Source organism: Cetorhinus maximus, chromosome 5 (genome assembly GCF_964194155.1).
Source record: "Cetorhinus maximus chromosome 5, sCetMax3.hap1.1, whole genome shotgun sequence".
In the NCBI taxonomy this organism is placed as follows: domain Eukaryota; kingdom Metazoa; phylum Chordata; class Chondrichthyes; order Lamniformes; family Cetorhinidae; genus Cetorhinus; species Cetorhinus maximus.
Window position 1 is genome coordinate 111,097,077 of NC_135883.1, and position 1,153,433 is coordinate 112,250,509.

Consider the following 1,153,433-nt stretch of genomic DNA (forward strand, 5'->3'; position numbering starts at 1 on the left):
ACTTAATATTGGGGATTGTGGGGGAGGGTTCATGTGAGGGGAGATTTGAAAAGTTGAAAAGAAAGGACAAAGCAAAGTGCAGTGTAGTGATATAAGTAATGTAACAGAGTGCGCCATATCGTCCCATTCCTGGTAGGTTCCGCTTCATTCATAATGCATTCCTGGGAAACACACCGAGTCGCTGGTGGGGCAGCCTCTGAATCGTCCACCCCGCCATCAGCTCAGGCCTTCAGTGATCCGGGTGCCATATTTAAAGATCTAGCACTCTCTAAGGCATCAGAAGCTGCTGGAAAGTCATGGCTGCAAAGGGAGGAAGCATGCTGCCTCCCTCGGATACCTACTGGATGCTGAAGAGGCCCACCGTGAAGTCCTCTACCCCCGCTCTGGGCAATGACCAGAAAGCAAGCTGAAAAGTGCAGCATGGGAGGTGGTGGCAGAAGTGGTCAGTGGCAACGCCCTGCAAAAGAGAACAGCCACTCAGTGTCAAAAGTGGGTAAATGATCTCCTCCGTTCTACCGGGGTAAGTCACTCTTTTCATCACTCTCAGCTCGCACACTCACAAGCCCATCACACATCCAAAGGGATCTCACTCACTGCCAGTTCAATGGACATCATAATTCACTCTCTCACACACACTTTCATCTGCTCTACGGATTGTGTCCTCATCCCATCTATGGCACCACTCACCAACCACATGTGCCAGACATCCTCCTCATTTGCCCTGGCAGATGCCTTGCTTACACTCTCTCCATCTGTATTCATGCAGGACAAGCTGGCACGCAACAAAAGGGAGGGGTTGCAGACTGGTGGAGGAATGCCTGACATCAAGGTCCTCACGGACTTTGAAAATAGAGTCATCCAGCTGGCCGGCGACAATCTGAATTGTTCTTGAGCTGATGGTGAGGTTGACGGTGCTCCAAGTAAGGATCCAGCAGTGCAACATCCATCAGACAAACATGCTGTGAGTCAGTTCCCCTGTTCCTCAGTCCCCTGCCATGTGCTAATTATCTCTCTTTCGCAGGCAAATCTGGGAAGCAGCTGAGTGGGTCCATGAGACAGGTCCTCAAAGGTACTCAAGCCTCAAAGACGGAAGAAGAATCTGATGACATCCTTATTGAAGACCCTCACCCATCACAGCACGCACCCACAACCTGCACCAGCGCAGAGACACACACCTTGGTAGGATCTAGCATTAGAGTAGCCTCAGAGACACAATCTGGTGAGCACTTCACACTGTCTCATCCAAAGCAGGCGACAGCAGGGACTTCCCAGGTCCCCGGAACACGGAGGATTGTTGGAGGCCAGAAATCTGCTCAGTCCAAGTCAGATGATGAGGTTCTGGACCCGGTCATACCTCAATCGCTGGAGCTGCAAAGGCAAGCTTGGGATCATCATGAAGGGATATCCGCTGCACTCTTCAGGTTGCAAGGCATGATGAAGAAGTCCGCCTGCATTCAGGCGGAGTTGATAACGCCAGCATGCCAACTCACCAAGGTCAACAAGGCCATCCAGGTGACTCCAAGAGTGTCCGGCATATCCAAATCCCCTCTTCCTGTGACCTCAGCAGCTCCGGCTCCACGGGCCGAGGAGGGTGCCGGTGCCACTGCCATACAGCAGGACCCCAAAGGCAGGCCAGGGTTCTCCAAGTCTTGACCCTTCAGAGGACACCCACCAAAGGTCATCACAGACGTGGCACAGCAGTCAGCAGGCTGCCTCCACCTCCAATGTGGATGCCGGGGGAGCACCAAGTCGTAGCAGCAGGGTTAGGAAAATTAAGAAAATGTGGGCACGGGCGTTAATCACTTGAACATAATGTTGACTATTGTAAATAAACTCCCAACAATGTCACCCTGTCTATAGCTCCTTGTTATGATGAGTGGCGTTCATGTCAGTCTGAAGTGAAAGCTTGGTTCCTGCACAAGTTAAAGGCAGGTGTCTCAGTCTGGGGCCTCTTCCCTGTGCTCTGTGCAGCCTTCCCAGCACACTGATGGTGCGCCTTCACTGTCATTGGACACGTCAGTCATGCCTGCACCTCAATGGCGCATATCAGAATGCCAGAATATCCTGGGCCGGAGGCACAGAGTTCCATCATTCTCTCTGTGTGCTCTCAGCACCTTTGAGGTACGGCTGGCCCCTTATCCCATCGGCATCTGTGTCCGGTGACAGTGTGGCCCTGTAGCTTTCAGCTCACGAAGAATGCCATAGGATCAGGAGAAGTTAAAATTTTCCTGCTGCATCTCTATGATATGACCCTGTTCACAGAGTGCAAGCGAGCTGCCATCAGCCAGACAGGAGTCAGACATTCACATAAGCTATGTGAGGATCTATGGCGTGTCCCCACTGCACATCGTCATTATCCTCCACGAAACTTGCAGCTATGAGGCCTCCAGAGCACTTCTGTCTCATCTGGATAACATGATAGCCTCATTGCCGTCATTCTCGCCTTCAAGGACCTCATCATCCTCTTCCCCATTGATGTCCTCCTCATTGGAGGAGACATGCAGCTCCTCCATCTCCTCCTGAGGAAGCTCCTCCCTCTGTTGCAATGTCAAGTTTGTAGGGCGCAACAGGTGACAATGATGTGTGACACCTTCTGTGGACTGTATTGCATGGCTCCACCACACCATTCTAGGCACCAGAACCTCATTTTCGACATCCCAATGGATTGCTTCACCAAAGTGCAAGTAGCAGCATAAGCCTTGTTGTACCTTCTGTCTGCTGCACTCTAAGGCGGCCACACAAAGTTATCAACCACATCCTCTGCAGATAGCCCTTGTCCCTGAGTAGCCAATCCTGCAGCCTCTGTGGACCCTGGGAGATGTCCGGGGGATCCTGAGACCAACTGAGAATGTAGGAGTCATACACACTCCCTAGGAATTGTGTGCAGGCCTGCAGGATGCATTTGCTGTGGTTGCAGACCAGCTGAACATTCAGCAAGTGGGAGCCCTTGCGGTTTACATTCTGCACTGCTTGTTGCCATGGAGATCTATGTGCGATGTGAGCGTAGCCACTGGCACCTTGCATCTGTGGAAAACCAGAGATCTGCACAAATCCCAGCACTCTTGCTTCCTGGTTTGCCTGATCCTGGTCAAAATGCACAAAGTTGTGTGCCCTTGCGAAGGCGATGTCCATGATTTCCTGAATGCGCGTGTGCATGGAGGCTTGCGAGATCCTGCAGAGGTCACCTGTGGAACCCTGGAAGGAGCCACTGGCATAAAAATTGAGCACTATGGTCACTTTTGCAGTCACTGGCAGTGGATTCCCTCCAGGTCCCCACAGCGCCAAATCCTGCTGCAGACGGCATATGCGACTGACCAGTTCCCTGGACATGTGCAGTCTTCAGCGACACTTGTTCTCAGTCAGCTGCAGGAATGCCAAATGCCGCCTGTGGACACTGGGTCTAGCTAGGCGCTGACCTGCGACAGCTCGCTTTGGCTCCTCAGTGGCGTGCGCAGGAGCACCATCTGCTCCTTCTTGAGGGTACTGCTCCTCCCTCTGCCCAGGCAGGCATCTCCGTCACTCTCTTCTCCTACATCTCTGCTCTCTGTAAGCCATAAGGCATACAGCTAGGTCACCAGGCTCAATGCTGCTGATGTACTCCTCCTGCAGGATGAAAGGAAGAGACGTGTGGGTTAGCATTGGTCTCCTAGGGACCACTCATGGTTACCTGTGCGGCCCCAGCTTCATCTCAAGGCCCCTTAACACATGCCAGAGAATGGTGACCGCCACTTGGATAGCTAGAGTTTAGTGTGCTGCATGGCTGCCCGAAACCGCACCCACCTCTGCCCCACTCCACTTAATCGACTTGTGGCAGCTTTGCCCACTGGACTGCATGCTGTGCTCTCAGCTCAGGTGCAGGAATTCTCCTAACCCACACTGCAAGACTGCGCTGTTAGCTTGAACCATGAGGGAGATTGGTCCAAACCTGAATGACATTGCAAGGGGCAGTGAGCACCAGTGACTGCTCCATGGCCAGCTTTTGTAAGGAGATTATACAACTTGCCTAGTCCTCCAATTGTCCTGCAGTCCCCTAAAACATTCATTAATTTGCAGTCTGCACCCAAGGGGTGAAAAGTTCAGGAGCATTTGGTGGCACTTTCATGTCTCTGCATTGCTTAAGTGGGCAGATAAGCTAGAGGCCCAACTCCAAGCATGTCAATGTAGCTGCGCCTGAACCATCTCAGCTGCCAAAAAATGCTCACAACACAAGTTTTTCCTAATGCATGGCCACTTCCCTTCCCCCACTGCATGTGCTTGTGCACAACCATCAATCCATGCTGCCTTGTGCCCCCCCACCTCGCCCCAACTGCAGTGCAACCCTGCCCCAACACCACAATGTCAACCAGCTTGGAAAAAGCAACTCGCCTGTGCCCTCGCCTGAATGTATGCTGCCTGTTCCTTGAAGTCAAACAGCCGACCCTTGTGAGGGCTGTGCAACATTAGTGTGCACTCACCTCCAGGTACCCCTTGAAGTTCAGTTTGTCAGGTGCATGCCTTTTAAATGCTGTTGTGAATCAAGTTGTTCTGAAGCTATGCTGACGTGGGAGGTAAATTCGATGTGGGGGGGGATGATTCTGGCAGGCTGGCAAAATGATGAAGTGAAAATGCACTGAAGTTACATTCCTGACGTTGGATGGTGGGAAAGGCAGCCTGCCATTGATGGGCGGAGCGGACGATGGCTAACTGGTGTCACGACAATGTGAAACCGATTTTTGGCCTTCCAGCCATATTGTCCCGCCCCGCCTGCCATGACGCCCCCTGCCAACAAGGATGGAAATTACGGCCATTGTTGCCAAGTGACAATAAATGGTACTTGAATATTCAAGGCTATTTATCATTTCAGAAGGATAGGAAGAAAGGGAAAAGGAGTGGGGTAGCTCTATTAATAAAGGATGAGATCAGTACAGTAGTGAGATCTGATCTTTGCTCAGAAGATCAAGATGTAGAATCAGTTTGGGTAGAGATAAGGAAAAGTAAAGGAAATAATTCACGGGTGGAAGTAGTTTATAGGCCTCCTGACAGTAGCTACACTGTAGAGCAGAGTTAATTTTGAGAAATGATGGGAGATGTAAGAAAGATACTGCAATAATTGTAGCCTATTTTAATGTTCACATATGTTGGACAAATCAAAGACAAAGGATGCCTGGAGGATGAATTCATAATATATTCAGGACCATTTTTTAGAACAATACATTCTGGGAACAGACTGTTTTAGACCCGGTAATGTGTAATGAGGCGGGATTAATTAATGACCTCATAGTAAAGGATCCTCTTCGTAATAGTGATCATAACATGATGGGATTTCACATTCACTTTGATGGTGAGAAATGTGGGTCTGAAACTCGAATTTTATTCTTAAATAAAGGCAATTACAAGGGTATGAGGACAGAGTTGGCTAATGCGGAATGGAAAAAATAGGTTAAAAGGTAAGACGGTAGAGAATTAGTGGCAGACATTTAAGGAGATATTTCATAATTCTTATCAAATTTATAGTCCATTGACAAAGAAAGACACTGCAAGAAGGATGCACTACCCATGGCTAAATAAGGAAGTTAAAGGCGGTATCAAATTGTATGAGAAGTTGTACAATGCTGCAAAGATTAGTGGTAGGCCAAAAGATTGGGAAACTTTTAGAAACCAACAAACAAGGATTTAAAGAATAATGAACAGAGAGAAATTGGAGTTTGAGAGAAAACTAGCAAGAAATATAAAAACAGACAGTAAAAGTTTCCACAACTATATAAAAAGGAAAAGAGTAGCTAAAGTGAATGTCGGTCGCTTAGAGGGTGAGACTGGGGAATAAGTAATGGGAAACAAGGAAATGGCAGAGACTTTGCATAGTTATTTGTAAAATCTTTGCAATAGAAGACACAAAAAAATCCCAGGAATAATAGAAAATCAAGAGGCAAAAGGGAGGGAGGAACTTAAAGCAATCACAGTCACTAGAGCAATCATAATCACAATCACTAATGGGATTCAAAGCTGACAGATCCCTGAACCTGATGACTTGCATCCTAGGATTTTAAAAGAAGTAGCTGCAGAGACAATGGATGCACTTGTAATCTTTCAAAATTCCCTAGATTCTGGATTAGTCCAGCGGATTGGAAAACCACAAATGTAACACTTCTATTCAAGAAAGGAAGGAGACAGAAAACAGGAAATTATAGGCCAATTATTCTAACATATCATTGGGAAAATGTGCGAATTTCATTATTAAGGAGGTAATAGCAGGGCATTTAGAAAATCATAATACAATCAGGCAGAGTCAATATGATTTTGTGAAAGGGAAATCCTGTTTGACAAATTTATTATAGTTCTTTGAGGATGTAACAAACAGGTGGGGGATAAAGGGATACCAGTAAATGTACTGTATCTGGATTTCCTAAAGGTATTTGATAATGTGCTCAATAAAAGGTTACTGCATTAGATAAGAGCTCAAGGTGTTGTGGGGGCAAATTATTAGCATAGATAGAGGATTGGCAAACTAACAGGAAACAGGGAGATGGTGGTGTAGGTAATATCACTAGACCAAAAACCCAGGTTGAAGCTCTGGAGGTATAGGTTCAAATACTACCATGGCAGCTTGGAGAATATAAATTCAATTAACAAAATATGGAATTGAAAGCTAGCAATGGTGACCATGAAACTATCATCGATTGTTGCAAAAACCCACCTGATTCACAAATGTTGTTCAGGGAAGGAAATATGACATCTCTACCTGGTCTGGCCTACATGTGTCAACAGTAATGTGGTTAGCTCTTAACTGCCTTCTGAAAAGGTCTAATAAGCCGCTGAGTTTTTTTTAAATTCATTCATGGGATGTGGGCTTCGCTGGCTGGGCCAGTATTTATTGCCCATCCCTAATTGCCCTTGAGAAGGTGGTGGTGAGCTTCACTGCAGTCCATGTGGTATAGGTACACCCACAGTGCTGTTAGGAAGGGAGTTCCAGGATTTTGACCCAGTGACAGTGAAGGAGTGGCGATATATTTCCAAGTCAGGATGGTGAGTGACCTGGAGGGGAACTTCCAGGTGATGGTGTTCCCATCTATCTACTGCTCTTGTCCTTCTAGATGGTAGTGGTCGTGGGTTTGGAAGTTGCTGTTTAAGGAGCCTTGGTGAATTCCAGCAGTGCATCTTGTAGGTGGTACACACTGCTGCTACATGGCATCAGTGGTGGAGGGAGTGAAGGTTTGTGGATGTGGTGCCAATCAAGCGGGCTGCTTTATCCTGGACAGTATCAAGCTTCTTGAGTGTTGTTGGAGCTTCACTCATCCAGGCAAACGAGGAGTATTCCATCACACTCTTGACTTGTGCCTTGTAGATGGTGGACAGGCTTTGGGGAGTCAGGAAGTGGGTTACTCGTCGCATGATTCCTAGCCTCTGACCTGCTCTTGTAGCCACAATATTTTTTTATGGCTAGTCCAGTTCAGTTTCTGGTCAATGGTAACCCCCAGGATGTTGATAGTGGGGGACTTAGTGATGGTAATGCCATTGAACATCAAGGGGCGATGGTTGGATTCTCTCATGTTGGAGATGGTCATTGCCTGACAATTATGTGGCGTGAATGTTACTTGCCACTTGTCAGCCCAAGCCTAGATATTGTCCAGGTCTTGCTGCATTTGGACATGGATTGTTTCATTATCTGAGAAATCGCGAATGGTGCTGAACATCGTGCAATCATCAGCGAACATCCCCACTTCTGACCTTATGATGGAAGGAAGGTCATTGATGAAGCAGCTGAAGATGGTTGGGCCCAGGACACTACCCTGAGGAATTTAAGGCATCAGGGCACTTATGGATGAGCAACAAATGCTGGCCTTGCCAGCAATGTCCACATTCCATGAAAGAATAAATTAAACAGATATCACAATAAATGGGTCATTTTCAGGTCAGCAAATTGTAACTAGTGGAATACCACAGGGATCAGTGCTGGGGCCTCATCTATTTATGATCTATATTAATGACTTGGATAAAGGGACCGACTGTATTGTGGCCAAATTTGCTGATGATACAAAGATAGGTAGGAAAGCAAGTTGTGAAGAAGATATGAAGGCCGAAATTTCCTGGCCCCTCTCGCCAACAGGATCTTCCAGTCCTGCTGAAGTCAATGGACTTTTGAATGGCATGCCACATTTTCTGGTCCTGCCCCGGTGGGACAGAGCTGGAAAATTCTGAAGAGTCTCCAAAGGGATACAGATTGGTTAAGCAAATGGGCAAAAGTTTGGCAGATCGAGTATACTGTGGGAAAATGTGAGCTTGTCCATTTTGACAGGAAAAATAGAAAAGCAGTGTATTATTTAAATGGAGATAGACTGCAGAATGCTGCAGTACAAAAAGACCTGGGTATCCTACATGGATCACAAAAAGTTAGCATGGAGGTACAACAAATAATTAGGAAGGCAAGTGGAATATTGGTGTTTATTGCAAGGGGATTGGAGTGTAATGGTAGGGATGCCTTTCTGCAACTGTACAGAGCATTGTGAGACCACTCCTAGAGTACTCTGTACAGTTTTGGTCTCCTTACTTAAGGAGGGATATACTTGCATTGGAAGGAGTTCAGAGACAGTTCACTATGCTGATTCCTGGGATGAAGAGTTTGTCTTACGAAGGAAGTTTGAGCAGGTTGTGCTTATACTCACTGGAGTTTAGAAGAATGAGAGGTGATCTTATTGAAATGTAAAAGATTCTGAGGCGGCTTGACAGGGCAGATGCTGAGAGGTTGTTCCCCTCGTGGAGGAATTTAGAACTATAGGGCATTGTTTAAAAATAAAGGGTCTCCCATTTAAGGCAGAGATGAGAAGGAATTTCTTTTCTCAGGGGGCCATTAGTGTTACAGATAGGACAGGGTTTAATTTAGAACAGCCCTGATTTCTCCACTCATTACACATCTGTAAACAGAAAGATGTTTTTGTTTTTTGATTTCCCCCTTTTTATAAGTGGTGGAGTATGTTCCCAACCCTTTGGTTTGGAGTGACCTAATCCTCTATTAATAACCCCACAGCAAGCTGGAGGTAAGATGAAATAAGAGGATTGGTTTATTTTACACACACACACAAAACACTGGAAAGGGGTTTCGCAGCGTCCGCTCCTTTTTGCATTCGTACAATAAAAGAGGATATGGAAAAGAAAGGGGTCCATGCCAAAGACCACGATAAAAATAAAAATTATGGTTTCATGTGAGTTCAGGGTCCAGAATCAAAGTCCAATGAGGAATTCTTTCGCAGAGTTCAGCTGGCTGAAAACTCGTGGTGTAAGATTTGCTTTTCCGGTGATGTCGATATCCCAAAATGAAGTAGGCATGCGGAGATTGAATCAGTTCTGTAGGCATTGGTATAAAATCTTCCCAGCAGGGTGAGGTTAGATGGGGGCCAGTTGTTCACCCTGGCCTGAGTTTGCCTCTGTGTGGCCTGCCAGTCAGACGTTAAACAGCAGGCTGAAGATGGAATCCAAAAGCTGTATAATTAAAGCAATCAAAACAGCTCAAGTCTCGGTCATGTGACAGGGTGGTTTTGGGTTCAGCTAACGAGGCTTCTTGTTAAAACCCATTATGTTTTGAGCAGATATCTGCAGAACTATTAGCACAACATTGGAGATGAGGAGTCACAAATAGCTCTGCCTTTGTCCATAGCTGGCAGGTGCAGACGTCTCATCTACTACCTTTTGTGTTGGCTTGGCTGGAATGTTTATACAATGCAAGGAGTGTTACATTCCAGGGTTTGATGTGTTAGCCTTTGTCCACTTTTAAACTGCGCAGAAACTTCCATGGCTACCATCATGTGGTAAGCGGTGGCCATTTTATCAGTCCAGCCCTTTGTCCATTTTAAAAGAAAAATAATAATTTTATAAAGTAGCTTTATAAAGTATTATATACATATATTTCTTCATGTTTCCTGATCATGACATTAGTTTTTGGAATTCTCTTCCAGAGAAAGCAGTGGAGGCTGGGTCTTTGAATATATTCAAGGTGGAGTAAGACAGATTTTTGATTGCTGAGGGAGCAAAGGGTTATGAAGGACAAGCAGGAACTTGTAGTTAAGGCCACAATCAGATAAGCCATGAGCTTATTGAATGGCTGGTCAAGTCCAATGGCCTGAATGGCCTACTCCTGCTCCTATTTCTTATGATCTTATGATTTTAGATGGAGTGCAATGTGAGGAAGTGTGAGATTTTCTACTTTGGATCCTAGGATGACAAATTGGAATATTTTCTTAATGGGGAGAGATTATGAACTGTGGAGGAGCTAAGGCATTTAGCTGTCCATGTACACAAATTACTAAAAGCTAGTAGTACACTCTTAAAAATAAGCAAAAATGGGATGTTGGCCATTATCTCAAAAGGGTGGAACACAAAGTGGAGGAAGTTATGCTTCAGGGGTAAGAACTTCGGTCAGTATCCCATCTGGAGTATTACACTCAGTTTTAGGAACTGCAGAGATAAAACAATACCCAGAAGAAAGAACACACACACATAAGATGAGCACATTCGTGAGCCTTCAGATTAAATGCATTGTACCATAACAAACATTTCCATTTTGGAGCACGATTCACAGGGAAAAAGGGGATGTACATAATAAGATGTATTATTACCTGTGAGTACCTGTGAGTAATCACAGATGTGAATCTATTGTCCTATTGTTAAACCAAAGGCACATAAGCTCATCAATTCACCTTGAAGTAGCCACCTGTTTAGACATTTTAAACTTATCGACACTCCCTCTTAACATCACTGAGTTACAACTGAACGATTTTCAGCATCTGTTATCATAAAACAATTACGAGCAACAATTTTTAAGTAACAATATAAATTTCTTCCTTATATAGTGACTTGCTGCAAAAGCGTTTCAGCTTAATGTAAATAATTTTCTTGTAAAGAAAACATCTGTCTTTATCGTGAAATAGGGGATATACTCCTTAAAGTCTTCAAGAAAATGAGAGAGGAAATAGGTGTGGTTAAACAAAACCTACAGGGAAACGAGAGGGGGACAATTTTAAAAGAACTACAGAAGTATACAAAAATAGATTTAAGGAGGCGACAAAGCTCTTGAGATCAATATAGCAGTAAATGTTTGAGCATAGCACTAAGCACGTGTCCAGGATTGATAAAAGAGTATCTGGAGAAGAGTGAAAGTAGAAATGAAATTTAAGAATCAAAACATTCAAATTACTTCATGAATATTTTCATTTAGTATTAATAAAAATTACTCCTGATAGTGTCCATAACCATTTATACCAACCGGTTGAGTGGTTGGTCCAATGCTGCAGATAGTTTAAAGATCCCATAACCCCATTGTACTATGAGAACAGTTACAGGATCATCCATTTCAGCCTTCTCCATATATTCTAAGAAACCAATATGTCCAAGCCATGTCAGTCTTCCCCAGCTCCTCATGTGGGTAGTTCATGCCCCAACCCAAGTCTGACCCCACCAGACCATTCATCACCAAACCACCTGCAACATGGAACAGGCCACTCGTCAGATCCGGGAAAAGATGGAAAGAGAACATAAAAATGCTCCTTAACACAATGGACTTTACAACTGATGAAGCCCTGAGAACCCTAAACTGTAATGGCTGGAAGAAGCTCAGTGTGGCAATCTTCTTTTCTGAATAATTCCCTAGACAAACTTATACAAGAGGATAATCTAATTTGTTATTCAATTTTTGTAGAAACTCTAAATTACACTTGCCTCACTCCACTGTTCATCCACAGCCTGTTTCAGATTAAAATTAATCCTGGGCGGAATTTTCCGTGCCTGTTGGCATCGGGCGTTGTGGAGGGTGTGAGCAGACAATATGACGGGAAGGCCAAAAATCAGTTCCACAATGTCATGAAACCAGTTTGCGATTGTCTGTTCCGTCTGTCAATGGTCAATCCGCCTTTCCCATCGCCGGACATTGAGAACTTAATACATCTGCATATCATTATAAGCTCTGCTCACTGGAACAATCTCCCCCACCTCATGTCAAATTTACCGCCCACGTCAGTGGGAAAACATGCCATGCAGAAGTCGGGACTTACCATCAGGGCCTTGTTCACATCGCGGATATCTGAGGAGCAGAAAATGCTGGAGCCCTACAGCAACTGGACCCTGGAGGAGCATGTGCATTGCGTGCTGGATGGATTCTGATGGACATGGCTCCACCGCGAAGCAGCTCACGGAAGGTGGAAGGTCGCCATTGAGGGTCTGCTTCAGGACATCTGTGTCTTGGCCATGGTCTGCTATGGTTTATCGTCAAGGGGGTGAAGAGGAAGACCCAGCTGTGAGTGGGAGAGGAAGGTGTACCAGGGAGGGGTGGGAGATGAAGGTCTAGGTTTGACTTGGGGAGGAAGGTGTGCCGGGGGGGTGGGGAGCGGGGGAGTTGGGGGGTGAGGGTGGGGGAGGAGGGAGTATGGGGGAGGAGGGTATAATGGGAGCAACTGGGGAGGTAGGTGTAAGAGGGGAGGAAGATGTAAGGGAAAGAGTTTGAAGGGGGAAGGAGTTTGGAGGGGTGATGGAGTTCAGAGGGGGAAGGACTTTGGATGGAGGAAGGAGTTTGCAGGGGAGCAGGAGTCCAGGGGCAGGAAGGAGTCTGGGCCGAGGAGGAGTTCACAGCGGGGAAGGAGACCAGGGGGAATGAAGGAATCCAGTGGGCGAGGAAGGAGTAAAGGTGGAAGAAGAAGTAAGGGTGCTTGAAGGAGTAAGGGGTAGGGGCGTTCAGGCGAACATGCAAGGTGGGGTGCGGTCTGTGGAGTTGATGACTGCCTCCTGGGGAGCAAAAGTAGGGCGAGTATTATAGGAGGGAATGATGAGAATGAGAGAGGGCACACTGAGCCTGTGGGGTGGGAGGGTGAGGGTGTGACGGTAGCAGTGGAAGGGACAGCGAGGGTAGTTTGGGGTGAACTCAGAGACAGACACGGACCCTAAGGTGGGAAGGCGGAGGTTGGGGAGGTCAATGAGGATGGAAGTGGGATTCTCGGGAAGGTAGGAAATGTACATCTTCACCTGGACATGCCTGGACAAGAAAAGGGTCCTAGCTTGTAGGTGACAGTGGGGAGGTGGAAGGTGATGCCAGGAGGACCAACAGTGAAGGGGGAAAGGGCATAGGTGACTGGGGGAGGGGAAAGTACAGGGGAGCTGAAGACATACTTCACCAGTACCACCTTGCAAAGTCAATAGTGAAAGGAGCCTCATGTTGGGCAGGAACAAGTGCTGCATGGGAGTGCTATCAGTGGGTGGGCAGAGATGCAGGGCAGCTCAGATGACCAACTGAAAGAGGACCCCAGCAGATAGCATTGAAAATGCTCAGGATATTGAGATGAGTGTGATGGAGGAAGCATCTGTGGGAGAATGCTTGCCTGAGGCTGCGAAAGACCTTGCCACACACACACACTCCTCCCTCCAGAATCATTTGTGGGCCAGCTGCATGCAACTGAACTGCTAGTGGGTTGGGAGAATGCAGGGAGGACTCGCGAAGCCTGTAAATGAAGCTGAAAGACACCATGACACATTATTCAGTGAAAGTGAATATATTTTCAGATTATAAAGTGACAAAATGTGTTCACCCATGCAACCACTTGTGTTCAGAAATTCTTAACTTTTCTAGGCCTATCACTTCTTCTAGGTGCTGCCCTGACATCGGCAGCAAGTGTGGAGACAGCCTCAAGAATGATTGGCCCTGTTGCCTCTGATGACTTCGGCATATGCCCGCTGAAAAGCCAAGGCCTGGAGGGCCCTGGCTTGCTTTGGCTGTCTTCCTGTGGGCCAGCTGCTCCCTTTGTGGTGACAGGGGACAAGGCTGAGGGGGTCACAGGCAAAGGGGACATGGTGGGAGAAGACAGCCTCTGAGATTCCTGAGTAGATGACTCATGGGTGTCCAGCTGCTTCTCCTCCTCCATTCGGGTGCCGGAGGGCCCCAGCCTGACTCCTTGAGGAGAAGGAGAATCTGGAGGGATGGCGAAGTGCCCTGTTTCCCTCTCATGTTGCCACTGCAGGAACCCACCCATGGCTACCACGATGGAGTATGGGTCTGTGTGCATCTCCGCATTTTGTTGGACCAGGGTCTCCATGGGGTCTGCCATCCTTCCCATGGAGACCTCCATATATGCACATGTGGGCACCACTTCATCAGAGAGCAGGCAGGCACACTCTCCCAACTCACGTGGCACTCTGTTGAGTGCTTTCAACAGCTCTTCATGATGTTCCTCACCTTCTGCTGACTCTCCATGATGAGTTGGAAGGCTGAATTCAGAGGCTCTTCATCTGACTCGGATGCCTCTTCCCCAGAAGTCCCCCAAGTGCCAGGGATCTCCGCTGAACCTGCCTCCTCCTGCTGCAGGCACGTGTCCATGCAGTGACCACCAGATTGTGAACCCGAGCCTGCTCTATATCTAGGTTCCACCAAAGTGTGTGTCTCTGCGCTGGTGAAGGATGCGGGTAAGCACTGTGATGGGTCTTCCAGGCTGCTTATTTCCAGCTCTGGTCTGGCGGTGAGGACCTGGATGGAGCTGAGGGACCGATTGGCTGAGGGTGTCGATCACTTGGCAGAGCTCCTTGTGAACCAAGTAGAAATGATTTGTGCATTGCAGCAGAGTCAAAAGGGAGGGATGATGTGGTGCAGGATCCTCACGTAGGTGTTCGCCGCTGAACTTACCGTCACCGCAGGCACAGTCTATGTCCTCACCAGTCAGCGCGCTCCACAAAGTGAGTGAGGGGCCTAATCTGGGCCATTCCACACCCAGCCTGGGACCTCTCCCTGCTGTTGTGAGCCAACTTCTCCTGCATGAAAATAAATGGAGACAGTGTGAGCGGGAAACATGGCACTGCATGGAATGTTCATGTGGTGAACGAAGCATGGATGGGAAGAGGACATGAGCTCAGAGCCTGAGGAGATGTGAGGGTGTCTGTGAGAGTTAGTAGTGTTGTCCCTTAAGGTGTGAGATCCCTGTGGATATATGAAGGGTTTGTGAGAGTGTGAATTGAGAGTGATGAGAGTTACTTACCCTTGCAGAACGGATACAGTTCATCCTCTTTCTGCACTGGGTGGCTGTCATCTTTTGCAGGGCATTGGATATTGTGGCAGGCCTCTAGTGCATCCAATCATCTTAAATCTGTGCCCCCTAGTTCACGATCCTTCTATCAATGGGGACAATTTCTCCCTATCTACTTTGTCCAGGCCTTTCATGATCTTGAATATCTCTTTCAAATCTCCTCTCAACCTTCTTATCTCCAAGAAGAACAGCCCCAGCTTTTCCAATCTTTCTACATAAGAGAAGTTCATCATCCCTGTAACCATATTCATGAATCTTTTCTGCACCCGCTCTAATGCTTTCACATCCTAGCTAAAGTGTATAACTCAGAACTGGATGCAATATTCCAGTTGAGGCCAAACCAATGTTTTATACCAAACCAGTGTTTTAACTTAACTTTTGAACTATATGCCCCTATTCATAAAGTCCAGTATCCTGTTTTCTTTTTTAACTGTTCTCTCAACCTGTCCTGACACTTTCAATGATTTGTGCACATATACCCCCAGGTCCCTCTGCTCCTGCACTCCCTTTAGAATTGTATCCTTTATTTTACATTGCCTCTCACCATTCTTCCTCACAAAATAAAACACTTCACACTTCTCTACGTTAAATTTCATTTTTCATTTGTTCCTCCTCTCTCCATTCCACCAATGTGGCTATGTCCTTTTGAAGTCTTCACAGTTCACAATATTCCTGTAGATTTTGAAATTGTGCCCTGTCACACCAAAATCAAGGTCATTAATGTATATCAAGAAGGGCAGTGTTCCTAACACGGACCCCTGGGGAATCCCATGATGAATCATCCTCCAGTCCAAAAGAACAACTCTGCAGCACTACTCCATTTCCTGTCACTCAGCCAATTTTGAATCTTTGTTGGTACTGTCCCTTTTATTCCATGAGCTCTACCTTTGCTCACAAGTCTATTGTGCGGTACTTTATCAAATGCCTTTTGAAAGTGTTTAATTGACATCCTACCTGCTTATTCAATTCAATGTTAAAGATCTCCTGGTGCCCTGATTAAGATCCCTCCTCAACAAAAAGCAGATTACATGGTCATTTGTCTCACTGCTGTTTGTGGGACTTTGCTGTGTGAAAGTTATCTGCTGCATTTGTTGACACTGATGACAAAGCAGTTAAATGCTTTGAGGTGCCTTGAGGATGTGAAAGATGCTCTGTAATTACAGGTTCTTTCTTATTGTGTTCAGTTCTGGTCATCATGCATAAAACAGATGCACATGCATTGCACATGTGAGCCGGGTTACTTGCACTAGTGGAAATAATATTAAATTAATGCAAATAATTAAAACAGAAAAACTTTACTTAAGAGATGTGTATCAACTATAGCTCAGTGAGTAGCACTCTCACTTCCTGAATTCAAATGTTCTGGGTTTGAATCCCATTCTAGACACTTGAATACATAAATCTAAGCTGACACTCCAGTGGAGTGCTGTATTGTTGGCAGTCCTATTTTTTGATGAGATGTTGAGCCAGAGCCCAGTCTGTTCTCAAGTAGATGCAAAAGATCCTGTGACAGTATTTTGAAGAAGAGCAGGGGAGTTACCCAAGTGTCCTGGTTAATATTTATCCCTCAATCAACATCACCAAACAAATTATCTTGTCATTATCAAATGGCTATTTGTAGTAGCTTGCTGTGTGCAAATTGGCTGCCATGTTTCTTACGTTACAACAGTAACTAATCTTCAAAGTACTTCATTGACTGTAAAGTGTTTAAGGATGTCTTGAAGTTGTAAAAGGTTTATAAATGCAAATCTTTCTCTCTTTAACAGACAAGAAATGCATGGAACAATCCGCTATTCAGTGCATCAATCAAAATAAAGTTAAATGATAGTCTCAGAGAATTAAGGTAATGGGAATGAGCTTCAGTGGGCTTTGAATATTATGTTCCTACCACTTTAAATGAACTGAGACTGAGGATCAAATTTGGGACCTTCCTGGGATAGTGCAACCAAGTCATTTACTGCTTTTGCCACCCGTTATGTTTTTAACCATTGTTCACAGTAACTAGAAGAAAAAGTAGTGGTGATGTGATGGGAAGGTACCTCAGTCAGTAAGGGAGTGTGTGAAAATTAGAGGTAGAGGAGTCACCAATTCAACCAGCTCTGGCAGACACTTGGAAGAGCTGGAAATGGAAAAGTTGAGGACCATGAAAACAAAAACATTTATAACCCTTTGAAATCTACAATCTACAGTCAAGATAATTATTGGATTTTTTTTAAAGGGGAAGATCATATACTCTGGTTTATATATTGGTGTAGCTGTGGTACATTTTCTTAACATGATATTTACAAGGGAGTACAATAACGGCGTAGTTATGCATGTGTTAGTTTGGACAGTGGGATAGAATGGAGAGTCAGATAACGGTGCTTTTCAGTTGTGCGAACTTTCCCACACCCATATAACTGTGTTTGCTAACTCTGTGGTTTGGGGTGATGAATCAAAGCTACAACTCTGAATGCAATGACAGGGCTTGTTGGTATTTGACGACTCGTTATTTTTAGTAAAAACGTCTACAAAAACATGGTTTCAGTGATATTTAATTGTTTACTTTAAAGATTTTAAAACCACCATATGAATCAGAAATGACTTAAAAGATTGCCTATAACAGTGATTAACAAAACTACAAATTAACCACACACATACAACTGACTTAGTCAAGTGTAAGCTTAGCAAGGAATATTAGAATGCAGGTAAAAAAGTGAAGGCAAGAAAGGACAGCACAGTGCAACCTCCAGAGGTCCAGGGAATAAGGACTTGCTCTCAGGGGCTTTGAAGAACGGCGTGTGCTTTCGTTTTAAAGTTTGCATTTTTTGTGATGGATAGAGCAGAGGTGAAAGGATGAATTTGAGCACAACCCCAATAAGTATCATCGTCTCCCCTACCCCCAAAGCACACAGGTGTAATTTATGTCGGCAGACCCCGAGCCAGCCTCCTGCAGCAGTTGGGAGTGCTGACCTTCCCCTTTAATAATGGGGAGGGGAGGGGGTGGGTTAGTGACGTGTCAATGGAGAAAGGCTTTGGGGAAGGGTGGGGGGGGGAAGAGACCGAGAGGGAGAGAGAGAGAGAGAGAGAGAGAAAAAAAAAATCCGATTAAATCCCTGAATCAATCGCCATTTTATTGTCAAAAATCCTGCTCGGATTGGAAGTAAGAGCGGCGACGGCGAGGCCCGTGAGGGAGGAGGGCGGCGGCGGCGGCGAGTCCTCGGGTACGAGCGGCCCCTTGACGTGGGGGCGGGGGTGAGAGAGAGAGAGAGAGGGAGGGGCCGTTAGAGCCGGGAGCGGGGCGGTTATCCTGGAGAGAGACAGTAACCGGCGGCCTCCGCCCAGCCCAGCATCACTGAGCAGATTGTTGTTGTGAACCGGGAGGGATTCTTCCCCCGCCGCTCTCTCCTCCTCATTCCTCCTCGCCCCACCCGTTAATGTGTTTTTAATCGGTTCACACACCCCCCCTCCCTTTTTTATTTGACATTGGGCAGGGAGCCCCCCTCCCGCCGCCGCCGCCTCCTCTCTCCCCCTCCCCAGTCCCAGGTGTGAGTCTCTCTCTCTGGATATCTGACAGGCGACCGGCGGCTCCTCATCTCTTTTTTTGTTTCACTACATTGTATATTCCGTTTTATTGACATCCTTTTTTTTTCTCTCTCTCTCTTTTTATTTATATATAAATTATTCATTACAAAGTGAGCGTGTGTGTGTGTGTGTGTGAGAGAGAGAGAGGGGGGGAAGAAGAAGGAAGATTAAAGCGAGAAAATGTCGGGCCAGACGATCACGGACCGGATTGCTGCAGCTCAGTACAGTGTGACCGGCTCGGCCGTGGCCAGGGCTGTCTGCAAGGCGACCACCCATGAGGTGATGGGACCCAAGAAGAAACACCTGGACTGTAAGAGACTTTCACCTTCATATCTTATAGCCCCCCTTCCCCTGTACTTGCCCTTCAGTGTTATATCTCAGGATTCATTGCAAACGGTGCGTTTCCGTGTCTGAATCTGCCCAAACGCAAATCTGGGCTTTTTAAAAAAAAATATATATTTTTTTTTAACTTGCCAGTATTTTGCTGTCCTGTCCCTGATGTTTTGCAGATTTTAATTCTATTGACGTGTGCCGCCAGTTTGCTCACACTCCTGCTATTTTAATGGATACTGCTCGCTGGCGTTTCCATTTATTCCCAGGCATTCGCTGGTATTCCTGGCTCTGGGTTTTATTTGCTTTTCTCCATCACTGGTATTTCTGTTGGTTGTAATGGAGTCTGAGCTTGCAAAAAAAAAAGGGGGGTTGTATTCATAGCTCTGGATACAGGAGGTAACGGTAATGCAGCACCAGTGCCAGAAGTATAATAAATATTTTACTAGCAGAATTGCTGAGGAAGTCTGGTTGTTTAATTTTTTAAACATCGCAAATAAAAATGCACTTTCTGAATTAGATACACCGAGCGAATGATCGGATATTGCAGGTAAATGTGTTCGTCATATGCAAGAAAGCAGGATTTGGGTTGTAATCCTCCACTTTAGTCGCTTAAATGGAAGCGCATAAAATATGTAGATTTCAGTCGGGTAAAAATTTTTCTCGTTCCTTGAGAATGGCACTGAGAGAATTTATAATGTCCGATTTATCACGGGTTGCAGTATAGTGGGCTACAGAAATATTCAGCCGCATCAGCACTTTTTAGAGGGGAGGAGTGGGGGCGGATTCAAACTGATTTCTTAAAAATTGCAGCTATCGGCTTGTGTCTGAATGGTGCAGTTTACTGAGCATCGATGATTCTGATGTGGCGGTGATCCTTCCTACCCTGCCCCCACTACTCCCTCTGTATTGCTAATCTCTCTGGATGTTGCTGTTTAAATACTAGCTCTTGGCTCTGAAATTAGTGTATTTAGATTGTTCAAATGATTAATATTGTGCAAATAGTCAGAATAGTTTACAATTTATAATGGGATATTACTATTCTTTCCTGATACTGCAATAGACTAGTCAGCAGTTAACATTTAAGCAGAGAAGACTGTTAATGAATTTTAAATGGTGATTTTATAATTTCATTTTAAATAAAAAATATCTAAACAATCCTCACAGTTTGATTTCCATCTATATTTCTGAAATGAATAGCAGCATGTCCTTGGTTATCTATGGCTTTCCTTTAGAAATCAATGCCACATGGGTAATTTCTCTCAGATGTAGTACGGATAAAAGTCATAAACCAATAGTGAAGAGTGTGACTAATTTCTCCATTTTATCATCCCCTGATATTGACACATTGCTGTAGACAAATTACCAGATTATTTTAGAAATTGCTGCAAAAATTGCACTTCATTAAATAGCTGAGCCAGTGTTTTTGGTTTTAAAAAAACATCTAGGTAGTTAATTTAGTATTTTCTCATGAGCTACCATTTTAAAAATTGCTGATTTTTGTTTTTTAGTAACAGCACTGCAGAGTTTATGCAGTAGTGTACATGAAGATTATAGTAAAAATACATTGTGCAACCCTCAGGTTTCCTTGCCCCTCTCTTTCTTGAAGGTGCGGACTTGTGGTGTGATCCTAGGGCTACTAGCTATTGTCTTATACTGAACCATATTTTGCATGAACTTGAACTTGAAAAGGGAATGTGGGCAGGCTATATGCGCATGGGGGAGGGTAGCAGTATGGGAACACTGCACAATCTTGCCAATGCCTAATGTCCATACATGTGCACATTTCAGCAGAGGTCACTGGATAGCCATCAGTAGTGGGAACACCTGATATACTTTTAAAAAAATCTTTACCTACCCCAGGGGTGTTGATTGCAATTTGAATACCTGTGCTGGCTGTCACCCTGGTTGAGATTAACCATCTCAACACAAGGATTGAACTTGGAACCTTCTTGGTCTTGGTAGGATTTCTTGAATAACTAAACTGTGAACTTAGCCTGTGGAAACATAAATTCAATTTCTACATATTTGAATAGATTTCTAAATTTAGAAGCAATAGTTTGATATTTGGCAACTTTTAAGCCAACCCAAAGTATTCATATGCATATCTAACCTACCAGCATCTTAAATCTACATAAAAGCATTTCATAGTTCCTTTATGTGAAGGAGGAGCTCAAAGTGGTGCTCAAATTTCAGTAGTTCCCTCAGCAATGCAGCAAAGGTAATGGTGTGTGAGGAGATAGAATTACTCCTGGATCAATTTAGAACACATTTTATAATGGTTTCAGAAAGTAGTGCATAATCCATAAAGATACTGATGTATGAAAGTGGATTGCAAAACTGTAATCCAAACCAGGGGTTTGTGTCTTGTCTTTAAATTGCAGGAGCTGATGCCTCTTGCTACTGGATCACAATTGAAAATTTACCACAAATCTCATGGATATGATTTGTTCTCATGATGTTATAGGTTGGTGAAGAATGTTCAGATTTTGACCTATTCCAGTCATTAACAAGAATACTTTAGTATTTTAAAGTTAATGACTTTGATCTTTCATTCTTCTATAGAAGTCTATAACCCATTAATAGTTTCAGCTGTGCTATGGTGTCTTATTAATAAGTTGTGCAACTACTTACAACACTATCTTTTCAATTTGGCAATGCATTTATTTTCAAAGTTTTCTTTGGTGGGGTGAGCGGGAACCCGTTGCAAAATGGGCACATTGCTAATCAGGCCGGTTGTTACTACTGTCTGTACAAACAATTTATATCTCCAAGCATATTTTATACCAGTATACCAATATAATATACCAGTAAGTCAACAAATGTAAAATGAGTAATCGACAGAAATCTTAAATTCTGCCTCCCCAACAGACTCTGTGATCTTTTTGGACTCTTTTTGGCCAAAGGGATAAGTGTAAAAATCATGTGCAATTAAAATAAGTGAAATGCATAAATTATGCAGACAGAACTTTGAGGCACAAAGTAAATTAAAGCTCTATACCCAAGTTTGCTAATAATACTAAGTTAAATGCCACAGTATTTGGTGTAGATGGGAGCAGAAAATTGCTAAGAGGCATAGATTAAGTGAGTAGGCAAAATTGTAGTAAATGGAATTCAACATGGGCAAGTACCAGGTGAATTGCACTGGACTTGAGAGATCTACCTATTTTCTAAATGATGAGAAGGTAGGAACTGTGGATGAGCAGAGGTTTAGGTGTCCATGTGCCAAAATCACTTAAAATTAGTGAACAGGTAGAAAATATGATTTAAAAGATTAATGGGTTTGTTAATATTCATCTCAAGGGAACTGGAATACAAAATTGTGGAATTTATGCATAATGCTGCTGTTTGCCCTCATCTGGAGTACTGCATTCAATTCTTGGTATTTCATCTCCGGAAGTACGTTTAACGTTTGAGGGGTTGTGGTGCAGATTCGCCAAAATATTACTGGGCTAAAAATATTATATCGAGAACAGCTTGCATGGACTAGGCTTATATTCCACTGTGTATAGAAGATTCACGGGTTATCTAATTGAGGTGTTTAAAATGATGTGCTAGGGTAAATAGAGAGAACCTATTTTCCCCAGTAAGGAAATCCGGACTAAGGGCATAGGGAGTGATGGTGGCATAGTGGCAATGTCACTGGACTATCCAGAGGCCCAGGCTAATGCTCTGGGGACATTGTTTCAAATTCCACCAATGGCAGCTGGTGGAACTTAAACTAAATTAATAATTCTGGATAAAAGCAAAATACTGTGGATGCTGGAAATCTGAAACAAAAACAAAAATAGCTGGAAAAACTCAGCAGGTCTGACAGGATCTGCGGAGAGGAATACAATTAACGTTTCGAGTCCGTATGACTCTTCATCAGAACTAAAGAAAATTAGAAATGAGGTGAAATATAAGCTGTTTGAGGGGGGTGGGACAGGTAGAGCTGGATAGAGGGCCAGTGATAGGTGGAGGCAAAGAAGAGATTGCCAAAGATGTCATACACAAAAGGATAAAGGGGTGTTGTCGGTGGTGATATTAGTTAATGTCACCATTCGCACATTCCTTAACTAATATCACCACCGTCAACACCCCTTTATCCTTTTGTGTATGACATCTTTGGCAATCTCTTCTTTGCCTCCACCTAGCACTGGCCCTCTATCTAGCTCTACCTGTCCCACCCCCCTCAAACAACTTATTTCACCTCACTGTATTCCTCTCCGCAGATGCTGTCAGACCTGCTGAGTTTTTCCAGCTATTTTTGTTTTTATTAATAATTCTGGAATTCAGTAATGATGACCATGAAGCTATCATTGGCACAAAAACCTGTCGAGTTCACTGATGTTCTTTTTAGGGAAGAAAATCTGCCAGCCTTACCTGGTCTGGCATACATGTGACTCCAGATTCATAGTATTGTGGTTGACTCTTAACTGCCCACTGAAACGCAATTAAATGGCAATTAGGGATGGGCAAGAAATGCTGGTCTTGCCAGTGACGCACAAATTTCATGAAAGAATAAATTGTTAAAAACCTTAAAATTACAGCTAGGCTGTTCAGGACGATGTCAGGTAGCACTTCTTCACACAAAGAGAAGCAGAATGTAGAACTTTATGCCCCAAAAAGCTGTTGTGACCAGGTCAATTAAAAATTTAAAAACTGAAAATCATAAATTTTCATTAGCCAACAACATTGCAGGAATGAAAGTAGGCCATTTTTGCCCTCAAACCTGTCACAGCATTCAAGGAGATTGTAGCTGATCTGCGACCTAACTCCATTGTCCTGCCTTTTCCCCATACCCTTTTATACGTTTTGGTCAACAAAAATCTATCAAATCTCAGTTTAAGATGAACAATTGACCTGGCATCAATTGGCATTGGCGAGAGTTTCAAAATTTTACCATGCATTGCAAGTAAAAGTGTTTTCTAACTTCACTCCTGAATTCTGTGGCTCTAATTTTTAAATTATGCCCCTGACTTCTAGAGTTCCCAACCAGCAGAAATAGTTACTCTGTTTCCCCCTTAAACTTTGCTCAAATCAACTCGTAACTTTCTAAATTATAGGGAATGCAAACCTAGTTTGTGTAAACTCTTAAATGCCCTCTGAACAAGGGCAATTAGGGATGGGCAATAAATGTTGGCCTAGCCAGTGACGCCTACATCCCATGAATGAATATTTTTTTAAAAACTGTCCTTGTAACCCTAGGAGTCCAGGTACCATTCTGTTAATCTACGTTGCACTCCCTTTAAGGCTGTTGTATTCTTCCTAAGGTATGGTGCCCAGAGCTGCTAACAGTACTCCAGGGGTGATCTAACCAAAGCTTTGTATAACTGCAGCAAAACTTCCTACTATTTAAATACAAACATTCAGCACTTCAATAATTTTTTGATTATTTTCTCGACATGTCCATGACATTTTAACAATCTATGTACATGAATCCTCAAGTCACTTGACCTCCACTATTTCTAGTTTTTCACCATTTAGAAAATACTGTTCAATCCTTTTTTTTAAGTGCAAAGTGATGACCTAATTTGTCTACAATGACATCTATTTGCCAAAAATTTTGCCCATTGACTTAATCTGTTAATATTTATTTGTAATTTTATGCTTCCATCTGCACTTCCTACAACACCACCTATCTTTGTGTCATCAGCAAACTTGGATATGTGGCTTTCTATCCCATCACCTAAGTAGTTAATAAATGCAGTGAATAGTTGAGGACCCAACACAGATCCCTATGGGGCACCACCGGTCACATTCTGCCAGTTATTGATATCCTTTCTCTCTCCTGCTCAGCCAATTTCCTAATTGGGTCAATATTTTGCTTTCAATTCCATGAGTTTCAATTTTAACAGGTTCTTATGAGGGACTTTATCAGTTCCTCTGGAAATCATATAAATAACATACAGACATTTCCCTGTCCACTATTTTAGTCACCTCTTCAAAAAAAAATTCAATCGGCTTTGTCAGGCAGGATTTACTCTTTATAAATCCAGTTGCTGCTCTCTGATCAACTAGTATTCATAGTTAGGGAGCGAAGGTGGGTAAATTGAACTTAAGATACAGATCAACTCTGAACTAGTTGAATGGCAGAACAGATTCAAGGTACTGAATTACCTGCTCCTGTTCCTATGTTCTTAAAATTTCCTGTTGTGACACATTGTATTGAAGCATGGAAAATATTCCTGCATTAGTGAATCTGTATGTAATCTTCAAGTGATACGGCTGGTTTTAAGTTCCCTACACACCGTGAAGTGGATAGCACATCAGAGATCTGGAAGTAAGGGCAGTATGTCTGTCAGTGACTTCCTGGCAATGCTAGCATTTATTGCCTATTCCCACTTCCAAGTCAGAATGATGTGTGATATGGAGGGTAACTTGGAGGTTGTGACGTTCCCATGCACCTGCACTTGCCCTCTAGGTAGCAGAGATCACAGGTTTGGGAATGCTGTTGAAGAAGCCATGTTGTGCTGGTGTTGGAGGGAGTTAATGTTTGAGGTGGTGGATGGGGTGCTGATTATATGGGCTGCTTTGTCCTGGATGCTGTTGCACTTGAGTGTTGTTGGATGCACTCATCCAGGAAAATGGAAAATATTCCATCATATTCCTGACGTTTTCCTCATAGATGATGGAAAGGCTTTGGGGAGTCAGGAGGTGCATCACTTACTGCAGAATAGCCAGCCTCTGACCTGCTCTTACAATCGCAGTATTTATGTGGTTTGTCCAGTTATGTTTATGGTTAATGATGATCCCCAAGATGATCTTTTTGAATGTTGAAAGAAGGTGTCCATATTCTTTTTTGGAGATGGTCAGTGACCTACACTTGTGCGATGAGTGTTATTTGTCACTTATCAACCCAAGCCTGAAAGTTGATGCATTTGGACATGGACTACTTCAATATCTAAGGAGTCATAAATGGTACTGAACGTTGTGCAATCATCATGGAACACCCCCATTTTTGACATTATGATGGAGGGAAGGCCATTGATGAAGCAGTTGAAGATGGTTGGGTTTCAGAAACTATCCTGAGGAGCCCCTGCTGAAATCCTGGGCTGAAATGATTAGCCTCCAACAACCACAACATCTTCCTTTTGTTAGGTATGACTCTACCCAATGGAGAGTTTTTTCTACCTGATTCCCTTCAATTGCCTTCACTTTTTTCTAGGGGCTCCTTCATGCACATTCAGTCAAATGCTGCCTTGATGTCGAGGGCAGTCACTCTTACCTCGCCTTGAATTCAGCTCCTTCATCCATGTTTGGGCCAAGGCTGTAATGAGGTCTGAAGTGAGTGGTCTTGGCAGAATCCGAACTGAATGTCAAAGAGTAAGTTATTGGTAAGTGCGGTTTTGTAGCACTGTTGATGACTGCTTCCAGGACTTTGCTGATTGAACATAGGCTGATGGAGCAGTAATTGGCCAGATTCGATTTGCCTTGTGTTTTGTGGAAAGGATATACCAGGCAATTTTCCATTTTGTTGGGGAGATACCAGTGTAGCTACAGTACTCTGGAATAGCTTGGGTAGCAGCTAGTTGTGGAGCACATGTCTTCACTGCAACCAGGATGCTGTCAATGCATGTACCCCTTACTGTGTCTTGTGTACTCAACGTTTTCTTTATCATGTGGAGTGCATTGAATTGACTGAAGATTAGAGTTCTGGTGATGTGGACCTTTAGAAGGTGGTGGAGATGAATTATATTCTGGGCACTTCTGGCTGCAGATGGTTGAAAAAGTTTCAGCCTTGCCTTTTGCACTCATGTGCAAGACTCCACCATCTTTATGGATTTGAGTATGGGGATATTCATGGGATCACCACCTCGTCCTACGCCAACGCCCCCACCCCCAACTCATATTTGTTGTTTAATTGTCTACCACCATTCATGACTGTCAGGATTGCAAAGATTTGATTTGATTGTTAGTTGTAAAGTTGCTCAGCTTTGCTTTTAACATGTTGCTACAGTTTAGCATGCAGGTATTCCTATGTTGTAGCTTCACCAGGTTGCATCTCATTTTTAGGTTTGCCTATTTCTGGCATGCTCTCCTACAGTCCTCAATGAACCAAGGCTGTGCTTTGATAGAGTAAGGAATATACCAGACATGAGGGTACAGATTATGGTGAAGTACAGCTCTGACGCATACCCTTAGAGCTTCTTCCAAGTGTTGGCCAACAGGGATGCACTGATTCATCAACTGAGTGAGAGCAGTAGGTGGAAATCAGCAGGAGATTTCCTTGCTGATGTTTGTTTGATCTTTGACCTGAGACTTCATGGGATCTGGAGTCAATGTTGAGGACTCCCAGGGCCACTGCCTGTTGACTATATACTGCTGTGATGCTGCCACTGGGACAGGACATAACCAGGGATTGTGAAGGAGACTGCTATGTTGACTGAAAGGTATGATTCTGAGAGTATGACTCAGCTTTTGCTGCTCTCCCAATTTTGACACAAGTTCATGTTAGTGAGGAGGAATTTGCATGGTATATCTTTGCTATGTCGGAATCCGGTTCTTGGGTCGATGCTACATCGTCTGTGCGGTTTTAGCAGTTTTGATACAATTGATTGTCTTGCTTAGGCCATTTCAGAGGGCGTTAAGAGTCATATAATATTGGGTAAGGATGGCAAATTTCCATCGCTGAATGATATTAAGGATCCACTAATAATCCAGTAAGTTGCTGGCCATCATGACTCATGCTAGTATTTTTAATTCAAGATTTGATTTAATTAATTGAATTTAAAGTCTCTACCCACATTAATTTGGAGTTGGGAGCAACACAGAGGCAACTGGCAGAATAGAGTCTGGGTGTCCAAAGTCTGTGCCTCAACTTATTGACTGGGGACTGTAAGGGCCTAAAGCGAGGTGCTCTTCCTACTGACTGGAGAAAGAAGCCTGCTGGTAAAGCAATGTAGGCGTGGCTGGAGGTTGGCCATGATGTCAGCATCAGGAGTGTGGTACCATGCTTGTGGGTTCAATACCTAAAGTGGTTTAATGACTGAAGCAGGGCAGGAAAGGGTGGTAGAGGTAGAAACCCTCATTGCATTTAAACCCCCACCTACCCAAATCTGAGTGCTTCTGCATATTAAAATTCAGCCTATGGTTCTGTTTAGCAGCAGCTTTCTGTGATTGCAACGTCCTCTGAGATGCTAACTCCAAGCATACTTTGCATTTGCATTGCCGTCGCTCAGATTTTTTATGTAAATCTATGTAGAAGTCAATGTGCCTATTTTTTAAAAACCACCCTTCTGCTCTGAGTACAGGCAAAAGCAAATGCAGCCAAATGAGGTCACGATACTGAGGACTGAGGGCTGTGCTATGTTTCCTGTAAACTAATGATTATCGGAAGTCTGGGAGTGGGTCAACTGACCTTTTTGTTTGGAAAAGTATATTACTGCTAGAACAACTTCCGCCTCTGGAGCATTTTTAATGCGACAAAACATCCAAAAGCAGTAAAGAAAGCTAGGAATGGTGAATATTCAAAAAAATATGCTGTAATAAATGTCCTTCCTCCTTAATACCTTACACACTGTTTATTATCAGATGTTGGTAAAGCAATACACATTATAGATGGCTACTTTACTTTGGTATGGAATGCACTTAGAAATTGGATCAGGGTGGGTGTGTATTTGTGGGAGAACTGGTCTGACACTAAGGCTGGGATTTTCCAAGCCCGCAAGTGTCATGTGTGTTTGGTGGCATGAGCGGACAATGTTGCAAGAAGGCCAAAAATCAGTTTCACAACGTTGTGAAACCAGTTTGCGATTGCACGCTCCGCCCGCTGATGGCAGGCCGTGTTCCCTGCCATCGGACAGCGGGAACCTCATTGTAATACATCATATCTTTATAAGGGCAACCTGCCGGACTCATTCCCCTCCAGCCCCCGGTTCGCCTGTCCACGACGGTGGGAAAACATACCGCCATGTTTCACAACAGCGTATATAAGGCATGCACTTGGCTGGCTGCATTTCACTTAGGACCTCAAGTTTCGTTTGCTTACCTTGCTTTGGCCAACACTCGCAGTCATCAGCGCCAGGCTTCACAGACAGCACCACGCCACTTTCAGGGGAGTTCACGGGTAGGTCTCTACTTACCAGATCAGCCATATGTGGGTGGCTTTTCAACGGTTGAAGTGCAAGGTCTTCCTTGGGGAAGGGAGAAAAGCAGCCTCGAGCAAGGGAAGAGGCTGCAGGACGAGAGCTGTACTGGGGAAGGAGGGTATCCCAGGGTGTGGGTGGGGGCACATTTGGCTCTGTGCAAGTGGCCTCAAGATGGTGAGGGCTGAGGAGACGAAGCCAGATAGACATGAGGGTATGTGTGTGAGAATGGGTGGTGATGTCCCTTGAGCTGGCAGTGAGTGAGATGCCAGTGAATGCGTGATGGGCTTGAATGTGAGAGTTTAGTGATGAGATGTTTGCCATACCCTGGCTGCATTGGATGAGATCATTCATCCTCTATCTGCATTGGATGTCCAACCTCTTCTGTGCAACATTGGCACTGATCACCACTGCCAAAGTGGTAATGTAGCTGCCCCTCCTGCGGCCAGAGCGGGGGTAGAGGACATCACCAAAAGGTGCTCGAGGGCTGTAGTTGTCTTGCCTTTAGGGGCCATGTCGTCATTGCTGCAGTCCTGGGTTGGAAGCGCTGAGCGTGGCTGTACTTTAAATGTGGTGCCTGGGGTGATGAAGCGGTGAGGTGATGATGTGGCAGGCAAATGAAAGCCCGCCTACCAGGGAAACGGCGTGTTTCCCAGGAATGCATAAGTAATGCAGCGGGTTTGGGATGATACAGCGTGAAAACCTGCTATCGCAACAGGCAGGTAAAACATTGTTTTACCTGCCCGCTACTGCACTTAGTGCAAATCTAGAACAATTCTGCCCTAAGTTCAAGTATGACTTGAATTATAAAGTGAAAAAGGAAATAGTCCAGCTTGTTTTAGGAGTTTAAATGGTTTATGTTCACAGAATCACAGAATTGTTATAGCACTGAAGGAGGCCATTCGGCCCATCATGCCTGCCCCGGCTCGCCAAATGAGCAATTCATTTAGTGCCATTCTCCCACCTTCTCCCTGTAAGCTTGCATGTTCTTTTCAGATAACAGCCTAATTCCCTTTTGAATGTTTCATTTGAACCTTCCAGACCTTAACCACTCACTGCGTGAAAAAGTTTTTTCTCATATCGCTTTTGCTGCTTTTACTAATAACTTTAAATCTGTGCCTTCTCATTCATGATCCTTTCACAAGTGGGAACAGCTTCTCCCTATCTACTCTGTCCTGGCGCCTTGTGATTTTGAATACCTCTATCAAATCTCTTCTCAGGCTTTATTTCTCCAAGGAAAACCATCCTAACTTCTCCTTTGTCTTCATAACTGGTTCCAAGGATGAGGAACTTCATTCTCGTGAATCTTTTCTGCACCCTCTCCTGTGCCACCTTATGTTTCCAGAACTGGGCACAATACTTAAGCTGAAGTTGAACTAGTATCTTATGTAAGTTCAACATAACCTCCTTGCTCTTGTACTCTGCCCCGGTTAATAAGGCCAAGACAGGCCAAATTTCTTGTATGCACATCTGAGGAGATTGAAAGGTTTGCAAATCTGTTGTAGAGTGGTTTAAAAAAAAACTGCAATCATCTGTAAAATCCTTTCTATATGCATCCTTAAAATTCCACCATTTTTCTCCATATTTGGAAAAACACTGGAATGGCTAAATTATTAATGTAAGTGTACATTTATCAAAGTAATGTAAATTAACTAACTCAATTTTATAGGTACTAAACTATAAATTAAATTGAACTTTTTCAGAAAAGAATTAGGAACTCTCATCAATGCCCCCCACCCCCATCCAATAAGGTTTAAAATTTGTATATTGAATTAAGTATTCTGTTGCACTTCTGGGGGGATTTTAACATCCCTCCCTGCCACCACACCCCCCACTCCCCTTAAAAAAAAAAGAGGGCTGGTTTGCATCTGGTGGGAATGGGAGGCTGAAATGCTGAAAGTCTGAATCTTGATGGCAACCTGACTGCTTTGGATTTTAAAGAGGATCAGGTGACCAACCCGCTCCAAGGCATTGGGTTGGCTCTTTTTAAATATAATGAGACTGTGTCTCAATTTTATTCACCGTTGAAATTTAACCCTGGTTCAATGGGTTTCCCACAGCTAATCAAGTTGAGGAACTGTTGATATCAGGAAGTAAGTGACTTTCTAGCGTGCCGGCCTGACCAATTTCCCTTCCTCCTACCTTCCAAACACTCAACCCGGGCCTCTGATCTAGGCCCTCATCGTTGTTTGTGGTGCGGACCTACCTGGTTCTGTGACCTCCTCTGGACTGCGCCCCACCTCACTGGATGCCAAGCTTGGCTGTCAGCTGAGCTCCTGACAGGGAACCTGTTGGTGACATCACCTGCACATGGTGGAAATAAAATTAGTGTTTGGGGAATTCCTGGTTTCCCGTGCTCAGCCAGCACCCCACACACATGATGTTCTCTTGTGTGCTCTCAGTGGTTCAAAATTAAAATTCCTCATACCATACTTAGAGTTGCATTCTAATTTGCCTTGCATAGCTTTTATTCAAATTATCGTATACTTTTTCATTATTTAAGTACTTAATTTTAATTTGCAGTGTTGTTTCATTAGGCTCACTGGCAAATTGATTCCCCAGTTTGTATTTTAATTTTTTAATCTGTGTTAAAATATGCCCATTTTCCCCTCTTCTCTGTTTTTGTTGTCTGAGCAACATTAGTGTTTCACAAATTGAAAAGGATTTAGGTTTCTATTTTTGTATATCACTTGTTATTTGCTGCATTATAACTTAGTCAAAGACTTGCAGAACATCAAATTTTTAGGTGCCTTGCACTATTCATATTTGCATGTGCAGATAAACTGGCTATAACATACAAAAAAATTTATCATACAGCAATGTTCATTTAACTTTTTGTATCAGGGTTTAATTGAGAATGATTGAATGGGGGAACTGAGTTAGACACCTTTTTAAGTGATAGTTTTATACTTAATATGCGGAAAAACTATTACTTAGAGTTTTGGGCCAACGGAGAGAATCCTGAAGCACATTACCACTTGCTGTTAAAATGCTATTAAATCTTTATATAGGAAGGACTAATGGTTACAAGAGGCTGAATATAGCATGCTGAATTTCACATCAGCCTCCCCCACCACCCTTTTTGGAGTGCCAGTAACTCTTTGGTACTTTGTTCAAATGCTATTTATGAACCTGCATAGCATTTCTCAGTATTCTGGCTGGGCCACATCAAGCTGTAAAGGACCTTGGATCTCCTACCAGAACCACCCATTTCTCTAGGATCATCCTGGAGACCAAAATGAGACCAAGCTTTTCTCCACAGCCAAACATCCCAATCTCATTTCCCTGTTTTTCCCCTCCTTAAACTCCAACACGGAATTCTTTGTTTCTAAGATGAGATCTGTTAAACTGCCTCTGCTGCTTTCACTGTTCCCAGCCCGTAACTCCAACAAGCAAGACATAACCTTATTCTATTCGTGAACCTGTCTGTCTCTAGTTTCTTTCCCAGCTCTCTCTATACCCACCCTTAAATTCATTTCATGGGAGCTACCTCCTTACTTCCTTGACTATTCCCATGAATCTACTATCCACTTTGCTTCTCTTCCTGGCAACCATGTTAGCTGACACTGTTAATGATTCATAAGTTCATAAGGAGCAGGAGTAGGCCATTCAACCCATTGAGCCTACTGCGCCATTTGATAAGATCATGACTGATCTTACTGTTGCCTTAACTTCGCTTTCCTGCCTATCCCTCATAATCCTTAATTTGCTTGTCAATCAGAAATCTAACTCCACCTTGAATGTACTCAATGACCCAGCCTTCACTACTCCCTGTGGAAGAGAATTCCAAAGACTAATGGCCCTCTAGAGAGGAAATTCCTCTTCATCTTAAATAGAAGACCTTTTATTTCTTAAATTTCCGTACAAGAGGAAATATCCTCCTAGCTTCCAGCTTGTCGAACCCTCTCAGAATCTTACATGTTTCAATAAAATCACCTCTCATTCTTCTAAACTCCAATGAGTATAGGCCTGACGAATCAGACAAGTGAGCCTTCTCTGAACTTACGGAGGGATAAGTAAGGAGTCCAAAACTGCGCACACTACTCCAGGTGTGGCTTCACCACTGTCCTATATAGCTGGGGCAAGACTTCCCTACTCCATCCCCCTTGCAATAAATTACAACATTCCATTTGCCTTCCTAAATACTTACTGTATCTGCATGCTAACTTTTCATGACTCATGTACAAGGATACCTAGATCCTTCTGTGCCGCAGCATTCTGCAGTCTCTCTCCATTTAAATGATATTTTGCTCTTCTGCCAAAGTGGACAAGCTCACATTTTCCCACATTATACTCAATCTGCCAACTTTTTACCTACTCACTTAATCTATCAATAATCCCTTTGTATCCTCCTTAGAACTTGCTTTCCTACCTACTTTGTATCATCAAATTTAGCTGCAATACAGTCGGTTCCTTCAGCCAAGTCATAATATAGATTTTAAATAGTTGAGGTCCCAACACTGATCACTGCGGCATTCCGCTAATTATAGTTTGCCAACCTGAAAATAATCCAATTATCCTGACTCTGTTTCCTGTTAGCTCACCAATCCTCTGTCCGGGCTGTTATATCACCCCCAGACTATAAACTCGTACCTTGTGCAGTAACCTTTTATATGGCACCTTTAATGAATGCCTTTTGGAAATCCAAATACATACAGGGGAAGATGGTGTAGTGGTAATGCTGTTGGAGTAGTAATCCAGAGACCCAGCCTAATGTTCTGAGGATATGGGTTCAAATCCTAACATGGTAGCTAGTGGAATTTAAAATCGATTAATAAATCTGTAATATAAAGCTAATCTCAGTAATGGTGACCATGAAACTATAATCAGTTGTTATAATAGTCCATCTGGTTTGGAAAATGGCCTAAATGTGATTCTACATCCACAGTAACGTGGTTGACTCTTAACTGCCCCTGCAATGGCCTAAGCAAGCCACACGGTTCAAGGGCAATTAGGAATGTGCAACAAATGTTGGCCTTGCCAGTGATGCCCACATCTCATGAATAAAAAAAATGCATCTACTGGTTTCTCTTTATCCACTCTGCTTGTTACGTTCTCTAAAAACTCGAATAAATTTGTCAAACATGATTTCCCTTTCACAAAATTATGTTGAATCTGCCAGATTGTATTATGATTTTCTAAATGACCTCTTCAATAATGGATTCTAGAAATTTCCCAATGACAGATATTAAACTAACTGGCCTATCGATTCCTGCTTTGTCTCCCTCCTTTCTTGAATAGTGGTGTTCCCAGTTTTCTAATCCACAGGGGCCTTTCCAGAATCTAGGGAATTTTGGACGATCAGAAGTAATGCATCCACTATCTCTGTAGCTGCTGCTTTTAAGACTTCTAGGATGTAATCATCTGGCCCAAGTAACTTGTCAACCTTTAGTACCATTAGTTTCCCTAGTACTTTTTCTCTTATGATTGTGATTGTTTTAAGTACCTCCCTCCGTTTACTTTTTTATTCTCTACTATTCTTAGAATACTTTCTGTGTCTTCTATTGTGAAGACAGATACAAAATACTTGTTTAAAGTCTGCCATTTTCTTGTTTTCGATTATTAATTCCCTAGTTTCCATGTTAAGGGACCAACATGTATTTTACTGTCTTCCTTTTTTTTCTTTCATGGGATGTGGGAGTTGCAGGCAAGGCCAGCATTTATTGTCCATCCCTAATTGCCCTTTAACTGAGTGGCTTGCTAGGCCTTTTCAGAGGGCAGTTAAAAGTCAACCACAGTACTGTGGGTCTGGAGCCTCATGTAGACTCTTTCCTTCCCTAAAGGGCATGAGTAAACCAGATGGGTTTTTACAAGAATCAGTAATAGTTTTACTAGCTTTCAATTCCAGGTTTATTGATCGATTGAATTCAAATTCCATCGCCTGCTGTGCCTCATGTCCCCAGAGCATTAGCCTGGACCTCTGGATTGCTAGTCCAGTAACATTATCACTATGCCACTATCTCTTTCTCCCACCCCCATGTACTTGTAGAAGCTTTTACTATCTAGCATGAAATATAAAAAGTTTTTTCTCATACTCCAATTTCTCCGTTTTTTTAAAATTCCTCTTATGTTGGTTTCTAAAAGTTTCCCACTCTTTTGGGTTACCACTAATGTTTGCAGCATAATATATCTTTTCTTTTCAATTTGATACCATCTCTAACTTAATTTGCCACGGATGGTCCATCCTTCTTGTAGCGTCTTTCTTTCTAAATGGACTGTATCTTTGTGTGTTATGAAATATCTCCTGAAATGTCTGCCACTGCTTCTCTACCATCTTAGCTTTTAACCTATTTTCCCAGCCAGCTCTGTCCTCATACGCTTGTAATTGTCTTTATTTCATTTTAAGACACTAGTTTCAGACCCAAATTTCTCACCTTCAAACTGAATTTGAAATTCTCTTATGTGTTGATTGCTGTTACCCAGAGGATCCTTTACAATGAGGTCATTGATTAATCCTGCCCCATTTCACATTAACAATGTAAGATTTTGGATTCAGGACCACAGGTACCTAAATAGGCAGTCGACTAGTCTTAAGTAATTTTAAGATGGTTTATTAAGTTAATTAAGAAACAACAGTTTAGATGTGATACATTAACTAATTAGACAGGAAAAATAGTATAAGACTCATAACAGCTTGTGATAACAACATTCCACTCTCTAATCGAAATGTTAGGAAACTCTTGCCTTGATGATGATCCTCCTCACTATCTGGTCCATCTTCCATCTGAAGAAGGCAGCTGCCCAACGAGCACTGCCACCTCACCAGCATCTCAGCCATATATGATCCCTCAGCAGGACCTCCCCATATATACTCACCCTTTGGAGGGCCCAGTATTTTACCCGGTGTCAATCACCTATCTAATTAAACTGACCAATGGATACAGGGATAGGCACTCAAAACATCAGAGTGGTTACCACCCCCCCCTTGTACGTCACTCCGCTTGAGGTCAGCGTTTTAGTTTACATCTTGCTGAGGGTCATATCCTGGCCCTTGTTAAACAATTGCATAGATAAGGGGGTACAGAAGGCACCATCTAAACTTCGAAATCACAACATGGACTAAGTGACCTTGCCTGTTTCTTCAGACTGTTTAAAGATTGTTGCCTTTGCTAGAGTTCTTTGAGGATATAACAAGCAAAGTTGATAAATGGGCACCAGTAGATGTAGTATTTGGATTTCCAGAAGCCATTCGATAAGGTGCCACATAGAAGGTTATTGCACAAGATAGGAGCTCACAGTATTGGGGGTAATATATTAGCATGGATTGAGGATTGGGTAACGCGCAGAAAACAGAGTCGGGATTAATGGGTCTTTTTCAGGTTGGAAAGATGTAGCTAGTGAAGTGCCACAAGTATCAGTCGTAGGCCCTCAATTATTTACTATCTGTATTCATGACTTGGAGGAGGGGGCAGAGTGTAATGTATCCAAATTTGCTGACAAAAAAAAATAGGTGGGAGGGCATGTTGTGATGAGGACGTAAGGAATCTGGAAGGGGATATAGACAGGTTGATTGAGTGGTCAAAAACTTGGCAGATGGAGTGTAATGTAGGAAAGTGTGAGGTCGTGCACTTTGGTAGGAAGAATCAGAAGCCAGAGTATTATTTAAATGGAGAGACATTCCAAAAATGTGCAGCACAGAGGGATCTGGGTATTCTTGTGCATGAAACACAAAAGGTTAGCATGCAGGTGCAAATTAAGAAGGCAAATGGAATTTTGGCCTGTATTCTAGGGGGTTGGAGTTTAAAAATAGGAAAGTCTTGTTACAACTGTACAGGGTGTTGGTGAGGCCACACCTGGGATACTGTATACAGTTTTGGTCCCCGTATTTAAGATAAGATATACTGGCATTGGAGGCAGTTCAAAAGAGAGTCACTCGGCTGATTCCTGGGATGAAGGAGTTGACTTAACAAGAACGGCTAAACAGATTAGGCCTTTATTCATTAGAGTTTAGAAGAATGAAGGACAATCTTATTGAAACATACAAGATTCTGAGGGAGGTTGACAGGGTAGATGGTGAGAAGATGTTTGCACTAGCGGGGGAATCTCGATATAGTTATAGAATAAGGGGACACTCATTTAAAACTGAGATGTGAAGGAATTTCCTCTGAGGGTAGTGAATGTCTGGAATTCTCTACCCCAGAGAGTTGTGGAGGCTAGATCACTGAAAGTGTCTAAAGAGGAGGGAGATAGATTTTTGAAATATTGGGGAGTTGCGGGCTATGAGGAGCTGGCACGAAAGAAGAGTTGACGCCTGGGGTAGATCAACCATGATCTTATTGAATGGTGGAGCAGGCTTGAGGGGCCAAATGGCCTACTCCTCCTATTTCTTATGTTGTCTCTGCAGCCTTAGTTATATGATTCAAAAGTACCCTGGTCCCAGTGCTATAGCTATCTCTTTCCCTAGCACTGGTGCCAGCCCCATGAATTGAAACCCATTTCTCAATCTTTGAGCCAAGTATTTAATGCTCTAATCTTATTTGCCATATGCGCCTTTGCTCTGTTGTGACTAGCTAGGCATTTTCAGAAAAAAATGGACTTTGACACTTCTTTCAAACTAACTCTACATCTTCAACCTCACATTTGCTGTGAAATTTTTCAATGTTTTGTCATCTCTCAGAATCATGCCCATCTCTCCCATATGCCCCTGTCTGAACCATCCCCCAATCAGTTTTCTTACCCTGCTCAGCAATGAAATAGCCATCAACAAAATCTTAAACAACATTCTCCATGACTCTGGTTTCTTGTGCCTCTTTATCTTTCTCAACAAATGTGCAGTATTTTGTCCAGCAATGCATCTCCCTTGGTCTCCGGCTTTGTGAGCTGCCCTCACTTAGTCCCACGTTTGCCTAACCGATATGTTTGGAGTACCTCTACCAATGACTTGTCAGCTTTGTCTCAGTGGTAGCACTCTCGCCTCTGAATCAGAAGGGTTTAACTCCCATTCTAGGATTTGAGCACAAAATCTAGCTAGCACTTCAGTGCAAGGGTGTGGGTACATTGTCAGAGGTGCTCCTTTCAGATGTCACGTGGACATAAATGATTCTACAACACTATCTAAACAACAGCAAGAGAGTTCTGCCAGGGTTCTAGTCAATGGTCATTGCTCAACCAAGGTCCTTAAAGGTCAGCCATTTAGGACTGAGATGAGGAGAAATTTCTTCATTCAAAAAGTTGTGAACCTTTAGACTTCTCTATCACAGAGACTGAATTCTCAATCGTCGAACATATTCAAGGCTGAAATCAATAGATTTTGGATTGTAAGATAATCCAGGAATATTGGGATTGGTTGGGAAAGCAGAGTTAAGGCCCCAGATAATAGTGAATGGTGGAGCAGGCTTAAAGGGCCATATGGCCTATTCCTGCTCCTATTTCTTATAGATTCTGGTTATTCATTTTATTGCTGTGCTCAAATTGGGTTTTGTTTGCTTGTATAATATCTAGCTGTAAAGCATTTTGGAATGTCGTGAGGGCATGAAAAAAGTTATATAAATGTAAATTTTTTTTTCCTTAAAAGGAAATAGTTACCCTTGTCATCTTGGCTCCGAGGATCCATCCTTGGCCCACTGCTCTGACACCTACATGTTCCCCTTTGCTGACACATCTGCAGACACAGGGTCAGCTTCTATGTATACACTGACACCCAACTCTATCTCCATCATCTCTCTCAACCCCTCCACTGCCTCAGATACTGCTTGCCCAGCACTGAGTCACCTTTATGACCCGGCACAAACACCTTGCTGAAAATTCTGATCCTGCTTTCTTGGGCTGAAGGAAACTGGCAACATTAGTGTCATATATGATCTTGAGCTTAAATTCCAAACCCTTATTCTCTCTGTCATTAAGATGGACTACTCAGATCCACTGGTGGCTAGTGACTTCAAGACTCCGGTAATGCTTTCTTTGATAACATGGCATGCTCAATGATCTAAGCTTCAGCTGATCCTATCCTAGCTCTCATCAGGCATTATATTGCATCATCTGTATTGTCACCAACCAATATTGGCTCCTGGAGGTCAATGCCTCAATTTAAAAATCTGTTGCTTAAGCCCACCATGGCCCCCCTGAATCTATCTCTAACATTTTGCAGTGCAAACGCCAATCCCTCCCCTTTCTGTTCCCTCAGCTGCACCATTGGTGGTTGTGAATTTAAATGTCTTGATTCCTCTTGATTTTAATGCCTGTCTCAATAGTTGCAAAGCTTTTTGTATGTAGCTGTTGGCATTTGAGAATAATATAGAGTGGTTGTTTTACTGATAGGATAATGACTGGGTAACTGATTTGTAACTATGCCAAGTCTTTTTGCTTGCCCTTTGTGCACAAACTCAGAAATTTCTTAATATATCCATGAGACCTTCAACTTTTCCCAACTTAAGATTCAGTAGTAGTTTTGTCTGATGCTGCAAGTGGATGAGAAATTGCTAAATTTTAAATGGTGATAAGTCAGCTGAACAGAGACTAGTAATCCTTGACGCATTGAAAGATTCTGACCCAATATATAACACTGAAGGCAAAACTGGACCTGGCCACTGAGTTTCTTCGACTAATTTCCCCCACTTCTTCCAGTTTATGCTCCTTCCTGAGAACGTAGAACATTTGCTTACAGGGTGATGAGCAGATCAACTATTCTTGTTCTGAAGCCTAATTGATTTCATATAACATTAGCAGCGAGGATAGAATATGTTCAATACTATAGATCTTTTGATTGGAGCCTTGGAATTGGAGACAGCCTGTTTTTGAGCTAAGCACTTTCATAGCCGGCAATGGGAAGTACTTCAACCATGCTATGACCTTTATTTAGTCTGTGTAGCTGATTGCAGAGTCTAACGCAACTTAAATATAGATTTGTGAAACCAACTTTTAAAAAAAAAATTCGGTTTGGGTCTTCCTGAATAAAAGAATAGCTGCTTTAGTTGCAAAGAGCAGAATCCTTGATCCATCACCCAAATTAGATTCCAAATCTATAGAGAAACAAAAGTTGCAAGATGTACTTCTGGAAAGCCAAACCATAGCCTATGGACCACAGTTGGTCTAAAGCCTGGCAATCCGTCCCACAAAGCGGAGGCAACTCTATTTTAATTGTGCTAGAGTTACTTATGAGCTGACCTAGTGATAGACTGTCCACCAATATCCATTACAAGCCTACCGACTCCCACAGATACCTCCAGCTCCTCACACCCAGCTTCCTGTAAGGACTCCATCCCATTCTCTCAGTTCCTTCGCCTCCGTCGCATCTGTTCTGCTGATGCCACTTTCAAAAACAGTTCCTCTGACATGTCTTCCTTCTTCCTTAACCGAGGTTTTCCAACCACGGTGGTTGACAGGGCCCTCAACCGTGTCCGGCCCTTCTCCCGCGCATCTGCCCTCTCACCTTCCTCTCCCTCCCAGAACCATGATAGGGTCCCCCTTGTCCTCACTTATCACCCCACCAGCCTCCGCATTCAAAGGATCATCCTCCGCCATTTCCGCCAACTCCAGCATGATGCCACCACCAAACACATCTTCCCTTCACCCCCCCGGCGGCATTCCGTAGGGATCATTCCCTCCGGGACACCCTGGTCCACTCCTCCATCACCCCCTACACCTCAACCCCCTCCCACGGCACCTTCCCATGCAACCGCAGAAGGTGCAACACCTGCCCCTTTACTTCCTCTCTCCTCACCGTCCAAGGGCCCAAACACTCCTTTCAAGTGAAGCAGCATTTCACTTGCACTTCCTCAATTTAGTCTACTGCATTCGTTGCTCCCAATGCGGTTTCCTCTACATTGGAGAGACCAAACGCAGACTGGGTGACCGCTTTGCAGAACACCTTCGGTCTGTCCGCAAGCATTACTCAGACCTCCCTGTCGCTTGCCATTTCAACACTCCACCCTGCTCTCATGCCCACATGTCCGTCCTTGGCCTGCTGTATTGTTCCAGTGAAGCTCAATACAAACTGGAGAAACAGCACCTCATCTTCCAACTAAGCACTTTACAGCCTTCCGGACTGAATATTGAGTTCAACAATTTTCGATCATGAATTCTCTCCTCCATCTCCACCCCCTTTCCGATCCTCCCCCCCCCTTTTTTCCCAATAATTTATATAGATTTTTCTTTTCCCACCTATTTCCATTATTTTTAAATGTATTTCCATCCATTGTTTTATCTCTACCTTTTAGCCTTTTTCGATTCTACCCCACCCCACCCCCACTAGAGCTATCTGTACCTTGCTTGTCCTGCTTTCTACCCTTAATTAGCACATTCATTAGATAATATCACCACCTTCAACACTTCTTTGGCCTTTTGTCTGTGACATCTTTTGATTATCTCCACCTATCACTGGCCCTCTATCCAGCTCTACTTGTCCGACCACCCCCCCTTAAACCAGCTTATATTTCACCTCTCTTCTATTTTTACTTAGCTCTGTTGAAGGGTCATTCGGACTCGAAACGTTAACTGTGTTCCTCTCCGCAGGCTGCCAGACCTGCTGAGTTTTTCCAGGTATTTTTGTTTTTGTTTTGGATTTCCAGCATCTGCAGTTTTTTGCTTTTATCTATTATGAGCTGACCTAATTCTACTTACATTTATGCGTTTGAAAAAGAATGTTCTTACCACTGTTGGATAGATGCTAAATCCAGCATTTCACCTTAAAATACATGCAGTTTAATAAGAAATGTGATTTTAAAATTTGCAGCTTGTAAGTTAAGGCATGTATCTAAGTGGCCGATAAAAATGGGAAGCTCGGAATTCCCTAGTTTTGACCCCATTTTTTTTTTATTGGGAAAACTAACTTTATTCAAATGCAGCATTTTGTGGATTTCTATCATTTATCAATTCAATAAAAAGGCTTTGAATGTATAACAAACTAGTTATTCCATAAATACCTTGAACATGTAGTTCAAGATTTTTGTGAATCCTATTTTTATGTAACATTTCTGTACATTATTTGTCTGTCTGCCTCCAGCTCCAGTGACCAGTTATTTCAAGCAACTTAATTTCTGTAAAGGTAAAAATATACATTGCTATTGGCCATTCTCCCAAGTTAGTATGTATATAGTAAACTTATTGTGTGCTACAATAAATATTTAAAATTAGCTCTTAAAATTTCTGGTCTGACAGATCAAAGCCAGCAACTTGTTTTGGCTTCTAGAATTCAGATAAATTAAGAGATCTTAAATGCTGAAAAAAATAACTGTTTAAAAAAAAATTGAAGCCATGTTTAATGGTCTTGTTGTAAAGGAGTTTGAAAAGATGTGGACATCTAGACTCAATAGTGATCCTGTGCAATAATTTCATTAATTAACAAAGCAAATAGAATGCTGTTTATATTGCCTACTCATTGGAGAATAGAGATAATTTAACAACCTGGTTGGACAACTACTGTGCCTGTGCAAATTTCCAGTGTAAGTCTGACAGGTGAGTTTCTCTTGCAAGTCCAAAGTTGCAAATATTCCTTGAATGAATTCAGATCTAGTTTGGATTTTGTCTTTGTTTTTCTGCCACCTTTTATTTCCATAACAATGTTATTTCCTAAGAATTCTTTCTCAACTTGGGAAACTAATAATCAATTATAATTTTAAAAGTATTTCAGGATACTAAACTACAACTTTTGTGATCTAAGACTGTACTGCTAAGCTTTTATGGCTCTTCATTTTTTTCAGGTAGAAAGATTTTATTAATTATCAAAAATGTGCTACTGTAAAAGTAGTAGATTCTTAAGCTCCAGACTGTAGTGTGATTGATTGTAATCAGACTTGCCTTGTTGATTGAGAGAGCTTGGCATTCCAATCCCCAGGTTGTACTTACGAGATTTGCCCAGTCAGGATCCTTGTTTATCAGTTAGCTGACATTCTGTTTGAGCCATTAATTTTCACCACAGGGGATCTCTTTGGGTGGGTTTGTTGTTTGTTTTGTCTCAATCTAAATGTACAGTAGAGGAGAAACCTTGCTATTTTCAGACATGGATGGAGATGATTATATTCAGTGGTGGATACTGTCAAATATTCCCATGTTACTGAGAATATAACTGCTCCCTTTGATTGATGAAGCAAACTGCTGTGCGCACACCCTCCAAGAATTTTTGTTTAATGGCAGACTTGGTGTTGGGCAATCTTCTACCCACCCACTACTCTCATGCCCCCCAGACCATGCATAGTATTTTCCAGCCAGTGAATACCTTCAAAGTGTAACTACTGTTTTCTAAATGAATGATGCAAATAATTTGTGTGCATACATGTTCCGTAAACCACCCATGAGAAATGACCAGGTGGCTTTTTTTTAGGTGGTGGTGGTTGAGTGACTAATTTACCTATAGCTATATGTTAATTGTAAGTAAATTAACAGTTGCATGCCACCAGACTTATTGGTGTAAGAATTGAAAAATTGTGTATTTGCACATTTAGCAGGTACTACCTTATAATTGTCTTGAGGCATAATGCAAGAAATATGAATTATTATACAAAATGTGAAATTGTGCAAAAAGTCAAAATTCACCAAAAAAAATCTGCTTTACAAATTTGCAGGCAAACAACAACTACTATGTAATGTTATGGCTAAGTCTGCCACAGGTTTGGCTACCTTTGGCACATAGTTTTTTTTTAAGAGCAAGAGAAGTGGTTATGTTGTATGCTGTAATGAGGCATATCACAAAATTGATCTTGTTTACTCGGGGCACAGGAATACTTGGCGATACTGTAGGGTGTTAGTGGTGTTAAGATTGAAGTTTGTTAGAATGTTATTTGGGACTTTGCCTTCAATTTAAGGTACAAGAAGGGGGTCATGTGACCTGTTCTGAAGTCTGCTTGACAGCAAGCCTGGGTTTGATTGTTAGGGATTAAAGGGGGCCCAGAGTTTTACCAGAAAGAAGCTGCAAGCTTGAATTTTTTTTTAAAGTTATCTGTCTGAATGGGTATTGTAACAATAGGGTACATTGCACTAAGTTGTGATATTTTTGCATTCTAGGCCTGTCCTGGCCAGTGAGCAGTGGTAAATGCTTTTAAATTTTTACATATAATGTACACTTCTTCCCATTGTTTTTCTCCTGTCATGGGGTTAATGTTGTTCATTTCTGAAGTCGACTAAAGCTTTGAATCTTAGCCTATTGAGTATTTCAACAGTTCTCAATATTAAGTTTTTATTCTCTTCATCTGCCTTGTTGTCCTTGTCATTAACATGATTTGTCTATCCATTTCTCTTGCAAACAGTGACAATTTTTTGGTTAGCAGTGATCTTTCTTACCAGAATTTCTTCAGCTACTTGCTGGGCAAGGAGCCTTCTGTCCTTGCCTTTCAGTGGTTCAATCCAATTATCTCTCTGACATAGCTTGTTATGATCACAGCAAGAAATGTATTGCTGTCAGTTTTGTGTCATCCAGATTTTCTTGTCACTTCTTGTTTGTACCTCTTAGCTCTCCATTTATTTCTTCTGTTTATAAGATGTTGCTATGGGAACACCATGGGCCACAGCCGTGCCTCCCAGATTTTAAGATCTGTAGAACACTTTGTCTCAACCCTGCTTGTAGTCCCCAGAATGACAGCTACCTTTGACTGTGGTGGTGTTGCTTCCTGCTATTGCTCTGATATGGAGACTTTCTGTTACCTATGCTTTCAATTTCAATCTACCCCTTCACATGGTCTTTCACTGACCCTTTCCTTCTTGGTAGTGCTCACTTTCCCACTTGTTCACTCTCTTTCATAGTAGCAGTAATGTGTACCACCTACAAGATGCACTGCAGGAATTCATCAAGGCTGCTCAGATACCACCTTTGAAACCCAAAACCACTACCATCTAGAAGGACAAGGTCAGCAGATAGATGTCAACACCACATGGGAAGCTCCCCTCCAAGTCACTCACCATCCTGATTTGAAAATATATCGCCGTTCCTTCACTGTCGCCGGGTCAAAATCCTGGATCTCCCTTCCTAACAGCACTGTGGGTGTACCTACACATGGGCTGCAGCAGTTAAAGAAGGCAGCTCACCACCACCTTCTCGAGGGCAACTAGGGATGGGCAATAAATGCTGGCCCAGCCAGCGAAGCCCACATCCCATGAATGAATAACTTTAAAAAAAGGTCTTTGCACACTTGTGCCCTCTCATATGATACTGTCCCCTACTTGTGATCCATTTTTTTCTCTCTGTCCCTGTTCTCTCTCTTTCTTGCTTCCTTTTGCTTTTATTTTCAGTTTTAATTCTCATATTTGCTGTTTCACTTTATCTTCCACTAACAATTACTTGGTTGTTTTTCAAAATTATTTGAAAAGCTACAGGGCAATCTTCAAAAGCTTTGTTCCAGTAAAGTTTATGTCGATTGTTTGTGTAAAATCCGTGTATTTGGAACTGATTCACTTTCAAAGGACACGTTATTATGCATTAGTTGTGATTTTTGATCATTTGAATAAGTATTCATTTTTTCTCAGTCTGACCTTATTTTAATTTCATTGCTAGCTGGATGGTGTACAAACTTTGAGTAAGTTTTTAATCAAACTTCTATTTGGAACTATTTAGCATTTTACTTTAAGTATATCAAGATGAGGGAGGCTTGATCTAAATGAGTTCATTTTTCTTTTAACAAATGAACTGGATTTTGAAAGTTTCACAGGCAAATATGCATAACCTATTCTTGTTGATTCTCAAAATGTTTGCATTTCATTGGAGATTGAATTCATGGCTTTGCAATGGAGTACATTGTTTTCAGAGAACTCTTGGAAAGTTGCAAACCAGTGGTGCCAAACCTGGTGCATGTTCCTCCACAGTGGTGTCACACGCATTTGTCATTCCCTATCGCTCAGACTAGCTGACTGACTGACTGACTCCATGCACCTTCCATTGCTCTAATCCCACAATCCCGCTCCTCTATCCTTCCAAGTCCCAAGTGGGCTCCTCCATGGTGGCAGCTGAAAGAAACCCTTTCCCATGCCACATCCAAACACCCCAACTTGATGCAGCCAAATTCCAGGACCATCCCAATTCCTTACCAGAAACCTGTTTCTAGAAATGCAGCAAAATCTCTTGTCATTTCCCAACATTAGATATCTACCCCCATTATGTTTAATGGCTTCAAGATTTCTTCTATTAATTACCACCAAAGCTCTTGGTGCTCCTTGCAACAAAATAAAATCCTCAATTCATGCATATTTGACCATGTTGAACATGACTTGGAGAAAACTCTGGATGACACAAATGCTCCATGTAATGTGGATAATGGACTTTAATGTGCATCATTAGCATTAGCTTGGTAGCACTGCCGTGGATTGCATTGGCCAAGTCCTGAAGGACACAGCTGTCAGACTGGAGCTTGCACCAGGGGCTAATGGAAACAGCATAAACTAACCTACTTGACCTCATTCTTGCCAACCTATTTGTATCAGACATATCAGTTCACAATAGCACTGGCAGATGTGAGACCACACAGACCTTGGATGTCTCCATTGTGAAGTGTGGCACTATCACTAAGGACAAAGCATTGAAACTCAAAACTGATTATTCATGAGATGCTGAGAGCCATCAGTGACAGCATTGTATACTTTCACAATCTGTAAGCTCTAGGCCTGGCACATCTCTAACTTTGTGATTACAATCAAGCGAGGATACCAATCCTGGTTTAATGTGGTGTTTAGATGTGAATGCTGGGAGCAGCACCAAGCATATGTTAGCTTTTTTCATTCATTCATGGAATGTGGACTTCGCTGGCTGGGCCAGCATTTATTGCCCATCCCTTGTTGCCCTTGAGAAGGTGATGGTAAGCTGCCTTCTTGAACAGCTGCAGCCTTTGTGCTCTATGTGCACCCACAGTGCTGTTAGGGAGGGAGTTCTAGCATTTTGACCCACCGACAGTGAAGGAACAGCGATATATTTCCAAGTTAGGATGGTGAGTGGCTTGGAGGGGAATTTCCAGTTGGTGGTTTTCTCATCTATCTGCTGCCCTTTTTCTTCTAGATGGCTTATTGGCTTAGTGGCAGGAGACAGAGGGTGATGGTCGAAGGTTGTTTTTGTGATTGGAAGCCTGTGACGAGTGGTGTACCACAGGGATCGGTGCTGGGACCCTTGCTGTTTGTTGTGTACGTTAATGATTTAGACATGAATATAGGAGGTATGATCAGTAAGTTCGCAGATGACATGAAAATTGGTGGTGTTGCAAATAGTGAGGAGGAAAGCCTTAGATTACAGGACGACATAGATTGGCTGGTAAGATGGGCAGAGCAGTGGCAAATGGAACTTAATCCTCAGAAGTGCAAGGTGATGCATTTTGGGAGGACAGCAAGGGAATGTTAGGACCCTAGAAAGTAGAGAATGAGAGGGACCTTGGTGTACATGTCCATAAATCCCTGTAGGCAGCAGCACAGGTAGATAAGGTAGTTAAGGCGGCATATGGGATACTTGCCTTTATTAACTGAGGCACAGGGTATAAGAGCAGAGAGGTTATGTTGGAGCTGTATAAAACGCTAGTTAGACCACACTGAAGTACTGTGTGCAGTTCTGGTTGCCGCACTATAGGAAGGATGTAATAGTACTGGAGAGGGTGCAGAGGGAAGTCACCAGGATGTTGCCTGGGCTTGAGCGTTTCAGCTATGAAGAGAGACTGGATAGGCTGGGGTTGTTTTCTTTAGAGCAGAGAAGGCTGAGGGGCTCCTGACAGAGGTATACAAAATTGTGAGGACCATAGATAGGAAGAAACTTTTCCCCTTAGCGGAGGTGTCAACAACCAGGGGGCAAAGATTTAAGGTAAGGGGCAGGAGGTTTAGAGGGGATTTGAGGAAAAATATTTTCGCCCAGAGGGTGGCTGGAATCTGGAACACACTACCTGAGGGGGTGGTAGAGGCAGGAACCCTCAACATTTAAGTATTTAGATGAGCACTTGAAACATCATAGTATACAGGGTTATGGTCCAAGTGCTGGACAATAGGATTAGAATAGATAGGTGCTTGATGGCCAGCACGGACACGATGGGCCGAAGGGCCTGTTTCTGTGCTGTATGACTGACTCTAATTGGGGTTTCCTCATACAGGTTCGAATCCTGTCATCTATGTTTCTCATTATTCCTTGGTAGTGGTTTTGTGTTTGAAAGGTGCTGCCTAAGGAGCATTGGTGAGTTCCTGCAGTGCATCTTATAGATAGTACACACTGCTGCCACTGTGTCTCGGTGGTGGAGGGAGTGAATGTTTGTGGATGTGGTGCCAATCAAGTGCGCTGCTTTGTCCTTGATGGTGTCAAGCTTCTTTAGTGTCGTTGGAGCTGCACTCATCCAGGCAAGTGGAGAGTATACCATCACACTCCTGACTTGTGCCTTGTAGATGGTGGACAGGCTTTGGGGAGTCAGGAGGTGAGTTATTCACCGCAGGATCCCTAACCTCTGACCTGCTCTTGTAACCACTGAATTTATATGGCTAGTCCAGTTCAGTTTCTGGTCAATGGTAACCCCCAGGATGTTGATAGTGGAGGATTCAGTGATGGTAATGCCATTGAATGTAAAGGGGCAATGGTTAGATATTCTTTTGTTGGAGATTGTCATTGATCTGGCACTTGTGTACCACTTGTCAGCTCAAGCCTGGATATTGTCCAAGCCTTGCTGCATTTGTACATGGACTGCTTCAGCATCTGAGGAGTCGCAAATGGTGCTAAACATTGTGCAATCATCAGCAAACATCCCCACTTCTGACATTATGATGGAAGGAAGGTCGTTGATGAAGCAGCTAAAGATGGAGGTCAGGACACTACCCTGAGGAACTTCTGCAGTGATGTCCTGGAACTGAGATGACTGACCTCCAACAACCACAGCCATCTTTCTTTTGTACTAGGTGACATTTTTGTACACAGCCTACCTGCAAACTAAACACCAAAAGTTGCAAGCTATGGACAGCTAAGCAGTCTCAAAATAAATGAGTGAGGAAAAAACTCTAGTCCACCAAATTCAGTGAAGAATGATTGTCAATATTGGGGCAGAGAAAGTGGAGTCTCAGTGAGCATACTCCAAAGTGAAGCCAGCATGTGAATGCAAAAGATGTGTGAAGTATTTGCAAGCATCTTCAGCCAAACGTGATCCTACTTGGTCGCTTCCCACCCCCAAGTTCTCTACCATCAAAGATGAGTATCCAGCCAATATGGTCACTGATATTAAAAGGGAATGCACTGGTCTCACACAGTCCTGATAACATCCTGGATCACAGTGTTGAAAACTTTTGTACCAGAACTAGCTGCTTTCCTAGTCAAGCTGTTCCAGTAGAGTTATGATACAGCATTGAAAGATGCATTTAAGGGGAGGCTAGATATGCATATGAGGCAGAAGGGAAATGGAATAGTGTTATGCTGATAAGAGTTAGATGAAGGAAAGATGGAAGGAGGCTCAAGTGGAGTATAAATGTCATTATGGACTGTGGGCTGAATCACCTTTTTCTGAGCTCTATATTCTGTGAACAGAAATAATAGATTGGAAGTACTTTTCTCTCACACCGTAAATATTTTTACGGTCGGCATTGCCTACCTTTGCTTTACTAATATGTGGAACATGTAATCATGCAACAATGTTCGAGAACTTGCTGGTCAAGAAACTAATGAACCATAATTAATTTATTAGTTTTTATTTTTGTGGCGATGGCCACTAGCCAGCCCTAGAGGTGACCTTTTACATGTTCCCCATCCCAAGAGGTTAAAGCTTCATGATTCATTTTGTCTCTTCAAAGAACTTTTACCTAAATTCATTATAAGGGTGCTGTGTTAGAAAAAATATTTTGATTATTGCTTTTTTGAAATGTCACAAAGGGACCTTGAGAGACATAGCCGTGGAGTTGAGTTTGGTGTTCTGTTTCCATTCCACCATTCACTTGTCTTGAATAGTTGCAAACGTACACAACCTGAACCTAAACAGAATAAACAGCACTTTTTGAAGGACCTTCCACCTGAATGAACTTCCAGTTATGTGAAAGCTACATAACTACTATATTTCTTCTAATCTGGAGTACTTGACCAAAATATTTTAATATGTAATCGAATTAGTTGATTTGGATGCTAAACATGTGGTTTCCAGTACAGTCAACCGTTCGTTTTTATGTACATCTATCTATGTACTTGAGTTTATTACTAAAGTGATTTTTTGGCAATATTACACAGCTGTTGGAGAATACAGTTTTCCAAATTATTTTGTAATGGAAAACAACAGGTGAGACTGACATTTGACCTGACTTGAAGGTGAACTCAATAAGAATGTACAATGCAAGAATTGCATCCATCTTTGTGACTACAAAATATAGAAGAATTGTAGTTGATATTCTACTTTGTCTTTTGCATTGGCAGGCAAGTTATGCCTTTTTGAGCTATAGCCCAGTTACCTTGTGGGCTGCTCAGTCCATTGACTTACCCCATCAGACCAGCCAATGAAAAGAGAGAAGCATGAAGCTACGAATTGCAATTGAAAGCTGTTAAGCACCTGATACAAAGAAGGTGGAAGATACAAGTAGAAACATGTATTGAGGAAGTTTGCTATAGAATTGGGCATTGAATGAGGACCGCATATGCTACAGGTTAGCTGCAAGCCCTATTGCAATCTGGGGGAGGGAGAGAGAGAGAAAGGATGGATATAATTTAAGAAATTGGTCACTCTTTTTTCACTCTCCCATTTTGCAAAATTACCTGAGACATCAATATTGAGAGATAGCGATTGAAAGGCAGCAGCACTTGGCCTTAAAGTTCTAGTTGTGGCTAAATCCTATGCACAGCTCTTATAATCCACAATCCAACAGAGTTGCAGGAATCCTTTTGGGTTTTTGCTTTGTAATTAGGTTTTTCCACCTTGGTCATCAGTGTACGCAGATGCTGGTTTTCAAGATGAAGTTGTGGATCATACAGCGGATGACAATCATTCTGTAAAGCTTTGTGGGGAGGGGTTGCACTGTAATGTCTTTGGTTCAGATATATGAAGTGATGCTTCAAGATACCAGTGAAATAGTTGATAGTTTCATAAACTTCATTTTGTGTGCATGTGTGCGCGCTTCTATTCTTGATTTCTGTTCAAGGGAGTCAAAATTACCTCAAAGGCTCCCTCAATGCCTTAATTTTACGGAAGAACCTGCTTCTATGTAGGATAGTAATGCACCAGGTCCAAAATGAATAGATGTTTATAAAGCCTTGTTCAGGTTGCCCAAGGTATTCTCATTTGTTTTTTCCCATTGCTCTTTCAAACTACTACAATGTAGCGGGACAAATTGAGGAGTTGGACATGATAATTCTTCATTTATTCCTGTTGGGTAATTGTATGCTGTGGAGCACAGGGCTCAGACTACTGATTCTTTAGCAATTGAGTTGTTATTCTCGTATTTTTGTTCAAACACCGGCTTCATCTTTCTCCCAGTCCATTAGCTCAAGGGCTAAGTGGATCAGAATTAAGCCCTTCTAACCAAGTTTGCAACCTGATTCATATAGATTTGATATCAAAGCACCATAAATGTATGTTTCTTTCATATGTCCAAAGATGTGTATTTCTAATAGAGGTTATCATTTCATAAAACCACAGCATGGTACAGCACAGAAAGATGCCATTTGGCCTATCTTACTTGTACTGGTTCTTGGATAAAGCTATCCAATTAATCACATTTCCCTGCTTTTTCTTATGGCTTTGTTATTTTTTTTCCCCTTTTGAGTATTTATCCAATCCTCATGTTTTTGAATCTGCTTCCACTATCCTTTCATGCAACACATTTCAGATCACGAAAACTCTACAATAAAGGAAAAATGCTCCTGTTTTTACTCTGGTTCTGTTGCTTATCTCTGTCTGTGTCCTCTGGTTACTAACCCTTCTGCCCCTGGAATAAAGTTCTCCTTTATTGTACTTTATGAAAGCCATTCAGGATTGAATATCTTTATCAAATCTCTTTTTGACCACCTCTGCTCTCGGGGTAAAAAACAACCCACATGCCCTATCCTCACCCCTAGTACTTGCATGATTGGCAGCAAAGTAGAGAAGTCGCATAGTCCAAGTGGGAAGCATCCTAGTTTGCTGAGGGAAGTAAAAGTTGAAATACACAGAGGCTTTGGCTACAATCTTTTCAATGGCCCTTGGGTATGGAAATGGTGCCAGAGGATTGGAAGGTGGCAAATACTGCATCCCTGTTCAGAAACCAAGCAATTACAAACAGTTTCAAAATGAAAGTCCCAAGACTGCAGGAATTGTCAGATTTTGGTAACTTGGACTCCACATCTTTGATTAAAATGAACCTGTGAAACACTTTAGTTAGCCACTGCAGTGAACAGGGAACTGGGAAATTTAATGCCCCCAGCATACATTTTCTCTTTGAGTTGACACAATAGAAGAGAAAAACAGTACCTGTCCCAGTTATGTGGAAACCTATTTTGATTTGCAGCTTTGCCTAGCTGCCCCCTAAATACATTGCTATTCTCCTCCAGTATTCCATATGATAGCAAGTCTCATATTCTCCTAGCTGAAGTTTCTCCTGAATTCCTAATTGGATTTATTAGTGGTTATTTTATTTGTGGATCCTAATTTTGGACTTCCCCACCAGGAGAAACATATTTTCTACAAACCCTTTCATATTTGTAAAGACCTCTTAGTTCACATCTCTTTTTTTGGCTTGCTTTTGACTTTTTTGTAGTTGTACTCTCTGCCAAAAATTGTATTAGAGTGTTGTGCACAGAAATAAGTGCCAGTAGCTGCAGTCTGAATTGATCAGAAGGGACAGTTCCTGCCTTGCCAAATTCCTGGTTTATTTTAAAGAAGTGGTATCTCAAATGGATGTTGGAAAGCCCCCTAAAACATTCCAACACTTTCAAAGAGCCTTTGATAAACCTTTACTTGAAAAGCTGCTGCAGAGTTTAATACAATGAGTATTGGAATAAAATGATGAAGAGAATCTGACTATTTAGCAGTGAAGTCTGAATGTGGTACTTAAAGTTTTTAATTCTTGCACAGGATGAGGGTGTCACTGGGTAGACCACCCCTAATTGCCCTTGAGAAGGTGGTGGTGAGCCATCTTCTTCAATTGTTGCAATCCACGTGCTGTAGGTACACAGGTGCACACTGTTAGGAAGGGAGTTCCAGGATTTGACCCAACGCTAGTGAAGAAATGGTGATATGGTGCCAAGTCAGGATGGTGTGTGGCTTGGAGGAGAACTTACAGGTGCTGATGTTCCTGTGCAACTTCTCATGTTCTTCTAGGTGGTAGAGGTCGAGGTCACAGGATTGGAAGGTGCTGTCAGAGGAGCCTTTGTCCGTTGCTACAGTGAATCTTGGAGATGGAACACACTGCTGCCACTGTTTTGGTGGTGGAGGGGGTGACACCTCATTTTTTTTAGGCGTGCTTGGTGCTGCTCCTGGCATGCCCTCCTGCACTTTTCATTGAACCAGGGTTGATCTCCTGGCTTGATGGTAATGGTAGAATGGGGGATGTGCCAGGCCATGAGGTTACAGATTGTGGTTGTATGCAATTCTGCTGTTGCTAATGGCCTGCAATGCCTCATGGATGATCTGTTTGAAATCTATTCCATTTAGCTTGTTGGTAGTGCCACACAACACGATGGAGGTTATTCTCAATGTGACAATGGGATTTCATCTCCACGAAGACTGCAGTGATCGCTCCTACCAATACCGCCATGGATAGATGCAACAGGTAGATTGGTGAGGATGTCAGGTAGGATTTTCCCCCTTGTTAGCTCCCTCATCACCTGCCACAGATCCAGTCTTGCAGCTATGTCCTTTAGAACTCGGCCAGTTTCAGTCAGTAGTGGTGCTACCGAACCACTCTTGGTGATGGGCGTTGAAGTCCCCCACCCAGATTACATTCTGCGTCTTTGCCACCCTCAGTGCTTCCTCCAAATGGTGTTCAACATGGAGGAGTAAGAATATGAATCAGCTGTGTTAGGAGGGAGAGGGGGGGCAGTGAGCGATATGTGGTAGCCAGCAGGTGGTCCAGTTTCCTTGCCCAACTGATGCCATGAGACTTCATGGGCTCCAGAGTTGATGTTGAGGACTCACAGAGCAACTCCCTCCCAACTGCATGCCACTGTGCTGCTGCCACCTCTGGGCCGTACCCAGGGGTGATGGTGTTTGGGACATAGTCATCATACCTTACAGACAGTGTCAGGCTTGACTAGTCTGTGACGGCTCCCTCAATTTTGACACAAGCCCCCAGATGTTAGTAAGGAGGACTTTGCAGGTTCGATAGACCTGATTGTGCTGTTGTTGTTTCCAGTGTCTAGGTCAATGCCAACTTCGTAGCAGTTTGATGCAACTGAGTTTCTTGCTAGGCCATTTCAGAGGGCATTTAAGAGTCAACCACAATGTTGTGGGTCTGGAGTCACAAGTAGGCCAGATTTCCTCCCCGAAAGAACCAGATGGACTTTTTCGACAATGCTCAACAGCTTTTAATTCCAGATTTATTAATTGAATTTAATTTCCACCTGCTGCCGTGGTGGGATTTGAATCCATATCTCCAAGCATTAGGCTAGGCTTCTGGATTGCTAGTTCAGTGACATTACCACTATGCCACTGCCTGCCCTCATGTAATGTTCAATGTTGTAAGTGAACTTGGTTGATCAAATTTACAGTTCATACAAAATTGGATAACAATAGAGATCAATGATGCAAATGTAGAATTGCAAGACCTAGTCAATATTTGCAAATAGAACAATAACAATAAAAATCAACACAAGTACAAAGTCACATGCAACATAAAAATAGGAATGCAATAAATGTCAAAATTGTTAGCAGGTACACAGAAATCTATCTGTGATACACTCGATCCTGATTATGTCTGTCACATCAGAGCAATAATTAAGCAAGCATGCACACGCTGAACTAAATTGCCAAATCAGTAAAATAGAAGTCTGAGACTTTCCTAATGAAGCAGTGGCAACACAGAATTTGGGAGTTCAAATCGTATCATGACAAGTTAAAGAAAGTAACATGACAACATTAAAAATGTGTTGGTGCCTGACCTGTCTTTCAAGGTAAATTATCTGTAGGAGACAAAGGTACCAGTTTGAGGAAGTACTTCTATGAAGAAGTGTATTTAATTTTTTTTTAAAATTCTGGCTCGGTTAAATGTTCAAAAGGTATTTTAGATGTTGTAACTGTAGTATAAGGGCCTGGCACACATAGGGTTAATGTGGGACTGAGCATAGAATTGCCCACACAGTGATCTAAGTGAGCAAATGGCCAGCAGCCAGGGTCAGTACAGAGCTGTGTACACCAGCAAGCATGGAGACAGCTCCTAGCTTATACCCTTTACTGTATATTTGTAAATAGTTCCAAGAGCCAATAAAGACTTAATTAACCTACATATGACTATATGAAGCTTCTTCTGACCTACCAAACTGTAACCAACACCCAACAACATAGTGGCAGCTTGTGGGGAAAAACCCAAGACCTTGCAGAAAATGCAGAGAAAAACTGAAATGCTTGAAGACTGAAAAAATTCAGCAAAGCAGTCTGACCTGAAAAGAAGTTGCAAAAGTGCAGAGGAAAATTTGCCAGCAAAAAGCTCCAAAGAAAGGCTTGGAAGCCAGAGGCAGAAATTTAAAATTTCATACTGCAGCAGGAAACTCCATTGCGTCTCCTTTGGAAGTTCAGCTTCTAACCCAAGAGACCTACCGGGGTGAGCTAAATCTTTTAAAGCACCAGGCTACAGTAAGTCCTAAGAAATCTTTACAAAATGCAGAGTCAGAAATGCAGTTTGGGGGGGGAAAAAACCGTCACTAAAACCCAATCCCCAAGTTGGTGCCTGAATATGTGGCATCTGAGGTCAATCCAAAACAGAAAAAATAATTAATTTAAACCTGGGAGAATTGAGAGCAAACCAAGCCAGGATTTGATAAGTCACAACTTTCTAGTAAAACGCTGAATAAGAGAAGTCTGCAGGCAGTCGATAAAGGCAACCATTGTTGCAATTTTTTTTTCCAAGCTGAGCACAATCGTCATTGTAATGGATTCCGCCGAAACTGGCAAGTGCAGGAAATCCCTTTGTCTCCAAGTGAATGACAACGCCATCTTGAAATTCAGGAAGTTATTAAAGCAGAACCTACACTTTCAGATCAACTTGGACTAATCTAAGGCCCAGACCAATCACATAACTGGGGACTTTGGAGGAAAAGATTCCAAAAATACGACATTGCTTCAGGTTTAGACAAAGTCAGAGGCACAGCAGGTTAACGCACAGCTTTCCTTGGTAGGCCTGATCGCAGACAACATCATTGCAAGATTGAATCAATTCATCATCCAAATTTGAAGAAGTACTAAAATCATTCAACGTTTATTTTAATCTAACAAGTGAGATCAGCCAGGAGAGCCTGTCAATTCATTCATCAACGATCTGTACAAGATGGCAGAAGGTTGTGAATACAGAGTCTTAAAATCTGAACTCATCAGAGCAATAATAGTGGTAAGAGTAGAGGGTGATGCACACTCTGACCTCGTGCAAGCAAAGGAAGATCAGGATTGCCCTGGAAAAGATAGTTAGGCAGTCAGAAGTCTGAGCAGCACAGAACCATTTTAAGAGGAGAAAGTAAATCACAGTGCAGAGGCCAGCCCACAGTCCAGCTAGTTAAGCGACAAAGACACAGACACTCCAGACCAGAGAAAGCAATACCCGAACCAGTCATCAGAGCGACCATGCCAATGCTGTGGAGCAAAACGTCCCCACAGGTGAGATTAATATCCTGCAGTTCCAGCCCAGTGCTTTCAGTGCAACAGGACACTGCAGCAAACCGTGCAAGACAAAAACTCTAAAACGCACAGGAGGCCCAAAGATCATCCACGAGGTCGAGACTGCAAGCCCAGAAGAGAGAGAGCCATGCTTCTTGGGTGAGGTCAAAGATTTTGGTTTCTCATTTTGGAATGCAGACATTTCAATCAGTGGCCATTTAACAAATTTTAAATTAGTCACAGGAACCAGCATAACAGCCCTGTCAGGCAAAAAAGCCACGGCCGACACCCCTAATACAAGGCAGGAGGCTTAAAGCTCCCGGTGAAAGGCAGCCTGAAGGCGACACTGAGGTACAGGAATATAACAATCTGTGAGACCCTCTTTGTGATCTACAGCTATAATTCTTCATTACTAATCCACAAAGCCTGTGTTGAACTTGACCTGTTACAGAAGATTGACGAGGTCAGCCTGCAAGGGCCTGGCTCCAAGTACAAATGAGAGTTCCTGAAATTCTTCACAGGACTAGGGCAACTTAAAAACACATACACTGAGAAGGGTGCTAAACCTGTGCCTATTCACACCAAGTAAGCCCCCCGACCCACTTGGGAAGCAGGTGCAATAGTGGATGGACTAGATGGCAAACATGGGAATCGTCACCCCAATCACACAACCAACCACATGGTGTTCCGGGATGGTCCCACTCCCAAAACCAATTGGGTCCATCTGTATCTGCGTCGACTGACACGTCTCAATAAAGCCGTAACCAGAGAAGTACATCCCATATCCTCAGTGGACAAAAGCCTGACTAAACTCTTGAACACGGCATTTTCAAAACTGGATGTAAACAGTAGTTTTTGGCAACTCCCTCTTGATAGACTCTAGGCTGCTGACAGCATTTATTACCCACTTCGACAGATTCTACTTTAACCACCTGCCATTTGGAAATGGGTTGAATGACCCTCCTTTCCAGTTAGCTTTGCAAAAAATCACTACAACAGACTTGCTTGTGAACCATCTTGGGGAAAAAAACTACCTGAATGTTCTATATGTAGCAATATCCTCTTCCAGTGGTTAGCCTCCCTGTTTTTTCCACCCCCTTTAGCTTCAGTTCGTCTAAAACATTGTGCTCACAACCTATCAGGTGGCAAGTCCCGCTCACCCATCATCCTTTGTACTTGCTGACTCCTAAATTGGTTTCCAGTCATCCATTGCTGCAGGTGAAAAATTACCATTTTCAACTTCAAATCCCTTCATGGTCTCTATCGCTGTAACCTCTTTCAACTCTGGCACCTTATGCATCATGCTCTCTTCACCCCACCATTGTTGGAATCGATTCTTTCAGTTTTCTATGTGTAAACTCTGGAATTTCCTCCAAGCCTCTTTAAGTATTTTTTCTTTTAAGACCATATCTCTTTGATGAAGTTTTTAGCCACCCCATCTGATATCTATTTCTATGAATTGGTATTAACTTTTGTCTTGTGAGCTTGTGTGAAGTGCTTGGGGTGTTTTCCTATTTCGAAGGGACAACATAAATGTAAGGTGTCGGGCTTTTCTTCTCTGTATGAAGTAGTTTTGGATTGATACAGACTGCCACATTCTTGACTCTTTCTGACTATATATTATCAGAAGTAGAAGTTAAATTGTTTGCTTGCCAAGAGATTCCAGCCATCCGTTTCCACTTTGAGATACTTAAAAGGTTCTATGATCCAGTTCATTGATGTGTCAAGCTGACTAAGCTTTTAGTCAACCTAGCCACCTTGGGAGATTTGGTTGATGAATGCTGTACAATTTTTAGTCATATGATTTAGGTGGCAATCATTCATTTTTCTAATTTAGATGGACCAAGTGTCAAACATTTGAACCCAGGATTTTTTTGCAAGTGCAAATTTCTTGTATTTACGAGGCCCATAGCTAATGTGTATTTTCTTGGAATTGCGAAATTTTATCTGTATGTCGACTGCATCATTTTTTTTTTGTATCGTGTATGAAATGAACTTTTCTAAGGTTAGATCTGTTTTACTTAAGGTTGTTCCTGACTTTTATGTCAATTCCTGGGTGGCTAATAATTGCCTGGAGTTTGAAACCTTTTGTACCTGCACTGTGGAAACCTCAGATTAATATGTGAAGCAACCATTTTAGCCATTGCCTATAAGGGAGCTACGTGAAGCAACTTTCATGCTTACGTCAAGTGTTATTCTCTCTCTAATATTGCCATGCTCATTTGGTTTACATCGTTGAGTAAAACAATATAAAACATTCAAATCAGCAATAGTAGACATATTCCCATGAATTGTAAAGGTGGTGCTGCAAAGCTGGAGGCATATAGTAAATCACAGGCTACTCATGCAGAAAGGATCCTACCGAATATAAAGGGAAGCAAAATAGAAATTAGAACAAGTAGAATTGGGTGTGAAGAAAGACTAGAAGTTAGCAAAGAATGAAATGGGAGGTAGAGAAGGAAATCTTATGAGGTGTAGCACAGTGGAAATACTAAGTGCTTAACTTTGTTCGTCACAGAAGATTGTGATAGAATGAAAGCATACGAGGAAAGGTGAAGCAATTAGAAAGGATAACTATAAAGTAGAATTTAAAATATTGCTAGAACTTGGTGAAAAAATGGCAAGCCACTGGCTTCACTCAAAGTGGAGGGGCGAGAGAATTGTCAACTCCCACGCCCCCACTAGAGTCGCATGCAGGGGAGAGGGAAAAGAAAGCTTTAAAGAAGGTAATAGAGAAAATGGAAAAGACATTGGCATCCCATTCTGTTCCATCTCATTAATTTTGCAAACAAGATTGTTTCTGCAGACTTGAGAGAGGCACTTGAGTAATCTTCTGTAATCTACATACATGCCAGGGGTACTATCTGTTGAGTAAAAACTACACTAAAGCTAATCAGGTCAGATTATGTTGCTGAATAGCAATTTATGCATGATGATTGATTCTGACACTTGGCATGATTGGTAATTGGCATGATTGGAAAATATCTTTTAAATTGTGATCTCAGAATATTTACAGTAAATTGCTAAATGTAATTTACTCTGGGTTTTGTCTTCTGTAATTATGTTTACGCGGTGAAAAATTGGTTCCTTTTTAAAAATAAACTTCTAAAACATTTTGCAAATTGTGAAATGCTTAGAGCAATCTTTTCATATTCCCCGTAATTATTACCATTTCATTAGAAAATGGCTTTCTAGTAAAATAGCTAAGTGACTGCATGATGACGTGGAATGTTGTGATGTTTTTGCTCTTTTAGATTATCTTTCTTTTCTCTCTCTATCTTGGTCACTACAGAATTTTAAAGATGTAAAACAAATTGCAGAAATTTGTCACATTCATTTATTTCATTTTCTGTATTTTAAATACCTTGGCTATCTGACAATCCAAAGTCTTAAACTCATTGCTTATAACAATCATATCTGCATATGGTTCTTCATAATTATTACCATTTCATTAGTTCCTTGAACCTCATCACTGTCAAGATTCAAAGGGATCTGGGTGTCCTAGTGGATGAATCACAAAAGGCTAGTATGCAAGTACAGCAAGTAATTAGGAAAGCTAATAGAATGTTATCATTTATTGCGAGGGAAATTGAATATAAAACTAGGGAGACCGCATCTAGAGTACTGTGTACAGTATTGGTCTCCATATTTAAGGAAAAATCTAAATGCATTATAAGCAGTTCAGAGAAGGTTTACTAGGCTAATTCCAGGAATGGGTGTGTTATCTTATGAGGAAAGGTTGGACAGGTTAGGCTTGTATCCACTGGAGTTCAGAAGACTAAGAGGTGACTTGATCGAAATCTTTACAATCCTGAGGGATTTTGACAGAGTGGACATGGAGAGGATGTTTCCTCTTTTGGGAGAATCTAGAACTAGGGATCACAGTTTAAAAATAAGGGGTTGCTCATTTAAGGCAGATGGGGAGAAATTTTTTCTGAGGGTTGAGTGTCTTTGTAACACACTTCCTCAAAAGGCAGTGGAAGCAAGATCCTTGATTATTTTTAAGGCAGAGCTAGATAGATTCTTGATTAACAAGGGGGTGAAAGGTTATCAGGGCTAGGCAGGAGGTTATTATCAGATTAGCCATGATCTTATTGAATGGTGGAGCAGGCTTGAAGGGCTGAATGGCCTACTCTTGCTCCTAGTTGGTGTGTATGTAACCAAAGATGTTCAACAAGATAGCAGCCAATGGACCCCTTCATCTTGTTGTCTGTACTGGCATTTTTATATATGGCAAACTTGACTATGTTGTATGCCAGGGCTTGGTGTCAGCAAAACTTGTCCCTACCTGGTATCAATGGAAAACTGCCATGGATAAAAAGCCCCATGGAAACCACTTGTAGGAGCAATCAAAGCAACTGGGGGGTTTTTCTTCTATAAAACATAATCTTTATGGTACTACTTAAGAAAATAGTTGGAAGCAAATGCAGCATATATTCTAATAGCTGACAGCCTGTAACTAAATTTGGCAAGGGAAGCAAGAGTTACTCCTGCTGGGGAGGAAAAAATGAGTAGGAAGGAGCAGGCATATTGTGTCATCTGTTGTTACATTGCCAAATTTTTTTCTTTGCAGGAAGCCAAAATTATTCTTCTAACACTGCTAGATTCTGAAAGGACACTCCTTTTGAACATTGCCTAAAATTCAGGATGATGCTCCAATCAGCCAAAGCTACCACTAATCAGACAATTCAGTTGAGTTGCTACAACTGCTTTTTTGCAAAACTGTTTGGCCACCATTTTGGACACAGTAAATTGGAAAGGTTTAGGACTAGAAATAAAGATTGTAAATTTTTAACTGTCTTTATGTTTACAACAAAAGTTGTTAGTCTCATCTATGCAATAGTTTTTTTTGTGATTTTTAAATGCATCTAATCGCACTTTTACTTCTTGGATGCCTGTAGTTCCTTGAGAACCCAAGGGTTTAAATGCAAAAGCTTTCATAAAGCCATCAAATTTGACGAAAGAGATTCAAGGAACCCTACCAAAACAGGTTAATGGGGGTTGAAGGAAAACCCTCCAGTCCCATCTGGTGCAGAGGCAGAAGTTGTTGATGTCTTGAGATGAGTTATCACTGTCCCAAGATGATGATGCAGGAGTTCCGTAGGAAAGTGTCCTCAACTGAACTAATCTGAATGGTGTCATCAATAATTTGGTCACTGTCAATTCCAGTTTCGGCTTCATTCATAACTGTTCTCATGAAGAAGCAGTTTGGACTAGCCTACAGCAAGACCTGGATAATACCCAAACTTGGGATGGCGTTTACACCATAAGTGCTGCAAATTAACATCTGTCAGCATTGTTGAGTCCTCGACTATCAGGATCACCATAGACCATATCATCCCCATGTTTGTAACAGCAGGGCAGGATACTCTGATGTGTAGCTCACCATGTAATTCTTCAAAGCCCCTTCACCACTTTCAAGGCTTGTCATAAGTGTGATTGAATACTCGTCATTTGCTTGATTTGAGTGCAGCCTAAACCACATTGTGGAGGTTCAGTGACATCCAGCACACAGTTTGCTTCATCAGTTCCTCTGTCACTGTACTTGTCATTCATCTCCACTACCATACCGTGGCTGCAGTGTGCACTATCTACAGGATACTCTGCAGCAACTCGCCAGTGTTACCATGACAATTTTTTTCCCCTCTACAATCTGCACCATCAAGAGGGAAAAGAGAGGCAATATTGTTGGAACACCACCAGATCGCACACCGATCCTGTTGTGTATGCACACTGCTGTTTTCTATTTGTTACTTGTTCAATATTCTGGAATTCCTTGCTTAAAATGGAAGTGGGTGCATGGCCTTGCCGCAGTTGGAGGAGAAGGTCCGCCACCATGTTCTCGGGCCAACTGGAGATGGACAATAAATATGTCCTTGTTAGCATTACCTGTATCATAAGCATTTTTAAAAACAAATAGCAGACTATAATGTCCAGGGGTTTCTGAATTGATCAGAAGTTTGGCATTCATAGTGTAGTGATTTGAGCTTTACACTTTTTGCTCTCTCTCTTCTGCCAGGCAGTGGATGAGACTTAAAGTCCATGTGGAAGTCATTATTAGAAGCTGCTAAAGTCATCAGTGTTTTTTTTTTATATAACACAAAACAACAAAGTATGAACTTTGGAATTTTGAGATCATTCACAGGAGCTTTCAGTGACTACATTAAAGTAGATTAGAAAATGACAGTGTGGTAACATTTTTGAGAAATGAAACTTAGTACTTTGATCTGTTGACTTTTTAAAAACTCTTCTATAATGTAGTCTACATAGTTCAAATAGTTGTATGTTGTTCTAGTGTTGTCCAGTTATTATTTCAGTGCCAAAGACTTATTCCTACAAATGAGTAATCCCAGTGAATTGAAGTATATGCATACCACCTGTTAATGCACCATTGCCCAGGGATCAAGCAAAACAACCCAGTTATGTAAATTGTTCACTGAAATTGTGATTAGTACTTTTAGCCAAAATTCACTGTTTGTGAAAACTATAAGCTACTAATTGTGTTTATTAAAAACAAAAATGAAGAAGTTGCAAATTAGCAATGTTTTTAGTGTACTAATCGATCAGTCATCTGTCACTCCCCAAAAATTGAGTTTAATAATCTCCTTGATCTTTGCATTGAAAGAAAATTTCATTTGACTGTATGATAGTTGCTGCACTTCAGTAATTTGTAGTTTTCAGATGTTTTTGATTGAGTCTTGGCATACAAATCTTTCCTTAAATTTGTTTAGACCATTAATGCTGTAGATGGAACAAAATATTTGGCACACTGGAGCTCTTTCATTTGGAGCAGAACTCAGTTTATCCTCACACCTCAACTGACAAAGGGCCGACACCTGAAATGTCTCCACAGATGACTTGCACATCAAGGGGTGTGGTGTTCGTAGAGACTAGAAGGCTAACATAAAAGCTTCTAAATGTCGCTCTATTGTTTTCCTGACCTGATATGACTTCAACCTTTGCTAATGTCAACCTTCTGCAATTTGAAACTTTGTTAACCTTTTGTGTATTTGCATTCAGTTGCTATTTCAGTTTTACTATTGCTTCCCTTTATCAAAAATAAGATGCCCAGTAAATAAAAAGATAGTTCCCTGTTAGATGCTAATATTATATACTCTTACAATACTTAATTCTTCAAGGAAGCAAGATTGTCTTCTCAACTTACCTAGAGGTACTGCATTTGATCTCCTACAGAATAGTTAACTCTCCATCCAACAAGCTGATCAAATCACTGAAGAGCGATATTGACAAGTGAGCAAAATTTCAGCATGCATCAAAGTTGGTGATGTAGCTCACCAATTCTTTGTATCCCAAATTTAAATTTTTCAACTCCTTGGTTTAGCAATAAGAACGTTATGACATCCAGGGTAAATGTTGCTAGAGCGGTTGTTGAGTGGGAAATCTTATTCCCAATTGCTACAACTGTTCTACAAAGGCTATATTTAGACAGTGATTGAATTAAACTTGCTCCTGGATTTTCTACAGTTTAAAACTGTGCATACCAGCAGACTGGATGCAAAAGTCCAGGGGAATTTGCACAAGTTAAGCCAGAAAGCACTTGGTGGTGTTTCTTTCCAGGCAGAGAATTGTATGCAAATACTATTTATGCTCGGCTGCTTCACTTAAAGGTTAATGGTTGCATAGTTGAGACCATGATTTGCTGTTAGTGGAATTTGAATGCTGACGTTAGAGATGTTTAAGTGAAAGAGGTTGGCATGCTGTGTGTGTTGTGATAGTGGAGGTAAGCAAAGCTATTTGAATACATGTTTATGCATATTTATGTGTCATGACCTGAAGTGATGTAATTACCCATGTGGTGTGGCTATGATAACCAACTCAGAGCAGAGTCTCTAAATAAAGCACCATGTACAACGTGTATGCTGACTCTGAGTTTTGTATTACCTGTGCTGAGGTCAGTACACACCGTGCAGTGAAACTAAAATCGGGTGTTAATGCACCTTCAAGTGGGATTTGAAACAGTTTATTTCAGGCCACCGTTTTTGACGTGTATTATGCCATTGGAGTGCACGCAAGTTAAATGAGCAGAATTTTTAAGGATCAGTTGTATTTCTGCTTTGCATTTAGTTTTTGTCCTTTTTATGTGATCCATGTATGATAATCTGTATTGTGGTACAGGTAAAACTCTTTGAAAATGCAACCATAACAAAGCCACTTTCATTTTATATAGCACCGATAACAGAAAAGTGTTTCAAGATAATTCAGAGGTTTCATTTATGGGGGTGGGTACCTTGGGGAAATAACTGCTGAACCAAAGAACGAGAGGTGACAAGAAGCTTGGCAAAAGAGTTTGAGTTCTTAAAGGACGAGAGAGTTTTGCAGAAGGAATTTCAGAAATTGAGAGCAAGGTAACCAAAGTTACAACTGCTAATTGGGCAAAGAAAGGAGTGATGCAGCAAATGTTGGTGTCAGGAAAGTCTAGAAGGTGATTGGAACCGGAGGGTGCTGCCAGTTTGAGGGATGAGCCCACAGAGGTTTAAACAATTGCCAGTTGAACAAATTTTCTTTGTAAATCCTGACCAGCAGCAGTTGGATTGGTGTGGTAATGAAGGAATTAAACTTGTTAGATTTTTTTCTCCTCTTGTTTTAAGAAACTAGTCCTTAAATTAATTGGCAATATCAACTTAAACGTTGACTGCACTAGGTTTTGTCTGCATCAGATTTTGGCAAGAACAAAAATAGTATCAATGTATAGTTCTAGAACATTGAGAAGTTTGAGAAAGGAAAAGCTAACCCTATTTTTTTTTTCTGGTATAGCCATCATTGACTTACAAAAAATGGGCGCTTAAGCCCAGTGCATCACTGTAATGCATCCATCTTATTGCACGTTTGCTAATGTTTCATAAGAATTCAATGTCTTGGGGTCAGCTGGCACATATTCCATACAAGTAACTCCAGATTGCACACTTGCCCACAAGGACCACCTTACAAAGGTAACTCAGTAGATCCAAGAGCAGAAATGTCCTCCTAAACAAAATTGTAGGCTCAACTTGGAGAGGTAATGTGCAAATGTTGTGCAGCTTGGCGCTGGTTCTCTGCCATTCAGTTGAAGAATATTGCGCTCTTGAGCGGTTAAACAATTCTCGCACAAAACAAGTTGATGTTTGATTTTTTAATAGTACATTGAGAACAATAATGGACTCGTAGACCAACAAATGGCTACCTATGTAGCAAAAATCTTCAAAGAGTCTAGATGTCACAAATGCCACTTCTCAGAAGATATGTGGGATACTACTTACCACTGATCCTTCTGCAGAAGACTAATCCTAGACTGTTACCAACCATCTTGAAGTTGGGTGATGCCTCAGTGATGAACAGAATAAGACAGAGCTGCTACACCTAGGAACTCATCTGAGTGAGCAATTTGCCTGGCTTTGAACGTGCCATTTTTGAAAACAGTTATATTGTTATATTATTCCAGCATAATAATGCCTTTGTATGCATAAGTATCCAGGGTGCCACATCATCTTAAGCAAGACTCTGCCACATGCAGGGCAGGTGGTGCTTGAAGGGTGGGTGGATGGGTTGTTTGGAGGTTTGTGCATTCCCTCTGACACCTTGATTTCTTTTCTACGCGCTCTCACTGATGTCTCTGCGTTCGATGCCTTCCTGAGTGAGCCTTCTCCATTTTGGTGCCACATCACTCACTACTGCCCTACAGTCTATGTATCGAGCTAACAATATGTCCACAGCACATGGTGTGATCTGAGAAGTGATTTAATGAAGCTCCAGCAATCGAGTTTCAAAGTGTGATTATTTTGAATTTTTGGGAACCACAAGACATAACACAAACTCAGCAGTTTTAGTTATAGGACGGTAAGGTTTGCGACAAATGTCCAACCTCATGTAATGTCTTTAGTGAGAGCTATTGAAGTACATTTAGTCTCTTGCTAACTTTTTGATTCTGATCAATGCAAGTTGCAAGTCAAACAGAGGGTTGGTACATCTAGGAAGTTCTTCCATCTCTGCTTCCATTTGTTTACTCAATGATTCCTGTATTTTCTATCCACGATCCTATCTGTAAACCCGTTTGTTTTCCCTTCTTATTTGCTTTTGGTTGTCCTCTTCTAATCTGAAAATGATGTAGTTCAATCCGAAGTGAGAGACAAGTTGGCTGTGGTGGATTTGGAAAATACATTAAAAGGTATGACAGTAGACAGGCAATAGCTATATTTAAAGAATTAATACATGGTTTGTAACAAATATACGTTCCTCTAAGGTACAAAAATCAAACGAGAAGTGAGTCAACCATGGCTAACAAAGGAAGTTAAAGATTATGCTAGATCAAAGGAAGAGGCTTATAAAGATGCCAAAAAAGTAGTAGGCCTGAGAATTGAGAGCATTTTAGAATTCGGCAAAGGAGGAGCAAGAAACTGATAAAGGGACAGTAGAATATGAATGTAAATTGGCAAGAAACACAAAAATGGACTGTAAAAGCTGCTATAGGTATGCAAAAAGGAAAAGATTAGCAAAGACAAGTGTGGGTCCAGGCAGAGTCAGGAGAATTTATAATTGGGAATTTAATACTTTGTGTCTGTCTTCACTAAGGAAGATACAAGAAATCTCTCGGAAGTAGTAGAGATCCAAGGGGCAAGTGAGAATGAGGAATTTAAAGAAATTAGTATTAGTTTTTAAAAAAAAAGTAGTACTGGAGAAATTAATGGGACTGTAAGTTGATAAATCCCTGGGACTCAATGATCTGCATCTGAGTGTTGAAAGAGGTGGCTGTAGAGATGGTGGATGCATTGGCAGTCATCTTTCAAAATTCTATAGATTCTGGAATGGTGCCTGCAGTTAGGAAGGCTGCAAATGTAACCTCACTGTTTAAGAAAGGCGGGGGTTTAGATGGCAGGGGAAAGGGAGAAAACGAGGAGCTTACTTATCTGTTAGCCTGACGTAAGTAGTAGGGAAAATACTAGAATCTATTATAAAGAATGATCTGATTGGGCAGAGTCAACATAGATTTATGAAAGGGAAATCATGTTTGCCAAACCTGTTAGAGATTTTTGAGGTTGTTACTAGTAGAATCAATATGGGGGAAACCGGTGGATGTGGTGTTCTTCAATTTTTCAGAAGGCTTTCGATAAGGCCCCACACAGAAGGTTAGTAAAGAACGTTAAAGCACATGGATTGGGGTAATATACTGGCATGGATTGATGACTGGTTAACAGACAGAAAATAGAGTAGGAATAAACAGGCCATTCTCAAGTTCGCAGGCTAGTGGAGTCCCAGCTGTTCACAATCTATATCAATGATTTGAATGTGGGGATCAAATGTAACATTTCCAAGTTTGCGGAGAAGACAAAACTAGGTGCGAATGTGTGTTGTGAGAATGCTGTGGAGAGGCTTTAAGGGGATTTAGACAGGCTAAGTGAGTGGGCAAGAACATGGCGGATGGAATATTAATGTGGATAAGTGTGAGGTTATCCCTTGGTAGGAGGAACTAAGGTGCAGAGTATTTCTTAAATGGTGAGAGATTGGGAAGTGTTGCTATCCAGAGGGATTTGGGTGTCCTTGTTCATAAGCCACTGAAAACCAACATGCAGGTGCAGCAAGCAATTAGGAAGGCAAATGGTATGTTGGCCTTTATTGCAAGAGGATTTGAGTACAGGAGTAAAGATGCCTTGCTTCAGTTGAACAGAACCTTGGTTAGAATGCACCTGGAGTATTGTGTACAGTTTTGGTACCCTTACCTAAGGAAGGAAATACTTGCCATAGAGTGCAGCAGAGGTTCACCAGACTAATTCATGGGATGGAAGGACTGGCCTGTGAGTGATTGAGGCGACTGGGCCTGTATTCTCTAGAGTTTAGAAGAATGACAGGTGATCTCATTGAAATCTACAGAATTCTTGAGGGAAATAAAAGCAAATACGGCAGATGCTGGAAATCTGAAATAAAAACAAAATGCTGGAAAAACTGTCATAGAAGAGTCATATTGGACTCAACGTTAACTCTGTTTCTCTCTCCACAGATGCTGCCAAACCTGCAAGAGTTTTTCCAGCATTTTCTGTTTTTATTTCAAAATTCCGAAGGATGTTTTCCCTGCTGGGGCAGGGGAGGAGGTCTAGAACCAGGGGACACAGTCTCAGAATAAGGAGCAAGCTATTTAGGACTGAGATAAGGAGGAATTTCTTCAGAGTAGTGAATCTTTGGAATTCTCTACCCCAGAGGACTGTGGAGGCTCAGTTATTGAGTATATTCAAAACCAAAATCAATCAAGGGATATGGGGATAGTGCGGGAAAATGGCTTTGAGGTAGATGATCAGCCATGATCTGGTTCAATGGTGAAGCAAGTTCGAGGGGCATAATGACCTACTCCTCCTTTGTCATCATCGTGTCCCCCCTCCCCCCCCAATCTAAATTTTCTGTGCTCTCATTTTCTCTCCTTTCTGACTTGCTTTCTCTCATTGGCGCACACTCTTTGCTTTTTCTCACCCATCAGTACAGTAGTGCAGTGGTTGTTATTGGACTAGTAATTCAATGACCTTAAGGAAAAGTTTGGAAAAAAATATGGTGGCGTTAAAAGTGACAGATTGTCATAAAACCCCAACTAATTCACTTAACTTCCTTTGGGGAACAAGCTCTGGTCTGGCATGTGTATGACTGTCCTCTGGTACCAACTTGGTTAACCCTTAACTGCTCTCTGAAGTAGCCTAGCAAGCCACTCAGCTGTATCAAACTGCTCATGGCATCTAGAGTTGAGCAATAAATGCTAGCTTTGCCAGTGTGCCCTTACCCTGAGAGTGAATATTTAACAAAAACTGGAATTTGATATTGCTTCTTAGCTGTTCTATCTTTGGAGCAGTTTGTATGTCCCTGGAAATGTAACCCCCCCCCTCAAAATATAAATTTAACATCTTTACTCAGCTCTAATATTAAAGTATATTTCCATGCTAAAGTGCATATTTGCAATCCAGATTTTATGTTCAAAATGCCTGCCATTTGTATGCAGAATTTTGAGGTGACTTCCTCCTAATTTTCTGGTTTTCCTATATTTTCTTTCTAGCCATGGCTATGTTAGGAATGTTCTCGGCTTTGTTCCAGAAGCGTGCACACAAAATCTAGGCTGCGGTGCTGAGTGAGATCAGCACAGTTGGAGGTGCTGCCTTTCCGATGAGACCTTAAACTGAGGTCCTGTCTGGCCCTTCAGATGGATGTAAAAGATCCCATGACTTTCTTCGAAGAAGAGCAGTGGAGTTCTTTGTGGTGCCCTGGCCAATCTACGAACCAATGTCACTAAATCAGCTGATCTAATCATTATCCCATTGCTGTTTGTGGAGTCTTGCTGCACCCAAATTGACTGTTAAGTTTCCCTATATTTACAACAATGACTGCACTTCAAAAAAAGTACATCATTGGCTGTTACATGGTTTTGGACATCTTGAGGTCATGAAAGGTAGTATACAAATGGAAGTCTAACTTTTATCATTACTACTCCATGTGGAGCAACTGCATCACTTCTCACAAGCTGCCATCTGGTTGTCACCTCCTGTTGCTAGAACATTTGGCCTCTGTCTGTTCTGGCTTTGCTGATCATTTAGCCCTGTTTCTCTGCTTTGTTTATTCTAGACTGCTTTTATTTGCAGGATAATTTGTGGATTGCAAGGTAGGAAGTCTGTTGTTCCACATATACCAAGAACCCAGTTTCAGTTCTGCTTCTCCTGCAGATGACAAAATCATAGCGTTACTACCCTTTGCTGCTCTTGTGCACATATTAATGAACAACTGTAGAGTGATATTGGTGGCATCTTCAGCTAATTAGTTTTCTGCCGGAGTGGGGAAGAGAAGAGAAAGAGGCGCAAAATTCAAGAGTGATAAAATGTGGCATTTGTAAGTGCACTCTGGAATGGTCTTCCTTACAGAATTGTTACAGCACAGAAGGAGACCATTTTGGTCCATCATGTCTGCACTGGCTGTCCAAAGGGGCATCATGATTTAATGCCATTCTCCTTTTTCCCCTGTACCCTTGCACATTGTTTCTATTGAAATAATCGTCTAATGCTCTCTTGAGTGCCTCGATTGAACCTCCCTCCACCACACTTCTATGCAGTGCATTCCAGACTTGAGCCGCTCGCTGTGTGGAATAAGTGTTTTCTCTCATCGCATTTGCTTCTTTTGCAAATCACTTTAAATCTGTGCCCCCTCTCGATCCTTTGACAAGCGGGAACAGTTTGGACAGGAAAGGTTGGACAAACTGGGCTTGTTTCCACTGGAGTTTCGAAGGGTGATTTGATTGAAGCATACAAGATCCTGCATGGCCTTGACAAGATGGACATCGAAAGGATGTTTCCCTTGTGGGTGAGTCCAGAACTAGGGAGCACCCCTTTAGGACAGAGATGAGAAATCTTTTGAGGGTTGTGAGACTTTGGAATTCTTTGCCTCAGAGAATTATTTTTAAGGCAGAGGCAGATAGATTCTTGTTAGGCAAGGCAATCAAAGGTTATCAGGGTTAGATGGGAGCATGGAAATCGAAACACAAGATCATCAGCCATGATCTTATCGAATGGCAGAGCAGGCTTGAGGGGCCGAAAGGCCTACTCCTGTTCTTATTTCTTATGTTTCTCCCTATACTCTATCCAGCCCCTCATGATTTTGAAGGAGAAAAATTCACCTTGAAAATTGAAAGTTTATTTGAGGCATAACGCCATTAGCTATACATAAGAAACTGCAGTGTACTGCCAATGTTAATTCATGAATCTTGGTTGAGTCCTTTGCTGTAGGGATCTATAAAATGCATTCTACTGGATGGAAGTATTTCCGTGAACAGAAATTGATCAATTTTTTTTTGTTTTGGAAAGTGCTAGATTTCAGGGGCACCTGATTCCAGTTGTATGTCTGAATTATAGACTTGTGTAATGGTTGAAGATGTCATCCACAAGCTGTAAATTGTGACAGTATCTGTGGTACCTTATCTATAACCGGTGGACTGTTCCTGGTTGTGTTGCCTTCCATTAAACACATTTGCAAACACAATCTTGATAAATCTGTTGCACCAAGGAATTAACTTCTTTTGTAGTTCACTGTTTTATATTGTAGCTCCTTAAATTATTCTGTCTGATAACAGTATAAATTTCAGTTAATAATTTCATCCCTTCCATTCAATATAGCATTGATAAATATTGCAGAAATAACCAAAACCCTTCAAGACAGATTATCAAACTTTCCTCAGTTTGCATTGCAAAACTTAAACTCTTGATTTATTGTAATGGAATGTATGGTAGAATATTTTCTGTTTCTTTTGAAACTTAGTACCTTGATACTGGATCAGCATCCTAGCATGATATTGTGGGGGCAGATAGCTTAGTGGGTTAGTGCTTGTAGTCCATCACTTCTTTCTCCCATGCTTTTGTCTTGCCAAGACTTGAAGGGATAAATGTTTTCCTTCTCTGCATAAGTATCCAGAAATAAGACTCGATTGGCACTAGCCACCCTGTATTTGACACAAATTGGGAATGTCAATCAAACTGAGTACCCACTTATTGCAAAGTGGGCAAGAAAAATAGAGAAGAGAAAAAGAAAGTGTGGGAAAGGAATACTAATGACTTTTGATACAGATGAAGAAAGTACTTGTTGAATAAAGTTGGAAGTGGCAAAGGGAAAACTGGAAGTGGAGGAGAGCAAGAATAATCCTTAGTAGATACTGGTATCCGTGTGTTGGCTTGAGTCAGTTAGCAGCATTTCCCCCTGAATCAGATGGTTGAGTTCAAGCATGTCATCCAAACTGGTGCACTATTGTGGTAGGGCTGCATTGTCAAAAGTAGTATTCTTTTGGTTAGACATTCAACACCTTGGCATCTGGGACACCACCTGCCTGTTCAGGTGAAAGCTAAAGAGTTTTTACTCATTGAGCAGTGATATCCTAGTGAACATCCTTCCCCCAACCAGTGTCATCCAAAAGTAGATTAACTTGCTAATTTGTCTCTTTTATTTGTGGGATCTTGATATTTGCAAATTGCTGTCTTGTTTTCCTACATAACCAGTGGCTGATCTTACAGAGTAAATTTTGTGAAGTTCTTGATGGCTGTTTTATCTTTACGCTTATTTTAAAGTAATTGCCCGATGCCTTTTTTTTTTTACAGCACTTGTCAAACGCCCCTTTTTGCTAACTTTGAAATCGAAGCTTGAATGATAATGGATGGGTTGAATAATGTTGCAGCTTCCATTTCAAAGTAGTCGTAGTTGTAAATTACTTCAAACAGCATAGTGAGGTTTGTGGTTAAAATAAAAACCAGAAACACTGTGCCAGACAGCACTTGTGGAGACAGAAATAGTTAACGTTTCAGGTTGATGACCTTGCATCAGAACTGGAAAAAGACAAGATTTCAAGCAAAAAGCAAAAAACTGCAGATGCTGGAAATCCAAAACAAATACAGAGGCAAGGAAAGTTGTGGTGGTGGTGAACAAAAAGGAAGGTTTGTGATGGGGTGGAAGGGAGGTGAGATTAAGTGGAAAAGGCATGGTGCAAAGCAGAAGCAGATGTCTCCAGATCTTTTGTTTCTTTTCTTGTCCCATTAACATCTCCTTTTGCCTTGCACCCACTCAACCCTTTTTGTCATTTATACCCCCTGACTTCCACCTTGTCACAGACCTTCCCATTGATCCTTCCCTCTGCCACTGTACTTGCTTAAAACCTCTTGCATGTGTGATTCTGATTTTCCAGTTCTGATGAAAGGTCACAACCTGAAGCATTAACTCTGTTTTCTCTCTCCACAGATACTGTCTGACCTGCTGAGTATTTCAGTATTTTCATTTCAAATTTCCAGCATCTGCAGTATTTTGCTTTTACATATGTTTAAGCTGTTTTTAGTAATTGTCTAATCTCTAAAGTCTTCGTAGTTTCAGACTTACTCTGTTCTATACAAACTAAATCACTTGTCATTTCAGTGGAGAAGGTAAACTGCAAATTGTTTTGCTTTTCTTTTCTAGTTTGAATTGCATGATATTCTTGTCTTTTCAGATCTTATACAAGCTACAAATGAGACCAATGTTAACATACCTCAGATGGCTGACACACTTTTTGAGAGAGCAACAAACAGCAGCTGGGTAGTGGTGTTTAAGGCATTGGTTACTACACATCATTTGATGGTCCATGGCAATGAGGTACACTTTAATTCGTCAAATGTTATTTTTAATGTGGCTGAGAACACTTATCTAATGCAAACTGTACTATTTCAGTTCACTTGTGCGTGGAGCAATTCGGATAGGGGAAATTAATTATTATAACTATCATTTATACTGTGGATAAGTAAACGCTGATGATTCTAATAATTCTGTTGAAAATAAATGGGGTACCACTGAAACTGTAACTGGTTTGGTGTGATTATTCATAGTGATCTTAAGTAGATTTTGTGGATACAAGCCATGAATAGAGCTTCACTTGATGCTAGTGTAGTGTGTAGAATCTGATGTGCAGATTAGTACACCTGATTTTCAGACCACAGGGATTTTTTTCTTGGTGGTATTGTTCAGGAACAATATGAATTAAGTATACTCACCACTGCACCAGATTTGTGCTCTCTAAGTAGGACACTACTACCAGAAATCCTTAAATTTCAGGGTTACTTACAATAAATTGGGGTCTGATGCATTGATCCAACAAATCTTAATAGAACATAACTGCCTTATTTGAACCACCATGTTTTCCTGTTAATGTAATTGTATTAATTCTGACGAATCAGTAAATGTGCCTGGAAGAATGTACAGTATAGCACGATGCTGATTTGAAACTGAAAAATTAAATGACCATTGACATAAGTTGCACTTCTGTTGAATTCTTGTTGTATATATCTTCCCCACCTATTCCTATCCTCCAAAACAAATTAAGATGACATATAAAGAAATAAATTGCTTTGTCACCTCCTTTGTCTCAAGGGGAATGGAATGCAAGGGGGTGGAAACTATGCTACAGTTGTATACAGCTCAGTTCTGGGTTCAGCTTTGCACACCTCAGGAAGGATATGTTGGCCTTGAGGAGCTACAGCACAAGTTCACCAGGATGATATAGGGACTAAGTAGGTTTAATTATGAGGACAGCTTGCATAAACTTGGCCTGTATTCCCTTGATTTTAGAAAGTTAAATTGTGATCTAATTAAGTTTAAATAAAAAATGGATTTAAATAGATAGAAAAGCTATTTGGTTAGGGATTGCAGAACAAAGGAGCACAATCTTGAAATTAGAGCTAGACTGTTCAGGGATGAAACCAGAAGTGGGTTTTTACCCAAAGAGTAGTGGATCCTGGGTCAATTAAATTTTTCAAGACTGAGAATTTTTTGTTAGGTAGGAGTATCAAAGAATATGGATGAAAGATGGATAAACTGAGTTCTGGTACATAGCCAACCTTCTAATTAAATGGTGGGACAGGCTTGACTGTCTGGTCTAATCCTGTTCCTATCACTGCAGAATTTTTTCCTATTTGCCTAATAACAAATAGGGGACTCAAGCACACATTTATTGGTCATTCCAGTGAATTTAGTGTTCAAGTTATTAATACAAGCAAGCAGTGCAGGATGTGTGGGTGGAGCAGGAACACAGCTGACTAGGTAGGTGGATACATGGTATTTAGAGAATACTTTGCCAGTAAATTATGAAGAGGCTAGCAGGTAGTTTCTTGGTTTTTGTTTTGTGGTTTAGATTAGGTAAACAAGCCTATTGGTGTTTCTTTCGTAACAGTCCTCAATGTTAAAAATCTCGCCTGTTCAATGTTACCTTTTAGATTGCTTCAAATTCCCTTCCACGATCTTTAACAAACTGGGTAACTCATCAAAATAGTCAATGACCAGGATCAGTAGTGTGTTTGGTGGTGTTAGACAACTCTGGACTTAAAGGCTACCAGTTGTCCTTTGCTATTGTCACTACTTCAGAATGGCGCACATGACTGCTATGGACCCATGTAATAAACTCCATACTGCCTCCACTATGCTGTCAGACTCCCAGATAGCCCATAAGGCAATTTATTATAGCTGGAAAATTGAATGTTTGTTCTCTCTACACTAACATTGGTATCAAAGTCGAAAACCTGATGGTATTGTGAAACTTGGAATCTAAGCTTTAGCCTCTCATCATCCTAAAAAAGGCTGGAGGAAATACTGGTGGCAAACATGCTGAAGGCATTTTTTCCCTGTTCCTTTGGCTTGTATTGTTGGGGATACCAAAATCAATAGTAAATTATTCATCTGTGATATTAGTTTAAATGCATGAGTCCTAGCGCCTGGGTCCCTTGTTACTCCCATTGGCCTGCAGGCTTGTGATGTTGATTATAGGAACATCGGAACAGGGGAAGGCCATTCAGCCTGTTAAGCCTGCTCTGCCATTCAATACGATGGCTGCTCGAACATTTCAATGTCTTTTACCCACACTATCCCCATAACCCTTACATTATTGTTGATCAGAAATCTATCAATCTCTACCTTAAACATACTCAATGATAGCGCTTCCGCGGCCCTCTGGGGTAGAGAATTCCAGAGATTCACAACCCTCTTGAGTAAAGAATTTTCTCCTCGTCTCAGTCCTAAGTGGCTCCCCCTTTATTTTGAAATTGTGTTCCCTGGTTCTAGACTCCCCAGCCAGGGAAAACATCTTAACTGCATCTATCTTGTCTATTCTTTTAAGTATTTTGTAGGTTTCAATGAGATCACCCCTCATTCTTCGAAACTCTAGAAAATACAGGCCCAGTTTCCCCAATCTCCCTTCATAAGACAGTCCTGCCATCCCCAGAACAAGCCTGGTGAATCTCCCTCTTTGGGAATAATATCCTTTGAGGTGAGGGGACCAAAACTGTGCACATAACTCCAGGTGCGGCCGAACCAAGCGTCTATACAATTAAAGCAAGACTTCACTACTCGTGTACTGGAATCCTCTTGCAATAAAGGCTAACATTCCATTAGCCTTCCTAATCGCCTGCTGCATCTGCATGTTAGCTTTCAGTGACTTCTGGACAAGGATACCCAGGTCCCTTTGTACATCTACACTTTCTAATCTCTTACCATTTAGGAAATACTCTGCACATCTGTTCCTTCTACCAAAGTGGATAACCTCACATTTTCCCATGTACTTGCCCACTCACTAAATCTGTCCAAATCCTTTTGAAGCCGCTTTACATTTTCCTCACAACACACATTCCCACCTAGCTTTGTATCATTTGCAAACTTGGAAATATTACATTTGGTCCGCACGTCCAAATCATTGATATATATTGTGAACAGCTGGGGCCCAAGTACTGATCTTTGCAGTACTCCATTAGTCACAGTCTCCCAACGCAAGAATAACCCGTTTATTCCTACTCTCAGTTTTCTGTCTGTTGGCCAATCCTTAATCCATGCCGGTATATTGCCTCCTATACCATGTGCATTTATTTTACTAATCAATCTCCTGTGGGTGACTTCTGAAAATCCAAGCATACTATGTCCATCGACTCTCCTTAATCAATTTTGTTAGTAATTTCCTCAAAAAACTTCGACAAGTTCATCAAACGTGATTTCCCATTCACAAATCCATGCTGACTATGCTCAATTAGATCATGATTATCCAAGTATCCATTTATCACATCCTTTATAATAGATTCTAGCATTTTCCCTACTACTGTTGTAAGGCTAACAGGTCCATAGTTCCCTGTTTTCTCCCTCCCTCCCTCCCTTAAATAGCGAGGTGACATTTGCGACCTTCCAATCTTCAGGAACCATTCCAGAATTTATAGAATTTTGGAAAATGATCACCAAAGCATCCACTATCTCTATAGCAACCTCTTTCAACACTGTGGGATGCAGAATATCAGGTCCCAGGGACTTACCAACTTTCAGTCCCATTAATTTCTCCAATACAACCTTCTTACTTATACTAATTTCCTTCAATTTCTCATTATCTCTAATCCCTTGGATCTCTAACTCTGGGAAATTTCCTGTACCTTCCTCAGTGAAAACAGACACAAAGTAGTCATTTAACTTCTCCGCCATTTCACTATTCCCCATTGAATTCTCCTGACACTGCCTATAATGGAACCACATTTGTCTTGGACAAATGCTTCCTTTTTACATACCTAGAGACACTTTTACAGCCTGTTTGTGTTTTTTGCTAGATTGCATTCATATTCTATTCTCCCTTTCTTTACGAGTTTCTTGGTCTTCCTTTGCTGTATTCTTAAAAATCTCCCAATCTGAGGTTTACTACTACTTCTGGCAACTTTATAAGCCTTTTCTTTTAATCTTATACAATCCTTAACTTCCTTTGTCAGCCACGGTTGACTGACCTTTTGTGGGGGGGTGGGTGGTTTGCACCTTGAAGGAATGTATAGGTGCTGTAAGCTATATAATAGTTCTTTGAAGCCCATCCAATGTCTATGTATAGTTATATCTTTTAATATATTTTCCCAATCCACCTCAGCCAATTTGTCCCTCATGCTTTCCTGATTTACTTTATTCAGCTTTAACACCCTTGCTTCAGAGTGAACTACCTCACTTTCAAACATAAAGTAAAATTCTATCATATTGGGGTCACTGATCCCTAAAGGTTCCCTTACACCAAGATTATTAACTAGCCCTTATTCATTACGTAATACTAGATCTAAAATAGCCCGTCCTCTAGTCGGCTCCTCAACATACTGCTCTAGAAAACCATCCCTAACACACCAGAAACTCGTCTGCCGCAGCATTAGTGCTCAATTGGTTTACCCAGTCTATATGCAGATTGAAGCCGCCCATGATTACTATATTGCCCATGCTGCATGCTTCTCTTATCTCCTGATTAATACATGCCCCACATTACCACTACTGTTTGGTGGCCTATAAACAACTCCAACCAATATTTGTTGCCCTTTGCTGTTTCTTAGCTCCACCCAAACAGATTCCACACATTGTTCTTCCGATCTGAGATTCTCCCTTACTAATGCACTGATCCCATCCCTTATTATCAGCGCAACTCCATCTCCTTTCCCTTCTTGTTGGTCCTTCCTAAATGTTGAATATCCTTGAATATTCAGTTCCCAGTCTTGGTCATCATGCAGCCATGTTTCTGTAATGGCAATTATATCATACCCATTTACCTTTATTTGTGCCTTTAGATCATCTTCCTTATTGTGAATGCTGAGTGCATTCAGGTAGAGTGCCCTTAACTTTGTCTTTTTGACATCATTCCGCATTCAAAGCATACTCAATGCTCTGCTTTGTTTCTCCTGCCTTCTGGTCTCACTACTACTTCCTGTTACCAACTTTACTTTCTTCCAATTTGGGCCACCCCTCTGACAAGCCAGTTTAAGCCCACCCCAGCAGCACTAGCTAATCTCCCTGCGAAGATATCAGTCTAAGTCCAATTAAGTTGTAACTCACCCGGCTTGCTGAAGTCCCACCTGCCCCAGAACCGTCCCAATGCCTCACAAATCTTATGTCCTCCCTCCTATACCAGTTCTCCAGCCACTTATTTAGTTGATCAATCCTCCTATTCCTATGCTCACTAGCACGTGGCACTTGGATAATCCTGAGATTACTGATCTTGAGGTCCTACTTGTTAATTCCTGTCCTAACTCCCTGAAATCTGCTTTCAGGACCTCATCTCTCTTCCTACTTATGTCTTAGGCACCAATGTGGACCATTACTTTTGGCTGACTTTCTCCCCCTCCCGCCGAAGGATGTCCTGCAGCCGCTCCATGACACCCTTGACCCTGGCACCAGGGAGGCAACACACCATCCTGGAGTCACGTTTACTGCTGCAGAAATGCTTGTCTGATCCCCTGACTATGGAATCCCCTATCACTATTGCCCTTCCATTCTTCTTCCTCCCACCCCCTGTACAGCTGAGCTGCCTGTGGGGCCACAGGCTTGGCTCTGGCTGCACTCCCCTGAGGAATCATCTCCCTCCTCAGCATCCAAAATGGAAAACCAATTAGCAAGCAGGATAGACTCGGGGGGACTCCTGCATCACCTGCCTGGTTCCCTTAGACTGCCTGGTGGTCAACCTTCCCCTTCTGACTGTACGCTTCTGACCTGCGGTGTAACCACCTCCCTAAACGTGCTATCTACGTAGTCCTCTGCCCCACGGATGTACAACAGTGACTCCAGCCGCTGCTCAAGTTCTGAAACCCAGAGATCAAGCTTGTGTAGCTGGTGACGCTTCCTACAGATGTGTTTGTCAGAGACACATGGTATGTCCACCACTTCACACACACAGTGGGATATACACTCCACTTGGCCGAGCTGACCTACCATCCTGTAACTCCTAAAAACTATTTAGTACACTTAGAGTAAGTAGAATGAGTAGAATAAATTGCTAGTAACTTAAAGTTAGCGTAAGTGTAGTAAAGTTATCTTTCTTTGGTTTACTTTAATACATTATTTCACTTTGACTTGATTTAACTTTACTTCCTTATTGCTAGTGCTGCTTACTGAAATTCAAGTAGCTACTTCTTTATAAATGATGCTAGTTTTCTAGTTTTAAGCTATTTAAACACACTCCCTAACAGCAGCTTCTCACCAACCAATGAACTTAGTTTTCCTGTGATGTCCCGCCTGGATTTTTTTTTTTCAAACTCAGCCCGCTGCCTGAGTAAAGGTGTTCCTTGCAGGCCTGGCTGTCTCCGTTCCAGGAAGGAGCATGCCAACTCCACATGCACAGTTTTGTAATTGTGTTTGGGAGCAAAAAAACGCAAAATATTTAACTTTTATAATTTTTGCATTTCTTTAATGCAAAAATTACTTAGCAATTCATGATGCATGGAAGAAAGTAGATTGGGGGTTTCCTTCGCAAGCAGCTCTTGTTCACTGAGTGAAAACACACCTTCTCAGGGAAAATTTAATCAGTATCATCTCTCAACTTTTTCTAAGTTGAGAGAGTATGTCTTTGGAAAACTTTATTTGCATCAAATTATTTGCTCACTTCAGTGTATGGCGAAGTCAGTACAAAGACAGATAAGGGAACCCCCCCCTACCAATTACCACCTACCGACCTCCCTCAGCTGATGAATTGGCACTCCTCCATGTTGAACACCAATTGGAAGAAACACTGAGCGTCGCAAGAGCACAGAATGTACCCTGGGTGGGCGACTTAATCACCACTAAGAATAGCTCTGGCTCTGTAGCACCATAGAGTTATAAAGCACAGAAACAGGCCCTTCAGCCCATCCTGTCCATGCCGGCCATCAAGCACCTTTCTATTCTAATCCCATTTTCCAGCACTTGGTCCGTGTCCTGTATGCTATGGTGTTTCAAGTGCTCATCTAAATACTAAAATGTTGTGAGGGCTCCTGCCTCTACCACCCCCTCAGGCAGTGTGTTCCAGATTCCAGCCACCTTCTGGGTGAAAAGATTTTTCCTCAAATCCCCTCTGAACCTCCTGCCCCTTACCTTAAATCTTTGCCCCCTGGTTATTGACACCTCCGCTAAGGGGAAAAGCTTCTTCCTATCTACACTATCTATGCCTCTCATAATTTTGTATACTTCTATCAGATCCCCCTCAGCCTTCTCTGCTCTAAAGAAAACAACCCTAGCCTATTCACTCTCTCTTCATAGCTGAAATGCTCTAGCCCAGGCAACATACTTGTGAATCTCCTCTGCACCCTCTCCAGTGCACTCACATCCTTCCTATAGTGTGGCGACCAGAACTGCACGCAATCCTCCAGCTGTGGCCTAACTAGCGTTTTAAACAGCTCCAACGTAACTCCTTGCTCTTATATTCTATGCCTCAGCTAGTAAAGGCAAATATCCAATATGCCTTATTAACCACCTTATCTATCTGTGCTGCTGCCTTCAGGGATCTATGGACATGTACACCAAGGTCCCTCTGATCCTCTGTACTTCCCAGGGTCCTACCATTTATTGTGTATTCCCTTGTTGTGTTAGTCTTCCCAAAATGCATCACTTCACACTTCTCAGGGTTAAATTCCATTTGCCACTGCTCTGCCCATCTTACCAGCCCATCTATATCGTTCTGTAATCTAAGGCTTTCCTCCTCACTATTTGTGACACCACCAATTTTCGTGTCATCTGCGAACTTGCTGATCGTACCTCCTATATTCACGTCTAAATCATTAATGTACACTACAAACAGCAAGGGTCCCAGCACCAATCCCTGCAGTACACCACTCACCACAGGCTTCCAATTGCAAAAACAAGCTTTGACCATCACCCCTGCTTCCTGCCACTGAGCCAATTTTAGATCCAATTTGCCGAAATGCCCTGGATCCCATGGGCTCTTAACTTGATCATTCTCCCATGCGGAACCTTGTCAAAAGGTTACTGAAGCCCATGTAGACTACATCAAGTGCACTACTCTCATCTATACAACTAGTCACCTCCTCAAAAAATTCAATCAAATTTGTTAGACATGAACTCCCCCTGACAAAACCATGCTTGCTATCCCTGATTAATCCCTGCCTCTCCAAGTGGAGATTAACCCTGTCCCTCAGAATTTTTTCCAATAGTTTCCCTACCACTGATGTTAGACCAGCACTGACCAAACTGGCTGAGTTCTGAAGGACATAAATGCCAGACTGGGCCTGTGTAGGTGGTGAGAGAACCAACACGAGGGAAACCCTACTAGACTTTGTCCTCACCAATACATGTGTCACAGATGCATCTATCCATGACAGTATTGATGGAAGTAACAATTGCATAGGAACCTATAAAATTTATGACACAGAAGAAAGCCATTGGCTCTTTGTCTTTATACCAGCCGGACAGAGCTATCCAGCCTAATCCCACTTCCTAGTTCTTAGTCCATAGTCCTGTAGGTTACTGTACTTCAAATATACATCAAAGTATTTTTTTTAAATGCAATCAGGGTTTCAGCCTCTACCACACTTCCAGGCGTTGAGGTCCAGACATCCACCACCCTCTGGATGAAAAATGTTCCTCTTCAAATCTCCTCCTTATTTATACTAATTTCTTAAAATCTATGTCCCTGGGTATTGACCTGTCTGCTGAGGGGAATAGATCCTTTAAATCCACTGTATCACACACCAATTAAATATCCACTTAGTCTCACCTGTTCCAAAGGAAACAGCCCCACTCTGTCCAATTTTTCCTCATTCCCAGGAATGGAGAATTTTAGCTATGTCCTCATAAACCTCTTCTGTATCCTCTCTAGTATGATCACATTCTTCCTGTTGTGCAGTGACAAATTAGTGTTTTGTGAATAAAATAAAATATCCCTTAAATCTCTTGTAAACACTTTATCTAAAACCGATCTAGACTTCAACTATTGGGCCTCTTCCTGTTCCCTTCAGTATACTTTCATAGACTCATAGATGTTTACAGCAAGAAGGAGGCCATTTGACCCGTCGTGTCTGCGCCAGGCAACAAAGATCTGACGGCACTAATCCCACTTAGCGCTTGGCCCATAGCCCTGGAGGCTATGGCAACACAAGTGAATATCAAAACAATACTTAAATGCTATGAGAGTTTCTGACTCAACCACCTTTTCAGGCAGAGTGTTCCAGACTCCCACCACCTTCTGGGCTGTCCTGCTGTCCCCTATGTATTGCTTAATTTCTTACACCCTCATTCACATTATAAAGAAGGATTTACTCAAATAATTATGCTGTAAATTTTGTGACTACAAAAATTGCAATTTCTATGCCTGTAGTCTAGGTTAATGGGACAACGGCAGGCAGAATACAGGCATCACACACCTTCACTGCATCGTCACTCCAGCCTCCCTGCTTGGGTTAATAGTCATGGTGAAATCCAAAGAGTGATGTGAATTTGCAGAGGCTTAGTTCGGTGGGAGGGGGAAGTGATGGAAAACTGGTCATGGTGGGTGTATTCAATTAATTTTAGTTTGGAACGTCATTAATTCAGTTATAAAATTGACAACATTAAGTCCTGCCAGTGCAAGGTCTGTGCATGCCCCTAATGCCAATGACATAATTCCCTTGCGTCCAGCATGCCAGCGCACCTCTGCACATGCGTGAAAAGCTTTTATATCTGCATGGATACGCTGCCTGCAATGAATATGGTTGGAAATTAGGTTTAGCCTGAAGAACAAAATAGCTACCTATTAATTAATTGGGGACGGAGACAGGTATCCTTCCAAATTCCAATGTTGAGCCAGTCAAACTCAGAACAATAGAGCACCCTGGCATACTGTGTACATCTCTGGCTTATGTATCAAATTGTTGAGTTTGCCAGAGAGGATAGGCTGAACCCCAATCTCCCATGGTTAAAACTCATGCCTAAGGAGACCCTTCTTACACAGAAGTTGCATGAAATCAGAAGAACCCAAATCAAGCAATAATGACACATAGAGGACTTTGTTTAGCTGATCAAGAACCATTAAAATACTTTGTATGAAACACCCCTTATTTCATGACTCGACTTCAAGCCTGCTATTAAGTTTTGGGCTTAAATTACACTTCTGTGAAATTATATCCCTAGTTGGGGAAAAAAAGGGGATGGCTTTGGCTGTTGCCTAAACAGGGGAGAAAACACAGCTGTGATTAAGCAACACAATTTTTGGTCCTGGCCACTGTTAATGCCATTGTTTGCTATGACGTAAGGGAGCAACAGAATCAACTGTGTAGTCCAGCGTTGGCAGCAATTGACAAATCATTAATGACTGCAGTTCTGGTTCTCATGGTTCATGGTTTAGTGATCTGAGTGAATAAAAACTAATTGAAGTTCAAATAATCTTCATCATTGATCTAATAATTGATTACAATAGAATTGGTTAAGGGATAGTCTCCCTCACGCCTTAGGACATTTGAGGTGCAGATTTGAAGTAAGATAGATTTTTTTTATTAATGAGCTGTTATGTGAAATTTTAGCTTTTTCAAAAGGCAAGTTAATTTTTAAAAATTATTCCTGGGATGTGGTTGATTGCCATTCTTAATTGCCCTCAAGGTGCTGGTGACCTGTTTCTTAAACTATTTTAGTCCCTGTGATGATGGTATTCACACAGTGCTATAAGGTAAGAAGTTCCAGGAACTTGATCCAATGTTGATAAAGAATCAACAATATATTTCCAAGTTAGGATGGTCTGTGACTTGGATGGAAACTTAAAGCTGTTGGCATTCCTTTGCTCTTCTAAGTATTAGTGGTCTAGGGTTTGGGAGGTGCTGTCGCAAACTCGGCAAGTTGCTGCAGTGCATCTTGTAGATGGCATGCACTATAGCCACATTGTGCCAGTGTACAGGCATTGAATGGTTAAGGTGATGATGGGATACCAATGAAGCGGACTGCTTGGCTTGAATGCTGGTGCCAGAGGACTAGAGAATTGCAAATGTTACACCTTTGTTCAAAAAGGAATGCAAGGATAAAACTGGCAACTACAGACCAGCCAGTTTTACTTCAGTGGCAGGGAAACTTCCTGAAACTATAGTTCAGGACAAGATCCAGGATCACTTGGACAAGTTGAACATAATTAAGGAAAGCCCGCATGGATTTATTTAAGGGAAAATCATGTTTAACTAACTTGCTGGAGCTTTTTGAGGAGGTAACAACGGTTTAAGCAACACGGTTTGAGCAACACTGATGATGTGTTTATGGATTTTCAAAAGCATTTGATACAGTGCCACATAACAGACTTGAGCAAACTTCTAGCTCATGGAATAAAAGGGAAAGTGGGCACTTTGATAAGAAATTGACTGTGTGACAGGAAACAGAGTAGTGATAAATGGTTGCTTTTCAGACTGGAGGAAGGTCTGTAGTGGAGTTCCCCAGGGGTCAGTATTGTGACTCTTGCTGCTCTTTGATATATATTAAAGACCTAGACTCTGATGTTCAGGGCATGATTTCAAAATTTGCAGATGATATGAAGATTGGAAACATTGTCAACTGTGATGAAGATAGCCTTGAACTTCAAAAAGACATAGACATTTTGGTGGATTGGGCAGACAAGTGGCCATGAAATTCAGTGCAGAGAAGCGTGAGGTGATTCGTTTTGGCAGGAAGGATATGGAGAGGCAGTATAAAATAAAGGGAGAAACTCTAAAGGAGGTGCAGGAACAGAGGGACCTTGGTGTATATGTACATAATTCATTGAAGATGGCAGGGTATGTTGTGAGATCAGTTAATAAAGCATATAGTATCTTAGGCTTTATAAATAGGGGCACTGAATATAAGAGGTTATGTTGAACTTGTCTACGACACTAGTTAGGCCTCATTTGAAGTACTGCATCCAGTTTTGGACACCATACTTGAGAAAGGATGTGAAGGCATTGGAGACAGTACAGAGGAGATTCACAAGAATGATTCCAGGGATAAAGAACTGTAGCCATGAGAATAGATTGGAGAGGTTGAGAGCAGCTTGCTAGAGGTATTTTCAAGATCCTGAGGGGTATGGACAGGATGAATAATGAGAAATTATTCCCACTGAAGAGAGCATCAAGAACTAGAGGGCACAGATTCAAAATAATTGGCAAAAGGAGTAAAAGTGATGAGGATAAAAAATTTTACTCAGAGGGCAGTTGGAGTCTGGAACAAACTTCCTGAGAGGGTGGTGGAGGCAGATTCAATCAAGGTATTCAAAAGGAAATTGGATTGCTATCTGAGAAGAGAGAATGTGCAGGAATACAGGGATAAGGCAGGGGAGTGGGATAGGTAGAATGCTCTTTCAGAGAGCCAGTGCAGCCTCAATGGACCAAATGGCATCCTTCTGCTCTGTGATTCTGAATGGTGCTTGAGTGTTGTTGGAGCTGCACAAGCTGGGCACGTGGTGAGTATTCCATCAGAGTCATTCAGCCCAAGGAGCCTGTTCTGCTATATTAGATCATGGCTGATCAATACCTCAACACCATCTACCCACCTACCTACCTTTATTCCACCTCCCTTGACACTTTTACCCAATAAAATCTGATCTCTGTCTTGACTGGCATGAAGAGTTCAGGACTGCATATGACTGGTTTCTTTCCCCCTCTGTCTCCTTAAATAAATAACAACTGCATAAACATCTGCAACTTCCTCACCTATAATATTCTGATGGTAATTGGAGTAAATTGTCACAACTTCACAATTTTAATATCAGGCAGCCTGACAGCATAAAGGAAATCATGGGAAGTGATGGCAAAGCAGTTGGCTGTCATCAACACAGAGGCAGAACCTGACTCTTTCCCCCCTCCACCCCCCAAAACCATCTGAAAATGATGTCACTGAGGGACAAAGAACAGATTCCTGGGAGGGAGAGGAAAGAGAAGCCTTGCTTCTGCTTCATTTGCTGTGCTGGGACAGGTAGACTTGAAATCACAAGTGCAGTGTTATGGAGCTGGATGACAAAGGAGACACATGAAGGATGATGGCGTGGTTGCCAGTGTTGAATGCTGTGAAACGGTTAAGAAGGAATAACTGGCCATCATCATGTCACATTAGACTTGGACCAGAATGGAAGTTGGATTGAGTAGTTTTGAATGTGGAGTTTTGTCAGAGATGGACATAGAGCTGCGGAGATGAGAAGTTAAGGGCCTGAGAGGTGAAAGGGGGTACTGAGATGGGGCATAGTTGGAGACAGCGCAGGTCAATGATGTGTTTTTTTTAGGAGGAGGAAGGTCATTTTGAATGTGAGATTTTGAGCAGTGGTTAATAAGCTTTGGGCGAGGAAAGTAATTGGTCAGGAGTTTCAACAGGGAGCTGATAACATGAGGATAAACAGTACAAGAATTTGATTGAGGGGAAATCTAAACTTTAAATAAAATTGAAGTCCTTTTCTCTGGTTGGTATTGAATCCCTTTCATTGTTTGAGTTGAAATTTAAATCCAAACAACTTTAAAAAAAAAGCTCAGTGGCGTGTAGTTGCTCCTGAGCTTCACTGTTGTGCCATGTAATAGATCAGATTTTATTACATTTTGTGTTGGATTAAAACAGGCATGTTGCAATGTCTGACCAATCAGCTATCGCTTTTGCAGGTAAACTACAGTGGCTATTTTTTTTCAACTAAATTCTGATCTTTTGTATTCCATAAGACTTGATAAATTCAGTAGAAGTCTCTCCCTTTTCTGAATTGGGGGTGCGGTTGAGGGGCAGGGCATGGTGGTGGGTTTGTATCCCATATGGGTTAGTCAGTTTGAAGTGTAGCAGTTGTCCAGACAAATGTGAAATGTGACTTGCACTGTAGGATCTCCTAAACAGCAATTATGTGCGCTCACTTTTAGTGGTTGGGGGAGAAATGTTGGGAAGGATATGGAGGACTTCTGTCTGGTCCTCTCCTCTCAACCATGTCCTCTTAATATGCTCCTCCCCTTTTTTGTCCTTGTCCACTCCTGTTCCCACCCGTCCCTCTGGTTTGACCAGAATTAGATTCCTGTGAAATATACTAAGTCTGATGATAGTGGTGTGAGAATTTATGGAGCAGTTAATTTTGTATTTTTGAATCCTGATTATCATTTAGTTTTTACTAATGATTGTAATAAATTGGGGATTTTTGTAGCCATGAATGTATTTTTGGTATGACATGCCTTGAGGGATAGGTTTCTAATACCATCGTTTTTGAAGTACTCAATTTATACAATATATAAATATCCATTTATCGAGAGTCGTATCCCTCCTCTAGTCTGGATTCTAGCTCTGTATATGTCAGCCAATGGTCATTAATGGGAAGCAATCAGCAATATAGAATGTTTGGAAATCTCTGCTATTTTAATTGCATGAATGATTTAGTGTTGCCCATGATAGGTGACATTTACTGTCATATCACCCATGCTTCAGTTGGATTACACACCCCTCCAGACCCAAAGTGTAATTTTGTGAGGAAAACAGATGTCTGCGAACAAAGATGGGTAATTATCATACTATGTGTTCAGGCGAGACTATGCCATTATTTTATGTGAACAGCAAATGTTCGGTAGAGTTGCTGCATGTATCCACATTTTATTCAAATAAAGGCATAATTGAAGTATGTTCAAAGAGCAAAATAATATTTAATGCTCCAGATTTCCTTTTAATTCCGCAACACTGACTGCATATTATAATAGTTGGGTAATATCAAGAAACAGATGGATTCACAGCAGGACATATGACTGCTAAGACCACTCTTATTTGAGTTTCTACTAATGTAATCTGCAATATGCCGAAGTTGTTGAAGAGTGAAAGCATTGAATATGATGCAGTTAGCTTATACAGCTGTTGTATGTTTGTTAGAAATATATAGCGTTTTATAAAATAGATATTCTATCCAGGTTGTCCTTGAGGAAAATAGTATATATAATAACAGTTAACATTAGCAACTTTAGGTAGTGTACTTATATAGTAAAATGTTGTAAGTCATTTCACAGAGGCATTATCAGACAAGAACAGCCACTGTGCCAAAGAAGGAGCTATTGGGAGGTGTGACTAAAAGTTTGATTGTAGGTGGATTTTAAGCAGGGCCTTTAAAAGCAACAGAATAGAAAGTTTAGGGAGATAACTCCAGAGGATGAGGCCTAGATGGCTGAAGGCTTGGGCGTGAATAGAGGTGTAAAGTGACAGGGGAATGTATAAGAGGCCACAGCTGGAAGAATGGAGTTCTGAGGAATTATAGGCCTTAGAGGAGTTAGATTTGGGGGGGAGGTGGTCAGAAGGGGTGGGGATATTGCCATGAAGGAATTTAATTACAAAGATGAGAGTTTTAAAGTTGAGTCATTGGGGTAATGAGAAACCAATGTAGGTAAGTGATGGGTGAGTGGTACTTGGTGCAAGCACCAGAGCAAGCACCAAACAGCAGAGTTTTGGATGAAATTAATTTACAGATGAAGGGATGTTGGCCAGAAGAGAATTTGAACAGTCAAGCACGAAGGCAACAAAAGCATGGGACAGGACTTTGGCTGCAAATGGGCTATAAAGTAGAGATGTGCAATGTTAGAGATTGGTAGACTTTGGGGAAAACATGAGTTTGGAAGCTTCATTCTAGGTATAATGGTCACCAAGGTTGAAAACTATCATTCCACCGAAGACAGTGGCTGAAAAGGGGGATGGACTTGATGATCTTCCAAAACATTCTTGATTCTAGAATTGTCCCATTTGATTTTTAAAATTACCAGTCTTACTCCTATATTTTAGAAGGGTAAGAAAGATAAACTGGAAAATTATCAGCCTTGATAATGAAATTAGGGTTTCAATTGTGGGGAAGTTACTATAACCTGTCAGGGACAGATTGAGCATTTAGACAAATATGAGTTGATCAGAGAGAGCCAGCAAAGGTTTGTAAAGAATCAGTAATGTCTGATGAGCCTAGTTCAACTTTCTGAGGAAGCAACTAACGTTTAAATAATGGAGCATTTTTGGATGTTATTTTTATGGATTTCCCAAAGACATTCAACAAGGTTCCACTAAGGGACTGTTAACACAAATGTTAGTGGAATTGGAAGCAGCGTATTAGCTTGTATAGGGAGCTGGTTAGAGTAGAAGAGTGGGGAAAACAGCAAGTACTCCAATTGGCAGACTGTTCCCAAGGAATCTATACTGGGGCCACAGCTTTTCAGTATATTTATTAAGGCATTGGATGAAGGATTAGAAAGCCAGGAAGCTATAATACTGATGACACTAAGTTCAGTGGCACAGTAAATGTATAAATGGGAGCAGAAAGTTGCAAAGGGACATTGATGGATTAAGCGAGTCAGCAAAATTAGCAGATGGAGTTCCAAGTAGGAAATCATGAGGTCTTCCACTTTGGATTGAAGAAAGGTAAATCAGCGTATTTTATAAATGGTAAGAAGCTGGGAATAGTGGATGAGCGGAGAGAAAATGGGATCCAAGAACATAAATGACTAAAAGTTTGTAGACAGATACAGAAAAAAATAATTAAATAGCTAATGGCGCGTTGGCCTTAATTTCAATTGTGCTGGAATCCAAAGGGATGGAAATTGCCTCGCAGTGCTACAGAGCTCTGGCTAGAATGCACCTGGGGTACTGTATTCAGTTCTGGGGACCATACTTGAACAATATATTGGCCTTAGAGGAGATGCGTTGAAGATTCATTGGAATGATATCAGGCTAAGAGGGTTAAATTGAGGGCAGGCTGCATAGATTAGGCTTGTATTCCCTTCCAATATCAATTAAAGAGCAATCTAATTGAGGTGACTATGAAGGAATTTGCTAGGGTTAATGGGGAGAAACTATATCCTCTGCTGGGCAGTTCAGAACAAGAGGCATAACATTAAAATTAGAGCTAGGCTGGTCAGGGATCATGATGGAAAGTATTTTGTCACAAAGTGTAGTGGGAATCTGGAACTCTGTTCCCCCAGAAAGCTGGTGAGGCTTTAAATTGAAAAATTTAAAACAAAATTGACAAATATTTGTTAGCCGAAGGTATTAAAGGTTACAGAACCAAGGCGGGTATACCATGATCTAATTAAATGATGGAACAAGCTTGAGAGGCTGAATGACCTACCCTTTTTGCTATGACTGCATGGAATTACTGACAAAGGCCAAAGAGAATTGGTTCAGCCTTCCCAAAATTTAACTGGCCATCAACTTGTGGGAGGGTTGTTGAGGAATAAACCCGCAGGGAAATTAGTGTTGCAAACATTGTAGAGAGTTATAATGGGGGACTTTAATTACCCAAATAAAGACTGGGGTAGTGGCAATGTAAAGGGCAGAGAGGGGCAAGAGTTCCTAGGGTGTGATCAGGAAAATTTTCTGCAGCAATATGTGTCCAATCCAACAAGAAAGGAGGCAGAGCTAGACCTGGTTCTTGGAAATGAGTTGGGCCAAATAGGTCAAGTGTCAGTGGGGGAACATTTAAGAGACAGTGACCATTGTATTATAATGTTTAGGATGACAGTAGAAAAGGACAATGTACAGTCCAGAGTAAGAATAATTCACTGGATGAGAGCCGACTTCAATGGGGGCAAGAACGGGGCTGGGCCGGATAGTCTGGAACCAAAGATTGGCAGGAAAAACTGTAGCTGAACAATGGGCTACCTACAAAGAAGAAATGGTTCGGGCACAGCCAAGTTAATTTCCCTCAAAAGGGAAAGATAGGGCAAAGAAATCCAGAGCTCCCTGGATGAAAAAGATAGAAACTAAGATAAAGGTGCGCTTATGACGGGTGAAAAATACAATTGAGAACCAAGCTGAATACAGAAGGTTCAGAGGAGAAGTGAAGCAATTAAGAGAAGAGGAATTATGAGACAAGACTGGCAGCCAACATAAAGGGGAATCCCAAAGTCTTCTATAGGCACATAAAAAGTAAAAAGGTGGTAAAAGGAGGAGTAGGGTCGGTTGGGGACCAAAAAGAGGATTTACACATGGAAGGGGGTGTTGGGGGAGGTGGTGGGGGGCATAGCTGAGGTGTTAAATTAATACTTTGCATCTTTCTTTACCAAGGAAGCAGATGCTACCCAAGCCATGGTGACAGAGATGGAGACACTGTCACTGGAAGGGTTCAAAATTGACAAGGAAGAGGTATTGGATAAACTGGCAGTACTTAAAAGTTGACAAGGGACCGGATGAGATGCATCCAAGGATATTGAAGGAAGTGAAAGTGGAAATTGCAAGGGAACTGGCCATAATCTTTCAGACTTCCCTAGACTCGGGAGGTGCCAGAGGACTGGAGAATTGCAAAAATTATGCCCTTGTTCAAGAAATGTTGTAAGGATAAGTCCAGCACTTAACCAGTCAGTTTAACTTCGGTGGTGAGGAAGCTTCTAGAAACAATTATTTGGGATAGAATTAATAGTCACATAGAAAAATGTGGGTTGATTAGGGAGAGCCAGCATGGATTTCTTAAGGGAAAATCGTGATTAACTAACTTGCTAGAGCTTTTGAAGAGGTAACGGAGAGGGTTGATGAGGGTAGTGCTGTTGATGTGGTGTGCATAAACTTCCAAAAGGCATTCGATACAGTGTCGCACGACAGAATTGTGAGATAAATTATAGCTTATGGAATAAAAAGGACAGTAGCAACGTGGATACAAAACTGGCTGAGTAATAGGAAACAAACAGCAAGTAATGGTTAATGGATATTTTTTGAGCTGGAGGAAGGTTTGTAGTAGAGTTCCCCAGGGTTTGGTTTGGGACCCTGATGTATATTAATGATCTAGATCTTGGTGTGCAGGGGGCAATTTCAAGTTTGCGGCTGGTACAAAACTTGGAAGCATTGTAAACTGAGGACAACAGTGTAGAACTTTAAAAGGGCATTGACAAGTTGGTGGAGTGGGCAGACAGGTGGCAGATGAAACTTAATGTGGCAAAGTGTGAGGTGATTCATTTTGATGGGAAAAACGTGGAGAGATAATATAAAATAAGGGGTACAACTCTAAAGGGTGTACAGGAGCAGAGACCTGGGTGTATATATGTGCGAAAGTAATTTAAAATGGCAGAATAGGTAGAGAGAGCATTCAATAAAGTATATAGTATCCGAGGCTTAATTAATAGGGGCATAGAGTACAAGAGCAAGAAGGTTTTGCTGAACTTTTATAGGATATTAGTTAGACCTCAGCTGGAGTATTGTGTACAGTTCTGGGTGCCACAGTTTAGGAAGGATGTGAACACATTGGGGAGAGTACAGAAGAGGTTTACAAAAATGGTTCCAGGGATGAGAAACTTCAGTTATGAAGATAGATTGGAGAAGTTGCGACTGTTCTCCTTGGAGTGGAGAAGGCTGAGGAGATTTGATAGAGATGCTCAAAATCATGAGGCTGGATAGAGTAGATTGGGAGAAACTGTTCCCACTTGTAAAAGGATCAAGAGGGCAGATATTTAAAGTGATTTGCAAAAGAAGCAAATGCCATATGAGAAAAAACTTTTTCTCTCAGCGAATGATTTGGGTCTAGAATGCACCGCCTGGGAGTGTGGTGGAGGCAGGTTCAATCGGGGCATTCAAGAGGGCATTATTTAAATAGAAATAATGTGCAGGGTTACAGGCAAAAGGCAGGAGAATGGCACTGAGTCATAATGCTCATTCGGAGAACTGGTGCAGGCACCTTGGGCCGAATGGCCGCCTCCTGCACCGTACAATTCTGTTATTCTGTGAACTGGAAGAAGTTGTACCTCTTGAAAGACTGACGAGTAGTCTGACAACCGACACAGTGGAGGGGTCAAGGTAGGTGTTGGAATTGAAGAGCACATCTTTCCACAATTATTCTGGACACTTAAAACAGTTGACAGATTATTTTCTCCATACTGATCTTAAACCATTCTCAGCTCTTCCTCTGCAACACCCCACCCCTACCCTGACCTCCCAGGAAATGTGAGGAACTTATGAATTTCTTTGTCACCATAAGACTGAGATCATATGTTCAGCTGGCTAAGCAGCAACTCCTACTCCACTTGCCCATCAAGCTAGATTTTTCGCTTGGTTCCCCCTTGTTCTGACCAGAACTCCTGTGCGGCTGTAAAAAAAAAATGATAGCTATAAGGAATAAGAAAGTGGCACTGTTCTCTACAGTAATTGCTCTAACCTTTAATCCAACTGCTAGTCCTGCCACTGTTGTCAACTGAGACCTGAGGGGGTGCTTTTCCACCATGTTGATCTCGCTGCCTTCCTGCTCTGGCATTCATCCCTTTTCTCTTGTCCTTAAGAAAAACACTAAAACAGGTTCACAGTTATGAACCAGGAACCGAGGTTAAACTCTTTAAAGACCTATTGGTTTTAAAGTGATTTAAGGAACTTAAATCAGGTTCCTGGAACACAACTCAGAATGTGGCCTTATTACGTTTACTGGAAGTAGAATTCCATAGAGGTTTTCCCCAGCATTGAATTGGATGGAGAGTCTATTTTGGTTAATAACGTACACAAGAGAAAAATAAATGTATAACGATCGGCATCAGTAAAAAGAAAAACAAAAGAACTCTCAAGAATAAGGTATTATTAGATGTCATAGACTTTAAAAACTTGAGATCATCAATTATAGAACAGCAGAAAGGGGTAACTCTAAAAATGATGAGTCTTGGTCAGGTTGTATTCAGATGAACAAATGGAGAGTCCCAAAGTGCAAAGAGCTGGGGAAGAAAGATAAAATCAAGATACGCTTAAACACAAATGAAGTCAGTGTTGACATATGGTGCTGCCACTTTAACATTTATGAGATGTAACAAACTTCACTTGAATTTTAAAATGAAAATGAAAAATTTAAAAGCATCAACTGTGCTAAATGTCCAGTTACTAACTGCTGAAGGATTCTTATTCCATCTGCATATTTTGACATTCACTTTCAATCAAATACATTACTGTGTAACAATTTTGTTTTTCAGAGATTTATTCAATATCTGGCATCTAGAAATACTTTGTTCAACCTCAGCAATTTTTTGGATAAAAGCGGGACACATGGTAAGAAATCAACATTTTTGTTTGAACAGAAACTACTAATCTTAGTACAAACATTTCCCATACATTGACATTAAGAGGTAGATTAGCTTTCTTTTATTATTGATAATATTGTGGGTAGATTTAGTATTTTCATAGAGATTTGAATTCCTTAAATTAATAGGGCTTGCACAGCTGTGAAACTAATTTGGAAAGGTTTAGACTGCACCTGTAATGAGAGATCCTAAAATATATTTTTGCTTTATCTGTTTCCATGAAAGCAATAACTATATTTATATCTGCCTGTACCAAATAATTATGAAGGTAATAACTGGGAAAATAAGTTGTCAGTTTATATTTCATGAGTGTAGGTGATGCTTGAGTATGCTTTGAGCCCCATGCCACTTTAAAGTAGGAGGATTCAAGGACATGATATCTGTTTATTTTGTCCATCTGTTCAGAAGTACTGACTGATCCTGAGTTTAATTGCCCTTGCCTGGTGAAAATTGGTGGGAGGGCAGTTAAAGTAAGTCCAGTCACTTGGGCCCTTCTAATCTGCTATCTTCCTGCCATCTTTTAAACAGGCAGAATAACACTCGCAGGAAAATTGTAGAGTCCTTAATTAAAATGCAAATGGGTTCCAATGGCCATCAGAATCCGTTCTGCAGCTTCAATTGAAGGCCTGAGTGGAGAGCAATGACTGCTTCTCCATCAGGTCAATCCAGGGCCAGAAGAGGCCCAGCAAGGAAAGATTTTTTTTAATTCATTCACGGGATGTGGACTTCACTGGTTGGACCAGCATTTATTGACCATTCCTAATTGCCCTTGAGAAGGTGGTGGTGAGCTGACTTCTTGAGCTGCTGCAGTCCATGTGTAGGAACACCCCACAGTGTTGTTAGGAAGGAAGGTCCAGGATTTTGACCCAGCAACAGTGAAGGAACGGTGATATATTTCCAAGTCAGGATGGTGAGTGACTTGGAGGGGAACTTCCAGGTGGTGGTGTTCCCATCTATCTGCTGTCATGTCCTTCTAGATGGCAGTGGTCATGGGTTTGGAAGGTGCTGTCTGAGGAGCGTTGGTGAATACCTGCAGTGCATCTTGTAGATGGGACACACTGCTGCTTCTGTGCATCGGTGGTGGAAGGAGTGAATGTTTGTGGGAGGGTTAGGACTGCTTTGTCCTGGATGGTGTCAAGCTTCTTGAGTGTTGTTGGAGCTGCACTCATCCAGGCAAGTGGAGAGAATTGCATCTCACACCTGACTTATGTCTTGTTGATTGTAGACAGGAGGTGAGTTACTTGCTGCAGGATTCCTGGCCTCTGACCTACTTTTGGAGCCACAGTATTTATATGGCTAGTCCAGTTCAGTTTCTGGTCAATGGTAACACCCCATGTTGATAGCGGGGGAATTCAGTGATGGTAACATTGAACATCAAGTGGCGATGGTTAGATTCTCTCTTGTTGGAGATAGTCATTGCCTGCACTTCCTTATGAACTGAGAGGAGCAGGAGGGCTCCTTCATGGCTTATAAGGAAACCTTGGACCTCTTTTAGCCTTTTCCACCCCCACCATCCAACCAACCTCCTTGCCCTGCCTGATTGTGCCCATATTGCTTCAGCTTGGTTTCTGTGTTACACTTGTAGACTTTATCCTGATTAGCTTCTCAATAAAGCAATGATTAAGCCTACAGAAGAGTATGATACCATTTGTATATGATTGCTTTTAATTCATACAAGACCACTAATCTGATAACCAAGCATTCTTACTCCAATAAGTTGATAGTGGTCAGAGCCCAGGTAATGGTGCAGGGAGTCTTGGGGCTGGGGGAGAGTAGTGGTGGGAAATTAGAGCAATAAGACCCAGCTGATCTTATCAGACTTGGGGCTCCCTAAGTTTGTCATCCTCTCGGGCTTCTACCAGTCAATGACGAGCCATCTAGGGAAATGTGGTCGACTGTACCTGACGTGATCCAAATTGGATTGTAAATGATCTGGCGATCAGTACCATGCCATTGTAAAGTGCTATATATCAGCATTTTGCATGACACTGCCTCGTTGCTGTGTTAAAAGTAAAAAGAGAGGAAGAAAGCAGTTGTTGTTTTTTTGCAGCTGCCTAACAACATCCATCACTTTGTGTCTGTTGTCACAAGTATTTGAGTTGAAAACTTAAACCTTAAGGTAAACCTATAAGGCTAACCTATATTTAAGGGGAGGTGATGGCATTGTGGTATTGTTGCTGGACTAGTAATCCAGAGACCCAGGGTAATGCTCTGGGGACCCAGGTTCGAATCCTGCCACGATGGTGGAATTTGAATTCAATAAAAATCTGGAATTTGTTCATAAGCAGCAAGTGATAGACAGAGCTATGAAACCATTGTCAATTGTTGTAAAAACCCATCTGGTCCTTTAGGGAAGGAAATCTGTACTCCTTACCTGGTCTGGCCGACATGAGACTCCAGACCCAAAACAATGTGGTTGACTCTGAAATGGCTTAGCAAGCCACCCAGTTGTAACAAACCACTACAAAGACACAAAAAAGGAATGAAACCAGACAGACCACCCAGCATCGATCTAGGCACCGGAAACGACAACAGCAATCTCAGCCCTGTCTACCCTACAAAGTCCTCCTTACTAGTCGAGCAACAGCCTGACGTAGTCATCCTCACAGAATCATACCTTACGGGTAATGCCCCAGGCTCCACACCGGCAGGACAGACCCAGCAGAGGTGGCGGCACAGTGTTTACAGTTGGAAGGGAATTGCCCTGGGAGTCCTCGACATCGACTCCGGACCCCATGAAGTCTTGGCATCAGGTCAAATATGGGAAAGGAAACCTCTTGCTGATTACCACATACCGCCCTCTCTCAGCTGATGAATCAGTGCTCCTCCATGTTGAACATCACTTGGAGGAAGCACTGAGGGCAGCAAGGGCACAGAATGTACTCTGGGTGGGGGACTTCAATGTCCATCACCGAGAGTGGCTCGGTAGCACCACTACTGGCCGAGTCCTAAATGACATAGCTGCGAGACTGGGCCTGCGGCTGGTGGTGAGGGAACCAACCAGAGAGAAAAACATAGTTGACCTCATCCTCACCAACCTGCCTGCCGAAGATGCATCTGTCCATGACAACATCGGTAGGAGTGACCAGTGCACAGTCATTGTGGAGACAAAGTCCCGCCCTCACATTGGGGATGCCTTTCATCGTGTTGTGTGGCACTACCACCTTGCTAAATGGGATAGATTTCGAACAGATCTAGCAACTCAAGACTGGGCATCCATGAGGCGCTGTGGGCCATCAGCATCAGCAGAATTATACTCGAGCACAATCTGTAACCTCATGGCTTGGTATATCCCCCACTCTAACATTACCAACAAGCCAGGGGATCAACCCTGGTTCAATGAAGCATGCAGGAGAGCATGCCAGGAGCAGCACCAGGCATACCTAAAAATGAGGTGTCAACCTGGTGAAGCTATAACAGGACTACTTGTGTGCCAAACAGCATAAGTAGCAAGTGATAGACAGCGATCCCACAGCCAACGGATCAGATCTAAGCTCTGCAGTCCTGCCACATCTAGTCGTGAATGGTAGTGGAAAATTAAACAACTCACTGGAGGTGGTGGCTCCACAAATATCCCCATCCTCACTGATGGAGGAGCCCAGCACAGCAGTGCAAAAGATAAGGCTGAAGCATTCACAACAATCTTCAGCCAGAAGTGCCGAGTGGATGATCCATGTCGGCCTATTCCGGAAGTCCCCAGCATCACAGATGCCAGTCTTCAGCCAATTCGATTCACTCCACGTGATATAAAGAAACAGCTAAAGGCACTGGATACTGCAAAGGCTATGGGCCCTGACAATAGTCCGGCAATAGTACCGAAAACCTGTGCTCCAGAGCTTGCCGCACCCCTAGCCAACCTGTTCCAGTACAGCTGCAACACTGGCATCTACCCGGCTATGTGGAAAATTGCCCAGGTATGTCCTGTAAACAAAAAGCAGGACAAATCCAACCCGGTCAATTACCGCCCCCATCAATCTACTCTCGATCATCAGTAAAATAAGGGAAGGGGTCATCAACAATGCTATCAAGCGGCACCTGCTTAGCAATAACCTGCTCACTGACGCCCAGTTTGGGTTCCGCCAGGACCACTCAGGTAGGAATTATACAGTAAATGGCAGAACCCTTAAGTGCATCGACGGGCAGAGGGATTTGGGTGTACAGGTCCACAGGTCACTGAAAGTGGCAACGCAGGTGGATAAGGTAGCCAGGAAGGCATATGGCATGCTTGCCTTCATTGGCAGGGGTATTGAGTATAAAAGCTGGGAAGTCATGCTGCAGCTGTATAGAACCTTGGTTAGGCCACACTTGGAATATTGCGTGCAATTCTGGGTACCACATTACCAGAAGGATATGGAGGCGTTGGAGAGGGTGCAGAGGAGGTTTACCAGGATGCTGCCTGGTCTGGAGGTTATTAGCTATGAGGAGAGGTTGTAGAAACTCGGATTGTTCTCACTAGAGCGACGGAGATTGAGGGGCGACTTGATAGAAGTTTACAAAATTATGAGTGGCATGGACAGAGTAGATAGTCAGAAGCTTTTTCCCAGGGTGGAAGAGTCAATTACAAGGGGACATAGATTTAAGGTGAGAGGAGAAAACTATAAAGGAGATGTGCGGGGCAAGTTTTTTTACGCAGAGGGTAGTGAGTGTCTGGAATTCACTGCTAGAGGAGGTGGTGGAAGCAGGTATGATAGTGGTGTTTAAGAGGCAGCTTGACAAATACATGAATAGGATGGGAATAGAGGGATACGGACCCCGGAAGTGCAAAATGTTTTAGTTAACGGGCAATGTGATCGGCGCAGGTTTGGAGGGCCGAAGGGCCTGTTCCTGTGCTGTACTTTTCTTTGTTCTTTGTTCTTGTTCTTTGCTTGGATGAGTGCAGCTCCTACAACACTGAAGAACACTGTCCAGGACAAAGCAGTCCTCTTGATTGGCACCACATCCACAAACATTCACTCCCTCCACCACCGACACACAGTAGCAGCAGTGCGTACCATCTACAAGATGCACTGCAGGAATTCACCAAAGCTCCTTAGACAGCACCTTCCAAATCCACGACCAGTACCGTCTAGAAGGACAAGGGCAGCAGATAGATGGGAACACCACCACCTGAAAGTTCCCCTCCAAGTCACTCACCATCCTGACTTTGAAATATATCGCCATTCCTTCACTGTCACTGGGTCAAAATCCTGGAACTCCCTTCCTGACAACACTGTGGGTGTATCTACACCACATGGACCGCAGTGGTTCAAGAAGTCAGCTCACCACCACCTCCTTGAGGGCAGCTAGGGATGGGCAATAAATGCTGGCCCAGCCAGCGAAGCCCACATCCCATGAATGAATAAATTTTTTTTAAATGACTGTGGTAGCATTGGTATGGTTGCAGGTATAATCTGTACGATGTTTGCCCGTTCGTTAGCTTTGACTGTTCCGAGGAAAGCTTTCCAAATTTAATCCCTGCATTAGCTCCAATTAGTTTGCATCAGATGCCATTTTCAGTTTAGATTAACTATACACTCTCACAATTTACCACTGGGGCAGAGGCTGGAGTTAATGGCTTTGATGGCAAATTGCACGATAAAAAATGTTAGTCATTCTGGCACAGAAGGCCATTCAGCCCATCAAGTCCATGTTGACTTTGAGGAGACCAATCCAATCAGTCCCATTTTCCCACTTTCTAGCCATAGCCCTACAAATTTATTTCCCTCAAATGCCCGTCCAGTTTTCTTTTGAAATTGTCTCCTTCAAGTCCACTCGTCCTCCAAATAAAAGGTGTTGCCATGGGAACCGTTATGGCTGCCTTTTTGTGGGATATGTGAAACATCCATTACTCGGGGGATGGAGGGGCCTCCCTCAACTCTTCTTTAGTACTCTATTGGTGCTGCCTCCTGTTGTCGCCATGAACTGAAAAATTTCATTCACTTTGTTTCCAATTTTGACTCTTCCCTCACCTTCATCTGATCTATCTCTGATTCTTCCCTTTCCTTCCTCAACTTCTCTGCCTCCATTTCTGGAGATAGGCTATCTACTAATGTTCGCTGCAAACCCACGGACTCCCACAGTTACATCAACTATACTTCCTCTTACCCTGTTTCCTGTAAGGACTCCATTCCATTCACCCAGTTTCTTCGCCTTCGTTGCATCTGTTCCAATGATGCAACCTTCCACACCAGCACTTCCGACATGTCTTCCTTTTTTTCTCAACCAAGGATTCCCACCCAGCGTGGGTGACGGGGGCCTCCATCATGTTCAATCCATTTCAAGCACTTCTGCTCTCACTCCTTCTGCTCCCTCCCAGAATCATGATAGAGTGCCCCTTGTCCACCCTTCCACCCCCACCATTTCTGCCAGCTCCAGCATGATGCGACGACCAAACATGTCGCCTTGCCATTTTTAGCATTCTGTAGGGACTGTTCCCTCGGCGACACCCTAGTCCACTCCTCAGTCACCCCTGACACCCCCTCCCTTCCCTGCAATACCTTTCCGTGCAAGCACAGGAAATGCAAGACCTGCCCTTTTACCTCCTCCCTTCTCACTGTCCATGGCCCCAAACACTCCTCCCAAATGAAACAGCAATTTACTTATACTTTGAATTTAGTATACTGTATTCGCTACTCACCATGTAGTCTCTACATTGGGAAAAACAAATGCAGACTGGGTGACTGCTCTGTAGAACACCTTCGTTCCGTCCACAAGCATGACTCCGAGCTTCCAGTTGCTTGTCATTTTAATTCTCCACCTTTCTCCCGTGTTGACATTCCTGTCCATGGCCTGCTACAGTGTACCAGTGAAGCTCAATGCAAGCTTGAGGAACAGCAGCTTATCTTTTGACTCATCACTCTTCAACCTTCTGGACTCAACATTAAGTTCAACTACTTTTGATCATAACCTCTTGCCTCCATCTTGTATATTTTTTTTCTCTCTCTTTTGATTTGCTGGATCGGTCTTGTCTTGTTTCTTAATCCCTTAATGTTGCATTCAGATGATTTTTACATAGCAATTCATGTCTCATTTGGATACAACCTTTGTTTCTTTATGATTTCAATTACCACTCTCTTTGGCTGTTGCATCATGAAATCATCTTCTGTTATTTAATCTCCCTTGACTTCTGCCCTATCACAGACTTTCTCCTTTGTTCTTCCTGTCCCATCACCCCTTCCACTGGCTTAAACATTTCTATCTATTTTATTTCTGATGAAAGATCATTGATCTGAAACATTAACTGTTTCCACAACGCAGCGGTTCAAGAAGGCAGCTCACCGCCACCTTCTCAAGGGCAATTAGGGATTGGCAATAAATGCTGGCCTAGTCGGTGAATCCCATGAAAGAATTTTTTTAAAGTCCATAGTACACACTGGTACACACTGCCACTGTGTGTCAGTGGTGGAGGGAGTGAATGTTTGTGGATGGGGTGCCAATTAAGCGGGCTGCTTTGTCCTGGATGGTGTCAAGCTTAAGTGTTATTGGAGTTGCACTCATCCAGGCAAGAGGGGAGTATTCCAACACACTACTGACTTGTGCCTTGCAGATGGTGGACAGTCAGGAGGTGAGTTGAGTCATTGACTTATTACAGATGCCACTTGGGTCTGAATAGAGACTGTTGTAACTTTGTGTGTAAGGTTAGCAATGTCAAACAAAACACGTGTGTTTAGGGGGCGAATCAAAAAACATCCATTTCAAAACTTATGTCTGCACAGAGATATAAACTTAGATAGGATTTTAAACTAATGAATGGTGGGCGATTGAGAAGTTAGAAAAATGCCAAGGTTATAGAGCAGAGTAGTGCTTTAGGTACAAAGAAACAATGATGAGGAAGGTTTAGAGAACTTTAGAGAGCATTAGTGACTAAGATGACATTGGGGAAAATGAGAAAAAAAGCTCAAACTAAAGGCACTGTATCAGTGCAGAGCTTTGAATAAAATAGATGAATAGGGGAGGCGATGATGTAGTGGTATTGTCGCTAGACTAGTAATCCAGAGACCCAGGGTAATGCTCTGGGGACCCGGGTTTGAATCTCACCGCAACAGATGGTGGAATTTGAACTCAATTAAAAAAAAAATCTGGAATTAAAAGTCTAATGATGACCATGGAACCATTGTCGATTGTTGTAAAAACCCATCTGGTTCACTAATGCCCTTCAGGGAAGCAAATCTGTGGTCCTAACCTGGCCTGGTCTACATGTAACTCATGACCCACAACAATGTAGTTGACTCTGAAATGGCCTAGCAAGCCACTTAGTTGTATCAAACTGCTACAAAGTCACAAAAAAGGAATGAAACCGAATGGACTACTTGGCATCGACGTAGGCACCAGAAGCAACAACAGCAATCCCAGCCCAGCAAAGTCCTCCTTAGTAACATCTGGGGGCTAGTGCCAAAATTGGGAGAGCTGTTTCACAGACTAGTCAAGTAACAGCCTGACATTGTCATCCTCACAGTATTATATCTTGCAGATAATATCCCAGACATCACCATCAGCACCCCTGGGTATGTCCTGGCCCACTGGCAGGACAGAGATGGCTGCACAGTGGTATACGGTGGGGAGCGAGTTGCCCTGGGAATCCTCAACGTCGACTCTGGACCCCATGCATCAGGTCAAACCTGGGCAAGGAAGCCTGTTGCTGATTAGCACGTACCCCCTCCCTCAGCTGATGAATCAGTGCTCCTCCATGTTCAACACCACCTGGAGGAAGTGCTGTTGAGGGAACCAACAAGAGGGAAAAACATACTTGACCTCATCCGTATCAGTAAGAGTGACTACCGCACAGTCGTTGTGGTGATGAAGTCCTGCTTTCACATTGAGGATACCCTCCATTGTGTTGTGTGCTAAATGGGATTTCGAACAGATCTAGCAACTCAAGACTGGGAATCCATGAGGTGCTGTGGGCCATCAGCAGCAGCAGAATTGTACTCGAACACAATCTGTAACCTCATGGCCCGTCATACCCCCCAACTCTACGCTTACCATATCCCTCATTCTACCCTTACCATCAAGCCAGGGGATCAACCGTGCAGGAGGGCATGCCAGGAGCAGCACCTGGCATACCTAAAAAATGAGGTGTCAACCTGGTTAAGTTACAACACAGGACTACTTGCATGCCAAACAGCATAAGCAGCAAATGATAGACAGAGCTAAGCGATCCCACAAACAACAGTTCAGGTCTAAGCTCTGCAGTCCTGCCACACCCAGTCGTGAATGGTGGTGGACAATTAAACAACTCACTGGAGGAGGAGGTTCCACAAATATCCCCATGCTCAAATGATGGAGGAGCCCAGCACATTAGAGCAAAAGATGAGGCTGAAGCATTTGGTACAATCTTCAGCCAGAAGTGCCGAGTGGATGAGCCATCTCGGCCTCCTCCAGAGGTCCCTAGCATCACAGATGCCAGTCTTCAGCCAGTTCGATTCACTCCATATGATATCAAGAAACGGCTGAAGGCACTGGATGCTGAAAAGGCTATGGGCCCTGACAATATTCTGGCAATAGTACTGAAGACTTGTGCTCTAGAACTTGTCGTGCCCCTAGCCAAGCAGTTCCAGTACAGCTACAACACTGACATCTACCTGGCTATGTGGAAAATTGCCCAGATGTGCCCTGTGTACACAAATCAGGACAAATCCAACCCAGCCAATTACCACCCCATCAGTCTATTCTTGATCATCAGTAAAGTAATGGGAAGGGGTCATGAACAGTGCTATCAAGTGGCACTTGCTTAGCAATAACCTGCTCACTGACGCCCAGTTGGGTTCCACCAGGACCACTCTGTTCCTGACCTCATTGCAGCCTCGATTCAAACATGGACAAAAGATCTGAACTCCCGAGGTGAAGTGAGAGTGACTGTCCTTGACGTCAAGGCAGCATTTGACCAAGTGTGGCATCAAGGAGCCCAAGCAAAACTGAAGTCAACGGGAATTAGGGGGAAAACTCTCCACTGGTTGAAGTCATACCTGGGAAGATGGTTGTGATTGTTGGAAGTCAGTCATCTCAGCTCCAGGACATCACTGCATTAGTTCCTCAGGGTAGTGTCCTCGGCCCAACCACCTTCAGCTGCTTCATCAATGACTTTCCTTCCATCATATGGTCAGAAGTGGGGGTGTTCATCGATGATTGCACAATGTTCAGCACCATTCGCCACTCCTCAGATACTTAAGCAGTCCATGTCCAAATGCAGCAAGACCTGGACAATATCCAGGCTTGGGCTGACAAGTAGCAGGTAACATTTGCGCTACACAAGTGTCAGGCAATGACCATCTCCAAAAAGAGAGAAACCAACTATCGCCCCCTGATGTTCAATGGCATTACCATCACTGAATCCCTCACCATCAACATCCTGGGGGTTACCATTGACCAGAAACTGAACTGGACTAGCCATATAAACATTGCGGCAACAAGAGCAGTTCAGAGGCTAGGAATCCCTGCGACAAGTAACTCACCACCTGATCCCCCAAAGCCTGTCCACCATCTACAAGGCACAACTCAGGAGTGTGATGGAATACTTCCCACTTGCCTGGATGAGTGCAGCTCCCACAACACTCGAGAACCTTGACACTGTCCAGGACAAAGCAGCCTGCTTGATTGGCACCAAATCCACAAACATTCACTCCCTCCAGCACTAATTCGCAGTAGAAGCAGTGTGGTACCATCTAAAAGTTGCACTGCGGGAATTCACCACTGGTCCTTCGACAGCGCGTCTCAAGCCCATGACCACTGCAAGGGCAGCAGATAGATGGGAATACCATCACCTGGAAGTTCTCCTCCAAACCACTCACTATCCTGACTTGGAAATATGTCGCTGTTCCTTCACTGCCGCTGGGTCAAAATCCTGGAACTCCCTCCCTAACAGTACGGTGGGTGTCCCCACACCACACAGACTGCAGCTCTCCACCACCTTCTCAAGGGCAACTAGATATGGGCAATAAAAGCTGGCCCAGCAAGTGAAGCCCACATCCAATGAATGAATTTTTAAAAAAATTATTCGCACAGATGGAAATAAAGGGGATTGACCTAATAGCCATTACAGAAGCATATTTGTAGCATGATCAAGGTTAAGTGTTCCAGCATACTTGACTTTTAGAGGGTGAAATGGAAAAGGTGGCAGAGTAGCCCTGAAGGGAGGGATAAAGATAGTAGAGAGAAAGGATCTTAGCTTAGAAAATCAAGATGTAGAATTAGTTTGGGTGGAGATGAGAAACATGGGCAGAAAACACTGGTGGGAGTGGTTTTTAGGCCTCCTAATGGTAGCTGTTGAGTCGGGTACAGGAATTAGTATTGCATGTAACAACTGTAATACAATAGGCATGGGAGTTTTCTATCATCGTATAGACTGGTAAAACCAAATTTGTAGTAGTAATGTGGAGGACATGTTCCGATTGCATTCAAAATAGTCTTTGAGATCAGTATGTTGAGGAAACAGAGGGAATTGGCTATTTTAGATCTAGTATTCTGCAGTGAGACGGGATTAATTTTGAACTTTGCAATAAAGGAGCCTCTGGAGAAGGGTGATCAAATTTTCTACTGAGTTTGAAAGTGATTTTGTTAAATACAATACTAGGGTTGTAAATGTAAACAAAGCAAACTACGTAGGTATAAGGAGGTGAAATGTCTAAAGTAGATGGGAAATTAGATTAAAGATATGATAGTTATGGAATGGCAGACATGTTAAGAATTAATTCACAATTGGCAATGAATATACTTTTTCTTAAGAATAAAAGTCCATGGGATAAATGGGCCAACCAAAGCTAACAAAATTGGAGGTAGTATTAGATTAAAGGAAAGAGGTTTATAATGTTGCAAAGGATGACAAAGAAATGGTTAAGACGAGAGGATATGGGAGTAAATTAGTAAGAAACGCAAATGATTGTAAAACCTTCTATTGGTATTTAAAAAGGAAGAAATTAGGGAATGTGAAGATACGTTCATTTGAGGCAGAGGTGAGAGAAATAATAATGGAGAATAAGGAAATGGCAAACAAATTAAGCATTTTTTATCCATCTTTGATAGAGGAGACAAAAAACTTTCCAGATATAGTGGAGAACCAAGGGTCTAATGAGGATTAAGAACTTGAAGAAATTAGCATTAGCATATCAGTAATACTGGAGAAAATAATGGGTTTAAAAGCAGACAGATCCCTGGGCTTGATGGTCAACATTTTGGGTTTTTGAAGAGCGGCTACAGAATTAGAAGATGCATTGATTTGGATCTTCCAGAATTCCCTAGGTTCTAGAATGAGGAATTCTCTAAAAATGCTAGAATCTACCAAGAATAGAAACCACAAAAAAGTTACAATGCAGAAAGAGGCCATTCAGCCCATTGTGTCTGCGCCAGCCAAAAAGAGAAAACAGAAACTAGCCACTCATTTTAATTCCCCCTTTTACAGCACCTGGTCCGTAGCCTTGCAGGTTACAGCACTTCAGATGCAGATCCAAGTACCTTTTAAATGAATTGAGCATTTCAGCCTCAATCACCAACTTAGGCAGTGAATTCCAAATGCCTACCACCCTCTGGGTGAAAAAGATTTTCCTCATGTCCCCTCTAATCCTTCTATCAATCACCTTAAATCTATGCCCCCTGATAATTGCTCCCTCAGCTAGGGGAACCAAGTCCTTCCTGTCTAACCTAATTAGGCCCCTCATAATTTTGTAGACCTCAATTAGGTCACCCCTTAGCCTCCTCTGTTCTAAGGAAAACAACCCTAACATAATCAATCTCTCCTCATAGCTGCAGTTTTCAAGCCCTGGCAACGTTCTTGTAAATCTCCTCTGTACTCTCTCCAGAGCAATTATGTTCTTCCTGTAATGTGGTGACCCGAAGTGTACACAAAATTCCAGCAGTGGCTTAACCAGCGTTTTATACAGTTCCATCATTATATCCCTGCTTTTGTATTCAATATCTCGCCCAATAAAGGAAAGCATTCCAAAAGCTTTCTTGACCACCTGTTCTACCAGCTTCAGGGACCTCTGGACATGCACTCCAAGGTCTCTCACTTCCTCTACCCCTCTGAATAACTTCCCATTTATTGAGTATTCCCTTGCTCTATTTGCCCTCCCCAAATGCATTGCCCCTCTCACTTTTCCGGATTGAATTCCATTTGCCACTTCTCCGTCCACTCGACCAAACCATTTATATAATTCTGGAGTCAACAGCTATCCTCTTCACTGTCAATTACACGGCCAATTTTTGTGGTCATACACAAATTTCACAATCATGCCTTTCATATTTAAGCCTATATCATTCACATGTACAACAAACAGCAAGGGTCCCAACACTGAACCCTGTGGAACACCACTGGAAACCGTTTTTCATTCGCAAAAGCATCCATCGACCATTACTCTTTGTTTCTTGTCACTGAGCCAATTTTGGATTCAACTTACCACCTTCCCCTGTATCCCATGAGACCTCACTTTCCTGAACAGTGTGCCATGTGGGACCTTGTCAAATGCCTTACTGAAATCCATGTAGACAACATCCATGCACAGTGTGCCATGTGGGACCTTGTCAAATGCCTTACTGAATGCATCTCATCAACCATCCTTGTTACTTCCTCAAAAAATTTTATTAAGTTAGTAAGACGATCTTGCCCTAACAAAACAACGCTGACAATCCCTGATCAATCCATGCCTTTCTAAGTGATGATTTATCCTGTGTCTCAGAATTGTTTCCAATAATTTGCCCACCACTGAAATCTGACTGACCGGCCTATAATTTTCTGGCCTGTCCCTCTCACCCTTTTCAAATAATGGTATAGCGTTCGCAGACCTCCAATCCTCTGGGACCTCGCCTGTTTCTAGTGAAAATTGGAAAATGATCCTCGGAGCATCTGCTGTTTCCTCCTTGGCTTCCTTTAACAGCCTGGGATCCAATCCATCTGGCCCTGGCAATTTATCTACCTTTAAGGATGCCAGTACCTCAAGTACTTCCTCCCTCGCTATGCTTATTGTAGCTAATATTTCACACTCCTCCTCTTTAACTAGAATGTCTGCATCATCCCTCTCCTTAGTAAAGACAAAGTACTCATTAAGAATCCTGCCCACATCTTCATCATCAACCCACAAGTTACCATGCACATCCCTGATAGGCTTTACCTTTTCCTTAATTAATTCCCTTGCTCTTAATTTACTGGCAAGACATCTTAGGATTTTCTTTGATTTTTACCCGCCAATATTTTTTCGTATCGTCTCTTTGCTTTCCTAATTTCCATTTTTATTTCACCCCTGTACTTTCTATACCTTTCTAGGCTTTCTACAGTATTAAGTCTTTTGTGACTATCATAAACTTTCTTTTTCTGCTTTATCTTGGCCTGTACGCTTCTGGATAACCAGGGGGCTCTAGCTTTGGCTGTACCACCCTTTTTCTTTGTGGGGACATGTCTACACTGTGCCCATTGAATCTCACCTTTGAATGCCTCCCACTGATTTGACACCGTTTTTCATTCTATTAGCTGTATCGAGCCCACTCTCTCACCAGCTTACCTTTCAGCTTTGTAAAATTTGTCTTCCCCCAATTTAGAACTTTCACTCCTATTCTATCTTTGTCCCTTTGCATAATGATGCTAAATCTAACTATATTGTGGTCACTATCTCCAAAATGTTCCCCCACTGCTACTTCATCCACTTGCCCAGCTTCATTTCCTAAGACTAAATCTAGAGTTGTGTCCCATCTCGCTGGGCTTATGATGTGCTGGCTAAAAAATTCTCTTGAATGCAGTTCAAGAATTTTGCGCCCTCTGTGCCCTTCACACTGTTCGTATCCCAACTGATATTAGGGTGGTTGAAGTCCCCAACGGTTACTGCACTATTGTTTTTGCACTCTGATGTCTTTCTAGCTCCCTTCCACTATTTTGGGGTCTATAGTACACTCCTAGCAGTGTGGCTGCCCTTTTTTTTAACCCTGAGCTCAATCCATATGACTTCATTTGATGCTTCATTTAGTATATCATCCCCCCTCACAGCTGTAATTGATTCTTTAACCAATAATGTTATACCCCCACCTTTTTTATCCCCCTCCCTATCCTGCCTGAAAACTCTATACCCAGGGACGTTGAGCTGCCATTTTTGCCCCTCCTTAAGCCCAGTTTCAGTTACAGTGATGATACCATGCCACCATGTGTCCATCTGTGCCCTCAGCTCATCGGCTTTATTTACTATGCTCCTTGCATTTACATATATACCTTTTAACACTGCCAAATTTCTGTGATGGGCACGTATTAACCTGTGCTGCTTCTGTCTTTCAGAGTCATTGATTAATTCTCCATTTCCTGCCCCCTGCTCTGAATTTGCCCTGAGATCCCATCCCTCTGCCAATCTAGTTTAAAACCCCCAACAGCACTAGCAAATCTCCCTGCGAGGATATTCATCCCAGTCCTGTTCAGGTGTAGACCCTCCGACTTGTACAAGTCTTACCATCCCCAGAACCGGTCCCAATGCTTCAGAAATTTGATGCCCTCCCTCCTACACCAGCATTCCAGCCGCATGTTCAACTGCTCAATCCTCCTGTTTGTATACTCGCACGTGGGATTGGGAGTAATTCTGAGATTACTGCTTTAGAGGTCCTGCTTTTCAATCTCTTTCCGAGCTCCCTAAAATCTTCTTTCAGGACCTCACCCCCTTTGCTACCTAAGTCATTGGTACCAATGTGGACCATGACCTCTGGCTGATTACCCTGTCCCAGAAGAATGTCCTGCAGCCGCTCCGTGACATCTTTTACCCTGGCACCAGGGAGGCAACATACCATCCTGGAGTCATGTCTATGGCCACAGAAACGCCTGTGTGTTCCACTAACCAATGAATCCCCTATTATCACTGCTCTTCCCCTCTTTTTTTCCTTCCCCCCCCCTGTACAGCAGAGTTGCCTGTGGTGCCGCAAACTTGGTTCTGATTGCGCTCCTCTGAGGAACCAACACCTTCACTGGTATCCAAAACAGAAAACCGAGTGACGAGCGGGACCCGAGGGGACTGCTGCACTACCTGCTTAATTCGCTTTGGACTGCCAGGAGGTCACCCATTCCCTTTCTGCCTCCAGAGCTGCAGTGTCCGAACGTGCTATCCACGTAGCTCTCAGCAATAAGGGCATTTAGAAACTCATAATATGGTTAGGCAGAGTCAGCAGTGATTTATGAAACGGAGGTAATATTTGACAAATCTCTTATTTTTTCAGGGTGAATTAGAGGGAACCAGTGGATGTAGTGTATTTGGATTTTCAAAAGGCATTCAATAAAGTCCCACACAAGAGTTTATTACACAAAATTAGGACTCATAGGATTGGAGTAATAAAATGGATTGAGAATTAGTTAACAGACCAAAAAAACATACGTCATAAATGAGTCAATTTCAGATTGGCAGGCTGTAATTAACAGTATCAAACAGATCAGTGCTTGGATCTTATTTTTTACAATTGAAATCCATGACTTAACTGAGGAGATCAAATGTAATGTACCCAGGTTTGCTAACAATATTGTTAAAGACTGATAACTTCTAAAAAGATATTTGAATCCCTACTGACTGACTAAAATGAATTGCATGACACTGACTGACTAAAATGAATTGCATGACAAGATTTCAAGTTTTAAGACTTCTATAGTAACAAACAAACTAAAAGCATCTCAACGAAACACTACTTAGTAGGCAACTGGCTGATGGATTGTCATGTGAAGAAATGATATCGCTTCAAGAAAAATAGAAAAGCAGGATACATTATAAATAGTAATAGGATGGAAATGTTAGTATTCATAGGGACCTGTAGGTTCTCGTACATGAATCACAGTTGACAAGCAGGTATAGCAAGCAATTAAGAAAAGAAATGTTATGTTGACTTTAATTACAAAGGAATTGCAGTATATGAGTAAAGAAGAATTACTGCAACTGTATAGAGGCTTGGTGAGACCACATCTGGAGTACTGTTTATGATTTCATCTCCTTATCAGAGAATATACTTAGCTTAAAGGGAATGCAACAAAGGTCCACTAAACTGATGACTACAGTGAGGGAATTGCCCTATTATAGAGTAGATCGGGCCTCTCTTCCTAGAGTTTAAAAGAATGAGAGGTGATTTTATATCTTTAGAAAGATATAAAATTCTTACGGGGCCTGACGGGGTAGATTTTGGGAGGATGCTTCCCCTGGCTGGATGGCCTAGTACTGGGGGGCACAGTCTCAGGATAATTCTGAATTATCTACCTCAGAGTTGTGGACCTTCAGTCAAGTAGATTCAAGACTTGGACAGATAGATCATGGGATTTTGAGATAGTGTTGGAAGGTATAGCTGAGGTCAAGGTCAGCTATGATACTGAATGGTGGAGCAAGCTCAAAGGGCCAAATGGTCTATTCCCACTTCTATTTCTTTCTTATGTACTTTATTTTAGTTAAGGTTGAGAGTTAACACTTGCCTAGCAATAAAAGTTGATGTGAACTTTTTGATTTGTTCTATGAATGGGGAGAAAGGATAGTGATTTAAAATGACCAAACTTCAAGAAAAATACAAGGAGAAATGTGTTCCCCTAAATTCTTAGCAAAAAGAATTGATGATTCAGAGCTGGATATGCATTGAAATTGAATAAATATTCTGAAATTTTGATTTTATGTTTAGTGATTTAGAGAAACCTTTGTGTAGAACTTGTCTGAAGGGGATTAGTTAGATGTGGTTGAAGGGAGAGAAAATTTGCAATGGTCTTTTCATACATTATTTATGTAGTGGGAACGAATGGATCTATCAGAGTATGGAGCTATCAAATAGAGTCTGATGGCATCAGTATTTGGGAAAGGTAAAGTTTTGATCAGTCAGTCATACCTGGGAAATCCCTGGTACCACTTAGTCACATGGGGTAGTAACAAGCGTAGGAAATAGGAGCAGGAGTAGGCCATTCATCTAGATCATGGCTGATCCACCTCAATGCCATTTTCCTGCACTATCCCCATATCCCTTGATATCTTTAATATCTAGAAATCTATCGATCTCAGTCTTAAATATACTCAATCACAGAGCATCCACAGCCCTCTGAGGTAGAGAATTCCAAAGATTCATTATCCTCTGACTGAAGAAATTCCTCCTCCTCAGTCCTAAATGGCCTACCCCTCATTCTGAGACTCTGTCCCCTGGTTCCAGAGACCCTCAACCAGGGGAGACATCCTTCCTGCATCTGCCATAAGATGGAGGAGCAGAAGTAGGCCATTCGGCCAATGGAGTCTGCTCCGCTATTCAATGGGATCATGGCTGATCTGATAATCCTCAACTCCACTTTCCTGCCTTTTCCCCATAACCCTTACTGATTAAAAACCTGAATATCTCAGCCTTGAATATACTCAACAACCCAGCCTCTATAGCTCTCTGGGGTAAAGAATTCCACTGATTGACTATCCTCTGACAGAAGAAATTCCTCCTCATCTCTGTTTTAAATGGGTGCCCCCTTACTCTGAGATTATGCCCTCTGGTCCTAGACTCTCCCACAAGGGAGAACAACCTCTCAGCATCTACCCTGTCAAGCCCCCTAAGAATCTTGTATGTTTCAATAAGGTCGCCTCTCATTCTTCTAAACTACAATGAGCACAGGCCCAACCTCCTCTCCTCATAAAGTCTCTCCATACCCGGGATCAACCCTAGTGAACCTTCTCTGGACTGCCTCCAATGCCAGTATATCTTTCCTTAGATAAGGGGACCAAAATTGTTCACAGTATTCTAGGTGTGGTCTAACAAGTACCTTGTATTGTTTTAGCAAGACTTCCTTATTTTTAGACTCCATTCCCTTTGAAATAAAGCCAACATTCCATTTGCCTTCCCTATTACCTGTTGAACTTGTATGTTAGCTTTTTGGGATTCATGCACAAGGACTCCCAAATCCCTCTGTGTTGCAGCCTTTATCCATTTAAATAATATTCAGTTCCCCTATTCTCCCTGCCAAAGTGCATAACCTCACATTTTCCACATTATATTCCATCTGCCAAGTTTTTGCCCACTCACTTAATCTGTCTATATCCCTCTGTAGACTCCTTGTGTTGCCCTCACCACTTGCCTTCCCACCTATTTTAGTGTCATCCGCAAACTTGGCAATAGTACATTTCACTTCCCTCATCTCAATCATTTATATATATTGTAAATAATTAAGGCCCCAGCACTAATTCTTGTGGCACTTCACTCGTTACAGGTTGCCATCCTGAAAATGCCATCCTGAAAATGCCCCCCTTATCCCAACTCTGTCTTCTATTAGTTAGTCAATCCTCTATCCATGCTAATATACTACCCCCAACACCATGGGCTCTTATCTTATTAAGTAGCCTTATGTGCGACACCTTATCGAATGCCTTTTGGAAATCCAAATATATTACGTCTACTAGTTCCCCTTTACCTATCCTGCTTGTGACTGCCTCAAAGAATTCTAGTAAATTTGCCAGGCATGATTTCCCCTCCATGAAGCCATGCTGACTCTGCTTGATTATATTATGTACTTTTAAATGCTCTGCTGCTACATCCTTTTATAGTAGACTCCAACATTTTACCAATGACAAATGTTAAGCTAACTGGCCAATAGTTACCTGTTTTTTGTCTCCCTCCCTTTTTGAATAAGGGTGTTGCATTGGCCGTTCTCCAATCCTCTGAAACTTTTCCAGAATCTAAGATTCTTGGCAGATTACTACCAGTGCATCCACTATCTCTGTAGCTACTTAATTTACTATCCTAGGATGCAACCCATCAGGTCCAGGGGACTTAAAGCCCTTTAGTCCCATTAGTTTCTCTAGTAGTTTTTCTCTAGTGATAGTTATTGTATTTATTTTCTCCCCCTCCTTTTGCCACTTGATTATTTAGTATTTTTGGAATGCTATTAGTATCTTCTACCATGAAGCCTGAAGTAAAGTATTTATTCAACTCCTCAGCCATTTCCTGGTTCCCCATTATTATTTCCCCAGCCTCATTCTCTAAGGGGCCTATGTTCACTCTGGCCTCTCTCTTTCTTTTTATATATTTAAAGAAGCTCTTACTCTCTGTTTTTATACTACTTGCTAGTTTACCCTCAAAGTTTATTTTCTCCCTCTTTTTTTTTGGTCATCTTTTATTGGTTTTGAAAACTTTCCTAATCCCCTGGCTTACTGCTAATCTTTGTCACATTGTATGTTTTTTCTTTCAATTTGATACTGCCCTTAACTTCCTTGGTTAACAATAGTTGGTTTACCCCCTTCCTCACTGGGATATATCTTTGTTGAGAGTCATGAACTATTTTCTTAAACGTCGGCCATTATTCATCAACCATCTTTACTGCTAAACTGCTTTCCCAGTCCACTCCAGCCATCCCTGCCCTCGTTCCTTTGTAATTACCCTTATTTAAGTTTAGCACCATTGTTTCTGACCCAAGTTTGTCACACTCAAACAGAATGCTAAATTCTACCATATTATGGTCACTGTTTCAAAGGGGATCCTTTACTCTGAGGCCATTTATTAAACCTGCCTCATTACACATTACCAGATCCAAAATAGCCTGATCCTTGGGTTGGATCTGCAACATATTGTTCTAGGAAACTGTCTGGAATGAATTCTTGCTCGTGGCTACCTCTGCCAATTTGATATTCCCAATCTACTTGAAGATTGAAGCCACCCATGATTAATGTACTGCCTTTTTTACATGCCCTCATTATCTCCTGATTTATCCTCTGTCCTACAGTATAGCTACTGTCAGGGGGCCTAGAAACTACTCCCACCAGTGTCGTCTTCCCCTTGTTATTTTTTAGCTTCACCCATATGGATTCAACATCTTCCGACCTAAGATCCTTTCTTGCTATCATGCTTATTCCATCTCATACTAACAAAACTACCCCAGCACCCTTTCCTTCCTGCCTGTCCTTTTGAAAAGTTACATACCCCAGAATATTTAGTTCCCAGATAAAAGCAAAATACTGTAGATAAAAAAATAAAAATGAATGTTGGAAAAAGGGGATTAAAAAACGGGGGTGAGAATGGAGGAGAGAGTTCATGGCCTGAAGTTGTTGAACTCAAGGCTGTAAAGTGCCTAATTGGAAGATGAGGTGCTGTTCCTCCAGTTTGCATTGGGCTTCACTGGAACATCTGTGGTTTTATCCCTCCGCCTCATCCATTTTCTATCCTTTTTATTCCTCACCACTGCCCCCACCCCATCCCCTACAAGGGCCATCTGTTACTTGTTCCATGTTGTTCTTTCACACAATGCTACCCTTGTTCTATTATTATCACATTCTGCTTTCTTACCTTTATGCTACTAAATGCACCTTTTTTTTAGCACTAACCACTACCATTAACACTCCCTTTGCCCTTTTGTTCATGACATCTTTGTCAATTCCTCCTTTGTCCCCACCTACCACTGGCCTTCGATCCAGCTCCACCTGCCCCACCCCCCCCCCCAACAGTATAAATATCATCACATCCACTTCTCTTCAGCTCTGAAGAAGGGCCATACGGGCTCGAAACGTAAACTGTTTCTCTCTCCACAGATGCTGCTAGACCTGCTGAGTTTTTCCAGCATTTTCTGTATTTAATTCCCAGCTTTGATCTCCTTGCAACCACATCTTCATAATGGTATAAGGTCATACCCATTAACCTCTATTTGTATCGTTAATTCATTTATTTTGTTCTGAATATGATATGCATTTAAGTAAAGGGCCATTAATTTTGCCTTTTTTTACCATTTTTTTCCCCCATTTGACCTTATTTGCTGCAGTTTTTTATATTTGTGTATACTGTCCCTTCCTGTCACACTCTGGGTATCATTACCTAAATAACTGCCCTGCAATGCTGCCATATCCTTTTGCTTTGTAAGCCTATGTAGCCCCTTTCCAGAAACCTCCCCTCAATTTAGCCCTCTCTACAACCCAAGATATTCGGTTTGTCAGGACACTGGTCCCAGCACGGTTCAAGTGAAGCCCATCCTACTGGAACAGCTCCCTTCTACCCCAGTACTGGTGCCAGTGCCCATGAACTGAAACCTATTCTTCCCACACCAATCTCTGAGCCACGCATTTAACTCCTTGACTTTATTTACTCTATGCCAGTTTGCCCGTGACTCAGGTAGCAATCCCAAGATTATTACCTTGGAGGTTCTGCTTTTTAATTTAACTCCTAACTGTTCAAATTCTTTCAGCAGAACCTCCTTTCTAGTCCTATCAATGTCGTTGATACCAACATGGACGACGACAACTGGATCCTTTCCCTTCCTCTCCAGCCTTGAGGAGATGTCCTTAACCCTGGCACCAGGTAGGCAACACAGCCTACGGGACACACGCTCATCACTGCAGAGAACAGTATCTATCCCCTTAATTATACTGTCCCCCTACCACGACTATGCTCCCATTTCCTCCTCCCACTTGAATGTCTCCCTGTACCATGGTGCCGTGGTTGGTTCACTCATCCTCCCTGCAGTCTCCGCTCTTGTCCACACAGCTTGCAATAACCTCATAACTGTTGAACATTTGCAGGGGCCAAGGCCTCTCGTACGCTACCCCTGGGCCCCTACACCTGCAGTCACACCCTCCTGCCCCTGATCACAGACCAAATTTGAATCACCTAATCTGAGGGGTGTGACCGCTTCCTGAAGCAAAGTGTCCAGGTAACTTTCCCCCTCCCTGATGTAGCGCAATGTCTGCAGCTCTGACTCCAGCTCCTCAACTCGGACCGAAGTTCCTCGAGCTGCAAACATTTGGTATAGATGTGTTCGCTCTGGATCACCTTGGTGTCCAGCAGCAGATCCCACAAGTTGCAGCAGCAACACATCACCCGTCCTGCCATTGCTATCGTATTTTATTCAATTTATTAATTCATTACTCTAGGGTCCCCACTCTTTACACTTTATTATAATTTTTTTATACACGCCTTTATCGATCTTATACCTAACAAGCTATCTTTAAGAAAAAGAGCAAAAAAAGACTGGAGGTCTAAACCCAAACTAAAGACCTTACTTTTATTTTAAAGACTAGAAATACTCATCAATCCTACTCACCAATCAGCTGCTCTCCACGCTCTTTTTCCACTTGTGCTTTTTAATGGTGTCTCACTCTTCTCTAACTCTCTCACTGTTAAAGGCCCCACTCCCCCCTCTCTCACTTGCTGTAAATTACCACGCTGTTTCTCTCACTCTCGCTGTAAATGACCACGCTGTTTCCCCCTCTCTCTCTCCATGTAAATGGCCCTGCTGTCTGTCTGTCTCTCTCTCGCTCTCTCTAAATGGCCCCACTGTTTCTCTTTCACTCTCTCACTGTAAATGACCATGCTGTTTCTCTCTCCCTGTAAATGCCCTTCTCTCTCTCTCTCTCTCGCTGTAAATAGCCCCGCTGTTTCTCTCTCACTCCCTGCCCTGTCGAGCCCTGTAGGCATTTTGTATGCTTAATTGAGATCAAGTCTCGTTCTTCTAAACCCAAGAGAATATAGGCCTGGTCTTCTCATAGGGCAATTTTGCCATCTTGAAGATCAATCTGGTGATCCTTTGTTGCACTTCCCCATCCTTAATTATAAGGAGGCCAAAACTATGCACACTACTCCAGATGCAATCTTACCAAGGCTCTATACAATTGCAGCAAGACTACTTTACTCCTGTACTCAAATCCTCTTGCAATAAAGGCCAACATACAATTTGCCTTCCTAATTGCTTGCTGCACCTGCATGTTGGTTTTCAATGATTTATGAACAAGGACACCCAAATCCCTTTGGACGTCAACACTTCCCAATCTCTCGCCATTTAAGAAATACTCTGCATTTCTGTTCTTCCTACCAAAGTGAATAACTTCACATTTTTCACATTCTATTCCTTCTGCCTTGCAAATATATTTGTGCCTGGCATCTTGGCAACAAATGTAGAAGCTGGGTAGGTGGGCATAAATTGCAGAGTAAAAGGAGCAATATAGTGCACAAGTGATCCACAGATGTCTTGACTAAAAATGAAATATCACCATTTTGAATAAAGGAAAATGTGTCTATTGGAAAATGATGCAGTATATCCTGCAACATTATGATGCACTTCCTTTGACAACTTTAATTAACAACTTCTTTAACTTATTTGGATGAGGGGACCGAATGTATGATAGCTATATTTGCCCTTGGCACCAAGATAGGTAGGCAAATAAGTTGTCCAGAGGAAGTTGAGAGTCTACAAAGAGATATAGATAGGTTAAGTGAGTGGGCAAAAATTTAGCAGATGGAGTATAATGTGGGAAAATGTGAACTTGTCCAATTTGGCCGAAATAATAGAAAAGCAGCATACTATTTAAATGGAGATTGCAGAACTTGATGGTACAGAGGGATCTGAGTGTCCCAGTACACGAATCACAAAAAGTTAGCATGCAGGTACAGCAAGTGATTAGGCAGACAAATGGAATGTTGATGTTTATTGCAAGGGGAATGGAATGTAAAAGTAGGTAAGATTTCCTGCAACTGTGTAGGGCTTTGGTGAGACCTCATCTGGAACTCTGTATAGTTTTGATTTCCTTAATTGAAAAAGGAGATAAATACATTAGAAGCAGCTCAGAAATGGTTCACTCAACTCATTCCCGGGATGAAGGGCTTATGACGAAAGGTTGAACAGGTTGGGGCCTATACCCATTTTGGTTTAGAAAAATGAGATGTGATGGGCCAATTACCGCCGCATCAGTCTACTCTTGATCATCAGTAAAGTAATGGAAGAGGTCGTCATCAATGCTATCAAGTGGCACTTGCTTAGCATTAACCTGTTCACTGACGCCTACTTTGGGTGCCGCCATGGGCCACTCGACTCCTGACCTCATTAAAGCCTTGGTTAAAACATGGACAAAAGAGCTAAACTCCTGAGGTGAGAGTGACTGCCTTTGACATCAAGGCTGCATTTGACCAAGTGTGGCATCAAGGAGCCTTAGCAAAACTGGAGTCGATGGGAATTGGGGAAATCTCTCGGCTGAATCACAGAATCACAGTGCAGAAGAGAGGCCCATCGAGTCTGCACCCACACGTGAGAAACACCTGACCTACCGATCTAATCCCATTTACCAGCACTTGGCCCATGGCCTTGAATGTTATGACGTGCCAAGTGCTCATCCAGGTACTTTTTAAAGGATGTGAGGCCGCCTCCACCACCCTCCCAGGCAGTGCATTTCAGACCGTCACCACCCTCTGGGTAAAAACGTTTTTCCTCACATCCCCCCTAAACCTCCTGCCCCTTACCTTGAACTTATGCCCCCTTGTAACTGACCCTTCAACTAGGGGGAACAGCTGCTCCCTATCCACCCTGTCCATGCCCCTCATAATCTTGTACACCTCGATCAGGTCACCCCTCAGTCTTCTCTGCTCCAACGAAAACAACCCAAGTCTATCCAACCTCTCTTCATAACTTAAACGTTTCATCCCAGGCAACACCCTGGTGAATCTCCTCTGCACCCCCTCCAGTGCAATCACATCCTTCCGATAATGTGGTGACCAGAACTGCACATAGTACTCCAGCTGTGGCCTCACCAAGGTTCTATACAACTCCAACATGACCTCCCTACTTTTGTAATCTATGCCTCGATTGATAAAGGCAAGTGTCCCATATGCCTTTTTCACCACCCCACTAACATGCCCCTCCACCTTCAGAGTTCTATGGACGCCAAGGCCCCTTTGTTCCTCAGAACTTCCTAGTGCCATGTCGTTCATTGAATACTTCCTTGTCAAATTACTCCTTCCAAAGTGTATCACCTCACACTTTTCAGAGTTAAATTCCATCTGCCACTTATCTGCCCATTTGACCATCCCATCTATATCTTCCTGTAGCCCAAGACACTCAACCTCACTGTTAACCACCTGGCCAATCTTTGTGCCATCCGCAAACTTACTAATCCTACCCCCTACATAGTCATCTATGTCGTTTGTATAAATGACAAATAATAGGGGACCAAGCACAGATCCCTGTGGTACGCCACTGGACACTGGCTTCCAGTCACTAAAGCATCCTTCTGTCATCACCCTCTGCCTCCTACAACTAAGCCAATTTTGGATCCACCTTATCAAATTACCCTATATCCCATGTGCATTTGCCTTTTTTATAACTCTCCCATGTGGAACCTTGTCAAAGGCTTTGCTGAAATCCATATAAACTACATCAACTGCACTACCCTCACCTACACACCTGGTCACCTCAAAAAATTCAATCAGATTTGTTAGGCATGACCTCCCTCTGACAAAGCCATGCTGACTATCCCTGATCAAACCTTGCCTGTCCAAGTGGAGATAGATAATCTCCTTCAGAACTTTCTCCAATAGTTTCCCTACCACTGACATGAGACTCACTGGCCTGTAGTTACCTGATTTATCTCTACAACCCTTCTTAAATAGCGGAACCACATTAGCTGTTCTCCAGTCCTCTGGCACCTCCCCCGTGGCCAGCGAGGAATTAAAAATTCGGGTCAGAGCTGCTGCGATCTCCTCCCTTGCCTCCCTCAGCAGTCTGGGTCACAAATCATCTGGACCTGGAGATTTGTCCACTTTTAAGCCTGCCAACACCCCCAATACCTGTCACTCCCTATATCAATTTGCTTAAGAACCTCGCAGTCTCTCTCCCTGAGTTCGATACCTTCATCCTCATTCTCTTGGGTGAAGACGGACGTGAAGTATTCATTCAACACTCTAGTGATGCCCTCTGGCTCCACCCATAGATTGCCCCCTTGGTCCCTTATGGGCCTTACTCTTTCCCTGGTTATCCTCTTCCCATTGATATACTTATAGAACATCTTGGGATTTTCCCTACTTTTACCAGCCAGAGCTTTCTCATATCCCCTCTTTGCTCTCCTAATTGCTTTCTTAAGCTCCACCCTGCACTGTCTGTACTCCACTAATGCCTCTGCTGATTTGCCTCCCTTGTACCTGCTAAAAGCCTCTCTTTTCCTTCTCATCGTAACCTGAATATCTCTGGTCATCCATGGTTCTCTGGGCTTGTTACTCCTTCCTATCACCCTAAACGGAACATGTTAAGCCTGTACCCTCCTCATTTCCTTTTTGAACACCCCCACTGTTCCTCTGTAGATTTCCCCACAAGTAACTGTTCCCAGTCTACCTTGGCCAGATCCTGCCTTATTTTACTAAAATCCGCTTTCCCCCAATCCAAAATATTTTTTTGCAACTTGTCGACTTCTTTGTCCATAACAAACTTAAACTGTACCATGTTGTGGTGGCTATTGCTAAAATGCTCGCCTGCCACCACCTCAGCCACCTGTCCGACTTCATTCCCCAGAATTAGGTCCAGCAATGCACCGTCCCTTATTGGACTCTCTACATATTGACCTAAAAAGTTTTCCTGTACACATTTCAAGAACTCCACTCCATCCAAGCCCTTAACACTATGTCTATCCCAATTAATGTTGGGAAAGTTGAAATCACCGAATACAATTACCCTATTATTAATGTTTTTACACACCTCCACAAATTGTGCACATATTTGCTCCTCAGTTTCCTGCTGACCATCTGGAGGTCTATAATAAACACCTAACAATGTGGCTGCCCCTTTTTTATTCCTAAGCTCTACCCACAAAGCTTAATTCAATGCCCCCTCCAAGATATCATCTCTCCTTACTGCAATAACTGATTCCTTAACTAATAATGCAACGCCTCCGCCTCCTTTACCACACACACACACACCACCCCTCCGCCGTGTCTCGCCTGAAGATTCTATATCCCAGAATGTTGAGCTGCCAATCCTGCCCTTCCCTCAACCACGTCTCAGTGATGGCTACTATATCACTGGTTGGAGTCAAAGCTAGCACAAAGGAAAATGGTTGTGATTGCTGGAAGCTAGTCATCTCATCTTCAGGACATCACTGCAGGAGCTCCTCAGGCTCGTGTCCTCGGCCCAACCATCTTCAGCTGCTTCATCAATGACCTTCTTTCCATCATAAGGTTAGAAGTGGGGATGTTCACTGATGATTGCACAAAGTTCAGCACCATTCGCGACGACTCAGATACTGAAGCAGTCCATGTCTAAATGCAGCAAGACCTGGACAATATCCAGGATTGGGCTGACAAGTGGCAAGTAACATTCGCATCACAAGTGTCAGGCAATGACCATCTCAAACAAAAGAGAATCCAACTATCTCCCCTTGATGTTCAATGGTATTACCATCACTGAATCCCCCACTATCAACACCCTGCGGGTTGCCATTCGCCAGAAACTGAACTGGACTAGCCATATATAAATACTGTGCCTACAAGAGCTGGTTAGAGGCTAGGAATCCTGTGCCGAACAACCCACCTCCTGACTCCCCAAAGCCTGTTCACCATCTACAAGGCACAAGTCAGAAGTATGATGGAATACTCCCCACTTGCACCCACAACACTCAAGAAGCTTGACACCGTCCAGGCCAAAGCAGCCTGCTTGCTTGGCACTACATCCACAAACATTCACTCCCTCCGCCACCAACGCATAGTAGCAGCAGTGTGTACCATCTACAAGATGCACTGCGGGAATTCACCAAGGCTCCTTCAACAGCATCTTCCAAACCCATAACCGCTACCATCTAAAAGGACAAGGGCAGCAGATAGATGGGAACACCACCACCTGGAAGTTCCCCTCTAAGTCACTCACCATCCTGACTTGGAAATATATCACCATTCCTTCACTGTCACTGGGTTAAAATCCTGGAACTCCCTTCCTAACAGCACTGTGGGTGTACCTACTCCACATGGACTGCAATGGCTCAAGAAGGCAGCTCACCACCACCTGCTCAAGGGCAACTAGGGATGGGCAATAACTGCTGGCCAAGCCAGCAAAACCACATACCGTGAATGAATTTTTTTAAAAAATCATATTGAAACATACAAGATCCCTGAGGGGATTTGATAGGGTGGATACCAGGAAGATGTTTCCTCTTTTGGGGCTGGAACTGGGGGAGACAGTTTAAAAAATAACAGTCCTTCCTTTTAAGATTGAAATGAGGAAAAAAAAATTTTGGAGAGTTGTTAGTTCATGGAACTCTCTTCCCTAGAAAGCAGTGGAGGCTGGGTCATTAAATTTATTCAAGGCTGAGTTGGATATATTTTTAATAGACAAGGGATTCAGGGGTTATGGGGTACAGACAGGAAAGTGGTGTTGAGATCACAATCAAATCCACCATGATTTTATTGAATGGTGGAGCAGGCTCGAAGGGCTGAATGGCCTACTTCTGCTCGAAGTCCTATATTCCTATTAAAGCTGCTATAAATCCCTGTATGAAGGGGGGTAAACAAACACATGGCTTTTGTACCAACATGACACAATGCAAATGAAGTTGCCAAGCAGTAGAAGTTTGCCGAAATGAAATTGAGTATTTTTTTGGCATAGTTTGAAACGGCCATTCTTAGCTCTGGCTGACTCCTTGGTTTGTAAATAGGAATTGTTTACAAGTCTAATATTGAGCAGTGGCTATTAAATATATTGTGTAGACCAATTAATTCTTTTTCAACACTAAGTTTGCGACAGTATATTCATTCTCCAGTTTTTGTGACACAATATTAATCTCAATTGTGCAATTTTTTTTCTGTCTTGCATATTTGTTCCTGATCAAAAAACCTGCTGCCTCTCGTAGCAAAATTTGTCAGCAAAATTAGCTGTCAAATACAGCCATTTAAAAAGCTATTACGGCTAAATCACAAGCTAGAATCTGTATAATTGTGTCAGCAGAAAATGCTGATATTTTCTAATTTCTACTCATATAACTGCGCTTTAATTCTTGCAGGTTATGATATGTCTACATTTATTAGACGATACAGCAGATATTTAAATGAAAAGGCATATTCCTATAGACAGATGGCATTTGACTTTGCAAGAGTGAAGAAAGGGTAAGTTTGAGATCATTTTTGTGAACGTCAGTTGTACAGTTAAATATACTGTAGAATGGTGGCCTACAAAAATTGGCAGACTGTATTAAGTGCAATTAGATTTATTGTTTCCCAGTCTTTTACTTGTTGCTTTTGTGAAAAGAGTTTATAACAGTTCAACAATTGATTGGAAAATTTAACTGTAGGACTGTACACCAAATGTTCATAGAAACGAGGTTTGATTCTGTTGGTTTCTTGGCAAATATTGTATAATGTTGCTATGTTGAATGAGCAGAAGTATTAATGAGTAATGTGTTTGTAGCACAGGCCTGTTAGAAGGAAGCGAGATGTGACATTTTGTAGTAAGATATATGCACAAGAGTTAACTATATGGATGTTTAAAAGGTTAAGTTCTAAATTCAAACGTTATATTTTTATTATGGCTTGTGAGGAATGAATTGGTGGTGCACTGTATATTCTGATAGCTTGTCGAGGGCCATTTCTAACGCTTCTAAATGTTTGTATTTTTTAAATGTACAACATTTTCTAATGTCTTTCAAAAGTATTTTAAATTCCTTGTGTACATCATTGTACAAATGTGCTGCTTTGCTAATGTGATGCCAGCAACATACAGATCGCTCTTTAGAAATTAGTGCAATTTTGTTTAACTGAGCTTCTGTCATTCGTTAGGACTAGCTACTGTTGAAGCATGTGATGAAAATTGTAACTAGCATTAAAACTCATGCACTGAGTCACAGGGTTTTGACAAACCTGATTGAGTTAAATAAGTTTACCTGCAGGTCTTGTGCTTCACTAAACAGTATCCTCAGCTTCTAATTTGCTTTAATTGCTCAGTACTGTGAAAGAAAAGATCAAAATATGTCCTGAATTATCCTCAGTTGGGTTTAAATTTGGGCTTTCCAGCAAATGTATTGCTTTATCTAAAGAAATTAAATTTGGGATTGCAAGGATATATTAAGTTGTAATATAAACTTGTTATAATTGACTTTGCATTTATAAATGAGAAGCAGTTTCATATTTGGTTGCAGAAAGCAAAACTTGCTAATTTTCCATCCGTGGTTAAGGCCCATGAAAATGGTAATGCGGCAGAAGATTCACCAAGCCACAAACATTCTTCTGGGTCTTCAAGGTAGTTGTGTTAAGCAATTTCAAAATTTGGTTTTGTAAAGTCATCTGGTTAGATTTCTGGTTGAGTTAGCCCTAAGTTAGATTGAGTATTGCTGAAAAAAGAGACATGATGTTGAAACTTTTTGTCTTGCACTCACCAGGGCAGTCGCAATAATGCTAAGTTTCAAAGGGAACAACGATTTATACTGCATGAGAAAAAGGTGCTGATTGGTAGACAAGAGTTAATTCTGATTGGTAGAGACATTGGAGAATGTACCATAGAACTATTGTTTAATTCAAGAAGATGCAATGCCTACACACATTCCTTTGCAGAGGACAAAACCAAAGGGTGGGGGACAATAATTCGCTGGTGCATTCGCCAAGGCAGTGCCTCAAGCAGTCGGAGTCGACTTGCCAAGCCACCAGCACCCTTTTTTCATGTAGCATAAATTGTTGCCCCCTTTGATTATTTGGCATTCCAGTGTCTGTCCCAATGAGTACAGAACGAAAAGCATTTGGCAGCATGTCACTTTTCTAAGTTAGTTTGAAGTCACAATTAATTAATGTATTTGCAAGTTGGATGGCTGTGCCATATGAAAAGTATTTAAACATCAAAATATTGCTACTCTTCAAATATTTGTTCCAGCTGTTTGTGCATTTTTTTTCTGTATCCTAATTTACGTGCAGATATACATTAGGCTACATGTTCCAAAAAGCGTAATTAGGCTTTATGGAACTTACAATTTACCAGAATTCTTCTTAATCTGAGGAAATACAACTGTAAAGAAAGACCTAATAATTGGGGCTGCATTTAAAAAAAACACACAACAGAGATTACAAGGCATCACGATCTATTTAAAATCGAAAGAATGGGACCTGATTGATGGAAGAAGGCGGCCTCCAGTAGTTGATGTCATAGCTGTGATTTTAAAATATTTACGCTCGAGATGTGGAGTTTGCTGACAAGACCAGCATTTATTGTCCATCCCAAGTTGCCCTTGAAGCTGAAAGTGGGCTGCAGCCTTGAATTGACGCAGTCCATGTAGTGAAGATACTCCAACAAGACTGTTAACTAAGGAGCTGCCTCCATGCACCCCTCCCACCCCACAACTTAGTTGTACCCCTTATCTTCCCCTTACCTATTCAGCAGAATCTTGGCCCCTGATTCTCCTGATTGCTAAAGACGTGGAAAGGCTTCTTCAGGGGAGAGAATTCATGCTCCTTCTGGTCAACCAAACAGTAGTGGAATGCGATAATTTTCACCTCCCTTTAGGTGTCTGGATTCATTAGGCCTGGCAAACCTGACGGGCCCACATTCAAGCTGAAAAGGAGAAAAAAATCTGATGTATGAAGCCTCATTAAAATATTTAAATGAGCAGCCCACCTCCCACGAATAGATTAGTGTGTGCCTCTGTTAAAATGGGCAGTTGGGTTCAAAGTGGGTTGGATTTGAGATTTTTTTTACATTTTTATTTGCTACCTAACCCCAACCCATCTGTTTTTTGGGAGTTAAAATTGCAGTTTTTGTACCATTGTCACAGTAACTCTTGAATACAAATGAATGAGTCTGTGCAGAGCCAGTGATAGCAAAGACCTAGTTTGGCAGTTGCTGAACCAGGGCCCAAGCTGTAATGTAAAAGAATTATTTTTCTCATTTAAATCTGGCTCTAGAGCCTTGAAAGGTTGTCCACCACAGCTTTTTTTTTGCAAAAATATACTTTATTCATAAAATATCTTCAAGAACATTCCAAACCATTTCAAAATCACCATCACAAAAGTACAATCAGGTTCAACTTTTACAACATGTATCACAAGGTGCATCAATACAATCAATGAATATTACAATCATTTGCAGACATTCATTTTGAGCTGTACAGCCCAGGGGCTCTAAACAGTTCCCAGTCCCTCGGTCCTGGGAGAACCCCCCATTTTAAAACATTTATTCTCTTACCAAAACTGTTGTCTCTGAGTGTCCCAGACCTTTGGTCTGCTCCTTCATACCCATAGTGTTCACAAATTGCCTCACTTTGGATGGGCTGAGGAAACTGTCCTGAACCACCCCATTGCAGATGTTCCGCTCAGGTGGCATCTGGGGGTTCGTGCAGAGAACGGGACTTGAAATGTCCTTTGTTGGAGAAGCTTCTCCAATCCTCTCCCCCTCCGGGGCGTTGCTGCTCCCGGCTTCCCGGAGCTGGGGTGCGCTGAGCGCCTCACTGCTCCCAGATTCCTGGGGTTGTGGTGCGCTGGCCTCTTCGGGTTGTGGGCAAAGTTGGGGTGCGCTGGTCTCCTCATTATCTCCAATGTTCTGGAGCTCGGGTATCTTGTCCTCCAACTCCCTAGAGCTTTGCCGCTTCTTCTGTGGGTGCCACCCTGGCATTTCTTCGTCCGAAGAGCAGCTGCCCTTGTCATCCGTGTCGGATGGGAGACGCCTCTTGCCACTTGTCTGGGAAGTGGCTTGGTCCCTTCTTAGCCCCTTCTTCCTTTTGGCTCTCTTCAACTGCCACTCCCCCTGCTGATTTCCCACTGCTGCCTCCTCCTTCAGCTACATTTGGATTCCATTTATATATGGCTAATTTGGTACCTATGAAATGTATTTAAAATATGCTCTCTCCCACCATCCCCCCCCACTTTCTTAGTAGTGGGTTTCATTAAGTTCTTTCAGTTACTTTTTCATCTTCTCAAAATTTGCTTCCTTGAAGTTGGAGGGACTGTTGTATTGCTGAACTTTTTAACTCGACCAGTGCCATGAAATCTAATCTGAAGTGGGCAGCATTAGGCTGTGGCATGACATCTAATGGCATCTGCCATTATTTGGACCTGCCCTTGTGTTTAGGTTTTTTAATATTTTGCGTGGGAACTTTCTGAAAGTCTGAGCTGATAATGTCGCAGCAAGGGAATTGACATCTGAGTGAACATTCCAGTAACCTTACCGACGTAAATAGTACTTCCCCATTTAACTTTCTTTAGAGTTGTTCAAATTCAGGTTTTTTTTAAGCTCTTTGGTAATGAGTGCCTGTTCTCTAGGCTCTCCTCAAAGTCATTCAATTGCTACGATCAACTTAAAAGGAGTGGAAATAAATACAAATTATTTAGAGTATTTTTCTATTAATCATGAGGTCTAAATGGTGAAATATAAAAAGCAAGAAATGATTCCAAAGCTGCAATTTTTTTCAGGGTTGATGGTGTTATGAGAATCATGACTTCAGAAAAATTGTTGAAAACTATGCAGAAATTTCAAGGACATTTGGATGCTCTGCTGGAATTTGATGTAAGTGGTTTTCATGCAGGTGAAATAGATTATTTAGCTCACATGCTCTTTTTTTACAGGTCTGATGGTGCAATGAGAACTATGGCTCCAGAAAAATTGTTGAAAGGCATGCCAATACTGCAAGGGCAGCTGGATGCACTACTGGAGTTTGATGTGAGTAGTTCATCAGCATGACAGTTTGCAGTTGTGACTGTCATTGCTGAACTGGACAGTTCATTTTAGTAATTAATAGAGATTGTTTCCAATCTACTTGCATTTTAAGCCTTGCATGCGTATATGGTATTGCAAAAGCTGAATGCTTACTGATGCATGGGCAGTTTGCATTCATAGAAATGCATGGTCTTATTTGAACATCCCCTTTTGCATCGCTTATTGCATGTTCATTCAGAAAACGAATGTTTCTTCCATTTCTAATCTCTTTGCAGCCTGTACCTGCTCTTTACATTTTCAGATGATACAGAGTTGTATCAACACATGCCATAAATTGCTGCCTTGGCTGTATAAGATTTTAATTGTGCCAATATCTAAATTGAAGTTGCGCATCCATTTCATTGTTAGTCTGAATGTGTCAATTTCATCTCTAAAGCTGAAAAGACTTTTGGAAGAATTTGATATGGGAACAGAAGATCTCCAAACCCTGCACTAACTACAATTGCTCTATTCCAATTGTTTTGGTATCTTCCTATGTAAGCCACAACATTTCAAAGTGTAGTCCCTGATTTTATACACAAACCCTTGAAAGTGGCCCTTGCTTCATTATTAGTTTGGGCTGTTTGCTGATTGCATGCTCAGCTCCATTTGCCATTTCCCAGACGATGAAGCAGTCCATACCTGCATAATAAGTGGCAGGCAACATTTGTGCCATGTGCCAGGCAATGACAATCTCCCCATAAGAGAGAACCTAACTACCTCCACTTGAAATTCAATGACATTAGCATTGCCATATCCTTCACCAACATCATTGATCAGAAACTCAATTGAAGCAGCTACAAAAATGCTGTGGTCACTATAGTGGGTCAGATTCTGGGTTTCTACAATGAGCAGCTCACCGGACCCCCAAAACCCTCTAAAACCAACAAGGCAAAAGTCAAATGTATAAGGGAATACTCTCCACATGCCTGGCTAAGTGCAACTGCAATATTGCTCCGATCAAGGAAGAAGCAGTCCACTTGATCAGAGCCCCATCCACCAGCTGAAGTATCCACTCCCTCTACCACTGACGTACCCTGTCTGCAGTTTGTACTATTTGCTGGATTCACTATGGCATTAGTAAGGCTTCTTTGGCAAGGCATCTCAAAACCCATAACCACCGCCACCTAGAATGATGAGGGGAGCAGGTGCTTGGGAACAGTATCACCTTCAAAATCCCCTCCAAGTCACATAGCATCCCAACTTGAACATGCATCTTCAGTCCTTCATTACTAGGTCAAAATCGTTGAACTCCCTAACACTATAGGAGGCCCTTTACCACAAGTATTGTGTTACAATCCCTGTGGAAACCGATGACTTTTTAAAGAGATTTGAATTTCCTAGAGACAAACTCAAAGGATCCCACTACAAGGTTTCACATTAAGATTTTTATTGTAACAAACAACGTAAAATCAGCATCGACTAAACATTTCCTAGCAGTCAATTAATTTTCTAAACTACAGAAAAGATATTCCTCACCTCTTTTTCGCTCCCCCCCCCCACTCCCCATCCCTTAACTTTCTTACATGACCAAAAGCCCCACACTGCGTTTATACATTACACCACACTCTCCGAAGAATTGTCGCCTTTACAGAAACCGGTTGAAAGTTACTCCCAGCTTCCAACAGCTGGCTTCTCTCCATTTTGCTGAGTTGTAACATCCAGTCTCTGTCAAACATTGTTTCCCTCAGTCTTTAAGAATCACTTATCCACTCTGGCGACAACTCCTCCCCGGCCATGCCAGGATGGGTGCCTTTAAATCTCCACAGGTCCCGTGTCTGACCAGAGTGAGCTTCCATCAGCATCCTGCCTCGTGGTTAACAGAAACTCCTATTCTGTTCACAGCAGCTGCTGTTTTCCTGTCTCTTTTTCCAGGAAACTCTCCTGCCCACTCACGCTCTATGCCAGAGATCTGTGTCAATAAGTCTGGCAACAGTGAGGCCAGCTGCTTTTTCCTTTGTCTCCAGGTGTTAAAAACTGGCACATTGCTTTCAATAGGGCTTGACAAGGGCCCCTTGTCCCCATGGCAAACAAATCACTTCAGAAATGGCCTACTTGAGATAAGCTGTTGCTGTCTCCAGTGATTTACAAAAAGCCCAATGAAGCTGCTAAAACTGAAAATATACAAGAGAAATTGAATGACATACAAAAATCAATGCTTTGTGTAATCCTGTTGTGAAAATTACTGTTTCAACTAAAGATGTTCCCAAAGAGTCTGAAACTCAGAATGTTAATGTTAATGGGACATTGGAACATTAGACTGACAGCAAAGTTTTAATGGCAGAGACAGCACTCCCTGAGAGTTCTTTTAAGAAGAAAATCAAGTTAGTCAGACATAATTTACCTTGAACAAATGCTTGCTGACTTTTATTTATGGCCCCTGACTTTTATTTATGGGCCCATACTTTCCTAAGTGCCAGTTAATTTTTTTTCTGGATTATTGTTTCTAAAAGTTGCCACCACTAACATTGGGCTGGCTGCCCTGTAATTGCCAAGGTCATCCCTTCTTAATTGTTGAACAGAGGTGTGACATTTGCAATTCTCCGTTTCTCTGGCAACATCCCATATGTTTTTGTCATAGGATGTGCGCATCAGTTCTGATGGAAAGTCATCAACCTGAAACATTAACTCTGTTTCTCTCCACAGATGCTGCCTGATCTGTTGAGTATTTCCAGCCTTTTGTTTTGTTTTTCTTTTGTTTTTATTATAACCGTCTTCTTCATATTTTGCTACCTTGGTTATTATCAAAGCCTGGGAGTTTAATTTTAACTTTGTGTAAGTGAATGAATTTTTACTAGGTCACAATCAAAGCCTTTGTCTTGAGTAAGTCTTCTGTAGCATACTTGGACCCAATCTGTTTAGCTCTTAAAACTTGATAGAGCTGTCATTTTCAACAGATACAGAACTGGCCTTACCTCTTCAGTAAGTAGCCTGTTCAGTAGGGTTACAAATTCCAATATTCCTGACTTGAAGGTTGGTACAGAAAGAAACAGTGACTAACCAGTATCTAGCAGACATTGAGAATGTAGAGGCAAGGACAGGTATTCTCAAAGTACAGTAAGTCCTCACTTTAAAAAGTTGTAGTTACGCTCCTGAAAATCGCGACTTTTAAGTGAATCATGGGTTCCTAGAGGAATAAATGTTAAAGCCGGAATTAAGTTCCTTAATACGTTTCTCGCCTGGAAACACCAAGGTACAAGTTGAAATACTGTACTGTACATGTGCAGCACTGTGCATTCCTAACTGAACTAACTTGCAAAGTAAAATAAGTTACTAAATATAAAATAAATACTGTATAAATTGAAGAGAGAACATTGTGGGGCTATGGGGAAGGAGCAGGGAAGTAGGGCTAGTTGGATAGCTATTTCAAAGAGCTGGCACAGGCATGATAGGCCAAATGGCTTCCTCCTGTGCTATATAATTTGATTACTCGATGATTAGAAGTTGAGAAGAGGCCCCTAAGTCTAATGCTCTGACCCTTTCCCTATACTGCACAGAAAATCTCTGCCAAATTTTGCACTTTAAACTTCAGAAACCTTGTTCCCTAAATGCTTCCTTCTGCAGTTCTTCTAGTTTAACAGCTAAATGCATTTTTTTTAAAAAAATCTTTGGATAACTTTTCAATCATGAAATGCAGCATTACATTTTTACATCTCTTATCTCAGCACATTGTGTTTAGTTGCCCCAGTGATCTTTTTCTGGAGCATTCTTCACCCATTGAAGAAAACATTTAATCCTGTGTCACAGATGATTACCCAAGCTTTCAATTACCTTCAGATGGGTTTCCAGTATTCTTTATCCGAATTTCTACAGATTTATGTCAATAAGATTTCTGTTCACTTGCTGATCTGTGATGCTGATGCGCAATGCCGGCGTGCGACTCCAACACCAGGGTGCAACTCCACTGACAATACATTCATACAAAGTAAAAATGAAAGTGGTGCAAATCAGAAAAACAGGCCCTAAAGAATAAACAACTTTAAAACAAAACTTTAGGCGGGATGACCTAAAGCGAAGACTTACTGTATCCAAGTCCTATCCTACAATTTAATTGCCACCAAATTTTCAGGATTGCAATTGCAATAACACAACAGTTGGTTGAAACTAACCTGTTTCATGGTGAGCTATTTGAGTGAAAGTGTACAGTCAACCTACAATCCTCATTATCCAGAATACAAAATCTTAGCACCTTCTGATGGAACTCTTCAGTCCCTTTTCACGGATACCAAAAAAATGTGAAAATAGATAAGCCAAATTGTGCTTGTAGCTCACTACTGAATTACTTTTATAATTTTTGAACCATAAAGCACTGAGCCAAGTCAGCTAATGAATCCAATATGGTTTTCCCAATCTCCTGCCTGCCCTGATCTCTGCAACTTAACAATACAATGCTTGGTTGTGTTGGCCTGTTGTAAGCTTTCTAAAAACTGTATAAAAAGCTGCAGACTGCAGTGTCAGAATTGAGACATAAACCTATCACAACTAGTCATTTTCTAATGACATTTTTTATTTATTCATTCATGGGATGTGGGTATCACTTGCTAGGTCAGCATTTATTCTCCATCCCTGATTGCCCTCGAGAAGGTGGTAGTGAGCTGCCACCTTGAACCACTGTAATCCATGACTAGAAATTTTATTTATGTTCAATTTTGTTGGAATATACCTAGTAGTATCATCTACCTGTCTTATGATTTGCTCCGCTCTTCACCATTTCAGCAATATATTCCTTCAACCCTGTGGATGTCAAGAGGGGTCTTACGTTTTAGGCTGTATTTTCCACATAATGTAGTTTTACTCTGAATAGTCACATGCTATGCTCATAAGTGAGCTATGTTGATTGCACCCAATTTTCCACAGCTGTATCAGTATTGTTGTTCATAGCTGCATGTGCAAATGAAGGTAACTAAATGTAGACAATTAACAAATGGCATAATCACAAGACAAAGCTAGTTGCACGAGGAAAATCTCTGAGTGGGGGCGGCATTTCAATCATTTGGGAACTTTCATCCAGACTTGAAAGGGACATAATAAAATAACTAGAAAAAATGAAGTGACATGACCACTATGTGGCTGCTGAAATGGGGATGGTGCTGCATGCCAGTTACTGTTTGCCACTTCAGGGCAACATCTCCATAAATCAGAATTTCAGCATGCTTTGGTGGGAGAGAGCTTCTCTAGTGCTGTCTGACTTTCCCTATAATACTTTCAGATTTGGAATCCTCTTTGATAAACCTATTGGTGTAGTGAAGAAGCAGATTTTTTAAAAATGAAGAAAATTGGCAATAAGGTATGGAACAGTGACTCTAATCAAGCTGAAAAAATTAGTTGGGTTTCTCTCTACTGTTTTAGGATATATTTTGTCCAGACCATTGGAAGAATCTTGCATACCTGAATGAAACAATTGTAACTGGATCTAACTCCTAAGAAATATGACATTTGGCTGAACTGTCCTTTGCCTGAAATAAATATTCCTGTTTTTTCATGAGATTAGGCTGATGAGCATTTGACCAAAATAAGTCAGAAAGTCAGTCAAACAATTTGCATAGCAATATTTTAATGCACTGTGACTTCGTATTGACACTGCTCCCTGCAAGAAATGACTAGAAGGAAGATTGAGATTTGTAGAATAGAACTAAGTACAAAGGAAGCTAAATTGAATACTTTGAAATACAAATAAAGGGCACACACTAACATTGAAAAACACCTGTACATATGCAGATGGCAATGATTAAACTTTTAAAGGTTTTGCATAGAACTTTGCTTCCCTTTTGAAACAACTTTTTCATAAATCCGTAATCTTTCCACTGATCCTTGAGCTAAGGTGCCACTTCTAATTGAAAGATTGAATGGGTGATGGTGCATGAAATAAAGCAATGAGCCATGAATTATAGTTAGTGTCTCAAGTGACTGACCACGCATGCATTTGATTACGGCATATGGAATTTTTTGAACTGCTATCAGACCTAAAGTTTGTCTTTTACTCCATATATTGATGTAGCCTTTGAATGAAGGTAATAGGGGTGTGGTTAACCTCGTCCTTACAAATGACATTTCCCATACAAGGGAAAATTTGTCACAGGGGAGCTTTAACCTAATATTAGATGTGTTTCCCTCCCCTGCATCGAACTTTTTAAATTCATGGTTGTAGTTTCTGGCTGTTGGGGTGAAAGAAACTGTGTTTTAATTTTCTTCACTCTTTCCCCACCCCACAACCCAGACCATCTGATGAAGAAGCTGATTCATGGTTTTACTATTATTCATTCTCGAAAAGCAGTGGAGGCGTTGATACTCCTTCTTGCTTTATTCAGAATCTGGAAGGAAAGACACATATAGAAGAAGTGAAGTGAAAAAGGCCGTTTGTTACAAACTACCTCCTGGAGTTTTTGTGTGTGGACAATACTTAATTTTGTTAATCACTTTGTAATTGAGTCTTGAGTAGCATGATTTGTTCTCGAGCATTTCGATCATTTTTAAATTACAATATTTGCTATACTTAAATGTAGTATGTGACTTTGTTTTGCTTTTATGGCAGCTGACCACCTTGCAACATTCAGCATGAACCTGATCATTCTGTTAGCGTCTGCATGGAAAAAGCATTCATTGCATCATAACTTGCATAGCTACTTGTGTGTGTGAATCTGTCAAGAACTGAATGATGATACTTGTAGATGCACTGAAACAAAAATTTAGTCTGCAACTACACTGATAAATGATCATGATTTGGTATTGCAGGTCAGCCCTGGTGAATTGTCAAATGGAGTAATAAATGCAGCTTTCTTGCTACTTTTCAAAGATCTAATCAAATTATTTGCGTGTTACAATGATGGAATCATTAATTTGTTAGGTGAGTACAATTGCATAAATTGAGACCAAATAGAAAAAAAAACATGTTCCATTACTGATGCAAACTTTGTGCAGATGTTGTCGACAACATTAGCTTCAGCATTCAAAGCACCATCTCTTTTTGCTTACTATTAACGTGCTGATGTATATCTAAACCCTTGGACTCTTAACTTCTGCTGGAAAAGTATTAACATTTGGTAATACAGTTAAATGTCATTTTTTCTGATTTTAGAAAAATATTTTGAAATGAAGAAGGGACAATGTAAAGAAGCACTAGAAATTTATAAAAAATTTCTCACTAGAATGACGAGAGTTTCAGAATTTCTTAAAGTCGCTGAAGTAAGTAATTAACTGGTATCCACTTGATGTTTGTAGCCTCTGGAGCATTGCCTTGTATTGACTTTCTTTGTTGACTACTTTAAAGTTTGAAGATTGATCCTGAGAGAAAATACACAATGATACCTACAGAATATAATAAAACAAAACAAATAAGACACAAGATTTGTAGTTTTAAAATTTTCGCTTGCTGCCTTTATCTGTACGTTAGATTTTGGTGCTTCCCTCTGACCCTATTTCCTTTTTTTTCTGTCAGTTTACCATAAGCATGTTTTTAAGTTCTCATTCTCTGACCTAAATATTATACTGCTGTGGACCATCACTCATACTGAACTGCAACTCTTAGCTACTGTACCCATTATTTTATTAAACTTATTCTGCACTGCATTATTATTTTAGTTTGAATACCTCTTAAAATTAAAACATTATATATTCATAAATGTAATGTTTTATATATACACCATGGTGCTGTGATCCTGCTGTGATTTGGTATTTGGGCAACTCATTGATCTGATCAGCTGTAACATCCCTATGTGTGTTGCATGGTCAGGTCCAATCAAGTTTTATTTATTGTATTAGTATAGCAATTTATCATATTTCAGGTTGGATTGCTTAAGTTGTGTTTGAAGTTAACATTTGACTTTACAAGTGTGCCAGGGTGTAATTGAGCACCAATGTCTCATTAAAAAATTGTAAAAACGTTTTCCAAAATTTGAAATTCATAAAATATTGTCTTTGTATTCACCTTGTTCTATTAATTGTTGCCATTTGGGTCCAGCCTTAAATATCACATAGCCCATAGCATAGCTCAAAATTAAGCAGACATTGCTTTAGAGTAGCATGTACATTGGGAATTAAATTGATGGAAGGCAATGTTCTAATTGATATTTTTAAGAAATCTGCAAATTGTGAACCTGTTGGAAAGTTATAGACATAAACTTGTGTATGAACCATGCATGATGCAAGTTAGTAGATTTCCAGTGTGTTGCACCGCCATTTAAAGCTCCCATTCTTGTTTCCAATTGTATGTTTGCTCTTTAAATTTGGTGACCTTAACTCTGTTACTTCTCCTGCATTTGGATGCATAAATAATTGGCATTCTCCCAAAATCAGGCAGAGGTCCCAGTAAAATGATGTTCTAGGATCCAACATTTGGCACGTGTTGCTGAAAAAGCTGAACATCTAGAATGCGAGCAGGTAGTTATGTGGTCTCAGGAGATTGAGTGGAGTTTTGTACATATAGCACCTTTCTTAGTGGTGCTTCCAGTTTGTAGGTCTAATAGCTTTCAGGGCAAATCGAGGAAATATTAAGAATGATAAGATGGGTGATAGGCAGACTGAGGGCACGAAAAGGATTACATCAGGCTGAAGTGGACTGCAAAATAACAACAGCACATTATATTTATGTAGAATATGTAATGTAGTAAAATATCCTAATCACTTCACAGGAGCATTATCAGTTTGGCACAGAGTCCTTAAGCAGATATTAGGACATGGCTCAAAGCAAGGGTTAATTTAAGATCTTGAAGGTAATTGATGGAAGGTTGTTCATTAGTGTGTTGGAATAATCAAGTCTGGAGGTAGTGAAGACGTGGATGAGGGTTTCAGTAGATGAGCAGATGATATTATGCTGGTGGAAATAAGTAGTTTTGGTATTGGTGGGGACATGCAAGCAGAAGTTCATCTTGAGCTGAAATACGACTCCAAGGTTACGAAAAGTCTGGTTCAGCCTTACAGTGACCAGGGAGTGGGATGTTGTCAGTGAGGGACCAAAGACAATGGATGTGGTCTTGCTAATATTTGGAGCAAATCATTGATCATCCAGTGCTGGATGTTGGGCAGGCAGTTTGACAAATTAGACAATGGAGGAGTAGAGAAGGGTTGTGGTGATGTAGAGTTGGTTATCATCAGCATACATGTGGAATCTGATGTTGTATTTTCGGATGTTGTCACCAAGAGTTAGCATTGAGATGAGGCACCTGAGGAAGTAGCTTAGTGAATTGGTCACATGCTGGTGGGGTATCTTCATGTATCATTAGAAATAGTGATGCTCGAGGATTGGAAAAGATTGAATACAATGCCAGTTTATAAAGAGGAACACACACCTTTAGAACTGGACAATGAGACTGAATTATGCAATGATGGCAGATTTCCTTCCCTAAAGAACATTAATGAACCAGATGGAATTTTACAACAGTCAGCAATTCATGGTCACCATTACTGGGCTGGCTTTTAATTCCAGATTTATTAATTAATTAAGTTTGAATTCCACCAGCTGGTCGAACATGAACCAGTGTCCCCAGAACATTACAATAATTTATATAAATTTTTCTTTTCCCACCTATTTCCATTATTTTTAAATGTATTTCCATCCATTGTTTTATCTCTACCTTTTAGCCTATTTCGATCCCTTCCCCCCACCCCACCCCCACTAGGGCTATCTGTACCTTGCTCGTCCAGCTTTCTACCCTTAATGTCACCTATTAGCGCATTCCTTGGATAATATCACCACCTTCAACACCTTTGTCCTTTTGTCTATGACATCTTTTGGCAATCTCCACCTATTACTGGCCCTCTATCCAGCTCTACTTGTCCCCCCCTCCTTAAACCAGCTTATATTTCACCTCTTTTCTATTTTTCTTTAGTTCTGTTGGAAGAGTCATACGGACTCGAAACGTTAACTGTGTTCCTCTCCGCAGATGCTGCCAGACCTGCTGAGTTTTTCCAGGTATTCTTATTTTTCCCCAGAACGTTAGCCTGGGCCTCTGGATTGCTAGTCCAGTGACATTACCACTATGCCACCATCTCCCCTTAAATTGATAAAAGAAGCAATGATGACACGTGGAAAAGCTTTTTCAAGCAGCAAGTAGCTGGGATCTGGAATTCACTGCCTGAGTGTGGTGGAGGCTGGATCAAAAGGGAATTGGATTATTTTCTGATAAGGAAGAATAGTGGGACTATGGGAAGAAGGTGTGGGGAGTGGCACGAGGCATTGCTCCTTCGGAGAGCCAGCATGGATATGATGGGCCGAATGCCACCCTCCTGTGCTGTAAGCATTCTGTGATTTTGACCATGGATGGCATTCAATCCCTCTACACCTTCATTCCTTGCCAGGATGCTCTCGGAGCGCCCCACTGCTTCCTGGAATAGAGGCCCTACCATTTGCCACCACACTCCTGCACTTGACTGAGCTTGTTCTCACAAACAATTTCTGCACTCAGTCCCTCCAAATATTATGGGTGATTAAAGTACTCAAATTACTGTGAAATCTATTTGATCGCATCTGCACTGCATTTTCCAGAATCGAAGCATTTTGTTTTGGTTTCTGGCAAGCTATATTCAGCATGCTTGTTACACCTTCGAGAATGTTTTGTGACCAGATTCCATTTTGCAAATAGGATTGTTTATTAAATCCTGAAATAATATCAAGAATAGGAAATATCTAACTGTAAAAGAATTCCATTTCACCATTGAGAACACATTTCATGCTGGCATCACTCTGACATTAGTGGAAGTGCTGTTCCTATTTATTCTAAGAGCCCAAAAAATAAATCTTGTGCTCAACAGAACAAAATGGAACAAAGTTGTGTTTGCGCCAAAGTTCATGCTACTGCAAATTTGTATATATTTGTTGTCCGACGTAGCTGTTATGAATTGACTGAGGTAGCTACTAATTTTCGCCACCTGTGACCTTTTTTGGCAGTTTTGCAGTGATTTATTTTGAGCCTATAAGCTACCCAAATAAACACGTCAAATCTCATTCACTATTAAAACATTTCTTCTCGCTCTACCTTCCTCATTCTCTGTACTACCCTTCTGCCCTCTCCTCCCATTTTCACCTGATTCTGAAAAGCTCTAACCCATATCCCCTTTGTATTTTTAGCTCCATGTACCAGTATATATTTTTTATTTAGGCTATTTATCTCTTGTGATGGTGCACATCAACAAAAAATAATTGGGGCAACTTTTCCTCTTCGTTGTAAAACATCATAATAGAGCCTATTTAGCGTCTTTTAATTTAAGTGGCTGGGAAGTCGGACATGCTTCAGCATGGATGTGTGATCCTTCTGATCTGCTTTTCCCCTGACATCCTCTCCTCAGGCAATGCTTTAAGCCCAAATGCCAGAAGAAAATGTGTACACTCTATCCTTGTAACTGCTTCTGCTTTCTCTTGTTCCTAATTGGTTTGTCTTCCTGTGCTTTTCATTTTTATTTTTCCCTGGTTTCAGTGACCATTTTGATCTAAGCTTGCCCAGTTTATGCCTGTGTGATAGGAACTTGGTCTCCCTTGTAAAATTGTGCCATTGTACATGTGCAGTTGCCTATTTTCTTCCCTTTTTTAAAAAACTCAACATTTTTGACCTGGTACATCAAATGTTGCCATACATCCCAGTTCACAGAATCACAGAATTGTTACTGTGTCGAAGGAGGTCATTCGGCCCATCATATCTGCACCAGCTCTCTGAGCCTTTTAACTTAGTGCCAATCTCCCATCTTTTCCCCATAACCCTGCATTGTTTCTATTTAGATAATCATCCAATATCCTCTTAAATGCCTCAATTGAACCTACCTCCACCACACTTTGAAGCAGTGCATTCCAAATCCTAACTACTCGCTGTGTGAAAGTTTTTTTTTCACTCCTTATTTGCTGCTTTTGCAAAACACCTCAAAACTGTGCCCTCTGGTTCTCGATCCGTTTATGAGCGGGAACAGTTTCTCCTTATCTACTCTGTCCAGGCCCCTCATTATTTTGAAAACTTCTTTCAAATCTCCTCTCAACCTTCTCTCCAAGGAAAACAGTCCCAAATTCTCCAGTCTTTCCTCATAACTGAAGTGTCTCACCCCTGGAACCATTCTCGTAAACCTCTTCTGCACTCTCTCTCCAATGCGTTCACATCCTTCCTATAGTGTAGTGCCCAGACCAGTACACAATACTCTAGCTGAGGCCTAAGTCCATCATAACCTCCCTGCTCTTGTACTGTATGTCCCTATTAATGAAGCCTAGAATACTGTATGCTTTGGAAACAGCTCTCTCTACCTGTCCTGCCACCTTTAATGACTCACGTACATATACACCCAGGTCTCTCTGCTCCTGCACACACTTTAGAATAGTATCCTTTATTTTATACTGTCTCTCCATGTTCTTTGTACCAAAGTGTATCACCTTGCATTTCTCCACATTGAGCGTCATCTGCCACCTATCTGCCCACTCCACAAATGTGACTATGTTCTTTTGAAGTTCTACACTGTCATCCTCGCAGTTTACAATTCTCCCAAGTTTTGTGTTGTCCGCAAACTTTGAAATTGTCCCCTGCACACCAAGATCTAGATAATTTATGTAAATCAGGAAGAGCAAGGGTCCCAATACCGACCACTGGGGAACTCCACTACAAACCTTCTTCCAGCCCGAAAAATACCCATTAACCGCTACTCTGTTTCCTATCCCTCGGCCAATTTTGTATCCTACTGTCCCTTTTATTCCATGACCTATAGCTTTCCTCACAAGTCTGTTGTGTGGCACTGTATCAAACACCTTTTGGAAGTCCATATACACCACATCAACAGCCTTGCCCTCATCAACCATCTCTGTTACCTCTTCAAAAAACTCCAGCAAATTAGTTAGACACAATTTTCCTTTAACAAATCCATGCTGACTCTTCTGAATCAATCCAAATTTTTCCATGTGATTATTAATTCTATCCCACATAATTGTTTCTAAAAGTTTCCCCACCACCGAAGTTAAACTGACTGGTCTGTAATTGCAGGGCAGATCTTCACAACCTTTTTTGAACATGGGCGTAATGTTTGCAATTCTCCAGTCCTCTGGCACCTCCCCCGAATCCAGGGAACATTGAAAGATTATTGCCAGTGCCTCTGCAATTTCCACTCTCAGTTCTTTCAGTTTTCTTGAATACATCTCATCTGGTCCCGGTGCCTTATCAACTTTAAGTACCTAATACAATATAAAACAGTACTTTATCGTAAAAGATGCGCACAAGTAAATTATTAAATGAATGCAAGTCTGGAAATAAAATGCTAAATTTAACGCAGAAAGTGACTTTCAGGACTTTTTGTACATATGCTTGCCCTTTTTACTGGAATTCTGTTTACAGTTTCCCTGCATGAAGAAAAGCATTCAAGTAGTGGCCTCCTAGAATGTACCAGTGTTATTCTTAGAGCTGAAACTTCCAGAATGCAGCCTGAAGGCTGCCATATTTTAAAAATCTAATTCAGGATAGGAACAAATAGACAGTTTTGTTAATCGTCAAAATGTTCTGGTGCTTTAAGGACAGCTTGATTTTTGACCAGACAAACACAGTTTTCATCTCTTAGATGCAGATCCATGAAAAGTTGTCTCAGAGCAGTTGACATCACATTTCCCTGTGTTGCTTGTTGTGAAGGCATTGTTTTGCATTGTAGCACAGAAATCAATGAGCACTGTTCTTTGAGGACCATTGTTTTCAATATTTTTTTTAAAAATTGTAATCTCTGCTCTCAGCTGATCAACTCTTTGCTGATCTGCCATACTCTCCAACCCCCAATGAGTTATACTCAATTGTTTAAAATGGGCCCATGCTAAGTACCACAGCCACACTTCATCCCCAAAGTGCCAATGAATAATGGTGATTCTTTTTTAATATGTACCCACATAATCAAAATGATGCTTTGAAAGTTGTGAAATAACATTCACCAAGACCTTTATAGTGCAATGCCAAAATAATCGCAGATTCATGGAATGTGTAATGAGAGTTCTGCAACAACATATTAACTTGTTGTTTTTATGTTTTACAGCAAGTAGGGATTGACAAAGGTGACATTCCTGATCTGTCTCAAGTAAGTTTTTAATATTCATTTTACATTCTGGTGGACTAATTTTAAAAGTCATGTTATAAATGCATATGAACCTAGCACGCTGACATTACCTGGCCTCGTCTGCTTATGATGGAGGCCCAGTGGAGTAAGATCTTAATAGGTAAATTAGCTTATCATGCTGTTCCAGTTCCAACTTCCATTTGTTATTCCTTGTGATACTGGTTTATTTGCAGATTATCTGGACTGCAGGAGCAGTGGCCTATACACTGGCACTAAATAATTCTCACCCAGATCATATATGCGATCCGAAAAATGAAGAGCGATGTTTTAACCACAAAGAACAAAACTGGGTTTTGCAAGGGATAATGACAGGGACATGCTCCTTCTGTTCTCTGTTCTCTCTGAGGTTACAGATTCATCCTGGAGACAGAGTATGAGTAATATATGTTGCTTTGCAGTTTGAACAGCATCAGTGAAACAAAATGAATCCCAATTTCACTTAAGAAATGGTCTCTACTTAAACATGTCAGAACTTGTCACAATTTAAAGTTTTTAATCATCTATCCAGTGGAGCCAATGCATTCATATTTTGATCCACTAGCAAAACAATACTTTCCTTTAAAACTACAGGAAGTGCAAGAAAGTCGAAAGACTGAACTTGCTTAATGTTTGTACGTGTGTGCCTGAATACTGCATCCGTGGAAAAAAAAACTCCCATGGGTAAATTATTGTGGTGGGATCCACAAGTAGGTTTGGTGGCATCACTATTCCTGTAATTTTTTTTTCTCGCACCAACTGCTACCTTTAATAGAACGTACATCAGCATAAAGTGTTCATCTATGATTCCATTTACGTAATACAAGTCCAAAGCAAATGCTAAAAATTGTACGTCATTCTGCGCATGTTTTCTATGCTATCCAGGTGGTTTGATACAAGGCAATCTTAATGTGATTTTAAGAAACTTCCAAAAGGATTAAAAACTTCTTGGAACCTGCTCTTAATTTTGCCTAAAGTACCTTTACAGTTAACAGCAAAATTTGCTCAATCCTCACATTGGGGCTTGTAACTTAGCACAGAGCAATTGATGTTTGTGACAATGAATTATTATTAGCGCTGTTTTGATTCTAGTGTTGTATAATAGCGTCATTATTACCTTTTAATGTATAAAGTGTTCAATGAATATTAAAGAAGTGACAATGATTTCAGTTCTTTGTAGCTAATGGTAACATTTCACTAAGACCTTTTGGCTGCATTTAGCTACTCCTTTCAGGAATACTTGTTTGATAAAGTGATGGGATATTTTGCAGGTGTGCATTGGTGGATCCAATCAACTTCTGTATAAGAAATGTTTTGGCTCTGTGCTACGGTAGAAAGTTAATGTGGAAAACCCAATCTCATGCCAAAATCTGCATTTCTTAATGTGCAAGTCTGCATTATTTTGGATAGGGATAAACCAAAATAGGTTCCTCCTTACAGAATGTCAAAAACTGCATTTGATATGTTAAATTTAGGTATAGAGAATTGTTAATCAATTTAAATAACTATGGAGATGAAGAATGAATGCAGAAGTGTGGCATTATCATAAAAGCAAAATACTGTCGAAGCTGGAGATCTGAAAAAAACAGTGCTAGAAAAACTCAGTATGTCTGGCAGCATGTGTGGAGAGAGAAACAAAGTTAACATTTCAAGTCTAATATGACTTCAGAACCCTTTCATTCCTGAAACAGTATTTTTGAAGCTTTATACTTACCTTCAGCTAAACATGGTAGTGCCTAAAGTTCTGAGATTGCCAAACATTTTGTTTTTAAAGCTATCATAATGTCATATGCTGACAGATTTCACCCTAGATCTATCTGACAAACTTCCATACCTTTTTATTTTGCCAATTAGTATGTGGCAATACATCATTACTTAATTTGTATCAAAACTTCACTGTTTAAATGTACATTTTATGTTACTTTCTAAAAGGAAGGAATATGGAGTACATGATGGCCCGGATTTTATGGGGATTGGGGAGATGGTGCGGTGGCGGGAGATTGATGTCAAACTGTCAGCATTCACCATCATTACCCCCTCTGCATCAGGCATGCATAGATTAGTACGGAAATTCAGAAGTTGCATTCTGTCATTCAGTGCCACGCTACAGGCTATGCTGTGGAGTTCCCAGAACCAGTAGCCACGCAATCAGCAAGAACTTCAACCTCCCCACTCGCACATCACTGGTGGAAACCCTTTGAAAAGTTGCACTTAGCTTGGTCAATGTAACTGGGTTTTTAACAGTGATGTGATTTAATTAAAGTTGATTAACAGTAAAACTGGCCCTGGCAGAATTTTATATTTGTACAGTATGATAAATGAATAATTAGTAAATTCTTTTAACTTTTTTTAAATTAAATTTTTTTCACTATTTTAGCTTCTACCTTCACCCAACTTTAATTTGCTCTACGTTTTAAAAAAAAGGAAAGAAAAATTGTGATTTTTATCTTAATGCTTTTTGTTTCCTGTTTGGGTATTTGAAAATCCTTTAAGATGATTGGCTGCTTATACAGTGTAGGAGTTCCCCTTTTCCCTCAGAGACCCTCCCCACACTCAAGTTCGTGACACCAGATTCACAAGTGTATGGCTTGAACAGAATGATCAGCGAGACAAGTTTCTTACAATTCACATTTGCTTTATTGAATCACCCACAACCCCTCAGTACAAAACCCAAAATTTAAAACAATCCATTCCCAGTACCCAACACAGTCAGTGACCATGACTCGGTTAAAACTTTCAAAAACACAGGCAAAACACCATGCCCTGTCCTGAAACCTTAAGAAAAAAAACCCTCCGACCAATATCACCAAGATATAGCTGAAACAAGTTACAAGGTACTAGCAAAAAACACCAAGTTTTCGCCCCAAACCTTCACAAAACCCTCAGACCAATATCACTACGATTTGGCTGAAACTTAGTCCGCCACACGGCTGGCCTTAGTCCGGTGTTGACTGTAGGCCTAAGTCAAGGTGACCAAACTCGACCCTCGACCCTTCTGTCTGCAACCCAAAATTCTCAGGCCAGTATCACGATATGGTTGAAAATACTTACAACCCACAACACGGCTGGTCCTTCCGGAGAGAAGGTCTGCGAGCCAGGTTGACCCTTCCTGACCCCCCTCCTCGACTATAGCCCAAATGCTCAGATCTGCTCTGCTTTTATAATAATCTAACTCAGGACACGTCAAAACATTTCATGTTGTTCCAATGTCCACTAGTTGATTTCACACAAAGTCCAGACAAATGCCATCAGCTCCTGCAGGTTGAAACAATACAGGGTTTTCCATGGAAGCTGTATCCAGACGAATATTATCAGTTCTCATTGTATGAGCAATTCTCCTGCTGTTTGAGGTGGCACAGTAACAGCACCTGGCTCCAAAGTTAATGAGAGTTTGAATGACCCTGTTCCTGTATTATTGTCTGTGGTGGTTGAATAATTCCTTGAGTGTATTGTATTGATGATATGTCCTTTGTGCCATTGTATTGGGTAATCAGACTTCTTGATCGCGTTAGTTCAATGTCCAAACCCTTTTGATGAGTCACTGTGTTTTCACTAAATGTCTGAATTAACCCCTTGCTCTCCAGCCCTGTACTGCTGACTGCAGCTTATATTTTTGAAATTTATAGTTCCATAAATTTCTCAGTTGGAGGGGATTTTGATCCTACAACAGGCTGATGACATCATTCCAGCTCCATCCTGGGAATTCCCAGAAAAGAACATGGCAATCAGTTGCATTACCACTGCACAGTGATAGAGCTGAAATTCTCACCAGAGCGATCACTAGATCTTAGTGCAAAACTTAGTCCAAGGTCAATGGTGAGCACCTTTGCTTCACTGCTAACTCCAGGCGTTGACTTTATTGACAAGGCGTTGTAAAGGCTTATATCTGTAACCACAAATGCTGCGATTTAACTTACTGCTTTGAATAAAATTGAGACTTCATAATTATACAAAACATGCTAAATGGCTTAGAGGGTTTTGAGGTTAAAAGAAGTCTTGACTATTAAGTGCATGTGCTATTTTATTGAAGTACCGAATTATAATTGAGATCAAAATTTCAAGCACTCATGTTACATTAAACAATCTAAATGACTCAAAGTTTGAATAACCAAATATAAATTTAGGCTAAGATTGCTTTCAGGTGTATGAACACAGATAAAGGCTATCCACTATTTTGGTCCCACTATTGAATAGCCTATGATATTTGCTATGCAGTTCATGCATAAATAATGACTAGCTCAACAAAGATCGCTGTCGAATGTTGGCCTAGCCTGGCCACTACCTATGGCAGTGAAGCAGGAGGAGAATATCTGGTACAGGAGGAATTCTTAAAGCAGCTTTGATTGCATTTATAAAACTTTTAATTGCTGAAGTATTAATGTTCATGAATGTATTTTCTAAGAGTAGAGTTAAATGTGACATAAAATACATTGGATAAAGCACTTTGTTTGCCAGAAGGTAACACTGAGATACCTAGCAAAGATCAAAAAGATTCTTCTGGGATTTACTATTCCTGATGAAGTGTTTTACAGTTAAATTCATGTGATTGGCCACAGCCCAACTAATCTGTCATCAGCAGTAATATACAGGCAAAATGTGGATGTTTGTTTACTTTCTTATAACAATTCTCTTTGAAAATGCAGGCAATACACCGGAGAATTCTTGCTGACCTTAAAAATTCTGACACTGAAAATTCACCTTTTAAAGACTGTACCATTGATAATCCGGTAACCGTCCATGTTATCCACTATAACTTTGGTTTGCTGATCTTTCTATTACTGTATTTGAGGTTATTGAATTAGATTGCCCAATGGATACTTAATTAACTCAGTATTTAGATTGACTTAGAATCTGATAACTGACTTTATATAACCTCACTTTTCAAAAATCATCTTGACAACAGCGGGAGCATCTGGTAAATAGCTATGATATAGTTGCTTGGTGTTCAATGCAATCCATAGATTTCCCTTTGGAGAATATATCTTTGTAAAGGCGCATCAAATACTTCACTTAAAAAAAAACAAACATGAATAAATTTGATCTTTCAGTGCTTCTGGTTGAACCAGTTTACACACATCCAAAATACCCTATCCAACCAAAGGTTCACAGACTACACTTGGATCTTTAAACTATTTATTGATGCATAGAAAGGTATTGACTTCATTTAAGTCTTAGAATAAAAACTCAACAGTGATATGTAGATCCAGTAACCAACAATCAAAAGAACTGGGGCTAGTGTTGATATAGAAACAGAAACTGCAGGAACTACTCAGCAAGTTAGGCAGCACCTGGAGAGAGAAAACATTGTTAACGTTTTAGGTGGTTGACCTTCATCAGAACTGGAAAAAATAGAGACGTAACAGCTTTTAAGCAAGGAAATTGGGGAGGAGATGAAGAACAAAAGGGAACGTCTATGAGGGATGGAAAGTAGGAGTGATTAAATGACTGAAAAAATGATGGCAAAAATCAAATAAAGGTGGCGAATAAGAAACAATTTGAACCAAGAAACTGGTAACTGTTAAAGTGACAAAAAGGTTTGGAAGAGTTGCCTATGTTGATAGGAAGAAACTGGAAACTGGGAGTATAGCTCCGTGAGGCAAGAACAGGTTGAGACAATGGGTGTACGAGGGCAGTCCATCTTGAGAAGGATTTAGAGTCGGGCTGTGTGGCATTGGGGCCTGAAGTTGGTAGATAGAATTCCCAGAGGAGGTGAGGTCTGGGAAACTGTGGTTTTTGTTTGGTGGTGGGGTTTTGGTCGAAGGGGAAGTAGGGAGTGCTGTCAGAGTATTGCTACTCAGGCTCTGCAAGGGAGGGGTTGGTTCGCCAAACAACAGTGCTGTCCCTTGTCAGGAGGTTTGGGCCTGAGAGAATGAAATGCTGCAAGTCCATGCTAATGCATGGATTTGTAGAACAAAAACAAAAATACCTGGAAAAACTCAGCAGGTCTGACAGCATCTGCGGAGAGAGATACAGTTGACGTTTCAAGTCCGTATGACCCTTCATCAGAACTAAGACATATAGAAATGAAATGAAATATAAGCTGGTAGAAGGGGGTGGGACAGGAGAGCTTGATAGGGGGCCAGTGATAGGTGGAGGCCAAGAAGAGACTGCCAAAGATGTCATAGACAAAAGGACAAAGGGGTGTTGACGGTGGTGATATTATCTAAAGGACATGCTAATGGGGACATTAAGGGAAGCAAGCTAGCGGCAGATGGCCCTGGTGCGGGTGGGGTAGGTTGTGTACTTAAAAAATGACCGATGTCAGTTAACTTCATAATGGAGACCATGTTATACTTGATACAATGATAAGCTAACCCTTAATCCAAAACTGATCAGGAAACATGCAGGCAGGCATAGGCCTTTTTAAGCTTTTTGGAGGAAAGAAAAATTTGAGGAAATAAATAAAATGTGGACCATGTTGTGTCTTGGCTCAGTGGTAGTCCTCTCACCTCTGAAGCTGAAGATCATGGGTTAAAGCCCCACTGCAGAGATTTGAGCACATACTCTAATATTGAGAGTGTGCTGCACTATCAAAGATGCCAACTTTTCAATGAGACATTAAACCAAGGACCTGCCTGCTGCCTCGAGTGGATGTCATAGAGCTCAGTGCACTAATCATAGAGCATGGGAATTCCTGTCGCGTCCTGGTCAACATTTATCCCACAAACAGCGCCTTGTGTGCTTTGTTGACAGAGAAAGTCAGTGCTAATCAAGTAACTTTCTCGTTTGTTATAAATTATGGGGCAAACACAGTTTATTTTCCTCATTTTTTTTTTAAGTTGTATTTTGAAGTCAGTGTAGTAATTTTGAGGGGAATAGATAGGAAAGTTGGGGATACAGGTGCAGGTGGGGAACGTTGGGGATTTAAGGGTGAGGTGTGTGCCAGTGGAGCAGAAGAAAGATAGAATACAACGGTTAAGCGGCTAGTTCAAAGCAAAAAGCTTAGAGGTGGTGAGGAAGCGATAATGATGCAGGGGTGTGATGGGAGCAAAGAGGCGTGATTAGAGTAATTGGAGGAGAGGATGGAAAAGGAGCCAATTAGCCAGATTGGTTTCCCACAACCCAACAGGAATACAGTTTTTTTAGCATTGGTTGCTCCCCTGTCCACCACGTAATTGTCATACCATCCACAGCCTCCCAGCCTGAAATACAGAGAAGCTGGAGTTGACAGAAGCAAAAAGGGATATTATGGGATGAGAAGCAGAAAGAGTGAGTGGCAAAACAACAGCTATATGAAGACAACAGACAAATAAGGAAGAGGCCATACTCTGTCATTTACTGTACAATGCCACAGGAGATCAATAGTAATAAAATATTGCACCTAACATGAACTTCTTGTCCATTTCACAATTTCTTTCCTGTCTACCATCCAGGTTACAGCACTTCCATGCTTTTCTGTATTTTCAAGTTTTTCATATTTTTCTATTTTACCATTGTTATACATACTGATTCAGTCATTACATTTTCCATGTATTCCATTCCACCATATTCTCTGCTGACTAACCACAGGAGTGAGCAATGTGACTGCTCCAAGTATATCTTGGTTTCTGTCTTGTTTCTAATAAAAAAAAAGGCTTTTGTGGTGATGTAAAGTACATTTTTAAGATGTAATGATTTCCTAAAATATGTTTTAACTCTACTTGCTTAAAAATAGCATTTCCTTAAATTACACTATTTTAATAGACATACACTTGATCTAATTTCCATCTCTTCCTCCTTTACCTTGCATTCTTCTAAATGAAGCGGATGTATTTGACATTTTGTTTCAGCTACTCAAAAGGTGGCCGAAAATGAGGGCTTTATGATTCTTTATTTCCAACAATGTCTGACATATGCTAGACATCTGAAGTAAAGACACAAAATGCTGGGAATACTCGGCAGACCAGGCAACATCACAGAATTGACATTTTGGAAGGTCAATGACCTGAAATGTTAACTTTCTCTTTCCTCAAAGGCTACCTGATCTGCCAAGTGTTTCCAGTATTTTCTTTGCGGGGAGGGTTTCCAGTTTTTTTTTTGTGAGACTTTGTGGCCAAGTATTTTATCTTCCTTCAGGCCTCCTTGCAATAGCTTAGCTAAAGTGGGGAAGTTGGGAAATCTTTGGTAAAATCCAATGTCAATGTAGAGTGAACTAGCATGCTATGCAGGAAAATACAAGGAAACTTTCAGTAAGAGTTACACCCGTTTAACACTTGAAGCTACAGGAAATGATATTTCGAATGAGTTTCTAGTAAGAAGTGCTTGTAGCAAAAACTGGTATTAAAATGAAGGCAAGCTAATTCTGGAAATGGTGAATTATTTGAGAGTAATTTTGAAGAATTAATAACATTATCTGGAATGTGATTTTACCTGTACAATGAATTATTTAAAATATCAAACAAGCTTTCATCTCAACTCTCCAAAGAGCATGACACAGTTGTTCATTCACTCAGCCAACTGACTATTTGGATGCTCAAGCTTGATTCTCTGGATACCAATGCATTATAGGCACCAAATCTGTCTGAAAACAGTCTTTCCCATTAGACAGGGAACAACATGAAGATAGGAATATACTCTGCCTCTCCACCTCCACCCCCACTCCATACCTCTCCTCAGTGACCAAATCAACAGTATATTCTACATTTCACTATGTAGTTGTTGGGGTCCCCTGGTGTTTCTGTAACTATTGGAGCATTGATCAATTCAAGCATTCTTAAATTTGAGGGTACTGTAAGGTCTGATACCATATAATCCTTGTTTCAAGAAAGTTTCAAAAGCAGGAACCTGAGGCTCCGCACTAGTTTAGATCTTGATTTGGGCAGTAGGAGGAAGACTGTTAAACTCTGCTGAACCTTTTCTCTCTGCTATCCACTGCTCTGAGGAAAAAGGAAAGAGAAAAACAAAAATGACCACACTTAACCTTTTTCGTTTCTTAACCTGCTTCACTTTGCCATGCACACCTTTTTCTCTATTGTGTCCTTGTCAACCAAGGGTTGCTAATCACAGCCATGATTCAGAGGCAAAGCGAGGAGAGAAGCCTCAAGAACTACTTCAGCTGGTATGGGAATTGAACCAGCAGTGTTTTTCATTATTTTGCACTACGCTCTAGCCATCCAGCCGACTGAGCCAACTGGTCTCCCTTTAATTGGGCTTATTTCTTTGAATGGATCTCAATGTTATGCAGTCTTTGAATTGGTAGTTTAGCATTAACATTCCCATTTAAAGAATAAAGTTCCTTTCTGTGACTGATGCTAATGAATCCTGGGAATACCTGGTACATAAATGGTCTAAAGTTTTAAATATCCTGAATCGACTGGGCAGATACTTAACCATCAAAATGCATAGGTTCATCAGTATTTAAACATGAGTACTTCAAGGATCAATCCAGATTTTAGACTGTTTGTGGCTCATATTAATTCAGCCACAATGCATATTAAAAATCAGCAAATTTAGAATTGATTTCAAATACCTCAATAATGTTTCCAGTATTGAACTATCTCTTGTAGAATGCTCATGCTGTTGTCAAACCCAAAGTCAATCCATATAATGTTTGTTATGCAAGTGCAATCCTACTTTGTCACATCAACAGACTTGTAAGAAATTATATTAGATGAGGTGTGTGTGTGCCAGTTTAAACTTTTATCTTACGCTAGTTTCAGGCCTTTTAATTTAGGATCTTTTACGGAAATAAATAAAACTTTCAAATTAGTTTATTCAAGTGTGTACTTGTTTAATTCAAGGTTTTAATTGGTTTCAATGCATGGAGTTTATTTTGTGATGCTTTGGTTTTATGGAGAAAGTAAAATAAAGCATGAAAATACAGTGTCTTGCCATTTTCATGGTAAATGATTGCAGATGGTTGTACGAGTTCCTCAGCTGGCTGGTGAATTCCCAGTAAAAATGTAATCAATGTGTTGTACTGTTACACCTTTAGGCTCCTAGCAGTCTTCTGGAAGCCCTTGAACAACATTTGACTACACTGGAAGGCAAGAAAAATGCAGCTGGTAGTAGGTAGGATCACTGTTTAGATGATGCATTTTGATAAAATAAGTTCTCAATGTTTGGTTTATGTTTACTGCTTGCAGCTACCTTATAACATTTCATAATTGTAATTGCTCCTGTAATTGAGGTGCTCATATAAAAGTGTTTAATGACAATTGTACGGTTACCATGAGAAATAAATTGAGTATGAGAAATTATTTAAATAGTGCATTTTGTATTGCAATGCCAGGAAAACATTTTTACATCTGTTGACGGAATAAGTTCCATAAGCGGTGTATGATTTAGTTAGTATTACACAATTTACAAGTTTATTTACACAAAGTAGTAAGCAATCAAAGCACATTGCTACCTCTGCAAATTGGTGCTTTAAAATTAACCTTCAGCTAATTGCACAAAATTTACAATGAGAAATTTACACAACATTTTTTACTGAAAATCTACACACTGTCACAGTTCCTCGAAGTCTTAGATTTTTCCAGGGAATCCAATTATTTTGTACCTAAGCACACAGCTGTAAAGCTAAGTGTGTATTTTAAGGAGGAAGAGGTCATGGTTTAAATTCAGGAAACATCTGGTGAGATTTATTATTTCTTGGAAGAGATTTGAGGAACCAATTTGTATATTCGATATTTGATTGAGATTATCAAACCTGATGCCAAAAATCTGTTAATTTGTTCCACTTAAATGACCCTTGCATTTGGTAATTTTCATGATGCAGATTATGGAATTGATAGCCTGATTTATTTCAGTTTCCTGCCTTTTGGGATTGTTGGGTTGGTAAGGGGGGGGGATTGAAACCAAGTCACTAACATCTGTACTGTCACATTAATTGTCAGAATAGCTAGAAATTAATTAAAAAGAGAAATTAGTTACTGTGCATTGTGTGCATTTTAAGCATTGTAGAAAGAAGTGTTATGATCCTGTGGAGGAACTGTTAACTAAAATAAGGAAATTTACTGTATGACCCTCAAATGAAGAAATTACCAACAAGATTGCACATTTTGCAGTTTATACTTCAACAGGAATTAGAATCCACATAAAGTAAACAAGAATTAACTGGCAAATTATGGTCGGTACAAGCTATTAATTACACGTGGAAGAGCAGATACAACAAAGACAACCTCAAGATTACAAGCATTCATACCACTTCCCATACAGCTGTGGCACCATGTGCAATCTGTCTTTCCAAATGTCTTTCCAGAACGTAGGATCTCTCACTTATCTCATTCAATGGGTCACCTGCAGTAGCAACTCCACTCCATCTGAGACCCCAAAGACAGTCTTCATCCAAATGGCACACTCCTGCAGAACCTCCTTATCTAGGTTCACAACAGTCTTGATAGCACAAATTTCCCAGAGACTCATTCATCTGACCTCTTTATTAAACCTCATTAAACAGTCTAGTGGGCTCCGGCTAATGGCTGTAGTATTGACTAATTCACAGTCTCTGCTCTAAGCCTAAGCTTTTTGTCCTCCTTAACTGTATTACACACAGACACGCACACACCCCCTTGTAAATGTGCCACCTTTGTTTCCCCCCTCTCCAGGCCAAGGGTCACTAGGTCACATGGATGAATATTTCTTCAACAAAATTGCAGTTGATTCCTTTACAATTGATGCAAACTTTTATAAGTTGTTTTCAGACACTCTTAAGAATAATTGCAGATTCCATAGACATTTTAAAGAAATTACAAGTTTTCCTCACTGCACTAATTCTGGGTCAAAGATTGACACAATAGTTTTAACTTGGAGAGGGTGTAGAAGAGATTTTACTAGAATGGTACCATGGACGAGTGACTTCAGCTGTATAGACATACTGGAAAAGCTGGAATTGTTCTCATTAGAGCAGAAAAGGTTGCAAGGAGATTTGATTGTGGTGTATAGAGCAAATTAGGATAAACTGTTTCCAGTGGATGAAGGATCAATGATTGGAGGGCACCAGGTTTAAAATGATGATTTGCAAAGAAAAACCAGAGGTCACATGAGAATTTTTTTACAGTGTTATTGCGATATGGAATGCAATGCTTGAAAGGGTGGTGGAAGCTGATTCAATAACATTCAAAGAGAATTTGATAAATATTTGAAGAGGAACAATAATTAAATTAAAATAATTATGAAATAAATAATTATGATGGCATGGAATACACCCTGAAGTACTATTAATTTGTCACGGAGTTAGTCAAAATTCTCCTGATCAACTGTAACTATAAATACTACAAAACTATTTTTTGTTTAAAACAAAAACAGTGGAAGTATATAGTAGTGCTACTGAAGCAGCAAATTGTTATTTTACGGACTGGAAACAACATAGATGAGCCCCATTCGGCTTACTTCCTTATCAGAATCATACTGGTTGAAAGCTTTGCTGCTTTTCTGGGAGAGAAATGAAAAATTGAGCAGGGCTATTATTAGAAGGGTCACTTCGAAGCACAAAGGTGTTGCTTTGAGCTAACTAATAGAAATGTATTCCTTTTGCCTTAAAGAGGATAAAACCTCTGGTTCAGATGGATTGTATCCACACCATTTTACGAGTCTAGGGAAGAGAGAGGGGGATTTTAAAAGGGGGATCGAACATGTCTGGATCATTATAAACCAGTCAGCTTAACATTGGTGGAGAGTGCGAGAGGAGCACCCTGGGACAGGCAGTCAGCAGCACCTAAAGGAGGGTGTGAGAGGAGGACCCCAGGATAGGCAGTTAGCAGCACCTAGAGGATCTAGTCTATCTGGAGGATCTAGCATTTAGTCTATACTCAAGTAGGAGTAAGGGTAAAGTAAAAGCAAGGATCCATATTGTACTTAGTTAAGATATGTCTGGGGAGCTCAGTCCTGTGATGTGCAAACCCGGCGCTATGTGGAAAATCCTAGACGCTCCTGGCGGTACAGAGGCATGAGGGAGGTGCTGGCCAGAATTGACTGGGAGATGAGCATAGCAGGAAAGACAGTGGAACTGCAATGGCAGGAGTTTCTGGGGGTAATTTGGGAGACACAGCAAAAATTCATCCCTAGGAAGAAGAAGCATACTAAAGGGAGGACGAGGCAACCATGGCTGACAAGGGAAGTCAGGGACAGCATAAAAGCTAAAGAGAAAGCATACAATGCGGCGAAGAGCATTGGGAAACCAGGGGATTGGGAAGCCCACAAAGACCAACAGAGGGCAACTAAAAAAGAAATAAGGAGAGAGAAGATTAAATATGAGGGTAAACTAGCCAGTAATATAAAAGAAGATTGCAAGAGTCTTTTAGATATATAAAGGGTAAGAGAGAGGCAAATGTGGACATTGGGCCGCTGGAAAATGACGCTGGAGAAGTAGTAGTGGGGAACAAAGAAATGGCGGAGGACCTGAATAGGTACTTTGCGTCAGTCTTCACAGTGGAAGACACGAGTAACGTCCCCAAAGTTTAAGAGAGTCGGGGGGGCAGAGGTGAGTATGGTGGCCATTACCAAGGAGAAGGTGCTAGGAAAACTGAAAGGTCTGAAGGTGGATAAATCACCTGGACCAGATGGATTACACGCCAGAGTTCTGAAGGAAATAGCTGAAGAGATAGTGGAGGCGTTAGTGGCGATCTTTCAGGAATCACTTGAGTCAGGGAGGGTCCCAGAGGACTGGAAAATCGCTAATGTAACCCCCCTGTTTAAGAAGGGAGTGAGGCAAAAGACGGGAAATTACAGGCCGATTAGCCTGACCTCGGTCGTTGGTAAGATTTTAGAGTCCATTATTAAGGATGAGATTTCAGAATACTTGGAAGTGCATGGTAAAATAGGGCAAAGTCAGCATGGTTTCATCAAAGGGAGGTCATGCCTGACAAATCCGTTAGAATTCTTTGAGGAGGTAACGAGCAGGTTAGACAAAGGAGAGCCAATGGATGTTATCTACTTGGACTTCCAGAAGGCCTTTAACAAGGTGCCGCACAGGAAGCTGCTCAGTAAGATAAGAGCCCATGGTGTTAGAGGCAAGGTACTAGCATGGATAGAAGATTGGCTGTCTGGCAGGAGGCAGAGAGTGGGGATAAGGGGGTCCTTCTCAGGATGGCGGCCGGTGACTAATGGAGTTCCGCAGGGATCAGTGTTGGGACCACAACTTTTCACTTTATACATTAATGATCTAGATGAAGGAACTGAGGATATCCTGGCTAAGTTTGCAGATGATCCAAAGATAGGTGGAGGGACAGGTAGTATTGAGGAGGCGGGGAGGCTGCAGAAGGATTTGGACAGGTTAGGAGAATGGGCAAAGAAGTGGCAGATGGAATACAACGTGGGGAAGTGTGAGGTCATGCACTTTGGTAGGAAGAACAGAGGCATAGACTATTTTCTAAATGGGGAGAGAATTCAGAAATCTGGAGTGCAAAGGGACTTGGGCGTCCTAGTCCAGGATTCTCTTAAGGTTAACTTGCAGGTTGAGTCAGTAGTTAGGAAGGCAAATGGAATGTTGGCATTTATTTCGAGAGGACTAGAATATAAAAGCAGGGATGTGCTGCTGAGGCTTTATATGGCTCTGGTCAGACCACATTTAGAATATTGTGAGCAGTTTTGGGCCCCATATCTCAGGAAGGATGTGCTGGCCCTGAAGAGGGTCCAGAGGAGAACGATCCCAGGAATGAAAGGCTTAACATATGAGGAACGTTTGAGGACTCTGGGTCTATACTCAATGGAGTTTAGAAGGATGAGGGGGGATCTGATTGAAACTTACAGAATACTGAAAGGCCTGGATAGAGTGGACGTGGGGAAGGTGTTTCCATTAGTAGGAGAGACTACGACCCGAGGGCACAGCCTCAGAGTAAAGGGAAGATATTTTAGAACAGAGATGAGGAGAAACTTTATTAGACAGAAAGTGGCGAATCTATGGAATTCATTGCCAAATAAGGCTGTGGAGGCCAGGTCATTGAGTGTATTTAAGACCGAGATAGATAGGTTCTTGATTGGTATGGGGATCAAAGGTTACGGGGAGAAGGCGGGTGAATGGGGTTGAGAAACTTATCAGCCATGATTGAATGGCGGAGCAGACTCGATGGGCCGAATGGCCAAATTTCTGGTCCTATGCCTTATGGTCTGGATGACCATGTGTGCAGGAGATGCCTCCGACTGGAGCAACTCGAGCTCCGGGTTTTGGAGTTTGAGCAGCAGCTGGGGGCACTACGGTGCATTCACGAGGCTGAGAGGTTTGTGGATAGCACGTTTCAGGAAGTGCAAGCAGAGAGGGAATGGGTGACTGCCAGACAGAAGAAAGGGACCAGGCACCTAGTGAGGGAATACCCCAAGTGCAACTCGCTCACAAACAGTTTTTCGGCCAAGGAAAACGGTGAGAGTGACGGTTCCTCTGTGGAGGCCAACCAGAGCCAAGGTCATGGCGCTTTGGTTGCCCAGCTGGGGGGGAGGAAGAAGTGTGGAAGGGCAATAGTGGTAGGGGATTTGTTAGTGAGGGGAGTAGACAGGCACTTCTGAGGCTGTAGACGTGACTCCAGGTTGGTATGTTGCCCCCCGTGCGCCAGGGTCAAGGATGTCACGGAACGGATACAGGGCATTCTGAAGGGGGAGGGTGAACAGCCAGAGATTGTGATCCATGTTGGGACCAGTGATGAAGGAAGAAAGAGAAATGAGGTCCTGCAGGCAGACTTTAGGGAGTTCGGTAGGAAATTGAAAAACAGGGCTTCAAAGGTAGTAATCTCTGCATTACTCCCGGTGCCACATAGTAGTGAATATAGGAACAGATGGATAGAGCAAATGAATGCGTGGCTGGAGAGATGGTGCAGCAGGGAAGGCTTTAGATTCCTGGGACATTGGGACCTGTACAATTTGGATGGGCTACATCTGAACAGGAACGGGACCAACATCTTCACTGGGAGGTTTGCTGATGCTGTTGGGGCGGTTTAAACTAAATTGGCAGGGGGGTGGGATCCTGAAAAGTAGTTCAGAGGGGAGAGAAGCTAAGGTGCAATTAGAAGTTTAGACACTAGTAAGTGAATCTGGAAGGCAGAGGAAACATCGAATAGATAAGAAAGAAGTGAGTTTAGCAAGGCTAAATGGAATATATTTTAATGCAAGGAGCCTGAGGAATAAGACAGATGAGCTGAGGGCACAGAGAGGTGTGTGGGAGTATATCAGAGCTATAACTGAGACTTGGCTAAAAGAAGGGCAGGATTGGCAGCTCAGCATTCCTGGTTGTAGGATATTCAGACAAGATGGGGGGTGGTGGGGGTCGCAATATTGGTCAAGGAATCAATTATAGCAGTGAGGAGGAATGATATCTTGGAAGGATCATCAAATGAGGCCATATGGGTAGAAGTAAAAAACACAAAAGGGGCAAACACGCTGTTGAGTGTGTACTGTAGGCTCCCAAACAGTCAAGGAGAGATTGAGGATCGAATATGTAATCAAATTTCAGAAGTGTAAGAATAATAAGGCAGTAATAAGAGGGTAGTTAACTACCCAAATATTAACTGGGCTAGTTTTAGTGTGCAAGGTAAGGAGGGAGCAAAATTCGTAAGTTACATTCAGGAGAACTTGTTGGGCTTTCTACATACTGGCTAAACAATGGGGGGGCAGTTCTGGTCCTAATATTTGCAAATGAGCCCAGGTGGAACACATATTGGAGATAGTGACCATAACTCAGTTAGATTTAGGATAGTTATGGAAAAGGATAGGTTGGGCCGGGAATAAAAGTTCTAAACTGGGGAAAGACTAATTTTACTAAGATGAGATACAATTTGGCTCAAGTGGACTGGAAGCAGCTACTTGCCGATAAAACTGTATCAGAGCAGGGGGAGGCACTCAAGGAGGAAATAGCGAGAGTACAGAGCAAATATGGCCCTGCCCTTTATCTTTACAGAAACAAGTCCAGAGAACCCTGGATGTCAAGGGATATAAAGGTTAGGATTAAGTGAAAAAGGAGAAGCTTATGGCAAATACAGAGGGCTTAATACAGCAGAAGCCCTAGAGGAGTATTTAAAAAGTGCAGGGGGGTACTTAAAAAGGAAATTAGGAAAGCTAAGAAAGCACATGAGACAGCATTGGTGGGTAGAATAAAGGAAAACCCAAAGTTTTTTTTTTAATATATAAAGAGCAAGAGAATAACTAGGGAAAGAGTAGGGCCAATTAGGGACCATAGAGGTAATCTGTGGACCCGGGAGGCATGGATACAGTCCTCCATGAATACGTCAGTCTTCACTATTGAAATGGACGACGCAGGTATAGACATCTGGGTAGAGGACTGTGAAATATTAGAGCAAGTTCACAAAGAGAGAGGAGGTACTAACAGGCTTAGCGGCCTTAAGTGGATAAATCCTCAGGCCCAGATGAGATGTATCCCAGGCTGTTGAGGGAGGCAAGGGAAGAGATATCAGGAATCCTGGCTGTAATTTTCAAATCCTCTCTGGCCACAGGTACGGTGCCAGTGGACTGGAGGATTGCTAACATTGTCCCATTATTAAACAAGGAAGGAGGGATAGACCAGGAAATTACAGGCCAGTCTAACCTCTGTGGCGGGATGTTACTCGAAAAAGTTCTAAAGGACAGAATATATCTGCACTTGGAGAGACATGGATTAATCAGCATGGATTTGTTAAGGGAAAGAAGTGTTTGACAAATTTGATCGAATTTTTTGAAGAGGTAACCAGGAGTGTTGATGAGAGTAATGCGTTTGATGTGGTCTACATGGACTTTAGCAAGGCTTTTGATAAGGTCCCTCATGGCAGACTGGTCAAGAAAGTAAGAGCCCATGGGATCCAAGGCAAAATGGCATGTTGGATCCAAAATTGGCTGAGAGGCAGGAAGCAGAGGGCAATGGTAAAAGGATGTTTCTGTGACGGGAAGTCTGTTTCCAGTGGGGTTCCACAGGGTTCGGTGCTGAGGCCCTTGCTGTTTGTGGTGTATGTAAATGATTTGTACTTAAATTTAGGAGGTATGATCAAGAAGTTTGCAGATGACACAAAAATTGGTAGGGTGGTAAATAGTGAGGAGGATAGCTGTTAACTGCAGGAGGATATCAATGGACTGGTCAGGTGGACAGAGCAGTGTTAAATGGAATTCAACCCAGAAAACTGTGAGCTAATGCACTTGGGGAGGGATAACAAGGTAAAGGGTTACACTGTGAATGGTAGGACCCTGGAAAGTACTGAAGATCAGAGGGACCTTGATGTGCATATCCACAGATCCCTGAAGGTACCAGGGCAGGTAGATAAGGTGGTTAAGAAGGCATATGGGATACTTGCCTTTATTAACTGTGGCGTAGAATGCAAGAGCAGGGAGGTTATGCTGGAACTGTATAAAACACTGGTTAGGCCACAACTGCAGTACTGCGTGCAGTCCTGGTCACCACCTTATAGGAAGGATGTGATTGCACTGGAGAGGGTGCAGAGGAGATTCACCAGGACGCTGCCTGGGCTGGAGGGTCTGAGCTATGAGGAAAGATTGGATGGGCTGGGGTTGTTTTTCTTGGAGCAGCAGAGGTTGAGAGGGGACCAGATAGAGGTGTATAAAATTGAGGGGCATAGATAGGGTGGACAGGAAGGCACTTTTTCCATTAGTAGAGGGGTCAATAACCAGGGGCATAGATTTAAGGTAAGAGGTAGAAGGCTAAGAGTAGAGTTGAGAAATTTTTTTCACCCTGAGGGTGGTGGGAGTCTAGAACTCACTGCCTGAAAGCCTATTTGAGTCAGAAATTCTTGTAACATCTAAGAAGTATTTAGATATTCACTTGCATTGCCATAGCCCCCAGGGCTATGGGCCAAGTGCTGGAACATGGGATTAGTGTAGTCAGATCTTTGTTGACCAGCGTGGACAAGATGGGCCAAATGGCCTCCTGTGCTGTAAACGTCTGAGCCTGAGAAAAATAACGGCACACTTAGTAATGGAAGGAATGGAAAATATCTAGAAAAGAAAACTTAACAATGAATTTCAACCATGGATTTCAAAAGGGAAAATTTTGCTTGACTAACCTTTATTGAATTTTTTGAGGAGGTAACAGAGCAAGTAGACAATGGTAATACAGTAGATGTAAATTATCTGAATTTTAAAGGACCTTTGATACAGTGCCCCATAATAGACAAACGAAAAGGGTTAGAAAATGTAGAGTCAGTGCACAAATGGCAGAATGGATTGCTAGCTGGCTTCAAGACAGAAAGCTGGGAGTGGTAGTTATTCAGAGTAACAGTAGGTGGAAGTGGTGTTCCAGAAAAATCAGTGCTGGAACCTCTGCTGTTCATAATTTACATTAACAATTTGGACTTTGGAATCAAAAGCTTATATAAATTTGCAGATGGCATAAAATTTTTGGAGCAATGATGGTTGGGGAGGACAGTTAACACTGAGGAGGGCTGCAACAAATTACAGAAAGACATTAATAAACTTACAAAATGGGAAAATAATTGGCAAATGAAGTTCAACACACACAAATGTGAGGCAGTGCATTTTGGTGGGAAGAATATGAAAGTCTCTTATTACTTGGAAGGTGCGAGTGTAGATAGGATAGAGGAACAAAGGGATCTGAGTACAAACACACCAGTCGCTGAAAGTTGCATTGCAGATTAGCAAGACCATAAAAAGGCAAACCAACATACGTACGAACATATGAATTAGGACCAGGGGTAGGCTCCTCGAGCCTGCTCCGCCATCCAATAAGATCATGGCTGATCTGAATTTAACCTCAACCCCACATTCCTGCCAACCCTCGATAACCTTTCACCCCCTTGTTAATCAAGAATCTATGTAGCTCTGCCTTAAAAATGTTCAAAGACTCTGCTTCCACTGCCTTTTGGGGAAGAGTATTCCAAAGACTCTCAACCCTCAGAAAAAGTTTCTCCTCATCTCTGTCTTAAATGAGCGACCCCTTATTTTTAAACAGTGACTAGTTCTAGTTTCTCCTACAAGAGGAAACGTCCTCTTCACATCCACCCTGTCAAGACCCCACAGAATCTTAAAAGGTTTCAATTAAGTCACCTCTTGCTCATCAAAATTCCAGTGGATACAAGCCTAACCTGTCCAGCCTTTCCTCATAAGACAACCCACCCATTCCTTGTATTAGCCTAGTAAACCTTCTCTGAACTGCTAATGCATTTACATCTTTCTTTAAATATGGAGACCAGCACTGTACACAGTACTGCTGATGTGGTGTCACCAGTGCCCTGTATAACTGAAACATAACCTCCTTACTTTTGTAATCAATTCCTCTCAAATAAATTATAACTTTCTATTAGCTTTCCTAATTACCTACTGTACCTGCTTACTAACCTTTTGTGATTCACGCAGTAGGACACCCAGACCCCTCTGAATCTGAGCTCTGCAATCTCTCACCATTTAAATAATCTTCCTTTCTACTCTTCCAGCCAAAATGAACGATTTCACATTTGCCCACATTATACTCCATTTGCCAGATCTTTGCCCACTCACTTAACCTATATATGTCACTTTGTAGCCTGCTTACATCCTCTTCACAATTTACTTTCTTACCCATCTTTGTGTCGTCAGCAAATTTAGTCACTATCCCTTCAGTCCCTTCATCTAAGTAATTTATATAAATTGTAAATAGCTGAGGCCTCAGCACTGATCCTTGTGCACGCCACTTGTCACATCCTGCCAACCAGAAAAAGACCCATTTATGCCAACTCTGCTTCCTATTAGCTAGCCAATCTTCTATCCATGCCAATATGTTATCCCCCTACACCATGAGCTCTTATTTTCTGTAATAAACTTTGATGTGGCACTTTATCAAATACCTTCTGGAAATTTAAGTACAATATGTCCACTTTACCCACAACACATGTGACTCCTTCAAAGAACTTCAATAAATTGGTTAAACTTGATTTCCTTTTACAAAATCATGTTTACTCTGCCTGAATGTCTTGATTTTTTCTAAGTGCCTTGCTATAACATCTAACATCATAGCACTAGGCTTTATTTCTAGAAAGATAGAGTTGAAAAGTAGGGAAATTAGGCCAAACCTGCATTGAACCTTGGTTAGACCACACTTAGGATATTGCATGCAATTCTGGTTGCCATGTTACGAATACATTATGGCACAGCGGATGGTAAATGCTGAGCTGCTCAAAACCCAGAGGGAAACTTGAAACAGCTGTCGCAACTGCTTGCAGTTTGTACTTTATTTCGAGATGTGTGCCTTGAATTCAGTAGTAATGAGCAAGACTTAGAGGTTTTTTACAAAACTAAATTAAACACTTATTAATATAAGAAAAAAAGGGTTTTAAGCACATATATAGGTCTACAAATTGCTACTATAATAACTCCTAAATCTCCTAATTAATCTAGCTCCCAGTTACACCTCCGTTAAGGCAACAGTAAAACACGATAGACTTCAACAGACCCAGGCAAAGTCCACAATACACTGGACAGGAATATTCACAATGTGTTTTCTTAGCTTTGGTTCCTGTAGACAGCAGCTTGATGCATAGAAGCTGGAGGCTTTTCACGTGGCACATGGGATACTTGCCTTTATTAGCTGAGGCACAGGGTATAAGAGCAGAGAGGTTATGTTGGAGCTTTATAAAACGCTAGTTAGGCCACACTGGAGTACTGTGTTCTGGTTGGCACACTTTGGAAGGATGTGATAGTACTGGAGAGGGTGCAGAGGGAATTCACCAGGATGTTGCCTGTGCTGGAGCGTTTCAGCTATGAAGAGAGACTGGATAGGCTGGGGTTGTTTTCTTTAGAGCAGAAAAGGCTGAGGGGGGATCTGATAGAGGTATACAAAATTGAGGGCCATTGATAGGAAGAAACTTTTCCCCTTAGCGGAGGTGTCAACAACCAGGGGGCAAAGATTTAAGGTAAGGGGCAGGTGGTTTAGAGGGGATTTGAAGAAAAATATTTTTGCCCAGAGGGTGGTTGGAATCTGGAACACACTGCCTGAGGGAGTGGTAGAGACAGGAACCCTCAACATTTAAGAAATATTTAGATGAGCACTTGAAACATCATAGTATATAGGGCTATGGTCCAAGTGCTGGAAAATAGGATTAGAATAGATAGGTGCTTGATGGCCGGCATGGACATGATGGGTCGAAGGGCCTGTTTCTGTGCTGTATGACTCTGACTTGTTAGACTTTAGAATGCCTTTTCCTTACACATAACCTCATCTCCTTTATACAGGCTTCTCCCTTTTTAATATAAATCCCATTGTCCCAATATGCCTTTGCAACTTTATTTTTTATATAATGTAAATCTTCCATAGTACTCACATCAGTAACCTTTGTGAAAAAATAAACACACTGCTTGGCTTAGCCTCTGTTGGCTAGGTGTAGCATCTTACCATCTCTTTGAAATTCACTACTCTGGTTTATCTAAAAATGTAAATGTCCTTCACACCTCACATTCTAAAACTACAGCATTACGTATTTAGCATTTCAAACCTAGCTTCTCTTTTGATAACTCAAAAGCCCCAGGCTAGCTGTCTGCAATTCAGTTAAACCCCCCCTCCGCCCCACACACACACACGCAACCTCACACAGAGAAACTAACCCAGACCCCACTATTAACCTACCTTTACAATAAATCACAATAATATTATGAAAATTATTATATTTTCATGACAAAAATGATTGAGGCACTCGAGAAGGTGCAGGGAGCATTTACAAGGACAGTAATAGAAATGCATGGGTATACATACCAGGAAAGGATTGGCAGGATTGGGCCTGTTTTTCTCTTTTATAAGAAGGCTGAGGGGTGATCTAATAAATTATGAATCTTAAAATTATGAAAGTTCTTGCTAGAGCGGATACAGTGAGAATGTTTCCACTTATGGGCAAGAGCGTAACTAGAGACCATCAATACAAGATAGTTAGCAAGAAAACCAATAGGGAATTCAGAAGAAACTTCTTTACCTAGAGATTGGTGAGAATATGGAACTCACAACCACAGGTAGTGGTTGAAGCGAGTGGTATAGATGTATTTAAGGGGCAATTAGACAAGCATGTGAGGTGAAAGGGAATAGAGGATTATGATAAACTCAGATGTGGAAAGATGGGAGGAGGCTCAATTTGAGCATAAACGTCAGTATGGACTGATTGGAGAGAATGGCCTTTTTGCAGTTCCACATATCCAATATAATCATATGTTTTCTTGACTTGCCCAAATGTTACTAACACTTTTTGTATTACTTAGAATCACAAAATTAAAATATATTTGAATTTACGTAATGTTTATATTACTAACCAATGTCTGAGCTGAAACTTAAATTATTCTATTGATATCTTCAAATGTTTTTAATCTATGTATGAATGTTAAGAACGTGTGCTTTTTTAAAAATCAATTTGCACACTTGTACAGGTTGTACAAAACTGGTACCGTTGTACTAAATATACAAGGAAATTTTCAAAAGTTGTTTAAATGCCACTAGAAGTCAATTATTTACTCTTTTAAATTTGAAAGATTACTTTTTTTAAAGTGAATTTTAAAACTTTCATTTTTCCTGCTGCCTTGGGAACTTAGTGAAGGGTAAGTTTTTAACAAATAACGTATTTACATTAAGACCGTGGAAGGATATCTGCTTCTAATGTTACAGATTGTGGCGATCATTAAATCTCTTACTCCCAGTTTTCCCCCCAGAAAGGGTGGAGTGAAGTTACTTTTTAAAAACTTAAGTCTTTTTGCTTGTTAACTAGCTTTGCTTGCTTGCTGAGCTGGGGTTAATTTACCAATGGAGCAGCCTTTGCTATTGCTACAATAACTGGTTCAGTGCCATTGGTGAGAATAGGAAACAAGAACACAGCTAGCAAAGGACCATGTACCTATTCCATCAGTGACTGTCAGGATTTTGAATAGTTTGAACTGTTCACTCGCAGTTTTAAGCAGCTTTTGCCTGAGAGGCAGGTTAAGCTGATAGCGCTAAACTGTTGAAAAACATTGTACTGCTCAGCTGCATATTTCATTCTCCCTCAAGAGAATTGAAAATCTCAATGTTTGGATACAGCTGGGAAAAATCATTGAAAATACAAAGCATATTAGAACCAACTAAGAAATTACTTTTAATATTTTCTGTAGACTCAAACAATGGGCACACTTTCAAATTTACAATATGATCAACCCAAGTGTTGAAATCAAAAACAATCAGCCATTCAGAATTGTCAATAAATTGCGCTAATTGTCCACAATTTCCCATTCTTTGGAGTTGGAGTAATATGTTTGGTCATAAGTTATATATAATAAATAGCTGTCAAAACACACAGGAAGAATATTGTGCATCATTGAAATTAAATTCGAATTTGACTTGAATACTGCAGATCAGGCATAACCATAGATCACAACATGTACTGAGTGCACTGTTCAAAGTGGAAAGTTTGGATTTTGGTGCAGAGGGGAAAGAGGTTCCTTTAAAACTTGTATAAGCTTGAGGCAGTGGGTAGAGCAGCAGATTTAAATGGCACGTGAGAGCTAACAGCAACAGGTCCTATCAGGAGCAACCGAAGGGCAGACAAATGGAAAAACTTTAATTGGCAGCATAGGCAGGCTGAGTATTGAATTTATTGATGTGTTTTTCATGTCTACTGTCTTTTAGTGGTTTGAATTTGTGTATTGGTGTTCGCTAAACAGTTAATAGCCTTAAAATTTAAAAACCTATCAAGTTTTTATTTATACATAAATATGGACTAAGATATGGCTGAGCAGGCTGGACTGCAGTACATGGGAGTTTGTCACCAGTGAGATTGCTGAATGAACACCCACGCAGTTGATATCTGCTCCACAGATCTCTCTGGCTCAGAGTTGTTGAACTGGAAAGTGAGTTGTAAGCACTGTAACATGTAAGAGTGGTAAAATGAGTATTTTACGATGCATCAAATAGTTGTATGGGAACATGTCAACATTAATTCACTATCTCTCCATTCTTAAACATCTTAAAGAGTTTGTTATTTTTTATTGCAGGTACATCTCTTCTGTCCTGCTGAACCTCTAGTCCATACAGTATTTCTTCTTTGTTAACATTTATTTTCTTTTGTGCATCTCTGGTGGAAGGTTGAACTCACTAAGCTGGTGTCTGAATACAAATTCTTATTCTTTTTCTAAGCATCTGATTGTTTTAAGCTTGTCTGGTAATGTGACAGGACGTAATTGAATACCCAGTGTTCTAATCTATGATCGTGGCAGAAAGGAATTGAGTTAATGTTTTTAATGTTGTGGATAGAAAGTTGAAACAAATTTGAAACCTCTACTGTAGTAACTGGTCATGTAGAGGATTGGCATTAACCTAGAAGGCCTCCATCCAGGCAGATTGAATGTGAGGAGTGGGAAAGGGCGGGAGTTAGGGAGAAGAGCTAAATCCAGTACAAAAATATTACTTTTGCACTTCTGCTAGATTATCGATATCAAAATGTCAACATACAGTTCTGTGTTTGACACAGACAAACATACATAAATTGGAGTGAATAAATTAAAATATTTAATGGACAAACAATAAAATTGGTAGTAAATAGTCGTTTGGTAGTACAGAACTTGAGTATTGCCAAAAGAAAAGACATGCTGTCAAAGCTTTTCGTCTTGCGCTTTTCAGGACAGATTTGCAAGAATACCAATTGTAAAAGAAATGACAATTTATACTGCATGAGAAGAGTGCTGATTAGTTGGCAAGTGGGCTTTGGTAGAGGTGTTGCCATGGAGAATGCATCAGGGAACAGTTAACTGCCAAGCTTTTGTTTGAATTCAGATCAGGTAAGTTGATTCTGGTCAAAGCATTGACATGGGGAATGAACCAGGGAATGGCTGCCCCCACAACCCCCCCCCCCAAGCTTTTGGTTAGTTGAAAAGGGTGCAATGCATGGACATAATCCTTCTGTCTGCAAAGGATAGGGCCCTGTGTCTGAATACGTGTAGCTTCTAGTACGTGTAAGTGAGCCACACTGCGAGCCCGACTGATAATGTTAAATTGGCCGTCAGTGTAATTCTTAGCACAATCAGAATTGTTTAGCAAGCACTGTCCAATTGCAGAATCACATCTAGTGTAGGACACTATGATTTGAGTTTTGCAAGCATGGGCTGGTTGGGTGCGGTCAGTACTTTGCCTGTTGGAAACAATTGAAGAGACGTGCTGTTTGATATGATCCACTAGTCGTTGGGACGTACTGCTTACATACTGGCACTGAAATTCATATACCATATTACTCGTTTGTGTGATAGGCAGAATGTCTTTTTGGCTTGACGACAGCACCCTGTTAATGGAAAGTACCACTCATGTTGGTACTGCACAGTAGCAGTGTGAAATGGCTAGCTTCAAATTTTTGAGACACCTTACCCCTTCCAGGGTAATCTGAAGTAGACTGGGCACTTTTCAGGACTGAAAGTGTTGGCCTTGGGCTCATTCTTGAGTTTGCTTGATACACAGCAAGAAATGATCCAGTGCCAACCAATTGGCACTCTCTTTTCATTCAGTATAAATTGTTGTTCCCTTTACAATTGGTATTCTTAGGAATCTATCCTAATGAGTACAAGACAGGCTTTGACAGCATGTCTCTGTTATTTTCAGCAATACTCCAAGAATTGGTAGTCTGGGAGAATGAAAATAAGTGGGCTTTCAACAAAATGTATCTTGTGATCATCCCAGGAAGGACTATTTTTCTCTTTCTCCATTCCCTAAGGAGTCATACAGCGATGAGAAACAGTGCAGCAGAATCAAAACTTTGTCATGCTGCATTTTGATGCCCCAGCAAGCAGCATCACTATGCAGTCCTGTTTTACAAATATATTTGATTAAAGAATGATATGCCGTCTTTAAACACCTTTTGCTTGCAATGTCAAAAATACTACCTGTACATACCAGTAATAATTGATCCCTGTGGTATATGGCAGATGAAAACATTTTTTTAAAAATTCACTTTCTCCCACCTCTCATTTTCTTTTAGGACTACTGGAGCACCAATGCAGGGGAATATGGTAATAATTATTGAATTGCATTTTATAGAAGGTACAAAATAGGATAAAAACAGAAAGCTAAAAGCTACTGCGGATGCTGGAAATCCAAAACAAAAACAGAATTACCTGGAAAAACTCAGCAGGTCTGGCAGCATTGGTAGAGAAGAAATCAGTTAACGTTTCGAGTCTTCACAACCCTTCGGCAGAACTGAAGCTATCACTGCTTGCTTATCTCCACAATCACCACACCCTCAACTTCTCTCTCCCCCCGCCCCCCCACCTTAAACCAGCTTATATTTCACCTTTCTCCTAACTATGCTTCAGTTCTGCCGAAGGGTCGTGAAGACTCGAAACGTTAACTGATTTCTTCTCCACCGATGCTGCCAGACCTGCTGAGTTTTTCCAGGTAATTCTGTTTTTGTTTTGTACAAAATAGGATGTTCACTTTATTTTTCACAAGAGAGAACTTTGAAATGATAGTCATTTATTGTACAATGCCAATGCACAATTAATGTTGGATAAAATTTGATTACCTAAATTATGTATTTTTAAAAACTTTGTTGATGTATTTCTGTTAAGGATAAAAAACAACATTTTCCATCAGATAGTTAATTATAAGAAATAATTTTCCCCTCTATTCATTGCCCCCAAAAATGATCAGACGTGTTGCATATGAACTGTTCCTAATACTATCAATTTCATAGATCATGTGGTCATATATCAATAACTATTGTTACCTGATGTTCAGTTTCTTGTCTGTTAACCAATCCTCTATCCATGCTAATATGTTCCCCCAACTCCATGAGCCCTTATCTTGTGCATTAACCTTTTTGTGTGGGACCGTAATTGGAAATCCAAGTATGCTACCATCAACTGAAGTAAAAGTAAAAGCAAAATACTGCTAAAGATCTGAAATAAAAACAAAGTGCAGGGAAAGCTCAGCAGTTCGGGCAGCACCTGTGGAGAGAGAAACAGTTAAAATTTCAAGTCCACTATATAGTTCCATGTTTTCTCTCTCGAATAGCAGTATTATATTTGTTAACTTTGGGACCCTTCCAAGTCAAACGAATTTTTGAAAATCATAACCAGTGCATCCACTGTCTCTGCAGCAACCTCTTTTATTCCCCTCAATGTCTCTGCCATTTCCTCATTCCCCATGATAATTTCTTCTCTCTTTGCCACTAAGGGACCAACCGTTATTTTGTTTACACTTCTCCTCCTATGTGTGTACTTGTAAAATTTCTTGCAATCTTTTTAAATTCCTGGCTAGTTTACTCTCATTCTATTTTTTTCTTTTGTTTTTTTATTAACTTTTTTTGGCCCTTTGCTGGTTTCTAAAATACTTTCAATCCTCAGGCTTACTACTATTTTTTGCAGCCTCTTCTTTTAATCTAATACTATTCTTAACTTCCCTTGTCAGTCATGGATGGACCTTGCTGAATTTTTGTTCTTTAATGGAATGTATTTTTTGTTGAACATTTTGAGTTATTTCTTTAAATGTTTCCTGCTGTTTATTAACCACCATACCTTTTAGACTACTTACCTAATCAATCTTAGTCAGCTCTCCCTTTATATCCATGTAATGGATTTGTTTAAGCTTCTTGTTTGGGACTGGAATATGTTGCTTTCAAAATTAATATGAAATTCAATTGTATTTTAATCACTTTTTCCCTAGGAGATTTTTTACTACACTTTCTCTAATTAATCTTGCCTCATTGCACAATACTCGGTCTAAAATAGCTTTATCCCTAGTTGATTTCGCAATGTATTCTTCCAGGAAACTTATGAAAGCATTATAAAAACTCAGCTTCCAGTCGACCTTTGCCTATTTGATTAGCCCAACTATATGAAGATTAATGTCTCCTCAATTATTATATTGCCTTTGTTACAAGCTCAAATTATTTCTTGCTTAATGCTCTATCCAATGGTATAACTACTGTTAGGGGGCCTAGAAACTACTCCTACTATCGTTTTTTGATCCTTGTTATTCCTAATCTCCACCCATGCTGATTCTACTTCCTGATCTTCTAAACCAAAATCCTTTTTCACTATTGCCCTTATGTCATCCTTTACTATGAGGGCTATTCCTGTTCCTTTTTCATTCTGTCCGTCTTTTTAAATGTTGTATACCTTGGAATATTTATTTTCCAACCTTGGTCACCTTAAAAGCCTGTCTGCAATGATGATGAGATATAAACCATTTTTTTTGTGCCACTTGTTCATTTATCTTGTTGTGAATGCTTTGTGCATTCAGATAAAAAGCATTTTTTTTGCACGGATCTTATTTACAGATGCACTATTATGGTTAAACACAGTCCCTTCCTGTCCCACTCTGGTGTAGCGATTTTAGTAGTCCAGCATCGATTGTTGTGACCTTTCTCTTTAAATTTCTAAATCTCCCTTCACCAGAACCCTCCCCACCTTGCTTTTAGTTTCAAGTCCTATAGTTGACTAGCTATACGATTTGCCAATCTCATGTTTTGTCCTTGTATCTTTCTCCAATCTTGCTTGTTGGGGTACTCTCCGCTCAGCCAACATTGCCTTTCTGTGTATCTCTTGTCCCACTGCTATATCTTTTGTAGCAGAACTTTCAGCCATTTTAGGCTAGAATTTGTTTCCCCTCAACCCTTGCTGCCAGACCCACCTTCAAAAACCTTCTCAAAACCCCTCTGTGTGACTTTGCCACCTTGCCTAAATCTTTCTATCGCTACTGTTCAGTATCTAGTTTATGTGTTGTACATTAAAGACATTATATAAATGATATTTTGTTGGTACAGTTTTTGTAGTGTTGTTAAATATCTTTCAAAGCATGGCAACCAGGCTGCCTACAGTACTCGATGTATAATCTGACCACTGCAGTTTATTCAGGCTCAGCATACATTCAGCAGATTTACATTCCATTTTCTGGCTTTATGTTCAGCATTTTATTAACTTGAGTTGGTTTGCCACAATATTGATGTCATTATTACTCACTCATCCCATTAAGTCTACCTTTGCTAATTCTATTATTTTTATTTTCTACTTGTTGCATGTTACTTCACTAAATTTGCAGTTGCTTGCATTTATCAGTAGCAAACATAATTTTTCAGCAGTTCATTTGCATAAATGATTCAAATTATTAGTTAAATTTTAAGAAATCCTCTTTGTCACTCACTTTAAATCCTTTATTTCTCCATTTGCTCATAATGCAACCCTTTGACACTAAAAAATAATCTTGTAAATCTTCTCTATATCACCTCAATGACTATAATGTTTGGTGACCAAATGAACTCTGTATTCAGTGCTGTTTGGCAAGAGCACAGTACAGTTTTAGCATGATATCATACATGTATTCAACTATCCCAGCAATATAATTTGGTATAATGGTTGAGCATGCTACATTAGAAACTGATGAGATGTAGCTCTGCATCAATGGACAATAAATGCTGGCCTAGCCAGCGACGCCCATATCCCATGAATCAATTTTTTTTTAAATGGTTCCCGGTGAGCCCTGGATGTCAATCATGCAGTTCTTACAAGTTAGTGAATGTAAACCAAACAAATCTCAACATCATTAAATGCATCGGTTTTGGATTTTATATAGGAGCTGACATAGTGATTCTAATATAGAACCACTCCATTCCTCAAATCTAGAGCGCAGTGTTTTCAGGGGTTGAATTTGGTGCTAGTAAAGCTGCTGTAAATAGATTTATTTTCATTCAACTTTATGAAACTTGTACAACAGAGTTCCACTGGGCAAATCAGTGCAAAACTGCAGGCATGTGTCAACACTCACTTGAGCTGGTTTCAGTACTCATTGAACTGAATATTAACAGCATTCTGCATTGTTGTTCTATAGTTAGTTACAAGGATATGTTTTAAAGTGATCTAGAGTGGTCACATTTTCTTTGTTCTTCTCTCTACAAAAGTGCTTGTACTTTTTTGGATGTGACGCTGAGTAGCATTTGCTGTTTTCATAAATATAGGATTTTTTTGGCTAATTTTAGAATACTTTATTCATGCTGGAAATCCAAATTCTATACTTATAAATAATTAAAATATGTCCAATTGCAGATCAACACCAATACTCCTTTGAGGGTCAAAAGACAAACCTTTAATAGCCCATTTCAGCAATGGATGAAAATAATGGAAATTATTGTATCATTTTGATATTTTATTGCTCAAACTATTGTTGTGTTTAAATTACTAGAGCTGTGGGAATTGAATATTGGGAACCTGCAAGCTTAATCAAATTCATTTTGCACACTTGAGTATTTCAAACATTTTCTATGCCAATCAACTCTCTGAACATAAAATTAGTTCAGCTTGTGGTTTTGACATCTGACTAAGTGTCTCACAAGCTGTGCAGGAAGATATATCTGCAGTAATAGAACCAATCCAGAGTTTTAGTGTAACGTTTTGCTTATTAAATTACTGTACTATATTTGAGAGAGGAACTGGACTAGTTTGGTTTAATGTGATCTCTGTTTGAGAAGTCTAATACATAATTGAATGTAAAACAAATACCATATCTTCCTCCTGAGATGATGGGAAATTGACAGTAGTTGGTTCTGGAGCTCAAATGCTCAGAAGGTTTCCTTTCATTAAAATTACTTTACAAAGATATTTTGAGTTAGTTAAAATTTGAGGAGATTCAGACTTCGTGGTTGTGCAAATAGTGAGTTCAATAAACAGATTTCACTACATACTTAAAAGGTTTTTTCTATGTATCTTTCTCCTTCCAGGGCTCTCCAGAAAACACAGGATCATCTCCCACTTCTAGTCCAGCCAAAGTGGCCGATACATCTGCAGTAGTCGATCTCTTTTCGCCCCCACCCTCTGTAGTTCCAACAAAGTGAGTCTATCCTTAATCTGGAAGGTTTTGTTGCAATGCTGCTGGATCTTTTGGCTCTTGGTCTTTCTATTCTATTTGCATCTCGCTAAAACTAGTGAAATTATTTGTCAGCTTGGAACATACCTATAGGGATACAAATGTTTCTATATGTAATTATCATATTTGCAAGTGGCATACAAATTAGTAAAGCTGCAACTCTCCAAAGTAAACTTATTCAGATACATTGATAACATGTCAATTCCTATTTGAAACTAGTTTTTAATCAATGTTTTCCTGCATAATCTTAGATGATCTTTAGCTGCAGATTAATTCAAAGCTGTAGTTGGAATGAAAATTAAATTTATCCCAGTATTTAAGAAGAAATGGTGGAAATTAAGTACTTGAAAAAGACAGTATTGGCCAAGTTGTGGGATTCACCATATTTTAAGGATGGACTTTGGGCAACATTTAGGAGAGTACTTTATATCTATTTAACTGTTTGAAAGCAACCGCAATACACTAGTGTCTTTTGGACAACTAGCTTACAATGTGGAGAGCTTTTGGCTATATCACTGGAGTGCATCCATTTTTTTTCTTGCACACTATGTAGAGCCGTGTAGGGTAATTCACAGTAATATGTTATAAGCAAAGCTATTACACTTAATGTACCTAGGAGAAAGTATTTAAAGCTTTTGCATGTAGAGTTGCCTGTGCTATTGGGGTTATGTTTTTGAGTTTTTATGCTTAAGGTTTTTTGAGTTATTATGGACTGAAGCAGTCCATGTCCAAATGCAGCAAGACCTGGACAGTATCCGGGCTTGGGATGGCAAATGGCATGTAACATTCGCGCCACACAAGTGCCAAGCAATGACCATCTCCAACAAGAGAGGATCTAACCATTGCCCCATTACATTCAATGGCATTGCCATCTCTGAATCCCCCATTATCAACATCCTGGAGGTTGTCATTGACCAGAAACTGAACTGGACCAGCCACATAAATACTGTGTCTACAAGAGCAGGTCAGAGTATAGGAATCCTGTGGTGGGTAACTCACTTCCTAACTCCCCAAATCCTGTCCATCATTTTACAAGGCACAAGTCAGGAGTGTGATGGAATAAAAATTGAAACATTTTGGGTACAATCTGTTGGCAAATGAATTGAATAGTAACCATTTAAACAATAACATGAGCAAATTCAAGATTTTCATTGATTGTGCACTTATGTCTCCTTGGCATAGGAAACCACAAAGTCACTATTTCTGCATCAACATGAGAACTGAGCATTGAAACACTACCCCTATGTAGTGGTTAGCTGCTGACTAACCAGCATTTTTAGCCTGTCTGTGATTCATTTTGACTTCAAATGATTCTGAAGCCAGGTAAAAGCTGTCGAATATAAACCCATGTCACAGCTTTGGGCTACAGAGCTATCCATCTAATGAGCTAGAAGGGGACACACCCGCTTCCATTTCACTTAACTGATTCAAGTGTTCCCTTGATTCTCGAAAGCAAAGACTTGAAAACTGCCCATGCAAATATAGCTGCCACTAACAGTAAAGTTCAAAGATGCCTCCTAACTTATGTTTGAATTGAATGGCTCGACCCTCTACCTAGAATATCCCGTCCCACCCGGAGCAATTCATTTGACACTTAGTAACTGTATTTTGAATACAGTACTCTATGCAAACAGATTTCCAATTTACATAAAAATGTCCCCTTAGTTCTTATGTCAGCCAATCGACTGGGCCTGGGTTGTATTGAAAACCTGTATTCTCTTGAGGCAAACTTTAAACCTTAACCCTTTATCTACCATGATCTGTAAAACAAAAGTTCATAAACTAACCCATCATAGATAAAATAATTTTTTGTCACATGTTTTTTAGAAAAATTGGAGTTTTTTAAAAACCATAGAAATAGTTACTTAACTGATACAAAAGCAGATAATGAAAATCAGAAATAAAAATGGAAAATGCTAGAAATACTCAACAGGTCAGGCAGCATCTGTGGAGAAAGTGTTAACATTTCAGGTCAATGACCTTTCATTTGAACTGATCATCCATCTGAAAAACTAACACTTTTTCTTTCCACAGATGCCACCAGATCTGAGTATTGGCACATTATTCTTCATTTTGTTAACTAATCTGGTCTCTGTTGTGGTATTGACAGAACCAGAAGCACCCAAATTTAACCTGGTTTGGGTTAGCTGATCTACAGTCACTTGCAAAAGTGATTCAGTTCGAAACCCTTAAGCAACAGAGGAGAAAAATAAGAACAGGCTCCTAGTTCCTACTTAGCTAGCCCTGCTTAAAGAGTTGCTGAAATGGCATTCCGCATGGAAGAAGACACTAGCTACGAGGCTCACAAATTTAAAAAACGGCTACTTATTATCAGAAGGTATATTAGTCCCTAAATTGTGAGGCACAACTGAAGCCAAGCTTTTGTTGGGAATTTGGTGTTTTGGTGTTCAGGCCTTATATGAGCACATTGCATTGCATTGCATCTCACAACACAGAAAAATGCCTAACTAAGAGAAGCTGCAGTACTGGATGCAAGCTTAATTGTATAGCAAAGATTATAATTCGGGTCCGTTCTGAAATTCACATTGCCCGTGAGTTGGATTCCCACTGCTTACCTTGCTTTTAATCCCTTGGTTTGTTCAGCTGAGGTTCAATTCTTGAAGCAGGATTGCAGTTCCAAATGTTGATTCCAAACCTGTGCTATTGTGGAAGAAATATTAATATTAAATGCATTAATGTCATTAACATTATTTTACTTGTATATTGCTCCTGGCGTTACTTCATTTTGCTTGGAGAGTGCCATTTTTATTATATTTATGTATTGCTTCTTTGCCAAACTTCACTTAGAGTATTGTTGCTTGCTGTTGCAAATGAACTTGCAGCAGACAAATCTTTCAAGGTTCCTATTGTGCTGCGTGATTTAAATGAGGAAGAAAAGTTCACAAGGGAACAGGAAAATATAGATGCAGTGACATCTTAGATTTGATGTCCACACCTGTCACTATGTACGTAGCCATATTTAAATACCTACAATCTCCTATCTAGTGTTTACCGCTTCCACCTTGCAAGAATAGCTGGGATTTAGCTGTGCTATCTTCTCCAAGCTAATCTTAAGTCAATTTACGTAATCGAGTTGCAAGGGTTACTGCAGCATTAACCTTTTGTACACAGAATCCCTCAAGCAACTGTAATCAACTTAATAAAAACAAAAAATGCTGGAAAAACTCAGCAGGCCTGGCAGCATATGTGGAGAGAGGAACAGAGTTAACTTTCTGGGTCCGTATGACTTTGCTACAGCACAGAGTTGAGTACCGCTTGCAAATGTAATGATTTTGCATTGAGTTTCTGAATCCAAACTAATGATAGAACAGTATAACCAGGGCTCAGTATGTTTGTTTTTGAACACTTATAGAAAGTGCAACTGCTCCAGTTTTATGTACCTAAATATATGGTTTAACTGTTCCAATTAATGAAATAAACTATTTTTAGATATAAACAACCTTTTTAATTCTATACTGCTTTTCACCCACTACTCTCTCTCCCCCCTCCCAAACACCTCATTTTGACCTTTTTTTGGACTCCTATTACAAACACCACTTGGGGAATAATATATCCAGATAGAACTCGGAGGCTTAGCACAGAGGATGAACGTCCCCAAAGTCTTTGCAATTATGGTTTCTGAGGATAATGATTTTATTCAAAAGTGTTTTTGTTTCAATAATAAATGCAATAAGACCATTTGATATATCAGTGTCTGCTCTAAGGAAAGACTACACGTTTATTGCAATTTGTAATAAGTACCTGAATTTGAATGGAAGAAGTATTTTGATAGTTTGAAATAGTTATTAATGGTGTTTCCTTTTCTACTTCAGTGCATCTAAATTGTCCAGTGATCTTCTTGATCTACAACCAGATTTTACATCTACAGTGCAATCAGCAGTGGCTGCTAATCCACCAGCCAGTGCTTGGGGAGGTAAGAATGGTGCATTGCAAAAATACTTTTAATCTGCTGGCAAAATATTCTTAAATTGATTGTGTGGTTTCAATTTGGGACTCAGAAAATCAATATAATGGGTGGCTGGTACTGAATCCTCCTGGTTATTTCTCTTTGCCACTATTGATTTTTGGAGAAGGATTTCTGTTGGAATGAGTGTTGTATTGCGTAGTTGCTGGCGCAGTTCTTTGGTACAGATATTTTTTTTAATCTGCTTAATTCTAGATACAAAAATAATTAGTCTGTAGTCAGAATAAAAATGTGATATAGGAAGGAAAACTATCCTCTTGTACAAACATTTAATTAGTTTTGTTTTCCTTATGGTTTGAGTATGTTCTCATTAAGTGATTTAAACCAATTTTCAAGTTACATAATCATCAACATGTTAAATATTTTGAAGGTTGAAAGATTTTTGTATTGTATTAAATACTAGCAGCATTAAGTGGGTTCATTTAATAATGAAACAAAATCCCACTTAAAAGAATAAAATATCACCTTGCACATTCTTTTATGACTGTCAATGTTTTTCAGACTATTTAATCAAATTGGGTAGCATGTTTAAATGACAAGCAGCAGCTCCATTTCAAAACACTTAAGAGCTTTTGCTCTTTGCTTTTATCTCACTATGCTGAATTTCACTCGGTTGTATTAAGTAAATTGTTTGTGCCTGATATAACAAGGGTAGAAATAGCAATAGAAGTAAAACACAAAATGAAGAGAATGGGTAGAATAACCATCTTAAATAAAGTTCTGGTGACAAACCAGTTATTCTATTATTTGACAGTTTGCTATTGTTCAAATAAAAATATGTTTGTGATCTTGATATCAGTCTAGCCACCAGTTCATTTGCTTTTGTCATTTTTGTAGTTAACTGTGTTGACTGTAGTTGTATGTTACCCACTGACTTGCGGCAATGCCTGATACCATGGCAAAGGATAGGCTGATAATTTTGTCTTGCTTGAATTGGCTTTAAGCAAGATGGTTTTGTCAGTAATTGTTTCTAAAATATACAAATGAGGGATATCCTAACTTGGCATTTCAAGAAGAAAAATGTTGACTTCCATAAAAGCTACTTGTATCTATTGTATGGTAAATTTTAAATGTCTTCTGGTACTAATTAGTGCACTATCTTGGGCTACCTTAACCCTATTGTATAACACTAACATATAGAAATAATGGAGATCAAAATCATATTTCCACATGTATGGCACAAACAAGCAGCTTCAACTGTTTTTCTTAAGCTACAGAATATAGAAAATTATTTCTGTTAAACCTTTTTTGAGCTGAGCACAATGCATTTGAAACCTTAACATGTCTATCATTTCAGGCTCACCTGTAGGGATGCTTTGTTCTGTAATTAAAAATTACATCACATTACATGTACAATGTCAATGATATAAACAGTGGAAGAAAAGGATTTCTGTGTTGTCGTCTTACTTTTGAAATTTGACATGGCACTGAAGTGGCATTTTTGTTCTGGGCAGTTCTCAATAAACTGACCTAATCTGCAAGAATCTGATAAGTTGTGGGTAGAAGGCAAAAAGCATGATGCAATAATGTTGAATGTTGCATTGTTTTCAATATTCTTGGCAATTAAATTATATACAGCAGCTAAGTTAAATTAAGATGAAAACTGTTCCAGAAATCCATTTGACAAGGCATCCTTTTTTGAACCATTATCTCTTTACACTTTCTTTACTCTGCACCATTGCAATGGATACAACAGATCTCTTGGGTGAAGGTGAGTAGTTTAATGTGTTTCATTTGAATTAATATTTACAAGCTGTCATCTCTCGCACATTTGCATTGCTTACTAAACTACAGAGTTGGAATCTGGCTTCAAGAGAATGTTTGTTTTTATTCTTTTTTTCTTCCCCCTCCTTACTTTTGACACTCGCAATACAGATTCTTTGACTTCTCCTGCCCTTCCTAATGCCTCTGAGGCACCACCTTCTGATCCATTTGTAGCAGAGGCTTCCCTGACCACTCCTCCTACAACTGCTGATACTGCTACACCTGCTGCTGCTACTACAGCAACAACCACTGATCTGGATCTTTTTGGAGGTCAGTTTAGGTGTTTTAGCATCTCATCTCAGTGATACTGGTACCTCCATGACGGGAGGGATCTTAGCTCTGTCGTTAAGATTTTCAGTAACTTCTGTAGTCTTTGCTTGGCTACAACTGATTTGGAAATATCTCATGTTGAGCTGTTATATGTATAGATTATGGAAACTTAAGATTTAAATTAAGTAGTGATTGTGAATATTTGGTGATATTTACTGTGAAGTGAAATGACCTGAATCTTTTCATAATCTTTACAGTTATTTAATGTGAACCAACTTGGTACCTATTCATATTGGGCAGAATTTTACGGCTCCCTGCTAGTGGGTTTACAGGTGGAGGGGGTGTAAAATTCCCCTGGGTGGCCTCCCTGCCAGCCTCCTGCCTGCTGCTGACCTATCTGCAATTTTATGTGGGGTGCCGGCTAGTCTGATTGGCAAATCTCTGAACCGGGGCTTCTGCCTGAGTGAGGGAAGTTAGTCAGGCAGCATCTGTGGAGAAAGAAGCAGTTCTTGGAGGAACTTTTAAACCCAAACTGTCCAATTTTAGCAGAGGCAGGCAGCTAACTCCCTCGCAGGAGGTGATTGACAATTTAAATATTGTAAAGAGGCATCATGCCTCACAATTTAACCCTGGGTGGCTGAGTTTTTGGGGCATCAGGAAATCTGACAGCTAAACTGAGGCGAAACTGCAAGACCCTGGAGATGAGTACCTTTACCACCTGGATCCAATCAACCTGCTTAACCAACCCCCCTCCAACCCGAGCCCTCCAACGCCAGCTCTTGTAATCTCCTCCACGAAGCCTCCAATCTCTGATCTCCCCAATTCTGGCTCTCAATCTGCATCTAACCTCCAATCTCCCCCAATCCCAGCCTTTGGTCTGCCTGTGGTCCCTGATGATGTCCAGCCTATCCTGCCCAATCTTCCCCAGCTTTTCTCTGTTCCCTGGCTGTGGTCTTGTGCCGAGGGCCAACCTGCCCAATAGCCAGTAAGCCCCTCGCTCTGGATGACTGCAGCTTGGTAACAGAGACCAAGTGCTGATCAGATCCTGCTGTTAAATTCTGAATGATCTTTGGAAAGCCTATTTTTCTGGGTTTCCTCCTGCTGCTCCTTTCTCACCTCCAAGTGCTCAGTGAAAAGTCCTTTTTAAAATTTTGTTTCATAGCATGGTGATGGTTGATCCAAAATATATATTGTCATAATGCATTTACATTGATAAAGTAGGACCAATCAATGTTTAATCCAAAGAATGTGTAAAATAAATGGAAACACAGCTCCTGCAGCTATTGTAATATTGTTACCATAAAAATCAGACTTGCTTGAAAAGTAACATGATTTTCAAACCTGTTCACTTGCAATACAACTCTTTGCAGTTTAACAATTCCGGTTGCATTCATTTTCCTACTAAATCTAGATTATCGATGTGGGTTCAAAAGTTTGACCAGGCACAAAATAGCCTCAGTTGATTATTTATTTAATGACCATTTTCATTCCATTCTTGTAAAGAGTAAAATCCTTGAAATTTTATCTGATAACCTAAAGAAGTTAATGTACCAACACTGCTTATGTGCAAAAAATAACATTTAAATCCAGTGTTTGTGAGAGGAACAAATCACTCAACAAAAATGTCATAAATATGCCTTATGTGGTTGCTCAATTATCTCAGCTCTCAAGGAAACATAATCAATACAATGCAGGGCAATCAGTCTTTAATACTGCCTAGTAGTCTTTTTTTAAAGCAGCTCCTTTTTAATTCTAATTTAAAACCAACACATGTATTTTGTTGACTAAAAACTGTTTAATATCCAAAAATGACTACCATGTGAGAAGTTAAATTGAAGTCCATTAAAATCTGGAGCTTTGTCAATGCTGTTGTTAAACTGATCTATCAGTTTAACTAATGGCACGTTAAATGTTGCCATGCAGGCACTAGCTAAGATTTTCCATACATTCATCATAGCATAGGCATGTGTGTGCATGCACCATGCAGTTTGGACCCACTCTAATATAAATTGGCAACAGCAGCACTGTGCATTTATATTGCACCTTTAATGTGTCAATGTCTCGAGCTGCTTCACAGGACTGTTGACCAGCAAGAATTGGCACTGAGCCAAAAAATGAGATATTGGGATAGGTGATCAAAAGCTTGATCAAGAATGTATGTTTTAAAGGACATCTTAAAGGTGGAGAGCAAGGTGAAGAAGTGGAGATGTTTAGAGCTTGGAACCTCTACAACTGAAAGCATAACCAGCAATAGTGTACTGAAGGCTGCCAGGTGTGCACAAGAGATGACAATTGGAGGGATGCAATTCTTAGGGTTGTAGGACTAGAGGAGGTTAGAGATAGGGAAGGGGGTGAGGCCATGGAGAGATTTGAACATGAGGATTAGAAGTTTAAGATTAGCTCCTAGTCTACCGATGGCTCAATGTAGGTCATGGTTGAGATGGTGTGGTAGTTTGCAAGGAGAATGGGGTCAAGAGTGGGTTTTTTGAAGAAGGGGGTGACAGTGAATTTGAAAGGTAGGGAAACAATACTAGAGGAGAGGAAACCATTTACAATATCACTAACGTGAAATCCTGGAAGGAAAGTTGGTTGGTCAATAGTTTAGTGAGAATAGAGTTGAGAAAATGGATGGCGAATCTTGTGGACAAGATGAACTTAGAATGGGTATATGAAGAGATAGGTAAAGATGCAAGTTCAGGGCTGAGGCTGTTGGTGGAAACCTTGGGGAAGTTTAACTTTGTGAGCTTAGAGAAGGGAATTAAATAAAATATGGTAGTGATGGCAGGAGCTGCTGGACACTAAGGTGATCCAGAGCAAACACATCTGTAGTAAGTGCAGCTCGAGGAACTTCGGATCAGAGTTAAAGAGTTGGAATCCAAGCTGCAAACATTGCACCACATCAGGGAGGGGGAAAGTTACCTGGACACTTTGCTCCAGGAAGGGTCACACCCCTCAGATTAGGTAATTCAAATTTGGTCTGTGATCAGGGACAGGAGGGTGTGACTGCAGGTGAAGCAGGTATGGGGACCTGGGGGTAGCGTTCAAGGAACCTCGGCCCCTGCAATTGTCCAACAGTTACAAGGTTCTTGCAAGCTGTGTGGATGAGAGCAGGGACTGCAGAGAAGATGACCGAACTGACGATGGCACCGTGATACAGGGAGCCATTCAAGTGGGGTGAGGAAATAGGAACGTAGTAGTAAGGGGACAGTATAATTAGGGGTATAGATACTGTTCTTTGCAGCAGTGAGCGTTAGTCCCGTAGGCTGTGTTCCTCCCCGGTGCCAGGATTAAGGGCATCTTCTCAGGGCTGGAGTGGAAGGGGAGGGACCCAGTTGTCGTTGTCCAATGATAGGACATTGACATTGATAGGACCAGAAAGGAGGTTCTGCTGAAATAATTTGAACAGTTGGGAGCTAAATTAAAAAGCAGAACCTCCAATGTAATAATCTCAGGACTACTACCTGAGCCATGGGCAAACTAGCATAGGGTAAATAAAGTCAAGGAGTTAAATACGTAGCTGAAAGATTGGTGTGGGAGGAATGGGTTCAGTTCATGGACCACTGGCACCTGTACTGGGTTAGAAGGGAGCTGTTCCGGTGGGACCGGCTTCACTTGAACCATGCTGGGACCAGTGTCCTGGCAAATCCAATAACTAGGCCTGTAGAGAGGGCTTTAAACTAAATAGAGTGGGGGGAGGGTTCAGGAGAGGGGGTACTTAGGCTTACAAAGCAAAAGGATATGGGAGCATTGCAGGGCAGCTATTTAGGTAATGATACCCAGAGTGTGACAGGAAAGGGCAGTGTACAAGCATTAAAAAAAAGCAGCAAAGAGGGTCAAAGGGGGAAAAATGATAAACAGGCAAAATTAATGGCTCTTTACTTAAATGAACGTAGTATTAGTAACAAAATCAATTAATTAATAGCACAAATAGAGGTTAATGGGTACCATCATACAGCCATTACGGAGACATGGTTACAAGAAGATCAAAGCTGAGAACTAAACATTCAGGGATATGTGATTTTTCGAAGGGACAGGCAGGAAGGAAAGGGTGGTGGCGTGGCTTTGTTAGTACAAGATGGAATAAATATGATAGCAAGAAACTATCTTGGATTGGAAGATGTAGAATCCATATGGGTGGAGGTAAGAAATAACAAGGGGAAGAAGACACTGGTGGGAGTAGTCTATAGGCCCCCTGACAGTAGCTATACTGTAGGACAGAGAATAAATCAGGAGATAATGAGGGCATGTGAAAAAGGCAGTACATTAATCATGGGTGGCTTTAATCATCATGTAGCTTGGGAAAATCAAATTGGCAGAGGTAGCCACGAGCAAGAATTCATTCCAGACAGTTTCCTAGAACAGTATGTTGTGGATCCAACCAGGAACCAGGCTATTTTGGACCTGGTAATGTGTAATGAGGCAGTTTAATAAATGACCTCAGAGTAAAAGATTCTCTAGGAAACAGTGACCATAACATGGTAGAATTTAGCACTCAGTTTGAGTGAGAGAAACTTGGGTCAAAAACAACTGTGCTAAATTTAAAGGTAATTGCAAAGGAATGAGGGCAGAGATGGCTGGAGTGGACTGAGAAAGGAGTTTAGCAGAAAAGATGGTTGATAAACAATGACACATTTAAGAAAGTAGTTCATGACTCACAACAAAGATATATCCTAGTGAGGAAGAAAGACTGTAGGAAGGGAATAAACCAACCATGGTTAAATGAGGAAGTTAAGGACAGTATCAAATTGAAAGAAAAAACATACATTGTGGCAAAGATTAGTGGTAAGCCAGAGGATTAGGAAAGTTTTAAAATCCAACAAAAGATGACCAAAAAAATTAAGAGGGAGAAAATAAACTTTGAGGATAAACTAACAAGTAATATAAAAACGGACAGTAAGAGCTTCTTTAAATATATAAAAAGGGAGAGAGACCAAAGTGAGCATAGGCCACTTAGAGAATGAGGCTGGGGCAGTAATAATGAGGAACCAGGAAATGGCAGAGGAATTGAATAAATACTTTGCATCAGTCTTCACGGTAGAAAATGCTAATAGCATTCCAAAAATACTAAATAAGCAAGGGGCAAAAGTGGGGGGAGAAAATAAATACAATAACTTTCACTAGAGAAAAAGTACTAGGGAAACTAATGGGGCTAAAGGCTGCAAAGTCCCCTGGACCTGATAGGTTGCATCTTAAGATATTAAAGGAAGTAGCTACAGAGATAATGGATGCACTGGTAGTAATCTTCCTAGAATCCTTCGATTCTGGAAAAGCCCCAGAGGACTGGAAAACTACCAATGTAATACGCTTTCTCAAAAAGAGAGGGAGACAAAAAACAAGCAACTATAGGGCCAGTTAGCTTAACATCAGTCATTGGAAAAACGTTAGAGTCTGTTATAAAGGATGTAATAGCAGAGCATTTAGATGAGTCACCATGGCTTCATGAAGGGGAAATCATGCCTGACAAGTTTATTAGAATCCCTTGAGGTAACAAGCAAGATAGATAAAGGGGGAGCCAGCAGATGTAATATATTTGGATTTCCAAAAGGCGTTCGATAAGGTACTGCACATAAGGTTTCTTAATAAGATAAGAGCCCATGGTGTTGGGGGTAGTATATTAACATAGTTAGAGGATTAGCTAACTAATAAAAGAGTTGGGATAAGGAGGGCATTTTCAGGACGGCAACCTGTAACTAGTGGAGTGCCACAGGGATCAGTGCTGGGGCCACAGTTATTTACAATATAAATGACTTGGATGAGGGAAGTGAATGTAATATTGCCATATTTGCGGATGACACAAAAATAGGCGGGAAGGCAAGTGGTGAGGATGACACAAGGGAGTCTACAGAGGGATATAGACAGGTTAAGTGAGTGGGCAAAAACTTGGCAGATGGAATATAATGTGAGGTTATGCACTTTGGCAGGAAGAATATAGGAGCTGAATATTATTTAAATGGAGAAAGACTGCAGAAAGCTGCAGCACAGAGGGATTTGGGAGTCCTCGTGCATGAATCACAAAAGGTTAAAATACAAGTTCAGCAGTTAATAGGCAAATGGAATGTTGGCCTTTATTTCAAAGGAACAGAGTATGGAAATAGAGAATTCTTGCTAAAACTATACAAGGTGCTAGTTAGACCACACATAGACTACTGTGAACAGTTTTGGCCCCCTTACCTAAGGAAAGATATACTGGCATTAGAGGCAGTCCAGAGAAGGTTCACTAGGGTTGATCCTGGGTATGGAGGGATTTTCTTATGAGGAGAGGTTGAGTAGGTTGGGCCTGTACTCATTGGAGTTTAGAGGAATGAGAGGCAACCTTATTGAAACATACAAGATTCTTCAGGGGCTTGACCAGGTAGATGCTGAGAGGTTGTTCTCCCTTGTGGGAGAGTCTAGGGCCAGAGGGCATAATCTCAGAGTAAGGAGTCACCCATTTAAGACAGAAATGAGGAGGAATTTTCTTTTCTGAGGGTAGTGAATCTGTGGAATTCTTTGCCGCAGAGGGCTGTAGAGGCGCGGGGGGCGGGCGGAGGTCGTTAAATATAGTCAAGGCTGAGATAGACAGATTTTTAATCGGTAAGGGAATCGAGGGTTATGGGGAAAAGGCAGGAAAGTGGAGTTGAGGATTATCAGATCAGCCATGATCTCACTGGCAGAGCAGACTTGATGGGCCAAATGGCCAACTTCTGCTCCTACATCTTATGGTCTTATGGAAGGATGCAGCGGAACAGATGGTCTCAGCCTTAGTGACACAAGTCAATTAAAAGCCTTTTGCAGTTGAGAGTGGAGAAGACTGGGGAAGGGTTAAGATGATACACTTTATATATTGTATTGGCTGGCAGGATTTTGACTTGTGAAGTAAGCTGATAGAGGGCAGTTTTGCATGTCTATATATCAACAGGATCCTAGAATGTCTGCTGCATCAACTATTACAGCATGACAGTACTACACCGTGGCAGATGAAGTGTGAAGTGATACACTTGGTAGGAAAATAAGAAGAGGCAATATAAAATAAAGGATACAATTCTAAAGGGAGTGTAGAAACTGCACACCCATACCAGTGTACACAGTTTTGGTCTCCTCGCTTAAGGAGGGATATACTGCGTGGGAAGCAGTTCAGAGAAGTTCACTAGGCTGATTCTAGAACGAAGGGGTAGTCTTGTGAGGAACGATTGGGCAGGTTAGGCCTATACTCATTGGAGCTTAGAAGAGTGAGATATGGTCTTATTGAAACACACAAGATTCTGAGGGGGTTTGATGGGGTAAATTCTGGGAGAGAATGTTTCCCCTCATGGCGGAATCTAGAACTAGGGGACACAGTTTAAAAATAAGATGAGAAATTTTGTGGCCTATGACGGGGTTGGTGGCCCAAGACAGGAGTTTGTGATGGGGACTGAGAGCAATGGCTTTGGTCTCCCCAATACTTAATTTGGAAAAAATGTCTGCTCATCCATACTTGATGTCTGATGAGCACCATGACAAATCCGAGATAGCGAAGATGAGGTAGAACTGTGAAGCTTCGATTCATGGAAACTGATGTGTTTTTGGTTATTGTGCTGAGGGACAGCATATAGATGAGAGATAGGTGGGAACAAAGATAGAACCTTGGGGAATTCCAAAGGAAATGGTGCAGGAGCAGGAAGAGGGACTGGTGCAGCTGACTCTGGCTATGATGAGACAGATGGGAATGGAACCACTGAGCTGTATGAGAGAGAGCAAGAGGCATTGGAGGAGGATCAACCAAATCAAAGGGTGCAGAAAGGATGAGAAGCATGAATGTTTATTGTTGTCACAGTTGTATAGGATGATATTTGTGATTTTGATTAGGTTTGTTTGTGCATCGATATGTTACCCTATCTCAGACCTGCCATTCTTGGGTGGCTCTGACAAATTAGTAAAGCTTTAAGATTTTTGTTCCAATTTTCATCATTCTTTAATTTGAGGTTCAGGAATATTGCAAGAGCAATGGGCGCTCTGTTGTATCTGACCTGTGTGTCTTACAAGGATGTAACTTTGTGAAGTTGAAAATAGTGCCATCATCCTTCACTTTGAATACAACCATGAAACATAAAAGTGAAAACTATGAACCATATCACTTGCATCAGCGAACATACCTGAATAATTATTCAGTTTCAAAGCTATCTTAATTACAAATTGTAAATTTGTCAAAAGTAGTGTACAAATTCATTCCCTATTTTGTTACCATTTTGCTAACTTTATATCAACAAATCACTTGATTCATAAAAGCAAACATTTAGGATATCATTGTGTAACAATACATTAATGTGCTAAAAATAAAGTTATTAAAATGAGAAAGTAAAAATGATGCACACTTCAAAGAGAAGAATGCACATACTGATGCATATTTTCATTTTGTATGCTGTTTATCCTGGTTGTCAAATAGAAAATCTCTTCCCTGTTCCCATGCTCCCTGCCCCCAAATCCAGGTGATTTCTTGCATGGCTTAAATTCCAACATTTGTGTCTCTAGTTTTGGGAAGTTAATATATTGTGATGGAGACTTTGATTTGCCTTTAGCTTACAGACTTGTGACTTGTTTCTTGCTCTATATATCCCTGTCTCTTTCTTTTTGCTTTTCTCTCCATTTTCTGTTGTGAATGGTGTTGGTAATGCATCTTAGATGCATTTGCAGCTTCGCCTACTGAAGAATCAACAGCATCTGAAGGGGCAGGAGCAACAGCAGCCCCTGCAACAGCAGCGCTTGATGCATGTGCTGGAACTGGTGGGTCTCATATCATTAGTTTACTTGCAGTTGTCACAACTAAAATTTTTGGTCAGTCTTTATTTGTATGGAATTTCTCTTAAAATCTGAGAATTCAGATAATTTTAACTCACAATTTTTTAGTATAAAATGTGATATATATTTTGCTTTGTAAAGGAGAAGAAAAAGCTATCTAGTGTCATAAATCTCCTAAGTAAGGACATTTTTCTCCGACCTTAAATGCAGAGCAAAATATCATTGGTGTCTGTTATCAGCAGTTTCTTCTATGTTCCTTTCACCCCATAAAATTGTAACACCAGTTTATTTTATTTCATATTGCTCTGAAACCTATTAATGTTTTTCAGTACCCAAGTCACCACTGTTTCCTGGACTGCTTTTCTTCTCCTGTTTTCTTTGCCCTCCCCTTTCTCAACATCTCTTCCCCATTATTCCCCCCTGCAATGAATTTACTCTTTGCCAGCAGCGTCCTGTCATGCATCCTCTACCAGCTAACTGAGAGTGTAGCACAGTCTAAATGACAAACTATCCTGCTACCACTATATCTACTTGGCTAAAACTGTAACTGGTGGAAGTGATTCATTTGATTTTGATGTGCACAGCATTTCTATCAGTGTCCACAATTTTATTTATGAGCACTGTGCAGTTTTTTTTAATAAAAAGCCAAAAATGCAGTTAATTTTGTAGGGCTGTCCTGGTGTCGTCTCATAATTTTAGCATGAGGTTGGCAGAAACCCACGGGGATTGATATAAGCAGTTGTTTATGCACTTCTACAGGAACTTCACTGATCTCAATTATGTATTGTGTATTGGGAGCTTGATTCAAAATTAACAGCAGCTGGCCAGATTTTCTAGGATTCGTGAAATGAAGGAGAGAGACATCGGATCCAGCAAGTCAGTGCTTTATAGAGCACTCCTTAAGAGCAAAGAGGAGCAGGACTAGTCTCACCTGGTCCCTCAAGGAAGTCTTCAGCCTCCCAGATGCTGGTCGTGGCTTCTCATCGCTGCCACAATTGGTAACACCCCTCCTCCAGTCCCCAATCTCGAACATCCTGTTGGGCTTTGACCTTTCCCTCCCCTACCAAGCGTTGATCCAACCAGATTGCCAGCTTTCCAACCCTTGCCCCCACCCCTTACTTTCTCCCAGCAAGCCTCAATCTCTCCCAGGGCTGGCTGGGAACCATCATCCTCAGCCCTGAGAGGCAGTCTCCTGCGAATGGCTTGCCAGCCTAGCAATTTGGCTGACTTCTGGGCAGGAAACTGAAAAAGAAAATGATACAGAAGCCCTGTTGTTGAGCATGGACCTCTGCACTCCTGGGCTTTCAGGATTCCCCCTTTCCCATGACTGCACTCCCCAGCCCTTCCTGTCTCGATGTAAATATTGGGATCTGGTGAATTGAAATTGCAATGGAAAAGGAGGGGTTAGAAGGGTAACCAAAAGCTTGGCCTCTGGCTCAATTAGTCACATTTGTCCCTGAACTAAAATATTGCGAGTTCAAGTCCCATCTTAGATTTGAGCACAGAAATCTACACTGACATTGCGGTGGAGTGCTGAGAGAGTGCTACTCGGTTCGAATGCTGTCTTTTGGATGAGACATTAAAACTGAGGCCCCGTTTGCACACTCGAGTAGACATAACAGCTGCTGAAGCATTATTTGAAGAACAACGGGAGTTATCCCCAGGCTTCTGGCCAATGTTCATCCCTCAATCAACACTGGTTAAAAAGTTACCTGGTCAATGTTACGTTGCACGTTTTGGCTGCTGCGTTTCCTACTTTACAAAAGTGACTACATTTCAAAAGTACCAGTGATGTAAACCGCTTTGGGATGCATTGGGTTGTGAAAGGTGCAATATAAATGCAAGTCTTTTTTAAGAAGCAGGAGATTAGCAAAGCAATGTATTGGAGAAGGGTACAATTGGCAAAAGGGTCTCTGAACAGTGGTGATGTGAAGGGACAGGTTTGCAGAAGGGGAGAGGGCAGGGATGAATTTGGGGCATTGGAGACAGGGAGCCATTTTGGGTCATCTAGGTCAATGGGTGGGCAGGCAGTGCTATACAAGATAAATACAGCAGAGTTTTCGACAAGTTAAGGTTTCTGAGGGATGACAAGCTAGCAAAGGAACAGCTTGGAACACTCAGTTTGGAGATAACAGACATTTAGGTAGCATGGGGTCTGAGGTAAATGTGAAGATGGGCAATGCTTGACTTGTAAGTAACCTGTCTTAATGATTAAAAATATAATAAGTTTCAACCACTGGCTAACTGTTTCTAGCCTGTAAAACAGATGATTGGCTGAGGAGATTCTGGCAGCTACTCATTTGCCTGTCTTGTACAGTTTTTGGGCAGGCCTTTAAATGTGCGCCCTTAGTCCCTTCCCAAAATAGCTGAGAGGCTGTTTGAATATTGAAAGAAAGTCCTGCTTCAGCTGTAGAACCTTGTGCAATTTTAATGTGCAAATGAATGGAGCCTTTGTCATGCATGCTTGTCTCAGTTGTAATGGATATTGAGCAGCCTAATCAATGGTCCTTAAAAAGACAACACGGTCACTCAGGAAATGGTCAGCATTGAAAAAAAAATTTCAAGTCTAGCAAGTGTGTTCTCCTAACCCCACAAAGATCTCTGGCCAACTTCTATCCTGCTTTCCTTCTGCTCCCACCCAATAGGTTTTATTGTTTCATGCAGCTCACTGAAAGTGAGCCCCTCCTTACTAGCCTGCTGTCCCCCAGAAACCTGTTTTTTGCTTCGAACTCATCTTTATTTATACTGCCAACACTCTCCTGCTCACTCCATCACCTTTGTCCTTGTTTGCCCATACTGACTCCTTGTCTATAATGCCTCAAGTACCTTCCTGGCCTTGTCTAAGCCAGCCAGTTTTCTGCCATATAAATCCATGACAACAGAGCACCCATTTGGTATCTGCAGCTCTCAGGTATAATTGAGAGGACCAAATCTGAAAGCTTCCCAACTGGGGTCTGCAATGGGTGTTTTTAACTTTGTGGCAATTTTGGGCTATAAGTTGAAAATCTGTCTCCTCCTTCCCAATCCTACTGCCTCCATTTGAGGTCTAAAACTCAGCTCAGGGTCAAGGCCTGCTCTGATTTGGCAAAGTATTCTTTATCCCACTGTTGCTAAGACAGTACCATTATTCATCACATTGTCAAGCACAAAAGCACCTCTTAAACCTGATGTCATCAGCTTTCTTTCAAACATGCTAAACTTTCATCTAAATCTAAAATAATAGAAATAACATTTTTAAAACAAGGAATGCTTTTGAGCCTTTGTTTTAAATCACTAAACTTATTCAAAGTTATCTAATCAGTAATTTACAGTACAGTTTCTTGACTTGGTGTGGCGCTCGAAATTGTGGTGGGATAATTTAGTTGGCTGTGAGAAGAATGTATAAAATGTTATTTGCTTGTTAGTGTAAGCTAATCCTTCTATAAATGCAGCTTTTGGAACTTGTACAAAAATATGTGATTAGGGTTAATGAAATGTCATAACTGTTATTTGGAAAAATAATCCACTCTGCTGCGTAGATGTTAACCCTAGTTTCTTGATTGTAAACCCTTAACTTTCCATCCTCTGACCCTCTTTCTTCCCACCTCTGTCCATTTTCAAAGACCCTTTTGCACCATCTGAAGGTAGTGCAGAGGCTGCTGCTGAACTGGACCTTTTTGCTATGAAGCCTGCTGAGGCCAGCGTTCCTGCAACTACCCCCACTACCAGTGCAACTGCCAGTACAACTACCAGTGCCATTACCAGCACAACAACTAGCGTGACTACGACTGAGACTGTTACTGTTACTGCTACTGCGACTGCTACTACTACTATCACTGCGACTGCTACTACTCCTGCTACTGCTCCTACCACTACAACTGCTGATACTACTGTCACCACCACTGCACCTGTTCTTGATATTTTCGGTGGTAATTTTATTCTTTATCTTGACATTTCTGATCTAAGGCGGTGATAATTCAGCAAAGTAAATTTTAATGCCTAGTAAACTCATTGCAAAAGTATTTATAAGTTCCTTAGAACAAACTTACGTAATCCTGGTCAGAGGTTAGCTTACTAATAGATTTGTTGATGTGCTTTTAAAAAAAAAGTATACTTTTAGTGCACAGATTTCGTGTGGGTCAGGAGAATTAATGCATCTTATCTTTGTTCTTAGATTTATTTGATTCTGTTCCTGAACCAAATGCATCTACAACTCCCAAACCAGAAGCAGGTCCTAGTGTAGACCTGTTTGCCTCAGGTACAAAACAGGAAAATGCCTATTTCCTGTCTGAAATCCTCAGACACCAAGAAAACTTCAGATGTTTTGTGTAATCTTTTGGAGTCTGTTTTAACTTTGAAAATATGTATGAAATTTTTTTTGGAAAAGGGACTAATTTGTCTTTTAATTTTTGATGTTTATTTGCTTTCACTTTCCAAAGATGCTTTTTCAACCCCTTCTCGTGGGGCTTCCCCTTTGCCAGAAAGTAGTCTTACTGCTGATCTGTTATCCGGTGAGTCCTCCTCTTCTTTCTGAGCACATAAGATTGGCAACTGTGCAACCTCAATTGGATTGTGACACTATCAGTATGAACAAAGCAGTTTTTAAAAAAAAATAGTCTTGCATTTTGGGCTTTGTGGATAGTCGCTAACTTTCACCTCTGATGGCTTTTAGGCCCATTGCAGAACTAGTATGGGGAATCCCTAACCAGTTCCTAGGGAGAATGGATCTACAGTATAAAAATATTGTAACTTGAACTAAATTGGCAACTATGCAACTATGTTGATGGAAGCTCGAAAGTGACTTAAGAGGCAAACAGAAAGGTTTGGGGGTGGTTTTTCTGATTTCAAGAGCTCTGTATGCAATCGTATTGATGTGAGAGAGCACGATGCTCACGCTGTGTATCTAAAAAGGAAATGTGCCAATTCTTCAAACCCACATACTGAACAAAATTCACTTGTTTTACATTTGATGTGCAGCCAACCTGATTTGCTATTAGTTGTCTTTAGCTTTTTGGATTCTTAATATCAAGTATCTAAATGATTGCGGATACACTTGGCTTTGAATTCTTTGAAATAATAGGATATGCTGGAAGCATCTGAAAAGAAAAATGGGGTTAGCATTTTAACTGTAGACCTTTTCTCAGTACTGGAAGAGAAACATGCATCTGAGTGAAGGAAAATGGGACAATAATAGAAGTTGAAAAGCATTGCCTCTTGTCACAGAAGGTAATGGGTCCAATCTCAAGAAAAAAAAACTTTTTTTTATCAAATGTTGGCAAGAGATAAAATCTAATCAGTGATTATATAAAAGTGGGATAATTTTAAAAAACACAAAGAAAGGGTATGAAAAGTTGCATGACAAACAAAAAATTGAAGAAAATTACAAAGGCTAAAACGGCAGATCCGCTAACCAGGAAATAAAACAAAAAATGCTTGAAATATGTAGGTGGTCTGTCGGCACCCAAAAAGAGGGTGATCTAATTTTTTCCTACTCCCAGCCAACCTTACTCACCCACCACCTCCCTCCCCCTGGCAAACAATGAACTGCCCCAAACAAGGTTTTAATTGAAAATGCCAATCTGGGTGTTCTCCCAGCTGCCAATGGGCAAAACATGCATCACATGCTAAGAAAACTAGTGCATGGAAGTTGTTGCAGTCAATGTTTGAACCAAAGGGCTAAGGAAGAGGCTGCGATACTGTTCCTTAGCTTGCATTCAGCTTGATTGGAACAGTGGAGGAAGCCAAAGACTGATGTCAGAGCGATGTGGGAAGGTGAATTTATGAAGTCATGGGAGATTAGGATCACAATTTGAGCCAGAATGCAAGTTTCTGGCAAATTGCTCAGCTGCTGTGTGTTTTTTTTCCCTCCCCTCTGCATTGCAGATTACAATATAAGCAGCAAAGAGAATGGATGTTGGGAATGGAATGGTAGTTTGGTAGGAATGTTCACCTATAAGGGACACACATTGGGAAATCTACTTCCTGTGATTTTGATATTAATTTTAATTGAGAAATGCACCAATAATTTTCTGTTAATTGAGACTCTGCACCCCAGTGCATTCATGTGTAAAATCCGTCTGAATGGATATGCTGGGACAGTTTTGTTTGTGTTATTTTGGTGGAGAATGTGTCTGCTTTTTTTGGTATGTTAACCTGTCATTTTCCTGCTATTTTCATGCCATTTCTTTTAATTAACTAGATTCCCCCTCTTCCAGCTTCTTAAAAACCTGTTAGAGCATTCAGCTGTGTTTGCAGATGGCACTCTTAAATTTTGAGTTCTCTTGAGTGATTCCTCCCCGTCCCCACCTGAACCATTTTTGGTTTGTTCAAAACTTTTAAGGATCTCCTGTTTCCAGTGCTGACCAAAGGTCTACGTGAACAGCCTACACCCATACATCCAAAAGTCAAATAAAAACAGAAAATACTGGAAATACTGAGCAAGCCTGGCAGAGAAAGAGAGTTAATGTTTCAGGTTGTAACCTTTCATCCAAAGAAGAGAAAATTAGAAATGTTTTTAAGGAGGGAAAATGGGAGAGGGTGAAGAAAAAAGATCTTTGATAGGGCAGAGGGCATTAAATGACTTAAGAGTTGGTGGGAATAGCCAGAGAAAGTGGTAACGGGATAAATAAAGAAAGAAAAGATATGGTCCTTTACACCTGAAAGGAAGAGAAAATGTTCTTTGTTAAAGTGTTGGATGAGACAAAGGATGAAATGAAACTGGAGCAGGACAGCTTTGAGATTGTGAGTTGGTGGTGCTGAGCAGAGGTTAGGTGTGTTCATGAGGCACTGAATATGGATTTCAGGATGTGACGCAAAAGTGGTTCGTGGAGTGTTGAATGTCAAAGAGATATCTAATCGTCAGTGGATCTGAAACATAAAGGGTGAAATTTCGGTTGGAGTCCAGGTGGAATAAGTCTGAGCTGGAGACCTGCTGAGGAATGAAATGTGGCTGTGAAAACGAGTTTTGGTAGATACCTGATCAAGCATGAGAAGGGAAATAGAAAGCAATGAAGGTGAACAAGGTAAAAGAGGAAAATGGAGAGAAGAGCAGAACTTCTTCAAGGTGGGTGTTCCTGGAAGAGAAGTGGCAGTGGCTTAAATACTTAACCCAAAAACAATACACTGCAAATGTTGGAAACCTGAAATAAAAACAGAAAATGTTGGAAACATTCAGTTTGGCAGCTTCTGTGGAGAAACCAAGTTAATGTTTCAGGTTGTGGCCCTTCGCCAGAACTAGAACATGTTAGAAGTGTAATAGCTTTTAAGGAGGTGAAATGGGGGAGGATGGGGAAAGAATTGAAAGAGGGAGGCCTGTGACACTGAAATAAAAAGGAATGCTGGAAATGTCAAATCACTCAAATGTCAACCCATCTTTTACTTTTTTAGATGCTGATGGGCACTTTAGGGAAATAAACTTGAATGGCTCCAGGAATGGAGCTGTGGAATTTGCAACTTTTTTAAAAAAAAATTACAAAACTCAGAAGTATTTTAGTTATCACAAGCTCCACAGATTTAGATTTTCATGTAGATGAGGGTGTGCCAGCTTTTAATGAATTTATTTATGTTCTTAACTAGCCTATGTATGAAGCCTCATCACCAGTAAAAAAAAACCTTCTTCAGGAGCTAAAGGAGTAGAGGACCATTTCAATTTTGTTGTCTGCATGGGTGGCTTCAGTACATGTCATGGAGCCTCATTGGTCTCACAAAATTTAAATCAGTTTTCCCATTAATTTGTCAAGGTGCAGAGACTAACAGATCTTAGTATTCTGACTTATTTGATTACATATATGCTTTGTCTTTTTTGGGTTTTGTGCTTTGCTACAACTATTGTTCTGATTGAGAGAAACCTTTGTACTTGTTACTTACATATTTTCCTTTATATTGCTGCCTGCTACAGTTGATGCATTTGTAGCACCACCACCTACAATCAATGCCTCTCCTGCTAAATCAGAATCTTCGGCAGTAATTGATCTGTTTGGTGGTGGGTATATCTCTTCAGATTTCTTCCCAAGTTAAGCCGTCATTCAGTATTGTACTAGACTTTGTTGTCTAAAACTCAAATGGCAGAATAGCTGAATACAGTGAAGGGCAATAGTGCTGTTCAAAATAACCATTGAATAATAATTGTATTGAAAAAGTAAAAATGTAGAAATATTTTCACCTTATGTGCAGTCATTGTTCATTATCAAAATCTACTGTAGTAACAATTAAAATTGTTGAACACATGCTGGTTTAAGGCCTGTTGCCATGTATAAGAAACAACTGCGGAATTTTTCACTGAAATATAGTTCAACATTTTAAACTGAATCTTGTTTAAGTGTATTTAAATGAAGTAAATTATGTAAACTTCAAATTAGCATGATATATAAATGCTTAATAAAACTCTGGGCATCTTTATGAATTGAGGTTGAAATAACATTGAATATTATACCCATCATTGAGCTTGATCGCCCTTGTATTTCAGTGGGTGCCATGTGTAAAGTTTTTTGATGATTGTGGAAATTAGTTGGTCTAAGTTTGGTGCTTTCCTCCCTTTCTGTGCTGCATTTTCGGATCACAATACTAGATGCTTTTGGTACTTCTGCTCCTGAGTCTCAGCCTGCCACTCAGGCTGTTTCCAGTTCATCTGCTTCATCGGACTTACTAGCTGGTAACTGACTTTTATTAATTGTGGCAGGGGAGGGAGAAGACAGATTACTTGAAAAATATTCATTCACCTTGGGAGTATCAATGCATTATTTGCATTATTATTTGTCAGAATACTTTTAGTAATGCTTGTTTTCCTTGATTGAAGCTTGCTTGTAAGAGTTGTAATTTTGTTAGACTTTATATTAAATTATTTACTGCAATGAGTTAGTGTAATTGAGACACTAGTGCAATATTGTCTTGTCTCAGTATAATGTAACTAATTAGGATTGTATTTACCCCACCTTATCCACAGTGCTGATTTTTGGACTGTCCAAAATTGCGCGCTCTTCAGCTGTTCACAAGAATGCTTCCTAGAGGAGGCATAAGCACTCCAACCTCACCCTTAATCAAAAAGAACATGGAATATTTGGCATTGCTTTTTTTAAAAAAAATCTCTTGTCTGTTTCCCTAAGGCTTTGGAAATGCATTTATGACACCAACAGCTACACCGATGCCTGCGGTCCAGAATAACGTTTTGCAGCCTGACTTTGAAGCAGCTTTTGGTTTGACAGCCACAAGTAACACTTTTGATTCATCAGGTAAGGGAAAGAAAATAGTTTATTTTTGAAGAAATTGGACAGAAAAATTGCTTGAGAATTTACCACTTTTGACAGTAACTTCAGTAAATCAAAATAAAATAAACTAACTTGTCTTAGGATGTGTTTTTACATTCTTTATAATTCTATCTGTTCAGCAACACCTTGAAGACAAAAAGGAATTTATTTTAAATCTTCAACCACTATTTGAGGTGACTTCTAAGTTGTAATAAGGGAAGGTCTTTCATTCAGCTGGCAGTTTATCACCAGCGGGTCACAAAGCACATACTTGAACATTCATGAGGGAATATTTTACTCCACATTTAAAACAAAAATGTTCTAAATTATAATTTTTTTAGTTCGTGATGCTTGCAATTACATTTCATAAATTTCATATTCTATGTCAGAAAATATTAGATGATGTGAAACTGGTCAACGATGCATTTCATTTCTTCAACCTTTTGAGCACTGTGGGATTTTTATACAATTTTTAAAGCTACATTTTAAGGAATTTTATCATTAACCAGAAAATTTGACTTCTTCCAAAGCATCCTTACACTAATTAGTACTACATCAGTGTTCAATGGGTGAAATTTGTTTAGTAGGTAAATGCCAATTTAGACTCCTTAATTTCTGGCTGTTTTGTGTGCCAACGCTGTATGAATGCTTGGGTGAGTTCTTGCAGATTCTACTTGTAACAATTGTAGCTGTGTAGTGAAAGGCTTTTTCCTTTAAGCATATTATGCAACATTTGCCAGGCTGCATTGTTATTTAACTTGCATTAAATTCTGCATGACTTGCTTCTGCTGTTGAAAAAGCCATACTGAGATGCAACTACTTTTGTTCAGTATTGAGTCAAAGCTTTCAGTTCTTAATGGTGCCATCATATTTTATTTCTCTTCCATTTCACGCCATCACCGTTGGCACCTTGTTTGATGCGATTTCATTCTTGGTGAGTTTTTGCCTTAATTGTGACTTGGCTTAATTTGTACTATGATATAAGCTTGTTGCACCGTTAGTGTGTTGTACATGATTTTTTAACAAACTGACAATTTGCATTTTCTTGTAAGCTACTTTTCTAAATTCAGATTAACATACAATTTCAAACCAATGCCTGACTACCTTTTTACATTGCTATTAGGATAGCACCTAATGTACTCTACCTCAAATTCAAAGTAGTTGGGACATGCATTATGATTTGAAACACCATTCCAAAGGTTCAGGGAGAGATGCTTTGATTAGTGTATCTTTCTTATTCTTTGGTGTAGTTATGCAGTGTGTTAAGATACAAGAGATTATAGTACAGAGTCACTTATATCTGTGATTGGTTTGCTATGTAACCGTAACATGGTTCAGGTGAACTTAGAGGATTGTTTGCATGTAAGTGGATCTTAAAAAAAAAAAGGAATTATGTTGGAAGAAACTGTTTACTGACATCTCCACTCCTGTATATTAATCCTTTCTTTTGGCTGTCAAAGTTTTTGATGGATTAGGTGATCTCCTTATGCCCACCATGGCATCACAGAATCAAGCAATACTTTCAGGAATGCCAATAGCAGGTGGAACACTGCCAATGAAAGGCCTGGGGAGTGACCTCGATTCCTCACTTGCAAACCTTGTCGGAAGTAAGTTGATTAGTTGTTTTAGAATATTGTGTGCAAAATTTCTGTTAGCACTTCTGTACTTTATGCAATCCAACTAGTTTTAGTAGTTCATGCTTTCTAATTGCTATGAAGAATAAACATATTAGCTGCTCATAGTGATTAGAATCTGAAATTGTAAGGCAATATGCACTGCTTAACTTGTACATGATCTATTATTGTAAAAATATTGGTTAAATTAAGTTGTATTTATAGGACTATTCAAAACAGCCAAGCAAAGATAAGATATGAGAGAAAATTCAGTAATTGATAACCAGAGTTTTCCAATTATTGAATGCTTTTCAAGTTTTATAAGTTTCAGAGAAGTGATAGGTGGGGTTTGATATGAATTTTCTTTCTTGTGAGATTAGATAGAAATGACTTTTGTGCATGCACCTTCAAAAGGTGCTTGATAAAGATACCTTTATCTAGCAAAATTGAAGCCCATTGGGTTAAAGAAAGGCTTGCATTTATATAGTGCTTTTCACAGCCACCGGACATCTCAAAGCACTTTATCGCCAGTGAAATATTTTTTGAGGTTTGGACGCTGTCGTAATGTAGGAAATGTTGCAGCTAATTTGCACTAGAAACTCCCACAAACAGCAATGTGATAATGACATCATAAGACAAGATAATCTGTTCTGTGATGTTGATTGAGGATAAATATTGGTCAGGACACCAGGGATAAATCCCCTGGTCGTCTTTGAAATGGTGCCATTGGGTTGAAGAGGCAGTGGCAGTTGGGTGCAGATTTAGCTAGGAAACAAAGCGGTGTTTGTTTGCTTGTTTCAGGCTGGGAGCAAGTGTACTTGGTGGTCCCAAGGATTGTTGTGGAGATCACAGCCCTTTTTTTTTTATGTATACTGATGACCTACATTTGGGTATATGAGGCATAATTACAAATATTGCACGGAAAATAGGAGCAAACTTCAGAATGACATTTACAGGTGAAATTTAATGCAGAAAAGTATGAAGTTATGCATTTTGGAAGGAAGAATGATGATATACAATGTAACCTCAATGGTACAATTTTACTTGAGGGATTACATCTTCAAAGGTGGCTCGGCAAATTAATATGGCTGCTTTTTTAAAAAAAAGTACAAGGAATTCTTGGCTTGCTAAAATGCCACCTTCTATCTCCATTTACAAGGGGTTTCTGAATCCCAGTGTCAAGACCCGATGTCCTGAGGTAGCATTTTCAGCAGTGGGACCTGCTCAGTGATTGTATCAGAGGCGGCCTCTCAAATTATCACCTCTGGGCCCACCATCCAATTAAGGGTGATATGCGGGCTTCTGATGCTGCTGACCTAATCAAGAGGGCGGGCAGTTCTGAAGCCTCAGCAGCCCAATTGGGAGAGGTGGGCACTGCTGAGACAGCTGGGAGACCTCAAAGGGGGTAACAATTATTTCAAGTTCAGGATGGCCGAAGGTGGAAGGCTCGCTGATCGGAGGGGAAATCCTTCAGTGCAGGGCAGTCATTGGGACAGCGGGGTCTTCCTTTGCTACATGCAGCCCCCTCTTTTGGGGCATGGAGCCTCTATCTCTGAATGTCCCCCCCCCAAACCCACACACACACACAGGCTGTCACGGGGCAGTGGTGGGGGGGTGGGGGGGAGGGTGGGGGGCAGCCTCCATGAAGCTGGTAGCCTTTCCTTGTGCCTAGGGGCTGCCCAGCCGCTTAATGGCCCTTACTAGTTCACTTAATTATGCAAATCGGCTGCCTGCCCCAATGGAAGGGGCAGCCATTCTGCACCCTAGCCCACCACAGGCAAACTTACCTGGTTGTGGGACTGAATCAGGGAACTTTCCAGATGCATCTCCCTGCTATCTTTGCAACACATCCTGCCCCACCACTGCCTCCATTCTCACTGCCTGGGGGCTGGTAAATTTCAGGCCATGGAGTACAAAAGCAGTGACTTTATGACAGACCTTATAAATCACTGATTAGGCCTCATCTAATTGTCCAATTCTGAGCAGCACACTTTAGAAAAGATATCAAGCCCTTGGAGACGACACAGATGTGATTCACCAGAATGCTATCAGGACTTCAGTTGTGATGAAATGAGAGAAACTGGGACAATAACAAAAATACCTGGAAAAATTCAGCAGGTCTGACAGCATCTGCAGAGAGGAATACAGTCAATGTTTCCGAATGACTCTTCATCAGAACGAAGGAAAAATAGAAAAGAGGTGAAATATAATGGGGGGGAGACAGGTAGAGCTGGATAGAGGGCCAGTGATAGGTAGAGATTGCCAAAAGATGTCATAGACAAAAGGACAAAGAGGTGTTGACGGTGGCGATATTAGCTAAGAAATGTGCTAATGGGGACATTAAGGGTAGAAAGCAGGACAAGCAAGGGACAGATAGCCCTAGTGGGGGTGGAGTGGGGAGGGAATCGAAATAGGCTAAAAAGTAGAGCTAAAACAATGGATGGAAATACATTTAAAAATAATGGAAATAGGTGGGAAAAGAAAAATATATATAAATTATTGGAAAAAGGGCGATCGGAAAGGGGGTGGGGAAGGAGGAGAGAGTTCATGATTTAAGTTGTTGAACTCGATATTCAGTCCGGAAGGCTGTAAAGTGACTAATCAGAAGATGAGGTGCTGTTCCTCCAGTTTGCGTTGAGCTTCACTGGAACATTGCAGCAGGCCAAGGGCGGACATGTGAGCATGAGAGCAGGGTGGTGTGTTGAAATGGCAAGCGACAGGGAGGTCTGGGTCATGTTTGCGGACAGACCGAAGGTGTTCCGCAAAGCGGTCACCCAGTCTTTGGTCTGTCCGTAAGCATGACCCAGGCCTCCCTGTCGCTTGCCATTTCAACACACCACCCTGCTCTCATGCCCACATGTCCGTCCTAGGCCTGCTGCAATGTTCCAGTGAAGCTCAACGCAAACTGGAGGAACAGCACCTCATCTTCTAACTAGGTACTTTACAACCTTCCGGACTGAATATTGAGTTCAACAACTTTAGATCATGGACTCTCTCCTCCTTCCCCATCCCCTTTCTGATCCCCCTTTTTCCAATAATTTATATATATTTTTCTTTTCCCACCTATTTCCATTATTTTTAAATGTATTTCCATCCATTGTTTTAACTCTGCCTTTTAGCTTATTTCGATTCCCTCCCCACCCCACCCCCACTAGGGTTATCTGTCCCTTGCTCCTCCTGCTTTCCACCCTTAATGTCCCCATTGGCACATTTCTTAGCTAATATCACCACTGTCAGCACCTCTTTCTTTGTCTATGACATCTTTTGGCAATCTCCACCTATCACTGGCCCTCTATCCAGCTCTACCTGTCCCACCCTTAAACTAGCTTATGTTTCGCCTCTTTTCTATTTTTCCTTAGTTCTGATAAAGAGTCATTCAAACTCAAAGTTGACTGTATTCCTCTCCACAGATGCTGTCAGATTTGCTGAGTTTTTCCCGGTATTTTTGTTTTTGTTCTAGATTTCCAGCATCCGCTGTATTTTGCTTTTATTTGAGAGAAACTGGGATTGCTCTCCTTACTGAAGAGAAGATTAAGGGGAGATTTCATAGAGGCATTAAAAGTTATGGAGTATTTTGATGGAGTAGATGGGGAGCAATAGTTTCCACTAGCAGGAGGATTGATAACTGGAGGATACGGATCTAAGGTAATTGCAAAAGAACCAAAAATGGGGTGGCAAGGAGGGGGTGATTTACGAAAACCTTTCCATACAGCGAGTTGTAATGACGTGGAATGAAAAAGGGTGTTGGAAGCAGATTCAATCTTCTTCATTCGAAAGGGAAATCAGTGTATACTTAAAAACTAATTGCAGGTCAATTGGGCAATGAGTAGGAGAGTGGCACTAATTATTTCTATTCTTTAACTGTTTCCAATAGCTGAAGGGTTGATAACCAGTGGGTACAGATTTAAGTTAATTGGCAAAAGAACCAGCGGCTACTTGAGGAAAAACCTTTTAACACAGTGAGTGGTTAGGATTTGGAATGCATTGCCTGAGGTTAGTGGAAACAGTTTCAATAGTAGTTTTCAAAGGGAAATTGTAAAAATACTTAAAGGAGAAAAAGTTGCAGGGATATGGGGAGAAACTGGGGAGTAAGACTAACTGCATTGCTGTTCAGAAGAGCCAGCTTGGACTTGATGGACCCAATGGCCTCCTGTGCTCTATTATATAGTTCTTGTGCTGAGAATCTTCTATGTCTAAAAGTCTCACGATGTGCACTTTGAGTTGCTGTGCGGATGTGCAGCTTTGAGGGAACATTTGATAGCACCCTCACTTCCTGGTTCTGTTATTGATTGATTTGTTATATATGCAGTATATTTCAAATGCTTTATCCAGAGGTGTGTCATTTACTGATTTTTTTTTGTTTCTCATTAGCAATGCCTGATAAAAGTTTAATGTCTGATTACTCTTGCATTTCTCTCTTTCTTTTTCTAGACCTGGGTATTTCTCCTGCTCCAGGAAAGAAGTAAGTTATGTTGTACTAGTGTACATGGCATACTGACTTAGTAAATACTGCTTGCCTAATTTGAGGTTTGCTCTGAAACATTTCATCATTCTTTTCTAATGTACATTTTTACAAGCCGCACAAATTTCTGAGGGCTGCAGTGCTGGAGGAGATATAGATAGGAAGAGGGCTGAGGCCATGAAGGGATTTGAACAGAAAGATGAAAATTTTTAATTTGGAGGTGTTGGGGAATTGAAAGGCAGTGTAGATCAGGGAACTTAGGGTTGATGGGTGAGTGGGGTTTGGTGCAAGTTAGAATACGAGGATCAGAATTTTGGATGAGCTCAAGTTATGGAGGTTGAAGGATCAAAGACCGGCCAGGAATGCATTAGGTAGTCAAAAATATGCATAAGCGTTTCCATATAAAACCAGCTGAGGTAGGCTGGAGACTGGAGATGTTATGGAAGTGGAACCTGGTGGTCCTCCTATGCATTGGATATGGAGTTGGAGGTTCAGCTCAGGATCACATAGGTGTATGATATTGTGGACAATTGGGTTCAGACTGAGACAGTGGCCAGAGAGGGGATGAAATCAGTGGCATGGATTTTCAGTTTGCTGAGGGGGCTAAGACAATGGCTTCCATTTTTATAATGTTTTAATGTTGGAAAATATGGCCCATTCTGGACTGGATGTCTGGCAAGCAGGCTAACTGCACAGCTGCAATGAAGGAGGTCAAGAGAGGTGAAGAAGAGGTAGAGCAGAGTGTTGTCAGTGGATGTGTTGAACCTGATATTATGCATTCAAGTGTCACAAGAGCAGCATGTAAATATAGAATAGGAGGTGGCCACAGGTCCCTTTAGGATCCAGAAGTAATATTTTTACCCAGTTAATATATCTAGGCAGAAAATGTGTGACATGGTGCCTGAACCAAGGTATCTCCATCTTGGCTCTACATCTGGTGGGAGGGAGCAACTCAGCTGCCTTACTGTCTGTCCACACAAGTGAAAATCCATTCTGTTATTCAAGAAATATGCCATAAATGAGTGGCTGAATATTCACTTGCTTGTGCCCTCGGAGAATTATCAACTCCCTTGAAAAAGAAATGATTCAGCATGTAAACAGGACGATATATCTTTCTGCTGAAGATATGATGCCACCCAAAATGAGATGGCAACTACCTGAAATCTTTCCCATGCCTGGTGGTATTCATAATTAATTTTTCATTGACGCTGTTAACATTTCAGAAAAATCACTTGTTCCAGTTTGAAATTGCTGTTCATTGAAATTATAGTGAAACCATTTTGGCAAATCCAGTTTAAGTAGGTTACACTATCTATCTGCCTATCCTGGCACTCTCATTTTTATCTTTAGAGGGCTGGAGGACTATACCTATTTTAGAAAATTAAATCCCTTTTTAAGCCCATCAAACAGATTTTATGCTAGTGAAATTTGTAAAATAAATGTTCAGTAATATTTCTAACATAATTTACAATGACATCATATTGTAGTTGCAAAATGAGAGCAAAATTAAAGTATTAGGTTCTATAGTGTATTTGGAATTTAGTATGCATTTTGTCACAATTTTACGTTTGCTAAACATAATGAAACGTTTAAAATTTATTGCTCAAATATTAAAGATGGAAGTAAATCATTGCATGCAAATGATCACATCTCTAAAGAGGATTTTTTTTAAATTTATTTTTTCATAGTTTTTGGGCATTGCTGGCAAAGGCAGCATTTATTGCCCTTGAGAATTGAACCACTGCATCCATTGTGGTGTAGGTACACCCATGGTGCTGTTAGGAAAGGGTTCCAAGATTTTGACCCGGTGACTACAGGAATGGTGATATAGCGCCAAGTCAGGATGGTGTGTGGCTTGGAGGGGAACTTGGTGCTCCCATGCATCTGCTGCTCTTGTCCTTCTTGGTGGTAGAAGTCGTGGGTTTGGAAGGTGCTGTCGAAGGAGACTTGACAAGTTGCTGCAGTTCATCTTGTAGATGGTAATGTACAACTGCCATTGTGTTGGTGGTGGAGGCAGTGAATGTTTAGGGTGGTGAATGGAGTGCCAAACAAGTGGGCTGCTTTTTCCTGGATGGTGTCAAGCACCTTGAGTGTTGTTGAGCTGTATTCTCCCAGGCAAGTGGGGAGTATTCCATCACACTGCTGACGTGCCTTATAGATGATGGACAGGCTCTGGGGAGTCAGGAGGTGAGTTACTTGCCACAGGATTCCTAGCCTCTGACATGCTCTTATAACCCCACAGTATTTATATGGCTAGTCCAGTTCAGTTTCTGATTAGTGGTAACCCCAGGGTGCTGATAGTGGAGGATTCAACGATGGTAATGTCATTGAATGCCAAGGGGAGATGGTTAGATTCTCTCTTGTTAGAGATGGCCATTGCCTGGCACTTGTGCGGCGCAGATGTTACTAGCTACTTGTCAGCCCAAGCCTGAATGTTGTCCAAGTCATACTGTATATGGACCACGGACTGCTTCAGCATCTGAGGAGTTGCAAATGATACTGAACATTGTGTAATCATCAGCGAGCACCCCCACTCTGACTTCATGATGGAGGGTAGGTCATTGATGAAGCAGCTGAAGATGTTTGGGCTTAGGACATTACCCTGACTGAGTGTATTTTTAACCTGTTTTTAATATTTCCTGTAATTATAGGAGTGACCTTCAATGGAATGCCTCCGAAAGGAAGTTGACAGGAGGAGCAAACTGGCAGCCTAAGGTTGCTCCAACTACAGCTTGGCCAGCAGGTTGTCCATCCAGCAATCAAATGGTACTCTCTCAGTTTTGCTTTACCAAATAAACTTTAAAGATCTTAATTATTTTATAAAGATGTTGATGCAACACAGTTTGCTTCTAGATCCCAATAAACTTCTCAGTGGTTGGTCTTTTCAAATATGGTGTCCACATTTTCCAGTTAGAAGTGCAGTCAAATAATACATGATCAACTTGTTGGCTATTCGGTATCACCTCAGTAAATCTGTATGTCCAAATCTAATATCTTTTGTTGTATCATAATTCTCACCTTTTAAAAAAGAGCATTTCTTTTTTAGCCTTCTGTAGCAGCATTATCTATCCATGAAAGTAGATAGGTCACCTATGTATAATTCTCTGTGAATGTCACTCTAACCAGCCTTAAGAAGATACACAACTGCATATCAGAGCAACTCGCCCTGAAACATTTTTTTCTGCCTTTCAGAATGTGAATGACATTTTTGTGGTATAGTATATTGGTGTTTGAAAGGGGTAAAGGTTCTATCGGGTTGCAGAGAAATGAACTGCAGTGATTCTGTCATATCCATTGTTCTTTGTGCACATAGTTGCTGTTCTAATCTGGAATAATCCTCAGTATGACTGCCTGAAGCGATTCTAGGGCAGCACTAGCTTAAATTTCAAATGATTCAGTGGAAATGTACTGAAATATGTTAAAATAGTTCAGGGTTTAGGAACAATCTGCTTCCTTCCAAAAACATTATGCAATAATTTATTGAAATTTGTTATTTGGGACACAGCGCTGGCAGAAAGGTGGATTGTTGGACTTATCAGAGTACTTGCTGGCATGCTATTTTCATTATAACTACAAGTTTGATTCTTTCAGCTGCTATGACATTGAGTGCTTCACTAGCATAATTCAGTAGAAACGTTCAGAATCATGCAATTTAATACTTGAGATTGCATTGTTAGTAGCATTTTCAAATGCAGCTTTTATTAAGTTATCACATTTGTATTATGCATCAGTTGTTAGAAATCAATAGTTAAAAGTAACATTTAACTACAATTTTCCTTAACAGAATGGTTGGCCAATCCCAGGTTATGTAAGTGAGACCTATTCTACACTACAGCCTATGACAGCATTACTAACCATTTCCTGAGCAGCATTCTTTTAGAAATACTGACTCTGCAAGAAGTATTAATCTTTCAATTTTAACTGCATGATAACTGAACTCTCCTATGCCCCAAAATTGGTATGAAACGTCAGATTAAGATACAAGGTTTACAACGCAGGAGAGGAAGATGGAGGCAGGAGGCAAGAAGTGCAAGAGAGATCAGCTATATAAGACAATTCAGCCTTGGGCTGTATGCTGTAGATATAGAGTGTCATATCTGGTGTTTATGAAAACTTTGTTCTTAAGAATTACTTAAATAATCTCAGCCTGCCAAGACTTAACGCTTCGTGGTAATCATATATTTTTCTGCTATCTCAACTTTTCTATTTTCATTGCCTAAAATATTAGATAAAACAACATTTTTTATACATTTATTTCCAGTCTCAATTGAGGAAAATTTTGACTTGCCTACTAACATGCCATAGTACATTTTATTAACATTTTTCTTACTATTTTACAAATTGTTAGAATGCTCAACTGACTGAAATTGTTGCCTGCCTCTGGATTAATGGGTGATATAAACCAAATATTTAATGTCATTGAGTTTTGCATTTTTCCCTTTACATCCTGTGCTCATAAATTGTTTCCCTGTATTCACAAATTTCCTGTTTTATGTTGGTAATGTCAAATAAGGATGATGGCACTTATATAATTCATCATGTCAGTGTCACAGGAAATTAGTTAACTTGTATCCATGTCAAAGCTCTCAAGCTAAGAACATAGTTAAAGCTAGTAAGAATAATTATAATCTATATAATAGATATTTATCAAAATATTGCAGCCACCGTGCTCTGCCAGATAATTGCTAGACATGACCTTTGTAGTTTGTCATCACTTGAACCACTTAAATAATAATTTCTTAGTGTACTCAACCATATATTCTTATGATATAGTTTGTGAACTTTTTGAATGGTGTGTAGTGTAGTTCTTCAACTATTTTATGGATTTGCAAAGTTTCTGTGCATTTGAATCTCCAGAGAAGATATTTTCTTGGTTCCAAAAAAGTGTGGGTTACGTCTTTGGTTTAAAGATTCAGTTTTCAATAAAAGATGCCATACAGTTTTCTTCTTAATTACACCCCTGTTTGTTTTTAAATTCCAAAGAAGAATTGATGTGATTTTTTTTCCCAATTTCTATTTACCAAAAATAAAGTGACCTCCCAGCTATTCATTTGAGTTACTCCTTTCTCTGCAGCATTTGGCATCATAGGGCATCCAGGTCTCCTAATCTAAGCAAATGAGGAATTCAGTTGTATGCTTTGCTCCATAATGGACAATATAGCAAATTGGGCTCAAATACGAAAAATTGTAACGAATCAGATTATGCTCTGTAATATTGAATAACCTTGCACAGCTCTTTATTAACCTATTACAACATAGATATGTTTTGCAACCTGAGATGTGCTCAATTCTCTCAACAGCCATCAAAAATAACTCTTGGATCTGTTTACTCCTTTCCAAACAAATACATTTTATTTCCATTCTAACCAGAGCTTTTTGTCCCCCTTTCAAGATCAACTCCAATCTTACCAGCTGCGTACATTCCATATTTTACTATTTCTCCAATGTTTCCATGTTCTTCAGAAAGCCTTTCTTAATTTGTTTTCCTTTTGCAGTGTTTTGTCATATGAAAAACATTAAAATTTTGTTTTCATATACATCTTTTCTCAAAGTTTTCATATAGAATCCCCTAGCGTTTAGAACATGGCCTTTCTGGATAAAAAGCATTGATTTATTTTGAAACTTTGCCACCTTTTAGTAGACAATTGAGACCTCTTGTCCAAAATATTGTCCAAAGCTAATTACAAGAAGTACAGACAAGACCTAAAAAGGGAATAAAAGAGAGTATAAGAGTACATAAGCAGCTAACATAAAAGGAACCCAAAAATCTTTTCTAAAAATATAAATAGTTAAATGCTAGTCAAAGGAAGAGTGGGACTGATTAAAGACCAAAAAGGAGATTATTTTGTGAAGTTAGAGCATGGCTGAAGTTCACTAGAGAAAGGGATGCTGCCAGTGTAGCAGCAAAATTGAACATGTTTTTCCTTGATGAAAGGAGGAAAAAGCTCTGTCTGGATTTTGCTAGAAAACTCTTGAATCCCACCTTTCATTTCCATGATCTCTTGCCACAATTCACAAAAGTAAATGTGCAATGGAATAAAGGGGAAAATAGACCATTCCGCAAATAAGATATAGAATGGATAGACTACAAGATAGCCCAATCCCCTACTTTATAAAACTCATAGTATGTAAACGAGAATTTAACAAAATCAACCTGATGACATGATCCATGGATTTTAATACGAAATGCAGAGTACAGACTATTCTGTAAAATGAGACCCCCATTGTAATTATTTGTATTCTGAAATGATTGTAATTGTGCAATCCTTTTATTTTATATTTTTATTTTAATGATTGTCCATAACTATGTCATGAATAATGATTTTGTTTCATTTGTGTTGTCATTACAATTCTGCACCTGCCACCATGACAATTTCTCAATAAACCAATTTTCTAAATCTAAAAGGGGACACTGCCAATGTAGTAGCAAAAGAGAAGATAGTGGTGATATTGGGCATGATAAAAATAAAGAGTTACTTAAAAATAAGTTAAAAGTTGGTAGTACTCAAAGTAGACAGGTCACAGGGTCCAGATGAGCTGCATTCTAGGTGTTTAATGGAAGTAAGGATGGAAATAACGGAAGTTCTGGTCACAATTTTCTAATCATCTTTTTATATGCCAGAGGACTGGAGGATTGCAAATGTTACACTGCCCCTGCTGAAAAAAGGGGAGAGGAATAAACCCAACTGTTAGAGGCCAGTCAGCCTAATGTCCATGGTTGAAAAATGTTTAAAGACAACAACCTGAGAGAAAACTAATTGTTGTGGGCTAATAAATGAAAGTCAACAATGATTTGAAGTCAGTTTCTTTATGATTAAGTTGATGATTCTTTTGATCAAGTAACAGAGGGTTAATGAGGTTAGTGCAGTTGATTTTGATGCAAATGAGTGTTCAAAAGTTTGGTAAAGTACCACGTAATAGCCTTACTAGCAAAATTAAAGTCCATGGGATTAAATGGACAGTGATAGCATGGATACGAAATTGGCTAAGGAACAGAAAGTAGAGAGTAGTGGCGAGCAATTATTTTTCTTCTTATATAAATGACCTGGACCTGGGTTTGCACAGCACTCTGAAATGTAACAAAGAATGAGAAGATTACTAACAGATTTCAGAGGGGCAAAGATAGATTGATAAAATAGGCAGACACATTTGTAAAGTGCACGTTCAATGAAATCAGACTGCCAAAAGGACTTCAGGTGGAAATGTGAAGTAGTGGATGAGAAAGATAAACTTGAATCCTGTGACAGTGGGAGGAGTGGTAATCCAGTTGGAGTTTTTTTTAATGGAGTCCTATCATTTCAATAGTGTTGTGTGATTTGAAAATCAAAAATTTACTGAAAGGTTTACACGATTCCCAATCCCATCAGTCATTGTAAAAGCTATTATCATCATGATTGACTTTACCCATCAGAAATTGCCACTGGTGGTAATTTAATCTTTAAAATGCCAGGTGCAAGGTAAGTGATAGTAAGTCGTAAATATTCTTTTGTTTTGTATTGGATTTACTTCCCCCACTCTGTCTCACATTTCAGGTCCGTAGGTTGAGACTACACAGAGGAAAGTTCCAAAGATCAGGTGTAGAGGACATTCCTTCTGTGTGCCTCCTGGCACGTTCATTCCAGCTGACTCTGGAAAGTCAGGGGGTTCCAGGAAAGCATTACAAGGGCAAATAATTATAGGGATTTGGGAGAGGGAAGTGGGACTGGCTGGATTACTCTTTTTAAAAAAAGCTGGTACAGACCCAGTGGGCCAAGTGGCCTCCTTCTATAACTCTAAATATGAAATGATGTATTTTAGTAGGAAGAATGAGGAGAGGCAATATAAATGAAATGGTACAATTTTAAAGGGATGCAAGAAGAGAGAGATCTGGGGGAGGGGTTGTGTACACAAATTTTTGAAGGTAGCAGGACAAGTTGAGAAGGTTTTTTGGAAAAACATATGGGATCCTTGGTTTTATTAATAGAGGCATAGAGTTTAAAAGCAAATAAGTTATGCAAATGCTTCATAAAACACTTATTCAGCTTCAACTGAAGTATTGTGTTCTGGGCACACATTTGAGGAGGAAAGTCAAGATTTTAGAGAGGGTGAAGAAGAGATTTTCCATGATAGAACCAGGCATGAAAGATTTTGGTTATGTGGAGAAGCTGAAGTTGTTCCCCTCGAGCAAAGAAGGTTAAGAGGTGTGATATTGATGGTCAAAATCATGAAGTTTTTTGATAGAGTAAACAAGATGATACTTTTTCCAGTGGCAGAAGAACCAGAGCTGACAGGAGGAAAAACAAATTACACAGTGAGTTGTTGTGATCTGGAATGCACTGCTTGAAAAGTTGATGGAAGTAGATTCAACAGTAGCTCTCAAAAGGTAACTGGATAAATACTTGAAGGAAAAAATATGATAGGGCTATGTGCAAAGTGCAGGGAATGGGACTAATCAGATAACACTGCCAAAGTTGGCACTGGTACAATAGGCTGAATGGCCTGCTTCTGTGCTGTATCATTGAACACAGTTCCCCATTCAACCTCAAAATGATAACCTAGTTGTCTAAATAAAGATCTTCCTCTTTTTATTCTCAGTCCCTACTGTCTTGAGGATTAATAAAATTCAGGTGTCCATTTGACAACCATTGTAGCCTGCTGTTCTGTGGAGAGTAAAACAGTGATCAAGATGCATGGCAGCTTCAACCAATGAATTGAAACTTTGTTCTCAACAAATGTAGGTTTGCTTTTTTTTCCAATATGTAGCCTTTAATTGTCTCAATTTCTCTCATCTTGCATTTTACCTAACAACCCTTTCCTCCAAGATCAAACCTAAATTTCTCTGAAGTAATATTTAGCGGTGCTTGACTTACTGTCAGATATAAATAAAGGGATATACAAGTCGAGGCAACTGTTTCCCATGCATCAAGATCTGTTCCAGCATAGGTATAAGTTATTTTGTTGACTGTGAAACATTGTACAAGATATAAGCTTATTTCACTGGTTTATCCACATTAGTTTTCTCTTGTTTTATGTGCAAGCTATTCTATTTCAAGCAGCTTTGATGTCTTTTCTAATCATTACTTGGACCTTTCTGCTAAGAAGAGGTTACACTTGAAACCACCGCACCTCAAGATGGTCTTAGCAAATCGGATTATCTTGTTTCACTTTCTGCATTTGGTGTACTCTTCATTGTATTTGGAAAGTAAATGAGGATGAAAATAATTATTTCCCTTTGTAGCTATCTTTCCTTCTACATTTTCACTTGGCCTATGCATTGCTTCAGAAAAGAACTGCGAGTATGCTAGAGCACAAAACCATTAACTTAGTAAAGCAGTGAGGGAACCTGTGTGAACCTTAAAGTGGTTCTGACTCTTGAAAGGCAAAATCCCTTGATCATCCAATTTTGTACTAATGCTAGTCCTGTTATGCATGATGGATAGATCTCAAAGAACAAGATCCTACCGAAGGTAGGAAATTGTACTTCCTCCTTCATTTTTGATCTCCAAAATAACAGCAAAGATTATTCCATCATTTGTTTTCACTACAAAAGCATGTTTTAATCAAACTTATCTGTACCTACATACTCACACCTGTTTTTCTATGAATTGTTCATAGGGAGCTGTTCCACCTGTAGGGCCTCCGCCTACTGCTCAACCAGTACCTGGATTTGGGATAGTAAGTAGTAGAAGGTTCAATCTCTCTTTTGACTATAAGACAGCCCCACTAAAGCAGGGCCTCAAAAAAAATTTATATGATCTGAACAGCAACCAGTGCTCTGATTGTTAAGATCTATAAAGTTTTTATTTCAGCAAGGATTTTTCTGATTTAAATTGATAATTTATTCTATTACCTTGTTAAAAACTGTCTTATCAGGCAAATTAGCTAAGACTGTGTAAAATCACATTTTCTTAAACACAGTAGCTACTGTTTATTTCAACAAGTAATTCAAGTACTTATTAAATGTGCTGTTTGATTAAGCCACCTGCAAGTGCAGGTATACCCATGATGCCTCAGCAACCAATGATGTACCCTCAGCCCGTGATGAGACCAGCATTTGGAGCTGGAGCAGTTCCTGGAGCACCGGTAAGCTTTGTTATGAGAACTTAGTAGTCTTTGGAAAGAAACAATAATCTATTATGAAAAGTATGTTTGAAAATGTATAGATATGGACATGGGAGCACAATAAGAGAACCTTGGGATTAAAACAAAGTGCTGGAAAAGCTCTGGCAGCAGATATCTTAGGTCACCAGCTTGCACAGTATTTTGCTTTTATTTTAAGAGAAATTTGGGTACTGCAAATTCAAGTCCCAGTACTGCCTGGCAGTTGAGCTAGTCACTGCTAGCTGGACTAAAACGAGGCAATACATTCCTTCTCAGTAAAGGGAAAGCTTCCCACTTTATTACACAATATACATGCAGCTAAAGTTTGAGGTAAATTTTCAGAAGCATCATACATGTGCAGCTTTGTGTGCTAAGTGAACATAGCAGAAATTTGTAACTCCAATGATTTTCTGCCTTTATTATACTGGGAATTTTCTGTATGCCCACTACGATCTTCAGTACATTTTCCTGCTGCACAAAGTTCTGTTGAAAATCAACATTTCACAATATATGAAGGAAGGAGCCTCACAAGGCCAAAAAGCTATGACCTTTTATATTTCAACAGGTATCAGTCTTGGTTCAGGAATAGCACACTTGCCACTTGAGTCAAGAGCTTGTAGTTAAAGCCCCACTCCCAAACATTTAAATATATTATTTAGGCTAATGTTTTAGTGCAGTTACTGAAGGAGTACTTCAATTTCAATTGGTTTCTATCCTCTTATCAATGGCATCCGAGTGGCTTTGTTGTTTAATGGAATATACTTCTGTACCATTGCAATATCTCAAATCGCCCCATTGTTGCTGTACATTCCTGTGTGGCAGCTTCTCCCTCCACCTCGCCGGAGATAGCTCACTTCATTTTCTATACTGACATTTTCCATCCTGGCTTGATCTTGTTTGACCTTAAACCTTTATCATACTACAGTGATTAAACCCAAGTTGCTCATTCACATTTGACCTATATTCCTAATCATTTATTCATAACGAGATCTAGCAATGCTTCTGGCACTGTAACTTGCTAACATACTGCTTGAGGAAGGGATTTGCCTGCTTCTCACCACTAGAAAACAGTTGTAAATAGTTTCAACAAATGCCAACTACAATCGCTAATTTTTTTTTAGTCCGTTATGTTCAGTTTCTGAATGCTTGTAAACAGAATTGCATCATTTAACTAGTTACTCTTTAGATTGTGCTCTTGATTGGTCTGAACACTGACTTTGTCAGTATAGACTTTCTTTCTTGTGGCTATTATTAGTATTAGTAAATGATTCTTAATTACTATGCGGAGTCATCAATCACAGGTAATTAAATGAGAGTATATTAGAGGCTGGGTGTAGTATAAAGAAAGTTACTTTGTATGACTGTCATGAGTAATCATAAGTGACTTTATTCTAAGAGCAGGGTCTCCAAACTTGACTTTGACTGGAGCAAGAGAGGAAATTTTCCATAGATCCAGATGGCAAAGGGACAGCATATGGATAATTTATTTAAGCATAATTCTGTATAACAGAGAGCTTATTTTGAATGTTTTATATAGGAAAGGGAAGAAGTAAATGTTTGAGATGCTAGCTTGACATTTTATTATTGTAGTGAAAGTGGTGTAATGGGACTGTGTGGAGAGCTTTCAATAAGCATTTCCCATAATTCTTAAGAAAATTGTTACAAAGGGAATAAAGCAAATATGAAGACATGAATTGAAAGGAATTTAGGGGATGAAATTTGTCTCTGGGAAAGAGTGCTGGTACTACTGTCCAAGAGCATTATTCTACTGATGCCATGAAGCAAATTTAAAATGAGGACGAGGACGATAAGGCATTAATATTTGTATTCCACTTAATTTTGCTACAGAAGAAACTTATGTTGGGTGAAAATAGAATTAGGATGAAACCATTCCTAGTTAATATATTGCTATAGTTAATCATATAATTAAAATGTGAAACCTGAATATATCCTGGTCTAAATATGGAGATTGGTTTTCCTGTGGTGTTTGAGAAGTTTTTCTTTGGCACAAAGCCTGTGCTTAGTATAGTTGCTGGCTCTTTCATGTTTCTTATCTTCATGAATATATTTTTTAAAAACTAATTTTTGAAAAATAGTGTGTTGTATGTTTTATCATGTTTGAAATCAGATAATTGCTGCATGAGCAGAATGTGCATGTAAAGTATAATTATAACCTTTCTAACCTCTCGGCCTCACTATATTGCTGCTTTTTCTGCCTTCTTTGGTCTCTGCTTTGTTAGCTCTCCCCAAGCCCAACGCCTGCCACTCAGAGCCCCAAGAAACCTGCAACAAAGGACCCTCTAGCAGATCTAAACATCAAGGATTTCTTGTAAACAAAGGTACACTCCAGGTTCTATCTGGAACTCTTTTTGTGTGCTGAAAGTTAGAATTGCATGGATAGTGTGTGGGCTTGTGAGTTACAGCAGTATTAAAGGTAGATTGCACAAGTTTCTACTCTAGGAGCTTTCCAGCACAGTGAAGGATGTTATAAAGGTTTAAGTTTTCAAAAAGGTCAGTTTTCTTACCTCGTATACAAAAAGTCGAACGGCGTAAGAATAAAATTGCCTGTAGTTTAAATCCTAACTTGGATGCTGAATACAAAACAGTAAGAGGTCTGATTGGTGTTTCACAGCATACAATGTAAAAAAAGTATTCTTTTTACATTCTGTATTACAGGTGTTTTAATTTCTTGCCAATTTGTCCTCCTCGCTTCATCCTCCTAAATTCCTTGCATCCTTCCTAAAATGCACTTCCAGAAGCCCTAGCTGCTCTCTTCTTTGTGCCTAGCCTAAGTAACGATTATTAGTATTGAACTCCCAGAATCTCAGCATTGTTACAGCACAGAAGGAGGCCATTTGGCCCATCAAGCCTGCACCAGCTCTCCGCATGAGCAATTCACCTAAAGCCATTTCCTTTAGCAGTAAGCATAGGGTAGAAATATAATTGCAGAGATATTATAGCTGAACCAGATTCATCCTCATCAGTTTCTTCACACGTAATTTTTTCAAAGCAGTGACTACAGTGGCAGTTAGGAATGGACATTCCCTTCTAATCCAGGAGTCTTGAAGACACTTATTGAGATCAACTTTGTGGAGACTGGGGATTTCCCTAGGCTGTGCGGCTGAGCTATCCACTCCTTAAACTTCAGGAAAGCTATACAAGTATTTAGGTCAGAGAACCTGAGCTAGTTTTCATTTCAGCATTTCATTGTATATTTGTTTGCCTTGCTTTGCATTTTATAATTAAAATTAATGGCCTGGATTTTGTGATTATAACGATGACAGAACTGTTTACTCTGTGAAAGCGATAGCAGCCTCTACCAACCACACATTCCCAGTTAAATATGGAAATCCAGAAGTTGCTGTCAGTAATTACCCACTCCTCCAAAGGGTGCACTGTTGAAGTCCTTCCTGATGGAAACAAGTAGAAATCACTGAATTGACGTGAACTTCCACTTTTTATGTTACTATTCATGCTGTTTTAAAAACACTTGTAAGAGTCATGCCTTGTTGAAGGATGTGTAACTGGGTTTTTAATGATGTTCTAAGTCATAATTCTGGCTGAACAACCTCTGCACTTGAAAAATCAATTTTACAGATATGGAATATCAAATTTCTCCATTCTGTGATAATTCCATAGAATTTTAGAAACTATAAGTTTCTGATTTCAACCTTATTCCTGTGTGTATGGGCCAATCTTTTTTGGCTTGCTGTGATATTATAAAAAGTGAATGATTAAAGCTGCTTATTAATTATTGATTTGCTGCTGTGAGGATTCTTAACTATAATTGACTGCCTAGCCTCCTTGGTGACATCACAGTTGCTGTTAGAGATATTGCCTATAGTTGGTGCCAAAATGATATTGACGGCAGGAAAGGTGAAATCTACACCGTGAGGTTGCTAGATCTTTGTGACCAGCTTTCTTCGAGGTAGGTAGCGAACGTAGTCACTTCGCCACTGACCACATTATCTGGTCCATTAGCATGAGACTTAAACCATTAAGAGACACCCTAAAAACTGAGTTTGTTTTCATTAGAGAAGACTGAGAGGGGATCTTACTGAGGCATTCAAGGGGCTAAATTTTTCGGGGTTGGAAAGGAGGCCTATTCAGGGGAAGCACCAAGCAGAGGTATGATCACCTTTTCACCAAATTTGATGAAAAAAATGGCCTTCCCACTCTTGCCTGCCTTTCACTGGCCAGTGTATTTTGGCAGTGAAGGAGGATTAAGGCCCTTAATTACCACTTAGCTGGCCAGTTAAGGGCTTCAATGAGCCTCTGGTGGATGTCTTACCATGCACTATTATGGGAAGAGGGTTGGGTTGGCATGAAGGTGATGGACTTCCTACCCGTAGTATTTAATGTACCTCTCCACCAAAAACGACGGGGTGGGCTGTAAAATCCAGCCCAAGATCTTTAAAGCTATGGCCATGGGGAATTTAAGAAAGTTTACTGCGGCCGTAGGAATTACAAAAGTTGGGTATGGGAAGAAGCTCCCAAGCGGTAATAACTAGATACACAACTCATCACTTTCACAGACAATTGTGATTTTTTTTTTAAAAGGGCAGTTCAGGGAAATAGAAGTTGATAAAGTCAGAAATGCTCAGAAGGAATTGGACTGGTATTTAAGAATATCCGTTGAGCTGTAACAGTCGAACTGTATAGGTAGTGAATTGCATGAAAGTGTGAGTTGATCACATTGCAGTGAGGGAAATGGACACCTGGAACTGAGTGAACAAGGCAAGCAACCCTAACCAATCAAATTAAAGATTTGTGAAATTAACAGTGCAAGGACTGTGAAGGAAGTGAATATTAAAGTATCTGAATTCTATGTCAAATCAGATACACAAAGAGAAATAGAGAAAGCAAGATTGAATTGAGATAGAAGAAAGACAAAGGAAAAGTAAAGAACAAAATTTAAATCTCTAGCATTAAGAAACTGAAGAAATGAGATTGAAAGGCACCAGAGAGGATGATTGGCAATAATTAACACGCATCTCACGTGCCATTAAAAGGATACTTAGACTGAAAGGCAAGGACTAGTTATATGGTTTTGGGCAAGACGTGAGAAAGAATGTTTTTTACACAGCAATTGGTAATGATGTGGAGCTTGCTGCCCATGAGGGTGGCAGAACCGGAGACAGTGAACAACTTCAGAAGGAAATTGGATGGGCACTTGAGCAAAATAAACTTGCAAGGCTACAGGCACAGCGAGGGTTAACGGAATTAATTGGGTTGCTCTACAGAAAGCCAGAATGAGCTTAATGGGCTGAATGGCCGCCTCCTGTGCCTTAATAGTTCTGATTATGACTTGACTTTCTGTGGTGAGTTTGGTTCGTATCTGCCACTCAAATACTGGAGCTTCATGACATTCAATGCATTTCAATGGCAGGTGGAAAGAGAGGTGCCTTTTTTGCAGAGCAATGCAACTTCAAAAGCGACTTTTGGATTTATACACTTAACCACGCACCTGTCCTTGCCTGAAGTTGCTCTACTAGTTGTGCGTAAATAACTGAGACACTATTAGCCTTGCTGTTATTTTGATAGTAAATTATTGCCCATTTACTTTTGTGAATTTTTTCATTTGTAATATCTAACATTTTGTGTCAGCCTTGCTCGTGTCAGCCATGGCTCAGTGGTAGCACTATCACCTATGAATCAGAAAGGTCCGAGTTCAAGCTGAACTCCAGGGATGAGCATAAATCAAGGCTGACACTTCAGTGCAGTAATGAGAGAGGCTGCATTGTGTTAGTGTTGTCTTTGACGTAAGGCAATAAATTCAGGCCCCATCTGTCCCTCGGGTGGATGCAAAAGATCTCTGGGATCAAAGAAGAGCAAGAGGTTTCTCCCAGTGCCCTGGCCAACCTTTTTCCTGCAATAAATATTGCTGAAGCAAATTAGTGTTAGGTTTATATATGCAAAAGGATGGTCTCAGACATTGCTCAGACTCTCTTCCACATCCCTCCAAATTATCTGGTCATTACATTAATGCTATTTGTTGGATCTTACTGTGTACAAATTACCTGCTAGGTTTTCCCTATGTTACAACATTTTGGGGCAACCTATGTGGTAGTTTTAAAGTGCTCATAGCCAAAGTTCATAAAAACCACCATTTCTTTCTTCTCTGAATTTGACAAGTGGAGCATAGCAATATCTGTATTATATGTCATGAACAAAATATGCCAGTCTTTATTATTCCATGTTATGGAAAAGAATAATGACAGAAGTGCACCCCGTCCCAAACCAATCCATGTATTTTCTTTGCATTTGAAATAGAGGAGATGCATTTCGATAGCACCTTTCATGACCTTGGGAAGAGCAAAAGCATTTTACTTGTGAAGTGTAGCCACGGTTGAAGGAAAAATGACCATCACAGCAGTAATATTCTTGCTCCAGTCTTGGATCTGAGCTCATGAAAAGAGAAATTTATTGAAAACTTATTACGTTTAATCATCTGATCTATCTCATTTATTTATGGCTTACTTTGCAGCTACAGTTCTTGCGATGATGGGAATGCTGAAGGTGACAACAGTTGATATTCAATACCCCAAGCAATCTACCAGTCATGTTTCAATGCTTATTCAGACTTCCATATTGTAAAAGGTGTAGCACAACTGTGAAAGTAACCCTTAGAAATGTGTACTTTTTGATGTTATGCCCTAATTTATCAGAAGTTGTGCATTTTGGATTGTGTTTTGCAACTTGAAAGATGGGTGTATGTTACTGATGCCTTTTAGTGCTTCTCTGTACCTAACTTAATAGTTTAGGTTGCAGATTTGCAGCTGTTGTGTGATGAGCCACTTGGAGTAATGTGTTTGTATTCTTGAAAGTGCAAATGTATATAATTTCATTGCAGAGCCTAGGATGTCATGTCTGTTCTGTATACCTATTAGCTTACAGTCATGATTCTGATAGCAATTTGCATATAAATTAATGTGCTGACACCCTTCAAATCTTCCAAGTCTGAAGTTTTGTCTGAAACCATTCACAACTGCAAAAATTGGGTTAAACATGCTATCAAACTGTTTTTAAGGAAACATTTGTGCATTACATTCAGAATTATTTATAATTCCTTAAAGTAATATAAAATTTGATGTTAAACTTCCATAGTATGCACTGATCTTGGCATAAAGGTATTACTTGACAAAGATGTATGCTGTTTGCCAAGACAGAAAATGTTATCTAAATAGATCTCATATTTATATCTGAGTATGTTAAATTGTTGTATTTAATTTCTTTGTTACATTATGTATTCTTTGCTTAATGGACCAGCAGTAAAATATTGGACAGTGTGAGAATGCATATTTTGGAAAAGACAATAATGGATTTATGTTCTCAGATGTGTCTTCATTATAAGGGATCACAAACCAGTTCAAACACACCTTTTTTTGTCCAGTACCAACCTTCATATCATTTTCCATTCAGCAACATAACATATTTTGTGTTTGTTTTTAGTTGGAAGTACTTTTATCATTAGCGTTGTCATTAAGTTTTTATACGCAAAAAGATGGTCTCAAACATTGCCCAGAATCTCTCCTACATCCCTCCACCCATAAAGAAACAACATGTACTGTGTGATTCCCAGGGAAATGTCATATTGTTTGCGCAAAATGCTTGGCAAAAGGTGTAGGCACCAACAAAGGAGATCACTGTTGATCAGTGGGATTAGTGTTCTCAGGCATGGCAGCTGTTTTGTAAAAATGCTATGCAGTTTGAAAGTGTTTCATTTCTGTCTCTTCAGATCTATCAGTATATCTATATATTGTACCATTCCAAGTAAGTGTATCTGGAATTAATGTGGGAAAAATACATTATATTTAAAATATTACTCTTTTTATTTAAATTTGTTTGATTTTTTTTGTTTATGATCCAGTGCATGTATGCCCTTTGAGATGCAATAAATGCATTGAACAAAGTAAATTTAGAAATGTTTGTTTTGCTGAAGTAATTGTGTGCTTTCTTTGTGTGCATTTAAACAATAAGTCTCTTACTAAAACTGTTAAAAACATTTCTTTGCATCTAGTTGAAGTACTGTTTTTCTTGGACTACCTCAGGTCCCCATACTGTTACGCTAAATTGGAATTTCATGTTTCATTGAGCAATCCCCTTGTCTGTAGCCTGCACAGGACTAGTGTCATTGTTTAAATGAGACACAAGAAGGTCGTTTCTGGTTTCCAACTCATTCTCTACAAACTGTTGAAGAGCCTGTCAAAATATAGTGCTGTGCTAACAAAGTGGCTTGTCGGTAGTCCTGGAGCAGGCTGAAGAATTCACAGGCAATTTGGGGCTTTTAGCTTCCAAGTCAGAATTACATTACAACGGGGGAAACACTGACAGCTTTAGCAGTCAATGTGTTACATGAAACACCTGCTAAACAATTTGAATACCTACCTGCATTATTGTGATTCTAATCTAAAATCTTTAGCACAAAGCCTTTTGGTATGTCATGTGCCAATGAAAACCGCCACCTCCTTCGGGAAAATCAACCAAAGAATACGTTTTAACTAGAATATCTAAAAATGTAATTTAAGTCTAAAGGAACCATCTATAACTTTGGGAAAGTACAATTATGACATCTTGTCATCCTGCATAAAGGCACTAATCAGCTGCTTCAGATTTCTAAAAACCTCGGATCAGACATGGCATGAAATTTATTCTGAGAACATTTTTGATTATTTCTATGCTACATTCCAGAGGAAGCAGCCTTGACAAGTTTCTCTTGGAGCTGTAAAAACAAAGCTTTAATTTGAAGCACAAATCTTTAACATGAATTAAAGGGCCAAGTAGAAAATTGGTGAAAGATATATTACAGGAATGAACATTCTACACAACTCAAAGGCTTTTTCTGTATTTTGATGCTACTACCCTAGAGGTCTCAAGCCAGATAGTCCACTTGTGTAAACCTGATCTTAAAATGGCAGAACACCATTCATGCCAAGGGCTGAGAATAGGCTGACCCCACTAAAAGTTTGAAGATCAGCCCAACTAAAATAACAGTCCTTTTTTAAAATTCATTCATGGGCTGTAGGCGTCGCTGGCCAGGCCAGCATTTATTACCCATCCCTAGTTCAGAGAGCATTTAAGAGTCAACCACATTGCTGTGGGTCTGGTGTCACATGTAAACCAGACCAGGTGAGGATTTCCTTCCCTAAAGTGAACCAGGTGGGTTTTCACAACAATCGACAATGGTTTCATGTCCTTCATTAGGCATTTTCATTGAATTCAAATTCCAACATCTGCCATGGCGGGATTTGAACCCAGATCCCCAGAGCGTTACCCTGGGTCTCTGGATTACTAATCCAGCGACAATACCACTACACCATTGCCTCCCCACACCTAGTGTTAGGTACGGCAATCTTTGAAGAGTTAAAAAAAGAAAATTTATGGCACAGGAGGAAGCCATTCAGCCCATCATACTTGTGCCAGCAGGAAGAATTATCCATCCTCATCCCACATTCCAGCTCTTGGCCTGTAGCTCTGTAGATTACAGCACTTCAAGTGAATATCCAAATAAGTGCTTTTCAAATGAACTGAGTTTTTCTTTCTTTACTACCCTTTCAGACAGTGAGTTCCAGATCCCCAAATTGAAACGGTGAAAAAAAAATTCCCTCAAATCCTTCTGCCAATTATTTTGAATTTGTCCCCTGGTTGTTGACTTCTCTAAGAGTAATGGGTCTTCCCTATTCACTCTATCTAGACCCCTCATAATTTTATGCACTTCAAATAAATCTCCCCTCAACCTCCCCTGTTCAAAGAAAACAACCCAGCCTATCCAATCTTTCCCCATAGCTACATCCTCGGAAATCTTCTCTGTACCCTCTAGTGCAATCAATCCTTCTGGTAATGCGGTGACCAGAACTCTATGCAGTACTCTAGCTGTGACTTAACTAGTGTTTTATAGCACAACTCCTGCACTTGTATTCTATGCCTTGACTAATAAAGGATAGTATCCCAAATGCTACTTTAACCCCTATATCTGTTCTACCTTCAAGGAAGTGTTGGCACTACCCTGGTCTTTCTGTTCTATTATACTTACCTGTAGCCTGCCATTTATTGTGTATTTCCTTGCATCGTTTGCCCTCCACAATACAAAAATAATTTTGAATGTAGAACAAAAAGTTTTCTTTGAACAATATTTGGAATGTTTGCAGAAGTGTCCAGAGCTCATCGGTTAATATGTTAAGATGCTGAAGTACATTTTTTATGAAGCCAGTTAACATATATGGGCCCTCTCACTACCTTCGTCCAATCTCTGCACATGGCTGAAAGAGTTGACTATCCTAAGCGTTTCTGGACATATAATGTATTCAGCCCCGCTAGAACAATAAATGTTTGATACCAACATTTTGTTTTATAGCTTTCCTTCAATATTAAACAACTAGGTCATATCAAGTTTCCATGCAATGCTTGTGGATCCCAATAAGAAATGTCGTCCTGTGAATCAGTTAATAATCTCTGTAATACTCTACAATCAAATACTGCAATTGCTTTTAGATTGTGCCTTTCAAATTTTGTCTGATTACTTTCCTGTGAAGCCCCTTGGGATGTGTTACTACGTTAAATGCTCTATATAAATGCAAATTGTACAAGGAGAAAAGTTATGAATATTTCAATTTTAATTGATGAGCCACTTTAAAGTTATAGATGGAAGCCTGTGTTGGTTCTTTGAAGGAGCTTTCCAATTAGCCCCTCTGCTCCTTCCCACAAGCCCTGCATTTTTTTTGTTTATCCCTTTTAAAATTTACTGTTGTATCTGCTTCCTTTTCGGGAAGTTCATTTCAGATTATCAGAACTCGCTGTGTTTTTAAAGAAATTGTCATCGTGTTTATTGTTTTACTAATTACCTTGAATCTGTGTCCTTTGATTATTGCCTCAGTTGTCGGTGGAAATTGTTCCTCTTTATTCTGTTAAAGCCCTTTGTACGGTGATAACAAAAGGGCATTATCTCCAACTGTGTCTGCATACCTTTTTGATCACAAAAAATTCTCAAGCATTTAGAATACTTAAAATGAGAGAAATAAATGGACTCCTTTTTACAAAGCCCAAAATTATATTTTACAGCATGTTTGTATTATATTAGTTTTTTTAACCTCATTTAATTTTATGAACTCTCTTGATTATTGTCATAAGGTGTTGCTCATAGTTTGATAGGTCCTATAAAGGTATTCTTAGTCTTAGGTAGTTCAATACTAGAAACTATATACATAGGTACAGTAAAGATCCAAGCTAGGAACTGTCTCCATGCTTGTTCTACACATGGCTCTGTCCAACATTATTATGACCTGAGGTACGGGCCATTGTTCTTTTACATCACTCTGTGGGCACTACTGTACTCAGTCCCACGTTAACCCTTTATGTGCTGGACCCTTACACTAGAGCAAACCATACAAGACCTGGTACTGTGCAATGAGATGGGATTAATTGATAACCTAATAGTGAAGGACCCCTAGGTTGCAACGATCATAATATGACTGAACTTTACATTCAGTTTGAGGGAGAGAAGAGTGGGTCCAAGACTAGCATTTTAAACTTAAATAAGGGCAATCATTAGAGCATGAAAGTAGAGCTAGTTAAAGTGACTGGTGAATGAGGTTAAGGGATAGGTCCACAGAGATGCAGTGGCAGACTTTTAAAGGGATATTTCAGAATACACAGAACAGATACATTCCAATGAAAAAGAAAACTTTCAAGGGCAGAACCCCCCCCCCCCCCCCCCCATCCGTGGTTGACTAAAAAAGTGAAAGACCGTATCAAACTTAAAGAAGAAGCATATTATTGCACAAAGTTGGGCGGCAGATCAGAAGATTGGACTGAATATAAAGAACAGGAAAGAATGACAAGATTAATAAGGAGGGAGTATGAGAGAAAGCTAGCTGGAAATATAAAGATGGATAGTAAGAGTTTCCATAGATATTTAAAGAAAAGAGTTTACAAAGTGAGCATTGGTCCTATAGAAAGTGGGCCTGGGGAATTAATTGGAAAGTTAAGAGATGGCAGATGAATTGAACAGGTATTTTGCATCAGTTTTCACCACAGAGAATACAAGTAACATTCCAGAAATAGCTGAAAATCAGGAAATGGAAAGGAGGGAGGAACTTGGGAAAATTACAATCACCAGAGAAGTGGTATTCAGCAAATTGTTGGAGCTGGGGGCTGACAAATCCCTGGGTCCTGATGGACTTCACCCTAGAGTCATGAAAGTAGTGGCTAGTGAAATAGTTGATACATAGGTTTTAATTTTCCAAAATTCCCTAGATTCAGGGAAGGTTCCACTAGATTGGAAAATAGCAAACATAGCTCCTTTATTCAAAAAGGGAGGGAGACGGAAAGCAAGAAACTACAAGGCAGTTAGCTTACCATCTGTCATAGGGAAAATGCCTGAAACTATTATTAAAGATGCTATAGCAGGGCACTTAGAAAAGTTTAAGGCAATCAGGCAGAGTCAACATGATTTTGTGTGGGAGAAATCATGTTGAACCAATTTATTGGAGTTCTTTGAAGGAGTCATGTGCTGTGGATAAAGGGGAACTGGTGGATGTACTGTACTTAAATTTCCAGAAGGCATTTGATAAGGTGCCAATCAAAGGTTATTGCGGAAAATAAAATCTCATGATGTAGTGGGTAACATATTGGCATAGACAGAAGACTGGCTAGCTAATGGGCAACAGAGCATTAATGGCCATTAATGGGTCTTTTCCTGGTTGGTGGGATATAACAAATGGTGTGCCACAGGGATCAGTGCTGGGGCCTCAAGGACAGATGGTGTGATTGCTAAATTTGCTGACACAAAGATAGGTAGGAAAGTAAGTTGTGAAGAAGATGTAAGGAGGCTACAAAGTGACATTGATAGTTTAAGCAAGTGGGCAAACACCTGGCAAATGGAGTATAATGTGGACAAATATGAAATTGTCCATTTTGGCAGGAAGAATAAAAAAGCATATTATCTAAATGGTAAGAGATTGCAGAGCTCGATTCAGAAGGATCCAAGTGCCCTAGTGCATGAATCACAAAAGACTAGTATGCAGGTACAGCAAATAATTAGGAAAGCTAGCAGAACGTTATCATTTATTGTGAGGGGAAATTAATACAAAAGTAAGGAGGTTATGTTTCAGTTGTACAGGGCACTGGTGAGACCATATCTGCAGTACTGTGTGCTGTATTGGTCTCCTTATTCTAGGAAGGATGTTAATGCTATAGAAGTTCAGAGAAGATTTACTAGACTAATATCTGGAATGGGCAGGTTGTCTTATGAGGAAAGGTTGCACAGGTTAGGGTTGTATCCCCTGGAATTTAGAAGAATAAGAGGTGACTTGATCAAAACGTTTAAGATCCTAAGGGATCTTGAGTGGATGTGGAGAGAATGTTTCCTCTTAGATCATAAGACATAGGAGCAGAAGTAGGCCATTCGGCCCATCGGGTCTGCTCCACCATTCAATGAGATTATGGCTGAACTGATAATCCTCAACTACACTTTCCTGCCTTTTCCCCATAACCCTTACTGATTAAAGATCTGTCTTTCTCAGCCTTGAATATACTTAATGACCCAGCCTCTACAGCCCTCAGTGGTAAAGAATTCACAGATTCACTACCCTCTGAGAGAAGAAATTCCTCCTCATCTCTGTTTTAAATGGGCACCCCCTTACACTGAGATTATGCCCTCTGGTCCTAGAGCCTCACACAAGGGGAAACAGCCTCTCAGCATCTACCCTTTAAGCCCCCTAAGAATCTTATATGTTTCAATAAGGTCACCTCTCATTCTTCTAAACTCCAATGAGTACAGGCCAAACCAACTCAACCCCTCCTCTTAAGAAAATCCCTCCATACCCGGAATCAACCTAGTGAATCTTCTCCGGACTGCCTCCAATGCTAGTATATCTCTCCTTAGATAGGGGCACCAAAACTGTTCAATGTATTCTAGGTGTAGTCTAACTTGTACCATGTATAGTTTTAGCAAGACTTCCCTATTTTTATACTCCATTCCCTTTGAGATAAAGGCCAACATTCCATTTGCCTTCCCTGTTACCTGCTGAACTTGTATGCTAGCTTTTTGTGATTCATGCACGAGGACTCCCAAATCCCTCTGTGCTGTAGATTTCTGTAATCTTTCTCCATTTAAATAATTTTCAGCTCCTCTATTCTTCCTGCCAAAGTGCATAACCTCACATTTTCCCCATTTAATTCCATCTGCCAAGTTTCTGCCCATTCACTTAACCTGTCTCTATTCCCCTGTAGACTCTGTGTCGTCCTCACCACTTGCCATGAGAGAAACTAGAATTAGGGGTCACGATTTAAATTTAATACAGAGATGATAAATTTTTTCTGAGGGTCATGAGTCTTTGGAACACTCTTCCTCAAAAGGCAGTTGAATATTTTTTTTAAGGCAGAGCTAGATAGATTCTTGATTAACTAGGGGGCGGAAGGTTACAATCAAATCAGCCATGATCTTATTGAATGGTGGAGCAGGCTTGAAGGGCTGAGTGGCCTTCTGCTCCTATTTCATATGTACAATTATGGCCATGTCAATAGGGATCAGATAAAATCTTTCTTGTAGTTTCATGTTTTTATATATTCATGTAACAATGACAACAGAACAAAATAGTTTTGTCTTTTAACTTGACATGACATTTTGTAGCCATTGAGCCCAGCTGCTAGAGTGAGTGGTGTTGCAAAAGAAACTGTTCAGATGTGATCATTCTGATTAATTAGTGTCCTGGGCCCAACCATCTTCAGCTGCTTCATCAATGACCTTCCATCATAAACTGAGAAGTGAGCATGTTTGCTGATCTACATAACTCCTTATAACTTGCAGTGTGATTATATGCAATTTGATCTGTTATTTATAATTATGCTTGGAGGCTTTTTGAAACTGACTTCTCGTATTACCTGTTTTGTTAACTGCAGCATTTTTTTATTCGCATAGACGATAAATGTTGGCCTAGTCAGTGATGCCCACATCCCGTAAATGAATTTTAAAAATGTTGCAGTTAACAAAATGGGTATTATGAAACGCCAGTTTCAAAAAGCCTCCAAGGATAATTATAAATAACAGATCAAATTGCAAATAATCACACTGCAAGCTATAAGGAGTGATGTAGATCAGCTGGTTTGCTAGAAGCACTGAGCAATTGTTTACAGAAAAACAGTTAGATGTACTGACAGAATAGAAATTTAATAAAACAAAACTACGAAACAACAACTTACATAGCACTGTTAATGTAATGAAACTCCCCAGAGTGTTTCATTGGAGCGTTATAAAACAAGGTAGGACACTGAGCCGTATGAAAATAAAAATACCTGGAAAAACTCAGCAGGTCTGGCAGCATCTGTGGAGAGGAACACAGTTAATGTTTCGAGTCTGTATGATACTTCAACAGAACTAAGTAAAAATAGAAAAGAGGTGAAATATAAGCGGGGGTGGGGGGGGGGGGGGGGGGGAGAGACAGGTAGAGCTGGATAGAGGGCCAGTGATAGGTGGAGATTGCCACAAGATGTCATAGACAAAAGGACAAAGAGGTGTTGAAGGTGGTGATATTATCTAAGGAATGTGCTAATTGGTGACATTAAGGGTAGAAAGCAGGACGAGCAAGGTACAGATAGCCCTAGTGGGGGTGGGGTGGGGTGGAAGGGATCGAAATAGGCTAAAGGGTAGAGATAAAACAATGGATGGAAATACATTTTAAAATAATGGAAATAAGTGGGAAAAGAAAAATCTAGATACATTATTGGGAAGGAAAGGGGGTGGGGATGGAGGAGAGAGTTCATGATCTAAAATTGTTGAACTCAATATTAAGTCCAGAAGGCTGTATAGGCACTATGAAGATGAGGTGCTGTTCCTCCAGTTTGCATTGAGCTTCACTGGAACATTGCAGCAGGCCAAGGACGGACATGTGGGCATGAGAGCAGGGTGGTGTGTTGAAATGGCAAGTGACAGGGAGGCCTGGGTCATGTTTGCAGACAGACCGAAGGTGTTCCACAAAGCGGTCACCCATTCTGCGTTTGGTGGGGGGGAGGGGATCGAAATTGGATCATGAACTCTCTCCTCCATCCCCACCCCCTTTCCGATCCCCCTTTTCTCCAATAATTTATATAGATTTTTCTTTTCCCACTTATTTGCATTATTTTTAAATGTATTTCCAACCATTGTTTTATCTCTACCTTTTAGCCTATTTCGATCCCTTCCCTTTCCCCTACCCCACCCCCACTAGGGCTATCTGTACCTTGCTCATCCTGCTTTCTACCCTTAATGTCACCTATTAGCACATTCCTTAGATAATATCACTACCGTCAACACCTCTTTTTCCTTTTGTCTATGACATCTTGTGGCAATCTCCACCTATCACTGGCCCTCTATCCAGCTTTACCTGTCCTACCCCCCCTTAAACCAGCTTATATTTCACCTCTTTTCTAATTTTACCTAGTTCTGTTGAAGAGTAATACGGACTCGAAACGTTAACTGTGCTCCTCTCCGTAGATGCTACCAGACCTGCTGAGTTTTTCCAGGTATTTTTATTTTGGATTTCCAGCATCCGCAGTTTTTTGCTTTTAACTGAGCCATATGAGGTTAGCTCAAATGACTAAAATTGGTCAAAGAGGTGTTTTAAGGAGTGTTTTAAGGAAGGAAAGCAAGGAACAGGGCTGGAGAGGTGTGGGGAGGAAATTCCAAATCTTGGGGCCTAGGCAACTGAAGGCACGGCCACCAATGGTGAAGCAATAATGATTGGAAATGCACAAGAAGCCAGAATTAGAGGAGTGGAGGGTTGTGGACTTGAATGAAGTTACAGATATAGGCAGGAGCAGGGCCAAGGAGGAATTTGAAAACAATGAGAATTTTAAAATCAAGGCATTGCTTGACAGGGAGTTGATGAAAGTTAACAAGCACAGGGTTCGATGGGGAAATGGGGCTTGCTGCAAGTTAAGACATACGCAACAGAGTTTTGGATGACCTCAAGTCTACAGACTGTAGATTGTGGAAGACCAGCCAGAAGTGTGTTGGAATAGTCAAGTCTAGACGTAACAAAGGCACAGAGTTGGGTTTCAGAAGCAGATGAGCTAAGACAGGTGAAGTTGGGTGATGTTATGGAGGTGGAGAAAAGCAGTCTTAGAGCACAAACAAGATTGGAAGCTCATCTTGGGATCAAATGTGACACCACATTGCAAACAGGCTTAATTTAAGACTTGGCAGGGAGAGGGAAGGTGTTGGTAGTTGGGGACCAGAATTTGGAGTGAGGTCCGAAAGCAATGGCTTAAACCTTCCTAATATTTAATTGGTGGAAATTTCTTCTGCTCCAGTATTGGATGTTGGATAAGCAGACTGATAATTTTGTGACAGCGGAGGAGTTGAGAGAGGTCAGAGTGAGGTAGAGCTGGATGTCACCAGCATACGTGTGAAAACTAATGCTGTGTTTTCAGATGTTGCCAAGGGGGCAGCATGTGGATGAGAAATAGGAGGGGGCCGAGGACTGACTGTGGGGGACACCAGAGGTAACAGCATGGGAACAGGAAGGGAATCCATTGCATGTGATTCTCTGGCTTTGATTAGATAACCATAGAACCATGTGAGAGCAGTCACTCCTAGCTGGACGATAGTGGAAAGGCATTGGAGGAGGATGGTGTGGTCAACGGTGTCAAAGGCCGCAGAGGGAAAGTTTAACTTTTGTCATAGTCGCACAGCATAACATTTGTGACTTTGATAAGAGCTTTTTGGTATTCTGGCAGGGATGGAAACCATGATTGGAGAGATTCAAACATGGGGGAGAATTTTACACTCGCTGGAATTTACGGACCTGCCCCCACCGCATTGGGGCTGTAAAATTCAGCCCATGGAGTTTCAAGAAAGATGAGAATGGATTTGAGGTAACAACACATTCAAAGCCTTTGGAGTGGAGATGGGACAGTAGTTTGCAAGGTCAGAGGTGTCATGGGTTGGTTTTTGAGGAGAGGTGATGACAGCAGATTTAAAGGAGATTGGACAACAACTGAAGAGATAGAACAGTTTAAGTTATAGACTATCATTGGCAGGAGGAGGAGTAGTTGGGTGATCAGTTTAGCGGGAACAGGAGATGGATCTTGTAGACGAGATGACCTCATTGAGGGCATGAGGGGAGAAACCAGAGAAAGATGCGAGTTTAAGTTTTGGCCAAGGAGGAGCGTTAAAGGAAGTTTGAGCAGGCAGCTAGTGGAAGGGAGGGGTATGGCACAGGCAACCGATCAGATTGTCTCAATCTTAGTGTCAAAGAAGTCTGAGCTCCTCTCATTTGTTGGAGGTAAGGGTGAAGGGAACAGTTGGGAGGTGTTTAAGACAACGGTCCACAGTCAGAAAAAGAAACCAGAGATTATCCTGGAGTAGTGAGCAGTTTTAGTAGATGAAAGAAAGAATCTGTTTATTTGCTATGATATTTTACCATATTTTTTTCTTCTTCATTCACGGGATGTGGGCTTCGCAGGCTGGGCCAGCATTTATTGCCCAGAAGATGGTGGTGAGCTGCCTTATTAAACCACTGCAGTCCATGTGGTGTAGGTACACTTAGGAAGGAAGTTCCAGGATTTTGACCCAGCGACAGTGAAGGAATGGTGATATATTTCCAAGTCAGGATGGTGAGTGGTTTGGAGAGGAACTTCCAGGTGGTGGTGTTCCCATCTATCTGCTGTCCTTGTCCTTCTAGATGGTTGTCATCTTGGAAGGTGCCTTGGTGAATTCCTGTAGTGCATCTTGTAGCTAGTACACACTGCTTTTACTGTGCATCAGTGGTGGAGGGACTGAGGGAGTGAATGTTTGTGGATGTGGTGCCAATCAAGCGGGCTGCTTTGTCCTGGACGGTATCAAGCTTCTTGCGTGTTGTGGGAGCTGCAGTCATCCAGGCAAGTGGGGAGTATTCCATCACACTCCTGACTTGTGCCTTGTAGATGGTGGACAGGTTTTGGGGAGTCAGGAGGTAAGTTACTCGCAGCAGGATTCCTAACCTCTGACCTGCTGTTGTAGCTACAGTATTTATATGGGTAGTCCAGTTCAGTTTCTGGTCAATGGTAAACCCCAGGATGTTGATAAGCATTTGTTAGATTTAAGGTGTTAGCCTTGGCTCAGTCTTGTCTTTTGAGTCACAAGGTTGGATTCAAATGCTGGCACCCCTGCCAGAACCTTTGAACACATAGGCCTGAATCTTCTGGTCAGCATGCGGGGGCGGGCCTCACTCGCCGACACGTAAAATGACACTTGGTGATGTTGGGCATGCGTCCCTAGGTCACTGCGCGTCATTCCAATCTTCAGTTCGGGGGTGCGCACCGGAGTCGGCTGCGCACCCACCGAACTGCCAAAGGCCTATTAAGGCCATTTAAAAACTAATTGACATAATTAATAGGGCTGCTTGTCCAAACCTAAGGTTGGGGGGCAGGCGAAGAGCCCAAGCGGCCTTCGCATTTATCATAGAGCCTCATCCACGGGCGGGATGAGGTTTCATGAAGGATTTATAAATTAAATTAAAAAATTTTATTAAAATTCATTGACATGTCCCAGCTCATGTGACACTCACATGAGGGGACATGTCCGAATAATTTTTTGTTTTCTTTATTTCAATTCATAATCAAACTAATCTCCCTGGGGCAGCTCCGTGCCTCAGAGATTTCCGCATTCCTCTGCGCGCATGTATGAAAGATGTGCACTGCCCGACTCTCCCTCCTTCCCCCACCCTAACAGGGAGCGCTCAGCACTTTGGATACATGTCACGCTGGGCGGGCCTTAATTGGCCCGCCCACGTATAATGGTGGCAGGCAGCCGATCGCAGGCGGCGATCAGCTGCGTGCCTGTCCACTCCTCCCTCAGCCCCCCTGATGGGGAGAAAACTCCCCCCATAATCTAGGCTGGCACTTCAGTGCAGTGAGAGTGGTACATTACCTGAGGTGTATTATTATTCATATGGTATTACACTTTGAAAGTACCTAATTCGCTGTGAAGCACTTTGGAATGCCCTGAGATCATAGAAGGTATTACATAAATGTTCTGTCAAATTATTCATAGAAATAGCACATACAATTTCTGTACATTTCAAACTTTTTCTGACATCCTGGTGGTTAGCATTGACCAGAAACTTAACTGGACTAGCCATATAAATATTGTGGCTGCAAGATCAGTAATTTGTTAAGAATTTTATGGCCGGCAACTCACCACCTGACTTCCTAAATTCTGACCACTATCTACAAGGTACAAGCCAAGAGTGTGATGGAATATTCTCCACTCACCCTGGATGAGTGCAGCTCTAAAAACAGTCAAGAAATTCACACCATGAATTATAAGGGGTGTAGATAGAGAGAAACTTTTCCCCTTAGCGGAGGTGTCAATAACCAGGGGGCATAGATCTAAGGTAAGGGACAGAAGGTTTAGAGGGGATTTGAGGAAACTTTTTTTCACCCAGAGGGTGGTTGGAATCTGGAACACCCACTGCCCGAGGGGGTGGCAGAGGCAGGTATCCCTCGCAACATTTAAGAAGTATTTAGATGAGCACTTGAAATGCCATAGCATACAGGGCTACGGGCCGAGTGCTGGATAATGGGATTAGAATAGAGAGGTGCTTGATGGCCGGCACGGACACGATGGGCCTTTTTCTGTGCTGTATGACTCTATGACCATCCAGGACAAAGCAGCCTGCTTGATCAGTACCCTGTCTCTCCACCACCACTGCAAAGCGGTAGCAGTGTGTACCACCATTCAACTCTTTTGAGTACATTCATAGTTCTTGGTTTCCGGGAGTGGGACATGAACCCACAACCTTCTGATTCAAAGGCGAGGGTGCTATGAACTGAGCCACAGCTGACACCTCTTTAAAAAAAAAATTCTTTCGAGTTATCAACAGTCACAGATTGCAACTCTTTTGAGTACAATCACAGTTCTTGGTTTCCGGGAGTGGGACATGAACCCACAACCCTCTGATTCAAAGGTGAGGGTGCTATGAACTGAGCCACAGCTGACACCTTACACTTTAGTTTATAACAAACTATTCAACACACCTGGCATAAAGCACTAGCAACACATGATTACCATGAAGCTCCTGGATTGCCGGAAAAACCAGAAGTGCTAAGTGAACGATCCTTCTCGGCCCCCTCCTGAGGTCCCCATCACCACTCATGCCAGCTTTTAGCCAATTCAATTCACTCCACATAAAATGGAGAAATGACTGAGCGCACTGAATACAGCAATGGCTGTGGGCCCCCACAGTATCCCAGCTGTAGTGCGAAAGGCCTGTACTCTAGAATGAGTCAAGCTTATTCCAGTACAGCTATGTACTTGGTGTCTACCTGATGAATCAGAAAATTACCCAGATATATCTGTTCACAAACAGGACAAATTCAATCTAGGCAATTACCACCCCAGCAGGGACTTAATCACCGGCAAGGCATCATTGCCAGTACAATCAAGTGGCACTTACTCTCTAATACCTTGCTCACCAATGCTTCAGATGTCATTGCAACCTTGATGTGGGCAAAGCCCACATGCCATGAATGAATAATTTTTAAAAAGATCAAAATATGGACAAAGGAGCTGAATTCCATAGGTATGGCAACAACTGCTGTCAATTTGCAGTATTTGACTGAGTTAATGGGATCAGGAAAGTGGGGAGGGGAACTCTCCACTGGCTGCAGTCATGTATAACACAAATAAAGTTGTGGTTGTTGGAAGCCAATCATCTCTGCCCAGGATATCACTGCAGGAGTTCCTGAGTGCAGCATCCTTGGCCCAACCATCTTCAGTTGCTTCAATGAGCTTCCCTGCATCATAAGGTCAGAAGTGGGGATGTTCGCTGATGATTGCAGCATTTAGTATTATTTGCAGCACCTCATGCTGAAGTATTCTGTGCCTGCATGCAGCAATTAGACTTAGCATGCAGGCTTGGTCTAATAAATGGCAAAGTAACATTCACACCACACAAAAGCCAAGTTATGACCATCCCCGACAAAAGAGAATCTAGCCATGCCCCCTTGACATTCAATGGCATTGCCATCGCTGAATCCCCCACCATCAATATCCTGGACGTTACCAATGTCCTGAAACTCGACTGGACCAGCCATATAAATACTGTGGGTACAAGAGCAGGTCAGAAGCTGGGAATTCTGCAATGGTTAATTCAGCTCCTGACTCACCAGGCCTATCTACAGTGAATGAGGCACAAGTCAGGCATGTAATCCACTTGCAATTACTTTTGCAATTACTATTTTTTTGCCAGCAAGCTCCACAGCAACTGTTCTAGAAATCAAACCTATCCAAAACTGCAGCAATGCTTCTTTGGTCATTATTAACAAAAGTGGTGAAATAAGATTTTCAGCCTATCACAATGAGGGCTGAATAATTCACCAGTAAAGTTGTAAATTTTCATCAACCACAAGTTAGAATTCAGAGCATGAAGGTAACTTTATGAGGACGTGCTGCTGGCGGAGCCTCAGGCAAACTGGAAATTAAAATGAATGGTTGGGAAATCACAGCAGCGTACCCCTGAATTCCTCCATTGCACTGACTGCGGATGAAGCAGCCTGCCGCTAGAGGAGGTTCACAAAACAACCACCCCACCACCCCCATTGTTCAGGATTCTTGCTCATATACTCTATTTATAAAATGCTTTTTGTAGGAAATTAAAATGTACCTGCAAGTTTTCATTTTAAATGGAAGCTAGGCAGGTCTGTAGATTGAAAATTGCCCCAGCAACACTGCTCTGGTATGTGTTCTCACTGGGGGCCATCTGTTCGCACTGGTTGAGTCATCGTTCTGAAATGCCAACATGTTTCCTGGAAACATCACACCTCTTTAAATCTGTGCTTCTGTTGATTAAAAAAATGAATAATGTGGAAGGATTGCAAAGAAACTAGGCTCCATCGGCAAATATAATTGGAACTGAGAGACGACTGTGAATGTGCATAGTCATCAATTTTTGCTACAGCTGTCAGTTTTTGACTGCATTATTCAACAATGTTTTTGTATTAATTGGCCTAGTTAGTTAATCAAATTTGCCCACCATTGTAATCATTTTTTTTTCAAAAACGATCATGAAAATATATATCTGAAGTTAATAAGCATGGATTTGAACACAGAAATCTTACTCCAAGCCATTATTGCAATCCTTAAATTAAAATAGATAACTTGCTTCAATGCAGATCATAGTTTTTATTTCAAAGCACTGGGGGCGTGATTACATTTTACAACATCCAAATTCAACAGTGAGTGTGATTTTGCATGTTAAGCACCCATGTTCCTTTGGCATAACTGGGGAGCCCAACAACATACGGAGCAGGACTTTTGGAAGAGCATCTTGCTTCTGTCCCAGTAGGAGCAGCATTCCAGCCAAAAGAAAACAAAAAGGGGAATAATTGGGTAAGAGCTGCAAATGGGTGAGGGGATCGTGATGTGCAATTAACCCATGCCTGTTCCTTCTGTGTTGCCCAAAATTTAAATGATGGCATGCGCTAAGTGGTTGCATGCTTCAGCCAGGACAAGGCTAGCACCACTTAAAACAGCCAACACATTTAAGGGGAGGGGCGTTCTAGCTACAGCAGGTTCTGGAAGTGGCTGGAGAATAGTATCTGACCTGCAAAAAAAATAGCAGGGCAGAGAGCATGCATCATGATTCTCAGGCACAGCACTGGAGGCCTTGGTAAAGCAGGAGAACAGGAGAGACAAACAGGCCCTCCAGACTGACACTGCGAAGGCAAGGGTCGCTGATACCCGTCACATTCACCAAAGTCTGTGTGTGTCATATATATATATATATATATATATATAAACACAGTGTCCAACATTAGATTTGGTTCCACTATTGGACAACATTTGCTAAATAATCCTCAGTGTGCTAAGAATTACACTGACACCCAATTTAAGATTGTCAGTTGGGCTCGCAGTGTGGTGCGTTTGCTTGTACTGGAAGCTACATATGTTAATAGACAGAGCCCTGTTCTTTGCAGACGGAAAGAACATGTACACGCATTGCACCTGTTTCAGCTAAACAAAATAAGTGATAGTCATTCATTGGTTCTTCCCTCAGGGCAATGCCTTGACCAATCAGAGTCAAGCTGCCTGGTTTAAATTTCAAGCAATGCTTGGCAGTTAATTGTCAGCCGCCATTAACTGGTGCATTCTTCATGGCACCGTCTCTATCAATCAGAGTCCACTTGCCAACCAATCAGCACTCTTTTCTTACATAGTACAAAGTTGTTGCTTCCCCTGGTATTGGTATTCTTGTGATTGTCCTGATGAGTGCAAGATGAAAAGCTTTGACAAAATGTCTTTTTTCAGCAATACACAAGTTCTGTACTACCAAACAACTATTTGCAATAAAATGTCCCCATGGACTTCACAGTAGCAATATAAAATAAAATATGATGCTGAGTCACGTTAGACGATATCAGAGAATTTGACCAAAGCTTTGTCAAAGAGGTAGGTTTTAAGGAGTGTCTTAAAGTAGGAAAGACAGGTGAAGAGATTCAGGGAAGCAATTCCAGAGCTTAGGGCACAGGCAGCTGAAGGCATGCCATGAATGGTGCAGCTATTAAAATCAGGGATGCTCAAGAGACCAAAATGAGAAGAGCACAGATACATTGGAAATTGAAGGCTGGAGGAGATTACAGAGATAGGGAGGGGAGAGAACATGGAGAGATTTGAATAACAAGGATGAGAATATTAAAATTGAGGTGTTGCTTCACTGGGAGCCAATATTGGTCAGCAAGCACAGAGGTGATGGATGGATGGGACTTGGTGTATGCAGGGACATTGGCAGCAGCGTTTTGGATGATGACAAGTTTACAGAGGATAGAATGTCGGAGGCTGGCCAGGAGTGCTTGGGGACAGTCAAGTTTAGAAGTAAATAATGACATGGAAGAGTACCTGGACACAGTGCGCAAGAACTTGAATGACTTCACATGAGTGGTCAAGGTCAGTGAATGCATCTTCAAATGCTATACCATTTCAGATGAACCACTAACCTCAGACACTGCTCAATGCACACCTCCCCACCTTCACTCACCTACAAATTCTATAACTCATACTTCACCTCACCCTCAAACACACAGCACTGCTAAAGCCTCACACCTTGTACATACTGCCATCTATTCAATTATTGCAAGCATATCATCCAAACATACTGCTTCACACTCACTGACACACATCCCTCTCTCCTGCATGACAAGTAGAGCACAATCAGAGACAGCATCATCTAACTGGTGGGAGGATAGGCATGGCTGTATATCCTCACTCCCATGGAGAAGACAGTGCTGGTCATTATTGGAGCATCCTGACAGAAACTGTTGAAGATGACAATATGTTCATGCCTCATCTTCCTTCTCATATCTGATTTCCCCTCATTTTTCAATCTCGCCTCATTCCCAAGCTACGGACGGCACAGGCATGCTTATGTTGCTTTCCTCCATTTCCCTTCCCTACCTTTGTGCCTTTCTCCTTACAGGTAATCAAAAACTGCCACATGGCCAGGCAGTGGTGCTAGAGTGTGAATTGCAAGAGGTACAACAGACTGATGATGACGAAGAGCCATCGTTCATTCTCATGCTTACAGTCACCAGCTCAGATGCTGCATGTATTTCGCAAGGTAGCATAGAGGCAGATTGTGGGTCAGTGAGCAGGAGTGGCTAGCAGTCAGGATAGGCGGCAAAGGTAGCACAGGTGCCAGGATGTTTGAGGACAAATTTTCTGCAGTGGACTCAGATGTGAACTTCAGTTGGGCAGCATGTAGAAAAAGGCTGATGCACATGCGCAATGAAATCCTTGGTGCATTGGAAGGTATGGCAGAAAATGTGCTGTCACTGTCAAGGAGCATGGAGGCATCCAGAACCAACTTGTCACAGTGTTTTATCCAGAACTTGGAGCCCATCCTTTTCATTGTGGAAGTGATGGCCAAACCCATGCAAGCAATTGCAGACCCAACCGTGGTGCAGGTCTCCCAGCCTTCCAGCAATTTGGCCACCAACGGATTATTAGGGATACTGGGACACTGCCCCAGGAGAATGGCAGTGGAGCCATGGAGGACAAACGTATTGTCCACCCTCAGGATAATGGTGTTCATCCCACCACTGCTGCTCTGCCAGTCATGCTTGTCAACCAGCCAGCTCAGACTGTTGCCACCCATGCCAAGATGGTGAAGTCCAAAACCGGGTCATTTGGGGGCTTAGAGCTGCTCAAGGGCATCCTGCATGACCGTCTGCAGCCTTCCACCAGCCATGCTGCAGCCACTGGACTAGCACTGCATACAAGCACTAGGACAAGCAAAAGTATTTGATGGACAGGCACTAAAGGAATGCACATGGGTGATTAGATGGCTTTTACTTGGAATATTGAATGGCTTGTTTGATAAAGTTGGTCTGGAATGTTTGTGTTTGTTTTTACTTTAGCACTGTGCCAACAGGATGCTGTGATGATCAGTAGCAAATTGAATATAAAGCGTGGGACTTCTGTAGAATGGGGAATTGAGGTCATGTTCACTGATAATGCAGTCAGATGAGCAGATCACAGGCAACACGGCTGGAAAGGGAATGTGTTTGTTGCCACCTCTCTTTTCTTGCCTCCTCTTCCACTTCCACCTCCTCTACTTCCACCTCCTTCGCTTCCTCCTCCTTTCAGCTGCTCGCTGTATCCCTGGGGATGAGGGTTGCAACTTCATGATGATGAGGCTGTGCAAAATAGAGCAGACCATGACAGACAGTGACACATGCCCTGGTGAGTACTGCAGGGCCCCTTCACTGCAGTCCTGTCAGTGCAAGTTAAAACAGAAAATGCTGGAAGTACTCAGCAGGTCAGGCAGCATTTGTGGAGAGAAGAACAAAGTTAAAATTTCAGGCGGATGACCTTTCATCGAAACTGGGAATAGTTAGAAATATCATATGGTTTAAGCAAATAAACCACAGGGGTCAGGGGTGGGGTACTGGTGCAGTATAAGCAGAGGGTGTAGATTTAAGACAATTAGCAAATGAACCAGAGGCAACATGACAGGAATTTTTTTACGCAGAAAGATTTTGTAACCTGGAATGTACGAGCTGAAAGGATTATAGAAGCAGGTTCAATAATAACTTTCCAAAGGGTGTTGGGTGACTGAGGGCAATGAGGAATGAGCAAGGTGTTGAACTAATTGTATAGTTCTTATGATGAATTGCCACAGGCACAAAATGCCAATGGCCTCCTGATGTAATGTCACTATATCTTTAGAAGAGGTAAAATGTAGACATGAATTGTCATTGCCCAGTCTGCATTATGGATGTAGGGCAGAGGCTGGCAGTGTGCAAATCTGGAGCCTTGACATCTTATTTGTGGCTCCCAACCTTTATCAACCAGTTCTCATTTTCATGAAAATAAATTTAGAAATATTAAGTTGAACTAGAAGCTAGCTCCATTTTCCTGTGGGAATTTAAGGTTAATGATTATGATAGATTTTGTGGTTTCAAAGGGTTTTCTCAACAGAAAATGGCATCATGCTTGAGATAAACCTGTTTGACCATGTCTATTCATTGGTTATAGATAAGTCCTTGGCTTCAAGGATCAAGTTTCATGGTTGTGACATTAATGTTTCTAATATAAGCTGAAAGCAATAAATTATTCTGAACACTATTATAGGAATTCTCACTTAATGTCATCCCCCACAATGTTGTTTCACATTAATGTCACTCTCCAATTAGATGCTTACATTCATATTGCATTGCTGCTATTTTGCATTGACATTGCCATATGCCTGGGTATTCCACCATAACCCCCATGTTAAGCCTGTGAGAGCTAGGTCTCCAGTCTCGGGTCTCGGGTCTCGAGTCTCGGGTCTCGGGTCTTGGGGTCTCGGGGTCTCGGGGGGTCTAGGGTCTCGAGGTCTCAGGTCTCGGGAGGTCTCAGGGTCTCGGGGCTCGGGTCTTGTTAAGGTGGTGAGCAGGCAGTCTTGAGAGGGGGGTTATGAGCCTCTGGCAGACTGTATCATGTAACATCATTTCAGATAACATCACTTTTTCCAGGAACCAATTAACAACATTAAACTAGTCCTTTCTATATAAACTATTTTTGCGTCATTTGAATCTATGGGCTGGAAAACTGTTTTGTTCTGAACACCTTAAGCAAAAATGCTGGGCAAGATTTTCACGTTAGAAGTTGGTAGTGGGAGTCAGGAAATTTTGTGGCTTGATATTCTCACCCCAGGAAAAAGTGTCTGCAAATGCACAATTTTCGCTCCAGGGGGTGGGGTGCAAGCAGGAGTTGGGCCCAGCACCCCCAGAAACACAGGGTCTGCCGAGTGCCAAGACAGGCTGGTTAAAAGGTCCGCCTCAGCTCTCTGGGACTTTTTCCCAGTTTTGCGGTTGGATTTTAAGCCTTCTAGCCCTCATCCCTCACATCCCCTCACCCTCCCACCCACACCCCATGCACCATCCATGCCAACTCATACCAAACCATGTTCTCCACCCATCTCGCCATGGCCCCTCATAGCTTCCATGCTAAGCCATGCCCCTCCACCCTCTTCCAATGGCCCCTCATATTTCCCATTCTAAACCAGGCCCCTCCACCAAACCCAATGCCCCCTCATACTCTCCATGTCAACACATTCATCCGGCATAGACTCTATACAGACCTAATGAACCCTATAGTCACTAATACCAATGGGGTCGCAAGACAAGATTTTGGGGTCGCAAGTTCCGAGGCAGCAATGGCTGCCATCGAGCTTGGACTGATTTCTGAGAGCTCTGAGGCCTCTTTATACGTTTGTGGTTTTTTTTGTTGGTAGGCGTGGCCTGACAGACTACTCTCTGAGGCTGCTGTGAAAAAGCCTGAGAAAAGGTAGGTATTTGGGTTTTTTCATAGAGAGCTTATTTCTTCAATAATCAGGATCACCTTGCATTAATAATCATGATTCTATTGCAATAATAATCAGAACCCTATTGCATCAATAATGAGAATCCTATTACTTCACTGCTCAGAATCCTATTACATTCATAATCAGAGTCATATTTCTTTAAGATTCAGAATACTACTACATTGATAATCAGGATCCTATTACATTAATAGTCTAGTGCCTATTGCATCAACAATCAGGATCCTATTGCATTAATAATCAGTGTCCTATTACATTAATAATCAGGATCCTATTACATTAATAGTCTAGTGCCTATTGCATCAACAATCAGGATCCTATTACATTAATAATCAGGATTCCATTACATTCTAATCAAGAGCTAGTTACATTAATTACACTGTTCCTATTGCATTAATAATCAGCTGCCTATTGTTTCAATAATCAGGTATATATTGCATCAATAATCAGAATGCTAATACTAATAACAATGCTAATAATCAGATTTATTTCAGTTAATAATGAGTCCTATCACATCAATAATCAGGATCCTATTATTTGTCAATTTGTGAATTGTGTCAGTAATCATCATCCTATAGGATTAATAATCAGGATGCTTTACATTAATAATCAGAGTCCAAATATATTAATAATCTGTGCACTTTTTCATTGATTAATGACCTATTGCATTGATAATGTGGATTCTATAACATTATGCGGAGTCCACCCCCACCCTGCCCAACATCTGAAGCCTCCCCCTACTCGACAACTCTCGTACATCCCAAATTTTCATTCTTGCGTCACATGAAGTCTGAAGTATTTAAATGGGGTCACATCAGGAAGAAGTTTGGGAAGCACTGCTATAGTAACAATGGCATGTGTAGAAAAACTTTTAAAAATAGCCATTCATAATTTTATTTTTTTAAAAACCGCTGTTACTACAACCCTATAAAGGTGACAATCAACCAAACCCTTAAAGTATCAATAGCAGAAACTATTTGCACTTGACACCTCTTTATCTTGTGTAAATAAACATTGAGCCATTGGCAAAATAGATCTAAGAAAAAACTGTTCATCGAACAATGCTTTCCCTTGAGTACAATTTTTCAGCAAGTTAATGGAAGTCTGGGCTCTCAGACAAACCTCATTCTGCATGCTAGGCTGAGAACCGAGACTTCCATTATTGTTTACAGAGAATGGGTCCACAATGGCCATTGTTTGCTGTGTATCACACAAACTCGCAAATAGGCCAAAGGCTCCAATCTTTGGACCTGAAAAGTGCCCAGTATACCTCAAATTACCCTGGAAAGGCAAAGTATATCAAAAATCTGAACAACAGGTTAAGCAAGTCATTTCAAGCTGTTACTATGCAGTGGCTATGCAGTTGGTATTTTCCACCAACAGATTGCTGTCATCAGTCCAAAAAGACGTTCTGCCTACCACACAGTTAAACAACATTGTATATGAATTTCAGTGCCAATGCGATGCCAAGCAGGTAGGCCATACATCCGAAAGGTTGGTTGATGTCTCTCTTTTCAGCAATATTCAAGTTCTGTTGTACCAAGTGACTATTTGATACTACATTCACAAAGTATATTATGTATGTATAAAAATTGTGAGAGTATCTATCACATTTCAAAGTAAGTCAAAATAATTGCAGCTCAAAAGTTGAAAGATCACTGTTGAGATAAATTCAATAGTAGAAGGAATGCTGTGGAGTGATTTATATTTATTTGTCCTACCTTTATTTTTAAAGTTCTCCATAAGAAAAGATAAAGGCCTAGAAATTTATTGGCAATAAGCAAGCATATTGAGGGCACCTTGTGCATACATTCTACATGGACAGCACAAGAGATGTTCCATCCACCATATTGGTAAAGCCTCCTGTATAGGGAACAATCATTATTCCTTTCCTATGTACAAGTAGGTGGGGCCTAATGCCTGTTTGAGGACTCCATCCCAAAATTGGACTGCCCTGAACTCAACCAGCATGAGGCCTAGTGCATTAAGGCTAACTAGCAGCCCTTAATGAAGGTCCCCACCAGAAAGCTACATTTTGTAAAGAATACGTAGCTGAATGTGGAGCCATGTGGTGGAGGAGTGCTGCCCGCCACTCTGCAATAGTCCCAGTTTGATTGGCCCTCAGACTTAGCAGTTCGAGCAGAGGGGTCATCCCTTAGCACATTTTCTATCCCTTTTCTTTGCTCATGTTTCTAACAACATAAAACAGAATGTACATCTGTTATGGTTATTCAAAAGTTTGATCCCACATCAATTCAAAACTCAAAATTAATATTAACGGTAAATATACCAATGGTTTTGGCAATCAGAGCCGTGGTGGGGAATTTGTTACCATAGGGTTTGTGCATCAAGTAACTACATTAATCTATTGTGACTGACCTGGGTATACGCTGAAATGCATTGGATATGATGTAATTATCATTCTCAATAGTTGAAGTTTACAAGCAAATCTAATCCAGTTCACATTCTTCTCCTATTTAAAAAAAAATCAAACTGGGGATTTAGGCGTCATTTGAAAGGTCAACATATGCCCTTCGGGTGATGGCAATGAGCTTTCTTCATTAACCACTACAATACATGCGATGAAGCAGCTATTAGTTAGGGAGTTCCTACATTTTGATCCAGGAAGAAGGAATGCTGATGCATGTCTAAATCAGGATGTTGTCTGATTTGGTGGAGGGGGTGGGGGAGGAATTTGGAGGTCATGCTCTGAATGCAATTATATGTTAATTTACTAATTTAATGGTTTTATCTTTCAGTGCCAGAGGAGAGTAAAACTGAGAAATTGCTGGCGTTAACACATCAGCTGAGCAGCAGTTGATAAACTTTGCAAATCGCAACTTGTTTGTGGTATGCTCTGTACTTCTTAACTGTCCTTTGGCTGTGTAAACATTGCTGTAGCAATGCTACTTATGAGGCATATAATTATTATTTTTGCTTAGAGCAAACAACTTCAAGGCTGCATGAATTCAGGTAGGTTCAGGCTCTTTTTGCCATGTAGCTTATGGTATTTAGTCAGCTTGGTTTTACACTTCATGAGTGAGAAGTACAGTCAGGTTGAGTCAAAATAATGCCTAATCTAATCCTGTCAGTTTCCCACCCCTTACATATATGTCTTTTCAATTTATGGGGGTAGTTTATAAGCCTCTCTGACAGTAGCCAACTTAAGGACAAAGCATATAGGAAGAAGGCTCCTTTGACAGCACCTTCCAAACCCACGACCACTACCATCTAGAAGGCCAAGGGCAGCAGATAGATGGGAACACCACCACCTCCAAGTCACTCACCATCCTGACTTGGAAATATATCGCTGTTCCTTCACTGTTGCTGGGTCAAAATCCTGGAACTCCTGTCCTAACAGCACTGTGGGTGTACCTACACAACATAGACTGCAGCGGTTCAGGAAGGCAGCTTACCAGGGCAATAAATGCTGGCCCAGCCCGCGAAGCCCACATCCCATGAATGAATTTTTTAAAAGTACAGGAAGAAATAAATGGGCTGTAAGAAAGGTACTGCGATGATCATGGGTGACTTTAATCTACATTTAGACTGGGAAAATCAGAATGGCAAACATAGCCTGGAAAATGAGTTCATAGTGTTTTCGGCACAATTTCTTAGAGCAGTATGTTCTAGAGTCAACCAAGGATCAGGCTATTCTAGACCTGGTAATGTGCAATGAGATAGGATTAATCAATAACCTCATGGTAAAGGAACCTCTAGGTGACAGCAATCACAACATGATAGAAGTTCATGTTCAGTTTGAAATGGAGAATTGTGAGTCCATGACTAGTGTTTTAAACTTAAATAAAAGTAACTATGAGAGTGTCAAGACAGAGCTGGCTAAGGTGAACTGGGAAACTGGGTTAAAAGGTAGTAGAGTTGCAGTGGCAGACTTTTAAGGATATATTTAATAATGCTCAGAAAAGATTTATCCCAGTGAGAAAGAAAGACTCTTTGAGAAGGCTTAATAAGGAATCTTATTTTGAAAGAAGCACTGCACAAATCTGCAAAGATTAGTGGTAGGTCAGAGGATTAAGAACCAGCAAAGAATGACTAAAAAGATAATAAAGAGGCAGAAAGCAGAGTATGAGAGAAATCTAGCTAGTAATATAAAAACATAGTAAAAATTTCTACAAGCATATGAATAGGAAAAGAGTAACTAAAGTTAGTGCTGGTCCTCTAGCGAGAGCCTGTGAAATTGATAATGGAAAACAAAGAAATGGTGGAGGTGTAAAACAGGTTATTTTGTGTCTGTCTTCCCAGTAGAGGACTTAGAAAACTTCCCAAAGATTCTCAAAAATCAAGAGATGATAGGGAGGGATGAACTTAATACAATCACTATTACCAGGGAAAGGATGCTAGGAAAACTAGTGGACCTAAAGGCTGACAAATCCCCAGGACCAGGTGGCCTGCATCCTAGGCTCTTAAAAGAAATGGTGGAACAGATAGCAGATGCATTGGTTATAATCTTCCAAAATTCTTTAGATTCTGGAAAAGTTCCAATGAATTGGATAATAACTAATGTAGCATTTTTATTCAAGAAAGGAGGGAGACAGTAAGCAGGAAACTACAGGCCAGTTTGTCTAACATATGTCATAGGGAAAGTGCTAGAATCCATCATTAAGCAGGTTAATGCTTAGGAAGTCGGGATTTGATCAGGCAGAGCCAGCACGTCTTTGTGAAGGGAAATTGTGTTTAACTAATCTATTAGAGTATTTTTGACAAAGTAATGTTCAAGGTGGATAAAGGGGAACTGGTAGATGTGGTGTACTTGGATTTGCAAAAAGCATATGATAAGGTACCACGTCAAAGGTTACTATACAAGAAAAGAGCACATGGGCCGGGATTCTCCGTGCCCACCGGCGCCGGGCGTGTTCGGTGGCATGAGCGGGCAATATGGTGAGAAGGCCAAAAATCGGTTTCACAATGTTGTGAAACCAGTTTGTGATTGTCCGCTCCGCCCACTGATGGCGGGTGGGCCGCATTTACCGCCATCGGACGTCGGGAGCCTCATTGTAATACATCAGCATATCATTATAAGTCCAGGCCGCCAGACTCATTCCCCCCCCTCCCCCCCACCCCTGGATCATCTGCCCTTCCTGCCAACATATTCCACAACAGCACATAAGTGATGTGCAATTGAAGGGTGCACTTCGCTCAGGACTTCAATGTTTGTTTGCCTACCTTGCTTCCATCGCAGTCATCAGCGCCAGGCTTCACAGACAAGACCACATCACTTTCAGGGGGGCTCACAGGTAGGTGTCAACCTACCAGATCAGCCATATGTGGGCAGCTTTTCAATGGCTGCAGGACAAGGTCTTGCATGGGGAACGGAGAGAAGTGGCTTCAGGCAAGAGAAGAGGCTTCCGAATGAGGGCTGTATTGGGGAAGGAGGGTATCCCAGGGTGTGTGTGGGGACACATGTGGGGGCAAGTAGCCTCAAGATGGTGAGGGCTGAGGAGGCAGTCTCCAGAGGAGATGAGACCAGGTGGACATGTGAGGGTATGTGTGTGAGAAAGTGAGTGGTGATGTCCCTTGAGCTGGCAGTGAGTGAGACGCCAGTGAATGTATGTTGGCCTTGAGTATGTGAGTTTAGAGTGATGAGATAGTTGCCATATCCTGGCTGCACAGATGAGGTCATTCATCCTCTATCTGCATTGGATGGGCAACCTCTTCTGTACAGCATTGGCACTCACCACCGCTGCCACCATCTGCCATGCTGGGTTGGTGATGCTGGTGCCCATCCTGTGGTCAGAGCGGGAGTAAAGGACATCACGACAGGCCACCATGGTGTCCAAATGGCATTCCAGTGATGCGTCAATAAACCTGGGGGCTGCAGTCTTTTTGCCTTTCATGGACAACTTCCCTGCAGTAGTCATGGGCTGAAAGCACTGAGATGTGTATGTGCAACTGAACTTTAAATAGGGCACCCGGTGTGATGAAGCAGTGAGGTGATAGCGTGGTGGGTGAATGAGCTCCCTTCCATCAAGGAAACATGTGTTTCCCAGGAATGCATTAGTAATGCAGCAGGATTGGGATGATACCACGTGAAAACCCACCATCGCGGCCGCACTTAAAATGATGTTTTACCCACCTGCTACCACACTTAGTGCAAATCTGGGATGATTCTGCCCATGGTGTAAGGGGTAACATATTAGCATAGATAAAGGATTGGTTAGCTAACAGGAAACAGGAAGTAGGAATAAATGTGTCTTTTTTGGATTGGCAAGCTGTAACTAGTGGAGTGCCACAGGGATCAATGCTGGGTCCTCAACTATTTACAATCTATATCAATGATTTGGATGAAGGGAGAGAACAAATAGTAGCTAAATTTGCCAATTACATTGTTATGACGTGGCTGATGATGTGTGCCAGGCAGACCAAATCCACAAGGGAAACTTAGTTGCACTATCACGCCAGTTTAGCAACTTATATTTATTACGAGATGTGTGCACTGAATTCAGAAGTAATGAGTCCACCAAAACCTGTACAGATTTTAAAAACTAAATTAAAATATTTATTAACAAAATAAAAGATTTCAAGACTACCATTACTTAATACTATAACAAATCCTAAAATTCCCAATTAACCTGACTCCCAGTTGCACACCCGCTTTAAGGCAACAGTCCAAAATAGATTTTAGATTTAAGACCAAAACCAGCAAGTTAACACAGTACCCACTTGACAGTGGAATTCCAAATGGCTTTCTCCAACTTCAGTTACTGGACAGAGCCAACTTATGCACAAATGGTTGGAGGCTTCTTAAAGGCTGTTTCACACACTCCTGTTAGATCTTACATGGCCCTCACTTCACATATCTAGTCATTCTCCTTTATATATGTTTCTCTCTCTTTAATATGTAAATTCTGTTGTTCCATATGTCTTTGGAATGGTACCTTTCCCATAAGATAGAAACTTTCATGTTGCCAATATTGTCAGTAAACTTTGAGAAAAATAAACACCCCTTAGCCTTGTTTATCTGACTAGTTGTAAACAGATTAACATCCATTTGAAATCCAAACAATCCCTTCACTTATCTAAAAATGCAAATTCCCATCACAACCTCCATGCTAAGCCAGCATCCATGTTTACTCATTAGTACTTCAAGCACATTTCTACACCTAGCTTCTTTTGATAATTCCAAGCTTGAAGTCTACCTGACTCCAAATGTAATTAAATCACACAGACAGGACCAATTATACTCACCCCCATAAACCAGAAAAATATGAAAATTATTATCCTTTCGTAACAACACCAAGATAGGTAGGAAAGTAAGTTGTCAAGAGGAAGTAGAGGGACTGCAAAGGGATAAAGCTAGGTTAAGTAAGTGGGAAAGAAGTTGGCAGATTGAGTATAACTTTGGTAAATGTGAACTTGTCTACTTTGGCAGGAAGAATAGAAAAGCAGTATACTACTTAAATGGAGAAAGATTACAGAACTCAGTGGTAGAGGGGGATCCAGGTGTCCAGGTAACATGAATCACATAACGTTAATATGCAGGTATAGCAAGTGATTAGGAAGGCAGCTGCAAGAGGAATGGGCTATAAAAGTAGGCAAGTTTTACTATAGCTCTATAAGGCCTTGGTGAGACTACATCTGGAATACTGTGTGTCAGGGTTCCCGTTGCCCCCTTAAAAGTGTCCTTGGACTTTAGGATTTATAAAAAACAAAATTGCACAAACACAGTGTTTGGCTCAACCAAGATTTTGATGTTTTATTGAACCCACTAACGTTCCTATTACAGATACTTCTATGACTAGTTAAAATAACACAGGAAAACCCCAAAATTAAAACAACCCGTTCTCAGTACAAAACCTCCTGCAGCTGGTTGAAATTGACACCCCAATTCCCAGCTGAACCCTTCAGCGATTCGACCCCAGCTCCAAGTTAACCCAAAGCAAAGACACCGTGACTCGGTTTAAAACTTACAAAATACAGGCAAAACATTAAGTCTTGTCCTGAAACCTTCTGAAACCTTCAGACCAATAACACTACGATATGGCTAGGAAAAAAAAACACTTGCAAATTACCAGAAAAAACACCACGCTTTCACCCTAAACCTGCACAAAACCCTTAGATCAATATCACTACGATTTAGTCTGAAACAATTTACAGTCCCCAATACAGCTGGTCTGTTCAGTGTTGATTGTAGGTCCTGAGTCAAGGTGACCAGTACTGGCTCTTCTTCTGACTGCAGCATAACACCCTGATATGTTCTTCTGTTTATAATAATTCAGCTCCAACATATCAAACATATTCCCTGTTGGTCCTGCTGTTCCAATGTCCAGCAGTTAGCACTCTTAGTTTATTCCACGCATAGCCCAGCCGAATGTGATCAGCTGATGCTGGTTGAAGCAATACAGGGTTTTTTCCATGGGAGATATATCCCAGACAAATATTATCAGTTCTCATCGTATGAACAATTCTCCTGCTGCTTGGGGTAACACAGTAATAGCACCTGGCTCCAAGGTTAATGAAGGTTTGAATGACCCGATTCTTCTTCTCAGGACAAACCAATCGTAGTTGCAATACCAGATTCCAGTACTATTGTTTGTGGTGCAGACCTTAGTGGTGTTACCATTCCTTGAGTGTATTGTATTGATGACATGTTTCTTGTGCCATTGCATTGGATAAACAGACTCTTAATTGCGTTAGTCAATGGCAGGTAATGGCATTTCCCTGGTACCATAAACACTCTAATAGCAATCAATGTCCAAACCCTTTTGATGAGCCACTATTTTTTTTAACTAAATGTCCGAATTAACCCCTTGCTGCCCAGCACTGTGCTGTTGGCTGCAGCTTGGCTTTTGAAGTTTATAGTTTCAAACATGAGGTCAAATTATGTCCGTGGGTTTGTATTTTTTTTATTCCATATATTTCCCAGTTGGAGGGGATTCCAAAATGTACACTGTTGGTCTCCTTATTTAAAAAAAGATATGATCACTTTAGAAGCAGTTCAGAGAAGGTTTGCTGGACTCATTCCTGGGATGAAGGGGTTCTCTTATGAAGAAAGGTTGAACAGGTTAGGCCTATATACCCATTGCAGTTTAGAAGAATGGGAGGTGATCTTATTGAAACACATAAGATCCTGAAGGGACTTAATAGGGTGGATACCTAGAGGATGCTTCCTCTTGTTGGGGAGACTAAAACTAGGGGAAATAGTTTAAAATACAAGAGGTCTCCCTTTTAAGACAGAGATGAGCAGAAACTTTTCTCCCAAAAGGGTCGTTGGTTTGTGGAATTCTCTTCACCAGAAAATAGTGGAGGCTGGGTCTTTGAATTTACGCAAGGCAGAGTTCGACAGATTTTTGTTAGGCACAGAAGACAAGGGTTATGGCAGGAAGACAGGAAAGTGGAGCTGAGACCACAACCAGACCAGCCATGATTTTAATGAATGGTGGACCAGACTCAAAGGGCCAAATGACCTATTCCTGTTCCTATGTTCCTATGTACCTAACTTATTTTACATTTTAAATTTCTGGGTGAGAGTATTATACCTGACAGTCATCAATCTGAGATGAAAATTAAATTAATTAACAACTAAATAATTTAAGAATTAGAAAATATGCAGCAACAAATTCCACATTGGCAATTTCAATTCAGAACAACTGCTTAAGAATTTATAATGGAAAAAGTTGACAGGAAAAGTGCACAAATGTAATATTTTTAACATATTAAGGTAATAAAATCAGATCAAGCATTACATAAAATTAAGTGAAAAATTCATGACTTTAGAAAGAGTGCACCCTGGTCCAGTTGTCCTCTCCCCTTTAATCCCATTTCACTGAAGGTTGCATCTGAGTTTTCCAAATCAGGCTGAACATAAATATTTAAAGAAAAACATTTACCTTATGAAATTCTTAAAATTTCAGCATTGTGCAGTTTCCACATTGTTAAATTTTTAAAATTCTTAAGGCTCGAATACCATAAATAAATTTTTAATAGCAATAAATAGAAATCGAATCCCTATAAATTCCTCTCCTTCCATATGCTTTTCCAGGTATTGGTTGTCTGTTAGAAGCTCATAACTAAAAAGTACAGATGATAATAAATTTAGATAAATGTCATTTACTTTCCGTGGGGGAATAAAAAGGAATTGAGAATTCATACTCTGTCTCACAAGACTTTTGGAAAGAGCAAAGTAAGAAACCACAAACACAGTTTCTTCACTGCATTGTTTGCAACTATTGTTTATATAAAACAAAAACAGAATTACCTGGAAAAACTCAGCAGGTCTGGCAGCATCGGTGGAGAAGAAAACAGTTGACATTTCGAGTCCTCATGACCCTTCGGCAGAACTGAATCATAGTTAGGAGAGGGGTGAAATATAAGCTGGTTTAAGGTGGGGGGCGTGGGGAGAGAAGTTGAGGGTGGGGTGGTTGTAGGGATAAGCAAGCAGTGATAGGAGCAGATAATCAAAAGATGTCACAGACAAAAGGATCAAAGAGGTGTTGAAGATGGTGATATTATCTAAGAAAAGTGCTAATTAAGAATGGAAGGCAGGATACTCAAGGTACAGCTCTAGTGGGGGTGGGGTGGACAGACTAACAAACTATTAGTTGTAGATTTAAAAATAATGGAAATAGATGGGAAAAGAAGAATCTATATAAATTATTGAAAAAAAAAGGGGAGGGGGAAGAAACGGGGTGAGGATGGGGGGAGGGAGAATTTAAGATCTAAAGTTGTTGAATTCAATATTCAGCCAGGAAGGCTGTAAAGTGCCTAGTCGGAAGATGAAAGGTAAATCTACAACTAATACTTTGTTAGTCTGTCCACCCCACCCCCACTAGAGCTGTACCTTGAGTATCCTGCCATCCATTCTTAGTTAGCACTTTTCTTAGATAATATCACCACCTTCAACACCTCTTTGATCCTTTTGTCTGTGACGTCTTTTGATTATCTGCTCCTATCACTGCTTGCTTATCCCTACAACCACCCCACCCTCAACTTCTCTCTCCCCCCGCCCCCCACCTTAGACCAGCTTATATTTCACCTCTCTCCTAACTATGATTCAGTTCTGCCGAAGGGTCATAAGGACTCGAAACGTCAACTGTTTTCTTCTCCACCGATGCTGCCAGACCTGCTGAGTTTTTCCAGGTAATTCTGTTTTTGTTTTGGATTTCCAGCATCCGCAATAGCTTTTAGCTTTTTGTTTTTATCTTATTGTTTATATAAGTCAACAAATGCTCAAATCTTCAGGGTGAGACATCACATGCTTCAAACAATCAACACCTGCTAACATGAGGGGGTGACCCAATAGAGACATTTAAAATTATGAAAGGTTTTGATAGAGTGGATACAGAGAGAATGTTTCCTCTTATGGGGAACAGGTTAACTATATATCAAATATCAATATAAGATAGTCACCAGGGAATCATCTTTAGCTAGAGTGGCGAGAATGTGGAACTTGCTACCACAGGGAGTGGTTGAAGCAAATAGTATGGATGCATTTAGGGGGAGCTAACCAAGCCTATGAGGGAGAAGAGAATAGAGGGTTACAATGGTGAGAAAAGATGGGAGAAGGCTCAAGTGGAGCATAAACACCAGCTGGTTGGGCCAAATGGCCTGTTTTTGTGCCATATATCTGATGTAATCTTATGTATAGCTTGCAATTTGGGATGTCCTTCAAATTGTGCGTGCTCAGAAAAAACAGATCTGTTCAGAATTTCCTAACTGTTATGGGGAAATTATTCAGTCAAAGCCCAGGCTTTTGAGGTAGAATGAGACCTCACTGTAATAGCATGAAAAAAGATATTGGAAATATAAAACATGTTTTAATTAATAAATGTACTCATATTTACATGAAGCATATAATTTATTTGACTTTGGAAATTAGATCATTCAGTTACTGAGAAAAAATGGCAAGCAAAATTTATTTACAAATTGAGTGACTTGAAGGAAAAGTCTACTACAATACCACTTAGTGATGTGACAGAGATACTTGACCATATTTTCCATCAGAGGTTATGTCAGTGACAGAAACATGAACATTGAGTTCACGTAGTTTCCCAGCCCAAGCACTGCCACACCTGCCAGGATGCATTGTGTGCACAGCTTCTCATTTGTTTTCATGATCTTTAGAAAGATTGACCACTCACAGCACATGTAAACATTTCCTGTTTATTAGCCCTAATCTCCTTTATATTGGTGGACAATTGCTGGAGATGGAAATTCTCTTGAAGGATTATTATCAGTAGTTAAGGTAATCTATATTTTTGAGCAAAGCAAAGAAATCATAAACTCTAGGGGCAGGATTTTCCCTTTGTCGGGCGGGCAGTGGGCGGGCCTGGGAGCGGCTGTGAAGCAGACCACTGCCCGTGATCAGGCCCCGACCGTGATTTCATGCTGGCGGGCTAATTAAGGCCTGCCTGATGTGAAACGCAGCTCTGCACTTTCCGGGAAGGGCTGAGCAGGGTCAGGGGCCTGTCGGCCGCCGGATCCAATGGCAACCCGGCCACCGGTTTAAAAGCGGCCCAGGTAGCCCGCCACAGAGGACATCCCCTGAGCTGACACTATAGACCCGAGTTCAGCTGGACACAGCAGGTTGGGTGGGCACTCAGCCCCCCGCTTCTCTGATGAGTGCCTCGCTGCCCCCCAGGAAGAGGAGGCCATCGCATCTCACCAAGAGGGTATGGGAGGAGGTGGCAGCACTGGTCAGCAGCCGTGATGTGGTGCGGCACTCCTGGGTGCAGTGCCAGAAGTGCTTCAATGGCCTGCTGCACTCAAGATGGGTGAATACCAAGTTGGCATTTTTACTTTTATTTGTTCATGTGATGTGGGCATCACTGGCTAGGCCAGCATTTATTGCCCAACCCTAATTTCCTTTGTTCAGAGGGCATTTTAAGAGTCCCACATTGCTGTGGGTCTGGAGTCACATGTAGGCCAGGCTAGGTAAGCGCATTAGTGAACCAGATGGGTTTTTACAACAATGTTTTCATGGTCATCATTAGACCTTTAATTCCAGATTTTTATTGCATTCAACTTTCACCATCTGCCGAGGTGAGATTCAAACTCAGGTCCCCAGAGCATTACCCTGGGTCTCTGGAATACCAGTCCAGTGACAATACCGTCATGCCACCACCTCCTCACTCTGAAATAGAAAAGTTGCGGACAGGTGGAGGCCCACTAGCCTCCTAATCCTCTCAAGAAATGAACAAGATGCCCTGGAGTTCCAGAGAGGCGGGGATGTCAAACGAAGGTAAGAGTGCAGTGCACTGAGGTGAGAATTTCGGCTTATGCAACCGTTCTAGTGTAGCCACTTCATTGATGTGAGCCTCAAACCTGGAGTCCCCATTGATCATTGCAAGACAATGGCACCATGATGCAGATCTCCATTGTCTCACCAGGGTGCCTGGCATGCACAGTGATAGTGCGATGACTTTAACTAATGACATATCCTTCTCCCTTTTAGGTTCACCAGCAGGTGTTTGCTGTCCAGATGCCGAGGGGCCACCTCTGGTGCCGCTCACACCTGCTCGCCGCAGCCTCATCAGATGCCACAGCAGGCACCAGCGTAGATACCAGCACCTCGGTGGGCATTAGCGTGGCGGCTAGTATCTTGGTGCACATTGGTGAGGGCACTTCACAATCACTTGAGGTGTAGGTGGAGACAGAGTGCGCCGAGGGCGCTGGCAGTTGGAGAACTGCTGGGACCAGGACAGTGCTCAGTTGAAGGCAGATGATGAGCCTCTGGAGACATCCATTAGGCAGTAGGTGCTGGATGTCCAGTGAGATGTGCGAGAGGATCTGGTAGAGATCATGAGGGTATGCATGCCATGGTCTCCGCTGAGGAGGAGCCCATGCGGAGAATGAACAGGGCAATGACCCTCATGGTCTAGCGCACTGCCTCCTCCATTGAGCGAGTGGCGACTCTCATGGAGAGGCAGCTCCAGGGACAGAATGAGGGCTTCCTGGTGTTTCGCTCGGATCTGCAAGCCCTCATACAGGCACTGACCTCAGGTGGTCAGTATCAGTGTAGGAGATGGATGAGGCAACCAGTATCCCAGCTAGGTGCCCATCCATCACTGGTGAGCAGGGAGGTCCAGAGTGTCCTCACGCTGGCTCACAAGCTGCCTGTCATCTCATGCTCCTCTCAGGGCACTCTGGATGATGGCAGCAGCTCCTCCGCTCCTCCACCAGCAACCGTGGCATCTGATGAGGCTGTGGCGACTGCGGAGATGCCATCCATGGCACTGGCTGCTCCCTCCCAGCTAGGGCCAGCACAGGCTCCACTGGCCAAAGGACAACCACCAAGGTCACCAAGGCCAACAAGACAGCAGAGTCAGCAGGCTGTCTGCAATGCCGGTGCCAACAAGGGGGCAGCACCTAGACATAGCACTCGCAAACATAAGCTAAAGGCACCATGAGCACAAGAGGGACAGGCCACGGGTGATTTTATGTTCATTTTTGTTTACTTTATGTACGCTGGTCCAACGTTGAATAACAGAAACATTTCTGTTAAGATTATTGAACTGTCAGAATGACATAAATTGTGTTTTTGTGGTCATGGCCTGAGTATGCTTCACCTTCTTATTTCATTGGTGCGGGGAACACCAGTATGTATTGCTGGACGTAGGTGCTTCTGAACTTTATTGCTCAGGCATTGAGTGTTCTTTGAGTTCAAATGAAAGGATCCTTTCAGACATCAGGGATGGAGGCAGCAGCCCTGGCATGTGTTTGAAGCTGATTTTTGGTAGCCTAACTATTCAAGGCATCCCTGGTGTCCCTGCCGCCCTGGAGGTTACCGAGGTCTGGCTCCACACACTCAGCGTTCCCCTCACCCGGCTGACCCACTAGTGCCTTGATGGCCACATGTGTGCAGTCGATGGCTGGGAAAACCCAGCAATCGCTGCAAAACCTCTGGCTCGCTCAGCCCGCTGGCCTCCTCTGTAGGGTAAAGAATAAAGGTCAGTAACCCACCTGAACAGAGCTTCTGTCACCAACTCGACGCAACTGTGGACAGCTGATTAAGAGACTCCACACAGATCCCCCACTGACCCCTGGGAAGAGCCGGAGGCATAGAGGTTGAGCTCACTGTGACCTTCAGAGCCACTGACATGGGGTGTCCACCCACACAGTCGGAACTGATCTCAGGCCCAATCATCTGGCAAATGGAGGTCACGCTCTCCCTTAAGAGGAGGAGCCTCCTTTGGCATTGCACCTCAGATATATTGAGTATCTGCATTACTGCCTGTAAACTCTGGCAGCAGGATAGTGGCATCTTCTGCGGCCTCTAATGCCTTGGACTATCTGTTGACACTGTGCCTACACCACTCCTCCCACAGGTCCCTCCCCTGGAAGCCGCATTGGGACACCTGGCCTCCTCTCCCTTCTGCCGCTCTCTTCCTCCTCAGAGGAGGCGCCTCCAGCGGAACCCACAATCCCCATTACCAGGGAAACGGAAGGCTGTCTCATACCTGGAAGTGTCCACATGGTCTGAATCTTCTGGGGGCCTGGCAGACAGCAATGAGCCCTGAAATGAAGCCTGGAAATGTTAAGAACGAAGCCCCGAACAGAGGTGAAGCTGCCAAGTACCAATAAGCAACCAGTAGCAAACTATCTCCAAAACTCCTCACTACTCACACTGGCAATGCTGCTGACCCTTTTTTATCCCGCACTTGGATGAGGTGTGAAAATGTCTGCTGGCCGCCTGCCCGTTTTGCCTGCGCGATGAGCAGAAAATCGCACGGGCAAGGAAAAATCAGTCAATTGGACTGTTAAGGGCCCTAAGTGGCCGCTTAATTAATGTCAGGTGCCGCTTCGGCACCCGCACATGCCCACCATGCGAAATATTGCACAAGTGCTCTATTTTACTCCCGATCGGGTCAGGCACACGCCCGCCAGTGGGATGAAACGTTCTGCCCCAGTTATCTGAGATAGTTGCGAAAATAAAAGTCGTAAATGCTAGCTTAAATACAATAGATAACTAATAGTACAGAACTTGTATTGCTGCTGAAAAAAACGACATGCTGTTGAAGCTTTTCATCTTGCACTCATCAGGACACAGGCAAGAATTCCAAATTTTAAGGAAGCAACAATTTATACTGCATGAGGAAAGAGTGCTGGCTGGTTGGCAAATTGGATCTGATGTAGTATAATGGAGTATAATATGGGAAAATGTGAACTTGTCCACTTTGACAGGAAGAATAGAAAAGCAGTAGGTTATTTAAAAGGAGAGAGATTGCAGAACCCTGCAGTACAGAGGGATGTGGGTGTTCTGGTACATGAATCGCCAAAAGTTAATATGCAGGTACAGCAAGTGATTAGGAAGGCAAATGGAATATTGTTGTTTATTGCAAGGGGAATGTAATATATAAGTGGGGAAGTTTTGCTACAGTTGTACAGGGCATTGGTGAGATCACACCTGGAGTACTGTGTACAGTTTTGGTCTCCTTATTTAAGATAGGATATAATGGCATTAGAAGCAGTGCAGAGAGGGTACACTCAACTGGTTCCTGGGATGAAGGGGCTATCTTATGAGGAAATGTTGGACAGGTTGGGCTATTATCAATTGAAGTTTAGAAGAATGAGAGGCGAACTTAGTGAAACATATAAGATCCTGAGAGGACTTAGCAGGGTGGATGCTGAGAGAATGTTTCTCTTCACACAAAAACAGAAAATGCTGGAAAAATTCAGTAGGTCTAACAGCATCTGTGGAGAGGAAAAAAAAACTGAGTTAACGTTTCGAGTCCTTCTGACTCTTCTTCAGAGCTGTTTCCCCTTATTGGAGAGACTAGAACTAGGAGACACAGTTTAAAAATAAGGGGTCTCCCATTTAAGACGGAGATGTGGAGAAATATTTTCTCTCAGATGGTCATTAGTCTGTGGAATTCTCTTCCCCAGAGAGCAATGGAGGCAGGGTCATTAAGGTTGAGTTAGATAGATTATGATTGACAGGGGAGTCAAAGACTATATGAGGTAGACAGGAAAGCAGACTTGAGGTCACAATCAGATCAGCCATGGTCTTATCAAATGGTGGAGGAGGCATAAGGCCTACTCCTGGTCCTAAATCCTATATTTGGGCAAGGTGTTGCCATGGAGAATACACCAGGAAGCTATTGTCCTCCATGCCTTTGTTAATTCCAAAAAGGCATAATACCTGGACAAATTCCTTTAGCTCACAGAGAATAGGTCCCCGCATATGAATATATGTAGCTTCTAGTAAGCGTAAGTGAGCTACAGTGTAAGCCCAACCGATAAACTTAAATTGGCTATTAGTGCAATTGTTAGCAAATTCAGGATTGTTCAGCAAGTGTTGCCCAATTGCAGAATCACATCTAACATTAGACATTATGTTCTGAGTTTTGCAAGCACAGGAATGCATGGGAATGCATATATTCATACAAAAGGACCTTTCCTCTGGAGGCAAAAGGAATTTGTCCAGGCATTGTGTTTTTTTGAATTAAACAAAAGACTGGCGGGGGGCCGGGTGGGTGGTGTGGGGGGGGGGGGGGGGGGGGGGGGCGGCGGCAATAGCTCCCTGGCACATTCTCCAAAACAATGCCTCAACCAATCAGAGCTAACTTGCCAGCCATTCAGCGCCCTTTTCTCTTGCAGTATAAATTGTTGCTCCCTTTGAAATTTGGCATTCTTGGATCTGTCCTGATGACTGCAAGTCGAAAAGCTTCGACAACATGTCTTCTATTTCAGCAATAATTGATAACTTCGGACTGAAAACCAAATATTGGTACAGCCAAGGGCGAAACTAATGCATGGGGAAAGACATGGACAGGAATGGCTTGCAACAGATTTTAATATTTTGTAATATATTTTTAAAAATTAATACAACTGCTTTTCATAATTGTTTATGCCAAAAAGTCAAAATACAATAATTATTCATATAAAATACATATTTCTTGAAGTTCTGGAAGAGCTTTCAATGTTCAAGTTTGGAGTGTCTGAATAAAATTACTGAGTTAAACGAGCATTTAAATAAAACATTTTACATTGTTTTGGTAATATTAGATAAATAATGAAGGGGTACATGTTGGTTTAGTATTTTCTTAAATTTTATGTATTTCTCAGCACTTACTGTAAAAATTCATAGTTCAAAGAGGTGGAAGGTAAATGTGAAAGGCTGCTTCTCCATATTATACACAGTGGTTTATTTGTCTCTAATGCCTGCAGGGGTAAGAAAGCTGGCCTGAAATTCCATCCGGTTCTCTCAATCATTTATTGTAACTTTGGCAGAAGATCAACTGAAACCCTGGAGAAACTGCAAGTTTTTTTTTTAAGTTAGCATAAGAAACTTCCACAAAATGCTAAGCAGTTGTGAATAAAAAGTGTAATCTTAATCATAGAACTGTTAGTATAGTGCTATAAATCCCTAGAAAATGTTTCCTGTAAGAGGCCAGTGCCACAGGCCTGAAGTTTAATTTGGAGTAGTTGGCTGCAGTGTGGATTATTGGGTGAAGCTGATCATTTTTTTCCAAGTAATTTGGTTCCTTTTGATTAGCTGCAGTCATTGCTAATTAGTCATCTTCCTCAATATGGCTCCAAAATGCAGGTTATCGATTACTGCCTGTAGCGTTCACAGAAAACCACTCATTTACAAATCATGTTGTTGATAAGCGCCATCCGCCAAGAGTGCTTTACAGTTTGCATACTGTAGTAATTGAAGGTATAGCCTTTCCGACTGCCTATCAGCGGTCACGTGATTGTCCTTGGAGACTCCGGCCAATGAGCCCTAAGCATGGGTAATCCGGGGGTGGGGTGGGAGTGGGGCTTTCTTGTCAGGGACCTGGTTCAAGAATGAAGATTGAAGAGCTCTCTGCAATAAAGTTTATCTGTTTCAAGTTAAACCTGTCTGGTATGTCAAGTCATTACATCTGGCGATGAGGGTAAAATATCTCCAACACTGCACCTCACCTTGTGAACGTGAGTACACCAAATCTTAAGGAAAAAGATAAGAATACTCACCAGTCGTGCCACTCTTTGGCAGAATCAATCCTTACAACGTGACTGTGGAAGACTGGAGCCAGTAAGTACAGCGTTTTGGTTTTTATTTCAAAATTACCACGGAGAAGCAGAAAGCCATCCTTTTGAGTGTATGTGGTAGCAAGACATACAATCTCATCCGCAGCCTGACGACCCCAAACGTGCCCAATTTTAAGTCCTTTAATGAATTAGTGGACCTTGTGAAAACGCATTTCCAGCCAAAGCCATCCGTAATAATGCAGAAGTTTAAGTTTAATTCCAGGGTGAAAGCCCCGGGAGAACCCATCACACCCTATATAGGGAGGAGGTGGTAGCGGCATAGTGGTGTTGATACTGGACTAGTGTTCCAGAGATCCAGGGTAATGCTCTGGGGACCTGGGTTCGAATCCCACCAACAGATGGTAAAATTTGAATTCAATAAAAATCTAGAATTATAAGCATGATGATGACCATGAAACCATTGTCGATTATCATAAAAACTAATGCCCTTTAGGGAAGGAAATCTGCTGGCCTGCATGTGACTCTAGACCCACGGCAAGGTGGCTGACTCTTAAATGTCCTCTGAACAAGAGAAATTAGGGATGGACAATAAATGCTGGCCTAGCTGGCATTGCCCACATCCCATGAACAAACTTAAAAAAAAGTTGAAGCAGTTGGCTGAGCTCTAGCGACTTTGGCGACACAGTGAATGTTGTGTTGCGGGACCGATTAGTTTGTGAAGTTCACGATGATGCCATTCAGTGCTATTTACTCGCAGAAGTCAACATCAATTTGAAGTGTGCCATGGAAAGTGCTGTGAGAAACTCACAGCTTTACAAGATGTACAACATGGCACTGTTCTTCATGTGGGGCGGGAAACTACTGCCAGGTGTGGCGTAAAAACTAGAGACACAGCAGCAAAGTGAGAGGCAATGTCTGCTGTTAGCACAACGAAAAGGCCTAGCAGAAAGATTTCAGCAGTGACTCCAAGGTTAATCTGTTATAGATGCAGGGTTGACCATGTACTGGACACCTGCAGATTTAAAGTGTTAGAATGCCATTACTGCCACAAGGAAGGTCACTTAATAAAGCAATGGGCGAAATCAAAACAGCCCATAAAGCAGCAAACCAATATGATTGAACTGAATAACACAACAGAACCTGAATCTGCCAAAACCAACATCTATTCCCTGTACAATGCCACAGTGGTAAAAAACGGAACCTATCACTGTCACAATCCAAGGTAATGGGAAGCCACTAATAATGAGGTAGATACGGGAGCCTCAACCACAGTGGTGGGAGAGCACACATTTAAATACCTAAATGAAGGTAGCCAGCCGCTGAACCTTGAGCGAACAACGGCTCAATTGAAGACATACACTGGGGAATCCATACAGGTAAAGGGCATCGCCTCAGTACCTGTGCCCTATAGGCATCAGACAGCCCAGCTTCCAGTGATCATAGTGACAGGCGAAGGACCTAGTCTTCTGGGCCGAGACTGGTTACAAAAAATTAAGCTCAACTGGTCTGAAATACTTCACTTGAGAACAGGAGGAATTCCTGAATTGCTAAGGAAATATGACAGTGTACTTTGTGATGAATTAGGAAAGCTAAAAGGCTTGCAAGCAAAAATATATGTGGATTATCAGGCGACACCCTGTTTCTTTAAGGCCAGCCTGTGCCTCATGCCCTAAAGGAGAAGGTGGATATAGATTTGTGCCAGTTAGAAAATCTGGACATCATCTAATCAGTCCAATTTTTGGAATGGGCAGCACCCATAGTCCCAGTGGTGAAACCTGACCGAACTCTATGCATTTGTGGGGACTATAAATTGACTGTGAACAAGGCAGCCAAACTCGATAAATATCCTATCCCAAGGATAGATGACTTACATGCAAAGCTAGCTGATGGCAAATTCTATACAAAACTGGACATGAGCCATGCATATCAACAGTTAGAACAGGATAGCATGTCTAGAGGGTATGTAACCATCAATATGCACAAGGGTCCATATCAATATACTTGCCTACCCTTTGGATTATCGTCTGCATGTGCAATCTTCCAAAGGAGGATTTTGCAAGGAGATCCCTGAGTGGTACTATACCTAGATGATGTTCTGATCTCAGGGTCAACCGAGACCAAGCACTTCGCCAATCTGGAAGAGGTGCTAAAAAGATTCTTGGAAGCCGGTGTACGATTAAAAAAAGAGAAGTCTACATTCCAAGCACCAGAAGTTACTCATCAGGGTCACAGGGCGGACGCCATGGGTTTGCATCCAGCAGAAGAGAAAGTTAGGGCAATCAAAGAGGTGCCCTCTCCGTCCATTGTAACTGAACTCAAGTCTTTTCTGGACTTGATCAACTATTATAGCCGCTTCTTGCCAAACTTCTCAAAAGTGTTAGCACCATTACACTTGTTGAAAAAGAATCATCGTTGGTCGTTGAATTCACAACAAGAAGCCTTTTTGAAAGTTAAGAAACTATTACAATCATCGTGTTTATTGGTACACTATGACCCATCGAAAGAATTAGTATTAGCATGTGATGCATCCCTTTATGGCGTAGGAGCTGTGTTATCACACAGGGCAGAAGATGGATCAGAAAGGCCAATTGGCTATGTCTCCAGAACCCTCTCTGCAGCCAAGAAGGGTTATTCCCAAATAAAAGAGGAAGGTTTATCGGTGAAATTCAAAGTGAAGAAATTCCACCAGTATCTGCATGGACATTTCACCATTGTGTCAGACCATAAACCATTAATGGGTTTATTCAGTGAGGATCAAACTGTTCCACCAGTTGCCTCAGCAAGAATTCAACGTCGGGCTCTGATATTATCTGCATATGAGTATACCTTTATGCACCATCCTGACTTGCATATTGCAAATGCGGACATACTCAGTCGTCTCCCATTACCAGATAACATTGTGCATGCTCCAGTGCCACAAGAAGCTGTGCTAGTACTGAATTTCTTGGATTCTTCACCAGTGCATGCAAAGCAGATTAGGAATTGGATGAGCAGAGGTCCAATTTTGTCGAAAGTCCGAGACCTTGTATTGCAAGGGTGGTCTGAAGAGATGAGACTATTCCATGCCCGAAAAACAGTTAAGTTGTCAAGATGGAATCTCGTTGTCGGCATCAAGAGTCATCGTCTCTTCACCAGGAAGAGAACCACTCTTGACAGAGCTTCACAGTGCGCATCCAGGCATTTCAAAGATTAAAATGCTTGCATGAAGCTATGCCTGGTGGCCAGGCATTAACAGTGACATTGAAAGCATGGTCAAGCACTGTCTCCATTGTCAGCAACAACAGAAGTTGCCTGTTTCAGCTGTACTGCATCTGTGGGAGTGGCCTGGTCGACCCTGGGTTAGACTACAAATTGATTATGTAGAACCATTCTTAGGTACCGTGTTTTTGTTGATCGTAGATGTGCATTCTAAATGGATGGATGTATATGAAGCTAGATCATTGACATTGAGCATAACTATTGAAAAGCTGTATCAATGTTTTAGTATACATGGCCTACCAGAAGTCATCCTTTCAGATAACGATACAGTCTTTACCAGTACAGATTTTCAGAGATTCATGAGTTTAAATGGAATCAGATATATTAAAACAGCTCCGTGCCATCCCTCTTCAAATAGTTTAGCTGAGAGAGCTGTGCAAACTCGACTTTTCTGCTTTCTTCTCAATTATCCTACAACACCTCATTCTCAGCTATGGGTTCAACACCTTCTGAATTATTGATGAAAAGCTGCCTACATACAAGGTTAAATCGGGTGTTTCCAAACTTAGAGGAGAACATAGAGAAGAATCAGAGTAATCAAAAATCGATTCATAATATTCATAGCAAAGCTCGAAGATTCACTGTAGGAGATGCAGTTTTTGTGCAGAGTTTTGGAAGTGGAGCTTGTTGGGTTCCTGGTACAATTGTCTCAGAAACTGGTCCCTTGCCTTTCCAGGTGGAAGTGGAAGACTGAATCATTTGAAAACATGTGGATCATCTTAGGAGAGACATTCCAATAACCAGCTATTCCGCATGTGATTAATGTTGAACCATTAATCCCTGAGGTGACAGATCAACCTAGAATAGACATGCCAAATGTCTCTGTAGAGTTGCCATACCCTGAACTGCCATTTTCTAATGATGTATCTGATGCTGCAGTTCCTGATCATGTCGATCCTGTGGAAGAACCTCAAGTGGTAGAGCCACATCGCTCTAACCGAATAAGGAAACCACCTCAGGGACACCTGAGTTGTATATATGTATATGTTGTGGGATACTCAAATGTTCTCTGTAAATAGAAACTGTAAAAAAAAAACTAAAGGGGGAGGAAATGTAGTAATTGAAGGTATAGCCTTTCCTACTGCCTATCAGGGGTCACATCATTGTCCTTGGAGGCTCTAACCAATGAACCCTAAGCGTGGGTAATCTGGGGGGGGCAGGGGGGGGGAGCGGCGGGGAGGGTGTGTTCTTGTGGTGGACCTGAATCAAGCATTCATCATCTGAAAAGCTCTCGATAATAAAATTATCCATTTCAAGTTGTCTGGTACAACACACACTTAATCAACCAGCCTGAATACTTCCTTGTCCAACACTAATGCTTCCTGGTCTGCTGAAATGTGCAAGAGTAAAGGAAATAAAGGTGGAGATTAACAGATAGTGGGCACAAAAGAATGAAAGCAAAAGAAAACAAGACATGAATGACAGAAATCAATGAATTTCAGGAAAGTGAGAAAGAAGGAGAAAAGAAGGAACTTGCAGTTGTATAGTATTGTATCATACCACTCAAGAGATCCCAAAGTGTTTCATATACAAGGAACTGACTTTGAAGTGAAGGGAAACTGTGTGGGTGCCACAGAAGCACTGAAAACATACAAAAAGAGACAGAGAGGAGGACAGAATTACAGAAAGAAAGAAAAAAATATTGGACAGTGATTCGAACACAAGACTAAAGAAAAATGGGACAGTATGTGTTGCATTCAGACTGGTTGAGTGCATGCAAACTGGCAAATAAGTATTCTTGGCTTACAATCAGCGAGGAATAAGAAAAGAAAGACTGCAAGACGAGAGAGAAACCAAAACTAGGGGCTAAATGTTCCCCTCCTACAGAGGTGGGACCGGGGGCAAAGTTGTAAAATAGCCACTGGACAAGTTCCTACCTCCTAGCAGTCTTGCCAGAGGAGGGGTCAATGAAGCAGCAGCCACCTGCCTGCCAGTAGCGGGTAGCCAATTAGGCCCATTAATAGGCTAATTGGGTGCAAGGTAATGGCAACACCAGGATCTTCCAGGCTGTGTATGGGACTGCAAGCAACCATGTGGTCACCTGACAGCTGTGGCCACGTGTGCATGATTTTTAATGTTCCTCATTGCTCCCTGCAGCTCCCTGCTCACAGCCTCCTTCCAGCATCAACAGCACCCTCCTCGCCTGGTGGGGCTGCCGGCCAGACGCTTCTACAGGCCCTGCTATTGGACTCCTACATCCCTGCTCTGCTTGCCCTCCTCTGTTGGATGGTGCTCCTGGGAGCAGCTACTGCCGAGGAAATCATGACTGATGCCCCACCATGGTCTCTTCCAGTTTCCCGACTGGAATTGAGGTCACATCTGGACCGTGACCAAACCCAGAAAATTCAGCCCTTAAGATTTAAGAATGGGAAACAGACAGCTATTTACAGGAGACTTCCAGGTAACCGGAAAAGAGATATTTTTGGTTGTAAGTAATGCAATGGAGATCAACTATAGTACATTGTGCTACGTGTTATTGTAAAATGCACAAGTAATACACTAATCTTGAAGAAAAGCAGGTAATCTTCTGTTTTTTATTCAAAGATAACAACATGTGCAGAAGTAATCTGCTTAAATTGAGTAAAAAACCATCAGGCAATATATGGAGTGCAAGCCAAATAAAGGATGACACTTGAAGGAAGATCTTCAGATTAACTTCATTTATGCTTCCATATTTTATACAAAATTTTTTAAATGAGCACATCACATATGATGCTTTGAATGAGGAATAAAAATGGAAATTAATGCACTAATGGATAGTCTTAAGGAGAGCTTAATCAGTTTCTTTAGACATAAACAAATTAAGCAATCTCCCAAACAAATCTGGAAGGGCCATTTCTCATCTGAATTGAGCAGGTTGCTGACAGCTGGAGTAGTTTAGATGCACTACAATTACACTGTTACCTCAGGTGAGCAAGTGGAAAGATCATCCAGGGTTCTGATTTCCATAAAAAATTCAGTTTTTATTTCTCATTCAAAGCATCATAGTGATATGACACTAAACAGTAAGCTGCATGTTTATGGGTGTAGGTGAGACAGATTAGGCTGAGCATGCACTATCATGCTGACACATGAAGAATTCACAGGCACAGTTCTGGAACGATGCTGGCACTCAGTGAACTGTAGTCTAATTTGTCCGAGTCCACTTTGCAGGAATTTCGATGCGTAGACACAACAGGCAGAGTATGACACTATTGTGTAAAATTTACTCTTGTGTCTCATGTTGAGATATCTGCTTCAGAAACAAGATGGAGACATTGGTGAAATAAAATCAGATCACACCCCAAAGAGCTGATGAAAATGAAATTTAACATGGTCAGGCACACACATTTTTAATGTGTGCAAATGAAATCCAAAAGAACTGAAGAGTCCATCTGACATTGTAGTACAAGGGGATCTGGCATAGCATGGGTTAATATGGGACTGGGAAACGGTATCGCCCACCGTGTGATGTAAAGAAAAACATGACCAGAGACTAGGGTGAGTTGTGGACTGGACCGAGACCCGTGTTGAAGCAAGCCGTGGAGTTAGCTCATAGCTTGGGCTATACCCTGTACATATGTACACAGTTATGTGTTCTCAATAAACGCTTAATGTTCAACCATAAAAGACCCAGAACCTCTTCGTGAGGCCTACTGAACATACAACATATAACAGACATCACGGGTTGTGGTGGCATCATTGAACTGTAAACTAACTTCTGGATAGTGTGTAATTGCTTTGCAATCATTCCTTCTAATAATTGTCTTATATAAAGCATAGTGTGCAATATTTATTTGTTTACACCCTTGAGAAATAATTTACCAGTCATTTGAGGTCAGCAGATTCGTTTGTGATCTTTAGCAGCCATTGCAATCTGGATAATTTACAGGATTATTGACTGAATAAATGAATTTGATAGTGACTCTGCTTGGAAGTAATAGAATATATGACTGAAGAGGTTCAATAAACTTCAATAATATATGTACGCAGAATGTGTAACTAGTTCCTTTGATAAGAAAAACACAACAGAACAATAGACAGAGAAGGTCTGTATTTTTCTGAATATACAGTGAGGCTCAAAGGAATAGATCATGTCTTACAGTATACAACTCAATGAATCTACAAAAAAAGTCATTTTCCAAACATGCATTTCATGAAATTCTTAAAACAACATAACAGCAAGAATGTAAAGCAACATGTATACTGCTTGAAGCAAACAAAATGATCAATGCTCACTTTTTTCCCTCTTATATAATTTTTTTTTGCTGACCATTGTCAGTCATTGTCCAGTCCAGAACGTTTTTCTATGGGACTCTATTTGGGTTCAGGGGTTGCATAATTATATTGGGTAGATGTGTACTCTTTTAAATATTTAAAAGTAATGAATGATACCAATAATTTTTGAGGAGGATATTTTTCATCAATGTTTACATAAGTGTGATCACTCTCTATTTGTTAACAATTCATCATTATTCAAACTACTCATCAAAGAATTGCTCAGGTTTCCTTACCACAGCTTCTATGTTTTATTTGAGTACAATTACATTTAATTTTTAAAAGAGTGAAAGATCTAAGAAGAGTGAGCCACTTGACAGTTCTTAACTAAATAGTTTTTCTATTCTATCTTTACAGTTCTGATATATGAAAATTACTTAACATGCAAAGACTGTGATTGTAGCAAATAGCATAGCACCAGTGCATTTATAGTGATATAACCTTCCTAACATTCCTCATTTACATAATGTTATGATTCATTCCATATATGTGTATTTCTAGTGGTTTTAATGCCACTGGAATATGTGTTTCAAGACAAAACGTAGTACCAAAATATTATTTCAGTTTTTGTTTAGGAAAGTATTCTGAAATGCACTTTAAAGAACTGTACTTGTCACTAAACCCCTCTTCCAAAGATATCTGAATTATGTTATTGGTTTACATATGTTTTTATTTAAGGCAAGCCTGCAGATCTTAACCATTGCTCTCTACATAAATAAAAATTGTATACTGTTAGCACAACAAATGATTAGACTGGTACTTTAAGCATTAGTTTCTAATTCTATTCAGATGGTTAGATGCAATTGAATAAGATAAATCAGTCAACTCACTTTTAAAGAGATTGTTCAGATTTTCTGAAAAGAAAAATTGTTCTTGGTCAGTTTTAACCCCACAGGCACTAATTTTCATCGCAGTGCTATAGATACATTTTTTTTGGATCAATCACTGACTCAGTGTTTTGGGGGGAAGAATGGAGACTGGTTGAAATTTGAACACTTTTAACTGGATAAATTACCAAATTTATTTTACACAAAATATTTTAAAGGATTTGCTCTATGAATTCTATCATAAATTGTAATAGAGTATAACAAACCACATTATTACCTTTTCTTTAGCTTCACTAAACTTTCTTATTCCAATATTGATGAGAGCCATTACTTTATCTTTGCTCCATTAAAACTGTTAGTTTATGAAGTGGTATACTTTGGTTGAGGTCATCAAAAATTAAGCATATCCACAATTTATTTTGCTGGAAACAAGATACGAACAACACCCATTATGAACCTCCAATTCCAAATGCTCCAAGATTGATCAGTACAACTAAGACAAATGATAAGACAAACCTTCACTTACATTACAAACAACTTTAAATTCAGTAACAAATTACATGTGTGGATAGTTTTGTACATTTTGCTACTACACAAATAGTTATCCTTTGATAAATGAAAATGCTTAAAATCTGAGTCTATATTAGTTTTTTACGTATGCAGGACAAATAATGAGGTTCTGAAGAGTGCAGCAATGCATTCTTCAAACCCTTAAAAATAACTTTAGAAATGAGAATAAGCACCATTCTCCATTTTAATATATCTTTCAAAAATCATTAGGTAGAATACTTATTGGGCTATCAACCTTGAATAATTTGTTCCACAGATTAATTATTACAGTAAATTATATACTGAATAACTAAACATTTTGAACAGCAATGTTACCCAGTCAAAAATATACTCTGAAAGACTCCCATTAATTTTACATTTTATATACTTAAATTAGAGCGCCCTGAACATATTTTTTAGTCGAGATGAAATTGCACATATCTTTTCAATGTGCCTTGATGGATCACCATCATCCACTTTGTATGCAAAGGATCAATGTCTGCACACAAGTTTATAGATACAAAAGCATGTAATATATTTAATGAATTCAATCAACCATCTCTGCAATCAGCGTAGTTCCCGTGTATCCAGAAGCATATCTGTGCATATTTAAGTGGAGTAATGCGCACAGCCACATTGTAATCCTGTTGTACACCATTGATATCCACCCACTGATGACCAGAAAAGACTCCAATGATCTTCCGTTTCCATGCACGCTTGTCTGGCTCCTTAAGACGAATGTAAATACCTGAGCCACTTGAACCAGGATTAGCATCACAATACTGATAGAATAGATCATTGGATTCATCAGACACGGTGCAGAAACGATATACCAATTTCCCTGGTCTATCGGTATCAAAGCCTGAAAAGTGAATCCGGTTGCTTGGCATATTCTGGACAGAGGGACTAATTCCTAGCTCCATATACTTGTGTTTCTGAGGTCTCTTTAATTCAAGAATAGCATAATCATAATCCACTGCAATATCATCGGCCACTCCTTTGAACCAGCCTTTTGGTACTTGGGTACGCTTTACTCTTGACCATTGGAAAGATGGCTTATCCTTAGTTGACCGTTTATTCCTCCTAGATCCCCTCCTTTTTCCACCCCCCTTGGATCTCATCTTTAAAAATCCTACTCTTAGCCTTTTGGCACCTTTCACATAGTCTTTACCATCGTGAATGCAGTGAGCTGCCGTCAGCACATGTTTCTTTGACACTAGAATCCCAGTACATCCTGTGGAGATTTTCACAGCTGTATTAAAAGGATAGCTTGTTATGAAATGCTTGTTACCAATACTAAATCTGCTGTCCAACCCAAAGACCTGCCTCTTCCTCCTAGAATGGCTTCTTGTCTGAGCAAACTCTAATTCGTTTTTCAGGTCAAATTCTCTGATATCTACCTCAGTCAACGTACGTGTCCCATTGTTGTACATGGTTTCATAAGAAAGGTAATTCTGAAGGTCAGACACGGTTGGCAGTGGTAGTTTCTTTTGGCAAGCAATCCCACAGGTAGAGTTGATCAACAATTTGGTTTTAGCCTCAAACCTTGGAGGTCCTATGTTTATGGTTCTTCTGTCCAACACTCGGGGTGCTCTTCGTAAATGCCAGGTATAATCTTCTGCAGTATCAATCCCAAAGGAGAATGTTAATGTGTTCATGGAAAGTAATAATAAAAGTTTTATTGTTCCCATGGTGAAACCAGATCTTTTCCTGAGGAAAAGAAAGAAAAAACAATGACTTAATGTAAAAATGCCAATTTCAATTCTGCTCTTCATATATTTACATTAAAAAGTGTTTCATTTTGTGTCTATCAAAATTATTAAAAGCTGTCATCTCTATAGCGTTGTGGAACTTAGAACTGTAATATAATTTAAACCAACATTTACTGCTTGAGAAAGGGAAGATGGACACATTTATAATATAGAAGCACAAAGGATATCCTTCAGCCCACATGAATTATGAAGAGCTTTCTGAAAGGGTTGTCTACTTAGTTCCATTCTCTGGCCCTTTCATTGCAATATTTATTTTTTTTCTTTTTGAAAATAGAAGACAGAATTGTACATATGCGTAAGAAACTTGTAATCTTGCTTCAGATATTTAGAAACAGTAACAATCGAACACATTTCTCATAAATGCTGAACAACGCAAACTATTTTGCAAGATAACTGGGTAGGTCACACCAGGCCTTTACTAATTTCAAACTTTTGTCCTTTCATTTGATGCCAGCAGCCTGGACAATTCAGATCAAGAACTTTTCCCACTAAACAGAGAAAAATAAGGTGCATCACAAATTATCACAGAGTTAAGTTAGGGAAGCCATTTGTAGAAATTTACTTCTTTTTATTCTTTCTTGCAATATCAGCATCACTGCTAAGACCAGCATTTATTGCCCATCCCTAATTTCCCTTGAAAAAGTTATAGTGAGCTCCATTCTTGAACCGCTGCAATGCATCTGGTGCAGGTACACTCACATGGTGGGGTTTTCTGGCCCCGCCCACCGCCAGGATTGTCCGCTCCCACCGAAGTCAATGGACTTTTGGCTGGGCTGCCAAATCTCCCGCAGCAGGTCCCACCATAAAGGGCTGAAAAATCCAGGCCTAAGAGTTGTTAGGAATGGAGTTCCAGGATTTTGGCCCAGTGACAATGAAGGAAGGGCGATACAGTCCCACGTCAGGATGGTGTGTGGTTTCGAGAGGAACTTGCACCTAGTCATATTCCCATGTGTCAGCTGCCCTTGTCCTTCTATGCAGTAGAGGTCGTGGGTTTGGAAGGTGCTGTCAAAGCAGGCTTGGCAGGATGTTGCCTGCACCTTGTATATACTGCACACTGTTGCCACCATGCGCTGGTGTTGGAGGGAGTGAATGTTTAAGGTGGTGGATGGGGTGCTGACCAAGCACTATGAATATCTCACAGAAACATACTCTCTCCCTGCCCCCACCCCCATTATAGAAACTAACAGCTTCTTGATTAATTCCACAGTTTACCTTCCATTGCTTTACTTGGAATACAATCTCAGGTAATGATTACTCTTTGTGTGAAGAAATACTTCCTGATGTCAATGGCAAACTTGCCAAGGTACCAGCCTTGGTTCTGTGGCACTAATCTAATTACTGAGTCAGAAGGTCACAAGTTCAGTCTCACATCAGAGGCTTAAGCAGGTAGGTCCAGCTGACATTTCAGCGCAGTGATCAGGAGATTGCAGGAGGAGCCACAGTTCAACATTGCATGTAAAGGGAGCACCTCTGACACTGAAATGCTCCCTTTAGGGTGTGATGTTGAACCATGGCTCCTTTTTGTGGTGGATGTAAAGACGACTAGGTTCTTTTTGTAGGAGAACAGAGAGCTCTCCCAACACCACCAAAACTAATTACCGGGTAATTTATTTCATTGGTGTTTATGGAAAGGACCTTATTGTGTGTAATTTGGCTTTCACATTTACCCATACTGCAACAGTGACTTCACTTCAAAAGTACTTCATACAGGTACTCTGTAAATCGAAGTTATTATTACCTGCCTGTACCTATGTCGCCTACATTCAATTAAGGTACATACTAATATTTTACTGAAGGCTACATCATCAAGTGATAAACTATCATAGAATAATACTCACAAATCCACAGATATTTACTTCATAAAGCTATGCTCCCCCTCCACCCATGCCCCCGGGATAAATGTTAACCTTCATCAACACCTACTTCGAATCAATGCTGAAAATGCTTAACATGCCCAAGGGCATGTTAAAAACTTAAAATCGGGGTAGATTTCCTACATGCCATGTGGACATAAGACTGGTATTGTGGATTGGCTGCCCATTGCAGAATGCCCAATCTGCAATACCAATTTTATGCCTGGATAACAAGTTGAAAATCTACCCCATAATGTCTGCATAAGGTGGCTGCAAGATGCCTGAAATTAACACACTGTCCTTTCATCCATACAACATGGGTCTACATGTAGATCAGATTGATGGGATGGAAGTGCAACCTCTTTGCTGGCTATGACCATCCTATGTGAACTGAGTGTGGGCAACCTCAACCCAATTGCAAATAAGTGAGGTCACAGAATAAACTTGCATTTAATTCAGCATAAAATCTAAGTTCAAAGTAAAAAAATCTAGTTCAGAAACGCCATAAGACTGAGTGAAGCTAAAGTGACATCCGTTTTATCCTCCCCAACATATCCCCCAACTCCCCCAAAATAAAGCATCAAAAAGTAAGTGCATTTCTATGAAAATTAATCTCAATGAAAGGTGTATTCAAATGTTACCAGAGTTGTGATGTAGGCAAATTCAGATAATGGGAGGCAGTACTGGAACCTTGAATTTAATTAATTCAGAAAAAATATAATGGTGTTGACTCTTCAGAACTTCCCCTCTGCTGTTCTGTGTCCCTGGTCAACAACTACTACTGAATTTTCTCTTGTCCCCATAGTCTATGGTTTTCAAGCATCCCATCCATAATGTTCCTCTTGCCTTTGATATGACTTGTACATACCTTCAACGAGCCTTGTACTCTTCATGCCTGATACCTTTCCTGTCTCTGCCTGCCTGCTTTTAATGGTCCTATTTTCACCTTATTGACTTCATCTCTTGACATTTCACTGTATCTTCTCTAACCTGGCCTCTCAATTACTGGCTCTCCATACTTAATAGTTAAATACGTTGAATGCATTTAAAGCTGGAATAGACTTTTGGTCTTTCAGGGAATTAAGGGATATAGGAGCTGACGGGAAAATGCAGTTGAAGCCCAATACCAGCCATGATCATAGTGAATGGTGGAGCAGCTCAATGGGCTATATGATCTTTCTCTCCTCCTATTTCTTGCGTTCTTGTAATACTTCCCCATTTACGGCTTCCATGCACTTCTTTTTTTATTAAATGTGTTTCTGCTCTGATCGCACTGAAACAGAAAGGTGGTCAGGGTACTTTACTAGGGTGGTTGTATCTCAGTTTCCTCTGTGCTGTGAAAGTCATCCCCTGCAGTAAGAATACCCTAGTTCTAAATTACAAGGGAGGTTATAATAGCCTTGTCTCACAAGACATCCCCTGGCAGCCATCCAATAACAGAGCTAAACATATATTTTTCATAAGGAGAAGAGAAGAGTCAATAGGAACTCCAGTACACATTGTGAAGAATTTTTCCCCCGTTGGAGGGGGAAGTGCAGGACCAGGCACGTGCTGGCGTGCCTCCGATCAGCGCCCCCAATCGGGGGCACGCCGCCATTTTTTGTGGGCAGGCCAATTAAGGCCCACCCAGCGTAATGTCCACCCGGAAGCGCTATGTGCTCCCTGTGCGGTCTGGGGGGGGGGGATTCCCTAAGCCGGGAGTGCGCTCTTTCACGCATTCATCTCCTTGTGGCTAAGTGCTGCCTCAGGGAGATCAGCGCCAAATTCAAAAATGGTCAATGCACAAACATAAAATTTCCCTGACATGTCCCCTCATGTGACACTGTCACATGAGTTGGGAGATATCCATCACTTTTATTCAATTTTTAAAAACCTTCATGAAACCTCATCCTGCCCATGGATGAGGGTTTATGCTTTCTCTGAAGCCTGCCAGGGCTCCCAGCCTGCCCGCCAACCCTAAGGTTGGACGGGCAGGTCCATTAACTACTTTAATTACGTATTAAATGGCCTTAATTGGCCGTTGGCAGGTAGGGTGGCGCACAGCTGATTCGCCTGCGCCCCCGCTGACCTGAAAATTGAAATGACGCGGGGTGACATCGGGTGTTCCGCCCAACGTCATCCCTCGTCATTTTATGCGTCGGCAAGCGGGGGATCATTTTACACGTCAGCGAGTGGCCCCCCCCCACCTCGCTGACCTCAATATCCTGGCCATTGGGAGAAAAACACATTAAGGAGAGGTGGTGGTGACGTAGTGGTAATGTCACTGGACTAGTCCATGTAGCCCAGGCTAGTTCTCAGGGATATGGGTTCAAATCCCACCATAGCAGTTGGTAGAATTTAAATTCAGTTAATAAAACCTGGAATTAAAAGCTAATCTCATTCATGGTGACCTTGGACAGAATTTTATGCTGATGGGATTATAAGGTCCCACCAAAATCAATGGATGTTTGAATGGCTCACCACATTTTATAGTCCCTCCCCTGCTATGATGGGGCCATAAAATTCCACCCCATGAAACCATAATCGATTGTTGTAAAAACCCATCAGGTTCACTAATGTCCCTTAGGGAAGGAAATCCGCCATCCTTACCTGGTCTGGCTTACCTGTGACTCCAGACCCACAGCAATGTGGTTGACTCTTAACTGCCCTCTGAGATGGCCTAGCAAGCCACTCAGTTCAAGGGTAACTAGAGATGCAAGGCAAATACTGGCCTTGCCGAGTGACATCCACATCCCAGGAAAGAGTTTAGAGAAAAAATATTGAACAGGAAGAAGGTCATTACATTCAACGCAGGCGATGGGGAGGAAGCTAATCGGTTGCTATTGTAGCAGTTTGAGCATGCAGCTGAATAACAATACATGCAACAGATTGAGAGGAATATTGTTATGGGTTCTGTGTACTCAGATTTGCATTTCACAGCAATGGCTACAATAGTACTGACTGACTCAGCTTTAAAAACATTTACTTTGTTTATGAACTCACCAGGTGTTCTACCATTGTATGATCCAACTGCCGACATGTGGATTTGACTGTATTTAATTAAGGGTTATATATCTTTGAAGCTGCTATATATTGTCATCCATAGAAAATTTCAAAGGATACAAATTTATAATAACAGAAAATTATAGCATTAGCTGAGAAGTAAATACATGTATAACATATATAAACATGCAGCTTCTTTAATTTGAACTAGTTTCTGTATTTTTAAATGTTCTAACTTTACTATAAAATTCTTTCCATTTTCCTCAAATGGTCAGTATTTCATATTCTTACATAAGCAGGTTTTACGAGAGTTAAAAATGGCATAAATACATGCTCATGTCATTCCTCTCCAAATAGATTGTATACTTATATTTATTTTTTGGGGTTATTGGAGTAAATTAAAGACAATTAAAAACAATATGCAGTTTTAAATGTGACGTTCCACTGAGGCTTTGTCTCCTCTCTCAATGATTCCAGGGCACTATTAGAAGAAGAGCAGGGGAATCACCTATTTTTATAAATTTATCAGATGTGAATGGCCAGCATTTATTGCCCATCTCTAATTGTCCTTGAGGAGGCGGTGGCAAGCTGCCGTCTTGAACTGCTGTAGTCCACGTGATGTAGGTACACCCACAGTTCTGTGGCACAGGGGCAGAGCTCCAGGAATTTGACCTAGCAACGATTAAGAGGCGGTGATTCATTTCTAAGTCAAGATGATGTGGGACCTCGCGAGGAATTTGCAGATGGTAATGTGCCCATGCACCCTGCCTTTGTTCTTCTAGGTGGTCAAGATCATGGCTTTGGAAAGTGCTGATGAAGGAGCCTTGGTGAGCTGCTGTAGTGCATCTTGTATACAGTACACACTGCTGCCACTGTGCGCCGGTGGCGGAGAGAATGAATGTTTCAGGTGGCGGTTGGGATGTCGGTCAAGCTTTGTCCTGGATATTGCTGAGTTTCTTGAGAGTTGCTGGAGCTGCACTCATCAAGGCAAATGGAGAGTATTCCATACTCAATTCTTCACTTGTACCTTTTAAATAGTGGAAAGGCTTTTTGGAGTCAGGAAATAAGTTATTTTACACAGATGCCCAGCCTCTGACCTGCTCTTGTAGCCACTGTATTTATCTAGCTGGTCCAGCTAAGTCTCTGATCAATGGTGACACCCCCAGGACGTTGATGGTGGAGTATTCAGCAATAGTAATGCCAGTAAATGTCACAAGGAGGTGATTAGATTCTCATTTGTTGAAGATGGTCACTGCCTGGCACTTGTGAGGTGCCAATGTTACTTGCACTTATCAGCTCAGGCCTGAAAGGCTATCATTTATACCCTCAATGAAAAACACAAACAAAACTTCTGATCATTCATCTCATTGCTCCCTGTGGGATATTGTTGTGCACACTGTGGCTGCCATGTTTACTTACATTACAACAGTGACTACAGGTGGAGGTTTCCTGCTCCCGCAGAGGCAGGTTATGAGACAGGACCAAGAACAAAGTTGGGAAATAATGCATTGGTTTGGGCCAACTGGGGAGAAAGTGATGGCACCACCAGGATCTTTTCAATGGCAGATGGGGCCCCTCACTGAGGCCAAAGCCCATTCACCCCCCGGCCAGCATGCACCTGTGGGATGCAATGGCAACAGCCGTGGCCGCAATCCATCCACGATGATGTCCTGGCACGGGTGGCCTTAAGGGATTTTTAATTTTTCCCACTACGGGCAGAGAGCACTTCCATTTTGAAGCACCCCTTGCGGTTTGCTGCCTGCCTCAGCTGCTCCCACCTCTGCCGGTGGGGTTGCTGGCCAGACATCTTACTAATCCATTTAACAATATAATTTCTACTGTGTAACTGAGTCAGGGCTAATAACTCTTGAGAACCTAACTGAGTGGGTTATTTTCATTAAGATGGGAAAAAACTGTTTATGCTGGAATAAGGCATCTGTGCCCTATCAAAGAAGATACCCTATCATAATTTGCAAAATATGTTTGCAAGGCCATGGGGAAAAGGTAGGAGAGTGAGACTGGGTGAGTTCAGCCAGCATGAACACAACGGACCGAATAGCCTCCTTCCATGTTGTAACTATTTTATGATTCTATAACACCATGCCTTGCTACTTGGTCTATTCTGTATCAGACAGAATATATGAAGTTGAAGCTTTTGGAGACTTAAAGCAATGAATGAATACCAACCGATCTGGTTGCATTTTTTGCCTTGAGCACTTAGTTAAATCTTCACCCTCAAAAAATATTGCCTGGATGCAAAGGTATGGAATGCAAATAAGTAATATTGTCTGTCAGTACTTCAGTTCATTATACAGTAAAGTCCCCCCCAGTTCCCTGGGGTTACATCCTTGGAAAAACCTCACAAATGGCAAATTCGCAAACAGCGAACATTTTATAATGGGGGTCAATTAGTTGGTTCCTACAATCCAAAAATTTGATACGTATAGAGAATAAAAGACAATAAAAACAATGTTTTAAATAAATATAAAGATGTCCGGCTGCTTAACAGAGTAAGAAATATATGAGTCACACTTACCCTTATTATAAGGCTCTCCAGCAGAATGTGATGGGCTTGGAGGTGAAGTTGGTGGAGGTTTACTTGAAGTTGGAAGTGGAGGATGTCGACGAGGTGGCTGATATAGATATTGATGTGGTAGTAGATTTTAAAAAAGTTATTTTTGACTGCTTCGCCTTTTGCTTTTCAATCTTGTGAAGTTCTCAGTGTCAATCACTCTACAAAAGCCAACGCTTCTTTTCATGTTTGTCTCATAGTCTGTCGCCTGTTATTTCCATTCTTCAGTTGATCTTATGAGGCCTGCCATCATCACAGATGCAAATTGAGCCTACCATGGCTCTTATTCCTCCTTCTCTTTACATTCACTTGATTTCATCAGTTCCACCAATTCTTCTGCAGAGAGTTCTGATTGATGAGACTGAAGTAACTCCTCTACTTCATATGTGGCCAGGTCTTCAAAACCCTCCTTTTTGACTTGTTTTGCCAACTCAATGACCTTGATTACTTCGGCATCCACATTGGGAAACCCTGTGAAATCATTCACAGCCTCAGGCCAAACTTTTTATCCAGCAGATATTTATTAATTATAATGGCACTTTGGGCCATTAACTGGGATTTTTTTTTGATACTGGTTGTTATGACACAGCAGTTGGTAAAGGCTGAGTTGTTTAAATCCCAGAGGGAAACCTGAACAACTGTCATAATCTATATTTTCAATTGGTATGTTTGAGATGCAGCTCTGAATTCAGAAATGAAACCACCAAGCCTCAAGAGGTTTTTTTTTTATATAAACTAAATTAAACATTTATTAATTTAACAAGAAATTAAACACATACACATGTCTACAAATTAACAACTTTTAAACAAATCCCCAAATTAATTACTCCCAGGTAAATCTTCACCAAGGCAACAATAACCTATCGACTTTAAACAGACATCAGACAGAGCACAGTTGACCTTACAAATTCCAAATGAGGGTCCCTTGCAATTTGGTTCCTTTGCAGACACAGTTGTATGGGTTAAAGGCTGCTTAGAACTTACATGTCTCTGACCTGCAAATACAAAACTCCTTTCTGTTTATACCCAGCCTTCCCTTTGAATGTAAATTCTCATTGTATCAATAGGGCCTAATTTTCCCCGCGTCGGGCGGGCTCAGCCAGTCGCGGAGCCGACAACCGCCCGTGATCGGCTCGGCACCACGATTTCAAGCAAGCGAGCCAATTAAGGCCCCTCAACGTGGATCGTGAGTGGTAGTGCTGAGGGCTACCTGTGTGGGCGGGGGGAGAGAGAGTCAGGTCCAGCGCTCTGTCGCAATTGGCAGGCTACTTGGTTGAATAGAAGGATGAGCGCTGGTATCCTGTGAGGGTTTGTGAGTTTCTCTACTTGTTACAAAAGATTTCAATAAATTGGAGACCAAATACTCAATAAGTATTTTCGATAGTTTGATAAAATATTTTTTAAAAAACATCCTACTATGAAGTTCTCAGTCCAACATGAGATCAGCTGCAGCTATAATTTCTTTGTTTTCTTCTTGAGCAGCCAGTAAAGGTTGATTAGTGAAAGCTGATTTTCTTTTCCTCAATTTGAAGTTAACATTTCAGTATGTTGTGAAAATGTCTAATTTCATGATTCATATGTTTTAGGGGTATAACCTTTAGTGGGGACTGGAGTTTTTAAATGTAAGATAATGGAAGTACCTGATTTGGGAGGGCTGGTAAACAGACTTAAGTGGCCTGTGTTAATTTATTAGGGTCAAAGTTGGAAGTGGATAATCAGTGAACAAAGGTGGTCCTCTCTTAGCTTCGTAATGGAGCCAGGAGTCTGCTAAGATTACATTGTCCCCATTACAGATATAAGTTATTCATGTGGCTCTCAGATTCAAAGGGATGTTTTGAAGGTAAAGGTAATTGATTTACATCTCTCTCCAGGATATCTCAGGTGTGCCACATTGCCATGGGGATAGATTGCAGTGAGGTAGTTTTTTTTTGTTTTGGGTTTATCTCTGGGATTTCTCACAGAAACAGGCAGTCAGTTGGGGCCTGGAAGCAGCTTCAAGACAAGCAGAGAGAGAAAATGTTTATTTTTATATATATATACATATATTCATTCACGGGATGTGGGCTTCGCTGGCTGGGCCAGCATTTATTGCCCATTCCTAATTGTCCTTGAGAAGGTGGTGGTGAGCTGCCTTCTTGAACCGCAGTGAGACCCACATGAATAACTTATATCTGTAATGGGGACAATGTAATCTTACCAGACTCCTGGCTCCATTACAAAGCTAAGAAAGGACCACCTTTGTCAGGGAGGGAATTCCAGGATTTTGACCCAGCGACAGTGAAGGAACGGCGATGTATTTCCAAGTCAGAATAGTGAATGGCTTGGAGGGAAACTTCCAGGTGCTGGTGTTCCCATCTATCTGCTGCCCTTGTCCTTCTGGATGGTAGTGGTCGTGGGTTTGGAAGGTTCTGTCTAAGCAGCCTTGGTGAATTCCTGCAGTGCATCTTGTAGATGGTACACACTGCTGCTACTGTGCATTGGTGGCGGAGGAAGTGAATGTTTGTGGATGTGGTGCCAATCAAGCGGGCCGCTTTGTCCTGGACAGTGTCAAGCTTCTTGTGTTGTTGGAGCTGCACCCATTCAGGCAAGTGAGAAGTGTTCCAACACACTCCTGACTTGTGCCTTGTAGATGGTGGACAGGCTTTGGGGAGTCATGAGGTGAGTTACTGGTCACAGGATTCCTAGCCTCTGACCTGTTCTTATAGCCACAATATTTATATGACTAGTCCAGTTCAGTTTCTGGTCAATGGTAACCCCCAGGATATTGGCAGTGGGGGATTCAGTGATGATAATGCCATTGAACATCAAGGGGCGATCTGCCAGAAGCTGCAGACCTGTAACAAAGGGCTATCAGAAATGAAGGGTGTTTGTGATTTTAGAGTCACTGAGCAAGAAAGTAGTGAGGTCCATGCTTGAGCTGGGGTGGCCACAATTGTGAGATGCTTAAGGATAGTTGGACGGTCACCTATAATGGGAAGTGTCCTGTTGAGATTTTTGGGCTTAAAGAATAAGTGCTTACGAAATATAATTTTAAGTTTGTAATACTTGCTTTTTTAACGCACAGGCAGTAATGGTTTTTTGTTTAAAACATGATGTGGCGTAATTCTTTCAGTTAATGAGTGGGAGTTATTAAAAGGTAATGGTCTACTTCAAAACTCTAGCAAATGAAAAGAAAACAATTCCTTTGTGAATGATCCTTGAAGCTTAAGGAAAATGTTTACATTAATAATCAGAGAAGGTATATAACAATGAACTTTCTAAGTTCAAAGATATCTTTGAAATTCAAAGATAAGTACAAAATAATTGTGCGACTCCTGTGAAAATGTGTTTATGAAAAAGCTATAACTCCTGTACTAATTGCTTTAAAACAAAACATAAAGTCAGCATGAGAGCAGTTTGCTTGCCTGCCCTATCTACACAAGAACTGTGTGTGGTTTGGTAAGACCTAAAGATGCTGCAAAAATAAAAATATTATTATAAGGAAGCTCCAGCACATCTGTCTTTCATGAAGGTGTTCCATAAGGCTCAATAAAATCTCACTAGACAGGAGTATCAGGTGCCAACAATGATGGATCAATGTGTTAGCTTTGGCTCAGTGAGAGCATTTGGGCTGTTTCAAAGTTTCTGGGATGTATTTTTTTTTTTTGTTCATTCATGGGATGTGGGCACCACTAATCCCATGCCCATCCCTAATTGCCCTTGTGGGCATTTAAGAGTCAACCACATTGCTATGGATCTGGAGTTACATGTAGGCCAAACCAGGTAAAGACAGCAGATTTCCTTCCCTAAAGGACATTAGTGAATCAGATGGGTTTTTATGACAATCAACAATGATTTCATAGTCATCATCAGACTTTTAATTCCAGATTTTTTTTTATTAAACTCAAATTCCAACATCTGCTGTGGCAGGTTTCAAACCCAGGTCCCCAGAGAACTACCCTGAGTCCCGGGATTACTAGATTTGCGACAATACCACTACGCCATTGCCTTCCTTCTAGCTATTGTAACAATGAAAATAACAGCAAGCATATCACAACTGCAACTTCTGGCTTTTTGAAAATAAACTATTTTTTCCAGCTTTTGACCTTTGAAAGGCTGGCCACGCCTCGATTAGCCTTGTAACTAACTAGTTAAACTAGCTGCTGCTTGTTGTTAAATCGCCACGAGGTGGCAGAACACGACAAGGGACCTTTCACAAATTCTTAGTTTAGCAATATACCAAAGCAATAAAAATACTCAAACTGCTAAAATAAAACGCATTTGTTTTCTTTATTTGGAATATTTATTAGCAGGTCCTCTTTACGTATTGGATTCTGATTGTTGCCTTGATATCTGTTTTGTCGTTTGTTTACTTACAATAGCATTATTCAAAGTTCAGGTCGCTTTATACGATCTCTTAAGTTCCATCGCTACATTTCATGTTAATTATTTTACATAATTATAAGCAACAAACAGCATTGGGTTTTGCAAACTTATCCAAAGCCAGTAAAATCAATCTACCTAAACTCAGAGAATCTGTGCCACTGTTAACTTTTGCAGCTCTCTATTTAATCTGCACGATTATCTCACGACTTCTGATAATCTGAAACAAAATACTCGCGAATCTGAACAGGTGCCACAACAGACAATATTCCACAATATTCGCACTGAATCAGTGGAAAATCTGACTGATGTACAGTTTGGTCTTCTCCACCCGGTTCACGGGCAGGAAGATCTCTCCTCGGGTCCGAACCACAATCTGGTCATCACTGATCCCAAATATATGAGATCTATGCATCGCGATATACTCAATTCATGATAAATTCTGGTGAAGAGTCATACGGACTCGAAACGTTAACTGTGTTCCTCTCCGCAGATGCTGTCAGACCTGCTGAGTGTTTCCAGGTATTTTTGTTTTTGCTCATGATAACTGTTTCTGGTGTCTCTAGGCAAGTTTCAACTGTATCTCTTTGAAAGATCAGAGACTCTGTTTCTCTGTCTCTCTCCACTGATGTTGGCTGACTTGCTGAGTGTTTTTATTCTGTATTTCGTTTTCCTCTGATAATTTCTAAATCTGCACACTTTTCCTCCGCAACTGACTTGGTTCCCCCGCAGCCTTTGCCGAAAAGTCCATGGTGTCATCCTTATGCTGGTGTTCTTGGACATTCCAAGTTATACTTCAAAATAGGTCACTTAGATTTTTTTTGTAATACCTTCTGTAATCTGGAATGACTTTTCAACGTGATTTTAAGTTTTGACTTTATGCCCACCCATAGTTGAAAAATAATTTGTAACGTTTAATTCATTTTAGCTAACGAGTGTTCAAACCTGCGGGTTTTAACGGGACAGAAGTGCATTGGCCTTTGGAGGGGGGACTCGGGGTGGGGGTGCTCCACAAAGGGAATTGGCAAAGGCACATCCCCGCGGATTAAACTGGAATCCTGCCAAGTGGTTAGAAGGGAGATGATGGAAACAGCCCACGTAGATGCTTGGTGGTGTGAAGACCCTGGGGGAGTGTGTGTGTGTGTGCGCGCGCGCGCTTAAAGAAAAACTGCAGTCAGTCAAGTTCAGTGAAGTAATGCAGTGCAGGAAAGTTGACAGCAGCGGCGGACAAAGGGCGAGAGACAAGTTGGAAGCCGCTCTGCCAATTCCTGAGGGGAGAGTGAGAGGCTCCCCTCCCAGCACGTACACACACCCCCTCAGAAAGAGCTGCACCCCCAACCTTCCTATCACCATGTAGCATGCTAAAAATAGCTAGCAACCGGGATAAAGCTCTTCACCTGATTCTAGTGATCTTAGAACCGTCTCCAGGATAAATCAACGGAGCACAATGAACACGAAAGCTGGAGATTTGATGTATTATCTCAACATCATTTAAAATAACGAGGGCTCCTGGTAAATGCCCAACAGGAGGGGGGGGGGGGGGGAAGCTGTACTTTAACATCCTGATCTTCACCAGAATTAGACAAAAAGCTGAGAAGTAACAATACATTTGCTTGACTGTTTGAATTCGTTAGAGAACAAAGTTCTGTAAAGTCTGTAAAAGTTGCCACTTTTGAATTTGATCAAGTAAGACACTTGGGAAGACTAAACAAAGCCCTCGCTTTGTCGGGCACGTCTCTATAGAAATTGTGAGCAGCGTCCTTTACTTTCTACTGTTTGCCACAGAAATGTATACTACCGCACCTAAATCCAATACACGAATTGATTCGTGTCACTGCCTCAGGCTGGCTGCTTTTCGCCTCTCTTTCCACCCAGATGCTAGGCTGCAAACGGTCTGATCTCTCAAGCCCCAACTCTTCTTCCGCTCCCAATGAAGAGCTCACCTACAATGACCCGAACCTGTGAACGCACTGATCAGTTCTTACCTGTTACCATTCGCTAGGGAAATGATGCACGATCCTCTCGCCGAAGTATCGCTCCCGGCCCCTCACATTGCAGGGGAGAGGTGGGTTATAACAGGACAGATCCCCTGGCGTTCACATTCAACACCAACGCAACACTGCCGAGCAAGTCTCGTCTGCACAGTGCACTTGATGCTTCTGAAAAAAAAAGGCCAAAACCTTCCCTTTTCTTCCCAGTCCAAGGGAACTCGAAGGGGTGTGTCCAACAGGATCAGCAGCCCCACACGCCCGCCTTGCCTTTCTTTCCCATTCTGAAACGACCAGCCCCCCTGCTTCTGACAGCTGGTCACACTGCACTGTTTAGTTTCCAAGTTGCTGTTTACAAACCGATTCAAAAACGCACACATAGGCATGACTGGAAACAAAAAGCTCTTGTGAAGCACGAAGGATTCCCCCTCTCTCCCTGCCCCCCCTCCCTCCCCCTCCTCTCCCAGCCCCCCCTCCCTCCCCCTCCTCTCCCAGATCATCCCCTTGTTACTGCTGGAGAGAAAGTTTCAATGTTTGTTCCGACATGCCAGAGAGAGGGTGAATCAGAGTGCTAGGAATAGCTTTATACACCTGGAACTCTTAGATCTCGTGGTATCTCCCAGTGTTAAATCTATGAACCTACTGCAGTCTATATTTTCCTTTGTTATTTGATACAACAAAATGAGTGCTCTAAACACCAGACACCTGCGAGTAAATTGGAACTATTTTTTTTGCAAACTTTACACTGGCAATAATGTCCATCTTGCGACGTGTCCTTAACTAAACCAGAGCACGGTCGTGCATTCCAAAAGCAGAATATTTGGTGTCTGCACTCATTATTAACAGATATTTAAATGAGTAAGTTCTTGCTTAGAATCGCAAACCATCCTTCCAACTCTGGGAACGGTAAAATTCAAAAGCCAAATGTTTTGGAGAAAGAAACTCGAGAAGTTTGTGATAAGCAGGACTCTGAGCTCGCATCTGAAGTGCTGCAATCTATGCTGACATCTGTTGAGTTCTGAAGAAGTCATATTCGACTGGAAACATTTTCTCTCTCCACCCGATGCGGCCAGACCCGCTGAGCATTTACAGCACTTCCAGTTTTTATTTCAGATTTCCAGCATCCACAGTGTTTTGCTTTTATTATTAAGTTGACCTCTTTCAGTACAGCAATGCCACGCGCTAGAGAATTGACCCGTGAGCAGGAAGGTCAATAGAGAAAACCCTTTGTAGTTTTTCAAGACGAACCCGAAGGGCGATGGCAACAATAGGGACGCAGTATAAATTAAACTGGGAGGGGAGAAAGGGGTTGCAAATTCCAGAAATCTGAAACAAGTTTGGAAAATGTTGGAAGAACGCAGCAGATCAGTCAGCATCTGTGGAGCGAACAGCCATATTAACGGTATATATGAGAACTAGAATAAATGAAGCTGTAGCACTGTGCTAGCAGAGGAACCTGCTGTCTCGTGTGGTAGATAATGGAAGGGCTAAATTAAATATAAGAAAACAGAATGACAAACAAGGATGGAGGGAAGCAAACATGAAGAGTTGGCAAGGGAAGGGAAAATGCAATCCTGGGGTAATCTGCGAAGGGGGCACTCATGCAAAAATGTTTGAAAGATCCATTGCCTTTAGTTTTCAAGCACAGGCCACACTGAGGTGTTTTTGTGTGTCAGGTCACGGTGAAGCCAATCAAAATGCCGCTCCCTGGCTCTTCTTCCCGAACAAAGTTATTAAAGAAGATGGGAATGTTTCCATCACATGTGTGGAATTTCCTATAAGGAAATAATCAGAAAGTTACACCTGAAAGTCAGTCCATTTGTCCATCAATTTTTGCCGATGGCTATTTCCACTCAAATTTCTGGTGACTCTAACATGCGCTGTTCAGTGTGGAAATTACAACTTAAAGGGCAAATATCTTCCAAACCGTTGCTACAGGCAGAAGTGGACTTCTCTGGACTTGTCCAAGGAACGTATCTCTGCAGGCTAAAATACTCAGGGAGGCTGTGTCAGACAGTATTTCCTTTGCCTCATCTCCTTAGCAAGAGGCTGCTTTGCCCTGTGCTGTTCCAGACCAAGACCCAGATTCCACTCGCTCTCCCTGGATTCATCTGGATGTTGATATCTTCCAGGTGCTCACGTTACTGGGCACCAGAAGTTTTGGAGGGGCAGGAATTCAGTCGGGGGGTGGGAGCAGGAATTCAGGGGGGGGGGGGGAGCAGGAATTCAGGGGGGGATGGGGGCAGGAATTCAGCGGGGGGGGGCAGGAATTCAGTCGAGGGGTGGGGGAGGGGCAGGAATTCGGGTGGGTGGGGGGAGGGGAAGACCGCCCATTGGCCACCTCCCTCCCACCACCCCCCCCCCCCCCCACTTACACTTATCGTCGCCTTGTCTGAACAGCAGAGAACTTCTGTCTGCTCCAGTTTCCAGAAGGAATTCATTCTGTTGACAGTAACTTCAGGTTCAGTCTGTTTGTTCACTCCACCTGACAGCCAGTTCACTCCCAGATATTTGAAGTCTCTCTGTCTCTCTCGTGCCTTTATCCTTTTATGCAGCCACATTATCTTTTCACTCATTCTGGGTATCCTTGTACCCCTTTTTCTGTGAAGTTTGCACAGAGACATGAGAATTGGCCATTGACTCTTCAAGCAAAGTAAAACTGTCAGCTGAAGAAATACATGTAAATAAATGTAGGAATATTCCAGAGAGGTAGTTAACGGTAAAGTGAATTATCGTATATACGCGTGTAAAAGTCAAGCTTTTGAGACCAAATGTTTAGGCAAAAAGTAAGGGGTCGACTTATACACGAGTAATATTTTTGAGGGATTGAAATTATTTCGCGTCGGGGCCAACAGAGCATGTGTGACCCCTTCAGCACCATTTTAGAGCGGCCTCCTCCCCGAGACTCTCCCACTCACCTCTTCCCTCCCCGAGACTCTCCCGCTCACCCCTTCCCTCCCCGAGACTCTCCCGCTCACCCCTTCCCTCCCCGAGACTCTCCCGCTCACCCCTTCCCTCCCCGAGACTCTCCCGCTCACCCCTTCCCTCCCCGAGACTCTCCCGCTCACCCCTTCCCTCCCCGAGACTCTCCCGCTCACCTCTTCCCTCCCCGAGACTCTCCCGCTCACCCCTTCCCTCCCCGAGACTCTCCCGCTCACCTCTTCCCTCCCCGAGACTCTCCCGCTCACCTCTTCCCTCCCCGAGACTCTCCCGCTCACCCCTTCCCTCCCCGAGACTCTCCCGCTCACCCCTTCCCTCCCCGAGACTCTCCCGCTCACCTCTTCCCTCCCCGAGACTCTCCCGCTCACCTCTTCCCTCCCCGAGACTCTCCCGCTCACCTCTTCCCTCCCCGAGACTCTCCCGCTCACCTCTTCCCTCCCCGAGACTCTCCCGCTCAACTCTTCCCTCCCCGAGACTCTCCCGCTCACCTCTTCCCTCCCCGACACTCTCCCGCTCACCTCTTCCCTCCCCGAGACTCTCCCGCTCACCTCTTCCCTTCCTGAGTCTCGCCACTTCCCTTCTCAACTCTTCCATTCACAGCTCCTTTCGCTTGGTTCCTCCCTCTTGCCACCCCCCCTCCTGAGCCCTCGCTTATAGCAAGGGTTCGGGAGAGAAAGCGATCAATGTGAGAGCTGGGCAGGGAAGTGGCAAGAGGGAGGGAGTGGGCCAACAGGAAAACAGGTGGTAAGTAGAAAGAGTTAGGATTTTTTTAGCCAAAAGTTGGGGGTTGTCTTTTACATGAGATCGACTATTACCTGAGTGTATATGGCAACACGTTGTCTTTTCACCTTTGGAAGATGGGTCTATCCTTTAGTAAGTTTGGTAAGATTAATAAGTTTGCGGATGACACAAAGATTGGCTGGGTGGTTAACAGTGAGGTTGAGCGTCTTGGGCTACAGGAAGATATAGATGGGATGGTCAATTGGGCAGATAAGTGGCAGATGGAATTTAACTCTGAAAAGTGTGAGGTGATACACTTTGGAAGGAGTAATTTGACAAGGAAGTATTCAATGAACGGCATGACACTAAGAAGTTCTAAGGAACAAAGAGACCTTGGCGTGTGTGTCCATAGATCTCTGAAGGCAGAGGGGCATGTTAGTGGGGTGGTGAAAAAGGCATATGGGACACTTGCCTTTATCAGTCGAGGCATAGTTACAAAAGTAGGGAGGTCATGTTGGAGTTGTTTAGAACCTTAGTGAGGCCACAGCTGGAGTAATGTGCGCAGCTCTGGTCGCCACATTATAGGAAGGATGTGATTGCACTGGAGGGAGTGCAGAGCAGATTCACCGGGATGTTGCCTGGGATGAAACATTTAAGTTATGAAGAGAGGTTGGATAGACTTGGATTGTTTTCATTGGAGCAGAGAGGACTGAGGGGCGAGCTGATTAAGGTGTACAAGATTATGAGGGGCATGGACAGGGTGGATAGGGAACAGCTATTCCTCCTAGTTGAAGGGTCAGTCACAAGGGGACATAAGTTCAAGGTGAGGGGCAGGAGGTTTAGGGGGGATATAAGGAAAAACCTTTTTACCCAGAGGGCGGTGATGGTCTGGAATGCACTGCCTGGGAGGGTGGTAGAGCCGGGCAGGCAACAAAGCTGTCTGGACTCTCACTCTTTGCTACAGAGAACAGTGTCAATCCCCCTCACTATACTGTCCCTTCTACCACTACATTCCTTTTTGCTCCCCCACTTGAATGGCTCCCTGTAACACGGTTCCATGGTCAGTTTGCTCATCCACCCGAAGCTTCCACTCTCATCCATACAAATTGAGAGAACTGCAATCCTATTGGACATCCTTTAAAAAGTACCTGGATGAGCATTTGGCACATCATAACATTCAAGGCTATGGGCCAAGTGCTGGTGAATGGGATTAGGTGGGTCAGGTGTTTCTCACATGTTGGTGCAGACTCGATGGGCCAAAGAGCCTCTTCTGCACTGTGATTCTGATTCTGCCCATTCTGATGTGTTATAGGTCTGCTCACTCTACTGCCTGTAAAGATTCTCTGTCAAATGAGTTTGGCTAGTATCTTCACCTAGCATCCAATGAATGTCAACTCAACAGCACAAAACTGTCCAGGATTTGGCACTGATCATCACAAAATGGGCAGATTACTTCAAAGGGTGAGAAAAATTTTGTTCATGCAGGACTAAAGTTGTTTCCTCTGACTAAGTCTAAAGCACATTGTTGTGGCAGAATAAAGGAATTAAGTAGATAGCTGTGCTGTGCCTGATCATGGTAATGCTTGATACTGACTGGGTGAAAGAAATGAGAAAAGCGTGTTCAACTCCTCTGTACTGAAACCCTCCTTAAGTATAAAAAATCCTCTTCAAAAATCAGGAGAAAAATATCTCTGTACAATATAGTAACCAACACAATTTAATTTAAAGATTACAGACAGTATATTCTTGCTTATCTTTGCTGAGCTGTTAGTCAGTGCCTTGATGTCTGCAAGAATATTTTCTCAACCAGAGAAATATTCAGCTCCAGACTGACTCTTGCCTGACCTGCTGTAACTCAGATAACAATGTAGGGCTAGGCGCTACTGAAAACTGCAAGTCAGACAGCATTTGTCTTTGTAAATCCTTATTGGTGAGTGCCTTCTTTCCAGACATAATGTCCACTTCAAATAAGCATACATCAGATTATTTTGAAGCAAGGGGAGAATTACTGTGTATACAATGTATCTTCTATTAATTCTCATTGCACAAGCATTCTGCTTCAGGGATTTTTTATACACCTTCATAATGAAAAATGTGAATATAGTAAGGGTAAGGGCAGCAGCATGTATTCATTTTTTAATCTTCAGAAATTTAAAGAGGGCACTGTCTCCAATGCTGGAGAAGTAAATCTTCCATTTTTGTTCTGATGATAAATGCAAGTGATGATACTAATGTTGTCAATACAGTGGTGTCTCCCAATGCAAGGTACATCATTGCATTATGGATTTAGCAAACAAATGAGAAAAGTTTTATAAATAGTTCTATTTGAAGACATTGTGCTTCTAACAGTTTCTTGTAGGTAAAGTTTTCTAATATCCAATTACTTTATAGTATCTGAATGTTAATCATAGAGTCAGTTTGGCACAGAAGGAAGCCATGTGGCCCATTGAGTCTATGCCAGCTCTCTGCAGAGCAGTCCAATCACTCCCATTCCCCTGGTCTATCCCCACAGCCCTGCAAATGATTTCCTTCAAGTGCCCATCCAATTTCCTTTTGAAATCATTCATGATCTCCTCTTCTGCCACCCTTGTAGGCAGCAAGTTCCAGATCTTTACCACTCGCTGTATAAAAAATTCTTCCTCACATTTCCTCTTTCATCTCTTGCACAAAACCTTAAATCAGTGGCCCTAGTCCTTGTATCATTAGCTAATGGGAACAGCATTTCTTTGTCCATCTTAGTTAAGCATGTCATCATCTTGTACACCTCTATCAAATCCCTTCTCAGTCATCTTATCTCCAAGAGAACAACCCCAGCTTCTGCAACCCAACCTTAAATCCCTCATCCCTATTCTGGTACATCTCCTTTGCACCCTCACAAGAACCCTCACAAACTTCCTAAAAGTGTGCTGAACTGAACTGGACACAATACTCAAGTTGTGGCTTAATCAGAGATTTATACAGGTTTGTCATAACTTCCCTGCTTTTGTACTCATTACCTCTATTTATGTAGCCCAAGATCCCATATGCTTTTCTAACTACTGTCTCTCAGATATCCTGCCACCTTCAAAGATCTATACACATGTCCCTGCACATACTTTAAAACTGTGCCATTAAGTCTACATTGCTTCTCCCTATCCTTTCTGCTAATATACATTTACCTCACACTTCCCTGTATTAAATTCTATGTCCCACTTGTCGATTGGTATCATCCCCACTGTCAGCCACATCTGCAAGTTTGGTAACATCGACAAATTTTGAAATTTAACTCTGTATTCCAATATCCAAGTCATTTTCATATATATGATATATGAAAATATATAATATTTATAAGATATATAATATTTATGTGTTCATGAATATCTGCATATATAGATATGAGGAACACCACTGTCTACCATCCTCCAGTCTCAAAAATGACCATTTACTATGAATCACTGTTTTCATTCCTTAAGCCAATTTTTTATCCAATCTGACATTGACCCTGCTATTTCTATTAATCATTAGACAGGTTCACAGTGATCACATCAGAGTCATAAATCCCTAAGCATACCTTCACTGCTGACATCCACTGTCAAAAAAAACCTAAAGCTAAAGATGTTTCAGCTTCATGGTACATATCACAAGAGTATTGGAAAGAATGCAGGATTCTTATACAAAAAAGTGGGTGCTGAAATCTCCTGATTTCCCATATCAGGGGCCAGTCTGCCCCTGTACTTTGTAGCCTCTCTCTCTATTTAGAAGAGTAAAGGCTAAAACATTTTCTCTAATTTTAGATTTTGTTGCTGAATGAATGGTTTGAAGAGCCCATGTGGAAACCTGGTCTTCCTATGGACTCTATAGAAATATTCTACAAAAAAAGACTCAGCTGCAGTAGGCTGGGAGATGGATTCTGTTGGGCACACCCAAAAAATGATTAAACAGTAGAGATCATTGGCTGCCCAAAATTATTATTGATGCAAACATTTTGTTTGATTAAAGGAACTCAAACCCAGAGTGGTGAGGTTAGCTCTTTCATTACATCGATTACTTGCTCATCATTTTTACTGCTATACTTCTTGCTGCTGTTTCATCTTCCAGTAGTCAGAATGCAATATACTAGCTTCAATAGATCTTTCATGTCACTGCGATATTTGTTTCCCTCCTGTGAATTAAAGGTAGATGATGTCATTGAGCACTTCTTGTACAAAGAATATCCATTACAACATGGGTTTTATTGTCTGGTTAAGAATAGTTACTGCGAAGGAAAGTCTTTTTACAAGAAGTACAATCACACAGTGACATTACAAACAAGAGCCTATTGATAAAAAAAGAGTATAAGGTATAAAATGCCATAAGGACTGATTCCAACACTGATAATTAGATCATCTCTCAAAATTAACTCATATTTTTGAAAACGAATGGTCTCAGGACTCTGCTGAATTAGACATTATGCTCCTGGAAATATATGTTTAAAAAGTTAGTAACCTTGTATACGGCAATCCAAGTTTTATCACAAATTGAAGGCATCCATCTGAATATTGGCCCATCTGAAATTAGGATCCAGGATCACGATCAAACCTTTCCTCCATACCAAAGATTTTTAATTCTACATTTATTATGTATTTTTTCTTTTACATCAACAAAACCTAAATAAAGAAAAAAAGCAGCAATAAAATTGTTTTTCTATCCTGATGAATCGTGAGCAAGGACAATAGTTATGCTTGAATTACACTATCATAATTCATGATGCTGGTTTTTTCAATGGCCCTAACCATTGAAAATTACTGTAAAGTACATTTTATGTAGTGTCTTATTACATTGCCAGAATGTCCCAAAGCAATCTACACAATGAATTACTTTTGGAGTGCAATGGCTATATTTATGTAAGAGCAAACAGAGTAACCATTCTGACCCAGCAATTCCCACGCACAGAAATGAAATGAACATATCTGAAATGAACGATATGTTCATTTCTTTTTCTTGTGGTATTGGCTAAGATCATCTTTGGTGATAACTCATTCCATTTCAGTTGAAACTGCATTGTCACTGTCCATTCAGATTCATATGTCTCAGTTTTAAAATCATTACAAATTATAGTTTATTATGTATTTATGTGTTTATTATATATAAAAATAGCTATTTTAAAGACAACCTCTCCTTGTCTTCCCTCAGACATCTTCCCCCTATATGTTGGAAACCTTTCTTGGAAAATGCTAGAAATTCTATGGCCACAGGGTAATACAAACCTGAAATCTTGTTCATACTTACAACCCCATAGAGGTCACATTATTTTTGAAAGTGAATCACTCAAACTCAGTGGAAGTTTCCAGCCTTTATATGATATTAATGACTGCTCTGTGCCATGCAATGAATTTATTAAATTATATTTCCAACACATGACCTTCATTTTCATTTCCATTTAAAATCAGTGGGATATTCCCCTCAGAGCTGCTATGAATCTCCTGCCTTATAGTCTGAGACAGCACTGAGATCAAGCAGTTTTACTCTAAAGCTGGATCTGAGTAAATAATGCCAGGGGGCCTGCACTCTACTACAACTTTGAGCTGGTGACCATAGCTGGCCCTAATCCCAGCAAAGAACAGTGGAATCTGATTTAGTAGCAGCAACAGCTGCTGCACATAGAAGTTGGATTTCGCCAATGGCTCCAAGTTGGTGGAATAGTCTTTATGGAATCTATTTCGCTGCAACAGATTTTCTAAGACCAATTAAGACTTAATACCATTGGTTCTTCCACCAGTTTTTCAGTAACAAAGTGTTACTAGCATTCCTGTCCTCAGCTTCAACTGGAATTGAGTTATTTTTTATTTGTTCATGGGATGTGAGCTTCACTGGCTAGGCCAGCATTTGTTGCCCATCTTTAATTGTCCTTGAGAAGGTTGGTGAGTCGCCTTCTTGAACCACTGCAGCCCATCTGGTGTAGGGAGGGAGTTCCAGGATTTTGACCCAGCAACTGTAAAGAAACAGCGATTTAATTCCAAGTCAAGATGACTTGGAGGGGAACTTGCAGGTTATGGAGTTCCAATGCTTCTAATGACTTGTCCTTCTAGGTAGTAGAATTCACATGTTTGGAAGGTGTTGTCAAAGCAGGCTTGAGTTGCTACAGTGCATCTTATAGATGGTACACACTGCTGCCACTGTGAGTCGATGGTGGAGCTTCAATATTTAGGGTGTTGGATGGTGTGCTGATCTTGTCCTGGATAGTGTCGAATTACTTGAGTGTTGTTGGAGCCGCACTCACCCAGGCAAAAGGAAAGTATTCCAATACACTCCTGACTAGTGCCTTGTAGATGGTGAACAAGCTTTGGGGAGACACTCACTGCAGAATTTCCAGAATGCTCTTGTAGCCATAGTATTTATATGGTTAGTCCGATTCAGTTTCTGGTCAACGATAATCCCCAGGATGTTGATGGTGGGGTAATTCAGTGATGGTGATGCAAGGGGGTATGGTTAGATTCTTCCTTATTGGAAATTTTCATTGCTTGGCATTTGTGTGGTGCGAATGTTACTTGCCACTTATCGGCCCAAGCCCAGATGTTGTCCAGGTCTTGCTGCATGCCATAACAGAGTGCTCTGAACATTGTGTAGTCATCAGCAAGCATCCCCACTTTTGACCTTATGATAGAGGGAAGGTCATTGATGAAGCAGCTGAAGATGGTTGGGTCTCGGACACTACCCTGAGAAACTCCTGCAGCGTTGCCCTGGGGCTCAGATGATTGGCCTCCAACAACCATAAACCTCTTTCTTTGTGCTAGGTATGATTCCAACCAGTGGAGACGTTTGCCCTGATTCCCATTGACTGCAATTTTGCTAGGGATCTTGATGCCACACTCGGTCAAATGCGACCTTGACAGTTATGGTATAGCTAATGACGTACAATTACTAGGATAAGCAATGTTTCAATTATTTGTATTTATTGATTTGGCACAGTAAACAGATAGCTGAGAGGGACCAGGGGTCTGTAGATTGTGCAGGAGCCATTTTTCAGGCAGAAAATAAGTACTAAACTATCAAATACATTATGTGGCATGTTTGTTCATTCCACGCACCACAAGCCATATGAGTTGGTTGCCCACCTAAAAGAGGTGTTAAGCCCTTTACCTTTAGGGGTTGGACAGATGGTGGGTGGGAGGGTGGTGCTGGGGGAGCAGGGACTGTTGGTTATTTGAGGACCATTCTCAAAACTGTTTGGTATTTGCTCATGCTGTGATCAGTTTTCCAAGGCATAGAGCAGCCCAACCAGCGGACTGTATATGAACTTGCTAGAGGCTGCCACCAAGAAGGTAAGCAAAGAATGTTTCACTTACCTAAATATGGGGGCAAGAGTAACAGAAGTGCTCCTTCTGGTTCCACATTAGAACTGTAGCTTGCCACCACTCACCACCTCCTGATCTTCACGCTCCCCATCCTCCCTCCCCCACTCTCTTATTAAACCCACAGTAAAAGGAACATTGCTGGCCACTCAAGAATCCTTCTGGGCAGGAATGTTGTCCAACCAGGAGCAGCAGGAGTGCCCCTCTGCGTACCACCACCACCCCCGTCAAGAAAGACTGCAGCCCTTTGCCAGGCCCTGATTCACTCCCTCTGGGATTGGCCTCCTTTCTGTCCAGATTTGAGCTGCTGGCAAGCTCATTGCAGAAGACCACAATCATGTCCACAATTAATGAACTGCAGCAGCTCAGCTGGTTGGTGCCCTTACCAGCAATGTTAAAATCTAACAATTGAGATTAAGGTGGTAACAATCTGTGCATTAGAGGAGCCAATCTTTGTTTACTTTTGATACTTTTTGCACCAGACACATACAGAGTGGCTAACCTCACTAATGTTAGCACTTTACTGGCGCGAACACAATGCAATCAAGTCAAGTAAAGCATTTGCTTTGTGATCACTTTAACTTCAATTCACCCTCAAGTTTGCATCACAGCTACCATTAACTATGACCCGGAGATGCCTGTTTGTGGACTGAGTGTCAGTTACTGAAAGCTTTTGGGAAAATTTTCTTCTCCTGGTTAATTCCCAATTTTCCTTTTTTCAGTCTGAGTTGAAACTGTCTCTCACCCACAGTGAGCCAAACACCGATAAGGGTAAAGCATTAAATCCTATAAAGTAGCTGTGAGCTGCGACCAGGGGTCAGTTAAGCATTGGGGAGAGTATTAAAGAATGTAAAGCCTGCTGATTGTTGTAAGTTGGTTGTACCTATCTAAGGAAGGTTGCGGAGACATAAATACGTCTGAATAATAACTGGTTTATCATAAGAACATTACTATTTACAGATATACAAGACTAGGTGTAATTCAATCAAAGTCATGAGCATTCTCCTGCTATCCTCTTGGCCACATGACTCTCTTACATCATCATGTGGGTGGTACTGTTTCTCCAGTCCCACACATTAATTCTTTCAGCCCTGAATCCATGAATACCCTAATACTACATCTTCCCCCAAGTCTTTGTCCAAATACATTTTACATTTATATTTACATATGACCCCTTCTCCCCCAAGTCTGACTGGTGGACGCTGGTGCGATCTGGTGGACGCCAGTGCGATCCACGGTGACTACATCTGCAGCAAGTGTTGACTGCTCAAGGAACTTCAGCTCAGAGTAGATGAGTTGGAGTCCGAGCTGCGGACACTGTGACACATCAGGGAGGGGGAGAGTCACCTGGACACTGTTTCAGGAGACAGTCACATCCCTTAGATTAACTACATCCAATTTGGACCGCGGTCAGGGACAGGAGGGTGTGACTGCGAGTGAGGTAGGTATGGGGGTCCAGAATTTAGCTTCGGAGAAGCCTCAGCCAGTGCCCTTGTCCAATAGGTATGAGGTTCTTGCTCCCAGTGTGGACAAGGGCACAGACTGCAGGGAGGATGAGCAAACTGACCATGGCACTGTAGTACAGAGCGCCATTCAAGTGTGGGGGAGAAAAGAGAAATGTAGTAGTAATAGGGGATAGCATAGTTAGGGGAATAGATACTGTTCTCTGCAGCAAAGACAGAGAGTCCCAAAGGCACCGTTGCAGTGCCTACCTGGTTCCAAGGTTAAGGACATCTCTTCTGGGCTGGAGAGGAACTTGGAGTGGGAGGGGAAGGATTCAGTTGTCTTGGTCCATGTAGGTACCAACGACATAGGTAAGAATAGGAAAGAGGTTCTGTTGAGGGACTACTAGCAGCTCTGGGCTAAATTAAAAAGCAGAACCACAAAGGTAATAATATCCGAATTACTACCTGAGCCACGTGCAAATTGGCGTAGGGTAATTAAGATCAGAGAGGTAAATGCATGGCTTAAAGATTGGTCTGGGAGAAATGGGTTCCGATTCATGGGGCACTGGCACCAGTACTGGGGAAGGGGAGAGCTGTTGCATTGGGATGGGCTTCATTTGAACAATGCGGGGACCAGTGCCCTGGCGAATTGTATAGCTAGGGTTGTAGATAGGACTTTAAACTAATTAGTTGGGGGGAGGGTTCAATTGAAGGGAAGTTTAAAAAATCAAAAAGAAACGAGAGAGCAGATGTGCAGGCTAGTGAAGAGGCGAATGATAATCAAAGTGTGGATGAAGGGGCAGAAAATATAAGCAGAAGAAATTAGAACAAGAATGAGTAATAATGGTAAAAAGTCGAAGCTTAAGGCTATCTGAATGCACGCAGCATTTGTAACAAGATAGATGAGGTGACAGCACAAATAGAAATAAATGAATATGACTTGGTAGCTATTACACAGATGTGGGGAAGAATTATCCCGTCAGCGAGTGGAGGTGGGGCCCGCTCGCCACTCGTAATATGACGCATGGTGACGTCAGGCGTATGGCCCGACATCGCCGCGTGTCATTTAGATTTTCAGTTCGGCGGGTGCACAGCCGACTCTGCTGTCAAAGGCCTATTAAAGCCATTTAAAACCTAATTAATTCAATTTTAATGAGCTGCCCATCCAACCTTAAGGCTGATGGGCAGGCGAAGAGCTCAGGCGACCTTCGCGTTTTTCATGAAACCTCATCCACGGGCGGGATGAGGTTTCATGAAGTGTTTTCAAACCTAATAAAAATTTATACATTTATTCTTTGACATGTTCCAGCTCATGTGATAGTGTCACATGAAGGGACATGCTTTATAAGTGTTAAAAACCTTTCTTTAAAACTTTAGCACTGAAACAAATCTCCCTGAGGCACCTCTGTGCCTCGAGGAGATCTCTGTGCTCCTTCACATGCATGTGCAAAAGAGCACAGGGAACCTCTCAGGGAATCCCCCACCCCACCTGCACAGGGAGCGCTTAGCGCTTCCGGGCAAGCATCACGCTGGCTGGGCCTTAATTAGCCTCCCCACATAAAATGACGGCGCGTCCCCGATTGGGGGTGCCAATCAGGCTCGCGCCCACCCAGCCCCGCACAACCTCCCCCGGACAGGGGGAAATTTCTGGCTGTGGTTGCAGGGTGACCAAGACTGCAAACTCAATATTCAAGGGTATTCAACATTCCGAAAAAATAGGCAGAAAAGAAAAGGAGATGGGGTAGCTTTGTTAATAAAGGAAGGTATCAGTGCGGTGGTGAGTAGTGATATAGGTGCAATATGCATGATGCGGAATCAATTTGGGTGGAAATAAGGAATAGCAAGGGTTAGAAGTCACAAATGGGAGTTGTCTATTGGACCCCGAAGAGTTGCCTCACTGTAAGACAAAGTATAAATCGGGAAATAATGCAGGAATGTAAGAAGGGCGCTACAATTATCATGGGTGATTTTAATCTGCATATTGACTGGACAAATCAGATTGGCAGGGGTAACATGGAAGATGAATTTGTAGAGTGCATCAGGGATTGTTTCTTAGAGCAATACGTTGCAGAACCTACCCGGGAACAGGCTATTTTAGGTCTAGTAATGCGTAATGAGGTAAGATTAATAAGAGATATCATAGTTAAGGATCCTCTAGGGGGTAGCAATCACAACATGGTAGAATTTCTAATTCAGTTTGAGGGTGAGCAACTCGGGTCTCAAACCAGTGTCCTCAACTTAAATAGGGGCAATTACAGAGGTATGAAGAAAGAGTTGCCTAAGGCGGGCTGGGAAAATAAACTAAGAGGAAGGTCAGTGGATGAGCAGTAGCTGACAGTTAAGCAGATGTTTCATAAAATTCAGCAAAAATTTATCCTGGTGAAAAAGAAGGACTCACTGAGAACTATGTTTTACCCCCCGCCACAGTGGCGGGCTTTCACACAGTATCGCCCCAAACCTGCTGCATTAGTTATGCATTCCTGGGATACACGCCGTTTCAATGGCGGACAGGCTCCAATTTGTCTCCCACACCTTCACCTTGTCACTTCATCACGCCAGGCACCATATTTAAAGTACAGCCGCACTCAGTGCTTCCAGCCCAGGACTGCAGCAAAGGAAACATAACTCTAAAAGGCAAGAAGACTGCAGCCCTCAAGCGCCTTTTGGATGCCATGGAGCCCCGCTGTGATGTCCTCTATCCCCACTTAGGCCACAGAACAGGCAGCAACATTACCACACTGGCTTGATAAGGCAATGGCAGTGGTGGTCAGTGCCAATGTTGCACGGAAGAGGTTGGCCATCCAAAGCAGATAGAGGATGAATGATCACATCCGTGCAGCCAGGGTATGGCAACCATCTCATCGCTCTAAACTCACACACTCAAGTCCATCACACATTCACTGGCATCTCACTCGCTGCCAGCTCAAGGGACATCACCACCCATTCTCACACACATACCCTCACATGTCCATCTGGCCTCATCTCCTCTGGAGACTGCCTCCTCAGCCCTCACCATCTTGAGGCCTCTTGCACAGATCAACATGTGCCCCCACACACACTCTGGGATATCCTCCTTCCCCAGTACAGCTCTCGCCCTGCAGCCTCTTCCCTTGTCTAAGGCCACTTCTCCCCCTTCCCCAAGCAAGGCCTAGCCCTGCAGCCGTTGTAAAGCCGTCCACATATGGCTGATCTGGTAGGTAGAGACTTGGCATGAGCTCCTCTAAAAAGGATGCGGTGCTGTCTGTGAAGCCTGGTGCTGATGACTGTGAGTGCTGACTGAAGCAAGGTAGACAAACAACCCTTGAAGTCCCGAGCGAAGTGCAGCCCGCCAAGTACACACCTTATATATGCTGTTGTGAAACATGTTGGCGTGTTTTCCCACTGACATGGGCGGACGATGCAGCGGTGGGGGGATGAGTCCGGCGGGCTGACGTTATAATGACATGCAGATGTATTACAGTGAGGTTCCCGACGTCCGATGGCAAGAAACATGGGCTGCCATCGACAGACTGAGCAGACGATTACAAACTGATTTCACGATGTTGTGAAACCGATTTTTGGCCTTCTCGCCATATTGTCTGCTCACGCCACCAAGCACACCCAACGCCAGAGGGCACGGAAAATCCCGGCCACTGTCTCTTAAGCAAAGCACATTAGTCTCAAATGGAATCTCTGGATTCTGAGGGAATTACTGGGGAGATTCTTTCATCCAGTAATGAGACTAATAGTTTGTGTCCACCTTGATGACTACTTTCAGCCCGATGATATAGTTGGAGAATTTCCAGCAAGCCCACGTGACTGCGAGAGCCTCCCTCTCTGTAACTGCATACCTCATTTAAGTGTCAGATAGCACCAAAGTTGCACAATAGACTGGTCGGCGGAACCCATCCAGTTGCTCTTGAAACAGGACTGTCCCTAGTCCTTTAGATGAGACAGCAGCTGTGATTGTGGTTGGTAGGGATGTGTCGTAGTGACCAGGATATCTGGTGAGAGCAGCATGTCTTTAACCTGTCGGAATGCTTGTACCTGGTGTGCATCCCAACACCATGCCTGGGCCTCCTTCAGTAGATGTCTCAAGGGTTCCATGACTTGCGCTAGGTTCGGCAGGGATTTTGTCAGATGACTCACAGGGACAAACCTGCCAGGCAGAATGCTGGGCTCAGGCCTCTACCGCCGCCTGTTAAATCAATTGTGCCGGGGCTGGCAGCCCACTTGATCTCTCCCCTGCCACTTGTAGCATTGCAACAGGGCAGGCCAGCAGCAGGCACACCATCAATGGCACGGCACCCTATTTTACGGGCCCACCCGCCTACTCTCCTGCCCATGGGTGCCCCGTAAATTCCAGCCCATCTTCTCGACACAATGGCCCAGATTTTGGAGCATGAATAATGTTGAGGCTATGAGTGCTCAGTGATGATGTGTAAATCACATAGCAACTTCCAGCAACCACACATATACAGTTAAATGTGGAAATCAGGAAGTTGGGGGTCAAGATGTCCTGCTGCTCCAAAAACTTTGTTATATCACTGTCTCAACCACAGATTTGGCAGTGAAGCACATACAACATTGTGAAATTACTGTACTTATAAACTAGATACCTACCAAACTCGCCAGAAAACTTAGAAATTAAGACAAGGAATGCTGGAAACTCAGCAAGTCTGGCAACATCGTGACAAAGAAATGGAGTTAACGTTTCCAGTTGGTGAATCTTCATCAGAAGTTGGGGTGCTTAGAAAGGTAACAGCTTTTAAACTAGTCAGGGAAAGGGGGAGGAAAGGAAAGAACAAAAGGGTAGGTTTGTGATAGGGCTGAAGGCTAGAGCGATGAAATGACAAAAAAGATGATCATGAAATGCAAAAGCAGATGGTAATGGGCTAAAGAATAAAAGGATATGCCAAGGGGAGGCATAAATACGAATAGCAGAATCACCACCAACAGCTGCCTTTCAGGAAAAAAGGGGAGCGATTATGATCTGAAATTGTTGAAATCAATTTTGGAATCAAGGATTCTATGAAGTGCCTAGTTAACATTTGCGGTGCTGCTTCTTGAGCTTACGCTGCTTCATTGGAACAGTGTTGCAGGTAGAGGACCGAAGGGTTTCAATGGGAGTGGAGTGGAGAATTAGAATGACAAACAATTAGAAGCTTGGGCTCATGCTTGTGGACTGAGTGGAGGTGTTCCACAAAATGATCATCCAGTCTGTGTTTAGTCTCCTCAGTGTAGATAGCTGTTTAACCTGGAAGGAATGTCTGAGGCCCTAGATGGCAAAAAAAAGAGATAAACAGGTTTGTCCTTTCCTGTGTAAGGAAATTTTTAATGGCACGTTAAGTCTCAATGACTGCCAAACAACCTCTCTGGCACTGAAAATTAAGTTTTACAATAGTGAACCCTCATTCCTTCAAATTTTAATTATTGTTGGAATTTTTTAAAAATCTTTAACATTTTAAAATTTTCTTTCTATCGCTCTTTTCTCTCTCTCTCTTTCTTCCCCTCTGTTTCACTTTCTGTACATGATTTGGCATGGAAATAATTTTTCTAACTGACACTTCCTTGCATGGATTCTGCATGCCTTAGTAAGTTTTCTTAAATCTGATTGTTTGAGGAGATATATGATTGTTTGTTGAATTTACATGGGACCCAGATACCCTGTAGAAGGTGCCATGCTGAAATGAATTTCTAATCATATTGAGTTTCATTCAAAAAGCCCACGGAAAGTCTGTGGACAAGTATAAGTGCAATAAATGGCTGGCACCAAGATAAAAGCAAAATACTGCGGATGCTCGAAATCTGAAATGTAAACAGAAAATGCAGGAAAAACTCAGCAGGTCTGACAGCATCTGTGGAGAGAGAAACTCTAAAGAAGGGTCATACAGACTTGAAACCTTAACCCTGTTTCTCTCTCCACAGATGCTGTCAGGCCTGCTGAGTTTTTCCAGCATTTTCTGTTTTTATAATGGCTGACACCGTTGGCTTGCCACTAACCAGAAAATCCAGGCCAATAAAAAGAAAGCCCTGCATGTACCTTCAAAATTGTGTTAAGCATTTGTTTGTCATTGGGTAGAGTACAGCAGAATCTCGGCATAAGATAACATTTGAAGAATTGTTGAATTAGTGGGAGGCCAGTATCTTATGTTCTGTACTGTATTGCTGGTACCAATGCTAATTATTCACTGACGTTTTCACATTCTTATCCAGCTTAACATTGCCATTCTAGTCACCAAGCTGCAGCTGAGGCTTCTTTTTAGGGTGAAGTGGTGGAGCACACAGCAGATAGCAATTCTTTTGAAAACCCTGATTTTTTGCCCCCTTCTGATCCCACAACAATAATTAAAAGCTTCCCTTTTTAGAGCCTCTAGAGATTGATCACCCAGTAAAACTGGTCAGAGAGTGCATGCTACACATGGCAAACATTGTGTCATCAGTGTGCAGTTGCACTGCCGCAAAAACAGGCAAATGCTGGTAAATGGGATTAGGTAGGTCAAGTGTTTCTCACATGTTGGTGCAGACTCGATGGGCCCAAGGGCCTCTTCTGCACTGTGATTCTGTGAAGTGTTGGCCCCTGTAAAAGTGGCCATGCAGTGACTTTAGACAACCCAGTCATTCTCTTGGTGCCAATTAACAAAGGATAGGAAATAGCTGGCTATGCTGACTGATATGCTGGTCATTTTTTCTGTATATCTGGTGAAATCATAGTGGCTGATAGTGAAAAGTATACCTAGGATGGAGTGTAAGGAGACCAAGTCAAAAAGGAGACCAAGTCAAAAAAGAGGAGTAAACTGACCAAGGTATAGTTTGGCTTCAGGTATCCTTGCAAAAGTAGATACAGATCTCCAAGAACTCATATACTCACTAGGCTGTTATGTAGAGCCAAGTCCCCCATGGTTATACCAGACATGCATGCCATGTCTGCAGGTACGTTTGGTGAAATTGTGCTGGATCCGTGAAACTAGTTTTGGTGCTGCTGATTGTTTTAGTTTGCCTTCTTTCATTTAGTTCCATTTCAAGCATGACATAATGTGATTGCAATGCTTTCAAAGCATTCCTGAGCATTAAGCTAACTGACTTGCCAAAGTGCACTCAGTTGTTATAATTTCCAGTTAGATGGCATGGTGCATTTTGGGCGGAAGGAATGTTGCTGTTATCCATGACAATAAGTTGAAGTTAAGTTTAATAGTAAAGGAATGTCAATTTTTAATTTTCACAGCCACCTGGTAATCAATAGAGTTGCTGGCTGGTTATTTTAAAACACAAAATAAAAACAGCAATATGCTCCAATGAAAATATTGTACATAAAGTGTACCATAGAGAATAACACCAATTTATTAGACTCACATAAAATACACAGTATTATACACCAGGGGCAGAATTTTCTGCCTGTCGGGCGGCCGTGCAGCAGTGGGTGCGGGCAGGTGTGGACCCGATTACCACTCGTGATTGGGTCCGCGTTGCCATTTTACGTGGGCGGGCCAATTCAGGCCCATTCAGCTTGAATCGCGGCTCCCGAGGACAGTGGGAGTGGGCGGGCGGGCGGCGGTGGGACTGCAATGATCGCCGGGTCCAATGGCGAGCGGGTGGCCTGTTTTAAAAAGCTGCTGCAGCCTTTCAAAGGCTGTGAATCATGGCCAGTGGAAGGGCTCCCCAGAGCGCTGCTGGTGAGCAGGTCAGGCAGGAGGGTAGGGCAGGGGGGCACTGTGCCCCTCGTTTTTCTGATGATTGCCTTGCTGCCCTCCTTGAGGAGGTGGCAGCACGGCGGGAGGTTCTGATACCTCAGGACAGGAGGAGGAGGGCCCCCACATGACCAAACGTGCTCGAGAGCAGGTGGTGTAGGTGGTGAGCTCCCACGATGTGGTGCGGCGCACCTGGATCCAGTGTCACAAGCTTTTCGACGACCTGTTGCGCACAGGAAGAGCGAGTACCATGTTGGCATTGGTCACTTAACCCAGCAGGTAAGCTTCCCCCCCTGGCTCCCCTTCCCTGCCCAAGTCTGAGTGTAGTGACTGCATTGAATCATTGATGGTATGTGTCCTTCGCTGGGTGGGCCAGCAGATATTGCCCTTGCCGGGGTCACCCTGAGAGGGTGGTGAAAAGATGGGTTCTGCCCCCACAGCATGTGGTACACTGAGACCCAAATGACTGTTTTGGGGGCAACCTGGAGGAGCTGCACCCAGGCGCAGTGCTGGAACTCCAGGACATGTTAAAGTCAGCGTGATGACATGCTGGGAGGGGAGCTTCAAGGTGGCGTGGCACCAATCGATCTGCTATCCTCTACACTCCACATGCTTGTGCCTCCTTGCTATGGAAGGTGAGACCATGTGGCACCTAATGTGATGTAGCACATAATAATCCAGGGGACAGGGATGCACATTGACATTGTCTCCGTGTTAACTGATCCAATGTCCTTGTTCTTCCTTTCAGCATCAGCGGAGCAGGGCCGGAAGGAGAAGCAGCAGACATGTCTGAATTTAATATTACAACCAAAGGAACTTAAGAAAACAAAATAACAAACATGTTAAAAATCACAGCAACTCATAAAGACCTCATCTCGGGCCAACACAAAAGCACCAGTGAAAAACCCATGGTGCGCTGCACCATGTCGCGGGAGCTCACTACCTCCGCCACCTCCTCCCAGGCACGTTTGGTCATATAGGGGGGGGGCCTCCTCCTTCCGTCCTGAGGTATGAGGACCTACTACCGTGATGCCATCTCCTCTCACACCTGAAGGCCCTGAAGTCACGGACTCACCAGCATCACACCATCTCTGCCAGGCAAGCACCAGCGCAGATACTAGCACCTCGGTGGGAATTAGAACATTGACTAGTGTCCCAGGGCACAGCGGTAATGGCACTTCACAATCTCTGGAGGAGCTGGCAGAGACAGAGAGTGCCCATGGCACCAGCAGTCGGAGGACTGCAGGGGATCAGGAAAATGCCTGATGATGTGCCTCTGGAGTTGTCCGTGACACAGCAAATGCGGCAGGGTGTGCAGGAAAATCTGGTGGAGATATATGAGACTATGCTTGGCTTGGTGTCCGTAGTGGAGGAGTCTACGTGGATTATCGCCGAAGCAATGAGCCTCATGGCCAAGCACCATGAGTCAACCATGGAGAGTGTGGCGGCTCTCATGGAGAGGCACCTCCAGGAGACCAATCAGGGCTTCTTGGGGATCCGCTCTGACCAGCAAGCCCTCACATCGGCATTGACCTCAGCTGGTCAGTGCCAGTGTGGGAGATGGTTTGGGCACCAAAGTTTCCCAGCTCGGTGCCCATCCATCCATGGTGAGCAGGGAGGTCCAAAGCGACCTCACGTCGGTGCAGCAGCTGCCTGTCGTCTCTGTGGGCTCCTCTCAGGGTGCTCCGGATGAGTGCGGGAGCTCCTCCACCCCTCTGCCAGTGACCACTGCATCCAGTGAGGCTGCGACGACTGGGGAGATGCCAGCTGTGGAACTGGCAGCTCCCTCCCAGGTGAGGCCAGCACAGGCTCCACGGGCCAGAGGACACCCACCAAGGTCATCGAGGCCAACAGGATAGCAGAGTGAGCAGGCTGTCTCAGATGTCACTCCGAGCAATGGGGCAGCACCAAGACGTAGCACCCGTAAATGAAAACATAAGGCACCTTAGGCACACCACGGGTTTATCACTGGTGCTTTTTTGTTGGCCCGAGATGAGGTCTTTATGAGTTGCTGTGATTTTTAACACCTTTGTTATTTCGTCGGTGTGCTTTCCTGCCGATGTGGGTGGACGATCCAGCATGGGGGGATGATTCCAACCTAATAATGATACGCAGATGTATTACAGTGAGGCTCCCGACGTCTGATGGTGGAAACGTAGCCCGCCCTGAGTGGACGATCGCAAACTGGTTTCACATCAACGTGAAACCGATCACACCGTATTGTCTGTTCACGCCACCGAACACACCCGACACCAGCGGGCACAGAAAATCCCGGCCAATAACTCTGTTTCTCTCTCCACAGACACTGCCAGAAATGCTTTCTGTTTTTATTTCAGATCTTCAGCGTCCGCAGTATTTTCCTCTAATTTTAGAATGACTTATTTATTTTAGAAAGAATAGTTTATCTCCCCTGCTACCCAAAGGCGAGGTTACGTTCTTCTCCTTCTTCAGCCAAATTTTCTCTACCTTGGGAAGTATTTCACCTTCTTTGGGTGCTTTCCAGAAAATCCAAGATGAATTCTGAGTGTGATCTCATGTCTTACCATAAATTGATTCATTGGCCACCCTCCATTTCTGATTTTAAACACCAATTAAGTAATTTGTTTCACTGCCTCCTCCTCTTACCAGCCCATTGTAGCCAATGAGTCAAATCACATGTTAAGAAGCATAATTTATTGTTGTGGTGACAACTGAAATAATAATTCAAACCTGAATAATAATTCTCCCGATGTAGGGAGTGGGGGTGGGAAATGAGCTATGAGACCAGTTCTCAATGAATTGAAAATAGGCTTTAACATGACAGTGTATAGTGAAATGGACACTGGAGTTCAAATTCACCCCACTGCAAGTTGTGAAATTGAATTCAATAAATCTGATAAATTGTGGGGCTGCACTAGAAAAAAAGATAATAAAGGCTATAGATTTTCACTGGAATCATACTGATTCACTAGTGCCCTTTAGGGATTGGAACCTGCTACCCCCAACCGTTCTAACCTAATGTGGCTCTAATCCATAGCACATCGTTGAGACTTGGGAGTGAATTGCTGCGGAGGCTCTCCTACATGTCTATCATAAATTCAACGAAAGAGCCATGGAATTCCTGAACAAATGACCTAAACTTTGCAAAAGCCTAGAAATCCACTCCCCTCTCCCCCCCCCCACAACCCGTAAGCATACAGGATAATACCATCTCTCAGGATTGCCAGTGGGCTTTTCTGCCAGGCACTGTGCACCCTCCCCAACACCTTCCCCCCCCCAACCTCCTCAGGGGCTGTCCCTTCTGAGAACTACCATTGAGGGCCAGGTTAACTTTGCTTTTTCACAGAAAACACAACTAGCAGCTTGTCCTTTAGGGCTCAAATCTGCAAGGTCTATTTTGCTTGCACGAGGCTCCTCCTGTAATGTTTCAGCACACAGCCTTTCAACTTATTGTCACGGTATTGTGCTGAACAAAAGTCAAAAATCAGACATTAAATGATGCTAGTAGTGAAGCTACCTTGGCCAGGCATGTTGAAATTAAGAAGTAGATAGCGTGACTGTATTTGTTGTATTAACATACAAAAATAAGGAAACCTTAGGCCACTAGGGTTGGAATTTTCCGGCCGCATTGGTGTCAAGCATCATGGCAAGTGTTGGGGGACAGTATGGCGAGAAGGCCAAAAATTGGTTTCATGCCATCATGAAACCAGTTTGCAATCGTCCATTTTACCCGTCAATGACGGGGTATGTTTCCCGCCACCATATATCAGGAAGCTAATTTCAACACTTGAGCATCTCATTATGACCCTTGCTTGCTGGAATCATCCCCCTCACGCTGGATCATCCAAGCACGTTGACGTGTTTCACAACTGTACATAAGTGATGTGCGCCTGGTGAGCTGCAATTTTCTTGGGACTTCGAGCTTTGTTTGCCTACCTTGCTTTGGGCAGCACTCACAGTCATCAGCACCAGGCTTCGCAGGCAGCACCACATCACTTTTAGGGGGGCTCACAGGCAAGTCTCTACCTACCAGACCAGCAGTAAGGTGGGAGTGGCTTTTCAACGGCTGCAGGGCAAGGGCTGTCCTGAGGAAGAGGGTTATCCCAGAGTGTGTGTTGGGGGGACACATGTTGATGTGTGCAAGTGGCCTCAAGATGGTGAGGACTGAGGAGGTAGTCTTGTCTTGAAAGTATAATAATTTTCATGATATTTTCTGGTTTATTATAATGTAGGTTTATGGGGGTAAATATAGTTGGGTCTGTCTGTGTGTGATTTAATTACATTTGGAGTCAAGTAGACTGCGAGCCTTAACTCATCAAAAGAAGTTAGGTTCTTGACATGCCAATGAGTGAACATGGATGCTGGCTAAGCATGTGAGATATGAAGGGAATTTTCAGTTTTAGATAAATGAAGGGAGATTTGGATTTCAAAGGGATCTCAGTCTGCTTTACAACTAATCAGATAAGCAAGGCTAAGGAATGTGTTTATTTTTCCCAAGGGTTACTGACAATATATAGTGACAACATGAAAGATTTTGTGTTATGAGGGAGATACAGTTTCAAAGACATATGAAACAATAGAATTTACATACTAAGAGAGAATCATATATAAAGGAGAATGAGGCGATGTGTCAGGAGAAGGCATTGTGCGATCTAACAGAAGTGTGTGAAGTAGCCTTAATGAAGCCTCAGTATTTGTACATAAGTCTGCTGTCTACTGAAACTGAAGCTGGAGAAAAGCCATTTGGAATTCCATTGTCCAAGGTATTGTGTTAATTTGCTGGATCTGTTTAAAATCTAAAATCTATTTTGGACCATTGCTCTAAAAGGGGTGTAACTGGGAGTCAGGTTAATTAGGAATTTTAGGAATTATTATAGTAGTAATTGTGTTCTTATATATGTGCTTGGCATTTTTTGTTCTGTTAATAAATAATTCAATTTATTTTTTTTAATCTCTTGGTGGATTTATTACTTCTGAATTCAGTGCACGCATCTCAAAATAAATACAAATTGCAAAACTATTGTGATAGTGAAACCAAGTTTCTCTCGTAGATTTGGTTCACCTGGCACACATCATCTGCTGCATCATAACAAGTCTCCAGAGGAGATGAGGTCAGATGGAGATGTGAGGGTGTCTGTGAGTGAGTGAGTGGTGATGTCCCTTGAGCTGGCAGTGAGTAAGATGCCAGTGAATGTGTGAAGGCTTTGTGAGTGTGTGAGTTTAGAGTGATAACATAGTTGCTTTACCCCGGCAGCATGGATGAGATCATTCATCCATTTTCTGCACTGGACGGTCAACCTCTTGTGTGCAGCATTGATACTGACCATCTCTGTCACCGCTTCCCAAGCTGGACTGGTGAGACTGATGGGCCTCCTGCCACCAGAGCAGGGTTAAAGGACATTGAGGTGGGCCTCCACAGTGTCCAGGTGTCTCAGGAATGCGTCACTGAATCAGGGGGCTGCACTCTGCTTGGCTTTTGGGCCCAGGTCTTCACTGGAGCAGTCCTGGGCTGCAAGCATTGAGAAGCTTGTGTTTAAATATGGCACCCTCCGTGAGGGAGCAGTGAGGTAATAGCATGGTGGGAAAATCGGAGCCCGCCTGCTAGTGAGATGGCGTGTATCCTGTGGCTGCATAATTAATAGACGGGAATGGGACGATGCGGCACGAAAACCCACCATTGTGGCCAGCAGGTAAAACAACTTTTTTCCCGCCCGCTACCGCACTTTGTGCAAATCTGGGACAATTGTGCCCTAGGTCTCTGAATACTCTGTTCACTTGCATCTCCGTCTTCTGTATATCTTTGTTTCCTTATTCTCAATTTCTACTTATTTTGCCACTTCACTTTGGCTTCCATTAACTTTTTCATCTTTGTCATATGCTTTGTGAAGGACCTTGTCAGATTCTTTCTGATAGCCACAGCAAAGAATATCAAGCACATTCCTTTTATTGAAGAACAATGAAATGCTCTATTCTGATTTTAAGGTTTGTAAGAAGCTCCAGATTTCTGTTATCAAGTGAGGGCTCAAATGTGCACTTGTCAGCTATCTGCAAGTTGAAGTGATTTTCATAATGACATTCCTGATGGTGGATATTTGAAACTAAGCCAATTGTCTGTGACAGATTTATAACCCTGATACATAAAGCAGCCAGCTTTGCAGTATTCCAGAGCATTGTTGATGAATGACTAATCAGTCTGGCTCCCTAATGGAACATGGAGGGATAGTTTTGGCACTGAGGGCTCAGATTCTTCCCACAAGATAAAATGGTCTTGGCTGGACATTCAGTGGGAAGCTTACTCATAACCTATACTGGTAAGCTGTGTGATTTTAGTTGGTTAAGCTCCAGCACGCTGAAAGACCCGAAGACTCGGCACTACCAGCCTCCGCCTAGACTTTCTGGACCTAGGTAGATGGGATATTTCCTAATGGGAAGAGAATGTGCAATTTATAACAGCTGAGCACAAATTCTACAGTTGTAGCTTGATTTGTCACTTTGGACATGGTGATGGGTTTTTACACATGCCACGTAACCAGATGAGTAAGAACTAAATTGCTTGCATTCTCACAGATTTGAACTTATAAATACACTCTCAACTTCTACTCCTCCAATCTGTTGAATAAGTCTTTGTTTCCATCTCTTCACGTTTGTCTTGCACATTTTTCTTTTCTTTCTGTCTGTCTTGCCTTTCTCCCATTGTTGTCTCTGCATCTCTCTGGTTCTCTTTACTCTTTTCTTATCTTTTCTGTGGATCTGTGCTTCCCTAGATCTCTTCTTTTTTCTGTATGTCTCCCAGTATCTTTTCATACCTCTTAGACGTTATCATCTACCGGTTTACTGAATTGGAAGCTTTTATATTTTTTTTAAAAGACGCAGTGCACCCAGAATGATAACCACCATTGTGTACAAGTAAAGGCTAAGGCTCTGTGGGGGGAATTCATCTGAGAACTGTGAAAAAAATGTTTGGGTGAGATATTGAATCATAGTTGTGATCAATATGCCACCTTCAGTTAGCCATGAAGGTATGTTTCAAATCCTAAACAAAAATCGAATTACCTGGAAAAACTCAGCAGGTCTGGCAGCATCGGTGGAGAAGAAAAGAGTCGACGTTTCGGGTCCACACGACCCTTCAACAGAACTGAAGTATAGTTAGGAGAGGGGTGAAATATAAGCTGGTTTAAGATGGGGGGCGGGGGGAGAGAAGTTGAGGGTGGGGTGGTTGTAGGGACAAGCAAGCAGTGATAGGAGCAGATAATCAAAAGCTGTCACAGACAAAAGGATCAAAGAGGTGTTGAAGGTGGTGATATTATAAACCCGCTTTCACAGCCATATTTCCTTTCTCAGTGACTGTCTCCGTCTCCGACTCACCCCACGTGGATTTATAATATCACCACCTTCAACACCTCTTTGATCCTTTTGTCTGTGACATCTTTTGATTATCTGCTCCTATCACTGCTTGCTTGTCCCTACAACCACCCCACCCTCAACTTCTCTCCCCCCGCCCCCCACCTTAAACCAGCTTATATTTCACCCCTCTCCTAACTATACTTCAGTTCTGTTGAAGGGTCGTGTGGACCCGAAACGTCGACTCTTTTCTTCTCCACCGATGCTGCCAGATCTGCTGAGTTTTTCCAGGTAATTCGATTTTTGTTTTGGATTTCCAGCATCCGCAGTAGTTTTTTGTTTTTATTTTTGTTTCAAATCCTGACTGGATTGCCTGTGGAAAGAAAATAAAGAAGAAAGAAAATAAATTACTTAAATGGAGAATGGCTGAAGAATTCTGAGGTGCAGAGGGATCTGGGTGTTATAGTACATGAGGCACAAAAGGTTAGTATGCAGGTACAGCAAGTAATTAAGAAGGCTAATGGAATCCTTTACCATGAGAGGGATTGAACATATAAGTAAGGATGTCATGCTTCAGTTGTACAGGGCATTGGTGAGACCGCACCTTGAATACTGTGTGCAATTTTGGTCTCCCTATTTAGGAAGGATGTAAATGCATTGGAGGCAGTTCAAAGGAGGTTTACTAGATTGATACCTGGAATGAGTGGGCTGTCTTATGAGTAAAGGCTGGACAGACTGGATTTGTTTCCACTGGAGTTTAGAAGAGTGAGGGGTGATTTACATACAGAAACATAGAAAATAGGAGCAGGAGTAGGCCATTCGGCCCTTCAAGCCTGCTCCGCCATTCATTATGATCATGGCTGATCATCCAACTCAATAGCCTGCTCCCGCTTTCTCCCCATATCCTTTGATCCCTTTCGCCCCAAGAGTTATATCTAACTCCTTCTCGAAAACATACAATGTTTTGGCCTCAACCACTTTCTGTGGTAGTGAATTCCACAGGCTCACCACTCTCTGAGGACAACTAAAAAAGAAATAAGGAGGGAGAAGATTAAATGTGAGGGTAAACTGGCCAGTAATATAAAAGATGATTGCAAGAGTTTTTTTTAGATATATGAAGGGTAAGAGAGAGGCAAAAGTGGATATTGGGCCGCTGGAAAATGACACTGGAGAAGTAGTAGTGGGGAACAAAGAAATGGCGGAGGAACTGAATAGGTACTTTGTGTCAGTCTTCACGGTGGAAGACACGAGTAACATCCCCAAAGTTCAAGAGAGTCGGGGGGCAGAGGTGAATATGGTGGCCATTACCAAGGAGAAGGTGCTAGGAAAACTGAAAGGTCTGAAGGTGGATAAATCACCTGGACCAGATGGATTACACCCCAGAGTTCTGAAGGAGATAGCTGAAGAGATAGTGGAGGTGTTAGTGGTGATCGTTCAGGAATCACTAGAGTCAGGGAGGGTCCCAGAGGACTGGAAAATCGCTAATGTAACCCCCCTGTTTAAGAAGGGAGTGAGGCAAAAGACGGTAAATTACAGGCCGATTAGCCTGACCTCGGTCGTTGGTAAGATTTTAGAGTCCATTATTAAGGATGAGATTTCAGAATACTTGGAAGTGCATGGTAAAATAGGGCAAAGTCAGCATGGTTTCATCAAGGGGAGGTCATGCCTGACAAATCCGTTAGAATTCTTTGAGGAGGTAACGAGTAGGTTAGACAAAGGAGAGCCAATGGATGTTATCTACTTGGACTTCCAGAAGGCCTTTAACAAGGTGCCGCACAGGAAGCTGCTCAGTAAGATAAGAGCCCATGGTGTTAGAGGCAAGGTACTGGCATGGATAGAAGATTGGCTGTCTGGCAGGAGGCAGAGAGTGGGGATAAGAGGGTCCTTCTCAGGATGGCGGCCGGTGACTAGTGGAGTTCCGCAGGGGTCAGTGTTGGGACCACAACCTTTCACTTTATACATTAATGATCTAGATGAAGGAACTGAGGGCATCCAGGCTAAGTTTGCAGATGATACAAAGATAGGTGGAGGGACAGGTAATATTGAGGAGGCGGGGAGGCTGCAGAAGGATTTGGACAGGTTAGGAGAATGGGCAAAGAAGTGGCAGATGGAATACAACGTGGGGAAGTGTGAGGTCATGCACTTTGGTAGGAAGGATAGAGGCATAGACTATTTTCTAAATGGGGAGAGAATTCAGAAATCTGGAGTGCAAAGGGACTTGGGAATCCTAGTCCAGGATTCTCTTAAGGTTAACTTGCAGGTTGAGTCGGTAGTTAGGAAGGCAAATGCAATGTTGGCATTTATTTCGAGAAGATTAGAATATAAAAGCAGGGATGTGCTGCTGAGGCTTTATAAGGCTCTGGTCAGACCACATTTAGAATATTGTGAGCAATTTTGGGCCCTGTATCTCAGGAAGGATGTGCTGGCCCTGGAGAGGGTCCAGAGGAGGTTCACGAGAATGATCCCAGGAATGAAAGGCTTAACATATGAGGAACGTTTGAGGACTCTGGGTCTATACTCGATGGAGTTTAGAAGGATGAGGGGGGATCTGATTGAAACTTACAGAATACTGAAAGGCCTGGATAGAGTGGACGTGGGGAAGATGTTTCCATTAGCAGGAGAGACTAGGACCTGAGGGCACAGCCTCAGAGTAAAGGGAAGACCTTTTAGAACGGAGATGAGGAGAAACTTCTTTAGCCAGAGAGTGGTGAATCGATGGAATTCATTGCCACAGAAGGCTGTGGAGGCCAGGTCATTGAGTGTATTTAAGACCGAGATAGATAGGTTCTTGATTGGTAAGGGGATCAAAGGTTACGGGGATAAGGCGGGAGAATGGGGTTGAGAAACTTATCAGCCATGATTGAATGGCGGAGCAGACTCGATGGGCCAAACGGCCTAATTTCTGGTCCTATGTCTTGTGGTCTTATGGTCTCTGGGTGAAGAAAGTTTTCCTCATCTCAGTCCTAAATGGTCTACCCCGTATCCTCAGACTGTGACCCCTGGTTTTGGAGTCCCCCACCTTTGGGAACATCGTTCCTGTAGTCCTGTTAGAATTTTATAGGTTTCTATGAGATCCCCCCTCATTCTTCTGAACTCCAGCAAATATGATCCTAACTGACTCAATCTCTCCTCATACGTCAGTCCCGCCATCCCAGGAATCAGTCTGGTAAACCATCGATGCACTCCCTCTATAGCAAGAACATCCTTCCTCAGATAAGGAGACCAAAACTGCACACAATATTCCTGGTGCGGTCTCACCAAGGTCCTGTATAATTACAGCAAGACGTCCTTGCTCCTGTACTCGAATCCTCTCACTAGAAGGCCAACATGCCAATTGCCTTCTTTACAGCCTGCTGCACCTGCATGCTTACCTTCAGCGACTGGTGTACAAGGACACCCAGGTCTCGTTGCACATTCCCCTCTTTCAATTTATAGCCATTCAGATAATAATCTGCCTTCCTGTTTTTGCTACCAAAGTGGTAACTTCACATTTATCCACATTATACTGCATCTGCCATGCATTTGCCCACTCACTCAGCTGGTCCAAATCACACTGAAGCATCTCTGCATCCTCCTTACAGCTCATGCTCCCACCCAGCTTTGTGTCATCTGCTAATTTGGAGATATTACATTTACTTTCCTCATCTAAATCATTAATATATATTGTGAATAGCTGCGGTCCCAGCACCGATCCCTGCGGTATTCCATTAGTCATTGCCTGCCATTTGGAAAAAGACCCTTTGTTTCCTGTCTGCCAACCAGTTTTCTATCCATCTCAATACATTACCCACAATCCCATGCGCTTTAATTTTACACGCTAATCCCTTATGTGGGACTTTGTCGAAAGTCTTCTGAAAGTCCAAATAAACCACATCCACTGGCTCCCCCTCATCAACTCTACTAGTTACATCCTCGAAAAATTCCAGTAGATTTGTCAAGCATGATTTCCCTTTCATAAATCCATGCTGACTCTGTTGGATTCTGCCACTGTTTTCCAAGTGCTCAGCTATTAAATCCTTTATAATGGACTCTAGAATTTTCCCCACTACCAAAGTCAGGCTGACTGGTCTATAATTCCCTGTTTTCTCTCTACCTCCCTTTTTAGATTGTGGGGTTACATTAGCCACCCTCCAATCTGTTGGAACTGTTCTGGAGTCTATAGAATCTCGGAAGATGACCACCAATGGATCCACTATTTCTAGGGCCACTTCCTTAAGTACTCTGGGATGTAGATTATCAAGTCTTGGGGATTTATCAGCCTTCAATCCAATCAATTTCCCCAACACCATTTCCCTACTAATACTGATTTCTTTCAGTTCCTCCCTCTCACTAAACCCTGTGTTCCCCAACATTTCTGGTATGTTATTTGTGTCCTCCTTTGTGAAGACAGAACCAAAGTATGTATTTAGTTGGTCAGCCATCTCTTTGTTCCCCATTATAAATTCCCCTGTTTCTGACTGTAAGGGACATACATTTGTCTTCACCAATCTTTTTCTCTTCACATACCTATAGAAACTTTTACAGTCAGTTTTTATGTTCCCTGCAAACTTACTCTCATACTCTATTTTCCCCTTCTTTTTCCCTTGGTCCTCTTTTGCTGAATTCTAAACTGCTCCCAATCCTCAGGTTTGTTGTTTTTTCTGGCCAATTTGTATGCCTCTTCCTTGGATCTAATACTATCCCCCATTTCCCTTGTAAACCATGGTTTGGCCACATTTCCTGTTTTACTTTTGTGCCAGACAGGAATAAAACAATTGTTGCAGTTCACCCATGTGCTCTTTGAATGTTTGCCATTGCCTATCCACTGTCATCCCTTTAAGTAACGTTTCCCAATTCATTATAGCCAACTCGCACCTCATACCATCGTAGTTTCCTTTATTAAGATTTAGGACCCTAGTCATAGAATCAACTACGTCACTCTCCATCTTGATGAAGAATTCTATCATATTATGGTCACTCATCCCCAAGGGGCCTCGCCCAACTAGATTACCAATTACTCCTTTCTCATTACACAATACCCAGTCGAGGATGGCCTGTTCTCTAGTTGGTTCCTAAACGTATTGGTCCAGAAAACCATCCTGTATACACTCCAGGAATTCCTCCTTTACAGTATTGTTACTAAATTGATTTGCCCAATCAATATGCAGATTAAAGTCACCCATAATTACAGATTTTCCTTTATTACATGCGTCTCTAATTTCCTGTTTAATGCCATTCCCAACATCACCACTACAGTTTGGGGGTCTATGTACAACCTCACGAATGTTTTTTGCCCCTTAGTGTTTCTCAGTTCTACCCATACAGATTCCACATCGTCAGAACTAATACCTTTCCTCACTATTGCATTAATTTCCTCTTTAACCAGCAATGTAACTCCACCGCCTTTTCCTTTTTGTCTGTCCTTCCTAAATACTGAACACCCCTGGATGTTCAGTTCCCATTCCTGGTCACCCTGCAGCCATGTCTCCATAATCCTGACTAGATCATACCTGTTTACATCTATTTGCGCGGTTAATTCATCCACTTTATTGCGAATGCTCCTTGCGTTAAGGCACAGAGCCTTAAGGCTTGTCTTTTTGACATTACTTGTCCCATTCCCAGTATTTTTCACTGAGGCCCTGTTTGAATCCTGCCCTTGATTTCTCTGCCTCTCACTTTTCTTATTCCCCTTTCTATCTTTTGTTCTTGTCCTTGATTCCCCCTCCTCTGACTCCTTGCATAGGTTCCCATCCCCCTGTCATTTTAGTTTAAACCCTACCCAACCACTGTAGCAAATAGTCCCCCTAGGACATCAGTCCCGGTCCTGCCCAGGTGTAACCCGTCCAGTTTGTGCTGGTCCCACCTCTCTGGACCGGTCCCAATGTTCCAGGAATCTGAAATCCTCATACCATCTCTTCAGCCACATATTCATCCGATATATGCTGCTATTTCTACTCTGAGTAGCACATGGCACTGGTAGTAATCCTGAGATCACTATCTTCGAGGTCCCACTTTTCAACTTACTTCCTAACTCCCTATATTCTGCTTTTAGGACCTCATCCCTTGTTTCACCATTGTCATTTGTACCAATGTGTACCACGACCACTGGCTGTTCACCCTCCCCCTTCAGAATGTCCTGTAGTTGCTCTGAGACATCCTTGACCCTCGCACCAGGGAGGCAACATACCACCCTGGAGTCTCTTTTTGCACCACAGAAACACCTATCTATTCCCCTTACAATTGAATCCCCTATAACTATTGCATTCCCACACTTCTTACTCCTCCCCTGTGCAGCAGAGCCAACCGTGGTGCAACGAATTTGGCTGTTGCTGTTTTCCCCTGAGAGGCCTTTCCCCTCAACAGTATCCAATGTGGTATATTTGTTTTGCAGGGGAATAGCCACAGCAGATTCCTGCACTGCCTGCCTAGTCGTATTGCTCTGCCTGGTGGTCACCCATTCCCTTCCTGCCTGTGGACTTTTAGCCTGTGGTGTGACCACCTCTCTATTCATGCTATCCACGATACTCTCTGCCTCATGGATGCTCCACAGTGTCCCCAGCTGCCACTCCAGCTCCGAAACCCGGGCTTCCAGGAGCTGCAGCTGGAGACAGTTCCCGCACATATGCTGGCCCTGGGCACTGGAAATGTTCCGGCTTCCCACATAGAGCAGGGAGAGCACACCATGGCTTTGAGCTCTCCTGCCATGACTTACCCCTTCAAATTAAAATAAACCTTTTGGAAGATACTTAATATCAAATAATATCAATTACTCTAGGGCCCTTTTTCCCTGATCCTCGTTTTTATAGAATATAGCCCTTACAAACAATGAACCACAAAATAAGACCTTAAAAACTATAAGTGATAAAAGTAGTAAATACTTACCCAATCATACTCACGGTACTCAAAGGATCGTCTCCTTCCCTCCTCACTGAACTCTCTCAGTTACCAAACTCCAACTTAAGCACTCTACTGCAGCCAAAAGCTGCACTCCAGTGCAGATCTTTTTTGAATGAAGTATACAAGATCCTGAATGGCCTTGACAAGGTGGTCATCGAAAGGATGTTTCCTCTTGTGAGTGAGTCCAGAACTAGGGGGCACTGTTGTAAAATTAGGGGATGCCATTTTAGGACAGAGATGAGAAAAAAAAAATTCTCTCAGAGGGTTGTGCGACTTTGGAATTCTCTGCCTGAGAAGGTGGTGGAGGCGGGGTTATTGAATATTTTTAGGGCAGAGGTAGATAGATTCTTGTTAGGCAAGGGAATCAAAGGTTATCGGGGTTAGATGGGAATGTGGAAATCGAAATACAAGAAGATCAGCCATGATCTTATTGAATGGCAGAGCAGGCTCAAGGGTCCGAGTGGTCTACTCCTGTTCCTATTTCTTATGTTCTTATGTAAAGAAATTGTATTTATATAACAACAATAATACCAAACTTATATAGTGCCTTTAGCATAATTAAAAATCTCAAGGAGCGTTTTAAAAACAAAGTGTGAAACCAAGCCACATAAGGTGATATTAGGTCAAATGACCAAAAGCTTGGCCAAAGACGTAGGTTTTAAGGACTATCTTAAATGTGGAAAGTGAAGTAGAGAGGAGTTAAAGCTTAGGGAGTGTATTCCAGAGCTAAGGGCCTAGGTAACTAAAGCGACAACCTTTTACATCCATTCGTTTTACCCAAAGTGCTTCATAACTAATGAAATATTTTGGAAGTGTTGTCACTGTTGTAATGTGGGGAAAATGTGGCAGCGCACTGCAAGGTCTCACAACGACGAGATAAATTATCAGATAATTTTTTCTTTATTCCTTCATGCGATGTGTGCGCAATGCCAGCATTTATTCCTCACCTGTAATTGCCCTTGAGAATGTGGTGGTGAGCTGCCGTCTTGAATTTCTGCAGTTCATGTCACGTAGGTACACCCACAGTGCTGTTTGGGAGGGAATTAAGGATTTTAACCAGTGAAAGTAAAGGAACAGCGATATACCGCCAAGTCAGATTGGTGACTGGGAGGGGAAATTGGAGGTGGTGGTGTTCCCATGCATCTGCTGCCCATGTTCTTCTATATGATATAGATCATGGGATGGAAGGTGCTGTCGAAGGAGCCTTGGTGAGTTGCTGCAGTGCATCTTGTATATGGTATACAATGCTGCCATTGTGCACTGGTGGTGAAGGGAGTGAATGTTTAAGGTGGTGGATGGGGTGCCAATCAACCAGCTACTTTGTCCTGGATGGTACTGAGCTTCTTGAGTATTGTTGGAGCTGCCCTTATCCATGTAAATGGAGTATTCCATCACACTCCTGACTTGTGCCATGTAGATGGTGGACAGACTTTGAGGAATCATGAGGTGAGTTATTCATTGCAGAATTCTCAGCCTCTGTTTTGTAGCCACAGTATTTATATGGCTAGTCCAGTAAAGTTTCCAGTCAACGGTAACCTCCAGGATATTTTTTTTATTACTTATTCACGGGATGTGGGCTTTGCTGGCTGGGCCAGCATTTATTGCTCATCCCTAGTTGTCCTTGAGAAGGTAGTGATGAGCTGCCTTTTTGAACCGCTGCAGTCAATGTGGTGCAGGTACACCCACAGTGCTGTTAGGAAGGGAGTTCCGGTATTTTGACCCAGCGACAGTGAAGGAACCATGATATATTTACTAATCAGGATGGTGAGTGACTTGGAGGGGAACTTCTAGCTGATGGTGTTCCCATCTATCTGCTGCCTTTGTCCTTCTAGATGGTAGTGGCCGTGTGTTTGGAAGGTGGTGTCTAAGGAGCCCTGGTGAATTCCTGCAGTGCATCTTGTAGATGGTACACACTGCTGCTACTATGCGTCGGTGGTGGAGGAGGTGAATGTTTGTGGATGTGGTGCCAATCAAGGGATTTGGCTGCTTTGTCCTGGACGGTGTCAAGCTTCTTGAGTGTTGTGGGAGCTGCACTCATCCAGGCAAATGAAGAATATTCCATCACACTCCAGACTCGTGCCTTGTAGATGGTGGACAGGTTTTGGGGAGTAAGGTAGTGAGTTACTCGTCGCAGGATTCCTAGCCTCTGACCTGCTCTTGTAGCCACAGTATTTATATGGCTAGTCCAGTTCAGTTTCTGGTCAATGGTAACCCCCAGGATGTTGATAGTGAGGGATTCAGTGATGTTAATGCCATTGAACATCAAGGGGTGATGGTTGGATTCTCTCTTGTTGGAGATGATCATGCCTGACACTTGTGTGGCGCGAATGTTCCTTAAGGACATAAGAACTAGGAGCAGGAGTAGGCAATTCAGCCCCTCGAGCCTGCTCCACCATTCAATACGATCATGGATAATCTCACTTCGGCCTCAACTCCAATTTCCCATAACCTTTCAACCCGTTACTAATTAAAAATCTGTCTATCTCCCCCTTAAATTTATTTAGCGTCCCGGCATCCACACCACTCTGAGATAGTGAATTCCACAGATTCACGACCCTTTGAGAAAAGTAATTCTTCCTCATCTCTGATTTAAATCTACCATCCCTTTGCCTAAAACTATGGCCTCTCATTCTAGAATTCCCCACAAGGGGAAACATCTGCTCCATGTCTACTTTGTCTATCCTCTTTAGCATCTTACATACCTCAATTAGATCTCCTCTCATCCTTCTAAACTCTAGGGAATATAGGCCTAAACTGCTCATTCTCTCCTCGTAAGACAAGCACCGCATCTCTGGAATCAATCTAGTGAACCTCCTCTGAACTGCCTCCAATGCAACTACATCCTTCCTCAAGTAAGTTGCCATTTATCAGCCCAAGCCTTGGATATTGTCCAGATGTTGCTGCATTTGGACATGGACTGCTTCAGTATCTGATGAGTTGCAAATTGTGCTGAATATTGTGCAATCATCAGCGAACATCCCTGCTTCTGACCTTATGCTGGAAGGGAGGTCATTGATGAAGCAGCTGAAGATGGTTGGGCCAAGGATACTACCCTGAGGAACTCATGCAGAGATCTCCTGGAGTTGAGATGATTGACCTCCAACAACCACAACTATCTTCCTTTGTGCTAGGTATGACTCCAACCAGCAGAGAGTTTTAATGGTTTAATAGTATTGAAGCGGGTGTAAATGTTGGCCATTGGGAAAGATCCCATTTTCTTTTCTGAATTGTGCTTTCGCATTCACCAGAGAGGATAGATGGCATCTCGTTTTAATGTCTCAGCTGAAAGAGGGGACATTCAGTAGTGTAGCATGCATTGAAATGTCACCCTAAATTGTGCTGAAATGGGGCCTGAACTCAGGACTGAGAGGTGAGACTGAGCCATGACTAACATCTCACAAGGAATAAGAAGGGATGAGGAAAGGAAGGATCGGGAAGGGAAGGGAATGGAAACAGTTTAAGGCTGTTTCCATTTCCACACACCAAAAATGGGTGATCAACTAAGAACACATATAATATTGCAAAAGGAATTTATGTGTAAAATAAAGTATTCTACATACTGTTTTATCCTGCTGTAATCTTTTAAAAATACAATTATATGTAGGTTGAGATAGGTCTTGAAGCACAAAATTAGGTCTTAAAATTGAATTATTCATGTTCAAATACAAATTATGATCCAGTGTGCAGCAAGCAGGTGAATTGATAATGTATCAAAAGACAATATGAATGACATGATAGGTAATAATATTGCAATGTTATTATTCACCTACATGTGGATGCAGTAAGTAATGTAAAGTGCAATAATTCTAAATATGTTTTTGTCAATTGATATTGAACCAAATGGCTGAAAAATGCCAGCTTCAAATAGGAAGGTAGTGCAAACATGTTCCGACAGGGAGAGAAATTACTCTGATCGCTGGAATATTTCCAAACTTGCAATGATATCATTATCTGAGAAATATATCAAAGCAAATTGACTTTGCCTTTTATTTTATTGTGACAGGTGAGGAGACAGTGGGCTAGTAATCCAGAGGCCCAGGTTAATGCCCTTGAAGACATGGGTTCAAATCCCACCATGGCAGTTGGTGGAATTAAAATCAATTAAATAAAAAAACCTGGAATTGACGATGAAGCTATCATTGATTGTTGTAAAAACCCTTCTGGTTCAGTAATGTCCTTTAGGGGAGGAAATCAGCTGCCCTTACTGAATCTGGCCTACATGTGACTCCATTCCACCCCATGGTAATGTGGTTGACTCTTAACTGCCCTCTCAAATGGTCTAGTAAGCCACTCAGTTGTGGCAGTTAGGGATGGGCAACAAATGCTGGCCTTGCCAGCAACGTCCCCATCCCATGATAGAATATTTTAAAAATGGTATAAAATTATGTGATAATAGCTGAGTTGAAATTAATGAGAACTAAATATTGTATCATGCAGTACACTCTTGGCACTATTACAGCCCAAATGTGCCAATTATATCTTCATGACTTGGATCCTTTCAATATATTTTTTGTCAGTCATTGGACAAAAACATAGATTAAGAAGAAAGAAGACATTTGAGAGAGGATTTAGGGCAAATTAACTGAAAGATAAAATCAGAAAGGGAGAAAATTGCTTTCTAACATGTCATCACGTACAATCTGTAATATGAGATGAATTCACATTGCAATTTTTCTATTAAGCTATATCAAACTATGAGTTCTTTTACAAGGCTGTGGGCTCAAATCATAGAATCATAGAATGGTTCATATGTTCATCTGCAAAAGAAAAGTTTTTTTATTCAGACGTGATTGGCATCGTTGATGTCGATCTGCTGTTCTCTTTTCTGAGCTGCTTAAACTTGCTTTGATATCCTAGTTTTCAGTGCTTGCATTTCTATTTGCCTCACTCGCCCACTCCTGTAAACTACTCATATCTTCTCTGTGTCTCAGATATTTGTTATATTTCACTTATTTTTCTCTCATTACTCCTTTTATTGTCAGTGTAATATCATTTTGCCATTTAATCAGCTCCTGTTTTTTTTAAAAATTCTTCATTTATTTTTCTATTTATTTTCCTGTATTAATGGCCTGAATTTTCAGCTCGGGCTCGGGAGCGGTAGGGAAACGGACCGCCGACCGCGATCGTCCCCCTGACCACGGTTTTCACACTGGCTGGCTGAAAAGCTCTGCAGTGTCGGGGTGGGGCTGGGAGGAGGGCGGGCAGTGACGTTTCTGTGGGCGCAGGCGAGCACTGAGAGAAAGCTCCCTGAAGGCAGAGAGCTACCTCAGGGAGCTGCAGACCCAAAAATCTTGAAATAAAGTTTGGAAAATCAGGAAAATAATATCCAAGCATCACAATCACACACCTGAGCATACAGATGATAAAGATGCTGTCCACAGATTTTTTTTTAATAACGGAAAACTCATCCCACCCTTGGATAAGGTTCCATGAAAAATGCAAAGTCCGTCTGGCCGATTCGCCCGTCCGTCAACCATCAGGTTGGATGGACCATGAAAAATTGGAGACAATTGCGCTGTTAATGGGCTTAATTGCCCTCTTGTCGGTGGATGCGTTTTTAACTTTTGCGCGCACCCACCAAGCAAAATAACGTGCGAGCGTGGGTTGACGTCGGGATGCTCACCCAACGTCATCTCGCGCAATTTTATGCCCAATCAGGTCGGGTGGGTGGGTAAAATTCTGCTCAATATGTGTCTATCTTTCCCTTCTCTGCTATATTCTGTCCATTTATGAATATGTTCATTTGTATTATCCTCCAGTTTTGATGAAGGATCCACACTCGAAACATCAATTCATCCTTTCTCTTCACAGATGCTGAGTATTTACTGAATTTTCAGATTTTTTGTAATGGATGCCTTCTGCACTCCATTTTATATTCTTCTATATGGTCGTGCATGCTCTATTGGACCACGCCAATGCCTTGAAAGCATCCATCAACCCCAGATTCTGCATGTCAGTGGTCTCTTCCTATACAACTGACACATTGTTTTCATTTTAAGACAATCTCTGATCCCACTAGTATTTGACTTAAAAAATCAAGTCAGGAAAACATAAGAAGATAAGAAATAGGAGCAGGAGTAGGCTCCACCATGAAATCATGGCTGACCTGATTGTGGCCTCAACTTCACTTTCCTGCCTACCCCACACAAGTAAACTTTCAAGATGGCCTTTGGTGGTCAAGGCTATCCTGTAGAGCCATGGGTCATGACACTCCTTTGGTAATCCAAGACACCGGCTAAAACAAATATCTAAGAGGTATATGCAACTGCCCAAGGAATAATTAAGTATGTCTTTGGAATGTTGAAGCAACACTTCAGGTTGCCTGAGTAGCTACAATACAACTTTACTGGGGTTTCAAGTGTTCCTGCGAAAGGGCATCATCATGGAGATCCTTGAGGAAGAAGACTCCTCTCCTTAGCAGAGAAACCAGCAGAAGGCGCTGGGGAAGTTGGAGTAGAGGATACGGTTCCAGTTGCGAGAGTTACACAGCAAAATCTAAAACAGGAGATCAATGTTAAAAGCTATCCTGTCTACATGTCTCCTGCTAATCAGTACTCACCTTTAGGATCTCAACTACCACTGAACTTTCAAGATTCCAATTGCTTCCAGTTACTGAAAATGAAGCAAAACATTAGAAAGCAGGCTGTCTATACACAGTCCAACTGCAGTGTAACCAACTTTTATATTGCCCCACATGTATTCAAGGCCCTACTGTTCTTTTTCCCCCTCGTGTTTCCTCATGGTGATAGTGTGTGATACATACCCTCTTAAACATTATCTGGTGCATTGTCTGGATACTATCTCAGGGTCAGAAGTTTGTGAGGTGGCTGTTTGCTGTGTTCATAAGGCTCCTTTACTTTAAGGTGTCTTTGCATGTCATATAATTGAAAATATGCCTTGGATTTGATTTTCTTCTTAGGAGGTAATAACTTGTTTCAGCAGCCTGATAATAATATGAAGGAACAGAAATGATAAATGTCCCTAATCTACATTTTTCTTGGCACAAATAATGTCCTATGTGACTGTGACAAAGGTAGATGATCTCTGCTCATCCTTCTCGACCTGCCAGCAGCCTTTGACATGTCTCACCACACCATCCTCCTCCAATGTCTCTCCATTGATACCCAACTGGGCGGAATTCCGCAATATCTGCACTCATCTAATTTTGGTGTCTTGAGTGTCCCCGATTTTAATAGCTTCACCATTAGTGGCTGTGCCTTCAGCTGCTTATGCTTAAGCTACCCTCAACCTCTCTGACTTTCTCCCTCCCTTTCTTCCTTTCAGGCACTCCTTAAAGCACACCTCTTTGACCAAGCTTTTGACCATCTGTGGCTCAGTGTCTAATTTTGCTTTCTATAACTCTTGTGCAGTACCCTGCTATGTGAAAGGCGTTATATAAATGAAAATTGTCACTGCTGTATGACTTGTTCATCATTCAATCTATCATCAAATTTCCTTCATCATCTGTTAAACTAGTGTGTTCATGACTTTCTGCTGTCTGTTATTGTTTAGCAGTGTTGTTGCACTGAGAATATCATTTATAGGGTTGGATTGACATTTGATGAGGAACAGGAGAATTTGGTGATGTGGGGAGTTACCTCAAAAGAGGAGCATTAATTGGAGATTGCCTGTTACTGTCTGGGCAGCTTGCCAATATTCTTTAATCATGTTCACCACAAGTCAGCTTTCATTGACAAACCATAAAACAAAACATTTTTCCCCTTGAATAACACCCGTGGAATAGTGTGCTACAGAATGAATAATTTTTACTTGGGGTTTCAGACCATGCCTCTGGCTTGGATTTCCCTGGTGGGACCCATTAATGCCACTTGGAGGGTTGGTATGCTCGATTTCACTTTTACTTTACATTGGGCCTCTCGGGGGTTGGGATGTGGAAACTCCTATATTGCGAGTCCCAGCCCTTCTAAAGCCTCACATAATTCCTCCATGTAAGGCCAAGGCCCAGTGTGTTCATGTTCTTATCAAATTTTCAGTCCTTCTGGCACACTGCAGTAGGATTATGCGGAAATCTTCAACTTCATTTCAGCACATTGACAGCGATTTTCCAAAAGGACGGAACTTCATCCTTTTGAAGTTGAAACCTGGAAAACTCAAATAAAACAAATAAAGTTTTCAAACCGGTGTCTAGGGTCATATCAAGTCTAGTAAAACATTATGGCCCCAAATTACTATTGGGTGAGTGGAGCACTCCTGGCACACACCATCTGTGGGATTATGACTGAACGCCTCTAAGTCAGAATCCTGCCTAAAAGTAACAGAGCTGCCACAAAGCTGCAAGAAGATGGTCAAAGTACCTGGTTAAATTAAGTACCAGCCTAGGAAACCGGTTTCTGCCAACTTATAATAAGCAGGTGCCCATAATGTACCCTTCCAGTGCTGATGCCCAGCAATTACAGTAAATGTACTTCTCTCCAGTATGTCAGTGAGCTGTTTTAGCAGCCCACTCACTCCATTGCACTTATGACAGATTGGACTCATGAATTTTTGTATTGCTGATGATCCAGCTATCCTACACCCAGACTGTGATTTGCATAAGAAGCAAATGTGAGAAAAATCTTTTTCACACAGCGAGTGGTTCGAGTCTGGAATGCACTGCCTGAAGTGTGGTGGAGGCAGGCTCATTTCAGACATTCAAGAAGGCAATAGATGATTGTTTTTATTCAAATAACATGCGAGGGTACGGAGAAAAAGCAGGAGAATGGCACTGAGTCATAATGCTTATTTGGAGAGCTAATGTAGACATGATGGGCTGAATGGCTTCCTTCTGTGCCATAACAATTCTATGATAATGATCATGTACAAAAAGGAAGAGAATTGAGATCATGTTGCATTCGATGTATTGTGCTCCAACTGAACAGATTTTGCCTCTGTTGTGATTGATTTGGTGTTGGGCAGATAACAATCAATCTGGTATATTTGCTTGGAAGCAAAAACTCCTCCTTGTCTATTCCCTCTACAGATTCATGACCAAAAAGGCAAAGGGTCCTCCTCTCAAAGTGTGTCAGCTGCTTAAACATGGCTGGTCTTTCTCTGCGGCTTTGTGTTACTTTGGTCTGGAAGCACATGAAATGTATAAAGATACCACAAATTGCTCGTGCACCCCAAATGTTACCCAAATTATCAGCAGGCAGATCCTCAATTGAAAACTCAAGGATTTCATTGCAGTGTTCATAATTTAATCTCCTCCCTGAGGTGAATTTGGGGGCAGGGAGCATTTAATTGGGTGGGACATTGATGGGTGGGGTCCCTGACCCATTATTGCTTATGGCCCCGTTAAATCTGGGCTGGGAAGGCTCATGGACGGTCTTCTAGCCCCGCTGCCAATTGAGGCCCATATGTGGGCAATTAATGACTACTAAAGGGCCTCATCCTGTTGCCACTGGTATTCAACCAACAGTGGGTGGATGGGGGCTCACAATGTGGGGAGCATGACCAGAAAATCCTGTTGTGTTTGCTTGTGGGCTCCCTAGGGCAGTTGGGAGGTGGTGGGGGGAGCGGGGAGTGGGGATGCGGTGGTGAAGTCCCTTGTTGTCAGGCACTCATTGCTTTAAGAGAGAATATGCTAATGAGTAAGTAGCCAGGATGTAAACCATGTGACCAGCAGACATTGTTCAGAGGAGCTTTCAGTTTAGCATGTGATGTGAAGGAGTTGCAACTGTACTTTCCCATTAATAATAGCTGTTGAGTCTTTATAATAAATCTGTCTGCTGAGCAATCCTATATTACATCTTCAAATAAACCAAACCTACGTTTAGCTTACCAGTTCTGTGCGAGATTGGTAAGTTTGTATTAAGCAAATATAGAAATACAACAGACCCCACTTTGCAAACCTCACCACCCATCTCCAACCACCCTTTCCTCTCCAAAGTCCTTGAGTTTGTTGTTGCCTCCCAAATCCATTCCCACCTTTCCCGGAACTCTATGTTTGAATTCCTGCAATCAGGTTCCACCCCTGCCATGGTAGGTCTTTTGCCAAAGTCAAAAATGACATTTATGTGATTGTGACAAAGGTAAACTATTGCTCTTCATCGCTTCTTGACCTGACTGCTGTTTTGGACATTGAGCACACCATCCTGCTCCAATGCCACTATCACTGTCACTCAGCTGGGTGGGATTGCTCTCACTTGGTTCCATTCTTTTCCAAACGTAGCCAGAGCATCACTTGAAATGGCTTCTCCTCCTGTTCATGTGACCTCTGGTATACATACCCCTGCATATTTCTCATTTATGTGCTGTCCCTTGATGATATCATTTGAAAGCACAGTATTAATTTTCACATATACATTGATGACACCCAGCTGTACTTCACCATCACCTCTCGTGACCCCTCCACCATTGCTAAATTATCAGACTGCTTATCCAGCACCTAGAACTGGATAAGCACAAGTTTCTTTCAAATAAATATTGGGAAGACTGAAGTCATTATTTTTGGTTCCCACTTTTCCAAACTCTATTCCCTAGCTACTGACTCCATTCATCTCACTGGTAACTGTCTAAGACTGAACCAGTCTGGTTGCAATCTTGGGTGTCATATTTGACCTCACCTTAAGCTTCTGACCACATATTCGTGCCATTACTAAGACTGCTTCTTCCCTGTCTAATGGAATATGAGAAAACAATTACAATTGGAAATTAGCTGACGGTACAAGTTCGAGTGGACACTGGGCAAGAGATGAAGGATTGGTAATGACCTTGAGTCCACTGCTTACGAGAGTGGTGGAAGCAGAGTCAATGAATGATTTCAAAAGGAAATTGGATGGTCATTTGAGGGAAGTAAACCAGCAGGGCTGCGGGAATAGAACAGGAGAATGGGACTGACTGGATTTCTCCACAGAGAGCTTGGATAGACTCGATGGGCCGATTGGCCTCTTTCTGTGCTGTTATGACTCAATGAAACTGAACCTGACAGACAACAGTTGTGATTTAGTTGTGGAATGTTCGATCACCTGACTAACGGTAACATTTCATATTAAAATAATTGTTTTCAAGAGTGAAAGGTAGTTTTAATCTTTCATTCAGTGCTGTATACTGTGTTTGGGCTTTTTAATGTTCCTCAGACAGATGTGATAAACAAAAGATTGTAATTTTTCTGTATTTTTTTTAAATGATAAATTATAAACAAAAATAATCTGAAAATAGTAATCTTGACTGACACGATATAATGCATGTCATCACACGAGAGAAATGCAGGCTGATAACAAAGAACAGACTTTACCGAGAATACTAAAGGCCATGAACTACTGTTTGGGTAGTAGTTTGGGTGGATTTAATTTCAGAGTAAACTGCGATTTTTTCTATTTTTATTTCTACCGTCATTGATAATTAGTGAGTTTACACATATATGCTGACAACACCCAGCTCCAGCTCACCATTACCTCTCTCGACTGCTCTACTCTTCTTAAATTATCAGACTGCTTATCTGACATCCAATACTGGATGAGCAGAGACTTTCGCCAATTAAATTTTGTGAAGACTTATGTTTTGGGTCCCTGCTCCAAACACCATTCCCTAGCTACCAATTCCCTGCCTCTCCCTAGCAACAGTCTGAGATTAGGCCAGTCTGCTTGCAATCTTGGCATCACATTTGACCCCGAGCTGAGTTTCCGTCCTCATATTCATGCCATCACTAAGACCGCCTATTTCCACCTCTGTAATATCGCTGCTGAAACTCATTCATGCCTTTGTTACATCTAGACTTGTCTGATGTACTCCTGGTTGGTCTCCTACATTCTAATTCTGGTCTGTTGTTGATCTCTGATTTTAATCACTCCACCATTGGTGGCCATATCTTCGGTTGCCTAGGCCCTAAGGTCTGGGATTCCCTCGCTACACTGCTCTGCCTCTCCACTGCTTTCCTCCTTTAAGATGCTCCTTAAAACTTACCTCTTTGAGCTGGCTTTTGGTCATCTGACCTAATATCTACTTTTGTGGCTTGGTGTCATACTTCGTTTTATAATGCTCCTGTGAAGCGCCTTGGGACGTTTTATTATGTTAAAGGTGCCATATAAGATGTTGTTGTTATGGGAAATGTGTTGTTCACTCCACAGTTTGATTAACAAAACCTTCAATATTAAGTGCAGAAGTGGCAATTTAATTGGTGAAATGTGCCAAAACAATTTTGATTGGCTGGTTCTTTTTATTGCAGTAATGCATTTGTATTGCACATTAATTTTAGCACTAAAGTCATGCATATCCACAGTTTTGTTTGTGTTTGCAATTTTCCAGAATATATGAGCAATTAAACCTTTATTTGGAAAAAGGGAATGATATGCCCTCAGATAATGTACACAGAAAAACTAACTGAATTGATTTTGTTTTCATTGGAGAAAGGAAAACTGAGAGGAGACTAATATGGGTCTTTAAAACACTGAGCTGTTTATCTTGGATGTATAGCAAAGCAATAGACGACACAAGTACAAAATTAACAGTCATAGTATAGACTTTTTTCCCACAATTAATGTTGTGCTAATGACGCCATTAAATAAAAGCTGAATAAATATCTATTAGGAATGAGTTCGAAGATCATAATGATAAGCATACTGAGATGATCAAATGCTACATGGAATACAATGTATTGTTGGGACTGCTAGATTACATCTGTGGAAGGTAACCAGTTATATGTGAATAATAGAACTGTAAGCACACATATTCTGCAGACCAACTGATGTATTTTTCCACTCACTTCACAGTTTTTTTCCCTTCCCTTCTTTTCTTGACAATACTAGGGCAGATTTTTCTCTTTGTGTGAGGGGCTGCTTGGGCACAGCACCCAGAAGGAAATTGGACAGGATCACATTCACATAATGGGGCCTGTCTGATTTACTATATATTAATTTAAATGGGTGGGAAGTCAGACAGGATCCCTTCCAAGCATGTGAACCTCCCTGCCTGACTTGCATCCAAGTGCTTTGCCCAGGCCACCTTTTACACTCAAGGGAAATAAGAGGAAACTACACCCCATTAACCCCTTGTTGAGATATAGTTCCACATCCAGGCTCCCATTATTCATGTGTAAATCTTGACAGTGAGAAGTTAGGCAAATTAGGATTGAGGGAGCATGGCAGTTGAATTTGATCCTGTCCTTACTTGACAGCCACACACACACACACTTCCAGCAGGGGTCAGTACAAACAATCAGGAGGAGGAAGAACCAATTTCTGCTTTATCACACTGAAGCCAATTTTCCTGCCCCCACCCCTTCCTAGGTAAACTCAACATATAAAATATATCTAACTTGGGCCTTACACCCTGTGTGGTTCACCTATTCACTGGTTATCTCCATCCGAGGAACTATATACTGATGTCTAATATAAACATGTACATGAAACGTGGCCACTTATCTGCATTTTAAAAATTATTTCATGGGATGTGGGCATTGCTGGAAGTCCATCATTTATGACCCTACCTAACTGCCTTTGAGAAGGTGGTGGTGGTGAGTCTCCTTCTTGAATTGCTGCAGTCCATGTGGAGTAGGTGCACCCACAGTGTTGTTTGGGAGAGAATTCCAGGGTTTTGACCCAGTGACAGTGATGAAACAGCTGTATAGTTGTAGCTCAGGATGATGTATGGCTTGGTGACAACCTTGCAAGTGGTGGTATTCCCATGCATCTGCTACCCTTGACCTTCTATGTACTAAAGGTTGCAGGCTTGGAAGGGTCTGTGGTGTGTATCATCTTGTAGACGGTATACACCGCTGCCACTGTGCGTGGTGGTGGAGGGAATGAATGTTTCAGGTGGTGGATACTCTTTCGAGTTAGCAACAGTCACAGATTGCAACTCTTTTGAGTACAATCACAGTTCTTGGTTTCCGGGAGTGGGACATGAACCCACAACCCTCTGATTCAAAGGCGAGGGTGCTATGAACTGAGCCACAGCTGACACCTCCTTCAGGTGGTGGATGGGGTGCACATCAAGACAAGTATATTATTACATATACATGAAATAAATAAAAGCAAATTACTGCAGGTGCTGGAAATTTGAAATAAAAAAAAACAAAGCTAAGCATGACTCAGCATCTGTGGGGACAGATTTAACCTATCAGCTCACTGTGAACTTTCATCAATCTGCAGTTGTCTCCTACCCCTTCAGTTCCACAGGAACCTGGAGCAGGTTTTTCTCGTCTGCAGCTTGGGTGCAGAGATGACCCGAGAATGCGAACTCTGTTGATCTCTACACGCGGCCTGATGTGCCGAGTATTTTGAGCGTTTCCTGGTGAAGTGTGCACGATATACCTGGCTAGAGTTTCCAACTGCCCAAATCTTGCGGCATTGTTCAAATTTACCAATGCCCGTGGGACGGTTTGGCTTTGACGGTTGATTGATTGATTAATTGGTGCTTCCCTGAGCAAGGATTCAGCCTGGTTCGGATTGGAACAGCTCTTATCTCACTTCCCAATTTGGAGTGAAGGGAGCTGGCGCTCAGGGGCAGTGCTCGCGCGTTGTTCCTTGGCTGCCCCGGCGGTGGGAATTGACCCCGCTTCAACTTTCTTGCGCTAGTTTCATTTCGTTTTTCTCCTCGGTCTCAGAATCTTAAAATGGCATCAGCAAAGCAGCAGCTGGCCGACTGGCAACTTCAGGACATCGAGGGGAGCTCCAAAACTTCCGTCTGCCCCAGGCGGAGGGGCGCTGATATTCTCAGGGACCCGCACTTCAACAAGGTACACAACAACAAATAACATTAATGCAGAGGTCAGCATCGCGCTAATGGGCGGAGAGGCCGCGGGCTGACCAGGGGTGAACAGGGCAGGGCGGCCCGGGGACGGAGTGAGCTGACCAGGGGTGGACAGGCACCTTGTAGCGGCCTGGGGGATGGACTGAGCTAACCAGTGGTGGACAGGGGGCGGAGTGAGCTGACCAAGGGTGGACAGGGTGCCTGGGGATGGAGTGAGCTGACCAGGGGTGGACAGGCATCTTGCAGGGGCCAGGGGGCGGAGTGAGCTGACCAAGGGTGGACAGGGTGCCTGGGGACGGAGTGAGCTGACCAGGGGTGGACAGGCACCTTGCAGCGGCCTGGGGATGGAGTGAGCTGACCAGGGGTGGACAGGGAGCCCGGGGATGGAGTGAGCTGACCAGGGGTGGACAGGGAGCCCGGGGATGGAGTGAACTGACCAGGGGTGGACAGGCACCTTGCAGCAGCCTGGGGATGGAGTGAGCTGACCAGGGGTGGACAGGAGGCCTGGGGGATGGAGTGAGCTGACCAGGGGTGGACAGGGGGCCTGGGGATGGAGTGAGCTGACCAGGGGTGGACAGGCACCTTGCAGCGGCATTGCCTGTCTGAGGGGTGGGGGTTGTCCACTGGATGCATTTCACTTGTTTTGTGAGTTGACATGATTTTGTTTTAATAACTCAAGTTTGCCAGAAGGGAGTCAGTTTGACTGCTTTAGCAAGGTGAATTCTTCACTGAAAGTGTTATGGGAGCTGGATTTTGTGAGCAGCGGCTGGCCTGGGATTGATGACCCCCTTCCTTAGGATCCATAAGCACTCCCTACCCGAGGTCAGATGTGGGTAGAGGGTGTGACTGCACAGCCTGGGATATTGGAAACATTTCAGTTAGGAGTGACCAGACTGCAATCTCATTTTAAATTCAAGGAGATATGGATGTAATCATTTCAAACATTAGAGCAGGTTTCATTTTTGCAATGGGAGAACATCAGTTGATGTTGGTTGTGAGGCTGCAGTGTGATCTGCCACAAGACGTTGCACATGTGCTTTATATTTGTGGAGTTCTGTGATCCATGTGGCTTATTTTAATGTTGAGCGGGTACTTAAATCTTCTGACGTTGTGAAATTTAGCTGTGCAAAATGACAGATCTGTTGGGCGCCTTTCTAAATGTAACAGGATGAGGGTTTAATGCCCACTTGAGGTGTGGCACTTTCCGAAGTTATACCACCACTGTGCAACTGCAAACTGCTTTGTATGGATGTGAAAATCATAGTAACTAATTTGCGCCACCCCATGTAGGCCATTATTTGGAATGTTATACCATCATTGACTAGTAATCATACTTTTCATATGTATTATACTTTAATCTTGGGGCAGATCTATTCTGCTCTTTATGAAGTTAAAACAGTGCCTGTCTCGTGGGTTGGTAGGGGGTGCCACTCTGGTGTGAATGGAATTTTGCCAAGTTAGAGATGCTGTTGAAAATCCATGTGCTGAAGGCATTTTCATGTTTTCATTACTTTGTTTTTAAAAAGCTGGTTACTTCTGCTTGTTCTTTTTTGCAAATTAGCGGTTTACAAAACATGAAAGTGCATCATAACTTTCCTTTTAACTTGCTGTCTTTATCTATTATAGAAAGGTAAGTTTTTTTTTAAATTCTGCTCACCAGTGTTGAAATCCACCCTGTTAAGATCAGGTGAGGAGTGACAGCAACAGTTTTTTTAAAGAGGCATGCTAATTCAGTGAGTGTTTAACTGTTTGTGTGCTGTGACTACACAGACAGGTTTCTTTGGGATTTTTAAAAGAAAAGTTTAGCATTTATTGTGCTTAACCCAATCTAAAAATAATTAAAAACACTCATACTTTCACATGTTCTCACACTCACGCAAATAGGTTAGCGTGGGAGGATAGATTAAGCATTTTAAAGTCCAGTAAAGTTAAAGGGGTATATGGTTTGAGAAAGTTGGTGACGTGACTGGCTTCAGGCTAAACTTGGTCCTTCTAGGTCTGTGTTGAGGTGGATTAAAGATGTAGACGGATGACTTAACTCCTTCTGAAGATAACAGTTGCGAGGTTAAGTTCTTTTAAAGTCTTTATCTGAGGCAGATGGAGAGCCAAAAACAGTAAACAGCGTTCAAAACTTGCAAGTTAGAAAGAGAGAGGAAACCCACTCAGCCTTGTTCCTTTAGCGTCTCCATTGCTTGTCCTGTTCTGCATGGGTTAAAAAAAACAGTTGCTTAACTACACAAAGGGTCACTGGTTTGTCCCTCTCTTGTGACCCTGTCTCTCCAACTGCCCAGTCACCCAAATACATTCATGGCTAGTGTATTCCAGTTCTAACTTATTAGATCTTGTATGGGAATTCCTCTCTTAGCCAGGGTCCCAATGGACATAAATCACTTGGACACTAGTTTGTCTGCACCCAGTCAAGTTGCCAGGTGATTATCTGGATGCTTTGTTAATGGAATGGGAGATGACCCCCATTCATACTCCTTAAAATGCAATTGTTCCTGGTGAGGCTTTGCAGATGGTTCCACTTAATGGCTTGGAATATAGAAGGTACAGGATGCAAATGTGCAGCCATTTGTGATTTCAAGCCCTTGGAATGTGGCTTTAGTCTTTTTTTAACAAGTCAGTTAAGGGTTTCCAGCCAGTAAAATCATAGCCATTTTTCATAAAACATGGTTTCACAACACCTCCCCTCTCCCTCATTAGTAGTGTGCCTTGTTTATGTTATGTTTTCTGGTATTTATTCTGTTTGGGGTCAAATCCTTCTGTGCCATATCTTCCAGTCCCATGAACCTTTATGAACTTTGTGTTCCTACAGTTCTGGTCTCTTGTGCACTCCTCACTCCCCTCTTCCTATCAATGGTGGCTGTGCCTTCAGCTGCTTAGGCCTATAATTCTTAAGTTCTCCTCGTAAATCTCTTTCTTCCTTAAAACCTATACTTTTTTTTTGATCGAGTTTTTGGTTATCTGCACTAATGTCTCTTTTGGCTCAGTGTCAATTTTTGTCTAACTCTACTCCTGTGTAGTACCTTTAGGACAGGTCACTATATTTGAAGCACCATATGAATGCAAATTGTTGTTGGTTGAGATTAGTAAACTAGGACATACCTATTTTGAAATATGAAAGTTTGTAAGAATAAGTACTTCCGTGTTCATTTGAACATTATTAAAATGAACACTTGAGTATCATTCATATAGTGAAAGATTTTTGTGAAGATAAGTATGCTTAAGGTGGTAAATCTGGTCACCTTGGATATATGTTGACCTTATTAACTGTATAAATCTTGGTTATAATTAAATCATTGCTTGATGTATGGAGGCTTCAGGATATTGAGTGAATACTGCTGATGTCATCTGCAGTAAGCATGCTACCTTTGTATAAAATAACCCTCATTGGAAGCAAAGGGCAATCATTTGAACTACTAAATAAATATTCAGCATTAGGCTACTTCAGTCGCCTTGTGCTTTATCCCTTATTTTTAGAAAGTTGTCATCTGACCTGTTTATATTATAGTTAACAGATTATACAGAAATATGACTAACTTACAAAGTTCGCAACTATTAGTGTGCTACAAAACTTTTTGTTTTAATGTTTTTGTGGGTGTTTACATTGAACTTCATTCACTTCCATTGTTAGTAGCACTTTGTTCAGTTGCATCATCAGCTGACATGGATTTAAGCTTGCAAAACACTAATTGCAATAAAAGCTTTCTATTGGAGCAAGATTTAGTTGCATCTGGCAGGATGAAATTGGGCTCCTGACAGAAAAGGTTTTTGTATTGTTTTGTTTGAGTGAACTGTTAAAAGTATAGACGTGCCCTCGGGTGGAATGTCAACTCAGCCTCCTCTTTTATGACTAGAGAAATCACCCATTTTGAGAATTTTTTTCACATTTGTTGAATTTTAACTAATTTAATTTGAGATTTTTGGGTAAACCCCTAGCATCTTTCACTTTATTTGTTCTAAAGTTCAGATGGTGGTTATTGAAATTATTTGCAAGCATTAGGCAGATTTGCCAAGATAAACAAATACAGAGATAGTGGGAAAATGTGTTTGCAATGAAGCAAATGTAATTTGGCTTATTTTAAATTTTGGGCATTTAAGCTGATTTTTGGAACTGGCTCTTTTAAATGAGGTAAGTTGCATTGTGTATAGGATACCTGAGATCACCTGAAGGTGGTAATAAACTGAGCTGTTCTCTGTGTGCACCCCACTTAAAATATGGTCTACATCTATAACCAGCGAATACAGGCTGTACTAGACTTAAGAATGAGCCGACATAGTCAGGAGATGTGATCTGACAGCAGCAAACTGGTCAAAACTTTTATCTGGTAAACTACAGATGAACAATGGGAGGTGTTCAACAAAGAATTTAGTTCAATACAGGACCAGCACTTGACCCTGAGGCTGTGGCTCTGGACTGCTTTTCAAATGGATTACTTATCTAAATATAATATAAAAGCAAAAAGCTGTGGACGCTGGAAATCCAAAACAAAAATACCTGGAAAAACTCAGGTCTGACAGCAACTGTGGAGAGGAATACAGTTATCTAATTATAATGCAGTGAACTCCTTGCACATTTGCATTTCTGAATGTAAACTTAAGTGTCCTATGAAAAGGACTTGCAAATTTTGTCAGGCTGTCAGATAGACTGAATATTGTGAAAATTTATCCTTTGCATTCAGATGGGTCTTTTTATGTAGCAATTCACGCCTCATTTGGACCCAACTTTTTTCTTTACTGTTTCTATTACCACTTTCTTTGGCTTTTGCATCATGGAATTTTTTTATATTAATCTCCCCTGGCCTCCATTCCTATCAGACTTTCTCCTTTGTTCTTCCTGCCCTGCTGCCTCTCCCATCTCCCCCACCAATCTCCACTTGCTTAAAAACTTACATTTCTCTCTTCAGTTCCAATGAAAGGTCATCGCCCTGAAACATTAACTCTTGTTTCACTCCACAGATGCTGCTTGACCTGCTGAGTCTTTCCAGCTTTTTTTTGATCAGACAGTATCATGAAAACTTTTATTGCCCCTTCAGCTGAAAGGCAACTTTGCAGGTTCAGTTGCATGCCTATTCACTGCATGTCACCTCCCTGATCACCTTGATGGAGATTAGGCTTGGTGGCTTGAGCACTGACACTGTGCGGTCTCCTCTACATTGGAGAGACCAAACGTAAACTGGGCGACCGCTTTGCAGAACACCTGCGGTCTGTCCGCAAGAAAGACCCAAACCTCCCTGTCACTTGCCATTTTAACACTCCACCCTGCTCTCTTGCCCACATGTCTGTCCTTGGCTTGCTGCATTGTTCCAGTGAAGCCCAACGCAAACTGGAGGAACAGCACCTCATCTCCCGACTAGGCACTTAACAGCCTTCCGGACTGAATATTGAATTCAACAACTTTAGATCTTGAACTCCCTCCTCCATCCCCACCCCCTTTCCGTTTCTTCCCCCTCCCTTTTGTTTTTTCCAATAATTTATATAGATTTTTCTTTTCCCACCTATTTCCATTATTTTAAAATCTATACCTGTAATGCCCTGTCAGTCTTTCCACCCCACCCCCACTAGAGCTGTACCTTGAGTGTCCTTCCATCCATTCTTAATTAGCACATTCTCTTAGATAATATCACCACCTTTAACATGTCTTTGTTCTTTTGTCTGTGACATCTTTTGATTATCTGCTCCTAACACTGCTTGCTTGTCCCTACTACTACCACCACCACCCCCCCCAACTTCTCTCCCCCCACCCCACTCCAACCCACCCCCCCCCACCTTAAACCAGCTTATATTTCACCCCTCTCCTAACTTTACTCCGTTCTGCTGAATGGTCATGAGGACTCGAAACATCAACTCTTTTCTTCTCCGCTGATGCTGCCAGACCTGCTGAGTTTTTCCAGGTAATTCTGTTTTTGTTTTGGATTTCCAGCATCTGCAGTAGTCTTTTGTTCTTATCACTGTGCAACTTATGTTTGTTTTCCCCCCCTGCTCTGTTTATTGGACTGTCTGCACTAAAATACAATATTGCTGATAGACTGTCTGCAGTGTGGCATTTCTGTATCAGGACACTGCTTGTAAGTGAGATAGCCAACAGCATGTGCCTGACCTGTGCCATTGCAGCACTTGTTGCATTTGCATTATTTTGAGGACTTCTTGGAAAGCCTGTCTGGAACCACAAAGGTCACTGGGCTCTATTATTGATTTAAGCTCATGGAAAGCCATGTTATGCAGGTTGACTGATGACCCAAATGTGGATGGAGATGTATATGGAGGAATGTGGTGGAGATGGATGCAGAAAATTGCAAAGATCTCAAACAAGATTAAATAAGTGGGAAAATCTATGGCAAATGAATTTCAATGCTGATGAGTGTGAGGCCATTTGTTTTCTATCTAAGAAATAGAAAATGGTAAATTTAGGAATAGGAGGCCCAAAGAGATTGTATGGTTCATATACACAGATCACTAAAATGTAGTGGTCAAGTACAAAGATATCAAAAACTAATGAAATTCTAGTCCTCTGGATATGGAAGCAAGGATGTTTTGCTACAGCTAGACTCAGCTCTGGTTATAATACATTTGGAGTACTGTTTACAATCTGGTCGCCACACCTTAGGATATATTTTTCTTGGGGAAAAAGTGCAGTGGAGCTTTGTCAGTGTTACCAGGGTTCCAGATGTTAAATTATGAAGAGAGATTATATGGAGGCTTATTCCCTGGAATATAGAAAGTTATAGGGCAATTATGATTTTGAGAAAGTAATAGGGTAGATGGAAAATTTTTCTGCTTGTGTAGCACAAGGGGCTATAACCTTAAAGTCAAACCCAGGTTATTCATGAAATAGGTTGGGAAAGACTTCGCGTAAAGGGTCATAAAATTGTGGAAAACACTCTCCAAGTAATAAAATGGTAGGTAGCTCAATTAATTTAAATGAGATGGGTAGACTTTTGCCACCCAAAGGAATGAGGGGTATAGAACCAAGGTGAGTAGATGGCACGAGGTCACAGATTAGCCATGATTTTGTTGAATGATGGAACAGGCACAAAGGGCTGAAATGCCTACTCCTTTTTCTATCTTTTTGCTGGGAAATGAATCTCAATCAACTACAATGAAAACAGAAAATGCTGGAAACACTCAACAGGTCCAGCAGCATCTGTGGAGGAAAACAGTTAATGTTTCAAATTGATGATCTTGCTTCAAATTGATGACCTTTCATCAACTCTGTTATCTCTGATTTCCAGCATCTGCAGTACTTTGCTTTTGACCCAGTGACTGTAGGAATGGTGATTATAGTCCCAAGTCAGGCTGGTGTGTGGCTTAGAGAGGCACTTGCAGGTGGTAATGTTCCCATGCATCTGCTGCCCTTGTCCTTAGAGATGGTAGAAGTCACAGGTTTGGAAGGGGCTAGTGAAGGAGCCTGGGTGAGTTGCTGCAGTGCATCTTGTATATGGTACACACTGCTGTCACTGTGTTGGTTTTAAGGTGGTGGATGGGGTACCAATCAAGTGAGCGGTTTTATCCTGGATGGTGTCCAGCTTCTTGTGTTGTGCAGCTCCAACTCATCCAGGCAAGTGGAGAATATTCCATCACACTCCTGAGTTGTGTCTTGTAGATGGTGGACAGGCTTTGGGGTGTCAGGAGGTGAGTTAGTTGCTGTAGGATACTTAGCCTCTGACCTGCTCTTGTAGCCACGGTATTTGTGGCTAGTCCAGTTCTGTTTCTGGTCAATGGTAATCCATGGGATGTTGATAGTGGCAACTTCAGCCATGGTAATGCCATTGAATGTCCAGGCATGATGGTTGGATTCTCTCTTAGAGATGCTCATTGCCTGGCAGTTGTGTGGCATGAATGTTACTTGCCACTTGTCAGCCCAAGCCTGGATATTGTCCAGGTCTTGCTGCATGTGGGCACAGACTGCTTCAGTATCTGAGGAGTCTTGGGCATAGGACACAACCCTGAGGAACTCCTGCAGTGATGTCACGGGACTGAGATGATTGACCTCCAACAACCACAACCATCTTCCTTTGTGCTAGGTATGATTCCAACCAGTCAAGATCTTTTTCTCTCTGATTCCCATTAACTTCACTTTTTTTTGCTAGGGCTGCTTCATGCCACGGTGGCCATGCTGCCTGAATGTCAAGGGCAGTCACTCTCATCTGTCATGAGATATTAATGTCTATAATGTTGGAAATTATTTTTAAAATGGAGGTGTAGTGGGGTCTCTGTCTATGTTTGACTGTGTCTTTAATTGGATTAAAGCCAGTTAGTCTGAGTGCTTTGATGTACAGTAATTTGAGATGTTAATTGAGTATACAGTAAGGAAGCTAAAAGGTAAAGTGTACATTTGCATCTGTGAAATAAAGCATTCAAGAGTGGGAATAAAATATTGCACCTAGCTGGGAGACACCAAGCAATGTGTTTATATTACTAATTAAATTAGTGGGATGAAAATGTTGTTGTTAGAAGATGTGAAGTTAAAAGCCTAGTGATATGATGGAATAGTGATACGATGGAAAATTTACATTCAGAGGGGAAGCTGGGTATAAAGAGGGAAAGGAGATTGTGTGTAAGGTAGAGGCATTTAAGATCTAACCAGGCTGTAAGCCTCCAACTGTCTGCAAATTGCAAGGAACCTCATTTTGAATTGGTAAGGTCAAATGTGCTTTGCCGTGTCTGTTTAAAGTATGGGTTCCTGTTGCCTTATAGAGATTTACCTGGGGGTGATTAATTTGGGGATTTGTTTTTTTTTAAAAAAGGTAGTAATTTGTAGACATGTTTAATCTGTTGTAAATTAATGTTTAATTTAGTTTTATATTAAATCTCTTGAGGCTCCTTAGTCTTATTCCTGAATTCAGAGCTGCATCTCAAATATATCAATTGAAAATATAGGCTCTGACAGTTGTTTCAAGTTTCCCTCTGGGATTTAAACAACTCAGCCTTTACCAACTACTGTCTCATAACACCTTGTCTCTGGAGTTCAGCTCTTTTGTCTGTGTTTGGACCAAGGCTCTAATGAGGTCAAAATCTGAGTGATCTTGGCAGTGTCAGTAAGCAAGTTATTGCTGAGTAAGTGCTGCTTGCTAGCACTGCTGACGAAGCTTTCCATTGCTTTGCTGATGATCAAGATTAGGCTGAAGGGGCAGTAATTGGCCAGGTTGGATTTGTCCTTTTTTGCATGCAGGACTGCTGGGCAGTTTTCTACATAGCTGGGTAGATGCCAGCGTTCTAGCTGTGCTGGAACAGCTTGGCTAGAGTGTGGCTTGTTCTGGAGCACAAGTCTTCAGTCCTATTGCTGGAATATTGTCAGGGCCCATAGTCTTTGCATGTACAGTGCTTTCAATCATTTCTTTATCATGTGGAGTGAATTGAATTGGCTGAAGAATGGCATCTGTACGGTGGGGACCATGGGAGGAGGCCAAGATGGATCACCCACTCTGTACTTCTGCCTAAAGATGGCTGCAAATGCTTCAGCCTTTTGCACTGCTGTGCTGGGCTCCCCCATCGAGGATGTGGATATTTGTGGAGCCTCCACCCCCAGTCAGTAGTTTAATTGTCCACCACCATTCACAACTGGATGTGGCAGGACTGCAGAGCTTAGATCTGATCTGTTGGTTGTGGGATCACTTAGTTTTGTCTAATACATGCTACTTCCACTGTTTAGATGCAAGTAGTCCTGTGTTATCGCTTCACTAGGTTGACACTTCATTTTTAGGTTTGCCTGGTGCATTTCCTGGCATGTCCTCCTGCACTCTTCATTAAACCAGGGGTGATCCCCTGGCTTGGTGGTAATGGTAGGGTGAGGGATATGCAGGGCCATGAGGTTACAGATCATGTTTTATACAATTCTGCTGCTGATGATGGCCCACAGTGCTTCATGGATGCCTAGTCTTGAGTTGCTAGATCTGTTTAAAATCTATCCCACTTAGCACAGAGCTAGTGCCACACCACATGCTGGATGGGTATCTGCAGTGTGAAGATGGAATTTTGTCTCCACAAGGACTGTGGTGGTCACTTTACAAATGCTGTCATGGACAGATGCATCAGCGACAGGTAGATTTGGTGAGAATGAGGTTAAGTACATTTCCCCTGGTTGGTTTCTTCACCACCTTCCAGTTTAGCAGCCAAGTCCTTTAGGGATCATTCAGTAGTGTTGCTACCGAACCACTTTTGGTGATGAATTTTGAAGTCCCCCACCCAGTGTACATTCTGCACCCTTGCCTTCCTAGGTGCTTCCTCCAAGTCTGTTTAACATGGAGTATTGATTCATCAGCCGAGGGGGGTGGTAGGTGGTTTCCTTGCCCATGAATCACCTGATGCCATGAACTTTCATGGGGTCCATAATCAATGTTGAGGACTCCTGGGGCAAATCCCTCCTGACTGTATACTACTGTAATGGCAGATTTCCTTCCTAAAGGATATTAGTGAGCTAGATGGGTTTTTACAAACAACCGACTATGCTTTCATGGTCACCATTAGACTAGCTTTTAATTCCAGATTTATTAATTTCAATTCTGCTGGCTGCATGGTGGGGTTTGAGCCCATGTCTCCAGAGCATTAGCCTGGGTCACTGGATCGATTTGAGATATGTTTCTGGCCAAGTTGAAGCCTCGTGTTGCGACTGCTTTCTGCTCATGCAACATGCTGTAGCACAAAGGAAGATGGTTGTGGTTGTTGGAGGTCAGTCAGCCTCCAGGGCATCACTGCAGGAGTCCCTCAGGGTAGTGTCCTTGGCCGAACCATCTCCAGCTGCTTTATCAATGACCTTCCTTCCATCATAAGGTCAGAAGTGGGGATGTTCGCTGATGATTGCACAATGTTCAGCACCATTCACAACTCCTCAGATACTGAAGTGGTCCATGTCCAAATGCAGCAAGACCTGGATAATATCCAGACTTGGGCTGACAAGTGGCAAGTAACATTCGTGTCAGGCAATGATCATTTCCAACAAGAGAATCCAACCATTGCCCCTTGATGTTCAATTGCATTACCATCACTGAATCCCCCACTATCAACACCCTGGGGGTTACCATTGACCAGAAATTGAACTGGACAAACTGTATAAATACAGGGCTATATGTGGCTACAAGAGCAGGTCAGAGGCTAGAAATCCTGCAGCAAGTAACTCACCTGACTCCCCAAACCGTCTACAAGGCTCAAGTCAGGAGTGTGATGGAATACTCACCACTGATTGGATGATTGCAGCCCCCACAACACTAGAAGCTTGACATCGCCCATGACACAGCAGCCCACTTGATTGGCACCATATCCACAAACATTCACTCCCTCCATCACTGACACACAGTAGCAGTAGTATGTACCATCTACAAGATGCACTGCAGGAATTCACCAAGACTCCTTAAACATCACCTTCCAAACTCATGACCACTACCATTTTAGAAGGACAAGGGCAGCAGATAGATGGGAACACCACCACCTGGAAGTTCCCCTCAAAATCACTCACCATCCTGACTTGGAAATATATCACCGTTCCTTCACTGTCGCTGTGTCAAAATCCTGGAGCTCCCTTCCTAACAGCACTGTGTACCTCCACCACATGGATTGTAGCCATTCAAGAAGGTAGCTCACCACCACCTTCTCAAGGGCAGCTAGGGATGGGTAATAAATGCTGGCCCAGCCAGCGAAGCCCACATCTCATGAATGAATTTTTAAAAAAAAAAACTAATTTTAAGTGAATTTGCCCAGATAGTCATACATATGTGGTGTGATGCATTAAAGCAAAGATGGCAATGATGGATTCTACCGTCATTTTGACAGGTGAGCGTTTGACAACGTCCAGTTGTTCACTATCTGTTTTGGTGTCATCTCACATGTGATCTTAAAGCAAATCTTGATTTGCAGATATTACATGTGGGGTGACTGTTAGAGGGTTGGGTGAAGGCATTGGCTTTGTGGCATGCTCGCTTATTCTCTAGCGACTTGACTCTCTTCAAATGCAGAGATTGCTTGATGATGGATCCAAAAATGGAGAAGCCTGTCTCAATTTTTTCCCATGTAGTTGGGTCTAATTTACAGGCTCTGAGATTGGATTTCAGAATGTCTTGAGTGACTTAAATTTGGGACGTCCTATAGCGCGGGATCCCATGCTCAGCTCACTTAGCCTTTGGTATGTGGAAATCCTCCATGCAAACCACATGGCTGGCCCAGCCAAACTGAGCTGTGATGAGCGTACACTTCATACCAGGTATGCAGCACCTTGCAAGAATTTTGTTAGGAATTTTTGTCCTGCTACTTGATGTAGATAAATCTTAAGCAGCGAAGGTGGAATACATCTTGTTGCATTGTGACACTGGTAGATTATCCATTCGTCGTAGCCAAAGAGAAATTATGTGAAAATTATTGGTAGAATTTGATCTTTGTTTTGAGACAAACTCCATGCTCCCTCCAAAGCCTATTTGTGAGCCTGCTGAATGTTGAGGTCACTTTTTTACCAGGCGATGGGTGATTTCATCATCCAGTGTGATGTTCTTGAAGTGGATACTCCCAAGATAGCAGAAGTCCTGAACTGAGTCAGAATGTAGTATTCATTATGACTTTGAGGTCTTGGAGTTTGTGACCAGGGCAGGCAGTCAGAAATAAAATCTATCTTTTTTAAGACTTGTTCTGAGGCTTGGGCAAAGTGGTCAACAGACAGCTGAATATCTTCTGGGTGTGTGTGCTATGAGAGCACAATTGCCAGTAGATAAGAATTCACTTAGTAGCTGTTCTAGCCTTGGTGTAAGCCATGCGCCTTTGCAGATTGAAGAGGTTGCCATCTATCCTGAAGTGTGTACACACCCATCTGGAGATCTTTGAGTGCATCCAAGAGCATGGCTGAAAAGTAGATGGCAAATGCAGCTGTAGCCTTGCTTGATACCATTGATGGGAAAAGCATCACATAATGTAGCATTCTGCATCTCTCAGGCCATCATGCTGTCACAAAATGAGTAGATGACCCTGACCATCTTTTTCAGGGCATCCGTATTTGTACAGCACCTTCCACAGGCCTTCGATGTTTATGTCGAAGACGTTCATCTGGTCAACAAGCACCATGTGTAGAGGACCTTTTTCCTATCGTGGGACTGTTGAATTTGATGTGACACATCATGTTGACTGTTCCTTGTACAGCACAAAAGTTGGAATGTGGTTCTTGGTATACACATAGGATGGAATTGTCCCAGAATTGCACTGTATGATGGCGGGCATGAAAAACAGCATTTTACCAGCTGGCTGCAATGGCGGGTTTTCATGCTATATTGTCTACTTTCTGCCTTTGTTAATTATGCAGCCACAGGAAACACACCATCTCGCTGGTGGGCAGCCTCTGAACCACCTGCCATGCCGTTACCTTGCTGTTTCCTCATTCCAGGTGCCATATTTTAACTGCAACTGTGCATACAGTTCTCAATGCTTAAAGCCCAGGACTGCTCCAGTGAAGACATGGCCCTGAAAGCAAAGAAAAGTTCAGTGACACATCACTGGAATGCCTCTTGGAGGCCTGCTGTGATGTTCTCAGCCCTCGCTTTGGCTGCAGGAGGTCCAGTAATCTCACCACTCCAGCTTGGGAGGTGGTGGTCAGTGCCAACGCTGCACAGAAGAGGTTGGCCATCCAGTGTAGAAAGAGGATGAATGATCTCATCTGTGCTACCAGGGTAAGGCAGCCACCTCATCACTCAATTCACACAAGCCCATCACACATTCACTGGCATCTCTCACTGCCAGCTCAAGGGACATCATCACTCTCTTCTCTCACACACGGTCATATCTCTATCTCGCCTCATCTCCTCTGGAGACTCTCCTGAGCCCTCACCATTCTGAGGCCACTTGCACAGATCAACTTGTGCTCCCCACACACCCCCTTAGATACCCCACTTCCCCAGTACTGCCTCTTCTCTTGCCTGAAGCCACTTCTCCCCCTTCTCCAAGCAAGCCCTTGCCCTGCAGCCACTGAAGCCACATCTTACAGCTGGTCTGGTAAGTAGAGATCTGCCCGTGAGCCCCCTTAAAAGTGATGTGGTGCTGACGAGTATTGCCCAAAGCGAAGTAGGCAAACAAACCTCAAAGTGCCGAATGAAGTGCAGTTCACCAGGTGCACGTCGCTTATATACAGTTGTGAAATATGTCAGTGTGATTGCATGTCAACGTGCCTGATGATCCAGCGCGAGAGGATGCTTCCAGTGAGTGGTGCTTATAATGAGATGCTAAAGTATTGAAATTAGCTTTCTGTTATGTGGAGGTGGGAAATGCAGCCTGCCATTGATGGGTGGTGTGAACAATTGCAAACTGGTTTTTCCAAGATGTGAAACTGATTTTTGGCCACCTTATTGTCTGTTAACCCTGCCAAACACCCCATGCCAGCAGGAGCAGGAAATTCTGCCCAGGGTATGTAAGATGGGTGACAACAACCCTTACAAGAATTTTTCCTGCAAATACTTCATATAGGACATATGATGCACCAGAACAAAGTTGGATTATCTTAGAATGCTTTCCTTCTGTGCTATTAATGTTTGGCCTATCACGTCCCTTCAGTGTTCTGCAACAGCTAGTCCTACGTAACAGCTCCAGCCCTGTTTGCCATCTACTTTTCAGCCATGCTTTTGGATTCACTCAAAAGATCTTGAGATAGGTGTACACATTCTGTTCAGGACTGCTTGGCTAGTCCCACTCCCCTGTTCTCTTCCCTTTCCATGATCCTGTAAATCTATTGTCAAGTGCTTATCTAATTCCATTTTTCCAAGTCACGATTTGAACCTACCTCAACCAGCTTTTATGAGCAGTACATTCAACTACTTGATGTTTTTTTTTAAATTAAGTTTTCTCATGTTGCCTTTGGCTTTTTTTGCCATTCACCTTTAAATTTGTGTCCTCTGGTTCATGACCCCTCTGCCATAGGGAACATTTATACCTACCCTCAGCTCCTCTTGGTTTTGAATACCTGTTTCAATCCCAGTTTTCCCCAATCTGTCCTTGCAACTGAAGGTTCCTCATCCCTGAAATAATTCTCGTGAATCTTTCCTGCACCCTCTCTAAAGCCTTCACATCCTTCCTAAGTGTGGTCTCAGAATTGGGCACGATACTCCAGTTGAGGACATGCCAAGTTTTGTAAAGGATAATCATAAACTTCCTTCTGTACTCTATGCTGCTTTTTATAAAGCTCAGGATCCTGTATGCTTCACTAATCATTTACTTCACTAATAATCATTTTCTCATCCTACCCTGCCACCTTCAACAACTTGTGTACATAAACCCCAGGCCTCTGTGCTTGCACCACTTTAGAATTGTACCCTTTAGTTTAGAATGCCACTCCTTGTTCTCCCTACCAAAATATGTTCTTTCTCATTTCTCTGCATTAAACTTCATCTGCCACTTGCCTGCCTATTCCACCAGCCTGCCTGTTGCCTCTTGAAGTCTGTCTCTACTCTCCTTACAGTTCAAAATACTTTCTGGTTTGGTCATTGGCAAGTTTAAAATTGCCTAATCTAATCAATTTAATATAGAATAAGAAAAGCAGTGGCCCTCGAACTGATCACTGGGGAGCACGGCTGCATACCTTCTGGCAGTCCAAAAAAATCAACCATTCATCACGATTGTTTCCTGTTGCTCAGCCAACTTCTTATCCATGCTATCACCTGTCTCATATTTCATGGGCCTCAACTTTGATGGGTGGAATTTAGTATAGGCGACCCAGGTTCAGTCTACTGCTCGGAGAACCAGTGGGACACCTGATGCTATTTAAGTGCAATTGGGCACTTAAGTGGGTAGGCTGGGTCTCCTACAGAATTAAAGCCCCAGTGAGGCTGAAATCCTGCCCACCCCGCCACGCCAAAGCTACCAGGCAATCAAAGGCCAGCAGCTCTGCATTGCAGGCAGTGCTACTAGGAGCAGTGGCTGCTGCTGGAGAAAGGGAAGTAGGCAGGTGGGGCTGTTGGGAGGGGAAGGGGGGGATGGGGTTCGATCCAAGGGCAGCGGTTGACTCCCAGCACCCCCTTCCTAATGCTGGGTCCTCACTGTGTGCCTTTTGGAAGAGGGTCACCCCCACGGTGGAGGTCAATGACAAATCCAACAGGGTTTTGTAGTTTGGGGGTGGGTGTGCTTTGGGAGGTACAGGAATCCTGTGCCCGAATGGGGAAAGTCCCTGAGCCACCACTAAATCCCTGTAGGTTTGGGGCTAATGGACTTTGGGTAGCTCAGAGCCTAATTAGCAGGTGGGTGGGTTCCTCACAACCCATTCCCACAGCTGACAAAATGTGTGTCAGTTTTCCCACTGGCAGGAGTGGGCTATGTGGCATCCCATGTGATTATTCAGGCTCATTCACCACCTAGCTCAGTCTGGGAGCTCCATTAAATCCTGGCCAACAAGTCTATTATGTAGTACTTGATCAAATGCTTTTCAGTTCGTATACACCTCAATTGCATCACTCTCGTCGCCCCTCCGTGTTACCTCCTCAAAGCCAATCAAGTTTGTGCAATACAATTTCTTTCAGTTCTAACAATTCCATGCAACCTTCCCTCAGTTAGTCCATCCTCGGCCAAATGATTTTAATTTTGTCTGGATTTATGGTGTTAAAATCTTTCCAACCACTGAGATTAATTGTAAGATTTTAAATATTCCAAGGCAGAATTCTGATCACTCCCTGAATGGGTGGGGGGGATGGGGTGAGGGAGGAATGCCTTGCATTTATATAATGCCTTTTCATGACCAATGAACATGTCAAAAGGCTTTATGGCTAATGAAGTATTTTTGAAACAGTTGTTTGGTAGTACAGGACTTGAGTTTTCTTGAAGCTTTTTGTCTTGCACTCATCAGGACAATCACAAGAATACCAATGTCAGGGGAAGCAAGAACAGTTGTTGCTTCCCTTGACATTGGTATTCTTGTCTTGCACTCAGGACAATCACGAAGATTTGACAAAAATGTTTTTTTAGCAATACTCACTTTTGAAATGTAGGCAACGTAGCAACTTATTTGCACATAACAAACTTCCACAAACAACAATATGCTAATAACCAGGTGCTCTCGCTCTCGCTCTGTGATGTTGATTGAATGATAACTATTGGCCAGCACACTGCTTTTTTCCCCCGCAAACATGCCAAGGGATATTTTACATCTGCCCGAGCAGGCAGATGGGGCATTGGCTTAACATCTGATCCGAAAGACAACACCTCCTATGGTGTAGCGTTTCCTCAGTACTACACTGGGTGTGCGGGACTTGGTTTTTGTGCTCAATTCCTGGAGCAGGACTTCAGCCCAGAACTTTGTAACTCAGAGGTGACAGTGCTACCAACTGAGCCACAGCTGATGGAAAGATACAACCAAAGCTGAATAAAGTTGATCTTTATACCTACCTTCAGAATTTTTCCAGGATAGTTGATTGGCATATCCTTGCTTTCAGAGTATTCTTTTTAAAAATTTGTTCTGTAGATTTGAAGCATAATCTTAAAGCTAGCTCATTTTACAAACGAAATTAGAATTATTCCCCTCCAGTGTAGAGACTAATCACTGCTTCCTTCCTAGAAGGAAATGTTCAATTTTGCATGAAAATAATATTGATTGCTGATTGCTGTATGAAATCAGTGCTGCACTTTACTGTGATTACTGTTGGAAATTAAAATGCAAGGTGAGGCAAATCTCCCCTTTTTCGTGGTGTATAATTTTTTATCTCGTGCACAATCTTGAAATGTTAAACATCTTGAAGATTCTCAACTTAGCATGTAGAGCATGCATACATTGACTGCTGTTTTGTGTAACAGTAGGTGAAGGAATTTGAAACTTTAAGTTTAATGTCATGAAAGATCAATGCTCTTTTATGTCCCCTTTATTTTTTTTGCATCTCCATCTGATGTGTGGTTTAAATAGTGCCTTTCTGACCATTGTGGTGTTAGTAAAAAGCTTCTTAGGCAGGAACTACTTTTACACTTTATAAATGGAAGGGCTTGTGGAACAGTTTTACTTTGAGTTAAGACCACCCAGAAAAGCAGCCTTGCATAACTTTGGCTTGAAGTTGGATGTAGATGAAACTGGTGCAAAGCCAAACTAAATTTTTTCTCCCTAGAAAGCACCCGGTGGTCCACTGAGTGCGTGTCTCCTGTGGAAACTGACTGTCAGGTCACTGATAACACTAAAAATTTCAGATTGTTAACATCTCTTGCGCATATGTCGCACTGTGTTCAGAGCTTTTTGTTTTGCAGGGTTATTCTGTAGTTCATTGATGCCTCTGGACTTGACTATTCCAGTACACTCCTGGCTAGTCTTCAACCATGTACCCTCACAAACTTGAATTAATTCAAAACTCTACTTGGTTTGCACCAAGTCATCTTCGCCTGTCACCCCTGTGCTCGTTGATCCTGGCTTCCGGGCCAGAATTGCCCCTTCTTATTTTAAATTCTCATCCTTGTTTACAAATCCTTCCTAACTCTGTAACTTCCTCTAATCCTGCATCTCTTCTAGTTGACCTTTTTAACATATCCCTGATTTTCATCCATCCATCCATTATTGGCTTTCACTGGCCTAGACCCTAAACTCTAGAATTAATTCCCTAAATTCCTCAGAAATCTAATTTGCCCCTTACTTTAAGGCGCTCCTTAAAACCAAACACTTTGATCAAGCTTTTGGTCACTTGTCCTAATATCTCCTTTATGCGGCTGTCAAACTTTCGATAACGATCCTGTGAAGTACTTTGGGGCAGTACTATGTTCAAGGTACAATATAAATACAAGCTAATCAGATTTTAACAATACAATGTGCTTGGGTTTTTTGAAGCTGATTCCAGAACATGGCTTGATTTTTGCTGGGTTCTGTGCTGCATAATTAAATCTAACTTGCCCATTGTATAATGGGGAAATGGTGGAGTAGTGGTACTGTCACTGGGCTAGTAATCCAGAGACCCAGGATAATGCTCTGGGGACATGGGTTCAAATCCGGCATGGTCGCTGATGGAAGTTAAACTCCATTAATAAATCTGGAATTTAAAACTGGTCCCCATACTGGTGGCTATGAATCTATCTGTGTCGTGAAAACCTATCTGGTTCACTGATGTCCTTTTTTTTATGGAAGGAAAACTGCCATCTCTGGTCTGGCCTACATGTGCCTCCAGGTCCACAGTAATGTGATTGACTCTTACCTGCCTTCTGAAATAGTGTGGCAAGCCACTGAGTTCAAGGGCAGTTGGGGGTGGGCAATGGATGTTGGCCTTGCCAGTGACGTCCACGTCCCATGAAAGAATGTAAATCTTTTTTAGTATCTAACTTGGACCCTGCCAAATGTTCATTTGATCTAAATCAAACAAATCTAGTGCTGAACTACAGTTCCTAGTTGACTTAAGGCCCTTGCCTTCCAAATACCATTGTGTTCATTGCCCCATGCTTAAGAAAACTAAGATGTTCACAATTTGCTGCTCCAATGTGTTTTTGGAAGTGATGCTTTTTGAACTTGTCCCTTGGATACCTTCCACGTTTCACCCCACAAGATTTTGCCTATTAACTGATATCTCCCCTCATGGGGCAGAAATAAAAACTCTCTATCCAAAAGTAACTAGCTAGCTATTTGGTCTGTATCTTTAATTCATTTAAGGTTGTGGTGCAAGTTCACAAAATATAATATCCTGGGTCCCATTATTATGGGCTATCCAGTCCCAGTTTGCTCTTGTCAGCAGGAATGTATGCAAAATAGATTCATTTGATTCTGTTTCATCCTGAAGAGTCATATGGGCTCAATGTTAACTGTTTTTCTTTCTCCAAGATGTTGTCAGACCTGAGTTTTTCCAGCATTCTGATTATTTTGGATTTCCAGCAGTGTTTTACTTTTATCAGTTGTGAAGGGTGTCACATTGAGAATTGGGGCAATTTTTTGGAAAAGGAAATGAAAGGGGTTGGGGAAAAAAAAGTAACACAACATTAGGATAAAAAGGTCTTAAAATTATAAGTTTTGGTTTCCATGGGTGGAATCTTGTCAAACTCCCAGGAGGAGGGTCTGGTACTTAATTGAGTGGGAGGCAAAATGTCAGCTTCCTGACAGCGGGATGAAAATTGGTTACTAAGTTAGTGGTGGATCGTGCTTCCCAACAACAAGCAGTGGGAACCTAATACATGCCTGCTCATCAAAACACAACATGGCCAGATTAACTTGTACCTTTTTGGAATTTAGCATACAGCAAATGAGAAACATGTGCCTTCAGATTAATGACTGGTTAAAAGTGGCATGCAACAGGCGAGGTAATATTCCTGGTGGATTTCAACTGAGTAGGAGCTGCTTTTCTTGTGGGGAAAGGAGGCATCGATGCATTGAGATCGGGTGGCTATGAAAGGGGGAAGGGACTTGGCTGATGGAGGGAGGTGGCAGCCCTACAAAGGCTTGGGGGGAGGGTGGGTGTGGGTGGAGTGAGCAAGCTGGACTATACAAGGAAGGTCAATGTCTGCAGACAGTAGGTCAAGCATGATTATGGAGTGATTAAGGGTTATACAGGGCATGTCAATGGTGAGATCCTGAGAGTTGAGGGTGGCAGAGGGCAGGTCAAGGATGATAGATGGCAGGTGGAAGTGGTGGCATAGTGGTATTATCACTGGACTAGTATTCCGGGGACCCAGGGTAATGCTCTGGGAACCCAGGTTCAAATCCCACCTCAACGGATGGTAGAAATTTAAATTCAGTAAAAATGTGGAATTAAAATCTGTTGTCTGACCACAAAACCATTGCTGATTATCATAAAAACCCATCTGGTTCACTAATTTCCTTTAGAGAAGGAAATCTGCCATCTTTACCTGGTGTGGCCTACATGTGACTTCAGACCCACAGCAATGTAGTTGACTCTCAAATGCCCTCTGAATGAGGACAATTAGGGATGGGGAATAAGTGCTGGTCGAGCCATGAACGAATAAAGAAAAAGTTGAGGGTAATGGGGAAGTACGAGGGTGAATGATAGTTAGTCAAGAGTCTCTGAAGGCAGGTCAAGGGCAATGGGGTGACATGCAAGACGGGCTTGTGACACTCTTGTTACACCCAGAATAAGGCAACTGCAAGATTCAGGGATTACAGACCCCATGCAAACAGCCAGACTGATGCCGCTGAATGGTGAGGAATGGTTGCCTGTCTGGGTGCTGTTCAAATATGGCACCTGGACCTTTGATTCCATGAGGGAATGACTGGCTGGTGACTTTCTGCCTGTCCCTGCCATGTGATTGGCCAAGGCCTTGTTTCTGCATATCTAATTGGCTGGCTGCCCCATCATTGCATGTGGCCAGTTGCTCTGCCTCCCAGTGGAAGTGTTGCCTGTGTTGGGATCCTCAACATGAGATTCTATGCCACGTCTCCTTTGCGCCTCCACAATTCCCCCCCCCCGCCTCCCCCCCCCACCCCACTTGAGTGTAATTTGAAAATTCCAGCGATCAGCTCCTTGCTGAGAAGGGAAACAGTGCTTGGTGGTGAAAGTTGACCTGGCGAATGCAGAGGCCAAGAAATGTGCTGGACCTTTTTTTCAAGAGTAGATTTCATTGGATATTTTAGTGAGTTCTGAGCTGCCAAATCTTGTGCAGTATATCATCACCCACAAGGAACTGGGTTGACGTTGCTCCTAATTGCACTAGCAGAGATGATTTATCTAATCCATCTAGTTTCAAACCCAGATACCAGAAGTGGAAGTACACAAGGTTGCATTTCATTTAAGGCTCTATTGGACTTTGTGCGTGACGAATGGCTTTGACTTGATTCCTGTACCTTTGAGTATTTTTTTTTTGGTAGATGAGCTTTTAATAAAGGGTTACTTTTATAAAAGGGATGCCAAACTCTTTGCAATAGTATGTAAAAGTGCACATTGGGCATCTGCTTTGAAGGCTATTTGCAATTTTAATTCAAATGCTTTTTCTTTGTAATTGATCTAAATTGGCATCTGTTTCTCCAATTCTTTGATAGAAATTACTGCATTTTTAAAGCTAGCCACAAACATTTATCTTGCAGTTATACAGTGCCTTTTGCAAACTTGTGTTCCAAAGCTCCTAAGAGCCAACGAAAATGTTTTTGAAGTGTAGTTGCAATGTTGAAAACATGTCAGCCAATTTGTGCACAGCCAGCTCCAACAATGGTAATGAGGTAATGACCTTGTCTCATGTAATGCTGGTTTAGGAAATTTAATATTGGCCAGATCATCGGGGAGAACTGCCCCAGTCTTCCTTGAAATAGAAACAAAAAACTACTGCAGATGCTGGAAATCCAAAACAAAAACAGAATTACCTGGAAAAACTCAGCTGGTCTGGCAGCATCGGCGGAGAAGAAAAGAGTTGACGTTTCGAGTCCTCATGACCATTCAGCGGAACTGAGTAAAGTTAGGAGAGGGGTGAAATATAAGCTGGTTTAAGGTGGGGGGTGGGTTGGGGTGGGATGGGGGTGGTAGTAGGGACAAGCAAGCAGTGATAGGAGCAGATAATCAAAAGATGTCACAGACAAAGGAACAAAGACGTGTTAAAGGTGGTGATATTATCTAAGAGAATGTGCTAATTAAGAATGAATGGCAGGACACTCAAGGTACAGCTCTAGTGGGGGTGGGGTGGAAAGACTGACAGGGCATTACAGGTATAGATTTTAAAATAATGGAAATAGGTGGGAAAAGAAAAATCTATATAAATTATTGGAAAAAACAAAAGGGAGGGGGAAGAAACGGAAAGGGGATGGGAATGGGGGAGGGAGTTCAAGATCTAAAGTTGTTGAATTCAATATTCAGTCCGGAAGGCTGTAAAGTGCCTAGTTGGAAGATGAGGTGCTATTCCTCCAGCCCAACGCAAACTGGAGAAACAGCACCTCATCTTCCAGCTAGGCACATTACAGCCTTCCGGACTGAATATTGAATTCAACAACTTTAGATCTTGAACTCCCTCCCCCATTCTCCCCCCCCCCCCCCCACTTTCCGTTTCTTCCCCCTCCCTTTTGTTTTTTCCAATAATTTATATAGATTTTTCTTTTCCCACCTATTTCCATTATTTTTAAATCTATACCTGTAATGCCCTGTCAGTCTTTCCACCCCACCCCCACTAGAGCTGTACCTTGAGTGTCCTGCCATCCATTCTTAATTAGCACATTCTCTTAGATAATATCACCACCTTTAACATGTCTTTGTTCCTTTGTCTGTGACATCTTTTGATTATCTGCTCCTATCACTGCTTGCTTGTCCCTACTACCACTGCCCTCCACCCCCCCCCCCCCGCCGCAAACTTCTCTACCCCCACCTTAAAGCAGCTTATATTTCGCCCCTCTCCTAACTTTACTCAGTTCTGCTGAATGGTCATGAGGACTCGAAACGTCAACTCTTTTCTTCTCCGCCGATGCTGCCAGACCTGCTGAGTTTTTCCAGGTAATTCTGTTTTTGTTTTCCTTGAAATAGTGTCGGGAAGCCTTTTTTATGCTCACATGAAGGGAAGACAGGTGAGAGGTGCCTCATCTGAAAGGCAGCACTTTTTTTATTCTTTCACAGGATGTTGTGCATTGCTGGCAAAACCAACATTTGTTGCCAATCCCTAATTGCCTCTGAGTATAGGGCTCTGACAGTGTAAGTGTTCTCTACTAGTGTCAACCTATATTTCGTGCCCTGGTATCTGGAGTGGGGTGAGGACTCTCAACCTTTTGACTAAAATGAGTGCTTACCAGCTGAGCCACAACTAACAGACACTTTCCATGAGATTAGACAACTCAAACTCAAACTTTAATACTAATGCGTACATCTGTCCGGTAATGTTAATGGTTTCAGATGAGCGACCGTTGTTGGGATTTGGGCGCTATATATGAAACCTCCCAGATGATGGTGTTCCCATACATCATCTGCCCTTGTCCTGGGTGGTAGAGATTGTGCGTTTGAAAGGTGCTGTCAAAGGAGTTGCTGCGGTGCATCTCGTAGATGGTACACACTTATCACTGCTTTGGTGGTGGAGGGAGTGAATGTTTTGTATGGGATGCCAAGCAGGCTGCTTTGTTCTGGATAGTGTCAAGCTGCTTGAGTGTTGTGGGAGCTGCACTCATTCAGGCAAGTGGAGAGTATTCCATCGCACTCCTGACTTGTGCCTTGTTGATGGTGGACAGGCTTTGGGGAGTTGGGAGGCGAGTTACTTGTCACCTGATTCCTAGCCTCTGACGTGCTCTTGTAGCCACAGTATTTATATAGCTAGGACACTATCCTGAGGAACTTCTGCATTGATGCCCTGGAAATGAGACGATTGACCACCAACAACCACAACCATCTTCCTTTGTGCTAGGTGTGACTCCAACCAGTGGAGCATTTTCCCCCTGATTCCCATTGACTCCTTGATGCCACACTATCAAATGCTGCCTTGGTGTCAAGGGCAGTTACTTGGCCCACCTCTGGATGAGGAACTTCAGCTACATAGATAGATTGGAGGAGCTGGGACTCTTCACTTTGGAGGAGAGAAGATAGGGGATTCGATAGAGCTATTCAAAATCATTAGCGATCTGGACAGAATAGAAGAGGCTCAGTCCCTGTACCGGCTGAAGTAGTTATTGGGGTCTGCCTCCTCTTGCCCCACTGTGAATTATGGAAAGATTGCTAGCGATAAGAGATGAGTAGAAAGAGAAATACTTCCACAAAAGGGAAGAATCGAGAACAAGACGGCACAGACTTAAGGAAATTGAAAAAAGAATGGTGACATATGGAAGTACTTTTTCAGTCAGTGGTTAGAAACTGGAATGCACTGCCTCAGAGCATGGAGGCAGATTGAAGCGTGGCTTTCAAAAGCAAATTGGCTCCTTTTTCTGAAGAAAAATTTGTAGGGCTGAGGGGAAAAGGTGGAGTGGGACTAGGTGAACTGGACTAGCCATATAAATACTGGGTGGCTTCAAGAGCAGGTCGGAGGCTAGGAATCCTGCGGTGAGCAACTCGCCTCCTGACTCCCCAAAGCATGTCCATCATCTACAAGGCACAAGTCAGGACTGTGATGGAATAGTCTGCACTTGCCTGGATGAGTGCAGCTCCCACAACACTTGAAGCTTGACATCATCCAGGACAAAGAAGCCCAATTGATTGTTTGTGGATGTGGTGCCATTCACTCCTTCCACTACCAATGCACTGGCAGCAGTGTGTACCATCTACAAGATACTGCAGTAACTCATCAAGCCCCCTTTGACAGCACCTTCCAAACCCATGACCACTACCATCTAGAAGGACAAGGGGAACAGATAGATGGGAACACCACCACCTGGAAGTTCCCCGCCAAGTCACTCACCGTCCTTACTTGGAAATATATCGTCGTTCCTTCACTGTCGCTGGGTCAAAATCCTGGAACTCCCTCCCTCCCTAACAGCACTATGAGTGTACCTACACCATATGGACTGCAGTGGTTCAAGATGACAGCTTGATAGGATTCTGAAATCCAATTTAACATTAATTGTAAGACTCATGGTCTGACCAAAACGTAACCACTCAGGTATGAGTGTGTTAAGACAAGGTTCACAAATGTATTAAGTTATCAAAACAAGTACAACAGATCAGTCACTTTTTTAAATGGCCATCTAAATGACCTTCTACTTTTTGGAGGCCTCCTGCTGGATGATATGTTTTACTGTGGCTGTTGATTGGAATGGCTATTTTACTTTTAAAAACAGATTACAAAGTTATTCATAACTTTAAACAAAGCAACATCAAACTAATACAGTGGGCAATACTTAAATTTATACCATGTATGTTACAAGTGGATAGCAATCATCAGTATTTACAAGGTGGGCAAGGTAAAATATTCTTACGCATTCAGTTGGTACAGTCACAAGCAATAAAAGTCAAAAGGAATTGTATAGTGCCAAAAGTAATCGCCCACTAACAAGTTAAACCTAATACAAAAAGTACATTTAGATACTTTGATTCTGTATTAGAACTACACTACACTCCTAACTCCTACAAGCTCACCACCACCTTCTTGAGAGCTATTAGGGATGGGCAATCAATGCTGGCTTAGCCAGCGATGCCCACATCCCATGAATGACATTTTTAAAAAATTGCTCTTACAGGGAACTGGCACAGACACAATGGGCCAAATGGCCACCACCTATAAACGTTCTATGATTTTATTCCATGACTAAATTTGTAGCTACTAAATGAGATCCTAGTTGAAATCTGTCATTAATGACATTCAAGATCAGTAAACCTAAGGGTTTTCTTTTTTTTTGGCTGATATTTTGGAAAACCTAAACTGTCTTGGTGGGGGGGCAAGAAGTGGCAATGCTATTTCTTGGATTAGCCAAGAAGCAACAGCAAATCTACAAAGATGTGAGCAGAGATTGGGCCATCCAGATAGTCTAACTGAAAAAGATGGCAGGAGGGGATTGTGGGGATGGAGGGAGGAGGAGGTAGTGTGATGTGGGAGGACAGGGAAAACACAAATTTAGGATCAAGATTTTCCTTAATTTAAGTAGTCAGTGGTTGAGGTTATAAACTAAAATCGTATCCTGTTTTTTTTTCTAGACATATAGCCTAAACAAATTGGACATTTTATCTGAAGGTCAAGTTTACATGGAGCGACAGTCTAAGCTAGAATGCCCTTTTCTACACGCAAAGCCAATGAGCCAATTGGAAGTTCACCAACTCTCTACACTTGTGGAAGACTGGTTTATGCTTTCCATGTTTTAATCTAGATCTTTTTTAAACTCGAACATTTGAGATTCATATTTTAGTGTATTTGGGGGAAAAATTAGAATTTCAGTGGGGGTCTCTTTTTTTTACTTTGAATCTAAGATTACTATCTTTACATTGTGGTGTGAGCACTGGTCAGTTGCATACAATCTGAAGTGTTGTAAGCACTTAACTGTAACCTGCAATTTCCTCCATTTAGCCTATTTACTTTAGCCTATTCACTTAACTCTATTGTATACTGGATGACATGTCAGTGTTTGGTTTAAAGTGACAAATCAAACTGCACAGTTGAAAAGCTTACGTAAAATATTCCATGTGCATTTGTTTATGGTTTCAACTCTGAATGTAAAAGCAGGTTATGCCAGGACTGGTTAGCTTAGTTACAAAAACAGAATTACCTGGAAAAACTCAGTAGGTCTGGCAGCATCGGCAGAGAAGAAAAGAGTTGACGTTTCGAGTCCTCATGTTCTGCTGAAGGGTCATGAGGACTCGAAACGTCAACTCTTTTCTTCTCCGCCGATGCTGCCAGACCTGCTGAGTTTTTCCAGGTAATTCTGTTTTTGTTTTGGATTTTCAGCATCCACAGTAGTTTTTTGTTTTTATCTCTGGTTAGCTTAGTTGTTTAGTGTTGTGCTTAATGCCAGCAGTGTGGGTTCTGTCTCCATACCAGCTGAAGTAGCTCTACTTGCCCAATTCTGATATCTTGGCATCGTGGAAAGACAGCAAGATCGAGATGTGTGGAGAGCCACGATTAGGCACATGAGACTGAGATCCACCGGTAGAAAGTTGAAGCTATATTGGTTTGCAAATAAATTGAGTTCTAACACAGGTCAGATATTCGGCACTAAATTACTATTGCCATTCAGATATTCTTTGAGACCAAAGGAACTTGGGTGGTTAATTGGAAAAAAGTTACTGGGTTGCTATTTTTATGCAATTTGCTTGACTGGGATTGTAACACTTGGCCATTATCATGTATAAATGTTATGTAAAATCATGTTACAATATTTCAGTTATCTTTCAGTGACAAATGTGGGAAAATACTGCTGCCTTTGTGCACAGTAGTATTGCACAGAATGAAATGAATTAGCAGTTGCTACATTTTTATTGGCATGGCGTTGGGTGGTGGAGAAATATTGCTCTACATAAGGAGAGAACTTTGGAGAACAAAGGCTCTTCATTGCTTTGGTGCTATATAGAATATTTATTGTTCAGCTGTAAAAAGCATGTAGAGCCTTCATTCAAAGCCTTAACTAAAGGATGATACCTCCCTAATGTTGCAGCATTTAGTGTGTTGGCACAGATTGTGTTAAAGGCCTGATGTGGCTCTCCAATCCACAATCTTCTTATCTTGAGACAGTGCCAATTCAGTTATGCTAGGACTCCATGCATTCATGCTTGTGCAATAGTGTGGTTGCTTCCTGCACACCTCGTTGGGTGTGTGCCTGCTTTAAGTACCAAAAGAGAGAGACAGAAATAAAAAGTGGCAGAGATATGATAGGAACTTTGGTTAATTGACTCTTCACTCAAACTGCATTTCCCATTTGATGTATTTGGTTCCATTTCATCCAACTGGCCTGCTCAATGCAAGGTTTTATATCTTGAAGAGCAAAAAGTAATTAAGATTGCACCTGTCATTTCTCCTGTGCTCAGCACACATTTAATCCCCACTCCCTATGAACCAAAGTATTGTGTTCTGCACGTATTTAGTGAAGTAATGGTGTTGAACTGAATTTGCTTACTGGAAATGAGGCAAACCTCCTGGTGTTCCTTGCCTTTGAATGAAAGCTAGCAAGGTTGACACAGCAGACTCTGCTGTGACAATATTTGTATAAATATTTAGAGCTAAGTTATTGTGCATCATTAACAACACTTAACATAGACCAGCATCTAACAAACTTTGTACATTAGTTTCATGGCTACACCAAGTTGCCAGTATTCCTTTTACATGCTAATAAAACTGGAAGTATTGTTGAATCAGCCAAAAGCTGCCAGACAAATTTTTCTGCCCAGTAGTCAATCAACCCTTTTTCCCCAAAAGACTTGTGTGACATCCCTTGCTGTGAGAATTGATTCTTAAATCTCACTAATATTTACAAAATCTGAAGTGGGTTTTTTTTAAGATAAAACAAACTGTAGCCCAGAAATGATGCACTCTGAAGAATCCAAATCTCTAACATCTTGCTTTTGGTCTTGAGAGCAAATGTAAGTTTTTTTTTCATGGGTGTAGTCCCCAACAAGTACAAATAGTGCCCTCTCCCCTCCTACAACATCTCACAGCGTTGATGGAATACTCTCCACTTGCCTGGATGCGCGCAGCTCCCACAACACTTGACACCATCTGGGACAGAGCAGCCCACTAGATTGGCATCCCTTGCACAGACATTTACTCCCTCCACTGACGCACAGCAGCAGTGTGTACCATCTACAAGATGCACTGCGAGAAATTACCAAGGCTCCTTAGACAGCAACGTCCAAACCCACAACCACTACCATCTAGAAAGACAAGGGCAGCAGATAGATGGGAACACCACCATCTGGAAGCTTCCCTCCAAGCTGCACACCATTCTGACTTGGAAACATCACTCTTCCTTTGCTGTCACCTGGAACAAAATCCTGTAACTCCCTTCCTAACAGCACAGTGGGTGTACCTACGCCACAAGGATTTTAGTGGTTTGAGAAGACAGCTCACCACCACCTTCTCAGGCAAGTAGGGATGGGCAATAAATGCTGACCTAGCCAGTGATGCCCACATCCTGTAAATGAATTTTTAAAAAAATTGGAACCACGCCTATGAATCCTTGATCTTGGGTAAGCTACTTAATGCTCTATTATTTTCAATTAACTTTGGGCAAATCTCAGTGCTTGCTACAAAGGTGTTTTTTCAATATTGCTGAGCAAAATCAATTACCTGGAATATTATTGATGGTATGCACTGTTAGAATTTGCAAATCCAGTACTTGTTCTCCTCTATCCAGCTCCACCTGTCCCACCACCCCCCCCCCCCCCCCCACCTTAAACAGCTTATATTTCACCACATTTCTATTCCTCTTTCTAGTTCTGATGAAGAGTCATACGGACTCGAAACATTAACTCTGTCTTCCTCTCCACAGATGCTGTCAGACCGGAGTTTTTCCAGCCATTTTTGTTTCCGATTTCCAGCATCTGCAGTATTTTGCTTTTGTTCTCCTTGTGTTTTGGAAGACTGATCATTAGGAAAGTGATGTTCCACAACCCCTCCTCATGTAATGGCCTCTGGAAAAACTTGAGTACATGTGGGAGTGTTAGATCAATACAATGCCATATGTTTTTTATTTGCACTTGCTTTGCAAGATTGTTAAAATTGCTCATTGGCTACTAGATCTGTAGGGGTTCTTGCACATGCACAGTTGGAGTTTTAAGAATGGGTTCCATCTTCCATTACCTAAAGTAAACCCACAGTGTTGTGGTTGATATAAATAGTACTTTATTGTTACGCACTTAGCTTCCTCCAGAACCAAAGAGTCGGAGAAACTCTAGCCTTGACGTACAGCATTTGGGCCTAAGAAGTGGGATCTGACTGTAATTCAACTCCCTCAGTGAATACATGCATTTGTCCAGTACTTGTATGAATGTTTCTAAATTGTGTTAACTGTAGTTGCTGGGAGTTCAAAGGTCCACACTAGATTTCAGCCAGATGTTGTTGCGTATGCTCTAGCAATGCTGACTATGCATTGCAACCAGACAGAGAATCTGTCTTGGACCATTAGTTGCAATTGGTCATAACTCAAGAATGAAGAGTGCTGATGTTTTTAAGTCAAGCAGCCTGAAATGTGGCAAAATGTGTACACAAGATGAGAAAACTAATGTGTTGTATAAATTTGATTTAACAAGTTACATAACGCTTTAGTTCATTTGTTGCTTTAAATGAAAATAGCCTTTCCAAGCCTCAATTACTTGTGGCTACCCTTTTAAGTAACCACCCTGTATATGCTTAAAGCTCGTGTAACCCTACCACTGCTAAATGTTTAAAGAGCATTGCCCTGCTCTATTTTTAAACTCATTGCTGCTGGCAAAGCTGCCTCAAAACATTTTTCTACTGGAAAAGTACTTAAATGTAGCCTGCTTTGAAAACGAGGGGCAAAATAATCAATGATCTAACTGATTTGATTATTTTGAATTTAGTGAAGGTTCAACTGTATTTTCCCAAGCAGTTGTGCTTTTATTTAATGCTGCTGTTGGATCTGTTGACTGTGCAGAAGCAGACAGACAATTTGTATTTCATTCTAGTAAAGTATCAAGTTTTCCAATCCAGAAATTGCTGCTTGGAAAATTACCTTTTGTCTACTTTTTAGTCACCTGTGTTATCATTCACCTTTGTTGCTATCCTGTGACCAGATGTGTGCAACTTGAAACTGATGAATGTAGAATAAACCATTTGATGGTGCGTTCAATAGAGCAGTGTTGTACTTGCAGAAGTGCAAGCTCCACCTGTTGAGGTAGTTGGGTGATGCGCGCGCACAGGTGGAAAAAACCTCTGTGACAGCTTAAGATTTCTCATTTCTGAAGAATGTTGTTTTTCTCTGAGCTTGGACTTTTTAATCATTCAAGAGTGACCATCTTTGCTTCATCGCCAGCCCAGCTATCAGTGCACGAAAGTGTTCAAATTCAGTGCTCCTTTATATTGGGATGATGAGCCACTGTGTGCTTAATAATAAAATGAGAAATCTGGCATGGTGTAATGGAACCAGGGCAGAAAGAAACAGTGAAGTGGGTAGACAGGGTAGGGAAGGGGGGTGGGGGTGGTGGGTGGGGTGTGGCGGGCGTGTAAGCAGGTGAGGGTGGCTTTGAGTACAGCCCCCAACTTTTTAGGAATATGGCTAGGTTGCTCAGGATTTGCTGTGGTTGGAGCTTGTACAGTCTTCACACTACCACTTCCTGCATCAATGGGTGCAAAGATGTGTTTCTATGAATTAGATTTGGATGTCCATTTGCATTCAGATAGGTTGGTACTTGTTTTGGGTGGGAGCTCTGATTACCCATTTGCAGGCTCATCACAACATTGTTCCCTTCATTGCTGGCTGCCTTTGCAGTGGGAACAGGGCAGGATGAGGTTTAAAATAAATAGTTTGGAAATTGTGAAAGATGTAAAGCTGTTTTATCAGTCTGTAAATAGAAAAGCTGCATATGATCCCATTGTTCCGAATTAACAGACTGTGACCACTATTTTCATTAAATTATATAAGTGCAGGAAGGGAGCACAGTGGATGGGAAATCAAAATTCCGTGACCCAAGGAGGGGTTCACAATAACCAAAGTTGGTAAACTGGATGATTTATCAGCAGCATGAAGTCTTATTTTCGGTGTAGAAAATGGATATCATTCTTCCAGATGCAAGTAGAGGATTGTCTGCGATTCTCCACCCCCCCCCCCCCCCGCCCCTCCTCCACACTGACCAAAATTCAATGTAAAGTGCAAAGTGTTGCTTGGAGTTTTTCTTCAATAATATATGCCGCCTTCTGTGTGTGATGGATAGGCCAACCTGGAAAATTGCACGTCAGCATTTCTATGGCTATCCCAGCCTCAAAAGAAATCATTGGCCCCTCTTGAGCCCCAGTATCCAGACAGTTGGGTGGATAGGAGGTGAGAGCTGCAGGAATTCAGTCAGGGAAAACTGATCGAACTGGAGCTATGAGGTGATGTTACCAGACTAATAATTCAGAGGCTGGGACTGTGACCCAGAAGCATGAATTTAAGTCCCACTATGACAGCTGGGGATTTTAAATTTGAGTTAAATCTAGAAAAAAAACAGGTATCTGTTTTACTGACCATGAAATTATTGGATTGTCATTTTACTAGTTTGTCATTTTAAAAACCCAGCTGGTTTACTAATTTCCTTTTTTTAAGAAAGAAAATCTGCTATCCTTGCCCAGTCTGACCGGTATGTGACTTCAGACCACCACAATGAGGTCGGCTCTTAACCACCATGTAAAATGGCCTAGCAAGCCACTTGCCTATATACAAGAATCTCAAAGGCAATAAATCTGGCCTTCCAGCTGAGCTGGGGGCACAAATAGACACATATTGCTGCCATAACGGAGACTTGGCTTCAAGAGGGGCAAAATTGGCAGCTTAACATCCCCTGGCTGTAGGCTGTTCAGACAGGGTAGAGAGGAGGCTTTAAAAAAAAAGTGGAGGCGTATCATTATTGGTTAAAGAATCGATAACAGCTGTGAGGAGGGATGATGTAATAAATCAGTCATTAAATGAAGCCATTAAACAGCTTGAGCTCAGAAATAAGCAAGTGACAGCCACAGTACTAAGTGTACAATAGACCAATAGTGAGGGGGAAGTAGAGCAAATATATAGACACATTTGAGTGCAAAATTAATAGATGCTTCAGCTATCATAATATCAACTGGGATATGAGCAGTGAGCACAAAATTCTTAAACTGCATTCAAGAGAACTTTTTTAGCCAGCATGTAACAAGCCCAAAAAGGTGGAGTGGAATTCTAGATTTGGGGCAGAATTTTCCATTTGGCATGTGGGCGTGCGCCCAACACGCCAGAATGTTAAATAATGCAGGCGTGTGTCCTGACATAGCAAAATTGCGCGATATTTTGTTTGGCAGGTGCGCGCCAGAGTCGGCTGTGTGCTCACTGATAACTGGTAGGCCTATTAAGGCCATTAACCAGGTAATTAACCTGAATTTTATGCTGCCTGTCCAACCTTATGGCTGGCGGGCAAACAAAAAGGCCAAGCGGCCTTTGTTTCTTAAGAAACCTTATCCACGAGTAGGGGTGAGGTTTCCTAAAGCTTTTACAAATTAAATAACTTTTTTTGAAAAATAAAAAGTCACATGAGGGGATGTGTTTCACCAAATTATTTTTTTTAAAAAGCACTTTCATCTCCGTGAGGCAGCTCCGTGCCTTGGAGATTGAAGTGCTCTTTTGTGCGCACGCATGAAAGAGTGCTGGACCCTACTCTTCTCTCTCTCCCCAACCCACACAAGTAGCATTCAGCGCTACCGTTTGCGATCAATGCAGGGCAAGCGTTAATTGGCCCCCCTGCATGAAATTGCGGTACGGAGCCGATCTTGGTCAGCTCCGAGACTGCTCCCGCTGAGCCCGTCCGACAAATGGAAAATCCTGGCCTTAGTCTTGGGAAATGAAGCTGGGCAAGTGGATGAAGTAGCAGTGGGCGACCATTTATGGTTAGATTTAGCATAATTATGGAAAAGGATAAAGATAAGGTCTAAATTGGGGGAAGACAAATTGTATAAAGCTGAGGTGATCTGGTGAAAGTGGACTGGTTACAGCTATTTCAAGTGAAATCAGCGATAGACCAGTGGGAGGCATTCAAAAGTGAGATTCTACGGGCACAGTGTAGACATGACCCCACCAAGAAAATGGGTGGTATTGCCAAATTTGGAGTCCCTTGGTTATCCAGAAGCATACAGGGTAAGATAAAGCAGAAAATGAGTTTATCCACCACAAAAAGATTGTTAGAAAGCCTAGAGGGATGTAGAAAATACAGGGGTAAAGAAAAAAAAATGAAATCAGGTAATCAAACAAGATATGAAAGAATGTTGGCAGGTAAAATCAAAGAAAACCCAAAGATGTTTTATCAGTGCACTTAAGAGCAAGAGGATAACTAAGGAAAGGGTAGGTACAAGGTAATTAATGAGTTGATGCAGAAGCTGTGGGCAGGGCTCTTTAATGAGTACTTTGTCTCTTTCTTCTTTACTACATTACAAAGGAGAAGGATGATACTCTCATTCTAGTCAAATGAGGAGGAGTGTGAAATATCAGATACAATAAGCATCGTGAGAGAGGAAGTACTGGAGGGACTGGCAACCTTGAAGGTGGATAAATCACCAGGGGAAGATTGTATTCCAGGCTGTTAAAGGAAGCCAGGGAAGAAATAGCGGATGCTGAGAGGATCATTTTCCAATCCTCAATAGATACAAGCAAGGTACCAGAGGATTTGGAGGTCTGCAAATGTCGTACCATTGTTTAAAAAGGATAAGCCAGAGAATTATAGGCCAGTCAGTCTGACTTTGGTGGACAGATGATTGGAATCAATTGAGAGGAAGGATAAATTCCCACTTAGAAAGGGAGGGATTGATCCAGGCTAGTCAGTATGGATTTGTTAAGGGAAAGTTATGTCTTACTATTTAATAGAATTTTATTGAGGAAGGAACAAGGAGGTTTAATGAGGGTAGTGCAGTGGATGCAGTCTACATGGATTTTAGTAGGGCATTTGATAAGGTCCCACAGGGCAGACTGGTCAGGAAAGTGAAAGCCCATGGGATACAGGGGAATGTGGCAAGTTGGATCCAAAATTGGCTCAGTGACCGGAAACAAATGGTAATGATGGATATTTTAGTGAATGGAAAGCAGTTTCCAGTGGCGTTCCACAGGTCTGTGTTGGGGCCTTCGCTGTTTGTTGTATATATTAATGATTTGGACTTAAATGTGGAAGACGTGATTGGGAAATTTGCAAATGACACACAAATTGGCTGTGTTGCTCATAGTGAAGAGGAGAGCTGTGGACTCAAATGATATCACTGGTTTGGTTGAGTGGGCAGAGAAGTGGCAAATAGAATTCAATCCTGAGAAGTGAGAGGTTATGCATTTGGGGGGGGCAAACAAAGCAAGGGAATACTCAGTAAATGGGAGGATATTGAGAGCTGTTGAATTGAGACCTTGGAGTGCATGTCCACAGGACACTAAAGGTGGTAGGATGGGTAGATAAGGTTCCAAAGAAGGCATGTGAAATGCTTTCCTTATTGCATGAGGTAAAGAATACAAAAGCAGGGATGTAATGCTGGAACCATATAAAACACTGGTTAGGCCACAGATCGAGTTTTGTATACAGTTCTGGTTGTCGCGTTACAGGAAGGACATAATTGATCTGGGGAGAGTACAGAGGAGATTTACAAGAATGGAAAATTGCAGCTACATGGAAAGATTAGGTAGGCTACGGTTGCTTCTCTTAGAGCAGAGGGGGCTAAGGGGTGACTTAACGGGTCTTTCCTGTTTACTCTAGGCCTGCTTCCCCTAGTAAAAAGGTCAGTAATTGGGAGCACAGGTTTAAGGTGATGGGTAGAATTAGAGGGGACATGAGGAAAAACTTTTTCACCCAGAGGGTGGTAGGTATCTAGAATTCGCTGCCTGGATTGGTCGTTGTGGCAGAAACCCTCAACTCATTTCAAAGGCACCTGGATCTGCACGTGAAGCACTAATCTGCAAGGCTACAGACAAGGTGCTGGAAGGTGGGATTCGAATAGGTTGATAATTTTTTTCAGTCGGCACAGATGCAACCCCACAAATGAATTCAAATAAACGTCATGACCCCTTCATCTTGAACTGGCAGTGGTAAATATTCTGGGTCGAGAACCAGCATTTCCTATTCCTCTGTCTTAATTTTTCCCCTTGTTCCACATCTGTCCGAAATAATAAATGCACTGATATATTCTGGGGGTATATCTTAAACTGTTAACTTAAGGGCATATTCGTCCTCGAGGGAGCCATTCAGTAAATCATTTCTATGCATAAGCATGGAGAGTTGGAGACTTGATCTCCAGAAGTTCCATAAATAATGACCCAGCACAGTTTGAAGTAAAGTTTAAGTTATTTAAGAGGCTCTGGCAGTTACATTGTAGTTTTGTTAAGCTGTATTCTAAATCTAGCTAATGAGGCCTTTTCTGCCTGTCCTCATCAATCTTAACTGTTGCTTTCTATTGCATCCAGGAAAGTGGGATTCTTTATTTTTAAAGAGATCAATGGTAGTGATATTGGAAGAAACCAATGATGGATTTGTTCCAATTTAAAGTATTACATAGAATTCAAGCACAGACTGCATGAAGATTATAAAACAGGGATTCTTTATGAAGATTCAATTGCAATGGAATAAACATTAATGGGAAAAGCTTAACCCAGAGAAACAAAATATTTACAATGCTCCAGATCCACCTGGATACTGTCCAGCTTAACTCCTGATCTCTAATCAGCTAGATGGCAAAGTTCAATTTGGCGGAGCTCCTATTGCTAATTTCCTCTGACCATATAAACTAGATTACCTTGTCTCCCAGACACTAAGGGAATCTTCCTCTCCCCATTGCCATCTTAAACTTTACAGATATTGTGCAGCTGGAGAGTTAACACTAACTCAGTACCTTCAGTTTTTTAATGTTATGGTAAAAGGGGCCACATTTCTGGGAGGAAAAGGAGATTTGAGAGAATGCATGGAGCAAAGATTAAGTTCGAAGGTCAATACATCTTTAGATTGATGAGAAAACTCCTTTAGGTCTTTTGGAGTCTGGAGAGTCACAGCCTGATTGATCTGACTGGGATAAAACTTCAGTCGTCATTGTAGAATGGAATAGAATACAGGCATGGAGGGCAATTGTTCGTCCAAGTCAAAGAAGAGTTGGAGGAGAGAAGTCTGCTTTTGCATTATAAAAACAGGCGACCATGTCCACAGGATGGAAAAGAGTGAAAGGGAGAATTCATAAATTGCATTGTTGAGGGCCAAGAAATGGGTACTGAAGAAGTGCACAAATTGGAGATGGCACTACTTTTCAATATACTTTTTTGTTTAGCAGCAGACATTGTTTCCTTAAACTCTTTGCTGTTTGTATAACCCTTTCCATTCAAATATTTAATGCCTCCTATCTAATTAGGGTTAGTTTCTTATGCTGGTTCCTTTTTGATAAAGGAAATGGTAGCATGACAATAACTTGCAATATTACATGATTACTTCCTTTAGTATGGAAAAATATCCAATACAATTTTTTTTTTAAAGTGGATGCAAAGCCAAATAAAGGAGAACAAAAGTTTGGTCACCGAGATGATGTTTACATAGGGTTTTGGAGGAGGTGGTGGAAAGGCAGAGGCATTTAGTGAGGCAATTCCCAGAGCATGTGGCCTAGGCACAGCCAGAATTGTGGGACTGAGGGACAAATGTAGAAGGGCTCAGGTTAGAGGAATCGTGGGGCAGGTGGATTATAGGGGTGGTGGATCGAGATTGGATGATATGTAAGGATTTAAGCATGTGGATGGGAATTTTAAATTTGATGCACGAGAGAACAGAGATGATGGGTGAGCAGGACAGGATACAGACAGGGCTTATACAAGCTGATATTGAAAGGATGGGAGGGTCATCAGAAGTGCATTAGAACAGTGGAGGCTAGAAATGACCAAGGCATAGATGAGGGTTTCAACAGTGGTTGGGGTTGAGATGGAAGGATACTCTGATGGAGAAGGTGAGGCTAAAAGCACAGCTTGGGGTTGAATAGGACAAATTCAAACAATCTTCAGTTTGAGGTGGTGGTGGAGGAGGGGAATGATGGCAAGGGCATTATTGTGATGCACCTGAATTGCCATTGTAACCTTATTAATTCTGTTAATACTTACCCATGTACCTTTTTCATACACTTACAGCATAATAGGCAATTAAAAGCATTATTGTAAGTTTGCTAAATGCTGCTTCATGATTTCATGGTCTGACTTCAAGAAGAAACTGACTCAGTAACTGACATGTACCACACTAGGGTTGAAGGTGTAATTTTTTATACAGTTCAGACTGGTAAGTTTTTAAGATGGTTCAGTAATCCACATTTTAATCTTTTAATACCTCACTGGACTTGATTCTTCGAAGTTGGGACAAAAGCATTAGGTTTGCCTGCTGCGATGATTTTTAAAAAGCTGTTTACCTTAAACATGATAACTCGCCAAATATATGGTTTGTAAATTGTTGTTTTGGTTTTGCACTGTCTCTTCTGTCAGTTGATTCTCTCCCTTTAACTCTTTCTGCTTCCCTCTATTTTTGGGTGTGGAGGAAAGCAACCCTTTGGCAGCAGTTGTCCTGGGGTTTGTGGAAAAATGTGGCTCCCAAAAGCTACCTGGCTACTATGCATTCACCTTCATTTCTGTCACTGCCCTTATCTACTTGCTTTTGAACTACCCATTCATCCCCAATATTCGTGCGCTCGCTCGCGCTCTCATCATTCCCTCCCCCCCTCTACTTCACTATTGATCTTCCAAACTGTAACCATGGGCAGAATATTGCTGTTGGCGTGCAGGGGCAGGGCTGACACGCCGACTCATAAAATGACACGAGATGACATTGGGCATGCACCCCGATGTCGTCACGTGTCATTTCGATCTTTCGTTCGGCGGGCGCACACCGGAGGCGGCTGCGCACCCGCTGAACTGTAACAGCCTATTAAGGCCTTTTTTTAAAAAAAAGTGAATAAACTTACTAACAACGCTGCCCATCCAACCTTAATGTTGGCGGGCACGGTCAGGGTGAGGTTTCCTGAAGGCTTTATAAAATATTTTAACAAATTTTTGCTACACTCTCAAACATGACACTGGCACATGAGGGGGTATGTTTAAATAATTTTAAAATTTATAACAATTTTTAAAATCAACTTAATCTCCCTGAGGCAGCTCCATGTCTCAGATTGCTGTGCGCTTTTGTGCACATGCGCGAAGGAGCGTAGGCCCTGACTCTACCTCCTCTGCACCCCCCTCCCCCACTCCTGCCTGCATAGGTAATGCTGAGTGCTACTGGAAGCACCTTATGCTGGATGGGCATTAATTGGCCTGCCCGCATAAAATGGCACGCAGCTGATTGCAGGTGGTGATCAGTTCCATGCCCGCTCCCAAACAGCCTGCCCGCCAACTGAAAAATTCAGGCCCATGTTTTTTTTTCCCGTCACTCTTGGGTTGGGTGCTGTCGCCAGTTTGTTCAAAATTTAAAAATGTACCCTGTTTTGAGTTGACATTTTACAAATGAACATTTTCATAAACAAAGGGGGAACTTGAATGTTGGGTTGCTGGAAGTAGAGAGAAGAAATGTTTCTATTCGTGTTTATTCAGATACCCAAAATAAACACCAGGTGTGAAGTCGAGCTCGGGACCTTTTGAAGCCAGTGTTAACCAAAGAGATCTGGCAAAGTTTGTTTTGTCTTGCAACAAGTTGTGACAATATTATTTAAGCTTGGATCCTGGGCTGTGTTTGTGATAATTTATTGAAGTTTTGATTGTGTGCTGGTTTTGTTAAAGATCTTTTTGCATCTAGAGAAATGTTACATCATGAAAGTTGCAAAAAAAAGAGACACTGGGCATCGATTTGAATTGTTAAATGGTAATGTAACCTGTAAATTACTCTGGGCGATAAAATACATTGGAAAACCAGAATATTTGACAAACCACTTGAGACCATAGTAAAGCCTTGCTTATCCTGAATTTGCTCTTGAACGTGGCTCAGGTTTCAAATGTATTGTCTCATTAAGATGATGAATTTAACATTTACTCAGATTTGCATCAAATTGAGGACGAGGGAGTTCTTTTTTACAATCTCACTGCTTGTGTTTATCTTCTGGGTACATAGGCAATTAGATTATAATCTTGAACAACATGTTAAGTGCATGTGAATTTGCTTTCTTTATTAAAAAAAACTAATTGATCCAAGACACGGCATTTTTTTTTCAAAAGTATGCAAAGCACTGCAGTGAGAGAGATTCAGATACAGGAAAATGAAAGTTTGAGAAGGTGGGTAGTTGTGTCTTCCTGAATATATTAGGATTTTTGTTTCAAAATTGCACCACAGCTGCAACATTACCTTTTTAAGATGGGTCTGGATTCTAAATGCTTAGAAATGGGGATGTTTACAGCACAGAAGGAGACGCAAAAACTACACCCAATGTTCTAGCTGGGACCGATGTTTTATACAAATATATTTTATGCTCTGTTACGTAGGCAATTGTGAACTTGCCAACATTTATTTCCCACTTCTTGTTAACCTGAGGAACTGTTAATTTGCTGTTTGGCAGCCTTCTGTCTCATGAGACAATGGTTTGCGCCTTGGCGGGCAACTATGGGTTAAATATCACCTGGTGTAGCTCAGAAGCCCCACTTTGACATGGAAGTCACTGCTGCAGTTCTTGATGAGGATGACAATGGGCTGAGAGAGTGCACAGTTTGTTGGCCACTGTTTTGTGGGCCCCATTTTTGGTTCGCTAGAACCTTCTGTTTCTGCTCGCCTCTTGCAATGCCTTTCCAAACAGTCTGCTTCCAGAGGTCTTGGCTGTTGGCGACTATCTCCCAGTTGTCAGTGCCACTGTCTGCCATCTTCATATCTCGCTTCCACGTGTCCTTGTAGTGCAGGAATGCTTGCTCAAGAGGTTGTGACCCAGTGGCCAGTTCACTATGCAGAAGGTGTTTGGGTTTATGGCTGTCATCCATTGACTGAATATGGCAGAGCCAGTGCAGATGCTGTTGGTTTGGTCATGAGTGTATGCGGATGGAATTGAATGCTTCAGAACAACTGAGCTGGTGACCTTGATTCGCCAAGAAATGCTGAGGATACATCTGAGACGGTGAAAGTGGAAACTGTTCAGTCTTTTCTCCTGTCCAGATTTCACTACAGTAGAGGATGCTGGCTTGGTAGGGAGACCATTTTGAATACTTGCTTGGAACTCTTTGGCATTCCTAAACCTTCAAGATCCTTTTTCAAATCAAGGACCACAATGGATGATTTTTCCAAATGTTTGCTTTGGTCACATTTTTTTCCAATCAGTAGTGGAATGGAAATGCTGAAAACTGTACATTTATGCGTCAGAATTTGCTACTTTCCTATGTCCTTTCTTCAATCGCACTCTTGTTCACCTTTTCCCTTTTCAAAAATTACATGTCTAGCCTATCACCAGGCAAAGTGAATCCCTTTGGTTACAATCCTCTTAACCTTGATAGGTAATTGGTGATCCTGGAAGTGCTAATGCAGTGGTTTTGTTAGTGGGCTAGAAATAGAAGTATCTGGACTAACAACCGGGAAAAGAGCTGAAACCCAATTGTTTGAGAATTTGTGGTTTTTTTAAAAAAATCTGAAAATAAGTTGACCTTTTTATTCATTCATGGGATGTGGGTGCTGCTGGCTATGCCGACATTTACTGTCCATCCCTAGCTGCTGCCTTGAACTGCTGCAATCCCTGTGGTGTAGGTGTACACACACTCTGCTTTTAGGGAGGGAGTTACAGGATTTTTACCCAGCGACAGTGAAGGAACGGTGATATATTTCCAAGTCAGGATGGTGGGTGTCTTGGAGGGGAACTTCCAGGTGGTGGTGTTCCCGTCAATCTGCTGCCTTTGTTCTTCTAGATGCTAGTGGTTGTGGGTTTGGAAGGTGGTGTCTAAGGAGCCCTGGTGAATTCCTGCAGTGCATCTTGTAGATAGTACACACTGCTGCTACTATGCATTGGTGGTGGAGGGGGTGAAGGTTTGTGGATGTGCCAATCAAGTGGGCTGCTTTGTCCTGGGTGGTGTCAAGCTTCTTGTGTTGTGGGAGCTGCACTCATCCAGGCAAGTGGAGAACATTCCATCACACTCCTGACTTGTGCCTTGTAGATGGTGGACAGGCTTTAGGGAGTCAGGAAGTGAGTTACTCGTCGCAGGATTCCTAGCATCTGACCTGCTCTTGTAGCTGCAGTATTTATATGGCTAGTCCAGTTCAGTTTCTGGTCAGTGGTAACCCCAGGATGTTGATAGTGGGGGATTCAGTGATGTTAATGCCATTGCCCCTTCACATTCAATGATTCTCTTGTTGCAGATGGTCATTGCCTGGCAATTGTGTGGCGTGAATGTTACTTGCCACCTTGTCAGTCCAAGCCTGGATATTGTCCAGGTCTTGCTGCATCTGGACATGGACTGCTTCAGTATCTGAGGAATTGAAAATGGTGCTGAACATTGTGCAATCATCAGCCAACATCCCCATTTCTGACCATATGATGGAAGGAAGGTCATTGATGAAGCAGCTGAAGATGGTTGGGCCGAGGACACTACCCTGAGGAACTTCTGCAGTGATGTCCTGGAACTGAGATGACTGACCTCCAACAACCACAACCATCTTCCTTTGTGCTCAGTATGACTCCAACCAGTGGAGATATTTCCCCCTGAGGCCCATTGACTCCAGTTCTGTGAGGAATCCTTGATGCCACACTGTCAAATGTTGCCTTGATGACAAGGGCAGTCACACTCACCTCACCAAGTTCAGCTCTTTGTCCATGTTTGAACCAAGGCTGTAATGAGGTCAGGAGCTGAGTGACCTTGGCAGAACCCAAAATGGGTGTCAGTGAGCAGGTTATTGCTGAGTAACTGCCACATGATAGCACTTTTGATAAACCTTTCCATCACAGGATGGAGAATAGACTGATGGGGCAGTAATTGACTGAAAGTCTGATATATTAGTGAATAATAAAAGCTGATCGTCATGAAAAATCCAACTTGTTAATGTTGACATTGGTGTGGGACTGTAAACTTGAGGAGAGCAGGTATATTTTCTTCCATTAATGAACTAGGTTAGGTTTGTTTTTGCCAACAGTCTAGTAGCTGCTTGGTGACACTTACTGATTCCATGACTGGGATTTTTCAGAGGTGATGGCAGAGGCCCTGCCACTAGGGCCTGAGGAGAGAGCTGACTGTGTTGGTATGTGGCAGGACCCAGGGCCTTACTTTCATCGGTGGCAGCTGTCCCATGAGGGATGGTGGGTTCTTCCCCCACCCCCCAATCCCAAAAGCAAAAGGGCTGCTGACAGCTCAGCAGCATCACTGTTTGTAGTGGCCACTTTTTGGACTGCAAAAGGAAGAAAAGGGCAGTTTGATGGAATTGCGCAGTCACAGCTGGGTAAGTGGGGTCTGGTGGTGCCGGCTTCATTAAAGCAGGCCTTGGCCGGCGGTGGGGGTTGGAGGTGGGAGTGGTTTGCTGTGCACAGGCAGAACTATTGCTGCAGATGAGGTCATTGGCCCACTGTGGCTCCTCCCCCCTCCCCCGTGGCAAAGCTCCCCCATCACCCGGAGCCCATCAGCATTTATCTCGCTGTCTCCCTTTTTCGTCCCTAACCCCTCAAATCAGTAAATTGTCAGTGGGAAGAGGTCCTTAATTGGTTCAGTTAGGCTCCAGGCAGTCAGACCTCCTGCCATTTTTCCTACCGCTAGCAAAATGGAATGAGGTGGGAAGGTATTGGGCAAGCCAGCTTCCTGCCTCTAAGCCTGTCCCCAAAGACCCCATAAAATTCCGGCCCATGTTTCTCTTACAGATTTTAAACATGGAAGTCAAATTCTCAAACTGGCACAATGGGCTTATTTTATCTGGGTTATGCTCAGACTTGTAAATTATTATCCCAGTTACACAACCACTACACTATCTTAACTACTTTCAGTGCATCTTTTGCTGCTTTGGCTCCACTCTCTCTTCATATCATTGACTTTCTCCACATGCCCTACAAATTTAGTCAATTTCACAAAGCTTCATATCACTTGGTCTTCATAGTGATGGCCAATCATTATATCTTAATCCCCTTTGTGTGTTTTAATAGGAAAACAGAAATCTTATTTCAATTTTTCAAAGATGCAGTTTCTTGCAGGTATAATCAATGGCTGCCACATCAACTTTTGATGGATCCATTATTAGTCTTACATCACTGACCCTGCTACCTCTTGATCTCAGTTGCAGCTCCTTCCATCTCTCATGTCTGATGCTTTTTTTGGTACAACAGTTTTTAAAATTGAAAACCCACCCCACCCCCACAATTTTCTTCCTGAAAGTGCTAATCCCTGCTTGGATATAGTTCCATGGACATCATCTTTTGTGCATCATCCAAAAGATTTGCATTATATTTAAAAACTTGCAAGACTCTTCTGTTACTTCAAAAGCAATTGAGTGGATTTATGGCCAATTAATTTGGTTTTAAAATTGGTTGACTTTTTCTTCGTAAAAGAGCTGACCAGAGTATTTAGTGGGTATGTAACAGAATCTAATTTCTAGTGGCTGATTGAGGATTTCCACTTCTGCATTTGCCAGCCCACAATTTTCCACTAGTTGGAATGAATAGATGTAAAACCATGGCTGGTAAATGCTACCGCAGAAACCCCCGGGCATTATGACAACAGATGCCCTTAATTATACTACAGCTTTGTGACCCTTTCTTCCTCATTTACATTTTCTTTCTGTTCCATCTCCTAGCGCATTCAAGCTGCTTTCTAAAATCTCTGCCAAAAACTACAAGTTTCACACACATTTCTTTCACCACCATTTTGAACACTGAAACAGTTCTAACCATTTTGCAGGGGAGCTGAAATGACCCATTGTGATGCTGCCAGATTATATATGGTTTTTTTTTTTTTGCAGCACAATCTTCCATTTACAAAGTTACTTGGTGACTTTGAAGCTTTTAAATTTGTTGTTAGTCCAAACCACACTTATCTTCCAACACCCCCACACCCTACCAATATTCTGTCCACCAAACTACAGGTCACCTGGGATTCCAGCAACAACAAACTTAAATGAGACCAATGCTTAATGGCTAAGAAGGCATTTGACTTACAAAAGATTGCCTCGCATTCACTTTGCTGTTACTAACTCATTGCATGCTTTTTGGCTGCAAAACCTTAATGGAATTGACAAGTTTACCACCATGTAGCTATAAATTTGTATGGATGGAAACCTCAGGAACCCATCTTACAAAACATTGTGATATAAACAGACTTGCAATATTGCAACAGCTCTAAAAATGTCAACTTCAATTATATTATTGAAATAGCAGTAAATACCACCAATATTGTTTTTGTATGAGGGAGCTCCCAAATGGCTTAGCTGACCAAGTGAGCTTCTTAGTTTTGATTTATGCTGAGCAGAATAATAAAACTGAAATTGGCCTATTTTTTTTTTTCTGACCAGTAATCTAAATATCCTTGTGACATTTTATTATGCTAAAAGTGCACCATATAAATTACAGTTTTGATTTCTGAAAACTATTTCTGTTCTACATTGCGTTGCAGTTAACTTAACTTACTTTCCTTTCAAGCCGAAGAAGTGGTTTTGCATTGTCCTTGGATATTATTACAGCTGCTGTCTTTCTGACCACCTTCAGAATTTTCAATTTTGTTAACTTTTTAGTCTAGACATTCTGGATAAGTATAGAAGTTTTAATCTGATACATTTTTGTTTTTATAAAGGTGATTTGAAATGTTACAAAGGCTTCTGAGCTCCTATTAAGTGGAGCTATATTTAAGATAAAAACAGAATTACCTGGAAAAACTCAGCAAGTCTGGCAGCATCGGCGGAGAAGAAATCAGTTAACGTTTCGAGCCTTCATGGCCCTTCGGCAGAACTGCCAAAGGGCCATGAAGGCTCGAAACGTTAACTGATTTCTTCTCCGCCGATGCTGCCGGACTTGCTGAGTTTTTCCAGGTAATTCTGTTTTTGTTTTGTTTTGGATTTCCAGCATCCGCAGTAGCTTTTAGCTTTTTGTTTTTAGCTATATTTAAGATGTCTGGTTTCAGATGGTTATGCCAATTTGCTTCACCCAGACGCAAGTTGTCTGGTGTGTGTTTAAAGATTATATTTTAACAGCTGTTTCCTGTTCTTTAGTAGTTGTGTTGCTGACTATCTGATATTGGTTTTTATGATTTCAATGATTAATGACAATGTATTGTGTTCTTTGCCCAAGTGTTGCTGCTTGCTCTCTACTTCTTCACTGCACCCCCCACTCCCAGGCTATAATCAGAAGATAAAATTGACTTTTTTTGTTTTAGATCTTGGTTGAATGATAGTGCTGTATAAATAATTTGGTCAGTAATACATTTTGATGTAAAGAATGTGTTCAGGAATCTACTTAATTTTTACTTGCTGTGTAGATTCAGGATTATTGCAATCTTGATAGAAAACAGCTAAGGGCAACACACAAATGCAAAATACAAAAACAACCAGAAAGAATTTAGTATAATGATCTGTAAATCAATCAGTTGTACTGGAATTGCTGTCTGAAAGTGACCAAATTTTTCTGCAGTAAAAAAAAAACTAAATTATCACAAACTGATGTCATTAAAGCAGCAAGAGGTGGGAATGTGTGTTCATAATACTTTGCAGGATGTTAGTTTTCCAAATGATTCAGTGCCAATGGCATTTCCAAGCTGTTCTGTTCTACCAGTGCAAGAAATCAATTAGAAATTGGCATTCTTAAAGGCTATGGATGGCCTTGAGAATAATAACCTTGGTTTTGCTTTTCTTCCTGCATAAATGGTGCACCTGAACAATCTTTTACCTATCTGTACCAATGTATTTTTTTTGCTTTTTCTCTATTCTTCCCTTCCCCCTAGACAAGACCCACACACACCCTCTTCAGTGTACTTACTGTGCTTCTACCAAAAAGCTACACCCAACAAAAGTCAAGTGGCAGGGTTGATCTGTCTGACCTTTTTCTGCTCTGACGAAGCTATGTGCTTCTGTTTATTTGCTAATTAACCTTGGCTGATAACTCACTATCTGGCAAACCCTGGCTGTACAATTCTGATGCAGCATATTATGCCCTGTTGTGTTTAGTTGCCATTGCATAGCCAGTCACCCATGAAACTGAACCAGATGATTGAAAATTTCAGACCTGAGAGAGGGGGCATTGGGATTGGTGCTTGGGCCAAACATGTTTATTTTGTATGCAAGTTTAAAATTAAGGACAAAAATAAAGCCTGGCCTAGTTGAACTTTCAAATAGGAGAGAGAAACCAAATATAGAGGGATCTAGATAGGCTGGGTAGGTGCACTGGTAAATAAAATTTGCTGTGGTGAAATCAATGAGCATAAGGAAGAGTGGAATACAAATACAATCTTTACAGTGCAGAAGGAGGCCATTTGGTCCATCAAGTCTGCACTGGCTGTCTGAAAGAGCATTCCACCTAGTCCCACTCCCCTGCCTTATTCCCGTAACCTTGCACATTCTCTCTTTTCAGGTAGCAATCCAATTCCCTTTTGAATACCTTTACTAAACCTGCCTCCACCACCCTTTCAGGGAGTACCAGACTCCAACTACACTCTGGGTGAAAAAAATTTTCCTCACATCCTTTTGCCAATTATTTTGAATCTGTGCCCGAAAACTCTTGATGTTCTCCAGTAGGGACAGTTTCTCACTATTTAACCTGTCCATACCACTCAGGATCTTGAATATCTCTATCAGGTCTCCTCTCCCTTCTTTTCTCCAAAGAAGAGTCCCAACCCTTCCAATCTATCCTCATGGCTACAATTCTTTTTATCCCTGGAATCATTCTTGTGAATCTCCTCTGTACTCTCTCCAATGCCTTCCTCAAGAATGGCACCCAGAACTGGCTGCAGTACTCCAGATGAGACCTAACTAGTGCCATGTTCAACATGACCTCCTTACTCTTGTACTCGATGCCCATATTGATAAAGCCTAAGATACTAAATGTTTTATTAACTGCTCTCAACATGCCCTACCAATTTTAATGACCTATGTCATTGGCTTTCCTTAATTATCCTGCATTTGTCTAGGTGACTATTGATTTTTATCCTGTGCTATAGTTTCCAGATGTTTCCCTACTACTGAGGTCAAACTGATTGGTCTGTAGTTGCCAGCTTTATCCTTGCACCCCTTTTTGAACAAGGGTGTAACATTTGCAGTTCCCCAGTCCTCTGCACCTCCCCTGTGTCTAAGGAAGATTGGAAGATTATCACTCGTGCCTGTGCAATTTCCACTCTCTCTTCCCTCAGTATCTTTTGGATGCACCTCATCCAGTCCTGGTACCTTATCTATTTTAACACCTCTTTCCAGCACTTCTTTCCTCCTCTCAATTGTAAGTTCTTCTAGTGTAACAGTTATCTCCCCCTCTCCTTGGCCTGTAAGGACAAATGCAAAGTACTCATTTAACACCAGCCTCCGCATGCAAATTTCCCCCTCCCCCCGCCCCGGGCCACTTTTTTTTGCCCCTAATCAGTCCTACTCTTTTACAACCCTTTTTTATTATTTACATGCTTATAGCTGACATTGGGATTTCCTTTTGTTAACTGCCAGTCTCTTTTCATGGTTTCTCCTTGCTTTTCTTATTAGTTTCTTCACTTCCCCTCTGGTCCTTCTGTATGCAGCCTGATTCTCCATTGTATTTTCTACCTGACATCAGTTGTACATGCACTACTTCTTTTTCACCTTTACCTCTATCTCTCTCTCCATCCAGGGAGCTCTGGATTTATTTGTCCTACCTTTCCCCTGGCTGTAATATGTTTCCAAATTCTAGAACCAAGTTTAAAAAAAACTTTTCTTTTAAGCCCTTCTTTATACTAGATTTGTTTTCATCTTGGATCACTCTCCTGAAGTCCTAACCCCCTGTGCCTTTTGAGCATCTTCCCTAGCTAATCAACAACTTAGATTTACATAGTGCCGTCAATGTTGTAATACATTCCAAGGCGCCTCAGCGCATTTAGACAAAAATTGACATGAAGTCCAAGATGATGATGGAACAGGTGACTAAAAACTTGGTGAATGTGCTATTTTTTGAGATGTGGAGGGATTTCCAAAACCTGGGGTCTAAGCATCTGAAGTAACCGTCTCCAGTGGTGGGGTGAGAGAAGTGGAGAATGCATAAGAGTTGGAGGAACATTTAAGGTCTTGGAGGTTTGTCGGACTGGAAGAGGTTTTAAAAATGAGGTGGGGTGAAGCCATGGGGGCATTTGAATACAGAATTTTAAAATGAGGCATTTGGCGACTGGGAGGTCATGGTGGGTCAACAAGCACAGGGTTGATCGTAACCAAATCCATCAATAAGAGTTTAAGCAGCAGATAGGTGGGGATGAGCATTGAGTGGAAATGGGTGGTTTTGCTGATGGAGAGGATACAGGGTTGGAAGGTTTGAGGAACTCCAACACTAAACCACTGACCAGTAGCGGTTACCCTCAAATCATTTCGTGCCCAATCTCTCAGTCACCTTGTAGCAGAAATGGCATATTCCTGACTATGTCCAATTCCTCTTCTGGAACCAACATGTCCCATTTCCAGAATGCCCTGTATCTCATATCAAAGGTTAAAGCCCTTTTTCATTTCCAGTGTTCGTAATCGAGAGATGCTGCTTTGAACCTAATTGGGTTGATTATGTACTGAGTGCCGTGGTTCTATGAAATTGTGTTAACGCACCTTTTTCCTTTGGGAACTACAGACTGAGAGGGCCGATGCTGAAGTGTTTTCTGAGCAAACAGAAAAAAACTCAATGGTCTCCATTCAAATCTCCACTGTACTTAAAGTTCTTGATGTTTTCCCATTTTAGACTGTACACCATTCTGTATGCACGTATGTGGGAAAGGAGCACAATTTTTTGGGTTGAGTTTCAACTGAGACCTAGAATCAGTACAACTAACTGCTTGGAAATATGTCTATAATTTCCTTGGGGAAGCCATGCCTCCAACTGCTTCCCATATTATAAACAAATTCTGTATACAAAGTCAAATTCCACTCTTGCCCTTCACTATATAAAATAAAAATTACTTTGTGTGCCATTTTCTCCAATGCAATTGATGGAATATTAGATGCCACTACAGCTAAAGTTGTAATATGTTTGTGTCCTGCTGATCTCATGGGTTTTGGTTTTCACAGAAAAATTAATGGATTGTGGACTGTGATCCCAAAACTCTCAAATTCTAGTTGTTTCTGGATTTTACCTTGTTTGGTAGCCTTGGTTATAGGGCTTCTATTTAGATCTGTTTTCAATTGTATGTTTTTTGTTTGAGTTGGCAGCTTTATTCAGCTTTTTGTAAGCCGTTTCTCAGCTTTTGGATGTTTATGCTAGCACCAATTCAGGAATTTATCCTATTTATTTATGAAAAAAACCTCTGCGATGGAACAGAAAACTAAAGCACACTGGTAAATCTGTTCTATACTTTCAATAACTTTTTGCCACCTGGATGGGTTAGTTTTTTTTTGGTTACTGATGGTGTCCTTCATGCCCTGAGGAAATGTTTGAATTATTGCTTGGATTGGTAGCAGGTCCTGGTTCTCAATTTGTCCCATAATCTAGAGGAGATGGGAAATTGAGGCAAAAACTGGAAACCATGCTCATGTGAAAATTGAACAGAATCTATGCTTTGGGATGCATGCACCATTCTAAACAAATGCTCCAAATAGTGGAGAAAAGCCACGATGGACAGCCCTTAAACAAGATTGCTTAATCAAAAATGACACATTCATCAAAAATAAAGGGCTGGGGTGGGAGGGTGAAGGTAAAAGCACTGGAGACTCTACTCTTTTTTTTAACTAGTGAAATTTACAGTATGACAGCACTTCCTCATGTAGACGAGGGAACTCTCAGTCACGCCCTTTCACTTGGAGCGTGTAGCCAAAGCTGAATGGGCCTGAAAATGGTGCGGATCCGGAATTTTCATTTCTTTATCCTTCCTGCACTGAATGCAGAATTAATTGATCCTAGGGGATTGAGTACCTTTTAGTACTTGCTGCTCTTCATAGACACGGTGAGTGCTTCAGGCAGGATTCTGAGGATAGCCTCCCCTGCCCCCATTTGTGGAATGAGGTGAAGTGTTTTTTTTCTCTAATATGAATGATAGGATAAGGAAGTAAGTTTTGGAGGGTTGGGGCGGAACAGAGGGAGCTAAGGAATGAGGTATTTACCTGAAATGCTTCAAACATCATGGGAGATGGAACAAAAGGAAATGGGGCTCAGCTGCCTCCAGATTAAACACTTGGTCAGACTCAGCTATCCTGTAAACACATTACCTGGACTGATATCTAATCTCATCATAATTCCTGACAAATTCCACTCCTTGTATGTTTGCAGGTCAAAACCTAACTGATATGATATGCCTTTTTAAATATTGTGTATTTGGAGAAAAAAATGGTTTTTATTCATTCTTAGGATGTGAGTGGTGCTGGCAAGGCCAGCATTGATTGCCCATCCCTAATTGTCCACGAAGGTTATGGCGAGCTGCTGCCTTGAACTGCTGCAGTTCATGTAGTTTAGTTATTCCCACAATGTTGTAAGGGAGGGAGTCCCAGGTTTTTAACCTAGTGATACTGAAGGCATGGTAACTATAGTTCCAATCAGGATAATGTGTGGCTTAGAGGGGGACTTGCAAGTGGCGTTATTTCCGTGCAACTGCTGCCCTTGTCCTTCTAGATTGTAGAGGGTGTGGTTTTGGACAGTACTGTTGAAGGCACAGAGAATATGAAGCTTTGTAGAAAGAAGGACAAAGTTACTTGAGCAAGTTTTTATACTTGTGGGCCTGTATCTTTTGCTATCGGCAGGTGCATAACTTTTTTTAAAGCTACGTTCAATTGATGAATTTATGTAAATTTTACTGAATAACAGCGATGGGTCGATGAATGACTGTGTGTGATACTATATCGGAAACCGCATGTCAATTCCTAGACTACTTGAAAGCAACACCATGGCACATCCACTAGCTATTGTTTTCAAATAAATCATTTTCCACATTTGTATGCTCTATGACCATAGAATTGGTTTACCAGCAGCCCCATGGCAGAAGAAAGGCAAGTTACAATGATATTAAGAAAACCATAATTTTTCTTGCATGCAGAATATAAAATTGAATAAGGTCTTAGATGATTGTTCTGAATGAGTTATGAAGTGGCAGATGGTGTGCCAGGCAGACCAAACTCACAAGGGAAACTTGGTCACACACTCTCAATGTTTTTGAAATTTGTAGTTATTATGAGATGTGTGCACTGAATTCAGAAGTAATGAGTCCATCAAGACCTGTAGAGATTTAAAAATTTAAATTAAAATATTTATTAACAGAAAAAAAGATTTCAAGCACAAGACTATAATTACTTACTACTATAATAATAATCCTAAAATTCCTAATTCAACTGACTCCCAGTTACACACCCCCTTTAAGGCAACAGTACAAAACAGAGCTTGGGTTTTTAAAAAAAACAATTTAACACAATGCCCACTTGACAGTAGAATTCCAAAGGGCTTTTTCCAACTTCAGTTACTGAACACAGCCGACTTATGCACAAATGGCTGAAGGCTGTTTCTCTCACTCCTGTTAGATCTTAGATTGCCCTCTCCTCTCAAAGCCTTTCATTCTCCTTTTTATATGCCTCTTTCTCCTTAATATGTAAATTCCATTGTTCCATATGTCTTTGGAACTGTACCTTTCCCATAATATATAACTCTCTCATGTTGCCAATATTATCAGTAACCTTTGGGGGAAAAATAAACACTCCTTGGCTTCACTTATCTGGCTTGTTGTAAATGGACTAATATTCCTTTGAAATTCAAACAATCCCTTCGCTTATCTAAAAATGCAAATTTCCTTCACACTTTACACGCTAAGCCAGCATTTCAAACACAATTCTACACTTCGCAAATTTGGAATTATCAAAAGATGTCTACCAGACTCCAAATGTAATTAAATTACACAGAACCAACTATACTCTCACCCATAAACCTACTTTATAATAAACCAGAAAAATGTTATGAAAATTATTATACTTTTGTAACAAATCCTTCTTAATTTAAAGGACAGGTAATCGGGGAAGAGGGCCTCTGTTACTTTGCAATGTCTAACTGAGTGGAAGTCATTGTTGTAGTATAGCCCCCACCAAGTAAAATAGACAGGCACTAACCTTAGGCCAGTTCTTGCTTTTAAATTGTTTATTTCAAACTCTTTCGAGTTATCACAGATTGCAACTCATTCGAGTACAATCACAGTTCTTGGTTTCCAGGAGTGGGACATGAACCCACAACCCTCTGATTCAAAGGCGAGGGTGCTATGAACTGAACCACAGCTGACACCAGCTAGAGACCAGAGTTATATTGGCAACTAAGCCATTGATTGTCAGCACTACAGATTTTTGTGGCTAGGTGGCGTGTGCATGTGTATGTGTTTTGATTACTCGTTCCTGGGATGTGAGCATCACTGGCAAGTCTGGCATTTGTTGCCCATCCCTAATTGCCCTTGTGATTGGCGGTGAGCTGTTTTATTGCAGCCCATGTGTTGTAGGTACATCCACAGTGCTGTTAAGAAGGATGTCCTAGGATTTTGACCCTGTGACCATTATGGAATGGAGATGTAGCTTCAAGTCAGGATAGTGTGTAGCTGTGGCTTGGAGGGGAACTTGGTGGTGGTCCCATGCATCAGCTGCCCTTGTCCTTTTTGGCTGCTAAGGTTGCTTCCTTGGGAGGTGATGTCGAAGGAGCCTGGTGAGTTGCTGCAGTGCATCTTGTAGATGTTAAACACTGCTCTGTCTGTCGTGCGTACCTCCTACTCCATTATAACTGAGCCCCATTAGCCTCACTGATTTAGTGGCACAGAATCCAGGCCTTTATTTACAGTGTGTCCCCTTGGAAATACTTTCAAGCAGGTGTCACATCTGGAAATTATCCTCAGCAATCGGCTGAGAAGAGTACCTCAAGTTAGGGCAACTGAGATAAATACTGTACCCCATTCTCCCAGTGGGAGCAAACTGACTTATCAGGTAATGGTGATTATTGGGCATTGTGTATAGCAGGCAGATTACAGTCTCTCAAAGGTGCCTTCCATAAGTAGTGGTAGCTATACTGCACAGTTGGGCTGTAAAATATGACTTGCTGAAATTAATCATCTTGGCATCAAACTCTCTAATCCATTGACTCTTCAGGTCTCTGGCTTATTTAGTGCCCTGTCAACTCCATTATTTTCTTAATTCCAGTGAAGGGTTCTTCCTCCTGTGCAGCATATATATACCCTTTTAACAAGAATGTGAAATTTTCCAAACATATTCACATTGCAGTACTGAATTATAAAAGCATTCCAGCTAGCCTTTAATGTATTTGAATTCACTTTACAATCTGATCCTTTAAACAGTTTAAATGTCACAATTTGAAGAGTGACACAAATTATGCTGGCAATGAATGACAATGCTACAAGTAATTTGACCTTTTACAAAGCAGAAGTAAAACACAAGGGTCCTTTCAATTCAAAGTGATAACCTCCCTGAGATGTGAACAGGCTAGAATTTAAACCACTTGTGAAAACAATGTAAGAAATGGGAATCTCTTTCTTGCATAGCACTTCGTGTAATATACATCTGGTCTGTTAGCTATGAAAAATGTAACAATGATTTGCTGGTATTTCATACACCTGATTATTGGATTTCAGTATTTTTAACAGGTAACAAAGTGCAATGACTTCTAATGAAGAATTTTCCTGCAGTACTTCTCATGCTTGAATTATAATTGAAACTATGCTAGTCCTTGAAGCAGTCAGTTTTAAAGAACTGATCTGTTTTTAACTAATGTTACAATCCTAGCTGATAACTACTGGACAAGTCTGATTCTAGAGAAGAACCTGGCTTGATAGAGGCAGAGAATACATAGGGGTGGATTTTGCTGCTAGTGTGCTTGGAAGCAAAAAGGTTGTCTATGTATATAACACACCTTAAAAAAAAACTCCGATTAGGAGCATTGAATTTATGTAGAAGACCCCACCCAAGATTCTGCCTGTTTTAAATTAATGAATGGAAAATTGATAGTGAATACTATTACCCGCATGCAGATAGATCCCAACTTCTTTTTAGAAACCATGGAGGAAAGTTACTGAACAAATTTAATGGAGTCTGCTGATGAACTTTTGACACACAGGGTAGAACATTTATTAAACAAAAATTAACGTCTGTCAGCATTTAAAAAAAAATTCATTCATGGGATGTGGGCATCGCTGGTTAGGCCAACATTTATTGCCCATCTCTAATTGCCCTTGAAAGTAGTGGTGAGCTGCTGTCTTGAACCGCTGCAGTCCATGTGATTATAGGTACATCCACAGTGCTGTTAGGGAGTTCCAGAATTTTTCATCCAGTGACAGTGAAGGAATGGCAATATATTTCCAAGTCAGTATGGTGAGTGGCTTGGAGGGGAACCTACAGGTGTGGTGTTCCCATCTATCTGCTGCCCTTGTCCTTCTAGGTGGTAGTGGTTGTGGGTTTGGAAGGTGCTGCCGAAGGAGCCTTGGTGAATTCATGCAATGCATCTTGTAGATGGTACACAGTGCTGCCACTGTGCATCAATGGTGGAGGGAGTGAATGTTTGTGGATGTGGTGCCAATCAAGTGGGTTGCATGGTCCTGAATGGTGTCAAGCTGTGTGGCTGTCCCCCTCTCTAACAGGTAATCCATTTTGGATACTGTTGGGGGGATGGCCTATCAGGGGAAATCAACAGCAGTAGTCAGAGTAGTGGCACCACGGCTGTCTCTGTTGTTCAGCAGGGGAGGGGAAGTCAAAGCACAGAAGAGCAATTGTCATAGGGGACCCTATAGTCAGAGACTCAGATAGGCGCTTCTGTGGTCGTGAAAGAGACACCAGGATGGTATGTTGCCTCCCTGGTGCCAAGGTCCAGGATGTCACTGATTGGGTACGGGACATTCTGAAGGGGAAGGGAGAACAGCCAGAGGTCGTGGTACACATTGGTACTAACGACATAGGCAGGAAGAGTGACGAGGTCCTGCAGCGGGAGTTCAGGGAGTTAAGCAGAAAGTTTGAAAAAACAGGACCTCTAGGGTTGTAATCTCAGGATTACTCCCTGTGCCACGTGCCAGTGAGGTTAGAAATAGGAAGATAGTGCAGCTGAACAAGTGGCTGAACAGATGGTGTAGGAGGGAGGGTTTCCGATATCTGGATCATTGGGATCTCTTCCGGGGCAGGTGGTACCTGTACAAGAAAGACGGGTTGCATCTCAACTGGAGGGGCACCAATATCCTGGCTGCGAGGTTTGCTAGTGTCACTCGGGAGGGTTTAAACTAGTATGGCAGCGGGGTGGGAAACAGAGCAATAGGTCAGCAGATGAAATAAAGGACTGTAAACCAGTGAATATGGCCAGTAGGACTAAGAGGAAGGGCAGGCAGGGAGAAATTACTGAACACAGTGGGACTGGGGGTCTGAAACGCATTTGTTTCAATGCGAGAAGTATAACAGGCAAGGCAGATGAGCTTAGAGCTTGGGTTAGTACTTGGGACTATGATATTGCTATTACAGAGACTTGGTTGAAGGATGGACAGGATTGGCAGATAAACGTTCCAGAATTTAGATGTTTCAGGCAGGATAGAGAGGGATGTAGAAGAGGTGGGGGAGTTGCACTGCTGGTTAAGGGGAATATCACAGCTGTACGACAGGAGGACACCTCTGAGGGCTCACGCAGCGAGGCAATATGGGTAGAGCTCCGGAATAGGAAGGGTGCAATCACAGTGTTGGGGGTTTACTTATAGGCCTCCCAATTGCCGGCAGGAGATTGAGGAACAGTTATGTAGGCAGATTTTGGAAAGATGTAAAAGCAATAGGGTTGTTGTGGTGGGTGATTTTAACTTTCCCTACATTGACTGGGAATCACTAAGTGCTAGGGGTTTGGATGGTGCAGAATTTGTAAGGTGCATCCAGGAGGGCTTCCTGAGACAATATGTAGAGAGTCCAACTAGGGAAGGGGCAATACTGGACCTGGTATTAGGGAATGAACCCGGCCAGGTGGTCGAAGTTTCAGTAGGAGAGCGTTTCAGGAAAAGTGACCATAATTCAGTAAGTTTCAAGGTACTGGTGGATAAGGATAACAGGAGTCCTCGGGTTAAGGTCCTTAATTGGGGGAAGGCTAATTATAACAATATTAGGCAGGAACTGAGGAATCTAGACTGGAGGCGGATGTTTGAGGGCAAATCAACAACTGACATGTGGGGGGGCTTTCAAACATCAGTTGATAAGAATTCAGGACCGGCATGTTCCTGCTAGGATGAAGGATAAGCATGGCAAGTTTCAGGAACCTTGGATAACGAAGGTTATTGTGAGATTAGTCAAAAAGAAAAGGGAAGCATTCGAAAGGGCTAGAAGGCTGGGAACGGATGAAGCCCATAGAGAATACAAAAAAAGTAGGAAGAAACTTAAGCAAGGAGTCAGGAGGGCTAACAGGGCTCATGAAAAGTCACTGGCAACCAGGATTAAGGAAAATCCCAAGGCCTTTTATGCATATGTAAAAAGCAAGAGGGTAGCCAGGAAAAGGGTAGGCCCACTCGGGGACAGAGGTGGGAATCTGTGTGTGGAGCCAGAAGAAATGGGAGAGATACTAAATGAATACATCTCATCAGTATTCACCAAAGAGAAGGACTTAGCGGTCGATTTGTCTAGGGAAGAGTGTGTAGATAGCCTGGATCGTGTTGAGATCAAAAAAGAGGAGGTGTTAGGCGTCTTGAAGAATATTAAGGTGGATAAGTCCTTAGGGCCAGATGGAATCTACCCCAGAGTACTGAGGGAGGCAAGGGAGGAGATTGCTGGGGCCTTGACAGAAATCTTTGTATCCTCACTGGCTATGGGTGAGGTCCCAGAGAACTGGAGAATGGCCAATGTTGTTCCATTGTTTAAGAAGGGTAGCAGGGATCATCCAGGAAATTACAGGCCAGTGAGCCTTACGAGAGTTGTATGGAAATTATTGGAGAAGATTCTTCGTGACAGGATTTACTACCATTTGGAAGCAAATGGGCGTATTAGTGAGAGGCAGCATGGTTTTGTGAAGGGGAGGTTGTGTCTCACTAACTTGATCGAGTTTTTCGAGGAAGTGACAAAGATGATCGAAGATGGAAGGGCAGTGGATGTTATATACATGGATTTCAGTAAGGCCTTTGACAAGGTCCCTCATGGCAGACTGGTACAGAAGGTAAAGTTGCATGGGATCAGAGGTGAGCTGGCAGGATGGATACAGAATTGGCTTGGTCATAGAAGACAGAGGGTAGCAGTGGAAGGGTGCTTTTCTGAATGGAGAGATGTGATTAGTGGAGTTCTGCAGGGATCAGTGCTGGGATCTTTGCTGTTTGTGGTATACATAAATGAGTTGGAGGAAAATGTAACTGGGCTAATTAGTAAGTTTGCAGACAACACTAAGGTTGGAGGAGTTGCAGATAGTGAAGAGGATTGTCAAAGGATACAACGGGATATAGATCGGTTGGAGACTTGGGCGGAGAAATGGCAGATGGAATTTGATCTGGACAAATGCGAGGTAATGCATTTTGGAAGGTCTAATACAGGCAGGAATTATACAGTAAATGGCAGAACCCTTAAGTACATCGACGGGCAGAGGGATCTGGGTGTCCAGGTCCACAGGTTACTGAAAGTGGCAACGCAGGTGGATAAGGTAGTTAGGAAGGCATATGGCATGCTTGCTTTCATTGGCAGGGGTATTGAGTATAAAAGCTGGGAAGTCATGCTGCAGCTGTATAGAACCTTGGTTAGGCCACACTTGGAATATTGTGTGCAATTCTGGGCACCAGATTACCAGAACGATATGGAGGTGTTGGAGAGGGTGCAGAGGAGGTTTACCAGGATGCTTCCTGGTCTGGAGGTTATTAACTATGAGGAGAGGTTGCTGAAACTTGGATTGTTCTCATTAGAGCGACGGAGATTGAGGGGCGACTTGATAGAAGTTTACAAAATTATGAGTGGCATGGACAGAGTAGATAGTCAGAAGCTTTTTCCCAGGGTGGAAGAGTCAATTACTAGGGGACATAGATTTAAGGTGAGAGGAGAAAACTATAAAGGAGATGTGCGGGGCAAGTTTTTTACGCAGAGGGTAGTGAGTGTCTGGAATTCGCTGCCAGAGGAGGTGGTGGAAGCAGGTACGATAGTGGTGTTTAAAAGGCAGCTTGACAAATACATGAATAGGATGGGAATAGAGGGATATGGACCCTGGAAGTGCAAAATGTTTTAGTTGACGGGCAATGTGATCGGCGCAGGCTTGGAGGGCTGAAGGGCCTGTTCCTGTGCTGTACTTTTCTTTGTTCTTCTTGTGCTGTTGGAGCTGCACTCATCCAGGCAACTGGAGAGTGTTTCATCACATTCCTGACTTGTGCCTTGTAAATGGTGGACAGGCTTTGGGGAGTCAGGAGGTGAGTTACTCATTGCAGGATTCCTAGCCTCTGACCTGCTCTTGTAGCTACTGTATTTATATGGCTGGTCCAGTTCAGTTTCTGGTCAATGATAAACCCAAGGATGTTGATCTGTGAAGAGAAGAGACATTTTTGGCTGTCTACCCTTGCACAAGAATTATATTGGAAGGTTGCACCAGTTATTCTATTCCAGTGCAGGGTCTCTTGTGCAACTTTTTAAAATTGCTTCTCCTTGTGTTTTTGAATTTACATTTTCTCTCTCTGCAGGGAATTGGTGTGAAGTTAAAAATAATGAATATTGAAGAATACATGTGAATGTAGAGAAGAAAAATTTACACCATCTGGTCATATCCTCACCTGATGAGGTTATGGGTTTGAACCTGACTTGAACATATAATCTCGGCTGAAGTGTCAGTGCAGTACTGAAGAGTATGGCATAAGGTGCCATCTTTTGGCTGAGATCAGCGAGAATTCCATCTGATTGTTTAGGTGGTCATAAAATAATTTCTTGGATTTATATGAAGAGCAGTAGGGAATTCTCCTCCTGTGTTTTTTGTAACATCACCATAAACCAGATCATGTATTTCACTACAAAAACAGAATTACCTGGAAAAACTCAGCAGGTCTGGCAGCATCGGTGGAGAAGAAAAGAGTCTACGTTTCGAGTCCTCACGACCCTTCAACAGAACTGAGTATAGTTAGGAGAGGGGTGAAATATAAGCTGGTTTAAGGTGGGTGGGGGGGAGAGAGAAGTTGAGGGAGGGGGGGTGGTTGTAGGGACAAGCAAGCAGTGATAGGAGCAGATAATCAAAAGATGTCACAGACTAAAGGATCAAAGAGGTGTTGAAGGTGGTGATATTATCTAAGAAAATATGCTAATTAAGAATGGATGGCAGGACACTCAAGGTACAGCTCTAGTGGGGGTGGGGTGGAAAGACTGACGAGGTATTAGTTGTAGATTTTAAAATAATGGAAATAGGTGGGAAAAGAAAAATCTATATAAATTATTGAAAAAACCAAAAGGGAGGGGGAAGAAACGGGCTGGGGATGGGGGGAGGGAGTTTAAGATCTAAAGTTGTTGAATTCAATATTCAGTCCGGAAGGCTGTAAAGTGCCTAGTCGGAAGATGAGGTGCTGTTCCTCCAGTTTGCGTTGGGCTTCACTGGAACAATGCAGCAAGCCAAGGACAGACATATGGGCAAGAGAGCAGGGTGGTGTGTTAAAATGGCAAGCGACAGGGAGGTTTGGGTCTTTCTTGCGGACAGACCGCAGGTGTTCTGCAAAGCGGTCGCCTGGTTTGTGTTTGGTCTCTCCAATGTAGAGGAGACCGCATTGGGAGCAACGAATGCAGTGGACTAAGTTAGGGGAAATGCAAGTGAAATGCTGCTTCACTTGAAAGGAGTGTTTGGGCCCTTGGACGATGAGGAGAGAGGAAGTGAAGGGGCAGGTGTTGCATCTTCTGCGTGGGCATGGGGAGGTGCCATAGGTGGGGGTTGAGGAGTAGGGGGTGATAGAGGAGTGGACCAGGGTGTCCCGGAGGGAACGATCCCTACGGAATGCCGTCAAGGGGGGTGAAGGGAAGATGTGTTTGGTGGTGGCATCATGCTGGAGTTGGCAGAAATGGCGGAGGATGATCCTTTGAATGCGGAGGCTGGTGGGGTGATAAGTGAGGACAAGGGGGACCCTATCATGTTTCTGGGAGGGAGGAGAAGGCGTGAGGGCGGATGCGCAGGAGATGGGCCGGACACGGTTGAGGGCCCTGTCAACGACCGTGGGTGGAAAACCTCGGTTAAGGAAGAAGGAGGACATGTCAGAGGAACTGTTTTTGAAAGTGGCATCATCAGAACAGATGCGACGGAGGCGAAGGAACTGAGAGAATGGGATGGAGTCCTTACAGGAAGCAGGGCGTGAGGAGCTGTAGTTGAGGTAGCTGTGGGAGTCGGTAGGTTTGTAATGGATATTGGTGGACAGTCTATCATCAGAAATTGAGACAGAGAGGTCAAGGAAGGGAAGTGTCAGAGATGGACCATGTGAAAATGATGGAGGGGTGGAGATTGGAAGCAAAATTGATAAATTTTTCCAGGTCCCGACGAGAGTATGAAGCAGCACAGAAGTAATCATCGATGTACCGGAGAAAGAGTTGTAGGAGGGGGCCGGAGTAGGATTGGAACAAGGAATGTTCCACGTACCCCATAAAGAGACAGGCATAGCTGGGGCCCATGCGGGTACCCATAGCCACACCTTTTATTTGGAGGAAGTGAGAGGAGTTAAAGGAGAAATTGTTCAGTGTGAGAACAAGTTCAGCCAGACGGAGGAGAGTAGTGGTGGATGGGGATTGTTCGGGCCTCTGTTCAAGGAAGAAGCTAAGGGCCCTCAGGCCATCCTGGTGGGGGATGGAGGTGTAGAGGGATTGGACGTCCACGGTGAAGAGGAAGCGGTTGGGGCCAGGGAACTGGAAATTGTTGATGTGACGTAAGGTGTCAGAGGAATCACGGATGTAGGTGGGAAGGGACTGGACAAGGGGAGAGAGAAGGGAGTCAAGATAACGAGAAATGAGTTCCGTGGGGCAGGAACAGGCTGACACGATCGGTCTGCCGGGACAGTTCTGTTTGTGGATTTTGGGTAGGAGGTAGAAGCGGTCCGTCCGAGGTTGGGCGACTATCAGGTTGGAAGCTGTGGGAGGAAGATCTCCAGAGGAGATGAGGTCAGTGACAATCCTGGAAACAATGGCTTGATGTTCAGTGGTGGGGTCATGTCATGTATTTCACTGTTGGGCCTTGGTGTGTGCAAATTGGCTGATGTAATGCAAGAGATTGCATTTCAAAAATAATTTATTTGGTTGTGAAGTGTTTTGGGTTTTCTGAAGTTTCACAAAATTGAAGGATTTTTTTGTGTACCTTTTTTTTTCTGGTGCTGATCCCTCTAGCAGCAATAACGCGTTATCTGCAGTTTAAGTAGTTCATGAACTTGACACTCCACTCCAAAGCTCATGCCAAAATGCCAGTGAGGAAAGGAGATCAACTCAACTGCACTAGCTATAAACACAAGGTCATATAAGCTGAAAAGTTATACACCAGCACATAGATGTTAAAGATGTTAATCAATCCAGTAGACTGGTTCTCCAAGGCTGCTTGTCAGCCATCTCAGGATTTACTGCTTATTTCATCAATTTGTAATGGTCACAGACACACAGTTGCTCACTTAAATCTCCCTTCCCACCTCTATAAATCTCCTCCCAATTTTACATTCCACATCATGCATACTCCCTTTGCCCATTCCCTGCCCATCCCCCCCACCCCCCACATATGTAGCTATCCTCCATTTTGCTGGAAAAATCTTTGTCATGGGAAATTGCAGCAATTTCAGTCATAAGCTTTGTTTACAGTTTGTGGTGGCTTTTATTTAAAACATATCTGTAAGTAACCCTTTGTCCCCCACATCCCCAGCCATTGGCTGACACAATGCTGTCGATAGACCTCTGCAGAAGCTTGCATATTTTAAGAACCTAGCCATAGCATTGAACAGAACTATTGTGTTGTGGCCTAGAACCAATACACCTGAATGGTCAAGATTTCTCCCAATATGCTTGTATAGAAAAATGCCAATCTTTTTTTTTGAAAATTACATCTACAGAAATCGACGAAGGATTGCATTAGAAATAGATAGCTCTTCCTTTGTCTTATTCATATATTCAAACATTGCTCAACAAAGTTGATCCCCTTTTTCTAATAATTATCAGTTTATATATATTTTTCTTTCCCCACCTATTTCTATTATTTTAAAAATTTATTTCCATCCATTGTTTTATCTCCACCTTTTTAGCCTATTTCTATCCCTTCCCTACCCCCACGAGGGCCGTCTGTCACTTGCTTATCCTGCTTTCTACCCTTAATGTCACCATTAGCACATCCTTTAGCTAATATCACCACCGTCTACACCTCTTCGTCCTTTTGTTTATGACATCTTTGGCAATCTCTCCTTTGCCTCCACCTATCACTGGCCCTCTATCCAGCTCCACCTGTCCCACCCCCCTCATCCAGCTTATATTTCATCTCATTTCTTATTCCTCTTTAGTTCCGAAGAGTCATATGGACGCGAAACGTTAACTCTGTCTTCCTTTCCACAGATGCTGTCAGATCTGCTGAGCTTTTCCAGCAATTTTTGTTTCAGATTTTCAGCATCTGCAATATTTTGCTTTTATCTTGCATATTTAATCCAACTGATTAGAAATTTGCAACCATTGAAGAGAAGTGGTACCAGATAGTAAACTAGAGGTTTATTGCCTGGTTTACGTACTTAACTGGGCTGCCTGCTCAGGGAAAGGGTGGTCACAGGGTGACACCATGGGACAGTCTGACGATGACCAGATGAGACTGATGACAGAGGTTACAGCTTGGTGGCAAGCTACAAGAAATTGGTCACTCTGTACAAATGAAGTGGAGGAAGATATTCAGGGCTGATCAAGTTGTGGTCAGCTAATCTTTTTGACTTGAAAGTGTGCTGGTTGCCAGAATGAATTCCAGGCCTTTAATAAGAACTGTCAGATGATTTATTTTAATCTCGGCTTGTAGTGGGTCCCTTCTTTTGCAACTGCATCAATAACACTCTGCTATCATTTGTTTATCCCCCTCATGCCCTGCCCTCAAACCTCCATGTATCAACTTCTCTACTATTTTAGATTCCCAGCTCCAAATGGTGAGGATTTGTTTTAGCTCCATCTACTAAATAAAGTTTGAGGGAGAAAAAAGGCTGCCTATATAAAGCATGCTTTCTGCTACACTGGTCTCTGTTTTTTAACCAGTGCCTTTGTTTTGTTGGCTGGGATTCTGTCTGTTTGATTTCCTCAACTCTTCCATAATCAGCACAGGACCCTACTGCTCTTCTGGATGACACAAAATGCCTTTGCTGCTAGGATTCCACCCTGCTACTCATTCTCCAAATTTCTTGTGACTTATCCTAACCAGTGCTACCATTTGCCACCTGTTGCTGAATTTTTATCTACTGGCCTTCTGGACTATACATCAATGCGCTACTAGCCAGGTCCTGGGCACAAGTTATGGTTTCTCCTGGACTGGATCTTGTTTCTCAGCTGGCCTTTGGCTTTAAGAGTAGTCTCCACCTTTTTGCAACTTTTTAAAAAACGATTATTCTCTTGTAGATTATTCTCTAATTGACCTGTGGGCTCTGCCTCTGTCCCTCTTCTGGGGCTGTTAACTCTAGCTTGGATTTCTTCCTGCTCAGGATGCTGCTGAATGATCTTGCTGCTGTGCGTTTGATTCACGCTCGACAGGAATGTACATAAAGTTCCCACTACTTCTGATGTTGTATGCTCCTTGCCACCTGACAGCTGTTCCTTAAACCAACTTCCTCATCTACACATTGATTCTGTGCATTTATCCTTCTTCCCGCCTTGGCTCCCTGGCATTCACTGCTATGAAATGGGTTTTAATCAGTCGTGAATGATAGTGTGGCTGTGAACCTGGTGCATTATATCTCCATGATCACAATTTTTTTTTCTCCAACACCTCTCTAAAGTGTTCAATTTAGTGGAATAACTGATTCAGCTCACTGTCATCTTTTCAATGGAAGATAGAGGTTCCTATCAATTCTGCCTTTGTAGCAGACACCCCTGTCTTTTTGTTCGCCTCTTCAAGTTGTCATTTGGTGACATCTGCAGACATTGGGTCAGCTGTCACCTGGGTGTTAACACTCAGCTCTACCCCATTGCCACCTCTCTGCTTCCATACCGTGTTCCGCCTCTGTCTTTGAACAAGCCTCATGTTTTTCCAAACTTTTCTACTTGGAACATCAAAGGCATAGTCATAGGCTGCAACCATAAACTCCAGCCCTTAAGCTGGATTTAACGCTCCCCTGCCAGTGGGTTTGAAGAGGACTAGGGAGGATGGTGGGACATGTTATATCCAATAAGTAGCATCCCCATCACCTACTCCCATTGCAGTTCTACCAGTGGTGAGGATGGCTTCAGTTAGCCTGCCTGCCAATTGAGGCACTCAAAACTATAGAAATGTTATAGTGCAGAAAGGGGCCATTCAGCCCATTGTGTCTGCACTAGCCAAAAAGAGAAAAAAGAAACTAGTCACTCATTTTAATCCCACATTCCGGCACCTGGTCCATAGCCTTGCAGGTTACAGCGCTTCAGCTGCAGATCCAGATGCCTTTTTTTAAAAATGAATTGAGCATTTCAGCCTCAACCACCAACTTAGGCAGTGAATTCTAGATACCCACCACCCTCTGGGCGCAAAAGTTTTCCCTCATGTCTCTCTAATCCTTCTACCAATCACGTTAAATCAATGCCCCCTGGTAATTGACCCCTCAACTAGGGGAAACTAGTCTTTCCTGTCTACCCTATCTAGGCCCCTCATATTTTTGTACACCTCAATTAGGCCACCCCTTGGCCGCCTCCTTTCTAGGGAAAACATCCCTAGCCTATCCAATCCCTCATAGCTGCAATTTTCAAGCTCTGGCAACATTCTTGTAAATCTCCTGCACACTCTCCAGAGCAATCGTGTCCTTCCTGTAATATGGTGACCAGAACTGTACACAATTCCAGCTGTGGCCTAACCAGCATTTTATACAGTTCCATAATTACATCCCTGCTTTTGTATTCAATATCTCGCCCAATAAATGAAAGCATACCATTTTTTCTAGTCTACCTGTCCTGCTGCCTTCAAGGACCTGTGGACATGCACTCAAAGGTGTCTCATTTCCTCAACCCCTCTCAACAACTCCCATTTATAGAACATTACCTTACTTTGTTTATGCTTCCCAAATGCATTACCTCACTTTTTTCCGGATTGAATTCCATTTGCCACTTCTCCGCCCACTCAACCAAACTATTGATATAATTCTGGAGTTGACAGCCATCCTCTTCACTGTCAACGACATGGCCAATTTTTGTCATCTGCGAATTTCCTGATCATGCCTTCCACATTTAAGTCTAAATCATTGATATATACAACAAACAGCAAGGACCCCAACACTGAGCCCCATGGAACCCCACTGGAAACAATTTTCCATTTGCAAAACTGTCCATTGACCATTACCCTTTGTTTCTCATCATTGAGCCAATTTTGGACCCGACCTGCCACCTTTCCCTTCTTAGATTTCACTTTCCTGACCAATTAAGTGGTCCGCACTGAAATTAAGCCGGCAGGTTTCACTGGGCAAAGGACCCACTCCTCTCCTTCCCCCAACACTTAGAAAGGCATGACCCAGGTCTGAATGGCTCATCAAGCCCTTGGTGCAGTACCTGCAGTGGCCACTGCTCCTGGTGGTGCTGCTGATGCAAGAAAATCACTAGTTCTGAGGTGGGACTTCTTGACCCTGAGGGGCATAAGTCCCACCTCCTGTCTATTGATGGCCAGTTAGCTGTTAAACAGCATTGGGGCAGCCATTCTTCCCCCCCAATTGTTTTAACTGGGCTGGTGAGGAGCATGGTGCTTTGTGTAATTCAGCTCCTCTGATTCCATCCCCTTTCAGATATTTCAGATGAACCAGACTGTGTTTCCAGTCTCTGTTCTCGGTAAGGCTTGTTCATGCCTTTTACTGCCTTCTGGCTCTACTATTCTAATGCTATCAAGGCCAATCCCCTGTCATCTGCCACACAAGCTTCAACTTGTCTAAAACACCACTGCCCATGTCCTGCCCTGCTCCCCCATCACCATTATCACAGACCTACATTGGCTTGCTGCCACCTAGAGCCTTTTTATCTCCAACCACCTCTAGCACTACAAATTTGCTCTTTCTCCCCAAGTTCTCTGTTCCTGTAACTCTGGTATTGGTTTTTAAAAAAAAAAATTGCTCCCCATGCTTGGCAATGAGGCATCATGCTCTGGAATTTGTTCCTAACCCACTCAAAATTTTGCTTTTTCGCCCGCTTTTAAACTCAGGTTTTTGGTCAAGCTTTTGGTTTCCCTCAAAATGTTGGAAAAACTCAGGTCTAGCAGCATCTGTGGAGAGTGAAAGAGTTAATGTTTCGAGTCCGTGTGACTCTTAGTCATACGGACTTGAAACGTTGACTGTTTTCCCCACCACCGATGTTGCCAGACCTGCTGAGTTGTTCAGCATTTTCTGTTTTTGTTTCAGATTTCCAGCAGCCGCAGTATTTTGGTTTTCTTCTGATATCATCTCTTTTTTTTACTGTCCATTTTTCTACACTAATGTACTCATTAAATGTTTGTTGTAAAGCACTAACTCAAGCTCATTGGGAATCCACATGTGGCTATTTGCATTTGATTTAGTAAATGAAAACTGAACTGAGTAATAGACTGATGCATATGCATTTGTAATCAGCCTGAGCATTTTCTGGTAAAATGATGAGACAAAAAGACATGTTTGAGTTACTGCATTTGCTGAGTGCTTTACTCCCTTGACTGTTGAATAGTGATAGATGTCGAAATATATTTGCATCGAGTGTAAGGCATTTCCTGTGAAAATTTATCACCATTGATGACATCTGTGGCTAGTGAGTAATTTCTATTAAGAGGCCTTAAAATTGGCCCAGATCTTCTGATCAGGATTGGAAACACACTTTTCGACACTGATCAGACAAAAAAATGCACGTGCCTTCCTCTGATTTTTTTTCTCTGAGTGATCTTCAGATGGAGGACCCTTTGCATCCAACCCAGTGCAGCAAACCTCATGGGGAGCAGGCAGAGAATCTGCCCAGAATCCACGCCACCCCCCCCCCCCAAGCTTTTTTAACGGCACAAGCTGCTGTATTCCGAGTGAAGAGTTTAATGTCCTGAAGCTGTTTTGAAAACAGCTAGAGAGAGAAGGGGAGGGGGTAGGTTGGGTGAGGAATTGGTCAGGTAAGGGGAAGTTGGGTAGTTAGTGGGGAGGGAGTAGTGGTGATCAGTTGTATAGTTACCTGGGTGGTAGACTAGGTTTTTTCCTGGCTAACATTTCCTGAGTAACTGTCCAGGAAAACAAGGTGGAACTGCCGAGAGTCTCTGACCCTAACTCAGAGTTGGAGACTTCTTTGGAGGGTCCTACAGAGCAGGGGCTACCCATCGGATGTTCAAACTTCCCAGGAAATTCCCATGGAATCCTTGCGTTGGGACTTCTGTGGAGTCCTGTAGCTCACCTTCCATGCTACGTCCGATCTCTGACCACCTGGAGACAGGAAAGTCTGGGCCAATAGGTGCCTTGTTGAAAAATATTAACCTTTTTTTAATGGCTTATTTCAAATGAGCAATTTTAATATTTGTACTTTAGAAAATATTTTAATGTAATGGGTTTTCGTAATTTGACCAAATCTGGCGTCATTCAATTTGAAACTACTTAAATATATATATTATGATATCCATAAAACATATTTGTCCCTAATTAGACCTATTACAGTATTCTTTACTATTCTGTCTGTCCACTTTAAATTTTAACATTCTTGAGGACTAATGAGAGAATTGATGAATATACTTGATGGGATGTTGGTTGAGGGGGAGGGTGGTTGGAATTTTAGATGTGTAGCATTTGTGCTTGTTTTGGGATCTTCCACATGGAAGAACAACAACAAATTCAATCAGGAGCAAAATTTATCATTTTGTTCTTAGACATGAATGGAACTGACCCTTAACAGAGTGGAGCATATTTCACAGAATCAGAATCTGTGTAGAAGAGGCCCTTCGGCCCATCGAGTCTGCACCAACATGTGAGAAACACCTGACCTACCTACCTAATCCCATTTACCAGCACTTGGCCCATAGCCTGGAATGTTATGACATGCCAAGTGCTCATCCAGGTACTTTTTAAAGGATGTGAGGCAACCCACCTCCACCACCCTCCCAGGCAGTGCATTCCAGGCTGTCACCACCCTCTGGGTAAAAAAGTTTTTTTTCCTCACATTGTCTTCCACCACCCACCCCCCCCAAAAAAAACCTCCTGCCCCTCACCTTGAACTTATGCCCCCTTGTGACTGACCCTTCAACTAAGGGGAACGGCTGCTCCCTATCCACCCTGTCCATGCCCCTCATAATCTTGTACACCTCGATCAGGTCGCCCCTCAGTCTTCTCTACTCCAACAAAAATAACCCAAGTCTATCCAACCTCTCTTCAAAGCTTAAATGTTTCATCCCAGGCAACATCCTGGTGAATCTCCTGTGCACCCCCTCCAGTGCAATCACATCCTTCCTATAATGTGGCGACCAGAACTGCACACAGTACTCCAGCTGTGGCCTCACCAAGGCTCTATACAACTCCAACATGACCTCCTACTTTTGTAATCTATGCCTCGATTGATAAAGGCAAGTGTCCCATATACCTTTTTCACCACCCCACTACCATGCCCCTCTGCCTTCAGAGATCTATGGACACATATGCCAAGGTCCCTTTTGTTCCTCAGAACTTCTTAGTGTCATGTCATTCATTGAATACTTCCTTGTCAAATTATTCCTTCCAAAGTGTATCACCTCACACTTTTCAGGGTTAAATTCCATCTGCTACTTATCTGCTCATTTGACCATCCCGCCTATATCTTCCTGTAGCTCAAGACACTCAACATCACTGTTAACCACCCAGCCAATCTTTGTGCCATCCGCAAACTTACTAATCCTACCCCCCACATGATCATCTACGTCATTTATATAAATGACGAATAATAGGGGACCCAGCACAGATCCCTGTGGTATGCCACTGGACACTGGCTTCCAGTCACTAAAGCATCCTTCTGTCATCACCCTCTGTCTCCCTACAACTAAGCCAATTTTGAATCCACCTTTATCAAATAACCCTGTATTCCATGTGCATTTGCCTTTTTTATAAGTCTCCCATGTGTGACCCTGTCAAAGGCTTTGCTGAAATCCATATAAACTACATCAACTGCACTACCCTCATCTACACAGCTGGTCACCACCTCAAAAAATTCAATCAAATTTATTGGGCATGAACTCCCTCTGACACAGCCATATATATTTGTTCAAACTTGCCAGGTTCAAACAGCAAGCTTTAGGAATAATTCCTCACTAGATTATTTTGAGAATCTCTTTCCAACGTTAATTCATTCTAAAGTTTAAAAAAAAAATTCTTGCCTTTTTTCCTCCTCCCTCCCATGAAGGTGCTGAGAACAGTACCAGAGGCATCACCTGTCCTCTACCACCACAATCAAAAGGGCATTTCTTCATAAAATCATAAAATGTTTCAGCTATTCAGCCTATCATTTTGTATGTCAGCTCTCTGCAAGAGCAACTATATAGTCCCACTCCCCTGCTGCCCTTTCCCTGTGGCCCTGCAAGTTTTCTCTCTTCAGATGCTTATTGAATTCTCTTTTTGAAAGCCCTGATTGCAATGCCTGTGTGTGGTGGCAGATTCAATGGGAACAGTTTCTATCTATCCTGCCAAGATCCCTTGTGATTTCTATTGGGTGGAAAATTCCCTGGCAGGCTATCCTCTGCAGTCTAATGTAATAAGTGTTCCTAAAGAGAAAATGACAGCAGTAAGTGTGTCAAGAGCAAGAGGAAAAGTCAGTCACTCTTACAACAGCAGCTTAGACTTATAGCACCTTTAATGTAATAAAACATATAAAGGAAGTTCGCGGGCAGAATCAAACAAAAATTGACATTGAGCCACATTAGGAGATATTAGGACTGTTACAGACAGGGAAGCGATGTGGGATAACTTCTCCCTTCTGGACTAACCACAACAAGATGCCAGAGAAGTCGTCTTTTAGCACCTTTAGTACTGTGGCTTTCAAGAATAGACACAAGGCGGGCTTTCTCAAGTATAAATTTAAAAAGAATAAATGTTTATTTTCTCAATACCTGTAATGTAAATGCGACACCACCAGTCCTTGTTCATGCAAGATATATACAAGAAAAGGTGATTATAGAAAGAGGTAGCATGTCCAGAGTTTGAAAAATCACTTAACTTTAGTTCTTCAGGATGGTAGTTGAAAACATTGCAGGCCTGAATTTTCCTTTGGTTCACTGAAAAAGAATGGAGGTTGATGGTTTCTGGTGATGAACTCAATGGTTTACTCCCAAGCATTAGCAGGTTTCTGGCTTTTCTAGTTGAAAGTTGCAGTTGAGCCCTTGTAGTGAAAAATGAATTAGCCCCAATCCTCTGCTGCTGGTTGATTTTCTAGGCAGGGTCCTTCCTTTCTGCTAAGTGAGGTGGCTTCCCTCTAATTTCTATATCCCAGACTGACCGCTCTGGGCTATTCTTGTGAACTAAAGGTGTTTCCTATCACAAGCCAATTTTTGTCATGTGACAACTGTGTTGATGTTCCCCTTGTCCACACAAATATCTTGGGCTAGGCAATTGTCTCTCAATGGGGAATGTTTGCTATCCCCATCTGCATTCCAAATATGAATAGCTTCTGGATATCTTTATTTGTATTACCACCTCCATGAGGATGGCAGGTCTTTCGGGTATTCTTACTGAGTCACTTTAATTGACATGGAGAGGGGAAGCCATCACCACCTGGGAAAGGTCATTTGCATCTTAATGACTTCCCAGAGACATGCCTGGACATGAGGCAATCCCTCTGTGTAGAAAACACAAAAGGAGATCACCTGAATCCCCCTGGAGTCCATGTTATCAAGTTAAATTGCCCATATTCAGCACTGCCTTTTAGAAGAAACAATGTCCACCTTAAGTTCAAAGACGTATGACATGGGCGAAACAAGGACAGATCATCAAAAGCTTGGTTAAAGTTGTTTGTTTTAAGGAGAGACTTAGAGAGATGGAAAGGTTTAGGGAGGGAATTCCAGAGGTTTAGGCCCTTGCAGCTGAAAGTCCAGGACCAATTGGGCAACCAAGATCAGATGCTGGAAAAGAAAAACTGGAATTGGATGAGTATAGATATCTGGGGGGATTGTGGGGCTTGAGGAGATTACAGAAATGGGGATGGAAGAGGGCAAAAGATGAAATTAAAATTGAAGTGTTCTTTAACCAGTGTAGGTCAGTGAACACAAGGGTGTTGGGTGAACTGAATTTGGAGCATGGGCCAGCTTTAGTAAGTTCAGCAGGCTATTTAACTGAACCACGTCTTGCCTTTGCCTTGCCATTGGTGTGTACGAGTGTATTCTCTTTCGACATGTCATCTTGTTTCTATTCATGGTCTGTTCTAATGCGCTATAGGAATTATGGCTGGCAATGAAAATATGTATTATTATTGCAATAGTAATAGAAGCATTTTGGGAATGTGGGAATCTATAAGTGAGTATTAGATTTCCTTTTGCAATATCCAGTAGTATTTATTGGTGTAGTGCATACATGCACCTTGAAAACACACCATGTCCAGACTTTGAGGTCAATGGCAAATCAACAATGCTCACCACTGCCCTCGAGGAAAGCTACCCACAAAGATCTCTGTGGCAATCTCCCCTTTCTCGATGTCAGTTTGAATGCAGCACCAAGTTAAGGGAATCGCCAGGTGTGCAGCAGCAGTGATGTCAAGCAGGGTAAGCAACCAATCATATTGAAGTATTCTCACAGGGAGCAAACCAGGAAGTTAAAAGCACAGAATCCCTTTACTTTTAATTTTGAAATTTCAGATAGTGACATAAAGGATTGATTGGATTAAGGTAAAGACTAAAATAAAGAAACTCTTATCTAAAGCTAGCTTTTCAGAGCCTGTGATGGTGTTTAGCTATAATTATGAACTTGATATGCTGTGAAAATCTAGTTATGCCTCATTCAACAAGGTCTAACATTTTTCAAGGGGCTTTAACATGTACAACCAACAACGTAAAACTGAAAATTCTCATTAGTTCAAAGGTTTGGTACAAGTACTAGGGGACACAGATTTAAGATTTTGGGCAGGCTATAGAGGGGGGTGTGAGGAAGTGTGTTTTTTGATGTAGCAAGTGCTAAATGATCTGGACCTATCTAATGAGGGTGGTGGAAGTGGAGACTATCAACTGGATGGACACTAAAACTTGCAGAGCTATGGGAAAAGAGCAGGGGAATGGGACTGAGTGGATTGCCCTCCAGAGTGCTGATGTGGACTCAGTGGGCCAAAATGGTGACCACCTATCCTGTAATGGCTGTACTTTCCATTGATTGCAGTGTGTGGGGACACCGCAACCCATGGAGGAACATGAAATCACAATCAACTACTTGTATTTCTCGTTGTTCTGTGTATATGTGGACTCATGGTGGTGTTGTCAGTTTCAGTGGACAAATGACACTGAATACTGACAGCTTTACCATCACTGTCATTGTGAAACCTGGGCCAACATATGTCCTTTCTGTATCATTTTAATCTTGTATTGCTCATAGTATTAAAGCAGGGGTCTAGGCAGAAAGCTCATAGTAACAAAATGGGGGAAGCCATGTTGATAATCAGCACTCGACTGGAATCAACAAGGTACAGAAGCAAAAATAAGTTGTTTATTTGGTAAATCTTTTGAAACCACATTACTTCATTTTCAGTTGTCAAATGCTTTAGCTACATAGTGCAAGGTAATTGAACCTGTATAGCAGCTCCCTTTTAATTAACATTAACAGATGTTAGCAAGGTATTTGAAATAGTAGAACATTCAAGCCAAAAGCCTTTTGAAGTTAGGCTGATTGTGGAAGTCTCTGAAGGAGTGACTCAGGCACTGGCTGAGTATTGATTGCCTTGCTTAACTTGGCAGCCTCTTGGAACATAGTTCATGCCAAGTTGTGCATTCAGATCTGAAAATCCAAAGCAGAGCTGGGAGGGGGCACCCTTTGCCAAACTCTGCTGTGTTGCAAACCGGTACCAGTTACTGGTAAATGCAGCTGTCTTTTTTTTGAGTTTATTTTTGAGACAGTTGCAAAGCAAACGGATTGGCACAACATGTGAATCTGTTTGGAAGTTTCTTTTAGCTCTTTTATGACAAATAAATCTGCTCCAAGACTTGAGAAACGGCACCATACATGCAATGACCGTGCGAAATACCGAGTGGGTTTTAAAATTCCATTTCTTCTTCCTAGACTGGGGTCATGTTTGGTGGGATGTGGGTGGTGGGAGGGGTTGTGTGGGGGGCTTCCTTTCAACCAGCTGCTGGATCTTTAAAATCAGACCAGGTTATGAGTCATAGTACAAACTGCAGCTTAAAATAATAAAAACTAAGCTTTTGATTTTGATTTAAAAAAAAATATTGGCTGCATAGAGTACTTTGTCCAAAAAATGTATTATGATTCAGATGTTTATTGAGAGCTGAGATTAAATGGTTTGTTTAGCTTGGCATCCAGTGTTACAAAAATCACATACAGAAGTATATACTGTGAAGTTACATGAACTTTTACAGGCCTCTTGTGGGTATGTTGATTTCAAGGAGTGTGATTAGGTGAAATCAGACACACTTGCAAACCAATTAATTCCCTACTAAACGGAGTACCACTGAAACCACATCACTGCTGCATTGTGCATTGCTTTTAGGTATGCTCTGAAATTTTGGAGGAACAGCATTGTTGGATTGGGGGAGGGGGCAGATAAATATAACTTGATACAAGTGTAATAAATGTTTCTTCACATTACTTACACTGGACTCTACACAATTAATGGCCTTGTACCACAGGTTCTGATTCAATTCAATTTTGGGGTGTAATGCTGAAGTATTGGCCTCCTAGTCTGTGGAAATTCCACAGGCCATTAAACTCCTAAATTGGGTAAAATTCTAGAACTACTTCAGCTCCACTTTTGAACCCTGCCTTCAACTTTCCTACAGCAGCTGAGGAGTTATTATTCATGATTCATTTGTTGATGTTTTGTTCTATTCTAAAGCAAATATTTAGTCTTTAATGGGGTGCAGATTAACTCTTTTTTAAAAATTTGTTCAGTTTTGCTAACAAATTCCATTGTGTATATGTCAAGTTCCATGACTGTCATGAAAACCATATTAACCACTTTAGCCAGAACGGGTAGTAGTACATTTTAAATCACGTTTTTGAGTACCTTAGTCTATACTTGAGCTATGACACCTATTCTGAAGTAGTTACCTCTGATTCCCACCTAAGCACTTTCCAGAAGATTAAGTTTAATGCATATGGACAAACACTTTACTATGCATCCAAACAGTACATGCACAAAATTTTCTGCCTGATGTGAATATGAAAACCAATCCATGTAAGTAGATTTTGTTTTAAAATACAATTCCAGTAAGCAACTACCCGATTAGGTAGAATATGTGAAGTGAAGATAATTATGTGCTGTATTTTGGTAGCACCAGATGGTATTAACAAGACTGGAGGAACACACAGGGTCTTTAATGCTTTTTGGGATTCTAGATTAGAAGACCACAGTTGCAAAAGCTCTGTAAACTATATCTAAACACAAGGTGGTGCTTATGTGAAGTATTGGTATTTTAAAATAGAGCTTACTAACTAGAAAAGGCAAACTCCAAACTTGTTTCTTTTTCATTTTCTTTGAAGAAAACACTATTAGAAATAATGATTTCTGTCTTTGTGTAATAAAGATGTGCAGTTCTTCAACTGCATGCAAACACCTGCACAACTAAATCAAGTCCTGCGCTTAATGGCAGGGAGTGGAAAAAGTTATTGTTATTCTCTTTGCAAGTACAAAGGGTGTGAGGTGGAATTTTTTTAAAATACTGTCAGATCATCATATAGCCACTTTGTCCAATTGAATTGGGAGGTGTTGACAAAGTACATAATCCCATCAAATCTTCTGATCTATCAGGATTTTAAATTTGCATTTTGTTTTTAATAAAGTACTGAGCTGCTTGTGATAGTGTATGTGCTGTGTTTGTCTGCTTAAACATTGTTGCTAATTAGACTAATTTGTCATTTGGCACTAATTTGAAATCCTACCATCCTCATGCATCCTCAATCTACCATGTGACTCATGTCACACCAATATGGTTGACTCTTAATTGCCCTTTTGAAGTGACTTGCAGGTCAATGGTTTGTAGCAAACTGCTACAATGAGTAACAGTGGTTCAGGAAGTGCTGCATCACCATATTTTCAGAGCAATTAAGCCAAGGAAATAAAAGGACTTTTTTCAGCAAAATCCACACCCCAAGAATAAAACTAAATCTTTCCTGATCTCGGCAATGTAAAATAAAAACAGAAAATTCTGGAAAAAAACTCAGCAAGTCTAGCAGCATCTGTGGCGAGAGAAACAGTTAACATTTAGAGTCCATATGACCCTTCTTCAGAGGTCATACGGACTCAAAACGTTAACTCTGTTTCTCTGTCCGCATATCCTGCTAGAGCTGCTGAGGTTTTCCAGCATTTTCTGTTTTTGTTTCAGATCTCCAGCATCTGCAGTATTTTGCTTTTATCTCAGCATTATAACTGTTGATACTGGTGCAGTTTCTGTAATGGAATACTGTGCTTCAGAGCATAAGGTCAAGAACTCCAATCAGACTGGCTCTTTATAATGTTATGTAAGGGTTCCCATAACCAATCATGTCTATATAATGACCAGTTGTTTTTCTCTAGCTTTTACAGAAATTTGATATTGAATGAACCATGTGTATTGCTTTGTGAGCAAGCTGCACCACCCCCAGCTCCTTGTGTTCATCCCCATGTCTGTCTATGTCTCCTCCAGTGGCATTTTTAATGAAATGATTTGTACACAATTTGAGATGTCTTCTAGATGGGTCACTGCTCTAGGGTGCCTTGCCATGTAGAGATAGGACATTTTCCACCCCTGTAATGGGCTGCATGTTAAGGTCCTAATTTCAGCCATGATATTAAAGGTTGCAGCTAACTATCCTAGCATGAATAAAACATTGAACAAACTTGCTACTCTGGGGATGATCTCCTTGTGACTAGCTCAGATCTAGACTTGCTGATTATCTGCCTATCCTCTTTGGGATCAGAATGACATGTACCAAAAAGGGATCAGAATGAAAGTGTCTAAAAGGGCAAATAGTGAAGAGTAATGTCCATTTTAATCCATCTTTCCTATATTTAAGAAAAAATGTACAATTTGATATTTTGTAATTAAATTTTAAAGCAAAAGCAGTAAAAATAGGCCTGGAACATGCATGAACCAATTAAACTGCAATGTGTTTGGTCTAAAATTTAAAAAACTGGACATGCTCAGCAAGTCAGGGAGCATCTGTGTAGAGAGTAACCAAGTTAATGGGCTTGATTTTCAAGTTGGGGGTCAGGAGCCCAACACCTGGATAATTTCTGGATCCTGACCCCACACCACATCTCTGCTAGTGATGTTGCATGTGCATGTGATAGTAACCTTTAATTGCATAGGCTGGTCAAATATATATTGAACTGCTTTAAAAGTACTTTAAGAAAGTAAGCAAAGACACTGACTTAAGATGGCTGCCTCAAGTCACCTGACAATCTGGTATTACAAGTTGACCAATTTCGGGAAGGTTCCCATGTGAATTACAATTAAGACACAACAAGACATCCTCCTAAAGAATTTCACGCCATCATCTGATGTCAAGAACTACAAAAGATGAACTGAAAATGTAGGGCTCTTTCTGTTTGCATTTCTCTCAAGGCACCTTTCAAACAGACAAAGACTACTGGGGCAGTAACTATATGGAAAGTGCCCTTCCTATCTCATCAAGGTGGAGGATGGTTCATTCACTAGTTAATGGCTGGCACATGACAATCTAATCACCTGGGCCATGAAACAATAGCCAGGCCTGTCCAGATATGAATTTGTCAATTACCTTCTAAAATCATTATGGGGAGAGAGGTCATGTCGCTAGAAAAACAATTTTTACAACACCCAAGCTGCTAAGATGGAATCTGGAAGAACTCTGCCAACGGAGCAGTAACTCCTCTTTCATCCTTCTCTCCCAAGTTCAAGACCCTATCTCTCTTACAGTTTAAAGTCCAGTCCATAGATGGAGGATTCCCATTGAAAGGAAACCTAGGTGCAAAAACAGTGTAACTTTTTAAAAAAAAAAGTGTCTTAAAAAATTGCGGTTTACTGCTGCAGCCACGGATACCAAACATCCCTCCCCCCACCCCCCCCACCTCCCCCTCCCTTATCATTTAATTCTAATTTGGTGAAAAAGGTGCACGTGAGTACAAGTGCATGGGTTTACACTTTTAAAAAAAAATCTATCTTTACCTGGGTGGGTTTTTAAGCTCAATAAAAAGCTATCCCCTTAACATTTTAAAGTGAAGAAAACGTGTCAGACTAGTTTCTTTGCAATCAGCGCATGAATGGTTAAGCACAGACGTTGTGAATTTATAAGCATGAATTCATTAATTCAAAAACCCTGTTACACCAGATCTGGAGTGGTAGAACAGGGGAGACACTTCACCGCTTTTCATGTGATCATAACACTCGTGACACTAAGTGTAAATACTCTCGTTGGGCAGGTGGTGAGCTTGGCACCCAGTTAGTGGCATTGAGTGCCTCTAGGAGGTGCTTGCAGAATGCAAAGACACCTGGCAGCCATGATGGGGTCTGCCACTGCTTTGCCAAAGAGAGCAAGCAGCATCTTCGAGGGCCAGCAACCTAAAAGCACATGAAAGTGGCAAGATGACCAAATGAGAAGTATGTGCATGATCCCCTGGTCCCAAGATTTACATGCTTTTGAGATTTTATTTTGAACAATGCCTTGCCACCGCTCTCTCCCCCCCCCCCAACCAATTGAACCAACAGCTTTGTACTGAAATGCATTACCAGCTTCCTTTTTGCCCTCCCTAACCTGTTAACAAACCCCTCGAGCTTTACAGGCCATTAATTGGAGGCGGGTGGTTCCCAGTCCCACCTTCATTTTGAAAATTGGAGCATGTCCCAGAGGCATCGGGGTCCGAGATAAGAGATGCGTTCTAGGAAGGCAGTTTTCAATTCGTTCCCACAACAGTGCTCTTGCACTAAAATGCTGCCAGACTGTGAGTATTTCCAGCATTTTCTGTTTTTATTTCTAGATTTCCAGCATCTGTAGGGGGGCTGTTGTGTAAATTTACTAGACTATTGAATGCCCCTACAATAAGACCTAATTTTGAATCCTGGTCTTATGATATCCACGATTGCGGCTTAGCTTATTGATGGCTATTCCAACTAATGTTGGAGGAAAACCTGGCGTGGGTTCCTTCCTGCATAACACTTCCTGAAAATGTAATTAAAGTCCTACCTTTGGGAGCTACCAGCTGGTTATACTGATCTTTTCAGCAATGAAGACTGTGTGCACGTGGATGGGATGTGTAGAAAAATGGGGAAAATGTAATTTTTTAAAAAGCAGTGCAATTCAATAAATTTGGAATTCCGATGTGTGCAGCACTGTTTTACTGCGATTGTTTGTTTGTGTGAAGCTCCCCTTTCATAGACTTCCTCTTTCTAAATTTTAAGCAGGTTGCTTTTACAACAGAGTCCTTATTTGGTCTTACCAACCCCAATGGTGCGCAAGCCTCGACCTTTCTCAAAGAATGGGTCGTTTTGAGCGACAAGAGTAGAGCATTGTCAGCTAGATGTAATGTTACCAAATGTCAGCCTGCGGTTTTAATTATCAAAATGAATTCTTTTCAAGACAATTAAAGACTGAAATCCAGTGGATGTTGTCTGCATGGATTGCAGCAAAGCATTTGACAATGACCCACATGGCAGACTAGTCAGGAAAGTGAAATCTCATGGGATACAGGGCAAGGTGACAGGTTGGATCCAAAATTGGTTCGGTGACAGGAAACAAAGGGTAATGGTCAATGGATGTTTTTGCCAATGGAAAACGGTTTCCAGTGGTGTTCCACAGGGCTCAGTGTTGGAGCCCTTGCTATTTGTTGTATGTGTTAATGATTTTAGACTTAAATGTGGAAGGCATGATTGGGAAATTTGCAGATGACAGAAAAATTGGCCATGTAGTTGATAATGATGAGGATAGTGGTCGACTCCAGAATATCAATGGTTTGGTTAAGTGGGTGGTGAAGTGGCAAATAGAATTCAATCCGGAAAAGTGAGAGGTAATGTGTTTGGGGAGGGCAAACAAAGCAAGGGAATACGCAATAAATGGGAAATTGTTGAGGGGTTGAGGAATTGTGACCTTGGAGTGCATGTCCACAGGTCCTTGAAGATGGCAGGACAGGTAGACAAGGTGGTCAACAAAGCATATGGAATGCTTTCCTTAAATGGACTAGGTATTGAACACAAAAGTAGGGATGTAATGATGGAACTGTATAAAACGCTGGTTAGGCTGCTGCTGGAATTATGTACAATTCTGGTCACCACATTACAGGAAGGACATAATTGCTCTGGAGAGACTGCAGAGGAGATTTACAAGAATGTTGCCAGAGCTTGAAAATTGCAGCTATGAGGAGAGATTAGATAGGCTAGGGATGTTTTGCTTAGAACAGAGGATGCTAAAGGGTGACCTAAGGTGAGGGGCCTAGATTGGGTAGACAAAGACTTGTTTCCCCTAGCTGAGGGGTCAATTAACAGGGGGCATAGATTTAAGGTGATTGGTAGAAGGATTAGAGGGGGTGAGGGAAAACTTTTTCACCCAGAGGGTGGTGGGTATCTGGAATTTGCTGCCTAAGTTGGTGGTTGAGGCTGAAACGCTCAACCCATTTAAAAAGGCATCTGGATCTGTATCTGAAGTGCTGTAACCTGCAAGGCTATGGACCAGGTGCTGGAAAGTGGGATTAAAATGAGCAGCTAGTTTCATTTTTTTTCTCTTTGGCCAGTGCAGGCACGATGGGCTGAATGGCCTCTTTCTACAGTTTTATGGTTCTATTGGGGTGGAAATTTTGTCATTTATATAAGTGCCTGTTTTCAATAGGCTGAACTGAAAATAATCTGTAGGAATAATCACACTGCACTGTACTACATTTAAAAGTTAGCGGTTAAGCACGTTGCCTGCCTGGAGGATCTAATATCCCTTTTGGTTTAGAACCTGGAAGGATGTAGCCCGGAAAGTTAATCCACAGGGATAAAATGGGGGCAGGAGCAAGTGTGGGAAAGAATTGTGGTTGGGGGGGGTGGTTGAAAGAGGAAACAGGGTGGCAAAGAAAATGCATTAGCACTATTGTAATTCTGTTCTCTTAATGGGTTTACAAAACTGTCAAGGATCGACTTCAGATAGTAGTGGAAGTAAAAATGCTGAAATGATTTGAAACAATCGGATGCTATAGTGTATGGATGTCAGATCTTCTGTATGGATCAATTAGAAAGGGCTATATAGCCTTCCTCATTCATAATTAGGTTTTGACTTTCAAAATACAGGCAGATCCAATGAATTTCTTCTTGAAGCCAATGTGTGCAAGAAAATGTTAAGCTATTTAAATTTTTTTTTGTCCTAAGGTGACTGCTAAGCATTTCTTCAAAAGAAAGCGATTCCTGAGCTGTGGTCTGAAGGTTAAAAGGGATGTTTTTATTTCGAGACCACCACCATATGTGATCCATCTGGATTATTGCAATTCCCTATAACTGTTTGTTTTGGGAATTGTGTACCATATGCTGTTCACATTTCCCTCATTTTTGTTTTGATTTTATGGGCTGACTTTTGCGGAAATCCGAATTCTGTGGCAGCTCAAGGTGCCAAAATGTGTTGCCCCTTTTGAGATGTACTGCGCAATAGATTTTACTATTTGTACTGTACCAATAATGTGCAATGTATTCGTCACCTCAATGATAAACTAGCTCCCTGTATATGGATGGTTGCCTCCTGAAAGCATCATTGTTAAAGGAAGAGGCATGAAGATCAGTTTGATGCTTCATTCTGGCTACCTAGTTTCTATGTCCAGCTGTAACTTTCTGGAAGGCTGTGAGCCTGTCCCTGGAACATCTGTTATGTTAGAGGTTCTGATATCACCTGGTTGCCTTTCTAACAAAGCTGTTCCATTTACACTGTGTATGGATTCAGCAACATTGTATAACTGCTTTTGGGGAATCTTGCACCTGTGAAGTTAAGTAAAGGTGTGAACGTGGCTGTGATACTGCACCCCACCCCTCCCTTGAGGAGGAGTTGGTGTTGGGGATAGTCTATATGGAAGCAATAATTAAAGTACTTTGGTGTGCACAGTTGGGCTGAAAATTCAAATCCAAGATGGTGAATTTGGTCTAAATGGACTGTCTGTCACAGCAGCTGAATATTTACTGTGCACTTGCACCTAATGGTTGGAAATACCAGGCAAATACACTCAAAGGGCTTTCTGCTGCTTCCTTTAAAACAGCTGCTATTTACAAGGTTGCCTCAATGAGGAATGCTAACCTGTCTGTTCCCTTCAGTGCTGGTGCACCCTGTGTTTTTAAGATTATATCCTGCTTTTGCTGTTGATTATTTGTAATACAAGATTCTAGATCAGAACTGTGTAATACTAGACATTTAGTTGACTGGTTACTTTTCTAATGCACTGCAGTTTTTGGACCAAGTTAGTTTAACATTTTTCTTTCTATATTTTAATCAATTTTGATGTGCAGGGTTTCTAATTCAGCACCAGATACTGCCAAAGAACAAATTATTTCAGCATGGATGGTTTCGCCATGTAGATGAGTTAGTGACAGCATATGTTTATTCTGGACCTTAAGCATTGTCAGAGTTCAGGTTGTGTCCCTGTTCTATGGCCAGCTTTCCTCAATGGCTATATTTACGAGGTCGATACTGATTCAATCTGGATCTAGTTACGAGGTAGTTTTCTTTGGGGAGGTCATCAAGTTTACTGAAATTTGTCCAATAAACAGTTATTTCTATTTGATCTTACAAGGCTGCCTTAAAATGACATTCCTAGCTGTCGGTGATTTTGGATTTGTGCAGGGAATATACAGGAGGGGTTGACTTTCAAATCGATACAGAAGTCTCATGGTCAGCTTTGCTTCTTGGGAAGAGGGACCAAGATTGTTTCCTCTTGGTGGAATCTGATTTGTTTATAATACGTTCCCAACTGTAGGCCTTAGAGTGCTTTGCATGATTGAGGATTTGAATGGCCTGTTTCTTGCCATTGCCAATTTTAAACTTTTATTTGAGGATGGAAGCTTTGAAGCTGTCTTTATGTAATGTGGATTATAAATGGAAACAGAGAATACTACTTTTAAGTCTGACTGTTTTTATAATTATCAATTACAGTATATCATACTGAAATGATTAACCAGTCCGAGTTGCCTAAACAGGGACCATTGTCTAAGTTTTGACCTGAGTATGGTGAAATCTAGCAGAAATTGTGTGTCCATTTAGCCTTTTTTTTGGGATTTAGGAGAGGGGTTAAAGGGATGAGAAGTCTAGATTCAGCCGGAGGTATAAAGGTGACCCAATAGACATATGGAAGTGAGTTCATATAGCTGCAGATTGCAGCATAAACCTATCATGTTTCAGATTTATTTTTTCCTTTAATGGAAGGGATGTGAGATTTTTGTTTTATATTGATTTTGTATTAAAGTATTTTGCACAGGTTTTAGAAAGACAGTTTGGGGGGGGGGGGGGGTGGGGAGGGGGGCGGCGGTGCTTGGGGGAACTAATGTTAAATACTGTGCAAGGAGGCAGCGGAACAACCATCCCATTGGCTGGCCCTTCTTTTCTCCATACAAAGATTTTTTTTTTCATTCTTCCATGGGATGGGGGGTGAGCTGGCTAGGCCAACATTTATTGTCCATCCCTAATTGTCCTTGAACCACTGCAGTCTATATGGTGTAGGTACACCTACAGTGCTACTAAGAAGGGAGTTCCAGTATTTTGGCTCAGTGACAGTGAAGGGACAGTGATTTATAAATCCAAGTCAGGATATGGTGAGTGGCTTGGAGGGGAACTTGCATATTATGGTGTTCCCATGTATCTGCTGCCCTTGTCCTTCTAGGTGGTAGAGGTTGTGGGTTTGGAAAGTGCTGCCTAAGGAGCCTTGGTGAGTTGCTGCAGTGCATCTTGTAGATGGTACACACTGCCACTGTGCATCAGCAGTGGAGGGAGTGAATGTTTGTTTGTGGATGGGGTGCCAGTCAAGTGGGTTGCTTCGTCCTGGATGGTGTTGAGCTTCGAGTGGTGTTGGACTGCACTCATCCAGGAAAATGGACAGTATTTCATCACGTTCCTGACTTGCACCTTGTAGATGGTGGACAAGCTTTGGGGAGTCGGGGTGAGTTACTCACTGCAGGATTCCTAGCCTCTGACCTGCTCTTGTAGCCACAGTATTTATATAGCTCATCCAGTTCAGTTTCTGGTCAATGGTAACCTCAGGGTGGCAGTGGGAAATTCAACAATGGTAATGCCATTAAATGTCAAGGGGAGATGATTGGATTCTCTCTTGTTGGAGATGGTCATTGCCTGGCATTTAAGTGGCAAGTAACAGTCATGCCACATATCAAGCCTGAGTGTTGTCCAGGTCTTGTTGCATATGGGCACAGACTGCTTCAGTATGAGGAGTCATGAATGGTGCTGAACATTGTGCAATCATCAGTGAACGTCCCCACTTCTGACCTTATGATGGAAGGAAGGTCATTGATGAAGCAGCTGAAGATGGTTGGGCTGAGGACACTACCCTGAGGAACTTCTGCAGTGATGTCCTGGAATTGAGGTGATTGACCTCCAACAACCACAACCACCTCCCTTTTGTGCTGGGTATGACTCCTCCAAATGAGTTTTCCCCCTGATTCCCAGTGACCCCAGTTTTGCTAGGGCTCCTTGATGGCACATTCAGTCAAATGCTGCCTTCATGTCAAGGGCGTCACTCTTGTCACATCCTGGAGTTCAGCCATTTTTCTTCCTGTTTGGACCAAGGCTGTAATGAGGTCAGGAGCTGAGTGTCCCTGGTGGAACCCAATCTGAGCATCAGTGAGTAGGCTATTGCTGACTAATTGCCACTTCATAGCACTGACGACCCCTTTCAACACTTTACTGATAATCAAAGATGGATGGGGCAGTAATTAGTTGGATATGCCCTAAATTTTATTGACAGGACATAACCTGGGCAGTTTTCCAGATTGCTGGGTAGATGCCAATGTTGTAGCTGTACTGGAACAGCTTGGCTGGTGGAGTGGTAAGTTCTGGAGCACAAGTCTTCAGGGCGCTTGCTGGAATATTGTCAGGGCCCATAGCCTTTATTATAACTGGTGCCTTCGGCTGTTTCTTGATATTTACATGGCGTGAATCAAATTAGCTGAAGGCTGGCTTACGTGATGCTTGGGACCTCCGGAGAAGGCCAAAATGCATCATCCACTTGGTACTTCTGAATGAAAATGGCTGCAAATGCTTAAGCCTTGTCTTTCTGCACTGATATGCCAGGCTCCCCCGTCATTTGTGGATGGGGATATTTGTGGAGCCTTCTCCAGTGAGTTGTTTAATTGCCCACCAACATTCATGACTGGGTGTTGCAGGACTTAGATTTGACCTGTTGGTTGTGGAATCACTTAGCTCTGTCTATCACTTGCTGTTTCTGCTGTTTGGCTCACAAGTAGTCCTGTGTAACTTCACCAGATTAGAGTCATAGAATCAGTTATACAGCACAAACAGATCCTCCTGCCCATTGTGTTCATGCTGGCCATCAAGAACCTATCTATTCTAATCCCATTTTCCAGCACTTGACCCGTAGCCCTGTATGTTATCGTGTTTCAAGTGCTCATCTAACTACTAAAATGTTGAGGGTTCCTGCCTCTACCACCCCCTCAGGCATTGTTCCAGATTCTAACTACCCTCTAGGTGGAAAAATCTTTTTCCTCAAATCCCCTCTAAACCTCCTGCCCCTTACCTTAAATCTACGCCCCCTAGTTATTGACACCGCCGCTAAGGGGAAATGTTTCTTCCTATCTTTTGTATACCTCTATCAGGTCCCCCTCAGCCTTCTCTGCTCTAAGGAAAACCAACATCAGCCTATCCAGTCTCTCCTCATAGCTGAAATGCTCCAGCCCAGGCAACATCCTGGTAAATCTCCTCTGCACCCTCTCCAGTGCAATCACATCCTATAGTGTGGTGAACAGAACAGCACACGGTAATCCAGTTGTGGCCAAACTAGCTCCAACATAACCGCCCTGCTCTTATATTCTATGCCTTGGCTAATAAAGGCAAGTATCCCATAGGCCGCCTTATCAACCTGTACTGCTGCCTTCAGGGATCTATGGACACCAAGGTCCCTCCGATCCTCTGTACTTCCTAGGGTCCTGCCATTTATTGTGTATTCCCTTGCCATGTTAGTCCTCCCAAAATGCGTTACCTCACACTTCTCAGGATTAAATTCCATTTGTCATTGCTCTGCTCATCTTACCAGCCCATCTATATCATTCTGTAATCTAAGGCTTTCCTCCTCACTATTTGCAACACTACCAATTTTCATGTCATCTGCAAACCTGCTGATTATACCTCTTATGTTCACATCTAAATCATTTATGTACACTACAAACAGCAAGGGTCCCAGCACCGATCCCTGCGGTACACCACTCGTCACAGGCTTCCAATCGCAGAAACAACCTTTGACCATCACCCTCTGCCTCCTGCTACTAAGCCAATTTTGGATCCAAATTTCCAAATTGCCCTGGATCCCATGGGCTCTTGCCACCTTGATCATTCTCCCATATGGAACCTTGTCAAAAGTTGACACCTCATTTTTAGCTATGCCTGGTGCTGCTCCTCGCATGTCCTCCTGCATCCTCCTTTGAACCAGGGTTGTTTCCCTGGCTTGATGGTAATGGTAGAGTGGGGGATATGTCAGGCCATGAGGTTACAGATCATGGTTATGTACAATTCTGCTGCTGCTGATGGCCTACATCGCCTCATGTTTGCCCAGTTTTGAGTTATGAGATCTGTTTGAAATCTATCCCATTTTAGCACATTGGTAGTGCCATACAACACGATTGAGGGTATCCTCAATGTTAAGATGGGACTTCGTCTCCTCAAGGACTGTGGGATGGTCACTCTACCAACATTGTCATGGATGATTCAGTGACGGATTGATTTCGTGAGGACGAGGTCAAGTAGGTTTTCCTTCTTGGTTCCTCACCACCTGCAGAAGACCTGGTTGAGCAGCCATCTCCTTTAGGGCTCGGTCAGTAGTGGTGCTACCAAGCCACTCTTGATGGATATTGAAGTCCCCCATCCAGAGACTTTCTGCGCCCTTGCCACCCTTGGTGCTTCCTCTAAGTGGTGTTCAACATGGAGAAGCACTGATTCATCAGCTGAGGGAGGGCAGTAGGTGGTTTCTTTTATCATGTTTGATCTGATGCCATGAGATATGGGGTTCAGGGTTGATGTTGAGAACTCCCAGGGCTGATTGTACCATTGTGCTGCCACCATGACATGGTCAAACTCGTGGAATCATGCTTAACTTGTTTGTGGGACAGCCCTTCCAATTTTGGCACACGCCCCCAGATGTCAGTAAGGAAGACTTTGTAGGGCCGGCACTAATGGGTTTGGGTTTGTGTTTGCCGTTGTTGTTTCCTGTCCCGGGGACAATGTTGGGTGGCCCATCTGGTTTCACTCCTTTTTGTAGCAGTTTAATACAACTGAGTGGCTTGCTAGGTCATTTCAGAGGGCAGTTAAGAGTCAACCAGATTACTGTGGGTTTGGAGTCTCACATTGACCAGACCAGCTAAGGACGACAGATTTCCTTCCTTAAAGGACATTAATGAATGAGATGGGCTTTTACAATGATCTCAATGGTCTCATGGTCACTGGTACTGAGACTTTTAATTCCAGATTTTCCTTGGTGGGATTTGAACCCTTGGCCCCTGCATAATGTCCGGTGACATTACCACTATCCTGCTGCCTTGTCCATGGGTGATTGGGCAGCTAGCTAGGACTGGGGAGAAATTCTTGTCTAGCAAAAGGCTTGCTCACCTCCAGCTGATCAGAATTCCAAGTCTAAGGAAAGTTAGGTGATCTTACTAATGAGGATAATATGGTATATTTTCTTTATCCATTTTGCTTGAGCATTCTGTAGTGATTTAAAGTGACATTTGATGGTTTTCTTAATAAAGCTCATGTCATCTATCTGTACAATAAAGCAGCTTAATATAAAAGCAAAAAACTGTGGATGCTGGAAATCCAAAACAAAAACAAAGATACTGGAAAAACTCAGCAGGTCTGGCAGCATCTGTGGAGAGGAGCACAGTTAACGTTTCGAGTCTGCATGACTCTTCAACAGAACAATGAGTCAAAGCAGCTTAATGGTTTGTATCCAAACTGTCTCTAATATTTCAGACTGCCTTCAGTAAGATTGGTGGAGGGCATGTGTGTGTCTCCTTTTCTTAAAGAAAGATGTAAATGCGTTTGAAGCAGATCAGAGAAGGTTTACTAGACTAATACCAGGAATGGGCAGGTTGTCTTATGAGGAAAGACTGGACAAGTTAGGCTTGTGTCCGCGAGTTTAGAGTAAGAGGCGACTTAATTGAAACCTTCAAGATCCTGAGGGTTTGACAGCGTGGGTGTGGACAGGATGTTTCCTCTTGTGGGAAAATCTAGAACAAGGGGCCACCGTTTAAAAATAAGGGGTTGCTCATTTAATACACAAATGAGGAGAAATTTTTTGAGGGTTGTGAATCTTTTGAACTCTTCCTCAAAAGGCAGTGGAAGCAGTCTATGAGCATTTTTAAGGCAGAGAAAGATAGATAGATAGATAGATTCTTGATTGACAAGGGGGTGAAAAGTTATCGGTGTAGGCAGGAATGTGGGGCTGAGGTTACATTCAGATCAGCCATAATCTTATTGAATGGTGGAGCAGGCTTGAGGGGCCATGTGGCCTACTTCTCATTCCTATGTTTGTATGACATATTTGGTTCAGATCACAAGGTGTCCCCACTGTTAAACTCTTGGGTTGTGCTTTTACATAAGATTGACGGTAAGAGGAAGCACCTGAACTACAGCTGCTCTTGAGGCAGTTTCAAAATCTGTAACTCTTGTACCCTAAGTAGATAAAAGGCTGGAAAGCAATACTGAATGTGAGAATGGGGCCAAATCAATATTGGGCTACATTCACTCGAGAATCTATGCCGTGTAGGATTGGCTTGGCTTGATTTATTTGGCAATAGGATTGGTCTGTCAACCAAATACTGGGACATTAATTGTAACCTGTTAGTTTGTTAAACCAGGTACCTGAGGGTAGCAGAGTATTGGAAGTAGGGAAATGTAAAGCCTTTCTGGTGGAATGCTTTGTAGGCAGATTATGAACAGATTGATGCACTTGATAACTGAGTGGAAAATAACTGCTGGAATTGTACCTTGTGTATGAGCTACAGCTGTGTGCTAGAAAATCTTTTTAAAAAAAAATTGGCTTTATTCAGGCAGTTGGCATTGCTGCTGCAGAAATAGAAAACAAAGTGAAGGGCAGTATTCTCAACTAGAAATGTGCACTTAGAAATTGAAACCATTGGCAGCATTACCATTCTTATTTACTAGTGGGGAAAGTCTGGTCTCAGGTTTAGCCATTCATTTTTCTAAACTCAAAAGAATTAACATAGTATCAGGGTTTCAGTCTACTAGGCTGTGCAGTTCTGTCAACTATATCCAATTTAAGTTGCATTATGTCATTCAGATTATTTTTGACTCTGCACAGCTTTAAACTCACTTGAATAACCTAAAGAATTGGCTCAGTTGGTCAGTGTTTCTGTTTCATGTTCTGTGTACCTTGATGAATTCTATAACACAGGAATGTTTTGATATGGGAACAATTATGATTCAAAAGTTTTAAATCCAGGACATTGGAATCTGCAAATTGTTTTGGAGGGACACTATACACTGCTAAGTGTTTGCGTTGAGTACAAGTCCATTCCGATTGTAAATGTTTTCTTGTATTCCATAAGAGAGACAGAAGAAAACATTGCAAATTTTGAACAAAAGCGTTTGTCTGGTTTGTAATGAAGCACAGCAAGTGGTTAGATGAAGGAATGGATTGAGTTATGGAAACTTTTTTCCCCAAGGCATCCAGCATTATTTGTCTATCCAAGCAAAGCATAACTTGTCAGAGATTAAAATAGTTTACATATGTATTTAGTCAATGTTGCCAGGGCAAGGAGTTACAATTTTATTGTGGAAATTAAGTGCTGGCCATTAGGAGATGAATATTTATGGACCTCACCCAAGCCACATGCACATAACTGTATTTGCTTACTTGCCTGCTGAGGCTGCCAAAGTTGTCCACAATTTCCCACGCTGAGATTGCCAAGCCATCCTTCAGATTCCGCTGCCTTTTGACTCATCTACATGGGGTTTCTGCTCCAGCACACTTGCTTGCCCCTTTTTTGAAGAGATTAAATAACTGCTGGTTTTCTAATTCCTGTAAGTTTTGAGAATCTGAAGAATACAAATCCTTTTTAGTAGTGGCTTGTATAAAAAGGAAATGACAGCAACACAATAGTGAAATACAAGTTGTTCAGAATAAACCCTTTCCATGTATATTTTTTATCTTGTATGATGAATTTTGTTAGGCCATAATATTGCTAAACTTCGACCACTGTTTCCTTTTGCTGCCTGTACCCGGTCTCCTCCAGTATTGTTTTCCACCTGCCACTGTTCTCCATCAGACACACAATTGTGTGGTCTTAAAGTGTGCAGGGAGAATCCCTGGGGGTTCATGTGCATATGCTTTGCTAACTACTCTGTCCTGCCCCCTTAAAAGACCTAAGGGATCATAAATAGTGCTATTGAGTACAAAAGTAGGAAACTTCCGCTGAACCTGTATAAAACTCTGGTGATTCCCCAACTAGAGTATTGCATCCAGTTCAGGCCACCAGACTTTGGGGAGGATGAGAGGGTCCTTGAGAGGGTACAGTGGAGAATTACCAGAATGTAACTAAAGCCCTCATCCCTGGAACCAAAGTTAGGTTGGAGAAGCTGGGGTTCTCCTTGGATCAAAGGTTGGGGGGAGATTTGATGGAGGTGTGCAACATTTACAGGTTTGGATATGGTGGACAACAAAAAGCTATTTCCTTTAGCTGATGGTATAAGTCCTATTGGGCAATAGATGAAAGGGGTGATAATGTCCTTGAACCCACTGCTTACGAGAGTGGTGTAGGCAGAAATGATTGATTTTGGGAGGAAATTGGTAAGCACTGGAGTGAAATAAACCAGCATGGCTGTGGGAATACAGCAGGAGAATGGAACTGACTGGATTGCTCTGCAGAGAGCTGGCACAGACTCGATGACCAAATGGCCTCCTGTGTTATTATGACACTGAATCTAGGTGCTATTCAAAAGTAGATGTTGTAAATGCAGAGGCAGTTTCTAAAACCTGGGATGGGGAAAATTACGCTGTGCGGAAGAGTGACACCATTCAACTCGGTGTAGCCGACAGTAGGAGAAGGGGATGTTTACCTGTTGGCTACACTTATACAATGTAAAACCACCATGTGTTTCTCCAGCACAGGGTGTTCCTCGGAGAAGCTTTGCCAGAAACAGCAGACCAGGTGTGACAAAAGAGGACTGTTTCACCTGATGAAAATTGGAAGGATAACTTAATCTCCCCTGGATTGTTTCTAAATTTTTTGAATACAGTATAGATTAAGACTGTTGTATATTTTATATGGTGAGAAAACTACATGACTTCCAGTGCACTGACAATAGTGTTGCCAAATGGACCAACCTTATAACTGAATTATGATGCCAATTTTAAAAAAATCATTGTCACATATGCCACTGTGTGAGCAAGAGGGGCATGAGATGAAGCCAAGTAGATTTGTTTTGTAGATTGAGTTTTCTGACTGTCCCTGATAAGCTGACCAATGGAGTGACTTAACCAGGGATGATGCAACCCTTTCCAAATAATAGGCACAACTGCAGAAGAGGGAGGCAGTTGGGTAGACATACATAATACCTGTGAAAACAACAACAAATGGCAAACTGCTGTTTCGGGCAGAAATACTGATTTCCTTGCAGCGGAGGGCCCTGAGGCAGTCGGCACACCTAGGATGGACGAGAGGAGGGTCCGGGGGCAGGCGAGAGGAGCATCCGAGGGCATTCTGAAGCACCTGGAAGGGTTATCCAAATCCATTGCAATCTATGGCACCAGTTCTCTGGCTGCATTCTGGGAGAAATCAAAGTGTGACATCACGGGAAAACAAGCGATTGGTTGGTGAATGCTTTGCCTGTTTATCTTACAATTACTAAAATTATTTTTAAAAATTTATTAGAAAGGTTTACTAGCAGTAGTAAAGGTTATTGGGAGTAGCATTAATTATAAATTAAGAAAAATTAACACAGATGGCAGGGTAGGTGATGTGTTGCGACTGCAGAATGTGGGTGCTACTGAATGCTGGTGTGATCCAGGGCAAAAACATCGTAGTAGGTATGTGTGACTTGATGAGCTTTTGGCTCAATGAACTGGAGGCAGAGCTGCAGACACTATGCTGCATCAGAGGGTAAAGTTACCTGAACCAGGAGGCAGTCCACACCCCTTAGGATCGGGTCATCTGATTTGGTCAGGAACAGGTGGGTGTGACTGCGAGTGAGGTAGGTATGGGGACCCAGAAGGTAGAAGTTGAGAAGCTTCAGCCTTTGCATTTGCCCAACTGGTTCAAGGTGCTTGTAATCTGTATAGATGAAAGAGGGGGCTGCAGGTTGGATGAGCGAACTGACCATGGCACCATGGTGCAGGAGGTCATTCAAGCAGGAGCAGTAAATAGGAATGTAGTGGTAGTAGGGTACAATATAATCAGGGGGATTGACAGTTATCTGCAGCTGAGAGCGTGAATAGGGAAGGCTGTGTTGTCTGCCCAGTGCTGAGATTTAGGATGTCTGCTCTGGGCTGGAGATAAACTTGCAGTGGAAAGGGGAGGATTCAGTGGTCATGGTCCACATAGATACCAATGACATAGGTACTAGGAAAGAGGTTCTGCTTGGAGTATGAGCAGCTAGGGGGCTATATTAAAAAGCAGAACTTCAAAGGAGTAATCTCCAGATTATTATCTGAGCCACAAGCAAAATAGTGTAGGGTAAATAAGATTAAGGAGTTGAATACATGGCTCAAAGATTGTTTGGGAGAAATGAGTTTCAATCATAGGGCACTGGCACCAGTACTGGGGAAAGTGGGAGCTGTATCTTTGGGATGGTGTTCACCTGAACTGTGCTGGGACCAGTGTTCTGGCGAGTCATATAACAAGGCTGGTAGAGAGGGCTTTAAACCAAATAGTGGGGGCAAGGGATCAAGTGTGGGATGATGTGATCAATTAAATAGAGAAAACTAGGCAAGAGAACAGGTTAGCAATAAGAAAAGCGGTGATCTGAGCATGGCAGGAATGCTGCCGCTTGAAGGCATCATTCAAAAACGCGGTCTCCATTTGATACCCAGCTCTACCTCGCCATCACCTCTCATGACCCTTCCACTATTGCTGAATTATCAGACTGCTTATCTGACATGTAGAACTGGATAAGCACAAATTTACTGCAATTAAATATTGGGAACACTGAAGTAGTTATTTTCAGTTCCTATCTCTCCAAACTCTGTTCTCGTTACTGATCCTCTCCTCTCCCTGGCAACTGATCTGAGACTGCAGTCTGTTGGCAATCTTGGTGTAGAGACCCTGAGATGAGCATCAGATTACATATTTGCACCATCCCTTAGCCTGTCAGTTTCCACCTCTGACTTTGTTTCAGCAGATGAGCTGAGTCAGGGGCAGTCATTCAAGCCCTTTGTTCCCTCTGGACTTGACCTCAAGTTAGTGGGGGGAGACCAGCCAGGAGTGCATTGGAATAGTCATTCAAAACTCTGCCTGTTTCTTAATTGATACTAGGTCCAGTTCCTAACACTGCTGCACTTACTGACCTAGACTGACTCCTGGTCAAGCAAAATCTTGATTTTTTTTTCCCCAAATTTTCATCCTTGCCTCTCCTTACATGTGTAATATCCTCAGACCCATAACCATCAGATATTTGCTCATCTAATTCTGGCCTCTTGTGAATCCCCAATTTTAATCACTCCTACCATTGGTGGCTGCAACATAAGTTGCCTAGGCCCGAAACTCACAATACGCCCCATTAGTCTTTCCATCTGCTTTCCTCCACATTCCTTGAAACCTACCGCTTTGACCAAGCTTTTGGTCATCTGACCTGATATTTCCATATGTGGCTTGGTGTGATATTTTTTGTGGTCCTGTGAAACATCTTGGTGCTTTTAATGTAAATAAAAGCAAATATAATTTTTTAAATGACTGCTGTCTAAGCATTTGGCGGATTTCATTTGAATAGTATTCTGCATTGTATTGCACTTAGGGCCTAGCTTTATCCACCCACTTCTCATATCAGTATTTAAAGAAACTGAAAGCTGATGCATCATTTTGATACTTATGAAATATATATATTATGGTTCCCCACCCGTGTGTAACATACAGCTCTTGCATGTCAAATTTTCAAACTTTTGTTTCTGACATTTGGTCTCTGTTCAGTCATTTGTTGTTTGTTCAGCATTTTTGAGTTGTCTGCTAAATTGCCCCTTCAGCACCAGAGTATGTGCTCTAGTTAGCCAGTATGGTCAGCTCTGAAGATGGGTCCTGAAACATTTAACTTTTTTTTCTCTCTCTCCAGATGTTGCCAGACCAGAGTATTTCTAGCATTTTCTGTTTTATTTACTTGATGTGTGATTCAGGTTTCTGATGCCGAATGACAAAGATCACACCATGTAGAACAAAATAAAAACAGAATTACCTGGAAAAACTCAGCAAGTCTGGCAGCATCGGCGGAGAAGAAATCAGTCAACGTTTCGAGCCCTCATGGCCCTTCGGCAGAACTGCAGCATAGTTTCAACAAGGGAGAAATATAAATTGGTTTAAGGTGGGTGGGTGGGGGGGGGGGCGGGTGCGGGGGGGTGGGAAGAGACACATTGAGGGTGTGGTGTGAGCAGATAATCAAAAGATGTCAGACACAAAAGGGTCAAAGAGGTGTTGAAGGTGGTGGTCTTTGTCTGAGAAAAGTGCTAATTAAGAATGGAAAACAGGATATTTAAAGTACAGCTCTAGTGGGGGTGGGGTGGAAAGACTAAAGGTTTTAGTTTTAGATTTAAAAATAATGGAAATAGGTGGGGAAAGAAGAATCTATATAAATTATTGAAAAAAAAGGCGGGTGGGGGGGGAAAAGAAACTGGGTGGGGATGGGGGGAGGGGGAGTTTAAGATCTAAAGTTGTTGAATTCAATATTCAGCCCAGAGGGCTGTAAAGTGCCTAGTCGGAAGATGAGGTGCTGTTCCTCCAGTTTGCGCTGGGCTTCACTGGAACAATGCAGCAAGCCAAGGACAGACATGTTGGCAAGAGAACAGGGTGGAGTGTTAAAATGGCAAGCGACAGGGAGGTTTGGGTCTTTCTTGCGGACAGACCGCAGGTGTTCCGCAAAACGGTCGCCCAGTTTGCGTTTGGTCTCTCCAATGTAGAGGAGACCGCATTGGGAGCAACGAATGCAGTAGACTAAGTTAGGGGAAATGCAAGTGAAATGCTGCTTCACTTGAAAGGAGTGTTTGGGCCCTTGGACGATGAGGAGAGAGGAAGTGAAGGGGCAGGTGTTGCATCTTCTGCGTGGGCATGGGGAGGTGCCATAAGTGGGGGTTGAGGAGTAGGGGGTGATGGAGGAGTGGACCAGGGTGTCCCGGAGGGAACGATCCCTACGGAATGCCGTCAAGGGGGGTGAAGGGAAGATGTGTTTGGTGGTGGCATCATGCTGGAGTTGGCAGAAATGGCGGAGGATGATCCTTTGAATGCGGAGGCTGGTGGGGTGATAAGTGAGGACAAGGGGGACCCTATCATGTTTCTGGGAAGGAGGAGAAGGCGTGAGGGAGGATGCGCGGGATATGGGCCGGACACGGTTGAGGGCCCTGTCAACGACCGTGGATGGAAAACCTCAGTTAAGGAAGAAGGAGGACATGTCAGAGGAGCTGTTTTTGAAGGTAGCGTCATCAGAACAGATGCGACGGAGGCGAAGGAACTGAGAGAATGGGATGGAGTCTTTACAGGAAGCGGGGTGTGAGGAGCTGTAGTCGAGGTAGCTGTGGGAGTCGGTAGGATTGTAATGGATATTGGTGGACAGTCTTATCATCAGAAATTGAGACAGAGAGGTCAAGGAAGGGAAGAGAAGTGTCAGAGATGGACCATGTGAAGATGATGGAGGGGTGGAGATTGGAAGCAAAATTAATAAATTTTTCCAGGTCCCGACGAGAGCATGAAGCAGCACCGAAGTAATCATCGATGTACCGGAGAAAGAGTTGTAGGAGGGGGCCGGAGTAGGACTGGAACAAGGAATGTTCCACATACCCCATAAAGAGACAGGCATAGCTGGGGCCCATGCGGGTACCCATAGCCACACCTTTTATTTGGAGGAAGTGAGAGGAGTTAAAGGAGAAATTGTTCAGTGTGAGAACAAGTTCAGCCAGACGGAGGAGAGTAGTGGTGGATGGGGATTGTTGGGGCCTCTGTTCAAGGAAGAAGCTAAGGGCCCTCAGACCATCCTGGTGGGGGAATTTCCAGTTCCCTGGCCCCAACCGCTTCCTCTTCACCATGGATGTCCAATCCCTCTACACCTCCATCCCCCACCAGGATGGTCTGAGGGCCTGAGGGCTCTTAGCTTCTTCCTTGAACAGAGGCCCCAACAATCCCCATCCACCACTACTCTCCTCCGTCTGGCTGAACTTGTTCTCACACTGAACAATTTCTCCTTTAACTCCTCTCACTTCCTCCAAATAAAAGGTGTGGCTATGGGTACCCGCATGGGCCCCAGCTATGCCTGTCTCTTTATGGGGTATGTGGAACATTCCTTGTTCCAGTCCTACTCCGGCCCCCTCCCACAACTCTTTCTCCGGTACATCGATGATTACTTCTGTGCTGCTTCATGCTCTCGTCGGGACCTGGAAAAATTTATTAATTTTGCTTCCAATCTCCACCCCTCCATCATCTTCACATGGTCCATCTCTGACACTTCTCTTCCCTTCCTTGACCTCTCTGTCTCAATTTCTGATGATAAGACTGTCCACCAATATCCATTACAATCCTACCGACTCCCACAGCTACCTCGACTACAGCTCCTCACACCCCGCTTCCTGTAAGGACTCCATCCCATTCTCTCAGTTCCTTCGCCTCCGTCGCATCTGTTCTGATGACGCTACCTTCAAAAACAGCTCCTCTGACAGCTCCTTCTTCCTTAACTGAGGTTTTCCATCCACGGTCGTTGACAGGGCCCTCAACCGTGTCCGGCCCATATCCCGCGCATCCTCCCTCACGCCTTCTCCTTCCCAGAAACATGATAGGGTCCCCCTTGTCCTCACTTATCACCCCACCAGCCTCCGCATTCAAAGGATCATCCTCCGCCATTTCTGCCAACTCCAGCATGATGCCACCACCAAATACATCTTCCCTTCACCCCCCCGGCGGCATTCCGTAGGGATTGTTCCCTCCGGGACACCCTGGTCCACTCCTCCATCACCCCCTACTCCTCAACCCCCACCTATGGCACTTCCCCATGCCCATGCAGAAGATGCAACACCTGCCCCTTCACTTCCTCTCTCCTCACCGTCCAAGGGCCCAAATACTCCTTTCAAGTGAAGCAGCATTTCACTTGCATTTCCCCTAACTTAGTCTACTGCATTCGTTGCTCCCAATGCGGTCTCCTCTACATTGGAGAGACCAAACGCAAACTGGGCGACCGCTTTGCAGAACACCTGCGGTCTGTCCGCAAGAAAGACCCAAACCTCCCTGTCGCTTGCCATTTTAACACTCCACCCTGCTGTCTTGCCCACATGTCTGTCCTTGGCTTGCTGCATTGTTCCAGTGAAGCCCAACGCAAAGTGGAGGAACAGCACTTCATCTTCCGACTAGGCACTTTACAGCCTTCTGGGCTGAATATTGAATTCAACAACTTTAGATCTTAAACTCCCCCTCCCCCCATCCCCACCCCGTTTCTTTTCCCCCCCCACCCGCCTTTTTTTTCAATAATTTATTTAGATTCTTCTTTCCCCACCTATTTCCATTATTTTTAAATCTAAAACTAAAACCTTTAGTCTTTCCACCCCACCCCCACTAGAGCTGTACTTTAAATATCCTGTTTTCCATTCTTAATTAGCACTTTTCTCAGACAAAGACCACCACCTTCAACACCTCTTTGACCCTTTTGTGTCTGACATCTTTTGATTATCTGCTCACACCACACCCTCAATGTGTCTCTTCTCCCCCCCCCCCCCCCACCCACCCACCTTAAACCAATTTATATTTCTCCCTTGTTGAAACTATGCTGCAGTTCTGCCGAAGGGCCATGAGGGCTCAAAACGTTGACTGATTTCTTCTCCGCCGATGCTGCCAGACTTGCTGAGTTTTTCCAGGTAATTCTGTTTTTATTTTGTTTCGGATTTCCAGCATCCGCAGTAGCTTTTAGCTTTTTGTTTTTATCGCACCATGTAGTGTTGGTTATGTCTTGACTTCTTCTCTCCTGCAGCAACTTTAGGACTCGTATTTTGTAGATAACTGGTGCCACATGATATATGCGTACACCTGTTAGCTCTGACTGTAGTTACCGCTTCCACTTTGCCCCCTTTATATCTAGTATCTGGAGCTCCTCTGCCTTTCACAGAATTACAGAATTTTAATGGCACGGAAGGAGGCCATTCGACCCATCATGTCTGCACCTTCAGTACCAACTGAGGCATTGCAAGCTGTAAAGCCCAAAGATAAAAACGAGCTTTCCCGGCCAACTTCCTCCAAGCATCTCTGAGCCCAAAATTATATGGGGCACAAAAGTTTAAATCCTACAGACCAGTTGCGTTAGTTTGGATGTTGTTCCCCTTTTAAAGTTGGTTGAGAGGTGATCTGTGATATTTAAAAGGGGAAAAAATGATTTTAATAGCTTCTTTATCAACCTCTGGGGTGGGTAATCCAGAACAAGGGGTCATGATCTTTAAAATTGGAGCTCAGCCATTCAGGAGTGAGGTCAGGAGAGGTCTCCACATTAGGGGAGTAGAAAGCTGGAACATTACCCTCGGTTCCATATCTGTTGGATATCCCGACTTAACTAATCTCGCAAAATAAAAGTAAGACCTTTCATCGTCTTGATTGTAAATTTGAAGAGATGTGCGGGCAGGACGTGCTACAAATAAGCCTTTCAACATCTCTGAAAACAACTCAACTGCTGTCCCCCTGATTAAAACATCTATGCTGGTTAAGATGGAAACTTTATGGAGCGTAAAAGATGAATGAATAAACAAATCTACGACTCAAGCAGAACAATTTGAAAGAAACTTGAAGCATAGTACAATTATTATAAGGAACTAGTATTGTTGAAGCTCTGCCAAAAATGTGGGTGCCATAATTTGCTCAAAGTGATCAGCAGTCTGCATTTTCAAGAATTACACATCCCATTTCAGTGTCTTTTATTTAAAATATCTGAATTGTGTTTGTGGAATACTGTCAGACAGTCAGGATTGCTAAAGATACATACAAAGTTATCTTGGAAATTAAAAGGCTTTGACAGGGGGAGGGAGGATTTGTTCAGTTTTAAGATAACCATTTAAAATTGAAGCTGCCCTCCCTTATTAAGGGTCTAATTGGAGAATTGCAGATACTTTGATTTCTGAACATGAGCAGATAAGGACATTGAGCCCCTCAAACCCTGTTTGGCCATTCCGTGACTGGTATGTATCTTAACTCGATGTACCCAACGTTGTTGCATGTCCCTTGGTGCTCTGAGCAAAATCTATTGTTTATTTTCCCAACATCCACAGCCTTTTGCTGGAGGTGAGTGGCAAGTTTCTGCTAACCTTTTGGGTGAGATTTTTAACCAGCTGAAAACCTGTACACTGGCGCAAAGTTAACATTGGGTCCTTTTGTGTGGAAGAAATACATTTCTGCTGAAGGCAGCCAAGCTCTAATTTTAAGATTAGGTCTCCTTGTTTTGCATTTCGCTGCCGCAGGGAATTGTATATAAAGACTTCAGTCAGGTCACCCCCTAACCTTGCAACATCGAAGGAATACAAACCAAGTTTATACCACTTGCCCTCCTAATTTAACTCCTTAAACCCTGATATTCTAGTGTGTGCGCACACATCCTGCCCTTGGTCAATATAACCTTCCTGAGTTTTAGTGTATTAAACTAAATGCAGTATACCAAGTGGGGCCTAACCCAGGCTCTGTTCAACTGGAGCATCAAATTCTTGTTTTTTTTAAGTTTCTTTTTGTACCCATGCACTAGCTTAATTTGAATAATTTGTGTACACGAGTTTAAATCTTTTTGCTGCTCCACAAGTAATTCTCTCACCAGAAAGAAAATATTGATTTTTCTCTGATCCAAAGCAGATAATTTCACCCATCTGGACAACAGCATCCATCTGCCATCTCCTTTGCTTAATCACTTAGTCTAAATCCTGTTTTCTCTTACTGTGTGACCTAACTTAGTATCAGCTGCAAACTTGAATATTTGACTCTCTTCCCGTGTCCAAGTCATTGATATATATGATGAAAAATTGAGGCCCAAGTACAAATCCCTGGGGCCAACACTTCAATGAAGGCATTCACTACTTTCTTGTCAAAGGTTGCTTTGGTAGCTCAAGATTGATAAGTGATAGTGACAGCCATTGGCTAAAAGTCCTATTGGGAAGAACCATTTGCTAGGGGAAATTTTTGTGGGAAGTTGCAATATTCATAGATTAGGATTTTTCATTACCTCACCAAGTGCACGATCTGTTAAATTCAGGTATTTGTTCACTTAAAAAGAAACGGTTGTGAGCCACTGCCCAAATCATAGCTGTAGCTGAGCTGAATTTTAGCAAAACCATGTTGAATCTGGGCGAACTGAAATTCGTTACGTTCATTTGCAATATCACATTGTGGAAAGTATATTGAAAAAGAACTTGTATTCAGTAATTCTGTTCAAAATCTAAGAAATATTGTTCTCGAGGGTAACTTCCGATTTCTCCATTTTCAATGCAAATTTTGAGTATCTTGCTGTAACTTAAGAGATTTGTAATCATAGTGTTTACAGATGCTGGAAATTCCAAATTGCTTTACAACCAACAAAGTACTTTTTGAAGTGTCACATTTCACAGTAGCCAATTTGTGCACAGCAAGCTCCCACACAGCACTCCCTTTCTGAAAAGGCAGTGGAAGCAGAGCCTTTGAATATTTTTTAAGCAAAGGTGGATAGATTCTCAGTAAACATGGAGGTGATAGGTTATCAGAGATAGGCAGGATGCAGATTTCAGGTTACTATCAGATTGGCCATGATATTAAATGGCGGAGCAGACTTGAGGTTGAATGGCCGAAGACTCCTTGTTATGCTGATTGAGGGATAAGTAGGACACCAGGGGTAACTCCTGTTCTTCTTAAATTGCCATGGAATCCTTTATCACTACCTGTGGGGGAAGATGGGGCCTCTGTTTCACATCTCAACCAAAAGATGGCACCTTCAACAGTGCAGCACTTCCTCAGTACTGTATTGTGTGTCAGCCTGGATTTTTGTGCTCAAGGTGTTACCATCACTGAATCCCCCACTATCAACATCCTGGGGGTTACCATTGACCAGAAACTGAACTGGACTAGTGATATAAGTACTCTGACTGACTATAGGAGCAGGTCAGAGGCTGGGAATCCTGCAGCGAATAACTCTCTCCTCCTAACTCCCCAAAGCCTGTCCATCAGTTAACAGTGAGGTTGAGTGTCTTGGGCTACAGGAAGATATAGATGGGATGGTTAAATGGGCAGATAAGTGGCAGATGGAATTTAACCCTGAAAAGTGACAGGTGATGCACTTTGGAAGGAGTAATTTGACAAGGAAGTATTCAATGAACGGCATGACACTAGAAAGTCCTGAGAAACAAAGGGACCTTGGCATGTGTGTCCATAGATCTCTGAAGGCAGAGGGGCATGTTAGTGGGGTGATGAAAAAGGCATATGGGACACTTGCCTTTATCAATCGAGGCATAGATTACAAAATTAGGGAGGTGATGTTGAAGTTGTATAGAACCTTGGTGAGGCCACAGCTGGAGTACTGTGTGCAGTTCTGGTCACCACATTATGGGAAGGATGTGATTGCACTGGAGGGGGTGCACAGGAGATTCACCAGGATGTTGCCTGGGATGAAACATTTAAGTTATGAAGAGAGGTTGGATAGACTTGGGTTGTTTTTGTTGGAGCAGAGAAGACTGAGGGGCGACCTGATCGAGATGTACAAGATTGAGGGGCATGGATAGGGAGCAGCTGTTCCCCTTAGTTGAAGGGTTAGTCACGAGGGGACACAAGTTCAAGGTGAGGGGCAGAAGGTTTAGGGGGGGGATGTGAGGAAAAACCTTTTTACCCAGAGGGTGGTGACAGTCTGGAATGCGCTGCCTGGGAGAGTGGTGGAGGTGGGTTGCCTCACATCCTTTAAAAAGTACCTGGATGAGCACTTGGCACATCATAACATTCAAGGCTATAGGCCAAGTGCTGGTAAATGGGATTAAGTAGGTAGGTCAGGTATTTCTCATGTGTCGCTGCAGACTCGATGGGCCAAAGGGCCTCTTCTGCACTCTGATTCTGTGATCTACAAGGCACAAGTCAGTAGTGTGATGGAATATTCTCCATTTGCTTGGATAACTCTGGTGGAGTTTTACCAGTTTAATATTAAATGCAAGTTCAATCATGGATTCTGTCCCTGTTGCCATTCCTGGAAATGTCATTTGCATATCATCATAAATAATTCTTGATAGTTGTACCTTTTATTTTTTCAAAATGGGTTATGCAAGAGATCCCATGAGATCAGATTTCTGAATTTTATTTTAATAATTCAATGCATTTTTAAATCTGGTTTCAGAATGTGGGTGATGCTGGCAAGCTTAATTTATTCCCCAGCCAAGTTGTCCTGAGGGCATGGAGTCAACTGCATATAGTGAGACTGGAGCCACGTGTAGGACAGACTGGGTCTGTCCTACAAAACATTTTCTGTTAATGTTTGTGTATTCAAAAAGTAAGCTTGTAATTGAAGTAGAGAATGTACTGCATGCAAGCTAGAGAAAGCAGATCGACTACCAATGAGAAACTAAGGGTATACATGAGGACTGAGCATAGGTAGCCAGCAACAAGTCTCAAAGGTGAATGAACAAACCATTCCAAACTTTTTTTTGGGAAGTGCTTTGGGCTGCGATGTTTCTTTCTCCACAACTGAATAGAAAACTGTTTTCTGTTAACAGATGAGACCTCTTGGCACGTATTGCTGCTCTTGAATTGTAGAATTCTTTATAAATTTAACTGCAATGTTAGCCATTCACAGCACATACCAGGATGATCTGTTTGTTATCTCTCCTCCAGTTTGATGCATCAATGGAAAATTGAGAGTTAGAAGCCATTATTATGAGAAGCAGTTAAGGCCATTTGAATGTTTTTTGCCTTAAGTTTTCAACTTCAAAAGCAAAAAAAAATGTAGATACTACACTATATACTAACTTGGGGATGTTCAACCTTTTGGAGCAGCGGGAGAGAACTGCTACTAAATCCCTGTCTTGCAGCTACTGATCGGGCCATGAATGATTAAAACACCCTAGCTGTTTGCACCCCTTACTACTTGATATGGATGCCGTTCTGAATGCAAGCTGCCGACTTATCACAGGTTGTTTAAAACAAACAAACACCAACAGCCTATATATCCTGGCGGGTATCGCTCCCCCTGGTATAAGAAGAACGGTAGTCAGCAAGAAAGAGCGACTCTGTCAAACATCAGATGAGAGGCACCCTCTACATGGTCATACACCTACACCTAGCCGCCTAAAGTCAAGGAAGAGCTTCATGAACAGTGTTGTTCCATTACAATCAACCCCATCTGAAGCCCGCATCACCTTGTGGAAAGACCTGCTCGCCAGTCTCGAACCACCCCCAGCGATGGAAATTCTACCGGATGAAAGCCTTCCCCCAGGATCTAATTGCAACTGGGCAACCTGGAAGTGCCTTAACAGACTTAGGACTGGTGTAGGTCGTTCAAAGGTGTCACTAAGCAAATGGGGATATACAACCTGCCCGACAACTTGTGAATGTAGAACTGAGCCACAGACTATGCAACAGCTCCTGCAATGCCTATCGCTAGAGGAACCCTGCACTGTTGCAGATCTTGCCGAATTCAACAACAAGGCACAAAAATATGTCCAGTTCTGACTGGGCCATGTATAGACTGTCCGTGGACACGATAAGAAGACTACTTGATATGAAATAATTGCACACCTGGTGGCTTGGAGATTAGTGAATCTGATTCACTGTGCACTCAAACTTTCTGCTGATGCGGGATGGCAGATATGATGTGTTTCTACAAAATTGTGTGCCCACATAATCATTATTGACCATGATGTGAGTAGATTTAACAAAGGGCTTCCAAGTGTCATGCTGGAGTTGTCTAATCTGCTTACAGAACAGTTGGTGTCTGTTAATCCTCATTCTCCATTCCCTTGTATGATACAAGTTTACTAAAAACTAAGGCAGATATTGAGGATACCAATCCTCTGCTGGCAGTTGTTCTTTCAGCTACAGTGTCCCTGATCTGCAGAGTTGTCTCCCAAGATCTTTTGCTGCATCAAACATTTATCTTGTTCAATTGGCCCCATCCTCTCTTCTGTTTTCTCACCCCCTCCCCAGTAGTTCCATTCTCTCAATGCTTCCATCCACCTTGGTATCCATCTTAATTCTGACCTTTCGGGATGAGTGACCACAATATTATAGAATTTTACATTGTTTGAAAGTGAGTTCACTCTGAAGCAAGCGTGTTAAAGTTGCATAAAGGAAATTATGAAGGCATGAGGGACAAACTGGCTGAGGTGGATTGGGAAAACCACTAAAAGGTATGACTGTACATCGGCAATGAACAGTCTTCAAAGAACTATTACGTGGCTTACAGCACCTTCAAGGTGAAAAAACCCAAAAAAAGGAAGTTAAGGATTGTATAAGATTAAAAGGAAAGCCTTATAAAGTTGCCAGAACTAATAGTAAACCTGAGGATTGGGAGGTTTTTGGAATACAGCAAAGGAAGACCTAGAAACTGGTAAAGAAAGGTAGAATAGAATATGAATGCAATCTAACAAAAAAACTTAAGGGCTGTAAAAGTTTCTATAGGTGTGTAAAAAGGAAGTGTTTGTGGCTAAGACAAATGTGGGTCCATTACAGGCAGAGACAGGAGAATTCAAAATGGGGAATGGGGAAATGGCAGAGAAGCTAAATGATTACTTTGTTTGTTTTCACTGAGGAAGAAACAGGATATCTCCCAGATTTAGAGATCCAAGGGATTAGGGAGAATGAGGAGTTGAAGTAAATTAGTATAAGTAAGGTTGTATTGGAGAAATTAATGGGACTGGAAGTTGATGAGACGTGATATTTTGCATCTCAGTGTTGAAAGAGGCTGCTATAGAGATAATGGATGCTTTGGTGATCATTTTTTGAAATTCTATAGATTCTGGAATGGTTCCTAAAGATTGGAAGGTAGCAAATGTCACCCCACTATTTAAGAAAGGAGGGAGAGAGAAAACAGGGAATTACAGACCTGTTAGCCTTATATCAGTAGTAGGGAAAATGCTAGAATCTATTATAAAGGATGTGATAAATGGATGCTTGGGTAATCATAATCTGGGCATAGTCAGCATGGATTTATGAATGGGAAATGATGATGTTTGAACTTGTTGGAGTTTTTTGTGGAGGTTACTAAAATTTGATACTTGGTATACTTGAATTTTCAGAAGGCTTTTGATAGCCTCCCACAGGAAGTTGATTAGCAAAATAAAAGCACATGGGATAGGAGGCAATATCCTGGCACAGATTCAGGATTGGCTAACAGGCAGAAAACAATAGGAATAAGCGGGTCATTCTTATGTTGGCAGGCTGTGACTAGTGGGGTACCGCAAGGGTCAGTACTTGGGCCCCAGCTGTTCACAATATATATCAATGATTTGGATGTAGGGACCAAATGTAATATTTCCAAGTTTGCAAATGATACAAAGCTAGGTGGGAATGTGTGTTGAAGATGTAAATTGGCTACAAGAGCCAATTTAGTGAGTGGGCAAGAACATGGCAGATGGAATATAATGTTGAAAAATGAGGTTATCCACTTTGGTAGAAGGAACAGATGTGCAGAATATTTCCTAAATAGTAAGAGGTTAAAAAGTGTAGATGTACAAAGGGACCTGGGTGTCCTTGTCCATAAGTCACTGAAAGCTAACATGCAGGTGCAGCAGGCGATTAGGAAGGCTAATGGAATGTTAGCCTTTATCGCAAGAGGATTCGAGTAAAGGCGTAGTGAAGCCTTGCTTCAATTGTATAGCAGCTTGGTTAGACCACACCTAGAGTACTGTGTGCAGTTTTGATCCCCTTGCCTCAAAAGGATATTATTGACATAGACTGAGTGCAACGCAGACTTGTTCCGGGAATGGCAGGACTGTCTTATGAAGAGAGATTGGGGAAACTGGGCCTCTAGATTCTCTAGAGTTTCTAAATAAATAAAAGGTGATCTTCGTGAAACCTCCAAAATACTTAAAGGAATGGGTAGATGCAGGTAAGTGGGGGAAGCCACTTAAGACTGAGATGAGGAGAAATCCCTTTACTCAGAGGTTTGTGAATCTTTGAAATTCTCTACCCCAGAGGGCTGTGGAAGCTCAGTCATTTGAACATGTTTAAAGTAGAGATTGATAGATTTCAGATTAACAACGTAAAGGGCTGTGGGGATAGTGTAGGTAAAAGGCATTGAAGTGTTCGATCAGGCATGATCATATTGAATGGTGGAGCAGACCTGATGGGGCTGAATGGCCTTCTCCTGTTCCTATGCTCCTAAGAAATGTTCTGCGGTATCTTTCTGACAAGAGAAAAATGAGGATATAAAATGGAAAGTTGGCTGTTTTTTATTCTACCCTATTTGGTTTTGTATTTTTTGGCCACATTTCATGGAACATTTCCCAAGTAGCTGCTCTGCAAATTGATTTGAATACACGTGAATTATTTTTGATCAGCATGAGAAAGCAAGCTTATTAGTAGAAAGCAGCAGTTTGTTTGTCCTAATCCAGTAACGATTGAAAAATTGTCTTTCATAAATTAAAATGCTAGAAACCCTTAATTAGGCCAGGCAGTATCCGAGGAGTGTATTTTACATTTCAGGCTCTGACCTTCCTTCAGAATTGCTTTCTTTCGCAGTTTAGGATGAAAAATATATTTACGAAGTACTTTATACCCCTGTGTAGATGTATTTATATGGTATGGAAGAAAAAGTTTGCATTTGTAGAACTCCTTTCACAACCTTGATGTCCCAAAGCACTCGACAGTCAATTAGTACTTTTCAAGTCTGGTCACTATTGCAATGTCAGAAATGACTTGTGCGTAGCAAGATCCCACAATCAGCAATATGAAAGGTCTTGGTTTTCTCACTGGTACCAATTTGCCAATTTTTTTTTCTTGGTATGCCCCAGTATCTCCATGTTCCATTTCATAGAACAAGGTTGCTTGATGATTCAGTGTTCTCTAGGCCTAGCTTTTTTTTCTTGCATCTCTACCATCACCTTATTTATGCATTCACGGGATGTGGGCTTCACTGGCTGGGCCAGCATTTATTGCCCATCCCTAGTTGTCCTTGAAGGCGGTGGTGAGCTGCTGCCTTGAACCACTGCAGTCCATGTGGTGTAGGTACACCCACCGTGCTGTTAGGAAGGAGCTCCAGGATTTTGACCAGGTGACAGTGAAGGAACGGCAATATATTTCCAAGTCAGGATGGTGAATGGCTGGAGGGGAACTTCCAGGTGATGGTGTTTCCATCCATGTTTGAACCAAAGCTGTAATGAGGTCAGGTGCTGAGTGGCCCTGGCAGAACCCAAACTGGGTGTCAGTGAGCAGGTTATTGCTAAGCAAGTGCTGCTTGATAGCACTGTTGATGATCCCTTCAATTACTTTACTGATGGAGAGTAGACAGGTGGGATAGTAATTGGCAATGTTGGATTTGTCGTTTTTTGCGTACAGGACATACTTGGGCAATTTTCCACATAGCCAGGTAGATGCCAGCATTGTAGTTGTACTGGAACAGCTTGGCTAGGGGTGGGGCAAGTTCTGGAGCACAAGTCTTCAGTACTATTGCCGGAATATTGTCAGGGCCCATAGCCTTTGCAGTCTCCAGTGCCTTCAGCTGTTTTTTGATATCGCGTGGAGTGAATTGAATTGGCTGAATACTGACATCTGTGATGTTGGGGACCTCAGGAGGAGGCCGAGATGCATCATCCACTCGGCACTTCTGGCTGAAGATTGTTGTGAATGCTTCAGCCTTATCTTTTGCACTGATGTGCTGGGCTTCTCCATCATTAAAGATGGGGATATTTGTGGAGTCTCCTCCTCCAGTGAGATGTTTAATTGTCCACCACCATTCACGACTGCATGTGGCAGGACTGCAGAGCTTAGATCTGATCTGTTGGTTGTGGGATTTCTTAGCTCTGTCTATCACTTGCTGCTTATGCTGTTTGGCACACAAGTTGTCCTGTGTTGTTGCTTCACCAGGTTGACACCTCCATTTTTAGGTATGCCTGGTGCTCTCCTGGCATGCCCTCCTGCACTCTTTGAACCTGGCTTGATCGTAATGGTAGAGTGGACAATATGCTGAGCCATGAGTTTACAGATTGTGTTCGAGTACAATTCTGCCGCTGCTGCTGATGGACCACAGCGCCTCAAGGATGCCCAGTCTTGAGTTGCTAGATCTGTTCGATCTATCCCATTTAGCACAGTGGTAGTGCCACACAACGCGATGGAGGGTATCCTCAATGTGAAGGCAGGACTTTGTCTCCACAACGACTATGTGCGGTGGTCACTCCTACCGATTCTGTGATGGACGGATGCATCTGCGGCAGTTAGATTGGTGAGGATGAGGTCAAGTATGTTTTTCCCTCTTGGTTCCCTCACCACCTGCCGCAGACCCAGTCTAGCAGCTATGTCATTTAGGGCTTGGTCAGTAGTGGTGTTACCAAGCCACTCTTGGTGATGGACATTGAAGTACCCCGCCCAGAGTACATTCTGCACCCTTGCCATCCTCAGTGCTTTCTCCAAGCGGTGTTCAACATGGAGGGGCACTGATACATCAGCTGAGGGAAGGCGGTATGTGGTAATCAGCAAGAGGCTTCCTTGCCCCTGTTTGACCTGATGTCATGTAGTCTATGTTGAGGACTTCCAGGGTAACTCTCACCCAACTGTATACCACTGTGCTGCCATCTCTGCTGGGTCTGTCCTACTGGCGGGACAAGAGATACCCAGGGATGGTAACAGTGGTACCTGGGACATTATCTGTAAGGATGACTATGTCAGGCTGTTGCTCAACCAGTCTGTGAGGCAGCTCTCCCAATTTTGGCACGAGCCCCCAGACGTTAGTAGGGAGGACTTTGCAGGGTCGACAGGGCTGAGATTGTCGTCGTTGTTTCCGGTACCTAGGTCAATGCCAGATGGTCCGTCCGGTTTCGCTTTTAATTCCAGATTTTGATTGAATTCAAATTCCATGCAGGATTCGAACCCTGGTCCCCAGAGCATTACCCTGGGTCTCTGGATTACTAATCTCGCGACAATACCACTACACCATCGCCTCTATTAAACACCTTGATCACATGATCACTTAACCTTCTCTGTTCTAATGAAAGTTGCCCCAATTTCTTTAATCTCTCACTTTAACTCTATCAGAAGTGAAAACAAGGAATTCTAAATGTGTAGAAATGATTGGTTAGGCTACATTTCAAACATTGTCAATGAAGCAATCTTCCTTGTCAGACATTTAAGGGCAATGCATATACTTGATGGGTGATTTTAAATTGATGAAATATGAAAAGAACATCACACCATAGAATAAATTTACGCTGCAATATTACACACTAGAATATAAGAATAATGATGCTGATATTATTTTGGACATGTTCAGTCCAGGAGGATAAAGTTTTTTTTATGGACAGAGCCTGGTAGTAAGTCTTAACTAATTCTTCTGGTTTCCTGCCTGACAGATAGCTAGCCACTTGGGATGAATGTCAGGCAGAAGGATGCAGTGAAGGAACAGGGAGGGTGTTCTCTGATTGCCAGGTAGATAGTCTTTGGGTGACAAATCAGAGAGGGGTGGGATTGTTGGGAGGGTGGAATACGGTTAGGAAGAGGGTTTGATCATGGTGGTGGGGGAAGGGGAGATTGCAAGGAGTGTCGTTTTTAGATCTTGTTGGGCTTGGAAGTAGTCCACCTGACCTACCAGGAGTGCTGCAATGGCATATAGATGCAGAGTTTCTCACCAGCTTTAACCTACCAGGTTTCTCAAAGCCTGGGAATCCCAGTTAAATGTGGTTAAAGATAGAATCACTGTTCTGGAGGCTGTGTGCCTCCATTTTAAAGGTGTTTTTTATTCATTCCTGGGATGTGGGCATCGCTGGCTAGCCTAGCATTTATTGTACATTTCTAATTGCCCTTGAGAAGGTGCTGGTGAGCTGCCCTCTTGAACCACTACTGTCTGGTGTAGGTACACCCACAGTGCTGTTAGGAAGGGAGTTCCAGGATTTTGACCCAGTGACAGTGAAGGAACAGCATTATATGGATGGTGAGTGGCTTGGAGGAAAACTTCTAGGTGGTGGTATTCCCATTTGTCTGCTGTCCTTGTCTTTCTAGGTGGTAGCAGTCATGGGTTTGGAATTTGCTGTCGAAGGAGCCTTGGTGAATTCCTGCAGTGCATCTTGTAGATGTTACACACTGCTGCTACTGTGTGTCAGTGGTGGAGGGAGTGAGGGCGTTTTTGGATGGGGTGCCAATCAAGCAGACTGCTTTGCCCTGGATGGTGTCAAGCTTCCTCAGTGTTGGAAGTGCACTCATCCTGGCAAGTGAACAGTATTTCATCACACTCTTGACTCGTGCTTTGTAGATGGTGGACAGGCTTTGGGGAGTTAGGGGGTGAGTTACTTGCCACAGGATTCCTAGCCTCTGACCTGCTCTTGTAGCCACCATATTTTATATGACTGACTGACTAGTTCAGTTTCTGGTCAACAGTAACCCCCAGAATATTGATAGTTGGGGATTCAGCATTGGTAATGCCATTGAATGTCAAGGGCAGATGGTTAGATTCTCTCTTATTGCAGATAGTCATTGCCTGGTGTGAATGTTACTTGCCGCTTGTCAGCCCAAGCCTGGATGTTGTCTAGGTCTTGCTGAATTTGGATATGGACTGTCAGTATTTGAGGAGTGGTGAATGGTTCTGAACATTTGTGTGCAATTATCAGTGAGCATCCCCACTTCTGACCTTGTGTTGGAAGGAAGGCTTCAACACCTGACCTTCCCCCTGGGAGTACAAAGGCAGGATGAGACACCAGCAATCTAAGTTAAAACTGAAAGCAGGTAGCTTTGGGATGGGCTGGGTTGTTTCTTCTTCCTTTGATTTCTTAACGTTCTACTTGAACCAGACCTGCCTGTTTTTAAAGTTTCCCTCTTATAAATCACCATGGAAAATAGAGGGGCAGTAAAAATAAATCCTAAATTGTAACTAAAGGAAGGTTGAGGAGGGAGGAATTCTAAAAAATCAAGTGTATGCATCTTGAGCAATTACTGTAACTTTACAATGGAGGCAGAGCTAAACTTTCCATGGTATAACTGGAAATAAAATTACTTATGTGACTAAGCAGATGTCTTTGTTTTGAAACATTTGATGCTTTATTTTAATGTCATTATACATGTTTATGTCTTGAACTTTGTGTTCACTTCAAACTGTTTACTGTTGGAAGCATTAAGCTTGACTCCTACCATCTGAGGCAAGCTCATTCAGTCACACATACCAGGCTGTGAGCAGACAGGTCAGCAGTCGGAAATGGAAATCTGGTGTAGCAGGCATATTGCCCAGGGTATCTTCTAGTGTTGAATAATTTGGAAACTGCCTTTGAGAAGTTTGAATTTTGTTTTTCGTTATCAGGTTGGCTTTGTCCAGCAAACACTAGCTGCACTCTTGATATTAACACATTAGTTGGTGCTTGTAGCAATATAGGCAGAGAGACCTCTATCCAGCTCTACTTGTCCCACCTTCCCCTTAAACCAGCTTATATTTCACCTCTCTATTTTTCCTTAGTTAGGTCGAAGAGTCATACGGACTCGACGTTAACTGTTTCTCTCCGCAGATGCTGTCAGACCTGCTGAGTTTTTCCAGGTATTTTTGTTTTTGTTTAGGCAGAGAGACTGATTGACTGAACAAACACTGGTGATTTATTAGAACTAAGAACAGAACACTAACACTGCTTCAATCACCTCCAGCTCTAGACATAGTTACCAAAGTAGCCTGTGCTGTATAGTGATTGGTCGATATGGTCATGTGGTCAATTAACTACATTTTATTAAAGGTACATAGCACTCTAACACAGAGTCTGTTTGGGTCTTCCTTTTTGCCATGCTCCACTTGAGAGGGGACAAACTGAGGAGTCTGAATGGTGTGTCTTGTATAATAATTTCAGTGAATATTGCAAATTGTTTAAAGTATACTTAAGGTTTCTGGACTTTTTTGAAGGAACTGTTGAGAATTATATGAAATGCAGTAATCTAGGGAGGTTTCTGTTTGCACTTGTTTCTATTTAATAAAGTGGAGTTGAATTGTAGTCTGAGACATACAATCTGTCCATGTTTGTCTGTCAGCCAGAGGGATCAGAATCTTGTAATGGTAATCCTTATTATTTCCATCTGTACGTAATCTATTGAAACATTCCTTGTTTGTCTGTGGCCTGTGTTGTGAAGCAGTGTTACATTGAGGTTGTAGTGGCACCAATGTAAGCACAACAAATCTGGATGATTTGTGAGAAATGATAAAGATGTAACAATTTCATTAATAAAAACTTTCAAAAAAAGCTTTAAAAATGATTTAAAACTGATGGGTATACCCTGAATAAAATGTATGCTTGGATTATTCCCTGTCCCATATCCCCACATTTTTCTTGATGTTTTGGATAAGTAATTTATTGGTGGTACTATGGCTAAATATCAGAGATATTACATTGTAATGTAGTCTGCAGTACAATATAATACTTTTCCTTTTGAATATGAATTGTATTCAAGTAATTTGAAGTGAAAATCCTTGCCCTGCTACACTGTAGGTAATATTTAGTTTATTGTAGCTGACAATGTTATGTAAATGTTTAGATAAGTATAGCTTTGCAGACTATTCTTCAGAATTAAGTGACATGTGACACTAATCCTTACCTTGATCCAATTCTATAAGCATCATTATTGATGAAAATTGCTAACTTTTTGGTTTGATGAATCCTTTCAAATGAGTGGCCAATCATAAATGACTTAAGTGGGCTTTTGGGGAAAAAAAAAGCTGCAGTACACTAAATGCCATTTGAAACCTTTTTTTGTATATTTTCAATAGCTTTCACAAATGCCTGTTTTGACATGTCTGTAAATCCTTGTTCTGCTGTGGTTTAGCTTGGCTCTACCATTTTATACATTTTATATTGGAATCCCCTTTTACATGAATTGGATTGTTTTGACTAAATTGGCATGATTATCATTTTGGTAATTGGATCTAATTTTTGTATGAAGAATTAATTAAAAGTACATTTACTTAATAACCAGATTGCTTCAAGTCAAATTTAAAAACAGCATTCACCACGTAGAACATGTTTGATTAGATCTGATTTTACAAGAACAATTTGTATTTTTATATAGTGTCTTTTTGAAGTAATAAGACATCCTAAGGTGCTTTATAAGGACAGAAAATGAAGCAAAACTAAACACACAGCCACCAGAACTTGATGCACGAAAGGACGAGGCCTCTAGAGATTTGGATAACCTCAAATTTATGGAGAGTGGAATGTGGGCGACCAGCCAGGGACGTATTGGAATTGGCAAGTCTAGAGCTAACAAAGGCATGAATGAGCATTTCAGCACCAGATGAGCTGATACAGGGTTGAAGTCTGGCTCTGTTGGAGGTGATAATAGGTGGTCTTAGTGATGGCACGGTTATGTGATTGGAATCTCATCTTGGATCAGATATGAAACCAAGGTTGGGCACAGTTTAATTTAGTTTCAGCCAGTTGCCAGGAGAGGGATGGAATCAGTAGTTATGGAAGGGAGTTTGGAGCGGGCACCGAAAACCGATGGCTTCAGTCATCCAATATTTAATTGCTGGAAATCTGCGCTCACCCAGATGCATGCAGAAGTTTTTGGTGTAATCTGAGATCAAAAGATGAAAAACGGTGAGAAAAACTCTATGGCCTAACTTTGGTTCAGTGATCCATAAAGACATTTTCTCCCTGATTTGTGGAATCGAGTGTTGAAGTGAAAGGGTTCTTGCCCCAGCCCCCAGAATTCACTTTGTGTGAAGGACTACTTTGCAATGGCTCTAAATTAGCTTTTATTTAAAAAAAAATCATTTGTGAGCATTGTGGCAAGGCCAGCATTTATTGCCCGCCTCTGGTTTTTGAAGATGGTGGTGAGACTCCTTCTTGAACTGCTGGAGTCTTTGTGGTTGAAGTGCACCCACAGTGGCATTAGGGAGGGAGGTCCAGGATTTTGATGCAGTGATAGTGAATGATCTGCGATTACAGCTCCAAGTCAGGATCGTGTGTGACTTGAAGTGGTGGTGTTCCAATGCATCTGCTGTCCTTGTTCAAGGTGGTAGTGGGTTTGGATGGTGGTGTCAGTACCTAATTTGAACCTGTTTATACTTGCCCTGTGCCTCCACCTTTAGCTCCTTTCCATACTGCTTTCATGCCTGTAGTATATAATTTCACAGTCACTTGCTTTTAAGGTAAAAAAAGGCTTTGTCATAATTCAGTCCCCTGAGTAGGGATCAGCTTCAGCTACCTCCAGTTCTTTGTCTTGTTGATCAGAACTGGACACTACCTAATGAGTGGTTTGGTTAGAGCACCTACTTCTATTTCTAACTGGACGAGGTCAATTTTTGTTAAACGTTTGATGTTCTATTGAAGCGCACAGAATAGCTGTGTTGATCACTAGCAGCTAGCAGCTTGTTTTCCCCTACTTAATACAAAAGTAGGCAAAATAAGCAATCAACTGCTTTGACAGAATAATGATGGTGACTGACTTCAAGTAACTTTTAGTAGTCTGCTCGTGTATAAGCAATAGACAACTTTCTGCTTGTTTCACCCGAGTGGTGGTGCCAATTTTGCCACTATGTTTTACTGCCTGCTGTTTATAGCACAGTGACGTATTTGATCATTGCCATATGGAAACAGTGGCAGGTTTGTTTTTACTGTGTCAGAACTTGTATGGAGTACAAGCCATAATGCCAAAGTACATTCTTGACGCTAAATTGCAAGGTATTGAAATAGTGATTTAAAGGTTGGTGGAACCTTTGGGGTTGAAGTTTGTACTGAAGCCAGTAATCTTTTGACTTGAAAACTTTAAGTACAAACATGCTACACAGTGGGTCGATTATTTTATTAAAAACAAGAACAGAATTACCTGGAAAAACTCAGCGGGTCTGGCAGCATCAGCGGAGAAGAAAAGAGTTGACGTTTCAAGTCCTCATGACCCTTCAACAGAACTGAGTAAAGTTAGGAGAGGAGTGAAATATAAGCTGGTTTAAGGTGGGGGGAGAGAAGTTGGGGGGGTGGGGTGGTAGTAGGGACAAGCAAGCAGTGATAGGAGCCGACAATCAAAAGATGTCAACATCAACCTGTCAACGACCGTTGGTGGAAAACCTCGGTTAAGGACCTACAGCTCCTCACGCCCCGCTTCCTGTGAGGACTCCATCCCATTCTATCAGTTCCTTCGCCTCCGTCACATCTGTTCTGATGACGCTACCTTCAAAAACAGTTCTTCTGACATGTCCTCCTTCTTCCTTAACCGAGGTTTTCCACCCACGGTCGTTGACAGGGCCCTCAACCGTGTCCGGCCCATCTCCCGCGCATCCGCCCTCACGCCTTCTCCTCCCTCCCAGAAACATGATAGGGTCCCCCTTGTCCTCACTTATCACCCCACCAGCCTCCGCATTCAAAGGATCATCCTCCGCCATTTCTGCCAACTCCAGCATGATGCCACCACCAAACACATCTTCCCTTCACCCCCCCTGTCGGCATTTTGTAGGGATCGTTCCCTCCGGGACACCCTGGTCCACTCCTCCATCACCCCCTACTCCTCAACCCCCACATTTGGCACCTCCCCATGCCCACGTAAAAGATGCAACACCTGCCCCTTCACTTCCTCTCTCCTCACCGCCCAAGGGCCCAAACACTCCTTTCAAGTGAAGCAGCATTTCACTTGCATTTCCCCTAACTTAGTCTACTGCATTCGTTGCTCCCAATGCGGTCTCCTCTACATTGCAGAGACCAAACGCACTGACTAGGTACTTTACAGCCTTCCGGACTGAATATTGAATTCAACAAATTTAGATCTTGAACTCCCTCCCCCATCTCCACCCCCTTTCCGTTTCTTCCCCCTCCCTTTTGTTTTTTCCAATAATTTATATAGATTTTTCTTTTCCCACCTATTTCCATTATTTTTAAATCTATACCTGTAATGCCCTGTCAGTCTTTCCACCCCACCCCCACTAGAGCTGTACCTTGAGTGTCCTGCCATCCATTCTTAATTAGCACATTCTCTCAGATAATATCACCACCTTCAACATGTCTTTGTTCCTTTGTCTGTGACATCTTTTGATTGTCTGCTCCTATCACTGCTTGCTTGTCCCTACCACCCCCCCCCCAAACTTCTCTCCCCCCACCTTAAACCAGCTTATATTTCACCCCTCTCCTAACTTTACTCAGTTCTGCTGAAGGGTTATGAGGACTCGAAACGTCAACTCTCCTCTTCTCCGCCGATGCTGCCAGACCTGCTGAGTTTCTCCAGGTAATTCTGTTTTTGTTTTGGATTTCCAGCATCCGCAGTAGTTTTTTAGTTTTTTGTTTTTATCCTTTGCAACCTTCGCTGCTGCAAGGAAAACAACCCCAGCGTATCCAATCTTTCCTCATAGCTCAGACTCTCCAGCCCAGGCAGCATCCTGGTAAATCTCCTTTGCACCCTCTCCAGTGCAATCATATCCTTTCTATAATGTGGTGACCAGAACTACACACAGTACTGCAGTTGTGGCCTAACGAGCATTTTATACAGTTCCAGCATAACCTCCCTGCTCTTGTATTCTACGCCTCAGCTAAAAAAGGCAAATATCCCATACACCTTCTTAACCATCTTATCTACCTGCCCTGCTGCCTTCAGGGATCTATGGATATGCACACCAAGGTCCCGCTGATCTTCAGTACTTTCCAGAGTCCTACCATTCAGTGTAATCCCTTGCCTTGTTAGCCTTCCCCATGTGCATTACTTCACTTTTCCAGCTTGAATATCATTTGCCACTGCTCTGCCCACCTGACCAGTCCATTGATATCCTCCTGCAGTTTACAGCTATCCTCCTCACTGTTTAGCAGCCTACCAATTTTTGTGTCATCTACAAACTTCTTGATCATACCCCCTACATTTAAGTACAAATCATTTACATACACCACAAATAGCAAGGGCACCAGCACCAAGCCCTGTGGGACCCCAATGGAAACAGGCTCCCAGTCACAAACATCCCTGTCCCATCACCCACTGCTTCCAGCCTCAGCCAATTTTGGATCCAACGTGCCACTTTGCCTTGGATCCCATGGGCTCTTAGGAAGGCAAGTTGCACAGATTTGGTGTGAGCAGGTAGGATCTGGCAGTGTTTCTAATTCTGTGAATTTAGGCAAGCAGACACCAGAAGATTGACTATTTGCATGTACTTTCCATCATATATGCATCGCCTTCCTGCAGCCACACATCCAATTGCAGTACAGAAGACCAGCAACATCAACCTTTTGGTTGATCTCCAGATCCACATTTCTGTCAATGTGGATCTTAAACAGCTGCTGACAGTGATCAGAAGCCACAGCATTTCTAATGTTCCTACACGTTTCTTGGCTGAGAAGTGCTTGGACTATATTTAAAGACAAGTACAAACAGAGGTGAACAATCTCGGGAAACAGAAAAGAAAAGTAGGGAAGTTATGCTAAGCCTGTATCGAACCTTGGCTAGGCCACATGCAGTTCTCTTTGCCATATTATAAAAAGGCGGCAGAAAGGATATAGGAGGAGGATACCAAAAAAGGTGTGGGAGTATAGGTAGGTAGGTAGAGAAAGAAAGCAAGAAAGGAAGGAAGCAAGAAAGGAAGGAAGGAAGGTTGACTTCTTTTCCATCCTTTAGTGTGCCTTAATTTTAACAAAGCTCCTAACCAGCATCTTCAAATACCTCCTTAAGATCCAGATGCATGTCATCCATTACCTTATAAATTTAATCCATTGGTTTCTCAAAGAATTCTAAATGAATGTTAATTTTATCCCATATAATGGCCTCTAGGTTATCCACCTCCTCTGAAAACTGAGCCCAGGTACTTATTCAGTTTTTCTACCTGCCCCTCAGTCTCTGCCAGAAGCTGCTCTTAAGCAGCACTTCCTTTCCAATCATCTTACTAATGATGAGTCTGCAAGAAAGCATTTCTGTGGCCTTTCAGGTTTTGTTGCCTAGCAACACCCCACCCCAATTGCTCTGTTTTATATTTCCTAATCAGCTTTTTATAGCTCTCCTATATATTCTTAAGTGTTCTGTTTTTTGTTTATTAAGTGACCTGTTTGCACTGAATGTTATTACAAGTTTCACATTTGATGCAAAACTCCAATGTGTGAGATAAATCCAGTCTTCAATATTCTTTTTCCCTTAGTGGGAATTATCCTATTTCCCTACACGAGTGTTTCCATCACTAATTAAGAGCAAAATTTGTGACAGCAACTATCAGAGTAGCCTAACTGATGGAAGTAGATTTTTGCAACTTAAATAAAATACCCTTGTGATCTTCACTACTTTCTCCCCTAGTTATGAGTTTTGTATCACAATAATTACATTGCAAGTCCTTTGTTCATTTCACAAGGCTGCACTGGTGTTGTGCGTGCAAAAATATAAATCCTCTGCAGCAATGAACAAAATCTTACTGGACACTGCTTGCAAACTTCATTCAGAACTGGTCAGAAACCAAGATCATCATCTGAAAAATTAATCTGCCAATTCTAAAAAATTATGTAGCCATCACCCTAGAGTTCAAAACAAGTTTGGTCATTAACAAGTTTCCTTAAGTAACTGGAGGAAATAACACTTCTTTCATACATAAGAAAAACCACAAAACCTTTTAGCCAGCAGGAAGATCACCACCCAAACGACAATTCAATCTGTCCTCCCTCTTCCCCTCCTATACCATATAAGTTCCCTATTGAAAGCAGCTCAAAGCATTGGGAAGATGAATAAAACATTTAAAATGGCATAAAAAACGTGTGTATTACAAATACTGTGATTGCCAAAACAGAACAGTTATTCACAACAATGGATGATTTGATGGTTTCCAAACTAGTCACAAAACCAAGTCCTGTGCAATACTGCTTTATGTGCAAGTCAAATAGTTTCAATGATCTGTAAAACATGAAAAGAGCAGATCTAAATGCAAAACTACAATAATCTCCATTTTGGAGCTTAGCATGCAAAAATGAACCCATGTTTCGAGGAAAAAAAAAACTACAGCTGTGGAAAGGATCAGTCAGATAATCATTTGAAAATCTTGGGTTTTATTAGGTTGCTTTTTTGGCATCTTTAAATTTTAGTTGCTGCACTTGCATTTCAGGCCTCATTGCAGACAGAAATTTACAAGAAAACAGCAACCATTAAAAGAAATCTACCAGTCTGAAAAACAGGCATTTTATTGAGGCTCCCTAAATAATTCACTTTTCTGGTCTGCCCATAATGTAAATTCTACACATGTGAGGGTGAATGGGGAACTCCTCCCACATCTTAGCCCACTAAAGAGAGCCATAAATGGTGCACCTGGCAGAAGACAATGTGCCCTCTTAACTGCCCTCTGAAAAGGCCTAGCAAGCTACTTGGTTGTCAAGGCAGCAGCTCACCACCAACTTCCCAAAGGCAGTTAGCAATGAGCAATAAATGCTAGTTTTGCCAACACCACATTGAAATGAAAGAAGAAAACAAAGTTGAGTGCAATTCCCTCTGCATCCAATCGTTTTCCCGTGTTTAAGGCAGCACTAACTGTTAAGACATTCTGTAAATTGCCTGTGTCACTGGTCCGTTCAATGTTCCACATTATTTCCACATACAGCAATAGAAAAATATCAAAGGGAATTGTAAGTCACTGTAAAGTGCTGTAATAAAAGCACAAAAGCCCCCAAAATAAAAAAAAGTGTATGAGAGAGAAGCTTAATTATGATCCACTGGTGGAACCCAATTAGACAGACTGATACATAGCTAGGAATTCAAATTTGCCATGTTCATGTGTGAAAATCTTTGGCAGCATTCTTCCTAAGCAAATGTTAGATACAAACTATTTTTGTCCCTTTTTTATTCTGGTGAAGTAGATTGGTTATTTAAATACAAAGTTCAGCTCCAATTCATTGTGAAGAGGCTAAACATGATGTTGCTCCAAAAAACTGGATATTGCCATGGTTCAGAATCAGCAACTTCTATTTATTTACATACCACCTTTAACATAATAAAACATCCCAAAACAGTTGATATCAATTTGTTCAAGACGTTGGAAAGTGCACAGTGATATCAGACTGCCAAAAGGACTTTGTGTTCTGCAGGAATGAGAGGTAGCAGATGAGAACGATATGCCCGAATCCTGTAATAATGGGTGGAGTGGTAATCCAGTTAGAGCTTGTTTCATGGGTCCTGCTATTTCAATAGTGTCACTCGATTTGCAGATCAAAAATCTACTGAAAGTTTACCCACTCCCATCAGTCATTGTAAAATCATTACAGTAATTCTGTTTTTGTTGAGGTTGCGAGGGGACCTGATAGAGGTGTATAAGATTGAGGTGCATAGATAGGGGGGATAGGAGGGCACTTTTTCCATTAGTAGAGGGGTCTACTAATGGACCCCTCTATTAAGAAGGGTCCATTAGGTATGAGGTAGAAGTTAAGAGGGGAGTTGAGAAATCTTTTCACCCAGAGGGTGGTGGGAGTCTGGAACTCGCTGTCTAAAAGGGTAGTTGAGTCAGAAACACTTGTAACATTTAAGTTTTTAGATATTTACTTGTGTTGCATAGCCTCCAGGGCTATGGACCAAGTGGTGTAAAATGGGATTAGTGTAGTCAGATCTTTGTTTACTGGTGTGGACATGGTGGGCTGAATGGCCTTGTTCTATGTTGTTAATGTCTGAGTCTATAATTTAATCCTTTTAAGACCAGGTATCAGCCCAGTGAATCTGCTCTCTACCCCTTCATGGAACAATAGATCTTTTTCCTGAGATTTGGCACTCAACTTGAATGCAGCACCCCAGATAGGTTCTGACCAAAGCTTTGTATGACTGAAATGTACACTTGATTTGAATTCCATTCCCTTGAGATAAAGGCCAACATTCCTTTAAGAATATGTATAGCTGTCTAAGTATTGCTTGGAACAGTGATAGATGTCACTAACATTTTTATAATGCCCTGACTGAGTTGTATGTGAACCATTATGTATATAGCACAAAATGGCAAACATACCTTTTTGTATAATGGCAGTTTTATGTGAATGGAAGTTTGTATTTACTGTACCTGCCTTGTATGTCTGGGGAAAATTAATATTTTGGCATTAACATGTAGAAGTTAGTAGTGGTTATACACCAAGATGCATTGGTACCATTTTTAAAAATTCATTTTAGGGGATGTGGGTATCACTGGTTATGCTGCATTTATTGCCCATCCCAAATTGCCCTTGAGAAGGTGGTGGTAAGCTGCATATTTAATGCATGACAGGATTGAGAGTAAAATGAATTCCACATCTAAAGAACAATGTTACTTTAGTGTTTCCTTTTTCCCTCAGAACTTGGGGGGGGAAAAAAATCTACCTTGGAGAAACGTTGAAACATTTTAGATGCGTGGTTTAGTCTAAAGAGAATGATGAAACATCCCTCAAAACTGACTGCTTTTGTTGTTTAAGGGCTGAAGTAAATTTTAAGAGGATATCACATATATTTCTGGGTTGAGTAAACTAGCATAAAATGAGTACAAGAAAATTAAAACCTTGAATGTGCAGCATAAATGGTAATAATTTAAATTATGTGGCAGGCAAGTCAAACATGACCTAGGAACATTAGTGAGGAATTTAACAGTGCTGATGAAATCTAGATGGAGTTATTTTGCCATTTTCACTTCAATGTAAAATGGTCTTGGATATCCATCAACACAGAAATGGTAGTATACAGTAACTTGAGAAATGTCCCCAGTGTGGCTGCCAAGCATATTTGAAGTTCGGAGGCTCTGGTGTCTATTTGGTGTAGTAAAACTAGCTCAAAGCCACATTTTAGACCCGGTATACAGTGTAAAAATCTGTAAAACTTTGTATGGAATTTATTTTGCAGTTTTAAAAGTTTTCTGTGCTTTCCTAACATGAAAAAAAGTATTGCCTGGGGAGTAGAGATCTGTTAATCTATCCAAGGATGGTCTGGTAAGCATGTGTACCATGGGCCAAGAAACCATGGACTACATTTCAACTGCAACTTAAACTAGGGAAGGCATTTGAAGTAGACCATTTGAATGGGCTCGAGATAATTGTGGTGTGTCTGTAGAGATGGAAGGGACTGAGGGATGGTAGGAAAGGGACAGACTTGTTGAACATAATGGTTTTTTTCTTCTCTAAAATTTCTCATTTCACGTTATGTTTTGAGGCAGTTTTCTAAAAAGAGAATTATTGTTCTTTGAAACATTTGAGTAACTGCTAATTGAGTATGAATGTGTCACTGTTGCTCTGGAAATATAATTGAGAAAGAAAGAGCTTGCATTTATATTGTACCTTTTCACTCTTGGACATCTGAAACAATTTGCAGCCAATGAAGTACTTTTTTTTTGAAGAATTGTCATTTCTTTTGAAGGATTGTCATTGTTGTAATGTTGGAAACTTGACAGCCAATGTGTGCACAGCAAGTTTCTGCAAATAATCAGAGAATCTGTTGTAGTATTTTTTGAGGGACAAATATTGGCTAGGACCTTTGAATTCTCCCAGCTCTTGAAGATCCCATGGCACTATTTTTTCATGTTTACCTGAGCTTACAGACAGGGCCCTGGTTCAACACCTTATCTGAAAGACAGCCTGACTGACATGCAGTACTCCCTTGGTACAGCACTGAAGCTTCATCTTGGATTGTATTTAAGTCCCTGGAGTAAAGCTGGAACCACAACTTTCTGACATGGAGGTAAAAGTACAACTACGAAGCCACAGTAACAAAATCAGGAAGAAGTGGAATAAGGCAGCTTTCCTGGTCAGAATTTAGGCATCCAGTGCAAAGGCTTCAAAACAAATTTCAATGACTTGCATTTCTTGTTTCCTGAATCTTGCTGTGTGATAACTGACTGCCATGTTTGCCCACCAATGACTACGCTTCAAAGCACTTCCAATCCTAACTCTTACAGCTTGGGTGTCTGATATCAGGTATCATCTGGATTGCATTGTTGCATCTTTCCAGTGCAATGATGTCTTTCCTCTGTTACTGCCAGTGCTACATACAGTACTCCAGGTATTTACTAATTTAACATTGCTGAGTTTAATCCCGAGATTCTCGATGTCACCCAGGAATGACTACAAGGCGGTGTGAAATGAAAGTCAGGAAAGATAAATCATAATATTTGCTTTAAAATTAAAGAATTGAAGACCAAGTTACTACCCTAGTTGGGTAGTAGAAGACAATGAAAACTGGTATGTATTTGAATTGGAAGGAGGTGATTGGTGGAGTCTTTGAGCCCTCAACTATTGCTTATAATTACTATTGATTTGGATGACTTAATAGAGAACCATATGTACAGGATCCTTGACGACACAAGGATTGGAGTAAATAGTGTAGACAGCAGCATAAAATTACAAAATAATATTGATGTGAAGGGGAAAAACTGTGTGGTGAATGGATTTATAGGCAAGTGTGAGGTCATCTATTTACAACCAAAAAGGATAGAATGTATTTAAATAGAAAAGGTAGGGATGATGGAGATCCAAAGGGACTTGGAGGTCCATCTACACAGATGGGGAAATGCTGAAATACTCAGCGACCTGCAACATCTGTGGAGAGAGAGAGTTAACACTGCAGGCTTATGACTTTTTGTCAAAAAGGGCTGATGAAAGGTCATCAACCTGCAATGTTAACCCAGTTTCTCTCCACAGATGCTGTCAGACCGGAGTGTTTCCAGCATTGCATTACTTTGCTTTTGTACTAAAGTATATTAGTTAGCTGTATTTTTTTTTTAAAAAGCCTAATGAAATGTTAGCCCTTCTATCCAGAAGGCAAGAATATAAAGGGGAAGAAGTTTTGCTACAGCAATACAATACCCCTTGTTAGACTGCATCTGGAAGAGTGTTCAGCTCCTTTTGAAAGTTTATATTTACCATGGAAAGTGTGCAGTGTAGGTTTCAAAGGGGGATTATGAGGAGAGGTTACATAAACTAGTTTGTATTGCCTGGGATACAGTATAGAAGCTTTAATAAGTGATTTTGATTTGAGGTTGTTAAGAATTTTGAGAGCAATTTCTAGGGTAGATGGAGGATTTTTTTTTTCTCTGGGGTGGGGGAAATTTGGGTCAAGGCAACAAACTTAAAACCAGAGCCTGGCCATTTAGGAGAGATGTTATGAAACAATTCTTCACACACGGGGTGGCAGATGTGTGGAAGACTCTGACAAAAGGCAGTAGAAGCTAGCTCAATTAATAGATTTAAAATCTAAGATTGGTAGATTTTTGCTAAACATGGGCATTAAAGGATGTGGAGCCAAACTGTGTAGTGAGTGAAGATACAGATAAGCAATTTCTTATTAATGGCCTACTCCTCCCACATGAGCATGTATTCATTGGAGTGTAGAAGAATGAAAGATGATCTTGAAGCATAAGATTGAGGGGTTTGATAGGGTAGATACCAGCAGGATGGTTCCACTTGTGGGAGAGATGAGAATAAGGGGACACTAGAGGTCTACCACTTAAGATGGAGATGAGGAGAATTTTTTTCTCTTAAAGGTGTGTAGAATTCTCTTCCCCAGAAAGCAGTGGAGGCTGGTCATTGTCTAACTCTGCCTTGAATAAATTCAGATTTTTGATACCCAAAGGCTATGGGAGGCAGACAGCAAACTGGAGTTGAGACCACAACTAAATCAGCCATTGTCTTATTGAATGCTGAAGTAGGCTCAATGGGCTGAATGGCCTACTCCTCCCAAGTCCTATGTTCCTATTTATATATAGTTGGGGTGAATATTTTGAATGAGTTACCTAGGGAGATGGATGACAGAGACGAATAACATTGGCAGTTGAAGGTACTGGCTATTACACCAATTAATTAGGTAAATGAGGCCGCTCACGTATGCACAGCAAGATCCCACAATCTGCAACTGAGATGAATGACCAGGTAATCTGTTTTGATTGAATGCCGGCCAGGAGACTAAATTCCCTGCTGCACTTCCAATAGTCACTTTGGATCTTTGTTCACCTAAATGGTCAAAGTGGGTGGGTGGTGGTTTCTGGGCTCAGTTTTATATATTATATGGAAGATAGCATCTCCAACAATGCAGCATGCTGTCATTACTGCTTACATGCCAGCCTAGATTAAAGCCAGGGAGTGGGATTTGAAAACCTGGGCCAGGATTTTCTGGTCGTTGGGTGAGCTCGGGAGTGGTCCGGAAACCAGCCGCGATCGGGCCCCGACCACGATTTCACGCTGGCTGGCCAATTAACAGCCATCCAGTGTGAAATGCGCACTGCAGCACTCAGTGCTGCCTGTGCGGAGGGGAGAGGAGGGTGAGCGCAGAGGTTCACGCATGCCTATGGGTGAGCACAGTAAAAACTGAGGCACAGAGCTGTCTCAGCTGAAGATTTTCCAAATAAACAACGGACTTAATGTTAAACACATTCCCTCATGTGACTCTGTCACATGAGCTGGGACATGTTAGAGGTGAGTGCAAAAAGTTTATTTTTAATCACCGGATGAAACCTCATCCCACCTGTGGATGAGATTTTGCCAAAAATGCAAAGGCTGCTTGGCCTTTTTGATCAATTAGTTCATTAAGTGCCTTAATAGGCCACTTAGTTGTCAGTGGGTGTGCTGCCAACTTGCGTGCGAGTGCGTGATGATGTCGGGACGCTTGCCCGATGCCATCGCGTGTCATTTTACATTCGATATTGGGTGTGCACCCATGTGCCTAGTGCAAATTTCTGCCCCCAATCTTTGAATTTGGCATTCCAGCAATCTTGCATCAATTTTGAGAAGGAATTGCAGATGGGCATTCGTTGGGGGAAAATCAATTTGAAAACCCGTGCATTTGGTTTTTGAACTCCTATGCCAGCTGGATGGTGCTGTATAGTGAGAGTACAACTATGATTGCCATAGGGGAAGTTATGGAGTTTTTTTTAAAATGGCTTTCAAATTTGATGAAAAGGCTCCTGACAATTACCCAGCTTATTTCACGTATTTAAAAAAACTTGAGCAAAAAGTTTTCGTCCCATAAATGTCATCCTCTTTTGCCATGTGCAGGCCTCCAGGGTTCCCTGTACACCTAGATAAAAGCAAAGAACTGTGGATGCTGGAAATCCAAAACAAAAATAAAAATACCTGGAAAAACTCAGCAGGTCTGGCAGCATCTGCGGAGAGTAACACAGTTAACGTTTCGAGTCCGTATGACTCTTCAACAGAACTAAGTAAAAATAGAAAAGAGGTGAAATTTCAGCTGGTTTAAGGGCAAAAGAGATTTGCAAAATTTGAAGAAGGTAGAGGCTTGACAAGTTAAACAACCAGAAGAAAAATTTCCAGAAACAATTTATGTATGTTTATAGCAACAAAAAAAATGAGCTTTATTTGTGAACCATGTACTTAATCTTTGTGTAATTATTTTCTTGCCTCATGCTCTCATTTTATTGCTTTTTGGTTGTCTTCTTTTAATTGAGGGTTCTCCCCCTCTTGCCACTTAGCTTTCCTTTGCAATTTAATTTGTAGGGTGGAAGGGTGTAATCACTCATCTCATCTAGAGATAAAATCTAGGTTGTGGAAGGAGTATACTTCCCTCTGTTCTGACCAAGTAAGACGGTGATGAGTCCTAGTCCTCCTCAGTATTGCTCTGAAATCACTTGTTAGTCAGTGAGCGGGCTTGGATGACTTTCCTGTTGTAGGGTCATTCAGCCTCTCACTAAAGAGATCTGGAGTCTTGGATGGTTGAACATAAACCTCTTATTGGTAACCCATAACTATATACATATCTAAGGTACTGCCATGCATGGAGGTTGTCTCCATGCTGGTTCCTTCCTGATTCTATTACATAGTCTACCATCATGTGATTCTCTACATCATACTGGTGGGCGGTATTGTTTTCCAGTCCTGCATGCTCTGCCTGAACACCCTTATATTACATTTCCCTCCAATATTACCCCCTCTCGCTGGAGAAGTATAGCCGTGATCAGTAATTTTCTATATGAAAAATGCAATTTGAGTTCAGCATTCTAGTAGTATTGTACTTTCACTATAGGATTATATTTAACTTTAAAGTCCATCATATTCTCATCATTATGAAACCCTAAATTACTACATTTTCTGTGAAGTAGGCATTTCAATTATAACACTTTTATAAGGTTTTTCAAGAATCATGTTAGCAAATAGGAAAATGTGAATTTACCAGAGGTCATTGAACAATTTACTATACGGAACGAGATGTATCCGTGCTCTTATGTGCCAATGTTTGATTACGATGAAACCTTAAGTTCCTCAGTGATAGGAATGTAATTGAGTGACATGTGAAGCCATATGTTTAACTGTAAATTGCAATGGATGTTTTTTAATAAAACTCTTTCCATCTGAGCTATTAGAGATCAGCTGCCCTGCCCAAAATGCCTGGATGTATTTTATTATGTCTTATTATTTGAGGACATCCATTTCAGAAGTGTGCACTATGGTGATATGCGTGGGACCCATTTTATATAATGCTGTTGTAATTTTAAAAAGATCGCTCTCTCTCTCTCTCTCTCTCTCTCTCTCTCTCTCTCTCTCACACCTCTTCTCTCTCTCTCTCTCACACACCTCTTCTCTCTCTACTCTTCTCTCTCTACTCTTCTCTCTCTACTCTTCTCTCTCTACTCTTCTCTCTCTACTCTCTTCCACTCCATGTTCCCACCCGTTTCCCATATCCCTTAATTCCCGGAGACCAAAAATCTATCTGTCTCAGCCATAAATGTATTCAACGATGGAGCATCCACAACTCCCTGGGATAGTGAATTCCAAAGATTCACAACCCTTTGAGTGAAGTAATTTCACCTCATCTTAGTCCTAAATGATTGCCCCCTTATCCTGAGATTGTGTCCTTGTGTTTTTTAGATTCCCTGACTAATGGAAACAATCTGTGTCCACCCTATCGAGCTCCTTCAGAATTTTGTAGGTTTTGATGAGGTCGCCTCCCATTCTTCTAAACTCCAAAGAATATAAGCCCAGTTTACTCAGTATCTCATCATAGGACAGCCCCCCTTATCCCAGGGACAAATTTAGTGAACTTTCATCTCCAAAGCAATATCCATTAAATGTGGAGACCAAAATTGCACACAGTATTCCAGTTGTGGTCTCACCAAAACCCTGTACAACTGTAGCAAGACTTCTTATTTTTGTACTTGAAGAAGTACACTATAAACAGAAACAAATCTGAAGAATTGAATATAAAAGTAGGCAGGTTATGCTTCAGTTGTATAGGGCACAAGTGAGATTACACTTAGAGTACTGTGTATCGTACTGGTCACCTTATTTAAGCAAGGATGTAAATGTGTTGGAAGCAGTATAGAGATGGTTTACCAGACTAATACCTGGGATGGGTGGATTTTCTTATGAGGAAAGGCTGGACAGACTAGACTTGTATCCGCTGGAATTTAGAGTAAGAGGCGACTTAAATGAAACTTTTAAGATCTTGAGGGGCCTTGACAGAACATAACATAAGAATTAGGAGCAGGAATAGACCATTTGACCCCTCAGATCAGCCAGTCATTGAGATCATGGCTGATCTGCCCCAGGCCTCAACTCCTCTTTCATGCCAGCTCCTCATAGCCCTCAACTCCCCAATATTTCAAAAATTTATCTACCTCATCTTTAAATATTTTCAGTGATCTAGCCTCCACAATTCTGAGGTAGAGAATTCCAGACATTCACGACCCTAGGAGGGAATTCCTTCACATCTCACTTTTAAGTAAGTGTCCCCTTATTCTGTAACTCTATCCCCTAGTTCGAGATTCCCCTACTAGTGGAAACATCTTCTCAACATCTACCCTGTTAAGTCCTCTCAGAATCTTATACAATCACCTGAATCCCCCACTATCAGCATCCTGGGGGGTTACCATTGACCAGAAACTGAACTGAACTGGCTATAAGAGCAGGTCAGAGGCTAGGAATCATGCAATGAGTAACTCACCACCTGACTCCCCAAAGTCTGTCCTTACTCTACAAGGCATAAGTCAGGAATGTGATGGAATGCTCCCCACTTGCCTGGATGAGTGCAGCTCCCACAACATTCAAGAAGCTCAACATTATCCAGGACAAAGCAGACCTCTTGATTGGCACCACATCCACAAATATTCACTCCCTCCACTATCGATGCACAGTAGCAGCAGTGTGTACCATCTACAAGATGCACTGCAGGAATTCACCAAGGCTCCTTAATCAGCACCTTCCAAACACATGACCACTGCTACCTAGAAGGACAAGGGCAGCAGATGGATGGGAACACCACCTGGAAGTTCCTTTCCAAGTAACTCACCATCCTGACTTGGAAATATATCGCTGTTCCTTCACTGTCGCTGGGTCAAAAACATGGAACTCGCTCCCTAACAGCACTGTGGGTGTACTTACAACACATGGACTGCAGCGGTTCAAGGAGGCAGCTCACCACCACCTTCTCAAGGGCAGCTAGGGATGGGCAATAAATGCTCGCCCAGCCAGTGAAACCCACATCCCTGTGAATGAGTAAAAAAGAACAAGATCACCCCTCATCTTTCTAAACTGTAATGAATAAAGGCTTAATCTGTTTAGCCGTTCTTGATAAGTCAAACCCTTCATCCCAGGAATCGGCCTAGTGAATCTCTTTTGAATTGCCTCCGTTGCCAGTGTATCCTTTCTTGAATACGGGGACCAAACTGCACACAGTACACCAGGTGTGGCCTCACCAACACCCTGTACAGTTGTAACAAGTCTTCCCTATTTTTAAACTCCTAATTCCATAGCAATACAGGCCAAAATTCCATTTGCTGCCTTAATTACTAGCTGCACCTGCATGCTAACTTTTTGTTTCATGCGCAAAAACACCCAGATCCCTCTTTGCGGCACCTTTTTTGGAGTCTCTCGCCATTTAAATAATATCCTGCCTTTTGATTCTTCCTACCAAAGTGCACGACCTCACACTTTCCTACATTAAACTCCTTCTGCCCACTCACTCACTCAAACTGTCCATATTCCCCTTGCAGATTCCTTATGTCCTCATCACAACATTCCCTCCCACCTGAAATGTTTTGTATCATCAGCAAATGTGGATACATTACACTCTGCACCCCCCCCCCCCCCAAACCTCCAAGTCATTAATATAGATAGTAAATAATTGAGCCCCTAGGACTGATCCTTGTGGCACTCCGCTAGTTATGTCTTTCCAACCTGAAAAAGACCCAGTAATCAGGACTCTGTCTTCTGTGTGTTAACCAATCCTCAATCCATGCTAATATATTACCCCCAATACTGTGAGCTCCTATCTTGTGCAATAACTTTCGATGTGGCACCTTATCAAATGGCCTCTAGAAATCCAAATACACTACGTCTATCAGTTCCCCTTTATCAACTCTGCTTGTTATATCCACATTAAAACTCTAGCAAATTTATCAAACCTGATTTCCCTTTCACGAAACCATTTTGACTCTGTTTGATTGTGTTAAGCTTTTCTAAATGTCCTGCTATTTCTTCCCTTTAATAATGGACTCTAGCATCTTTCCCAACGACAGATGTTGGGCTGACTGGCCTATAGTTTCCTGCTTTTTGTCTCCCGCCCTTCTTGAACGGGGCGTCACATTTGTGGTTTTCCAATCTGCTGGGACCCTCCTAGAATCCAGTGAGTTCTAAAATATTTCGACCAATGCCTCCACTACCTCTGCAGCCACTTCCTTTAAAAATATTGCTGATTAAGGAGCCTTGGTGAATTCATTAGCTTTTTAGTCATCTGCTGTTGATTCCTAAAAAAAATAATTCCCAATTCTCTGGCCTACCACTGGTTTTTGCTGCTTTGTATGCCTTAGTTTTTGATTGGATACTCTCCTTGACTACCTTTGTTAACCATCGGTGGTTCATTCTTCTCATCAAGTCCTTCTTTTTGACCGGGATAAATTTTTGCTTAGCTTTATGAAATATCTGCTTAAATGTTTGCCACTGCTCATCCACTGACCTTCCCCTTAGTCTATTTTACCCAGCCCGCTTTAGACAACTATTTCTTCATACTTCTGTAATTGCCCTTATTTAAGTTGAGGACACTGGTTTGAGACCCAGGTTGCTCACCCTCAAACCTCATTTGAAATTCTACCATGTTGTGATCCCTAGAGGATCCTTAACTATGATATCTCTTATTAGTCCCACCTCATTACACATTACTAGATCTAAAATAGCCTGTTCCCAGGTAGGTTCTGCAACTTATTGCTCTAAGAAACAATCCCTGATGCAATCTACAAATTCATCTTCCATGTTACTCCTGCCAATCTGATTTGTTCCGTCAAAATGTCGATGAAAATCACCCATGACAATCATAGCGCCCTTCTTACATGCCTCCATTATTTCCTGATTTATACTTTGTCCCACAGTGAGGCAACTCTTCCGGGGCCTATAGACGACTCTCACCTGTGACTTCCTCCCCTTGCTATTCCTTATTTCCACCCAAACTGATTCTACATCAAGATCTATTGCACCTATATCACAATTCATCACCTCACTGATACCTGCATTTATTAACAAAGCTCCCCCACCTCCTTTTCCTTTTGACCTATTTTCCCTGAACGTCAAATACCCTTGAATACTGAGTTCCCAGTCTTGGTCATCCTGCAACCACGTCTCTATAATAGCTATCAAGTCATATCCATTTATTTCTATTTGTGCTGTCAACTCATCTATTTTGTTACAGAGGTAGTGGAGGCATTGGTTACTGCGTGCATTCAGATAAAGAGCCTTAAGCTTTGACCTTTTACCATTATTGCTCATTCTGGTTCTGACGTCTACACTCTCTTCTGTCCCTTCCTGTCACACTTTCATTATCGTTTGCCTCTTCACTACCCTGCATATCCATACTCTCATTTCTTTTTGATTTTTTTAAACCCCCCTTCAATTGACCCCCACCACCACCACTAATTAGTTTAAAGTCCTATCTACGCCCTAGTTATACGATTTGCCAGGACACCGGTCCCAGCATTGTTCAAATGAAGCCTGTCCCAATGGAACAGCTCTCTCCTTCCCCAGTACTGGTGCTAGTGCCCCATGAATCAGAATTCATTTCTCCCACACCAATCTTTGAGCCTTGCATTTACATCTCTAATCTTATTTACCCTATGCCAATTTGCACGTGGCTCAGGATTATTACCATTGGTGGTTCTGCTTTTTAATTTAGCCCCAAGATGCTCGTAGTCCCTCAGAAACCCTTTCCTAGTCCTACCTATGTCATTGGTACCCATGTGGGCCACGACAACTGGATCCTTCCCCTCCCAAGGCAAGTTCCTCTCCAGTCCAGAAGAGATGGCCTTAACCTTGGCACCAGGTAGGCAACACAGCCTTCAGGACTCTGTCTCTGCTGCAGAGAACTGCATCTATTCTCCTAGCTATGCTATCATCTATTACTACTACATTTCTCTTTTCTCTCCCCACTTGAATGGCGCTCTGTATCACAGGGGCGTTGTCATTTCGCTCCTCCTCCCTGCAGTCTGTGCCTTCGTCCACACTGGGAGCAAGAACCTTGTATGTATTGGGACAAGGGCACTAGCTGAGGCTCTTCCAAAGCTAAATTTTGGATCCCCATACCTGCCTCACTCAGTCTCACCCTCCTATCCCTGACCACGATCCAAGTTTGATGTAGTTAATCTAAGGGTAGTGACTGTCTCCTGAAACAGTGTCCAGGTAACTCCACCCCACCCTGATGTGTCGCAGTGTCCGCAGCTCGGACTCCAGCTCATCAACTCTGAGCCGAAGTTCCTCGAGCAGCCAACACTTGCTGCAGATGTGTTCACTGGATCGTACCAGATCTCACATACTACAGCTGCAACACATTGCCTGCCCAGCCATCTCTATTCTATTTAATTAATTAATTTGGATGTTAAATATTTTAAGTGAATTCCTTTAACTGTAGTCTTCAGCTGTAGTAACGTCTCCTGATTTAAACCACTTGGCCAATCAAGAGACACGGAAGAGATACCACAAATCATCTGCCTGTTTTCCTTTGACGTCACATTTCGGCTCTGGCAGGTAGAAGCCGCAGGTCCTCCTCTTGTACTCTTCTACTGGTGCTGCTGACTGCCTGTCCCAGGGTGGTCCTCCTGCACCCTTCTCAGGGTGGATGTGGAGAGAATGTTTCCTCTTGTGGGAGAATCTCAAACTAGGGGTCACTTTGAAAATAAGGGATCACCCATTTTAAATGGAGACGAGGCATTTGTGAACCAGATGGGATTTTAAGCAGTCAATGATAGTTTCATGGACACCATTACTGCGACCTAGCTTTCTATTCCAGATTTATTAACTGAATTTAAATTCCACCTGCTGCCATGCTGTACTGGGATTTGAACCCGTACCCCCAGAACATTAGCCTGGGCCTCTGGATTACTCATCTAGTGACATGACTACCACCACACCACCGTTTCCCCTTTACTTTCCCTTTTCGTAAAACCATCTTGTCTTGTTCTAATTATACTATGCTTTTCTAAATGCATTGTTAAGGCTTCCTTAATAATAGATTCCAGCATTTTCCCAACAACAGGTGTTAGGCTGCTGGTCTGTAGTTTACTATTTTCTCTCTCCTTTTCTTGAAAAGCGGTGTAACATTTTCCAACTTTCAATCTAATGCGTCCGTTCCGGAATCTAAGGAATTTTAGAAAATCATAGCTGGCACATCATCTTTCTCTGCAGCTATCTCTTTTAGAACCCTAGGGTGTAGGACATCAGGTCCTGGAGATTTGTCCGATTTTAGTCCTTTACGTTTCTCCAGTACTTATCCCTTCTGATATTAATTTCCCTAATTTCCTAACTCTTTTAGCCCCTAGGTTATCTTGTATTTCTAGTATGGTACCTTGTGCCTTCCACTGAAGGCAGACACAAAATATTTGGTCAATGCCTCCATCATTCCCCATGATAATTTCTCCTGCCTCTGATTCTAACAAATCAACATTTACTTTAGCTTATCTCTTTCTATATCCTTGTAAAAATTCTTGCAATCTATTTTTATATTCCTGGCTAGTTTATTCTCATTCTACTTTTTTCCTTTTAATCAACTCTTTGGCCCTTTTTTGTTTCTAAAATGCTCCCAATCCTCAGTCTTGCCACTGTTTTCTGCAACACTGTGTTTAGCCTCTTCCTTTAATAGACCATAAGACATAGGAGCAGAAATTAGGCCATTCGGCCCATCAAGTCTGCTCCGCCATTCAATCATTGCTGATAAGTTTCTCAACCCCATTCTCCCGCCTTCTCCCCATAACCTTTGATCCCCTTACCAATCAAGAACCTAATCTATCTCGGTCTTAAATACACTCAATGACCTGGCCTCCACAGCCTTCTGTGGCAATGAATTCCATAGATTCACCACTCTCTGGCTAATGAAGTTTCTCCTCATCTCTGTTCTAAAAGGTCTTCCCTTTACTCTGAGGCTGTGCCCTCGGGTCCTAGTCTCTCCTACTAATGGAAGCATCTTCCCCACGTCCACTCTATCCAGGCCTTTCAGAATTCTAAGTTTCAATCAGATCCCCCCATATCCTTCTAAACTCCATCGAGTATAGACCCAGAGTCCTCAAATGTTCCTCATATGTTAAGCCTTTCATTCCTGGGATCGTTCTCATGAACCTCCTCTGGACCCTCTCCAGGGCCAGAACATCCTTCCTGAGATACGGGGCCCAAAATTGCTCACAATATTCTAAATGTGGTCTGACCAGAGCCTTATAAAGCCTCAGCAGCACATCCCTACTTTTATATTCTAGTCCTCTCGAAATAAATGCCAACATTGCATTTGTCTTCCTAACTACCGACTCAACCTGCAAGTTAACCTTGAGAGAATCCTGGACTAGGACTCCCAAGTCCCTTTGCACTCCATATTTCTGAATTCTCTCCCCATTTAGAAAATAGTCTATGCCTCTATTCTTCCTACCAAAGTGCATGACCTCACACTTGCCCACATTGTATTCCATCTGCCACTTCTTTGCCCATTCTCCTAACCTGTCCAAATCCTTCTGCAGCCTCCCCGCCTCCTCAGTACTACCTGTCCCTCCACCTATCTTTGTATCATCTGCAAACTTAGCCAAGATGCCCTCAGTTCCTTCATCTAGATCATTAATGTATAAAGTGAAAAGTTGTGGTCCCAACACTGACCCCTGCGGAACTCCACTAGTCATCAGCAGCCATCCTGAGAAGGACCCCCTTATCCCCACTCTCTGCCTCCTGCCAGACAGCCAATCTTCTATCCATGCTAGTACCTTGCCTCTAACACCATGGGCTCTTATCTTACTGAGCAGCCTCCTGTGCGGCACCTTGTCAAAGGCCTTCTGGAAGTCCAAGTAGATAACATCCATTGGCTCTCCTTTGTCTAACCTACTTGTTACCTCCTCAAAGAATTCTAACAGGTTTGTCAGGCATGGCCTCCCTTTGATGAAACCATGCTGACTTTGCCCTATTTTATCATGCACTTCCAAGTGTTCTGAAATCTCATCTAAAATCTTACCAATGACCGAGGTCAGGCTAATCGGCCTGTAATTTCCCGTCATCTGCCTCACTCCCTTATTAAACAGGGGGGGTTACATTAGTGATTTTCCAGTCCTCTGGGACCCTCCCTGACTTAATCTAATACTATCTTTAACTTGAGTGAGCCACAGATGGATGTTTCTTGCAGAGTTTTTGTTCTTCAGTGGAATGTATTTTTGTTGAACATTCTGAATTGTTTCTTTAAATGTTTCCCACTGTTCATTTATGCCCATACCTTTTAGCCTAGTTACTCAATTAACCTTAGCCAGTTTTCCCCTCATACCTATGTAATTGGCTTTATTTAAGTTTTTGTTTTTTGTTTGTGATTAGAATATGTCACTTTCAAACTTGGAATTGAATGACATTATGGACACTATTTCCCAGTGGATCTTTCACCATGACATTCTGAATTAACCCTGCTTCACTAGACAATACTAGATGTAGTCGGTTCTGCAATGTATTGCTCCAAGAAACTTGTCATGAAAACATTCAACGACCTAATTTTCTAGATCATTTTTGCCAATTTGATTGTCCCAGTCCAAATGAAGATTCAGGTCCCCCACAATTACTACATTTCCTTTGTTACAGCCTCCAATAATTTCTTGTTTCATACTGTGTCCAATGGTATAACTACTGATCGGGGGCCTATAAACAATTCCCGCCAGTGTTTTCTGACCTCTTACTATTCCTAATTTCCAGCCATACTGATTCTACTTCATGATCTTCAGAGGCCAGATCCTTTCTCACTCATGTCCTTTGTCATCTTTTACTATAGGGGCTAACCCACCCCCTGTGCCATTCTGTCTTTCTGAAATATTGTACACCCTAGAATATTTGCTTCCCAACCTTGATCACTTTGTAACCATGTTTCTGTAATGGCGATTAGATTTAAATCATTTACCTCTATTTGTGCCACTAATCCAACTATCTTATTGCAGATACTTCGTGCATTTAGATTGAAAAGCTCTTTTAATTTAATTTTTTTTACTTCAATTCCTCAATATAACCTTATTTGCTGTATATTTTTTTGTAAAACTCTGTCCCTTCCTGTCCCACTCTGCTTGTCTTTACCCACATCACATGTTCCGTTATCTCAACCTTTCTCTTTGAATTTCTAAATCTCCTTCACCTGAACCCTTTCCTCCTCCATCCACCCCCCTGTTAGTTTAAAGTCCTGTCCACAGCCCTAGTTATATGATTGGCCAGGACACTGGTCCTGCAGCCCGTTTCAAGTAGAGCCCACTCCAACAGAATAGCTCACTCTTACTCGACTACCAATGCCAGTGCCCCATGAATCAAAACTACTTCTTCCCATTCCACTCTTTGAGCTACATGTTTAATTATATAAACTGTTTAATCCTACACCAGTTGATGCGTGGCTTTGATTACAATACAGAGATGATTATCTTTGTTGTTCCGTGTTTTAATTTGGACACTAACTCGTCAAATTCTCTTAGGTGGAACCAGGAATAATGTTTTGCTATGTCGTTGATTCCCACATGAACCACAACGACTGGACCCTCCCTCAAACTCCAAGTTTCTCTCCAACCACGAGATGTCCTTAACCCTGGCACTGGGCAGGTAACAGCTGTCAGAGGTTCCTGTCACGGCTGCAGAGAACAGTATCTATTTCTCTAACGATACTTTTCTTCTGTCACTATCACGTTCCTCTCCGCTCCATGCACTTGAATGGCATCCTTCGCCATACTGCCATAGTCAGTCCGCTCATCCACCATGCACTCCTTCTTCTCATCTACACAGGTAGCAAGCACCTTGTACCTGTTGAACAAAGTCAGGGGCTGAGGCTCCATCATCACTACATGCTGGGTCCCCATACCTGCCAGACCTGCAGTCACAGGTTCTGCCTATCCAAAGGGGTGTGATTGCCTCCAGGAATAAAGTGTCCAGGTAACTTTCACTTTCTTTGGTGCATTAGTGTCTGGAACTAGGCCTCCAGCTCAATGACTGAGCTGAAGCTCGTCAAGTCGTAGATAGTACAGCCATGTTTGCCCTGGATCACTCTGGTGACCAGGAATGTCCACATTCTGCTGTCTCAACACATCACCTGCTCTGCCACCTTTGTGTCAGTTCATTAATTTTCCTTAATTTATAATTCATGAACCCTATTACTCCCAATAACTTTTACCACTAAACCTTAATACTACCAATAAAACTTAACAAATATTAATAAATTACACACATTTGAAAGATAGAAAATACTCACCAACCAATCACTTAGCTGCTTCCCTGTGACCTCTCTCCTTTGATTATTACTCTCCCCTCTTGTGCTGTTTTCAGACTCCTCTCTCGGTTAAAGGCTCCACTCCTCCTCTTGCACTTTCTCTCGCTGTTAATGACCCCGCTGCTCCTCTCGCGCTCCCTCGTTGTCAATGGCCCCGTTGCTCCTCTTGCGCTCTCTTGCTGTTAATGGTCCCGCTCATCTTGCGCACTTTCTCACTGTTCATGGCCCCACTCCTCTTGCTCACTGTTAATGGCCCTTCTCCTCGTGCTCTCTCTTGCTGTTAATGGCCTCACTCCTCCTCTAATATAAGTGGAAAAAACGAATCCTGTCAACATCTACTTTATTGTCCTATGATCAGATGCTTTCCTTCCATACGGCACTCCATTCAGTGCAGCAAATGATAACTCTGGGCACGAAGGAAGGAAGGCTTGCCGCAACCAGACATTGGCCAATATATTGATCCATCAAAACACAATGGAAATAAAATTAATTATAACCATCTTCTAAATGGATCTGGAACTTCCAAGAATGAACTTTTACTTGAATAATTTACAGTTTGGGGAAGAAGCAGTACCTTTGTATTATGGATTCCACGCAGCAGATTACACAGCCTGTGGAAGGAATGAGTTGAACAGATTGTGGTATTTTTACATTCCAAGATTCCTTATGATAACTGATTTCAAAGTGAATACTTTTCCACTTACTGAGAGCAGATATTAACTACTTTGGAAACTTTTCTGGTATCTGGCACAAAATCCGTTGCTGGATAACAATTCACTTTTTTAAAAAAAACTTTAAATTAAAAGCACACAATGTTTGCATTTTTGAAAAAATATATTGCCAAAAAATATCTGAATCATGCAAATGAAGCCAGGACTAATGTATGTCCATAGATTACTAAGTTTAAGAAATACTTCAAGTGTCGCCCTGCATATACCATGCTTCTAGATGAACCTAGAAAACTCTTAAGTTATGCACTTTTTGGCTTGAACTCAAATTTCCTAAATGCATGTGCTGGCACTCTTTGCATTTATGAAAAGCAAATGTTTAAGGGAAACTCATTTCCTGGGCAAAAATTGCATATGTAGTTTTATTTGGACATTCAAAACATACTGTGTAGGTGACAGAGCTTCCCATTGATCAGTTTAATTATGGTTTTGCCAACTATGGATTGTGATGTTTTTTCCAGTTGTGGGATAGATGCCCATTGAACAGAGATGTATTGATCCTTTTTTAAGTTAATTCAGTGACATCTTTGTTTCATTGTGTGGTTGGGGTCTAGACAGGGGTTTGGGGATTGTCTATGCTCCCAAAGTATGCTGCTAGAGTCTGTAGCTTCTTAAAACCATTCCTCTTTATTGACAGCAAGTATTTATACATTTGGATCTCTACACGAGGTTGGAGCTTCTCCTCCTTCCAGATCTCTCTCTCTCTTTCCAGCATGTGATCTGACATGTATGCTTCTGATGTTAACCCTTTACAGTGCTGGCTTTCAGATCTACTGATGCAAATATACAATGCACCATATTTACTGCAAGACTTTTAAACTTTACACTGTAATAAGAAAAGCTAAGTTACTTCAAGATGTTCTAAATTAATTCCTGGGCTTCTGAAGTCACGCTTCCCTATGATTCTTATAGATAGACCTTTTTGCTGCAAATGAAAATAGCAGTGGTCTTTCAAATTTTTATTTACTGGATATTCAAACAACTATGCTGATTCATGGCATTGTTCAAAAGCATTGATTGTGATGGTTTTCTGTGTCACTGAAATTGTAATGTGGAGAAAGTTGCATATTAGAAAATGATGGACTGAAGATGCTGTAGAACCTCCCAAAGGATATAGACAAGTTGGAATAGGTGGTCAAGTGGCAGATGAAGTTCAATGCAGAGAAACGTGAAGTGATTCATTTTGATAGGAAGAACATGGACAGACGATATAACATAAAGGGTACAACTCTAAAGTGGGTGCAGAAATCAAAATGATTTACGGGTTGGTTCCAGGGGTGAGAAGCTTCAGTTGTGAAGATAGATTGGAGAAGTTGGCACTGTTTCCCTTGGAGAAGGGAAGGCTGAGAGGCGATATGATAGAGGTATTCAAAATCACAAAGGTTTGGAGGGAGATATAATGGAGCAGTGGGTAGTGTCCCTGCCTCTGAGCTAAAAGCCCCCATTTCGAGTCACATCCCAGGACTTGATGGCCACGGAATGAGCTTATAATGTGGCCAAACGGATTAATTATCAACCTGTATATCCTTCCAATACACCAATGGCAGGTGGTTAGAGCGGGAAAGTCTCCTGGCCTGCAGAAGGCAATGGAAAACCACTGCAGCCCTTGCCAAGCATAACCATGTACTGCCTCAGGATGTTCTAATACTGCACATAAATTAATACAAACCCTAACAACTCTTTTAGTGATGAATCTTATGAAAACTGATTAAATTGGCCCATTAACCATATTAAAATACTAGTATAAAAGCAAAATAATGCAGATGCTGGAAACCTCTGAAGGAGAGCCATGTGGCCGCAAAAGAATAGCTGTTTCTCTCCAAATGCTGCCAGACCTGCTGAGTTTTTCCAGCATTTTCTGTTATTTAAAATACTAGTAGCTGCTCTGAAGGACTATTTAAAAAGCTGACATTTTTAATGTGGTGTTACTTTTATGAGCATTATTTTACCCATAAAGCATAGCAGTTCCGCAAAAAAATGATATTCCGAAACATTGTACAGGCTGTTCTTTCTGATGTTTCATTTGTCCGTGGCTGTCAATGCCTATTCAGGGCATGATATCTAAAGAGAGAGAGGGTGAGGTCTGGACAGAGTAGATAGGGAGAAACCGTTCCCACTCATGAAAGGATCGAGAATGAGAAGGCACAGATTTAAAGTAATTGGTAAAAGTGGTGAAAGCGACATGAGGAAAAATTTGCTAAGGCAGTGAGTGGTTGGGGTCTGGAATACACTGCCTGAGTGTGGTGGAAGCAGGTTCAGTGGAGGCATTCACAAAGGCGGTTATCTGAAAAGGAAGGCTATAGGGCTCTGAGGACAAGGCGGGGGAATGGCAGTAAGTGAACTGCTTATTTGGAGAGCTGGTGTAGACATGATGGGCTAAATGGCCTCCTGCGCTGTAACAATTCTGATTTAAAAATCCCGAAGATTGTAACGTATAACATTTTGCATGTTTGTGGGAAGTGAAGTGCAGCACCAGTATTAACTCTGGCAGGCATTTAATTGTGGAGTCTATTCTGTTTCAAATCAAAGTACAGCTTGGGGAGTGTTTTTTTTAAATGTCTGCTAGTGCATTAGTTATTCCTGTTCAACATGACTAATCTAATTATGGCTAGAATTTCAAAATGTGAATGAGTCATGCATTTGATCATGATTTTTAGGGTGAGAAACCAGGGTAAAACAGGCAATTTGAATGTGCTTCTCCCAAATCTCCCATTTGATTAAACCCCTTTGTTTCAGTGTAGCTACCTAGAACTGTAAATTGGTGAAGGCCATGATGCTCTCTTTCAATGAATTTGTAGCACAAGCTTTTGATTACAGATTATTTTGAGTTGATTTTCTCTGCATAAGACATTTTTGAATTATTGAGTCGGCAGTGGGTTGTGGCGGAAGTCCATTTTGTTGCTTGAGCTAAAGCAATCATTATTCCATGGATGATGATAAAAACACAAAATGCTGGAAAAACTCAGCAGGTCAGACCGCATCTGTGGAGAGAAACAGTTAATGTTTTGAGTCTGACCCTTCTGAGGCCATGTGGCTATTGTTCCATAGAACCAGAAAATGATGACAGTTGAACCCTCAATATCATCTGAGATCCAAAGTGGACTGGTTTTAGATTCTTTGAGAGGTGGTGGGGTGGGGGGGGGGTGGGGGTGGTGGAAACTTTGTCTGATTTGTGCCAATGTGAAAAATGACACATGTATTGTGAGATGCTGATCACTGTTTGCTCGGGATATGCAGAGAATCATTTAAGGCAGGATCTTAATTTGCACATTTGTTTAACTTTTGATGCTCAAGGAAGAAAATTATTTTCCTTCTGTAAATTTCTCTGGTGTGACTCATTGCTGTTTATAGGTGTTTTGATTTTGGTAGAGGCCAGCAGCACATTTTTTTTTAAATTGGAAACCTGGATATTTGCTAAAAGAATGAAGCCATAAGGTTCATGTTTAAATAAAAATAATTTTACTACACATTCAAAGCACACTGTACTACATCTCAAATAGACAGGTATGTTAAAGATATTAAAAATACAATGAACATGGATACTTGAACTTTAAACTGAACTTCCTAACTCTCTCTTCCTTTCCTTGTATACCCATTTGACACCCCCAATATGCTCAAGTCAGGTACTTATCAGAAATGGAAAGATTAAGCACTTCGTCTCAATACTGTTTAAAAGATTCATTTAAGGGCTTTATTTGCTTTCTCCTTTTTTTTTCTCTGCTTGCTCTCTGTCTCTCTCCCCATCCCCCTGCGTGCTCTTTTTTTCTCTCCCCTGCTTTTCTCTGCTTGCTCTCTTTTTTTCTCTGCTTGCTCTTTTTTTTTCTCCGCTTGCTCTCCTTGGTTTGAATAGCCCAGAAGTTCAACTTGCTGTTAGGAATCCTTCAGTGAATAAGAGGTTTAAACTCTAGCCAGCACAGAAAATTTCAAATGAACTCTGCTTGAAAGAGGAGTTTCCTGTCCTGCTGCCTGATTGTTCTAAATGTTCAAAAACTCAAACCGCTTGAACACACAACCACACCCAGGGTCCTACTTTCCCTTTTAATTAACTCCTGGTTGACTTTTTTCTATTCATCTCCCAGGCAGCTTGGTCACCAGATCAATTATGGGAAACCAGCCCCTTTTTACAAATCTTTTAGAAATCTAGTTCTTCTAGCTAGGCCTAGTGGGGATCCCATGGCAACACCATCTATTTGGGCATACATAGCATTGTTAAAACTCAACTCAGCTCTGCAAATTGCTGAGTTCATAAGTTCAATGAATACAGATTCAGACAATGGTGGCATGTCTAAATTACCATTATATATATATGGCTTCCTTGGGCAGTACATTATAGTGAATAGGCTAGCAATATTGAACAAGTACATGGACACGGCAATGTTATCAATATGCAAGTTCTGTATGGTCTTTGCAAAGGTGAAGGAATCCTTCACCGTTTGTGGAAAACTTACTCTGAGCTGGTTGTAGCAATTTGCTCAACTATTTGTCCAATTCATGTTGTGCAGGACTAGTCATAGATAAGATGGAGTGTAATGGGGCATCACTTTTGAGTCTTGAGCATCCCATACATATGTGGGTGCAGTGAACCATGAGGATGAATCCTGTCACATACACCACCAGGCTTCTTGTTACTCTTTTATGCATGTCCAACAAACGTTTTTGTAACTTGCTTTCAAGCAGGGCTATATTTGAATCTGCAGCTGCATGTAAGGATTATCTTGCACACCTTTAATGGGCTCCATCCTGGGCTCAAATTCACCTTTGAAAGGGAGCAGTCAAATGAGCCACTTGCCAACTAACTTCTCATGCAGTATAAATTGTTCCTTTGACATTTAGTATTCTTGTGAATCTGTCCTGATGAGTGCAAAATGAAAAGCTTCGACAGTGTGTCTAATTTTTCAGCAGTATAGTTATTTCTCTGTTGTCATGCCAACATTTCTGAAGTTGTTGGTTTTCTTCAGTGAGTTTTCCAGGCTGAAGTTCAGGGGTTTGGTATCCTAATACAATAGTAAAGGTATGAAATCCAGCATAACTTGTCACTTCTTTTCCTAGGGCTTGGCGTTTACATTGGAGGAGAGGCTACAACTGGGTATCCATGGTCTTCTGCCCCCCTGTATTCTTGACCAGAATGTTCAGGTTCTTCAGGTGCTGAAAAACTATGAAATGAAAAAGGATGACCTTGACCGGTAAGAATATTGGAACAAGTTTACATTTAGTAATAATGTATTGCCTTGCTATATCTAGTGAGACTAATGATGTTGACTACCAATTTATTCTTCCAGTATTGGGTTGCCTATAATCTGTAAAATTTCAACAAGAATTGACTCAACTGCCCTCTGAAATTGCCAACCAAGTCACCAAGTTGTACCAAAACTGCTACACAAAAATCAAAGAGGAATAAAATAGGATTGTCGAATGACAATGGCACATCATGCCCAGTCGACCCTAAAATGCCCTCCTTACTAACATTTGGAGGCTTGTGCCAAAATTGAGACAGCTGTCCTTACAGACTAATCAAGGAACAGCCTGACATAGTTGTGGTATAAAGCCTGGCACATATAGGGTTATTGTGGGACTGAGCATAGTACTGCCCACAGTGAAACAAGAGAACAATGACCCGCACCTGAAGGTCATTGTGGTGTTGGACAGAGCATCAGGGAAACAGCTCCTAGCTTTTTACCCTTTATCACAATCTTTACAGTGCAGAAAGAGGCCATTCGGCGTATCGAGTCTGCACTGGCTCTCTGAAAGAACATTCCACCTAGTCCCACTCCCCTGCCTCATTCCTGTAACCTTGCACATTAATTCTTTGCAGGTAGCAATCCAATTCCCTATTGAATGCTTTGATCAAACCTGCCTCCACCACCCTTTCAAGGAGTCTGAAACAAACTTCAACCACCCTTTCGGTGAAAAAATGTTTCCTCACATCGCATTTACTCCTTTTGCTAAATATTTTGAATCTGTGCCCTCTAGTTCTTGATGGTGTCTTGAGTTGGAACAGTTTCTCACTATTTACCCTGCCCATACCCTTCAGGATCATGAATACCTCTATCAAGTTCCCCTCAGCTGCCTTTTCTCCAAGGAAAAGAGTCCCAACCCCTCTAATCTATCCTCATAGCTACAGTTCTTTATCATTCATGTGAATCTCCTCTTCGATGCCTTCACATCCTCCCTCAAATATGCAGTACTCCAGATGAGGCCTAACTAGTGTCTCGCAGAAGTTCAACATGACCCCAAAACAAAAATAAAAATACCTGGAAAAACTCAGCAGGTCTGGCAGCACCTGCAGAGAGGAACACAGTTAACGTTTCGAGTCCGTATGACTCTTCAACAGAACTAAGTAAAAATAGAAATATAATCTTTTCTATTTTTACTTAGTTCTGTTGAAGAGTCATACGGACTCGAAACGTTAACTGTGTTCCTCTCCGCAGATACTGCCAGACCTGCTGAGTTTTTCCAGGTATCTTTATTTTTGTTTTGGATTTCCAGCATCCGCAGTTTTTTGCTTTTATTTCAACATGACCCCCTTACTCCTGTGTTCAACGGCCCAATTAGTAAAGCTTTATTAACTGCGCTCTCAACATGCCCTACCATCTTCAATGACCTATGTACATATAATACACTGAGGTCCCTCTTCCTGCACTTCCTTTAGAGTTGCTCCCTTTTTTATACAGCCTCACCATATTTTCCTGTCAAAATGAATCACCTCACACTTCTCTGCATTGAACTTCATCTGCCACTTGCCTGCCCAATCCACCAACATGTCTGTGTCCATTTTGAAGTTCAAGACTATCCCCATTACAGTTGACAACATTTCCAATTTTTGTATCATTTGCAAGTTTTGAAACCATGTCCTGCACAGCACAGCCTAGGTTGTTAATATATACCAGGAAGATCAAGGGTCTCAAAACTGACCTCTGGGGAATTCCACTACAAACCTTCCTCTAATCTGAAAAACAGCCATTTATCACTATTCTGTTTCCTGTCAGCCAATTTCTTATCTAAATGCCTACTTTCCCTTTTATTCCATGACCTAGAATTTTGCTCACAAGTCTGTTGTGTGGCACTGTCAAATATCTTTTGAAAATCCATCTACACCACATCAACAGCATTTCCCTTATCAACGTTCTCTGTTAACTCCAGAAAAGACAGCGTTTCCCTTATCAACCTTCTCTATTAACTCCAGGAAAAACTCCAAGTTAGTCAAACATGATTTTGCCGTAATGAATTCATGCTGGCTTTCCTTATTATCCTGCACTTGTCTAAGTGACTATTGATTTTATCCTGAATAAGTTTTAGGAATTTTCCCTGCCACGGAGGTCAAACTGACTGGTCTGTAGTTGCCAGCTTTAACCTTGCACTCCTTTTTGAGCAAGGGGGTAACATTTGCAATTTCCCAGTCCTTTGGCATCTCCCCTGTGTCTAAGGTAGACTGGAAAATTATCAATAGGACCTCCTCAATTTCCACTCTCTCTTCCCTTCGTACCCTTGGATGCATCTCATTCGGTCCTAATACCTTATTTATTTTAAGTAAAGATAGCTTTTCTAATGCCTCCTTCTCAATTGTAAATTCTTCTGGTGTACCAGTTACCTTCAGTCTCACCTCGGTCTGGATAGCATCTTTCTTTGTAAAGACAGATGCAAAGTACTCATTCAGTACTTCGCTATTTCTCCAGCCTCCGCATGCAAGTCCCCCTTTTTTTTGTCCCTAATCTTTTTACCATGCTTTTATTATTTACATGCTTATAGAAGGCCTTGGGATTCCCTTTCATGTTAGCTGTCAGCCTCTTTTCCTGTTCTCTCCTTGCTTTTCTTCTTGGTTTCTTCACTTCCGCTCTGGTCCTTCTATGTTCAGCCTGATTCTTCATTGTATTTTCTACCTGACATCTGTTGTGTACACACTTCTTCCATTTCATCTTCACCTCCATCTCTCTCGTCATCCAGGGGCTCTGGATTCATTTGTCCTCCCTTTCTCCTTCAAGGGGATATACATGCACATTGCCTGCAATACTGTTTCTTTGAAGATGGCCCATTGTTCAGCCACTGTCCTTTCTGCCAACATTTCATTTCAACTCACTTGACTCTGATGCATTCTCATCCTATCGAAGTTAGCTTTCTCCCAATTAATTATCCCTGCTCTGGGTTGTGCCTTGTCCTTTTCCATGACCAACCTAAACTTTATGACATTATGATCACTGTTCCCTAGAGGCTCTCCCACTGATATTTGATCCACTTGGGCCAACTCATTCTCCAGAACCAGGTCCAAAAGCACATGTCCTCTTGTTGGACCAGCAACGTACTGCTGCAGAAAATTATCTTGAACATGTTCCAGGAACTCTGCACTGTTCCTATCCCAGTCTATATTTAGATAATTGAAGTCCTCTGTTATGATTACTCTATAATTCTTGCACCCCTCTGTAATTTCATTGCAAATTTGTTTCTCTACATCATTTCCACTAGTTGGTGGTCTATATACTACACCAATCAATGTTATTTAACTTTTTTCATTCCTTACCCCTAGCCAGAGAGATCTGCCCTTGACCCCTCTGGAACATTCTCTGTCTCCAGTACTGTAATGGCATCGTTAATCAATATTGCACACCCCCAAATTCTTCCTTTCCTGACTCTCTCTCCTAAACGCCTTAACACCCAGTCCTGCCCTTCTTCAAGCCAGGTCTCTCTCATAGCAATGATATCATCATTCCATTTGTCAACTTGTACCTGCAGTTCACTTATCTTATAATCAGACTGTGCATTCACATATATGCACATTGGGCCTGATTTAGGCTCTTTAGTTTTACTTTCCTGCTTATTTTGACCTCATCTAATGACTTTGTATTGCCTATTCTAATTATATCTACCTTGATGCTACTCTGATATATTTGTAAATAGTTCCAAGAGTCAGTAAAGATTTGGTTGACCTACATATGACTACAAAGACTTCTTCAGACCTACCGAACTGTAACCAACACCCCACAACATGGTGGCAGCTCATGAAGAAACCCAGAATTTCACTAAAATGCAGAGACAAACCAAAATGCTGGAAGACTGAGGAAAGGCCAGAGGAAAATTATTCAGGAAAAAGCTCCAAAGAAAGGGTTGGAAGCTGAAGGCAGAGATTTAAAAGTCCTTCCTGCAGCAGAAGACTTCCATTGAATCTCCTTTGCAAGTCCAGCTTCAAAGTGGACTTGGCAGAACTTGCAAGGGTTAGCTCAATATTTTACAATTCCAGACTGCAGCAAGTCCTGAGAAATCTTTTTAAAGTAATTCAGAGTCATAAGTACAATTTGGAAGAAACCCATTGCTAAAATTTGATCCCCAAGTTGGAGACTGAACACATGGCATCCAAGCTTGTCAGAAATAGGTCAAAAAAAGTTAATGAAATATTTTGGGAATATTGTGATTGGGAATATCTGTAAAAGGCAGATGGAAGCTAGAAATTGAATGACTTACGAGTCAAAAAACTAAAGCGCTGAACAAAAGTCTTCAGGCGGCCACTGTTAAATATTTTTTCGAGCTGAGAACCAATGCCATTATTGCGGAGCCTGCCAAAACTGGCAAGCGTCCGAAATCCCTTTGTCTCTGAGTGAATGGTGACGTCGCCTTGAAATTCAGAAAACTCTTAAAGCAGAACATGCATTTTTAAAATTTTGAACATGAATCAGAATTCCACACTTCCAAGTTAATTTGGACTAAATTGAGGCCCAGATCAGTCACAAAATTGGAGCTTTGGAGGAAAAGATTCTTAAGATAGAGTATTGCTTCAGTTTAAATAAAATATCCGAAGACAAACCTGCAATCAAAGGAAGATCTAACCCTGGAAATCAGAACTCTGAGTAGCGTGGGGCCATTTTAAGGGGAGAATATAAATCCTGGCGCAGATGCCAACCCACAGTACAGCTAGTTAAGCAAAGACACAGGGACACTTGTAGGCGAGAGGAAAGCAATACCTGAACTGACCAGCAGAGCAACTATGCCAATGCTGTGGAACAAAGCACCCCTAAAGGCGAGACCAATGTCCTGCAAGTTCAGCCCACTGCTTCCAGTGCAACAGGATTGGACACCACAGCAAACTGCAGGGCAAAACTTCAAATGCACAGAAGGCCCTAAGATTATCCACGAGACCGAGACTGCAAACCCGGAAGAGAGACAACTGTGCTTCTTGGGTGAGGTCAATTATCTTGGTTTCTCATTTGGAATGTGGATATTTTCAGTCAATGGCCATTTAACAAATTTTAAATTAGACACAGGAGCCAGACAAATACTGAGCTACAGTATCAGTTCAGAAGCTGGGAATTCTGCAAATGTAACTCAACTCCTGACTCTCAAGCCTGTCCACCATCTACAAGGCACAAGTCAGGAGCATAATGGAATACTCTCCCACTTGCCTGGATGTGAGCAATTTCAACAACGTAAGAAGTTAGACACCATCCAAGGACTAAGCAGTCTGCTTGATGGGCACCCTGTCCACCACCTTAAACATTCACTCCCACTACCACTGACGCACAGTGGCAGCCATGTGTACTGTTATGAAAGCATAATTTCCATAACATTTTTCTGGTTTATTGTAAAGTTGGCTTATGAATGTAAGTATAGTTGATTCTGTCTGAGATTTAATTACATTTGGAGTCAAATAGACTGCAAGCTTGAAGTCATCAAAAAAAAACTAGAAATGTTTGAAATGCTAATGAGTAAACATGGATGCTGGCTTGGCATTTAAGATGTGAAGGGAATTTGCATTTTTAGACGAGTGAAGGGAGGTTTGAATTTCAAAGGGATGTTAGTCTGTTTACAACTAGTCCGTTAGCAAGGCTAAGTGTTTATTTTTCCCAAAGGTTACTGGCAACATGTAAGTTTTTATGTTGAGAAAGATACAATTTCAAAGATGTGGAGCAACAGAATTTACATATTAAAGAGTGAGAAACATGTATTGAAAGGAGAATAAATGGCTATATGAGGTGGAGGCCATGTAAGATCCGACAGGAGTGTGTGAAACAGTATTTAAGGTGCCTCCAGCCATTTGTACATTAGTCGGCTGTGTCCAGTAATTGGAGTTGGAGAAAATCCGTTTGGAATTCCACTGTCTTGTGGGTACTGTTAACTTGCTGGTTTTGTTTTTAAATCTTAGGATCCATTTTGACTGTTGCTTAAAGGGGGGTGTGTAACTGGGAGTCAGTTTAATTAGGAATTTTAGGAGTTGTTATAGTAGTAATTGTAGCCTTTTGTGCTTGAAATCTTTTATTTTGTTAAATATTTCAATTTATTTTTAAAAATCTCTACAGTTCTTGGACTCTACTTCTGAATTCATTGCACACATCATCATCTTGTAATAAATACAAATTGCAAAACCGTTGTTATAGCGCGACCAAATTTCCCTTGTGGATTTGTTCTGCCTGGCACACATCATCTGCCATGTCGTAACAGTACCATCTACAAGACGCACTGCAGTAACTCACCTTTTTGAGAGCATCTTCCAAACCTGTGACCTTTACCACGTGGAAGGACAAGATCAGCAGATGCATGGGAACAGCCACCTGCAAGTTCCCCTCCAAGTCACACACCATCCTGATTTGGAACTATATTGCCATTGTTTCGCCGTTGCTGGGTCAAAATCCTTAACTCTCTAACAGCACTGTGGGTGTTCCTACACCACACTTCTCAAAGGCAATTAGGGACGAGCAACAAACAATGATGCTCGATCCTGAGACAGCAAAATATTGGAAATATTGTTGCAACCATATACCCATTTTATCCAGTAAAATTATTTACTAAGTTAAAGTACAATGAGCTTTCAACACCATTTAGGTGTGTATGTTACAGTCACTAAGCATCTCGTCAGTGATGGTGCTGCTTACTTTTAATGTGTCCTAATAACTATAGTTTCCCATCCCTGGCATCTTCCTAGTGCAGACATTTTTTAAAAAAATGTTGTTTCTATAATCAGAAGCCTTGAACTCTGCACAGTAATCTAACTATGGCCCTAACCTTGTTCAAATTATTCAATTACCTCGTTGCCCTTGTATTTTCTTGCCTTTTTCTTAAGTATCTTAAAATGTTGGCTTTTTTTTTTGTAGCTTATCCTACTTGAACTTGGGAATTATATATTTTAATTCCTGGTTTTCACTTCTGATTCCTTGTTTATCCTTCCCAAGTGCATTACCTCACCCTTCTGTGTTTTAAAATAGCATCTGCCATCTATTTGCCTACTCCATTGACTTGTTAATATTCTCTTGAAATGTGTTTGTGTCATATAGTGTCTTAATGTAATTAAAGGTCCAAAAGTGCTTAACATGAAACAAAAGTTGATACCGAGCCGTGTAAGGAGTTATTAGGGCAGGTAATGGAAGTAGATTTTAAGGAGATTTTTAGAGGTGGAGATGTTTGGAGTAGGGAATTCCAGAACTAAGGCCTGAATTTTTCAGATCACAGGGTCTCGCTTCCTGCCATCTGAAGAGTTGCCCGCTGGCTCAGAGTACCCCACATTCATTTCACGCACAAATGAGTGTTAAGTCGCTGCAGGCAGGACTTCCACGCCTCACTTGGGAGGAAGTCCCGCCTTGGAGAGATGCCGGCCAGTCTGATTGGCCGGCAGCACTCCAGTCCCTGCAGCGACAGCGCTGCAGTAGACCGAAGAAGAAATGAAGGAGGGTGTGTGAGACCAAGTCTGGGCACTGGAGGCCCGGGTAAGTTTGAGAGGGTCCTAGGGCAGGAAGGGTAGGGAAGGTCTGGTGGGCTGTGAAGGGGGTGATTGGGGTCTTAGGGGCGAGCCCGGGGTGGGGGGTGGGGCAAGGAGGTCTGGAGGCCACCAGACCTTAAGTGATGGAGTGTCTGACTTCATAAGGAGGCTTCTGATGGAGGCGCAGCTCCCCCCTCCCCCCCCACCAAAAACCTTGTTCTCGCTCTCCTCCCCCCCCCGCCCCCCCCTCCCCCAAGGTGTAACTGTTGGTGTTGAGGGGTGGGGGGGGAGCCCAAAAATCAAGTAAATCCTCCTGAATCTGAGCAGGAAACAGCCCTTGGGCCTCAATTGGGGCAAGGCTGGGCTTCCTGTCTGAGGCCTTGCCTGCCCCAATGTAAAATCGCTGTATGGACAGGGCAGGCGGGAACCCGGAAGGAATTTCGTCCCTTCAGTTTCACTCTCCCCATTGCCCCCTGCCTAAATCCCACAGGTGGGGAAGAATAGAATTCTGGCCTTAGGCCCTTGGCAGCTGAAGGCACGACTACCAATTGTGGAGAAATTAAAATCCGGGATGCTCAGGAGGCCATAATTAGAGGAGTGCAGAAATCTTCGAGGATTGTGGGACTGCAGGAGAATAGAGAGAGGGAGACAGTGAGACCATGAGATTTGAAAACAAATATGGGAATTCTAAATTTGATGTGTTGCTTAACCAGGAGCTAACGTAGGTCATTGAGCACATGCGTGATTGAAGACTGGGTCTTGATGTGAGTTAAGACACAGGCAGCAGAGTTTTGGACGATCTCAAGTTTATGGAGGGCTGAACATGGAAGATGGCCGGAGCTACATCAGAATAGCCACGCCCAGTGGTAACAAAGGCATGAATGAGGATTTTAACCGCAGAAGAACTGAAGCAAGAATTGGGCGGTATTGCAGAAGTGGTGATGGGGTGGATATGTGGTTGGAAGCTCATCTCAGGGTCAGATATGATATCAGAGTTGCAAACAGTCTGGTTCAGTCTCAGACAGTCACCAGGGAGAGGGTTGGAGTTGATGGCTAGGGAGTGGAGTTTAAGACAGGGACCAAAGATGCCATTCCATGTCATAATATTTAATTGGAGCAAATTTCTGCTCACCCAGGACTGGATGTCGGATGGGCAGTCTGATAATTTCAAAGCAGTGGTGGCGTCGAGAGGTGGTAGTGAGGTTGAGAATGTATATGGTATTTTAGGATGATATTGCAGATGAGAAATGGGAAAGGGCCAAAGACAGATCCATAGGGAAGAGAAACAGTTGCAGATGATCTTCAGGCTACGATAGGATCAGTATGATTGTGATAAAGTGAGGGCAAATCCCACCGAGCTAGACATCCAATGGGGAGGATTTGGTGGAGGATGATATGGTCTGGTAATTTTGGATGAGGAAAGATTGGACGAGGCTAGTGTGGGGCGTAAACGGCGACATGGACTGGTTGGGCAGAATGGCCTGTTTGTACCATATATACAATGTAATCTTGTGTGAAAACAGTGTCAAAGGCTATTGATAAGTAGAGAATGATGAGAGGTAGTTTATCACTGTTACCGTCACATAGGGTGAGATATGTTATTGATAAGAGCTGCTTCTGTACAATAGGAAGGGTGGAAACCAGATTGGAAAGATTCAGACATGGAGTTTGAGAAAAATGGGCATGGATTTAGGAAGTGGCGACAAATTCAAGGACTTTGGAGAGGATAAGGAGTTTGGAGATGGAATGCTGGGGGCGGTGGGACAGTGTCTTAAGAGACAACTCCTAATGGTATGGGAGCCAGGAAGAGAGTTGTGCAGTCAGCAATTTAGTGGGAAGATGGTGTCTCATGGGCACGACGAGCACTGAAAGAGCATGAGGGGAGATTAAAGAAACTAGAGAAATATTCACGTTCGGGGTCAGGGAAGGAGGGAATCTTCTCGGAAGTTTGGCTCAGTGGGCTAGTGGAAGAGAGGGAAGCAGCTGATCGGGTGGCCTTGATCTTGGTGAAAAAGAAATCCATGAACAACTTGTTCTTTGTTGTTAGTAGGGGTGGAGATGACGGGAGTGAGGGGTTTAAGAAGATTGTTTGCAGTAGAGGAAAGAAACCGGGGGTTATCTTACATTTTGAGATGATGGTGGAATAGTGAGTAGTTTAGGCAGACGAGCAGGAACCACCGATGGTGCTTCGTGTAATCTAACCAGATCTGGAAGCAAATGGCTAAACCAATTGTGTCTCATATCCATTCCACCCTGGGCCCAATGGAATTAAGGGATTGGAGGTGAGGGCCATACTGGGGGAATGACCGGGATGAGAGATTAATGGCGGATAAGGCATTAAAGTCTATGTGGTTGAGCTGGATATGAAGGTAGGTGGGAATCCAAGGTATGAGGAGGACACAGAGGCTGCAAAGAACTATTGACAGGTTTACGTGAGAGGGCAACAAGGCGGACAGATGGAGTGTAATGTGGTGAAGTGTGAGGTTATTTGCTTTGATAGTAAGGACAGAAAGCTGAATTTTTTTTTGAAAGGCATCAGACTTGTAGATATTGATGTTCAGAGAGACTTGGGTGTGTTTGTAAAGACTGCAGAAAATTTAGTATGGAGGCACAGCAAGCAATCAGGAAGGTAGATAGCATGCTGGCTTTCATTGTAAGGGGGTTGGCATACAAGAATAAAGAAGTCTTGCTACATTTGTATGAGACTTTCCTGAGACCATATCTGGAATACTGTGTCATTTTTGTTTCCATATTTGAGGAAAGATGTTCTTGCATTGGAGGCAGTACAGACTATGCGAGATAGCGAGGTCAAGGGAGTGGCTGCAAATGTGGGTTGGGGAGTTTGCATGAAGGGAAAGGTTAGGGCTGATATGGCAGCGAACCAGGCAGCGCATGATGATGCGAGATGGAGGTTGGAATCACTAAAGTTGAGAAGTCATTTGGCACAGAGGCTGAGGGATTCGAGCAGGAGAGTAGGAAAATCTGGGAATACTGAAAGGTTGGTGTGGGTTTTTGGGAAGGCAGAGTACCCGAGAGGGGTGAAATGAGGAGAAGAATGGCAATAGGAGAAGAGGGGTCTAGAAGTTTCCAAATTGATGTATCCCAAAATGTTTGTGTTTACACTTGATTTTCTCAGACCAATAGTTGTGTATCTTTTGTGGCATGGTGACCAGAACCAAATACTATGCTAAATGTAGTTTGATTAGCACACTGCAAATCCTTAGTACAACTGGTTACCATTGACCAGAAACTGAACTAGACTAGCCATATAAATACTGTGGCTACAAGAGCTGGTCAGAGGCTAGGAATTGTGTGACGAGTAACTCATCACCTGACTCCCCAAAGCCTGTCCACCATCTACAAGGTATAAGTCAGGAGTGTGAAGGAATACTCCCTACTTGCCTGGATGAGTGCAGCTCCCACGACACAAGCTTGACACCATCCAGGACAAAGCACCACATCCACAAACATTCACTTCCTCCACCACCGATGCACAGTAGCAGCAGTGTACACCATTTACAAGATGCACTGCAGGAATTCACCAAGGCTCTTTAGATAGCACCTTCCTAACCCACAACCACTACCATCCGGAAAGACCAGGGTAGCAAATACATGGGAACACCGCCACCTGGAAGTTCCCCCCCAAAAGTCACTCATCAATCCTGATTTGGAAATGTACCGCCATTCCGTCACTGTTGCTGGGTCAAAACCCTGGAACTCCCTTCATTACAGCAGCGTGTGTGTACCTATACCAGATGGACTGCAACGGTTCAAGAAGGCAGCTCACTGCCACCTTCCCACAGGCAATTATGGATGGGCAATAAATGTTGGCCCAGCCAGTGAAGTCCACATCCCGTGCATGAATAATTAAAAATAAACTCTAGACTTCTATAATACCACCCTGCTAATTATATTGTAGCATTTCACTCACTTTTTCAATTTCTTCACCACGTTACTTGGGCATCAAAAATTATATGATTACTGTTACTCTCTGGTCTGTCTCATAATGCCCTCTGTTCATTGAATGTAGATGTTGTGAGCTTAATTGTACCTAATGGACATCACATGGGTTAAAAGCAAAATACTGCGTATGCTGGAAATCTGAAACAAAAACAAAATGCTGGAAAAGCTCAGCAGGTCTGACAGCATCTATGGAGAGAAAGAGTTAATGTTTCGAGGCTGTATAACTTCTTCAGAGCTAGGTTTGGGGAGAAGCTCTGAAGAAGTCATACGGACTTGAAACATTAACTCTGTTTTTCTCTCCACAGGTGCTGTCAGACCTGAGCTTTTCCAGCATTTTCTGTTTTTGTTTCGGATATCACATGGGGATGAGGTGAAAGAGGAGGAATTATGGAAGCAACTGTTTGTGGATTATCTATATGCACTTAGACTCCTGACTGAACTTTTTAAAAGTATGCACCAGGAAGCTTTGGTTTCCTCATCTTGCAAAGAGATCAAGATGACATGACTTTAAGTTGTTAGCCCGCACAATGTTGATTCATGTGATCCTTTAGAATTCCTGTGTGCTGGTGGTGTAAATGCTGCTTTGACAGACATGCCTGAAATGACAACTTAAACACTCCCTAGCCTTTTGTTTGAGGAGATTGTTGTCTTTGAAAGCAATTGTAAGAGGAGTTTTAGAACAGGAGTAGGAGTTGAATGATGGTGCAGTTAATTTTAAAATGCTTTGATCATCTGTGGGTAAAAATGTAAAAAATTATACCTGTTCCTGCAAGTAGTTCACCAAATCTGCAACCAATGTACAGACTAATTGTAATGCTGCATTGCAGACAGAGTTTCAAGATCTAATCCTGTTTGAAGAAGGTGGTGGTTTAGACCTTGAAGGAGGAATCCTTTAAACGTAAGAATGTTTGTGGCAGCCGGTGTATGTGACCTTCAGTTTAGATTGTCCCCTTCCTTTGTCTTGACATGGTTAAACAGTCATACCAAAACCAAGTACCTTCAAGCCCAGTTGTTGCTGTATTGAATATCAAATGAGTTAAAAGTAACAAAACAAAGTGTTGGCTTGCAGCACCAGTGTCTGAAATGTCCTGGCTGTCACTGAGATAAATGTATGGGTTGGTTGTTGGATGTGGTTCTTGGTACACATTATAAAGTCAGTCATTTAGGTTTTTCGGCAATGCTCCCTTACTTCCCAAATCCATGAGAGTGACATAAGACGCATGTTGTGGCACAGCTGATGGTAAATGCTGAGCTGCTCAAATCCCAAAGGAAAACTTGAAACAACTGCCACAACTGTTTTGCACTTTGTATGAATTCTAAGATGTGTGCCTTGAATTCAGTAGTAATAAGACTACTGAGTCTTACTGGTTTCTTACAAAACTATAAATTCAACCTTTATTAATAGAAGAAATTATTTTAATTTCATACATAGATCTACAAATTACTACTATGATAACTTCTAAATCCCCTAGTCAATCTAAACCCCCAGTTACACTTTGGTTAAGGCAACAGTAAGACACAGATTTTTAAAAGACTCAGTCAAAGAAGCACGATACCCTGAACAATCCAATACAAAGTGAGTTTTCTTAACTTCGGTTCTTTGTAGGCAGCAGCTTGAGGCTTAGGTGCTGAAGGCCTTCCATGCTTGTGTTAGATCTTAGAATGCCTTCCCTTGCACACAGCCTTCTCTCCTTTATCCATATTTTCCCCTTTGAATGCAAATTCCCATTGTTTCACTGTCTTTGGACTTTACCTCTCTAATAATAAAAATCTCCTGTAGTACAAATTTTACCAGTACCTTCAGGGAAAATAAACACACTGTTTCTTAACTTCTTCTGGTTAGGTGAAACATTTTACCCTTCCTTTTGAATTCAAGCTGGTTGGGTTTACTTAAAAATGCAAATGTTCCTTTTACCCCCGTGTTTACCTACTTAACAACATTTCAAACCTAGCTTATCTTCTGATCCATCAAAGCCTTCTGACCAGCTGCTTTTAATTCAATTAAGTCACACACGCAGACAGATCCATAGACACAAACCCCACTATTACTCTACAATAAATTCCAATACATTATGAAAATTATATCTTCCTGACATACATGAAAGTGTTGTGAAAATAGTTGAAAACAATACAAGTAGGATTTCCCTGAGCATTATGATCTGTAGATTTGTGTAAAACTGTAATCTGCCTTGTGTGTTTCTCTCAAATTAAATCCAGCTTTGTTCCTTTTTGATTAGTTTGTGGACCTCCCCAGATAAGCACTTAGAGCCACTTTTTGTGGAACCTTGCTGTGTCCAAACTGCCAGCTGCATTTCCTTCACTTCAAAAGTATTCCAGTGGCTTTTACACAGGATATAGGATAGAAAACTGGTCTATTAAGGTAGCGGGACAGGTAGATAAGGTGGTTAAGAAGACATTTGGGATACTTGCCTTTATTAACCGAGGCATAGAATATAAGAGCAGGGAGGTTATGCTGGAACTGTATAAAATGCTGGTTAGGCCACAGCTAGAGTATTGCGTGCAGTTCTGGAATCTGCATTATAGGAAGGATGTGATTGCACTTGAGATAGTGCAGAGGAGATTTACCAGGATGTTGCCTGGGCTGGAGAGTTTGTTATGAGGAGAGATTGGGTAGACTGCGGTTATTTTCCCTGGAGCAGAGGAGATTAAGGGGGGACATGATTGAGGGGCATAGATAGGGTAGACAGGAAGGAACTTTCCCCCTTGGTGGAGGGATCAATAACCAGGGGGCATAGATTTAAGGCAAGGGGCAGGAGGTTTAGAGGGAATGTGAGGAAGAATTATTTCACCCAGAGGGTGGTGGGAATCTGGAACTCTCTGCCTGGTAGAAGCAGAAACCCTCTTAACAATTAAGAAGTATTTGGATGTGCACTTGCAATGCCATGACATACAAGGCTATGAGCCTAGTGCTGGAAAATGGGATGAGAATAGTTAGGTACTTGTTTGACTGGCACAGATTCAGTGGGTCGAAGGGCCTTTTTCTGTACTGTAGACCTCTATGACTCTGACTCTAAAAAGGCCATTTGGTCCAATCGGTCTATGCTGGTGTTTTATACTCCACTCTAGCCTCCTCCCATCTTTTCTCATCTAAATCTATATTAAAAAAAATAGACAGTAAAAGCTTCTTTATATAAAAAGGAAGAGAGAGGCTAAAGTGAACATAGGCCCCTGAAGAGAATGAGGCTGGGGAAATAATAATGGGGAACCAGGAAATGGCAGAGATGCTGAATAAATACTTTGCTTCAGACTTCATGGTAGAAGATACTAATAGCATTCCAAAAATATTAAATCGGGGCAAAAGCGGGGGAGGAAATAAATACAGTAACTATCACCAGAGAAAAAGTACTAGGGAAACTAATGGGGCTAAAGGCCAATAAGCCCCCTGGGCCTGATGGGTTGCATCCTAGGATATTAATGGAAGTAGCTACAGAGATAGTGGATGCACTGGTAGTAATCTTCCAAGAATCCTTAGATTCTGAAGTCCCAGAGGATTGGAGAACCACCAATGTAACACCCTTATTCAAAAGGGAGACATAAAACAGCTAACTATAGGCCAGTTAACTTAACACCTGTCATTGGTAAAATGTTAGTCTATTCTCAAGGATGTAATTGCAGAACATTTAGAAATACATAATCTAATCAGGCAGAGTCAACATGGCTTCATGAAGAGGAAATCATGCCTAACAAATTTATTAGAATTCTTTGAGGGGGTAACAAGCAGGATAGATAAAGGGAAACTAGTAGATGTAATATATTTGAATTTCCAAAAGGTGTTTGATAAGGTATCGCACATAAGGCTACTTAAGATAAGAGCCCATGGTGTTGGGGGCAATATATTAGCATGGATAGAGGATTGGCTAACCAATAGAAGACAGAGTTGGCATAAGGGGGACATTTTCAGGATGGCAACCTGTAACTAGTGGAGTGCCACAGGGATCCGTGCTGGGGCATCAATTAATTACAATATATATTAATGACTTGGATGAGGAAAGTGAATGCGCTATCGCTAAGTTTGCGGATGACACACAAATAGGTGTGAAGGCAAGTGGTGAGGATGACACAAGGGAGTTTACAGAGGAAAATAGTTAAGTGAGTGGGCAAAAACTTGGCAGATGGAATATAATGTGGGAAAATATGAGATTATGCACTTTGGCAGGAAGACTAGAGGAGCTGAATGTTACTTTAACTAGAGAAAGACTGCAAAAAGCTGCAGCATAGAGGGATTTGAGTCCTTGTGTATGAATCCCAAAAAGCTAACATACAAGTTCAACAGGTAATAGGGAAGGCAAATGGAACTTTGGCTTTATTTCAAAGGGAACAGAGTGTAAAAATAGGGAAGTCTTGTTAAAACTATACAAGGCACTAGTTAGACTGTGCCTAGAACACTGTGAACAATTTTGATCCCCTTATCCAAGGAAACATATACTGGCATTGGAGGCAGTCCAGAGAAGGTTCACTAGGTTGATCCTGGGTATGGAAGGACTTTATGAGGAGAGGTTAAGTAGGTTGATCCTGTACTCATTGGAATTTAGAAGAATGAGAGGCAACCTTATTAAAGCATATAAGCTGCTTAGGGGGCTTGACAGGGTGGATGCTGAGAGGTTGTTTCCCCTTGTGGAAGAGTCTAGGACCAGAGGGCATAATCTGAGTAAGAGGCCGCCCATTTAAAATGGATGAGGAGGAATTTCTTTTGAGGGCAGTCAATCTGTGGAATTCTTTACCACAGAGGGTTGTAGAGGCTGGGTAGTTAAGTATGTTCCAGGCTGACATACAGACTTTTTAATCAGTAAGGGAATCAAGGGTTATGGGGAAAAGGCAGGAAAGTGGAGCTGGGAGATTATCAGATCAGCCATGATCTCATTGAATGGTGAAGCAGACTTGATGGGCTGAACGGCCTACTTTTGCTCCTAAGTCTTATGGTCTTGTCTTATGCATGAGGGAGATGGGATAGAGGATGATGACTTTCCGCTTAAATGCATCTATACTATTCACTTCATCCACTCCCTTTGGTAGCGAGTTCCAGGTTGTCACCTACTTTAGGTGAAGGAGGTTTGTGCTAGAGGTGAATTTGCTGAATGCCGATATCTCAGGGTTGTAGGGCTAGAGGAGATTACAGAAGGAGGGGCGAGGTCATAGAGGTATTTGAAAATGAGGGTGATCATTTTAAAATTGAGGTGTTGCTTAACTGGGAGCCACTGTAGGTCAATGAAACGGGTGATGGGTGAACATGACTTATTGCAGATATGACATGGATGCCAGAGTTTTGGATGTGTATAAGTTTACGGAGGGGAAGAGGGAAATCTGGTCAAGAGTGCATTGGAACCGTCCAACCTAGAGGTAACAAAGGTGTGGATGAGGGTTTTAGCAGTAGATGTTGGAGGCAGAGTTAGGCAATGCTATGGAGGTAGTAGTAGATGGCCTTGGTGATGGTGCAGAAATATGATTTGACTAAAGGAATGGTATCTTTTAAAAAGGTGTGTTTAATTTGCTTTCAAGAATAATTTTTTTAAAAAATGGATACTCAATCCCTTGGTGCATGTGTACTGTCGCAGACACGATATTCCTTTAAAGGTCAAAGATATTCACTAGTTTCTAGTGAAAATCTTAGGCCAGGATTTTGCCTGCCCGCTGGCATCAGATGTGTTCAGTGGCATGAATGGAAAATATGGCGAAGGCCAAAATTCGGTTTCACTACGTCATGAAACCAGTTTGTGATCATCCGCTCTGCCCGCTGATGGCAGGGCGCATTCCCCACCATCGGATGTCAGGAACCTCATTGTAGTACAGCATGATATCATTATAAGGCCAGTCTGCTGGACTCATCTACCACCACACCCCCTTCCCCCACCGACTGCTGTATCATCCGCCCATGTCGGTGGGAAAATGCCGACGTGTTTCCGAACAGCATATATAAGGTATGCACTTGGCGGGCTGCACTTTGCTCGGGACTTTGAGGTTTGTTTGCTTACCTTGTTTCAGTCAGCACTTGTAGTCATCAGCAGCAGGTGTCATAGCACCACATCATTTTTACGGGGGCTCATGGGTACCAGGTCAGCCATATGTGGGTGGCTTTTCAATGGCTGAAGAGCAAGGTCTGTTTTTGGGAGGAAGTGGCCTCAGGCAAGGGAAGAGGCTGCAGGGTGAGGGCTGCACAGGGGAAGGAGGGTATCCCAGGGCCTGTGTGGGAGCACATGTTGATCTGTGCAAGTGGCCTCAAGATGGTGAGGGCTGAGGAGGCAGTCTCCAGTGGAGATGAGGCCAGATGGAGAGGATATGTGTGAGAGAATGGGTAATGCTGTCCTTTAAACTGGCAGTGAGTGAGATGCCAGTGAATGTGTGATTGGCTTGAGTGTGTGAGTTTAGAGTGATGAGATGGTTGCCATACCCTGGCTGCACGGATGAGATCATTCATCCTCTATCTGCTTTGGATGGCCGACTTCTTCTGTGCAACATTGGCACTGATCCCCACTGCCATCGCCTACCGAGCTAGAGTGGTAATGTTGCTGAGTGAGGGTAGAGGACATCACAGTGGGCCCCCACGGCATCCACAAGGTGCTTGAGGCTGCAGTCATCTTGCCTTTTGAGGCCATGTCGTCTTTGCTGCAGCCCTGGGCGTGAAGCACAGAGCACGGTTGTACTTTAAATGTGGTGCCTGGCATGATGAAGCAGCAAGGTGATGGCATGGTGGGCAAATGAGAGCCCATCTGCCAAGGAAATGGCGTGTTTTCCAGGAACGCATAAATAATGCGGTAGCTTCGGGGCGAAAAACCCAACAGCTGTCGTTTTACCCGCCCGTTAGCGCACTTAGTGCAAATCTGGGGTGATTCTGCCCTTAATGAAACCCTTTGCTGATATCCAAGGATGAAGGAAAGTATTGACTAGTGGTGAAACTGAATACTTGGGGTTCTGTGTTTATTTTGTTTATACTTTTTTGGTGAGATTTCATTGTCCCAAGAAGCCCAAACTGACTGATTTTTCAGGTTATTTTTTGTGCTTATCCTCAAGGGAGTTTGGGGCATGCAATAATTTTTCGAATGAAGGGCAAGTTTCAGATTTACACCTCTGGCACCATATTTTCAGAATAGTAAATAGAATGTACACAGAAGGATTTGGTTATGTAACTTAGAAAATTGTTTGATTCATTTCTGTTGAAGTGTTCCAGTACTAAATGGATAGTTTCTACATTCTTTTGCCTATTCTCTTCTGGGTACTTACTCGTGGCTAAATGTTCTGTCAGCTGGCTTCCGTTGTCAACTTCAGATGAATACCCTAGGCAACCTACTGAAGTAACATTGAATTAATTTCATTCTCAGTTAAGAACAAGAACAATAATGAACCCATTATTTCATTTCCAATATTGCTCTCTTCATTCATTTGGCTAGTGGTGGGCAATAAAGCTAGACTTCACAGCTGTTTGGGGATATCCTTGCCTGACATACATATAAACATATATTACAGAAAAGAGATCTTTGGATTACGATCGAGTTGAATGTCTGTTCAATGTCTTGTTCCAATCGAGATGAACTATTTCACTGTGAATTAGGGATTGAACATTGAACTTTATGAGCCTGTGTACCTTCTTTATGGCTTGAACAGATTGGGATGTGGCCAAGTGCACTCAGTTCATATCTTTGACAGGAGCAGCATCTCATGAAGTGCAGAATATTGTAGTAAACTCTTGCCTTGATTGTGCAATAAAAAATCTTGCGTAGTCGTTTAGCTGCAAGTTGACAGTAGATTTTATGATTGTTTCCTTGAAGCTGAATGCAGCAATGTAATTGAATCGTGATTTATTGAAGAGTGCTCCTTACAACTTGCTTTTTTTTTTAAGTTTAGTAAGCATTTGTATTATTACTGCCATGGAATGAACATTTTATTTGTAATTTGTGAATTTGACTGCTCCTTCTGTAATCTTGCTTCTATCATAAGCGTGAATAAGACATTGTAAACTCACCTTTGCAGTTACCATCCAATAGACCTTTACCTATAAATGAGCTGGATTCATGCCCAGATTCTCAGTTAAAGTTGTTTTGTACAAATGTACTATGGCAGTCAGCTCCAAAAGATAATTTAATTAGAAAGATGTGCACTAATGTAAATATATTTTTAAGGCCTCAGTTCGTAATTGCAAGAATAAAGTAATAGCAACAAAAGGATCATTTTGTCCTAATTGAGTGTTCATATTTTAATGCAGGTACAGGTTTAAATGAATAAGTACATACATTATGTGCTAAATATATTAGCATGCTGCTTTTTATAACTGGTCTAATGGAATATATTTTGCCTGCTTTCTTCAATTCTACAATATATTTTATCTTATCCTTCTAAGGTACATATTTCTAATGGCTCTTCAAGACCGAAATGAAAAGCTCTTCTACAGAGTACTGACTTTAGACATCGAAAGATTCATGCCTATTGTTTACACGCCCACTGTGGGCCTGGCTTGCCAACAATATGGACTTGCATTTCGCAGACCCAGGTAAGCGACTGATGCACTTTGATGCACGCATCTATGGTAAAGATCAGTCATACAAACTGAAAAAATTAAAATAGACTTACATTTTGTAGTGGCATTCACACTTACAGCTGCTGTCATTGTGCATGTTGGCCATCAATATGTTTGCTAACAGGTCAAAAACTATTCAACTTCACTGTAGTTGGTAGATGTATTCTGGTTTCAGTACTACCTCACTGTTGTATTTAGAGCCAAAACATACATGAATTTAAAGAAAAAAATCATTAAAAGGATGTGGGCATTGCTGGCTAGGCCAGCATTTATTGCCTATCCCTAGTTGTCCTTGAGAAGATGGTGGTGAGCTGCCTTCTTGAACTGCTGCAGTCCATGTGGTGTAGGTACACCCACAGTGCTGTTAAGGAGGGAGTTCCAGGATTTTGACCCAGCGACAGTGAAGGAACGGCGATATATTTCCAAGTCAGGATGGTGAGTGGTTTGGTGGGGAACATTCAGGTGGTGGTGTTCCCATCTATTTGCTGCCCTTGTCCTTCTAGATGCTAGTAGTTGTGGGTTTGGAAGGTGCTGCCTAAGGAGCCTTGGTGAATTTCTGCAGTGCAACTTGTGATGGTACACACTGGTGCTACTGTTAATTGGTGGTGGAGGGAGTGAATGTTTGTGGATGGAGTGCCAATCAAGTGAGCTGCTTTGTCCTGGATAGTGTCAAGCTTCTTGAGTGTTGTTGGAGCTGCACTCAAGTCATGTGGAGAGTATTCCATTACACTCCTGACTTGTGCGTTGTAGATGATGGACAGGCTTTGAGGACAGGGGAGATGAGTTACTTGCCGCAGGATTCCAAGCCTCTGTCTGGCTCTTGTAGCCACAGTATTTTTACAGCTAACCCAATTCAGTTTCTGGTCAATGGTAACTCCCAGGATGATAGTGGGGGATTCGGTGATGGTAATGCCATTGAATGTCAAGGGATGATAGTTAGATTCTCTCTTGTTGGAGATGGTCATTGCCTATGGTCATTGCCTGACACTTGTGGCAGGAATGTTACTTGACATTTGTCAGCCTAGGCTTGGATATTGTCCAGGTTTTGCTGCATTTGTACATGAATTGCTTCAGTATCTGAGGTGTTGCATTAGAAGCTGTGTGACCCTGACAGAACCCAAACTGGGCGTCGGTGAATAGGTTATGGCTAAGCAGGTGCTGTTTAATAGCACTGTTGATGACTCCTTCTATCACTTTACTGATGATGGAGAGTACACTGATGGCATAGTAATTGGTTGGGTTGGATTTTCCTGCTTTTTATGTCAGGATATACCTGGGCAATTTTTCACTTTGCTGGGTAGATGCCAGTGTTGTAGCTTGCCTGCTGGAAAAGGCACTAACTTTAGAAAATTTACCAGTGCTTCAAACAAAGTTACTAATACATCCATGCCTTATGGAGAGGGCTCTTTGTTTAACTATGTTCATTATCACAGCAATAAACTTGAATGCAACCAAACCATTCCGGGCCACTTCCGGGAATATCTGCCAGTCTGCAAGCCACAGATGCACCAAACCTGAGGCACCACTTTCCCTCACTTCCATCAAGTCGGTCCATGTTTTATTATTCTTTTGTATGGGTTGTTAATATTGTTGTAGTTGATGTTTTCTGAAAAATTTGACCGCAAAGAAGCGAACACTGCCAGCAGGTGAACCAATTATGGCTGAACATGACCTTAGCAGTCCATGTGGTTTGGATGATTAAATGATACCTTCTGAGGTAGATTATAAATTCTAATAGGTTACATAAATTAAGTATTCAGAAATACCAATAAATACATTATCCATTTTCCCAATAAGTTTTCTCGTGGCATAGACATGATCTTGAGGGATGAGTTTTGGTAGCCCTTTTTTCATTTCTTATTTTTATGTTGCGTGTGAACTAATATTTATCAAAATTTGACATTGCGTGTAGACAAATTATCACTGGTGTAAGTCAGCTGGTAGGATTTGGCTATGAACCACCAATTGCTCACGTGCATTCTCTAACCAGTGCTATAAATAATTGAATTAGCCTTGGAGCAGACTTTGAAAGAGAAGTGGGCTGAAGATCGACACACCTGGCCTCCTAATTGTGGGGGCTCATGGCAGCTTGCTTAATGTGGAGAGTGCATCTTCAGTCATTTGTCACAGACTGGGAATAGTGCCAGTCTGGGATCTTGGTGCTTCAAGTGCAATCAGAGTTTAGTTCTGACTAGTACTTTGTTCTTTTTTCAATTTATTCATTCATAGGATGTTGGCGTTGCTAATGAGGTCTGCATTTATTACAAATTCCTAGTTATCCTTGAGAAGATGGTGGTGATTGCTGCCTTGAATTGCTGTAGTCAGTGTGGTGAATGTACTCCCACAGTGCTGTTAGGGAGGGAGTTCCAAGATTTTGACACAGAATTTTGATGAAGGTACACTTTCACATTTGAGTATTGCTGGCAAAAAAAGAGACACGCTGTCGAAGCGTTTTATCTTATTCTGATCAGGATAGATTCGCAAGAATGCCAATTGTAAAGGGACCAACAATTTATATCGCATGAGAAGAGCGTGCTGATTGGTTGGCAAGTGGAAGCACTCTCCTCTCGAGCAGCATAAATTGTTGTTCGCTTTACAGTTGGTGTTCTTGTACATCTGTCCTGATCAGTGCAAGATGAAAAGCTTTGACAGTGTTGTTTTTATTTTCCAGCAATACTCAAGTTCTGTACTTTTAATATTTCCAAGTCAGGATTGGGTACGAATTAGATGGGAACTTGATAGTGTTCTCCTGTGCTTTACTGCCTTTTTCCTAGGTGAAAGAGTTCCTGTTTGGGAGGAGCTATTCTGTTTATTATTAAACTTAACTTTGTTGGCAAAGATTCTTCTCTCTTTGCCTGACCACCACCCCACACCAAAGCTAGATCTATTATCCCAGCCGGGGTTCTGCATGTCTACAGGCAGATACTACTTCCTTATAAAATGGAAGAAATTTCATAATTTTGTTTTTGGTATTCTGTCCCTCTCCCCAAATTGTTCTAAAGCCGAATATTTCTCAATGGGAATCTGGAAATGCAAATTGATTACATTGTGAGAGCTAGTTACTAAATCTAGCTTCTGCTGTCCTTTCATGAGCAAGCACAGGGAGTTCATGCCAAGAGCTATTCAGTAGCTTTATAGGTGGCTAGCTGTGATTGGTTGTTTGAGCAATGCTTGTAAAGGACAATGTGGTGATTTTACTTCCTTTATTTTTCTAAAGTTGAACATTTTGTACCTGTAAACTTAACCTGTCAGATTTTTGCCAGCATCCAATTAAATTTAAGGGGAAGCTAGGGAAGCATACGAGGAAAAAGGGAATAGATGCTTATGATGCTAGAGTTAGATGAGGAAAAATAGGAAGAGGCTTGAGTGAAGCACAGACTGGTTGGGTCGAATGGCCTCTTTCTTCTGTGCGATATACCCTATATAATCGTCTGTAAGATGGTACTTTAGAACCAACCAACTTCATTTTAAAAAAAATCTTGATTCCATCATCGGTTGAGAATGCATAAGTTCCTTAGCTCAATTACCTGTTTCTCACTAAGTAAAATCTCCTACACTCGATGACAAGGAGAGGAACGCTAATATATCAGTTTTTAAATAACCAGATGGAATAATATTGATTCAAACGTAATTAAGGGCTGCATCAACTAAACAGTGATAGACATATTACCTGCTACCTTACAACCTGCTGCTGCACATTGACTATGTTCTTTTGTTAAAAAGAAAACTTCTTCAGATACAGTGAATGGACTTTTACCACCATAACCACATAGGTTGCAACAGTTCAAGGAGACAGCCCATTAGTACCTCAGGACCACGGGGGATGGGCAATACATGGAGGAGCATGGCCAGAATTACCCCACATACCAAGCGAAACTTTTTAAAAGCCCCAAAGCACCTCACAGCAATGAATTATTCTTAAGTGGTAGCCATTTGTTTTGTAGACAAACGTGGCTATCAATTTATGTAGCAAGATACCACTGAGATAAATGGTCAGATGATCTATTTTTGTGTTGATTTTGCGGTGAATGTTGGCTGGCATGCAGGAAGAGATCTTGGCTTTCCTCCAAATCGTGGCAACGGAATCTGTTGTACAGGTAGATGTGGGCAAAGAAAAACAGGCCTCGGGTAAAATTACCTCTTTATTTTCCCATTCCATTTTGGATGCAAATAATTTGTGAAGCCTTGTAGATTAATGCCTTTTTGTTTTTGTTTGTATACTGTTTCTGCTATAGTAGCAGCTTGACCGGGAGGCATTCCTCTGAGCACTTCTGTAGTTTTCTACCATATTGAGGCCAAATTGGATTCTGCCACCAATAACTAGTTCTGCAATTTGTCATTGTAAATTGTACAGGGATTTGTTGCAGATGTTTTCACCCCCAATTATGAGCCAAATTGGCTGTTGATCACTGTAGTATAAAGAATTACCACTGGAAGTTGATGCCAAGTGGATATCCTGAAGTAACTGTAAATATGAAAAGTAAATTTCCCAATCCTAAAAGCTTTGAGCTAATGTTGAAAGTAAGTATCTGCAACTCTGGGATTCTGAATTGTTGAGCAGTTGTATTCTTTGGTATTACACTGACTTTGCCATCATTATCCCTCTATTTTATCAGGTGCTAAATAAAAATTGCAGACAAATGGAAAAGTAGCATGTTAGAAGAATTTATTTTTAACATTCTAATATAGTACAACTAAATAGTTGCAGAACTTTAGAATTATGTGCACTGCACAATTTAGAGTATGCTGCATGTGGAAATTGTGCAAGGGCAACTTGTTTAGGTTATCGTTTCGAGTCTGTATGACCCTTCCTCCTTCAGAGCTCTGAAGATGGGTCATACAGACGCAAAAGGTTAACTCCGTTTCTCTCTCCACAGATACTGCTAGACCTGCTGAGTTTTTCCAGCATTTTCTGTTTTGTTTGATTTCCAGCATCCGCAGTATTTTGCTTTTGACCCATTTAGGATTTGATTTCCCATCTTCTATTTACAGCATATTGATACTTAAGAATGATCGGGCAAATTATGAAACTTTACCAAGTACACGATTAAATCCTTTTAACCAGTTATTTCATAAGGCATTTCAGTTCATAATTATTTTCATGACATGCCCAAATAAACATGGAGTGCCTCTAGTGGAAAACCATGGGCAGGATTTTGAGGTCAGGGTTCTCGTACAGAAATCGGTGCCAAATGGTGGGTCACACCCCAAAATATCTTGAATCTGACAGATTTTCCCCAAATTGGCCAATTAGTGGCTGGAGGGTGGTCAGGCTCTCAAAGCTGGAGGGCCAATAGGAGGCCCTGCCATTTGGGGTAAAAGAGACAGAGGCACTACCTCAAGATAGAGGTGCTTCCCTCCAGCTTTTTAATATTTTGAGTGAAAAAAGCACCCTTAATAGCAAGACTATCATGAACACCCCCCCACCCCCCCTACATGGTTGCCTGTGGCACTCTGAATCTTGTAATACCCTCTGGTGAATTGACATTTCTTTATCTTATGGGCTACTATGGTAGGAAATTAAGGATTCAACATTGTTGGAGAATTCATTAGTTGAAGGTACAATGTTTTTTTTCTGTGCTGTGTTCATCTTCCTTCAGTTTTATTAGCTGATAAATCTGCTTTGCACCGATGAAGCTTATTTGTAACTTTTTTGTTCTTAGCTGTTTGGCAGGCAAAACATTTCTTTAGAGAATAATGCATGTGATTAGCTAGATTTTATTTGCGTTATAATTTATAATCACTTAACTGAGGCGAGAATCAGGAGCAGAAGCAGACCGGGGGGGAGTGAGGGGGTCACCAGAGTTTGAATGAGGAAAAAAATGTGACATCATAGGAAGTCTGAGTTGATTGGCTGTTGAATATTGTAGCTGTTTCTCTTTCTTCAAAATTGGAGAGTTTAAGCAGCTGGGAAATGAAAACTTATATTTTAAAAAAAAGTTAAGTAAAGCATTTCAGTTTTCTGATATTTAAGCGATGTTAACAGAAGGGAAGTGAGTAGTGAGGATTATTATCTAATAGAGAAATGGCAGGGCAGCTCTGACAACTTGAGTGCACATTGTGCTATGTGGGAACTCCAGGATGTTTCCTGTGTCCTGGATAACCAGATGTGCAGGAACTGTCATCAGTTGTAGTAACCCACTGCCGCATTTCTGATGCGGTTGACCCTGTATCTTAAGAGTATTCAGGAGGGAGGGGGGATCGCTGACAACCAGGCAGATTATGCAGAAGTCCCTTGAGTGGACCTCTCTCTATCCAACCAATATTCAGTTCTGGATGCCGATGAAAGTGATGGCTCATCTGGGAAGTGCAGTCAGTGCTAAATCCATGACACCACGGATGGCTCAGCTGTACAGTGGGGCACGAAGAAGACAAAGAATAATAGTGATAGGAGGTTTGATAGCTAGGGGAGCAGATAGGCATTTCTGTGCTGCAGATGTGAATCCAGGGTGATATGTTGCTTACCTGGTGCCAGGATCAAGCATGTCACTGAACGGCTTCAGAGCACCCTGAGGCCTAGGAAGGTGAATAGCCAGCAGTCTTGGTCCACATCAGTGTTAATAACATGGGCAGAGGGATATGGTCCTGCAGTCAGAATTTGGGGAGATACGTAGGAAATTAGCAAGCAGGACCTCAAAAGTAGTAATCTCTGGTTTACTCCTGGTACCAAGTGCTAGTAAGTACAGAAATAGAAGGATTAAGCAGATGGATGCATGGCTGAACAGATGATGCAGGAGGGGAGGGCCTTTGACTCCTGGGACATTGGAACCAGCTCTGGGGGAGGTGGGACCTGTACAGGTCCGCTGAGTTACACCTAAACAGAGATGGGACCAAATTCTTCGCTAGTGCTACTGGGAGGGTTTAAACTAACTTGGCAGTAAATGTCCACCATCTGATTCTAATTAAACATTCAATTAATATACAATTAACCATATGTAGTTTTGGGAGCTAACAGTTAGTAGCACTGAGGTATTCAATTATGGAAAAAGTGCTTGTAATTCATGCCCTTGGCAGGTGTGTGGTTTATTTTCTATAATATATAGGAATGTAGTGCAGTTTGAGTTATTGCACCTTCATTCTAAAGTCAACAGTTGGTATATGTTGTCTGCAAGCAAAATTTGCATTTCTCTTGTGCATGTTATATGAAGCTATGGAGAATTTACATGTTGCCTGGTGACTAATCTACAGCTAGTATTTTGACATGTTTTTTTTTTACATGGATTGGGTGGGGCCTCAAAAGTATTAATCAAAAAGTAGCAGTGGTGTTGGGATAATGCTTGAAAGAAAATCCAATGAACACGCTTAAAGGCTGCTGTTGAGGTGCACATGTCAACATGGCAAAATTGAGCCAGATGTTTCCCGTACTTTCTCATGATGAAGTGTCCATGTACTTGAATTTAGGTCTCAAATGTGTGGACCAACATTGGTTCTTATTCAATTCGACAAATCATTTTTGGGAGGCAATGGCGTAGTGGTATTGTCGCTGGACTGGTAATCCGGAGACCCAGGGTAATGCTCTGGGGATCCAGGTTGGGATCCAGGTTTGAATCCCGCCACAGCAGAGGGTGGAATTTGAATTCACTCAATCTGGAATTAAAAGTCTAATGAAGACCATGAAATCATTGTTGATTATTGTAAAAACCCATCTGGTTCACTAATGTCCTTTAGGGAAGGAAATCTGCTGTCCTTACCTGGTCTGGCCTACATGTGACTCAAGACCCACAGCCATGCCCTCTGAGCAAGGGCAATTAGGGATGGGCAATAAATGCTGGTCTAGCTAGTGACACCCACATCCCATGAATGAATTTTAAAAAACTTCAGATTACAAACTTTTTTTCCTTTCCTTCTCCCACTCTTCCCTAAAAAAAAACATGCGCACAGACCTTTTTTAAATGCTGGCTATTTGCACAAATGACATCAGGGAGATCTGGTAGGTTTAATTTCACCTTGGGTGGAAATTTTACTGAAAATTTTCCTTTAAGATATTTAGTTGCAACTTTTCGGTTGCTCATGATCTAGCCTGAGAGGATATATTACTTTTGGTGTTATGCTCTTGCCAAATTTCAAATCTTGAACCTTCTTGAAGGAGCTGTTTGATGTAACATATGGATGGAGTATTGTTTGACATTTATTTTGCCACATGCTCAAACATACATTGCAGATGTTCAGTATTTGGTTTTGGAATGTTGTACAAAGAGGTAATCCATTTCCTTTCAAAATGAAAGTTGTCATTTTTGTCTTTGCTTTTACCTATCAAGTTTTGTTGACATTTTTTAAAGAAATCCTGAAGAATTTTAATATTCTATATTTGTGCCAAATAAATTATCTAAGTCAAAGTCAAACTGATGTCCTATTTTATAATCATTTTAGCTCTTTTTATCCGTAGAGCTTCCTAAGGACCAGCATTTATTTTCCCCCACAGAAGCAGATTGTTAGTGCTTTAGGTTCTTTTTGGTTAAGGTAGCAATGGAATGATATTCATTTTGAGCGCAATAGTCATAAAGGAACATCACTTTGCATGTCAACAACAAACTCAGACATTTGTTAACTTGGAGTTGCTGCTCTACATTGGGAGACTAAACACAGATTGGTGACAATCCACCTGACAGGCCATCTGTCGTTTAATTCTTGGCCACGCTGTCACTCTGATCTCAGCCCTCGACCTCCTGCAATGTTCCATTGAAGCTCAATTTAAGCTCGAGGAATCGCACCTCATCTTTCAATTAGGCACTCGAGAGCTTTCTGGACTCGACGTTGCCTTCGACAATTTCAGGCCATAAATCCCGGACCCCATTTTGTTTCCTTTACTCTTCGCAGGTTTGGGTTCTAGTCTTCTTTCTCATTTTTGCTTTTGGAAGGCAGCTATTTATCATTCTGCCATTCACATTTCCTCTAGACACACCTTTAACTTTTTCACTTGCCCCTTATTGCCCCCTTTAGCTTTTCACTGCCAAATCTTTTTGTCATTTAATCTCTCTAGTCTTCCATCCTATCACTGACCTTCCTTTTCTGTTTTCCCATCCTCCCCCCACCCCATGTTCGCTTGGTTAAAACCTATTGCATTTGGAGCTTTTCCCTTTTCGAATGCAAGGTCATTGACCTGCAACTCTGCTTCCTTCTCCAAAAATGTTGCTTGACCAGTTGAGTATTTCCAGCATGTTCTGCTTTTGTATAAGGAGTGTTGGGACTGTAACAAGAGAATTAGGTTATTTTAAAATTTGTGGAGTTAAGCATGTGATCCAATGTTAAAGCTCTTTTGGCAATGGATGTCCACTATCCTACTTTTTTTTTAAAAAAAAAAGCAAGTTGTTGATCATTGTCCTATTTGTTCCCAGGACCAGATGGCCTGCATCCTGGGGGCTTTAAAGAAGTGGCTGCAGAGATTTTTTAAAATTCATTTATGGGTTGCTGGCAAGGCCAGCATTTATTGCCCATCCCTAATTGCCCTTGAGAAGGTGGTGGTGAGCTGCTGCCTTGAACTGCTGCAGCCCATGTGGTGTAGGTAACCCACAGTGCTGTTAGGTAGTAGAGGCATTGGTTATAATATTCCAAAATTCCTTCGATTCTGGAATGGTCCCAGTGGATTGGAAAATGGCAAATGTAACAACTTTATTCAAGAAAGGAGAGAGACAGGCAGCAGGAAACTATAGAACCATAGAAAAGTTACAGCACAGAGATGTCATTCAGCCCATGTCTACGTCAGCCAAAAAGGAAAAAAAGACCAGCTACCCATTTTAATCCCACCTTCCAGCACCCGGTCCATAGCCTTGCAGGTTACAGCACTTTAGGTGGAGATCCAGATGCCTTTTAAATGAGTTGAGGGTTTCTGCCTCCACCACCAAACCAGGCAGTGAATTCCAAACACCCATCACCCTCTGGGTGAAAAAGTTTTTGCTCATGTCCCCTCTAAATGTCCTACCAATCACGTTAAATCTATGCTCCCGGTAATTTCCCTCAGGGGATCCCTGTCTATATCTAGGCTCCTCATAACCTTGTACACCTCAATCAGGTCACCCCTCAGCCCCCTCAGTTCCAAGGAAAACAGCCCCAACCTATTAAATCTTTCCTCATAGCTGCAATTTTCGAGCCCTGGCAACATTCTTGTAAATCTCCTCTGTATCTCTCCAGAGCAATTATGTTGCGACTCATAGATGTTTACAGCACAAAAGGAAGCCATTTGGCCCATTGTGTCTGTGCCTGTCAACAAAGATCTGACTACACGAATCCCATTTTCCAGTGCTTGGCCCATAACTCTGGAGGTTATGGCAACGCAAGGGAATATCTAAATACTACTTAAATGTTATGACTCAACCACCCTTTCAGGCAGTGAGTTCCAGACTCCCACCACCCTCTGGGTGAAAAAATTTCTCCTCAACTCCCCTCTTAGCCTGCTACTTCTTACCTTAAACCTATGCTGCTGGTTATTGACCCCTCCACTAATGGAAAAAGTGCCTTCCTATCCACCCATGTAATGTGGTGACCAGAACTGTACACAAAATTCCAGCTTTGGCCTAACCAGCGTTTTATACAGTTCCATCATTACATCCCTTCTTTTGTACTCTACCTCACCCAGTAAAGGAAAGCATTCCACATGCTTCCTTGACCACCTTATCCACCTGTCCTGCCAACTTCAGAGACCTGTGGACATGCACACCAGAGGGCCTCACTTCCCCTTTAACATCCTCTCATTTATTGGGTATTCTCTTGCTTTGCTTTGTTTGCCTTCCCCAAGTGCATTACCTCACACTTCTCTGGATTGAATTCCATCTGTCACTTTTCTGCCCACTCAACCAAACCATTGATATAATTCTGAGACAACTGCTATCCTTTTCACTGTGAGTACACGGCCACTTTTTGTCATCTGCAAATTTCCCAATCATGCCTCCTACTTTTAAGTCCAAGTCATTAATAAATACAACAAAAAACAGGGGCCCCAACATTGAGTCCTGTGGAACACTACTGGAAACCATTTTCCATTCACAAAAACATCCATCAACCATTACCCTTTGTTTCCTGTCACTGAGCCACTTTTGAATCCAACTTACCACCTTCCCCTGTATCCCCTGAGATCTCACTTTCCTAACCAGTCTGTCAAATCCATGTAGACAACATCCACTGCACTACTCTCATCGATCCTCCTTGTTACTTCCTCATAAAAATTGATTAATTTAGTAAGACACAACCTTCCCCTAACAAAACCATGCTGACTATCCCTGATTAATCCATTCCTTTCTAAGTGGCAGCTTATCCTGTATCTCGGAATTGATTCTAATAATTTTCCCACCACTGAAGTCAGACAGACTGGCCTACAATTATTTGGTCTATCCCTCGCAGACGTCCAATCCTCTGGTACCTCGCCTGTATCTAGTGAAGATTGGAAAATGATCCTCGGAGCATCCACTATTTTTCCCCCTGGCTAGTTTGAACAGCCTGGGATACAACCCATCTGGCCCTGGTGACTTATCCACCTCCAAGGATGTCAGTTCCTCCAGTACTTCCTCTCTCATTATGCTTATTGTATCTAATATTTCTCTGCCTCTTTCACTAGAATGTCTGCATCATCCCTCTCCATAATGAAGACAGAGACAAAGTACTCCTTGAAAACCCTGTCAACATCTTCAGAGCACAAGTTAACATAGACATCTCTGACTGGCCCTACACTTTCCTTAGTTATCCTGTTGCTCTTAGTGTACTGGTAAAACATCTTTGAGTTTTCTTCAATTTTACATATTTTTAAAAATTCATTTATGGGATGTGGGCTTCGTTAGCTGGGCCAGCATTTATTGCCCATCCCTAATTGCCCTTGAGAAGGTGGTGGTGAGCTCCCTCCTTGAACCACTGCAGTCCATGTGGTGTAGGTACATCCACAGTGTTGTTAGGAACGGAGTTCCAGGACTTTGACCCAGTGACATTGAAGGAATGGTGATTTATTTCCAAGTCAGGATGGTGAGTGACTTGGAGGGGAACTTCCAGGTGGTGGTGTTCCCATCTATCTGCTGCCTTTGCCCTTCTAGATGCTAGTGGTTGTGGGTTTGGAAGGTGGTGTCTAAGGAGCCTTGGTGAATTCCTGCAGTGCATCTTGTAGATGGTACACACTGCTGCTACTGTGCGTCGGTGGTGGAGGGAGTGAATGTTTGTGGATGTGGTGCCAATCAAGCGGGCTGCTTTGTCTTGGATGGTGTCAAGCTCCTCGAATGTTGTGGGAGCTGCACTCATCCAGGCAGGTGGGGAGTATTCCATCACACTCCTAACTTGTGCCTTGTAGATGGTGGGCAGGCTTTAGGGAGTCAGGAGGTGAGTTACTTGTCGCATGATTCCTAGCCTCTAACCTGCTCTTGTGGCCACAGTATTTATATGGCTAGTCCAGTTCAGTTTCTGGTCAATGGTAACCTTCAGGATATTGATGGTGGGGGATTCAGTGATGGTAATGCCATTGAACATCAAGGGGCAATGGTTCGATTCTCTCCTGTTGGAGATGATCATTGCCTGCCATTTGTATGGCGCGAATGTTACTTGCCACTTGTCAGCCCAAGCCTGGATATTGTCCAGTTGTTGCTGCATTTGGACATGGACTGCTTCAGTATCTGAGGAGTCATGAATCGTGCTGAACATTGTGCAATCCTCAGCGAACATCCCTACTTCTGACCTTATGATGGAAGGAAGGCCATTGATGAAGCAGCTGAAGATGGTTGTGCTGAGGAACTCCTGTGGTGATGTCTTGGAGCTGCGATGGCTGACCTCCAATAACCACAACCATCTTCCTTTGTGCTAGGTATGACTCCAACCAGCGGAGAGTTTTCCCCCTGATTTCCATTGACTCCTGTTTTGCTAGGGCTCCTTGGTGCCACACTCTGTCAAATGCGGCCTTGATGTCAATGGCAGTCGCTCTCTCCTCGCCTTGGGAGTTCAACTCTTTTTTTCCATGTTTGAACCAAAGCTGTAATGAAGTCAGGGGCTGAGTGGTCCTGGGTAACCCAAACTGGGCATCAGTGAGCAGGTTATTGCTAAGTAAGTGCTGCTTGATAGCACTGTTGATGACCCCTTTCCATTACTGATCATGGAGAGTAGACTGATGGGGCGGTAATTGGCCTGGTTGGATTTGTCCTGCTTTTTGTGTACAGGACATACCTGGGCAATTTTCCACATAGCCGGGTAGATCCCTGCGTTGTAGCTGTACTGGAACAACTTGGCTCGGGGCACGACAAGTTCTGGAGCACAAGTCTTCAGCACTATTGTCAGAATATTGTCAGGGCCCATAGCCTTTGCAGTATCCAGTGCCTTCAGCTGTTTCTTGATATGATGTGGAGTGAATTGAATTGTCTGAAGACTGGCATCTGATGTTGGGGACCTCAGGAGGAAGCCGAGGTGGATCATCCACTCGGCACTTCTGACTGAAGATTGTAGCGAATGCTTCGGCCTTATCTTTTGCACTGTGCTGGGCTACTCCATCATTGAGGATGGGGATATTTGTGGAGCCATTGCCTCCAGTGAGTTGTTTAATTGTCGTCCTCCGTTCATGACTGGATGTGGCAGGACTGCAGAGCTTAGATCTGATCTGTTGGTTGTGGGACTGCTTTAGCTCTGTCACTTGCTGCTTATGCTGTTTGGCATGCAAGTCATCCTGTGTCTTGGCTTCACCAGGTTGGCACCTCATTTTAAGGTATGCCTGATGCTGTTCCTGGCATGCCCTCCTGCACTCTTCATTGTACCAGAGCTGATCCCCTGATTTGATGGCAATGGTAGAGTGCCAATTTTTTTTTTATATATCCTTCCTTTGCTTTCCTAATTACCTTTTTTACTTCACCACTGTAATTTCTGTACTTCCTAGGCTTTCTACAGTATTAAGTCTTTTGTGACTGTCATAAACTTGCTTTCTTCTGCTTTATCTTTCTTTCTATACTTATAGATAACCAGGGGGCTCTAGATTGGCAGTACTGTCCTTTCCTTTGTGGAGACATGTATACACTGCCTGTAGAATCTTGCTTTTCAATGCCTCCCACTGGTCTGTCACTGACTTCCCTTCAAGGAGCTGTAACAATTTCACCTCTGCCAGATCACCCCTCCGCTTTGTAAAATTTGTCTTTCTCCAGTTTAGAACTTTTACTCCTGTTCTATCTTTATTGTTTTTCATAATTATACTAAATCTAACTATTATAGTCACTGTCTCCAAAATGGTCCCCCACTGCTACTTCATCCACTTGCCCAGCTTCATTTCCTAAGACTAAATCTAGAGTTGCACCCTCTCTCGTTGGGCTTATTACATGTTGGCAAAAGAAGTTCTCTTGAATGCAGTTCAAAAAATTTGTGCCCTCTGCCTATTATGCTGTTTGCATCCCAATTGATACTAGGGTAGTTGAAGCCCCCAACTATTACTGCCCTATTGTTTTTGCACTCAAATTTGCCTACATATTTGCTCTTCTATCTCCCTCTCACTATTTGGGGGTCTATAAGTACACTCTTAGTAATGTGGCTGTCACTTTTTTTTAAATTCCTGAGCTCAGCCCATTTGGTCTCATTTGATGCTTCATTTAGTATATCATCTCCCCCGCTCCCCCCCCACTCCCCGGACAGGTGTAACTGATTAATCAATAATGTTAAACCTGCACCTTTTTTATCCCGTCTGTCTTGCCTGAAAACTCTATATCCATGGACGTTGAGCTACTATTTTTGCCCCTCTTCAGCCAAGTTTCAGTTAAAACAATGATATCATGCTGCCCATGTGTCTATCTGTGCTGTCAGCTCATCAGCTTTGTTTGCTATACTCTTTGCATTTAAATAGATACCTTTTAACATTGCCAAATCCCTGTGCTGTAAACTTGTTAACTTTTTGCTGCTCCTGTCTTTGAGTCACCTGCTAATTTTCTGTCTCCCACTCTCTGCTCTGAATTTGTCCTATTTGAATCTGCCCTCAGGTTCTCATCCCCTTGCCAATGTTGTTTAAACCTTCCACAATAACACTAGCAAAGCTCCCTCAAGGACATTCATCCCGGTCCTATCTATCCCACCTTTCCCCTGAACCGTACCCCAGAAAACTAAGCCCTCCCTCCTGCACCATCTCTCCAGCCACATATTCATCTGGTGTATTCTCCTGGCACGTAGCCTTGGAAATAATCCAGAAATTGCTACCTTTTGAGGCCCTGCTTGCTAATCTCTCTCTTAACTCTGAACTCAGCCTGCAGGACTTCATCCCTCTGTCTACCTAGATCGTTGGTACCAATGTGAACCGCAACCTCTGGTTGTGCTCCCTCACCCTCCAGAATGTTCTGAAGCTGCTCGGTGATATCCATGATCCTTGCACCAGGGAGGCAACATACCATCCTGGAATTGCAACTGCAACTACAGAAGCGCCTGTCTGTTCCTCTAACTCAGGAGTCTGCTGCATTACCTGCCTTGTCTGTCTGATGGCCACCCTTTCTGCCTGCTTTTTCATAAGCTGCGGGATGACTACCTTCTGAAACGTGCATCCACATAGCTGTCATCCTTGCAAATGCTCCTCAGTGACACCAGCTGCTCCTAGAGTTCCAAGATACAGCGGTTGAGTTTTTCTATTTGGTGGCACTTTCTGGGCATGTAGTTGTCCAAGATTTGGGTGACATCCTGGAGTCCCCACATGGTACAGGATGTGCACTCAATGGGTGTGAGGAGCCCTGCCGTGCCTTGAATTATTTATTTACTGCACCAAAATTGGAATTTAAGTAAACACAGTAAAATGTTAATTAACCCTCACTCTGTCCTCACACCAGCTATTTTTCAAAGCCCTGATTCTCACTGGAACTCTCGCTCTGTCCTTGCGCCGGTTTGTTTCAAGTCCCCAATGGCAAAATCCCATTTGCTATCCACTGCTGTTTTTTTCTTCTTATGTTTACTGCTTTAAATGTGTTGCCTCTTTAAGGCAGTAACCTTTTTCTCCCTCAGGCTGCAGTTGCTAAGGTAGAGTTGACTTCCCTCTGTTTTGAGTTCTTGTTGCTGGGCAGATCTTTGAAAACACACTTTGTAGGTGCTGTATTTTGTAACAAATATATCAATACAGGTAGTGTTTTTGTACAGACCTGTACTGCAGTGGGCTTGGAAACTTGGTTATGCCTCTGTTTTAGCTTGGGGGAAAAAAATCTTCTCTCTTGAGTGAAGCCATTTCCCTTTGAGTTTAGAGTGCTTATAAAAACTCAGATTTCAGCATTTCCAAAATGCTTAGAAGAATTGTACTCGCAGCTTGTGTTGCATTTCATTGGTACTGCTGTTTTATTATCCTCTGGGCCATAAATCTCCTTTTCTTAAAAACCTTTAAAACAGCAGCAATTTCTCCTGGGGTCTTGCAATGGACTTACACTCATTCCGATGGATTCCTCAACTTCCAAGTCTGTACTGAAGCTGCTTCAACTTATTTTTAGTTTTCTTCTTAGGTGCTCGTCTCTCTAGTTAGCTTAACATCTGTGATAGATAAATTGCTAGAATCCATTGTTAAGGTGATTATAGCAGGATACGTAGAAAATAATGAAGGGATCAGGCAGAGTCAGCATGGGTTTATGAAAGGGAAATTGTGTTTTACTAATTTATTAGAATTCATTGAGGAAGTAACAAGCAAAGTGGATAAAGGGAAACCTGTAGATGTGTACCAGGCTTTCAAAAAAGCATTTGGTAAGGTGGCTAGCCAGATAAATACTGTGCCTGCAAGAGCAAGTCAGAGGTTAGGAATCCTGTGGAGAGTAACTCACCACCTGACTCCCCAAAGCCTGTCCGCCATCTACAAGGCACAAATCAGGAATGTGATGGAATACTCCCCAGTTGCCTGGATGAGTGCAGCTCCAACAACACTCAAGAAGCTTGATACCATCCAGGACAAAGCAGCCCGCTTGATTAGCACCCCATCCACAAACATTCACTCCCTCCACCAACGCACAGTAACAGTAGTGTGTACCATCTACAAGATACACTGCAGGAACTCACCACGACTCCTTAGACAGCACTTTCCAAACCCACGATTGCTACCATTTGGAAGGACAAGGGCAGCAAACACATGGGAACACAGCCACCTGGAAGTTCCCCTCCAAGCCACTCACCATCTTGACTCCGAACTATATCTCCATTCATTCACAGTTGCTAGGTAAAAATCCTGGAACTCCCTCCCTAACAGCTACTTGCACAGATCAGCATATTCCCCCATACCCACCCTGGGATACACTCACTCCTTCCCCAGTACAGCTCTCACCCTGCAGCCTCTTGCCTTGCCTGAGGCCAGTTCTCCCCCTTCCCCAAGCAAGACCTTGCCCTGCAGCCATTGTAAAGTTACCGACACATGGCTGATCTGCTAAGTAGAGACCCCATAAAAGTGATGTGGCGCTGTCTGTAATGCCTGCTGTTGATGACTATAAGTGCTGACCGAAGCAAGGTAGGCAAACAAACCTTGAGGTCCCGAGCGAAGTGCAACTCACCAAGTGTACGCCTTATATATGCTGTTGTGAAACACGTCACCATGTTTTTCTGCTGACGTGGGTGGATGATCCAGCGTGGGGTGGGGGAGGTGTGTCTGTCCAGCGGTTTGGCTTTATAATATACTGATGTATTACAATGAGGTTCCTGACGTCTGATGATGGGGAACGTGGCTCGCCATCGGTGAGTGGAGTGGACGATCGCAAACTTATTTCACAACGCCATGAAACTGATTTTTGGCCTTTTTGCCATGTTGTCTGCACACGCCACTGAATGCACCTGCCGCCAGCGGGCATGGGAAATCCAGGCCCCCGTCTTCAGTTTTCAGTCCTTTTATTTTGAGCTGTCCCACACACACACACCATTTCACAATCTGTCTAAACTTTTTCTGCTGAAAAACTCAACTCTAAGAGCCCTGTGTCTGTTCTGACCACTGGCTGAAATTTGACCTCTGCTTCCATTGCCCTAGCAACCTAAGCTACACGATATTTTCTCAGAAGTCTGATGTCACAGCCACAAATTCCAATTTACAACTCCCTCTCCCAGAAACCTGGAGATTTGATTTCTGTTTGCTAGACACTGCCTTAAAGAATGCTGGCTTTATCCACAGTCAGCAGCTTACAAATTATAGATTTAATCACGCTGTCTTCTAGAGTACTCTTTTATAATATGGTCTAATCAAGATTTATACACTTATCATAAATTCTCTAGCCCTCAATTCTGCCCCTCTATTAACAAACACTGATGTATTTTTTTTATGGCCTTATAAACCTCACTACTGTAGCGATTTATTCACCTGTCGCCTAGATCCCTTTGCTCGTCTACCCTATTTAGACCCTGATTTTCTAAGGAATGTGTGACCTCATTATCCTCACCAAAGTGCATCACCTCTCACTTAACTGTATTGATATTCACATGCCAATTGCATGCCCATTCTGCAAGATTATTGTCACCTCATTCTGTTAGCCTTATTCAGTATTAACAATTCCCCCAATTTGGTGTCATTGGCAAAATTTGACATGGCACTCCTAATGCCAGAAACCAACTAATTAATGTAAATGCTGACAGCAGTGACCCCAACATCAATCCCTGTGGAACTTCATTTCCTACCTTCCATCAGTCTGAGTAATTACCTTTAACTTCTTTTCAATTTTATAGCCAATTGGCATTGATTCTGCTGCTTGTCTTCTGACTCCACATGCTGTGACTTTAGTCATGAGTCTATCACTTGATACCTAGGTGAAGACCTTTTGAAAATTTGATCCTTGTCTAATCTTTGTTACTTGAAAAAATTCAACCAGGTTGGTCAGGCATGATCTTCCATTTTGAAATTCATGCTGACTGTTCTTTACTATATTTTTGAATTGTAGATGATGCTCTATTACATCTTGTAGTAAAGATTCCATTAGTTTTCCTACTGATAAGCTAACCTGTTCTATTTCCCTTCTGAAACACAGGAATAACATTCGCTGTCTGCCAGGCCTCAACTAATTAGGCCTTTTGTAGGAAATGTGTACCTTTTTTGTACTGATTTTCTACTTTTTGTGTTATGAAGTCTGTATTTTTTGTATGAGCTTCTGGTAGATGAAGGTTTAATTTTAGATCTGTGACTGAGTTCGCACTAAGAGGAATTGGTGGTATGAATTGATTGTAAAATGGAAGTAGGGACAGGTGTCCAAACTCTGTTACCAGTTGTGATCAAGGGGGACACTTTTTAAAAAAAAATATGGTTCAACAAACCTTGGAGCTATAAGTAAATGAGGGTACTGAAGTTTGGCAAACTGTGATATGGGAAAAGTTAACAATAGGCAATTTAGGCATTAGGAATATCCTTTTCATGTTGTGACTACGGGTTTGTGACAATTGGCAAATGAAGACCAAAACACAGCAAAGACCTTGGCTGAAGAGAATTAAAACGACAGAAGATTCATTGCTTAAATTTCAAGAAAAACGAGCTGCTTGTGCTGCTGTGGAAAGCAAGAGCCATCTGAATGAGGATAGTGATTGCCTTCTTTTGTGAAGTATTAATGTTTTTGTTGCTTAATAAATTGTCTTGATACCTCTGCATTAGCATCAAGTATCTCCTCATCTGAAATTTGTCCGGCCTCTGAACCTCGAGCAATATATATATGTTGTAGTGCCTCTGAATTCTCCTGTAACTTCTGGAATTGTGATATAGTAGCCAGCACCTGAGACGTTGAGGGAGGGGCAGGATTGGCAGCTCAACATTCCGGGATATACAATCTTCAGGCGAGACACGGGAGGGGGTAAAAGAGGAGGAGGCGTTGCATTATTAGTTAAGGAGTCAGTTACTGCAGTAAGGAGAGATGATATCTTGGAGGGGGCATCGAATAAAGCTTTGTGGGTAGAGCTTAGGAATAAAAAAGGGGCAGCCACATTGTTCGGTGTTTATTATAGACCCCCAGATTGTCAGCGGGAAATTGAGGAGCAAATATGTGCACAATTTGTGGAGGTGTGTAAAAACAATAACAATAGGGCAATTATATATAAGGTGATTTCAACTTTCCCAACATTAATTGGGATAGACATAGTGTTAAGGGCTTGGATGGAGTGGATTTCTTGAAATGTGTACAGGAGAACTTTTTAGGTCAATACGTAGAGGGTCCAACAAGGAATGGCGCAGTGCTGGACCTAATTCTGGGGAATGAAGCCGGACAGGTGGCTGAGGTGGTGGCGGGCGAGCATTTTAGTGATAGCGTCCACAACATGGTACAGTTTGTTTGTTATGGACAAAGAAATCGAAGTTGCAAAAAAATGTTTTGGATTGGGGGAGAGTGGATTTTAGTAAAATAAGGCAGGATCTGGCCAAGGTAGACTGGGAACAGTTACTTGTGGGAAAATCTATAGAGGAGCAGTGGGGGGGCATTAAAAAAGGAAATGGGTACAGGCTCAACATGTTCCCTCTAGGGTGATAGGATGGAGTAACAAGCCCAGAGAACCATGGATGACCAGAGATATTCAGGATACAGTGAGAAGGAAAAGAGAGGTTTTTAGCAGGTACAAGGGAAGCAAATCAGCAGAGGCATTAGTGGAGTACAGACAGTGCAGGGTGGAGCTTAAGAAAGCAATTAGGAGAGCAAAGAGAGGATGTGAGAAAGCTCTGGCTGGTAAAAGTAGGGAAAATCCCAAGATATTCTATAAGTATATCAATGGGAAGTGAATAACCAGGGAAAGAGTAGGGCCCATAAGGGACCAAGGGGGCAATCTATGGGTGGAGCCAGAGGACATTGCTAGAGTGTTGAATGAATACTTCACACCCATCTTCACCCAAGAGAATGAGGATGAAGGTATTGAACTCTGGGGGAGAGAGACTACGAAGATTTTGAGCAAATTGATATAGGGAGTGACAAGGTATTGGAGGTGTTGGCAGGCTTAAAGTGGACAAATCTCCAGGTCCAGATGATTTGTGTCCCAGACTGCTGAGGGAGGCAAGGGAGGAGATTGCAGGGGCTCTGACCCAAATTTTAAATTTCACTCTGGCCACGGGGGAGGTGCCAGAGGACTGGAGAACAGCTAATGTGGTTCTGCTATTTAAGAAGGGTTGTAGCGATAAACCAGGGAACTGCAGGCCAGTGAGTCTCATGTCAGTGGTAGGGAAACTATTAGAGAAAGTTCTGAAGGAGTATCTATCTCCACTTGGACCAAGTGCTGGTAAATGGGATTAGGTAGGTAGGTCAGGTGTTTCTCACGTGTCGGTGCAGACTCGATGGGCCGAAGGGCCTCTTCCGCACTGTGATTCTGTGTGATTCATTTTAATATGGACAGATGTAATCCACCTGGGCCAGGGATCTTATGCACAAGTTTGGTTTATTAATTATCATCTTCCTTCAGCTTAAACATCTATCCTTTTGATTTCCCCTTCTAATGTAATTTCCACCTTGTTTATGTTCCTGGCAAATAGCTGGCAAAGACTTATTCAATATCCTTATTTCACTGCCCTTGCTCTTTTCCAACTTTTAGAACTGAAGCAGTCTTATTGAAGAAGTTAATTAACAAATCACATCCAAGCAGACATCCAGTATAAACAATAAGTTAATGTCGTCTCCTGACGCTATTCGGACCTTCCCCAGTTCAACTTGAGTTAAAATTTGAGGCCTCTAACAATATGTGCATTCGCATAAGTAGCATTACAGTCTATGAACACAAAACAGATTGTATTTTGAATAGCCTGACAAAGAAAACCTATTGAATCTTTCTATAGCATTAAGTAGAGACATAGAAGATTCATTGACTGAAAATTATTTGCGCTCTCCTAATTTAAAGCCAGATGTTCAGAATTCTGTTATACAATATTCTGGTAGATTTATTTTGTCTAAAATCTAGTTGTTTAAAATATTACTTCTGGTACTTTCTGTAGAATACAGTTCCAACAAAGAGGAAAAGTATTAAATCGGGGCGGGGGGGAACGTAAGCAATTTTTACAGAAAAAATATAATCAAAGTAATTTAACTCTTGAAACTGATTTCTGTTCTAGCACCAGACTGGTGAAATGCTGTTTGCCTATGCCAGCATTAAGGTCTTGTATGTTTGGAAAATCTTAAAGCAGTTTTTAGTGGGCAGAGATATGCATCTCAAACTGCCTGTAATTGAGTATTTAATTGACAGTCATTTCCAGATCATGGGATTAGCTGGTATCTGAAGAGAAAATGACCAATCAGCTCAGTAGGAATTTTTAGACTTTGTGTACAAAGAGTTTATGGGTCATATAATTTACTTTCTAAAATCCACCTAACTTTCTGGATCTTGCCAATTAGCTTCACTTTTAGGTATAATCCTCTTTTCATTCACTTTCTTTAGCCTTGACTTAGTGGTAGTGCCTTTTGCTTCTGAGTCAGCGTCTTTTGCTTCTGAGTCAGAAGGTTGTGTTCAAGCCCCACTCCAGAGACTCGTGCACATAACCTAGGCTAATGTTTTTACAACACAAAACAAAAACAGAATTACCTGGAAAAACTCAGCAAGTCTGGCAGCATCGGCGGAGAAGAGTTGGAAATGCTGTCTTTTGAATGAGATGTTTAATCGGGGTCCCATCTGCCTCCTCAAGTGGATGTAAAGATCCCATGCCATGGCTCTCTTTATTGCTACGGCTTGCTCCCTCGCCATTTTGTATTGGTTGTTTTCATGCGTGCTTAAGCTTTTTATTAGAATTGATCCGATTGCTTTGCTCATGACTTGAAGTGGTCAATGTATCAAATCACTTCTTTGATGTGTTGCGATTATGTGTTAGATGTTAGAGCCAATCAAGCACAACTATGAAGCATACTGGGCATATGTAGTGTGACACTTAAATCCAAGCAATTCTAGATGTATTCTTTTAGAAAGGCAGGAACATTGTACCATGTCAAGTAGAATTAGTGTACTTACTTTTAAGGCTAGTACGTACATTTGCTGTAGATTTTCGAAATAAGTGCTCAAGTTAATTATAGGTCAAGCTACAGATCAGACCCTTGTCTTTGATGGATCAATTAACATTTCATGGATCAAGTGGCGCCAAGACCCTCCTTGGAGGTAGACGAAACCCACGGGATTTTAAGATGGCTTTGAATCTGCAAGAAAGGAAACCAGGCAAAAGAGGCAGAGTTGTAAATAATAATAACTTGGGAGTCCTGCCTCCATTCCTGTCCCCTCTTGCACTACTAACGAGGCTGGGCAAAAGACGTATCCTTAATCAAAAATAAGGCCAGGGCCTAACCATATGAGATGATTCCTGTTCAACTTTGTTATTTTAATACACTCGTACTCTGGCCAGAATGTATGCTGGAAGGATTAAGAGATTTTGGCCCCATCCTTTTTATTGCACAGTTTACTGACTAGCCTACAAATACTACTTTTGTAAATCAGATCTGCTGTGGTTAAATATTCTGCTGTTCTAATGGTTTGCAAATGTAGACCATTTTCTCAAGACTGGCCTTTTAACAAGACCGAACAAGTCTTTTAACTAACTGCTTGCGGTAATTATTTTTGCAGAGATAAGAATCAGACATCTTTTTAAAAAAAAGAACTAGCAATAGTTGTACAGCTAGTTATTGCTTTCTGCTGCAATTCTATCACTGAACTATCTATACTATCGTGTCTCAATCTCTTGGGGATCAGAGGAATGATGCTCTTCCTTTGTTCTAAACTGGTATTCTTCCTCAGCCCTGTAGAGAGCTGACACAGCTTTTTGTTAAATGTAAGGAACCCCATGACAGTGTTGTAGATTGATAACTTGGCAAACATGTTTGTGCTCCAGGCTTACTGTGTGGTTTTTGGCACTTTTTCAACAATGATGCTTAACTGTTGACATCAACTGTTTTTGTTTCTCATCTGTTAGCTGAAATTAATTCTTGTAACTTCTGTTTTCATCAAGTGCAGTTGTTTTGGTATCTGCATTTACACTTGCATTTTTCTAAATCAGCCTGCTTTATCAGCGGAAAAGTCTTGCATGTGAGATGTTTTTACTCTTGTCTAATTTAATGTATTTTCATAGTCATTGTGATTAGGTTTCAATAAAAGATGTACCATTTTATGTAGTCAATATTATTTACCTGCTGTGTTACAAGTAATTATTTGCTTATCTTTATTGTTATTCCAATAATATTGTTGCACAACAGAATGTCTAGATCAGAATTACAGCTACATAGACCATTTAGTGCTTAGTTTATTGGTCCTGTGTTGCAAACAAATATACTTGTATGGGACTTGTATGAAGTATTTCCCTCTGTCAAAGTAACTAACTAGTTTTTGGAGCGGATGAGCTTAAAAGAAGTTACCTTTGTCCTTCAGTTAAGAGGACCAGATTCCAACCGCCTCTGACCAGTTACTTGAGCAGTTTTACTTTTGGACAAAACATCAAGTTAAGGAAGTTCTGGTTTTTCCTTTCGGTTCCATTAAATATTTAGGTGAAATAATTAAATGTGTGAAGTTGGTAGATGAAAGGGGGTGCAATTTTAAAATTGAAAGAAGTGATTTTTAACCCCAGCAACCCCTTCCCCTTCTCACCATACCACTTGATCTTATTTCTTTCATTCTGTAAAATGCATTGGATTATCTTATTGGCTGCATAAATCCTGCATCATAATTTATTCTATAATTCCTTTGAGTCAAAAGCTCTTCCTAGCTTCTTGTGTGTAACTTTTTTTTAAGAAGTTATGGTTATTGAATAGTTTATATTGTGAGAATGGATTTGTAAAATTTTTGGGGGAAATAGCATTATTCTCTGCAATTTCCTGCTGCCCTAACGCCTTCCCCAAACCCAGCCTCAGAGTTTCAAAGCAAGACATCCACCCTCAGCCACTTTATTGAACAAGTGCTCATTCTCATTCTCATTGATTGCCACCTCCATCTCAATTCATCTTGCTTTTGCTCCTGATTTTTTTTGCTATCCTATTCTTGCATAACCTCCTTTTGTCCATATAAATTCTCCTGACCATGTTCATGGCTTTAAAATTGCCATCTCGTTGAGCTCATGGAAATAGAGGGGCCGGTTTACAGATGAAGCTATCTCCAGCCTCCTCTTCATACCGTTAACCAGTGAATTTCACTTCCCTTTTTAGTCCCACTTCAGTGCCCAAGACACTCATAAATACACTATCGAGGTTCTAACTGTCTAGCCATTGGCCCTCTGTTTGCTACCATATTTATGTAGCTATTGATCTACTCAATCATTTAGGAAGGTCTTATTCAAACCCCCTCTGGCTGTTCCATCTGGTGTAGCCTTGATTGTTGCTCCCTCAAGTTTAAAGAGTACCGATTTGAATATATATGGTGAATTACCAATGATTACCAGATTTGGCAGGACCATATAAAGCACAGAGCAGGACCACAGCTCTGAAGAAGTCATACGGACTCGAAATGCTAACTCTATTTTTCTTGCCACAGATGCTGTCAGACCTGTTGCGTTTTTCAGCATTTTCTGTTTTTATTTCGGATTTCCAGCATTTGCAGTATCTTGCTTTTATCCACATAAAGCAGTGTTGTCCTCACTACTTTTGTCAGAACTATTCACTGCTTCAGGATAATCGTGGAGAGCAACATAAACAAACATAAGAAGTAGGAGGAGAATCTAACCATCGTCCCTTGATGGCATTACCATCACTGAATCCCCCGCTGTCAACATCCTGGGGGTTACCATTGAACAGAAACTGAGCTGGACTAGCCATATAAATACTGTGGCTACAAGCATAGGTCAGAGACTAGGAATCCTCCAAGTAACTCACCACCTGACTCCCCAAAGCCTGTCCACCATCTACAAGGCACAAGTCAGGAGTGTGATGGAATACTCTCCACTTACCTGGATGAGTGCAGCTCCCACAACACAAGAAGCTTGACACAATCCAGGGCAAAGCATCCCTCTTGATTGGCACCACACCCACAAATGTTCACTCCCTCCACCACTGATGCACAGTGGCAGCAGCGTGTACCATCTACTAGATGCACTGCAGGAATTCACCAAGGCTCCTTAGACAGCAGCTTCCAAACCTGCGACCACTACCATCTAGAAGGACAAGGGCAGCAGATAGATGGGAACACCACCACCTGGAAGTTCCCCTCCAAGTCACTCACCACCCTGACTTGGAAGTATATCGCCGTCCCTTCACAGTCACTGGGTAGAAATCCTGGAATTCTCTTCCTAACAGCACTGTTGGTGTACCTGCACCACATGGACTGCAGCGGTTCAAGAAGGCAGCTCACCACCACCTTAAGCACAATTAGGGATGGGTAATAAATGCTGGCCCAGCCAGCAAAGCCCACATCCCATGAATGAATACATAAGTGGATTCGGCCATTTGGCCCTTTTGAGCTTGCTCTGCCCCAGGTTTGCTTCCACACCCAACCATCTCTTAAACGCCTTTCTCCTATCCCCTCTTTCCTCCTCCCTCTACATGCTCCTCCAGTCGCTGCAAGGAGCTCATGGACTTCCTTATAACTCATGGTGAGGCTATCTATTCTGTTAACACTACCTTTTTTTTCTTTCCCCACATGAAGGGCTGTCTGTTTTGGCCTTGAATCTGCATCCTTCTGTTTTTTTTTCCTTTTAGCTCTCCATCTGACCTTTCTGACCTCATGTCCTAATGGCTCTTGGATAATAGAGATGTAGACAGTAATAGAACAACATGGATCGGGTTAATCAGAGCAGTAGCAGAATTTTTGCAGCTGACCTGATCTGTAGGTTTAAGGCTGCTGTGTGTTATGCAAATGCAAATTTAACTTGTATTTGCCAGACACATGATCCTTAATCCATAATATCCGAAAGTAACAAATCACTGTCTAATTGCTATCTTTCAGTTGTGTAAGAAAATAGTTTAAACAGGTTATATTTGACTGAATATGGAAGTGCATTCCATGTTTAGAACATGCTAGGGGCTCTGCAATTGGAACATGAAGCAGGATGTGCCATTGCAATGAACTATTGGACTGCAGGGTGAGATGGTTAGATTTAGAAGGTAGCAGGTTTCTCACTAAATTGTAATCGGATTTATGGCCACCTTATCTACATGGTTGGACAAAGGTTGATTGCAGGAAGATGTGTGATAGGATGACGGGTACTTAACTAATAAAAAATTGCATGGGTACCATAGTGTTTATTCAGCAAAAAAAGGAACACTGCCTCAAACATGAAATCCATTCTTTTATGTAATAGTTTATATGACATCTGGGAGCCAAAGGGAAGTTGTTGCTGAAACAGGATGCTCAGTGCCAAAAGCAGTGAGAAGGAAAGGTGTAAAGAGAGGAGATCAACACCTAGGTTGGAAATTGTGGTGATTCCTGCCTAGAAGGAAGTTGTTAGGTTGGCCTCATTTCCAGAATAATAACTACTGCACCTTCCAAGTTAAGGTCTCCGCATTGTAAAATGTAAAGAAATGCCCTCTTGCTGTTATGTTGATGTTGCGTGCTTTTGCTGGCATATATGAACTCCTTTTTAAAGATTAAATTGTTTAAAATACATATATTTATAGTCATGTCTGATTCAGAAGTTCTGAATGCAAATTATATTTGAAGACAATGGTACATGATTATCCATTTTGGCTTGCCTGCTGGTCTCTTGACCCATTGCCATTAGATTGCTGGTAACAGTATGTTGATAAAGGGGTAGAGTTTGCGTTTCTTTCACATTGTGCCAGTTTTATGAAGTGTGTTTTGTTTCTGAGTTTCTGCACAAACTCATTTGCATATCACAATGTAAAATTTGCCATGAACTAGTGCAATCAGGCAGCATTTTAAAATGTAATTACTATAAATTGTGATTTAAAGAAAAAATCCTTGACACGTTGAATGGGAACCTGGCACAGTTTGATTAATACAGATGAAAATGGGATTATCACAAAAATTTTTTTTAACAGGTTCATCAATACAGGTGACTTTTAAATTATTGAAAATGACTTTGAAATTATATACAGAACCAGCTGCCATTAACATTGGGGTATAGTGGTTAGTTTCTTAGTAAATGTAAAAATTACATTCGGAAGCTTTTGAACAGTGCTGGTTAGCATCCTTGTGCCTAAAAGAATTGACTTGAACTTTGGACCCTCGGAGGCAGCAAACGAGTTCAGTTTGCAGAAATTCCCAATGGTGTTTAATTCACCATGGGGTCGTGGCCAGTTTTGTGTTCCGGAACAGCTTCTTGCACAATGCTTTTTTTAAAGTAGCGCAAAAGATCATGTTATGACGTGGCAGATGTGTGCCAGTGTTATGATCGAGCAGTTGGTAAAGGTGAGTTATTTAAAAATTCCAGAGGGAAACTTTAAACAACTGTCATAACCTATAATTTTAAGTGGTATTTTTGAGATGCAATTCTAAATTCAGGAATCAGACCACCAGTTCTTGAGAGGTTTTATATTAAACTAAATGAAACATTTTATTAAGTTACAGCACATTAAACACACTCATACATGGCTACAAATTAATACTATCATAACTTTTAACAAATTCCCAAACTAATCTCCATTAAGGCAACAGCAACGCATAGACTTAACCAGACACTAGGGAAAGCATTTTCACCTTACAAGTTCAAAATGAGGTTCTTCTCACTTTAGTTCCTGTGGAGACAGTTGTAGGCTTGCAGCTGCTTCGATCTTACATTGCCTCTGCCTTGCGCGCACACAGCTGCTATCCTTATACCTCGCACAGCTCATTGAATGTAAATTCACATTGCATCTCCAGCCACTTCTGACAATAAAACCCCTTTCATAGTAGCAATTTTATTAGTAATATAAACATATTGCTTGGTCTCTGCTAGCTAGGTGCCAGATTTCACCCCACTTGAATGCTCTATTCAAAAAATGCAAATGCATCCTACCTCTCTCTTGCATCTCAAAACTAGTACACATCAAAGCACCCCGACTAGCTGGCTTTAATCCAATTAAGATACACCCACAGATTAAACATATTTTCCAATAATATATACATTAGTAGCTTCATGACAGCCAGGCAGACCAAATCCATGAGGAAAACTTGATCGTGCTATCACAACCGTTTTGCAATTTGTATTTATTATGAGATGTGTGCACTGAATTCATAAGTTGAGTCCACCAAGATCTGTACAGATTTGAAAGAATAAATTAAATCTTGTCAAGCACATGCATAAGACTACAATTACTACTTTAATAACTCCTAAAATTCCTAATTAACCTGATTCCCAGTTACACTCCCTTTTAAGGCAACAGTCCACAATAGATTTTAGATTTAAAATAAACTCAGCAAGTTAAGACACTATCCTGGACAGTGGAATTTCAAATGGCTTTTCTCCAGCTTCAGTTTCGTTAGATGATAGACTTATGCACAAATGCTGAAGGCTTCATTTAAGGCTATTTCTCACACACACACACGCACACACACAACCGTTGGACCTTCCATGGCCTTCTGACACACAACCTTTCATTTTCCTTTATATATGTTTCTCTCTTTAATATGTAAATTCTATTGTTCCATATGTCTTTGGAACTGTGTCTTCCTCATAATATAAAAACTTTCATGTTGCCACTATATATTGTCAGTAACATTTGGGGGAAAAATAAACACATTCCTTAGCCTTGCTTATCTGGCTAGTTGTAAACAGACTAACATCCTACTGAAACCCAGATATCCCTTCACTTATCTAAAAATGCAAATTCTCTTCATACCTTAAATGCTAAGCCAGCACCCATGTTTATTCATTAGCATGTCAAGCATCGAGGTTCTTTTGATTTAAAGCTTGTAGTCTGCTTGACTACAGACTTAATTAAATCTCACACACCCAACTATACTTACACCCATAAACCTACTTCATAATAAACCAGAAAAATATTATGGGAAAAAAAAAGTTAATTTCATGACAATCGCTGAAACCCTAGCAGTATTGGATATAATTTACGCTTAAAATTCTGCAACCTTTTGCAGTGGTTTGTCTAATTTCGGGCAAATTGCAGCAAAAAAGTCCTGAGTGCAAACTCTATCTCAAGTAGTTTAAAATAGGCTGTATGGCCTCCTCAGGATATAAATGAACATGAATTTCACAAACATCTTCAACCTTGCCGTCTTGTGGCATCTCTTTTTTTCAATTGTCTCAATTGCAGATGAGGCCATCTGATCAGTTCCTGTTATGTCTGAACACTCTATCCTTTTCCTGCTTCTGACCCCAGTTCATTCTGATGCATTACTGGATAAAATCAGCTGTAAGTCACTTACAACAGCAACAATTTCCAACTCTCAACTGTCGAGCCTGTGAGCTGCCAAATGACCACAGTGCTTGACCTGCAACTATTGATCTGCTCAATTACGCTCTACAGCCCTGGACCCTACTCCAGATCAAGGAGAGAAGCCTGAACTTTTTTCCTATAAGATTGTTGTAGGTCTGGATGATCAGATTTTGCTGGAGGCTGACATGCTCCTTTGTTATTGGAGGAGTGTGAAGGAAACTTTACAGTGCATATAGGCGCTTCCAGGGCTAGATGCTGGCACCACTACTGTTTTAATCAATGATTTTGATTCAAAAATGCAAAGTGTTGATTTTTTAAATTAGGAAGAGCAGTAGAATTAGAAAGTTAGGTCAGAAGCTACAGTCTAAATGGCACAAATTATACAAGTAGTAAGAATGATGCAGATGAAATTACCTAAAGTGGTGCACAATACACTTGCAGTAGAGCTTTACACAGTTGGTCATGTTGAGAGTGCAAACATTGAATGGAAACGCTGTTGTTTCATTTAGCTTATTTTGTTGTCAAAATAGAGCATTGGGGGAGTCGATGGCATAGTGGTATTGTCGCTGGACTAGTAATCCAGAGACCCAGGATAATGCTCTCACCATGGCAGATGGTGGAATTTGAATAAAATTCTGATTGATAAAAATCTGGAATTAAAAGTCTAATGATGACCATGGAACCATTGTTGTAAAAACCCATCTGGCTCACTAATGTCTGAAGGAAATATGTCATCCTTACCTGGTCTGGCCTACATGTGACTCCAGACCCACAGCAATGTGGTTGATTCTTAAATGCCCTCTGAAATGACCTAACATGTCACTCAGTTGTAACAAACCACTATAAAGTCACAAAAAACGATGGAAACCAGACGGACCACCCGGCATCGACCTAGGCATCGGAAACGGCAATGGCAATTGCAGCCCTGTCGACCCTGCAATGTACTCCTTACTAACATCTGGGGGTTAGTGCCAAAATTGGGAGAGCTGTATCTCAGACTAGTCAAGCAACAGCCTGACATAGTCATCCTCACGGAATATGCCTTGGAGGTAATGTCCCAGACACCACCATCATTATCCCTCGGTATGTCCTGTCCCACCGCCACGACAGACCCAGCAGAAGTGGTGGCATAGCGGTAGACGGTCGGGAGGGAGTTGCCCTGGGAGTCCTCAATATCGACTCCAGACCCCATGAAGTCTCACGGCATCAGGTCAAACATGGGCAAGGAAACCTCCTGCTGATTACCACATACTGCCGTCCCTCAGCTGATGAATCAGTGCTCCTCCATGTTGAACATCATTTGGAGGAAGCACTGATGGTGGCAAGGGTGCAGAGTGTACTCTGGGTGGGGGACTTCAATATCCATCACCAAGAGTGGCTCAGTAGCACCTCAGCTGGCCAAGTCCTAAATGACATAGCTGCTAGACTGGAACTGCGGCAGATGGTGAGGGAACCTACAAGAGGGAAAAGCATACTTGAGCAACCTACCTGTTGCATCAGTCCATCACAGAATCGGTAGGGGTGACCACCGCACAGTCGTTGCGGAGACAAAGTCCCGCCTTCACGTTGAGGATACCCTCCATCGTGTTGTGTAGCACTACCACTGTGCTAATTGGGATAGATTTAGAACAGATCTAACAACTCGAGACTGGGCATCCATGAGGCGCTGTGAGCCATCAGCAGAATTGCATTCAAGCACAGTCAGTACCATCATGGCCTGGCATATCTCCCCCAATCTACCATTACCATCAAGCCAGGGGATCAACCCTGGTTCAATGAACAGTGCAGGAGGACATGCCAGGACCAGCATCAGGCATACCTAAAAATGAGGTGTCAACCTGGTGAAGCCAGAACACAGGACTACTTGCATACAAACAGCATAAGCAGCAATTGATAGAGCTAATCGATCCCACAATCAACGGATCAAATGTAAGCTCTGCAGTCCTGCCACATCCAGTCATGAGTGGTGGTGGATGATTTAAACAACTCACTGGAGGGGGAGGCTCCACAAATATACCCACTTTCAATGATAGAGGAGCCTAGCACATCAGTGCAAAAGATAAGGCTGAATCTTTTGCAGCAATCTTCAGCCAGAAGTCCTGATTGGATGATCCATCTAGGCCTCCTCTGGAGGACCCTAGTATCACAGATGCCAATTTTCAGTCAATTTGATTAACTCCATGTGATTTCAAGAAACGGCTAAAAGCACTAAATACTGCAAAAGTTACAGGCCCTGACAATATTCCGGCAATAGTACTGAAGACTTGTGCTCCAGAACTTGCCGTGCCCCTATCCAAGCTGTTCTAGTACAGCTACAAAACTGGCATCTACCCAGCTATGTGGAAAATTGTTCAGATATGTCCTGCACACATAAAGTAGAACAGATCCAACCTGGCCAATTATGGCCTCATCAGTCTACTCTTGATCATCCGTAAAGTAATAGAAGGGGTCATCAACAGTGCTATCAAGCGGCACTTGCTTACCAATAACCTCACTGGCGCTGAGTTTGGGTTCCGCCACGGCCATCAGCTCCTGACCTCATTACAGCCTTTGTCCAAACATGGACAAAAGAGCTGAACTCGTGAGGTGAGAGTGACTGCACTTGACATCAAGGCCACATTTGACACTCTGGCATCAATGAGCCCTAGCAAAACAGGAGTCAGTGGAAATCGGGGGAACTCTTGCTCTCGCCGCTGATTGGAGTCATACCTAGCACAAAGGAAGATGGCTGTGGTTGTTGGTCAGTTATCTTGGCTCCAGGGCATCACTGCAGGAGTTCCTCAGGGTAGTGTCTTTGGCCCAACCACCTTTAGCTGCTTCATCAATGACCTTCCATCATAAAGTCAGAAGTGGGCATGTTCGCTGATTGCACAATGTTCAGCACCATTCATGACGACTCAGATACTGAAGCAGTCCATGTCCAAATGCAGCAAGACCTGGACAATATCCAGGCTTGGGCTGACAAGGGGCAAGTAATATTTGCGCCACACAAATGGCAGGCGATGACCATCTCCAACAAGTGGGAATCCAACCATCGCCCCTTGATGTTCAATGGCATTACCCCATTATCAACATCCTGGGGGTTACCATTGACCAGAAACTGAATTGGACTAGCCATATAAATACTGTGGCTACAAGAGCAGGTCAGAGGAATCGTGTGACAAATAGCTCGCCTACTGACTCTCCACAGCCTGTCCACCATCTACAAGGCACAAGCCAGGAGTGTGATGGATTACTCCCCACTTGCCTGGATGAGTGCAGCTCTCACAGCTCTCAAGAAGCTTGACACCATCCAGGACAAAGCAGCCCGCTTGATTGGCACCACATTCACTCCCTCCTCCACCAACGCACAGTAGCAGCAGTGTGTACCATCTACAAGATGCACTGCAGGAATTCGCTAAAGGCTCCTCCGACAATACCACCTTCCAAACCCGCGACCACTACCATCTACCATGGGAACACCACCACCTGGAAGTTCCCCTCCAAGTCACTCACCATCCTGACTTGGAAATATATCGCTGTTCCTTCACTGTTGCTGGGTCAAAATCCTGGAACTCCCTCCCTAACAACACTGTGGGTGTACCTACACCACATGGACTGCAGCGGCTCAAGGAGGCAGCTCACCATAAACTTATTAAGGGCAGCTAGGAATGGGCAATAAATGCTGGCCCAGCAAGGGAAACCCACATCCCGTGAATGAATAAAAAAAATTAGGCCCCACAGCCTGTTCTGTCTTTTGAGATCATGACTGATCTGTGACCTAATTCCATATACCCGCCTTTGCCCTATATCCTTTAATAGATTCTGTGAATGAAAGGTATTGAACTCGGATTCAAAATTAACAAATGATCTATCATCAATTGCTGTTTGCGGGAGAGAGTTCCACACTTCTACCATCCTTTGAGAGTACGAGTGTTTCCTAAGTTCACTCCTGAAAGGTCTGGCTCTAATTTTAAGGCTATGCCTCCTAGTTCTGATTTCCCAACCAGCAGAAATAGTTTCCCTGTCAATACCCAATCTGTTTCCCTTAATATCTTAAACGTTGATCAAATCAACCTTTAACCATATAAATTTCAAGGAATACCACCTTAGTTTGTATATTTTTTCCTCCTATAATTTAACCCTTGAAGGGCAGGTATCGTTCTGATAAATCTACAATACACTCCCTTTAAGGCCATTATATCCTTCCCACGGTGTAATTCCCAGAAATGCTCTTCGTACTCTGTGTATTTTAACCAAGTCTTTGAATAGCTGAAGCATAACTTCTATTCCCTTAGTCCCCTAGATATAAAGGCCAGCATTCGGTTAGCCTTTTTGATTTATGTTCTATACCTGTTCATGACATTTCAATGAACTATGTATCTGCACCCCTAAGTCTCTTTGGACCTCCCACTGTTTCTAGCTTTTCACTAGTTGGAAAATAGCGCTTTATCCTTTTTTGGATCCCAAGTGTAGTGTTGCATTACTTAATCACACACGAGGCGTTTCAGTTCCTATCTTGATGGCTAAGGGCTCTAATGAGTGAAGTGTGCTTTAACAAAAGTCGTCGTCATATTCATAAATGCTATGAAAATTAACTCTTTCACTTCATTTTAAGATGTACAGATTGCTGTAATCACAGAATTTGCTTCCTGGAGCATCAGCTGGAAAGTGTTGGACACAAATCCATTTGTTACTCTACTGCAAATACCATCCAATTTGAGTCCATTTGCAATGCAACCAATGTGTGATAAGGTTGACCCTAATAGCTTTGCAATTAATGTCAAACTAGCCTTTTGCAAATAGTTTGTCTGAGATTGAATAGTTTGTGTCATGTCTCTAAAACATGAAAGGGATCATAAACTATTTAGATCAAACCTTCCTTTTTTGCTTATTTAAAAAATGAATTTTCCTGAACCAAAAGATGGCTGCCAAAGGTCACTTGATTCACAAGTTGGTTACAGTTTCTGGAAATTTCGAACAGCATTTACAGAACTAAAGCACAACCCTCATACTTGTGGAACCTAACACCTTTCATTGAGGGCACACTACAATCAACAAAACCAGGAACGAGCAGACAATCCATCTCCCTAGCCTGATCCTGCAACAAAGAGCCATTAAAACTCAGAGGTGCTAATAGCTGCCATCTATCTTCTAAGGTGAACAATCGATTTTGACCAGAGGCTTGGAAACTGCTCGTTAGCCTACAACTGACTCATTCATAGGCACCATCACATGACTTAAGATAAAAGCAAAAAACTGCGGATGCTTGAAATCCAAAACAAAAACAAAAATACCTGGAAAATCTCGGCAGGTCTGGCAGCATCTGTGGAGAAGAACACAGTTAACGTTTCGAGTCCGAATGACCCTTCAACAGAACTAAGTAAAAATAGAAGAGAGGTGAAATATAAGCTGGTTTGGGGGGTGGGGGTGGGGGGCAAGTAGAGCTGGATAGAGGGCCACATGACTTAAGCTCCTGGCCTTTGAAAAGTTTTAATATTGCATGTCTAGATTCGCAACTCAGTCTGCCATTTAACCTCCAGCCTGCAAACATCAAAGCAGGACTCCAGGCTGACCAATGGCCTGCATCAAGTCTCAGCCTCCTTGAAGCCTTTTTCTCTGAAAGATTCCTGCCAATGCCTGCTGAACAGACCAAATCTTTGTTTATCAAACTCATTTTGCTGCGTCACCATCAACTTTAAAGGAATTCTATATCTCCTCCTTTCAGTTAGCTGAACCTGTCTGAACTGTAGCTCTTCAATGAAGGAACCCCCTAACTTTCAGGACTCTGTCAATCACATGAATCCATATTTGTGCTGCTTTTTATTTTTAAATTATTCATAGGAAAGAGGAGTTTTTATAACTTATCTTTGTGTGTGTGTGTGTGTATGAAGTTGTGAACATTCCCTGCGTTTGAATGTATGAGTAAACTATACTTCTGATTTAACCCTAAAGAGAGTTTACAGCAAGCCACTTTAAAAATTGACCTCACAAACAGAGTTTGAGGAAACACACCACAGCCTATTTCAAAAATTAAAATGTCTGTTTATGGACAGACGGCAAAAGATAAAGGAGTTCAGGTTTGCCTGCCTTGTCTGTCTGTAACAATAGGCATAATGAAATATTACAATATTTTTAAAGTGTACCTGGTTTTAACTCTGAAACAACAATGAAAACCTGTTAAATAAAATAAAAAATAAAAACACTCAAATGACGAAATAGATTTGTTGTGGGGTGGGCAGTTGAGAGATGACTTTTTTCTCTCTTTAATTTTTTAATAAGGGGCTTGTACATGGACAATAAAAATCCAAAAATCACTGATTCTTCTGTCTTAATTTTTCTCCCATACCTTGCCATTTGTACCCCTAATTAATTTAAAAAAAATATATCTCTCAACCCTTTTTTTAAATAATGGCTTCTCCTTTAATAATGGCTTCTCCTTTCACCATACTTGCAATCCATCATATTCCTTCTTCTTATTGTAAAGTGCTTCCTGCACATGAGGAGCTCTCGAAAAATGTAAGTTGTTGGTTCTGATGAATTATAAACCATCCATGAATCGTAAGGTTGTAAATTCAATCCGCATTTCAGGACTTCAATACAAAATCTGTATGGTGTTCTAGTGCAGCACTGTTGCCTTTTAACTGAGATATCAAGGCCTTTTATGTCCTTTTTTAGCTAGACTTAAAAGATCCCATGACACTAGACAAAAAATTGGGAATTCTCCCACATGTCCTGACCAACATTTATCTGACATCACCATTGTGATTTGTGATATCTTGCTGTGCACATTTTGACTTCTCTGAAGTGCATAGTTGTGTTTCACGTTTCAGTCATGACTTTTTGAAGAATTCTGCAAACTTGCATCTCTTGCTACCAAAATGTGTGATACAAACTATAGAGCACAGATTAAAACTTGTTGCATAGTTTAGTTCTGACCAGTTCAGTAACTGGTTAACCTTCAGCTGCAAAATCATAAATCCTCCACTGTCAACGCCCAACACTTCCCTGTATAAATATGGTGAATTCTCCCTACTCACTTGTACTGTCTTTTATTAATCAGAGGATTGCACTTTGTTTCAATATAATTGTTTTTGGACAAAAGCGGAGTGAGGGTTTGGACAGATTTAGTGAGTAGGCAAGAGCATTGCAGATGGAATATAATGTGGAAAAACGGGAGGCTATCCACGTAGCTGGAACAGATGTGCAGTGTATTTCTTAAATGGTAAAAGATTAGAAGTGTAGATGTACAAAGGGACTGAGTGCCCTTGTCTATAAGTCACTAAACATGCCGATGCAGCCAACAATTAAGAAGGCTAATGGTATGTTTGCCTTTATTGCAAGATGATTTGAGCACAGGAGTAGTGAAGCCCGAAGAATGAGAGGTGATCTCATTGAAACCTACAAAATGCTTAAAGGGATAGACAGGGTAGATGCAGGTAAGATGTTTCCCCTGGTTGGGGAGCCTAGAACCAGGGGACACAATTTGAAAGTAAGGGGCAAGCCACTTGGGACTGAGATGAGGAGAATTTATTTACTCAGGGTTGTGAATCTTTAGAATTCTCCACCCCAGAGGGCCATGGAAGCTCAGTCATTGAGTATGTTTAAAGTAGAGATTGACAGATTGACAATGACTTAAAGGGATATGGGGATAGTGTAGGGAATAAGGCATTGAAGTGGATGATCAGCCACGATCATATTAAATGGTGGAGCGGGATTGATAGGCTGAAAAGCCACTCCTGTTCCTATGTCCTTTGTTGACCTATCTTGGTTCTATTAAGGTCCAAAAACGTGAGTTGTATTTCTTAATATTTGATGAAGGGAGGAAACGTTTTGAAAACCTGAAGGAGGCACAAAAAGAGGGGAAGTGCTTTTAATGAGGTGTGTTCTTCCTTCCCAAGACATTTGTAGATTTAATTTTTTTTTCTCCTTTTTAAGAGTGCCTATTTTCAATTTCTGACTTTTAGTCCTGACATACACTAAGTTCAGCTTTAACATGGTCCTTCTGGACTGCACTATGGCAGGAAAAGGGAACTTAGGTCTTGTCTATCTTTAAATATTACGCTTCAGGCATAAATGATATGTGTCCGAACAATTCCTCTTTGTGCTCAAGGCTACATAGGTGTACATAGCTGAGTTTTCTCCAGCTTGTATTCAAGACCTGAGCTGCATGTTGGGCTTGTGGCAAAAAGCAAAAATAGCTACAGGGGTAGTGGTCACTGGTCTAAGGAAATCAGCATCACTGTGGATAGCATCTTTGTTTAATCCCCTCACTTGGAATTAATAGTTATGCTGAGTGAGCCTGTGCCTGAATATCTAGAACACTAAAGGCAGCTGACAAGCTGTCCTCCAAGTCTTTTCATTGCACTGAAGGCAGTGTTGCACATTGGACCAGCAATTGTTAGGAGGTGTCAATTGGAGACTGGATATGAAACGAGCAGTCAGTGCCTATCAAAATCAATTGGAAGAGAAACTTTATTTGTGAAGTATAGTCTGTCCTTTTTGTTACCATAAGAGTGGTTGCAGTGTACTTTTGGATTTTGTGACGAGTCCTGCTGGGTACTAAGGTGTTCTTGAGATCCTGGTTCCTACTGCCTGCTAAGTATTGAGTGTCAGCTTCTTCCATTTAATGCTGCACTTAGATGAATGCAGAAAAGCTTTTTTGGTGCTGAAAAATATAATGGAGCTCTGGCTGATTGTCAGGTTGTCCAATGGATCTTACGACATTTGAAGTAACTACTGGCGATGGTAATGTTAGATGATGCACAGAAGGAATCAAAGTAAATTCTTTGACAGATACATAAATCATCAATTAAATCTTACTTTGGCCTTTTTCTTCTCCAGCATCTCTCTCCTCAATTATAAAATTCTCACAAGACCAAAGCGCTGCAGATGTTGGAAATCTGAAATAAAAAAACAAGAAATGCTGAAAATACGCAGCAGGTCCAGTAGCATCTGGATAGAGTGTGAACTGGGTTCTGGCAAAGGGTCACTGAAACATTAGCGTTGCTTCTCTGCACAGATTCTGCCAGACCTGTTGAGTATTTCCACCATTTTGTTTTCATAATATTCTCATCCCTGATGTTGTCTAAAATATATGCTAATGCCTTCCATGGTTTTATTGTCCTATTTATAGAGCGGCATTCATAAATGTCATAAGGTACATTCCTACCCAGTCATAAAGGAGTGTTTGTTATTTTTGCAATATAGTGGTGGTTGGTATTGGATGATGATATCTGACCCCATAAATCTGGTATGGTTTAACGATGCTGTGATTCCAGACCCTTCCTGTATAATATCATTGCATTTTTATATTCCAAATTTTAGTGCACAATTTTTTATCACGGATGCATTTGTTCTTTCTATCAACTGTTTAAGCATCCATACATGTCTTTGCACAAACATCAGCACAAAAATAAATGAATGGAAATTTTACTTTTGAGAGTAATGGTTGGATTCTGGAACTTTTATAAACCAATTGAGTTTTGCTCTTGTTTTATGATACCATTGGAATTCCTTGACTCTTAAGCAGAACATGCTGCTATCAGTCATGTTGGATAAATTACTAAATGTCAAGAATGATGAAAAGTGCAGTGTACGATGCTGTACAATGTTGTGCAACTAAGGCTGACATTTTTGTACAGCCTTTTGTTTCTCAATTTGTGTAATGAAAAATCTGATATGAATCTGGTGATGTGTAATGGCTGCTTAAAACAAAATAATAAATCAGATTTGTACTAAAAGTCAAGTTGGCGCACTAGTAAAAGGGCTTTTCTAGTTAATCACACTGTTCTAAAGGGCCAGATTAGTTTCATTTTTCACACTGCAGGCACTGTTGGAAATACTAGTATGATTATCCCTCCTTTTTACATGTCACTTGTTTTCTTGTGATAGTGTAACATCTTTATTTCCATAATTAGGTCTTGCTGATTTCTAAATTAGTTCCATTGGGTTGATTAAATAATTAGATGATTAATGCAATAAGTACAAATTAGGAATGCCCATAAATGAACCTTGGAGTGGAGCACTCCAATGGCTTAAGCATCCCTTGGCTATGGAGAGATAAACTATACTGGCCAACTGTCACTTTTTCACGCTGATATCACCCCTTTTAAAGCCTGGTTCGTATGTCAGTGTTTGATCGTATATTAACGTACATGCCCCTTCTCTGTCTTGCTTCTATGAAGTGCAGTGCCCAATGCATGAGTAAATGTGTCCCATCCTTTGTGTGTGGACAGTCAGCAAGGGTAGCTGAGTTGTGGTCAGTAGTTGACAATTTGCCATAGCTGGAAAACTTACTAGCTAAACCTGGCACAGCCCTCCGAACTGAAAGCATAACACATTTGTTAGAGTACTGTGGAAGTATTTTGTAGGCATACTCGAGCAGCTGTCTGTACTAGAAATATCCCACGAAAGCATTGAGATGAATTAATTTATATTCTTGAGGGAAGAATGTGGTTAGGATGAAAGATGAAATCAAATTTGTAAATCTTAAATTCTGTTCACTTTTCAGACATTAAAAATCAACTTGGTGTGGTGGGGAGTGCTAATCGTGGTTACCTTTTGAATAGTGCTATAGGGTTTTTAATATTGACTGGAATAGGCCAGTGGGAGTTTGGTCAAAAGGGTCCTCTGATGTTTGGCAGTGGCTCAATGTTGCACCTAATGTCAGCTTAGCCTGTGCATTCAAGAAAAATGAGCTAAGCTTTCCTCAGCCATCCCTTTGTCATCTGCATACTTAACTATTCCAATACTTTCCTGGCCAGCCTTCTATCCTACACCCTTCATAATCTCCAGCTCATTAAAAACTCTGCTCCCTTTATCCTATCCTGGACCAAGTCTCACTTACCTGTCACTTCTGTGGTCGTTGACCTACATTTGGCTTCTGAACCCTCAACGCCTCATGTTTAAAATTCTTATTGTTGTATTGCAATCCCTTTTGTGGCTTTGCATTAACCCTTCATCTGCCTCCTCCAGTCTCTAGCCCCATTCAACCCTAATTCCTTTCTGAACTTTGGGCAGAATTTTCTGCTCCCATCAGTGGTGGGAATCGTGGCGGACTAACTTTGGAGTGATGGATAAAGTCAGTTCCTGCTGGCGGGAAGTTAGCTTAGAATTCTGTTCTCCCAACTTTGGCGGGTTAAAGGTTTCCCCACTGATCTATGTCGGGAACCACATTTACATTAATTTGTATTTCATGAATGCTCACTAAAAGGCCAACTTGCCAGAATTACGTTCTCCCTCCAAATTAAGTGTCCCGCCACTGGATAATTAGAGCAGCCTGTTTCCCAACTGTATATATGTGACGTACACCTGGGGAGCTTCACTTCATCCATGACTTTAAGGCCCGTAGATGTTGCTTTCTCATTCTTGGGGATTTTGCATAACTTCACTTGAGTGCTGTTAGCAAATGCTATCCAAGGCTGGACGAGAGGAAAGAGGCAGGAGGGGGGTTGCGGTTGGGTGGACCGCAGGCTGGACAGGGAAGGCAGACTTACAGGGAAAGGGTGGGGAGAGTGTATGGGGAAGGTCGGGGGGGAGGGGAAAATGTATCTGGGGAAAGTGAGGGTGGGGAGTGTCTTGAAGGGTGGGGTCAGTGTAGATGGTGGGGTCAGTGTAGATGGTGGAGTCCTGTGGAGGAGTGGGGTGGGGGGGATCTGAGGGTGCTGGTGTTAGGATGGAACAGCCACAGTCAGAGAGGGGAATGGGAAACTATAGGGTGGCAGGTCAAGGGTGAGAGCCTGGTAGGTTAAGGGTCACCAGGGGGATAAGACAGATGGCTCGGATAATGGGAGGGCGCTGGGCCAGGGTCGGCATGGGGATGATAACGGGTATTGACTGAGGGGAGGAAAGGTGTATGGAGGTGAATTATGATAGGGACCAGGGTAATGGGGGGAGTTTCAAGGGTGACAGAGGAGAGGATATATTGGCGATGGGGAGTGGGCAGTTGGTGGGTGATGGGGAAGAGTAGAAGATGGTGGAGCGAGCTTGAAAGGTGGCGTGCAGAATTTTTCCCAACTGACCTTGACCACACAGTTGGTCAGTCAGTGAGGTCCCTCGAGGTAGGGGGGAGGGTCTTATAGGGTGGGTGGACTTCAAGGTCAGCACAGGTGGCCGTCTAAAGGGACACTGAATAATTGAGACAACTGGATGTCAAAGAGGCTCAGTTGTGTTCTCCTCTCTATGATGAAGTGCACATTGCAGCAGGTTTGTTTCCAACTCTCTGGTCTCAACATTGAGATCCCAGTAAGGTGTGGAGCTGCTCTTCATTCTGTGCCATTTGCCATTGGCTGCAGTTAGAGGCACGGATGAAAGGAGGGAGGGAGGTGGATGCCTCCAAGGGGCACAGCTGGCAGAGGGCAGCCAACTCGGGGCTCCAAACCTTCATCCTCGGTGAAGGATCATGGCTGACAAGGGATCGTGCAGCTAGTCTTTCTATGCTGCCAAGGCAGTGACCCCTCTATGGAGTTTAGAGGGTGGTGGAGACAAGTGGAAAAGTGTCTGTGAAGCTTCTTGCTCATGGCTCTCATTGCTCTTTGACCAGAGTGATGTCTCCATACGTAGCTACGTATGAATGGGAGGAACACTGATCTCTGGTCCTCCAGGATGTCCTTTACCTGGAAGGGATGGGCTGGGGATGCCATGTCTACACACAGGTCAGGTGAAGGGCTTAGCACCTGTCTGCTGGCTTTGAGATGGAGAGAAACCTGTCAAGAAAATGCTCACTTAATGTATCACTACAGTTTGTTCATACATCTACTGAAATGTTGATGCGGGCTACACAAAACACTGCTTTGGTAATGGCTCTCATCCAGATGGGGAGGGCCCATCATCGGTTGACACAGGACCATGAGGAGTTAGGACCTGAGCAGCAAGAGGCTGGTGAACGTGGATGACTGCAATGGCGAGCATTGGCCAGACAATGGGTGTATCACTGGTGGTGCTCTTATCTAGAGATGATGAAAGGCAATGCTGGTGGTGCCCTTGTATGTCCCGAGATGTGGTTGCTCATTTATCTGAGAGTTTCTCCACTGAGTTGTGGCCACAAGGATTCTGGAGGCAGTGTAGAGCTCCTGGCCTGCAATGAGTGAATGTGTGCTCGGGTGCCTTTTAAATATGGTGCCTGGTCCTTTGATTGCTTGAGGTAACAGTGGGGCAGGCACATGAGATTCACCGAGTTCCTTGCTGATGCATAGTTGAGCTGAAAACCGAAAGATCGCGCATGTTCACCTGCTGCACCACCCAGGGGGAATCATGCTGACTTTCCCATTTGGACTTAGTCACCAGAATGGAAAATTCCAACCTTTGCATCCCTCTAACTTTGCCCTCTTGTGCATCTTCCATTCCCTTCACCCTGCCATTGGCAACCTGCTCAGAGCCACATAGGCCCAAACTGTGGAATTTCTTAACTAAACCCCTCTTTTTTTTTTCTTTCTTAACTGAATTCAAATCTTCAAACTGGCATTCTGAGATTTGAATTTGGTTTAACTGGGTTATTAGTCCATGACTCTGGATCATTAGTCCAGTAGCATCATCCCTACATCAATCTTCACTGTCAAAGCAAATTCCATTTATTAGATCAACCTTAACACACTCTAATTGAAAATTGAATATACCATGAACCTGAAATATACTATCACCAACCCAGTTTTTGCCAATTCCCTTCTTTCAGAGTACTAATGGCAAAAATTAATAAACTGTAATTTTAATCCATTGTATTAGGCCAAAAGCTGTGTTTCACAATCCTCTATTCAAAATTATTATTCGCCTGTGTGTTTCTTTCCTCTTTTGTATGCAATCAGGTGGGATTTGTGGTTCTTACTACCTGCCCATCAGTGATTTGCCAGTAGACGTGTCAATAAAACTGGCTACCTTTCCTTCCCCCTGGATCCTGCCTCCTGCCCATTGCTTCTGGGCTGCTGAAAAGCAAAAGTGCTTCTCTTGGCTAGTGAGTGTGGGCTGAGACGGTTGGCCCAATTGGATCAGTTTGGAGTAGACTGTTAGCCATGACATTTCTTGATCTAGTCTGAAACATGTTGAAATCAGACAATGTGTGGAGCCTTAGCTGTTTTACCTCAAATGCCTGTTTAAGTTCACTTTGATTTAAAACAGATTGAAGCATAATTCAGTCCATGATTAAATTTGGGGAAAAAAAAACCCTGACACATATATCTGCATATTTTATGTCACACTTGCACATGATTGGCCAACATTTAATATTCCTGTAACATTAAATCATGATTGAACAGATGGAAATATCCTAATCCTAAATGGGCAATGGAAGGATGTATGTATGAAAGCAATCCATCAACAATGGGCAATTAGCAAAAGCTGGCAAGAAAAATGAAATTGGCCCAAAGTTTATTTTTTAAAAAAAAACCTCTTCTGCATCTCAGACTGACTCAAATGTCTCATCAAAGCCATGCTAATACTGACACGTGACCATCCATAAACACCCAATTTTCAAATTTAATATCCCTCATAAGGAATGCTAATAGGAATCAATGTTTTGCCATTCTGTAATGCACTGTTTTTTTGGTCCAGCAGCAATTGTGTTTGCTAATAATTATTGAGAATTTACCCTTTTGAGTAGTAAAGGCATTGACACTGCTAGTAACTATGCATAGGATGCTTAAAAATAACTAAGCTATGACGATCAGTGATGCTTGTTCACCAGAATGGAAAAGGTGCTGTGAAGCCTGCTTAGAAATTAAAAGCAGTTTGTCTCAGGACAATGCAATTTTAATTGATCTCAGCAGTCTAAGCATTCCAAATGTGATGTGGAAAACTTTAGGTAATTTGACAATGAACCAGTAATCCTATCCAGTGAGGGCTGGATGATATCAGTTTCGAAATTTGGCAGGAATTCATTAGGAGACTGGGAGAGCCCCTGTGAAATTTCAGAGTCATTGTTATTGTATTTGAACTAGCTTTGTTGGATTTGTATGATGCTTCATAACTTTATTTACTGCAGAATGTTTTTGAAGGCCATCATGACTTTCAAAAGCAGACAGCACATCTTTCATGCTGTCATTGTTAGTCCACCTCTGTACAAAAGAATGTGCCAGTGGATATGAATGCTGCATTGGCCCTGAATCAGCTAACTGCACTGTGCATTGTATTGGCATGTTTTCATTTGTCAATGTAATCAACACTCGTGTTTCTTTTAAACAAGTACCAGACACTGGTTTAGAATGGATTAATAGTGACTTCTAAGTCTTGTCGACTTGTGTTTTTCTTTATATTTATTCGTTCCTGAGATGTTGGCATTGCTGGCTAGACCAGCATTTCTTGCCTATCCTTAATTGCCCTTGAGAAAGTGGTGGTGAGCTTCCTTCTTGAACCACTTCAGCCCATGTGTTGAAGGAACACCCACAGTGCTGTTAGGAAGGGAGTTCCAGGATTTTGACTCAGCGACAGTGAAGGAAGCAGCGATTTACAGTTCCAAGTCAGAATGGTGTGTGACCTGGGGGAACTTGCAGGTGGTGGTGTACCCATGCATCTGCTGCCCTTGGCTTCTAGCTGGAAGATGATGATGAAGGAGCCTTGGTGAGCTGCTGCACTGCATCTTGTAGATGGCACACACTGCTGCTACTGTGCGTCAGTGGTGGAGGGAGTGAATGTTGAAGGGGGTGGATAGGGTGCCAATCAAGTGGGCTGCTTTGTCCTGGTTTTATCTGGCATGAAGACAGAGTGCCATGGTCTAAGCTATTTGCTTTTTGATCTGTTCACATTTTATTCTGTACTGCCAGATTTGAACCTCTTTGTTGATTAGAAAAATAAATTACTTTCACAAATTGTTTTCGTTCAGACTTGCCTACAAATCTTACCACTTATAAAATTAGCATTGAATATTGTCTGATGGTACTATGTAGACACTATAAAATATGGTGCATGCAAATACGTTGTCATTGTAAAGGACTGTGTTAGTTTATGGCCCTGTTCTTTTTGGATCTACAACATATAATGACCAAAAATAATAACTTTTGTTTTAACTTGGCAACATTCTATGTACATTGCATGCCAATTCATAGTAGTGGAGTCTTCATCTCTTGGGATGGACCTCGCCCTATTTAAGAGGTTTGCTAGTTAAATTACAATACAATTTTAATGAAAGCCATGTAACAAAACCATTTTTAATCTCTCAGGGGTCTTTTTATTACTATCCATGACCGAGGACACATTGCTACCCTACTGAAATCCTGGCCTGAGGATGATATTCGGGTATGTTTGAAATGTTGTGTGCCTGTTGAAACCCTTTGTCTGTTTTAACATGTCAAAATACATTATTTTTGAAACAACATTAAATTTTAAATATTGAGCATTTGACTTATTTTCTCCTTGCCGGTTTGCCCAGGGAATGTTTCACACAAGGCCCTAAAGATCAGGCAGGCAACCTGTTCACAAATCGCAGCTGCTAATACTCTTAGTGCACTTTCGCACTAGTAGGATGGCTTGCCTACTCATTGACTCTGGTAAAGAGATACTGGGTCTCCCTTCCATGCTGCCATGCACTGGAACTGCAAAGTGCTGTGCCACACGTTTTTGGCACAGTTTTTAGTTGGTGAGAAATTGCAGATTTGAGACGAGTAGGATAAGGGCAGGTATGTTTTCTGAAAAGATGGACTTAATAATATCTGCGTTTGATTTCTTGCCTGAGCTAATTAATCCATCAATACCAGAATTGGGATGCGTGACAGTACAGTCAACTTTAGTGTCTTCTGGGCTAGGGAAATGGTAAATCAGCCAGGATTCCCAATCCTGATCTCATTCCAATGACCCTTGGTGTAAAGCATGCTTGCTTGTTAGTGAAGGTCAAGGCTAGGTTCAAGGTGAATCAGGCCCATGATTCTATAGCCTCCTAAGGCTCATTGCCTTTCACATATTAGCCTAGGCAGTCATTTGGATAAGATACTAGAGGGCTGCTAAACCCTATGGAACTATATTTCAGCATGAATTGGTAGAAACGATGGGAGGCAAGGGGAGAATGCTGATAGCAATTAAATTGACATTAGAATCCTATAATAGCAGACTTTGTAGTTTTAAAGTGTACAAAAATCCACAATCATAGAAGATTGTAATTGCTTATTTCTAAATTAAAATTGAATCAGAAGCAGGGTGTTTTTAATTGGAAAGTTGATTAATCTGTGTGTAATAGATATTATCTTGGGATTTGTGACTATTTGTGATTGAATATCTGGCTTCAAATGCTACTGATATATTTAAGTAACATGAACACTCTTCCATAGCTCTCTACAGTTAACTGTAAAGTTGTGTCAGAGGAATTGAACCACAGAGTTCAGCGACTCCGTTTGCAATAAAAAACACACTAAAATAATTTTTCACTTGAATCCTTAACTAAAACTTTGCAAGGGGAAAAGTTTTTGCAAGCAGAGTTGCTAATTAAATTCTTATCTCCTCACCCAGTCTTGACCCTGAGATTCTGAGCTATATCCAAACCCACAGGTCACCACTGGAATTTTCATTGTTTTGATCCAATTCCAATGGATTCTGCTGCCAGAGTTATGGCAAATGTCCCTGCAGAATTTCTGTGCTTATTTACCTTTCGATCCTCATAATCAATCTTCTATAAACCAACAGTGAAAGCATGGTTGCCTGAATGTATGGACAAGTTGCCAAATATCTGGTCTCTGGCAATGTTTTTGAGAGCCAATTTAAGAGGTGCAGCAATGATCTGCATTGCTTCTACCTTGCCTTCTAACCATATGGCTGAGATTACGAACACAGCATGTGTGTAATTTAATACCTTGCCTGTTTTTAATTAAGCATTTTGGTGCTATCTTGTATAAATCTTGTTTCTGCTGTCTCTAACTTTCTCATTTTGGCATTTTTCCCTCCAGGCTATTGTCATCACAGATGGAGAACGTATCCTGGGTCTGGGTGATCTTGGGAGTTATGGAATGGGAATTCCAGTGGGTAAACTAGCACTCTACACAGCGTGTGTTGGAATGAATCCTCAACAGTGTTTACCAGTGATGCTGGATGTTGGCACTGATAATAAGGTAAAGAAAATGACCTATCTTAAGGATTTACAGGATTATGTTGTCAGAGTTTACTTTTATGATCTTCGGCATCCTTTCATCTACATAAGATAATGGATGTGCTTTAGGACCTTTTACTAGATCTATATCAATGGCACATATCAACTTGGACACTGTTTCGACTATATGTGGTAACCTTTATTACACAACTTAACAATAGTACATACTCTCAATGCTTTGTGTCCCTGATTGCCTGAGTTCATCTGATGAGATGCGATGAAATGACGCAATGGAAACATCTTAAAATGAGAACAAAGACTTGAATTTTACGTGCTGGAGAACAGGGCACCATTGTTGGACAGGGAAAATAAACATAACTTAGTGCAATGATGAAAGCAAATTACTGGGGATGCTGGAAATATGAAATACAAACTCGGCAGGTCTGGCAGCACCTGTGGAGAGAGGAATGGAGTTAATGATTAGAGTCCATGTGACACTTCATATTATTATTCTTTATTATTTATAACTGAGTGCAGACAGTTGAATTTTGGACTTGTGTGTCAAGAGTGGAGAATGGGTGATTAGCCAGGATGCATGGAGAAATCAATTTTAGAAGTGACGAGTGTGGATAAGAACTTCATGCTTTCTCAGGGCCCAGAGTTTGTTGCTGAATCAGAGGGGGGTGGAAGCAGGAATGTAGTTGCTGTCTTGGGAACTCTGCATTTCAGGCCGTGCTGAATTGAAAAGGTTCCATGACCCAAAGATGGTACCAGATGGGCACAAAACCAAATTCTTACTTCATACAACATTTACATTTTAGTGATTACAGAGTTGACTATCTAATCAATATTTTTCTAGTCATTAATCATATGGCCAGGTGGAGGCTGGAGAGGAGCTCTCCTTACAGGTGTGTTCATCTACACCTGAAACTCTGCTTTCCTTAGCTTCATAGAGGGGGTGAAAACCTAACCCATATTTGGATGTCAGTGAAAATAGAACTGGTGGCAATTTATTTGCTATCTTGTCTGGAGCCCTTCAATTGATTTGTTTCAGGTTTAAGTCTGCATCTTACTAAGATGCCTAAGACTCTGCTCTTGTTAATATATTGTATTCCAGCGCACCAGTACCAACTTGTTCCAAAAGGGATTTGGGGATCTGATGGTACTGAATTCAGCTGGCCATTTTAATACCCCCATGTTTTTTGTATAGTTGCACTGGGCCAGCAGAGTTCTGAGAAATGAGCTGACCTTAATGGTACCTGGATAATTCTGACTTCTTGTTACAATAGTCGCCCCTCTTCTTTCTGTCACTAATAGCTAATGCCTTATCACTTGAGTGCAAGATTACAGCCAATAATTACTTTGTAAGATTATTTCTGTTGTACAGTTGGGTTAGATGTTTCTCTAAGAATATAAACTTGGCAGTGTGCATTTAATATTGACTACCTGAAATCTACTGGCAGTTTACAAAAAGAAGACTTTGTATTCTTGACCAGAAAGCATTAGGCATGGCAAGCTCTTTATGGAATCTGTAATGCTTTATGCATGCCTGATCAAATACAAGTCCCTGTGTCACATTATTCAATAATTTTGTAATATTAGCGTGACAGATAAATTACTAGTGCAATTACTACTGAAAAGTGTGCAGTTTTAGTTCTCACTGTTTCAAGACGTCCAGTTTCAGCCAGTGCATCTCTTGGCAGCTTGCACAAGATCAGAAGCACATGATAAATGATGGGTGCCACCTAGTATCCATTATTAGTGTAGGCACTGGGAATGTGTGCTGGAAACAGGCAGACTAGGCAGATTGTGACGTCAGCATGTAATACTGATTTGACTCTAGTGCTGCTATTTTTGAACACCATGCTCCAGCTCATGCCCTTTCAACTTTGCACAGTTGGATGTGTGTTCAGCAGGAAGGCCACCCACCAGCGCTATTTAAAGGGATGGTCAACCATTTTCCGGCTGGTTGCCGAATGATTTCTACTCGCTGAGTCAGTAGTGTTTGGAGGCTTGTATTGCTACATAAAGCTGAAGTTTACGGGGGGTGGTGTTGCAGATGGGGAAAGCTCTGATTCTCACTTCCAAGTGTTCTGCTCAGACCACTTCCTCCCAGTCACGAGTTTCCATTCCAACTCCTGCAGGCAGACCTGCAGTCCATAGGGTGAGCATAGCGTTGCCAGTATCTGTAAAAATGACTTTCGCCATGAGCTTCTTGGCATCAGTTCCTTCCAGGCTGGAGCTGGGGACATCTCCAACCTCTCTCAGTTCATTGTTACATAAGGGAGGTGACTGGTGCTCTGTATGCAAACAGAGAGGAACACATTGTGTTCTCTTTTCAGTTGGAAGCGGGTGGACCGAGCATGTGGCTTCACTAGGCTAGTGGGTTTCCCACAGTGCAGCGTGCCACTGACTGCACTTCAGTTGCTTTGAGGGAATTGCATGTAAATTCAGAGATGTAGCGCAACTGAAAAAGGTTCCCCACCCTCCATATGCAGTTGAAATGCTACTAGACTTAATGCATCATGCTTTTCGATGCTTGATATCCTGGCCGTGGTCATGGTGCCTTTACACTGTGCCAGTGCTCTGTACTATCAGCATTTGAGACACCATGAAAGACCAGTGGGTGCCTAATGGGCAACAAAAGTCATCCTGACCACCTAGCTCATGACTCTGGTGCTCAACCAATGCACATGTGGGCAGCATTCATATACTGAGATAAAAGCAAAATACTGTGGATGCTGGAAATTTGAAATAAAAAAATTTAGAATTCCAAGGAAGATTCATATTGGACTCAAATGTTAACTGTTTCTCTCTCCACAGATGCTGCAAGACCTGCTGAGTTGTTCAAGCATTTTCTGTTTTTATTTCATACCGAGAACCATGCTGACATGCAAAATATCATTGAAAAGACTATAGGGGTGCTTGAACAATGCTCCTGCTGTCTGGACTACTCTGTGGGAGCTCTGCAGTACTGGGCAGAGCATGTCATAATTGATCATGATCTGCATGCAGCACACCTTCGCTATCATGAGGGTGTATAGCCCTTGTCACTAGTTATATGGCAGCCAGCCAAGGAGGAGAAGGATGGAGGAGGCAACCCTTTCTGGCTGGGCTATGCATGATCAGCTCATCCAACTGCAGTACCAATGAGCACAACCCCCAATTCCCCACTTACCAACAGCCCCACACCTCAACTTCCCTCCGTCATTGATCATGACAACACCTTCTTGGCCACAAAGCTGAAATAAAAGCCATCACAAAACAAGCAGTGCAAAGCAACTTTATCAAACAAGCCATTCAATAGTCCATACCCTTGTGCATTCCCTTAATGTCTGCCTTCTGTGTGCTTTTGCCCTTCTGAGTGCTTCTATGCAGTGCTACCCAAGCAGCTGAAATGTTGTTGACTTTTAGTGGGGGAGACTGCAAATGACTTTGCATAAGGACCTTGTACAGCTCTGGCCCTAGAAGGCCTGGCTAAAGACTGCACGACCTTGGTTAGGGTTAGTCTGCAGCTATGGTGGCAGTAAACTGCTTGTGTACAGCAACAAGCTGAGCTTGTATCACTTCAGTCTGAGCTTCTACTCAGCACTTGGTGTGGTTTTTACCTGTGCTGCATAGCAGCTGGGATGTTGGCCATCAGGCGCTGCATCATGATTGGGTCTGCGAGTGTGCTAATGGACTTGGCCACCACATTCACACTGGAAAGGGTGGACTCCAAGCTCTACACACAGCTCTAAGCAAGGTTGGTGCTGAATTCCTCCTCCATGCCCCTTGACAATGATGGTAGTCTTTCTGATAGGCCTGCCAATGCACCATGCATTTGTATATGCATAACTGTCCACTTTTGTCTTTCCACTACCCCACTGAAGTCCACATCTGAGTCCTCTGCAGCAGAACCAGCACCTTGGCTACCTTTGCCCATTGCAGGCAAAATCTACCTGGTGTTCCACCATGTGGAAATCCCTCTGCCCTCCCCCTCCCACTAAGATACCTGTAAAACTATGTGCCGTGTCAGTTTTTGAGCTGGTGACTGCGAATGTCAGGGTGAGTAACAGTGTTTCTTCATAAGTCTTTTCAGCCTCTACCATTTCTTGCTCCTACACTGTTACCTGGTTAAGTTGCAGTTCCTAGGGATCTGAAAGGGAAAAGCCACAAGGTAAGGTTGTGGTGAGGAGAAAGGAAGAGGTGCACCCTTAAAATCATTTGCAGGTTGTAAATCGGAAGAGATTGTGGGATGTGCGAAGGAGGATTAGCTATGAGCATCCTGTCATCTTCAGTGGTTTCAGCATGGCCACTGGTCTCAGCCTCAATTATGGCTGGTCCAAAGATGGTGGTGACTACTGTCTCCTCCGTCAAAGTGAGGGCATGCAGCAGTTCCTCCCCCTGACCTCTCTGGGCCAACAGTTGGCTCTTGCTGCTTCTGTTTGTGCAGCACCTTGTTCTGGAGTTTAGGATGAGAGCTGATCACGTTGAAACATAAAAGATTCTGAGAGCACTTGGTAGGATAAATGCTGAGAGGCTGGAGAGTCAAGAACCGTGGGTAAAAGTCTCAGAATAAGGGGTTGGCCATGTAGGACTGAGTTGTGGGGATATTTCTTTACTCAGAGGCTTGTGAATCTATGAAATTGTCTACCCCAGAGAGCTGTGGGTTTTTTGAGTATATTCAAGAATGAGATTGCTTAGATTTTTGGAAACTAAAGGAACTCTGGGATAGGGCAGGAAAATAAGATCAGCCATGATCTTATTGAATGGCCATATGCTCATCTGGCTGTAGTCCTGTTTCTATTTCTTGTTCTCCTGGACTATTTTACAAGGCATGTGCTGTACAATTGCTTTAGTACTTTAAAGCCACCATCAACAATTTAAAAAGCCATGTAACTTGGTCTCTGGTTAATTTCAGGAGGAATGTGAATATTGACATTGATCTTTGTGCAGGGACAAAATGGACATCTAGGAACTGGATACAAGTGGAATCTCCAGGCCACAGTCACGGTCAGACAGGCCCCAGAATTGTGAATTTTTTTTTGTCCTCAGCCCTCTTACAAAGGGGGCAAATTCACTACTTCTCCCTGTCTCATGCTCCTGCAATCCTTTGGTTTCTAAGTGGTTTTGAATTATGTGCATTCCACCACTCAACACTCCTATTCTTTGTCTGGCTTCACATGTTCAGCGATACTTGCAGGCCACCACATTTTTTCATGGCCTGTGGTGCAGTGTGGAAAGAGAAAACAGGCAGAAGAGGCTTGGTGGTGGTGATGGTGGCAAATTCTGCAGGAGCCAGAAATGCCAGGTCATCTTAAATGTCTCTGGGGGGGCCTGGAGCAGGTAGAAGCTGCATTTGCCACATGCAGTTGTGGCTTGCAGGGTGCTTTCCTGTGATGCAATTCCTGCCTCCCTTTGTGCCCATCCATCTTTATGCAGGAACAAAATAAGCACCAGGGAATTGGATACGAGTGGGATCCCCAGGTCATGGTCATGGTCAGGCAGGCCCCAGAACTGTGATTTTTTTTTTCCTTATTTGTCCTTTGCCCTCTTACAAAAGGGGGCAAATTTGGTGGACTGCTCCATCTTTTACAATATCCAAATACTGAAAATGCTGGAGATCCAAAATAAAAACAAAATGCAGGAAACACTCAACAGATCCAACAGCACCTGTAGGGAAGAGAAATAGAGTTAAAATTTCTGGTTGAATACCTTTCCATTACTCCTTTTGGTGGGGGCCAGTCAGTCTTTTGCTCATATGATTCTGCAGCAATGCATCCACAGAGTGGTGTGACGGGTACTAAAGTACTTTATGCTGACTTCAAGGTTTCTGCACAAACCAGTTACTCCCAGACGTAGGTGACAAGTGGGCATTCTCCTTGGAATACAGTACGACCTGGAGAATGAGCAGAAGCCATACAGAGCAGGGCTAACTGTTGGACAAGAAGGTGGGTATACCAAGGCTCTTGGCTGGAGGCCATAATTTCTCAGAATGTTCAGGAAACAATGTTCTGACCTAAACCTCAGCAAAGAACAATGTGAAAGACTGCGCTTCACTTAGGATGCCCTCACTGATATGTGCCAGCTGCAGCAGCCACAACTCCAACCTCTGGGCAGGGCAAGAACTGCATTGCCAGTGACTGTTGCCATGAACGTTTATGCATCTGGCTCCTTCCAGGTTGGAGCCGGATGTTTCATATCCTGGTGATGTGGTGTATCTTATCTAGAGAAACTGTAGCCTTACTGTGGTAGTTACTTCAAACTGGTTTATTTATATTATGTACACTATATGCATGGTGAGCTACAAAGTAGGCACATCTTTCCTGAGTGCTGCCTGCTCTACCTTCTGTACAGAGTCTCTAGCACATGACTGCTGATGCCATTGCCACCTCATGGCCTACATCACTCATTAGCATAACAATTCTATTACATGGAGATACTTGCAACATCATGTAGTTTGCCATCAATGTTGTATAAGGGAGGTCACTGAGGCTCTATTCAAAGAGAGCTGACTTCATGACTACAGAAAGAAGCACTAGGATTGGGTGTGAGTATGATTTGAGCAGTGTGAGGTTATGTGGTGCAATGTGTAGTCTATGGCATTTAATGATGCATTCATTGGCCCTGTCCATGCATATGAGGTCATTGATTTTCTTGCAGCACTGTGCCCAGTTTTTTGGATTAGACTGGCATTGACCTCCCACAGCTATCTGCTGCCACCGCCTTTTGAGTCTCTTGGCTCCCTCCAGATGCAGGACATCTCTCTAACTTTCCACCTCCTTCACTAAAGCCTCCAATGCAGCATCGGAAGCCCACGTTGTGCCATTCTTTGCTGTTTCCCAGACTAGATTTGCTTCCTGTATGATTGCCAGCATCTGCTCTAGGAACAATGCACCTCCTCTTTCAGAGGTTCAGGTTAGCTATAAGCCCTGCTGTCAAGTTAATGCAGCACAGTTCTCATTCAAATGCTGTGTGCTACAGCACCATGTTGTTACATTGCCTGCACTACACTAAATGGGCGGAGGTTAATTGCGCATCACTATCCCAATGCATCTGCTGTCCATTTTGGCCCCCTGAGACTTTAAGCAATTATTTAAATTAAGTATTTTTTAACAGTAGAAATGTGTACAATTATATACAAATGAAGAAGAATGTGCCTCATCTTGTGATATTTGTTTTAGAATGTCAGCGATGTAGATCGACTGGTCAAAGGGTTAAAAGTTATCAACCGATATGAGTCTCATTGTGCAGGCATACAGGAGCACCGGCTATGGTGCAAAGTTGTTTTTCAGCTTGCTGTCAATCTGGGGTCACATATTTTTCCACAATAAATTCCTGTTTGCAAGTCACTAAATCATTTTGAATTTCTCTCTTGATTAATCATGATGAATTAAGCAGACACAAAAAGAAAATGTAGCCATGTATCAGTCCTTTATCATATAATCATAAGAACAGCTGGCCTGACTTGGTGTGGGTGTAACAGCAGCATTTGAAATGATCACTGTTTTGCATTCTGTTTGATAAGAGGTAATTCTTATTTGACAATGTGTGAATAGAGTCAAAGTACTTAAGAAAATTACAGCCAGGGTTGGTTACAAACACTACTTAACTTCTAGCTTGACCCAGTTTGTAATGTGGGTTGCATTCAGTTTCTGACAGAGACAAAGCTAAAGTAACTGGAGGCAGGCAGCAGTCTGAAAAGTATACAGCTGAGATGAGCAGTCATCGCAGTGTGCTTTGTTTCTGCTGTGTACCTTAAATCTGTGTAAAGAGAAAACAAGAAGCTTTAAATCCAGGCAATAAAACTGTCCTGTAATCGAAGGAGTAGGATTAGTAATGATTGATGCTTTGGTCTCCATAATTTTCCAGACAGTAATCGGAGTTTGTTGAAACGCTTAAATGCATGGAAATAGGAGTGAAAATATTAAAACAGCAACTTCCCTAGACTTCCACTTTATATTTTATTTCTGCCCTCATTCACTTATAGTTATTATAGTCACAGTGCTGAATTTCCTTGGAAAGATATTTTTAAAAAGGTTTAACTTTCATCCTTTGCAATATAATTTTAAGTAAAATAATGATTCCTGAACGGTTACCTAATTTTATCAAGCACATTTCACTTTCAGATTGCTCTTTGTGGGTGTTTGCTGTGTGCAACCAGGAATATCCTCCAAATGTTGGTAATATTTGTGGCCTGAGACTAATTTGCATATGGGAAATCAACTCCCCAGGCTCTAAGAGCCTGGTCCACATCAGGGCAGAAGTCAGGAAGAGTAGGCCACAGAGGCTTGTTTCTGTGTGGGAGTGTTGATCACCTCAAGTGCAGGTGAAAGATGTAAAGAAAGGAATTTTTTTTGTCCACATCGTGTTTTTCTCGTTATGCAATATTTCTTTTTTTTTCATTCACGGGATGTGTGCTTTGCTGACTGGCCAGCATTCATTGCTCATCCCTAGTTGCCCTTGAGAAGGTGGCGGTGAGCTGCCTTCTGAAACTGCTGCAGTCCATGTGGTGTAGGTACACCCACAATGCTGTTAGGAAGGGAGTTCCAGGATTTTGGCCCAGTGATTGTGAAGGAACAGCAATATATTCCCAAGTCAGGATGGTGAGTGACTTGGAGGTGGTCATTGCCTGACACTTGTGTGGCACAAATGTTACTTGCCACTTGTTAGCCCAAGCCTGGATATTGCCCAGGCCTTGCTGCATTGGGACACGGGCTGCTTCAGTATCTGAGGTGTCTTGAATGGTGTTGAACATTGTGCAATTGTCAGCAAATATACCCACTTCTGTCCTTATGATGGAAGGAAGATCATTGATGAAGCAGCTGAAGATGGTGGGCTGAGGAACTCCTGCAATGATGTCCTGGAGCTGAGATGACTGATCTCCAACAACCACAACCATCTTCCTCTGTGCTAGGTATGACTCCTACCAGTAGAGAGTTTTCCCCCTGATTTCCATTGACTCCAGTTTTGTTAGGGCTCCTTGATGCCATGCTCTGTCAAATGCTGCCTTGATGTCAAAGCAGTCACTCTCACCTCACCTCAGGAGTTCAGCTCTTTTGTCCATCTTTGAACCAAGGCTATAATGAGGTCGGGGCTACTCAGCTCCTGGTGGAACCAAAATTGGGTGTCAGTGAGCAGGTTATTGCTAAGTACGTCCCACTTAATAGCACTGTTGAGGACCCCTTCCATTACTCTACTGATGGTGGAGAGTAGACTGATGGGGAGGTAATTGGCCGGGTTGGATTTGTCCTTTTTGTGTACAGGATATACCTGGGCAATTTTCCACATAGGGTAGATGTCAGTGTTGTAACTGTACTGGAACAGCTTGGCTAGGTGCACGGCAAGTTCTGGAGCACAAATCTTCAGCACTATTGCTGGAATATTGTCAGAGCCCATAGTTTTTGCAGCATCGCTGAAAACTGGCATCTTTGCTGGGGACCCCTGGAGGAGGCCGAGATGGATCATCCACTCGGCACTTCTGGCTGAAGATTATAGCAAATGCTTCAGCCTTATCTTTTGCACTGATGTGCTGGTCTCCTCCATCATTGAGTATGGGGGATATTTGTGGAGCCTCTTCTTCCAGTGAGTTGTTTAATTGTCCACCACCACTCACGACTGGATGTGGCAGGACTGCAGAGCTTAGATCTGATTCGTTGGTTGTGGGATCACTTAGCCCTGTGTATCACTTGCTGCTTATGCTGTTTGGCATGCGAGTAGTCCTGTGTTATAGCTTCACCAGGTTGACACCTCATTTTTAGGTATGCCTGGTGCTGCTCCTGGCATGCCTCCTGCACCCTTCATTGAACCAGGGTTGATCCCCTGGCTTGATGGTAATGGTAGAGTGGGGGATATGCTCTGTCTATCACTTGCTGCTTATGCAGTTTGGCACACAGATAGATAGTCCTGTGTTATAGCTTTACCAGGTTCACCTGGCCAAGAAAATTATGCCGCTCACCTTGTTTGCAAGGATTATTTGGAAAAATGTGTCATCTATCACTTTCTGAACCAACATAGCCCAGGGCCTGAACTTATGCACATCTGCTCACTGTGCTGGTCCTGCCATTAGCGCTGGCATGCACCGTTCAATGGAACGAGGTGAACGTAGCCATGATAGAATGAGGTAGCCTTTTGCAGGGCTTCATCAAAACGCCTGCAAAATTAAAGAATATCTGCCTGAGGTAAGTACTTGGAACAAGCAAAAACACTTGAGATTTAAAATTGCAACTTTGCTTTGCTGCTTGATTACTGTGCTATTTGTGCAATTGGTTTGGTGCATTATCGTTCGGATGTTGACGGACATGTTTAACCTTCTCATAGTCATGTGGTCAACAGGTTATTGGGGAACTATGTAACGAATGAGAAAGGATCTGTTTTATTGCTACCCTTAACAAATCAACATATTTTAAAATTCCTAAATTATATTGTTGAACTTCAACTGATCTTTTATGCTAAATGGCACAAATGTGATGAGCTGATTGGTATGTCTATTACTGTATGTCAGCCCTTAAAGGAGTAATTTGTTGCCTCTGGTTATCAGTGCTGACAAATGAACAGCATGATGTATGATAGAGTTGTGGAATATATTGAACTTGATTTTTATTTGTTTAATTGTCTTTTATCTTCATGTTGGAAGTTCTGTTGGTTAACATATACTGGTTTCAGAAAAATCACATGGTATTTAAAATCATGTCTCTTGCTTATTGCACTTTTCCCTAAGCCTTTGCTTAAGCTGATTTGTTTTTGCCATGGTATCAAGACGGAATGGATTACATCATCCCCCTCCTTCGAATCAGTGCGGTTTCTTGTACTAAATCGGTTGGAACTAACACATTGCATGAATATTAGCAGCGTTCAGTTGTGTGAACTGACAGGCCTTTCTATAGTCCGATTCTTAAGAGTTGCCATGTGATATGTTCTGGGGGCTGCAGTACAGCCCCCATTGATAAAAGGATTGCCACTGGCTTTTCAGGCGTATGATTAAATATAAACCTCACAATCCTATTCTTAATGTTCAAGCAGTGTTAATTTTGCAAAAGCTTGCTCACTGACCTCTCAGCAGTGATCAGCCATCTTTAGGGGCAGCTTAGTTCGTCCAGAACTCTGCCGATGAGGTAATTTCTTAGAATTTTAACTCGGCATTTTGGCTAATGATTTCAGTCAGTTCAGACTTACAATAGGGGTGTCCCTTTTTTCTTTATCAACAATGAAATGGTCTGCTAGCATACAGAAAACAAGTCTGTTGTTTGTATTAGCCTAGTCATTAATGGTTGCTATTTAAGACAAGGGGTGGAGTAATTCAAATTCATTTCCATTTGTTCCTTTAAACTGAGATAATTTGTTCCCTGAAGCTTTGTTTCTGAAGATTTTTGATAAAACTTCACATTTTTATGTTGCCATATTTGCTTCTTTGGTCATCTGTGTTTGCTTTTTAGGTATGTCGTTAGTGATTTTGGTCTTCACTGTTTTCTCCAGTTCTTGTATCCTCAAAGTAAACTGGAAACATTGACAGAGGCATGAATTTGATTGTCATTTTTAAACAAAATACATTTATACAATTTTATATATAGCTATGGACCTGGGAAATTATCTTGTGCATGATTGTGTTGCTTTCAAAATAACCATAATTATCATGTTCATTCTATATGGTTCTGACTTAAATGGCTCTTTCCAGTGTAAGTGGCTTTAATATTAAAATTATGTCAAGATTACTTGGTTTCTATGCATTAAGCTGCATTCAAGCTATTGGAGCATAGCTTTGTGAAGCCTCTGTTTCCGTGGTCACGAAGCAGTGAGAAAATATGTGGCCAGCAGCATGTTAGACTGCCTTAGTCTGCAGTCCTGATGGTCTCCCAAAGTGTGGGCCTGTTACTATGTGTAGAAATCTTAGCAGTTCGGTGACACTGACTGATATATGCTTGTTTTAGGGTTGTCTTCCCTCTAGCTATTGTGTAATTTAAAAATAAAATCCACACCATGGTAGAAACAATCCAGACAAGAGGACAGCTCACCTCTGAACTTGGAGCACGTGGTGAAGGTCTAACTTTGAGTGAGTTCTGGGGGTCCAGTGAGTTTAACAAGACTTGTATGATATTGCTTGATCTGCAGAGAACTGTCCTCTTCCTAGAGCTAGGTCAGAAGCCAAGGGATTAGTTGTCCTTTACTCCTTCTTGTCAGCATTGATCAAAGACTTCAGCTACAGATATTTTATAGATTGCTTGCCCATGTTTACTACTACATGGAAAGTACAACAGGCTCTTGTAAGTTATAGCTTTAAATTATGTTCTAATATGACAATAATTATATTGTAATATTTTTACAGCACATTTTGGAACAATAGTGGATTCATTGAAAAATAAAATTATTTTTGTAAGTTTCTACTGTTTTAATGTGGCAACAGATGCAGTAAGCAAAAATGTAATATTTACATTTAATTCAAAAAACGCCCCGTGAAGTGATGCTGGGAATCATGTCAATCACAGCTCAAAGGACAAGTTCTTTATATCTTTCCACGTGAAACGCTGGAGTATTTTCCTAAATATACCCTTTACAACTTTCATTGTGCTATTTCATGTGTCCATATGATTCAGATGTTACCAATGTATATTACCGATTCTTGTTGCGGGGTGGGTGTGGGTGGAGCTGAATTTTATTTCACATGATGTCACTGCGGCTTATGGTGACCTGAGTTCTAGCGACTGCATGTGTATTGTTATAGCCTTTGCATTCCTGTTTAAGTGGGGTTTGTGTGCATTTATAGAGATAGAATTGATCCAGAATTGAACTGCCACTTTGCAGTTTTAATGTAAATGCAGCCAATTTTCAGGCCTGACTTCACCTCTGACTGCAGTGGAATGGGGTGTCCTGGCGGCCCGCTTCTACCCCCTACCCAAAATCCACAAACATGACTGTCCCAGCAGACTGATCGTGTCAGCCTGTTCCTGCCCCACGGAACTCATTTCTTGCTAATCTTGACTCCATTCTCCCTCCCCTTGTCCAGTTTCTTCCCACCTATATCCACGATTCTTCTGACACCCTACATCATATCAACAATTTCCAGTTCCCTGGCCCCAGCCACCGCCTCTTCACCATGGACGTCCAATCCCTCTACACCTCCATCCCCCACCAGGATGGTCTGAGGGCTCTCCGCTTCTTCCTCGAACAGATGTCCGAATAATCCCCATCCACCACCACTCTCTTCCGTCTGGCTGAACTTGTTCTCTCACTGAACAATTTCTCCTTAAACTCCTCTCACTTCCTCCAAATAAAAGGTGTGGCTATGGGTACCCACATGGGCCCCAGTTATGCCTGTCCCTTTATGGGGTATGTGGAACATTCCTTGTTCCAGTCCTATTGGGGGGACTCCCACAACCCTCTTTCTCGGAACATCGATGACTGTTTCGGCGCCGCTTCATTCTCTTGTCTGGACCGAGAAAAATTTATCAATTTTTCTTCGTTTCCACCCCTCTGTGATCTTCACATGATCCATCTCCAACACTTCCCTTCCTTGACCTCTGTCTCCATTCCTGGTGATACTGTCCACCAATATTCATTACAAGCTCACCAACTCCCACAGCTACCTTGACTATAGCTCCTCACACCCTGCTTCCTGTAAGAACTCCATCCCATTCTCTCAGCTCCTTTGCCTCCGTTGCATCAGTTCCGATGATGTAACTTTCCAAAACAACGCTTCTGACATGTCTTCCTTAATCGAGGTTCTCCCCCCCCCTCCACCCCCAGACTGTGGTTGACAGGGCCCTCAACTGTGTCCGACCCATCTCCTGTGCCTCTGCCCTTATCCCTTCCCCTCCCTCCCAGAACCATGATAGGGTCTCCCTTGTCCTCACTTTTCACCCCACCAGCCTCCACATTCAAATGTTTATCCTCCGCATTTCCATCAACTCCAGCATGATGCCACCACCAAACACATCTTCCCCTCACCCTGCCTGTCAGCATTCCATAGGAACCGTTCCCTCTGGAACGCCCTGGTCCACTCCTCCACCACGTCCAACCCCTTATCCCCCTCCCAATGGCACCATCCCATGCAATTGCAGAAGGTACAACACCTGCCCCTTTACCACCTCCCTCCTCACCATCCAAGAGCCCAAATTCTCCTTCCAGGTGAAGCAGTGCTTCATTTACACCTCCTTCAATTTGGTCTACTCCATTTACTGCATTGGGGAGACCAAACACTGACTGGGTGACCGCTTTGCGGAACACCTTTGGTCTGTCTGCAAGTATAACCCAGTCCTTCCTGTGCCGCTGATCTGATAACCCCCAACTCCACTTTCCTGCCTTTTTCCCCATAACCTTTGATTCCCTTACTGATTAAAAATCTATCTCAGCTTTGAATATACTTAACGATCTAGCCTCTGCAGCCCTCTGCGGTAAAGAATTCTACAGATTGACAACCCTCTGAGAGAAGAAATTCCTCCTCATCTCTATTTTAAATGGGTGCCCCCTTACTCTGATTATGCCCCCTGCTCCTAGACTCTTCCACAAGGGGAAACAACCTCTCAGCATCTACCCTGTCAAGTCCCCTAAGAATCTTATATGTTTCAATAAGGTTGCCTCTCATTCTTCTAAATTCCAATGAGTACAGGACCAACCTACTTAACCTCTCCTCCTAAAGCCCTTCCATACCCAGGATCAACCTAGTGAACCTTCTCTGGACTGCCTCCAATACCAATATATCTTTGCTTAGATAAGGGGACCAAAATTGTTCACAGTATTCTGGGTGTGGTCTAACAAGTGCCTTGTATAGTTTTAGCAAGACTTCCCTATTTTTATACTCCATTCCCTTTGAAATAAAGGCCAACATTCCATTTGCCTTACCTATTACCTATTGAACTTGTATGTTAGCTTTTTGTGATTCACGCACAAGGAACCTGAAATCCCTCTGTGCTGCAGCTTTCTGCAACTCTTTCTCCGGTACATCGATGATTGCTTCGTTGCTGCATCATGCTCTCGTCTGGACCTGGAAAAATTTATTAATTTTACTTCCAATTTCCACCCCTCCATCATTTTCACATGGTCCATCTCTGACACTTCTCTTCCCTTCCTTGACCTCTCTGTCTCAATTTCTGGTGATAGACACACCCCACTTCCTGTAAGGACTCCATCCAATTCTCTCAGTTTCTTCGCTCCGTCATATCTGTTCTGATGATGCCACTTTCACAAACAGTTCCTCTGACATGTCTTCCGTCTTCCTTAACCGAGGTTTTCCACCCACGGTGGTTAACAGGGCCATCGACCGTGTCCGGCCCATCTCCCGCTCATCCGCCCTCACACCTTCCTCTCCCTCCCAGAACCATGATAGGGTCCCCCTTGTCCTCACTTATCACCCCACCAGCCTCCACATTCAAAGGATCATCCTCTGCCATCTCTGCCAACTCCAGCATGATACCACCACCAAACACATCTTCCCTTCACTCCCCTGGTGGAATTCCGCAGGGATTGTTCCCTCCAGGTCACCCTGGTCCACTCCTCCATCGCCCCCTACACCTCAACCCCCTCCCACGGCACCTTCCCATGCAACCGCAGAAGGTGCAACACCTGCCCCTTTACTTGCCCCCCTCCTCGCCGTCCAAAGGCCCAAACACTCTTTTCAAGTGAAGCAGCATTTCACTTGCACTTCCCTCAATTTAGTCTACTGCATTCGCTGCTCCCAATGTGGTCTCCTCTACATTGGAGTGACCAAACGCAGACCGGGTGACTACTTTGCAGAACACCTTTGGTCTGTCCACAAGCATTACCCAGACCTCCCTGTCGCTTGCCATTTCAGCACTCCACTCTACTCTCATGCCCGCATGTCCGTCCTTGGCCTGCTGCATTGTTCTAGTGAAGCTCAACGCAAACTGGAGGAACAGCACCTCATCTTCTAACTAGGCACTTTACAGCCTTCCGGACTGAATATTGAGTTCAACAACTTTAGATCATGAACTCTCTCCTCCATCCCCACACCCTTTCTGATCCCCCTTTTTCCAATAATTTATATATATTTTTCTTTTCCCACCTGTTTCCATTATTTTTAAATGTATTTCCATCCATTGTTATATCTCTACCTTTTAGCCTATTTCGATCCCTTCCCCCCACCCCAACCCACTAGGGCTATCTGTACCTTGCTCGTCCTGCTTTCTACCCTTAATGTCACCATTAGCACATTTCTTAGCTAATATCACCACTGTCAACACCTCTTTGTCCTTTTGGTTATGACATCTTTTGGTTATCTCCACCTATCACTGGCCCTCTATCCAGCTCTATCTGCCCCACCCCCCTCAACCAGCTTATATTTCACCTGTTTTCTATTTTTCCTTAGTTCTGTTGAAGAGTCATACGGACTCGAAACGTTAACTGTGTTCTTCTCCGCAGATGCTGTCAGACCTGCTGAGTTTTTCCAGGTATTTTTGTTTTTGTCCTGGTGGAGGGTTTACTTTGGTTCTTCAAACCTGATTTAAACTCAGCAGTTTAGTATTGTTTTACAGCAGGCCTCGTTAGGACGTTTGTAAATTGACAGCCTGTTCCGACTTTACACCGTTGGTTTTGACTTCTCAACGCCACGCGTGCAAACGGTTCATGTGCGTGCATCGATCTTCTGCGCCGCCCTTCTTTTATATTCCTATTTATATATTGGGTTGCTGACCCTGAATGAGCCTGGGCAAGTGCAGAAACCTCTCTCCAAACATTTGGCTGCTAGGACCCTTCGATCGCTGGGCTGCTGCCCGGCGGGACTGGAGCCTAGAAACCGGGAAACTCTCTTTGGCGAACAATTCCCGCGCCCGAGTGCCTCGCTGTTCCAGAGGGAGCTGGCTGGTCTACGCTTACTCCGAAAGCAAGTCGACATCCGGCAGCAGCCTGAATGCGTTGGGACGAATGTCTAAAACTCGTGGGAAATGAGGTCCTGATTTGCCAGTAAAAATGTGGGCTTGCCCTGCTGATGGCTCCGCCATTGATTACAGTAGGTCTCTGGTGCCTGCGGTCTGGTGGAATGGTCATTCCGCAACGCCGCACCCGACCTGCTCCATGTGAGCCACTGGCCTGAGCCAGGCTTGAGCCTCATCCAACGTTGCCAACACCAAGGCGGCTGGACCTTTGGTAGGTTTCTGGAAGAGATCTGAATTCACAGGGTCAGAACAGTAAAACACGTGGGGATGGAGGTCGCCCTTCACGGGGAACGCTTTTCATGACCACCAGACGTCTCAAAGTGCTTTACAGCCGATATCGTTCTTTTTGAAGTGTAGGTCACTGTTGTAATATAGGAATGGTGACAGCTAATTTTCACTTGGTAAACTCAAACAGCAATGAGGTAATGACCAGACAATCTGATTTTTGTGATGTTGATTGAGGGATAAAGATGACACTGGGGTTAACTCCCCTCCTTTGCGTGGAAATAGCGCTTAAGGGATCTTTTACATCTACCTGTGCAGACAGATGGGCTCTTGATTTAATACCTCATCTGAGAAAAGGTACCTCTGACAGTGCAGTGCTCCCTCAGTAATGCACTGGAGTGTCGGCCTTGATTTTTGTGCTCAAGCTCTGGAGTTGGATTTGAACCTGAAACCTTGTTTTGTTATGATCTCTGTAGAAACCAATAACTTTGAAAGAAATTTGAACTTCCAGTTACTAGCTGAAAAAATGACATGGCAAGATTTCATGTTTTAAAACTTTCACTGTAACAGATGACTAATGCACTATTGACTAAACACTACTTTCTGTAAGAAGAACTTTAAACGTATACTTTAAACCTACAGAGAGGAACATTCCTGTTTTTATACTTAACTACACATGGCACTCTTCAGAGTTACAGTCCTTACAGCAAATGGTCCACAGTTGCTCCCAGCTTCTAATGGGTTTCCGTATCCCCGTTTTGCTAAGTAGTAAATTTTGATCATATCGAGGTGCTTTTTTCAGTTTTCAGACATTTCCTTAATCTACCACCAGCAGTAAAGCCTGTTCCGATAATTCTTCTTCGTTCTAATCATTGCCAGAACAAATGTCCCAGAATCTGTAGAAGGCTGCAGGATGTGTCCCTTTGGCTAGAGACTGTCTGCCTCCTGCATCCAGCTGTGGTAGCTCTCAAAGCCAAGCAGCCATTTTTCTCCATTGACCACACAGAGTTGTAGTCCATGATATTCATTGATTTGGAGGGAAGCCTACAATCTGTTCTCAAAACTGGCTTCCTCTGCCCTCTTTCCCCATGGCAAAGTGAAACACATTAGCCTTGCATCCAGCAAGAATGCTAATTAACTATTCTTGACCCCCAAATCCCTTTCATTTTTAGAAGCAAATAGTTTGGATTCCAACTGTTTATAGCTGGATACCAACAACGCTTTTCTGGGGTTTTGGGAGACTTGGAGTCTACTTATGGCACACTAAGACTGCTGCCATCGTCACCTAGCATATATACCTTGTACGTTCTCAGTGAAACAATCTTTGTCTTCATTTGATCTCTAACAATCAAACCACCCAGGCATATACTGTCAGGCACACTGCAGAACAGGTCACATAACGTCCTTCATTTCCCCTAAATTTAAAGCCACAGTCCCAAAATACAACTGAGGTTTATTTGATTATTCGAACACAATTTTACAACCAGCCAGTGTGCAGTCTAATGAGCATTCAATTTTGAGATTCTGAATACTGAAGGAGTGGATTTGATGATTAGTATCAAGATAAGCACCCGTTCGGCATTTGACTTTTTTGTTTTCACACCAAACATGATAAATCCTTTTTTCTTTCCTTTCCTCCTATTCTCCTCCTCAGGATATAACTTTCTGATGTTGAATTCAGCTGCAGAAGTTATCCTCTTTCTCTCCTCACTGCCCTTGCATCAATCAATAATGCTTCCATAGTTTCAGACAATGCTTCCAATTCTCCTGGATTTCAGGACAAGCCTTCTAACATCAATCCACATGAGTACCACTGCCTAGCACACTGGGGTCTGAAAAACTCAAAGGGTGTGGCAAGGGTAGGTGGCTGGACTTTGAGAAGACAGTGATGGTGTGGACATATTTGGGAGGAGGTTCCAGTGTGCAGGACTGGATAAAGGGGAACCTGCAGGTGTGCTGTGCTTGGATTTCCAAAAGGCATTTAACATGGTACAACATCATAGGTTAGTGTGCAGGAGCTCACGATGGTGATATATTAACATGGATAGAGAATTGGCTAACTAACAGGGAACAATTGGGCTAAAGAGGTTATTTTATGGTTGGCAAGGTGTAACTAATGGTGTGTCATGGGGATCAGTGCCGGGGCCTCAACTGTTTGCAATCTATATCAGTGACTTCAATGAAGGGAACAAATCTATGGTTGCTAAATTTGCTGATTATCACAAAGGTAGGTAGGAGACTAAGTTGTCAAGGAAACATAAGGATTCTGCAAAAGGGATATAGACCAGTTCAGCAAGTGTGCACAAATTTGGCAGGTGGAGTATAATGAGAGAAAATTTGTACTTACCCATTTTGGCAAAAAGAAGAGAAAAGCAGCATATCATTTAAATGGAAAGAGATTGCAGAACTGAAGTACAGAGGGATCTGGGTGTCCTAGTACAAGAGTCAGGCAAAGTTAGAATGCAGGTACACTAAGTGATTAGGAAGACAAATGGAATGTTATTGCTTTTTGCAAAGAGAATGGAATATAAAAGTAGGGAAGTTTTGCTACTCTTGTATAGGGTGTTGGTGAGACTACTTCTAGAACACTGTGTACAGTTTTGGTTTCTTTATTTAAGAAAGGACATAATTGCAGTAGAAGCAGAACAAAGTTCATTGGACTGAATCCTGGAATGAAGGGGTTGTTTTATGAGGAAAGGTTGAACAGGTTGGAACTTTATTCATTGGAGTTTAGAAGAATGAGAAGTCACCTTACTGAAACATATAAGATCCTGAGGGGACTTAAGGTGGCTGCTGAAAGGATGTTTCTTCTTGTGGGAGAGACTAGAACTGGGGAAAAACTGTTTAAAAATAAGGGGTCTCCCATTTAAGATTGAGATTACGATTTTTTTGAGTGTTGTTAGGCTGTGGAGTACTTTTCCCTGGAGACCATGGCAGGTAATTGAATATCTTTTAAGGCTGAGTTGGATAGATTCTTGACTCAAGAGCCTCAAAGGGTATAGGGGGTAGATAGGCAAGTAGAGGCCATGATCAGATCAGCCATAACCTTATCAAACGGCAGGGTTCGAGGAGCCAAGTGGCCCACTACTTCTAATTTGTATGTTCGTATGTAGGATTACTGGGAGCGAGATCGTGGCAGGTGGAAGTAGTGAGAAAGTATGGGTGCTTAGCATAGAGGGTGGAAGCAACAAGAGTATCAGGGGAAAGCATGGAGGGAGTAAGGTATTGATGTTTGACCTGAGTTTTTTTTTAATCCTTTCATGGAATGTGGGCATTTTTGGCTATTCCAAAATTTACTGCCTATCCCGAATTGCCCTGCAGAAAGTGAAGCTGAGCTGCCTTGAATTGTTGCAGTCCATGTGGTGTAGGTGCACCCACAGCGCTGTTAGGGAGGGAGTTCCAGGATTTTGACCCAGTAACAGTGAAGGAGAGGCGATATTTCGAGGTCAGGATGGTGAGTGGCTTGGAGGGGAGCTTCCAGGTGGTGGTGTTCCCATCAATCTGCCGCCCTTGTCCTTTTTGGTGGAAGGAAAACTGATATGACGTAACAATCTAGTACAAGTAATTGTCTGCTCCTTTTGACAGAATCTGAAGTTACATTGCTGTTCATCTGATCATCTTTTGCAAGAGGTGGCAGAAGAGACTAAGGAGAAGAGGAAAGATGTGAATACTTTAAGTATGGGAGAGGATGAAGGAAAATTAATACCTTCACTCACCTGATGGAAATTAAAGTCAATTAATTCAAAATAAATCTGGAATATAAAGCTAGTCTCACTGGTGACAATGACAACTAGCATCAATTGTTATTATGTCCTTTAGGGAAAGAAATCTGCCATCGTTCCTCGTCTGGCCTACATGTGACTACAGGCCCATAGCAATGTGGTTGACTCTTAACTGCCTTCTGAAATAGCCTAGCAAGCCACTTGGTTCAAGGGCAACTAGGGATGGGCAACAAATACTGGCCCTGCCAGTGACTCCCATATCCCATGAAAGAATAAAGAAAAAAATCCTTATACACTGTTTTCCATAGCAAGCTACATGCTTTTTCCTTCTCTCAACTATTTTTAATTGTACATTGCCTCAATTGGTAATTCCGTGCTTAATTCTGATAAACTTCAGTACCTGCTTATCTGTACTGATAACAGTCTGCTCAGCATGCCTCAGCAACTTTAGTGTTGCTGCAACATTACTCAAAACACATCCTGACAGCATTACTGCCATCTAGTTCAAATAAAAATACTGTGAAAATCTGAAATAAGATCAGTAAAGTCTGGAAATGTTCAACAGCTCTGGCAGCATCTGGATTTTTCAAAAGGCCTTTGGTAAGGCACCCCATAACAGACTAATGAATAAGGTCAGAGAATACAGAGTCATGGCGTAAATTAAGTGGTAGCTATTCAGAGTAGTGGAGGGTGCAAGTGGTGTTCCACAATGATCAGCATTGGGACCACTGCTGTTGACAATTTACATCAATAGTTTGGACTTTGGAATCAAAAACATAATTTCTAAATTTGCAGATGACACCAAATTTTTTGGGGGTTGGGGCAAGGGATGACAGCACCAGTGAGTGGCTGTAACAGGAAAGCAGCATTGGGTCACAGAAGCTCTGTGGTGAATAACTGTGGACATGATGTCAGCGATCAAGCTAGGATCTCAATATGAATAGTGAGTCAGAGGACAATTCACGCTAAACGTACCTTTTTTTCAATCGAGACCAAAGAAGTGACCAACTGGTAAGACAGTTAAAGTATGGTGAAAATGGGGTAACAAGAAATTGTTACCCCATATGGCTTATAGCACACAAGGAATAGGAGCAGGATCAAGCCTTACAGCCCCTTGGGCCTGCTCTGCTGTTCAGTAAGATCATAGTTCTTCTACCTCAAATGTATTTTCTCACCCCATCTCCATTTCCCTAGATTCCCTCAATACACAAAAAATCATCCGTGCTCGGTATCTGAGCATCCACAACCCTCTGGGTTAGAGAATTTCAAAGGTTCACAATCCTTGAGTGAAGAAATTTCTACATAGTTCTAAATGTCTGGCCCCGTTACCCTGAGACTAAGGCTCCTAGTTCTGTCTGGATTCTCTAGCCAGATGATGGTGGCATAGTGGTAATGTCGCTGGGCCAATAACCTAGCGGCTCAGCTAATGCTCTGCGGACACAGATTCAAGTAGCCCACTGCAGCTGGTGGAATTTGAATTCCGTCAATAAATCTGGAATATAAAGCTAGTCTCAGTAATGGTGACCATGAAACTATCATTGATTGTTGTAAAAACCCATCTGGCTCGCTAGTGTCCTTTAGGGAAGAAAATCTGCTGTCCTCACCTGATCTGGCCTACATGTAACTCCAGACCCACAGCAATGTGGTTGATTATTAACTGCCCTTTGAAAATGCTTCACAAGCCACTAAATTCAAGGGCAGTTGGGTATGGGCAACAAATGCTGGCCTTACCAGCGACCCCCCACATCCCGTGAAAAGAACAAAGGGATACAGGCTCTCAGCATCTATCTGGTTGAGCCCCCTCATAATTGTATATGTTTCAATGATCACCTCATCCTTCTAAATTCCAGACTATACAGAACTCTTCTATTTAATCTCTCCTCATAGGATATCCCTTTCATCCCAGGAATCAATCTTGTGAATCTTTTGTACCCCCTCTAAGGCAATTATATACTCTGCACAGTACTCTAAAGGTGGTCTAAGCAAAGAGAATTCCACATCACCCCACATTATACCCCATTTTTCAGCTTCTTACCTAGTCACTTAACCTGTCTATATCCTTTTGCAGCAATGGCAAACTAGGACTGATTTAAAAACTGCCAAGAAAATGGCTCAGGATGAAGCATCAGCAGACGATGAGCCAAGGACTTGCCTTTGGGCAGAGCCTGCATAACATAACACGTGCCCTTGTGCAGATTCTTTGTGTCCTCAAAGCTTTCTTCCCCACATAGATCTACAATCATAGAATGATACAACACAGAAAGATGCCTATCCTAGCTTTGTATAGTCTGCAAACTTAGATACATTACACTCTTTCCCCTTGTATGAATCATTAATTTAGACTGTAAATAAAAAAGGTCCAAGCATTGACCCATGTGGAACTCCAATATTTATAACCTGCCGACCCCAAAATTACCTGTTTTATTCTTGCTCTGTTTTCTGTTCTTTAATCAATCCTCAATCCAATCTAATATACCTTGGTCTAATATTACTGCCAATCCATTAGTTTTAATCTTGTGTAACAACTTCTTTTGTGTGGCACCTCATGGAAAAGCCTTTCAGAAATCCAAATATACTTCATCCACTGGTTCAGCCTCTACTCTCCTCGTTACATCCTCAAACAAACTATGATAAATTTTTCATACATGACTTCCCTTCCGTAAAACTGCATTGGCTCTATGCAATCATGTTATGATTTTCTAAGTGCATATTACCACATCTTCAATTGTAGATTGCATTGTCCCTCGTACTGAAGTCAAGCTAAGTTTAGACTTCATGCAAAAGATCTCCTGTAGCAGTGTTCATGGGGAGTTGGAGGGTATGGATTTCCTTTAAGTGCTATGTAACACAACAGATTGCTTATGGTTAAATTAAATTGTATGTGAATTACATTATATGCTAGAATTCAGTGCAACCAGTGCTCACTTGTCTGAGAAAAGTATAAACCAATGGAGTTGACCATAACATGTTCTATTACCTATGTACCGAGTCTTTATTTCAACACTTTTCTTTGAATGCATGTTTTTAGGAAAGGTATAGTAGACTGAAAGTATGTACTTGCAGGAGATGGGAAGATTTTAGGGATTATAACAACAGTGCTGGGGCTGGTTGAGGATATATTGCAGACAAATAGATATATAAAATAACCCCATACGTTTCCAGGGAGCATTTTGCATGAGATGGGGGCAGTCAAACCTTGGACAGTGCCTTGTTATAAGAATATAATAAATAGGAGCAGGGGAAGACCATACGACCCATCGAGCATGCTCCGCCATTCAATATGATTATGGCTGATTGGACTTCACTTCCCCGCCTATTCCCCATGTCCCTTGATTCCCTGAGACCAAAAATTTGCCCCACATCCAAAACCCTCTGGGCTAGAGAATTCCAAAGATTCACAACCCTTTGAGGGAAGACATTTCTCTATTTCAGCCCTAGATGATCGGCTCCTTATCCTGAAATCTGTGCCCCGTTGTGACTCAAAGCACTTTGTACTTAAGTTAATTCTTTGCCTATATAGTTCGAAAGGTCGAGATAGCAACCGTTTTTTGCATAGACAAGAAGCATGAAAACTGGCACTTCATATTGATTTACATAAATGGTAATTTCTTCAAATGACACCTGCTTGACATTTCCTTTTGTAATGTAAAGAAAATGATCTTTATTTTGAAACATGCATGTTTAAGCAATTCCTTTTTTGTTTTAAGATTTTGTGTACTAATTACTTTAGGTAGCTAGATATCATCATTTTGTTCTAAGAAGTAACTGTACGATGTCGGTGAATTAAATTTACAGTGCAAATTGGAAAAGTCAGAAAATGAGCAGCCTGCTGGAGAGACATATATTTCAACAAATATTGTCAGATAAAATTATAACACTTCAAACAAAGATGATTATAGTTGCATGCCTGGTATAAAATGAATATATTTGAGGAATGATAACATCTGATAAAATTGAAACTGAGTCACCTAGGCTATATAAATCCATCGCATCAATATAATTTCCTGTTCAATTATACAATTTACTGATTTGTCAACTCCCAAGGTGGCAAATCTGTGTATTAATCTTTTATTATGATACCAGTGGGCCTCACAGAGGGTTCCTCTCCAGCTTGTCAGAATGAAATGACACAATTCTGTCACAATTTTAAATACTAACTTCAGCCTAATGGACTCGAGCATACACCAGTGTAGCACTACAATGCAGGAAAAAAACTTGCATTTATTCACACCTTCGCCCTTCAGTACAATCCAAAACTTCAAAAATTAAAGATATGAAGTGGTCACTGTTCCTATATAGGCAAACATGGCAACTAATATGCACATAGTAGATCGCACAAATATCAAATGAGATAACTGGTGATTAGAATGAATTTAGCAATTCCAATATCAACTTGTTAATGTCACTAAAGTGTATCAACAGATACCATTGTTTTAAACTGTTGTGATATGTGAGAAATACAATTCCCAGGCACTTTAGAGGCAAGGGCAGGAGTGGGGGTTATAGCCCTGAAAAACGACATGACCTGACCCACTTCAAAATTTAACCTCGGCGGGTTCACAGGTCAGCAGGGAACCCCCATGGAATGGTCGGGTAAGTAAGTAAAGTATTCAAAGAGATGATTAACTGAGGATTCAGCCCAGCATTTCTGGCTTTAACGGTTATTGCAGGGGTTTCCCAAGTTGGGGAAACCAGGCTGCCTACCAGGCCAGAGCACAGCTGGGAATGCTTCTTCAGTGAGGCTGACGGGCTGGGAAGCGTTCAAGGATTGAAACTAACTAGCTGCAGCCCTGTCTAGGTGAGAGGCTGAGGTTCACGGAGTGGTTTCACAGCTTGACAGGTGATTTCTAAATTCCTGGAAGTCCGTTCACCTGTCTTGGACTTCACTCACCTTGATCTGCACTTCCTTGCTGTCTGCCTTCACTGCAGCAGCGGGGCAGCTCATGTAGATCTTGCTTGGACATCTGATGAGGAATAAGAGAAGCATCAACAGCAGCAGGAACTGCAGCAGGAGGAACACCAACTAGCTCCACAAGACAGAGGGACTAGACATAGATCGAGGTGCAAGGAGTTAAGACCCCAGCACAGGGTCTACAGGCAGAGGATCAGCGCACTCGATATGCCTGGGCGCTGGTGCTTCAGGTTTTGGCAGATTGTCGCTGACATCTGCAGCCTTCTGGAACAAGACCTCTGCTCCAATGGGTCAGGTGAGCCTTCCCTCCAACCACCCCCCAGGTATTCTGGATCTTCCTGGAATTCTGCAAGCTCTTGTGAGGAGAGAAAGCCAGTACTGGAGTGTTAGAAATGGCTTGTTTGGAGGAGGGAAGCAAAACATTTGTGAACAGTATTTGGATGTGAGGGGACACAAAGATGAGGGTGAGTGAGTGTTTGCTGTTCAGATGGGGACGTGAGGAGGTGAGTGGAACTGGAGCTGCAAGGTATGTTGACCTGCTGTGCAGGAGAATGTCGGGTAAGTGGGAATTGGTACATAGATGTGCGCCACTCACCTGTCATGTCCTGCTGAGGTCATTTGAACCTCTTGGAGCACTGTCTCCAGGTTTGAGGGAGCACACTCCTGCAACTCACTTCCTGGATCACTTGCAGCAATGCCTGCATGGTTTGAGAGGTTGTCTTCTTCCTCCTGCCCTTGACCAACATCACCTCACTTTAATCCCAGATCCTGCAGCAGGAGCCCCAGGTAAAGTCAGAGACTTGAGGGATAGCTTTCCCAGATCTCCTTTCCATTCCTGTGTTTGACGAATCCTCAGGAATCAGTTCAGCCATTTTGACCCCTGCTGGATCCCTTTAATTAGAAATCCATCCTTTGTGGCTCATCATTCTGTCTACCCTCTGATTGGCCAAGAAACCCAAAAGTGGGAAGCTAATACTGTGGCTGAGTTAGTCATGACAAATCCTGCTCTAATAACAATCTGTCCTGCTACTGGCCCCCTGCTGTATGTGTGCAGGTCTTTTCTGTTAAGGCTCTGCCCTTTGGCTACTGTGTCAGTATTTTTTTTTAGATAGCTTGAGTGTTGTATTGGTTTCATCCTTTCAGAATCTTGTACGTTTCAATGAGATTGCCTCTCATTAAATGATTTCAACTAATTTCAAACTTATTCAAAAACTGGAAAAAAGCCAGTTGTTTAATGGAAATCATTATGGTGGATAATATTTTTTGAGATGAAATGGGAAAAAATGGTGACAGAGAATCCAGAGAGCAACCTTCATTGAAGTTGCACTTGCACCTGTTTAAGTTACTGGCTAACTTCCCACAGTGCTCTGCATTTGCATTGGAGATATGACACAGGCCATTTAGCCCAAACAATTCATGATTGTGTTTATGCTCCACTCGAGGCCCCTCCCATTCTTTCTCATCTAAACCTACGATTGTAACCCTCTATTCCCTTCTCCCTCATATGCTTGTCCAGTTTCCCCTTAAATAAATACCTCCTATTTTCTTCAACCACTCCCTTTGGTAGCGAGTTCCATATTCCTACCACTCTTGGTGACAAAATTAGTTCTGAATTCCCTATTGGATTTCTTGGTGTCAAGCTTATGTTGTTCTCTAATTGTGGGCTATTGAAGTATATGGTTAACATTCAAAGCAGTTTACTCTGGAAGATCAGGGTTAATGAGAGGAATGCAAAAATCGGCCTTGTATCTCTGGGTTTGGTAAGGGAAAACTCACCAAGGTTGCTACTACAGGTTGCTATACAGTAGCCATTGCTAGAAACAGGTGCTGAATGAGGACAGGATAGAACTTGGAAATAATCTCTTACGCAGAGCCAAGGGTCTAGCCTAATGGATATCAGAGGGTGATTACTTCTCTGGAGCCGTGCATATGGTGCCCTTCAGAAGGGGAGAGAAGAAAATTGGAAAGGGGAATAAACTTTAATTGCACTGTCATCCATGTTAAAGGATGGAGTCTTGAGGCAGAACCATAAAGTTACAGTGCAGAAAAGGGCCATTCAGCCCATGTCGGTGCTGGCCAAAAAAGAGAAAAAAAGAAACAAGCCGCTCATTTTAATGCCACTTTCCAGTGCCTGGTCCACAGCCTTGCAGGCTAAAGCGCTTCAGATGCAGATCCAGGTACCTTTTTAAATGAGTTGAGCATTTCAGCATTTCACCAACTTAGGCAGTCAATGCCAAACGCCCGCCACCTCTGGGTGGAAAAGTTTGTCCTCATGTCCCTTCTAATCCTCCAACCAACCACCTTAAATCTATGCCCCTGGCAATTGACCCCTCAACTAGGGGAAGCAAGTCTGTTTCTATACCCTATCTAGGCCCCTCAATTTTGTACATCTCAATTAGGTCACCCCTTACCCTCTTTTTTAAAAAAAAATCATTCACAGGATGTGGGCTTCACTGGCTGGGCCAGCATTTATTGCCCATCCCTAGATGCCCTTGAGAAGGAGGTGGTGAGCTGCCGCCTTGAACTGCTGCAGTCCATGTGGTGTAGGTACACCCACAGTGCTGTTAAGAGAGTTCCTAACAGCACTGTGGGTGTACCTACAACACTTGGACTGCAGCGGTTCAAGAAGGCAGCTCACCACCACCTAGGCCCCTCATAATTTTGTACACCTCAATTAGGTCATCCCTTAGCCTCCTCTGTTCTAAGGAAAACAACCCTAGCCTGTCTAATCTTTCCTCATAGCTGCAGTTTTCAAGCTATGGCAACATTCTTGTAAATCTCCTCTGCACTCTCTCCAGAGCAATTATGTCCTTCCTGTAATGTGGTGACCAGAACTGTATACAATTCCAGCTGTGGCCGAGCCAGCGTTTTATACAGTTATATCATTACATCCCTGCTTTTGTATTCAATACCTCGCCCAATAAAGGAAAGCATTCCATATGCTTTCTTGACCACCTTGTCCACCTGTCATATCACCTTCAAGGACCTGTGGACATGCACTCCAAGGTCTCTCACTTCCTCAACCCCTCTCAATAATTCCCGTTTATTGAGTATTTCCTTGTTTTGTTTGCCCTCCCCAAATGCATTACCTCTCACTTTTCCAGATTGAATTACTTTTGCCACTTCTCCGCCCACTTAACCAAGCTATTGATATTATTCTGGAGTCAACAGCCATCCTCTTCACTGTCAACTACATGGCCAAATTTTGTCATCTGAAAATTTCCTGATCATGCCTTCCACATTTAAGTCTAAATCATTAACACATAACAACAAACAGCAAGGGCCCCAACACTCAGCCCTGTGGAACACCACTAGAAACTGTTTTCCATTCACAAAAACATCCATCGACCATTACCCTTTGTTTCCTGCCACTGAGCTAATTTTGGATCCAACCTACCACCTTCCCCTGTATCTATTGAGATCTCACTTTCCTGACCAGTCTGCCATGTGGGATCTTGTCAAATGCCTTACTGAAATCCATGTAGACAACATCCACTGCACTACCCTAATCAATCTTCCTTGTTACTTCCTCAAAAAATTCTATTAAGTTAGTAAGACACGGTCTTCCCCTAACAAAACCATGCTGACTATCCCTGATCAATCTGTGCCTTTCTAAGTGACAGTTTGTCCTGTGTCTCAGAATTGTTTCCAATATTTTGCCCACCACAGAAGTCAGACTGACTGCCCTACAATTTTCTGGCCTGTCCCTCGCAACATGGTACAATGTTTGCAGACCCCCAGTCGTCCGGGACCTTGCCTATATCTAGTGAGGATTGGATTATGATCCTCAGAGCATCTGCTATTTCATCCCTGGCTTCCTTCAACAGATTGGGATCCAATCCATCTGGCCCTGGTGATTTATCCACCTTTAAGGATGCCAGTCCCTCCAGTACTTACTCTCTCACTATTCTTGTTGTATTTAATATTTCACACTCCTCTTTATCATCCCTCTCCTTAGTGAAGACAGAGACACAGTACTCATTGAGAACCCTGCCCACATCTTCTGCATCAACCCACAAGTTACCATGTACATCTCTGATAGGCCCTACCTTTTCCTTAGTTATTCCCTTGTCTTAATGTACTGGTAAAACATTTTAGGATTTTCTTTGGTTTTACCTGTTAATTTTTTTTTGCATCCTCTCTTTGCTTCCCTATTTTCCATTTTTTTCTTCACTCCTGTACTTTCTATACTCCCCTTGGCTTTCTACAGTATTAAGTCTTTTGTAACTGTCATAAGCTTTCTCTTTCTGCATTACCTTGGCCCGTACGCTTCTGGATAGCCAGGGGGCTGTAGATTTGGCAGCATCACCCTTTTTCTTTGTTGGGACATGTTTATACTCTGCCTATAAAATCTCGCCCTCGAATGCCTCCCACAGATTTGAGACAGTTTTTCCTTGTAGATGTATCCAGGCCCCTTTTGCTCACATCTCAGCTTTGTAAAATTTGTCTTCCCCCAATTTAGAACTATCTTTGTCCTTTTCCATAATGATGCTAAATATGACTCTATTGGTCACTGTCTCCAAAAAGGTCCCCTACTGCTACTTCATCCACTTGCTCAGCTTCATTTCCTAAGACTAAATCTAGAATTGCACCCCCTCTCATTGGGCTTGTTACAGGCTGGCTAAAGTTCTCTTGAATGCAGTTCAATAATTTTGTGCCCTCTCTGCCCTTCACACTGTTTGTGTCCCATTTGGTATTAGGGTAGTTGAAGTCCCCAATGATTACTGCCCTATTGTTTGCACTCAGAAATCTCTACATATTAGTTCTTCTAACTCCCTTCTGCTATTTTGGGGTCTATTATACACTCCTAGCAATGTGGCTGCCCCTTCTTTATTTCTGAGCTCAACTTATATGGTCTCACTTGAGGCTTCATTCAGTATATCACCCCTCCTCACAGCTGTAATTGTTTCTTTGACCAATAAGGCCACACCCCCACCTTGTTTATCCCCCTCCCTATCCTGCCTGAAAACTCCATATAACCAGGGATGTTGAACTGCTATTTTTGCCCCTCCTTAAGCCAACTTTCAGTTATAGCGATGATATTATGCTGTCATGTGTCCCTAAAATCTACTTTCAGGACCTCATCCCCTTTGCTACCTAAGTCATTGGTACCAACGTGGACGATGAAATCTGGCTGATCACCCTCCCCCAGAAGAATGTCCTGCAGCTACTCCGTGACATCCTTGACCCTGACACCAGGGAGGCGACATACCATCTTGGAGTCATGTCTACAGCCACAGAAGCGCCTGTCTATTCCCCTAACCAACAAATCCCCTATTACTACTGCTGTCAGCTTATCGGCTTTATTTACTATGCTCCTTGCATTTACACATATACCTTTTAACACTGCCAAATTCCTGTGCTGTACACTTTTTAACCTGTGCTGCTTCTGTCTTTGAGTCACTCACTAATTTTCTACCTCCCGTTCCTTGCTCTGAATTTGCCCTCGGGTTCCCACCACCACCAACCCCCACCCTACCCCCCACCAATCTAGTTTAAAACCCCCACAACAGCAATAGAAAACCTTCCTGTGAGGTTTTTTGTCCCAGTCCTGTTCAGATGTAGACCATCCGGCTTGTACAGGTCCCACTTTCCCCAGAATCGGTTCCAATGCCTCAGAAATCTGAAGCCCTCCCTTCTACACCAGTTTTCCAGCCAGGTGTCTAATCACTCAATTCTCCTGTTTGTATACTTGCACGTGGAACTGGGAGTAATCCTGAGATTAATGCTTTCGAAGTCCTGCTTTTCAATCTCTTTCCGAGCTCCCAAAAATCTGCTTTCAGGACCTCATCCCCTTTGCTACCTAAGTCATTGGTACCAACGTGGACGATGAAATCTGGCTGATCACCCTCCCCCAAAAGAATGTCCTGCAGCTACTCTGTGACATCCTTGACCCTGACACCAGGGAGGCCATCATACCATCTTGGAGTCATGTCTACAGCCACAGAAGCGCCTGTCTATTCCCGTAACCAACAAATCCCCTATTACTACTGCTGTTCCCCTCCTATTTCTCCCCTCCTGTACAGCGGAGCTGCCTGTAGTGCCAGAAACTTGGCTGTAACTGCACTCCTCCGAGGACCCAACACCCTCACCAGTATCCAAAACTGAAAACCAATTGGTGAGCAGGACCCTGGGGGACCCCTGCACGACCTGCCTAATTTTCTTGGGTTGCCTGGTGCTCACCCATTCCCTTTCTGACTCCAGGCTCCTAAGCTGCGGTGTGGCCACCTCCCTGAACTCCCTATCCACATAGTGCTCAGCCTCGTGGGTCCGCCGCAGTGATTCCAGCTGCCTCTTGAGCTCTGAAACCTGGAGCTCAAGGTTCTACAGCTGGTGACACTTCCTGCACATATGGTTATTTAGGACAGCGGTAGCATCCATGACTCCCCACAGATTACAAAACATGCATTCCTCACAACTGAGCTGTCCTGCCATGGCTTCAATTTACTTCCCTCGCTTAAATTTATTTTACTTTGGTTTGCTTATGTAACTTTATTTTAGCTGGCCTCGACTTAGCTTCATTTCCCCGTTGTTTGTGTATCTTTCTTATATGTAAGTAGTCCCTTCTTTTAAAAAGAATGTGTTTTTCTAATTCTCAGCTGCTTGATGACGCTCCCTAATAGCAGTTTCTCACCAACCAATGAACTTGTATTTCTCCTGGCGCTGCTGACTGCCTGTCCCATGGTGGTCCTCTCGCACACTCATCTAGTGGAGAGGAGGAGGGGAGGCTGTGGCATAGAGGAATTTTCACTGGACTGGTATTCCAGAGACCCAGGGTAATGCTCTGGGGACCCGGGTTTGAATCCCACCACGGCAGATGGTGAAATTTGAATTCAGTAGAAACCTGGAATTAAAAGTCTGATGATGACCATGAAATCATTGTTGATTGTTGTAAAAACCCATCTGGTTCGCTAATGTCCTTTTAGGGAAGGAAATCTGCTGTCTTTACCTGGTCTGGCCTACATGTGACTCCAGACCCACAGCAATGTGGTTGACTGTTAAATGCCCTCTGGGGGGGAAAAAAGGGCAATTTAGGAATGGGCAATAAATGCTGGCCTAGCCAGTGGTGCCCACGTTCCATGAACGAAAAAAGAAAGGTGCTGCTGACTGCCTGTCCCAGAGTCGTTATTATGACACAGCCATTGGTAAAGGCTGAGCTGCTCAAAATTCAGAGGGAAACTTGAAACAACTATCTGAACCCCTTTTTGGAATTTGAATGTTTTGAGATGCAGGCTTTGAATCCGTAGTAATAAGACTGCCAAGTCTTGAGGGTTTTTTATAAAACTAAATTAAACATTTATTAATATAAAGATTGTAAACACATACATATGTCTATAAATTTACTACTATAGTAACTACAAAAATCCCCTAATTAACTTGACTCTCAGTTACACCCCCATTAAGGCAACAATAAATCTCAGATTTAAAGAGACACCTGGCAAAACACGCACTGAGTTTCTTTCAGCTCTGAGTCCTTGCAAACAGCACCTTGATGCTTCTCACACTTGTTGGTTCTTAAAATGCATCTCCCTTGCACACACTCCTTTATACGTATTTTTCTCTTTGAATGTAAATTTTCCATTGTATCACTAGGCTTTTAACTTTAATTTAGGGATTCCTAATATCAACTGGGATTCAAACAAAATAAGGGGTGCTGAGGGAGAAAATTCATTCAGTGTGTCCAGGAAAATCTTTTCAACCAATTAGTGACAAACCCAACGAAAGGAGATGCAATTCTAGACCTAGTCTTGGGGAACAAAGAAGGGCAAGTGGGTGAAGTGACAGTTGGCGACCATATCGGGGACAGTGATCACAATTCAGTTAGATTTAGCATTACCAGGGAAAAGGAGAGAGATAAGGCAGGAGCAAAAGTCTTGAACTGGGTGAAGGCAAATTTTGCAGAAATGAGAAGGGATTTGGTTGAGCTGGACTGGACAGCATTGCTGGAGGACAAAACAGTAGAAAACCAGTGGGAAGCACTAAAAAGCGAGATCCTAACTGTACAAAATAGACATGTCCCCCACAAAAATAAGAGTGGTACTGCCAAATCTAGACCTCCCTGGTTGTCTAGAGGAATATAGGGGAAGATCAAACAGAAAAAGAAAGCATACAATAGGCACAAAGAACTAAGCACTGCAGATAGCCTAGACAAATATAGGAAGTGCAGGGACGAAGTAAAAAAGGAAATAAGGAAATCAAAGAGAGGGCATGAAAAAAATTAGCAAGTAAAGTTAAAGATAACCCAAAAGATGTTTTACCAATACATTAATGCTAAAAGGTTAGTTAAGGAAAAAGTGGGACCTATCAGAGATGAAGATGGAAACTTGTGTGTAGATGCAGAGGCTGTGGGAAGGGTTTTGAATGAATATTTTGCCTCCGTGCTTACAAAAGAAAGGGAGGATGTAGATGTAGTTGTCCAGGAGGAACATTGTGAGATATTGAACAGGATAGTCATAAAGAGACAGGAAGTACTCGAAGGGTTGAAATCCTTGAAAGTTGATAAGTTACCAGGGCCAGATGGATTGTTTCCGAGGCTGCTGAAGGAAGTCAGGGAGGAGATAGCAGATGCTCTGAGGATGATTTTCCAACCTTCACTAGATACAGGGGAGGTACTGGAGGACTGGAGAAATGCAAACGTAGTTCCATTGTTTAAAAAGGGATCAAAGGAAATGCCAAACAATTATAGGCCAGTTAGTCTTACATTGGTGGTGAGCAAATTAGTAGAATCAATCCTGAGAGATAGGATTAACTGTCATGTGGAAAGGCATGGACTAGTCAGGAATGGTCAGCATGGATTTGTTAAAGGAAGGTCTTGCCTCACAAATTTGATTGAATTCTTTGAGGAAGTGACAAGAAGGGTTAATGAAGGTAGTGCAGTGGATGTTGTGTACATGGATTTTAGCAAGGCAAGTGACAAGGTCCCACATGGCAGATTGGTCAGGAAAGTAAAAGCCCATGGGATTCAGGGTAATGTGGAAAACTGGATAAAAGATTGGCTTTGTAACAGGAAACAAAGGGTAATGGTTGATGGATGCCCTTGCGAATGGAAAGTTGTCTCAAGTGGTGTTCCACAGGGCTCTGTGTTGGGACCCTTGCTGTTTGTGTTACATATTAACGATTTGGACATGAATGTGGGGGGCACAATTGGGAAATTGACCGAGTAGTGGATAGTGTAGAGGGTAGCCATAATCTCCAAAACGATATGGATGGGTTGGGGGAGTGGGGGGTGAAGTGGCAAATGGATTTTAACATACAGAAGTGTGAGGTCATACATTTAGTGAGGTCAAACAGTTACAGGGATTACAAAATAAATGGGAATATACTAAGAGGGGTAGATGAAGTGAGAGATCTTGGCGTACAAGTACACAGGTCCCTGAAGGCAGCAGTTCAAGTAGAAAAGGTTGTAAAGAAGGCAAATGGAATGCTCTCCTTCATTGGCAGAGGTATAGAATATAAAAGTAAGGATATAATGTTGGAGTTGTATAAAACACTGATGAGGCCACAACTGGAGTATTGTGTGCTGTTCTGGTCACCACATTACAGGAAGGACATAATAGCTCTGGAGAGAGTGCAGAGGAGGTTTACAAGGATGTTGCCAGGTTTAGAAAAGTGTAGCTACGAGGAGAGATTGGATAGATTGGGGTTATTTTCCTTAGAACAAAGAAGGCTGAGAGATGACTTGATTGAGGTATACAAAATTATGAGGGGAATATATAGAGTGGACAGGATAAAATTGTTTTCCTTGGTGAAGAATTCTAGAACCGGGGACATAGATTCAAGATAAGTGGCAGAAGGTGTAGGGGGGGACATGATGAACTTTTTTACGCAGAGGGTAGTGGGTGTCTGGAATTTGCTGCCCAAGTTGGTGGTAGAGGCAGAAACTCTAAACTCTTTTTAAAAAGTACCTGGATCTGAACCTTAAGTGCTGTAAGCTGCAGGACCAAGGGGCAGATGCAGGAAGGTGGGATTAGAAAGGGCACCTGGGTGTCCTTGGGCTGGCATGGACAAGATGGGCTGAATGGCCTCCTGTGCTGTAACTTTTCTATGGTTCTTCTAACAATAACATCCTTTTATCCCACCAATTTTATTAGTAAGCTGAGAAAAAATAAACACATTGCTTGGCGTCTTCTAGCTAGGTGCAAGATTTCACCCATTCTTTTGAATGGTTTATTTAAAAATGCAAATTGCCCCCTTGATACCTATGTTTCCAAATTTCCACATGTTTATCTAATTACCATTTCAAACCTCCTACTTTCTATATATCAAAGCCTCTTCACCAGCTGGCTTTAGTCCAATTAACACACACACCTATTTTAAAAATAATTTCAATAACATTATAGACAATATTGCTTCATGACAGTCGCCCCCTCATTCCTCGGGATGCTGCTGACTACTTGTCCCAGAGTTGTCGTCTTGCACTCTCTTCTTGGTGCTGCTGACTGCCTGGCTCGGGGTGGTCCCCTCTCACTCTCCTCGAGGTGCTGCTGACTGCCTGTCCCGGGGTACTCCTCTCGCACTCTCCTCTAGGTGCTGTGGACTGTCTGTCTCATGGCCCTCCTCTTTTACTGTCCTCTAGTTGCTGCTGACTGCCTGTCCCAGGGTGGTCCTCTTTCTGTGAATGGCCTTCAGATGGAATCTATATAGGCCATCAATGAAAGCGGAGAAAATGTTCCAAGGTAATCGTAGATGAATGGCTGATAGATTTGAGTGTTTAGCTTGCTAGTGGAAAGAAAGTGAGACACAGAAGACTATTGTGCAATAGAATAGCTACGGTGCTTTTCTGTGTTTTGAGTACTTTGTTACTGAATGAGGTATAGAAATGAGATTTATAACTTAAATTTAACCCGTAATCAAAGTAGATGCAGCATTTTGCAGATTTAAAAAAAAAACTTATTCTCATTCAGTTTCCAAATGCATTTGACAACAATATTGTATCCCCTTTATCATGCCATTTTTATCTATTCAGCAAGATAAGGACCTAAAACATACATTTGATTGTTCTCAACACTCTTGCAGTTGCTTGCAAAACTGGTGACTTCAGCTTTCACAAGGAAAGTCTGTGCAATAAAGGGTTTTCAGGATTCTGAATTGGCCAAAAAAACACACCAGAACGCTTTTGAAATAAAGGATTGTATTGCTGTGTTGTTGACAACTTGCTCTGTTCCTGTAACATCAGTTCTTCATGCTTCATTGCAAGTAGATACACTGTAAACTGTCTAGAGACTGATTTATTGCAGCAGAATAGATTATGTGGTTTAGTGTTTATCACTTGAATGTATTTGCACTCCATAAAGCCAATGGTTCCTTATGTGTGAAGATTTATATGATTTTGCACAAGTTTATAAATATTCTGGGGAAGGTTTTTCTTTCATTGCTTCTGGGCATAAAACTCAGTGCAAAGTGGAAAATTAAGTGAGGAGAATCATGCATGTGTAATGGAGCTCCCTTGATATACTGTTCATTCAAATTAACAAGTGAAAATTGAGCTGGCTTTGCCTTTGGTGTACAGGTCTCACTTGCCCAAATTTCCTTTGTGCATTGCCCTAGTGATTTAAAGAAAAACTACACCTTTAATTCCTTGAACACTGTTGGTGTACTGTTTTCCATATTTAGTGTACTCTTGTAGGTAAGACTTAGATTTATTTCATTTTTCTTGTCTGCTTTCTGGCAGCTGAGATTTATATTGTAACTCTAATTTTCCTACTATTTACTGCCTCCCTTCCTTGAAAGTACAGACTTATGCTGGGTTGTGGTTCAGTGTGGTCACAGCTGCCATCCCATTTTATAGCCAAGTGATGATTCTTAATGTGTGGGCCCAGATAGTGAGTGCCATGGAAAGTATGATTCAACCCGATTCCGTTCCCTGCCTCATGCCCTCAGATGCACCCTTTCAGCTGCAGTCAATTGTTAGCAAATACGCAAGCCATCCATATTCGTTCCCAGCCTTCCTAGACTGTGATTTACTATTTGCGACCCCTGCCAGCTCAGCTAACTTAGTGCAGCACAGAAGTCAGACATTGGACTCTGAGGTTTAAAGAAAAGTTTTAACTTGCTATAGAATCTTTCAAATAATTTTGTTCGATGCACAGATCCATGTGCAGTGAATTGTCTGCATTAAACTCTAACTTGTTGCCAGAACCTTGATGTTATGTCAAGGGCCTGTCTGTAAATATCTGATCTAAAAAATGTATTAGAGGAAATCAAATGAAGATTTTTCAGCATTGAAAGGTGAAAACATTGCAGACTGGCAGCTCCATTGAGCAAGCATGCTGTTAACGGAAGCTCGAAAACAGATCTTGCTGCTGTTTGGAGAATGGTGCAAGCATAGCTGTCATTTTTTTGCATGGGAGGCATTAACTTGTACAAACCAGAAAAAGAAACTGAAGTTGCAATACGTATTAAGCAACATTCCTGGAAAGTAATTACTTTGAGCATGATGTTGTACTTTGAGTTGAACTCGTGGGATGTGGGCGTCACTGGCATGGCCAGCATTTGTTGCCCATCCTTAATTGCTCTTGAACTGTGTGGCTTGCTAGGCCATTGCAGAGGGCATTTAAGAGTCAACCACATTGCTGTGGGTCTGGAGCCACATATAGGCCAGACCAGGTAAGGATGGCAGATTTCCTACCCTAAAGGACATTATAGTGAACCAGATGGGTTTTACAACAATCATGTCAGAAGCTGGCACCCCCAGATCAAATGAATCACCATTCTGAGTTTCTGCTAACTGCGTCTGTTTGCAGGTGTGCAGAGTGACTCTTAACATTTAAGCTGTATGTTTAAGGACAAAGACACCAATAAGTACCCTTTTTAAAAGCTTTTACTTTTATTTAATTTTGATTAAAAATACTGGTTACATCAATATAATTAAAAAGATTCTATATTATAAATCATTTTCAGTTATCTAAAATTGGGTTATTTGCAAGTGGTTGACTGGACACTCCTTTGTAAATATAACAACATGAAAAAAGGTACAAATGTTACATTCTAACACATTACCAATTGTGCTGACTCATGGGAGACACTTGAGCCGAAACCTCTTTTAAAACTAGTTTAGTACCACTCTGAATACTTGAAGACTCCAAGGTGGAAATTCTTAGTCAAGGCCTTTTAGCCTGTGTCTTTCCATAAAGCCTCTATAATTGGTAATTGTCATGAACAATATGCGTGTGTGTGTGTGTTAAGAAAGGTAAAAATGTTTTCGATTTCATTCAAGTTTTGTTTTTGAACCTTGGTGCCTGGGAGCCTGGATTATCACTGAAAGGTTTCGGGTCTTTTGGATTTGTTTGTATATATACATTTTGAGGTTCTACCACCCTGAAGTGAAAGAGGTGGGTTGAAAAGGTTTAAAAATTTGGTGACTTTGGAAGCAAACACAAAGTGGAAAAACTTCACAGTTGCCTAGTGAAAGTGATCCAGGGAGACGCACGGAGAAAAAGATAGGAGTTGAGAAAGAGTGATGTGTGTGTGTGTGTGTGTGTGTCAGAGAGCAGACAGGAATTTTTAAGCTACCTGAAGAAAAACTACAAGGCTGTTGGGACTGTAATTAACTGCATAATCAGTTATAGGGGTCAGAAAAGTGATCAGTTTAGCAGAGGTGCTACCGGAAGACTGGGAAGGATTTTTGGGATGGCGGGCAGGTCCAGAAGCGGCTGGGAAGCGGTCTGCCACCCGTGATCGCCCCCGACAGTAATTCCACGCTGGCTGGCCGTTAATTGGCGTTAATCGGGGGATTGTTCACTGAAAGCCCCTTGAAGGCAGGGAGCTGAAGAATATTAAAATCAAGAATAAAGATTCTGAAAATGTGAAAAACATGTCCCCACTTAGGACTCAGTCACATGAACATAAACGTAATAAAAATTACATCAAAATTTTAAAATTTAAAAAAAATTAATGTGGGAAACCTCATCCCGCCCATGGATGAGGTTTCCTAAAAAATCCAAAGGCTGCCTGGCCGATTTGCCCGCCTGCCAACCATTAGGTTGGACAGGCAGTGAAAGTTTTTAATTAATTGATTAATGGCCTTCATAGGCCTCTTAATCGTAGGTGGACATGCTGCGGACTGTCGTGTGCGTCCCCGACTGAACTAGTGCATGATCGCTCGATGACTTCATCATGCACTATTTTACGCCTGATCGGATGGGGTGCGTGCCCGCCCCGCAGGACATAAAATCCTGCCTACTGAGTTTAGGGAACTCATTTGTTCTGCAGTTAAAGAAAAAGTGAGTTTGGAGTGTGGTTTTTGGGTGTCTTGGGGAGAGATAAGAGTTGGGTGAGGAGCATCAAATGAATGCAGGAATTCACCAGAAGAAAATCATTTTAAACTGTGCCAATCCCAAGCAAAGAAGCCTTTGTGTCAAGCTTGCGGTAACTCTCCACTGGTTTGTGTCTGTAGAGATATTGCTGGGGTAAAGGAATAGTGGGAATTTGAATTGTTGTCTTGTGTTTGTACTGAGACCTTTCCAGCCTTTTTGTCTGATGTAATCCAGTTTATTCTTGTTTTAATAATCATTTTATTCTTTGTATTAAAAGTTCATCAGACTCCTGTAGTTTGTTTAGTAACTTTCCTCCATGCATTCTTTAAAAAAATTTATAATCTATCAAGCCATATTTCACTCTGGGATCTGGCTTGTGCAGTATTAATAGCAGCTGGGATCATAACGGTGATGCTATAATTAGTGCTTCATTGTACACTCCTTTCTGGTTCCTCTTAAGCACCAAATATGGCATCCAATGAATTCTTCTATATAGATCCTTGCTATGTTGAAATTAAGATTAACTCTTTCCAGGACCTCATTTTCATTCGTTTGCTTTGTCCATAACTAGGTGCCTTTTGGCTTTCAACTATAACTCGATTTTTAAACGATTCCATGGAGTTTTGCAGGTTTGATAATGAACTTTGTCCTTTGCTTTTCAACTCTTAATTCCTATTTATCGTCAGTCATTTAATAATCTGTTACTTTGCCTTGCTCTAAAAGGCTGCCTTTTAAAAGTACAATATTTAAATATGGGAAAACACAAGTTCTGTTTTATTTGTCTCTGCCACCTCAAGTCATATTGTTGAGTGAACAGGCCACAGATATCTACCAATTCACACTCTGTAGTTGGCTGCATCTATAAATGCCTGGCACCAGTTTTATTTGCGTATCACTTTAACTGTGTTGCTTAATTTTAACTGAGTTTGGAAGTTCACCATGTGAAATGACTGCAGATAATCCTTGACATGACATGGTATGTGAGTTAAAATTCCAATGCATGTCTTGATGTGAAGGCAATAATTTGTTATTATGCAGCAATTTTCATGTTCTTTGTCCATCCATCAGCACTTCATAACCAATGAATTATTGTTGAAGTGCAGTCACTGTTGCAATGTAGGGAAAAAACAGTTGCCAATCTGCACACAGCAAGGTCTCGTAAACAGCAGAGGAATAACAAGGCACTTTTTTGGTGATGCTGATCGAAATGTTGATCAGGACACTGGGAGAACTTCCCTGCACTTCAAGTCGTGTCTAGAACCTTTTACATCCACCTGAATGAGCAGATGGCACCTTGATTTAGAGTCTCAATGGAAAGCTGACACCTCAGACAGCACAGCATTCAGCACTGCACTGTGTCAACCTGGATCATGTGCGCAAGTTCTTAAAGTGGAAGTCGAGCCCACAACCTCCTGACTTGGGGGCAAGGCAGCTGCCACTGAACTAAGGCTGATAGTACCCAACACTTTTTTTGCAAACCAGCTTCTGACGGATGGGATGCTTTAAGTGAACATGATTGACTTCTCTAAATTGCTCCCAAAAACTATCAATGCCAATGACTATAGAACAGTATAGCTGCTTAACAATGTAACTTTTTAATATGTAGCTGTGCCATTTAGAAGTCTAAGAAAATCATGAAGTAATTCAAAAAAAAGATGAGTGACTTGTATGATTCTATTATTCCTTCTTCAAACAGAGTTAAGCAGCAGTTACAAGAACCGATATATGTGGAGAAACATACACTGTCGCATTGAATTTTCATTGCACTATTGTGGAGCCATGAAACTACTGGAGAGTGAATAAGTTAATCTTTCAATGTGCTTGAACAGATTTTTTTTTTTCCTCCCAACACAATTCTTTCTTCCATTGGCGGTTTAATCGCTGAGCTGAATAACCTGATGATGTGCTTAAGCTTCCTTCGCTTCTCATTAATCCTCTGAATCTGACGCACAATCATTTGCCACTCATGGCTTTGAAAGAACTACTGCTGAGAGTCACCACGCTGCAGGAATAATTAGTCTTCATTCTGCTGCACATGATTGTCACCCAGCCAAAGCAACAGCATTTATGCAGTAAATAAATGCTGAAGAAAAAAATACTATACAGTAACGCATTTCAGATAATACAAGCCATTTTGGAGCTTTTAACAGTGAAAATAGAAGACTGAGTAATATTGTTACTGAATGTGTGCTATGAAAACTCATCTCTGTGACCCAAATATTTTCTGGTAATTAAATCATCTATCTGGTTTGTGTCCACAATAGCTACAAGATTCTAATTATCCTTTCAGTAAATATTAAGTGATTAGTTTCATGTAAACAATGTTATATAGTTCCTACTCTCAACATTGTAGAGATCAATGTGGGTTTTCCCAGCTTGTTCTAGCAGATTATCTTGTACCAACCTATTATACAGCAACAAATTTGCAAGCATGGCAGTAGTACGTTTTTGTATACAGAGTATTCTGTATTTTTCACATGATATCAGCTGAACACAGGAATGAACACAAACCACTAAATCAATTTTGGGAGCCTAGTTTCTACCCAATTTCCAATAAACTGCCTTGTCTTTTTGAAGAATCTGAAATATTTCTGTTGGCTGCGCACATCTTGGCCTTAAGTTGGAATTCTCTGCCTGGTAGGAACGGGGGTGAGAGGGGATATCACCCTGAAAATCATGGGCAGAATTTTCTCTTCAGCGTGCAGGGGTGGGCCCTGCATGCTGATGCGTAAAATAACGTGCGGTGACGTCGGGCGTGCGCTCCGACGTCACTGCGCATCATTCCAATCTTCTATTCGGCGGGTGCACGCCCAGAGGCAGCTGTGTGCCCGCCGAACTGTCAAAGACCTGTTATGGCCATTAGGAGAGTAATTTAAATAATTGACAGGGCTGCCTGTCTAACCCCTTAAAGGTTGGTGAGCAGGCGAAGAGCCCAAGCGGCTTTCATGAAGGTTTTATTAAATTAATAAATACTTTTCACACTTCATAAACATGTCCCAGCTCAGGGACATGCATGCATAATTTTTATCTCTTTATTTCAAACTTGAATAACTATTAAATGAGCTGCCTCAGGGAGATTTCTGCGCGCGAAAAAGCGCAGGCCCTGACTCTCTCTCCCTCCCCCAGCCCGCACAGGTAGCGCTGTGTGTTACCAGGTGCGCGTCACGCTGGGTGGGCCTTAATTCGCCCGCCCATGTAAAATGGCGGCACACAGCTGATTGTGGTCGGCGATCTGTGCCTGCTCCCAACCGGCCCGCTCAACAGGGAGAAAATTCTCCCCCATGGTGCAGTAATCCATCACCCCATTCCTGTTCCTGATCTACTGTGCCCCCCCTCCCCCACCCCCACCCCCGCCCCAAAGGCCTTCACTGTTTGGTGGGGTGGTGGGGCTGGGGGAGTGCAGGCACCCAACAGTTTTTTGAACAAGAGCTTATTTTTAATATGCAGTTTGAGATTCACCCTGATGCAAGTTTGATAGGCAGATTGTACACTGAGCCATGCTTCAACCCTTAGTACTAGGCATTAAAGGGATCACTCTAGGTTATTCTGGGAAATGTAACTAGAATAGGTTTCAAAGAAACTTATCTGGCCAGGAGAAGCAAGCATGCCTCTCCTGGTCCCATGGAAGCCTTTTAAGTCTGTTACCCTAACCTTCAGCGATTGTTGGTTGGGTTGTTTACTGTTTATATGCTTATCTCATTGTAGCCCCGATAATGTTACTTACTTTAATCTTCTCATGGCCAATGAACAAATGTTCAACTGTTTTCTGATTCAGAAATCCAGCAGAAAGTGTACACAAAATACTGTTGTCAATGATGAGAACCTATTTCAAGTATGTGCTGTGACCGCTGCTGAGGAGGCTGTTATTAATGTGTTTTGTGGGCAGGCCGACAGTTCCAAAGTGAATTCCATTTGCAGACAGCTTGATTATTGAGGTTAACTGTGTTGGGATTATTTTTAAAGAATGGAAAGTTTTTGATTAGAAATTGCCAACAATTGTTTTGATTCCAGCATTCTCAGGGAGCAGATTTGCTGGCCATTATTCAACACTTCTGTAGGCTCCTTAAAAGCAAATCTGATCAAAACAGACCTGTTGCCGGCAATTTAGAGATTTAATAGGTTCTCGGTGCTTCTTAATAACTGAAAGATAAAAGACCTGTATGCAAAAAAGGATCACTGTAATCTGTAGATCTCCGGTTTTGTTTCATAAAGTGAATCAGCAACTGGCGTAAAATGCCTTCTCCATTTGGCACAGGTAGGAAGCAGCTTTTTGCCTTCAGGCACTGAGCAGTGAAACATTCATGTACTTGTCACGGTTAAAACTGCACACCCAAATGGAGACTGACACAGGATCACACTGCCAAACAAGTAACGAGAAAAAACAAGCAAAAGCTTCAGAGCTCACTAGGTTTTTTTGGGAGGCAGGGGAGGTGGTTGGGCATGGGGAGAATGTTTTCAATGCAGAAAGCTGTATTATTTATAGGAAGACACATGTCAAGGCAAGCTTGTAAATCGCACTTGGGTATTACTTCCATGAAAGCAAAATACTGCAGATGCTAGAAATCCGAAATAAGGAAAAATGAAACTGCTGGAAAGAGTCAGCAGGTCCAGCAGCACCTGTGGACAGGATTGATGGGGCTGAATGGCCTGCTTCTGCTCCGACAGCCTCTGGTCTTATTTTAATCAGTAAGAAAATCAAGAGTTATGGGGAAAGGGCAGGAAAGTGTAGTTGAGGATTATTAGATCAGCCATGATCTCATTGAATGGCGGAGCAGACTCTGGGCTGAATGGCCTACTTCTGCTCCTACCTCTTATGGTCTTATAGGGGGAAAAGAAAGTTAACATTTCAGGCTCATGACCTTTTGTCAGAACTGAAAGGACGCTTACTTTATTAACTCTTTTTTTTCTTATCTATATATCTGTAGAAACTCTTATTATCCCTTTTTATGTTACTAGCTAGCTTTCTCTCACACTGTAATTTTCCCCTCAATTTTTTTTGTCATCCTTTGCTGTTCTTTATATTCTTTCTAATCTTCTGACCTGCCACCTATTTGTGCGTAATTATGTTTTTTCTTTAAGTTTGATACTGTCTTTAACTTTTTTTAGTTAACCATGGATGATGGGTGGTCCTCTTGGAATTTTTCTTTCTCATTGGAATGTATCTATTCTGTTTATTCTGAAATATCCCTTTAAATGTCTGCCACTGAACTTCTATTGATTTATCCCCTTAACTAGTTCACTTTAGCAAGCTCTGCTTTCATGCCCTCCATAATTGCCCTTAAGTTTAAAATACTAGTCTTGGATGCACTTGTTTCTCCCTCAAAATGAATGTTCCATTTAATCATATGATCGCTCATACCTAGCAATGCCTTCACTGAGATTAACAATTAATCCTATCTCATTGCTCAATACCAGGTCTAGTATAGCCTGCTCTCTGGTTGGCTCCAGAACATGCTGTTCTAAGAATATATCCTGAAAACATCCTATGAACTCTTCATCTACGCTACCTTTACCCATCTGATTTTTCCAGCCTATATGTAGATTAAATTCCCCCATGATTATTACTGCACCTTTCTGGCAAGCTCCCATTATCTCCTTTTACAATCTGCCCTACTGTGTAGTTAAAATTAGGAGGCCTGTACACCACTCCCACAAGCGAATTCTTGCCTTTATTATTCCTTTTCTCAATCCAAACCGGTTCTACATCCTGGTTTCCTGAACTTAGGCCATCCCTCTCTAATGTGCTGATACCATCATGAATAAACAGAGCCACCCTTCCACCTTTTCCTAACCTCCTGTCCTTCCTAAATGTCACCTACCCTTCAATATTTAGGTCCCAATCTGTCACCCTGTAGCAATGTTTTTGTAATGTGTGAAATTATGTGTGCATACCTCATTTAAACAAAGAGTGGGTGAGTGTGCAGACTTCATTTAAAAAGAGCGAGCAGAGCAGTTGATTGGTGAGCATTTCTGTCTTTAAAGTAAAATTAAGGTCTACAGTTTGTGTTTAAGTCTGTCTTTACTTTCTCTCAAAAATAGCTTAAGTATAAGATTGATACTGGTGTAAGAAAAAATTAATCACAAAGTAAAGAGCAGGGATACTAGAGTAATTAAATTAAAATTGATGATGATGGCAGGGTGGGTGATGTATTGCTGATGCAGTATGTGGGTACTGCTGAATACCAAGGTGATCCAGAGTGAACACATCTGTAGTAAGTGCTTGCAGAATGAGGAACTTCAGTCCAAGTTGAGGAGCTGCAATCCGAACTGCAGACATTCCGCCACATCAGGGAGGGGGAAAGTTACCTGGACACTTTGTTCCAGGAGGCGGTCACACCCCTCAGATTAGGTAATTCAAACTTGGTGATCAGGGTCAGGAGGGTGTGACTGCAGGTGAGGCAGGTAGTGGGACTCGGGGTAACGTTCGAGGAGCCTCAGCCCCTGCAATTGTCCAACAGTTGGAAGTTCTTGCAAGCTGCGTGGACAAGAGCAGGGGCTGCAAGGAGGATGAGCGAACTGACCACGGCACCATGGTACAGGGAGCCATTCAAGCAGGAGGAGGAAATAGGAATATAGTAGTGGTAGGGGACAGTATAATTAGGGGGATAGACACTGTCCTCTGAAGCCATGAGCGTGCAACCCGACATCGCCGCGCGTCATTCAGACCTTCAATTCAGTGGGTGCACACCGGAGTCGGCAGCATGACCGCTGAACTGTCAAAGGCCTATTAAGGCCATTTAAAAACTAATTAAAATAATTAAAGGAGCTGCCCGTCCAACCTTAAGGGTGGCGGGCAGGTGATGAGCCCAGGCAGCCTTCGCATTTATCATGAAACTTTATCCACGGTAGGGATGAGGTTTCATGAAGGATTTATAAATCAAAGATTTTTAAATTAAAATTCATTGACATGTCCCAGCTCATGTGACACTGTCACACGAGGGGACATGTATGAAATTTCTTTTTTCTCTTTATTCAAATGTTTCAAAATGTAATTAAACTCCCTGAGGCAGCTCTGTGCCTCGGAGATTTCTGCGCTCTTTCGAGCACGTATGAGAGAGCGCGCAGGCCCCGACTCAGCCTACTCCCCCGTCCGCTCAGTCCTTCCGGGTGCGCGTCACGCTGGATGGGCCTTAATTAGCCCGCCGAAGTAAAATGGCGGCGCGCAGCTGATCACAGGTGGTGTTGTGCGACTGCTCCCGCTCAGCACCCCCCACCCCGCGATGTGGAGAAAATTCTCTCCATGGTATTCGGAACAAAATAGATGGATTGGCGGGACAAGTGATTGTTAATGGGTATGATCTTATAGCCATTATGGAGACATGGTTACAAGGAGATTAAAACTGGGGACTAAATATTCAGGGTATGTGACTTTTCGAAAGGACAGGCAGGAAGGAAAGGGTTATTAATAGCTTTGTTAGTACGAGATGGAATAAGTGATAGCGAGAAATGATCTTGGATTGGAAGATGTGGAATCCATATGGGTGGAGGTAAGAAATAACAAGGGGAAGAAAACACTGGTCTATAGGCCCCGTAACCGTAGCTATACAGTAGGTCAGAGAATAAGCTTATAAGCAAGTACAGAGCCCAGGTTAAAACGTTGGTGTCAGGGAAAGAACAAATGGGTGGGTCCATTATAGGATGGAGGGAGGTCAGGAATGATTAAATGACAAGAAGGATAATTGTACAAATCATAAGTGGGTGATGATAGGACAATAGATAAGCAAAAGATGGTCCACAAAGATAATCAGAGAGGAGTTTTAAATAAGATACAATGGTCTATAACTGTCAAACATTATTCTACATACTAATTGAGTAAAAGTTTGTGCTCAAATATTCTGTTGAAAGGCATATGTAGTTGGATGTTATCAAATAAGAATGCAACAGTTCATAAGGGAGATGGGGGCTTTTTTGCGTCAGTTTGATAGAACAATACAGGGCACCAAAGCAAAGTATTTCCATGAAGTGTCACAGTAATATATCAATAATTGTTCCCTCTGGACCCCTCTGGCCTTTTACTCCCTCTAGATCTTTACACCGGCAGTTCTCTACGAAATTTTGACTGTCTGTTTCTCTGCTCTCCTCACTCAATCTAATGTATTTCCCTCTGAACTTGCCGCATTCGGTTCACTTGGGTCCAACCCTAACACTATCATCAAATCTGAGGATGAGACTGGCACTGTTGCATTTTGGTAAGCAGGTTTCTGCATAATGGAGGCTGAACGGCAACTCTGATACCACCTCCTACTCTTCACCGGACCATGATTCCACCACTGATCACCAAACCGTCATTTCCAAGGACCTCACTGACCTCACCTCCTCTGGAGATCTTCCCTCCAGGGCCTGCAACCTCATCGTCCCCAAACCGCTCACATTGTGCTTCTGCCTTCTTCCCAAGAGCAACAAACAGGACTGTCCTGATAGATCCATTGTTTCAGCCTGAACTTGCCCTACAGAAGTGATTTCTTCCTATCTCAACTCTTTTACCTTCTTCCCCTTGCCCAATCTCTTCTCTCTTATTCTCCTGATGCCCTCTGCCAAGAGTTTCTAGTTTTTTGCCCTAACCATCTCCATTTCACAGTTGGCTTCCAATCTCTCTATGCCTCAATTCCCCACTAGGATGGTCAGAGGGCTCTCTGCTTCCTTAAACAGAGGCCTGGCCAGTCCCAGTCCACCACCACAACCTCTCTCCCCCCCCCGCCCCCTCCCCCTCAACCTCCTTCACCTGAACTTATTCACACACCGATTAAGTCCTCCTTTTGAACTACACTCAGTTCCTCAAAATAAAATATGTCGCTATGGGAACAGCGGGGAGCCAGATTGAAACTTTCTGGGAGCAAGGTGCAAAATGTTCATGCCTGAGAACAAAGTCAGGAGCAGCTGAGTTAATTGTGGATGGGCTTTCAATCTCCCAAGTTTCTGGACAGCTGAAGCTGGTGGGGTCAGGAGAGAGAAGGTGGCTGTGAGCTCCCTGAACTACCAGGCACAAAGTGGGAGTGATTAGATGGCCTGTAGTGGAAGGAGCGCATCCTGTGGCAATCTAAAGAGTCTGGAAGATTTATATATAATATTGTCGAGTAATTCATTCAAGTCAGTCACTGGGAATTCAAGTATCTTATTGATCTCTATGGGGAGCAGAACATTATCGAATAATATCCATTATTAGCCCACTGACTCCCACAGCTACTTCAACTGCACTTCCTCTCACCGTACATCTATTAAATACTCTATTCCACTCGCCCAGTTTCCTTGCCTCCTTCAAATCTGTTCTGACGATGCTGCCTTTCATATCTTATGTTTCTGACTAAAAGTTCAGTTTAGTCTGCAGGTATAGCTTTGAGCCTCTGGTTGCCTGTCATTTTCTCCACCTTGTTCTCACCCTGACCTTTCTGTCCTTGGTTTCTTAGTGTTCCACTGAGGTTCATTGTAAACTTGAGGATTAGCACCTTCATCTTTCAGTTAGACACTTTTGTTGGCCTTCCAAACGCAACAGAGTTTGACAATTTCAGATTGTAACCTCTGCCTCCAGTTTATTTTTTAAGATGGCAGAGTTTGGCAATGATTTTGTTTTTCCCATTTTACTCCTCTTCTGGACTCCGTCTTTTCTTGTCCGCATTATCATTTCTTTTTGCCTCGCACCATCATCTGTTTGTCATTAATCTGTCCTGACTTCCATTCATTTCCCTCCACCCTCTCCACATCCCTTTCCCTGCCTCTCTACTTGCTTGGAACCCTTTAACATCTGTAAGATTTTGCAGTTCCAACAAAAGGTCATCGATCTGAAACGTTAACCCTGTTTCTCTCTGCACAGATGCTGCCAGACATTCTGAGCACTTCCTGTTTTTATTTTAAATTTGCAGCATCTGCAGTATTTTGCTCTTGTATAGATCAATTATTCCTAGATATGGAAAATGGCAACCAAATGGCATTTGAGCTGTAGATTTTAATACTGTTGATTTGTCACAGCAGCAGATTTCTCACACCACGTGCTTTTGTGGTTCATTTTAAATTTTGTTTCTAAATGTTTATAGTAAAAGTGCACCAGTTGCTTTAAGTATAATGTGAATTCATCAAAACTATCCATTACTGGTATTTTCCATTCTCATCTGCTTTTTCCTTTCATTTCCGCAGAACATATGGAGCGTTATTTTTTTTCTATATTTAAAGCCTTTACCATGTCTAAACTATTTAATTCCTCGATGCACAGACCACAACTTATTAAAATATTCAAAAACGGCCTCGTGATGAATTTCACGAGCTCTGGCAAAATGCTGCCGACAGCAAAAGTAAGTCCTGTGAGCAAAACCTGGTGTATGACTGCTTCACAGGCAAGACTAGCTTACGACTTCCCAAAGGCACTTCACTGTTATTTAGGCTACTTTTTTTGGCAAAGCATTTCAAAGGTTGCAGTGTGTCGCACAACTTTCCTCACAACCGTTACTTTTTTGTGCTGTTTGCATTTAAAGTAGCCAATTGTTTAGCCTTGCAGAGAGCAACCTACAAAATTGGAAATATGGGGCTCACTCTATCGACTCCCTTAATGATACCTTAGGGGTACTTTTGACCAAACTCAATGGAACCCCAGAAGTTTGTATACAATGCTGGTTTTACAACTCAACAGCATGACTAACTTATGTAGTATTTAGCATATAGTATGCAAATGCATTTATATAGCACCTTTAACGTAGTATTATAAAACATATCAAGGTACTTAGCAGGAGGGTTAATGAACAAAATTTTACAGAGCCACACGATGGGGATATTGTGGCATATCTATAAACTTGGTCAAAGAGAGGTTTTAAGGAGCATTTTTTTTTACTCATTCTTGGAATGTGTGCATTGTTGGCAAGGTCAGCATTTATTTATTGCCCATCCCTAATTGCCATTAAGAAAGTGGTGGTGAGCTGCCTTCCTGAACCATTTTGGTGTAGGTATACTCAGTGCTGTTAGGGAGGGAATTTGACCTAGCAACAGAGAAGGAGGGGGAACAGTTCAAAGTCGGGATGTTCCGTGACTTGGAAAGAAACTTGCAGGAGGTGATGTTCCTATGCGTCTGTTGCCCTTGCTCTTCTCGCTGGTAAAGGTCATGGGTTTAACAAGTGCTGCAGTTCAATGTTATCACAGCATCACAAAAGTATCTACAGACAGATCCTAGTTATTGTTTTCCTTGGGAACAATTTGAGGGCTACCTACCATATGGAGTAAAGTAGTTCAGGGTTGCCTGTCGTGGCTGACTTTCTTCAGTGCTTCTGGTTGCAGGCCAAGGTTGTGTATTACACTGAGAAAAACTTTTAAGCTGCATCTCTATGATTGTCCTGCCTCCATCGTGGAACCTCCCTTGTTACTGCACTGAAGCCACATTAGATTTTACGTTCGCATGTCAGGGGTGGGAATTGAAGCCACAACCTTCTAACTCTGAGGCAATACTGTTACCACTGAATAAGACAATTACGTGCATTGTCTCCACTTTGATATCATGTTGGTCAAAAAGGCAAAAAAAATGGAGTCATTTAGGTGCAGTTTTTAACTGCACCATAAAGCATCATGTAGTTCAGAGAATTAGGCATAAGATCGCATTAGTGAGTCCTGCCTTCGCATTTAAACTGGGTTGTGTTGCCTTTTCATATTTTGATGGCTTATGGAATAATGTAGCTATGGCTTCACTTTTTATCAAATATATTGACAGTCAAATGTGTTCGAGTCTGTCATAATTAGAGTTCATGCCTACGGACACGGACCTTTATAGTGTACATCAGCCCTAATGGGCTGCTTCATCCAGACTAATGTACACAATTTTACTATTTTATGTTTTCCAAAACAGAACAAAAGCTGTCTGTTAGGCTTCTTAAACTTATTATGGAGACTTGTTTAATTTCCTCCACTCAAAACAGTCTGAGTCACTGGAAAGGTATGCCAATTGCTATACTTTAAACAATTTCACTGTAAGAAAGATGTGCATAATAGCAATACAAGATGCATGAAAGAAGGCTATAACTAAATCAACAACTCTCTTAATGCTGCTGAGGTGACAGAATTTTCAAACTTTAGCAATGCTGCAGGAAGAGCATTAGTGAAAAGTAAATTAACTGAAGCAAAAGGCGGGAAAGAATCTCCTTAATAGTTTTCTTTTTATCGAAATTTGCAATTTATTGTAAATTATAACAAGGATGAGAAAGATGAAGTACAGATTTGGCTTAAATACATAGAAAAATCTAACTTCAGAAGCTAAATGCATGAAATAGAGGCACTAAATGATTTTGCTGAGTTGGGCACAAGTGAGAAACAAGATTTTGGTTCAAGACTGCTTTGTGGGTGGAACTTCATGGAATTTGTGGAGGAAAGATTGCCTTTTAAAGACATTTTGTCAATAATACGACCGTGATTCATGTATAAGGAAAGCTTTTTGGGCAGTCGGTTTGTACATTTTAAAGTGTAATGCTATATTGCCTAAACAAATGTAATTTAACTTGATTGGTATAAAGTTAATAAGTACTGAATTATCCATTTGTTTGAAGCTCTTAAGTTATTTCCCCCCTCCTTTTAATTAAATAAGTATTCCAACATTAGTTTTATGTTTTGGCAGCAGTTTTGAGAGAACTGTTATGTTCATGAAGCAGGTGTGGGTGTTCAGTACCCAAACTATGAATTGAATGTGTCCTACGTCACATTGGGCAGAATTTTGCCCTCGGATGGCGTGCGGGCCCCACCGGCTCGGCGGTGGGCGGACAGCCGACCCCCGTCTCCGAAATGGGGCCTGCCGCCATTTTGAGTGGGCGGGCCAATTAAGGCCCACCCAGCGGCCTGCTAGCGCTTCCTGTTCCGGTGGTGGGGGGGGGAGTAATCCCCAGCTGTCAAAGTGCGCTCTTTCGCACATGCATGCGAAAGAGCGCACTGCTCCCTGAGGCAAAGTCCTGTCTCAGGGAGATTCATGAGAGGTAAGTAAAGTGTAAAAATAGAAAAATATTAAAATTATTAACATGTCCTCCTCATGTGACAATGTCACTTAATAATAAACACTTAAAATTTATTACATTTTTAAAAAACGGACATGAAACTTCATCCCGCCAGTGGATGAAGTTTCATGAATAATCTGGAGCCCGCTGGGGCTCCTGGCCTGCCCGCCAGCCTTAAGGTTGGACGGGCAGGCCTTTAATTATCTTAACTAGCCTGTCAATGGCCTCAATTGGCCATTGACAGGTCGGCGGGCGGACAGCTGATTTCACTGTCCGCCCGCCTTCCTAAAAATTTAAAGGGACCGGGATGACGTCGGGGATTCCTCCCACTGTCAAAGTGCAGTCACTGTTGTAACACAGAAATTTATGATGCACTGCACTATTTTATGTTGTTGCTCTAGCAAGCCTTTTAAAGCTAGGAGATTTTCTCCTATTCTGATTTGTCATCTGTGTCACACCATCCCTGGGCAGATTGGCTGTCTTCAGATCTTTTTTTAAGATCATTCTCACTGTGTACTTCACAATATGGCTTGTGGGAAGCGCAGTCAGCAACCCTGAAACATCAGATTAAAAGCAAAAGTACAAATTACGAAAATGCATCGTGGGTCCATCTATGTTAAGGTGGTCAGTGTTTCAGTGTAACTGTCAGGACTAACTTAAACAGGTTTCCTCTTTGTATATTGAGGCTACGAGTTTGCACTTGGCATATAGGCTAGGTGGTGTAAATTATCAGATGGGAAGGTCGTTTTTATATTTCAGTTGCCCTTACGAAAAAAGCTTTTGCTGCTGATGGACTGTATTTTGGTGACAGAAAACAAGAGTCTTGTAGTGTTTGACCATATGAGAATTCATGCTTTATTGGGTCATAATGTTCACAAAATGACTGATCTAGGCTGAGTTAAGATTGCTGCATTTACATACCTGCTATTTATTCTGGTTTTATTACTGGATGGTATACTTTCATAATCCCTTGAAAATATTACCAAGAAGAAACTTCTCCCAGTGATTATGCTTCTTGGATTGGAATGACACTTGCTAGGATGGAGCAGCTTTTCATCTGGGGGGCCTATTTGGCTTTATTTCTTCCAGGGGATTTAACATTTAGCCTTCAGGCCCACATTTTAATAAGTGATCATGTAATTTTCCCTCTTGTTCTGAGCATGGGGACCAGAAAAGACTTGCTTTATTCCCATGAAGATGGTCACATAAGGCCCTCTCATATTGCAGAAAAACTCAGAACTAATTGGCTATGGACATACTTTTCTTCTGCAGCCTCAGAAGTCTGATTTATATTTGGTACAATGGCTTGCTTTTTCCCAGTTCACTCGGTAACCAAATAGGGCCACCATACATTTTCTGAGTATACTTGCTCTTTTCCTGATGTTGTAAAGGACAGTTGGCCTTTATATGTAAATAACTTCCATAGTACATTTAGCACACAAGTTGCTTTGCATGGGCTAAAGGTACCAGATCACAGTTTGCAGATTACTTTACTTTTCAACTGCTGCAGTGCTTAACTTCAAATGTACAATTTCTGGCATTGCAGTGTTGTTAAATGGTCAAACAGAAATCCTCAATGTTATAATTAATTTACCAAATTGACTCCTCATCTTAGTTCAGCAAGTTGATTTCTGGACTTAGATGGAGAGTTCCCTTGTCCCGGTATAAATCTGAACTCTCAATCTAAGCTGACATTTCTGTGCAGTGAGGGAATGTTGTATTGTCAGATGTGCTGTTCAGAACTAACTTGCCTGGGGGTAACGCAGTTGATGTGTACATCAAATTCCAAAAGGCACTTGATAATAGTGCCACGTAATAATAGGCTTGCCAGCAAACTTGAAGCCCATGGAGGGACAGTGACAGCATGCATATGAACTTCGCTGAGTGGCAGGAAACTAATGGTGACTGGTTGTATTTTGGTACAGGAGGAAGGTTTATAGTGGGGTTCCCCCGAAGGTTTGTCATCCTTTGTTGTTCTTTATATTCTTTACGATCTTCTGACCTGTCACCCACCTTTGCATAATTATATGCATTTTCTTTGTTTGATACTGTCTTTAACTTTTTTAGTTAACCACAGATGATGATGATATCCCTATAAAAGTCTGTCACTGAACCTCTATTGACCTGTCCCTTAAACTCATTTGCTTGTTCCCTTTAGCTAGCTCTGCTTTCATGCCCTCATAATTGCACTTATTTAAGTTTAAAACGCCAGTTTTGGATGTACTCATTTCTCCCTTAAAATGAATGTAAAATTCAATCATAATATAATTACTGCTACCTTGGGATGCCTTCACTGAGGTTGTTAATTAATCCTGTTTCATTGCTTAATACCAGGTCTAGTATAGCAGGCTCTCTGGTTGGCTCCAAAACATGCTGTTCTGAGAAACTATCCCAAACATATTCTATGAACTCCTCATCTACACTACCTTTGCCCTTCTGATTTTTCCAGTCAATATGTAGATTAAAATCCCCCTTGATTATTGATGTACCTTTCTGGCAAGCTAACATTATCTCCCCTTTTATACTGTGTCCTACTGTGTAGTTACAATTAGTAGGCCTGTACACCACTCGCACAAGTGACTTCTTGCCTTTTATCAATCCTCATCTCAACCCAAACCGCTTCTACATCCTATTATCCTGAACTAGGTCATCTCTCTTTAATGTGCTGATACCATCATTAATTAACAGAGCCACCCGTCCACCTTTTCCTAACTTTCTGTCCATCCTAAATGTCATGTACCTTTCAACATTCAGATCCCAATATATGTCATCCTGTTGCCATGTCTCTGTAGTGGCTATCAGATCGTACTTATTTATTTCTATTTGTGCTATCAGTTCATCTGTTTTGTTTCGAATGCTACATGCGTTTAGATAAAGAGCCTTTAGTTTTGTCCTTTTATTATTTTTGTAGCATCTAGCCTTATCTGCTGATTTACTCTAGATTTGTACTTGTCATGGTCTGTTTTCCCATATTAATACCTTTCTCTCTTGCTTTGTCTCTACTTTTTGTTTTACCACATCTTCCCAAATTTGATCCCTTGCCCCCCTATTCAGTTTAAAACCCTCTCTACTTCTCTAGTTAGGCAGCTCGCTAGGACACCGGCCCCAGCACGGTTCAGGTGTAGACCTGCCCAACAGTACAGATCCCACTTTTGCCAATACTAGTGCCAGTGCCCCACAAACTGGAACGCACACCAGTCTTTGAGCCACACATTCATTTCTCTAATCTGATTTGTCCTATGCCAAATTTCACGTGGCTCAGGTAATAATCCAGAAATAATTACCTTTTGAGGTTCTGCTTTTTAATTTGGTGCCTTGCTTGTCACACTGACTATGCAGAATCTCCTTCCTCATTCTGCCTATGTCATTGGTGCCTACATGGACCACGACCGCTGGATCATCCCCCTCCTACTGCAAGTTCCTCTTCAACCCTGAACAGATATCCCGAACCCTGGCACCCGGCAGGCAACAAAGCCTTCTGGACGCTCGCTCTTTGCTACAGAGAACAGTATCAATCCAGTAGTCTCTACTACCACTATGTTCTTTTTGCTCCCCCCACTTGGATGGCTTCCTGTACCATGGTGAGACGGCCAATTTATCATCCGCCCTACAGCCCCCCACTCTCATCCAAACAAGCTGAAAGAACCTCAAACCTGTTGGACAATTGCAGAGGTTCACACCCCTGCACTCCTGCCCTCTGGGTCCCCTTATCTGCCTCACTCACAGTAACACCCTCCTGTCCCTGGCCACTGACCAAATTAGAAGACGCTATCCTAAGTGGTGTGACTGCCTCCTGGTACAAAGCATCCAGGTAACTTTCCCCCTCCCTGATGTGTCACAGTGTCTGCAGCTCTGCCTCCAGCTCAGTGACTCTGAGCTGAAGTTCCTCAAGCCGCAAACACTTACTGCAGATGTGTTTGCCCTGGATCACAATGTTATCCAGGAGCTTCCACATGCTGCAGCCTTGACACATCACCTGCCCTGCCATCCTTAATGTGTAATTACTTAATTATATTCATCACTTATTTATGTTGCTTTATGTTACAAACTTTACCACCAATTTGTGTGCTATTTTAAACCTTAGGGATAGACTCGCACTTACCCACTTATCAGATACTCACCAAACAGCTAGCTCCTTTCCCTGTATTAGAGCAAGAACCAAATTCAGTGGGATCAGAAAGATAGAAAAAAGAAACAAACACGCCCACCCCAAGTCTTCACTCAGTTTGTCAGCTGCACTCCGTTTGCCAAGGCTGCAGTAAAGAGCCCTGAATTCATAGTAAACTAAACTGACCTGGGACTACAGTAACCAGATCCAACCAGTTAGCTAATTAACTACTCTGCTCCTACAGCTGAGAGTGAATTTACCCTGTCTAAATTGCAAGAAAGAAAGAACTTAGCCTGCTTACACAATACTTGCCAGTTATTGCTAATTACGGATGAGATTAGATTGCAAGAGCAAAATATAAGAACAAAATTAACCCTTAAAACTCCCGTCGCCAAACTCCAAGTCATCACTTAGCTCAGCTACACTCTGCTTTCCTCTCTAGTAAAACAATAATATCTCAGAAATAGCTGCAAACCGGGAAATGGAAGGGAAGGAGGAATTCAAGAAAATTGCAATCACCAGGGAAGTGGTACTGAGTAAATTGTTGGATCTGCGGGCTGACAATTCCCTGGGTCCTGGTGGACATCATCCTAGGGCCTTAAGAGTGGTTAGTGAGAGATTTGGTGCGTTGGTTTTAATTTTCTAAAATTCCCTAGATTCGGGGAAGGTTTCATTGGATTGGAAAGTAGCTAATGTAACTCCTTTATTCAAAAAGTGTGGGAGACAAAGTGGGAAACTACAGGCCAGTTAGCTTAACATCTGTCATAGGGAAAATGTTAGAAGCTGTTATTAAAGACGTTATAGCAGATCACTTGGAAAAATTCAAGATAATCAGGCAGAGTTGACATGGGCCTGTACTAGGGAATTCATGTTTAACCATTTATTGGAGTTCTTTGAAGAAGTAACATATGCTGTAGATAAAGGGGAACCAGTGGACTGTACCTAGATTTCCAGAAAGCATTTGATAAGGTGCCACATCAAAGATTATTGTGAAAAATAAAAGCTTGTGATGTAGTGGGTAACATATAGGCATGGATAGAAGATTGGCGAGCTAACAGGAAACAGAAGGTAGGCGTAAATGGGTGTTTTCTGGTTGACATGATGTAACAAGTGGGGTGCCACAGGGATTAGTGTTGGGGTCTCAACTTTTTACAATTCCTATAAATGACTTGGATGAAGGAACCAAAGGTATGGTTGCTAAATTTGTTGATGGCACAAAAATAGGTAGGATAGTAAGATGTGAAGGGAACATGAGGCTGCAAAGGGATATAGACAGGTTAAGTGAGTGGGCAAAGGTCTGGCAAATGGAGTATAATGTGGGAAAATGTGAAATTGTCCATTTTGGCAGGAAAAATGAAAAAGAATCATTATCTCAATGGTAGAGATAAGCAGAGCTGGAGGTGCCGGGGGATCTGGGTGTCCTATTGTATGAATCACAAAAGGCTATTATGCAGGTACAGCAAATAATTAGGAAAGGTAATAGAATTTTATTGTTTTATTGAGTGGGTAATTGAATACATAAGTAGGGAGATTATACTTCAGTTATACAGGGCATCGGTGAGACCACATCTGGAGTCTCCTTATTTAAGGAAGGATGTAAATGCGTTGAAGCAGCTCAGTGAGGGTTACTAGACAAATACCTGGAATGGCACGGGTTGTCTTATGAGGAAATGTTAGACAGCTCAGACTTGTATTTGCTGGAGTTTAGAAGATTAAGAGGCGACTTGATTGAAATATAAGATCCTGAGGGGTTTTGACAGGGTGGATGTGGAGAGGATGTTTAACCTTGCTGGAGAATCTAGAACAAGGAGTCACTGTTTCAAAATAAGGGGTTGCCCATTTAACACACACGAACAGAATTTTTTCTAAGGGTTGTGAGCCTTTGGAACTCTCTTCCTCAAAAGGTGGCGGAAACAGACTCCTTGAATATTTTTAAGGCAGGAGTTAGATAAATAAGCAAGGGGGGTGAAAGATTATGGGGGTAGGTGGGAATGTGGAGTTGTGGTTACAATCAGATCAGCCATGATCCTATTAAATGGTGGAGCAGTCTCGAGGGGCCAAGTGGCCTACTCCTCCTAATTCATATGTTCATGTGTAACTGTTTGGCTACTTGTATGCACCCTCAGGCTGTTGGCCCTCTGCTCTCCTGCCTGTGCTAATTTAAAAGGCAAACTCCTTTCATGGCTGGCATCCGCCATTGAACATTGAACTCCAGTGCCAGTTCCTGCCTCCAGACAGTGCTGAGCCCGCCTCCAGTCCACTTGGGGGCTTTGCGTATTAAAATAGCGTCACAGGCTCAAGACCCAGAAATTATCTGGGTGCCTAGTTCCCAAATCTGGATTGAAAATCCAGCCTCAATTGTGCATGCGGAGGGGATTTATTTTGAACATTGCAGAAAAATGGCGCTTTGCGAGATGCAGCTCTTCCTCATTACTATGTTGATGTGTCGGCATAAATTGCATCCAGGGACAATTGAAACCCACAATGTTCTGACTTGGGCAGGAGTGCTCCCACTGAAATTATTGTGATGTCTATGAATTTGAAACAAAAATCAAGCTGCTTATTCCATGTGGTTTTGTCATTTTTTGCCTTATGTTTGGCTGAATTCTTCAGTCTGAACCAAACTTTTATATATTGAGATATCACTGAAGTTGCCTGCTTTGATAAACATTGTAGTTGAGCAAGATAAGATTGCAAGAATTTTAACAATGACTATATTAATCCATAAAGCCTTGTTATATTATTGAAGTCTTGACTTGAGATTAAAACTCTTATGCTGTCTTTTTGACAGGAGTTGCTGAAAGATCCTTTGTACATTGGACTAAGACACAAGAGAGTGAGGGGTCAAGCATATGACGATCTTTTGGATGAGTTTATGGAGGCTGTGATTGAAAGGTACATAAGTTTTGTATATAAACGTGCATTTCCTTCCTCTTGGTATATGGGAGATAACTGACCAATTTGGGGTAGGTTTGTTCCGTCTAAACCAAAATTCATGAAAAACAATTATTTCCAGTTAGCAATAGATTTGTCACTAATGTCACTTTTGGGATTTACCCTGAAGCTTTCCAGACATTTCTGGAGCCTTTCGGGTGAAAATGTTAGAGACTTCTTTTTTCTCTTGTAACTTTAGCTGTCCTCAGTGGTGTTCTTCCACATGATCAAATTCCATTATAGTCTGCCTTATGTGTAGGAAAATTTAGTCATCAGTCTGTTCTTAGTGGTTTCACCCACAGATTCCTGTTCATAGGAACTGAATCTCAGTACAGTGTGGGTGAAAGGATTTAACCTTCTGAATCTGATATTTGAAAAGCCTATTGCAAAATATGTACTTATTTCCTGATTCTCTGGTCCAAATGGGCCATATTTAAATATTTCATAACCTTGCAATGACAGTCGATTTTCATATTTCATTTCATGGAGTACATATTTAAATATGTGAAATCGCTGAAAAACTGTGGGACATTTGTAATATGAAAACTGAGTTTGAGATGATTTTGTCTTTTGAATTGATTGCAGCTAGCCCATTACTGCAGTCCAAGCATTTTCCAACATCGTTTTCCCCTTTAAGTGACCTAATGTTAGTTTCCGTAAGGGCTCCATGCTCTTTTGATTTGAAGTCAGCATTTGTCATTATCAAAGGCTGATTCTAAGCTTTTTAATGGTGAATAACTTACTGGAATTGACATAGGATTCTCTCAGAAAATATCATCTTGAGCTATTAACCTCATTTATAATTGACTATTATATGGTTGCAAAAATAGGTAGACGTATACAGGACAAGTAGGATTTAGAAACTTATCTAGAATTTCCAATTAAAATGCCAAATATTCAGTTTTTTATTGGAGTGGAACAATTTCTTGGGGTAAGCTTTTAATCATCCCCCTAACATCTCTTTTGACTGTGGATATTTTGTTTGATTACACTTCTGTGAAGTGTCTTGGGATGTTTCTGTGTGGAAGGTGATTTTTACTGCAGTGTGTTTTAATGTGTAGCAGTGGTGTAGCTAATGTGTGTTTTAGCCTACAGCACAGCAGGACCTATTCACATACACCATCCCTGACAAAGACACCTTGAATGTTTATTGGAAAGTGCATGTCCACGGAACTCTTTTTGTTGCTTTCAGCGCTTCATTTTCTCCTAAAGGCTGCCCTGGAGAAATTAGCAAAAGCTGATTCAGTGCAAAAATTTTCATAGCTCAAGCACAGTTCTGAACATAGACCTTCTCTTTGCCTGTCTCTCTCTCGCCCCTCCTCTCTGTCCCGCCCCTCCCCGTCTCTCTCTGTCTCTCTCTCGCCCCTGCTCTCTGTCTGTCTCTCTCTCTCTCTCGCCCCTCCTCTGTCTGTCTCTCTCTCTCGCCCCTCCTCTCTCTGTCTGTCTCTCTCTCTCGCCCCTCCTCTCTCTGTCTGTCTCTCTCCCTCGCCCCTCCTCTCTCTGTCTGTCTCTCTCTCTCGCCCCTCCTCTCTCTCGCCCCTCCTCTCTCTCGCCCCTCCTCTCTCTCGCCCCTCCTCTCTCTCGCCCCTCCTCTCTCTCGCCCCTCCTCTCTCTCTCGCCCCTCCTCTCTCTCTCGCCCCTCCTCTCTCTCTCGCCCCTCCTCTCTCTCTCGCCCCTCCTCTCTCTCTCGCCCCTCCTCTCTCTCTCGCCCCTCCTCTCTCTCTCGCCCCTCCTCTCTCTCTCGCCCCTCCTCTCTCTCTCGCCCCTCCTCTCTCTCTCGCCCCTCCTCTCTCTCTCGCCCCTCCTCTCTCTCTCGCCCCTCCTCTCTCTCTCGCCCCTCCTCTCTCTCTCGCCCCTCCTCTCTCTCTCGCCCCTCCTCTCTCTCTCGCCCCTCCTCTCTCTCTCTCGCCCCTCCTCTCTCTCTCTCGCCCCTCCTCTCTCTCTCGCCCCTCCTCTCTCTCTCGCCCCTCCTCTCTCTCTCGCCCCTCCTCTCTCTCTCGCCCCTCCTCTCTCTCTCGCCCCTCCTCTCTCTCTCGCCCCTCCTCTCTCTCTCGCCCCTCCTCTCTCTCGCCCCTCCTCTCTCTCTCGCCCCTCCTCTCTCTCTCGCCCCTCCTCTCGCTCTCGCCCCTCCTCTCTCTCTCGCCCCTCCTCTCTCTCTCGCCCCTCCTCTCTCTCTCGCCCCTCCTCTCTCTCTCGCCCCTCCGCTCTCTCTCGCCCCTCCGCTCTCTCTCTCGCCCCTCCGCTCTCTCTCTCTCGCCCCTCCTCTCTCTCTCTCTCGCCCCTCCTCTCTCTCTCTCTCGCCCCTCCTCTCTCTCTCTCGCCCCTCCTCTCTCTCTCTCGCCCCTCCTCTCTCTCTCTCGCCCCTCCTCTCTCTCTCTCGCCCCTCCTCTCTCTCTCTCTCGCCCCTCCTCTCTCTCTCTCTCGCCCCTCCTCTCTCTCTCTCTCGCCCCTCCTCTCTCTCTCTCTCGCCCCTCCTCTCTCTCTCTCGCCCCTCCTCTCTCTCTCTCGCCCCTCCTCTCTCTCTCTCGCCCCTCCTCTCTCTCTCTCGCCCCTCCTCTCTCTCTCTCGCCCCTCCTCTCTCTCTCTCGCCCCTCCTCTCTCTCTCTCGCCCCTCCTCTCTCTCTCTCGCCCCTCCTCTCTCTCTCTCGCCCCTCCTCTCTCTCTCTCGCCCCTCCTCTCTCTCTCTCGCCCCTCCTCTCTCTCTCTCGCCCCTCCTCTCTCTCTCTCGCCCCTCCTCTCTCTCTCTCGCCCCTCCTCTCTCTCTCTCGCCCCTCCTCTCTCTCTCTCGCCCCTCCTCTCTCTCTCTCGCCCCTCCTCTCTCTCTCTCGCCCCTCCTCTCTCTCTCTCGCCCCTCCTCTCTCTCTCTCGCCCCTCCTCTCTCTCTCTCGCCCCTCCTCTCTCTCTCTCGCCCCTCCTCTCTCTCTCTCGCCCCTCCTCTCTCTCTCTCGCCCCTCCTCTCTCTCTCTCGCCCCTCCTCTCTCTCTCTCGCCCCTCCTCTCTCTCTCTCGCCCCTCCTCTCTCTCTCTCGCCCCTCCTCTCTCTCTCTCGCCCCTCCTCTCTCTCTCTCGCCCCTCCTCTCTCTCTCTCGCCCCTCCTCTCTCTCTCTCGCCCCTCCTCTCTCTCTCTCGCCCCTCCTCTCTCTCTCTCTCGCCCCTCCTCTCTCTCTCTCTCGCCCCTCCTCTCTCTCTCTCGCCCCTCCTCTCTCTCTCTCGCCCCTCCTCTCTCTCTCTCGCCCCTCCTCTCTCTCTCTCGCCCCTCCTCTCTCTCTCTCGCCCCTCCTCTCTCTCTCTCGCCCCTCCTCTCTCTCTCTCGCCCCTCCTCTCTCTCTCTCGCCCCTCCTCTCTCTCTCTCGCCCCTCCTCTCTCTCTCTCGCCCCTCCTCACTCTCTCTCGCCCCTCCTCTCTCTCTCTCGCCCCTCCTCTCTCTCTCTCGCCCCTCCTCCCTCTCTCTCGCCCCTCCTCCCTCTCTCTCGCCCCTCCTCCCTCTCTCTCGCCCCTCCTCCCTCTCTCTCGCCCCTCCTCCCTCTCTCTCGCCCCTCCTCCCTCTCTCTCGCCCCTCCCCTCTCTCTCGCCCCTCCCCTCTCTCTCGCCCCTCCCCTCTCTCTCGCCCCTCCCCTCTCTCTCGCCCCTCCCCTCTCTCTCGCCCCTCCCCTCTCTCTCGCCCCTCCCCTCTCTCTCGCCCCCCCCCTCGCCCCTTTCGAATTAGAAAAATTAATTGAAACAGAAGCAAAGTTTTGTTGTATTGCAAACCCAGGAGAGAGTTTTTGGCTGTTTTGGGCAGCCTGCAGCACAGCTCCAAACTGCCCAAGTTCAGCTACAAAGCTGTACATGGCCCATGGACAATCTCACAATGTATGAGGAATTCCCAAAGCGAAGACCATGTTGGGTCAGGGCAGCAACAAATATTTAGAACCTGCTATCTGCCAAACTTTTAAACCAATCTCTCTCAAGAACGCATTTCTAAAAGTTGCATTGTCCCTGTAGAAACTTCATACAGCTAAGATGTATCCTGTTTGTATGTCCATCCACCTTTCCATAGTAACATTCCTTTTTCTGTACAAAAACTGCGTTCAAATAGGAAATAAATGGATTCACTGCTGGGCCAGTGTAACTTTTGGCTTGATTTATCAATGTGAACCAAACCCAGTGTTGTTTCAGACCAATGTGTGTAGTGAAACTGGCAGTTTTGACACTGTAGGGGTACATACTTCCAACCAAAATCGCTGATGCTCTTTAACATTGCGCAAAGGAATTTGGGGGCCTGCAGCATAGTTGTGATGTTTAGCTGCTCTTCTAAGGCCATGGCTAAGGTGCTTCTCATGGGGAAGTGGTCTAAACAGATCCCCATGTCAACCTGATAATTGCTGTTCAGTGAGCAAAGTTTGCAGATTGCCAGGTGCTTGTAACTTCTAGACTTGCTTTCCTTTCAATATACTTCTGACAATTCAGAATATGAAAGATGTGTGCAGATAGTTTTCTTTGCACAATTTAATTACTGCTCCAGAAATACTATATTGTAATATCCTTTTACAACAAAAATCAGTTTGTATGTCGTTGATATCTTGGGAGAACAAGCTTGCAGCTTTAAAATCAGCTTCTCGGGTAAGTTATGCCAGGCATTGATTGCAATCAGTGAGACTGTATGTTGGTCCCATTGCCTTTAAGACTCTTGGACCAGAATTTTTTGCTGAGCAGGCAGCACTGACCTTCTCAAGCGTAAAATAGCGCGTGATGACATTAGGTGAGCGTCCCAATATTATTGTGCACTCGTGTGATATTTTGGTTGATGGGCACATGGGGGTGCCGGAACAGTGCCTGCCATTAATTAAGAGGCCAGTTAAGGCCATTAAAAAGTCAATTGATGCTGATTGATTTTTTTTTTTGCCTGTGCAATTTCGCGTTCATCGCACAGGCAAAACGGGCAGGCAGCCAGCCAGCAAATTCAAAAACCTCACCCACGGGTGGGATAAAAAGGGTCAGCAGCATTGCCAGTGAGAGTGGTGTGGAGTTTGGTAGATAGTTTGCTGCTGGTGACTTATTGGTATATGGCAGCTTCATCTCTGTTCAGGGCTTCATTGTCAGCATTTCCAGGCTTCAGTTCGTGACTCATTGGTGTCTCCAAGGACCCTGTAGAATTCAGACAATGTGGACCCTTCCAGGTATTGGACAGCCTTCTGTTACCCTGGTAATGGGGATTGTGCTCTCCACTGGAGGCATCTCCTCTGAGGAGGGGGAGAGGAGGCCAGGTGTCCCTATGCAGCTTCCAGGGGAGCGACCTGTGGGAGGGGAGGAACAGGCACAGGGGGCGCAGGGCCAGCTGGCAGTTCAGGGCGGAAGGGTCCCCCAGGGTTTACAGGCAGTGATGCAGCTACCTCAATACCTGAGGAGCAATGCCGAAGGAGGCTCCGTGTCTCAAGGGAGGCGGTGATCTCCATCTGTCAGATGATTGGACCTGAGATCAGCTCCAACTCTGTGGGTGGACACCCCATGCCAGTGGCTCTGAAGGTCACAGTGGCTCTCAACTTCTACGCCTCTGGCTCTTTCCAGGGGTCAGTGGGGGATCTTTGTGGAGTCTCCCAATCAGCTGTTCACAGTTGCATCGAGCTGGTGACACAAGCTCTGTTCAGGTGGGTAATGACTTTCGTTCATTTCCGTTCAGACCAGGCCAGCCAGGCTGAGTGAGCCAGAGTCTTCGCAGCCAATGCTGGCTTCCCCCGTGCCCAGGGTGCAATAGACTGCACACACGTGGCCATCAAGGCGCCAGCAGGTGAGCCCAGTGCCTTCGTCAACAGGAAGGGCTTCCACTCCATGAACGTGCAGATAGTGTGTGACCACAGGATGCTGATTCTACAAGTCTGTGCAAGGTACCCAGGCAGCTCCCATGATGTGTGCATCCTGAGACATTCCCAGGTGCCGAGGCTCTTCAGTGTTCCAGCCCGGCTGGATGGATGACGAGGACTATCCCTTGAAAAGGTGGCTTATGATGCCTCTCCACCGCTCAAGAACAGAGGCAGAGCAGTGGTATAATAGGAGTCATGCCTCCACAAAGGCGGTGGTAGAGAGAGCCGTAGGTCTTCTGAAGATTCACTTCCGATGCCTGGACCGTTCAGGGGAAGCACTACAATACCCCCGTAAGTGGATGTCACTGATAGTGGTTGCATGCTGCGCTCTCCACAATCTGGCTCTGGCAAGGGAGGACCCACTGGAGGAAGAGGATCTTGAGGCAGCTCCACAGGCCACAGAGGATGAATCCAGTAGTGAGTCAGAAGAGGAGCCTGGTGAGGAGCACATTGAGGACATGGAGGCAGACCTCTGGATCCTTCAGGGAGGCAGGTACACCAGGGACGCCTTGATCCAACACCCCTTCAGCTAGGCTGCCAAATAAGCACTGCCACCTCATGCCAGGGCTGCCTCCTCCATCCCGGATGTCTGAAATGACCCTTTCCTTTGACTCCAAAGCCCCCTCAGTGCCTGTGCAGTAAAGCGTAGAGGCACCCATGTCCAGATTACATACTAGCGTACCCTGCACCACATTAAATAAAAAAGGTGAAGCATACTCAGGCCATTACGACAAAAGAAATTTTATCTCATGTTGACAGTCAAAACAAATTAAAAGAACCACCTTCTGTCGTCTTCAACCCCAGACCAGTAAACATAAACATAAAACACTGCAGAACAGGATCACCTGTGATCAGTCCCTCTTGTGCTCACGGTGCCTTAAACTTATGTTTGCGAGTGCTACTTCTTGGTGCTGCCCCCTCACTAGCACCAACATTGGAGACAGCCTGCTGACTGTGTTGTTGGCCTTAATGACCTTGGCAGTCGTACTCTGGCCAGTGGAGCCTGCGTTGGCCCTGCCTGGGAGGATGTGGCCAGTGGCATGGCTGGCATCACCCCAGTCGGCACAGCCTCATATGCCATGCTCACCGGTAGAGGGGTGGAGGAGCTGTTGCCATCAAATGTCCTGAGAGGAGCCGGCAGAGATGACAGGCAGCTTGTGCGCCAATGTGAGGTCGCTCTGGACCTCCCTGATCACCATTGATGGAAGGGCATCTAGCTGGGATACTGGGTGCCTCATCCATTTCCTGTACGGACACTGACCACCTGAGGTCATTGCCTGTGTGAGGGCTTGCAGATCCGAGCACAATCCCAGGAACTCCTGATTTTGTCCCTGGAGCTACCCTCCATGAGAGGCACCACGCAATGGAGGAGGCAGTGCGCTCAAACATGAGGATCAATGTAGTGGTGATGCTCCGCATGGACTCCTCCATAACGGAGACCATGGCACACATACCCTCATGTATCTCCGCCAGATCCTCCCGCACATACCGCTGGATATCCAGCATCTGCCGCTTAATGGACAACTCTAGAGGCTCATCATCTGCATTAGACTGAGATTCGCCCTGGTCCCAGTAGTCATCCGACTGCCGGCGCACTCTGCCTCTGCCTGCACCTCAAGTGAGTGTGAAGTGTCCTCACCACCGACATTCTAGCTGCTGATCTAATGCCCACCGAGGTGCTGATATCTGCGCTGGTGCCTGGTTCAGAGAACAGGTGTGACGCAGTTGCATCTGGAGCCTGGTGGTCCTCTGGCATTAGGGGTGGGTCTTTGGGGTCCTGCAATAGGTTTGCAGCCACGTACCCAAAGGGAGAGCAATGACATGTCATTAGTTTAAGTCATCACACTGTCACTGTGCATGCCAGGCACCCTGGTGAGACAACGGAGATCTGCATCACGGTGCCATCATTTCAATGATCAATGGGGAATCCAGTTTTGGGGCTCCCATGAATGATGAGACTACACAAGAATGTTTGCACCATTCGAAACTCTCACCTCTGTGCACTGCAATCATACCTTCGTCTGACACCCCAGCCTCTTTGTGGCTGGTTAACCGAGGTGTATGGCGCCTCACCAGCTCCAAGGCATCCTACTCGTATCTGGTTAGGGTTAGGGCCTCCGACTGTCCCCGACCTTTCAATGTTGTTGCGCACCATCTTCTCCTGAAAGGATACAGGAGCATTGATTGGTCCACTCTCTACCTGCAGCACAATTGCAGCCTGGCCAACCCCACCTGAGGAACACCTTGCAGGGCACATCTGAGTCGTGGCCCTCGAGCTGCAAAGCACTCAGCCAAAGCAGCCAGGACTCACCCCCTCGGCCAGCTCCGGTGTCATTGACGGTTGGTACAAGGACTCTAACACCCCTAAGCTCCACGGGGGACAGCCAGATCTTAACATTTCTCCACACTGATCCATGCCAGCATGGTGCTCACCCTGAGTGCAGCAGGAGTTAAACCTCTTGCGGCACTGGACCCAAGTGCACCATACAACATCATGGCTGCTGCTGTTAGGTGTAGTGGCCTCCTCCTTCCATCCCTGGGGGCAAGGGTGTCCCTCCTGGCAGCCATCTCCTCCAGGAGGACCACGAGGCATTCATCAGAAAACCGGGAGGCGAGTGCTCAACCGACCTATCCTCCCGCCTGGTGCCTGCAGCCGAATTTGAATCCATAATTTATAGTCTTCTGTTGACAACACAAGGTGTTTTCAGCATTGGCAGCCTTCCACGGCCTGACTTTAAACCAGCCGCTGGGTCACCATTGGACCTGGCGGCCGACAGGCCCCCTCCCCCATCTGCCCCATCCCAACCATTTGGGAGCCGCTGTTTGCTGTAAATGCCCAGCCAGCGTGAAATCGCGGTGGGGGGCTGATTGTGAGCAGCGGCACCTTTCCTGGCTGCCCCTGTTCCCGCCTGCTGAACTCAAACTTCTGCCCTTAGTGTCAGAAATTTGAGGTTTGCAAATTAAATTGACCAATATTTATAGATAAAAAGATTATTGGCTGGTAAAACGCCAAGCACTAATGGGATTTTCAGAAAGCTTGTGGAAAGTATTAAAAGGCCTGTATAAAAGCAAGGACTAACCTAAAAATTCCACAGTAATATGTGGCTGTTGTTCCATTATTCATTATTACCTTTTAATTTTTACCCATGGGCAGCACCAGCCAGTGCAATTCATTTGATCCTCTTCAAATAGACAGTAAATTTAAAAATATAAAATGACAGACCAGCTTGTCGTCTCCTGCCCATCAATCCTGCCCCGCACGATTGTTGGAGCATCGTGTCTTCCTCCTTAAATCCACCACAACAGGACACTTGGAAAATATCAATGGGATTAGACAAAGTCAACGTGGAATTATGAAAGGGAAATCGTGTTTGACAAACCTACTGGAGTATTTTGAGGACGTGACTAGCAGAATAGATAAGGGAGAACCAGCGGATATGGTGTATTTGGATTTTCAGAAAGCTTTTGATAAAGTCCCACATAAAAGGTTAGTGTGCAAAATTAAAACACATGGGATTTGGGATAATATATTGGCATGGATTGAGAATTGGTTAGCAGCCAGGAAACAGTAGGAATAAATGGGTTAAAAACAAAAAGCTAAAAGCTACTGCGGATGCTGGAAATCCAAAACAAAAACAGAATTACCTGGAAAAACTCAGCAGGTCTGGCAGCATCGGTGGAGAAGAAAACAGTTGACGTTTCGAGTCCTCACGACCCTTCGTCAGAACTGAAGTATAGTTAGGAGAGAGGTGAAATATAAGCTGGTCTAAGGTGGGGGGCGGGGGGAGAGAGAAGTTGAGGGTGGGGTGGTTGTGGGGACAAGCAAGCAGTGATAGGAGCAGATAATCAAAAGATGTCACAGACAAAAGGATCAAAGAGGTGTTGAAGGTGGTGATATTATCTAAGAAAAGTGCTAATTAAGAATGGATGGCAGGATACTCAAGGTACAGCTTTAGTGGGGGTGGGGTGGAAAGACTAACAAAGTTTTAGATTTAAAAATAATGGAAATAGGTGGGAAAAGAAGAATCTATATAAATTATTGGAAAAAAAAAGGGGGAGGGGAAAGAAACGGGGTGGGGATGGGGGGAGGGGGAGTTTAAGATCTAAAGTTGTTGAATTCAATATTCAGCCCAGAAGGCTGTAAAGTGCCTAGTCGGAAGATGAAGTGCTGTTCCTCCACTTTGCGTTGGGCTTCACTGGAACAATGCAGCAAGCCAAGGACAGACATGTGGGCAAGACAGCAGGGTGGAGTGTTAAAATGGCAAGCGACAGGGAGGTTTGGGTCTTTCTTGCGGACAGACCGCAGGTGTTCTGCAAAGCGGTCGCCCAGTTTGCGTTTGGTCTCTGCAATGTAGGGGAGACCGCATTGGGAGCAACGAATGCAGTAGACTAAGTTAGGGGAAATGCAAGTGAAATGCTGCTTCACTTGAAAGGAGTATTTGGGCACTTGGACGGTGAGGAGAGAGGAAGTGAAGGGGCAGGTGTTGCATCTTCTGCGTGGGCATGGGGAAGTGCCATAGGTGGGGGTTGAGGAGTAGGGGGTGATGGAGGAGTGGACCAGGGTGTCCCGGAGGGAACGATCCCTACGGAATGCCGCCAGGGGGGGTGAAGGGAAGATGTATTTGGTGGTGGCATCATGCTGGAGTTGGCAGAAATGGCAGAGGATGATCCTTTGAATGCGGAGGCTGGTGGGGTGATAAGTGAGGACAAGGGGGACCCTATCATGTTTCTGGGAAGGAGGAGAAGGCGTGAGGGCGGATGCGCGGGATATGGGCCGGACACGGTTGAGGGCCCTGTCAACGACCGTGGGTGGAAAACCTCGGTTAAGGAAGAAGGAGGACATGTCAGAGGAGCTGTTTTTGAAGGTAGCGTCATCAGAACAGATGCGACGGAGGCGAAGGAACTGAGAGAATGGGATGGAGTCCTTACAGGAAGCGGGGTGTGAGGAGCTGTAGTCGAGGTAGCTGTGGGAGTCGGTAGGATTGTAATGGATATTGGTGGACAGTCTTATCAGAAATTGAGACAGAGAGGTCAAGGAAGGGAAGAGAAGTGTCAGAGATGGACCATGTGAAAATGATGGAGGGGTGGAGATTGGAAGCAAAATTAATAAATTTTTCCAGGTCCCGACGAGAGCATGAAGCAGCACCGAAGTAATCATCGATGTACCGGAGAAAGAGTTGTGGGAGGGGGCCGGAGTAGGACTGGAACAAGGAATGTTCCACATACCCCATAAAGAGACAGGCATAGCTGGGGCCCATGCGGGTACCCATAGCCACACCTTTTATTTGGAGGAAGTGAGAGGAGTTAAAGGAGAAATTGTTCAGTGTGAGAACAAGTTCAGCCAGACGGAGGAGAGTAGTGGTGGATGGGGATTGTTCGGGCCTCTGTTCAAGGAAGAAGCTAAGGGCCCTCAGGCCCTCAGACCATCCTGGTGGGGGATGGAGGTGTAGAGGGATTGGACATCCATGGTGAAGAGGAAGCGGTTGGGGCTAGGGAACTGGAAATTGTTGATGTGACGTAAGGTGTCAGAGGAATCACGGATGTAGGTGGGAAGGGACTGGAGAAGGGAGTCAAGATAACGAGAAATGAGTTCCGTGGGGCAGGAACAGGCTGACACGATCGGTTTGCCAGGACAGTTCTGTTTGTGGATTTTGGGTAGGAGGTAGAAGCGGGCCGTCCGAGGTTGGGCGACTGTCAAGTTAGAAGCTGTGGGAGGAAGATCTCCAGAGGAGATGAGGTCAGTGACAGTCCTGGAAACAATGGCTTGATGTTCTGTGGTGGGGTCATGGTCCAGGGAGAGGTAGGAGGAAGTGTCTGTGAGTTGACGCTCAGCCTCAGCGAGGTAGAGGTCAGTGCGCCAGACAACAACAGTACCACCCTTGTCAGCGGGTTTGATGATAATGTTGGGGTTGGACCTGAGAGAATGGAGTGCAGTAAGTTCAGAGAGAGACAGATTAGAATGGGTGAGAGGAGCAGAGAAATTGAGACTGCTAATGTCACGCCGACAGTTCTCAATAAAAAGATCAAGAGCAGGTAAGAATCCAGAGGGAGGGGTCCAGGTGGAGGGAGAATATTGGAGGTGGGTAAAAGGATCCGTTGAACGGGGGGAGGACTCCTGCCCAAAGAAGTGAGCACGGAGACGAAGACGGCGGAAGAAGAGTTCAGCATCATGCCGAGCCCGAAATTCATTGAGATGAGGGCGTAAGGGTATGAAGCTAAGTCCTTTGCTGAGCACTGAACGTTCAGCATCGGAGAGGGGAAGGTCAGGGGGTATAGTGAATACGCGGCTGGGGCTGGGATTGGAAGATGGGGTGGGGACGGAGGGACAAGCAGGGGTGGAGGGTCCCAGATGGGTGTTGGTGTCGATGAATTGTTGGAGTTTGTGTTCCTTAGCACTTGAGAGAAAGAGAAAAAGTTTCTTGTTGAGGCGACGGTTGAGGCGAAGAATAAAATGAAACTGGGGGCACGCGCAGCTTTAAAAAAGGGTGCGGCGGTGCTGCTGGAGGGAGAGGTCAAGTGTGTTCATATGGCGGCGCATGGCGCTGAGTGTGGATCTCAGAATGCGACGGGAACAGCAGTCCGAGAAACGTTTTATGTCCCGGAGATACCTGTAATCCTGGGTTCGAAACAAGAGGGATGGAATTTCAGTTGAAATCCACGTGGGGTGAGTCGGAGACGGAGACAGTCACTGAGAAAGGAAATATGGCTGTGAAAGCAGGTTTTAGTAAACACCTTGTCAAACACCAAGAGAGAAATGGAAAGCAATGAAGGTGAGCAGGGTAGAAGAGACAGGCGGAAATCCTGTCTGAGAACAGAACAGTACTTCTTCAGGGAGGGCATTTCTTGAAGAGAGGTGGCAGTCAATTAAATGGGTCTTTTTCGGAGTGGCAGGCGGTGACCAATGGGGTACCACGGATCAGTGCTTGGGCCCCAGCTATGTATGTCGATGATTTTGATGAGGGAACTAAATGTAATATTTCCAAGTTTGCTGATGGCACAAGTCTAGGTAGGAATGTGAGGAGGATAAGAGGCTCCCAAGGTGATTTGGAAAAGCTGAGTGAGTGGATAAATACTTGGCAGATGCAGCATAATGTGGATAAGTGCGAAGTTATCCACTTTGGTAGAAAAAAGAGAATGGCAGAGTATTATTTAAATGGAGATAAATTGGGAAATGTTGATGTGCAAAGGGACCTGGATGTCCTTGTACATCAATCACTGAAAGCAAGCATGCAGGTCCAGCAAGCAGTTAAGAAGGCAAATGGTACGTTGCTCTTCATTGCAAGAGGGCTTGAGTACAGGAGCAAGGATGTCTTACTGGAGTTCTACAGGGCCTTGTGAGACCACACCTCGAGTATTGTGTGCAGTTCTGGTCTCCTTATGTAAGAAAGGATATAGTTGCCATAGAGAGTCATAGTTCACCAGACTGCTTCTTGGGATGGCAGGATTGTCGTATGAGGAGAGTTTTTTAAAAATTCATTCATGGGATGTGGGCTTTGCTGGCTGGGCCAGCACTTATTGCCCATCCCTAGTTGCCCTCGAAGGGGGTGGTGAGCTGTCGTCGTGAACCGCTTCAGTCCGTGTCGTGTAGGTACACCCACTTTGGGCTGACTAGGCCTGTATTCACTGGAGCTTAGAAGAATGAGAGGGGATCTCATTGAAACGTATAAAATTCTGACAGGGCTGAACAGGCTGGATGCAGGGATGATGTTTCCTCTGGCTGGCTGGGTGGGTGGGGTGGCGAGGGGTTGTCCAGAACAAGGGGTCATAATCTCAGGATATGGGGTAGGCTATTTAGGACTGAGATGAGGAGAAACCAGGGTGGTGAACCTGTGGAATTCTCTACCACAGAAGGCTGTGGAGGCCAAATTACTGAATATATTTAAGAAGGAAATAGATTTCTAGTCTCAAAAGGCATTAAGAGGCATGGGGAGAGTGGGAGTATGGCGTTGAGATAGAGGATCAGCCATGATCATATTGATTGGCGGAGCAGGCTCCAAGGGATGAACGACTTACTCCTGCTTCTATTTTCTACGTTCCTACAAGGCTTTGTAATCTCCCAAGAGAAAAACTTGGTCAATTTGAGAGAATATTCTGGAACATTTCTCTGACGCCCCCACACCCAGTACCCTGGCCAATCAAAATCTGTCCAGGAGATCACATGGATCAATTGTGGCCTGTTAACCTGCTTATCTTCTATTCCTCTGACACCTCTGCCCCAGTCATGCACTGGCCCGGCTCCCTCATTCACATTGAGAAATTTGTTGGTAAGTATGGGCTCGCTACACCCTTTCCTTAATGTTTTTCCTTTTTCTCCGTTGAATGCACCAACTCCTGTTCAGATGTCCTTTACAGGGCAATGACTGTCCTCCATATGTGATCCCATTATGCCACCTTTATAGAACGTACATAATGAGTGTTTGCAGCCTATTTGACGTTGAAGGGCATCACAGCCGAGATACGTTGTCCTCATGCAGTGTCTTCATGTATACACATGCACCGTTAAATGCTGGATAGCTATCAGGAGTGGGAACACTCAAATTTTTGTGTTCGTTCGAGAGCACAGGGTGCTCCAGCCAATTGTGCTAACTTAGTGCAGGTCAGGAATAAAACCTGTGGCTTTCTGTTTGACTTGGTGGCTTTACCCATTGTGTATAATTGTGAGAGTTTAGTTTAAAAAGAACTTCTGAGAAAAGCTATGCGGCAATGGAGCTTTCAAATTTAATTAAATTACCTATCAGTTTATGATATATACAATGCTGTATGAAGTGTCACTTTTCCATATTTTCTAAAAATTATAAGCAATTCTTTCAGATTGTTATTAGGATCAAAGCCTTCTGTTTAATACGGTTGGAGCAAATCAGTAACCATATCTATTTTTTGCCCTGTGCCTCATCTTTCTGAGGAATAATTAAATATTCCTTAATGATTCACTATGGCTCTTTTTCCTGTTATAATTTCAATAATCACCTGTTTTGCTTGTGCTGTGCTACCCGTGTCTTAATTCTGACTAAATCCCATTCCCCTATCACCACTCTACTTGCTGGCCATTGACTCCCAGTCAAGCAACATCTTGATTTTAAAATCCTCATCCTTGTTTACAAATTCCTCAATGACCTTGACCCCCTCCTCTGCCCCTCTCATCCTTTGCCATCTCTTCAGCCCCACAATCCTTTGAGATCTCTGCACTCTAATTCTGGCCTCTTGTGCATCCTCAATTTTAATTGCTTCACCAGCGGTGGCCGTGCCTTCAGTTGCCTTGACCCTAAGTTCTGGAATATAGTTTGTTACTACAGAGCTTGTGTACCGCTGAAGAAAGCACGTGTCAAAGCTTCTCGTCTGATGAGTGCAAGACGAAAAGCTTTGATATATCTTTTTTTTCATTGATTCTGAATTATCCTTCCTACACCTCTACGCCCACTATCTTGCTTTCCTCCTTTAAGACACTTCTTAAAACCTCTGACTTTGACCAAGCTGTTATCATCTGACCTAATAATGTGGCTTGGAGTCAAATTTTGTTTTATGATGCTCCTGTGAAATGCCTTGGGATGGTTTATTACATTCAAGGTTCTATATAAATATTAAGAACTAGATATAGATTAAGTAAGTTATTTGTCTTTGTGAGTGTTGGGAATAAGCTATAGTTTTAAGTTTGTTTAACTTGTATTTCTGTATTTGTGTATTAAGAAAGGGGGGAACTTGAGTTTTGCTTTCACTATAAAAGATGCCTGCATTTTAATGAGGTTTTACAACTCTTGAAGGGAAGCTAAAACACACGCAAGGTAGAAAAATTGGGCTGTTGCCTAACAACAGGAGGCCCACACAGGCACAGAAACAGAACAGCAGTTTTTTAGTTGATTTGAAAGCAGGTGCCCAGTAGAAGCTGGACACAGGAGAGGGAACTGCAGAAAGCAGATTTCCCATAAGAACAGAAGGTCCCAGAAACCAGGGAATGGGAAAATAAAAGCAAGTTCCAGGAAAACCTTCTAGTCAAAGGAAAAGGACACGAATCTGGAAAAGGTCCTGTTCAGTGGAAGTTAAGGCAAGGACCAGGGAGGAAGGCTCCAAGCTTTAAGGGAGAAAGCTGTAGGGTGCAGACTTAAAGCAAAATAGGCTTGTGAGAAGCCATAACATCCAAGGAGATAGCCAAAAGTTGGTGACTCCTTACTAATGAGCATGTGAAGCAGTGGTGCTCTGTTGGCATGGCTGAGCATCTGAGAGAGAGAGTGTACATGGAAGGCAAAGCTTGAATGCATGTGGTGGCCCAGGGGAGAGGAACATCAGAAGGAAAGTTCAAAACTCTGGAGGGTGCACCATTTGTGGGAGGCGCCCAAGAGCAAGCGTAATTTGGGAGAAGATTACATAGCAGGTTCTTCGAGTGGAGATTAGAAACCCTCGTGTGAAAGACAGAGTTCAGTGAGGCAGGTTGGCTCACAGTGCGACAAGAGTCAGGGGGAGTTAATGAGGGATCCATGGTATCTGTCTGGGGTGGCATCTGTCGCTTCATTTCACAGTGTGATGTGCCTGACCACAGACCACCTATTGGTTTACATGTGTACTAACTGTGGACATGAGAGTAAGATAGCTTTTGTAACTTGTTATCCTTGCAGATCTGTATATATCTGTAAAGATGTAGTTGTGGGCGAAGGAGTATTGTAATATAGTTTCTCTTTTCTTGTTAATAAATGTTTCATTCTTTTGCTAAAAGCTCATCAGCTGACTCCTGTGACTCTCTTCAGTAGCCGCCCTCCACGTTTCTAAAGAAAAACTACAAGTTAGGATCTATCAAGCCAGGTCCCAGCCTGGAATCTGGCTTCTCCGGTAGTAACATCAGCTGGGATTGTAACAATATAAGTTGTTGTAATGGGGAAAGATCTGAGACAAAGCCAGATTCACATACACATTTCTTCCTCATCTTTACTTCTGAGTCTAAATTGCTGATGATATTTATGAACATTTTTCAGTCAGTGATGTCCAATTGCATCGCTCTGCTTCATGTACAAAAAGGTTGAGCATTTTGCTTGATTAACATGATGTCTGCTTATATCCATCAACCAACTAACTAGAACAAAACAGAAATACCTGGAAAAACTCAGCAGGTCTGGCAGCATCGGCGGAGAAGAAAAGAGTTGACGTTTCGAGTCCTCATGACCCTTCAACAGAACTAACTAGGATCATTTATATAAAGCACTGTCTAATTGTTATAATGTCATACTTTCTTAATTACTGTATATTAATTGTTATCCTTAAACCAGATACATACAACAGCCTGTGTAAAATAAAAATAGTAAGTAAATGCTTAAAGACAGTTTTGGTCAGGATTAAATTACTGATCAATTTTGCAACTGCAACTGTTTGCTTTTTGCAATTGATTTTGTTTTTGTGCATACTTCATGAAAATTTGTAGCTTTAATTATATTTAAAAAGGACTTTTGCATTGCATTTTGAGTTGTCAATTTTTGATGAGTAGGTATGCTTGATGGTATAGTTGAGATTCTTCCCATCACTTTGATTAGAGGTAGGCTGATGGAATGGTAATTGGCGGATATTGATTGGTTATGCTTTTTGTGGCTGGAACATAACTGGGAAAATGCATTAGAGGTGGTTCAGAGGAGGTTTACTAGAGTGAGACCTGGAATGAGTGGGCTGTCTAAAGGTTAGTCAGACTGAGTTTGTTTCCACTGGAGATTAGAGCGAGGGGTGACTTGATTGAAGTATATAAGATCCTGAACGGTCTTGACAAAGTGGACGTGGATATGATGGCTAGGATTTTCCGTGGCTGCTGGTGTCGGGTGTGTTCGGTGGCGTGAGCGGACAATATGGCGAGAAGGCCAAAAATCGGTTTCACGACCAGTTTGTGATTGTCCGCTCCACCCTCAGATGGCGGGGCATGTTCCCCATTGCCGGATGTCAGGAACCTCATTGTAATGTATCAGCATATCATTGTAAGACCAACCTGCTGGACTCATTCCTCAGCCTCCCTGCTGCTGGATCGTCTGCCCACTGTCAGCAGGAAAACACGCCGATGTTTTTCACAACAGCACAAATGTCAATCTCTCCTTAGCCTGCACCTATCGTTGACCTTCTATCCAGCTTAACCTGCTCCACCCCCCTTAAACAGTATAAATTTCATCACATTTCTATTTCTCTTTAGCTCTGAAGAAGTTGTACAGACTCAAGACGTCAAGCCTATTTCTTTCTCCAGAGATGCTGTCAGACCTGCTGATTTTTCTGGCATTTTCTGTTTTTATTGCAGATTTCCAGCTCCTGCGGTATTTTGCTTTCATCTTAGTGTTTAATTCACTGCCACTTCTTCTCTTGCAGGAATGCCTACCTTGAAGAAATACTGCTCTTCTCTCCATACGGATTTCCGTTTTTCTCTTTTACCCTGTTCACTTTCATTGCTTTTCATTTCACTCCTGGTGTTTGACAAGGTGTTTACCAAAACTCGCTTTCACAGCCATATTTCCTTCCTCAGTGACTGTCTCCATTTCCAACTTACCCCATGTGGATTCCAACTGAAGTTCCATCCCTCATGTTTCGAATCCACCCACCTCCAATATTCTCCCTCCACCTGGACCCCTCCCCCTGGCCTCTTATCTGCTCTTGACCTTTTCATTGAGAACTGTCGGCGTGACATCAACCATCTCAATTTCTCTGCTCCTTTTACCCACTCTAACCTGTCTCCTGAATTTACCGCACTCTGTTCTCTTCGGTTGATCCCTGACTTTATCAAACCTACTGACAAGGGTGGTGCTGTTGTTGTCTGGCGTTCTGACCTCCACCTCACAGTGGCTAAGCGCCAACTCTCAGACACTTCTTCCTACCTCCCCCACACCGTGACCCCACCATCGAACATCAAGCCATTATTTCCAAGACTGTCACTGGCCTCGTGTACTCTGGAGATCTTCCCTCCACAGTTTCCAATCTCGTAGTCTCCCAACCCTCAACAGCCTGCTTCTACCGCCTTTCCAAAATCCACAATTAGGACTGTCCCGGTACACCGATTGTGTCAGCCTGTTCCTGCACCACGGAACTCATTTCTTCCTATCTTGACTCCATTCTCTCTCCCCCCCTCCCCTTGTCCAGTCCCTTCCCACCTATGTCCAGGATTTCTCAGATGCCTTACATCATATCAACAATTTCCAGTTCCCTGGCCCTAACTGTCTCCTCTTCTCCATGGACATCCAATCCCTCTACACCTCCATCCCCCACCGGGATGATCTGAGGGCTCTTCGCTTCTTCCTTGAACGGGGGCCAAAACAATCCCCGTCCACCACCACTCTCCACCTGGCTGAACTAGTTCTCTCACTGAACAATTTCTCCTTTTAACTTGTCTCACTTCCTCCAAATAAAAGGTGTGGCAATGTGTGCCCGCATGGGCCCCAGTTATGCCTGTCTCTTTATGTGGTATGTGGAACATTCCTTGTTCCAGTCCTATTGGGTTGGGTGGGAGGGCTCTTTCTCGGAACATCGATGACTGTTTTGGTGCCGCTTCATTCTTTTGTCTGGACTGAGAAAAATTTATCAATTTTTCTTCGTTTCCACCCCTCTGACCTTCACATGATCCATCTCCAACACTTCCCTTCCTTGACCTCTGTCTCCATTCCTGGTGATACTGTCCACCAATATTCATTACAAGCTCACCGACTCCCACAGCTACCTCGACTACAGCTCCTCACACCCCGCTTCCTGTAAGGACTCCATCCCATTCTCTCAGTTCCTTTGCCTCCGTCACATCTGTTCTGATGATGCCACTTTCCAAAACGACACTTTTGACATGCCTTCCTTAATTGAGGTTCCCCCCCGCTGTGGTTGACAGGGCCCTCAACCGTGTCCGACCCATCTCCTGTGCCTCTGCCCTTATCCCTCCCCCTCCCTCCCAGAACCATGATGACGTCTCCCTTGTCCTCGCTTTTCACCCCACCAGCCTCCACATTCAAATGTTTATCCTCCGCATTTCCGTCAACTCCAGCATGATGCCACCACCAAACACATCTTCCCCTCACCCTGCCTGTCAGCGTTACATAGGAACCTTTCCCTCTGGAACGCCCTGGTCCACTCCTCCACCACGTCCAACCCCTTATCCCCCTCCCAATGGCACCTTCCCATGCAATTGCAGCAGGTGCAACACCTGCCCTTTTACCTCCTCCCTCCTCACCGTCCAAGGGCCCAAACACTCCTTCCAGGTGAAGCAGCGCGTCATTTGCACCTCCTGCAATTTGGTCTACTCCATTTACTGTATTGGCGAGACCAAACACAGACTGGGTGACCACTTTGCGGAACACCTTTGGTCTGTCTGCAAGTATGACCCAGGCCTTCCTGTGCCGCTGATCTGATAACCCCCAACTCCACTTTCCTACCTTTTTCCCCATAACCTTTGATTCCCTTACTGATTAAAAATCTGTCTATCTCAGCCTTGAATATACTTAACAACCCAATAGCCTCTGCGGTAAAGAATTCTACAGATTGACTACTGTCAGAGAAGAAATTCCTCCTAATTTCTGTTTTAAATGGGTGCCCCCTTACTCTGAGATTATGCCCTCTAGTCCTAGACTCTTCCACAAGGGGAAACAACCTCTCAGCATCTACCCTGTCAAGTCCCCTAAGAATCTTATGTTTCAATAAGGTTGCCTTTCATTCTTCCAAATTCCAATGAGTACAGGACTAACCTACTTAACCTCTCCTCATAAAGTCCTTCCATACCCAGGATCAACCTAGTGAACCTTCTCTGGACTGCCTCCAATGCCAGTATATCTTTGCTTAGATAAGGGAAACAAAATTGTTCACCGTATTCTAGGTGTGGTCTAACAAGTGCCTTGTATAGTTTTAGCAAGACTTCCCTATTTTTATACGCCATTCCCATCAGAACATTCCATTTGCCTTACCTATTACCTGTTGAACTTGTATGTTAGCTTTTTGTGATTCATACACAAGGAACCCCAAATTCCTCTGTGCTGCAGCTTTCTGCAGCCTTTCTCCATTTAAATAATATTCAGCTCCTCTATTCTTCCTGTCAAAGTGCATAACGTCACATTTTCCCATATTATATTCCACCTGCCAAGTTTTTGCCTGCTCAACTAACCTGTCTATATCCCTCTAGACTCCTTGTGTCATCCTCACCACGTGACTTCCCACCTATTTTTGTGCCATCCCCAAACTTGGCGACAGTACATTCACTTCCCTCATCTAAGTCATTAATATATATTGTAAATAATTGTGGCCCCAGCACTGATCCCTGTGGCACTCCATTTGCCATCCTGAAAATGTCCCCCTTGTCTTAACTCTCTTCTATTAGCTAGCTAACACACTACTCCAACACCATGGGTTCTTATCTTATTAAGTAGCCTTGTGTGGTGCCTTATCGAACGCCTTTTGGAAATTCAAATATATTGTGTCTGCTGGTTCCCCTTTATCTATCCTGCTTGTTACCTCCTCAAATAATTATAATAAATTTGTTCGGCATGATTTCCTCTTCATGAAGCCATGCTTACTCTGCTTGATTAGATTATGTATTTCTAAATGCTCTGCTATTACATCCTTTATAGTAGACTCCAACATTTTACCAATGCCAGATGTTAAGTTAACTGGCCTATAGTTACCTGTTTTTTGTCTCTCTCTCTTTTTGAATAAGGGTGTTAGATTGGCAGTTCTCCAATCCTCTTGGAATTTCCAGAATCTGAGGATTCAGTGCATCCACTATCTCTGTAGCTACTTCCTTTAATATCCTAGGCTGCAATCCATCAGGTCCAGGGGACGTTTTGGTATTTAGCCCCTTTAGCTTCCCTAGTACTTTTTCTGTAGTGATAGTTATTGTATTTATTTCCTCCCCGCACTTTTGCCCCTTGATTTAGTATTTTTGGAATGTTATTGGTACCTTCTACCATGAAGACTGATGCTAAGTATTTATTCAACTCCTCTGCCATTTCCTGGTTCCCCACTATTATTTCCCCAGCCTCATTCTCTAAGGGGCCTCTGTTCACATTGGCCTCTCTCTTCCTTTTTATATATTTAAAGAAGCTCTTACTCTCTGTTTTTATATTTCTTGTTAGTTTACCCTCAAAGTTTATTTTCTCCCTCTTTTTTTTGGTCGTCTTTTGTTGGTTTTTAAAACTTTCCCAATCCTCTGGTTTACCTCTAATCTTTGCCACATTGTATGTTTTTCTTTGAATTTGACACTGTCCTTAACTTCCTTGGTTAACCATGATTGGTTTATCCCCTTCCTTGAATCCTCCTTCCTCGAATCCTCCTTCCTCACTTGGATATACTTTTGTTGAGAGTCATGAACTATTTTCTTAAACATCTGCCATTGTTCATCAGCTATCTTTCCTGCTCAACTGCTTTCCCAGTGCACTCCAGCCAACTCTGCCCTCATTCCATTGTAATGACCCTTATTTAATTTAGACATACAGTAGCATTTGAGTAGGTTTCATGGCTGTAATGTTTATGATCAATTGCAGTTGTCGTCTACAGTCAAGGATTAAGCAATATTAATTTCATTAAATGAAGTATAAGCAGATATGTTTTTCATGCCTTGTTTTTTTAATGGAAGCTTCTCCTTCAGGTTGCCATATCATTTATGTGAAAGTAGTATGGAACACTCAAAATGATCTTAATCATATTTGCTTGGAAGCATTTGCTAAACCTGGAAAAATGCTTGGTTTCCTTGGCATTATGAAAGCTGAAAATGAAATGTGGTTTTATACAAATTCCATTAAAAATGCCTCAATCAATCATAAAGCTTCTAGTGAGATGTTTTTTTGGCAATAAATACCTTGCCCTTAGTGCATATTGTCCATTAAATATCTTTAAAAATGCCATGAACAAATTTTAGCAAAAAACACAAATCATATTACAATATAAATATTGACATATAAAGGCTTGATACTAACTGCCCAGAAACAGTTACACTCTAAGATGTCTTTTTGGAATGATATGATAAACTGAGACCCCCATCTGCCCTGGCAGGTAGGCATAAAATCTCCTGTGACATTATTCAAAGAAGAGCTGGTCAACATTTATCCATCAGTCTGCATTACTACCGATATCCAGTTGTTATCCTATTGTGGGACCTTGTGTTGATGTGTTTCCCTACATTGCAGCAGTGTCTACACACTTTAAAAGTACTTAACTGGCTGTAAAAGGTTTTGGGTTAACCCGAGGTGGTGAAATGCTCGATATAAATGTTAGTTCTCCCTTTCTCTTGCTGTCTGACATCAAACGTTCTAAAGAAATTTCTTCCAGGAAAACAACTGGACCATAGCCTGGAATTTTGATTGGCACTTCCTCATTAAAATCGATTCTTTGACTGTTGAGCTTAAAATTTGCACTCCTCTATTTACCAATTAGGTAAATTTTGTACAATAACCTTGCCACATCGATTCATGTTAAGTTAATGCTCATTTGGATTATCTGAAATCAAATCTTATTTTGATGATTAATTCAATTGAAAATGGGCGATCGTTATATAACTCGTGCAAATCTCATAATTGACGCCATTTCCATAGATACTTGTTACATCCTAATATGAACCGAAAGTGAATTTATGTTCACTTTAATTCTGTTATCTGGTTATATCTGTGTTGATTCAATTTACAATTTAAATGACTTTTTTTTTGCAGAAGCCTGGATCACAAATTGGAGCATTTAAGTGTTTAAATACCTAATTAACTGAGTTGCTGATACCAGATTAATCACAAATTATGCATTTGTGTAAATTGAGCCTTTACAATTGAAGTAAGTGTTAGCTTCAAATTATTTTGGTCCACTTTCACTGGAAAATAATCCTTTATTTACCACAAAACAGTTAAAGAATTGAGACTAGAAAGCAGTGTGATTTGTCTGCTGTGAATGTAACTTGAGCTGAGGTGCACAGCATGCTGCCATTTGCTGCTACTATTGAAGACTGATCAGCTATTTACTGAGAATACCAGTTGTCTGGCCTAAAGCATTGACAGATTTGACAGATTTTTGGACTTCTGGTTAAGAGGTGTAGACTTATGAAAAGGCATTTCAAACTGAATAGTTTTGTAAAATTGTATGTATGTTGCAATTTAGCATTCTTGCAAATAACTTGAAAGTGTCATTTTCTGCCGTAATTTTAAAACAAGGAAGTTCTTTTGACTTGTGAAATGACAAGTTAAAATTAGAATTGGTTATGGTTGAGAGGGCAGGACTCCAGTTGACAGTTCAGTGGCAGGGTGGGATTTCCACCTGCCTCAGTAACACTGCTGTTCATAAGTTGGTTGCCCAAGAAGGACTGAATCATGTAACCATAGCTGGTTTATGGTGGTAATGTTGCTTCCTGATGGTTTGCCACTGGAAGGGAGGGAAATTCATCATTTGGAGGACTGCAGCTGATATATGGGGCACAATGTCTTTTGGCAGGAAGCAGTGCAGCATTGCCTGAGGTAGGACTCGATTCAGAGAGACTGGAAGGGAAATCTCAGCAACAGGAAGGGCTTCCAGGTTCTTCTGTGAATGCCCCCCTCCCAACAACAACAACAATCATCAAGTCCACAAGAGAAGAACTCTGTAGGAAAAGGGTAGTAACCTGATAAGAGTACATGGTTAGAACTTTTATAGAGAAAGGTTGAAGAGGCAGTCAGTGCAACCGCCACCATGGTACAAACTGCCACACGGAGACCGGTCAAAGCAAATGGAAGAGTACTTAAAAGCAAAATACTGCGGATGCTGGAAACCTGAAACAAAAACAGAAAATACTGGAAAAACTCAGCAGGTTTAACAGCACCTAAGGAGAGAAAGACAGAGTTGTTTCAAGTCTGTATGACTTCTTCAGAGCACTGAAGAAGAGTCATTTGGATTCACAACGTTAACTGCCTTTCTCTCCACAGGTACATTCTGCAGGAATGATTCACCACCTTACCATATCATGTTCTGTTACCATCATTAATTGGGTTATTTTATTAGGAACCCCTGTAAACAACAATGTACCGTATTAAATTCAAACCAAGATGAGAACTCATTGCCTTCCACAGCGAGTTTTATTATCCATAAAAGTGTTTAAAGGAGCTTGCACCTTCAAGTTTTAGGATGGTATGCATGCACTCAACATCTGGCTGAAGTATTCAGGCCAGTTACATTCCTTTAACTCTGTTCTTTCCTTATAAAGGAAAAGGTAGTACACAACTAATGCTAATAAACTGCCACTGGTGGTCAGGGGAGATTTAATAGACGTGTTCAAATTTACGCAGGGTTTTGATAAAGTAAAGAAGGAGAAACAGCAGCTCCCAGTGGAAAAGGGTTGGTAACTAAAGGACATGTTTAAGGCAAGTTGATAAAAACCAGAGGCGCAATGAGGAGAAATTTTATTGCGGAAGGATCTGGAACGCAATGCCTGAAAGGTTAGTGGAAGCAAATTCAATAGTAACTTTCCAAAGGGAATTGATTATGTATTTGGCCTGTTGTGTCCTTGCCGATTCTCCGCCAGGGCAACTCGGCTAGGCTCACTTCCCTGCCCTTTTCCCTGTAGCACTACAATTTTTCTCTTCAGAATGGTTATCCGTTTCATTGCACCCTGCTTCATGTGCAGTACTTACATGCCTGTATCCAAATATTTCCTAATATTTAATGGCACAATGCATTAGACAGCTACTTTCCAACATGCTATTTTCTTTCATTGCAATCAGGCAACATAGGCAACTGTTCTTGCATGTTATCACTCCGACCTGTCTGAATGCAGCCAGCATATCTGCAGCAATTGCTTCTTTTCCTATGATTGCATTGTCACCTCTGGCATTGCCCAGTGACCTTTTCCAAGTCCCCATCTTCTTCCGCATCTGCCTGCTGCTTTATGTTGATATCATCCACAAGCATGGGATTCTGCTGTCTGCACCAGATGCCTTCATTTAGGCTCCACTGTTAACTCTGCTTCCAGGCCAGTGCCTCCAACCATTCCTTGGTCACCTGCTCAGACCAAACCAGGGAAGATAAAAACTTGGTATCATGCACTGAGCTTCAAACTCCCATCCTATTGATCGTAAAGATCTTTCTACCTCTGCAATGTTGCCTGCCTCCATTCCCACTTTACCCTCTACTGATACCAAAATCCTTACCCAAGCTTTTGTCACTCCTTGATTCAACATTGCCTGGCCATCCTAAGTACTACCTTGTTGATAGGGGTAGCTGTTTGCATCCAGCTTCACACTAAGTAATGCTTGCCTATCACTTCACTGACCTACACTGGTTCCTTTTCATTTAATAGATTAACGTCCCCATCCTCAAATCCTTCCAAGCTCTTGCTCCACATTTGCACCACCTCACGATTCCTGGTGGGAACATGCTTTGCCTCTCAGTTCTCTATAATACAAAACATAAAATGCTGGAATTCTCAGATCAGGTAGCATCTGTGGAGAGAGAAACAGAGTTAACGTTTCAGGCCATTGACCTTTCATCAGAACGGGGAAAAGTCAGAAATGTAATAGGTTTTAAGCAAGTGAAAGGGGGGAAGAGAGGGAAGAAGAACAAAAGGAGACAAAGCTGTGTGAAAGGGCAGAGGGCAGGAGGGATTAAATAATAAAAGATTTCATGGTGCAAAGCCAAAGGGAGTGGTAATGGAACAAGTAAAGAGACCAGATGTATTTAGAGGGGATGTGAGTAGCTTCCGTCTCAAAGAAGGTTTAAGGAAACGAGAGAAAAAATGAGAAAGAAACAAGCCAGTGATGGAACAAAATGGAGGCGGAAGTTATGATCTAAAATTGTTTAACTTAATGTTGAGCCTAGAAGACTACGAAGTTCCAAGCTGAAGGATAAGGTGCTTTTCCTCGAGTTTGTGTTAAGCTCGATTAGAACACTGCAGCAGGTCAAGGACAGAAAGGTCAGGGTGGTAGCAAGGTGGGGAATTAAAATGACAGGTGACTGGAAGCTCAAGGTCACTTGCAAACTAAAAGGAGGTGTTGCACAAAATAGTCTGCATTTGTTTTCCTGAATGTCGGCAAGATCACATTGTGAATAACAAATACAGGATACTAAGTTGTAGGAAGTACAAGTCAGTCGCTATTTCACCTTGAAGGAGTGCTTGGAGCCTTAGGTAGTGATAAAGAAGGAGTTAAAGGGGTATGTTTCTCTATAACCATCTACTGTTCAAACCACTTCACCTCATCTTATAAAAGCATCATCACCCATCTGTTTGTTTTTCTGCATTGTAAAATGGTGTTTCCTATTTACATTGTTGTGATACAATTGCATTCACAGCAATTAAATTACTCGTTGACAAGTGCTAATTCGATTTGGGCGTTGGGATTTCACTTCCAAATGAGCTGGAGCCAATTGATCACACGGTGGAATTTTCCGTGCCCGCTAGTGGCAGGCGTGATGGGTGGCATGAGCGGACAATTTAGCCCGATCAGCTTCACTATAGTGGGAAGGCAGGTCGCGATTGCCCGCTCAGCCGCTGATGGCAAGTTGCGTTTCCCACCTTCAGTCGTCGGGAACCTCATTGTAATACATCATATCGTTATCAGGCCATCCCGCCAGGCTCTTGCACTCCTGCTCGATTGTCCATCCACGTCGGCAGGAAAGCACACCGATGTTTTTCACAACAGCACAGAGGCGACATGCACTTGGCGGCCTGCACTTTGGGTGAACTGGAGGTGAATGAACAGTAACATTCTGCAGAGCTCGCCGGTTGATTTGCAGACTTTGGGTGGGGGTGGGGGGCTGTCAGGTCAGGGCTAAGTGCCTCCCTGCTGGACTGGTGGCATGGTGGGGGGGGAATCACTGGGAAAGTGAAGTGCAGCCCTGCCTCTGAGGTGACTGGTTGCTGAGAGAGGTGGGGGGGGTGGTGAGCGCTGTAACAGGACTTTAGGAAGTGTGCCTGCAGATTCCTCTTCAGAGGTTTCTTTGGGACTTGATTGGAGGCCCTGGGTCGTGGACTCTGTCGGCTGTTTGGCAGATGTGCCTGCGAAATCAAGGGGAGATAATTAGTGCATGGCAGAGGCCTGTGAAACAGGGCACATCACTCACAGCGTGGTTGTCTGATGGATGTTGCACTGCTGGATCCTCACTTGGTACAGCAGCACCAACCTCACCATCAGCGCAGGACCAGTCCAGATTTTGGCCGGCCAGCTGGATGGCTCTGTTTTCAAAGTCTGCAAGGGCCTTGATTTCGGGCATTCTGTCACCGGTCAGTGATACCTCTCGTGTGCCAGCTTGTCCTGCATGGATAGAGATGGATAGAGATTGGGAGAGTGTAAGCAGGATGTTTGCCAGACCAGATGGCAAATATGCCTGGCCTGTGTGGGTGGTTAGTGGTCCCATGGACGGGATGAGGACAATGATGGTGAGTGTGTGTATGTGAATGGTGATGTCCCTTGAAACGGCAGTGAGTGCAGGCCCTGTGGAGATGTGATGGGTTTGTGAGTGTGTGCGTTGAGAGTGATGAGATGAGTGACTTACTCTGGTGGAATGGAGGAGATCATTCATCCTCTTGCGGCACTGGGTGGCTATCCTCTTTTGCAAGGCGTTGGCACTGACCACTGCTGCCACCACCTCCCAAGCTGGGTTAGTGCTGTTGCTGCCCATCCTGCGGCCAGAGTGGCGGTAGAAGTCATTGGTGGGACTCCACGGCAACCAAAAGTCGCCCGAGGGATGCGTTGCTGAACCTGGGGGCTGCAGTCTTCTTCGGTTTCAGGACCATGTCTTACATGCAGCAGTGGTGAGCTGGAAGCACTGAGATGTGTGCTTGCAGCTGGACTTTAAACATGGTGCCCGGCCTGATGCAGCGGCAGGGTGATGGCGGACGGGCAAATAAGAGCCCATCTGCCATGGAAACGGCATGTTTCCTGGGAGTGCATAAATAATGAGGCGGATTTGGGACGATACAGTGTGAAAACGCACCATTGCGCCGGCGCTGCCTGCTACTGCACTTAGTGCAAATTTGGGAAAATTCCACGCGGACTTGGCAATTTACCCTTCATTTCTTTCTTTTCTACTAACACCTCCTCTTGTCCTCCATCCAAGTAAACTGCCGGGCAAGTTACTGTAGTTGCTGCTGCTGCTGCAGTTGGGTAGACATAGCCTTGCCCATCTTTTTCTTTGTAATTTCTTCCAGCCCTACAACCCTCCAAGAGTTTTACGCCCCTCCATTTCTTACCTCCTTGAGCATCCTCAATTTTTATTGCTCCACCATTGGTAGCTATGCCTTCAGCTGCCAAGGCCTTAAACTCTGGAATTCTCACCCTAAACCAATCTGTCTGTCTACCTTTCGTTGCCTCTTTTTTCAGATGCTCCTTAAAGCCTTGGAGCCAAGCTTTTGGTCATCTACCTTTTAATATCAGATAAAAACAAAAAGCTAAAAGCTACTGCGGATGCTGGAAATCCAAAACAAAATAAAAACAGAATTACCTGGAAAAACTCAGCAAGTCTGGCAGCATCGGCGGAGAAGAAATCAGTCAACGTTTCGAGCCCTCATGGCCCTTCAGCAGAACTATGCTTCAGTTCTGCTGAAGGGCCATGAGGGCTCGAAACGTTGACTGATTTCTTCTCCGCCGATGCTGCCAGACTTGCTGAGTTTTTCCAGGTAATTCTGTTTTTATTTTGTTTACCTTTTAATATCGACTTCTGTGGCTCAATGCAAAATTTTGTTGGACATTGGCCTACAGGTCCCCTTAACAGTAACCACAATGTAGGACAAAGTATACAAGAAGAAATATTGCCCTTATGATAAAGGAATGGCAATAATCATGGATGACTTTAGTCTACATATAAACTGTAAAAATCAGGTTGGCAGTAGTCTGGATGAAGAGTTCATAGAATGCTTTTGAGAGAGTTTCTTAGAGCAACACATTCTGGAACCAACCAGAGAGCAAGTTATATTAGATTTGGTATTATGTAACGTGACAGGATTAACTAATGATTTCAGAGTAAAGGCACCCTTAGGTGGCAGTGACCACAATATGATTGAATTTTACATCCAGTTTGAAAAGGAGAAGAGTGGATCTAAGACTAGTATTTTAAACTTAAATAAGGGCAACTATGTGGGCATGAAAGCTGAGCTAGCTGAAGTGAACTGGGATCCTAGGCTGGGGATAGATCAGTAGAGAAGCAGTGGCAGACATTTAAGGGGATATTTCAGAATATTCAGAATAAGTATATTCCTATTATTAAAAAAAATCCTAAGGGGAGGACCCACCATCTGTGGTTAACTGAAGAAGTTCGGGAAAGCATCAAACTGAAAGAAAAAGCATATAACTGCACAAAGATGAGTAGCTGGTCAGAATATAAAGAATGGCAGAGAATGACTAAAACGTTAATCAGGAGAAACAAATTAGAGTATGAGAGGAAGCTAGCCAGAAATGTAAAAATGGATAGCAAGAGTTTCCATGGGTATTTAAAAAGGAAAAGAGTAAGTAAAGTGAGTGTTGGTCCTATAGAGAATAGGAATGGAACATTACTAGTAGATAATAGGGAAATGGAAGATGAAAGGAACAAATATTTTGCTTCTGTCTTCACTAATAGAGGATTAAAAAAAAAATTCCAGTAATAACTGGAAATTGGGAGCTGGAGGGGAGAGGAACTTTGTGAAATTACAATCACTAGGGAAGCAGTACTGAGCAAACTTATGAAGCTGTGGGCTGACAAGTCTCTGGGTCCAGATGGGTTTCATACTAGGGTCTTAAAAGAGGTGACTAATTAGGTAGTAGATGCGTTGTTGTTAATCTTCCAAAGTTCCCTAGATTCTGACAGGAAAATAGCAAATATAACCCCTCTATTCAAGAGCGGAAGGAGGCAGAAAACAGGAAACTATAGGCCAGTTACCTTGACGTCTGTAGTAGGGAAGGTGTTTGAGTCTATCTTAGAGGTTATAGCTGGGCACTGAGAAAAGCTCAAGGTAATCAGGAAGAGTCAGCATGGTTTTATGAAAAGGAAATTATGCATAACCAACTTATTAGAGCTCTTTGAAGAAATAACATGTGCAGCAGATAAAGAGGAGCCTGTAGACGTACTGTACTTGGATTTCCAGAAAGCATTTCATAAGGTGCCACATCAAAGGTTATTGCGGAAAATAGCTCATTGTGTAGTAGGTAATCTATTAGCCTGGATAGAGGATTGGCTGGCTGATAGAAAACAGAGTATGCATAAATGGGTCTTTGATTGGCAGGATGTGGTGAGTGGAGTCCCGCAGGAATCTGTGCTGGGGCCTCAACTTTTTACAGTTTACATCAATGATTTAAATGAGGAGAGCAAAGGTATGGTTGCCAAATTTGCAGATAACACAAAGATAGGTAGGAAAGTATGTTGTGAAGAAGACGGGGAGTTTGCAGACAGATATAGATAAGTTGAGTGAGTGGGTGAAAATTTGGCAGATGGAGTATCATGTGGGTATATGTGAAATTGTTCACTTTGGCAGGAAAAATAAAAAAAGCAGGTATTAAACGGAGAATGGCTGCAGAATTCTGAGGTGCAGAGGGATCTAGGTGTTCTCGTGCACGAGTCACTAAAACATTAGTATACAGGTACAGTATGTAATCAAGAAGGATAATGGAATGCTATCCTTTATTACAAGAGGAATTGCACATAAAAGTAAGGATAAAAAATACTGGAAAAACTCAGCAGGTCTGACAGCGTCTGTGGGGAGAGAAAGAGTTAACGTTTTGAGTCTGTATGACCCTTCTTCAGAGCTGAAGGAAAGTAAAGGGGAGGTCATACAAACTCGAAATATTAACTCTGTTTTTCTCTCCACAGGTGCTGTCAGACCTGCTGAGTTTTTCTAGCACGTTCTGTTTTTATTTCAGGTTTCCAGCATCTGCAGCATTTTGCTTTTATAAAAGGATGTTATGCTTCAATTATACAGGGCGTTGGTGAGACTGCATCTCGACTACTGTGTACAGTTTTGGTCTCCTTATTTAAGGAAGGATGTAAATACGTTGGTGGTGGTGGTTCAGGGGAGGTTTACTAGATTGATACCTGGAATGAGCGGATTGCCTTATGAGGATAGGTTGGACAGGCTGGGCTTGTTTCCACTGGAGCTTAGAAGAGTGGGGAGTGATTTGATTGAAGATACAAGATCCTGAATGGTATTGACAAGGTGGACGTGGAAAAGATGCTTCCTCTTGTGGGTGAGTCCAGAACTAAGGGGCACAGTTTCAGAAATAGGGGTCACCCTTATAGGAGAGATGAGGGGAATTTTTTTGAGGGTTGTGACTTTGGAACTCACTGCCTCAGAAGGTGGTGGAGGCAGAGGTAGGTAGATTCTTGTTAGGCAAGGGAATCAAAGGTTATTGGGGTTAGATGGGAATGTGGAAATCAAAACACAAACAAATTGGCCATGACCTTATTGAATGGTGGAGCAGGTTCGAGGGGCTAAATGGCCTACTTCTCCTATGTATGTTTGTGATGCTCCTGTGAAGTGCCTTGGGTTGTTTTACCTATATTATAGGTGCTATATCAATACAAGATGTTGTCACAATAGGTTTATTGCTGAGCAGTAAATGAAGAATTAATAGACTGTTTCCTCCATGGTAAGCTCCTACACCATATCACCATGCATTTTACTGCTTTTGAGTGGGAGCTTTTCAACAGTAGATTAATATATTAAGTGTAGTTGGATTTTCTCGTGCTCCAAAGGCATTTTGTTTCTGTGGAGGAAATTCTTTTGTATGTTTTCCCCAAATATGTCTAAGTACTACTCTATAGTTCTAGGATTCGATTGCTGCTGCGCAGATGGTTATCTGTTTCCTGCCAGGGCTCATGGAAAGAAAAATGTCAAGCTGTTGTATCAACTCCAGAATATTGACATTCATTCCATCTGCCAGGCATGTTGTTGGCAAACAAATTTGTTGCTGTTGAACTCTGGAATGAAATTACTCCGTTTGTTTGGACTAAATCAGTATCAAGAATTTTTCCCACTGTAGATTTTCTATGGGAAAGGGTGGCAGCTTAACTCTAAATTAATTTAGAAAACAGTGTCTACAAGTATCAATCCAACTTGTTATCCAATGATTTGATTCCAAGGTGCAATTACCTCCTCATCTCTGTCCTATAAGGTGACCCCTAATTTTAAAACAGTGCCCCCTGGTTCTGGACTCACCCACAAGAGGAAACATCCTTTCAACACCCACCTTGTCAAGACCATTCAGGATTTTGTATACTTCAATTAAATCATCTCTCTTTCACTCTAAACTCCAGTGGAAACGAGCCCAGTCTATCCAACCGTTCCTCATAAGACAACCCACTCATTCCAGGTATCAATCTGGCAAATCTCTGAACTGCCTCCAATGCATTTACATCCTTCCTTAAATAAGGAGACAAAAACTCTTTGGATTTTTAATGGTTGTTTATTACACACAACAGAAGGGTGTGTTTACACAATAGCTGTTGTGCAGGTTTGCAAGAGTTTTACTTTTCACCAATGCTACTGTTAGTGTAATACAGCCTGAATCCTGGGCCAGGGTGCAACATAGTTTGTTTTATATATTCATCATGGGATGTGAGTGTTGCTGGCTAGGCCAGCATTTAGTGCCCATTCCTAATTGCGCTTGTTCAGAGGGCATTTGAGTCAACCACATTGCGAAGCAGAATGCAAGAATGTCCTCCACTTTACTTTAGAGTCAATTCAGACCTTAATGTCTGATATAAAAAACACAAGTTTGGTTTTGGTCACAAATTAAAATTGCTTTTGCACTGAAACTTGTAGTGTTAAATGACTTGTAAATTCTGCAACAGTTAGTGACTTGTATTAGTTTGGCTGATTTTGTTTTCCTCCCCCCCTCCTTCCTTCTGTGGAGTACAAAGCTTTAATGAACTGCTGCTCTGTTATCATTCAAAGAGGCTTTTTTAATGATTCCGATTTGCCTTTTTGGTGGGGGATTAAAAGAAATCAACACTCAATTTATTCTGTAGACCTGTATCACCAGTAATAACTGAGAGTGATGTATTCGGAGAAAGTTTTCATATACAAGTCAATATTACCAGCTGTGGTTAAACATCAACTTAAACTGTGACATTTCTTCCAATGAAAAGCTCCTCACAATTGTAAACCTTAAAAACTTAATCCTTGTTGCATAATGTTATAGTATGATGCCAACATTTTATATTTTCCGACCTACGTTACTTAGCTCGTTTATCTGTTAAAGTTCTGAATTATTTTTTCTTTAATCATTCACGGGATGTGGGCTTCGTTGGCTAGGCCAGCATTTATTGCTCATTCCTAGTTGCCCTTGAGAAGGTGACGGTGAGCTGCCTTCTTGAACCGCTGCAGCCCATGTGGTGTAGGTACACCCACAGTGCTGTTAGGAGGGAGTTCCAGGATTTTGACCCAGTGACAGTGAAGGAATGGCAATATATTTCCAAGTCAGGATGGTGAGTGACTTGGAGGGAAACTTGCAGGTGGTGGTGTTCCCATCCATCTGCTGCCCTTGTCCTTCTAGATGGTAATGGCTGTGGATTTGGAAGGTGCTGTCTAAGGAGCCTTGGTGAATTCCTGCAGTGCATCTTGTAGATGGTACACATTGCTACTGTGCGTCGGTGGTGGAGGTAGTGAGTGTTTGTGGATGCGGTGCCAATCAAGTGGGCTGCTTTGTCCTGGACAGTGTCGAGCTTCTTGAATGTTGTGGGAGCTGCACTCATCCAGGCAAGTGAAGAGTATTCCATCACACTCCTGACTTGTACCTTGTAGATGGTGGACAGGTTTTGGGGAGTCAGGAGGTGAGTTACTTGTTGCACGATTCCTAGCCTTTGACCTGCTCTTGTAGCCACAGTATTTATATGGCTAGTCCAGTTCAGGTTCTGGTCAACGGTAACCCCAGGATGTTGATAATAGGGGATTCAGTGATGGCAATGCCATTGAACATCAGGGGGCGATGGTTGGATTCTCTCTTGTTGGAGATGCTCATTGCCTGGCACTTGTATGGTACGAATGTTACTTGCTACTTGTCAGCTCAAGCCTGGATATTGTCCAGGTCTTGCTGCATTTGGACATGGACTGCTTCAGTATCTGAGGAGTCTTGAATGGTGCTGTACATTGTGCAATCATCAGTGAACATCCCCACTTCTGATCTTTTGATGGAAGGAAGGTCATTGATGAAGCAGCTGAAGATGGTTGGGCCTAGGACACTACCCTGAGGAACTCCTGCAGTGATGTCCTGGAGCTGAGATGACTGACCTCCAACAACCACAACCATTTTCTTTGGGCTAGGTATGACTCCAACCAATACTTTGCTGCACAAAGGAAAAAATCGTGTGTGGGGTGATTCTAGTCTGTGCCTCTTCTGGCAACCAGGTACAGTGGGACAGACATTTATAGCTAAGAGCAAGCCACCTGCTCAATTTTATCCCTTTTACTCTTTTCTTTGTCGTGAAGGATGTGTAAATACAAAAGGTGAAATTTAAAATAGATTTAAATTGTCATAAATGTAATTGTCTCCAAAAGCCTGTCACTCAAATATGTAAAAGAAAAATTAAAAACACTGCAAAATACATCTTTTGTGACTCATTTTCTGCTTAAAAGACAAAACTTAAAATGACAGATTAGAATGTGACCAAATTGGGAAACTTCATTCAAAAACCTACAGATAATATCCATATACTAATAGGCTTGTAAATCATGGAAACAAAAATACCAAGAAATATTTGTGTTTTAGTCTGGAATGCAAATTTTCTGCTGGGACTGTTAAAGTGATTCTAGCAATGTTTGCTTAAACACACATTTTCCAAAGTGGGAATAGAAAATCTACTTTGGCTTTTTGAAATTTAATTCTCTTTGGGCATCATTGGCAAAGCTGTTTTTTATTGCCCATCGGCTGATGCCCTGGCATGGCGGTCACGGATCCTCTTGAACCACACAGTCGTGTGATGAAGATGCTCCCTTTTAGGCACAGTAATTTATATCCGAATCGAAATGGTGTGTGATCTGAAGGGAAACTTGGAAGTAATGGGATTCTAATGCATCTGCTGCCCTTGTCTTTCGAGGTGGTAAATTTGGGAGGTACCGTTGAAGAAGCCTCGGTGAGTTGTTACTGTGCAGATACTGCAGCCACAGTATGTGGAATGTCGTGGTTGAGGAGGTGGATGCTTAGCCTAGTGGATGAAGTGCCAATTAAATGTTCTGCATGTCTTGGATAGTGCTAAGCTTCTTGAGTATAGCTATAACCATGCCCATCCAGGCAAGAGTAAAGAGTTCAACCACGCTCCTGACTTGTGCCTTGCAGGTAGTAAAGAGGCTTTGAATAATCAGGGACTGGACCTGATCTCGCAGCCATGGCATTTATGTGGCTGTTTCAAAGGGCTGTTGGTAAGTGTTGACTTCCCCCAAGATGTAGATGGTGCTGCAAGAATTCCTCAGAACACCACCCTAGGCCCAACCACCTCCACTGCTTCAATTACCTTGTCTCCGTCACTAAGTCAGAAATGGAAGGTTTATTCCAGTGTACAGCATCATTTACAATTCCCACAGGTAGCAAGATGTAGACAACATCCACGCTTGGGCATAGGGTGGTATTCTGAGGAATTCTTGCAGCAATGCCTTTGGGTTGAGATAATTTGCCTGCCACAACCATTATCTTTTGTACTAGTTATGAAAGTGAAAGTTTTGAGTTGATTTGAAATACATTCCTGCTGTGGCAAAAATATTTTCCTTTACGAGCTGTTACGTCTTTTCTGTAAATTCAGTATTTTCATTAAGAATGCATTAATTAACCATGAAAGACCTATCAAAGTTAACTGTTGTTTTAGATGATTAAAATATAATGTAATAAAAAAATACACAATTGGCAGTGGCTTAATTATAGCACTGGACCAGCAAACCAGAGATTGAGTGTTCAAATCCCACCATGGCAAGCTCTGAAATTTAATTTACTAAACCCGGTAACTTGTGGACCAGCACCACAAAAATAGCCAGGCAAGTTAGTGTCAGGTAGTTACAGAAATCTAACTAGTTCACTGAGGTCCTACAGGGAATGAAGCCGATCAACACTACCTGGTCTGACCAACACTACCTGGTCTGACCAACACTATGTGGGTATTTCTAAATGTTCTCTGAAGTAACCTAGCAAGCCAGTGGTAAACAATAGAGATAAAAACAAAAAACTACTGCGGATGCTGGAAATCCAAAACAAAAACAGAATTACCTGGAAAAACTCAACAGGTCTGGCAGCATCGGTGGAGAAGAAAAGAGTCGACGTTTCGAGTCCTCATGACCCTTCTGCTAGGGTCATGAGGACGCGAAACGTAAGGGTCATGAGGACTCGAAACGTCGACTCTTCTCCGCCGATGCTGCCAGACCTGCTGAGTTTTTCCAGGTAATTCTGTTTTTGCAGTGGTAAACAATTGCTGCAAAGGATCAAAGTCAAATGGACATGTCAGCAGTGATCCAGGCATTATATCAATTAGCAAGGTGCTAAGTGCAATAAACTAGGACGGATCTAACAGCTCAAAACATGAGGATATCTGCAACAGTAGAATTTTACAAGATCACTATCTCAAAAGCCAGGAAACTGACCCTGAATCTCAATGAAGCAGGGCCATGCATACCTTTTAAAATGAAACTCATACAAGAGCTTACCTGTATGATGAACACCAAAAGTTCAAGGTACAGACAGAACTGAACAGCCCAACACTACCAACCGGTCCTGAACATAACCCTGTAAACCTATTATGTTTAGCGAGAATGTTGGTAGACAACCTTGCAGCTATTTGGAAGAGGAGGTGCATGATCATACCATCCTCGATCACGTGCTGCCTGGCACATTGAGAGCAGGAAATGAGTTTGAAACAGTTTCAGTCAAAAGCATCAAGTTCACAGTCTGAGCTGCCTCTTAACTTTCATAAATGCTGACCTCTGTTCAGTTTGTTCATTCCACATTGCAATAAGAAGCAGTTAAGTGCACTGGACATAGCAAAGGCTATATGGGCCTTGACAGCATCCAGGCTGTAGGGCTGAAGACATGTACACAAGTGGTAGCCATTCCCCTGGCCAAAACTGTTCTTGAACAACAATGATACTGGCATCTACATGACAATGTAGAATGCGCACATATATCCTATCCACAAAAAAATACATCGGCCCAAATCTTCCAGCCCCTGGATTATTGGAGACTATGATAGATGTGTGTCAGGACTTTGCGGAATGTACACGGGAACTGCCCGGAAGTTTAAACTTCTGATGGGCTGATTCCCTGATGCCCGGGACCATCCAAGCTGACTCTGGGCTGGATGCATGTGACTTAACTTGGTAGTTACCCAGGAAATGTTAAAGTTTACAACCTGGTCTAACAGCTAAGTAACTCCACAACACACACTCCCTGTCCCCCAAATCGCAGTCACTCATTTTATAGATCCAGACATGAAATATGGCGCACAATCTTTTAGAAACAAATGCTCGGTGCCAAACTTCACACAATAGCACACTTTAAAAGTCTGATCACTTATATAGACCACCAGAATACCCACTCTTCCACTGCATCCACCTACCTATTTTTGCAGTGTTTTACTTAGTAAGAAATATTACTTCACTTGAAGTGCTAACTTAAATGGTCCAATGTCAGCTAATTACTGCCATTTGCATGTTTAACAGAGGCCATGGTTTGCCCTACTATCCATTGTAAAGGCAAAAATGCCAAAAAGGAAACCAGTGATTCCAGTTGGTCCTTTTGAAAGATGTGAAATAGACTGGTTCTCTTCGCAGCAATGGCTGCCAACTTTCAGAGCTTGTAAAAGTTGGTAAACTTGTGTGCGTATATTTTTAAAAAAAAGCAACTTGCACTTGTACAGTGTCTTTAAAAGAATAAGATGTCCTGATACACTTCACAAGAGTGTTATCGAACATAATTTGCTATTGAGCCGCGAGGAGATATGAAGACGGGTGACTGAAAGCTTGGTCAAAGTGGTAGGTTTTAAGGAAAATTTTTAAAGGAGCAGAGAAAGATGAAGAGGTTTGGGAAGAGAATCCCAGAGCTTGGGGCTTTGGCAGCTGAAGTCACGACTGCCATTGGTAGAGTGATGAAAATTAAGGATGTACAAGAGGCCAGAATAGGAGGAGAGTAGAGATCTAGGAGGGTTATAGGGATGGAGAAGGTTGGATATAGGGAGGGATAAGGCCATCAGAGGGATTTGAGAATAACAATATGTATTTTCAATCACTGGTGTTGCAGCAGTAGAAATACTAGATTTGGAGTCACTCAGTGCTAACTCTTCAGGAATCGAGACACATCTGCTATATGACAATAGGCATCTGCAATGCGTGTAAGTATTACAATTTGTCTTCCATGTGCTGCAGTAAATATTTGAAATGCCCCCTTCGAAAAAAAATAAAAGTAATTAACTAATTACTATTGGTAACACGGGATGTAACAACAGTAATTTTACAAATATTTGATGCTAGCAGGGCACTTCAGCTGCCAGCTCTCAAGTTTCTGGGAAGTTTCCAGTGCACTGCATTAGCTGGCAAAGCTCCTCAACACGGGCTTGTAAAATCTGCTCATTACGTTTTGCGATTCCTTACTTGGTTCTTATCCTATTGACTCTAGAGCAGAACCGACTGCACATGATAGAACTACAAAGGATGCCAAAAATCCCAGTCACTCCTTTTATGTAGAACTTTAGATCCAAACACGAAAAACGTTCCACAATTATCTTTTTTAAAGAATTGCAATAAATGTGCTCGGCTCAGTGCCAAGCTTCCCAAAACGTACACTTTAAAAGTCCGATCACTTTTATATAAATATATATTTGTGCTGACTATTAGTAATTTATTGGCAGTGGCTTTTATTGTACAGATGAAATTACTGGTTAACCATTATTATTTAATCACTCAAAGATGTGAATAGGAACTCCTTTGTATATAATTTATATAATGATCCAAGAAGGACTTTTCTGTGTAGGCTAGTTACGCGTTTATCTAATCACGCTCATGTTTCCCTTTGTTAGATTGAACCACTACCTACATCTCTCTCTCTTTCTTTTTATTCATGGATGTGGGCGTCGCTGGCTATTTATTTATCCATTTATTGCCCATCTCTCATTGTTCTTGTTCAGAGGGTATTTAAGAGTCCACCACATTGCGGTGGGTCTGGAGTCTCATATAGGCCAGACCAGGTAAGGACGGCAGATTTCCTTCTCTAAAGGACATTAGCGAACCAGATGCGTTTTTACAACAATCGACAATGGTTTCATGGTCTTCATTAAACAATTAATTCTAGATTTTTATTGAATTCAGATTCCGCCATCTGCCGTGGCAGGATTTGAACCAAGATCCCCAGAGCATTACCCTGGGTCTCTGCAATACCAGTCCAGTGACAATATCACTACGCCACCTCCTCCCCTGGCAGCATATGGCACTGAATGTAGATCTCAGGATGTGGCAAGAACAGCAGTCTGAGGAATGTTGTATGTCCTGTGACAATACCACTAGGCCTTTGCCTCAACCTGGCTGTTTCCCTCATAGGGCCCTCATCTCAGCTTCCTTAAGTCCAAGGAATGCAGACTTGAATGGATAGGTGGACAACTGATTTCACCTTTCAGTGCAAGAACTGGTTGGGCCACAAAGTGCTTGTTGGGTCTTGCTCTTGTCTGCCAAAACTGTTCATTATTTCAGAAGCAACCCAGAATGCAAAGATAATCCCCACCATTTTTATTGCACTCACTCTTCTTAAACCACTCCTCTCTGTTTCCTCTGCCTACCCCTCCAGCAACAAGTGTGAGTAGCTCATGGACTTCTTTTTCACTAAGATTGAGACAATCCAATCAGCTGCTTCTGCCAAATCCCTTCCTTCCCTTGCCCAGCAGGCCAGACTTTCTGTACAATATGCCCCCCTGCCCCCTACTTCCCTAACCCTGAACTTGCATGAGTTTCTGTCCTGTTTTCCCCTCAAGGCCTCTGCGAACTCATCATGGTCATGAGCTACACCATGTGCTCCCTCAACACTTATTCTCATTAAACTGCTGACCAGACATCATCTCTTCCTGGCTCCCGTTTTAGCTGATACCACAGAATCCAAGAATTCTTACCGTTCAGAACGAAGCCGTTCGGCCCATCATGTCTGTACAAACTCTCTAGATGAGCAATTTGCTTAGTGCCATTTTTCGCCTTCTGCCCGTAACTCTGCATGTTCATCCTTTTTTAGATAACAGTCTAATTCCCTTTTGAATGCTTTGATTGAACCTGCCTCTACAGTACTCTCAGGCAGTGCCTTCCAGACCTTAACCATTCGCTGAGTGAAAAAAATTTCTTATCGTTTTTGCTTCTTTTGCAAACTACCTTAAACCTGTGCTCTCTTGTTCTTGATCCTTTCATGAGCGGGAACAGTTTCTCCATATCTGCTCCGTCCAGACCCCTCATGATTTTGAAAACCTCTATCAAATCTCTCCTCAGCTTTCCCTTCTCCAAGGAAAACCGTCCCAACGTCCCCAATTTATCTTCATAATTGAACCATTCTCTTTTCTGCACTCTCTCCAATGCTTCACATCCTTCCTAAAGTGTGGCACCCAGAACTGGATGCAATACTCCAACTGAGGTTGAACTAGTGTCTTATACAGGTTCATTATTAACCTCCTTGCCCTAGTACTCTATGCTCCTGTGCTCTGTTCCTATTAATAAAATCTAGGATACTGTATGCTTTATTAGCTGCTCTCAACCTATCTTATATACCCAATGACTTATACACCCAGGTCCCCCTGCCCCTGCACCCCCTTCAGAGTTGTACCCTTTATTTTATGTTGTCTCTCCATGTTCTTCCTACCAAAATGAATCGCTTCGCATTTCTCCACATTGAACTTCATCTGCCACCTGTCCACCCGTTGAGCCAACTTGTCTATGTCCTTTTGAAGTTCTACACTCTGCTCCTTGCAGTTCCGTGCTGCCAAGTTTCGTATCATCCGCAAACTTTGAAATTGTGCCCTACGCACCGAGGTCTAGGTTATCAATATATAGTAGGAAAAGCAAGGGGCCCAACACTGATCCCCTAGAAAACTTTGCTACAAACCTTTCTCTAGCCCAAAAAACATCCATACACCACTACTATGTTTCCTGTCACTCAGCCAATTTCCTATCCATGTTGCTGCTATGCCTTTTATTTCATGAGCTATCACTTGGCTCACAATCTGTTGTGCGGCTCTATCAAATGCCTTTTGGAAATCCATGAACACCGCATTAACAGCATGGCTCATTAACCCTCTCTTAGGTTTTCAAAAAACTCCAACTTAGTTAAACATGATTTTCCCTTAAATTCGTGCTGGCTTTGCTTAATTGACCTGCATTTGTCCATGTGACTATTAATGTTGTCCCTAATTATTGTCTCCAGAAGTTTCCCCACCACTTATGTTAAACTGACAGACCTGTAGTGGTTAGGTCTATCTTGACACCCTTTTTAGAACAGGGGTGTAACATTTACAATATTCTCTCTCGTCCAAGCACTGTTCATCCTCTCTTTCAAATTTGCTGTCAATTCCCCTTACAAAAAAAAATCAACCCTTGACCCCTCTGAAGAGTAAAGGGAGTTTGGAAATGGGGTGATGGCTTGTAAGGACAGAGTCCTTGAATGTGTTCATGCCTTCCAAATTCATGTCCACCTGGAACTCCACATTTAAATCCCTCCATTTAGTCTCTGCCCCTACCGCAGTACTAAAACAGCTCTTCTCAAAGTCACAAATGACATCATATATGACTGTGCCAAAGGTAAACTTCATCCGTACATTAAAATAAAAGCAAAATACTGCAGATGCTGGAAATCTGAAATAAAAACAGAAAATGCTGGAAAAACTGAGCAGGCCTGACAGCATTTGCGGAGAGCGAAACATAATTAATGTTTCGAGTCCGTATGACTCTACCTCTGAAGAAGAGTCATCTGGAGTCGAAACGGTAACTCTGTTTCTCGCTCCACAGATGCTGCCAGACCTGAGTTTTTCCAGCATTTTATGTAAAAAATTACACCTGTACATTCATCTTGACCTGTCTTCAGCCTTTGAGGTTGGCCACATTATCCTCCTCCAATGCCTCTCCATTGTCATCGATCTGGGTGGGATTGCACTTGCCTACTTCCATTCTTATCTAAATAATTGTAGCCAGAGAATCATCCGCACTGTTAAGTTCTAGTGGCATCCATGGATCTATCTTTTGTCCTCTCCACAGCATCATATGAACACAGCATGGGTTTTCACATGTGGACTGGCGATGGCCTCATCATTTCTGTTGTTCGCCCCCTCACTATTTCTAAATTATAAAATGGCTTGTCCGACATCCGGTACTGGATGAGCAGAAATCATCAAAATGAGCAGATCATCGAAATACTGGGTAAACGGTCTTCGGTCCCCAACATAAACTCTGTTCTCAAGCCACCAACTACGTCCCTCTCCTGGCAGCTCTGAGGCTTAACCATTCTGACACCAGCCCTTGGTGTCTAATTTGAACCCAAGATGAACTTCCAACCACATACCAGTGCCATTGCTCAGACTTACTATTTCCATCTCAATAATGTTGCCTGACTCTGTCCTTGCCTCAACCCATTTGCTGCTAAAACCCTCATCCATGCTTTTATTACTTCCATATTTGACTATTCCAGTGCACTCCTGGCCATCCTCCCATGTTCTACCCTCTATAAACTTGGAGTAATTCAAAATTCTGCTGCCTGTATCCTGACTCGCCTGAATTCCTGCTTACCCATCAGGCCTGTGCTTGCTGACCTACATTGGCTCCAGGTAAAGCAGTGCTTTAAGGTTAATAGTGTTATCATTTATTGCAAAGGGAATCGATTACAAAAGTACAGAGGATATGCTTCAGTTATACAGGGCATTGGTGAGACCACACCTGGAGTACTGTGTACAGTATTGGTCACACCTTTAAGGAAAGATGTAAATGTGTTGGAAACAGTTTAGAGAAGGTTTACTAGACTAATAGGAGGGTTGTCTTATGAGGAAAGGTTAGATAGGCTAGGCTTGTACCCATCAGAGTTTAGAAGTGTAAGAGGCGACTTGATTAAAACTTATAAGATCCTAAGGGGACTTGACAGTGGATGTGGAGAGGATGTTTCCTCATGTTTTAAAAATAAGGGGTCATCCATTTAAGACGGATGAGAATTTTTTTCCTCTGAGGGCCATGAGGCTTTGGTACTCTCTTCCTCAAAAGGCAGTAGAAGCAAAGCCTTTGAATATTTTTAAGGCAGAGGTAGATAAATTCTTGATAAGCAAGGGGATGAAAGTTTATTGGGGATTGGTGGGCATGTGAAGTTGAGGTAACAATCAGATCAGCCATGGTTTCATTGAATGGCGGAGTAGGCTCAATGGGCTGAGTCACCCACAGTACACAATACGGTACACAGTACTCCAAATGTGGTCTCACCAGTGACCTGTATAACTGAAGCATAAGTTCCCTACTTTGATATTTAATTCCCCTCACAATAAATGAAAGAATTGTATTAGCGTCCAAATTATTTGCTCTGCCTGCACATTAGCCTTTTGTGATTCATGCATGAGGAAAGCCAGATCCCTCTGAATCGCGGAGCTCTGCAATCCCTCACCATTTAGATAATATACTTCTTTTTCATTCTTGCTACCAAAATGGACAATTTCACATTTTCCCACATTATACTCCATTTGCCAGAACTTTGCCCACTCGCTTAAGGAGGCTACAAAGGGATCGAGAGGGGTTATGTCCTTTCCACAGCTTACTGTCCTACCTACCTTTGTGTCGTCAGCAAATGTAGCAACCATACTTGGTTCATTCAAGTCATTTTATGTAAATTGTAAAAAGTTGAGGTCCCAGCACTGATCCCTGTGGCAGACCACTTACATCTTGCCAACCAGAAAATCACCAATTTATGTCTACTGTTTCTTCTTTGGACTTGGGGAAAACCCAACTCATGCACTTTCATAGCTCGTAAACTGCATACCCAACCCATTTGTGACTTCATGTGCCATTTTTGACTTTTTACACCAGGGCCAGGTTTGCAGTGCAGTTTGTGAGCCACGCTGGAGTAAGTGAGCAGTATGGATTATCTGGGGTGGGAGGTTCATGGATGGCCTTCCCACCCCACTGCCAATTGTGACCCTTTAGTAGGAAATTAATGCCTCACCCTGCTGCCGCTGGTATTAACCCAGCAGTGGGTGGAGCAGTCACCATGCTGGAAGCATGACGAGAAAACCCTGTTGGGGTTGCTTGCAGGCTCTGGGAAGGGGAAGGGAGGGGGTGTTTTCCACGTTCAAAGGCACTCAGTGCTGATCGAGGGACCTAGCATTGGAATGGCGGAGAATGGGTGCCTGCTCAGAGCCTCCCCCTGCCCTTTGTTGCCAACCCCCTTCACCCCCTCCCTCCCCTGCGGCCCCCATCCCGTGACCCCACCCCCCATTGCCATCACTCACCTGAGGCCTGGTTCGCTTGGTGATCCTGAGCCTTGGGTAGGTGTAGTACCTGAAGTAGCCACCACCTCTCAGGTGGCACTGGTGTTCGATAGGGCCACTGATTCAGCAGGGCTCCTGATTGACCGGCTGCTTTCAACAAGCAGGACATCATGGCCTGGTGGGGGGTCCTTGATTCCAAGGAAAGCCCTCCTGCTGCCCAGTTAATTGCTGGAGTGATGGAAGGCCTCCTCGAATAGTGGTGATGTGGGTCACTTGCTGGCTTCCATTAAATCCAGTTTTTTGTCTTGATTGTGGGAACTGCACTAGAAAAATAGGACTGACTTGGGGATGAGGTTGATTTGATGGGAATGAGGACATTGAAGGAAGAGATGTGGGAGCTGTTTAATAGGCCAACAACAGCAGCAATGCCTTGACTGATGGACCAGAGGAAGCAAATTGGGAGTTTTAGAGCAGATGCTTGCTGGCTTGGAGGGGTGGGTGGAAATGTTAACCATTGTGCGATGGGTGTAGATTTGGAGGTTAGCTGGGATATCTTAATGGCAAAAGAGGAAAAAGTTTTTAAAGATTTCTGTATGAATGATCAAAGTCTCTAGCTTATGCAGTAGCCAGATGATCTGATGAAGATGTTTTGGGTGGTGAAGTTGATGTGATAAGTTAAGACTTAGTATAATGAAGTCGATTGATGCAGAGCAGGGAAAACCAAGGGGTGAAGGGTAAGATGAAGTATAATCAATCCATTTTCTGTCACTTTGTTCTGGAAATCCAAGTCCCTGATCTCAAAAGATTCACATAATGAAATAATTCAAGAAATTATTATTTTTTTTAAGAAAGCTGCATTTGTTACAAAATGTGACGGTGTCAAAGTTCTATTGTCAGTTTGTCAGGGAGGGAATTCGAGCGCTTGGGTTCCAGGCACTGAAGGCTGCCAATCATCGAACAATGAATATCAAGGGCTTGTGAGAGATCAGAATTGGATGAGTGCAGAGGCCTTGGAGAATTATAGGGCAGGAGGAGGTTGCAGACATGGGGAGGTTGAGATTATGCAGGGATTTAAACACAAGGATGAGTGTCTTGGTGGGCAGCCATTCCCAAAGTTTTGTATTTGCCTGTCTCTCTCTCCTAGTCACCAGCAGTGCATTAGAAAGAGCGGAATGACTATTTGCTGATGTTATTTCTCTGTCTGAGTAAGTTGCAAATTTCTGCCTGACCTTGATTTGAGGTTTCTCTTGTGTTTGGTATTACCCAACTAAACTTAACTATCATCTTGCCTCACTGGCTCAGCATTGCACAATACCAGTGTGCCATCATTATATTTCTGCTTTTAAATTATATGACCAAATATTCTGCTGATATCACTGATGCATTGTGTATCAGCATAGTCAGTTCTACTGATCCACGTTGCCCATTTATAAGCTGTGAAAATCTCATTAAGTAAATAATTAAAGAAATCCGATGGCTACCAATAACTGACTAAAACAAGCATTTAAATCATTTGTCTTTATCAGAACACCACCACCTGGAAGTTCCCCTCCAAGTCGCTCACCATCCTGACTTGGAAATATATCCTTCAATGTTCCTTCACTGTCACTGGATCTAAATCCTGGAACTCCCTTCCTAACAGCACTGTGGGTGTACCTACACCCCATGGACTGCAGCGGTTCAAGAAGGCAGCTCACCGCCACCTTCTCAAGGGCAATTAGGGATGGGCAATAAATGCTGGCCCAGCCAGCGAAGCCCACATCCCGTGAATGAATTAAAAAAAGAACAAATTCACATGTGTACGTAGCGTTTGAGCTGAGGAGGCTGCCAGCCTTAAATATGGAGCTATGAATTATTGGATGTGTAATGTTTGCACAACAAATGCTGAAAGTTGAATCACAGAAAAGATGCAAGATTGTGTTCCATTGATCTGTAAATGAACGAGCTGCAGGTTTGCGTTTGATATGCCCTCTGTGACTATTTTAAATACCCATTAACTTTGGGAGCTTTACATGGCCAAGAAGCTAGTGCTGTTTTCACCAAAACATTATCACCGTGGCAGATCTTTTTCCACATATAGATGTCATTTCTGTTCTTGAAATAGAACCGAAAAATCTTGTGATGATTCAGTTAAGACTTTGCATTCCATTTTTTTCAGGATTGTTCTAATTTTTCAAAGTCTTGAAAATGGCATGAGGAAATCTGCCCCAGCACTGCAATGGAAATTTAAGGGAAATTTCAATGTGTTTTAAATGCTAAAAGCAAATCTTTTAATTCATGTTTCAAATAAGATCCTTTGCCAAATCATTCATTCATCGCCACTATATGATGGCATATTAGAGTTTGTTTAGTGATTGTAGTGGCCTTGTGCCTAAAGATAAGGATTATTGTGGAAAAAAAAATCTGTTTAGTTGAATGCATTGATGACTATAAAATGAGTGAGAGAGCAATTTCCTCCATATGTTTCAAATCTGGGATTGACAGGCTACTACTGTTTATGTTTTGGCTGTTGCCAGTTCTCCTTTTGTAACCAACATGCTGGTGCTCCTATTAGCTGACTGCTATATATGTTGCTGCTCAGCATGCTATTTAGCAGTGCGATTTTTCCTTCTGTTGCTATTGATATAAAATGTGCTTGAATATGTCTTTTGAATCAGGTATGCTCACAGCCTGATTTCCATTTGTCCTGTTCAAATAAGGAGTTACTTTGGCATTCCAGAGTCATCTATGCGGGATATGCCACTGAAATTCATGATTTCTGACTTTTGTGGCAGATTCAAGGAGTGAGGTTGCGTTTTTTGGGTTGGGCCTATTCATACTGGACTCTACTCTTTTTGAGGTGTACTAGAATTTCTGGAAAGTAAGCATACAGTGCTTTACTGTGGTAGAAATGGACAATACCAAAAAGGTGAAGGCTGGTATTACTAGTTTCGGGCCTACTTTAGATATTCTGTCAGGGTTTGGCTGTTCTGAATATTACTTTAAATGGTCTGAGCATCTAATGTTTAAAGATGTCCCTTGTTAGGAAATAGAGATAGTTTAAATAAGTAATATTGGTATTTGTAGGTGTTAGGAATGAGTTTTAGCCTTAAAGTTTGTTTGATTTGTATTTCTGTGTTAAGAGTCAAATGGAGTTTTAGTTTCACAGTAAAAGGGTGCTTGCATTTCTGATGAGGTTTTTTACGACTGTTGCAGCTAAGTTAAACCAAACAAGGGTAAAATAATTCAACTGTTGACTAGCAAAAAGGGGCCAGAGAGGCAGGTCCCTTCCACAGACATACACACAAGAAGAGAAACAACAGTTTTGATTTGCAAGCTGTGGAGTTCAGTTGGTTTTTTTGAAAGTTGTTGCCAGGAGAGACTGGAGCAAAGGGCACAGATAGCCAGTCCCAAACTAAAGAAAAACCCCAAAAATCCACGGGAGTGGAAGAGGGGAAAGTTCAAAAAGACCACCTAGTCAAAGGAAGGACAGGAATCTGGAAAATGTCCTGTTCAGTGAAGTTGAGTGAAGGGCAGAGAGAGGCTCCAAGCTTCAGATTTAGAGAGACAAGAGCTGCAAGAAGCAGATTTAAAGTGAGAACAGTTTGCAAGAGGCACAGAAGTCCAAAGAGGTGGCTGAAGGTCTGTAACTCTTTGCTATGGGCATGTGAAATAGTGATGTACTGTTGATGGCTGAGTCAGAGACAGAGTGTGTGGGAGGCAGCTTGAATGCATGTGGTGACCCAGGGAAGAGGAACATCAGAAGGAGAGTTTGAAACCCTGGAGGTGAACTCCTCCGGAACGTGTCTGAGAGAAAGTGCCAGTTTGAGAGAAGATTCCAAGGCGTGGTCTTGGAGAGTAGAGATTGGAAACCCTCGTGTGAAGGACATAATTCAGTGAGACTGGTTGACTCAAGGTGTGACAAGTGTGTGGGGGTGGGGGGGGGGTTGAAGAGTGATCCATAATATTGGGTTGAGGTGGCATCTGCCACTTGGTTTCAGAGTGTGGTGTGTCTGACCACAAGGTGCCTGTTGGTACATGGGCTGTGTACTTAACTGTGTACATTAGAGTACAAGAGCTTTTGTAACTTGTGTTATTCTTACAAATCTATATATATCTGTAAAGGTATAGTTATGGGTGAAGGAGTATCGCAATATAATTCATTTTTTTGTTGAATAAATGTTGTTTTTGTTAAAAGTTCACCATCTGACGTCAATGACTCTGTTCAGTAGCCACTCTCCATGTATCTAACAAACAAATTAAAAGTTAGGACCTATCAGGGTTCCTACCCTGGGATCAGGCTTGTCCAAAGCTAACCTCAGCTGAGATCATAACATTCCTATACTGTCCAATATGTAACCACATGTTGGTATAACATCACCAATCTGGCTGTCATGTCCTTGGCACATGCACTTCTCCACATCTTTTCAAGGCAGTCTCAACTCTTAATGAGACAAGGCTAAATATGAATCAGTGAGCTGTTTTGTTTCACAGATGGAAAATGAGCATATAGAGTAACAGTCAAAAGGAAATTCCACTTACTCAGCTTGATCTCACTTCTCCTTCAACACATAGGAATGTGCTCTGTCCCTATTGTGGGTTAATTTACTTCTAACATTACAAAGCAAAAACTTCAGAATGAGTTAGAGTCTGGCACTTGGGTGATGTGGTGGGAGTGGGGTGGGAGGGGCAGGGGGAATTCTAAATGGAGGAGACAGTTCATGGTCTGAAGTTGTTGAACTGAATATTGAGTCCAGAAGGTTGCAAAGTTCCTAATTAGAGGATGAGGTGCTGTTTCTCCAGTTTGCGTTGGGCTTCACTGTAACATTGTAGTAGGCTGAGAACAGAAATGAGTGTGAAAGCAAGATGGTGAATTGAAATGGCAAGTGGCTGGAAGGTCAGGGCCATCCTTGCAGGTTGAGCGAAGGTGTTCCACAAAGCGATCACCCAGTCTGCGTTTGATCTCTCCAATGTAGAGGAGACTGCATTGGGAGCAGCGAATGCAGTAGATCAAATTGGAGGAGGTGCAAGTGAAATGCTGCTTCACCTGGAAGGAGTAATTGCGGCCGTGGACAGAGGAAGCAAAGGGGCAGGTGCCATGGGAAAGGGATGAGATGTTGGGGGTGATGGAATGGGAATACTGTCATAAGTACCTAATTACCACACAACTCAAAAAAAAAAAATTGGGCTGTGATTATGGCTGGATCTGGGCAGAAGTCAGTTTCCTGACTCTAGGGGCAGAATCTGGAAAATTTTTCCAGTCAATTTAGACTGCAGGAGGGGAGGAGGAGAGATGGCTACTGACAAACCAACAGCCAAATTACCAAGGAGGAAGTCAGCAGTACCCTGTCTGGGAAAACATGGCCGGTTGAGTTTTGAAGGCAGCTTAGGCTCGATCTTTTCATTGAGAACTGTTGGCATGACATTGGCCATCTTAATTTCTCTGCTCACCTCACCCACTCTAACCTCTCTCTCTCTCTCTCTGAACTTGCTGCACTCCGTTCTCTCAGTTGTAACTCTAACATTGTTATTATACCTCCACCCACCACCTCCCCGGGGGAGGGGAGGAGAGGAGAGGGGGGTGGGGATATGTGCTTTGGTGGTGGTATCATGCTGGAGTTGGTGAAAATGGCTGATTCCTTCAGTCTGAAGGCTGGTGGGATGGAAAGTGAGGACCAGGGGAACCCTGTTATGATTCTGGGAGAGAGGAGAAAGGGTGAGAGCAGAAGTGTGGGAAATGGGTTGGACACAATTGAGAGCCCTACCAACCACAGTGAGGGACAATCTTTGCTTGAGGGCAAAAGGAAGACATGTCCGAAGTGCTGTTGTGGAAGGTAGCTTCATCATAACAGATGGGATGGAGATGGAGAAACTGGGAGGCTGAAATAGAGTCCTCACAGGAAGCAGGGTGTGAGAAGGTGTAGTTGAATTAATTTGAGGTAGTCTGCTAGCCAAGAAGTATCAGAGACACAAACTGGAATAGGCCCTGTTAAGTAACTTAAAAGAAGGGAGAAAAGAAATTGGCTCTGAATTGAAGAAAGAGCTGCAATGAAAAGTAATTGACAGAGAAACTGAGATGGAGAAGTTGAGGAAGAGAAGTGTCAAAGATGGAAATTGTGAAGGTGAGAGAAGGGTGGAAATTGGAAGCAAATTTGATTATTTTTTTCCAGTTCTGGTTCCGGGCAAGAACAGGTAGCGGCACCAAAACAGTCATTGATGTACTGGAGAGAGAGTTTTGGGAGGGTGCCTGAGTAGGACTAGAACAAGGAATGTTCCACATACCCACAAAAATACAGGCATGATTAGGGCACATGCAGGCACCGTAGTAACACCTTTTATTTTGAGGAAGTGTGACAAGCTAAAGGAGAAATTGTTCAATGAGAGAACAAGTACAGCCAGACGGAGGAGAGTGGTGGTGGATGGGGACTGTTCAAGCCTCTGTTCAAGGAAGAAGCGGAGAGCCCTCAGACCATCCTGGTGGGGTATGTAGGTGTAGAGCAATTGGACATCCACGGTGAAGAGGTGGTGGTCAGGGCCAAGAAACTGGAAATCGTTATATTGATGTCGGCATAGAAGAGTCATGAATGTAGGTGGGAAGAGGCTGGACAAGGGGAGACAAAATAGTCAAGATAGGAAGAAATAAGTTCAGTGGGGCAGGAGCTGGTTGAAACAATGTGTATACCAAGACAGTCCTCTTTGTGGATTTTGGGAGAGAGGTAAAAGTGGGCTGCTTGGGTTTGGGGGACTGAGATGTTGTAGATCTCCAGAGGAGATGTGGTCAGTGACAGCCCTGGAAACAACAGCTTGATGTTTGGTGGTGGGGCCATGGTCCGGGGTGGGGTAGGAGGAACTGTCTGAGTTGGTGCTCAGCCTCTGCAAGAGATTAGTACAGCAGACAACAGCAGCACCACCCTTGTCAGCAGGTATAATAACAAAATCAGGGTTACACCTGAGAGAACGGAATGTAGCAAGTTCAGAGAGAGACAGGTTAGAGTGGGTGAGGGAGCAGAGAAATTAAGATGGCCGATGTCATGCCAACAGTTCTCAATGAAAAGATCAAGAGCAGTCCTAAGCCGCCTTCAAAACTCAACTAGCCATGTTTTCCCAGACAGGGTACTGCTGACTTCCTCCTTGGTAATTTGGCTGTTGGCTTGTCAATAGCCATCTCTCCTCCTCCCGTCCTGCAGTCTAAATTGACTGGATAAATTTTCCAGATTCTACCCCTACAGAGTCAGGAAACTGACTTCTGCCCAGATCCAGCCATAATCACAGCCCAATTTTTTGAGTTGTGTGGTAATTAGGTATTTATGATAGTATTCCCATGAACAAATTTACAGCCCCCTTAAGTTGCAGGAACATTTAGGTGGTTCAGAAGAAGCAGAAGCCAACTTTAACAGGCAGTAATACATTTTCCACTATAGACCTCAGCTGAGACTGAAAATTCAGTGTAACGGTGCCAGAGCTGAATTGAAGTGAGCGTAGTTCTCTATTAGGCCCTCTAGTTGACAAACATGGAGCAATTACCACCACTAACCAGAGCTGATGGCCAGATAATATGGGGGGGTGGGGGGGAGGAGGGTGGTGGGGGAGTGGAGTTGTGTGGGAAAGGAATGGATCAAGCACTTAGGCCTGTGCCCCCGAATAGAAGAAGAACCAACAGGAGTTCTAGCTGGGTGAGGGAAATTAAGGTGTGGGAAAGGTAACACACCCTACTTCTTTTCCTCTAGCACCCTCCACCCACCCTGCTATCTCACGCAAATTCTCATTGATTGGTGGCACAAGTTTGTGGGGCAAAATGGTATACTCTTGTTCCTATTGCATTGAATGTGGGCCTTTCTGACAAACAAACCTGCGATGGACATTTGACCCTCACTGCGTCAAGTGAATTCCATAAAGCAGCCATCATTTAATTTTAAAGCATTAAAGCTCTTAAACACAACTCGATCCCAAAATACTTTGAAGAAGGGAAATGATCAACAAACCCGAAACCCACTTTGGTCTAAATCTGCAAGTGTGGACTTTGGAAACACTTAATGGCTTATATTCATGGAGGGTCAGAGTAAGCCAGAGGGAAAGTAGCCTTCCTGAAAAGGGGATCACTTTTTATGCATTTTCCACATCATCTGCTTAACCAGCTGGCACTGTACCCAGGTGGATGCCATCTGCCTCAATCCCTGCTCTCATTCCAGCAGGTGCCCAAGCTGTGCAATATTGCCATATATGCCCACCCAATGTATATTAACAACCTGACCTCAGGAATTCCAATGGGTCTGACACCCAAGGCTGAGCACCAACTTGTGATGTAAATTGAGTCCTATATCACCATTATTGCGGTGGCTTCTTGAGTTCTGTACTTACTGTGAGGCAGCTGTGCTTTTACAGCAGGATTTCATTGCTGGTATCCTTGGTCTGTTCAGGGATCCTGCATATGTAATCTTGTCAAATTGCTTTGTGCACTTAATGGACTTTGGATGTTGGAGGTGGAACAACTTGTTAACTGTTACCATGCCAGTACATCCAGATGATTGCTTGCACAGGAGGGTGTGGCAAATGCCAATAGTGTAGTTGGTTGGGTGTGTATTGCTTTCCTGATGCTGCCTGATAAAATTGGCTTGGAGTTTACTTTTCCCAACGTGAGAAACTTGGATTTCCACTGCCTCCCTGAACCTGATGTGACCTAACCTATTACCTTGGGCAGAGAGGCTGTGTATATGCATGCTGAGCGATCGTCTTGTTGGATTCTTGTCAGCAAGCGAAATCCAGCCGCCTGCTACTGCCTGCCTGAGAAATTTCAGTGAAATAAATCCAAAGAAAAGATTTGGTTACTTGCCCTAATGGGAGGGAGAGTGCCCATTATACAGAAATTCTTCCTCAACTCCCAAAGTAATGGATCAAAGTTTCAGGAGACCAAAAGGACAGGAGCCTTGAGCACCAGTGATCTTAAAAGGAGTGGCAGACGGGAGCAGCAATTGACACCAAATATTGAAGGTGAAAGTTCAAAAGGTGACATTATTCTTAGAGTGATGAATGGAGGGAGCTGAGTAATCAGGTACATGTTTAATTTATCATTTATCTAAGTATTACAAGCATAGTGCCCTTTTAAGTTCTAGATAAATAGATCAAAGAGAAAGGACCTCAATGTAATCTCCTTGAAACATACAAGATTCTGCAGGGGATTGACAGGGTAAACACAGAGGTTCCCTGGCTGTTGAATCCAGAACATGGGGGCACAGTCTCAGGATAAGGAGCCAATCATTTAGGACTGACATGAGGAGAAATTTCTTCATTCAAAGTTGTACGTGCTCCATCATTGTGTATACTTAAGGCTGAGATGGACAGATTTTGCTCTCAGGGAATTGAGGGATATGGTGAGCAGATGGGAAAGTGAATTTGAGATAGAGGATCAGCCATGATTATATTGAATGGTGGAGCAGGCTTGAAGCCCTGTATGGTCATCTCCTGCTCCTATCTCTAGTTCGCATATCAAGCCCATTAAGAGCTATATATCTTTCAATTGGATCATCTCTATCTCAACTCCATGGAATATAGGTCTACTCTACCCAATGTCTCTCTCATCATGGTCTTGCAGCCACCACACGAAGATAGTGGATGTGGAGCTAAGTACTTGCCTGGTGCCAGGATTAAGGGCGTTTCCACATGGTTGGAGAAAAGTTAGGTGAGAGAGGGTGGGTATCCAATTACTGTGGTCCATGTAAGAAACAATAGAGTAGGTAGAGCTAGGTATGAGGTTCTGCTGAGGCAGCTAGTCTAAATTAATAAGGAGAACCTCAAAATTAGTAATCTCAGGATTTGCTAATTGGCATAAGGTCAGACAGATCAGAGAGTTAAATGCATGGCTCAGGGTTGTGTGCAGGACCAAGAATTTTGGCTCATGGGGCAGAATTTTTTGCTGGGCGGGCGTGCGTATGACCTGCTCGAATGTAAAATGATGTGCGATGACATCGAGCGAGCATCCTAACGTCATCGCGCACTCGCATGATATTTTGCTTGGCGGGCGCGTGTGGGAGTCGGAGCTGCACTCGCCATTAATTAATAGGCTAGTTAATGTCCTTGACAACCCGATTGACCACAATTTAACATTGCCCGTGCGATTTTTCGCTTGTCGTGCGGGCAAAACGGGCAGGCCACAATTTGCTAAGCCTCATCCACAGGCGACATAAGAAGGGTCAGCAGCAAGATCAATGCCAGTAGTGAGGAGTTTTGAAGGTAACTTGCTAATGGTGGCTTAATGAGACTTGGCAGCTTAAGCGCTGATCGGGACTTCATTCTTAGTATTTCCAGGCTTCATTTCTGGATTCATTGTCTTCCATGCCCACGGAGGATTCAGACCATGTGGACCCTTCAAGGTCTACCTTCCATTACCCTGTTAACGGGGATTGTGGCCTCTGCTGGAGGCGGCACCTCAGGAGGAACAGAGGGGTGCAAGGGAAAGGAGGCCTCGTGTCTCAATGCAGCTTCCAAGGGAGCGACCTGTGGGAGGAGAGGTGCAGGCACAAGGGTTGCAGGGCCAGCAGGAAGTCCAAGGCGGAAGGGGCCGCAGAAGGCATCACTATCCTGCTGCCAGTGTTTACAGGCGGCAGTGCAGCTACCTCAATATGTCCGAGGTGCAATGCCAAAGGAGGCTCTGCCTCTGAAGGGAGACTGTGACCTCCATTTGTCAGATGTTTGGGCCAGAGATCAGCTCCGACTGTGTGGGTGGACACCCCATCCCAGTGGCTCTGAAGGTCAGTGGGCTCAACTTCTACGCCTCCGACTCTTTCCAGGGGTCAGTGGGGGGGTCTGTGTAGAGTGTCCCAGTCAGCTGTCCGTATTTGCCTCAAGCTGGGGGCAGAAGTTCTGTTCAGGTAGGTATTGATTTTCCTTCATTTCCATATGGATGAAGCAAGCTAGGCTGAATGAGCCAGAGGCTTTGCAGCGATTGCTGGGTTCCCCCACGTCCAGGGTGTCATCGACTGCACTTGTGTGGCCATTAAGGTACCAGCGATTCAGCCGGGTGCCTTCGTTAACAGGAAGGGATTCCACTCCATGATAGTGTGTGACCACAGGAAGCAGATTCTGCAAGTCTGTGCAATGTACCCTGGCAGCTCCCAAGATTAATACATCCTCAGACACTCCCAGGTGCAGAGGCTCTTCAGTGCTCCAGCCTGACTGGATGGATGGCTGCTGGTTGACAAGGGCTATCTGTTGAAAAGGTGGCTCAAGACGCTGCTCTGCCACCCAAGAACAGAGGCAGAGCAGCGATACAACAGGAGCCATGGCTCCATGGGCAGTAGTAGAGAGCACCATAGGTCTTCTCAAGATGCGCTTCCGATGCCAAGAACATGCAGGGGGAGCATGACAATACCCCCAGAGCGGGTATCATTGATGGTGGTTGCATGCTGCGCTCACCACAATCTGGCACTGGCAAGGGGGGACCCACTGGAGGAAGAGGATCTTGACACAGCTGCACAAGCCACAGAGGATGAATTTCGTCGTGAGTCAGAAGAGTAGCACGGTGAAGAGAATGCTGAGGGAGCCAGGCCTCTGTAACCTCCAGGGAGGCAGGGGTTCCAGGGATGCCTCGATCCAATGTTGCTTCAGCTTGGCTGCCAAATATGAGCTACCGCCTCAGGCCAAGGCTGCCACCTCCATCCTGGATCGCAGAAATGACCCTTTCCTTAGCCTCCAAGATACACTCAGTGCCTGTGCAATAAGGTTTTAAGCCACCCATGTCCAGCATTACATACTGGCGTACTCTGCACCTACAAAACAAATGAAGCATACTCCGGACACTCAGGTCAATAACACAAAAGCAAATGTAATTTAATGTTGGAACTCGCATAATCTTCAATGGAAAAGAACCAGTGTTGGTGGTCACACCATTTAAAATGAAAACAAAATGCTAGAACAAAAGATCACCCGTGACCGGTCCCTCTTGTGCTTTAAGCTGAGCTTTTTGGGTGCTACGTCTAGGTGCCCCCCATCGCTGGCACTGTCATTGGAGACAGCCTGCTGACTCTGCTGTTCTGTTGGCTTTGATGACCTTGGCGGTCATCCTCTGGCCAATGGAGCCTGTGCTGGCCCTGCCTGGGAGGGAGCAACCAGTGCCACGGCTGGCATCTCCCCACTCACCGCAGCCTCATCAGATATGACGGTCACTGGCAGAGGAGCTGCTGCTGTCATCCAGAGTGCTATGAGAGGAGCCCGTAGAGATGACAGGCAGCTGGTGCGCCAACGTTAGGCTGCTTGGACCTCCCTGCTTGCCATTGATGGACAGGCACCTAGCTGGGATACTGAGTGCCCCATCTATCTCAACATGGATACTGACCGGCTGAGGTCAGTGCCTGTGAGGGATTGCAGGTCTGAGCGCATCCCCAGGAGCCCCTGATCCTATCCCTGGAGCAGCCACTCTGAGAGTTGCCAATCTCTCCATGGAGGAGGCATTACACTCAACCATGAGGGTCAGCGCAGTGTTCATACTCCATAGGGACTCCTCCACAATGGAGACCATGGCACACATTTTCCTCTTGGATCTCTGCCAGACCCTCCCACACACCCTGCTGGACGTCCAGCATCTGCTGCCTAATAGATGACTCCAGAGGCTCATCATCTGCCTTCGACTGAGCATTGTCCTGATCTCCAGCAGTCCTCCGACAACTGGAGCCCTGGGCACACTCTGCCTCCGCCTTTACCTCAAGCGAGTGTGAAGTGCCTTAACCAATCTGCACCAACGATACTAGCTGCCGAACTAATGCCACAGAGGTGCTGGTATCTGTGCTGGTGCCTGGTTCAGAGAGAGGTGTGACGCAGGTGCTTGGGGAGCATGGTGGTCCTTGGGTATCAGGGGTGGCTCTTCCGGGTCCAGAGAGTGAACGCCTGCTGGTGAACCTAAAAGAGAGAAGGAGGACATGTCATTAATTAAAGTCATCACACTGTAACTGTGCATGCCAGGCACCCTGGTGAGACGATGGAGATCTGCATTATGGTGCCCTTGTCTTTCAATGATCAATGGGGAATCCAGGTTCAAGGCTCACATCAATGAAGAGACTACACTAGAACGGTTGAACAAGCTGAGATTATCATCTCAGTGCACTGCCCACTTACCTTTGACTGACACCCCAGCCTCACCACGGCCGCTTGACCGTGGTGCATGTGCCTCTCGAGCTCCAAGGCCTCCTGCTCATAGAAGGAGAGGATGAGGAGGTGTGGGGGTCCTACACCAGCCTGCGATATCTCAATATTGTCATGGGATGTCTTCTCCTGAAAGGACAGAAGAGCATTGATTAGCCCACTCTCTAACTCTAGCCATTGAAGCCTGGCTAACCTCAGCTGAGGAACATCTTTCAGGGCACATCAGTGTCATGGCCCTCGAGCAGCAAGGCACTCAGTCAAAGCGGCCAGAGCTCAGCCCCATGGCCAGCTCCAGCGTCACTGCCAGTTGGCACTCAGACTCTAACACCTCTGAGCTCCACGGGGAGACGGACAGCCCAAAACAACTGAACACTGACCCATGCCAACATGGTACTCACCCTTCCTGAGCACAGCAGGTCATTGAAGCGCTTCTGGTGGTGCATCACACCACATCATGGCGGCTCAACTGGGCTGCCACCTCCTCCCATGCCCTCTTGGTGAGCTGCGGTGGCCTCCTCCTTCCATCTCTAGGGTCATGGGTGTCCCTCCTGGAATTCACCTTCTCCAGGAAGGCAGCGAGGCACTCGTCGGAAAAATGAGGGACCGAGTGCCCACTTGACCTGCACCCCCCCCCACCACCACCACCACCACCACCTGCTTTTTGCTGCTGCACTCGAGTCCATCTTTACAACGGCAGAGAGATGTCCTTCCCTGGCAGTCTTTCTGGGGCTGCCTGTGCCAATTTTAAACTGGCCGCTGGGTCACCATTGGACCTGGCGGCCAGTAGGCCCCCGCTCGCCCCTTCCCGGCCAGTGACGAGCTGCGTTTCACGCTCAGTGGGTCTTAATTGGTTGGCTTCCCAGCCGAGCCTGCCTGATGAGAGTAAAATCCTGTCTGTGTTACTGGCACCAGTACTGGGGAAAGAGAGAGCTGTTCTGTTGGGATGCGCTCTATTTAAACTGGGTTGCGATTAGTGTCCTGGTGAAACAAATAACTAGGACTTCAATTGGAAAAAATTGCTGTGGGGGTGTGATGACAGAGGGTTTAGGTGAGGGGAAATTTATAAATCTAAAGATAAAAGTCAAGGCCATGTAGCGATGTAGCAATTTAGGTAAAGATGGGCAGAATGTGACAAGAAGGGGCAGAGTGTTTAATCATGGTGCATCAGTGAATAAACTCAAATCAGGGAAATTTGGTAACTGTTTTGAGGATGTAACTAGTGGAGTAGAGAAAGGGGACTAGCGGATATATTATATTTAGATTTCCAAAAGACATTCTGTAATGTGCCACATGAAAGGTTGTTATACAAAATAAAGAATTGCATAGTAAGTGGTAATTTGTTAGCATGGTTACTGGATTAAAGGACAGAAAACAACAGGAATAAACAGACCTTCTTAAAATGGCAGTTTGTTACTAATGGTTTGCTTGCAAGAATCGGTGCTGAAGTCTCAGCCATTTACATATAATATATTTATATTAATAGCTTAGATGAAGGGACCAAGTGCAATGCACCCAAGTTTACTGATGATAGAAAGCTAGTTGGGGAAGTAAGCTGTGAGGTGGACACAGACTATGCAAAGGGATATCGACAGGCTCTATGAACGGCAAAGATGTGGCCAATGGAATATAATGTGGGGAAATGTGAGGTTGTTTACTTTGGTGGGAAGAATAGTACAACAAAATATTTTTAAAATCCCCTATGAGGAGAGATCGAGTAGCATGCTCGATATTCTGGTTTAGATTAATGAAAGGTAATCTCATTGAAACATGTAAGGGAGTGCTGTTTTGGGAGTTCGGTGAGGAGGGAACGAGGTGATCCTTTGAGTACCGTGAATATGGTCATGTAAGTATTTATATTTTTATCGCTTATAGCTTTTAATGTCTTATTTTGTGGTTCATCGTTTGTAAGGGCTATATTCTATAACAACGAGGAGCAGGGAAGAAGAGTCCTAGAGTAATTGATATTATTTGATATTAAGTATCTTCCAAAAGGTTTAATTTAATTTAAAGGGGTAAGTCATGGCAGAAGAGCTCAGCTGTGGTGTACTCCTCCTGCTCTGTGGGAAACCGGGAACATTTCCAGTGCCCGGGGCCAGCATGCGTGCAGGAAGTGTCTCCAGTTGCAGCTCCTGGAAGTCTGGGTTTCGGACACTGGGGACACTGTGGAGCATCCGCGAGGTGGAGATTATTGTGGATAGCACGTATAGAGAGGTGGTCACACCGCAGGCTGAGTCCACAGGCAGGAATGGAATGGGTGACCACCAGGCAGAGTAAGAGGACTAGGTAGGCAGTGCAGGAATCTCCTGTGGCTATTCCCCTGCAAAACAGATATACCACTTTGGATACTGTTGAGGGGAATGACCTCTCGGGAAAGCAGCAACAGCCAAATTCGTTGCACCACGGTTGGCTCTGCTGCACAGGATAGGGGTAAAAAGTGTGGGAATGCAATAGCTATAGGGGATTCAATTGTAAGGGGAATAGATAGGCGTTTCTGTGGCCGCAAATGAGACTCCAGGATGGTATGTTGCCTCCCTGGTGTTTGGGTCAAGGATGTCTCAGAGCGGCTACAGGACATTCTGAAGGGGGAGAGTGAACAGCCAGTGGTTGTGGTATACATTGGTACAAACGACATAAGTAAAAAAAAACGGATGAGGTCCTAAAAGCAGAATATAGGGAGTTAGGAAGTAAGTTGAAAAGTAGAACCTCAATGGCAGTGATCTCAGGATTACTACCAGTGCCACATGCTAGTCAGAGTAGAAATAGCAGGATATATTGGATGAATACGTGGCTGAAGAGTGTGTGTGAGGGGGAGGGTTTCAGATTCCTGGGACATTGGGACCAGTTCTGGGGGAGGTGGGACCAGTGCAAACTGGACGAGTTACACCTGGGCAGGACTGGGACTGATGCCCTAGGGGGAATATTTGCTAGAGTGGTTGGGGAGGGTTTAAACTGAAATGGCAGGGGGACGGGAACCTATGCAAGGAGTCATAGGAGGGGGAATCAAGGACAAGAACAAAAGATAAAGGGGAATAAGAAAAGTGATAGGCAGAGAAATCAAGGGCAAGAAACGTACAGGACCTCAGTGAAAAATAGTGGGAACGGGACAAGTAATGTTAAAAAGACAACCCTTAAGGCTTTGTGTCTTAACGCAAGGAGCATTCGCAATAAAGTGGATGAATTAACCGTGCAAATAGATGTATACAGGTATGATTTAGTTGGGATTATGGAGACATGGCTGCAGGGTGACCAGGGATGGGAACTGAACATGTAGGGGTATTCAGTATTTAGAAAGGGCAGACAAGAAGAAAAAGGCAGCGGAGTTGCATTGCTGGTTAAAGAGGAAATTAACGCAATAGTGAGGAAAGATATTAGCTCTGACGATGTGGAATCTGTATGGGTAGAGCTGAGAAACACTAAGTGGCAAAAAACGTTAGTGGGGGTTGTATATAGACTCCCAAACTGTAATGATGTTGGGAATGGTATTAAACAGAAAATTAGAGACGCATACAATAAAGGAACATCTGTAATTATGGGTGACTTTAATCTGCATATAGATTGGGCAAATCAAATTAGTAACAACACAGTAGAGGAGGAATTTCTGGAATGTATACGGGATTTTTTTCTGGACCAGTACATTGAGGAACCAACTAGAGAATAGACCACTCTATTGTGTAATGAGAAATAAATGATTGGCAATCTAGTTGTGCGAGGCCCCTTGGGGATGAGCGACCATAATATGATAGAATTCTTCATCAAGGTGGAGAGTGACGTAGTTGATTCTGAGCCTAGGGTCCTGAATCTTAATAAAGGATGGTATGAGGCATGAGTTGGCTATGATGGATTGGGAAACGTTACTTAAAGGGATGACAGTGGATAGGCAATGGTAAGCATTCAAAGAGCGTATGGGTGAACTGCAACAAATGTTTATTCCTGTTTGGTGCAAAAGTAAAACAGGAAAGGTGGCCAAACCATGGCTTACAAGGGAAATTAGAGATAGTATTAGATCCAAGGAAGAGGCATAAAATTGGCCAGAAAAAACAACAAACCTCAGGATTGGGAGCAGTTTAAAATTCAGCAAAAGAGGACCATGGGATTAAGAAGGGGAAAATAGAGTATGAGAGTAAGCTTATGGCAGTAAACCTGACTAAAAGTTTCTATAGGTATGTGAAGAAAAAAAGATTGGTGAAGACAAATGTAGCTCCCTTACAGTCAGAAACAGGGGAATTTAAACAGGGGAACAAAGAAATGGCTGACCAACTAAATACATACTTTGGCTCTGTCTTCACAAAGGAGGACACTAATAACATACCAGAAATGTTGGGGAACACAGGGTTTAGTGAGAGGGAGGAACTGAAAGAAACCTGTATTAGTAGGGAAATGGTGTTGGGGAAATTGATGGGATTGAAGGCCGATAAATCCCCAGGGGCAGATAATCTACATCCCAGAGTACTTAAGGAAGTGGCCCTAGAAATAGTGGATCCATTGGTGGTCATCTTCTGAAATTCTATAGACTCTGGAACAGTTCCTACAGAGTGGAGGGTAGCTAATGTAACCCCGCTATTTAAAAAGGAAGGTAGAGAGAAAACAGGGAATTATGGACCAGTCAGCCTGACATTGGTAGTGGGGAAAATTCTAGAGTCCATTATAAAAGATTTAATAGCTGAGCATTTGGAAAACTGACAGAATCGGACAGAGTTAGCATGGATTTACGAAAGGAAAATCATGCTTGATAAATCTACTGGAATTTTCCGACGATATAACTAGTAGAGTTGATGAGGGGGAGCCAGTGAATATGGTTTATTTGGACTTTCAGAAGGCTTTCGACAAAGTCCCATATAAGAGATTAGTGTGTAAAATTAAAGTGCATGGGATTGTGGGTAGTGTATTGAGATGGATAGAAAACTGGTTAGCATACAGGAAACAAAGAGTAGGAATAAACGGGTCTTTTTCCAAATGGCAGGCAGAGACTAGTGGGGTACTGCAGAGATCGGTGCTGGGACCCCAGCTATTTACAATATGTATTAATGATTTAGTTGAGGGAACTAAATGTAATATCTCCAAATTTGCAGATGAGACAAAACTGGATGGGAGGGTGAGCTGTGAGGAGGATGCAGAGATGCTTCATTGTGATTTGGACAAGCTGAGTGAGTGGGCAGATGCAGTATAATGTGGATAAATGTGAGGTTATCCACTTTGGTAACAAAAGCAGGAAGGCAGATTATTATCTGAATGGCTATAAATTGAGAGAGGGGAATGTGCAACAAGACCTGGGCGTCCTCGTATACCAGTCGCAGAAAGTAAGCATGGCAAGTGCAGCAGGCGATAAAGAAGGCAAATGGTATGTTGGCTTTCATAGCGAGAGGATTCGAGAACAGGAGTAGAGATGTCTTGCTGCAATCATACAGGGCCTTGGTGAGACCACACCTGGAATGTTGTGTGCATTTTTTGTCTCCTTATCTGAGGAAGGATGTTCTTGCTATAGAGGGAGTGCAGCGAAGGTTTACCAGACTGATTCCTGAGATGGCGGGACTGACATATGAGGAGAGATTGAGTTGGTTCGGATTATATTCACTGGAGTTCAGAAGAATGATGGGGGATCTCAGAAACCTATGAAATTCTAACAGGACTAGACAGGGTAGATGCAGGAAGGATGTTCCTGATGGTGGGGGAGTCCAGAACCAGGTGTCGCAGTCTGAGGATACGGGGTAGACCATTTAGGACTGAGATGAGAGATTTCTTCACCCAGAGAGTGGTGAGCCTGTGGAATTCACTACCACAGAAAGTGGCTGAGGCCAAAACATTACATGTTTTCAACAAAGAGTTAGATATAGTTCTTGGGGCGAAAGGGATCAAAGGATATGGGGAGAGAGCGGGAGCAGGTTATTGAGTTGGATGATCAGCCATGATCATAATGAATGGCGGAGCAGGCTGGAAGGGCCAAATAGCCTCCTCCTATTTTCTATGTTTCTATTCTGAGAAGGCTTGACAGGGTAGATGCTGAGAATCTGTTTCCTCTAGTCTGGAAACCAGGGGGCATAGTTTCAACATAAGAGAGTGGCCAGTTAAAACTGAGTTGAGGTGAAATTTCTTCACTCAAAGGGATTTGAATCTTTGAAATTCTCTACCTGAGAAGGCTGTGGCTGCTCAGTTATTAAATATATTCAAGGCTAAGATCGATAGAATTCTCTCTTTATTCTCTCTCTCTATTATCTCTCTTTATTCTCTCTCTCCTCACTCTCCATATTCTCTCTCCCCTCTCTCTCTCTCTCTCTCTCTCTCTCTCCCCTCTCTCTCTCTCTCTCTCTCCCCTCTTTTTCTCTTCTCTTCTCTCTCTTCCTCTTCAGTCTCAAACTTCAATTTTGCCCAGCTATTTTAGTTTACTCCTCTCCAATTGCTCAATTTACTGTCTGTGCAAGGAAGTAAATATTGCTTCAATTTTGGTGATGTTCACCCTTTGGTATAGCTCCCATGTCCCAAGAATATGAATCTTATGTGTTTACTTTCCTCACCTTCCTCTCTGTAATCTACCTAGCATGTTGTAAAAAGCAATCCAGAGATTGCTATCCTGGAGGTCTGGTTTTGCAACCCTGCACCCATTTGCTTAAGCTCCTTCTGTAAGACCACCTGAGTACTTGAACCTGCGTCATTGATTTTTAACATGGAGTGCAATTTTTGGTACTTTGGTTCCTTTCCAGAAGTTTCTCTTGGTAAGGAAGCAACATACCATTTCGGCCTACCAGTCATGACTGCAAAAAGGGCTCTTTCTATACCTAGATATTATTATTTCCCGCTATTCAGTAGCTACTGTAAGGAGCCTTTCGCTGAGGATGTGGGGGACACAGCAACAGCTGTAGGGACTTTTCACTGAGCATTTGTTTTAATTCATTCATGGGATGTGGGCTTTGCTGACTGGGCCAGCATTTATTACCCATCCCTAGTTGCCCTTGAGAAGGTGGTGGTGAGCTGCCTTCTTGAACTGCTGCAGTCCATGTGGTGTCGGTATACCCACAGTGCTGTTAGGGAGTTCCAGGATTTTTACCCAGCAACAGTGAAGGAACGGTGATATATATCCAAGTCAGGATGATGAGTGACTTGGAGCCGAACTTCCAGGTGGTGGTATTCCCATCTACCTGCTGCCCTTGCCCTTCTAGATGGTAATGGTCATGGGTTTGGAAGCTCACAGGTTATGTGAATGGGCAAGAATGTGGGCGATGGAGTATAATGTGGAGAAATGTGAGGTTATTTACTTTGGTGGGAAGAATAGTAAAACAAAATATTTTAAAAATCTCTTATGAGGAGAGATCAAGTAGCATGGGTCTATACTCTGGTGACTATACTCCCCTCCACCTACTCTGATAGCAATAGAGGAACTTCATTCTACACACGACTATGTAAATCATCATCAGGCTGCTTGATGGCAACACTGAAATGTAGATTTCCCAATTTTGTCTACTCAGTCGGAAAATCAATCAAAGTTCTGATACATTGGATCTCCACTTGTTGTTTTTCAGCTTGCAGTGTGTTTGTTGTTTTCAGTGGCTGCAAGAAGAGTGCAAACTAAGTGCACATAATATTATGCAGCCAATTCCCCCATCATTTTGCACTAGGGTCTCTTGCATCCAGGATTTCTAGGAGCCAGGCCAAAGGTGGAAAAGTAAATTGAAGAGCCTGTTAGCAATAGTAGGAAGCTTATTTCTAATGCACTTTTCAAATATAGTCTTTTGTTGTTGCCTTCAATATGTACCAGAATATACGAGCAGAGGTGCACATAGTCAGAGCAGTATCTGCAAGGGCCTTTGCTTTGTTAAGGAAGCTGTCACCAGGTTATGAATAATTTCATGTTAAATATCCTTTTCTCACCCCCCCCACCCCCCTCATCCGCACCAGTACAGGTATGTTGTAGTTAAATACAGCATCATCATCGCCAAAAATGTACCCGAGAGCTAAACCTCAAGATTACACTGGTATGAATTTCCTGCATCAGATATCCCTATGACCTGAGATAATCAAATTGTGGCAGGCAACAACAGTTTTTAAAAAGTGGTTGACGCTGCCCAAACTGATTTTAATCCAGGCCACTAGAGGAGATGATTTTCATTCCATCAGTCTGGGCTGGATTTGAGCCCACATCCCAGAGGCGGAAAGATTTTGATAGCCAACTATGTCTCTTATCCTTAAATTTAGGCCAGCAATGTGTGTTGAAGGCTTCTTTTCGTAAACTGTTTTTCAATGACGCGAGCAGAAAGCATTTAACACTGTGACCTGCGTTCATATATATTTGTGCCAAAAGAAAGATGTCCTTATTTTATCTCCTTGCAATGCCTTATATTCTGTTCAGGTATGTAGGGGTTGAGCTAGGTACATAATGTTGCCTGTCATTTACTGAGTGTCTGGATATTTACGTGTAATTTCAGTTTTCTTGTAGAATATGAATGAAATACACCCTAAAGAAAAGCTCATCCCAAGCCAAGTGTATAAGTGTTAGAGATTGATGTGTTGTTCTTGGCTTGCAAATTCTTATTGCTGGAAGGCCATATGAGAAGACATTTTCCAGCATTAATTTATAACAGTCAGAAATATGGAAATAAAATATTATATTTCCAAACCAAGGCCTTTTATATCTTGGTCCATTAATTTATTTTTTTTGTCGTAAGCTTATGTTCTCAAACTTGCCCCTTCCCTGGGCCACCAAGGTTGTTGATTATTTCTCTCTCAAGCGTCCTGAAGCATCCTTGCTGTGCACACATTGGCTTCTGTCTATGCCTAGAAAACAAAAGTGACCACACTTCCAAAATAATTTGTTGGCTATAAAGTGCTTTGGCACATTCGCAGGATGTGAAAGGTGCTTTATAAGTGCATATTTGTTGTTCTTAACAAACTTAATCTTACCTGATACCTTACCAGAGACTATGTGTGGACTAAAAGTGATAAACACAAATAAAACCACCAGTACAACATAAAACTACTTGTGAATATCAGCTTGGCTTAGTTGGCAGCCCTCCGGCTTCTGAGACATTAAGTGGTGGGTTGAAGTTCAACTCCAGGACTCTAGCACATTAATGTAGGCTGACACGTTTACAGTACTCAAAGAGCACTGCACTGTTGAAAATGCCATATTTTAGATGGGGTTGTGAACTAAGTCTGTTTGTTCAAGTGGATGTAAAAGGGCCGATGACACTATTCGAAGAGGAGCAGCTTTCTGGTGGGCTAGCCAACATTTCTCCTTCAACTGACAGCATCACAAATAGTGACTAATCAGTCATTCCTTTGCTGTTTGTGGGATTTTGGTGTGTGCAAATTGAATAGCATAATTTGCTGACAAAATTAAAACAACAACACTTCATTAAGAAACAAATGACACCTTTCAATGCTGTATCAATATATGTTTTCTTTTCATATTTTCATTTTTTTTTAAGGCACAAGGCCTGGAAAAATCAGTAGAAGGGCAGCCCATTCATGTGAACACATACTTACACAACTGCAGGCATGCGCTTGCAGCCGGAAGTTCTAACAGCTGACAGCATCTTTGGGAGTGGATGGCGAGTGCCCAGGCCTCCCTGTGTCCTTGCCAGAAAACCATCCAAGCTTTAGGGGGCAAGCTTCATTTGGTTAAAAAGTCAGGGCATTGTTTGCTCTGGCCTAGTTGTTTGACCTAAATCTCAATTCCTACGCCACATCAATCCCATCCAGGCATCTGGCATGAGGTAAACCTCATTTCACAGCTGAGCAACTGAGCAAGCACCAGATGGGGTGGGGGAGGGGCAAGGGGAAGGAAGATTCACAAGAGGTTAGAATTAGTTAAGATAAACTTTGAGGGCGTTTTAGTGCTGGGGAAAGATGCAATTTTAGGGAGAAGACGACTATGAAGAGGGTTTAAACACAAGGAACATTAATGAGGTGTAGGCGAGTGAAGGTGGAGTTGATGATAAAGTGCAGGCCTCGGAGGTTTGATGAGCTAAAATTTATGGAAGGTGGAGGATGGGAGGACAGTGACAAGGCAATTGGAGTAATAAAGACCAGAGATGACAAAATGTGGGTGAGGGATTTAGCAGCAGATGGGCTGATGTAGGTGGGAACTGGGTGCTATTATAAATTGGAAATAGGCTGTATTTGTACTAAAAAGCATATGGAAAAGAAGTTCAGTTTAGGGTGCAACAGGAGGCTGAGGTTGTGACAACCTGATTCTACCTGAAGCAGTTGCTCAGAATAGGGATGACCTTGGTGGCGAACGATGCATAGTTTGTGGTGGAGGCTTAAGGCGATGGCTTTGATTTTTCCAATAGTTAGAGAAAGGGCATTACAGCTCATCCAGGACTGGATGCCAGGTGAGTAGTCTGACAGGTTGAGATGCAGAGATTGAGTCAGTGGTGTGTTTGTGGTGGGCCAGGCCTGGTGCTGTCCTACTTGTTCAGGGGTTCTTGTAATATGTTTGCATGCCATGGAAACTCATTGTATTAAAACCTTTTGTAACGACATGATAGCTTCAAGATTAAGTCAACAGCACATGGCAATCTCTTGGCACCAGGTTAACGTTTGTTTAAAAGTGGGTACACTAGTTGGCTTTTTGCAGTTGTCTGAGGTCAGCAGTTCTCTTTGTTGAACTCTGCAACCCAAGGGAGGAAGCAGGAGAATGGCAGCTTGCATGGAGGCTTGGGACTAGCAAGGGAAAGTCGGCGCTAAGCGGGGAGAGGGTGTTGAGTGGGGTTGGGGACATGAAAGCATAGAAGAAGGATCCTTGGGAGGACAGATGGTGGGGTCGGGAGCAGGAGGAGAAGGTGAGGCAAAGGAGGGCTCTTACTGGGCAACCACAGAAGCTGTAATGCCAGCAGCAGGCAGCACCAGAGAGGGGAGGCTGGTCAGGATGCTCTCATCCAGGGAGGGCATCATAAAAGACTGAAGCTGCATGTCATCAATCCTCAGGGTAAGAACTAGCTACCAACAGATGTTGGCCAGGCAATGCCAAGACGACTGAGGTTGTCCTTGGAAGTGGTCGCTGAAGTATATGGGTTTGTGCAGTAAGACCTGCAGCCACATGGATTTGGCAGGAAACACATGCCATTTGCCCTCAAGGTTACTGCGGTGTGCAATTCTTTTGTCACTGCTTTCCAGAGCTCCACAGGTGAAATGTGGCATATCACAGGCTGCCACACACACACACACAGGTGCAGGTGACCAATGCCTGCCTCTGTCATACGAATGGATTCATCAATTACTCCACAGATGAGGACAGCAGGCAGCAAGAGCATCAGTCTTCGTGGCCATCGCCCGTTTGCCTAGAGTGCAAGAGGTCATCGACTGCACTCGTGGCAATTAGAGCTCCCTGGGAACAGCCAGCAGCAATTGTGAATCGCAAGGGCTTTCACTCTTTAAAAGTGCAACTGGTCTGCAATCACAGGCAAAGCTCGTTTCCCAGGGAGCCCTCGTACAGTTTGCATAAACTCGCAGCTCCCAGAGCTTTTTGAGGCCCCAGCCTCAGCTGATGGTGGGATCCACCAGTGAATACCTGCACCCCACAGCGTGATTACATGTGGCTGCCATGCACGCCGTCGGCTCTTGAAATTTTAATTAGAATCGTATGGGAGCTGGCTCCTGGCGTGTGGAAGTGCCATATCGGGTTCCATTGTTAGGAACGGCACACCACAGATAAATGCCCTAGTGTGGGGTTTGTGTGCGCTTTTTTCACTCTGGTGTGAATAAGATTTTTGTTTTGCAGGAATGCGATTGGGGTGACATTGAAATGTGGGATTTTAACAAAAGAAAATATCCAATTACATAGGAAATACTGTACGATTGGCATGTTGGCAATGCAGATGAGGCATTCCATTGTATTTTGTTGCCTCTGTAAATTTTACATGTTTTGAGTTACTTATTATAAAGATATGTGCTGCATTGCAGAATTTATTTTTTTTAGAACATTTGTCCAACCTTCACTCTGTAGTTAGTTTGGAACTACTTGTATAGCTGCAAATTTTAGTTACACAAACTAGACCATTAATAGGTTAGCATTTAGAAAGAGATTGACAGCAATAGGCTTTTATTTTTAAAAAAAATGGAAAATGTTGGCTTTTCAAAAGATCTAAACATGCACTTAAGGGAGTATAAACATAAGTAGATTTACTGTAATTTGTATTATTTTCTGTGGTGAAATGCAGGCAGAAAGCCAGGCTGAATTAAGAGTAACTGCAGCTGAGTGAAGCACATTGTACTGCAAAATATCCTGTATGTATAATGGTGAAAAATAAACTATTTACAGAAGGAGAAAGAGAAACGCCAAATGCCGTAGCAAAACTAACTGCAGTCAATCCATAGGTGAAGAGTTCTTTTTTTCCCAACTAGCTACACAGAAAGCTTACAGAATCATGAAAATAAGAACACAGAATGAGGCCACGTGGATCATCAAGTCTTTGCTGTGCTGCCTATTCAGCTGAGCCTGACTAATCCAATTCCCCTGCTATTGTCCCCAATCTTTAGTCTTCCTTTTTAAATGTCCATCCATTCCTTTTTTGATGGTTTTATGGGCTCAGCCTCAATCGCCACATGTAATAACTAAAGCATTCCATGTCTCAGTAACCCTCTTGTGCAAAAAGTAAGCTGCAACTTTCCCGGCCAGTGGCAATCCAGAATTTCTGCTGCTTTATTATAGACTTTTACAAGACCTTTCGTCATTTTGAAAACCTCTGTGCTCTCCCCTTTAATTTCTCTCTACCATGAAACGACCTGCAAATTTATGAGCAGTTCTTAACACTAGAGATAAAAGGTTATTTTTAATGTCAGTGATTTTTTTTGTGCTGTAAACTCACCATGACCCTACTAGCTTTCTTATAATCTGGTGCCCAGAACTAAATACTAAGATGCAATTTGTAAAGGCTGATTAAATACTAAGCCAACTCTCAAGACTTTAAGTTGCAAAACTTGCTGTAACTTTATCTGAGATCAGTGTTGTGGCCATATTTAAAGCATTATGGTGCAGTTTTGGGCATCTCAACCCTGAAAGGATATTGATGCATTGGTAAGAGCTCTGAGAAGAGACACTGGCTGGGATTTTCTGGCCCTGTCGCAGGTGGGACCTGCCGCGGGCGAGGTGGCACCCCAGCCAGAAGTCCATTGATTTGCGGCAGGACCAGAAGATCCTGGCAGCGGGCGGGTGCGGAAAATCCCGACCACTGATTATTCCAGAATTTTTGGACTTTGAGTTGAGAGACTCGCCAAGGGGGGTGGTGCACAACTGTTGGGAGACTTTAAGATCTGGGCCTGTAAGTTTTTAAACAATGCGTGAGACTAGTGGTGTAGCAAGGTGAACGAACAGTGGTATGGAAAGGTAAGATACTGTTTAGTCACTGCCAATTCCTGCAAGATGAGTTCTTGCCCTTTCAACCAATGGGAAATACAATGCTTCCCCATGGAGAAGAATGAAGCATTATTGTTAAGTGGTGCACCTATTCATTTTCTTCCATTCTGTTCCTGCCTAACATTGTTCGAAGTATATGTTACCTGGTCTCTCTCTTGGACTAATAATTGTATGTGTAACTTAGAAAAAAGTTAGAAAAATAACTTTGAGCTATTTGCTTGGGTTTTCATTTTTTTATCCCCTGATACTATTGCGTAACCTTCTCTTTCTTGCCTATATTAAAGCTAATAGTTTAACATTCAGTAGTTTGTCTGTAAACTATCTCTCTAATCAGCAGTAATGTTTTGTTCATTAGGTATGGCCAGAACTGTCTTATTCAGTTTGAGGATTTTGCCAACATCAATGCATTCCGTCTTCTGAACAAGTATCGCAACAAATACTGCACCTTCAATGATGATATCCAGGGTATGTATAATGTTGTAAATTTGACTTGCCTACTACACATAACCAACAACAGATTCCCCAAAGGTTAATCATTGGATCCTGTTAAATCGCATCCAGGGCCACCATCTGGATGATTATCAGACTGCTTAATCTAGTTTTTGGAATATCTGTCAAGAATTGTTAACCATAATTCAGGAACTAAGAAGCCCTTCTATCCATAGTTTGTTTTGAACTTGGTTTGAATCAATGCTTGAAGAACTGAAATAGCAAGCTTTCTGCTAATTTTGCTACTATAATATGCATGAATTAAGGCTGGATTGAATCTTCAGATTGAATTTATGCAGATTATCTGAACTTTAGGCTACAGTACTAATTATTCATTGTTTTCTTTTTCTGAAGCCCGTTTCACTCACTATTTTTCTTAATGTTGAAAATGGATCTGAACATTGTATAGCTATACTGATCTAATTGAGTTTCAAATGACAAATTAAATAGGCTCAGTTTATAGCTACAATATGATTTTTTTTTGCTATTAATATTTTCATATCACCTCAGGCCGTCTGCTCAGAAAATATGCTGTTTATTTTAATTAGATTTTTTCCAATTTGGATTCTCTTTTGCTGCCAGTGTGAACACCATTTTTATATGAAGGGGTCCAAATGATGTATATTTGGCTATATTTGATTACTTTGAGTTATCATAGCTATAAGCACAAAGCCCGAGGCCCTCAAGAATGCACTTTGTTAATGTCATAATAGTTAATTGCAGACTTTTAATTAACCATAGCTATGCTGTCAATCCTGGGGTGACATCATTTGAGTTGATGGAAAAATTTTCTTTGATTCCTTTGCCCTCATGGTGACGGGTATCTTGATGGACATTAGGCAGAATGCATCATGTGATATCCTTATTAAAGGATTCTAACTGTGATGCAATCACTTCAATTTGCAAAGAACGGGATCTGCTGTTAAATACCAAAAGCAAAACAAATTGGGCACTATGTTCATGCATGTATGTTGATTAAAAACAAAGTTTAACATTGCGTACTTGGTGGGGGGTGATCAATATAACAGATTAATTTCTATAGCTTTCCTTGTGTGAAGGGAACCTGTCTGGGCAGTTACACAGTGGAGCAAGTTAGACACCAAGGAGGAGATGAATAAAAGCTTAGCAGGGGAAGGAGGGATGACTACATGGTTGAATGGAAGTGCTTTTGTGAGGCTTTTGAATGTAGAGGTGGCAGTGTGATAAAATGAAAAGATTTAACAATTTAAATTTGGATAATACTCCTTACGTAATATAAGTTCCAGAGTGCTATAAAAGGATGAGTTGTGGCCACTAAGGAGGAAGTAACAAAATTAGGTGAGGAATTCTAAATTTACTATATTAATGCATTTATATTCCACAACTTAAATTTAGATGTTTCAAAAATATCTGAAATGGGGCATTTGAGGTCATGCAGATTAGTAAACTGGAATTAGGGTATCCTAGCAATTGATAAAGTGTCAGACTAGATTCTCTTTCATGTCACCAAAAGACTGTATGACAATCCCTTTAAATAAATGAGAAAGACTATGGCCCAGATATTCTATTGATGCTGCCCGTGAAGATCTCTGCGACCTGTCAGGACTTCCGGTCTGTGCTGAAGCATTAAAGGATCAGTGCAAGGAGAAGATCATCAGGGGGAAGAAGGGAGGATATGTTCTCTTTTCACTAGGTGAACTGCTGCATTCAGGTGGTTTTTTTTCAAGGTCCAAGTCTTTCAATAAGTGAGCAGGGGGTTGGGTAAGTGGACAGGTGAGGTGGATAAGTTGGCGTTGGGTGTGGGGAGTTGGTGTGTGATTGGGGAGATCAGTTGTGGTGCTCAGTTGAGTTACACTGTTAATCACAGAGTTGGACCAGATATTAAACTGTGTAACATTTCCAGAGTAAATATGCAGGTATCTAGCGTATCTGGTATTCCACATATCTGGCCAAGTCTCTGACCCCAAGATCAGTATCAGAAACTTTAATGGAGGGTCCCGAGCAGTGGAAATCAGTCCCTAGGAAGTTTAAACTTTCCGGGCAATTACAGCGCATGTGCGTGCATCAGGATTTCCATGGGGTCTTGACGCATGTTTCCCAACTTATATCCCATCTCCCATCTGGATAACAGAAGATTTGGGCCATTACTTCAGTACTGAGGATGACATCTGATTTTTTCAAATTGATTTCAGTTATCCGTTGATAGTACTCTGGCTGTATCACAATGTGTGCCTGTATTTGCCTGTTTTTCCCCTTCTTCCTGAAACTCCATTGTTTTATAAGCCAGTTTACTGTGAAAGTTCTATTTACTTATTATATGAAATAGGTACATAAAATTACCTTGAAAATGATAAAGCTATTCAGGGAAGTTATTTTCTGTTACCCGGATTCTTTTGGCAATTTTTCAGTTGTTTCTCCTGACATGTCAGCACTTGAGACCATCTTAAACATGGGAACAATCCAGCCCTCTTTCTCTTTCTGGTGGTGATATTTTCTTTTTGCACCTTTTTGTCTCTTGTCTTAAGGAATGTGTACTGAGCTGTACCCTGATCTTTAGCAGCTGTACATCTGCAGCACTTTTTGCTGATTCAGTTGTGATAGGAATAAAGCGTTCATTGTAAAATACAATGAGTATGAATACAGTAGTCATTGTACTACCGTTAGGTGAAACTCAGCTGTGAGCACCATTAAAATTGCTTGTTGTTTTAATCTCGATTGCCTCTTTTGGTATGAAATGTGAAGTTCCAAATATTATTCACTCATTTGGAGAGGGCAGTGGAACAGGCTCGAGGGCTGAATGGCCTATTACTATGATGGTCAAGTATTAGTTATCATCCCATGCACCACACCAGCCAGTTTGGTTGTATTTTTGTTGCATTCTTGATTTGATTTTACTGTGTGCACGCTCAGAAATCTTAGCATCTACCTTAACCATACTGTTTTTGTTTGTGCTTTCCGCCCCTCTCCCAGTTTTAGTTTCTTTTTAAAATGTGCATAACAATCTGGTCCATTCAGACATGCAACAGTCATGGCCTGGAATCTCAAACAGGCTAAAATATGTGATATCTGCAAGGCAGCTGCTTATGTAGTTCATATATCTTCACAACTGTCTTAAAGAAAATCTCCGAAAGGAAGGTAGTTTGGCAGAGCTTTATTTGACTTTGACCTGAATCTAAGCAGGTGGACCCTCATTCATTGCTTTGCAGGGCTACAGTGGGAGTGTTCTGAATGACAGATTAAGTATAGTTGCTTGAAGAAGATAGATTATTTTTGTCAAGTCACTTTTCAAATGAAGATTACACTGCACTTGCCAGAATTCTGCAAGTTAGCGTGCAAGCTGATTGATTGATAAGGCTCTTGGCTGTATGTTTCTTCAGTTATTGGTTCTTTCCAGGTGTATATGTATTTATGTGACTTTCACCTTCACAAAAGTACTAAGTTGCATACTTTTATACTATTGTTTTAAATATTTATTGTTCTTAGTGCCTTTGATTTAGCTGTTTCTTACAATCTATTTTATTAATACTCAGTAAAGCTTGAATTGTCCCCCCTTTTCTTCTTGTAGGCCATGTAGGTGGATTTTCAGTCTCTGCTGATAATTGTGCTAAGATACCTCCCCTTGGAAAATAAATTTGATCCATCTGATGGACATGGCGATGGAATTGCGCATACAGTAATTACATAGGATGTATAGCACAAAAACAGGCCATTCAGCTCAACTGACCCATGCCGGTGTTAGTGCCCCACACGAGCTGCCTCCTGTCCCTCATCATGTAACACTGTTAGCATGACCTTAACAATCCTATCAGAAGCTGCTTTTCACCTAAAGGGTGAAATAGCCCACTGGTTTTCTGAACTGTAAGAAGTTGAGCTGGTGTTTCTCTTTCACCTGACTCTGCCAATTAACTTGTGGTCCATGCTGTTAATATTTCTAGGTATACAGCAGTACATTCATCCGTTTAAAGGGAAAACATGTGCCTGGAAATCCCTTTTTATAGCAAATAAACTTGCATGACCATTTAGCACAGTAGATGGACACTTATTGGCATTTTTTTTTTCATTCATTCATGGGATGTGGACTTTGCTGGCTTGGCCAGCATTTTTATTGCCCACCCCTAGTTGCCCTTGAGAAGGTGGTGGTGAGCTGCCTCCTTGAACCACTGCAGTCCATGTGGTGTAGGTGCACCCACAGTGCTGTTAGGAAGGGAGTTCCAGGATTTTGACCCAGTGACAGTGAAGGAATGGCGATTTATTTCCAAGGCAGGATAGTGAGTGACTTGGAGGGGAACTTCCAGGTGGTGGTGTTCCCACCTATCTGCTGCCCTTGTACTTCTAGGTGGTAGTGGTCATGGGTTTGGAAGGTGCTGTCGAAGGAGCCTTGGTGAATTCCTGCAGTGCACCTTGTAGATGGTACACACCGCTGCTACTGTGCGTCGGTGGTGGAGAGAGTGAATGTTTGTGGATGTGGTGCCAATCAAGCGGGCTGTTTTGTTCTGGATGGTGTCAAGCTTCTGAGTGTTTTGGAATATGCACTCATCCAGGCAAGTGGGGAGTATTCCATCACACTCCTGACTTGTACCTTGTAGATGGTGGACAGGCTTTGGGGAGTCAGGAGGTGAGTTACTCGCCACAGGATTCCGAGCCTCTGACCTGCTCTTGTAAGCACAGTATTTATATGGTTAGTCCAGTTCAGTTTCTGGTCAATGGTAACCCCCCAGGATGTTGCTAGTGGGGGATTCAGTGATGGTAATGCCATTGAATGCCAAGGGGCAGTGGTTGGATTCTCTCTCGTTGGAGATGGTCATTGCCTGACACTCGTGTGGCGTCGATGTTACTTGCTACTTGTCAGCCCAAGCCAGGATATTGTCCAGGTCTTGCTGCATTTGGACATGGACTGCTTCAGTATCTGAGGAGTCTTGAATGGTGTTGAACATTGTGCAATCATCAGGGAACATTCCCACTCCTGATATTATGATGGAAAGAAGGTCATTGATGAAGCAGCTGAAGATGGTTGGACCTATGACACTACCCTGAGGAACTCCTGCAGTGATGTCCTGGAGCTGAGATGACTGATCTCCAACAACCACAACCATCTTCCTTTTGTGCTAGGTATGACTCCAACCAGCGGAGAGTTTTCTCCCTGATTCCCATTGACTCCAGGTTTGCTAGGGCTCCTTGATGCGACACTCGGTCAAATGCGGCCTTGATGTGAAGGGCAGTCACTCTCACCTCAGGAGTTCAGCTCTTTTATGTCCATGTTCAAAGCAAGGCTGTAATGAGGTCAGGAGCTGAGTGGCCCTAACGGAACCCAAGCTAGGCGTCAGTGAGCAGGTTATTGCTAAGCGAGTGCCGCTTGATTGCACTGTTGATGACCCCTTCCATTACTTCATTCATGATGGAGAGTAGACTAATGGGGCGGTAATTGGCTGGGTTGGATTTGTCCTTTTTGTGTACAGGACATACCTGGGCAGCTTTCCAAATAGCTGGGTAGATGCTAACATTGTAGCTGTACTGAAACAGCTTGGATAGGAGTGCGGCAAGTTCTGGAGCATCATTCTTAAGTACCATTGCCGGAGTATTGTCAGGGCCCATAGCCTTTGCAGTATCCACTGCCTTCAGCCATTTCTTGATATCACGTGGAGTGAATCAAATTGGCTGAAGGCTGGCATCTGTGATGCTGGGGACCTCTGGAGGAGGCCGAGATGGATCATCCACTCGGCACTTCTAGCTGAAGATTGTTCCGAATGCTTCAGTCTTATCCTTTGCACTGCTGTGCTGGGCTCCTCCAACATTGAGGATGGGGATATTTGTGTAGCTGCCTCCAGTGAGTTATTTAATTGTCCGCCACCATTTATGACTGGATGTGGCAGGACTGCAGAGCTTAGATCTAACCCTTTGGTTGTGGGATCGCTTAGCTCTGTCTATCACTTGCTGCTTGTGCTGTTTGGCATGCAAGTCGTCATGTGTTATAACTTCACCAGGTTGACACCTCATTTTTAGGTATGCCTGGTGCTGCTCCTGGCATACCCTTCTCCACTCTTCTTTGAACAAGGGTTGATATACTGGCTTGATGGTAATGGTAAAGTGGGGGATATGCCGGGCTATGAGATTACAGATTGTGTTCGAGTACAATTCTGCTGCTGCTGATGACCCACAGCGCCTTATGGATGCCCAGCCTTGAGTTGCTAGATCTGTTCGAAATCTATCCCATTTAGCACATTGATAGTGCCACACAACATGATGGAAGGTATCCTCAATGTGAAGGCGGAACTTCGTCCCCGCAATGACTATGCAGTGGTCACTCCAACCGATACTGTCATGGACAGATGCATCTGCGGTCGGCAGGTTGGTGAGGGTGAGGCCAAATATGTTTTTCTCTCTTGTTGGTTCCCTCACCAGCTGCCGCAGCTATGTCATTTAGGACTTGGCCAGCGCGGTCAGCAGTGGCACTACCAAGCCACTCTTGGTGATGGACATTGAAGTCCCCCACCCAGAGTACATTCTGTGCCCTTGCCACCCTCAGTGCTTCCTCCAAGTGATGTTCAACATGGAGGAGCACTGATTCATCAGCTGAGGGAGGGTGGTACGTAGTAAACAGCTGGACGTTTCCTTGCTCGTTTTTGACCTGACGCCATGAGACTTCATGGGGTCTAGAGTCGATGTTGAGGACTCCTAGGGCAACTCCCTCCTGACTGTATACCATTGTGCTGCCACCTCTGCTGGGTCTGACCTGCTGGTGGTGTCTGGAACATTATCTGTAAGGCATGATTCCGTGAGGGTGACCGTGTCAGGCTGTTCTTTGACTGGCCTGAGAGACAGCTCTCCCAATTTTGGCACTAGCCCCAGATGTTAGTAAGGAGGACTTTGCAGGGTCGACAAGGCTGAGTTTGCCGTTATCATTTCCGGTGCCTAGGCTGATGCCGTGTGGTCTGCCTGGTTTTATTTTTTTTGTGACTTTTTGTAGCGTCTTGTTACCACTGAGTGGCTTGCTAGGCCATTTCAGAGGGCATTTAAGAGTCAACCACATTGCTGTGGGTCTGGAGTTACAGCCAGACCAGGTAAAGACAGCAGATTTCCTTCCCTAAAGGCGTTAGTGAACCAGACAGGTTTTTACAAAAATTGATAATGGTTTCATGGTCATCATTAGACTTTTAATTCCAGATTTTTATTGAATTCAAATTCCACCATCTGCCATGGCAGGATTCAAACCCAGGGCCTCAGAGCATTACCCTGGGTCTCTGGATTACTAGTCCAGTGACAATACCACTATGCCATTGCCTCCCCTATGCATCAGCCACTGCTTGTTAAACCTCTTGAAAACAGTTAATTAGAACTAACCTGACTGCTGACATTTTTTTGCAGAGTTTTATTTCGTACGAGCATAAGAAATAGGAGCGGTGCAGGCTATTTGCCCCTCAAGCCTGCTCTGCCTTTCAAAAAGGTCATAGCTGATCATCTTCCACAGCTACATCCTCCTGGCACTATCCCCATATCCTGTGAATTTCCTTAAAATCTGTTTGTTGATCTCTGACTTGAATATACCCAAGAATCGATCATCCACAGCTTTCTGCGGTATGTAATTCCAAAGATTCGCAACCCTTTTTGTGAAGAAATTTCTGCTGATCTCAGTCCTAAATGGCCGATCCAGAAATTTCTCCGCATTTCAGTCCTAAATGGCTGACCCCCTACCCCAGCCAGGGAAAACAGCATCTACCTAGTTAAGTCTCAATAATTTTATATTTTTCAATGAGATCACCTCTCACTCTTAACTCTAGGCAATATAGGTCTAGTCTACTCAATATCTCCTCCTTGAACAAGCCCCTCATTCCAGGAATCGTGAACTTCTACTTTTGTAGCAGTCACTTAGTCAGTGGGTTGAGGGTCGGGGCTGCCTATTCAAGCAAATCAATCCTGCTGATGGATAAGTCAGCTGCTGCCCAACTGAGGTAAGTCATCTAAGGTAGAACATGGCTGGAAATTAATCTTTTCTGATCTACACAGTTAAGCCCTACATCATGTATATTTGTCCACTAATAACACAGTTCATAATTTTTTATTCTTCTAACCAAGGTGCTTTCAGTCAATAGAGGCACTACAGTGAATTGCTGCAATTCCCACACTTGCCACTCTTGCCATGGCATTCATCATTGGCCTATTACTCAAAATAAAGGCAGAAATGCCGAAAATACTAAACAGCTCTGGCATCATCTGTGGAGAGGAAAACGGAATTAACGTTTTGGATCGATGACCTTTCTGTTCTGCTGGGGATTTGCAAATTTTCTGTTTTTTATTTCCGATTCTCTTGTGCTATAAGTCAAAGTTGGTTTCAGATTCCATGACCCCATTACACGCATGATTCTTGCAGATGATAGAGAATTCTGATCAATCCAAACAGAGGTCCTGGAGTGGAAAGAACAATAAGAGAAGTATTGCTCTTCTCTCAGACAGGATTTCCATATCTCTCTTTTGCCTTGTTCACCTTCATTGCTTTCCATTTCTCTCCTGGTGTTTGACAAGCTGTTTGCTAAAACCCGCTTTCACAGCCATATTTAATGTCACCACCTTCAACACCTCTTTGTCCTTTTGTCTATGACATCTTTTGGCTATCTCCACCTATCACTGGCCCTCTATCCAGCTCTACTTGTCCCACCCCCCCTTAAACCAGCTTATATTTCACCTCTTTTCTATTTTTACTTAGTTCTGTTGAAGAGTCATACGGACTCGAAACGTTAACTGTGTTCCTCTCAGCAGATGCTGCCAGACCTGCTGAGTTTTTCCAGGTATTTTTATTTTTGTTGTGGAAAGAACAATGTTGACCCACTCCTTGAAGTGTGGCAATTAAATTTCTTAAGTATCCAAATGCCTTTGTAATTGAAGAGTGAGGCCTCCATTCAGGCAGGAATCTGGCACATTCGTGACATCCCCCCCTGCCCTCTCCCCCAATAAGTTTACAGTAAGTCTCCGATTGCTTAAAATAAAATTTACAAATCCCCAATTGGGACTAAATTGATGTATTACATGCTTCAAAAGATGGGATTTAGTTAAACAATGCATAAAGCAGGATACAAGTGGTAAAAGCTAGGAATAAGGCAATTCATTTATCACCTTACCTCAAGTTTGTGTTCCTGCTTATCTTTACTTAGATATCCTGCATATTCTTCAAATTTGGAAGAGAATATAACTTGTGCTGACAGTTCATATCAGCACATATCACTCATTAATAGTTTCATGCACTTTCAGTGGGTTAGTGCAGTGAATATAATTTTTTTCATTCATCGGATGTGGATGTTGCTGGCTAGGCCAGCATTTATTGCCCAACCCTAATTGCTCTACCACCTTCTTGGTCCTTTGCAGTCCATGTGGTGTAGGTACTCCCACAGTGCTGTTAAGAAGGGAGTTGCAGAATTTTTACCCAGTGACACTGAAAGAATGGCGATACAGTTCTAAGTCAGGATGGTGTGTGGCTTGAAGGAGACCTTGCAGGTGGTGGTGTTCCCATGCAACTGCTGCCCCTTTCCTTCTAGATGGTAGAGGCTGCAGGTTTGGAAGATTGGCTGTCAAAGAAGCCTTGGTATGTTGCTGCAATGCATCTTGGTATGGTACACACTGCTGCCACTATGTACCGGCGGTGGAGGGATTGAATGTTGAAGGTAGTCGATAGGGTACCAATCAGGTGAGCTGCTTTTGTCCTAGATGGCGTAAGCTTATTGAGTGTTGTTGAAGCTGCACTCATCCAGGCAAATGGAGAGCATTCCATCACACTGCTGACTTGTGCTTTGTAGATGGTGGACAGGCTTTGGGGATTCATGAGGTGAGTTACTCCGCCACAGAATCCCCAGCCTCTGACCTGGTCTTGTAGCCACAGTATTTATATGGCTAGTGCAGTTCAGTTTCTAGTCACTGGTATATCCTAGATGTTGATGGTGGGGGATTTGGTGATGGTAATGCCATTGAATGTCAAAGGGAGATGGTTAGATTCTCTCTTGTTGGAGCTGGTCATTGCTTGGTGCTTGTGGTAAGTAACATTCACGCCAAACTTCAGCCCAAGACCGAATGTTGTTCAGGTCTTGCTGCACATGAACAGAGTACTTCAGTATCTGAGGAGTCGCGAATGGTGCTGAACATTGTACAATCATCAGTGAACATCCTACTTCTGACCTTATGATGGAGGGAAGGCCATTGATGAAGCAGCTGAAGATGGTTGGCCTAGGACACTACCCTGAGGAATTACTGCAGCAATGTCCTGGGACTGAGACATCTATGTGTATATGTTAAAATGAAAAATCCTAAATTGTGCCTATTGAAGTACAAATGGAAATTAAGTTATACAGCAGAACCTTTCAATTCAGGCCATTCAGTAAGCCTTCTTTAAATAGATCACTTAGCTCAGGGTTGTTTTATATAGATTTGTTCTCCACAATTCAAAATTACAGGGTGGTAACATATTCACTTTGGTGAACATAATTTGTAGAATGAATGTCGGAAGGTTTGCAATACATATTTTTTCTTAAAATATTTTCAAAAATATTTTTTACATTTCTTCAATTTTGATTGGGATTCAAATCAAATTACATTATTTGATATATATTATTTTTGCACCAATGGAAACTGATACTATTGAATTCCTTTACCATACAACTTCAGTATAAATATTCCTACCCATGTTCCTAAAAGTTGATGGATTTTGGGAATAGAAAATAACATGTAGAATAAAAATGCAATATAAATTGCCTTCAGATTTTCTTAAAAGTATTCTGATTAATTTCATACATTTCCAAAGATAAGTTGCAAGGAAGTGATTTGTAATTATCCAAAATGTGATATTGTCTCTGGCACTGTAAATTACTATAAAATAATCTTCTACAAACCTATCAATCTTAAAAAATGAAGGAAGGACACTTTTGAAACCTAGATTAAATAAAACAAATTGTCAATGTCCCTATAGCCTTATTTTTAATATATGATAATATAAACATTTTAAAAAAATGTTTAAGTGAGTTCCCAGCCAGTGTTTCGTGTCATAGCAGCACTAAACATTGATGTGGTAATGTATTTTCAGGAGAATCCTGTATAGACACTCTTAGCAAGTGAACTACAAGGAATAATTTGTTGAAGGACAATGCATGTCACAGAACATTACCTGACATTGCAACTTTTCCCTGTCCTCGGGTGCTGTCTCCTTGCATTTCAGCATCACCTCCTCCTCATTTTTGACCCCTCTATCCTTGCAAACTATTGTTCCAATTCCGACCACCACCTCTTTCCAGTGGCCTTGAAGGTGTCGTCCAAAGTCTATGTGCACCTTTCTCAAACCTTACTACAGCAGCAAAACCGTCCTGAGCAAAGTTACAAATTACATCTCCTTTCACTGATCATGTGCCTTATCCCTCTTTGAACTTTCTGTAGTGTTATGATCTCGAGGGAGACCATGAACTTTTAAAAAGAAATTCGAACTTCCAGTTATTAACTGAGAATCACACCACGACATTTTTTTTACTATTTAAACTAAAACCTTTTCTGTATGAGAATTAAACAAAGCAAGTACTACTAGCTTAACACTGTTTCATAAACCCTTACTATTTAAACCTGAAAATTTCAACAGGACACTCCCTGTTCTATTTTTATTTCCACCCAAGAGTTCCCCTATACTTTACAGGATATTGAGGGTGCCTTCATGAGTCCAAACTAAGGTGTGCCACAGCTCTTGGGAAGATTTAAGTGAATTCCTAACTTTCCCAGTCTGGCACTTAGACTTCCAAAGTTTGCTCTCTCTGCAAGAATTCCACAGCTGGTCTCTTCCACTAGCTTTACCAGGCATATCTGAACATTTTAATTCCTCATGCACTTGAACTTTTCATTCCCAGTATGGGCTCCACTTGCAATACCTGCTTTAGTGACTCTGGATCAGGAACACCCCTGGTCCCTAATAGCCCCTGTGCTCCTTGTTCTGGCTGCTGGTAGATACACTACTGCCTCCTCCCAGTCTTTCAAGCTGACTCTCTATTTCTGTGAGAAAAACACACACAAATCCAAAACACAAGACTGCCTCCCGGCAATCTCTGTCCACTGCAATATAACCCACCTGGGATGTCCCAGATAGAGATTTTCATTACAAAAACAAAAATAAAAATACATGGAAAAACTCAGCAGGTCTGGCAGCATCTGTGGAGAGGAGCACAGTTAACGTTTTGATCTGTATGACTCTTCAACAGAACTAAGTAAAAATAGAAGAGAGATGAAATATAAGCTGGTTTAAGAGGGGGTGGGACAAGTAGAGCTGGATAGAGGGCCAGTGATAGGTGGAGATAGCCAAAAGGACAAAGAGGTGTTGAAGGTGGTGATCTAAGGAATGTGCTAATTAAGGGTAGAAAGCATGACGAGCAAGGTACAGATAGCCCTAGTGGGGGTGGGGTGAAGGAATCGCAATAGGCTAAAAGGTAGAGATAAAACAATGGTTGGAAATACATTTAAAAATAATGGAAGTAGGTGGGAAAAGAAAAATCTATATAAATTATTGGTAAAAAAGAGGGGGGGGAATCGGAAAGGGGGTGGGGATGAAGGGGAGAGTTCATGATCTAAAATTGTTGAACTCAATATTCAGTCCGGAAGGCTGTAAAGTGCCTAGTCGGAAGATGAGGTGCTGTTCCTCCAGTTTGCGTTGAGCTTCACTGGAACATTGCAGCAGGCCAAGGACGGACATGTGGGCATGAGAGCAGGGTGGAGTGTTGAAATGGCAAGCGACAGGGAGGTCTGGGTCATGCTTGCGGACAGACCGAAGGTGTTCTGCAAAGCGGTCACCCAGTCTGCGTTTGGTCTCTCCAATGTAGAGGAATCTGCATTAGGAGCAACGAATACAGTAGACTAAATTGAGGGAAGTGCAAGTGAAATTCTGCTTCACTTGAAAGGAGTGTTTGGGCCCTTGGACGGTGAGGAGAGGGGAAGTAAAGGGGCAGGTGTTGCACCTTTTGCGGTTGCATGGGAAGGTGCCGTGGGAGGGGGTTGAGGTGTAGGGGGTGATGGAGGAGTGGACCAGGGTGTACCGGAGGGAACGAGATTTTCATTAATTAGCTTCAACTTCCAAACTTACCCTTCAATCTGAAAAGCGTGTGGATGTTTTTAAGAAATTCATTTGCTTACACTTTGCTTTCAAACCCTTCTTTGATCTGGGTCCTACATGAACAATTTATACCTCTTATCACCTTTGAACAATGGATAACCCCATTTGGAGCCTTGGTAGTGTTTTCACACCTCTAACTCTGACCTTATTGAATTAACACAGGCCACCCTTTGAATTGTTATTACTTTAGGCTTTAATTACTGGCCTCTCACCCAGTTTTTTTCCCCCACTTATCCTGCATTTAAAAATTCAATTCCAAACTAAAAGTTATGTTCCTAAAACACATGAATCATGAAATTAGATATTCATAACAGCCTTTGATGGTGGTCAACCACACCACCTTCAAAATTTTGCCATGTTTTGCGTGAGGATAGTGGCCCGCCTCCGACATACCTGGAAGCCACAACTTTATTTTACGTTGTTCGGGCAACTAATTGCCTAAAGCCGTGACTTCTACCCATGTGAGGCAGGATGTCCCACCTCCAGGAGCTGCTGGCCAATCAGAGGGCTGGCAGCTCTTCCGTGCCTACAGTGCCACTGGAGTGGGGATCACTGCTGGGATTGCAGCATGCCCTGGACCAGCAACGATGAAGCAGGCCTGGAGTACAGGAAAGTGGGGTTGGGGCCAATCAGGCAGGCCCCGGTGAGGTGGGGGCGCAGTGGGGGAAGGGTCAATCGCTAGGGGACGAGTGCCTCCCCCCAAACTTCCCATGGGTCGAAGGATGCCTGATCAGGAGAGACCCCCCACTCAAGCCTACAGCTTTTACTAGACAGTCTCCCGAAAAGATGAAGTGCCTCCCATCCTCCCCTGTGCCCACCTCCCACTAAAAACAATGGTGGCAGGAGGAGGCCCTTAATTGGCCATTAGCTAAAAAGGACTAAAACCTGCACTCTTTTTCAAATATGGAAATTCAACCATGTTAAGGTTGTGCTTTTATTAATTTGTGCTTTGATTTTTTTCAAGTAGAATATTTTCTTTAGTACCAAAGCAGAAGTTTATTCTTTAAATCTCAAATACAGGTCAATGAACAAGAGCCAGTAGCTTTAACATTCTCTGCACAAGGCTGCAGTGTTAAAAGGTTATAATTGTGCTAGTATTTTTAGCAGGATATTTATCTTTTGCACTTTTTAAACAAGGGATATACACAAACTAATAGTGTTCCCAGCCAAAACAAAAGATCTGTGTAGTACTTAAATCAACATTTTGCAAGTACTTGGGGTTGCCACGTACTCATGCAATTGAGAAAGGTATTCATACATTTACATGTCTAGTCATCCATGTGCTATTCATTCAAGCATGTCATCTGTGCTTTAAAACGACAAGTCTCAAGCAGCCTTGGAGTAGAAATTTTATTGGAATCCAATCCTCAGTGATGTGGTTGGTGATAAACGATCGCCTATGCATGTTTAATATGAAAAGATCATCTTGTATCACCAATGAGGTAATTACGTGCAACATGTCTGATTTTTAAAACAAACTTTGGAACTAGGGATTATTTAGAAGTGGCCGAGATTATACAATATATCTCTAAGCATAAATTTGAGTTCTGACTGCCTCTGAATAAAATGTTGAAACAAGTTGCCTTTTGTATGATAGTTCAGGTGGATGTATGCGTATGATCACATAGCACTTTTTGAAAAAGAGCAGAATGCTCTCATGATCTTTGAGTCAATGCTTGTCCCTCAACCAAGATTACTCTCAAACAGGTTAACTAATCTTTCACCTCAGTTTCTGATATCTTGCTGTGTAAAAATTGGCTATTATATCTGCTTCCTTAACAGTTGCGACTATACTTCAAAATTATATAAATGCATGTGAGGCACTTGAAAAGTCTTGAAGATGGGTTCTGGTACTATATAAATGCAAGTTTATTTCTTTTAAAAATCTAATGATTTGGATAAACAGATTATGGTTTTAATGTTACCAATACCAAAATGTGACGTCTTGCTTTTCTTTACACTTTTTAATGAGAAATATCGAGAGTGCCAGTCTTCAGCCAATTCGATTCCCTCCACATGATATTAAGAAATGGCTGAAGACACTGGATGCTGCAAAGGTTATGGGCCCTGACAACATTCTGGCAATAGTGCTTGTGCTCCAGAACTAGCCATGCCTCCAGTCAAGCTGTTCCAGTACAGCCACAACACTGGCATCTACCCGAACACGTGAAAAATTGCCCAAGTTTGTTCCATCCAAAAAGGACAAATCCAACCTGGCCAATTATTGCCTCATCAATCTTTTTTAACCTGCACAGTTTGGGTTCTGCCAGGGCCATTCAGCTCCTGACCTCAGTAGGTCCGTCAATGACCTACCTTCCATCATAAGGTCAAAAGTGAGCACTGCGCAATATTCAGTACCATTGCTGACTCCTCGGATACTGAAGCGGTTAGTGTTTTTTATTTGTTCCTGGGATGTGGGTGTCGCCGGCTAGGCCAGCATTGCCCATTCCTAATTGCCCTTGTTCAGTGGGCATTTAAGGAGTTAACCACATTGCTGTGGGTCTGAAGTCACATGAATGTCAGACCAGGTGAGGACAGAAGATTTCCTTTCCTGATGGACACTATAAACCAGATGGGTTTTTACAACAGTCGACAATGGTTTCATGGCCATCATCAGACTTTGATTTCAGCAAAAATATGGAATTTAAATTTCACCATCTGCCGTGGTGGGATTTGAGCCCAGGTCCCCAGAGCATTACCCAGGGTCTCTGGATTACCAGACCAGTGACAATACCACTATGCCACCACCTCCCCCATATGCAGGAAAACCTGGACAACATTCAGACTTGGGCTGATAAGTGGCAAGTAACATTGTGCCACACAAGTGCCAGTCAATGACCATCTCTAACAAGAGAGAATCTAACCATTGCCCCTTGATCTTCAATGGCATTACATCGCTCAATCCTCCACTATCCACATCCTGGGGGTTACCATTGACCAGAAACTGAACTGGACCAGCCATATAAATACTGTGGCTACAAGAACAGAGCAGAGGCCGAGAGGCTGGGAATTCTACAACGAGTAACTCCCCTCTTAACCCTCCAAAGTCTATTCACCTTCTACAAGGCACTAGTCAGGAGCGTGTTGGAATGCTCTCCACTTGCCTAGATGAGTGCAGCTTCAACAACAGTCCAGAAGCTCAACACCATCCAGGACAAAGCAGTCCACTTGTTTGGCACCACAATCACCACCATCAACATTCACCCTCTCCACCACTGATGCACAGTGGCAGCAGTGTGTACCATCTACAAGATGCACTGCGGCAATTCACCAAGGCTGCTTCAACAGCCAAACCTACAACTGCTACCATCCAGAAGGGCAAGGGCAGCAGATAAATGGGAACATCACCACCTGCAAGTTCCCCTTCAAGCCACTCACCATCCTGACTTGGAAATATATTGCCATTCCTTCACTCTCACTGCGTCAAAATCCTGGAACTCCCTTCTTAACATCACTGTGGGTGTACCTACACCACATGGACAGCAGTGGTTCAAGAAGGCAGTTCACCACCGCCTGCTCAAGGGCAATAGGGGATGGGCAATAAATGCTGACCCAGCCAGTGACACCTACATCCTGTGAACAAATAATAAAATACAGAATTGTTGACAGTACTTTGGAGTGTGAGGGCAAGCAAAGGAAAATGCAAGAATGCCATTTGCCACTGTTGCTAAGTTGGTCATGAAGACACAAGTAGGAAGAATAGAATGCAACGTGAGAAAAAGAATTTGAAACAAAAATGCTATCTTTGAGTTTCCACTGAACGCTGTGCATTGTCTGGATTAACCATGCAAGTCAGGGCCATATTCGAATTGCCTGATTGCAGTGTTTTGAATTTGGGAAGGCAGGCTTGCATGCAGATGTGTACTGGGTACAGCTCGCAGCCTGTCACTGGCTAACTGCAGGTGATACAATGATTCTTTACAACAATTAAAATATCAGTGATGGTGCAACAGTCCATTAAAGCTACTTTTAAAGCCGGTGGGACTGAAATTCTGAGATTTGTTTTTTTGGTGTGGTGGGGGGCGTTTGTGGGATTGTGTAATGGACTGGAATTAAAGGCATAAATTGTATTCGCCAGAATACGCTTGTTCAGAAATGCATGCTAATTCTGTCAGAAGTGGATACAGGAAGATGATGTGCCCATCTGCAAAATCATGCATGTCGGTAAATGACAGGATAACGACTGCAGTGCTACTGTCCCAGAATTCCACTATTTATACCAGAACTGCACCTGACTTTAGTTATGCTCAGAGAAAAGAGAGTAAGTTACCAACAGCATTACTTGTCAAAGCAGAAAGTGATTGATTTGACAAGTTCAATAGCCACAAGCTTTGTCTAAAACATCAGCTTTGACTGAGGGGATTAGAAAATAATCTCTTCTCAGCTGCACTGCCCAGAGAGAATTTTTCACGCAGTATGAAGTTGCACCAAAGAAGGCAACAACAAACAAGTTATCTTTTAACCAGCATCTAAGAGCAAGCTAGTTCCCCGGTGATGTATCGGGAGAAGTCTGCTTCAAGAGGCCATTGTTCAGAAAGAAATTATGAAAGAAAATCCATCTCCTATTGCAAACTGATCTCCAAACATCCTCTTGACCGCAAATAACAAAGAACAGATGTATTTCAGAACCGTGCACTTCACACCACAAGGTGCTTTTACTGCGTACAACTATCTATTGAAAAGTTACTACTTTATACACTGTGTTTACACCAGTGCCTGTCTATGCTGCTCTTAAACTAATCCTGATGCCAGGCTGAAGTGATACCAGAGAGCCAGAGATGCTGGTGACATTTGGCTGTGCTGTGATTATAGTGAGCTTCTTGTGACTGCGCTGGGCTGCATCTCGGGCATCTCATGGTGTCCAACTTCCAGGAAGGCCCTTCAGAAGGCTGTGCCTCCATAGTTAGTATGTATAGAGCCTGGTCCTGTATTCTGATATTTTCAGAAATCAGGCATTTGAAGAGGCTGGTTAGAAAGATCACAAGATTTGTCATCAGGTGAAAGGACAAAATCATAAAGGAATATTCTCGGCACATCACTTTGGGTCCTGGAATCCGAGTGCCCACATCAGTGGGAAAACGTGTGTATTGATCTTGGATAGATCTTCCAGAACCTGAGAGACAGTACCCCGAATCTTACGGACATCACTTCCATCAATACTAACAAATGGTCCCCCACTTTTCCCCCTGCCCACAACCAAACCTCCTCTCTGCCTGCCGCCACCCCTCCCCAATCCCTAAGGCTTGAAGATTGGTGATCAATACATCCACTCTGGTGCATGTACTGGTCTGGAAAGATTTGAGAATGTGCCACCTGTGGCTGATTTGGTAGCACGCTCTCCTCCAGCTTAGAAGGCCGCGGGTTCAAGTCTCAATCCAAGACCTGAGCACAAAATCAAGGCTGTCGCTCCAATGCTGCACTCCTGGACTGTTGAAAGTGCTGTTATTCAGGTGAGTCGTTAAAACAAGACCCTGTCTGTCCTGTCAGGTGGGCACAAGATGATCCCATGGCACCATTTTGCTCCCCTCTGAGTTCATTGCCCTCTTATCCTTCCTAAATTTCTCCCTCTATGTAAGCTCCCCAGCCCATTCTCATGGCCACCCCACTGACCTTGCCATTTCTCGTGGCCTTGCTAATAGGGAACAATTTTAATTATTTTGGTTAGCACAAAGTGATGCCTTGGGGAGGTGATTGGTTCGCAATCAAAAATCTCTCACCTTGGATTTACCCAGTGTTGATAGCTCTTTTGTGTCATTTAGTGTGTTTTCTGTACAAACACCTCTTGCTGAATGCACAAGACAGCAGTATATGTTCACAACATGTCGTTGTACACTGTTAAAGAATGCTTGAATTTCAGTTTAGGATTTGATACTGTTTTAATATTTTTTCTTCCTGAACTGAAACCTGAATTCCCAAGCTGCAGTTGCAGATCAAAATTTACGCTGAACCTTGTAGGTGACAACAGTGACGCAAGACCCTAAAATATTAGAAAATGCTGGAACTGTGCAGCGGATTGTTAAACACCGAAAAGAGCAAACCTTTCAGTTTGGTTAACAACCCTTAGTGAAAATGAGCTTTGTTGGAAGGTTACTGTTGTAATTTTGACCCTGGATATTTCCTTTGGGCACTGATTGCCCTGTTAAGCTTTTCCAGCATTCTTGGATTTTCATCTCACTACTGGATGGATGAATCTCCGTAAACTTACAATTAGTCTTGTGCTCATCCTTACTATGCAAGGGACTTCCTATTAAGATATATACTGAAATGAAGTTTGAATATTTACAAGTGGTGATTTTTAATGAATTGGTAGGATCCATTGCTGATCTGTTGCCTTCAATTTATAATGCCTTTCCTCGTTGACTATTGTGTATTATTCTATTTATCAGATTAGTATGATTGAAATGAAACTTAGGTGTGTGCTTCCCGTGGTATTTCTGGTATGGTAATTGCACCTCTTCTAAAACAAAGCTGTTATTTTAATGTACAGCTTCCAGTGTCATCTTTTCCGATCGTGTCTAATGCAACTAAAAGGCATTATTTTAAAATTTCTGAATAATGTCAAGTTAATATGATGGTTTTACCGTATTATCATTGGAATCTGAAATGAGTGAAATTACAAATGAAATAATGTTACACACAAACTGGCTTTGGTTAGTCATTAGCTGCAAGTGTATTATTATAGGATGAGTAGAAGAAATTGTAACTGAAGCGCATATGGAGAAGAACTAATGACTTGGGAAACTTTCCATTTAGTTTAAGAACATCTTAATCATCAACAGCAACTATTTAAATTTATTTAACGCCTTTAACAAAACTTCCTGTGTTTTAAAGATGGTGATTGCGAATGAATGCTGAGCCGGGTAGTGTTGTTTAGAAAGGAATAGACTATTTGACAGAAGAGATGGGTTTTGAGAAGAATTTTGAATGGTGGAAATGAAGGTGGAGAGGAAAGAAGGTCTGGAGTGTGTCAGTGGCCAGGACCAATACACCAGAAGACTGCCAACATGGTGGGATAAAGGGAAGGGTTAATGAATGCCATGCTACTATCTGAGGAGTGGAGTGCTTGGGACAGGTAATGGAGTTGGAGGAGCTTTCAGGGATAGATTGGAGCAATTTGTAGAAAAGAGGATTTTAAATATTATACTGAGAGACGGGGAGCGTGGAAGGTTGGGGCCAATGGCCAATGCAGTCATTGCACTAGATTAGTAATCCAGAGTTTCAAAATCTCACCATGCAGAATTGATATTAATTCAACAAATTAGGTGATATATGGACAAGGAATAGAAACAGATTACAAAGGATGTACAGCACAGAAATAAGCCATTCAGCCTAACCAGCTCATGATAATTTATTAAAAACTCAACTAGCTCACCAGGCTCCTCTACGGAAGAAAGCCAGTCACCCATATTTTGGTAGCTGAAGCCTATATTGCAACTAAAGCAGGGGACCATCTCTGTTGTGATTGAATGAAAGCTGCTAGTCATGATCATAAGTTTACCAAGGATGTTACCCATTAATGCAATATCATTCATTGTGGATATGGAGGTTTGTTCACTATATAGATCATTACTGAATATGACCCTCAACCTAACGATTGTGAAAATGGAACCAGAATTGGAGCAAAATTGTTTTCTGTAACGCTTTAAAGCTTCAATTTCTGCTTGAATTTTATGAAGAACAAAAATTCACTAGCCCATATCTGTTTGCAATTACCTAATTAATTCTGGTATTAACATGGAAACATCAATACATACACTTCTACTATGACATTATAAAAGATGATGTAACAGTTTAAGAAACTAGGTTACTGCGTATGATATAATCAATGATCTATCCAAAACATTGGAGAGAATAGGCTTATCCTTCTCAGATTGTTCAGGTAATATCAGCCTTGAAATTTAAAGCCGTTTCATTAGTCATACAGCTGTGAGTTAAACAAACCTGCTATTCTACTCATGATTCCTTTTGAGTGGAATGCAGAAGAGAGGCAGGCTGATGACTTGAAGTGGTGACTGAGGGAACTATTGTTGGATTTTATAGTTTAGTTTATGACTCCATAGAACTGTCACCATACAAATTAGTGGGGAGAATTGAAATGAACATTCTTTCCAGGATATTAAAAGTTGGCTGAATAATTGCAATAGCTGCAGTTGATTAAGCAAATAAAAACCATTGCTTTCATTAATATTGAAAGGATGCAGATTGTATTTTAAATGTTTTAAAGTGTTGCCCAGTTCCATCTGCAGTACATTTGGCAGGCTGTTATGTGTCATAGCTCTCTTGATGAAGTTGTTGCTTAGTTTAAATATTTTTGGTGAGCCAGTTTCACAGTTAAGTTTTTGTCATATTGTACATACCCCCACCGTTTGAATAATCATTTTCCTGTTGTTGTGGGTAAGCATGTTTGGTCTTGATGAGGGGTAACTTCTATTTCAGTGTTTGTTTTTAATTACGTCATCAACTCTTGGTGTTTAAGAATTTTGTTGAGGTGATAACTTATGAGTTGGTTTTTACTGCCCAATTCATGCAACATTATGAAGTACCTCGTTGGTTGAAGAGCAGTACATCTGTTTCCTCTGATTCATATATCTAGAATGGATCAAAAATATCATCATTTGACTGTTACTGACACGTGTTGCAAAGTTTCTAGCATGGAGAGAAACAAACCACGCGGGGACAGAGTCAACCCCACATCCCCCCCCCCCCCCCCCCCCCCCACCCCACGCCTCACCCCTCACCACCACCACCACCCAGTCACACCTAAATCTAAGGCTACCTTACTTCACTATTCCCAGCCAGTCTCATTTGTGTGAAGCAGAGACTGGTAAAATGGTTCCATTGTATCTTATGCATGTGGTTGTAATGGGCGACTCTAATTACCCATATATAGACTGGAATCGTGGTAGTCTAAGGGGCAGTGAGGGACAGGCGTTCCTAGGTTGTGTTCAGGAGAATTTCCTATAGCACGTGTCCAGTCCAACAAGAAAGGAGGCACAGCTAGACCTGGTTCTTGAGAATGAGATGGGCCAAGTAGATCAAGTGACAGTGGTGGAACATTTCGGGGACAGTGATCATTGTATCAAGGTTTAGGATGACGGTGGAAAATGACATTGGTCAATCCAGAGTAAGAATAATCAACTGGCAGAGAGCGGACTTCAATGGGACAAGAACGGAGCTAGGCCGGATAGACTAGAACCAAAGGTTGGCGGGAAAAACAGTAGCTGAACAATGGGCTACCTTCAAAGGGGAGATGGTTTGGGCATGGTCAAGGTATGTTCCCTCAAAAGGGAAGGGTAGGACAAACAAATCCAGAGCTCCCTGGATGACAAAGGAGATAGAAATTAAGTTAAAGAAAAAGTGTGCTTACGACAGGTGTCAGGTAGCAAATACAATTGAGAACCAAGCTGAATTCCGAAGGGATGTGAAAAAGCAAATATGAGAAGCAAAGTAGGATTATGAAAAAAGACTGGCAGCTAACACAAAAGGAATCCCAAAGTATTCTATTAGCACATCAATAGTAAAAAGGTGGTGAAAGGAGGAGTAGGGCCGATTAGGGACCAAAAAGGGGATTTAGACATTGAGTCAAGAGGCATAGCTGATGTGTTAAATGAATACTTTGCATCTGTCTTTACCTATGAGGCAGATGCTGCCCAGGCCCTGGTGACAGAGGAGGAAACTCAGTCACTAGAAGGGCTTAAAATTGATAAGGAGGTGATATTGGATAAGCTGTTGGTACTTAAAGTTGATAAGGCACCGGAACCACATGAGATGCATCCAAGAATATTGTAGGAAGTGAGAGAGGAAATTGCAGAAGCACTGGCAATAATCTTTCAATGCTCCCTGGATTTGGGGGAGGTGCCAGAGGACTGGAGAATTGCAAACATTATGCCGTTGTTCAAAAAAGGTTGTAAAGATCTGCCCTGCCATTACAGGCCAGTCAGTTTAACTTCGGTTGTGGGGAATCTTCTAGAAACAATTATTCAGGATAGAATTAACAGTCACATGGAAAAATATGGATCAATTTGGAAGAGTCAGCATGGATTTGTTAAAAGAAAATCATGTCTAACTAACTTGCTGGAGTTTTTTGAAGAGGTAACAGAGATGGTTGATGAGGGCAAGGCCATTGATGTGGTGTATATGGACTTCCAAAAGGCGTTCGATACAGTGCCACACAACAGACTTGAGGAAAGTTATAGGTCATGGAATAAAAGGGACAATAGCAATGTGGATACAAAGTTGGCAGAAGGATAGGAAACAGTAATGGTTAATGGTATTTTTCAGGCTGAAGGAAGGTTTGTAGTGGAGTTCCCCTGGGGTTGGTATTGGGATCCTTGCTATATATATATATATATTCCTGAGATATAGATACATAGAGGTACATATAGATCTTGGTGTGCAGGGGACAATTTCAAAGTTTGCGGATGACATAAAACTTTGGAGAATTGTAAACTGTGAGGAGGACAGTGTAGAACTTCAAAAGGATGCTGGCAGATAGGTGGCAGATGAAGTTCAATGCAGAGAAGTGTGAGGCGGTACACTTTGGTACAAAGAACATGGAGAGACAGTATAAAATAAAGGATGCTATTTTAAAGGGTGTGCAGGAACAGAGACACCTGGGTGTATATGTACATAAGTCATTAACGTTGCCTGGACAGGTGTAGAAAGTTGTTTCTAAAGCAAATTGTATTCTAGGCTTCATTAATAGGGGCATAGAGTACAAGAGCAGGGAGGTTATGATGGACTTATATAAGATACTGGTTAGACCTCAGCTGGAGTATTGTGTACGGCTCTGGGTGCCACACTTGTACCAAAGTGCATCAGTTCACATCTCTCCACGTGAGCCCAATACCGACCCCTGGGGAACTCCACTACAAACCACCTTCCAGCCTGCAAAATACCCATTAACCATTACTCTCTGTTTCCTATCCCTCAGCCAGTTTTGTATCCACGTTGCTGCTGTCCCTTTTATTCCATGACTTTCCTCACAAGGAAGAATGTGAACACATTGGAGAGAGGGCAGGAGAAGTTTACGAGAATGGTTCCAGGGACGAGACCCTTCAGTTATGAGGAAAGATTGGAGAAGTTGGAACTGTTTTCCTTGGAGAGGAGAAGGCTAAGAGGAGACTTGATAAAAGTTTTCAAAATCATGAGGGGTCTGGACAGAGTAGATAGGGAAGAAACTATTCCCGCTCGTAAATGGATCGAGAACCAGAGGGCACAGTTTTAAAATGTTTTGCAAAAAGAGCAAATGTGAGGTGAGAAACAACATTTTCACACAAGTAGCTAAGGTTTGGAATGCACTGCCTGGAAGTGTGGTGGAGGTAGGTTCAATTGAGACATTCAAGAGGGCATCGGATGATTATTTAAACAGAAACAATGTGCAGGGTTACGGGGAAAAGGCAGGGGATTGGAATTAAGTTAAAATGCTTAGATAGCCGGTGCAGGCATGATGGGCTGAATGGCCTCCTTCTACACCGTAATAAATTTGTGAATTCTGGCGAGCTGAGGATTAATTTCACTTGTAACAATCTGATGGAAATGTGCTGCAAGTGAATTACTATTTACATTTAATAGCTGTGGGATAGTGAGATTGATTCTGAAATCTCAGGCTGTGTTTTCTTGACCAGAACATGTACTATTGTGGCATCATGTTTTCAGTATAAGTCCCACAAGGTCACACAATGGAATGTTATCCCATTCAAATGGATCAGAGACATTTGGCTTGACATTTAATACTATTGAACCAATTTGAATATGAAGCTTGTTGTAAATCTAATTGGGAACATTCTACCCATCTTTATAAATGGAATGTTTGTCAAAATGAGAAATTACAGTATATTTTCCTGACTCTCATTTTCATAATGGCCTTTCACATGAGAAATAAAGCAGAAACTTTCATTTATGAGATGTCTTTGTACATGATTTACACTGAAGAATGATTCCCAGCACCATAAATATTGTAAAATAACTCAATTGTAAAATGTGTGTGTGTGGGGGGGGCGGTGGGGGGGTTGGTGGTGGTTGTAGGTTAATGTGTTGATTGTACCTAGTTACTGATACAGACACAGAAGTGGAATGGAGAAAGCTAATAGAGCATGATGATGGGGCCCTTGACATGGACTTTGAGACAACAAAGATACACCAGTTTTTTTGCTTAATTTTTGTTTCTCTCACTCCATTTCCTAAAGAAGATTTTCTTCATAATAAGATATTACATAGCCCGAATAGTCCGCATGTATACTCGACTCAAACCTCCTCCCACCCTCCATCTGACTCTGGACATAACCCTCTATCCCCTTCCTTCTCATGCTCCCTTAAATGTATCTATACTACTGCCTGCAGGTAGCAACTTCTAAATTCCCACAATGCTCTGTGTAAACAAGTTGCTTTGCATTAGATTTGATTTTAGTGTGACTATCTTGCATTGTGGGGCACTGGGTTTGCACTTCTCTGGAGGTGGAAATGCATCTGGTTGGATCTTTGCTCCCAAGGTGGGAGCACAGACACAGAAAATTTCCCGATGCTGGGTGAATTAATATGGAAGGTGTAAGGGCAAATGATGGTGGGTGAGGGAGCATGTATTGACACGAGTTGTCACCAAGCTCGCATAGGGGCTATAAAGAGTATTGGGAATGTGAGGGTCATGGGGGGGGGTAGAGGAGCGTAGGGTGGCATGGGAGGTCATGAGGAGCCATGGGGATGCGAGTGAAGGGAATGAGGTGACATGAGTTGGCATGGATGGGCTATGGGGGGTGAGAGGGTGTCAGGGCTAGAGGGCTGCTTTTTGTTTTACTGCTTTTTTTGTAACTGGGACAAAGCCCCAAAGCGCTGGGATGGGCCCTCTAAATACCCACCTCGACACCTGGCAGCTCCTGTGGCTGCCTCCAAACTCTTGCTGGGGGCGCTGGCCATGGTCCAGCTCCAGTTAGCAACCCTCCACCGCCGGGATGAAAATCGGACTGTTCAGGACACTTTCTCCCGAGTCAGGTTTGCGAAGTCGGGAAATTTCCATACCCTTTATGCCAGCCTATGCCCCTCTACCACCCCCAGGGCTGCACGTACCCTCCATGGCACCATAGGCCCTTCTACCCACTCACGATGCCCACTCATCTCCATGGGCTTTTATAGCCCCATATCAGCTTAGTGTCAACTCATGCCAACCCCTGTCCCTCACCGACCACCCTTTGCCCTAGACCCTCCATGCCAACTCACCCAGTATTCACCATGGGCAGACCTCAGGAGCCTTGGTGAGTTTAAATAACAAAGTTCCATGTATCCATAACGGACTTCACTACATCTTTTAAAAAATCGCTCTCATGGGATAAAAGTACATTTAATACATTTAAGTCCCATGTAAAATCAAACATTTCCTTCAGGTACTTAATCTCTTAAAACAATCTATGTAATCATAGCCCACATCAAAGACAGCTAATCTCTTTAGGACCATTTGTATTGTCAATGAAACTGTGAATTTACAGGGCCTCCACTGTGATGATATGTTGTAGAAGCAGTCAAGCAGCACTGATCCTATAATAACCTTCAGGGTTATGCCAACAGCCATCTACTGAAATTGCAAGCACTGATTTAAAAAAAAATTTCAACTGCAAGGTGTATTTTTTTTCTCAAAACGTAAAGAGCAGGAGATTTAAATGACTTGACAGCTTGACAGCTCCATGCACCTTATCCACTTTTTACACAAATTTATGTCTACCCCTAACAACTCCAAAGGGACGCTGACCTCTCCTGGTAGGTTTAGACCTTTTCCTCAAATGTCTAAAGTGCACAAGTTGTGTTTCAGAAACCTGGTTTACCAAAATTGCACCTAATTGAAGGTAGCTGCACTTTGTGTGGAGCTGCCTTCATGAACCATGAATGTGTGAAAAATGTCCCGCCCCCATTCCTTTCCCCAGCAAAAATAGTAGGTACCAGTTTGGGAGCAGGACTTCTGGATTCAGGGCTCTGGTGCCATTTTGGCCCTTCCAACTTTATGAAAATTTGAGCCATTCTCATTAAAACTTTCCATAATTTTAATTACATCCTTTAGGTTGCCCTCAACCTTCTCTTTTCATCCTTACCTGGGGTATAACCTCACAATTGTGGTATCATCCTTGTAAATCATTATTTCACTTTCTCCAGAGTCTTGAGATCCTTTTTATAATATGGTGACCAAATTGTGCACAATACCCCAGGAATGGTCTAAGCAAGGCTCGATGCAAATTTAGAATAACTACTTTTCAATTCTATCCCTCTAGAAATAAAGGTGTTTGGTTTGCTTTTGTATGGCCCTTTAATCAGTGTTAATATTTTTATTGGTTTGTGTATTTATTCTCCTAGATCCCTTTTATTCCTCTACCTCATTTAGATTCTTAGGATGGAATTTTCCACTCTGGGACTAAGTCCCAAGGTGGGGGCGGGAACTGGGAGTGTTTCCCGCTGTGGAGGCCAGTGGCAATTTGTGCTGTATCACATGATGCCAGCCTCGCTAATTATGCAATTAGGGGTTTCCCAATGTTTTTCACAGCAGGGCGGGCTGGATGGTGTGCGCCTTGCCGTCGTATCCAGGTGCCATATTTAAAATACGCCCGGACATCAACTTACCCACCGTTGAAGAAGGAGATGGTCCACTGATCACAGGAAGCTCTGGCCCCCAGGTTCTGTGATACTTCCCGTGAAGTGCTGCTCAATGCAATGGAGGCTAGGAGGGGCATCCTCTGCCCCGAGGATGGAGGAAGGGGCTGTGTCATCTGACCAACCCAGCATGAGAGGGAAGCCTCCAGGGAGGTCAATGCCCAGGGCTTCCACCAGAGGACTGCCCTGCAATGCCGCAAACGGATGAATGACCTCATCTGCTCTGTCAGGATAAGTGAACCCTCAACTGCTCACAGTTACCCCACCGAATGGTACAGGGACCTGGGTCACAGTGGCAAGGGCACCATCCATAGGGCCCATGCATAAAAGAGCTACTCAATGTGATACGGTGATGCCTCATAGACCCACTGCAGTCCACCTATTCTGCAAATGGAGAGGCCACTGTGCGTCCTCCTCCTGACCCTTCCCCACACACTTCAGATACTGTCTGGGAGGGGGAGGAGGAAGGGGGTTAAACAGGACACCAGCAATCACTGCCAATGACATGTCTCTTATTGGGCCTTATTGTTCTATCTGCATGAGCTTACTGCTGTGGAGGGTACTGCCCAGAATCTTTCTGGACAACCCACAGTGCATCAGTCACATGGCACACAATCCAGTGGGTTATTTATAAGATTGGAAGCATGAGAAAGATGCATGGAACCCAATTGCTTTCAACCCCATCTTCTGTCTTCGCGCAGGAAAAGTTGAGGCACAAACAGGGGGGAGAGAGAGAGAGAGAGAAGATGGGAGGGCGTCGGCCTGACCATGGAGTGGGCAGCCCTGCTGGTTGGGGAGGGACCAGACCGAGTCTGCGGAGATGGATAGCTTGGCGGGCGGCCTCCATCCACTAAGATCCGTGCATGTCACATAGAAACCTAAGGGTCTCGTGTTCCTCCATGTTGGAGGCAGCTCATGCAGTCACATGTGCTCTTCTCCCTCACAGGTGGCACCAGGAAGGTGGCAAGGGAAGAAGAGAAGACCCTGTCCAACAGTTCATCCAGCCCACAGAGGACTGAGGACATTGGGGAGGAGGAAGAAAGTGCACCTGTAGAGGTGTCACAGCAGTCACCTGCACCCTCCACCAGTGAAGAGAGACACACCTCAGTGGGTACTAGATGTAGATCAGCCAGGGAGTCTCATTCTGGTGGTCACCACCTGGACACAAGTCCACAGCAGGAGAAGGCAAGGTCAGCCAAGTTCACCAGCACTTGGACTACTGCTGAAGAAGAGGCATCTGCAACGTCCAAGTCAGATGATGAGTCTCTGGGTTGGGCCCTGCACAAGATGCTGGGGAAGCTGTAAGAGGCGGGGGAACATCGAGCAGAGGTGTCGGAGAGCCTCAGAGTGGCACATGAGGTGGAGTAGTCCATCCGCCTGCTGGCTGATGAAGTGGTGCCGACGTTCACGCATCGAGGCCTCCATGGCGAGGGTGGCAGATGCCATGGAGAACCTGGTCCAGCAGAACGCCCAGTTTCTGCTGGGGATATGCACAGACCTGCACTCCATCGCTGTAGCCATGGGTGAGCTTTTGCTGTGGCAATGCAAGAGGGGAATGGGGTACCTTTTCCTCTCTCCAGGTACCCCTTCCCCTCGGAGTTAGGCAGGGGCCCTTGGGCACCCAAAGGGAGGAGGAGTGGCTGTTGGACACCCCTGGGACCTCCAATTCAGGGCTCTGGCCCTTCAGAGTCCCCCTTGCCAGTGACCCCTTCAGTTTGTCCTCAGTGACAGCAGAGGGAGCAGCTGCCCCACAGCAGGACAGTCAAAGCAAGCTGGGGCCCTCCAGGCCTCAGGTTTCTAGAGGACGGCCGCCAAGGTTATCCAAGGCAACAGGGCAAACTGGTCGTAGGCTGGGGATCTATGTCCCCTGGAATCATGCTTGTGCAGGGAGGCAAAGATATTTTCCAGGGCCCTTGTGAGCTATGTGCAAGAAGTCTCCTGCGCACGCTGAGCCTTCGCCCATCACGTGCTCATCTGTTCCAATGCCTTAACATTGTATGTACTATATGCTGGGTTTCCCCTTCAGTTGCCCTGTTGAGCTGACCTGCATCTCCACCCACCCCTGATGACCCAGCTTCCATGCAGCATCTTGAGACCTCCACTACGAGACTCTGCATTGGCGCGAGCAGCCATGGTTGTTATGACCTTCCAAGTGAAGTCAAATACCTTTTCCCTTCCCCCGTGACTCACACCTTCCCCTCCCCCCATAACCATTGACCCAGGTATAACATTTGACTTCCCCGCAGTTACACTTGAACCCGGCCCCATCACCTCCGTCCCGTGCATGTGATTGCCCAAGTCCCGTGTGTTCCCGAGGAGCCCACCCCCTTGACAATAGACCTGCCCCCTCTCATCCTGCCTACCCCCCAGAATCCACATATCCTTCTGTATCCCCTCCAATGACCCTCAGCGCCCTTTCACCTGCCATCGCCAAGCCTTTGCTCTCCCACCCTGCTGGCTCCCACTGTCCCCTTTAACCCTCACCATCCCTTCCTATCACCAATTCCCTCAGTGTGCCTGCTAAGACCCCTTTCCACCCACCCCATGCCGGTTCACACCTGCATAAACCACACCCCCTGCCACCATCCTCCAGCATGGCCCTTCCTACCCTCCCGTTGCAGACCATCTTGCTCATTGCATGACTCCCGCAGCATCTCTCTTTCTCCTATCACCCCCAACCTCTCCCACCCCCCAATAGGCCTCCACACCCACCCCACCTCTTCATTCCTCTGCTCCCCATCTAATCCCACACACACCCGTCCCCCCTCCGCAGCACAGACCATCACTGCCCAACAGTACCTCTTTGCAGCTGTCCACTTGCAGCTTAAAGCTCTATGTGGTAGATGCTCCACCCACCCACTGCTGCATGTGGTGTTCCAGGGTCACTGGAAGTCTCCATCCCGATCTCCGTAGGCTACCTCGGGCTTCCTTTAGCTAAGTCCCGACATGTGCAGGCCACGTTGGTCCAGATGTGTCCTGGACTGGCATGAAATCCCGATGGTGGTATGAATGATTGGGCAGTGGGGGAAATTCCAGTCTGGCCTTCATCTGCATCCCATTAATAGGATGCAAAAGGGTTTCATGCCAGCCTCTGGTGGGATTGGTGACCTGCCATGATGTGCAGGAGCGCACATTCCCATCGTCGATTTTTTGGCTCCCGCCACATTGCCTGCCGTTAAAGCTGCCGTGTGGGGGAGACGCTGGATAATTCCACCCATGATTTCCAAGTCGTAGGTGGTCATGTTTTTTTTTCTTGCCAAAATGAAATACGGTTTTGTCGTCCCAGTCACTGCTCTGGTATGCTGTCCATGCCTCCTCTTCATGTGCGAGCTTTGATGCTGAATGTCTAATCTTTTTGTTGTGCAGAAGGCATTAAGAATGAGAGCTCTGAATAGTTTACTCTTTCCTAACCAGATGGGTGAGGCCAGTTGTGGCATTTGTACCAGCACCAAAGAGTTATTCCAGCAGATATAATGTGAAGCTAGAATGGGATCTTCCTTGTCTATGTGGTTCAGCTGCTCACTGGTTAAACTTGCTGAGACAGCAAGAAGAGGTTCTGGTTACAGGTTTACTATAAAGTAGAGCCTGAACACTGCAGGCAACATTAAAAAAACACTCTGGGTAAATTTGTATATTTTTGATCTAATTGGTCTTTCCCCTATAAAGCTATCTTATGTTTGAAATAATTGGCTAATGGAATAATGTTCTAATTAAACGTATTCATTTGTTATGGTTCCCAAAATGTCATTCTCTACTCTTGGTTTTGTTGGAACTGTCTGGGATTAAAGTTCCTCAATAGCGCTGTTTTAATTATTTTTAAGTTACAGGTTTCTCGCTGTGAGAATGGAGGTCTTATTTTGTTTACGACAAAACAACTTTTATATAGTGCCTTTAACATAAAGGGTCTAGAGGCATTGTGCCAGGTAAAACAAAATTTGATATCAAGCCACATAAGCAGATATAAGGTCAGATACAAAAGCTTGGTCAAAGAGTTAGGTTTCAAGGAGCCTCTTAAAGGGGGAAAGCAAGGCAGAGAGGTTTAAGGAGTGAACTCAAGAGCTTAGGGCCCAGGCAGCTGAAGGCATGGTCACCAGTGGTGGGGTGATTAACATCTGGGATCACAGGCCAGAATTAGATGAGCCCAGATATCTGAGGTTCTGGGGCTGGAGGTGATTACAGAGATGAGGAGGGGTGAGACCATGGAGAGGTTTGAAAACAAGGATAAGAATTGACTGGAAGTCAGTGTAGGTCAGTGAGCATGGGTGCTAGAGGAACAGGACTAATTACAAGCTAATTACAAGCTAAGACATGGGCAGCAATGTTTTGGATGACTTCAAGTTTACAGAGAATGAGAGATCAGCCAGCAGTGGGTTGGATTACTCAGGTCTAGAGAGTGACAAAGGCATGAATGAGGGTTTTAGCAGCAGATGAGCTAAGTCAGGGGCAAAAATCAGCCAATGTCATGGAGGTGAAAATAAATGGTCTTGGTGATGGCACAGTCACATGATCAGAGCCTCAGCCCAGGTCAAATATGACAGCAAGTTGCAAACAGCCAGGTTAAGTCTCATGACACTTGCCAGGGCGAAAAGAGGAGGCAGTAGCTAGGGAACAGAGTTTGGAATGGTAACAAAAAGTGGTTTCAGTCTCCCCAAAATTTAATTGGAAGAATTTTCTGCTCATCCAGTAGTGGATATCTGATAGAGTTTGATAATATAACAACAGTGGAGGAATCAAGATGGCTGGTGGTAAGGTGGAGCTGGGTGTCATCAGTGTACATGTGAAAACTAATTCCATGCTCCCTGATGCTGCTGAAGGGCAGCATGTAGATATAGGAGAGGCCAAGATCCTTGGGGGACACCAGAGGTAACTATGTGGGAGCAGGAAGTGAAGCCATTGCAACTGATTCTCTGCGTACAATTAGGTCAGAATAGAACTAGATGAAAGCAGTCCCACTCAGCTAGGTGACAGTGGAGAGGCATTACAGGAGGATGGTGTGATCAACCGTGTCAAAGGCAGACAGATCGAGGAGGATGAGGAGGAAATGTTTAACTTTGTCACAATCATATAGGATGTAATTTGTAACTTTGAGAGTCATTTTGGTTGTCAGGGGTGGAAACCTGATTGAAGGGAATGAAATGTGGAGGTCTGGGAAAAGATGGGAACAGATTTGGGAGGCAACAACACGTTCAAGGACTTTGGAGATGGAACATTAGTTTGTAGGAATAATATGTATTTTTTTGAGAATAATTCTGATGGCAGATTTAAAATAGAGAAGGGTAATACTAAGAGTGAGAGAGGGAAAAAAAAGTTAACTATATTGGCTAACATGGGCACCAGGTGGGGAAGTTGGATGGCCAGCAGTTTTGTGGGAATACAGTTGAGGCGGCAGGAGGTGGTCTCATAGACAAGATGAGCTTGGAGAAGGCCTGAGGAGAGAAACTAGTGAAAGGTGCAAGCTTGGAGCGAGGGTGGGGAGGTGGGAATCTTAGAGGAAGTTTGGCCAGTTGGGCTAGTGGAAGGAAGGGCTGTTCCAAAGGCAGGTGATCTCAATCTGCATGACAAAGAAGCCCATGAGCTCCTTATTCTTGGAGATAGGAGTGGAGGAGATGGGAGAAAGGTTTAAGAAGGCGGACTGCAGTAGAGAAAAGAAGCTGGGGCTTATTGTTGCATTCCAGGCTGCTCCTGGAATAGTGAGCAGTCTAACATTGTACGTAATTGGAAATATTTTGCATATTTTGTTTCACAATTTAGTGGGTTATTTTACGTATTGTATACATCTCTCTCTCTCTCTCTCTCTCTCTCTCTCTCTCTCCTTTCTCTTCCCCACCTCCCCCACCAACATTTTCTTAATATGTTAATAAATCACACATGACCCTGAGTGACATGGTAGAATCCGGAACTATAATCTCATCAACACAATGCCACATGATAGGTATATGGCCATACAGTAAATTGTCTGGAAACACAGCCTGAATGGAAGCTGATGTATCAGGGATTTTGAACAAAACAGATGATGCATGGTTTGCATCATCTCTTAAGCAGGCATAGTGCCTTAAAGAGAGAGAGTCTCAATATGCGGACTCTATTTTCAAATTGAACTTTTTTCCCCTGATGATTTTTAAACGTCTGTTAAATGCTGAGTTCTAGTCATCTGGCTTCTTTATGGGAAGGGGCACCAATCTCTGTTCGAATGACTGCCATTGGTGTCAGCCTTGTACAAAACTTGAAACCTGGTTTCAGGTAGCAATGTGAGTTTATTACACGGAATTGAGAATGACACATCTGTACTTTACTCCAATGTTTATTGTGCTGTTACTACTTACAGGGTTGCTCCTTGACACTGGTGGTCTTGAGTTATTTTTGTTTGAGTGACTGAGTCATGCCTCTTGATAATTACTGGAAGAGATGCCATCAGCCAATCGCCATTTAAAATAATGTGAAACAGGTGGTCTGACAGTGAAAAGTGCAGGCAGTAGGTGCAGTGTCAAAGCAGCTGGTGTGAAGCTTTGTCAAAAAAGATAAGGATTTGAGATTGAAACAAACTTTGGTAGCCTGCTGGAATGTCACTGCTCAGATTGAAGCAATTGAAAGGAACTGTTTTCTCTAATTTTAGATATTAAAAATCACATTAGTGTGAGTGAACTCTTGACAAAAACATAAGTCTATGGGCTGGATTTTCCTGCAAGCTTCAGGACCCTGATATCGGTACCAAATGGGGTTCAGGAACCCACAGTTCCTGGCAGCGAGACAAGCTTAACAATCTTCCCGGAGGTGGCCTCCTAATTGGCAGTCTCTGAGTTGGCCAGCTGGGTGCTCAATGCGGCAGGCCCCATCAGAGAGAGAGAGGTGGGTGCAGCTGAGGCAGGTCAGAGACTGGGAGGGCACCTCAACTTTGAAGCATCGTTGGAGGTGTTCGAGAAATTTACAAGTGGTGAGGGCCGAAGCCAATAGACCCCTCGGAGCAGAGGGGAAATCTCTCCGGAGGAATCGTATGGGCCATGGGTGCAGTCTTTCCTGCTTCAGTCCCAGCATTGGGGCATGGAGCCTCTGGCTCAGATGATCCTCTGACCTGCCACAGGGAGGCCACTTCCATTCAGCTGGCGCCCTCTACACATGGCAGTGGGATGGGGCTCCACCAGCGGCAAAAAAAACACCGAGGCTGAAAAATGGTGCTCAATCGGTTGCCAGCCTCTGTGGAGCAGGTAGCTAATCCAATTCTGAGCCAACGTCTGGGAAGATTCCCTGGCGGGAAGAATGTGCCTGGGAGCTGTCCTGATGCATCTCCCACACCTTCTATTTTCCCAGTTCATGGGGCGAGGAAAGTTCTGCCCTGCCGCATCATGATTTTATTTTTCTTCCCCCACCCCGCCCCAGATTCCCACAGGGCAAGCAGGCAGTGGCAATGTGGCTTCAGTTCAAATTGCTGTGCCACAAAGCCAATTCTATATTATTTCTGCTGGAGAAGAAAAGGAAGCAGAGCAAATGGAGGCAGGGCTAGCCATCACAGAAACTCTATTGGTACTAGTTTTTAGGTGGGATTTTGAATGCTGGGGAAACCCGGCTTCCATAATCTTCTCCTCTTGGGAAGCAAGAAAACCCACAACATGGTGATGTATTCGCATGGTGCGAGTGGGAGATCATTCTCGCTCACTTGAGATTCCTGCCAAATATAGGCAAGTCTGTGGGGCTGGTTGCTTAGCCCAAGACAGTAATATGTACAATCAAGTCAATGAGCTTATTGACGACTGCAGTTCTCCAGATGGATCATTTTTCTCACATTCATTTTAGTAATTCCTTCAATCTGTTTCTCAGCTGTAAAGTCAGTACTCATTTTTAAACTAAAAATATAAAATAAATAGGCAATATCACATACTGTAACATGACAGGATGTTAGTTCTCTGAAATTCTTGGTTATGGTTTGTTTTTTTTTTAAGTGGAGTCATGATAAAGAGGACTGTGTGAAGACAATCACGGACACAAGTCTTGCATCCCTTTGTCCCAAGATGCAGTTGTGGGCCACAATGCACCTGGCGGAGCTTTGTCTGTCCCCTTCTCAATGGTACAATGCACAGCATCAGCAGCAACCTAACTAAAATCTAATTTGACTTTCAGCCAACTTAATTTCTGAGGGGATTCTTATTTAGATGCACGTGCATTGTTAGCTGTTGAGCTGTTAAATATAACATGTAATTCAAATCTCCTTGGACCTCAAAGTTGAGGGGAGATTTAGTGGAGGTGTTTGAAACCATGAAGGGTTTTGAAAGTAAATAGGTAGAAACTGTTTCAACTGGCAGCAGGGTCGGAAACCAGAGGCACAGATTTATAGATAAAAACAAAAAGCTAAAAGCTACTGCGGATGCTGGAAATCCAAAACAAAAACAGAATTACCTGGAAAAACTCAGCAGGTCTGGCAGCATCGGCGGAGAAGAAATCAGTTAACGTTTCGAAACGTTAACTGATTTCTTCTCCGCCGATGCTGCCAGACCTGCTGAGTTTTTCCAGGTAATTCTGTTTTTGCTACAGATTTATAGAACTTGGCGAAGTAACCCAAGGGATGAGATTTTTTTTTTCAAGCAGCAGGTTGTTATAGTGTGGAACGCACTGCCAGAAAAGGTGCTGGAAGCAGATTTAATAGTAATTTTTGAAATGGAATTGATTAATACTTGAAGGGAAGATCTTGCATTGACAATGGGGGAAAGAGTAGGTGATTGGGAAAAATGAAATAGTTCTTTGAAAGAACTGGTACAAGCAAAGTGGGCCAAGTTGCCTCCTTCTGTGTTGTTTGATTCTATGATTACCAAATCTGAAATTACTAACTAATGTTATAATATGCGACTTGCTTCAAATTCTCAACCATTTTTAAAAGGGCCAAGACATAACTGCAAGATGTTATTTCTCCCAGTAGCCACAACAAAGAACTCTACTTGTTGCCCCATTAGTGCCCCTAAGGCCTTCACTCAAGTATTATTATCACTTCACAGTGCATCACTCACAGCTGCACTGTATAAGATTCCTTTTCAAAATGTGCATTCAGATGTGGAATGTTTGCTTGTTATCTCTCAGCCTGGAGAGTCTGACTCGATTCAGTGAACCCTAAATGTAGTATAATTTTTTTCCAGGCTTCCCCACTGCCAATTATGAATCGAGAAGAATTAAATTAACTAGGGTACAGCCAAGACAGGATACTACCTCTTCTAATAATAACCCTTGTAATTATAGTGCTTTTGAGTGAGATTATAAAGAAAATTCAAGTTCCAGCTGTGGTTTTGTCATTGTTTCAAACTTGAAAGTGGCTTGTTTAATTTGCACCTTGGTTTATCTGTATTTGATTTTAAGTACATGAGGAATTCAATGATACAAGTGTGAAGCCATACTCAAAAGTTTTCTGAATGATTTTTGCTGGTAGTGTGTTGTAAATCAATTATTGTTTTATTGGCTGCTGACTTTTCAATCAAGCAGCAACTCGTGGATTGTGAACAGATATTCAAAATTTCATTCTCATTTAAATGCATTTCCCTTAAATGTGTTTCCAAAATGTTACCGAAAAAGTGAATATTTCTTCTGCACCTAACAAAGGGGTTGCTTAGCCCTGTACTGAATGTGTTGTCTCAACGTGTTCAACTCCAATAAAATTGCTATGTGATAGCAGAATAACAGCTCTGTGCAGTTTGAGGGCGTCAGAGCACTGGTGAAAACTCTCTGCCGAGGGTGTGCAGCTTTATTAATCATTCAAATTAGAAGTGAACTGTGAAACTCTCCTCCTCTGACCAGATGTATGTTTGACTCTATTCTCCTCCCCTTCATAAGTTCTTAACCTGCTCTGAACTGGTGGTGACAGAATGTAAGGCTGCAAACTCTTTCTTTCTCAATAGGGATAGGTGTGTTTTATCTGTGTTGTTGCTCTTGGTGAGTCAAGGATATGCTATTTTGCAGGGCCATTGTATAGTTGATCCTCTATGGCATTGCTTAAATGCAAATATAAAAGAAAAATCCATCCTCCCACCAGTGTGGGACTGAGATGTGTGTGGGAGTCTGACAAGGCAGGAACGTAGCAGTATTAGAGGACAAGGGGGATTCAGAATGTGGCATTTCAAATTGGGCAAGATCAAACTCTGAGGATTTTGGGTTGTGGAGCAGGGATCAAGTGGATGGGGATGGATTTACTTTTTCTCATGGTGTTGTTCGGAGCCAGACTGGAACACCAGAAAATGATCAATCAGGAGCACAGACATCAGTGCTCGAGCAAAATTTAAGCTCCAGACACCTGACTCGGGCAGAGATTCAGCAAATAAATCAAACTAAGAATTCAGGCTGGTACATGAATTGATGGCAGTTGTTACAATTCCTTAAATTAAAGACATAGCTTAACATAATCTTTGTAACCTTTTTGGTCCTCTTATCTAAGAGAAGATATACTGGCATTGGAGGCAGTCCAGAGAAGGTTCACTAAGTTGATCTTGGGTTTGGAGGGATTTTCTTATGAGGAGACATTGAGTAGGTTGGGCCTGTATTCATTAGAGTTTAGAAGAATGAGAGGTAAGCTTATTGGAGGGGTGGGGGGAAGGGCAGATGCTGAGAGGTTGTTTCCCCTTGTGGGAGAGTCTAGGACCAGAGGGCATAATCTCAGAGTGAGGAGGTACCCATTTAAAACAGAGATGAGGAGGAATCTCATCTCTGAGGGTAGTCAATCTGTCGAATTCTTTACTACAGAGGGCTGTAGAGGTTGGGTCGTTAAGTATATTCAAGGCTGAGATAGACAGATTTTTAATCAGTAAGGGAATCAAAGGTTATGGGGGAAAAGGCAGGACAGAGGAGTTGAGGATTATCAGATCAGCCAGGATCTCATTGAATGGCAAACTAGAGTTGATGGGCCAAATAGCCTACTCTTGCTCCCACGTCTTATGGTTTTTTAGTTCGTAACAGAGTTTAGATAGTTTTAGCACTGCTTCTGTAGGATTGGCTTGAAATCCATATCAAGGCCAAGATTTTCCAATCGTTGGGCGGGGGTGGTTGTGGAGCTAACCGCTGCCCGCGATCGGCTCTGCACTGCGATTTCACGCAATTGGCCCGCCCTGCATGGACCGCGAGCGGTAGAGTGCTACCTGTGTGGGAGGGGGGAGGAAGGAGAGTCGGGTCCAGCACGCAGTTCACTCATGTACGTGAAAGAGTGCTTCAATCTCCCTGAAGCATGGAGCTGCCTTGGAGATTGAAGCGCTATTTAAAAAATAACTAAAGACAATAGAAATTGATGCAGATACTCTTCAGTATGAAAACTTATATCCTGATATGCCTAAAACAAAGTTTAATCTGAGGCATGTGAAACTGAAAAGCCCAACAGAAAGGTGAATTTATTTAAAATTTATTTAGTTGAATGTGGAGCCCGCAGGGCCATGTTTAAAGATGCCTCTACCTCTGAGCCATTGTCTGGTTTGTCCTGACCCCTCCTACCACCCACCACCGTGAGACCTGTTCTGGGTTTCCTCTTCAGTGCTGTCTATTCTCGCCACACAGGCTCCATTATAGTGAGGCCTAAGGCCCAGTATCTAGTTTGCCTCAGAGCTCACCATTCAGCCACAGAGAATGAACCAGGTGTCTGAATTTCTACCTCGATCTCAATCTCGATCTCTCTCTTTGATTTTGGTCACTTCAAAAAATATCCATGGAAACTAAAAATACTGAGTGTTAATAACAAGTGGTAGTTGAGTTTAACTAAAATGACTGATGGATGTGCTAAGAGAAAAATGCTAAGATAAATCCCTGATAGCTGAAAGAGGGATCTAATCACTGTGTTTAGAATTGCATAGAAAAAAAAGTTTCAACTTAACAGTCCTTTGAGAAATTAGATGAATTAAAATATCATGAGGAAGTTGTGCACATGTCAACTTAATTCTTTATATCAATTTCACAGGCAGTCAAACAGGCTCAGGAATTTAGAACATATGTAGAGGTCGGTAAACATATGCTCTAAAGCAGTTCAACATTCTGTGCCAACCTAGGAAACCAGCATTAGCTGGCCAATGCCTTCAAAATGCTGACAACTTAAGAGCAGCCCTGGTGTGAAAAACATAATTACATTGGCTTTCTAATTTAAATTGGCAGTAGACACAATATCCTTTCATTTGTTCATTTTTTAAATCCTTTTTTCCCCTTGACCTCCCTCCTCCATCTTGACCCCTTTAATCCAATTATCATTTATTTATTTTCATTCATTTTTAAAATATTATTTTATTCTTCTATTTATTTGTTCAATTTTTAAAATCCTTTTCCTCCTAACATCCCCTGCCCCCGGCCCCCAACAGGGTCGTCTATCACGTGCTTTTATGCTTTGCTTTCACAGAGTTGTTCTGCAATTAACACCTTCCATCTTACCTTTAGGCCACTGTCAGCACCACCTTTAATCTTCATCACTACCATTAACACTTCCTTTGTCTTATGCCCATGACATCTTTGTCAATCTCTCCTTATCCCCCACCTATTGCTGACCTTCTATCCTGCTCTGCTTGCTCCACCCCTCTTAAACAGCACAAAACCCATCATATTTCTATTTCTCCTTAGCTCTGAAGTAGGGTCATACGGACTCGAAACATTAACTCTGTTTCTCTCTCCACAAATGCTGCCAGACCGGCTGAGTTTTTCCACCATTTTTTGTTTTTATGTCAGAGTTCCAGCATCTGAAGTATTTTGCTTTTATCCTTTCATTTCTACTGGAGAGGGACAAAAAGAACTTGTTCTTTCCTTTCAGGCTTTCAAGTAAGTCTTGAAGGTTGAATTGGTGCATTTCTATGGGTCCAGGAGTTTTTGCTTGGAAAAGCTTTATTTTTTTTTCCATTAAAAGTAACGCATTATGCTGCCTTTAAACCTTTTACACAAAACAATTGATTTTTTTTTTCCCATCTGACAAATTCTAAATGACATTTCAACAACCCAACCAGACTATCGTTTTCACTAAAGTCCTGTGAAAAATTACTGCCTAACATCCAACTCCCTCCCCCAACCTTGCTTCACTTAGGAACTCTACCTCCTTCAGACACTATTCACTGGAAAATATTCTCTCTCCTCCAACTGGTAGTTTTCTTTTTACAGAAAACGAACTTTGCTTCTCCAGCCACCCCACTTCAGACTGGCACAGCTCCTTTCCCTGTCCACCACCCCCATTCAGAATGGTGCTGCATTTGCCCCTCCAGTGAAATTCAAGCTGTTGCTTTTCTTTCATCTCTTTGAATCTGCCACATTCTCTCTCCTTAAAGCACCACTATGTTCTCCTGTCCCTTGGCCTCGCATTTATTACCATCCATTTTTCGTTTTTCTACATACATTCTCCATATAACACTGCTCCCAAGCCCAGCTGCTCTTTGAAGTCATTCCAGCTACTAAATACTCTAGGTGGGAATTTCTGTTCTCACAAGAATGCTCTCCCATCAACACAGCTCATAACCCAACTCCCGTTGCTTTTGAAATGATTCCAGACACTGCATACCATAGGTGGGAATTTCAATTCTCTCAACAGTTACCACCTGCACACAGTGTCTCTGATCACTCCGAGTAGTCAGCAGCACTTTTATGTACGTGGCGCTGAGAGCGGAATGGCCCACGCTGTGCTGTTTTTTTTTGTCAGACATGTTTACATACACACTGGGCCCCAAAAAAGTTAACTCCTGGCACAAAATAGTCTATTGGCATCGAGGTTCCTGGCATCAGTTTACAAGAAGCTGTGCTACCGGCGCAATCCTGGAAGGCATAATTTAGGAAGCATCGGACAAAGTCGGAGAGCTGGCATGAGCGGGCTTCAAAAATCTTTAAATAAAGACTCTTCGATCCAGCTTGGAAGGCTTCTGACCACAAAAACTGTATGCATCACTGAACAGCTGAGACCTGCTCGGTAGGATCTCATAAAGCTAATTTGTCATCTTACCCTACATTTAGAAATAGGAGAATTTATTTTGCAGTTAATATTTAAAATTTTGTGCATTTACCTGTGGAAGTGTGCGCAAAGGAGAATCCATTTCCCTTGGCATTTCAGGAAATGGTTGAAAACTGAACTGCTCTACAAGTGCTTCTATGCAGGTGCTCCAAGAATACTTGTGCTTATTTGCTACATTGCCCACAGCAATGTATTCAGAGTATTCAATGTAACCAGTGCGTTTTGCCAAAAGTTGACACGTTACTTACATTGCTCTTTCCGCTCGTTTTTCGACACAAGAACTGTTGATCAGATGTGGAGTCGGGAATGTTTCCCCTTTGAGCAGACTCCCTCTAAATTCTGTGGCCATAGCTAGGGTTTGCCAGATTTCTGTTGGCCAGCTTCCAGGCCTGATATCCCCACATGTTCTCCATGTGCAAGAGGCCTGGACAAAATGAGGGGTTGGGCCTCACCCCTCAAAATAAGTGGGGTTCGCTACCCATGCTGCGAACATGGGTGAGCCTGTACACTTAACGTCTGCAGCCCTCGTTGTAAAATTGCTACTTAAGTGTCAATACGATATCTGGAACTAGTGGAATGTGCTTTGAGATTAGTGAGCAAGGGGTGAAGCTCCTAACTTAGGAAGTAGAAAAATGTTGAAGTATGTTAAGGGATGCTGTCGTATCCCAAAGGCCTAGAGGCCTGAAAAGGGAAGTTAGCATGGTTTTAGAAATGATAAGTTATGCCTCATGAATTTATTGAAATTCTTTGAGGAGGTAACTAGGGTTGTTAAGGAGGACTATGCAGGGGACAGACTTTCATTGGAATACCAGAAGGTGTTTTATAAAGTCCCAGATGTGGGATGTTTAAATAAGATTACCATTATTGGAATAATAGCACATCAGTTAGCGAAACAGTCAACTCCTTATTAATTTGGTGATGGTGGTGGTGTTTGCTTAAAAAAAAATCGAATTATCCAAAAATTCAAATTAAGTTTAAATGGAAAAGACTATTTTAATTTGTGGAAGAGAAAATCAAATTGACAGATTATCCAAATTATGTAACTTTGAATTTAAAGGAATATACTGTCTTGGAAATTTAATTCTGCAGCTCAAAGCAGAAAGTAAATAGAACTTAAAGTAATCCATAATGTTTATAGACATCTTTTGTGAGAACTCTTTTTTTTACAGTAGTAAATAATATGACTGGAGAGTCAATAAATTATTCCATTTGCTGGTGACCCAAGCTGCAGGGCTAGTTTAGAGCAGGGGCTCTCAACCAGGGGCTGCATTTTATGCGCCCCCACTGGGTGTGTTTTCGTTTGGCGGGGGGCACGTAAAATAAGGCAGGTGCTCATTCCCCTGCCTTCCCACCCACCCCCGAGTTCACCTTCATAATACGGGCAGGCGCCGAAATCGGCAGCCTGTCCGCCATATTTAAATCGATAATCAAGGGTCAATTAGGCTTGTTACCAAGTCAATTGACCCTGATGTTAATATGCTGCCTACACCATAAAACGGTTGGTGTGGGCAGTCTGGTGGGAATGGGCAGCCCAATTTTTTAACATAAATTCTTCAAAGGGCTGGATGAAAGGAGGGGGCGTTCTATCTTCAAGTGCTGCCCTTTGTGGATTGGGGCAGGGGTGGCCCCCCAAGATAGAAATCCCTCCCCCCCTTTCTTCCTACCTGCCGGCTGCCTTAAACCCACCACACTCTTTTTCTCCCCCCAGCCCACCCACTCTCTCACCTACTCAGATCCTCCCTTCCCAAGACCCCAGGCTTGCCTGTTTCCTGGAATCCATGGGCCGCCGCCACCTTTGTTGCAGTCATGGCAGTGACCACTAACATGCTCTTGGCACAGCTGGCACTGATCGGATTGGCCAGCAGCTTCCAAGGGTGGGATTTCCTCACCAGTCAGGGGTAGATGTCGCACTAGCTGCTTATTTAGCCTGCCCACAGCGTGTTATAGATGCAGGGCAGACCAGCGTAGAGTGGGTCAGATCCATGCTGGCTTTTGTGGCGGGGGAAGAGCCATCTTGTGCCTCCCCACCTCATAATATTCAATCCCAGGTGTCTGCACAAAATGTCAAGGGATCTGCTAGAGGCTCACTATCTCTACCACTCTTGACAGTTTAAAGTTAATGCAATGCTAATCCCCAAAGGTTATTGTATTCGGGGGACAGAGTATTACCATCCAGCCCATAGTCACTGCTCGACAGCACAGTATCACTAACCCCTGGACCTGCACAGGGCCTGAGGAACCGGAAATTGTTGCTTGGCCTCAAAAGGCTCATCAGGTCCCAGCACAGTGTTGCCAAAGAAACAGCTTTTCAGCAGGTGCCTGCCACTCATCTTGTCAGTAATGGACAAAGGAAGAAGCAATGCTGGCACAGCCAGCAACAACACTAGACCCGTCTCATCAGCACTCTATCAGCTTCAGTGGCACCCTACCCACTTCGCAGTGGCACTCTCCACCTGCTCCCCTGTTATCGCCACCATTAGGGTGGCAGTCTGCTAACTTAAAACATGATCGAGCCAGGACGAACTTTGAGCATGCCATGTATGCTTTCTATTTGAAGATATCTCCACGTCCTGACAGAATTGTTGCTGAGCAGCAACAAGTTTCGCAAAATAAAATTAATCAATATATGTTCAATTGTAAAACCAGTTTTTATACAGTGAAGTATGTGGGTTGTTTTACAGGGGCTGTGATTTTTTTTATGACAAAGGATGGGGGCTTGAGTGACCACATGACCTGGTTTTGTCAGGACTGTCCTAGTTTTTCACTAAACGTCCCAGTGTCCTGACAGTTTTCTCCAAATTGTTCAAATGTCCTGGGTTTCAGCTCCCTTGAGTCCCCTCCCCTTTAACCCACCCCTTACATTCCATTTACTGTCAGCAAACCCCAAAAAAAGCTTTGTACTGCACTGTGGGAATCAGAATGCTGCCCACTCACTGACCATTGAGCGGCTGCACCAGGACGCTCCCGCATCCGCAGAAATTCTTCTCTCAGACTACCAGAGCCAGGAGGGAATCAGCCAGAAGACTGACTGCAGCATCAGCCAACCCACAAGCCACACTTGATGAGGTAGTCAACTGTGTCCATTGGTAAATTACCACTCAGTGCTGAGAAAGGTGGCAGGAAAGTTGGGTTAAGCCCTGACACGTTCAAACAAACTTCTCATTTAAAAGATCACGTGCTTTCCTGACTGCGGCTCTGGGTGCAAACAAAACCTCCTGCTCTTGGGGTGTGTTTCCAGCTTCTGGCTGAAAACGCCTACTTGTTGGAACCCAGTATGCAAATAAAAATAAACAAGGTTTTTATATGGAGATTGGTCTTTGTGCATTGCCCAGTAAAGTTAGAGTGGAATAGAGGATTCTGGCTGGGATCTTGTGACAAACGAAGCCTTGGTTAGTTTAAAAAAATGAGACAAAAATGTAATTGAAACAAATATCTGTGGCTCATAACTGTTGCCTTCAATAATTGGGTGTCTTATAGTATTGCCAATTCTGACCGGACATATTCCGCAAGATGTCTTCACATGACCTCCTACCTTCAATTGCCCCTCCCCCAGACTCCTGTCATCAGTCGTCCAACATGTCACTCATCATGAAACCCTGTCCCAAGGCTTTTCAGTGTATCCTGGTTTTGACTTTTGGAGATCTGGTCACCCTAAGGGGAGCCTCGGAAGCAAAACAGTTGAGACCCCCTGGTTTAGAGAGTAGAGATAATATTTGAGATGTACAGTGCACATTAAACAGATTAAGTAGGGAATCCCAGTTGACCCGGAAGTATTATCGTGGGGAAAATTTGTAGTTTCTTTAAAATTCTTGTGGAATCTGTAATTGTTTTTAAGAATATTTGAAACGGGCTTTTAAAAGTTCGCATCAATTCTGAAGAAATCAATTGTAATTTTCTTGAACAATAAGAAATAGTGCTCTGTGACCAGTGACCCTTGACCTGACAGCATTACCATCAGGAAGAAAGTTAAAATATGAAAGAGGTGTAGCTAGACACCAAGGTGACAGACAAAGAAGCTACTGCTGGATAGAAAATAGGAGAGTGTGGGCGAAGGTGATCAGCACTCAGATGCAGATACAAAGAGAAAGCAGGCAAAGACAGAAAGAGGAACGTACCGAATTCTTGAGAAGAAGCAAACCTCTCTCGCGAAGAGATCAGTATTTCTGTTTGGCGGAAAAGAAGACTGGAGCTCTTGAGGCACTGTGTGGGCTGGCTGAAAAGGTCTAAAGTCTGGAAAGCTGTCTGAATAGCTTGGAGACACTAAGGAGCTGGTTGTTTTCCCAGAAGTGGCCAAACAGTGAACCAAGGTATTGGTTGGTTGGAAAGGAACTCTGGAAAGCTCTACCATCAGGAATATTGTGACCTGAGGGAGAGAGGGTTCGTAGTGCTAACCATACCTGTAAGACTTAAAGTGAAAGCTGTTGTTGGATGGGCCTTGTGACCTACCCGACATGGATGAAGAACAGCACATTGTGGAACTATGTAGCTACATAGTGCTGCATGTCTGCAGGGAGTGATGTGGGTGCTTGTGATTGACTGAGATGTATTTTTGGTGTGTTGACTATTTAGAGTTAAATTTATCCTTTTATTTGAGGTATCATTTGCCTGTTAATTTATATTTTGTTGACATTGATTTTAATTTGTGTTAAAGTAAAAGTTACGAAAAGTGAAATCTTGTTGATAACTTCTTCATTTGGGGATGGTTTGGTTACTTAACTTCATAGTTTCCCTTTGGTGTTCCTAACCAATAACCGGCAAAAACTGTACAAGAAATACAAAGCATTCCTTTGGTTAAAGGGGGAAAATGAATAAGCATTTTAAGACTGTTGACCATTAACTGATGGCATCGAATCGCTAAAAGACATGTCACAATTTCCTCTTTAGATTTAGCTGATTCAAAAGAGCTTTTCCAGGTGAACTATTGCCCTCCTGGTGCATTGACTTATTTTCAGGTCATACTGTGACATATTACTATGGTAGTAGCCACTTCTCTGGCAATGTCATAACCTTACTGAATTTGTGTACATTTAGTTATATTATTTTAAAAATCCTGTGTATGCATACTTCCTGTCTACAAAATTTTATTCCTGCTTTCACTCTCTCACATGTGATAACTTTTTTCCTATCCTAAATGTTCGTGTTTTAATGCCAATAGTGTGTATAAGCCCATCAACTTGTAACTCTTTCGAGTACATTCACAGTTCTTGACTTTTTTTTTCCGGGAGTGGGACATGAACCCACAACCTTCTGACTCGAAGGCGAGGGTGCTATGAACTGAGCCACAGCTGACACCTCCCCATCAACTTGTAGTAGCACAACCTGACCACTGGTTGGCATTGTATCACTGTTTCCCCGTAACTTGCTTAAATTACTTGCCAAAAATATTTCAACTACCTTTTTGTTCAGTAACTTTCTCATGCCCAATTAAACAAATAAACTTGCAACAACATGATTAGATGCAAATGGAATTGTCTTTTGTCATTTAATGCCTTCATTGAAGTATGCATTTGAAGGCCTCGGCCTATCTCAAATGTCTGGACTTAATGATATTTTTGTCCAGAATAATTGCTCAGATCGTGCGCACACACTCATTTTCAGGGTGACACTTGTACTGAGCATGTAAAGTGTATATGATTTTCAGAATGCATCTATGCTGTTCACTGAATTGTGACAGAATATTTCCTTTGGCATTTAGCAATTGTTTCTCAGTTAGTTTTCAAAATGAATTGAACAAAAGCTAGAGTGCAAATTTCAATTACATTAAGATAAACGCAAAATACTGCAGATGTGGGAAATCTGATATAAAATCAGAAAATGCTAGAAAAACTCAACAGGTCTGACAGCATCGGTGGAGAGCGAAACAGTTAACGTTTCGAGTCCGTACGACTCTTCAGAGCTAAAGAGAAGTAGAAATGTGATGCAATTTATACTGTTTACGTGGGGTGGAGCACGTAAAGCAGGATAGAAAGCCAGCGATAGGTGAGGCCGAAGGAGAGATTGACAGAGTAAAGAAGGTGCTGATGGTGGCATAAAGGTAAGAAAACAATGTGTTAATAGCAGAATAAGGGTCAGCACTCTGTGGAAAAAGCACCACAAAACAAGTGAGAGATGGTCCTTTTTTGGGGAGGGGGGGCGGTTCTTAAGGAAAAGGACAAAAAGGGATAAAACAATGAATAAAAATGAAAATAAGTAAATAAAAAATAAAAATTACTTTTAAAAGAGGGATTAAAAAAGGAGTGAAGATAGAGGAGAGAGTTCATGGTCTGACGTTGTTGAACTCAATGTCAAGTCTGGAAGGCTGTAAAGTGCCTAATCGGAAGATGAGGTGTTGTTACTCCAGTTTGCGTTGAGCTTCACTGGAACATTGCAGCAGGCCAAGGACTGACACGTGGGCATGAGAGCAGGATGGTGTGTTGAAATGGCAAGCGACAGGGAGGTCTGGTTCATGCTTGCAGACAGACTGAAGGTGTTCCGCAAAGTGGTCACCCAGTCTGCATTTGGCCCCTCCAATGTAGAGGAGACCACATTGGGAGCAGCGAATGCAATAGGCTAATTTGAAGGAGGTGCAAGTGAAGTGTTGCTTCACCTGAAAAGAGTGTTTGAGCCCTTGGACAGTGAGGAGGGAAGGGGCAAAGTATTGCACCTTACCCAAGAGTTGGCGCTCAGCCTCTGCAGGGTAGAGGTCAGTGTGCCAGAGGCTCCCCTCCCACTGTGGTTGACAGGGCCCTCAACCATGTCTGACCCATCTCCCACACCTCTGCCTTAACCCTTCCCCTCCCTCCCAGAACCATGTTAGGGTCCCCCTTGTCCTCACTTTTCACCCCACCAGCCTCTGCATTCAAAGGATCATCCTCTGCCATTCCTGCCAACTCCAGCATGATGCCACCACCAAACACATCTTCCCTTCACTTCACCCCTGCCCCCCAGTCAGCATTCTGTAGGGACCATTCCCTCCGGTACACTCTGGTCCACTCCTCCATCTCCAACACCTCATTCCCCTCCCACGGCACCTTCCCATGCAATCGAAGAAGTGCAAAACCTTCCCCTTTATCTCCTCCCTCCTCACCATTCAAGGACCCAAACGCTCCTTTCAGATGAAGCAGCGCTTCACTTGCACTTCCTTTAATTTGGTATACTGCATTCGCTGCTTTCAATGCAGTCTCCTGCATTGGAGAGACCAAGCGCAGAATGGACTACCACTTTGTGGAATACCTCCAGTTGGTCTGCAAGCATGAACCAGGCCTCTCTGTCATTTGCCATTTCAACACCCCATCCTGCTTTCATGCCCACATGTCTGTCCTTGGCCTGCTGCAATGTTCCAGTGAAGCCCAACACAAACTGGAGGACCAGCACCTCACCTTCCGATTCGGCACTTTACAGCCTTCCAGACTTAACATTGAGTTCAACAACTTCAGACCATGAACACTCTCCTTGATCTTCACCCCTTTTTTAATTGTTTTTTTTAAATGTATTTTTATTTTTTTATTTATTTTCATTTTTATTCATTTATTCATTGTTTTATCCCTTTTTTAATTCCATCTTTTTAAATCCCTTTTTTTAATCCTTCCCCACCCCCACCAAAAAAGGGCTCTATGTTGTTCTTTCAGTGCTGACCCTTGTTCTGCTATTCACACATTCTGCTTTCTTACCTCTTTGCCACCATCAGCACCTTCTTTACTCTTCGCCACTACCATTAACACTTCTGTTGTCTTCTGTCCATGACATCTTTGTCAATCTCTCCTTAGCCCCCACCTATCGCTGACCTTCTATCCTGCTTTGCCTGCTCCACGCCCCCTCTCAAACAGTATAAATTGCATCACATGTCTACTTCTCTTTAACCCTGAAGAAGTTTATCTCTCCACAGATGCTGCCATACCTACTGAGTTTTTCCAGCATTTTCTGTTTTTATTTCAATAGCATTAATCAGGTAACACGAGGATTTTTTTTAAACAGGACCTGTGTAGGCATTAGCCAGGCTAAAGTATACTGCTTACACTGTTGTAGATATTGGAAGCTTTTAATTATAATGTGTTCTAATGATAGAAAATGTAAAGATGCTGAAGATTTATGCAAGTTCCAAGTTAAAATTCAGAATAATGAGAACCTGTGAGAAGTGGATTTCCTTGGACAACACCATTGCCATGGATGTGTGCTGTCCCTTCATTGTTCACATCTGTTAGATGAAACATTTATAACTTTTAAAAGAAGTTGCAGTTATACTCTAAAATATAACTATTACCTAATTCAATTGAAGTATTGAACAAGAAATGTACAAGTGAATGTATAACTCTATTAGCTTGCGTGTGCTTCAAATTCAATCGTTTGGATATTTACGGTTATTAATAGATGTATTTCTGTTTAGGGACGGCTGCAGTGGCTGTTGCAGGTCTATTGGCAGCTTTGCGCATCATTGGGAACAAATTGTCAGATCACAAGTACTTATTTCAAGGTGCTGGAGCGGTAAGTCAGCAGGTGACAATCAGTAACTAGCAGCCTGAATTAACTTTTCACATTTTCTTAGTTTCATTATTCATGATTAAAATATTTTACAAGATGAAGTTGGCACAGGTATGATGGGCTGAGTGACTCTCGCAAATTGGTTCAATATACTATTTATAGTTTTCAAAAGCATTGTAAAATTTTGTTTGGTAAATTTAATTTATACTATAGCCTGGTTGCCCTTCATTGCTTTCCCAATATAGCCACTTGACTTAAAAAATCTTATTTTGCAGAATGTTTAAAATTGAAATGTTCACGTATTAAGAGTGTAAGATTGTGAAGCCTGTAGCTTCCAAGTAAAGCCCCTTTAGGAAGATCGTCCAAAGAATAGAAATGTGCTACTGATATATATCTGTGATCTTCTTGAACACCCCTGCCATGCTTGGGTGAATGGAAATGGCCAAACATTGCTATAACTATTTGTCTTTGGTATCCTGGCACCCAAACATTTAATACAGCTGATCCAAATCCATTGTGGCTTGATTTGAAATCTGTTGAAGTTCAGGAATACTTCCAACATATTAATCACAAAGTACTAAAGCTTCAAAATGCAAACACATTTGTTTTCACATCAAATTGGACCCCAGGTTAATAGTTACAGCTGAACTAAAATTATAATTACAACAGTCAATCGCTATGGAGGTAATGTAGTCTGCTGGATCTCCAGTGTACTGTGCAGCATTATACGGGATGCAGTTTTGTACCCAAAATTCACAGATGTTGAGACCATAATTTTAGTTATGCCACAATCTTGAGTTCATGAAGCAAAGGTCAGGTGTTTCTCCACAGTGAATGAACAAAGATTAGAGGGAGAATTCTATGTGCTGTTCTTGTAGTCAGTAAGCATTGGTTTTGGAGTGGAATTATTACAGCAATTTGCCATTCGCTTTGTCCACTCAAAAATGGTGCATTGCATGGCAAGCAATGACAAACTGACAAGAAGTGATAAATCGGAAGAAGAGAAAATAATTTAAAAAGCAACATTACAGAGCTAATTTAAAAAGCTATAATTTTGAAATGCTGTCTTGCAGTTTAGTTAAGTACAAGTAGGTTTCAACATTTTTAATTCTAATAGATTTTTTCCCCTCTGGCTCCTAATTTAGGCTGCCATGGGGATAGCAAACCTCATTGTAATGGCAATGGAGAAGGAAAAGGTACCCCGACAGCAGGCTCTTTCTAAGATTTGGATGGTTGACTCTAAAGGCCTCATTGTTCAGGTAAAAACAAAAGCTTCATGTAAATATTTTGGTATGAGAGGGATAGGTATTAGGTTTGGTGCTGTTGCTTCTATGCATTATATACTGAATTTGGCTCAGCCCACTGGCTTGATGGTAGTGACGAAGTGAAGGATGTGCCAGGTTATAATGTTACAGTTGTACTGGTACACAGTTCTGGTGACAAAGGCCAACAGTGCCTCATGGATGCCAATTTTAGGTTACTTCCTCTTTTCCTATTTAGCACTATGGTATGTAAGAAATAGGAACAGGGACAGACCATTCGGCCCCTTGGGCCTGCTCCGCCATTCATGGCTGATCTTGTGTTTCGATTTCCATATTCCAATCTAAACCCGATAACCTTTGATTCCCTTGCCTAACCATAATCTATCTAGCACTGGCTTAAAAATATTCAATGACCCCGCCTCCATCACCTTCTGAGGCAGAGAGTTCCAAAGTCACGCAATCCTCAGAAAAAATTTCTCCTCATCTCTGTCCTAAAAGGGCGACTCCTAATTTTAAAACAGTGCCCCCGAGTTCTGGGCTCACCCACAAGAAGAAACATCTTTTTGATGTCCACCTTGTCAAGGCCATTCAGGACCTTGTATACTTCAATCAAGTCACCCCTCACTCTTTTAGTGGAAACAAGCCCAGTCTATCCAGCAACATAAGACAACCCACTCATTCCAGGTATAAATCCAGTAAACCTCCTCTGAACCTCTCCAATGCATTTACATCCTTCCATAAATAAGGAGACCAAAATTGCACATAGTATTCTAGGTGCGGTCTCACCAATGCCCTATGTAACTGAAGCATAACATCCTTACTTTTATGTTCAGTCCCTCTCGCAATAAAGGATAGCATTCCATTAGTCTTAATTATTTGCTGTACCTGCATACTAACTTTTTGTGACTCATGTACTAGAACGCCTAGATCACTCTGCACCTCAGAATTATGCAACCGTTCTCCATTTAAGTAGTACTCGGCATTTTTGTTCTTGCCAAGGAGAACAAGAGAGACATAATCCAGAGATCCAGGGTAATGCTCTGGGGACCCAGGTTTGAATCCTGCCATGTCATATGGTGGAATTTGAATCCAATAAAAATCTGGAATCATGAAACCATTATCGATTGTCGTAAAAACCCATCTGGTTCAGCAATGTTCTTTTAAAGAAGGAAATCTGGCCTACATGTGACTCCAGATCCACAGCAATGAGGTTGACTCTGAAATTCCCCTGAACAAAGGCAACTAGAGATGGGCAATAAATGCTGGCCCAGCCAGCAAAGCCCACATCCTGTAAATGAATTTAAAAAAAACTTCACATTTTCCCACATTAAAAATAACTTCACATTTTCCCACATTAAACTCCATTTGTGATCTTTGCCCACACACTCAACCTATCTATATCCATCTGCAACCTCCTCATGCCTTCTTCACAACATACTTTCCTATCTATCTTTGTGTCATCTGCAAATTTAGCTACCATGGCTTCACTCCCTTCATCTAAGTCATTGATGTAAATCATAAAAAGTTGAGGCCCCAATACAGACCCCTGTGGGACTCCACTCGTCACATCCTGCCAATCTGAAAAAGACCCATTTCTGCATACTCTCTGCTTTCTGTCAGCCAACCAATCTTCTATCCAAGCTAATATGTTACCCACTACACCATGTACTTTTATTCTCCCTAATAATCTTTGATTGGCACCTTATTAAATGCCTTCTGGAAATCCAAGTATGGTGTGTCTACAGGCTCCCCTTTATCCACTGCACATGTCCTTCAAAAAACTCCAATAAATTGGTTAAACATGATTTTCCTTTCACAAAACCATGCTGACTCTTTCCAATTGCCTTAAGCTCTTCTAAATGCCCAGCTATAACCTCCTTAATGATCGATTCTAATAATTTCCCCACGACACATGTCAAGCTAACTGGTCTATCGTTTCCTGTTTTCTGCCTCCCTCCCTTCTTGAATAGAGGGGTTATATTTGCTACTTTCCAATCTGATGGATCCTTTCCAGAATCCAGCAAATTTTGGAAACTTAACACCAGCGCATCAACTATCTCATTATCCACCTCTTTTAAGACCCTAGGATGTAGTCCATCAGGACCCGGAGACTTTCCAGCCCGCAGCTCCATCAATTTGCTCAGGACTGTTTATCTAGTGATTTCATTTTCACCAAGTTCCTTTCTCTGGTTCACCTCCTGTTTGCAGGTATTACTGGAATGTTTTTTTTTTATATCCTCTATAGTGAACACAGAAGCAAAATGTTTCTTCATTTCTTCTGCCATTTCCTTATTATCTACTATTAATTCCCCACTATCGTTCTAGAGGACCAACACTCACTTTACTTACTCTTTTCCTTTGTTAAATAAGTGTAGAAACTCTTGCTTTCCATTTTTTAATTTCTAGCTAGCTTCCTCTCATTCTCTAATTTCTTTCCCCTGTTAAACTTGTAGTCATTCTCTGCCGTTCTTTATATTCTGTCAAATCATCTGTCCTGCCACTCATCTTTGCAGAATTGTAATTTTGATGCTTTCCTTAACATCTCTAGTAAATCATGGATGGTGGGTCCTCCCCTTAGAACTTTTCTTTATAGTAGGAATGTACTTATTCTGAATACTCTAAAATATCCCCTTAAATATCTGCCACTGCTTCTCTATTGATCTATCCCCAAGCCTAGTTTTCCAGTTCACTTCAGCTAGCTCAGCTTTCATGCCCACATAGTTGCCCTTATTTAAGTTTAAAATACTAGTCTTACACCCGCTCTTCTCTCTTTCAAACAGGATGTAAAATTCAATCATGTTGTGGTCGCTGCTACCTAGGGGTGTCTTTACTCTGAGGTCATTAATCCTGTCACATTACACAATGCCAAGTCTAATTTTACCTGCTCTCTGGTTGGTTCCAGAACATGCTGGGTTAAGAAACCATCTCAAAAGCATTCTAAGAACTCCTCATCCAGGCTACTACTGCCAATGTGAGTTTTCCAGTTTGCGTGTAGATTAAAATCACCCATGATTATTGCTGTCCCTTTATCACAAGCACACAATATTTTCTCTTGAATACTTTGTCCATTCCTAGCTACTGTTGGGGAGCCTGTAGACCACTCCCACTATACACTTTTTCCCCCTTCTATTCCTCATCTGCGTCCAAACCGATTCTACATCCTGATGATCTGAACCAAGATCATCTCTAACTGGGTCACCTGAATCAAAGATACCTCGGGCTACAAATAGTACTGAATCAAGTCAGCAAACACTGCAAGTCTGGAGGAACACTTGGGCTAGATGGCAGTGTGCTCTTCAGTAAAACTGAAGGCTTTGGGACTGAATATGTAGTAAGGAGGAAATGACCCAAAGGGTTTCATTACCAAAATTGGTAATAGGCAAGTCCTGTTTCCTCGGATGATATGATTGAGATCAGGAAGTTGCTGTGTGGGGAATTGTTGGTTTGAAGCTGTAGCCTATTTCAGCACTGCACTGCCATTTCTGCATGTTCTGCTTTTGAAAAGAGCCATTGCCACCATATTGGGAAACTTTCCAGCTAGTTTGGCTCCTGTAACAATGAAGGACAAGCTTATGCAAAATCCAGCCATGATGGCTAAAAGGAAAAAAAATTCTAACTATTGCACCAATGCCGCCTTTGACTAACAGTGCTACCCCTCCATCTTTACCTAGCTTCCTCTTCTTCTTGAATGTCATGTATCGTTCAATATGACGGGGAGGTGATGGCATAGTGGTATTGTCACTGGACTAGTAATCCAGGGACCCAGGTTAATGCACTAGGGACCCAGGTTCGAATCCCACCACGCAGATGGTAGAATTTGAATTCAATAAAAACCTGGAAGTAAAAGTCTAATGAAACCATTGCTGGTTGTTGTAAAAACCCACCTGGTTCACTAATGTCCCTTTAGGGAAGGAAATCTGCTGTCCTTACCTGGTCTGGCCTACATGTGACTCCAGACCCATAGCAATGTAGTTGATTGTTAAAAAAGCTGTCTGAACGAGGGCAATTAGGGATGGGCAATAAATGCTGGCCTAGCCAGTGATGCCCACATCCCAGGAATGAATAAAAACAAATTAAGGACCCAATCATTGTCGTCCTTGAGCCATGTTTCCAAAATTGCTATCAAATCATATTTATGTACTTCAGTGTGGGCCATCAATTCATTTACTTTGTTATGAATGTTATGTGCGTTCAGATACCGAGCCTTCAGTTTTGTCTTTTTGTTACCTTTGTAACATCTAGTCTTGACTGTTGATGTATTCTTAGGTTTTTTCTCTGTGTCTCTTCCTGCCGTTCTTTAACCCTCATTTCTCATATTTTGCTCTCCTGTCTTGACTCTACACCTTGACTTACTACCTCTACCCAAGCTTAATCCCTCACCCCTCTTATTTAGTTTAAAACCCTCTCTACTGCCCTAGTTATGCGATTTGCGAGGACACTCATCCCAGCATGATGCAGGTGTAAACCATCTCAACGGTACACTTTCCCCAGTACTGATGCCATTGCCCAACAAACCTGAACCCGCTTCTCCCACACCAGCCTTTCAGCCACACATTCGTTTCTCTTAACTTATTTGCCCTATGCCAATTTGCATGTGGCTAAGGTAATAATCCAGAGGTTTTTACCTTTTTGAAGTTCTGCTTCTTAATTTGATATCTAGCTCCTCATACTGACTTTGCAGAACCTCTTTCATAGTTCTACCTATGTCATTGGTACCTACATGGACCATGACAACTGGATTCTCCCCCTCCCACTGCAGGTTCCTCCCCAGCCCTGAGCAGATGTCCCAAACCCTGGCACCGGGCAGGCAACATAGCCGCCTGGACTCTTGCTCTTTGCTGCAGAGAGCAGCATCAGTCCCATACTACCACTACATTCCATTTTCCTCCCCTTGCTTGAATGGCTTCCTGTACCACAGTGCCATGGCCAGCCAGCTCATCCACCTTGCAGACTCCGTTTTCATCCACACAGGTTGTGAGCACCTCAAACCTGTTTGACAATTGCAAAGCCTGAGATTCCTCCCCTACTGTCTGCTCGGTCCCATTACCTGCCTCACTGACAGTCACATCCTCCTGTTCCTCACTACTGACCAAAACAGATGACCCTCTCCTAAGAGGTGTGACTATCTTCTGGAACAAAGTATCCAGGTATTTCTCCCCCTCCCTTATGTTGCGCAGTGTCTGCATTTCAGCTTCCAGATCAATAATCCTGATCTGGAATTCCTCAAGCTGCTTACACTTCCTGCAGACGTGCTTGCCTTGGATCGTCTTGACATCCACAAGCTCCCACATCTCACAGCTGCAACATAACACATGTCCCGCTATTCTAACTTATGATATTTAGTTAATTTACTTTAATTACTTTCTTCCTATGAATGCTATAATTTACTGTGTTTATTGAATGCTCGTACCACTGACAACTAAAGGTTTTATGCTACAAGGTATGTGTTTCAGATGTTTGTTTAAATTACTTTAAAGATTAAAAAAGCAATAAAAATATAGTTTTGTTTTAATTTTAAAGTTTTCAAATTTTTTATTTTATTTTAAAGTTTTAGTTTTTATTTATAGATCTACCTTAACTCGCCTGTCCTAAGCTGGTTTCTCACACACTGTCCTTTAGACTGAGCACTTACCGGCCAGTCAACTTACTAGCTTCCTGTGACATCACAGTTGCTTTTTTCTGTTCCCCGACTTCACCATTTTCAAACTGAAGACCCTGCCGCTCTCCGCACCCTTTTCAAACTGGAAGGTAGTACCGCACTATCTGTTGTAGGATGTATTCGCTGTGGATGCAAATCTTTATCTTCCATAGGTCTTTTAGTGTTCATTGCTGCCAATGCTATTATAATAGCTGAACAGTGTAAGGGAGGGGTAGCAACTTTCTCAGGTAGGTTGATAGCAACATTGGCCAATTCATGGACAGAAAAATTCTTTGGAGTGGCTCATCTGTATTGGCCAGTGCCTTCATCCAGCTCTTACCTGTGGCTTCAAGTAGTTGTTAGCATGTGAGCCACACCCTAGTAAACCACAACGGACGGGCTAAACCAGGTGAGGGTAGCTGTTGGATCTCCTACCCTCTGCGACTTGAGTATTTGCCTACCCTGGCATGCTGCAAAGACTGATTCTGGCAGACCTGGTGGATGAGACCAATCTAAGGTCCAACTGTCTTGAAGGCGGGTCAGCACCGTGTTGTGGAACATGTAAAGGTTGACAAAGCACAAAAGACGTCCTGCTCACCCACTACATCTGGATCTATCCCAGCTGTCTAGGCTTGTTTTGCCAGTGGGCCAAGATAGGTCAAGTTGTGAGAGAGAGGCTGGTGAAGCGCACCTCTCCCTCATTGTGATCCAATTCACATGGAAGTCATGTTTATCATCTTTCTATCACCTGTCATCCACTATCTACCTGTCACAAGTCCTGTGGCGATGGGTGAGTGACATAGAAGCACTTGTGGATTCACTGGGAGCAATAGCCTGAGCGGCCCAGCTCCGTTCTTTGCCCCATTGAAGTCGGCTTTCCCCCAGTTAATTATTCTTACTCTGGATTGTCCATTTCCTTTTCTACCGTGGTCCAAAGCCTTATAATACAATGATCACTGTCTCCTAAATGTCTCCCCACTGATGAACATGGTCATCTTTGCATCGAAGATGAACAAGAATTATAACAGCTGTATCTGTGGCAGATAGGTTATTAGCTAGGACAATGTAGGATATTCCCTCATTGTTGGTTCCTTCACCAGTAAACACAGACTTAGTCTGGCATCTATGTCGTTCACGAATTGCCTAGTTCAGTCAGTGGTGGTAATCCTTGAGCTACCTTCATTTAACATAGAATATACTTGGTGGAGGAATTCAATGTCCTTACTTCCCTCAGCTTCCTCCAAGTTATGATTAACGTTGACAGGGTGGGAGCCCTGATGGAGTCTCCCATCAAGTCACCAGATGAATTTTGGCTATTGTGGGTGTGCTGATCAGAGAAGTATCCAGCTGTAGATGCCCACATATATAGCATTAGAAGCCAGATGAGACATTTTATGTCCCAGACATTTGGCAACCAGATTTTACGACCTTATAGTCTCAGATTCATTCAAGCAGACATCATTATGGTCTGTCAGTGACCCGTGTTCCCAGGTGTCAGGGGATTATTACAAGATTTTAAGATATGCCTTTATAGCCCAAATCTGCACAATATCAGGATTGCAGCTTACCGTAGAAGGCTATTTTGGGAATTCCACAGTCGGTCATGCGAGCAACATATCTAGAGCAGTTTAACTGAACTGTTTTTTACCCTCTCCAGTTCTGTTATAGCTTTTGAGAACATTAGAGTTAGGCATCTTATTGATGTCTGTGACACACTGCAGACAGTGCATGTGGAAATGATCAAGTTGCTTCATGTGACAGCAGAAGAAGATTCATGACTGGTCTATACAATGGGGTAATGAGCAACTTTGGATATAGTGACTTTTGTTGACTGACTCCTTGCTCCTGATGGTCTCTGCTCAAGTTTGCCAAAGAGGCAAACCTAGACTTGCCATTGTGAGTGGTACCCTTGTCAGTTAAAACTCTGAGAGAATTTTATCAAACAGCAGAATTTATTCCTGATGTTAAATGGTATGTTATTGATTGTAACCACAGGAGTTGAATGGGTGACGACACATGGTCTGAACCTTAAATTTTGTATTTTTACAATTTGATTGTGACATATCAATAAGACATGAAAGAAATCCAAACTGTGTACAGACTTTATTCCTTCACATGCTATTTTTAAAATGGACTTTTTCTGAACCACAAGATGGCTGCTACATGTCACATGACTCAGAAGATTGCCATCTGTTCTGGGAGGTTCCAACAGAGATTACAAGGACAAAGAGTTCCAGACTCATCCTTGTGGAATCTCACACCCCATTGTAAGGCCATGTTATAATCACAAAGCTAGATGACTAACTGACAAACTGACTCCCCTCAGCCAGGATTATAACAAAGACATTCATCGGAACCCCTTACAACTATGAATAACTGTTAACAGCCACCGTTTTCCTCCTAAGGAAACAGTGGATTTTGGCCGGAAGCACAGAAACTGCTTATGAGGATGCAGTTAATCATTAATGGGCCGTATCACATGACCCCGTGTTTCCAGCCTTTTGGACCATTTTAATATTACATTTCTAGCCTCCCAACTCAGTCTGCTGACTTAAAACCAACTGGAAAGAACTCTAGCAGGTCTCCCAGCTAAGGAAGCAGCCAGCCACCATCTCTCAACTTCTCGATGCCTGTTTGATTTTAAAAGTCTCTGATCATCACCTGCCAAGCTGTCTAACCACAGAAACCCCATTGTGCTGCATCGTTATGTGTTTCAAGGATTTCCGTGTTGCTGTCTCCAACCAGAAACTCATCTGAACTCAGCTATAAAGGAAACACCCTCTGACATTGTGGACTCTGGAAATTATGAACTAATATTCATTTCTGTGGTTCTTATTGTTATCCATAGTTTTAAAAACTCTGTGTGTGTGTGTGTGTGTGTGTGTGTGTGTGTGTGTGTGTGTGTGTGTGTGTGTGTGTGTGTGTGTGTGTGTGTGTGTGTGTGTGTGTGTGTGTGTGTGTGTGTGTGTGTGTGTGTGTGTGTGTGTTTGTGTGTGTGTTTGTGTGTGTGTTTGTGTGTGTGTGTGTGTGTGTGTGTGTGTGTGTGTGTGTGTGGTTGCGAACAATTCCCACCCCCCAACCCACTGGGTTTCAATGTGAATTAAACCTAACCTCCTTGAGTTAATCATAATGCGAGCTTGCTGCGTGTTACTGATAAAATTGGACCACACAAACTGAGGGTTTGAGGAAAAGATGCCACAGCCTACTTTAAAAATAATTCAAAAACACCTCTGCTTATAGGGAAAAGGATAAAGAAGTTCAGTTTGCCTCTCGCCTGTCTGTAACAATTGTTAGGCAAAAATACTGTGGCACGTGAGCAAGTTAAGTAGTCAAGTTGTGGTTGGATGTCCTTGTGAGTTTGGTGTGTAAGGAGCAACCATCAGCAAAGAGCATCTTAGGAATGAGGTTGTTGGTGATGATCAGGAAGTTCCTATTTGACCTGAACCTGTGAGCATTCATGAGTCCAGAAATTGATGAAGCCTCCCTCGACTAGTTCCCATCTCTTCCACCTCAATAAACCCTGCCTCCGGTTGGTGTGCCCTCCCAATGGGGCAGGGCATTCATAATAGTAGACTATATGGATGTACCTTTTATTTCCTTGCAGACAAATGATTGTCTGAGAATATCATATATTGGCTAACTTGCATTTTATATGCTTTAATGGGAATTACTATTCCCAATTCACTCTGCTGTGTTTAATATAATTGCGCATTCTTCAAATAACTTTTGCAGAGGTGCTTTGGGAGGAAAGAAATGCTTCTCCGAGAGTCCCTCTAATGCTAAATCTATTGCAGTCACGCACATTGTAATTACCTTCCAGCTCTCACCATACTGTGGCGATAATGAAACTAACAGCTGAAAAGAAACTGGAATGCTATTAAATGCTACTTAAATGCACTACATAAAGTGAAAGAAAGCTTCGAAAGGCAAACTGTAAACAAACTAAAGGGGTATGTAGAGCATCTGGAGGATAGAATAGTCACTGTGCAAAGTAGATCTATCCTCTAAGACCCATTGCAACACAGTAGCCTGCTTTTGGTTGAACTGTCACACAATATTAAAATCTTGCTGAAGACATTTGAATAGTAAGACAGATGTCAGCAGTGTTTTTCAGCTTTAAAAATGGAATAAAAATTCCTACGAACATATGAATTAGGAGCATGTGTAGACCACTTGGCCCCTCAAGCCTGCTCCACCATTCAATAAAATCATAGCTGATCTGATTGTAACCTCCTGCCTACCCCCAATAACCTTTCACCTTCTTGTTTATCAAGAATCTGTCTGCCTCCAGAAAATTATTCAAAGACTCTGGAACTCCCTTCCTCAAAAGACAGTGGAAGCAAAGATTCACTACCCTCAGAAAAAAATTCTCCTCATCTCAGTCTTAAATGGGTGACCCCTTATTTTTAAACAGTAACTCCTAGTTCTAGGTTCTCCCACAAGAGGAAACATCCTCTCCATATCCACTCTCAGGATCTTATGTTTCAATCAAATCACCTCTTTCTCTTCGTACATCATAACATTCAAGGCTATGGGCCAAGTGCTAGTAAGTGGGATTAGGTAGGTAGGTCAGGTGTGCCTCACGTGTCAGTGCAGACTCGATGGGCCGAAGGGCCTCTTCTGCACTCTGTGATTCATACTCCAGTGAATACAAGCCTAACCTGTCCAACCTTTCCTCATAGGACAACCCACCCATTCCTGGTATTAGTCTGGTAAACCTTCTGTGAACTGCTAACACATTTACATCCTTCCTTAAATAAGGAGACCAGTACTGTACACAATACCCCAGATGTGGTCTCACCAGTGTCCTGTACAACTGAAACATAACCTCCCTACTTTTATGTTCAATTCCCCTCACAATAAACAAATGACATTCTATTAGCTTTCTTAATTACTTGCTGTACCAGCATACTAGCCTTTTGTGATTCATGCACTAGGCCACCCAGATCCCCCTGGAATCTCAGCTTTGCAATCTCTCACTATTCAGATTTTTTATTCTTTCTGTCAAAATGGACAATTTCACATTTTCCCACATTTTACTCCTTTTGCCAGATCTTTGCCCACTCACTTAATGTATGTTTCCCTTTGTAGCCTCCTTATGTCCTCTTCACAACCTACTTTCCTACCTATCTTTGTCATCAGCAAATTTAGCAACCATACTTTTGGTCCCTTCATCCGAGTCATTCATATATATTGTTAAAAGTTGAGACCCCAGCACTGAACCCTGTGACACACCATTCGTTACATCATGCCAACCAGAAAAAGGACCCATTTATGCCTATTCTTTCCTGTTACTAGCCAATCTCCTTTCCATGCCAATATGTTATCCCATGCACCATGAGGTTTTATTTTCCACATTAACCTTTGAGGTATCAAATGCCTTCTGGTAATCTAAGTTCAGTATGTCCGCCAGTTTCACTTTATCTGCAACACATGTAACTCCTTCAAAGAACTCCAATAAATTGATTAAACATGATTTCTCTTTAACAAAACCATGTTGGCTCTGCCTGATTGCCTTGAATGTTTCTAAGTGCCCTGCTATAACTTATTTAATAGCTTCTAATATTTTCCCTATGCCGGGTGCTAAGCTAACTGGCCTGTAGTTTCCTGCTTTCTGTCTCCCTCCCTTTTTGAAAGAAGGAGTTAGGGAATTTTGGAAAACTAAAACCAACGCATCTGCTATCTCACTATCCACTTCTTTTAGCATCCTAGGATGAAGTCCATCAGGACCTTGGGATTTGTCAGCCTGCAGTTCCAACAATTTGCTAAGTACTACTTCCCTGGTGATAATTTTCCTGAGTTCCTTCCTCCTTCCAATTCCTGATTTACAGCTATTTCTGGGGTGTTACTTGTGTTATTCGCAATAAGTGCTTGTTGTGCAAGAACGAGTCTAAAGCTAGTCTTCTACTTCGAGCTGCCCTTTCCCCATGAAATGCTAATCTGTATTGCAACTACATTTGCTCACCTTGGCTACATAACTCTTTATGCCCTTGCCTCACTGAATTCAATCAACGTTAGTTGTGAAATTTTCAACTGACTGAGCCTCAACGGTTTTCTGGAGGAGATAGTGGGAATCTGAAACTATTTTTTGCGTGAAGAAGTGCTGCCTGACATCATCCCTGAATGGTCTGCCTCTAATTTTAAAGTTATACCCTCTTGATATGGACACCCCCTGCAGAGGAAGTAGTTTCTACACCCTATCAAATCCTTTAATCTGTATAAATAAAAAGTTCTGTTAGATTATCCCTTAAAACCCTATACTCAAGGGAATACCAGTCTGTGAAACCTGTCCTCGTGATTTAATTCTTTTAGCCCAGATATCATTCTGGTTAACCTGCGCTGCACCCCCTCCAAGGGCAATATATCTTTTCTAAGGGTTGGTAAACACAGTACTCTAAATAGGATCTAACCTAAGAGTCAACCACATTGCTGTGGGTCTGGAGTCACATAGGCCAGTTTTCCTTCTCTAAAGGACATTTGTGAACCAGATGGGTTTTTACGACAATCGACAATGGTTTCATAGTCGCCCTTAGCCTTTTAATTACAGTTTTAATTTTTATTGAATTCAAATTTCACTATCTGCCATGGTGGAATTCGAACCTGGATCCCTAGAGCATTACCCTGGGTCTCTGAATTACTACATTTTGGATTACTAGTCCAGTGACAATACCGCCATGCCACTGCCTCCCCCAATATAATTGTATAATAGTGATATAATTTTTTTTTATTCATGTGCTGTGGGCTTCCATGGCTGGGCCAGCATTTATTGCCTATCCCTCGTTGCCCTTGAGAAGGTGGTGGTGAGCTGCCTTCTTGAATCGCTGTAGTCCATGTGGTGTAGGTACAGCCACAGTGCTGTTAGGAAGGGAGTTCCAGGATTTTGACCCAGCGACAGTGAAGGAATGGCGATATATTTCCAAGTCAGGATGGTGAGTGACTTGGAGGGCAACTTCCAGATGGCGGTGTTCCCATGTGTCTGCTGCCCTTTCCTTCTAAATGGTAGTGGTCATGGGTTGGAAGGTGTTGTCGAAGGAGCCTTGGTGAATTCCTGCAGTGCATCTTGTAGATGGTACACACTGCTGCTGCTGTGCGTCAGTGATGGTGGGAGTGAACGTTTGGTGCCAATCAAGCGGGCTACTTTGTCCTGGACGGTGTCAAGCTTCTTGAAAGTTGTTGTAGCTGCCATCATCCAGGCAAGTGGATTTCCACCCCTTTTGTATTCCAGCCTCGAGCAAAGGCCAGTTCCCTGAAAGAGCTACAAATTAATTCCACTCCCCTCCCCTGTCCTTTCCCCATAGCCCTGCCAATGTATCCTTTAAGTATATATCCAGTCCTTTAAGAATGTTACTATTGAATCTGCTTTCAGATTTCCATTCCAGATTATCATAATTTGCTGAGAAAAAACAAAAAATCTCTTCTCTAACACTGTCTTCCCCTAGCCCTTTTTGTCCATTATCCTAAATCTCTGTCCTGCCAGTTAAAATACTTTTTCCCTATCTAGTCTACCAGAACCCCTCGTCATTTTGAAATGAACAGAAACATTTAACACTACTGATAAAAGTGTCAAATTGCTACAGCTGTCTTCAACTTGTTCTAGGGAAATACAAAATGTATTTACTCACCTGGAAGCACTGAATGCTCACCACCAAGTAGAATCCAATGTTTGTGTTGGGCACAGAGGAACCCTTTTGTGTCTTTTGTTTTTTTTTGGAGATACTAGTACGTTTGCTTGCCAAGTGCCAGTGTAAATGCTCCCAGGTCAGAAAGAAGTACAGAGTCATAGATTACCAACATTTGGTTGCAGCACAGGAAATAAAATGTTCTGCTGCGATTGCTGAGTGATGTTTGGGATGTGTCCCAGAAGCCTTGGGCTGGGTTGTACGCTGAAGGCTCGCTCCTGCACCCCAGCATAAATGACAGGGGCGAGCCTACCTCTGTGTGCCAGCTCCCCTCGTTTTAATTTTTCAGCCAATGGACCATTAGTTATTGAGGTGAGACGTCCACCCCTCTTCAGGAGGAAATCCTGCCTCAGAGCTGCCGGCCAATTAGAGGCTGGCAGCCCTACAGTACTGGTGGCATCACTAGGAGTAATAGCCACTGCCAGCACTGCAGCTATGCCAAAGAGGAGGCATTCAGCGATGGATCTGGACCTCCAGTTATGGCCAGGATCTTGGACTAGCAAGCTCCATTGAGGTGAGGCACATTGGACAGGGCAGGGCAGGGCAAGGGTGGATGTGGGGAGGGAAGCTGTTGGTGGGGGAGGGGTGGGGGGAGCACCCCAATTGGCACTGGTGACCTAGAAAGGAGGAACCCACTTCCCTGCCCCCTCCTCCTCCTCACCCATTACAATATTGAACCTGCTGGGCTGCACATTGGGCACTCTTGTGTCAACTGTTAATTGCCCACTTAAGGGCCTCAATTGGGTCAGTGGGGGGCTGCCCACCCAACACAATCTCTGCCACTTGTAAAATCACGGCAGAGGTGGGACTGACGATAGGCACGCCACCGATAGCTGGCAACTTATTTTACAGGCCCACCTGCCTGCTTTCCTGCCTGCGAGTGACAGGTAAAATCCAGAGGCTTTTGCCTGAAACTTTCTTGATGAAGTGAAAAGAGAGACAAATGCTAATTTAAGCCAGTGAATCATATGCCTGGGGTGTGCTATTGTGTCAGAAAAGGAAGGGAAAGTTGTTGCGTATATTGAAATGTAATGAAAATAAAGCTCCTCAATGTCATTTTGAATCTGGGAAGTCTCTCTATAATTTTCTTAATTAGGGTCCATGTGCTTCTTTATAAATGAAAGGTAAAACCTTGTGCCCTATAAAGTCAGGGCAAGGACCAGGGCTTTGACTGGAATGGTAGATATAGGGCTAACCCTGTATATTTGCATTAGGGAAATGGTATAATGATTTGCTGTGTTATCAAGAAGGGAGAGGGAAAAGAACCCATTCCTGCTTGGTTAAGATGTAATCCTACTGGCATACTGGTGTATGGACCACAAATTTGATCACCTGATTTAGTGTTCATCTGCGATACAAGGGAGACACTATTGTCTTCACAGTTCATCCTCTTGGACAGAAGATCTATCATGAGATTGCTGAAGATATTTCAAGCATCTGGAGGTGACCAACAGCTTTCATGCTTTTGCTTTAGGATGGAAACCGTGTCAGTGCGGATGTGAAGGTAGCTGGATGCGTTTAACTGCTATCCCATATCCTACAATTGTTCCAAAAAATTTGAAAAGACTGAGCAATCTCGGGGCCCTTATGAGTCTGAAAACTTGAGTTCTTCATCTTGGCAACAAGAAGGCAGAGTTCTCACAGGGGAGGTCTCTTTTCACAATTTGAGGTTTAAAATTGCCAACTTTGAGCCTTTATTGTTTTCCAGTTGTGCTCTTATTTTAATATTCCACTTAATACAGCCACTGTTCGAACCTCCTAGAGAGATAATGTTTCATGCACTGAGTACTGTGCTGTCACTATATTTGGTTTCAACTTCAGAGTTAGTGAACTGCAAGCAATTATTTTAGGTCTGCGAATTTGATTTGGCACTCTGACAAGACTCTCCTTTGAGTTCAAGCAGAGTTTCTAATGAAAGCCTGGTTCTCAATTTCATTTGGGTCAATAAATTGTCCCATTTTCATAACTTTTTATTTGCTGCCACACAAGGCAGTTTTAACATATCTGTCCTGAATCTCCCCAGGCCTTGCTGTGCATTCTTACTAAGTTTTAGAAAACCCACTAATTAGTCCAGAACCGCTATACACTGGGTCCAGACCTGTGTTAGAATGTGGGAGACGTTAGAGTGTGTTGGATGTTGGATACCATTCGGTAGGTCTTAATGAAGTCTTCATAGTCTTAAGTAGGTTAACTATGTATTTAACAACAACAAGAACTATGCACGTATATACAGAAAAGGGTTCAAGCTAGGGGAATTCTCCATGCTTGTGCACATGGCTCTGTCCAATACTAGACTGACCCCTAGGCACAGGTCATGTGTTCTCTTACATCATTGTGTGGGTGGTACTGTACTCAGCCCTACATTAACCCTAATGTGCCAGACTCTCATACTACACTTGCCCCCCCACCCCCAAGTCTTTATCCAATGTATTTCAAGTTATTCTAGTTTACCCCATGTATTATATCATTACTACCCCATCTCTCTTTCCCCCACCCCACTTTTTCAAGCCTGAGTTCATAGGTTTAGGTGGTCTGGAGGCATTATAACCCTTCCATATCTCGTTCACAGTCCTATAGGAAGAGTGGTATCTCTGTCGTTGCAGGTAAACTCTGTTGATTTGGAGGTGGTTCTGGATTCTGAGGTTGTTCTGGCATCTGGGGTATCCTCCTCGATGTCTCTTGACTGTACTGTGGGAATGGGTGATCTAGGGAGAAGGAGGAGACTCCTGTTTCTCCTGACTGTACTCTCTGGGGTGCCAACTAGTTAGGACTGAGGTTGATCATCGTCCTCCTTGATAGTACCCTCTCTCTCCAGGTCTCCAATCCAGACCTTTGTCACCCTTTTGTAGTTGTAGCAAGTGCCTGGTGTGGTTCCTTTTGTTGCAGGTGGAACCCTGCTTCTGCCTGTAGGACTGCTGTCTTACTTGGATGTCCTGGTAATCCTCGGTTACCAACTCTGGTATTAGTTTTTTTGCGTAGGATTGGAAGCTATGTGCAGAGTTTCCTGCCCATCAGGAGTACGGATGGGGCCAGACCGCATTGTATCAAGGTGGACCTCTGGGTTAGCAGCAGTGTGGGGATGTCCTTGTTCTTTTTTAGGAGGGCTTTTACTGTATGAACCCCTCTTTCAGCCTTTCCATTTGACTGTGGGTATCTCGGGGAGCTGGTGGGATGGTGGAAGCCGGATATGGTGGCAAAGTGCGCGATGTACTGATTTTAAAATTGTGGGCTGTTATCAGACGCGATCTTCTCTGGGATGCCGTGGCTCACGAATGTTTCTTTCAGTGCCTTAATTACTGTCTCTGTAATAGTCGTATATTGTTGCTTCGCCTCAACCCATCTAGAAATGTAATCCACTGCTATAAGGAACAATTTGCTGTTGAAGATAAATGGGTCAATGCCCAGCTCCTCCCATGGTCTGGTAGGAAACTGTGGGGATGAGGGGCTCTCTGCCTGTGCCACGCACACACCTGACAGTTTGCTATGGGGTCTGCAATCGCTCTGGAAATGCCCGGGCACCAGACAGCGGATTGGGCCCATCCCCTGCACTTGGTGATGCCCAGCTAGCCCTGGTATATATTTTTTGAAGGATCTCTGGCCAAAGGGAAATTGGGAAGAGCAACTGCTCATCATAGGCCAGGAGATCATCTACGACCGTAAAGTGTTTTTGTTGTTCGGACCAAGCTTTCCTGGTACCACCACTTGGTCTTTGTTATGGCTACCCTTGTTGGCAGCAACAGTGGATGCAGGCACCCTCCTCTGCGAATTTGTTCCTGGTGAATTGCTGGAGTATACTTGTGGTTGCTGGCAGGTGTCTCTTGTCAATTGGGAGTACCCTAACAGCTCTTCAGTAAGATTGATGTCCTATTTTGTCAGAAGGTCTACTGTGGCTCTGGAAAGTGCATCTTCCATTGTTTGGTTTTTACCTTGGACATGTACTGTCTTGTTCACAAACCTCATGAGGTGTTGGCGGAACCTTTGGATTCTGGGAGGCATCTTTGCTAGCTCCTTCTCATGCAATAATTTTTTTTCATTCATGGGATGTGGGCAATGCTGGTTGGGCCAGCATTTATTTCCCACCCCTAATTGCCCTTGAGAAGGTGGTGGTAAGCAGCCTTCTTGAACCGCTGCAGTTCATGTGGTGTAGGTGCACCCACAGTGCTGTTAGGAAGGGAGTTCCAGGATTTTGACCCGGTGATGGTGAAGGAACGGCGATATATTTTCAAGTCAGGATGGTGAGTGGCTTGGAGGGGAACTTCCAGGTGGGTGGTGTTCCCATGTGTCTGCTGCCCTTGTCCTTCTAGATAGCAGTGGCCGTGGGTTTGGCAGGTGCTGTTTAAGGAAACTTGGTGAATTCCTGCAGTGGCTTATGGTCTGTTTCAATTGTAACCTTGAGGCCGATGATATTGTCTGAAAACTTCTCGCATGCCCAAGTGACTGCAAGGGCCTCCTTTTCTATAAAAGCGTATCTCGTCTCCGTGTCCGACAGCCCTCTCTAAGCTCACTAAATTGGTTGGCAACTTGCATCCAGCTTTTCCTGGAATAGGACCGCTCCAAGGCCTGTGGATGAAGCATTCGCTTTGATGGTGGGCAGGGATGGGTCGTAGTGGGCCAGAATGTCAGTGATGAGCAGCATCACCTTGTTGCGAGTGAAAGCTTGCTCTTAGAAACATAGAAACTAGGAGCAGGCCATTCAGCCCTTCAAGCCTGCTCCTCCATTCAATAAGATCATGGCTGATCCGCTATCTCATCACCATATTCCTGCTTTCTCTCCCATACCCCTTGATGTCCCTAATATCCAAAAAGTGATCAATTTCTTTCTTGAATATACTCAGTGACCCGGCCTCTGCAAGGAGTGAGAGTCCCAGCACCATGCCTGGTCTTTATTAAGCAGATGTCTCAAAGGTTCTGTGACCTGTGCCCCAATTTGATAAAAGTTTTGCCAGCTGGTTCACCATCCTCAAGAATCGCTGTAGAGTGACAATCGAAGATGGGGTTGGGAACTCACTAATAGCTTAAGTTTTCTATGAATCCACTGTGATGCCTTTATTGCCAACTATTTGACCCAGGAATTGAACTGACGTTTTGGAAACCTCGCATTTTGTCATTCAGTGTCAGCCCTGCTTCCTGCAGTCACTCTAAGACTGCTGTGAGTCTCTTGTCACGTTCGCCCACCATTGTACCATGAACCAGTACATTGTCAATGTGGCAAATGACCCTCTGAAGGCCCTGCAAAATGACCAACATTGTACAATGGAATATTTCTGGCACTGAAGTGATTCCAAACAGCGGGCTGTTAAAGCAGAATCTGCCGAAGTGGGTGATGAATGTGGTCAGCAGCCTGGCCTCTTCATCAAGGGGAAGTTGCCAAAAGCCGCTGTTAACACCCACTTTTGAAACTACCGTGCTCTCCCGAGTTTAGTCAGGCTTTCATTCCTAAGGACATGGGATGTACTTCTGACTATTGCTTTATTGAGCCACGTCAGGTCAACACAAATACAGATGGACCTGTTTGGTTTTGAGACTGGGACCATCCCGGAACACCATGCGGTTGGTTGGGTAACTGGGTAGATGACTCCCATCCAGCTGCTGCTGCACTTGTTTCATGAGGTTAAGAACAATGGACAGTAAATTTGGGTTCAAGCTAGGAGCTATCTCCACGCTTGCTGTTCAGCACGAGCCTGATCCCCTAGGTGCAGGTCATGTGTTCTCTTACATCACTGTCTGTGGCACTGTACTCTGTCCCATGGTAACCCTCTATATGCCAAATCCTTCTACTGCAGAGTTAACCCTAAACACTGCCATCTGCAGCAGAAAAGGATGCTAGGCCTCGCATTCCTTGGCCATGGAATAGAATCTCCTGAGCAGCCGTTACACTGGCTGGGGATGCATGGGGCTGCTGGGTAGTAAGGAGTGATGGCTTTGCTGGAATTTATATTCCCCCTGCTGCAGCGTGGGCCCAAGGTGCAACCAGGAGCATTTAACATAGGGAAACCTTACCCTGACCCGGCGTACTCTAGCAGGCCAAGAGGCAGTGGTCACACCTTGATCAGTGGCCCAGGTGTATTGGGGCCTGTTGTTCCATTATGCAGATGTTTGCAAAATCTATAGTTATTTTTTTAACCACAGAGTACCTTAGGCTGTTGGTAGTTACTCATTTTCCTATTGCTAGGATTTGGGGTAAAGACTTAACAGTAAACAGCTAAGTGGATGGCTCATGAAAGCTAATCACTAGCATCTTGCAGGGAAGAAGAGTAAGGAGCAGCTTTTATATTATTTGGCCATTTTCAAGCCATCTCTCTTTCAGATTCCAACTGACAGCATGTGAAAGGCTGTTAACTGGAGCAGTCCTCACATATCTATAAACATTAAAGTTTTGGTTGAAATGCAGTATGCAACAAACTCTTTGGCAGATCAGCTCTGACTGCAGATATTATAGTCCTTATTTATGGGCCTTCCTTCCCTAAGTCAGTACCGTTTTGCTAGGTTCTGTGGAGCGCATGCAAAATGGAGAAAATTAATAATTGTCTTTGATATCCTCTACATACAACAACCTTATCCACCTGGTCTTGTAGGGATTTTGTTTTGGGAAAGTTGGCGTAAGTTCAAAATGAGCTGCTGCAAGTTGTGAGCCTTTAAAATTCAGAAGTTGGAGACTACAAATGGCACCACCAATGCATCATTGTTGATGGTAGTTCTGTATAGATTCAGTATGTGGCTTTCCCCAGCACCTATGAAACTAAGCACTCCAGTGATTTGTACATGATGGATATAGGAATAAAGACAGTCTGACAAGTTGTTGATTTTTTTTTATTATGTTGATAAATTTCTAAGTACAATCTATACCTATAAGCGATTTTTATCATCAGCCATTTCAACACATTCCCATGTTGGAGCTCTGGAATGCCTCCTGACTGCTGAGGCAACATTTACTTTAAGTGGCGCAGGAAAAATGAGGTAATTTCTTGGAACTACCGATTTAAAAATATGTTTTCTTTCACTTTTCTATGCCGATATTTTCTTTTTATTTTACCTTCTAATTCCTTACAGGAATTCTGCTTATTTAACTTTCTAGATTTATGCTTTATATCATTCGACCCATGGTCTCTGAAATAAACTGATGGCATTGCACAAGTAGGCAACCAATCCCCAGGCTTCTTGAATCAGGTTCACCAGTAAGAACCTTTGAACAAAGGGTTTGAAGGAATTCACATGCAGACACTTAACCTGTATGATTTTGCTCTGCGTAATCTTGAAACATTGAAACTAATCCATTTAAGATAATAGATTATAGTTTCTATTCAACTCCAGACAAAGGAATTTCGTACTACTCTGAAGTGTTTTAAGCATTTGTACACTAATATTCAGCAGGGAGTACTGTGGGAAAAAAATAGATTCTTTGAAGAATGCTACCTGATTTCATTCTGTAAAGTTCAGCATTTCTGCACATCACCAGCCCACACTGTGAAATTTGATTGATGGAAATATCATCAAAATACAAATTACTCTGAAGAATATTAGGGTAACACTTTTTTGTCCTTTCATGGGCTGTCCATCCCTAATTGCCCTTGAGAAGGTGCACTACTGTTTTGAAGACCCTGTTTAAAACAGGATACATAGTGGTAATGCATAGTGGACTTGTAATCTGGTGGGGTCATGGATTCAAATCCCACCACGGCAGCTAGTGGAATTTAAATTAAATTAATAATCTGGAATTGGAAAGCTAGTCTCAATAATGGTGACCATGAAACCATCTGGTTCAATAATGTCTTTTAGGGAAGGAAATCAGCCATTCTTAGCCTACATGTGACTCCAGTCACACAGCAATGTGGTTGACACTTAACTGTCTGAAATGGTGTGGCATGTCACTCAGTTCAATGGAAGTTAGGGATGGGCAACAAATGCTGGACTTACCAGTGACGCCCATGTTCCATGAAAGAAATTTAAAAAAAAACATTGAGAAGCGCAAGTTTTCAATGTTGCTTCATCTACAAGGCACATTTGTCAAAACTTTAAATATTCTGCGTGCAGGCACACCTTCAAATTTAACATTTCCACATGAGAAAATGAAGCACTATTTTGTAAAGGGAGATGAATTACCTAAAGTTGATTTTTTAAAATTTGAAGACTTTTCACACAATTTCAAATCGGAAGAGATTTAACTATTTGCTGGGAAATGGTGCCATCTGCTGGCTAATGAGAAAGCTGGTATGATTTCCAAATTTCCTGATCGGCAATCCTTATAGTTAAAGGGTGGTTCTCTATCCGAGTGCATTTCAGTAAATTGTTGTATGACACAATCGACTCTTGAAAGGCCTTGATATGAAACTTGGGAATTCGGTTAGCAGCATACTTTAGGAGGACATATATCTCTGTCCATTTCGCCAGTCTATGGCAAATAAATTTTAACGCACAAAAGTATGAAATGATACATTTTGGTCAGAAAAATGAAGAGAGGCATTGTGAACTAAATGTTACAATATTGAAGGAGTTGTGACTGAGACTTGTGTTGTGCGTACACAAACCTTTGAAAGTGGCTAGACAAGTTGAAGGCTATTTTTTTCCTTCAAAAAAAGCACATGGGATCCTTAACTTTATAAATAAAGGCATAGAGTACAAAAAGAAGGAAGTTAACCTAAATTCTGGCATCTTGATTTTAATTGCTTCATGATTGGCAGCCTTCAGCTGAGAAGGGCCCCAAGTCCTGGAAATCCCTTCCTAAACCTCTCTGCTTCTCTACCTCATTCTCTTTCATAACGTGCCCCTTAAAACCTCTTTGACCAAGCTTTTATCACCTGTCCTAATACCTTCTGTGGTTCGGCGTCAACATTTAGTTTCATATTGCTCCTGGGAAGTGCCTTAGGAAGTTTTACTATGTTAAAGGTGCTATATAAAGGCGAGTCATCATTGTTGTAAAGTTCTATAAAAACACTGGTCCAGCCTCAGCTGGAGTATTGTGTCCAGTTCTGGGTACCACACTTCCGTAAGGATATCAAGACCATAGGCAGGGTGCAGAAGAAATTTACTAGAGCTCTATCAGGGATAAAGGACTTCAGTAATGTGGAGGTATTGGAGAAGCTGGGGTTGTTTTCCTTAGAAGGTTGAGGGGAGATTTCATAAAGATGTTAAAAATCATGAAGGGTTTTGATGGACTAAATAAGGAGAAAGTGTTTCCAGTGACAAAAAGATTGGTAACCAGAGGACACAGATTTGAGGTGATTGAGCAATGGAACTAGACCAGACATGAGAGAAAAAACAATTTACACAGCGAGTTATGATCTGGAATGCAAGACCTGAAGGGATGATGAAAAAGGTTCAGCAGTAAATAGTCAATTGGTAGTACAGAACTTGAGTATTGCTTGAAAAGAGACTTTTTTGTTGAAGCTTTTCGTCTTACACTCAGCAGGACAATTTGCACGAAAATACCAATGTCGGGGGAAACAACTTATTTATACTGTGTGAGAAGAGAATGCTGGTGTATGAATTTCAGTGCCAGTGTGATGCTAGGAGAAAAGGCTGTATGTCCCAAAGACTGGTGGATCGTATCAAATAGCATGTCCCTTCCGCTGTTCGTAACGGACCTTACCCAACCAGCTTGTGCTTGCAAAACTCAAAATAGTGTCCGACATTAGAAGTGGCTCTGTGATTGGACAACATTTTTTAAAATAATCTTCAGTGTACGAAGAATTATGCTGATAACCTATTTAAGATTGTCAGTCGGGCTCGCAGTGTGGTGTGTTTGCATGTACTGGAAGCTACATGTATTAATACACAGGGCTTTGTTTGCAGACAGAAATGACACGTCCACACATTGCACCTGTTTCAGCTAAACAAAATAAGTGACAGCCATTTGCTGGTTCATTCCTCAGGGCAATGTCTTGACCAACGGAGTCAAGCTGCCTGGTTTAAATTTCAAACAATGCTTGGCAGCTATCTGCCAGTCACAACCAACTGGTACATTTCTCCATGGCAATGCCTCTACCAATCAGAGCTTACTTGCCAACCAATCAGCACACTCTTCTCATACAGTATAAATATGTTGTTTCCCCTGATGTTGGTATTTTCTTGTGAATTGTGCTGATGAGTGCAAAACAAAAACCTCTGACCAAAAATAGTCTCTTTTTTCAACAGTACTCAAGTTCAGCATTAACTGTCAAAGAGAATTGAATATATACTTGAAGGAAAGTAAACTCTCAGGGAAGTGAGACTAATTGGATAGCTCCACTGAATACCCGGTGCATTCACAATGGGCTTAATGGCATCCTTCTGTGTTATATTATTCTGATTCTATAGAACTTGTCTTTAAATGGACCAACAAAGTTTCTCAAAAGCTTGTGACAAAGCTAATACCTCACACTATACTTTTATGAAATATATGTAAATATATAAAGTCATGGCTACTTCCTAAAATTTCAAAACTGGGCAATGACCTTTTAAAAACGGCTAAAGCCATGCCTGGCTGTGACCTTTTGAACAGTAGGAGCTAATCTAGCAGTATCGAAGAAATTTGTGCCTTGTTATCTCTGAAGAGATGCTAACGACCCCTGTGGACTGCAGAAACGAAACACAAAGGGAATTATATAAAGGCCACCTACATTTCATAAGCCAGGCCTGACCACCAGAATTTACTGGTCTGCTAGGACAAAGAGCCCTATAACCTTCCTTTATAAATCTTAATGGTTGGAACATGAACAACCTCAGGAACCCAGACAAAGGAATATACACCCTTTGACAAAGCCAAAGTGGAGAGGTGGGAGGCATGTAACAATGACCACCCCCCCCCCCCCCCCCACCCCCACCCTCCTCAAGTAGCTGGAGTAGCCCGTAATATTACCTTGTGGAGCAACAAAACTCAGTTTGCCATCTTCCATCTACCAAGTAGCAGTATAGAACAAGAGCTGTATCCAGGTTTGAATACCTAGCCCCCATCTACACTGTTTCTACTGAAACTTCTGAACTTCTATACCATTGCAAAAAAGACTGCTTCATCTCTGGGTGTCTATTTCATCGTGGAAGTCAGCCCTACTGGAAAAGTGAATTGTCCAGTTTCAGTTTACTGCCCACCGACATCTGTGAAGGAATACACCACTGGACTTTGATTCTGGGCTCTGGACTCGGGTGAAATAATAATTCTTTTCTTTGTGGTCTTTGCCCTGTAAATCTTTCTTTCTCCATCCCCCTTTTTATTGTATGAATGTACGGTGGGGGGTTACGTAGTAACACCCTGTGTGCGAATAAACTAACCGTCTGAGTTTACCCTGTCTCAAGTTTGCTGTGCGTTTATGAATAAAAATTGGATCACACCAAAACTGAGGGGTTGGGAAATACGCCACTGCTTGTTAAGGGGGAAATCAAAATCAAAACGCCATTCTGTTTACGGACGGGTGGTGAAAGGGAAATCAGGGCTGTTTACATTAAACCCCCGCCTCTCCATAACAAGCTGTAGTTGTACAATGAAAGTAAATATAAAATGTCCAAAGCAGCTGTTTATCATGGTTTGGTACTACCTTTCCTTATTTTTTATTTTTGTCATTAAAATTTCTCTAATATCTGATTCTTAATGTTGTTTTACAGATTTTAAGAACATTTTGTTGGTGGAATTTTAATAGAATTCCACATGAAGTTGAATGAAAATGAAAATTAAGAGGGTAATTTTAACCTGACCTGCCTTTTGGAAAATTGATGTGGTCAGATGGGCCACCCATTTTAAATGAAGTTAAAGGAAGGTAAAACTGGGCAGTCAAACAAACCACAAACTCACTTTTCCCCTGAGATGAAAAGAAAGTTTACTCCTTAATGGTGTTAGAACTCTCCAAAAGCAGAGCTTTCTTTTGAAGAGGTGCTGGGAAATCAAGTGTGTAGTATTTTGTGATTTCCTGTTGGTTTTGAGCTCTAATGTCCAGCTTATGAAAGTATTCAAGAGCCGATCTGTTGTCAACAGCTACTGGTTGCAATTTTGTGTGATTGAAGTTAGGCTATGTTTTCCCTGTTTGTTCACCTGCATTTATCAGCCCTGTCTCTCAAATATATTTATTTTGTTCAGACAAATTTAGTTTAACACAGAGTTTTTGGTAATTAAGCTGTTTGAGGTTTAAAACTAATTTTTGTATGAACATAGCCCAATTTCTAGGTGCTCTCTGGATGGCTAGAAGTACCACTGGAAATCTACACATGTGACACAGCTCACTTTTCAGTTGATGGGATCAGTGGTGTAGCCGGTGACTATTTCTAAAGGCTAACACCACCTTTAAATGTGCAATTGGTGGCGTGTCCATCTTCTACACCATTTCTTGCTATTCTGGATTGTAGACTGTGTAAATTATACTCTAGAAAACAGAAACTTTGTCGAAGCTTTTCACCTTGCACTCATCAGGGCAATCGCAAGAATACCAATGTCAGGGGAAGCAAGAACTTTATAAAAGTTGTTGCTTCCCTTGACATTGGTATTCTTGTGATTGCCCTGATGAGTGCAAGGTGAAAAGCTTCAACAGTGTTTCTTTTTTCAGTAATGCTCAAGTTCCGTATGACCCAACAACTAAATTATACTCCGTTGGAATGGGTGTTATTAGATGGCAGTAAGTTCACAGGAGACCTTAAATAATCAGTTTTATGAAGAGGGCTGCAGGGGGCATACTTCAGCCATTTCTTAATTGGGTTTTCCTTCCTTCCTTTTCCTGCTGGTATTGTAAATTGTATTTTACGCAGCACCATTTTTGATATCATTGCATTTCCTAATGTGAATCCCGCTATCTGTTAGGTTTGGAAAGAGATAGGGACCTATGGATGGATGCTGGGCTGAATGAGAGATTGTGCCCATCGATTAATATTTACACACTCGTTTAGTGGCAGACTTTGCCTTGTCAACTGTGCATTTGTACAAGTTCCCCTTCTCGAAGAAAGTTGGGGACAAGCAGTCCAATGGCATCACTAAGATATGTGAAACCTTGACTAAACATAGATTGATGCGTTGGATGCTAGGATGAATGGGGCTGACCATAACGCTACTAACTTGAATTTGATGCATCCACTTTAGTATGAGCAAAGATGTCGAGCAAGTTACCTTTTAATATAGTAGACTTGTTTATGAGTCACCATGGTGACTCAACTGAGACATTACAGTATCATGCAAAATATTTTTTAAAATTAGAAATGAGAAAGGAAGGCTTTAAATAGTTTTGTCAATAACATTTGACGTATTGTTTATATGTTTTGTCTTTAAGGGACGTGCCAACCTGACCGATGAGAAACTGCAGTTTGCTCACCCGCATCCAGAGGTGAGGAACCTGGATGATGTGGTTCGGTGTCTCAAACCTACTGCAATTATAGGTACATTGCATTTTTTTGGCTTTCTCTGCTAACTCCTACACTCTATTTGCCTCCTCATTACTCAGATCTTTTGAACACTATCTCAAATTTACCCCTTGCAGCATACACTAAAATAGGATCTGTTTTTTACTTTGGCACCCTGAGGTCGGCTAACTGGCGCAACATATTTCAGCTCCAGCTGCTACCTTCACTATTATGATCCTGCTACCTGTGTCAGTGTGGTAACTGGTGTCAGTCTAACGGTTATAGCAGGTTTTGTGCTTCATTCTTCCTCATCAAGCCTAAATTTTCTCACGTTGGACTGCTACATAACTACCTCGAAAGATGTTGATTATTGTCCGAAGTAAATTAAATCACCAGGAGGACTACAGCCTAACAATGTGTCAATATAATTTATTTCAGAGACACCAAAGAGCAAAGCATTACTTTCTTTAACTATAACTTTTCTTTAACTAGTTTCTCTCCTCTCTCCCCTCATGCCCTTTGAGCTCATCTTGCCTATGAAATCCACCCCTGCCCCCTTGCTCCTCTTTTTTCCATTGTACTGCTGACCATCCAACTTGCCCTCCCGCCTCCCATGTATACGGTTCCTCTTCAGGTGTTGGCCCTCCCCCCACCCCCCCCTCAAAAACCAACCCTTGACCCCACTGTCCTTGCAGACGTCTCCCAAATCCGTTCCCATCTTTCCTGAAACTCCAGGTTTGAATCCCTCCAATCAGGTTTCCAGCCCCCGCCACTGTACCGAAACAGCTCTTATCAAAGTCGCACGTGATGTCCTTCGTGACTGTGACCATGGTAAACCTTCCCCCCTCCTTCTCCTTGACTTGTGTACAGCCTTTGATGTGGCTGGACCACACTATCCTTTACACTGTTGTCCAGCTGGGTGCGACTGCTCTCGCCTGGTTCCATTTCCATATCTATATAGTCATGGCCAGAGAATCACTTGCAGTGGCTTCTCTTGCCACTCCTAAACCATTACCTCTGCCGTCCCCATGAATCTATTCTTTCCCCTCTTTTCCGCTCACCCGCACCCCTCCCCCCACCCCTCAGATGAGCATACAACCTCATTCATGCCATCACTAAGAGCACCTATTTCCAGCTCTGTAGCCTTGACTCATTTAACCCTTGTCTCAGTACATCTGTAACAGAAACCCTCATTCATGCCTTTATTACCTCCAGGTATTCCAACGCACTCCTGGCTGCTCTCCCAATTTCTACCCTATGTGAACTTGAGGTCATCCAAATCTCTGCTACCATGTCTTACCTCGCACCAAACCTCAGTCACCTATGAACCCTGTGGTCGCTGACCTACATTGTTTCCCCCCCCCCCCCACCCCACCCCCCACATCCCCAGGTAAAGTAATGTCTTGATTTTAAAATTCTCTCATCCTTGTTTTCAAATCCTCCATGACCTTGCATCTCCTTACCTCTGCAATCCCCTCCACAATTCTCTGAGATATCTACTCTCCTCTAATTCTGGCCTCTTGTGCATCAATTTAACTGCTGCACCATTGGTGGCTGCACTTTCAGTTGTCTGGACTCCAAGCTCTGGAATACCCTCCATCCACCTCTCTGCCTTGCTTTTCTTGTTTAACACACTCATTAAAACCTACCTCTTGACCAAGCTTTTGGTCACCTGGCCTAATATCTCCTTATGTGGCTTGGTACTTTCATTTTATAATGCTCCTGTGAAGCATATTGGGACCTTTTATTATTTTAAAGTCACTATATAAATATAAGTTGTTGTATAACTGTAAATATATAGTGAATGCTACCGTAAGTTTAACTATTGATTACACTATTTGATTACTAACTGTAAATGGGTAGTGTTTCAATACTGAAGTTTTTTTTATGTAGTGTAAATGCATGCAGTTTCCATTGAGCAGTGGACTGTTCCCAACTCTGCAGTGATGATCTGGAATTAATTTTGGAGTTTCTCTTCAGCTGTGATTGTAACTTCTTTCTTAACAGTATTGCAGTGGCTATTACCCTGGGCCTCACCACTCAGCAGCTGAAAGTTCAAATTCCACCATAGCAAGATGTGAAACTGAACTTAGGCAATCTGACAATTTGTGAGATGCCTTCAGATAATCATAAAAGATAATCCAAAATGTTGTAAATAAAACACAATTGGTTCAGTAACGTAATGTAGTGAAGGGAATCTACTCCTACCCAGTCTGGTCCATTTGTAATTCCAGTCCTATATTAAATGGTTGGCTCTTAATGCTTTCTGACATGGGAGAGCAAGCTACATTTAAGGGGAAGCTAATAAACACATGAGGGAGCGAGGAATAGAAGGTTATGCTAATAAGGTTAGATGAAGAGGGATGGGAGGAAGCTTGTCAAGACCATAAAAGCTTGCATAGACCAGTTGGGCCGAATGGCCCGTTTCTGTGCTGTAGAGTCTAATAAATTCTATGCGGCAAGCCAATTACTTAAGACCCAATGCTGCCTTTGGGGAATGGGGAATCTTGCTTTGCCAGCATCATTCAGGTGTCGAGAACAAATTCCTTTTTAAAATTAGCTAAACTGAGAGATGCTGTAACTTTTCTATATAGATTGAGGGCGGAATTTAGTGGTGGCAATGTGGCTCTGCCACTCATTGGTGAACTGGCGGGAGACTCACACCATTTTCCACTGGAGGCCCAGTGCTACACCGAGGTACTCGGACACTCATCTGGACATTCCCCGCTGAATTAAGGTCCCAGGAGGGTGGAAATCTCGTCTCTGGGAGTGGTGGCCGCTGCTGGTGTTGCAATGGGGCCTGTCCAGAGGATCGGCAATGGATCCCCTGGTCACAGCTAAGGATGGGATTCCCAGGGAGGGGCGGCTGGGGAGGGAGGTTGACAGCGAGGGCAGTGTGCTGGCTTCCTGTGGGCTCGCCACCACATCCCAATGCTGGGTTTCTCAATCGGGGCAAGAGTGTCTTTGAATGAGGGACCCTGACCCCCCCACCCACCTCACACCAGAAGATCGCAGGCAAACCCAGTAGGGTTTGCTGGGCAGCCTTCCCTGTCAATGAGCCCTCCGCCTGCCACTAGTTGAATACGACAATTGGCCTCTGGGTGGGAAGCACGTCTGCAAGTCTATCTGTTCCGGATCTAATTGGAGGTAGAGAGGAAGCAATGAGATCCCCATCCAACACCCTCCCGACCATCTGACCAACTGCTGCCTCGCCACCCCACCCCCGGCGCCTCCAAATTCGCCTTCCAGGTGTATTTAATTGCACCCTATATGGGAATCCCATTTCTTGTAACTTAACCTATCAAAGGGCAGTTTAGTTATATAAGCCCCTTTCTAAGACAGCCAAGCGCACAGGTATTGTTTTGCAAGTGAAGCTGTCTTTCTGAGAATTAGCAGTCCTTCATGTTGCAATATTGGTAAGAGTCATGTTAGACTCATTGCATAATTCTTGAACAACGTCTCAAGCCATAAGACTGTCCTTCTGGTTCCCCAGTTATATTCGAGACCAAAGGCAGCTTAGCTAATGAAAAGTATTTTCAGTTTTCTCTTGTCTTGTATGTAATGAACTGCCACTGCTCTGATTAGTAAAGTCAAATAAGGGAATGAAGTAACCACTTTTCAGACATAATCCTCATTGTGCAGACTGCTCACTTAGCCTCTGACTCCAGTTCTGCGTTCCAAAGAACTCAAAACAGGCAAGTAGTGGGATGTATACACAGAAGCATTTGGTATGATGCAAAGCCAGTACGTAACCCTAAAAGGCAAAAGCATTCCCATGTGTAGTTGAAACAACCATAGCCAACAAACAATGCAGCGCCAAACTTGGGAAAATGCTTACAAGAATGCACAGAAAAGTTGAAATCCAGCAAACTAGGTGAGCTACAAAAAGCAAAGTTTTTTTGAAACGACAGCCTGCAACTCCTGCCCACACCAACTTCGTGATGGCGTGGACAGAGTATTATTGGGATCAGTTGGCTTGCTAACAAGCTAAGTTGACCCTTGCTTATTTATTTATTTATGGGGGCATGCAGGCTTTCATTCCCATGTTATGGCGATGAGCTTGGGGGTAGGAATAAGTTGGTGGGGTTGGCAGCTGCCCTAGTTTACGTGACTGACCCGCCAAAAGCATGCCCGGTAGGGCCAGGTAAATTCCTGTCCCTTATGAAGGTATGCTTTCATGTTTAGCGTACATTTATTTTTGGAGAAAGGATAGAAACAGAAAATCTGTTAAGTATTTTTATCCGAATCATGTACCATTGATGTGTTATGGTATTTTAACATGTTCACGTAATATATTTTTGGGCACTATTACTCTGAAACATTTGTTTGCAATGGTGATCTGTATTTACATTCTATTGCAATTTTAATATTGTTTTGAATAACAATGTGTTCATGAAAACTAGTATATGATGAGGCATTACATGGAGCTCACTTCTTTAAAAGCTTTCCTTTTTATGATATATTCTTTGTGTCAACATTGTTATAATTTATTGTTGAGCTCCAGAAAATTGAATTGCAAACTTTTATTGACTGAAAAATGCATCAAGACAGATTAAGTGTATTGGACTTACAACCATTCACAGCAGTCAACGATTAGAGGCTGCTGCTTTTTTTTGTCTGGTTTGATTATCAGAGATCCAGACACTTGACTAAGGTTTCAACCCTTGTTCACTACTCAATGTAAGTAGCTTTAGATAGTATATTTATCTACTCTACCTAGTCTTGCACTCTTGTACATATTCTCTAGCATTGTTTGCTTCTCTTAGATATCTGACTTCTGCTCCTTACAGTCGTACTGACCTATGGAACAGTCAGTGTAAATCCTAAAAACACATTTCCAGCTTTCTCTTGAGGAGGGATGATCAGGCATCTCCTACATTGTTCATTTATTTTTTGTTTCAGGTTTTGGGTGGTTTGAATGTGGGAAGTGGGTCATCTTGTGTGTAGTTGTTGATGGTACTTGTATGAATTCTGTCCAGTGTAAATTGAAAAATGTTCTTGGCTCCCATTCCTGATCTTTTATTGTAGTATCTTGTTCCTTGCTTTTTCCTTTGGAGTGTGAACTGTACTTTTAAAGTACATGGAAAAGATTCTTGTGCATTGATTTTATTTGACTGTTTCTTCCAGGAGTTTCTGCCATTGGTGGCGCATTTACAGAGCAGATTATCAAAGACATGGCAAGCTTCAATAAGCAGCCAATTATATTTGCTTTAAGCAACCCGACCAGCAAAGCAGAGTGCACTGCTGAGCAATGTTATCAGCTGACTAAGGTATTGTATCCAGTTTATAAAAGTAACCTCACTTTCTGATGTAATTAATGTTACACCATCTAAAATTCCAATGACAATACTGACAATATTAATTATTATTGCCCTCTGAACTTACCGCTGATTTTAAAATGACATTATTAGAATTCTACAACATATTGGTTATCACGACTGGTTTTTCATACAAAATGCAACTCATAAGGAGCCCAGCAATTCCAGGGTGAACATTAAAGTGATGCCTATGAATGATGGCATTTTATAGTTGCTTGTCATGATTTTAAATGGCCCAGAAGGATAGAATTAATTCAGAGTAATAGATTAATATTTTTTGGTTCAGTAATAGCTTTACTTTGCTGATTGATTTAGTGTTTGGTAGTTCTGGGATATTAGCACTCGAAATGTTGTCTTGTGAGGGAATCCCAACTGCAAAGAAAAGCATTGCTGCTGTTTGATATTGATACACTCGGGTTGTCAACGGAGTTTTGATCCTAAGGGCTGAATTGTCACAGTTTCTGTGCAGCAAATGTGATATCATTATTTTCCTGAGAAATCTGCAAAATTGCAACATGTTGATTCAAATACATGCTGGAGGCAGATTTAAGTGACATAAAGTGAGAGTTCAGGTTTTATTTTGACAAGAAAACCGTTTCCAAGCAAGTAAAAGCCTTTTAAATATAAACTCCGCTGTGCAACCTGTATATTTAGATTCCACTATTCTTTGTCACTGCTTATTAGACAGGAAAAGTTTTAACATTCCTACCACCTCTTACAAAATTGGTATAATTTTGTAGCACATAAATAGAAAACCATTAATCAGTGAAATGTTTTCACTGAACATACTTAGTGTATTTTCTACTGGTTATAATGTTAAAGTGATTGAGCAGGAACATGAAATATTATGAAAAGGAAACAATTAAATAGATATGAAGGAAGGATAGTTAGTGGATAACTCTCTAAGCAGCTTTGTGGCTTCTTTCTGTACTGCAAATTCTGATGATTCCATAGGGTATTTTAAATGTCTGAGTTCAAAAACTATATTCTTGATTTTCTACCCTGTACTGGAACTTATTTTGAGCAAGAACTGAGAAGCATTAGTACCTTTTTTTGGGCACTTATATTTGGGTTGAATTGTGTCAGATGCCATATTAGTGAGGGGATTATTGCCTACACCGTGAATGGGCAATGAAAATATACAGAGCAGGTGGATCATGATGTCGGTGATGCCATTTTGAGGTTCAGTGCTCCAACTAATACCACCTCTTAATCATGCACAGCTGAATAGGTGTTCAGCAGCAGGAAGGATTCCTCCTACCAGGGCTATTTAAAGGGACTATCGGAGATTGATCACACCGAGGCATCATTTCGTACGTAGAAACCCCACTTATTACTTGTGCACAAGGGAGACATGCACAATGAGAGCTACTGTACAGTCTCGTAGCAGAATGCATGCAGACTTGTTAAAAGCATTTTTACAGCCAATCAGTAAGTTTTGCAACAAACCTATCCACTTATTTGCATAAGTTAACTGACCAATCCATGTTCCAGTAAATTTCCATTTCCCTCACAACAGATGTTTGGTTACGCAGTTGCTTATCACAACCCTGATTACATTCGGTCTGAGAAAGAACAAAATGGAATGTCTCAGGGCTCATCCTACAACTGTGGCCAGACAAGGTGGTATTCTTCTCAAGGTTGTACTATTTTTCTCTTAGGCCTAGGCACACAATTCAACTTCTCATTAACCCTTCCAGCTCCAAATGGGCTCCCTGCAGTTGCCTAGGCCACCACAGGACCATCAACTACTTTCTTGTTTGTTGCTGGTTGATTCCTTCTAGCTTTTGATACTATTCTATCAGCGTTTGGTGCTCTCTGGAGGTGTTTCAAGTTTCAAAAGTTTACAAGGCGTGGCTTGTCAGGTGCTGATCGACATTTTGCTGGTTTTCGGTTTCTGCACAAATCAATTGCTCTCTGACATGGGTACACCAGTAGGTCTTCCCCTTAGGAAACAGCATGGGGAGATTTTTTCCCTGCTGGGTGGGCACGCAGCTGATCGCCGCCCGCAATTGGCTGTGTGCCGCCATTTTACATGGTGCGGCATGATCCGCACCCGGAAGCACTCAACACTACCTGTGCGGGCGGGGGGAGGAGGGAGAGTCGGGGCCTGCGCTCTTTCGTGCATGCGTGCAAAAGACCACAGAAACGTCCCTGAGGTACGGAGCTGCCTTGGAGATTAATTTCATTCTCAAAAGTTAAAAGAAAGGATAAATAAAATTATTCAGACGTCCCCTCATGTGACAGTGTCACATGAGTTGGGACACGTTTATAAATTTTGTTGAAACATTTTATTCAATTTATAAACCCTTCATGAAACCTCATCCTGCCTGTGGATGAGGTTCGATGAAAAATGCGAAGGCTGCCTGGGCTCTTTGCCTGTCCACCAACCTTAAGGTTAGACAGGCAGCCCTGATAATTAGTTCAATTAGATTATTAACGGCCTTAACAGGCCTTTGACAGTTCAGCGGGCGTGCAGCCGACTTGGTGCATGCCCACTGAGCTGAAGATCGGAATGACGCGCAGTGACATCGGGATGCACGCCCGATGTCACCGTGCGTCATTTTATGCGTCGGCGAGCGGGCCCCGCCCCTACACGCAGAACAGAAGATTCTGGCCCATGACTTGGCGAATGAACAAAGACCATGAAAAGGAGGGTAAACTGTTGGAAGAGGGATGTGTATGTGGGGGCAAAGGGCTCTCAGCAGGAGGCCATATATGCCCAGAGGAGCAATTCTCCAACCTCAATGGAGAACGATGTATGTGATGTCGCCACTTCAGTAATGATGTCCTCAGTGAAACCTGCCACCTGCTGTAGCCACATCTCCAGCCTCCGAGCAGGGCAAGGACAGCATTCCCAGTGGCTGTGAAGATGACTATAATTGAATGGCAGAGCAGGCTCGAAGTGCCGAATGGCCTAATCCTGCTCCGAAGTCCCATGTTCCCATATGAACTTTTATGCATTTGGCTCCTTCCAACTAAAGATGGAGATACTTGCAATCCTTTGCAGTTTGTCATCACTTGTGCATAAGGGAGGCTACAGTGGCTCTCTACTCAATGAGAGCTAACTATATTTCATTCTCTCTTGCCAGAGATAGACAGGTGAACGAAACAAGTGTCTGCTAGAATTGCAGGATTCCCCATAGTATAGGGTGTCGCTGACTGCATCCACATTGCTCTGTGATGCCAATTATGCCATCTACTGGAACTGAAAGGGATTTCAGTCCTTTGCGGTCCAACTGGTGTGACCATTGGCAGAAAATCATGCATGTTGATGCCAGGTATTCTGACAAAGTCACAATGCCGTCACTCTGTGGCACTTCACTGTGTCAGCTGCATTTTAGCCACCACAACAAACCAAAGTGTGATTACTGGGTGAAAAAGGCTTCCCACTGAAGACTTGGCTGCTGGTTCTGGTGCACACGTGCACAGCATATGTACTATGAAAGTCATGCTGCCACACGAAATGTAATAGGGCAAGACGGTTGATGTGCTGGGGTAACGGTCCAGCTGCCTGGATCGCTCTGGAGAAAGCCCAGCAGTATTTGGTAGAGCAGTTGTCACCATTTGTCGTGATCTGCTGCGTGACCTTGCCATCATGAGGGGACAGTTCTTGTGACCAGCTTTATGACCACCAGCTGAGGAGCAGGAACATGAGGAGGAGGAGGAGGCGGAGGAAGAGGAAAGGAGGCGGCAGCCTCGACAGGCTATCTGTAAAGAACTCCATCAATTACGGTACCAGTAACCACAATTCCCCATTCATCAACCATCTCGCACCTTCCCTTCCCTCTGTTGGTGCCAATTGCAGCATATGCTTGCCCACAATAAAAGTCACCACAAAACAAACATTCCATTCAGAAAGGAAATCATGCCATACAAAAGTCAGCGAATCGGCCTTGTGCATTTTCTTGGTGTCAGCCTTCCTTGTGTCTTTGCTTGCCCTCTTGCCCCTAGCCAGTGCTACCCCACTGGCTGCAGGAAGGCTACTGACTTTCAGTGGAGGAGTTGCGGATGACTGTGAGCAGTTCAGTGCCTGGAAGGCCCAATTGCAGACTGAACCATAGCAGTAGCAATCTGGACTGGTTGTGTCCACAAGGTTGTGTGAATGCAGTTTGCCACGACTTCCATCCTGGAAGAGATGGACTCCAAGCTCTGCGCAAAGCCCTGTGACAAGTCGATATTTAACTCCTTCATGCTCCTTGTTTTTGAGTACAGGTTTTCTGGCAGACTTCCCAATGCACCAAGCATTTCATTGTGAATATCAGCATGTTTCTATAGGCTACTCCATCAGAGTCCTCATCTGGGTCCTCTGTAGCAGAACCTCTGTGTGACGTCTTCCTCCAGTGACCTGGCACCTATGTTATCCTTGCCCCCTGTCCTGGTTGTAGACCACTCTGGTGACTCACCACGTGCAAATTCTGCCTCTGTTCTCCTCTAGAAAATGTGCCGTATTAGTATCTGAGCTGGCGGCTGAGTGTGTGAAATTGATTGACGATGTGTCTTTAACATCAGCGTTCTGTCTCTTCCATCACTGCCTAACCAGGGTTTATTTTTGGGACAAAACAGAAAATGCTGGAAAAACTCAGCAGGTCTTTGGCATCTGTGGAAAGAGAAACAGAGTTAATGTTTTGAGTCCATATGGTCCTTCATCTTCAGAAGAAGAAGGGCCATACAGATTTGAAACGTTAACTCTTTTTCTCTCTCCACAGATGCTGCCGCACCTGCTGAGTTTTTCCAGCATTTTCTGTTTTTGTTTCAGATTTCCAGCATCCGCAGTATTTTGCTTTTTTTTTGGGGCATCTGAATAGATGATGGCACAATGGTAGAGTTGTGGTACGGGGAAGGAGGCAAATTGAGAGGCGCTAGCTTCCATTTTGGAGTGCATTTTTTATGCATTCCTTGGGCATGGGTGTTGCTGGCTAGGCCTGCATTTGCTGCACCCCGTATTACCCTTGAGAAGGTGATGGTGAGCTGCCTCCTTGAACCGCTGCAGTCCATGTGTTGTAGGTACACCCACAGTGCTGTTAGGGAGGCAGTTCCTGGATTTTGACCCAGCAACAGTGAAGGACCAGTGATTTTGCCCAACCTGACAACATATGATCTATATCACACTAATACAAAATGCAGTGTGCTAAAGACTTTTCATTTTTATTCTGTAAATTAAGGAGACCTGCATTTTGCAACATATTGTAATTATTTGTATACTGAAATGTTCTTAATTGTGCAATCCTTTTATTTTATACTTTATTTTTATTTTAATAATTGTCTATAGCCATGTTATAAATTATGCTTGTTTGTTTTATTTGATCATCATCACAATTCAGCATCTGCCATGCTGATTTTTTTTCAAGGAACCAATTAGCTACCTATCTAAAATGGCTTGGAGGGTGACCTTCAGGAAATGATGCTCCCATGCGTTTGCTATCCTTGTCCTCCTAGGTGGCCAATCAAAAGAGAATGTGGGATGAGGGGGAATTGGGGTATGAGGAGGAGGGTTGGGTATGAGGATATTGTTTGAATGGTTTCACCCCTGCCACTGGCCATGGTCTTGGTCATGGCAAATACCATTTCCTCCTTTGGGGTGGAGACATGCATTTGTGCTTGTTCCTGCAGGTTAGCTGCTCCTGCCCCTGGGTATGTATCACCTTTCCTGCAATTGGGAGGGAAGTGAGTCCATGAGTGTTGTGAAATCTATTTGGGTAATATGATTGAATAGCTGTGAGTGTGCGCAAGCTGAGAGATGTGTATGTATGGCTTGCAGCAATGCTAAGTGCATGAGGGTGACGCAAACAATATGATTGATAGGTATGGATCCTAATTGATGGAAGTTGTTGGTAGATGAGTGATGGGGGTGTGGTGAATTGAGTGGTGTCAAGCTAGTAGTGCAGATGGTGGGATATGGCATTTGAAGATGCATTCACTGACCTTGACTACATGTGTGGCCATTGAACATTTTGTGGCACTGTAGCCACAATGTCGGGGCTAGACTCTGGACATTGCCTGCCATAACTATCTATTCCCACTGCCATCTGAGACTGTGTCTAGAGGAATCACTGCCCCCCCCCCTCCCTTATAGATAGAAGTCGTGCTAGTCAGTCGAGATATTGGCTCTCCTGATGCATCCAGCCAATCAACACTAAGGACTGAATTTTCAGCTGGACGGGCAGGCACAATTGGCGGGCCTGGGATTGGCCGGGAAGCAGATTGCCGACTGCGATCAGGCCTGACTGCGGTTTCATGCTGGCCAGTCAATTAACGGCCGGTCAGCAAGAAATGTGTGCTGAGAAGCTCAGCGCTGCTGGGGTGGGGGCGGGAAGAGGGCGGGCGATGATGTTAACGCAGGCTTGGGCCAACGCTGAGTGAGAGCTCCCTGAAGGCAGAGAGCTGCCCCAGGGAGCTGAAGACCTAAAACGGCAAAAATTAAGGTTTGAAAAGCTGAAAAAAGTGTCCATGCATCATAATCAGTCACCTGAAAATTTAGCTGCTGAAAATACTGCCCACAGAAATTTATTTATATTTTACTTCATCACAGAAACCTCATCCCGCCCGTGGATGAGTTTTGTTGAAAAATGCAAAGGCGGCCTGGCCGATTCATCCGTCCACCAACTGCAAGATTATGTAAAACGACAAACAATTGCACCCTCTTCATTGTCGGTGGGTGCGCTTCCTACTTTTGCGCGCGCCCACCGACTGAAATATCGCACGAACGCAGATGACATCAGGGTGCTCACCTGATGTCACCTCGTGCGGTTTCGCAACCAATCGGGTCGGGTGTGCGCCCGCCCGATCAGCGTAAAATTCCGCCTCAATGTTAGCGCAGGCTGGATGCTGAAATCGTTCAGCTCAGCAGTCTGCACAAAGTTACCAAGCCCCATTTGTAATGAACGGGCAGTGGGATAATTGCACATTTCGGTGGCTATCCAACATGGCCTCCTTTTTGCTTTTTTAAAAATAAAAGTCCTGTAAATCTAAATTTAGGTGCAATTTGGCTGAATGCGGAAAGATTGCATTCATTGTGCAAATTTTATTCTAAACGGTTGAAAGCTGTTTCGAATATGCCACAGAAAAGTTTACTTGTTGAAGTGCAATTGGGCTGTGTCAGCTGCCTTGGGTGTGAAGCTGCCAATCAGCAACCATTCCTGCTTTGCGTGTTTATACAAGTGAAAGATTGACCTGATCATTCTTTTCATTTTTTTTTTCTCTCTAAATAACGTTCTCCCTGCCTGCAAAAATGGACTGTGGAAGCTAGAGTGCAGAAAATAATATAAAGTAAAAGTTCTCCATTATTCAAACATCCTTCGCATGCATAGAAACTTGTTCAGTCTTGGTGCTGGGAAATCGCGTTTTCTTTGTCTTTAGCACATTTCGCGTGACTTCCTACTCCCCTCTTGCAGGAAGACAGCCTATGGTGGACATTTTTCGCTCAATATAGAGCTCCAAGCATGGTTTTGGCCTTGGACCCAGCCTTATAGACACTGGTGTAGAAATAAGAGCAAGGGATCTCATACAGCCACTTGGTTCCTGCCATTAAGCCCAAGATTCCTGGATTTGAGAGTCCCAGATTGTCAACCAATTCAAATGCTTCATTTGTTGTGAGGGGAGAGTATGTTTGATCACTTATGATATACCCTCATTACCAAGTGTTTTCATAAGAAAGATAATCCTCATAAATTTGGGGACTATCTCCCATGTACTGCCCAAGCAGCAGATACAGGGATTTGCTTCCATTTACTGTATTCTACCAAAGGTATCTAGGTGGCCCCCAACCCATTTTAAACCTCAAAAATTTCCTCAACTCTGAGAAATCTAAGTTGGCTACAGCCTGCACATTACAAGGTTACAGGGACAGTGTATGGCAGGGAGATGTGGCTCATATTGCTCTAGCTAAGAACAGTCTAGCTAAGAACAGCTAAGAATTGATGGAACAAAAAGTGAAATGGAACTTGCGTATTCTATTCCTGGAGCAATATATCCCAAGATCCTAATTAAGTTCCAACTGGCAACATTAGAGGAGGGTGTCTGCCTTAATGCCCAGGTTTACTTCTGGATACTAAGACTGACCAACAGTTACCACCTGTGTGGTCCCAGTGTACATTAATTTCTGAGAAGCTCAAGTTCAGTTTGTTCAGACAATGATCCTTTCACAGTCCATTTCTCCTGTGGGGTTGCTAGCTCTAGTTGAATGTATTCCAACAGATTTTATCAGATGACCTCCCACCCATGTGTTCCCGTTATTGGTCATGTGACACTTCCATCGTTAGGGTGCATTGCCTTCCCATGCTATTTGGAAAGCAAAAAGACTGACAAACCCTGTTGGATGAATTTTGATTGTCAAACAAATCTCTTTTTATCCCCCCATCTTATTTCCTGCCTCTATGATTTTTCTCCTGTGTGGCTTGTAGTCATGTCTGGAAGATTAATCTTTAATTCTTGGATGTTAGAGGGCAGTCTGGGAGATTTGGCAACCCAGTTCATTTATTTGATCTGAATGGAATGGCAAATTCTGTATTTTCTTGCTCCATCTGTGTGGATTTGGTCTTAATACAACTCCCCTGAACATCCTAGGCCAGAATCTTCGGGTCGGCGTGCAGGGGTGGGCCCTGCTCACCGATGCGTAAAATGACACACACTGATGTCGGGCATGCATCCTGACGTCACCGCACATCATTCAGATCTTCAGTTCAGTGGGCGTGCAGTGGAGCCGGCTGCACGTCCGCCGAACTGTCAAAGGCCTATTAAGGCCATTTAAAAACTAATTAAAGTAATCAACTGAGCTGCCCGTTCAACCATAAGATTGGCGGGCAGGCGAAGAGCCCAGGCGGCCTTCGCATTTATCATGAAACCTCATTCACGGGCGGGATGAGGTTTCATGTAGGATTTATAATTAAAATAAATTTTTTAATTAAATTCATTGACATGCTCCAGCCCATGTGACACTGTCACATGAGGGGACGTGTCTTAAAAATTTTTCTTTTCTTTATTAAAATTTTTGATACTCTAATCTCGTTGAGGCAGCTCGGTGCCTCGGAGATTTCTGCGCTCTTCCGCATGCATAGCGCAGGCCCCAATTCGGCTTACTCCCCCTGATCCACACAGTGCTGAGCACTTCTGGGTGTGTGTCACGCTGGGCGAGTCTTAATTGGCCCGTCCACGTAAAATGGCAGACAGTCAATCACGAGCAGCGATTGGCTGCGCGCCTGCCCGTGCCCGCTCCCATTCGATCTCTCTCTCTCTTCCCACCGCCCCCCCCTCGAAGGGAAGAAAATTCTCCCCCTAATTTTTGATTAATACTACCATTTCAGCCTTTCTTTGCTCTATATTGAAAATGTTATAACCAGAAATATGAAGTTTCATTTGACATCTGTCTTAAACTATTAAAGCACCCCTCCATGTTTCTAACTCAAAATTTGCTTTGAATGCTTTGTGCATTTGTGTACACAGAATTCCATCCTGACTGATTTCTTGGGAGACCTGACTCCAGGTTTTTGGACCAGCTGCTTTTAAGTTTTTAGCTAACACTCTTCAATATTGAAATAAACCCTAAGAGCTATGTTATAATAACAAGATTTCTCCACTATCAGCAGGAGGTACATCTATGCAAAATCAACCCTTAAATGCAAAATTAAACATAAACCTCTTTAAAAATAAATAAGTGTTCCAACATTTTTCTTTACACCTTGCTTTCCCTTCCTGATATTCTCTTTCCTTTCATATTCCTCCTTTTCTGTTCATTCCAACATTTTTTTTTCCCCCCAATAGGCTCCATTTCGTCTAAAGGATTGCTTATATAGTAGGGATGTCATCATTCTTCAAATGAGGAAAGTGCTTATACATCAAAAGGACTTAACCAAATCTTGATGGATTCTCAGTGAATTGGTTTTTGTTTTAATGCCATTGGAACCAGCCCTTGTAGCCCTCAGCCCCCAATATCATAAAATGTCTGGACCTGCGTGATAGTTTGGTTTCTGAACCACACTATTCTAAATACAAATTCCTTCAAAGCTCTTTGACACTAAAACAATAATGACCCCAGCAGACCCTCAGGATAGTAACAAAAGATCACGATGAGAGGGATGCTACAATTCAAAGAGTAATGAAGTTTTACAATGTTCTTGGTTCATCAGGCATACCTCAAAACTTAATTACAACCATCACAAAATAACACCAATTTAGGTAGACGGAGGCCCCAGCAAGGAATCCCTAATTCCTGCATTTTGAAACACATCTGCCAGAAATATTACCTGGTATGTTAGTCAGATTACCCAGGGGCATCTTGTGCACAAGAGGAATCCTCCTCCCTGCAGGCACTGAAGATGCAAACCTGATTAAGAGAAGCCTCAGAGGTAGGCAAGAGACTAGCAGGGTGACTGTTAAATAGACCTGGTTAAGTTGTGTAGTGGAAAATATACTTTTAAAACTCAGAGATCGATGATCATAAAAAACAAAATAATACTACCAATAGTCTTACAGATAATCTTTAGATAAAACACTTAAAAGGGTCCGTAGCTTATGAAGGGCTACATTGACATCCGTTTTATGAACTAAGGCAGGTCTGCTTGGATACAGCTTCCATACTGCCTACATGAAGTGAGACAAATATCTGAAAAAATAAAAGGCAGCCAAGTTCAGATCCTGATTCTGATTAGGCAGTGAACCACCCTCCCATATCACAGTGGTGCCAAATCTTGATAAAGTCAAACAACAATAATCTGCACTCAATTTCAAGAACCAGTCTTGCAGAATGTGAAACTTGCTACCAATGAGGACACTAGTACAGACCCATTTAAGAGCGAGCTAGTTAAGTACATGAGGGAGAAAGTGATGGAAGTGTTGATAGTGTAACATGAAGTAAGGTGGGAGAAGGCTTGTTTGGAATGTAAACACTGACGTAGATCTGTCAGGCCAAGTGGCCTGTTTCTGTCCTGTTAATTTTCCTGTAATCATCGGCTGTCCCTCAAGTCGATGATGCCCTCCACTCGGTCACTTATTTCTGCCATGGGTCTCTTTGGTCACAAAGGTGGTGATCCCGCAGAATGTGGTTCACCAGCCAAGAGAAAGTGGGACTGCTTATTTTTAGGGCACCTTTTCTAGCCCCTACCCCATTTGGGTATTGTGTTCAGTTCTGAGTACCACACTTTCAAGAAAGATGTGAAGGCATTAGGGAGGATGCAAGAAAATTTTAAAAGAATGGTTCCAGAGTTGAGGGACCTAGGTTACATGGATAGATTGGTGAAACTGGGCTGTTCTCAAGAGAAGGTTGAAATGATTTATTAGCCGAGGCATAGAATATAAGAGCAGGGAGGTTATGCTGGAACTGTATAAAACGCTGGTTAGGCCACATCTTGAGTATTGCGTGCAGTTCTGGAATCCACATTATAGGAAGGATGTGATTGCACTAGAGAGAGTGCAGAGGAGATTTACCAGGATGTTGCCTGGGCTGGAGAGTTTTAGTTATGAGGAGAAATTGGATAGACTGGGGTTATTTTCCCTGGAGCAGAGGAGATTGAGGGGGGACATGATTGAGGTATATAAAATTATGAAGGGCATAGATAGGGTAGACAGGAAGGAACTTTTCCCCTTGATGGAGGGGTCAATAACCAGGGGGCATAGATTTAAGGTAAGGACAGGAGGTTTCGAGGGGATGTGAGGAAGAATTTTTTCACCCAGAGGGTGGTGGGAACCTGGAACTCACTGCCTGAAAGGGTGGTAGAGGCAGAAACCCTCATAGCATTTAAGAAGTATTTGGATGTGCACTTGCGATGCCTCTAGGCTATGGGCCTAGTGCTGGAAAATGGGATTAGAATAGTTAGGTACTTGTTTGACTGGCACAGACTCGATGGGCTGAAGGGCCTTTTTCTGTGCTGTAGACCTCTATGACTGAGATTTGATAGAGGTATGCAGAATCATGAGGGCAATGAGTGGAGTATATCGGGAGTAACTCTTTCCATTTAGAGAAAGATCCAGAACCAGAGGGCACGATTTTAAGGTAATTGGCTAAAGAGCCAGAGTCAACATGAGGAAAAATTGCTTTATGCAATGAGAGATGAGGATAAGGAATGCAGTGCCCGAGAGTGTGGTGCCAACAGATTTAATTATGGTTTTCAAAAGAGAATTGGATAATTATCTGAAGAGAGAAAACTGCTCAGGCTACAGTGAAAAGGCAAGGGAGTGGAACTAACTGAGTTGCTCCTACAGAGAGCCGGCATGGACACGATGGGCTGAATTCCTCCTTTGTGCTATAACCATTCTATGATCCTATGATTACCAGAACTTACATTGTATAGCATCATTAAATTAGAATATCGTCCCAAGGCACTTCGCAGAGACATTATTTAAAAAAATACTGGATGGCTAAGAAGTGAAGGCAATATCAGTAGGGGTGACCAAAAGCTTGGTAAGATAGCTTTGTTTTAGAGAGCATGATAAAAGAGAAGAGTTGCAGGGCTTTAAAGAGGGAATTCCAAATTGTGGGGCCTCAGTGGCTCAAGGCACAACTCCTAGTAGTGGGGTGAAGGGAAAGAAGTTGAGTTTTATAATAAAACTTGAGTTAAACATTTTTGCACATTTTAAATGCATTGTTCTACCCTATTTTTCACACCATATTTTTTTTTTCTGGCCAAGGTTTACTTTACTGGCCTTGTAATTACAAAACTATAGTTATCAATATATTAAATTTATATGAATTAAGTGGCAGTTTTACCTATAATAAGTTCTTGGGCAGATGCCATGAGATCAGTCTAGCAGAATGTGACACTTACTACTTCTGTAAATAATGGGAAACTTTGTCATCGTGAGGGAAAGAATTTTCAGTTTAAAGTGGTGCCTCCAGATGTTAAATAAATATTTTCTCGAAGTCTGCTACCTAAAAGCAGTTATTCATATTGGTGTAAGTAGAAAACCAGTCTCACTATAGAGGTGCTGTGTACCAGATGGCACTCTGCTTGTATTTTCGAAACTGCCTAGATGTTGTCAGAACAGGTTGATTCAGGCTATTAAAAGATGAAAATCTCATCAGATGTCCCATTATGTATTGAAGATAACAATTATCGCAAAGGGATAGGTTTGTCAGTTGCCCTAGCAAATTTGTTGAAGGCAAAAGGTTGACATCAGCATGAAAGCTGGATTAATGACTTCAACCACTAATACTAAATACAAGAAGGGTTACTTCATCAGTCTACAATGCTGTAATTCTTTTAGTATTGAAGTCTGACTACCACCTAAGAGCTGCATGTCACTGAACCTTTGTAATCCACATTAAAGGGCCTTTGTTTAATGTAAGGGACATGCTGCATGCCTCACCTGCCTGTCTGTGGCTGATTTTTCAAATAAAAGGGCTGTAGGTAGGATGAGGATTTTGAGATCTGCATTGACATGTTGAAAGTTTAGAAGCATATATTGAATTTCTCCATTTCCGTAACTCTACGTTTAGCAAAAGGTGTGTGACAAAGAAGCAGGAATCTCCATGTGGAGGTTGTTGCATTTGTCCATTTGCTATGTCGATGTGTTGAAACCTGCTCCTCTAATAAAGATTTCTAATTACATTAACTATCGACCAACAAGCATTTTGTCACAAGTACATTTTCTGGCTACCTTGAGATAAAAATCTCCCATTTATACATTGGAGTTGTGCGCACACGGAAAATCTGCTAAATGAAGTGATCACAGGAATTGGGTGCAAAGAGAAGGGGGTGTGAAGTACTTCAATCTTATAGGCACCAGTAAATGAGAAAATAGAGTAATTCAATCTAAAGGAATCAAATTAAAATGAACTAAGTGGGGGGTACCAACATAAAATTGATCCAAATTACACATGCCAGCTATTTATTAAATTCTTTGCATTAAATAAGTAGGAGTAAGGGGGTACTAAACTAAAAACATAAGTGTACAGACTTTAAAGTAAAATGACAGAGCAGCTGAGACCCATTGCCTGCCATTCCTGTGTTATGTGGGAACTCCAGGACACTTTTTTTGAGTTCTGGATAACCACATGTGTAGGCCACAAAGTGCCTTCTGTTGTTTGAACTCGAGCTCAGTGTTTTCAAGCTTGAGGAGCGATTGTAGGCAGGGTAGGGCATACAGGAGGCTGAGAATTTCCTGGAGCACACAGGAATACCAAGAGGATAGTAAGTCGGTAGCCATCCAGAAGGTAGGGAGAGGCAGGCTGTGCAGAAATCAGTTAGGGGTGTGGCACACTCAAACCAGTTTTCAGTGCCACACAAACACAGCAGACACCCACCTCGGAATAGTCATGAGGATTATTTCTAGAATGGTGAGACTGGCACTACTTGAATGACACATTGAACCTCCTAAAATCTGCAGGGAAAACATTCTCCTTAAAGAACACCAACGGCTGACAGCTATCGAAGCACTCCCACTGCCACAGGACCTCAAAAAAAGAGCACACACACCTGTCTAAAATCCCATGTTCCCTCCTGGAACACACTCCGTACCCTACAAACTGATGACAATCCCACCCCTCGATGCTGCCCCGTCTGGATGACTGCAAACATCATCAATCGCAACCTGGTAACTGACCCCAGTGATGAAGTCCCATGTTTCAATCTACCACAGAAAATCTAGACAACACTCGACCGCTTGAGGACAGGCCAAGCAAGATGTGGAACACGAGGAGCAGCTCAAATTGTGATTGTGGCCACCCAAGTCAGACCATTGCCCACATATTGAATTCCTGCCCTGGTGACATCACGACCATTTACACTGTGTCAACTGAAGCCATTGAATGGATTGTTAACCTTGACATCAAACTATAACTGCATCCCCAGCCATATGAAAGTGCTAAATACGGGTGAGAGATGACACCTCGGGAGTGTTTAGAGAACATCCAAATCACCATGGGGCAAATGACTTAATAGTGGACCACAGAGACATGGAGAAACACGGTGAATATAGGGAATTCGCCGGCCTGGAGTAGACAGGCATTTCTGCAGCTGCTGGCATGAATCCCACATGGCTTTGTTGCTTCCCTGCTGCCAAAGTCAAAAATGTCACTAACAGGGTGCAGAACCTTTTGAACAGGTAAGGAGAACAGCTAGAAGTCATGGTCCCTGTGAGAACCAATGACAGAAAAGAAAAGGGTTGATGGGGGAGGCGGTGGCATAGTGGTATTGTCACTGGACTGGTATTCCAGACACCCAGGGTGATGTTCTGGGGACCCGGGTTGGAATCCCACCACGGCAGATGGTGAAATTTGAACTCAATAAAAATCTGGAATTAAGTCTGAAAATGACCATGGAAACATTGTTGATTGTGTAAAAAACCCATCTGGTTCACTAATGTCCTTTAGGGGAGGAAACCTGCTGTCCTTACCTGGATGACTCTTAAAATGCCCTCTGAACAAGGGCAATTGGGAATGGGCAATAAATATGACCCTTCAGGATCCTGAAGGGTTCTGAAGAAGAGTCATATTCAACTCGAAATATTAACCCCATGTCCCCTTCACAGATGCTGTCAGACTTGCTGAATATTTTCAGCGCTTTGCTTTTATTTCAGATTTCCAGCACCCTCTTTATTTTGCTTTTATTAAATTAAGTGATATTGCCTCTATATTACTTGGAGGCTATTTCCAATACTTGGGGCAGAAATTTTCGCTCAGCAGGTGGCGTGTGCCCAACCCGCTCGAGCGTGAAATGGCGTGCATTGACGTCGGCTGGGCGTGCTGTGCGCGTGTTAACGCGCAGTCGCGAGATAGTTCGCTCGGCAGGCACGTGCCAGAGTTGGCAGCATGCCCGTTGACAATTAAAAGGCCTGTTAAGGCCATTAAATGGTCAATTAATTTCACTGCCGTCCAACCTAACAGTTAGCGGGCATGCGAAAAAGTCAAGTGGTCTTTTCATTTTTTTGGAAACCTCATCCACAAGCGGGATGAGGTTTCTAAAAGCAAATAAAAATAAAATTAAAGTTTTAAAATTTAATTAATAACATATCTCTGCTCATATGACAGAGCCTCATGAGGGGACATGTTTTATTACATTTGTATTTTCTTTTTGGCAGTCAGCTTCCTGTCCGCCCCCGCCAAGCCTGCCTGCCAAGGGCAAAATTCTGCCCTTGGTTTTGTAGTGATTTTTTTTTAAAAGGAGTAAAAAGCCATTTAGTAGTGGCTGAACTATGCCATCAAAATTCAGGAGGTAAATTTAAGCTAACCCACCTGACAGGAAATTGACTGGGTTGGATCACCTTCCCATTTTACCACCCTCCCGACACTTTAAGTTGAAATCAATGGGGAGTAAAATCATGCAGGGTGTAAAATGGCCAAGCAATCTTATACTGCCAGTTTACCACTGGGCGGATTAGGATAAGGCTACTTTCACCCATGGTCACCCATCAAGTCATCTTAAGACTATGCCAAGACTGAAAACATTATACACCGTACTTTTGATGGTGCACAACTACTGCAGCTTGCAACTTTCAGATATATAATACAGAGATTGGGTGGAGTGAGGCTAAAAGGGGAGGGTGGGGAGTGGTGGGGTGTTTAGTCAATAATTGGATTATGAGAACCATGTTGATATAGTGAGGGCGCTTGTGGGGGATCTGAACAGTTCAGCTGATGGATCGTTACCATTGGTTGCTCACTGAAATCTAAGCTGTCATCTATGAAATTGACAAGTGTAGTTGCTGGGTGACTAACTCTACTATAAAACAAATCACTACTACAAATTGCAAGTGCCATTATGAGAGAGCTTTAAATCCTTCACGGGATGTGGGCATCGCTGGCTGGACCAGCATTTATTGCCCATCCCTAATTGCCCTTGAGAAAATGGTGGTATGCCACCACTTGAACCACTGCGGTCCATGTGGTGTAGGTACACTCTCAGGGCTGTTAGGGAGGGAGTTCCAGGATTTTGACCCAGTGACAGTGAAGGTACGGCGATATATTTCCAAGTCAGGATGGTGAGTGGCTTGGAGGGGAAATTCCAGGTGGTGGCGTTCCCATGTATCTGTTGCCCTTGTCCTTCTAGATGGTAGTGGTCGTGGGTTTGGAAGGTGCTGTCGAAGGAGACTTGATGAGTTGCTGCAGTGTATCTGATAGATGTTTTACACTGCTGCTACTGTGCATCAGTGGTGGATGGGGTGCCATTCACATGGGTTGCTTTGTTCTGGATGGTGTCGAGTTCCTTGAATGTTGGAGCTGCACTCATCCAGGCAAGTGGAGACTATTCCATCACACTCCTGACTTGTGCCTTGCAGATGGTGGACAGGCTTTGGGGAGCCAGGAGGTGAGTTACTCACTGCAGAATTCCCAGCCTCTGACCTGCTTTTGAGCCACAGTATTTATATGACTGATCCAGCTCAGTTTCTGGCCAATGGTAACCCCAGAATGTTGATAGTGGGGGACTTGGCGATGGTAATGCCATTGAATGTCAAGGGGAGATGGTTAGATTCTCACTTGTCAGGCATTGCCCAGCACTTGTGTGGCACAAATGCTACTTACCACTTATCAACCCAAGCTAGGATGGTGTCCAGGTCTTGCTGCATGTGGGAACAGACTGCTTCTGTATCTGAGGAGTCGCAAATGGTGCTGAATATTGTGCAATCATCAGCGAACATCCCCACTTCTGACCTTATGATGGAGGGAAGGTCATCAATGAAGCAGCTATAAATGGTTGGGCCTAGGACACTACCCTGAGGAACTCCTGCAGTGATGTCCTGGGACTGAGATGATTGACGTCCAACAACCACAACCATCTTCCTTTGTGCTATGTATGATTCCAAGCAGTGGAGAGCTTTCCCCCTGATCCCCATTGACTCCAGTTTTGCTAAGGCTCCTTGATGCCACACTCTGTCAAATGCTGCCTTGATGTCAGGACAATCACTCTCATCTCGCCTCTTAAATTCAGCTCTTTTGTCCATGTTTGTTCCAAGATTGTAATGAGGTCAGGTGCTGCATGGCCCTAATGGAACCCAAACTGAGCATCAGTGACCAGGTTATTGCTGAGAAGTGCCACATGATAACACTGTCAGCGACGCCTTCTATCACTTTACTGATGATCAAGAGTGGACTCGGCCGGTAATTGGAAGGTTGGATTTCTCCTTTTATCTACCCAGACCCAGGCGGATGCCAGTGTTGTAGCTGAACTGGAAAAGCTTGGTTAAGGGCGTGGCTTGTTGTGGAGTACAAGTCTTCAGTACTATCATTCAAATGTTATTCGGGCCCATAGCCTTTGCAATATCCAGTGCCTTCAGCCATTTCTTGATATGTGGAGTGAATTGAATTGGCTGAAGACTGGCATCTGTGATGCTGGGGACCTCAGGAGGAGGCTGAGATGGATCATCCACATGATGCTTCTGATTGAAGATGTTTGCAAATGCTTCGATCTTGTCTTTTGAACTGATGTGTTGTGCTCCCCCATCAATGAGGATAGGGATGTTTGTGGAGACTCCTCCTCCAGTGAGTTGTTTAATTGTCCACCACCATTCATGACTAGATGTGGCAGGACTGCAGAGCTTTCACCTGATGGTTGTGGAATCGCTTAGCTCTATTACTAATTCCTCCTCCTTTGGCTCGGTATGTTCCAACATGCCCATTTTTGATTATATCCTTTCTCTACATGAAGCTTTATAGAAATACAACTTGTTATTTTATCTGCCACAGTCTAAAAGCATCGAAATGGTTTGAGGACCGAACTTTCATGAATGCTGCATCCATGCTGATGCAAGTTGGGGGAATGATGCATCATTAACCAATATGGTAGTTATATGCACTAGATGATGCCATTAAAGAGAGAAAAGAGGCTAAGATGGCAATTTTATACTGGCACAATAGAATAGAGAAAGAATGTTAAATAAAGGGTTTGCATTTACATACTGCCTTTCAGATATCCTGAGATGCTTCACATCTCATCAATTATCATTGGAGTACAGTCAACTTTGTGTTGTGTGCAAATTCAGCAACCAATCTGTGCAGAGCAATTTCCCACAGCTAGTAAATGTGATTAATCTGTGGTGGTTATGATTTGGGCAAGAATGTTACGTGGAACATCAAGACAACGCCTTGGCCCAGATCTTCCAGTTGCCAGATGGCTGGAGACTGGACATATGACCCAAGATGTGCGTAGGGACCGTGTGGAAGTCCTGACATGCTGACCTCTGAGGGAATTACCCAGGAAGTTTCAACTTCCAACAGGCAATTACCCTGCTCCTGGAACCCTCCATAAAAGTCTGACTGAGTTAGACAGAAAAATTCCACTCTAACTCCTGGGTAACATAACTGACCACGCATGCATGCGCGCGCGCACACACACACACACACACACAAACTCTCTCTGACTGACTGCCCCCCAAATTGCAACCCCTGCCTGACCCAACACAATTACTCTTCGTGACCATGCTAATCACCGACCACCTGACTACGCCTTCTGACCGTTGCTGGCTAGCCCTCAACATCTGACTAGCCTCCTTCCCGACCTGACCCGACTACCACCCCCGACCCACCCACCTCCCGCCCTATGAACTTTGCACGCATCTTACCCACCTACTCATTCGCAATGCAAATTTAAACTTGCCGTACTCAACTAATGCTACAAAAAGGGGGATTGTCTCCCCCACCTCCCCAATGCCACTCCACTGTGATGGAGTTCTCTGATGGACTGTACACTTTGCATTTCTGGAGAAGCCAGGCTTGGAAGATCCAGCCAGAAATGCGGAGTTGTTTCAGGGCACAGAAAAGTACGGTCGAAGTGGCAATCCGTTGGAGATTGCCGCTTCGTGGAAGATCTGGGCCCTTGGCTTTTTTCAAAATCTTTCAAAGGATCTTGTATGACCCTTTACATAGGATCTTGACTGACCATCTTATTCAAAACATGGCACCTTTGACTATGCTGCATTCCCTCCGTACTGCAGTGAAATGTGTTCCAGAATTCCCTTCCCGATCTCCACCTCTCTTCCTCACTTTCCTCCTTAAGAACCTTTCGTTAAAACCTCTATCAAAGCTTTTGCCCTAATATCTCCTCATGTGGCTCAGTGTTGAATTTTGTTCCATAAATCTCCAGTGTGGGACCTTTAATTATGTTAAAGGTGGTATATAAATCCAAGTTGTTAAGCAGTTCTGAATTGAGAGGTTATTGAATATGAAACCAATCACGCTGACACTTTTTGTCAAGGAGAGATAAACGGAAATTCTAGCTGTACATCTTCTCTGAACGTATTCCTATAAAATGAGTGAGGGAAAAGGTGAGCAAAGCCCCAGCTGCATTTAATCAAATTGGGTCATAAATGTTGGATTTTAAAATTTTTTATAGCAATAATTTAAGAGACTTTCATAAAGATTTTTATGATGGCTACCATAGGAGAAAGGGTTTATTTTCAAGTCCAACTGTTTCAAGCTGACCAGGTAGGAAAGATGTATAACTGCAACTAATCCATCAAACTAAAAGTAATTTTCCCCAGAATAAATTCTAAATCTTTGAATTATATATTAAGCTCACAGTCCTGAGAAAAGTGAATCAAGTATCCTGCTTCTGCACTGGAGGAGTCCTCTCATTTTGTTGGTACATTGCACACCATGCCAGAAGGCCATTTCTTTGGGAATGTCAGGGTAGATTTTCAACTTCACCACTTGAGCAGTAACCTGGCAGAGTGCAGCAGGTCACCTGCCCATTGTAATTGCAGTTCTGCTGAAGGGTCATGAGGACTCGAAACGTCAACTCTTTTCTTCTCCGCCGATGCTGTCAGACCTGCTGAGTTTTTCCAGGTAATTTTGTTTTTGTTTTGGATTTCCAGCATCCGCAGTAGTTTTTTGTTTTTATCCCATTGTAAAAGCTGCCTGATTTCTATTCCATTGAAATGAAACCCAAGTGGTTTCTGCAGTGAGCAAATGAACTGCTGTGCTGGCCTGGTAGGAAAGGATGGATAACTGCAATTATTTATCAAACTGATGGCAATTTTCCCCAGGCGCTGAAAATATACCCATTGTGTAATAATGATATATTATAGTCATGAAAACAGCAAACAAATGTGCAATTTTGAAAATATTTGTGCACTGTATAATGGAAAATAGAGGTTTGCTGCTTCAAGGTTTGACTAGCCAATTTATTAGGGTTATAAACTAAAGTAGAAATTCGGCATCAGAACCTTGATTTAATTTTTCTGCACAAGTGATTCAGCTTTAGAGTCCAAGGACATTGCTCTCAAACCCTCTTAAGAACCACACAAAGGAATACAAGAACATTTGCATCTTCCCTCAGACTGGAATTTTGGCTATGTTGGTCTGTGACCTTTGAACAAAACAACCAATCTGGCAGCTTTGCAGAAACTTAAACCTCGTTATGTCTGAAGCGACACTAGTGACCCCTTGTGAGCTACAGAGGCCAAATACAAAGAACTATAGAAAGGCCATCTGCGTTTCCTAAGCCAGGCCTGGCCAACTGGAGCCTATTCGCCTGCTGGAACAAAGGACCCCTCAACTTCCTTTTTGGGCCTAATAGTTGGAACATTTAACAATCTCTCTGACCCAGACAAAGGGATACACGCCCTTTGTCAAAGCCAGAGTGGAGAGGTGGGAGTCATGTGCCATGAACCTCTAGTTGGTAGAACCAGTTATATTGCCTTGTGGAACTGCAAAGCTCAGTCTGCCACCTTACCATCTACAAGCAATAGCACAGAAAAGGGGTTCTGCCCAGATTGAATCCCTGGCCCCATCTACACTGTTTCTACTAGAAATTCTGTACCATCACCTACAAGACTGATTCATCTCTGCATGTCTGTCTTCTCATGTGAAGTCAGCTCCACTGGAAAAGTGAATTATACAGCATTGGTTTTCAGCCTGATGACCTCTGTGAAGGAATACATCATTGGACTTTGATTCTAGACTCGCATGAAACAATAATTCCTTTTCCTGTGGTCTTTGCTCTGTAAATGTTTCTTCCTTCTATCCCTCTTCTACTGTATGAGCAAAAAGGAGGCAATGTTACTACCCTTCTCCCGCATTGAGTGTGTAAAAATAAGCTAACCCTTTGAGATCATCCTATCTCAAGTTTGCTGTGGGGTTATTACTAAAAATTGGATTACACGAAAACTGAGGGGTTGGGAAATACGCCTGTGCTAATAAAAGGGGAAGCAAATTTGTTTACAGACGGGTGGCGAGAGGAGAAATCGGGGCTGTTTAAATTAACCCCCCCCCCCGCCCCCGTCCGAATGAAACTATGGTTACACAAATGAACTAGGAAATGTAGGAGCACATTGGAACTTTGATCCAGATGTTTGTCCTGGTTTTGTAAATGCCTGAAACAAATCTACCACCAATGTAATTTGGTGATGTTTGTGCATGGCTAGTAATGAGAATCAAAAAGGATAGCTGAAGGGGAAAAGAACAATTCTGTTTATGTCACAAATATTTGAGAAAGGTATTGAGTGAATGGAATCAGAATTTTGCCCCTCAACAATACCCCAAGCAATAGTTTGCATACTGCTGCAGTTTGCGTTGCAGGAAGCTGGTAAGTGAACAGCTTCATGGTGCCAAGCTGTCTGTCTGTCTCTGTGTCTCTCTCTCATTCCTCTTTTCTCACCCTTTTACAATTTTTTAGATGAGCTTCTTCATGGTCGAACAGTGTATGCCCACCTGAAATAGGCAGGGGTCTACTTACAGATGCAAATTGGACTCCTACATCATTTGTTTAATTTCTCCCCTCCTTCAATTTGTGCCACGCAGTGAGCAGCCTTAACCACCTTAAAGGAATTTCTGGAGACTCCCGCAGGAATGGATTAGGACTTTCTGTGGGGCTGGGAGGTTCAGGAATGCTGCTCCTCACTCCCAAAAAAAAAATATTGCAGCCAGTTGTTGGGTGAACCTACAGTAATTTTGTTGGCCTATTTGCTCCAGTGGTCCCGTCCGATGATTAGGCCACCCTCTACATTTACAGCATTCACCAGGGCAAATGTGACACCTCTGCCCACCAATCCCAATTGTCCACAAATCTGGAAAGTATACAGGAGATAACTGCTCTCTCCTTTCAGTTCACTCCTAGTGCTAATGCCTGGTACTGAACAGCGTAGGTATAGGAAGCATTGACGCTGAGGAGTTGATGAAAGGAAAGAGGGGTGACTAGTTGGATGTCAGACTTTGGTAGGAGCAGAAGGAATAAATGAAAATAGAGGGAGCGAAAATGGATGATAGTGAATGGGAGAGAAAAGGCAGGTGAATATGGGAGTGTTGCTTTGGCAGAAATCATAGAGCAATTTTCCACATGAAGGGTAGTGGAAATGAAGTTACAAAAAAGCTGTGAATGCTGCGTTTAATTAAAACTTTCAAATTTGAGATTAATAGATTTGTGTTAATTAAAGATATCAAAAGGCAGAAAAATGGAGCTGATGTACCAAACATCCATGATCTTAGTGAATGGAAGAACAGGTTTAAAGGGATGAATAGTTTACTCCTCTTATATGAAGAGGGATGAAAGTGGGACTGGCAGCTGGGAATGGGAGCTCCGGAAGGGTGCCAGATTAGCTGAGTTGGAAAGGGAGGAAAGTGTCAGATTTAATGAGTGACATGAGCGTGAATATGAACTGGGAGGATCGGACAAGAAGGGACTGTCCCTGTGATCTGGACGTGGAGGAAGTAAAGGTCTTTGTGAGCTGAAGTGGTTGTGTTGAATATGGCACAATTGCACTGAAGGTAATTTTTGATGAATTGACCTGTTTGATCTGGTAAATGTCCAGTAAACTCTTTGTTTTTCCTTTATGAAACATAGAGGGCAGATTTTTCCTCTCCCGCCAGTCACTGGAATTGTGATGGGCTGGGGCACAAAATTTGGCATGATGGAAAATGTCAGTTTTCCGCCAGCAGGAAATTAGTTTGGGATTTTGTTCCCCTGGCTTTGGTGGGTTAAAGGCAGGTCAAATTTCCCATTGGCGGGAACCACACTTGCCTTCGTTTACATCACGTGAATGCTCGTTAAAAGTCCAACTCGCTGGAATTTTGTGCACCCTCTAAATTAGGTGCCCTGCCAGTGGATAATTAGAATGGCCTGTTTCACGATAAGTGGTGTGCACTTGGTGAGTTTCAGTTCAATTACTTTGAGATATGTAGACACTGTTTTCGCCAACCTTTAAAGAGTATTGTTGCGAGATTTAGGGTGATTGTATCAACATGAAAGTGTTCAGCGGGAGAACAGGAATATCCACATGGAGAGTGATGGATTCAAGGGTAACGGGATAGTGATGGTTGGGGGGGGGGTGGATGGATTAGGAGGTGGTGAGGATGGAGCAGAATGGGAGGGACTTGATAGGGGGAGGTTGGAAGCTGGCCCCCCAGACAAAGGTCACAGCACCATTTTCAAGCTCACCTTGCAATGATGCAGTTTGAAAAACAAGCTAGAATAAAATCAGTCGGGGAGGGATCTCAGCATGTGGGAGAAGTTCACAGCAAATCTTGCCCAATTGAAGGAGCACACTATGCTGTCTTGCTCAAATAATGGAGAGCATTGCTCAGCTGAGTGTTAGACTTGAGGATCTAATGCACAATGAATGAGCTTGGCTCCTTTACTAATGGTGTGTGTCCAGGCAACAGTCCACTATGTTGGTGCTGCAGTGCATATTGCCTTAATTGGCATCTGATCTTTACAGAGGCATGTCAGAATGGATATACGGTCCAAGAATCAATGGCCACATCTGCACAAAGGCAGCATATGTCCTACAATCCTTCATGTTTCCAGTGCACTGGTCATGGCATTCAAGGCACCATGCTTGCAATCAGGACATAAATGCAAGGACTGGGTATCCATAGTTCTAAAGGTCACTGGAGGACAACCAACAGAATTAAGACCCTCATTGTGAAAATGCAGTCAAAGCTGAGGGGAAAGCTCAACCACGTCTCATCCTCCAGGATGATATCTGCCTGCCAGGGATGGCCTTGGTATGCCTTGCACAGACTAGGGGAATGTCGAGGGCTAGAGATTGCATTCCTGCCTTGTATATGGAGGGAGATCATTCCACAGGAATTATCATTGATTGCTTAGTTATATCCATTGACAGATACGAGGAGGAGTGGAGAATGCAGGCTGCAGGCAAAGCTGCCTATCTGATACCTTTGATTAGAATGAGGAGAAGGGCCTGTTGTCAATTGGCACAGCTCAGAGAAGACCGTTGCCCTGAGGAGCAAGAGCCAGCAGGACCCCAGGAAGATCTAAATGCCAACGAGGAGGAGCCAAATCGACAAAGACGTTTGGCATGACCAAGGATCTATAGAAGATGCAGCTCACAAATCGAGATGAGTGAAAGATAGTGCCACAGATGCGTTCATTTGTCTAGGGATGCGGTAGTTCATATTTGCCACATTCTCCATGAGAAACTCATGCCACATGGACTTGGAGGGCATGCAATGCCGGTTGCTCTGAAGGTTACCACCGCACTGAACTTTTTTTGCCTGCGAATCCTTCCAGGGCTCCACAAGTGACCTTTGCGGAATCTCACAATCGGCGACACCCAAATGCGTAATGGAGGTGACAGGTGCCCCTTTCAATAAAGCCCACCATTACGTGCAGTTCTGCAAGAATGAAGCAAGCCAGGCTGCCAGAGCTGTGGTATTTACTGCGATCTCCGGCTTTCTGCAAATGCAGGGCACCATCGACTACACACATGACCTTGAGAGCTCCCTGGCAGCAGCCTGAGAGATTCATTGGCAGAAAAGGATATCACTCTCTGAATGCCTGGCTAGTTTGTGATCACAAGAAAGCAGATCATGCATGTTTGTGCTAGGTACCCAGGGAGCTCACGTGATTCATACATTTTGAGTCACTCCCAGATGCCAGAGTTATTTGAGGGAGCTCAGTGCTTGGATGGCTGGCCCCTCTAATAAGATCCCATAAAGGCATGACTAATGACGTCCATTTGTTGTCCACAGAGTGCACCTGTGGAGAGATACAATGCTGCACATTCAGCCACCAGATCCAATAGAGCAGACTATTGACCTCTTGAAGATGTGTTTTAGAAGTTTGGACCAAGCAGGCAGGCTCTCAAATACTCATTACAGAGGGTGTCCCGCATCATTGTTGTTTGCATATTCCTGCACAATGTTGCGCTGCAAAAGTGGGATGTTTTGTTATGGAGACATGGAAGAGCTAGATGTCTCCTTGGTCAAGGAGGACGTTGAAGGGGACGAATCTGTCAAGGGCGAGGATTCAGATGAGCCACGTGATGATGCCATAGCACCAGCATTCCAAAAGAATAAGGTGAAGACAAGTTGTTATGAGTGCAGTTCTCTTTATGCTTTGATGTAGGGGACGCAACAAGGCCTTCATTGTCACCTTCAACATGCCATAAAATGTCAACAATCTCACAATGATCACTGAGGAAGCATAAGTCACCTTCATCCCCAATGATGGGTTCATCCTTGTAACGCACAGTAGCCTAGGGACCATGTGGTCGCTGTAGAATGTGCTTAGCACTCCACCACCACATCGTCAAGCAACTGCACATGTTGCTGCCATGGTTGAAAGGACTGCACTAAGTCAGTGGCCATGGATCCTTCAAGAGGCTGAAACACTATATTGCACATTCAGATGCAATCATGCATGCATTACAGCAGCTTAGCAAGGTAGCTCTAAGAGGAAAACATTTGTCAATGGTTAGTGTTGGACTGCCTCAAGAGTAATCTACACCCAGACAGCACCACCTCTCCAAACGCCAGCGAGCTCACATGATTAATGTAGAGGCCACATCTTAATACTGAGCCCCAAGATATCATCGCACATGAGGACACAATGATCTTGTTACTCAACAGCATGCACCCAAAGCTGGAAGTTAGATTAGCATTGTCTTCACAGAGAGTGGTTAAGCAGGACCATCATTGGATTATTGACAAAAGTACACAATTTGCAGAAGCAGCCAAGTTTCCATCCTGCATTGCCTTGGCATTTGGGAGAGAAGTGGCTCAGACAATTTTGACACAGCAGTCAATGATAACTTATTCCCTTCCTCGATGCTGCTGAGGACTCATTAGGAGATATGCTGGAGCATCAGTCCTCAACATTGTCCATCCCACACAAAAAGGCAAATCCTTTCTATCTACCTTAAGTCAGTGTCGTGCAATGAATTCCATATTGGTTTGCGTTCTGTGACTTTATAGAGGGATTCCATAAAACATCACTAAGCAGCCATTCAGGAGCAAACTATGATCCTCATAGCTAATTGGACAGGTTCATCAGGATGAGCACACCTCTGACAGCACATGCTAATTCCCCTTTAGCAGACATTTCAAATGTCACCAAGTGGAACCAGTTTCCATTGCTCACCGTCACGCATAAGGGGAGTGGGGACCAAGAAAGGAATAGCGTTCAGCCTTAAACGTGGAGACGAAATTACGCTGCATGGAGGCTGTGGTGCTCGACACTGAAGACTACTTTATTCAAAACCTCCCAGGACGGCGTGATCACGTGGGGGGACTTCCTGCTCCCATTCCGAGGAAGGCAGCCTGGAAGAAAATCCCCTGGAAGGCCTCGCTGAACCGTGGAGGCAATGATTTTGTATGTTTGGTCAGCATGCTGACGTAGACATTCTGTGCGGGTGCCATTTAAATATGGTGTCAGGACCTTTTCACCCCATGAGGTAATGGCGGGGCAGATGAATCACTGCCTGCCCCACCACAAGTTTCAACGAGATCCTCGTTGATGCATAACTAATGAGTGGAAAATCGGGCGTGAAAATCTGCCCATTGGGAATCACAGAGTCTTTCCCATCCACCGCATTTGGGGAAGGATTTTCTGGTCGTCGGGCGGGCGTGTCAGCATGAAAGGTGGGCAATGCTGTGGGGACAGGAGGACTGCGAGCGCTAAAGTCTGCGCGCACGCGGGGAGCGCGCACTGAAAGCTCCCTGAAGGCACAGAGCGGCCTCAGGGAGCTGAAGAATTGTAGAAACAAAAATAAAGATTTTAAAAATGAGAGAAACGTGTCCCCACATATGACTCAGTCACATGAACAGGGACATAAACAAATTTTTAGATATTTTAAATATTTTTAAATTGCTGTCGGAAACCTAACCGCCCCCCCCTCCTGTGGATGAGGTTTCATAAAAAAATCCAAGGCCGCCTTTGATTGTCATGCGGTTGGATGGGCAGCGAAAAATAGGTTTCAAATAATTGTTTAAGGGCCTTAATCAGGCTCGTAATTGTCGGGCGTGCTGCCGACACTCATGCGTGCCCACCGATCAAAATATTATGTGTGTGCGATAACATCGGGACGCTTGCACGCTATTTTATGCCTAATTGGGTTGGGTGCGCGCAGGATGTAAAATCCCGCCCATGGTGTCCAGAATGGAAAATTCCACCCTATGAGTCTGCTATTTGCAAGCTATATAGGTGCTTAAAATGAACTAGACTGCTTAATGTTAAATGCCAATATTTTGTGTGGGACCATATATGCCCCAGACCCTTAGAATTGCACCAGAAATTTTGTGCTTCGGTATTTGCATTTATCCTTTCATATTTTTGTGTTCTTTTTCCTCCTGTACAAACAAGGTAATGTTTATGTACCACAATTTAACTTACAAAGTCTGTATAATTACATGTTGACATATGTCAGGGCTAATCTGAAACTGCTGGCTTTTATGTGGCCTATATTTTTTTAACCTATTAGTCAACTTCTATTTCGCTAGGTTGCATATATACAACAATATTAAGCTGGAGCAGGAAGGGGGTGTCATTTTAAAGGACTTGTGTTGACCTTGCAAGGCTATGGATAAATTAACACTTAAATTGGTCTTTAAAGAGAAAGCACTGTTTGTATCTTAGAAAAATTTATTCAGCTGAATATTCAGTTGCTTATTTTAAGGGGGAGACATTTGCGCTATTATGGTAGAAATTATTTTTAAGTGTGGCTGAAATCTCTTCTACAAGTTTCTACATTTGAGCAGCAGAACCAATGATTTTTACCAGAGCAAATAGATTTCCTTATGGTAAAATGAGTCACCTGAACTTGCAGGATGTATATGATTCTAAAGGTTGGCTTGAGTTTTCAGTAGGGAAACACGTTTTATACTTGTGGTAATTGTTTCATTAACATTAATGAAGGAAGGAAAGTGTACCTCGTGATGCCTGAAATTTAGTGACAGATATAACTTAGTTAAACCGGCCCTACTGTGTACCTGTATACCTAGCTACAAGCACCATTTTCAATGAATAAACTGTAAAAGCTGAGAACCCTTTGGAGACATTCTTAAAGACTGAAATATTGCACATGGAGTCCTCACTTAGCGTTGGTTGCGTTCCTGAAAATAGCCACTTTGAGTGAAACCCCTTTAAGTGAAGCCTGGTTTCCCATAAGAATCGATGTTAAAGCCAGAGTTAGGCTCCTGAAGACAATTTTTGTCTAGCTGAAATAACTTGCAAAATATAAGAATCACTGAAAAAGTGTATAAATTTAAACACAGGTACTGTACAGTACAGAGCAGTACACTTGTACAGCAAAGAATTATTTTAAAAACAGGGGTCCGCAGCTGTACAAAGTTTACAGTACAGTATCTTAGAATCTTTCAAAAAACAAAGTCCACAGAGTTCTTCAACTAATACAAGGTCCAGTTTTTTAAAAAAAGTTTAAGTTTAGATTGGTACAGGAGGCACCTGAAAATGCAGCAAAAAAATGATCTTGAATATACAGTAAGGACAAAATGGCAGCAACACAATCACAAGCCAGAATCATTGAGCCTGGTGACTCGATGACATCATCATGTCAGGGACTTGATGATGTCATCACGCTGGGCACGTGATGATATCATGAGGCTGCTCGCACCAATTAAAACAGAGAACGCTGCACTTTAAATGGAACACAGACATAAAATATGAGGCCCTTTAAATGTCCCCTTTTAAAGTGGTTTTGTTTTAAAACGGGGACTCCCCTGTAGTATTGTTGATGTCCTTTACCACTTGCATGGCTCACTCTTGAACTTTTTGTTCTGCCAGCATGTAACTTTACTAAATGTGTGTGTTAATTAAAAGCTATCGACCATATGCAGCGAGGGTCTGAATGGCTGTAGTTTTGTGTCCATGCGAAGACCTGAAGAGTAGATTCCTTGCAATACCTGTTGCAGAGAGTTTGAGAGTCCACACAGGGATCGGAATGTTTGTGGTTTCAGCAAGCTGAGTTGCAAGCAATCCATGACACACATCTAGACATCTCCTGTCTCAGCATTAATTTCCATGACAACAGTCTTTGAAGACTAATGCACTGAAATTTGAGGCTGGTGGAGAGAGTGAAAAGCCCCAGTTCTGTCAGGAGATTGGTATAGAACTCAGGTTTTGTTGGAATCTATCCCATTTTGTTCATTAAATTCTGTCAGCGAGGAAATGGTTTGAATTTTCACCTGGTTTCCATACATCTCCCCACCCCCGTGCATTAAGTGGGCAACTCTGGTGGAGCTCTGCCCTACCCTGGGAATGGCACACACTATAAACCTCAATGGAATTCCAGCCATTCAAGAGCTCGTATAAATTCATTTAATAGGTTGAGCTACTCCGAGCCTTCACCGGGGGTGGGGGGGAGTGGTTCAGGGTCCCTTACTTAGGATTACCATGGCTGGGGGATATTCATGTTTATGTGAACCTTTAGAAATTTTGGGGCCTATCTCTGAAAGAAAGTCAGAAAATTATTCATGTGCATCTTGCTTCTCAGCTTTGAGGTTGTTTCTTTGCTTAATTATGATGAGAAATGTGTTCCAGCCTTAACCATGTAATTTCTAGACCATTTTTCTCTCTTTGCATTTTCTGTTGCAGGGCCAAGCTATATTTGCAAGTGGAAGCCCATTTGACCCGGTTACAATGGAAGATGGACGTGTGTTGTATCCTGGCCAGGGTAACAATGCTTACGTTTTTCCAGGAGTTGCACTTGGGGTCGTAGCATGTGGTGTGAGACACATCCGCGAAGAGGTTTTTCTTATTGCAGCAGAGGTAATGTGTATGTTCTTGGCTTTCCCATGGTCCAGCTGTTTATAGAGTTTGGCATCAGTGCTGTGGAGATGCCAAAATCCTTAATGACAAAAGGTGGCAGGTTTATTGTATACATGCTATCTCCAATACAATATTTTTGAACTGAATGAGCTGCATTTTTAAATTGCAATAAATGTAATACTGCAATTGTACCTTAATTTCAAATAACATTGCATTTCTGGTTAAAGTAGTTAAGGCTACATTTTGAACATAGGATCAGCAGACAAGCACTATATTTTTCCAAGACATTTGCAACCTATTTTTTCTTCTCTCTATTGCACGCCACGTTTTATAGCAACATAATTGATGGGTTTACTGCTGCATCTGGCACTCTGGCTGACCTAGAGCTTTGTTCCAAGAGGAATAAGGATATGTGAGAATATAATTTGAGCATAAAAAGGCATGCAGTTTCTTGTAGCTGCAAGATAAAGTGCAAAATGTAACATCTTATTACTTTATCTTCTTTTCAGAATGTATTATAATTGATTAATAGTTAGTTCCTGAAAGATTGTTATACTAATGCCAAGGAACATTGTAACAGTTTCACAAATATGCTTTTCCTTCTATTTTGAGATAACTTAGATTATGTTTTCAAATAATATAAAACTGTATTTATTTCCAAAACATTTATAATCTAGTAATGTGCGATGTTTATCTTTTTAGCTTTCCATGTAGTGTAATATACTTATGAAGTAAAATTACTTCATACTTTAGGGCAAGTAATGTCTTTTTATCAATGCGTGTGTGCAAATACCACATTGTAATATCTGAATTCCTTCACTTCAAAAGCTAGCTTCATCCAAAATAAGCATTGAGCTAATTCTGCACAAACAATGCATCATGGCATGGTTCCACAGTAAATTGTTTGAAGTTTCCCCTGGCGTTTGGTTAAATGTAGCATGATATTTAAGGGCCATGGGCTCAATATTTCCAAAGCTGTTGACAACAGGGTGTCAGTATTCCCAGTCCCTCAGATACTGCAGAGCATTTGGAAAGCTTGGTAGAACAGATTTCAGACCTCATAAAGGAATGTTGCCTGCTTTATTTCTTCTGCTTTATTTATATGCCTGTTAGCACTTCCTCCTTTGAAACTCCCAGGCAGTGAAACTGGGGAATACAATTAGAAAGGGGCTGTCCAGTTTCCACAGTCTAGGTTTAAATATTTTCTGACTGGAAAAGTGAGGCGGAGTAGCACTGATGGGAGGCAAAAAGATGGACTGGTTGGGAGAAAGGCCTATGCTTTGGAAGTTGATGCATAAGGAGGAAGGCCGAGAATGGACCGGAGCAGCTGGGATAGGAAAATAATGGTGGAGACTGACTGCCTTTTGTTTTGAATTTTTCCGTTAATTTAAATGGCGGAAGTTAAGATACCACCTCTTATTACAAAGGTACATACGTTGAAGTCTTGCACATGATGGCTAGGATTGAATCAATGGCCTGTATTGGGGTGCAGGGAATCGTTGCAAGTACTGGGAATAGTTCCAGATCCTATAATTGTAATGTCATGCTCTTTGAAAGACTGGAATGTAATAGGAGATTGTATCCAAAGCAGAGAATATAATTTGTTAATGAAATTTGAAATAGTAGATAATGGCATTTGCTAGTTGAGTAGAATCATGTGAAGCTGACATTGCCATGGCAACTATCAGTGTTTGGGGCACAGGGTCTATATTTATGCTCCAAATAATTAACTTGAACTAACTTCCCCTGTTTTCCTCGCCGACTCCCCCACCACCACCACTCCCCCTAAAACTTCCCTTTGAGCCATTTCAGGTCTTGCTGAAGCTGTGAGGGTGATTTAAATGCAGCTGCATACTGTGGGTGGGAATTCCCTCAGGATGAGCAATTCCCACAAGATTAAGAATTCTGCCCTGGCTATGTAGCCAAGTTCGATCATTTAACCACTGACAGCAATAGCAGGAATAGAAATATTGTAAGTTTTTTAATCCGTTATAGAATGGACGGTGGGGTACTGGTAATGTCACTGGACTAGTAACCTAGAAGCCCAGGCTATGCTTTGGAGACATGGATTCAAATCCCACCATGGCAGCTGGTGGAATTTAAATTCAATTAATAGATCTGGAAGTAAAAGCTAGTTTCAGTAACAGTGACCATAAAACCATTGTTGATTGTCATTAAAACCCTTCTGGTTCACTAATGTACTTTAGGGAAGGACATCTGCCATCCTTACCCGGTCTGGACTCCAGACCCACAGCAATGTGGTTGACTCTTAATTGCCTTCTGAAATGGTCTAGCAAGTCACTCAGTTCAAGGGCAATTAGGGATGGGCACATTCCATCAAAGAATTTTTTTTTTTAAAAAAATTGAAAAACAACATTGTCAAGTGAGTAAAAAGCCTTTTTGTTTGTGTTGTTCTCAAGTGAGTTTTTGCAGGAATAGAAGAACCTGGGGCTGATAGTGGGGATTGCAGGGATGGGGGATAAAAAGAGAGTGAAAAACGGGTGTAAAGGAGAATGCTAGCAGGAATGGCGGGAGAAGGGAAAGGAATGGCCAGTCTGCTCTGGAGTTGGAAAAGGAAGGAGTGGTGGGAGGAATGACCCTGACTCAGGCAGGTGAGATAGGGGTTTGAGAAGGTTGTGTATCTGAATGATGGTGAGGATAGATTGCCTGAGTTGTGATACGGAGGGGAAGATTACCTGCGGTGGGAGACCATAAGACATGGGAGCAGAAATTAGGCCATTCGGCCCATCGAGTCTGCTCCGCCATTCAATCATGATAAGTTTCTCAACCCCATTCTCCCGCCTTCTCCCCGTAACCTTTGATCCCCTTACCAATCAAGAACCTATCTATCCTCGGTCTTAAATACACTCAATGACCTGGCCTCCACAGCCTTCTGTGGCAATGAATTCCATAGATTCACCACTCTCTGGCTAAAGAAGTTTCTCTTCATCTCTGTTCTAAAAGGTCTTCCCTTTACTCTGAGGCTGTGCCCTCGGGTCCTAGTCTCTCCTACTAATGGAAACATCTTCCCCACGTCCACTCTACCCAGGCCTTTCAGTATTCTGTAAGTTTCAATCAGATCCCCCCTCATCCTTCTAAACTCCATCGAGTATAGACCCAGAGTCCTCAAACGTTCCTCAAATGTTAAGCCTTTCTTTCCTGGGATCATTCTCGTGAACCTCCTCTGGACCCTCTCCAGGGCCAGAACATCCTTCCTGAGATACGGGGCCCAAAATTGCGCTCAATATTCTAAATGTGGTCTGACCAGAGCCTTATAAAGCCTCAGCAGCCTATCCCTGCTTTTATATTCTAGTCCTCTCGAAATAAATGCCAACATTGCATTTGCCTTCCTAACTACCAACTCAACCTGCAAGTTAACCTTAAGAAAATCCTGGACTAGGACTCCCAAGTCCCTTTGCACTCCAGATTTCTGAATTCTCTCCCCATTTAGAAAATAGTCTATGCCTCTATTCTTCCCACCAAAGTGCATGACCTCACACTTCCCCATGTTGTATTCTATCTGCCACTTCTTTGCCCATTCTCCTAACCTGTCCAAATCCTTCTGCAGCCTCCCCACCTCCTCAATACTACCTGTCCCTCCACCTATCTTTGTATCATCTGCAAACTTAGCCAGGATGCCCTCAGTTCCTTCATCTAGATCATTAATGTATAAAGTGAAAAGTTGTGGTCCCAACACTGACCCCTGCGGAACTCCACAAGTCACCGGCCGCCATCCTGAGAAGGACCCCCTTATTCTCACTCTCTGCCCCCTGCCAGACAGCCAATCTCCTATCCATGCTAGTACCTTGCCTCTAATACCATGGGCTCTTATCTTACTGAGCAGCCTCCTGTGCGGCACCTTGTCAAAGGCCTTCTGGAAGTCCAAGTAGATAACATCCATTGGCTCTCCTTTGTCTAACCTACTCGTCCTCAAAGAATTCTAATGGATTTGCCAGGCATGACCTCCCCTTGATGAAACCGTGCTGACTTTGCCCGATTTTACCATGCACTCCCAAGTATTCTGAAATCTCATCCTTAATAATGGACTCTAAAATCTTACCAACAACCGAGGTCAGGCTAATCGGCCTGTAATTTCCCGTCTTTTGCCTCACTCCCTTCTTAAACAGGGGGGTTACATTAGCGATTTTCTAGTCCTCTGGGACCCTTCCTGACTCCAGTGATTCCTGAAAGATCACCACTAACACCTCCACTATCTCTTCAGCTATCTCCTTCAGAACTCTGGGGTGCAATCCATCTGGTCCAGGTGATTTATCCACCTTCAGACCTTTCAGTTTTCCTAGCACCTTCTCCTTGGTAATGGCCACCATACTCACCTCTGCCCCCCTGACTGTCTTGAACTTTGGGGATGTTACTCGTGTCTTTCACCGTGAAGACTGATGCAAAGTACTTATTCAGTTCCTCCACCATTTCTTTGTTCCCCAGTACTACTTCTCCAGCGTCATTTTCCAGCGGCCCAATGTCCACTTTTGCCTCTCTCTTACCCTTTATATATCTAAAAGACTCTTGCAATCTTCTTTTATATTATTGGCTAGTTTACCCTCATATTTAATCTTCTCCCTTCTTATTTCTTTTTTAGGTGTCCTCTGTTGGTCATTGTAGGCTTCCCAATCCCCTGGTTTCCCACTGCTCTTCGCTTTCTCTTTAGCTTTTATGCTGTCCCTGACTTCCCTTGTCAGCCATGGTTGCCTCGTCCTCCCATTAGTATGCTTCTTCTTTCTAGGGATGAATTTTTGCTGTGTCTCCCAAATTACTCCCAGAAACTCCTGCCATTGCTGTTCCACTGTCTTTCCTGCTAGGCTCATCTCCCAGTCAATTCTGGCCAGCTCCTCCCTCATGCCTTTGTAGTTGCCTTTATTCAACTGTAATACCATTACATCTGATTCCAGCATTTTCCTCTCAAATTGCAGGGTAAATTCTATCATATTATGGTCACTTCCTCCTAAGGGTTCCTTCACCTTAAGCTCCCTTATCAAATCTGCCTCATTACACATCACTAAATCTAGAATTGCTTGTTCCCTAGTGGGCTCCACCACAAACTGCTCCAAAAAGCCATCTCGTAGACATTACACAAATTCCTTTTCTTGGGATCCACTACCAACCTGATTTTCCCAGTCTACCTGCATATTGAAATCCCCCCATGATCACTGTAACCTTGCCTTTCTTACACGCCTTTTCTATCTCCTGGTGTATCTTGTGCCCCACATCCTGACTACTGTTCGGAGGCCTGTATATAACTCCCATTATGGTTTTTTCACCTTTGTGGTTCCTCAACTCTACCCACACAGATTATACATCACCTGACCCTACGTCATTTCTTGCTATCGATTTAATTTCATTTCTTACTAACAAAGCAACCCCACCTCCTCTGCCAACCTGCCTATCTTTTCGATAGGATGTATATCCTTGGATATTTAGCTCCCAGTCCTGATCCCCTTGCAGCCATGTCTTCGTGATGCCCACCACATCATACCTGCCAATTTCAATCTGCGCCACAAGCTCATTTACCTTATTTCGTATACTGCGTGCATTCAGATACAACACCTTCAGTCCTGTATTTCCCGTCCCCTTTCTCATTGTCAACCCTTTATCTGATGTGCTTGAAGTTAGATTCCTAGCCCTTTCCAAACACTCTGTCCTATTTTGTGTTCTGGAGACTTTAATAGCCTCTCTTGGGCTCTCCTTTCTTTTCAGTTTTTCATAATTTTCCATGAAGTTGAATCCACCCCCACCACATGCTAACCTGCTGCATACTTCTTGGAGTTTTACCCTTCCCTTCCCCCCCCCACTTTCTAGTTTAAAGTCCTGTTGACCACCCTAGTTACCCTTTTCGCTAGAACATTGGTCCCAGATCGGTTCAGGTGGAGACCGTCCCAATGGTACAGATCCCTCCTGTTCCAATACTGATGCCAGTGCCCCACGAAATGGAACCCCTCTTTCCCGCACCACTCCTTTAGCCACGTGTTTACTTCCCTTATTTTCGCGTCCCTATGCCAATTTGCACGTGGCTCGGGTAGTAATCCGGAGATTATAACCCTTGGGGACCAGTTCTTTAATTTAGTTCCTAGTTCCTGATAATCCCCAAACAGGTCCTCTTTCCTAGTCTTACCTATGTTATTTGTCCCGACGTGGACCACAACAACTGGATCCTCCCCCTCCCTCTCCAATATCCTTTCAAGCCGGTCAGAGATGTCCCTCACCCTGGCACCGGACAGGCAACATACCATGCGGGACTCTCGATCCTGCTTGCAAAGGATGCTATCAATTCCCCTAATTATAGAATCCCCTACAACTACCACTTGTCTTTTTGCTCCCCCCTCTTGAATGGCCTCCTGTGCCATGGTGCCGTGGTCAGCTGGCTTAGGGAGCTTTTAGTTTGGTTGGATTACAGGTTAAAATGAATGAATATGCATCATTTTTAATGCAACCAGAAGTCTGGAAGGTACGCAGCAACAGTTGGATCTAAATTCTAAAGTATAAAGAAAACTAATTTCTATCTGGCAGATTACTTTAACAATCAGGAGATCAAAAGCAAAATATTGCAGATGCTGGAAATGTGAACTAAAAGCAGAAAATGCTTAAAGTACGCAATGGCTTGGATTTTACACTCGCCTGCCAGCGGGTTTGATGGCAGGGGGGCTCATTAAAACTAGTGGGCGTCCTGCTCACCCCTGCCCCCAACAAGTTTATACCAGTTTGGGGGGGGGGAAGGGAGGTGGCATCGGGTGGTCCAGCTGCCAGTGGAACAATTGAGGCCCTTAAGAGGGCAATTAATTCCCACTCAAGGCTCTCATCCCAGGATTTAACCAGTGGTGGGTGAGGCTCATACCAAGTACCCAGCCTGTCAGGTACCCCTGCGTGGGTGGGCAGGAGGGGCCATGGTCGCTTCTTAATAGACTCTCTGGGGCACGTTGGAAGGCTCCTCCCCAAGGTTTTACCCCCTCCAAGTTTGCCCTCCCCCCGCAGCCCCCATTGGCCTTTCAAACTCCCACCCCACCTCCCCCCAATACCTTGCCAGGGCCTGCCAATGTGACACCCAATGGGAGACCACAATACGCTTACCCAAATTCCGATCCAACGGTGCTCACTTCTCTCCCAAAGTGCTGGAGAACTGCCGACCTCTGGCCAGCAGCTCTCTAAAACTGGACTTTCTGTTCCTGAGGGTCGTAAATCCTATCCAATTGGCTGTTAAATGGCTACGGGGCAGCCGGTGTTCACCTAAGTGGGCTTACCACCCGCCCCTCCCCTCCTTCACCCCCACACTGACTTTTAGCCAGAGGGAAATCCAACACCTCAGATAGTTCAGAGGGAGAGAAACAAAGGAGGGAATCTTGTGTCATCTTCCTTGGCGAGTTTGGCAGTGAAAACTACCGAGGACCGTTGTGACTCAAGGCCGACCAGGTTTGTGGGATTGTGCCTTGCTGATGATCATCGTAGCTTGGGGGCGAAACTTGGGGGTGAAAGCTGTTGTCAGATAGCTCTCTCCTGACTCCTGGGCTCTTCTTCCAGAACAGGGTGGATTATGAGATCCGAGAGAGATGTTCAAAATAGTTTTGATGCTGAAGCACCTTGGGATAGTTTTCAGTTTTAAAGGCACTGTATCTGTTCAGATCATGTCAGATTATTGCCCAAGAGTGGATGAAAACGTTAGCTGCTTATGCAGATGGCTATTATAACATGAAGTGCTGGAAACAGAATTCAAAATAACTTTAAAGAGGAAAGTAGATAAATGTTTGAAAAATAAAACAGTGTGTGGAAAGACAGTGGAATGGGACTAAATAGATAGCTCTTTCAGAGAGTTGATGTAGACCAGATGTGCTGGAGAATTCTATAATTCCAACTCGCACAGCACAAAAATGAAATTTTGAAGGGCATAATTTTTAGGCTTGAAACATTGAAAAAGTTAGAATTCACCTGAAAACTCAGGAGGTTTCAGTTAAACCTGGGCAATTGAGAGGTAAGTTCATGGCTACTTGTGCCATGCGATTGGCTTCACCAGTTCCATTATGACAGCATTAAATAATCTAGTTGGGGTTTACCAGTGAAATAAAAATAGAAAATGTACACAATCGATTTAGAATCTGAGAATTAAGGATGAATCAACATCTTATCGGGTTCTGATCAAAAGTTACATCCAAAACTTTTAAACGACCATCATTTCAATGTTGATGACCCGTGTTTACCATATACTATTTATTTCACCAGTGAAATGTAACGAGCATCGATTTAAGCCTTCTTGACTTTCCTGATGTTTGAAGATTGGCTAACCTGGTGGACCAGCAGGTTAGCCAGTGAATTTCTAGATGTTGGATGCTTACACAACTGGGGCTGACAGTATAACTTGCATCTGCACGTGTGTGTAACTGGGTCGTAGTTTCAGATCAATATTGCAGTGACACTTTGCCTCTGAAATTTTGGGTTTGGTTTGATGGAGATGGTAGGGGAGCAAGTTCTACTTGTCTGCCTCTGAATTTCGACAGGAGATAGGCAGGACCTCCTGGGAAATAGCTGAAAAAAGCTCGCTGCTCTCTTGAATGGATGGGTCAGGCTGGGGCTATTGTGGGAGTTGGTAGGACACCTAAATAACATAGGCTGTTGAGCAGATATTTGTATTTTCATTGTTTTATACTTATATTTGGAAGAAAATTGTCAGAGAATTCAAGTAGCTGATACTTCAGTCAAGAATTAAGCCTGTAGATAATTGCTGTTAAAGAATGTTAAGGAAGAGTTATGGACAAAAGTAATCATACCTGATGCAGCCTGCTAAAATATGTTTTGAAAATAAGCCTTGTAATAATTACTTACATACTGTGTATAAATCATAACTCAGTGACTCTAGGTATGCATTATAGTCTTAAACATGGATAGATTTATTGGACATTAATGAACCAATATTTCTGCAGTTGTAGCCTTACATTTTTCATTTCCCTATGATCACAGTAAATTGTGCACATGTACATTATTATACAGACAGCTGCACAGAGAGTCAGTCTCACTTATACAGTAGCTCTAGAATCCAGAACTTTATATATGTCTGTGACCTAACATCCAATGTTTAATGTGTCTGAGTAAAATAATTGTCTCACGTAACCATGAACTGTTGAGTTAACCTTGATGATTTGTTCACATTTTAGTCTTTGGGTGTGTGAGCAAAGACCAGGTCCATTCACTAAACTCAGACAAAAGTGCCAATCAATAACCAGCAATGACTACAAAAATATTCAACTAGCTATTATATTTGCAAAGCTACTGTTGATACACCTGAACAACCATGCCCACTGCTCCGATGCCCATTCGATTCCAAATGGTGATGTCCCCCTGAACTGGTAAAGTTCTTTAATGCTGGCTCCTCCCCTGACCTGTGAGCTGCTGCTGTAACTTTAAACTTTGAAAAACATTTTTACTTAACTTGTTAAGTCAAGCCTCTGTCTTGCCCCAGACATGGACCAAGCCTCCATGCAGCTGGTCTGATTCAGACAGCTGCAAAACTTTGGCCCCCTCTGGGGAAAACTGCAAAAATTGTGGGAGATGGCCTTTTAGTAAGCCTACAATGAGGTTAATTGGCCTCATAAGAGGTGCAAAGCACTTCAGAGGCCTGCACTCACTCTTGCCATGGAGAAAATCAGGGAGGGTGGGCAATGAGGTGGGACATCCGGTCGCTCAATGTCCTGGCCATTTTCTTTTTTAACCTGCCCGCCTCTGTATGAGCCCTTGGTGTCTGAATCACAGCAAACAAGACCATTGGAGATCTCACAGTCTTTCTTACACTCATGCACAATTTTCAGCTAAAATGACCAACTGTATCTTGAGCCTGACGACTTGAAGGCTTGTTCAAGCACTTGAGGATTAACCGTGGCTAAATATTGCCTGACTCCGGCAGAATGGATGTTTCTTTCATCATGTGAGGATTTATGAATCTTGTTTAGTTTGGAATGACTTCATGTTGCATCAGCTTCCATAATCTTGTGTTGGTGTAGCCAATGCTGAATACTTGGTATTCATAGCTATAGTCATACAGGAGCTGTTAATCATTTTCTCTTTTATTGCTCAGTTTTGTTTGGTCTCAAATTAATTTTGACTTACGAACATTTTTATTAAAAAATATTAATGTTACTGTTACAATATTTACTAATGTAAACAGAGAATTTATTATTGACTGCAGGGCCAATGTCATAAATACTGGAGCTTCATTCACTGGGAGAGTATCTTGGAAACTTGTGCATGTATTTCCCACGATTTTCCATCCACTTAAAATTAATTAACAGAAGACCTTGGGAAGTGCACCTGCATTCCCTGTGGGCAAAGCTCCATGTTGGGAGCACACATTCATAAAATTTGCCTTAATATCTGCAGAATTAATGAGACGAAAATTATTTCTTTATGAAGAAGTTGATCACCAGCTGGATCGGGCTGCTAGGAAGAATGTTCAAGCTAGGACACTGAGCTAATTTCAGAAACAACGAGATGATGTAATGGGTAAATGGCTGAGTATTAATTCAGGAAGGATTAGAGCAAATTGACAGGGCATTTTCCATCTCAACCTAACTTGTGATCAGAATTTCCCATCGTAGAGGATCTGTGAAGCAGACATTCACAAAAAAATGATTAATTATTTTATAATTTATTTTAAAAATGCTTGATCTCCGCTGAAGAAGCAGAATGAACACGGTGAGATATTTCTACAACAAGCGGGGACGGAAGATGGAGAAGACCGTTGGGATTCTGCCTCACTTTCCCTGGCCTTTTAAAATTTGTCCACAGGAGATGTCAGGGCATTTCTCTAGCCTCCCGAGGAAATTTTACCCTTTGCACCTCTGGGACAACTTAGTGGAACTCACGCCCACTGAAAGCTGCTCTAGACTTTCTGAAAGCCACGAAACTTTGCTAGACTAAGATAATTGTTTTAGCATGGGATCAGCCACCTTGTTTGGTGACATAATGGAACCTCGAGCGGGATTTTGAGTGCAGTGAGATGGAATGGAGCTGCTCCGTCTCACGAGCAGATTTACTGGGCTGGAATGGGCAATTTTGATGTGCCCTTGCAGCAATCAGCAGCCTGAAACGGGGCCTCGGGCCTGGGCAGTGTAACATGCTGGTGTTCTGCTTTGCCACACTGTGGGCTGGATTTTGTGGAGCCCACGGGAGCAGACAAGATGGCAGGCGGGCTTGGAGAGTTGCGCAGTAGGCGGGGAAAATGGCTGCCGATTTATGTCAGCAGTGGGAGGATAAGTGGGAAACTTGCCTGTTTGCGGCTGGAACCTCATATATATTCAAATTGATAACTTGTTTGCAATTTACATGTAATTTGCTGTGATTTAATGCAACCTCCCCAATTAAATAAAATTAACGAGAGTCCCCTGTGCCTTCAATAATCCATCCATTGAATGCTGGCGACTCGAATGTGGTTTACCTGACTCGCTGTGAGAGCTCTTTTGACTTGCCTGAGAGTGAGTCACAGGGAGCAGCATTGTCTTTGGAAAGTTTTTCTGTGTTCAAACTAGGTAACCTGACACTGAGGGGTGTGGTGTAGAATGTGACTAGGCCAACATTGTTGGTTCAAAAAAATTAAAAGGGCAGTGCAAAGTTTTTGGACAGAGGGGCCTCTCATTAAAGTGGCATTACATATGAGTCCCTTGCAGGAGGGCACTTCAGAGGCTGCCTTGGGAGAAGGTGTTGCACAACGGGAATCACTCACCCTGCACTCCTTCAGCCTCGATTGCTGAAGGGGTTTAGTGCTGTACAGGAACCAGTGCAGGCAGCCCAGCAGCAGTGGCAACAGGAAAGAGCACAATGAAAGGGGCCAGGCAGCAAGGCAGAGGCAGACTCAGGCCCTTGGCACATCCAAAAGTTTACCAGACTAAGATGACGCATCTACAAATATCAAGAGTTGCTGCCTGAAGCGATCACACCTCTCCAGGGAGTCCTTTACAGAACTGTGCACTCTAATGCAGGGTGACCTGTGTCCCCGGAGATTCTGTGGATACTCTGTACCACTGGCACTGAAGGTTACTGCAGCTCTTAACTTCCACATGCAGCCGGTTCCTTCCTGGGGTCTACAGGTGACATATGCAGCATCTCCCAAGCAGCTGCTCACTGCTGCATCGAGGAGGTAATAAATGCACTGTACAAGAGGGTTGGAAAATTCATAAGATTCCAGATGGACAAGCCAGGTGGAAGAGGGTACTGGGATTCGCAGCTATTGCCAGCTTTCCACATGTTCAAGGAGTAATAGACTGCACCCATGTAGCCATCAAGGTAGCACCCAAGCAGTTGGCCACATTTACTTTCAGAAAGAGAGATTCCATTAGCTCAATGTGCAGTTAACATGTTGACCACAAGAAACTAATCATTCGTGTGCGTGCTCATTGTGCCATTAGCAGCCACAATACCTATGTGCTTTGACACTTGCAGGGACCAATCATGTTTGTGCCAAGGGCATAAATCAATGGATGGATCCTAGGTGACAAGGTCTATCCTCTTCAAAGATAGCTGATGACGCCCATCAGAAACTCTGTCAGGCAGACAAGAGGTTCATTGCCAGTCACGTCACAACAAGGAACATCATAGAGCAAACCATTGGTCTACTAAAGATGTGCTTCTGCTGCCTCAAGCATCCTAGAGGTGCTTTCCAATATCATCCAGTAAAAATATCACACTTGGCCGTTGTGTGCTACACAGTACATAACATCGCGGTGCAGAGAGGTGACAACATCAGCCTGGAGGAAGAGGTGGTGGCAGTCGGCTCATCCGCCTAGGAGGGCGAGGAATTAGAGAGCAAAATGGAAGAACCACAGCCTCAAGCTGCTGCCAATGTGCATGCTATGGAAGATGACGCACAGGAGACAAGGGACCATATCAGACCCCCTCTACCTGGTCACTATTAAGTGACATAAAATCAGCAGCCTTACCTCTTTTCATGAATGAACTCACAATGCTCTTCCTTGGCCATCACAGAGGCCTGCATCTCAGTCTCCGAGCAAGCAGCCTGTGGCCCTTGAGCACACGGTATTAAATATCATACATTTCTAAAGGGGAAATATCACGAAGCCTTCGATAAAAAAATAGACGCTGAATAAGGTAGCGCAACATTTTAATGTGATACTAATACTTCTTCCCTAACATAATTATATAAACACCAGTTCAACCTTACTGTGTGAAAGTGAACTTTTTGAAACATTTCCACGTGCTATGGCTAGGTGCATCTCCAACACCTGCAGACGTGGTGGGAGCAGGCTGCTGCTCTCTGCTCTTTGGCCTTTGATGACCTTGGCAGGCATCCTCTGGCAGGCATCCTCTGGCAGGCCTAGGCCTGGATGAGGCATTCTCTGTGGCCACTGCTGCTGGCGAGGTTTGGGTCAGTGGCAGAGGGGCTGGGGAGCTTTTAACATTGCTCTTGAGAAGAACCCTCAAATGTTCAGGCTGCATTTCCCCCAGCCCCTTGGTGTGAGATGGCACTGCCTTGCTTCCCATTAACTGAGGGCACCTGGTGTGGTGCCTGGGGCATTGACAGCCTCTCATTGGCCCACTGCTGTAATGAACTCATGGCACCAGTGATGGTCTGCAGGGTCCTGCTGACACCAGGCACCCACTCTATGGTCTCCTAGGATTGTCTCTCCCTGGTGGTTGCCACCCATCCGGTGGAAGAAGCAACATGGCAGAGGCCATGGCATGGATGGGCTGCTCCATTGCCCACGCATGTCTGCTCAAAGCCTGAGGAAGCTCTGCCAGATTCTCCCTTTACCTCAGCGAATGCAATAGGTTGATAGTGGCCCTCATCAGAGGCTCTTCATCAGCTGGGGATGCAGCAGGGGACTGCCCTTCAACAGCCCTCCAGCGGCCAGTGGCCTAGCCTGTCATTGCCTCCCTCGCCTCCATCAGGTTGATTGCAGTGCTCACCAGATTGTGACCCCAGGCTTGCACGCGATCGACTCCCCACCGAGGTGAATGTATCTGCACTGGTGCAGGGGAGATGTGACACTGCACTCTCAGGGACATCCGGACTGCCGTCCTCAGAGCAGGTGTGAGGTGAAACACATGGCGACTGGCCACAATTCTTTGTGATAGTTGACCCAGCAAATGAAACATTTAAACAATTACTGTAGTGATGATGTTAAGGGCTGCTACCATTCATGGGTGCAACAGCTGCCATGGTCGCCAGTGATGATGGGTAAGTGCAATTCCTTGTCGCGCTCCACACCCGCCAATCCAAGCTCAACGTCAGATACGGGCCGACCATCCTGTTTCCCTGCCAGATCCAGGATTTCCATCTGTGCCTCTGAAAGTGGTTGAATCTCTGGCACCCCACCTCAAGCCTTGGACTTCTCCCTCCTGTTGCCCTACAAGCATAAGGGGAGAAGAAGTGAGATTTGCAGTGATGCAGAGGATAATCCCTTAGTGCCAAATTGCCCCCTCGTTACCATGGGGTGTCAGGTTGCCCAGCTGTCCCTAATCCTCACTACCTTTGGGTAAGATGCCGAGGATGCTACAGATTCCGGTGACACACGGAGCCTGTGCAACTATGGAGGCTGGTGAGGGGAAGCACTTTACACTTCAACACCTGTCCCAACCCTTAACTATTCAGTGTCTCTACTTTTCTCACCCATCTTTTATCCGCTTCTATGGCACTCAAACTCATCCTTGCATTGCGGAGGAGGTCATTCATCCTTTTTCAGCACTGGACCCAGTCCCTCGGATGGAGCCCACGGCTGCTCACCTCCCTGGCAACCACCATCCAGGCCACCTTCAACTTTCATGATGGCCTCTTGCTGTCATCAGTTGGAAATAGAATCTCTCTGCATTCCCAAATGGTCTGGAGGAGACTGCGCAGCGAGATCTCGCTGAACGGTGGGGGGATGCATTGGAACACCTCCCTGCACTGCTGACTCCGTGACGACACTAACTGGACTTTTACCAACAAAGAGATTTCTTCTGCTTGGATTGCCCCAGGTTCTTGGATGCGCTAATCTCACTTCTGGCAACACTGGCCAGTTCAATTGCAGTAGTCCCGTAGAAAGACCTGAATGCAGAATTTCAGCTTTTGAACAGACCTTTTCTGCCTTCTAAATTTCGCGCCTTCTCCTGCATGGGGATCAGGTGTCACGGGTTCCCTGACATCCAAACCGCTCCCACCATGTCATCTGTCGGCAAGCCCGTGCCTCTCGCAGCTCACCACCATGTGATTTGGTTCAGGTGGCAGCATCCTTCCTGCACCAGATTCCCAACATATGGGCCCACTGGCGGACTCTGGTGGGACAAAGTCCAACCCTGTGCTGCCAGCATAGACCCTTGAGATGGGCTGATGTTTCTTTGTAAGTTTTAAGTACTCGATGAAGTACAAGTAGATACTGGGGTTGTAGAAGTACCATCTGTGGTATATAACACCTTATTTTTTTAATAGTTTATTTTCAAAGATGACTAAATAATTACACTCAATTGTCTTTGAAGTACATGAAGCAATTAATCTTTTTGGAGTTACCTGTCGTTGTTCAGCTCTTATATTGCATCAGTATAATCATGGCAAAAGAAAATAAGCAATGACATCAAGAATTTGAGATTAACGTGGAACAAGCCTGTTTATGATAGCACAAGCTCAGAATAAAGTTCACAAGTTATCGTTTGCACTAAAGAATTATGAGGCATAAAGTTTTCAATACTGAAGTCTTACCCACCTAAATAAATAACATGTGACCTTCATATTGTCATTTGAGTGTTGTGTGGAAATAATGTCACTCGTGATGATATGGAGGAAGGATTGGTCGAGTTATTGCATAGAAATGTTGTAATCATATTAATAAAGTGTGTGTTTATAACACCTTAGTGCATAGTGATCAGAGCTATTCTTCCCCCCATTCTTGCAACTATTTTTCTTTCCCATCTCACATATTTGGTTGATTTTTTTTTTGCAATAATAGCTCACTTAAACACATAGGGCAGAATTTTGCTGTTGGTGAGCAGGGGGCGGGGCCTGCTCGCCGACGCGAGATGACGTCGGACGGAACCTCCGATGTCACTGCGCCCCATTTAAATTTTCAGGAAGGCGGGGGCACAGCAAAATCACCTGCGGGCCGGCCGACCTGTCAATGGCCTTAAGGTTGGTGGGCAGGCCAGGAGCCCCGGCGGGGAATAGAGTAAACATGAAACCTCATCCAGCAGCAGGATGAGGTTTCATGCAGGGTTTTAAAAATTTTAATAGTTATTCTGTAAATTATGAACATGTCCCATCTCATGAGGGGGACATGTTAGGAAATTTTTTTTTTCTATTTTTAAAATATTTTTCAAAGTGGAAGCGATCTCCCTGAGGCTGCACTTAGCATAGCGCTTCCCGCCGAACGTCACGCTGGGCGGGCCTTAATTGGCCCACCCATGTAAAATGGCGGTGCGGCCCACTTCGCTGGCGGGGATCGGCTCCGCACCCGCCGGAGATTGGGTTGGGCCCACCCACCCGACAGGCAGAAAATTCTGCCCATAGTGAAGAATGCAAAATCTGCAAGAATTTTCCATTTCTGTATTGTGGCCAGTGTAATATATATGATGGATACACCTCTAACTAGTGAGCCAATTGTTGTTGGTTCTTAAACAGCTGAGTATAAGTAATTGGTGCATTAACACCTGATACATTGAGCACTTATTCCATTAGCAGGAGAAATGAGACACTGCTCAGATGAAAGTTTGGAGATTCCCCCTTCCCATCAAGATCTTTTTCCTCTTTTGCCAACAGTGTGACTTGTTCTGTTGCACTCCTCCACTGGTATTAATGGTCTTCCATGTAGTGTGAGGTTAGAAAGTGAGTGTGGCAGTTTATTCTTGTGGGAATCGCAGCTAAGCTTGGTCCTGTCCTCACATTCAAACATGCGTTCAAACATGCGCTTCCAGCAGATTGAGATTATTATAGTGATGTATCCATTTAATGTTCCCCAATAACACTGAATATATTTGTAGAAAAAGTGGAAAAGGATCTCCACATGTTACATAAAAAGAACACAGAATGGGGAACAATACAGACTGCATGACAAACTAAAATAATCAGCCAATTTGAGCCTCAATGAGTCAAAAGAAAGTTTTATTTAGCATCGTTTCTCATTATTTTGTGTAGCATTTTAATTATATTTCTAATTTTTAAAAAAAATCCTGGTACGTAAGTTTTTTCCTTCCTTTTTAAAATACCCTTACGCTCTTTGCTTCATTGTGCCTAATATTGAAAATAAAATGTGGTTGGAGATGATTAGACTCAAAAATGTGCTTGGTAGTTTTTTGCCATCCCTAATCTTCTAGTTGCAGGGAGAGCTGATAAATGGGTCAGGTTTTCTCTACTATTTCCAGTCTGCTTGCCAGAAATGTTTCCTGCTGGAGTGAGATGTTTGGTGTCTTGAAGAACCCTTCCTAGAAAGCTGGAGGAGAGATGTCGAAACAACTACTTCAAATGGTTGGTTAATGGAGGTGTACACATGCAGAAGTGCTTCAACTACTATCCCTAAAAAGATTAGTGACTTTCTTATGAACTTTACATTGAGTTCATATCGCTGATACTGGGCAGATGTGTTCCAGTTTGTGGATTGTGGCATACTGCACTACACACTGCCTTAACCATTATTAAGCACGGTGCACAGCTGATTGGTTTCTAAAGTCACTCATGTTTCTTCTGCGACTTAACATTGCCTAGATGTATCCAACTTAACACTAGTACAGTCCAAAGAGGCCAAAGTGATTGCATTGTCATTTCACCACCCCAGTTGATCCACAGCAAGCTTAACTGTTCAGTAATGAATGTATCATTTTCCAGACTCTTCTGTGTACACCAACCAGAACAAGCAGCGACTCTGATTAATGAATAATAAAGCTTGTGGTATTATGGATTCTAATACCTACAAATTACATGTAATTTAGTCTGTGATGTTTGGCATTATTTCTCACTTGTGGGTTTGCAAAAGCAGTACAGAAACATTTCAGTTAATATCACTTTGACATCAGTTGACTTAGTCTGGGTACAGAACCATCTTTGAACTAGGAATGATTTTATGAATGTGCTGAACCATATCCTTTTGCAAACATTTTAGTTTGGTTGCTTTTTTAAACTCTGGGTTTATGCTTTATTGAACCACAATACCATAGTGAACATTGCACATTTTTTTTCCATCTTGTTTCACCGCTTAGGACGACTAGGCCTGACACTATGCTGGCAGCCTAACTTAATTATAGGTTTTTGAACTTATTTACATCGTGGAGGTGTTAACAAAACAGCTTGAACTCAGCAACTTTAAAGGAACAATGTTTCCCCAGCTGGGAGGGAAGCCATTTTACACTAAAGCTGCCATCAGCACTGATTGGAGGTTCAAGTATAGAGACAGCAAATATTCCAGGGGGTAATTTTCACTGATATTGTCTGGGCAGTAAACTAATAAGTGGATTGCCACCTAGATTAGAGCCAGCTGGGTAAAAATAAACAGACAGTCCACTCTTGCAGCTTACCGCTCGAATGGTGCCCTTTCCCCAGTTTTTTCTTTCCCTTACCTTTCCTGTTTTGTTTGTATGTACTTGCCCATCCAGCTTCCCAGCTGAATGAAAGTAAAGCAAGTGTTTAACCGTTTGATGGCTCTAGAGCTGGCAAAAGAGATTCCTTTAACCAAGGCGGAAAAGGAAAAAGATCTGTGAGATTATATATTTCATTCACTGAAAGTTTCCAATCGGAGGGGAGTTGTTGCAATTATGTTTTAAAACTGAACATATTCAGACCAAATATGTCATGAGGGGCATTTGCCTTTAATTGAAATGAAATTATTCATGTTCGGACCATTGACAAGGCTATTTTTGAAATGATGGGCTGGATTTTCACAGAGCCAGGAAGAAAATGATGGGAGGGACCTGGATGCGGAAGTCTCATCCCCTTTTCCGACAGATCCATTCCGCCGGTAGCAGAATGTGGATGGGATGTGATTCACAAAGAAGGGAAACCTGAACGGGCCATTTGAACTTAATGCCGAGTTCAAACTTTTGGCTATTGCCAGGGCCTTAACCCACAGTGTGGGTTTCATGAATTGATGGAGTCAACATAAATGTTCTTGAAAGGTGGATAAGGTCTGTGTTACTGTCATGATCAGAAGTTTTTTTAAATTCCCACTCGTTAAACATTCAAAAAAAATACAATGAGGCTTTCATTGAGAGCTTAAACAAACCCCTTGACTGAGTTGATTGAGAGGTCATAGAGCGATACAGCATAGAAACAAGCCCTTCGGTCCATTGTGCTCATGCTGCCCATCAAGCACCTATCTATTCTAATCCTATTTTCTAGCACTTGGCCCGTAGCCCTGTACGCTATGGAGTTTCAAGTGCTCATCTAAATACTTCTTTAACTGTTGAGGGTTCCTGCCTCTATCACCCCCTCAAGCAATGTGTTCCAGATACCAAACACCCTCTGGATGAAAAAATTTTCCCTTAAATCCCCTCTAAACCTCCTGCCCCTTACCTTAAATCTATGCCTGCTGGTTGCTGACACCTCTTCTAAGGGGAAAAGTTTCTCCCTATCTATGCCCCTCATAATTTTGTATAGCTCTATCAGGTCTCCCCTAGCCTTCTCTGTTCCAAGGAAAACAACCCCAGCCTTTTCAGTCTCTCTTCATAGCTGAAACGCTCCAGCCCAGGCAACATCCTGGTGAATCTCCTCTGCACCTTCTCCAGTGCGATCACATCCTTCCTATACTGTGGTGACCAGAACTGCACACAGTACTCAAGCTGTGGCCTAACTAGTGTTTTATACAGCTCCAACATAACCTCACTGGCCTTGCCTTCATTAGCTGAGGACTAGAATATAAGTATCCCATATGCTATCTTAACCACCTTATCTATCTGTGCTGCTGCCTTTAGGGATCTATGGACATGTACACCAAGGTCCCTTTGATCCTCTGTACTTCCTAGGGTCCTACCATTCATCGTGTATTCCCTTGCTGTGTTAGTCCTCCCAAAATGCATCACCGCACACTTCTCGGGGTTAAATTCCATTTGCCACTGCTCTGCCCATCTTACCAGCCCATCTATATCATCCTGTAGTCTAAGGCTTTCCTCCTCCACTATTTACGACATCATCAATTTTCATGTCATCTGCAAAATTACTGATCATACCTCCTATATTCCAGATCTAAATCATTAATGTACACTACGAACAGCAAGGACCCCAGCACCGATCCCTGCGGTACACCACTCATCACAGGCTTCCAATCGCAAAAACAACCTTTGACCATCACCCTCTGTTTCCTGCCACTGAGCCAATTTTGGATCCAATTTGCTGAATTGCCCTGGATCCCATGGGCTCTTACCTTCTTAGCCATTCTCCCAAATGGGACCTCGTCAAAATCCTTACTGAAGTCCATGTAGACTACATCAACTACACTACCCTCATCTACACAACTAGTCGTCGCCTCGAAAAAATTCAATCAAATTTGTTAGACATGATCTCCCTCTGACAAAGCCATGCTGACTATCTGATTAATCCCTGCCTCTCCAAGTGGAGATTAATCCTGTCCCTCAGAATTTTTTCCAATAGTTTACCTACCACTGATGTTAGACTCACAGGCCTGTAATTACCTGGTTTATCCCTACTACCCTTCTTGAATAATGGTACCACATTCGCTGTCCTCCAGTCCTCTGGCACCTCTCCTGTGGCCAGAGAGGAATTGAAAATTAGTGCCAGAGCCCCTGCAATCTCCTCCCTTGCCTCACATAGCAGCCTGGGATACAACTCATCTGGGACTGGGGATTCATCCACTTCTAAGCCTGCTAAAACCACTAATACCGCATCCCTTTCAATGTATATCATAGTCCCCCTCCCTGATTTCTACACCTACATAATCCTTCTCCATAGTGAGCTGGCGTGGAGGGTGGGTGGTTTGCATTAACATAAGAAATAGAAGCAGGAGAAGCAGGCATCGAGCCTGCTCTGCCGTTTAATATGAGCATGATGACCCTGAGATTCGACTCCGCTTTCCTGCCTGCTCTCCATTTCCCTTGATTTCCTGAAAGAACAAAAATCTCTCTCAGCCTTAAACTTATTCAACAATGGTGCATTCAGATCTGTCTGAGGTACAGATTTCCAAAGATTCACAATAGTTGGAGTGAAGAAAGTCCTAAATGATTGTCCCTTTACCCTGACACTATGCCCCCTTGTTTTAGATTCCCCAGCATGAGGGAGTAGTATCTCTCTGTCTACCCTGCCAAGCCCCTTCATAACCTTGAATGTTTCAATGAGATCACCTCTTGGTCTTCTAAACTCCAGAGAATATGGACCCAATTTAGTCAGCCTCTCATCATAGGACAACCCTCTCATCCCAGGGACCAACCTAGTGAACCTTTGCTGTACTGCCTTCAATAGAAGCATATCCTTCCTTCTAATATGAAGACCAAAATTGCACACACTATTCCAGGTATGGTCTCACCAAAACCTCATACAAATGTAGCAATATTTTTTTCTTCTTGTACTCCAATCCCCTTGCAATAAAGGCTAACATGCCACTTGCCTCCCTAATTGCTTTCTGTACCTGCATGCTAAGAAACTGGAGCCTCTACTGTCACTATCCATAGCTCCAGGCTACAACATGCATGTGAAAGCGTATGTTGGCACAGCAGCTTGGACTCCGTCAGCTGGGGGCGTGATTGGCTCAGTTGGCTGGACGGTCAGTGTGGATCAGATCAGTACCAGCAGCAAAGGGTTTGATCCCCGTTCCTAGCTTCGAACAAGACTGAGTTTGGCAAAGAGTAACAAGGGAGATTTGGAAGCATCAAACTCTATAGTAACGAGAAGTTTAGGGCTGAGCTTATTTTTATTGTCGAAACAAAGAGAAAGAAGGACGTGATTCTAATCCTTAAATGCTGAGGGACATATATAGAAGTAAGAAAGATGTTTGATTTGAACTGTTAGAAGAAAACTAGAGGACATTGGTTTAAAATTAGCGAACAGCAACAACAGCTTGTATTCATAAAGCACCTTTAATATAGTACAACATTCAAGGTGTTTTGCAGGAGCATTAGCAAACAAAATTTGACATCAAACCATTTCAGGCAATGTTAGGGCAGATGGCCAGAAGTTTGGTTAAGAGTGTAGGTTTTAACGAGAGTCTTGAAGGAGGAAAGAGGGGTTTAGGAAGGGAATGCCAGAGTTTCGGGCCGAGGCAGTTGAAGGCATGGCTGCCAATGGTGAAGCAGTTACAATCTGGGTTGTTCAAGGCAAGAAATGGAGGAATGTAGAAATCTTGGATGCTTCTAGGGTTGCAAGAGATTAGTGATGGATAGAGAGCAGCGAGGCCATGAGGGATGCGAAAACAATCTTTTACAATCAAGCCTTTACTTAGCTGGGGCGACTGTAGGTCAGCGAGCAAAAGGGGTGATGGGTGAACGGGTTGTGACATAGGACGTGGACAGCAGAGTTTTGGTTAACCTCAAGCTTATGGAGGATAGAACATGGGAGGCCGGCCTGGAGCCTGCTGGAGTAGCCAAGCCTAGAGGTAATAAAGACCATGGATGAGCCTAAAGGAAGATTGTAAGTTAGAAGAAACCATTCTGGAAGTAGTAGTGGATTTAGAATTAATGCCCAGCCATCTATTCTTAACAAAAATAGATTTATACCAGTGCTTCCTTTGAATGTAATTACACTTCAAAACTGCCTAATTGACTTTGACATTCTCAAGATGTACAATAATGCTTCAAAGATTCTAAATTAATGCAACCATGTTCCATCTTCCTTCGTTGAATCGTTCTTGGAGGTAAATAGCTTAAAAAACCTCCGGCTTTACTGGATGGTGCAGTAAATGCTGTACACAATGTTATCAGGACCAGATGTATAATTACAGTTTGTTAAACTATTTCACGGTGTTCCCAAAATTGATTATGCTCCTGATGGGGAGACTTGTCTACAAGATGTACATTTTCCAGCTGCTCCCCTCCTGAAGCACAAACTTGAAAATGATCTATTATCACTCCAGAATCCCTCCCTCTTTAATGTGACTCAAGTTTTCTTTTTGCTGATGCTATCAGTTCTTTTTGAAGGGCTAACTAATTTTAATGAGCTAAAGACATTTTATCCATACGGTTTAAATGAACTTCCAAAGTGATTTAAGGCTTGAGGAATTTTTGTTTCAAACTAAGCCTTTTAAAATAAGTGTAGAGTTCATTCTTGCTGAACCAGCCTTCCATCTTGTTGAGGATGTTGTGCAGAAAGAAAGAAGGAAGGAAGGCTGCAGTAATTTTGAGCAAACCAAAATTTGATCTGGTTTGAAAGACTAGAAAGTTTGGCATCCTTTGTTATGATCCTTGGCTAAACCCCCAAGTTGTTGGTAAGATCCAGTTAGGGACCAATAACGTTTTGTTTAAAGTAGACAAAGTTTAAGATTCAAGACATTTGCTCAGTGAATAAAGTCACAAGATTCCACTAGTTTTGAACAAACAAAAATAAACTTTACTACACAAGGTCAGAAAGATGAAACAATTTACAATATCTTTCTTACACTCTAACATTCAGGGCTAATATGAGGTGCATGTGAATTAATAGGTAAACTGTGGTCGAACACAACACACTGCACAATAACTGTAGATGTGAGAAAGACATTGTCCACGGATTCCTCAACAACCCACCCAGACATCGGTAACACTGTGTCAACCAATCTTGTTGAAATACTTTCTCATGAGGGATTTCAGCCTTCACCCTCAAAGATCTAACTTTGGAATTCTCTCCCAAAAGTCAGTCCAACTCTGACGACATCAATGACTGCCCACCTCACAGGGTTTCAGTCATGTCTCCTGAGGTTCCGCCCCCCCTGGATTCCCGAGTAAGCGCTCAAGCACCAACTCACAATTACTGCCGGCCATGCTGAGCAGAAAACTATTTCTCCAATGGGGGGGCACCTTTGCCCCAGTGGCCCGCAGCATGGAGTCACCAACCTTCGGCTGACTTCTTCACTTTAAGTCTGTTTCTGTAGCACGTTATCTGTTTGGAGCTTGTCTCTCTGCTCCCCTCTTTTTTTAAAAACTGACTTGGGACCTTTTCATGTCCCTATCCCTTCTCTGGGTCTATTGTATTGGGATCTCTCTCTCTCTCCTCTCCCTGGGACACCGGTCCTCCATGGCGCTATGGCCCTGGTCACCTGAACTGGGTTTTTGTGACATTTTTCTTCTCTGCGTAGGCTCACTGGGCCCAGAGAATAAGAATTGCAAAAGCGCGCGTGTGCAGTCAGTTCTCGGTTCATCGGGAGTTAAAGCTCCTAAACTCCGCCCTCAACGAGGCAAGTATAGTTCCCATAACAACTTCAGTATTGTTCTCAATTGTCTTTGTGGAGTATTGATAGGTTCGCATAAGTGCATTGATTGCTGCCTTCCTGCCTTAGTAGTTAGTAGTGATTATTTATGCAAGATTTTGATGGGCTTTAGTTTCATGTAAGATGAAGCCTTTCTCTGGGTTGGTTGTTTTAAAGGGAAGAATGCATATTCTGTCTCCTCTCGTTGTCTGGTTTCAGGCAACAATCCACACTGCACTCAACAAGCCCGGGCATGACCACTCCCAGGCCTTCATGGGCCTAGCCTCCTAACTGCAGGGTTCTACACTTAGCTCAGCGGTTGGGTCCTCTGCCATAAAAGTCCAAAAGTCATATCCTTGTTGTTGATATGAAAAATGTGGGAATTTTGATAACCCTTCAGCCATGCATGTCTGCAGTTGGACTCCACACTCACATTGGAATGCACAACAGATGACTCTATGCACGCAAGAAATGGCCACCTTTGATAATGAAGGGAAACCATTGACACTTGAAGTTTCTACTGCTGTAAGGGAATTGCAATGGACAGCCACCCTGGAGTTTAGTCATGAATTGCATTGTACATGTTAAGTTCTCTCTGCCTTGGTTGTATGCCCTACCTAGTTTTCTGGTACTGGGCAACCACACGTGTCTTTTTGTAGAGAAATTTGATAAGACGATGGGCTGCTGGTATCATTTTTCCTTTCAAAAAACTGATCATGATAGCTGCTTTAGATGAACGTGGCTCATGATTGATGGTGATGATCAGGTCTTTCAGCTAAAATAGCTAATGCTACAAACAATCTTCAGCTTTTTAAACCTAATTTGGCATGGAAAACAAACAGCTTAATATTCCCTCATCAGACTTGCACTGTAGAACCTGCGGCTTTCCTGCGCCCTCTAGTGGCAGATAATTGTTGCAAAAACTATTCAAATCATCAGCAAATATATGGCAAAAACAGTGCTCAGTTCAGTCCAGGCTTTACTTAATTGCCACCCAGTAGACTTTAAATAAATTTTCAGGATGGAGTGAGTTTTGGCCAACATGAAATTTTTATAGGTAATTTAATTTGAAAAGCACACTCCTGACTGTTCTCCCGCTTTCTACTCACTGTAAACTTGAGGTCATCCAAAACTCTGCCAGTGTCTTAACTCGCAGCAAGTCCCATTGCCCTATTGTCTCTGTGCTTGCTTGCCTACATTGGCTCCTGGTTAACAAACATGTTCATTTAAAAATTCTCATCCTTGTTTTCAAATCCCTCCATGGCCTTGTCGCTCCCCAACTGTGTTATCTCCTCCAGTCCCGCAACACTCCCAGATATCTGCACTCATCTAATTATGAGCTCTTGTGTATTTCCAATTATAATTGCCTCACCGCTGGTGGTTGTGCTTTCAGTTACCTCACCCCAAGCTCTCGAGTTGCCTCTCTACGCCTTCCCATGTTTCTACAGCGCTTTTCTCCTTCAACGCCCTTCTTAAAACCTATTTCTTTGATCAAGCTTTTGGTCATCCTGACCTAATATATCTCCTAATGTGGCTTGGTGTCATACCTTGTTTTATAATGCGCTGTGAAGCACCTTGGGATGTTTCATTACATTAAAGGCGCTACATAAATATAAATTGTTGTTGAAAAAAAAAATAGGCTTTTAAGCAAGGACATTCCAGTCAGTTGCTTTCCTCATGACTAGTTGGACGTCAAGCAACTGCACCTTGCAGCTAAGGCTATATTCCTTTCTTCAATAGGGTGAGAAGTATAATCCTTGAAGTTGTAGGAGTCAGTGGGTATGTTTGTATCTAATCCTGAAGAAGAGTGGAACCAACCATATAAAGTATCCTGCCTTAATAGATCTGTTGGTATTAAATATCAACTTTGGTGCATGTTTTTGATTGTCAATCCTGTAGATAATGATGAGACAGATATTTTAGTGTTAAAGGTGTCCTGCTGTGTGAGGCATATCATTGCTGTGTTAGAGTGAGTTATTTTAATTGACTATACTAACCCACTCCTGGCCCACCTGCCATGTTCTACATGCTGTAAACTTCAGGTCATCCAAAACTCTGCATGTGTCCTAATTATCAACCAGTAAGGTCCTATCACCCTGTGCTCGCTGACCTGGTTAAGGAGTGCCTCCTTAATTTAAAAATTCTCATCTCTGTTTTCAAATCCCTTCATGGTTTGCGTCTTCCTATCTCTGCACTTTCCTCCTGCCTTACCACTCTCCAGGATCTCTGTGCTTTCCCAGTTGGGCCTCGGGCATCCCCGATTTTAGCCGCTCCACTATTGGTTCAGCTGCCTCGGTTCCAAGCTCCCATGCCTTCTCTCAACCCTTCCTACTTTCTACCTCACATTCCCCCTTTTTAGACACACCTTAAATCCTATTTTTTTCACCATGATTTTAGTCACCTACTCTTAGGTTGCTCGTTGTCATATTTGTTTGTTAATTTACTCCTGTGAAGTGCCTGGGGACATTCTGTTAGGCAACAGGCATTACATAAGTGTAAGTTATGGATTTTTAACAGACTATAGGTGGGAATACTACCACCTGCAAGTTCCCCACCAAGCAACACACCATCCTGACTTGGATCACCGTTCCTTCAATGTTGCTGGGTCAAAATCCTAGAACTCCCTTCCTAACAGCACTGTGGACATGGACTGCAGCTGTTCAGTGGCTCACCACCACCTTCCCGAGGGCAATTAGGGATGGGAAATAAATGCTGGCCTAGCCAGCGACACCCACATCCCATGAAAGAATTTTTTTAAATAGTCACCCAGTTGTACAATCTGGCTCTTGGATTCAAATAATTCCAAATGCTTTCTGAATTTTCTTTTCATTTGCTGCTTTTCCTCAGTAACTGAAATATTTAGTGTCCAAAATAACGATTTTAACCAAAACAAAACTTAAAATCAATAAGTAATCATTTCGTAACATTGTTATTAAACTTAATCATTAAATTGTGTATGTGTTTTAATGCCTTCATTAAAGTCTTTATATGAAGGCCTCAGTCTTTCGCAGAAGCAGGGTATTTTTGCTAAGATTATAAGCTGAATTTCGATTGTGTGGTATGAGTGTCCAAGAAGTTAGCAAATTTCCCAGAATGCATCAATGCTATTGTCACTTATGAACTATGAAAAATATTTTTTCTTAACTTCTGGCAGTTTCTGTTCAAAACATTTACAAATGAGTTGACCAAAGGCTAGGGGGTGAACTTCAGAAATGTTATTGAGATAGAAGTCTTATTGAATATCTTGGCAATGTGTAGAAATTTTTTTTAAAAGGTTGTTCATATAGGAGTACACAGAGGTTACAAAATGGAAACAGACCATTCAACCAATCACTTTATGCTGTTGTTTTCTGTCTGTGAGCATTAAGTCCGTATCACGTTTACACAACTATTCCCTTTATTCATTCAACCAATTTCCCTTCATTTATCTGGTTGAATGTTGACATAGTTGCTGCCTCAGCCACTGATGGTGGAAGTGAATTTCATAGCTTCACTACTCTTGTGTAAAGAAATTTGGGTTTTTTCTCTTATTACATAATTCTAGATTCAGCGCCTGGAAACATTCCGCTTCTATCTACTTTTCCCCCATCCTTGCATAATTCTGTATAGTTCTAACATATCCTCCTAATCTGTATTCTTCTGACAAATTTCAAATCTATCTTCATATTTGTATTTCTTCACACCAGGCATCTTACAGTATTTTTTAAACACCTTCTCTAATGCACTTCCTGAAGTGTGTAACCAATATTGCACACAGTACGGTCCATGAGATCTTAAGGCTTTATTTAGGCTCATTGTTCTTTCTTGGCTTTTATATTCTGTGATAAAATTCCATTAGCTTTCTTAAACAGCCATGAGCTAAATTTTTAGGCCCTGATTATTTTTTTGGCAGGGGTGGTGGTTATTGGCACAGCGATGGGCACGTGTGTAAATCTGTGGCGCTTCACCAGCCCCCTCCTGCCCCCGGCCATTTTCCCAGAAGCAACAAGTGAATTGACCTCGTTAAAGGTCTTTTAAGGTTTATTGTCAGAGGTCGACTGGAATTCGCCGGCATTGGGAAACAGTGTAGCTGGGGTGAGGGGGTGCTGCAGCACTCCAGGCAGATGTAGAGGCCCTCCCTGCTTGTCTGGCTGCTGCAGATGCAAGTCACCCAGTGGAGGAGTTTCTTCTCCACAATGGTGGCCTGGCTGCTGAGGCCATTTTTATTTTAAAGTTGAAGAGAGAATGCATCCATCTTGAGGCACCTTCTCTTTCAATTACCTGAAAAAGATAGCCAGCAGCTTTTTCCATGCTGGAGGGCCCCCTATTGGCCCTCCAGCTTTGAGAGTCCTCCTGCCATACACTAATCGGTCAATTTGGGGAAAATCGCGGCTGGGTGATTGTCTTCCCCCCCCGCCCACCCACACAATGTGACCATGACGTCAAAGTCCCAAAGCCCAATGGGAAATCCTGCTGAGATGTCATTTGAAATTCTTCCCCAAATTCCTTTGCTCTTCTACTGTACTGAGCATACATAGAGTGCAATTACTGCTGCTTATTTTTTTAACTAAATTATCTCTGACACTTTTTAGCCTAGTGCCCTATTACCAGTATCCCATTGCAGCTTCCTTTGGTATTCTAAAGAATTAGTTATACCTCCTAGTTTGTTATTATCTGCATATTATTGACTTCAGTGACTTCTATGTAAGGTTAGTTGATTTCCCTTGGCATTGCACGTGGCGATTCATGACCACACTTTCAAATCCAGCTAGATTAGAGCAGGAATAATTGGACCCAGATGGGAAGCAATAGAGCGAGAGGGCAGAAGGGGGCAGGAGAATGGAATGGGAAAGAGGAGAAGACAGTTGAAGAAAGTAGAACATAGGCCTTAATTGGCCTGTATCCAAACCATTGATCTGCACAGTGAGCAGGATTTGCCTCGGATACCATCTGAGATCTGTCTAACTACAGTGAGTAAGAAAAGTAGCGCTCATTTAATTTTTCAGAAATCATGAAGTTAATTTACTGTCTGTGGAGAAATCACTTACAAATTTCTTTCCAAAATAATTCTTTCCCTCCACCTTCCCCAGCCGTCTGTTGAACAGTGGCATGGTAGGTCAGTAAACTTCTAGTAAGTGTGAAAAAAAAGGTGTAATTTCCACACTCTTACATTATTAACAACCCATTTTGTCCTTCTTTCCATTCATTCATTCAGTGCAAATTGTGTTTTCAGAGCATTATTGCCTGCTGAAATTTGGCCTGGCGTGATTGCACCAAACATGTCCTGATGCAATGTTCCATTTTTCTCCAGCCGTTTCTTGATTGTTGGATTTTCTACCTGTTTACTTGTCCTTTTAGTTTATTTCATCTTGTGGTTCCCTTTTAGGAACATAGGACCTAGGAGGGAGAGTAGGGCACTCAGCTTTTCGAGCCTGCTCCGCCATTCAATAAGATCATGGCTGATCTGGCTGTGTCTCAACTCCATTTCCCTGTCTGGCCCCCATAACCCTTGACTCACTTGTCTATCAAAAACCTGCCTAACTCTGCCTTGAATAAATTCCAGGACCCAGCCTCCACTGAGAATTCCACATATTAATGCCCCTCAGAGTAAAAATTCTCCTCATCACAGTCTTAAAAGGGAGACTTTTTATTCTTAAACTGTGTCTCCTAGTTCTAATCTTCCCCTCAAGTGGAAACATCCTCCCAGTATCGATCCTGTCAAGTTCTGTCAGGATCTTATATGTTTCAATAAGGTCACATCTCATTCTCCTAAACTCCAATCGGTATAGGCCCAACCTGATCAACATTCTTCATCCCATGAATTGAATGAACCTCCTCTGTACTGCTTAATGCAATTATATATTTTCAAATAAGGAGACCAAAGCTGTACACAGTGCTCTAGATGTGGTCTCACCAAGGCCCTGCACAGCTGCAGTAAAACTTCCCTATTTTTATATTCCTTTCCCCTTGCAATAAGTGCCAACATTCCATTTGCCTTCCTAATCACTTGCTGTACTTGCAAACTAACTTTGTGCGATTCATGTACAAGGACACCCAGGATCCTTCAGTACCACCGAGTTCTGCAATCTCTCTCTATATATAATATACTGTTCTTCCATTCTTCCTGTCAAAGTGGACAAGTTCACATTTTCTTGCATTATACTCCATCTGCCAAATTTTTCCCCACTCACTTGTCCTGTCTATAATCCCTTTGCAGAGTTTCTACCTCCTCTTGACAACTTACTGTTCTACCTATCATGGTGTAGCCAGCAAATTTAGCTGCCATACGTTCCATCCCTTCATCCAAACCACTGATGTAGATTGTAAATAGTGAGGCCCCAACACGGATCCCTGTGGCTCTCCACTAGTTACAGCTTGCCAACCTGAAATAGACCCAATTATCCCTACTCTATACTTCCTGTTAGCTAACCAATCCTTTATCCATGTTAATATGTTACCCCTTACACCATGTTCTCTTATCGTGTGTGGTAACCTTTGATGTAGCACCTTGTCAAATGCCTTTTGGAAATCTAAGTACACCACATCTATAGGTTCCCCTTTATCTACCTTGTTAATTCCTCAAAAAACTACTAAATTAATTAAATGCAATATCCTTTTCACAAAGCCATGTTAACTCTGCCTGATCACTTTATGATTTTCTAAATATCCTGCTGTAACCTCCTTAATAATGGATTCTAGCGATTTCCCTATGACAGATGTTAGGCTAACTGGCCTGTAGTTTCCTGCTTTCAATCTCCCTCCTTTCTTGAATCAAGGTGTTATATTTACTATTTTCCAATCCACTGGAACCCTTCCAGAATTTAAGGCCAGGATTTTGTGTTTGAGGCAGCACATAGGATGGCGCAGGCAGAGCTGGTCTAGGGTTGGAAGGTGTTGAGCATTGGAATGAACTGAAGTCCGGAGCTTGGCATTACTCCAGGAAAACATAGCCAGTGTCAATGATCTGGAGTGGGGGCTGAAGGGCTGGGGCCTTTAGCTGTTTCAGGAATGGGGGAGTTCTGAGATTTTATAGCAGTTGGAAAAGTTGATCAGGGTTGCAGAAGTAACAGAGCTTGAGAGGATGTTGTCTGGGGCACAAAAGCTGATTTAGTATGAGAATGATTTCTACAAATGGACAATTCCAGAAATGAGGGTTTGTACTGTGATTGCACAATTCATTTCCCGTCTGCGCACATGAAACCAGTAAAAATCATTCTTATAGGCCACATCAGCAAGATTTTATTTTAATAATGTTGTAGCAACTTGGATCTTACTTTTGTGCTTTTACTCTTTCCAGGCTATATTTGAGCAGGTATTTGAGGAACATTTGGCTGAAGGTCGTTTATATCCTCCGCTTAACACCATCAGAACTGTTTCCTTAGCAGTGGCTGTAAAGGTAATGACGCTTATTTTAAAGACTAAGCAATTTATTATATGTAACATTTTTTCAATCAAAACGTTCCGGTTTCATTTGTTCTCATTAATAGCAGTACTTTGAAAGATTTCTGTAAGAAAAGTGTTGTTAGCAGGGCACACCAGATGGTTTTCTCCAAACTTTGCATTGTTTTATTAAAGGTTCAACTACCAACTTCTATAAAAGGCACAGGCCGACTCAAGATCAAGTATTCAGAACCAGCAGGATTAGAGGGCAGGAACAATTTGGCCCAGATTGGGGAGGGAGAAGGCAAAGGTGGAGTGATATGGGGAAGGAGGATGGAGGGCAGAAGCAGAGAAGTTAGGTGCAGGAGAAAGGAGGTGAGGGAGGAGGAACAGGATAGGAGAGTAGAGGCAGCAGGTATGTGGCAAAATTGAAGTCCGTGAGATAAAAGGGAGTTCAAGAGCACAAAGAACTGGGGCTGTTGGTGCACAAATTCTTCAAGGTGGCAGAATAGGTGAACAAAATAATTAAAGCATATGGGATCCTGGACATTTTAAATAGAGACGTAGAGTACAAAAGCATTGGAGTTTAGAATATTGAGGGGTGGTGTGATGGAAAAATATAAGATCCCTAGGGGACTTGATAGTGTGGCTGCTGAAAGGATGTTTCCCCTTTGTGGTAGAGACTAGAGCTAGGGGATAGTTTAAAAATAAGGGGTCTCCCATTTAAGATGGAGATGGGAAGAATATTTTTCTGAGGGTCGTGATTCTTGGAACACTCTTCCCTGGAGGTCGATGGAGTCAGGGTCACTGGATATTTTTAAGGCAGAGGTAGATAGATTCTTAACTAACAAGTGAGTCAAAGGTTATTGAGGGGAGGCGGAATGTCGAGTTGAGGCCACAAGCAGATCAGCCATGATCTTTTTGAATGTCAAACAGGTTTGAGGGGTCGAATGGCCTATTTCTCCTCTCAGTCCATATGTTCATGTCTGTAAGCCAAGATGTTATGCTTAAAAAAAAAGTAGTTTGTCCCCAGCTGGAGCATTGTTCAGTTCTGGGCACCACATTTTAGGAAGGATGTGTGAAAGATTTGGAGCGAGAACAGGAGAGATTTACAAGAATGGTTCCAGGGATGAGGTGTCAGAGTTACAAGGATAGACTGGAGAAGCTAGGGTTGTTCTCTAAGCCCAAGAGGAGGTTTAATAGAGGTGTTTGAAATCATGATGGATTGAGATAGAGTAACAGTTTCCAGTGGCTGAATGGTCGATAACCAAAGGCACAGTTTTGAGGTGAGTGACAAAAGAACCAGAGGCAACATGAGGGGAAACCTTTTTACGCAATGAGTGGTTAGGATTTGGAATTCATTGTCTGATAGGGTGGTGGATAAAGATTCAATCGTAGCTTTCAAAAAGGAATTGAATAAATACGCAAAGGAGAAAAAATTGCAGAGATAGAGTGAAAGACTGAAGGATTAGGACTAACCAGAAAAGAGCTGGCGCAGATTTGAAATTCCGAATGACCACCTCCTGTACTATACTATTCTGCCATTCTATGAATGAGGAGGGTGGGAGGGAGAAAAGGACATTAGTAGGAGAAAGTGGGGTGGGATATTTGAATGTCTAATGATGGAAGTCAGGGAGCAGTTCCTCAGCCTATTTTGATCCTCTGTGGACGAGGGGTCGGTGGGTCCCTGCTCAGTGAGAGGATCTGGATTGCTTCAATGCTGTGCTCAGTGGAAAGGAGGTGAGGACCCAAATGATGCTCATAAGGGAAGAAGGCAAGGGACAAAAAGCCTAGCCAGTGGATAAGGCACTGGGAGGGGCAGAGCTGAAGTGCTGCTTAGAATTAGGGGCGGGGTGGGTCGCAGGTGCAGGGAGAAAACAATGCTTAATATAGGGGAGGGCATAGTGCCCGATGTGCTGCTGAGCCAGGAGGTCAAAGACCAGGTGAAAAGTTACAATTCTGATCTTACAAGATTTGGGATTTGTTGCCACTGCGAAATGGAGACATTTCGTATGGATATGTAGTGGAGAGCAGATAGGCGGTCAGCAGGAGAAGGAAGCTCTGGTGAGGCCTGGAAAATAGAATAGAGTCAAGGTGTGTGGAACCAGCAGTTAACCTAACAATGGATTTAAAATGACATGGCAGGTGAGGATTGGGGTGCGTTTTGCTTGTGAGAAGTTTGTGGCCTGAAAGGGAAGGTCTGAAGGAGGAGAACTGGGTGAATAGATGGGTGATGTGGGAGGTAGTTCAGGAGCCAAAGAACTACATTAAAAAAAATAGTTTTATTTTGCTTACAAACTACATTAAAAAAATGCCTGAAATAAGAAAAGAAAATGCTGGAAATACTCAGGTCAGGCAGCATCTGTGGCGAAAGAAACAGTCAATGTCTCCTTTAGATGAAAGGTTATTGACTTGAACATTAACTCTGCTTCTCTCTCCACAAATGCTGTCTGACCTGCTGAGTATTTCCAGCCTTGTTTTTATGTCAGATTTCCAGCATCTGCAGTGTTTTTTTTAAATAGGGAACTGGCCTGGTTTGCTTACCAATAGTGTCAGCTACCGGTTTAGCAGGTTTTTATTATGGGTTTTCCACTGATAGGCATATGGAATGCATATTTAGAATAGCACAAGGGCGATCCTCTCAATGCTGAAGGACTGCGCACCGAAAGCTTTCTTATATATAAAACAAAACCACTCTAAAAGCTGCAGATGACAATTTAGGACTTTTTGAAAAGGTTCAGGAAATGCTTGACTGTGACTCAGATCCTGAATCTTCTGTGACACCTTTCTTTTCAGATTGCTGAATATGCATTCAGAAATGGAATTGCATCTTTATACCCAGAGCCTGAGGACAAAGAATCTTTTATCAGCTCCCTGATTTACAACACTGACTACGATGAGTTTCTAACTGACTCCTACACCTGGCCTGAAGAAGCCTCAAAGATTCAAACAGTCAAAAATTGAAAGCAGTTTCCCTAGAGTACAAGTATTAAATAGAGTTACATCACCAGTTTAAATCACATGGAAAATTAATCAGTAGGTTCTCTTTTAAAATTTGCAATTTGCTTACAGATATTTTGATTTTGGCTTCTGACATGGATGATTTTTTTTTTTCTGCAACCAGAAGTTTTTTTCTTTATTACCCAAAGCTAATGTTTCAATTCTAGTTTTCTGTAATGCAGCTGTCCATAACATTCATTCATGGCACACATTCACTAACAAGTAGAGGGCAGTAAATGTCACTCTCACTTTTCTTTGCTCTGCCTGATGTAGGTGAGATTGGCAGCTGGCTCTCTGAGGTTAACTAATGCTAGTATTAAAATCTGGCCTTGTAGTTGATTGCATCACTAGGAGATGCCAGAAGTGGTCATTTAAAACATTTTCAACACCGTTTCTGCAGATAGTGATAGGTAGTTTTTGCAAAGTCCATATTGAGATACAAGGAGAACAGTTAAAAGCGAACAGGTGATTTAGCCACTTGTTCATATCCCAACCTGGGTGACTGTAATTTTAAACTGAATGCGGCAAGGGCACACGCCATGGTCCTTCCTTAACTATTCAGATTGTGTTCATTGGGACTTGTGCACTGTTTTTATTTCAGTGCTAAGTAGTGGAACAATGTTGACTTCTCTGCCAGGAGCAACATCGAGGCCCAGAAACACCCCAATAAGAAAAGCCAGTAAGAAAACCTTAGACCCCTCAGTGCCCTAGGCTTTCCCCAGCTCCTTTCGTTCACAACTCCCCTCCCGAATTCTTTTTATCCACTCAACTTTTGCCGGGCACCATTCCTGCAGATCCCTGGCAGTGGTCTCCGAATTACTAAATCTTAATGACCGAGCAACCACTTCCTGGCTGTTGCAGTTGGGAAATAATCAAGCAGCTTGCTAATGAGGTCCAGTTGTTAAAATCGACAACTGCACCCAGAAGTCCTGGATGCAGTCCTGCCCAGGGGTAAAATTGGGGTCCACCATTTTTCTGGTTAAATTGTTTGGATGTTAGATAACTCTGGGTGGGGGAAATAATTGTATCAAATAAAATTGCTTTCTAATATTAAATGAAAGGGAACATATTACTAGGAATCACTTAACTGCTGCTGTGATTTCTGTTCTAGTTGTGCATAAACTTATACATGGTTACATTGCAGCATGGTACTGATTTTTGCTTCAGGACACAGTGGTAGCCTTGAGTTAGTGCAAAATATGCAGATAGCATATGATTGCATTCTTAAAAAAAGCCACTGGAAATCAAATACCTCCTAAGATTTTTCAGAGTAGGATGAAAATGATCAATGACTATTCAATAAGAAAGCTATTTTTTTCATATTGAGCATGTTATGATTTTTCAGTTTTGCTAAAGTAATTCACTTCAATTTCAAGAGAAAAAAAACCTCATTTAATGTGAGACTTTTCAGTATTGAACATCAATATCAGGTGCTGGAAAATTTAAAAGCGCTGACGAGATAAGTGTGCTTTAAAATTAGATGTTTGGATATGATGCTGCTGCTGTGTCTTTGAGCTCCCCAATCTTCCCCTCACCAAACAACTGTAACTTAAATTACACAAATCTTTTGAACTATAATGCAACTCTTCCAAATAGTCAAAGTGATGCTTTATCCCAAAAATGCTTGTATGGGTTACAGGTTTCGTGGAAAAAAAATAATAAAGGGTTTGGAGTAGAATTTGTGTGTTGTTGCATCTGTTACATTGTCTTCTCCAATATAAGTAAATTTGTAACAACTCAATGTTAAAATACAAGAGGGAAGCTGAGTACTAAAAGAGCAAAGTACTGGGTAAGTAGAGGTCTAAAATTAAATCAGGGTACATTGTGATGAGTGCTCTTTTATATATTCTGAATTTGATACAAGAACAAAAGAATTAGAGATAGTAAGCATGAATTTAAAAACTGGCTTCATATACAAGATTATGGAAGAAATTGCCCTTGGTTTTTCTGATGACTGGGGAAGGTGGAGGGTTGAGCGGTACTATCTAATTTTATATGGCCATTTATCTTACCTCTATATAGTAAAAAAAAAATTATTGTTAGAAATAACCTTGAGCATTATCTGTCTATATATTATATCCTAATAAACAACTACCAACTTCAATTCGGAAGGGGAACTCTCCCAATATCCTTGAGTTTTTTTTTGTAGATGTAACACATCAAGTGGACTGTGGAAAGCCACATGTGGTGGTTTGGTACCTCCTGCATGACGGGCAACCAGCTAAGCTTAAAACTGCCAAGATTGTGATGAACATTTGAAACAAAGAAGAAATTGGCTAATAGATGGAAAACAGTGGGTAACTAGTTAGGAGTTAGTTGGGGCTAAGAAAGGGAATAATTGTTGAGTGGGACGAGAATCGGTATCGGGACTGTTTATTGCTTCTAATTCACATCAGTGACTTGGGTTCAGAAGTCCAATCAAATTACTCAATTACCTGATTATACCAAACTAGGAGACAGTTCAGGAAATACAAAATGAGCTTGGGTGAAATGTAATTGGGCAGTCTCAAAATTACTATGAACATATAGAATGTATGACTCATCACTGCTTTATATTCTTTAATGCCCTCCTTAAAACTTACCTTTTTGACCAAGCTTTTAGTCACTAGTATTAATTCCTCCTTGGGCGTTGTTATTTTCTTTTGTCTAGTTACAGTTCTGGAGCTTCTTGTATTAACCTACAAAATAAATACTATTCATGTTGCCATTTTACTGATTATGTTACTTTTCTTGAAGTATTAGAGAAATTTCATGCACACACCATGCAACCTCAACCCCAGGATTCAAGTTCAATGGTTGCCATGTTTTATAATGAATTGCTTCGCCAGTTATTCTTTGGAAAAAAGCCACATTTAAAGATTATTTCTTGCAAATTGAGTCTACCAACCTGAGCTGTGATATGTTGCAAAATAACAGCATTGCCATAAATGCATTAATGATCTTAAATGGTTGATAGTTGAGGAAATGGAAAACACAAACAGCACAAGTGTCAAAAATAATTGTTGGCTGATGCATGATCACCAAACATTGCTAATTACTCTGCCATATATTTAGACCGATCAGAGCAGTAATTGTGAAAACATCTTGATCAGGTTGAATATGCCAATAAAATGCCAAGTTTATTACTTGGCCTAACCAATAGTCCTTAAAAAGAGTGCTGGAGCCTCTATGAAAAGGACGAATTTTTAAACTTACTTTCAATTGGAACCAGGAGAACCCTGAGAGCTCCCGTCCACTCTGTTAAAATTGTGGGTGGGCCACTGTCAGCCACCACATTGCCACTGGATTCACTTTAGATTCTTAGTTGGCATTCTGGCCAGACAATTTTGCCAACCTCTACAACTGGTGCAATGCCTCTGCCACCCGTGGCTCACCAGTGCTGCTATAATGAAGCCAGCAGACCAACTTGCAATCTGGTCACAGGGCTCCTTAGGCAAGTGCAGATCTGGATCCAGTTTCTAGGGCACAGTCCTTTTAATTTAAAATGAAGACAACATTTCAATTATTTTCATTACTTGTTGCATGTTAATATTCTAGCTTGAGACTCCTTTTCTAATATTCCTTTACTTTTTATACCCCATATCCCAAGGTCTCAAATCAAACATCACCTTGGAGAAAGAGAAGTAACTTTTGGAGCAGAGAGTTTTTTAAAAATGAGAGCTCATTTCATATGGAGAAACATTCTCCATATACAACTTTTCTTTGTATTGTAAAGTGAAGTTTAAAAATTGCGGCGTGAGAAAGGGATAGAAACAACTGTTAATAGCTTAAAGCACTGTTACTTGTAATTGGGTTTGATGCCAGCTGATGGTAGAATAAAAGCAATACTTAAAGCATCTGATTTTTCTCCTTTCTAATGTTGAAGACAATAAGTGCCACTATAGTTTGTCGTGGTGATTGGAACCTAGGGTTCCCTCGTGGGTGCAGCCATCTTGACTCATTGTGTTGTGCTGCTGTTTTTTGGCTGCATTAAAGTTCTAAACACTTGTTGGTACTGTGATCCTGTGTGTGTATGCCAATTTGCAAGTAAAAACAACCCAACAGTGTGGTTGGCTGCATCAGAGTATTTTCACACACCTCTTCGAATTAAATTGGTGAGTTTATTTGGCACTTATATTCAGATATTGACCTCTATTTAGTCCACAATATTACAGTGCTCTGACAGTGGAGCTATGGCAGCCACGCTTTGGGCCCTGGAGCAATAGTGCTTACGAAAGATTGAGACAGACAATTCATGTGACCATTGGTGTCAGAACCTAATCTACACTTTGACACTTGATCCTAACTTTGCCCTTGTTGATGGTTTTGCATGGGAGAAGAGGACCAAGAATAAACCTCTGTGGATTCAGCAATATAGAAGGCGAAGGGACATCACCGCCCAACAAAAAGTGAACTTACTGGACCTGATGCTGGGGCAGATAGCGAATTACTGCCCTGTTATATCATCAGCTCCATAGTTGAAGCATTAATGTCAATCGTTTCGATATGGCAGATCATCCACCCTCATGTTTTCCAGACCACAGATGCTCACCTCTCAGACCTGGCTGATTTCAGGTTGCAAGACGAGGCATGAGGATCTGTGTTAACGTCTGACAGCTGCCTTTAAGGATATCCTCTTGCAGAAAGGTGGGCTCGATCATCGTGGCCTACCTCTTGACAAGGATGAGGAGATGTCATCTCACTGGAGAGCATAGTGGTTCTACATTAGTTACAACTCATTCACCCTAACCTACCACATTTAGTGAAAGAGAGGCATGGTACCGAGCTCAGATTGCACACCCTGGCATCCATCAAGCCAGAGATCTCCCAAGCCTTGGATTCGCTGTTAGATAAGATTCACGCATCTGCTGTTGCCAGGGCTGTCCGTGCTGCCACATCATCCTTCCAGGAGCGCCAGACCATTTCACCTTCACCTTACAAGACCAGACTCCATAGCTGCCTTCACGTACATTGCAGGTGTCTTGCCCATTATGTAAGTAAGCCAGCCGACCTGATAAACATTTGTTGCCAGATCAAGACTGTGTCAATATATGGCCAAAGCTCATAAGATAGCAACTATCTTGGATGATGATGCCAATGATAGCATTGCGGACTCTCGTTTAGGTGAAGGGGATGAGAAACCTGATGTCTAGATGGAATCAGCTGCATTCCTTGTACAGATCCATTAGTCACCCTACACATTCTTCATGCATCATGCTATTTGGGTGACCATTGACATTGGAGCCATCTGAGAGTTAAGAGTTCATCCCAATCTGCTCACCAGGCTGATGGTTCATCACCTTTACATATTGTTGGTGAAACTTTTCAGAGAGCGTCCAGAGACCATCACAACCTTGTCTTTGAAGACCAAGTAGTGGAGAACCTTGAAGCTGAGGTACTTGCAGGCACCCCGTTTAGAAATCAATGATGTGTAAATTCGAGCAGCCAAACACATGGTGCTAGTAGATGACTTCACCACCTATGTTTATGGATCTCATCCTTCCTCTAGCCCATGCGAAGTGAGATGAAGCGATATATTTGGCATTCCCTCAAGGTTAATAACGAGCTGGCCTAGGGATTTCATCGAGATGACCCTACCTGATCTTGTAGACCTCACGATATATACAGTTGAACCATCCTCTCTCTTTTTTCAGGACCAAAGTGTAACAAGCCACTCAACACTTTGTCTCCATCACACATTTTTTGACTCTTTTTGCTGACAAGATTCACATAGCAAACATTTCCTTAGACCACAAGTCCTGTCTTGGAATGAACATTTTGCTCTGATATAACCTTTCTTCACCCCCAGCAGTCAAGATTCTCAGACAACGTGACGTAGCCAGTCACCAGGCCACGCAAGTGTAAGCACTATCAGCTGTTTTCAGAATCTGCTCTGTGGCTCCAGATCACATCCTGCCTCAACACACATGTTCTCAGTTCCACTCTCTCCTTCAGGAGTATGAAGACATCTTTGATCCAGCATTCCCATGTTGGAAAGGCTGGACCCTTTAAGGCTAATGTCAACATGGGACCCCATGCCAGAGACAAACTTGTTGAGTTGCAGTGAAATTTGATGACCTTGAAACCCTTGGAGCCTTTGCTCGATCTGAAGATGTGGGCATTGCTGTGGAGTATGTTAATCCATCATTTCTGGTGAAGAAGTCATATGGGGATTTTCATCTTGTCACAGCATTTGCCGATGTTGGGCGCTACAGTAAGCCACAACCTTCACCCCTGCTGGATGTTGACTCAATCTTACCCAAGATTGTCCAATGGAAACACATCATTGGAAGAAGATCTAACCAATGCCTTTTACTAGATTCCATTAACATGATCTTCCATGAAGTACAGTGGAATGATCACACCTTACAAAAATGTTTGTGTATGCACATGATCTGCTATGGGCACACCTATATCTGAAATCGCCCTTGAGGAATTGACATGCCATGTTCTAAATGATCATCTAGCTGGGGTATAATTGTAAAGCTTGCAGATGACATCTACTGGGGTGGTAACGTTCCTGAAGAACTTCTTCACAATTGGCAACATGTACTACATGCTTTGTCACATGGGATCTAGGGCAATTTGGAAAATTGGATCCAAAATTGGCTTAGTGACAGGAGGCAGAGGGTGATGGTCGAAGGTTGTTTTTGCATTTGGAAGCCTGTGATGAGTGGTGTACCGCAGGGATCGGTGCTGGGCCCTTGCTGTTTGTAGCGTACGTTAATGATTTAGATGTGAATGTAGGAGGTATGGATCAGTAAGTTCGCAAATGACGAAAATTGGTGGTGTCATAAATAGTGAGGAGGAAAACCTTAGATTACAGGATGAGATAAATGGGCTGGTAAGATGTGCAGAGCAGTGGCAAATGGAATTTAATCCTGAGCAGTTTGTGGTGATTCATTTTGGGAGGACTAACATGGCAGGGGAATACACAATAAATGTTAGGACCCTAGGAAGTACAGCGGTTCAGAGGGACCTTGGTGTAGATGTCCATAGATCCCTGAAGGCAGCAGCACAGGTAGATAAGAAGGCATATGGGATACTTGCCTTTATTAGCCAAGGCATAGAATATAAGAGCAGGGAGGTTATGTTGGATGAAACGCTATTTCAGCCGCAGCTGGAGTACACTATCAGTTGGCTCTTACCAGATGCTGATTGGTAGCCACCGTAGTCAACACCATTTCAGTCATGTGACCAGTCTGACTCTTCTCGCATCTCTCTCTCTCATGACACTGCAACTCAATGACTGAGAACAGCACAAAAATATTGTTGGCAGTTTAGTTTAAAATCCATTTACTGTTTCGATCCAATAATAAAATCTTATGACAGAGATATCTGATGTGTGGTTTTTTTTAAACCGTCTGTCCCAATGCTAAAGTCAGCACCTTAAAAACCCAGTTAAACCATATTCAACAAGGTGCTACTATTTCAGGAGACATTTTTTACGGTGAGGCTGATGGTGTGAAACGAGGAAGCTCACGCTTAGGGGATTGTATTCTGAGGGACCTCAACTCTGAATCTTCTAGAGGGGTTTAGAATCACTGACAGCACCTTCTGAATTTACACGCTTTACTTGATGGTGCTGCAAAATTCCCCAGCCTTTGACTTGCTTTTGCAGCCAACTATCTTGATGCCTCCCTCCTGCACCATAACCCCACCACTAAACACACACAGCTTTCCACTGAAATGGGAAGAAAAGCATCAGAAATGCAAACCCTCCCAATCTAGTTTAGCTAATGCCCCAGAGGTGAATTTTTGCTGGTATTCTCTGAATTGCCTGCTGTAACTTCAGCAGAAGAACTTCAGAAAATTGGTACATAAGCTGTTTCCACCTTTCTCTGGTTTGTGTGACACTTTTTTTTCAAGGTTGTGGCAGACAATCAGGCCAAAAAGCACCTTGCTCAGTAACAATTAAAAAAGACAAGGGAGGGAAGAGCTTAAACCCACACTTGATAAAATTAAACTTCAGTTACAGGCTAATAGCTATTAAAGTGAAAAATTGTTCTGAAGTAAGAAAGACATTTTGGAAGTACAGAGCAGGTCGATCAGACAAAGAAGGAAGGGGCAGGTGTTGTCTGTTTTGGGAGAAATCTCCATCTGACTGAAAATCTGTACCAAGCCATTCCTGGACCAATCATTTAACCCATGCACAGTGTCAAAGGTTTCACACCTAGTCTCTGTTCTGCTTTTGAATGGGAAATAATTCACATGGGGAAGCATCCTCCTAGGTGAACAAAACACAAGGTACATTAGGAGGCTTGTTGATGCTTGCCAGTGCTGGTAGAAACTAGGACCTTCCCCCATCAGCCTTGCAAACCTTTCTGCTGGCCAGTGAAAATGGTCCCACCAAGTTTGCGCTGCTGGTTGCATTGATGCCTCTAAATAGAATCAGTATGATACTGAGTGCAAAATTGTTTTTGTGTAACCTAATCACTTGGATATTGTGTTTGTGGTCCTTTGTGTTATTCAAATGTTTATTGCTCTTGGCTGTCAGGATTACCAACCAGGTGGTTTAGAGGGACCTGGCACCCCTTTTGCAACATTAGCCAAAGAGATTGCTGGTTAAAAGGCTTATTTTGTATGAACTCTACAACATGATTGCAAATGGGAATGTGGCATGGCAGGGTACCCTCCCTTAATCAGACCACCACTGACCCAGCCAATGTTTAAAGGCTTGCAGTAGCTTAAAAAGAGTAGGTGCCATCAAAAGTTGTTTTTTTTTAACTCAGGAGGTTACTCTGCTTGTCGGAGGCAGCCGTGGAATGGCTGCAGGCCTAATTAAGTTAAAGGAGGAAGGCTTTATTTGGGACTGAGTGGTGAAAGTGCCCACTCCAGTGAAAGGAAGTGAACAGGGCAGTCAAAGGCAATTCTATAACCTTCCGTTCTGGAGTTCAAGTTCGATGGAGGGTGTAGAAGTGGGAGTGATTCCCACTTGGGAATGGGACAGCTGACCATGTGCGAACAAGTGCTGGTCAGCTCATTAAATAGGCACTTTCGACGAGCTCGCTGATTCTCACCGTGGGGGTGGGCAGGAAGTTGACACCCTTGCTGTTAACTCATGGGGTTGAAGGGCCAGGCGCCATATTTAAAGGGCACCTGGACAGCCTGCACTATCCCTTCCACCTTTGCCCGCCACTCCTCCACCCATCCCCACTACCCATTCCTTGGGCGTCCTCCACACAATATGCACTACCATCACCCAGTCTCAAGCTTAGGCTGGCATTTACACACACGCTCCCCAAAGAGGACAATGCAGCAGCAACTCACCCTTAATCATAGAAGTCTACCTTGCCAGGTGTGTGCCACTTATGTGCAGTCGTAAAACTGACCGTTCTAATTTCTGACTGGTGGGGAACTTAATTTGTAGGGGGAACATAATTCCGGCGAGGTGGCCTTTTAATGAGCATGCACAATATGCTAATGCATGCAAAAGAACTTCTTGACGTTGTTTGTCAGGAAGATCAACCCAACTTTAGCCCACCTTTAAAGTCCCAAGAGCAGAATTCCAAAAGTTCATCCTGACGTCGGGGAATTGATTTTTGGCCTCACATTAAATTAATTTCCCCCGTCTGTAATGCTTCCTGCTGCTAACAGAGCTGGAAAGTTCAGCTCATCATAAATTCAGTGCTGCAACAGATTTAATGAGAAAGCTATGGGGAGCTAGCTGCACCTTCCAAGAATACACTACACTAAGCATGTCCACAACTTTCAGCCTCCTTCCCCTCACTATGTTCAGAGCTTGTCATCAGTCATATAAGGTAGCATGAAGCCCTTTATATCCTTAGCATTCACCTGCCAGCATTTGTTTACTGACAGCCTTACTTTCATGAACCCCATTAAAATCCTCATGTGGTTTGTATTCGTTAATTGGGGAGAGCTATCAGCCTGGAGTTTCCAATCGGCTGCACTACTTGTTTTTCTCAGTGCAATTCGTCCAAAATTGTTGCAGAATTTTAAATGTAAATTATGTTCAGTGCAGCTTTAGTTTTATGCTAATTTAAAAAAATATTGCACTTGAAGCTCCCCTGCCCACAAAACTGGCCATGACCCTCAAGTGAATTAATCACCATTCGGAAGGCCTACTCACTTGCAGGCTTTGGAGGAGGCTCCAAAAATGAAGCTGATACTTTTGGGCTCAAGGAGACTAACAGCAATATTTATAAGTTTCTAAATGCAATTATTTTTGCTTTACGAAAAAATTGACTATTTATCAAATTTCACTTAGTTATGACTCTAAAATATATATTTTTAAACTGGATTTTAAAAAAATTACATTTGTAAACACAGATTACACTGATGCATGGCAGATTTTGATTACATGGAAATAAGTCTCAATGGAAACTGGAAAGAAAAAGCTTCTTGAAACAGGTGACTGCAGTCCATGTGGTATAGGTCAGGGGTTCTTAAACTGGGGTCCATTTGAAAGTGCTTACGGTGTCTGTTTTCTTGGTCGCTCTAGTCTGGCGGCACACATGAGATTGTTCATGCTCTTTCTGCATGGGATGGCCAACCCCTTCTGTGCAGCATTGGCACTGATCACCACTGCCATTGCCAGAGTGATAATGTTGCTGCTCCTCCTGCGGCCAGAGCGGGGGTAGAGGACATCACAGCGGGCCTCCATGGCGTCCAAAAGGTGCTCGAGGGCTGCAGTCTTCTGCCTTTCGGGGCCATGCCTTCCTTGCGGCAGTCCTGGGCTGGAAGCACTGAGTGCGGCTGTACTTTAAACATGGTGCCTGGCTTGATGAAGCAGCAAGGTGACAGTGTGCCAGGCGAATTGGAGCCTGCTCGTCATTGAAATGGCGTGCATCCGGGAAATGCACAATTAATGTGGTGGGTTTGGGATGATATGACGTGAAAAGCCGCTATTGTGGCCGGCAGGTAAAACATCGTTTTGTCTGCTTGCTGCTGCACTTAAGGCGGAACCGTCCCAGATTTGTACTAAGTCTCACACTTAACCTGAAAGGATGCCAGGTGACAAGTTTGCCCAAGATGCCTTTTTCCCTAAGGCCGGGAAAACAATGTAGAGATCCCATCTGGAAATGCAGGACAATTTGAGTGGCATTCTCCTACATCATAACAAGGATGGACAGACTCTGCAGTGACCAATTTCACTGATATCTATAAGTAAGCATCTGTTTTCTTAAAAATATTATTACACTTTTCATGCAACACTTTCATTTTATTGGTATTTTATAATATAGTTTAAATGAAAGGGGCCTATGGTTACTAATCCATTTGAAAAGAGGTCCTTCAACTAAAAATATTTGAGAAGCCCTGGTGCAGGTACATCCAAGGTGCTGTTAGGGAGGGTGTTCTGGGATATTGACCCGGCAACTATGAAGCAACATGAAATAATATTTGCAACTAAAATGGTATGTGACTTGGAGGGGAACTTGCAAGTGGAGGTGTTTCCATGTGCTTGCTGCACCTGCTCTTCTAGATGGTGGAGATCATGGCTTTGGAAGGTACTGTCAAAGGAGCATTGATGAGTTGCTGAAGTGCATCTTGCATACGGTACGCACTGCAGCCATTGTGCATCAGTAGTGGAGGGGGTGAGCGTTTTAAGGTGGTGGGCAGGGTACTGATCAAGCAGGCTGCTTTGTCCTGGTTAGTGTTGATCTACTTGAGTGTTGCTGGAGTTGCACTCATCCAGGCAAGTGAAGAGTATTCCATTGCACTCCCGATTTGTGCTTTTCAGATGGTGGACAGGCTTTGGGGAGTCAGGAAGTGAGTTACTCACCGCAGAATTCCCAGCCTCTGACCTGGTCTTGTAGCCAAGGTATTTATATGGATAGTCCAGTTCAGTTTCCAGCCAATGGTAACCCCCAGGATGTTGATAGTGGGGATTCAGTGGTGGTAATGCCATTAAAAGTCAAGGGCAGATGGTTCCTTCTTATTGGGGATGGCCATTGCTTGGCACCTGTGTGGCTCAAATGTTACTTGCTACTCATCAGTCCAAACCTGAATTTGTCCAGGTCTTGCTGCATGTGGGTATGGATTGCTTCACTATCTAAGGCGTTGCGAATGGAAGTGAACACAGCAATCATCAGTGAACATCCCCACAAGCCATACACTAGACAAATATGATGGTCAAATGAAGATTACCTGTATCAATTTGAGATGAATGTATCTTGCAGCCTGCAACAAACGTCCTTGGAATGCTCTTTGCTGTTGCCACTCCCCTGGCTTATCGTCCTATTGCGTGTGAGGGTCGTCTTCCCTTGAGGCCTCCATGAAGCATATTCATCAGGTAAACTATCAGACATCATTAGTAAAATCCTTGAAAACGGACCTGGACTTTATTTGGAGAAGTCTCACACTGGCCTATGCAAATGAAGTATGCCTTCAGTGCTCCAACCATGTCCCCTGTGTGGAGGAATGAACTTCACTGTAGCAATGTTCAGTGTCTAACCTGGAAGTGTACATGCTCCATTAACCATGCCTCTGGGGATAGCCCTGATTTCCCAGGATGTACCTAGAGACTTGGCTCTCTAGCTGAATAAGTAAGACAGTGGATTGCCTTACAATAAAATTTGAAACTGAGAAAGTTGGACCCCTCCATGTCGAAGTACAAGTACATGATGGGATTGACATAGTGACCATGTGTCTAATGAAGTGTGGACCTTTCCATCTGTAAAACTGTAGTGCCCTGTAACCAAGTTGCCAGTTGCCCATGAGAATATGGATGAACTGGCATGCTCTAGCAATCAGTTTGTAATGCACCTTAAGTGTTGATGTCGCAGTGGCAGCCAAGACTGACTGCAGCATAAAATTTCAGGGTGGTTGTTACCTTTACAGCCATGGGTTTAACTGTAGCTTTCAGAATGCGGTATAATTGATTGATACCTTCCCTTGCAAAGGAAAGCCTCCAAAAGCATAGCTCCTGGGCCACCTGGAAACCATTCCTCAGTCTGTACATTTTCTAATACGAGTTTATGTATGGCTAGGTGTAGTACTTCCCACTAAGCTGCATGATCAGCCTGACCTTCCTCTGTTGCACCTGCTTTTGTTCAATTTTTTAAAAAGCCCAGTTATAGAGGGCTCTAATTGCAGCCTTTATAGTTGAGGGTGAAGCAATGGAGCCCAGAGCAGAAAATGTATAAGCAGATGGTAAAGTAATTGTTAGCAAGGAACTTAACATTAAAAAGATCCAAATTGGCTGAGAAGCGAGCTTTCAGCGAAACCTTTTGTGGTAATTGCTGAGACCTTTTCCTTGCAATGCTGGATGCCTGTATTATTTAGGGATGATTGATGTTCAACGTGAATGAACCCATTAATGATATTAAATAGGATGTATAATATTACAGCATTAAGTAATGCCTCATTAAAATAAGCTCACCCATTACAGGTCCAGTGTTTCCACCGCTGGATGAAAATTATGGTGGAAAATTTGCTGCCTGCACATCTGGTGTAACATTTTCACCCTCTCTAGAACACTGCTAAAAATCCAGGACTGCGCGGAGGAAAATTGGGACTATTACACCCTACATTTAAATCCTGATATGATTGTAATAAGCAGTGCAGGACTATTAACCTCGTTATAAAGAAGAACGATTTTCACACTTCCTGTCTATTCATTTACAATTGCTTAATTGTAACATATTTAATTTTGGAAACTAAAGAATTTCAATACAATGAAGTGCCTTCAGCTCCCAAATAATCCATTTGAGTAATAATCGTCTGTGATTTCTGTAAAATTCTCCTGATCTATCGCCATAACTTCAGTAGAAAAGTAGTGGAGCCCCAGAGAAACAGTGTGAACAGCTAAAAACCTGCTGCTTCCCCAGATCCCCGCTCATCATTTACTGAAGCCATGGTAGGAGATTAGATGAACCCTGTAGAAATATTGACCCAATAAGAATATTCGAACCTACAGGATAAATGTTTTCTGGAGGCCTATTCTTTTGGTGGCATTATAAGAGGATATGACAGCTTGGAAGGTCAGCCATGATTGCCACCTGATAATGAGTGAGAATGAGTAATCTGTGGAGGATTTGGTCACTTACAAAAAGAGGCTCAAGGAAGTTTTGTTTCAAAATCTAAAGTTTTATTAAGCTTAGTGAAGATGGTAAAATACAAGAATACAATTAAACGTACAAAATCTGGCAAAGTTTAACACCAACTAGATTCAGAGGCAATCAGTCTCAAAGGATATTGTGCTCACACTTGAGTGATCTAGTCTCACTCTGGGAAAGTTCTTAAATGTACCGTTTAAGTCTTCATTTTAATCATCCATTCGTTCTTTCAGAATCTTGGGGGTCCCCTCCTCCCTTTTTGAACCTGTGCATCAATTATTTTTTTCTGTCACACTCCACAAAAAGGCAAAAGCAGACAACTAACAGTTTTCCATGTCATGATCTTACAAACATGAGACAGTGGTTGAGACAGGGCTTCTCACTACTCAGACATACTGAGGACTCACTACTGGAACAAGACGTAAGCAAACTTTAGCTGAAGGTTCAAACTATTCAGTACAAGGTCTGTAAGCCTTTTTTTTTACAGGAATGTCATGTGAAGTGCAGGTACTTCCACAAACAACAGAAGGAAAGGTGGTAGGAAGGGGATGCACTTACTGTGCTTTAACACCTTGAGGTGACCATTTCAGATTGCCAATAATAGAATCCTTTTGGGTCCAGGTTTTGTATCAATTCAGCTGACTCTGGAGGACAAGGATGATATAGAGGGAATTTTGTGCCAAAGCAAAAGGAAACAAGCAAACACTAAGATCCTGTTAGCATAATATACCATTCATCAATACAACTACTTATTACCCCTCAACATGAGAATACATTTTGCATTAGAAATCTCAGATGAAATTCATCATACAATGAAGCCAAAGTAAAAATCTACACTTTCAGTCACATAGTGATTTAATGAGATTTAAATAACATTGCAATCTAGTGAGATTGTATAGTTGGATTGTAGCTAAGGGAGCTCTTGCAGTCACAGTGTGATGTAATGGGATCTCAGACTCACACTGCTGCTTAGTGAGATCTCAGATTTGCTGGCCATTCAGTGAAAGCTGGAACATAATGATTTAATAAGATCTGAGCCGCACACTACTATTTGGTGAGATCTCAGGCTCACTATTTCTTAATGAGACCTCAGTGTCACTCTAGATTTGGTGTGATCTCTGATTCACAGTGCTGCTGTATGGAAGCTCAGACTCACATTAGTAGAACATTAGAAAATTTCATTGAGGACATTAAGGTGGATGTCAACAAGAGTGGTACTATATTGACAAAAGTAGACTCTGCAGCAGCCTGGGCTGCCTATGTTATGAGTTGAATCTTGCCTTATGGAAGTTTGCACCTATCCATGTTTTTAAATTTGTCCCCTCTAACATAACTTTTGCACATATAGAACAGTGCAATTTATGATCTAGAGTGCCCAAAACTGTTGAAAAAAAAACAATTTAAAAGGCCTGCCTCATCTAATCCTGGGCCAGATAGGCTGGGCAATAAAAACATGAAGACTCAGCTTGTATCAATAACATATAAACTGATGGACATTTCTTGTTTACAAACCTGAGCAACAGATTCATCCATTAAGTCTGATAATTCATTGAGAAAAAGAAGTAGAGATATTAATTGAACTAATCAATATTGATTCAAATTATTTTGATACATGATGCTTTCACATAACAAGATTACATGAAAAATAGTATGAAGAATATATTTAAGACTTAAATATAAATTGTGAACAAGAAAAGCTTCTGTTAGTTGAGCTAATGTTTTGTGGATAATTATGAGGAACCTAAGTCACTACCAATGCATATTGAAAGATCATTGGATTTTTCAATATGTTTTCAGTGGGTGAGATTCTACACCCCTTCATGTTGTTAACTGGAAAATGATGTCGAAATTGTATTTGTTTTCTAAAAACTGGAGATACTGAGAGATTCTGATCACATCTCGTCCCATTTTTATTATTGCCGCATATAGTATAATATAAATGGCTCAGAATGATTGTCTTTTCTAGTTTCAGGTACTAGCGGACCTGCTTTGTGTTGGCAGCATTTACTGTTTTTATTTCAGATTTCCAACCATTGTGGTTATTCCTCTTCATTTTAAACAATTAGCTATTTTGTTTGCAGCTCAAAGCAGCTCTTAATCAGTTGAACTGATCCGAGCTGCCAATCAAGAAGCAGATATAAAAAAAATCTAATTATAAATCTTTGTTCTCACCAGGAAAGTAAAATTCAGCACATGGTATTTTAATAGTATATTATCTGAATCAGGGTAACTTGTAAGTGGAGACGTGTTTGCATTGCAAGTTTAGCATTCATATGAAATGATTCTGCCACTAAACTGCCCACATGTCTCACATGTTTGTGCTCAATATGCCACCAGAGTGAAGCAGAATGATAATGGAGGTAGCTCACAATGCTAAGCCTGACAACGCAAGATGTGTAAATCTAGTGAAGTATCAAAGATGGTTTGGCAATTGCTTATGAGGTCGATTGGATCGTCCCCATTCTGGGCACTTTGCAATTCTTGTTTAGAGAGCAGAGATTCATTAATTCCAACACTCTAAATGTTTAAATTTATAATTTTTAAATAATAATGTTTGTATCCAGTTATTCACAGAACTCTCACCTAATCAGAGGACCTAAATCTCTAACCAGCTAAGAGCCAAGTAGTGGAAATTGGGTTGCTCCTGGATAGATCCTGAACTACACGTACTATTTCTAACCATTAGCTGCAGCGTAAATGCCCTGAGATATTTCCCTTGCGTCACCTAACTGAAAGCAATCTCTTTAGAATAAAAATGACCTACATATTTAACAGTGAGTCCTTACAGAACTCTTAAAGATTCTTACTTCATACAGTTCTTCAGTATGAGGTATTTATATCCTTTGCTAGGTGGGAGATGATAACCAAAAAAATTCCAATCATTGCATGTTTATAGCAAATACCTGAATTTAGTCCGATATGGGCCAGAATTTTACCAGCATGCTCGGATATTGGGACCAAATTGTTTGACCCGAGGCCACGTCGGTAGGTATCAGGACCCTGGAGGCTATTTTGGTGGTTAATGAAGAGGCTGTTGCCGAGACCACCATTCAGTTAAGGAAGACAGCTTGCCCTTCCAAACTACTGGCCCAATCAGAGGACTGGCAGTTCTGTAACCTCAGCAGCGCCACAGACAGAGATGGCCGCTGCCGAGGTTGCAAGGAGAAATATTGAGGCATCCTTGCAGGTAAGTTGGAATTGTTTATTGTGCCAGCCAGGCAGGCCTCAGTGATTTAAGGTGTAACCCCTCTAGCAGCGGTGTTGAGGTGGCGGGGACAGTCACTGCTGCTGGCAGATCCCTCTGTGAGCCATTGGAGCAGACAGAAATGCCCCCATCCTCTCCCAGGAAGCTGCCAGGAGGCCACATGATGTTCCTGGCGGCCTCCCAACGTGACGGGGGGCCCTCACGATGCTCAAGAAATACTGGTGGAGGTGTTAAATGACCATTAATAGGCTAGTTAATTGGATTAATTGGTTGGTTGGCATCTAATCCACTTCCATTCCAGCTTCTGGGAATATCCCCTGGCAGGGGGAAGATGTTGGGCTTCCTTCCGATGCCTTTTGCTGCCATTTTAAGAGCCCTCCCACCTCTCAGCCTGTCTCTAGGGGACTGGTAAAATCCTGGCCGTGCTCATTGGTGAGTTTTGTCACTTGTCCCTTGCCAAAATGTCAGCTTGTTGCACTGTGAATCTCAGCTCCACAACTTTTATCAATTGGGTTTAGAAAGAAGGGAAATTATTCATATTCAGGTATCTAAATATTTGAAGTCCATGTGTGTTTTGAACCAAAATCTCAAAAAGTCAAGAGTTCTCATCCTTACCAGCTTTTACGCCGATTCCCCACATACATCTGAATCAAAGCTGGATCCAGTTCACACTTTGATGTATTCACATGACATGCTATAGACCACAAGGATTCATCAAAGACTGAACCCTGTGAAAAATTGACTTGATCTTGTTGATTATGATACTCCCACAGATGCTTTATGATTCCCTCACGCGTGCATACATCTTTCTTGAAATAAAGGATGTAGCACTTTGGAAAGAAATGGCAACATAAGATGCCATAGTTTGATGCTAAAATTGCAACCACTTCAACTGCTGGGAGATATTGATCATCAGTGTTGACATACACAGGGACAAAGGAAATCCATACAATTAAGTAAATGAGCATGCTGAATGTGATAAACCTGGCCTCATTGTAGATATCTGGCAGCTTCCTGCCCATAAATGCGAGCAGGAAACAAAATATTGCAAGAATAGCTATATACGCTAACATGACACCAAATGCCATATTGGAGCCTTCGTTACATATTAGTAAAATTACTTTAGGTGCATCATAACTTCCTACAGGTTGGGGTCCTTGAAGTGCCAACCACAGTGTACAAATAGTTACTTGAATTACATTACAGATTACCAGAATTGCTACGGGTTTATACAAATTCTTCATTTTTTTACGGTCAATGGGATCAAACTTAAATGCCAGAATGATCTTCAAAGATTTGACCAAGATCCAAGAAACGCAAATAGTAAAGCTTATGCCAAAGAGTGGCTGTCGAATGTAGCAGCCATAACTTGTCGGTTTACCAATAAAAAACCCAGTACTGACAAAGCTAAGGAGCAATGAGAAGAGTATTATATAACAGAATGGACCTCCAACAGACTTCACTACTGGTGTGTTCAATTTCAGTGTGAATATTATAGCAATGGCAATTATTAGAATAATACCAAAACAAGCAAAAACTACAAGGACAATTGCAAACCCATCATTCCATCTAAAGAATTCTGTGGTTCTGTCATTGCACTTTGAACTCCCAGCATCAGACCACTGGTCATCTGAACATTTTAAGCAGTCGTTCATACCTGTGATGAAATAAAAATCATAATTAGCACCCAGGACCATAAAATTAATATGGAAAAACTGGTAGAATTGTCATATTTGCAGAAAATATAAGCAGCTTCCACATTGTGAGATTTATTTATAAAGGGTCTCTATATTTTGTACAATTAAATGGTATTACATCCCCAAGACTACTAAATAAATGTAGATGAAGGAGTTAATTCAGTTCACCGCAACTCATCCAGCCAGTAATCTGCACTGTTTGTTTGCTTCCATTAACAAGCTTAATAGATGATTTCAAATATTGATCACTCTGTGGGAAGAAGGTCGAAATTGCCTTTTGACCAGACTTAGTCAATTCTCCATTGCTCTACTGTTATACCTACGTAAAAGTAGTGTTCTACAGTTGCCTTATCAATATCACTTAATATATTTATACATAAGTGATGTAAACATCTAAGACTTTATTAAATTTGATGAATTTGGAACCATGGGATATTAATTACAATCTACTAACAAAACATAGGCCTGCATTTTTAGAATGGCGGAGGCACAGAACAAAGTCCCATCTCTGCTGAGTCCGGCTGCCCTGGAGCCATTTTATGCTCAAATGAGTGTTGATTGGCAGTAGGTTGGACTTCCCTGCTGCTCACTGGGGAGAAAGTCCCGCCTTGGAGAGTGCTGCAGTGTCTGGAAGAGGAACTGCATGGAGCTGCCTGAGACTAAGTCCCAGGAATGGGAGACTCGAGTAAGTGTCAGGAGTCCCAGGGTGGGGAAGGTAGGAAAGGCCTGGTGGGGGTGGCAAAGGGGGTGATTGGGGTCCCAGGGATAGGCTTGAGGGGGAGAGAGGTCCAGAGGTCACCGGGCCTTAAGGGGAAGGTGCCCCCAGTCAGAAGGGGGTGACCAACCCCCTTCCCATCCGAGATCTAATTTTCTTTATTTTTGGGTATCCCCTATGAATCTTCATCCCTCCCCCCCGCCAGCCTAAAACTTGAGTCTGTGTGGGAAACGGCCCTTAAGCGGCTATTAATTGACTACTTATGGGCCTCAATTGGGGCAAGGACGGTCTTCCCGTCCGAGGCCTTGCCCGCCCCAGTGTAAAATCGCTGTGTGGTTGGGGCGGGTGGCAACCCAGAGGTAATCCGTTTCCTGCAATTTCACTCTCCCACAACCAACTCCACCCCCCCACCCCCACACCCACCCACCCACTGCCTAAAAACCCGCAGGGAGAAAGCGTCAAATCCTGGCCATAAAGATGGAGTTCAGAAGAAAATTTTCAGGTGAAAGGTTCTTAATGTATGAAATGCATAACCATGAGTGGCAATTGAAGCTATGCCCATGACAACATTTAAGAAAAAATTGAATAAAATATTGAATAGGAAATGTCTTAGAGAGCAGGAAAGTGGGATTAGAGCACTAAATTCTGATATGGACGTCTCTGGTTTTTCCTCAAAACACAGGCCCAGATTTTTGCCACAACGGAGAACCTCTGTCGTGGTGAAAGTGGCTGATGAGCCCAGAAATCTGAAGTCCCATCCCTGAATACGACACTTCCTATTTTCATGGGGGCAGGACTGGAGTTGGGCCAGGATTCCCACGTGTGTGTTTGCAAAGGCAGCTTGACACTTAAATCACTAGTGCCTCCACTGAAGTGGGACTTTAGTAGGCCAGGAGTGCAAAACCCCGTGTGAGCAAATTAGACCAGGTAAATGCTGATCTGAGCTTTGTGGATTTGTTTGGATAGTCAGGGTACACCTTTAGGGAGGTAAAGCACCCCTTTGGATATGGTCCTGAGAGACCTTTGGGAGAGGTAAGACATTGTTTAGGATTTTTAAAAGTAAACATGATTGTGCGTAAAAAGTGCTTAAACTCGTTGGAACTGTCAAAGCTGTCAAAGAACTGTCGAAGCTGCCGAATAACTGTCAAGCTGTCAACGAACTGAAAATTCATTGGAACTGTCAAAGCTGTGAATGGATTTAACTCTGCTGGGCTTTAAATGAAAACAAAACAGTCTGGAGTTCAAAAAAATCAGTGCTTGATATTTCATTCTATCTGTTGACATAAGCCCAAGGGCTGTGATCGGGTTTGTGTTGCAATGACTTATTTTACAAACTAACATTATCACAGTGGAATGCCTGTTAAGTGAGCAAAACAAAAACAGAATTACCTGGAAAAACTCAGCAGGTCTGGCAGCATCGGTGGAGAAGAAATCAGTTGACGTTTCGAGTCCTCACGACCCTTCGGCAGAACTGAAGTGGCAGTTTGATTGACAGCTCCAAGTGGTTAGAGAATAGAAATGTTTCTATTGAATGGTTTTCTGTGTTTTTTCTAAATAGTGACATAATCAATAGACACAACTTTATTTTATGTCAACGTAGTTCCTGAGATTTGCCCATTGTAGATAATAGGTGAGTTGGCATGAAGGGGTAAGGGCAGAGAGTATTGTGTGGGAGGCATGGGTTGGCAAGAATTGGCACTAAGTTGGCATAGGGGCTATAAAGGGCCATGGGGATGTGGAGGGCAAAGGGGGTATGAGGGCCATGGGGTTGGATAGAGACGCATGGAATTTATAGGGTATATGAGTGGCCAAGGGGGTGTCGCTAGAGGGGCATGGGTTGGCATAGGGGAAGAGGGCCTGTGGGGATGGGGGGCATGAGGTGACTTACGTTGGCATGGATGGGGAGTGAATTGGGGTTGAGGGGAGGGATGAAGGGCTGTTATTTGTTTTAATCATTTTTAAATTAAATTCAACAAAGAACCTTCTGCCCAGAGTGCCTCTGAACCTGGCAGTTTCCACACTCGTTTCAGGGACAGCAGGCCTAAACTTCTAGTCCAGCCTGCACCTCCAGAATGAAAATCAGAACTGTGTGCATCCATTTTTAAAGGTCGGATTTGTAGAGCCTGATTCTGAACAGCCAACAGTGAAAATCTGGGCCTCAATCTTCTGATTCTAGAAATTAGCTTGGTAGCTATGCCACATGTGACAGTACTTACCCCAGTCTACAGAATAGTATCCCTCTGCACAAGGCACGCATTCATAGCAACAGGCGTGTGAGGAATTTGAGTTCTTCCTTTGTCCAGGTTGGCAGGGCTGTGAGCAGTTAGAAAATGTAGCCTATGGAAATATAATTAATAGTTGATTCATCCAAACTATCATTAATTTAAGGTGATAGTAGTTGATTTTAAAGGTTATTTTGCTCTCACTAATTGCCATGGGTACTCTTTTGTCAGCTGCACCATAGAGAAATAGCTACTTTGTTTATTAGTACGTTAGGAGCATTCCTCCAACTAATTTTTTAAAAATAGGTTTTATCAATCTTTCTCAGAAGCATAATCACCTTGTGAAAAGAAAGGTTAAATTTCCATGATATAGTTAGATGTTAACTTCAAAAAGTTAATAAAACTTGTAATTTTTAAAAATGTTTTTCCACATCCTTTGACACATTTTCTACCAGAGGTAATGTACTTAAATTTGCAACTCGAACCACTGGATTCACAAACAGAAAGTTTGATGTCTAATTTTAGTCTTGCAGTTGGGATTTCTTAAGAAGTGAGCATGATAAATTAGGACTGAGACACAAAACGCTAAACTGAGTGTATAGGGACCACTTCCTGCATTCCTTATACCACAAGTGTGAACCTTAGCTCAGTTGGTATCACTCTTGCCTCAGAGGCTGGAAACTGTGTTTCAGGCTGCACTGCAATCATATAACCTGGGCTGACACTTCACTGTAGTAATAATGGAATAATGGATTGTTGGAAGCAATGTCCTTTGGATGAAGAAATAAACCAAGATCAACCTGTCTTCTCAGGTGGATGCAATTAAAAAAAATCTAATGGCATTATTCAAAGAAGAGCAATGAGCTCTCCTGGTGCACTGACGAACATTCCTCCCACAATCAACTTCATCAAATGCAGATTATTGAGTCATTTATCCCATTTCTGTTTGTAAGACTTTTGCAAATTGCCTGTCACATTTGCACATACAACAGCAACAGCGATTGTGCTGGAAAGTGATTCATTGACTGCAAAGCACTTTGGGACATCTGGGGGATATGATTTGGCATCATATAAATGCAAATTATTTTTTTCCTCTTCTCTCCAAATGCATTTAAGATAAGAAAGGAGCAGTGTCATCCTCCTATATAGGTTTGCTCCCTTCTGTTCCATGTCACTTTGCAAGCATAGGAGTAGGTTTCAAGATGATATTGAAATGCTTATTTTGCAATTATGTGTGGGTAAAGGAACTTGCATTACCTTACCAGGTATATTGAAAACGTGCCTTTTTGGGACAAGATTCCAGGGGTCATTTATTTTTATTCATTCAAGGGATGTGGGCTTCGCATTTATTGCCCATTTCCAATTGCCCTTGAGAAGGTGGCGGTAAACTGCCTTCTTGAACCGCTGCAGTCCATGTGGTGTAGTTACATCAACAGTGCTGTTAGGAAGGGAGTTCCAGGATTTTGACCTGGTGATGGTGAAGGAACGGCGATATATTTTCAAGTCAGGATGGTGAGCGGCTTGGAGGGGAACCTCCAAGTGGGTGGTGTTCCCATGTGTCTACTGCCCTTGTCCTTCTAGATGGTAATGGGTCGTGGGTTTGGAAGGTGCTGTCTAAGGAGCCTTGGTGAGTTTCTGCAGCGCACCTTGTAGGTGGTACACACTGCTGCCGCTGTGCATCGGTGGTGGTGGAGTGAATGTTTGTAGATGTGTTGCCAATCAAGCAGGCTGTTTTGTCCTGGATGGTGTCAAGTTTCTTGAGTGTTGTTGGAGCTGCACTCACCCAGGCAAGGGGAGAATGTTCCATCACACTCCTGACTTGTGCCTTGTAGATTGTGGACAAGCTTGGGGGAGTCAGGAGGTGAGTTACTCAGTGCAGGATTCCTAGCCCCTGACCTGCTCTTGTAGCCACAATATTTATACAGCTAGTCCAGTTCAGTTTCTGGTCAATGGTAACTCCCAGGATGTTGATAGTGGGGGCTTCAGCAATTGTAATGCCAATGAATGTCAAGGGGCGATGGATAGATTCTCTCTTGTTGGAGATGGTCATTGCCTGGCACTTGTGTGGTGCGAATGTTATTTGTCAGCCCAAGCCTGGATGTTGTCCAGGTCTTGCTGTATTTGTATCTGAGGAGTTGCGAATGGTGCTGGACATTGTGCAATCATCAGCAAACATCCCTACTTCTGACCTTATGATGGAAGGAAGGTCACCGATGAAGCAGCTGAAGATGGTTGAGCCGAGGACACTACCCTGAGGAACTCCTGCAGTGATGTCCTGGAGCTGAGATGACTGACTTCCAACAACCGCAACCATCTTCCTTTGTGCTAGGTATGACTCCAACCAGAGGAGAGTCTTCTTGGGCTCCTTGATGCCACCCTCAGTCAAATGCAGCCTCGATATCAAGCGAGGTCATTCTCACCTCACCTCTGGAGTTCAGCTCTTTTGTTCATGTTTGAACCAAGGCTGTAATGAGGTCAAGAGCTGAGTTGCCCTGCAGAACCCAAACCGAGTGTTAGTGAGCAGGTTATTGCTAAGCAAGTGCCACTTGATAGCACTGCCGATGACCCCTACTATCACTTTACTGATGATCAAGAATAGGCTGATGGGGCGGTAATTGGCCGGGTTAGATTTGTCCTGTTTTTTATGTACAGGACATACCCGGTCAATTTTCCACGTTGTTGGATAGATATCAGTGTCGTAGCTGTACTGGAACAGCTTAGCTAGGGACACAGCAAGTTCTGGAGCACTAGTCTTCAGTACAATTGTTGGAATATTGTCAGGGCCCAAAGCCTTTGCAATATCTAGTGCCTTCAGCCGTTTCTTGATATCATGTGGAGTGAATCGAATTGGCTGAAGAGTGGTATCTGTGATGCTAGGGACCTCTGGAGGAGGCCAAGATGGATAATCCACTCTGCATTTCTGGCTGAAGATTGTATCAAATGCTTCAGCCTTATCTTTTGCACTGATGTGCTGGGCTCCCCCATCATTTAGGATTGGAATATATGTGGAACATCCTCCTCCTTCAGTGAGCTGTTTAGCTGTCCACCACCATCCACTACTGGATGTGGCAGGACTGCAGAGCTTAGATCTGATCCGTTGATTGTAGGATCGCTTAGCTCTGTCTATCACTTGCTGTGTATGCTGTTTGGCATGCAAATAGTCCTGTGTTCTAGCTTCACCAGGTTGACACCTCATTTTTAGGTATGCCTGGTGCTACTCCACATGTCCTCCTGCAATTTTCATTAAATCAGGGTTGATCTCCTGGCTTGGTGGTAATGGTAGAGTGGGAAAATGCCAAATCATGAGGTTACAGATTGTGGTTGAGTACAATTCTGCTGCTGCTGATGGCCCACAGCGTCTTGTGCTAGATCTGTTTGAAATCTATCCCTTTTAGCCTGGTGGTAGTGCCACACAGCACGATGGAGGATGATCACTCCTACCGATTCTGTGATGCACAGATGCATCTGCAGCAGGCAGGTTGGTGAGGATGAGGCCAAGTATGTTTTTCCCTCTTGCTGGTTCCCTCACCACCTGCTGCAGACCCAGTCTCGCAGCTATGATCTTTAGGGCTTGACTAGCTTGGTCAGTAGTGGTGCTACCGAGCCACTCTTGGTTATGGACATTGAAGTCCCCCACCCAGAGTACATTCTGCACCCTTGCCACCCTCAGTGCTTCCTCCAAGTGGTGTTCAACATGGAGGAGCACTGATTCATCAGCTGAGGGAGGGCAGTATGTGGTAATCAGCAGGAGGTTTCCTTGCCCATGTTTGACCTGGTGCCATGAGACTTCATGGGGTCCAGAGTCGATGTTGAGGACTCCCAGAGCAATTCTCTCCCAGGGCAATTCTCTCCCAGCTGTATACCACTGTGCCGCCACCTTTGCTGGGTCTGTCCGCCGGTGGGACAGGACATACTCAGGGATGGTGATGGTGGTGTCTGGGACATTGTCTGTAAGGTATGATTCTGTGAGTATGACTATGTCAGGCTGTTGCTTGACTAGTCTGTGAGACAGTTCTCCCAATTTCAGCACAAACCCCCAGATGTTAGTAAGGAGGACTTTGCAGGGTCGACAGGGCTAAATTTGCTGTTATAGTTTCCAGTGCCTAGGTTGATGCCGGGTGGTCTGTCCAATTTCATCCCTTTGAGGCGTTTTAGCGGTTTTATACAACCGAGTGTCTTGCTACGCCATTTCAAAGGGCAGTTGAGAGTCAACCACATTGCTGTGGGTCTGGAGTTACATCTAGGCCAGACCAGGTAAGGACAGCAGATTTCCTGAAGAACATTAGCCGGTTTGAAGTTGCAGCTTGATGATTTGCCCGGCTGTAGTATAAAAAATGTTGCTCGACTACTTTGCATTCGGCCTTAGTCAAGGTTTAACAGTTTAAGAGGCTTGTTACTTTGCCTATCTACATTGTACAGTAAAATGCTGATTTTCTGAAGCTGGCAAAATTTTTCTGAAGATTAGAAATGTATTGCAACAATAAATTAATTGTGCACATCAAGAAAAAATAAATCCAAACCTCTGTGATGTTTCTGATGATATCGTCATAAATGTACATTTGTTGATCCAGAATTTTATACTCTCCAACTATTTTAAACTGTGTAGTGCCATTCTCCATCTCCCACTTTATTAAGTCATATCCGTTTATGGAATCGCCAGATTTATCAAAATGAAATTCTTGGCCTGCTTCAGTGAAACGCACCTTTTTTATTGCTTCAAGTAGCTGAAAACAAAAGGGTCAAAGATTAGTGTACAATTTAATTATGTAAGATTGGGAATTCAGAGACTATTACAACTATTTTTTGGTTAACTGGGTATCTGGAGAAAGCTATTGCCAAATATAATAATCCCCAATTCAGTTACTGAGAAAACTAACTAGCTCCGTCTGTAAAGTTTTTCTATTTTCCCAGTATGGTGTGCACATGGAATTCCCTGTATGGACACATCTCACATTGCTACATTCAAAGGGTCCAGATGCATAGTGGCAGAGGAAAAGCTATTTTACACAAAGCGAATAGGTATAGCAACACTAGGTTAACCATTTTTCCACTTATGTGCAAAGTAACTGCAACAATTTGCATTTATAAAGTGCTTTCAGTGCAGGAACACAACTCAAGGTGCTTTATAGGTTGGTTAGCAGACCTTGAAATATAGCAAGAAACAACAAAGCATTTTTTTTAAAGATTTAGGTAAGAATTAGCAGTATTTTTCTTCTGCAAGTCAGTACTATGCACTGAGCCAGTCACCTACATCTAGCCAATGCCTTTTGAATTGGTAATGCTGAGCCTGTGAATATTCGTCAAATACCACGAGTCGGGAAGTTACAATAATACAGAATCACATGATGTCATTCACAGACCACCCATACAATAGGTATAAAAGCGAACCTGGTATCAGGGTATGTGCACAAGCTCAATCACTCTGCTACTATATAATTACAGGAACATTTAACAATTACTTTATAGTTCAATAGGAATAATTTCCTGAAAATAATAATATTAGAGTAAAAATATCTACCTTCCATGGTGCAAAATTGAGTATTTTTTGACATGCTCCTTCTTGACATTTGAGGAGGTTCCTCAGAGCGTGAGCTATTGATTGAATTGCTAAGTATGTTGCATAAACGCCACCTTGCTCAACATTTTGAACCAAATAATCGTCATTAAAATCTGCAATGGATTGATTTGCTTTGGTACAAGCAAGAGGTGATACCAGTTCCAAGGAGTCTGGAAGTGGGCAGTCCTTTAAATTTGAATTGCATGTCTTTGTGTAATTAAGATACTCATCTGAACAAGTAAAACGAAGTTGCTTGTATTTTTCAATGAACTTGTTAATAGCCCCAGGTCCTGACCTTAGGCTCCTTAAGTGTTTTGCAAAGCCCGGAATGTTTCCATGTTTGAAAGAAAAGCCAAATATGTTTCCAACTTTTTCAATATTCTGCATCGTTGCAACAGCTTTGGATATGGACCAGGCATCACTGGCAATCCATGTTCTCGTAATGTTGTGCTGAATGATTTTCTTCAACAGTTTAATGACAACCGCTGGTTTAGCGAAGAGAACAATAACATTTGCATTAGGAACGGCTTCAAATTTTGACACTAAGGCCTGCATTGCTTTATCACCTTGTTCATCAATCGCAAAGATTGAAATGAGTTCTTGAAAACCAATACAAATGTCAAGGTCCTGTGCATTTGCAATGAAATCAGTCATTGCAGATTTGCCATAGTCATCATCTGTTGCGATAACCCCAATCCAGTTCCAACGAGAGTTACTGACGAATCGAGCCAAGGCCTTGGTCTGATGGATGTCACTCGGAACAGTGCGTAAAAATGATGCAAATCTCAACTTGTCACTGAGGATTGCAGCAGATGATGCAAAACTGATCTGTAAAACAAGAAATATAGGAAAGTTGTTTATTTACAAATGCAAGGCATGGATTTTTCTGTGTGGTCACATCTGAATTTGAATGGAAGTAATTGCTCCATTACTTCCGTTTTGCAACACTGTTGGAACTTTCTTCAGCCACATGTGGGCTCCTGATTGCCCTCGGGAACTGCACAAGGAACAGAGCAGGAAGAGCTAAAGATCCATATCAAGAAATCTGACCGGGGCCATGGCAGAGTCATGGTGACAAACGCAAATCTGCGCTATTCCTTTTTGACTGGGAAAGGAGTAATCAACTTTCAGGGTGGAATTTTCCCTGGGCGTTTTTGATGGCATGAGTGGACAATATGGCGAGAAGGCCAGAAATCAGTTTCATGGCATCGTGAAACCAGTTTGCAATCGTCCGCTCAGCCCGTCGATGGTGGGTCATGTTTCCCGCCATCGGACATCGGGAGCCTCATTATAATACATCTGCATATCATTATAAGCCTATCCTGCTGGAATTATCCCTCCACGCTGGATCATCCTAGCACCACGCCAACAGTGTTTCACAACAGCATATATAAGGTGTGCACTTGGCAGGCTGCTCGTCGAGGGGAACTTGGAGGTGAGTGCACAGTAATGTTGCATAGCGCCCGCGAGGGTCACCTGTTAGACCTCAAGGTTGAGGGGAGTTGTTGTGGGGGGCGGGGGTGCGGGTTGGGGCAAGGGCTGCACTGCAGTTAATGGTGGTGCACAAGCACATGCGGAGTGGGGGGAGGAAGCGGCTATGCATTGGGGAAATCTTGTTTAAAGTAACCATTACTCCACAGCTGTGAGAGTTCAGACACAGTCACATCGATATGCTTGGAGTGGGGCCTCTGGCTTATTTGCCCATTCAAACAATGCAGAAGCATGAAAGTGCCACCAAGTGCTCCAGAGCTTTTCACCCCTTGCCAGCTATGTCATTTTCACCCTCAATGCACCAGCTAACACCCTTTCTTAATCTCTCACAGCTGAACATGTGTTCACCAACAGGGAGGACCCCAATCAGTGCTATTTAAAGAGATTATTGACTACTTTCAGCTTAGTTGCTGATTGGCTTCTACTGGCTATTGTTGAGTTAGTAGAAGTGTTTGAAAATTTGTACTACTATTTAAAGTTGGTGAAGCCTATAAGGAGAGGTATGGCATGTATGAAGGCCTTGGCTCTCACTTAAAGGGTGCTGCTCAGAAATGGATGCTGTAGTTTCCAACCCCCTTGCCCTGCAACATGACATGGAGAATGAGCAGAGGCAACATTAGGAGGAAAAGCTGCTCAAAGAGGTAGGAAAGAGAGAAAAGCTCTCATTGGAAGACCATATCCAGCCAGGGTCTTCAGGAAGCATTTCTCCTACCTCGATCGAAGCCAGGAATAGTGTGTGTGACATCTAAAGTCACTAGATGCTCACTGAAATATGCCACCTCTTGGAGGCAGGACAGCGACCTGGGAGCAGGACAAGGATTGGCTTTGAAGGCGACTGTGCCCATGCCCTACTCTGTGTCAGGATCTTTCCAGACTAGAGCAAAGGATGTATCCAACATTTTGCAGTCACTGTCTGCTATTGTATAAGAGAAATGACTGATGCACTATGATGCACTAAAAGAGTTACTTTCTCTGTGTTTGGACAGAAATAAGTGGAATGTGCATGTGGATTTGCCAGATTAGTGGGCTGCCCTAATACGTAGGGTGCCATGGACTGTCCACGTTCTACTTTGCAGGTGTTCCACTTCCTGCATGTGTAGCTGGTATGTGACCATGCTCAGCGTAACATTTGTTAATGGCTGGTGTCCTGGCAGCAGTCATGGTGCCTTTATTCTGCATCAGTCTGTTGTACCATCAACATTTAAACTACCACAAGATACCAGAGGGAGGCTACTGGATGACAAGGGCACAACTCAAATACACATGGGACGCGTTCATTAAACAGAATTTATGTTGCCACACAAAATATAATTGAGCAGGTCACTGGGCTGCTTAAGCCACACTTCCTATGTCTTTACCGCTATGCAGGAATCCTGCATTGCTGTCCAGGGCACATGCCACGATTCGTCAAGACCTGTTCTCTCTTGCACAACCTCATAATCATGTGGCCACAGACCTGACCATCAGGTATATGGCGAGCAGCTGAGGAGGAGGAAGGCAGGAGGATGGAAGAAGGCAACAAACGCATCCTCTTTCTGAACAGGCTGTCCATGATCAGCTCCTCCAACTGCGGTACCAGTGAACACAACCACAATTCCCCAGTCACCAACAGTTCCATACCTTCCCTTCATCACAAAACAAACATTTAAAACTAACTTTATCAAACAAATCATCCAATATTCCATACAAAAATCACCTAATCACCCTAGTACACTTCCTTAGTCTTAGTGTCTGTCTTCATGCACCTTGCCTATCTTAGTGCTCCTACACAGTGCCACTCCAGTGGCTGCAGCATGACTGGTGGAAGGTTGCTGATGTCCACGGGTGGCTATTGCATATGACCTTGGAGGATTACCTCAAACAGCTCTGGCCTAGAAAGGCTCGGCTTTGGACTGCACCTCCTCAACATAGGAAAAGCAGTCTGGGCTGGCTGGCAATAGTAAAGGCACTGGAGTAGTAATAGAAGTGGGAGGACAAATACTGTCATCCTGAGAGAACTCCATGGAGCTACTGCTACTCCCTAGGGTGGCACCTCAGCAATCCTAGTGATCTATTGGAGGACAGATTGCTGGACTGTTATGAGAACCTGCAAGCGCCTGTAAATGCTGGTATCTACTGCCATGATGGCAGCAGCCTGTGCTTGCATAGCAGCAAGCTGCCTTTATATTACTTCAGCCTGAGCTCCCACAGCCACATCATTAACTGATGCTTGTGCTGCAATGGAAGTTGAGACATTGACCATCAACCGCGTCATCATGGTTGCATTTGCCAGTGTTCTCATAGAGTTGGCCTCCATGTGTACACCAGAAAGGATGGACTCCAAACTCTGTATGATGCCCTGTGTAGGTTGTTGGATTCCTCTGTGCTTCTTGATGTTGAACACATGCTTTCGAGAAAGCTCACCAATGCACCTGTGTGCATACCCATCAGCATTTTTCTGTATGTTGCCCCATTGAAGTCCTCATCTGAGTCTTCTGCAGCAGAATTTGTGTGCGACTTTGCCCTCCATTAAGCTGGCACATGCACAACATTTTCCCCCTACCCTTTCTGCAAGGCACATGCCCAATGTCTCACCACATATTGACCCGCCTCTAAGCTATCCTTTAAAATACAGTCAGTTTCTGAACTGGATGACCGCAAGTATCGGAATTTATTCATTATCAGTCTTTTCTTCCTTTCGGCATTTATTGCTCCTGCACTACTTCCTGGCAGTTCTTGGACATCTGCAAAGAGAAAGGTGCAGGTGTAAAGTAGTGGTATAGGGTGGCTGGGGTTGGTGAGAGGCAAGATGTGCATCCTTCAACAACCTGCAGTCTATAAATCAAAAGAGATTGTGGGATGAAGGTGAAGTGGAATGTGAGAAGGAGGATTAGGTATGAGGATTCTGTCATCTTTTATCGACTCAGCCCCACTACTGGTCATAATCTCAGTAATGGTCACTCAATGATGGTGAGCACTGTCTCCTCCAAGAACCATAGAAAAAGTTACAGCACAGAAGGAGGCCATTCAGCCCATCTTGTCATGCCAGCCCGAGAACACCCAGGTGCCCTTTCTAATCCCACCTTCCTGCACCCGGCCCATAGCCCTACAGCTTGCAGCACTTTAGATGCAGATCCAGGTACTTTTTAAAAGCGTTTAAAGTTTCTGCCTCTACCACCAACTTGGGCAGCGAATTCCAGACACCCACTACCCTCTGCATAAAAAAATTCTTCTTCATGTCCCCCCTACACCTTCTGCCACTTATCTTGAATCTATGTCCCCTGGTTCTAGAATTCTCCATCAAGGGAAACAATTTTATCCTGTCCACTCTATCTATTCCCCTCATAATTTTGTACACCTCAATCAAGTCACCTCTCAGCCTTCTTTGTTCTAAGGAAAATAACCCCAACCTATCCAATCTCTCTTCGTAGCTACACTTTTCTAACCCTGGCAACATTCTTGTAAACCTCCTCTGCACTCTCTCCAGAGCTATTATGTCCTTCCTGTAATGTGGTGACCAGAACTGCACTCAATACTCCAGTTGTGGCCTCACCAGTGTTTTATATAATTCCAACATTATATCCTTACTTTTATATTCTATACCTCTGCCAATGAAGGAGAGCATTCCATATGCCTTCTTTAACCTTGTCAGCTTGAACTGCTGCCTTCAGGGACCTGTGTACTTGTACGCCAAGATCTCTCACTTCATCTACCCCTCTTAATATATTCCCATTTATTTTGTAATCCCTGTAACTGCTTGACCTCTCTAAATGTATGACCTCACACTTCTCTATGTTAAAATCCATCTGCCACTTTACCGCTCACTCCCCCAACCCATCTATATCGTTTCGGAGATTATGGCTACCCTCTACACTATCCACTACTCGGCCAATCTTTGTATCATCTGCAAATTTCCCAATCGTGTCCCCCACATTCACATCCAAATCGTTAATATGTAACACCAACAAGGGTCCCAACACCGAGCCCTGTGGAACACCACTTGAGACGACTTTCTATTCGCAAGGGCATCCATCGACCAAGAGTGTGAGGACATGCAGCCATGCCTATCTGCTTTTGATTAGCTCCTGCTACTACCCAGTTATGCAGCATCTAGTCTTCAAAAAGAGAGAGAAGTGTGTCAGAGAGCGTGTTTCAATGTGTTTGGGTGATGTAACTGGAATGGTCGAATAGCTTGTAGTGTGATTGTGAGGCTTGCAGCAGTGCTAATTGTGTGAGAATGAAGTGAAGCTATGAAGGTGAGATATCAGTCCTGATTGATAGAAATTGTTTGTAGATGAGTGAAGGGGAGGAGTTGGTGAATTGAACAGTATGAGAGGCTAGTGGTGCAGATCTAAAGATATGGCATTTGATGGTGAATTCACAGACCTAGATCACTTGGTGTTTGAACTTTATGTGGCAGTGCATCCAGGCCCTCAGGGCTATACTTCTTGCATTGACCACAATAGATATCTGGTTACCATTACCTTCTGAGAGTTTGTCTGGAGGGCCTTCTGACAACTATGGATAGAGGACCTCTCCAACTCATGCACCAAGGACTCCAGTGCCTTGATAGCCTTGGACTGTTCTCCTTCTCCTGTGGTGCCATTATTCACTCTTATTGCAAATCATATTCTCTTCCCCATTCACTTCTAGCACCTGCAGCATCAAGAGTGCACCTCATCTTTAACAGGTGCAAGCTGGCTTTAAGAAGCACCAGCCTTGCACAAATGTAGGCCCGCTATTGAGGTGTTCAGCCACTCAACAATGCATTCAGCGCTGGGCTCATGCAACTATCATGTAAATGAACTGGCAGCATGGCGTTTGAGTGCTGCTTGCTTCAGAAGGAACAGGTGCGGGTTAATTTTGCATTACAATTCCCGCACATAGAAACATAGAAAATAGGATCAGGAGTAGGCCATTCGGCCCTTCGAGCCTGCTCCGCCATTCATCATGATCATGGATGATCATCTAACTCAATAGCCTGCTCCCGCTTTCTCCCCATATCCTTTGATCCCATTCGCCCCAAGAGCTATATCTAACTCCTTGTTGAAAACATGCAATGTTTTGATCTCAACTACTTTCTGTGGTAGCGAATTCCACAGGCTCACCACTCTCTGGGTGAAGGAATTTCTCCTCATCTCAGTTCTAGATGGTCCACTCCATATCCTCAGACTGTGACCCCTGGTTCTGGACTCCCCACCATCGGGAACATCCTTCCTGCATCTACCCTGTCTAGTCCTGTTAGAATTTTATAGGTTTCTATGAGATCCCCCCACCATTCTTCTGAACTCCAGTTTTTTTTCACGAGGCCCGAGCTGCCTCATCGCCATAGAAACAGCCGGAGCGGATGGGCGCCAAACACCCCGGCTGCTATTTTCCGAAGACAGCCACTGCCTCAACCAAACCTCGCCGGGCGTCCAATTGCGAGCCGCGTACACACACACACACAAACACAGCCGCCATTCCCCTCCCGGCCCCTGCGTGCATGCCGCAACCTAATCTGCTGGCACGCTGCCCTAACCCCACATATTTTTGGAGGCTATGCATTTCAGCTTCATTCTCAGTCCTTCCACTGTATATTCCCCAACCCTTGCATTTCATTGGCTAAGGCAACATTTTGTAGGTTGCATTCTTCCCTCAGGTCTCAGCTCGCACTTTTGGCAGTTTTGTAGGCAAAATACGTTGAGTTGAAGGGTGCAGGAGCAAGTCCAACTAACCAGAAACTCTCTCTGATCTGCTACATCAAAATCTGGCCCGTGACTTAGTGAAGCGGGTGTACAATTGTCAAAATGAAATTAATATAGATATAGATGATGATCTTAATATAGATATGAGTGAGGTGGTGCATTTTTGTCCGAAGAACAAGGAGGCAAAATACTTGCAGGAACAGAGTGATCAGGGATATAGATACAAAAAAACCCACTAAATATAATGCCACCAGTTAACAAACAAACACAAAGAATGGGGGTTCACTTTTCTGGGAATAGAATTGAAAAGCAGGGAAGTTGTGTTAAACTAGTATAGACCTCACTTTGAGTACGTGAAAAGTTCTGGTCTCCGTATTATAAGGGCATAGAGGGACTGGAGAAAATGCAAAAACACATTTACTAGAATTATTCAAATCTGAGAGGTTATATGTATCAGGAAAGATTGAACAGGCTGCAGTTCTGTTCTCTAAAAACAAGAAAGCTGAAGGGCGACCTGATCATGGTCTTTTAAGATTATGGAAGTGTTTGATGGGGTAGGTTTAGAGAAGATATTTCCTCTTGCGGGCAAACTAGAACTAGGGCCATAAATATAAGATAGCCTCTAATAAAGAAAATGGGCTGGACTTTACAGACCCCGGGGCACAGGGGCCACATAAAATAATTCTGATGGCTAGCCCACCACCCTCCTGCCACCCCGGGGTGACCCCCATAATACGCTAGGTCGGCGGGTACCAAAATCAGCAACACACCCTCCATATTAAACTGAAAATTAAAGATCAAGTAAGCTTGTTAGCAAGCCTATTGACCGAGATAATACTCTGCCCATGCCATAGTACCATTGGCGTTGGCAAGCAGGCGGGAGTGGGCAGGCCGCTTTTTGTGGCCTAATTGAAAACTATGGGAAAGAAGGGGTGGCAGTGCATTCATGAGTGCCCTATATGTATCAGGGCACCCCCCCCCAACACCCCCCCCATCCAAGATGCCACCCCTCCTTCCTTGCCTGCCCTCCAAAACTCGGCGCACCTGCCCCCTCTCCGCCTCCCTGTGTTCCCTGCCCTAAAACCCGGGACCTACTTTTCTGTGGCAGCCATTGCTCTCCTTCGTGTTCCTTCCTGCAGTCCAGGCAGTGCCCACTTTTAGCTCTGGCAACCTGATTTGCTGGCAGCTCTCAAGAGTGGGAGTTCCACCTGCTGAGGGGCGGAAGTCCCACTCTCAGCTACTTTAGCCTACTTTCAACATGTGATGGCTGTGGGATGGGCTTCCTTCTGGCAGGCCAACCAGCAGTCCACCCCCCCCGTCCACCCCCACTTCTTCACCCGTTCCCCCACTCCCTCACCCACCCCACTGTAAAATGCAGACCAATAGGTCATTTAGGAGAGACTTTATTACCCAAATAATGACTAGAATGTGGAACATGCTACCACAAGAAGTAGTTGAAGTGAACAGCATAAATGCATTTAAGGAGAAGCCACCTAAGCACATGAACGATATGTTGATGGGGTTAGATGAAGATGAATGGGAGAAGGCTTGTGTTGAGCATAACCACCACCATGGACCTCTTGGGCTGAATGGCATTTTTTCTATGCTGTAAATATATTAAATACTTGCAAAAAGGAATATAAATATCTTTGAATGACATAGAACAAAAGTATTGCACAAGAGTAATGCTTTACATACCTGAGGCATGAGCGCTACATTAAATATTCTTGCGGTGGGAATTGACGTCTCAGAGTAGGCTTCACCTACAACAGCTTTTACAATTGGTTGGTAATCTGTGTAATTGCATCGAACTTCCAGGCAATTTCTTGAGGTATTTGATTTAGAAAGTAACTTCATTGCAGCTGTCAAAGCCCTGGAGACATCTGTACAGGTGTCATATATTTCATATCCAAGTTTAATACCTGGTAGTAGAGTAGAGTTGTTTATCATTTCGATGGTGTGTATCATAGCCTGGAGCTAGATAAACCTCTGAACATCAAATCTTTAAAAAAAAATATTGTTCCAAGTATTAAAAGGGGTAATAATCTGGTAAGGGGTAATAATAAGGGGTAATAATCTGACAGCATCATGTTGACCGCAGGGCTTAGAAGTTCTAACTTTTGAAAGAAACTGCTAATCAATGACAATGTCCATATAGATTGGAAGCATCTGTTATTTTTAGATAAGTGCATTTCATAATTTATCACTAAGGGAAGAAGAGTATTAGTTGCTTACCTGTCCCAATGCTGACCCCAGGGAACATCTGGGATTTTGAAAAAAAATGGCATTTTAATGGCAAGATTCTGCTTGCACTGGAGCACCCTCCCAGATCTTGGATACTCACAACAGTGTTAAACTGGCCACCAACAAGAAATTGGCCCTACTGGAACCATTTAAATTTATGTAGGTTTTAGAGTGAATCAATCCATTCCTTTTTAGTGGGGTTTAAAATTTAAAGCGCTACTCCCATTTTCTATAGTAATGTTGGACATCTGTTTAACATGGGATTACCCAATGTCCAGCATTGCTATGGCAGCAATGATGGAGAATGTGACAGATGATGTAGCATTGTCATTAATATCGCAATAGAATACCCCATATTTGGGCAGATGTTTTTGGTGGCAGCATGTACTTCTGGTGGAAGATACCAGACATAGCAGCGATCGATGAGAGCTGGTGTAACAGTTCTGTAGCCGATTTCCCAACGCCACCTGCCCCAATACCATATAAAAAAAATTGAGCAGCAAGAATTTAGAACATCCAGACCCTCAAACCAAGACAGGTAGAAGGACTAATTTTACTAATCAGTGATTCTGGCAGTGGTGGGGTTTCAATAATTGGGAGCACAACTTGATTAATCACAGGATCATTAATTTTAATGAGTTAGAATTCATCGGGAGCATGCCTGTGAGCACCAGTTATGTGCTTGTGCCAACCAAGGCTCCCCAATGGGTGCAATTATTCATAAAAGTCAGGCCTGTAGTGCCAATGCAGCCTATGTCCAGAGTAAAGGTCTGACTCATCGCTGGAGCAAAGGTGTGCGAGAGTCCCTTATTCAGTCTGGTTACGCCTTAGATCTGAATTTGTACTACATAAATTTAGCTTTGATGCAAAATGAAAGTCACTTCACACTGACTCGTATTGAGAAATCACCTTTGCTTTATGCCAGAAGTCAGTAGGGTAGTTCACCTGTCAGTTTCCTGTGCTCAGAAGAATCCTTCAAGTAAGAATTGCTTGGAAAATTAAGTGGCACTAATACACACACAATTGTCAGAAATACCACGTTTTATATATTTCAAGTATTCCTGCTCTAGAATAATGGTGCGAGTAATAGAACATTGTCCTTTCACCGCTAGGCTCTCATTCAGTTTGGACTTGTAGGATGTGAGTCTTGTCTGTTTGCTAGTCCTAAGGATGTTGAGCAAAGTTAATCTGGGTTGTAATAAACCAGATGTCATCAGCAGTGTAAGAGTTCTCATACTATTCAGTACATACTAGTAATTAGTTGGTAATGTCATTCAGAGAATGTGCATGCGTGGTATGAAGTGAAAATCGCATTGGAGCCTGATCAAATATTTTTCTGTCAATCTCATTGAAGCATATTATGGAGCTCTTGAGAATCTGTATCCAAACCAATGTATAATTGAGCAGGAATGCTTAATAGTCACCCTAGGTGAAAACAGAAAACAATGTTCCATTTCCTAGTAATAACATTCTTTTCATTAAGAACGTGGTGGGTGCCATCAAGCCTAGTGTTCTTCACTTATGGCTAATGATGGGCAATAAGTGACTGAATCGTTGAAGGTAAATAGAGGTATAATTCATCAGGTAGATGAATAAATGCAATATTATCTTTTCTGACTAAGAAGGCCGTGCTAATATCTTTGTCAAGAGAGATAGAGCATGATATTTTCCATCTCACCGCTTCTTTTTAGGGGCACAAGTTTCTTGTTGGTTAGAAACATTCCCTTTCCCTGATTATTATTTGTGACAGATCCAGACTAATAAGAACAATTGCAAAAAAAAAAATTGCAGAAAGGTAGAAATTGAAAAATTTATCTGTGATAAAATATTGTCATTGCATTTTGTAGGCCACTGGGAAAATCCAGGCTACTTTTCCTGTGGCTGGTGCCCAGGGAATAATTTCTCCCTGATGATAAGAATGGGAAATAGGATTGAAGACCAGGGGTAAGTACAGGACAAGTAGATACAACATTGAATGATGAGATGGGTAATGAGATAAGTGCATTTAAAATAAAAATAAGGGGATATATTGAATAAACTAATGAAACTCAAAAAGAATGGATTGAGTCATGCTGGCCTGGATGAATTGCATCAAGCATTTTAAAAGAGTATTACTGAAAAAACAGATACATCAAAGCTTTTTGTCTTGCACTCATCAGGACACTTTGCAAGAATACCAATATAAGGGGAAAACAACAATTTATACTGTATTTGAAGAGAGTGCTGATTGGCTGGCAAGTGGACTCTGACAGGCAGAGGCATTGCCATCGAGAATGCACCAGTGATGGTGACTGACAGTTAACTGCCAAGCATTGTTTGAAATTTAAACCAGGCAGCTTGGCCCTAATTGGTCATGGCATTGCCCTGAGAAATGAGTCAGTGAATGGTTGTCCACAATTTACATTAGCGATTTGGATTTTGGAATAAAAAAACAATTTCTAAATTTGTGAATGACATCAATTGGGGAGACAGTCAATACTGACTGCAAGAAATTACAGGAGGTCATTAATAAGCTTGCAAAATGTGCAAATAATTGGCAAATGCGATAGGAGGTAATACATTTTGGTAGGGCGCAAGGTCTCTTACTTGGAATATGTGAGTCTAGGTGGGGTGAGGAACAGAGGGATCTGAATACATATCCACCAATCACTAAAAGTTGCACCACAGGTTAGCAAGGGCATAAAAGAAAGCAAAACAAGCACTGGGCTTTATTTCTAGAGGGAAAGAATTGAAAAGTAGGAAGATATTCTAAAATGGTATCAAACCTTGGTTAGATCACTGTGTGCAGTTCTGGTCACCACAGCATGAAAAGGATATAGAGGCATGGGAGAGGGTGCAGACAAGATTTCCAAGGACGATAACAGACATCAGGAAAGAATGAACAAGCTGAGGGGTGACGTTATAGAGGTCTTTAAAATTATGAAAGGTTTTGATAAAGTGGATAAGAAAGAATATTTTCAATTGTAGAGAAGAGCAACACTAAAGACCATCAATATAATATAGTCACCAAGAAATCCAATAGGGAATTCAGAAGATACTTCCCTACCCAAAGAGTGATGAGGCTGGAACCTACTATAACAGGGAGTGGTTGAAGTGAATAGGATAATTGCATTTAAGGGGAAGCTAGACAAGCATATGAAGGAAAAAGGAATCGAGGGTAACAATAGTAGATTTAGAGGAGTAAAGATGAGAAGGGACTCAAATGGAGTATAAATGCCAGCATGGAGGGGTTGGGCTGAATGGCCTGTTTCTGTGCTATCCCATGTATCCTACATGTATATGATAGTCTGAACAGCACTGTTAATGGAGTTGGATACTTAAACATAGGCACAGCACGGCTGGTGATACACCCACATATGTGGACCACGAACTTTCTGTTCTCAATATGGTCCAACTACACTTCTGGCCCAAATAACTATACCATTCAAAGTGAAAATTCATTTTTTTATCATTTAGATAAGCAGGCCAAATATGTTTACATTATAGTTAAATATTTAGTCAATTTAGCTCCACTTCTTACTTTGCAGCCGCTTGAATAGCAAGTTTCCATCTAATTACAGAGTTAGACTTGACATGAGGATTAAAAGTAATTGATTGGTAGAGAATGAAAAAGAGTACATTTTGAAAATCTCTGTTCACAGCTTGAAGCCTCGCTCAAGGGGGGTGTAGATGAGATGCTGAGAGGTCAGTGTGCCTAATTTGAAGTGCAGCCGATTTTTCAGTGATTAAGTGTAATCACCAAATAATCATAAACACACAGAATTAGGCAAATTGACCTCTCTACAATTCCCTGATCCATGTTCCTTCTCAATAGGAGCTTTGCCTTTCAAACATTACCCTATAGTGTTAGGCTTCGATTAGAGTTCAGGAATCATCACAAGGCAGTGTGCCTGATCTTGGTGGAAGTGAGTTCCATTTTTCCTGTGGCAATTAATTGCAAATTGGGGAAAGTGAGAGTTAATAAATGAAACTTTGAAATTTTCATCAACCATCTTTTGCAATAACATGCCACTTTAAATGTATTTTGGATGTCAGCAAAATACAGTCTTTAAAAATAAACTCAGATATTTAACTTCAATGTGCTTTCTCACGCACCTGTTCAAAAAGCAAGCAGTTTTTGTATTATGTGTGAAAGTAAATGAGTCGGTGGGACAAACAATCCATTAACAGATTGATGCTTTAACAAAGAAGTCTAAGAAGACCCTAACCTGCTCTCATTTTCCACACACAGTGACTTCCACATCTACTACAGATTTAATATACAAACAGGAACAAGAGTATTCCATTTCTCAATCTTCCATTCTATTCACTAGCACTTGTGAATACAAGTTGATAAGCCCAAAATTCATTGCAAGAGGACAAAAATAATATAGGCCAAAAGAGCCAGCACACTTACAAATGTGCATATTGATGCAATTATTCAACACTCATGCTGATATTGGTTGTGAAAGTAAAAATATAGGCAGTGAAATTGTTTTTAAATTTAAAAATCTGAAGAACAAAATGTTCTCCTTTGAAATCTGATAATCAAGTGAAATTGTCTCATCTTCGATTTTATTTTTTTGCCAGATTGGATTTCTTGGATAACAAAAAAACATCCTAACACTTGAAATCTAAATGCCAAACCATATCGGTTTGAAGAAGTGATGCTTAACTTTTCATTCTATGCTTATTGTAATGATGTTACAGAATAAAAGAACAAATAAACTTACACTTTGCATGTTAGTAGCTCTGGTTTAGAGCGAATTTCTAAATTCCCCACTTGACGATGGATTGGGAAGATTCCACCAATATTGATATTTCCTTGGCTTCTGGCTCCTGATATGTCGCAAGCTCTAACGGACCAGCAAAGAAAAACACAGCACCAAAAGAGGGAAGCCTTCACAGTGTACATGATTCCTAGGAATTTTTAGTTACAACTAAGTAAGAATTTAAAAGTAACAACATAAAACCTTAAGAAGAAATTAGACTTCAGTACCATACCTTTTACTTTGACGTACTTATTGGGATATATGAGAGCAAATTAAAGCAGCTGCCTCTTTTGATCTTGGACACAAGCAATGCTCTTGCTTTTTCTGCAGCGCACTGATACGCTGAAAGGAGTATCTCTGCTTTTAAACTTATGAAACTTTTCTTCTGACAGATGAGCTCATGCCAGGAATTTCCCTGCCTACCTCACTAACACGTCGAGAATATTCAATTTTCACTTTTAAGATTCTTCCTGCTTTCGCTTTCAGGCTCTTTAACTGTTAACAGGTACAGGTATCAGAAGACTTGGTGAAGTAACTGCAGATATGTTTATCTGAAGGCTTTGCTGTTGTTATTGCATCCTGTGATGTGTAGTTAGCTGGGTGGTATATGCTTTTCTTTATTCATTCATGGGATGTGGGCAAGGCCAGCATTTATTGTCCATCCCTAATTGCCCTTGAGAAGGTGCTGGCGGGCCACCTTCGTGAACCACAGCAGTCTATTGGTGTGAGTTCAGCCGCAATGCTCTTAGGGAAGGAGTCAAGCATTTTGGCCCAGTAATAATGATGAAGCAGCAACATATTTCCTTGTTGGGACGGTGTGCGACTTGGGAGGGATCTTGCATGTTGTGCTATTCCCATGTGCCTACTGCCAGTCTTCTAGGTGGTAGAGGTCACAGTTTGGAAGATGCTATTGAGGAAGCCTTGAAGTTGCTGCAGTGCACATTATAGACAGCTCACACTGCTGGCAGTGTGTGTCGGTAGCGAAGTGGACATTTAGGGTGATGGATGAGGTGCCAATCAAGCTGGTTGCTTTGTCCTGGATAATGTCACTTATGTTGAGTGTTGATGGAACTGCACTTGTCTATCACACTCTTGACTTGCGCCTTTTAGATGGTGGACAGGCTTTGGGGAGGCAGGGGGCGAGCTACTCACTGCAGAATTCCAGCCTCTGACCTGCTCTTTAGTCATAATATTTAGATAACTACTCCTAAATGAAGTATTGGCTTTTAGTCAATGGTAACCTCCCAGGGTGTATGAGAGAAGACGGGAGCAGTACTTGGCTGGATTGGATTTGTCCTGCATTTTGTGTATAGGACATACCTAAACAATTTTCCACATTTTCAGTGTTGTAGCTGGAACAGCTTGGGATGTGATTAGTTCTGAAGCACAAGTTTTCATCATTATACAGTAGCTGGGATGTTGTGGGGCCCATAGATTTAGCTGTATCCAGTACTCAGCGCTTTCTTGATATAATAGCCTGGGATGCAATGAACAGTGACACATTTTCCTGTATCAGAATTACATAACAGCAACATGTACAGGCGGAGAAGACCTTTGGTTCATCCAGTCCACTATCCACAGTATTACCTTGAAGTATTTCCAGTAACCCTGAATCCTACACATTGACAAGAGCCTGTCTAGTTTCTACTGAAAACCCTTTTTTTGTTTCATCATCTGTGCTAGAAATCGCTTCCACATGCTAACCACTATTCCAGTAAAGAAAGACCCTCCTGGATTAACTAATTTTCTTTGTTTTCCATAATTTGCAATTATGACCCCTTGTACTTAGATTATCTGCTTTTTACTAATTTAAAACAGTTGTAGACTTGCTTGCTTTTTGTGTAGTTGTATATGTTCTTTACACATTAATTACAAAATTCAACATTGCCTATCAGTGTAACTGTGAATGTTGGTATTCTAGTTCAAATGCTTCAGGATCAGGGAGCCTTTGGTGAGGCCAAGTGTGCCCAAACTGTTCTATTTCATCTGGGGCTATTATTTGCTTCAATCGCTATTCTTGTGGAGTATAGTGGGAAAGAGTGAAATTGTCCATTTTGGCAGGAAAAATAAAAAAGCATATTATCTAAATGGTGAGAAATCGCAGAGCTCTGAGATTCAGAGGGACCTGGGTGTCCTAATGCATGAATCACAAAAGGCTAATATGCAGGTGCAGCAAGTAATTAGGAAAGCTAATAGAATGTTATCATTTATTGCGAAGGGAAGGGAATACAAAAGTAGGGAGGTAATGCTTCAGTTGTACAGGACACTTGCAAAACTACATCTGGCATACTGTGTACAGAATTGGTCGTCTTATTTAAGGAAGGGCATAAATTTGTTGGAAACAGTTCAGAGAATGTTTACTAAAATAATACCTGGATTGGGCAGGTTAATTGATGAGGAAAGGTTGGACAGGCTAGGCTTGAATCTGCTGGGGTTTTGAAGAGTAAGAGGCAACTTGATTGAAACATATCAGATCCTGAGGGGTCTTGATGTGGAGAGGATGTTTCCTCTTGTGGGAGAATCTAGTACTCGGGGCCACTGTTTAAAAATAAGGGGTCACCCATTTAGGACGGAGATGAGGAGAATTTTTTTCTCAGAGGGTTGTGAGTCTTTGGAACTCTTTCTCAAAAGGCAGTGGAAGCAGAGTCTATGAATATTTTTAAGGCAGAGGTAGATAGATTCTTGATAAGCAAGGAGTGAAAAGTTATCAGGGGTAGGTGGGAATGTGGAATTGAGGTTTACAGTGATCAGCCATGATCTTATTGAATGGTGGAGCAGGCTCAAAGGGTCAAGTGGTCTACTTCTCCTAATTCATATCTTCATGTCATTGAGACCTGAGGACCTTTTTGCGTGTGTTGTGGGGGATGCAGCATAAAATTTCTGTTCCTTACTGGTGAGGCCCAAGGCACCCCTGACATTGGCTCTTAGTTGGGCCTCATTTCTATCAATCTGGCATGGCTAGCATGAGCCTAACATCAATGAGCCAACCAAGATTGGGCCCCCGTTGGTATCAAAAGATAGAAAGTTTGGAAAAGGAAGATGGGGGGGAGAGAATGGAGGTAGGATCAGGAGAAAACTGAGGCCAGCGGCAGAGCTTGAAACTGGTCTGACAGGACAAACGCTGATCAGGGAGTGCAGAGTTGGCAACCCATACTCTTTAAATGAGGGTTCTTGTGAAGAGCAGACTGATGGTGCAGCAATTGTCAGGAAGATGATGTAGCTGTACAGGAACAGCTTGGTGGGGGGTGCGGCTAGTTCTAGGGCACAGGCCGTCAGCACTACTGCCAGGATGTTGTCAGGGTCAATAGTACTTATTATATTCAGTGCCTTCAGTTATTTCTAAATACCAAGTGGAGTGAATCGAATTGGCAGAAGGCTGGCATCTGTGATGAAGAAGACCTCTGTGGTAATTCTGAGGTGTAATACACCTTTAAGAGAATGTGAGCAGATTGACCACATGACTGTCAGACCCAATCGCTGTGTAGCGTGGGCTACCATGTTAATGTTAGTCTAGATTAGGGTCTGGTTGGAGAAACACACATCATGTTAGTGCCCTGTTGTCTATGTAAATAAACAGCATGTGCTTCATTTCATATTGGTCTCTACGTCTGCAGTATATTGTAATGGACTCACTTGCCACAGATAAGCGTGCAACCGTTTCATGAACAAAGCAACCCCGTAGTAGAACATAACAACTTGCGACGAGGCAAAACACGACCAGTCGATGACACCAAGAAAAGCTGCAAAAACTCAACTGTAGTGAATCAGCCGTGCCCTGCAGAGCAATTGTAAGTATATGACAATTGTAAGCCCTCATCATTGTTGTCAATCTCCCTCCAGTGTATTACAATTTAAACGCACTGAACTGTTTGATCAGACCACTGATGACTATTCATTGCGTTTTTCTTTTTGGCCAGCGACATATTGGGAGAGGAGGAAAGGCAGACGGTCGTCTTATCAACTTGTGGCAGTAAAACATACGGCCAAATTCGTAGTCTAATGATACCCAACACCCCAGATTCCAAGATCAGTTGGTGAATCTAGTGAAAAGCTACTTTCAGCCGAAACCCTCGGTAACAACACAGCGTTTTAGATTCAATTCGAGGTGTCATGCCCTGAAGAGACCGTTGCTTGCTATGTAGTAGCCTTAAAACAATTGACAGAGCATTGTGAGTTTGGGACGTCAATTAATGACATGTTCAGAGACCAATTAGTGTGTGGGATTAATGAAGACGCCATTCAGAAAAGGTTGTTGTCAGAAACAAATTTAGACTTCAGCAAGGCACTGGAGTTGTGCTCGCAATGGAGAGCACAGTCAGGGACTCAGAAGAAATCAAGGGAGCACAAAATGGCGCTGTTCTTCCCGTCGGGAGGGAGGCACCGGCTAGAAATGGTGCAGAAGCACAGGGCTCCGTGGAAAGGCGGGAAACAGCCACCATTAACAGCAAAAAGCAATGGTTTTACAGATAAAAACCACATTAAGAATAGCAGGATTGGAACCAGACAGCCTACAAATGAACGACAAATTAAAAGAACGGAGTGTTTCTTCTGTCATTGCAATGGGCACATTATGCAATATTGCAAAGAAAGATTGAGGCAAAATTTCAAACAAGAAGACAGAAGTCGTGAAATTTATATAATGGAGGAACCAGAAGAAACAGAGTCAGATATTCACTCGCTGCACAACTTAAAAATTGGTAAAAAAGAGCCAATCTACGTGACAGTAGAAGTCAACAGAAAACCCATTCGAATGGAGATGGATAGAGGCGTATCTACGACAGTCACAGGGGAACACATGTTTAAGTATCTGAACGGAGGAGGCCACTCACTGAAGCTGGAAAACTCAGATGCCAGACTAAAGACATGTACTGGTGAAAACATATGAGTGAAAGGTATATCCAAGGTTAAAATACAATATGGAAGCCAGTGGTAGTGGTAGCAGGGGAGGGTCCAATCCTACTTGGTCGGAACTGGCTTAAGGAAATAAAGTTGGAGTGGACTGAGATTTTTCAACTTAGAATGAAAGATCTGCAAGAATTATTACAGAAGTATGCCTCTGTATTCAGGGAAGAGCTCTGGAAGATTCAGGGGCTGCAAGCTCAAATCCACATGGATCCTTGAGCAACCCCCAGATATTTCAAGGTGAGGTCAGTCCTCTATGCATTACGAGAAAAGGTGGATATTGAATTAGACTGGCTGGAAAGGCTGGGAGTTTTACACCCTGTACAATTTTCCAAATGGGCAGTGCCCATAGTTCCAGTACTAAAGCCTGACCAGAGTGTGAGAATATGTGGGGACTACAAGTTGACCGTTAACAGAAGAGCCAGACTTGACAGGCACCCTATACCAAAAATCAATGAACTATACTCCAAGCTGGCAGGGGGAACCGCATATACAAAACTCAACATGAGCCACGCTTAACAGCAAGTCGAGCTAGAAAAGGCCCCTAGGGATTTTGCTGAAATATCTCAACACCACCTGGAAGTTCCCTTCCAAGTCACTCACCATCCTGACTTGGAAATATATTGCTATTCCTTCACTGTCGCTGGGTCAAAATCCTGGAACTCCCTTCCTACCAGCACTGTGGGTGTATCTACACACGTGGACTGCAGCAGTTCAAGAAAGCAGCTCACCACCACCTTTTCAAGGGCAACTAGGGATGGCAATAACTGCTGGCACAGCCAGCGAAGCCCAAATCCCCTGAATGAATGAAAAGAAAGACTATTATGGCAGTAAAGCAGTTACTATATTTATCGGCCCTGTTGGTACATTTCAACCTAAAGAAAGAATTGATTTCAATCTGCGATGCATCCCCTTACAGAGTAGGGGCAGTACTCTCCCACCAGATGGCAGATGGCTCCGAATGGCCCATTGGCTAAGTCTCAAGAACACTCATTGTGGCAGAATGAAGATACTCACAAATAGAGAAAGAAGGCTTATCCATTGTATTTGGCATTAAGAAACTCCACCAATACATCCATGGTCACCACTTCTCTATCGTATCCTATCACAAGCCACTACTAGGCTTGTTCGGGGAAGATAAGGCAATACCCCCAATCACCCCGGCATGCATCCAAAGGTGGGCACTGATTCTAGCTGATTACGAATATACTTTTATCCACCAGCCGGGAAGCCAGATTGCCAATGCTGATGTGCTGAACCGATTACCCCAGAAGGACAGCAATGTGATCGTCCCCATACCTCAAAAAAATTTTTTTGTTATTAAACTTTCTGGATTCATCACCAGTGAATGCCAAACTGATCAGAGAATGGACAGATCATGATCCAGTTTTAGCTCACATCAGGGAACAAGTCTTGCAGGGATGGTCCAATGAACCAAAGTCGGACGAAATGAAGCCCTATCTTAACAGGAGATACGAGCTCACATGCCAGGATGGCATCTTACTGTGGGGACCGAGAGTCAATGTGCCTCCCAGAGGAAGGCAACCATTATTGATAGAATTGCATAACGCTCACCCCAGCATTTCCGGAATGAAAATGTTGGTGCGCAGCTACTTATGATGGCTAGGGATGGACACTGAAATCGAAAACATGGTCAAGAGCTGCATGCAGTGCCAACAGATGCAGAAACTGCCTCCTTCTGCTCCACTGCATCTTTGGGAATGGCCAGGAAGGCCATGGGTCTGCCTCCACATTGACTACATGGAGCCTTTTTTGGGCACAATGTTCCTCTTATTTATTGACTTCCACTCCAAATGGCTGAATGTGTACAAGGTGAGATCACCCACATCTGCCAGATGTGGACAGATAGACAGATTGCATCAGAGTTTTGCGATACATGGCTTACCAGAGATAATAGTGTCTGATAATGGAATGGCATTCACCAGTGAGGAATTCCAAAGATTTAAAGTCTCAAATGCATAACACATGTTAAGACTTCGCCATACCACCCTGCATCCAATGGGTTGGCCGAGCAGGCAGTCCAGACCTTCAAGTCTGGAATGAAAAACTAGATGGAGACTCTATAGCAACAAAGTTATCACGTTTCCTGCTCAGCGATAGGACCAAGCCACATACGACCACCGGTATTGCCCCCGTAGAGTTATTAATGAGGAGACGTCTCAAGACATGTTTGAGCCTCATAAGACCAAATTTAGTGGGGAGGGTAGGGAGAAGTCAGGAGGCCCAGAAAAATGAACATGATTACCATAGTCATGAAAGAAACTCCACTGTAGAAGAAGCAGTTTTTGCAAAGGAATTTGGAGATGGCCCAAATGGCTCTCAGGTGAAGTCAGTGCCGTGACAGGGCCCCTGTCCTACCCTATATAGGTTGATGGTCAGATAATCAGGAGACATGTAGATCCCCTCAGGAAAAGGGAAACAGATCCACAAGAAAAGGTGCACCAAACATTCCCATTGGAGTCTATACCACATGTAGAAAGAACTCCTCTTGCTTTGGAAATACCTGTAGGATCTGTTGAGTCTGAGAGAGTCGAAGAGGCAAACTTACAGGTTCCTACTGGGGAGCCTAGTGGACAGATAACTCCTGAGAGGGAGGCCTCAGATAAACCATCCGATGTTGTAGAACTACGACGGTTGACACGTTTGAAAAAGCCTCCAGTGAGACTGAATTTGTAAATAGTTCATTTTTGTAAATAGCTAATATATTGTAAAATGTATTTTCAAGTAAAGGGGGAGGGATGTGGTTATCTGAGGTGTAATACACCTTTAAGAAAATGTGAGCACCTTGACCACATGACTGTAAGACCCTATAGCTGTGTAGGGCTAGCATGTTAATGTTAGTCAACAGTAGGGTCTGGTTGGAGAAACACACATCATGATAGTGTTCTGTTGTTTGTGTAAATAAATAGCATGTGCTTCATTTCATATTGGTCTCTGCGTCTGCAGTATATTGTAATCGACTGACCTGCCGACAGATAAGCGCGCAACCGGTTCGTGAGCAAAGCGAAGCCATGGTAGAACATCATAACTTCATGAGGAGGCCAAGATGGATCATCCATGCAACACCTTTGGCTGAAGATGATTGCAAATTTTTTCAACCTTGTCTTCTGCACTGATGTGCTAGGCTACCCCATCATTGAGGATGGGGATGTTTATGGAGCCTCCTCCTTTGATCATTGTTTAATTGTCTAATACCATTCATGACTGGCTGTTGCAGGACTGCAGAGCTTTTGTCTGATCCATTGGTTATGAGTTTGCTTAGCTTGATCTATTGCATGCTGCCCTCGCTGTTTAACATGCATGTCATCCTGTGCTGTACCTTAACCATGTTGGCACCTCATTTTTATACATGCCTGGCATTGCTTCTGGCATGCTTTCCAGCAACTCCTCCTTGAACCAGGGTTTTCCCATGTCTTGAGCCAGGATATTGAGGTCGGGGAGCAGGGTCCACTCGCTGACGCGTAAAATGATGCGGGATGATGTCGGGCAGAACTCCCGACGTCACCCCGCGTCATTTCAATTTTCAGGTTGGCGGGGGCGCAGCCGAATCAGCTGTGCACCTGCCGACCTGTCAACGGCCAACTGATGCCATTTAAAAACTAATTCAACTAGTTAATGGACCTGCCTGTCCAACCTTAAGGTTGGCGGGCAGGCCGGGAGCCCTGGTGGGCTTCAGAAAAAGCATGAAACCTCATCCGCGGGTTGGATGAGGTTTCCTGTAGGCTTTTAAAAATTTAATAAAAGTTTAATTAAAAGTGATGGACATGTCCCAACTCATGTGACAGTGTCACATGAGGGGACACGTCAGGGAAATTTTATTTCTCTACATTTACCATTTTTAAATTTGGCGCCGATCTCCCTGAGGCAGCACTTAGCATCAGGGAGATCTGTGCGTTCTTTTGCGCGCATGTGTGAAAGAGCGCACTCCCAGCTGAGGGAACCCTCCCCCCATCTGCACAGGGAGCGCATAACACTTCCTGGCAGACATCACGCTGGGCGGGCCTTAATTGGCTTGCCCAGGTAAAATGGCTGCGGGCCGTAATTGGCCTGCCCATGTAAATTGGCGGCACGCCCCCAATTGGGGGCGCTGATTGGAGGCACACTTGCACGCCCCTGCTCCTGAACTTCCCCACCCCCTGGTAGAGTGAGAGATATGAAAGGCCATGAGATTACAGGTTGTGGTTGAATACAATTCTGCTGCTGCTGATGGCCCACAGCGCCTCATGGATGCAAGTTCTGAGCTGCTAGTTCTTTTTGAAATCTATCCCATTTAGCGCAGTGTTGGTGTGACATAACATGATGGAGGGTATTCATTAATATTTCCCTATATGGTAACTCGATATCAAAGCTAGGTGTTTTTTTGTTGTTTTGATGTTTAATATGACGATTTATGCATTTTTGCACTTTTGTATACAATTGGTAGGAAGGTTTTCTATCACTTAGTTAAAAAAAATTACACGGAATTCTAATTATTATGTTTTCTGATTTCAATGCAATCACTTGTGAAGTAAAGAAGAAAGATGTAGGTGAAGTTATTTGTTTGCTGCAAATCAGAATGCAGTCTTTGATGTCATCTAATAAATCAATAAGAAGATTTGGAGAAGTTATAAAAGCTGGTTGAACAGCATTTCATTTATTCAGTATCATTGTGATAGAAATCTCATTTACAAATAGATGGAACTGGCTGACATGCTGGACATGATATCCTCCTCCCTAGCCTGAGGCACTGAGGGCCATTGTAGCGTGCAATCAACGTTCTGGTTGAAAGCAGCTAACTTTATTGCTACAGAGCAGGGATTAAGTGGGTTAACTTGGGTAGCCCCAAAATCGGACATGGGGGTTGTGATGCGTGATTGCCCTTCGTCCATTCAGTGTGATACAGACAGCACCCAAACTTTGTGCTGCCTGCTTATAATTGTGCCATGCAGCGAGAGCTGAACGTATTGTTAAGTGGCTGCATACCAGGTTCTTGCGAGACCAGCACCACTTAAAGCCAACCTGCTCCATTTAAAACCAGATTGCACTTGTTAAAGGTGAGGTTCATTCTGGTTGCAGCAGGGGCTGAAACAGTTTGAAGAAGTAAAGATCCAGAAGGATGCTACATAAATGGCGCAAAAGGCCAACATGTGTGGCTAAAGGTTTCTCCAAACCTGTGCTGGAAACCTTGGTGCATGAGGTGAACAGGAGTTGAAGAGATCTTCTCTCAAGGGGCCAGGAAGCCATTATCCTGGGCTGATTTACAAATAATCTTTTTACATAATGCAGTTACTTGAGTGACTTTTGGAGTGTAAACCTGGAGAGGGGCTTTATCTATAGAAAACCATTCTCGAGTCAAGTGGGAAATTTTTGAAGTGGTACTTATGTTTGATGATTTGATTTTGAACTAGACAAGCAGCTTTCATGATTTGAAAAAAGCTGCAAAGTCATGTTGATAAGAACCATGATGTTGGACTAGAAGACCACAAGGCTGAAAGAGTAGCAAAACAACATGCTTTGCTCAAGATGTGTCATGGGGTTAAGAGAGGTATGAAAAGTGTACATATAAAGGGGCATATCGGAGCATGAAAAGAGAATAATTGGATCTATTGGATCAGATGGTCAAGAGACAGAGGGAGAGTGGATTTCTAATAAAAGATGTGGGGATATTATAGAATGAGTACCTTATCCTGATCAAGTGAATGCAAATAAAAACAGTAAGTGCTAGAAAAAGTCAACTGGTCTGGCAGCATCTGTGGAGGGAGAAACAGAGTTAACGTTTTGAGTCCAATGTGACTCTTCCTTGGAACTGAGGAGAAGTAGAAATGTGATGGGATTTATGTTGTTGAAAAGGGGAGAAGGGTCAGGTGGAGCAAAAGTTCTGAAGAAGAGTTATATTGGACTTGAAATGTTAATTCTGTTTTTCTCTTCACAGATGCTGTCAGGCCCGCTGAGTTTTTCCAGCACCTTCTGTTTTTATTTCACATCTCCAGCTTCCGCAGTATTTTGCTTTTATTCAAGTGAATGCAAATGCTGGATAAAGCCTAATGCTTGCAAAATGAGGGGAGGGGGTAGAAGAGAAGGGAAGAACAGAGGACAATGCACGTGGCTCCAGCCAGCATCCTTATGAGTAGTGATCTGTTTGAAACTGTAAATTACCGCCTAAACATTGTAATGTGTTGATCTCTTTGATATGACAATAAAAGGGATTTGCTGCAACAAATTGAATTGGTACAAACCCCTTGAACAAAACTAATCTTGCAAGGCCCTCCAGACAGATCCTTAGAAGGCAATAGGGCAGATAGCCACTGTGACCAATGCCAACAGTCTAGCTCGAGGACCTGGATGCAATGCAGGAAGAAATTTAAATGAGCTCACACGAGTGGTCAAAGTTAATGAATGCATCCTCGCAGGTCAGATCACACCAACTTCGCCACTAGCCTCATACACTTCTCCATTCACCAACATGCAGATTCCAACAATCTCCATCAACCATGACTCAAACTGTACACGCATAGATAAAAGCAAAATACTGCGGGTGCTGGAAATCTGGAACAAAAACAGAAAATAGTCCTGAGAGTGTAAGGATGAGCGGGGGGAGGGTGGGGTCTATGAATGTACCCAGAAACAGTAAATGGTGGAAAAACTCAGCAGGTCTGACAGCATCTGTGGAAAGAGAAACAGAGTTGACGTTTTAAGTCCGTATGACCGTTCTTCTCTGAACGTCTTCTCTGAAGAAAGGACTCGAAACGTCGACTCTATGTCTCTTTCCACGGATGCTGTCAGACCTGCTGAGTTTTTCCAGCATTTTCTGTTTTTATATACATTCATAGACCCTGCCCCCCCACCTCCCCCCTCATCCTTACACACTTAGGACTGTAACACATTCAGCGCTCGCTGCAAGGCACAATTATAAGCAGGCAGCACGAAGTTTACGTGCTGTCTGTATCACACTGAATGGATGAAGAGCACATTCACATCTCCCAGCTTGCTCTCACTGCCAGCTATTCAGCTGTGGCAGGTACATCACCCAAACACATTGCACTGTACTCATAGACACGCCTTTTTCTCATTTGCAGGGCAAGATGGCCAGGATTGGGAAGACAGTGCTGGCCATCGTTGGAGTTATTACGGAGGTGGTGACCAGAAGCAGGCGTGAAACCATTGAGAACGGCATTATATTGCTGCCTCAGGCCTCATCTCAAATCCCATTTCATCATCACCCCGCAATCTGTTATGATTTACAATCTGCAGATGGTGTAAGCATGCAACTCTTGCTTCTCCCATTTCCTTCATTCCAACCATGCCCTTGTGGCTTTACATCTCGGCCCCCTCCTGAGGTCCCCAGCATCACATGATATCAAGAAATGGCTGAAGGCACTGAATGCTGCAAAGACTTTGGGCTCTGACAATATTCTGGCAACAGTACTGAAGAATTGTGTTCCAGAACTTGCCGTGTCCCTAGCCAAGCTGTTCCGGTACAGCGACAACACTGGCACCTATCCGGCTATGTGGAAAATTGCCCAGGTATGTCCTGTACACAAAAAACAGGACAAACCCAACCCAGTCAATTATCACCCCATCAGTCTACTCTAGATCATCAGAAAAGTAATGGAAGGAGTCATCAGCAGTGTCATCAAGCGGCACTTGCTTAGCAACAACCTGCTCACTGATGCCCAGTTTAGGTTCCGCCAGGGCCACTCAGCTCCTGACCTCATTACAGCCTTGATTCAAACATGGACAAAACAGCTGAACTCCCGAGATGAGGTGAGAGTGACTGCCGTTGGCATCAAGGCTACATTTGACCGAATGTGGCATCAAGGAGCCCTAGCAAAACTGGAGTCAATGGGAATCAGGGGGAAAGCTCTCCAATGGTTGGAGTCATACCTAGCACAAAGGAAGATGGTTGTGATTGTTGGAGGTTTGTCATCTCAGCTCCAGGACATCATCGCAGGAGTTCCTCAGGGTAGTGTCCTTGGCCTAACCATCTTCAGCTGCTTCATCAATGACCTTCCTTCCATCATAAAATCAGAAGTGGGGATGTTCGCTGATGATTGCACGATGTTCAGCACCATTCGTGACTCCTTATACTGAAGCAGTCCATGTCCAAATGCAGTAAGACCTGGACAATATCCAGGCTTGGGCTGACAAGTGGCAAGTAACATTTGCGCCACACAAGTGTCAGACAATGATCATCTCCAAGAAGAGAGAATCCAACCATTGCCCCTTGATGTTCAATGGCATTACCATTGCTGAATCCCTCCACCATCAACATCCTGGGGGTTACCATTGACCAGAAATTAAACTGGACTAGCCATATAAATACTGTGACTACAAGAGCAGGTCAGAGGCTAGGAATCGTGTGATGAGGAACCCACCTCCTGACTCCCCAAAGCCTGTCCACCATCTACAAAGCACAAGTCAGGAGTGTGATGGAATACTCCCCACTGCCTGGATGAGTGCAGCTCCCACAACACTCAAGAAGTTTGACACCATCCAGGACAAAGCAGCCTGCTTGATTGGCACCCCATCCACAAACATTCACTCCCTCCACCACCGATGCACAGTAGCAGCAGTGTGTACCATCTACAAAATGCACTGCAGGGATTCACCAAGGCTCCTGAGACAGCACCTTCCAAAACCACGACCACTATCATCTAGAAAGACAAGGGCAGCAGATAGATGGGAACACCACCACCTGGAATTCCCCTCCAAGTCACTCCCCATCCTGACTTGGAAATATATTGCCATTCCTTCACTGTTGCTGGGTGAAAATCCTGGAACTCCTTCCCTAACTGTGGGTGTATCTATGCCACATGGGCTGCAGTGGTTCAAGAAGGCCGTTCACCACCACCTTCTCAAGGGCAAGTAGGGATGGGCAATAAATGCTGGCCCAGCCAGCGAATCCCAATCCTCTGAATAAATTAAAAAAAAACATTTTCAGATACCCAAGAGCTGTTGCCTGGCCAGGCAATGGTATGGGTGGCTGAAGGCCTGGTGAAAAAGTGACAGAGGAACAGAAAAGACATGACTTGATCTGATACTTGTAGTCACTTGCAGAGGAGTCCATCACCAACCTTGCAGAGGGCTTCATATAGACTTCGGAACCCATACTTTCCAGTGTGGAAGCCTCGATCAGCTTCATGACAGTATTTGCACATGCAACCATGATGCAGTGTCTGAGGGATGATGCTTCACTTCCATTGCAAGTAGAAGCATCCCAATGCCTGAGTGTTGCAGTGGAAACTCAGACTGAGTTTGTGCAATCACAACTTATGACAATGCAGGCTCAAAATACTGTCATCATGGCTACTTAAATGGCCTTGCAGTGTTTGATAACAGCAGCGCCATCTGTCATCCAATGGATTACTAGGACAGCGTGGGAGCACAGAGTGAGATGACGAGGATTAAGCGCAATGAGAAATGAGTGCTATATCGAGAATTTGGTACAGGTGGGAATTTGGTGCAGAGGAGGAAAGAAGCATTGCTTTTTACACCCTTTTTCAGCCTGCAGCCTCCAAGGTAGGAGACTTGCTATTAGTTTAGCTGTGTAATTTAATAACTAATTGACTAATTAAATAAATAAACTTAGACAGACATGGCAGGAATGGTGGTGTGCCGTGACTGCAACATGCGGGAATACGTGAAATGCATCGCGGTCGCAGACAGCCATAGCTCTGGTTTGTGGTTTGAGCGACTTTGACTCAAGAGGGTGGAATTGTCCCAGATTTACATTAAGTGCAGTAGCAGGCGGGAAATAGAACAGTTTACCCCTGGTCACCATGGCAAGTTTTTGCACCGTATCATCCCATTCCTGCCTCATTAATTATGCATTCCAGGGAAACGCACTGGGTTGCTGGTGGGCCATCCTCTGATTCGCCCACCCCATTGACACCTCAGTCCTTCAGTGAACCAGGTGCAATATTTAAAGGCCGCCTCTGCAAAGAGCTGGCACTCGTCAAGGGAGAGGAAGCTGTTGGGAACTGCCCCCGCTCTGGGCAAAGACCAGAGGCAAGGTCACCAATCCAGCATGGGAGGCGGTGGCAACAGTGGTCAGCGCAAAATAGGCCAGCCATCCAGTGCCGAAAGAGGATGAATGATCTCATCTGTTCCGCCACTCTTCTCATCACTCTCAACTCTCACACTCACAAACTCATCACACATCCACAGGGATCTCTCACCTCAAAGGACAGCACCACTAACACTCTCACACATCCTCACATCCCCATCAGGCTCATATCCTCTGGAGCTCGCATCCTCATCCCATCCATGGCTTCACTCACCATGCAAACATTCCACGCTGTGCCATGTGTCCCGCTCACGTACTCTATCTGTTTTCACGCTGGAGAATCTGGCTCACAACAGCAGGGAGAGGTCCCAGACTGGGAGTGGAGTGGCCCAAAACCAGACCCCTCAATTATTATCTCTACTTTGGTTCACAGGGAGCTCTGCCAAGCAACCAACACCCACAGGCAGCCAGTCCTTCAGACCCATCCAGGTCCTCACTGCCAGCCATTGAGAGCTGGAAATAAACAGCTGAGAAGACCTGTCAAGGCGTTTACACACAGCCTCCACCATCGCGGAGACATATACCTTGGTGGGAACCTAGGAGGCTTGAGTTCACTATCTGGTGGTCACTGCACGGACATGTGTCCGCAGGAGGAGGAGGCAGGCTCAACTGAGCTCCCTGGCACTCAGAGGACCATTGGGGAAGAGGCATCTTCATGTCCGAGTCAGATGACGGGCCTCTGGATTTGGCCTTCCAACTCATCGTGGAGAGTCAGCAGAAGGTGGGGGAACATCACGCAGAGCTGTTGAAGCTCTCAGAGAATGGCATGCGAGTCGGAGGAGTGCGTCTGCCTGTTCTCTGATGAAGTGGTGCTCACATATGCGCATATGGAAGTCTCCGTGGGAAGGATGGTGGACGTCGTGGAGACCCTGGTCCAGAAAAACGTAGAGATGCGCACAGACATGCGCATCGCCATTGCGGTAGCCATGGGTAAGTTCCTGCAGTGGCAATGCAAGAGGAAAACGGGGTACCACGCCGTCCCTCCAGGTGTTCCTTCCCCTCAAGGAGTCAGGCTGGGTCCCTTGGGCACCCAAAGGGAGGAGGAGTGGCAGCTGGATGCTCCTGGATCATCCACTCAGGAATCTGAGAGGCTTCCCTCTCCCTCTGAGGCCCCTTTGCCTGTGAGCCCCTCAACCTCATCCTCTGGCACCGCAGAGGGAGTAGCTGGCCCACAGGAGGACAGCCAAAGCAACCCAGGCCCTCAGGGCCTTGGCTCTCAAGGGGACCCATGCTGAAGGCATCAGAAGCAACAGGACCAACCATTGCACAGGCTGTCTCCACCCCTGCTGCGGATGTCATGGCAGCACCTAGAAGAAGTGGTAGGCCCTTCTACCGCTACCGTCGCACCCTCACCCTCCCACCCTACTGGCTCACTCTGCCCCTTCTCATACTCACTATTCCCTCCTTTCACACCCACCCTCATTTTTCTCCCCAGGAGGCAGTCATCCACAAATCCCTCCCTTGCATGTTCACCTGGACATTCCCCCCTTACTCCTTCCTCCGCCCTTACTTGCTCCTTCCCATTAACTCACTCCTCCCCCCAGATTCCTTCTCCTTCTCTCTAAACTCCTTCCTCCCACTGGACTCTAGACCCCCACTGAATTTCCTCTCCCTGAAGTCCTTTTCCCCCTCCGAACTTCTTCACCCCTCTGAACTCCTTCCGTTATACCTTCCTCCTCCCCTTACATCTACCTCCTCAGTTGCCGCATTCTGCCCCATTACACCTCCTCCTCCCGTGCTCCCTCCACCTTCTCAACCTCACCTCCCCTGACACTACCGTTTGCCCCCTCCCAACTTAACCAGCCTCCCCACCCCGGTACACCTCCCTCTCTCTGTCAAACCGAGACCTTCCTCTCCTACCCTCCTGGTACACCTCCCTCTCCCAGTCAAATCTAGTCTTTCAGCTCCATCCACTCAACAATCATATGTAGCAGCCCAGGGCCAAGACATTGATGTCCTAAAACAGACCCCAGACATCAATGGTGACCTTTTACCTTCCGTGAGCAGCTTTGCGGCGGGGCCATGTCTGTCAGAATCCACCCAGCATGCACATGTTCATCAGGGGTTGGTAGCTGTAGGGCTCCAGCAGCATCATCTCCTGGTGTTATAGACAATCAGGTTGAAATGATTTTACTAAACCTTTTATCTGCTTATATAGCTTATAACAGTGGCAGGCCACACACCATCCTGATTTGGAAATGTATCAACATTCCTTTACTGTCTACAATCAAAATCTGGAAACTCCCTCCCTAACAGCACTTTGGGAGTACCTACACCACATGGACTGTGGTTCCAGCAGGTGGCTCACCATCACCCTCTCAAGGGAATTTAGGGATGGGAAATAAACGGTGGCCTAGCCAGCGATGCCCACATGCCGTGAAAGAATTTTTAAAATTGCTACCGCATTCGGAAGCATAACAAGGAATCTCGTGATTTTCGTACCTCCCACTTGAGCATCAATATTTTCTTTTGAGATAATTTTTGCTGATAATTCACGACATTTCTGCTGAGGTTATTTTTGTGACAGGACTAGCACAGCGCTGTTGCGATAGGTGAGCTATCATAACAAGTATGATAACATAGCTATTACTGAAAAGAAATTGTGAGTGAAGGCATTACATTGGCAGTTTTCCAATCTAAAGATTCTTGGAAGATTCCTACCAGTGCATCCACTATTGTGTAGCTACTTCCTTTAATATCCAAAGAGGCAACCCATCAGGTCCAGGGAACATATCGGCCTTTAGCCCCTTAATTTCCCTAGTACTTTTTCTCTAGTGATAGTCACTATATTTATCCCCTCCCTAACTTTTGCCCCTTGATTATTTAGTATTTTTGGAATGCTATTAGTGTCTTCTACCATGAAGACTGATACAAAGCATTTATTCAACTCCTGTGTCATTTCCTGATTCCCCATTATTATTTCCCTAGCCGCATTCTCTAAGGGGCCTGCGTTCACTTTGGCCTCTCTCTTCCTTTTTAGATATTTAAGGAAGCTCTTACTGTCTGTTTTTATATTACTTGCTAGCTTACCCTCAAAGTTTATTTTCTCCTTCTTTATTTTTTTTTTGGTCATCTTTTGGTGATTTTTAAAACGTTCCCAATCCTCTGGCTTACCACTAATATTTGCCACATTGAGGCCTGAATTTTTCCCGCGTTGGGTGGGCTCAGTGGGAGTGGGCGGGGGTGGTTGGGGAGCCGACTGCCGCCTGCGATCAGCTCCGCACCGCGATTTCACGCGGGTGGGAAAATTAAGGCCTGCCCTGTGTGGGTTGCGAGTGGTAGCGCTGAGCACTACCTGTGCGGGCGGGGAGAGGAGGGAGAGTCGGGTCTAGCGCGCAGTTCACGCATGCATGCGAAAGAGCGCTTCAATCTCTCTGAGGCATGGAGATGCCTCAGGGAAATTGAAGCGCTTTTTAATAAAATAAAGACATTAACAATTTAATGAAACATATCTCCTCATGTGACTGTGTCACATGAGATGGGACATGTTTTTATTTTCAAAAGAAAGCTTTTATTTAATTAGTATTAGCTTTAGGAAACCTCATCCCACTCGCGGATGAGGGTTAGGGGTTAGGTTGGACGGGCAGAGTGTATTTTAAGTTAATTAGGTCCTTAATGACCTTAATAGATATTTCAATTATCGGCGGACGTGCAGCCGACTCTGGCACGTGCCTGTTGAATGAAATATCACGCAAGTGTGCGATGATGTCGGGACGCCTGCTCGATGTTATCGCGTGTCATATTATGTTCCGGCATGTAGGCCCGCAGGCCGAAGGTAAAATTCAGGCCTGTGTGTTTTTTCTTTCAATTTGGTATTATCCTGAACTTCCTTGGTTGACCATGCTTTTCCTTCCTAGAATCCTTCTTTATATATTTTTGTTGTGAGTCATGAACTATTTTCTGAAAAGTCTGCCATTGTTCATTAACCATCTTTTCTGCTAAGCTCCTTTCCCAGTCCACTCCAGCCAACTTTGCCCTCATTCCTTTGTAATAACCCCTCTTTAAGTTTAGCGCAGTTGTTTTTGGCCTAAGTTTCTCACGCTCAAACTGAATGCTAAATTCCACCATGTTATGATCACTGTTTCCTCTGGGATCTTTTACTCTGAGATCGTTTATTAAACATGCCTCATTGCACATTATCAGATCCAAAATAGCACGATCCCTGGTTGGATCCACAATGTATTGTTCTAGGAAACTGTTCCGAATACATTATGAATTCTTGCTCATAGCTACCTCTGCCAATTTGATTTTCCCAATCTACGTGAAGATTAAAGTCACCCATGATTAATGTACAGCCTTTTTTACATGCCCTCATTTTCTCCTGATTTATTCTCTGTCTTACAATAAATCTATGTTAGGGGGCCTATAGACTACTCCCACCAGTGTGTTCTTCCCCTTGTTATTTCTTACCTCCACCCATATGGATTCTACATCTTTTGATCCAAGATCATTTCTTACTATCGTACTTATTCTATCTCATACTAACAAAGCTACCCCACCTCCCTTTCCTTCCTGCCTGTCTTTTTGAAAAGTCACATACCCCTGAATATTTAGTTCCCAGCTTTGATCTCCTTGTAACCATGTCTCCGTAATGGCGATAAGATCATACCCATTAACCTCTATTTGTGTTGTTAATTCATTTATTTTGTCCCGAATACTATGTTCATTTAAGTAAAGAGCCAGTAATTTTGCCTTCTTACCATTTTTCCACCTTTGACCCTTTTTGCTGCTTTTTTTTACGTTTGTACGTGGTCCCTTCCCGTCACACTTTGGGTATCATTGCCTAAATAGCTACCCTGCAAAACTGCCATATCGTTTCGCTTTGTTAGCCTACGTATCCCCTCTCCAGAACCCTCCCCACGCCCCCATTTAGTTTAAAGTCCTCTCTACAGCCCTAGTTATTCGATTCACTAGGACACTGGTCCCAGCACGGTTCAAGTGAAGACTGTCCCACAGGAACAGCTCCTTCTACCCCAGTACTAGTGCTAGTGGCCCATGAACTGAAACTCATTCCCCCCACACCAATCTCTGAGCTACGCATTTAACTCTTTGACTTTATTTACCCTATGCCAGTTTGCCCGTGGCTCAGGTAGTAATCCCAAGATTATTACCTTGGAGGTTCTGCTTTTTAATTTAACTCCTAACTGTTCAAATTCTTTCAGCAGAACCTCCTTTCTAATCCTATCAATATCATTGGTACCAACATGGACAACGACAACTTGATCTCTCCCCTCCCACTCTAAGTTCCTCTCCAGCCCTGAGGAGATGTCTTTAACCCTGGCACTGGGCAGGCAACACAGCCTTCGGAACTCGTGCTTACGGCTGCAGAAATCAGTATCTAACCCCCTAATTATACTGTTCCCTACCACTACTATGTTCCTATTTCCTACCCGCACTTGAATGGCTCCATGTACCATGGTGCCATGGTCAGTTCGCTCTTCCTCCCTGCAGTCCCTGCTCTTGTCCACATTGCTTGCAATAACCTTGTAGCTGTTGGACAGTTGCAGGGGCTAAGGCTCCTCAAACATTGCCCCCTGGCTCCCCAAACCTGCATCACCTGCAGTCACACCCTCCTGACCCTGATCACCAAGTTTGAATGACCTAATCTGAGGGGTGTGACCGCTCCCTGGAGCAAAGTGTCCAGGTAACTTTCCCCCTCCCTGATGTGGCGCAATGTCTGCAGCTCGGACTCCAGCTCCTCAAATCGGATCCGAAGTTCCTCATTCTGCAAGCACTTCCTACAGATGTGTTCACTCTGGATCATCTTGGTGTCCAGCAGCTCCCACATGCTGCAACAGCAGCAACACATCACCTGTCCTGCCATTGCTATTGTATTCTATTTAATTACTTATTTAATTACTCTAGTATCCCTGCTCTTTACACTTTATTGCAATTTTTTTTACACACCGGTAGCGACCTTATACTTAACAAGCTATTTTTAAGAAAAAGAGAAAAAAAGAAAAAAAAAGATGAGACCTAAACACAAACTAAAGGCCTTACTTTTACTTTAAAGACTAGAAATACAGACCAATCCTACTCACCAAACAGCTGCTCTCCACACTCTTTAATGGTCTCTCGCCGCTCTCTCTGCGCCTTGTAATGGTCTTTCATTCTTCTCGTACTCTCTCACGGTTAATGGCCCCGCTTCTCCTTTTCCTCTCTCTCACTGTTAATGGCCCCATTGCTCCTCTCACACTCTCTCACTGTTACTGACCCCGCTTCTCCTCTCGCTGTTAATGGCCCCACTGCTCCTCTTGCACTCTCTCGCTGTTAATGGCCCCGTTACACTTCTCGCACTCTCTCGCTGTTAATGGCCCCACTGCCCCTCTCGCTCTCTCGCTGTTAATGGCCCCACTGCTCCTCTCGCTCTCTCGCTGTTAATGGCCCCACTGCTCCTCTCGCTCTCTCGTTGTTAATGGCCCCACTGCTCCTCTCGCTCTCTCGTTGTTAATGGCCCCACTGCTCCTCTTGTACACTCTTGCTGTTAATGGTCCCACTGCTCCTCTCACACTCTCTCGCTGTTAATGGCCCAGCTTCTCCTCTTCCTCTCTCTCACTGTTAATGGCCCCGTTGCTCCTCTCACACTCTCTCACTGTTAATGGCCCCACTGCTCCTCTCACACTCTCTCACTGTTAATGGCCCCACTGCACCTCTCACACTCTCTCACTGTTAATGGCCCCACTGCTCCTCTCACACTCTCTTGCTGTTAATGGCCCCACTGCTCCTCTCACACTCTCTCACTGTTAATGGCCCCACTGCTCCTCTCGCACTCTCTCGCTGTTAATGGCCCCATTGCTCCTCTCGCACTCTCTCGCTGTTAATGGCCCCATTGCTCCTCTCGCACACTCTCGCTGTTAATGGCCCCGCTTCTCCTCTCACATTCTCTCGCTGTTAATGGCCCCGCTTCTCCTCTCACATTCTCTCGCTGTTAATGGCCCCACTGCTCCTCTTGCTCTCTCGCTGTTAATGGCCCCACTGCTCCTCTCGCACCCTCTCGCTGTTAATGGCTCCGCTGTTCCCCGAACTCTCTCGCTGTTAATGGCCCCGTTGCTCCTCTCGCACTCTCTCGCTGTTAATGGCCCCGCTGCTCCTCTTGCTCTCTCTCGCTGTTAATGGCTCCGCTGTTCCCCGAACTCTCTCGCTGTTAATGGCCCCGTTGCTCCTCTCTCACACTCTCACTCATAAAGGCCCCACTACTCCTCCCACACTCTCTTGCTGTTAGTGGCCCCTGGCTCCTCTCTCACTCTCTCACTCATAAAGGCCCCGCTTCTCCTCTCGCTCTCTCTTGCTGTTAATGGCCCCATTGCTCCTCTTGCTCTCTCTTGCTGTTAATGGCCCCGCTTCTCCTCTCGCACTCTCTCGCTGTTAATGGCCCCACTGCTCCTCTCGCTCTCTCGCTGTTAATGGCCCCACTGCTCCTCTCGCACCCTCTCGCTGTAAATGGCCCCACTGCTCCTCTCGCACACTCTCGCTGTTAATGGCTCCGCTGCTCCTCTTGCTCTCTCGCTGTTAATGGCCCCACTGCTCCTCTCGCACCCTCTCGCTGTTAATGGCCCCACTGCTCCTCTCACACTCTCTCGCTGTTAATGGCCCCACTGCTCCTCTCGCACTCTCACTGTTAATGGCCCCACTGCTCCTCTCGCACTCTCACTGTTAATGGCCCCGTTACACTTCTCGCACTCTCTCGCTGTTAATGGCCCCACTGCTCCTCTCGCTCTCTCGCTGTTAATGGCCCCACTGCTCCTCTCACATTCTCTTGCTGTTAATGGCCCTGCTTCTCCTCTCGCTCTCTCTCGCTGTTAATGGCCCCGCTTCTCCTCTCACACTCTCTCGCTGTTAATGGCCCCATTGCTCCTCTTGCACACTCTCTCTCTTAATGGTTCCACTGCTCCTCTCACACTCTCTCGCTGTTAATGGCCCCGCTGCTCCTCTTGCTCTCTCTCGCTGTTAATGGCTCCGCTGTTCCCTGAACTCTCTCGCTGTTAATGGCCCCGTTGCTTCTCTCTCACACTCTCACTCATAAAGGCCCCACTACTCCTCCCGCACTCTCTTGCTGTTAATGGCCCCTGGCTCCTCTCTCACTCTCTCACTCATGAAGGCCCCGCTTCTCCTCTCGCTCTCTCTTGCTGTTAATGGCCCCATTGCTCCTCTTGCTCTCTCTTGCTGTTAATGGCTCCGCTGCTCCCCGAACTCTCTTGCTGTTAATGGCCCCTGGCTCCTCTCTCACTCATAAAGGCCCCGCTTCTCCTCTTGCTCTCTCTCACTGTTAATGGCCCCGCTTCTCCTCTCGCTCTCTTGCTGTTAATGATCCCACTGCTCCTTTTGCTCTCTCTCGCTGTTAATGGCCCCACTGCTCCTCTCACTCTCTCTCGCTGATAATGGCCCCACTGCTCCTCTTGCTCTCTCTCTCACTGTTAATGGCTCTGCTGCTCCCTGAACATTCTCGCTGTTAAAGGCCCTGTTGCTCCTCTCTCACACTCTCACTCATAATGGCCCCACTACTCCTCTCGCACTCTCTTGCTATTAATGGCCCCTGGCTCCTCTCTCACTCATAGTGGCCCCACTGCTCCTCTCGCTCTCTTTCTGTTAATGGCCCCGCTGCTCCTCTCATTCTCTCACTGTTAATGGCCCCGCTACCCCTCTTGCTCTCTCACTGTTAATGGCCCTGCTACTCCTCTCATTCTCTCACTGTTAATGGCCCCGCTACCCCTCTCGTTCTCTTACTATTAATGGCCCCGCTACCCCTCTTGTTCTCTCGCTGTTAATGGCCTCACTGCTTCTCTCGCTTTCTCTCACTGTTGCTGAAACCAGGCCCTGAGTGCACACGGTGCTAATCACTGAGGCCCATGCCATTGGGGAGCCCGGGCTCGAGAATACCTCCCTTCGCTCAAGTGGCAGCCTCACATCTCATCTCAATGTGCTTGTAAACAAGTGCACAGTGGGCGCTCTGCTCTGGGACAAAGTTTTGTTGTATAAGGGGTTATTGGAGTGAGAGCCTACGTTCGCGCGGCCATTTGTCTTGACAACCAGGGTGCATTCTGGATGACGTAGTCTGCCCTTGGCCATACACTCGTCCTCCCACGCAGGCACTGCAAAAGTTGCTGAGCAAAATATAATATTGGACTAGAGGGGCAGGAATTTTCAGTCGGCGTGTGGGGGCCGGCCTGACACGCCGACACATTAAATGACGCGTGATGACGTTGGGCGTGTGTCCCACATCATCGCGTAGTCCCGTGATATTTCGTTCGGTGGGCGCACGCCGGAGTCGGCTGCAACTCTATGAGCGGGATGAGGTTTCCTAAAGCTTTGATTAAATACATTTTTAAAAATTCCTATGTATAAAAACATGCCCCATCTCATGTGGCACAGTCACATGAGGGGACATGTTTAAATAAACTTTTAATCCTTTTATTTAATTATTACAATGTCGATTCAATCTCCCTGTGGCAGCTCCATGCCTCAGGGAGATTGCTGCGCTCTGCGCTGGCCCTAACTCTACCTCCTCCCCCTGCCTGCACAGGTAGTGCTGAGCACTACGGCTCACGTATTATGCTGGGCGGGCCTTAATTGGCCCTCCCACGTAAAATCGCGGCGTGGAGCCAATCGCGGGTGGCGATCGGCTCTGTGACCGCCCCTACCCACTCCCGTCGAGCCCGCCTGCTGCCTAAAAATTCAGGCCCAGGAGTCTAGATGGCATTGTAGGCTGGGAGGCTAGGAAAAACAGTGGTTTCAGCAACAGTGAGACCCAGGGCAGCTGGAGTGATGGGGCCCACAGGAAGCATGTCTTGCTATCTTCACAGCTGTCCTGGACTGCTCCTCAGTGATATTAATTTCCAAACTTCCTGGTGGAGTGAGTGAGTGAGTGAGCAAGTGAGAGAGAGTAAGTGTGGGACTGTGACAGTGAGTGAGTATTTGTGTGTGTCAGTGAGTATATGTGAGTGTGAATGAGAATGGGAGAGTGAGGGAGTGAGTGAGTGTGTGAGTGAGTGACAAAGGGAATGAGCGTGAGCGAATGTGTGTGAGAGGGAGAGAGAGAGAACACCGAGACTGGGAATAAGTCAGACAAACGCGCATGCATACACACACCCACACGCATACAAACCCTTCTCCTCCTCCTTCCTCGAAAACTATTCATGTACTGAGCCAGGAGAGGAGGAAAACCCAGGCCGAAAGGAACCTGCTTCTGATGCCCACTTGTGTATGAATTCCACCGAGGCCAGCTCAGAGTGTGCACCACTGGAAACAAACGCAAGAATGGTGCTATTTAAACCCAATTTAGCTCAGCCCCAGTCTCCCCCCACTTCCCTGGTGACCAGGACTTGGGGCCTAGTCTGTTTCTCTCTCGTTCTGCTTTTTAAGCGAAAAGGCAAAAAGATTTTAATAGTTGGCTCTGCTGCTTCACATTTTTTAATGGTTGTTTTCATTAATTACTCATTTTTTAAAATTATCAATTTATTGCTTTGATTTTTTTTTGCTCAGCAAGTTGTTTCTTTAACTTTTTAAAAAATTCATGTTTAATGTTGTGCCAAAGCAGCAGCTGCTGCTGGATTTCTTGCTGAGGGGAATGAGAGCCGCCTCACAAGAGTCTGATTGCTTTTTGGAGGTTTGGTAAAATGGGTTCTTTTTGCTCCAATAGAAACAGAAAGTGTTGGAAATGCTCAGCTTGTCTGGTGGCATTTGTGCTGAGAGAAACAGGTCAGTAACCCTTCGTCAGAACTGGAGCAGATTGTGGACCTGAAGCATTGACTCTGTTTCCAGCATTTCCCCTCCTACCATATGCTCCAGGCTGGGCATTTAGAATCATAGAGTCATAGAGTTATGCAGCACAGAAACTGGCCCTTCGGCCCATTGCGTCCTTGCCGGCCATCAAGCACCTATCTATACTAATCCCATTCCAGCACTTGGCCCGTAGCCCTGTGTGCTATGGCGTTTCAAGTGCTCATCTAAAGACTTCTTAAATGTTGTGAGGTATTATAAGTGTAGATCGTTTCAATTTAAAATGAGAAAATATTTATCACTCAAGGTAAAGTGTAATTTTTCTGTTAACAAAGCCCACTTGTGTGTATACGAATGGCACATTATTGCAGCTAAATTGGTTAGTGCTCATTTACTGGAAGGTTTTGCCAATTTTAAACTTGGAAGTGAAGCCAGGGGCTGAATTTTACGTCGATCGGGCGGGTGCGCGCCTGACCCGATCAGGTGTGAAATCGTGTGAGATGACATCGGGCGAGTGTCCCGACATCATTGCTCACTCGTGTGATATTTCGCTCAGCGGGCGCGCGCAAAAGTTGGAAGCAAGGCCAGCGACAAGAGGGCAATTAAGCCCATTAACGGCGCAATCGGCTGCTATTTTTCGTCGCCCAGCCAACATTACGGTTGGTGGACGGGCGAATCGGCCAGGCGGCCTTTACATTTTTCACGAAACCTCATCCAAGGGCAGGATGAGGTTTCCGTTATGAAATAAATTAAAAATAAAAATCTGTGGGCAGCATTTTTATCATCTATATTTTCAGGTGCCTGATTGTGATGCTCGGACATTTTAAAACTTTATTGGGATATTTTCGGGTCTGCAGCTCCCTGAGGCAGCCCTCAGGCAGCTTTCTCTCAGTGGTCGCCACGCCCGCGTTGACGCCATCGCCCACCCTCCTCCCGCCCCCACTCCGGCAGCGCTGAGCTTCTCAGTGCACGCTTCATGCTGGCTGGCCGTTAATTGGCCATCCAGCGTGAAATTGCGGCCGGGGGCCGATCATGGCCGGCTGATCCCAGGCCCGCCGGCCCTGCCCGCCAAGCTAAAAATTAAGGCCCAGGAGTCATGCGCCAATAGAGAATATCACTGTTGTTTCAAGATATTGTCATTTGTTTGCAGTGCTTGTGAGATTCAAGCCTTTTGGATGTTGCTGTCTGGATATTACATAGGGCCAGGTTCAAAGAAGCTGGTTACATAATATGAACAACCAAGTTGTGTGTAATTGCCTGACAAAACCGTGGTTGCAAAGTGTATCATGCTGAAACCTGAGCTTCCGATGGGCTTTCTAACTGGAGGCATGGAGTACAAAGGCTCAAAGTTTTACTGAGCCTATATAAGACAGTTCAACCCCACTATGGTTCTCAATTCTGGGCATGGGAAGGATGTAAAGGGGAGGGTTATGTTGGTGGATGTTCAGGAAGGGGGCGGCAGTGGTGGGGGGAGCAAATAAATGGTCCAGAAACAGGCGAAGCACCAGGACCCATGGCTTTTCTAACTGAAACATTGCTTAAAGAGGGGCAAAACTGGCAGCTCAGCATTTCTGGTTACAGCCATTTCAACTGAGATAGAGAGAGGGAGGAATTTAAAAAAAGGAGGGAATTTACAACATGGTTAAAGAAGCAATTATTGCTGTGAGGAAAGATCAATAAACAGGGCCATATGGGTTGAACTGAAGAAGAGAAATGGGGCGCGCACACTACTGGTAGTATGCTACGGATAGCCAAGCTGTCAGAGGGAAATAGAAGAGCAAATACGTAGTGCAAAAACAATAGGGTAGTAATAGTTTTAAACTACCTTAACATGAACCGGGATGTCCATGTAAAAGCTATAGAGGGTATAGAATCCTTAAAATAAATTCGAGAATATCTTTATTTAGTATGTAACAAGTCCAACAAGGGTAGGGAATTTCCAAAGGAGAGTCATAAAGAACTTGAAACATTATCTCTGTTCTTCTCCACAGATGCTGCCAGACCCGCTGAGGCTTTCCAGTACTTTCTGTTTTTATTTCCGATCTCCAGCATCTGCAGCATTTTGCTTTTCTGTAACAGAAGGGAAGTTCTGGACTTAGTTTTAGGGGATGTAACTGGGCAGGTGGAAGGGGAAAATTGCCAAAGGGGTATTTATTCTGTTCTCCATGATTTCTGCTAAACTTACAGCGGGATATTAAGTGAGCTGATGTGGAAATTACACACATTATCTCGTCAATTATTTCTTGGCCGTTTTGGAGATCTTACTGTGCGCAAATTGACTGCCATGTTTGCTACTTTACAATATTGACTATGGGGAATAATTTTCATTGTTGCATAGGAAGCAAGCTGGCAGTTGCATATTGGTTCCCTGAATGATGTGTAAAGAAAATAAAGTGGTATTCAAATCGTTACAGAATGCAGATAACAAGTTCAGACGTGCCCCTCCCAGAAAACAATAATCAATTATGAGGCTAAAGTTGCATTAGAGATATGGCAGGCAGCCAAGCTTTTACGAGAAGCAAAGTTAAAGTCACATATTTTACATTGTCATAAGAAATGTATAGCAGTCATAGAAATGCTCAACTGGAAATCACAGAAACAATTAGATAAAGTGAATGGAATTTTTGAAATGATACATAACAATTTAGCAGTATGATGAGATTCTTCAAATTATAATTATTCGAGAAGAAGAGTGACATCCAGTTGTTCTCAGATTGTTAATGTAGGTTGCACTCAGGGGCTTAATCCTTAATAATTAAAATAAAGGGCAAGAGAAAGCATGTGAGTTTAGTGAGTTTGAAGGGGTCTGTTTGAGTCTTTGCTGTTTTCTTCTTTTTCTTCAGTTCTTTGCCGGAATGCAGGCCAGACGCACAGCCCCACAGCCTCCAGCATGAGTAGGGCAAGGAGGTAGGTCCTGAATCCACCCAGCTGGAATGGGAATCAAACCCCCATTCTGTTGGCATAAATCCAATTCACACCAACCACCCAGCCAACTGAGCCAACCAGCCCCCAAGGAGTGCGAGTTCTTGTGGTAACATACACTTTTACATACATGTTGTCACCTGGAGCCATGTATAGTGATGTCTGACCAGGAATTTCTCCCACCTGCCATTGGAAGGATTTACTAGTTGATACCTATTTGGTCATGTTATGAATGCACTTTCCTTGGGCATCAAGTCCTGGAGTGGGACTTGAACCTGGAGGCAGGGATGCCACCCATTCCATCACAGGACTTCACTCCATCTTCACTGTTTTCACACTTCATAAATAATATGGGGGAGGACTTTCCAATCTAGTTATTAAATGTTGATGACTATGCCAAACAATGTGGTCTGGTGATTATTGTATATACAAATGATGGCATTCAAAGGAATTTGAACAAATTAGTTGATAGCCTGGGGAATTGTAAATAGAATCTCATATGGGAAATTATAAAGTTATAAACAATAGTACACAGAATGAAATATGCACCTTATTTTGAGCAGGTGGAGAAGGATGTGGGAGCAGCTCACTTCCTTCCCTTAAAGGAGGTCAGGGTGTGATTTCTGGATCAGCTTTTTTTTCAAATATTCGTTCATGGGATGTGGGCATTGCTGACTAGACCAGCATTTATTGCCCATTCCTTGTTCAGAGGGCATTTTAAGAGTCAACCACATTGCTGTGGGTCTGGAGTCACATGTAGGGTGACTCTGGAGTCACCAGGTAAGGGTGGCAGATTTCCTTCCCTAAAGGGCATTAGTGAACCAGATGGGTTTTTACCATAATCGGCAATGGTTTCAAGGGGAAGAATTTTTCCCCTTTTGGGGGAGGAAGTGCAGGAGCGGGTGCGTGCAGGCGCGCCTCCAATTGGGGGGCGTGCCGCTATTTTGCGTGGGCGGCCCGCCTAGCATGACATCCACCAGGAAGCGCTATGCGCTCGGGCAGGCGGGGGGGGGGTATTTCCTCAGCCGCATGAAAGAGCGCACTCATCTCCCTGAGGCTAAGTGCTGCCTCAGGGAGATCGGCTCCACATTTAAAAATGGTAAATGTACAAAAATAAAATTTCCCTGACATGTCCCCTCATGTGACACTGTCACATGAGTTGGGACATGTCCATCACTTTAAATCAAACTTCTATTAAATTTTTTAAAACCCTCATTAAACCTCATCCCGTCCGTGGATGAGATTTCATGCTTTCTCTGAAGCCCACGAGGGCTCCTGTCCTGCCCGCCAACCTTAAGGTTGGACGGGCAGGTCCATTAATTACTTGAATTAGTTTTCAAATGGCCTCAATAGGCCATTGACAGGTTGGCAGGTGCACAGCTGATTCGGCTGCGCCCCCGCCGACCTGAAAATTGAAATGACACGGGATGCAAGCAGGCCCCGCCCCCTCGACCTAAATATCCTGGCCATGGTCATCATTAGACTTTCAATTCCAGGTTTTTAGTGAATTCAAATTTCACCATCTGCCATAGTGCGATTCAAACCTTGGTCCCCAGAGCATTCCCCTGGGTTTCTGGCTTACCCGTTGAGTGAGAATGACACTACGCCACCACCTCCCCGCAATATGTGCATAGTGAGGGGAAGGATGTGTTGCACTGAGAATCTTGCTGAAGAGGGAGGGCTTCATTCAATTTTTGCTGCATCAAGCTGCTGAGCATAAGGGATTCAGTCTTTGCTTCAGCATATAGCTGTCTCCATGTCTTCACTGAAGATGCATTGCAGTCTTGGCTTGACTTCTAGATTTCTATTCGAGGTTGGGTGCTGTGGATTTCAATCTGCCTGATAGCAACTATTAAGTGACTTGGTTTAATTTACTCATTTACTCGTAATTTAGACCCTTTCTGCCTTTTCTGTTTTTGAGTAGTGGAGTTGTCATGGTCATTTTGCTGTAATCTGTATTTTTCTGAGGTTCTCTTCAAGTGCTTTTCAGCTCAATCCTTATTTGATTTTTAAAAAAAAACTACTTTGAGAGTAAGTAATTTGAAGTGTTTTTTTTAAGATGTATCCCATTCTTTTCTTTCTTTCCTTCTTGCGTAGGTGTGTATCTTATTTTTGATCCTGGGTCCTAGTTGCACAAGAAATATTTAATGTAATTTTATGCTCACAGGGACATCTACAGGTGCATTATTTTGAAATTCTACCACCACAGAATGGGAAAAATTGATAAATGCTGCATCCTTTTCTCAGGCATAAAATAGACACCCGGTGTGTCAATTTTTGGACGCATGATCTGTCTTGTTTTGATAATGATATAGGTGAGGCTGGGTGCAGCGGCCAGGTATTTGAGGCCCACAGACCCATCCACTCTGTCTCCCCACCATCCAAAGCACTGATGGTTGCTGCAACCATTAATGCAGCAACACCGCTCATTCACAGACTGATACAGTCAGACGTGTGGGTCTTACATAAATGTCCCACAGCTCCTTGAGGATGCGCATCTCTAGCACCTTCCAAAGTCGCCTTATCCCATTTGTGACCACTATCCCCATGGCCTAACATGCCATGGCATCGCTGCTGCATGTCCAAAGACTTATTGCATCTTAGGAGGGTTTGTACCTCCACCACCCTTTCAGCCAGTGCGTCCCACATTACTCTGTCCAAAAAGTCCTCAGCACCTCACCTGTCAACCTCATGGCACTCAACTTAAATAAATGCCACCACATTAGTCATCCCTGTGCCAAGGGAAAATGTTGCCTTGTGTCCACCCATTCTATGCCCCTCATAACGGTATGAAGGTCAATAATGTGACCTGTCAATCTCCTGTGATCCACGGCAAATGTCGCAAGTGTTTGCAATGTTTCCTCATAACTCCACCTCTCCAGGCCAGCATGCATCCAGGCCAGGAACCTCTGCACTCTCCCCACTCCAATGCCATCCCTCCCATTAAGTGCAGGTCACAACTGAACGCAGAAGTGTAGATGTGGCCTCGACAGCGTTTTCTGCACTTGCAACATGACCTCCCTTTTCCTACATTCTATTCCTTGGCTAATAAAGGCAAGTCTGCCTTTGACCTTGTTAAACACCTTATGTTCCTGTTCTGTTACCTTAACAGGTCTGCCCAGCAAGGTCCCTGTAATCATCCTTACTTTCCACGGTCCTACCATTTCTCGTGTATTTCCGTACCTTGTTTGTCTTGCCCAAGTGCTTAACCGCACGCTTATCCACATAACATTCCATGTGGCATTCCTTAGGCCATCTGACCAGCCTGTCTGTATGCGCGTGTAATGCTTGGGCCACCTCTTGACTATTTACCACCCCACCAATGTTCGTCTCCTTAGGTTCTTGAAGTTTGAGCGACTTATGATGCTGGGGGGGAAAAGGGTGAAAGGTGTTACTGACTGAACGCTAACTGATGCACTGTTCTTGCTATTAAGTTCAGCATCACCACCGCAAGGCCACCACCTCCACACCTGAGGGGCGTCACTTGCAACTTGTGTCACATCCTTTCAGCGAGCCAGGCACCAGCGCAGCAACAAACACTTCGGTGGGGAATATAACGTCGGCTAGTGTCCCGGGGCACAGTGGAGAGGGCACTTCAGAATGGCTGGAGGAGATGGTAGGGACAGAGAGTGCCGATGGCGCCAGCAGCTGGAGGAGTGCAGGAGACCAGGTGCATGCTGAGTCCGGCAGTGATAATGTGCCTCTGGAGATGTCAGCAATGCGGCAGCTGCAGGGCAAGCGGCCGCGTGCACGGGAGCATCTGGCAGGGTTGCATTAGGGTATGCTTCACTTGGTCTCTGTGGTGGAGGAAACCAGGCAGAGTGTCAGTGATGGCATGAACCTCAGGACAGAGCTTCAGGCTTCCTCCATTGAGAGATTGGCGACTCTCATGCAGAGGGGGTTCCAACAGATTGATCATCATCTGATTGGGTTACGCTCTGACCTGCAAGCCCTCACAGCGCTAAAGGCCACGAGTGGTCATTCCCAATGTGGGAGATGTTTTGGGCACCAAGTGTCTGCGCTCGGTGCCCATCCATCTGCGGTGAGCAGGGAGGTTCAATGTGACCTCACGTTGGCGCAGCAGCTGCCTGTCGTCGCTGCGAGCTCCTCTCAGGGTGCTCCGGATGAGGACAGCAGCTCCTCCGTCCCTCTGCCAGTGACCATTACATCCATTGAGGCTGCGACAACTGGGGAGATGCCAGTTCTGGAACTGGCAGCTCCCTCCCAGGCGGGACCATCACAGGCTCCATGGGCCAGAGGACGCCTGCCAAGGTCACCGAGGCCAACAGAACAGCAGAGTCAGCAGGCTGTCTCACAAGCCACTCCGAGCGATGGGGCGGCACCTAGACGTAGCACCCGTAAATGTAAGCATAAGGCACGTTAGGCACTCCATGGGTTTGTCACTGGTGATTTTGTGTTGGCCCTAGATTAGGGAATTTTTGATTCTCAGCGTCAGAGCGACGTTTTTTCATGTTTTTGGTGGGAATAAAGTCCACATTTCTGACCATGGGCTGCGGGTGTTTCCTTTGTGCTGCATTTGTATATTTCACAGACATCTCATGAGTGTTTGAGTGGACATTGATGTTTCTGTACTAAGCCCTTAGATGCAGCTGATGAGGTGGAAGATGTAGCACCTAAGTGCCACGTGTGGAAGCGCCAGGCAATGCTGGTCCTGCTGATCCATGTGTGTGGAGCTAGCTGAAGGTTCATTGGATTAAAGTGTCCCGGGTGTCCCTGCCTCCTTGGTGTAGTAGCGGGTCGGCGTGCTGCCCCTCATCATTGCCCTGTGCTCCCTCATCCTCTGAGCCACTGCTGGATTCATCATGTGCAGCCTCATCCAGTGCGTCAAGGTCTTCATTGTCAACTGCATCCCCCCTTTCCAGCGCAAGATTGTGCAGAGCGCAGAATGCTACCATTATCACAGAGACACAATCTGGGGGGTACTGGAGTGCGCCCCCTGAGCGATCCAGGCATTGGAAGCGCATCTTGAGAAGACCGATGGTTCTCTCCACCACAGCCCTTGTGGAGGCGTGGCTCCTATTGTACCGCTGCTCAGCTTCTGTTCTTGGATGGTGGAGAGGTGTCATGAGCCACCTTCCGAGGGGATAGCCCTTGTCACCCAGCAGCCATCCATCCAACCGAGCTGGAGCACTGAAGAGCCCCGGCACCTGGGAGTGTCTGATGATGTAGGCGTTGTGGGAGCTGCCTGGGTACCTTGCACAGACTTGTAGAATCTGAATCCTGTGGTCACACACTATCTGCACGTTCATGGAGTGGAAGCCCTTCCTGTTGACGAAGGCACCGGGCTCACCTGCTGGTGCCTTGATGGCCACGTGTGTGCAGTCTATTGCACCCTGGACGCGGGGGAAGCCAGCAATGGACACGAAGCCTCTGGCTCGCTGTGTCTGACTTGCCTGGTCACAGCGGAAGTGGATGAAGGTTAATGCCCGTCTGAACAGAGTGTCTGTAACCTGCTTGACACAAGCGTGGACAGCTGATTGGGAGACATCGCAAAGATCACCCACCGAGACCTGGAAGGAGCCAGATGCATAGAAGTGGAGGGCAACTGTGAGCTTTAGAGCCTCTGGCATGGGGTGTCCGCCCACACAGTTAGGAGATGTCTCAGGGCCAATTATCTGACAGATATAGTTGATTGTTTCCCTTGACAGTCGGAGCCTCCTTCGGCACTGCACCTCAGTCATATTGAGGTAGCTGCTTCACCACCTGTATACCCTGGCAGTAGGATAGTGGCGTCTTCTGCGGCCCCTTCCACCTTGGACTACCTCTTGGCCCTGCGCCCCTTGTGCCTGCGCCTGGCCTCCGAAAAGTGGCTCCCCTGGAGGCTGATTGTCCACTCCTGGCCTCCTCCTTATTCCAGCCCTCCATTCCTGCTCAGAGGAGCTGCCTCCAGTGGAGATGTCAGAACCCATACCCAGGCTAAATGGAGGCCTCCGGAAAGCTGCAGGCCCGATAAAGATTACTGTCTGCGGACTGCTGAGCTGAAGCTTCAAAGTACAGAGAAAGCTGTTGGAAATCGATCTGAACTGCTAACAATCACACAGGCAAGTTTAAAACACTTTCTGCAATAAATACTTTAGATAAAACATTAACAACCCCTCTGAGCCCACATATCCCGTCCGTGGATGAGTTTTGTTAATAAGTCACTTACCCGCCTGCCTGTTGCGTCCGTACGCTGAGCCAAAGATTGCACAGGCGCCTCAAAATCGGCATCGATTGCCGAGTTAAGGGCCTTAAGGCCTTTATTTAATGGTGGGCGCGCGTCGTGCTTCATTGCGTGCCTGCCCAGCTAAATATCGCGATGGCGCGCGCTGACGTCGGGACGCTCGCCCGACGTCAGCGCGCGACATTTTAAGTGCTGCGTGCGGGCTCCGCCACCTGCACGCCTCCGAGAAAATTCTGCCCGTGGACACGGCATTGCTATCAATATGCAAGTCCTGTATGGTTTTTGGAAAGTTGAAGGAATCCTTCACCGTGTATTTGGTAAACTTGCTCAGAATTTGCTGTAGCAACTTACTCAACCATTTGGCCAATTCAAGTTGTGCAGAACCAGTCATAGATAAGATAGGGCATGAAGTGTGTCTTGAGCAGCCATACACAGGTGGACGCAGTGAATCGTGAGGACAAATGCTATCATATACGCCACCAGGCAGCTGGTTACTCTTACACAAGTCCAGCAAGCATTTTTGTAACTTGCTTTCAAGAAGTGCTGTGTGCTTGTACTTAGCAGCACATCCAATGGATACAGATTTGTACCCATTGTTAAGAATGGCGTGCATTTTGTCAATGTAGTCACACTTGCTAAGGATGACTATTCCACTCGTTTTACTGGATTCATAAATATGGATGTCTGGGTTGGCCTTGAGGCCTCTCAACAGCACCAGACATTTGTGCTGCATGTGAAAATCAGCAAAGCCATCGGGTATTGCGCAATATGCATGCACTAGATCAGCTAGGCGTGTATTCAAGAATTCAGGGACTTCATTGGACACTGGTTTGTGGTGGGATAGCTGGGAGTAGAGGAGTTGGAACTCAGCAAATACCTCTTCCTGTTTGATGTGGGACGAAAGCATATCATGCGTGAGGAACACTCCTCACTTTCAGAGAGTACAAGGTCAGAGAGACTTACTACATGTTTAGTTGTATCATTAATTGTGTTGCCAAACCGCTTACGCTTTAGTGAGCTTACAGTGCAGTTGTGTTTCAAGCAGATATTATTTATAGTGTGGTCATCTATTGTAGCAATATAGTGGCACAAATGGATCAAATCAAAAAATAAAAGAAATTTGTGCACCTCAGGCCAAATGTAGTGTAGGGCACGGCATAAATTAATTACCCTACTACCAATCTGTTCAATCTCGTCCTGCATAAATGCTCGCTCGATTGTGGGACTGTGTCTCACTTTAGCAGTGTCAATACGCTTGGAAATGAACACTGGCACAACCTTGGGTCTAATCCACTTTCAGAGAAATTCGATAGATAGCTCACCTATTCATAACTTACCTGTGAGTTGAACTATGTTGTTGATATCTCAAAGTTGGTCTTAGTTGTATCTCTGTCTCAGGTATACAAATAGTTGTTTGGTAGTACAGAACTTGGATATTTCTGATTTCCAGCAGCCTCAGTATTTTGCTTTTGTATTACTGCTTTATATTGGGTATTGAAGCTCAGATCACCTGTGAACTCTAATAGTTAGGGAAACTCCAGGCATGTACAGTGCGGAGTAGCCTCATGGACCAGCCAATAAGCTAAAGCACTGATTTGAAATGGAACCCTTGAGCTACATGTGCTTGAACACAACGTCTGACATTTTCTATTTCCTCAGCTCCTACTGGAGCATTTGTACCAGTAGAGCAATCCCATTCTTTTTCAAGGTCATTCTCTACTTATCCCTTGAACTCGATTCTTTCATGAATCCTTTATTTTGATCTTATAGGAACACATTTACTTTGTACTCTGTGCATCTTGTACTTCAAGACTACTCACTGCTGATCTCTCAACCTTCTGAGGAACTTTTCTTCCCAGTTTATTTGAGCCAAATCTCTTTTATCTCCGTGGACTTTTTCCAGTTCAGCATCCATACCTTTGACTCCTTTGCTGTTTTTACGACTTAACCATGTTATTGCCACTATTTACAAATTGTTTTCCTACTTTCACATAAATTATTTGCCCCATGTCATTTCCCAGAATGAAATCAAGTGATCGTTCTTTCTTTGTGAAACATAGAGGAGGGTGTGGGGTTTGTGGTGGGGGAGGGGGATGATTTTTACCTGTGGTGGTTACTGATCTAGAAAGCAGATTTGGTTGTATTCTAAAAAGTACTCTCTATCCTTGATAACATGCATTACCTTTATTTCAGTCTTCCCGAGATAATTACAGTTACCTAATATTATTGCCCTGTTGTTTTCACCTACCTCATCGACTTGTCTGCAGATTTATCTCTCTGACTCATGTCTGGTGGCCAGTAATGCAATCATCTATTCTTGGATTTCGGATGGTGCAAATCAAAAACCATTCCCGCTTTGCTCTAAAAGCTCAGATATTTATGTTTTCATTTGAATTCCTTGATTAGGTTACATCTTCAAAACACTCCCAGGTACCTAAGTAAATGCAATCCTCCTTTTTACATTAGTGCAAACAGAAAGCTCTATTTGCAAGGAAAGGCTTACTGGGAATCCTGGAAGTGAGAAACTTTTAATCACCTGATGTAACTGCACTTAGCTGCTACTGTCCACATGAGGGTGCTAGAGTTTACCTCGTGATTCACAGTCCAAGATTCTATTGCAATATGCAGTTTGAAGCAGTCAGTTTCAATGAAGTACCAATTTAGAACAGTGTGGTGATTGGAGCCCTTCCACACCAAACCCAAATCTATACAGCTATTGATTTGCTATTTCAATAGTGCATGCAATTGATAATGAAGTAGGCATGTTGCTTGATGTTGCTATATAAAAATCACAATTAGCAATAAAGACATGAAATATAGTGCATCAAAAGACTTGGAAAGTGACGTCAAGAATTGGACTCTAGCATAACATTTATATAATGCGTGTATGTGTACAACTCTCATTATTTTCTCTCAGTCTCCTTTAATCTTACATGGTCGGTCACGCATCTTCTTTTGTGGTTCATAAGTCACTGTTCATGTGATTCCACCAATGTTTCTTTCCATCCATGACAGGAAGAATATGAAAATGATGGAATGACATGTTGCAGATCATGATTTATTAGCAAGACCTGGGAAGTTGCAGGGAAGATTGATGACGTGGAATTAGGAGAAAATATCCTATATCAAGGTTGGAAGCTGCCAATTGGTTCCAATGCTGCTACTCTTGTTTCTTCAAGCTTTTCAGTGATGTCTTCTAGTTGCTCTTCAAAGGACCTTGCTGCAGCTGCTCCATTCCTCTTTTAACTGTGAAGTTGTTGAGAATACACCAAACCATGATGATCTGGGAGACCGTGACAGGGTTACATTGAAAGATGCTTCCTGACCTGTCGAGACAGTGTAAGCAATTTCCTCACCATGTCTCTTCTGTGCACAGCAATAGATATGGCTGAGGAACCTGGCACACTGTAGTTATAATGCACTGGTATCTGGAGACATTGTTCCATTGTTTCTTATTTTCTTCAGTATATATCAATGGTGAGGACAATTCAGGGGCATGAATGTCAATTTATTTACCCTACCTTAAAAACGTTCACAGAACAAAAACCAAACTGATTCCAGTTCTGAATGAATTAAGCTGTCAAAGAAGTCTCAGCTAACTTAACTCATTTTTGCAAGATTTAAGACTAAGAGAAAACATGATGCAGGGTTGTGGAACATCAGATAAGAAAATGTCTTTGACTCCTCTGATATTTCTCCCCAGTTGCTAACCAGGGTTTGGCCTACAGTGCATGTAGAATTGACAGATTGAAGAGGATATAACAATGCAAATAATCTAACTATTTCTGTACAAAAATTCCAGGTGCACACTAGTGAGTAACTGCAGTGAGGCTCTGAATTTATAGCAGGCATTATTTTTAAATCAAGCAGCTTCACATCATAATTTTATATCCAAAAATCTCCTCTCCCCTCGTATATAAATCCCAGTATTGTAATAGTATAAATTTGGTGCAGTTACTGGTATGAAGTGATATAAATGAACAATTTGCTTACAGGATGGAAAAACTGCAAAAAAGGATGGAAGATTTTGGGGGTCTTGCACTCCTTTAAGGTAGGAACAGATTTGTCAGCAAAGCTTTGTTGTGAATCAACTTTATTGAGAAATGCCATTAAACCCAGCTGGTGATTTACAGTTTAACGATGATTATACTACACGTGTCAAGACTCGGATGGTAGAGCGCACAAATGGTTTCTCTCTCAGCTTTGGTCTTTTGGTCTTCAAGCCTTTCTCCCCCTCGCTCCCATGTGCCTTGTCTTGTTTGCTTTGTTTCTGGATGGTCTCTCTCTCTTCCGCACAAAAGACAAACTGAGGGCATCATTTACCGTCGCTGTTATCCAGTTAGGCCCTCCCTCACTCTAATTGTATACAGCCCCGTGTGTGAGCATACCTTCCCTGACCAATCAGGTATCTTTCGTGTGAGCGTCATACCATCACATATTTACGTAAGCAATGCCCTTTGTATCAGCTGTGCCATCTCAATGTTTTTACATGTCATGGCTCCTTATCTGGTAGAGGGAGAAATCTACATTCCATTCTGACACAAGCAGTTTCTCAGTTTTTCTCCAAGGTCTTGTCCTTTTGCTGTGATTATGCTCTTTTTAACTTGGCATAATTTTCCCAGAATCCCTCTACATTGGCATCTTTTCCATACTGTGCCCTACTTCGAAGTTTTCCCACTTAACTATTTTGCAAAGAAGAAAGTCAAGTGTTAGTAAACTGCAGGGATTGATGTTAGTTTCTTATAATAAAGTAAGATTTTAACAACTAGCATTCTTGTTAGTAATATAACCTTAAAAGGACAAATTTTGTGGCATTCTGTCATGCACCCAAAAACACAGGAAATACATCCACTCATTTCGTTTGGGCAGCTCTTAGGAATCCCCTGCAGCCACATAAAACAGGATCCCTGCATATATGACTGAGGGTTTAGTCCCTGTTTTAGGATCCATTCCTGAAGTTGGGCTGCCCTGAGCAGAGTAGGCATTGGGCCTACTCAGCTTAGGTGCTTCTGCTGTGGAAAAGAGCATAAAATATAGGGGCAGGAGTAAGGTTCAGTGAGCCAGTTTCACCATTCAGTAAGATTATGGCTGATATTCAACCCCAGCTCCACTTTCCTGCCAGATTTCCCTATTTTGCTTGATTCTCTTGATCGGGTCAGAATGGAGGCGGGTCATGAAAAAAAATGGCACTGATGTCATGCGGGATGATGTCCCACTTCTGTTACTGACGCTACCAATTTCCGGAGGGCGGGAGAGGATGGGAATGTGAAGTTGCCCACATTGTTAAGTGGGCACATTTAGGTCATTATGCAGCTCCTTAAAAGCTTGTCTTCTGAGATCTTGACATTTTTGCTGGGGATGTGGGACCATTCGGAGCTGAGCAAAACTGAACATGTCCAGCCTGTTGGGAGCAGGGTTGGCAGTGTGGACAAAGTTTTATTTGCTTGAAAAATGTGGAAGTTTTGAAGGGAAATCTACTCCACAGCAACAAAAATTTTAATAACATTAACAACGCCTTACCCTATCCCTGGTTCCAGCTCTCCGTCCACCCTGGCCAATTTGAAGATTCAGATGCTTTCATTTTTTTAAAACCATGATCGCAGCCGCATCAACGGCTGCTCAGCCAGGCCAGAATGCGGTCTGTTCCCTGATGTTCCCCCTCCATTCCCCTGCCTCTAATTGGCCGCCACCCTCCACCCCCTCACCAATTAAGCCCTTGCCTCCAACAAAGTTGGAAGCTTTGTCCGCTCCCTATTGGGAGTGGGTTTGTAATCTGGAAATGAATCCACCTCCGAAATCCCGCCTCCTCAGTCAAAATCCTGCCCCAAGATTTTACTGATCTCAGTCTTGAATATGATCAATGACTGAGGTTCTACAGCCCTCTGGGGTACAGAATTCCGAAGACTTACAGCTCTCTGAGTTAGGAAATTTCTCCTCATCATCACCATAATGGCTGACCTCTTTTCCAAAGACTATGCCCCTAGCACTAGGCTCTCTAGTCAGGGGAAACACCATCATAGCAACTACCCTATCGAGGCTTCTCAGAATCTTATATGTTTCGATGAGAGCACCTCTCATTCTTCTAAACTCCAGAACGTGTGGGACCTTTCAACTAAACTCTCCTCATAGGACAATACTCCCAGAATCAATCTGCTAAACATCAAAGGGTAGGTTTTTATTTGGAAAAGATAATTTTCATGTGGAGTCAGGATCCAGGAGCCAGGATTTCACCTGAATCCAGTCCACTCCTGACGGTCTCTGTTAGCCATGATGACTCCTTCAATTCCCCTCCTCTTATCTCCCCCACCCTGTGATTTACCTGCAGGCCAAAGCAAACGAGGGAGATGGTCCAAAGTATACAGACAGAAAGTGGTGAGCTGCATCTTGGGACAAGTGAGATACCGGCAGTTCTTTTTTGTATTTGTTCATGGGGTCTGGGTATCACTTATAGGCCAGCATTTATTGCCCATCCCTAATTGCCCTTGAGAAGGTGGTGGTGTGCTGCCTTCTTGAACCACTGCAGTCCATGTATTGTAGGAACACCCACAGTGCTGTTGGGGAGGGTGTTCCAGTATTTTAAACCGGCGTCAGTAAAGAAACAGCGTTATAGTTCCAAGTCAGAATGGTGTGTGGCTTGGAGGGAAACTTGCAGTTGATGGTGTTCCCATGTCTCTGCTTCTTTTGTCCTTCTAGGTGGTAGAAGTCATGCGTTTGGACGGTGCTGTTGAAGGAGCCTTGGTGAGTTGCTGCAATCCATCTTGTAGATGGTTCACAATGCTGCCAATATGCATCAGTGGTGGAGGGAGTGAATGTTTAAGGTGGTGGATGGGGTGCCAATCAAGCGAGCTGCTTTGTCCTCAATGGTGTCAAGCTTCTTGAGTGCTGTTGGAGCTGCACTTATCCAGGCAAGGAGAGAGTATTCCATCATGCTCCTGACTTGTGCCCAATTATTCAGATGAGGCCCAATGTCTAATTTCGATCAGGCTTTAGGCTGAGCTGTTAGGTGGCAGGTATTGTTCTCTTCATCCATTTGGCATCAGAAACAATTTTGGTCCTTTTAACCGTTCTTAAAGATTGCAGAATAACTTTCATATAAAATGATCTCCTGGTGCGTATCTTAAATTGGTTAATGGTGATTTAAAAAAATGGCTATGTATAAATGTGAACAATTTAAATTTAAAAAAAAATAAGGGATTCTACATACAATTAGGAAAACAAGCGTAACACTCCAGTTGTTATCCATGATTCTGGTTATTTGACTTTTGATAAAGTTTGAGAGAAGTGTTTTCAGAATGACAGCATTCTGTCATCAGAAGGATTTTTAACAATAACAATTTTTGTCAGACCACTGACATAATCATGGTAGGCATTTCCCATGATGCCTGAACAACTGCTGGCGTTTGTCAACAATCCTGTCACAGAGAAGCGAAGGAAACCATTGACTTGATAAGCCAGACACTTGGCACTATGCTCTCCTGAGCACTGGCCCAGGTGCTCACTGGGAAACTGGGAAATCCACATACCTATGGTGTCAGGCTACCAAAAACACAAGAGGAAAATGAGCTGTCATTCTTATTCCCAAGATGCATTGCTGCTTAGCATATCTCTACTGTGCGGCCTGGGCTCTACTGGTCTTTATTCTGACAGATAATTAAGAAGCTGCAGTCTGCCAGACTGCTCTGCTTGTCATTTGCATTTTTTGCCAGAGGCAACCAGTTAAGAAAAACATGACTGAAATGCGGCAAGAAGCCAATTAGCCAGATGGATGGAAGCCTGACTGACAGCTCTCCAGTGATATGACATTACTAAGCATCTCAGTGTGTATAAACAATAGATTTCACTTAATTATATATTACTCATAAGTGTATCAATAAGTGAAATTTATACATAACCACAGCAACCATCTTTCATTGTATAGATCATTCTTACAAATATAAACATTTCACAGATTGTAAATATAATTAAGTTTAAATTCTGTAGTACATACTGTTTAATGGGAATTTTTTGAATAAAGAATTAAATTCAAAGAGTTTTATTTTTAAGTTATGGAGAGCAGCAGATGCATTCCTGTACACATTTAAAAAATTTTGCTGTATGGTGCAATTTATTATTAGTTAATTGTGTGATGTGAAGGAGGAAATGTTCAATCATTTCATTGGTTTTTATAATTTCATTTTGATATTTGCGGAAAATCCTACAGCATGTAAGATATGATCTGATAGAACGATGCATCAGATGCAAAGAATGTGGCGTCCTCAAAGGAAATGAAAAAAGGATGTAGGGGGAAATGACATCTGTTATGCAACCCACTGACAGTCTAAAGTGTATTTTGAATCAGACAAACTATTCATGTTTGATGTCAAAAGCTTTAAAAGCCTATGGGAAAAAGCAATGCATATGTTGTACTGAACAAAATTAACAGCAGATACAAACCAATGACAAAGAAATGAAACAGTCAAAGACAATGGCAAGTGTGACAGGGTTTAGCCTGTGCAACAAATGTAGCTTTTTATGTGAATGACTGTGAAGGTCTCAGTATATTAGACCATTTCCTTTGAAGTAAAATGTTTTCACTCAATGACCTGTCCCTACAGCTGTTTCTATCCTCCTTGTCTGTGCATTGATTTTTGGGTGTCATTCTCCAGTAATAAGCTACCAGTTCTATTGCTACCTCCAAAACAGGTTACAGTCATTCAAGTGATTCTTTGATCTGTAAAAAATGCTGTGTTGGTTGGAAATGAGTAAACCAAATTCCAATATGGATTAATACACATTTATGTTGACTTCCAAAGCAGGTTACTAAAGTCATGATTTTTTAAATAAATCAATGATAAACAGGTGTCCTAATATCTCTGTAGAACATTGAACTCAATGGCCTGAATGGGAATGTGGGGGCGGGTGGGGGCGGGCATGAACCCGGTTTGCGCCCCCAATGGGGGATGCGCTGCCATTTTACGTGGGTGGGCCTATTAAGGCCCGCTCAGTGTGACACTTGCCCTGAGTCGTTCCCTGCGCTCTTTTGCACATGCGTGCGAAAGAATGCACAGATCTCCCTGAGGCACGGAGGTGGGATTCTGGAGGAATTCTGCCCAATGGGTTGAGTTTGAATCCCAGTCATGAATGTCTTTCAGACCTCTCAATGGAGGAGTTTGCAGACAAACTCAGTTATCACACTTCATAGTTGTAAAGTACATCCAATAAATTCAAAGAAAAATCTACCTTTACCAGTCCTGTTGCATACCATTGGAGCTCCTGTCAGCTGACAAAACAGCTTTGTAAGAAATAGGAGAAAAGGGACATAGCGTGCCCACTTTACAAGAGTCTACATCATTTTAACCTATCATTAATTTTATTCAACTCATTTATATTTCCTGAGGGAAAATTAATCATGAATATTCCTGCACCCCAAGAGGTCAAAATGTAACTCTAGTATATCTTATCATCCTCCATCTGCTCTATTCTGTCTGATCATTTACTCTTGATTGACAATAAGGGCCTGACCTCTGGCATTTCCCTATTACCAGCAGCATAGGAATCATGGGTGGTGGTCAATTACTGCAGGGGTTCAATAGCTCATCCTCTGTAAAGCCAGTGGAGGAGGTGTGGAAACCCTTGAAAAACACTATAAATGTTTTTTCCATTGCTTTATTGAGGTTACGGCAGGCAAGCGGGAGAATCCACAATTCATCACTTTGGAGTGATCAGTCGCCTGAATCTATAACAGGATTTTCTGCTGTAGATATCATCCATCTGTTTACTGAGTGAGTTAACTGAAATAAGGTTGTTTGCTTTTACTTGTGGGGAGGGGTGGGGTTGGAATTGGAAATTTGGACATTTTCAATTATGCTGCCTAGCAGAGCAAGTGGCATAATGGTATTGCCACTGACTAGCAATCCAGAGACCCAGGGTAATGTTCTGGGGACCTCGGTTTGAATCCCACCAGGGCAGACGGTGAAATTCAAATTCAATAAAAGTCTGGAATTAAAAGCCCAAAATGTAAAAACCCACCTGGTTCACTAATGTCCTTTAGGGAAGAACGTTAGGAAACCTGGGCTGGCCTACATGTGACTGCTACATGTGGTTGACTCTTAAATGCATGTCCTCTGAGCAAGGGCAATTAGGGGGGGCAATAAATGCTAGCCAGCGATGCCCCCATCCCATGAAAAAATCATTCCATTGAGTTTAATTTGAAAATTACAACCTTTAGTCTTAATTGAAGTTTTTTTAAATTTTGAAGCTCTGTCAACCATCTTTGATGCTGAATGGAATGGAATGCATCATCTCTGCCTCTCAACATGTTAAACATGGGCTGTATTTAATGAAGCCGATGGAGGCCTTGCCTGCTGGCCGGAGAACTGCATCTTTTGCCTCGTTTAGAAAAGGCCTGCCATGTTAAGTGTCACTCAGGTCAGTGACGGACCTTCCCCAGGATCAAGGACCCTGGGGACAGCAGTCCTACCCACTGTGACCTGCCAGCCAATCAGAGGCTAATAGCTCTATTGATCAGCAGTGCCACCAGGGAGGTGGTTATTATGACACTCACACAAGGCCGTGTGAGTGATGGCAGGATGGGGGTGATGGCAGGGATTGGGGTTGATAGCAAGGGCAGGAGATGACTCTCAGCAAATACGCCTCCCCTTCCCTTCGATCAGGCCTTTGAATGAGGGACGTTCCCTGGGAGCCCATTAGCAACCCTAAATGGGTTTGCTTGTCATCCTCCTGGCACCACAGGCTACTGCATTAATACCATCATAAGGCCCTTACGTGGGTGGTGGTGGGGCAGGAAGGTGGCAGGGTGCCCACCCAACACCCTCCAGCTCGCCCATGACCAGACCCAGAGGGCATTAAATTCCATCCCTAGATTACATTTTCAGCCAATCTTATTTTCTCCATTGTAAAAAGTTCAATCCTGTGAGTCTCCCTTCCTAACTTACAGCCTCATCATCTTCATCTTTGCTGAACTGTTCCCTATGCAATGATGCCTTTTGAAGCTGAGTGGGCCTAGACTACACACACTAATCCTGAATCGCCAACTGGGTACTCCCAGTGAGAAATGGTGTTAACAAGAAGTGTTGATCAAGAAATCACAGTTCTCCAATCCCCGATTTTCTATTTATTTAAGCCAAAGTGTGAGAAATAAAAAGTTATGAGCTTATGATTTATCAGCTAAACTCATATTTAGTTTCAAAGGCTGATTTATCTAAAGCCAGCTGTATTGTGTGTGAGCCACAAATTGCAAACTAGCCGAATAATTTTGTGGATTTTGCAGTTTGTAGGTGACACAAAAATAGGTGGGAAGGCAAGTGGTGAGGATGACACAAAGAGTCTATGGAGGGTTTAGATAGGTTAAGTGAGTGGACAAAAACTTAGCAGATGGAAGATAATGTGGGAAAATGTGAGGTTATGCACTTTGGCAGGAAGAATAGAGGAGCTGAATACTATTTAAATGGAGAAAGACTGCAGAAAGCTGCAGCACAGAGGGATTTGGGGGTACTTGTGCATGAATCACAAAAAGCTAATATACAAGTTCAACAGGTAATAGGGAAGGCAAATGGAATGTTGGTCTTTATTTCAAAGGGAATTGATTATAAAAATAGGGAAGTCTTGCTAAAACTATACAAGGCACTAGTTTGACCACACCTAGAATACTGTGAATAGTTTTGGTCCTCTTATCTAAGGAACGATATACTGGCATTGGAGGCAGTCCAGAGAAGGTTCACTAGGTTGATTCCGGGTATGGAGGGATTTTTGTATGAGGAGGGGTTGAGTAATTTGGGCCTGTACTCATAGGAGTTTAGACGAATGAGAGGCGATGTTATTGAAACATATAAGATTCTTAGGGGGCTTGACAGGGTAGATGCTGAGAGGTTGTTTCCCCTTGTGGGAGAGTCTAGGACCAGAGGGCATAATCTCAGATAAGGGGTCACCCATTTAAGACAGAGATGAGGAGGAATTTCTTCTCTCAGAGGGTAGTCAATCTGTGGAATTCTTTACCGCAGAGGGCTGTAGAGGCTGGGTTGTTAAGTATATTCAAGGCTGAGATAGACAGATTCTCAATCAGTAAGGGAATCAAGAGTTATGGGGAAAAGGCAGGAAAGTGGATTTGAGGATTATCAGATCAGCCATGATCTCATTGAATGGCGGAGAAGACTCGATGGGCTGAATGGCCTACTTCTCCTATGTCTTATGGTCAGCGACAAAGTGACAACACTTGTTGCTGACTTAGAAAAAAGATAACTGTAATAATCTAGCAATCTCTGTGCTGTGATTTCCCCTTTCCCAATGTTGCTTTGAATCTGGCACCAAGTCAAGGGGATTTCCAGGCATCTAACAACAGTGATGTCATTAATCAGTGCTAGCAGCCAATCACATTGAAGAATTCACATAGACAGCAAACCAGGAAACAAAATGCTTTGAGTATCCTTTACTTTTTCTTAAATTTTACAGCCAGGGTTAGAAAGATTCTTCAGCATTAGTTATAAATTAGCAAGACATGCTTTTTATGGAGGTTTTAACAGTGATTCTACAGTGGAAAAGTCCAAATCCTTATTCTAATTGGGTGGAATCATCCCAGTTTTGCACTAAATGCGGCTGTGGGCAGGAAAAAGAATCTATTATCCATTGGCCGCAATGGCAGCTTTTCACGCTGTATCGTCTCAATTCCGCCTCATTAATTATGAATTCCCGGGAAACATGCCATTTGGATGGCGGGCGGACTCTCATTTACCTGCCACGCCATCACCTCGCTGCTTCCCTACACCGAGTGCCATATTTAAAGTGTGGCTACGTGCACACCTCTCAGTGCTTCCCGCCCAGGACTGCTGCACAGAAGAAGACATGATCCTGAAAGGCAAGAAGACTGCAGCCCCCCCCACCCTGATTCAGTGACACGTCCCTGGAACACCTTTGGACACCATAGAGGCCCGCCATGATGTCCTCTCTGCTGCTCTGGCCAAAGGAGAGCAGTAATCTCACCACTCCAGCTTGGTAGGCGATGGCAGTGGTGATCAGTGCCAATGCTGCACAGAAGAGTTTGGCTATCCAATTCAGAAAAAGGATGAATGATCTCATCAGTGCCGCCAGGGTAAGGCAACCATCACTCTAAACTCACACACTCAAGCCTATCACACATTCACTGGCATCTCACTCACTGCCAGCTCAAGGGACATCACCACTCACTCTCTCACACACACCCTCACACCTCCATCTGACCTCATCTCCTCTGGAGACTGCCTCCTCAGCCCTTACAATCTTGAGGCCACTTGCACAGATCAACTTGTGCCCCCACAGAAACCCTAGGGTACCCCCTTCCCCAGTACAGCCCTCACCCTGCAGCCTCTTCTCTTGCCTGAGGCCACTTCTCCCCCTTCCCCAAGTAAGCCTTTGCCTTGCAGCCGTTGAAAATCCATCCCTGCCTCACAGCTGGTCCGGTAGGTAGAGACCCGCCTCAGAGCCTCCCTAAAAGTGATGTGGTGCTGCCTGTGAAGCCTGGTGCTGATGGCCGCAAGTGCTACCTGAAGCAAGATAGGCAACAAACCTCGAAGTCCCAAACGAAGTGCAGCTCGCCATGTACAGTTGTGATGTACTTGGATGATTCAGCGTGGTGGGATGATCCCGGCGAGCTGGGTTTATAATGATATGCCGATGTATTACAATGGAGTTCCCGACGTCCGACGGCGGGAAATGCAGCCTGCCATCGACGGGCTGAGGGGACGATTGCAAACTGGCTTCACGATGCCATGAAACTGATTTTTGGCCTCCTCGCCATGTGGTCTGCTCATGCAGCCAAACATGCCCACTGCCAACAGGCATGGAAAATTCCGTCCAGTGTCTCAAATCGCAGATTCTGTTAACTTCCCCAGAAATAATGTTAGACTAATAAATCTATAAGTCCCTACTTCATCTATTTTACCTTTCTTAGATAATAGCAGTATTCTAAAGCAAGTGAAAATTGAATTGAAAGAGTTTTGGAAGGTCACAACTAATGCATCAACCATTTCCTCACCTCCTCCTTTTAATCCTTCGGGTTGGAAATCATCAATTCCTAGAGATTTGTCTACTTTTATTCTCCTTAGTTCCTCCATCGTCATTTTTAAACTTGGTAAATCTACTTGGTTCCTCCCCTTGATTTATTTTAATTTTCATCGTATCCTTGGTACTTTATTGTCTTACTTTATTGTCACCTTTGCTCCGAAGACTGACACAAAATAACTATGTAGAATGCCTGCCATTTCCTGATCCCCATTGCAATATCATTTGCAGCTGTTATTAAAGATGTTAGATGTTCATTGAAATTTTCATCAGTATGGGCCTTCCTGAGACCAAAGCACAAGTTGAGCACAAACACTTCCGCTTATAAATGCAAAAGGCATTTCAACCATAGCAAAATGTCATAGGCCATGCTATCTTAAGTGTGAGCTCCCTTTACACAAGTTACTCATGAACTTTTTTGATGTAGAGAACACTTAATCTTTAAATGGTCAAAATTCCTAAAGGTTCATCCCAATAAGCCTCATTGATAATAGTTTCAGATTGATTGGAAACTTTAAGAGAATGATCAATAGGCACTTTAAGATTTCTTTTTTGCTTTTATGCTTTGATGCTCTTTAGAATCATTATAGCACAGAAGGAGGCCATTTGGCCTGTCATATCTGTGCTGGCTCTCTGAAGGAGCAATTCACCGGGTGCTACACACCCACCTTCTCCCAGTAGTCCTGCACATTCTTCCTTTTCAGATAATAATCATGTTCCCACCTGAATGTCTGAATTAAATGTGCCTCCATCAAACTCTCAGGTAGTGTCTTCCAGATCCCAACCACTTACTGCATGAAAACATTTTTCCTCGTGTAGCCATTGCTTCTTTTGCCAATCGCCTTAAATCTGTGGCCTCTGATTCTTGATCTTTCAACCAATGGGAATAGTTTTTCTGTATTTACTCTTTCCAGACCCCTCATGATTTTAAATACCTCAATTAAATCTCCACTCAACCTTCTCTTCTCAAAGGAAAACAATGCCAACTTCTCCAATCTGTCTATGTAACTGAAGTTCCTCAACCTTGGAACCATTCTCATGAATCTTTCTGCAATCTCTCTAACACTTTCACATCTTTCCTAAAGTGTGGTGCCCAGAATTGGATGCAACACTCCAGTTGAGGGTGAACCAGTGTTTTATTCAAGTTTAACTTAACTTTCTTGCTTCTGTACTCTTTGCCCCTATTAATATAGCCTAGTGTACAGTATGCTTTATTAACCGCTCTCTCAACTGGTCCTGCCACCTTCAATGATTTATGCGCATATACACCCAGGTTCCTCTGCTCCTGCATCCCCTTTAGAATTGCACTCTTTATTTTATATTGTCTGTGTTCTTTCTACCAAAATAAATCACTTCACACTTCTCTGTATTAAGTTTCACTGCCACTTTTCCACCCATCCCACCAACCTGTCTATTTCCTTTTAGGTTCTGCACTATCATCCTCACAGTTCATAGTAGTTACAAGTTTTGTATAATCCACAAATATTGAAACTGTGCCCTGTACACCAAGGTCTTGGTAATACATATATGTAAGAAGAACAGGGGTCTTAACATCGATCCCTGGTGCAGGCTTCTTAACACATATTATCCTAGATTGATATGCGGTGAGCTCTATCTACCTAAGAAAGACCCAATCTGGTACATAAATTGTTGGGAAATCTTACGTGTGGTGAAAATGCAGTGAATCCGGACTCCATTCCAAATGGCAGATTCCCGTGCTGGAATTGCATCACATTTCACCCCTGCCCCTGGATCTCACCCCTAACAGCCTCTCCCCACCCCTCCCTGCCTGCCAGAATTTCCAGGCTCCGAGATCTAACTCCATCTTGTGCATCTTGCTTTCTATCTTACTGTGTTTTCCAGCTTTAAAAATAGTAAGGAATAAAATTAAATACATTGGTAAAGATTATAGTTTACACTGTAAAAGGGACAACATTGTGGAATTCAATGCCCAAAGTACCAGTGATACCCTACAGAGTGATCCAATAAAAAAGGAATTTGACTTATCCAGTCATTGTAAGTCAATGACCCTAAAAACACATTGTGCATGACATGACATAGCATTATGAAGCTGCAATGCCACGAGAGATCTGCTCGCATGTTATAATAACATGGTAACATGTACATCACAGTCAGTTTTAGACATTAATCTCGAATCCAATTTGAGTGCAAATGACGGCCATAAACTGCGTTCTTGCAATTTCATCTGTAACCCTTAATTGGATTAAAAGCTTGTGAGTCACTGAAAGGTATCTATGTAAGTATCAGTGGCAACTTTGCACCTCTGCTTTGTGCTAAAGATTCATTGATGTGGTCATGTGTGGCCTGCTACGTGTATAAAATATAATGAAGAACCAGGCACACACTTAAGGAGAATGATATGCATGACCTCATGAAAACAGAATAAAATTAGCTTTATTGTCATTTCACTGCTCCCAAAGGTACTAACATTGCAGTGAACACAGAATTTATAAACATACACATGTGAATTATCACTTAACAGTGTGTTCTACATACTTTGTAAATCTGACCTGAGCGATAACCACAATGTACAGAAAATCTATCACAAGGGAAAATGCCTTCTGCTGTGATTGCATTTGGGAAAATAAAAATATTTTCTAGTTAGCAATGGATCTTCTGCATCCATGAATAAAGATTGGCGTCATACCATCCACTGATATCATGTACACAAGCTAACTCTGTTACAGTTATCATCTCTAGAGCATTTCAAGGTGATTTCTTCCCCCCACCCCCACACCTCCCTCCCCATTTAGCTTCTCATTCCCATCATTAAGTCTTTCTTGTGCCGTACAGAAGAGGGCAGACAGGTCAACTGTTCTTCAGTTTCTGCCAATAATGCTCTGTAACCAGCTGCAAGTTGGTGTAAGAGAATAGTATAGGTTATTTGCCATCTGATTTTCAATCTTGTTCATTTCTAATGCATATTAAATACCTCAAACAAACTCTCAACCTGCAGTCTTTTTCTCTATATATGCTGGAAACAGAGGATCAGGATTTTTATACTATTCCAGAGGGGAAGTAATGGCCCAGATTTTGTTGCTAATATAATGTTGAGTTTAATGTGCACTACATTATTAATGTGTAAATCATCCAGTAACCTATGACAAGGAAGAGAATCCTTGTGAATTGTGAATCACCTCAAGTTGCTGAGTGACTTGTGTCACTCTGTCAGTAACCTCGCAAAAGCAACAGCTCGGTCTCAGGCTCCCTGTGAGTTTTATGCAATGGCTGTATTTGCATATGAACTGCCTATTAAACATGGTGCAGATAGTGGGGGCAAGTACCTTTTTAATTATGAGGTTTATGCTCATGCAATTTCATTCATTCTCTCCAGCCCAGTGTATAAATCAGGAAATACAGTTTCACAAAATGGGGACTGGAAATCTGCAACTCTCTTTCCCGAAAGGCTGTGGTTGCTCGGTTAAGACTGAGAATGACAGATTTTCATGGTCAGGGTATCTCGAGAAATGGATTATATTTGGGTCTTTGAATCACTAATTATCTCTTCTCTCTAATCCAGCAGCCATCAAGAAAAGGCAGAGGGAAGACCACAAGCCCCCAGAGCACCTCAGATGAGGAGGCAGAGGAGCCATTTGAGAAAGACCTGTCACTGCGTTCACCTGCACCCTCCACCAGTGCAGATACATGCACCTTGGTGGGTTCTGGTTCTACAGTAGGCTCAGATTGACAATCTGGGGATAACCTCATGGACATGTGTCCATAGCAGGCAGAGGCAGTGACAGCGGAGGTCTCTGACATCTGGAGCATTGCTGGAGACCAGGCCCCTGCTGAGACTGAGACAATGATGAGTCTCTGCAATTGGCCCTGAGAGAAATATTGAAGCCTCAAAGAAAGGTAGGGGAACATGAGGCAGAGTTGGCAGAGGCCGTCACCAGACTGGAACCAAGGATGGAGGATTCCATCCATGTTTTCATACAGAACATGTTGTGGCTCTGGCATGTGAGTGCATTGAAGTCTCCATGGGAACAGTGGCGGCCACCTTGGAGACCCAAGTGCAGCAGTTCCTGCTGAATTATGTTCATACCTGCTCATCACTCAAGAAATTGGTGCATTTCAGCAGTGGCTGGATAAGGGCAGGACAGGGCTCCTTGACCTCCCCCCAGGACCTCAGGGAGTCAGGGAAGGGTCCTTGGGCACCCAAAGAGGGGAGGAGAACCAGCCAAACACCCTGGGGGCATCCAAGGGTGTCTTGCCACTCCAAATCCTTTCTGCCTGCGATTCCATCAGCTCCAGCAGGTCAGGCTGAGGAGGGTGTATCTGCCCCAGAGCAAGAGACTCTCAGCAGGCTGGGACCCTCCAGGCCTCAGGCCACGAGTGGATGCCTGCCAAAGTCATCTTAGACAGCAGGCATAGCAGTCAGCAGGTTGCCCCACCTCTGCTGTGGATGTTGGGGCTGCACCTAGACGTAGTGGTGGGATTATAAAAATTAATAAGTTTTAAATGCACGTTGATGGTACAGGTGTTCATTCACTGTATATAATCTGCACTATTATAAATACATTTCGCGTTTATCCCTCTCCAAGTCTCAAATACTGAATGGCTAATCGATGTGATGCAAGGTCCCCATTCATTCTAGGGTACAAAATGAACCTCTCCACCACTACCCCCCCTTGCCAATTATCTCCCATTTGTTCCTCCATTTCATTAAGCCTCACTCAATCTCATCACGTCGAATCATCTTCAGTTCCACATTAGCGACATGAACAAAGACACCTCCCATATGAAAATGATGACTGGACAATACACATGCAGACATTATGTGACGCCATGAGAATTGTTCATCAAGGTTAGTGATTATTCCGACGCTGTTGCACTGAACTCTGTAGTTTGTGGATGTTACAAGTATTTGTTGCAACCAATGTTAGAATCTTTTCTTCAAGTGCACTTTGCAAAGGCATTTTATTTTATAACTGTGAGTTGTATGGAAAAGAAATTGAGCATCATAGCCTTTCATGCCTTCCTCCAACATGTTTTTGTCTCTGCTTTTAGGGCTGATTATTATTCTTTCCTTAGTTCCTGCTCTCCCTGTGCATGTTGCTGCACGATGGAAGTTGGTTCCACTCGGTGACATTGGAAAATGTCTGTCAGAGGGTAACTAGTGTGTGACATCAGAGGTGTTGCTCATCCTGTTGAAGCTGTCCACTTACCTGTGAGGATCTTACTTTGCACCTGAATGGCTGCCTAGCAGTGCTTTACAGAATTCCCCCGTGAAGTCTCAGATTAATATGGAATTCATTGCATGACTGTGCACACATTGACTTAGGGTACATAAAAAAGTTTGGCCTTTATGAGACAGACAAAGTCGAAGGCTGTAATGGTATGAAAGCAATGCTCCAGCACATCTCCTGAGTGCTCAGCAGTATCTATGAAGGGAATAAGTTATCATTGATCACTGTGTCAAACCTGACTGGGACACGTCTTTCCCAAAAGCCAAGGCAATGCAGGACGTAAACTTGGCAGGCTTCTGATGAATGGAACATAATGAGTGTTTGTCAATAATCACACGATAGTCCTGCTGAAACAATCTGTGAGTACAATGCTAACATAACTCTCAGATTTGGGTGCATTGCTGTTGTGTGACAGATCACTGCGTCCTGATGCCCGATGGTATCATGGGGCTCAGCATTAAGATACGGCTTCTGCATTAATCAGGCCTGAGAGCTGGTGTTTGGGGAGATGGTGCTACCCGGATGTAACTCCCTCTTGAGATGGTCAAGCACTAACCATTGACAAATGTTTTTCCTCTTAGAGTTGCATTGCTGGGCTGCTGTCATGCTGACATATGTGCATCCATGTGTGCAATTGCAATTCAGTCTCTTGAAGGCTGCCATGGTCACTGACTTGTTGCCACCATAGTTGAAAGGGCTGCACTGTGTGCAGTTGCTTAAGGATGTGCATTACTGGAGTGCTTAACCCATTACGTAGCGGCCACATAGTCCCTAGACTACTGTGCCTTCTAAGGATGACTCCATGGTTAGGGTTGAAGGTGACTCATGCTTCCTCCATGATCATTGTGAGATTGATGACCTTTCATGAGACGTTGCTGCTGACAATGAAGGTCTTCCCTGCATCGAAGCGTGAAGGGAACTTTGATCATGAAAGCTTGTCTTCACCTTATTCCTCCTGGGGATTGTCATGGGCATGCCTCCCACGTCGTGCCCGTGCAATGGCATCCTCATGTGGCTCGTCTGAATCTCGCCCTCTTCAGATTCACCCTCTTCCAAGTCCTCCTCACTCGAGGAGACATCTGGCTCTTCCATGTCTCCCTGTGACAACATATCCCATCTTTGCAGCGCTAGATTGTGTAGGGCTCAGCAAACAACAATGATGCAGGGCACTCTCTGCAGTAAGCATTGGAGAGGCCTGCCTGACTGGTCCAAACATCTGAAATGCATCTTGAAGCGGCCAATAGCTTGCTCTATTCAGGATATTGTGGCTGAATGTGCAACATTGTATCCCTCCTCAGATGCAATCTGTGGATGACAAATGGGCATCATTAGCCATGTCTTCTGGGGGCATCCCTTATCACTGAGGAACCAAACATCTAAGTGCCGAGCTCCCTGAAATATCTCTGGCACCTGGGGGTGACTCAAAATGTGTGAGCTCCCTGCATTCTTAACATAAAAATGCTGGATCCGCTTTCTGTGCACACAAATTAGCTGGACGTTCAGAGAGTGAATACCTTTTCTATTAATGAACTGCGGAGGCTGCTGCCAGTGAGCTCTCAAGGTCACGTGTGCAGCTGATGATGCCCTGCTCTTGTGTGAAGCCTGAGATCACAGTAAATCCCACAGCCCTGGCAGCCTGGCTTGCTTCAGCCATGCGGAACTGCACATAATGGTGTGCTTTATTGAAAAGGGCATCTGTCACCTCCCTTATGCATTCGTGTGTCGCTAAGTAGTGGGGGCAAGGGTACAAATTTGGGAAGGTGAGGTAAATCAAACAGTAGAGACAAGACAAAAGAGAAAAGTATTATTACGGGAAAAGAAAAACAGACCGTGACAGGAAGGGGTAGAGAGTATAAATCTAACAGTAAATCAACAAATGAGAATCGAGGTTATAAAAAGAATAAAAGGTTAGAACTAAAGGCTCTGCAGCTGAATGCACGAAGCATTCAAAACAAAACAGATGAACTGAGAGCGCATATAGAAATAAACAAGTATGATTTGATAGCCATTATAGAGACATGGCTGCAGGAGGACATGGTTTCAAACCTGAATATTAAAGGGTATAGGACAGTGAGGAAGGACAAGAAGAAAGGAAAAGGTGGAGGGGTGGCTATGTTAGTTATTGATGGTATTAACACTATAGAGGTGGATGACCTAAGTTCAGGAAACCAGGATGTGGAAATGGTTTGGGTAGAGATGAGAAATGATAAAGGCAAGAAGTCACTTGTGGGAGTCATAGTTAGCCCCCTAATACTAACCACATGATAGGGTGGATCATAAAGGAAGAAATAATGGCAGCTTGTCAGAAAGGCATGGCAATAATTATGGAAGATTTTAATCTACATATAGACTGGAAAAAGTCAGATGGACAAAGGTAGCCCAGATGTGGAATTCATAGAATGTTTCTGGAATAGTTTCTTAGAACAGCATGTCCTGGAGCCAACCAGAGAGCAGGCTATACTAGACCTGGTATTGTGCAATGAGATGGGATTAATTACCTCATAGTGAAGGTGCCCCTAGGTAGCAGTAATTGAATTTTGTATTCAGTTTGAGGGAATGAGCGTTGGGCATGTTCAGTGGCGTGAGCAGGCAGTGTGGAGCGATTGGTTTCACGATGGCGTGAAATCAGTTTGCGATTGTCCGCTCAGCTCACCGATGGCGGGCCGCATTCTCCACCAGCAGATGTCGGAAACGTGGTTGCAATACATCTGCATATCATTATTAGGCCTGCCCGCTGGAATCGTCCTCCCCGCTGCTGGATTGTCCGTCTACGTCGGCGGGAAAACGCGCCGGTGTAGAACACGTCTAGACGAGTGTGATGTGCAGAAGTTGGAACTTACTCGCCAGGGCCTTGATCACATTGTGGACACCCGAGGAGTAGAAGATGCTGGAGCCTGACAGCAATGGCACACTAGAGGAACGTCCATAGCATGCTTCGTGGATTCTGATGGATATGGCTTCGCCGCGAAGCAGCTCACGGAAATTGGGAAGTCACTGTTGATGCTCACAATGGATGATGGTCGAGGGGGTGGGAGAGGAAGGTTTAGAATCGCTGGGAGAGGAAGAGGTGTCGGGGCGGTGAGGTTGGGGTGGGGGAATGAAGGTGTCGGGCGGGAGGTTGGGAGAAGGTGGTAACGGGGGAGAAGACAGTAACTGGGGTGGAAGGTGTAAAGGGGATGGAAGGTGTAAGGGAAGGAATGCGGAGACGGGAAGGGCTGCAGAGAGGGGAAGGGCTGCAGAGAGGGGAAGGGCTGCAGAGAGGGGAAGGGCTGCAGAGAGGGGAAGGGCTGCAGAGAGGGGAAGGGCTGCAGAGAGGGGAAGGGCTGCAGAGAGGGGAAGGGCTGCAGAGAGGGGAGGATGTCCAGGGGGAGGAAGGGATGCAGAGAGGGGAGGATGTCCAGGGGGAGGAAGGGATGCAGAGAGAGGAGGGTGTCCAGGGGAAGGAAGGGGTGCAGAGAGGGGAGGGTTTCCAGGAGGGAGGAAGGGGTGCAGAGATGGGAGGGTGTAAGGGTGGAGGAAGAAGTAAGAGTGGAGGAAGGAGGAGGGACTAAGCTGGTGGGCAGAGCCTGTGGTGGATGGGTGGGTTAGGGGTGGGGAAGGGATGCAGAGGCGGGAATGTGTAGCTGAATGTGCAGAGGAGGGATCGGATAGGTCCACGTTTGCCTCCTGGGGAGCGAACTGAGGGTGGGTGTGGTATGGGGGAAGGGTGAGAATGATCGAGGGCAGAGTGAAGTGGGAGGGTGAGGGTTTGACGGTCGCAATAGAAGGGGTGGTGAGGGTGGTTGGTGGGGACTCGGGGAAGACACGGACTCTGGGGGTGGGAAGGAGGAAGTTGGGGATGTTAACATGGTTGGGGGTGGGATTTTCAGGAAGGAAGGGAATGTGCACGTTCATCTGGACATCCCCGAAGGAAAAGGGTTGTGGCTGGTAAGTCACGGAGGGGAGGTGGAATGTGATGCCAGGGAGGCCAACAGTGATGGGGGAAAGGAAATGGGTGACTGGGGGGAGGGGAAAAGATGGGGGAGCTGACAAAAAACCGAATCCAGTCCATGCTATCTAAATTGAAAGTGAAACAAGAGTCGCGGTGGGTGAGATCATGGGAATGTGATCAGTGGGTGGGTGGAGATGTAGGTCAGCTCAGATGGACAATTGAAAGCGAACCCCAGCCGGCAGCATTCAAAATGCTCAGGACGTTGAGGTGAGTGTGATACGGGAAGGATCTGTGTGCGTGGGAGAGTGCTTGCACCAGGCTCTGAAAGGCCCTTCCACGCACACACTTTTCCCTCCAAAATCCCTCTGGAGCCAGCTGCTCCCTCTACAGCAGACGAGGTTGAGGGAGTCATAGGGAAAGGGAACTCAGAGGGAGAGGACAGCCTCTGAGATTCCTGAGTGGATGCCCCATGGGTGTCCGGGTGTTTCTCCTCCTCCCTTCGGCTGTCCGGGGACACCGGCCTGACTCCTTGAGGAGAACAAGCAGCTGGAGGGACGTCAAGGTGCCCCATTTCCCTTTCGCATTGCTAAAAGAAGGGCAGGATTGACAACATTCCTGGTTATAAGGTATTCAGATGAGATAGAGAGGGGATAGAAGAGGAGGGGGTTCGCAATATTGATCAAGGAATCAATTATAGCAGTGAGGAGGGATGATATCTTGGAAGGATCATCAAATGAGGCCATATGGGTAGAAGTAAAAAACACAAAAGAGGCAAATATGCTGTTGGGTGTGTACTATAGGCCCCCAAACAGCCAGGGAGAGATAGAGGATCAAATATGTAACCAAATTTCAGAGAAATGTAAGAATAATAAGGCAGTAATAGTAGGGGATTTTAACTACCCAAGTATTAACTGGGATAGTTTTATTGTGCAAGGTAGGAGGGGAACAAAATTTAACAATTTATTACAGGCCAGTCAGACTAACCTCGGTGGCGGGGAAGTTACTAGAAATTCTGAGGGACAGAATATATCTGCACTTGGAGAGACACGGATTAATTAGGGATAGCCAGCATGGGGTAAAGGCAAAATACTGCGGATGCTGGAAATCTGAAATAAAAACAAAAAATACTAGAAAAACTCAGCAGGTCTGACAACATCTGTGGAGAGAAAGACAGAGTTAACGTTTCGAGTCCGAATGACTCTTCTTCAGAGCTGAAGAAGAGTCACCACTTCACCAGTTAGTGGTGTTAGCTCTAAAGAAGAGTCATTCAGACTTGAAGCATTAACCCTGTCTTTCTCTCCACAATACTGTCAGATCTGCTGAGTTTTTCCAGCATTTTTTGTTTTTGTAAAGTCAGCATGGATTTGTTAAAGGAAGGTTGTTTTTGACAAATTTGATCGAATTTTTTGAATTCCAGGAGTAACCAGGAGTGTTGATGAGGGTAATGCATTTGATGTGCTCTACATGGACTTTAGCAAGGCTATTGATAAGGTCCCCCATGGCAGACTGGTCAAGAAAGTAAAAGCCCATGGCTTCCAAGGCAAAGTGGCACGTTGGATCCAAAATTGGCTGAGGAAGCAGAGGGCGATGGTAGAGGGATGTTTCTGTGACTGGAAGTCTGTTTCCAGTGGAGTTCTGCAGGGCTCAGTCTTGGGGCACTTGCTGTTTGTGGTGTACATAAATGACTTGGACTTAAATATAGGGGATATGATCAAGAAGTTCGCGGATGACATGAAAATTGGTAGGGTGGTAAATAGTGAGGAGGATAGCTGTAAACTGCAGGAGGGTATCAATGGACTGGTCAGGTGGGCAGCGCAGTGGCAAATGGAGTTCAACCCAGCAAAGTGTGAGGTAATGTAATTGGGGAGGGCTAACAAGGCAAGGGCTTACACTATGAATGGTAGGACCCTGGAAAGCACTGAAGATCAGAGGGACCTTGGTGTGCATATCCACAGATCCCTGAAGGTGGCAAGGCAGGTAGATAAGAAGATTCAGAAAGCATATGGGATACTTGCCTTTATTAGCTGAGGCATAAAATACAAGAGCAGGGAGGTTATGCTGGAACTGTATAAAATGCAGGTTAGGCTACAACTGGAGTACTGCGTGCAGTTCTGGTCACCACATTATAGAAGGATGTGATGGCACTGGAGAGGGTGCAGAGGAGATTTACTAGGATGCTGCCTGGGCTGGACGGTCTGAGCTATGAGGAAAGATTGGATAGGCTGGGGTTGTTTTCCTTGGGGCAGCGAAGGTTGAGAGGGGACCTGATAGAGGTGTATAAGATTGTGAGGGGCATAGATAGGGTGGACAGGAAGGCACTTTTTCCATTAGTAGAGGGGTCAATAACCAGGGGACATAGATTTAAAATAAGAGGTAGAAGGCTAAAAGGGGAGTTGAGGAATTTCTTTTTTACCCAGATGGTGGTGGGAGTCTGGAGCTCACTGCCTGAAAGGGTGGTTGAGTCAAAAACTCTCATAACATTTAAGATGTATTTAGATATTCACTTGTGTTGCCGTAGCCTCCAGGGCTATGGGCCAAGTGCTGGAAAATGGGATTAGTGTAGTCAGATCTTTGTTGAGCAGATTGGACATGCTGGGCCGAATGGCCTCCTTCTGTGCTGTAAACGTCTATGAGCCTGAGTCTATCTAGGTCCCACCAAGGTGTGTGTCTCTGCACTGGTGAAGGGTGTGTGTAAGCGCTGTGACGGGTCTTCCAGGTTGCTTATTTCCAGCTCTTCAATGGAGGAGGTGTCCTCTTCGCTGGAGATGAGGACATGGATGGAGCTGAGGAATTGGCTGGCTGAGGGTGTCGGTCGCTTGGCAGAGCTCCTTGTGACCCAAAGTAGAGATAATTAGTGCATGGCAGCAGAATCAAAAGCAGGAGAGAGAGCACTCACAGTTGTGTTGAGAGAGGGATGATGTGGTGCAGGATCCTCACTGTCATCGCAGGCACAGTCCACATCTTCACCAGTCAGCATGATGGCACGTCCCTCAAAGTGAGTGAGGGGCCTAATGTGGGCCACTCCACTCCCGGTCTGGGACATCTCCCTGCTGATGTGTGCAGGCTTCTCCTGCATGGGAAGAGATGGAGACAGTGTGAGCAGGACACGTGGTGCTGCAGGGAATGTTTGTGTGATGAGGGGCACCATGGACAGGATGAGGGTGTAAGCTCCAGATGATATGAGTCTGATTGAGATGTGAGGGTGTGTGAGAGAGTTAGTGGTGTTGTCCCTTGATGTGCGAGATCCCTGTGGATGAGTGATGGTTTTTTAAAAAAAATCATCCATGGGATGTGGGTGTCACTGACTGGGCCAGCATTTATTGCCCATCCCTAGTTGCCCTTAAGAAGGTGGTGGTGAGCTGCCCTCTTGAACTGCTGCAGTCTGTGTGGTGTAGGTACATCCACAGTGCTGTTAGGAAGAGAGTTCTGGGATTTTGACTCAGCGACAGTATATATTTCCAAGCCAGGATGCTGAGTGACCTGGAGAGGAACTTCTAGGTGGTGGTGTTCCCATCTATCTGCTGCCCTTGTCCTTCTAGATGGTAGTGGCTGTGGGTTTGGAAGGTGCTGCCTAACGAGCATTGGTGAGTTTCTGCAGTGCATCTTGTAGATGGTGCACACTGCTGCTACTGTGTGTCAGTGGTGGAGGGAGTGAATGTTTGTGGGTGGGATGCCAATGAAGTGGGCTGCTTTGTCTTGGAAAGTGTCGAGCTTCTTGAGTGTTGTGGGAGCTGCACTCATCCAGGAAAATTAGGAATATTCCATCACACTCCTGGCTTGTGCCTTGTAGATGGTAGATAGTCTTTGGGGAGTCAGGAGCTGAGTTACTTGTCGCAGGATTCCTAGCCTCTGACCTGCTCTTGTAGCTATAGTATTTATATGGCTAGTCCAGTTCCGTTTTTGGTCAATGGTAACCCCCAGGATGTTGATAATGGAGGATTCAGTGATGGTAATGCCATTGAATGTCAAGGGGCAATGGTTAGATTCTCTCTTGTTGGAGATGGGCATTTCCTGACACTTGTGTGGCACGAATGTTACTTGCCATTTGCCAGCTCAAGCCTGGATATTGTCCAGGTCTCGCTGCATTTGGACATGGATTGTTTGACACATGTTTGTGAGTGTGAGAATTGACAGTGATGAGAAGAGCGAGTTACCCTGGTGGAATAGATGAGATCATTCACCCTGTAGCAGCACTGGATCGCTGTCCTCTTTTGCAGGGCACTGGCGCTGACCACCACTGCCACCACTTGCCATTCTGGATTGGTGAAACCACTGTCCATCCTGCGGCCAGAACGGGGGTAGAGGACATCCTGGCGGGCTCCCACGGCATCCAAGTGGCATTCCAGTGACGTGTCATTAAACTTGGAGGCTGCAGTCTTTTTGCCTTTTGTGGACATCTTCCCTGCAGTAGTTGTGGTTTGGAAGCACTGAGACGTATACTCACGACTGACTGTAAATATGACACTCAGTGTAATGAAGCGGCGAGGTGATGGAGTCGCTGGCGAATGAGAGCCTGTTCGCCATGGAAACGGTGTGTTTCCCAGGAATGCATAATTAATGCGGTCGGTTTGGGATGATACAGTGTGAAAACCCGCCATTGTGGCTGGCGGGTAAAACGTCATTTTACCCGCTCGTTACCACACTTAGTGCAAATCTAGGATGATTTTGCCCTATGTTTTTAAACTTAAATAAGGGCAATTGTGAGGGCATGAAAGCAGGGCTGGCTAAAGTGAATTGGCAAATGAGGTTAAGGGGTCGGTCAATAGAGATGCAGTGGCAAACATTTAAGGGGATATTTCAGAATACACAGAGTAGATACATTCCAACGAGTAAGAAAAAGTCCAAGGGATGGACACACCACCCGTGATTAATTAGAAAGGTTAAAGGTAGTATCAAACATAAAGAGAAAGAATATAATTGTGCAAAGATAGGTGGAAAATCATAAGATCTGACAGAAAATAAGAAACAGCAAAGAATAACTAAAACAATGTTAAGGAAGGAAAAATTAGAGTACGAGAGAAAGCTGGCCAGAAATATAAAAATAGGTAGGAAGAGTTTCTATAAATATTTTAAAACAAAATAAGTTAACAAAGTGAGCGTTGGTCCTGTAGAAAATGAGCCTGGAGAATTGATAACAGAAAACAAGGAAATGACAGATGAAATGAACGGGTATTTTGCATCTGTCATCACTATAGAGGATGCAAGTAATATCCCAGAAGCAGCTATAAATCAGGAAATGGAAGATAGGGAGGAACTTGGGAAAATTATAATCCCCAGAGAAGTGGCACTGAGTAAATTGTTAGAGCTGCGGGCTGACAAGTCCCCAGGTCCTGATGGACTTCATCCTAGCATCTTAAAAGAAGTGGCTAGTGAGATAGTTATGCATTGGTTTTAATTTTACGAAACTCCCTGGGCAGAATTTTGCTGTCGGCGAGCAGGGGGCGGGGCTAGCTCGTCGACGCGAAAATGACGCGGGATGACGTCTGGCAGAACCCCCGACATCATCCTGCCCCATTTGAATATTCAGGAAGGCGGGGGCACAGCGCGATCAGCTGTCCACCCGCCGACCTGTCAATGGCCATTGACAGGGTAGTTAAACCAATTAAAGGCCCTGCCCGTCCAACCTTAAGGTTGGCGGGCAGGCCAGGAGCCCCGGCCACTGGCGGGATGAGGTTTCATGTCAGTTTTAAAAACTTTAATAAAGTTTGTGTGATATTTATTAACATGTCCCATCTCGTGTGACATTGTCACATGAGGGGGACATGTTAATAATTTTTTTATTTTTCTATTTTTAAACTTTCAAAAACTTTCAGCGATCTCCCTGAGGCAGCACTTAGTCTCAGGGAGATGTGCACTCTTTCGCGCGCATGGGCAAAAAAGCGCACTTTGGCAGTTGGGGAATCATCCACAGCACAGCACAGGGAGCGCATAGCGTTTCCCATCGGGCAGCCCACTGGGTGGGCCTTAATTGGCCTGCCCACTTAAAATTGCGGCGGGGCCTGTTTCAGCAGCGGCGATCGGCTGCCCGCCCGCCGCTGCCGATTCGGTTGGGCCCGCCCGCCCCTCAAGGGCAAAATTCTGCACCCTAGATTCGGGGAAGGTCCCATTAGGTTGGAAGATAGCAAATGCAACTCTGTTATTCAAAAAGGGAGGGAGACATAATGTAGGATACTACAAGCCAGTTAGCTTAACATCTGTCATAGGGAAAATGTTAGAAGCTATTATTAAAGAAGCTACAGCAGGGCACTTAGAAAAATTCAAGGTAATCAGGCAGGGCCAACATGGTTTTGTGAAAGGAAAATCATGTTTAACCAACTTATTGGAGTTCTTTGAGGAAGTAACATGTGCTGTGGATGTACTGTACTTAGATTTCTAGAAGGCATTTGATAAAGTGCCACATCAAGGGTTATTGCATAAAATAAAAGCTCATGGTACAGGGGATAACATGTTCACACGGATAGAAGATTGGCTGGCTAACAGCAAGCAGAGAGTAGGCATAAATGGGTCTTTTACTAGTTGGCAAGATGTAACGAGTGGTGTGCCACAGGGATCAATGCTCGGACCTCAGCTGTTTACAATTTATATAAATGGTTTGGATGAAGGGATGGATGGGGTGGTTGCCAAATTTGTTGATGACACAAAGATAGGCAGGAAAGTAAGTTATGAAGAGGACATAGGTATGCTACAGAAAGATATAGATAGGTTAAGTGAGCGGGCAAAGATCTGGCAAATGGAATGTAATGTGGGAAAATATGAAATTGTCCATTTTGGCAGGAAGAGTAAAAGAGACGCATGTTATCTAAATGGTGAGAGATTGCAGAGCTCTGAGATTCAGTGGGATCTGGGTGTCTTAGTTCATGAATTGCAAAAGGCTAGTGTGCAGGTAGCCATTCTATGATAATAGAATGTCATCATTTATTGTGAGGGGAATTGAATACAAAGGTAGGGAAGTTATGCTTCAGTTATACACAAGTGTGACCACATCTGGAGTACTGTGTAGAGTATTGGTCACCTTATTTAAGGAAGGATGCAAATGCGTTGGATGCCATTCGGAGAAGGTTAACCTGACTAATACATGGAATATGGAGGTTGTCTTATGTGGAAAGGTTGGACAGGCTAGGCTTATATCTGCTGGAGTTTAGAAGAGTAAGAGGTGACTTGACTGAAACATATAAGATCCTGAGGGGACTTGACATGGTGGATGTGGAGAGGATGTTTTCCCTTGCAGGAGAATCTAGAACTAGGGGCCACTGTTTAAAAATAAGGAATCGCCCATTTAAAACAGAGATGAAGTAAAATCTTTTCTTTCAGAGGGTTTTGAGTCTTTGGAACTCTCTTCCTGAAAATGCTGTAGCGGTAGAGCCTTTGAATATTTTTAATGCAGAGGTGAATAGTTTCTTGGTAAGCAAGGGGGTAATAGGCTATCGGGGGTAGGCGGGATGCGGGTTTGAGGTTACTATCAGATCAGCCGAGATCTTATTAAATGGCGGAGTAGGCTCGGGGGTCCAAGTGGCCTACTCCTGCTCCTTGTTCATATGTTTGTATGTTCGTATGATTGTGAGATTTCACAAAGGTCCCAGATCTGCAGGCAAGGAAGTTCTGTACGGCAGTAACATTCAAAGCAATGGCATTTGATGCCCTCCAAGTCCATGCGACATGAGTTCTTCACTGAGACTGTGGCAAATATGAGCTTCCACATCCCAGACAAGCGAAGGTGCCTGCAGCACTGTCATTTGCTCATGTCCATTCTTGACCTGTGTCTTCTGTAGACCCATGGTTGCACCAAATGCCTTCATGGATTTGGTCTCTCCTTGTCAGCATCTGGGTGTTCCTGGAGCCCCAATGGCTTTTGTTCCTCAGGGCGATGATGTTCCCTGAGCTGTGCCAATTGACAACGGGCCCTTCTTCCCCTCATTCTAATCAAAGCGATCAGGAAGGCTCCATTGCCTGCTGCCTGAATTCTCCACTCCTCCTTGTATCTGTCAACGGATACAATTGAGCAATCAATTACAGTTCCCTTGCGATGGTCTCCCTTCATGTGCAAGGTAGAATTGCACTCTCCAGCCCTTGACTTTCCTTTAGTCTGCACATCGCATACCAACGCCACTCCTTGCAGGATGATAAGTGGCTGATATTTCCCCTCAGGCTTGAATGGACATTCACGATGAGGGTATTCATTCCGGTCAAAAGACTCAAGTCCTAGGAGTCACAGTCAGCCTTGTGTTGGTTGTCCTTCAGTGACCTTGGCAATAACTATGGATACCCAGTCCTTGCCCTTATGTCCTGTCTTCAAGCTTGGTACCTTGAATGGCATGACCAGTGCACTGGGAACATGGAGACTTGTGGGGTCCAAGCTGCCTCTGTTCAGCAGACGTGGCCATTGATGTTTTGACCCTATATCAATTGTGACGTGCTTCTATAAGGATCAGATGCCAATTAAGACCATCTGCACTGCAGCACTAATGTAATGGACTCTCACCTGAATGCACACCATTAGTCAAGGAGCCAAGCTTGTTCATTGTGTATTAGACCCTCGAGTCCAGCACTCAGCTGAGCCATGCTCTCCATGGTTTGAGCAGGATATTTATAGGATGTCCCTTCAATCGACCAAGAATTTCTGTGCTGAACTCCTCCAACGCGTCCTGAGACCCTCGTCCGATCGATTTCTCTCTAGCATGTTTTTTGAACCGCATCATTGTTAGGTGAGTTTGAAAATGCTGCTGCTGACCTTTGTCTGGGAGACTAGCTTCCAACCTCCCCCTATCAACCACCAAGTTCCTCCCTTCCTCTCTATGCTCACCACCACTTAATTCCCCTTCCTCCAACACGATCCAGCCTCCGCCTGTTACCCTTGACCCCATGTGGATATTCATGTTCTCCACTCTGAACCTTTTAACGTTGATGTCCCCATGCTCTTTGTTGACCTGATCCCTCCCCTTCTTGAGGCTATATGCAGCCTGACTTTTCAGGACCCTGCGCACCCTTCACTCACCCCCCTCCAACCTCCCACCCCAACATGAAACCATCCAATACCCTCTCATGACTTTTCAGCTACCAACTTACAGGGTCCAGATGCCTCCCCTGAACATTGCAGTGCCATCTGCCTCAAAGTACCATGACTAGAGTCCCCAGGAACAAATTCCTTAGGTGACTGACCACTCCCTGCACACCATACCGTGCATGACTGTAAAGAGACGAACTCCCACCCAAGACCAGGGCCAAGACATGCATGCCATGTAGGGCCCTCTAACATGGCCTGCACAGCCACTGGACAGTCCCGTCAATATGCCCTCAACAGAAAGGTTTCAGCCCCCAGGACAGTCTCTGACTCTTTCTTGTAACTGCCTTATAACTCTTGGCCCAGAACAGTCTTTCACTACTCCACTGTGCTCCTTGACCACCCCTGAGTCCTGCCTATGTATCCCCCATCCATTCCCGTGTTCCACACCCACCCTGTCCTGCCTCCCTCTCCCCCATTCCCTCCATGTTCCCCTACAACCTAATCCTGCCTCCATTTCCCCTCTCCTCCCCTGTTCCATAAACCCCACCCCACCCATCAGTCCTGCTTCTGTCTTCCCCCTCCCTGCTGGCCTTGCCTCCTATGCCCAGCCCTAGTGAACCTTGTGATACAGGCACCCAATATCTCATAGCAATGCTCTTAAAAGTAGGTGAAAGCAGAGTCTTTGAAAACACTGATGGACTGAAGCTCGCCAGGTGCGAACCACTTACACACAGTCGGGAAACAGGCCATTCTAGTTATCCGCTGGCAGGGTGCTTAAATTAGAGGGGGCATGTAATCCTGGTGTGTTGGCCTTTTAATGAGCATTCATGAAATGCAAATGAATGTAAATGTAGTTCCTGACATGGATCAGTTGGAAAGTCGACCCGCCTTTAACTCGTCAAAGTCAGGAGAACAAAATTTCAAATCAATTTCCCGACGGTGGGTAACTGACTTTTTGCATCTTGCCACATTTAGTGCCCCTGCCCGCTGCGATCCCCCGCTCGATTCCCGCTCGATTCCCGCTCGATCCCCCGCTGTGATCCCCGCTCGATCCCCGCTGCGATCCCCGCTGCGATCCCTGCTGCGATCCCCGCTGCGATCCCCGCTGCGATCCCCGCTGCGATCCCCCGCTGCGATCCCCCCTGCGATTCCCACTCGATCTCCGCTGCGATCCCCCGCTGTGATCCCGGCTGCGATCTCCCGCTGCGATCCCCGCTCGATCTCCGCTGCGATCCCTGCTGCGATCCCTGCTGCGATCCCCGCTGCGATCCCCGATGCGATCTCCCGCTGCGATCTCCCGCTGCGATCCCCCGCTGCGATCCCCGATCCCCGCTGCAATCCCCACTGCGATCTCCTGCTGCGATCTCCCGCTCGATCTCCCGCTGCGATTCCCGCTCGATCTCCGCTGCGATCCCTGCTGCGATCCCTGCTGCGATCCCCGCTGCGATCCCCGATGCGATCTCCCGCTGCGATCTCCCGCTGCGATCCCCCGCTGCGATCCCCCCTGCGATTCCCACTCGATCTCCGCTGCGATCCCCCGCTGTGATCCCGGCTGCGATCTCCCGCTGCGATCCCCGCTGCGATCTCCTGCTGCGATCCCCGCTTGATCTCCGCTGCGATCCCTGCTGCGATCCCTGCTGCGATCCCTGCTGCGATCCCTGCTGCGATCCCCGCTGCGATCCCCGATGCGATCTCCCGCTGCGATCTCCCGCTGCGATCCCCCGCTGCGATCCCCGATCCCCGCTGCAATCCCCACTGCGATCTCCTGCTGCGATCTCCCGCTCGATCTCCCGCTGCGATTCCCGCTCGATCTCCGCTGCGATCCCTGCTGCGATCCCTGCTGCGATCCCCGCTGCGATCCCCGATGCGATCTCCCGCTGCGATCTCCCGCTGCGATCCCCCGCTGCGATCCCCGATCCCCGCTGCAATCCCCACTGCGATCTCCTGCTGCGATCTCCCGCTCGATCTCCCGCTGCGATTCCCGCTGCGATCTCCCGCTGCGATCCCCCGCTGCGATCCCTGATCCCCGCTGCAATCCCCACTGCGATCTCCCGCTCGATCTCCCGCTCGATCTCCCGCTGCGATCTCCGCTGCGATCTCCCGCTGCGATCCCTGCTCGATCTCCCGCTGTGATCCCCGCTGCGATCCCCGCTCAATCTCCCGCTGCGATCCCCGCTCGATCTCCCGCTGCGATCCCCGCTCGATCTCCCGCTGTAATCCCCGCTGCGATACCCGCTGCGATCCCCACTGCGATCCCCGCTGCGATCCCCGCTGCGATCCCCGCTGCGATCCCCGCTGCGATCCCCGCTCGATCTCCGCTGCAATCCCCACTCGATCTCCCGCTGCGATCTCCCGCTGCGATCTCCCGCTGCGATCTCCCGCTGCGATCCCCACTGTGATCCAACTCGTCACAGAGAGTCAGAAGAAGGCGGGGGAACATCACACTGAGCTGTTAGAAACCCTCAGCAGGGTTGCACGTGCGTTGGAGTGCATCTGCCTGCTCTCTGATGAAGTGGCACCCACATATGCGTGAATGGAGGTCTCCATGGGAAGATAGAGACCTTGGTCCAGCAGAATGGGGAGATGTGCACAGACCCGCACTCCATCATGGTAGCCATGGGTGAGTTCCTGCAGCGGCAATGTGAGAGAGAAACGAGGCACCTTGATGGCCCTCCATGTGCTCCTTCCTCTCAAAGAGTCAGGCCAGGGCCCTTGGACACCCAAAGGGGCGGGGAGAGCAGCTGCTGGACACCCCTGGGTCATCTACTCATGAATCTCAGAGGCTGTCCTCTCCCTCTGAGTCCCCTTTAACTGAGGCCTCCTTGATATTGTCCTCTACCACTGCAGAGGGAGCAGGTGGCCCACAGGAGGGCAGCCAAAGCAAGCCAGGGCCCTCAAGGCCTCGGCTCTCCAGAGGACCCACACCAAAGTCGTCAGAGGCAACAGGGCCAAGCATTGCACAGGCTGTCTCCACCCCTGCTGTGGATGTCAGGGCAGCACCTAGAAGAAGTGGTAGGCCTAGAAAATTTAAGAATTTCTGACCACAGGTGGTTGCATTGGTGAACAGATTTTGTTACCTTATAATCTGAAAATATATTCACTTCCACTGAATAATGTGTAATGGTGTCTTTCAGCGTCATTTACAGGCTTTGCGAACCCCACCCTTGCATCCACACACACGCCCCCCACCCCACCCCTAATCGCCCCACTAGCAGTTCAGCTGCATGCAGCCAGACCATGAGCGATTCTGGAGGAAGAAGTGTGTGTGCAGCAGAGCATTTCAGAGCCACTTGCAACACTCTCTCACATGCGGAACATTCCTCCACATCTCAATATCCTGAGCATTTTCAATGCTGCCATCTGGGGTTCTCTTTCAGTTGTCCATCTGAGCTGATCTGCATCTCCGCCTCATGCAGCACTTGTGCCCACTCAACATGAGGCTCTGCTCACTTCTGATTTCAAAAACATGGTGGTAGTAAGGCTTCTTCTCAGTTCCCCCATCCTTTCCCCTCTGCCAGTCACCCATTTCCTTTCCCCATCACTTCTGACCCCACCCAGGCATCACCTTCCACCTCCCCACTGTCACCTACCAGCCAGAACCCTTTTCTTTCTGGGGTGTACAGGTGAATGTGCACGTTCCCTATCTTCCCAAGAATCCCACTCCCATCCACATTAACCTCCCCAACCTTCTCCTTCCCACCCCCAGGGTCCATGTCTTTCTCTGAGTCCCCACCAACCACCCTCACCATCCCTTCTACTGCTACCATCACACCCACACTCTCTCACCCCTCTGGCTCACTCTGCCCCTGCTCATACTCACCATTCCCTTCAACCACGCCCACACACAGTTCGCTCCCCAGGAGATAGTCTTGACACCACAGACCACTCCCTTGCATGTCCACCACTTGCTCCCTCCTCCAGTCATGCTCCATCCCCTACCCTTACTCCCTCCTCCACCCATACTCCCTCCTCCCCCCATACTCCCTCCGCCCCTCAGACTCCTGCTTTCCCCTGGATTCCTTCCCCCCTCCGAACTCTTTCCTCTGCCCGGATTTCTTCCCCTTTCTGAATTCCTTCACTATCCCTACATGTCCTTCCTCCCTTGAAGTCCTTCCTTCCATCCCCCCCCAAACCCCAGCGGACTCGTTCCTCCTCCCGAACTACTTCCTCCTCAAATTCCTTCCCCACTGAATTCCTTCCCTTTCACCTTCCCCCCCACCTTAGACCTACCCTCCCAGTTGCCACATTGTCCCCGTTACACTCTCCTCCCCTGTTCTACCTCCCCTCACAATCTCACCCCTGACACCTTTGTTCCCCCCTCCCAATTTCACCACCCCTACACCTTCCTGTCCCACTCCCAGCTGGACCTTCTATGTCCCCACCCCTCGACGATCATCTGTAGCAGCCCATGGCCATGACCATGATGTCCTGGAGGAGACCCCAAACATCAATGGAGACTTCCCGCCTTCCGTGTGACGCTCCGCGGTGGAGCCAAGCCCATGAGAATCCACCCAGCATGCGGCGCACGTGCTCCTCTACGGTCCTGTAGCTCTACGGCTTCGCATCTTCTGCTCCTCGGATTTCCGCGACGTGAGCAAGGCTCTAACGGTAAGTCCTGGCTTCCGCACGTCACACTCGTCTAGACGTGTTCTGGGCTGGCGTGTTTCCCTGCCAACGTAGGTGGTAAATTTGACACTGGGGGATGATTCCAGAGAGGAGGCAAATTAATGAGATGCAAATGCATTGAACTGAGGTTCCGGATATCCGGCGGCGGGAAAGGCAGCCTGCCAATGACGGGCGGAGCGGACGATCGCAAACTGGTTTCACGATGGCGTGAAACTGATTTTTGGCCTTCTCGACATATTGACTGCTCACACCCACCATGAAGCCCGCTGCCAACGGGACTGGAAAATTCTGGCCTAAGTGATTTTTTTTCAACGAGGAGACATGTACATGTGAGACAAAGAGGGAAAGAAAAATAACAATTTTAGGATCACTCACTTGGAGATGTTCTCTTGTGTTCTATGATCTTTAGGAAACATCTGAGAAAACGAGGGTAAGCAAGAGAGACAGAGACATGGCTCAGAGGCAGAGTTAGAAAAAGGCAGAAAGGGAGAACGAGGGAATCATCCCTCATTTAATGCTGTTTCAATTTTATTTTAAAGCTGGATTTTGAAGGAAACTGCTTAACACATCTGTGTTTTGTTGACAATCAGGAAAATTAATATTAATCATGTACACCAGTGAGGCAGAAATTCATATTCAAATACCTCTGAGACAGATTGAGGGAGAGATGGAGAGTGAGTGACAGAAAAAGAAAGATAAATATGCTATTTCTTTCCTCATTTTAATCTGATCATTTTTAAAAGTTTACTTTGAAAAGAAATAAAACCAGCCTTGCTCCCAATCTTAAAAAGCACTTGACTTATGTACTCAAATGCATGCTGGGATCTGTGGTATGTTACCTCGAATTTTTTCAGCTGACAGTGTTATTGGGTAGGGAATTTGCATGAAATTAAGGCTCAGGCTTCTGGCATTTTACAACCTTGAAATGGAAATATTCCTCCAAGTATTTCAAAATCACAGTGTACTCTGTTGTAGAGATAAGGGGCCAGATTTTCAAATTCTACTATCTGCCATGGTGGGATTCGAACCCAGGTCCTCAGAGCATTACATTGTGTCCCAAGGTTACCAACTGAGATTACCTACCCAACTGAGTTGGGTAGCTCAACTTGGGAAATTTCTCAATTTGGCAGAGCCACGTCGATATAAAGAGCTCTGCCACATAAAATTTTTGTTCCAGGGAGGCGGGGGTGGGGCGGAGTTGGGATTGCCGATCCTAGAAGCAGATTGGAGGTGGCCAGGGCATGGGTGAGTGCTGAGGCAGGCTGGTTAGAAAGCCCACCTAAATTCTCTGGGATTTGGTCCCAGTTATTTTAAAAGCTGTTAGGCCCTCTGGCCCTCATCCTACCTTGCCCCCTTCAGCCACTCCCCATACTTCCTCCATGACCCCTATGCCCCTCCATGCCTTCTCACCCTGTATGCATAATGAGGCCATCTGGGAACTGTATGAACAGAAACAGATGTTTAGACACCTGTTTCTCCAAATGTGTTCATAATGAATGTTTGCTGAGCTCTAAGATTCACAAATGGGGGATGTGGTGGCATAGTGGCATTGTCACCAGCCTGGTAGTTGAGGGACCCAGTGTAATACTCTGAGGACCTGGGTTCAAATCCCACCATGGTAAATGGTGGAATTTGAATTCAATAGTTTGCAATTAAAAGTCTAATGATGAGCATTGTTGATTGTCAAGAAAACCTATCTGGTTCACTAATGTCCTTTAGAGAAGGAAATCTGCTGTCCTTCCCTGGTCTGGTCTAGAGGTGTGGGGGAGACCTTTTCAATTTACATTTCAAAAGGCATCCAGACCATGGTTCCCAACTCCTCTGAGAGGCTGTGAACCACAAGACACCCAGAAGCAGGCCTGACTCCACAAAAATTGCAGTGGTGATGCCTACCCACCCCTGCAATGGAGCTGGTCAGGTCACGAGTGCTGGATGCAGGGTTGCTACCCATACCCTTACCCCACACCAGTCAAATTGCCAGCATTGGGAACGGCGGGGGGGAGCAGCGAGAGTACAGGAATCGGATCCCACCAGCTTCTTTTTAAATGCCTGAAAATCTGGGCCAAGAAGTCATTTTCTTATAAATGTTGTAAATGTTTTGTATATCACAAGGCTTAGTTACAGAAATAGGTGGTCAGCTTCACTGGAAGCCCGAGATGTTGGCTGAAAGGATTGTCAACATTGGCCGGAATTTTCTGGTCCTGCTGTGGCGGGACCCACCGTGGCGAGTGTGGCGGGCCAACCACATGCCCATTTACTTTCGGTGGGACCAGAAGATCCCTGGCAGGGGCAGGGCCTGAAAATCCTGGCCCTTATTTTTTAAAGAGTAATCTGATTGGTTCAGTATTTCCTCCCTCTTATTGGCAATTTTTATTCTTTGGCCTTCATCATGGAAAGCTTGCTCTGATGGGTTAACATTGTTATGATATTATCATAAGTTATTCTTTCTTTGTTTTTCAATTCTGCAACCAGCTTGCTTATTGGAACGTCCCCTATCTGTTCAGATGTGATTTGAATAATGAATTTGAGAATCATCTGTAATTGCAATACAAAATTTGTATATGGCAACTGAATAAAAAATGCCTAAAATCTGGCACAAACAGCCTTTTTATACATCTACCAGTTGGTCTCCTGTGGCAGAGCTCACATTGTTTCAGAGATTATTCTCTTGCAATGGGTGTTGCATGATCAGGTGTGGACATTCCTCCTGTGTGCCTCCCCGCAGGATTATATTTCAGCTGACTCTGGAAAGGCAGGGAGCTTTCAAGAAAGCATCGCAAGGAGAAATAATTGCGGGGATATGAGGAAAGAGCAGGAAACGGGACAAACTGGATTACTCTTCAAAAAAGCTGGCACAGACTCAATGGGCTATATGGTCTCCTCCTGTGCTGTATTATTCTATAACTCTAATAGGGTCAGGGTGCACGTGGTTGTGTCTTATTCTGCGCTATGTCCTTGCTTGTCTTTATTTCCTAATCCCTCCACAGTATTGCCCCACCCTACCTTTGCAAACTCCACTCCAGCTGTTCAGTCATCCACATCTAATCTTTTGTGTATTCTTTCCCTGCATCACCTCAAACATTGGGAGAAGTGACTTCAGCCATTTGGTCTGGGACTAAATTCGTAACCGTCTGCCTCTTCTCCCCCTCTCTCTCTCTCTCTCTCCACCTTTAAAAGGCTTCTTGAAACCTATCTTCTTAACCAAACTTTTGCTTGCCTCAGCTCTCCCACCATGTAACAGATAGCTTGTGTTTTTATTTTTGCCTGTGTGAAGTATTTTGAGAGATTTTTCTTTTGAGGGTTAAGGTGCTATATCAATGCAAGCTGTTATGGGGTCTCTCTCCCCCACCCTCTGACTGACAGCAGCTACTTTGAATTTTCTTGCAATGCTGTTTTCTTTGTGTTCTCTGTGCAGGCAAGCCATTAAAAATAACTTCCCTGTCATTACCTTTCTCAGGGTCTTCCTGAGTGTGACATTAACTTGTTTCCAAATCATTATATAAACCATCATTTCTGCTATGAACTTAAGAATTAATAACTGTGGATAATGCAGAGGTTTCCAGCAGAAAATCACATGAATTCCTTTTAGGGCTTTGTGAGGGAGATATTTCATTGGAGGCAACAGAGGTCTCGCCTGCTGACCGGAGAGCTGGTGAGAGCCTGTGTCACCGCCTTTTGGGAAAGCCCACTGGATTAACTGGGCACAAGCGGGCCTGCCCTGGGATCGAGGACCCCGGGGAGCAGAAATCCCCATCCCCCAGACTCACCAGCCAATCAGAGGCTGGCAGCTGTGCAATGCTCCGCAGCATCACCAGGGGAGTGCTGTCACCTGCCAGCAATGGATCAACCCAAGACCCAGGCTTGTCAAGGGACCCAGGCCACAGGTCAGTGATGGTAGGGGGTTGGGGTCAGGGAGGGGGGAGGGGAGTTGGCAGCAATGACTTGCGGCGGCGGGGGGTGGTGGGCGTAGTGGCTCTTAGCACCCTCCCTTCCCGATGCCGGGTCCCTGGATCAGGCACTGTGTGTCTTTGAATGAAGCCCCGACCCTCTTTCCCCAACCCCGACAGGGTTTGCATTTTGGGCTCCCTACATGGTGAGTATCCTATTGATTACTATCGGATGAGGCCCTCAAGTGGGCATTAATTGGCAGCTTGTGAATGGCCTTCCCGCCTCAGACTTAATCAGGGTGGAGTCAGTAGCGTGTCTACCACCTTCCACTCTCCCATCCAATTAGTGCCTCCCCACCACCAAACTTGCCTTGGGAGGGCATTAAGTTCCACCCTGAATGTCCTCACATTGTGGATTGCTGGGTATCACAGGTTAAGGTATTCACTGGAAGTTCCAGCTGTTCAGTGAAGAAGAATATGAAACCAGTACCATGTTGCTCAGTGAGGAAGATCTTATTACAGGCATTCCTGACACTGAAAGTTTGATTCTACTTTGTATTTTTGTATGTTTTGCAATTTTTAAACAATGTATTTATTATATTACGAACCTTAAAGTGCCTACAAAACCTGGGAATGTTTTGGTTTGCTGAACTTTTCAATTATTGGATGATGTTTCTGATCATGCATGTTAGCTTTGTTATTGCATGTACCCATGTGTGATCTTCATTGTTTTGTCAGATTTAATTAATGTGTTCTTTCAGCCAATCAGAATTAAGTGTAGCAAAGAAATAAACCTGCATGTGACAATATAGTTTGATTTATGCGATGTGACCCCTGAAGTGTGATGGACGGAACATGCACAAGACTCGATGGAGCAGGTTTTCCTCTGTGTCCTCAGACAATGTGACTTTGACATAGTAGGAATTTTACCCTGCCCTCTCCTTTACTCCTGCACCCTGTATTCTGGACAATTTTGTGCCATTAGATTTATTTTCATAATGTGGACAGGCTGCTAGTAGGATTTTCAACTTGGTTAGGGAGCCAGTCTGTAATTATCATTGAGGGTCTTGGCTTAAGTTGTCTTTGCCTAGGATCGAGAGAGACTGCTGGAGACAGGGCTGTTGGTAAACTTTAACTTTTACTAAATATTCTTCTAACTACAGGATAAGGCTTAGGACAAGGCTTTGCATAGAACTATCTCTCAGCATACTCTGTTGTCATGTGATCTTACATCAATGATGATGAAAACTGTCTATTTACATTAATCCTTAACACTATATCTCCCCTCAAGTCTCTGACTTTATTAAGTCCGTTATTTACATCATCCTACATCTCTCCCCATAGTTGAAGCTTTCATCCCTGGTTCACGGAGATAAGCATTGTGGCGGTTTCACCAATCTCCTGACCTCGTTCTCAGCTCTCTTGCAGGATATACAGGATTCAAGTTCTTCACGTTCTCTCTCAAACTCAGTAGAGCAGTATGTGAATCATCAGAGACTACCAGCTCGCTGTTCCGGTCATCTTCCTGATTGTCTGGGTCCATTCCATTGAAGATGTTCTTCTTGTAGATATGAGTGCACTTCTGTTTCTTCTCACTATTCCATTTCGGTCTTCACAAGGTAAGATCGTGGTTTACCAAAACCTGGCCTTTTTGATTTTAGTCATGAATCCATACTGGCTCCCCTGCCTGGTAAGTTCTGTGCTTTATGGCGTTGATTATAGTTTTTGGTTCAATTTGCACTATATTCATCCTCCTCTACCTTACTCTCTCTATATCTGCTGCTTTGCGACATGGCATAAGCATGTGTGGCAGAACAGGAAGTTGAGTCTGTAGTCATCTTCCCATTCGAAGTTTGGATTGAGTCTGACTATTCAGGAGCAGTGAGAAATAGTAACTCAGCAGAGCTAACTTGATATTGTCATTTCTTTTAACAAAGCATTCACTGTGCTTATTCCTCGTTCGGCTGCCCCATTAGCTTGCAGGTATCTGGGTGAGTTAGTCGTGTGGACAAACCCATAGCCTCTGTGACTGCTTAAAACATTAATTTGTAAACTGTGGGCCATTGTCTGAAATTACTTGGTCTGGAATGCTGTGTATAGCAAAAATTTCTTTCAGTAGCGTAATGACAGATTCCGAGGTGGTAGTATGTAGATGCTTAACCTCGATCCATCTGGAGTAGTAGTCAACAACTATGTCTTCCCCTTGAGCTCAAAAAGGTCCATTCTGAGACTTTCCCGTGGTCTGGATGGATGTGATGATACCATCAGTGGTTCTTTTTGCTCCTCGTGATGGATTGCACAGGTGATGCAGCTCAAAATCACTTCCTCTAATGATTTTGAGATCCCTGGCACTGTTATGACAGTAGATCACAGCCTGAATTACTTATGAGCGTATTGAACTTTCTGAGGGAGACATGTGCTTTTTAAAAAAACGACATACGAGCAAAATTTGGCTGAGAATACAAAGTAACAACTTGCTGGAAAATTCCTATGTGGATTACACTTGACTGACTAGTCCAGAGAATGGAATGTCACACCTAATAAAGTGTCAAGGCTGACTTCAGACAGAGAAACTTCAAAGGAAGAGATACAATGCAGAAGAACTGTAATCTCCTGTGGTTGCGAAGACAATGGAGACTGATTACCATCTCAGCAGAAACCATCTCCTGTTGAGTTATATCTCAGGATGTGGGCAAGATTTAAGTTGAAAGAAAGCAGATTCTGGGTGAAAGACATGTTTTTTTTTTCCCTTCCAGGAATGCACAAGAAAAGGGGTTAAAAAGCCAGCTGCAACCCTGGTCTGTGTGTGCTAGTTCTGGTGTGCTGGTGTGTGCTGTGAAGGTCACAGCTGAAGAACATCAATTAGGCATCCCTGCAGCTTGCAGGTAAAAAAGCCTCTCTCTGTTGCTGGAGGCAAGTCAAAAGCCAAAGTCAAATAGGAAACAGGACAAACTCCTTCAACTAACCTGTAGAATCAAGTATCTCCAAACCAACTGCTCAGCTGCCAAAGTCAGCTCTACTGGAAGCAGCCAACTTCGCAGCTGCAACGTTTCACCATCTACTCCGCAAGGACAAGGCAAAGACTGATTTGTATAATTTTAAAAAATCTTTTATTTTGGACTCAACTCTCATTTCTGATCTGCATGTACGGGTGTTGCATTTTTATTATTTTTTCCCAAGTTTTTAGTAACTAATAAGCTTACTCTTTCTTTGACTCAAGAAAGCCTGGTTAAATTGTCTCCTTCTAAAACATAAATACATTTGGACTGTGAAAAGGTATCCAAGAAGGAAGGGATCCTTTTTAAATTAACCTTGTTGCAACCAACCCGAGGGGGTTGAATAAATAAGGGGAGCAAGCTCATCCCTCCTCACCCGAGAGCTAACAATTTGGGGTACATCATCTGGGACCATAACAAACTGGGGGACCTTGCCCGGGGACTGGTTATAACAGCACCAAAAGGAATTTCGTGCTCTTGGTTCAACACTTTGTAATGCCCAGGAGTCCCTGGTGTATTCTTTGAAGGATCTCGAGTCGGAGGACTCCAGGGATCACCAATCTCCCATCATGAATCAGCAAGTCATCCATGACACTGCGATGTCTTCATTGCTTGAAATACTGCCCCAGGATGAGATTGTTTGGAACATATTCTGGCCATCCTTTTATGAAGCATTCCCAAATTTGAGTGTCTGCTTTTTGTGCCATTCAAATTTCAGTCTGGCTTTGTGTTGTTGCTGGTAGGAATTTTGTGGCCAATGAAATATAGGACTCCACATTTTTGACAAAATTTATGCCCCCTTGACCAGACTTGTCACTCTTGCTCTGGTGCTCAGGTTTGCCCATCCGTTTCTTGCTTGTATCAAGCTGCTCTTCTCTGTAATGAACTTTTGGTTCCTTCACCTACTGCTCATGGGAAATCTTCTGGTTTTATTGAGGTTTTCACCTGGCTCGATTAGGTTCTGGTGTTCCTGCTTCATAGTCCTTGTTTTAGTCTTCTCAAGACCTCGCAATAAGTTTGGAAACTCTGTCCTGCATTCTTTTGGTTTTTCTTGGCTTCCCAATTCATCTGCTTTATAAATGAGTTGTAGACCTGTGCAAACTTTTCAGTTTAGCAGTGAACACTCCTGGTTTTAGATCGTGTACAAAGTTTCTGTGATTTCTCTGCCTTTGTACTGAAGTGTAGCTGTTAACTGTCCCTTGACCTTCAGTTGGATGTTTCCTGGACTGTGGAGTCATCTGATCAATGGCTGGAGGAAGTCTTGCTTTAGCCACTGTTCTGTGTCTGAAAGAACTGAAACTCCTGCTCCAGTGTCTAATTTGAAGCTTGTTTTCTGTCCATTGACCCATAGTGTCTGCGCTCCAATTTTTCCCATTAGATCCTGTAATTTCTTCAGAGAATAGCACTCCATTGTCTTTTTAGTCTTCAATTTCCTGAATGCTACATACTTTAATTGGTTCCTCCTTAAATTTATGAGTTAGGAGCTTTTTACTATGGTATCCAGCTTTAAAATGTCCTCCCCTCTTACAGGAATGTCACTTTGCATGCTTGACTAGGCATTCTTTGTGCCGGTGCAGCCTTTTCTACTACAGGAATAGCAAGTCATGACGGCTTTGGTACCCTCTTCACTCTTTCCCCGTTTTTCAGTATGTGCACTGCTAATTCTGTGTCCTACAGACTGCATTGTGTCATTTGTTTTTCTCCACAAAAGCTCTCTGTTGCCTCAAATAATAAACAATTTTGCTTTCTCACTTCTGCCTACCTTATTAACCATACAGCCTTTGAAATTGTTAAATCCTCCGACTATAGAAAATCTGATAAAGTCTTTTCTAAGACCCCTACAACAATGCAATTCCAAATTAATTTGTCTTTCAGTGCTCTGAATATACAATTCTCAGCTAGTCAATATAAATTGATAATGAAGGAATTTACACTTTCTCTTTCAGTCTTTGAGTATGTCTACTGAACTTCACCCTTTCTATGATTCTGTTCCTTCTAAGGCTGAAATATATATCAAAACCTTTTATAACATTTTTGTATGTCGCTGTTTCTTCACTTATGCCCTGTCTGACCATTATGTTGTCTGCACTACTGCCTATGGCATAGCAAAGGGTACTGACCTGTTCCTTGCTAGGCTTCTCTGCTAGTCCTGAAGTAGTTTTATACCTGGTAAACCTATGACACCAGTTGTGCCACTTTTCAGCTTGATCCAGGCCATCCATGTATTCAAAGCACTCTGGTAAGGGGCAAGATTTTCTCCATGGAGATTTTCTCCATGGCTTTTCTTCACTCCAGCCTTTCTTCGAGTTCTGTTGACATTTGTTCCCCTGCTGTCCTTTCCTTGCAGTTGTTTCGCTTGCTGCTTTTTCAGTCGCTGGGCCTTTTACTTGGTGCTTTTTCTGTTGTCTTTACCACTGTCACCATCTGTTATCATCATTGCGGGTCTTACCTTAGGTTGTCCTTGATTAGAATCGAGACAGAGACTGCTGGAGGCAAGGCCGTTGGTAAACTTTGACTTTCTATTAAACATTCTTCTAACTGTGTACAGGATGAGGCTTAACACAAAGCTTCCCATAGAACTATCTCTCAGCATACTCTGTTGTCATGTAATCTTACATCACTGATGATGTAGAATGTCTATTTGCATTAACCCTTTACACTACACCCAACTCAGGGGAGAGAGGAAAAACACAGTTGCAAGTCTTGGTTGGCAACTGCAGTTATATTAAACTTGGGAACTTGCAGAAATTATTTTTATTTAAATGGACCAGATGGGCTCCCTGGCACGGGTAGGAATGTCACCTACAGGTTTCCCAAATTGTGCAAATGAGACTGACCTCGGGGAGCTCATCAAAGGGCCCTCTCTTCCATGGGTGGGCCTCAGGGCCCTTATCCATCATTTTCCTGGAGTCTACTGATTTCCATATGTTGGTCCTAGGAAGCAACAGCAATCAGCCAACAGCAGGGACATCTACTTGGGGTGGGGGCCAGGCCCTGCTTATGTTCATGCAACATGTGGGGGAAGTGTGCTAGCAGCAGTCTTGGTGGGGCTGCAGGGGAATGTAATACAGGGTGGGCCATGAGGCGACAGAGGGCCTCATTGCCTGAAATCTCTGTCAATTTCACAAAATCTCTGGTGTTTGTAAGACTGCCCAATTCATAATGCCTGTACACTAATAGGAACTGTTGCTGCCACTTAAAAGGTGGCTATTTTATCTCAGTAATGCTGACCAGCTTCTACCTTCCATTGCATAGGAAACTCACGGCATCAGTACAACCCCAGCTACAATGTGAAGTAGAAGCCTGTTCATTGTGTTCATGAGAGTTGCCTCATAAACTTAAATGTTCTATGAATAATTATAGTCTGTGCCTGATATCTCATGATTTCTCCTTCTAATATATTATGCCTTTAAACTGCTGATTAGAGTAGTCTGAGAGACAATCTTCTCAGAATCGGATATCATGATGTTCCCCTTTGATGACATCCTGCATAGCTCTGCGTTCATCGTATCACGACCGAAAATCAACTATTACAGTCTGAATATCTCCACTAGGTGGCAGTGTTTCCTCAGCCAGACAGCAAATTCAGTTGAATATGCCATCAATAATATAAACAGGGTAAAAGTAAGTTATTTAGTGCATCAACATACAAATAATAACCTTGAAATAAAACCCAACTCAGTGATAAAGATTGTTCAGTGCTATTGTATTTGGACTTTGGAGTTATTCCATCAAATAAATCTCTCCATTGCTTCTACCAAATCCAAGATAACAGCTAAAAAGAGAAAGGGAGCATGCTAAAATGAATAGTTAATTCAGTGAAAATTATAAGTGAATATATTTTACACATTTGCACTGATTTGCGAAGAAATTTTTGCAATGTATTGTTTTGTCCGTGCAGTCGTGCAGATCTGTGGACCAAAAATTCTCGGAATGCGCTCTTGTAAGAACGGAACTGTGAGCCATTGACCACCCTACTGAAGCCTGCTGGCTCCGGCTGGGGTCATCTGTTTAATATAACACCAAATTTCCTCAAGGGAGGGGTGGTGAAAGAAACATTGTGCGGGACCAGACGTACTGGGTTTTCCAGAAGGAGAGCAACCAAGAGTTATGATGGATCCAGAAGCGAATAGAAGCTCTAACAATTCCACACACGGCCCATGAAGTCACAAGGAGATAGTTGGTGGGATGACTTTACCCAGCTGGAATTCCAATGGCTTATGCCCAGCAATATGAATGTTGGCAAGGAACTGGACCCAAGTCAGCACAGAGGTAGAAGCTGGAAGACCTGAAATTAATGCTACTAGCTTTGTCGTCTTATAACTTCACGGGTGATGTATTGGGCAGACTGAACTCACAGAGCCCACTGGAAAATCTTAGCTATTTCTCTGCTGGGTAGGTAGCTGATTATGGATCTGGCTACGTTTTCCTCCCAACCAGGCCTCTTGCAGCTGCTTTATCCTCCCATTACACCCTAGGCCTCGAAGAAATTTGTGGCCTCTAGATTTTAAGGCATCTTTTGTGCACAATGTTCTGCACTAAACATATGGATTAAAAATAAGTAGAGAGCAGAGTTGGGCCAGGTTTTGAGTGCTTAAAATTGAAACAATTATAAAATGATTCCTCTTGAACGTCAATGGTGGTGATGTTGTTAAAATGTTGCTGTAGATTAAAATGGACTGATCAGACAAGTCCTCATGTTGCCTCATGAATTACATTACGCAGGAAGTAAAAGGAATATAGCAACTGTGCCCTCACCTGAAATGGGACAGTTGTCAGATTTATCTCAGCTGAATTCTACAAAGGCAATGAGCTTCATATCTGATTAAATAATTTACTCTTTTGTCCAATTGTCCCCACGCAATCAGGCTTTTAGGGGCACTTTGTCATTTTTCATGTAAGTCAGAAGAAATTTGTAAGAAGAAATCTTAAAAGTGAGAGAATTTCGAAGTGTTTTTCTTCACTTTCATAGCCCTGTTAAATGTAAAACGTTAAATCAAAGAAATTCCAGTCCCTCCTCAAAGTTTGGCTCCCTCTGTTTATTGCTAAAATATTAAAAATTGCATTTTTGAAATGTTTGCAAAGGCTGGGCCACAGTAGAATTCACCATTTTCTTTGTGGTACGATTCCCTACCATGTCAGTGGTAAAATATATGCCTGATGAATGAACCGACCTTCCCTTGGCTTCTCCGTTAAGGACCTGCTCTAAGTGTTCTATGCAATTCAAATAAATGTGATTGATAAAATCCAGTCTGTTTGGAACAAATGGGTCACATATTATACATCTGCACTTGAATGTTTTGGAACAGTTAACTTTGACCCCTGACTTGCTGCTCACCTTGGCCTGGAAATTCAGATATGCCCACTTTTGATCATAGGGGGAGGTGAATGATGAAATCTGAAGTGCCTCAAGAGATGAGGGCTGAGGTCTCATTACAATGGAGCCAATGTGGTGTGAACGGCTGACCTGTGAAGTGGAAGCCAAAGATGGGCAGTTGCTAGTGCCTCAGCAGCCCTCATGTAAGTGAAGCCGGGGCGGGAGTGGAGGAATTATTGGGGATAGGAGGCCAGGGGAGTTAAGGGCAGCAGTGATTGGAGGAAGGCACATGCAGTAATGAGCTCTTTTAAAACGCCTGCTTGTAAATTATAGGTGGTGCCAAGGTTTGGCTTTATTGCACTGGTACAAGCTGCCTCAGGGCAAACCAATCTTGAAGTTGGGGCATCAAACAGGTGACGGGGCCCTTATTTGCATGTGCAAGGAACCTAATGCCTATTTTCGATGTGGGCTCTGAATGCCTAAGCTTTTCTATTACCAAATTGCAAATTTTAAAAATTCATTTGTGAGATCTGGGTGTCGCTGTCTGGACCAGCCTTTATGCCTATCCCTAATTGCCCTTGTTTCAGGAGGCATTTTTTTAAGAGTCAACCACATTGCTGTGGGTCTGGAGTCACATGTAGGCCAGACTGGGTAAGGTTGGCAGATTTCCTTCCCTATAGGTGAACCAGATGGGTTTTTACAACAATTGACAATGATTTCATGGTCACCAGTAAACTTTTAATTCCAGATTTTTTACTAGATTCAAATTTGACCATCTGTGGGATTCGAATTACCCTGGTCCTCTGGGTTACTAGCTTAGTGATAATACCACTGTGCCACCACCTCCCCCTTCAGGATGGAAACGTGCATATGTCTTTTGCCTGATATGTTGGGGGCTTGGTAGGCCAGTTATCACTTATAAAATAGGCACAGTGATGCCAAATTTATAGGCCATTAAATTTGGGAATTGCCTTCCTTATGCATTAACAGAAACCCATTCTACGTCCCTTGCCAGAATTTTGTGGGGATTGGATGCTCTAAAAAGTCTAATTAAAATCAGGGAAAATGTTGAATCTGCATGAGAGTTGTGCAAGAGTGTTTTTAATGTAAGTGGGAGAAATTATTTATTATTTTCATGTGAGCATAGAAACTTAGAAAAAACTACTCCTAAAGGATAGATACAGGAATCAACTCTCCTTTTGTGGTAAGCACCAGCAATGAAATCACTGAGGATGCTTATTAATAGTGCTGTAGCATGAGTGACCCTGTGCATGTTAACTGCTGCTCCCCTTTCCAAACTGTTCCAGTGCTGCCATGTGTTGGATTCTGTTCACACGCTTGTTGTAAGTGGTGGCTGATTTGGTACTAACGTTAGAGTTAAGTAGCAGACACTTCATAGGCAGAAATCCGGTGTTTGTTTACAAAGCTACTCAGCAGCAACTAAACATGTGTTTACACTTCAAACTCCATCTCTACACTCCTGCCGCTACTAACTACGAACTACAGAGGTAGCGCGCGCGCGCTACTCTGTTATTGCATACTAAGATCATGTGATCATCCATTATAACATTCTTCTTAAAGGTATATTACACACCAGATTACCACACCATGACACTGGCAGTGCAATGACATAGAAGATTGTGCTGATATGTTCAATGCACAAAAAAAAAGGAATAATTTTCACATGGCCAATTACTACTCAAAAAGCAGCACCACCCCCCCCCCCCCCCCCCCCACCCCCACCCCCAGTTACTGGGAAAGTGGTGGGAGGATTAATTAATGGTGTCATTAAGTGTCATTTGTTCACCAATAGTTTGCTCACCAATTGTCAGTTTGGGTTCTGCCAGAGCCAATTGACTCCAGTCCTCGTCACTTCCTTGATTGCAACCTGGGCATCCAAGCTGTATACCAGAGGAGAAGTGAGAGCAACTGTGCTTGACATCAAGAATATGGCACCTAGACCCCAGCAAAATTGAAGTCAATCAAAATCAAGGGAAAAATCCTCCTCCGGCTGGCAACATACCTGACACTAAGGAAGATGAATTTAATTGTTGGTTCACTCATCTTAGCCACAGAACAGGAATTCCTTAGGAAAGAGTTCTTGGGTGAGCCATTTTCAGTTGCTTCACAAATGACTTTGTTTCCATCTTGAGATGAGAAGCTTTTTTTTTATTTAATCATGGGATGTGGGCTTCACTGGCTGGGCCAGCATTTATTGCCCATCCCTAGTTGCCCTTGAGAAGGTGGTGGTGAGCTGCCTTCTTGAACCGCTGCAGTCCATGTGGTGTAGGTGCACCCATTGTGCTGTTAGGAAAGGAGTTCCAGGATTTTGACCCAGTTCCCATGTATCTGCTGCCCTTGTCCTTCTAGATGGTAGTGGTCGTGGACTTGGAAGGTGCTTTCAAAGGAGCCTTTGTGAATTCCTGCAGTGCATCTTATAGATGGTACACACTGCTGCCAATGTGCGTCAGTGGTGGAGGGAGAGAATATTTGTGGATGTGGTGCCATTCAAGCGGGCTGCTTTGTCCTGGATGGTGTCAAGCTTCTTTAGTGTTGTGGGAGCTGCACTCATCCAGGCAAGTGGGGAGTATTCCATCACACTCCTAACTTGTGCCTTGTAGCTGATGAGCAGACTTTGGGGGGTCAGGAGGTGGGTTACTCATCTCAGGATTCCTAGCCTCTGACCTGCTCTTGTAGACACAGTATTTATATGGCTAGTCCAGTTCAGTTTCTGGTCAATGGTAACCCCCAGGATGTTGATGGGGGATTCAGTGATGATAGTGCCATTGGACATCAAGGGGCGATGGTTGGATTCTCTCTTGTTGGAGGTGGTCATTGCCTGACACTTGTGTGGCGCACATGTTACTTGTCACTTGTCAGCCGAAGCCTGGATATTGTCCAGGCCTTGCTGCATTTAGACATGGACTGTTTCAGTATCTGAGGAGTCTTGAATGGTGCTGAACATCGTGCAATCATCAGCAAACATCCCCACTTCTGATCTTATGATGGAAGGAGGGTCATTGATGAAGCAGCTGAAGATGGTTGGGCTGAAGACACTACCCTGAGGAACTCCTGCAGTGATGTCCTGGAGCTGAGATGACTGACTGCCAACACCACAGCCATCTTCCTTTGTGCTAGGTATGACTCCAACCAGTGGAGAGTTTTCCCCCTGATTCCCATTGACTCCAGTTTTGCTAGGGCTCCTTGATGCCACACTTGGTCAAATTATGCCTTGATGTCAAGGGCAGTCACGCTCACCTCGCCTCGGGTGGTCCCTGGGAGCTACTCTGTTTGAAGATGGTTCTACAGTCTTCAGCTCCATTTGCAACTCCCATGACAGTGAAGTCATTAAACACAGCCTACAGCATGACCTGGAAAACATCCGGACTTGAGTAGTGGCAGGAATATTCACACAACTTAGGTAATGAGCATCTTGAAAAGAAGAAATCCTAGCTATCTTCCTGACCATAAACAGCACCACCACTGTTGCTGTCTGGGGCTTCCTGACATCCAGAGTCGTTCAGGCCAATGGACAGAATGGTTGGGGTGGGGAGGAGGTGTAAGTTTGAATATTTAAAGCCTGGTTTGGAAATGCAGTCAACTGTAAACCGATCAACTATATTTCCCAAATCCACAGTGCAAAGCAGGAAGCACAGCTGAATGTTAAAATGTCCCATTAGCACCAGAGCTCCATGGGCCCAGCAGTGTTTATCCAAGGAACTGTAGCAAAATTTCACCCTCTCCTCGGAGATGCCTCCTCAAATAACCTTATCCCAGGATTTTGGGCAGAGTCAGATATAACAATAGTGAATGAGCCTCAAAGAAGGGGGATTCTTACAGGTGTGCTTTGCCAAACTATTGGCTTTGTCAGGCATAAAAGGCCAGAAATTACTGGTGGTAATGGCAGAAAAATCCTTAATGCACCTTTATAACAGTCTGCTGTTTTGTGTTGTTGGTGGTTCGCTTTAGCACAGGGGCATTTATGCTTAATGTAAACTTCTGAGCTCTCAGTGTGCTGTACTTTAAAATGTGCTAAATCTCTCTAGCCTTCTGTAAACAATAACAGTGATGGTATTAAAACCAATAAATGCATTAATAGAATAAGATATTGTTGACATCACCACAGATTGCGTTTTCTACATCAATACCTCCTCCTGTCAGTTCATCTAACTTCCAATTGTTTTTATTCAGTAATGCCTAGACCAGATAAAATAATCCAATTGCTCTGCTGCAACAAATCCTGACAATGGAAGATTTAACTGCCATTTTTAAGAAAACAAGGTGGAGGAGGATTGGAGTGGTGCATTTTAAAATTATTGCTGGAATTTTCTTAATCTTAGATAACGATAATGCAGGTTTTAAAATGAAAAAAAAAACAATTTCGGTTGATACACGTTCTGTTTTTCAAGAGGCTTTGTGACTGGAGCCTATAGTTAGTCCTGCCTTGCCTATCTATCAAGCTGTATGTACTTACCAATATCCATCGTATTTTACTGATTTCCTATTTCCCCCCTAGGCCCTCTAATAGTGATAAACACTGGATAATCTAAGCTTTTAAAAATTATAAAGCACCAGATGCATTTGCATCGTTGCATGACTAATTTCCAGAATGCATTTGCCTTTAATCAGACTTCTGTATATTAACATATTGTCCTTTAATGTGATGTATAGAAGAAAAATGAACGAGTTAGCAAACCTAACTGTTTCTAGGAGCAAGTGAATGGATAATGCAAGTATGGAAACCTGGATCCTGAAATAACAAATCCTTTCAATGAGTTTGTGGCTTAAAAGCAGCCGATTGTACTGACAATTTCATGAGTGGAAGCAGAAGCAGGATTGTTTTTACTAGGTTTGTAACCCATGATGTCTGTGCTGTAGTTTGTGATGCAATCTAGGCCTTTCTATATGCGTGTACTCACCGTTGCTGTTGGGAGCTCATTAGCAAAGTTATAGTGAGGATGAATGGCAGTGGAATCCCCAAGCCCCATGACTTGTGTTCCCATTTCACCAAGGGTAACTTAGAATGAAATAAGAGAGGCAAACCTGCTGCCAGTATCAGCTGACAGCAGTGAATGTGCTTCACTTTGGAACCTGAGGTCTGAAGAATGCTGGAACTGCAGGAGAGATTTTCAAGTATTTTCTTCTTTGTGTCTTGTACCTGGATTGAGGTTGATTTGTCTTTGACATCCTGACGGCCCTTCAGTCCATTTCTTTTTACCATCTCCCATGACGAGAAGTTCTGAGTATCGGGTACTGTACTGGATTCACAATCGCCATTCTTTGGCTTTAATTTTAATTTTAATTGAAGGCGATGAGCAGTGTCAGCTCTGGCTCAGTTGGTAGCGCTCTCACCTCTGACTCAGAAGGCTCTCGGTTCAAGTCCCACTCCAGGACTTAAAGCACAAAAATCAAGGCTGACACCCCAGTGCAGTACTGAGGGAGCACTGCACTGCTGGAGGTGCTGCCTTTCAGATGAGATGCTAAACTAAGGCCCCATGTGCGCTCTCAGGTGGATGTAAAATAGCCCATGACACTACTTTGAGGAAGAGCAAGAAGAATTATCTCCGGTGCACTGTGCAATATTTATCCCTCACTCAACATCGCAAAACCAAATGATCTGTTATTATGACATTGCTGTTTGCAGGAGTTTGCTGTGCACAAAATTGGCTGCCATATTTCCCACATTACAGCAGTGACTGCATTTCAAACATACTTCACTGGCTGTGAAGTGCTTTGAAATGTTCGGTGGTTGTGAAAGGCACTATTTAAATGCAAATCTTTTCTTTCTTTCATGCAGGGTAGAGGAAAGGAGAGGGAGTCCGCATTTAAAGAAGCAATACCCTCCCAGATATTAATACCTCCAAAAGTATATACAGGACATGAAGATCCTAAGAAAACCTTATTAGGCCACCATTTACACCTGTGTAATATCGTCTGTTGCTGCCCCTTCCTCAGCCCATCTGCTGCTGACTTTGCTAGCCAGACTCCCATCTTCCACCCTCCATAAACCTGTGCCCATCCAAAACTCTGCTGCTCATATCTAGTCCTGTTCAAATCCCTCCACAGCCTTGGTCCTCCCTCCTTCCTTTCTTTGTAACCTCCTCTAGCTTTACAATCCTCCAGGAATTCCGAGTTCTGTTAATTAAGGCCTCTTGCCTTTCCCATAGTTTCTTCACCCCACCATTGGTGCCTGTGTCTTCAGCCATCTAGGCCATAAGGCCTGGAACCCTGCCCCCTTGCCCACTGCCCTAAATGTCTCTGCCTCTCCATTTTTTTCCCCTTTAGGATACTCATTAAGACCTTCCTCTTTAACCAAGCTTTCAGGCACCAGTCCTAATGTCTCAGCGTCAGTTGTTGTCCAATAAAGCTCCTGTGAAACACGTTGTGACATTTTACCATGTTTAAGTTGCCATATAAATGCAAGATATTATTATTGTTGAGCTCAATGGTAGAAAAGCATGTTTCTGAAAGACGCAGTATGGAAGCTGTGCTTTATAGTTATTACATGAAGACCTATGGCATAAATCAGCTACTCGCACAGCTCTGTCGGTGGCTGTGAAAATGAGAACTCATTCAATCTTTAAGCCCTAACCAACCAGGGAGGATGTGTGTGATATTGTCCAGGAGCTCTCCAGACATCCATTAATCATGCAGCAGCGATGCTGGAGCATTCATCCAATTCAACATCCCAGCAAGGCATCAGAATGATTGGAACACCCAGTATTATCATGTTAGCAGGTCCCCCAATGTGAAAGTTGCAATAGAGAGAGTCACGCCTGGACAAGATCAGTGCCTGTTTGAATGAGCTGATCCCACCATATACAGCTTAACACAGGAGAGGATCATTGGGAAGAAGCCAGGCCTTAGGAGATGGCACCGCCATAAACAAATCTGTATAATTTTTCTTGATGAAAATGATAACCTACAATAGCTCCCTGTATAATTATGAGGGCCATTGGCATATGTAAAATGTGCTTTAAGTTTTTCAGCTAATTGAAGGATTCACTGCTGTAAAATTCTTGGGAGTCTGTCACAACTTTGTAACTTGTTAAATCCTCCCCAGAACTGCCAATTCTGACAGGCCAGGGTGCAGTGAAGCGAAGAAAGCGATTGCCTTCTCAAAATCACAAAGCTGAATGTATCTGCATGCTGTGGTTACAAAACTGCTGACGGAGTCAGGGGAATTCGGGTTCATTGATCTATTGTAGTTTTCTCAGATTTTCCTGTAGCAGTTTGATGAAGAATGGTTTTTAAGTCTCTGCAAAGAGGAAGCATAATGAGATTACAAGCGCAAATGTATTTTTTAAAAAGGTACTAAATATATCTTTGACCATTTTTTTCATCATTTGACTTGAGGAAAATTGGAGTCAAGATTGGTGCTTCCATTTATCAAATGGTAAATTATACTGCTGTCCACCTTGACCATCTTATAGAAAGAAAGGGACCAAATGTATTGTCACAGCTGACAAACTGTGTCTTATCCTTCTCAATCTCTATCTTAGCCTTAGCCTCTTCTCTGTTGACTATAAACCAGTCTCATCATATAAACTCCCTTGCCCTATTCATAGACGCTGCCTCCGCTTTGCTGAGAATGATGGAGACCCTCCAGGTAGGTGAAAACATGTGTGGAACCAGGAAAAATAAAGGTGGTGCGCCACAAGGGAAGTCGTGGCCACCCCTTCTCGAATCCCCTCCCTCACTTCATACCCACAAGATCTTCCTAAAGCCCAGTCTCTGCCACCTACCTGCAAGCCAACTGATGGCCAAAGGCCACCCGATTTTTCCTCATGAAAAAATCAATTGTCATCGGCCTAGTTTTATATGGGCATTGGATCTGGTCCCAGTTGAGCTACTCCCAGTTGAGCTGCTCCCAGTTGGCCAGTTGAGCTGATCTTAGTTGAATTATTTCCACTAGAGTTGTCAAGCTGTTTCTAGTTGTGTCCAGTTAGTCTGGTTAAATTTACTGGCCCTGGCTGATCAACTCTTTTAAAGGAACACTGTGACCGTGGGACTGGGTAGAGGTGGGGTTTTGGTGACCGTGAGAGCAAGGGGTCGGGGTTTGGTAAGTGTGGTGGGGGTGGGGGTGGGGGATGGGGTTCTCTTAACTGAGATCAGGGGCAGGAGTTACAACTTTTCTTGTTGAGACCTCCTGCTGGCCGACTCACTCAATTCCAGTGCCACTTGAATCACTCAAACTCACTCTGCAGACTCCCAGGATCAGTCTTCAAAGGCTGTCCTAGAAAATACAGGAGGCAAGGCATCCCTTACGGGACAGTCAATAGACAATCCCTTAAAATATGGGACAGTAGTCACCCTGCAGTGAAGTATTCAAAACTTGCAAAAGGGAAAACCTAGAAAAGTAATTCACTCCATTCCTATAAATACCAATAATAAATTTTAAAAATTACCAGTAAGGTGTCTGTGTGTGCTGTAGTGAAATATAACTTGACTGGACTGCATTGTAAGTTTCAAATTTTACTGTGATGCATAAAAACACAATACACATCATGCAAAAACCAAATAAACAGTGCAGGAACCAAAAAAAATAAACACGTTAAAGTGCAGAAATGTTAAAATGCAGCAATTAATCAAAATACTGAACTTAAGTTTAAACTTAAAATTATTTGGGAACTTCCAAAACAGGTAGCAAAAGGTCTCCAAACCAACTGCCTGCTGCAAGGAATTGCATCAGGAATATAACAGCCTGCCAGTTTATCGGACCCACAGATGTCAATAGCCAAAGTCTTGACAGATAATGAATTTGTCCTTTGGCTGTGTGCCTTATTTCACATTCCCTCTGCTATCTCAATACTACCTGGCAGTTTTACCTGTAAGTAAAACCAGGGACATACTCAGTATCCTACATGTAAAATAGATTAACTACAGACTCTATGTGAGGTTATTCAAAAGTTCAGTCTCAATGAATGACAAATCATTAGTGATAGAGGCAAGTTTAACACTGCACCTACCGTCATAATGATCTTTCACTTTTTGCTGCAGCCAGGACTGATTATGAAATATTTTGAAAAGTAATTCTAAGAATCATTATCTTGTCATCAGTTGCGACGTACAACTGCTCACTGGCCTCTTTGTGCTCTATATAGGGGGGAATGCTGACTCTGCCTGGGTGATGCTGGGGGTGCAGGCATCTCCAACACTCTTTCCTGGTGTGATGCTGGTGCATCACCTCACCTCACAAAATGATGAAAAGTAATTTGCATCATTCATATGTCAGTGTTGGAAGGCCGTTGCACTAGTGCACTCTATCATCTATTTCTGACGAGATAGGACTGCATTAGTCACAGAAAGAGGTGTACTATGTCACATTTAAACATTTAAACAACAGTTGTACCTCACCTATTGTTGACAGTTCTACAATTTCCTCCTGTAGCTTGTGGTTCATAGGGTGGAATTTTCTGTGCCCGCTGGCAGTGGGCGTGATAGGTGGTGTGCACGGACAATATGGCGCGATTGGTTTCATGACGGCGGGAAGGCAGGTCGTGATTGTCCGCTCAGCCCGCTGACAGGGGCCGTGTTTCCTGCCAACGGTCATCGGGGAGCTCATTGTAATACATCAACATATCATTAAAAGGCCATCCCGCCAGGGTCTTGCACCCCCTGTTGGCGGGAAAGCACATTGACGTGTTTCACAGCAGCACACAGGCGATGTGCACTTGGCGGCTTTCACTTTGAGGGAACTGGAGGCGAGTGAACAGTATTGTTCTGCCCCTCCACCCCCACCCCGGCACAGACTGCGAATCCACCACCACTTTACTGGATCGTGGAGCAGTTGGACCGCACACATTGTACAATCTCCTCGACAACGCTGGCCGTGTAACAGCCCCTGGCAATCTCAGCATTCCAGTTAGGAGCAGTCTCCCTCATGTCGTAGGCTGACAGGGCAGCCATGCAGCGCACTCATCTGTAGTCATCCGAGGGGTGACCAGCACTCTCCGGGAAGCATTAAGGGGCGGTCACACAGGGCCAGGAAAGGTGCAAAGTACACCCATGCTAACCACATCTCTCTGTCTTTTTCAGGCTGCAGGGGGACCACATCAGGAGCATGGAACCTGGTGACTTAGCTGTATGCCTGATGGAGAAGACGGAGGAGAGAGCGTCTGAGGCTCCTGGCCATGCAAAGGCAGGAGCAACAAGCTCAGGAAGAAGGGGCTGCTGGGACTCCCACACACGCTGCCCAGGACCGACAGCGTGCCGTGGCTGGTCGGCACCTAGCGACACCCAGGGTCTATAGATGCCGCCTGTCCTTCCTGCAGATGACTGAGAACCAGTGGCGCCGACGACTGCTCATGTCTAGGGACCTGGTCGCTCGCATCTGCCACTTACTGCGGGACTTAGCGCCAAGGGGACATGGAGGGCATCCACTGCCAGTGGCTGTGAAAGTGACTGCGGCACTCAATTTCTATGCCAGTGGTCTTTTCAGGGCTCCACAGGTGACCTCTGTGGGATTTCACAATCTGCCACCCACAAATGCATCCATGAGGTAATAGATACCATCTTCTCCATGGCACACAACTTTGTGCATTTTGCCCGAGACTGGGACATCCAGGATGCAAGGGCCATTGGATTCGCCCTGGACCTTGGGATTCCCACAGGTGCAGGGTGGATAGACTGCACCTATGTGGTGCTCAGGTCTCTGTTGCTACACACGGTGGATTAAATCAACTGCAAGAGATTCCACTCACTGAATGTGCAGCTGGTATGTTACCACCAGGAACACATCCTGCAGTGCGCGCACTGTTTCCAGGGAGTGTGGATGATGCTTCCATCCTGAATTGGTCACAGATCCCTGGAGTCTTCCAGGGTCCACAGAAGTTGCAGGGATGGCTCCACGGGGACAAGGGCTACCCACAGAGTCTGTGGCTGATGACACCCGTGCAGCAGCCTCAGACTGTAGCAGAGCAAAAGTATAATGAGGCTCATGCTGCAGCTCGCAACTTGGTGGAGCAAACCATCGGGGTGTTGAAGATGAGGTTCTGATGCCTGGACCAGTCTAGTGGAGCCTTGCAATAGAGTTCGCAGAGGGTGTCACACATTATCGTCGTTTACAACTTGGTGCTCCAACGGAGAGACGAGCTGACTGAGGAGGTGATGGAGTAGCTGGAGGTCTCCTCCAATGAGGTGGATGCCAATGGGGGTAAGGCTGAGGACACCCACAGAGGTGACGATGATGGGGATGATGCCCTCGCACTGGCCAGACAAGGCAGGCGTGCTCAGGAGGCCCTTATAGCTGCTAGATTTGTGGAGGATGATGACGACATGCAGTAAGGTGGCTCCATAGATCCTCACATCACATCTGTGAATGTTTGACTCCAGTCTGGCTTATGCCAGCACCGATAGCCTCTGTGAGAATGCTCCTATCATGGAGATACAGTGGAGGCCCTAATAGTTGCATAATTACAGGAGGATGATGACAACATGCAGTGAGGACACTCCATAAATCTTCACACAGCCTCTGAGAATGTCTGACTCCTGTCTGTCCGAGGGCAGTTTGCTTGCGCTCTGTGATCAGGGTCATATCATAGAGACGCAGCCATGAAACATTCGAAGCATCTGATCTATTGTCCACCTTCAGCACCTGAGCCCTTCAGGAGCACAGCATCAGTGGTCACAGATGCTGTAGAGATGGGAGCCAGCCCCAACTTAAAGGTGCTGAGAGCACACAGAGAGAATGAAAGAACTCTGTGGCGCCTGCCCACTACATTCTGGCAGCAATGACAAGCACCATTGAGGAGTTGGCATCAGTAATGTTTCCAGGGAGCGTGAGGCTGGACAATCACTTTGGTCTGAAGGCCGCACAGAGCACAGGGAAGGAGCCCTGGACTGAGACACCTGCCTTTATCTTGTGCAGAAAGGTTTCACATCTGATTGTCAAGAACACTGCTTATCAGAATAAAAAGCCATAGGCAGGGAGAAATTCTTAGGAGTTTATTGACAATAGTGAACAGTATGTACAAACGATTAACACCCGTGCCCAGATTAATTCTTCTTAGCTTTCCTAACCCTGCCTCTACATCTTGGTGCTCCCCGGACATCCACAGTTGGGGTGGAGGCAGCCTGCTGTCTGTGACGCCCTGTCCGTGATGACTTTGGTGGGTGTCCTCTGGAGGGCCGAGACTTGGAGGGCCCCGGCCTGCTTTCAGAGTCCTGCTGTGTGGCAGTGACACCCTCCTCGGCCTGTGAAGCTGGAGCTGCTGAGGTCACAGGAAGAGGGAAGTTGGAGTGGCCGGACACTCTCGGAGTCACCTGGGTGGATGGCCCCAGGGCATGCATCTGCAGATCCTCCTCTCTATGGGTGCCCAAGGGCCCCAGGCTGATTCCTTGAGGAGAAGGATTTCCTGGAGTGAGATGGAGCTGCCCCACGCCTCTCTCGTGTACACACTGTTGGAGGCCAACTATGGCATCAGTGATGGAGTTAAGAGCGAAGCCCTGGACCAAGGTCTCCATGGCAGCCGCCACCTTACCAGTGTTGGCCTCGGTGCGTTGGCATGCCGGCGCTATCACCTCAGGCTGAAGATGGATGGACTCCTCCATCATGCCTTGCAACCTGAGAGGTGCAGCAGACATCCCTTCCTGTTGTTCCCGAGCTTGCCTTTGCAGCTCCAGCAACTGTAACATGACCGAGTCCAGAGGCTCATCATCTGACTCAGACTCAGTAACGTTATGGCCTCTAGAAATCCTCCGAGGGCCGGACACCTTGGAAATCCCTGCCGCCACCTGCTGTGTGATGTGCTCATCAGGTTGTGATCCTGGGGCTGCTCTAAAGCTAGGTCCCAACAAGATATATGTGTCTCTGCGCTGGTGGAGGGTGTGGGTGAGCACTGTGACAGGACTTCAGGGTGGATGCCTCAAGATTCCTCTCCAGAGGTTTCTTCAGGGCTTGGCTGGAGGTCTTGGGTCATGGACTCTGTCGACTGTTTGGTAGATCTGCCTGCGAAAGCAAGGGGGGGTAATTAGCGCATGGCAGTGAGCCTGTGAAAGAGGACTCATCACTCACGGCATGGCTGTTTGATGGATGTTGCACTGCTGGATCCTCATTTGGTAGACTAGCGCCGACACCGTCAGCACAGGACTGGCCCAGGTCCTCGCCGGCCAGCTGGATGGCTCTGTTTTCAAAGTCCGTGAGGGCCTTGATTTAGGCATTCTACCACCGGTCTGCGACCTCCCTCTTCTGTTGTGTGCCAGCTTGTCCTGCATGGATAGAGATGGAGAAAGTGTAAGCAGGACGCCTGCCGGGCCAGATGATAGGCGTGCCTGGACAGTATGGGTGGTGAGTGGTCCCATGGACGGGATGAGGCCAATGATGGTCAGTGTGAGAGAGCAAATGTTGACGTCCCTTGAACTGGTAGTGAGTGAGGACACTGTGGATGTGTGATGGGTTTGTGAGTGTGTGAGTTGAGAGTGATGAGAAGAGTAACTTACCCTGGTGGAACGGAGGAGATCATTCATCTTCTTGCAGCACTGGGTGGCTGTCCTCTTTTGCAGGGAGTTGGTGTTGACCACCACTGCCACTGCCTCCCAAGCTGGATTAGTCACGTTACTGCCCATCCTGAGGCCAGAGCGGGGCTAGAGCACATCCCAGTGGGCCTCCACGGCATCCAGCAGTCGTTCGAGAAACCCATTGTTGAAGCAGGGGGCTGCAGTCTTTTTTCATTTGCTGGCCATGTCTTCTGTGCAGCTGTGGTGATCTGGAAGCCATGAGCACTGTGCTTGTGGCTGGACTTTAAACTTGGCGCCCGGCGTGATGAATGCATAAATGATGAGGCGGATTTGGGATGATACAGTGTGAAAACCCACCACTGCAGCTGGGAACATCGTTTTACCCGTCCGCTGCTGCACTTAGTGCAAATTTGGAAAAATTCCACCCCATGATCTTCAGCTGCTTTTTCTTGGACCGGGAAGCTATCAAATCTTCCTTGCAGCCCTTCTCTCTTCCATCATTGCTCTCGGGCCTTTGCTGCAGGCACACTTCTTCTTACTTGTGCCAGAGAAAAGATAGAGCGGGGGAGCTGGAAGACACAGGGTTGGGTGGTGGTGGGGGGGGTGGTGTGACCAGGAAGGCTTGAGTGCGGCATGGGGTGGGGGGGGGTTGAACAGGAAGGCTTGTGGGGCTTGACCAGGAAGGTTTGAGGGGGGTGGGGGGAATTGTTCAGAGGAAGGGGTCATTGCTGTTAATGCTGGAATTTTGAGGGAGCAGGCTGAGGCTCCTGGTGGCAGGAGGGGACTGTGACTGTGAGAGGGTGCAGTGGGTTGCAGTAAGGTGGGAGGTTGAGAGTCCAGGTTTGGAAGGAGTAGTTCTCTTTGGGGGGTGTCAGTGATGGGGGTAAGAATTTTTGGCACGGATCTGGGGAATGGACAGGGTGAGGGCAGGAATGTGACTGTGACAGGTGTGGGCTCAGTGGGGAGGGGAGGCATTTGATAATGGTAATGGGCTATAGGGTGCTGGGGGGGTGTGGTTCAAGAGTAACCAATGGGAGAGTGAAGGTAACAACCGGTGGCAGGGGGTAGTTTTTGGGGTTTCAATGAGGATGGGGGTTGGGGCAGGTTACAGGTGGAGGGTAAAAGGTGTTGGACACTGAAAGGTGGCATGCACCACCCTGAGGTACAGGCAGATCAGGATGTCAACGCCCTCGATGTCCAACAGAAAAACTTCGAGATGGGAGGAAGTCATCAGGTGGGTGAAGCTGAAGGTCAGCTCAACTGGACTGAAGGAGAACCCTGGTACTCTATTCTGACAAGGCAAATGTCTCTCTGTAGGGTCTAGAGGGCAGTGGAAGGAAGGGGAATAGTGTGATTGGGAGGCTTCTCACTCATGGCTCGCATGAGCCTTGGCAAAGAGCAATGACTTGATGTGCAGGCATGATTCAGGGGGACAGACCAAGCCTTGGTTTAACCCCAGCCCCAGAAGGGAGGGGCGTGTGCACAACAATAACACAAGCAGCAGCATGGAAACCCAGGAGACCTCCATGAAGTGAAATGATTCATATATTTAGAAAGGTACTAAAATTATATACAGTGATATTACACCTGTGCTACCAATGTTAACTTCATACTTCTTAATTTTTCTTGCCCTACCACTGTGTCTAGGTGCTTCCCCGATATCTGCAGCAGAGGTCGAGGCAGCCAGCTGACTACTATGCCCTCTTGTCTGTGATGATTTTGGTGGGTGTCCTCTGGATTGCTGAGGCCTGGAGGGCCCTAGCCTTCTTCGGGTCTCCTGCTCTGGGGCAGATGCACCCTCATCGGGTTCAGCCAGAGGCCTGGACATCCTTGGAGTACCCTGGGTGGAAGCCCCAGGGGTGTCCGCCTAATTCTCTTCCTCCCTTTGGGTACCTGAGGGCCCCTCCCTGACTTCCTTGAGGAGGGGGGCACCTGGAGGAGGGTCGAGGTGCCTTCTCTCCCTCTTGCCACTACAAATGCTCACCCATGGGCAGAGTGATGAGTGTAGGTCCGAGCACATATAGGAACATATGAAAAAGGAACAGGAGTAGGCCATTCAGCCCCTCGAGCCTGCTCCACCATTTAATAAGATCATGGCTGATCTGACAGCAATCTCAAATCTGCATCCCACCTACCCCCGATAACATATCACCCTCTTGCTTACCAAGAATCTATCCACCTCTGCCTTAAAAATATTCAAAGACTCTGCTTCCACCACCTTTTCAGGAAGAGTTCCAAAGATTCATGACCCTCTGAGAGAGAAAATTTTGCTTCATCTCTGTTTTAAATGGGCGACCACTTATTTTTAAACAGTGAAACCTAGTTCTAGATTCTCCCGCAAGAGGAAACTTCCTCTTCACACTCACCCTGTCAAGACCCCTCAGGATCTTATATGTTTCAATCAAGTTGCCTCTTACTCTTCTAAACTCCAGCAGATATAAGCCTAGCCTGTCCAACCTTTCCACATAAGACAACCTCCATATTCCAGGAATTAGTCTGGTAAACCTTCTCTGAACGGCTTCCAACACATTTGCATCCTTCCTTAAATAAGGTGACTCATACTCTACACAATACTCCAGATGTGGTCACACTAGTGTATAACCCTAGGATGAAGTCCATCAGGACCTGGGCACTTCTCAGCCTCCAGCTCCAACAATTTACTCAGTACCATTTCTCTGATGATTGTAATTTTCCTGAGTTCCTCCCTCTCTTCTATTTCCTGATTTATAGCTACGTCTAGGATGTTACTCGTCCTTCTATAGTGAAGACTGATACAAAATACCTGTTCAATTCATCTGCTATTTCCTTGTTTTCCATGATCAATTCTCCAGATTCACTTTCTACAGGACCAATGCTCACTTTGTTAACTTGTTTCTTCTTTAAATATTTATAGAAACTCTATCTGTTTTTTATATTTCTAGCTAGCTTTCTCTTGTAGTCTAATTTTTCCTCCTTGTTAATCTTTTAGTCATCCTTTGCTATTCCTTATATTCTGTCCAATCTTCTGACTTTCCACCTATCTTTGCACAATTATATACTTTTTCTTTAAGCTTTATAATATCTTTAACCTTTCTAGTTAACCACAGATGATGTGTTCTGTTGGACCAGGGTCTCTGTGGCTTCCACCATCCTTCCCCAAGGAGACCTCATTGTGCCCACATGTGGGTACCACTTCATCAGAGAGCAAGCGGACACACTCCTCTGACTCATGTGCCACTCTTTGAGGGCTTCCAACAGCTCTGCGTGATTTTCCCCCACCTTCTGCTAACTCTCCACGGTGAGTTGGAAGACTGAATCCAGAGGCTTGTCATCTGACTTGGACCTCACAGATGCCTTTTCCCTAGCAGTCCTCCGAGTGCTGGGGAACTCGGCTGAACCTGCCTCCTCCTGCTGCAGACACGAGTCCATGCAGTGACCACCAGATTGTGAACCCGAGCCTGCTCTAGATCTAGGCCCCATCGAGGTGTGTGTCTCTTCGCTGGTGGAGGGTGTGGGTAAGCGCTGTGATGGGTCTTCCAGGCTGCTTATTTCCAGCTCTTCAATGGAGGAGGTGTCTCTTGGCTGGAGGTGAGGACCTGGATGGAGCTGAGGGATTGGGTGACTGAAGGTATCGGTCACTTGGCAGATCTCCTTGTGAACCAAAGCTGAGATAATTAGTGCATGGCAGCAGAGTCAAAAACAGGAGAGAGAGCACTCAGTTGATTTGAGAGAGGGATGATGTGGTGCAGAATCCTCACATGTGTGTTCGCCGCCGACCTCACTGTTGCCACAGGCAGGGTCCATGTCCTCACCAGTCAGTGCGATGTCATGCTCCTCAAAGTGAATGTGGAGCCTAATGTGGGCTCTCCACTTTGGTCTGCGACCTCTCCCTGCTGATGTGTGTCAGCTTCCCCTGAATGAAAACAGATGGAGAGAGTGTGAGCAGGACACATGGCGCTGCTTGGAATGTTTGCATGGTGAGCGGAGCCATGGACAGGATGAGGATGTGAGCGCGATAGGATATGAGCCTGATGGAGATGTGAGAGTGTGTATGAGAGTTAGTGGTGTTTCCCCTTGAGGTGTGAGATCCCTGTGGACGTGTGATGGTTTGTGAGTGTGAGAATTGAGAGTGATGAGAAGAGTGACTTATCTTGGTGGAATGGATGAGACCATTCATCCTCTTGCAGCACTGGGTGGCTATCCTGTTATGCAGGGCATTGGAGCTGACCACCACTGCCACCACCTCCCATGCTGGATTTGCCACCTTGCCAGGGTAGAGGACTTTGTAGCAGGCTTCCATTGTGTCAAGTAGGCACTCGAGCGAGGTGTCGCTAGATTTGGAGGCAGCATGTTTCCTCCCTTTGGCAGCCATCAGCTTCCTATCCCCCTGTGCAGCGTTGACCTTTCAATATGGCGCCCAGTTTACTGGATGCCTGGGGTGATGGCTAGTAGTTGAATCAGAGGCCTCCTCGCTAGCGACCCGGCGTGTTTCCTGGGAATGCATTATTAATGAGGTGGGATGTGCCGGAAAGGGGACAATATGGTGGTAAAAGCCGCCATTGCGACCGGCAGGTAAAGTGTCCTTTTTCCCGCCTGCTACCGCCCTTAGTGCCAATCTGGGATGATTGCGCCCCTAGTTTCCTGTTATTAATTCCACAGTCACTTCCTCTAAGGGACCAACATTTACATTAGCTACTTTCTTCCTTTTTATATACTTGCAAAAGCTCTTACCACCTGGTTTTATATTTCTTAGTTTATTCTCATATTCTGAGTTCCTTGCAGGGTGTTTTGCTAGTGCTTTGGAGGGTTTAAGCTAACTTGGCAGAGATGTGGGAGCCAGAAGACACTATCAGAGAGGAATGCCAAGGTGCCCTGTAGACTGAGGAGAGATGGGTAGCGCTAGAGTAGGAAATAGTAAGTTCTTAGATCGGGTGTGTAAGGGAGAAAGTAATAAAGTCTAAATCAGGGTTACTGTGTATGTATGTGAATGCACGGAGGATGGCAAATAATATTGGTGAGTTACAGGCCCAGATTGCCATGTGGAAATATGATGTGGCTATAACAGAGACATAGCTCAAAGAAGGGCAAGACTGGGTGTTAAATATTCCTGGATACAAGGTTATCAGGAATGAGAGGGAAAGGTAGAAAAGGGGGAGGGATGGTGGTATTGATTAAGGAGAGCATTGCAGTGCTGGAGAAAGAGACACCTATTTGGCTTGAGCTAAGGAAAAAAAACGTGTGATTACACTGCTCGATGCAGCCCATAGGCCACCAACTAGTGAGAAAGACGTAGAAGAACAAATTTACAAAGAAATTACAGAGGGGTGCAAAAATTATAGAATGCTTATACTGGGAGACTTAAATTTTTCAAATATAGATTGGGATAGTGGTAGTGTAAAGAGCAGAGAAGCGAAAGTGTTCCGAGAGTGTGTTCAGGAAAATTTTCTATAACAGTATCTTTCCAATGAGAAAGGCTCTGTTACACCTGGTTCTTGGGAATGAAGTGGGCCAAGTGGACCAAATGTCAGTAGGAGAACATTTAGGGACAGTAATCGTTGTATCATAAGGTTAGGCTGACTACGGAAAAGGACCAAGAACAATCCAGAGTAAAAGTAATTACCTTGGGGAAAGCCAACATCAGTTGGGTAAGAACAAAATTAACAGTCAGTGGACAAATGTGGGTTGATTAAAAAAAGTCAGCATGATTTTTTAAGGGGAAATCATGTTTAACTAACTTGCTGGGATTTTTTGAAGAGGTAACAGAGAGGGTTGGTGAGGGCAATGTTGTTGTTGTGTAGATGGATTTCCAAAAAGCAATTGATCCAGTGCTACACAATTGACTCGTGAGCAAAGTTATAGCTCATGGCATAAAAGGAAAAGTAGCACCATGGATACAAAATTGGCTGAGTGGCAGGAAACAGGGTAGTGGTTAATGGATGTTTTTCGGGCTGGAGAAAGGTTTGCAGTGGCGTTCCCCAGGGGTCAGTGTTGTGACCCTTAATGACCTTAATGTGACCCTTGGTGCATAGGGAACAATTTCAAAATTTGCAGATGATACAAAACGTGGAAGCATTGTGAACTCTGCGGACATTGTAGAACTTCCAAAGGACGTAGGCAAATTGGTGGAATGGGCAGACAGATGAAGTTCAATGTGAAGAAATGTGAAGTGATTCATTTGGTGTGAAGAACATGGTGAGAAAATATAAAATAAAGGGTACAACTCTAAAGGAGGTGCGAGAGCAGAGGTACATTAGTATTACGTGCATAAGGCATTGAAGGTATCAGGATAGGTTGAGAGAGTGGTTAATAAAGCATACACTATCCTAGGTTTGATAAATAGGGGCATTGAGTACAAGAGCAAGGAGGTAATGCTGAACTTGTATAGGACATTGGTTCAGCCTTAGCTCAGTTCTGGGTGCCGCACTTTAGAAGGATCTGACGGTATTGGAGAGAGTGCAGAAAAGATTCATGAGAATGATTCCAAGGATGAGATATGAAGATAGATTAGAGAAGTTCAGACTGTTTTCCTTGAAGAGAAGGCTGAGAGGAGATTTGATGGAAGTATTCAAAATTATGAAGGGTCTGGACAGGGTGGATAGGGGGACAGATTTAAAGCAATTCACAAAACCGATATGAGAGAAAGCTTTTTCATGCAATGAGTGGTTAAGGTCTGGAATGCACTGCCTGAGAGTGTAATGGAGGAAGGTTCAATCAAGGCATTCAAAAGGGAATTAGACTGTTATTTGAAGGGGAAAAATGTACAGGGTTACAGGGAGAAGGCACGAGAATGGCACTAAGCGAATTGCTCACTCAGAGGCTAGTGCAGACACAGTGAGCGGAATGGTCCCCTCTTGCACTGTAACTATTCTACGATTCTGTAATATTCTAAATTCCCCCTCTTTATTTTTCAGTCATCTTAGCTGATTTCTAAAATGTTCCCAATCTTCTGGCCTACTGCTAATCTTGGCATCATTATACGCCTTTTCTTTCAATTTGATGCCATTATTAACTTTGTTAGTTAGCCATGGATGGTTCATCCTTCCTGTAGAGCCTTTCTTTCTCAAAGGAACATATTTTTTTGAGCTTTATGAAATATCTCTTTAAATGTCTGCCACTGTTTAGCTACCATTTTACCTTTTAATCCATTTCCCAGCCTATTTTAGCAAATTCTATTTTCATACCTTTGTAATTTCATTTATTTAAGTTTAAGACATTAGTTCGAGACCCAGGTTTCTCAACCTCAAACTGAATGTGAAATTCTTAAATGTTATGATCACTCTTCCCTAGAGGATCCATTGCTGTGAGATAATTAATTAACCTGCCTCATTACACAATAACCAGTCTAAAATCACCTGTTCCCTGGTTGGTTTCACAATGTATTGTTCTAAGATGTGTGGATGTCTCATGGCAAAAGGTACACATCTGCCTATGTTGCCTTCACAGTGCAGCTATCGTCATCAAAACAGAATATTCCCCTGACTCCTGCTGGATAAACTCAGCCTTTCTACTAATACAACTTGAACTATACCGACACATTTTATTTGGTTGCAAAGCATCCTGGAGGAACCTTGTCACTTTCTCCACTTGTCTTGCTATTTGTGATAAAGCTGGGCATTTCACACTGATGTATTGCAGCCAGTGGCTCTTCCTAGTAATTTTTCCAAAAGACTGGGATGCACATATATTTCTTGCTGGTGAGAGGTAACATAATTATACATAGCATATGTCATCACCACAGAACATCAGCTTTTCATGCTGAAAACGGAAATCAGGTTCCAGTGATATAATGATCTTCATGTTTATTAAAGATTTAACAAAGATGGGCATGAATTAACACCTGTGATGTAAGTTGAAATGCTCATACCTTTTATGAAAAATAATTGGTGCATTTCATACCCATAAATGATTGATTACCAGAAAAAATACCCAGAAAGCAAAAAGCTAGATATGGTAATTTTGCACAGTTTACTTCTGCATAGATGTCTTTTCTGGTAATTGGACTTAGTAGACAAACATACACACTTAATTAACTGCGTGGATAGAGATATCTGATTTAAATAACCAAACCTTCATTCATAATGCATAATAGTTTGAATCGTGTATTAAAACTTAAAAGAGTAGGTTAGTGTTTATTTAGATGTTTAGTAATTAAAGTTTTCTGTATCTTTATGCTTTTTGAATTCAAACCTGCTTAGTAAACCTGTAAAGAAAATTAAGATACACCATAAACACATGTTATTTTCTATTTTCATGGGTGGGGATTACCAAAGAATTGAGATGTCAAGCTTATCTCAATGAATTATTATATCATAGTAGACAGAATTTACATTGTGTAATGTAATCATACAAATTCTTAATATAGTCATGTCAAATCCCACTCTCTATTTTAATGTACATTCATTATAAATAATTACATTAATACTCTGGTGCCACTTTTAGGAAGCTATTTCATGAAGGGGCACAAGCAAGATGGGCTGAATAACCTCCTTCTGTTTTGTAAAATTCCATGATAACTATTTTAACACCAAGGGCTGGAGTTTTGTTTCCCAATGTAGGTGCGAAGCAAGTTGTGAAACATTGAACTTAGCTTTTTTTTTTGCTGGGAAACAATTTTACTATGTCTTCCCGATCTCATGCCACTTTTGTGTGACCTTTCCATGGGTCAGGGAGGCACTTGCACCTCTTCCGAGGTCAGGATCCCCATTGTGAAGCCCGCACACTATTTTCATGTGCTGGTGGGGGTTTTGGAAGCCCTAAAAAAACACATCTCCTTGTAGCTCACTGTCAGGTTTGTAGCCACTGGAGAAAGCCTGCTGAGGAGTCTAGATATTCTGAAAGGTAAGCGTAAAATGTTTTGACATGTTTAAATGTTTCTGTTAGACACTATATAGTAATGTAGATATATTTTTAGTGCAGTGATTCATCATAGGTCTCAGTCCTGCAAGGGTAAGTTAATCATTGCATTGACCACCATTGTGTAAGTGTTGTAATGCATTACAGTACCTTTTCCATTGGAGAAAGTGCTGTAATTCATTCCATAATATAGAGAAAAATGTTGGTATATTCTCCTTATCATGTTTGGCACTGGGATAAAATGTACATACAGCTCTGACAATGAAATAAATATCCCCTGCTTTTGAAAGGTAAAAAAATAATCTGAGCACCCAGTCCTTTCCATTGATTGACAGGCAAATACACTTTGAAATGGAGAGGACAACCAATCTTTCAAGTTCAGGCTCTTGAAGTAGTTTTAATAGCTGTGACTAGTATGAATGCTTGGCTGAGTTCCAAAACCTTATGTAATACCCAGCTCCGTCTTTTGACACAGCTGCTTAGGGGAAGGATTGATAGTTTTATGAAGTTATAATAATATATTCACCATTTGATGTGTTTGCAGAGTACATGTTTGTTGTTTACATAACTTAATTGCCGCTTCAAGGGTTAACTTATTTATTCAATGGATACTTTTTTTGCTGTATCAAGGACAGACGTTTGAATGAGAATTTTATTATATTTTCACAAGTTTAATTTTTTACACCTGCATTTAAAATAATTCCCATTGCTATTGCATTGCTCTAGAGGACTGTACACAATTGATACTGGGTGAGGGGCTATGGAGGATGCATAGGGGGTATGGAAGTGGCATAGGGGATCTGAGGGGACATGAAGGTGGTACAGGCAATTTGAGGAGTAATGGAGAAGGCATGGGGGATCTGGAGGCTTAGAGGTGCACAGGGGTCTGAGGGGGCATGGGGGTGGCCAGGATGATCTGAGGGAGTAGAAGGCTTGGGTGGGGGTGAGGGATGAGATTTAGGACACATTTAAATGATGTTGAGAGCTTGGCTGCTGTGTTGTAGAATGGAGGTGGACCTTCTGAACAACTGGCCTCTGCAGACACATTCTTCCTGCATTTCATTGCGGCTCGCAAACTGCTTTGTGAGTCCGAACCCTCAGTGAAAAAAAAAACAGAAGTTCTGACACAGTCATGCATAGGCCTGGTGTGTAGTTTGGAAGCTGCAAAAGTGCGCAAGTCGTGTTTTCCCAAAACAACATGAAACTCAGGGTCCATTTCAAAAAATGTACGCTCAAAATGTAATTGCTTTAGAGAAATTATTAGAGGCCAGTTCTGTAATCGCATTTAAAAAAAGTGGCCTGCAACCCCAAATTTACCTCACTTACTACCTGACTCAGGCAGATTTTTAATATCTGTTCTCAGAATGCAAAGATTCATTTATCACCAATTCCTAATTCCCTGAGAAAACGGTGTTGGAACGTCTCCTTGAAGTACTTGGATTGATAATATTAGGTAGAGAATTCCAAGAATTTGACCAAGATAAGATGAAAGAATGACCAAGTCAGGATGGTACATAACTAGAGCCAAACCTGGAGGTCACAATGTTTCCATGATCTTGCTGCCCGTGCCCTCCTTTATGCTGGAGTGGCAGCATTTGGAGTTGTTGTCAAAGTAAGTTTATTGAGTTTTTACAGTGTTTCCTATTGAAAATATAAAGTGCAGCCACATTGCACAATGATGGAAGGAGTTGATATTGAATCCAGTGAGAAGGATGTCAATGAAGTGGTTCCCATGTCATGGATGGTGTCAGTCTCCAGTGATAAGTGTTCCATTACTCTCTTGTGTACATTGAAATGGCAGCTGGTTAATAGGCTGAGGGCTGCAAATATATACCTACTGGGTGTGGAAACTGGGATAAGAACATAAGAATATAAGCAATAGGAGCAGGAGTAGGGCATTCGGCCCCTCAAGCCTGCCCCGCCATTCAATAAGATCATGGCTGATCTGCCCCAGGCCCCAGCTCCTCTTTCATGCCAGATCCTCATAGAACCCAACTCCCCCATATTTTAAAATATATCTGCCTCCTCTTTAAGTACTTTCAGTGAGCTAGCCTCTACAGCTCTCTGGTAGGGAATTCTAGACATTCACTACCCTTTGAGAGAAAAAATCCTTTCACATCTTAGTTTTAAATGAAGTGCCCCTTATCCTGTAACTATGTCCCCTAGTTCGAGATTCTCCCACTAGTGAAAACACCTTCTCAACTTCTACCTTGTCAAGCCTCCTCAGGATCTTGTATTTCAATAATATTCTTCTAAATAATTCTTTTAAACTCTAATGAATAAAGGCTTAACCTGTTTAGCTGTTCTTGATAAATAAATCCTCTCATCCGTGGAATCAGCCCGGTGGATTTCTTTTGAACTGCCTCCAATGCCAGTATATCCTTTCTTAAATACAGGGACCAAAACTGTACACAGTACTCCAGGTGCGGCCTCACCAACATCCTGTACAGTTGTAACAAGGCTTCCCTATTGTTAAACTCCAACCCCCTAGAATACAGGCCAAAATTCCATTTGCCTTCTTAATTACTTGCACTTGCATGCTAACTTCTTATATTTCATGCACAAGAACACCCAGATCCCTCTTTGATGCACCTTTTTGGAGTCTCTCTCTATTTAAATAATAGTTTGCCTTTTGATTCTTCCTACAAAAGTGCATGGCCTCACACTTTCCTACATTAAACTCCATCTGCCAAGTTTTGTCCGCTCACTCAACCTATCTGTATCCCCTTGCAGGTTTCTTATTTCCTCATCACAACTTGCCTTCCCACTTATTTTTGTATCATCTGCAAATTTGGACACATTATAATCTACCCCCTCCTCCAAGTCATTAATGTAGATAGTAAATAATTGAGGACCTAGGGCACTCCATTAGTTATGCCTTTCCAACCTGAAAAAGACCCATTAACCCTGACTGTCTGTCTTCTGTGAATTAACCAATCCTCAATCCATGCTACTACATAACCCCCAATACTGTGAGCTCTTATTTTGTGCAATAACCTTTTATATGGCACCTTATCAAATGCCTTCTGGAAATCCAAATACACTATATCCACCAGTTCCCCTTTATCAACTCTACTTGTTATATCCTCAAAGAACTCTAGCAAATTTGTCAAACATGATTTCCCTTTCACAAAACCATGTTGACTCTGTTTGTTTAAGTATCCTGCTATTTCTTCCTTAATAATGGACCCTTGCACTTTTCCAATGTCAGCTGTTGGGCTGACTGGCCTATAGTTTCCTGCTTTTTGTCTCCTTCCCTTCTTGAACAGGGGCATCGCATTAGCAATTTTCTAATCCATTGGGACCCTCCTGGAATATTTCAACTAATGCCTCCACTATCTCTGCAGCCACTTGCTTTAAGACCCTTGGATGCAGGCCATCAGGCCCTGGAGACTTGTCTACCTTTAGTCCCATTAGTTTGTCAAATACTTTGTCCCTTGTGATAGAGACTGTTACAAGATCTTTCCTCCCATTAGTTCCTTGCTTATCTGATACTTTTGGTATGTTTATAGTGTCCTCCACCATGAAGGCCAATGCAAAATATTGGTTTAAGTTACCAGCCATTTCCCTGTTCCCTGTTATCAGTTCTCCAGTTGCATCCTCCAAAGGTCCCACGCTCACTTTAGCTGCTCCCTTTCTATTTATATACCCGTAGAAGCTCTTGCTGTTTGTTTTTATATTTCTTGCCAATTTACTTTCATAATCAATCTTCTCCCTCTTTGTTAGCTTTTTAGTCATCCGCTGCTGGTTCCTAAAAAATTCCCAATCCTCTGGCCGACCATTAGTTTTTGCCGCTTTGTATGCCTTAGTTTTTGGTTGGATATGCTCCTTGACCGCTTTTGTTAACCATCCTTCTCATCGAGTCCTTCTTTTTGACCGGGGTACATTTTTGCTGAGCTTTATGAAATATCTGCTTAAATGTCTGCTACTGCTCATCCACTGACCTTCCCCTTAGTCTATCTTCCCAGCCTACTTTAGACAACTCTTTCTTCATACTTCTGTAATTGCCCTTATTTAAGCTGAGGACACTGGTTTGAGACCCGAGTTGCTTGCCCTCAAACTGAATTTGAAATTCTACCATGTTGTGGTTACTACCCCATAGAGGATCCTTAACTATGAGATCTCTTATTAATGTTACCTCATTACACATTACTAGATCTATAATTGCCTGTTCCTGGGTGGGTTCTGCAATGTTTGCTCTAAGAAACAGTCCCTGATGCACTCTACAAATTCATCTTCTATGTTACCCCTGCCAATCTGATTTGTCCAGTCAATATGCAGATTAAAATCACCCATGACAATTGTAGTGCCCTTCTTACATGCCTCCATTATTTCCCATTTTATACTTTATCCTACAGTGAGGCAACTCTTCGAGGGCCTATAGATGACTCCCACCAGTGACTTCTTTCCCTTGCTATTCCTTATTTCCACTCAAACTGATTCCACATCACGATCTATTGTACCTATATCATTACTCACCACCACATTGCTACCTTCCTTTATTAACAAAGGTACTCCACCTCTTTTTCCTTTTTGCCTATTTTTCCAGAACATCGAATACCCTTGAATATTGAGTTCCTAGTGATGGTCACCTTGTAACCATGTTTGTGTAATACCTATCAAGTCAAATCCATTTATTTCTATTTGTGCCGTCAACTTATCGATCTTGTTACTAATACTGCGTGCATTCAGATAAAGAGCCTTAAGCTTCGACTTTTCACCATTATTACTCATTCTTGTTCTAATTTCTGCTGCACTCTTCTGCTTATATTTTCTGCCCTTTCCTGTCACACTTTGATTATCGTCCGCCTCTTCACTATGTTGCACCTCTGCTCTCTTGTTTGTTTTTGATTTTTTAAACTTCCCTTCAACTGAACCGTCCCCCCCACTAATTAGTTTAAAGTCCTATCTATAGCCCTAGCTATATGATTCGCCAGGGCACTGGTCGCAGCATGGTTCCAATGAAGTCTGTTCCAACGGAACAGCTCTCTCCTTCCCCAGTCTTGGTGCCAGCGCCCCATGAATCAGAACCCATTTCTCCCAGACCAATCTTTGAGCCATGTATTTACCTCTCTAATCTTATTTACCTACGCCAATTTGCACGTGGCTCAGGTAGTAATCCGGATATTACTACCTTTGTGGTTCTGCTTTTTAATTTAGCCCCGAGCTGCTCGTAGTCCCTCAGCAGAACCTCTTTCCTATTCCTACCTAAGTTGTTGGTACCTACATGGACCAGGACAACTGGATCCTTTCCCTCCCACTCCAAGTTCCTCTCCAGCCTAGAAGAGATGTCCTTCACTTTGGCACCAGGTAGGCAACGCAGCCTTTGGGACTCTCTGCCTTTGCTGCAGAGAACAGTATCTATTCCCCTAACTATACTATCCCCTATTACTACTACATTTCTCTTTTCTCCCCCCACTTGAATGGTGCTCTGTACCATGGGGCTGTGGTCAGATCGCTCATCCTCTCTGCCGTCTATGCACTTGTCCACACTGGGAGCAAGTACCTCATACCTATTAGACAAGGGCACTGGCTGAGGCTCCTCCAAAGCTAAGTTCTGGATCCCCACATCTGCCTCACTCACAGTCACACCCCACTGTCCCTGACCACTGTCCAAATCTAAGGTAGTTAATCTAAGGGGCGTGACTGTCTCCTGAAACACAGTGTCCAGGTAACTGTTCCCCCTCCCTGATGTGTCGCAGTGCCCGCATCTCGGACTCCAGCTCATCAACTCTGAGCCGAAGTTCCTCGAGTAGCCAACACTTGTTGCAGATGTGGTCACTGTGGATTGCACCAGTATCCACCAGCTCCCAAATACTACAGCTGCAACACATTGCCTGCCCAGACATCTCTACTCTAATGAATTAATTAATTTGGGTGCTAAATATTTTAAATGTGAATTTCTTAACTGTACTTTTCGGCTGTAATAATGTGTCCTGATTTCGACCACTTATCCAATCAAAAGAGACATGGAAGAGATACCCACCAATTACTCACCTGTTTTCCTTTGACATCACACTTCCGCTCTGACAGGTAGAAACAGGTTGAAGGGGCGCTCTGCCGCCAGTTTTTATCTCCTGCCACCGCTACCCTTCTCACACAGGTCCACTCTCCTTACGCTCTTTTATCCTGTGTTGTCTCCGCACCCCTCACGCTCTTTTATCCTGTATCTCCTCCGGTCTCCTCGCACTCTTTGCCTATACTTCTGGTTAAGAACTTAAGAACCTAAGAAATAGAAGCAGGAGTGCACTGTATGGCCCCTCAAGCCTGCTCTGGCATTCAAAATGCTCATTTTTCTTTTATTCATTCATGGGATGTGGGCTTCACTGGCAAGGCCAGGATTTATTGCCCATCCTTAATTACCTTTGAGAAGGTGGTGGTGAGCTGCCTTCTTGAACCGTCGCAGTCCACGTGGTGTAGTTACACCCACTGTGCTGTTAGGGAGTGAGTTCCAGATTTTTATCCAGTGACAGTTAAGGAATGGTGATATATTTCCAAGTCAGGATGATGTGTGTGATCATATATGCCTCAACTTCACATTCCGGCCTACTGCCCATATCTCTTTCCTGAGACATCAAAAATCTGTTTATCTCAGCTTTAAATATAGGCAATGACGGAGCATCCGCAACCATCTGGCATAGTGAATTCCAAAGATTCAGAACTCTTTTTTGAAGAAATTTCTCCTCATTGCAGCCCTAAATGATCCACCTCTTAACCTGTGACTGTGCCCCCATGTTCTAGATTCCCCAATCATGGGAAGCAACCTCTCAGTGTCTGCCCCGTCGAGCCCCTTCAGAATCTCATCTATTTCAATGAGATCATCTCTCATTCTTCTAAACTTCATTGCGTATAGGTCAAATTTACTCAGCCTGTCATCATAGGATAACCCTCTCATCCCAGGAACCAATTTAATGAACCTTCATTGCACTGCCTCCAATGCAAGTGTAGCTTTCTTTAGATATGGGCCTAGTTTCTGACCCCTGTTTCTGACTATGATCAGACAAAAAAACTACCTACTTACCTTGCTCCAATTTTTCTGGCCAATCATCTGATGGAGGATCCTGCAAAACTCACTCAGTGCAGGAAACCTCAGAGGGAGCAGTGGAGAGAATCTGCGCAGAGCGACTCCCCTTTTTAGGGCATTAGCTGCCATGTTCTTGTGATTAAGAGTTTAAATGTCCCAAAGTTTCTCAGTTTATTAGTTTAAGAGAGTATAGGAAAGTGAATGCGTGAATGTGTAGGTGTGTAAGCAGGTAGGATGGGTGAGGTAAGTGGGTAAGGGGCTAGTGTGGATGAGGTAATTAGGTAAGGAGCTAGTGTGAGTGAGATGAATGGATAGAGTGGGTGAGGTAAGTGGGTAAGGGGATAGTGTGGGTCGGGTAAGTAGGTAAGTGGGTGATGTGGATGAGGTAAGGGGGTAAGAGGGTAGGGTGGGTGAGGTGAATGGATAAGGAGTAGTGTGGCAGCTGGGTCTGGTGGCAGTTGTGTATGGTGGCAACTGGATAGGGTGGCATCTGGGTAGGATGATGGGTCGGTAGGGTGGAAGCTAGCTAGGGCGATGAGGTCAGGTCGAGTTGGGGTGGAGTCAGGGAGTTGGGTTAGTAAGTTGGGGGGTGAGGACCAATCAGGCCAGGTTGGGGGGGTCGGGGACAGGGTGGGGGGAAAGTCGGGTTGTGGAGATTAGTCAGATTGGATTGGGGGAGTCAGGAGATTGGGGGGAGTCAGGTGGTGGGGGCTAGTCAGGTTGGTTCAGAGGGGAGTCGGGGATCAGGGAGGGAATTGGGTGGCTGGTGGCAGTCAGGTCTGGTTGGAGGGTTAGGGGGGTTGATAGTGGGATGGGGAGAGTCAAGGAGGAGTCAGAGGGTCAGTTGTATAGTTACACAGGAGATAAACTAGGATTTTTCTGTCTCACATTTCCTGGGCCCTATCGAGGTAAGTAAGTCAGAATTGTCCAACGTTCAGAGTTGGAGATTTTCTAGGAGGATCCCATGGGAATTACCCACTAGACACTCAAACTTACTGGGTAATTCCTATGGAGCCAGTGAGTTGGGACTACTGAGTGGTCACATAATGCATCTTGTGGGGTACACCTGTTCCCAAAATCTGGAGACCGAAACTCCTGGGTCATGGAGGTCAAAACTGTGCGTATTACTCCAGAGCCAGAAGTTTACGGTCCCCTCACCCCACCCTCCCCCCTCCCCCCCTCCCCCGACCCCGGGTGGTTCTGAGGCGGTGGGGGGGTGGGGGGAGTATGAGGTTGCATGGATGGGATTCCCTCCCGGTTCCCGCCCGCCCCAGTCTCGAGACAATTCTACACTCGGGCGGACGGTACCTTGGACGGGAAGTCCCCTCTTGTCCCACTGAAGGCCCTTAAGTGGCCATTAAGTGGCCACTTAACGGCCTTTTCCTATCCAGCCTCAATTTTTAGGCTGGCAGGCAGATGACAGATCAGGAGGGCAAAAACCCAGTGACCTCCAGACCTCCCTCTATACCTCACCCCGGCCTATCCCCTGGGACCCTGATCGCCCCTCTCGAGGCCCCCCAGGCCTTCCCTACCCTTCCCGCTCTGGGACACTTGCCACTCTCATCTCTTCCGGTTCCGAGCGCTTAGTTCAAGGCATCTCCCTGCAGTGCTTCTTCCGGCCACTGCAACGCTGTTCCTGGAGGGACTGGAGAGCTGTCGGCCTATCTGATTGACTGGTAGCTCTCCAAGGCGGGACCTCCTCCTCGTGAAGGGCGAAGTCCCACCTTATGCCAATCAACGCTCCTTAGAGTGTGAAATAGCATCGGGCCTGCTGAAGTCTGTGGGATTTGTTCCCTGACGGCTCTCCGGATGACGGGCCTGAAAATTTAGGCCCAGATGTGGTTTCACCAAAATCCTATACAATTTTAGCAAGAGTTTCTTATTCTTTTCCTCCAATCTCCTTGCAATAAAGGCCAACATACTATTTGGCTTTCTTATTGCATGCTGTATCGGCATGGAAACTTCCTGTGTTCCTTGTACGAGCACATTCAAGTCTCTCTGAATCTCAACATTTAGGAATTTCATGCTTTTTAACAAATATTCTGATTTTCTATTCTTACTATCAAAGTGAATAATCACACACTTCCCCATATTATATTCCAACTGGCACTTTGCACTTGCTCTTGTATCCTTTATGTCCCTCACACCTTACATTTCCATCTAGCTAAGTATCATTAGCAAACTTGGATACATTACCCTCAATCTCTTTGTCCAAGTCATTAATGTAGGTTGTAAATAGCTGAGGCCTCAGCACTGATCCTTGAACTTCAGTAGTCACAGCCTGTCAACTTGAAAGTGCCCTGTTTATCCCTACTCTGCTTCCCTCCTCTAACCATGCTAATGTATTAGCCCCAACTCCATGAGCCCTCACCTTGCATATTCACTGTTTGTGTGGTACCTCATTGAATGCCCTTTGGAAATTCAAATAAACTCCATCTATTGTCTTCCTTTTATGTACCTTGTTACACTCTCAAAAACTCTTAATAAATTTGTCAAATACAATTTCACTTTTATATAAGTATGTTGGCTCTGTCACATCATACTATGATTTTCTAACAGCATTATTCAGATTTTCTTAATAATAGATTTTTTCTGATGGCTGATGACAGGCTAACAGGCTTGTAGTTCCCTGATTCCTCTCTTCCAAATAGTGGTATTATATTTGCTACTTTCCAATCTACTGGGACCATTTTTGAATCTAGGGAATTTTGGAGATTTACAACCAATGCATCCACTTTCTCTGCACCTACCTGTCCTTAGGACCATAACCCATCAGTTTCTAGGGATTTGATGGCAATGGGTCCCTTAATTTTCTCCGATAACTTTTCTCTGCTGAAATTAGTTACCTTAAGTTCTTCACTATTATTGGTTTTTTGGTTACCATCTATTTCTAGTATAGTTTTGGTATTACTTTGGTTTGCTGAATCTCCTATCCATGTTCTCCCAAAACATTTTACTGAGGAAATACCAGCCCTATTGGCCATTGGAAAAAAAATAACATTTTTTGACACATCCTCTGCTGCAAACATAGGATCTAGTCTTGGAGCATTCGTTTATACTTGTCTCATGTATAAAATGTACTTGTCACTAACTGAAAATGGTTTGAGCAGTACCCAACACAAGGCTGTCAGCACTGAAGTCACTAAAAACTTGAAGATGTCTCACTCAAAGATAGCACTCTGCAAGTGATTCAAAGATTGCATTTCTACATAGGGAGACTTATTTACTAAAATAACACATCCTTACTTTTATGACCCTATCATTAATAAGAATGTCACTGTGGTTGACAGGACTGTGTCAAATACTCATGTCTTACACAGATATAAGTGCTTCTCAGGTGCAAACTACCACCTACGTGTTTTTACATATCACCTGATTATCTGTTTTCTGTGGTATTTGATCAATTTGAATCAAGGCATTGTCAATATTCTTGATTCAAGTTCCTATCAAGAACATGTCAGTAATAAGTGGAGGTGGAGCATCAACCATATTCATGTGTCAGTGAAAGTATGTACTATGTACAATTGACGCCAACAGATCCAGTGACTGCAAATGGGCTGTACTAGTATGTTGTACATTCAGTCTTTTCATTGCAGATTTTATGTATCACTACACAGAGATAGTGATCATTGAGCGCAGACTATGGCTATAATTATCAATTCAGTAGCAGATCTGACTCAGCAGTAGGCAATGCACAAATTGGATTTTACCACTGTCAAAATGCCAACAGTACTTCTTAAATGTGTGCTGTCCTGGCTTTTGTTTAGTGCAACAGCTCCAACAATGATAACTAGAAGTTATTTCCTCTGTACTCAGCAAGATGTGCCAGTGGCCAGAAAATTGGGACTGGCTTCATTGCTGATTCACGAATCTGAACTCCTGTTGTGTTTGACTCCATGCCAGGAGCGGAGTCTTGCAGACTTGAGGTTGGTATCCACACCACTGAAGCACTAGAATCCATATTGTGAGGGTGGCGTGCTTCTAAACTGAATTGTAAAATAATAAGAGCTCTGTGAAAATACTGGTTGCTCATTATAGACTGTCAAACAGTGATCAAGAAATAGAAAAAGAGATTTGTCCACAATCTAGAGAAGTTTGTAAAAGTATAAAGGCCTGCATCTGTGGAATACAACATGCATTCAGTAGGCCAGAGTTATACTATTAACTTGCACATGGTTGCAGAGTGCACAGATTAGTGACAGAATTCTGTACATGCTTATTTCATACTAAATTGGAGTTATAATCCACCCAATGCTTTCTTAAAGTACTTTGAGGTAGCTTTTTTGATACAACTTGACATCTCCTGTCTTGGGAATCAGGACAGGACATGAATCTAGAGTAAAAGGATTGGATTCTCCTCTGAGCTGGGATAACAGTGGAGAATTCAGGCACTGAGGCCTACTAAAGCTTCACTACCCACTGCAATCATTGGGACCACTGCTGGGTTTTGCTTCTCTGCCAAGTGCACGTAAAGAGCAGCAGCAGCAGTCTGGGTCCCCAGTGAATGTTCCTCTTGTGCACCTGTGCACCACTGCTCCTGAGACTGCTGTGGAGAAGACAGCTGTAGACCCTGGGAGCAGTGGTAACAATCCTCAAGTTCTACAATGGAGGGATAGGGCATTGTAGCATTATTCACTCTATCTATTCTGAATGAGTGACTTCTCTGTGTAGGGTACAGGATGCTTCTGTACCTTTAAAGTCACTCCTGCCTCTTGCAGTGCTGTAGCCTTTCCCTTGTGGCATCTTGGCAGCTGATAGAAATGTAATAGAATTGTGTTTGATTCAATTAAAAGTTGTCAGTGACTGTCTAGGCCCTAAACTCTGGAATTCGCTCACTAAATTTTTCCACCTCTCTCCTCCTTTAAGGCACTTCTTAAAATCTACCTCTTTGACCAAGTCTTTGGTGGCATATCCTAATGTCTCTTCATGTGGCTTGATGCCAAATTTTGACTTATAATGTTCAGTGAAACATCTTGGGTTGTTAGATTTAACGTGCTATACAAATACAATTTGTTGTTATTGCTGTTGCAAATTGAACTAGCTGGAAGAAAATCTACAGTCTCCACCCTCTTGTCTTACCAAATACAGAAGGAATCAACCAAATGGAATTTATTTTTTGTGCACACGTGTTTTGTTCTATTTATGATCCTTTTAGACACAAGCTGCATGCAAAGAAGTACAGATCCCCCAAAATAATTGCCTCACACAGGCACCCTAATATTTTTATATCATGTTGAAGATATTTATCTCTCTATATTCACATTCTTTTGACCATTCATTTTCACATAGTTACAGTAAAATGCTGTCTTCATGTACACACTTATGTAAACAAGCTTCCTTCTGAGGAGGTTTACTGAAATATAAGGACTGATATTTGAATACTGTAGAACAATGATGATCGAGGTAGCTGAAAATACATTTTAGCATGCTGTAGTAATCCTGAGATTTAAGAATTAATTGCCTGAGATCAAGAATGCTCTTCCTTTATATGGCAATTCACATCTGTATGGAATTACTCCAATGCTCCAGGACCTGAGCACAAAAAGCAAAAACTAACACTCCAGTGCATTCCTGAGAGAGTGCTGCACTATCAGGGGTGCTGCCTTTGGGTGAAATGTTAAACTGAGGCATCGTCTTCCCTCTCAGATGGATGTAAAAGATCACATGGTATACTTTTGAAGAAGAGTAGGGGAGCTATCCTTGGCAACCCGGCCAATGTTTATCCCCCAGTCAGCATGACAAATAAAACAGATGACCTAATTGTTATCACATTGCTGTTTATGGGAGCTTGCTGTGTGCAAATCAGCTGTCACGTTTCCTGCATTAGAACAGTGACTACATTTCAAGAAGTACTTCATTGGCTGTAAAGTGCTTTGGGTTGACTTGTGGTCATGAAAGTTGCTATATAAATGCAAGCCTTTTAATGGTTGAACCGACAGTGCACCAAAACAGCATTGGCAATGTAAGAGCCAGTGCCACCACAAGAGGGGGCTGTAGTCTATTTGTAAAAGTTAGCAATACTAATGGTCGTATTATGCTATTATTCAAAAACATCTTTCTCTTCTAATTTCCTTTTTTCATAACCCTTGCAACTTCAGGCTACCCTCCTTCAAGTATAATGGTGATTCAGGTGGGACAGCACATTTCCATGATTATGTGATTACCCAACACAAAATGGTCGTCTTGGGCACAAAATAGGCTAGTGCATCTACTTGCAAATTGGGCGGAGTGTAAATTGGGCTGTCCATGGGCAATTATTCACTTTGTGCCACTGCCCAAATCAATCGCACCCCCTTAGTTCTCCATGGTTCCTGCCAGCTTTTCCTGTCTGCAGAAATCAATCTGCCTGTTGAACACATTCCATGGTATACAGAAGCCTGCGCTGATGTTCTGATTGGAGTAACCCACTTTTATTAACTCTGTCCCAGGGCCCCAATAATTTGCTTCAAGATATCTGAATGTCCTGCTTTTAATTCACACAAATTACATCTTAAAATAAATAGCACTCACCAGCAGGTACCAAGCCCTGAAAGTTTGCATCCTAGAATGTCGAGGGAAATCAGTGGAGAAGTATCACAGGCTCTGATCACAATCTTTCAAACTTCCTTGGCTATGGATGTTGCGCCAGATGATAGAAAGATGCTGATGTAACACCTTCCAAGAAAGACCAAACTGGTAACCAAAGTGCACTTAGTGTAATACATGAAGTGTAATTTCAAAGGTCGTAAGATGACATAATTGATTTATGATGCTATCAAGATGCCAAAAATCCACAGGGTATGCTCCTTGATTTAGCTGCTGGAATATGTTAGCCTGGGTGCTGCACTGATGATGCTGCCATAAAGTTCACAGAGTCAGTGGAGATCATTTAATTACCATGTTTACACACGGGATGCCTAATGGGGAAAGAAAGCTGGGCCCTCATATGTCCAGTCTGTGTCTTGTCCTAAGATAAAAGCCAAATACTACAGATGCTGGAAATCTGAAACAAAAACAGAAAATGCTGGAAAAACTCAGCAAGTCTAGCAGCATCTGTGAAGAGAGAAACAGTTAAAGTTTCGAGTCCGTATGACCCTTCTTCAGAGCTAAAGAGAAGGAGAAATTTGATGAAATTTATACTGTTTATATACTGGGGGGTGCAGGGGATGTGGAGCAAATGAAGCTGGATAGAAGGCCAGCGATAGGTGGGGACAAAGGGGAGATTGACAAAGATGTCATGGACACAAGACAAAGGGAGTGTTAATGGTAGTGGTACTGGCTAAAAAAGTTGCTGATGGTGGCATTAAGCTAAGAAAGCAGAATGTGATAATAGTAGAACAAGGATAAGCACTGTGTGAAAGACCAGCATGGAACAAGTAACAGATGGTCCTTGTGGGGCTGGGGCCGGGGTAGGGGGAGGGGGTGGTGGTGGGGACAAAGGATAGAAAATGGAATACAAAGGGGGGATAAAAAAGGGGATAAAACAGTAAAAATAAAAATGAATAAAAATAAGTGGATAAAAAATAAAAATGAATTCCTTAGAAAAAAGGAATTAAAAAAGGGGTGAGGAGAGAGTTCATGGTCTGAAGTTGTTGAACTAAATGTTAAGTCTGAAAGGCTGTAAAGTGCCTAACCGGAAGATGAGGTGCTGTTTCTCCAGTTTGCGTTGAGCTTCACTGGAACATTGCAGCAGGCCAAGGATGGACATGTGGGCATGAGAGCAGGGTGGGGTATTGAAATGGCAAGTGACAGGAAAGCCTGGGTCATGCTTGCGGACAGACTGAAGGTGTTCCGCAAAGCGGTCACCCAGTCTGTGTTTGGTCTCCCCAGAGTAGAGGAGACTGCATTGGGAGCAGCGAATGCAATAGACCAAATTGAAGGAATTGCAAGTGAAGCGCTGCTTCACCTGAAAGGAATGTTTGGGCCTTTGGACTGTGATGAGGGAGGAGATAAAGGGGCAGGTGTTGAACCTTCTGCGATTGCATGGGAAGGTGCCATGGGAGGGGAATGAGGTGTTGGGTGTGTTGGAGGAATGGACCAGGGAGTCCCGGAGGGAATGGTCCCTATGGAATGCCTACAGGGGAGTAAGGGGAAGATGTGTTTGGTGGTGGCATCATGCTGGAGTTGACGAAAATGGCGGAGGATGATCCTTTGAATGTGGAGTCTGGTGGGTTGAAAAGTGAGGATAATAGGGACCATATCATGATACTGGGAGGGAGGGGAAGGTGTGAGGGCAGAGGCGCGGGAGATGGGTCAGACATGGTTGAGGGCCCCGTCAAGCACGTTGTGGGGGGGGAGAACCTCGGTTAAGGAAGAAGGAAGACATGTCAGAAGCGCCGTTTTGGAAAGTGACATCATCAGAACAGATGTGACGGAGGCGAAGGAACTGAGAGAATGGAATGGAGTCCTTACAGGGAGCAGGGTGTGAGGAACTGTAGTTGAGGTAGCTGTGGGAGTCAGTGGGCTTGTAATGAATATTGGTGGACAGTCTATCACCAAAAATGGGGACAAAGAGGTCAAGGAAGGGGAGGGAATTGTCGGAAATGGACCATGTGAAAATGATGGAAGAGTGGAAATTGGAAGCAAAATTGATTAATTTTTCCAGGTCCAGATGAGAGCATGACTGGCACTGAAACAGTCATAGATGTACCGATGAAAGAGTTGTGGGAGAGGGCCTGAGTAGGACTGGAACAAGGAATGTTCCACATACCCCAAAAAGAGACAGGCATAACTGGGGCCCATGTGGGTACCCATAGCCACATCTTTTATTTGGAGGAAGTGAGAGGAGTTTAAGGAGAAATTGTTCAGTGAGAGAACAAGTTCAGCCAGATGGTAATTGTTCAGGCCTCTGTTCAAGGAAGAAGCGGAGAGCCCTCAGACCATCCTGATGGGGGATAGAGGTGTAGAGGGATTGGACATCCATGGTGAAGAGGAGGCAGTTAGGGCCAGGGAACTGGAAATTGTTGATATGACGTAGGGCATCAGAGGAATCGTGGATGTAGGTGGGAAGAGACTGGACAAGTGGAGAGAGAATGGAGTCAAGATAGGAAGATATGAATTCTGTGGGGCAGGAACAGGCTGACACGATCGGTCTACCGGTACAGTCCTGTTTGTGATTTTGGGAAGGAGGTAGAAGCAGGCAATCTGAAGCTGGGAGACTATGAGGCTGGAAGCTGTGGAGGGAAGATCTCCAGAGGAGATGAAGTCAGTGACAGTTCTGGAAAGAATGGCTTGATGTTTGGTGGTGGGGTCATGGTCCAGGGGGCGGAGGGAGAAGTGTCTAAGAGTTGGCACTTAGCCTCTGCGAGGTAGAGATCAGTACGCCAGACAACAACAGCACCACCCTTGTCAGCAGGTTTGATAACAAAGTCAGGGTTGGACCTAAGAGAACGGAGTGCGGCAAATTCAGAAGGAAACAGGTTAAAGTGGGTGAGAGGAGCAGAGAAATTGAGACGGCTGATGTGACGCCAACAGTTCTCCGTGAAAAGGTCAAGAGCAGGTAAGAGGTCAGAGGGAGGGGTCCAGGTGGAGGCAGAATACTGGAGGCGGGTAAAAGGATCCCATGGAAAGGGGGGCAGATTCCTGCCCAAAGAAGTGAGCATGGAGATGAAGTCGGCGGAAGAAGAGTTCAGCATCGTGCTGAGCCTGGAATTCATTGAGGTGAGGGCGTAAGGGTATGAAACTAAGAGTCCATCCAGGATCCCCCACCCCTTCCCATCCCGCTGACCCCATCCCGTCTTCTAATCCCAGCCCGTGCCATGTGTTCACCATGCCCTCTGACCTTCCCCTCTTTGATGCTGAGCGTTCTGTACTCAGCAAAGGACTCCGTTTCATACCCTTACGCCCTCACCTCAATGAATTCCGGGCTCAGCACGATGCTGAACTCTTCTTCCGCCACCTTCGTCTCCATGCTCACTTCTTTGGGCAGGAGTCCTCTCCCTGTTCAACGGATCCTTTTACCCACCTCCAATATTCTCCCTTCACGTGGACTCTGGCCTCTTACCTGCTCTTGATCTTTTCATTGAGAACTGTCGGCGTGACATTGGCCATCTCAATTTCTCCAACCCTCTCACCCACTCTTACCTGTCTCCTTCTGAACTTACTGCACTCCGTTCTCTTAGGTCCAATCCTATTCAGGCCCTCACCCACAACTCTTTATTTGGTACATCGATGACTGTTTCGGTGCCGCTTCATGCTCTCGTCTGGACCTGGAAAAATTGATCAACTTTGCTTCCAATTTCCACTCCTCTATCACCTTCACATGGTCCATCTCTGACACTTCCCTTCCCTTCCTTGACCTCTCTGTCTCAATTTCTGGTGATAGACTGTCCACCAATATTCATCACAAGCCCACCGACTCCCACAGCTACCTCGACTACAGCTCCTCACACCCTGCTTCCTGTAAGGACTTCATCCCATTCTCTCAGTTCCTTCGCCTCCATCGCATCTGTTCCGATGATGCCACTATCCAAATGTTGCTTCTGACACTTCCTTCTCCCTTAGCCGAGGTTTCCCACCGACGGTGGTTGACAAGGCCCTCTACCGTGTCTGACCCATCTCCCACGCCTCTGCCCTCACACCTTCCTCTCCCTCCCAGAACCTTGATAGGGTTCCCCTTGTCCTCACTATTCACCCCACCAGCCTCTGCATTCAAAGGATCATCCTCCGCCATTTCTGCCAACTCCAGCATGATGCCACCACCAAACACATCTTCCCCTCATCCCCCTCGTCGGCATTCTGTAGGGACCGTTCCCTCTGGGACACCCTGGTCCATTCCTTCATCACCCCAGCACCTCTTCCCTTTCCTATGGCACCTTCCCATGCCATCACAGAAGGTGCAACACCTGCCCCTTTACCTCCTCTCGCCTCACGGTCCAAGGGCCCAAACACTCTGTTCAGGTGAACCAGCACTTCACTTGCACCTCCTTCAATTTGGTCTACTGCATTTGCTGCTCTCAATACAGCCCCTCTACGTTGGGGAGACCAAACACAGACTGGGTGACTGCTTTGCGGAACATCTTCAGTCTGTCCGCAAGCATTACCCAGACCTTCCTGTCACTTGCCATTTCAACACACCACCCTGCTCTCATGTCCATATGTCCATCCTTGGCCTGCTGCAATGTTCCAGTGAAGCCAACGCAAACTGGAGTAACAGCACCTCATCTTCTGTTTAAGCACTTTACAGCCTTCTGGACTTAACATTGAGTTCAACAACTCCAGACCATGAACTCTCTCTTCTATCCTCACTCCTTTTTTAATTCTTTTTTTCTACATTCATTTTTATTTTTTATCCACTTATTTTTATTTTTATTCATTTTTCTTTTTATTCATTGTTTTATCCCCTTTTTCTATCCATTTTTCCCCCACCGCTGCCCCCTCCCCCAACCAACCCCCCAAGGGCCATCTGTTACTTGTTCCATGTTGTTCTTCACACAAAGCTACCCTTGTTCTACTATTATCACATTCTGCTTTCTTACCTTAATGCCACTATCAGCAACTTTTTTAGCCAGTACCACTATCATTAACACTCCCTTTGTCCTTTTGTTCATGACATCTTTGTCAATCTCTCCTTTGTTCCCACTTATCACTGGCCTTCTATCCACCTTCCCCTGCTCCATCCCCCTTAAACAGTATAAATTTCATTACATTTCTACTTCTCTTTAGCTCTGAAGAAGGGTTATACGGACTCGAAACATTAACTGTTTCTCTCTCCACAGCTGCTGCTAGACCTGCTGAGTTTTTCCAGCATTTTTTGTTATGTATCTTGTTCTCACATTTTTGCATTCAGACAGTCCTGACCTTTATTCTCTACTAACATATTCTGCTATTTTACTTTCAGATGGCACTGAGCTTTACTCTGCTATTAACACCTACTCTGGGCCAATGCTTTCTGCCTTTAATATGACATTAGCACACTCTCTGCCTTGTATTCTATGATATCCTTGTCATTTAATCTTCCCGCCCTCTAATCTATCCCTGACCTTCCCTTTTGCTCCACCTGACCCTCCCCCTTTTTCAACAGCATAAAACCCATCACATTTCTATAATAAAAGCAAAATACTGCAGATGCTGGAGATCTGAAATAAAAACAGAAAGTGCTGGAAAACCTCAGCAGGTCTGACACCGTCTGTGGAGAGAGAAACAGAATTAACATTTTGATTCTGTGTGACCCTTCTCCAATTCTCCACATTTCTACCTCTCTTTGGTTCCAAAGAAGAGTCACATTGAGATTGCAATGTTAACTTTTTCTCTCTCTCCACAGATGCTGTCAAACCTGCTGAGCTTTTCCAGCACTTTCTGGTTTTATTTCAGATTTCCAGCATTCACAGTATTTTGCTTTTATTTGTATCAACATCTCCTTATATGGTTTTTAAGTTTAGTTTTATAATGCTCCTGTGAGATGCCTTTGAATGTTTTATTACACTAAAGGCGCCATCTAAGTATAAGTTCACAGAATTACAGAATTTTTACAGCTCTGACTGAGGCCATTTGGCCCCTTGTGTCAGTGCCAGCTCTCCATAGGAGCAATTTACCGAGTGCCATTCCCCCTCATTCTCCTCATAGCCCTGCATATTCTTTATCAGATTATAATCCAATTTCCTCTTGAATGCCTCGATTGAACCTGTCTCCACCTCACTCTCAGGCAGTGCATTCCAGATCCCAACTACTTGCTATATAAAAAGTTTCTCCTCAATTTATCATTGCCTCTTTTGCCAACAGCCTTAAATTTGAGTCCTCTTGTTCTCGATCCTTCCACCAACAGTTTCTCCCTATCTACTATGTCCAGACTCGTTATGATTTTGAATACCTCTATCAAATATCCTCTCAACCTTTTCTTCTCCAAGGAAACCAGTCCCAACTTCTCCAACCTTTCTATGTAACTGAAGTTCCTCATCCTTGGAATCATTCTCATGAATCTTTTCTGCACTCTCTCTAATGCATTCACATTTTTCCTAAAGTGTGCTGCCCAGAACTGGACGCAATACTCGAGTTAAGGCTGAATAAGTATTTTATACAACTTTAGCATAATTTCCTTGCTTGTGTACTCTATGCACCTTTTAATAAAACCTAGTATATTGTTTGCTTTATTAGCACCTCTCTCAACTTGTCTTGCCGCCTTCAAAGACTTATTCAGGGAGACCCAGGTTCCTCCACTCCTTCACCCCCTTTAGAATTGTGCCTTTTATTTTGTATTCTCTCTCCACATTCTTCCTACCAAAATTAATCACTTCACAATTCTCTGCATTCAATTTCTTCTGCCACTTTGTCTGCCCATTCCACTAATTTGTCTATGTCCTTTTGAAGTTCTACATTATCTCTCTCACAGTTTACAATGCTTCCGAGTTTTTTTATCATCTGCAAATTTTGAAATTGTGCCTTTTATAACAATGTCTAGCATGAAGTTCTTGGCACATAAAACAGCCCAAAACACCGGGATTAAAATTACACGAGGAGACAATGGATTCCTTTATTAAATCTGCCTCTGCAGACTCTCTCTGCTCATAGAATTTTGTATGGTAGCTTCCAGTGAACAAAATGATCATTGCACTTTTCTAAACACTAATACACTATATCCCTCCCTTTTTTTTAGTAAATAAGAGACATAGCATGTTTCAATGTTACGACTCCAAAGTGTAAGCAATAAATTTAAACATAACTTGAACATTCAACTTATCAAACATTCCTGCTTTTGTATTAATTTAACATTTGTAACATAATCACTTAAGTATGATGGTTATTTGAGGCAATTGTCTAACTTCATGTGTGGTCTCATTTATTAACTCACGTTCTTCATCTGAGATGTCAGTTTTAGAATTGGATTGAATGCTTACAAATGCCATTTTCAGTGCTTTGAAGTATAATGCATTTCATGTGATGATTTTTTAACCGTGCTTAGCAACGATCAATTGAGCCTTTTTTGTTGGTCACAACAAATGACTGGACGTCATGAGTGGTTGTTTGCTTTCTAACATGACCAACATATTTCAAAAGCACTTTATCTCCTGGCTTAAGTAGTGTAGGTCTGAATTTCATGTTTCACTCGGCATTTACTCTCATTCAATCCTTCTGTTTTTGATTGCGTTTGTGTACATGTTGATCATTATCTCCTTGGGATGGGGTAGCTCAGGAAGACATGTGCACATAGAATGTGCAAAGATGAGTGTAGCTAGTGGCTTTCCAGTAGTAGAGTGAGGAGTCACGCTTGCATCCATGACTTGCTCTCAGCTGTAGCTGTACTTAGTACTTTTTTCAAGGTACACATAAGGCCAGAATTTTCTCGGCCCTGCACGCCGATGCGTAAAATGATGTGCGATGACGTCGGGCAAGCGTCCCAATGTCAGCACGTGCCATCGCGATATTTAGGTGGGTGGGCACGCGATGTTCTCCGATGCGTGCCCGCCATTAATTAATCAGCCAGTTAAGGCCCTTGAGGCAGCACTTGTCTGCAATTTTTCGGGGCCCATGCGATCTTCAGGACGTCACACGGGCGCAATGGGCAGGCGGGTAGGACATATTTATATAAACCTCATCCACGGGTGGGATAAGAGGGGTGAGTGGGGTCGCGAGTGGTATATGTTAGATATTTAATTGTGAAAGTTACTGCTACTTGCCTGTATGAGCAGGAATACTTCAAAACTCTTCACAGCTACTTGGACAGGAGTAACAGCCTTCAGGTCAGGATTCTACAGTAAAGATTTAGGTTTCATGAAGCCTTCCCTTAGCCTGGGATATGGGAATTGTGGTCTCCACTGGAGGCACCTCCCCTGAGGAGGAAGGGAGGCCAGAAGTGGGAGGAGGCCAGGAGTCCACATTCAGCTTCCAGGGGAGCCACCTTTGGGAGGAGAGGCGCAGGCACAAGGAGCACAGGGCCAACAGGACGTCCAAGGTGGAAAGGGCCGCAGAAGACGCCACTATCCTGCTGCCAGGGTTTACAGGTGGCGAAGCAGCTACCTTAATATGTCTGAGGCATAGTGCTGAAGGAGACTCCGTCTCTCAAGGGAGACAGTCACCTCCATCTGTCAGATAATAGGCCCTGAGATCTGAGCCAACTGTGTGGGTGGGCACCCCATGCCAGTGGCACTGAAGGTCACGGATGCCTTCAACCTCTATGCCTCCAGCTCTTTCCAGGGGTCGGTGGATGATCTTTGTGGAGTCTCCCGGTCCGCTGTCCACACTTGTGTCAAGCAAATGACAGACGCTCTGTTCAGGCGTGCATTGACTTTCATCCACTACCGCTGGGAAGAGGCCAGCCAGACAGAGCGAGCCAGAGGCTTCGTGGCCATTGCTGGCTTCCCCTGCATCCAGGGTGTAATAGACTGCACACATGTGGCCATCAAGGTGCCAGCAGGTGAGCCCGGTGCCTTCGTCAACAGGAAAGTCTTCCACTCCATGAACGTGCAAATAGTGTGTGATCACAGGATGCTGATTCTACAAGCCTGTGCAACGTACCCAGGCAACTCCCACAACGCTTACATCCTCAGACACTCCCAGGTGCCGGGGCTCTTCAGTGCTCCAGCCCAGCTGGATGGATGGCTGGTTCAGGCCCCTATTTTGATGAGCTATCAATGTGACAGGTGCTGCTGTTGGAGGTCTGACACTTTTGCCTGAGTATCTCAAGTTCACAGGATATCTATTGATCTCAGTACAAAATGCTGTGGCTTAATAATCGTAAACAAAGCCAACCTCTTTGATTGTGTAAAAGTGAAATTAGATCCAAAGATTTAAAAAAATGGTTGGAATATGATCAGCAACAACACAATGATGCTTGCATCTGACTTCGAAGAAGGCTGCCCACAAATATCTAGCAATCTTTGCGGTGTGTGTCTCCCCTTTCCTGATTTCAGTTTGCTTCTGGTGCCAAATATGGGACTGTCAGGGGTCCAGCCGCAGTCAGACAGGATAAGCAACCAATCACATTGATGTATTCTCACAGACAGCAAACCAGAAGTAAAAAAAACACTGAATCCCTTCCCTTCTAATTTTAAACATTATGGATAGTGAAATAAATGATTGGGACATACGCATGGGATTAATATAGAAGCTAAAATATCATTATAGCAAACTTATTTTCAAAAAATTATTTAAAAAATATGTGGCATTTCTTATAATAAAGAAATGTGACATTCAACAAATCACAAATTACTCTCTCAGGGCCAGTGAGGCTGTTTAGCAGTAATACTTTTTCAAGGGTTTTTATAGTGAGACTCAAAGCCCAAGCATGGAAGTTCTTGTCAGTGCAATGATTTCTAATTGATTTCATTCAGGCAGGACTGCAATAGTACACCCTCAGGAGAAGCATAAGATCACTGGCAGAAACATCTATATTTCCGCTTTTAACAGTGCATTTGTGGAATTTAGAAGTTGCTGTCGGTTTCAGGGGAGTTACAATGGGCAAACGTTGACAGTTTCACTGTTAATACTCCCACAATTTCTGGGCTAAAGGTAGCTTATGTAAGTTTAGAAGTCTCTGTGGGAGAATTGTGCGATTGCCATGTTTAGTCACTCTGATCGGAAATGGTTTATGATAATATTCCTGTAAGCAACATTTTTATTTGGATCGCAGTCTTAGGGCCGATAACAAAGTTCTGCACAATTTTCTTATTTCAGTCTGAAATAAGTTTTGTTACCTTGCTCTGTCATGCATCGATTTCAAAGTATACATTTAGAAACTATAACAAAAATATAAAGAAGGATTTTCTGCTACAATAAAATTACAAAGACTTCCCAAGGTCTTAGACAGTGCAGCTAAGGATTGTTCCTGTTCTCTAACAGTATCCCTTTCCACTAACTCAAAGATAATAGAACTTGCTGATTTCCTGCTTGTTTTGACATTAGAAATACTTTTGCAAACTAGACTTTTATTTCAATGCCTCAAGCACAAATAGAGCTGCACAGCAAGCTACTGGATTTCATGTCAGCTACAGAATAGAAGCATTCCTGTGTTATTAGGTACATAGGTTAAGTATTTGCTCAGAAGAAAGGCATGCTTTCAAAGAGTGGGGAATTTTTATCCACAGGTGAAGAAAAATCGGATGATCTCAAACCCTAACTGTCTTTTGCAACTAATTATGAAATAAAAGCTGCAATAAAAATGTTGATGGTTATTATTTATTCTGCTTTTTAGAGGTGATTGAATTGCAAATGTGCATAGCAGGTGGCTTCTGAAACAGGCACAGTTTTTTGCCCCCCCCCTGTTCTTAATAAAATGGTTTGCAGCTAATTAAGCAGGATGAAATTATAGTTATGGCAACAGCGTTCACAGGATTTCCAGTATACCCTAATGATGCTCAGTAGACATACAGAATATAATCAGAATCTTACCATTTTGTTTATGAGATCCTATGGTTCAAGAGAGCAAAACCTGTGAAAGTAAATCCTCTTCCTTTACAGCCACTTTGCTCAATCTGTTATATTCTGCATTTACATTGCTACAATGCAAGTAGAGGGGGCTCCCACAAGAAAAAATGGGCTGAATTTTATGGCCCGCTGGGCTAGGGGGGGTTTGGATGATGGGGGCATATCGGGTGCAATGTCCTGGGTGCTGTTCCCAGCACTGACCAGCCCTCCCATGTCTCTGCCCTTTGCCTCGATTTCACCCACGCATGGCGGAGGTGTCAGGATGCTCGCCCAGGAACCAATTGAGGCCCTTAAATGGCCAATTAATAGCCACTGAATGGCCTCTTCCCACTGCTGCTGGGATTTAACGTATAACAGGTGGAGGCTGGCACCAAATGTAAAGCCCAGCAGTTTTCACTGTTTGGACTGGTGGCGGGAAAGTTTGGGCGTATCTCTTTTATGTGCCTCTTGGGCCCATCGAAGGCCCCCACCCAGGGTCTTCTCACCCTGTGTTTCCCCTCCCCACCACCTTATACAGCCCAGGTCCCCACTCCCTTGCCCCCTTGTTGGGGCCTGTCAACCTGACCCTGGTGATACCGCCTTGCCCCAACTCACCTTCGCATCCAGCTCCAGTAACAATCATCATTGAGGGCGGGTGCACTCCCAACAGTGGCCACTGCTCTTGGCGGTGCTTCTGGGGCCAGAGAACTGCTGGCTATTTGACTGGCTGGCAGCTCTGGGAGGTAGGACTTCCTCACCAAATGGGAGCAGAAATCTTATGTCAAATCAATTAATGACCTGCCGGCTATTAAATGCCTGTAGGGTGAGCTGGCATCCCCAACATTTATGCTGGGAAGGCAGGATCCTGGCCCAGAGTAAACTCCTGGCCCAAGTATTGGTTACCAGGGGAGAAATTGGGCTGGTGCTCAAAAGGAAAGGGAATTTGGTGGTGTGACTGTTTTGTGCAATAGTCCATGCCGACCTGAGGTCTGAGCTAAATTTAATTGGCTCCTTTTGAATGGGAGCGGTGGGCAAATGAAAACCACGGGGCCTGCCAAATTCCGATGAACTCCAATTTAGATAAATGGTGGCGGTTGTACAGAAATGGTCCCACTTCAAATCCCTCCCCTGTCTGGACAGGTAGTGTGACATTTCCAGCCACAGAAGAAAGGAATTTCAGGCTCTTTGCATCAAACTTTGCTAAAACTGGCTTGACAGAGATGCATGGGGACGCAGGGTCTCAGTACGGCAAAGCAATACAGGGCGGACTTTTCTCTTTCTGTATTTGGCTGTAAAGGATTCCAGTATAGTGAAGTGCAGAAGTCTCTGCACTCAGATTGGAGTCTATCCAATTTTCCACCTCTTTAAAGCAATGAATAGATTAAAACATTTGCAATCACTACCATTTGATTTTCTTATGTGTACTGTGCTCATATAATCCTTTGTGTTCAAATTCAAGGGAAATAACATTTCTCAATACCAGCATCTCAACAGCATCAAGTCAGCACATAAATCAGATTTCTGCTGCACTTCCAGTGAAGTCACCCCAGCAGGGCAGGAGCAGGTGTGAGAAAATTCTGAGCTGAAAATTTTTGCATTATGCCTGTGAAGAGCACCTTTATAAAAATGTTCAGTGTGAGTATAACGTGCTGGGGTAATATGATTACTGGGATAATATTTTCACCTTCTGCTGAGTGACTTCACCAAATTATTAACAGCTTGTGAAGAGATCCTGTGAGAGTAAAGGGAAAACCATTAAAAGTATAATCAAAACTGTTCACAAAATCTAGTTGAAATGCTCCAATGTTATGCTGTGCAGCAAATCTTTCTCTATATCTGGTTATTGATATATTTTAATGCATCAAATATTGGTTTCATAATAAAGATGGAATGGCTGGGCTTTGGTTGACCACTAAAATGAGGACTAAACTTCAGTGGCCCTCCCAAAACATTCCTGCCATAAATCCACTTGAAGCGTGGCTAGGACTGCAACCTTCCCTGCCACTTTACAAAGTGCCATGTTTAGTTTAAAGCAGGGGTGGGCAAACCTTTCAGCTGGAAGGCCACATCTGGCTATGTAAATTGTATGGGGCCAGTTATATACGCTCAAGAAATAAACAATTATAATAAAGGCAAATTTTGGTACAGATAAACATAAAACCATTATCATTATGATAATTATACCACCATTAAGATACATTACATACAATAATGGAGAGAGAGGTTAATAAAGCATAAAGTATCCTGGGCCTTAACAATAGGGGCATAGAGTACAAGAGCAGGGAGATTATGCTGAGTTTATATAAAACATTAGTTAAACCTCAGCTAGAGTATTGTGCACAGTTCTGGGTGCCACACTATAGGAAGGATGTGAATGCAGTGGAGAGAGTGCAGAAGAGGTTTACAAGAATGATTCCAAGGATGAGAAACTTCAATTATGAAGATAGATTGGAGAGATTGGGACTGTCCTCCTTGGAGAGGAGAAGACTAAGAGGAGATTTGATAGAGGTGTTCAAAATCATGAGGGGGCTGATTAGAGTAGATAGGGAGAAACTGTATCCGCTCGTAAAAGGATCAAGAACGAGAGGGCACAGATTTAAAGTCATTTGCAAAAGAAGCAAATGTGATCTGAGAAAAAACTTTTTCACACAACGAGTGGTTCAGGTCTGGAATGCACTGCCTGGAAGTGTGGTGGAGGCAGTTTCAATCGAAGCAGTCAAGAAGGCATTAGATGATAATTTGAATAGAAACAATGTGCAAGGTTACAGGGAAAGGGTAGGAGAATGGCACTGAGTCATAACGCTCATTTGGAGAGCCGGTGCAGACACGATGGGCCAAATGGCCGCCTCCTGCGCTGTAACAGTTCTGTGATTCTGTGATTTAAACATACCCTGTTTGTCATGCCCTCTTGGTTTAATGTGAATAATGCAGTGTTCACCCCTCTTTACAATGGTATCAAAGTCTGGTGCCACTCTTTTACTCTTTCCACAGTTGCTGCCTGACCTGCTGAGTACTTATATCATTTTCTGTTTTTATTCCAGATTTCCAGCAGCTGCAGTATCTTGCTTTTGTCTTGCCATAAGTAAATGGTGCTAAACTGTGTTTACAATGTGGTGTAAGAATCATCAAGGACAGAACAGTAAAGAAAAGTGAAAGAAAATGTGGCAAGAGCGAAAGGCAACTCAGAGGCAATTGCATTTTATGTGAAGTACAGTGATTGGTATCCTCCCTTGGCATCTCATTCCTAGAGCTGGGATTTAATAACCTCACAGCATATTATAAAAGAGGTACTACCAAGTGTGTCTGTAGTCGTTTTGTGGTGGAACACCTGTTGTTTGAGCATATCTAAGCTGTATATGAGTGTTCCACACCTATTAGGAAACACGTTCCTAATTTTCATTTTTCACAAACACATAACTAACCTAAAACCACACACTCTTCACTTTCTATTACATTCATCACCCTTCTTCTAAAAATCTAAAACTTAGCTGCACCTCTGGCAGGGACAGAAGTTGCTTTTCCAACTTTTATATTCGCAAGTGCATAAACAGCTAATCACTGAAATGCCCATCTCAAAATGTTAAACCAAGATTGCTTGTGAAGACCTTGCCATATATATCTTGGGACGAGCTGTTCGTGGTATTTATCCTTTGCCCACTCCTTTGCTTGTAGAGCAGATTTTTGCTGGGTTTACAAACCTGTTACCAGGTTCTCAGGTTCTTCTGTCAATTACTTTCAATATGGGCCCTCCGGTTACTGACCCTTCTGCCACCAGAAACAGTTTCTCCTTATTTATTTAATCAATACACGTCATGATTTTGAACACCTTTATTAAATCTTAACTTTCTCCGCCCTTAGCCTCAGATTTTCTCATCTCCCCATTTGACTGAAGTTCCACATCCCTGGTATCATTGTAAATATGGCTATAGGAATTTATACTGTAAAAGTTGACAGGACATTTTTTAATTCATGGGATGTGGGCACTGCTGGCTCAGCCAGCATTTATTGGCCATCCCTAACTGCCCTTGTTCAGTTGGCATTTAAGGGTTAACCACATTGCTGTGGGTCTGGAGTCACACGTAGGACAGCAGATTTCTTTCCCTAAAGGGCATTAGTGAACCAGGTGGGTTTTTATAACAATGGTTTCCTAGACTTTTAATAGCAGATTTTTTTATTGAATTCAAATTCCACCACCTGCCTTGGTAGGATTTGAACCCAGGTCATTACCCTGGCTCCCCTGGATTACTAGTCCAACAACAATACCACTTCACCATTGGCTCCCCTTAAAAACAGATAAACAAAAAGATACAAACAAATGCATCGAATTATAACCGTTCTAGTGGGTGAAAGCACTCTGCAGTGGATTACTATGCCAATGCAGACCTGAAGGTCCCTAGTTCAAATCCTGGACTGCCAGCCTATGGCACCAGACCTCAATAAGAATTAGCCCCTTCAGAGAGGGAGCGAGGAAAATGGGGAAACAAAACTATATAAGGGTTGACTTGGCTTTTCATAAAGTGTATTAAAACCCAAATGTAAAATAAGTTGATGTTTTGAAATTACACTGTATATACTTGCAAAACCAAAAAGCAAATCAAAACTGCAGTAATCTATTAAGTACTCTTAAGTGTATACTTACCATGTGCTCACTGTTGCTCCGCGTGTGCCCGCCCCTTTACCTAGTGGCCATACGCACTTCCCCAAGAAAAGCCTGCCTGAAGTCTCTGATCAGTGGCCAACTCCAATTTACCTGGAAGTACTTCTGTTGGCCTTGAAGTACTTAACTTGAAGCTCCCTGTGATCTGCATTTTACTTTCGCTGCTCCTGACACCAATCAGCCAGGTGCTAGGAGTAGTTGCGCATGCGCACTTGGTGCGCATTTCATTTGCTGTTGGACCTTGTGTGCTTTCCCTGCTGCAGCCTGTGGGCCAAAATGGAAGCTCCTGAGGGCCAGATGCGGCCATGGGCCGTAGTACACCCAGATCTGGGTCAGAGCTTCCATCCCACCCAAATACGGTCACTTCTGTCAGGGTACGATCATGGAAAGGGGCTCCCAGGCTGGTATTTAAGTATCCCTTTTCTCACCCATACACTGGCAGGCCCATACACTCAGCAAAAGTGTGCATGTAGGGTTGCCAGCTTATCTATACAGGTGTCTCCTGGAAATCCAGACTGCGGATGAGGCCTGGAGCTTAAAAGGTTTTTAACATTTTTAAAAAATCTTTCAGCCCGCTTAGTGGTGGGAAACCATCATTGACAGATAAATGTGCCAGAATATTTTGGAGCAGTCAGTGCCAGACGTTCAGGGGAATCCCCGCACTTATTGCTGGCATGTTGATCCTATGGAGGTTTGAGGCCCTGATCTTGATGCCTGGTTTTCAGTTAATGGAAACATGTAAATAAAACTTATCCTCACCTCCATGTGGATGGTGGAAACAGGGAGTAGATGAAAAAGGTACGTGAAAATGTTTCAACTTAAAAGGTATTGTGAAAAGAAGGGTTAGAATAAGATGAATGTCTATAACTATTGAAGAAGTCTTGCCTCTGGCATACATTCATCATACTCCAGATGTCACGTTTTATTAAAAAAAAGGAAAGCCTAGCTGAGTTCTTTTACCTGCAGCCTGAAATCTACAAGCAATTTACTGACCTCTAATTCACCTCAGCATATTTACAGGCAGCTATAATTACTTGTATCCTTACAGGGAGTATTTGAGAATGGCCTAAAAGGGACGGGCGAAGTCTACAGCAGAACATCCCAATAGTGGTCTCGGCCCCTGTAAGTATCACAGGGGATCTGTTAGCTATTGAAAAGAAGTAAAATCAAGTTAAAGTAAATAACACTAATATTGAAACTAAGCAAACAGAACAGGGTTAGTTAATTCCAACCGAGAACACAATTGCCCTGAATTTTCAGAGTTCTCCAAATGTCCCGTCATAGATTTGGTAATAGATTGTCAACTCTGAAGAATTGCCTCAAAAGGATGTGTGTGCCCATTTATCTAATTTCTGTGGGAACTCTGTTGCCTCCCCCTAGAAAACTCACATTCTAAAGTCAATTGTATAGTTCTTTTTTAAACAAAATTGTGTTTTAAGTGTTAATTTAGCAGGTTTCAATTAATGCTACTATTAAAAAAGGCTACCGAAGATGGTGTATAAGTTAAACTTTGAAGCTTTGAAAAAATCCTTCCAAAAATGAGGGGTTGATGCCGAGTATAAAAGTGGACAACCGGCGTAGGTGTGGGTGGTCGCCATTTTCAAATGTCATTAGGATCGACGCAAAGAGTAGGCACGTCTTAAACATGCATCTATCTTTGCAAAACAGGCCATATCGCCTACTTGATCCCTTGCACTCGGTTTTAAGCTACCGGTGAATGTAGAAGCATGCATTTGTCAGGTGAAAAATTGAGACTGCCCACTGGTGTGAGTATAGCATGTTGTGACTGAAAAGCGGGTGGGGTTGATTTATAAGCCGAGTATATGCAAAACATGACATTTGGGCTCGTCTAATATGCTGCGAGTTATGCTATTGTGATGCTTGAGAAGCTTTATTACTGTAATGCTATGTTTCCTTCTTCCTTCCTGGCTGGTGTCCATTTTCCTTAGGCCTATCTGTGAAGCACCTTGAGGATATTCTTTATGGTAAAAGCGCTGGACAAATGCAAGTTGTTACATTCAGTCTCACAGAGCTGAATCAAACAGAATCAATTGGCCAGGAAGACAGGAATTTCATTTAACCTATAAGCAGTCTGAAGGTTAATACACTAATGGTTCAAATTAGAAGTGGGATAACATAGGAGTGGGCTAACATTCCGGTCTAATGTCTTGAGTGGAATAATCTGATATAAAAAAGGCCAAATCAGATGAAGCACATACTAAAATATGTTAGAAAAGTTCAAAATCTATTTTGGGTTTCTACTTTTGCAATAAACATGAATGTATTCAAAAAGATGAGGGCAAATGGGCAGGAACATAGGCTAAGTGAGTGGGCAAAGATCTGGCAAATTGAGTTTAATGTGGGCAAATGTGAAAATGTCCACTTTGGCAGGAGGAATAAAAAAGAAGCATATTATCTAAATGGTGAGAGATTGCAGAGTTCAGATTCAGAGGGACCTGAATGTCCTAGCCCATAAATCACAAAAGGTTAGTATGTAGGTACAGAAAGTAATTAGGAAAGCTAATAGAATGTTATCGTTTACTGCGAGGGGAATTGAATACAAAAGTAGGGAGATCATGCTTCATTTGAACAGGGCACTGGTGACATCACATCTAAAGTGCTGTGTACAGTATTGGTCTCTTTAAGGAAAGATGTAAATGCATTAGAAGCAATTCAGAGAAGGGTTTACTAGGCTAATACCAGGAATGGATAAATTGTTTTATGATGAAAGGATGGACAGGTTGGGCTTGTATCTGATGGAGTTTAGAAGAGTAAGAGGCGACTTGGTTGAACCCTTTAAGATCCTGAGGGATCTTGTCAGAGTGGATGTGGAGAGGATGTTTCCTCTTGTGGGAGAATCTAGAACTAGGGGTCACGGTTTAAAAATAAGGGGTTGCTCACTTAAGACAGAGATAAGGATAATTTTTTTCTCTCTGAGGGCCATGAGTCTTTGGAACTCCCTTCCTCAAAAGGCATTGGAATCAGGGTCTTCGAATGTTTTTAAGGGAGAGCTAGTTAGATTTTTGATTGACAAGGGTGTGAAAGGTTGTCGGGGGTAGGCGGGAGGTTACAATCGGATCAGCCATGATCTTATTGAATGGCAGAGCAGGTTTGAAGGGCCAATTGAGTGGCCTATTCCTGCTCCTAGTTCGTATGTTAGTATGATGAGGAACTTCAGGTATGAAGATAGATTGGGGAAATTGAGAGTGTTTTCCTTGGAGAAGAGAAGGTTGAGAGGAGATTTGATGGAGGTATTCAAAATCATGAGGGGTCTGGACAGAGTAGATAGGGAGAAACTATTCCCATTGGTGGAAGGATCAAGAACAAGAGGGCACAGATTTGAGGTAATTGGCAAAAGAAGCAATGATGACATGAGGAAAATCTTTATGCAGTGAATGGTTAGGATCTGGAATGCACTGCTTGGGAGTGTGGTGGAGGCAGGTTCATTTGAGGCGTTGAAGAGGGAATTGGATCATTATCTGAAAATGAAGAATGTGCAGGGCTATGGGGAGAAGGTGAGGGAGTGGCACTAGGTGAATAGCTCCCACAGAGAGCTCGCACAGGCAGGATGGGCTGAATGGCTTATTTCTGTGCCATATATCCCACGTAGCCATTAATGTTAAAATGGATGTTAGAGAAAATTAAGCTGTCAGAATCACTGCTATGATAGACATTAATATCGGAGATAGGTTAATGTTTGGGACAATCGGGATAACACTGTACCAATGCTCACAACAATTCAGTGGACTATCCTGACAAGACACAGAAAGAGAGGAATGTATGAATAAATCCAAACACACAAAAGAGATAAGAGAAAAAGAAAAACAGTCAATATATAGTCCTGCAGTTTTTCTCTGGGAATTTTTTTTCAACCTTTTACTGTAGCAGACAATTAGGGATAGGCAATAAATGCTGCCCTTGCCAGTGATGCCTACATCCCAAGAATGAAAAAGAAAGTCTTCAGCAGGAGTCAGCAATAATAAAACAACTGCATACTCAGCAAGCCCTACTAAATCAGATGAAAATTCTGTCATTAAGAGTTCTTTCTAACAACAGTCAAAATATTTTTTTCTGAATAAGCATTGGTCCATTAGTCCCAGACCATTGCATTTACCAACATACATAATAGCAATGTTGCCTATGCATAGCAATCAATCTCTATTAATTAATCCACAGCAGACCCAGGAATGATACAAGGAAAACCCCAGGCATGGAGAGTTTTGAGAATCATGGGTCCAAAGTCACCTTTCTCCTGCCAAGTGTGGTATACTTATCGCATGTGATGTCTTAAATTACAAATATACTGTACCCCAAAATGTCATTTTCTGCAAGAAATCTATCTAATTTGCATTTGAATGAATCCATACTAACTGCTTCCACTGTTATTTTGGAAGTCTGTTCCATAGGCTTACCCACTCGAGCAATAGATTACTGTATATGTACATTTTTTTCAATTAGCGCCCGCTACAAGTGCAGGCCTCGTCCCCTAGTTCTACTTTTCTGGACAACTTGTTAGAATCTAAAATGCTTTATCCCTTTAGAATATTAAAAATCTCAATCATAACCTTCTCAATCTTTTCTTTTTCAGTGAAGTTACCTGTTTACAAACAGTCTCCAAAAACAATTGACTGTATGAGAATTGTCCTGGCCATTGTGTGCCCCAAAGTCATAAATACTTTCAAAAAGAACATAGGGCAGGGTTTTGCCCTTTGTGGAAGTGCTCGGTGGGGGTGGGCAGGGGTGACCGGGAAGCCGACTGCCGCCCGCTGAGTGCTGCCTGTGCGGGCGGGGGGAGGAGGGAGAGCCAGGCCCAGCACGCAGTTCATGCATGTGTGAGAAAGAGTGCTTCAATCTCCCTGAGGCATGGAGCTGCCCCAGGGAGATTGAAGCGCTGTGTAAAAAAATAAATGAAGAGAATAAAAAGTTAAGAAAACATGTCCCCTCATGTGACGGTCACATGAGCTGCGACGCTTTTTTAATTCAGAAATAAAGTTTTTATTTGATGTTTATTTGCTTTAGGAAACCTCACCTCGCTTGTGGATGAGGTTTCCTAAAAAATGAAAAGGCCACTTAGCCTTTCTCGCCTGCCCGCCAGCCGTTAGGTTGAACGAGCAGCATAGATTTGAATTTAGTTAGTTTGTTAATGGCCTTAATAGGCCTTTCAATTATCAGCAGGCGCGCAGCTGACTCTGGCGCGAGCTGAACGAAATGTCACGAGACTACGCGATGACGTTGGGACGCACGGCTGACGTCATCGCACGTTATTTTACGCTCGGACGTATCAGGCGCATGCCGAGCATATTATTCTGTCCATGGTGTTAGATCAATTCTTTCTGGTGTTTGTAAACATTAAATATAATTCTAATGTCTATGATGTTTGTTTTAATCTGGCTGGCCTGCCAGGTTCTACGTTCTATAAACTTGAAGTCATGCAAAATCCTGCCACCGGTGCCCTCATTTGCTTCGGGTCCCATGCATCTATCACCCCTGTGCTCGCTGACCCAGTCAGGCAACATCTTGATTTTAAAATTCTCGTCTTTGTTCTCAAGCCCCTCCACAGCCTCCCCCTCACTAGCTCTATAATCTCTTCCAGCCCTGTAAGATATCTGCACTCATCTAATTCTGCCTCTTGAGCATCCCTGATTTAGAATTGCCCCACCATGGGTAGTGGTGCCTGCAGCTTACCAAGGTCCTAAACTGTGGAATCCCCTTCCCTAAACCTCTCTGACTCTCTTTTTCCTTGAAGACACTCCCTAAAATCTTACTCTTTAACCAAGCTCTTGAACTGATATGTTCTTATGTCGCTTGGTGTCTAATTATATTTCATGTTGCCTCTGTGAAGTGCCTTGGGGTGTTTTATTATGCTAAAAGTGCTGTATAAATATAAGTTGTTGTTGTAAGCTGTGGAGTAGTGTTGTCAGTTGCTGGTCTTGCTGTCTAGTATTCTGAAAATGACTAACATATATTTGCTTTTTCTCTCTTGTCCCAGACACACGTTTTGAATTTGCATTCTTGGTGCATTTTAGTGACAAGTAGACCAATGCCTACTTGTACTGGCAATCCAGATACAGTCTGTTTGAAACAAGCAAGAAAAATATGATCAAGGCCAAGGGTTTTGAAAATTCACAGCCATACAGTCTGTCACAGAAATGAATGGTGTCTGCTGTTCCATGGTTTCACTTCTCTTCCTTGGTATTTCAGTAAAAGGAATTGGAAATGTAATGCTCTGCAATTTTGACAGTGACAGGTTGTGTGGTTATTTCAGTTTAGCTTAAAAAAGAAACCCTTTCACTTTACTTTGGAAAACAGTGCACGCACACAATGCAAAATGTTAGTCACAATGAGAGGTTTTGTCTTTAATGTGACAAAAATTACTTTGAATATTTCAATAAGGATTTACTTAAGGTGTTTTTTTTGTGATTACACGCTTAGGATGCATTTTCTGCAGTAAGTACTTGAGAACTTGTGGATAAAATATTTGTACTTCATTGAAGGCACAGAAGGATAAGATTTATCTTATATAACAAAACAATCTTGAATAATTTATCTTAATCTTTTTATTGAATTTGTTTAAGCTATTCTACATCCATATCTCTTTCTACAGATTCAGACAATGGAGTGTAAAAATAATTTGCTAGATCAACAAGATTCCAGGGATGCTACCCATCAAATCCACGTTTTTTGACAGCCAATTGGATGCTGTTGCATTCCCAATAACCTAGTTTGCCATTCCTATTTCAGGACTTAGTTAAAGGTATTAGCATATATTGAGATGATCAATTATTCTATTTGGCATGTTGGTTCTTAAATTTTTGGCATTGCTGGAGCAAAGGGTCCTGTTAGCCTGGATTGCAGCATGTTTGGATTGAGCAATGGAGGTGTTGGGATAGATATTTTGGAGGCCAGTTTGTTTTTTTTGGGTAATCTGAGACTTTTTAATTCCTTGTTTTCCTACCCTTTTATTACTCTGTAGAATTGAAGATTTTTCAATGGTCACAAATTCAGGAAGTATGGATTTGCACCTCTACTGGTATCAATACATTTGGAATACCTGGGATCCATGCACTGTGACACTGCTATCTTTAGGATAGGATAGAGTATTTCATAGTCTGAGATACCGTACCTCAGATAAGATGGTAAACCAAGGCCCCATCTGTCTATGGGGTTGGTGGCATGCTGGTAATGTTACTGAATGAGTAACACAGAGGCCCAAGCTAATGCTCTTGGGACATGATCAATTCCCATATTGGCAGCTGGTGGAATTTGAATTCAATTAATAAGTTTTGATTTAAAAGCTAGCCTCAGTAATGGTGGCTGTGAAAGTATTGGATTGTTGTAAAAATCCATCTGGTTCACTAATGTCCTTTAGGAAAATATATCTGCCATCCTTACCTGGTCTGGCCTACATGTGACTGCAGACCCACACAATGTTGTTGACTCTTAACTGCCGTTTGAAATGGCCTAGCAAGCCGTTCAGCTGTACCAAACACCACTGCGATTTCTGTTGTTAAAGCTATTGATGGAGGGATCATTCCCCATGGCAAAGCCTTGACCAATCATAGTTGACCTGCCTCATTTCAATTTAAACAAAAGTTAACTGTTCCCTGTTGCTTTCTCCATGGCAATGCTTCTACCAATCAGAGACAACTTGCCAACCAATCAACGCTTTTCTCATGGAATATAAATTGTTGTTCACTTTGAGATTTGGTATTCTTGTGAATCTGCCCTGATGAGTGCCAGATGAAAAGCTTGAATAGCATATCTCTTTTTCAGCCATACCCAAGGTACTATATCTTTTGTAAGGGTGAAAAGGGAAACCTCTTTATTTTATGTTGATTAGCCTTTCCATTAAATAGCAGGCAGAGAGAGGATCATTATAGGGATGTGTTTAGAGCTCATCCTCTATTATTGCCAAGGGTAATTTTCAGTTTCAACTATTTTAACATTTGAAAAGAAAAAAATGTTAGAAATGTGCACCATGACCCCAGAAATTTGCAACCCCTATGTCTGAATGGGGAGGTCTGAGGTCTACCGAATATTGTGACTTGTGTTACAATCCCAGCTGATGTTACCCCTGGACAAGCTGATCCCAGAGTGGAACCCAGCTTGCTAGATCCTAACTTTTAATTGTCTGTTTAGATATGTGGAGAGTAGCTACTGAATGGAGTCACAGGAGTCAGCTGATGAACTTTTAACAAAAGAATGTAACATTTATTAAACAAAAAAAAAACTTTATTACAATTCTCAGCCACAACTATACCTTTACAGATATATGCAGATTTGTAAGGATAATACAAGTTATAAAAACAATCTTATACTCTAAGGTTTACAGTAAGTACACAGTCCATGTAAACCAATTGGCAACCTGTAGTCAGACACACCGCACCCTGAAACCAAGTGACAGATGCCACCTCAACCAGATGCAATGGATCTCTCCTCAGCTCTCCCCAGATGCTTATCACACCGTGAACCAACCAGTCTCACTGAACTCCGTATTTCATTAGAGGGTTTCCAATCTCCACCCTCTAAGAACTCATGTTGGAATCTTCTCCCAAAACCGATGCTTTCACTCAGATGCCTTCCACAAGGATTCACCTCCAGGGTTTTGAACTTTCTTTCCAATGTTTCTCTTCCCTGGGTCAGCACATGCATTCAAGCTGTCTTCCACCCACTCTCTCTCAACGACTCAGCCTTCAACAGTACGCCACTGCTTCACATGCCCATAGCAAAGAGTAATAGACCATCAGCTGTCTCTTTGGACCTTATTGCCTCTTGATAGCTCCTCTCGCTTTAAATCTGTTTTCTGCAGATTTTGTCTCTTTAAATTTGAAGTTTGGGGCCTTTCTCTTTGCCTCTCACTTAACTTTACTTAACAGGATCTTTTCCAGGCTCCTAACCTTCCAAGCAGACTTTCTAGTCAAAAGGGAGTTTCTCCTGTTCCACTCCCCTGGATTTTGGAGTTTGTTTCTTTAGCTTGGGACTGGCTATCTGTCCCTTTTGCTCTAGTCTCTCTGGCAGCTACTTTCAAAACCAACTGAACTCAAACAGCTTCCAAATCAAACTGCTGTTTCTAGTTTCTTCTAGTGTGTCTGTGGGAGGGACATACCTCTCTGGACCCCTGTTGCTAGGCAACAGCCCTGTTCTTCTACTCTTGTTTATTTAACTTAGCTGCAACAGTCGTAAAACTCTCATTAGAAATGCAGGCACCTTTTAAAGTGAAACTAAACTCAATTTGACCTTTTCTTAACACACAGATACAGAAATACAAATCAAACTTAAGCATTAAAGCTTAAACTCATTCCTAACACTTACAAATACAAACATAACTTACTTAAACTATCTCTACCTCCTAACACTTGGGCCTCATTTCTACAGATCCAGTAAACTGCATAGAGTAGCAAGCAGCTTGGTGGTGAAGTGTGGTTGAAAGTGGCTGAAAATCACAGTAGCCCTCATGTCACTGAGGAAGGTGGGAAATCAGGTTGGTAATGGGGGTGGTGCTATCAGATCAGTAGGGGAAGGGCAGTCAGGTCAGAAAGGGGGTGATTAGAGGAGGAAATTGGGTCAGGAGGGAGCTGTGGCCATCGGGGATGGAGCAGAGGCTGACAGTGGCCCATAATCTTTGAATTTATCTCCTCCCAGGTCAAAGAACAGGTAAGTGTATTTTTGAAACTAACCTTATTAGTTGCAACGTAACAGGTGGTCCTTTAAGGAATGTCTGTTTGGCTGCCTGTTCAGCCTGGTTTTCCTAGGCGCAGCTAGTATTCTTTGGTCCAGTTCAGCTGTGTACCACAAAGGAAAGCAAAAGCTTTATCATCTTCTGCCCTCTTCTCACTTGACTTTAGCTGAAAGCTGCAGCAGCTTCTGTGTTCAGTTTGGAGCTCAAATTATGGCATGGGACCAATGTCTGTGGAAACTGATCACATTTGAAAAACCTCCATCGCCTACTCAGACAGCAGGTTAATATTGAAAATGGTGGGATGCAGGCAGGGAGCAGTGAATAAGTCACCCTCTTGGTTTGTGCTGGTTGGGCTGACTTAAAAGTTAACCCCAAAATTTTAGAACTGCAAAATTTAGGAAAATGTTTTATTCTTCCTTCGTTCATGTGATGTGTCGCTGGCTACCTATTACCCATCCCTAATTGCCCTGGAGAAAGTGGTGGGGAGCCACTTTCTTGAACTGCCTCAGTCCATCTGTTGCAGATACACCCACAGTGCTGTTAAGAAGGGAGTTCCAGGATTTTGACCCTGCGACAGTGAAGGAACGCTGATATATTTCCAAGTCACGATGGTGAGTGGTTTGGAAGGGAATGTCCAGGTGGTGATGTTCCCATTCCCCTGCTGCCACTTGTCCTTCTAGGTGGTAGAGGTCACGCCTTTAGAAGGTGCTGTCGAAGGACCCATGGTAAGCTGCTGCAGTGCATCTTGTAGATAGTACACACTGCCACCATGCATCAGTGGCGGAGGGAGTGAATTTTTAAGGTGGTGGATGGGATGCTGATCAAGTGGGCTGTTTTGCTCTGGATGGTGTTGAGCTTCTTGAGTGTTAGAGTTGCACTAATTCAGGCAAGCGGAGAGTATTCCATCACAATCTAGACTTGTGCTTTGGGCAGTCAGGCGGTGAGATAAGCCATGAATCAAAAACGGTTTACACCCCCTGCATTGATAACCATTCGTTAATAATATATAAATCCATCAGTCCTGCAAAGTGTGCCTTTGAGCAGAATGTTCCGTGCTGGAGGCGGCGTGTTCGGTGGTGTGAGCGGACAATATAGCCCGATCAGTTTCACGCAGGTGGGAAGGCAGGTCGCAACTGTCCGCTCAGCCTGCCGACTGCTATGTTTACTGCCACTGGTCGTTGGGAACTTCAACAAGAAACATAGAAAATAGGAGCAGGAGTAGGCCATATGGCTCTTCGAGCCTGCTCTGCCATTCCTCATGATCATGGCTGATCATCCAACTCAATAGCCTGTTCCCGCTTTCTCCCCATATCCTTTGATTCCTTTCACCCCAAGAGCTATATCTAACTCCTTCTTGAATACAATGTTTTGGCCTCAACTACTCTCTGTGGTAGCGAATTCCACAGGCTCACCACTCTCTGGGTGAAGAAATTTCTCCTTATCTCAGTCCTAAATGGTCTACCCCGTATCCTCAGACTGTGTAATTTAACTTTCATTGTAATATATCAACATATCATTATCAGGCCATCCCACCAGGCTCTTGCACTCCAGCTGGATTGTCCATCCATGTCAGTGGGAAAGTGTGCCGATGTGTCTCACAACAGCATGGAGGCGACGTGCACTTGGCGGCCTGCACTTTGGGTGAACTGGAGATGAGTGCATAGCAACGTTCTGTAGAGCTTGCTAGGGATGCCTATTGCTTTGCAGGCTTCAGGGGCACTGGGGGGGGCATCAGTGTTAAGTTCCGCCCTGCCTCGAAGGTGACTTTTGAGGGTGAGGGGAAGTGGGGTGGGGGGGGGGGGGAGGGTGTGCAAGTGCAGCCTTGCCATTGAGGCGACTGGTGGCGTGGGGATGTTGGTGGTTAAGGGCAGCCCTGCCATTGAATATAGCGCACAAGCATTCAGGGTGGAGGGGGTAGGATGGGCAAGGAAAGTGGCCATGCATTCGCGAAACCTATATAAAGTGACCATTCCTCTGCAATGGAGACAGTTCAGGTGCAGCAACATTGATATGATTGGAGCTGGGCTCCTAGTTTATCTGCAACGCAGAGTCATCAAAGTACCACCAAGTTCTCCAGAGCAGCACTATGTCAGTGGCTCCTTTCAAGCCATCACAGGTGACCTCTGTGGGATCTCTCAAGCCTCCACCCATAAATGCATCCATGAGGTCACGGATGCCATCTTTGCGAGGGCAACTTTGTGCATTTTGCCCGGGACAAGGACAGCTGGGATGCAAGAGCGATTGGATTTGCCCAGATCTCAGGTTTGCCACAGGTGCAGGGTGTGATTGACTGTACTTATGTGGCGCTCAGATCCCCGTATCTCCACATGGTGGACTACTTCGACCGCAAAGGCTTCCAATCGCTGAACATGCAGCTGGTGTGCGACCACCACAAACGCATCCTGCAGGTGTGCGCAGTTTCAAGCAAGTGTGCACGACACCTACATCCTCAGTCGATCACAGATCCCTGATGTCTTCCATGGTCCATAGAAGCTGCAGAGATGGCTCCTCGGGGACAAGGGCTACCTGCAGAGGCTGTGGCTGATGACACTTGTGCGGTGGTCTCAGACTGCAGCAGAGCGATGGTATAATGAGGCTTGCAGCTTGATGGAGCAGATCATCACTGAAGATGAGGTTCTGGTGCCTGGACCAGTCTGGTGGAGCCCTGCAATACAGTCCGCAGAGGGTGTCATGCATCGTTATTGTCTGCTGCGCTCTTTACAACTTGGCACTCCAACAGGGTGAGGAGCTGGCTGAGGAGGAGATGGAGGAGCTGAACATCTCCCCTGATGAGGATGTTGACGGGGATGAGGGTGAGGGAGTCCTCGGAGGCGACAGTGACGGGGGATGAGGCCCTTACACTGGCTAGATGAGGCAGGCATGCTTGGGATGCCCCCAAAGCTGCTAGATTTGTGAAGGATAATGACGACATGCAATGAGATGACCCACATCACATTTGTGAACATTTGACTCCAGCCTGGCTTGTGCCAGTGCCAATACTGTCTGAGAATGCTCCTGTCACGGAGATGCGGTGTAGGCCCTAATAGTCGCTCAATTACAGGAGGATGATGACAACATGCAGTGAGGACAATCCATAAATCTTCACACAGCCTCTGAGAATGTCTGACTCCTGCCTGGCTGATGGCATCTCACTTGTGCTCTGTGATCAGGGTCACATCATAGAGACGCAGCCACAAAACTTTAGAAGCATCTGATGCTTTGTCCTCCTTCAGCACCTGAGCCCTCCAGGGGCTGGAGCACAGCATCAGTGGTCACAGATGTTGAAGAGATGGGTGACAGCCCCTCCTTAAAGGTGCTGAGAGCACACCGAGAGAATGAGAGAGCTCTGTGGTGCCTGCCCACTACATTCTAGCAGCAATGACCAGCACCGCCGAGGTGCAGGCATCAGTAATGTGTCCAGGGAGTGTGAGGCCGGACCATCACTTTGGTGTGAAGGCTGCACAGTGAAGAGGCCCTGGACTGAGACACCTGCCTTTATCTTGTGCAGAAAGGTTTCACATCTGAGTGTCAAGAACACTGCTCATCAGAACAAGGAGCCATAGACAGGGAGACATTGTTGGGAGTTTATTGACAATAGTGAACAGTGTGTACAAGTGATTAACATCCATGCCCAGGCTGTGCAACTACTTTTATCTAACTTTCCTAACCCTGCCGCTACGTCTTGGTGCTCCCTGGACATCCACAGTGGAGGTGGAGGCAGCCTGCTGATTGTGACGCCCTGTCTGTGATGATTTTAACGGGCGTCCTGTGGAGGGCCGAGACTTGAAGGGCCCCGGCCTGCTTTCTAGGTCCTGCTGTGTGGCAGTGTCACCCTCCTCGGCCTGTGGAGCTAGAGCTGCTGACGTCACAAAGAGAGGAGTCGGATGGGCTGGACACTCTCAGACACCAGGATGGATGGCCCCGGGGTGTGCACCTGTGGATCCTGCTCCCTATGGGTGCCTGGGGGCCCCAGGCTGACTCCTTGAGGAGCAGGGGTAGCTGGAGTGAGATCGAGCTGCCCCAGCACCCCTCTCACGTACACACTGTTGGAGGCCAACTATGGCCACAGCGATAGAGTTGAGCCCGCGCAGCAGTGCAGGAGCAAAGTCCTGGACCAAGGTCTTCAAGGCGGCTGCCATCCTGCCAGTGTTGACTTTGGAGTATTGGCATGCCAGCACTATCACCTCAAAGAAGACGGACGGACTCCTCCATCGTGCCTTGCAATCTGAGGAGTGCAGCGGACATCCCTTCCTGAAGTTCCTTAGCTTGCCTTTGCAGCTTCAGTAACTGTGACATGACCGAGTGCAGAGGCTCCTCATCTGACTCAGACCCAGCAATGTTCTGGCCTCCAGCAGTCCTCTGAGTGCCGGACACCTGGGAAGTCCCTGCTGCCGTCTGCAGTGGATCAAACAGTACGCATCAGATTGTGATCCTGAGGCTACTCTAAAGCTAGGTCCCACCGAGGTGTGTGTCTCTGTGCTGGTGGAGGGTGTGGGTGGGCACTGTGATGGGACTTCAGGGAGGGTGCCTCCACATTCCTCTTCAGAGGTTTCTTTGGGGCTTGATTGGAGGTCCAAGGTCATGGACTCTGTCGGCTGTTTGGCAGATGTGCCTGCGAAAGCAAGGGGAGATCTGATGGATGTGGTACTGCTGGATCCTCACTTGGTAGAGCAGTGCCAACCTCACCAGCAGCACAGGACCAGTCCAGATCCTCGCCGGTCAGTTGGGTGGCTCTGTTTTCAAAGTCCGTGAGGACCTTGATTTCGGGCATTCCGCCACCAGTCTGCGTCCCCCTCTCTTGTTGTGTGCCAGCTTGTCCTGCATGGATAGAGATGGAGAGTATAAGCAGGATGCCTGCCAAGCCAGATGATAAGTATGCCTGGCCTGTGTGGATGGTGAGTGGTCCCATGGACAGGATGAGGACAATGAAGGTGTGTGTGAGAGAGTGAATGGTGATGTCTCTTGAACTGGCAGTGAGTGCGGGCCCTGTGGATGTGTGATGGGTTTGAGTGAGAGAGATGAGAGTGATGAAAAGAGAGACTTACCCTGGCGGAATGGAAATCATTCATCCTCTTGCAGCACTGTGTGGCTGGCCTCTTAAGGGCGTTGGCGCTGACCACCGCTGCCACTGCCTCCCAAGCCAGATTGGTCACATTGCTGCCCACCCTGTGGCCAGAGCGGGGGTACAGGACATCCCCGCGGGCCTCCACAGCATCCAGCAGTCGCTTGAGAGACCCATCATTAAACCAGGGGGCTGCAGTCGTCTTCAGTTTCATGGCCATGTCTTCCATGCAGCAGTGGTGAGTTGGAAGCACTGAGATGCGTGCTTGCGGCTGGACTTTAAATATGGCACCCGGTGTGATGCAATGGTGGGGTGATGGCGGGCGGACGAATGAGAGCCCGCCTGCCAAGGAAATGGCATGTTTCCTGGGAATGCATAAGTAATGAGGTGGGTTGGGAATGATATGGTGTGAAAACCCACCATTGCGACCGACGGGAAAAATAACGTTTTACCCGCCCGCTACCGCACTTAGTGCAAATCTGGGAAAATTCCGCCCTTTGTGTACTTTAGATTTTTGATAAAGGCTATCAATGGAAAAATGGACAAAAGATCGAGAGGAGTAAATATCTGATTTCCCAATATGCTCTGCTAATATCAGCAGAACACAATAAGAAAATTGACCCAATGACTGCTGGCTAATTGCAGTACAATAATTATCTATAATTCCAAATATTATTAATACAACTTCTTAAGTTCAACAAGGACCACACAAGAATACCCTCTGCAAAATGAGAAGTAGAAAACACCTTGGGACAAATCTTCCGCTCTCTGGATTGTCGGAGACTGGACGTATGGCCAAAGATGTGTGGCAGGATCCTGTGGAAGTCTTGACATGTGGACCTATGTTGGAATTGCCCGAGATGTTTAAACTTCTAGTGGGCAATTCCTCTACTCGCGGGACCCTCCTCGAATGTCTCGGAACCTGAGGTTAGACTCGGAGACTTGGGACAGTTCCATGGGAATTAGCTGAAATGTTAGACAGATTAAAACTTAGTCTAATACCTGGGTAATTACATGACTGATCCCCCTGACCAGACCTGACTAACAACCCTGACCCGATCCAACTGATCCCCCAACTCCCCCACCAACCGTCCAAATACCTCCCCTACCTGACTCGACTAACTCCTACTCCCCCAACTATCCCTCTGACCCAACCATCCAATTACCCCTGACCCGACTTGAATGCCCCAGAGCACCCAACTACCCCACGACCCAACCCGACTACACCCTAACCTAACATGACCACCCCCCAGCCAGCCAACTATACTCCTAACCACCCAACTACCCCCGACCCATCTACAAACTCACTCACCTATCATTTCACCCACTTAACCACCCAACCTACCTTCCCACCTTACACCACTATCTATAAAACCCACCTATTCAATACCCGCCTTCACCACCTACCCGATTACCCACCTTACCTACCTTACCCACCTGCACAGTTCCCCGCCTACCCACCTTACCCACCTGTCCACCCTACTCAACTACTTGTTCACCCATTCACTTCATCCATTCACTAACATTTAGACTGGACATTTAAACTTACCGTACGGCAGTTAGTGCCATAAAAAGGGGGCGTGTCCTGTCTGCCCCCGACTCTACCCCCCTCTGACAGAGTTCCCCGATGGGCGCTGCGCTTTGCATTTCTGGGAAATGCATTCTGGGCTCAGAAGGTCCTGGAAGAAATGCTTAGCAGCATCAAGTTGGGAGAATTTTCGAGCCAAGTGCCAATTTGTCTATCATTGCCGCTGCTCGGAAGATCCGGGCCCTTGAATTCCAGGTAAGATGCTTGTGTCATAGTGATAGCCGTCCATACCTTTGTACTATTTCTGCCTCATGTTGCTGAATTTGGATTCCTAGATTCACAGGATCGTAGCATGGTTACAGCCATGTTGCCCATCAAGGACGCACCGGCTGTCTACAAGAACAATTCAGCTAGCTCCACTCTCCCACCCTTTTGCTGTAATTTGGAATTTTAAAAAAACCTTCAGGTACTTATCCCATTTCCTTTCAAAAGCTGCAATAAAATCTACCTCCACAACTCTCTCTGGCAGTGAATTCTAAATTCTAACCACTTGTTACATTAAATGTTTTCTCATGTTGCCTTTGGTTCTTTTGCCAATCACCTTGTGGTTACGCCCTATGGTTCTTGACCCCTCTGCCAAAGAGAACAGTTTCTCTCTGTTTAGACCACTTGGGCTGGATTTTACAGACCGCACCGGCATATTTGAAATGTAAATTCGTAGAATGCAGCACTTGGCTGCCTGTTACTTTCCCACCTGCCCTCGAGCTGCCTCCCATTTTGTGGGATGTGGTAGAGGTGTTGGATGGCCAGCCTGCCATTTGAGCCTATTGAGGTCCTTAAATGGCCACTTAAGTGCCTCATCTCGTCCTTGCTGCTATTTAACCTTTGGAGGGCATCACTTTGGCAGGGGATGCCCATGCTGGGTGGGTAATCTGGCAACTTTTACTGGGTGAGTTGGCGTCAGGCAAGGGGGTTGGGAGTGAATCTCCTTTGGGGGTCCCCTATGCCCATCGAAGGCAACTCCCCACCTCCCGGTCCCCCCCTCACCCCCCTGCAAGTCATACACCCTCTTTAATCCTCTACTCTGACCTCTTAAACCCAGCCCCCATCACCCCCACCCCCTCGCTAAGGCATGCCAGCCAAGTTTATACAGCTATAAACTGGATATACCTTCAGTTTAGACTCCAGAGATTAGCTATAGAGCCACACAAAGGCTATGATGCAGAAAGAGGCCATTCAGACCATCATGTCTGCACCAGCCAAAAAGAGATAAAAGAAACTAGCCGCTCATTTTAATCCCACTTTCCAGCACCTGGTCCATAGCCTTGCAGGTTACAGCACTTCAGATGCAGATCCAAGTACCTTTTAAATGAATTGAGCATTTCAGCCTCAATCACCAACTTAGGCAGTGAATTCCAAATGCCCACCACCCTCTGGACGAAAAAGGTTTTCCTCATGTCCCCTCTAATCCTTCTACCAATCACCTTAAATCTATACCCCCTGGTAATTGACCCCTCAGCAGGATAGTTTTTCCTGTCTATCCTATCTAGGCCCCTCATAATTTTGTTCACCTCAATTAGGTCATCCATTAGCCTCCTCTGTTCTAAGGAAAACAACCCTAGCCTATCCAATCTCTCCTCATAGCTACAATTTTCAAGCCCTGGCAACATTCTTGTAAATCTCCTTTGCACTCTCTCCAGAGCAAACATGTCCTTCCAGTGCTCCTCCTATAGTTTCTCTGTTCCTGAACCTCTTTAAATTGTACCCTTTATTTTAGATTGCCTCTCCTCGGTCTTCTTTCCAAAATGTTTCTCTGCGTTAACTTTCACCATCTATGTATCTGCCCATTCCACCAGCCTCATGTCTATGTCCTCTTGAAGTCTATTTTTATCCTCCTCACAGTTCACAACATTTTCAAGTTTTGTGTCATCTACAAATTTTGAAATTCTAACCTCTGCACCAAGTCTAAGTACACTACTGCGCTATTTTTCTTTGACTGAACTTTGGACTTTTGATTTCTGAACAGTACAGTTCATTTTACAAGCAGTCATTGGCTATAATTGTCACATCACATGCCACCACACACACCCTGGAATAAGCCGAGGTGGTGGTCAAACTTGGAATTGATTTAAACTAGACAAAGTTAGAACAAATTGAGACAATTTGGATTTGTGACTGACTATGAAGCATACGTGTCAGAGCTTTTTTTCTGGACTTAAACTTGTGACATTTCACAGTCACAGCCCATTGCAGCAACACCGATTCAAAAATGTATCACTTTCCCCAATTGTGCCACACCAGGGTGGCATTGCACTATTCCTCTGTTCTGTGATGCTTGCATCTAAGCAGCTGGTAATTTTGTTCGTGTGTTGCATAGAATCCTCTGCTGAGTGCATCAGGGTTCGGGCATAAGGGGAGTGACGATCCCAGGCAGTGGAGGTATGCAAGAAGCCTCCCTGTCCATGAACGAAGTCACTCTCTTTGCTTGGATCCACTGTTGGTGCCTAGCCTGATGAACATCGCGACCAATTTGAACTGGTCTCAGAAGCCAAAGTAAATCGCGGCAAGAGCGAGGCCATGTTTTTTGGGAACTGGGCTGACCAATCCTTTGTCCCCTTCACCATCAGATCAGGCTATCTGAAGGTGCTGGGGATATGGTTTGGAGAGACCAGGGCATGTGCTAGAAACTGGAAGGAGTGCGTAGCTATGGTCAAACATAAACTGGGATTGTGGGAGCGATGCTCCCTCTCCATTTGCGGGTAAGAACCTGGTCATCAGGTGTGAGGCACCCTTGGTGTTGGTGTATGTGGTGCAGGTCTGGCTCATTCCTCACTCCTGTGTTCTGGCGATCACCCAAGTCATCTTCTGTTTTATCATCCTGTTCGTAGGGACACGATGTACAAACCTCTAGATAAAGGGGGAAAAAGCGTGCTCGTGGAATAAAAGAGACAGTAACAACGTGAAAACAAATTTGGCTGAGGGATAGGAAACAGCGAGTAGTAGTTAATGGATATTTTTCAGGCTGGAAGAAGGTTTGTAGTGGAGTTCCCCAGGGGTCAGTATTGGGACCCTTGCTTTTCCTAACGTATATTAATGATCCAGATCTTGGTGTGCAGGGGACAATTCCGAAGTTTGTGGATGATACGAAACTTGGGAGAATTGTAAACTGTGAGGAGGACAGTATAGAACTTCAAAAGGACATTGACACATTGGTGGAGATAGGTGGCAGATGAAGTTCAATGTGGAGAAGTGTGAGATGATTCATTTTGGTAGGAAGACCATGGAGAGACAATATAAAATAAAGTGTACAGCTCTAAAGGGTGTGCAGGAGCAGGGGGACCTGGGTGTATTTGTGCATAAGTTATTAAAAATGGCAGGACAGGTAGAGAGAGCATTCATAAAGCATACTGTATTCTAGGCTTCATTCATAAAGCATACAGAATTCTAGGCTTCATTAATAGAGGCATAGAGTACAAGACCAAGGAGGTTATGCTGAATTTATATAGGAAACTAGTTAGACCTCAGCTGGATAATTATGCACAGTTCTGGGTGCCACATTATAGGAAGGAGGTGAACACATTGGAGAGAGTGCAAAAGAGGTTTACAAAAATGGTTCCAGGGATGAGAAACTTCAGATATGAAGATAGATTGAAGAAGTTGGGACTGTTCTCCTTGGAGAGGAGATTTGATAGAGATGTTCAAAATCATGAGGGGGCTGGACAGAGTAGATAGGGAGAAACTTCCCGCTCGTAAAAGGATCAAGAATGAGAGGGCACAGATTTAAAGTGATTTGCAAAAGAAGCAAATGCGACATGAGAAGAAACTTTTCCACATTCCAGTGGAATGCACTGCCTGGAAGTGTGGTGGAGGCAGGTTCAATCAAATCATTCAAGAGGGCATTAGGTGATTATTTAAATAGAAACAATGTGCAGGGTTACGGGGAAATGGCATTGAGTTATAATGCTCATTTGAAGATCCGTTGCAGACACAATGGGCTGAATGTCCTCCTTCTGAACTGTAACGATTCTGTGTACCCAACATCGCTCTCATCCTGATGGCCACCTTTGTGTGTGGCTGCATCAAGCTGTGTGCAGACCCTCGGTATGCAAACACCAAATGTCACTACATGCTGAGATTCCACCTGTCCCTGGTGTTGCGAAGGATGGGTCTGGCCACGTTGCCGTGGAACGCTCCAAGTAGTTGGACCGTGCCGTACCGCCTGTCCCTCGTGGAAAAGCTTATGCAGAGAAGCACCTTTGAACACAAGTCCATCAGGCAGTGGTCGGCATGTAATGTCCTAGAGGCCCTGCAGTTGGAGGAATCATCAACTCGGTGAAAGATGCTCTTTGGTCTACGTGAAACTTGTTGGTCTTCCAGTGCAAAGAGTTGTCCATGAACGAGTGTCGCAGACTGGCACACTCCAGAGTCCAGGGATATGTGCCAAAGGATGCACTAAATCTTGGGGCAGATGCACAATGGGGAAAGTCTAAGACATTTCAGCCATAGTGCACCGAGGGGTGGAACCCACAATCCTCTGTCTAAGAAGAAAGAATGCTACTGAATGAGCCAAGCTGACAATTATATACAGAGCCATTTTGACCCTAAGTGCTATGACTTTCATGAGTGGGTCACAAAGCTGCTGTGAATATTCAGTCTATTGGTCCACACAAATATTAGGCTATGTTGCCAAATTTGGCTTGAGTTATCATTTGAAAAGGAAGACTAGCAATTATGTGGTATTGTCACTGTCAACTGCCTGAATATAACAGTAATTGTAGAGACAAAATTAGAACTAGCATTCCATTGGATAAACTTGGTGCCACGCTTCAAGACATTAATACTGGAGATCACCTCAGTTATTTCAACAGTGAAACTAATCTGTTATGCTTGGTTAGTGCATGCCATTTCAAAAGTAAACAAGTATATAATTTGTACCCCGGGCTCGCAAGTCACAAACATCCTAAAAGGGCGCCCACTAATTTTAAAACAGTGACTCCTAGTTCTGGACTTACCCGCAAGAGGAAACGTCATCATTTTTGCGTTCACGTTTCAAGATCATTCAGGATCGTCTGACTCCCCAAAGCCTATCCATCATCTACAAAGCACAAATCAGAAGTGTGGTGGTATATTCTTCACTTGCCTGGATGTGTGCAGATCCGACAACACCCAACATTCAAGAAGCTCGAAATCTCCCAGGACAAAGCAACCTGCTTGATTGGCACCCCATCCACCTGCGTCACTGTTCATTTCCTCCACTACCGATGCACAGTAGCAGCAGTGTGTACAATCAACATGATGCACTGCAGCAATTCACCAAGGCTCCTTCGACAGCACCTTCCAAACCTGTGACCTCTGCCACCTGGAAGGACAAGGGCAGCTGATGCATGGGAACACCACCACCTGCAAATGCCCCTCCAAGCCACACACCATCCTGACTAGGAAATATATCGCTATTCCTTCACTGATGCTGGGTCAAAATCCTGGAACTCCCTCCCTAACAGCACTGTCGGTGTACCTACACCACATGGACTGCAGCGGTTCAAGAAGGCAGCTCACCAGCACCTTTCGAGGGCAATTGGTGATTGGCATTAAATGCTGGCCTAGCGAGCCACATCCACGTACCATGAAAGAAAATTTTAAAAATATTGATGCTCTGGAACCATGTGATATTTGTGCTTTTCCTTAGTTTCTATGATTTTAATTAGGATTGTTGAGGTGAACTTCTCATATCATAATCTTAAGATAAAAGTTCTTACTACAGGCTAAATATTAGTACTTCTCACCCCAGCAAAAATATTAACACTTGATCACATTCATATTATCTCAAATTATAATGACACTTGTTTTTAATCCAGCAGTTCCGTTGATCTTGTTAAAGAAAAAAAAAAAATCACTTTTGACATATGTGGTCAGGTTATCAATTCATTTTACTTTACTAATCTCCTGTCTTTTTATTCTGCCTACTCTCTTTTTTTTCTTGAATTCTCTCTGCTGTCTCTTCCGCTTTTCCCTAAAGGTCACCATGGGGTCTGTGTGACTCGTTAATGGAAGAGTACAGCTTGCTAACAGCCCTGTCAGTGCCGTCATACCACAGCCACTCAGCCCCTACATCAAGGAGCTTTCTCTGTTTCTCTGCCTGCAAAATGACTCTGAGGAGCCAGCCCGGATGATATTTTTTTAACAGTGCTCATTTTATTTGAACTGCGTTCCCCGAGAGTGCTTGGGGCTGCCACGCACCGCTCGCCGCCTACCTGCTCAACTGCGGGGAAACAAGCTTCTGAAGGCTTTAATGGGATTTTGCCTGAGGCTATTTTATTAAGATGTCGGCTTTCTGCTGCCTATGCAGCTGACACCATTCCCTGTCAGCTGGCCTTCAACAATGCGTTGAATTACTCGCTTCAATTAACATTCATGGCTTGGTGCAGGGAAATGAGGGGAAAGAGCTTTGCAGGCCAGATGAGCCATGGTTAGAAAGGTTAAAAAGACACTGTTCCGCTTAGGTGGGACTTTGAAAAAAAAACAGTTGTTTTACATATAGGCTGCATTTTAAATAGCTTAATCAAAATTGCTTTTCTTTTTTATTCTTAGTTTTTATGTCCTGTTGAATGGTTTTAACAGAATATATAACGTATGTACTTCAACTTATTTGTATATGAAAGCTTGTCCAGGCAATTAAACTTGCATACATTTTAAATTAGGTTTATATATAGTCATTTTAGAGAAGAAGGTCCAAAACGGACCCCATGCAAAATCAGTTTTAAAATCGGGTTAAAAACCTAGATTTAACAAAAAAATAATCCAGTGTATTGTTAACATAAACTGATAGCTTTATAGTTGAAGAGGTTCATTTGAGTTTCTGTAGATTTGGGTAGAAGGTTTAAGAAGTTATCCTTTTTTAAAGAACCCTGCAGATTGACCACATATTGTGTGATCCCTTGAGTTTTAATTGAATTATTTCCTTGACCTTGATTTTCAGAACTGCTCGAAATCCAGTTACATATAAGAAAAGTATCCTTTATAAACCTGTTTATATCAAAAAAATTCACAATTGCTCAAATTGTAGCTAATTTGCAATTATAAGTCTATATTTCAGTCTAATGAATAAATCTCCAGGATAGCATTAACCTATATTGAGGATTCAGTTGCTATTTTCACTTTTTTACATTATGCAGATTCTTTGTGCAATCTGTAAAATGTCACTTCTTCATGCGTTTCTGGAAAACGATATATGTCGAACAGGTACCATGAGGATTTTGTTTAAATCAACACAGATTTGCTGTACAATAAATGGCTGTTTTCTATCCTAAATATGCGCTAAGAGATGTTGCCTTTGTTCTTTGCCTTTTTTACTGTTTGAAAATAATGTTTTGAAATACATTTTTAAGGGTTGTGCCTCCTTCCCTTTCCTTCTCCTCTCCCCCTTTCTGTAACCATCTCTGCTATCCTTGCTGTAGCAGGTCGAAACTCTCTAGCCTGCGAGCATATGCTGTTCATCACTTGACCTGATAGGAAGTGTGCATGAGTGGTACTGTACAGGATGCTCCTCTGTTTAATTCCCCTTCTCTCCCCCCAGATGAACCAGCTCAGACTGGCAAATTGCACTCCAGGGAGAGCCAGAGTAAGAGTGTCAATCAAGACTGGGATTGGAACCAAATTCTCCTAGCGAAGAATCCAATGAACTTGCACTGTAACTACTGGGGTGGCATACCAATAAACTGTTATTTTAAAAGATTAATGATTTTTCAACATGGTAGGCGATGTCACATAAAAATGCTCTGCAACAAACACATTGTAAAATGTTTGAAACTGTTAACAGTTCTACAGACCATTGTTTTCCCAAACTGTGTCAAACGTGTATGGCTTTTTCTTCATATTTTTATAATGATGTTAGTTGCTTTGCACTAGAACAGTAAAGTTGGTTGATTAAAGTTTTACTGAAAGTAAGAATACATAGCTGGTAAAGTGTTTATGGTTTGAAATTGTTTTCTTTATTTACAGTACTTCAAACACAACAAACATGATTAGTCTGGGGAAGGAAAGCAGTACGTATAGTAATACATATCATAACCCAAAAGTCACAGAAATTAACCTCAATTTTCAATTTCCAGACATGCATTTTCCTATTTGGAGTCCGAGGCATTCTACTGTACAAAAACAAGCCAAGTTTCCTTGTATCATTGTGAAATGACAGCTTACCTCACATCAGCTGGCTGTATAGTCACAGGACCTAGTTTCAAGCCTCACCTAAAGTAATTTCATGGTGGTAAGCCATCATATGGCCAAAGAAAAGAGAATCCTTGCAAAAAAATTCTTTGGGATATCTTATAATTTATTTGTTAGAGCCTAAAACAGTGATGCAGCTTTTCTGTTCTTCAGGTAGTGTCCTTGATTATTTGAGGATTGCTGAACTATGACATGTGATTTTACTACAGGGTAGGGTGAGGAGGCAGGTCTCAATTCTACCTCAGCAAGAACAGGGATTAAACCCCATGCTGTTGGCATTCTTCTGAACCACACACTGGCCGTCTAGCCAACTAACCATCCCCCTGCTGCTTGTTTAAGAATCTGATATGTGGATGTACACAAGTTCATCAAAAAATTAGGATAAGAACATAATATACTGAATTATCTCAGATTTTCAGCATTAACCTTTATCTTGTTATCCCCCAAATTTAGAATGTTTACTGAGATTGTGTTCTATACTACCAAATATGCAGAATAAATTGAGAAGGGCATACATTTTGCTTATAATTACTGAGTTTGATCTTGTGAAATACTGTAATGCGCAGAAAATACTGATACCTGCGACAGTCAATTCCTAATAAAGAAATAGTCTGTTGGGGAAATTTACCAATCTCATATATCCAACTGAGACCGTTTGAACAAAGCATTGGCCAGAGATAAGACAACAAGCTCCAATCTGTTATTGCTTTGATCATGATTTTTTGCTGGGGGCATCAGGTTGGTGAAGGTACCTAACAAGGCAAAAAGATGTCCACTAAAACCTTCTAGAAATTGCTGCAAATATAAATAAGAAGTTAGATTAGCATGGTTTTATGAAGCAGGGGACAATGATGCTTGGGAGACCCAAACAAAATCAGATAGTTGGGTAGCAAAAGACAGGAATGTTATTGAAAGAGTGACCAACTGTAAAGACTCCAATCAATCTTTGGCTGTCATTGCTGGTGTGGCTAAAGATTCTACAAAGACCGAAGGTTTATTTTTCTTATCGACTAGCAGCAATCATATGAATGCATTACCAACAAGTTAGATTCTGTTTTAAGTTAGCATACTGGATCTTGACCAAACAGCTATTTCTCGAGACCCAAGCATCTACATGGCTGCATAAGAATCTCTGCCAAGTGATAATTACATGGTGAACCCATCCAACTAAAGAAGCTAATGATTTATTTAGTACATTAAACAGCTTTAGAGATGCTCACTAGTTGGTTTGTCTGTTGTAATCCTAAATCATATAGCAAATAAATATTTTATCCTCTAATAAACTACTCAGCTGCAATTAAAACATGGTTAATTATCAACCCATCTAAGATATCAGGACAAGTATTTCTGCCTTGTAAGAGGAATGAAAAGATACTTGATCTGGGTGGTTACAGGCCTATTTCAATTTTCCTTTCTATTTCTAAAATGCTAGGGAGAATGATAATTGAAAAGCTGTGTTAAAATCCAGATTCAAATGTTTTGTTATATGTCAGCTAATGTTACTTACAGTGCAAGCACAAAAAATATTCTTCATGGTTCACATTATCATTTCACTAATCTTTCACTCAATTTTAATCATGTTTAATATTTACGTTGATTTCAATCAAAGATATTTACATCTAGGCACATATGTTTACCGTAAACTTGCCTACAGGCTAAGTAAATGATTATAAAAAGTTCCTTGAATAAGTGTAACACATGTAACAAGGAAACTCTTTTCACATGTGTAATATGGAACATGCTTGGATTTGTTAGCTCTGGTTGGCTAGATGGTCAGAGTATGGTGCAAAATAACACCAATGGCACAGGTTCAATCCCTCTACTGGAGGACTGCCTCCTTACCTTGCCCCATGCTTGATGCAGAGTGGTGCCCCTCAAGTTATATAACCAATTGTCTTTCTCTAATAGAAGAAAATGCCCTTTCCTGTGTGGAAAGCCTTTTCAAAAATTTTAAGAAAATAAATTAAGGTGCATTATATGCTGAACAGAATTTTTCAAAAGCAGACACTCAAATATAATTAACCATGAAGCGCAAGATGCAATTTCCATTTTCAAACATTTTATGTACAAAATGACTTCGAAGACATAGACCATCTTGTGACATATCAAATTTTATGTCTTTCTTTTGATAGCAACTTTGAATCATAATTACTACAGGAGGCATAGAAAAAATAATCCTGAACACTGATTGGCCGGAACAGGAAGCTGGAGTTTGGCACTAACCGTCCACTTTAGTCTTTATACAAAACAGGACGTTGCCACTAGAGAAATAAATTCACCAAAAGTGTCAACTACATTTAAGCTTTAGGAGGGAGCACTGAGAACTGCTAGCATCTGGAAGACTCAGGGTTAATACTTGCCAATGTTCTTTGCATTGAAATCAACTAAACTGACTCCAGTGTATGACATTTGTAACAGTTCTCTTTGCATTTCACACTCATATCTTTGATCTCTGTACTAATTAGTCCCACACAATTTAATCAGCGCAACTGTTGGACCAAAGATATCTTATACCAGTTGGCGCAATAAGCTGTTTTATTCTACTGTCACAGGGCTGGATTGGAGCATTATCTCCTAAAATTATACAATTTGTTCTGTATTCCTCTGGCTTTCTTTTTCTCTGTCCCTCATTTCTGTTTAGGATTTAACCTGGGTCACTTCCACTCGCTTTCATCTCTAGGGACCCTTCTGCAATACCAGTAAGAATTCTTCCAGGCTGATTTGCAATGCTAAAGTCACAATATAGTTCATGTTATACTGTGAGTAATGAGAATATGTCAAGTTTGATAATTATATGTTAACTCAGCTGGTAGACCTCGCTGCTGAAAACATCTAACAAATAATTTATGTCACATCGCATTCAACCCTTAGGAGGCCTACTTAATATTTGTAAGATTAACTTGCTATTGATACAATTACTAAATAATAATTAAGGCATGAAACATTTGCATTTTTCAAGGAAAGCTACAGTGAGATTAGGTTTAGGATTTTCAAGGAAAAATAAATATGATGGTTCTTAAACTTCACTTTCTGCAATGAAATTACAGATACTTCTGAATTGAACCATTCTTAGTACTTTAGCTTTCCTTTCTCCTTCACCGCTTACTATGTCAAAGAGGCATTGCCAGTGGATAGTCGGTAGGGAAGAATGACCCACCCAATTATTTTGATGTCAGTCAATGCAGCTTTGTAAGTAGACTCCAACTTGTTCTCAGGAACCAACATCATCTTTCCCTACAGTGAACAATAATAAGCTTGTTGGTTAGAATTTTTTTTACAGAATTTTTATATAAAACTTACGTTTTATATTTGCTTATCATGCTCACTGCTGGATGATGGAACTCCAATGCTACCTTTTGTGTGTAGTATTAATATCAAACTGTTTGGGTTTAGCATGAAATGAATGTGATGTAAAACCCTTCTACTTTGCCATAACAATATACAGTACCTTAATTCCAGTTTAAAAATAAAGCATGCCGTACCATAGCAGGGTGATATTTTGCAAGGAAGTTGTACTTGTGACCTCTCTGGTATACCTATCTATTTCTACTTGTATGTTCCAGGAACAGGGTTGAAACTTCCCAAACTCATTTTATTTCAGGAAATTACAGACAGAAGATATTTTTTTCCCCGTGATACCAAATTTTAGAGGTGAATGAACTCTGTTCTAAAGTATTTTATCAGCTTGTGCTGACTGAAATAATGGGGCTGATAATATAACAGGCACCTGAAGCACTGATATGAATCTGGTGCTAGCTCCCTATGTTATCGGATGCAAAGCCCTGAGGCCTACTATGTGCCTGAGAGACATTACATACCACAGTGCAACCCTGAAACACTTTGACTTGTTCAAGCAAGCACACGGAGAAAATGTGAAACTTGATACATCCTGCAATTTTATGTTAATAAGGGATTCTTTCCATTGTCTGATCCAGAGCAACACTCAATAGGAAGAGCACCTGCATGAAACAGGGAAGCTTGTTCAGCTGGGTTCATGTTGTTAAAGATACATTACTGTTATTGGTGCATCTCTTAACAATTGATTGTGCTGGAGGATCATCAACTCGGTGAAAGAGGCGCTTTGGTCTGCCCGAAACTTGTTGGTCTTCCAGCACAAAGAGTTGTCCCCGACCGATTGTTGCGGACTGGCACAATCCAAAGTCCAGGACTACGTGCTGAGGGACGCACTAAAGCTTGGGGCAGCTGCCGCAAAGGCGCAATGGGGAAGGGTCGCTGTCTAAGACCTTTCTACCACAGCGCACCGAGAGACTGGGAACTGTTTAGAGCCCCTCGGGCTGTACAGATCAAAATGAAAGGCTGTAAATGATTGTAATATTGTTTGTACTGATGCACCTGGTGATACATTTTGTAAAAGTTTAACCTGGATTGTACCCTTGTAATGTTGTTTTTGAAATGGTTTTGAATGTGATTGAAGATTTTTTATGAATAAAGTATATTTTTACAATAAAAAAAAACAATTGATTGTGTCTGCACTGTTTTAGTCTTCTTTTGACAAATTAAGTTATTGAAAACTGTTGCTTTTTTGATTGTTATTTAAAGCTGTACTGCATCTTTTGTCAATGATTGTTTTCCACATTTTGTTAGAGAGCTCTTTATGATCCATATATACATTTTCCTCTGGACATAGCTTTGCAGGTTCTGGAGTATCAGTGGTGGATCTAGTTGTGGCCAATTTAGACAACCAGGTGGCAAGTGTATGAGCTGGAAGCTGTGGAATGCCAATATGCTTAGAACTAAGGTCAAAGTGTGAACTGCACAGGGTTGTGGGCTGAATCTTAAGGCGAAAGAACTTTGGCATTGGTTCCTGAGAACAGGTTGGAACCAGTCTTCCAAAGCCGCATTGACTGGCATCAAAATAATTGGGGGGTCATTCCTCCCTACTGACTACCCACTGGCAATGCCACTTTGGAGTAGTAGGAGGTGAAGGAGAAAGGGACTTACTGAAGGAAAGCTAAATTACTAAGATGGCATTCTAGATGGTTCAATTCAGAAGCATCTTTAAGCTGACATTTGTGTAGATCAGTAATTGTCTGAAGAAATCTATCAGAAACCATCATTGGACTCTGCACTGTCCTGCAACCAAAGTTGTGGGATAGTTCCTGTAAAAGAATAGCTCAGTCAGTCAAGGTTACTGTCATTTGAAATGTTATGCTGCACATTCAGAAGTGTAAGAATGCTTTGTCATGTTTTCCACCCTTTAGAGCACAATTGCACCAAACAGACAATTAATGCATTGTTTGCCACAGTCAAGAACGCCAAAACATTTCCTGTGGAAAGCATACAGCAGCAAAAAAGAGCCTTCCGCCTCCCATGTGGCAGGATTCATATAAGTGCAAGGCAATTGAATGTATTCATGTAGGCAACATGCTCTAAGCACTGTCATTCCTAAATGGAAGAAAAGTCTTCCATTCCATCAATGAACATGTGATCTATGGCCACTGGAACAGAATTGTGCAGGTGAATTTGCAATATTCTGGAGCTCACTTGTCAGTTATTTGAAGGTCCACGAAGCAATAATAGCTTTTGGGGACCAAACATAAGTCTTGACAATGTGACTAAAGACATCACTGTAGTACTTAAGAATAATACATCAGGGGAGGTACAATATTGTTCACATTTCCACCAGGATTACAGTGGAAGACACTTTTCACATCCTCAAATAGTGACTCCATTGCTTGGACCAATGAGAAATGGTGATGTAGTCAAAGCTTCTAAGGTTATTACTGCCTGCAAAGCTTTCCACAACTTTCTACTAAAAAGGGGCCTGACCTGGGAGCAGGCAGGAGATGAAAAGCAGGAAGAACCTGAAGAAAACAAGGCTGATTGGGAAAGAGAAGAATTATTTGAGTGAGTTGTTGCAAGGATCTAATCACTCAGCCTTTAATTATTAGTTTTTTTCCCACCAGTGCATGAATCTTCCTCATGTGTGGAACATGAAGTAAAGCTTTATCTTTACTGAACCCAGCTATACAACAACTTGCATTTATATGGCACCTTTGATGCAGTAAAATATCCTAAGGCAATTTACAGAAGTGTTATCAAGCAAAATTTGACCTCAAGCCACATAAGGCAATATTAGGATAGATAGGTGAGACATGCCTTAAAAGAGGAAAAAAAGAATTATGTTCTATTACACTGCTTGATTGCACTGGTTCAGGTTTTGCGTTTATAATTATGCAAATAAATTTTCAGGTAAGCTTGAACTATAACCTAACCAGGACAATTTGAAACGTACTTTGGGTGTAATTTCCTAATTGCGCCCAAAGTAGAAACTCTAGCTCTCAATGCTTAGTGGTAATGCTGCTGCCTTGAAGCAAACTAGTTAAAAAAGGTAAAAAAAAATGCTGGAAATGATAAATACAGCAAAGGCCAAAAGATTCATAACTTGTATCCAGAGTTTCTTAACATTTTCTCCCAAGGGTTTTTATTTCAATCAGTGTTCCAAATCCTGTTAATTTTTATTAAAGCATCAACCAAATTTGAACCTTAAAATTAAACTAAATATTTAATCCATATTGCATATGCGATCATTAGCATTGGCAGTTTTGCATTTTTAAACATTATTTTATAACAAACATTTCCATATGAGTTATTATGAGATTGACATTTTTTCCCCTGCCTTATCTTCCCATCTTTCTCCCCTTTCTCCTGTTTTAGGACTATATGGACACCCATTTCCTTTTAGTATCTCGCCTGTATAATTATTTCTCCTAAGTGAGTTTTGAAAATTTCTGACCCCATATTTGATAATGAATCTGATCCCAGCTTCAGCAGGTATCTGTCCAACCTCAGACACAAATTCCACAAAAAGCAGGACAAATCCAACCCAGCCAATTACTGCCCCATGAGCCTACTTTTGATTATCAATAAAGTGATGGATGGGGTCATCAACAGTGCTTTCAAGCAGCATTTACTCAGCATCAACTGCTCACTGACACTCAGTTTGCATTCCACCAGGGCCACTCATCTCCTGACCTCATGCCAGCCTTGGTCCAAACATGGATGAAAGAGCTGAACTCAAGGGGTGAGATGAGAGTGACTGCCCTTGACATCAAGGCAGCATTTGTCTGAGTGTGGCATCAAGGAGTTCTTCTGGAGTCATTGGGAATCAGGGGGAAAACACCACTGGTTGGAATCATACTTAGCATAAAGAAAGAAGGGAGGTGGTGGCATAGTGGTATTGTCAATGGACTAATCTTCTTGTCTGGGGACAGGGGTTCGAATCCCACGATGGCAGATGGTGAAATTTGAATCCAATAAAAATCTGGAATTAAAAGTCTAATGATGACCACGAAACCATTATCGATTGTCGTAAAAACCCATCTGCTTCACTGATGCCCTTTAGGGAAGGAAATCTGCCATCCTTACCTGGTCTGGCCTACATGTGACTCCAGACCCACAACAATGTGGTTGACTCTTAAAATGCCCTCTGAACAAGGGCAATTAGGAATGGGCAATAAATGCTGGCCGAGTCAGTGACACCCACATTCCATGAATGAATAAAAGAAAAGATTGTGGTTGTTGGAGGTCTGTCATCTGAGTCCAGGACATTACTGCAGGAGTTCCTCAGGGTAGTGTCCTAGGCCCAACCATCTTCAGCTGCTTCATCAATGACCTTCTTCCATCGTTCGGTCAGAAGTGGGGATGTTCGCTGATGATTGCTCAATGTTCAGCTGCATTTGTGAATTCTCATACTGAAACATTCCATATCCAAATGCAGAAAGACCTGGACTACATTTAGGCTTGGGCTGATAAGTGGCAAGTAATATTCACGAAGTATAAGTGCCAGGCAATGACCATCTCCAACAAGGGAGAATCTAACCATCTCCCCATGATATTCAATGGCAATACTGTAGCTGAATTTCCCACTATCAACACCCTGGGGGATATCATTGACCGGAAACTGAGCTGGACCAGCCATATAAATACTGTGGCTAGAGAAGGTCAGAGCCTGGGAATTCTGCGGCGAGTAACTCACCTTCTGGTTCCCCAAAGCCATTCCACCAGCTACAAGGCACAAGTCAAAGGTGTGATGGGATACACTTGCCTGGATGAGTGCAGCTCCAACAACACTCAAGAAGCTTGATGCCATCTAGGACAAAGTAGCCTGCTTGATTGGTGCCTCATCCACCATCTTAAACACTCACTCCCTCCACCACCAATGCACAGTAGCAGCAGTGTGTACTATCTAAAAGATACACTGCAGCAACTCACCAAGGTTCCTTTGACAACACCTTACAAATCCACAACCACTACCACCTATTAGGACAAGGGCAGCAGATGCATAGGAACACCACCACCTGCAAGTTCCCCTCCAAGCCAAACACCATCCTGACTTGTATCGCTGTTCCTTCACTATCGCAGGGTTAGGACCACCGCATGGACTGCAGCAGTTCAAGTTGACAGCTCACCACCACCTTCTTAAGGGAAATTAGGGATGGCAATAAATGCTGGCCTAGTCAGCGATGCCCGCATCCCATGGAAGAATTAAAAAAAATACTGCTTCATGTGTTATTGAATAGCAATCAGGAGAGGAGCCCTAGCTGATCTTTCCATCTCTACCTCAGTTGCTATATGTAACTGTAACCTTCTAATATCTGCCCTGTGAAAAGAAGAAATAATTTGCATTCAAATAGTGCTTCATAGTCAATCAATTTTCTTTTGCAGTAGAGGGTTGAATTTGCCGTTGCTTGCCAACCCTGATATGGGGAAGATTTCTGGGGTGAAAACCTAGAAGGGTGCATAGTGGGACAATGGGCATGATCTTCCCGGAGGAGGTCAATTAAGAACTCTCTGCCATTTAGGAATGGTGAATGGGTTAAGGACAAAGTAGGGCCAATTAGAGTGCCTAATGTGAAAGGTGGCCGGCAGTCCTTTGCTGAATGGAAAAGGAGGCGGCAGCACAAGAAAGCAGTCAATTCGGCACACCCATTACAATCAGGTGGATCCGTCTGCAGGGGGAATGCTTCTAATTGAAAACGTTTGCCTGCAGATGTTCTGAAGTTTACCAATTTACTGCTTTAAAGATAACTCTGTATGTGCATTTCATTGTGCTCTGACCTCCCACTGTTCTCTCATCTCCTGTGAGGAGACATGCAGAGAGCATCCCCTTCGCCTTCGGCAAACTACCACTGGCCTAGAAAAATCGCTGTTAATTGGCGCTACAATGACTTTAGTTAGCTAGATAGACCTATCACATGCTACATTGGCACCAAAAACATGAGATGACACAGGGTGGTGGGGATGGCTGGTGGAGGTGGTTGTAGATCTGATTAGTAATAGGGTATTTGATTGTGAATCACTGTCTTTTGATGTCCAGACCATGAGTTACAAGGAAAATGACCTGCAAATTGCCTGAACAGGCTTTGAACTTCCTCCTCTTAGGTTTTCCAGGTGTGGACTAGTAAGAGAAGCAAAGAGAGATTAAATGAGGGAAGATGTGGTAAATTAAAGGGAGAAGACAAGGCAAATCAGCAGGATAGCAATAAGGGTAATGATAGTTACCCGTAACGTCTAATGATGACCACAAAACCATTGCTGATTGTCATAAAAACCCATCTGGATCACTAATGTCCTTTAGAGAAGGAAATCTGTCGTCCTTACCTGGTCTGGCCTACACGTGACTCCAGACCTACAGCAATGTGGCTGACTCTTAAAATGCTCTCTGAACAAGGGCAGTTGGGGATGGGCAATGAATGCTGGTCTAGTCAGCGATGCCCACATCCCATGAACAAATAAAAAAAAATCAGAGCATGGCAGGAAGGTACATAGCATACAAACGTCAGAGTGAAGATGAGCCAGTAGATAAGGCCAGAGGTTGCAAAAATAGTAAAAAGGCAGAACTAAATGCTTTGTATTTGAATGTGCATAGCATTCGTTAAAAAAAATGGATGAATTGTCAGCTCATATAGAAATCAATATGCATGATCTGTTAACCATTACAGAGACATGGCCGTGAGGTGACAAATGCTGGGATCTGAACATTCAAGGGTACTTGACATTCTAGAAGGACAGGAAGCTAGGAAAATATGATGGAATAGCTCTGTTAGTTAAGGATGACATTAGTACAATAATGAGAGAGGAACTTAGTTCTAAAGATCAAGCTATAGATCAGTTAGGGTAGAGTTAAGAAATAGCAAACGTAAGAAATCACTTGAGGGAGTAGTTTATAGGTCCGTTAACAGTAACTATACTATAAGACAGTGTACACAGGAAGAAATAATGGGGATTTGAGAGAAAAGTACAGTGACAATCATGGGTGATCTGAATCTACATATAGATTGAACGAATCAGATTAGCAAAGGTAGCCTGGAAAATGCGTTCCTTAGTTTCTCAGAGCAGCATATTCTAGAGCAAACTAGAGAGCAGGATATTCTAGACCTGGTAGTGTGCAATGAGACAGGATTAATTAATAACTTCGCAGTAAAGGAGCCCCGAGGTTGCAGCAATCATAACATTATTGAGTTTTGCATTCAATTTGAAGGAGATAAGAGTGGGCCTAAGACTGATGTTTTAAACTTTTACAAAGGCAATTATAAGGGTATAAGGACAGCTGGCTAAAGTGAACTGGAATGCATTCACTCCCCGTAGCCGTGAAAGTGACAGCGGTGCTCAATTTCTATGCCAGTGGCTCCTTTCAGTGCTCCACAGGTGACCTCTGTGGGATATCACAAGCCTCCACCCACAAATGCATTCATGAGATCACAGACGCCATCTTCACGAAGGCACACAACTTTTCACCAGGACCAAGAAAGCAAGGATGCAAGAGTGCTGGGATTTGCCCGGATCTCGGGTTTCGCACAGGTGCCATTAACTGCACTCACATGGCACTCAGATCTCCATCGCATCATGCTGTCAACTATGTCAACTGCAAAGGCTTCCACTCGCTGAATGTTCAGCTGGTGTGTGACAACCACAAACACATCCCACAGGTCTGCGCACAGTTCCCAGGGAGTGTCCAGGACTCCTACATTTTCAATAGGTCTCAGACCCCTAACATCTTCCAGGGTCCACAGATGCTGCAGGGATGGCTCCTCAGGGACAAGGGTTACGCACAGAGAATGTAGTTGATGACACCTGTGCGGTGGCCTCAGTCTGCAGCAGAGTGAATGTATAACGCGGCTCATGCTCCAACTCACAACTTGGTGGAGCAAACCATTGGATGCTGAAAATGAGGCTCCAGTGCCTGGACCGGTCTGTTGGAGTCCTGCAATACAGTCTGCAGAGGGTATCATGCATCGTCGTTGCCTGCTGTGTCCTTTACGACCTGGTGCTGTAACTGGGAGTGCAGTTTGCTGAGGAGGAGCTGGACGTTGACGGGGAAGAGGGTGATGAGGTCCTTGAAGGCTAACATGTTGTCGATGAGGCCATCTCACTGGCCAGATGAAGCAGGAGCGCTTGGGAGGCCCTCATAGCTGCTAGATTTCTGGAGGATGATGACAACGTGTGATAAGGCCCCTTTGGTGGAGATGCAGCAGAAGGCCTAATAGTTGCTTGATTGCAAGAGGATGATGCAGTGAGGACACTCCACAGATCTTCACATAGCCTCTGTGAATATCTGACCCCTGTCTGGCTGAGGGCAGCCCGCTTGCTCTCTGTGATCAGGGCCATATTATGGAGATGCAGCCATGAAACTTTAAATGCACCTGATCCTTTGCCAGCTTTCAACACCTGTCCCCTTCAGGAGCATAGCGTCACCAGTCACAGATGCTGACAAGGTGGGATCCAGCCCCGCCTTTAAGGTGCTGAGAACACACAGAGAGAATGACGGAACTTGGCTCATTTATGCTTGCTAGAAGTGACATACGTTCATATGCAGGGACCTACCCAACTCAGTAGGGGGACCCACTCGCAGCCAGGAAGATCCTAGTGTCACCAGTTTTCCCCTACTTGGACACTTAATTGCTGCTAATTACCTACCCATTGCTGCCAGATGGATAACCAGTGCCAGACAGACCCCGTCTTCAGCAAGGTTGCTTAGAGACAGGAACATATTGAGGATCTGACTTGATGCAAGATTGTCTAATTTTACTCCCAGTCTCACTTCCAAATTCATCTCAATGGAGCTGTGAAGTTTCTGTCTCTTGTCCTAGCAACAGTGAATGAGATAAAACTGTTTCTCCTGCATAGCGAGTCTCAGTGACCTTCAATATGTAGCAGTATACTGCAAACTGTGAGATGTTGCCTATCTCTCCTGCAGCAGGCTAGAGGGAGCCAGAGGCATAAACATTAAGCCCCACAGTCACCTTGACAGCCACGGGTAATGCAGTCCTTACCCTGCTTTGAGGTAACAGTTACGGTTTTGACAAAAAATTTGGCAGCAATTGCCAATTTTTTTGTCAAAACCTCTTTATTGCAGTGAAGACAATCCAAGCATTGATCCTTGCTGAAGTTGAGGTGGGAGAATTGCTCCTTAAACATGGATATGACCTCTTACTGAGAGCACTTCTCCCCATTCTCTTGCTCCCCCTTCTAGCAGCTTGTCTGGCTCTGAGCGACCTCTGATCATTCTCCCAATAATGCTCAATTCCAACAGGAAGATCTACCAGAGCATCCATATCGGAAAGCAAAAGTACTTCAGCACGAGCCAGACCAGCCTCTGTAGACTACTGAAACTTTCTGAAAATATAGGATAATTCAAAAAAATTGTGTGTAATTGCCACGGCAAATAAAAGAAATAATCCAACAGCTAACCAGTAAGTAGTTTGTGATGTTTGCAATTAGGTCTCGCTCAACCATGATCTTAATGAATGGCCAAACAGGTTTGAGGGGTGAAATGGCCTACTCCTGTTCCTGTGTTCACATGTTCCTGTGTTCCCTGTAGTAGCACTGCTATTTAGCTTTTTAGCAGCTGATAGTGGCATAGTGGTAATGAAACTGGATGAGGAATCCTGAGACCCAAACTAATGCTCTGGGGACATGGGTTCAAACCCCACCATAGCGGCTGGTGGAATTTAAATTCAGTCAATAACAAATCTGGAATTGAAAGCTAGTCTCAGTTATCGTGCGCATGAAACTACCATTGGTTATTGGAACAACTCATCTGGTTCACTAACGTCCTTTAGGGAAGGAAATCTGCCATCCTGGCCTACCTGTGACTTCAGATCTACAGCAATGTGGTTGACTCTTAACTGCCCTCTGAAATGGCCTAATAAGCCACTTAGGTCAAGGGCAATAAGGGATGGACAACAAATGCTGGTCTTGTCAGTGATGCCCACATACCATGAAAGAATAACTAAAAACTATTTAGATGTGTGAGGTTTAGACAGTATTTAGTCCGCAGTTTGACATACCAAAGTGGCAGCGCGAGCGTCAAATCAGTGTTGCACACTGACTGATGTCATAATTTGCCTGCTTCCTATGCTGCCAAATTTGTTCAGGTGTGCATACAAACTCCTTCATCAAGATGGTGTTTGGTGCATTTCCCTCCTGAAGTCTACGTGTGCATCTCATTTGCTATTTCTGAGCATTACGAAAACACATTGCACCTAAAAAATGGGCGATACAGAGACCAATTTCTCCACCTATATTGTTCATTTATAAATTTCACAGAATCTGCAACTCATAAAAATTGTCCAATTCAGATGATGATACAGTATAATAAAGTTGCAGTGTAGCTTTAAGGATACCACAGTAGAATTTTGTGTTTGGGAAATGTATTTGAAATTCTATATGGGCAGCCAGCTTATATATTCTTCATATATGTGCTTTAGTGAAATTGACTGTATTTTCTAATCCCGAAAGAATATATTTCCAGACTTCATAGTTGACTGTCAGAGAGCACTGGAATAGACTACACTTGTACAAAAATCCATCAGGAATGAAGTGTTTCATCATGGTAGGAAAAACCAGGTTATGGTCTACTTTTTAATGTTAAAGTGTCAAGAGAAGTGTCTTGCTCTTTTTCCTTAATAATACATTCAATTTTCAACATTTTCTCCATAATGCAAATGGTCCAGGTGGATTTCAGAGAAAGGTTTGGGGGAAGGGATGATTTACAAGTGAACACACTACAGTGAATGCAAGAAGCATGTTGGTTTTAGGCTAAACAGTGTAGTTGTGTTCCCCATGGCATGTCAATCATAAGTCTGCAAGGAGGGAGAGGGAAAAGCACTAAACCCAATTTCCCTAGAGAGTGTGAGTGATAGAGAAAGAGAAAGACTTGAGAGTGAGAGAGATAGACCGCAAGGAAAGTATCTATTGAGTAAACATGAGCCACAATTCTTTTTAAAAGTTTTAACTCCTTCATACAAAGTGGTAGTATCACAGAATCATAGAATGGTTTCAGCACAGGGGAAAGCCATTTGGCCTGTCATGCCTGTGCTGGATCTCTGCAAGAACAACTCACCTAGCCCCCATTCTCTCGCCTCTCCCCCATACCCCTGCAAATTTTTCCTCTTCAGATAATTACTCAATTCTCTTTTGAAAGCCATGATTGAATCTACCTTCACCATACTCTCAGGCAGTGTATTCCAGATCCTAACCATTCGCTGCGTATAAAGTCATGTTGCTGTCATCTCTATTGTCAATCATCTTAAATCAGTGCCCTCTGCTTCTCGGCCTTCCACTAATGGTGCATAGTTTCTCCTTATCCACTCTGACGAGACCCCTCATGATTTTGAACACCTCGACCAAATTTCCTTTCAACCTTCCTTTTGAGGAGAACAGCCCCAGCTTCTCCAAACTATCCATGTAACTGAAGTCCCTCATCACTGGAACCATTCTAGTGAATCTTTGGTGCACTCCCTCGAATGCTTTCGCATCCTGTGATGCCCAGAACTGGACACAATTCTCCAGTTGAGGCTAAACCAGTGTTTGATAGAGGTTTAGCATTACATCCTTGCTTTTGTACTCTATGCCACTATTTATAAAGTCCAGGATCCTGTAAACTCTCGTAACCGCTTTCTCAATCTGTGCTGCCACCTTCAATGATTTGAGCACAAATAACCCCATGTTCCTGTGCTCTTGTACCCCCTTTAGTATTCTACATTTCACTTTATATTGCCTCTCCTCATTTTTTTACTAAAAATAATCACATCACTCTTCTCTGCATTAAATTTCGTCTTCCACTTGTCTGCCCATTCCATCAGCTTGTCTGTGATCTCTTGAAGTTTATCACAACCCTCCTCACAGTTCACAATACTTCCAAATTTTGCATCACCTGGTAATTTTGAATTTGTGCCCTGTACACGCAAGTTTAGGTCATTAATATTTCTCAAGAGAAGCAGTGGTCTTTAACACTGACCCCTGGGGAAAGCCATTATATATATATATATCTTCCACCAGCCCGAAAAACAATTGTTCACCATTATGGTCTGTTTACTGCCACTTAGCAAATTTTGTATCTGTACTGCCCCTATCCCTTTTATTCCATGGGCTCCAACTTTGCTGGTAAACCTGTTATACGGCACTTTAGCAAATGTTTATTGGAAAATTATGTAGATCACATCAATTGCATTACCCTCATCAACCCGCTCTGTCACATCATCAAAAAACTCAAGCAAGTTAGTTGAACACAACTTTCCTTTAACAAATCTGTGCCGGCTTTCCTTAATTAATCAACGTTTGTTCAAGTGACTAAATTTTGTCCCAAATTATCATTTCTATAAGCCTTCCCACACTGGAGATTAAATTGGCTGGTCTGTATCTTTCCCACTAGTTGGTGGCCCATTGAATACACCCAGGCGAGTAATGATACCTCCATTGTTTCTTAGTTCTAACCAAATAGATTCTGTCCTTGAACCCTCCAATACATACTCTCTCTAAGTACTGTAATGTTCTCCTTAAGCAATACTGCCACTCACCCTTTTTTTCATCCCTAACTTTTCTAGACACTTTGCATCCAGGAATATTTAGTACCCAGTCCTGCTCTTTCTTGAGCCAGCCTCTGTTATTGCCACAACATCATATTTCCACTGGGCTATCTGCATCTGCAGCTCACCGAAACAAAACAGAAATACCTGGAAAAACTCAGCAGGTCTGGCAGCATCGGCGGAGAAGAACAAAGTTGACGTTTCGAGTCCTCATGACCCTTCAACAGAACTAAGTAGAAATAGGAAAGGGGTAAGCAGTGATAGGAACAGATAACCAAAAGATGTCACAGATAAAAGAACAAAGAGGTGTTGAAGGTGGTGATATTATCTAAAATATGACTGTGAAACCGGGTTTTAGTAAACACCTTGCCAAACACCAGGAGAGAAATGGAAAGCAATGAAGGTGAACAAGGCAAGAGAGAGATTCGAAAATCCTGACAGAGAGTAGAACAAAACTTCTTCAAGGTAGGCATTTCTTGAAGAGAGGTGGCAGTCAATTAAACACAGAGATAAAAACAAACTACTGCGGATGCTGGAAATCCAAAACAAAAACAGAAATACCTGGAAAAACTCAGCAGGTCTGGCAGAAATGCCTACCCTGAAGAAATTTTGTTCTACTCTCCACCAGGATTTTCGAATCTCTCTCTTGCCTTGTTCACCTTCATTGCTTTCCATTTCTCTCCTGGTGTTTGACAAGGTGTTTACTAAAACCCGCTTTCACAGCCATATTTTAGATAATATCACCACCTTCAACACCTCTTTGTTCTTTTGTCAGTGACATATTTTGGTTATCTGCTCCTATCACTGCTTACCCCTTTCCTATTTCTACTTAGTTCCGTTGAAGGGTCATGAGGACTTGAAACGTCAACTTTGTTCTTCTCCGCTGATGCTGCAGACCTGTTGAGTTTTTCCAGGTGTTTCTGTTTTTGTTTTGGATTTCCAGCATCCGCAGTTTTTTGTTTTTATCTCTGCAGCTCACCGGCCTTATTCACCAAAGTCTGTGCATTTATATGCATTGATAGTAAATATAATTTAGAACTTATTTACATTCCCTCATCCTTTGACTCTATCTAATAGCTTATTATTTCTTACTCTAGTGCTATCTGTCTCTCTGAATTCTTTGTGAACCTTGATTTTCCTCTTTAATATTACTTCTTCTTTCCCACATCTCTGCTAACTCTGTTAGTTTAACCTGCACCAAAAGCATGAGCAAATCGCCCCACAAGAACATTGTTTCCGGCTGTCTTCAGGTGCAATCCGTCTGGACTGTACAGGTCCGTTCTCCCCCAGATCCAGTCCCAATGTCCCAGGAAACACAATCCTCCCTCCTGCATCACCTCTCCAGCCACACATTCATCTGCTCTATCCTCCTGTTTCTGTACTAATTTGCTTGCTGCTTTCACGCTGGTGCCTGACCAGATTGTCGGGGGAACAGAAGAAAAGTTTGATAATGAAGTCCTCCTGGTAAGTTTAGCAGGAACTCCGCATTCCTGGTATTTCCATTTTTATCCCTGCAACTGCGCTCTTCCACTCACTCCATGGCTTGATATCAAGGCCCATGTCTAAATATCCTGCTATGCTGAATGGTTCTTTGGAAGCCATAACATGCTTTGCTTTACACTGTACTGAAAAAATGTATGCCAGGGTGATCATCATTCAGGACTACCTGTGTGATTGCATCGGCCAAGATACCACAAGTGATAATTAAGAAATTGCCGCACGAGGATGGCAATGACTCTCTGCACAGAATCCAGGGGCAGAATTTTACGCCTCATGGGCAGGTGCGTGCCCAACCCGATCAGGCGTGAAATTGTGCGGGGTGATGTCGGGAGAGCGCCTCGACGTCATTGCGCACTTGCCTGATATTTTGCTCGGCTGGCACGCATAAAAGTTGAACGTGTGCCCGCCGACAATTAAGAGGGTAATTAAGCCCATAATGGCGCAATTGTCTGCAATTTTTCGTGGCCCGTCCAACCTTACGGTTGGCAGACAGGCGAGTCGGCCAGGCGGCCTTTGCATTTTTCATCAAACCTCATCCAAGGGCAGGATGAAATTTCCATTATGAGGTAAAATAAAAATTAATATCTGGGGACAGCCTTTTTATGAGGCATGCTCTCATGTGCTTGATTGTGATGCATGGACATTTTTTGCAGCTTTTACACCTTTAATTATTGCAGGTCTGTAGCTCCCTGGGGCAGCTGTCTGCCTTCAGGGAGCTCTCTCGCAGCACTCACCCGTGCCCGCGGTGACATCATCGCCCGCCCTCTCCCCGTCCCCACCCCCGCCAGCCAGCATGAAAGTGCTATCGGGGGCTGATTGCGGTCAGTGGTCCGTTTCCCAGCCACTCCCGGGCCCGCCGATAGCGCACGCCCGCCAAAGGTAAAATTCAGGCCCAGGTCATCTGTGAGGCTAAATCTGGAAAGTACAGTTTTTATTGACATCAACCCTAAGAGATACATCCAGTGAGTGCACCAATTGCATCAACTAGTCTGCCTCTTCCTCCTTCCTGGTACTCTGCAATACAATCTTACAAGCATGGAGCTAAGGACAACCCTCCATGTGACCATGTCATATGGCGCAATTTCTACTTTTGCAGCCATCAGAAGGGTTGGTTGCTCAGTTGCTCTGTTACTTGCCTGCAGACTTAGACCTGCATTCTGGGCTTCCTATCACTTCGATTTTGCCTGTCATTTCTTCACCTTTTGCCACTTCTGCTTTGGGAAAGGCTTCTAATGGTTTAACATATTCTTTGAGGCTTTCAGAATTTTTGCCAATTGTAACAATCCCTTTTAGTTACCTTCATCCATTTAAATTTCACTTAAATGCAAATTGGCTTGGAGGACAAGAGTAAGGAAATGTTGCTATAATTTATACAGGTCTTTGGTGAGACTGCACATGGAATACTATATACAGTTTTGGTCTCTAATGATGAGCCTTAGTATGAGTGCAATGAAGGTTTAATAGATTGATTCTCGAGATGAGAGGGTTATGCTATGTGGACAAATTGAGTAGGATGGACCTTTGCTCTCTGAAGTTTAAAGAGTGAGAGATGATTTTATTGAAACATATGACTTTCAGAGGGCTTGACAGGGTCATTGCCTAGAGGCCCTTTCTACTGGCTGGAGAGCCTAAAACAAGGAAGCATAGTCTTAGGATAAAGGGTCAGCCATTTAATATTGAAATGAGGAGACATTTCTTCATTGAGAGGGTTGCGAATATTTGAAATTCTCCACCTCAGAGGGCTGTGGATGCACAGTCATTGAACGTATTCAAGGCTCATCAGTAGATTTTTAGACTCTTAGGGAATCAAGAGTCAAAGGTGAATTGGTCAGGAAAGAGAAGTTGAGGTCAAAGATCAGCATGATCTTAGTGAATGGCAGAGGAGGCTCAAGAAGCTGTTTGACCTATTCCTATTCCTTTTTCCTATATTCATAATTTTTTTTGTGTCTTCATCACCAGTGTGCTTTCTCCACTAATTTAAATCTGCATGTAGATCTGTGAATAATTATACAAATAGGCTGACCATGAAATTTCAGTGCTGTTAGCACATTAACATTCCGATAAGATTAGCCCCAGCTCTTAACCGTTTCAAACTGACAAATACCAGGAGAGAATAATCGATCTTTGACCTAACCACATCCGAAAGCGCAGAAGGAAACCAAGTGAGGACCTGTCCCAAGTCCTCAGCTTAAAGCGTTTTCTTAAATCTTGTTTGCACAATATAAGAGTTGAAGTTCTATGGGTTCTATGGATCACTCAGTGCAACTTCAGTAGAACTTGAGGAAAATCAGCAGAAATTATTTTTAGGTCATTTGTCAGGGATTTCCATGGCTCTTCCATCAAAATTCAGGCAGGTGAGCAGGAAAGCCCGATAGAAACTCATCCCCATAATGAGAAAACTGAGAACTTAAATTGTATTTGATGCAAAGATGACTCACACAGAAGCTGGAGAAACAAGTGAATTTGTAGATGTCATTGAAGCAGCGACTCTTCACAGATCTCACTAAAAAGGTAAAGTAATATCGTTCTATTTTGACTAGCATTGAAATTTGGCCCTTGAAAACATTTTGATGGCAGTTTTTACTGGACCCTTTCACAGATTCCAATACATCATCTGTCCAAAAAAGATACCATTGAATCTATGTCAAAGCTTTCTCAATTATCTTCTGGAAGCAAAACAAAAATAAAAAACAGAGATGCATAATGACATGTTAGGCAGGACATCACTTACAGTTGGCTGGTCACAATTGTCAAGGTTCAGTTCCATTTAGCTTTGTGTTGGTGAAAGAACTTTTCATTTGGGGATATGTGAAGCATTCTACTACTGCTGCCTGCCCCCAGGCTACCCCTGAGTGTCAGTCTTGTCACTGGGTTTCTTATCTGATGCTCTGTTGAAATTAACTGCATATGCTGGCTGGCCTAAGCATTAGAGACAGGTTTTAAATCAGCCATTTACCAACAGTTAACATATCCAAAATGTCACCAAGCCCAATGCCTTCACTTTTAACTCTTTCAGTAAGGATGTTGCTTTCTATACATTGATGGAAAAGTATATACATTGTCTCAAATGCTTTTAATTCACTCCCTGAATATGAATCCAGTAATATAAATAGTAAATTAATATTATATTAAATAAATTGATTATTATTCCATTATTAAAATAAATACAATGCATCTCTTTCTGGTGGAGGCAAAGGGCATTCTTTGTTCAATACAGGGAAATGTACAAATTATTTACAACGTAACCTTCTTATTAATGCTGATTTTTTAACTTTTCAAAGTACATGTAAATTGCTGTATAAATTCTCGTAAGGTCATTCTGGTGAATTTAGCTTTCTGCTGTGTATCTGCAATGGATGCCGTTTTCCTTTGCTACGACCTAATTGGAATGGGAGAAAAGTAATTTGAATAGAGCAGGTTATTTTCTTCCAGTAACTGTACAAATAATTGTCAATAATTACTGCCAACCTCTGAGCTGATGTCCTTAAAAAATATTGTGGCAATATTTGCGACGCCAGAATATGTGATTCAATTAGCACTTTTAGGTGAATTTTGCCATTTAAACGCCTGTCAAAAGTGCCTTTTGGCCTGCATCCTGAAGATGTTCATCTTTAATAGTCAACTTTTATCTGTATACTTTTGTGACAGCTCGCATTATCTAAAACTCCTTTCCTTTATCATCTGTACTTGTCTGCAACTTTTAATTCAGTGAACTTGACTTAATCTTTGATTCTACCATATGGCTTCTCTCTGCTCTAGTAGAATATCTTACAAAGTTTTTTCCTCAAAATTATAACATTTTATAACAATTCATTTTAGTTGCTTCCCTTCCAATGCTCTTTCCAACTTTGCACTCCTAATTCCCACCAAATAATATTCTACTTTGTTGTTCTGAGCTTAGGTACCTTACCTTTAATGTTATCAACATCTACTTTCATTAATATGCCAAATCTAATAATATTATGATTAATTGAGTCTAAATTATGCCCTATGTCTAGGTTAGTGATTATTTTTAACGTGCTGCTAAATAATAAATCTAATGTGACATGTGCTTTGGTGCACTGATTCACATATTGTATCAAAGAAGAGAATCTTGCACTATCAGAATACATTTATTTTCTTCCCCCAGGGTGACCCTGTTCCGCTCACTTAATTCCCAGATAATTAAATTGCCCATGATCACAACTGTACGTTTTTCTGCAGCCTTCCTTATTTGTCCACAGTGTTCAATGTCAGCCTGTTCACTTTATCCTAGTGGACTACAACAGTTATCTATAATCATTTTTTGCTATCCCTGGTTTCTACCTAAATGGATTCTGATAGATCCTCTTCTAGGAGAAGATCTTCTTTGTTCTATATCATTAATTGCTGGGTAACCATGAAAACTATTTCTCTTGTTTCTAAACTTCCTGAACTGGATAAAACATTCTGCAATGAAGATATCCAATTTGTTCAGTGCTGCCTATACATTCATTATCTGAGAAAGCTTTTATCCCTGATGCTCTTTTCAGTAGCATTTTTCACACTTGTAAGGTCCTATTAACTGCATCCATGTCAACTTTTCAGGAGCCGAAAACTGAAATCAATGAAAAGATAAAAATGGGAAGGGTATATAACTGACGGTTAATCCATTAATGATTTGGTTGCCCTGTATACAACCTCCTGATTTTCCCTATATTGGGGGAAAGGAAACTCAGATGGGGTCAATGCTGCATAACCAATTCGATGTTGCTCAAAGTTAGAATTAGCCACAAAATGCTGATTGCAGTGTGTTTCCATTATTATTTACTTTTTATTTTAGTGGCAAAGAATATAGCTGCTTTTACATCAACAGCTTTTCTGAATTTAGGGTAAGACAGTTTCAGTCCTCTGACCTCAGAATACAGCAGCCTTGCATCTTTTCAAGAATGTATTAAATAAAAACAAACCCCTCCTAGTAATGCTTAGCACAGTAGAGGCATCTCCAGGGAAATTGATTATATCATCAAAATTCAACAAGTTGCCCAGATTATCTATACATTATAGCGTAAAAATAAATTGAAATATTGCAAAGTTAAATAATTAAATTTTACTGCATTAGAAATGAAATATAGAACGTGTAAAAATGTTTTATTTATATAGTTGTCAATTTTGTATTATGCTTGTACAGGTTGTATAGAAACCAGCAAAATATCCCCCTGTGAAAACGTATGCCATTCATAATTTGGATTTTTAAAATTATTTATCTGATTGGATAAATTAGGATTGATTTGGGGAGTATATCCAACGAGCACCAAGCATAGCCTGTGAATGCATTTTCTCTTTGAGACCTGGCGGTTGCCTCCAAATAAAATCAGAAATTACTCGAAATACACAGCAGGTCCATCAGCTTTAAAGAAAGGAGATAATTTAACCTATTGGGAGTAGCTGTTGGCCCCTGATGCTATGATTCTTTCCTCAGTCAGAAAGGGGTTCGGAAGATGGTCAGGAGCACAAATTGTTCTGTAGTCACTATGGGAACACCGTCCTGGTTGAAATTCTGAAAAAAAACCCATTAAGGGTTGGTCCCTTCACTCACAAACTGGCCCATCTAGTAGACTGTCAAGTATGTCCAGTGAAGGTAGATTAATCTGAACACCGGGTAGGGCTGAGGGTTTAATTTACGACATTTTGGATAAAAATTTAAACCTCCAACTTGCTTAGTTTGCCATTCTGGGATAATTTTCTTTTAAAGCCAATTGGTAATTTGCTTAACTTGTCATTCCTGCTTAAAAATAAGCCCCATAAGTATAGTCAAACTTTCTGAAACTGATTTTGGTGTAGGGCAGAGAACAGGGACAAATTATAGAAAGGCAGGTTCTTCTTGAAGATTTTTTTAAAATTTGTAAAAATATGAATTATTTTCTGATTTAATAAATTGTTCAGTAAATTTATATTGGACACATAGCCTTTATTCAGTATTTTTTCTGTATAGCTTTTACATGAGAAAGAAATTAATTGCAGTGCTAAACTCTAAAAAAAATTAAATATGCAAAAATCAGAAGATAAAAAAAGCGCTGATTTATCTTATATTGGCTGGATTCTCTTCAAAAGATGACCTTGAAATATAATCACTCTAATGAGTCAAAATATTCATTTTCACGAATGAAACAGTAATCAAATCAGTTTCAAAAAGCACCATTAATGAGCTTTTCCTTTGATTGGGACACATCCTGATATATTAATCTACAGGAGGTACGTTCTAGCTGAGACCACCCCATGCCAGCTCATTAGCTGACCTAGCAAGAGACTAATTTGAATGTTTTTGATAAAATTTTCAAGGAATTTTCACTTCAGCAGGATTTCAACCAATACCAGTAACTTCTATACTAGGAAATTGTACTTTTTGTAAAATTAATTAAAAATTTTGAGGATCATACACTGAAAAATATTGTAATGAAGCATCTCTAAAAGCAACTCCGCCTTAACTTAATCATCAATGCACTGAATGATAATTTTTGTTAAATAGGATGCTTTTTGACAGGTTTATTTATTTCACAAGTAACAATTTGAGATTGCCGCCTGATTAGAGCAACACAAGACAATCAGAGCAAGTTACACTGGGACCAGCCAGACAGACTGCAATGATAATTTTCAGTACAGAGCAGCACATTTTTACATCCACATTGAAACAAAGGTTCCATTGATTTCCTTCTCGATTATATCATTGCTCTTTGTTTCTTCTGTTATTTCCCTGGTCCGTCGCAATTCTGTAAGGTCTCAGTTGTGGGGCTCTTTCTATTCCAGTGCCTTCTTTCTCCTATCCACACCCTCTCCACGAGCTGTAGCACTTTCAATCTTGTGCCCTGTGCCTGAAGTTGAAATTACGAGCTTGACTGTCACTTTGTTGCTTCTCATGCTTCCTAACTTTCTTATGATCACCTGAGGTAACGCTAGGTTGTAGTGTTTGTTAGGAGTTATGTTTGCAGGCTGTCTTCCCGTCAATAGTTCTGATGGCGAATCTCAGTCTAAAATGTTGAATTCTAGGCAGCATTTATCTTATTTCCTTTTGGTTAAGAAGAGTGACCAAATGTTTTTTTTTATTCATTGCGGGATGTGGGCTTCGTTGACTGGGCCAGCATTTATTGCCCATCCCTACTTGCCCTTGAGAAGGTAGTGGTGAGCTGCCTTCTTGAACTGCTCCAGTCCATGTGGTGTAGGTACAACAACAGTGCTGTTAGGAAGGAAGTTCCAGGATTTTGACCTAGCGAGAATGAAGGAACGGCAATATATTTCCAAGTCAGGAACGTGAGTGACTTGGAGGGGAACTTCCAGGCAGTGGTGTTCCCATCTATCTGCTGCCCTTGTCCTTCTAGATGGTAGTTGTCATGGGTTTGGAGGGTGCTGTCTAAGGAACCTTGATGAATTCCTGCAGTGATGGTACACACTGCTGCTACTGTGTGTCGGTGGTGGAGGGAGTGAATGTTTGTGGATGTGGTGCCAATCAAGGGGGCTGCTTTGTCCTGGATGGTGTCAAGCTTCTTGCCTGTTGTGGGAGCTGCACTCATCCAGGCAAGTGGAGAGTATTCCATCACACTCCTGACTTGTGCCTTGTAGATGGCGAACAGGCTTTGGGGAGCCAGGAGGTGAGTTACTCATCGCAGGATTCCAAGCCTCTCACCTGCTCTTGTAGGCACAGTATTTATATGGCTAGTCCAGTTCAGTTTCTGTTCAATAGTAACCCCCAGGATGTTGATAGTGGGGCATTCAGTGTTGGAAATGCCACTGAACATGAAGGGGCGATGGTTGGATTCTCTCCTGTTGGAGATGGTCATTGCCTGGCACTTGTGTGGCGCGAATGTTACTTGCCACTTTTAAGCCCAAGCCTGGATATTTTCTAGGTCTTGCTGCATTTGAACATGGACTGCTTCAGTATCTGAAGAGTCATGAATGGTGTTGAACATCGTGCAATCATCAGCCAGCATCCCCACTTCTGACCATATGATGGAAGGAAGGTCATTGATGAAGCAGCTGAAGATGATTGGGCTGAGGACACTACCCTGAGGAACTCCTGCAGTGATGTCCTGAAGCTGAGGTGACTGACCCCCAACAAAAACAACCATCTTCCTTTGTGCTAGGTATGACTCCAACCAGCGGAGAGTTTTCCCCCTGATTCCCATTGACTCCAGTTTTGCTGGGGCTCTTTGATGCCACATTTGGTCAAATGCAGCCTTGATGTCAAGGGCAGTCACTCTCACTTCACCTCGGGAGTTCAGCTCTTTTGTTCATGTTTGAACCAAGGCTGTAATGAGGTCAGGAGCTGAGTGACCCTGGCGGAACCCAAACTGGGTGTCAGTGAGCAGGTTATTGCTAAGCAAGTGCCGCTTGTTAGCACGGTTGATGACCCCTTCCATTACTTTACTGATGATCGAGAGTAGACTGATGGGGCGGTAATTGGCTGGGTTGGATTTGTTCTGCTTTTTGTACACAGGACATACCTATGCAATTTTCCACATAGCCGGATAGATGCCAATGTTGTAGCTGTACTGGAACAGCTTGGCTAGGGGCATGGCAAGTTCTGGAGCACAAGTCTTCAGTACTATTGCTGGAATATTGTCAGGGCTCAAAGCCTTTGCACTATCCAGTGCCTTCAATCGTTTCTCGATATCATGTGGAGTGGATCAAATTGGCTGAAGACTGGCACCTGTGATGCTGGGGACCTCCGGAGGAGGCCGAGATGGATCATCCACTTGGCACTTCTGGCTGAAGATTGTAGCAAATGGTTCAGCCTTATCTTTTGCACTGATGTGCTGGGCTCCCCCATCATTGAGGTGGGGATATTTGTGGAGCCTTCTCCTCCAGTGAGTTGTTTAATTGTCCACCACCATTCACGATTGGATGTGGCAGGACTGCAGAGCTTAGATCTGATCCATTGGTTGTGGCATCACCTAGCTCTGTCTATCACTTGCTGCTTATGCTGTTTAGCACAGAAGTAGTCCTGTGTCATAGCTTCACCAGGTTGACACCTCATTTTTACGTATGCCTTGTGCTCATGCCCTCCTACACTCTTCATTAAACCAGGGTTGATCCCCTGGCTTGATGGTAATGTTGGAGTAGAGGGTATGCTGGGCCATGAGGTTACAGATTGTGTTCGATTGTGCCCACAGTGCCCAGCCTTGAGTTGCTGGATCTGTTTGAAATCTATCCCATTTAGCACGGTGTTAGTGCCACACAATATGTTAGAGAGTATCCTCAATGTGAAGGTGGGACTTTGTCTCTACAATGACTGTGTGGTAGTCAGTCCTACCGATACTGTCATGGACAGGTGCATCTGCAGCTGGCAGGTTGGTGAGGGTGAGGTCAAGTATGTTTTTCCCTGTTGTTGGTTCCCTCACCACCTGCCACAGACCTAGTCTAGCAGCTATGTCCTTTAGGACTCAGCCAGCAGTGGTGCTACCAAGCCGCCCTTGGTGATGCACATTCAAGTCCCCCACCCAGAGTACATTCTGTGTCCTTGCCACCCTCAGTGCTACCTCCAAGTGATGTTCGACATGGAGGAGCACTGATTCATCAGCTGAGGGAGGGTGGTACGTGGTAATCAGCAGGTTTCCTTGCCCATGGTTGACCTGTTGCCATGAGACTTCATGGATCCAGAGTCAATGATGAGGACTCCCAGGGCAACTCCCTCTCGACTATATAGCACTGTGCCGCCACCTCTGCTGGTGGGACAGGACATACCAAGGGATGGTGATGGTCGTGCCTGGGACATTGTAGGCACGACCATCACCATCCGTGAGGATGATTATGTCAAGCTGTTGCTTGACTAGTTGGTGAGATAGCTCTCCCAATTTTGACACTAGCCCCCAGATGTTAGTAAGGAGGACATTGCAGGGGCGAAAGGGCTAAGTTTGCCATTGTCATTTCTGGTGCCTAGGTCGATGCTGGTTGGTCCGTCTGGTTTCATTCCTTTTTTGAGGCTTTGTAGTGGTTTGATAGGCCATTGCTGTGGGTCTGGAGTCACCTGTAGGCCAGAACAGGGAAGGACAACAGATTTCCTTCCTTAAAGGGCATTAGTGAACCAGATGGGTTTTTACAACTATCGACAATAGTTTCATGGTCATTATTAGACCTTTAATTCCAGATTTTTATTGAATTCAAATTCCACCATTTGCTGTGGTGGGATTCGAACCCGGGTCCCAAAAGCATCACCCTGGGTCTCTGGATTACTAGACCAGCAACAATATCACTACACTATTGCCTCCCTCATGGTAATTGTGGTCAATTTAATCCCTTAATCCCATGACATAATCAGAGAGCTTCTCGCAGGCCCATGTGAATGCTTATACTTCTTTCTCAACGGTTGCATACTTTATCCCAGTGTCCGTAAGAGACCCTGAGGTGTAACAAACTGACCTTCTTTGTCCATTTTTTTGAACTTGACACAGCACTCTGCCGAAGCCTGTAGATGATGTGTCCGCTACTACAATTGTTGGCAATTTGGGATCATAGTGTCTAGAATTTCTGGTGAAATTAGGGGCAGAAATTTGACCTTGGCGTGTGGGCTCGGCAGGGGCGGTTGGGAAGCCGATTGGACCCGGAAGGAAATTTCATGCTAGCGAGCCAATCAAGGCCCGCCCAGTGTGAAACGCTGGTGGCAGTGCTTAGCGCTGTCTGTGCAGGCAGGAGGAGGAGTGCAAGCCGGGGGAACATGACCTTCGCGCATGCGCGAGAGTGTGCGCTACATAATCTCCAGGGAGATGAACTGATTTCAAAAGAAATATTAAAGATTTTATAAATGTTATGAAACATGTCCCCTCGTGTGACTCTATCACATGACCAGGGGCAGGTTATTAATGAAAAAATTAAGTTTTTATTCGATTTTTATTTGCTTTTGGAAACCTCATCCCGCCCGTGGATGAGGTTTGCAAAAAAGTGAAAAGGACCACTTGGCCTCTTCACTTGCCCGCCCACCGTAAGGTTGGACGGGCAGTGCAAAATTTCTTTTAATTAACTTTTTAATGGCCTTAATACGCCTTTTAATTGTCGGCGGGCGCACTGCCGACTCCGGCGCGTGCCCACCGACCGAAATATCGTGTGAGTGCGCGATGATGTTGGGATGCACGCCTGACGCCATCGCGTGTCATTTTGTGCTCAGTCGGGTCGGGTGCTTGCCTGCCTGCCTGCCCGCCAAGCTATAAATTTTACCCAAGAAGATTTTTGATCAAAAGAATTTTGCTGGACCATGTTCCAGCATTCCTGTTGACTTTGCCTCAACAGCTTTCGTAACAGTTCATTGATCTCTGCCACGTTTGGTAGAGACTTGCCTACTTGATTCACCATCCCAAGGAATCTTTGTAATTCTGTGACATTTTTAGGCTATGGGAACTCTCTCATGACCTAGGTTTTCTGTAAGTCGGCTGTAATTCCCAAATCTTGGACAATGTGTCCTAAGAATTTTATCATACGCTTCACAAATTCACATGTATTGTTTAATGCCAAACCTGCCTCTTTTTAGGAATTTGAGGACTGTTCCTACATGACGATCATGTTCCTCCTTTGATAAACTGTCTATGAAAATGTCGTTCACATGCCTTCCAGGGTGCAGAAGCAATTCCGAATGGTAACCTATTAAAACAATAATGACTAAGTGGGGTGATGAAAGTAGTTAGCAGTCTGGATTCTTTGTCCAGAGGCAACTGCCAAAAACCACTGTTAGCATTCAATTTTGTGAAAAGGGTGCTTTTTGCTAATTGGACGAGACTTTCATCCACTGATGCCATCGGGTGAATCTCGCACTCTACTGACTTGTTTAATTGAGTCAAGTCCACAGATTCTAACTGAACCACTAGCTTTTGGTACTGTGACCATTCCAGAACACCACTTCATCAGTATTGTTACTGGAGAGATGACCCCTTGTTGTAATATGTGTTCAACCTTGCTTTTGTCTTTGTCTAAGAGTGGGTGAGGGACCTTCCTCGCTGTGAAGACACATATAGGCTTAACATCTGCTCTTAGGATTTTGCGATAGTCTGATTTCCATTTTCCTAAGCCTGAAAAAAGGGATGGAAGTTCCCACAGATTTGGCATTCAGCTCCCCGTGCTGGGCGTTCAAAATCCTGGAAATCCCTGCCTAACAGCAGTGTGGGTGTGCCTACACCACAGGTACTGCAGTGGTTGAAGAAGGCAGCTCACCACCACCTTCCCAAGGGCAATTATGGATCGGCAATAAATGCTGGCCTAGCCAGCAATGCCCATATCCCGTAAATGAATAATTTAAAAAGCTGTATCAGTGTTGAGCCTGTTGTGAGCCTTCTGCGCTTCAGTACAGTTCTGGGAGTGGCAATATAAACTCCATACTTATCCTAAGCTATGGGTCTGTTGATGCTTCGGTAGTTTGGCTGTTTGACTATGATCTACACTCACTGCTGTCTGGACTCTGGGCCTGAGAGTCTGCTTGCACCTGCAGCACTCATGATGCCCAATTCTCAGGTGAGTCTTCAGTCTTTTTCCTGTCCTTTTCCAAGGATTCAGAGGTGTTTCAGGTCTGCAGTCTTCTCTTGGAGTTTTTCTGGATCTTAACACTCTGTATGCTGCCATCATGTTTGGATGGTGCACACAAACAGTTGACAGAAACCAACAGCTGCCGCCATGTTTCGTCCTGGGTTTGGGGTCAAGATGGGGTTTCTTTGGGGTTTGCCTGTTACCTGAAGAATGCTACCATTTACTGTTACCCGTAAAAAACATACTTGTTTATTTACAGATCTATAAACATCTCGGTATTCTACACAAAGTTGCCCTCCTGCTTCTCACCAGATCTCAGTCTCCTAATCATATGACATTGCATCACAGCTACATCAGTATCAGGTGCTCCTGATGTTAACCCTTGACTGTACAGGAAGGCCCGTGGATAGACTTCCTATCCTCCCACCCATTGAGGCCCTTAAGTAGGCAATTAATTGCCCACTTAAGGGCCTCACCCAATTTCCGCTTGTATTAACCCAACAGTGGGTAGGGGGCTTTCCAAGCGGGGAGGACGACAAGCAAAGTTTACTTGCGGGCTCCGAGGAGAGGTTCCTTGTTCAAAGGCACTCAGTGCCCGATTGAGGGACTTGGCATTGGGAAGAGCAGGTGCCTGTTGGGAGCTGCCCCCTGACCTTGCTGCTGAACCCCCTCCCCTGCAACACCTAACCTGCAACCCCCTTCCCGCCATCACTCATCTGTGACTGTGTCCCTCCTTAATCCAAGGCCTCAGGTGGGTACAGTACCGGTAGCAGCCACCACCTCCATGGCAGAGCTGCTGAGTACAGGAGCACTGCCTGCCTCTGATTGGCTGGCAGTTCTCTGTAAGTGGAACTTCTGCCCCCGGGGTCCTTGATTGTGGGGAAAGACGCACCGCTGGCCTGTGAAATGCCTGATTGGTACAAGATGTGGTATGTCTTCTCCAAAAGAGGTGATGCAGGATACTTGCTGGTTCCTGTCGTTTCCGCAAGATCCACTAACATGGATAAAATTTTCTCCGAAAATGGAGCAATCTGGAACTTGGAATGCTAAAGAGATTCGATAGGGCAGATATGGAGAAATACTTCAAGAGGTAAAGTGAAAATGCAGGAAATGGGTTTGAGGTACAGAATAACCTTGATTTGGTTGCATGGTAGAATAGACTTGAAAAGACGAATACTCTATTTCCATTGTTCCATATGGGGAATTCAGATGTAAGCCCACTATAGTTTTCATTTGTTTAAGTGAATTGATGAAAATGTGGGGGGATACATGCACAAATGTGTTCCTGGCAAGTAAAGTGTACTGTTGAGCACATCATTTTGTCAAATTACCCCAAATCCAACCTTGAATTGGTCGGTTTGAGTTCTGCAGCCGATTATTTGATTAACTAAGTAAGGTGTGTTTCTCTATTTTCTCCATTCTTCCTCTGTTGACAAAAGACTTACTCCCAGGCTACTTTAAGGGTTTCTGTGTTGCCTTTTGCCCTGGAAGCATACAAGGGAGAAATAGTGGAGATTTGCTCATAGGGTTTTTTGGAATTGGAGGCATAATCCTTTGGAGGGTCACATTTTTGGATTGTGGCTATGATCGGAAAGTGTTGCTTTCTTTGGAGATTGGCAGGGGTGGGGCCAGACTAGTGGAGAATTGCAAATGTTACACATTTGTTCAAAGGAGGGCATAAGGATAAGCCCAGCAACTACAGGTCAGTCAGCTGGGCAAGCTTATAGAAATGTTAATTCGGAATAAAATTAACAGTTACTTGGGAAAATTAATTAAAATGATTAAAGGAAAGTCGGCACTGATTTTTTAAGGTCAAATCATTATTGACTAACTTGCTAGAGTTTTTTGATGAGTTAACAGGGAGGGTGGATGAGGGTCTTATGGTTGATGTGGTGTACATGGTGCATTTGATGAAATGTCACATAATGGCTTGTCAGCAAAGTTGCTGCCGATGGAATAAAAGAGACAGTGGTAGCATGGATATGAAGTTGGCTGAGTGACAGGAAACAGAGTGCTGAACGGTTGTTTCTCAGACCGACAGGAGATATATAGCTGGGTTGCTCAGAGGTCAGTATTAGGACCACTGCTTTTCTTGGGCCAGGATTTTACAGCCCCTCCTGCCCGAGCTGAATGGAGATTTAAACAGCTCACTGCACCCGCCAGGGGAAGATATGCTGCGACGCCGCACCTGCCGGGGGGAGAAACGCTGCAACGCCGCACCCACCAGGGGGAGACACGCTGCAACGCCGCACCCACCAGGGGGAGACACGCTGCAACACCGCACCCACTGCGGGGAGACGCGCTGCAATGTCGCACCCGCCGGGGGGAGACGTGCTGCGACGCCGCACCCACTGGGGGGAGACATGCTGCAATGCACACCTGCCGGGGGGAGACATGCTGCGATGCCGCACCCACTGGGGGGAGACATGCTGCAACGTCGCACCCACTGGGGGGAGACATGCTGCAATGCACACCTGCCGGGGGGAGACATGTTGCGATGCTGCACCCACTGGGGGGAGACATGCTGCAATGCTGCACCCACCGGGGGGAGACATGCTGCGATGCCGCACCCACCGGGGGGAGACATGCTGCAATGCCGCACCCACCGGGTGGAGACACGCTGAGGCGAGGCCGTAAAACCCTGGCCTTGATCTATATTAATGACCTAGGATTTGATGTGCAGCATTACATGTACAGCATATTCTTCCAAGTGTGCCCAAAGAAAAATTGCAAATCCAAGCAGCAGCCCCAAAGTCAAAAGGTGGGGTGAGAGTGACTGCCCTTGACATCAAGTGCAACATTCGACCCAGGTGGCATCAAGGAGCCCTAGAAAGATTGAAGTCAATAGGAATCTTGGGGTGACCTCTCCACTGGTTGAAGTCATACCCAGCACAGTGGAAGATGATTATGGTTGTTGGAGGTCAACTATCTTAGTTCCAGGGCATCGCAGCAGGACTTCCTCAGGGTAGTATCCTTGGCCTCTTTATTTGCTCCATCAATGACCTTACCTCCATAATAAGGTCAGAAGTGGGCATTGATTGAATGTGGGCCAATGATTCAACAGTGTTCAATACCATTTGCAAATCCTCAGATATTGAAGCAATCTATGCATGAATGCAGCAAGACCTGGACAACACTCAGGCTCGGGTTGATAAGTGATAAGTAACATTACGACCATCTCTAACATGTGAATATCTAACCGTATCACCTTGACATTTAATGACATTAACATTGCTGAATCCTCCACCATCAACATCCAGGGGGTTACCATTGACCAGAAACTTAACTGGACCAACCATATAAATGCTGTGGTTACAAAGGCAGGTCAGAGGCTGAGAACTCTATAACGAATTACTCATCTCCTAACTCCTCAAAGCTTGCTCACCATCTACAAGGCACAAGTCAGGAGTGTGATGGAATAATCTCCACTTGCCTGGATAAGTTCAGCTCAAGAAGTTTGACACCATCCAGGACAAAGCAATCCACTTGATTGGCACCCCATCCACCACCTTGAAACATTTAATCCTCTATTACTGATGCACAGTGGCAGCAGTGTGACTATATACAAGATGAGTGTAGCAACTCACCAAGGCTCCTTCAACAGAAGCTGCGTCCTCTATGACCTAGGAGCACAGGGCAGCACGCAAATGGTACCACCATCACATCAAGTTCCCTCCAAGCCACTCACCATCCTGACTTGGAACTATATCGCCGTTCCTTCATTGTCGCTGGGGTAAAATCTTGGAACTCCCTTCCTAACAGCACTGTGGGGGTACCTACACCACATGGAAGTCAGTGATTCAAGAAAGTGACTGACAACCACCTTCTTGAGGGCAATTAGGGGTGGGCAATAAATGCTAGCCTTGTCAGCAGCACTCACATCCCATGAACCAATTAGAAAAATGAAAAACCAGCACCTTACAGAACTCCGTATTACTTTTTCCACCAGTAGCAGATACAAAAATGAGTGCAGCTAACTATAGCTTTAAGTGGGATTCACCAGATGAAACATTGGACAAGAGTGAAGGAAGGCAGAGGAGGAGCTAGAGATTGCTGGCAACACCCTCAGTAGAAATGACTGATGAAAACTCAATCGAATGACTTCCTTGGATGCTTGGGCTGTAGATATAGAGATTTTGAGGGTGAAAACCTATGGCCCTGCTTTTCTATCCTGAAGGAAATCGAGTAGGACCACTCCGCCACCCCCCCTCCCCCCCCGCCCCACCCCCACCACCAACTCTGCATTGGGCATTTTTGTGCTTTCCCTCACTAGAATTCCTGGAGTTAGGCAAATTAAGGAAAGTGAGTGGAGCCCATGCCACTTCTGGCGTAGTTGGGGCACCTACTAGGTGGGGAGTGATGAAAATTATAGCATTGCCCAAGCAATGGAGATAAGTGTCATAGGCCCAACCAAGGAAAGAAGCTTTGCAATCCTCTCCCTTTCCCTGGAAGGCCATTTTTCATAAAGTAGGTGATCACTTTGAGGTTGGCTATCCTTATCCAACTTCTGTGTTGGGGATGACTGGTGAGAATTCTACTGAAGATGTCATCTCTCTGACCCTGCTTCTTTTTTAATGACTGGAATAAGTGCTCGCCCTCACTACCTGAGAAAACGTTTGGTGTATGTAAAGTGGAAAAACCGGTTCCGTCATAATATATGCCCCCTCTTATCTGCAACTGGTCCAAAAATGATGCTGCTGCACAAAGAACTCAGAGGAAATTCGGAGTTCTTGCACTCCATTTTTTCTCAGGGGTATTGCCTGGCTTCACCATTCTAGGGGATCATACATAGCCACTGCGCTCATTGCTAGTCAGAGGCCTGCAACCACACAAATCACTGCACATGCTGTGACACAGTCCAGCAGCAGGATCATGGAATAGGCATTGATAAGGCTGTTGCCTGTCGGGCAATGTAACATCAAACCCCTCTAGCCACCATCCTCACATGTTAGTATATGTGACAGGAAGTGCAAAGATGAAGCAGCCAATATAGAAGCAGACAAGGCAGAAGCAGTTGCAGTCCAAATTCACAACAGCACAATGAGTAGAGGTCCATTTCAATTCCTAAAGGTTCACCGTGAGACTTTCAGCCAGCCAATTCACGAATCTCTGTTACGGGGTGAGCATTGAGAAAGAGCATTAGATGATGTTCTATAATGCACAAGTCATGCATTCCACCAACGGAGGTACTGCTGTTCAAAAGAAATGTTACCCATATACATTAATGGCTTTTAGGGAATTAAATTTGGTTGGACTTTCTTTCAACTATGCCAAAGTGTTTTCTTTGAATGTTGTAGAATAAGAATTTAACAGGTAAGAATAAAATGGAATCCATGTCTGACTTATCATAGAAGTTAATGTTGGTGACGGTGTATTTGGACATTACATGTTGCATATGTGGTTACAACAGTTAATACTTTGTGTAGATGGGCTGATAATATGAAGATCTTTGCCAATGAGAACCTGCTGCATGGCTTTAGCTGATTACATAGATGGCCCAACAGAAATATCTTCAGGCTTATTGCTTTTAACTTGGTTGGCTTTTGCTGTGGGAGGATATCTCCTTCTGCCATCTTAACCCGCTTTGCATGGCAAAATTGTGCAACACTCAGTGCACTATAATTGTCTCAGAGACCCAGGCATTGGTAGAATGTTCCCCTGATTTGCCCAAGTATCTGAAATGTTGCTTGAAGATGCCTATGGTGTCCAGTTATCTTCAGTGTTGCTGTCATATCATTGCTCTACTGTTGTTCATGGATGTGTCGTTAGGGCTCACGGGAGTAGCTTAGGACTTCTAAAAGCCAACTTTGCTCGAGCCACAGAGAATACTGCAATCTGGAAAAAATGGACTACCTTAGAATGAAGACATCATGCCTGTTCCATTGGGAGTTGGCATTCATTTTCAATGTTCCATTTTGATGGTTACAGACAACCTACATGTATGTTAATGCAACGAAAGCCCTTGTGATTCATTAAGGTAATGGGGAAGTGTGTATAGATTTATACTGCAAGATGGGTGCTGTTAATGAGATCCTGAACTTTTGGAAATCCTGCCAACTGTGCCTTTTTGTTTTGTTGCTGGATGTCTTTGGGAAAATGAATGATATTGATTACCATGTCAAATGCGTCTACTTGGTACATCTGTGAACTGAAGATTGATTAATATTGCTGAAGGCTCCTGAAAAAGCCCAGAATAACCCTGTGACATAAGTGGTCACTGCCAATGCTAATCCTGTGGTGGAGATTGGTTTGAGATCAGTCCAGGAGATGACATAACTCTAAATGAAGTGCAGTCTGCAAAGCTGATTTTCTTCAGACAAACAAAGGTGGACCTGCATCCTCCTGTAGACTTCTGTTTGGGGCTAATTTCAAAATGGCGACAACCCACATCCATGCTGACAGTTCACTTTTATTGTTGATGTATAAGTCGACCAATGATTTTGGAGGAATTTTTCGAGGCTTTAAAGGTCAACTTATATGCCAGCATCCCTGGTTGTTATACTAGCTTTTATGTTTGTTGGGTTATCAAGTTCGCTTTCTCCTGTGAACGCTAGCCCTTGATATCGAGACATTAGTTGGTGCTTGATACAATATAAGCAGAGAGACCGATTGACTGAACAAACACTGGTGGTTTATTGGAACTAAGAACAGAACACTAACACGATGTGTGCTTCTTCAATCACCTGCAGCTCTAGGCTTACAGTTACCAAAGTAGTCCACGCTGTGTAGCGATTGGTCAATACAGTCATGTGGTCAATCAACTACATTTTCTTAAAGGTACATAGCAATCCACTTTACCACATCTCTCCCCCTTTACTTGGCAGTACAATTGACAAGCTTACAACATCTCAATTATTTACATGAATAACTATTTACAAGTCAAATCTCTCAGGAGGCTTCTGCGGATGTGTCGAGTGTCACAGCTCATTGACTTTTGCCGGTTTTTCCGAGACCCCCTCCTCAGGGATCAAATGTCCACCAGGCTCTTATACTGATACAATCCTCGCTGTGTATTGATAGTCACAAATTCCCTAGAGCCTTCTTCCAGCTCTACCTGCTGGTAGATGTGGCTCATGTCAAGTTTTGAATATGTGATGCCTCTTGCCAGTTTCGAATATAATTTGTCAATCTTTGGTATCGGGTGATTATCAAGTTTGGCCACACTGTTTGCAGTTAACTTATAGTCACTGCATAGGCGAACACTGTAGTCTGAGTTCAGTCCCAGGTACTATGGGCGCTGCCCACTTGGAAAATTGCACTGAATGTAAGATATTCCAGCCTGTTTAGCTTGTCCCATAGAGCTCTGATAAATCTGGGAGTTGTGTTAGGGTCTACATGGGTTTTGGCTTGTAGCCCACAAATCCTTCCTAGCATGTCACTGAAAATGTAAGCAGACTTTTGTAACAATTTTGTAAGAGTCTCGTTCTGATTTGAAAAATCTCAGCCCATTGCAATTTAATCTTTTTGAGCCAGTTGCAGCCAATTAAATTGGGGCCCACCCCAGGTACTACTATAATGGGTAAATTTGCAGGCTGATCCCCATACTGCACCAGGACTTGACATATCCCTTTCACTTTTATTTCTTCACCTGTATATGTTTTTAAATTAGTGTCCCATTCTTCCAAACTTAAAGGATGGACTCCTTTATTCAAATAACTGAACGTATGTTCTCCCATGACAGACATTGATGCCCCAGCATCGACCTCCATCTTGATGGTTTGTTCACTGACTCTAATGACTTCCTGGATTGGCTCAGTTCTACCCTCTTTCAGGTTGTGTAATGAATAGATGTCAAATTCTGCTTCCTCTGGTTCTTCAATGAGAAAGATTTCAGGATTTCTACCTTTGTTTTTAAAACGCTGTCACAGCCTATCTTTACAGTGCTGCATTATGTGACCATTGCAGTGGCAGAAAAAACATTTGATATTTCTGAACTGTTGATCGCCTGCAGGCTGCCTGGATGCATTTCTCTCATTAATATTGTGGGTTTTCACTGTTGTACTGTTGTTGTTTAATGGTCTGTGCATAGTCTGCCTTTCTGCAGAGTCCGATGTTTTCGCTCCTTTTGTTACTGGCCGTTCCTGCCCTACAAGATGAGTGGTGCCATTTTGTGTATCTTTTATTGCCCCCGAGTCTCTAACAGTGCTCTTTATGGCTGTTGCCAATTCTAATGCCTTACTGAAGTCTAGATTAAGTTTGGATAGCAATTGCTTTTGAATAGCATCGTCCCATATTCTGCATATCATTCAATCTCTCAACATATCATTAGTTGAAGTTCCAAACTCTCAATATTCTGTTAATTCCTTTAAAGCAGCTACATAGTCAGCGATTGTATCTCCTGGAAGCCTATTCCTCGAATTGAATTTAAAACGCTGCACAGTGACTGAGGGCTTTGGCTTCAGGTGGTTTTTCATAATATTCACCAACTCGTCAAAAGTCTTTTGTGTTAGGTGACATGAGGCTGCGGATCAGCCCAGATGTTTTGTTCCATCATGTGGACAAAAGAGTTACCCTCTTCCTGTCCTCCCCCGCGGTGTTGTTTGCGGTAAAGAAGAACGCTAGGCATTCGACATAATGAGACCAGTCATTGGAAACGGAGTCGAATGGTCCAAGATGCCCAAACTGTGGCAAACTCAATGACTAAGGAGACAGTGCTTTCAAACAGCTTCAAGGTAGTGGTGAAGTAACATAGCTGGCTTACCGCAGCTTTCTTGATTGCCATCAATTGATCCCGTTTATCTTCGTCACCAGTTTTATGTTGTTGGGTTATCAGGTTCGCTTTGTCCTGCGAACGTGAGCTGCTCCCTTGTTATTAACACATTAGTTGGTGCTTGATACAATATAGGCAGAGAGACCAATTAACTGAACAAACACTGGTGGTTTATTGGAACTTATAACAGAGCACTAACACCATGAGTGCTTCTTCAATTACCTCCAACTGTAGATTACAGGGCAGGATTTTCCCGTCGGTGAGCAGGGGGGCTTGCCAACGTGTAAAATGACATGCGGTGACATCGGGTAGGTGGGAGCTCAGCAAAATTTAAATTTTCAGGTAGGTGGGAGCTCAGCAAAATCAGCTGTGCACCCGCCAACCTGTCAATGGCCAATTGAGGCCATTGACAGAGTCATTGAAGTAATTAATGGAGCTGCCCGTCCAACCTTAAGGTTGGCAGGCAGGCCAGGAGCCCTGGCGGGAATTAGAAAAAGTATGAAACCTCATCCACGGGCGGGATCAGGTTTCATGTAGGTTTTAAAAAATTTAATTAAAGTTTTTTAAAAAGTTATGGACATGTCCCAACTCATGTGACAGTGTCACATGAGGCGACATGTCAAGGATTTTTTGTTTCCATTTTTAATAATTTGTACATTAAAGACGATCTCCCTGAGGCAGCACTTAGCCTCAGGGAGATGAGTGCACTCTTTTGTGTATGCGTGGGAGAGCGCACTCTCAGGTTTAGGGACTCACACCACCCCCCGCCCACCTCCCGCCTGCACAGGGAGTGCATAGTGCTTCCGTGTGGACGTCACACTGGTTGGGCCTTAATTGGCCCGCCCACACAAAATGGCGGCGTGCCCCCAATTGGGGGAGCCGATTGGAGGAGCGCCTCCGTGTGCTTGCACTTCAACTTCCCCCCCCCCCGACGGGGGAAAATCCTGCCCACAGCTACAAAAGTAGCCCACGCTGTGTAGCGATTCGTCAATACAGTCATGTGGTCAATTAACTACATTCTCTTAAAGGTACATGGCATTCCACTTTACCACACTAGCAGACTCTATCCAGTCACGATTAGTCACAAACTGTGGGAACCATGGACAAAGTTTCTACTTTGGATAGAATTAGGAAATTGTACCGAAAACGTGCTTGAAATTGCACTGGTTAGGTTACGCTTCTAAGTTCTGCTAAAACGCGTTTGCATTATCAAAAAATATGGCCAGAATTTTACGTCCCACAGGAGGGCATTTGACCATCCCGTCTGGCTGTGAAATAGCGTGAGACGACATCGGGTGAGCCTCCCGATGTCATTGCGCACTTGTGCGTTATTGTGCTTGGTGGGCATGCGCAGCAGTCGGAAGTGCACCCGCCGACAATTAAGCTGGCAATTAAGCCCATTGAGGAGGCACTTGAAAGCGATTTTCCATGGCCCATCCACTTTTATGGTTGGTGGATGTGTCAATCGGCCAGGCGGCCTTTACCTATTTGCTCAAACCTTGATCCAGGGCGGGATGAAATCTCTGTGGGGAAATAAGATAAAAAGAGATATATGGGGGCTGTGTTTTTTATGAGGTATGCTTTCAGGTACTTGGTTGTGCTGCATGGACATGTTTTGCAGCATTTTTGTTGTTTTGTTTATTCTGTGGGGTTCTACAGTTCCATGAGGCAGCTACCTCAGGGAGCTCACTGGAAATGCTGACCAGCACCCGCGGTAAGGTTGGCGCCCGCCTTCTTCCCACCCTCACCGGCAGTGCTGAGCCTTTCTCAGGGCGTGTTTCATGCTGCCTGGCCGTCAATTGGCCAACCAGCGTGAAAACGCGGTCAGGGGCTGATTGCGGTTGGGGGCCTGTTTCCTGTCCACTCCCGGGCCCGCCGATCGTGCACGTCGATGAGCGAAAAATTCAGGCCATAAAATCTCGCATGTACCAGTACAATTGGGCGGCGCACAAGAAGTAATTATTTCCTTTCAAAAGCAAAAGATTGCAGATGCTGGAAATCTGAAATAAGAACAGAATATAAAAACAGAATTACCTGGAAAAACTCAGCAGGTCTGGCAGCATCGGCGGAGAAGAAAAGAGTTGACGTTTCGCGTCCTCATGACCCTTCAGCAGAACTGAGTGAAGTTAGGAGAGGGGTGAAATATAAGCTGGTTTAAGGTGGGGGAGGGGGGAGAAGTTGAGGGGGGGTGGTTGTAGGGACAAGCAAGCAGTGATAGGAGCAGATAATCAAAAGATGTCACAGACATCTCTTTGATCCTTTTGTCTGTGACATCTTTTGATTATCTGCTCCTATCACTGCTTGCTTGTCCCTACAACCACTCCCACCCTCAACTTCTCTCCCCCCCCGCCACCTTAAACCAGTTTATATTTCACCCCTCTCCTAACTATACTCAGTTCTGCTGAAGGGTCATGAGGACTCGAAACGTCAACTCTTTTCTTCTCCGCCGATGCTGCCAGACCTGCTGAGTTTTTCCAGGTAATTCTGTTTTTGTTTTGGATTTCCAGCATCCGCAGTAGTTTTTTGTTTTTAGGAACTGAATATGTTGGAAATACTTAATAGGTCAGGCAGCATCTATGGAAAGAAAAATATAGTTCATGGCTTGAATCTTCTGGTTGGCGTGTGGGGGCGGGCCACGCTCGCCGAGGTGTAAAATGACGTGCAGTGACTTTGGGTGTGTGTCCTAACGTCACTGTGCGTCATTCCGATTTTCAATTCGGTGGGCGCGCAGCCAATGTCGGCTGTGTGCCCTCCAAACTGTCAAAGGCCTATTAAGGCCATTTAAAAACTAATTAAGAGAATTAACGGAGCTGCCTATACAACCTTAAGGTTGGCGGGCTGGCGAAGAGCCCAGGCGGCATTCGCATTTATCATGAAACCTCACCCACGGGTGGAATGAGGTTTCATGAAGGATTTATAAACCAAATAAATTTTTAAATTAAAATTCATTGACCCATGTCCCAGCTCATGTGACACTGTCGCATGAGGGGACATGCCTGAAAATTTTTCTTTACTTAAATTTTGCATAATGAAATTAATCTCCCTGAGGCAACTTTATGCCTCAGGGAGATTTCTGCACTATTTCACGCGTATGCGCGAAAGAGCGCAGGCCCCGACTCAGCCTCCTCCCCCCGCCTGCACAGGTAGTGCTGAGCGCTTCCGGGTGTGCGTCATGCTGGGCGGGCCTTAATTCTCCACCTTTACAAACTAAGGGAAGCAAACAGAAATATTTCCCTCAATGGGCAGAATCATCCCAGATTTGCACTGAGTGCAGTAGCGGATGGGTTAAACGACGTTTTACCCGCTGGCCGCAATGGCGCTTCTCATGCCCTATCATCCCAAACCTGCCCCATTAATTACGAATTCCCGGGAAACATGCCATTTCGATGGCGGGCGGGCTCCGATTCGCCTGCCACGCTGCCACCTCACCACTTCATCACACTGGGCACCACTTAAAGTACATTTAAAGTATAGCCGTGCACACACTTCTCAGTGCTTCCAGCCCAGGACTGCTGAAAATAAGACATGGCCCCAAAAGGCAAGAAGACTACAGCCCCCACGTTTAGCGACGCGTCCCTTGAGAGTCTTTTGAATGCCGTGGAGGCCCACTGTGATGTCCTTTGGCTCTGGCCGCAGGAGGGGCAGCAACATTACCATTACAGCTTGGTAGGCGATGACAGTGGGGATCAGTGCCAATGCTGCAGAAGAGGTTGGCCATCCAATGCAGAAAGAGGATGAAAGATCTCATCCGTGTCGCCAGGGTATGGCAACCAGCTCATTACTCTAAGCTCACACACTCAGCCCATCACACATTCACTGGCATCTCACTCACTGCCAGCTCAAGGGACATCACCACTCACTCTTTCACACACCCTCACAGCTCCATCTGGCCTCATCTGCTCTGGAGACTGCCTCCTCAGCCGCCATCATCTTGAGGCCACTTGCACAGATCAACTTGTGCCCCCACACAAACCCTGGGGTACCCCCTTCCTCAGCACAGTCCTCACTCTGTAGCCTCTTCCCTTGCCTGAGGCCACTTCTCCTCATTCCTCAAGCAAGGCCTAGCCCTGCAGCCATACAAAGCCACCCACACCTTATGGCTGGTCTGGTAGGTAGATACTTGCCTGTGAGCCCCCTCTAAAAGTGCTGTGGTGCTGTCTGCTAGGCCTGGCACTGATGACCACGAGTGCTGCCTGAAGCAAGATGGGCAAACAAACCTCGAAGTCCCGAGCGAAGTGCAGCTCGCCAGGTGCACGTCACTTATGTACACCTGTGAAACACGTAGGAGTGATCCAGCAGGGGGGATAAGTCCAACAGGCTGGCCTTATAATGATATGCAGATGTATTACAGTGAAGTTCCGGACCTCCGACTGTGGGAAAGGTAACCCGCCATTGATGGGCTGAGTGAATGATTGCAAACTGGTTTCACGATGTCATAAAACCGATTTTTGGCCATATTGTCTGCTCATGCCGCTGAGCATGCCTGATGCCAGCGGGCATGGAAAATTCTGCCCAGTGTGTTTGCTATATATATCAAGACTGGGATAACAAGACACTTGTATAACCTGAGTTCAGCTGCAAGTTGGATTCTTGACTTCCACCCATTCTTAGAGTCACAGAGTCATTACAGCACAGAAGGAAGCCATTCAGCCCATTGAGTCCATGCCAGCTTTCTCTAGGGCAATCCAGTTAATCCTCTTCCTCTGCTCTATCCCCGTAGGCTTGCAAGTTTATTTCCCTCAACTGTCTATCTAATTTCCTTAAGAAATCATTGTCTCTGCTTCCACCACCCTGGTAGGCAGTGAGGAAATATACAAGTTAACTTGGATAAGAAGAGGCAACATTAATGGTAAACATTGTATTATGCACCGGTTGTAATGTCGTAAAAGATTTGGGATGTGAAAAAAAGAAATCAGTGCATGCTATCATCACAAAGTGATCATTATCTAGAAACCCCTGATGGAAAGTGCACATGGATGGTTACTGGTGAGAATATATCAGGCTTTATTATGATGCACTTTTATGATTTAATAACCTGCCAACTACGATTAACTCTTTTTGTTCATATATGAAGATGACTACTTGATTTGATGCAAGTCTTCTTGTAACCATGAAGTTGTACCCCAGCATGAGTCAAAACTTTCAAAAGAGGAGAGGGCAAATAAGAAAAAGAAAATCTTATAGCTTTAACTTTTACTCTTGCAAGTCAGAAAGGCAGCTACTGGACAGAGAGTTCAATGAAAGCTGTGCCAATAAAAAATAAATATGATTTAATATTTCTGAGACCAGAGCTATAATATATCAATATAATGCCCAATGATTTATAGAACACAGTAACAGGATTGTTGCTAAAAATTCAGAAGCTGAGGCCCCAATGAAACCATCCGCAATAACCATTACTTGTATTCATTTATATGCTCAGAACCAGATAACAGTCATACTATTCACCAAAAGAACAATTAAAATTGTGTCATGGCTTAAACTAAATTGGTTTATGCCTGCAATCCTGATAATCTGCTGCCAACCTGTAGCTCTTTTCAGGTCATATATGGGAATATTGTTTTGATCTAAAAATGATCATAAATACCCACTTTGATGAATCGCGTGTTATGTTTTATCTGATTTGAATGATTAGAAAAGTCTCAAACATTTATGAGAATATTGAAGAATTTTTATACTTCCATATGATTTTTTTTAGATTGTGACTCCAAGATGATCTGTACTTTTAATTTGGACAACCTACATTTGGCATCAAAAGCGATACTGTCCCTTTTTATAAATTCTCAGGTACTTAGCACAAGTTGTTAAAAAACAGATTGTGCCTGAAGACTTAATTATCTATATTCTCTGAGATGCATCTGTTAGCAATATGGGATTATACATGTCAAAATGACAGATAGGAGTTGAATTTGTGCAAATGTGTCTAACCAGGATCATCTACATATCAGACATTTGAAAATCTCGGACGTGCTGACATTAGAAATAGAAGGTTGCAATTAATTATTGCTGGGATGAATCATAATTTTCTTTCACCTTAAGTACACCTCAGAAAAAATGGAACTGTTAGTTTCACTTATACTTTAACAAAAAGTACTAGGCAAAAAAACTTTTCCTTTCCATTTGCAGCTAATTACTGCTTTCCAATTAATGGGCTTCAGCATTTAACCTTTGGAGGGTGATATCTTTCCAAGTTAGTTTGCATATATTAATATGCAGATGGTAATTATACCTCCAGAGAAGGTATGTTCTGTCTGGTGACTAAAGGCCATGTCTTTAATTTCTTTTTAATTTGAGGCTGCAGGTTCAGGTCTATCACTGTGACATGCATCTCTCGATGATTATTATTTAAAGAGACAAATTCTTTTTTTTGGTCATTCTATCAAGATTCTGGCTTTAAAGTGATAGAATTCTTTGTTGGTGGTTGTAGTTCTCCATTTTCACAGATGAGTTGTAAATGTCCTATGTTGTACCAAATTGGCTATCATATAACTTAGATAATTTAATAGCTTTACCAGAGAAAGGCATAACGTGTTGAACATTCTAGATAGGTTATTTGGAAATTATCCAGCAAAGTTGGTAAATTATGGTATTGAATTCCTTGGCATCATCCTAAATTAACTTGACAAAAATTGATTGACAAAAAGTAGAATTGTACACTCTGAATGGATAATTCCCCTCAGTGAATATTTTGGCTAGACTAAACTGACGAAGACGCAAGATCCACATCACTGTTATGTTATCTAACACGTTATCTAACACTAGATAAGTTATCTAACACATTAAAATTAGACAGAAAAATTATTTGCTGTGAAATGGGTGACCTTGGTATATTTTAGATTAACTTTTAGGATTGTTGGTGCTTTCTTCTTTTACAAATTTCAGAGCTAATATTCAATGTAGTTTTAAGGTAGTGAAGTGTAAACATGATAAAACTCATTCCTAATGACAAGGTGGAGGTCATATGGTTTTTTATTATTCTTTTAAGAACATTGCCTTTAAGTACAGGATTTACTTGCATTTTTTTTTCCTCATTCGTGGGATGTGGGCTTCGCTGGCTGGGTCAGCATTTATTGCCCATCCCTAGTTGCCCTTGAGAAGGTGGTGGTGAGCTGCCTTCTTGAACCGCTGCAATCTATGTGTTGTAGGTACACCCGCAGTGCTGTTAGGAAGGGAGTTCCAGGATTTTGACCCAGCGAAAGTGAAGCAACGGAAATATAATTCCAAGTCAGGATGGTGAGTGACTTGGGGGGAACTTCCAGGTGGTGGTGCTCCCATCTATCTGCTGCCCTTGTCCTTCTAGGTAGTGGTCGTGGATTTGGAAGATGCTGTCTGAGGAGCCTTGGTGAGTTCCTGCAGTGCATCTTGTAGATGGTACACACTGCTGCTACTGTGTGTCAGTGATGGAGGGAATGAATGTTTGTGGATGTGGTGCCAACAATCGGACTGCTTTGTCCTGGATGGTGTCCAGCTTCTTCATTGTTGTAGGAGTTGCACTCATCCAGGCAAGTGGGGAGTATTCCATCACACAACTGACTTGTAGATGGTGAGAGTCAGGAGGCGAGTTACTCATTGCACGATTCCTAGCCTCTGACCTGCTCTTGTAGCCACAGTATTTATATGGCTAGTCCAGTTCAGTTTCTGGTCAATAGTGGTGGACATTGAAGACCCCCACCTTCCACCACCCACATTCTGTGCCCTATCCACCCTCAGTGCTTCCTCCAGGCTCCTCCAACATGGTGGTGCACTGATTCATCAGCTAAGGGAGGGCAGTATTCAGCAGGAGGTTTTCTTGCCCTTGTTTGACCTGAGACTTCATGGGGTCCAGAGTCGATGTTGCAGGATAATTCCCGCCCGACTGTATACCACTGTGCCGCCTCTGGCCTGCTGGTGGGACAGGACATACCCAGGGATTGTGATGGGACATTATCTGTAAGGTATGATTCTGTGAGGATGACTATGTCAGGCTGTTGCTTGACTAGCCTGTGAGACAGCTCTCCCAATTTTGGCACTAGCCCCCCAGATGTTAGTAAGGAGGACTTTGCAGGGTGGACAGGGCTGTGTTGTCATTTCTGGTGCCTAGGCTGATACACCTAAGGCCATTTCAGAATCAACCAGAGTCTGCAGTCACATGTAGGCCAGACCAGGTAAGGATGACAGATTTCCTTCCCTAAAGGACATTAGTGAACCAATCGACAACAGTTTCATGGTCATCTTTGGACTTTTTAATTCCAGATTTTTATTGAATTCAAATTCCACCATCTGTCATGGTGGGATTCGAACCTTGGTCCCCAGAGTATTACCCTGGGTCTCTGGATTACTAGACAATACCACTATGCCATCACCTCCCCTGTAACTTGTTTTATTATGCATGGTGTATAAACTAATTGTATTATTCTGTATGGAGTATAAACAACTGTTAATCAGAATGACCTCGTAGATAAAAGATCGTTGTCTGTAGGCTTTAAGTTGTAAGACAGCAATTCAATAAAATAGGTCTGATTACACCACATTATAAAGATCAGTAGAACCCTGGGATTGAATTAACCCAGCAGTGTACTCCATTGACACATATGCCTCGATGTTATAAACACCCTTATTGGTGCCCTTCTTGTACTAATACACCTTTATGCTTATTATTTCATTAATATCTAGTTACTTTGTTGACATTCTATGGTATTTCAGCACATAAGATTAGTTAAGATTGAGAAAAAGCCATTGAGCCATTGAAGATCATCCTTCTAGTACTCTAACACAGCCAAATGCCCAAATACTCCTTGAATACCTGAAATATTTTTGCCTTCACAACAACATGGCAGAATATTTCAAACATTTAGTGCACTTGGATAAAATGATTCTCCCCAATCTCTGTCCTAAAATAGCATAGTAACCCAGCTAGTTAGCATATCAGGTTGATAAGCTTCCATCAGATTGCTCTGATGAAAAGTCATTGACTTGAAATGTTTACTCTGTTTCTCTCTCCTTGGATGCTGGCTAGTTTGCTGAGTATTTCCAATACTTTCTATTTTGCTTTCTGCATGTTTAGTATTTCGCTTTTGTTATAAAGTGAGAATACTGGTTAGCAGAGTGGAGCTAAAGCGATATTGGGAACATGCTGGATTAATAGGCCAAAGTTAATGTTTAGTACCTATTATAGGGATTCTTAGAGCAAACTAGGAAGGCAGAAGAATGGGGCAGTGTTGTTATTATTGAGACTTATTAAGTGGACTAATGAAGTCAATTCAATCTAAAGGGAGGCAAAAAACACTTGTTTATCCTGTCAGAGGTTGCTTCCTTACTTAACATGCTGGGGAGAATACTAACTAACAAGTGTTGGCTTTACATTGGATAAACAGCACAGAAACAGGCCATTTAGCTCAACCAGCACATGTCATGTTTATGCTCCATTCGAGCCTCTTACCATTTTTCCACATCTAAATCTGTCATTGTTCCTCAATTCACTTTTCCCTCACATGTTTATCTAGCTTCCCCTGAAACACAACTGTAGTATTCACTTCAATATTCCTTGTGGAAGTGCGTTCCACATTCTAGTCACTCTTTGGGTAAAGAAGTTTCTTCTGAATTTCCTATTGGATTTCTTGGTGACTGTCTTACATTGATGACCTGTAGTTACTCTCTTCCTCACAAGAGGAAACATTCTCTCTGTATCCACTCTAGCAAAATCTTTCATAATTTTAAAGAACTCCAGTAGTTCATCCCTCAGCCTTTTTTTTTTCAGAGGAAAGAGACCTAGCCTGTCAATCCTTTCCTCATATGTACACCCACATATTTCTGCTATTATCCTTGTAAATCTTCTCTGCACCCTCTCCAGTGCCTCCAAGTTATTTTTTTTAATATAGTGGCCAGAACTACATGCAATAATCTAAGAGTGATCCAGCCACGGTTCGATACAGATTTTGCATAACTTCCTTACTTTTCAATTCTGAGGGCAGAATTTTACGACAGTGGGATTTTACGTTCCTGCTGTCGTCAATGGGATTTATAATGGCTCACCGCATTTTACGGCCTGGTCCCTGCTGAAATGGGGCCGTAAAATTCTGCCCTAAACTCCCAGGAATATACCCTAGTGCTTGGTTTGCTATTTTTTGACCTTGCTAACCTGTGGCATGACTCCCAGTGATTGGTGTAGTTGTGCTCTGAGATCCATTTGTCTCTCAACCTCACCTAGACTGGCACCTTCCAATTAACAAGTGACCTCCTTATTCTTACCAAAGTGTACTACTTCACATTTATCTGTGTTGAATTTCATTTGTTAATTATTTGCCCATTCTGCAAGCTTATTAATGTCTTTCTGCAATTTGTTATCATCCTCCTCAGTATTGGCTACTCCTCATTTGGCGTCATCTGCAAATTTCAAAATTGTGGGCAAGATTTTTCGGATGGCTGGGTTTCCCACACCACCACTGCAAATGCTGGCGGGGATCACATCCCCGCTGATGTTGGCAGCCCATTGCCACTTAACACTGCGTGGCACATTAGTTGGCTGATGCTGGAATTTTTGCCCCACACTCAGAGGAAGCCTTATCTCAGGGAGCTGCTAGCCAAATTGATTGACCAGCAGCTCTGTAGTCCCAGCTCGGCCACTAAGAGCAGTGGTCAATGCTGGGACTACTGGCAGTCCCCAGATTCCCGATACTGCGAGCCCAGGACAGGGGTGAGTCCAGGGGTCTCATGGCCGGGTTGGGAGGGGAGACCCCAGGGCAGGGGGGAATGATAGGGGTGAGTGTCATGTTGTGGGGGGGTGGGGTGGTGGTGGCAGATTTTCGGGGGGGCTGGCCTGATTGGGAAAGGGGGCCAGTGATGGAGGCATTCCCAGCTTTCCTGCCCAAGGCATGAGCAGGCTTACCCACCAAGCTTCCCCCCTCCCCCATCCCTGACCTTCTCTTGCTGGCCTCAAAATTGCAGCTGGACGGTCACTTAAGTGCCTCAATTGGGGTGAGGGGTGTGGGTGGTGGGTTGCCCTAGGCCTGGTCTGACACCCAGTAAAATTTCTGACAGGTCAGGGGTGGGCGGGAGGCCAATCAGTAGAATTATTCCTGAAAATCCACAGGTGGGGGTCTGTAAAATTCTGTTCTGTGTCTTTGATTCCAAAGTCCAAATTGCTAATGTAAATTGTGGACAGAAATTCTCCCAGCACTGATCATTGTGGAACGCCACTTCCCACCTTCTGCCACCTTTTACTCCAACTCTTTGTCTGTCTTGAAGCCAACTAGCAGCCCATTCTTCCACTTGTCCCCTGACTCCACATTCTCTGACCTTATTCATTGGTCTATTGTGGGGCACCTTATTGAAGGTCTTTTAAAAATTCAGATAAATTACTTCTGCATTACCATTTTCTAATTTGTTGATTACCCCCTCAAAAAATTCAATAAGATTGTGCCAAGCAAACTTTTCCTTTTGAAATCCATGCTGACTATTCATTGTTGTATTTTTTTCATTTCTAGATGTTCTTCTATTCTTTCCCTTAAAATGGATTCCATTTTCTTTCTACCACCGATGTTAAGTTGACTCATTTATAATTCCCTGGACATGTTCAGTCTTCCTTCTTAAATATCGGAATAACATTAACCATTTGCCAGTCTTCTGGTGTTATAACTTTTCCTAATGAATTATTAGGTATATGTAGTAATGTCTCTGCTAGCCTTAGATTCCACAGATTATTTTAAAATACATGGATCCAATCCATCTGGACCAGGGGCTTTATCCTCTTTGAGTTTGTTTCGTTTATTCGATACATTTCTTATTTTTATTTTAAATACACTTACCTCAATGCTCATCTCATTTGGGAATGGTAGACTAGAGAGGGAGGTAAGACTTCCCCTTTGTGTTAAAGGAATTCTTGTGATATTATGTTTTTTTTTTTAAAATCTGTATTTATGGATAGGAAAACCTTGCCTGTCACTCAGATTCTTAAAAAAGGCAGTGGGTGGAGGGAGGGGTGGAATTTGATAAAATGAAATATAATAGCAGTTGATGGAAACTTCAACTTGAAATTAAGTATTGCTCTAAAGTGAGTAACTAATATACTACTACCAACACCATGGGCTCTGATCTTTTTTAATAGCCTTATGTGCAGTACCTTATCAAACGCCTTTTGGAAATTCAAATATATTACGTCTACTACTTCCCCTTTATTTATCCTGCTTGTTACCTCCTCAAAGAATTCTAATAAATTTGTCAGGCATGAGTTCCATTTACGAAGCCGTACTGACTCAGCTTGGTTAGGTTATGTATTTCTAAATACTTTGCTGATACATTCTTTATAATAGACTCCAACATTTTCCCAGTGACAGATGTTAAGCTAACTGGCCTATAGTTACCTGTTTTATGTCTCCTTCCCTGTTTGAATAAGGGTGTTACATTGGCCGTTCTCCAATCCTCTGGGACTTTTCCAGAATCTAAGTATTCTTGGAAGATTACTACCAATGCAACCACCATCTCTGTAGTTACTCCCTTTAATATCCTAGGATGCAACCCATCAGGTCCAGGGGACTTATCAACCTTTAGCCCCATTAATTTCCCTAGTATATTTTCTCTAGTGATAGTTATTGTATTTATTTCCTCCCCCTCTTTTGCCCCTTGATCATTTTGTATTTTTGGAATGCTATTAGTACCTTCTACCATGAAGACTGAAGCAAAGTATTCATTCAGCTCCTCTGCCGTTTTCTGGTTCCCCATTATTATTCCCCCAGCCTCACTCTCTAAAGGACCAATGTTCACTTTGGTCTCTCTCTTCCTTTTTATATATTTAAAGAAACTCTTACACTCGTTTTTATATTACTTGCTGGTTTACCCTCAAAGTTTATTTTCTTCCTCTTTATTTTTTTTGGTCATCTATTGTTGGTTTTTAAAACTTTCCCAATCCTCTGGCTTACCACTAATCTTTGCCATATTGTATGTTTTTTCTTTCAATTTGACACTGTCCTTAACTTCCTTGGTTCACCATGGTTGGTTTATACCCTTCCTTAAATCCTTCTTCCTTACTGGGATATACCTTTGTTGAGAGTCATGAACTATTTTCTTAAATGTCTGCTGTTGTTCATCAACCGTCTTTTCTGCTAAACTCCTTTCCCAGTCCACTCCAGCCAACTCTGCCCTCATTCCATTGTAATTACCCTTATTTAAGTTTAGCACAGTTGTTTCCAACCCAAGTTTCTCAGGATGCAGTTGTGGGCTACAGATTGTGAAATCTTGCAGATGTCACCAACAGATCCCAGGAAGGAGCCAGACATGAAGCCATTGAGGGCTGTGGTGCCCTTGACAGCCATAGGCAATGTGTGGCCACCTGCACCTCTTGGGCAGAGGTCTGCTTCCAGAAAGCTGCAGATGTCTGTGACTACCGGCTACGAGAGCCAGAGCCTTCTGAGGCACTGTTGTTCAGACATGTCAAGGAAGCTAACCTGTGACCAATAGGCACTGTGTCGGAAGTATCCTCTCCTTCGAAATGCAGCTCTGTGTCCATCCCCTCTGTCTCAAGCAGCTGCATGTGGCTGTGGAGAGAGCGCTGTGAGAGTTGCTGACCACGTCGCTGTGGCTGCTGCTCCTCCTCAGGGGTCTAAGCTACTGCAACATAGGCAGCCCCCATGTTGCAGGGAAGAAATTGCAATTGAGCTCAGATGACTCCAAGGCATTGGAAAGTTACTGGACAAAGTTGCTGTTCCCAAAGAAAACAGTCAATTCAGGCTGAAAGAACGGCTGCTGACATTGTTAACCTTGCTCTGTAGCTCACCACAAGCTTGCTGATTACAGCAGGTCAGTTTCAGTCCACAATGCTTCCTGCTCTGCACTTGCCTCTCCCAAACTGGTGAGATGTAGAAACATTGGGCTGTAACTTCCTCGGAGTGGCAATCAGCATCGGACTGCATGCCCACTTACATACGCCAAATTCCTTCCAACACAGGCCGGGTGAGATCCAGGCAGTGCAGCTGTCTCCAAAGTCCAGCACTGTTGAATTGAAGGAGGGCATGCCCCCTTTTTACGGCACTAGCTGCTGTAAAGCAGGTAAGTTTAAAGGTCCTATTGAAATTGACAGGCCAGGGAGAGGGTAAGTGAAAAGGATTTGGGTGTAGGGATGTTTGGTAGTCGGGTGGGGATGGGGACAGTGGTTGGGTGGGGATGGGGGATGGCGGACATCAGGTGGGTGGGTCAGACATTGGTGGAGGGGGTGAGCGTCGGACAGCGGGGGTGGGTGGTGGGGGGTCTAGGGTTCCGACGTCGGTTGCTGGGGTTCCAAGGTTGGCAGGTGGGGGTGGTGGTCAGGGGTTCCGAGGTGGCGGGGTGGGGGGGAGGGGGGAGGCTGGTCGGGGGTTTGCGTTCGGTGGGATGGTCTGAAGTCAGTTGGGGGGTGGGGTCTGAAGTTGGGAGTGGGGTCCGAGGTCGGGTGGGGGGATGGGGAGGCTCCTGTTTGGAGAGGGGGTGCGGCCGGGGGTGTTGGGGAGTCCCGTGGGGTCGGTCTGGGTCTTTACAATAGTTACCCAGAAGTTAGAAGAGATTTTAATTCTTCTAACTTTTTCTGGGTAACTATTGGTATAGCCCTGGCGGAACCATCTGAAGTTTGTGATTTAAATCGCATTTTCGGATGGTTCCCAGCGCAGCTCAATTACCCAGAGGAAGTTAGCACTTCTGGGCAATTGACATGCAAACCCTGAGCTGGGAACATGCCAGAGGGATTCCCCAGCGCACCTTTGGGGAACCCCCCCAAATCCGATGCTGGGAGCGCAGAAGTTTCAGGCCATTGTGGAACCCCTGCACTGGCTGAGAAAGCCAGAGTACATGATTAAAAGAAGTTCTTAATTGCCTTTCTAATTGCCTCAATTGGTTTCCTGGCAGAATCAAGGGTTGCCCCACCTGCCTTGGAGCCCATCACAGGGAAAGCTGGAGGAGGGCAGGATGATGTTGGAATCCTGACTTCACCTTTAGAGAACTTAAGTCCCCCAAAACACCAAAGCTGACCTCCCCTTCCCTGGAAAAGACTTCCACCCAGTGCAACTGAGCACTTGGGCAAGTGTGAGTTGATCAAAGAGAGTCAGCGTGGATTTGTGAGAATGGGTCATGTGGTTCCGCTATTTAAGAAGGGTTGTAGAGATAAGCCAGGGAACTACTGGCCAGTGAGTCTCACGTCAGTGGTAGGGAAACTATTAGAGAAAATTCTGAAGGAGAGGATCTATCTCCATTTGGAGAGGCAAGGTTTGATCAGGGATAGTCAGCATGGCTTTGTCAGAGGGAGGTCATGCCTAACAAATTTGATTGAATTTTTTAAGTAGGTGACTAGGTGTGTAGATGAGGGTAGTGAAGTTTATGTAGTTTGTATGGATTTCAGCAAAGCCTTTGACAAGATCCCACATGGGAGACTTATAAAGAAGGCAAATGCACATAGGATACAGGGTAATTTGATAAGGTGGATTCAAAATTGGCTTAGTTGTAGGAGACAGAGGGTGATGACAGAAGGATGCTTTAGTGACTGGAAGCCAGTAACCAGTGGCGTACCACAGGGATCTGTGCTGGGTCCCCTATTATTCGCCATTTATCTAAACGACACAGATGACTATGTGGGGGGTAGGATTAGTAAGTTTGCGGATGACACAAAGATTGGCCAGGTGGTTAACAGTGAGGTTGAGTGTCTTGGACTACAGGAAGATATAGACGGGATGGTCAAATGGGCAGATAAGTGGCAGATGGAATTTAACCCTGAAAAGTGTGAGGTGATACACTTTGAATGGAGTAATTTGACAAAGAAGTATTCAATGAACAGCATAACACTAGATAGTTCTGAGGAACAAAGGGACCTTGGCACGTGTGTCCATAGATCTCTGAAGGCGGAGGGGCATGTTAGTGAGGTGGTGAAAAAGGCATATGGGACACTTGCCTTTATCAATCAAGGCATAAATTACAAAAGTAGGGAGGTTATGTTGGAGTTGTATAGAATCTTGGTGAGGCCACAGCTAGAGTACTGTGTGCAATTCTGGTCGCCACATTATAGGAAGGATGTGATTGCACTGGAGGGGGTGCAGAGGAGATTCACCAGGATGTTGTCTGGGATGAAACATCTAAGATATGAAGAGAGGTTGGATAGACTTGGGTTGTTTTCGTTGGAGCAGAGAAGACTGAGGGGCGACCTGATCGAGATGTACAAGATTATGAGGGGCATGGACAGGGTGGATAGGGAGCAGCTGTTCCCCTTAGTTGAAGGGTCAGTCACGAGGGGACACAAATTCAAGGTGAGGGGCAGGAGGTTTAGGGGGGATGTGGGGAAAACCTTTTTACCCAGAGGGTTGTGATCGTCTGGAATGCACTGCCTGGGAGGGTGGTGGAGGCAGGTTGCCTCACATCCTTTAAAAAGCACCTGGATGAGCAGTTGGTATGTCATAACATTCAAGGCTATGGGCCAAGTGCTGGTAAATGGGATTAGGTAGGTAGGTCAGGTGTTTCTCACATGTCGGTGCAGACTCGATGGGCCGAAAGGCCTCTTCTACACTCTGTGATTCTGTGATTAATCTAGAGAATTTTTTTGAGTAGATATCTATCATGGTGGATAGGAATGTTGTATACATGAATGTTCAGAAGGAATTTGGAAAGGTATGTGCAAGCATATGGAATTGGAAACAATTTTATATCTTCTCTATTTTGCATTGTTACACAAATTTGTGTTGTACTGGTTGAATGGGTTCACATTGGTCGTCATTGTTCCCTGTATTTTCTTGCTGTGAAATAAAGCAGCTTATCAGTTCACATCTGACCTCATGTCACTTGATGTTTTCTCAGTCCACCTTCAGAAAGACTGACAAAGTGCACATGTGCGTGCATGCTAAAAACATAATCTTTAATTCATATATCAAGGAGGATGCATTGCTACACCCCTGGGTTATACTATTATATAAGTAGACATAGACAGTTTGAGTCCACCAGGGATCTTCGGAATATGGAATCCCCTTACTAGAGTACCTGATGTCACTAAAGTCAAAGAGGTATAAATAGCTGATTCTGAATCATAATAGTCACTTTGCTTATACGATCTAGCAATCAGATTTCCATAAATCACTCAAAAGCCAATATTTCTCAATATAATAACTCAAAATAAGGTTTTGAATAAAGAAAATTTAGAAATGACATATTTCACAATGATATGATTATTTACCCACTGATCATTTTTTGTTTGTCTTTTCATGTTTTCATCGAAGATTTTTACTTAAAGGCTTTAAAAGCCAGGGCCAGACTTAATGAAGGTGAAATTAGTCTTGAACAGTAGCCTAAATGGACAACAGCGAATCAACTCCCTGTTAACACCTTACCCGATTTTCTTTTCTATTGACTTCAATACTGAGGGGCATATTTTCTCTGTAATCCTATCCCACATACAGCTTGGCAGAATTCATATTTTATGCCTTAAATTTACATAGGGTTTCCATCTTTTTGCATTGGCAAGAAATTTCCAGTTCACTTTGAACAATACCATGGAAATCTGGTAGTAGCATATTCTTGACTTTTTTATGTTTGTTGAGATTGTGACGATTGAAACACTTCAGTAACTCATGTGTGACACTCGATAAGTTATTTGAGTAAAGTAACATTGTGGTAAGTGATGTCTGCAATGTATATCTCCACTGCCCTTGGCACGATGACACTCCTGTTCTCTTCAAACCCTGAACCTCTCTCTAGCTCTTCAGCCACCATTATCATCTTCACTACAAGCTCTCCACTTGTTTCCTTGTTCTAACATCCTCAAGGTATCTTCATACTTTTCAATATTTAATTTCGCTTCTTTATGCCTTTTGATTAAGTTTCTTTGGTACCTATTTCCAAAATAAATATTTTCTTCTGCCTCTAGCTGTCTTCTGCCTCCAGGTCAAAAGATGGCTGTGTACTGTGAGCACGTAATTTTGGAAGAAACAAAATCAAAAGGCTGATTTCAAAATAAATATTTGAATACTAACCTCCTTCACTTCCGGAGCCTTCTCTTTCTGTTGTGCTTTTGATTTTTTTCCTTTTTGCTGCAGCCCTGCTCCACTCTCAAGGCTTTCTCCATAGGCCACACTAGCCCATTGATGTTTTTTCTGGCATTCACTTTATGACCTCACAGAAGAGAAACTGTGGTCAAAAATGTCAAAGCTTCATTTCACCCTGTGCACTGCATTCCCTTGTTGCCAATCCTCTCTTCGGCTACTTACGATTAAAATAGAAAATCCTGCTCTTTCTCCTCCCCGCAACATTTAATTTATCTGTGATACAAATGCAAAACACTGGGGGTGTTGTAAATCTGAAATAAAATTGGAAAGGTTCATCAGGCCAGGCAGCAACTGTGGAGGGAGAAACCAAGTTCATTTTTCAAATGAAAGGTCATCGACCTGAAGCATTGGGTCGGATTTCCCTCTGGACTCGGGGGAAACCTGACCTGCGCTTTTTCGCGGCTCGCAAACTGCACACCTGATCTACGGGTGACTTCATGTGCCATTTTTGTCTTTTCATAAAGGGGCTGGGTTTGCAGTGCAGTTTCTGAGCCATGCTGGAGTGTGTGAGGAGTGTGGGTGCAGAAACGTGCCAGTTAGAAAGCCCACTTCGGTTCTCCAAGACAGTCTCCCAGCTCCCAACCGTGTTTAAAGGACCCCTAAACCTTACCCCTCACCCTCCCACGCAGTCCCCATGCCAGCCCAAGCTCCCTCATATTTCTCATGCCATCCCATGCCACATTTATGCCCCCATATATCCTCCATGCCCCTCCGGTCGCCCATGCTCCCCCATGTATCCTGCTGAGTATTTCCAACATTTTCTATTCTTATTTAATTTAATGGGTTCTGCCTGAGCTTTGGTTCCCTTCTCCAGGGCCATCCTTCACTCGTTTTTTTCACTTATTGCTCCATCTCTTTCCATCCCTCCTTTGTAAAATTGTTTTCATGTTTGAACTTTATATTTGAAATTTTAAACCCTTTTTATTCATTTATCTTTCCTTAACTGTCTTATCATATGTTTTCTTAGAAAATCAAAGTACTAGGATATATCACCTCATCCCACACTTCCAAGACAATGAGGTCCTCTGTTTTTAATAGTTTATAAATAATATATATATATATTTATAAATTGCCAACAATATCTTGCTCCTCACTTATTTATAAATAACTATTATATCTATTAGTATTCTAAGAACAGGCTCTAATTTGGAGATTACAGTACACTTGAGAGAATAGTTATTTCTATTAATGCACTCTTGGGGCTAAATTTTTCTCTCATTGGGTGGGTGGTGCCCGGCCCTAATGAGCATAAAATGACGTGCGATGAACATCGGGCGAGCATCCCGACGTCATTGCGCACTTGCGGGTTATTTCAGCTGGCGAGCCCAGCGACAATTAAGTGGCCTATTAAGGCCCTTAATCAATTAATTGATTAGGATTTTTCACTACCCCTCCAACCGTTCAGTTGGTGCCAGGTGAAAAGGCCAGGCAGCCTCTGCATTTTTGGCGAAACCTCATCCATGGCAGGATGAGGTTTCGACCAGTGATTTTAAAAAAAAACCTTTTAACACTCATATTTAACATATCCCTGCTCTGTGACAGAGTCACATGAGGGGACATGTTTTCATTATTTTTAATACCTTTATTTTTTATTTTAAAAATCATCAGCTCCCTGAGGCAGCTCTGTGCCTCAGGGCGCTTTCAGTGTGTGCATGCCTGAACTTCCACGCTCGCCCTTCTCCCCCCCAACACCCTGGCAGCGCTGAGCGCTGCAGCGCGTGATTCACAATGGCTGCCCATTAATTGGCCAGCCAGCGTGGAATTATGTTCCAGGCCTGATTGCCCGCTGAGCCCATCCAATGACCAGAAAATCATGGCCTTGGCCAGTGAGGCTTCTTACTTGGAGTGCAAAGTTTAAAAAAATTCTCCAGCCACTCTTGGTCAGCAATTGCTTCTTTCACTGACATATCCAATCCCCTCTTGAATCTGCAGAAATGAACTGCCTCTCTGAACTGGCTATTCTACTTCCTGTGTGAAATGGTTAAATCTAAACAGTGAGTTTGCCTTTGTTGCTTTGTGGCAGAAGACTGTTTCCAGTTTTGCTTTGGTATAAATACCAACAGTTTATATGCAGCTATTTAACCACTTGTACTTCAAAACAGAATCAGGATTTTATTAATTGCAGTCGACTAAGTGGTGCAGAGAGTTGAAACACTAATAAATTACCCTATCCTGCACTTCCAAAATGCTGATGTACTCAACGGGAGCATATGAGTTCGAGATAGGGTTACAGTACTGCAGCAATGATTTTCTGACCCGCACTATCTGAGCTTGGTTCCCCACTGGGAGCATGAGATTAATGAATTTATCATACTATTCTGTCACATCCGCAATCCATCTTAAATCCAACATAGAATAATTTGATGAAAGTTTCCCATCTCAGACAGCTAAAGTGAAATGAACTTGAGAAGTTTCAATCCAATTCATAGCAGACGTATTGAATCTGCTGCAGAAAGCTGTCAACTGTTCACTAATTGACAGTAAAACTAGTAGTGTTACTCAGACCATAATATTTCTGGAGCACTGCACTTCTCGGTGTGAATTTCAATGTTCCCCTTCCATATTTTCCCTTAAGCATCCAACATTGTAGAATTGTGCTACAAAAATGTTCTCAACGTCCAATTTTACAAGCTCAGAAATTGTGGGAACTGGATGTATGGCTGGCTTATGAAACTAAAATATCTTAGCAGCAGGCGGTAACATTCTGAGGTTAAGTTAAAGCATGTTGAAGAGAAAACCGCATTTTGCAGTTTTAGCAACATAACGGGGGGAACCTTCGGCTTGGCGAGCGGGGGCGGGGCCTGCTCGCCGAGGCGTAAAATGACGCGGAGTGACGTCTGGCATGCGTTCCAATGTCACCGCGTGTCTTTTACATTTTCAGTCCAGTGGGCACGGAGCCAACTTGGCTGCGTGCCCGTCTAACTTTCAAAGGCCTATTAAGGCCATTTAACTAAAAATTAAAATAATTAACAGAGCTGCCTGTGCAACCTTAAGGTTGGCGGGTAGGTGAAGAACCCAGGCGGCCTTTGCATTTTTCATGGAACTTCATTCACGGGCGGGATGAGGTTTCATGAATGATTTTAAATTTTCTCAAAAATTTTTATTGAAATTAATGCACGTGTCCCAGCTCATGTGACAGTTTCACAAGAGGGGACAGGTCAAAAAAATTTCTTCAACACTTTATTGAACAGTTAAAACTTAAAACTGATCTCCCTGAGGCACCTCTGTGCCTCAGGGAGATTTCTGTGCTCTTTTGCGCATGCGCAAAAGACTGCACTCCCGACTCAGGGAACCCCCTCCCTTTGCCCGCACAGGGAGTGCTCAGCACTTCTGGATGCGCGTCACGCTGGGTGGGCCTTAATTGGCCCGCCCATTTAAAATGGTGGCGCGGACCCGATTGGGGGTGCCATTCGAGTCTGCGCCCGCCCTCGCATAAGACCCCGATGGTGGGCAAGTTCTACCCAATGACTTTGACTCCTCTGATAAACCCTTTATTTAATATTGATATGTTTGTTGCCAATATCAGAATGCCTAACTTCAACCATGTTGCTAGGGTAACGTTTCTAGCAAAGGCTAAATTTGCCCTGTTACCAGTCAGCATGTCGTTGGCATTGAATACCGAAAGTGAAAAGTATTTCATTCTTTAGCATGGTGTTACAAATATGAGGTGAAAAAATTATGTTTGGGACTGTGTCTTTAATTTAGGATAAAATGAAGGGGGTTATGCAGCCTTTTCTGAAGTCTCCCTAATAACAGGCCTGGATGACATGGCTGACTAAGAACTGAACTGGACTAGCCATATAAATACTATGGCTACAAGAGCAGGTCAGAGGCTAGGAATCCTGCGACAAGTAACTCACCTCCTGACTCCCCAAAGCATGTCCACCATCTACAAGGCACAAGACAGGAGTGTGATGGAATACTCCCCACTTGCAGCTCCCAACAACACTCAGAAGCTTGACACTGTCCAGGACAAAGCAGTCCGCTTGATTGGCACCACATCCACAAACATTCATCCCCTCCATCACTGACGCATGGTAGCAGCAGTGAGTACCATCTACAAGATGCACTGCAGGAATTCACCAAGGCTCCTTAGTCAGTACCTTCCAAACCCATGACCACTACCATCTAGAAGGACAAGGGCAGCAGATAGATGGGAACACCAGTACCTGAAAGCTCCCCTCCAAATCTCTCACCATACCGACTTGGAAATATATCGCCGTCCCTTCACTGTTGCTGGACCAAAATCCTGGAACTCCCTTCCTAACAGCACTGTGGGTGTGCCTATAGCACGTGGACTGCAGCTTTTCAAGAAGGCAGTTCTCCACCACCTTCTCAAGGACAATTAGAGCTGGGTAATAAATGTTGGCTCAGCCAGTGAAGCCCATATCCCATGAATGAATAAAACAAAAATTAAAAGGAGGCCCGGGTTATTTGCTAGAAAGAAGGTATAAGGTGTTCACACTTGGAAATGATGGTAGCAGCACCTATGTTGGCAGTGATTAGACTGCTAGTCTCATAAGTTCCAGGAAGGTGTAGAGAATGTCAGTTGTAAACAGTTATGTTTTAAACTCTCCAGTTACTTACAAGATAAAAGAGAGTTGGAGTCTCAAGGATAGCTAATCAGTATTTCTACCTGGATACAAGGTGCATGTGATTCGTATTTCATGGAGATGAGCTTGGAGAGGGGAACGGTTTCTTAAGGTATCCCTGAAACTCAGATAGGTCACTCTGCTGGGACCCGGGAGGGAGGGAGCAGCTACAGGCCAAAAGTCTCCATGGTTCACCATGCAGGAATACAGGTTGGAGCTCCTGCTCGGATTCATAAGACCAAAGACATGAGGATTTAAAACGAGGCTGGAAGATTTACTTAGCTTATACTAGAGAGAGAATTGCCATGGAAAATTTTCACTGTGAAAGACAGTTCTTGGGTTAAAAGTACCAGGCTGGGAAATGATAGGAACAGAAGTAAACCCTCGGGATTACTAAGAATCACTTTGGACTGGTTCCAGGAGAATTGAATGTCTAGTTTAGGTGTAAAGTATACTTGTGAAGTAGGTTTCTCAGTTGTGTTGAAAGTTAACGGGGAACATCCTGTTCTGTAGTTTAAAGTATAATTTGCCTACAAAAAAGTAGCGTGTCATCAATAGTACTTTCAGTCTAGTTGTTACACTAATTTGTCATGCCATCCTTTCAGCTATCAACTGGAATTGGAACAAAATTTCAATGAGCTTCTTGTACCTCATTTTCATTTTCTTTTACGTGGCTATACCACCTTCTATCCTATTCCACCTTCTTGTTTCACAAATTTTTGAGGGTTATTAGTGAAGAGTCTGCCAGGGGTCCCTGGCCTATGGGTGAGGTCATAGTCATCAGCAAGGGTGGCAGCATTCCTGGCTGTTAAAGCCCTCTATTCCTCTACAGGAATTTTGAGGCCAGGTGGGAGGCAGTTTTTGAACTGCTTCAACAAAATTATTTCTCTTAATTGATCATAGGTATGGTCAATTTTTAGGGCTCACACTCACTGGTCAAATACTAACTGTTTAATTCTCTCGAATTCTAGGACAGCATTTACCCCCCCATTGTGGGGTGGGGGGGGGGGGGTTGTACGGGAGCGGGCTCGAGAGGGCGGGTTCCTTTTGGGTGCCCCCGATCGAGGGTGCACCGCCATTTTATGTGGGCAGGCCAATTAAGGCCCCCTCCCCCACAGCGTGACGTCCACCCGGAAGCGCTCTGCGTTCCCTGTGCGGGCGGGGGGGATGATTCCCTGAGCTGGGAGTGCGCTCTTTCACGCATGCTTGCGAAAGAGCGCACAGATCTCCCCAAGGCAACGTGCTGCCTTAGTGAGATCAGTGTTACTTTTAAAAACCCAATTAAAGATGGAAAAAAATTTAAGAACATGTCCCCTCATGTGAAACTGTCACTTGAGATGGGACATGTCCATTACTTTTATTTAAAAATTTTCGTGAAATTTTAAATCTTACATGAAACCTCATCCCGTCCGTGGATGAGGTGTCATGCTTTATCTGAAGGGTGCCTGGCCTCCTCCGAGCCGGCTGCGTGCCTGCTGAACTGAAAATCTAAATGATGTGGGGTGACATTGGGATGCACACCTGATGTCACCCAGTGTCATTTTATGCGTCGGCGAATGGACCCTGCCCTCGCCCGCTGACCGGAAAATGCTGCCCCTAGGAAAGTTTGAGTGGGCTTTTTATGAGTGTTCCGGAATTGTTAGTGGTATGCCTCTGGTACAAGTTCATTGGCATTTAGGATTGCAGTCTTTAACTGTTCATAATTTGCAGAACTAGCAGTGGGCCACGGGGAATAAACCTCACGGGCTTTCCCCTTTAAGTGACCTTGCATCAGGAGAGTCCAGGCTTCTCTTGGCCACTTTAGCCTGTCAGAAAGATTTTTAAATGAGATGAAGAATGCCTCTATATCATCTTTATCAAATGTGGTTACTGGCATAGTGTACTTTAAAAATTCAAAGCTTGCCTCTGAACTAGGATCATTCGAATCACCAGCAGCTTCTCCACTATGTAAAGATGACCATTCCCTGGCCATATCAATTTTCCTTACGTCTCTTTCCTTTTGGGCCTGCAATTCCTTCTCTAGCTTTTGCAGCTGGAATGTTTGTATGTTCACACATTCCTCTCTCTGTCTTTCTCCCGTCTCTCTCCCTCTCTCTCTTTCTTTCCTGTCTCTCCCTCTCTGCTTTTCATTCCTCTCTCCCTTTCTCTTTTTCCTGGATTTCTAATTCTTGCCTGCCTCTGCTCTTCTAGGCCAAGTTACATCAAGATAACCTGGTCTAACTCAGGTTCCAGATCCTGGAGTTTTTCTGATTCTGGGGTATAGGGGTTCCCCTTTTCCCTCACACTCAAGTTCGTGACAGCAGATTCACAAGTGTATGACTTGAACAGAATGATCAGCGAGACAAGTTTCTTCTGATAATTCACAACTGCTTTATTGAATCAGCCACAGCCCCACAGTACAAAACACCAAAATTTAAAACAACCCATTCCCAGTACCCGGCACAAAGTCCCCACGACTCGGTTTAAACTTACAAAACCACAGGCAAGCACCACGTCCTGTCCCGAAACCTTAAGAAAAAACCCTCAGACTAATATCACCAAGGTATAGCTGAAACCAGTTACAAGGTTACAGCAAAAAACACCAAGTTTTTGCCCCAAACCTTCACAAAACCCTCAGACCAATATCACTACGATTTGGCTGAAACTTACAATCCCTAACACAGTTGGTCTGTCCGATGTTGACTGTAGGCCTGAGTTAAGGTGACCAAACTCGACCCTTCATCCCACTGCACCTTCAGGCCAGCATCACCACAATATGGCTGAAAACACTTACAATCCCCAACATAGCTGGTCTTTCTGGTGAGAACTGTAGATCCACAAGCCAGGTTCACCCTTCCTGACCCTCCTTCTTGACTGTAGCCCAGATGCTCAGATCTGCTCTGCTTTTATAATAATTTAACTCAGACATGTCAAAATGTATGTCCTGTTGTTCCAATGTCCATTTAGTTGATTCCACGCAAAGTCCCAACAAATGTCATCAGCTCCTGCAGGTTGAAACAATACAGGGTTTTCCATGGAAGCTGTATCCAGACGAATATTATCAGTTCTCATTGTATGAGCAATTCTCCTGTTCTTTGAGGTAGCACAATAACAGCACCTGGCTCCAAAATTAATGATTCCAATGCTATTGTTTGTGGTGGTTGAATAATTCCTTGAGTGTATTGTATTGATGATATGTCCTTTGTGCCATTGTATTAGGCAATCAGATTTCTTGATCATGTTAGTCAAGTAACAGCACAATAACAGCACCTGGCTCCAAAGTTAATGTCCAAACCCTTTTAATGTGTCACTGTGTTTTCACTAAAAGTCCAAATTAAGCCCTTGCTGCCCAGTCCTGCAGCTTATCTTTTGAAATTTATAGTTTCAATCATGAGGTCAAAACATGTCCATGGGTTTGAAATTATGTTCCATAAATTTCCCAGCTGGACTGGATTTCAGTCCTACAGGGGCGAGGGAGAGGTGTCATTCAGAACTTTCAAACCTCAGGATTCTGTGCTTTGTGGTGTATATCAAGTTCTGCCTGCGTATGGCTTTTAGGTTTTAGTCTATGATTAGGGATGCTAATTTAGCCCAAATCAAGCCCTTCTGTTGCATCAATGCTTTTATATCAAAGTTAGCCATTTTATTTTCTATTGTTAGTATTCACAAAGCTTTTTGCTGTAATCCCTTTTGTTTTTGTTTCAAAAATTTTGGCTTCATTACTTTTCCCTTCTACTTCTAATTTTCCTTTAAAGTCAGATTCGGTTGTTTGGTCCAATGGATTTAAATCCCGGATGCAGCACCAATTCCGTCATGGACAGAATGTATGTGCTCTCCTACTTCCCATAATCAGTATGTTATGTATGGAAAGAGGTGTGTCTTTTCTTACTCTTGGAGTATGTATTCAAATTAACTAATTTAGCAACAAGCTTTCATGAGCTTAAAATAAAGAAGGTTATTTATTCTCACACACTTACCCCGAATTAATGCAACATCACAAACGCAGTCTCACGCACACACACACACATATATTGGATACAGATAAAGATAGTGCACTTTTACAGATTATAGTTTCTTCAGTCTCTGATTTAAGACTTTTGGTCTCCCACATGGCAGGCCATTGGTTGCTTGAATGGTTTTGATGATTTAAAGTTGAGGTGAAGGTCTTGCAAAGTGAAGGGTTCACAGAATGTTGTGAACCTTCTTGTAGTCAAATATCGAGGAGGTTTGTTCTTAGGTAAACTTTACAATTGGAATAGATTAAGTACATTGGCTGCTTGATGACCTGCAGCTAGTTTCAGAGTTTGCTTCTTAGACTGGCTGATGACTGATGGTTCTGATGATCTACTGAATCCTGGGGTATTAAGGGTGCAGTATCCAAAACCAGTTTTGATCACACGGCCTCTGGGTTAATACTTCTGAGGCCCACCCAGTCTGCTTTACATGGGAGCGACATTATGATACAATGTGAATTTGATAGCGGCCATTGAGTTTCGATCTTTACCTTTATACAATGAGATATGCGAATTCCGCAGATGGCTGTGAAATATTCTCAGCCATGTTCATATTCAATTAGGCATACGCTGGAGACTTGACACTGCCTGTAGTCCAAAGGCCAAAAGTCACATGCTTTGCAGCAGCCACCTTAACAGCTTGTTTGTGTGCAATTTTTAAAAGTATTGACTGAAAGTTCATAATGTGACATGCCTGTACTGGGTATGACATTCGCTAACTTCAAAACTGGTCGTTATTTCATTGCTGTTTGTGGGAACTTGGTTCAGTGCAGATTGACTGTCACGTTACCTAAATTAAAATAATGACTACACTTCAAAAGTACTTCACTGGCTGTAAAGTGCTTTGAGGTGTTCTGTGGTCATGAAAGGCACTATGTAAATGTGCTATCATTCTTTCGTTTACCAATTGTTTGAAGCTGATGTGGCAGCATCAACATATTCTCAGCCAAGCTCAATTGATCTGAGCCAAAAATAAGGTATGCTTCTGCTTATCTGTTTTCAATATTGAAATTAATTTCTGCTAAGCTCAAAAGTTAATATACAGTTTAACTAAATACAAATTTACAAAATCCTTTAGGTGCACAGATAAAAACCAAGGTGGGAAAGGTCAGTTATTTAGGAATCACTTAAAAAAAATGTTCAGAATGCCAGTTAAAAACTTGCAATTTGAACCTGCAATTTCATATTTTTTTGCAAAACAAAAAAACATAAATCAAGTAGAATTGCCACAAACCAAGGGAGTAAAAAAACTCCCAACTCCGAAAAAATTGACCAAAGTGTGGTATTAATAATAAAACCTCCACAGGAGGGCAGCCTTTACATTAGTACTGTTTTCAAAAAGAGGTGAATAGTAGTTGGCTGAGAAAATGCTGAAGTCAAAATTTTTCAACATTGGAAATTAAGATTTAAAATATTTCCCGACAATAAGCTCTAGACACATCTAATTGGAATACTGCAGGATCTCAGGCAGCAATCACAAGGCAAGTATAAAGAATGAGGAAAAAGCACAAATGCCAGTACTCTTAAAGCAGCAGCCACAACTGCACCAGTGAGGCATTTTGCAGTTCCCACACTAGCAGTCCTGAAAGTCTCTTTGAATGAGACTCCTAATTACTGTCAAATTAGGAGCAATTTTGGACTGTGAACTCATGCTCCCCAAGAACTGGATTGAGGCTGCTGAGGCTCATTTCATGTCCTGTCGTTACAGCCAACAGACAGTGGAGGTTTTCATGGCTTTAGCCTGCGTTGATTTCAGACTTGAGTCTCAGAGGTGAAAGACCACTGAACCATGAAATTCCCATTGAACAACTTGAAGAAAAGTTACAGAGTACTAGGGGCCTCTATCATTCAAAAATGTAATAAAAATGAGCTGAATTAAATTAATGATCAACTTGATACAAGAAACCACAGTTTAAATTTCAAAGCTCCAAATGGAAAGCTAGATCTCAAGCAGATGCCTGAATGTGCACCCACCATGTTAAGTAGATGGATGGTTTTTGTTGTCCTTTTCACAATAATGCAGGGTCAGCTGATCATAAATTATGCTAATCAATAGTATGCAAGCCTCACAACTAGGACATCCCTTCTGACTGGTAAAAAACTAAACTGGAATAAAAGTGAATTCAGCTGAAGAGAAAAATGAGAGACAACTGGGCTTGTTAGCGCCTGTTTTTTTCAGTGCTATGCATACTCTTACAGCTCCAAGACAGCATCTGCAGTGCATGTGGAAACCTATGGGGTGCATCCTGCCAGACGTCATATTGATGAGGGAGTAAGGGTGGACGCAATGATCATCCGACGGAAACGTTCAGAGGAAGCAGATCATAACGTCAGTCAGTTGCACAATGATGATTTGATACTAGTGTTACCATTATGGAGCTCAATTCCTTCTCTTGACCTTGGACACGCATTCAGAAGCAAGAAGGAGCCCCACAAGCAGGATTTAAAGGGATTAACAACTGCTTACAGGCTGGTTGTTGGTTGATTTCTTCCAGCTTATTGGTACTACAGTGTTCTACAAGTTTTTGATGTTTTCTTTGGCTGTTTCAAGTTGCAAAAGTCGACAGGGAATGGTGTGGCAGGTGACAAAGGATGTTTCGCTGAACTGGAGAGACCTGGAGGCTGGCTGCAAAATTCTCCAACAACATGTCTTTATCGGCCTTTAGGTGGCTCAATTGGTGACCCACCGCTTGAGGCCAGGTAAACCTACTACCTTAGTGCCCCTCCATGAAAATGGTCTGGGTGGCAGGGGCTAAAAATCCAGCCCTGGGTGTCTCCTGCTTATGCTGCAAAGGAAACACCAGCTGTCAGATGCTGTAGCGTGATTGGGTCCACGAGTGTGATAATGGAACTGGCTACCACTTCCATGCTGAGAACGATGACCTCCAAACCCTGCGCAAACCCGGTGCCAAATTAGCACTGAACTACATGTTCTTGGATAGTGGGAGGCAGTGGCATAATGGTATTATCACTGACTAGTATTCCAGAGACCCAGTGTAATGCTTTGGGGAACCTGGGGTCAAATCCCACCATAGCAGATAGTGAAATTTGAATTTAATAAAATATCTAGAATTAAAAGTCTGATAATGACCATGAAACCATTGCCAAATTTGTTGTAAAATCCCACCTGGCTCACTAATGCCCTTTAGGGAAAGAATCTGCTGGCCTACATGTGACTCCAGATTCATAGCAATGTGGTTGACTCTTAAATGCCCTCTGAAGGGCAATTAGGGATGGGCAGTGACACTCACATCCAATGAATAAAAAAAAAATGATAATGGTCTCTTGGCAGGCCTGTGTGTAGCAAGCATTTATGTCCATCAGTGTTTTCCTGCATGTCATACAATCTCCTCCATCGTGGTTAGAACATGCAAAGTCTTCAGGGATTGATTCCTCCCACTGCCTTCTGAGCAGCTGCCTGAGGGACCCCTGGCGATTCAGAGTACAGCTCCTCCCCCAAGTGCAGTGTCGGAAGGCCTTTCAGCCTGCTCTCTCCCATGTCGTGATATTCTTCCCTGTTTCCCAGGTCAGATTCACTGCCTGCATGACTGCGAGCCACTGTTCTAGGGACAATGTACTTCCCTTTAAGGAGTTCAGGTTAGCTTTGAGAAGTCCTAGCAAGTAACAGTTTTTGGCTGCCCGCTGCTAATACGCGCAGCCTATGAGCAGCACAGTTAGTGCTGTCTGCAAACAGCAATCATTCAGATGAACAGGGAGCACAGAGTTGACGTGCTGCCTCCATTACATTGAACTGGTGCGCATTGTGATGCATGTGCCTATTTTTCAGAGCAATGCAAGTTAACACCCAAAATTGTTAAAAGCTTTAAGAATTCCACTGTCAGAGGCAGATGCTTCAAACCCCACAATTAAAATCTTCCCTAACCAGATATTCCAGCCTTTTCAGGTGATTTCAAGTGAAAATGACCGATGATCTAAATATTAAAAATGCAACTAATAATTAAGAATCAGGTGATTGTAATAAGATTATTGTAACAAGAAAGTACATGGTGCCTTAAATTCCAAGCTAAGCTCCTGTGCTGGATGTGGCATTTCCAGCCACTAGATGGAGTGCAGCATAACAGTGATATCACGCTGATGGAGCACAAGACTATTGTAGTAAAAATACGCAAGGTACCTCAGGTCTCAAGTTCAAAGCTGGTCTGAACTAAGGTTGTCAAATAGACATACTTAGGCAAAGAGAAAACACTTAAACTTTATGGGCTAGATTTTTTAAATTGGGGTGGAGAACCTGTTGCCCAATTGAATTCCAAATCCTGACAATGCCTCTTATCTGTGTCGCTCAGGTGATGCTATTTTTAGTAAATTGAGCAATGGTTGAGGTCAGCGTCCAATTAGTGGTGCTAACCATCTCCAGGAAGCAGGAGCTGCCTGCCTGGTGCCAGTGGCAAAGGCAGGCAGCAGCCATGATGAAAGCGAAATACTGCTGATGCTGGAAATCTGAAATAAAAGAAGCTCTGAAGAAGAGACATACGGACTCGAAACGTTAGCTCTGTTTCTCTCTCCACAGATGATGCCAGACCTGCTGAGTTTTTCCAGCACTTTCTGTTTTTATTTCAGGCAGCAGCCATGTTGGGTCACCTTGCTGAAGAAAGCAGGCAGTTCCCCTGAGGACCAGCAGCATAAAGGAATGAAGAGGAATGCGAATGAGCGGAACTGAGGTAATGTGTAAGATCTGGTGCAGGGTACCTGAGGGCCCAATAATTTTAAACGTTGAGAAAACCTTTCCCTTCACCTCGGAGCAAATGTGCATCACATGGTTCAGGTTTGCCGCAATCTCCAATGAAAATTACTGTCCCGACCTCCTGGCCCGTTAACATGCCCTAAAGGATCTTAATGGGCTATTCATTAGAAACAAACCTGAATCCCAACACCCAAACCCCCGCCCTCACTTTAAAAATTGCAGACTGCCCCGGTGGTGTCAGGATCCAGAGACAATCTCCAGGATCACAATTTTTAAATTGCATCGGCACTTGGTCCTGATCCCGCCAGCAATTGAAAATCCGGCCCTATGTTCCTGATAGGAGGCTTCATCCCCTAGAAATGCACGTTGGAAACTTGGGCTCATAAGCAATGCCTGAAAATTACCAATGAAATGTTTCTCCATCTGCCAGTTTTGTTTCCCCTTCTTTTCTCCTCCTCTTCTCTCCTCTCCAGAAGGTATTGGTTCCTTATGGAGGTAAAATTCCCCAGTGTCAGTCACTCTTTGATATCCTACCTACATGCATACATTCATACGTAAACCTCGATGGTTAGTAACGGTGGGGTATTGAAATGCAAGGAGCTATGGCACTGAATACAGGCAGAGGATTGAACCAGAGTTAATTTAGGTCTGTTTGGTTTGGCTATAAACTCAGAGTGAGCTTATAGCCTTTCTTTTTCAGTTGCCACTACAATTGTGTAAAATATCTTCAAAGAACCAGTTTCTTGCTCCCAAACTCAAATATGACATTTTACAGACCTAGTTCTACACTACAGAATTCTATACCCCACCAAAAGAAAAATAAAGAATGGCATAGACCTCTGAAGGATTATGGCCTTTATTGCTGCTGGCTCAGATCAATGCTCTAAATGTCTGCTGTCAGATCCAGAATCAAAACTTCCGCCCTTAGATGCTGAAGCTTTTCACAGGCTCCAGTTAAAAGCTTTGCCATCCTGATCTTACAGCCTTTTCAGGTGATCATTCAAGGCTTGAAAGACTTTTCAAAGCTTTCTGAATGATGACTTGAGGCATCCCCTACCATATGCTCCCTGACTCTTAAAATGGCAATAGACGTACTCCCCATTGCTCATGGCCCTATTGTTTTATCTGTCATTAGGTTGCCAATGAAGTCTCAAAGATTTCTCCACATTCAATAGGAAATCTTGCAAGATTTTTGCAGGATTTTCTTTTTAAAGAGTTCGACATAATCTGGTCATCCAAATTCCGAGAGAGAAAAATTAAAACAAAAGCAAAATTCAGCGGATACTGGAAGTATGAAATGAATTTGAAAAAATGCTAGAAACAATCCACAGGTAGGTCTGGCAGCACCTGCAGATAGAGAAACAGAGTTAATGGGTGGAAATTTCCGGTCTGGCCAGCAGCAGGCACTGTGACTAGCAGGACCGGAAAACTCAGAGTGCAGCCAAAAGTCAGTTTTCCGTTGGCATAAAAACGAGTTGCAATTTTCCCCTCCGGACATTCATGCCATGCCATCTTGGGAACTGCATGTGCATGTCTTTGCATCTCATGAATGCTCATTAAAAAGCCAGTGCTGAATTGTCCCAGATTTACACTAAGTACAGTAGTGGCGGGGGGAAGAAAGTACGTTTTACCCACTGGCCGCAATGGCGGTTTTTCACCCTGTATCGCCCCAAACCCACCTCATTAATAATCCACTCCCGAGGAAAAATGCCGCTTTGATGGTGGGCGGGCTAGCTCTCATTTTCCCGCCATGCCGACAGCTCGCCGCTTCCTCACACCGAGGGCCATATTTAAAGTGCAGCCACGTGCGCACCTCTCAGTGATTTCAGCCCAGGGCTGCTGCACAGAAGACATGGCCCTGAAAGGCAGGAAGACTTCAGGCCCCTGATTCAGTGACACATTCCTTTTGGTCACTGTGGAGGCCTGCTGTGATGTCTTCTACCCCCGCTCTGGCTGCAGGAGGTCCAGAAATCTCACCACTCCATCTTGGTAGGCGATGGCAGTGGGGATCAGTGCCAATGCTGCACAGAAGAGGTTGGCCATCCAATGCAGATAGAGAATGAATGATCTCATCTGTGCTGCCAGGGTAAGGCAACCACCTCATCACTCGAAACTCACACACTCATGTCCATCACACATTCACTGGCATCTCACTCACTGCCAGCTCAAGGGACATCACCACTCACTCTTTCATACACATCTGGCCTCATCTCCTCTGGAGACTGCCCCCTCAGCCCTCATCACCTTGAGGCCACTTACAATGATCAACCCTGGGATACCCCGCTTCCCCTGGGCAGACCTTGTCCTGCAGCCTCTTTCCTTTCCCGAGGCCACTTTTCCCCCTTCACCAAGCAAGCCCTAACCTTGCAACTGTTGAAAAGCCATATGGTTGGTCTGGTAGGTAGAGACCTGCCCTTGAGCCCCACTAAAAGTGATGTGGTGCTGTCTGCGAAGCCTGGTGCTGGTGACTGCGAGTGCTACCCAAAACAAGGTAGACAAACAAACCTCGAAGTCCCGAGTGAAGTGCAGCTCCCCAGGTGCATGTCGCTTATGTACAGTTGTGAAACACGGTGACATGCTCCGGTGGGGGGGGGATCCAGCGTGGGTGGGGGGTGGTGATTCCGGTGAGCTGGGTTTATAATGATATGCAGATGTATTACAGTGAAGTTCACGATGTCCGACAACAGGAAATGCAGACAGTTGAAAACTGGTTTCACCACCTTGTGTAACTGATTTTTGGCCTTCTCGCCGTACCATCTGCTGAGCCACCAAACATGCCCGCTGCTAACGGGCACGGAAAATTCTGCACCCCCAGGTTTCTGGAAGCACACATTCACTCCAGATCAGATGGCCACACCAGTGGCTGACGTGCACTGAGTGAACTGCTCTTTACTTGCGACTTCAAGGCTTTTGTGTGCGCAGCGTTTGCCTAACTTTCAATGCGCTGCATTTGCGGCTGCTCCAACTCCATGCCAAGGCTGCTCAGGCAAGAGCAGTGGGAAGGGAAGGGAAGGGAAGGGGCTGTACGTGTGAGCTCTTAGTATCTGATGTGAGATTTCCATCAAAATTCCCCCAACAGGTATAGCAGAAGTTAGATACAGAGTAAAATTCTGTCTATCCAAACTATCCCATGAAACTCCCCCAGGGCAGGTAGAGCACGGATTTAGATATAGTGTAAAGCCCTCTTTACACTTTCCAATCCAACACTTGCATGGTAGACACATCATGCAGTTGATACAGAGTAAAGCTCACCCTACATAGTCCCATCAAACACTCCCAGGACAAGAACAGGGACTGGAGGTCTGCAAGCATTGTACCATTATTTAAAAAGGGTGTAAGGGATAGACTGAATACTTATAGGTCACTCTGATTTCAGTGGTGGACAAATTATTAGAATCAATTCTGAGAGACAGGATCACTTAGAAAGGAATGGATTAATCTGGAATAGTCAGCATGGTTTTGTTAGGGGAAGGTCGTGTCTCACTAATTTAATCACATTTTTTTGAGGAAGTAACAAGGAAGATTGATGAGGGTGGTGTAGTGGATATTGTCTACATGGATGTTATTAATGCATTCGACAAGGTCCCACATAGCAGGCTGGTCAGAAAAGTAAAAGCCCATGGGACAATAGGGGAATGTGGTGAGTTGGATCCAAAATGGGCCCAGTGACTGGAAACAAAGGGCTGATGAATGTTTTTGTGAATGGAAAACAGTTTCCAGTAGTGTCCTACAGGGTTCAGTTTTGGGTCCTTCACTGTTTGTTGTATATATTAATAATTTGGACTTAAATGTGGGTGGCACGATTAGGAAATTTGCAGATGACACAAAAGTTGGCCATGTAGTTGATAGGGAAAGGAATAGCTATTGTCTGCAGAATGATATCAATGGCCAGAATTTTATGTCCCACGGCCATGCGCCTGACCCGAACGGGCGTGAAATCGCGCAAGATGACATCAGGCGAGTGTCCCAACGTCATCGTGCTCTTGTGCGATATTTTGCTTGGCGGGCGCAGGCAAGAGCCGGAAGAGAGCCCCCCGACAATTAAGGGGGCAATTAAAGCCATTAACATCCCAATTGTCAGCGATTTGTTTTTTGTGGCCTGTCCAACTTTACGGTTGACGGACGGGCCAATCGGCAAGGCAGGCTTTACATTTTTGATGAAACCTCATCCGAGGGTGGGATGAAATCTCCGTTTGGATTTAAAATAAATAGAAATATCTGGGGACGTTTTTTATGAGGCCTGCTTTCAGGTGCTTGATTATGCTGCATGGACATTTTTTTGCAGCTTTTTAGAGCGTTATTTTATTATTTGCATGCCTGTAGCTCCCTGAGGCAGCTGTGTGCCTTTGGGGAGCTCTCTCGGAGCACTCACCTGTGCCCACGGTGATGTCGGCGCCCGCCCCCACTGGCAGTGCTGAGCCGTTAATTGGCCAGCCAGCATAAGATTGTGGTCATGGGCTGATCACAGGCAGAAGTGCATTTCACTTCCGCTTCTGGGCCTGCGATCGTGCGTTCCCAATGAACGCAAAATTCAGGCCAGTGGTTTGATTGAGTGGGTGGAGAAGTGGCAAATGGAATTCAATCCAGAGAAGTGTGAGGTAATGCATCTGGGAGAACAAACAAAACAAGGGAATACTCAATAAATAGGAGATTATTGAGAGGGGTTGAGGAAGTGAGATACCTTGGAGTGCATGCCCACAGGCCCCTGTAGGTGGCAGGATAGGTGGATAAGGTAGTAAAGAAAGCATATGGAATGTTTGCCTTTATTAAATGAGGTATTGAATACAAAAGCAGGGATGTAATGATGGAAATGTATAAAACACTGATTGGGCCACAGCTGGAATTTTATGTACAGTTCTGGTTGCCACATTACAGGAAGGACATAATTGCTCTGGACAGAGTACAGAGGAGATTTACAAGAATGTCGCCAGGGCTTGAAAATTGCATCTATGAGGGGAGATTGGATAGGCTGGGGTTGTTTTCCTTGGAACTGAGGAGGCTGAGGGGTGACCTGATTGAGGTGTGCAAAATTATGAGGGGCCTAGATGGAGTAGACAGGGATGCCCTGTTTCCCCTAGCAGAGAGGTCAATCGCCGGGAGACATAGATTTAAGGTGATTGGTAGAAGAATTAGAGGGGACATGAGGAAAAACTTTTTCACCCAGAGGGTGATGGGCGTTTGGAATTCACTGCCTGGTTTGGTGGTGGAGGCAGAAACCCTCAATTCATTTAAAAGGTGCCTGGATCTGTACCTAAAGTGTTGTAACCTGCAAGGCTACGGACCGGGTACTGGAAGATAAGATTAGAATAGGCAGCTAGTTTTTTCTTTTTTTCTCTTTCAGCCAGTGCAGGCACAATGGGCTGAATAGTCTCTTTCTGTGCCATAACTTTTCTATGGGAAGAATTTTCCTGTCGGCAAGCAGGGGCGGAGCCAGCTGGCCGACGCGTAAAATGACGCGCAGTGACGTTGGGCGGGCGTCCCGACATCACCGCGCGTCATTTAGATTGTCAGTTTGGCGGGCGTGCAGCCACGTCGGCTGCGTACCCGCCGACCTGTCAAAGGCCTATTAAGGCCATTAACAAAGTAATTGAAGTTGTTAAGAATGCTGCCCGTCCAACCATAAGGCTGGCGGGCAAGTGAAGAGCCCAGGCGGCCTTCCCATTTTTCATGAAACCTCATCCACGAGCAGGATGAGGTTTCATGAAGGGTTTATTAATTAAATAAAAGTTTTTGAAAAAATCAATGGATATGTCCCAGCTCATGTGACAGTTTCATATGAGGGGGCATGACCTTAAAAATCTTTTTCACCTTTATTAAATTTTCCAGAACTTAAACTAATCTCCCTGAGGCACATGCGTGAAGGAGCGCAGGCCCCAACTCAGGGAATCCCCCCCGCCCGCACAAGGAGCGCACAGCGCTTCCGGCCGCACGTCACACTGGGCGGGTCTTAATTGGCCCGCCCATGTAAACTGGCGGCGTGCACCTGATCGGGGGCGCCGATCAGGTTCATGCTCAATCCTGCCCACCTCCGCACAACCCCGCCAACAGGGAGAAAATTCAGCCCTGTGGTTCTAATATTTCTGCTTCAGGACATGGAGAGCAAGGCTCAGCTGAGACATGTTAGGAAGACGTAAATACCAATTGAAGGATTTGGGCAATTTAACTCATGGGAGCATTCTTGTGAGAATCCATTACGGCTTGGGGCCATGAGAATGCAAAAGGTCAGAAGGATCCAACTGTAGTGGGGCAACAGCTAAAATACATATGCAAAGTGCTCCAAAAGGCCTCTATGCATTGCAGCTGAGAGGTTCAGGCTTTACAAGGTTCAAGGATTACAGTCATTACATTAGTGCAAGGCTGGGCTCTAGTCTACTCCGAAGGAGGCAGCCTTGCAATGCCCTGACTGAGGCTGATAATGCCTGGCTGCACTCATCCAGATCCAGATTCGGTTTGTGAATACGCTGTCATGCCTGGGGCGTTGTTGGGGGGTGGGGTGGCGAAGTGACGAGGAACTCAGCTTCCATTGATCCTTAAGGCTGGGCTACAGCTGCAAGGGATGATCTGGGGATGGAATGCCTGGAATAGGGGCAGTCCAAGGGCTTCACAACGACTCTCTAGCTTGGTGATGGACAGGGATCTTTGCAGGGATTATGTCCCTGATCAATTTTTCCAGACGCGAGGAGGAGTGCACAATGGAGGCCACAGGTAATGCTGCCTTTTTCATGGCTCTCATGCCGCTGAGGAGGAGAAGAAGGGCCCATCGCCGTCAGGCAGGGCAAAAGGAAAAGCCTCATCCTGAAGAACATGGACCAGGAGGCCTCATGAAGACCCAGAAACAGAGATGGAGAGACCAATTCCACAGATGCATTTGGCGCAACCCAATGCGTACCAAAGACGCTTCTCCTACTTGCAGATGAGTGAGTGACAGTGCCATCAATGCCTTCACTTGTCAAGGGATGTCATGGCTCACATCATCCACATTCTTCACAGCCTGGGAGGCCATCTATTGCCAGTAACTCTAAAGGTGACCGCTGCACTCAACTCTTTAGTGACTGGCTTGCTCCAGGGCTCCACTGGGGACCTCTGCGGAATATCACAATCCTCCTCTCATAAATGCATCCAATGGGTCACCGAGGCCCTATTCAGTAAGACACACAATTACTTCCAGTTCCCCCTGGATGAAGCCAGCCAGGCTGCCAGAGCAGTGGGATTTGCTACAACTCTGGCCTCCCACAGGTGCAGGGCGCCATTGGCTGCACACATGTCCCTGGCAGCAGCCTCTATGATTCATCGGCAGAAAAGGCTGCCATTTTTTCAATGTGCAGCTGATCTGTGGTCACCAAAAGCATATTATGCAGATCTGTGCAAGATACTCTGGGAGGTCGCAGGACTCTTACATCTTGAGCCACTCGCAGGTGCCACTTCAAGAGCACCCAATGCATTTAGAGTTGGCTCATCAGAGAGAAAGGCTACCTCCAAAAGATGTGGCTGAACAGACCATTGGCATGCTAAAGATGCATTTTTGATATCTGGACCAGTCAGGCAGTGCTTTCCAGTGCTCTCCTCAGAGGGAGTCCTGCATCATCGTGGTTTGCTGCGCTCTACGCAACCTGGCGCTGTAAAGGAGGGATGAGTTGCCAGAGGGCGAGATGGAGGAGCTGCACGTCTCCTCTAATGAGGATGAAGTCGTGAGGGATGAACTCGATGAGGGCGAGGATGTTGAGGCCCCAGAGGAAGAGGCCATAGCACTGGGCCAGATGATAGATGTGTCCGTGCGACCCTTATAGCCACAAGGTTCCAGGACGATGAAGACGAATAGCTCATACGAGCCTCTTTCGCCTGCCCTCCATCCTGGTTCGACATTAACACCTTCTTTGCTATCTTCAGCATCTCAATGAAGGACATCAATCTCAGAATATTGTGTGACAATGGCCTCATCCTTGGAAGGCTAGGCAGTCTCTGCAGCTTATGGCCGTTCAGTTATGGGATAAGAACTCCACCAGTGTGCACTGTGAAGAAATTGGACATGGTGCAGTCTTTTCAAGCATCGCTGTCTATGACAGGCTCCAAGAGGCAGGAGCGGCACTGCAAACCCCAGAGCACTCGTGGCACTATGCCTGGAGCATTGCAAGGCACCTCAAGAGGTACAATCATCCATCACTGGTTCCCATGTGAAAGTCTGAGGACTGATCTGAATCCGGACTGCAGCATCTCTCCACAGGCCATCCCTCAGGCCAGAGTAATGTTCTGGCTTCATCCGCGTACTGAGTCTCCAGCATGAGATCATTCTTAAGGACGCAGTGATCTGTCACTCAGTCATGGATGTAAGCCTGTGAGTCAGGTCAGATTTGTGTGCACAGAGAGAGCTTCAGCAGCACCCTCGTCTGATCATTGTCAAGCACTCACGACCCAGCCTTCGTATGGAGCTTCCCAAGTTCACATCCAGCATTGCCTTGGCACCTATGGCTCAGAAAATGTCGACACTGCATTTAGGCATTACTTAGTAACTTTGTTGATGATAATTTTGTTGGCATTGTCACAATCAGATAACCATGCCGATTGCCAATGGAGAGCTGGCTCAGGGATTTTGCCAAGTCACACTAGCCAGACTTTCAGGTCCAGAGTCGGCATCCTCCCATTTAATAGTCCGGCATCAGGAGCCTAGACATGCACCTCTGATCTCACATCGTCGTTGACGTCTAGCAGACATTTCAGGAGTCACCAAGTGCTAGCTAGGTCCATAGCTCTACATCATGAAGGTGGAGAATGGGAACTACTATAGGGGTGATGTCTAGCTGTGCACACAGTCACGACATGACACTACAGGCTGTCATGAGCACCTAAGATCCCCAACTATTACTTGAAATGTAACCTGCTCAAGCCTGACAGACATTACATGGAGGCGATTTAAAGATGCACCGAGTTAGATTGACTACAATGTGGGTCACCACTAAAACCTATAAGATCCACGTAGACCAGCCTTTAGTGTAGCAGCAAGAGGAGAATAAACCAAACTGTAAATTCTATACTCATGAGGCTACATCACCCTCTGTCGCAAGTCTAAGAGATGCATTGCCCAACCACCATGTTGATAGAGCAGGAGGCTTTGTTCATGTCATTGCTGTGGATAGAAAGGCGACTCTCTGCACTGAGATTGTGCGAGACACCATTGACCTGAGGCATAGAATGGGAGATAAGTGAAGAAAATCTGTTACACTTGTATGACCTCAGATCATTGCATCAGATAGAAGAGCCATTCACTAGATGAAACTTTCAGGTAAGCAAAATATATTAACAGATGTGCAAAGTACATACAATCAGTGAACACCTGTGTCACCATTGTGGTTTCAGTATTTCTTAATTTTTCTCACCCTATTGCTACGTTTAGGTGCTTCCCAGACATCTGCAACAGGGGTGGAGGCAGCCTGCTGACTGCTATGTCCTGTTGTCTGTGATGACCTTGGCAGACGTCCTCTGGAGGCCCAAGGCCCTGGGCCTGCTTTAGGTCTCCTGCTGTGGGACAGGTGCACCCTCCTTGGCCTGAGCAGCTGGGGTGACAGGCAGAGGAGACTTGGAGTGGCTGGACAGCTCAGGAGAGTCCTGGGTGGATCGACTCCGGGGTGACCAGTTGGTGATCGTCCTCCCTATGGGTGTCCGAGGGCCCCTCCCTGACTCCTTGAGGAGAAGGGGCTCCAGGAAGGAGATCATAGTGCCCTGTCCCCCTCCCACATAGCCACAGATGGATCCAACTCATGTCTATAGCAGTGGTTTGTAGGTCCAAGCACTTATCTGGCATAAGCTGCTGGACCAAGGTCTCCATAGTGGTCACCACCATTCCACTGGTGACCTCAATGTGCTGGCATGTCAGTGCCACAACATCAGAAAGAACATCGATGGACTCTTCCATCCTCCTTTCCAATCTGCTGACGGCCTCTGACAACCCTGCCTGCTGTACCCTGACTGTCTTTGGAGCTCCACCATCTCTGCACTGCTGCACGGGCTGAACTCCATCACTGATGCCATAATTGCCTTAGGCAGTGTCATCGCAAGAGATGTGTGGTGCAGCTCGATCTCACTCCAGCTACCCCTTCTCTGCAAAGAGTCAGCTAGGGGTCCTTGGTCACCCATAAGGAGGAGGATCAGCAGGTGCACAGCCCAGGGCCATCCACCCAGGTGACTCCGGGTGTGCCCGGCCCATCCAAATCCACTCTTCCTGTGATTCCAGCAGCTCCAGCTCCACAGGCCAAGGAGGGTGACATTGTCACATGGCAGGACCTTGAAAGCAGGCTGGGGCCCTTCAGGTCTCGGTCCTCCAGAGGATGCCCACCAGGGTCACTACAGATAGGGCATAGCAGTCAGCAGGCTGCCTCCACCTCCGCTGCGGGTGTTGGGGGAGCACCAAGATGTAGCGGCAGTGTTAGAAAGGTTCAGAAGATGTAGTTGCACAGCTTGGGCACGGGTGTTAATCACTTGTACATACTATTCACTATTGGAAATAAACTCCCAAGAATGTCTCCCTGCCTATGATTCCTTGTTCTGATGAGCAGTATTTGTGTCGCTCAGATGTGAAACCTTTCTGCACAAGATAAAGGCAGGTGTCTCTGTCCAGGGCCTCTTCAGACTAAAATGAAGGTCCGGCTTCACACTCACTGGACACATTGGTGATGCCTGCGTCTCAATGGTGCTTGTCATTGCTGCCAGAATATCTTGGGCAGGCATTGTAGAGTTCCGTCATTCTCTCAATGTGCCCTCAGCACCTTTGAGGTGGGGCTGGCTGCCCATCTCTTCAGCATCTCTGTCCAGTGACACTGTGCTCCTGAAGGGGACAGGTGATGAAGGACCAGGTGTATTTAAAGTTTCACGGCTGCGTCTCCTGATCACTACGTGCAAATGAGCTGCCCTCAGCTAGACAGGAGTCAAGCGTTCACAGAGGTAATGTGAAGATCTATGGAGTGTCCTCACTGCATATTGTCATCATCCTCCTGCAACTGAGTGACTATTAGGGCCTCCGCTGCATCTCCATGACAAGAGCCTTATCACAGAGGGCATGTGTGCTGCCATAAGCCAGACTGGAGTCAAACGTTCACAAATGCAAGGTGAGGTTGTCAGGACTGTTCTCATTGAATCTCGTCATCATCCCCTATGAAACTTGTGGCTATGGAGGCCTCCTGAGCCCACATGCCTTGTCAGGCCAGTGTGATGGCCTCATTGTCCGCACCCTCGCCTTCGCAGTAGCAGCGAAGTTCCCCTCCAAGTCACTCACCATCCTAACTTGGAAATATACCCCCGTTCCTTCACTGTCGCTGGGTCAAATTCCTGGAACTCCCTTCCTAACAGCACTGTGGGTGTACTTACACCACCGGGACTGCAGCGGTTCAAGAAGGCAGCTCACCACCACCTTCTCAAGGGCAACAAGGGATGGGCAATAAATGCTGGCCCAGCCAGTGAAGCCCGCATCTCGTGAACAAATGAAAAAAAAAATCCTCGCCTTCGTGGATGTCATCACCGCCATCCCCTTTGATGCCCTCCTCAAAGGAGGAGACGTGCATTTCCTCCATCTCCTCCTAAGCCAGGCCCTCCCTCTGTTGCAGCATGCAGCAAGTGGCGGTGATGCGCGACATCCTCGAAGGACTGCGTTGTAAAGGTGGAAAGCCAAAGATCTATGCAAACTCCTGTGCTCTTGCTTCCTGTCTGATCTAATCCCAGGCGAAATGCACAAAGATCTGTGCCTTTGTGAAGATGGTATCCGTGACCCCCTGGATGCACTTAAGTGGAGGCTTGCGAGATCCGCACAGGTGACCTGTGGAGCCCTGTAAGGAGCCACTGCGTAGAAGTTGAGCACTGTGGCCACTTTCATGGCCACTGGCTGTGGATGTCCTCCATGTCCCTGTGGTGCCAAATCCTGTAGCAGGTAGCATATGTGACCGACCAATTCCCTAGACATTTACAGTCTTCGGTGACACTGATTCTCAGCCATCTGCAGGAATAACAAGCACCATCTGGGCCTAGCGAGGTGCCCACGAGTGACGGCTCACTGTTGATCTTCAGCTGCATGCGCAACAAGCCCTGCTGCCTCTTCATCTTCAGGGAGGTGCTCCTCCCTTTGCCGAGCCAGGCGCCTCTGCCGCACTCTTCCTCTTCTCTGCTCCCTGTAAGCCATCAGGGCAAACCGCTAAATCATCAGGCTCCATGATCCTGATGTTCTCCTACAGGATCAAAGAGAGAGATGTGCGAATTGGCATATGTTGACTTAGTTACCTCTCTTGATTAAATCTGAAGGCACCTTCACAGACACAGAAGTGTGTCACCACTTGGATGGCCAGCGCATAGTGCGCGTCAAGGCTGTCCGAAACCCCACCCACCTCCACCCCACTCCACTTGACCAATTGGTTGCATCTTTGGCCACTGGACTGCATGCAGTGCTGTCAGCTCAGGCACAGGCATTCTCCTAACCCACACTGCAAGGCTGCGCTGTTAGCTTGAACCATGGGGGAGACTGGTCCAAACTGGGATGATGACATTGCACAAGGGGCTCTGAGCAACTCCACCAGTGACTACGCCATGGCCACCTTTCGCAAGGGATTGTTCAACTTGCCCAGTCGTCCAATTGTTCTACTGCCCCCTAAAACGCACATTAATGTACAGTCTGCGCTCGAGGAGTGAAAAGTTCTGGAGAATTTGGTGGCACTTTCCTGCTTTTGCGTTGCTTGAGTGGGCAGAAAAGCTTCAGGGGCCTAACTCCAAGCATGTCAATGGAGCTGCTGCTGAACAGTCTCAGCTGCAGAAGGATGCTCACTATTGACAAGCTTTTCCAAGTGTGTGGCTGCTTCCCTCTACCCTGCTACCCACCCCCCCTCCCCCACCCGCCCCCCCTGGCATATGCTTGTCTACTTCCTTCAGTCTGTGCTGCCTTGCCTCCACCATGCCCACCTCACCCCAGCCTGAACTGCAATGCCCACCACGAATACGCCGTGCCTCTACGCGCTGTGTGAGCTCACCTCCAAGTTCCCCTCGAAGTTCAGGTAAGGCCGACTTGAAGCACGCCATCCTGGGCAGTAAATTTGACGTGGAGTATGATTTCGGCCAGCAGGGCTTATAATGAGATGCTAAAGTATTGAAATTAGGTTCCCAACATGTGCCAGCCGCAAATGCGGCCTGCTGTTGACGGGTGGAGCAGAAAATCGAAAACTGGTTTCACAACGGCATAAAACTAATTTTTGGCCTTCTGGCCATATTGTCTCCAACCCCCGCCCCCCACCACCTGCCCGTCCGCCCTCCCTGACGCCCGAGGCCAATGGGGCCAGAAAGGCAAATACACCTTCACTCTCTCACTCACACGCACTCACTCCACCCCCCCAACACACACACACACACACACACACAAACCCCCATGCTCACGCACACTAACCCGCACACTCACACGCAAGCGCACACAAACTCTCATTCTCACTGTCACTCTCTCTCTCTCTCTCGCGCCCGACTGGCAATCCAGAACACTGAGGGCAACGCTCTGGAGACCTGGGTTCAAATTCCACCACAGCAGATGGTGGCATTGGAATGCTGGAAAAAATCTGGACTTAAAAACCTAATGATGACCACGAAACCATTGTCAATTGTTCTCAAAACCCATCTGGTTCACTAATGTCCTTTAGGAAACGAAATCCGCCATCCTTACCTGGCCTGGCCTACATGTGGCTCCAGATCGGCAGTAATCTGTTTAATTCTTAAATGCCCTCTGAAACTCAGTTTTTTGAAACTTCTACAAAGTCTCAAAAAAGGAATGAACCCGGCATCAACCTAGGCACTGGAATGACAGCAGCAAACTCAGCCCTCTCAACCTTGCAAAGTCCTTCTTACTAACATCTGTGGGCTACTGCCAAAATTGGGAGAGCTGTCTCACAGGCTAATCAAGCAACAGCCTACAGCCCACAGAATCACACTTTACAGATAATGTCCCAGACTCCACCATCACCAGCCCTGTGTATGTCCTGTCCCATCAGCAGGACAGACCCAGCAGAGGTGGCGGCAGTGGTATACAGTTGGGAGATAGTTGTCCTGGGGATTGTCAACATCGACTCCAGACCCCCTGAAGTCTCATGGCATCAGGTCAAACATGGGCAAAGAAACATCCTGTCGATTACCACGTACCGTCCTCCCCTCAGCTGATGAGTCAGTGCTCCTCCATGTTGAACACCACTTGGAGGAAGCACTGAGGGTGCCAAGGGTGCAGAATGTACTCTGGGTGGGAGTTTCAATGCCCATCACCAAGAATGGCTTGGTAGCACCGCTACTGACCGAGCTGGCCGAGTCCTAAAGGATGTAACTGCTAGACTGGGTCTGCGGCAGGTGGTGAGGGAACCAACAAGAGGGAAAAACATACTTGATGTCATCCTCACCAACTTGCCTGCTGGAGATGCATCTGTCCATGACAGTATCGGTAGGAGTGACAACCGCGCAGTCATTGTGGAGACGAAGCCCCACCTTCACACTGAGGATACCCTCCATTATGTTCTGTGGCACTACCACTGTGCTGAATGGGAAAGTTTTCAAACAGATCTAGCAACTCAAGATTGGGCATCCATGAGGCGCTGTGGATCATCAGCAGCAGCAGAATTGTACTTGAACACAATCTGTAACCTCATGGCCCAGCATATCCCCCACTTTACCATTACCACCAAGCTGGGGATCAACACTGGTTCAGTGAAGAGTGCAGGAGGGTATGCCAGGAACAGCACCAGGCATACCTAAAAATGAGGTGTAAACCTGGTGAAGCTATAACACAGGACTGCTTGTCTGCCAAACAGCATAAGCAGCAAGTGATGGAGAGAGCAAAGCGATCCCGCAACCAACGGATCAGATCCAAGCTCTGCAGTCCTGCCACATCCAGTTGTGAATGGTGGTGGACAATTAAACAACTCACTGGAGGAGAATGCTCCACAAGTATCCCCATCCTCAATGATGGAGGCGCCCAGCACATCAGTGCGAAGGATAAGGCTGAAGCATTTGCAGCAATCTTCAGCCAGAAGTGCCGAGTGGATGTTCCATCTCAGCCTTCTCCAGAGGTCTTCAGCATCATAGATGCCAGTCTTCAGCCAATTCGATTCACTCCACATGATATCAAGAAACAGCGGAAGGCACTGGATACTGCAAAGACTATGGGGCCTGACATTATTCTGGCAATAGTACTGAAGCCTTCTGCTCCAGAACTTGCAGCGCCCCTAGCAAGCTGTTCCAGTACAGCTACCACACTGGCATCTACACAGCTATGTGGAAAATTTCCCAGGTAGTCCGGTACACAACAAGCAGGACAAATCCAATCCGGCCAATTACTACCCCATCAGTCTACTCTCGATCATCAGTAAAGTAATGGAAGGGGTCATCAACAGTGCTAACAAGCGGCACTTGCCTAGCAATCACCTTCTTACTGACACTCAGTTTTAGTTCCGCCAGGGTCACCCAGCTTCTGACCTCATTACAGCCTTGGTTCAAACATGGACAAAAGAGCTGAACTCCAAACGTGAGGTGAGAGTGACTGCCCTTGACATCAGGCAGCATTTGACTGAGTGTGGCATCAAGGAGCCCTAGCAAAACTGGAGTCAATGGGAATCAGGGGGAAAACTCTCTGCTGTTTGGAGTCATACCTAGCACAATGGGAGATGATTGTGGTTGTTGGAGGTCAATCATCTGAATTCCAGGACATCACTGCGGGAGTACCTCAGGGTAGTGTCCTTGGCCCAAACATCTTCAGCTGCTTCATCAATGACTTATCCTCCATCATTAGATCTGGAGTTTGCTGATGATTGCACAATGTTCAGCACCATTCTTGTCTCCTCAGATACTGAAGCAGCCCATGTCCAAATGCAGCAAGACCTGAACAATATCCAGGCTTGGGCTGACAAGTTGCAAGTAACATTTGCACCACACAAGTGCCAGGCAATGACCATCTCCAACAAGAGAGAATCTAACCATTGCCCCTTGATGTTCAATGGCATTACCATCACTGAAACCCCAACATCAACATCCTGGGGGTCACCATTGACCAGAAGCTGAACTGCACTAGCCATATATATACTGTGGCTACAAGAGCAGGTCAGAGGCTCGGAATCCTGCAACAAGTAACTGACCTCCTTACTCCCCAAAGCATGTCCACCATCTACAAGGTACAAGTCAGGAGTGTGATGGAATACTCTCCACTTGCCTGAATGAGTGCAGCTCCAACAACACTCAAGAAGCTTGACACCATCCAGGACAAAGCAGCCTACTTGATTGCCACCCCTTCCACAAACCACAGCCCTCCACCACCAACACACAGTGGCAGCAGTGTGTACCATCTACAAGATGCACTGCAGGAATTCTCCAATGTCCCTTAGACAGCACCTTTCAAACCCACGACCACTACCATCTAGAAAGACAAGGGCAGCAGACACATGGGAACACCATCACCTGGAAGTTCCCCTCCAAGCCACTCACCATCCTGACTTGGAAATATATTGCTGTTCCTTCACTGTTACTGGGTCAAAATCCTGGAACACTCTTCCTAACAGCACTATGGGTGTATCTACACCACGTGGACTGCAGCGGCTCAAGAAGGCAACTCACCACCACCTTCTCGAGGGCAAATACGGATGGGAAATAAATGCTGGCCTAGCCAGCGATGCCCACATCCTGTGAATGAATAAAATAAACACACACACACACACACACACACTCTCACTCTCACTCTTTCTCACTTATTCACTCTCTCTCATACTCTCTCACTCCCACTCACACAGTCTCACTCATTCACACTCTCATACATACCATCCAGCCTCTTCCCCACCCGCCCCCATGTGACCCTGGGCTTCATGGTGTCTCACTCCCAGGCCTGGCAGCCAGCCTCCCCTTCCCCGGGGCCATTGGCAGCCTTGTCTGCCATTAGGCCCTTGCTGTCTATTTGGGCCTCCAGAACTCTGGTCCGCCCCCCAAAAGCAAACCTCTCTATCCCCAGCAACCTTACTGCCACTGGTGGTCACAGCTCCTCCAGTCACAGGCTGCTCCTCCCCCACCTTTGCTGCTGATAGGCTCACTAGTGAGGGAGAGAAACAGTCTGTGATTGGAGGAGTTGGTCCTTGTGCAACCCTCCACTCTGCTTACCTGTCTGACCGGCATTTTGAAAACTGACTCTGGGGCCTACATAGAATTATCCCCAGACTGCTGGTTGGACAAGTTTGGACTACATTCAAGAATGGACTCTGTAGATTAGAAGGTAGCAAATATAACACCAATATTCAAGAAAGGAGGAAGGGAGAATCACAGAATCTCAGAATCACAGAATTTTAATGGCACAGAAGGAGGCCATTTGGCCCATCTTGTCTGCACCGGCTCTACAAATGAACATTGTGACTGAGTGCCATTGCCCTGCCTTTTCCCCATACCCTTGCACATTGTTTCTATTCAAATAATCATCTAATGCCCTCTTGAATGCCTTGATTGAACCTGCCTCCACCACACTTCCAGGCAGTGCATTCCAGACCCGAACCCAACCGCTCATTGTGTGAAAAAGTTTTTTCTCACGTCGCATTTGCTTCTTTTGCAAATCACATTAAATCTGTGCCCTCTCATTCTTGATCCTTTTATGAGCAGGAACAGTTTCTCCCTATCTACTCTGTCCAGCCCCCTCATGATTTTGAACGTCCCTATCAAATCTCCTCTTAGCCTCCTCTCCAAAGAGAACAGTCCCAACCTCTCCAACCTATCCTCACAGCTGAAGTTTCTCATCCCTGGAACCATTCCTGTAAACCTCTTCTGCACTCTGTCCAAAATGTTCACATCCTTCCTATAATGTGGCGCCCAGAACTGTGCACAATATTCCAGCTGAGGTCTAACAAGTGTCTTATATAAATTCAGGATAACCTCCCTGCTCTTGTACTCTATACACCTATTAATAAAGCCCAGGATACTATATGCTTTATTAACTGCTCTCTCCACCTGCCCTGCCACCTTCAATGATCTATGCACATATACACCGAAGTCTTTCTGCTCCTGCACCCACTTCGAAATTTCACCGCTTATTTTATAATGTCTCTACATAATCTTTCTACCAAAACGCATCACCTCAGACTTCTCTGCATTCAACTTCATCTGCCACCTGTCTGCCCACTCCACCAACTTGTCTATGTCCTCCTCGCAGTTCCAAATTGTCCTCTGCATGTCAAGATCTAGATCATTAATATATATCAGGAAAAGTAAGGGTCCCAATACAGACCCCTGGGGAACTCCACTACAAACCTTCCTCCAGCCCGAAAAATATCCATTGACCATTACTCTCTGCCTCCTATTTTTCAGCCAATTTTGTATCAACATTGCTACTGCCCATTTTATTCCATGAGCAATAACTTTTCTCAAGTTTTTTGTGTGGCACTGTGTCAAATGCCTTTTGAAAGTCTATGTACACCACATTAACAACATTACCCTTATCGAACTTTTCTGTTACCTCTTCGAAAAACTCCAGCAAGTTAGTTAACATGATTTCCCCTTTAGAAATCCATGCTGGCTCTTCCTAATCATCCCATGTTTTTCCATGTGACTACTAATCCTATCTGGAATAATTGTTTCTAATCTTGCAACCACTGAAGTTGAACAGACTGGTCTGTAATTGGTGGGCTTATCCTCACAGCCTTTTTTGAACATGAACATAATGTTTACAATCCTCCAGTCCTCTGGCACCAGTCTAGGGGAGACTGAAAACTTATGGCCAGTGCCCCTGTAATTTCTACTCTCACTTCCTTCAATTTGATGCATCTCATCCGGTCCCGGTGCCTTGTCAACTTTAAGTACCGACAGTCTATTCAACACTTCCTCCTTATCAATTTTGACCCTTATTGTGACAGAGTTTCCTCGTCTGTCACCATGGCCTGGGTAGCACCTACCTCCTTGGTAAAGACAGATGAAAAGTATTCATTTAATACCTTAGCCATGGCCCCTTTGTCCATGTATAAATTCCCTTTTAGGTCCCTAATTGGCCCTACTCCTCCTTTTACCACCCTTTTACTATTTATATGCCTATAGAAGACTTTGGGATTTCTCTTTATGTTGGCTGCCAGTCTTTTCTCATAATCCCTCTTTGCTTCTCTAATATGTTTTTTCACCTTCCCTCTGAACCTTCTGTATTCCGCTTGGTTCTCAATTGTATTTTCTACCTGACACCTGTCATAAGCGCACTTTTTCTTTTTATCATAATTTATATCTCCTTTTTCATCCAGGGAGCTCTGGATTTGTTTGCCTTACATTTCCCTTTTAATGGAATATATCTTGACTGTGCCTGAACCAATCCTTTTTTGAAGGTAGACCATTGTTCAACTGCAGTTTTCCCCGCCAATCTTTCGTTCCGGTCTCTCTGGCCCAGGTCCATTCTTGCCCCATCGAAGTCGTCTCTTATCTAGTTAATTATTCTTACTCTGGATTGCCTATCGTCCTTTTCTATTATCATCCTAAAATGTACAATACATTGATCACTGTCTCCTAAATGTTCCCCCACTGACACTTGATCTACCTGGCCCACCTCATGTCCAAGAACCAGGTCCAACCATGCATCTTTTCTTGTTGGATTGGCCACATACTGTTGTAGAAAATTCTCCTGAACATAATCTAGGAATTTATGCCCCTCTCCACCTTTTACACTACCACTGCCCCAGTCTACATTCGGGTAATTAAAGTCCCCCATTGTAACTACTCTATAATGCCTGCATCTCTCTGTAATTTCCCTGCAGATTTGTTCTTCCACGTCCTTCTCTCTTTATTTGTGGCCTATAGACTACACCGAGCGATGTAATTGCACCCTTTTTGTTCCTTAGCTTTAGTCAAATTGATTCTGTCCTTGAACCCTCTGGGACATTCTCTTTCTCCAGCACTGCAATGCTCTCCTTAACCAATACCGCCACCCCTCCTCCTTTCTTTCCTTTCCTATCTTTTCTGAACACCTTGTCCTCAGGAATATTTAACACCCAGTGCTGCCCTTCCTTGAGCCAGGCCTCTGTTATCACCACAACATCATGCTTCCACAATTCAATCTGTGCCTGTAACTCCCCAATCATATTTACTATACTCCCTACATTCACATACATGCATAGTGACTCTGATATAGATTTTGTTACTTTCTCCCTTGCCCCGACTTTACCTATTAATTTACTATTCTCTATACTAGTGCTATCTGTCCCTCCCAGTATTTAATTCACACTGGTATTCCTCTCTAATGCTTTCTCTTGGTTCCCATAGCTGAGTTAGTTTAAAGCCCTCCCAACAGCACTAGCAAAACACCCGCTCTGTTCATGCACAGCCCGACCGGCTTGTACAGGTGCCATCTCCCCAGAGCCAGTCCCAGCGTCCCAGGAATCTAAAGCCCTCCCTCCTGCACCATCTTTCCAGCCATGCATTCATCTGCCTTATCCTCCTATTCCTGTACTCACTGGCACGTGGCACTGGGAATAATCCGGAGATTACTACTATAGAGGTCCTGCTTGCTAATTTTCTACCTAGCTCCCTAAACTCTGATTGCAGGACTTCATCCCCCTTTCTACCTAAGCCATTTGTAACAATGTGGACCATGACCTCTGGCCAATCGCCCTCCCCCAGAAGAATGTCCTGCAGCCGCTCTGTGACATCCTTGTCCCTGGCATCAGGGAGGTAACATACCATCCTGGAGTCACATCTATGGCCACCGAAATGCCTTTCTGATCCCCTAACCAATGAATCCCCTATTACTATTGCTTTTCCTTTCTTCTTCCTCCCCTCCTGTACAGCTGAGCTGCTCGTGGTGCAACAAACTTGGTTCTAACTGCACTCCTCCGAGGAACAAGTTCTCTCACCAGTTTCCAAAATGGAAAACCAATTTGTGAGCAGGGCCTCTGGGGACTCCTGCACTAACTGTCTACTTCTCTTATACTGCCTGGTGGTCACCCACTCTCTTTCTGTCTCCAAGCCCTTAAGCTGCTGTGTGACCACCTATCTGAACGTGCTATCCACGTATCTCAGCCTTGCAGATACGCTATAGTGACTCCAGCTACCGCTCGAGCTCTGAAACCCAGAGCTCAAGTTTCTGCAGCTGACAGCACTTCCTCCTGCATGTGCTGTCAGCTAGGACACCGGTAGCGTCTATGACTTCGCACATATTACAGGACACGCAATCCACTCGACTGAGCTGCCCTGCCATGTCTAACTGCCCTTACATTAACTTTATTCTACTTTGGATTATTTATATTACTTTATTATATTGGCCCTAAATTTCCCTTATTCCTGGCACTTCGCAGTTAAATCCAAGTATGGCAACTTGTTTAAAAATATTATACTTTTCTAATTCACTCACCAGTTCCTACTTACCAAGGTCGCCGTTCTTCTTTCTGAGGAAAGGTAGAAAAAGAAAGGAGCTCCTCCTCCCTTCTCACCGAACTCCCTCAGTCACCAAACTCTAACTGAAACACCCAAATGCAACCAAAAACAGCACTCCAATGCTTACCTGGAAAAAATGGAACTCTAGGCTAGTTAGTCTGGCATCAGTAGTAGGAAAATGCCAGAATACATTATCAGGGACGTGATAAGAGGGCAATTAGAAAACCACAATATTATTATAAATACAAAATTTATAAGTTTGTTATATTTTGGGACTATCTGTTTAATTTAAGGTAAAAGAGAGTGGTGAAAGGGATCATGTGACCTGCTCCAAAACCTGATTGACAACACGCCGAGTGGCTTGGTTGCTATGTGAGGCCCAACCTGATTTACTGGGAAAAAGGGGCAAGACGTTCACACCTGTTGATAATGGCAATGGCATCTGTGATGACTTTCAGTAGGGCCGTTAATCTCCAGGTCCCACAGGGAAGTGTTAGGAATGCCTAGTTTAATAAACACCTTACTTTAAACTGTCTCTTTAACTTCAAGACGGAATGGAGTTGGGGGTCTAAAGGATAACGAATTTGCACTTTTGCTTTGGTGTAAGGATCATGTGACTCTTGTTGCCATGGACATACGCTTTGAGAGGGGAAAGCCCATAGCAAGCCATTGTAGTATTGGGTTACTGGGTTTTTCTTAATATATCCCTGAGCCTCGCAGACACGTCAGTCTGCAAGAATTTGAGAGAGAAACTGAGGGTGAGAAAGAGAGATAGAGGCAGTTGGTCTCTTTTGTTTATCATGCAGAATGCAGGTGGGAGCTCACTCTCGGATTGAAGAAACCAAGTTTTTGAGGATTTAAACGAGGCTGGAAGGTTTACTTAGCTTTGGCTAGAGGGAGGGATCTCCAGGGTACCCCTCGCCATGAAAGGAAGCAAACAATTGTGAGTTGAGGTTAGCTTTGGACTGATCGCTGGAGAATGAAATGTCCATTTAAGGGACAGCGTAAAGTATAACGTTGGAGAGGGATTTAAGAGTTAATTGGGGGGGTGGTCTTTTTCTGTAGTTTAGTGTATAAGTTGCCTGCCGAATTGTACTTTGACAATTTTGCTTTCAGTTGGCTTATTACAGTAAACCTGAAATCTTGTGTGACCACTGGAAATTCAAATACATTAAAAAAAATGATCGTCTCTATGGGGATCGTAACAATGTGATTTTAACCAGGGACAATATGAAAGGGAAATATGTTTGACAAATCTGCTACAAGTTTTTTGAGGTTGTAATCGGCAGGATAGATAAGGGTTAACAAATGGATGTAGTAAATTTGGATTTAAAAAAAAATCAATAAGGTGCCCCACAAGAGGTTCTTCTTCCTCTTTCAACATCTCCCATTTTACTTGGTGTTTCTATAATGCCTATTGAGAATCCTCCTCCATTCCCTCCTGTCACTTGCACATTCTTCTTCCAATCCCAATTTGTTTAAGTCTCACCATGGCATCCTTCCATCTGGTCTTCAGCATTCCTCTTCACTTCCTTCCTGGCAGTCTTTGCACAAAATTAGGACCCATTGGATTGGGATAATATATCAGCATGGATTGAGGATTGATTAATGGTCAGCAAACAGAGTAGGAGTAAAGGTGTAATTTTCATGTTCCGTGTTTCCAGGTTGTAACTAGCCTGGTTACCACAAGGATTGGTGTTGGAGCCTTAGCTATTTACATTCTATGTTAATGACTGAGATGAGGGAACTGAGTGTAATGTATGCAAGTTTGCTAAAGTTAGGAAAAGTAAGTTCTGAGGAAGACAAAAATGAAGTAAGAAGTATGTGACAGATGGAACATAATGTGGAGAAGGGTGAAGTTATCTACTTTATTTGTAAGAATAGAAAAGCAGAATATTTTATTAAATACCGAGACTGAGAAATGTTGGTGTTCAGAGGGGCCTGTATGTTCTAGCACATGAATCTCAGAAAGTTGACATGCAGATAAAGCATGTATCCTGCTGGATCTCAACACAGTATTCTCCAGCTTGATGTGGTTAAGTTGGCAGGGACCACCCGATCGGATACAAGTACCTTTCTGGATGTCAAAGACCTGAACTCTCGCCAGGATTGTCTGAACTTGGGCCTGAACGCACAGCCTTCAATATCAGAGGTTAGATTATTGGCACTGAGGCAAGTCCAATGAACTTATATGAATGCAAGCTGTTATCAATGTTAATGGTTGGCAATTGAAATACCACACAAATAATCCCTTTTTATGCAAATGCACATGGGATGCAGGATAATTTGATAAGGTCGATTCAAAATTGGCTTAGTTGTAGGAGACAGAGGGTGATGACAGAAGGATGCTTTAGTGACTGGAAGCCAGTGTCCAGTGGTGTACCACAGGGATCTGTGCTGGGTCCCCTATTATTTGTCATTTATATAAATGACATAGATGACTATGTGGGGGGTAGGATTAGTAAGTTTGCGGATGACACAAAGATTGGCCGGGTGGTTAACAGTGAGGTTGAGTGTCTTGGTCTACAGGAAGGTATAGACGGGATGGTCAAATGGGCAGATAAGTGGCAGATTGAATTTAACCCTGAAAAGTGTGAGGCGATACACGTTGGATGGAGTAATTTGACAAGGAAGTGCATTCCAAACCGTCACCACTCTCTGGGTAAAAAAGTTTTTCCTCACATCCCCCCCAAACCTCCTTGAACTTATGTCCTCTCGTGGCTGACTCTTCAACTAAGGGGAACAGCTGCTTCCTATCCACCCTGTCCATGCCCCTCATAATCTTGTACACCTCGATCAGGTCGCCCCTCAGTCTTCTCTGCTCCAACGAAAACAACCTAAGTCTATCCAACCTCTCTTCATAATTTAAATGTTTCATCCCAGGCAACATCCTGGTGAATCTCCTCTGCGCCCCCTCCAGTGCAATCACATCCTTCCTATAATGTGGCGACCAGAACTGCACACAGTACTCCAGCTGTGGCCTCACTAAGGTTCTATACAACTCCAACATGACCTCCCTACTTTTGTAATCTATGCCTCGATTGATAAAGGCAAGTGTCCCATATGCCTTTTTCACCACCCCACTAACATGCCCCTCCGTTTTCAGAGATCTATGGACACACACGCCAAGGTCCTTTTGTTCCTTAGAACTTCCTAGTGTCATGCCATTCATTGAATACTTCCTTATCAAATTACTCCTTCCAAAGTGTATCACCTCACACTTTTCAGGGTTAAATTCCATTTGCCACTTATCTGCCCATTTGACCATCCTGTCTATATCTTCCTGTAGCCCAAGACATTCAACCTCACTATTAACCACCCGGCCAATCTTTGTGTCATCTGCAAACTTACTAATCCTACCCCCAACATAGTCATCTATGCTGTTAATATAAATGACAAATAATAGGGGACCAAGCACAGATCCCTGTGGTACGCCACTGGACACTGGCTTCCAGTCACTAAAGCATCCTTCTGTCCTCACCCTCTGCGTCCTACAACTAAGCCAATTTTGATTCCAACATATCAAATTACCCTGTATCCCATGTGCATTTGCCTTCTTTATAAGTCTCCCATGCGGGACCTTGTCAAAGGCTATGCTGAAATCCATATAAACTACATCAACTGCACTACCCTCATCTACACACCTGGTCACCTCCTCAAAAAGTTCAATCAAATTTGTTAGGCATGACCTCCCTCTGACAAAGCCATGCTGACTATCCCTGATCAAACCTTGCCTCTCCAAGTGGAGATAGATTCTCTCCTTCAGTATGTGTGTGGGGGGTAATAGTTTCCCTACCACTGATGTGAGACTCACTGGCCTGTAGTTCCCTGGCTTATCTCTACAACCCTTCTTAAATAGCGGAACCACATTAGCTGTTCTCCAGTCCTCTGGCACCTCCCCTGTGGCCAGAGAGAAATTAAAAATTTGGGTCAGAGCCCCTGCGATCTCCTCCCTTGCCTCTCTCAGCAGTCTGGGACACAAATCATCCGGACCTGGAGATTTGTCCACTTTTAAGCCTGCCAAAACCTCCAATACCTTGTCACTCTCTATATCAATTTGCTTAAGAACCTCGCAGTCTCTGTCCCCAAGTTCGATACCTTCATCCTCATTCTCTTGGGTGAAGATGGATGTGAAGTATTCATTCAACACTCTAGTGATGTTCTCTGGCTCCACCCATAGATTGCTCCTTGGTCTCTTATGGGCCCTACTCTTTCCCTGGTTATCCTCTTCCCATTGATATACATATAGAATATCTTGGGATTTTCCCTACTTTTACCAGCCAGAGCTTTCTCATATTCCCTCTTTGCTCTCCTAATTGCTTTCTTAAGCTCCACCCTGCACTTTCTGTACTCCACTAATGCCTCTGCTGATTTGCTTCCCTTGTACCTGCTAAAAGCCTCTCTTTTCTTTCTCATTGTAACCTGAATATTTCTGGTCATCCATGGTTTTCTGGGATTGTTACTCCTTCCTATCACCCTAGAGGGAACATGTTCAGCCTGTACCCTCGCCATTTCCTTTTTGAACGCCCCCCACTGCTCCTCTGTAGATTTCCCCACAAATAGCTGTTCCCAGTCTACCTTGGCCAGATCCTGCCTTATTTTACTAAAATCCACTCTCCCCTAATCCAAAACATTTTTTTGCAACTTGTTTATTTCTTTGTCCATAACAAACTTAAACTGTACCATGTTGTGGTCGCTATCGCTAAAATGCTCCCCCACCACCACCTCAGCCACCTGTCCGGCTTCATTCCCCAGAATTAGGTCCAGAACTGCGCCGTCCCTTGTTGACCTTAAAAGTCATATTGACCTAAAAAGTTCTCCTGTACACATTTCAAGAAATCCACTCCATCCAAGCCCTTAACACAATGTCTATCCCAATTAATGTTGGGAAAGTTGAAATCACCTAATATAATTACCCTATTGTTACTGTTTTGACACACCTCCGGAAATTGTGCACATATTTGCTCCTCAATTTCCTGCTGACTATCTGGGGGCTCTATAATAAACACCTAACAATGTGGCTGCCCCCTTTTTATTCCTAAGCTTTACCCACAAACCTTCATTCCAATCCCCCTCCAAGATACCATCTCTCCTTACAACAGTAACTGACTCCTTAACTAATAATGCAATGCTCCTCCTCTTTTACCCCCTCCCCTGTCTTGCCTGAAGATTCTATATCCCGGAATGTTGAGCTGCCAATCCTGCCCTTCCCTCAACCACGTCTCTGTGATGGCTAATATATCACAATTCTACCTGTCAATCCTCACCATCAACTCATCCGTTTTACCTGTAATACTCCTGGCATTAAAGTAGAGGCCAACCAGCCTTGCCTTTCTCCCTTGAAACTTAATGCAGCTGTACTCCCTTTGACTTGATTGTTTTACTGTATTATGATGTGTCCCTATTCTTCTAATATTCTGTGCCCCCTCCCCCTGCCGAATTAGTTTAAACTCCTCCCAACAGCACTAGCAAACCTGCCCGCAAGGATGTTAGTCCCGCTCTGGTTCAGATGTAGACCATCCCGCTTGTACATGTCCCACCTTCCCCAGAAACAGTCGCAGTGATCCAGGAATCTAAAACCCTCCCTCCTGCACCAACTCTTAAGCCATGTATTCATCGGCACTATTCTCCAATTTCTGTGCTCACTAGCATGTGGCACTGGGAGTAATCCAGAGATTACAGCCTGAAAGGTCCTGCTTTTCAGTCTACTGCCTAACTCCCTGAATTCTTGATGCAAGTCCTCATCCCTTTTCCTACCTATGTCATTGGTACCAACATGTGCCATGACCTCTGCTTTATCACCCTCCCCTTTCAGGATGCCCTGCAGCTGTTCAGTGACATCCCGGACCCTGGCACCAGGGAGGCAACACACCATCCTGGAGTCATGTTGACTGCCACAGTTGCGCCTATCTGTTCCCCTGACTATAGAATCCCCTCTTTCTCTCTTCCTCCCTTCCTGTACAGACAGGCTGCTTGTGGTTCCAGAAGCCTGGCTCTCTCTCCACTCCCTGGGAGGATCCAGCGCCCTCATTAGCCTCCAAAACGGAATACCGATTTGCGAGTGGTACCCCAGGGGACTCGTGAACTACCTGCCTGTTTCTCTTGGACTGCCTGATGGTCACCCATTCCCTCCCTTCCTCAAATCCCTTCAGCTGCGGTGTGACTACCTCCCTAAACGTGCTATCCATGATGCTCCCAGACTCGCGGAGGCTCCACAGTGTCCCCAGCCGCTGTTCCAGCCCTGAAACCCGATCTTCCAGGAGCTGCAGCTGGACACGCTTCCTGCACACATTCTGGTCCCTGGCACTAGAAATGTTCCCGGCTTCCCACATGGAGCACGGGGAGCACACCACGGTTTTGAGCTCTCCTGCCATGACTGATCCCTTTAAATTAAACCTTTTAAATCAATTACTCTAGGGCCCTTCTTTCCTGATCCTTGTTACTACAGAATTTACAAACTATAAACCACAAAAATACCTTAAACTATAAGCAATAAAAGTAGTAAATACTTACTGGTCATTTCTCTCCCTTGTAGCCTTTACTGCTGCAGCAGGGCAAGACCACTCTCAGTTCAATTCCCACTGTGCACCAAATTGCCAATACCCACACTCACTCTGGCTATGTCTCCCCTGCTCATGTATCTTTTACACTGATGTGCTGGGGTCCCCCATCATTGAGGGTGGGGATATTTGTGCAGCCTCCTCCTTCTCCAGTGAGTTGTTTAATTGTCCACCACCATTCACAACTGGGCAGTATATAGTTGCCCATGTTTGACCTGATGCCATGAGATTTCATGGGTTCCACAGTCAAAGTTGAGAACTCCCAAGGCAACTCCCTCCCAACTGTGTAGCACTGTGCCACCACCTCTGCTGCTGGGTCAGGACATACCTAGGGATGGTGATGATGGTGTCTGGGACATTATCTGTAAGGTGTGATTCCATGAGGATGACTATGTTGCTGTTGCTTGTCTAGACTGTGAGACAGCTCTCCCAATTTTGGCACTAGCCCCCAGATGTTAGTAAGGAGGACTTTGCAGGGTTGACAGGGCTGGGTTTGCCATTGTCATTTCTAGTATCTAGGTTGATGGCGGGTGATCCATCTGGTTTCACTTCTGACTTTGTAGCAGTTTGTTACAACTGTGTGGCTTGCTAGGCTATTTAAGAGTCAACCACATTGCTGAGGATCTGGGGGTCATGCATAGACCAGACTAGGACCAGATGGGTTTTTAACAGCAATCCAGATTTTTATTGATTCCAGATTCCACCATCCACATGGTGGGATTTGAACCCGGCTCCCCAGAGGATTACCCTGGGTTTTTACATTACTAGTCTAGCAACAATACCACTACACCAATCACTTTTTCTGCAATGGTTCTAAGCCCAAAAAATACTCAGGGGCAAACAGGACAGCCTTTATCAAGCAAAGTGTTTTGTATCATGTGGTCCAGCAGTAATGCTGAGACCAAACAGAAGGGAACATAAATTGCTGACATGGGCCTGTTGGGCCAAATAGCCTGCCTCTGTGCTGTAAATACGATAAAAAATCGTCCAACACCAAGAAATGAGGAACATCAAACACAAAACAAAAACAGCAAAATAAATTTGAGAGCTAAAATCATCCAGAGGTCAGTTTGGTTAGTTTTAAATTTAACCTTGGATGATGTACTTCCATTTGTGGAACCTACTGTCAAGGCTGCAAGTCTTCAGAATTCCAAGGACAGTACCCCCACACCTTTCCCACCAACACCCCTGTGCCCAAGGGAATGCTGCAATGGGGCTTACGTCATGGCACAATGGCAAACCTCCTGCATTCCCAGCACACGAAAATATGGAGCTAATGCAAATCTGGTGTGCTGAAAGTTCTTCACTTCCTCTGCGCCCAGCATATACATCTGAAGCCAGTGCATGGCAGCAGAGTTTCCACCACCCAAAATCCATTTTGCTCTATTGCTTAAAATATGTACTTAAAATTATTGGCCAATTCAAAAATTTTAGTGCAAAATAAAATAGCTTTGAATTATCAGAGGTTGCCAGTGAAGGGTAAATTGCAATAACTCATGCTTTCACTGTGAGCTTTGCCTGTATGTAGAATATAGCCTGTGATATATTTTCTGATAATTACAAGTGATTAACAGTTGTAACCACTTATATTGAAAGTGGTAGCAATTAGGTAAGGTTTTGTCCAGTTGCACCTAATGTCCCTTGATCATGCAAGATCATCCTGTCAGAAAGAATAACCAAACTCGATTTATCCCAAGAAATATAGACCTTGAACTTTGATTCCTCAGATGTCAAAAGGTTGCACCAGTCAAACAGCATTTTACATTAATTCATAAAACAGAAGACTTTTCTGGTCTGCCCCTTCCCGACATTACTGAATAATTGTCCAGATTAATCCTCACTGTTGACCACAACAATAACGTGTCTTTAATATAGTAAAAGATCCCAAGGTACTTTCTTTGACAGTTTCTTTCACTTGACAGCTTATTTGGCTTCTTTTGTGATGCAGCAAATTTCCTCCCCCATGGTTTCTCTGAATAGGTACTTTCGCAATAGTTCCTTTCCCAGTGATTTTTTAATGAAATGATGGATGCTGAAGTTCACTTTTGATTTCACTTTTTATTATTTCACGGGGGTTATAACTGACAATTGAAAATTCACTAGCAAAATGTTGATGTGCCTATCAAAATCTTACCAAGGAAGCCAGACTTCAAAAATTATGCTGTTTTTGATTTTAAAAAGCAGTGATTTCTATGAGATTTTTGCCACAAAAAGGCCAGAGCTAAGCTTTCCAAGACTGGCTCAGTCTTGTAGACTTCACTCACTTTTTCTCTGTATAAGTTTCAACTCAGCAAATGAACCAGCTGTATGTACGAAACCCATTTACTGAAGAGAGAAAATCTTGTCAATTTATATTTGAAAACAGGCATCTTAGTGTCAATTAATAGTAAACATAATTATAGTCTCTTTTCTTTGGATTCATTGTTTCCAAACATTACAAAGCATAAAACTGTATTCTGTCAGGGTGATATGTGATATCTAGAATAATTCCATTACAGCATACAATAGTGTTTTTTTCTCCAGATAAGCGTCTCTTCATATTGAAAGGCAATTTTTAGGTACAAAAAAAATTAGTGAGATGCCTTTCCTATTTATTTTTATGGCAGAGAACAGATTGGAACAGTATTTCTTGTTGTTACATTAAAGTTAAAAGGCAGCACATTGTCTGAGGGGACCAGCAACCATGAAGCTATTCTGAATTACAGTCAGTGTCCCAGTTTATGGTTTAATGTTCAACTAAATCCCATCTTTGTGGCAGTATTGCTCTCATCTCAAAGGCCAAGTCATCAGCAATAATGTCTGATGTGAATTAAAGCAGACAGTAAAAGTCGAAAGAAATATTTGTAGAAGTAGATGAATTTCCAAATTTATTTGTGTCTAAATATTTCAGAGGTGCCAACTGTTAGGCACTTAAGCAGCACAAGTCTTGTTTGTTCTGTAATTTCCGGCATCTTGACATACAATGATTCTGACACATAAAAACTCGGGCACCAATTTATCATTTTAGTTTCATAACGTCAATTAGTAGTAAGTTTACAAATATATAGTTGAAAAGCAGCTGTGCAATATTAGTAAGAAACACATTATTATATTTGTATGACATTATCTTGCCTGCCTTTTTAATGTTTTTAATTATTTTAAATGGGTTAATGTCTTAGTTAACACAGCAGATAGGGATTTCTAAAGTGTTACCAATGAGGCACAGTAATCTTAACACCAGGGCTCCATCCGTCTGATTAAATAGGGCTAATTTGGCTTTGGTTGTGTTCATGGAATGCTCAATTCTCAGATGTAAAACAGGAAAAGCAGAGATTTGACTGGACACCTTCATTGTGGCATTTTTGGAGTTTCCCATGCATTCTGCAAGGAGTTTAGAATGTAATGCCCGCACCAGGCACAAATAGGGGGATCCCTTGCAGATGATATGGAAGGGATATAATGGGGCCTCAAACTTATCTTGCTGTTGGAACATCAGTTAAGCCCAAATTTGGAGGAGTGTCCAGAAAAAGTAGTCCTTAAGCCTTCGACCTAGTCCTGCTTTTTCGGTGAATCTGGGTGATACCATGCAGGATCTAGGTACCTTATTTTTGAGTGCAGGAAGAGCAAGATTAGTTTCTTGAGAGCATTAAGAGACATACCCCACAGAAACATTGCATAAGTCAGCTCCGCAGCAAGCCTGTATGAAAATACAGCCAAGTTTCAGGGCAGACATGACCATTATTGTCCTTATATAAATGCAAGTCTTGTGATACATGGTAGTTGTAAGTTGCAGCAGATTGCACAGCTCAACAACTGCCTCTCTGATCAAAGCCTGAGATGTTAAGTTCCCAATGTCATTCCTAGGTAGGTTTGGCAGATGCTGTAGAAAAAGGTTGGTAGAATTTTGGCATGTGCAACCAAACAGATAGGCAGTACCACAAGCAACATGGCATGCTATGCTATGATTAGGGTGATTCTGAACAGCAGACGAGTTCCGCTGTAGAGGACTCAGATAAGGACCTTGATGGGCAGCATGCAGGAGAACGCTGATTGACATGAACACCGAGATACTGACTATTAGCTGACCTGTCCCTGTCAATGAGCATGGATGAGTTGGCAGAGGACATTGTGCCCTTCGCAGCCTCTGTTTCATCTCCCCTGACACCTTGCAGACTCAGATGCACTGCCACCTATATCTATTGGAGGTCATCTGCTCCTCTGTCCTCCCTGTGAGGGTGCAGCAGCAGTCTGCAGCAAACCTTAAAAGCTCAACACTAGAGACCTACAAGAACACTTCAGAGCACTTCTGGACACTTTACAATAGAAAAAATTGGCAAAATTATCTTACCTGCAATTTGTATGCTTGGCCCTTTAAGGTGCATTAGTGCAGGGCCCATCTTGCATGTTCACATTGGATCTTTGAAGCATGATGAACTAATACCTACACAGGAATCCTGCCATCACATCGGCCAGTTGGGCTGTATGACATCAGGATAGTGCTAATTGAATGCCTCCCAGTGGATACATCTGTGTGCACTCTTCTACTGGTGCAACAATGCAAGGGAAGCAGCCAGTGGTACATGGCACAGATCAAAACTGGCACTCAGCTTCTGTTAGCACCAATAGAGGTGGTACTAGGCAAGGGAGTTCCTAGCCCCATGTCTTCTCAAAATGATAAATCTGAAGATGTAAAAGATGTCTTGCTTTACCTTCAAATATAGAGGGCCGGATTTTCCCCTATGAGTCAGGAAACATGAATTGGGCCATTTCCCGACATTGTATTCCTGACTTCTGAAAGTCGGCCTGTTAAAATGGAATTTGCATCTTCCAGAGTCGGGGGCGGGCTGGAGTTATAGCTGCCACCTCCTGAAGCAGGCCTGAGGTGAGAATGGAGGCAGGTGGATGTCAAGACCAGCAGGGTAGAAGGCTGGCCTCCATTTGTTGGATATCAGCCCAATTCTCTACATGGTTGTTGGGCCCCCTAGCTGTCACCCCAAAACACCTTGACCACCTACTCATGCCCCATGCCTGCTCCTCCATGCCTTCCTCACATCCGTCATAATCACTCCCTACCCCTTGCACCCAACCCACATCTCTATTCCCTCCATGTCCCATGCCCCTTCATGACCATCATGCATCCCCACTCACCAAATACCTACTATGTGCAGAATGCATGAGCCATACACCAATACTGGGAAGTCTTAGATATGCTAAGGAATTTAAAAAAAAATCATGCATTCAAACTCCAGTTGAAAAAACAATGCCCCCTTAAAGACACAGCTATTGAAAGCCCCCTTGAAAATAAACTGTCTTCTCTCAAGTGCTCATTCATCTGTCAAAATAAACAAACAGCCATTTAAAAACCTTTTCAAAATATTTAATTCTATTGGTTGTTCATGGAACTGTCAATCAAACGAAGCACACAGTCCCCTCCATGAAGGTGTCAACAATCATGCTGAGTTAAATCCATTAGTGGGGTTTGGAACTCAACCATGCATTCATAATGGTATTACATCAAACAGCTGAATAAACAAACCCTACAGAGCTCAATAAAGTCTGTTTCTTGACCAGATGTCCAGCAACCTGCCCCTTTTAAACAAAGACTTAATGGTGTTTCCGTCAAAGAAATCTGGCATTTGTTTAGTTTTTTCAAAGACTCAATAACTCTCTGGATTTAAATCAATGTAAAAATCAAAGCACAATGTCCAGATGATCCATTTAAATCATATTCTAAATATTGTTGAATGTGGAAGAGGACTTTATCCACCAGGTAAGTACTCTAATGCATGTCAACACTTAGGAAATGCTGGTCAATTTAATGGTCACTTACCTTTTAAGGACAGACCCCTATGATCAATCACTGCATTGAAAACATACTTAAAACATCATTACATTGTGACATTTGAAGTTGACAATATCTTTTAAACTTACCTGTCAAAGGTTCCTAACTCCTTAGTTCCCACAGTCTTCAGGAATGGAATGTGCCTCATGAAAGTAACAATGTAAGGAAAAATTGCATTTGCAGCAGGCATTTAAATGGCTACCTTGTCATCACTTTACGTAAGTGTCGGGTTGTGACCTGCACTAGGGAATATGGCGCCCATCAGGAAAACCATGGTTTGTATAGAATTGCGGACACGCATGCCTCCAGTTTGGGCCTCCCAACACGGGTGTGCTCAGTGTTGGGAGGAGAAAATCTGGCCCAGACTCTTTGTAAAGAGGAACTCAGGGTTATAAACTCAACAGCTGTCCAATTGGGAAATGTACAAGAAACAATGTGCCCAATTTTTGAACAAAGTTACAGAGCTTCTGAAACAGTTGGTAAGTAAATCCAGATTCAAACATCCATTTGGTAATCTGGAAAACAGAGTTCCACACTAGAATTTGAATTTGTCTGACAATGTTTATCAACACAAGCAGCCTAGTCATGCTCATATGACTCAATGTGATATTAAATGGTAGTCCAGTGCATTAGTGCTTCATTTACAAGTTGTTTGATGAAGGCATATTTGTTGTCAATTGAGGACTGAATGTTACTTGCCAGACGATTTAGTGGGAGCTAAATCTCAATACCATCTTTCATTCATACATCACACATCCTTACTGACATTGCCAGGTCAGTAATCTCAGTAAATCATCTACAGCACAAGATCCAAATAACACTGAGTTTCACCTTTTACAATTTTACACGTTCTACAGAACATCAGAAATAAGCAACAGATAGTTAAAGTTGAGGTTTGATTCGGATTTCGAGTTGACATTTAGGTATTGCCTTTGAATTTTGGGGAAAAACATATGTGCAGTGCAAGTAACTTCATTTAACTTTCATTTTGTTTACAGTTAAAAAATTTTCATTTATCATAAAAATTCACCTTAGTTTGAAATAGAAAAAAGGATCAACCACTTCTTTATCCTGTGTTTTATTTTGTCAATGAATGTTTATTCTTCCCATTTAATCTAAAAATTGCACATGGCACTGAATTTATCATAGCTGGAAATGTGCTGGTTCTTGAAGATGAGTTGGAATAAAACATGTTAAATTGCCCTTCCTAATCCAGTGGGCTTGCCTTCATTCACATTTTGTTGAAGAATGTATTCTGGAATGTACTGTTCCTGAATTATTTGTCATAGCCAAAATTTTTCACATCAATATTTCACAGATATGGTCCTAAAACTTTGATCAGGCACAAACCTGTGCCCCACTGTCATTCCACTCCAGTGCGACTGGCCATCATGACCAGGAAACCTCCTCCTTGGTGCTCAGCTGACCAGCAGCTGAGTAAAAGAGCAATAATAGTAAGAAAAGTCACAAAGGATTGCATTTTCTTACCCATAATGAATGAAATAATAATAGAAACTAGCAGAGACAGAAATGTTTTAATAATGAAAGACCTTGACTATCCCGCCAGCATCTTGTTACAGTCAGATGTCACAGGCTTGAGCTGTAGGACTTCCTGTCAATCAAATCTGTCAGATTCAGATGTAATGAGTTTCATTACTTCCCACTTGGCTGCAAGTTAGAACATCTAGTAATAACAGGATATGCCACTGTCATACTGCTGACATGGTCATCTCATTTGCTACCTATTAAATATTGCATATTTAAATATTGTTCTTGTTTTCTTATTTCCTTAGGGGAAATATAACATGGAACACCTTCTCTTCCTATCTGGAGATAGTCATTTATAGGTGAGAAGCTTGAGGGAGAGAATTGGGTAATTAAAAAAAATAGTATGTTTTAAAACGTGGCTATGAAATATACGTTAAAAAGTAATTAGAACTGACTATCATGCACATTCAGCACATAAAAGAATGCATTCATTCAACTCAGCAGTTGACAACCACAATTACACAGGCTAATAGTGATCAAAAAAGAGGACCATGGACCCACCACTGAACTGTCACTGCCTGAGGCAATTCAGCATTAAATAACAGTGGGAGATTGATGGCATCTGCATTAACACACGACCTAACCATTACAGTTGATAAACAAGGATAAACAATAATATTGGAAATGTCAATTGCAAAGGAATCATATGGGATTCATAATTTTATTCTGTGCCCTTTAACATAGATTAAAAGAAGGTAGAGTTGCAGTATTTATTTTCTGCTTAACCTTAAACTGCAGGAGGTCATAAATTTTGAAGTTGTGTTTATTGAATTGTTAATCCAGCACACTTAACTTTCTCAGAAGTGTTAACTTTAAGTCACTAGATGAGGGCAGAGAAAGCAAGAAGGAAGGGAAAGAAAAATGTGTTGAAACCATGGGTTGAAAAATACTAATAATAAAGATGCTGGTATGTTTTTACAATTTTTTTTAACTTTTAAGTTGATTAACGCCTTCTTTAAAATGGAAGGTAAAGGAATTTTATTTCATTATGTTAACAAATTTGTTACTAACATTACACAGCACAATTTCAAACCAACAGAGTATTCCTGTCTACATTTGGACATTGATAGAAATAAAGTTTATTTTGTTTTAAAGGAACAACAATAAGAGAATTTTAGAATTTTGACCATTTTAAGCTTTATCTTCATCTGGTGAGAAATGTGCTTTCCTTTTTTAGATCCTGTTAGATTTCTGGGCTTTAACTTTTGAGAATACTAGTAAGCAGCCAGCGAAATCTCTACAATCAATTTTTATTGAACAAAAGCACAAAAAAATTATTTATGAGGGATATTTACATGACTGGGATTTATAGTGAAGTATGAGTTACATGTTTCTCAATGATCTTTCTGGTGTGCATTTTAAACTTGCTGAATGTGACTTCTTCAAATTCAAACAATATTGTAAGAAATGCAGAAAATATGGCCAAGGTGATGTATAAAATCTCAAAGAGTAAAAAAAAAATCAATAGGAGCATGTTTGACAATAGAACAATTTGCAGTTAAATCAAATCAGGTGTATATTTTAAAGCAATTTTATCTTCAAAGATGTTACTTCCCTCCCTGGAGCAATTCTCAGTCCATTTCATAAATACAGTGAACAGCTCTTGTGCAGCTAGAAAATACCATTTGTCCACGTGCTTATGTCTGTTGCAACCCCAGTGAAATTTTTGCCTTCTGCTACACCTGATACAAGCAAGTTAGTATTACAGCACTTAGAGGTGATCAGAAAGGAATGGATATGGTTTTGTACATACTGCAAAGGAATTTTCTCTTCTCCCTCTCACAGAAACCCTTGATATTGCGCTAGGCTCGCCCGGCAGGCGTGTTTCCCATGGAGGGCGGGGTGGGGCGGGGGGGGGCACATAAAATGGGGTGGGTACCCATCCCATCACCTTGCTGGCCACCCCCGAGCTCGCTCCTATAATAAGGGGGTGGGGGTTGGGGGCATGTTTGTGGGTGGGCAATGAAATCTGCAGCCTGCATGCCATTTTTAAATGAATAATTAAGGGTCAATTAGACTTATTATCAAGCTAATTAACCCCGATAATAAGCTGCCCATGCCTTGAAGCGTTTGACATGGACAGCAGGGCGAAATCGGGGAAGCCCGATTTTTAAACCTTAATGTTTAAAGGGTGGGGAGGAAGCTGGGGTGGGGGGGAAGGGTGTTGCTCTTCAGGGGCTGCCTTTGGTTGATTGTGGTGGGGGGGGGCCCTCCTTAGATCGAAACCCTCCCCTTTCTTCCTACCCACCCCCTCCCTTAAACCCATCACTTCACCCCCTCCCCGCCCCTCTCTCTAACCTGCCTAAACCCTCCCGACCCAAGGTCCCGGACTTACCTGCTCCAGAGATCCATGGGCCTTGATCTTCTTTTCCTTTTGCTTCCCCGGCAGCGGCCATTGATGCCTTCCTGATGCTGCTGGGCCTGATGGAGCTGCTGGCCAAATCGGATTGGCCGGCAGCTCCAGAGGGCAGGACTTCTTCCCCAATGAGGGGCGGAGATCCCACTTGATCCTTGCTAGTCCGCCCCACAGCGCTTTTGGCTGAGGGGCAGGTCAGCGTGGAGCATGTCGACTTCTCTCTGATGTGGTTTCCTGTGGTGGGGGTTGGGTGGGGGGTGCTGGGCTGTCTGCCCCGTTTTATTCTGCCCGTTGAAACTAAACTGCACAGATTATTTCCAATTAAAGTATATATCAAAATTATACTCCTTTTTTTATTCCTCGTTGTATATTTTGAGAAGTGCTATTTTCAGTGCCAAACCAGTGAATTGCCAAGTCATATACGTGGGCAGCTTGTTAATATTTAAATGAAGGTGCACTAATTCCCGCTATCACTGGGGAATTTAAAGATGAAAGTGCGAAATGCTGATATTGCAAACTGCAATCTCTGAATGAAATTATCTTTTTTACAAAGGTAGGGTGTCAAAACAAACATTATTTTAAAATGAGCAATAATAGTTTTTTTTGCACACCCTTTTAGATGAAAAAGTGTTACAATGAAATAGTTGACAGCCCAACAAGAAAATAGAGATATGTCACCTCTTTTCCTATTGTCTTGAAACTGGAAAAAAAAATCTGCTGGACCTACAGATAAGTATTTTTTTAAATATTGAGTAAAATCTTCACCTTTGAAAAGATTTTGAGACATGCCTTCCTCTAGCTGGTAAATTTAATGAAAAAGTAAATGTGAAAAGCAAGGAAACAAGACTAGTTCAAAGCAGCACTGGGCTTTATTTTTGAACCACAAACCAGAGGATCAGGTTTAAGAATTAAGAATTAACCATCCTAATGTGTAGCTTTGCACAACAGGAGAGCAAATTGGGAATCTGTGCATGGAAGTCATAGCATGCCCCATTTGGTTTTCTATCCATTAAAAATAACGTGTGGAAGATCATTAGAGATTTGGTGACCTATGTGTGTGAATGCCGTGCAAAGCTCTGTATCGGGAACATTAATTCATTAACTCTAGCCTAAAGTCTGTCCCTAGCTAAAATATATTAATGAACATTAGCCAAAATAGGTATAATTAAGGATTCTTAACACTGTTTTGAAAGCTAAGGAAGAGAAACTTGTCCATAAATGCAGTGGGGGTGGGAGATTGGGGCATTAGTGTTGGGGAGGCCTGAAAATTCAAACTTGTAAGTCAATCATAAGGTCAACATTTCTAAGCATCACCCTTCAATGGTAATACACTGAAATTTCTATCCCATAGCTTGGGTGCAGTCTTATGGTGCAACTTTTACATTTTGGGATGTCGTTTTTTTTTGAACATTTGCAATAGCTGTGTGAATTTTGACCTGTATCCCAATGCCCCAGAGTTGCCTATGCTTTTGCATGATCCTGTTTGTGCTCACGGGGAGGGAGAATAACAGTAAACTGTCTGCTGCTCTGAAAGACTTAGGCCTATTCCAATACTCTTATCCTATTCCATTTAAAGCTTCTTTTTTTCAAATATTTATCTTCTTTTCTCTTTTAAAAACGCCAATGACTTTGACTTCAACTCAAGGTAAAAGATAACATTAAACTGTAAATGAACAAATGAATTGCATCAATAACACAATGAGCATTTTACAGTAGTTTTGAGGCTTAGCTAATCCCTTCTATGGTTGTCGATAATGAATAGTTTGCAACTGCTGTGCTAAATAGGGAGAAACTATTCTTGCTGGCTCGTGAGTTAGTAACTAGATGGGGCACAAATTTATCAGCACCAAAAGAATGAAGGAAGAGGCTAGAAGAATTCTTAATACTTAAGAGGGTTGTTTGGACTTGGACCGTCCTCCCAAAACTCATGGTGGAAGCAGAATTCATAATAAGTTTTAAAAGCAGTGGACAAATATTTGAAAAAAAATAAAGTTTATGAGGAGAAACAACAGGGCAATGGGACTAAATATAAAACTCCTTCATGGAGCTGACATGGGTGACAGACCAAATGATTTATTTTTGTGTTGTAAAATGCTATAATTGTTCATTATGATTTATATAATAATCTTACATAGCAATCAGTTTCTTTTTGCTTTCTGCAGAATCTATCTTGTCTTACCATCTCCCATTGAAGGCTACAGATAGATTTTCTGATTTAAAAAGAATGGATTAAAAGATACCTACACAGAAGTTACTGGGACGAAGAAGATTTGAATAAATATGTCATAAATTGCAATACATTCTTGAATAAATGTTGATATTTGAATTGAATAGCTTTGCTCCCACTGTTCCCCCCTTAACACCCCACCTCAACCCCCACAAACGTCCACCATGAACATGTTTCAGAATAAAAGCAAATAAGGGGGATGAGGCGGCATAGTGATATTGTCACTGGACTAGTGTTTCAGAGACCCAGGGTGATCCTCTGGGGACCTGGGGTGAATCCCACCACAGCAGATGGTGGAATTTGAATCCAATAAAAATGTGGAATTAGGAGTTGGATAAGAACCACAAAACTGTAACCGATTGTTATAAAAACCCATCTGGTTCACAAATGTCCTTTAGAGAAGGAAATCTGCCATCCTTATCTGGTTTGGCTTACATTTGACCCCAGTAATGTTGTTGACTCTTAACTGCCCTCTGAACAAGGGTAGTTATAGATAGGCAATAATTGCTGGCTTAGCCAGGGACGCCCACGTTACATGAATGAAAATAAACAATTGTTATTTGAAGAATTATATCAAATTGAGCTGATACATGGGGCTGAATTTTGCCCTTGACGGGCGGGCGGGCCTGACCGACTTGGTGGTGGGCGGGCAGCCATTTGCTGCCGCCATGACGGGCCGTGCCACCATTTTGCGTGGGCGGGCCAATTAAGGCCCACCCAGCAGATTTGCGACTCCCGTGTACAACGGGAAAATTGAATCGGCGGCTGGCGTGTTCAGACCACCGGTTCCAATGGGGAATCGACAGTCTGTATAAAGAGTGGGCAGGCAGCCTCCTTGAGGCAGTTCACCATGGCCATTCATAGGGAAGGACGTGGTGGTTTGAGGGCAGAGGAGGAGGGCAGGCAGCAGGCTAGGCCAGCGGGGGGGCCACTGTGCCCCTCGGTTCTCAGATACCTGCCTTGCTGTCCAAACATCGGGATGTCTTGTTTCAGGAGGATGGGAGGAGGAGGGCCCCCCATATCACCAGGCAGGGGTGGCAGGAGGTGGTGGAGGCTGTAAGCTCCCATGACGATGTGCGGCGCACCGGAAAACAGTGCTGCAAGCGCTTCAATGATTTGCTGCGCTCTGGAAGGGTGAGTACCATGTCAGCCTTGGCCATTTGTCCCAGCATGTAGCCTTAGCCTTTGAGCCCCCCGCTCCCCCCCGACGTCTTAGTGTCGTTCCTGCTTTGGGCATTTGGTGCACGCTGGGTGGGCAAACAGATAGTGACCATGCTTACATCAGCCTTAGTGGTTGAGGAGAAGATGGGTTCTACCCGCAGCATATGTTGATGTAGTAGTTGATGTAGTGATTTGAGTAGTCTGGGGGCAACCTACAGGGGAGGCAGCTAGACACATACTCAGAACTCCAACACATGTCTTATTGATGGTGGTGAGATGGTGGAAGGGGAGCCTCAAGGTGTCATGGCCAAGAGCCATCTGCTGGCCTCGGCGCCGCACCTAGTTGCGCCTCCTTGCCATGGGCCCTAAGACCCGTGTGTTATTCAAAGTGATGGACACCGAATGTGTCCAAGGTGGCCGTTGGGGGAGGGGGTTGGGACCAGCCATACTAGCTTCTGGGGACTGATCACCAGTAGTGTGGACAGGAGCCGCAGGAGGCCTCAGATGGGCCAGTGTGGTTGGAGTGCGGCGTGCACGTGCAGAGTACATGAGCGATCAGCCCCAATAAATGCTCTTCTATGTTCTGCAGGCAAAAACAGAGCACAATCTGAGGGAGCGCCAGCGGACTGGTGGTGGGCACGCTGTGCTGCAGCACCTCACCACCTATGAGGAGCAGGCCATGGAGCTGGGGAGGAGGCAGGCGGCCAGGTCGGCAGGTGTCGGCGAGGCTGGGATGCAGTGGCCAGGTATTTGAGGTCCACAGTCCCATCCACTCTGTCTCCCCACCATCCAAAGCACTGATGGTTGCTGCAATCGTTAATGCAGCAACACTGCTCATTCACAGTCTGATACAGTCAGACGTGTGGGTCATACACAAAGGTCCCTCGTCCCCTTGAGGATCCGGGTCTCTAACACCTTCCAAAGTCACCTTATCCCATTTGTGACCACTATCCCCATGGCCTAACATGCCATGGCATCGCTGCTGCACATCCAAAGACTTACTGCATCTTAGGAGGGTTTGTACCTCCGCCACCCTTTCAGCCAGTGCATCCCACATTACTCTGTCCAAAAGGTCCTCAGCACCTCACCTGTCAACGTCATGGCACTCAACTTAAATAAATGCCACCACGTTAGTCATCCCTGCGCCAAGGGGAAATGTTGCCTTGTGTCCACCCGTACTATGCCCCTCATAACGGTATGAAGGTCAATAATGTGACCTGTCAATCTCCTGTGCTCCACGGCAAATGTCGCAAGTGTTTGCGATGTTTCCTCATAACTCCAACTCTCCAGGCCAGCATGCATCCAGGTCAGGAACCTCTGCACTCTCCCCACTCCAATGCCATCCCTCTCATGAAGCGCAGGTCACAGTTGGACGCAGAAGTGTAGATGTGGCCTCGACAGCGTTTTCTGCTTTGCAACATGACCTCCCTTTTCCTACATTCTATTCCTCGTCGAATGAAGGCACGTCTGACTTCGACCTTGTTAGACGCCTTATGTTCCTGTTGTGCTACCTTAATGGGTCTGCCCAGCAAGATCTCTGTAATCGTCGTGACTTCCCACGGTCCTACCGTTCCTCACGTATTCCCGTACCTTACTTGTCTTGCTCAAGTGCTTAACCGAACATTTATCTACATAAAATTCCATGTGGCATTCCTTAGGCCATCTGACCAGCCTGTCTGTATGCGTGTGTAATGTTTGGGCCTTCTCTTGACTATTTACCACCCCACCAATGTTCGTCTCCTTAGGCTCTTGAAGGGTGAGCGACTTATGAGGCTGGGGGGAAAGGGATGAAAGGTGTTAGTGACTGAACGCTAACTGATGCACTGTCCTTGTTGTTAATTTCAGCATCACCCCCTCCACACCCGAGGGCCAAGACTTGCAACTTGCGTCACATCCTTTCAGCGAGCTAGGCACCAGCGCAGTGACAAACACTTCGGTGGGGAATATAACGTCGGCTGGTGTCCCGGGGCACAGTGAAGCGCGCATTTCACAATCGCTGGAGGAGATGGCATGAACAGAGAGTGCCGATGGTGCCAGCAGCCGGAGGTCTGCAGGGGACCGGGCACATGCTGAGTCCAGCAGTGATGATGTGCCTCTGGAGATGTCAGCCATGCAGCAGCTGCAGGACAAGCGGCCAGGTGCGCAGGAGCATCTGGTAGGGTTGCATGAGGGTGTGCTTCACTTGGTCTCTGTGGTGGAGGAATCCAGGCAGAGTGTCAGTGATGGCATGAACCTCAGGACAGAGCTTCAGGCTTCCTCCACTGAGAGATTGGCGACTCTCATGGAGAGGGACTTCCAGTGGATTGAGACTCTTCTGATTGGGTTACGCTCTGACCTGCAAGCCCTCACAGCGCTAATGGCCACAGGTGGTCATTCCCAATGTGGGAGATGTTTTGTGCATCAAGTGTCGGCGCTCGGTGCCCATCCATCTGCGGTGAACAGGGAGGTTCAATGTCACCTCACGTCGGTGCAGCAGCTGCCTGTCGTCGCTGCGAGCTCCTCTCAGGGCGCTCCGGATGAGGGTAGCAGCTCCTCTGCCCCTCTGCCATTGACCGTTGCATCCGTTGAGGCTGCGACAACTGGGGAGATGCCAGTTCTGGAACTGGCCACTCCCTCCCAGGCGGGACCATCACTGGCTCCACGGGCCAGAGGACGCCCGCCAAAGTCATCGAGGCCAACAGGACAGCAGAGTCAGCAGGCTGTCTCACAACCAATCCGAGCGATGGGGCGGCACCTAGACGTAGCACCCGCAAACGAAAGCATGAGGCACGTTAGGCACTCCACGGATTTGTCCCTGGTGATTTTGTGTTGGCCCTAGATTAGGGAAAAAATAGTTATGTACGTCTGAGCGATGTTTGTGTTTGATGTTGGACTGAATAAAGTCCACATTTCTGACCATGGCTGAGGGTGTTTCCTTTGTGCTGCATTTGTATGCTTCACAGACATCTCATGAGTGTTTGAGTGGACATTGATGTTTCTGTACTAAGCCCTTTGTTGCAGCTGATGAGGTGGAAGATGTAGCACCTAAGTGCCACGTGTGGAAGCGCCAGGCAATGCTGGTCCTGCTGATCCATGTGTGTGGAGCTGGCTAAAGGTTCGTTGGATTAAATTGTCCCGGATGTCCCTGCCTCCTTGGTGTAGTAGCGGGTCGGTGTGCTGCCCCTCATCATCGCCCAGTGCTTCCTCATCCTCTGAGCCACTGCTGGATTCATCATGTGCAGCCTCATCCAGGGCGTCAAGGTCTTCATCATCAACTACATTCCCCCTTTCCAGCGCAAGGTTGTACAGAGCGCAGCATGCTACCACTAACACAGAGACACGATCTGGGGGGTACTGGAGTGCACCCCCTGAACGGTCCAGGCAACAGAAGCGCATCTTGAGAAGACCCATGGCTCTCTCCACCACAGCCCTTGTGGTGCCGTGGCTCCTATTGTAGTACTCCTCAGCTTCTGTTCTTGGATGGCAGAGAGGCGTCATGAGCCACCTTCTGAGGGGATAGCCCTTGTCACCCAGCAGGCAACCATCCAGCCGAGCCGGAGCACTGGAGAGCCCCAGCACTTGGGAGTGTCTGAGGATGTAAGCATCATGGGAGCTGTCTGGGTACCTTGCACAAACTTGCAGAATCTACATCCTGTGATCACACACTATCTGCACGTTCATGGAGTGGAAGCCCTTCCTGTTGACGAAGGCACCGGGCTCACCTGCTGGTGCCTTGATGGCCACATGTGTACAGTCTATTGCACCCTGGACGCGGGGGAAGCCAGCAATGGCCACGAAGCCTCTGGCTCGCTGCCTGACTTGCCTGGTCGCAGCGGAAGTGGATGAAGGTCAATGCCCGTCTGAACAGAGCATCTGTAACCTGCTTGACACAAGTATGGACAGCTGATTGGGAGACACCGCAAAGATCACCCACCAACCCCTGGAAGGAGCCAGAGGCATAGAAGTGGAGGGCAACTATGAGCTTCAGAGCCGCTGGCATGGGGTGTCCACCCACACAGTTAGGGGAGATCTCAGGGCCAATCATCTGACAGATATAGTTGACTGTTTCCCTTTATAGACGGAGCCTCCTTTGGCACTGCACCTCAGTCATATTGAGGTAGCTGCTTCGCCGCCTGTATACCCTGGCAGCAGGATAGTGGCGACTCCTGTGGCCCCTTCCACCCTGGACAATCTCTTGGCCCTGCGTCCCTTGTGCCTGCGCCTGGCCTCCCAAAGGTGGCTCCCCTGGAGGCTGATAGTGTACTCCTGGCCTCCTCCTTATTCTATCCCTCCCTTCCTCCTCAGAGGAGCTGCCTCCAGTGGAGATGTCAGAACCCATACCCAGGCTAAATGGAGGCCTCCGGAAAGCTGCAGGCCCGATAAAGATTACTGTCTGCAGACTGCTGAGCTGAAGCTTCAAAGTACAGAGAAAGCTCTTGGAAATCGATCTGAACTGCGAACAATCACACAGGCAAGTTTAAAACACTTTCTGCATTAAATACTTCAGAAAAAACATTAACAACCCCTCTGAGCCCACATATCCCGCCCGTGGATGAGTTTTGTTAAAAAATCAGTTACCCACCTGCCGAGGCAAAGATCACACAGGCTCCTCAAAATCGGCTTCAATTGCCGAGTTAAGGGCCTTAACGAGGCCTTTAATTAATGGCGGGCGTGCGTCGCGCTGCATTGCGCGCCCGCCCACCTAAATATCGCGATGCCGTGCGCTGACGTCAGGACGCTCGCGCGTCATCAGTGCGCGACATTTTAAGCACTGACGTGCGGGCTCCGCCACCTGCTCGCCAGCCAGAAAATTCAGTCCATCATTTCTAGGGGTTAAGCTGTTTTTTAAGCTTTATGTGCTGTGACAAAGTTAAATAAGCCAATAGAATATTACATTTTACACAACAATGCATCTTTTTTCTTACCCAGCTATTAGCAGGCACACAGGATAGTTGAGTAACATCACTCATAAGCAAGTCACCTCAGGCAGTGGATCTACTACAACTGAAAGAATTGCTAAGGGATCATTAATAAGTAGTGCATGGTGAGACTCAAGGTCATTAGAGAGGCTGTGAGCTATGTCTCCTGACACATGTTGACCAGGACAATAAGTCATTCATTTGCACTGTGTCCTCAACTTTTATCCCACAGTATCCTTTCAAATATTTATAGAAAACAGTCGTTCTACTTAATTTATTTACATGTACCTTTGCCATAGGAGTAAACCCTTTGGGCAGAATGGTCCAGTCCCATTGGTGGCGAGTGTTATTGCGGGTCCAAGTGGACAATATGGCGAGAAGGCCAAAAATTGGTTTTACGTCATCAGATTATCCTCTCTACCCGTCAATAGTGGGCCACGTTTCCTGGCCGCACATCAGGAACCTTATTTCCATACTCTAGCATCTCTTTATATGTCCTGTTTGCCGGAATCATCCCTCCACATCAAATTTACTGCTCACGTTGGCGTGACTTCAAACAGCTTGCTCCGAGGGGAACTCGGAGGTGAGTGCACACGGCTTTGCATTGCGCTCCCGAGCATCGCCTGTAGGACACCAAGGAAGAGGCACTGCGCATTCGTGGGGGGCACAGGCAAGTTGCTTTTTACTGCCTAGCTTTCAATGCAGTTCTGGGGCAAGTGCTCCAGCATGAGTGAGGCAGGGATGGTGGTGGTGGAGGCATGGTAGCACAGACTGATGGAAATACACAAGCACGTACAAGAGACGGGGAGGTTGAGGGAAGCGGCCACGCACTTGGAGAAGCTGGTCAAAAGTGAGCATTCTTCAGCAGTTGAGACCGTTCAGCAGCAGCTTCATTGACATTCTTGGAGTCGGGCCTCTGAAGCTTTTCTGCCCACTCAAGCAACACAAAAGCATGAAAGTTCCACCAAATGCTCCAGGACTTTTCACTCCTCGGGCACAGACTGCGAATTAATGGGCATTTTAGGGGCAACAGAACAATGGCCAACTGGGCAAGTTGTAGAATCCTCTTGCAAAAGGTGGCTACTTCTCTAGACCCAGGGTCCCGGGATGGTGCCTGCCATTCCTGCAGATAGCTGAGAACCAGTGTTGCCGAAAACTGTGCATGTCTCGGGAATTCACATATGCCACCTGCTGCAGGATTTGATGCCACGGGGAAATGGAGGACATGGACTGCCAGCGGCTGTGAAAGTGACCACGGCGCTCAACATTTACGGCAGGGGCTCCGTCGAGGGCTCCACAGGTGATGTGTGCAGGATTCCATAAGCCCCCAAGTACATTTACATCCAGGAGGTCACAGACACCATCTTCGCGAAGGCACAGAACTTTGTGTATTTTGACCAGGATCAGGGAAGCCAGGAAGCAAGAGCGCTGGTATTTGCATAGATCTCAGGTTTTCCACAGGTGCAGAGTGCCATTGACTGCACTCACATGGTGCTTAGGTCCCCATGGCAACAGGCAGTCAACTATGTCAACCGCAAAGGCTTCTACTCGCTGAATGTTCAGCCGGTGTGCGACCAGCACAAACGCACCCTACATGTCTGCGCATTATTCCCGGGGAGCGTCCACGACTCCTGTATCCTGAGGGGGTGGGAGGGAGCGGGCAGTGGTTGGGGAAAAAGAATAAAAAAAGGGATAAAAAAGGGAGGGATAAAAAAAAAGGATGAAACAATGAATAACTGAATAAAAATCAAATGAGTAAATAAAAAAAATATATATTTTAAAAAAGGGATTAAAAAAGGGGTGGGGATGGAGGAGAGAGCTTATGGTCTGAGGTTGTTGAACTCAATGTTAAGTCCGGAAGGCTGTAAAGTGCCTGATCGGAAGATGAGGTGCTGTTCTTCCAGTTTGCGTTGGGCTTCACTGGAACATTGTAGCAGGCCAAGGATGGACATGTGGGCATGAGAGCAGGGTGGAGTGTTGAAATGGCAAGCGACAGGGAGGTCTGGGTAATGCTTGCGGACAGACCGAAGGTGTTCTGCAAAACGGTTACCCAGTCTGCGTTTGGTCTCTTCAATGTGGAGGAGACCACATTGGGAGCAGCGGATGCAGTAGATCAAATTGAAGGAGGTGCAAGTGAAGCGCTGCTTCACCTGAAAGGAGTGTTTGGGCCCTTGGACGGTGAGGAGGGGGCAAGTAAAGGGGCGGGTGTTGCACCTTCTGCGATTGCATGGGAAGGTTCCGTGGGAAGGGGATTAGGTGCTGGGGTTGATCGAGGAGTGGACCAGGGTGTCCCGGAGGGAACGGTCCCTACAGAATACTGATGGGGGGCGTAAGGGGAAGATGTCTCTGATGGTGGCATTATGCTGGTTGGTGGAAATGCGGAGGATGATCCTTAGAATGCGGAGGCTGGTGGGGTGAAAAGTGAGGACAAGGGGACCCTATCATGGTTCTGGGAGGGAGAGGAAGGTGTGAAGGCAGGGGGTGGGGAGATGGGTTGGATATGGTTGGGGGCTCTGTCAAGCATAGTGGGTGGGAAACCTTGGTTAAGGAAGAAGGAAGACAGTAATGAACTTGGTGGGCATCCCCTGGAGGGCCGAGACCTGGAGGGCCCAGCCTGCTTTTGGTGTCTTGCTGTGGGCCAGCTGCACCCTCCTTGGCCTGTGGAGCTGGAGCTGTGGGGGTCACACAGGAAGAGGGGATTTGGATTGGCTAGACATTTCTGGAGTCACTTGGGTGGATGGCCCCTGGGAGTCGAGCTGCTGGTCCTCCTCCCTATGGGTGCCCAAGGGCCCCTGGCTGACTCCTTGAGGAGAAGAGGAAGCTGGATTTAGGTTGAGCTTCCCTGCACATTTCTCACGTGGCCAACTATGGTGTCAGTGATGGAGTTCAGCCCGTGCAGGACCAATGTCCTGGACCATGGTCTCCATGGCAGCCGCCATCCTGCCGGTGTTGACCTCGGTGCATTGGCATGCTGGTGCTATCAACTCAGACTGAAGGCAGACGGAGTTCTGCTGAAGGGCCATGAGGGCTCGAAACGTTGACTGATTTCTTCTCCACCGATGCTGCCAGACTTGCTGAGTTTTTCCAGGTAATTCTGTTTTTATTTTGTTTTGGACTCCTCCATTGTCCCTTGCAATCTGAGGAGAACACCAGACATCGCTTCCTGATGTTCCCATGATTGTCTTTGTAGTTCCAGAGTCCAGAGGCCAGAGGCTCATCGTCTGACTCGGACTCAGCAGGCTCCTTGCCTCCAGCAGTCCTCCGAGTGCCGGTGACCAAGGATGTCCCTGCCTCCGTCTGCTGTGCGACAGATTGTGTGATGTGCTCACCAGATTGTGATCGCGAGGCTACTCTACATCTAGGTTCCACCAAGGTTTGTGCTGCTCTGCCAGTGGGGTGGGTGTGGGTGAGCGCTGTGACAGGTCTTCACTGGTGCTGCCCTCAGAGTTCACATCCGAGGTGCTCTCGGGACTGGGGTTGGGGTCATGTTTGCCTAAGGGTGACATATCGGATGTGCCTAGAAGAAAAAGGAGATTGTAAGTGTTTGGCAGTCGTTGTGTTGAACACAAAACAGTGGACTCAGAGTAGCGTTGGGAGAGGGATGATGTGGTGCAGGATCCTCACATGGGTGTTTAACACTGATCTTGCCGACCTGAGCAGGAATGGTCGACATCCTCTCTGGCAAGCATCAACGCGTGACTCTCGAAAAGAGTGAGGACCTTGATGTCCGGCACTCCACTCCCAGTCTGGGACCTCTCCTGGCGATTGTGCGCAACCTTGTTCCGCATAAAGACAGATGGAGAGAGTGTGAGCAAGGTGCATGCCAGGCCAAATGAGAAGGATGCCAGGTATGCGTGTGTGCTGAGTTCAGCCATAGATGGGATGCGGAGACGATCTCCAGAGGAGATGAGGCCAGGTGGAGATGTGAGGGTGTGTGTGAGAGATTGAGTGGTGACGTCCCTTGAGATCCCTGTGGATGTGTGATGGGTTTGGGACTGTGTGTTGAGAGCAATGAGGGTTGAGTTACTCTGGCAGGACCGATGAGATCATTCATCCTCTTCCTGCGTTGGATGGCCGACCTCTTGTGTGCAGTGTTGGCTCTGACCACCTCTGCCACCATCTAACAAGCTGGAGTGGTGAGACTGACGTGCTCCCTGTGTCCAGAGCAGGGGTGGAGGACATCACGGCCTCCATGGCACCCAAAAGGTGGCCCACGGATGCGTCACTGGATTGTGGGGCTGCAATATTCCTGGCTTTTGGTGCCATGTCTTGACTAGAGCAGTCTTGGGCTGCAAGCATTGAGAGGTGTGCACGCGGCTGCATTTTAAATATGGCACCCAGCATAAGAAAGCAGTGAGCTAACAGTGTAGTGGGCTAATCGGAGGCTACCCGCCAGTGATCCGGCGTGTTTCGCATGACCGCATAATTTATGAGGTGGGAAGACGACAATACTGTGCGAAAACCCGCCATTGCGGCTGGGGGGTGAAATTATTTTTTTCACGACCACTACCGCCCTTAGTGCAAACCTGGGACGATTCTGCCCTTTGTTTGGTGGTGCCATTCCTGCTTTTCAGTCAGAAAGTGAGGGGTTTTGAACCATGCTCTGGAAAGTGTTGGTGGTATTGGGTGTGTCCTATCATGTGGTTGTGGATGCCACATGAAGCTAATCAATTAAATTATTGGCAACTGGTAAGTCCAGTAACAAATGACTCAACTACAATTCTAAGATAGAAATATGGCAACAAATGTTTTACAGGAGACAGTTAAACTGAAGTCCTCAGGTGGATGTAAACAATCTTATGCACCACTTGATGAAGATCAAGGGCATTTGCTGAGTTTCCTGGCCAGCATTAGTCTTAGCACCAGCAAAAAATAGATTATCTGATGTTTATTTCAGTGTTGTTTGTGGCACCTTGCTGTGTACAAATTAGCTACCTCAGTTCCCTGTATTGCAACAATAACAACATTTCAGCAATTTATTGGCTGTGAAGGACTTCAGCCCGTCATGATGTAATGAAAGGTGCTATATAAATGCAAGCTTGTTCAGTGGCTAAGTAACTCATTAATTAAGCGAATTAATACTGAGCTGCACAGATCAGGATGCTCACAGAGAAATATTTGGTTGGTGCTAAGTTAGTGGATCTCAGCCAACTTAGTGCATGGGCATTAACAATGATTTCAGTGTTCCTGGGACAAAGAGATGAAAAAAAGATCAGCCAGATTGTTAATTACTGATTAATGCTAGAAAGTGCACTTAGGTGGGCTTTGGATGAGGGTATGATCGGACTGAGACGTGATGCTTCCCATGTTTAAATACCTACCCAGCACTCACTGGCTGACATGTGAAGGATAGCCACTTGCTTAATGTATTGGAGGGCGACTGGTAAATAAACAGTTTTACAACGGGATGAATCATTAACTTAAGTAGAATTGAGAAAGGAAATAGTTTTCTGGAGCCCAGGAAAGCAAAAGAAAAAAATTGGCCTCTTCATTTTTCCTTTGTTAAAGTATGATCCGGATCCACATTTGGTAGCATTCCTTCCTAAAATTCATGCTAAGTCCTAAAATATCATCCTTTGTTGTCAAACTAAATGAATATAGCCTAGTTATAATTGTGGGTTTATACTATTATAGCACTCAAAGATTTGATGCAAGTCACAAGCAATTTCTATTGTTTTTGACTGCAATGCTTCATTAGCAGAAATGTCACATGCACTTAACCCCAGAAGTACTAGTCCCATGTGAGGCTGATTAACTTTTAATGTTTCCTCAGGGCAGAAACATTTAGAGAGTTAAAGAGCTTTCTCTTGTATTGTGAAAATAACCTATTTTTGTGGTCCTCTGAAGATTATTTTCTTAAATGTATATAGAGCCGATTTGAAAGCCTCAAGATCAGTGACAGGAATTTGAAGCCAAGCAAAAAAGAAATGAGAAGAAATAAAGTGCAATAGCTGCGTGAATTTTGTTGTTATAGGTGCAATTAAAAGATTCAGTTTAGACATTTTCCAAAAATCTATTTTATACAAACATTTGGGAAGCTCCTGACCTCTACTGAATGCAAGTTTCCTAACATTTGTTCCCTCCTTTTTATTTATTCGTTCATGGGATGTGGGTGTCGCTGGCTAGGCCAGCATTTATTGCCTGATCATATTCCAAACACTTTTTCCTCCTTCTAACCGGGATCCACTATGAGCTATATTGTTCAAGTGTATCTTTTAAGAACCCATGAATGACAAGCAATACTTAGATAATTATTAGAAGTTATGTTAAGATCTTTGCTTCTAAACGTATTGAATGATGCATGACCAGATGTAAGTCACTCAGATGCACATTGTCACCAACTCATCTGAGGGCAGTATGTATACCAGCATAATGCAAGCTTTATGGGATCATAATACTTTCACGTGTTCGTTTTAATCAACCATTCATACAGAAAAGCAATTGCATTGTCATTCAGCCCTGCTGAACCATCAAGAAGTGTCTAGAACATTTTATGTAATGAATAATAATTAGATACACTTTTGGATTTCACCATCCCCCCTTTTTTTTAATAACATTTGTAGAATTTAGCCTCTTCAAAGATGTCTGTTGTTGCATCAGGGTGGAACAAGTGAGCAGATTGTACTGAAAAGGATTAGCTTACGAGGTTGCAAGTGCAAAACTATTGGAAAATAGCATGTTAGCTTCACAATCAGCAGAAAGCAAAGGAAAATAGCCTACCTTGAATAATTCATGGCCAGAATTTTACGTCTTGCATGCGGGCGCGCATGCCCGACCCGAATGGGTGTAAAATCGTGCGTGATGACATCATCGTGCACTCCTGGGATATTTTGCTCAGAGGTCGCGCGCTAAAATTCGGAAGAGCGCCCCCCCCCCCCAACAATTAAGCGGGCAATTAAGCTCATTAACAGCCCAATTGTAAGCGATTTTTCATGGCCCGCCCAACCGTACGGTTGGCAGATGGGCCAATCGGCCCATTTTTGATGAAACCTCATCTAATGTCCGTTAGGATATAAAACAAGAAGTCATATCTGGGGACAGCATTTTTATGAGGTGTGCTTTCAGGTGCCTATTGTGATGCATGGAGTTTTTTTTGCAGCTTCTTAGTGCTTCTTTTAATTATTTGCTGGTCTGCAGCTCCCTGAGGCCGCTGTCTCCCTTCAGGGAGCTCAGTGGAAGTGCTCACCAACACCCACGTCAGGGCCCGCCCTCTTCCCACCCCCACCAGCAGTGCTGGGCCTTTCTCGGGACGTGTTTCACACTGGCCAATTAACAGCCAGCCAGCGTGAAATTGGGATTGGGGGCCAATCATGGTCAAGGGACCGTTTCTCATCCACTCCCGGGCCCACCAATTGCCTGCGTCCGACGACCACAAAATTCAAGCCTATGTCTGTTGT

General features: G+C 43.1%; 4 protein-coding genes across 9 annotated transcripts; 2 read left to right on the forward strand and 2 right to left on the reverse strand.

The window, feature by feature from the left end:
- The first annotated feature begins 18,197 nt into the window (after positions 1-18,197).
- On the forward strand, positions 18,198-222,924 carry snap91a (synaptosome associated protein 91a). 6 transcript variants are annotated; one of them, XM_078542297.1, is made up of 31 exons: positions 18,198-18,229; positions 18,706-18,900; positions 73,586-73,728; positions 94,710-94,785; positions 124,466-124,568; positions 129,003-129,096; positions 135,865-135,976; positions 136,208-136,314; positions 143,104-143,145; positions 147,804-147,887; positions 153,074-153,150; positions 169,971-170,001; positions 174,705-174,814; positions 178,684-178,784; positions 180,532-180,546; positions 180,711-180,869; positions 189,507-189,608; positions 193,226-193,531; positions 193,777-193,860; positions 194,042-194,113; positions 197,500-197,583; positions 198,169-198,252; positions 198,704-198,829; positions 200,305-200,451; positions 204,889-204,919; positions 207,571-207,685; positions 208,704-208,727; positions 214,514-214,573; positions 214,877-214,981; positions 217,240-217,338; positions 221,487-222,924. In XM_078542297.1, the coding sequence occupies exons 2-30, from the start codon at positions 18,771-18,773 to the stop codon at positions 217,330-217,332; spliced, it is 2,817 nt and encodes a 938-aa protein (XP_078398423.1). In that variant the 5' UTR covers positions 18,198-18,229; positions 18,706-18,770; the 3' UTR covers positions 217,333-217,338; positions 221,487-222,924. The 6 variants fall into 6 exon arrangements, with proteins under 6 accessions (XP_078398423.1, XP_078398424.1, XP_078398425.1 ...); XM_078542298.1 differs by lacking the exons at positions 18,198-18,229; positions 217,240-217,338 and having other exon boundaries at positions 18,550-18,900; XM_078542299.1 differs by lacking the exons at positions 18,198-18,229; positions 217,240-217,338 and having other exon boundaries at positions 18,550-18,900; positions 221,493-222,924.
- Positions 222,925-270,028: 47,104 nt separating this feature from the next.
- On the reverse strand, positions 270,029-287,465 carry prss35 (serine protease 35). Its single transcript, XM_078542315.1, has 2 exons — positions 287,170-287,465; positions 270,029-273,353 (listed from the first exon to the last, which is right to left on the reverse strand). Exon 2 carries the CDS (start codon positions 273,332-273,334, stop codon positions 272,195-272,197), a length of 1,140 nt encoding a protein of 379 aa, XP_078398441.1. The 5' UTR covers positions 273,335-273,353; positions 287,170-287,465; the 3' UTR covers positions 270,029-272,194.
- Positions 287,466-335,551: 48,086 nt separating this feature from the next.
- On the forward strand, positions 335,552-829,330 carry me1 (malic enzyme 1, NADP(+)-dependent, cytosolic). Its single transcript, XM_078542316.1, has 14 exons — positions 335,552-336,127; positions 480,120-480,253; positions 500,057-500,206; positions 546,462-546,537; positions 548,175-548,336; positions 608,143-608,246; positions 680,220-680,329; positions 730,361-730,458; positions 731,601-731,714; positions 758,255-758,360; positions 763,452-763,594; positions 794,359-794,532; positions 826,099-826,197; positions 828,978-829,330. The coding sequence occupies exons 1-14, from the start codon at positions 336,005-336,007 to the stop codon at positions 829,143-829,145; spliced, it is 1,761 nt and encodes a 586-aa protein (XP_078398442.1). The 5' UTR covers positions 335,552-336,004; the 3' UTR covers positions 829,146-829,330.
- A 17,664-nt stretch (positions 829,331-846,994) lies between these two features.
- On the reverse strand, positions 846,995-870,869 carry LOC144681128 (G-protein coupled receptor family C group 6 member A-like). The gene is given in 6 exon segments (XM_078542857.1): positions 846,995-848,040; positions 851,012-851,132; positions 855,538-855,741; positions 856,536-857,402; positions 865,430-865,733; positions 870,688-870,869. Coding segments are annotated over 6 exon segments (2,724 nt in total).
- Between the last annotated feature and the right edge of the window lie 282,564 nt (positions 870,870-1,153,433).

Excerpts from the sequence above, each read along its gene's own strand:
- snap91a (XM_078542297.1), top strand. The coding sequence starts at position 18,771 with ATGTCGGGCCAGACGATCACGGACCGGATTGCTGCAGCTCAGTACAGT. Across the intron at positions 198,830-200,304 it reads TAACACTTTTGATTCATCAG|TTTTTGATGGATTAGGTGAT; the intron begins GTAAGGGAAAGA and ends TGGCTGTCAAAG. Across the intron at positions 214,982-217,239 it reads GAGCAGTTCCTGGAGCACCG|CTCTCCCCAAGCCCAACGCC; the intron begins GTAAGCTTTGTT and ends CTGCTTTGTTAG.
- prss35 (XM_078542315.1), bottom strand. The coding sequence starts at position 273,334 with ATGGGAACAATAAAACTTTTATTATTACTTTCCATGAACACATTAACA.
- me1 (XM_078542316.1), top strand. The coding sequence starts at position 336,005 with ATGGCATCAGCAAAGCAGCAGCTGGCCGACTGGCAACTTCAGGACATC. Across the intron at positions 500,207-546,461 it reads CTTGCATTTCGCAGACCCAG|GGGTCTTTTTATTACTATCC; the intron begins GTAAGCGACTGA and ends TTAATCTCTCAG. Across the intron at positions 546,538-548,174 it reads GGCCTGAGGATGATATTCGG|GCTATTGTCATCACAGATGG; the intron begins GTATGTTTGAAA and ends TTTTCCCTCCAG.